The 1,123,443-nt window shown below is 35.3% G+C and overlaps 36 protein-coding genes and 1 long non-coding RNA gene across 49 annotated transcripts; 22 read left to right on the top strand and 15 right to left on the bottom strand.

The window, feature by feature from the left end:
• Positions 1–13,543: 13,543 nt before the first annotated feature.
• On the top strand, positions 13,544–21,157 carry LOC135846620 (UDP-glycosyltransferase UGT4-like). Its single transcript, XM_065365824.1, has 5 exons — positions 13,544–13,951; positions 14,059–14,651; positions 14,742–14,964; positions 20,530–20,746; positions 20,845–21,157. The coding sequence occupies exons 1-5, from the start codon at positions 13,708–13,710 to the stop codon at positions 21,125–21,127; spliced, it is 1,560 nt and encodes a 519-aa protein (XP_065221896.1). The 5' UTR covers positions 13,544–13,707; the 3' UTR covers positions 21,128–21,157.
• A 192,033-nt stretch (positions 21,158–213,190) lies between these two features.
• LOC135846613 (uncharacterized) lies at positions 213,191–225,731 on the bottom strand. Its single transcript, XM_065365812.1, has 2 exons — positions 225,461–225,731; positions 213,191–215,091 (listed from the first exon to the last, which is right to left on the bottom strand). Exon 2 carries the CDS (start codon positions 215,089–215,091, stop codon positions 213,235–213,237), a length of 1,857 nt encoding a protein of 618 aa, XP_065221884.1. The 5' UTR covers positions 225,461–225,731; the 3' UTR covers positions 213,191–213,234.
• A 5,383-nt stretch (positions 225,732–231,114) lies between these two features.
• On the bottom strand, positions 231,115–238,290 carry LOC135841948 (uncharacterized). The gene is made up of 2 exons (XM_065359183.1): positions 238,086–238,290; positions 231,115–233,135 (listed from the first exon to the last, which is right to left on the bottom strand). The coding sequence occupies exon 2, from the start codon at positions 233,133–233,135 to the stop codon at positions 231,231–231,233; it is 1,905 nt and encodes a 634-aa protein (XP_065215255.1). The 5' UTR covers positions 238,086–238,290; the 3' UTR covers positions 231,115–231,230.
• Positions 238,291–245,372: 7,082 nt separating this feature from the next.
• LOC135841940 (uncharacterized) lies at positions 245,373–248,317 on the top strand. Its single transcript, XM_065359173.1, has 3 exons — positions 245,373–245,551; positions 245,677–247,393; positions 247,826–248,317. The coding sequence occupies exons 1-2, from the start codon at positions 245,543–245,545 to the stop codon at positions 247,324–247,326; spliced, it is 1,659 nt and encodes a 552-aa protein (XP_065215245.1). The 5' UTR covers positions 245,373–245,542; the 3' UTR covers positions 247,327–247,393; positions 247,826–248,317.
• Positions 248,318–252,688: 4,371 nt separating this feature from the next.
• LOC135846596 (uncharacterized) lies at positions 252,689–259,990 on the bottom strand. The gene is made up of 2 exons (XM_065365787.1): positions 259,816–259,990; positions 252,689–254,633 (listed from the first exon to the last, which is right to left on the bottom strand). The coding sequence occupies exon 2, from the start codon at positions 254,631–254,633 to the stop codon at positions 252,951–252,953; it is 1,683 nt and encodes a 560-aa protein (XP_065221859.1). The 5' UTR covers positions 259,816–259,990; the 3' UTR covers positions 252,689–252,950.
• A 6,285-nt stretch (positions 259,991–266,275) lies between these two features.
• LOC135846586 (talin-B-like) lies at positions 266,276–280,594 on the top strand. Its single transcript, XM_065365776.1, has 3 exons — positions 266,276–266,469; positions 274,253–276,954; positions 280,012–280,594. The coding sequence occupies exon 2, from the start codon at positions 274,253–274,255 to the stop codon at positions 276,932–276,934; it is 2,682 nt and encodes an 893-aa protein (XP_065221848.1). The 5' UTR covers positions 266,276–266,469; the 3' UTR covers positions 276,935–276,954; positions 280,012–280,594.
• A 6,333-nt stretch (positions 280,595–286,927) lies between these two features.
• Positions 286,928–289,554, top strand: LOC135843320 (uncharacterized). Its single transcript, XM_065361159.1, has 3 exons — positions 286,928–287,382; positions 288,350–288,633; positions 288,692–289,554. The coding sequence occupies exons 1-3, from the start codon at positions 286,928–286,930 to the stop codon at positions 289,552–289,554; spliced, it is 1,602 nt and encodes a 533-aa protein (XP_065217231.1).
• Positions 289,555–292,020: 2,466 nt separating this feature from the next.
• On the top strand, positions 292,021–294,399 carry LOC135843313 (uncharacterized protein K02A2.6-like). Its single transcript, XM_065361148.1, has one exon. It carries the CDS (start codon positions 292,021–292,023, stop codon positions 294,397–294,399), a length of 2,379 nt encoding a protein of 792 aa, XP_065217220.1.
• Positions 294,400–313,812: 19,413 nt separating this feature from the next.
• LOC135846578 (uncharacterized) lies at positions 313,813–323,109 on the top strand. Its single transcript, XM_065365767.1, has 2 exons — positions 313,813–314,084; positions 320,699–323,109. The coding sequence occupies exon 2, from the start codon at positions 320,699–320,701 to the stop codon at positions 323,090–323,092; it is 2,394 nt and encodes a 797-aa protein (XP_065221839.1). The 5' UTR covers positions 313,813–314,084; the 3' UTR covers positions 323,093–323,109.
• Positions 323,110–331,610: 8,501 nt separating this feature from the next.
• On the bottom strand, positions 331,611–334,772 carry LOC135846572 (uncharacterized). Its single transcript, XM_065365754.1, has 2 exons — positions 334,497–334,772; positions 331,611–334,241 (listed from the first exon to the last, which is right to left on the bottom strand). Exon 2 carries the CDS (start codon positions 334,239–334,241, stop codon positions 332,394–332,396), a length of 1,848 nt encoding a protein of 615 aa, XP_065221826.1. The 5' UTR covers positions 334,497–334,772; the 3' UTR covers positions 331,611–332,393.
• A 19,950-nt stretch (positions 334,773–354,722) lies between these two features.
• Positions 354,723–364,111, top strand: LOC135846562 (myrosinase 1-like). Of its 2 annotated transcripts, XM_065365738.1 has the most exons (12): positions 354,724–355,000; positions 355,211–355,344; positions 355,463–355,597; positions 355,753–355,875; positions 361,187–361,370; positions 361,473–361,567; positions 361,636–361,783; positions 361,880–362,049; positions 362,145–362,279; positions 362,399–362,505; positions 363,564–363,742; positions 363,855–364,111. In XM_065365738.1, exons 1-11 carry the CDS (start codon positions 354,850–354,852, stop codon positions 363,700–363,702), a joined length of 1,521 nt encoding a protein of 506 aa, XP_065221810.1. In that variant the 5' UTR covers positions 354,724–354,849; the 3' UTR covers positions 363,703–363,742; positions 363,855–364,111. The 2 variants fall into 2 exon arrangements, 1 of the variants encoding a protein (XP_065221810.1); XR_010558981.1 differs by lacking the exons at positions 363,564–363,742; positions 363,855–364,111 and having other exon boundaries at positions 354,723–355,000; positions 362,129–362,279.
• Positions 364,112–367,187: 3,076 nt separating this feature from the next.
• LOC135846556 (farnesol dehydrogenase-like) lies at positions 367,188–373,344 on the top strand. Its single transcript, XM_065365725.1, has 7 exons — positions 367,188–367,412; positions 367,506–367,680; positions 367,887–368,013; positions 370,076–370,211; positions 370,684–370,827; positions 371,319–371,360; positions 373,125–373,344. Exons 1-6 carry the CDS (start codon positions 367,281–367,283, stop codon positions 371,358–371,360), a joined length of 756 nt encoding a protein of 251 aa, XP_065221797.1. The 5' UTR covers positions 367,188–367,280; the 3' UTR covers positions 373,125–373,344.
• A 3,397-nt stretch (positions 373,345–376,741) lies between these two features.
• LOC135846535 (UDP-glucosyltransferase 2-like) lies at positions 376,742–389,480 on the top strand. The gene is made up of 4 exons (XM_065365691.1): positions 376,742–378,020; positions 383,041–383,263; positions 383,385–383,604; positions 389,117–389,480. Exons 1-4 carry the CDS (start codon positions 377,184–377,186, stop codon positions 389,403–389,405), a joined length of 1,569 nt encoding a protein of 522 aa, XP_065221763.1. The 5' UTR covers positions 376,742–377,183; the 3' UTR covers positions 389,406–389,480.
• Positions 389,481–389,574: 94 nt separating this feature from the next.
• LOC135846543 (sodium-dependent phosphate transport protein 3-like) lies at positions 389,575–409,860 on the top strand. Of its 2 annotated transcripts, XM_065365704.1 has the most exons (10): positions 389,575–389,620; positions 389,699–390,408; positions 394,952–395,182; positions 395,272–395,446; positions 398,650–398,780; positions 400,374–400,494; positions 404,518–404,654; positions 404,756–404,898; positions 408,854–408,974; positions 409,517–409,860. In XM_065365704.1, the coding sequence occupies exons 2-10, from the start codon at positions 390,262–390,264 to the stop codon at positions 409,634–409,636; spliced, it is 1,326 nt and encodes a 441-aa protein (XP_065221776.1). In that variant the 5' UTR covers positions 389,575–389,620; positions 389,699–390,261; the 3' UTR covers positions 409,637–409,860. The 2 variants fall into 2 exon arrangements, with proteins under 2 accessions (XP_065221776.1, XP_065221784.1); XM_065365712.1 differs by lacking the exons at positions 398,650–398,780; positions 400,374–400,494.
• Positions 409,861–418,043: 8,183 nt separating this feature from the next.
• LOC135846528 (cytochrome P450 6k1-like) lies at positions 418,044–430,923 on the top strand. The gene is made up of 6 exons (XM_065365681.1): positions 418,044–418,518; positions 418,638–418,908; positions 419,015–419,307; positions 425,803–426,024; positions 426,123–426,374; positions 430,671–430,923. Exons 1-6 carry the CDS (start codon positions 418,143–418,145, stop codon positions 430,829–430,831), a joined length of 1,575 nt encoding a protein of 524 aa, XP_065221753.1. The 5' UTR covers positions 418,044–418,142; the 3' UTR covers positions 430,832–430,923.
• A 3,216-nt stretch (positions 430,924–434,139) lies between these two features.
• Positions 434,140–440,911, bottom strand: LOC135846525 (uncharacterized). Its single transcript, XM_065365667.1, has 2 exons — positions 440,668–440,911; positions 434,140–436,125 (listed from the first exon to the last, which is right to left on the bottom strand). The coding sequence occupies exon 2, from the start codon at positions 436,123–436,125 to the stop codon at positions 434,491–434,493; it is 1,635 nt and encodes a 544-aa protein (XP_065221739.1). The 5' UTR covers positions 440,668–440,911; the 3' UTR covers positions 434,140–434,490.
• A 3,525-nt stretch (positions 440,912–444,436) lies between these two features.
• LOC135846512 (uncharacterized) lies at positions 444,437–453,407 on the bottom strand. 2 transcript variants are annotated; one of them, XM_065365646.1, is made up of 2 exons: positions 453,071–453,407; positions 444,437–446,466 (listed from the first exon to the last, which is right to left on the bottom strand). In XM_065365646.1, the coding sequence occupies exons 1-2, from the start codon at positions 453,126–453,128 to the stop codon at positions 444,746–444,748; spliced, it is 1,779 nt and encodes a 592-aa protein (XP_065221718.1). In that variant the 5' UTR covers positions 453,129–453,407; the 3' UTR covers positions 444,437–444,745. The 2 variants fall into 2 exon arrangements, with proteins under 2 accessions (XP_065221718.1, XP_065221725.1); XM_065365653.1 differs by having other exon boundaries at positions 453,152–453,407.
• Positions 453,408–461,383: 7,976 nt separating this feature from the next.
• LOC135846507 (uncharacterized) lies at positions 461,384–464,297 on the top strand. The gene is made up of 2 exons (XM_065365631.1): positions 461,384–461,850; positions 462,020–464,297. Exon 2 carries the CDS (start codon positions 462,024–462,026, stop codon positions 464,073–464,075), a length of 2,052 nt encoding a protein of 683 aa, XP_065221703.1. The 5' UTR covers positions 461,384–461,850; positions 462,020–462,023; the 3' UTR covers positions 464,076–464,297.
• Positions 464,298–467,392: 3,095 nt separating this feature from the next.
• LOC135846500 (uncharacterized) lies at positions 467,393–472,019 on the bottom strand. The gene is made up of 3 exons (XM_065365619.1): positions 471,737–472,019; positions 469,587–471,603; positions 467,393–467,968 (listed from the first exon to the last, which is right to left on the bottom strand). Exon 2 carries the CDS (start codon positions 471,601–471,603, stop codon positions 469,621–469,623), a length of 1,983 nt encoding a protein of 660 aa, XP_065221691.1. The 5' UTR covers positions 471,737–472,019; the 3' UTR covers positions 467,393–467,968; positions 469,587–469,620.
• A 40,485-nt stretch (positions 472,020–512,504) lies between these two features.
• LOC135846467 (uncharacterized) lies at positions 512,505–521,267 on the bottom strand. Its single transcript, XM_065365577.1, has 2 exons — positions 520,746–521,267; positions 512,505–514,206 (listed from the first exon to the last, which is right to left on the bottom strand). Exon 2 carries the CDS (start codon positions 514,194–514,196, stop codon positions 512,673–512,675), a length of 1,524 nt encoding a protein of 507 aa, XP_065221649.1. The 5' UTR covers positions 514,197–514,206; positions 520,746–521,267; the 3' UTR covers positions 512,505–512,672.
• Positions 521,268–529,346: 8,079 nt separating this feature from the next.
• LOC135846461 (uncharacterized) lies at positions 529,347–534,406 on the bottom strand. The gene is made up of 10 exons (XM_065365563.1): positions 534,203–534,406; positions 533,996–534,132; positions 533,545–533,917; positions 533,191–533,463; positions 532,911–533,130; positions 532,502–532,822; positions 532,257–532,429; positions 531,951–532,157; positions 529,716–529,811; positions 529,347–529,643 (listed from the first exon to the last, which is right to left on the bottom strand). Exons 2-10 carry the CDS (start codon positions 534,085–534,087, stop codon positions 529,467–529,469), a joined length of 1,932 nt encoding a protein of 643 aa, XP_065221635.1. The 5' UTR covers positions 534,088–534,132; positions 534,203–534,406; the 3' UTR covers positions 529,347–529,466.
• Positions 534,407–542,479: 8,073 nt separating this feature from the next.
• LOC135846442 (cytochrome P450 4C1-like) lies at positions 542,480–554,768 on the top strand. The gene is made up of 12 exons (XM_065365539.1): positions 542,480–542,883; positions 542,984–543,087; positions 543,191–543,272; positions 548,366–548,554; positions 548,692–548,761; positions 548,888–549,014; positions 549,131–549,194; positions 549,385–549,491; positions 549,617–549,685; positions 549,769–549,940; positions 554,153–554,332; positions 554,434–554,768. The coding sequence occupies exons 1-12, from the start codon at positions 542,718–542,720 to the stop codon at positions 554,595–554,597; spliced, it is 1,494 nt and encodes a 497-aa protein (XP_065221611.1). The 5' UTR covers positions 542,480–542,717; the 3' UTR covers positions 554,598–554,768.
• Positions 554,769–557,565: 2,797 nt separating this feature from the next.
• On the top strand, positions 557,566–569,451 carry LOC135846451 (cytochrome P450 4F4-like). The gene is made up of 12 exons (XM_065365551.1): positions 557,566–557,876; positions 557,991–558,094; positions 558,201–558,282; positions 564,080–564,268; positions 564,395–564,464; positions 564,573–564,700; positions 564,802–564,865; positions 565,043–565,149; positions 565,283–565,351; positions 565,431–565,602; positions 568,897–569,076; positions 569,202–569,451. Exons 6-12 carry the CDS (start codon positions 564,650–564,652, stop codon positions 569,363–569,365), a joined length of 807 nt encoding a protein of 268 aa, XP_065221623.1. The 5' UTR covers positions 557,566–557,876; positions 557,991–558,094; positions 558,201–558,282; positions 564,080–564,268; positions 564,395–564,464; positions 564,573–564,649; the 3' UTR covers positions 569,366–569,451.
• Positions 569,452–573,615: 4,164 nt separating this feature from the next.
• On the top strand, positions 573,616–586,532 carry LOC135846433 (FACT complex subunit spt16-like). The gene is made up of 18 exons (XM_065365529.1): positions 573,616–573,991; positions 574,122–574,226; positions 574,323–574,640; positions 574,879–575,025; positions 575,115–575,269; positions 575,362–575,476; positions 577,886–578,034; positions 578,136–578,322; positions 578,401–578,583; positions 578,683–578,881; positions 584,193–584,370; positions 584,484–584,726; positions 584,817–584,955; positions 585,049–585,237; positions 585,318–585,455; positions 585,561–585,721; positions 585,828–586,020; positions 586,106–586,532. The coding sequence occupies exons 1-18, from the start codon at positions 573,923–573,925 to the stop codon at positions 586,358–586,360; spliced, it is 3,123 nt and encodes a 1,040-aa protein (XP_065221601.1). The 5' UTR covers positions 573,616–573,922; the 3' UTR covers positions 586,361–586,532.
• Positions 586,533–587,855: 1,323 nt separating this feature from the next.
• On the bottom strand, positions 587,856–595,411 carry LOC135846428 (constitutive coactivator of peroxisome proliferator-activated receptor gamma-like). The gene is made up of 9 exons (XM_065365519.1): positions 595,069–595,411; positions 594,621–594,987; positions 593,775–594,047; positions 593,464–593,689; positions 593,055–593,375; positions 592,809–592,984; positions 592,498–592,704; positions 588,307–588,402; positions 587,856–588,212 (listed from the first exon to the last, which is right to left on the bottom strand). The coding sequence occupies exons 1-9, from the start codon at positions 595,158–595,160 to the stop codon at positions 588,039–588,041; spliced, it is 1,932 nt and encodes a 643-aa protein (XP_065221591.1). The 5' UTR covers positions 595,161–595,411; the 3' UTR covers positions 587,856–588,038.
• A 5,523-nt stretch (positions 595,412–600,934) lies between these two features.
• LOC135846414 (PC-esterase domain-containing protein 1A-like) lies at positions 600,935–615,867 on the bottom strand. Of its 2 annotated transcripts, none has more exons than XM_065365497.1 (9): positions 615,631–615,867; positions 615,171–615,250; positions 615,009–615,095; positions 614,796–614,938; positions 614,581–614,731; positions 614,298–614,425; positions 614,121–614,194; positions 613,601–613,837; positions 600,935–602,099 (listed from the first exon to the last, which is right to left on the bottom strand). In XM_065365497.1, the coding sequence occupies exons 1-9, from the start codon at positions 615,704–615,706 to the stop codon at positions 601,684–601,686; spliced, it is 1,392 nt and encodes a 463-aa protein (XP_065221569.1). In that variant the 5' UTR covers positions 615,707–615,867; the 3' UTR covers positions 600,935–601,683. The 2 variants fall into 2 exon arrangements, with proteins under 2 accessions (XP_065221569.1, XP_065221578.1); XM_065365506.1 differs by lacking the exon at positions 615,631–615,867 and adding an exon at positions 615,342–615,600.
• Positions 615,868–622,212: 6,345 nt separating this feature from the next.
• On the top strand, positions 622,213–895,321 carry LOC135846476 (cytoplasmic polyadenylation element-binding protein 2-like). 2 transcript variants are annotated; one of them, XM_065365595.1, is made up of 8 exons: positions 622,213–623,833; positions 791,633–791,792; positions 841,225–841,431; positions 846,857–846,969; positions 850,783–850,993; positions 853,819–854,000; positions 854,518–854,628; positions 895,174–895,321. In XM_065365595.1, exons 1-8 carry the CDS (start codon positions 622,658–622,660, stop codon positions 895,201–895,203), a joined length of 2,190 nt encoding a protein of 729 aa, XP_065221667.1. In that variant the 5' UTR covers positions 622,213–622,657; the 3' UTR covers positions 895,204–895,321. The 2 variants fall into 2 exon arrangements, with proteins under 2 accessions (XP_065221667.1, XP_065221660.1); XM_065365588.1 differs by lacking the exon at positions 895,174–895,321 and adding an exon at positions 861,872–874,099 and having other exon boundaries at positions 622,214–623,833.
• LOC135846490 (uncharacterized) lies at positions 880,814–895,118 on the bottom strand. Its single transcript, XM_065365607.1, has 2 exons — positions 894,852–895,118; positions 880,814–883,487 (listed from the first exon to the last, which is right to left on the bottom strand). The coding sequence occupies exon 2, from the start codon at positions 883,463–883,465 to the stop codon at positions 881,525–881,527; it is 1,941 nt and encodes a 646-aa protein (XP_065221679.1). The 5' UTR covers positions 883,466–883,487; positions 894,852–895,118; the 3' UTR covers positions 880,814–881,524.
• Positions 895,322–900,002: 4,681 nt separating the features above from the next.
• On the top strand, positions 900,003–901,105 carry LOC135846405 (protein LTO1 homolog). The gene has a single exon (XM_065365486.1). It carries the CDS (start codon positions 900,512–900,514, stop codon positions 900,947–900,949), a length of 438 nt encoding a protein of 145 aa, XP_065221558.1. The 5' UTR covers positions 900,003–900,511; the 3' UTR covers positions 900,950–901,105.
• On the top strand, positions 900,973–906,116 carry LOC135846395 (probable methyltransferase-like protein 25). The gene is made up of 4 exons (XM_065365474.1): positions 900,973–901,515; positions 901,599–902,117; positions 902,224–902,397; positions 905,742–906,116. The coding sequence occupies exons 1-4, from the start codon at positions 900,973–900,975 to the stop codon at positions 905,979–905,981; spliced, it is 1,476 nt and encodes a 491-aa protein (XP_065221546.1). The 3' UTR covers positions 905,982–906,116.
• A 3,463-nt stretch (positions 906,117–909,579) lies between these two features.
• On the top strand, positions 909,580–923,324 carry SecS (Sec synthetase). The gene is made up of 8 exons (XM_065365462.1): positions 909,580–910,207; positions 910,319–910,592; positions 910,687–910,845; positions 910,945–911,209; positions 911,305–911,426; positions 915,624–915,809; positions 915,897–916,052; positions 917,188–923,324. Exons 1-8 carry the CDS (start codon positions 910,094–910,096, stop codon positions 917,475–917,477), a joined length of 1,566 nt encoding a protein of 521 aa, XP_065221534.1. The 5' UTR covers positions 909,580–910,093; the 3' UTR covers positions 917,478–923,324.
• A 531-nt stretch (positions 923,325–923,855) lies between these two features.
• mRpL43 (mitochondrial ribosomal protein L43) lies at positions 923,856–926,325 on the top strand. The gene is made up of 5 exons (XM_065365450.1): positions 923,856–924,195; positions 924,266–924,372; positions 924,466–924,668; positions 925,979–926,118; positions 926,213–926,325. The coding sequence occupies exons 1-4, from the start codon at positions 924,059–924,061 to the stop codon at positions 926,114–926,116; spliced, it is 585 nt and encodes a 194-aa protein (XP_065221522.1). The 5' UTR covers positions 923,856–924,058; the 3' UTR covers positions 926,117–926,118; positions 926,213–926,325.
• On the bottom strand, positions 926,312–968,866 carry LOC135846349 (glycerol-3-phosphate acyltransferase 4-like). Its single transcript, XM_065365389.1, has 8 exons — positions 968,532–968,866; positions 964,157–964,366; positions 958,663–958,800; positions 958,176–958,547; positions 927,102–927,217; positions 926,874–927,015; positions 926,592–926,800; positions 926,312–926,521 (listed from the first exon to the last, which is right to left on the bottom strand). The coding sequence occupies exons 1-8, from the start codon at positions 968,691–968,693 to the stop codon at positions 926,416–926,418; spliced, it is 1,455 nt and encodes a 484-aa protein (XP_065221461.1). The 5' UTR covers positions 968,694–968,866; the 3' UTR covers positions 926,312–926,415.
• Positions 958,809–993,674, top strand: LOC135846356 (histone lysine acetyltransferase CREBBP-like). Of its 5 annotated transcripts, none has more exons than XM_065365401.1 (10): positions 958,809–959,133; positions 969,434–969,575; positions 974,076–986,397; positions 986,634–986,789; positions 986,941–987,062; positions 992,134–992,290; positions 992,380–992,580; positions 992,672–992,914; positions 993,005–993,205; positions 993,297–993,674. In XM_065365401.1, exons 6-10 carry the CDS (start codon positions 992,249–992,251, stop codon positions 993,372–993,374), a joined length of 765 nt encoding a protein of 254 aa, XP_065221473.1. In that variant the 5' UTR covers positions 958,809–959,133; positions 969,434–969,575; positions 974,076–986,397; positions 986,634–986,789; positions 986,941–987,062; positions 992,134–992,248; the 3' UTR covers positions 993,375–993,674. The 5 variants fall into 5 exon arrangements, with proteins under 5 accessions (XP_065221473.1, XP_065221482.1, XP_065221500.1 ...); XM_065365410.1 differs by lacking the exon at positions 958,809–959,133 and adding an exon at positions 964,266–964,391; XM_065365428.1 differs by lacking the exons at positions 958,809–959,133; positions 969,434–969,575; positions 974,076–986,397 and having other exon boundaries at positions 986,543–986,789.
• A 22,829-nt stretch (positions 993,675–1,016,503) lies between these two features.
• Positions 1,016,504–1,030,523, bottom strand: pug (pug C-1-tetrahydrofolate synthase, cytoplasmic). 2 transcript variants are annotated; one of them, XM_065365376.1, is made up of 20 exons: positions 1,030,408–1,030,523; positions 1,030,056–1,030,292; positions 1,029,791–1,029,859; positions 1,029,510–1,029,708; positions 1,029,280–1,029,416; positions 1,029,116–1,029,208; positions 1,028,902–1,029,043; positions 1,028,690–1,028,801; positions 1,028,370–1,028,595; positions 1,023,564–1,023,737; positions 1,023,325–1,023,461; positions 1,022,917–1,023,249; positions 1,022,598–1,022,815; positions 1,022,279–1,022,489; positions 1,022,053–1,022,201; positions 1,021,846–1,021,949; positions 1,017,320–1,017,478; positions 1,017,098–1,017,224; positions 1,016,846–1,016,998; positions 1,016,504–1,016,754 (listed from the first exon to the last, which is right to left on the bottom strand). In XM_065365376.1, exons 3-20 carry the CDS (start codon positions 1,029,844–1,029,846, stop codon positions 1,016,665–1,016,667), a joined length of 2,820 nt encoding a protein of 939 aa, XP_065221448.1. In that variant the 5' UTR covers positions 1,029,847–1,029,859; positions 1,030,056–1,030,292; positions 1,030,408–1,030,523; the 3' UTR covers positions 1,016,504–1,016,664. The 2 variants fall into 2 exon arrangements, with proteins under 2 accessions (XP_065221448.1, XP_065221440.1); XM_065365368.1 differs by lacking the exons at positions 1,030,056–1,030,292; positions 1,030,408–1,030,523 and having other exon boundaries at positions 1,029,791–1,030,002.
• A 6,212-nt stretch (positions 1,030,524–1,036,735) lies between these two features.
• Positions 1,036,736–1,050,385, top strand: LOC135846329 (uncharacterized). Its single transcript, XR_010558950.1, has 5 exons — positions 1,036,736–1,036,894; positions 1,036,962–1,037,090; positions 1,048,880–1,048,962; positions 1,049,076–1,049,173; positions 1,049,247–1,050,385. It is a non-coding gene; the product is annotated as an uncharacterized LOC135846329 (long non-coding RNA).
• Positions 1,050,386–1,052,965: 2,580 nt separating this feature from the next.
• LOC135846314 (leucine zipper putative tumor suppressor 2 homolog) lies at positions 1,052,966–1,121,419 on the bottom strand. 3 transcript variants are annotated; one of them, XM_065365351.1, is made up of 8 exons: positions 1,121,098–1,121,419; positions 1,071,057–1,071,298; positions 1,064,674–1,064,800; positions 1,064,015–1,064,210; positions 1,057,837–1,058,158; positions 1,057,582–1,057,749; positions 1,053,700–1,053,885; positions 1,052,966–1,053,590 (listed from the first exon to the last, which is right to left on the bottom strand). In XM_065365351.1, the coding sequence occupies exons 2-8, from the start codon at positions 1,071,237–1,071,239 to the stop codon at positions 1,053,231–1,053,233; spliced, it is 1,542 nt and encodes a 513-aa protein (XP_065221423.1). In that variant the 5' UTR covers positions 1,071,240–1,071,298; positions 1,121,098–1,121,419; the 3' UTR covers positions 1,052,966–1,053,230. The 3 variants fall into 3 exon arrangements, with proteins under 3 accessions (XP_065221423.1, XP_065221404.1, XP_065221414.1); XM_065365332.1 differs by having other exon boundaries at positions 1,053,700–1,053,897; positions 1,121,098–1,121,417; XM_065365342.1 differs by lacking the exon at positions 1,121,098–1,121,419 and adding an exon at positions 1,083,910–1,084,168 and having other exon boundaries at positions 1,053,700–1,053,897.
• Positions 1,121,420–1,123,443: the final 2,024 nt, after the last annotated feature.

Genomic DNA, 1,123,443 nt, shown 5'->3' with positions numbered 1-1,123,443 from the left:
ATTACGATGAATTATAAAACCAAAGCGTATCTAGGTATGTCATTTTGCGGACAATGAGGAATGACTTCAGACCAAATTTGGGTATTTTTACAATGTGTGTGTGGAAGGGGCCGGTGTCAAATCTAAAATCCTTATTTAAAATTCATACCTATAATAAATACGTTTTCTTAAGTTCTATAGTTACCATCCTGTGACCCAAATTGATGCCCGACCTGGCGACCTCCAGAAATCCCTTGAGAATGTGATGTATGGGGGGGGGGGGAGTCGACCCAGTAAGCATTGCAATGTCACTATGACAAAATGCAATATCACTGAGGAGATCAATGTAATATTGCATTGTGATGTCTCTGTGACTTACTGGTGATAACTAGATTACCCACCCCCTCATCCACACCCGCACACTCGTGTAAGAAGTGCCTACAACAGGAACTGGATTCACGCATCCGTACCTACAATTTGAAGTGCTTACGAAATGACGTAGGTACCTACCTACTCACAGTATGGCGGTACACCATATTTTGAAAAAAAAAAAAATGGTCTATTAGGTAAATGGAAAACCTGTTCTCATTGAAATGTAATAACCAAGCTTCAATGCTAATCCGCTCATGCTAGTGAATAATGCATTTAAACTGGTTACAAAACCATAGCTAAGTACCTATGTCTAATTGTCTATGTCCTATCGTATATCGCAGAATAATCAAATTTTATTTGAATGGAAGGAAGAGTGATTCAATATTATTACTCAGAGTTGGCGCGATTCCAGGAGCTTGAGAATCGGATTCCAAATGGTGTGATTCCACAAAATTTTGAGTCCCGATTCCGCTTATCAGATTCGCCAGATATAGGAATCCGAATCCGAATCGTAATTTTCGATTCCGATTCCTTTCGCGACTCCGATTCAGATTCCACTCACGACTCATCTTAGGATCCTCTCACGACTCCAACCAGATTCCTCTCACGACTCCAGCCAGATTCCCATCACAACTCCTTAAATTTCATAAAAATGAAGCATTGAAGATGAAATGAACATTCTAACAAACATGAGTAAATAAATATAAAGGCTCGTCTGTACTGGTACCTAATTAAAAAGCAAGAAATAAAATAAATTGAAAAATGAAAATACATTCTGTTGTTCTGTAGCTGTATTTTGTTTTTCAATGAATTCAGGAATATTACAAATAATATCTGTAAATGTAAGATAGAAATAAATTCTACTTATTCCACTGATTTTTCAATTCAGCAGTTTCACATATATTCGAAAAAATAATGCTTTTTTCATTCACATTATTTGTTGAAGAATCCCCCCTCCCCCCCCCCCAAAAAAACCAATAAATCTTTGTCAGTTTCGGAAAAACTGGAAAAAGCGAGAATTTTTGTCAAAAATCAAAATTGAATGATCGATAATTTTAGCAAAATGCAAAACTTTTTGGCAATTGAATTATTAATTGCAAAATATGACGTTCTTTATCTTTGGTAATTTTTTTGAAAATTTATCAAATTCAATTCTGTTTCTGTTCATTCATTTATCTGATTGCCAATTCTGAAATATGAGTCTTTTGAAGTAAGGACCAACCAAATTACTCACAGAAAACCATTTTATTAATACCTAATTAATTATTAATTCATTTTGTTAACAAAATAAAAAACAGCATGAAATTGTTTACAAGTTACATTACAACAAAGATCTAAAGTTCATTGTTATTGTACATAAAATTTCTCGTAGAATCAGCTACAGCAAGTGATGGTGAGGATTAAGTGAATCACAAATCAACATTCTTTACTTTTTTTTATAAGTATTTCGTTACCATATTTTTTTTCTTGTGATTTTTTATGTAGGTAGTCATTGAATTATAAAATACATACTCATACATACTCAAGTTACAGTTATCATGAATAATTATTATGCCACATATGCTCCGCAGACCTATACAGTCCAGTACACATACAGATTTGTTGCGTTTTCTGCGTGGAAAAAAATTGAAGGATCCACCCCCCTCGAGGGGGAGCCATGTACTGTAGCTGATTCTACGAGAAATTTTATGTACAATAATAATGAACTTATGTAATTTTCCCATAGCAATGAAACCAACATCACGAAAATAACTTTATTTCGAAAATTGTGAAAATTGAGGGGGGCTGAGGGGCTCTGGAGAGGGGTAGGTGAGTGTAGCAGAAAATCGGAGGTCATATTCGTGCTCAGCGGTATCGAATCATATGAAAACAACACCAACATCATCAAAATAACTATATTTCGAAAATCCTGAAAATTGAGGGGGGCTGAGGGGCTGTGGAGAGGGGTAGGTGAGTGTAGCATAAAATCTGAGGTCATATTCGTGCTCAGCGGTATCGAATCATATGAAAACGATACCCTACTCATTGATAGTTATTTTTTTCAAAATTCCCATTTCACCCCCCACCCCGCTACGATACATTATTCCAAGTTTTCACCACGGCGCACCAAAGCAAAAATTTCTAATATAGTATATGATGTTTGGGGGCCAAAAATACATCCAAAAAACGTGTTTACAAAATTGTACCTCGCAATCTTGATTGTTAATAGGCATAAAAAAAATGAAAAAAACGCCATTTTGAGGGGTAAATTTGAGGGGAGGGGGTTGAAAATTTTTGTGTGAATACCTATCAAGGATATACATAACTTCCAGAAAAATTTTCAAAATCGGTTGAAATGGGGCTGAGAAAAGTGCTACTGAAATTTCAAAAAGGGGGGCTCCGCAAAAAGGGTAGGGGGTGTGGATCTGAAATTTTTTGCGCAGAGGTTTCTCTATGGTACCCACCTTTCATGTTAAACGCTTTTGGGGACCATTTCACCCCTCTTAGGCGCCTATAGCCCTTATGTATTTTTTGGGGAACCCCTTTTTTGAATGGTTGTGGTTCCACCCCCCTTGGGGGTAGAAAGAAAGTTGATATATCACTAGATCGGAAATTTGACGTAGATTCTTATCCGACCACCTATTTCTCGCTAAAATGCAATGCGGGGGAGAAAATTGCAAAAAACTGGTTTTGGGGAGCTTACAAGGGAACCCTCCCACGTGATAATCTCCGATTTGAATGAAACTTGGACTGCTGGAAAGAGGACCTCAAAAAACCCCCATCCCCCAATTTTTAGCTGCTGAAGTTGATTTTTCGATTTTTGGCGAGCGTTTGAAATTTTGTGCATTTTTTATACTTTTTTTCAAGTCATGTCAAAAAATTCGATTTCTGATGATAATTCCAGATTTGACTGACGGTAGTACTTATCGATTAGGAATCAAGCATAGACCCTTTGGCCAAAATTTCAGCTGCTGAAGTTCATGTGGTGGGGAGAAACGGTCATTTTTCAAATTCACACATAATGAGAAAAAAAACGGTAAAAAATCCTGTTTTCTGGACGGACGGCCGGATCCGGCCAATGATGGTATGAGTCGATTTGGTATTCGGCACAGACTGTTTGACCAAAATTTGAGCCCTTGAAGTTCATTGGATGAGCTTAATTTACTGGTTTTTCAAATTTTTTAATGGCATTTATAAACCACCAGATGAACAAAAAAATCGATTTCTGATGATAATTCCAGATCCGGCCGGCGGTAGTTTTAGTCGATTAGGTATCAAGCATAGACCCTTTGGCCAAAATTTAAGCTGCTGAAGTTCATGTGGTGAGGAGAAACGACCATTTTTCGAATTTACAGAACAACTTCACCTGTGTACTCAAAACTTCAAACGCTCGTCAAAAATCGAAAAATCAACTTCAGCCGCTGAAAATTGGGGGATGGGGTTTTTTTGAGGTCCTCTTTCCAGCAGTCCAAGTTTCATTCAAATCGGAGATTATCACGTGGGAGGGTTCCCTTGTTAGATCCACTTTCGTTCATTGTGAGAGTCTAGAGAATCGTAATGAGGAGTCGTGAGAATTGTAATATCGGAGTCGTGAGAATCGAAATATCGGAGTCGCGAGAATCGAAATATCGGAGTCGCGAGAATCAAATTACCGGAATCGCGAATCATATTACATTTGCGATTCCTGCTTGAAAAGAGTCAGATTTCACATTTTTCGATTCATCTGTCAGGTGAATCGAAAATGGAATCCGATTCCGGAATCGGATTCATGCGATTCTCACGACTCCTTAAAAAAATCGGAATCGCGCCATCTCTGTTATTACTGAGTAAGTAAGTAGGTACCTATCAATTCATTTCCATTTTTTTTCACTAACTAAAGACAGCATTTCGATTTTTTTTTTCAATTAAAAATTTTCAAATGATTAAATCAACTACCCCAAAATCATCACTCGACAAAATTTTTTGAAATTGAAATTTCCAAAATAAGGGAAGAATCAGTGGTAAGTTCAAAAATTTTTGATTTAAATGAAAAAACTAATGATTTCTTCAAAAATATCTGAATATTTTGCAGAAGGGGGAGTCCTAAAATTTTTCTTCCATGATTAAAAAATAGGAAAAAAAATGTCAAAATCAGGACAATTTCTCAAATACTAATCGAATGGAAAGGGTAGGGATTCAATAGTATTGCTGTGGTTTTTTTCACTACCTACTTGAGAATGCATTTTTTTATTCAATTCTTCCCTTCCCTTCAAACTTATCATCACTTAGAGAAAATTTTTAGAAATTCAAATTTTCAACATAGGGGAAGAATCAGTGTTGCAAGAGTGGAGTAAGAGTAGGAGTAAGGAGTGCAAGGAGTGAGAATTTTTGAAAGGAGTAGGCGTGGAGTTGGAGTGTTGTCAAATCAAAACTCCTTACTCCTCTTTTTCCCCCTAATTTTGTGACTAAATTACATCAAAATGTTGCTGTTACTCACGTATTTTCAGTATTTTCATTTTTTTTAGTTGTTTATTTTACTGTTTTTCTCATTATTATCATCAATGATACTATTTTATCAATTATTGATATACTTTTACCATCTTACACCTTTAATTTATGGATATAATCAATCACTCAATATCTGTAGAGTCAAAATTCCTGAAAAATAATGAAAAACAATGGGAGTAAGGAGTGGAGTAGGAGTGGAGTAAGAGTGTTGACATTTCCTTTGGAGTGAGTAAGGAGTGAGAGTAGTGCTAAAACCACCACTCTTGCAACACTGGGAAGAATAAATGGTAAAATATCAAAAAATTAGTCATTTCCCCAAAAACACTCCAGTATATTTCATAAGGTGGGGAGGGGGGTTCAAAATTATTGTTCCATGATTTAAAAAAATAGAAAAACGTGAGTAACTAGTAAACCTACAAACAATTAAACAAACGGGACATCATGAAAGAAAAAAGGGAAAAAGCAGAAATTTCTGAAGGGCACCTCCAAAATATTTCAATCTTTGGGAATCAAATAAAATCCCAAGAAATTATTACTCTCTAAAATTGTGAAACAGACAAATTTCACTGCTTATCAACAGTAGGATCTGACAACATTTTGCCTTCCTAAAAGCAGTACCTACTTAGTTTTTGACTGGATTTTCAGTTTGGAGTTGAGATTTGAGGCTGTTGACTCCGCCACATTGGACAAAGTCTCCACTCTCCAGCACCCAAATGTATGAGAGACAGTATCTTCCTTATAAATTGATTATCAACATACTGTATCTGCGAGAAGTGAAAATGGTATAGTTTGAGGCAAAAATGTCACAATGATATCTCTTAGTGATAATGATATCTCTTAGTGATTTCTGTGTGATGTCATCACTCATCAATACACTGCAAAGTAATGTCGCGAAAATGTCACAGGAATATTACTTTGTAATGTCCCTATACACATCAAAAAATGACATCGCTGTGATATTGATGTCACAGGCTCACAGCATGCTTACTGGGATTCACTAGGAAAAAATCTTTAGAAGAGAATTGAATCACCGCCTCCCCAAGGTTTTTAAGAAAACCATTCATGTGTGAAAGTGAATCTCGCAATATTTCAATATAAATTCAAACAAACAAAAATACAAAATTTGAGAACACCAAACACCACTTGAATGAACTGAACATTGAACAAGTGAACAAGACTCTAGTGGCAGAGGTACAGAGAAAAAATTTGTACCTCACTTTCGACCAATGCCTTCAGTGCCTTCTCATTTGTTCTCACATGGTAACATGGTGCACCCTTCAGGAAAAAATTGGTGATATTGATATCCCCCAAAGAAGTACTTCACTGTAAAATAAAGGGGGTTTGAAAAAGAACGCGCTAGAAAGGCTCGTCACCATTACAAAAAAACTTCAAAAAAAATCTTCACAATAGAAAACAACTGAAACTAGACAAGCGCAACTGTAACAGTGTGCATAGCCTATGTTGTTAGGAAAGCAAAACATGATTTCGAAAAAAAAAATACAATGCAATTTCGGAAAAAGTACAACACAATTTTGAAAAAAAAACAATGCGATTATGAAAAAAGCACAACGTGATTTTGAAAAAAAGCGATTTGGATCTCAAAAGCAGAATGCGATTTTGATTTTGAAAGCACAACGAGATTTCAAAAAAAGCACAACTTCGAAAAAATGCACAATGCAATTTTGAAGAAACACCTACTCGTAAGCACAACACGATTTTGAAAAAAAGGACACTCACAATGCAATTTTGAAAAAGCACAACGTGATTTCCAAAAAAAAAAGCACACACAATGCAATTTCAAAAAAGAAGCACAACGCAAATTCGAAAAAACAAGGCAATTCTGAAAAAAATAGCACACTGGGATTTTTAAAAAGAAGCACAACGCGGTTTCAAAAAAAAATCGCAACGTGATTTTAAAAAAAAAAAAACAAACGCAATTTTGAAAAGAAAAGCACAATGCAATTTCAAAAAAGTAAGCTCGACGCTATTTTGAAAAAAAAATCACAACACAATTTGGAAAAAAAACAACGCAATTTTGAAAAAAGCACAACAGGACTTTGAATGAAAAGCACAACGCGATATCAAAAAAAAAGCACCAGGCGATTTTGAAAAAAATCAGAGCATGATTTCGAAAAAAAGCACGAGATTTCAAAAAAAAATCACAACCAGATTTTGAAAAAACGCAACTTAGATTTCAAAAGCACAACGTGATTCTGAAAAAATAAGCACAAAGTGATTTTTAAAAAAAACACAACACAATTTAAATAAAATAATCACAACTCAATTTTGAAAAAAAGCACAATGCAATTTCAAAAAAGATAACATGATTTTGAAAAAATCTGATTTGCATTTCAAAAGCACAATGCTATTTTGAAAAAATGCACAACACAATTTTAAAAAAAACGCTCACAACCCAATTTTGAAAAAAATCACAGCATGATTTTGAAAAAAGCACAACGTGATTTTAAAAAAAAAGCACAATGCAATTTCAAAAAAAAATCACAACACAATTTTGAAAAAATAAGCACAATGCGATTTTGAAAAAAAAAGCACAACACAATTTCAAAAAAAGCACAACGTGGATCTGAATAAAAAGCACAACGCGATATCAAAAAAGAGCTCTACGTGATTTCAAAAAAAATCATAGCACGATTTTGAAAAAAAAAGCACAACGTGGATCTGAATAAAAAGCACAACACGATATCAAAAAAGAGCTCTGTTGGGTGAAGTGAGCACGAGCCCGTACAACAATGACCATGCTAATTTTGATGTCAATGGTGACCCATCCACATCTGTCACTTTTGGATGCCACATGTCGATGTGAATTTCGACCCTGTGTCGAGCTAATTGTCGATGTAATTGTCGACTGATGTTGATCTACATTTGTGTCGACAATTGGCTCCACATAGGGTCGAAATTCACATCGACATGGGGCATCCAAAAGTGACGGATGTGGATGGATCGACATTCACATCGAAATTTATGTCGACCTCCTGCTTTGAGTGCTTCCTTAAGTTATAGAATATGAGTTTAAAAATTTTTAATTTTTTTTCCCAAAAATTATTTCCTCTGGTGTGGCTATTGCTAGTGCTGAAACCAGCATCGATGCAAAGTCCACTTCCGAAGAAGTACAGACGAAAAGTCTGTATAATCAAGAAGTTCAACAGAAATCCCTTATATCAAAGATGGTGCAATACTTTATCTGCGAGTACTAAACTAATCCATTTTCATGTCGACATGTCGATGTTAATGTTGATGTGAAATTCGACATCAACAAATACATCCACAATATCAACATCATATCATCTACATTTCCAAACTGCGGAGAAGTGAATAATTTCATCAATTCCCTAAAAAATTTGTTTTCCACATTGAACAAGATCATATTTTTGAATGTTTACTAAAATTTTAAACACTCAAACAGAAATTTTAATTCTGAAAAATTGGTCGACATAGTTGTAGATGTAAATTTCGAGCATTGAATTTTACATCTACATGTCGAGATGGCATGTTGAGGTATCAGAAATAATGAGAAAATTTCGAAAATTTTCATTTACCTGGCTTTTGTATGGACAGAAGATTCCTACTAAATAATTAATTGATCACTTTTCCATCATTATGTTGGAAAAAACGTAGTCGATGTAAATGTCGACGTCTACAATTGTTGTGTCCCGATTAGCGCAGTGGCAATTATTTTTGTCGTTTTTACTGTCACATTGGCATTTTTGAGTATAAAATTGGCACCTACGAAATAGAAAATGAAGGTAAGAGAAAATTGCCAACCAAATGTCAAAACATTGCCACATACTTTATTTGCGCATGCGCATCTTGCTGTGGTTGGCAATAAATTGTCAAAAAATTGGCGATAACTTCCTTAGAAGAATATTGTCAACATTTTGGCAATTTTTTGCCAATATCAGCATCATGCGCTTGCGCAAGACATTACAGATGCTATTTTTCTTTTTTTTACAATTCAGTTGAAGTGCTACAAAATTCAAGTGTATGTTTCAGTGCTCAAAATTTTGAGGTTTTCATTGAAATAATTGGTATATTTTGGTGGTTTCAAAGTTTAAAATTAAACTAAAATCATAAGTAATAAGAATGGATTTTTTTTTTAGAACCCAATTAAAAATTAGAGTTTTTCAACATTTTTAAATTGATTTTTTTGGTTTTTACTATAGTTTTTCTTTCAAAGTAAGTACCTTTTTCATTTTTTCCAATTTCAAAAAAAAAATCACTACACTCAGTCAAATTCTGTAAAAAAAAAAGCAAAAACAAAAAAGAACAAATGCGAAATATTTTGCGAGGTAGGTACCTATTTTAAAATATTTTTAAATTCACAACAATCACTTGAATTGAAAAAAAAAAACAAAAAAGAAAGGTTAATTTTTAACCAAAAAAGGTGTTTTTTTTCAAACTTTCTAAAAAAAAGTTTTCCACAGTCATTGCCAATTTCGAAAAAAGGAAACAATTTAATTTAAAATAATATTTTGAACGGAATTATCAAAAAAATCCAAGCAGAATAATTTTTGAGAACAAAAATTCTGAAGCTAAATTCAAAAATATGTACTTAATTTTTGAAAGAATTACTGCAAGCAGCCACTTAAATTTCGAACCCCTCCCCCCTTCCCTCAAAAAGTTATAATTTCAATACCTAGTACCTAATTCTAATTTAAAATTTTTGAGAATAGGCTGACCTTGAAACATAAAAAAATTATAATAAAAATTGATACTCAAGTATGACTGAAAATATACCATAAATAAACCGTGATGCAAGCATCACAAAACTTTCCGAACGTTGGGAAGCACTTGGAACAAAAACCTAGCCGTTTAAGCACAGTTATTCAGTATACATACATGAAAAAGGTATTTTTCGTAACATCTGGAGCGCGCCTTCGCGTTCACTGCGCTAAGGATAACAACTGGTTTTCTGTGACGTCACTGACGTACCATTGAATAGGGAACGCCATGAGTTTTCGCGTCAAAATGCTCGTAATTTTTTTCTGATTTTACATACAAAGCTGAAAAGCTTATTATGACATCCTTCAATGGGACCTATCATTAGGTGCAAGTTTCAACTTAGTATCTCAATTAGGGCGTCTGCAATCGTGTTCACAAACTTTTGTGCACATACATATGCACATACATACATACACACACTAGAGCCCTGCGCCGCCGCGCCGCGCCGCCGCCGCCACCGATTTTTCAAACATTTTTCAAGCCGCCGCCGCCGTTTCAAAAATTACTTCAGCCGCCGCAGCCGCCACCGAGTAATCTGCTCGGCTGAGCCGGCTCAACTCACTCAATCAGCAAATTTCAGGAGGATTTTTCGAATATTTTGACTTTTTCAAAAACAAAAATCAAAACTTTTCGTCATTAAAAACAGTCAATCTTTTCAGCTCGGAAAAAATTGGTATTTTCATTTGAGAAGTTGAATTTGATTTTGCTTTCCAATTTTTATTTTGGGGTAATTTTAAAATTTACGAAAAATTACCCCAAATTTCAACTTTGTAGCCGGCTGAGCCGCCGCCGAGCAAAATTTTGGCAGCCGCCAAGACCTTCGGCTGGAATCGGCTCCGCCGCCAGCCACAGTGCTGCGCGTACTGTAGCCGCCGCCGATCATTTCGTTGTCGGCGCAGGGCTCTAACACACACACGGAACATCACGCTCAAAATAGTCTCAAAAGTCTTCTTGGACCTCAAAACGTGTAATTCCGTAAAAAACTCGAAATCGAAAAACCGGTCGATTACAATACTTCCCTTACATCGCTGCGCGCTGTTCGGAAAGTAAAAAGTAGGAACTCAAGTAACTGTTTAGGAAAACATATTTTTGTTTATTTTTAATTTTTTTATTCTACAGTAATAAATAAAAAGATAGGTAATAGATTCAAAATTGTTTGAAAACAATTAAAACTGTATTAGTAACTTATTTTTTTAACCAATTAGGTACGAAAAAAATATATTTTCAGTTCAATTTTTAAAAAAATCAATACAAAATAAGCATTCTGAATGTGTACCTATGTGGATCGAAAAAAATTGCAGTGAAACCAAAAATTGTAAAGCTAAACTCAGACATTTTTAAAATTTCATTTTACAAAATAATTTATTCCAAATCAATGAAAATAAAAAAGTCAATTCACAAATTTATTCAATAAATTAAAAAAAATGATTTCAATTTATTTGATATTGATTTTCTTATTTTTATTTTATTTCTGAAGTAGAATTAACAAAATTTCTGAATTTAGATTTAAAATTTTTGGTTTTACTAAAATTTAAAAAAATCCACTTCAAGGAATTTTTTACAACAAAAAACATTCATAAATTTTTTTGACATAGCCTAAATGAAAGCAATTAACAACAGGAGCCTGCAAGCAAATATAAGAATTCATTTTATGCCCAATCCTCCTCCTAGCATTGGTAGCTGTAGGGTTAGGTGTAGGGTTTTAGGTGCAGGAGTACACAGGTTCGAACCCCCCCTAGGTCAGGAAATTTTAGTAATATGTTATAGGCCAGAAAAATGAAACCCCATGGAAAGGTACCATTTCTGCGGTCAAAAAGCAAAAATATGCAACCCTTCCCTTCATTTTTGATTTTTGAAATTTAAAATTCAAAAATGTAACTATCATTTTGAGAATAAGAGTAATTGGCAAAAATATTGCCTCTGTTGGCAATTAGTTGGAAAAATGAAATGTAGGTAATTGACAGAAATATTGCCTCTGTTGGCAAATAGTTGGCAGAATTTTTTCCAACAAATTGTCAAGTTAGCATTAAATAAAGCGTTTTCATTGGTGGAGATTTTACCAACTTCTTGCTTTTTTTGGCCAAAAGTCCAAAATTGGCAGTTGGCAATTTTATTGCCACCGAGCGCTAATCGGGGTGGGAGGTGGTCTGAGCGGCTGGTGAGGTTGGTGTTTAGGAGAAACGAGCAGTTTTAAAGTGCAGTATGATAGGAAAAAAAAAAAGCTCTGCGTGATTTCAAAAAAAATCATAGCACGATTTTGAAAAAAAAACACAATGTGATTTTGAAAAAAAGCACAACGCGATTCCGAATACACTACGCGATTCCAAATTTACTATGCTATTCTGAAAGCTCCAAAGCACAACGTGATATATCTCAAAAGCATAATGCGACTCCAAAAGCACTACATTACTGAATGAACCTCTTGGGAGCACTGCAAAATCACAAATGTCTGGTGGGATTTGATTCAGAAAGGGTAACCAGTGTAATCACTAACCAAACCACCTGCAGAAGTTCTAAAAACCTTTCTCAAAATTGAACAATGGAGAAAATTTTATAACCCCTGTGGTGTTATATTTAGGTATAAGTGAGACAGATTGGGAAAGATAACACTGTAGATAAGAAATTAGATTTCTATTGCCCATTGTGTTTGCTGATCGGCATCTTTTATAATAATGTAACACCACAAGGGTCAGACAAAATTCTAATTTTATGGATTGGTAGGAAGAAAGCACCTACTTGTAATAGAAGGTCTGGCAATTAAGTTCCAGGAAGTGTTTCTGAGAGGTAGAAGATAAACACTGGTGTGCTAGCAAACACGTTATTGTGTAGATTATACCTTCCTTTAATACTGTTATAAGTTTCAAGTTGATCAGGTGAATTTTGCGGGATTTATAGATCTTTAAAGTGAACAACTTTTAAGGTCGTGTCGCGTCGTAAAACTTTAAGGAGTGACTTGAGGAGGATGCTTGAGTCAGGGAGATCAGACTTTGAGTTGGGGGAGAGGTAAATGTCTTGAAAGGTCAAACGCGATGTTAAAAAAATTTAAGAAAATGTTTAAGGAAGATCAGGTGATCAAAACCTCACAAAAAGTAGGCCATGAGATTCTTGTTGCCAAGTGGCTGTGAGGAAATGTCCTCTGAGGTGAGTAAAAAATAATTTTCAAAGGAGATTGACCTCATAAGTCGTTATTGTAGTCTTCCTTCAACTCAAAGCATCATATTTTCACTTAATGCTCCCATTTAGAAAACTGTTTTGTGTCCCTCAGAGGTGAATTTTTCAACTATGATGAAAAATTTTGAAAAAAATCGTGTTGAAAGGACCAGGCTTCCCTCACATGATACAGAATTTTTCTCCCAAAAAACGCGTTTCGACGCGATGTCTAGGTAGGTAATTCAAAATTACGTTTAAAATTCACTGGCATGCGGCCACAGTTTAAATTTTGCCTTATTCAACCAATCAGAAGGCAGTACGTGTATTTTTGCGTACCTACCGTGACTGAGGTCGTGAACTTTCTAGTAAAGTTCATTCGCTCTTTTGTTGTTCCGATGCAACGCATCTGTGTAAATACCTCCTTAAACGTAAAATAGCTTTGATTATTGATTTTAGTATTATCCGATCCGCGGCACAAAGCTTGAAACAAACAAGTACTCGTTGAGGGCTTTCTATTAAAAAAAAAATCAACTTCAAGTATAATAGTCTGGCTGAATGATAACGTCCTGAACTTGTTTTTCTTGTAGCTTTAGATATAGGTAAGTACTTAAGAGTACTAAGAAATTGATGATTAAAAAAAACAAAAAGAAAATAACCATTTCAAGTTGTTCTACTATTTCGTAAATTCGTGATTTTATGAAAGTGTAAATGTGCAATTACATGTGTTTACGTAGAAGTAGTAGATAACATGTCCCATTAGAAAATTTCAAGCTGTTTAACGCTTCTTAGTATTTTATCAGTGACCCAGCTATGGCCCTGTTATTTTGACAGAAGGTACCTATCTAGATATGTCGCTTTGAAACTTTGTACAAGTGCAGGGTACTGATTAGTCTTCAACAAAGGTACCGTAACTACTTAGTACTTAGTTGAATAAAATTGGTATCTACTTATCGTTGACGATTTGGTGTGAAAGTATCAAGTGTAGGATTATAGTTTACAATGAAGCGAAGCTTCAACATGCTTCTCATTATTATCCTTGTCGGTATTGTGTACGACAGTCATGGAGCAAATATCTTGGTGTATCTTCCTTCGCTAGCCCCAAGTCATGCTAAGCCATTTTATCCTCTTTTTATAGAGTTGGCAAAACGAGGTCATAATGTCACAATGCTGAGTAGGTTTCCTTTGGATACGAAGATTGAGAACTGCACGTATTTACCAATTAGCGATTTGTATCCAATGCCAAGTAAGTTGATTATAGTTTTATAAACTGCATATTATAGAGTGCTATACCTACATACCTAGATACCTATCTTCTGTACGTCTTTGTATCCTTATTTACATAATTTCCAGAAAATGGTTTCGCATATTTCCAAGAGTTAACTCGCGTAGAAAATTACATTCAAATGCACAATATAGCAAGCGATGTCGCCGTGGGAAATAAAGATGATCCCAACACTCGATTTATATTTCAATCCAAATCTAATAGCTTCGACATAGTCATGACACAGTTGTATCATATGGATAGTTGTTTCGCTTTGGCTGGCCATTTTCACGCGCCAATCATAGGACTATCTTTCCAATCTATGGTGCCAGTATACAACTGGATACTTAAAAATCCGATGCAATTCTCGTACATTCCTCACTTGTATTTACCCTTCAGCGATGACATGGATTTCGTGCAACGTTTGTCCAACACTCTATTCGGAGTATTTAGCGTACTTTTTTATCATATCGTTTCACTGCCTAAGTATCAGAGTAACGTAAACACCATGATGAAATCGGTAAACAACGCTGACGAAACGCTAAATTTCGAACAACTCACCCAGAATTTATCACTCATTTTAGTAGAATCCCATTTTTCGGTAGACTTCCCGAAACCTAATTTACCAAATGTGATTGATGTTGCTGGAATCCATATAACACCTCCGAAGCCACTACAAAACGTAGGTACCTACCTACATAGGTACTTGGATATTTTCACATTGAAAATAGTGTTCGCGAGAACTAACCTCTCAATCAAATACTTTCCGCAGGATATCGCGGATTTCATCGATGGGGCCAGAACTGGTATCATTTATATCAGTTTGGGAACATTAATCGATCCAATAACGATGACCGCTTTTGGCCAGAAATTATTCTCTATACTGAAAAAATTTCCCGAACACAGGGTTATATGGAAATGGAATCCAAAACTAGTGAAGAATCGTCCTGACAATTTTTTAATACGTGAATGGCTACCTCAAGCTGACATCCTGAGTAAGTTGAGAACGGGTCACATTTAAGACAACTATACAGGGTCATTCCTTGCCAAATCGGCGGATTTTAGCACGAGGGGTCTAATCAGGGGACATGTAAAAAAAATCCCCTCTCCCTCTCACCATAATTTGTCAGTGAATTTACGAGAAATAAGTACCATTTTTCTGGCTATGATTTTGCAAGTGATACATATTGGAAAAATGTTGCCATCGTTTTGAACAAATGAAAAAATACCATTTTCATAAAACTTTTTACTTCGTATATATATATGGGTGAAACCGGGTCAAGTGGAACGATTTTTTACCTGACCGAAAATTGTGACTACCTGTTTCAACCTTGAGAGTTGAGACCCCGTAAATATTGTTGTGTAGTCCAATCCTTTGGCTACAAAATGACTCCTTATTTTCTTTAAAAATTTGGTCCAAAAACTTGGGCTCCAGAATTTTTTTTTCTGAATCATTTTTTTTTTCGTTTCACTTGACCCAATGATGTGTGATTGATTGATTTTTTTGGGGAGGGGAAGGCACAACTCCACTGAGGGAGTCAAAATGAAAAATGATTGCAATTTCCGAACTCAGCGCGAAATTTTATACCTCCCATGTTGATGAGTCATGTTCAAATTTTCAAATCCATGTTCTAACATGGTCTTTAAAGGTGAGGAGCGGGGTGGGGGAGGGAGTGGAGATTAGATGAAAAATCTTGTAACAGAAACATTCCCAGATAACGAACATGAGAATTATTCTGATTGTGAGTCTTCATTATCGACGCGTGATCTTTTGTTCAATATACTCCTTATATTGTGTTGGAAGGAGGGGGCAAAACTCCACCACGGATGGGTCAAAATGAAAAATGATTGCGATTTTTGAATTCAGCACGAAATTTTATACCATTTTGATGGGTCGCATCGATATTATCGGATAGACAATGCAAGTGTTGAATTCTAGTGGAGAGTGGAGGGGGGGGGGGTAGTTGACAAACTTATTTTAGGGGTGTGATTTATCAGCACGGCAGAAAAATGGGGTTTAACGACGAAAAAAAGGGAATTTTAACTACAAAACAGCACGGGAAAAGAATTTGTTGAGGGTATTCGAAGACTGAAAGTCAGGGTTGAAAACTGTTTCAAATTGAATTGGTTGTGATGGTGGTGGTTCATAAAACCTTAGAATATTAGTGGTTCCCGGTTTCAAAGGTTCTCAGACATGGCTTTGTAATGGTTTTGTTTTGGTTCCAAAAGGTACCTTTCGCATTGTTCTTCCAAAATGGTTCTCAGTTCTTCTCAAACTCAAATGGTTCTGGTGGTTCCTTATACTCCTCCTTTGATGTTTTGCTGGTGGTGCTGGTTGTTCCACCAATTAAAAAATGGTTCCAACTGGTTCCAGGTCCAAAAAGTGGCAAATGATTGACAATTTGAAAAAAATTCCCCTTCACCTCGCTTATGTTGCATGAAAAACACAAATTCTTGTTTCACTTTGGTAAAAAAAAAGAAGTTTCAATGATGAGGGGACCAAAAAGAACCGATTCCTGAAAAGGGCTCTAATGGTTCTTCTTATTTAAAACTTGTTCTCAGGGTTGAAAACCATTTCAAATTGAATTGGTTGTGATGGTGGTGGTTCTTAGAACCTTAGAATATTAGTGGTTCCCGGTTTCAGTTCCCAAAAGGTTCTCAGACATGGTTTTGTAATGATTTTGTTCGGGTTCCAAAAGGTACCTTTCACATTGTTCTTCCAAAATGGTTCTCAGTTCTTCTCAAACTCAAATGGTTCTGGTGGTTCCTTATAATCCTCCTTTGATGTTTTGCTGGTGGTGCTGGTTGTTCCACCAATTAAAAAATGGTTCCAACTGGTTCCAGGTCCAAAAAGTGGCAAATGATTGACAATTTGAAAAAATTCTCTTTTACCTCGCTTATTTTGCATGAAAAACACGAATTCTTATTTCACTTTGGTTAAAAAAAAAAACGAAGTTTCAATGATGAGGGGACCAAAAAGAACCGATTCCTGAAAAGGGTTCTGATGGTTCTTCTTAATTTGAAACTTGTTCTGGTTGTTCTTTCCTTAAAAAACTCAATCGGTTCTAAATGGTTCTAAATTGTTTCAAAATAATTTTATACGGTTGTTCTTTTGGTACTTCTCTTTTCCAAATTTTGAAACGGTTCTGATGGTTCTGGTTCCCATTTCACCTGACCTAAAAAAGCGGTTGTGGTGGTTCTAAACGGTTGTGGTTCCAAATGGTTTTCAACCCTGCAGTTGTTCTGGTTCTCGTTCTGGCTGTTCTTTCTTTAAAAAACTCAATCAGTTCTAAATGGTTCTAAATTGTTTCAAAATCATTTTATGTGGTTGTTCTTTTGGTACTTCTCTTTTCCAAATTTTGAAATGGTTCTGATGGTTCTGGTTCCCGTTTTACCTGACCTAAAAAAGCGGTTGTAGTGGTTCTAAATGGTTGTGGTTCCAAACGGTTTTCAACCCTGTGGCGAAAGTACTCGCCAATAGCAGGGAACTTTATGCCCTTTGGCGGAGGCTGCACTGCGAAGCAGCGCGCTCTGGACGGATTAGTTTGGACAGAGCGCAGGACAACTGGTTCGGACATCTTCTGTTGCCTCATTATACATATATTTATCTCTCATGGTCGCAATACGCAGAAGTGCTAAGCTTTAAGTTGTCCTGTACAAGGTCACTGTCCTGTATTGACAGGACAAGAAATAATATTCGATAATAAGATTACTGTAATTGGCTAGGAAGGGAGGTCACCAGATTCTACAAATTTTGCATTGAGAAAAGTCCCCCAACACAACCCTGTCAAGTTTTTTTTTTGATCCTGACCATGTCCCCAAAATCATTTTTTGAGGTCCACCCCCCCAATTGGGTGGCAACTTCCAGAGTACCTTTTCGTGTACGGATTATAGGCTATCTATACATAATACTAGGGGGCTACACCCCCTGGTCGCTTCATGGCCCAACCCCTAAACTTGTTCTTGGGGGCTCCGCCCCAAACCCCCCTTTGCTCACTCTCAGAAGAGGTTTGCTCCCAAGTACCTTTCCTTAAAAACTACATAATATCTGCACTTCATTCAAAATTCTGTCACGTTGATACATAGTTGCAATGTCAAAAATAATCGCTCATTGGGACAGCAGCGTGAACGAAAGCAACCTACCAACCAACTGTTTGTACAATACAGCCAGTGAATACAATCATCAGTTCATCACTTTCCAAATGTTTTAAAAGAATTTCTGAATTTTCAACACAATTCACTATTCAGTCATTTTTGTGATATTGTAAACAATTTTTAGGATTTGAAACGCCATTTTGGATTCATTCATTTTCATACCACTTCAACGACTTTCAGCACTTTGGACAATTTTTTTCAATCTACAATACTTTTAATGAATTTTTAAGCAACCATTTTTGAAATTTTAGGTACTTACTTAAAATTTTTACAATATTTCATTCATTTTCAAGTTATTTTCATAAATTTTGGTATTTTAGCTCATTTTTTTTTTAAATTTTGAAAGTCTTTTATGAGTTTTATGGCATTTTAAGCAATTTTGGATTTTGCAGCATTTAAGGGTAGGTATGATAGATATGTCAATGTAATACATAATTTGATACATACATAAGTACATAAATACTGATATGCTTTGATTAAAACTTTGATTAAAATGAAAGCATAACACAATTTTGGACAAAAGCACAGTGTGATATCAAAAAAAAACACAGTGTGATATCAAAAAAAGCACAATGGGATTTCAAAAAAAAAGCACAGCACAATTTTGAAAAATTGTAATTTGGATTTCGAATTCAAAAGCACAATTTGATTTTGAAAAAAAAGCACAATGCAATATCAAAATAATAAAGCACAACGCTATATCAAAAAAAATTACAGCATGATTTTGAAAAAAATAAAAAAAATCACAACACAATTTTGAAAAAAAAGCAGGGCTTCAAACCCGTCCCTGTACCCGAATACCCAAATACCCAAATACCCGAACAAAAATCCAAAAATTTCTGTACCCGAACCTGTACCTGTACCTGTACCCAATAGAGACTATTTTGAACCCAAATACCCAAAAATACCCAATAGATTGGGTACAGTTCGGGTATTTCACCTAAAATACCCGAACCCGTACCTGTATGCAAACTTTTAAAATTTTCATACCCGTACCCGATTCTCTGAGAAATAAATCTGTACCCAATACCCATACCCGATACCCATACCTGAAAACATTTGGGTTTGAAGCCCTGAAAAAAAGCACAACACAATTTTGAAACAAAGCACAACACAATCTTGAAAAAAAGCACCACGTGATTCTGAATTTACTATGCTATTCTGAAAGCTCCAAAGCACAACGCAATACATCTTGAAAGCGTGATGTGACTCCAAAAGCACTACAGTACTGAATGAACCTCTTGTGAGCACTGCAAAATCACAAATGACTGGTGGGATTTGATTCAGAAAGGGTAACCACCTGGGTTCATTGTCTAGGTAAGGTACTGCATTTGTGTAAATGAAACACCTGCAGAAGTTCTAAAAACCTTTCTCAAAAAATTGAACAATTGAGAAAATTTTATAACCCCTGTGGTGTTATATTTAGGTATAAGACGGAGACAGATTGGGAAAGATAACACTGTAGATAAGAAATTAGATTTCTATTGCCCATTGTGATTGCCGATCTACCTCTTTTATTAGTGTAACACCACAGCGGTCACATAACAAATTTTCAAATTTTATGTGAAAGGTTTCTATATGGCCTATTGTGTTTGCTGATCGGCATCTCTTATAAATATAACACCACAGGGGTCATGTTTTTCATTGTTCAATTTTTAAAAATAAATTCAAAAATTATTGAAAAGATTTTACAACCCCTGTGGTGGTACATGAATTTTAACATTTAACTGAAGTCCGCTTCGCTTTTGATAAAATCTTTTCCATTGTTCAATTTTGAAAAATAAATTTGAAAATTGAACAATAGAAAATTTTTTACAACCCCTATGTCCCTGTAGTATTACGTAAATTTTGAAATTTAACTGACGTCGGCTTTGCTTTTGATATGGCTCTTTTCCTCTTTTTTATTGTTTTTTTACTCCTACAAATTTTCATAATTAATTGCAATTACTCAAGAAGCTACTCGAGTAATTATGGTACATTTATAATTACGACATTCCCTGCCTCAAGTTAAGTCTCACCTAAGTATGAAAGATTCAAAAAAAATCAGCCCATTCCTCTAAGAGAATGTTGGAGCCAAAGAATTTTTCAACTTTCAGAACGAAAGTAGGTAATAAAAAAACTGAAATAGATTCAAAAACGAAAAACAAGAAAAATTGCTCCAATAAAACCTAAAATGAAAAGTTGACTGAGGTAACAACAACAAAAGTAGGTAAAACAAACAAAAAACATTGAAAGTTGAAACGAGGTGGAAAAACAAAACATAAAATTCTAAAAATGAAATCAATCCTGAAAAAACTGAATGGAACCAAATGAATTAATCAAATCAAATTGAAACCAAAACTAGGAAACAATTGTAAGAATAGAAAATAAGGCTATTACCTACTGTATGTATTTCATTCATTTAGGACATCCAAAAACAAAATTATTCATTAGTCATGGAGGGCACCACAGCGTAATCGAATCAGTACACGGAGGAGTTCCTATATTGTGTTTTCCATTTTTCACTGACCAACACCACAGCGCGGCTGTAATTAAAAAATACGATTTCGGCTTACAGGAAGATTTGGAGGCTAATGAACACGACATTCTTGAAAAAATCCAGCAATTGCTCTTTCATAAAAAGTACCTACACACGCATTTAAACATTGTTCAATGCAAATTGTTGTCAAATTTTATCTATGCATATCTTTATAACATTTCAACTACCTACCTATGTATAGATACGCTGAAAATGCGAAGAAGCAGTCGATTATACTCAAAGATCGTCCAATGAATCCCATGAACTTGGCAGTTTACTGGACTGAATACGTAATCCGTCATAAGGGAGCTCTTCATTTGAAATCTGCAGCTACACAACTGAGCTGGTACAAGTATCTTTTATTGGATGTTGCTGCGTTCTGCATTTTCTTCATTTTATTGTTTATTTACATTATGAAATTTAGCTTGGCCATTTTATATAAATCATATTCGAAGATATCTTTGCGTAAACTCAAGAAGTGTTAAAATACCATTACAAATGAGATGAAGTAACTATTGGTATATTCTTTATATTAAGTAGGTAGGTCTAACTGAAAATCGCTTAAAAATAGAGGTGAATAAATCGGTAGGTAGCCTAGGTAGGTATGCATCATTTCAAGTAGGTATAGGTACCTAACAATAGAGAATAAGTTATTCCAGCGCAGACGCAGCTATGTACCTACTTTTGAAAGAAGTGATTATATTTTTTTACAAAAACTTTGAAAACCATATTTTTGTCAGATAGTCGATGTGATCGGTATTGTATCACAATTGCTCGTAGCTATTGTAGGTACAAGTCTATGGGATAAGCTTTCTACCTTGTACTTACTTGTACTATATTATAGGTGCATACATGACATCAAATACATATATTGAGGAGCTGAGAATCAAAACTCACATTTGCCAAAAAAAAAAACCGTTTTATGGCAGATTTGGATATACCGTTTTACACTCTATAATGTGACATATTCGGTTTTTTTTGGATCAAAGTCATTTTGGTGTGAAATTCACTTTCAAAACCAAGGGTTAGAATCAACACTCACATTTGCCATTGGCAAATGTGAGTTTTGATGAAAACTTAGTTTTGTTTGCAAAATTCCATAGGGAAAAGTTTGATAACAAGCTGAATTTTGGTACACGGGTTTTTTTTTGATACGCTGAACACGAATTTGGGGTGTCCAGGTGAATCCGGTGTACGCTTCCCCCTTTTTTGTGGACCTTAAGCCCCCAAATTTGTTTTTAAGCGTTCAGGTACAAAAAATGCAATTTTATGCAAAATGCTTCTCATCGATTTCGTTTCACTATTCCACGTCGAATGAAGAGTCAGCGAAGTTTCCCACCCCAAAGGGGGTTGACCTATGGTCACTCAAAGTAGGGGTGCACAGTGGACTGTGAGCACCCTCAAAACGGGCGTAATTCAAAAACATACAATGAACCCTAAAAAAATGGTACAATGGTATCCTCCCTTATATTTTTTGGGTCGCAGAATACGAATTTGACAATATTTTTTTTCTAGGGATGGGGGATGAGGGTGCGAGGGGGGCGAGAAATTCAAAATTTGACTATAATGATGTGTGATATGTCGAAATGTAGGTATGTTTTTGAGGGTGTAGATCACGAATTTGACAATATTTTTTTCGTAGGGGTCTAAGGTGGGGAGCTGAGGGGTGAAAATGGTTAAAAAATCAAAATTTGACTATAATGATGTATGATATGTCAAAATGTATGTTTTCGTGGTTGTAGATCACGAATTTGACAATATTTTTTTCGTAAGGGTGAATTGTGGGGGATGAAGAGGGTGAAAAATTCGAAATTTGACCATAATGATGTGTGATATGTCGAAATGTATGTTTTTGAGGGTGTAGATCGCGAATTTGACAATATTTTTTTCGTAAGGGTTAATGGTAGGGGATGAAGAGGGTGAAAAATTCAAAATTTGACCATAATGATGTGTGATATGTCGAAATGTATGTTTTTGAAGGTGTAGATCACGTATTTGACAATATTTTTTTCGTAGGGTTGAATTGTGGGGGATGAAGGGGGTGAAAACGGTGAACAATTCAAAATTTGACTATAATGATGTGTGATATGTCGAAATGTACCAAGTATGAATAATTCAACTGAGAGTGAGTAATTTTCATCAATTTACTCGATTTAGTTGTTATAAAGTCATTATAGAGGTTTAATTTACGTTAAAACTCCGTTTTTTGCCTACTCTGCTACATAAATAGGAATACTTAGAACAAATTTTTGCACGTAGATGCACGGGAAATCCCAGGGGCTAGTACTTAAGATAGTGTGTTTCAAGATGTCATTTGCCATTTTTGCCCCCGAATGCCCCGGCGACCACAACAGTCAATTATAGTGAAAAATCATGGTGAATTTTGTTTAAATGTTACAAATTTTTTCTTCCAGGGACTTTGACGGCTCTCCAATAGAAAATTCTCCATCCCCCACCCTTCACCTTTTCTACACCTTCAAAAACATACATTTTGACATATCACACATCATTATGGTCAAATTTTGAATTTTTCACCGTTTTCACCGCCTTCATCCCCCACAATTCACCCCTACGAAAAAAATATTGTCAAATTCGTGATGTACACCTTCAAAAACATACATTTCGACATATCACACATCATTATGGTCAAATTTTGAATTTTTCACCCTCTTCATCCTCTACCATTAACCCTTACGAAAAAAATATTGTCAAATTCGCGATCTACAACCTCAAAAACATACATTTTGACATATCACACATCACCCGGTAAACACATAGTACGCGATACGCCAGCGAATAGAAGGCGATCATCGTATTGGCAGCCGGCATATCGCCGGCGGGAATCGCGTTCGAATCGCCGGCGAAAATGTCCGCTTTTTCCGCAGCGGAATCCGAAGGCGATACGCCTGCGGGAATCGCAGCGATATCGCTGTTGAAATAGAACGCGATTCGAAGGCGATTCGTCGGCGGAAATCGCAGCGATATCAGAACGCGATTCGAAGGCGATTCGAAGGCGATAATCGCAATGATGTTTTGCTTTGGTTTTTTTCTAGTTTCTTCTCCCACATTAGAATCAGAACGTATTCTTCAATTAATTTTACGAGTAATTTACTTGTTTACATAATTAAAAATCAAGAAAACAAAATAAATAACGAGTAAATTAAGTGAAGAATGCTTTCTGATTCTGATGTAGGAAGACAAACTAGGAAATAACAAAAGAAAAAACGATGAAGTACCTATACTTGGGTAAATCACTTCACACTAGAATGCAACAACATCAATTGTAATTTATTAAAATAACCAAAAACACAAAAATTGAATTATGGAGATTTAGAATAATTATTCTAAGTCACCATACAAAATCCATTTGAAATCATCAAAAATTTATCAGAATTCATCACTAAAAAACAGTTCAAAATCACCATGAAAAATTCCAAGCTGAATAAAAAAATTAAATTTGAATCAATACAGTGAAAAATTTATTTTAAAAATCACAAAAAAGTGTCAAAAATTGCTAAAAAAAAATTCATTAGAAATAATCACAAAAAAATTCCAATCTGACTCATCGCCGAAAAATTTATTCTATGTACACACCACGAAAAAAAATTGTTCGTTATCACTCCAAAAAAATTAATCAAAATTCAACACCAGAAACCCAATTTGAAATAAACACGAACGAAAAGATAAAAAAAAACACAACATTCTGCTTGTTATTGCATGCTTGCGTAAGAACATCTGAATGCTCACTCGATTGAACGCGAAACAAATGCGAAAATCGCATGAAAAATATTGTAAAAGAACTCTACTAAATTCGCCTTCTGTTCGCCGACGAATAGACCGCGGAAATCGCGCTGAAAAAAATGAAAAAGATCGTTGCGAAATTCGTAGGCGTATCGCCGGCGGATTCAGCAGTGTTTTTATCAAATTTTTTCAGCGCGATTGTCGCGTTCGATTCGCCGGCGGATAGAACGCGAGTATCGCGTTGAAAATATCACTGCTGAATCCGCCGGCGATACGCCTACGATCTTTGCAACAAGATTTTTCATTTTTTTCACTGCGATTTCTGCCTTCTATTCGCCGGCAAATCGAACACGATTTTCGGGACCGCGATTTCCGCCGGCGATTCGCGTTCGGTGTGTTTACCAGGCATTATAGTCAAATTTTGAATTTTCAACCATTTTCACCCCTCAGCCCCCACCATTGACCCCTACGAAAAAAATATTGTCAAATTTCTGATCTACACCCTCAAAAACATACATTTCAACATAGGTATCACACATCATTATAGTCAAATTTTGAATTTCTCGCCCCACTCACCCCTCATCCCCCACCCCACTAGTAATATTCAGGGCTGTGGAAACGAAACGAAACGATTATTTTCAGGGATCTTGAAACGAAACGAAACGAAACGAATAAAAAATTGAACGGAACGAAACGTTATATATGGTAACGAAACGAATCATTTCAAATTTCTTCAATTTTTGGCTTTTTGTGGCAATTTTTTTTGTAAATTTTGACCAAATTTTGTCAAATTCACTCCAATTTCATCCCTCTAGAGCCTCTAGAGGTTTTCTCTTCTGCATTTCAATGAACTTATGTAATTTTCCCATAGCAATGAAACCAACATCATCAAAATAACTATATTTCGAAAATCGTGAAAATTGAGGGGGGGCTGAGGGGCTTTGGAGAGGACTAGGAGATTGTAGCAGAAAATCTGAGGTCATATTCGTGCTCAGCGGTATCGAATCATACGAAAACGACACCAACATCATCAAAATAACTATATTTCGAAAATCGTGAAAATTGAGGGGGCTGAGGGGCTCTGGAGAGGGGTAGGTGAGTGTAGCAGAAAATCTGAGGTCATATTCGTGCTCAGCGGTATCGAATCATATGAAAACGATACCCTACTCATTGATAGTTATTTTTTTCAAAATTCCCATTTCACCCCCTACCCCCCTACGATACATTATTCCAAGTTTTCACCACGGCGCACCAAAGCAAAAAGTTCTAATATAGTATATGATGTTTGGGGGCCAAAAATACATCCAAAAAACGTGTTTACAAAATTGTACCTCGCAATTTTGATTGTTAATAGGCCTAAAAAAATGAAAAAAACGCCATTTCGAGGGGTAAATATGAGAGGAGGGGGTTGAAAATTTTTTTGGGGATACCTATCAACTCTCTAAATTTGAAGCAGTCAATTTCATTACTGTTTTATTCAGTAAATTTGAAATTTTGTAAAACTACTGTTAAACAGTTAATCTGACTGCCTCCAACAGTCAAACTTAATCATTTAACTGTTGCAATCAGTATTAAATTCTACTGATAAATCCAGTAAAATTCAAATGACTGTTTCAAGCAGTAAACTGATTGATTTTACTGTTTGAAGCAGTAGAAATTCACTGTTTGAAGCAGTAAACTGATTGATTTACTGTTTTTAAGCAGTGAAAATTACTGCTTCAAACAGTAATTCTGATCAATTCACTGTTTAAAGCAGTAGAAATTTACTGTTTCAAGCAGTAATACTGATTTATTGACTGTTTAAAGCAGTAGATTAGCTTTCTTATCATTGTTGAAGGTTGTAAATTTTGCAAACGTGTGTTCAGTTATGATGTTACACTTGTGCAATAGCCACGAATGCAGTTTAATGGTGAATGTGTGTTTTCAAAACTTATTATATTGGTGAAGTTTTCTATAAATAATTCTTCAGAAGTGAAACAGATCAACTTTCAACAATCTTTTACTTGCAAAAACATGAATTGACGACAGTGAAACCAATATTCATATTCTAACTGGTAAGTTATTGTCAAATATTCCAATTGATATGTTTAACTGTTCATATACAATATTCGAACTCGTAGATTAATGAGTATTATGAGTATTTGAGTGAATGGTGTGATATCAGCATAACTATTATACTTATGAAGTGTACTAAAGCATTCTGTACGCTCGACAATATTTATAACAATTAATTGAACATAACATATCAGTTGGAAATATTTGTGAATAACTTCGAAGTTCGAATATTGATTACACTCGTATTCAATGCAAATTTCAAGCGAATATCGTTGAAAGAATTATCAATCTGTTAAATTTTGAAAGAATTTAGCTGTAGAAAACTTCAATAAATAACACGTTCGCCATTTTGCAAATTACTACCATCAAAGACAGTCAAATTTCACTGTTTCTAGAAAGTAAAAAATCGCCACTGGAAGAAGCAGTAAAACGTACTGCCAGAATCAGTAATTAAATTACAGAAATGATCAGTGAAAAACTACTGTCTTTAAGAGTAATTTTAGATTACTGATTTTAGCAGTACTGTTTTACTGCTTTTTGCAGTCACGACATTTTGCCTTCTTAAAGCAGTGAAATTTGACTGTAAAGCAGTAAAATTTCACTGTTTCAAATTAAGAGAGTAAGGATATACATAACTTCCAGAAAAATTTTCAAAATCGGTTGAAATGGGGCTGAGAAAAGTGTTACTGAAATTTCAAAAAAGGGGGGTTCCGCAAAATGGGGAGGGGGTGTGGATCTGAAATTTTTTGCGCGGAGGTTTCTCTATGGTACCCACTTTTCATGCTAATATCAACTCGAACGCTTTCAGGGACCATTTCACCCCTCTTAGGCGCCTATAGCCGTTATGTATTTTTCAGGGAACCCCCCTTTTTTGAATGGTTGTGGTTCCACCCCCCTTAGGGGTAGAAGGAAAGTTGATATATCACTAGATCGGAAATTTGACGTAGATTCTTGTATCTAACCTCATTTTTCGCTAAAATGCAATGCGGGGGAGAAAATTGCAAAAAACTGGTTTTGGGGGGCTTAGATCCACAATTTGGGGGAAAGCACACCCGGGACAGTAGGGGACTCCTCGGATTCGTTTTCAGGACATCAAAATGGACCAGTATACCAAAAAATCAGCTTGCCACCTAGAGATTCACTATAGCCTATTTTTTTGCTAATTCTACTGGACTAGAAGGGCTTTTTGGCAATTTCTGAAAAAAGTGAGACTTGGGAAAATTTTTGAAAAAAATGACTACTTTTAGCAATTTTCTTGAAAGTGAGAATTTTTTACAATTTTTGGCTCAAAGCAAAACTTTGACTATATTTCAGTACGAAGCATATCTTAGGAGTTTCCATAAAAAAATACGATTTATTCATACCCTTCAATTTCAGCAAAAATATAACATTTTTGGTTAATTTTGATTTTGATAAAGATCTTTTCTTTTTTTTTTTTACAATTTTGACACAAATATCCAGATTTTTAAGCGATCAAGAAGCAAGATTTTTCGAAAGTTTTGAAGAACGACAAAATTTTTTTTTGCAATTTTAGGTAACAAAAAACATACTTTTTTTTGAGATTCTGACAATTTTGATTTAAAAAATTATATTTTTTAGATACTTACTTTTATAATTTGTATAAGTACAGTGAAAATGCATAAAATAAGTATAGGTACATAAGTATACCAATCAAACAATAACATAGGTACTTAAAACAGTATAAAAAATCATTAATTTACTACATACCTAGGTAGATAGTAAACAAATCAAAAATAATTACGACTCGCTTCTTCGAAATTAACATTCACGAATTAACATTAGTGAGCCCTTCATTGTCAAAACATAAATTAAAAATAAAATGGAAATAGGTATCCATGATGCAATGAACAAACGTTGAATCAAAATTAAAAATATAATATCAAATTCCTTCGAATTTTTTTGGAAAATTTCGCTTGACAATAATCCATATACTTAGGTATAGGTAGTTCAAAATTACGTTGATCTCAATCCTCTCAATGAATAATACCAAGAATAAAAGGTATATAGATTAGGTATATAATCGCTCAAAATTTCAATCCCAAATTCAGGTACTTAAATTTCGATGAATATCCAGTCAAAAATATCGCCCGTTTTTTAAATCTAAGTAAGCGTAAAATTAAGGAATAATGAGTAGGTAACAAAAATAAAATGTCCAAAAAAACACTTAAAAATTCAACAAAAATTAATGCAGAAAAAATGATACTAAAATTAGAACAGCAAATCAATAAAATTCAAAACAAAATCATGGTATAGGTAATAATAAAAATGGAAAACCTCTCAAAACTTCAGTTCAGCTAGGAAAAATCACTGAAAATTCAGAACAGATAACTCTCGAGAATTAAAAGCACGAACTCGGAAAAATTAAAAAAAAAAAAATGAGAAAAGAAAAACTCAAGAAAATGTCAAAAGAAAAAGTCATCAAATCTAATACCTATGTCATTTGTCTATAAGACGTATCCTGCGATGAATCATCTTTCAAACAGATCGTCGGCTTAGTTCTTTTAATAATTCATCTTCGGCCCATTGTTCAGTTTCCTTATCGATAAGTTCGAATTCTTCGTCCGTTTCATTCGGATCACCAACACCAATACCAATAATTTTACCTTGTTCGAAAATAAGTGTTTGTTTTCTCGATGTACCAGGAAGACCAGGAGTTGCTCTGTATTGCGTTGGAATTTTGGTATTTTCTGTTCCAGAATCGGAAATGTTTTCCATAGATGTAGACGGAGTATTTTCTTGAGAAATTTTCGATGTAGTCGACAATTCTGAATTATTCGATAAATTACAGTTGCTTATTGGCGGAGGAAGAGGTTTCGAAATCGTAGACGAATCAGTCTGATATTGTTTGGCTATAGGTTTACGATGATTTTTTCCATTTCCACATTCGTCTTCGGGAGCTTTTTTGGGTCGTTTTATGACAGGTGTAAAATCCGCCACTAGTTTGAATAGTGGGGGCCTATTAGGAGTAGTTTCTTTACGTATTTCTGCGTGACTCGTTTTTCGAATCATTCGACTTTGAGTTTCAATAATGGGACATTTTCTAAAATCAGTTTTCTCTTTGCTGGATAGTTCTTTTTTAAGTCCATGTTGTGGTTTTTTCCGAAGAGGTGATTTACTTCCAGCTTCTTTTTTTTCTTCTTGCTGAACATCGATTTCGGCGTACGTCTGCGTTCCTGTTTGTTTACTTGTCGGATTACGTGGACGTGGAGTTTGGATTATTTCTAGATCAGGACTCGGTAATAATTTTGGATTTTTTAATTGATGTACAGAGGCTCGAGGTTGTCCTATCGCGCAGGTCTTCGGCCGAAATATAGGTGTAACGTTTTGAGTAATCACAATCTGTTGAGATTCAGGCATTTGTCTAGCATTCTTGGTTAGGTCCGCAGCTTTGGGTTTCGGAATTTGTCTAGGGTTTTTTGGAAGGTTCGTCGAAGCTTTCGGAGGAGGAGGGCGGAAAGACGCATTCGTCGTAAAAATCTGCGTATTTTGGTTTGCTAGTTTTGCTGCCGAAGCTGAGTAACTGGGTGAAGATTCAAACGTATCAACGGTTTTAGAAGGTGGAGTTTGCTGAACAGATTGTGGTCGATACACATGGTGATGAAACGATCGGCTGAAACATAACGTTTTGCGTACTCATGTTGTGTTGAGATTTAGGCCATTGTCCAAAGTCCTTCGGAAGGGTCGTCGTAACTTTTGGTATCGGGTCGAAAGACGCACCCGTCGTAAAAAACTGTCTATTTTGGTTTGCTGATTTTGCTAGCGAAGCTGAGTAACTGGGTGAAGATTCAAACATATCAACGGTTTTAGAAGGTGGTGTTTGTTGAATAGGTTGTGGCTGATGATATCGTTGATGTTGATGGACTGATGATAAACTCATCGATTGAACAGGTTGTAGTTGTTGCACTGGTGCAGGTAAAATCATCGGAGGTAGATTTCGATTACTGTTGAGCTGGGCTGCAGTTCGTTCAAGTTGAGCAACACGATCTCTCGCTACTTGTATTTCCTTCTGTAGAGCTGTATCGACTGATATGCTGACATCGACGGTACGTAAAGTAGGGTAAATTTGGTATATTTGATCAAGTCTTACAGCCATTGCACATTCGGAACGCCGACAAATAATTATCGGATTGTTTCCTGAATCAGTCCATGATGTATTATTATGCAATTCCATTAAACAACTGTAATGGTAGCAATGACGACAGTGTGTAATTGCTAATATATCAGTTCCGGTGTACCCCCGTTGCTCTGTTGTTCGATATACTGGTTTCGTGCATTTTTCGCAAATAATCATCACAATTGACTGCATCTATAAACATATCGAAAAGAACAACATTTGATTTAAATCCAGATTCTAAATTTCTAAATTTTCCTCGATTTAAGTAGGTACAGGGTGCGCAAAAATGATCGAGTATCTTACCTATCCCAAAGATATTCAAAGACAGTATTTTTGTTAAAAATATAGGTTGGCAATCGTGAAGTAGATCTATATGGTATATGATTGGTGGAATCTTATCACCTCAGTTCATCAACCAATCATGTACTATCATTAATATCAAATTCACTGTGACCAGCTCAGAAGTTTGGCAAAAAAGTTTTTTTATGAGTACTCGATATCTCTTTCTGCACACCCTGTACATCAAAGTATTATCTTTTGTTTATAAAAAATGATAAGATGGTATTAAAATTCATAACATGCGTTTTACCTTGAATACGTAGATTCAGAAATCGTAGTAAACCAGATCTTTCTTTCACACAGATTCTATGATGTACCTGTACTTCTGCACTATACCTAGTCACTTTCATAAAATTTTCACGTCTTAGTTCACTGTTGGTACATATTTTGAAATTAACCTAAACGAATACGGTTATTAGTTTAGTGCGGAAATTATTAGTAAAAACTGCATAGGCTACTCGAGAAAATCAGAATCACTAAAACGTTTTCGCAAGTTCGAAAGCAATTATCATCAAGTGATGAAGTGAACACACACGAATCACGATTAACATTTAAAAACGACGCCTATGCATTTGAAATCTTGAAATCGTGCCTTGGTCTTCCTGGAAATCTAGACTCCAGACAAGTAAATACCCTCCCCCACTCCTATTATAAGAAAGAAAAGAACCAGTTGCCTAGCGACCGCTAAGCGACCACCACCGGCGATCAGCTGTTCGAGTTCGACTACAGGGTGCCCAGAAATATCGAGTACCCCTAAAAAAGTTTTCTACTAAAATACTTCGGTTGGTCACAGTGAATGATAATAATGATAGCACATGATTGGTTGTTGGACTGGAGAGATAACATTCCACCAATCATATGCATCTATTTCACGTTGCCAACCTATATTTTTAATGAAAAACTTTCTTAGGGGTACTCGATATTTCTGAGCACCCTGTAACTTTCAATTGGAGTCCGCTTAGGGATCTATTGTACCCCCCCCCATGGTAAATCCTCTGGGACAACTTTTTTCTTAAAGGGAGAGTCCTATGGAACATTTCTAGCCCTTCTACTCAAAAAAAAGTGGCCCAACTTACAAAATGGCGGCCATTTCGATTGACAGGTCAGCCGAAATCGCAGATTTTGCGTTCCAACATAGGACTTGCACAACATTTTTCAAACCGTACAAAGGTATCAAAAGATCAGGCAAAAATTCATCACCTGTCAAAATTTCAAGTGCTCAAGTGCGTTTTTTGATTTTTGGTAAATTTTTGAAAATCAAATTCAGGCCAAAAATGAGGGAAAAAATCAAAATTTTACCAAATTGACCAATAAAGCTGAAATTTGGGATATACCCTATTTTCGACACGCCAAACCGATTGGAAACTGTTTCAAACCGTTTTGAGCAGTTCTGGAGCCTCCAGCAGATTTTTGGAACATGAAATTTCATCAAATACAGTAAAGTCGACTGCACGTAGATTTTATGTCGTTTCGAAGTCTCCAGCAACTTTTTAGAAATTACTGGAGCCTCCAGCAGATTTTTCAATGCTCAATATGTCCGTAAAATTTCACCAAACAGAGCTGGAAATCAAAAATTTACTACAACAAGTCCACTGCAGATGGGTTCAAGTGATTTTGGAGCCTCCAATGACTTTTTGAAAATTCCTGGAGCCTCCAGCAGATTTTTCAAACCTGAAATCTCCTACAAATTTCATCGAATTGAGTATTAAGAAAACTGAAATTTACTCGGCAAACTATAATTTCGATTCGCTATGAAGTGGACGTGGATAGATTTAAGGAAATTTTAGAGCCTCCAGCAACTTTTTGAGAATTCTGGAGCCTACAGTAGATTTTTTTTGAAACTTCAAATTTGCATGAAATTTCATCAAATGCAGTGAAGTCGACTGCAACTAGATTTCAAGTCGTTCTGAAGCATCCAGTGACATTTTGAAAATTTCTGGAGCCTCCAGAAGATTTTTGAGAATTCTGGCGCCTCCAGTAGATTTTTTTCGAAACTTCAAATTTGCATAAAATTTCATCAAATGCAGTGAAGTCGACTGCAACTAGATTTCAAGTAGTTTTGAAGCATCCAGTGACTTTTTGAAAATTCCTGGAGCCTCCAGCAGATTTTTGAAACCTGAAATCGCCTACAAATTTCATCGAATTGAGTAAGAAAACTGAAATTTCCTCGGCAAATTAATTTCGATTCGCTAGGAAGTGGACGTGGATAGATTTAGGTACATTTTGGAGCCTCCAGCAGCTTTTTGAGAATTCTGGAGCCTCCAGTAGATTTTTGAAACTTCAAATTTGCATAAAATTTCTTCAAGTCAATTTCAGCTTTCCTTCTCCATTTGATGAAATTTTGTAAAAATTTGAATCTGCTGGAGGCTTCAATAATTTTCAAAAAGTTGCTAGAGGCTTCAAAATGAAGTGAACCCACCTGAAGTCGTCTTCAGAGGGTGTTAAAATTGGAGTGTAGTGTAAATTTCAGCTTTCCTTCTCCATGAGATGAAATTTTGTAAAAATTTAAAATTTAAAAAATCTGCTGGAGGCTCCAGTAATTTTCAAAAAGTCGCTGAGGCTCCAAAACGACTCGAAATTTACCTGCAGTACTTCGTAGCGTATTGAAATTAGTTTGCGGAATAAATTTCAGATTTCCAACTCCATTTTAATGAGATTTTGTGGAAATTTTGAGTTTCATAAATCTGCTGGAGGCTCCAGAATTGCTCAAAACGGTTTGAAACAGTTTCCAATCGATTTGGCATGTCGAAAATTGGGTATATCCCACATTTCAGCTTTCTCGGTCAATTTGGTAAAATTTTGATTTTTTCTCTCATTTTTTGCCTGAATTTGATTTTCAAAAATTTACCACAAATCGAAAAACGCACTTGAGCACTTGAGATTTTGACAGGTGATGAATTTTTGCCTGATCTTTTGATATACCTTTGTACGGTTTGAAAAATGTTGTGCAAGTTCTATGTTGGAACGCAAAATCTGCGATTTCGACTGACCTGTCAATCAAAATGGCCGCCATTTTGTAAGTAGGGCCACTTTTTTTTTAGTACAAGGGCTAGAAATGTTCCTTAGGACTCCCCCTTTAAGAAAAAAGGTGTCCCAGATGATCGACCGGGGGGGGGGGAGTGCAATAGATATTCTTTTTTTTTTTTTTTGATTTGAACCTTCAATTTTTTGATATTTTTCTCGTAAGTACGTAGCCTTAGTAACTGGTTACATTACTCATTTCATATTTTTTAAAAACATAAGCAAATGGCATAGGTACATTTTCTCTAAAATTGAATTAAAGTTCATTATTTCATACCTAATTATTAATTAAATTATTAACATTTATTTCAATTAGAAAATACACAAAACTTTCAAGTTCAAAATTGTTTGCTTCAAAAAAAAAAAAAATGAATTACCTACCCAATTATTGAGCTCGAAGCTTTTATCGTGACATTTTCTGCATTTTCTAGTTTTTAGCCATCCTCAATTCCAATATTTTTTTCGTTATCTGTCGTATCTGTTAAACGTGATGTGTTGTTGTAGTTACCTTTACCTCTGCCTACCCAATAGATGACTCGACTCAATTTATATTTTTTGAAAACGTAAACGGTCATGAGTATTTGATACATATCTTCGAAAACGAATAAAACTTGAAATAAAAATGTTCGTCGTTTCTAAATTGTTGAATTTAAATCAATATTCAAAAACACTAAATTTCAATTTCAATTGTTTAAAAAAATGAATATAAATGAAGTGTACCAACCCAAATCCGAATTCGACGTTTTACATAGGATAGGATTTTCATCATGTCATCTTGTTTTTGGTCATTTGCGATTTCAACGATTAAGTATTTGATCAGTTTTATTTGTAAGGTAAGTACTTATCTGCATCTGCGTTGAACAAGCCAAATCTTAAAATAGGTACTCATTCCTCAACTATTTACCTGTAGGTACATATTTGAAGATTTAAAAAATTCATTTTCATAACTGGCTGACAACAAATAAGTAAACGAACAGTCGAGTAAATCCATTAATACTTATTTGATAAAATTTCATTTTTTTAAATCGAATGATTTAAAATTCCCGAAGAAGACTCAATTTTTGCTGGAGGATTCTTTTTCATTCGGCATGAATACTTTCAACCTATACGAATTTTTGATATCAAACTTTGATAAAAGCTTGATTGTAGTTTGCAATTTTTACAAAAAAGACAGATACCTACCTTCAGTTTTTACAAAAGAGTAGAATTCTGTAGAAGATATTTTTTGCAATAATTTTTGGAAAAACTGAAAAGTAAAATTTTTGGTAATTTTGTTTTTTTTTTTTGATGGGACAAATTGATCAAAGAAAAGGGATTTTCTGTAATTTTGACAGAAAAATGATCTTTGAAGTTTCCACAAAAATATACGATTTATTCGAATACTTCGATCAATTTGAGAAAAAGAAGTAAAATTTATTTTGATTGATTTTGATTTTGATAAAAATATTTTTTTTTTTGCAATTTCGACCCAAACATCCAGATTTTTAGGCGATGAAGAAGTAAAGACTTTTTATGACAAGTTTTTTTTTTCAATTTTAACAAACGACAAACTTTTTACGACATTCTGGAAATGTTTTAATTTAAAAAACTACATTATTTTTTAGGTACCTGGTACTTACTTTAATAATTTGTAGCCTATACAGTATAAAATGCGTAAAATAACAGTTATCAAACAACATAAAACGACATACAAGTTCATTAGTTTACTGTGAAGTGTACCTAAAGTGTATAAGTATAGGTACATGAAATAAACTCAACTTCATAGGTACTAAAAATACTACTCCAAGGTTAAATCCATTACTTCATCGTCGGAGGAATTTTCAGGAGCTGAAGGAATCAATTCCTCACGTAAGTATACTACGTACGGTTCATATTGTTCTATTTCGAACATCGGTCCAAATTGATCCACAACTGGGTGTAGCTTTTCGAAAAAAGGTTCGGGGTTCATGAGCATATATTTACCGCCGAAAGTATTACCCCAATTGACTTGGAATACGGAATCAACATACGTAAACGATGAAGCTGACGAGTCTTGAGCAGTATACCTTATCAAAGGCATCAAATATAATTCCTTGACTCGACGTGATTGAAAAATTCTCAGCAGTTTTTGAAAATAACTGTAAAATGTTTCTTTTCGTATGCAATTGAAGGCATCCCAATTTCCAATGGAAAGCATGATTCTAGCAGGAAGCTTTTGAAACGAGTTTAACGTATCGGCTAAATCTTTGATTTTCAAATTTCTTTTATATAATTCTGGATGTAAATGGAATTCGAAAGGTATAGCTGTCGAGATAAACTGTACCATACCGTATATAAGTCCATCTCCGATCATGAGTATGTCCTTGGCAAGTATGGCGGTTTTTGGAACTTCGTTTCTGTAGTAAACTCCAGCAGCGGTGTACTGAAGGGGATAACAGTCCAGTGGGTAGAACGGTTTGAGTATCTCGGAATCGATTTTGAATCGCTTCTGGAATTGTAAGTGACGTTCTCTGGTTTGCTCCGTAGGTCTGCGTTTGGAAGGTTTCTTTGCTGGAGGAGAATAAGAACGATCGATGATACTCGTAGAAGCCGGATTATTACGCTTAGATTGTCATCATCATCATATCATCATATTTATTTACTGTATCAGTACACAAAGTACTATCACAAACTACAAACTTACGTCATATTTTATAATAGGTCTTGAATTAGTTTAGGTTTTAATCTTCTGTTTACTGTTGGTAAAAGAATATCACGTAAATTTGACAATTTTGACATATTACAATATGTATTCATACTTAAAATTAGAGCATGAGTGTACAGATCTGTTACATTTAATTCTCTATGTATTTGTGAATTGCGGACAAACCATGGGCTGTGGGTTACGATGCGAAGAATTTTGTTTTGAAATGTGTTGAGCTTTTTAAAATTTGTTTTAGAGCTACCTATCCATACTATAGAACCAAAAGTCAAGATAGGACGAATCAAGGATGTGTAAAGTAGTTTACCATTTGATATACTGAGATTAGATCTCTTGTTTAGAAGTGGATATAGTAGATTTAAACGATTATAGGCAGTTTTTAATTTGATATCAATATGATCAGTAAAATTTAATTTTGTGTCTAGATGAATACCTAAATATCTGATTGACTCGCTTTTCCAAGGTAAATAGGTATTATCAATTTGAATGTTCATATTGGTATCAATTTTACGAAGAGAAAAGATTTTAGATTCACATTTGTTTGGGTTAAGTTCGAGCTTCCAGCATTTAAACCAGTTAGAACAAGTATTTATAGAATTTTGAAGGGAATTAATAGCTATATCGAGGTTAGCGTTTTGGTGGAGAAGGCAGATATCATCAGCAAAGGATGCAATGACAGAATCTTGTCCTGCTGTGAAGTCACAGCAGAATAGGTTATAAAGTATTGGACTTAAAACAGCACCTTGCGGAACACCAATTGTTATATTTTTAATAGGAGAAAAACTAGAACCTATCCGGACAGTAAACGACCTGTTTTCTAAAAATGATTTTATTATTTTAATCAAGTATAAGGGAAGATTTTGTTGACATAATTTATAAAGTAAACCATTGTGCCAAACAGAATCAAAGGCTTGTTTGACATCAAGAAAACATGCAGTTGAATATAATTTGTTTTCAAACCCATCATTAATGATTTTAGTAATTCTTTGGGCTTGGTAAACACAAGAGTATTTTTTACGAAAACCAAATTGATGAAAAGGAATAGATTCTTTTTTTGAAATTTTACTAAGGATTCGTTTAAGAAGAATACGTTCAAAAATTTTGGAGAGGGAACAGAGGAGGCTGATAGGCCTGTAGTTAGATGGATCATTTTTTGGTTTATTAGGTTTAGGTATCACAATTAAGACAGCAGTTTTCCAATTTTTGGGGAAATAGGATAGTTTAAGACAGGCATTAAAAATATTTACAAGTTGGGGTTTTGCATCTGATTCTTTATTAGCTGGAAGTTTCGAAATTCTTGACGGTGAATACGTTGTTGTTTGAGAGGGTGCGGTATTATTCGTATTCTGGGTTGTCGTTGAGTTTGGTATTTGGTTGGTAGTAGTTCTGGGAATCTGGTTGACTGCAGTTATCGACAGTTGTTTTGTTATGGTTTTCGTCGGTTGTTTAGCTGTAGGTAGTGTAGGTTTAGGCATCTTTTGATTCGTATTGCCTTTCGGTATTCCCGAAGTTGCAGATAATATGCTTGTATTGGTACCGGATTGAGTTGAGTGTTGACGTACTAATCGACAGGTTTTATCTTTAATCGCGTTTTGGTATAGGGCATTTGCATCGTTCAATTTCGACTCTAATTCGACGATCCTATTTCGAGCAATGGACAAATCATTCGCATTCTGCTGAGCCGTTTTCTTCAGCTGGTTGATTGTATCTCGAGCAATTTTTAGAGCTTGTTTTGAATTCTCATCAGGCTTCGAGCATTGTGGATCGATTTCTTTGCTTTGTACGAGGCTAGGAACTATGGTGAAAATTTGATCATGCTTTACCGGAGCGGCACACTTCTGATTTTGACAGATGAAGATGAACGGTTCTTCCGAATTGTGCGACGTCGGGCTATTATACAAATCTCTGACGCAGCTTTTATGATAAAAATGCTTGCAATTGGTAATATGAAACATGTACGTTGTGCTTTGTTGCGTCTGATTCGCTGGACCTGGAGATATCAGTGGATGTTGACATTTCTCACATGCTATTTCCATGATCGTTGTCATCTAGGAAGATATAGATAAAAAATTCATAATTAGATTGATTTACATGCTTTGTCGTGAAAAAATTTACTGTTTAGATCAATTCATACCTCCCTATAAATATATAATAAATCTGTTCGAATCGTCTCTGCTCAATGCTCATAAAATCAACATTTTTCAGCGGAGCTCTCAATTCAAGTAGGTAAGTATCGTAATAGTCAATTGTTTAATGAACAAATCTTCAACTCAAAACATAATAAATCTTACCTTGAATTCGTTTTACTCCAGAAATTAGATATTGGTATGTATGGAAAGGAAAATACAAATCGTACAATTATAATCGTACCTAATCACACGTATAGTGGAAGATATTTCACAACGTTTGTGTTCGAGAAAAAGGCGTACTATATAAGCCTTTAAAACACTGAAGAATAATTCCGAAGTCACACAAGAGATGAACGTTATAAACTAATCGAGAATAGGTAGCATAGCAATTGAAATGATAACATTGATAACAAAATTAACATGTTGGCTTCTGAGCACATGAGAACAATACCACCTATAGTAAAAGGCCTGAGCGCTGAATCGTTATCACCTTCTGACGTCACCACTAGTAGATGACTCGATTGTGTTTACCATTTGAATTTTAACGTACATTTAAATGGCGAGTTCGTGAAACAGAGTAAAACTTTCGTTAAAAACGTTAATAAAATGATGACATTTTAATTAATATTTGTTCTAAAATGTGTTGTAGTGATGAGATATTGTTGTTTTCAACTACTGGTGGTGTTGGATTACTTTATTTTTGTACAAAGTGAATTTTTCGCGATCTGTTTGTGTTGTGACATTGTGTGATTCGGATGTGTAGATATCTTGTGAAGTGAATAAAAATGAAAACTGATGTGTACTAGTGCCTGTGTTTTACTGGAATAACATCGCAGTGAAATGAATAGTGAACCATATAATCTAAAATGCGTTTTAAATCTGCATTGTGAATACAACCATCCAACTACAATGGATGGATAAGGTTATCTAATCAAGAATCAAGAAACCATCAACATCTCAAACCAATTAGATGATTTTAGTGGGATTTTGACAAGATTCGACGATTATTTAATTATATTTCACCAGTGAGTGTTGTAATATCCGCCAAAAGGTATAATTTTGTCAAGTTTATGTATAACTTTCATCTTTAATGTTGAAAAACAGTGTTGTTTATAACCTAATTTCTTCATTTTTTTTCATTAAAATCATTCCTACATGATCATGAATTCATTATTCATGTAGATAAAATATGAAAAATAAAATTTTCCCAGGATTTAATTCGTTTGAGTGCATTTTTCATTCAATTCTATAGTGTATTATGATATGTTAGATACGTAAGTACTACCAAGTAGCGATGACGTCACAAAACAGCGCTCAGGCCTTTTACTATAGGTGGTATTGATGAGAAGCGTGGCCCACCACCACCCTTGCCAGTCTTCCCCTTCATCACACCTACAGGGTGCCCAGAAATATCGAGCACCCCAAAGAAACTAGAAAGTTTTTCATTAAAAATATAGGTTGGCAACGTGTGAAATAGATGCATACAGGGTGGACAGAAATATCGGGTACCCCTAAGAAAGTTTTTCATTAAAAATATAGGTTGGCAACGTGAAATAGATGCATATGATTGGTGAAATGTTATCTCTCCAGTCTAACAACCAATCATGTGCTACCATTATTATCATTCACTGTGACCAACCGATGTATTTAGCAGAAAACTTTTTTAGGGGTACCCGATATTTCTGTCCACCCTGTATGATTGGTGGAATGTTATCTCTCCAGTCCAACAACCAATCATATTGTGCTATCATTATTATCACTCACTGTGACCAACCAAAGTATTTTAGTAGAACATTTTTTTAGGGGTGCTCGATATTTCTGAGCACCCTGTAGGTGTGATGAAGGGGAAGACTGGCAAGGGTGGTGGTGGGCCACGCTTCTCATGTGCTCAATTTTTTTAATTTTGGGACCCAGGCTTCCTTCTGGACGACTTGATTTTGGTTTTGGGCCAACGTGTCCTCGAAAACGTAGGTATATTTCAATATCCATGTAACTTTTTTCGATAATTTGAAATTTTTTTCATACTTATTTGTATAGAATGAGATGGTTTCTTTCCAAATCTCATTCTGACAGATTGCGTCCTCCCCCGCCCCCTCTAAGAAAAAATGAATTAAATCTGAAATCTGGAAACTAGTTGCTTTATTTTTAATGACACATTTTAGCAATTTCTGGCAAAAAAGCGACGGTTTTTTTGTATGGTTTAAAAAAAAATGAAATAATCTTAAGCAATTTTACTAAATGAAAAGCAATAAGTAACTTTTTCAAAAACGAAAATTCGACAATTTCAGTGTTAGGTACATTTACATATTTGCAATTTTTTTCAAGAAGTGTGGCTTTTTAATTTTTAACATTTTTTTTTTTTTTTTTTTTTTTTTAGAAAAAATCCGACACGTTTTGATAATTTTTGGAAATTTCAATTTTTAAGAAATAAAGTAAGACTTTTGAATTGTTACCCTAAAAAGAACTTAGGTAGGTACGCTAAATTTTTGGTAAAAAGCAAGACTCCTGGACAATTATTGAAAACAAGAAACGAAAATTTTTGACAATTTACCTGCTTACCTATACATGATAAAAAGTGAGACTGATAGTTTTAGCAAGAAGTGTAGAAACGTTTAGACTATACTTATTATTGGCAAAAAATGATACCTTTTTGCAATTTTTGTTTAAATTAAAACGGAAAATTGGAAAGCCTTCGAGATTTTTTCAATTTTTTTAGCCGATTTTTCCTTGTTAAAAAACGAGAAGTTTTAACAACATTTTGACAAAAAGCAAGACTATAACTGAAGGGCTAATTGTGAAAGTCGCCTTAGTCATTTTTTTGTTCACACAACTTTAAACATTTTTTTTTCATATTTCATCAATTTTAAAGGGAAAAATGAGTATTGTAATGCATTCTGGGATAGTTAAAGATGTTTTTTTAATACTTGACCATGAAGTTTTTACATTATCACTGAAGCAGGACAACAATGTTTTCATTGATTATGTACAAAAATCACTGCTGACTAAGGCGACTTTCACAATTAGCCCTTCAACTTGACAATTTTAGCAAAAAGCAAAACTGTTTAAAGATTATTTGAAGGGGGAAAAAACGAGAATTTTTACCTTATTTTTGACAATGTTAACTTATTGTTAAGTCGAATGGTGATGTTTTCAAACCGTTCTGGAGCTTCCAGCGGATTTCAAGTTTCTCCAGTCTTCGCAATAAAAACAACGTAAATATGGTGAAAATGAAATTCAGCACCTCTTAACTCAAGCCGGACTTTTTGTGGATTATTGGAAAAAATACGAGAATTTTGGATGATTAAAAAAAAAAAAAAAAAAAAAAAAACACGTAAGTTGATAATTTTTTGCCATTTTGTTAAAAAGTGAAAATTGTTTCAATAAGCAAAATCTTAGGGGTCAGATCATCTCTGGTGGGGAGATATCTCCGCTCGTTAGCAAAGTTCTCGAGTTCGTAACAGAAGTTTGTTGTCCTCAGTTTACCTGATTTCAAGTTTCGTTTTCGTTCTTTTTTCCTCCTACTATTTTGCACTCATTACAACTAACAAGGGATCTCTTGTGGTGTCACACTCCGATTTGAACGAGACCGCGATTTTTGAAAAGAGCATAGTCTAAAACCCCCAAAACCAGATTTTCAGCTGTCCAAGTTCATTTTTCGATTTTTGGCAAATTTTTGAAAATTCAAAATTGACTGTTTTTGGCGATTTATGCTTTTTTTAAAAAAAAGTACGTACTTGATCAGTAAAAATGGTCTAAATAAGTCCCAAAACTAATATTAATTACCCAAATCCTAATTTTACCATTTGCAGCCATTCTGGAGCCTCCAGCGCGATTTTTGAATTTCTCCAGAATTTTGAATTTGCTCCAGAAGGCGTGAATACGAAGTTGGGCAGCTAAAAATCGAGTTGTATGTCACACTGGACTTGTTTAACGAGTCTATCTGAAGAGTCCACGGAAAGAACCAGGTAAGTCACCTTTTCAAACTTTTGCGTTACGGCGTTTTGAAGTATCACAACGCTCCAATTTTGTAGTGAATTTGAATTTCATCAAAGTAATGGCTGAAAATACATCACACAACATCCCACAAACACAACTTCAGGCATAGTAGGAAAAAAATGAAGAGATACGCCAGTCACGAGTTGATAAGTCATTCTTTTCAGGAAAAAATCATGCAAAGAATCGAAAAATTAGCGTTTCGCAACAATTTGAATTCGATGAAAATCGATTATTATGATGACATAATGAAAAATTTTCGCATTCTAAATAGTTGGCAATGTTGAAATTTTCTTCCTGTCGCCTCACATTTGGTCTCAGCTCATTTCTCTCCCCTCCTCTTTTTTTTAAAGGCCATTTTAACCTCCAAAAATCGATTTTTTTCAAAATCTAAATGGACTACATTTTTCTACTCCTGTGTGTGAACATAATTCAACCCTAAACTCATTTTTGAAAAAAAGTGACTTACCTGGTTCTTTCCGTGGACTCTTCATCTACATTTGAGCTGATTTTGGGAGTGACACCTTAAGAGTGGTTTTTGACCAGCTTTTTTCAAAATTAAAAAATGCAAAAAATCAAAAGTTTCCCGTTTGTGTGGAAATTTTTGAAATTCACGCGAATCGCTGTATTTCTTTAAGAATTAACCCCCGGAGCGCAAATACTAACATTTCCAGACGTTTTGGAGCGAGAGTGACACCTCAAAAAACCACTCTTGGGGTGTCACTCTCAAGTCTCAAAATCTGCCCAAATGTGGATAAACTCGTTAAACAAGTCCAGTGTAACATACAGCTCGATTTTTAGCTGCCCAACTTCATATTCACGCCTTCTGGAGCAAATTCAAAATTCTGGAGAAATTAAAAAATCGCACTGGAGGCTACAGAATGGCTGGAAATTGAAAAATTCTGATGGGGGGGGGGTTAGTTTCGGACAAAATACAGCGATTCGCGCAAAGTTCAAAATTTTCCTCACAAACGGTTATCTTTCGATTTTTTGGAATTTTTAATTTTGAAAAAAGCTGGTCAAAAAACCACTCTTGAGGTGTCACTCTCAAAATTGGCTCAAATGTGGATAAACTCGTTAAACAGGTCGAGTATAATACACAACTCGATTTTTAGCTGCCCAATTGCATATTCACGCCATCTAGAGTAAATTCAAAATCCTGGGGAAATTGAAAAATCGCACTGGAGGCTCCAGAATGGCTGGAAATTGTGAAATTTTGATTTGGGGGGTTAGTTACGGACAAAATACAGCGATTCGCGTGTACTTCCAAAATTTCCGCACAAACGGGAAACTTTTGATTTTTTTGATTTTTTAATTTTGAAAAAAGCTGGTCAAAAAACCACTCTTGAGGTGTCACTCCCAAAATCGGCTCAAATGTGGATAAACTCGTTAAACAGGTCGAGTGTAATACACAACTCGATTTTTAACTGCCCAACTGCATATTCACGCCTTCTGGAGCTAATTCAAAATTCTGGAGAGATTGAAAAATCGCGCTGGAGGCTCCAGAATGGCAGGAAATTATGAAATTTGGATTTGGGAGGTTAGTTTTGGACAAAATACAGCAATTCGCGTGAATTTCAAAAATTTTCACACCAACGGGAAATTTTTGATTTTTAAATTTTGAAAAAAGCTGGTCAAAAAGCCACTTTTGAGGTATCACTCTCAAATTCGGCTCAAATGTAGAACTCGTTAAACAGGTCAAGTATAATACACAACTCGATTTTTAACTGCCCAACTGCATATTCACGCCTTCTGGAGCTAATTCAAAATTCTGGAGAAATTGAAAAATCGCGCTGGAGGCTCCAGAATGGCTGGAAATTGTGAAATTTGGATTTGTGAGGTTAATTTTGGACAAAATACAGCAATTCGCGTGAATTTCAAAAATTTCCACACAAACGGGAAATTTTTGATTTTTTAATTTTGAAAAAAGCTGGTCAAAAAGCCACTTTTGAGGTGTCACTCTCAAATTCGGCTCAAAAGTGGATAAACTCGTTGAACAAGTCGAGTTTAATATACAACTCGATTTTTAGCTGCCCAACTTCATATTCACGCCTTCTGGAGTAAATTCAAAATCCTGGAGAAATTGAAAAATCGCACTGGAGGCTCCAGAATGGCTGGAAATTGTAAAATTCTGATGGGGGAGGTTAGTTTTGGACAAAATACAGCGATTCGCGCAAATTTCAAAAATTTCCTCACAAACGGTTATCTTTTGATTTTTTGGATTTTTTAATTTTGAAAAAAGCTGGTCAAAAAACCACTCTTGAGGTGTCACTACCAAAATTGGCTCAAATGTAGAACTCGTTAAACAGGTCGAGTATAATACACAACTCGATTTTTAACTGCCCAACTGCATATTCACGCCTTCTGGAGCTAATTCAAAATTCTGGAAAAATTGAAAAATCGCGCTGGAGGCTCCAGAATGGCTGGAAATTGTGAAATTTGGATTTGTGGGGTTAATTTTAGACAGAATACAGCGATTAGTGTGAATTTCAAAAATTTCCACACAAACGGGAAACTTTTGATTTTTTGGATTTTTTTTATTTTGAAAAAAGCTGGTCGAAAAACCACTTTTGAGGTGTAACTCTCAAAATCGACTCAAATGTAGATAAACTCGTTAAACAGGTCGAGTATAATACACAACTCGATTTTTAGCTGCCCAACTTCATATTCACGCCTTCTGGAGTAAATTCAAAATCCTGGAGAAATTGAAAAATCGCGCTGGAGGCTCCAGAATGGTTGGAAATGGTAAAATTCGAATTTGGGTAATTAACATTAGTTTTGGGACTTATTTTGACCATTTTTACTAATCAAGTACGTACTTTTAAAAAAAAAAATCAGAAATCGCCAAAAACAGTCAATTTTGAATTTTCAAAAATTCGCCAAAAATCGAAAAATGATCTCGGGTGGCTGAAAATTTGGTTTCGGGGGTTTTAGACTATGCTCTTTCCAAAAATCGCGGTCCCGTTCAAATCGGAGTGTGACACCTCAGGAGGTTCCCTTGTAAGCTGAATCAGGCTATTTTTATTTTTTCATTAGGTACTTCGGATTATATTATTGTATGATTCATTTGTATCTCATCACGTAATTCGAAATATATACATGTACTTGCATTTATTGTACATTATATAAAAACACGATGATTTATTTTGTTTCACCCTACGATGTAATCAAATGGTAGATTGGTAGATACAATATCTATAGGTACTGGTGTACTGGTTATTGTGCTAACAATTCCTGGAAAATTCACGCTCGGAGAAAGGCAGCTGCTTTGAAAACGATAACAACATCGACTAAATGCCTACTACGAGGCTCCATGCAAGTTACAACACAATACACCAAGGCTAACGTAAGCCGACAGGTTTCTATTTCTTCAATACGTAGACAATTAGTATTATTTTTCTGAAACCTGTTGATATTCGATTTTGGAAAAAAATATTGATATGTTGTAGTAGTTCATACTTCATAATCGACATTTTCAACTTTTCAAGGTGAAAAATTAGATGGAATGGAAAAAGGAACCCCTAAAAAATTAGATGAATTTTGACTTTTTTTTTGCAACAAATATATAGGTACCTACCTAACTCTAATGATTTTATACAGTGAAAATGCATAAAATAAGTATATCAATCAAACAACATAAAACAATAAAAATTCATTAGGCCTAGTTTACAAAGTAAGGAATACACACATAATTAACAATGCAAAAATAATTACGACTCACTTCTTCGAAATTAACATTTACGAATTTACATTAGTGAGCCCTTCTTTGTCAAAACAAAATGAAATATAAAATGGAAATTTCTATGATACATACTTACAATGAACAAACGTTCAACAAAAACAAATTTGAAATTTTACAAAATTAAGACTACCTATAATACATATCAATCTCTTCGAATTCTTACAATGCTTACGAAACGTAGACGTTATGACGTTAACATGATGATTGACGTCAATGACGTCAACTTCGAGCAGATCGTCGGCATCGTTCTTTCAATTTCAATAGTTCTTCTTCGGCCCAGTGTTCGGCCTCTTCGTCGATTAGCTCGATTTCCTCGTCAGTTTCATCCGAATCATCTATACTAATAATTTCATCTTGTTCGGAAATAATTGTTTGTTGTCTCGATGTACCGGAAATTGTTTCATCATATTGTATTGGAATTTCGGCCTTATGTTCTGTTTCGCAGATGATTTCCGGAGATGTAGTTCTTGCTGGAGAAATACGAGTAATTTTCGATGTAGTCGACATCATCTCTGATTTATTCGGCAAATTATACGAGTTGTTTAGCGATTGATAAGGTTTCGAAATCGTACAATCAGTCTGACGTGCTGGTCTAATAATTAGTTCATCTTCGAGAACTTTTTTGGGTCGTTTTACAACAGGTGCTAAATCCGCCGCTGGTTTAAATAGTGGGGGCCTTTTTACTCGTAGATTCGTTTCTTTACGCATTTCTGCGCTCATTTCTTGAACTTGTTTCCAAAAGTCATCGTACTCTTTGGATAAATCTTTTTCAAATCTATGCGGTTCTTTGCGTCGAAGAGACGATTCATTTCCAGCTTGTTTTTTTTCTTGATTAGCATCGATTTCGGCGTACGTTTGGGCTTCTCTTTGTTTACCTATCGGATTGGGTGGAGGTGGGGTTTGGTTGATTTCTAGACGAGAACTTCGTAGTAATTTTGAATTGAATTGATGCACAGGAGATCGAGGTTTAGCTATTGTCCAAGGCGGCGGCCGAAACGTAGGACTAACGTTTTGGGTAGTTACGCTGTGTTGAGATTTTATAGGCATTTGGGTGATGGGATTCTTCGGAGGGTTCGCAGCTTTCGGGTTCGAGATGTGGCCAAAATCTTTCGGAGGTTCCGTAGAATTCGGTTTCGGTTTCGACGTTTGACCAAAATCCGTCGAAAGTTCCGTAGAATTCGGTTTCGACATTTGGCCGAAATCCTTCGAAAGTTCCATAGCTTTTGGTTTCAACATTTGGCCAAAATCCTTCGGAAGTTCCACAGCTTTTGGTTTCGACATTTGGCCAAAATTCTTCGGAAGTTCCATAGCTTTCGGGTTACGCCATTGGCCAGCATCCTTCGGAACGTATACAGATTTCGGTTTAGACCATTGATCAAAATCTTTCGAAAGGGTCGTAGCTTTTGGTGTCGGGCAGAAAGACGCATTCGTCGTAAAAAACTTCGTACTTTGGTTTGCTGGTTTTGCTGCCTCAGCTAATAACTGAGCGAATGACAATTGATCTTTTATTACTTCAAACGTACCGAAGGTTTTAGAAGGTGGACTTTTTTGAACAGGTTGTGGTTGATGCACTGGTGATGAAATTACAGGCGGAGAGACGGAATTGGGCGTATACACGTTCTGTTGAGATTTAGGACTTTGGCTTTGATTCTTCAGAAGGTCCATAGCTTTTGGTGTCGGGCAGAAAGCCGCATTCGTCATGAAAAATGGTAAACTTCCGTTCGCTGGTTTCGCTGCCGCAGCTGAGTAACTAGATGAAGATTTATCTTTCATTATTTCAATCGTATCAACGGTTTTGAGAGGTGGAGTTTGTTGAACAGGTTGCGGTTGATATGGTTGATGCACTGATGGTAAAATCATCGATTGAACAGGTTGTAGTTGTTGCACTGATGGTGGTAAAATCATCGCATATGGATTTCGATTGTTATTGAGCTGGGCTACAGTTCGTTCAAGTTGAGCAATACGATCTCTCGATTCTTGTATTTCCTTTTGAAGCGCCACCGTAAAAGCTGACATCCTAAGATCCGGATCGACGGTACGTAAAGTAGGGTAAATTCGGCATATTTGTTCGAATTTTGCGGTCTTCGTACATCCACTACGCCGACAAAAAATTAACGGATATTTTTTAGAATACTTCAATACCGCATTATTATGCATTTCCTTCAAACAACGGTAGTGATAACAATGAAGACAGGGTGTGATTGCTAAACTATCAGCTTCAGTATACTCCGATTGCTGGGCTGTCGTTTGATATACCGGTTTCGAGCATTTTTCGCATATAATCATGAAAATCGACTGCATCTAAACATATCGAAAAGAACAACATTTGTTTTAGAACCAGTTTCAAAATTATTAATTTTTCATTTATTTACAGGGTGTGTCCAAAGAAAGGTTTTTTTTTTTATCAAAAATATAGGTTGGTAACGTGAAATAGATGCATATGATTGATGGACTGTTATCATCTCAGTGCAACAACCAATCATATGCTATCATTATTATCATACACTGTGACCAGCTCGAACGTTTGGCGAAAAAGTTTTTCATGAGTACCTACTCGATATTTCTTTCTGCACACCCTGTAGGTACATCAAAGTATGATCTTATTTGTTCATGGTATTAAAATTAATAACATGCGTCTTACCTTGAATACATTTATGTAGATTCAGAAATTGTGGTAAATATCAGATTTTTCACACAGATTCGGTGTACTTCGCCACTTCGGCATTATACACTTTCACAAAGTTCTCACGTCTTCTTACGTCTCAGTTCACAGTATTATACCTATAGAGCATTTACAAAATTGCTGCTTACCCTAGCGCCTGAACCGCGAGAGGACAACTTCGCCGACGTTACTATAGATGCGTATGACTTTTCATGTAAAAAATACAATTTTTTCGATTGTACTCGAGTTCGGGTGAATTTTTACGTAGTCTCAAATTAAAGACAATAAAATTCTGTGTCGATTGATGTTAAATTTTCATCATTTCGCGCAAAAATAACGATTTTATGAATACTTTGATTTGACTGATTTTTGAATATTACGTACGTCATCTTCAAACTAGAAATACTCGAAATTTTCAATGAGCACATATGTGTTTTGAATGATTAAAATATTCAGAATTTCATCCTCTTTAAAATGAGTTTTTCCCGAAAGCTCTACCTTTTACCATTCAAAAGTTTTCGAAGCTTTAAGTTGCAAAAACCAGCTGCGGGCAGTAATTATTGAACTTTCTACTGAAATTAATCGAAATTTTCAGTGAACACACAGGTATTTTAATACAGCGAAATGTTCGTAATTTCATCTTCTTTAAAATGGGGGTTTCCAAAAGCTCTGCCATTTACCGTTCATAAGTTCTCGAAGCTTGAAGTCGCAAAAACAAGGCGAAAACCAGCTGTGAGAAGGAAGGTATTGAACTTTGAACTGAAATTAATCGAAATTTTCAGCAAACACATAGATATTTTAATGCAGCAAAATGTTTGTAATTTTATCCTTTTTAAAATGGATTTGTATCCAAAGCTCTATCTTTTATCATTCAAAAGCTCTTGAAGATCAAAGTTGCCGAAAGTGGTCAAATTCAAAATTGTATCATCAATATCAGTTTGCTTTGGTATTGATCATGTGATAACTTTGGCAACTTTGATCTTCAAGAACTTTTGATCAGTAAAAGGCAGAGCTTTTGGGAAACCCCCTTTTTATACTTAAAGAAGATGAAATTACAAACATTTCGCTGTATTAAAATACCTATGTGTTCACTGAAAATTTCGATTAATTTCAGTTCAAAGTTCAATAATTATACTGCCCGCAACTGGTTTTTGCAACTTAAAGCTTCGAAAACTTTTGAACGGCAAAAGGTAGAGCTTTCGGAAAAAACTCATTTTAAAGAGGATGAAATTCTGAATATTTTAATCATTCAAAACACATATGTGCTCATTGAAAATTTCGAGTATTTTTAGTTTGAAGATGACGTACTTAGTATTCAAAAATCAGTAAAATCGAAGTATTCATAAAATCGTTATTTTTACGCGAAATGATGAAAATTTAACATCAATCGATACAGAATTTTATTGTCTTTAATTCGAGACTACGTAAAAATTCACCCGAACTCGAGTACAATCGAAAAAATTGTATTTTTTACATGAAAAGTCATACGCATCTATAGTAACGTCGGCGAAGTTGTCCTCTCGCGGTTCAGGCGCTAGGGTAAACTATCCCGCACAGCGCTGTATGACAATGCTCTATTTAGTAATTAACTCGACGTAATCGAATCTCGAATACGGTTATTACTTAGTTCAGGGCGAAAATTAGAAAGATTTCGTACAGTTATTCGAGCAAAAATCACTAAATCGGTTTCGGAAATTCAAACGATATTATCATCAACACTATCAGTATTATCAACAGAACACACACAACTAAATAATAAAAAACTACCAACGTAGAGAAGCTACGCCTCAGCATTTGAAATCGTCAATCGTGCCTTGGTCTTTGTAGTAAAAAACTAGGAATATCCTTCCCCCACTCCTATTACATGAAAGATAAGAACCAGTTGCCTAGCGAACGGTACCGGCGATCTGCTCAGGGGCGATGAGCTATTCGACCAAGTTTTAATTAAATAAAACTGAAATATCAATTTAATCAACTAATCAAGTACCTACCTCTACCTACTACATATTAGGGCTACTCATCTATGATCTATTGTCATAAAAACTAAAGATTTTAGTATGTAGGTCTTTTTGTTATTTTTTACTGTGTTATACTTGTTTATTATTTTTACTTAGTTTTGTTTTTTCCAGGAATTGAGATTTTTTTTTGTTTTGTTTTTTAGATGATCTCTGTACCTATTCGTTGAAAGCATGTTAACATGTTATTGATACGATTTACTTTAAAAATTACATCAGTATTTTCAGGCCGGGCGGTAGCACGGCGAGGGGGTTGGGATACCTATTTCGGGATAAATCACATTCAGTTTCATATTTTTTTACAAACGTAAACGGTAGGTAGGTACATTTTCAATAATTCGTTACAATTAAAAACACACGCAAAACTTCGAGTTCGATTGTTTGTAGAAGAAAAAAAAAATGAAAAATGAAATACAGGTTACTTAATTTTGGGCTTGAAGCCATTATACGTTCATAATTTTTTCAAAATTTTCTTGTTTTTGGACATCTCCAATTTCGATATTTTTCTCGTTAGTACGTGTAGCTAACGTGTAGCAATAGTAACTGGTTACATAGGTAGGTAGTAGGTACCTACTCATTTCATATTCATTTTTTAAAACATAAACGGTACGTTTTCTTCAAAATTGAATTAAAATTAATTTTTTCATAATCAAATTATTTCAATTTGTTTCAAAAATAGAAAATACGCAAAACTTTCAAGTTCAACTGTTTCTGTTGAAAAAAAAAAACAAAAAAAAACTGAATTACCCAAATGAGCTCAAAGCTTTTTTCGTAAAATAGTCGGGGAGCCCATTTAAGGATCTATTGTACCCCTCCCCCTTCCGTCGATCCACCGGGACAAATTTTTTCTTAAAGGGGGAGTCCTAATGAACATTTCTAGCCCTTGTACTCAAAAAAAAAAGTGGCCCTACTCACAAAATGGCGGCCATCTTGATTGACAGGTCAGCCGAAATCGCAGATTTTGCGTTCCAACATAGGACTTGCACGAAATTTTTTAAACCGTACAAAGGTAGATCGAAAGATCAGGTAAAAATTCATCACCTGTCATAATTTCTAGTGCTAAAGTGCGTTTTTCGATTTTTGGTGAATTTTTGAAAATCCAATTTAGGCCAAAAATAAGGGAAAAAATCAAAATTTTGCCAAATTGACCAAGAAAGCTGAAATTTGGGATATATCCTATTTTCGACATGCCAAATCGATTGCAAATGGTTTCAACCCGTTTTGAGCAGTTCTGGGGCCTCCAGCAGATTTTTGAAACTCGAAATTTCCACAAAATTTCATTAAAATGGAGTTTGAAAGCTGACATTTATTCTAAAAACTAATTTCAATACGCTACGAAGTACTGCAGGTAAATTTCAAGCCGTTTTTGAGCCTCCAACGACTTTTTTAAAAATTACTGGAGCCTCCATTGGATTTTTGAAACTTGAAATTCCCGCAACATCAACTTATCAGATGTAGTTGGCAAGCTGAAATTTACTTCGCAGACTACATGGTGGTTTCAAATGGTTTTGAAGCTTCCAGGTACTTTTAGGAAATTTCAATTTTCCAAAAAAACGCCATACAACCTTTCAAAACGTCGCTGGAGGCTCCAAAACGACTTGAAATCCACCAGCAGTCAACTTCGTAGTGTAGGTATTGAAATTAGTTTGCAGATTGAATTTTGACTCTCCATCTCAGTTTGATGAAATTTTGCGGGAATTTCAAGTTTCAAAAATGTACTGGAGGTTCCAGTAAAATTTTCAAAAAAGTCACTGGAGACTCTAAAATGCCTTGAACCCACCTGAAGTCATCTTCAGAGGGTGTTAAAATTGGAGTGTAGAGTAAATTTCAGCTTTCCACCTCTATTTGATGAAATTTTGTGAAAATTCATAGTTTCAAAAATCTGTTGGAGGGTTCAGGAATTTTCAAAAAGTCACTGGAGGCTCCATAACGACTTGAAATTTACCTGCAGTACTTCGTAGCGTATTGAAATTAGTTTTAAGAATAAATTTCAGCTTTACAACTCTAATTTGATGGAATTTTGTGGGAATTTCGAGTTTCAAAAATCTGCTGGAGGCTCCAGAACTGCTCAAAACGGGTTGTAACCGTTTCCAATCGATTTGGCATGGCGAAAATAGAGTAGGTACATCCCAAATTTTAGCTATCTTGGTCAATTTGGTAAAATTTTGATTTTTTTCCCCTCATTTTTGGCCTAAATGGGATTTTCAAAAATTCACCAAAAATCGAAAAACGCACTTTAGCACTTGAAATTTTGACAGGTGATGAATTTTTGCCTGATCTTTTGATATACCTTGTACGGTTTGAAAAATTTCAAGCAAGTCCTATGTTGAACCGCGCAATCTGCGATTTCGGCAGACCTGTCAATCAAAATGGCCGCCATTTTGTAGGTAAGGCCAACTTTTTTTGGGGCAAGTTTGCTTTAAAATGTTCCTTAGGATGTCCCCTTTTAGAAAAAAGTTGTCCCAGAGGATCGGTGGGGGGGGGTGCAGTTACTCTTATTGTCATATGCCGGACTAATAATGAAATTATTTCAATTTGTTTCGAAATTAGAAAATACGCAAAACATTCAAGTTCAACTGTTTCTGTTTCAAAAAAAAAAAAAAAAAAAAAAAAAAAAAAAACTGAACTACCCAATTGAGATCAAAGGTTTTATCGTAATAGTCGGGGAGCCCCCCCCTCGTTCCTTCAGGACAACTTTTTTTTTAAGGGGAAGTCCTAAGGAACATTTCTAGCCCTTGTACTAAAAAAAAGTGGCCCTACTTACAAAATGGCGGCCATTTTGATTGACAGCTCAGCCGAAATCGCAGATTTTGCGTTCTAACATAGGACTTGCACAAAATTTTCCAAACCGTACAAAGGTAGAGCGAAAAATCAGGCAAAAATTTATCACCTGTCAAAATTTCAAGTGCTAAAATGCGTTTTTCGATTTTTGGTGAATTTTTGAAAATCAAATTTAGGCCAAAAATGAGGGAAAAAATCAAAATATTACCAAATTGACCAAGAAAGCTGAAATTTGGGATATAGTCTATTTTCGACATGCCAAATCGATTGGAAACTGTTTCAAACCGTTTTGAGCAGTTCTGGAGCCTCCAGCAGATTTTTGAAACTCGAAATTTCCACAAAATTTCATCAAAATGGAGTTGGAAAGCTGAAATTTATTGTGCAAACTAATTTCAATGCGCTACAAAGTATTGCAGGTAAATTTCAAATCGTTTTGGAGCCTCCAGCGATTTTTTGAAAATTACTGAAGACTCCAGCAGATTTTTTAAACTTTGAATTTTTACAAAATTTCATCAAATGGAGATGGAAAGCTGAAATTTACTCTACACTCCCATTTTAACACCCTCTGAAGACGACTTCAGATGGGTTCAAGTTATTTTGGAGCCTTCAGCGACTTTTTGAAAATTACTGGAGCCTCCAGTAGATTTTTGAAACTCGAAATTCCCGCAACATTTTACCAAATGGAGTTGGCAAGCTGAAATTTACTTCGTAAAAAAATTTCAATGCGATATGAAGTCGACTACATATGGTGGTTTTAAATGGTTTTGAAGCTTCCAGCTACTTTTTGGAAATTTCAATTTTTCAAAAAAGAAAACGCCATACGACCTTTCAAAAAGTCGCTGGAAGCTCCAAAACGACTTGAAATCCTCCTGCAGTTGACTTCGTAGCGTATTGAAATTAGTTTGCAGAGTAAATTTCGGTTATCCATCTCCATTTGATGAAATTTTGTAAAAATTTAAAGTTTAAAAAATCGCTGGAGGCTCCAAAACGACTTGAAACTTACCTGTAGTACTTCGTAGCGCATTGAAATTGGTTTGCAGAATAAATTTCAGCTTTCCAACTCCACTTTAATGAAATTTTGTGGAAATTTCGAGTTTCAAAAATCTGCTGGAGGCTCCAAAACTGCTCAAAACGGTTTGAAGCAGTTTCCAATCGATTTGGCATGTCGAAAACAGGGTATATCCCAAATTTCAGCTTTCTTGGTCAATTTGGTAAAATTTTGATTTTTTCCCTCATTTTTGGCCAGAATTTGATTTTCAAAAATGTACCAAAAATCGAAAAACGCACTTTAGCAGTTGAAATTTTGACAGGTGATAAATTTTTGCCTAATCTTTCGATCTACCTTTGTATGGTTTGAAAAATTTTGTGCAAGTCCTATGTTGGAACGCAAAATCTGTGATTTCGGTTGACCTGTCAATCAAAATGACCGCCATTTTGTAAGTAAGGCCACTTTTTTTTTGAGTACAAGGGCTAGAAATGTTCCTTAGGACTTCCCCTTTAAGAAAAAACTTTTGGGCCATCTTTCAATTTCGATTTGTTGCAAAATTAAAAATTTTGTATTTCAAGGATCGGAGACGTTTTTTTTTCAAAAAAAAAAAAAAAAAGTCATTTTAGTAACAAAACAAACTCTATAAAGCAATGAAAAATCTATCGTAAGCAAAACATTTTAATGAAGAAAAAAAATCACAAAAAACATAGATACCATAATACTAAGTAATTAAATATTTGAACGTCCTGGTTTTTTACTTTAAAAAGTTAAATGTTTGAATGTTATTGAAACTTTTCAATGTAAAAACGAGACTTTCTAGCAATTTTTGGGAACAGCGTTAAAACTTTTGTAATTTCTGGCAAAAATACCAATTTTTAGAAAGTAAAATAAAACGACATTTAATAATTGCAACGAACTGAAGGGCTTTTTGGCAATTTCTGAAAAAAATGAGACTTGAAAAAATTTTTGAAAAAAAAACACAAATCTTGGCTAAAAGCAAAATTTTGACTATTGAATATAACTGACACCCTTTTTTTTTCATCTTTCTGTTCTCGCAGTGTGTTGAACTCCATTTTGTGGACAAAATTTCGTGACGAAAAATTTCACTTCTCAAGGGTTTCTAATAATTTTCCGTCCACCTGTATTTGAATTGTTTTGAGCCTGGTTTGTTTCAGAAACGGGTTCAGTTCAATCGAGAGCGAAAGTGTAGGGATTTTTTTTCAATCACATGTATTTTCTTTTTTACAATTTTCAATTTTTATAAAAAAAAATAGACTTTTTCTCGATTTAGTCAAAAAAAAAGTATGGACGATTGTTTGTTTGATATCAAAAACTTTGATAAAAGCTCGATTGTACTTAGCAATTTTCACAAAAAGACAGATAAGTACCTATTACCCTATACCTGTAGTTTTAATAAAAGAGTAGGATTCTGTATTTTTCGCAATAATTTTTTGAAAAAAACTAAAAAGTAAAATTCTTGATAATTTTGATGAACAAAGAACAACCGATTACTTTTTTTTGCAAAATTTTCACCAAAAAAGGAACATCTTTGAGACAAAAAAGCGAGACTCTCTGAACATTTTGACCAAGGGAAAGGGTTTTCCATAATTTTGTCGGAAAATTGATCCTAGAAGTTTCTACAAAAAAATACGATTTAAGTATTCCAACACTTCATCTAGTTTGGGAAAAAAGTAAACTTTTGGAGTAGTTTTGATTACGATGAGAATTTTTGCAATTTTAACCAAAAACAAACTTTATTTGATATTCTGACAATATTTTAATTTGAAAAATTATATTTTTTAGGTACTTGTACCTACTTACTCTATTTATATGTATGTACTTAACCTATACAGCAAAAATATTTACATAAAATAACTACCTATAGCAATTTAAACAACATAAAACGATATAAAAGTTCATTAGTTTACCGTGTAAAAGTATAGCTTAAATCAACATAATTATAACTTATACTAGAAAAAATGCTTTCACTACGAGTACACTCAAATTATCATCTCTTAAGTTTATTTGTTTATTACTTCATCGTCGAAGGTAATTTCACCCGGAGCTGAAAGAATCAATTCCTCGCGTAAGTATGATACGTACGGTTCAAATTGTTCTATTTCGAACGTCGGCCCAAATTCATCCACAACAGGGTGTAGATTTTCGAAAAAAGGTTCAGGATTCATGAGCATGTATTTACCGCCGAGTTTATCACCCCAATCAACTTGGAATACAGAATCAAAATACTGAAATGCAGCTGCTGACGAGTCTCGAGTAGTGTACTTTATTAGAGGCATCAGATATAATTCCTTGACTCGACGAGATCGAAAAATTCGAATGAGTTTTCGGAAATAATCGTAAAATGTACCACTTTCTACGGAATTGAAGGCATCCCAATTTCCAATAGAGAGCATGATACTGGGAGGAAGCCTTGGAAAAGAGTTCAATGTGTCAACTAAATCTTTGATGCTCAAATCTCTTCTGTATAATTCTGGATGTAAATCGAATTCGAAAGGTATCCCTTTTGAGATAAATTGCACCATACCGTATATAAAGCCATCTCCAATCATGAGTATGTCCTTGGCAAGTATGGCAGTTTTTGGATGAACTTGATCCTTGTAGTGAATTCCAGCGAGAGTATACAGAAGGGGATAAGAATTGAGTGGGAAGAACGGTTCGAGTACCTCGGGATCCATTTTAAATCGCTTTTGGAATCGTATGTGACTAGGTCTGGTTTGCTCTGTAGGTAAACGTTTTGCAGATCTCTTTGCAGAAGAATGAGAACGAGTATTTTTACGCTGAGAATCTAGTTTAGCATTTGATTCTTTATTAGCTGGAATTTTCCAAATTTTACGCGGTGGTGTATACGTTGTTGTTTGAGAAGGTACCTGATTATTTGTGGTTGATTTTGGCGTTTGGCTGGCGATAGTTTTTGGCATCTGATCGACTGCAGTTATCGGCAATTGTTTTGTTGTGGGTTTCGGTTGTTTGCCTGTACGTTTTGAGGTTCGAGTCGCAGCATTGGCGTAACTTTGTGCTTGAGGTTGAGATGGCTCATCATTGGTCAGATCTATGATGTGAATGCTCTTTTGTTTCGTATTGCCTTTCGGGATTTCTGAAGTTGCAGATAGTACGTTTGTATTGGTACCTGTTCGAGTTGAGCGTCGATAAACTATTTTGGATGTTTCATCTTCAATCGCTTTTTGGTACGAGGCATTTGCATCTTTCAATTTCGTCTCTAATTCGACGATTCTATTTTGAGTAATAGTCAAATCATTCGAATATTGTTGAGCCATCTGTTTCAATTGGTTAATCGTATCGTGAGCAATTTTTGAAGCTTGTTTTAAATTCTTATCAGACATTGTCGAGCCTGCAGAATCAATTGTTCTACTTTGTAATGTAGGTCGAGCTATGGTAGTCGTAAAAATTTCATCATGATTTACCGGAGTGGCACAATTCTGACGTTGACAGATAAAGATGCGCGGTTCTTCCGAATTGGGCGTCGTCGATGTATTAAACAGTTCCCTGATGCAGCTTTGATGGTAGAAATGCCTGCATTTTGTCATAAGAAACCCGTAAGTTGTGATTCCCTGTGACTGATTCAATGAGCCTGGAGATATCACTGCACGTTGACATTTTTCGCATGTAATTTTCATGATCGTTGTCGTCTAAGGAAGATATGTAGATAAAAAATTCGTAATTATAAATACATAGATTGATTCGCATTAGATAATACTTGAATTCCTACATATTGTATTGCTAACCATTAATTTTTGGTAACTGATGATTGAAAGTCTCGCTTTTTCCAAAGATTGCGAAACTCGATTCACCCTACCAAATATCTCGTTCCAAAAACGTTCATAATTTAATTTTTTCAACCAAAAATTAGGACCCATTTCTGAGCTCGAATATTTCCAGTAATGCCCAAAAACACATTTTAACGTTAAGTAGGTAATATTTGATTTCCTCACAAAATTTCAACCTATTCTGATACGTCGCATCACACTTTTTTGAAAAATTCCACAAATCACGACTCAATTTGAGGATCAGAATTCTTCAATTTTTTCAAGCCTGCTTCATGCAGTCAATTAATCGGGCAATGTTTTGTCGTGAAATAAAAATTTCAATCGGTATTTTCCTAATTTTCTGACTGTATTTCTTTTCTACCATTCGCACCTCCCTATAGGGTCATTCCACCTCAACTCAACCAACGTTTTTAAGTTTAAATCATGTCCTTCGATTTCAAAATTCTTAGTTTATTACTATTACTCAGCGAAGGTACCTATTCTTCGTTAACTTGGATTCATTCTCACAGTCAAGTTTGGGTGACTTGGTTCAAATTTTTTTTCACAATGTCTACCCACCCAATAAGAAAGAAACCCGCAATCAGTTTGGTCCCAGCCCCTCAGGGGGTGGGTAGGGGCTCCAATTATATTCACATTGTCTCGAGGCTCGAGGTACTCAACTTCAGCAGCGCCTACCTCCAGAGCTATGATACTTTGATCAAAACTGATTTCACAGTTCGAAAGGGCATTGAATTTTGAATTTTTCAAGTATTTTGAAATTTCCAAAAGTTGAAAGTTGAACTTTCAAATCAAAAGTTCAAAATTTAAAATGGCGCTGTAAGTGAGAGCTACCATATTAAAATTCTAAAAAATTTCCATAGACGTACCTTTTGATGCTTTTTCAAAATATTCTATTTTCGAGATGGGATCTTTTAATGGAGGTTGAGCACCCCCTCCCCCAAATTTGGGCAAAACTTTCAAAAAAATATCTGGGGCATGTGATGTATCGAATTGTATGTTTTCGGTAACGCTGAACACGAATATGACGTCAAATTTTCGATTTGACTTCATCTACGGCCCCCAGCACCTCCCCAAATGGGGTAAAAGTTCAAAAAAATAATTTCATTCGTGTGACACGTGAAATAGTATGTTTTTGATATCGCTGAACACGAATATAGGCTTAGTTTTTCAAATCGACCTCACCCATGGCCCCCAGAACCTCACCAAATGGGTAAAATTCCAAAAGAAATTTGTTTCATTTGTGTTGGAGGCTGTGCATGGGATCCGATCAATAATCTGACGCCATATTCGTGTTCAGCGATATCAAAAACGTACTATTTCATGTGTCAAACGAATGAAAACCCCATTTGGGGAGGTGCTGGGGGGCGTGGATGTGGTCCAATCAAAAATCTAACGTCATATTCGTGTTCAGCGTTTCCGAAAACATACATTTCAATACATCACATGCCCCAGTTATTTTTTGAAAGTTTCGCCCAAATTTGGGGGAGGGGGTGCTCAATCTCCATTAAAAGATCCCATCTCGAAAATTAAATATTTCGAAAAAGCATCAAAAGGTACATCTATGGAAATTTTTTCAGAATTTTAAATGGTAGCTACCGCTTACAGCGCCATTTTGAAATTTGAACATCCAATTTGAAAGTTCAACTTTCAACTATTGAAAATTTCAAAATACTTAAAAAGTTCAAAATGCAATACCCTTTCGAACTGGGAAATCAGTTTTGATCAGGTCTTTTTTTTGTATTTCTTCTCTGAGGGGGATACTAAATTGAAGTTGCAAGCCCCTAATTTTCATACCACCCCCCCCTGGCCACTGTACATAATTTGAATTTTTGAGAGAGAAAAATCGAAGCTTCAAACTTTAAATTTTCACAAAAATTCATCAAATGGAGATGGAAAGCTGGTTAACACCTTCTGAAGACGACTTTAGGTGGGTTCAAGTCGTTTTGGAGCCTCCAGCAACTTTTTGAAAATTACTGGAGCCTCTGGTAGATTTTTTTGGAACTCGAAATTTCCACAAAATTTCATCAAAATGGAGTTGGAACGCTGAAAATTATTCTGCAAACTAATTTCAATACGCTACGAAGTCGACTGGTGGTGGATTTCAAGTCGTTTTGGAGCCTCCAACGACTTTTTGACAGGTCGTATGGCGTTTTTTGGAAAATTGAAATTTCCAAAAAGTAGCTGGAAGCTTCAAAACCATTTTAAACCACCACGTAGTCGACTTCATATCGCATTGAAATTAGTCTGCGAAATAAATTTCAGCTTTCCATCTCCATTGATAAAATTTTGTAAAAATTTAAAGTTTAAAAAATCTGCTGGAGCTTCGAGTAACTTTCAAAAAGTCGCTGGAGGCTCCACAATGACTTGAACCCACCTGAAGTTGTCTTCAGAGAGTGTTAAAATTGGAGTGTAGAGTAAATTTTAGCTTTCCATCTCCATTTGATGAAATTTTGTAAAAATTTAAAGTTTAAAAAATCTGCTGGAGGCTCAAAAATTTTCAAAAAATCGCTGGAGGCTCCAAAACAACTTGAAATTTACCTGCAATACTTTGTAGCGCATTGAAATTAGTTTGCAGAATAAATTTCAGCTTTCCAACTCCATTTTGATGTGTGGAAATTTCGAGTTTCAAACTGCTCAAAACGGGTTGAAACAGTTTCCAATCGATTTGGCATGTCGAAAATAGGGTATATCCAAAATTTCAACTTTTTTGGTCAATTAGGTAAAATTTGATTTTTTCCCTCATTTTTGGCCTGAATTTGATTTTCAAAAATTCACCAAAAATCGAAAAATGCACTTTAGAACTTGAAATTTTGACAGGTGAAAAATTTTTGCCTGATCTTTCGATCTACTTTTGTAAGGTTTAAAAAATTTCGTGCAAGGCCTATGTTGGAACGCTAAATCTGCGATTTCGGCTGATCTGTCAATCAAAATGGCCGCCATTTTGTAAGTAGGGCCACTTTTCTTTTGAGTACAAGGGCTAGAAATGTTCCTCAGGACTCCCCCTTTAAGAAAAAAGTTGTCACAGAAGATCGACGGTGGGGGGGGGGTGCAATAATTCTTGAGCGGGCTCCCCGACGTGCAAGATAAGTACTGAGGTACTAACTTGAATGCTACATTTTAGATTAACGAATTTTCATCGTAATTCTGATGTCGTTTTCGCACTTTACTGTTCCAATAATTCAACATTTCTTTAAAAAGTTACCAAAATTTATTCATTTTTTCATTTTTTTCCAATTCGTTCATTTTATTAGTTTTTATGGAAATTTTTCGATAATTTCGAACTGTTCTTTAAATTTTCTCAAAAAATGAACATCTTTAGGACAAAAAAGCAATACTTTCGGAAAATGTTGACCAAGAAAGAGGTTTTCTGTAATTTCGGCAGAAAAATGATCTTTACAATTTCATCAAAAAAATAAAGATTTATTCCAATACTTACTTCAATTTTAGCAAATTTCTGGTTAATTTTTATTTTTATTAAAAAAAGTTTTTTTTTACAATACCTAATTTAGACACAAACATCCGGATTTTTAGGCGATCAAGAAGCAAGAATTTTTTTAAATTTTGAGCAATGACCAGAAATGGTTTTTTTTTTGCAATTTTTACAAAAAAACAACCTTTTTTTTTTTTGAGATTCTGAGAATTTTAATTTAAGAAACTACATATATTTTATAGATACTTACTCTTATAATTTGTATACAGTGAAAATGCATAAAATAAGTATATCAATCAAACAACATAAAACAACATAAAAATTCATTAGTTTACTTCATAATAAACAATGCAAAAATAATGATGACTCGCACTTCTTCGAAATTAACATTACAAATTTACGTTAGTGAACTCTTATTTGTCAAAAAAAAAAAAAAAAAAAAAAATGAAATATAAAATGGAAATATCTATGATGCTATGAACAGAAGCTCGATTTGAAATTACATCTTAATATCAATCTCTTCCAATTTTTTGGAAAATTTCGCTTGACAATAATCTATAATTACAAATTACGACAATTACGTTGAACTTACTCCTTTCAATGAATAAAAAAACCAAAAATAAGATCGAAACTACGAAAAAATTAGTAAAGACCAAGACTAGCTGCAGTGAGATAATCATCGTAACAAATACTGGTGATTTCAAGTTTGTTTATGGCTTTTTTTTCTTGGCAATGCCTTTTTTCAAATTATCGATACTTACCTGCATTTTCTAGTACTTAACAATTTCATAAGCACTTACGTACAATTTTGATTGTTTCTAAAATTTTGGTTCACAAATAAATAAAAATAAATTTTTAAAATGAGAGACAAAAATATTTTTCCTTTTTCAAAAAATATACTCAGAATTATATACGTCTATTCGCCCAAAATTTGAATCCCAAATTCAGGTAAATTTCGATGAACATCTAGTCAAAAATAGCACCTATTTTTTAAATCTAATTACCTAAGCTTAAAATTAAAGAACAATAAGTAACAAAAATAAAAGGTAAAAAAAACACGTAAAAAATTTAAGCAGAAAAACTGTAGGTACTAAAATTTCGAGTGAAATTGGTATAAAATTTTATATAAATTACGAAAACTCGATAAAAAAAAGTTTCGCCGAAATTAAGAACACAAATTTAGGCAGAATAGCGAATCAATAAAATTTAAAACAAAATCGTGGTAATAATGAAAATGGAAAATTCTCGAAAATTCAGTTCAGGAAAAATTACTGAAAATTCAGAACAAACAACTCGCAAAAATTATAAGTCACGAATTCGGAAAAATTTTTAAAAATTTTGAGAACTAAAAAAAAACTTGAGAAGAAAATTTCAGAAGAAAATTCGTCGACGAAGCATCCTGCGATGAATCCACAATAGTGACGTCATCTTCAAGCAGATCGTCGCCATCGTTCTTTCGATAATTCTTCATCAGCCCAGTGTTCGGTCTCTTTGTCGATTAGCTCGATTTCTTCGTCAGTTCCATTCGAATCACCAATACTAATAACTTCATCTTGATCAGAACTGATACATTGTTGTCTCGATGTACCGGAAGTTGCTTCGTATTGCATTGGAATTTCAGGATTTTCTGTTTCACAGATGATTTCCGGAGATGTAGTTTTTGCTGGAGGAATAATTTTCGATGTAGTCAACATCATCTCTGATTTATTCGAAAAATTATACGAGTTGTTTATCGGATGAAAAGGTTTCGAAATCGTACAATCAGTCTGACGTGATGGTCTAATAATTAGTTCATCTTCTAGAACTTTTTTGGGTCGTTTTATGACAGGTGCAAAATCCGGCGCTGGTTTAAATAGTGGGGGCCTTTTTAGATTCGTTTCTTTACGCATTTCTGCGCTCATTTCTTGGATTTGTCTCCAAAACTCATCGTACTCTTTGGATAAATCTTTTTTAAATCCATGCGGTTCTTTACGAAGAGACGATTCATATCCAGATTCTTTTTTTTCTTGGTTACCATCGATTTCGGCGTACGTTTGCGCTTCTCTTTGTTTACCTATCGGATTGGGTGGAGGTGGGGTTTGGTTGATTTCTAGTTGAGAACTCCGTATTAATTTTGGATAAAATTGATGCACTGCAGGAGCTCGAGGTTTAGCTGTTGTCCAAGGCGGTGGCCGAAACGTGGGACTAACGTTTTGCATAGTTACGCTGTGTTGAGATTTAATAGGCATTTGGCTGCAGGGATTCTTCGGAGGGTCTACAGCTTTCGGGTTCGATGAGTTCGAGGTCGAAGGAGCGGCTTCGTTAATAGGTTCGGTAGTATCCATTTCTTCAACTGGTTGGACGGTGGTCGGGTTCGAAGTTGTATCAACGTCCACTTTCTTTTCGGTAGTCTTTAATGTTGAAGGTTGATTCTTCGAGTTTTTGAATTCTTCGACTACATTTTGGATCATTTTGGATTTTACCGGATCATCGTTGGTAACCGTTGCAGTCGAGTTTTTCTTCTTTAATTCAGGGATGGGTCTCTAAGAGCTGAAATAATTTCAGTATAATCTTCTTCCTGATAGTAGGGTCCCAGGTGGTCAAAATTAGCACGGTGTGCGTGAATACCAGAGAACATTCTTTCTAGTCCAATTGTTACTCCTCTATAACAAGCATTCCAGTTGTCTTCTAGAGCCATACTGAGTGATCGAAAAATGCGGTGGTTGAAAGATGGATGAGGAATGAGCGGTACGATGAAAACTTTTTGAACTTTCGCGTTGTTGAGAATCAAGCTCAGTCGACGTAAATTATTGGAAAATGTATTGTAGTCTGTATGGCGAAGAATGTTGGAATGTCCGATTGAGATCATGATGCAAGGTGGAAGAACTTCAAACGAACCCAAATATTCGACAAGTTCTGACAGGAGCAGATCTCGTCTGTACATATTTCGGTCCAAAATCCCCTCAAAAGGGCGGTCATGTTCCAGGATTCGTGCAATCGCTTCCATGTGGCCATCTCCGACCATTAAAGTATCAAAGGCGAAGTATACACTACGATAGACTCCTGGCTCATGCTCATATCCGGCTGCGGTGAAATACCTGGGGTATGAATTTAAAGGGTAGAAAGGTAGTAACTCCGAAGAACTAGTATTCCAACGTAGTCGGTACCTTCGGTGGTAACCTCCCTTATTCGCACTGGTTCCTTTAATCTGTTTAGGAGGCGTTATTCTTTCCCGTTTTCGTTGCTGTTGTGGAAGAGATGATGGCCCTTTCTTTTTAAATTTTGGTTCCGATGATTTCTTCGATTTATGTTCTTCGTTGTTATTATTATTCTTCGATTCGTTCGGGATTTTTGAACTGGAACGAGTGATTGTGGTCGGACGATCGTGGATATCGGAGCTAGGGCCATTTGTCGAGATGTTATTCGAAGAATCCATCGGTATGGGCGTCTTGAAGGTACTTGACTTGACTCCATTTGGTAGTTGTTCTTTATGGAAAGTAGCTCGCGTTCGTAATTGTAAAAATTGCCTGTTGGGGTTGAGCGGAGCAAGAAACTGATTCATCTTACATGGAGTAAAATCGTTTGTCAAGTTGGACCTAGACTTGTACAGCGTAGCTGGGTTTCGTTGATTCGTCTCATTATTTTCATGGCCAAAATGTTGGAATGCCATTATATATCGGTTCTTCAAATCGCGATTTTCAACTGTCATCCATGCCATTTTTTGTGCAAAGACTGCAACAAGGTCCTCACGATATTGTAGATTTGATCGCAATTCGTTGATAGTTTCAGTTTGTAAGATGATACTATTATCTCGCAGAGGAACCGGCGGATCTGTTAGGGTTGTTCGTAGAATTTGCGCCACATCGCTCATTGAAATCCATCGGTTGCAGTCTTTATTCAAACAGGGAGTGATGGTTTGGTTCTTCGAGTTGCGTTCTGTTCTATCTTTCATGATTTCGTAGAGGCATTTGTGATGGTAAAAATGGTGGCAAATCGAGATATAGGTGGCATTCTCTTCATTAAATGGTATAATCGATTTACCGCAACGTTCGCAAACTGGTTGGTTATCCATGCTGTAACATAAAGATTAGAATAAAAACAACGACAAGAAAGTTTAGTTTATTGTTTACATATTTCGATGGTACCTACACTGCGTGTTTCGTAAGAGTATGCGTAATTTCGTACCTATACGTATATTTTACTCAATTTTTTAATATGTTGTTCAGCATGAAAAAGTGGTCCATAAAATTTTTTTCAGAATTTTTGAGCGTCGGAACGATATGAAAACTACGTTTTGAAACTTTTTGAGCTAATTTTTTGTACGAAAAAAAGTGGCAACAATGATTTTTATGATATCACCAAAAAGCCCTTCAAATCTCCTAACTACTAGTCCGGCAAATGACAATAGGACTAATTGCACCCCCCCCCCCCCCGCCGATCCTCCGGGACAACTTTTTTTTAAGGGGACATCCTAAGGAACATTTTAAAACCAACTTGCCAAAAAAAAAGTTGGCCTTACTTACAAAATGGCGGCCATTTTGATTTACAGGTCAGCCGAAATTAGTGATGGCAACGATCGATAGTTTTCACTATCGATAGTGTTTTCAAGTGAAAATTTCAATAGTTTTTACTATCGATAGTTTTTTCGGTAGTAACAAAAACTATTGATACTATCGATAGTTTTTTCGATAGTTTTCAATTTTCATCAAAAACTGATAATGGATGTGATTCCACGAGTTTGGAGGTTCCTTATATCGTTTTTTATCTGAAAAAATCAAGGGACGTCATTTTGAGAGAGAAAAAAAGAAACAATACTTTTTTTTATTGAAAAAATGAACAATAGCGATCCTTTTTTACAAAATTTTGGTTAAAAATTCAATAAAACATTGGATTTTCGATAGTTCGATAGCATCCAAAAACTATCGATAGTTTTTTCAATACTTTTAAAAAAAACTATCGGTCAAACTATCGATAGTTAAAAAAAACTATCGATAGTTAAAAAAAACTATCGATACTATTGAAAAACTATCGATAGTTTGCCATCACTAGCCGAAATCGCACATTTTGCGTTCCAACATAGGACTTGAACGGAATTTTTCAAACCTTACAAAGGTAGATCGAAAGATCATGCAAAAATTTATCATCTGTGAAAATTTCAAGTGCTAAAGTACGTTTTTCGATTTTTGGTGAATTTTTGAAAATCCAATTTAGGCCAAAAATGAGGGAAAAAATCAAAATTTTACCAAATTGACCAAGAAAGCTGAAATTTGGGATATACCCTATTTTCGACATGCCAAATCGATTGGAAACGGTTTCAACCCGTTTTGAGCAGTTCTGGAGCCTCCAACAGATTTTTTAAACTCGAAATTCCCACAAAATTCCATCAAATTGGAATTGTAAAGCTAAAATTTATTCTAAAAACTAATTTCAATACGCTACGAGTACTGCAGGTGAATTTCAAGTCGTTTTGAATCCTCCAGCGACTTTTTAAAAATTCCTGAAGTCTCCAGCAAATTTTTGAAACTTTGAATTTTCACAAAATTTCATCAAACTGAGATGGAGAGTCGAAATTCATTCTGCAAACTAATTTCAATACGCTACGAAGTTGACTGCTGGTGGATTTCAAGTCGTTTTGGAGCCTCCAGCGACTTTTTGAAAATTCCTGAAGCCTTCAGCAGATTTTTGAAACTTTAAATTTCTCCAAAATGTCATCAAACTGAGATGGAGAGTCGAAATTCATTCTGCAAACTAATTTCAATACGCTACGAAGTTGACTGCTGGTGGATTTCAAGTCGTTTTGGAGCCTCCAGCGACTTTTTGAAAATTCCTGAAGCCTTCAGCAGATTTTTGAAACTTTAAATTTCTCCAAAATGTCATCAAACTGAGATGGAGAGTCGAAATTCATTCTGCAAACTAATTTCAATACGCTACGAAGTTGACTGCTGGTGAATTTCAAGTAATTTTAGAATTTCCAGCGACTTTTTTGAAAATTACTGGAGCCTCCAGCAGATTTTTGAAACTTTAAATTTCTCCAAAATGTCATCAAACTGAGATGGAGAGTCGAAATTCTTTCTGCAAACCAATTTCAATACGCTACGAAGTACTGCAGGTGAATTTCAAGTAATTTTAGAATTTCCAGCGACTTTTTTGAAAATTACTGGAGCCTCCAGCAGATTTTTGAAACTTTAAATTTCTCCAAAATGTCATCAAACTGAGATGGAGAGTCGAAATTCATTCTGCAAACTAATTTCAATACGCTACGAAGTTGACTGCTGGTGGATTTCAAGTCGTTTTGGAGCCTCCAGCAACTTTTTGAAAATTCCTGAAGCCTTCAGCAGATTTTTGAAACTTTAAATTTCTCCAAAATTTCATCAAACTGGGATGGAGAGTCGAAATTCTTTCTGCAAACTAATTTCAAAACGCTACGAAGTACTGCAGGTGAATTTCAAGTAATTTTAGAATTTCCAGCGACTTTTTTCAAAATTACTGGAGCCTCCAGCAGATTTTTGAAACTTTAAATTTCTCCAAAATTTCATCAAACTGAGATGGAGAGTCGAAATTCATTCTGCAAACTAATTTCAATACGCTACGAAGTTGACTGCTGGTGGATTTCAAGTCGTTTTGGAGCCTCCAGCGACTTTTTGAAAGTTTGTGTGGCGTTTTTTTGAAAAATTGAAATTTTCTAAAAGTAGCTGGAAGCTTCAAAACCATTTGAAACCACCATGTAGTCTGCGAAGTAAATTTCAGCTTGCCAACTCCATTTGACACATGAATGATGCAAGAATTTCAAGTTTCAAAAATCTACTAGAGGCTCCAGTAATTTTCAAAAAAGTCGCTGGAGGCTTTAAAATGACTTGAACCCACCTGAAGTCGTCTTCAGAGGGTGTTAAAATTGGAGTGTAGAGTAAATATCAGCTTTCCATCTCCATTTGATGAAATTTGGTAAAAATTTAGTTTCAAAAATCTGCTGGAGGCTTCAGGAATTTTCAAAAAGTCGCTGGAGGCTCCATAACGACTTGAAATCCACCAGCAGTCAACTTCGTAGCTTATTGAAATTAGTTTGCAGAATGAATTTCGAGCTTTCCAACTCTATTTAATGATATTTTGTGGGAATTTCAAGTTTTAAAAATCTGCTGGAGGCTCCAGTAATTTTAAAAAATGTCGCTGGAGGTTCTAAAATGACTTGAAATTCACCTGCAGTTCTTTGTAGCGTATTGAAATTAGTTTGCAGAAAGAATTTCGACTCTCCATCCCAGTTTGATGAAATTTTGGAGAAATTTAAAGTTTCAAAAAACTGCTGAAGGCTTCAGGAATTTTCAAAAATTTGCTGGAGGTTCTAAAATGACTTGAAATTCACCTGTAGTACTTCGTAGCGAATTAAAATTATTTTTTAGAATAAATTTCAGCTTTACAACTCCTATTTGATGGAATTTTGTGGGTATTTCGAGTTTCAAAAATCTTCTGGAGGCTCCAGAACTGCTCAAAACGGGTTGAAACCGTTTCCAATCGATTTGGCATGTCGAAAATAGGGTATATCCAAAATTTCAGCTTTCTTGGTCAATTTGGTAAAATTTTGATTTTTCCCCTCATTTTTCGCCTAAATTGGATTTTCAAAAATTCACCAAAAATCGAAAAACGTACTTTAGCACTTGAAATTTTGACAGGTGATGAATTTTTGCATGATCTTTCGATCTACCTTTGTAAGATTTGAAAAATTCCGTTCAAGTCCTATGTTGGAACGCAAAATCTGCGATTTCGGCTGACCTGTCAATCAAAATGGCCGCCATTTTGTAAGTAAGGCCAACTTTTTTTTGGGCAAGTTTGCTTTAAAATGTTCCTTAGGATGTCCCCTTTAAGAGAAAAGTTGTCCCGGAGGATCGGCGGGGGGGGGGGTGGTAGGTATCGCGGTTATCGAGTGATCCACTGCTGAAATGGATGTTATTTTAGGTTCACTGAAAACTTTAACACCGCCTGGCTGCTTTTAAAAATGGGCTAAAGGGCTGCGATTTGCGCTATTGGTCATCCCTTTGAATGGTCATTCCACAGGAAAGATTTCTAAAAAATCGCCGAACCCCCCTTCCACTTCTTGGTCCAATTGACGTGGAATGGCCCATTTGCATAAAAACTGAAAAATAGCTTTTTTCGCTTTTTTTTTGCAAAATTATTCGAAATACATAAATGCGAAAAATGTATAGAACAAAACATGAGAAAACGTGTTCAAAAGGTTGTCGAAACGCTCATCCACTGAAATTAGCAAGGATTGTAATGAGCTAAGTGTGTGAATAAAAAAATACCAAAAAAAAATTCAAACAGGTCAGAGAAATTCTGTTACAATTCTCACATTCATTTCAATATTTAAATAGGTTCCCACACTAAAAAGTAACCAAGAATGGACAAATTACTCAAAAATTGTCTAGAAGTCCAACTCATAATCAGTAATTGCAGTAAATACAAATTTTGATTTCAATTTTAATTTTCAAAAATTTTAACAAACCCTTTTTCAAATCCAAAAAGTACCATACCTACACACGTGTTCAACAAGTCTTACCAAAATTCAAAAAAATCGAATAAAATCCCAAAATTTACGTTCTAGATCATGGACTGGTTCAAAATCAGATTATTGTCCCAAAAATTAGAAGGTAATTTTCGCGATTATAGAAAAATCAAGATAACGTCTCGTGAAAGTGAATAAAAAAAAGTGATTTCAAAAATAGCCGAATGATAAATTAAATACAATTCATAATTGTAATACTTTTTAATGAAAATTACAAATCATGAAAAAATTGACTCACTTAATCCAAATTTGGCTAGACAGTGAGAGGAAAAAAATTTTCAACCAAAATTGACCCATCAAGAGGGACAAAACGTTGGAAAAATCAATTTTTGGGCATTTTTGAAGGTCCTTTTACCCATACTAAATATTCTGAAAAAAAAAAGGTATACTTCGTGTAGGTGTCTTATCTATAGATGTGATTGATAAACACAGGTACTTATCATTTTATTTACAAGTTTTTTTCAGGTCAGAATTTTCCTATTTTTAAAGAAAACTAGAAAAAATCAATAGAAAAGGAAATCGAGAGAAAAGTTATAAAATTACGAAGATTGCTTTTAAAAATTTCTAAAAGCAGCACTTTTTAGACAAATTCTGACAAACGTTATAGGAACATTTTGGACAATTTTTGCAAAAGCTGTACTTTCAGACTATTTTGGCAAACAACAAGATGTTATCGACCATTTTGGTTTAAAACAGAATTTTTTCGATAGCTTTGACCAAAAAGCAGGAGTTTTGAAAATTTTGTCAAAAGCAGGAATTTTTTTTTACAATAATTCATTTACTTATTTTGAAAAAAAAAACAGTTTTTTTTTAATAACTACGAAAAAAATTAATTTTGACAATGATTTGGCAAAAAACAGGCCTTTTTAGGATAATTTTGGCAAAAGCAAGAATTTTTGTCAATTTTGGCAACAGGATTTTTTTAATATTTTGGCAAAAAGCAAGCGTTTTTTTTTGGCAATTTTTACAAAAGTTGGAAGTTTTTTATAATTTTAACAAAAAAGGAACTTCTTTACAATTTTGACATAAATGAGGTTTTTTTTTGACAATTTGGGCAAAAACAGAACTACGCAGCCGTAACAAAGACTTCTTAGGATAATTTTGGCAAAAGCAAGAATTTTCGAAATTTTAGCTACAAACAAAGGTTTTCTGGTCATTTCTGCAAAAAATATCATGATTTTTTTGATAACGTCAAAAAAATGCGTTTTCTACAATTTTGGCAAAAAACAGAACTTTTTTTGACAAAAGTTGGGATTTCTTTAATAATTTTTTTAAAAAAGAAACTTCTGTACCTACAATTTTGACAAAAATGAGAATTTTTTGACAATTATTCTGGCGATAAGATTTTTTGAACATTTTTCCAAAAAATAGCCAATATTAGGAGCTTGACAACCTTTTGAACAAGTTTCTAGGGTGAAATTTGACGTTCAACATTCAACAATCAACACAATCCAATCTTATGCTATCATTATTATCATTCACTGTGCTGTGACCAACTCAAATGTTTGCCGAAAAACTTTTTTATTGGTAGGTAGGTCTGGTCTAGGTACATATAAGTACTCAATATTTCTTTCTATAGGTACGCATCTTGTTCCTGTACATCAAAGTACGGTCTTTTGTTCATAAATCATGGTAATATTAAAATTGAATGGGCAATTGAGCAAAACAAAGTCATTTTATACTTGATAAATTCATCATAAAATTAATAAAATTGAGAAACAAAAGAAAAAAACAATCAACATGCATCTTACCTTGAATGTAGATTCGGATATTATGGTAAATATCAGATTTTTCACACAGATTCTGCGCACTTCTGCACTAGTCAGTCACTTTCCCAAAGTTTTCACTTCACGTCTTATATAGTTCACACTTTTCACAGTATTACTTATTAATTAAACTGACGTAATCGAGTACCTAGGTACGGTTATTATTTCAGGGTGGAAATTAGTGAAAATTGCATACTACTGTTATTTGAGAAAATCACTAAACCTTTTTGGCAAATTCGAACGATATTTTTATTACCATCAAATGGACACAAATTAAAAACGATCTGGATCTACATGGAAAACTACGCCAAAGCATTTGATTTGAAATCGCGCTTTGGACCTTGGTTATTCTTTGTATGTAGAAATATCCCTTTCCCACTCCTACCATATGAAAGAACCAGACCAGTTGCCTAGCGACCGCCCTCGGTGATCAGCTTCCCTACGTAACGCTCTATAATACATACTCTTACGTCTCTTACGTCAATCCTCAATTAATCATTTCATTGCTGCTCTCGACGACGATAATTTTTTAAAGGTTTACCTAATGTAATGTGCCTTTTTCTCGAATGTTGTGAAATTTCTTCTACTACGTGTGATTGACGATTAAAATTGTATGATTTTTAATTCTTATTTTCATTTCCATGCATTAATTTCTGGAGTAAGACGAATCCAAATTCCAAGGTAAGCGTTTTGATTTGAACAATATTCCCTAATAAAGCAATTGACCATTACTTGAATTGAGATTTGAGAGCCTCGCTGAAAAAAAGACGTTAGTGAAAATGAAGAAATGAATGTTGATTTTAAGCAGAGACGATTCGAGCTGATTCATTATAAGTGTAAAGAGGTGTAAATGGACAGAAAATTTTGAAAATTCGGACCAAAAATTTTTTCACGACAGAACATTGCTTGATTGACTGTGTATAAAGCACCTTTGAAAAAATTAAGTATTTCGAGCTCCAAAATTTAGTATCGTGATTCGTGGAATTTTCGAAAAGTGTAGTACGACGTAGCAGAGCACGTTACAATTTCGCGAAAAAATCTAATATGTACCTATTTCCGTGAAAATGTTTTTTGGACATTTTTGAAGATTATTCGAGCTCAAAAATGGGTCACGAGGTATTATTAACAAAGAATGATGTGACCATTGTGGCCTGCCAAAATATGTTGAAATTTCGCGATATGATCAAATATTTCCATGAAATTGTCAGTGTTTCGTACATTTATGATCAATTTCAAGGGCAAATTGCGTCATGATTTTTTTGTTATTTGAAAAAAATATTTGTGACCCATCGAAATGGGTTTTATTTTTGCAAGAAAATCAAATATTTCCATGAAAATGCTTTTCGAGCTCAAAATTGCGTAATGATTTTGGTGATTCTTGAAATTTTCCAGTCTTGTTATTTTTAAAATTCTCAGTAAGAATTTCGTTCGAAGTTTTGTATTACGCAGTTTATCGGAAAAAACTGACAAAATTCTTCCAAAATTTGACCCACTTGAGTGAAATTTTTTCAAAAATAGGGTTAAAAAGTACTTTTTTTTTCTTGGCTATATGGTCTAAAATGGTAACACTATTTTCTAAACAGGACTTTCTTATCACGAAAAATTCGATGCTATATTTCCACTAATTTCACATTAAATAGAACTAAATTTACGTGAAGTGAGTTGTTTTGCATTCTTGCTATCATGTAAATGTTGTGGCGAATCAAAATAACTCTTTTACACAACTTTAAATTCATTTAATCGTGCAATTTCGTGACTGATAAGAAAGTCCTGTTTAGAAAATAGTGTTACCACTTTTAGGATGTAGTGTTACCATTTTAGACCATATAGCCAAGAAAAAAAAAGTACTTTTTAACCCTATGTCGACTGTGAAACGACTGGAAGGAGCACCTGTCCCCTCTTCTCATCTCACCTGCTCTTTTCTAGCGAGACTTTCGATTATCAGTTGCCAATTAATGATTAGCAGTACAATAATTTCCTATTAATGTACTTACAAGGGAACCTCTTGAGGTGTCACACTCCGATTTGAACGGGACCGCGATTTTTGGAAAGAGCATAGTCTAAAACCCCCAAAACCAAGTTTTCAGCTGCCCAAGTTCATTTTTCGATTTTTGGCGAATTTTGGAAAATTCAAAATTTACTGTTATTGGCGATTTATGCTTTTTTTGAAAAAGTACTTACTTGATCAATAAAAATGGTCAAAATAAGTCCCAAAGCTAATAATAATTACCGAAATCCAAATTTCATCATTTCCAGCTATTCTGGAGCCTCCAGCGCGATTTTTCAATTTCTCCAGAATTCTAAATTTGCTCCAGAAGGCGTGAATATGAAGTTGGGCAGCTAAAAATCGAGTTGTATGTTACACTCGACCTGTTTAACGAGTTTATCTACATTTGAGCCGGTTTTGGGAGTGAAACCTCAACAGTGGCTTTTTGACCAGCTTTTTACAAAATGAAAAAATCCAAAAAAACAAAAGTTTCCCGTTTGTGTGGAAATTTTCGAAATTCACGCGAATCGCTGTATTTTGTTCGAAATTAACCCCCCCCCCCAATCCAAATTTCACAATTTCCAGCCATTCTGGAGCCTCCAGCGCGATTTTTCAATTTCTCTAGAATTTTGATTTTGCTCCAGAAAGCGTGAATATGCAGTTGGGCAGCTAAAAATCGAGTTGTGCAATATACTCGACCTGTTTAACGAGTTTATCCACATTTGAGCCGGTTTTGGGAGTGACACCTCAAAAGTGGCTTTTTGACCAGCTTTTTTCAAAATTAAAAAATCAAAAAAATCAAAAGTTTCCCGTTTGTGTGGAAAATTTTGAAATTCACGCGAATCGCTGTATTTCTTCAAGAACTAACCTCCCAAATCAAAATTTCACAATTTCCAGCCATTCTGGAGTTTCCAGCGCGACTTTTCAATTTCTTCAGAATTTTGAATTTGCTCCAGAAGGTGTGAATGTGCAGCTGGGCAGCTAAAGATCGAGTTGTATATTACACTCGACCTGTTTAACGAATTTATCCACATTTGAGCCGATTTTGAGAGTGACACCTCAAGAGTGGTTTTTTTGAGGTGTCACTCTCACTCCAAAACGAATGGAAAAAATCAAAAGATGACCGTTTGTGAGGAAATTTTTGAAATTTGAGCAAATCGCTGTATTTCTTCAAGAACTAATCTCCGGAGCGCAAATTCTACCATTTCCAGCCGTTTTGGAGCGAGAGTGACACCTCAAAAAACCACTCTTGAGGTGTCACTCTCAAAATCGGCTCAAATGTGGATAAATTCGTTAAACAGGTCGAGTGTAATATACAACTCGATTTTTAGCTGCCCAACTTCATATTCACGCCTTCTGGAGCAAATTCACAACTCTGGAGAAATTGAAAAATCGCGCTGGAGGCTCCGGAATAGCTGGAAATTGTAAAATTTGGATTTGGGGGAGGGGTTAGTTTTGGACAAGATACAGCGATTCGTGTGAATTTCAAAATTTTCCACACAAACGGGAAACTTTTGATTTTTTTGGACTTTTAAATTTTGAAAAAAGCTGTTCTAAAAACCACTCTTGAGGTGTCACTCTCAAAATCGGCTCAAATGTAAATAAACTCGTTAAACGGGTCGAGTATAATGCACAACTCGATTTTTAGCTGTCCAACTGCATATTCATGCCTTCTGGAGCAAATTCAAAACTCTGGAGAAATTGAAAAACCGCGATGGAGGCTCCAGAATGGCTGGAAATTGTGAAATTTGGATTTGGGTAATCAATATTAGTTTTCGGACTTATTTTGACCATTTTTATTTGTCAAGTACGTACTATTTTTTAAAAAGCCATAAATCACCAAAAAACAGTCAATTTTGAATTTTCAAAAATTCGCCGAAAATCGAAAAATGAACTTGGGCAGCTGAAAATTTGGTTTTGAGGGTTTTAGACTATGCTCTGTCCAAAAATCATAGTCCTGTTCAAATCGGAGTATGATACCTCAAGAGGTTCTCTTGTGAGGTTAGCACACACTCTAGCGATGATGGGGACTTTTAGTATGATTATTTAGGGCGGTATTCCACACATAAAAAAAAAGCAGTCCTCTTTGATCAGAATTTTCCCGGGCCTTTGGCTCATTTCAGGCCTAAAAGGGTGCCCGAATAATAAATTATTTATTCCTTTTTGACCAGCTTTTGTCAAAATTGAAAAATACAAAAAATCAAAAGCTTCCTGTTTGTGTGGAAATTTTTGAAATTCACAAGATTCGCTGTATTTTGTCCGAAACTAACCCCCCCCCCCTAATCAAAATTTCACAATTTCCAGCCATTCTGGAGCCTCCAGCGCGATTTTTCAATTTCTCCAGAATTTTGAATTTGCTCCAGAAGGCGCGAATATGAAGTTGGACAGCTAAAAATCGAGTTGTATATTACACTGGACCTGTTTAACGAGTTTATCCACATTTGAGCCGATTTTGAGAGTGACACCTCAAGAGTGGTTTTTTGAGGTGTCACTCTCGCTCCAGCAAAACGGCTGGAAATGGTAGAATTTGCGCTCTGAGGGTTAGTTCTTAAAGAAATACAGCAATTCGCGCAAATTTCAAAAATTTCTTTACAAACGGTTATCTTTTGATTTATTTGGATTTTTTAATTTTGAAAAAAGCTGCTCAAAAAACCACTTTTGAGGTGTCACTCTCAAAATCGGCTTAAATGTAGATAAACTCGTTAAACAGATCGAGTATAATACACAACTCGATTTTTAGCTGCCCAACTTCATATTCACGCCTTCAGGAGCAAATTCAAAATTCTGGAGAAATTGAAAAATCGCGCTGGGGGCTCCAAAATGGCTGGAAATGGTGAAATTTGGATTTGAGTAATTAATATTAGTTTTGGGACTTATTTTGACCATTTTTATTGATCAAGTACGTACTTTTTTAAAAAAATGCATAAATCGCCAAAAACAGTCAATTTTAAATTTTCAAAAATTCGCCCAAAAATCGAAAAATGAACTTGGGCGGCTGAAAATTTGGTTTTAGGGGTTTTAGACTATGCTCTCTCCAAAAATCGCGGTCCCGTTCAAATCGGAGTGTGACACCTCAAGAGGTTCTCTTGCTAGATTCAATCTAATCATGAATTTTTATCTGTATTTTTCTAGATGACAACGATCACGGAAATCGAATGCGAGAAATGCAAACGTCCACTAATATCCTCAGGCTCGGTGAATCAGTCGCAAACAAACACACCGTTTGGGTTTTCTATCACAAAATGTAAGCATTTATACCATCAAAACTGCATCCGAGATCTGTATAATACCCCGTCGTCCCCCAATTCGGAAGAACCGCGCAGCTTCACCTGCCAACATCAAAAATGTGCCGCTCCGGTAAAGCCCGATCACATTTTTACCATAATTCCTACCTTACAAAGCAGAAAAATCGATTCTGCAGGCTCAACAAAGCCTGATGAGAATTTAAAACGAGCTTTAAAAATAGCTCAAGATACGATAAACCAGTTGAAAAAAATAGCTCAACAAAGTGCGAATGATTTGACCATCGCTCAAAACAGAATCGTCGAATTGGAGACTAAATTAAAAGACGCTAATGCCTTATACCAGAAAGCGATTGAAGATAAAACATGCCAATTGGTGCTTCAAAATTCGGCTCAAACAGGTGGCCAATTTAAAACCAATACGAACGTTATTCTACCTGCAACTTTAGAAATGCCAAAAGGCAATAATACAAAACAAAAGAACATTCAAACCTTCGATTTGACCAATGACGAGTCATATGAATCTCAAGCACAAAAATACACCAATGCTGTGACACGAACTCCAAAATCTACAGCTAAACAACCATCGAAAACCACAATAAAACAACTGCCGATGACTGCAGCCAACCAAATGCCAAAATCAATAGACAACCAAAATCCAAATCTTAATGTACCCTCTCCACCTACATCGTTTATGGAAATACCGATTGAAATTCCAAAACTTCTAGCTAATAAAGAATCAAATAAAAGGCAAGAACCTGACCCTAAAATTCCAGCTTACGAGTACACTGATCTTATTGATCGTTATTCTCCTCCAAAGAGACCTGCAAAGAGACCAGCTGCAAACCGAGGACCAACAGCTCAAACCAGAACGTCTCACCTACGATTCCAAAAGCGATTCAAAATGGATTCCGAGATACTCAAACCGTTCTACCCACTGAATTCGTATCCCCTTCAGTACACCGCTGCTGGAATTCACTACGCGAATGAAGTTCCAAAAACCGCCATACTTGCCAAGGACATACTCATGATCGGAGATGGCCTTATATTCGGTATGGTACAGTTTATCTCGAGATCGATACCTTTTAAATTCAATTTACATCCGAAATTATACAGAAGAGATCTGAGCATCGAAGATTTAGTTCACACGTTGAACACGTTTCCAAAGCTTCCTCCTAGAATCATGCTTTCCATTGGAAATTGGGATGTCTTCAATTCCGTAGAAAATACCGCATTTTATAATAATTTTCGAAAACTCCTTCGAACGTTTCGATCTCGTCGAGTCGAGGAATTATATTTGATGCCTCTGATAAGGTACACTACAGAAGACTCGGCAGCTGCATTTGCTTATGTTGATTCTGTATTCCAAGTCGATTGGGGAAATACTTTCGGCGGGAAATACATGCTAATGAATCCCGAACCTTTTTTCGAAAATTTACAACCCGTTGTGGATTGGTTTGGACCGACGTTCGAAATAGAACGATTTGAATTCTACGTACAGTATATACGTGAGTCATTGATTCCTTCAGCAACAGATAATCCCTCCGACGATGAAGTAATTGACGAATGAGATGGTAATTTCATTACTGTGTACTAGTGTAAGCATGTTTAGTAGAAGTTGAGTTGCTTTTATGTACACCTACTGAACTTTTATAGGTATCGTTGTGTGTGGTTTGATTGCTATTATTCTTTATGCATTTTTACTGTGTAGGATACCTACAAATTATTAGAGTAAGTACCTAAAAAATAATTATTGTTTAAATTAAAATAGTATCAAAATCTCAAAAAATTTTGTTTTTTGTTAAAATTGTTTTCAACATCAAAAATTAATCTTTATCAAAATCAAAAATCAAAAAAAAAATCAATAAAATATAATTGAAATATTGCGAAAAATACAGAATCCTACTCTTCTGTAAAATTTACAGGAGGTATCAGCTATTTTTTGTGAAAATTGCGAACTACATTGAGCTTTTATCTTATCAAAGTTTGATATCAAAAAATCGTATCTAACTTTTATGTACCTATAAAATGTTGAAAGTTGCATTTTTTTATTCATTTTTTTTTATTTTTAGTCAAAGAAGAAAACACTTTTTTGTAAAAATTAAAAATTTTAATAAGTAAAGATAAACATTTTTTGTAATTGAAAAAAAAAAAATAAATACTTTCGCTCTCGATTTAACTGAAACCTTTTTTGAAATAAATATAAGCTCAAAATACGAGCAAATATAAACGTTCGAAAAATTATCACAAGTACAGTTCCTACCTAAAAAGTAAAATTTGTCGTCACGAAATTTTGTTCAGAAAATAAGAGTTCAACATTGCGAGAACAGAAAAATGAAAGAAAGGAGGTGGTGTCAGTTGTATTCAAAATTGCTAAAAATTATTTCACTTTTTTTTTCAAACTGTCCAAAACCTTGTAGTCGGTGAGCCCACTTAAGGGTCTATTGCACCCCCCCCCGGTCGATCCATTGGGACAACTTTTTTCTTAAAAGAGGAGTCCTAAGGAACATTTCTAGCCCTTGTACTCAAAACAAAAGTGGCCCTCCTTACAAAATGGCGGCCATTTTGATTGACAGGTCAGCCGAAATCGCAGATTTTGCGTTCCAACATAGGACTTGCACACAATTTTTCAAACCGTACATAGGTAGATCGAAAGATCAGGTAAAAATTTATCACCTGTTACAATTTCAAGTGCTAAAGTGCATTTTTCGATTTTTGGTGAATTTTTGAAAATCAAATTTAGGCCAAAAATGAAGGAAAAAAATCAAAATTTTACCAAGTTGACCAAGAAAGCTGAAATTTGGGATATACCCTATTTTCGACCTGCCAAATCGATTGGAAACTGTTTCAAACCGTTTTGAGCAGGTTCTGGAGCCTCCAGTAGATTTTTGAAACTCGAAATTTTCACCAAATTTCATTAAAATGGAGTTGGAAAGCTGAAATTTATTCCGCAAATTAATTCCAATGCGCTATGAAGTACTGCAGGTAAATTTCTAGTCGTTTTGGAGCCTCCAGCGACTTTTTGAAAATTCTGGAGCCTCCAGTAGATTTTTGAAACTTCAAATTTGCATAAAATTTCATCAAATGCAGTGAAGTTGACTGCAAGTAGATTTCAAGTCGTTTTGAAGAATCCAGTGACTTTTTGAAAATTACTGGAGCCTCCAGAAGATTTTTCAATGCTCTAAATAACAATAAAATTCTACCAAACCGAACTGCAAACCCAAAATTTACTCTTCATTCTAACTTCAAACCGCGATCAAGTCGACTGCAGGTGAGTTCAAGTCATTTTGGAGCCTCCAGCAACTTATAGAAACTTCTGGAGTCTCCAAATGGAGTTGGAAAGCCGAAATTCATTCTGTAAACTAATTTCTTCAATACGCTACGAAGTCGACTGCAGGTAGATTTTAAGTCGTTTTGGAGCCTCCATCGAGTTATTGAAAAAAACTGGAGCCTACAGTAGATTTTTGGAACTTGAAATTTTCACAAAATCTTATCAAAATGGGGTTGGAAAAATGGCCAAAAATGAGAAAAAATCAAAATTTTACCAAATTGACCAAGAAAGCTGAAAATTGGGATGTACCCAATTTTCGACATGCCAAATCGATTGGAAACTGTTTCAACCCGTTTTGAGCAGTTCTGGAGCATCTAACAGATTTTTGGAACTTGAAATTTTCCAAGAAGCAGCTGGAAGCTTCAAAACCATTTGAAACCACCAGGCACCATGTAGTCGACTTCATAGCATGCCAACTCCATTTGGTAAAATGTTGCGGGAATTTCAAGTTTCAAAAATCTATTAGAGGCTCCAGTAATTTTCAAAAAGTCGCTGGAGGCTCCAAAATGACTTGAACTCACCTAAAGTCGTCTTCACAAGATGTTAAAATTGGAGTGTAGAGTAAATTTCAGCTTTCCTTCTCCATTTTGATGAAATTTTGTAAAAATTTAAAGTTTAAAAAACCTGCTGGAGACTCCAGTAATTTTCAAAAAGTTGCTGAAGGCTCCAAAACGACTCGAAATTTACCTGCAGTACTTTGTAGCGTATTGAAATTAGTTTGCGGAATGAATTTCGACTTTCCATCTCCATTTTGATGAAATTTTGTGAAAATTTATAGTTTAAAAAATCTGCTGGAAGCTCCAGTAATTTTTAAAAAATCGCTGGAGGCTTCAAAACGACTTAAAATCCACCTGCCGTTGACTTCGTGGTGTATTGAAATTAGTTTGCAGAATAAATTTCAGCTTTCAAACTTCATTTTATGAAATTTTGCGGAAATTTCGAGTTTCAAAAATCTGCTGGAGGCTCCAGAACTGCTCAAAACGGTTTGAAAGAGTTTCCAATCGATTTAGCATGTCGAAAATAGGGTATATTCCAAATTTCAACTTTCTTTGCCAATTTGGTAAAATTTTTATTTTTTCTTTGGCCCAAATTTGTTTTACAAAAATTCACCAAAAATCGAAACACGTACTTTAGCACTTGAAATTTTGACAGGTGATAAATTTTTTCCTGATCTTTCGATCTACCTTTGTACAGTTTGAAAAATTTCGTGCAAGTCCTATGTTGGAACGCAAATTCTGCGATTTCGGCTGACCTGTCAATGTCATTCAAAAATTCGCGAATTTCAAATCACAATATGTGCCTACTGCCTCAAAAATGATTTTAAATTTTTTTTATTCCTTAAAAAAAAATCAGTCAAATAGATTTACTTGACTATTTCTTTAATTGTTGACAATCAGTTTTGAAAATGAATTTTTTCAATCTTCAAATTTCAAAGTTCCAAACTTCGGTTGGTTTAATTTATACCACACTATTCGACTAATGATAACGTGCTAAAAAAATAAAGGGTTGTACTTTTTCTAGAGCTTTTGTCCTCGCTTCACTCGCACCCACGTTAGATATAAAGTCAACTAAACGTGATTTATCCCGAAAAAGGCAAAATATACCTACTGACGTGATTTTTAAATAAATCGTATCAATTCAATATGCTTTCAACGAATACAAAGATCATCTGAAAAACAAAAGAAAAAAAATAGGTAGGTATGGACCATACGTATCTATAAAAAATAAAATAATAAAAATCAATACTTAACAAACATTCGATCTATACGAATCTCAATTCCTAGAACAAAGAAAACTATGTAAAAATACATAGTTATCGCAGTAAAAAAGTAACAAAAATACACAATAAAATCTTTGATTTTTATGACCGCAGCGCAGCTGACCACCCTTGCCAGTCTACTTTGGAAACCAATTGCTTGAATCAGACTGTGAAATAGGTGGGACTTGGACAATTTTTAAAATGAAACGAGACTTTTCGGAAATTTTTGCCAACAAAACGACAACTTTAAGGTATTTTATTATAAAAAGAGAATTTTTTATAAAATTTTTGGCCAAAAGTGAAACTTAAACAATAATTTTACCAATAAACAGCACTTTTTAGAAATTATTGGGGAAAAACAGTGTAACACATTTTAGCAATTTATGGCAAAAAAGCAAAGGATTTGTACAGGTTCAAAAAAAAAAAAAAATTAATTAATCTTTACTTGGAAATTTTACTGAAAAGTAAGAACTTTTTTAAAAAGCAAAAATTCGACAATTTTGATAATAAAAAGCATCAATTTTTGGGAATTAGTGGCAAAAAATTACATTTTTTTTTCAAGAAGTGAGGCTTTTTTACATTTTTGTTGGCAAAAAACCCGACACTTATTGGTAATTTTGTAGTAGGTAATTTTTTGGCAATTTCAATTTTTAGGAAATAAAAAGAGATTTTTGAATTGTTAAAGAGCTTGAATTTTTGATAAAAAACAAGGTTTTTGTACAATTTCAGGAAAAAAGTAAGACTATTCAAAATTTTTTGTAAAAAAACAAAAATCTGTATTAACATTTTACAAAAAAAAAAAAAAAAAAACGTAAGACTGATATGGTTTTAGCAAAAAGTGGAATTTTTTCGCCATCATTGGCAGAAAAATGATACTTTTTCGCAACCTTCGCTTAAAATGGAAAAACTTTTAAATTTTTAAAAATTTTCAGTGAACTGAAAAGGCGAGATTTTGGCATATGTATTTTGGCAAAAAAAAAAACAATTCTAACGATTTTAACCAATGGAAAGTGCTTTTTACTAATTTTTGATCGTTTAAAAACAAAAAATTTTAACATTTGGCAAAAAGCAAGATTTATTTGAAAATTTTAGCAAAAAGACAAACACCCTAAGGATTATGTATTTGAAAAAAAAAAAAACGAGATTTTACTTTATTTTAGACATGTTGAGTCCATTGGTGACAGTTTCGAACATCGAACTGTTCTGGAGCCTCCAGCGGATTTTCAGTTTCTCCAATTTTCGAAGAAACGTTATAAATAGGTTGAAATTAATGGAATTCAGCACCTGTTAACTCGGAGTTACTGTCTTTGAGGCCCATTCGAGCGATTAATGGTCTTATTTTCAAAATCTTTTTGCGATCGTTCGTTCAATTTCAAAATATTCTCCAGTGATTACTTGAAAATCTGGACTTTTTGAGGATTATTGGAGAAAAAACGAGGGTTTTGGATGATTTGAAAAAAAGTGATAAAATAATATTTTGACATTTTGTTAAAATATGATTTTTTTTCAAAAAGCAAAAATTTGAGGTGTCAGATCATCTCTGGTGGGGAGAAGACTGCGCTCGTTGACAAAATTCACGAATTCGTAACAGAAGACTTTGTTTTCTATATTATATTAATTTCAAGTTTCGCTTTCGTTCGTTTTCTCTCCTTCTAGGTATGTTGCGATTGTTAGTTTGTTACACTCATAAAACTAACCGCTGAATCAGGCTGTTTCTCTTTTATCATTACTTCGGAAGTTCGGATTTTATTTTGTTGTCTGATTCATATTATTTTGTCTGTAGTTCGAGTCTAGGTCTTTCATCACTCGATATCTACTCGGTCTCGAAATACATACTTGCATATTGTACATTGATATAACAACACGATGGTGTTTCGCCCTGCCCTACGCTACCTACGTACGATGTAATCAGATGGTATAGGTACGAGTGTCGAGTACAATATATCTTTTCGGACAAACAATTCCTGGAAAATTGACTCCCAGAGAAAGGCATCAGATAGCAACTTTGAAAACGATAACAACATCAACTGAATGCCGACTACGAGGCTCCATGGCAGCTGCAGCAAATACACATACTCGTATTACACCAAAGCTAAGTCGAAAGATTTCGCAATAATATTATACTGAAGTACCTACCTATAATCGACAATAAATTATTACCTAATTCTGAAACTGGGGAAATTAAATATTTCGGGGAAAAAACGACACGTTTTCGTGATTTCCGGAAAAATCTTGTTCAAAGCCAAAAGGCTGAAAACTACGGAATAAATAATTGAATTTCAAACTCAAGTCCCATTGTTTTTCGAAACAGTGTTCAAAGGATCTTACTTTTACGACAGGAAATGCTAAAGAATATTAGGCTGTTTTTCTTTTTTCATTAGGTAGGTACTTCGAATTATGCTCGTAAATTTCTTCTGTAAGTTGTCATTCGAATCTACGCACTTCGCGTTCATTCATAATCGTAAAAATATTACACGATTTTCTCTGAAACTTGAAAGGCGACTACGAAGCTCCTTGCTACAAGGTTTTTTCACGCTTTGATCTTTTCGGTCCACGCCATCCAGAATCCAGATCCTATAGTTCCATCTTTGTCGCACCGGCTTGTTTTACGCCATGGAGTGGAGTATATCGGCCGTAATTAACAAGCGTTGAATGGAAACGATTGACGAATTTTACAAATTTTTATTACTTTTTAAAAATACAACGATGCGTACGTGATTTTTCAAGGTGACTGGTGACCTGTTTAGAGAATGAATGAATGATATAGGGCCTAAAAAGGCGGATATTACTCCGAGTCTCCGAGTGTTGTCGCCGCCTTTACGGTTTTTACGCATTTCACGTATTTGAAATCTTCGAAAGGTCGAGGGGGAGGGACTCTAACTAATAAAAAAAAGGAAAGACGATATCTTGAACAAAAATTCAACATTTTACGTACTTAGGTAATGTTGAATGGAAAAAGTGATGTCGAGGTTTTCTGCAGTGGATTTTTAAATATGATTTTTTTTTTAATACCTAATTACCTACCAATGAACCAGTCACTTCAAATAGAAAAGAGTTGCTTTTTGGGTACTTTATTACAAAAGTTTTTAACGAGAGATAGAAGAATGTACTTACCCTATTTTGAATAAAGTTCCGAGCATGAAATATTCATTTCATTGAATTAAGAATTTTTTGTAGCTTCATTGTTTAAAAAAATGCTTCAAAAATTCAAGCTTTCAAGCTACGAGCATATCAAATAATGATACGATAGTTAATTAATTTGGTGAGTAATTAATTACGTAAAGGATGCCCCTCAATGTCTCATTAATTAAATGAAAACAACCAGTATCGCTGAACTTATCATTTTCAAATACTACATACTTCAATTCAATATTTTTTCAATTTTCTTTCCTTGAATAATAAACAAAAGTACCTATACACCTTTTTTAAAAATAAGTCGCATTCGATTTGATGATGGTTGAAAATTAAAATACTGCAGAAGAAGCAATAAAAATTAAATTTATTTCAAAATAAGTTCATTGTTGTTGACGTTTTCGTAAAATTACTTTTTGGGAAATTAAATAGGTACATTTTTTTCTCAACTTAAAACTAGGTAAATATACCTAATTAAAAAAAAAAAATTAAACATGCCCCTCAAATCGATTGCAACATATTTTGAAAGAAGCCCTTTTTTATAAGAAGCCCTTTTTTGAAAGGGACACTAAAATTTTGAAATTTCGAAAGAATCGATCGTCACTCTTATGATGATTCGGTGAAAAAAGAATCTCTTTTCTGAAAATTAATTCATAATCGCACTCCTTCAATTCCCTCGATTTGCCATTCTTGATTCAGAATTGCCCCATTGGCCATTTCTGAGTGCGTGATGAAATGGAAATGGGTATTGTAATTTTTCAAAAAAGTTACTTATTGTTGGTACCTAGAGGAAAATATGAGATTTATTGTATAAAATTGTATTTTTTGTCACGAAATAATAATATTTTCTATTGGGTACTTTTTACTTTACTTTTCAATCAGTTTCTTTTCAAATTTTCAATTTGTAATTTTGATTCATGCTTACATCATCATCCTTGAAAAAAATTAGAAAAAAATCATCGCATTCTGCACGCAAATTTCATTCACAAACACGTAATTTCCATAATTTTGGTTTTTTACCAGCTAATGCTAAGTAGAAGGATTTCTCATTCAATAAAAATTATGAAATAATTGTAAAATTTATCGAATTATCACGTTCAATACGTATGTCAGCTAGTCCCCCTCATGACGACGCAACAGTCGATGGCCCATGTATGATGTAACCAATACACAACGACACTAGCAAACAGGTTCCAGCGGGGCGTTAGGAGAAATCAGCAAATTCAACAACAGAGGGGTAGTTCGTCTTATTGATAATTGACTTGTAGTTGTATCAAGTACAAGTATGTTCGAAGGGCTTCTCTTTGCTCCTTGCTCCTTGCTGTTTGCTTTTCCGACGATGATTTCTAGCGTGACAATGAGTGGTACGTGTAAAATTACTTTAGGTACGTGTATTTAATCTAATGCGACTTCTTTTCGTGTATTCGAATGCGTGCTCGAAATATGTAGTTGTGAATATCTTCAAATTATTCTTTCATTTTTCATATTCTATCGTTTTTGAAACTTATATCTACATACGAGAAGGTAAGCAAAAGCATATTAAGCAATAAATAAGTTTTTATTCGGGTACCCTTTTGGGCCTGAAATGAGCCAAAGGCACGGGAAAATTCTGATCAAAGAGGACTGTTTTTTTTTATGTGTGGAATACCGCCCTACACAATCATACTAGAAGTCCCCATCGCTAGGGTGTGTGTTAACCTCAGTGGGGGAGGGGTGGAACCGCCCCCAATTTAAGTTTTTCAGGGGTTTCTTTTTAAATATATGTAGGTATTATGGCCTGTGCGTAAAAAAATAATTATATTCAAAATTAATCTACACAATAAAATTTCTTATAAAAAATATTTTATGCACAATTTACATGGAACGCTCCCTTGTTCCTCAAAACCACACCCAAAGTTCAATGCTTTTTTATTAAAAGCAATTTTCCTAGGGAATCGCAGCTAAAACCTGATATAATCGCCTAGTCCTTTCGGGGAATGGAGTACCTCTATCTACCCTAAGAAAAGAGGCTGATTTTTCTAAAAAATGGTAATTGGTCAAAAATTGTACCTTTATTGGTCCAATGGACCTTACAAGGGAACGTGTCACACTCCGATTTGAACGGGATCGCGATTTTTGGAAAGAGCATAGATAGTCTAAAACCCCCAAAACCAAATTCTCAGCTTCCCAAGTTCATTTTTCGATTTTTGGCGACTTTTTGAAAATTCAAAATTGACTGTTTTTGGCGATTTATGTTTTTTTTAAAAAAGTACGCACTAGGTCAATAAAAATGGTCAAAATAAGCCCCAAAGCTAATATTAACTACCCAAATCCAAATTTCACCGTTTCCAGCTGTTCTGGAGCCTCCAGCGCGATTTTACAATTTCTCCAGAATTTTGAATTTGCTCCAGAAGGCGTGAATATGCAGTTGGGCAGCTAAAGATCGAGTTGTATGTTACTCTCGACCTGTTTAACGAGTTTATCCTTATTTGAGCCGATTTTGGGAGTGACAGCTCACTCAAAAGTGGCTTTTTGACCAGCTTTTTTCAAAATTAAAAAATCAAAAGTTTCCCGTTTGTGTGGAAATTTTTGAAATTCACGCGAATCGCTGTATTTTGTCCAAAACTACCCCCCCCCCTCCTCCCCACGTCTAAATTTCACAATTTTCAGCCATTCTGGAGCTTCCAGCGCAATTTTTCAATTTCTCCAGAAGGCGTAAATATGCAGTTGGGCAGCTAAAAATGGAGCTGTGTATTGTACTCGACCTGTTTAACGAGTTTTTCCTCATTTGAACCGATTTTAGGAGTGACTCCTCAAGAGTGGTTTTTAGGACCAGCTTTTTTTCATTGCTCGTTTGCGAGAAAATTTTCAAAATTTGCACGAATCGCTGTACTTCTTCAATAACTAATCTGCGGAGCGCAAATTCTACCATTTCCAGCCGTTTTGGAGCCAGAGTGACACCTCAAAAAACCACTCTTGAGGTGTCACTCTCAAAATCGGTTCAAATGAGGATAAACTCGTTAAACAGGTCGGTAGAAACTTCTAACAAAGGAACCTTTTGAAGTGTCACACTCCGATTTGAACGGGTCCGCGATTTTTGGAAAGAGCATAGTCTAAAACCCCCAAAACCAAATTTTCAGCTGCCCAAGTTCATTTTTCGATTTTTGGCGAATTTTTGAAAATTCATAATTGACTGTTTTTGGCGATTTACTTATGCTTTTTTTAAAATTGTACGTACTTGATCAGTAAAAATGGTCAAAATAAGTCCCAAAACTGATACTAATTACTCAAATCCAAATTTCACAATTTCCAGCCATTCTGGAGCCTCCAGCGCGATTTTCAATTTCTCCAGAATTTTGAATTTGCTCCAGAAAGCGTGAATATGAAGTTGGGCAGCTAAAAATCGAGTTGTGTATTATACTAGACCTTTTTAACGAGTTCATCTACATTTGAGCCGATTTTGAGAGTGACACCTCAAAAGTGGCTTTTTGACCTGCTTTTTTCAAAATGAAAAAAATCAAAAGTTTTCCGTTTGTTTGGAAATTTTCGAACTTCACGCGAATCGCCGTATTTTGTCCAAAAGTAACCCCCAAATCAAAATTTTACCATTTTCAGCAATTCTGGTGCCTCCAGCGCGATTTTTCAATTTCTCCAGAATTTTGAATTTGCTCCAGAAAGCGTGAATATGCAGTTGGGCAGCTAAAAATCGAGTTGTGTATTATACTAGACCTGATTAACGAGTTTATTTACATTTGAGCCGATTTTGGAGTGATACCTCAAAAGTGAATTTTTGACCAGCTTTTTTCAAAATTAAAAAATCAAAAAATGACCATTTGTGAGGAAATTTTTGAAATTTGCGCGAATCGCTGTATTTCTTCAAGAACTATCCCTCGGAGCGCAAAATTCTACCGTTTCCAGCCGTTCTAGGGAGTGAAAGTGGCACCTCAAAAAACCACTCCTGAGGTGTCACTTTCAAAATCGGCTCAAATGTGGATAAACTCGATAAACAGATCGAGTGTAATATACAACTCGATTTTTAGCTTCTCACCTTCATACTCACGCATTCTGGAGCAAATTCAAAATTCTGGAGAAATTGAAAATCGCGCTGGAGGCTCCAGAATGGCTGGAAATTGTAAAATTTTGATTTGGGGTGTTAGTTACAGAGAAAATACAGCGATTTGCGCAAATTTCAAAAATTTCCTCATAAACGGTTATCTTTCGATTTTTTGGATTTTTTAATTTTGAAAAAAGCTGGTCAAAAAGCGACTTTTGAGGTATCACTTTCAAAATCGGCTCAAATGTAAATAAACTCGTTAAACAGGTCTAGTATAATACACAACTCGATTTTTAGCTGCCCACCTTCATATTCACGCCTTCTGGAGCAAATTAAAAATTCTGGAGAAATTGAAAATCGTGCTGGAGACTCCAGAATGGCTGGAAATGGTGAAATTTGGATTTGGGTAATCAATATTAGTTTTGGGACTTATTTTGACCATTTTTATTGGTCAAGTACGTACTTTTTTTAAAAAAGGCATAAATCGCCAAAAACAATCAATTTTGAATTTTCAAAAATTCGCCAAAAAATCGAAAAATGAACTTGGGCAGCTGAAAATTTGGTTTTGGGGGTTTTAGACTATGCTCTTTCCAAAAATCGCGGTCCCGTTAAAATCGGAGTGTGACACCTCCAGAGGTCCCCTTGTTAGGTATGTGAGCCCGAAATTGTTGATTTAGTTCGAATAGATTTTTGCAAAACATGCTGAAAGCTGCTAAAAAAATCTTCTAAATCTCATCAAAATGATCTAAAGACGAGATAAATTGGTAAAATGTTTGACAATTGCCAACCTCATACGCCATCATCATAACATTAACAGAATTTCCAAAAAACATCGAAATGGTCGAAAATTATCAAAAAATGACGAAACTTAGCAGTAATTTATCAAAACGTGTGTTTTAAAAATTACCAAAAAATGACGAAAATTTTGTAAAATTTGGCAAAAGTTTGCAAAATTTTACAAAATTTATAAAACACTCAAAAACAGCGTTGAAATTTCCCGAAATTACATGAACATGAAAACGATGAAAGTTCGACTGGAAATCGATAAAATAGCTCGGATTTTCTACAAAAATACATCAAATCAGTTGATTTAAAAATTATCAAAGCGTATAAAATTTGGCAAAAGGTTGCAAAATTTTGCAGAATTGCATAAAACAGCGTTAAAAAGAGGACGAAGAGTCTCGATGAAGCCATTATATTTTGGTCCCAGCAGTTAACGACTCGACTGCACTTGAAAATGTTGTAATATGTACCTAAATGTTGCAAAATACGAATCCGTGGCTAGTTATTAACCCAAAATGACCAGCATTTTTTGGGCTCCAAGACCAGGGGTTCTCCAAGTTGGGAATGAAAAAAGAATTTTAGGAACCACTGACACTGAGTATTATTTTTCAATATGCGAAGTGATTTTTTTTCTATTTTCAACCCTCGAGGGCAAAAAGAGGAGGGGGGGGGGTAATTTTTGAAAAATTTTGGAATCACCATTTTGAACCTACCCCTTTGAACTTCGTTAAAAAACTTTTTACAGTTCATTAGTATTCGAGAGACCTCCAACCTACCAAATTTTGAGCTCACTAAAATTTTGCAATGGTACTCAAAAATTCAATTTTACAATTTTTCGTAATAATTTCGATATTTTGGGAACCCCTGAAAAACTAGAAAAGAAACCTGCGATTTGCGCCAAACGTAACGTTTTGAGGTATACATACTTATATTCAATTATCTAGAATTCTAGACGAAAACTTTTAATTAGGCTTCTAATAAGATATTCGTAATTTTTAACCTTTTTTTTTAGAGTCTCCCCCCACTTTAGGCACCCCTAAAAAACGCGTTTAATGTAGGTATGTTTTTTTAGTGTTTTCAAATACTTAAATTATTGAATAATTTCCATTTGAAACACACGACTAGAAAGTGCTCGATAATTTTTCGTTGGATTTTTCATGTAACTTTCGTAGTTGAGCTTTGAGCTTTTTTGGGGTCAAATTCTAAGCTTTTACTTCGTTGAAATCGTGAACTTTACCTTATTATCTTATCCATTCTGAATAATTATGATATTTTTTTTCTTATAGATGCACAAAGTGACGGAGATGCTATGCATGTTCTGCTTGAGATCAGTGACAACCACGAGTCCTGTCTGCGAGAAAGATGATACCGTCAAAGAATACATCACGATCTCCCGATGTCGTCACTTAATGCATATGAGCTGCTTCGTTTTTGCACATCCTGCAGATCCGGTAACCTGTCGATATCCGAAATGCGGTAAAGTTATAGACTGTAATCAAGTTGACGTGATCGAGGCTAATCTTACAGATCGCATTATTGTAGAAAACGCAGAGGAGAAGAGTAACATTGTTGACGAATTAACAACACGTCTAAATCTAGCAACGTGTAACATAGAATTGACATCCCGTTTGAAGGTAGCTGAGGACAAGATTGCTGAACTCGAAGCTAATGCCAAAAACTACTCAGAACTTAAGGCGGAGGCTGAAAAACGGGCCAGCGAAGCCAAAGCAGCTCAGTTAGAAGCTAAGAAGCATCACTACGCAGCTGAAGATAAGATAGCTCAACTGGAAGCTAACGCGAAATGCAACGCCGAACTGTTGATGAAAGCCGATAAACGAGCCAATGAAGCCAAAACAGCTGAATTGAAAGCTAAAAAACGTTACGACGCAGCTAAAGACAAGATAGCTAAACTCGAAGCTAATTTTAAGCTCAAATCGCAACTTTTGGCCAAAGCTGATAAACACATCAGCGAAGCCAAAGCTGCTGAGCTAGATGCTAAGAAACTTTACGACGCAGCTAAGGAGAAGATGGCTCAACTCGAAGGGAATGTTAAGCATTACTCAGAACTTGTGGTAGATGCCAATAAACGCGCCACTGAAGCCAAAGAAGCTGAGGTAAAAGCTAAGAAACGTTACGACGCAGCTAAAGACAATGAGATGGCTAAACTCGAAGCTAACGCGAAACATTTCTTAGAACTTGCTGCCGAAGCTGAAAAACGCACTAGCAAAGCCAAAGCAGCTGAGCTAGATGCTAAGAAGCGTTACGAATTGGTTCTTGGGAAGTTGAGCAATCAGCTTATTGCCTGTACGTGTATCGCATCTGATTCAAGTGTTTTGGTCTTGAAGGACTGTAACGAGCTGTTGCCTCCAGGACCAACGTCGCCAATTGCTCCAAGTTCTGGTTCGAACAATGTTCTTGAGCTTGACCAAAATCAGCTGGTCGATCGAGTAGAGAAAACAGACACGTTTAATGTGGGTACTTCGCCAAATGAAGAATGTCTCAAGATGGAATCAATTGCAGATTTTCCAAACGCTTTGGCAGATTTTACACCAATGAGTCCAACTGATGACAGTGATACATTCTTGCCATTTTCAGAGTCAATAGAAGGGTCGGTGCCAAAAGGAACGACTGATACGTTGATGAAATCATCTTTACAACATCGTGTTAGGGACCCTCGCCTACGACCATCCAGTAAGAGAAACTTACTGATAGAAAAACCTATTTCGGAATTCATGCTGAGTGATAACAACATAAACCATTCGCCTCAGAGTACCAGCAGTGAGAGCTCTATTGCAGATAAAGCTGCAGGTGCTTCTAGACATTCCAGATCAGCCGATGCAGGATATCGTAGAAAAATGATGGCTCAAAAGACTGCCATTATTGCGCGAGAAGATCGATCACCTGCTGCCAAACGATGGAAAAGTGCCAGCGAATCGAGCACTCGTGACTACGAAAGGTATTGGCAGCGCTTCGGTGTGACACCACCTACATTAAACCCTTTCTTTTCTCTGAATACTTTTCCAATAGGTTATACCGTTGCTGGTATTCAAGATACTGATAAGGCGTGTAAAGTGGCCATTCTTGCCTATGATGTGCTGTTGCTTGGCGATGGTCACGTGTTAGGCATCGCAAATTACGTCCTCAAAGACAAACCATTCAAAGACCAGCTTTTTGAATCTTTGTACAGACGAGACCTCAGTATTGTCGATCTGATTACGACTCTGGATCGTTTCACAATTCTGCCAGCGAAGATTATTTTGTCCATTGGTAATTGGGATGCGACCCAAAGCATGCAATCTTCGCAATTTCTGGCTCATTTTAAGACTTTGTTAGAGATCTTCAAGAAATGCCAGGTCAAAGTTTTGTACATTCTGCCGATTATTTTTTACCCAGGTATGGGTCTGAACAGAGAATTTATCGCAGGTTGTTTGAATACTGATTGGGGTAAGACATTTGGTGGCCAGTATGAATTGTTATCGGAGATGGTATCTAGTGTCATCAATGTTCAGCTCCCAGATATCGATGATAAGGGTCCGATATATGAACTGGACGAATACGTGTCGTTAGTGGAAGCAATTCGTGATCGTTTTATTCCTGTGCCAATGACGTTACCTACCGAAGATGGAGAAGAAACTAAGGCCCCCTGATCCGTTCCAATTTCCAGGTGGACATCAGCATCAGCCCTGATGAGTGATAGCAGTACAGTAAGGTACGACTGAGCAATTGAATTCACTTACATTCTTACACTTTAGTGATATTTTTGGATTATTGTCATTTAAAAATACGAATTTACTAAAAAGTAGGTACCTAATAGGTTCATAATTTTCTCATTAGTCATTTTCTTTTTTAACGGCGTGTTTTTTTGGTCAAAATTAACAGCTAAGAGTCCAGCATATGACCACAGGAATAATTGCACCCCCTCCTGGGATCATCTGGGACAACTTTTTTCATAAGGGGGTCATTCCACGTCAATTGGACCAAGAAGTGGTGGGGGGGGGGGGGTTCGGCGATTTTTTTAATTTTTTTTCTGTGGAAAGACCTTTCGAAGGGATGACCAATGGCGCAAATCGCAGTCCTCTAGCCCATTTTGAAAGGCAGCCAGGGGGTGTCAAAGTTTTCAGTGAACTTGAAATATCATCCATTTCAGCAGTGGATTACTCGATAACCGCGATACCTACCAAAATGGAATATTTTCCCATAGTTAAACGTTTTGAAAGGCTCTTTGGTGATATCATAAAAATCAGTGTTGCCACTTTTTTTCGTACAAAAAATTAGCTCGAAAACTTTCGAAACGTAGTTTTCATGTCGTTCCGACTCTCAAAAATTCTGAAAAAAATATATTATGGACAACTTTTCAAGCTGAACAACGTATTAAAAAATTGGGATAGTAACATGTTGCAAAGTTGATTTTAAAAAAATTGAAAGTTTGCGAAAAAATGCGATTTTTTTATTTAAAGCATGAAAAAAAGTTTTGATAGATGAAGTTGACCCCTTTGACCCCTATTTTTACGTATCTGTTGAAAAAGTTGAAAAACCGCTTTCACTCGATGAAAAGAACTCCTCACAAAAAAATAGAAATTCGAAAAAACTCAAAAAATGAACGAATTTTTATTTTTTTGTTGTGAGTGTAATTTTCATCAAATTTTTTATGAAATACGTCAGAAGGACGTCAAAATAGGACAACTGAATAAATTTAAACTGTTTTTGATGTTTGAAATTGAAAATAGCAATTTTTCGAGTTTTGATTTTTTTGTGACGAGTTCATTTCATCGAGTGAAAGGAGTTTTTTCAACTTTTTCGACAGATACGTAAAAATAGGGATCAAAGGGGTCAACTTCACCTATCAAAACTTTTTTTCATGTCTTGAATCAAAAAATCGAATTTTTTCGCAAACTTTCAATTTTTTAAAATCGACTTTTCAACATGGTACCATCCCAATTTTTTGATATGTTGTTCAGCATGAAAAGTTGTCCATAATATATTTTTTTTAGAATTTTTGAGAGTCGGAACGATATAAAAACTACGTTTTGAAACTTTTTTAGCTAATTTTTTGTACGAAAAAAAGTGGCAACACTGATTTTTATGATATCACCAAAAAGCCTTTCAAACCCCCTAACTATTGGGAAAAGTTCCATTTTGGCAGGTATCGCGGTTATCGAGTAATCCTCTGCTGAAATGGATGATATTTTAGGTTCACTGAAAACTTTGACACCCCCTGGCTGCCTTTAAAAATGGGCTAAAGGGCTGCGATTTGCGCCATTGGTCATCTCTTCGGAAGGTCTTTTCACAGGAAAAACTTGGTTTAATTGACATGGAATGACCCCAATGGGACATCCTAAGGAACATTTTAAAGTCAACTTGACTTGACCGAAAAAAAAAGTTGAGCTACTAACAAAATGAGGGCCATTTTGATTAACAGGTCAACCGAAATCGCAGATTTTTTCCTTTCCAACGGACGACTCGCACAGCATTTTTTGAACTGGACAAAGCTATGATCGAAAAAATGAGGAAACATTTATCGCCAGTTAAAATTTCAAAAGCTGAAGTGCTTTTTTTGATTTTTAGCGAATTTTTGAAAATGAAATTATTTTAATCAAAAATGAGAAAAAAATCTGGATTTTACCAAATTGATCTAGAAATTATGTGGGCTTTGCAATATTCTAATCTGATGTGTTTTATATGTTTTACCAGAGAAAAATCGTATGTTCGTACCTGTTTTGCAAGCTGAAAGCCAAAGTAAGGATATCTCGACCCAACTTCGAGTACTCCAGCATAGTTTTCATTTTATTGAAGCTTCACGATCTACCTATTATACCTGGATTTATTTCGTTTACAAATGTACATACTTATAGCTAATAGCTATCCTATATTTTGTCATTTTCGTTTTTCATTTAATCATTGGGATTTACATTCCGCTGTATTCTATTTACTTACATATGTTCAAAATCGCATCTTTCGTTTTTTATTTTAACGTTATTGTGATTTATTTTGTATTTTTATGTATTTTTTCCCCATTCGTTTACTAAACTGGTACCTAAGTATGTATTAGTTTTCGACTGAAGTAGCCAGCTAGCCACCCTGATCTGTTATTATACGAGTAGTTACTTACTTTCGTGATTTCTAATGATTCATATTTTGAATTGTGTTGTCTTATGTGATATGTAGTTTATTAATTACCTATGTTTGCAATCTTTTTCTGTTTGTTTTTCGATATTTGTATGTTATACAGTCGACAGCTCATTGTTTTTTACATTCATGATCATGACTTATTATTACACATTATTCTGCAAAATTTATTCAATTTTATATTATCTTACTTTTTTTTGGAATAAAAGTTGTGACACATCAATATTTGGGGCTCAAATGAGATGATTATTTTTTCGGACTTTAAAAAAGTGTCATAATATTATGACTTATCAGTTATCAATCATGCAGGATGATAATTTTGGTATAAAATCAGAACTTTCAATCAATTTTTTTTTGGGGGGGGGGAGGCCGTTTTGGATAATTTCTGAAGCCAAAAATGAGATCGTTATTTTCGAAACTTGTGAAAAAGATTTCATGCCACCCGTCAAAATGGGTTAAAATTTCGACACAAATTCAGAAATTTCTATTAAGAGCCTTTTTGAAAAGTTTTGAAACAGTTTGAGCCTATAATTGGTCAAGATTTTCGAGATTTTTAAAAAAGGTGTCATCTAATTTATCAAATGAAGTTGATTCAAAATTTTGCATTCTGAAATAATTCTCACTTTTTTGGAAAAATTGTTAATATTGTCAAATAAATCTTGTTTTTTTGCCAAAGGTTGCAAAAAGTTTTCGTTATTTTTCAACAATAGGTACGAGTACCTATTTCTAAGTAAAAAATTCCAAAAAAATCACTACTTTTCGGTGACAACGCTTTCTGGAACGATTTCATATTGCTGAAGAAAAGTCAACTTTTGGCTAGCTGAAGAATTGTTGCCATCGATTTGGAGGATCGACTTTTGTACATAAACCGAGTTACTAGGTAGGTGTATATTTTATTCACTTGCTTTGTTCATAGAAAATGAAAAATGTTCAACAATTTGTTTTAGTAACCAAAAACACTCAAAAAAGTAACAAAATAGTGAACAAATCATTACCTATTTAAGTAATGTAGAGAAATATTTGAAGATTTAAAAAATTCATTTTCAAAATTGATTGTAAACAAATAAACGAATAGTCTAGCAATATCTACTTAATTTATGGAGTTTTTAAAAAAAATTTAAAAACCAATAAACCAAACGTTTTTGAAACTTTCTCAATGAAAAAACGAGAATTTTTTGAAAGGGCTTTTATTTGGCAATTTCTAAAAGAAATTTAGACTTGTATTTTTTTTTTTTAAATCGACAACTTTTAGCAATTTTTGGCTAAAAAATGCCAAATTTTAACCAGGTATGCCAGTAAAAAGCAGAACGTTTTAGAAAATATTCACAAAAAAGCGAAAAATTTCAAGTATTTTAGGCAATTGGCAAAAACCCGAAGGTTTTGGATAGATCGAAACAAATGAAATATTTTTTAGCAATTTTGAACGCAACTGTCGCCCTTTTCTTCCATCTTTCTGTTCTCGAAGTGTTGAATACTTAGGTACCTGTACCGACTTGGAAAATGGAATTTCGTATTCACGATCGCGATCGCGAATGAACTTGAAACCAGCATCCATTTTCTGGTCTAAAATTTCGTGACGCAAAGTTTTACTTCATACTTCTTACCGTAGATAGGTACTTCTAATAATTTTTCATCTGTTTGCATTTGTTTTTTTGTGCTTGTTTTGGTTTTAGTTCAATAGAGAACAAAAGTATTTTTCTTCAATGACAAAAAAGATCTCAATTACAATTTTTAGTTTTTATATAAGTTTTTAATTCTCAAAATTTTGACTAAAACTGTTCTTTTTTGCAATTTTTGCAATTTTGATTTTTAAAAAAGTAAAGAAAGCGTTTTTAGAAAAAAATCTGTTTTTCAGCTTTCAACAGTTTATACAAAAAAATGGAATTTTTCTCGATTTAGGCAAAAGAAAGTGTAAGATTTTTTGATATCAAACTTTTGTAAACGCTTGATTGTAGTTCGCAATTTCCACCTAAAAAAAAAAAAAAAAAAAAAAAAAAAACAGATACCTACCTATAGTTCTTATAAACGAGAATAAGGATTCTGTATTTTTCGCAAAATTAATTTTGGAAAAGAAACAGAAAAGTAAAATTTTTGGTAATTGCAAGACTTTTTGAAAGTGTTGACCAAAGGAAAGGTATTTTCTGTAATTTTGGCCGAAAACTGAGCTTAAAAGTTTTTCTATAAAAAATGGAATTTATTCCAATATTTCATTTTTGGCAAAAAAAACGATAATTTTTGATGATTTTTATTTTGATAAGTAAAAATCTTTTTTTTTTTGCAATTTTGACAAAAAACAACACTTTTGAGATTCTGACAATTAAAATTTAAGAAACGATATTCTGTTTGGAATTTTTTTACAACAAATGGGTACTTACTCTAATTATTGTATAAAGTAAAAATACAAGAAAGTAAGATCAAACAATATTAAACAATATAAAAGTTCATTAGTTTAGGTACTGTAGGTATACCTACATGAAATCGACACTTCTACTAAAAATGCTTTACACTATAACATAGGTACACTCAAATTATCACTTATAAGTCCACTAATTCATCATCAGAGTGATTTTCAGGAGCTGGAGGAATGAATCTCTCACGTATGTATCGTACATAGGGTTCCAATAGTTCTAGTTCGAACATCGGTCCATATTTATCCACAATGGGATATTGGAAAAAAGGAGGAGGTTCCAGGACCATAGTTTTAACGCCGAAAGTATTTCCACAATCAGCTTGGAACAAAGAAACAACATACGCAAATGTAGCTGACGAGTCTTGAGTAGTGTACCTTATTGGAGGGATCAAATATAATTCGTTGACTCCATTATTATGAAGAATTATAAAGAGACTTTGAAACCACGTAATAATTGTTTGACCTACCACGGAATGTAAAGCATCCCAATTTCCAATGGAAAGCATGATTCGGGGAGGAAGCTTTATAAAAACGATCAATGCTTGAACTATATCTTCGATACTCAAATCTCTTCCGTAAAATCCTGGATGTAAATCGAATTTGAAAGGTATCGCTCTTGAGATAAACTGTACCATACCATATAGAAGGCCATCTCCAATCATGAGTACGTCCTTGGCAAGAATAGCGATTTTTGGAACATCATCTCTGAAGTGACGAATTCCAGCAGCAGTATACTGAAGGGGATAAGAATTCAGGGGGTAGAACGGTTCGAGTATCTCAGATTCCATTTTAAATCGCTTTTGGAATCGTATGTGACACTGTCTGGTTTGCTCTGTAGGTCCGAGTTTTGCAGGTCTCTTTGCAGGAGAATAACGATCAATATTAGCCGGAATTTTAGGCTCAGATTCTTGTTTTGTATCTGATAGTTTATTAGCTGGAGTTTTTACAGTTTGACTAAAGTTAAACTGTGTAATACACCTTTTTGTTTGAGAGGGTTTTTTTACCGACTTTGCCGTGAAACGGAAAGTCAAGGTATTGTATTTGTCATGATGGTTGAGGATTTGGTTGGGGGTGGGTTTTCTTGACGAATTGAAGTGTGCTGATCACGATAAGACCTATGGCTTCAAACGAGATAAGTTTATATATATATTTATATATTTATTTATTTATATATCAATTTATGTATAAATTTGTGCCGGGCTGAACTCAAAAGCTCCGAACTTTAAGTCGAAACTGATGATGGCAAAATATTGCTTTGATACTGAACTAGAGAAATTTTTAATTTGGTCGAAATCGATTCAGCCGTTTACGAGATATAAACGTTTAAGTGTGTTTCAACGTTATGGATAAGCAGAAATTTGTGTAAACCCTTATATCTCGCAAACGGCTCACCCCCAACAAACCGATGGGGTGGTTAGGGTGTGTAGGATGCAGATTGGCGTGCTGGAAGTCGGGTGTTCGAATCCCGCGCGAGTCAAGAGGAGAAAATTTTTTGTTGATTTTTTTTGTTAATTTTATCCGTCCAAAATTTTTTTGCCATAAAAAATCAAAATTTTTCAAAAATTTCTAGTGTAATTTTTGTTTTAACAAAAAACATTAAGTTTTTGGTAAATAACCAGTAAATTTTGATAATTTTTTTTGGTGAATTAATAGTAATTTTTAGTAAGTAAAATGATTAGCTATTTTTGGTGAATTACTCATAATTAAAGTTGGTCGAAAATTTTGGTAAATTGCTTGGGTAATTTTTGGTAAATTGGTAAAGTTTGGTAAATTGGTAAAAACCTTTGGCAGTAAATTACTGGGGTAATTAAAATTCGGTAAAAAATTGGTAAATTAGTGAGGAAATGTCTGGTAAATTACTGAGGTGAATGTTGGTAAAATGCTGGGGTAATTTTTGGTAAATTGGAAAATTGGTAAATTAGTGGGTAATGTCTGGTAAATTACTGAGGTAAATGTTAGTAAATTGCTGGGGTAATTTTTGGTAAATTCGTAAATGTTGGTAAATGAGTAAACGTTGGTAAATTGATAAATTTTGGTAAATTGGTAAATTTAGGTAAATTGGTAAATTTTGGTAAATTGGTAAATTTTGGTAAATTGGTAAATTTGGTAAATTGGTAAATTTTGGTAAATCGGTAAATTTTGGTAAATTGGTAAATTTGGTAAATTGGTAAATTTGGTAAATTGGTAAATTTGGTAAATTGGTAAATTTGGTAAATTGGTAAATTTTGGTAAATTGATAAATTTTGGTAAATTGGTAAATTTGGTAAATTTCTGTAAATCAGTAAATTTCGGTAAATAGCTAAATTTCGGTAAATTGGTAAATTTTGGTAAATTGGTAAATGTTGGTAAATCCGTAAATTCTGGTAAATTGGTAAATTTCAATATTTGTTTTGTAAATTACACGCCTCCAATTGTTTATAAAACTAATTGTTTAATTGTTAGTTTATTTTCCTGTATAACAGAGCAAAGTCGGTTAATCTTGCCTACTGCGCAAGATGTTTTTTTTTTTTTTTTTTTTTTTTATTATCTTGAAAATTACAACGGCCAATATAGCCTCTATTAATTAGGGTATTAGTTTAGAATACAAAATAAAATAAATAAAAATAACATTACAGCTACACCCCATTGGGTGTAACTGATTAAAGGAGCAGTAATAGATATTAAATAATATTAATTATCTAAATCCAAAACATGTTTTCGTTTGAGCCTTCTTAAGGAAGTACTATTATCTAGCAGCTGGATTGCGTTGATATTTACGTGTTTTTCTAGTCTTCTTTGGTAGCTGGAGCTGAATTTCTTGACAATTTCATTCACATTATCGATTTCAGTGTACTTGTGGATGATATCATTCGTTACATACCATGGAGAATCCACTATAGTTCGTAGGGCTTTATTTTGAAATCTCTGGATTATGTTTAAATTAGATCTGCTAGTAGTACCCCACAATTGAATTCCATATGTCCACACAGGGCGTATCATAGATTTATACAGTAATAGTTTATTATCTAGAGTCAGCTTTGACTTTCTTCCTAATAACCAATACATTTTTTTAAATTTCAAGTCAAGTTCTTTTCTTTTTTTACTGATGTGCTCCCTCCATGTCAGAGAATGATCAAGCTGCATTCCTAGATACCTCACTGTATCTTTTACTGGTATCATAGTGTTGTTGAGAAATACTGCTTGTGGATTAACTTTTCTCTTGGTAAAAATTATATTCGAAGATTTGCTTGAATTAACTGTTATTCTCCATTTGAGTAGCCATTTTTCTATGTCACAGAGATGTTCTTGTAAACGATTGGTTGCTTTACAGATGTCTTTATCTCTTGATAGGATAGCAGTATCATCAGCAAAAGTGCAAATTTCTGTATTGTTATTTACAGGAATATCAGCTGTATAGATAGTGTATAATATTGGCCCAAGTATACTGCCCTGAGGCACTCCAGCTTTAATTGGATATATAGATGAATACTCATTATCTTGTTTAACCATTAGTTCTCGTTCACTTAAATAGGAGTTGAAGAATAGGTAATATTGGTATGGCAATAGCATTTTAATTTTATAAAGTAAGCCTATGTGCCAGACCTTATCAAAAGCTTGCTGTACATCTAAAAAAGCTGCAACGCAAACCTCCTTTGATTCCAGTGCAGTAGTGATTTCATTAACAATTCGATGCACCTGTTCAATAGTGGAATGTTTTTCCCGAAATCCAAATTGATGCTCAGGAATAATATTAAGATCTTGAAGTAATGGTCTTAGGCGATCCAGTAATATTTTTTCAAATATTTTCGATAAAGCTGGTAGGAGACTGATTGGTCGATATGATGATACTAGGTTGGGTGGTTTACCAGGTTTAGGTATCATAATTATGGTAGCCAGTTTCCATTGTGTTGGATAGTGGGAACTACGCAAAATTGCATTATATAATGATGTGATGAATGCCACAACTTTTTTTGGGAGCATTTTAAGTACCTCCGAAGTAATTAGATCATACCCTGGAGCTTTTTTTACTGTTGCTCTTTGAATATAATGTTTCACTTCTTTACTGGTTATCCACCTAATTGGCAAAGTCATTTGAGAGGGTTCATCCAATTTTTTACGTAATTCATCTTCTATTTCTGATTGGTTAGAAGAGTTGGGAACGAAAACATCTTGCAAATATTTTCCAAATTCTTGAGCTTTCTCTTGACTTGTTCTTGCCCAGTTCCCATCCTCAGTTTTTATTGGTGGTGATGGTTTTTTCTGATATTTTAAGGTTTTAGTTGCTTTCCATAGAGAATAATCATCTTCTTTGAGAGGTGAAAGTTTTTCAAGATAGTTTTGGAAAGATTCGTTGTCTATTTTCCTTTTCAGTTCTTTCAGGTCCTTTGAGACTTTGTTCAATTTTGTTTTATCTCTAGGATTTCTAGATGTCATCCATATCCTTCTACATCTTCTTTTTTCACGAATTTTTTCATTTAATTCTTGTGAAAAAAATTTTTTAGTAACTTTTTCTTCATCTGTAGGAGTAGATAACCAGGCTGCTTTCTGGATACTATCTGTCAAATACTGTGTGGCTACATCAATATCTTCAGGTGTTTTTAATCTCTGGTGAGGGCTAAAATTTTCATTCAACCACTCTTGGAACGAGTACCAATCAGTTTTTTTGGAGGTTAATGTTGGAGTTTTGGTTTTGCTGATAATTGTTGAGCTTACTACAGCAATCACAGGAGTATGGGAACCTTCAGCATCTAGACAATTGTATACTTCGATAAACTTATTGGGCACTCCTTTAATTACAAAGAAATCGATTATGTCTGGCAATTTACTCGAATCTGCAGGCCAATGAGTAGGTTCTGATGGTGCCACAGCAATACAATGAGTATCTTCAATTACTTTGAATAATTTGAGGCCTCTTGGTGTAGCTAACCTGGAGCCCCAGGACTGGTGCTTTGCATTCCAGTCTCCACCAGTTATCCAGCGCTGCCCTAATGAGTCAAAGAAATTTTTGAACATCTCTTCCGTTGGCTTTTCATTGGGCGGACAATATATTGCTGACAATTTTAGGGGGCCATATTCGTCTTCAATTACAATAGTAGTTGCTTGTAATTCACGTAATGATGTTTTTGCAGCCTCATAGTGCTTTATATTATTTCGAATAATCACTGCTGTGCCGCCTCTAGGGTTACCAGATGGGTGATTTGTTTGGTAGGTAACAAAGCCATTCAGCCTAAAGCAGCTTGTGTCATGGAAATGTGTTTCGGAGATTAGAACGATATCTAGCTGCTGTTTAGTTATTAGTACTTCTATTTCATGACGATGTAGTGACAAACCATTGGAATTCCAGGCTCCAATTCGATAATGTTTTTTACGATCATTTTTCATTGGTATGATATGATTACATAAGCTTTTGGATTACTTTAGTTAACAAGTCCATCATTGAACTGATTTGAGATAGCAGTTTTTCGAACATTTCAGTCTGCTTTTCCAGCTTTTCTAATAACAATTTTTCAGGATTAACTGCTTGTCCATGAGCTGCTTCAGAATATGACCGATTTTGTGTAGAGCTATCATTTTGAGCATTGTTGAGCATTGTCTGGTTTTGTGTATTGTTTTGTGGCGTTGGAAGGGTTGCATTGTTGGTAATTGCAGGAGTAGGTTTCTTAAGATGTGGGTATTTTCGATTCAATATTTCTTGATATACTTTACAACCTTTGTAATTAGCTGGATGGCCTTTTTCCATGCACAACGTACATGTTAAATCATCTTTATTAGTAGTTTTAGGTAAGGTGCAGCTGGCTGTGATGTGGTCTTCCCCACATTTCACACATCTTGGTGGACAAAAACAATTATTTTTCGAATGACCATACTGCTGGCATCTCATGCATTGGATGATTTCCTTTTTTTTGTAGGGTGGTTCGATGTTGATTCTAAGGTTACATAAGTACTTGATTTCGTAGACATTGGCATTATTCTCTTTCCTTTCCAGATTCACGAAGTGTATTGGTAATACAATTCTTTTTTAGTAATTCTACTGCGAAGATTAATGATTTCACCTTTAACAGCATGGCCCATTTTTTGCAATTCCTCTTGAATTTCAGTTTTAGGAACTGAAGGATGTATACCTTTTATAACAATACGGTAGGCAACTTGACTGCGTTGCGCAAAAGTATACCCAATTAGCTGGTTTTCTTTCAGTAATGTTATCAGAACACGATATGATTCGGTAGTGTTGGTGTTTACTCTGATAACATTACCTCTTGTCATTTTATAGCTATATTGCTCTCCTTTTAGCTTCGTTTCAACCAATTCAGTTAATTTGTTAACATCTTTTATTCCGCTCAGCATAACTGGAGGAGGTAGTGGAGTAGCTTTTACACTTTTTTGCGACAATTCGCTTACCGAATCGGAGATCGAATCATCGTTATCTTGATAACCAGCTAATACACCAAAACGATTATAACTGCCTGCATTCGTCGTTTTAACAGTTTTTGACTCGCGTGGTGATGGAGTATTATTTTTTCTGGGTCTTTTCTTCCTAAATGGTGGCTGTTGCCATTCAGGAGGGCCTGAAGGATTTTGATTTGACATCATGAACTACAGTTTCACACACGAAAAACATTCGTACATGAGAGAATCATGTGATAACGAACATACGGAAATGTACATAGGTACAGCACTCGTAACACAATCGATAGATAACGAAACGCACAACTTATCGCCTCGATTCACGATAGAGAACTGTGTGGTTTGAGAGGGTGCGTTAAAATTTGAATTCTGGTTGTCCATTGATTTTGGCGTTTGATTTGCGATAGTTTTGGACATCTGGTTGACTGTAATTATCGGCAGTTGTTTTGACGAGCGTCTAGATTCATTTCCGTGGCGTTGTGTAGTGGAATGTTTTTTTCTGGACTTTGAATTATTTTCGTCTTGCTTTTCTACAATCCGCGGGTTGCATATACTCTCTGCCTGGATTGCCAAGTTTTTATGTGTAAAATTAAAAATACAACTTTTTCGATTGTTCGCGGATGCTGGTGAACTTTTATGTGGTCTCAAATTAAAGACAATGTAATTCCCTATCGACTGATGTATAATTTTCATCATTACGCGTAAAAATAACGGTTTTATGAATACTTTTATCTACCGATTTCTTCGTAATGTCAACTTTGAACTAAAAATACTCGAAATATTGATCGAACACATTGGTATTTTATTATTGCAAAATGTTCGTTATTTTATTATCTTTAAAATGAGTGCTTACCCAAAGCTCTACCTTTTACCGTTCAAAAGTTTTCGAAGTTTAAAGTTGCGGAAAGTGGTTACAGATCAACAGTTCAACACTAACGGCTATCACTTTCCGCAACTTTAAACTACGAGAGCTTTTTAACGGTAAAAGGTACAGCTTTGGGTGAAGAACCATTTTGAAGAGAATAAAATTACGAACATTTTGCAATAATATGTGTTCGATCTTCGATCAAAATTTCGAGTATTTTTAATTCAAAGTTCAATACTTACCGCTTGCAGCTAGTTTCCGCAACTTTAAACTTCGAAAACTTTTGAACGGTAAAAGGTAGAGCTTTGGGTAAGCACTCATTTTAAAGATAATAAAATAACGAACATTTTGCAATAATAAAATACCAATGTGTTCGATCAATATTTCGAGTATTTTTAGTTCAAAGTTGACATTACGAAGAAATCGGTAGATAAAAGTATTCATAAAACCGTTATTTTTACGCGTAATGATGAAAATTATACAGCAGTCGATAGGGAATTACATTGTCTTTAATTTGAGACCACATAAAAGTTCACCAGCATCCGCGAACAATCGAAAAAGTTGTATTTTACACATAAAAACTTGGCAATCCAGGCAGAGAGTATATGCAACCCGCGGATTGTAGAAAAGCAAGACGAAAATAATTCAAAGTCCAGAAAAAAACATTCCACTACACAACGCCACGGAAATGAATCTAGACGCTCGTGTTGTTTTGTTGAAGCTTTCGTCGGTTGTTCGGCTATAGGTTTAGGGGCTCGAGCCGCGGCATTGGCGTAACTTGGTGTTTGAGGTTCAGACGACTCATCATTGGTCACATCTAGGCAGGGTTGCCAAACGTTCGGTATTTTACCGAACAGTTCGGTATTTCCCTGATTTGTTCGGTAAGATTAATCAACCCTTACCGAACAATAGAAAAGTTCGGTATTTTCAAAAAAATCGAGAAAACCCTTCAAAAAAAGGAAATTTAAGAAATATATTCGGTATTCTCAACAAAAAAAAACTAAAAACAGCACCCAAAAAGCGCTTTTTGTGGCGTGTTTACATTAATGAGCACTTTATTTTTCATACTTTTGACTTTTTTATGGATTTTTCAGGCAAAAAATTTCGGAGACTTCCCTTTTTTTTTTTTTTTTTGCTTTTCAATTTGGTGTTCGGTAATTCCAAAATCTGGATTTGGCAACCCTGCATCTAGGGAGTGAATGCTCTTTTGTTTCGTATTGCCTTCCGGCATTTCATCCGAAGTTGAAAGTAGTACGTTTGTATTGGTACCTGTTTGAGTTGAGCGTTGGTGTACTAATTTGCATGTTTTATCTTCAATCACTTTTTGATGTAGGGCATTCGCTTCTTTCAGTTTGGTCTCTAATTCGGCAATTCTACTTTGAGCGGTGGTCAAATCATTCGAATATTGTTTAGCCATCTTTTTCAACTCGTTGGTTGTATCTTGAGCAATTTTAAAATCTCGTTTTAAATTCTCATCAGGCCCGACTATTCTGGTTTGTAAGGTAGGAACTATGAGAAAAATTTGATCGTGCTTTACCGGTTTGGCACAATTCTGACGTTTACAGACGAAGAAGCGGGGTTCTTCCGAATTGGCCGACGACGTCGAGGTATTATACAGTTCCTTGATGCAGCTTTCATGGTAGAAATGCTTACATTTTGTCATAAAAAAACCATACGTGGTGATTCCTTGCGTCTGAATCGCATTCGCTGGACCTGGAGATATCAATGGACGTAGGCATTTTTCGCATGCAATTTCCGTGATCGTTGTCATCTAGCAAAAAAGATAAAAATTCGTAATTAGATTGATTCACATACCTAATTACATAAGGCTAATAATTTATTGTATTACTAATCATTAATTATTGGTTACTGATAATTGAAAGTTACGCTGGAAAACAAGCGTTTCCTCAACTAACGGAGTTTTTTCAAAAATTGCTAAACTCGATATTCTTTGGACCTTGTTACGTCACTCTAGGTACCAAATATCTCGTTCCAAAATCGTTCTTATAATTTCAACAGAAAAACAAAAATTAGGACCCATTTCTGAGCTCGAATATCTTCGGAAATGCCCAAAAAACATTTTCATGGTAAAATTTGCTTTTCTCGCGAAATTTTAACCTATTCTGATATGTCGCTTGTCGCATTACATATTTTCGAAAATTCAACAAATCACGACTGAATTTCGAGGCTCAAAATTCTTCAAATTTTTTAAAGGTTCTTCATATACAGTCAATCTGGCAATGTTTCGTCGTGAAAACAATTTTCGGTCGGCATTTTCAAAATTTTCTGTTCATTCGCACCTCCCTAAGTATAGGTATCATGAATCAGATCGAATCGTTTCTGATCAAAATCAACATTTTTCATTTTCATCAACGCCTTTTTTTCAGCGGGGCTTTCAATTCTAGTAATGGTCAATTTTTTATGAATAATATTCAAATCAAAACGCATCTTACCTTGGATTCGTTTTACTCCAGAGTATGAAAATGAAAATACAAATCATACAATTTTAATCGTACCTAATCACACTCTTACTGTAGAAGAAATTTAACAACATTCGAGAAAAAGGCGCATTTAATACTCGTACTTAAAACACAGAAGAAAAACTCGCACAAAAAAATTAACGTTGTATTGTAAACTTATCGAGAACAACGATGGAAATGATTAATGATTGTCCTGTCCTACTAAGTCCCACGAGTTTGCCTTTGAGCACACGAGCAGCGCAGTACCACCCTTGCCAGTCTTCCCCTTCCTTCCATCACTATTGCTGGAAACCAAATGCTTCAATCTGGCGGTGAAAAGTGAAAACAGTAGGAATTGGATAATTTTTAAAAAGAAGTGAGACTTTTTGGAAAAAAGTGACATTTTAGCGATTTTTGACAAAAAAACAAAGGTTTTGTACCTATCTATAGTTGGAAAAAAAAATTGAAATAATCTTTACTCGGCAATTTTACTAAAAAGCGAGAATTTTTTCAAAAAGCAAACATTCGACAATTTTAGTAAAAAAAGTAGCAATTTTTGGGAAATATTGGCAAAAAATTACCTACATTCATTATTCATTAGCAATGTTTTTCGAGAAGCAAGGCTAGCTTTTTTACATTTCGTTGGCAAAAAATCTGACACTTTTTTTGGTAATTTTTGTCAATTTTATTTTAGGAAATGAAATAAAGTGAGACTTCTGAATATTTAAAGATCTTAAAGTTTTGGACTTTTTGAGATTTTTTGCAAAAAAACGACGAAAAGTGACAATTTTTGACAAAAAAAAAAAAAAAAACGTGAAACTGATTGTTTTAGCAAAAAGTAGAATCTTATACTCGTAGCTAAAAAAAAAAATGATAATTTTTCGCAACCTTGGCTTCAAATGGAAAACGCTTTTATGTAAACATATTTTTTTATCAATTTTTCGATGATAAAGCGAGATTTTAGCATCATTTTTTTTTGGCAAAAAAGCAAAAGTGACCATTTTAACCGATATGGAAGTAATTTTGCCAATTTTTGATTGTTAAAAATCATGAAATTTCAACAACATACGAGTAGGTAGGTACCTATTTGACAAACAGCAAGACTTACTCGACAATTTTAGCAAAAAGCCGGATTTTTTGAGAATTACCTACCAACGAGGGAATTGGATGATTTGAGAAAAAGAAACACGTGATAATTTTAGCCATTTTGTTGAGAAGTGAAATTTTTTTCAAAATGCTAAAATTTGAGGGGTTAGATTATTTGTGGTAGGAAGATCTTTAATTTGTAACAGAAGTTTGTTTTCCTCCTTCAATAATTTTAAGATCTTGCATTTATAAAACTAAGCTGAATCAGGCTAATTTTCTTTTTTCATTTCTTCGGATTATAAATTATGTATTCGTATGATTCTATATGTTCTCCTTCTACTTTATGTCTCATCTACGTCACTCGAAATACAATACATGCATTATAATACAAGCTGTAATCACATGGTAGACACATATCTAGATCTACGTACTCGTTTCATGCTAACAATTCCTGGAAAATTCTCTCTTGGAGATAGGCGAATCAGGCGGGTGCTTTGCTTGAAATGAACGATAAGTCGATAACAACCTCGACTATATACATACTTACGTTAGTTTATATTGGTACAAACAAAGGGTATTCTGCTTGCCGGACGATCATTTCTAATGTGAGTGCCTGAGTGTGTGCGTGTGTAATGCGACTTTCTTTCGTGTAGGTATTTGACTGGAGGGTTTCGAAGAAAAAGTGTCATCTGACCCATCGAAATGAGTAAAAATGTCGACAGAAAATTGAAAAGTTTCCATCAATTTTTTTGTTTGAGCAAGTTTGAAAAATTTCATGTAGAAGTTGTTTTTTCATTTTCACTCTTTGGAAAATGCAAAGATGTGATAGTTAGTCACGATTTTTTATAGGTTATCGAAAAATGTGTCATGTATAACCCGTCACTCAAAAAATGGGTAAAAAACTTAGGTAGAATAATTTCAATCAATTTTTTTCTAGTCGAATAATCGAGACTTTTGGGGTTTCTGAGAAGAGCAACCTTTCAAAATGAGTTAGAATTTCGTTGGAAAATCAAAACCTTCCATCGACACTTTTTTTGAGCAGTTTTGAAGAATTGTAGCTTTAAATTTGATTTCAAATTTCAATACTCGGATCGATATTTCCGAAAAAAAACAAAAAAAAGGTAAACTTCAGTTACCAAACAAACTCAAAAAAGTAACCATAAGACTAACGTGAGCAAAACATTTCATTTTAATGTAGAAAAAAATTACAAAAAACAGAAACGTTTTTGAAACTCTTTGATGAAAAAGTGAGACTTTTTTGGCAATTTATTGCGGCAACAAAAAGTGAAAACTTTTGTGATTTCTGGCAAAAATGCTCATTTTTATGATGGTAAAATCAAGCGAGATTTGACAACTTTGACAAACGAAGCGACTTTTATTTGGCAATTTAAAAAAAATTGAGACTTGAAAAATTGTTGAGAAAAAAAGACAACGAATGGAAATTTTTTTAAAAACGAGAATTTTTAACAGTTGTCATTGGCAAAAAACAGAAATTGGTTCATTTCAATAAAAAGCAGAACTTGTCACTTTTTTATTGTCAACGTCTCGTAGGTATTTCTGGATTCTGGCAACTGGCAAATTACCTATCAAAGGTTTTGGATAGTTTGAAAACAAAAATTGAAATAATTTTTAGCAATTTTGCACACAACTCACGCCCCTCTTTCTTTCATATTTCTGTCCTCGCTGTGTTGAATATACTTATGATACCTACCTATACTTGGAGAATGAAACTTCTCATTTGAGACTTTGAAGTTTCAATCAGCATTCATTTTGTAGCCCAAAACGTGACAATATTTTACTTCTTAGGTAAAGTAAGTACTTCTAATAATTTTTCGTTCGTTTGTATAGGGCTAACTTACTTGTTATTTTGAGCTTGTTTCGAAGGAACTTTGGTTTCTCGATGGTAGGTATTTTTTTTCAATGACAAAATAAGGTCTTTATTATTATAAAATTCTTTATTTTTACAAAAAATTATGATTTTTTCTAATTATGACACGGTTTGTTTGTTTTTTGCAATTTTTGCAATTTTGATTTTAAAAAGTAAAAAAAAAAGAAACATTTTCGGCAAAAAATCTGTTTTTCAACTTTTATCAGTTTATTCGATTTGTTCAGTCTAAATAAAGTAAAATTTTTGATATCAAACTTTGATAAAAGCTTGATTATATTATGTACTGCAGTTTACAATAATTAAAAAAAGGCAGAGACCTAACTATAGTTCTAACAAAAGAGTTGGATTCTGTATTTTTCGTAATAATAATCTTGTGAAAAAAACCAACTGTTTGAAAAATTTTGGCAAAAAAAAGGCACATCTTCGAGATTTCTCGATTAGATACCTATGTATTTCAATAAAATTGATTGAAAATCGCCCAAAACTTCAATTCAACACTTCGTTAAATAAATTACAGGAGTAGATAATTTTCACCATCAGATCCGGATCGAATCGAATCGGTGTTGAAAAATATAATGTATATTTGACTAGCCAAACCCATTGCATTTGTATACGAGTAAGTAGGTATTTCATAGACCTACGCGAACCCTTATTTGTTCTTAAATAGAACACATGTTACAGTTCATGCTTGCTGAGGGTAATAAAATTTATTACCCTAACTGCTTGATTGCTGTCTTAAAATGACCTAAAGATTTGTAAAGAATTACATCGTTTAAGTCATCATATTTATTTAATTAGTGTTCACACGTCCACCACGTCCACCCTTTCTTGAAAAAAAAAAAAAAAAAATAGATTTCAGTTCTTGACTATTCTCCGAAAACGAATGGTCTTTTGTTTCCTTTTATTTTTGTCTTCGTCCATCTTCAACAGGAACAATAGGAGTGATCGTAATGTGTCCTGTCGTTCTCAAAATAATTAAATGCACCCTAATTCACGCGTGAAAACAGATTCGAAGAAACCTACAAAAACACAGGCTGATACACACTGACTGTCTTTTTTTGATCCATACCTATCAAGATCATCGATGGAAGTAATTTCATGATTCCTTTCCTTCGATCTTTTTGTTAGTTGCATATAATGTACCAACATTGAAAATAAATAATTTTTCGTGATTTCAGATTGATCTGAAATTAAAGTCCGAACCGCGTACTCGATTCCCTTTTATTGGATCTTGTTCAATCAAATGAAATAAAATTCATACATGCTTAAGATGAAAACACGCAAGAATACTTACTGCATAATAAACAATATCTGCAAAATTGATTGACAGCCTGACAGCTGTCAGCCGAAATCGCTGATTTTGCGTTTCAACATAGGACTTGCACGAAATTTTTCAAACATTACAAAGGTAGATCGAAAGATCAAGCAAAAATTTATCACCTGTCAAAATTTCAAGTGCTAAAGTGCGTTTTTTGATTTTTGGTGAATTTTTGAAAATCGAATTTAGGCCAAAAATGAGGGAAAAAATCAAATTTTTACCAAATTGACCAAGAATGCTGAAATTTGGGATATACCCTATTTTCGACATGCCAAATCGATTGGAAATGGTTTCAACTGGTTTTGAGTAGTTCTGGAGCCTCCAGCAGATTTTTGAAACTCGAAAAATCCCACAAAATCCCTTCAAATTGGAGTTGTAATGCTGAAATTTATTCTAAAAACTAATTTCAATACGCTACGAAGTACTGCAGGTAAATTTCAAGTCATTTTGGAGCCTCCAGCGACTTTTTGAAAATTCCTGAAGCCTCCAGCAGATGTTTGAATCCTTAAATTTTCACAAAATGAAATTTACTCCACACTTCAATTTTAACACCCTCTGAGGACAACTTCACAGGTGGGTTCAAGTCATTTTAGGACCTCCAGCAACTTTTTTGAAAATTACTGGAGCCTCCAGTAGTTTTTTGAAACTTGAAAATTTCATCAAACTGAGATGGAGAGTCGAAATTCATTCTGCAAACCAATTTCAATACGCTACAAAGTTGACTGCTGGTGGATATTAAGTTGTTTTGGAACCTTCAGCGATTTTTTGAAAGGTTGTATGGCGTTTTTTTGGAAAATTGAAATTTCTTAAAAGTAGCTGGAAGCTTCAAAACCATTTGAAACCACCATGTAGTCTGCGAAGTAAATTTCAGCTAGCCAACTCCATTTGATAAATTAATGTTGGGGAAATTTCAAGTTTCAAAAATCTGCTGGAGGCTCTAGTAATTTTCAAAAAAATCGATGGAGGCTCTAAAATGACTTGAACTCACCTTAAGTCGTCTTCAAAGGGTGTTAAAATTGGAGTGTCGAATAAATTTCAGCTTTCCATCTCCATTTGATGAAACTTTGTGAAAATTTAAAGTTTTAAAAATCTGCTGGAGGCTCCAGTAATTTTCAAAAAAGTCGCTTGAGGCCCTAAAATGACTTGAACCCACCTGAAGTTGTCCTCAGAGGGAGTTAAAATTGGAGTGTGGAGTACATTTCAGCTTTCCATCTCCATTTGATGAAATTTTGTGAAAATTCAAAGATTCAAACATCTGCTGGAGGCTTCAGGAATTTTCAAAAAGTCGCCGGAGGCTCCAAAATGACTTGAAATTCACCTGCAGTACTTTATAGCGTATTGAAATTAGTTTTTTGAATAAATTTTAGCTTTACAACTCCAATTTGAAGGGATTTTGTGGGAATTTCGAGTTTCAAAAATCTGCTGGAGGCTCCAGAACTGCTCAAAACCGGTTGAAACCATTTCCAATCGATTTGGCATGTCGAAAATAGGGTATATCCCAAATTTCAGCTTTCTTGGTCAATTTGGTAAAATTTTGATTTTTTTCCCTCATTTTTGGCCTAAATTCGATTTTCAAAAATTCACCAAAAAATCGAAAAACGCACTTTAGCATTTGAAATTTTGTCAGGTGATAAACTTTTGCATGATCTTTCGATCTACCTTTGTAAAGTTGGAAAAATTTCGTGCAAGTCCCATGTTGAAACGCAAAATCTGCGATTTCGGCTGACCTGTCAATCAGAATGGCCGCCATTTTGTAAATAAGGCCGACTTTTTTTCAGGCAAGTTTGGTTTAAAAGGTTCCTTAGGATGTCTCCTTTAAGAAAAAAGTTGTCCCCGTGGATCGGCGAGTGGGTGCAATTACTCCTAATGTCATGTTCCGGACTATTAGTGAACCCTTCTTTGTCAAAACAAAAATGAAATATAAAATGAAAATATTAATAATATTATCCACGATGCAATGTACAAATGTTGAACGAAACTCGATTTGAAATTTCACAAAATTAAGACTATACTACCTACATATTCGAATTTTTTGGGAAATTTTGCTTGACGATAATTTATAATTAATTCAAAATCACGTTGATCTCATTCCTTTCAATGAATAAAATCAAAAATAAGATCGAAAAAACGAAAAAATTATAAAAGATTGGAGTGAGATAATCAATTAATCATCATAATATAACAAATACTGGCGATTTCAATGGTTTTTTCCCTTGGCAATGCCTTTTTTCAATTTATCGGTAGGTACCTGCATTTCTACCTCACAGTTTCACAAGCAGGTACCTGCCTACAATTCTGATTGTTTCCTAAAACAAAATTTTGGTTCACAAATGAATGATAAAAATTATTTTTTTAAAAGGAGAGACGAAAATATTTTTCCATTTTCAAAAAATATAGAATTATAATATGTATAATCGCCCATTTTAATCCCAAGTTCAGGTAAGTTTTAATGAACGTCTTGTCAAAATATCACAAGTTTTCTAAATCGAAGTAAGCTTAAAATTAAGGAATAATAAGTAACAAAAATAACAAGTCTAAAAAAAACTCTTAAAAATTCTAGGTAAAAAAATTCAAGCAAAAAAATTACCAACATTTGGGGCAAAATTATGAGAAAATTTTAGTTTCGCCGAAATTAAATTAAGATCAAAAATTCAGGCAAGGAAAGCGAATCAATAAAATTCAAAACAAAGTCACGGAAATCATTCAGGTGAAAAAAACAGGTAAGTAAGTAATTAAAATTCAGAACAAAATCGTGGAAAAATTATTGTGGAAAAAAATCGCCAAAATTTAAGGAAGTAAAAATCAATCAGAACGAGAGAAAATCCACGTGCTAAAAATCTAATAATCATCGAGATATTCAAAAATAATAACACCTGTTAAAATAATTAGAAAAAAACTCGAGAAAATTTCAAAAGAAAAATCATTCGATTGAATCCACAAAATACCAATAGTGACGTCATCTTCGAGCAGATCGTCGGCATCGTTCTTTCAATTTCAATAGTTCTTCTTCGGCCCAGTGTACGGCCTCTTTGTCGATTAGCTCGATTTCTTCTTCAGTTCCATTCGAATCACCATCACCAATACTAATAACTTCATCTTGTTCAGAACTGATATTTTGTTGTCTCGATGTACCGGAAATTGTTTCATCGTATTGTATTGGAATTTCGGCCTTATGTTCTGTTTCAGAGATGATTTCCATAGATGTAGTTTTTGCTGGAGGAATAATTTTCGATGTAGTCGACTTCGACATTTCTGATTTATTCGACAAATTATACGAGTTGTTTAGCGGATGAAAAGCTGGTTTCGAAATCGTAGAATTAGTCTGACGTAATGGTCTAATAATTAGTTCATGTTCGGGAACTTTTTTGGGTCGTTTTGTGACAGGTGCTAAATCCGCCGCTGGTTTAAATAGTGGGGGCCTTTTTAGATTGGTTTCTTTACGCATTTCTGTCCTCGTTTCAGTCGTTTCTTGGACTTGTCTCCTAAAATCAGCGTTCTCTTTGGATAGTTCTTTATCCTTATCAAACTCATGCGATTCTTTGCGAAGAGGTGATTCATTTTCAGCTTCTTTTTCTTCTTGTTTAACATCGATTTCAGCGTACGTTTGAGTTTCTGTTTGTATACTTATCAGATTGCGTGGGCGTGGAGTTTGATTAATTTCTAGATGAGAACTCCGCCAACTCTGGAATAAATTTGGATTTTTAATTTGATGCACAGGAGCTCGAGGTTGAGCTGTTGTCCAAGGCGGCGGCCGAAACGTAGGCTTAACGAGATTCTTCGGAAGTTCAATAGCTTTCGGTTTAGGCCATTGTCCAAAATCCTTCGGAAGGGTCGTAGCTTTTGATGTCGGGCAGAAAGACGCATTCGTCGTAAAAAGATGTGCATTTTGGTTCGCTGATTTCGGTACAGCAGACGAAGATTCGTCTTTTATTATTTCAAACGTATCAACGGTTTTAGAAGCTGGAGTTTGTTGAACAGGTTGTGGTCGATATGGTTGATGCACTGATGATAAAATCATAGGCTGAACAGGTTGTTGTTGTTGCACTGGTTGTGAACTCATCGGAGATGGATTTCGATTGATATTGAGCTGGGCTACAGTTCGTTCGAGTTGAGCAATACGATCTGTCGCTATTTGTATTTCCTTCTGTAGCGCCATTTCAGCTACTCTAAGATCGACGGTACGTAAAGTAGGGTAAATTTGGTATACTTGTTCAAATCTTACGGCCGATAAACATTCGAGACGCCGACAATAGATTACCGGATGGTTTTCTGGATCTCTAAATGTTGTATTGTTGAACATTTTCACTAAACAGCTGTAGTGATAACAATGGCGGCAGTGAGTGATCGCTAAGATGTCAGTTTCAGTACACTTCGGTTGCGCTGCTGTTTGATATACTGTATCTAAGCATCTTTCGCATATGATCGCCTGCATCTAAACATATCGAAAAGAACAACACTTGATTTAGAATCAGGTTCAAAATTAAAATTTTATAAATTTTTCCTCGAGTTACAGGGTGCGCAAAAATACCAAGTATCTGTAACTGTAATACTTACCTACTTCAAAGAAAATTTGTTAATTAAAAATATAGGTTGGCAACGTGAAATAGATGCGTTTGATTGGTGGAATGTTATCATCTCAGTTCAACGACCAATCACGTACTATCATTATTATCATTCACTGTGACCAACCCAAACGTTTGGCGAAAAACTTTTTTAGAGGCTAGGTATTTCTTTCTGGGCACCTTGTAGGTACATCAAAGTATGATTTTTTGTTCATAAATTAATAGGTAATTATGGTATTCAAATTCACAACATACGTCTTACCTTGAATACGTCGGAGTCGTAGGATCAGAAATTAAGGGAAACCAGATTTTCCACACAGATTCTGTGTATTTCTGCACTAGTCACAGTCACTTTCACAAAGTTTTCACGTCTCTTAGTTCACAGTACTTATTTTTATTTATCAGTTCAGGGCTGAAATTGTTAAAAATTGCACCCAGTTACTCGAGAAAATCACTATCACCAAAACGTTTTCGCAAATTCGAACGAATAACGATATTACCATCAAATGTACACAATTAAATTGGCTCTAGACAGACGACAGACTCTACGTAAATCTGCAATGTACAATTCAGGCATTTGACGAATGAAATCGTCAATGACGTCAATCGTGCCTTGGCCTTGGTCTCTGTAGAAATATCTCGCTCCCACTCCTATTATTTATGAAAGAAACAACTTCTGCCTCCAGTCATCAGCTCCAAGGCGATGAGCTAATCGACAAAGTTTCAAATTGAAAATTGAAACTAACTTATTATTGATTTTTATTAATTAATTTTTCGTACATACGATCCATACTCACCTAAACCTATACATTTTTTTGTTTTTCAGAACATCTCTGTATTCGTCGAAAGCATTGATACGATTTACTTTAAAAATTACATCAGTATTTTGCCCCTTTCGAGATAATAAATCACGTTTAGTTGACTATAAAATCTAACGTAAGTACCTATACTCATGAAGTATTAATTACAATTTTCAAATGAAAAATTAATTTCTTAGAAAAATGTTTTTGGTGAGGATTAGATATACGACTGCAGCTGAACGTATATTTTTTTAAATTTCAAATATAATTTGTGATAAAATGAAATAAATAACCCAGTGTACTCGTACAACATGTAATGTTATGTAATAACTTCAAATATCTACCTACCCAAGTTTGCTGACTGAGTTTCATTTTTTTTTCTCAAAATTTTCTGGTTTTTGATTTGCAGGTTCGATATTTTCTCTGATTTCCCCAGCCTGTCGAATAACGTAAAAGTATAGAGTTCCCTAGTAAAAGTAGGTAATAGGTATTTAGGTATGAACTTGGTGTTTCGTTAAAAACTCTTGGGTTGAAAATGTTGATGTTGACATTGTTGACATCATTTATTGAATAATAATCGAAGAGAAAATTTAGCGGTTTTGGAAATACTGAAATTTGATTTTGACAAAAAAAAATATATATAAGTATATAACATTGTAAGAATTAGATAAGAAAATAATTTTTTAGAAAAAATAAATAACCTTCACAAGCCTATTTCAAGTTCAATTGATTAGAAAATACTTACGTACTACATATAATAATAGATATGAAATGAAATGCTTACATACCTACCGTACTTAATATTGAATAATTAGAGACTCGCCAGTCAATAAGTATACCTCCCAAGTCACATTATACAACTCTTTTCATATTTTTTGAAAACGTAAACGGTAGGTACATTTTCAATTAAAATAATAATTCGTTTCAGTTAGGTAAAAACACGCAAAACTTTGAGTTCAATTGTTTCAAAAAAACAAAAAAAAACTAAGCACTCCTTACCTAATGTTAAGCTTGAAGCTTCGTTCATAATTTTTTCTAAACGTTCTTAGTTTTTGGCTATCTCCAATTTCGATATTTCTCTCGTTAGTACCTATACTTGTACGTAAATATACACCTAATAACTGGATTGGTACTCATTTCATATTAATTTTCGAAAATATAAACTGTATTACTCGTACGTTTTCTTCAAAATTGAATTAAAATTCATTGCCTATTACATAATTAAACTATTGCATAAAAGGAGTTCGTTTCAATATTATAGAAAATACACAAAACTTTCAAGTTAAAATTGCTTCTGTTTCAAAAAAAAAAAAAAAAAAATGAACTACCCAAATCAGTCCTATTTGTAAGTAGATATGTAATTAGGTATCAACTACATATCTGTATCTGCGTTGAATAAGTAGGTACCTAAGTCAAATTTCGCTCCGGCAAAAACTTTTGAAAAATCACAACCCTTCGGTTTTTTTAGCACATACCTGCCTAATCATTAGTCGAGTAATTTGAAAAAAAACATCGAGTAAAATAAGTTTGAAGTTTGAAACATTGAAATTTGAAGATTGAAAAAATGCATTTTCAAAACAGACTGTCAACAAATGAACGAATAGTCGAGTACCTACCTTAAATCTACTTGATGAAATTTTATTTATTTTTTTATCAACGATTTAAAAAAATTGAAAATTGTTTTTGAGGCAGTGTAGATAGATACATATTGTGATTTGGTATTCACGAAGAAAACTCATCTTTTGCTGGAGGATTTTTTTCAGCACGAATAGCTGGTATTTTCAACCGATTTGAGGGGTTAATTTTACGGGTATAAAAAGTTTTGAATAAATAGTTGCGAAATTAAAAATTGACGATATTTTTAAAAAATGAGAGTTGAAAAATTTTTGAAAAAAAAAACAACATTTACTTTTTAGCAACTTTTATAAAATTTTTACAATTTTTAGCTAAAAGCAAAACTTTGACTATTCCAATAAAAATCATAACTTACGACACTTTTTTGGTATTTCTCAGGCAACTTAGTCGGGGAGCCCGCTTAAAGGATCTATTGCACCCCCCCCCCCGGCGATCCTCCGGGACAACTGTTTTCTTAAAAGAGGAATCCTAAGGAACATTTCGAGCCCTTGTGCTCAAAAAAAAAAAGTGGCCCTTCTTATAAAATGGCGGCCATTTTGATTGAAAGGTCAGCCGAAATCGCAGTTTTTGCGTTTCAACATAGGACTCGCACGAAATTTTTCAAACCGTACAAAAGTAGATCGAAAGATCAGGAATGAATTTATTACTTGTCAAAATTTCAAGTGCTAAAGTGCCTTTTTCGATTTTTGGTGAATTTTTGAAAATCAAATTTAGGCCAAAAATGAGGGGGAAAAAAATCAAAATTTTACCAAATTGGCCAAGAAAACTGAAATTTGGAATACATCCTATTTTTGACATGCCAAATCGATTAGAAACTGTTTCAAACCGTTTTGAGCAGTTCTGGAGCCTCCAGCAGATTTTTGAAACTTTAAATTTTCACAAAATTTTATCAGATGGCGATGGAAAGCTGATATTTACTCTACACTCCAATTTTTACACCCTCTGAAAACGACTTCAGGTGGGTTCAAGTCATTTTGGAGCCTCCATCGACTTTTCGAAAATTACTGGAGCTTCCAGTAAATTTTTGAAACTTGTGCTGAAATTTACTTCGCAAACTAATTTCAATACATATTATACGAAGTCAACTGCTGGGGGATTTCAAGTCGATTTGGAGACTCCAGCGAATTTTTGAAAATTACTGGAGCATCCAGTAGATTTTCTAAACTTGAAATTTCCCCAAAATGTCATCAAACGGAGATAGAAAGTTGAAATTCTCATTCAGCAAACTAATTTCAACACGCTACGAAGTCGACTACTGGTGGATTTTAAGTCGTTTTGGAGTCTCCAGCAACTTTTTGAAAGGTCGTACAGCGTTTTTTGGACAATTGAAATTTTCAAAAAGTAGCTAGAAGCTCCAAAACTATTATAAACTACAATGTAGTCGATTTCATATCGTATTGAAATTAGTTTGCGAAGTAAATTTCAGCTTGCCAACTCCATTTGGTAAAATGTTGCGGGAATTTCAAGTTTCAAAAATCTACTGGAGGCTCCAGTAATCTTCATAAAGTCGCTTGGAGGCTCCAAAGTCCAAAATGACTTTAACCCACCTGAAGTCGTTTTCAGAGGGTGTTAAAGGAGTGTAGAGTACATATCAGCTTTCCACCGCCATTTGATGAAATTTTGTGATTAAAATTTAAAGTTTCAGAAATCTGCTGGAGGCTCCAGAAATTTTTAAAAAGTCGCTGGAGGCTCCAAAATGACTTGAAATTTACCTACAGTACTTCGTAGCGTATTAAAATTAGTTTGCAGAATAGATTTCTGCTTTCCAACACCATTTTGATGAAATTTTGTGGGAATTTCGAGCTCCAAAAATCTGCTGGAGGCTCCAGAAATTTTCAAAACGGTTTGAAACTGTTTCCAATCAATCTGGCATGTCTAAAATAGGGTATATCCCAAATTTCAGCTTTCTTGGTCAATTTAGTAAAATTTAGATTTTTTCCCTCATTTTTGGCCTGAATTTGATTTTCAAAAATTCACCAAAACTCGAAAAAAGCTCTTTAGCACTTGAAATTTTGACAGGTGATGAATTTTTGCCTGATCTTTCGATCTACCCTTGTACGGTTTGAAAAATTTTGTGCAAGTCCTATATTGGAACGCAAAATCTGCGATTTCGGCTGACCTGACAATCAAAATGGCCGCCATTTTGTAAGTAGGGCCACTTTTTTTTGAGTACAAGTGCTAGAAATGTTCCTTAGGACTCCTCCTTTAAGAAAAGGATCGACGGGGGGAGGGTGCGATAGATCCCTAAACGGGCTTCCCGACTAACTGGGAAAACTGAAGGTTTTGGACAGTTTGAAAAAAAAAATAATTTTCAACAATTTTTTCTGGACAAAAATTTTGTGACAAAAAATTTCACTTCTTATAAGTGCCTACTTCTACGTAATAAATTTTTGACCATTTTGTATTCGTTATTTTACTTTTTTTCAATTGCATAGTTACAAAAAAATATCATCTCTATTACAATTTTTCATTTTTTACAAAAAAGTGGTTATTCTAATTTTTGATAACAAAAAAAACTAATTTGTTAATTTTCAACATTCTATATATTAATAGAGATTTTTTCCTCGATTCAGGATTAAGAAAGTACGATTTTTTGATATCAAACTCTGATAAAAGCTTGATTGTAGTTTGCAATTTTTACAAAAAATGCGGAGACCTAACTATAGTTTTCACAAAAGAGTAGGATTCTCTGTACGTATTTTTTATAATAATTTTGCGAGAAAAGTTAAAAAATAAAATTTTTAATAATTTTGATAAACAACAGAACTGATTACTTTTTACGAAATTTTGACCTAAAAAAGGCACATCGTTTAGAACAAAAAAGCAAGACTTTCTGAAAATTTTGACCAACGAAAAGGTTTTTTTTTTGTAATTTTGTCAGAAAATTGATCGTAGGAGTTTCTACACAAAAATACGATTCATTCCACCTACATGACCTACATCAACTTTGGGGATAAAAAGTAAAATTTCTGATTATATAAGTAGGTATTTCGATAAATTTTTTTTTTTTGCAATTTAGAAACATCCAGATTTTTAAGCGATTAATAAGTAAGACTTTTTGAACGTTTTGAGCAATGATAAAAGGTTTTTTGCAATTTTAATTACCTAAAAAAAACTTTTTTTGACATTCTTACAATATTTCAATTTAAAAAACTATTATTTATTGGGTACTTACTCTAATAATTTGTAGCCGATAACGATATAAAAAGTTCGTTAGTTTACTTGCAAAGTATACATACACGAAATCAACTCAACTTCTAATAAAAATGCTTACACACCCACACTAAGATAGGTACACTTAATTGTCATCGGATTACATCCATATTACTTCATCGTCCGAGGTATTTTCAGCCAGAGCAGAAAGAATCATTTCGTCTCGTATGTATAATACATAGGGTTCAAATCGTTCCATTTCGAACATCGGTCCAAATTCATCCAAAACTGGCTGTACATTTTCGAAAAAAGGTTCGGGGTTCATGAGCATGCATTTACCATCAAAACTATCTCCCCAATCAGTTTGGAGTACAGAATTAATTTTCGCAAATGCATCTGACGAGTCTTGAGTATTAGCGTACCTTATTGGAGGCATCAAATATAATTCCTTGACTCGATGTGATCGAAGAACTCGAAGGAGTTTTTGAAAATTACCATAAAATGTTTCTTTTCGTATGCAATTGAACGCATCCCAATTTCCAATAGAAAGCATGATTCTAGGAGGAAGCTTCGGAAAACAGAAAAACGTGCGAATTAAATCTACGATGCTCAAATCTCTTCTGTATAATCCTGGATGTAAATCGAATTCGAAAGGTATCGCTTTCGAGATAAACTGTACCATACCGTATATAAGGCCATCTCCGATCATGAGTATGTCCTTTGCAAATATGGCGATTTTCGGAACTTCATGTTTGTAGTGAACTCCAGCAGCAGTATACTGAAAGGGATAAGAATCCAGTGGGTAGAACGGTTTGAGTATTGCGGAATCCATTTTAAATCGCTTTTGGAATCGTATGTGACTCGGTCTGGTTTGCTCTGTAGGTCCGCGTTTTATACATCTATTTGCAGGAGAATTAGAACGAGTAATAATCGAAGCCGGATTTTTACGATCGGATTCTAGATCTAATAGTCTCACATCTGATTCTTCGATAATAGCTGGAATTTGCGAAATTCTTAACGATGTACCATACGTTGTCGTTTGAGAGGGTGCGTTATAATTCGTATAGGACTGGTTTAATTCCATTGATTTTGGCATCTGATCGAGATCAACTTCCATTGGCAATTGTGTTGTGGTTTTCGTCGGTTGTTTGGGAACTCGTCGAGTCGCAGCATTGGCGTGGGCTGGAAGTTCAGATGGCTCGTCATCGGTCAAATCAATGGTTTGAATGTTCTTTTGTTTCGTAATGATTTTCGGTTTCGGCATTTCTAAAGTTGCAGGTAGAATAACGTTTGTATTGGTTGTAAATTGGTCACCTGTTTGAGTCGAGTGTAGCTGTTGATGTACTAATTGGCATGTTTTAACTTCAATCGCTTTTCGATATAGGGCATTCGAATCTGCCAATTTTGTCTCCAACTCGACAATTCTACTCTGAGCATTGGTCAAATCATTCGCATTTTGTTGAGCCATCTTTCTAAGCTCGTTTATCGTATCTTGAGCAATTTTTAAATCTCGATTTAAATTCTCATCAGGCATTGTTGAGCCTGCGGAATCGATTGTTCTGCTTTGTAAGGTGGGAACTATGGTAAAAATATTATCATTTTTTACCGTTGCGGCACAATTCTGATTTTGGCAGATGAAGATGCGCGGTTCTTCGGAATTCGGCAACGTCGCTGTATTAAACAGGTCTCTGATGCAGTTTTGATGGTATAAATGCTTACATTTTGTAATAGCAAACCCTTTCGATGCGATTCGTGACTCTGGAGGTATCAATGGACGTTGGCATTTTTCACATATCATCTCCGTGATCGTTGTCATCTAGAAAGATGGATAAAAATTCGTAATTAGATCGATTCACATTGGGCTAACATTGCTGATCATTAATTGGTAGGTAACTGATATAATTGAAAGTCCCACTGGAATACACTTTTTTCGATAATTCCACAAGTCACTACTCAATTTTGGTGCTCCAAATTCTTCAATTTTTTCATAGTAAGTGCTTCATACAACCCATCTGGCAATGTTTAGTCTGCATTTTGACCATTCACACCTCATCCCTATAATAAATCAGCACGAATCTTCTCTGCTCAAAATGAACATTTTTCGTTTTCACCAACGTTTTTTTTTTCAGCAGGGCTTTCAATTCAAGTAGGTACCTACTACCTACATTTATAATGGTTAAATATTGTTCAAGGAATAATATTGAAAATATTCAAAACGCATCTTACCTTTGGATTCGTCTTACTCCAGAAATCATATACGAGTAGGTATGAAGATGAAAATACACATACTATTTTAATCGTAATCACACCATCACATGTGGGAAAAGAAATTTCACTACATATATTCGAGAAAAATACACATTTATTAACTTTTAAACCGCAGATGAATGTCGGACAAAAAATTAACGTTGTAAGCTAAACGAAAACAGCAATGGAATTATCAGAATTGGATTGATAAATTTGATAGACGAATACGATTGACGTACATGTTGGCACTGTTGGCTTTTAAGCACACGAGCAGCACAGCTGACTGAGCAGACCAGCCTTGCCGGCCTTGCCAGGCTTCCCCTTCCTCACACTAATTCCTGGAAACCAGTTGCTGATGACAGTCTGGCAGTAAAAAGAGTGACAGTCGGAGAGCCCGTCGCTTAAGGATCTATTGCAACCCCCCTTCCCCCTCGGCGATCATCCGGGACAAATGTTTTCCTAAAGGGGGAGTCCTAAGGAACATTTCTAGCCCTTGTGCTAAAAAAAAAAGTGGCCCTACTTAAAAAATGGAGGCCATTTTGATTGTCAGGTCAGCCGAATTCGCAGATTTTGCGTTCCAACATAGGACTTGCGCAAAATTTTCCAAACCGTTCAAGAGTAGATCGAATGATCAAGCAAAAATATATCACCTGTCAAAATTTCAAGTGCTAAAGTGCGTTTTTCGATTTTTGGTGAATTTTTGAAAATCAAATTTAGGCCAAAAATGAGGGGAAAAATAAAAATGTTACCAAATTGACCACGAAAGCTGAAATTTGGGATACACTCTATTTTCTACATGCCAAATCGAGTGGAAATCGTTTTCAAACCGTTTTGAGCAGTTCTGGAGCCTCCAGCAGATTTTTGAAACTCGAAATTCCCACAAAATTCCATCAAATGGAGTTGGGTAGTCGAAATTTACTTCGCAAGCTAATTTCAATACGCTACGAAGTCAACTGCAGGGGGGTTTCAAGTCGTTATGGAGCCTCCAGCGATTTTTTGAAAATTACTGGAGCCTCCACTGCCTCCAGTAGATTTTTTAAACTTGAAATTTCCCAAAATTCCATCAAACGGAAATAGAAAGTTGAAATTCATTCTGCAAACTAATTTCAATACGCTACGAAGTCGACTGCTGGTGAATTTCAAGTCGTTTTGGAGTCTCCAGCAACTTTTTGAAAGGTCGTATGGCGTTTTTTGGAAAATTGAAATTTCCAAAAAGTAGCTGGAAGCTTGAAAATCATTTGAAACCACCATGTAGTCAACTTCTTATCGTATTGAAATTAGTTTGCGAAGTAAATTTCAGCTTGCCAACTCCATTTGGTGAAATGTTGCGGGAAGTTCAAGTTTCAAAAACCTACTGGAGGCTCCAGGAATTTTTATAACGTCGCTGGAGGCTCCAAAATGACTTTAACCCACCTGAAGTCGTTTTCAGAGGGTGTTAAAATTAGAGTGTAGAGTAAATATCAGCTTTCCATCGCCATTTGATGAAATTTTGTGATAATTTAAAGTTTTAGAAATCTGCTGGGGGCTTCAGGAATTTTCAAAAAGTCGCTGGAGGCTCCAAAACGGCTTGAAATTTACCTGCAGTTGACTTCGTAACGTATTGAAATTAGTTTGCAGAGTAAATTTTGGCTATCCAACTCCATTTGATGAAATTTCGTGGGAATTTCGAGTTCCAAAAATCTGCTGGAGGCTCCAGTAATTTTCAAAAAATTGCTGGCGGCTCCAAAACGACTTGAAATTTTCCTGCAGTTGACTTCGTAGCGTATTGAAATTAGTTTGCGGAGTAAATTTCAGCTTTCCAACTCCATTTTTGGTGAAATTTTGGGGGAATTTCAAGTTTCAAAAACCTACTGGAGGCTCCAAAATGACTTTAACCCACCTGAAGTCGTTTTCAGAGGGTCTTAAAATTAGAGGGTAGAGTAAATATCAGCTTTTCATCGCCATTTGATGAAATTTTGTGATAATTTAAAGTTTAAGAAATCTGCTGGAGGCTTCAGGAATTTTCAAAAATCTGCTGGATGCTCCAAAACTACTTGAAATTTGCCTGCAGTTGACTTCGTAGCGTATTGAAATTAGTTTGCAGAGTAAATTTTGGCTATCCAACTCCATTTGATGAAATTTCGTGGGAATTTCGAGTTCCAGAAATCTGCTGGAGGCTCCAGTAATTTTCAAAAAATTGCTGGAGGCTCCAAAACGACTTGAAATTTTCCTGCAGTTGACTTCGTAGCGTATTGAAACTAGTTTGCGGAGTAAATTTCAGGTTTCCAACTCCATTTTTGGTGAAATGTTGCGGGAATTTCAAGTTTCAAAACCCTACTGGAGGCTCCAAAATGACTTTAACCCACCTGAAGTCGTTTTCAGAGGGTCTTAAAATTGGAGGGTAGAGTAAATATCAGCTTTTCATCGCCATTTGATGAAATTTTGTGATAATTTAAAGTTTAAGAAATCTGCTGGAGGCTTCAGGAATTTTCAAAAAAAGTCGCTGGAGGCCCTAAAATTACTTGAACCCACCTGAAGTCGTCTACAGAGGGTGTTAAAATTGGAGTGTAGAGTAAATTTCAGCTTTCCATCTCCATTTTGATGAGATTTTGTAAAAATTTGAAGTTCCAAAAATCTGCTGGAGGCTCCAGTAATTTTCAAAAAAAGTCGCTGGAGGCCCTAAAATGCCTTGAACTCACCAGCAGTCAACTTTGTAGCGTATTGAAATTAGTTTGCAGAATGAATTTCGACTCTCCATCTTGGTTTGATAACATTTTGGGGAAATTTCAAGTTTCAAAAATCTACTGGAGGCTCCAATAATTATCAAACAAGTCGTTGGAGGCTCTAAAATGACTTTAAATCCACCTGAAGTCGTCTTCAGAGGGTGTTAAAATTGCAGTGTAGAGTAAATTTCAGCTTTCCATCTCCGTTTGATGAAATTTTGTGAAAATTTAAAAGTTTCAAAAATCTGCTGGAAGTTTCAGGAATTTTCAAAAAGTCTCTGGAGGCTCTAAAACGACTTGAAAATCACCTGCAGTACTTCGTAGCGGATTGAAATTAGTTTGCAGAATACATTTCAGCTTTCCAACTCCATTTGATGAAATTTTGTGGAAATTTCGAGTTCCAAAAATCTGCTGGAGGCTCCAAAACGAATAGAAATTTTCCTGCAGTTGACTTCGTAGCGTATTGAAATTAGTTTGCAAAGTAAATTTTGGCTATCCAACTCCATTAGATGAAATTTTGTGGGAATTTCGAGTTCCAAAAATCTGCTGGAGGCTCCAGTAATTTTCAAAAAATTGCTGGAGGCTCTAAAACGACTTGAAATTTTCCTGCAGTTGACTTCGTAGCGTATTGAAATTAGTTTGCGGAGTAAATTTCAGCTTTCCAACTCTATTTTTGGTGAAATGTTGCGGGAATTTCAAGTTTCAAAAACCTACTGGAGGCTCCAAAATGACTTTAACCCACCTGAAGTCGTTTTCAGAGGGTCTTAAAATTGGAGGGTAGAGTAAATATATCAGCTTTTCATCGCCATTTGATGAAATTTTGTGATAATTTAAAGTTTAAGAAATCTGCTGGAGGCTTCAGGAATTTTCAAAAAGTCGCTGGAGGCTCCAAAACGACTTGGAATTTACCTGCAGTACTTCGTAGCACATTGAAATTAGTTTGCAGAATAGATTTCAGCTTTCCAACTCCATTTGATGAAATTTTGTGGAAATTTCGAGTTCCAAAAATCTGCTGGAGGCTCCAAAACGACTTGAAATTTTCATGCAGTTGACTTCGTAGCGTGTTGAAATTAGTTTGCAGAGTAAATTTTGGCTATCCAACTCCATTTGATGAAATTTTGTGAAAATTTTGAGTTTCAAAAAGCTGCTGGAGGCTCCAGAACTGATCAAAACGGTTTGAAACAGTTTCCAATCGATTTGCTATGTCGAAAATAGGGCATATTCCGAATTTCAGCTTTCTGGGTCAATTTGGTAAAATTTTGATTTTTCCCCTCATTTTTGGCCTATTTGATTTTCAAAAATTAACCAAAAATCGAAAAACACACTTTTTGGACAGTTTAAAAAAAAAGAAATAATTTTCAACAATTTTTTCTGGACAAAAATTGTGTGACAAAAAATTTCACCACTTAGGTGCTTACTTCTAATACCTACATTTTTGACCATTTGTATTCGTTATTTTGAGCTTGTTTGTTTCAAAAAAGGTTTCGGTTTAATCGAAAGCGAAAGTATTTTTTTTTCAATTGCATACCAAAAATATCATCTTTATTACAATTTTTATTTTGTACAAAAAACTCAAAAAAGTGTTTTTTCTAATTTTTCATCAACAAAAAAAAATAAATTTATTGTTAACTTTCAGCCTTATTTATACTTACAAAAAATAGATTTTTCTCGAGTCAGTCTTAAGAAAGTGCCTACTCGTACGATTTTTTGATATCAAACTCTGATAAAAGCTTGATCGTAGTTTCCAATTTTTACAAAAAATGCATAATAGGTAGACCTAACTATACTTAATTTTTACGAAAGAGTACGATTCTCTGTACGTATTTGTTGCAATAATTTTGCGAGAACAGCTAAAAAGTAAAATTTTTGATAATTCTGATAAACACAACTGATTACTTATACTTTTTACGAAATATCGACCAAAAAAAAAAAAGGCACATCGTTTAGAACAAAAAAACAAGATTTTCCGAAGATTCTGACCAACGAAAAAGTTTTTTCTGTAGTTTTGTCAGAAAATTAATCGTAGGAGTTTCTACAAAAAAAAAAAAAATACGATTTATTCCACCTACTACATCAATTTTTGGAAAAAAATAAAATTTTTAATTACTTATTTAGATAAAAATCCTTTTTTTTTTGGCAATTTAGAAACATCCAGATATTTAGGCGATCAATAAATAGGACTTTTCGAACGTTTTGAGCAATAATAAAAGTTTTTTTTGCAATTTAAATTAAAAAAAAAATAATAATTGACATTCTGACAATATTTCAATTTAAAAAACTATTATTTATTGGGTACCTACTTACTCTAATAATTTGTAGCCTATACAGTACAAATGCATAAAAAATAATAGCAATCAAACAAAATGAAACGATATGAAAGTTCGTTAATTAACCAGCAAAGCATACACGAAATCAACTTAACTTCTAATACATACTTAAAAATGCTTACAAACGCTAAGATCAGTTACATCCATACTACTTCATCGTCGGAGGTATTTACAGCCAGAGCAGAAAGAATCATTTCGTCTCGTATGTATAATACATAGGGTTCAAATCGTTCTATTTCGAACATCGGTCCAAATTCATCCAAAACTGGTTGTACATTTTCGAAAAAAGGTTCGGGGTTCATGAGCATGCATTTACCGTCAAAACTATCTCCCCAATTAGTTTGGAGTACAGAATGAATTTTCGCAAATGCATCTGACGAGTCTTGAGTATTAGCGTACCTTATTGGAGGCATCAAATATAATTCCTCGACTCGACATCTTCGAAAAATTCGAAGAAGTTTTTGAAAATTGCCATAAAATGTTTCTTTTCGTATGCAATTGAATGCATCCCAATTTCCAATAGAAAGCATGATTCTAGGAGGAAGCTTTGGAATAGAGAACAATGTGCTAACTAAATCTACGATGCTCAAATCTCTTCTGTATAATCCTGGATGTAAATCGAATTCGAAAGGTATCGCTCTCGAGATAAACTGTACCATACCGTATATAAGGCCATCTCCGATCATGAGTATGTCCTTGGCAAGTATGGCGATTTTTGGAACTTCATCCCTGTAGCGAATTCCAGCCGCAGTATACTGAAGGGGATAAGAATCCAGTGGATAGAACGGTTTGAGTATCTCGGAATCCATTTTAAATCGCTTTTGGAATCGTAGGTGACTCGGTCTGGTTTGCTCAGTAGGTCCGTGGCGTTTTAGAAATCTCTTTGCAGGTGAATAATTCGTATAGGACTGGTTTGATTCCATTAATGGTGGTATTTGGCTGGCGATAGTTTTTGGCATCTGATCGACTTCCATTGGCAATTGTGTTGTGGTTTTAGTCGATTGTTTGGGGGCTCGTGCCGCAGCAGTGGCGTAAATTTGGGCTGGAAGTTCAGATGGCTCGTCATCGGTTAAATCAATGGTTTGAATGTTCTTTTGTTTCGTAATGCTTTTCGGCATTTCCGAAGTTGCAGGTAGAATAACGTTTGTATTGGTTCTAAATTGGCCATCTGTTTGACTCGAGTGTTGCTGTTGATGTACTAATTGGCATGTTTCAACTTCAATCGCTTTTCGATATAGGGCATTCGAATCTTTCAATTGATTCTCTAAATCGATAATCCTATTTTCAGCATTGGTCAAATCATTCGCATTTTGTCGAGCCATCTTTCTAAGCTCGTTAATCGTATCTTGAGCAATTTTTAAATCTCGTTTTAAATTCTCATCAGGCATTGTTGAGTCTGCGGAATCGATTGTTCTACTTTGTAAGGTGGGAACTATGGTAAAAATATTATCATTTTTTACCGTTGCGGCACAATTCTGATTTTGACAAATGAAGGTGCGCGGTTCTTCGGAATTCGGCGACGTCGGTGTATTATACAGGTCTCTGATGCAGCTTAGATGGTATAAATGCTTACATTTTGTAATAGCAAACCCTTTCGATGCGATTCGTGACTCTGGAGGTATCATTGGGCGGAGGCATTTTTCGCAAATAATCTCTGTGATCGTTGTCATCTAGGAAGATAGATAAAAATTCATAATTAGATCGATTCGCATTAGTCTAATATTGCTATAATCATTATAGTCCGGCAAATGACAATAGGAGTAATTGCACCCCCCCCCCGCCGATCCTCCGGGACAACTTTTTTCTTAAAGGGGACATTCTAACGAACATTTTAAAGCAAAGTTGCCAAAAAAAAGTTGGCCTTACTTACAAAATGGCGGCCATTTTGATTGGCAGGTCAGCCAAAATCGCAGATTTTGCGTTTTAACATAGGACTTGCACAAACTTTTTCAAACTTTACATAGGTAGATCGAAAGATCATGCAAAAATTTACCACCTGTCCAAATTTCAAGTGCTAAAGTGCGTTTTTCGATTTTTGGTGAATTTTTGAAAATCGAATTTAGGCCAAAAATGAGGGAAAAAATCAAAATTTTACCAAATTGACCAAGAAAGCTGAAATTTGGGATATACCCTATTTTCGACATGCCAAATCGATTAGTTGACTGCTGGTGAATTTCAAGTCGATCGTTTTGGAGCATCCAGCAACTTTTTGAAAGGTTGTATGACGTTTTTTTGGAAAATTGAAATTTCCTAAAAGTAGCTGGAAGCATTCAAAACCATTTGAAACCACCATGTAGTCTGCGAAGTAAACTTCAGCTTGCCAACTCCATTTGATAAATTAATGTTGGGGAAATTTCAAGTTTCAAAAATCTACTGGAGGCTCCAGTAATTTTCAAAAAAGTCGCTGGAGGGCCTAAAATGACTTGAACCCACCTGAAGTCGTCTTCAGAGGGTGTTAAAATTGGAGTGTAGAGTAAATTTCAGCTTTCCATCTCCATTTGATGAAATTTTGTAAAAATTTGAAGTTCCAAAAATCTGCTGGAGGCTCCAGTAATTTTCAAAAAAAGTCGCTGGAGGCCCTAAAATGCCTTGAACTTACCAGAAGTCGTCTTCAGAGGGTGTTAAAATGGGAGTGTAGAGTAAGTTTCAGCTTTCCATCTCCATTTGATGACATTTTGTGAAAATTTAAAGTTCCTCAAAACTGCTGGAGGCTCCAGTAATTTTCAAAAAAAGTCGCTGGAGGCCCTAAAATTACTCGAACCCACCTGAAGTTGTCTTCAGAGGGTGTTAAAATGGGAGTGTAGAGTAAGTTTCAGCTTTCCATCTCCATTTGATGAAATTTTGTGAAAATTTAAAGTTCCTCAAAACTGCTGGAGGCTCCAGTAATTTTCAAAAAAAGTCGCTGGAGGCCCTAAAATTACTTGAACCCACCTGAAGTTGTCTTCAGAGGGTGTTAAAATTGGAGTGTAGAGTAAATTTCAGCTTTCCATCTCCATTTGATGACATTTTGTGAAAATTTAAAAGTTTCAAAAATCTGCTGGAAGTTTCAGGAATTTTCAAAAAGTCGCTGGAGGCTCTAAAACGACTTGAAATTCACCTGCAGTACTTCGTAGCGTATTGAAATTAGTTTTTTGAATAAATTTTAGCTTTACAACTCCAATTTGATAGAATTTTGCGGGAATTTCGAGTTTCAAAAATCTGCTGGAGGCTCCAGAACTGCTCAAAACGGGTTGAAACCGTTTCCAATCGATTTGGCATGTCGAAAATAGGGTATATCCCAAATTTCAGCTTTCTTGGTCAATTTGGTAAAATTTTGATTTTTCCCCTCATTTTTGGCCTATTTGATTTTCAAAAATTAACCAAAAATCGAAAAACACACTTTAGCACTTGAAATTTTGACAGGTGGTAAATTTTTGCATGATCTTTCGATCTACCTATGTAAAGTTTGAAAAAGTTCGTGCAAGTCCTATGTTAAAATGCAAAATCTGCGATTTCGGCTGACCTGTCAATCAAAATGGCCGCCATTTTGTAGGTAAGGCCAACTTTTTTTTGGCAAGTTTGCTTTAAAATGTTCCTTAGGATATCCCCTTTAAGAAAAAAGTTGTCCCGGAGGATCGGCGGGGGGGGGTGCAATTACTCCTATTGTCATATGCCGGACTATTAATCTGGTAACTGATATAATTGAAAGTCCCACTGAAATACACGTTTTTCGATAATTTCACAAATCACGACTCAATTTTGGAGCTACAAATTTTTCAACTTTTTCAAAGGTGTTTTATACAGCCAATCTGGCAATACGTTTAGTCATGAAAAAAATTATTCGCACCTCCCTAATATAATAAATCAGCTCGAATCGTCTCTGCTCAAAATCAACATTTTTCATTTCAGTCACTAACGTATTTTTTTCAGCAGGGCTTTCAATTCAAATAGGTAGGTACCTACATAATGGTCAATTATTATTGTTCAACGAGTAATATTGAAAATATTCAAAACGCATCTTACCTTATAGATTTGTTTTACTCCAGAAATTATGTAGAACCTACGAGTACGTAAGAATTTGAAAATACACAATCATACTATTTTAATCGTAATCACATCATCGCATGTGGGAGAAGAAATTTCACTACCTACATTCGAGAAAAAGGCACATTTATTAACTTTTAAACCGCAGACGAATGTCGAACAAAAAATTAACGTTGTAAACTTCACGATTATAGCAATGGAATTATTGGAATTGATTGACGAATAGCTAGGAATAACGATTGACGTAACTTAGTAGTTAGTACTTAGAGTTAGATACGTGTTGCCTTGTTGTTGTTGGCTTTTGAGCACACGAGCAGCACAGCTGACCACCACTGCCGGCCTCGCCAGTCTCCCCTTCCTCACACTCGTTCATCGTTCCTCGAAAGTGGAAACCAGTTGTTCATATGGTTTTAATCTGGCGGTAGAGAGGAGGGGTGGAGGAGGGGGGGAGTCGGCGATTTTTTTTTGAAATTTTTTCTGTGGAAAGACCTTTTGAAGGAATGGCCAATGGCGCAAATTGCAGCCCTCTAGCCCTTTTTTAAAGGCTGCTAGGGGGTGTCAAAGTTTTCAGTGAACTTGAAATATCTTCCATTTCAGCAGTGGATTACTCGATAACCGCGATACCTACTAAAATGGAACTTTTTCCAATAGTTAGGGGTTTTGAAAGGCTTTTTGGTGATATCATAAGAATCAGTGTTGCCACTTTTTTTCGTACCAAAAATTAGATCGAAAAGGTTCAAAACGTAGTTTTCATATCGTTCCGACTCTCAAAAATTCTGAGGAAAAAAAATGTATTACGGACAACTTTTCACGCAGTCATGCTGAATAACATATTAAAAAATTATTGGAATGGTATTATGTCGCAAAGTCGATTTTAAAAAATTGAAAGTTTGCGAAAAAGTGCAATTTTTTTGAAAGAAACTCTTCACAAAATAACCAAAATTCAAAAAAAGTCAATTTTCAATTTCAAACATCAAAAAAAGTTTAGATCTATTCAGTTGTCTTATTTTGACCTCTTTCTGACATATTTCAAAAAAAAAAATTGATAAAAATCACACTCGTAGCAAAAAAAATTGAAATTCGTTTATTTTTTGAATTTTGTTTTTTTTGTGATGAGTTTCTTTCATCGAGTGAAGAGGGTTTTTCAACTTTTTCAACGAATGCTTACGTAAACATAGAGATCAATTGGGTCAACTTTACCAATCAAAACTTTTTTTCATGTTTTAAATCAAAAAATCGCATATTTTTTGGCAAACTTTCAATTTTTTTAAATCAACTTTGCAACATGCTACCATCCCAATTTTTTAATATGTTGTTCAGCATGAAAAGTTTTCCATAATATATTTTTTTCGGAATTTTTGAGAGTCGAAACAATATGAAAACTACGTTTTGAAACTTTTCAATCTAATTTTTTGTAGGAAAAAATTCGCAACACTGATTTTTATGATATCACCAAAAAGCCTTTCAAAACCCCTAACTATTGGAAAAAGTTTAATTTTAGTGTGGTTCTCTATGTTTACGTATTCGTTGAAAAGGTGAAAAAACCTCTTCACTCGATGAAAGAAACTCATCACAAAAAAATCAAAATTCAAAAAATAAACGAATTTCAATTTTTTGCTACGAGTGTGATTTTTATCAACTTTTTTTTGAAATATGTCAGAAAGAGGTCAAAATAAGACAACTGAATAGATTTAAACTTTTTTTGATGTTTGAAATTGAAAATTGACTTTTTTTGAATTTTGGTTATTTTGTGAAGAGTTTCTTTCAAAAAAATTGCACTTTTTCGCAAACTTTCAATTTATTAAAATCGACTTTGCGACATAATACCATTCCAATTTTTTAATATGTTATTCAGCATGACTGAGTGAAAAGTTGTCCATAATACATTTTTTTTCTCAGAATTTTTGAGAGTCAGAACGATATGAAAACTACGTTTTGAAACTTTTCGAGCTAATTTTTGGTACGAAAAAAAGTGGCAACACTGATTTTTATGATATCACCAAAAAGCCTTTCAAAACCCCTAACTATTGGAAAAAGTTTAATTTTAGTAGGTATCGCGGTTATCGAGTAATCCGCTGCTGAAATGGATGATATTTCAAGTTCACTGAAAACTTTGACACCCCCTGCAGCCTTTAAAAAAGGCAAGAGGGCTGCGATTTGCGCCATTGGGCATCCCTTCGGAAGGTCTTTCCACAGAAAAAATTTCAAAAAAATCACCGACTCACCTTACCACTTCTTGGTCGAATTGACGTGGAACGATCCCTCTTGAAAATTTTTGTGAACAAAACGACTTCTTTTAACTATGTAGGCAGGTACCTATTTTTTTACGATTTTTGGCAAAAAGTAAGACTTTAACAATTTCTGTAAAAAGCAGGACTTCTAGTAGTCCGGCATATGACAATAGGAGTAATTGCACCCCCCCCCCGCCGAACCACCGGGAAATTTTTTCCTTAAAGGGGACATCCTAAGGAACATTTTAAACAAACTTGCCAAAAAAAAAGTTGGTCTTACTTACAAAATGGCGGCCATTTTGATTGACAGGTCTGCCGAAATAGCAGATTTTGCGTTTTAACATAGGACTTGCACGGACTATTTCAAACTTTACAAAGGTAGATCGAAAGAGCATGCAAAAATTCATCACCAGTGCGTTTTTCGATTTTTGGTGAATTTTTGAAAATCCAACTTAGGTCAAAAATGAGGGAAAAAATCAAAATTTTACCAAATTGATCAAGAAAGCTGAAATTTGGGATACAGCCCATTTTCGACATGCCAAATCGATTGGAAACGGTTTCAACCCGTTTTGAGCAGTTCTGGAGCCTCCAGCAGATTTTTGAAACTCGAAATTCCCGCATAATTCTATCAAATTGGAGTTGTAAAGCTAAAATTTATTCAAACAACTAATTTCAATACGCTACGAAGTACTGCAGGTGAATTTCAAGTCGTTTTAGAGCCTCCAGCGACTTTTTGAAAATTCCTGAAACTTCCAGCAGATTTTTGAAACTTTTAAATTTTCACAAAATTTCATCAAATGGAGATGGAAAGCTGAAATTTACTCTACACTCCAATTTTAACACCCTCTGAAGACGACTTCAGGTGGGTTCAAGTAATTTTAGGGCCTCCAGCGACTTTTTTTGAAAATTACTGGAGCCTCCAGCAGATTTTTGGAACTTCAAATTAAATTTCATCAAATGGAGATGGAAAGCTGAAATTTACTCTACACTCCAATTTTAACACCCTCTGCAGACGACTTCAGGTGGGTTCAAGTCATTTTAGGGCCTCCAGCGACTTTTTTGAAAATTACTGGAGCCTCCAGTAGATTTTTGAAACTTGAAATTTCTCCAACATTAATTTATCAAATGGAGTTGGCAAGCTGAAGTTTACTTCGCAGACTACATGGTGGTTTCAAGTGGTTTTGAATGCTTCCAGCTACTTTTAGGAAATTTCAATTTTCCAAAAAAACGTCATACAACCTTTCAAAAAGTTGCTGGATGCTCCAAAACGATCGACTTGAAATTCACCAGCAGTCAACTTCGTAGCGTATTGAAATTAGTTTGCAGAATGAATTTCGACTCTCCATCTTGATTTGATAACATTTTGGGGAAATTTCAAGTTTCAAAAATCTACTGGAGGCTCCAGTAATTATCAAACAAGTCGTTAGAGGCTCTAAAATGACTTTAAATCCACCTGAAGTCGTCTTCAGAGGGTGTGAAAATTGGAGTGTAGAGTAAATTTCAGCTTTCCATCTCCATTTGATGAAATTTTGTGAAAATTTAAAAGTTTCAAAAATCTGCTGGAAGTTTCAGGAATTTTCAAAAAGTCGCTGGAGGCTCTAAAACGACTTGAAATTCACATGCAGTACTTCGTAGCGTATTGAAATTAGTTTTTTGAATAAAGTTTAGCTTTACAACTCCAATTTGATAGAATTTTGCGGGAATTTCGAGTTTAAAAAATCTGCTGGAGGCTCCAGAACTGCTCAAAACGGGTTGAAACCGTTTCCAATCGATTTGGCATGTCGAAAATAGGGTATATCCCAAATTTCAGCTTTCTTGGTCAATTTAGTAAAATTTTGATTTTTTCCCTCATTTTTGGCCTAAATTGGATTTTCAAAAATTCACCAAAAATCGAAAAACGCACATTAGCACTTGAAATTTTGACTGGTGATAAACTTTTTCGCAATCCTTTGCTAAAATGGGAAACCTTACAGATTTTTTTAATTTTTCGAAGAAAAAGCCAGATTTTAGCATTTTTTTTTTTAGCAAAAAAGCGAAACTACTGTCGATTTTAACCATTGAAGTACTTTTTGCCAATTTTTGATTATTAAAAAACGAGAAATTTTAACAACAATTGTGGCAAAAAGCAACACTGTGTACTTACCAATTTTAGCAAAAAGCTGAACTTTTTAAGAATAAGGTATTTAAAAAAAACGAGAGTTGTTACCTTATTTTTGACATGTCGAGTGGATTTTTAACGCTTTCACACCGTTCTGGAGCTTTCAGCGGATTTTCAATTTCTCCAATTTTTGAAGAAACTCTACAGTATGTATGACTAAAAAGTAATGCTCGGTGGCTTTTATTTCCAAGAGTGGAAAGAGCTAGCGAGATGAATGAAGAATGAAGCGGCGTTACACGTTAGTTCTCGAATTCGTATAATTAACAGAGGTTTGTTTTCCTCATTTAATTTCATGTTTCGCTTTCGTTCGTTTTTTCTCCTACTATGTTGCAATCATAAAACTAACGCTGAATCAGGCTGTAGTTCTTTTATCGTTATTTCAGGTTATATTTTTGTATGATTCATTTGTCTGTCACTCGAATCTACGTCTCGCGTCTTACGTCACTCGGTAGCTATGTAAAAACACGATGAGTTATTTCGCCCTACGATGTATAAAATTATGGTATAGCACGAGTACAATATTATAATCTTTTCGGGCTAACAATTCCTGGAAAATTGACTACCGGAGAAAGACCGATAACTACTTTGAAAACTATAACAAAACAACATTGAATGAATGCCGACTACGAGGCTCCAAGCAGCTGCAGCCAATACACATTAAAACAACCAAGGCTAAGCGGATAGATTACGCAATATTTATGCCGAAGTAAGTATAGACAATTATTAATTGTAATTCTGAAACTGGGGAAATATTTCCGGAAAAACGACACATCTTAGTTTAGTTATTGCTGGAAAAACAGCAAAGGTTTTGAAAAGTTTGAAAAAAAATTAAACATTGGACAAATCTTACTGGGTCATTCCACGTCAATTGGACCAAGAAGCGGTAGGGCGGTTCGGCGATTTTTTTGAAATTTTTCCTGTGCAAACACCTTCCGAAGGGATGACCAATGGCGCAAATCGCAGCCCTCTAGCTCATTTTTAAAGGCAGCCAGGGGGTGTCAAAGTTTTCAAAGAACTTGAATTATTATCCATTTCAGCAGTGGATCACAGCGATTACTCGATAACCGCGATACCTACCAAAATGGCACATTTTTCCATAATTAGGGGTTTTGAAAGGCTTTTTGGTGATATCATAAAAATCAGCGTTGCCACTTTTTTCGTGCAAAAAATTAGCTCAAAAAGTTTCAAAACGTAGTTTTCATATCGTTCCGACTCTCAAAAATTCTGAAAAAAATATATCATGGACAACTCTTCATGCTGAACAACATATTAAAAAATTAAGATAGTACCATGTTGCAAAGTTGATTTAAAAAAATCTAAATTATGTAAAGTTTGCGAAAAAAATGCGATTTTTAGATTTAAAACATGAAAAAAAGTTTTGATAGGTGAAGTTGGCCCATTTGACCCCTATTTTTATGTATCTGTTGAAAAAGTTGAAAAACCCCTTTCACTCGATGAAATGAACTCCTCACAAAAAAAAACAAAATGTCAGGTTTCGTTACTTTTTTTCAACAATGTCAAAGACAAAATCTAAGTAGGTACACGATTTTTAAACATGGTTTTTTAGTGTGCGTAGCACACTATTGGTTTCGCTTTGAGAAATTGAAATTTCAATTGCAATGAATGTTCTCTTAAGCTATCCAACCGTTTTTTGTACCTATTGGACACCATTTGAGAATCATTAAGGCGGAGGGTATACCCTATTGACAATTTCAAGTGGCAGAATGCTAGCAACAGTGCTAGCATGACCATGCTAGCACTGGTTGCACCATTTTGAACACCTTTCCTAGCATATCTGCTAGCAAATTGTTGCCAGCAGAATGCTAGGAAAATGGTACTAGCCCCATGCTAGCAGCATTTTTCTATCATTATGCTAGCGATGGTTTGCTAGCAGATATGCTAGTACAGGTGTTCAAAATGGTGCAATTGATGCTAGCATAGTCATGCTAGCATATTTCTAGCATATGCTAGCATACATTGGCATAATTCTAGCAGGGGGACTAGCATTATGCTAGCGTCAGTTTGCAAGCAGATATGCTAGTGCAGGTGTTCAAAATGGTGCTACTGGTGCTAGCATGATATTGCTAGCTTTTTGCTAGCATATGCTAGCATGTGTATAATATGTATAATGCTAGAAGTGCATTAATTTCCTTATAAAAGAATAGGGTATTTTTAATTATGGTACGTTTCCCAAAAATATCCAAAAATGGGCAATTGCCCTACAATGCTAGTATAGAACTAGCATTGCACCAGCATCTTGTGCTAGTATAAACTGAGTGATTAGTTTGCCAACTTCACTCTTCTTAATTTAAACAGGAAACTGTATTGAGCTTATATTCGACTTGACTACATACTTCATCTAAGAGAAGTTAAGTGTATCATGTTAAAGAACAACGCTAGCAATTTGCTAGCATTATGCTAGCACTTGACTGCTGGCACCTGGATAAGAAGTCTTTTAACAAAAATCCAGCACCATGCTAGTACTTTGACTGCTAGCTTTACCAAGGTTAGAATAGCGCTAGCAGTAGACTAGTGCAAGTTTACCTGTGATTGTATTTCTAGCATGTAACTAGCAGATTGCTAGCATGCCTTTTGCTAGTTCACCTCATGCTAGCACCATTACCGGGTGCTAGCAATGCACTAGCAATATGCTAGTAGTGACTGCTAGCTTTACTCGGTGGTTATGCTGCTAGCATGTAACCAGCAAATTTCTGGTCTGTCTTTTGCTAGTTCACCGCATGCTAGCATCATACCAGTTCTATGCTAGGATGAATTTTCCAATAAAATGTCTGCTGGCAAAGTGCTAAGTGCTAACACCATTCTAACTGATAATCTGCTAGTTGATTCCATGCTAGCACTGTGCTAGCATTCTGCTAGTAAAATTGTTGATAAGATAATTATTCTGCTAGGATTAACTAGTGTATGGCTAGTGTACTTTTTACTAGCTCATATCATGCTAGCAACATGGTAGCTTTATGCTAAGAGAAACTGCCAGAATCGCTCGGTAATTATGATGCTAGGATATAACTAGCATGTTGCTGGCATACATTGTGCTAGCTCATCTCAGGCTAGTATTATGGTAGAATTTTGCTAGCAGGAGCTGCTGGGATCACTCGATAATTATGGTGCTGGGTTTTAACTAGCATATCCCTAGCATACATTGTGCTAGATAATCTCACATTAGCAATATGATAGCATCATGCTAGCAAGGACAACTGGCATTACTAGGTAATTATGAGGCAAGGGTTTGACTAGCACATTGCTCGCATACATTTTGCTAGCTCACCCCATGCTAGCGATATGATAGCATCATGCTAGTATGAACTGCTAGCATCACTTGGTAATTAAGGGGCAAGGGTTTAACTAGCATATTGCTAGCATGCATTGTGCTAGCTCATCTCATACTAGATATATGATAGCATTTTGCTAGCGGGAAATGCTAGCTTCATTCGGTAGTTATGTTGCTAGCATGTAGCTAGCTCATTGCTAGCGTACTTCTTGCTAGTTTGTATCATGCTAGTAATAAGCTGGTATTTTGCTAGCATGTTATGCTAGTTCATTTCATGCTAGCATAACGCTAGTATCATGCTAGTTTCCTGCTACTCATGCTAGGTGGGTGCTACTAATGCTAGCATTCTGCTAGTAAAATTGTCAATAGGGTAGATTTATTTTCATTCAATTCGGATGGGTAATTGCTGAGTAATTGCAATTTTAGTTCATTATTTTAATGCATAAATTCCTAAAAAAGGAGAAAGGGGACTTGTAAACCACCTGCCGCTCGTTGTACCCTGCTATACCCCCAGCCTTATCCCTTCATCATTTTATTAACAGCTGCGTTGCATTGTACCCTGTTACACCCCCAGTCTGCCAGCTGTGTATTTCAAGTGGGAGTGGCTTGGTGGGGTGTTTACCAAACAAATATATTATTTTAATGCCCTAACCCTCGTAGTGAAGTGGTGGCTGAGTGGATAGGGCATGTAGGTAGGAATAGGAAATTTAGGGACCCAGGTTCGAATCCCCGTGAGGTAAGTAGGTAGGTGACAGATTTTTCATAGGAAAATCGGATAGGTAAATGCTTTGGAGTTACTACCTGCGTAGTACATGATAATGGGGCAAAAATAATGCTGAAATTGAGTTATGAATTATGATATCATTTGCTAACTAAAAATTCATTTCATTAATTTTCTGTCTACCTATAGCCATAAGTATAGTAAGAATTACCTTGACATGAATAATTTTCAACTTTTTACTTATAATTTAAAAATTACTTCAAAATGAGTAATTAAACTAATTTTTGTACAATTGAAACATGAAATTTTTATTATCATGATTTAGTAAAAATTATTAAAACAAAATGATTTTTACTATTGGTACCTATAGCAAAATTTATTAAAATGATAATTTTTACTAAATGATTACAGTAAAAATTATTAAATGGGATCTGGTACTTAATTGTGCCAAATACCAGTATTTAGTTAAATTTTTTTGTAAAAATTACCCATATTTTTTTTCGTGTAATTTAGAGGCAATTCAAATTCTTAACATATTTTATAAGATTTAATTCTTAATTTAGAATAAAAAGCAAGTTCTGAAAGTTGGTTTGAAAATTTATAAATTTGAAGACAATGGAAATTCTAAAAAAAACAGTATGAAAATTTGTATTTAGAGACGCTGAGAATTCCAAAAATTGATTAAAAGTTCTGTAAGTTGCAGATAATGTGAACTTGAAAATTATATAAAATAAGTATTGTAACCGTATATTTGAGATTTCGATTTCTTATACCTATGTATATGAATGAATGCTCTTTTGGGTACCGATATGTTTCCCTTCCCCCCTCGCCGCTCGCTATCTTTCACTCGCGACGTCTTTGTATCCTGCCTCCAGTTCCGATGTCCGAGTTCTCTTTCCTTTCTTTTCCTTTAACCAATAAAATCACGTCTCCTCCTACGATCCTTTTTACCCCGTTTTCCCTGTCTTTCATAGCCTGGTGGTGTGAAAGATACTGATCTGCGAGGGTGATTTTTGTCGTCTTATAGCTATGAATTAGAAAAGTCGTCCGTAATTTTTTATACCTATCTGGTCATAATGACTACTTTATTTTTATACTCGTCGAAGTGTTTTCGATAGTTCTAGTATTAACTCTGTAGAATTAATACAGCAAATCGTTGTCGTATGATTAAATAAAAAATAAAGTTCTTATATATCGTAATCGGTTTACGTTTCTTGATTCAAAAAACGTCAAATAAAATATCGTAGTATATTTTATTTGACGTTTTTTGAATCAAGAAACGTAAACCGATTACGATATATAAGAACTTTATTTTTTATTTAATCATACGACAACGATTTGCTGTATTAATTCTACAGAGTTAATACTAGAACTATCGAAAACACTTCGACGAGTATAAAAATAAAGTAGTCATTATGACCAGATAGGTATAAAAAATTACGGACGACTTTTCTAATTCATAGCTATAAGACGACAAAAATCACCCTCGCAGATCAGTATCTTTCACACCACCAGGCTATGAAAGACAGGGAAAACGGGGTAAAAAGGATCGTAGGAGGAGACGTGATTTTATTGGTTAAAGGAAAAGAAAGGAAAGAGAACTCGGACATCGGAACTGGAGGCAGGATACAAAGACGTCGCGAGTGAAAGATAGCGAGCGGCGAGGGGGGAAGGGAAACATATCGGTACCCAAAAGAGCATTCATATACATAGGTATAAGAAATCGAAATCTCAAATATACGGTTACAGTATTGTAATAGGTATTTATGAACAAGATGAGAATTCTGAAAAATTGGAGGCAATGTAAATTCCAAAAATTGAGTAAACGTTTTACAATTTGTGAACAATATGAACTTGAAAATTGAATTTGAAATTTTTTAATTTAAAGACAATAAGAATTCTGAAAAATTATTCAAAATTTGACTATTTAGAGTCAATGTGAATTCTAAAAATTGATTGCAAATTTCCTAACTCAGCAGCAATGCAAAATTCTGAAAATTTATTGAAAACTTTATGAAATTGTAGCGATGGGGAATTCGGGAAATTGATTTGAAATTTTGTAAATTTTAAAACAATGCAAACTATGAAAAACAACTAGAAATTTCTTAATTTAGAAGCAATACAAGCTTATAAATTATTCTGAAATACCTATTGTAATTTGGAAAATATGAAAACACCGAAAAACAATTATTATTTTGAAGCAGTGAGAGTTTCAAAAATTCTCATTACTGTGACATGGTTGATTCACTTATGCACTACCTAGATGTAATAACGGTTATAGCTGTAGAAAAGGCAGCTAGCTACGCACACTTTGCAGCTAAGCAAGCTTAGCTGTCTAGTTATATTATGTTATGAAAAATACTGCACAATGGTGAAAAGAAAAATTAGAATGAAGTGAAAAATGAAAATCAGGCAATTTATACAAAAGCACGTCAGTAAACTTGAAATAGAAAAGAGTTGCTTTTTGGGTATTTTATTACATTTTTTGACGAGAGATAGAAGAATATACTTACTTACTTACTTACAGTCCGGCATATGACAATAGGAGTAATTGCACCACCCCCCCCCCGCCGCCGATCCTCCGGGAAAACTTTTTTCTTAAAGGAGACATCCTAAGGAACATTTTAAAGCAAACTTTCCCCAAAAAAAGTTGGCATTACTTACAAAATGGCGGCCATTTTGATTGACAGGTCAGCCGAAATCGCAGATTTTGCGTTTTAACATAGGACTTGAACGAACTTTTTCAAACTTTACAAAAGTAGATCGAAAGATCATGCAAAAATGTATCATCTGTCAAAATTTCAAGTGCTAAAGTGCGTTTTTAGATTTTTGGCGAATTTTTAAAAATCGAATTTAGGCCAAAAATGAGGGGAAAAAATCAAAATTTTACCAAATTGACCAAGAAAGCTGAAATTTGGGATATACCCAATTTTCGACATGCCAAATCGATTGAAAACGGTTTCAATTCGTTTTGAGCAGTACTGGAGCCTCCAGCAGATTTTTGAAACTCGAAATTCACACAAAATTCCATCAAATTGGAGTTGTAAACCTAAAATTTATTCTAAAAACTAATTTCAATTTACGCTACGAAGTACTGCAGGTGAATGTCAAGTCGTTTTGAAGCGTCCAGCGACTTTTTGAAATTTCCTGAAGCCTCCAGCAGATTTTTGAAACTTTAAATTTTCACAAAATTTCATCAAATGGAGATGGAAAGCTGAAATTTACTCCACACTCCAATTTTAACACCCTCTGAAGACGACTTCAGATGGGTTCAAGTCATTTTAGAGCCTCCAGCGACTTTTTTGAAAATTACTGGAGCCTCCAGTAGATTTTTGAAACTCGAAATTCACACAAAATTCCATCAAATTGGAGTTGTAAAGCTAAAATTTATTCTCAAAACTAATTTCAATTTACGCTACGAAGTACTGCAGGTGAATTTCAAGTCGTTTTGGAGCCTCCAGCGACTTTTTGAAAATTCCTGAAGCCTCCAGCAGATTTTTGAAACTTTAAATTTTCACTAAATTTCATCAAATGGAGATGGAAAGCTGAAATTTACTCTACACTCCAATTTTAACACCCTCTGAAGACGACTTCAGGTGGGTTCAAGTCATTTTAGAGCCTCCAGCGACTTTTTTGAAAATTACTGGAGCCTCCAGTAGATTTTTGAAACTTGAAATTCCCGCAACATTAATTCATCAAACGAAGTTGGCTAGCTGAAATTTACTTCGCAGACTACATGGTATTTTCAAATGGTTTCGAAGCTTCCAGCTAGTGTTAGGAAATTTCAATTTTCTAAAAAAACGCCATACAACCTATCAAAAAGTCGCTGGAGGCTCCAAAACGACTTGAAATCCACCAACAGTTAACTTCGTATGGTTCGTATAGCGTATTAAAATTAGTTTGCAGAATGAATTTCGATTCTCCATCTCAGTTTGAAGACATTTTGGGGAAATTTCGAGTTTCAAAAATCTACTGGAGGCTCCAGTAATTTTCAAAGAAGTCGCTGGAGGCTCTAAAATGACTTGAACCCACCTGAAGTCGTCTTCAGAGGGTGTTATAATTGGAGTGTAGAGTAAATTTTAGCTTTCCATCTCCATTTGATGAAATTTTGTGAAAACTTTAAGTTTCAAGAACCTGGTGGAGATTCCAGTAGTATTCAAGAAGTCACTGGAGGCTTCCAAATGAGTTGAACCCACCTGAAGTCGTCTTCAGAGGATGTTAAATTTGGAGTGCAGCGTAAATTTTGATTTTCTATCACCGTTTGATGAAATTTTGTGAAAATTTCAAATTTCAAAAATCTACTGCAGGCTCCAGTAATTTTCAAAAATTCGCTGGAGTATCCAAAACAACTCAAAGTCCACTGTAGCTGACTTCGTAGCGTATTGAAATCAATTTGCAGAATGAATTTCGGGTTTCCATCTCCATTTGATGAAATTTTGTGGGAATTTCGAATTTCAAAAATCTGCTGGAGGCTCCAGAACTGCTCAAAACGGGTTGAAACCGTTTCCAATCGATTTGGCATGTCGAAAATAGGGTATATCCCAAATTTCAGCTTTCTTGGTCAATTAGGTGAAATTTTGATTTTTTCCCTCATTTTTGGCCTGAATTCGATTTTCAAAAATTCACCAAAAATCGAAAAACGCACTTTAGCACTTGAAATTTTGACAGGTGATAAATTTTAGCATGATCTTTCGATCTACTTTTGTAAAGTTTGAAAAATTTCGTGCAAGTCCTATTTTGAAACGTAAAATCTACGATTTCAGCTGACCGGTCAACCAAAATGGTCGCCACTCTGTAAGTAAGTTAAGGCCAACTTTTTTTTGGCAAGTCTGCTTTAAAACGTTCCTTAGGATGTCCCCTTTAAGAAAAAAGTTGCCCCGGAGGATCGGCGGGGGGGGGGTGCAATTACTCTTATTGTCATATGCCGGACTATATGAAAACGTTGAAGTTTGAAATTGAAATAAAGAAAGACGAGAAAAACTACTCTTAACATTCAGACAGAGAACAGCATACGAGCTAAAAGATTGAAAAATATCTGAAAATGTGAAATTAATTTCATTTCTTCTATAAATATTCCAATTCCATTTTCATTCATCACTCATCAGTCATCACTTGTGAAGTGATAAGAGATTGTTGGATTGGAATTGAAATCACGAGAAACCGAATCGTTCGAGAACGTGTTTCGAAGTGTGGGTGTGGGGCGAATAGCAACTCCCCTAGCGCCACAAACGTACCTACCGAAGAGGCAAGTGAAAATTTTGGTTACCGGCGTCGATCTCTCTGAAACGTGAAATGTGAATTAATTACTTTGCAAGAAATTTAGAATTATTATATTATCATATTATTCGTATTCGTAGAGTTTACATTTTATCAAGTTTACTCGTAAAGTGTTTAAAACATCTACCTACTCTCAAAATGGATAACGTCGATAACGAGAAAAAAATAATAGTAGTCATGGTGAATAACATATTGAAAGATATGTTTAATGGAACATCTGACGAAGATGAAGATCTTGTCAGATCTGTACTAGAGCATCGGAATTGGAATAGTAAGTACAATATCATGTGATAATATTGTATTGTGTAGAATATTGAACAATGTAATGTAATCGCCAATCGACTGTTGCGAAGCCAAGCCGATTACGTATAATTTTTTGGTAGGTATTAGGCGAGCAGCAAAAAATACGTCGCGTCCACTCGGTTAGTTCAGACAGAGGTCCCCTGTACATGTTCAATGTTCATAGATGGTACCATTACATGTAGGTAAACCACCTACCTAACATTCTCATCTAGCATAACTTACGTTAGTTCAGTGGCAAACTGTAAGTAAGCGGCAAATTATGATAAAGCTTTGAAATTTGGTATGATGAACAAGGACACCAAAAGAAAATTTTTAAGCCCGGGAGGCAATCGCCAAGTCCTATAGGAGGGGAATGGGGGTGATTTGGGGGAGGGTTCAACACCCCATTTTTCCAAATGGGGCTAACGGGGCAATATTGGTGTCAATTCCATATGATTGAACCCCGCTGAGTTCGAAAATATCATTACTTTCAAAATCTGAGGAAGAGGCATGCCTCAAATTTGAGATTTTCTGAGTGAAGTTTTGGCATTTTTCTCAAAAATACCCCAAAATTACAGTTTTTTAACCCTAGACGACACGCTGGCCTTCCATCGACATTTTTATGGTCATTTTCGGATTCTACAGGTCAATTACAATGCGAATCGACCATCAATACTTTCGCATACCTCTACCGTGGGTGTACAGAGGGGTCTGAAGGGGTTAAAAATTGACGTTTTTTCGGCATTTTCTCGCAAAAATCGGGGTTTTTGAACTGTGGACCGGATACAATTAGCGGGAGAAGGTTCTAATGTCGATTTTCGAATACTACAAAGCAAATTCCATCGAATAAGACTCGGAGGCACCTTTTACACTCCTCCTGGGAGGTAGTAGAGGGGGTCAAATTTGACCCTTATCTTGCTTATGTTCAATCAATTTTAGAAATGTAATCAACGTAAGTGTACATTTTTTTACTACCGAGGTAATGATGTCTGTATTAATGTTTTTTGTACCGTAGAACCCAAATTTGCAATAATTTTTTCGATTCCAAGGGGAGGGGGGTGAGACCATATAGGGGAGTAGGTCTACTTTTCACAAAAAATCGACATGTATATCAAAATATAGGTTTTCAAGGACGCTGATTTCAGAAATGCTATCAATTTTTCATTTTGGTTGAAGCTAAGGGGATGATACTGCATTCAAGGGGTGGGGGATGAAATTTTTTACAAAAAATCGACAAGTATATCAAAATGTAGGTTTTCAAGGATGCTGATTTCAAAAATTCTATCGATTTTTCATTTGGGTTTAAGCCAAGGGAATGATGCTGGATTAGAGAAAAGAAAGCTTGTGCTACTCGTACAATTTTTGACAAAATGAGTATTGCTTTTTCACTTCATTGGGAGTTATAAAAAAATATTTTTCCAACTTTTTCCTCGGTTAGTTTTCTCAACCTAATTCTCACATTATTCTTGTGGGAGGTCTAAGCGTACATTTCCATGGGGATAGTGTCTTTGGAATGAAAAAATGAGATATGAAAGGCTTGTTGAATTATCATGATTAAAGAATAGTAAAATCATATTCAAGATGCACAAATTTTTTATGCCACAATTTTCATTCTAAAAAAATTTTCATCTGGTAACTAGCCACTCACATAAATACCACGAATAATCGGAAATATTTGAACAAAATTATGTCGAATCATTTATTCAGACTCCCACTTCTCTGAGCCGGAACACAAAACGTAATTGAAAGAAAAAGATTGATGTACTTACATGGCGATTTTTTGTGCAAAATGTCATCCCCCACCTCTCGAATGCTGTATCATCCCTTTGGGATCGACCAAAATGAAAAACTGATAGCATTTCTGAAATCAGCGTCCTTGAAAACCCACATTTCGATATACATGTCAATTTTTTGTGAAAAATTTCATCCCCCACCCCTTGAATGTAGTATCATCCCCTTAGCTTCAACCAAAATGAAAAATTGATAGCATTTCTGAAATCAGCGTCCTTGAAAACCTATATTTTGATATACATGTCGATTTTTAGTGAAAAGTAGACCTACTCCCCTATATGGTCTCACCCCCCTACCCTTGGAATCGAAAAAATGATTGCAAATTTGGGTTCGACGGTACAAAAAACATTGATACAAACATCATTACCTCCGTAGTAAGAAAATGTACACTTACGTTGATTACATTATTTTCTAAAATTGATTCAACATAAGCAAGATAAGGGTCAAATTTGACACCCTCTACTACCTCCCAGGAGGAGTGTAAAAAGTGCCTCCGAGTCTTATTCGATGGCATTTGCTTTGTAGTATTCGAAAATCGACATTAGAACCTTCTCCCGCTAATTGTATCCGGTGCACAGTTCAAAAACCCCGATTTTTGCGAGAAAATGCCGAAAAAACGTCAATTTTTAACCCCTTTAGACCCCTCTGTACACTTACGGTAGAGGTATGCGAAAGTATTGATGGTCGATTGGCATTGTAATTGACCTGCAGAATCCGAAAATGACCATAAAAATGTCGATGGAAGGCCAGCGTGTCATCTAGGGTTAAAAAACTGTAATTTTGGGGTATTTTTGAGAAAAATGCCAAAATTTCACTCAGAAAATCTCAAATTTGAGGCATGCCTCTTCCTCAGATTTAAAAAGTAATGATATTTTCGAACTCAGCGGGGTTCAATCATATGGAATTGACACCAATATCGCCCCGTTAGCCCCATTTGAAAAAATGGGGGGTTGAACCCTCCCCCAAATCACCCCCATTCCCCTCCTATGGGACTTGGCGATTGCCTCCCGGGCTTAAAAATTTTCTTTTGGTGTCTTTGTTCATCATACTAAATTTCAAAGCTTTATCATAATTTGCCGCTTATCGCCCAAAATATACATTTTGCCACTGAACTACGTGTACCTAGTGTCAAGTCCATATACCTTCGTTGAAAACTAATTCATCATTTATTTCTATTTGTTCGCAGTTGATCGAGCACTGGTCGATTTGATGTGTATTACTCAAGGTTGCACTTCCGGAATACCTGCAATTGATGATTTCTCACAAACTGATCCAGATTTTCAACCGAAGTTTTCAACATTTGCTGACCTAGCCGTTAACTTTACTCTGAGCAGCGATGGTAGCATTAGCGACGAAAACGAGATAATCATAGTCGACGAAGAAGAATTTTACCTAACTGGTGAATCAGAATCAGAATCAGAAGCGGACAATGCGGAATCAACAGCGCCAGAACCGTTCAATATTGAACAACCTTTGTCTCCTGAACCATCATCTTATGCTAATATGTCGCAGATCAACAACAAACCACCAGCTCTTCTCTACCAAGGATATACTTCGTTCGATCGAATCAAACGTACTCGAGAATCGTTAGAACGAGTCAAACTCTTCGTTGGCAAAGAATCCAAAATAATGATTATTTTACGAGGATGTCCCGGTAGTGGAAAAAGCTCTTTAGCTAAAAAGATATTGACAAATTGCGGTTTAGAGTCTGGAAATCCATACTGGTATATTCATTCGTCCGACAATTATTTCCATCTTAATAATACGGGTACTTATCAATACGACTCGACGAACCTCAGAAAAGCTCATTTGTGGAATCAGAAAAACGTCATGTCCGTTATTCACGAAGGTCTCACTCCGGTCATCGTGGATAACACCAATACGGAAACTTGGGAGATGGAAGCGTACGTTAGGATGGCTGTCTGTGCTGGTTACGAAATCGAGGTTATCGAACCAGATACTCCTTGGGCTTTTCAAGCAGCCGAGTTGGAACAAAAGTGTACCCACTTGGTTCCGATTAGAAGCATAAGAACGATGCTAGGACGATACGAGTATAACGTCAGTCCATCCTTGTTACTGAAATCGTTTAATTTAGAATATGGCGCCGATAATACACCCCCTCAAAGTGGATCTGTCAAGTTGAGAAACTCGTCATTCGTATCGTTATTCGATGATTTATACAAAATAATTCACGTCTTCCCGTGTGTACCCGAAGTAGCACTCATTGAAGAACCTGAGCAAACAGCAACGCCCTAGTTGCAAGTTTTTTTTTTTTTTTTGAAAATTTGAACATTTTTGTTTTTTTGACATTCTCAACTTCTCTTTTCAGTGTCGAGCGTTCACGTTCGTGAAAGAACACGATGATGCGATCTTTTAAGTTGAAATGAATAAAATAATTAGTATTATATATCTCTGCATTTCAGTAGCCGCTATAGTATTCCTGTAGGTACGTTTGTTGTTTATAAAGTTGTTTAGATTAGTTTTTAGTCTTACATGTTAGAAATACGTTCGATCTATGTATGTATTATACTCGTTACTCGTTTATGTCTCAGTATCGATGAACGAAAAATAATGTAAAAAATACATTCGAATATTCGAAATGCGTGCTTTCTTTGAAGAAACTTGAATGGCTAATTAATTTGGCATGAACCTTGAACCCATGTCGATCCCATTTTTTTTTTTACAATTTGTTTCAGGGTGTCAAATTGAAATAATTTTTTTTAAATATTCAATTCATTAGGTACCTACCTAATTTATGAACTGAAATCTAATTGATAAAAGGTTATCCTAATTTCAACATGCAGAGTGAATTAGAGATGGTTTTAGCCTAATTTGAAGCCTCTAACAATAATTTTTAGAAACTTTTACTTCTCAAAAAATGTCATAAAATTAATCAAAATGAATTAGGCAAAGTCGGGTCTTTTTGAAACGTCATTCATTCAAAAATAGAGTGTGGGAAAATGGAACGGGATGCTATGCAAAAGATAGCATGTGAGCAAAGCTCAAAAAGGAGAAAGTGAATGTCTGGTGCTCTGTCTAAACAACTTGAAGGTAATTTTTATGATTACAAAAATTCTGAGCTTTTTTGGGTCAAATTGCTGACAAGAGAACTTCTTGAAGTGTTACACTCCGATTTGAACGGGACCACGATTTTTGGAAAGAGCATAGTCTAAAACCCCCAAAACCAAATTTTCAGCTGCCCAAGTTCATTTTTCGATTTTTGGTGAATTTTTGATAATTCAAAATTGACTGTTTTTGGCGATTTATGCTTTTTTTTTAAAAAGTACGTACTTGATCAGTAGAAATGGTCAAAATAAGTCCCTATACTGATATTAACCCCCCAAATCCAAATTTCACCATTTCCAGCCATTCTGGAGCCTCCAGCGCGATTTTTCAATTTCTCCAGAATTTTCAATTTGCTCCAGAGGGCGTGAATATGCAGTTGGGCAGCTAAACATCGAGTTGTATATTACTCTCGACCTGCTTAACGAGTTTATCCACATTTGAGCCAATTTTTAGAGTGACACCTCAAAAGTGGCTTTTTTACCAGCTTTTTTCAAAATTAAAAAATCCAAAAAATCAAAAGTTTCCCGTTTGTGTGAAAATTTTTGAAATTCACGCGAATCGTTGTATATTGTCCAAAACTAACCCCCCAAATCCAAATTACACAATTTCCAGCGATTCTGGAGCCTCCAGCGCGATTTTTCAATTTCTCCAGAATTTTGAATTTGCTCCAGAAGGCGTGAATATGAAGTTGGGCAGCTAAAAATCGAGTTGTATATTACACTCGACCTGTTTAACGAGTTTATCTACATTTGAGCCGATTTTGGGAGTGACACCTCAAAAGTGGTTTTTTGACCATCTTTTTTCAAAATTGAAAAATCAAAAAAATCAAAAAATAACCGTCTGTGAAGAAATTTTTGAAATTTGCGCGAATCGCTGTATTTCTTCAAGAACTAACCTCCGGAGCGCAAATTTTACCATTTCCAGCCGTTTTGGAGCGAGAGTGACACCTCAAAAGACCACTCTTGAGGTGTCACTTTCAAAATCGGCTCCAATGTAGATAAACTCGTTTAACAGGTCGAGTGTAATATACAACTCGATTTTTAGCTACCTAACTTCATATTTACGCCTTCTGGAGCAAATTCAAAATTCTGGAGAAATTGAAAAATCGCGCTGGAGGCTCCAGAATGGCTGGAAATGGTTAAATTTGAATCAGTATGATATGAGGAAATATGCCTTCATCACGTAAGGGATGATTAATAGAAGCATCGTCATAGTGATGAGTATAAGAAGCATCGCCGTAGCGATGATTAAAATAACAACTCCCAAAGACTGCGCAAGTCTGGTAATGTGAGAACTTCTTCTAATACGTTTTGATGACAATTCAATGTCATCAATAGCCGCGCATCGAACGATGCACCTACGACTATAAATAGAGCAACACAGCCACGAGCCAAACTAGTTGTTGTTGTAGTTGTGTTTTAAATAAGTTGCATTTTAATCCAGTTGTATTTTCGGATAAAGCTGCACCTACGAGGTAGTCGCAAGACTACCGAGTAGTTGCACTTAAAATGATCTGAATTTATAATCAAGTTGTACCAATTAAATGGTATGCTCGTGTATCTCGAATCCGACCGTCGCGAAGGCAGGTTCTTGGTCACAAAGTGTATTTATGTATGTTAGAAGCGGATGAGTTCCCTCTACGGGGACACTCATCCCCTATTTATTCCGTTCTCGCCCACTTCTATAGTGGTTAATATTATTTCGCTTCGTGATTAAAATTATCGATCGTAATTCTTCACGTTCTCTATTGGGTATGTCTCCGATCCTGCTAGCCATCGGAACATACTTCTCGTCTGGAAAAGCACCCTCAGTAAAAATAACCAATACCTGTCGACTGTGTCTAGTATTAGGGACACCCCGAAGAGACAGGAAAAGCGGACAGTTTGTGAACCTGATGAGTAAGTCATCAACATTAATAGCACATTTTCTAGGAAATGTGTACAGTTTCAATGGGTAAGAAATTACCAACCACATTATCTATTAACGAATATTAATTATTACTTAATTTACTAACTCGAGTCTAAGGTAGTAAAATCATTTTATGCTCGTTTAACTTTTATAATATGTATTTTTATGTTATTTCCGAGCAACAATAAATCATATTATCTTGTATGTATGCATTTGATTGGTGATTGGGAATTATTTCTGTGAAAAGTGAGTAGTATGACTGAGACCTCTCCAATATATTGAGCTAACCTGGCGAGGCAAATATTCACTACCTTAGGGAATATTTCTAAACTTCAGTACGTAGATAGAAATTCTGATAAAAACCATCTATCTCATTCACTCTTAATCTCACTATATCATATTGGCGCCCAACTTCCGCGTAATTCTCATGAAAATTGCAAAATTTTCAGTCCGACTTACTAAAAAACCCACCCTTAAAAATTTTTAATTTTTTCAAAATCTTCAAACTTTTCAATTTTTTCAAATTTTGTCAAACTCGAATTCCAAATGGTTCTCCTAAAGAACACAATTCGAGTGAAAAAACATGATTTTCCAAGATATGTTGCATGTCAAAATTGACTAATCACTTAGTCAGGCGCCTGACGTGGATGAACCTCTCTAGAAAAAATCATACATGCCACAGATCTTCGAAAATTCATAAACTAAAAAATTTAAATTTACCAAAAAATTAATTTTTGAACTTTCTTGAATCCAAAAAGCTCCAAAAACGAGCATAATTCAAGCTAAAAATTACGTTTCAAATTAATCTAAATCATAACCTTCTAAAATTTTTTGATTTTTTTTGATTTTTTTTTTCATTTTGATTTTTTTTTAAATTCTTATACCCTACTAAAATTGTGTTTTTTACCTCGAAATCTCGTAGGTAGATATGCAGGCAAAATTATAGCTCAAATTCTAGTGAGGAAAAGTTTCAATACATACAGCTTACTTACACTATGCTAAAATAATGTAGTATATTTTTTTTTTTTATGTACATAAAATTAATTTTTTCAAACACTCTTTCGTGCATAAATTGCGAATAGGGGCAGGAAAAAATTCTAAAATACTATTTGATTCATGATTCGTAAAAATACAAGTCCGAGTCAAAATAATTTAATTCTGTTAAAATAAATACCTAAATTAAACTTACGTAAAATTTTGGCTTGGTAAAAAATTAATCTCTGACTTTCATGGTGGGTAGGGGATCGCAGCTATATTGTGCCAATTGAGAAAAAACTCCTCATGAGCAAGGTGTAAAACCTGACCAGCCTCAAGGGAGATAATTATCTCGAGAATCACGGTAGAATTGTGGTACCCTAGTTACTGTGTATTTTCAGAGAATTATAATCTAAAAATAATTAACAAAATTTCATCTAAATAAAACTTTGATTTCATAAAAATTGCTAGTCTCTCACTTACATGGTGAGTAGGGGATCGCAACTATACTGTGCCAATTGAGAAAAAACCCCTTAATGAGCAAGGCAAAAGCCTGACTAGCCTCAAAGGAGATAATTATCTCAAGAATCACAGTAGAATTGTGCTACCTTATTCATCATGTACTTTTGGAAAATTCCAAAATATAAAATTCTGAAATATTTGACTCATGATCTGTACTCTCATGACCTTTCGTGAAAATTATTTTACTCATAGAGAATCATGGGACTCCCCGTGAGCGATTGGTAAGCTTGTCTCCTAAAATGAGTAATTTATCATCATGAAAGTCCATGCTCAATACAGATCAGAGTTAGATAATTTAATCAATTTTCTTGTGGTATAGTTTGCAATAATATTGACTCTCATGAAAATCATTTAACTCACCGAGAATCATGGGACTCCCCGTGAGCGATTGGTAAGCTTGTCTCCTAAAGTGAGTTCTTTATCATCATGAGAATCTTTCGTTTTTCCTTCACTGGAAAAACTAGAAAATTGCCCACAAATACCAAATACATGAAATTCTTAAATTTTCACTAAATACTATAAAAATTTGAAAAACGTCTATAAATTAGAACAAAAATAGAATAAATTTTTTTCAGACACTCTCTTGAGCTAAAATTTAGAATAGGAACTAGGAAAAATTCTAAAACAAGACCGTTTGACTCGCGATTCGTAACAATACAAGTCCGAATCGAAATAGTTTAAATACTTTTAAAATCAGTTCAATTGCTTCTTGACCTAACTAACCTCTTTGTGGTGTATTTTCGGACATTTCTGTGAAAATTACGAAGATGAAAATCTGAAAATACAACACAAACAAGGCAGAAATTCTTCCGAGGTTAATTTTGTTCCAAATGGAACAGATTACCCATCTGATGAATTCGGACCTAAAATCAGGGCAAAATTGCCGTTTTTTGTCAAGTTCGAAGATGAAAATCGGACAATTTGACAGGAAAATGCAAAACTACCCTCAAAATGCAAAGCATAAAACTTTGATCTTTTTATGCTCATAATTAAAGTGTTCAAAATTCCGAAAACGAGTGTAGTTAGGTTGAGAAAAAATTCACTCAAACTCATTCCTCCCCTATGGAGCACAATGACAACTTGAGTGAGGCCACCCAGTTTCAAAATCATGAAAATGTCTCATTTTGATGAAAATTTTTTGGCCATTCTAACCTAGTTATTTTCTATGTACCTAGTAATATTTTAACAATTTGGTGCATGGGTAAAATAAGCGGTTCAGCTCATTTTATTCAAGTAGGTACCTAGGAACGAATTTATTTCTTGTTTTTACAGACGAAAATCTGTAGAAAGATGGAATAAATTCAGCCTGTAAATAGTTCATTGAATTTTCTCTTTGTAAAAATCTTTCTCAAGTTACCAGTGAGAAAATGATCAAATACCTATCAGGAATTGGGCCATTTGATCAAATTCCACACTGGTTACATTTCTCTATAAAAATGCATCTCTCTAACCACCCCATTTTGCATCTGTGTAAGTTCAAAATCTCAAAAATCTAGTCCAAAAAAAGATCGTTGCAAGACTTGAAATCTCCGATGAAAATTTATTAAAATCACAAGATAAAAAATATCTAAGTTCTCAGTTAGAAAAGAGCGCTATCTTTTTACATATAAAAATCACCCCTATAGAGAATCTTCTTTGTATCCAGCTCATATAGCTGCACACACGTGCCATAATCAAACAGGATGCTATAAAAACATCCGAGCCGAAATATTCCCACGAAATCATAGCGCCAGTAGATAGGTACACAAATTAACATATAAAAGACCTAATCATCTCTAGCTAAATGTGTTGACATTTATTGCTTAGCAATAAAAACGTCACTTTCTGGTTACTTTATTACACCTATCTGCCGCATATACAGAATCGTTTCGGATACCTGAGAACACCTAATTAGTAGAACAAAACTGTCTTCATTTTGATCATTATTACACCTATTTGCTGCAGTATAATAAAAATGTCATTATTTAATGTGTATCTCGTGACAAAGTAATTGGATACAAGGCACATAGATGCTCAGCAACAAATACGTAAGAGACTACTGTATTAAGCATAGATACATAAGGGCTTAGACTTTTATTTCGTCGCATGTAAAAACTAACAATAATAATAGCTTCCAATTAATTGATTAAACATGTTAATGTTTTTTGCTTTTCTGTGGTGGCCACATAGGAAACTGGAGAATATTAACACGTAATATTTCAATGCTTTGCCTGACATTTTGACAGTTTTTGACAATTTATTACCCTTCAATAGTTTTTTGACATTTTTATTGCTTGATTTTCTTATACTTTCGAGTATGGGAAAATGAAAACGTAAATATTCACAGCAGCTAAATACTCCGATTAAATTTTTACAATTATTTAATTTAAGTCATCAATCTGTCAGTTTTATTTGTTCTATGCTTACATAAAAATCAACAATACTAAATTAATAGCTATGCACCTCTTAAAGGTAGCATATCAATGTTTTCAGTTTTTCTATACTAATCACATAGGAAATTAGGGAACATAATCACCCATTATTCAACCATTCTGCTTGACATTTTGACAGTTTTTTACAATTTATTACCATTCAATAGTTTTCTGACAATTTTATTGTTTGGTTTTCTCATACTTTAGAGTATGAGAAAACCAAAACGTGAATATTCTCAGCAAATAAATAGTCCGATTCACTTTCTAAAATCTGTTAAGTCAGGCCATTAATCTGTCAGCTTGATTGTTCTATGCTTATGTACATACTAACAACCCTTAAAATACTCCAATTAATTTCCCAAAGCCATTAATTCTGGCAGATTTATTTCTTTATTTACAAATCAGAACCAAATCAAAACGCGTATACTAATAATAGCAAAATAGTTCGATTCATTTTGTGCATTTAATTGACACTTTTCCCATACTTTTGGACAGATTTATCTATCCTGCAGTAAAGCAAACTCACATGTTCTCAGTAGTTTCACATCAATAAATTGCAGGTACCAGTCACTAATTGATAGGATTTCCGGCGAAAATGTCACATTTTGGCAGTTTTATTGAGTGAAAATAGAAAGGATCCAATGTAAAACAATGAGCCATATGAGCAAAAGCCATAAATTTGAACTTAAAATAGACTTTTATAACCCAAAGCGGAGAAATCCAGCGTGAGAAAGCACTTAGAGCTCAATTCTCATCAAATTTCATGGGAAAATTATTACAATGGAGTTCCCACCAAATCTCTACGATTTCCACCTCTCTTTATGCCGAATTGAATAGCCAAGCTCACTATATAAGCTCTTACCATCTGAGCATTTTCATTAGTTTCGACAATACTTTTGCGCGCATCGGACCTCCGTCTTGCACTTCGAGATTCTATGAACACTCCTCCAGCTTTGAATACACGCAGTAGGGTGAGTAAAAAATCTTCTAAATTTTTCGAATTTCGTAAACGTAATCGGAAATCGGGTTTAAATAGTATCAGTGAAATGGAACAAGAAAATAGCCAAGGTTCTGTTCACTCCTTATTCAGTGATCATTCTCAGGCAAATAAAGAGCCTGTATATGAGGAAATGGATCGACAAACGCCAAGTGACGAAGGGATAGGTACTCAACCGTACACTCGCCCCTTTGACCCTGAGCTTTTTAAGGATACTATTAACGAAAACGTATACGCAATTTTTCTAAAAACTTGGGACTGGAATGAAGAAATTCAGTCTGAAGTAAAAAAGAATTTTGAAAAACAAAAAGATAAAATTGAAAATGCAACAAAGGTAGCATGCGAGGCAAAGGGAATTGGAATTTATGTCAACTCTAAGCTTTCTGATCTTGCGACCCAAGCTCATAATAACTTGAAAGAAGCCGGAGCATGGGTCGATGAGTTGAAAGAAAAATTAAGATCTACTCGCATTGCTCTGATTGAGACAAATTCTATGACAAAAGAGAACACTTCGGAACTGCAGAAAATTTCTGAGACAATTAACAAAATTTGTCAAGAAACTAAAAAACGTGATGAGGGTTGTGCTCATTTTGTCGAAGAAATCAATAACATCAAAGAAAAACTCCGACGTACTTCATTGGGTGGTGGTTCAAAATTCAAATCTCTCGCGATTGATGCTGGATCCATAAAAAATGCAGGAATTATATTCACAGACGATCAACTACATTTTCCGCATGAATTTTTGGATGAATTTGATGCGTATTTTTCAGAAACAAATGCAGCCGAAAGGCACAAGATTTTGGCATTTAAGGGAGTGATTGATACGAAAACTCGCAAATCATTTCTCGAGACTGTACGAAACGTACAAAATTACCGCGAATTAAAAAATAAATTTCTGGACTTTTACTGGGATTGCAGAGCTCAGAATGAAGCAATGAAAGCTTGCAGATATGACTTTGCGTATGCGGAGGACCTTAAAGATATGGCGAATAAAATGGCCAGATGGGCCAAATCACTCCGAAACCATCGTCATAGAAGTGAGGACGAAATCATTGATATCCTCATAGGCAAAACCCCAGAAAGTCACCAACCCAGCCTAAGAGAAGAAGGACAGACAATGGACCAATTCTTAGAAAAATTGGCCAATTTATCAAAAATGCAACATGATCCAGAGAATGAAGTACCAATCATGTTTCGACGAAATTATAAACGTAAATTCAATGACCCTCCTGTACCCGCGCCTGCTAACAATCCGCAATACACGAACAAGGGCACACCATCAAATGAGCAATTACTGGCAATTTATAATCTAATCTCGCAGAAGGCGATTCCGAAAAATTTCAATGAAAACACCACGAACAATGACCAGCCTGCTCAAAATGAAAAATCACCTACGCGTTATCCCCCAAGTTCGTCGAATCTTCCTGCAACAACTTATTCCCCAAGGGATAAGCCAGAACAGAAAACTATACTTCAAAACCCGAATCAAGTGAAAAACCCGAATATAACTATGTCAAATCCAACATCCAAGCCATTTGGTATCGATAAAAATGGCAATTTGACAATAAACAGATTTAAACCGAAAATGCAATCTAACGCACCTGCAGCTGCCGTACAAGCAGTAGAATTTGATCAAGATTTGGATGAATATGTTGTAGACCAACCACCCCCAGACGATTTAACTGATCAGGTGGCAACATGCAACATGTTAAATACAATCTTCGCAGATGCGCCAGAAGAGTTAGATTTGCAAACAATTACGGCTGCCTTGCAATTAATGACGACCACGCCCTCTGACGAAGAGGAAAATTCTGCATCGGGAAACGAAAGCCACTAGGTAGCCAAGGGGCAACTCCTAGTGCCTTTAGAGCCCCCCCAGAATCAACTATAGAAAAATATACTTTCGTCGGCGATGGTTTAAGCCATTACATAAGGCGCGGCGAGACAACGTTATCAGACGATTTACCTGAATATTTACGTGACCAATTAGCACTTGAAGAATTACACCTCAGGCTGAAGAGAGCTAAGTTTCCTAAAAATCCACACTTTATAGTGTCTACAGGACAATTGGAATTTAATTTTTCGCGTAAACCTTACCATGTCATTGAAACACAACTACACAGTATCATCGACTCACTACTCGACAAGGGTGCACAAAGCATAATTCTATTATTCCCTCTGATAAAACCACGTGTACCAGGAGAATTCGAAATAAAACTAGCACGTTATATTGACTTTAAGAACATATACGTACGTGTAGCCAACAATCCTAAAGTAAAATTCTTACGTACACCAGCTATGAGCTTTTTGGAAACAGAAATCATTCATAGCCAGGGCAAACAATACACCAGACCCAAAGTTGGTGCACGCAAAGAATTGTTGCCAATAGATCAGAAATTCCACTATGTCCCTTCACTAAAACGATATTTTCCTTCAATCACAGAGTACCATGATATCCGCAAAATACTTATTTCCGAAATAGCACGAATCGAATCATTCAAAGAAAGAATGGCGGCACTTCCTACTTATGCAGAAGTAGAATACCTGGGAAGTGACACCACCGAAACTACAACCACAATAGAAGCCCCAATCGGTCAAGTTTCAACGCTTAAAAATCCAAATTTACGCAATAGACTCAAACCAGAAAGAAAAATCAAAAACGCAATCCATAATCTCTTCAACGATCCTGCAATCCTATCAGATTCTCCTACAATTATGAGTTTGGGCGAGTTATTAGTCGCAAAAATCAATGAACAACGATTTCATAAAATAGTCAACAAAAATTCAAAGAAAAAACAGAACATCAAGTTCATCGATGCGATAGATAACACTTCACTCAATAACGACGAGCCTGACCCAGCCACTTCTTCGCAACTGGTGACTCAAAAAACTAATGACCCGGCGTGTGTCGTACCAGTCATCATTGGTGCGAGAAAAGTTGCGTTACAGCTCGATACAGGGGCACTTCCTAATGTACTTTCTCGTTTAATGATCAAAACATTCCTGGAAGAGGCTCCAAATTGGATGAAGTTTATCAAACTCAAAAAACAAGTCCAACTTAGATTAGCTAACAATTCACTCATTCCATCTGCCAATTATATTGTTGAACTCAAAATGATACTTGGAAATGAAACGATAAAAGTGCCATTCTACATCATTGATGCACCTGGTCAGACATTTATTATGGGTAGAATTACAATGGACTATTTGAAAATGAAGTTGAATGTCCCTAAACGACTCATAAAATGTAGACCAGAATTTTGTGAAAAATTCACAATACCGTTCATGCACACTGATGAATTCCAAAGTGCATTGACGGTATTCTCGTTGGTGGCTAATGAACAAGAATATGAAACATTTTCCGAAGATATGTCAGATACCTACTATACCATCACTGAACAAGAAATTTTTGAAGAGCGTAGATTGGCTCAACGTACTTTTAAAGAGAATTTACGAGCTGATCTAAACATGGCTGTTGAAAATGGATCAATCACATTACAACAAGCGACCCGCGGATTTGACAGACTACAGCATTTTGCTGATATTTTTGACCTCAACCCTGGTAGATACACTGGTGAACAGGTGAAATTCACGTTTCAAGAAGGAAATGAACACCTGAAACCATGGAGAGGAGAAAAATTTCGACCCAGTAAAAAATTATTGCCTGCCCTACGCAAAGCAATAAATAAAATGCTCGCTCTTGGCATAATTCAATATTCACACTCATGCTATATAAACACCTTAGCACCTGTAGTCAAGAAAAATGGAGATATCCGTTTATGTCTCGACGCCGACGAACTCAATAAATTTCTAATCAATGTCTTAACTGAGCCAAATACAATCGCAAGCATGCTCTACGACAATGCTGGTGACAAGTTCTTTTGCACCCTCGACTTCACCGCGGGTTTTTGGCAACTTGAACTTGATTTGGAATCACGTAAATTCACTGCTTTTCAAGTTGAAGGGCAAGTGTACGAATTCACCAGGCTACCATATGGCCTGAAGATCTCATCAGGAGAGTTCGTACACATGATTAATCAAGTCATTGATAATGAGGACGGAATTACAAAATACGTCGATGACATAAAAATATCAGGAACAACTTTTGAGGAAACTATCAAAAGACTAGAGAAAGTCTTCCACCTCATAAGAGAGCACGGTCTGAAGCTAAATCCAACAAAAACTCAATTTTTCAAAAATTGCGCCGATCACCTTGGTTTCGTAATTTCCGATAAAGGAATTGGAAAACAAAGTGAAAAAATTAGAAAATTAGAGGAATTTGAAAAGAAACACACTAAACGAGGAAAATTCTCTCTATCTAAAAAGAACGATATCTTGGCTTTAGTTGGCAACACGGGCCTCTATAGGGACTTCATTCCTGAATATTCCCAAATTGTAAATCCCATCTACCATCTTACGAAAGGTGATGTACCTGTTGAATGGACAGAGAAACAACAAAAAGCCTTTGAAACCTTGAAAGCTGAATTCAAGAAGGACTTTAAACTACAACAAGCTCCAAAGGAAGGTGATCTGTTCTTAGACACTCAACTCTCTGATGACTCGATGAACGGAGTCCTATTTTACATGGTCGACAATGATAAACGAATTATCATGTTCATCTCGATAGCATTTAAAGAGCATCAGAAAAACTTCACCTTGTTTGACCGAGAAATTATGTGTTTGGTAAAATGTGTCCAGAAACTTCAAATGTGGCTACATGGACGAAGAATCCATGTGAGATCGAACCTTTTACCAATCATCAATCGATTTAGAGAAATTGCTCAAACCCACCGAAAGGCGGCACACTGGGTAACCGTTTTAAATTGCTACGACATCATCTATGACATGAATTTTTCTAATAAAACCCTTTACAAAATAAAGGCTCCTGAGCTAGAAGTTCACAATGTTGAAATTCCAGGTGACTCAGATCCAACAGAGCTGGAACCATTCGAACCTCAAACTGAGCCATCGGAACCTCATTCACAAGAATTTGAGACAGGAATTGCACCCTTGGAAGTCAAATTTCTTGCTGAAAACATTCCTGAACTTCATAAACGTCTCAGAAACATTTCTTCATATCAGCAGACAGATACAACGTGTAAAAAACTTATCGAAATTCTTGAGGAAAATATCCCGGCGAACAATAAAAAGCAAAGAGATGCTCAGAAAAACAAACTTTCGAAATTTGAAATTTTCAAAAACGCCAAAGGGGAGAAAATTCTCATGAAAAAACTAGAAAATGGTTCAAAAGTACCATGCCTGCCTAATGAGCTTTTCTACGATACTGTTGACTACCTACATTGCGTATATGGCCATGTAGGATCTACCAAACTCGACGTAATATTTCGCAGAATATTTTACCACAACAACTCACTGGCGTATATTCGCGAAATCTGCAACGTATGCATTGTCTGTAAGGTCAATAAGAACTACGCAAATCATAAGACTATTGAATACGCTCAAATAGAAGCTTATGCCCTTGGAGATGTTCTATCTGTTGATTTGCTTGGGCCCCTTCCTGCAATGAAAGATGAACCAAAATACCTCTTGGTCGCAAAAGACGTCTTTACAAACCGAACATGGTTAAGAACATTATATAACATCAAGAAAAAGTCAGTCTGTCAGCAAATGGCTACAATAATATTTGACATTGAAAGTCATAAAGTGAATATCAAGAAAATAATAACAGACAATGGCTCACAATTTATCTCTAGTTCTTGGTACAATTTACTCGAAGAACATCACATTCAAGCTGCTCACACCAGCGCATACAACCCACAATCCTCATCTGTGGAAAGGACGATGCGCTGGATTGGAGACAAATTAAGAGTAAAAATCAATAAAAACCACAATCCATTACGTTCACATTGTGGATGGCAAGAATTAATCTCTGAAATTGAGGATGAATTGAACAATACACCAACATCATTTGGATTCAAACCCAATGAAGCCTGGGGCATCGCAGATGTTATTGGATTACAAATACCCCAGACAAGTGTAAAGTTCAACTTCAAGAAAGAACTCATCAAGATTCATGAAAAAATGATAAAACGCGAAATTCCATCTGTTTCGACTGAAAAATGTCTTGAGGAAACATTAAACCCCGACATAGACCTAATATTTGACACAGACGGTTACGTCCGTGTCACAGCGGACGGAGCCTGCTCAAAAAATGGTGACGCGAATGCAATTGCTGGAATAGGTATTTGTTTTGCGCCAGACTCAATTTTAAATATTTCTGAACGTATAACGAGCACTCAATACCCAATTTCGAACAACCTTGCGGAATTAATTGCAATTCGTACAGCATTGCAAGTACTTAAAGAAAATGAGATCACAAAAGTAAAATTATTGAGTGACTCGAACTACGCTATAAAAGCGCTCAACAATACCTGCTCATTATGGCAAACCAATAATTGGAAAAATTCGCGTAATAAACCAGTCCATCATGAACACCTATTTAAAGAAATTCTCGAACTTCGTAAGGAGTTTGAAAAAGTCGAATTTATTCATGTTTTTGCAAGAAAACATGAATTTACAAACATCATCGCTGACTCGTTGGCTAAAAAGGCTGTCTATACTATTGAACAAGACACTCTAAAAATCCAAGAAATGACCCACCGTCAACTGGTTGAGACTTTTATTCGAGAGAAAAGAAGGTTGAAGAAAATTGAAGAAGAATATGCCTTCAATAAAAGTCACCCAGATCCTACATTCTTCAAAAAGGGAGACTGGGTCTTAATGGCCAATCATAAACAATCATCTTTTGCCAAACAGACTTCTGGCAAACTATATGAAAAGAAAACTGGACCCTACATCGTTGTCCAAAGAAATGGCCATAACTGCTATCTTTTGGAACCAACCGATGAGGATGAAATCAACAGAGTAGCAAATATTCGCCAATTGACTCTTTTTATTACAAAAGAGAACTTAGAAAAATTGAGAAGCGAAGTTTGCTTCAAATCTAGCATTGATTCGCGCTCGTTAGAGCAAAGAATCAAAGAATTTCTCACTGATTATCAAAACGAATCTGAAATCGACAGTGAAGATGATGAATTATACCTTGATTCAGATCACGAGGATGACACCGAAATTGTAATCAGTAGGAAAGATTTTCGAAAAGCATCTCAAGTGGTCCTACAAGAAGTAGCAAAATCAGCTCGTGAAAAACGTGCTGAGGCACGAAATAAACGACCTGAAAAGGCGCAAGCTACAACACACGCGCCTCAAAATTCAACCCTTTCTCAATCCCAACCTTCCACTTCAGGGGCACAGGACGGACCCCCTATTACGATAAAAAGAACGAGAGGCCGTCCACGTAAGAATAGGGCAACTGAATTTTCATCCCAAGAAACTATTTCAACCTTGGACGATAGCCAAGACAGCCAAGATAGCCAAGATTCTGACGATGAAATATTTTTGGATGCTCCTATGGCACCCCAAAATTCACCCGATAATGACCGTTCCAATGTTCAAAACCCATTGGATACTCCACCTGACTCTGCAATTCCAGAATCGCAACCTAGCGAAACTTTAAACGCTCCTAGGGCAGGGGCAAGTGCTCAAAGGCCTACCTCATTACCCACTAGAATGAGATCAGAACGAGTTCTCGCTAGATTACGAACTAAACCCGCTACTCACTGGAAAAAACAGCTCGAGACAAAATTCCTAAATTACGTATCTGACAGCGATCAAGAGCCTATCGCTCGTTTTTTCGAAATGGTTCCTGATGAAAAATCAGATGATGAAGGAAACCCATCATGGAAAACTTAATGCTTTGCAAAAAATTCACTACTCTATTGTTGCGAATTGAAAAATGTGTGAAAAATACCCTATCATATGTCCTGACACATTTTCTGATTGCAACAATAACCACATATTACTTCTATCACAACAGACATGCGACAAGCAAAGCATTAAGAATCAGAAAGTGTAGATATTTTCAAACCCCATAACCCCTTCTGTCACTCTACAGTGGTATGTATACTCGTATAGCTACAAAACTACGATCTAAATCGCTTGGAAATACACTGAAAATACCTCATCATATGTCCTTGTGCATTTCCAAGCAATAATGCTCCGAGTAGTATAAACTCAAAAATACGCAACCCAAACTGTTTGGGAGTATACAGAAATTACCCCATCATATGTCCTTGCGTACTCCCAAGTAATCAGTATACAAAATTATCTTATCACATGTCTTCTTATATTCCCCAACAAATACATATCCCTTTTAATATAACGCTTAGAATCACATTTGATTAATAATTCATTTTTTTTTTGTCTTCAGTGCATTTTATACACGTAAGCATTCTAAAATACAGACGAAGAACGATATGTCCAACTCGTAATTCGCACCCTTGGTAAAAATAGACACATAACAGGTAGACGAAACCGGAACCCCACTGTGCCATGTACGAATACAAACATCAACAACAAGTCTTCACATCCTAAGTTCGTTACTCCAGCGACACAGTAAGCAAGTGTGTCATTGACCCTGCTACATCTCGTCAACACAGAGCGTAGACACCCGCATATACCAGCTGGAGAAGAATGCGTAAACGAACCCGAATAAATACGTACACACATTGGTCCGATATTCGCCACCAGATGATTTGGGAAAGGAATACGCTTAACAAGTAACTTGCACACGATTCACGAGTATTCCCCATAGTCATTTTTTTTCCCCTACTCATGCAGTTATTTCCGTTTCATAAAAAGACAAATTCGAATACTCGTAAGTATACCGAGATCTAGGTCTTGGCATAATACCTATAATTTTTCCCAAATTTATACACACATAGTACCATCAATCTGTATACTACGCCATCGTTCAGTACACTGAAAGATGCATTTTCACACACCATTCAAAAATCATCCTTTATCCAATTAAAAATCCTATACTCGTAATCGTAGGCATAATATATGTTTAATTAACACATTACTATGCGCATTTACAGTTCAACAACAGCAACAGCCCATACGTAAGAATACATATAACGTGTTTAATTTTTCTGTTATAGACAATAGTCAAACGACGAGATTTAAATATTATGCTACTGTAGGATGCAAAGCCACAAACCCCCCTAAGAAACCCGAAATAATCATCGATACATTGTGGATAATTAAATGGTTCCCAGCGCAACACAGAGGACTCAGTAAATGATGCGAGTTATGTGACAGTTATGGGCAACTAGAAACACTGCTGCTTACTACCTCATTAAGATACTACGTAAGGTACAAAATTCGAGCAAGGCCAGCAGCAATAGAAACAAAATAATTGCCGGCAATGCAAGTAATAAGCCTGCATTACTCCGACGATTCATAGCAATCTCTATGAATTCGCTACTCTGAAAAACTGAACTGTATGCAAATTTTCTCGACTCGTCTGGCGATTCATTTTAGTATAGTCAGCATTTTTTGAAAATTTCATTCATAAGTCCAGACGAAGTGCTACCACTTCTAGAGAGACCATTCGGTAACCAGTCTAAGGCCATAAACACGTCAACGTACGAGGACATAACTGTCATTCAAATCACTTATTTTTTTTTCTCTATCGCCTATTTGAGCATTTTATTTTTGATAATTACCTCGCCTTCTTATCGATTCTCACGCACAAGTGCTCATTACGGTCACATACACCTAAAATTTATGGACCCAGAGGTGGGAATAATTTTTTCAATCTAATCTGTATCAACTAAACAGTTGGTAAAATCAAAATAAAGCGCTACCTTTTTTCGAATCGAACCTTATTATATGTAGTGCTGGGCTCCACGCAACATCTCTCAACTTAGCTGTGGTAAGTTTTCGACTTTGCTTTACCTATTCGTTTCCGAGTTTTGCTTTTCCAATACAACTTGATCTGGTTGACTTATATTTGAGTAAGTCAATTGGATCTTTTTTGCATCGATTTCGCGATTGATCATTTGTGTCTTTGTACCAAACTGCTGTGTTTGATTATTTTTCCAAATCCGTATCAAAAATCTCGTTATTCAATTACAGACGTCGACAAAAGCCCCATTAGATCACTCTTCGATCGATTTTTCCCGATTTTTTGTTGGTCATCTTTCATTTCAATAGAATTTCCCTATTAATCGCAATTTTTTAGTGAAAAATGTCGATAACCATCTTCCAGATTTTCGAATGATTTCAATTTAATTCGTCTAGAATATTCCCCAAAATTTAGTCAATTTTTTGGAGATAACTTCCCTAACTTTTTTCGATTTTATCATCATTTCAATTTCCCCTCACGATTATGTCGTACTGCGAGATAATCTGTGACCAATGCAAGCTATCCTTGGCCTTGCCAGGACCATTTGCAAGAGCCATTCATGACGATATCTACATAACGGCGTGTCGTCACCTTTTTCATTTCGGGTGCCTATACCGATTGTATATACACTCCACCATGAGAACAGAACAAGGTGCACCATGTGTCCCATGTCCCCATCCGTCATGTAACCAATTGATCCTAGGATCCGATTCTTTCTTTGTTGACCAATCTCTACGAATATTCGAAGTGCTCAATACCGACTCTAGAGTCCAGTCTCTAGTGAATCAACTAGCATTACAACGAGATTACGTTACACGTATTGAGATGGTATTGGTCAATGACAATATTACCCTAACAAGTCAGGTGGAAGATTATCGAAAGGAATACGCCAAATTGACGACGCAGTATAATAGGCTCCTAGATCATCAGATAGGAAACCTATTCGCAAATCTACGTCCGAGAATGAATTCATCTACCGAGTCCCAACCTTCCTCCTCTCAAATGGAACCCGTCTTGCCACAACCTTCGATTTCCAACTCAGGACCTCCTTCACCCTCGTGGCGACGAGTCCAACAATCATCACGATCCGCCTTTGCGAAACCACAAAATCTTTCTTGTGGCTCTGCACCAGTTCAAAGACCGGAGCCTGTAGAGACCCCGATCCCAACGATTATCAATCCTCAAAATCAAAATATCCAAAATAACCCAGTGACCCAGCCCATAATATCGCAACTCGATTGCATAAATATGAACGAGCCGATTCCATCAACCTCGTCTGACAGCTCTAGGGCTCCAGACTCCGAAGTTGGCAATATTTCAGACCACGTAGCTGCTACGAGGTTAAGATCAAAAATTCCCCCGCCAAAACCGAAAAAGGGCACATCTGCGGACAAAAACCTTTTTCGTAAAAATTATAAAGCACGGTTCGGCTCCGACTCAGCTGAGTTAAAACCCTTTTATCCCATTAATTCCTACCCGCACGGCTTTACTGCCGCGGGATATGAAATTTTGGAAGATACATACAACATCGCATTTTTCGCATACAATATCTTAATCATGGGGGATGGACACGCCAACGGTATTGCAAAATACCTAGGTGTGTCTAAACCTTATGAAAACCTGATTGATAATAAAATGTACCGTAGAGACATGCCGGCGTCCGGACTGCTCTCATACCTCGGGACGTTTAAAGAACTTCCAAAGAGAATAATGATTTCAATTGGAAATTTTGATGTGGAACGAAACACGTCATATGAACACTTCTTTTATGCATTCCAAGCAATCTGTCTGTTGTTGAAAAAATTACAAGTTCAACAACTCATAATCCTCCCCCTCATACCACATGAGGATATCAACCAAACGACTTTCTCAGAAATCAACCGAGCCCTAAATTTTGATTGGGAACGGACCCTCGGAGGAAGGGTTTTCCACACCTCAGATATATTCGAAGAACTCCACAGAAACAGGGCTGGAATGGACCAAAAAGGTCCCTTCTACCCATCTAACTTATATGCCAATATAATCCCGACAATGCGAGACAAATTCATCCCTGAGGTATTACGAAAGCAAACAATAATCCTAAATCCTAGGCCCCCCACACCTGACGTAGATATTTCGTCAGAATACACTCCTCAATTACTACCACTTGATTTAAAAATCCCTAGGATTTGCTTGACCCCTGTAAGGATAGCTCCCCGTTCAACCACTAATCCTTCCACACCCTCAACCTCTTCTCACCCAAATACGACAAAGGCAGTAGCAGTACAAAGCACACAAACTTCCTCCGACGAAAACAGTAATCTCGGAAAGATGGGTAAACTGCGTCGCCTAGAACGTCGAAAAAATGACGATAACGACAGCTCAGTTCGACATGTACGCCGACGCACCGATCGAATCGTGCGTATGGTAGAAGCAGCCATAGAACAGGCAGAACGAGTCAGCTTGCCGTCGATTAATTTGCCACGCGAGCGCGCGACACTGCTTTATTCTGATTCTAGATACTCCAATAACGATCAACGGGTACCATCGCAAGATGAAGAGATAAGTGACACGGAAGCCGATGAATAAAAACGACTACCTTAGCCGAAACCAGAAGAGCGCTGGATCACTGGAAGTGCCTAATAAAAGTGAAATTGAATCTTCCCTGTACATAATTAATCATTTATTTTTTTTAATCTAACCCTAGAGTTAAGTATAAAAATAAAGCATGACTAACTTTTCAGACCCCCATCTATACACAAGATACAATAAGTAAGTATTTTTCGAAAAACACACTAATAGTTTGTTTCCCCACAGAATTATTATGACTCAACAAAAACGCAGTCCTGAGTAATGATCCATATTAAATGACGATGTCGAGAGATTTCATAACTCGAAAAGCTGAGATTCGTTGATAATAATACTGTTGGCGACTAAACGACCACATCTTCCCATCACAAAATATCCGTAATTCTTCAACAATTAACTTTTTACAAATCCACATTATTCGACAGTTCAGATTTTGTATCCTACACTTTTGTATGTTATATGTATCCTTACTCAATTTTTGCATCAATATTTCTACTCTCATGCACGTATTTTTTATGCTATGTATAGATATTACTCACTTAAAATTGAGCAAAATTCTAGAATTAACCAAAATTTCTTTTTTACGCAATCTTTTCATATCATTTTATACATTCAGCCTCTTTTCTCCGTAATGTTAGATCCATATTTTTCTGCATTTATCGTTATGCCATACATTATGATTTTAGAATTAGATAAAAATCTTAGAATTACGCAAAATTTTAGAATTAAGCTAAATTTGTTGAAACTGTATGCATTCTCTAGAGAATAGGAAGGCAGGACTACATAACATTTGCAAACCTTTGAACTTTCTCAATTTTTCTTCCTTTTTTGATCGGGGGTACAAATTCAAAAATGGGGAAACAAAAACTTAAAATCTGCGATATGAACACCGCAAAATTCGTCATAAAAGATGCTGGCTTTTTGTAAATATCATATTCGCAAGAAATTTTTTCCAAATTTATAGGCCAAATTGACATAATGCTACTTAGTGACCAAGAACCACTCTCGTTGGCAGAGTACATACTCCGCGTATTTATTCCATCCAAATTTATGAGGACTATCTTCGCAACGAACCCATTAGGACACATTTGGCTACAAAAAATAGAAGGGCTACTTTTAGAACTCCAAAATTTTAGAATTTTTCTTACTATTCTCACAAAAAACATTACCATTTTCGATCCTGTTGATTGACACTGCGATCTCTGATTATCAAGTAATTGGTGTCTTTGATTGCGGGGAAAAGTCAATGGCATTTTTATTCAAAATTCCCACCCTCCGACCCATCTTGTGAAAACCTGTCACCTCAAAACAGTCTGCAGATCAACGCAGCAAAGTACGGAGGGGCAGGGGTGGCGCATCCTCCCTTGTCTTGGAAGGGAGGGGAGAGCGGGGTACGGCATATTTTTCCTCTTATTTTGTGATCCGTGCTTCCCCCCGTGACCTGCTGTAAAGGGGTCAACCCCCGGAAGGGCATATGATATGAGGAAATATGCCTTCATCACGTAAGGGATGATTAATAGAAGCATCGTCATAGTGATGAGTATAAGAAGCATCGCCGTAGCGATGATTAAAATAACAACTCCCAAAGACTGCGCAAGTCTGGTAATGTGAGAACTTCTTCTAATACGTTTTGATGACAATTCAATGTCATCAATAGCCGCGCATCGAACGATGCACCTACGACTATAAATAGAGCAACACAGCCACGAGCCAAACTAGTTGTTGTTGTAGTTGTGTTTTAAATAAGTTGCATTTTAATCCAGTTGTATTTTCGGATAAAGCTGCACCTACGAGGTAGTCGCAAGACTACCGAGTAGTTGCACTTAAAATGATCTGAATTTATAATCAAGTTGTACCAATTAAATGGTATGCTCGTGTATCTCGAATCCGACCGTCGCGAAGGCAGGTTCTTGGTCACAAAGTGTATTTATGTATGTTAGAAGCGGATGAGTTCCCTCTACGGGGACACTCATCCCCTATTTATTCCGTTCTCGCCCACTTCTATAGTGGTTAATATTATTTCGCTTCGTGATTAAAATTATCGATCGTAATTCTTCACGTTCTCTATTGGGTATGTCTCCGATCCTGCTAGCCATCGGAACATACTTCTCGTCTGGAAAAGCACCCTCAGTAAAAATAACCAATACCTGTCGACTGTGTCTAGTATTAGGGACACCCCGAAGAGACAGGAAAAGCGGACAGTTTGTGAACCTGATGAGTAAGTCATCAACATTAATAGCACATTTTCTAGGAAATGTGTACAGTTTCAATGGGTAAGAAATTACCAACCACATTATCTATTAACGAATATTAATTATTACTTAATTTACTAACTCGAGTCTAAGGTAGTAAAATCATTTTATGCTCGTTTAACTTTTATAATATGTATTTTTATGTTATTTCCGAGCAACAATAAATCATATTATCTTGTATGTATGCATTTGATTGGTGATTGGGAATTATTTCTGTGAAAAGTGAGTAGTATGACTGAGACCTCTCCAATATATTGAGCTAACCTGGCGAGGCAAATATTCACTACCTTAGGGAATATTTCTAAACTTCAGTACGTAGATAGAAATTCTGATAAAAACCATCTATCTCATTCACTCTTAATCTCACTATATCAAGTATTTTGTCATGAACTAATTCCACGAGGGCGAATTTCGCCATTTCCAGCAATTCTGGAGCCTCCAGTGCGATTTTCCAATTTCTCCAGAGGCTCCAAAAAGGCTGGAAGTGGGAAAACTCACCCTCGTGGGCTTGATTAATGACGAAATACAGCGATTCGTAAATATTTCGATAATTTTCTCGCAAACGGGAAATTTTTGATTTTTGGATATTTTTACTTTGAAAAAAAGCTGGTCAAAAAACCAATCTTGAGATATCCCCTCCAGAATCAGCTCAAATGTGGATAAATTCGTTAAACAGGTTGAGTATGACACACAACTCGTTTTTCAGCTGCCCAATTTCATATTCACTTCTTCTTGAGCAAAATGAAAATTCTGGAGAAATTAAAAAATCGTGCTGGAGGCTCCAGAATGTCTGGAAATGGTAAAATTTGGATGTGGGGGGTTAGTTTTGGACAAAATACAGCGATTCGCGTGAATTTAAAAAATTTCTACACAAACGGGAAACTTTTGATTTTTTTGATTTTTTAATTTTGAAAAAAGCTGGGTGGTTAAAAAACCACTCTTGAGGTGTCACCCTCAAAATTTATTCAAATGTGGATAAACTCGTTAAACAGGTCGAATTTAATACACAACTCGATTTTCAGCTGCTCAACTTCATATTAACGCCTTCTGGAGTAAATTGAAAATTCTGGAGAAATTGAAAAATCGCGCTGGAGGCTCCAGAATGGCTGGAAATGGTGAAATTTGGATTTGGGGAATTAATATTAGTTTTGGGACTTATTTTGACCATTTTTATTGGTCAAGTACGTACTTTTTTTTAAAAAAAGCATAAATCGTCTAAAACAGTCAATTTTGAATTTTCAAAGATTCGCCAAAATTCGAAAAATGAACTTGGGCAGCTGAAAATTTGGATTTGGGGGTTTTAGAACATGTTCTTTCCAAAAATCGCGATCCCATTCAAATCGGAGGCGGACACCTCGAGAGGTTTCCTTGTAGGTGGCTGAAAAGCGAGAATTTTTTCAAAAAGCAAAAATTCGACAATTTTATTGGCAAAATATTACATTTTTTCTTGAAGTGAGACTTTTGAATTATTGAAAAGCTTAAATTTTCGGTAAAAAGCAAGATTTTTGGACAATTTTTAAAAAGTATTACCTATTTCTTTTGTAATTTGTGGCAAAAAAAAATGAACATTTATGACAGTTTATGGCAAAAAGTAAGATTGATAGTTAGAACTTTCTAGCCATTTGTATCTATTATTGCCAAAAAATTATAGTTTTTGGTAACCTTTGTTTAGAATGGAAGACCTTTTAGATTTTTTCAATGTTTCGATAAAATGAAACGAGACCTGAACAAAATTTCAAGTGCCAAAGTGGAAATGTTTTACGATTCTTGGTGAATTTTTAAAAATCAAATTTGAGCCAAAAATAAGAAAAAAATCAAAATCTCACCAAATGGACATAGAAAGCTGAAATTTGAGATATGCCCTATTTTGAACCTACCAGATCGATTGGAAACGGTTTCAACCCGTTTTGAGCTGTTCCGAAGCTTTTAGCAGATTTTTGAAACTTGGAATTTCCATAAAATTTCATCAAATGAATTTGGAAATCCGAAATTCATGTTTCACTCCAACCTAAACACGCTATGAAGTCGACTGCTGACGAGTTTAAGTCATTTTAGCGGCTCCAGCGACTTTTTAAAAATTCCTAAAGCCTCCAGCAATTTTTTAAAACTTGAAATTTCCATACAATTTCATCAAATGCAGTTGGAATTCCGAAATTCATTCTTCGAACTGATTTCAATACGCTATATTTCAAGTCGTTATGGTGCCTGCAGCGACTTTTTGAAAATTACTGGAGCTTCCAGTAAATAGGTTCTTCTAAGAAGCAGCAACCGGCCTTACCAAGCTTAAAGCACATCAAATTTTCTCTGTCAGTTTGTCTCTTTGTCCTAAGGGTTGCCTAAGCCGAATTGGGCTATTTTTTTCCATCACCTACTTCGGATTATACTCGTACCTATGCCTGATTCTTCTGTAAGTTGTCATTCGAATCCACCCACTTCGTGTTCATTCATAATCGTAAAAAATGTTACATGATATCTGAATGGCAACTACGAGGCTCCTTGCAACAAGGTTTTTTCACGCTTTGATCATTTCGGTCTGCGCCTTCCAGATCCCAGTTCTCTCCTTGCCCCACCGGCGTGTATTATGATGCCATGAAGTGAAGTCGTTATCCGCCGTAATCAACACGTGTTGAATAGAATCGCTGGACAAATTTTACAAATTTTTATTACGTTTTAAAAATACGGTGATGTGTACGTGATTTTTTCGAGTTGACTTGTTTAGAGCTTGAACGAATGAAATAGGACCTACAAAGGCGGATATTACTCTGCGGTGTTGCCGCCGCCTTTTTTACCCGTTAGTTGTATCGGAATCCGATTTCAAAAACATTTCGCTCGTCTCAATGAGGGGTATGCTTTTACAGGAAGCTTAAACAACGTGGTGAAAATATGAAATCGTAAGTACCTATTTGGAAAGTTAACAATTTTAGGTTTGGGTGATGTTAATCTTTCTCCAAATTTGTATTCAAATTTGGAGAAACAAAAGCTTTGAAATTGGTTGTGGTTAAAATACAGAAGAAGCAATGAAAATTACATTAAATTTCAAAAGTAATAATTTCATCGCTGTTGACTTTTTCGTAAAACTATTTTTTTTCTCGATTTAAAACTATTATTTTTCACATACCTACTTACGTACACTTCAAATCGAATGGAACCTGATTCTGAATTGCATCATCTCTGAGTGCGTGATGAAATAAAACTGGGAATCTCATGCCAGTCAGAAAATTTTCAGTCACCACCTCCCCCCTTCCCTAAACAAAACTCATTATTCTTTTCTTGTCAGATTGATATTTTATTTTCACTGGATTGAATGAAAAATTAAAAAAAAAAAAAACTATTGTAAAACTCGCATTCAAGTATCCTAGCTAACATGAGAAAAAACAGGAGGAGAAAAATTATATTTTTTGTCGCGAAATAATTATAGATATTTTCATTCTATAAAAATTAAGTCTTCTCCATACTTGCCGTGTGTTTCATTCAAAAAAATCGTAAAATTTATCACGTTCAATATAGTCCGGCATATTATGACAATAGGAGTAATTGCACCCCCCCCCCCCCCCGCCGATCCTCCGGGACAACTTTTTTCTTAAAGGGGACATCCTAAGGAACATTTTAAAGCAAAGTTGCCAAAAAAAAAAGTTGGCCTTACTTACAAAATGGCGGCCATTTTGATTGACAGGTCAGCCGAAATAGCAGATTTTGCGTTTTAACATAGGACTTGCACGAACTTTTTCAAACTTTACAAAGGTAGATCGAAAGATCATGCAAAAATTTATCACCTGTCAAAATTTCAAGTGCTAAAGTGCGTTTTTCGATTTTTGGTGAATTTTTGAAAATCGAATTTAGGCCAAAAATGAGGGAAAAAATCAAAATTTCACCAAATTGACCAAGAAAGCTGAAATTTGGGATACACCCTATTTTCGTCATGCCAAATCGATTGGAAACGGTTTCAACTCGTTTTGAGCAGTTCTGGAGCCTCCAGAAAATTTTTGAAACTTTAAATTTTCACGAAATTTCATCAAATGGAGATGGAAAGCTGAAATTTACTCTACAATTCAATTTCAACACCCTCTGAAGACGACTTCAGGTGAGTTCAAGTAATTTTAGGGCCTCCATCGACTTTTTTGAAAATTACTGGAGCCTCCAGCAGATTTTTGAAGCTTTAAATTTTCACAAAATTTCATCAAATGGAGATGGAAAGCTGAAATTTACTCTACACTCCAATTTTAACACCCTCTGAAGACGACTTCAGGCGAGTTCAAGTAATTTTAGGGCCTCCATCGACTTATTTGAAAATTACTGGAGCCTCCAGCAGGTTTTTGAAACTTTAAATTTTGACAAAATTTCATCAAATGGAGATGGAAAGCTGAAATTTACTCTACACTCTAATTTTAACACCCTCTGAACTCTGAAGACGACTTCACCTGGGTTCAAGTCATTTTATGGCCTCCAGCGACTTTTTTGAAAATTACTGGAGCCTTTTGAAGCTTCCGGCTACTTTTAGGAAATTTCAATTTTCCAAAAAAAGTCATACAACCTTTCAAAAAGTTGCTGGAGGGACCAAAACGACTTGAAATTCACCAGCAGTCAACTTCGTAGCGTATTGAAATTAGTTTGCAGAATGAATTTCAACTCTCCATCTTGGTTTGATAAAATTTTGGGGAAATTTCAAGTTTCAAAAATCTACTGGAGGCTCCAGTAATGTTCAAAAAAGTCGTTGGAGGCTCTAAAATGACTTGAAATCAACCAGAAGTCGTTTTCAGTGGGTGTTAAAATTGGACTATAGAGTAAATTTCTGCTTTCCATCTCCATTTGATGAAATCTTGTGAAAATTTAAAGCTTCAAAAATCTGCTGGAGGCTCCAGTAATTTTCAAAAAAAGTCGCTGGAGGCCCTAAAATTACTTGAACCCACCTGAAGTCGTCTTCAGAGGGTGTTGAAATTGAATTGTAGAGTAAATTTCAGCTCTCCATCTCCATGTGATGAAATTTCGTGAAAATTTAAAGTTTCAAAAATTTGCTGGAGGCTCCAGAACTGCTCAAAACGAGTCGAAACCGTTTCCAATCGATTTGGCATGACGAAAATAGGGTGTATCCCAAATTTCAGCTTTCTTGGTCAATTTGGTGAAATTTTGATTTTTTCCCTCATTTTTGGCAATTTTGGCCTAAATTCGATTTTCAAAAATTCACCAAAAATTGAAAAACGCACTTCAGCACTGAAATTTTGACAGGTGATAAATGTTTGCATGATCTTTCGATCTACCTTTGTAAAGTTTGAAAAAGTCCGTGCAAGTCCTATGTTAAAACGCAAAATCTGCGACTTCGGCTGACCTGTCAATCAAAATGGGCGCCATTTTGTAAGTAAGGCCAACTTTTTTTTTGGCAACTTTGCTTTAAAATGTTCCTTAGGATGTCCCCTTTAAGAAAAAAGTTGTCCCGGTGGATCAGCGGGGGGGGGGGTGCAATTACTCCTATTGTCATAATTATGCCGGACTAATAGGTATATGTCACCTATTCCTCCTCATGACGTCACACCAGTCGATGGCCCACGTAACCAATACACAGCGACTAGCAAACCGGTTCCAGCGGCGTGTTAGGGGAAATCAGCATATTCAGCAGCGGAGGGGTAGTTCGTCTTATCTTATTGCATTGCTCAAGCATATAGACACTGTCTATACTCAAGCACATGCTTATGTCATATTTTCTAGTTAGTATCAAACTATGTTCGAACTGTTCGAAGGGCTTTTCTTTGCTCTTTCCTGTTTGCGTTTGCTTTTCCGACGATGATTTCTAGTGTGAGTGGTACGTGTGTGTATCTAATCTAATGCGATTTCTTTTCGCGTATTCGACTCATCGACTGTGCTCTAGTTGGAGATCTTCAAATTATTCGAATTGCTGTTCTACGTTTTGGTTTTTCATAGTCGATCGTTTTTGAAACTTATACGAAAAGGTAAGGATTAAACAATAAGTAATTTTTTATTCGGGCACGCTTTTTAGGCCTAAAATGAGCCGAAGTTCGGGAAAATTCTGATCAAAGAGGGCTTGTTTTTTTAAAATGTGTGGAATACCTCCCTAAACAACATACCTACTGAAATCTCCCATCGCTAGGATGTGTGTGCTAACCGCAGCCAATTTCAGTTTTTCGGAGTTTTCTTTATAAATTTATGGCCTGTGCGTAAAAAAATAGTTATTTCAAAATTAATCAACATAAAATTTCTTGTAAAAATTATTTTATACATAATTTACTTACATAGAACGCTCCCTTGTCCCTCAAAACTACACCCAAAGTTCAATGCTGTTTTAATAGAAGCAATTTTGTTAGGGAATCGAAGCTAAAACCTGATATAATAACCTATTAGTTCCTCCTGGGAATGGAGTGCCCTCAAAAAAGAGGCTGCTGATTTTTCTAAAAATGGTTAAGTATTAGTCAAAAATTGTGGGTACTTTTTTCTGGTTCAATGGACTTTCAAAATGACCCCGAAATAGATTTAATTTAATTCCAACAGATTTTTGCAGAACATGGTGAAAGTTGCTGAAAAAAATCTTCAAAATCTCATTGAAATGATGAATAATTAAAGACGAGATAAATTAGTACAATGATTGAAAATTGCCAACATCTGTTGAAAATTGAGCAGAACATTTTGTAAAATACCTATTAGTATTATGAAAAAGCATAGATATTAGAAACGCCATAATCATAACAGCACTTCCAAAAAACATCGAAATTATTGAAAATTATCAAAAAATGACGAAACTTAAAAGGGAACCTCTTGAGGAGCCATACTCCGATTTCAACGGGACCGCGATTTTTGGAAAGAGCATAGTCTAAAACCCCCGAAACCAAATTTTCAGCTGCCCAAGTTCATTTTTCGATTTTTGGCGAATTTTTGAAAATTCAAAATTGACTGTTTTTGGCGATTTATGCTTTTTTCAAAAAAAGTACGTACTTGATCAGTAAAAATGGTAAAAATACGTCCCAAAACTAATACTAATTACCCAAATCCAAAGTTCACAATTTCCAGCCATACTGGAGCCTCCAGCGCGATTTTTCAATTTCTCCAGAATTTTGAAAATATTGCAGAATCGCATAAAACAGCGTTAAAAGTAGGAGTCTTGATAAAGGCCATTTTTTGGGCCCAGGCAGTTGACGACTCGACCACTCTTGAAATGTTGTAATAAATGTCCCAAAATAGTACGAATCCGCGTGGTGAGTTAACCCAAAATGGCCATTTTTTGGGCTCCGAGATCAGGGGTTCCCAAAGTTGGGAATAAAAAAAAGAATTTTAGGAACCACTGAGTATTATTTTGAAAAACTTTTTTAAACGTTATGCGAGGTGATGTTCCTATTTTCGATATTCGGGTCGACACAATTTGAGGAGATTTTAATTTTTGAAAAATTTTAGAACCACCATTTTGAACTTACCTTTTTGCAGTTGATGAAATTTGCATTTGGGCTTATGAAAAATTCTTATCTTTCCTTTTAAATTTATGGAAGTTTCAAAAATGGATTTTTTTTTTGATTTAGAGAAGAGATAGAAATTGACCCAAGGAAATCGAGGGCAAAAGCTTTTAAAAATTAGTATTTAGAGAGGAGAAAACACGATGTTTTTAAAAAATTTGTTCCACTTATTTAGCTCAAAATTTTAGAATTTGAATGACTGTTTTTTAAAAATTTTAAATTTGAAAATGAAAAGCAAACAGCGGAGTGAGAGCAAAAGCTAGTTTCTATAAGTAGAAAAACAACGTTGCTTGAGGTGAAAAGTGTTTTTTTCTTTGGTTAGAGCATTTCTTGAAATTTGAATACCTACCTGATGGATTTTTATAAAAGTTTGATCTCAATTTGAAAAAAAAACGACGGAGGCCTACGTGAAGTGAGGGTAAAAAATTTCAAAAATTTGTACTTTGAGAGGTAAAAACAATGCTTTTTGTGGTGACTGATGACTTTATTTTTTTGACCTCATAATTTTAGAATTTGAATGTACTTCCTAAAATTGAAAATTTAGATTTTTAAATAAAAGAAAATAGTCGAGGGGCCGCATAAAGAATAATTGCACCACCTTGCCGCTCCTCTGGGACAACTTTTTTCTTAAAGGGGGAGTCATAAGGATTATTTCTAGCCCTTGTACTCAACAAAAAAGTGGCCCTACTTACAAAATGGCGGCCATTTTGATTGACAGGTCAGCCGAAATCGTATATAGATTTTGCGTTCCAACATAGGACTAGCCTAAAATTTTTTAAACCGTACAAAGGTAGATCGAAAGAGTAGGCAAAAATGCATCACCTGTCAAAATTTCAAGTGGTAAAGTGCGTTTTTCGATTTTTGGTGAATTTTCAAAAATCAAATTTTGGCCAAAGTGAGAAAAAAATCAAAATTTTACCAAATTGACCTGGAAAGCTGAAATTTAGGATATACCCTATTTTCAACCTGCCAAATCGATTGGAAACTGTTTCAAACCGTTTTCAGCAGTTCTGTAGCCTCTAGCAGATTTTTGAAACTCGAAATTTCCACAAAATTTCATCAAATGGAGTTGGAAAGTCGAAATTAATAATAAATCTGAAAACTAATTTCAATACGCTATGAAGTCGATTGCAGGTAAATTTCAAGTCGTTTTGGAGCCTCCAGCGATTTTTTGAAAATTACTGTAGCCTCCAGTAAATTTTTGAAACTTGAAATTTCCCAAAAATTTTATCAAATGGAAATGGGAAGCTGAAATTGAAGATGCACTCCAATTTTAACACCCTCTGAAGACGACTTCAGGCGGTTTCATGTACTTTTGGAGCCTCCAGTGAATTTTTGAAAGGTTTCATAATTTCTAAAAAGTAGCTAGGAGCTTCAAAACCACTTGAAACCAAATTAGAATTAGTTTTCAGACTAAATTTTGGATTGCCAACCTCATTTGATGAAATTGGGAAAAGGAGGAGTTGCGATAAGGCCATTTTTTGGCCCCACCTAGTTTTCGACTCGACCACTCTAAAAATATTGTAATTAATGTCCGAAATACGAATCCATGGTAAGTTAACCCAAAATGACCATTTTTTGGGTTCCAGGGGTTCCCAAAGTTGCGAATAAAACATAATTTTAGGAACCACTGAGTATTATTTTTAAAAACTTTTTTAGCGTAAAATATCTGTTTGAACCAGATAAACGTTATGTGAGGTGATTTTCCTACTTTCAACCCTCGGGGCAGAAATTGGGGGGGGTTCATGATTTTGAAGATTTTGGAACCACCGTTTTGACCCTACCCCTTTGAACCTCGCTAAAAAGCTTTTTACAGTTTATCAGTATCTGAGAGACCTCCTTCCTACCCAATTTTGAACGCAATAAAAATTTTTGCTGGTACTCAAAAATCCAATTTTTCAATTTTGTGTAATTTCGATATTTTGGGAACCCCTGGAAAACTAGAAACCTGCGATTTGCGCCAAACGTAACGTTTTGAGGCATATATTCGATTATCCAAGTGAAAAAGTTCAATTAAGCTCCCTGTATATTCGTAATTTTGGACCTTTTTTTTAGAGCCCCCCATTTTAGGCACCCCTAAAAAAGGCGTTTAATGAATATTTTTTGAAATAAATTGGAAATACACTAGCAAGTGCTCGATAATTTTTCATATGAGTTTTCCTGCAACTTTCAAAATTGAGCTATTTTGGATCTAATTCTGAGATTTTTACTTTGATGAAATCATGAAAACGTGATTTTACGAGTAACATCTTTTTGAAGAGTTGAATCTCAGAATTTGACCCAAAATAGCTTAGTTTTGAAAGTTACAGGAAAAATCATATGAAAAATTATCGAGCACGTGCTAGTGAATTTCAAATGAAAATTCTTAAATTTATTTCAAAAAATATGCATAAACGCCTTTTTTTTTAGGGGTGCCTAAGATGGGGGACTCTAAAAAATGGATTCAAAATTGCCAATGTACAGGGAACTTAATTCAACTTTTTCATCTAGATAATCGATTATATGCCTCAAAACGCTACGTTTGGCGCAAATCGCAAGTTTCTAGTTTTTCAGGGGTTCCCAAAATATCGAAATTACAAAAAATTGGAAAATTGAATTTTTGAGTACCAGCGAAAATTTTTATTGAGCTCAAAATTTGGTAGGATGAAGGTCTCTCAGATATTAATAAACTGTGAAAAGCTTTTTAGCGGGGTTCAAAAGGGTAGGATCAAAATGGGGGTTCCAAAATTTTCCAAAAATCAAAACCCCCCAAATTCTGCCTCCGAGGGTTGAAAATAAAACATCTCCTCTCATAACGTTCATCGGCTTCAAACAGATATTTCACGCTAAAAAAGTTTTTGAAAATAATACTCAGTGGTTCCTAAAATCATTTTCTTATTCGCAACTTTGGGAACCCCTAGAGCCCAAAAATCGTGATTTTGGGTTTACTAACCACGGATTCGTATTTCGGACTTTTATTACAACATTTTTAGAGTGATCGAGTCGAAAACTAGGTGGGGCCAAAAAATGGCCTTATCGCAACTCCTCCTTTCATGTATCAAAAATCTACTGGAGGCTCCAGTAATTTTCAAAAAGTCGCGGGTGGCTCCAAAATGACTTGAACCCACCTGAAGGCGTCTTCAGAGGGTGTTTAAATTGGAGCGCATAGTTAATTTCAGCTTTCCATTTCCATTTGATAAAATTTTTGTGAAATTTCAAGTTACAAAAATTTACTGGAGGCTACAGTAATTTTCAAAGAATCGCTGGAGGCTCCAAAACGACTTGAAATTTACCTGCAATCGACTTCATAGCGTAGGTATTGAAATTAGTTTTCAGAATTATTATTAATTTCGGCTTTCCAACTCCATTTGATGAAATTTTGTGGCAATTTCGAGTTTCAAAAATCTGCTGGAGGCTCCAGAACTGCTCAGAACGGATTGAAACAGTTTCCAATCGATTTGGCAGGTTGAAAATAGCCAAAATAGGGTATACCCTAAAATTCAGCTTTCTAGGTCAATTTGGTAAAATTTCGATTTTTTCTCACATTTTGGCCAAAATTTGATTTTTGAAAATTCACCAAAAATCGAAAAACGCACTTTACCACTTGAAATTTTGACAGGTGATGCATTTTTTCGTGCTCTTTCGATCTACCTTTGTACGGTTTAAAAAATTCCAGGCTAGTCCTATACGTTGGAACGCAAAATCTACGATTTCGGCTGACCTGTCATTGAAAATGGCCGCCATTTTGTAAGTAGAGCCACTTTTTTTGAGGACAAGGGCTAGGCTAGCAAAAAATTTTGTTAGAGAAAGTGAAATCATCATCTTTTTTTAGTTAAGACATGGCCCTAGGGGCCCTTGGTGTGGTGTCTTGGGGTCCCTGGCGATCGCCCTTGGCCTCTTTGAAGCCCGCTAAAAGCTTTTTACAGTTTATTAGTACCTATCTAAAATATCTCCATCCTACAAACCAAATTTATTGAGCAGAATAAAATTGTAATTTTTTAATTTTTCGTAATTTCGATACTTTAGGAACCCCTGAAAAACTAGAAACATGCGATTTGCGCCAAACGTAACGTCTTGAAGTACCATATATTCAATTATCTAGAATTCGATGAAAAAGTTTATAATTCGGTTTCCTCTATATTCGTAATTTTGAACCATTTTTTTAGAGCTCCCCACTTTAGGCACCACTAAAAAGGCGTTCACGCATATTTTTTCCAATTTGAAACACACAAGCGAGTGCTCGATAACTTTTCGTTTCATTTTTCCTGTACCTTTTAAAATTGAGCTTTTTTGGGTCAAATTCATGAGATTTTACTTCGTTAAAATCGTGAACTTAACCTTATTATCTTATCCATTCTTAATTATGATATTTTCTTTCTTACAGATGCCCAAAGTGACGGAGATGCTATGCATGTTTTGCTCGAGATCAATGACAACCACGAGTCCTGTCTGTGAGGAAGATGATACTGTCCAAGACTACATCGCGATCTCCCAATGTCTTCACCTAATGCATATGAGCTGCTACGTTTATGCAAATCTTGTAACTTGTCGATACCCGAAATGTGATGAAGTTATAGACCGTAATCGAGTAGTCGTGAACGTCGAGGTTAATCTTAAAGATGGCATCGTAGAAACATCAGATGTGAAATGTATTCGTCTTGGTGATTTACCAACAGGTCTTAATCTCGCGACGACGAGTAACCTAGAATTGACAACCCGGTTGAAGGTAGCTGAAGACAAGCTTGCTGAACACGAAGCTAATGCTAAGGTGCTTATGCTGGAAGCTGAGAAACGCACCAGCGAAGCCAAAGCTGCTGAGTTAGATGCTAAGAAACGTTACGAGTTAGTTGTTGGGAAGTTGAGAAATCACCTTATTGCCTGTAGGTGTACCGCTTCTGCCATCTGTAACGATCCTCTGTTTAACACGAGTGTTCCATTGCTTCCACCGAATGAGCTGTCGCCTCTAAGCCAAATGCCCTATCAGACGTCGCCCGCGGCAGCGCCAACTGCTCCATTTTCAGGTTCGAATAATACATTCTTGCCATGTTCAGAGTCGATAGAAGGGCCAGTGCCAAAAGGAAAGAATGATATGTCGATGAAATCATCTTTACAACACCATGTTAGAGACCCTCGCCTACGACTATCCAGTAAGAAACTGATAGAAAAACCTATCTCGAAATTCATGCTGAGTGATAAGAACGCAAACCATTCGCCTCCGAGTACCAGCAGTGAGAGTTCTATTGCAGATAAAGCAGGTGCTTCTAGACATTCCAGATCATCCGGTGGATATCGCAGAAAAATGACGGCTCAAATTTTTGCTCGAGAAGATCGCTCGCCAGCTGCCAAACGATGGAAAAGTGCCAGCGAATCGAACTTTATTGACTACAACAGGTACTGGCTGCGCTTCGGTGTGACTCCACCAACGTTGAAAAATTTCTTTCCTATGAATTCTTTTCCAATGGGTTACACTGTTGCTGGTATTCAAGATGTTGAAAAGGTGTGCAAAGTGGCCATTCTTGCGTACGACGCGTTGCTGCTCGGCGATGGTCACGCATTAGGCATCGCGAATTATGTCGTTAAAAACAAACCATTCAAAGATCTACTTTTTGAATGTTTGTACAGACGAGACCTCAGTATCGTCGATCTGATTACCACTCTGGATCGTTTCACAATGCTGCCAGCGAAGATTATTTTGTCCATTGGTAATTGGGATGCGATCCAAAATATGCAATCTGAGCAATTTCTGGCTCATTTTAAGACGTTGTTACTGATCTTCAAGAAATGCCGGGTCAAAGTTTTGTACATTCTGCCCATTATTTTTTACCCAGGTATGGGTCTGAACAGAGAATTTATCGCAGGTTGTTTGAATACTGATTGGGGCAAGACCTTTGGTGGCCAGTATGAATTGTTATCGGAGATGGTATCTAGAGTGATCAATGTTCAGCTCTCAGTGATCGATGATAAGGGTCCGGTATATGAACTAGACGAATACGCGTCGTTAGTGGAAGCCATTCGTGATCGTTTCATTCCTGTAGCGGCTGTAGAAATGTCAAGTGGACGTCAATCCTGATAGATGAAAGTAGTAAGGTACAAATGAGCAATTACATTCACTTAGATTTTTACACTTTGGTGGTGTTTTTGGACATTCTCAAAATCAAAATGGGTCATTCCATGTCAATTCGACCAAAAAAAATGCGATTTTGAAAGTCACGTCTTTCCATTTTGCTGAATTTTTTTTTACAATATGTACCCACTCAGTGAGTAAGAAATTCGCAATCAGTTTGGTCCCGGGGGCTGGGGGGGGGCTTCCAGTATGTTCAAATTGTCTCGAGCCTCGAGGTACCTACTCAACTTCAGCAGTGCATTCCTCCAAAGCTATGATACTTTGATCAAAACTGATTTCACAGTTTGAAATGGCATTAAATTTTAATTTTTTTAAGTATTTTGAAATGTTCGAAATTTGAAAGTTGAACTTTTAAATTGAAAATTCAAATTTTAAAATGGCGCTGTAAGTGAGTGCTTCCATTTAAAATTCTGAAAAAATTGCCATAGATGTACCTTTTGATGCTTTTTTCAAATATTCTGTTTTCGAGATGGGATCTTTCAATGGGGAGGCATCCCCTCCACCAAATTTGGGCGAAACCTTCGAAAAAAATCTTGGACATGTGACATATCGAATTGTACGCTTTTGTGAAGCTGAATATAAATATGACGTCAGATTTTTAATTGGACCCCATCCACAGCCCCCAACAAATTTTTTGGATTTTTACCAATGGAATGGGGAGGTTCTGGGAGCCATGGGTGAGGTCAAACTGAATTGAGGTGTCCACCTCCGATTTGAACGGGACCGCGATTTTTGGAAAGAGCATGTTCTAAAACCTCCAAATCCAAATTTTCAGCTGCCCAAGTTCATTTTTCGATTTTTGGCGAATTTTTGAAAATCCAAAATTGACTATTTTGGTGCTTTATGTTTTTTTTTAAAAAAGTACGTACTTGATCAGTAAAAATGTTCAAAATAAGTCCTAAAACTGATATTAACCCAATCCAAATTTCTCCATTTCCATCTGGTTCTGGAGCCTCCAGCGCGATTTTTCAATTTCTCCAGAACTTTCAATTTGCTCCAGAAGGCGTGAATATGAGGTTGGGCAGCTAAAAATCGAGTTGTGTATTATACTCAACCTGTTTAACGAGTTTATCCACATTTGAGCCGATTTTGGGAGTGGACACTGGACACCTCAAGAGTGGCTTTTTGACCAGCTTTTTTCATAATAAGAAATTCAAAAAATCAAAATTTTACCGTTTGCGAGGAAATTTTCGAAATTTGCGCGAATCGCAGTATTTTGTCATGAACTAATCCCACGAGGACGAATTTCGCCATTTCCAACTATTCTGGAGGCTCCAGCGCGATTTTTCAATTTCTCCAGAATTTTCAATTTGCTCCAGAAGGCGTGAATATGAAGTTGGGCAGCTAAAAATCGAGTTGTGTGTTATATACTCGACCTGTTTAACGAATTTATCCACATTTGAGCCGATTTTGGAGCGGACATTTCAGGAGTGGTTTTTTGACCAGCTTTTTTTCAAAATAAAAATATCCAAAAACCAAAAATACCTCGTTTGTGAGAAAATTTTTGAAATTTGCGCGAATCGCTGTATTTCGTCATAAATTAACCACACGAGAGCGTATTTCGCCATTTCCAGCCTTTCTTGGGCCTCCCTTTAATTTTTGGATATTTTTATTATGAAAAAAGCTGGTTCAAGAACCCACTTTTAAGGTGTCTCATCCAGAATCGGCTCAAATGTGGATAAATTCGTTAAACAGGTCGAGTATAACACAAAACTATAGCTGCACAACTTCATATTCACGCCTTCTGGAGCAAATTGAAAATTCTGGAGAAATTGAAAAATCGCGCTGGAGCCTCCAGAATAGCTGGAAATGGCGCGGGACAACATTTTTCTTAAAGGGGACATCCTAAGGAACATTTTAATGCAAAGTTGCCAAAAAAAAAGTTGGCCTTACTTACAAAATGGCGGCCATTTTGATTTTCAGGTCAGCCGAAATCGCAGATTTTGCGTTTTAACATAGGACTTGCACAAACTTTTTCAAACTTTACAAAGGTAGATCGAAAGATCATGCAAAAATTTATCACCTGTCCAAATTTCAAGTGCTAAAGTGCATTTTTCGATTTTTGGTGAATTTTTGAAAATTGAATTTAGGCCAAAAATGAGGGAAAAAATCAAAATTTTACCAAATTAACCAAGAAAGCTGAAATTTGGGATAAACCCTATTTTCGACATGCCAAATCGATTGGAAACGGTTTCAACCCGTTTTGAGCAGTTCTGGAGCCTCCAGCAGATTTTTGAAACTCGAAATTCCCACAAAATTCCATCAAATTGGAGTTGTAAAGCTAAAATTCATTCTAAAAACTAATTTCAATACACTACGAAGTACTGCAGGTGAATTTCAAGTTGTTTTGGAGCCTCCAGCGACTTTTTGAAAATTCCTGAAGCCTCCAGCAGATTTTTGAAACTTTAAATTTTCACAAAATTTCATCAAATTGAGATGGAAAGCTGAAATTTACTCTACACTCCAATTTCAACACCCTCTGAAAACGACTTCTGGTGGATTTCAAGTCATTTTAGAGCCTCCAGCGACTTTTTTGAAAATTACTAGAGCCTCCAGTAGATTTTTGAAACTTGAAATTTCCCCAAAATGTTATCAAACCAAGAAGGAGAGTCGAAATTCATTCTGCAAACTAATTTCAATACGCTACGAAGTTGACTGCTGGTGGATTTCAAGTCGTTTTAAAGCCTCCAGCAACTTTTTGAAAGGTTGTACGACGTTTTTTTGAAAAATTGAAATTTTCTAAAAGTAGCTGGAAGCTTAAAAACCATTTGAAACCACCATGTAGTCTGCGAAGTAAATTTCAGCTTGCCAACTCCATATTTCAAGTTTCAAAAATCTACTGGAGGCTCCAGTAATTTTCAAAAAAGTCGCTGGAGGCTCTAAAATGACTTGAAATTCACCAGAAGTCGTTTTCAGAGGGTGTTAAAATTGGTGTGTAGAGTAAATGTCAGCTTTCCATCTCCATTTGATGAAATTTTGTGAAAATTTAAAGCTTCAACAATCTGCTGGAGGCTCCAGTAATTTTCAAAAAAAGTCGCTGGAGGCCCTAAAATTACTTGAACCCACCTGAAGTCGTCTTCAGAGGGTGTTGAAATTGAATTGTAGAGTAAATTTCAGCTTTCCATATCCATTTTTTGATGAAATTTCGTGAAAATTTAAAGTTTCAAAAATTTTCTGGAGGCTCCAGAACTGCTCAAAACGAGTCGAAACCGTTTCCAATCGATTTGGCATGACGAAAATAGGGTGTATCCCTTTCAGCTTTCTTGGTCAATTTGGTGAAATTTTGATTTTTTCCCTCATTTTTGGCCTAAATTCAATTTTCAAAAATTCACCAAAAATCGAAAAATGCACTTTAGCACTTGAAATTTGGACAGGTGATAAATTTTTGCATGATATTTCGATCTACCTTTGTAAAGTTTGGAAAAGTTTGTGCAAGTCCTATGTTAAAACGCAAAATCTGCGATTTCGGCTGACCTGAAAATCAAAATGGCCGCCATTTTGTAAGTAAGGCCAACTTTTTTTTTGTCAACTTTGCATTAAAATGTTCCTTAGAATGTCCCCTTTAAGAAAAATGTTGTCCCGGAGGATCGGCGGGGGGGGGGGGGGTGCAATTACTCCTATTGTCATATGCCGGACTATTATTATGAAAAAAGCTGGTCAAAAAACCACTCTTGAGGTGTCCCTCCCAAAATCGACTCAAATGTGGATAAACTCGTTGAACAGATCGAGTATGACACACAACTCGATTTTTAGCGGCCCAACTTCATATTCACGCCTTCTGGAGCAAATTAAAATTTCTGGAGAAATTGAAAAATAGCACTGGAGGCTCCAGAATGGCTGGAAATTTCGAAATTTGGATTTGGGGGTTAATATCAGTTTTAGGACTTACTTTGAACATTTTTACTGATCAAGTACGTACTTTTTTTAAGAAAGCACAAATCACCAAAATAGTCAATTTTGGATTTTCAAAAATTCGCCAAAAATCGAAAAATGAACTTGGGCAGTTGAAAATTTGGATTTGGAGGTTTTAGAACATGCTCTTTCCAAAAATCGCGGTCCCGTTCAAATCGGAGGCGGACACCCCAAGAGGTTCCCTTGTAAGGCTCGAATGAAACCATCGTTTTTTAGGTTACTCGGTCCAATCAAAAATCTGACGTCATATTCGTGTTCAGCGTCACAAAAAACATATAATTCGATGTATCACATGCCACAGATTTTTTTTTGAAAGTTTTTCCCAAATTGGGGGGAGGGGTGATCATCCACCATTAAAAGATCCCATCTAGAAAATTAAATATTTCAAAAAAGCATCAAAAGGTGCATCTATGGGAATTTTTTCACGATTTTAAATGGTAGCTCCCACTTACAGCACCATTTTAAAATTTGAACATTCGATTTGAAAGTTCAACTTTCAACTTTTGAAAAATTCAAAATGCTTAAAAAAATTAAAATTTAATGCCCTTTCAAACTGTGAAATTAGTTTTGATCAAAGCATCATAGGTTTGGAGGAATGCACTGCTGAAGTTGAGTACCTCGAGACAATGTGAAAATAATGGAGGTCCCCTCCCCCCCACCGGGACCAAACTGATTGCGGGGTTCTTACTTATTTGGTGGGTAGATATTGCAAAAAAAATAAATAAATAAATTGAGCGAAATCGAAAGACATGACTCAAAAACGTTGGCCCAATTGACATACGTAGAATGACCCAAATACGAATTTATTAAATAGATCCTAATAGGTTCGTAATTTTCCTTTTTGACAGTGTATTTTTTTGATCAAAATAACGTCTAGGAGTCCAGAATTTGACCACAGGAATACTCGCACCCCCTCTCCCGATCATCTGGGACAACTTTTTTCGTAAATGGGACATCCTAAGGAACATTTTAAAGCAAACTTGACTTGACCAAAAAAAGGCCATTTTGATTAACAGGTCAACCAAAATCGCAGATTTTCTTTTCCAACGTACGACTCGCGTGAAATTTTTTGAACTGATCAAAGCTACAGATTGAAAAAGCGTGTATAAATTCATCACCAGCTAAAATTTCAAGAGCTAAAGATGCATTTTTCGATTTTTGACGAATTTTTGAAAATAAAATTATTTAAATCAAAAAATTAAAATTTTACCAAATTGACCTAAAAATTATGCGGGCTTTGCAATATTCTAATCTAATGTGTTTTATATTTTTTAGGTAGGTACCAGAAAAAAAATTGCATACGTAACGTACCTGTCTTGCAAGCCGAAGCCAGGGATATCTCGGCCCAACATTACCGATTTCCAGTACTCGTACTCCAGCATGATTTCATTTTATTGAAGCTTCACGACCTACTATACCTGGATTTATTTCGTTTACAAAATATGTACTTACCTATACCTATATACATAATATTTTGTTATTTTCGTTTTTCCATTTATCATTGAGCTTTTCCATCCCAGTGTAGTTATTCTGTATGTTCGAAGTCTCATCTTTCGTTTTTCTACTTTAACGTTGTTGTGTGTTTTTTTTTTGTATTTTTATCCTAAGTAGGTATATTTTATCATTCGTTTTTTTTTTTTAGACTGAAGTAGCCGCAACTACAGCCACGCTGATCTGTGTACTTTCATGATTTCTTATCATTCATTTAAAATTTAAATTGTGTTGTCTTATGTGATACTTACTTTAGTTATTATGTTTGCAATATTTTTCTGTTTGTTTTTTGATATTATACTCGTATGCTCGTATGTATACAGCCACATGCGACAGTCCATTATTATACTTACATAAGTAGGTACATACCTATATTTTTATAACGTTTTTGACAATCGTGATTTCTTATTATTACACATATTATTGTTTTTTTTTTTTCACAAAGTATTTTCTTTTTCATTTTCATTTTCATTTTTAATTGAAAGTTGCGACTCATCAAAATAGGAGAATTAAAATTTCGGTATGAGAATAAAACATTCACCTACATCAAAACGATTTTTTCTGGAAATTTTGAGGCCAAAACAAAATGAGATCATTATTTTTCGAACTTGAAAAAAGTTTCATATTATGACTCATCAATCAGGATTAAAATTTTGGTATAAAATTGGAAATTTCAATTAATTTTTTTAAAGGGGGGCAGTTTTGAATAATTTTAAGGCCAAAATGAGATCGTCATTTTTAAGACTTCTTAAAAAGGGTTAAAATTTTACACAAATTTAGAAATTTGTATCCGAGCCTTTTTGGGAAGTTATAATTGATCAAGATTTTCGAGATTTTCGAAAAAGATGTGATCTGATCCATATAAAAATAGATTAAATCGAACTCTTGTTTTTTGAAAAAATTCTCACTTTTTAGTTTTTTGGTGAAAGACTTTTTACTTTTTTTTTCACTCAAAATTTGCTGGAAATCGCACATTCAGAAAGTATTCATGTCACAAATGGCAATAAACCTTAAATTGACTATTTTTCCATTTACGAGTATGACACCGAATAGCATTATAAATAAAAATCAAGCCTTCTGAGGCATCTGATACTTCAATATGAAAATATTGATAACAAGCATTTTTGAAAATAGAAAAAAAAGGATGAGCTAAATGAAATAAGTTTAAGTAAAAAAAGAAATTTTTGAAGAAAAACAAGGCATGCGACTTCAGATGGTTATTCAAACTGCAAATGTTTGAAGGTGATTGCTTGTGGGAGGATTAAAATTGATGGAAAAATCTTTGTCGGTGAAAAAGCGAGATTTTGGCTTTTTTTATTGCCAAAAATGCAAAATTGACGACTTTAACGAATGGAAGTGCTTTTTGCCAATTTTTTATTGTTAAAAAATGAAAAATTTTAACAACAATTCTGGCAAAAAGCAACACTTATCTGCCAACTTGATAATTTTAGCAAAAAGCTGGACTTTTTGAGGATTATTGGGAAAAAAGCGAGGGTTTGAGGTGTCGGATTATCTCTGGTGGGGAGGGAGATTTCTCCGCAGGTTAACAGTTCTCGAATTCTCGTTCTCGAATGTTGGTTTGTTATTGTTGCACTCATAAAACTAACCGCTGAATCAGGCTGTTTTTCTTTTATCATTTTCGGAAGTTCGGAGTACCTATATTATTTAGTATGATTCATTTGTCCGTCCTTCGAGTCCATAATATCTTACATCACCGGATATCTGCCCGAAATACATTCTTGCATTGTATTATGTACAATGAAAACACGATGGCTTATTTCGCCCTCCGATGTAATAAAATGGTATTAGGCACGAGTAACTACAACATTATAATCTTTGCGTGCCAACAATTCCTGGAAAATTGACTCCCGGAGAAAGGCAGATAACATAACTACTTTGAAGACCATAATACATAACATCGACCGAATGCCGACTACGAGGCTCCATGCAGCTGCTAAGGGGACAGATTTCGCCATAGTTATGCTGAGAATCGCGTTTCTGAAAATTGATTCAAAATCGTGCTCCTTCAATTTTCTCGATTCACCACTCGCCCTGATTCTGAATTGCATCATCTCTCATCTCTGAGTGCGTGATGAAATAAAAATGAGTACCTATTTATTTTTCAAAAAATTTACTTATATAGGTATGCTTGGTAAAGGAAAGGGATTTCTCATTCTGTATAAAAATTAAGTCTTCTCCATAATCGCCAAGTACTTACATATCTCATTCAAAAACCAATTTTGTAAAATTTATCCCATTCAATACATATGTCACCTATTCCTCCTCATGACGTCACACCAGTCGATGGCCCATGAACCAATACACAACGACTAGCAAACAGGTTCCAGCGGCGCGTTAGGGGAAATCAGCAAATTCAGCAACGGAGGGGTAGTCTATCTTATCTTATTGCATTGCTCAAGCTCATTAGCTCATGCTTTGTAGTTATAGTCTTAGTTAGTATCAAAGTATGTTCCAAGGGCTTCTCTTTGCTGTTTGCTTTTCCGACGATGATTTTTAGTGCGAGTAATACGTGTATCTAATCTAATGCGACTTCTTTTCGTATATTCGACTGTGCTCTAAATACCTAGTGCTGGAGATCTTCAAATTATTCGAATTGCTGTTTTTCGTTTTTCGTAGTTCATCGTTTTTGAAATTCAAACGAGAAGGTAAGCATTAAACAATAGATCATTTTTTATTCGGGCACGCTTTTTAAGCCTAAAAATGAGCCATAAAAATTACGAAAAAGTGACGACTTACGACAATTTGTACAGTTTGGCACAATTTTGCACAATTGATAAACTAATTAATGTTAAAATTTCCTGAAATGACATAAATTATGAAAACAATAAAAATTGACTAGAAATTGAATACATGGCTCGGTTTTTTTTTACGAATATACATTACATCATATCAGTTGAAAATTATCAAAAAGTAAAATTTGACAAAAGTTTGTAAAATATTGCAGAATTGCATGAAACAGCGTTAAAAAGAGGAGTCTCGATGAGACCATTTTTTGAGCCCAGGCAGTTAACATCTCAACCACTCTTAAAATGTTGTAATAAATATGCCAAAATACAAATCCGTGGTTAGTTAACCCAGAATGACCATTTTTGGTAGCTCCAAGACCAGGAGTTTCCAAAGTTAGGAATAAAAAAAGAATTTTACGAACCATTGAGTATTATTTTTAAAAACTGAGTATTTTAAACGTTATGCGAGTCGATGTTCCTATTTTCGATCTTCGGAGGCAGGAAATTGAGGAGGTTTTCATTTTTGAAAAATTTTGAAACCACCATTTTGAATCTACCCCTTTGAACCCCGTTAAAAATGCTTTTTACAGTTGTTTATTAGTATTTAGTAAAATATCTTCATCCTGCCAAATTTTGAACAGAATAAAATTGTGATTTTTCAATTTTTCGTAATTTCGATAATTTAGGAACCCCTGAAAAACTAGAAACCTGCGATTTGCGCCAAACGTAAAGTCTCGAGGTACTTATATACTGTATATTCAATTATGTAGAATTCTAGATGAAAAAGTGTAATTAGGCTTACTCTATTTATTCGTAATTTTGAAACCTTTTTAGTTTTTGTTAAGAGCTCCCCACTTTAGACACCCATTAAAAGGCGTTTACGCATATTTTTCAAATAAATTATTGAATAATTTACATTTGAAACACACTAACAAGTGCTCGATAATTTTTCATTAGATATGTTTCCCATAACTTTCATAGCTAATTGAGCTTTTTTGGGTCAAATTACTGACAAGGGAACCTCTTGAGGTGTCACGCTCCGATTTGAACGGGACCGCGATTTTTGGAAAGAGCATACTCTAAAACCCCCAAAACCAAATTTTCAGCTGCCCAATTTCATTTTTCGATTTTTGACGAATTATTGAAAATTCAAAATTGACTGTTTTTGGCGATTTATGCTTTCTTCAAAAACGTACGTATTTGATCAGTAAAAATGATCAAAATAAGTCCCAAAACTAATATTAAATACCCAAATTCAAATTTCACCATTTCCAGCCATTCTGGAGCCTCCAGCGCGATTTTTCAATTTCTCCAGAATTTTGAATTTGCTCCAGAAAGAGTGAATATGCAGTTGGGCAGCTAAAAATCGAGTTGTGTATTACACTCGACCTGTTCAACGAGTTTATCCACATTTGAGCCGATTTTGAGAGTAAAACCTCAAAAGTGGCGTTTTGATCAGTTTTTTTTCAAAATTAAAAATTCCAAAAAATCAAAAGTTTCCCGTTTGTGTGGAAAGTTTTGAAATTCACGTGAATCGCTGTATTTTGTCCAAAACTAACCCCCCAATCCAAATTTTACAATTTCCAGCCATTCTGGTGCCTCCAGCGCGATTCTCAATTTTTCCAGAATTTTGAATTTGCTCCAGAAGGCGTGAATATGAAGTTGGGCAGCTAAAAATCGAGATGCATATTACACTCGACCTCTTTAACGAGTTTTCCCACATTTGAGCCGATTTTGAGAGTAACACCTCAAAAGTGGCTTTTTGACCAGCTTTTTTCAAAATTAAAAAATCAAAAAAATCAAAAGTTCCCCATTTGTGTGGAAATTTTTGAAATTCACGCGAATCACTGTATTTTGACCAAAACTAACCCTCCCCCCCAAGCGAAATTTCACAATTTCGAGCCATTCTGGAGCCTCTAGCGCGATTTTCAATTTCTCCAGAATTGTGAATTTGTTCCAGAAGGCTTGAATATGAAGTTGGGCAGCTAAATATAGAGTTCTGTGTTACACTCGACCTGTTTACGAGTTTTTGAGAGTACCTCAAGAGTGGTTTTTTTTACTAGCTTTTGGGTCATTCCATGTCAACTCAACCAACGTTTTTGGGTCATGTCCTTCGATTTTGCTCAATTTTTTTTTACAATATCTGCCCACCCAGTAAGTAAGAATGCCACAATCAGTTTGGTCCCAGCCCCCTCAGGGGGAGGGTGGGAGGCTTCCATTATTTTCACATTGTCTCGAGGTACTCAACTTCAGCAGCCCATTCCTCCAAAACTATGATACTTTGATCAATACTGATTTCACAGTTCGAAAGGGAATTAAATTTTGAACTTTTTAAAAATTTTGAAATTTTCAAGAGTTGAAAGTTGAACTTTCAATTTGAAAGTTCAAATTTCAAAATGGCGCTGTAAGTGGGAGCTGCCATTTAAAATTTTGAAAAAATATCCATAGATGTACATTTTGATACTTTTTTGAAATATTTAGGTTTCGAGATGGGACTCTTGACGGTGGGGGAGCACCCCCACCCTCAATTTTGGGTGAAACTTTCAAAAGAAAATTTGGGGCATGTGATATATCGAATTGTATGTTTTCGGCAACGCTGAACACGAATATGACGTCAGATTTTTGATTAGACCCCATACACGGCCCCCAGCACCTCCTCAAAGGGGGTAAAAGTTCAAAAAAGTGTTTTGTTCGTGTGACACATGGAATAGTATGATTTTGGTGACGCTGAACACGAATATGACGTCAGATTTGTGATTGGACCCGTCCACGGCCCCCGCACCTCTCCAATGGGGGTGACTCCCCAAAAGATGGTTACATTCGTGTGACACATATGCAATAATATGTTTTCGATATCGCTGAACACGAATATTGCCTTATTGTAAAAAAAAAACTGAGCGAAATCGAAAGACATGACTTTCAAAATCGTTTTTTTTTGGTTGAGTTGACATGGAATGACTCTTTTTTCAAAATTAAAAAAGCCAAAAAAACAAAAGATAACCGTTTGTGAGGAAATTTTTGAAATTTGCGCGAATCGCTGTATTTCTTTCCGATTTGAACGGGACCGCGATTTTTGAAAAGAGCATAGCCTAAAACCCCAAAAACCAAAATTTTCAGTTGCCCAAGTTCATTTTTCGATTTTTGGCGAATTTTTGAACATTCAAAATTGACTATTTTGGTTTTGGTGAAATAAGTCCCAAAAATAATATTAATTACCCAAATTCAAATTCAAATTTCACCATTTCCAGCCATTCTGGAGCCTCCAGCGCGATTTTTCAACTTCTCCAGAATTTTGAATTTTCTCCAGAAGACGTGAATATGAAGTTGGGCAGCGAGAAATCGAGTTGTGTGTTATGCTCGACCTGTTTAACGAGTTTATCCACATTTGAGCCGTTTTTGAGAGTAACACCTCAAAAGTGGCTTTTTGACCAGTTTTTTTTCAAAATATGAAAAAATCCAAAAAATCAAAAGATAACCGTTTGTGTGGAAATTTTTGAAATTCACGCGAATCGCTGTATTTTGTCCAAAACTAACCCCCCAATCCAAATTTTACAATTTCCAGCCATTCTGGTGCCTCCAGCGCGATTTTCAATTTCTCCAGACTTTTGAATTTGCTCCAGAAGGCGTGAAAATGCAGTTGGGCAGCTAAAAATCGAGTTGTGTATTAGGCCTATACTCGACCTGTTTAACGAGTTTATCCACATTTGAGTAGATTTTGAGAGTGACACCTCAAAAGTGGCTTTTTGACCAGCTTTTTTCAATTAAAAAATTCAAAAAATCAAAAGATAACCGTTTGTGAGGAAATTTTTGAAATTTGTGCGAATCGCTGTATTTTGTCAGTAACTAACCCCCCGAATCAAAATTTTACAATTTCCAGCCATTGGGGAGCCTCCAGCGAGATTTTTCAATTTTTCCAGAATTTTCAATTTGCACCAGGAGACGTTGATATGAAGTTGGATAGCTGCAAATCGAGTTGTGTGTTATACTTGACCTGTTTAACGGATTTATCCACATTTGAGCCGATTCTGGAGGGGACATCTCAAAGGTGGCTTTTTGACCAGCGTTTTTTCAAAATAAAAATATTCAAAAATCAAAAATTTCTCGTTTGCGAGAAAATTTTAGAAATTTACGCGAATCGCACTATTTCTTTATAAATTAACCCAGGAGTGCGAATTTCGCCATTTCCAGCCATTTTGGAGACTCCAGAGCGATTTTTCAATTTCTCCAGAATTTTGAATTTTCTCCAGAAGGCGTGAATATGAAGTTGGGCAGCTAAAAATCGAGTTGTATATTACAGTCCATCTGTTCAACGAGTTTATCCACATTTGAGCCAATTTTGAGAGTGACACCCCAAAAGTGGCTTTTTGACCAGCTTTTTTCAAAATTAAAAAATCCAAAAAAATCAAAAGATAACCGTTTGTGAGGAAAATTTTTAAATTTGCGTGAATCGCTGTATTTTGTCCGTAACTAACCCCCCCCCCCCCGCCCCATCAAAATTTTACAATGTCCAGCAATTCTGGAGCCTCCAGCGCGATTTTCAATTTCTCCAGAATGCCTAAATATGCAGTTGGGCAGCTAAAAATCGATTTGAATATTACACTCGACCGGTTTAACGAGTTTATCCACATTTGAGCCGATTTTGGAAGGGACACTTCAAGAGTGGTTTTTTGACCAGCTTTTTTCATAATAAAAATATTCAAAAAATCAAAAACTTCCCACTTATGAGGAAATTTTTGAAATTTGCGCGAATCGCTGTATTTTGTCCAAAATTAACCCCCCCCCCAATCCAAATTCTACCATTTCCAGCCGTATTGGAGTGAGAGTGACACCTCAAAAAACCACACTTGAGGTACTCCCAAAATTTGCTGAAATGTGGATAAACTCGTTAAACCGCTCGAGTCGATTTTTAGCTGCCTGACTTAATATTCATGCCTTCTGGAGCAAATTCAAAATTCTGGAGAAATTGAAAATCGCGCTGGAAGCTCCAGAATGGATGGGAATTGTGAAATTTTGATTTGGGAGGTTAGTTTTGGACAAAATACAGCGATTCGCGTGGATTTCGAAAATTTCCACACAAACGGGAAACTTTTGATTATTTTAATTTTTTAATTTTGAAAAAAGCTGGCCAAAAAACCACTTTTGAGGAGTTACTCTCAAAATCGGTTCAAATGTGGAAAAACTCGTTAAACAGGTCGAGTGTAATATACAACTCGATTTTCAGCTGCCCAACTTCATATTCACGCCTTCTGGAGCAAATTCAAAATTCTGGAAAAATTGAGAATCGCGCTGGAGGCACCAGAATGGCTGGAAATTGTAAAATTTGGATTGGGGGGTTAGTTTTGGACAAAATACAGCGATTCGCGTGAATTTCAAAAATTTCCACACAAACGGTTATCTTTTGATTTTTTGGATTTTTTCATATTTTGAAAAAAAACTGGTCAAAAAGCCACTTTTGAGGTGTTACTCTCAAAAACGGCTCAAATGTGGATAAACTCGTTAAACAGGTCGAGCATAACACACAACTCGATTTTTCGCTGCCCAACTTCATATTCACGCCTTTTGGAGCAAATTCAAAATTCTGGAGAAATTGAAAAATTGCGCTGGAGGCTCCAGAATGGCTGGAAGTGGTGAAATTTGGATTTGGGTAAATAATATTAGTTTTGGGACTTATTATGGACCATTTTTATTGATCAAGTACGTACTTTTAAAAAAAGCATAAATCGCCAAAAACAGTCAATTTTGAATTTTTAAAAATTCGCCAAAAATCGAAAAATGAACTTGGGCAGCTGTAAATTTGGTTTTGGGGGTTTTAGATTATGTTCTTTCCAAAAATCGCGGTCCCGTTCAAATCGGAGTGTGACACTTCAAGAGGTTCCCTTGTGAGGTTTACTTCGTTGAAATTGTGAACTTTACCTTATATCTTATCCATTATGAATTATGATATTTTTTTGATTCCAGATGCCCAAAGTGACGGAGATACTATGCATGATTTGCATGAGATCAGTGACAACCACGAGTCCTGTCTTTGGGGAAGATGATAGAATCCGAGAATATATCGCGATCTCCCGATGTCGTCACTTATTAATGCATATGAGCTGCTTCGTTTTTGCCAATCCTGCAGATCCGGTTACTTGTAGACACCCTGAATGTCATAAAGGTGTAGACGTGGTCGAGGCTAATTTTATAGATCGCATTATTGTAGAAAACGCAGAGGAGAAAAGTAACCTTGTTGACGAATTATCAACACGTCTAAATCTAGCGACGAGTAACGCTTTGAAGGTAGCCCAGGACAAGATTGCTGAACTCGAAGCTATAGCTAAACACCTTGCGGAACTTATGGTGGAAGCTGAGAAACGCACCAGCGAAGCCAAATCAGCTCAGTTAGAAGCTAAAAAGCGTCACTACGCAGCTGAGGATAAAATAGCTCAACTCGAAACTAATGCAAAGTGCAACGCAGAACTTTTGGTGAAAGCTGATGAACGCGCCAATGAAGCCAAAGCTGCTGAGTTAAAAGCTACGAAACGTTACGACGCAGCCAAAGCCAGGATAGCTAAACTCGAGGCTAATTCTAAGCTCAAAGCACAACTATTGGCCAAAGCTAATAAACGCACCAGAGAAGCCAAAGCTGCTGAGCTAGAAGCCAAGAAGAGTTACGACGCAGCTAAGGAGAAGATGGCTCAACTCGAACGTAATGTTAAGCACAAAGCACAACTTTTGGCCAAAGCTAATGAACGCGCCAGTGAAGCCGAAGAAGCTGAGTTAAAAGCTAAGAAACGTTACGACGCAGCTAAAGACAATGAGATGGCTAAACTGGAAGCTAATGCCAAACATTTCTTAGAACTTGAGGCCGAAGCTGACAAACGCATCAGCAAAGCCAATGCAGCTGAGCTAGAAGCTAAGAAGCGTTACGAGTTAGTTGTTGGGAAGTTGCGCAATTACCTTATTGCCTGTAGATGTACCGCCTCTGATTTCACGTTTAATTTGGCTAATTCGTCGCCAAATAAAGAAAGTGTCACGGTGGAATCGATTGCAGATTTTCCAAACGCGATGGCAGATTTTACCCCAATGAGTCCACCCGATAGCAATGATACCTTCTTGCTGAGTTCAGAGTCGATAGAAAGACCAAAAGTTACCACTGATACTCGTACGTCAACGAAATTGCCTTTACATCATACTGAAGACCCTCGTGTACAACTATCCAGTAAGAAAAGTGCAGTGACAGAAACCCCTACTTCAGAATTAACGCTGATGAGTGATAACACCACAAATCATTCGCTTCGCCGAAAAATCAGCGATCAAATGACTGCCATTATTGCTCGAGAAGATCGCTCGCCTGCTGCCAAACGATCTAAAGGTGCCAGCGAATCGATCACTCCTGATTACGAAAGGTACTGGCAGCAATTCGGTGTGACACCACCAACGCTCAGACGTTTCGTTCCATTGAAGTCTTTTCCAATGGGTTATACTGTCGCTGGTATTCCAGATGCCAAAAAAGTAACCAACCTGGCCATTCTTGCCCACGATGTGTTGTTACTCGGCGATGGTCACGCATTAGGCATCGCAAATTATGTCCTCAAAGACAACCCATTCAAAGACGAGCTTTTTGAATCTTTGTACAGACGAGACCTCAGTATCATCGATCTGATTACGACTCTGAATCGTTTCGCAGCGCTGCCAGAAAAGATTATTTTGTCCATTGGTAATTGGGATGCGACCCGGGATATGCAGTGTTCGCAATTTCAGGCCCATTTTAAGACTTTGTTACAGATCTTCAAGAAATGCCGAGTCAAAAATTTGTACATTTTGCCGATTATTTTTTACCCAGGTATGGGTCTGAACACAACGTTTATCTCAAATTGTCTGAATACTGATTGGAGCGAGACCTTTGGTGGCCAGTACGAATTTTTATTAGAGATGACATGTAATGCTATCAATCTTCAGCTCCCTGCAGATGTCGATGATAAGGGTCCGATGTATGAAGTGGACAAATACGCGTCGTTAGTGGCAGCCATTCGTGATCGTTTTATTCGTCCTGTGGCAACGACGTTACCCACTGAAGGTGAAGGAGAAGCTAATAAGGCTCCCTGATCCATTTCAATTTCCAGGTGGACATCAGCATCAGCCCTGATGAGTGAAAGCAGTAAGGTACGAATGAGCAATTAAATTCACTTACATTTTTACACTAAGTAGTGGTATTTTCGGATTATTGTCATTTCAAAATACGAATTTACTAAAAAGTAGGTGGGTATATAGTCAGGGAGCCCGCATATGGGTCATTCCACGTCAATTGGACCAAGAAGTGGTAGCTGGGTTCGGCGATTTTTTTGAAATTTTTACTGTGGAAAGACCTTCCGAAGGGATGACCAATGGCGCAAATCGCAGCCCTCTAGCCCATTTTTAACGGCAACCAGGGGGTGTCAAAGTTTTCAGTGAACCAAAAATATCATCCATTTCAGCAGTGGATTACTCGATAACCGCGATACCTACCAAAATGGAACTTTTTCCCATAGTTAGGGGTTTTGAAAGGCTTTTTGGTGATATCATAAAAATCAGTGTTGCCTCTTTTTTTCGTACAAAAAATTAGCTAAAAAAGTTTCAAAACGTAGTTTTCATATCGTTCCGACTCTCAAAAATTCTGAAAAAAATATTGTATAGACAACTTTTCATGCTGAACAACATATTAAAAAATTAGGATGGTAACATGTTGCAAAGTTGACTTTACAAAATTTAAAATTTGCGAAAAAATGCGATTTTTTGATTTAAAACACGAAAAAAAGTTTTGAAAGGTGAAGTTGACCCATTTGATCCCTATTTTTTACGTATCTGTTGAAAAAGTTGAAAAAACCCTGTCACTCGATGAAATGAACTCCTCACAAAAAAATCAAAATTCGAAAAAAATTCAATTTTAGATTCCAAGCATCAAAAAAAGTTTAAATTTATTCAGTTGTTTTATTTTGACCTCTTTATGACGTATTTCATTAAAAAGTATATTATGAAAATCACTCTCAGAGCAAAAAAATAAAAAGGGTATTCCTGGATAAGATAGGTGAAATGCCCCTGTCCTCGGATTTTTGAAATTTTGATGAAACATTGTTGGGTGCCTATAAAAAAAATGTTGGAGCTAAAAAAATTTCCTCCACCCCACCCCCCTTGCCCCCTAGGGCCAAAAAACGCTTTTTTCGGGAAAAAAATCATACTTCAACGAGTTTTGAATAAAAAATTTTGAATTCACCCAAAATGTGTACAGGAAACATGGGCCTATCCACATGAATTTTTTCGAAATTTTTCGGCCCCCCGGGGGGGAGATATTGACAAAAGAAAATTTGAAATCGCCGTATCTCCAAACCTAATTCTTGCACACAAAATTTTTTTTCTTTCAAAAATATATCTGCATGAGTACTATAATTGGTATTTTTTTCAAATTTTTTCTCCAGGTGGGTCATCTTCAAAAATTCAAAAAACACTCAAAAATGCATTTTTTGTGTCACGGAACCACCAAAAAAAGCGATGTTGCCAGTGATATAATTCTGAAATTTTGCATGCGGACCTCCAAAAACAATATAAAACCAACCAACTTCTTGAAAACTTAATTTTGGGGACATAGGCACCCCCTCCCCCAGTTTTGGGGCGAAAGAAGATCGACAATATGGGTATCATTTTCATATGAATCGAACTTGCTGAACACGAATATGAAGTTAGATTTGCAGTTGGACCCTCCTAAGGGTCACATTGGGGGAGGGGGTTGCCCAAAAATTCGATTTTTCGTGAAAACATGTTTCAAAAAAAAGGTGGGTTTTTACCAAATTTAGCAGAAATTGTCATTTTGAGTTGAAAAGTATCCTAAAAAGAAGATATGGGCCCTCAAAGATGGGGCATTTTCGAAAAAATCGTGTTTTCCCGCTGCAGCCCTTAGGTACTCAATTTGATTTGAAAAAAATAGCCCAGTACAAAATGAAAGCATTTGAGATTCTGCGTGTACCTATCTATTCTATTGCCGTCAAAATCCAAGACCACTTTTAGCGTTCTTTTGAGCGATTGAAAATTTGCAAATCGTCAAAATTTTTTATTCAAAACTCGTTGAAGTATGATTTTTTTCCCGAAAAAAGCGTTTTTTGGACCTAGGGGGCAAGGGGGGTGGGGTGGAGGAAATTTTTTTAGCTCCAACATTTTTTTTATAGGCACCCAACAATGTTTCATCAAAATTTCAAAAATCCGAGGACAGGGGCATTTCACCTATCTTATCCGGGAATACCCGTTTATTTTTTGAATTTTTTCGAATTTTGATTTTTTTGCGATGAGTTAATTTCACCGAGTGAAGGGTTTTTTTTCAACTTTTTCAACGGATACGTAAAAATAGGGGTCAAATGGGTGAACTTTACCAATCAAAACTTTTTTTTGTGTTTTAAATCAGAAAATCGCATTTTATCGCAAACTTTCAATTTTTTTAAATCGACTTTGCAACAAGTTACCATCCCAATTTTTTAATACTTATGTTGTTCGGCATGCACAGTTGTCCATAATATATTTTTTTCGGAATTTTTGAGAGTCGGAACGATATAAAAACTACGTTTTGAAACTTTTTCAGCTAATTTTTGTACGAAAAAAAGTGGCAACACTGATTTTTATGATATCACCAAAAAGCCTACCAAAACCTCCAACTATGGGAAAAAGCTCCATTTTGGTAGGTATCGCGGTTATCGAGTAATCCACTGCTGAAATGGATGATATTTTAGGTTCACTGAAAACTTTGACACCCCCTGGCTGCCGTTAAAAATGGGCTAGAGGGCTGCGATTTGCGCCATTGGTCATTTCTTCGGAAGGCCTTTCCACAGGAAAAATTTCAAAAAAATCCCCGAACCCACCTACCACTTCTTGGTCCAATTGACGTGGAATGACCCATAAGGATCAATTGCACCCCCTGCCGACCCTCCGAGACAACTTTTTTCTGAAAGGGGGAGTCCTAAGGAACATTTCTAGCCCTTGTACTAAAAAAAAGTGACCCTACTTACAAAATGGCCGCCATTTTGATTAACAGGTCAGCCGAAATCGCTGATTTTGCGTTCCAACATAGGGCTAGCATAATATTTTTTAAACCGCACAAAAGTAGATCGAAAGAGCAGGCAAAAATTCATCACCTGTCAAAATTTCAAGTACTAAAGTGCCTTTTTCGATTTTTGGTGAATTTTTGAAAATCAAATTTAGGCCAAAAAAAGATTTTACCAAATTGACCAAGAAAGCTAAAATTTGGGATATACTCTATTTTTGACCTGTCAAATCGATTGGAAACTGTTTCAAGCCGTGTTAAGCAGTTCTGAAGCCTCCAGCAGATTTTTGAAACTCGAAATTCTCACAAAATTTCATCAAATGGAATTGGAAAGACGAAATTAATTCTGCAAACTAATTTCAATACGCTATGAAGTCGACTGCAGGTAAATTTCAAGTCGTTTTGGAGTATCCAGCAATTTTTTGAAAATTACTGGAACCTCCAGTAAATTTTTGAAACTTGAAATTTTCCCAAAACTTCACCAAATGGAGATAGAAAGCTGAAATTAACTATATGCACTCCAATTTTATCACTTTCTGAAGACTACTTCAGGCAGGTTCAAGTCATTTTGGAGCCTCCAGCGACTTTTTGAAAATTACTGGAGCCTCCAGGAGATTTTTGAAACTTAAAATTTCATCAAATGAGGTTAGCAAGCCGACTCTGCAAACTAATTTCAATGCAATATGAAGTCGACTGCATGGTGGTTTCAAGTGCTTTTGAAGCTTCCAGCTACTTTTTGGAAATTTCAGTTATCTTGAAAAAAAGGCCATTAAACCTTTCACAAATTTACTGGGGGCTCCAAAGTGACTTGAACCTGCCTAAAGTAGTCTTCAGAGAGTGTTAAAATTGGAGTGCATAGGTAATATCTTGTTAATTTCAGCTTCAAAAATTTACTGGAGGCTCCAGTAATTTTCTAAAAATCGCTGGAGACTCCAAAACGACTTGAAATTTACCTGCAGTCGACTTCATAGCGTATTGAAATTAGTTTGCAAAATTAATTCCGGCTTTCCAATTCCATTTGATGAAATTTTGTGGGAATTTCGAGTTTCAAAAATCTGCTGGAGGCTCCAGAACTGCTCAAAACGGTTTGAAACAGTTTCCAATCGATTTGGCAAGTCGAAAATAGGGTATATCCTAAATTTCAGCTTTCTTGGTCAATTTGGTAAAATTTTGATTTTTTCCCTCATTTTTGGCCTAAATTTGATTTTTAAAAATTCACCAAAAATCGAAAAACGCACTTTAGCACTTGAAATTTTGACAGGTGATGGATTTGAGCCAACTCTTTCGGTGTATCTTTTAAAGGTTTAAAAAATTTTATGCTAGTCCTAAGTTGGAACGCAAAATCTGCGATTTCGGCTGTCCTGTCAATCAAAATGGCCGCCATTTTGTAAGTAGGGCCACTTTTTTTTCAAGTACAAGGGCTAGAAATGTTCCTTAGGACTCCCCCTTTGAGAAAAAAGTTGTCCCGGAGGATCGGCAGGGGGGTGCAATTGATCCTTATGCGGACCCCCCCCCCCGACTAGTAGGTATAGGTACCATAATAGGTTCGTATATTCGTAATTTTCCTCATTAGCCATTTTGTTTTCTGACGGCGTGTTTTTTTGATCAAAATTAACAGCTAGGAGTCCAGCATTTGACCATAGGAATAATTGTCCCCTCCCCCCCCCCAATCAACTGGGACAACTTTTTTCCTAAATGGGTCATTCTTCAGAACATTTTGAAGCCAACCGCAACGTGCCTAAAAACATGACCTATTAACAAAAAAGGGCCATTTTGATTAACAGGTCAACCGAAATCGCAGATTTTGCTTTCCAACGTTTACGATTCGCACAAAATTTTTTGAACTGGACAAAGCTAGATCAAAAGAACTTGCAAAAATTCATCACCAGCTAAAATTTCAAGTGCCGAAGTGCATTTTTCAATTTTTGGCGAATTTTTGAAAATTAAATTACTTAGGTATATTTTAAATCAAAAAAATCAAACTTTTACCAAATTGATCTAAAAATTATGTGGACTTTGCAATATTCTAATCTAATGTGTTTTATATTTTTTAGGTACCAGAAAAAAAAATTGCATACGGGACGTACCTGTTTTGCAAGCTGGAAGCCAGGAATATCTCGACCCAACATTACCGATTTCGAGAAGTATGGTTTTCATATTTTTATTGAAGCTTCACGACCTACTATACCTGGATTTATTTAGTTTACAAAATATGTACTTACCTACACCTATACCTATATTTTGTTATTTTCGTTTTTTCATTTATCATTGAGATTTCCATCCCAGTGTATTCTGTATGTTCAAAGTCTCATCTTTCGTTTTCTAGTTTAACGTTGTTGTGTTTTTTTTTTGTATTTTTATAAGTATTTTTTATCATTCGTTTTTTTTTTTTGACTGAAGTAGCCAACTATAGCCACCCTGATACATATGTGTACTTTCATGATTTCTAATCATTCATTTCAAATTTAAATTGTGTTGCCTTATGTTATAGTTATTATGTTTGCAATCTTTTTCTGTTTGTTTTTTGATATTATACTCGTATGCCCTTATGTATACAGGCGACAGCCCATTGTTATACTTACATAAGTAGGTATATTTTTATGAAGGTTTTTGAAAAATCATGATTTCTTATTATTACACATTTTGTTTTTTTTCATATTCAATTAAAAGTTGCGACTCATCAAAATAGGAGAATTCAAATTTCGGTATGAGAATAAAACATTCACATCAAAACGATTTTTTTGGAAATTTTGAGGCCGAAATGAGATTAATGTTTTTCGAACTTGAAAAAAGTTTAATATTATGACTCATCAATCAGGATTAAAATTTTGGTATAAAATTGGAAATTTCAATCAATTTTTTTTTTTTGGGGGGGGGCAGTTTTGAATACTTTTAGGGCCAAAATGAGATCGATATTTTCGATACTTCTGAAAAAAGTTTCATCTATCAAAATGGGTTAAAATTTTGACACAAATTCAGAAATTTGAATTTGAGCTTTTTTGAGAAGTTATAAATTGATCAAGATTTTTGAGATTTTCGAAAAAGATGTGATCTGATCCATAAAAATAAATTGAATCAAACTCTTGCTTTTTGAAAAAATTCTCACTTTTTAGTTTTTTGTCATGATGGCGAAAGATTTTTCACTTTTTTTTCAAATTATCCAAAACCTAAACCAAATCCCAAAAAGAATCACTTCTGTTTAATAATAGATGCGATTGACATTGACCTGCCTTAATCGATTCGAAAGGTCGAACTCACGAGACATGCAGGATTAAATTTCCAGCTTCCGAAATTTATGACAACGCTTTCTGGAACGATTTCATATTGTTGAAGAATAGTTTTTTGCGTAAGAAAAGCAAGACTTCAGCTCTTTTTATAATGGACGTAACTTTTCACTTTTGCCATTTTTGATTTTTAAAAAAGAAAAAAAAGTTTTTGGGCAATTTAGGCAAAAGAAAATAAAACTTGATTGTAGTTTGCAATCTTTTTAAAAAGGCAGATATACTGGGGTGCCCAAAAGTCAGTTTACATCAACAAAAATCACACATAATTCAAGAACTAAGCCTCATCATTTTTCTCTAGAATGCACCGTTCACCGGAAAAATCAACTTTTATGTCAAAAAACGTGAATTTAAAAAAAAAATAAGTAAAAAAATTGGGGAAAAAATTTAAAATTAATTCAGCAGTTAAGTGAAATACAAATGATCTTTTCAAAAAAAAACAGTCAACATCTTATTTTTTTTACAAAAACGTCAGACCTGGGGGGGGGGGGGGGTGCTACAAAAATCAAATTTTGTAAAAATGATAAAAAATCGAGTGATACGTCAAATTGTAGGTTTTTTTGGTCGAGAAACACGAATCTGAGGTCTTTTTTCCCTCAAACCACTTGGGGAGGTGCTACCAAAATCAAATTTCGTAAAAATGAAAAAAATCTAGTGATATGTCAAAATATAGGTTTTTTGGGTCGAGAAATACGAATCTGAGGTCCTTTCTTCCCTCAGACCCCTCGGAGGGGCCATTGAGGAGGTGCTACCATTCTTGAGATATCTCATCTCAAACGCGACTGCATTTTTAACTACGATTTTTCTAGTAATGATATAAAATAACCGACGATATAGGGTCGAATGATTGAAAAACTGACAAATACCCCCCCCCCTCCCAACCAAAAATCCCTGGATTTTAATACACTCTCGAATTTTTGTGATTTTTTCAAAATTTGATTTCGGTAGAACCTCTCCATAGGGGCTGAGTGAAAAAAGAGTAAAGAACTTCAGATTCGTGTTTCTCGACTCAAAAAACCTACATTTTGACGTAAAACTCGATTTTTTTTTATTTTTGCAAAATTTGATTTTGGTAGCACCGCCTTAATGGCCCCCGAGGGGTCTGAGGGAAAAAAGGATCTCAGATTCGCGTTTCTCGACCTAAAAAAAACCTACATTTTGACATATCACTCGATTTTTTTTCATTTTTACAAAATTTGATTTTTGTAGCACCCCCCCCCCCCGGGGGTCTGGCGTTTTTGTAAAAAAAAAACAATTTTTTGACTGCTTTTTTTATTTCATCAAATTATGGGAATCATGTTAAAAATAGCTGAACTTGACTGCTGAATTAATTTTGGATTTTTTCGCAATTTTTTTCAATTTTTTTTTTTTTTTAATTCACGTTTTTTGACATAAAAGTTGATTTTTCCGGCGAACGGTGCATCCTAGAGAAAAATGACACTGAAGAAAATTGTACAGGATAAAATTTCCTGTCAGATCAATGTCGTTAGTTTTTCTTTAGGAGGCTTAGTTCTTGAATTATATGTGATTTTTGATGGCGTTATCTGACTTTTGGGCACTCCAGTTCCTATCTATAGTTTTTGCAAAAAAAATAGAATGCAGAATTTTTCGCAATAATTTTGGAAAAAAACTGAAAAGTAAAATTCTTGGTACCTGAGTAATTTTATTTTTTGGGACAAAAAAGCAAGATTTTCTGAAAAGTTTGACCAAGGAAAAGGGATTTTCTGCAATTTTGGCACAAAACTGATCTTAGATGTTTCTACAAAGAATATATGTATTCCAATTCTTCAATTTAGGCAAAAAAGTAAGATTTTTTGTTAATTTTGATTAAAATTTTTGTGTTTTTTTTTGTAATTTTGACATACTTATACTTACTTAAACATCTAGATTTTTAAAGAAAAAATTCTTTGAAAGTTTTGAGTGAGACTAATGTTTTTTTTTTTTTTGCAATTTTGACAAAAAAAACATCACTTTTTGATATTCTGACGATTTAAAATTAAAAAACTATATTTTTTGGAAATTTTGACTTTTTTTCTACAACAAATAGGTAGGTACTCAGTACTTCCTCTAATAATTGTACACAATAAAAATATGCATAAAATAAAATCAAACAACATTAAACAATACGTTTAAAAATTCATTAGTTTACGGTAAGTCAATAATTCGTATTTTGCAGCTTACACAAAAAAAATTCGTAAAATATAAGAGCAATCAAACAACATGAAACATCATAAAAGTTCGTTAGTTTATTGTAAGTACTCAAGTATAGATTAAATCAATTAAACTTCTGAGTCCATCGGTCCATCGTCGAATCCTCGAAGGGCTTTTCAATGAAAATTTCACGCATAATTCGTACATAGGATTCAAATTGTTCTACTTCGAACTTCGGCCCAAATTCATCCACAGTGTAATCTGGGAAAAAAGGAGGTTCCATGACCACACTTTTACCACCGAAAGCATTTATACAACTCCTCGACTGGAATACACGAACAATATACGCAAATGTACTCGAGTCTGGAGTAGTGTACCTTATCGGAGGGATTAAATATAATTCCTTGACTTGTCGAGATCGAAAAATTGCGAGTAGTCTTTGAAGATGAATATGAAATGTTTGATTTTCCATCGAATTAAACGCATCTAGATTTCCAATGGAAAGCATGATTCTAGGAGGAAGCTTCGGAAAAGAGTTCAACGTGCCAACTAAATCTTCGATGCTGAAATTTCTTCCGTATAATTCCGGATGTAAATCGAATTCGAAAGGTATCGCTTTCGAGATAATCTGTACCATACCGTATATAAGGCCATCTCCGATCATGAGTACGTCCTTGGCAAGTATGGCGATTTTTTCAACTTCTTTACCCTTGTAGTAAACCCCAGCAGCAGTGTACTGCAGGGGATAACAATCAAGTGGGTAGAACGGTTTGAGTATCTCGGAATCAATTTTAAATCGCTCTTGGAATTGTATGTGACGCTCTTTGGTTTGCGATGTACTCGTAGGTCTGCGTTTTGGAGGTTCCTTTGCAGGATAGGAAGGAACAATATTAGCCCGAATTATAGAATCAAATCTACGGTCAAATATTCCAAACGGTTGGTAGACTGCAGTAGGATCAAATCTACGCTGAAATCCTGGACCTCTCAAAATTCCAAACGGTGTATATATTGTTGTTAGAGGAGGAACGTAATTATTCGTAAACTCATTTGCCATTGATTCTGGAATTGGGCCGGTGAGAGGGTTGGGCATCTGGTAGACTGCAGTTTGATCAATATTAGCCAGAATTTGGGGCTCAAATTTAGGCTCAAATTTCAAATTTCCAAACGGTGTATAATACGTTGTTGTTAGAGGAGGCAAGTAATTATTCGTCGACTGATTTGCCATTGATTTTGGTGTTTGGCTGACGATAGTTCTGGACATCTGGTCGACTCCAATTATCGAAAGTTGTTTCGTTGTGGTTTTCGTCGGTTCTTTAGCTATAGATTTAGAAGCTTGAGCCGCAGCATTGGCGCAACTTTGTGCTTGAGGTTCAGATGATTCATCATTGGTCACATCTAAGGTGTGAATGCTCGTTTGTTTCGTATTGCCTTTTGGCATTTCTGAACTTGCAAGTAGTATTTCTGTATTCGTATCCGTTTGAGTTGATCGTTGACGCACTACTTTGAATGTTTCATCTTCAATCGCTTTTCGGTATAGGGCATTCGACTCTTTCAATTTCGTCTGTAATTCGGTAATTGTATTTTGAGCAATGGTCAAATCACTCGCACTTTGTTGAGCCATTTTTTGAAGCTGGTTAATCGTATCTAAAGCGACTACTAAAGCTCGTTTCACATCGGGCTTCAAGCCTACTGATACTGAATCGATTTTTCTGCTTTGTAATGTAGGAAAAATGAGAAAAATTTGATCATGCTTTACCGGAGTGGCACAATTCTGCTGTTTACAGATGAATACGCGGGGTTTTTCTGGATTGGCCAACGTCAGCGTATTATACAGTTCCCTGATGCAGCTTTCATGGTAGAAATGCGCACATTTTGTCATATAAAAACCATACTTCGTGGTTTCTTGCGTCTGATTTGCTGCGCCGGGAGATATCAATGGACTTTGGCATTTTTCGCATGCGATTTCCGTGATCGTTGTCATCTATAGCAAGAAAGATAAAAAATTCGTAATTAGATCGATTCACATTAGGCTAATAATTTATTGTATTGCTAATCATTAATTGGTAACTGATAATTGGAAGTCTAATATCAAATTTAGGCTAAAAATGAGGGAAAAATCAAAATTTTACCAAATTGACCAAGAAAGCTGAAATTTGGGATACACCCTATTTTCGACATGCCAAATCAATTGGAAACTGTTTCAAACTGTTTTGAGCAGTTCTGGAGCCTCCAGCAGATTTTTGAAACTCGAAAATCCCACAAAATTTCATCAAATGGAGTTGGAAGGCCGAAATTATTCTGCAAACTAATTTCAATATGCAACGAAGTCGACTGCTGGTGGATTTCAAGTGGTTTTGGAGCCTCCAGCAACTTTTTGAAAGGTTGTATGGCGTTTTTTGGAAAATTGAAATTTCTAAAAAGTAGCTGGGAGCTTCAAAAGCATTGAAACCATCACGCATAACTCCATTTGATAAAATGTTGTGGGAATTTCAGGTTTCAAAAATCTGGTAAAGAATCCAGTAATTTTCAAAAAGTCGCTAGAGTCTCCAAAATGACTTGAACCCACCTGAAGTCGTCTTCAGAGGGTGTTAAAATTGGAGTGCAGAGTAAATTTCGGCTTTCCATCTCCGTTTGATGAAATTTTGGGAAATTTCAAATTTCAAAAATTTACTGGAGACTCCAAGAATTTTCAAAAAGTTGCTGGAGGCTTCAAAAGGAATGGAACCCACGGGCAGGCAGTCGGCTTTTTGACTCAATTTGTTGAAGTTTTGTAGAAATTTCAATTTTCAAAAATCCACCGGAGGCTCCAGTAATTTCCAAAAATTTCCTAGAGGCTCCAAAATAACTTGAAATCTACCTGCAATTGACTTCATAGCGTATTGAAATTAGTTTACTGAATGAATTTCGGCTTTCCGACAACATTTGATGAAATTTTATGAAAATTTACAGTTTTAAAAATTTACTGGAGGCTCCAGATTGACTTGAAATCCACCTGCAGTCGACTTCATAATTTATTAAAATAAGTTTACAAAATGTATTTTGACTTTCCAAATGCTTTCGATGAAATTTTATAGAAATCTCAGGTTTCAACAATCTACTGGAGACTCCAAAATGACTTGAAATTTAACTGCAGTCAACTTCATACCTTTTTTTGATGAAATTTTGTGGAAATTCAAGTTTTAAAAACCTGTTGGAGGCTCCAAGAATTTTCAAAAAGTTGCTGGAGGCTCCAAAATGACTTGAACATACCTTCAGTCGACTTGATAGCGTGTTGAAATTGAAGTGCACAGCAAATTATGGATTTCCAATTCAGTTTGGTAAAATTTTATGGAAATTTCGAGCATTGGAAAACTTGCTGGAGGCTTCAGAAATTTTCAAGAAGTTGCTGGGGGCTCCAAAAGATTGTAGCGTCACATATTATTGGCTATTTAGCATTGACGTTCTTTCTGTTGTAACTTCGCGAATCGCGTTTCGTAAATAAACATTCATTACGATCTTGATAATCAATCTGTTCATTACTAATGTTTTATATTTGGTTCTTATTATTACTATATTTGGTGACCCCGACTCAAAATAAAATGCCTGGTGACGGAGAAGTATTCGAAGACGCAAATGATCAACAACAATTGCATGTTGCCAGAGTCGCCATTAAATGTCCTCCGTTTTGGAAGATCAATCCCAGATTATGGTTTGCGCAAATAGAGTCTCAATTTTCGAATGCAAATATTGTTTCTGATCTTACGAAATACAATACCGTTGTAGGACATATTGAAAGCGAAATTCTAGAAGCAGTAAGTGATATTGTTCTCAATCCGCCTAATCAAGGTAAATATGAAACTTTGAAAACAAGATTAATCGAGTCATTTGCTGACAGTGAAGACGAGCTTGCTCGTAAGTTACTTCAAACCAATTCCAATGATGATTCAAAACCATCACAAATATTGAAAAATATGAAAGAACTGGCTGGATCGAATATTTCGAATTCTCTATTAAAAACATTATGGTTACAGAAATTAGACCCTCACATTCAAGCAGTTCTAATTTCTAAAAATGAAAATTTGACTGAACTGGGCAAGTTAGCTGATCAAATCGGAAGTATTCCAGGTTTAAAGAAAAATAGTATTCTTGCAGTTTCTAAACAAGAATCTGAACTTGAAAGCAGAATGAGTTCGCTGGAATCAAAATTGGATAAATTACTTCAGATCAACAATTCAAAAAGCTCGTCACGTTCACGTTCAAATTCTCGATCACGTTCTTATGTGAATTTACGTCACAGAAGTCCAACTCCAGGTAATAACAGTAACAAAGATCTTTGTTGGTATCATGCAAAATTTAGATCCAAAGCGAATCGATGTGTACCGCCTTGTAATTTTGTACAGAAGAAAAAAGGTACTTCAATTTCTTTTTCGGAAAACTAGATAAACAGCGTGTAGATGCGACGGCTTGCGTTGTTTCTAAAAAACGTCGCCTATTTATTGTAGATCCTATTACAAAAATTAATTTTTTGATTGATCCTGGAGCGGATGTTTCGATTTTGCCATCAAATTTTTTTGATAAAAATAAATTAACTTTAAGTTCGCTTAAATTGTATGGTGCAAATGATTCGGAAATTAAGACATATGGTACTAAATCAATTCGTGTTAGTCTTAACCTTCAAAAAATTTTCCAATGGGAATTTCAAATTGCTGATATTAATACTCCCATTATTGGTGCAGATTTTATTTATAATTTCGGTCTCTTACTTGATCTTCGAGGTAATCAAATTATTGATTTAACTACTAAATGTTCATCTAAAGGGAAAATATTCGAATCTAACATTTCTCATATTTCTACCCTTTCTCAGAAATCACCTTATTCAGAACTGTTGAAAAAGTACCACTCAATTACTCAAGAACGTTTTTTGGATTCTTCTAAAGTAAAACATTCAACAGTTCATTTCATTGAAACTAGAGGTCCTCCTGTTTTTTGCACCCCCAGACGATTAAATTCAGCCAAGTTCAAAGTGGCAAAGGAAACTTTTGACTCTTTGATTAAATTAGGTATCTGTCGTCCTTCGAAAGGTTCTTGGGCAAGTCCTTTACACATGGTTGCAAAGAAGAATAATTCTTGGAGACCTTGCGGTGATTATCGGAATCTCAACAAAAAAACTAAACCAGATAGATATCCTTTGCCTCATGCTCAAGATTGTTCCAGCCTTCTGTATGGCAAATCAATTTTTTCTACGATTGATCTGGTAAGAGCTTATCAACAAATACCTGTTAACGAAGCAGATATTGAGAAAACTGCCATCACTACCCCATTTGGGTTGTTTGAATTCCCTTTCATGCCTTTTGGCTTACGTAATGCTGCTCAAACATTTCAAAGATTCATGCATGAGCTTACTCGAGATTTAGACTTCGTTTTTGTTTACATTGATGATATCATTGTGGCATCTACCTGTGAAAGCGAACATTTACGACATTTAGAAATACTATTCAAACGTTTACAGGATTATGGTGTTACTATAAATGTAGCAAAATGTTGTTTTGGTGCTTCTATTGTCAAGTTTTTAGGTCATGAAATTTCACCTGATGGGATGAAACCTTTGAAAGATAAAATTGAAATCATCTCAAATTATCCTATTCCGACTAGAGTTGATCAACTACGTAGTTTTTTAGGTATAGTGAATTACTATAATCGATTTATACCTCATATGGCAGAATTACAAATTCCTTTGCAGAAATTAATTGCTGGTCGTAGGAAAAATGATAGATCTCTCATTCAGTGGAATGATATTTTAGATGATGCATTTCAGAAATTGAAACTTGGTTTAGCTTCCAAAGTGTTATTGGTCCATCAATCTCCTGATGCTCAGTTATCAATTATGGTGGATGCCTCAGAGTTTGGTATTGGAGGAGTAATTCAACAGCTTGTTGATAATGATTGGCAACCTTTAGCATTTTTCTCTAGAAAACTATCCCCTTCTCAACTCAACTATAGTGTTTATGACAAGGAATTGTTGGCTATTTTTGAAACAATTAAACACTTTCGATACTTATTAGAAGGTAGGAATTTCTATATATTCACTGATCACAAGCCTTTAACATATGCATTTCATCAAAAACTAAACAAAGCTTCTCCTCGTCAGTTGAGACAGTTGGACTTTATATCACAATTTTCCACAGATATTCGTCATATATCTGGTCAAAATAATGTTGTCGCTGATGCTCTTTCAAGAATTGAAACAATTACAACACCTGATGTAATTAATTATACAGAATTAGCAATTGCTCAAACTAATGATGTTGAATTTCGAAGCTTGTTGGAAAATAATTCAAAATCTTCTCTAACTCTTGTCCCATGTACTTTACATGATTCAGAAAAAACACTATATTGCGATATTTCTACAGGTCGTTATAGGCCTTTTGTTCCGCTTCTGTTTCGCCGTAAAATTTTTGACACTTTTCATAATTTAAACCATCCTGGTGTTAGAGCTTCCCGTAAAATTATATCTCAACGTTATGTTTGGCCCAGTATCAATAAAGATATTAATCATTGGGTAAGACAATGTATTTCATGTCAAAGGTCAAAAATTCATAAGCATACTCAAACAGAATTATCCAATTTTCCTGTATTGTCAGAACGTTTTCATCATATCCATATCGACTTGGTTGGACCCTTACCTTCATGTGATGGATTTAGATATTGTTTAACAGCAATTGATCGTTTTTCTCGTTGGCCTGAAGTTTTTCCAATTAAAGATCAAACCGCTGAGACAGTTGCAAAAACGTTATTTCAAGGTTGGTTCTGTAGATTTGGCATTCCTTTGAAAATCACTACTGATCAAGGTCGTCAGTTTGAATCTAACCTTTTTCGATCTTTAGCATGTTTAATGGGTACCAAAGTTATCCACACTACAGCTTTTCATCCATCCTCCAATGGTCTTATAGAACGGTTTCATAGAACTTTGAAACAAGCCATAAAATGCAGATATACTAATAATTGGGTAGAACTTCTTCCGTCAATATTATTAGGGCTTCGCTGTTCTATCAAAGAAGACTTGAACACTTGTCCAGCTGAAATGATTTATGGCACTACTCTACGTCTTCCTGGTGAATTTATTGCTCCTTCTAATCATATCCATGATACAGAAGGATTTCTTTCTAATTTACGTGAAAAGATGAATTCTTTGAGTCCTGCTCCAACTTTTCACCATTTATCAAAAAACAAAATTTTTTATGTTCCAAAAGACTTACACTCTGCTGATTATGTTTTCCTTAGAGATGATAAAGTAAAAACTTCATTTCAACAACCATATTTAGGACCTTTCAAAGTTGTTAAAAAAAATGATAAAAATTTTGAAATTTTGATTAAAGGTAAACATGTTAATGTTTCTGTAGATCGTTTAAAACCAGCTTATTTATGTAATTCAGATCGTTCCTAAACTTAAGATTTTTTAAGAAATCAGTTGTATTATGATATCTAATAATTTATTCATTATTTATTTTAAAGGAGGGATGTATATGTAGCGTCACATATTATTGGCTATTTAGCATTGACGTTCTTTCTGTTGTAACTTCGCGAATCGCGTTTCGTAAATAAACATTCATTACGATCTTGATAATCAATCTGTTCATTACTAATGTTTTATATTTGGTTCTTATTATTACTATAAGATATTAGTTGTAGAGCAAATTTCGGCTTCCCAACTCCATTTGATGAAATTTTGTGGGAATTTCGAGTTTCAAAAATCTGCTGGAGGCTCCAGAACTGCTCAAAACGGTTTGAAATAGTTCTGGAGACTCCAGCAGATTTTTGAAACTCAAAATGTCCCCAAAATTCATCAAATTGGAGTTGTAAAGCTGAAATTTATTCTAAAAACTGATATCAATACGCTACGAAGGACTGCAGGTGAATTTAAAAATCGTTTTGGAGCCTCCAGCGACTTTTTAAAAAATTCCTGAAGCCTCCAGCAGATTTTTAAAACTTTAAATTTTCACAAAATTTCATTAAATGGAGATGGAAAGCTGAAATTTATTCTACACTCCAATTTTAACACCCTCTGAAGACTACTTCAGGTGGGTTCAAGTCATTTTAGAGCCTCCAGCGATATTTTTGAAAAATACTGGAGCCTCCAGAAGATTTTTGAAACTTGAAATTTCCCCAAAATTTCATCAAACTGAGATGGAGAGTCGAATCTCATTCTGCAAACTAATTTCAATACGCTACGAAGATGACTGCTGGTGGATTTTAAGTCGTTCTGGAGCCTCCAGCGACTTTTCGAAAGGTTGTATGGTGTTTTTTTTTGGAAAATTGAAATTTCCTAAAAGTAGCTGGAAGTTTCAAAACTATTTGAAACCACCATGCACCATGTAGCCTGCGAAGTAAATTTCAGCTTGCCAACTCCATTTGGTAAATTAATGTTGGGGAAATTTCAAGTTTCAAAAATCTACTGGAGGCACTAGTATGTAATTTTCAAAAAAGTCGCTGGAGGCTCTAAAATGACTTGAACCCAGCCGAAGTCGTCTTCAGAGGGTGTGAAAATTAGTTTGCAGAATGAGTTTTGACTCTCCATCCCAGTTTGATGAAATTTCGGGGAAATTTCAAGTTTCAAAAATCTACCTACTGGAGGCTCCAGTGATTTTCAAAAAAGTCGCTGGAGGCCCTAAAATGACTTGAACCCACCTGAAGTCGTCTTCAGAGGGTGTTAAAATTGGAGTGTAGAGTAAATTTCAGCTTTCCATCTCCATTTGATGAAATTTTGTGAAAATTTAAAGTTTCAAAGATCTGCTGGAGGCTTCAGGAATTTTCAAAAAGTCGCTGAAGGCTCAAAAACAACTTTTAAATTCACCTGCAGTACTTCGTAGCGTATTGAAATCAGTGTTTAGAATAAATTTCAGCTTTACAATTCCAATTTGATGGAATTTTGTGGACATTTCGAGTTTCAAAAATCTGCTGGAGGCTCCAGAACTGCTCAAAACGGGTTGAAACAGTTTCCAATCGATTTGGCATGTCGAAAGTAGGTATATTCCTAATTTCAGCTTTCTTGGTCAATTTGGTAAAATTTTGATTTGTTCCCTCATTTTTGGCCTAAATTCGATTTTCAAAAATTCACCAAAAATCGAAAAACGCACTTTATCACTTGATATGTTGACAGGTGATGAATTTTTGCATGATCTTTCGATCTACCTTTGTAAAGTTTGAAAAATTTCGTGCAAGAACTATGTTGAAACGCAAAATCTGCGATTTTGGCTGACCTGTCAATCAAAATGGCCGCCATTTTGTGAATAAGGCCAACTTTTTTTTGGGTGTGAGAGGGATATATGGCGCTCCTGTTAAGGAATATTAGGGACAATCACCACACAGTGGTGGTAACACTGGAAAGCGTCGATCTCTGGAGAACTCGCTGGAGATCGGCGCTGCGGCCGTCATTATGTTCGTACTTTATGTAGACTATGGTCAGTGTGTATTTTATCCCAATTAGTGTATTGTTTTATTAGGTGCGTCGTCGTGTCGTATCTAGTGTATACTTTTATCTTATTTCAATGTGTTTATTTTATGTGTACTGTGTCTAACTTTTTATATATTAATCTGTGTTAATTATTGTGTTTAATTCTGCATGTAACGTACATGAATACATAATTCTATAAGTACATCGCGTGTCGTCTATTATTACGATAAAGGTATATTATCCAAAGCCGGGGTAAGTCTGTCATCCTCAGGGGTGCATAATTATATCTATTACCTTTACATGGGCAAGTTTGCTTTAAAATGTTACTTAGGATGTCCCCTTCAAGAAAAAAGTTGTCCCGGATGATCGGCGAGGGGGGGGGGTGCAATTACTCCCATTGTCATATGGCAGACTACTAACTACATGGCAAACAAAATGTGCGATTTTTTCCGCTCCCACCCCCTAAAGTGGTAATCTCTGGTGAGAAAATAATTCCTTATTTTTTATTTTTTACATTTTCGAAAAATTCGGGCTGCGGTGGGCCCCCCAATTTTCAAAAATTTGAAAAAAACCTAATTCAAAAGAAAAATGTTCAAAATTTCAAAATTTCGAGTTCTATCATCTCTAAAAGGTCCCTTTTGAGTAAAATAGAGGAAAATAGACTCTCATGACGATTTTAGCCACCTCCCATGAAAACCAAGCCGACCCTCCACCCCCAGAATAGCTGAAATTCGTGTATTGTGTGGGATGTCCTAAAATTAGTTGTTTTTGGTTTTTTTCCTCCTCCCAACCCACAAAGTGGTGTCCTTTGGTAAGAAAATAATTCCCTATTTTTTATTTTTTACATTTTTGAAAAATTTGGGTTACGGTGGGCAATTGGGCACCTCAATTTTCAAAAATTTGGAAAAAACTTGATTTGAAGAAAAATTTTCATTGATGAGATGAAAAATATATGATTTAAAAAAAAAGAAAAAAACATGTCAAAAATTTTTTTCATTTTACAAAAACACTTTTATAAGGTCCAGTTTTTGTGTAGTGTTCGAAGCGTGCTCTACCAAAACAAAACTGAATTAATAAGTAAGTTGTTTGTTGGGTACTTGGGTAGGTAAATAAAAGGTATCAATGACATGCATGACGTCATCTCCATGCATGTGCAGTTGCGCACCCTCTGGATGAATCATTATTTTTTCCCAATTTTTTTAATTTTTAAATTCGCGTTTTTTGACCTAAAAGTTGATTTTCCCGGCGAACGGTGCATCCTAGAGAAAAATGAACATAAAGAAAATTGTAGAGGATAAAATTTCCTTTCAGATCAATGTCATTCTCATTAGTTTTTCTTTAGGAGGCTTAGTGTTCTTGAATTATATGTGATTTTTGATAGTGTAAACTGACTTTTGGGCACCCCTGACCTACAGCCAATCCAATCTGACAACGCTTCGTCGTGAAAAAATTTTCAGTCGGCATTTTCAAAATTTTCTGTCTGTATTTTCACCATTCACACCTCCTTATTAGCACAGGCAAATAGCAGAAAAAAATGGGCGAACCCAAAAATAAATTGCAAACAAAGGTTTTTTTGGTGAATATTGTCTAGGGTGGTGTGCTGAACAACATACTAAAAGTCCCCGTCCCTACCCCACGAGCTAACCCCCCCCCCCCCCCACAGTGGATCAAAGCTCCCCAAAATCAGTTTTTCATCAAAAACTCCTGAAATATTGAATTTTGAGTAAAATGAGCCCAGTGATTATTTCATCCCCTCCCCAATACCAATCAAATGAGCTATCGACCAACACCCTAGCCTCAAGGGGGTGGCGCTACGACCCCTCAAAGTGATGTGATTTCAATAATTTTACATTGTATGATTTGGGACTTGTAACCTGTTCTAATTGATAAAATGAAGTCAAACTTGGGGAATGGGATTCTTTTGGGAGCTAGACTTGACCTCTGGAGTGGGGAGGGTCAAAGTTGAAAATTACATAAAGGTAATTTATTTGGAGGGGCATAACATGACCCCAAATGAATGAAAAGGGTCCAAAATCATACCATCGGACAGTACCCTATCTGTGATCAACATATCCAAATTTCAGCTTCCTAGGTCATCCCCACCCCATTTAAAGCGGAATTAAGCTAAAAATCCCCTTATTTTGCCCTTATTTTCGGGGTTTTCCATCTTACAAGGAGTGGGGATGACCTAGGAAGCTAAAATTTGGATACGATGATCACAGATAGGGTACTGTCCAATGGTATGATTTTGGACTCTTTTCGTCCGTTTGGGGTCATGTTATGCCCCTCCAAAAAAATGACCTTTCTGTAATTTTCAACTTTGACCCTCCCCACTCCAGAGGTCAACTCTAGCTCTCAAAAGAATCCCATTCCCCAAGTTTGACTTCATTTTATCAATCAGAACATGTTACAAGTCCCAAATCATACAATGTAAAATAAAATTATTGAAATCACATCACTTTGAGGGGTCGTAGCGCCACCCCCTTGAGGCTAGGGTGTTGGTCGATAGCTCATTTGATTGGTATTGGGGAGGGGATGAAATGATCACTGGGCTCATTTTACTCAAAATTCAATATTTCAGGAGTTCTTGATGAAAAACTGATTTTGGGGAGCTTTGATCCACTGTGGGGGGGTTGGCTCGTGGGGTAGGAGCGGAGACTTTTAGTATGTTATTCAGCACACCACCCTAGACAATATTCACCAAAAAAACCTTTGATTGTAATTATGTTTGGGTGAAATTGCATATTGACTGGGCTATAATGAATCTGCTCAAATCGTCTTTGATCAAAATCAACATTTTTCATTTTCACCAATGTCCTTTTTTCAGCGGTGCTTTCAAATTCAAGTAAAAATCAATAATTGTTTAACGAATAATTTACCATTTAAGTACCTATTCAAAATAAATCAGAACGCATCTTACCTTGGAAGTTGGATTCGTTCAACTCCAGAAATTATACCTATATTATGTATGAAAATGAAAATATACATACAAATCATACAATTTTAATCGGAACCAAACGTGAGAGAAGAAATTTCAAATTTCACACCATTCGAGAGAAAGTCACTTTAAAAAACTATTACCTAGAACACGGAGAAGAAAATAAGTCGCGCAAAAAATGAATGTTGTAATAAGGAAAACGACAAACATAACGGGAACGAGAACAGCAGACGCAGTGGGAGAGGATGATGCAAGATGAGCGGTGAGTGGAATAATGATTCATGATCGTTCTACGTGTTGGCTTTCTAGCACACGAGTAGAGCAGTAGGGGACCCTGCCCTATGACGGCGCAATTCAAATTTCTGGCGTCTGGCAACGCTGATGTAAAAAACGTGAATCACTTGACTTCTTACTGTCAGTCTATACGGGCAGGGTGTTAACAGGGTTGCCAGACGGGTTCTCGCAAAATTACCTAGTTCTGAAAAATTATCTCGTTTTCGACCCCAAGAAATCCCCAAACAGCAGAAATTCCTGGTCTGGAAGCTCGATAACCTGTTACACTTGATTTTCCCACTTCATTTGAAAGTACATACCTACCTAAAAATCCCTGCACAATTTGAAAGTCGGCAGAATACCACTAAAATTGTAAAAGTACTCGATTCCAAACTTGATGTGTGATAATTTTATAAAAAGGAAGGCAAAATTAGTAATTACTGCTCGAGCCAAGCGAAAGCAAACATTTTTTCGACAAAATGAGTCCAAAAAACCTCCATTTTTGCATGTTTTATTTTAAATTTTTGCTCGCAAGAATCAAATTTTTTTAGGGATTTTTCCCTGCAGAAATGCAAATCCCTGAAGAAATCCCTAGACTGCTTCAATGAAGTGGAAAATCCATAGATCTAGTTATAGTCCGGCATATGACAATAGGAGTAATTGCACCCCCCCCCCCCCCGCCGATCCTCTGGGACAACTTTTTTCTTAAAAGGGACATCCCAAGGAACATTTTAAAGCAAACTTGCAAAAAAAAAGTTGGCCTTACTTACAAAATGGCGGCCATTTTGATTGACAGGTCAGCCAAAACCGCAGATTTTGCGTTTTAACTTAGGACATGCACGAACTTTTTCAAACTTTACAAAGGTAGATCGAAAGATCATGCAATAATTTATCACCTGTCAAAATTTCAAGTGCTAAAGTTCGTTTTTCGATTCTTGGTGAATTTTTGAAAATCAAAAGGCCAAAAATGAGGGAAAAAATCAAAATTTTACCAAATTGACCAATAAAGCTGAAATTTGGGATATGCCCTATTTTCGACATGCCAAAGCGACTGGAAACGGTTTCAAACCGTTTTGAGCAGTTCTGGAGCCTCCTCCAGCAGATTTTTGAAACTCGAAATTCCCACAAAATTCCATCAAATTGGACTTGTAAAGCTAAAAATGTATTCTGAAAACTAATTTCAATACGCTACGAAGTACTGCTGGTGAATTTCAAGTCGTTTTGGAGCCTCTAGCGACTTTCTGAAAATTTCTGGAGCCTCCAGCAGATTTTTGAAACTTGAAATTTTCACAAAATTTCATAAATGGAGATGGAAAGCTGAAATTTACTCTACACTCCAATTTTAACACTCGCTGAAGACGACTTCACGTGGGCTCATGTCAATTTAGAACCTCCGGCGACTTTTTGAAAATTACTGGAGCCATAAGTAGATTTTTGAAACTTGAAATTTCCCCAAAATTTCATCAAACTGAGATGAAAAGCTGAAATTTACGCTACACTCCAATTTTAACACCCTCAAAAGACGACTTTAAGTGGGTTCAAGTCATTTTAGGGTCTCCAGAGACTTTTTTGAAAATTACTGGAGCCTCCAGAAGATTTTCGAAACTTGAAATTTCCCCAACATTAATTTATCAAATGGAATTGGCAAGCTGAAATTTACTTCGCTGACTACATGGTGGTTTCAAAATATGATTTTGAAGCTTCCAGCTACTTTTATAGGAAATTTCAATTTTCCAAAAAAGTCATACAACCTTTCAAAAAGTTGCTGGAGGCTCCAAAACGACTTGAAATTCACCAGCAGTCAACTTCGTAGCGTATTGAAATTAGTTTGCAGAATGAATTTCGACTCTCCATCTCAGTTTGATGAAATTTTGGGGAAATTTCAAGTTTCAAAAATCTACTGGAAGCTCCAGTAATTTTCAAAAAGTCGCCGGAGGTTCTAAAATGACTTTGAACCCACCTGAAGTCGTCTTCAGAGAGTGTTAAAATTGGAGTGTAGAGTAAATTTCAGCTTTCCATCTTCATTAATGAAATTTTGTGAAAATTTAAAGTTTCAAAAATCTGCTGGAGGCTCCAGGAATTTTCAAAAAGTCGCTAGAGGCTCCAAAACGACTTGAAATTTACCCGCAGTACTTCGTAGCGTATTGAAATTAGTTTTCAGAATACTTTTTAGCTATACAACTCCAATTTGATGGAATTTTGTGAGAATTTCGAGTTTCAAAAATCTGCTGGAGGCTCCAGAACTGCTCAAAACGAGTCGAAACCGTTTCCAATCGATTTGGCATGTCGAAAATAGGGCATATCCCAAATTTCAGCTTTCTTGGTCAATTTGGTAAAATTTTGATTTTTTACCTCATTTTTGGCCTAAATTCGATTTTCAAAAATTCACCAAAAATCGAAAAACGCACTTTAGCACTTGAAATTTGGACAGGTGATAAATTTTTGCATGATCTTTCGATCTACCTTTGTAACGTTTGAAAAAGTTCGTGCAAGTCCTATGTTAAAACGCAAAATCTGCGATTTCGGCTGACCTGTCAATCAAAATGGCCGCCATTTTGTAAGTAAGGCCAACTTTTTTTTGGCAAGTTTGCTTTAAAATGTTCATTGGGATGTCCCTTTTAAGAAAAAAGTTGTCCCGGAGGATCGGCGGGGAGGGGGGGGGTGGGTGGGTGCAATTACTCCTATTTAGAAATCATTAAATCTGGCAATAGTATTCTAGAGTACTTAGGTCAAAAAGTGGTCGAGCACTTTTTCGGGTATAGAAAATAGACTAAAAACGACAACAATTTTCAGCTATTTTGTAACAAAATTAAATAACAATTAAAAATTATTTTTTTTACAATTTTTGGAAAAAAGTACTATTTTAACAAAACGCAGCACTTTTTGGAAATTATTGGAAAAAAATTAATTGACTGAAGCGTTTTGAAGACGAAAATATCCACATAAACGGGAAACTTTTGATTTATTGGATTTTTAATTCTGAAAAAAGCTGGTCAAAAAACCACTTTTGAGATGTCACTCTCAAAATTGGCTCAAATGGGGATAAACTTGTTAAACAGGTCGAGTATAATACACAACTTGATTTTTAGCTGCCCAACTTCACATTCACGACTTCTGGAGCAAATTCAAAATTCTGGAGAAATTGAAAATCGCGCTGGAGGCTTCAGAATGGCTGGAAATTGTGAAATTTGGTTTTGGAGGGTTAGTTTTGGACAAAATACAGTGATTCGCGTGAATTTCAAAAATTTACACACAAACGGGAAATTTTTGTTTTTTTGGATTTTTAAATTTTGAAAAAAGCTGGTCAAAAAGCCACTTGTGAGGTGTCACTCTCAAAATTGGCTCAAATGGGGACAAACTTGTTAAACAGGTCGAGTATTGATTTTTAGCTGCCCAACTTCATATTCACGACTTCTGGAGCAAATTCAAAATTCTGGAGAAATTGAAAATCGCGCTGGAGGCTTCAGAATGGCTGGAAATTGTGAAATTTAGTTTTGGAGGGTTAGTTTTGGACAAAATACAGTGATTCGCGTGAATTTCAAAAATTTACACACAAACTGAAAACTTTTGATTTTTTTGATTTTTTAATTTTGAAAAAAGCTGGTCAAAAAACCACTTTTGAGGGGTCACTTCCAAAATCGGCTCAAATGTGGATAAACTCGTTAAAGAGGTCGAGTATAATACACAACTCGATTTTTAGCTGCCCAACTCCATATTCACGACTTCTGGAGCAAATTCAAAATTCTGGAGAAATTGAAAATCGCGTTGGAGGCTTCAGAATTGCTGGAAATTGTGAAATTTGGATTTGGAGGGTTAGTTTTGGACAAAATACAGCGATTCGTTTGAACTTCAAAAATTTCCACGCAAACGGGAAACTTTTGATTTTTTAATTTTGAAAAAAGCTGGTCAAAAAACCACTTTTGTGGCCTCATACTCAAAATCGGCTTAAATGTGGATAAACTCGTAAAACAGGTCGAGTATAATACACAACTCGATTTTTAGCTGCCCAACTCCATATTCACGACTTCTGGAGCAAATTCAAAATTCTGGAGAAATTGAAAAATCGCGCTGGAGGCTCCAGAATGGCTGGAAATAGTGAAATTTGGATTTGGAGGGATAGTTTTGGATCAAAATACAGCGATTCGCGTAAATTTCAAAAATTTCCACACAAACGGGAAATTTTTGTTTTTTGGGATTTTTAAATTTTGAAAAAAGCTGGTCAAAAAGCCACTTTTGAGGGGTCACTTCCAAAATCGGCTCAAATGTGGATAAACTCGTTAAACAGGTCGAGTATAATACACAACTCGATTTTTAGCTGTCCAACTGCATATTCACGTCTTCTGGAGCAAATTCAAAATTCTGGAGAAATTGAAAAATTGCACTGGAGGCTCCAGAATGGCTGGAAATTGTGAAATTTGGATTTGGGGGGTTAGTTTTGGACAAAATAAAGCGATTCGCGTGAATTTCCAAAATTTACACATAAACGGGAAATTTTTGATTTTTTTGATTTTTTAATTTTGAAAAAAGCTGCTAAAAAACACTTTTGAGATGTCACTTTCAAAATTGGCTCAAATGGGGATAAACATGTTAAATAGTTCGAGTATAATACACAACTCGATTTTTAGCTGCCCAACTTCATATTCACGACTTCTGGAGCAAATTCAAAATTCTGGACAAATTGAAAAATCGCGCTGGAGGCTCCAGAATGCCTGGAAGTGGTGAAATTTCGATTTGGGTAATTAATATTAGTTTTGGGACTTATTTTGACCATTTTTACTGATCAGGTACGTACTTTTAAAAAAAAGCATAAATCGCCAAAAACAGTCAATTTTGAATTTTCAAAAATTCTCCAAAAATCAAAAAATGAACTTGGGCAGCTGAAAATTTGGTTTTGGGGGTTTGTGACTATGCTCTTTCCAAAAATCGCGGTCCCGTTCAAATCGGAGTGTGGCACCTCAAAGAGGTTCCGTTGTTAGAAATTTCTACAAAAAATATGATGTATTCCAATTCTTCAATTTAGGAAAAAAAGTAAGATTCTTTGTTAATTTTGATCAATTTTTTTTCTAATATGTTCTTACTTAAACATTCAGATTTATAAAGCAAAACTTTTTAAAAGTTTTGAGTGAGACGAATTTTTTTTTTTTTTTGCAATTATGGCAAAAAAAACAACACTTTTTAATACTTATTCTGACGATTTAAATTTAAAAAACGATAATTTTTGGGAATTATGATTTTTTTACAACAAATAGGTAGGTACTTACTCCAATACCATAATTAAACACAGTAAAATGCATAAAATAAAATTAAACAACATTAAACAATACGTCGTTTAAAAGTTCATTAGTTTACGGTAAGTCAATAATTCGTATTTTGTAGCTTAGGTATACAAAAGAAATTCGTAAAATATAAGAGCAATCAAACAACATAAAACGACATAACAGTTCGTTAGTTCATTGTAAGTACCTAAGTATAGACTAAATCAGTTAAACTTCTGAGTCCATCGCTCCATCGTCGAAGCCTCGAAGGGCTCTTCAATGAAAATTTCACGCATAATTCGTACATAGGATTCAAATTGTTCTACTTCGAACTTCGGTCCAAATTCATCCACAGTGTAATCTGGGAAAAAAGGAGGTTCCATGACCACACTTTTACCACCGAAAGCATTCATACAACTCTTCGTCTGGAATAAACGAACAATATACGCAAATGTAGTTGAGTCTGGAGTAGTGTACCTTATTGGAGGGATCAAATATAATTCCTTGACTTCTCGAGATCGAAAAATTGCGAGTAGTTTTTGCAAATGATTATGAAACGTTTGATTTTCCATGGAATTGAACGCATCCCAATTTCCAATGGAAAGCATGATTCTAGGAGGAAGTTTTCGAAAAGAGTCCAACGTGCCAACTAAATCTTCGATGCTCAAATTTCTTCTGTATAATTCTGGATGTAAATCGAATTCGAAAGGTATCGCTTTCGAGATAATCCGTACCATACCGTATATAAGGCCATCTCCCATCATGAGTACGTCCTTGGCAAGTATTGCTATTCTCGGAACTACATTTTTGTAGCGAACTCCAGCAGCAGTATACTGAAAGGGATAGCAATCCAGCGGGTAGAACGGTTGTAGTATATCAGATTCCATTCTAAATCGCTCTTGGAATTGTATGTGACGATCTCTGGTTTGCGATGTACTCGTAGGTCCGCGTTTTGGAGGTTCCTTTGCAGGATAGGAAGGAACAATATTAGCCCGAATTATAGGATCAAATCTACGGTCAAATATTCCAAACGGTGTATACGGTGTTGTTTGAGAAGGTACGTAATAATTAAGAGGGTTAGGCATTTGGTAGACTGCAGTAGGATCAAATCTAGGCTGAAATACTGGAGTTCTCAAAATTCCAAACGGTGTATACGTTGTTGTTAGATGAGGAGGAACGTAATTATTCGTAAACTGATTTGCCATTGATATTGGCGTTAGGCCGGTGAAAGGTTTGGGCATCTGGTAGACTGCAGTTTGATCAATATTAGCCAGAATTGTGGGCTCAAATTTAGGCTCAAACCTCAAATTTCCAAACGGTGTATAATACGTTGTTGTTAGAGGAGGCACGTAATTATTCGTAAACTGATTTGCCATCGATCTTGGTGTTTGGCTGACGATAGTTCTGGGCATCTGGTCGACTCCAATTATCGGCAGTTGTTTCGTCGTGGTTTTCGTCGGTTCTTTAGCAATAGATTTAGAAGCTTGAGCCGCAGCATTGGCGCAACTTTGTGCTTGAGGTTCACACGATTTATCATTGGTCACATCTAAGCTGTGAATGCTCGCTTGTTTCGTATCGCTTTTCGGCATTTCTGAAGTTGCAAGTAGTACTTTTGTATTCGTATCTGTTTGAGTTGACGAGCGTTGATGCACTACTTCGCATGCTTTATCTTCAATCGCTTTTCGATATAGGGCATTCGACTCTTTCAATTTTTTCTCCAATTCGACATTTTTATTTTGAGCAATGGTCAACTGATCCGAACTTTCTTGAGCCATCTTTTGCAACTGGTTAATCGTATCTAATGCGACTACTAGAGCTCGTTTTACATCAGGCTTCAATCCTACTGAATGGATTTTTCTGCTTCGTAAGGTAGGAAATATGAGAAAAATATCATCATGCTTTACCGGAGCGGCACAATTCTGACGTTTACAGATGAAGATGAGGGGTTCTTCCGGATTAGCCAATGTCAGCGTATTATACAGTTCCTTGATGCAGCTTTCGTGGTAGAAATGCGTACATTTTGTCATATAAACCCCATACGTCGTGGTTTCTTGCGTCTGATTTGCTGGACCTGGAGGTATCAATGGACGTTGGCAGTTTTCGCACGTGATTTCCATGATCGTTGTCATCTAGGAAGATATGTAGATGAAAATTCCAAATTAAAATTGGTTTAAATTGATATAATTATTGTATTGCGCGCTATTTTGCTAATCATTAAATTGATAAGGGTCATTCCACGTCAATTGGACCAAGAAGTAGTAGGGGTTTCGGCGATTTTTTTGAAATTTTTCCTATGGAAAGACCTTCCGAAGGGATGACCAATAGCGCAAATCGCAGCCCTCTAGCCCATTTTTAAAGGCAGCCAGGGGTTGTCAAAGTTTTCAGTGAACCTAAAATATCATCCATTTCAGCAGTGGATTACTGGATAACCGCGATACCTACCAACATGGAACATTTTCCCATAGATAGAGGTTTTAAAAGGCTTTTAGGTGATATCATAAAAATCAGTGTTGCCACTTTTTTTCTGACAAAAAATTAGCTCAAAAAGGTTTCGAAACGTGGTTTTCATATCGTTCCGACTCTCAAAAATTCTGAAAAAAATATATTATGAACAACTTTTCAGGCTGAACAACATTATTAAAAAATTGGGATGGTAACATGTTGCAAAGAAGTTGAAAAAACCCTTTCACTCGATAAAATGAACTCCTCACAAAAAAATCAAAATTCGAAAACATTCAAAAAATGAACAAATTTTTATTTTTGTGTTGTGAGAGTAATTTTTATCAACTTTTTCATGAAATACGTCAGAAAGAGGTCAAAATAAGACAACTGAATAAATTTTAACTTGTTTTGATGCTTGAAATTGAAATTTGAATTTTTTCGAATTTTGATTTTTTTGTCAGGAGTTTATTTTATCGAGTGAAAGGGTTTTTCCAACTTTTTCAACAGATACATAAAAATAGGGGTCAAATGGGTCAACTTCACCTATCAAAACTTTTTTTCATGCTTTAAATCAAAAAATCGCATTTTTTCGCAAACTTTGAATTTTTTTAAATCAACTTTGCAACATGTTATACCATCCCAATTTTTTAATATGTTGTTCAGCATGAAAAGTTGTCCATAATATATTTTTTTCAGAATTTTTGAGAGTCGGAACGATATGAAAACTACGTTTTGAAACCTTTTTGAGCTAATTTTTTGTCAGAAAAAAAGTGGCAACATTGATTTTTATGATATCACCAAAAAGCTTTTCAAAACCTCTGCATCGCGGTTATCGAGTAATCCACAATCCAATGCTGAAATAGATGATATTTTGGGTTCACTGAAAACTTTGACACCCCCTGGTTGCCTTTAAAAATGGGCTAGAGGGCTGCGATTTGCGCCATTGTTCATCCCTTCGAAACTTCTTTTCACAGGAAAAAATTTCAAAAAAAATCGTCGACCCCCCCCCTTCCGCTTCTCGGTCCAATTGACGTGGAATGACCCGTAACTGATAATTGAAAGTCTCGCTGGAAAACAGGCGTTTCCACAACTAACGCCGTTTTTTCAGAGATTGCAAAACTCGATTCTTCGGACCTTATTACGTCACCCTACGAAATACGAGCCAGCCGACAGTGTCATGCGACTCGTAGAAACCATCGACAAAAACTACCTAAGTACCTACACAGCGACGGAGTGTAATTCAACTCACCTCGTGTAACCCCGCCTTTTGTTGATAGTTTCGGCTACGCAGGTACAAACAATATGAGAATTAAAACATAAAAACACAAATGAAAACAAAAAATTCGGGATAAAGTGGATTCTCAAAGTTAATGGCCCGCCAAACACTGTGCTACAAAAAAAAGTTTCTAGCAGCTCCCAACGGTTCCACTCCAAATCGAGGTCAAAAAAAGTGGGAACTGGAAATTACAATATTTTTCAAAAAAATGAACTCGTTATTTAATTTACCAAAAAAGGGAAGAAAGATGGCGTTTTCAAATTTTTTCTACCCCCCCCCCTCCCCATCCTATTTATCCCCATCAATGATCGAAATATTGAATAAATAGAGTGGGGGTGAAAATATGAAAAATTCAAACAGGATGAACTCGATATTGGCAGATTATGACTCGGAGAGTACAATGACGGTTTCAGATTTTTTTCTACCCCCCTCCAATTTATCCCCCACCCACCATTGAAATATTGAATTTGAGGGGAGGGGGTGAAAATATGAAAAATTCAAATGGGATGAACTCGATATTTACAAACTACGACTCTGGGAGCAGAACCGCGATTTCAGATGTTTTCTACCCACCTCCAATTTATCCCCAATCCGCTATTGAAATTTTAAATCCGAGGGGAAGGGGTGAAAATATGAAAAATTCAAATTCGACATTGACAGAGTATGACTCGGAGAGTACAATGACGATTTCAGATTTTTTTCTACCCCTCTCTAATTTATACCCCAGCCACTAATGAAATTCTGAATCCGAAGGCGAGGGGGTGAAAATATGAAAAATTCAAATAGAATGAACTCGACATTGACCGAATATGATTCGGGGAGTACAATGACGATTTCATATTTTTTTTCTACCTCTCTCCAAAGTCCAATTTATCCCCCATCTGCTTTGAAATTTTGAATCCGAACGGAGGGGGTGAAAATATGAAAAATTCAAATAGAATGAACTCGACATTGACCGAATATGACTCGGGGAGTACAATGACGATTTCAAATTTTTTCTACCCCCCCCTCCAATTCACCCCCTCATTCAGTACTGAAGTATTGAATGAGCAGAGATGGGGCGATTCAAAAAAAAAAAAAAAAATGAATCGGATTCAAATGACGCGATTTGCCCAGAAAACTAAATCTGATTCCAAATTAGCGATTTACTTTTCAAATGAATCCGATTCTGAATCGGATTCAAAATGCACTCGCGATTCAAAAATATGCGAATCACGATTCAATTTTTTCTATTTTTGCAAATTTTGACTCTATTGCTGCCTTGAGCGAATTTTTCTATTGAACAATAATGAGCAGCTTAAAATCGAGTTGTATGTCATACTCGGCCTGTTTAACAAGTTTATCCACATTTGAGCTGATTTTGGGAGGTACACCTACACCTCAAGAGTGGTTTTTTAACCAGCTTATTTCATGATGAAAATATCCAAAAAATAAAAAGTTTCCAATTTGCTAGGAAATTTTTGAAATTTGCGCGAGTCACTGTACCTATTTTGTCCAGAACTAACCCACTGAAGACGAATTTCGCTATTTCCAGCCATTCTGGATTGTTTTACTATTTTTTTATTGTGAAGAAAGCTGGCCAAAAAACCGGTTGATTTTGAAAAATCTTGATTTCATGAACTTTGGGATCGAAGAATACAAACAGCACTCGATACTTGCCAAAAAAATTCAAAGTTCATACTTTCAGAATATGTATATTTTTTGTGAATTTTGACCAAAAAAAATCAATTTGATAATTTCCAAAGAATTGATTTTTTGATCATTCAATTCAAAAAAACTACTTTTTTGGAATTATCAAACATAAGTAAGTATGCATTTTTTTGCTTTTTAATTAAAAGGATTTTTCAATTTTTAATTTTAATTTTTTTCCGATTTTTTTCAACAGCCTTTTTTGTGTTTTCATTTTTTTTTGTTTATTCATTTTCAAAATTTACTTTTGATTTTTCGTAAAATTTCACGTTTTTTCTTTCATAAAATTCGATAATTCCAGAAAAATTGTTTTTTGAAATCACTTTTACTTAATACTTCAAAATTCATTTTTCGTGAATTTCGTAATGAAAAATTGGAATTTATCAAATTGGCTTTTATTTTTTAAAGGCCCTCAAGTAGGTGGTCACTGGTCAGTGGTCAGTCACAAAACAAAGCATTGCTTTCCTTTCAAAACTTCAAACGGGACAATGTTGAAAAAATTGACAAGACACGTTTGTATCTCAAAAACATTTTTTGAAGAAAAAAAAATAAAAATTGGTAAAAATTGGTGAATCGCAAAAAATTGAATCGCGACGATGCGATTCAGCTACAGTTGTGAATCGGACTCAATTTTCACGATTCATTTTTTTAAAAATCCGATTCAAAATTAATCCGCGATACATTTCCGCTATTTGAATCGCCCCATCTTTGAATGAGATGATGGGCGTAAATGGGAGAGGGTTAAAAAAAAAATTGAAAATGCTATTGTACTTCCCAGGTTACACTTAGTCAATTAGGAGTTCATCCTATTTGAATTTTTCATATTTTCATAATTGTCACCCCCATCCCTCTCATTCAATATTTCATATAATATAGGTGGGGGATAAATCAGAGGGGGGTAGAAAAAATCTGAAATCGTGGTTGTACTCCCCGAATCGTAGTTTGTAAATATCGAGTTCATCCTGTTTGAATTTTTCATATTTTCACCCCCTCCCCTCAAATTAAATATTTTAATGGTGGGTGGGGGATAAATTGGAGGGGGTAGAAAAAATCTGAAATCGTCATTGTACTCTTCGAGTCATAATCTGTCAATATCGAGTTCATTCTGTTTGAATTTTTCATATTTTCACCCCCACTCTATTTATTCAACATTTTGATGGGGATTAGATGGAGGGGGGTGGCGGGTCATTACCTTTGAGAATCCACTTTGTCCCGAATTTTTTATTCATTTGTGTTTTTACGTTTTAATTCTCATATTGTAATATTGTTTGTACGTGCGTAGCCGAAACTATCAACAAAAGGCGGGGTTACACGAGGTGAGTTGAATTACACTCGGAGTATAGAACAGAAAATTAAGAAAATTTCACAAATCACTGCTCAATTTTGGGGTTCAAAATTATTCAATTTTTTTAAAAACGCTTCATACTGTACTGTTGATCTGGCAAGGTTTTGTTGTGAAAAAAATATCAGTCGGGTCGGCATTTGAAAAATTTTCTGTTTATTCACACCTCCCTGCGTAAGAATGAATCAGCTCGAGTCGTATTTGCTCAAAATCAACATTTTTCATTTTCATTAACGTCCTTTCTTCAGCGGTGCTTTCAAATTCAAGCACATATTATCTAATAATTAATAATCGTTTAATGTATATTATTCGAATCAAAACGGATCTTACCTTGAATTCGTTTTACTCCAGAAATTAAGTACATGTATGAAAATGGAAAATACAAATCCTTCAATTTTAATGGTATCGTAATGATGAATCACACGCAGTGTAGTAGAAATTAAACGAATATTCGAGAAAAAGCGTATTAAACCTTCAAAACGCAGAAGAATAAGACGTAATAAGTCGCACAAAAAATAAACGTGGTTAACTAATCGAGAACAACAGAACAGCAATGGAATGGAAGTGATTGTCCTGGACACCTGGACACTCCTACGTGTTGGTTTTTTAGCACACGAGCAGCGCAGTTTACCGCATCATTGCCAGTCTTCCCCTTCCCTTCCTTCAACCACTATTCCTGGAAACCAAATGCTTCAATCTGGCTGTGAAAAGAGTACGACTCGGATAATTTTTAAAAAGAAGTGAGACTTTTTGGAAATGTTTACTATAACGACAATAACTTTCAGCTATTTTGTTACAAAATTAGATAACAATTTAAAAATTAGAATTTTTTTACAATTATTGGAAAAAAGTGAAACTTTTAACAATTAAAACAAAACGCAGCACTTTTTGGAAATTATTGGAAAAAAAGTGACATTTTAACGATTTTTGGCAAAAAAACAAAGATTTTGTATAGTTGAAAAAAAATTGAAATAATCTTTACTTAGCAATTTTACTGAAAAGCGAGAATTTTTTCAAAAAGTAAAAATTCGACAATTTTAATTTAAAAAAGTACCTAGCAATTTTTGGTACTTGGGTATTGTCAAAAAATTACATTTATTAGCAATGTTTTTCGAGATTAAGAGAGGCTTTTTTACATTTTGTTGTCAAAAAAGCTAACACTTTTGGTTATTTTTTGGAAAATTTAATGTTGAGGAAATGAAATAAAGTGTGACTTTGACTTTTGAATACATTAAAGATCTTACATTTTTGGTAAAATTCAAGATTTTTTCGCTGAAAATGAAAAAAAGCTTTTGATTTTTTTTCAATTTTTCGGTGAAAAAGCGATATTATGACGATGGCCTTTTATTATTTGTCAAAAAAGCGAAACTGACGATTTTAACCAATGGAAGTAATTTTTCCAATTTTTATTGTTAAAAATAATGAAATTTTAACAACATTATACGAGTATTTGACAAAAAGCAGAAGTGCAGGACTTACTCTACAATTTTAGCAAAAAGTCGTATTTTTTGAGAATTAAGATATTGGAAACAAGACTAGGATTTTGGATGATTCGAGAAAAAAACGTGATAGGTATACCTAATTGTTGCCATTTTGTTGAGAAGTGAAATTTTTTTCAAAATGATAAAATTTGAGGGGTCAGGTCAGATTATTTGTGGTTGGGAGATATCTCCGCATGTTAACAAAGTTCTCGAATTTGTACCATTGTACCTAACAGAAGTTTGTTTTCCTCGTTCAATTTTAAGATCTTGCATTCTTAAAACTAAGCTGAATATCAGGCTAATTTTCTTTTTTCATTTCTTCGGATTATATTCGTAGGTATGATTTCTTATGTTCTCATTCTACTCTTATGTCTTACGTCACTCCGAAATACTGCACATTAAAACAAGCTGGTTTATTTCGACCAACAAAGTAAACGTAATTAAATGGTAGGGACACAGGGTGCCCAGAAATATCGAGTACCACTAAGAAAGTTTTTCATAAAAAATATAGGTTGGCAATGTGAAATAGATTCATATGATTGGTGGAATGTCAAGCCCGTATCCAGGATTTCCTCCTGGGGGGGGGTGATGAATAACTCATAAGTAGGGGACAAAAATCACAAAATTCCCAACGGGCTCATATGTATGAAAATTTCACCTACTAGAAGGCACATTTCCAGGGGGTCTACCGGAATTTTTTGGCCGAAAATCACTACCTTTTCACTACCTTTCAAAAAAAAATCACTGTCTTCCAAAATATTTTCAGCCCCCCCCCCCCCAAGTCAAGACTGATTTTTCATTTTTTTTTTTTTTGGTTTGAACTTTTTAATTTTTTACATTGGAGTAAGTACACGTTTTCATCAATTTGAAATCAATTCAACAATTTTATAACCATTGCTACTTTTTTCAAGTTGTTACAATTTCTCACGTGTACATGTTAAAAATACAAAATGAGCGAACTCGAAAAATTGACAAATCAACTACATATTTCGAGAATAAATATCCTCTCAAATATGAAAGATGAAGTTGTTTTTTTTTTTATTTACTCGTATTTTTAGCAGTGATTTTTCAGGGTCCAACAATATTTCTGAATAAAAAGCAGGACTTTAGCACGGCATTTTTTAAACACTTGGGATTTTTCAAGAGGGGGGGGGTGGACGAAGCAAAATTTTACATTAAAATTTTTCACTTTTCCAATGTCTTCAAACATCCCAAGATTTTTTTCAAGCAAGCGGATGTCGAGAATATAATTTAATCATTTCAAGTTTTCATTTTATTTTCAGCTTAAAGGTTCTTGTTACTGGAATGAAATTGGACAAATAAAGAACTTTTTTCAAAATAAGCAAAAAATTATTGGAAAATTTGAACAACATTAATTGGAAAGAAGTATACCAATTTTTCCAAAAAGCTATCGAAAATTAGTATCTTGAGGGGTAGAAAAACGTTGTTTTCTTGGGTGATGATGATGATGATGATGAATGAAGAAGTTCATTATTTTTGCTTCAAAATTCTCTAACTTAAATGATTATTTAAAAAAAAAAGATCAAACTTGAAAAAAAAGCAAACGAGCCCGAGTGAAGCGAGACCAAGAAAGCTTTCAAAAATTCGTGTTTCAAGAAGTAAAAAAAAAGTTTTTTATGGAGGTAAATGGAGCATTTTTTTGATTGAAACTTAGAACACTTCTTGAATTTGAACAATAAGTTTTTTACATTGAAAAAGAAGAGCAAATAACCCGAGCGAAGCGGGGGCAAAATTTTTCAAAAATAGGTAATTCAAGTGCTAAAAAAGTCAACAAACGAGCCATTTATGTGGAAAATCGGATTTTTCACTTTTTCTCATTTTTCACTACCTTTTAAGCAAAATTGTTGAAAATCACTACTTTTTCACTGCTTTCACTACCGACTTTCAAAATCACTACCTTTTCACTACTTTCACGACCTGGTAGACACCCTGATTTCAGACATTGTCATGCTGAATTGAATTTCAGCTTGAAAAACGTGTTGATCAAAGTGAGGTTTTAGAAATTGATCCAGTAAATTGTTTACATACCTATTTATAATGAAATTCAGACAAGCACGAGCGAAGCGAGGGTAAAGTCAATCCGAAGAGTAAAAAATACTACATTTCTGATTTTAAAATTGATTTTTCTAGATTTAACTTGACCACTCCTCACGTCCTCAGACTTGAGTTTGTTCAACTAGGAAGCGATCATGATTTTTGACGATTTTCGAGGTTTAACTATTGCCCAAGCGACACGAGGAGAATAATTCAAAATTGTCGAAAATCATTTTTACTCCTGAGTTGGATAACATATTTTTCGTTATGAGGGAGAATAATCCCAGTACCTTTTCAATTCCAATAATGATCAGTAAACTGGAACAAAAGGAGCACTTTTTCTCCCTTATAATAACGAAAAATATGCTTCCAGAAATTTCAATTTCAAAAAAGGAAAGCAAACAAAAGCATTGGAAATTCATAATTCAAGAAACAAAAATAATTAGTACATAGATTATGCAACTACCTAGGGAGACAATGTGATTACTGATTTTCTATGAATTTTGAAGTTTGTAGCAAATTATCTCCCTAGAAGCGTAAAACAACATGATTTTTTTGCTGTGATTCAATGCAAGAAATCGTAGGAAATTATTACCCTAAGGATTTTTTGGCCCTGGGCAGTGCCGCATTAAGGGTTTCGTGGGCCCTAGTTCCTAACCCCTGGTGCGCCCTATGCCCTAACCCCTAATTACAAAATTTTCGTGCCCCCACCCCAAAAAACAATCCAACAAACAAATTTTAACCCAATTTTTTTACTTTTAGCAATTAAATACCATAAAAAAGAGTATTTAGCACTCAACTCGGGCAAATAAGTAACAAAGTAACTACAATCATTTAGTCCGGCATATGACAACAATTGGAGTAATTGCACCCCCCCCCCCGATCCTCCGGGACAACTTTTTTCTTAAAGGGGACATCCTAAGGAACATTTTAAAGCAAACTTGCCAAAAAAAAGTTGGCCTTACTTACAAAATGGAGGCCATTTTGATTGACAGGTCAGCCGAAATCGCAGTCACGAACTTTTTCAAACTTTACAAAAGTAGATCGAAAGATCATGCAAAAATTTATCACCTGTCAAAATTTCAAGTGCTAAAGTGCATTTTTCGATTTTTGGTGAATATTTGAAAATCGAATTTAGACCAAAAATGAGGGAAAAAATTAAAATTTTACCAAATTGACCAAGAAAGCTGAAATTAGGGATATACCCTATTTTCGACATGCCAAATTGATTGGAAACGGTTTCAACCCGTTTTGAGCGGTTCTGGAGCCTCCAGCAGATTTTTTAAACTCGAAATTCCACAGAATTCCATCAAATTGGAATAATTGTATAGCTAAAATTTATTCTAAAAACTAATTTCAATACGCTACGAAGTACTGCAGGTGAATTTGAAGTCGTTTTGGATCCTCCAGCGACTTTTTGAAAATCCTGGAGCCTCCAGCAGATTTTCGAAATTTTAAATTTTCACAAAATTTCATCAAATGGTGATGAAAAGGTGAAATTTACTCTACACTCCAATTTTAACACCCTCTGAAGACGACTTCAGGTGGGTTCAAGTCATTTTAGAGCCTCCAACGACTTTTTTGAAAATTACTGGAGCCTCCAGTAGATTTTTGAAACTTGATATTTCCCCAAAATTTCATCAAACCAAGATGGAGAGGAGTCGAAATTCATTCTGCAAACTAATTTCAATACGCTACGAAGTTGACTGCTGGCGAATTTCAAGTCGTTTTGGAGCCTCCAGCAAATTTTGACAGGCTGTATGACATTTTTTTGTAAAATTGAAATTTCCTAAAAGTATCTGGAAGCTTCAAAATCATTTGACCGCCATGTAGTCTGCGAAGTAAATTTCAGCTTGCCAACTGTATTTGATAAATTAATGTTGGGGAAATTTGAAGTTTCAAAAATCTATTGGAGGCTCCAGTAATTATCAAAAGAGTCACTGGAGGCCCTAAAATGACTTGAACTCGTCTGAAGTCGTCTTCACAGGGTGTTAAAATTGGAGTGTAGAGTAAATTTCAGCTTTCCATCTCCATTTGATGAAAGTTTGTGAAAATTTAAAGCTTCAAAAATCTGCTGGAGGCTCCAGTAATTTTCAAAAAAAGTCGCTGGAGGCCCTAAAATTACTTGAACCCACCTGAAGTCGTCTTCAAGGGTGTTAAAATTGGAGTGTAGAATAAATTTCAGCTTTCCATCTCCATATTTGAAGAAATTTTGGGGAAATTTCAAGTTTCAAAAATCTGCAGGAGGCCCAAGTAATTTTCAAAAAAAGTCGCTGTAGGCCCTAAAATTACTTGAACCCACCTGAAGTCGTCTTCAGAGGGTGTTAAAATTGGAGTGTAGAGTAAATTTCACCTTTCCATCTCCATTTGATGAAATTTTGTGAAAATTTAAAGTTTCAAAAATCTGCTGGAGGCTTCAGGAATTTTCAAAAAGTCGCTGGAGGATCCAAAACGACTTCAAATTCACCTGCAGTACTTCGTAGCGTACTGAAATTAGTTTTTAGAATAAATTTTAGCTTTACAATTCCAATTTGATGGAATTTTGTGGGAATTTCGAGTTTCAAAAATCTGCTGGAGGCTCCAGAACCGCTCAAAACGGGTTGAAACCGTTTCCAATCAATTTGGCATGTCGAAAATAGGGTATATCCCAAATTTCAGCTTTCTTGGTCAATTTGGTAACATTTTAATTTTTTCCCCCATTTTTGGCATAAAATTCGCCAAAAATCGAAAAATGCATTTTAGCACTTGAAATTTTGACAGGTGATAAATTTTTGCATGATCTTTCGATCTAGGTACCTTTGTAAAGTTTGAAAAAGTTCGTGCAAGTCCTATGTTAAAACGCAAAATTTGCGATTTCGGCTGACCTGTCAATCAAAATGGCCGCCATTCTGTAAGTAAGGCCAACTTTTTTTGCTTTAAAATGTTCCTTAGGATGTCCCCTTTAAGAAAAAAGTTTTCCCGGTGGATCGGCGGGGGGGGGGGATGTAATTACTCCTATTGTCATATGCCGGACTAATTGTAAAATCATCATCGTTCTGGTCTGGCCTTTAAATTTGATTTTGTGGTTTCAACGCTATCATTTTCCAAAAAATTATTGTGAATTATTTTTCCTGAAGACTGAAATCATGATGTTATTATTCAATAGTTCTATATAAATGTAACGTAATGTTAATTTAGTTCATTTAGGTACTAAATATTTAGAACTCTATGATCTACAAAATACGAAATTTCTCCACCAAAAACTAAGAAAGTGAAACCAAATAGTACTAGTCAGAAAGTTGATAAAGTGAAAAAAGATAGTTACCTATATTCGTAATTACAAAGGTGGTGCTGAAATAAAAATACGCTTCGCGTCTTTTTCCTACTTTTTTCATTTTTTTTAGAGAGAGAGCAAAAAAAAAGCTCGTCAGCTTCGTGGGCCCCTAAATCATCGTGGGCCCTAGTTCCGGAACTATTGGAACTAAACTAATGAGTAAATCGGCACTGGCCGGGGGGGGGGTGATTGTACCCCAAATCACCCCCCTGAATACGCCCTTGTAGGAATGTTATCTCTCCAGTCCAACAACCAATCATGAGCTATCATTATTATCATTCACTGTGACCAACGGAAGTATTTTAGTAGAAAACTTTTTTAGGGGTACTCGATATTTCTGGGCACCCTGTAGGGACATATCTGCTAACAATTCCTGGAAAATTCTCTTTTGAAGATAGGCGCCAGGCGGATCAAGCGGATGCTTCGAATACGATACGATAACAAAACCTCGACTGCTTAATTCTAAGGAACTAAATACCAGGTATGGAAATACGCCATCTTTGGATATAGAAAAAAAATTTTAAGGACTCAATTTATTAATAATACCGCCAATTTACATTATTTTTTTACTTCATATTCATTTTAATACACAAAATAAACATTTTCCCACCATTTTTTTGATTTCATTTCTTTATATGACTGAAATGAAAAAATCACATCACCGTCAAAACTACGAAATCTATATCCAAAGATGGCGTATTTCCATACCTGGTATTTAGTTCCTTACTTAATTCAGTTGGCATTTTGGTATTGGTAGGAAAGGTTATTTGCTTGCCTGACGAATGACGATCGTTTTCTACTTTGCGTGGTGCGTGTGTAATGCGACTTTCTTTTGTGTAGTTAACTAGTTATTTGACTGTACTGTTGTGATGTAATAAGGAATTAAGGATCTTCATTTTTCGTTTTCCAAATTCCATTTCATCGTTATTGAATCATATATGTACAAGGTAAACAATGAATTTTTTATTCGATCACCCTTTAGTTGGTCATCGGTGTTACAATACCTACGAAAGTCAGTATCCATTATTACGAGTGAGTATAATTATAAATTGTGATATTTTCTTCTTCACAGATGTCCACAATGACAGAGATGCTGTGCATGTTTTGCTTGCGATCAGTGACAACCACGAGTCCTGTCTGTGAGCAAAATGATACATTCCAAGAAAACGTCGCGATCACCCGATGCCGTCACTTAATGCATATGAGCTGCTTCGTTTATGCACATCCTTCAGATCCGGTAACTTGTCGACACCCGAAATGTGGTAAAGTTATAAACTGTAATCAAGTAGATGTAGTCGAAGCCATTCTTCAAGATCGCATTATAGTCAAGTCAGAGGAAAAGACGTGTAACCCCGTTGAAGAAGTAACAACACGTCTCAATGAAGCTACGTGTAATCTTGTCGAAGTATTAACAACCCGTCTGAAGGTAGCTGAGGACAAGATAGCTCAAGTCGAAGCTAATTCTAATCGCAACGCAGAACTAGTGATGGAAGCAGATAAACGCGCTAGTGAAGCTAAAGCAGCTGAGCTAGATGCTAAGAAACGTTACGACGCAGCTAAGGAGAAGATAGCTCAACTCGAAGCTAATTCTAATCGCAACGCAGAACTAGTGATGGAAGCAGATAAACGCGCCAGTGAAGCCAAAGCAGCCGAGTTAGAGACTAAAAAGCGTCACGACGCATTGCTCGAATTTTTCATCACTCACACGAAGGACTGTAAGAATAAGAATCCCATGTTTAACCAGAGTGTACCACTTCTTCGGTCAAATGAGCTGTCACCTCCAGGACAAACGCCGCCAGCGCTAAATGCTCCATTTTCAGGTTCAAACAATGTGCTTGAGCTTGAACAAAATCCGGAGATCGTTCGAGGAAAGAAGAAAGACACGTCCAATGTGGCTAATTCGTCCAAATCAACTAGTGTAAATCGCAGAAAAATGAAAGCTCAAAAGATTAACGTTATTGCGCAGGAAGATGGCTCGTCTGCTGCAAAACGACGTAAAGGATTGACCGAATCGAGCACCGATGACTACGAAAGATACTGGCAGCGCTTTGGTGTGACACCACCGTCGTTAAAACCTTTCTTTCCGTTGAATTCTTTTCCATTGGGTTACACTGCCGCTGATATTCGAGATATTGACAACGTACGTACAGTGGGTATTTTTGCATATGACGCATTGATACTCGGCGATGGTCACGCGTTCGGTATCGCAAATTATGTCCTTAAAGACAAACCATTGATCAAAGATCAGCTTTCCGAATCTTTGTACAGACGAGACCTCGGTATCGTCGAACTGATTGCGACTCTGAATCGTTTTACAACGCTGCCTGCGAAGATCATTTTGTCCATTGGTACTTGGGACGCGACCCAAAATATGCCAGCCTTGGAATTTTTAAGCCGTCTTCTGGATTTGTTAGAGATATTCAGCAAATTTCAGGTCAGAGTTTTGTACCCTCTGCCTCTTATTACTTATTTGGAAACTGATTTGTATAGCCGGGTGAACAGAAGTATGATCGACGGCTATTTGAACTTGACCTGGGGCAAGACCTTTGGTGGCCAGTATAAATTGTTATCAGAGATGGTATCCAATACTATCAATGATCAGCGCCCAAGAATAGATGATAAAGGTCCGATGTATGCACTGAACCAATACGCGCCATTAGTGGAAGCCATTCGTGATCGTTTCATTCCTGTGGCAATGAATGACGTTACCAACCGAAGATGAAGGAGAAGCTATAAGGTTCCCTGATCCATTCCAAGCTGACATCAGCCTTGGTGGGTGAAGCAGAAAGGTACAAATGGACAAATTAATTCACTCAACATTTTTACTCAATGGCGGTACTTATCAATTATTGAAATTTCAAAATACACATTTTTTTTTTGAAAGTACGAGTACATGTGATTTTCCTCATTTCACTCTACTTTTTGATCAAAATATAGGCTAGCTATTAAAATACTTACTGTTTAAAACGATGATGTGAGGGTATGCATTAATCAAAAGCGCAGCCATTGAGAAATTTAAAACAGGTGAGAGGTCGAGAGTGAGATTTTATTTTGATAAATACAGATACCACCAGTTTACTCGAGTTCGGAGAATATTTTTCGTCTTTCTTTTTCACTTTTTACTCGCCTATTTGTCTCATTAATTTAGCTTACTTTGGTATTTGGTATATTAAGTGCGCTTTGAAATATTCTAATGTGTTTTGTATGTTGTATTTTTCCAGGGAAAAAATTGTTTATGCACCTATGCAGCTGTTTTGCAAGCTGAAGTGAAGGCGAAGGGCGAAGGATTATAAGTATTTCAACACAAGATTATATCGATTTCGAATATTCCAGCGTGATTTTAATCAAAGTTTCACGACCTACTTGGATTTGTTTCGATCGCGTAACAGCTTGCATTTCATTTTATTATTTTCGTTTTTCGTTTTACATGTTTATAGTTTTTACTTCAACTTAATTGTACCTATAATTTTGTTTTGTATTTTTATATATTTTTTTCATTCGTTTTAGTACCTACAAATTATGTATTACCAAGTTTTTGACCGAAGTATCCATCTTGATTTTTATACTTTGGTGATTCATTGAAATTGTTCTATCATGAGCGATATTATGTTTGCGATCTATTTCTGTTTGTTTTTCGATTCCTATTGCATTCTGACTCGATGTATTTATGTCTGAAATATGAAATTATATGTAGACAGTTTTGCATAAGTAAAGTACATACGTATATTTTTGTTCCGTTTTTTGACAATATTGACTTTTTTTTTTTTTTAAATTTACGAAGTTTTTTTTCTCAACTCCAAAATGTTCTCTCTATTATACTTTTTTATTATACCTAGAATTACCTACCTTTTTTTTTTTTTTTTTTTTTTTTTTTTGAATAAAAATGGTAACCGATCACAATGAGTAAAAGTTTCGACAGAAAATAAAACATTTTCATTTGAAAACTTTTTGACAGTTTTAACAAAATGTTTAAAGCCGAAGTGAGATTATGATTTTTGAGACTTTTAAAAAAGATTTCATGTAGTTGAGAAGCCCACTTAAGGATAAATTGCACCCCCCCCCCCCGTCGATCCTCCGAGGCAACTTTTTTCTTAAAGGGGGAGTCCTAAGGAACATTTCTAGCCCTTGTACTAAAAAAAAAAGTGGCCCTACTTACAAAATGGCGGCCATTTTGATTGATAAGTCAGCCGAAATCGCAGTTTTTGCGTTCCAACATAGGACTTGCACGAAATTTTTCAAACCGTGCAAAAGTAGATCGAAAGAACAAGCAAAAATTTATCACCTGTCAAAATTTCAAGTGATAAAGTGCGTTTTTCGATTTTTGGCGAATTTTTGAAAATCAAATTTAGGCCAAAAATGAGGGGAAAAATCAAAATTTTACCAAATTGACCAAGAAAGCTGAAATTTGGGATACACCCTATTTTCGACATGCCAAATCGATTGGAAACTGTTTCAAACCGTTTTGCGCAGTTCTGGAGCCTCCAGCGGATTTTTGAAACTTGAAATTCCCACAAAATTTCATCAAATGGAGTTGGATAGCCGAAATTTACCCTGCAAACTAATTTCAATACGCTACGAAGTCAACTGCGGGGGAATTTCAAGTTGTTTTGGAGCATCCAGCGATTTTTTGATAATTCCTGGAGCCTCCATCAGATTTTTGAAACTTCAAATTTTCACAAAATTTCATAAAATGGCGATGGAAAGCTGAAGATCGAAACATTAAGCCAAAATTTATCACCTGTCAAAATTTCAAGTGCTAAAGTGCGTTTTTCGATTTTTGGTGAATTTTTGAAAATCGAATTTGGGCTAAAAATGAGACAAAAGATCAAAATTTTACAAAAATTGACCAAGAAAGCTGAAATTTGGGATACACCCTATTTTCGACATGCCAAATCGATTGGAAACTGTTTCAAGCCGTTTTGAGCAGTTCTGGAACCTCCAGCTGATTTTTGGAACTTGAAATTCCCACAAAATTTCATCAAATGGAGTTAGATAGCCGAAATTTACTCTGCAAACTAATTTCAATACGCTACGAAGTCAACTGCAGGGAAATTTCAAGTTGTTTTGAAGCATCCAGCGATTTTTTGAAAATTACTGGAGCCTCCAGGAGATTTTTGAAGCTTTAAATTTCCTAAAAATTTTATCAAACGGAGATGGAAAGTCAAAATTCATTCTGCAAACTAATTTCAATACGCTACGAGGTCGTCTGCTGGTGGATTTCGAGTCGTTTTGGAGCCTCCAGCGACTTTTTGTGAGGTCATGTGGTGTTTTTTGGAAAATTGAAATTTCCAAAAAGTAGCTGGAAGCTTCAAAATTATTTAAAACCATTCGAAACCACCATGTTGATAACTTTATATCGTATTGAAATTAGTTTCCGAAGTAAATTTCAGCTTGCCAACTCCATTTGGTAAAATGTTGCGGGAATTTCAAATTTCCAAAATCTACTGGACGCTCCAGTAATTTTCAAAAAGGCGCCGGAGGCTCCAAAATGATTTGAACCTATCCGAAGTCGTCTTCAGAGAGTGTTAAAATTGGAGTGTAGAGTAAATTTTAGCTTTCCATCTCCATTTGATGAAATTTTGGGAAAATTTAAAGTTTCGAAAATTTGCTGGAGGCTCCAGTAATTTTCAAAAAAATTGCTGGAGGCTCTAAAATGACTTGAACCCACCTGAAGTCGTCTTCAGAGGGTGTTAAAATTGGAATGTAGAGTAAATTTCAGCTTTCCATCTCCATTTGATGAAATTTTGTAAAAATTTAAAGTTTCAAAAATCTGCTGGGGGCTTCAGGAATTTTCAAAAAGTCGCTGGAGGCTCCAAATCGACTTGAAATTCACCTGCAGTACTTTGTAACGTATTGGAATTAATTTTTAGAATAAATAAGTTTAGCTTTACAACTCCAATTTGATGGAATTTTGTGGGAATTTCGAGTTTCAAAAATCTGCTGGAGGCCCCAGAACTGCTCAAAATGGGTTGAACCGTTTCCAATCGATTTGGCATGTCGAAAATAGGGTATAATCCCAAATTTCAGCTTTCTTGATCAATTTGGTAAAATTTTGATCTTTTGTCTCATTTTTAGCCCAAATTCGATTTTCAAAAATTCACCAAAAATCGAAAAACGCACTTTAGCACTTGAAATTTTCACAGGTGATAAATTTTAGCTTAATCTTTCGATCTTCAGCTTTCCATCGCCATTTTATGTAATTTTGTGAAAATTTGAAGTTTCAAAAATCTGATGGAGGCTCCAGGAATCATCAAAAAATCGCTGGATGCTCCAAAACAACTTGAAATTCCCTGCAGTTGACTTCGTAGCGTATTGAAATTAGTTTGCAGCGTAAATTTCGGCTATCCAACTCCATTTGATGAAATTTTGTGGGAATTTCGAGTTTCAAAAATCTGCTGGAGGCTCCAGAACTGCGCAAAACAGTTTGAAACTGTTTCCAATCGATTTGGCATGTCGAAAATAGGGCGTATCCCAAATTTCAGATTTCTATGTCAATTTGCTAAAATTTTGATTTTTTCCCTCATTTTTGGCCTATTAAATTCGATTTTCAAAAATTCACCAAAAATCGAAAAACGCACTTTAGCACTTGAAATTTTGACAGGTGATTAATTTTTGCATGATCTTTCGATCTACGTTTGTAAGATTTGAAAAATTTCGTGCAAGTCCTATGCTGGAACGTAAAATCTGCGATTTCGGCTGACCTATCAATCAAAATGGCCGCCATTTTGTAATGCCAACGTTTTTTGGGCAAGTTTGCTTTAAAATGTTCCTTAGGATTTCCGCTTTAAGAAAAAAGTTGTCCCGGAGGATCGGCAGGGGGGTGCAATTACTCCTATTGTCATATGCCTGACTGTATAGTTGAACATGTTCAAATTTTTTAAATTTCAGCCATAATTTTTAATAAAATGAAAAAAATAACCTAGTAAGTACCTATGTAGTGTTATAATAATTATCTACCTAACTCATAGTTTGAAGACTGAGTTTTAATTTTTTTTAAATTTCCTGGTTTTTGATTTGCAGGTTCGATATTTCTCTGATTTTCCCCGCCTGTCAAATAACGTAAAAGTATTACTTGGTAGGTATTAAACTTGGTGTTTCGTAACTAACTCATTTGTTGAAAATGTTGTCACATATTGAATAGGTATAATAATCGAAAAGAAAATTTAGCAATTTTGAAAATACTTAAATTTGATTTTGATAAAAAAATCAACATAAGTAATAAGAATAGGTAAGAAAATAATTTTTTATAAATAGCAACCTTCACACACCTATTTCAAGTTCAATAATTGACTTAAGGTATTTAAAAAAAAAAAAATCGTACATTTGCCAACTTTTCTGAATTGTCTGGGTCTTGGTGATCTTTAAATTTGATATTTTTTTCATTATCCATGTCGCTGTCGTGAATGTTGAATGACAATAATAAATAACAATGATCAAAATTTGTTTTTATCAAGTACTTAGTCAGATATGGCACTCATTTCATATTTTTTTTAAAACGTAAACGTAGGTACATTTTCAATCAGAATAAATCGTTTTAATTACTCGTAGAAACACGCGCAAAACTTCGAGTTCGATTGTTTGAAAAAAATGAAAAATGAAGTTTTTTCATAATTAAATAAAATTGTTAAAATTTGTTTCAAAATTAGAAAATACGCAAAACTTTCAAATTCAATTAGTTCTGTTTCAAAAAAAAATGAATATCATAACTTTTTCTACATTTTCTAGCCTTTTTTTTGGCCATTTTCAATTTCGATTTGTTGCAAAATTAAAAATTTTAGATTTCAAAGCTCGGGGACGATTTTAAAAAAAAAACCAAGTTACTTTAGTAACCAAACGAACTCTAAAAAGTAATGAAAAAGCTACCATAAGAGTAACGACACGTAAGCAAAACATTTTATTGTAGAAAAAAATCACAAAAAACATATACCCAATATTACGTAATTAGAAAGGTACTTATACTTGATAAACGTTTTTATTTTTGGCAACAATGTGAAAACTTTTGTTACCTATTTCTGGTAAAAATACCAATATAAGTAGTAAAACAAATCGAGATTTGACAACTTTAACAAACAAAAGGGCTTTTATTGGACAATTTCTAAAAAAAAAAAAAAAAAAATACCTAGACTTGAAATTTTTTTATAAAAATCGACAACATTTTTGCAATTTTTTTAAAAAGAAGAATTTTTTGGATTTTTTTTAATAACAAATAGCTCACTCTAATAATTTTTGTAGGTACGTATAAAGTAAAAATACATAAAATAAGATGTAACAACATTAAACAAAATATAAGGTACCTGTACCAGTGTACCTACATAAAATCGACACTTCTACTAATCATGCTTAACACTAAGATACACTCAACTTATCATCCTCGTAAGTACATTTTACTTCATCGTTTGTCTCATTTTCACGAGCTGGAGGAATAAATCTCTCACGTATGTATCGTACGAAGGGTTCAAATAGTTCTAGTTCGAACATCGGTCCATCTTTGTCCACAATGGGATATTTGAATGAAGGAGGCGGATCCAAGACCATAGTTTTACCGCCGAAAGTATTTCCACTATCAGCTTGGAACAGAGAAACAACATACGCAAATGCAACTAACGAATCTCGAGTAGTGTACCTTATTGGAGGGATCAAATATAATTCCTCGACTCGACGAGATTCAAAACTTTGAAGGAGTTTTTGGAAATTATCATGAAATGCTTGACTTCGAATGGAATCGTAGACATCCCAATTTCCGATGGAAAGCATGATTCTAGGAGGCAGTTTTGGAAATAAAAAGTCCAATGTGACAACTAAATCTAAAATGTCCAAATCTCTTTTGTATAATGCTGGATGCAAATCGAATTCGAAAGGTATCGCTGTCGAGATCAACTGTACCATACCGTATATAAGGCCATCTCCGATCATGAGTACGTCCTTCGCAAGGATGGCGATTTTTGCAACTCCATCCCAGGACTGAATTCCAGCCGCAGTATACTTAAAGGGATAAGTATTCAGAGGGTAGAACGGTTCGAGTATCTCGGGATCCATTTTAAATCGTTTTTGGAATCGTATGTGACGCTGTTTGGTTTGCTCTATAGGTCCAGGAGAATTAAAACGAGCAATAGAAGAGCGATTTTTACGCTTCGATTTTCGTAGTTTTGCATCTGATTTTCTTTTAGCTGGAATTATCGAAATTTCAAACGGTTGTGTACACGTAGTTGTTTGAGAAGGTGCCTTATTACTCGTATTCTGGTTTGTCGTTAATTTTGGTTTTGGTATTTGGCTGCTGGTAGTTTTGGGCGTCTGGTTGACTGCAGTTAACGTTATAGACAGGTGTTGTGTTATGGTTTTCATTGGTTGTTCGGCAGTACGTTTTGAGGTTCGAGTCGCAGCATTGGCGTAACTTGGTGCTTGTGGTTCAGATGACTCATCGTTCGTCACAGAATCAATTTTTCTACTTTGTAAGGTAGGAACTATGGTGAAAATCTGATCATGCTTTACCGGAGCGGCACACTTCTGATTTTGACATATGAAGATGAACGGTTCTTCCGAATTGGGCGACGTCATCGGGGTATTATACAGGTCTCTGATGCAGCTCTGATGGTAGAAATGCTTACAATTTGTAATAGAAAACACGTACGATGTGATTTGTGGTGTCTGATTCGCTGGACCTGGAGATATCAGTGGGTGTAGACATTTTTCGCATACGATTTCCGTAGTTGGTTTTAAATTCTCATCAGGCATTGTTGAGCCTGCAGAATGAATTGTTCTGGTTTGTAATGAAGGAGCTATGGTAAAAATTTCATTATATTTTACCAGAGTGGCACAATTCTGACTTTGACAGATGAAGCTATGCGGTTCTTTCGAATTGGCCGACGTCGGGGTATTGTACAGTTCACTGATGCAGCTTTTACGGTAGAAATGCTTGCATTTGCTGATAAAAAAACCATACGTTGAGATTCCTTGCGGCTGACTCGCTGGACCTGAAGGTATCAATGGACGTAGGCATTTTTCGCATGTGATTTCCGTGATCGTTGTCATCTAGCAAGATAAGTTAGATGAAAATTCGTAATTAGTAAGACGTAGATTGATTCGCATTTAGTCGGGGAGCCAGCTTAAGGATCTATTGAACCCCCCCCCCGTCGATCCTCCGGGACAACTTTTTTCTTAAAGGTGGAGAACTAAGGAACATTTCTAGCCCTCGTAAATAAAAAAAAAGTGGCCTTAATTACAAAATGGCAGCCATTTTGATTCCCAGGTTACCCGAAATCGCAGATTTTATGTTCCAGCACAGGACTTGCAAAAAATTTTTCAAACCGTACAAACGTAGATCGAACGATCAGGCAAAAATTCATCACTTGTCAAAATTTCAAGTGCTAAAGTGCGTTTTTCGATTTTTGGCGAATTTTTGAAAATCAAATTTCGGCCAAAAAGGAGGCGAAAAAATCAAAATTTTACTAAATTGACCAAGAAAGCTGAAATTTGGGATGTAGCCTATTTTCGACATGCCAAATCGACAGGAAACTGTTTCAAACCGTTTTGAGCAGTTCTGGAGCCTCCAGCATTCAATCAAATGTAGTTGGAAAGCCGAAATACATTCTACAAACTAATTTCAATACGCTACGAAGTCGCCTGTAGGTGGCTTTCAAGTCGTTTTGGAGCCTCAAGCGACTTTTTGATAATTACTGGAGCCTCCAGCAGATTTTTGAAACTCGAAATTTTCCAAAATTTCTGCAAAATGGAGATGGAAAACCGAAATTCATTCTGCGAACTAATTTCAATACTCTACGAAGTCGACTGCAGGTAGATTTTATGTCGTTTTGGAGCCTCCAGCTACTTTTTGAAAATTACTGGAGCTTCCAGTAGACTTTTGAGACTAAATGGCGATGGAAAGCTGAAATTTACTCTACAGTCCAATTTTAACATCCTCTGAAGACGACTTCAAGTGGGTTCAAATCATTTTGGAGCCTCCAGCGACTTTTTGAAAATTACTGGAGCCTCCAGTAGATTTTTTTGAAATTTCAAATTCCCACAACATTTTACCAAATAAATCGCAGATTTTGCGTTCCAACATAGGACTTGCACGAAATTTTTCAAACCGTACTTGGGGTAGATCGAAAGATCAGACAAAAATTCATCACCTGTCAAAATTTCAAGTGAAAAAGTGCGTTTTTCGATTTTTGGTGAATTTTTGAAAATCAAATTTAGGCCAAAAATGAGGCGAAAAAATCAAAATTTTACTAAATTGACCAAGAAAGCTGAAATTTGGGATGTAGCCTATTTTCGACATGCCAAATCGACAGGAAACTATTTCAAACCATTTTGAGCAGTTCTGGAGCCTCCAGCAGATTTTTGAAACTTGCAATTCCCACAAAATGTCATCAAATGGAAATGGATAGCCATAATTTACTCTGCAAACCAATTTCAATACGCCACGAAGTCAACTGCAGGCGGATATCAAGTCGTTTTAGAGCCCCCAGCGATTTTTTGAAAATTACTGAAGCCTCCAGTAGATTTTTGAAACTTGAAATTTTCCCAAAATTTCATCAAATAGAGATAGAAAGTCGAAATTCATTCTGCAAAGTAATTTCAATACGCTACGAAGTCGACTGCTGGTGGACTTCAAGTCGTTTTGGAACCTCCAGCGACTATTTGAAAGGTCGTAGGGCGTTTTTTGAAGAATTGAAATTTCCAAAAAGTAGCTGGAAGCATCAAAACCATTTGGGTCACTCCACGTTAATTGGACCAAGAAGAGGTAGGAGGGTTCGACGATTTTTTTGAAATTTTTCCTGTGAAAAGAGGTTTTGAAGGGATGAACAATGGCGCAAATCGCAGCCCTCTAGCCCATTTCCAAAGGCAGCCAGGGGGTGTCAAACTTTTCAGTGAACCTAAAATATCATCTAATTCAGCAGTGGATTACTCGATAACCGCGATACCTACCAAAATGGAACATTTTCCCATGGTTAGAGGTTTTAACCCTCGAGCAGTCGCATGCTATTTTTGGCGCACCCTGGTCAAAAGTACCGAAATTCTGATTTTACAAATTAAAAAATTGAGACGGCACCATGTTGCAAAGTCGATTTTAAAAAATTGAAAGTTAGCGAAAAAATGCGATTTTTTGATTTAAAACGTGAAAAAATGTTTTGATTAGTGAAACTGACCCATTTGACCGCTATTTTTACGTATCTGTTGAAAAAGTTGAAAACCCCCTTTCACTCAATAAAATGAACTCATCACAAAAAAAATCAAAATCGAAAAAATTCAATTTTCATTTCCAAACATCAAAAAAAAGATTAAATTTATTCGGTTGACTTATTTTGACCTCTTTCTGACGTATTTCATGAAAAAGTTGATAAAAATTACACTCGCAACAAAAAAATGAAAATTCGTTCATTTTTTGAATAATTTTCGAATTTTGATTTTTTTGTGAGGAGTTCATTTCATCGAGTGAAAGGCGTTTTTTTGAACTTTTTCAATAGATACATTGAAATAGAGTTCGAATGGGTCAACTTCACCTATCAAAACTTTTTTTCATGTTTAAAATCAAAAAATCGCATTTTTTTGCAAACTTAAAATTTTTTAAAATCAACTTTGCAACATGTTACCATTCCAATTTTTGAATTTGTTGTTTAGCATAATAAGTTTTCCATAATATATTTTTTTTAGATTTTTTGAGAGTTGGAACGATATGAAAACTACGTTTTGAAACTTTTTAAGCTAATTTTTTGTACGAAAGAAAGTGGCAACACTGATTTTTATGATATCACCAAAAAGCCTTTCAAAACCTCTCATCTCATCTCAAAACCTCTAACTATGGGAAAATGTTCCATTTTGGTAGGTATCGCAGTTATCGAGTAATTCACTGCTGAAATGGATGATAGCTTATTTCAAGTTTACTGACATCTTTGACACCCCCTGGCTGCCTTTAAAAATGGGCTAGAGGGCTGCGATTTGTGCCATTGGTCATCCCTTCGGAAGCTCTGTCGGCAGGAAAGTGGAATGACCTATTTGTAAACCTAATACCACCATGTGGTCGACTTCATATCGTATCGAAATTAGTTTTCGAAGTAAATTTCAGCTGGTCAACTCCAATGGTAAAATGTTGCGGGAATTTCAAATCTCAAAAATCTACTGGAGGCTCCAGGAACTTTCAAAAAGTCGCTGGAGGCCCCAAAACGACTTGAAATTTACCTGCAGTACTTCGTAGCGCATTGAAATTGGTTGGCAGAATAAATTTCAGCTTTCCAAATCCATTTTGATGAAATTTTGTGGAAATTTCGAGTTTAAATAATCTGCTGGAGGCTCCAGAACTATTCAAAATGATTTGAAACAGTTTACAATCGATTTGGCATGTCGAAAATAGGGTATATCCCAAATTTCAACTTTCTTGGCCAATTTGGTAAAATTCGTTTTTAAAAATTCTCCAGAACTCGAGAAAGGTACTTTACCACTTGAAATTTTGACAGGTGATAAATTTTTGCCTGATCTTTCGATCTACTCTTGTACGGTTTGAAAAATTTTGCGCAAGTCCCATGTTGGAACGCAAAATCTGCGATTTCGCCACTTTTTTTCAAGTACAAGGGCTAGAAATGTTCCTTAGGACTCCCTCTTTAAGAAAAAAGTTGTCCTGACTCCAATTTTAACACCCTCTGAAGACGACTTCAAGTGGGTTCAAGTCATTTTCGAGCCTCCAACGACTTTTTGAAAATTACTGGAGCCAGTAGATTTTTGAAACTTGAAATACTCGCAACATTTTACCAAATGGAGTTAGCAAGCTGAAACTTCGCAAACTAATTACAATACGATATGAAGTCAACTACATGGTTACAAATGGTTCTGAAGCTTCTAGCTACTTTTTGGAAATTTCAATTCTCCCAAAAACGCCCTACGACCTTTCAAAAAGTCGCTGGAGGCTCCAAAACGACTTGAAATCCACCAGCAGTCGACTTCGTAGCGTATTGAAATTAGTTTGCAGAATGAATCTTTCCATCTCCGTTTGATGAAATTTTGGGGAAATTTCAAGTTTCAAAAATCTGCTGGAGCCTCCAGTAATTTTCAAAAAATCGCTGGAGGCTTCAAAACGATTTGAAATTCTCCTGCAGTTGACTTCGTAGCGTATTGAAATCAGTTTGATGAGTAAATTTTGGCTATCTAACTCCATTTGATGAAATTTTGTGGGAATTTCAAGTTCCAAAAGCCTGCTGGAAGCTCCAGAACTGCTCAAAGCGGTTTGAAACAGTTTTCAATCAATTCAGCGTGTCGCAAATAGGGTATATCCCAAATTTCAGCTTTCTAGGTCAATTTGGTGAAATTTTGATTTTTCCCCTCATTTTTGGCCTAAATTTGATTTTCAAAAATTCACCAAAAATCGAAAAACGCACTTTAGCACTTGAAATTTTGACAGGTGATCTGTCAATCAAAATGGCCCCCGCCGCCATTTGTAAGTAGGGCAACTTTTTTTCAAGTACAAGGGCTAGTAATGTTCCTTAGGACTCCCTCTTTAAGAAAAAAGTTGTCTCGGAGGTTCGACGGGTGGGGGGGGGGATTGCAATAGATCCTTAAGCGGGCTACCCGACTAATCAAGCTAATAATTTATTGTATTGAATATCATTAATTGGTATAGGTAAGTAACTGATAATTGAAAGTCTCGCTGGAGAACAGGCATTTCCACAGCAACCAACGCCGTTTTTTTTTTTCAGAAATTGCAGAACCCGATTTTACAGACCTTGGTACGACGTCACCCATCAAATATCTCGTTCCAAAATCGTTCATAATTTCAGCATAAAATCAAAAATCTGGACCCATTTCTGAGCTCGAATATCTTCAAAACTTTTCAAAAAAACATTTTCATGATAATAGGTATCTACCTATTGGATTTTCTCACCAAATTTTAACCTATTCTGATAATATGTTACATTACACTTTTTCGAAAATTTCACAAATCACGACTCAATTTCGAGGCTCAAAATTCTTCGATTTTTTCATGCAGTCAATCTGGCAACGTTTTGTCATTAAAAAAATTCAGTCAGCATTTTCAAAATTTTCTGTTCATTCGCACCTCTCTTGGTACATAATTATGAATCAGATCGAATCGTTTCTGCTCAAAATCAACATTTTTCATTTTCATCAACGTCCTTTCTTCAGCGGGGCTTTCAATGCAAATAATGGTCAATTATTTTATGAATAGGTAATACTTAAGTATTCAAATCAAAACGCATCTTACCTTGGATTCGTTTTACCCATGAAATTATACGAGTATGTATGTATAAAAAATATGAAAATACAAATCATACAATTTTAATCGTTATCACACGACGTAGCTTACATAGAAGAAATTAAACAACATTCTAGATAAAGACGCGTTAAACCTTCGAGACACATGAAAGAATAAGTCTCACAAAAAATGAACGTGATGTAAACTTATCGAGACCAGGCAAACACGTGTTTACTTTATGAGCACACAAGTCGATTAGCGCAGTACCATCCTATCCTTGCTAGTTTTCCCCTTCCTTACCGCTGTTGCTGGAGACCAGTTGCTTCAATCTGGCGGTGAAGAGAAAAAGAGCGGAACTTGGATAATTTTTGCTAATAATTCCTGGAAAATTCTCTGTTGAAGATAGATAGGCGGATCAGGTCAGGTGGATGCTTCGAAAACGATAACAACCTCGACTGCTTACGTCATTCAGTGTCAGAGTCAGACGTCAGTTCGTATTGGTACGAAGGGTTTTTATATAGTCAAATGCTTGCTCGATGATCATTTTCTACTGTGAGTGGTGGTGTAATGCGACTTCCGGCTTCCTAGTTCCTTTCGTGTAGGCTGTATAGGTGTTTGACTGAAGGGTTTCGAAGAATGTGTCATCTGACCCATCGAAATGGGTACAAATGTCGACAGAAAATCGAAAGTTTACATCATTTTTTTTTTGAGCGAGTTAAAAAAATTTTAGAAGTTGTAACTCATATGTAATTAGTCAAGATTTTTTGGGTTATCGAAAAATGTGACTGTGTCATGTAACCGGTCAAAATGGGTAAAAAATTCAGGAAAAAAATCAGTAATTTCAATCAATTTTTTTAAAATTGAAACAGATCAATATTGAATTGGTGCTGAGAGATATACATATATATGTAGTATTCACACGTCCACCCTTTGTTGAAAAAAAAATAGATTTCACTTCGTGGCTATTCTCTGAAAAAGACGTGGTCTTCTGTTTCCTTTTATTTTTGTCCGTCTTCAACAGGAACAGAGTAGGAGTCGTATGTATAGGTAAATTGAAAATACCTACGTTTAGTAGTCCTTTCAATATGAAATACTTACCTTACCCTGTCAACATTTTCGAAGGTGAAAACTTTTAGTTTTACAAAATTTTGTTTAAAATTCTCAACATTTATATTTTTCAAGATTTAGATTTCCTGGTGTGATTTTTGATCCATATCGAGATCATAATCATCGCAATGGAAGTAATTTCATGATTCCTCGCCGTTCCTTCGATCTTTTTGTTATAGTTGCATTATGCAACTAGAGAGGGTTATACTGAGTCAACTGAGTATTTAACGAGTAAATTCGTGTTTTGATTTTTTTTTTCTTCTCAAATAGGTACCTATTTCACATTAATTATGTCAAAATATCGAAAGATGTAATTTCTAAAACAGCCAGAAATGTGTATTTTGGAACGCAGTGGTGGTAGATTTTAGTGTTAAATTCACAATAGAAGTCCTTGCTGGGGGGAGGGGGGTCTGTATCAAACTGTGGGGGGATTGAATTGAGGCCAACACTAGAAAATGGATCTGGGGCACCTACAGAAATGATTCCCACTTGAAAATTTCCAAAAAAAAAAAATGATTTTTGTTTTTCAAAATAATGCATAAGCAGGTATTTGAAAAAAATAAGTTCAGCGGTACCAATTTTTTTCAACTGGAAAAAAATTATTGAGGCATTTGAGGCAAAGCATTACGTAAATTAATTACATCACCAATTTAATCAACCGTCGTATCGTTGGTATAGTTGGTACCCATCGCTCGACTTTTTGAAGCATTTTTTAAAACAATGAAGCTTCAAAAAATTCTTGAATCAACGAAATGAATAGCCTACTTCATGCGTACCCACTCAATAAGTAAGAAAACTCCAATCAGTTTGGTCCCAGCTCCTTCAGGAGAGGGGCGGGGCGGAGGGTGGGGGTCCATTATTTTTCACATTGTCTCGACTCTCGAGGTACTCAACTGCAGAAGCTCATTCCTCCAAAGCAATGATACTTTGATAAAAAATGATTTCACAGTTTGAAAGGGCATTGCATTCTAAATTTGAGTGTTTTGACATTTTCAAAAGTTAAAAGTTGAACTTTCAAATTTAAAATTCCGAACAAATTTTCATGATGTACCTTTTGATGCTTTTTCGAAACATTTAATTTCCGAGATGGGATTTTTTAATGGTGGGGAGGCACCCCCCCCCCAATTTGGGTGAAAATTAAAAAAAAACTGGGGCATGTGATACATCGAATTGTATGTTTTTGGTGACGCTGAACACGAATATGACGTCAGTTTTTGTATTGGAACACATCCACGGCCCCAAAACATTTTTTTTGAACTTTTACCCATTGGGGAGGTTCTGGGAGCCATGGGTGAGGTCAATTTGAAAAATTAAGACTATATTCGTGTTCAGCGATATCGAAAACATACTATTTCATGTGTCACACGAATGAAACCATTTTTTTTTAGGTTACCATCTTGGGGGGGGGGGGTGCTGGGAGCTGGGGGTGAGTCCAATCAAAAATCTGACGTCGTATTCGTACTAAGCGTCACCCAAAACATACTATTTCATGTGTCGCACGACAAAAAACCATATTTTGAACTTTTACCCCATTAGGGGAGGTGCTGGGGGCCCAATCAAAATTCTAACGTCATATTCGTGTTCAGCGTTACCGAAAACATACAATTCGATATATCACATGCCCCTGATTTTTTTTTAAAGTTTTTCCCAAAATTGAGGGTGGGGGTGCTCCCTCTATATCAAGAGATCTCATCTTGAAACTTGAATATTTCGATAATGCATCAAACGGTACATCAATGGACATTTTTTCAGAATTTTAAAAGGTAACTCCCACTTACAGCGCCATTTTGAAATTTGAACTTTCAATTCGAAAGTTCAACTCTCAACTTTTGATAATTTCAAAATGCTTAAAAAACTCAGAATGCAATGCCCTTTCGAACTGTGAAATCAGTTTCGATCAAAATATCATAAGCTAGCTTTGGAGGAATACGCTGCTGAAGTTGAGTACCTCGAGACAATGTGAAAATAATGGTGGCCTCCCCCCTCACCCTCCCCTGAGGGGGATGGGACCAAACTGATTGCGGGGTTCTCACTTATTGAGTGGGTAGATATTGTAAAAAAATTGAGCGAATTCGCAAGACATGACTTTCAAAATCGCATTTTTTTGATTGAGTTGAGTTGACATGGAATGACCCTCGATTTAATGCTACGTAAAATATTGAATTATTATTCAAAATATTGTCTTTATTTTTTTTTAATCAGTCAAGAGTCCTCCCCTCCGCACTCCCCAAAGGTTCCAAATACGCGAAATGAGTAAAAACCATAATAGTCCGGCATATGACAATAGGAGTAATTGCACCCCCCCCCCCGCCGATCCTCCGGGACAACTTTTTTCTTAAAGGGGACATCCTAAGGAACATTTTAAAGCAAACTTGCCCAAAAAAAAGTTGGACTTACAAAATGGCGGCCATTTTGATTGACAGGTCAGCCGAAATCGCAGATTTTGCGTCTTATCATAGGACTTGCACGAACTTTTTCAAACTTTACAAAGGTAGATCGAAAGATCATGCAAAAATTTATCACCTGTCAAAATTTCAAGTGCTAAAGTGCGTTTTTCGATTTTTGGTGAATTTTGGAAAATCGAATTTAGGCCAAAAATGAGGGAAAAATCAAATTTCACCAAATTGATCAAGAAAGCTGAAATTTGGAATATACCCTATTTTCGACATGCCAAATCGATTGGAAACGGTTTCAACCCGTTTTGAGCAGTTCTGGAGACTCCAGCAGGTTTTTGAAACTCGAAATTCTCACAAAATTTCATCAAATTGGAGTTGTAAAGCTAAAATTTATTCTAAAAACTAATTTCAATTCGCTACGAAGTACTGCAGGTGAATTTCAAGTCGTTTCGGATCCTCCAGCGACTTTTTGAAAATTCCTGAAGCCTCCAGCAGATTTTTGAAACTTTAAATTTCCCCAAAATTTTATCAAACAAAGATGGAGAGTCGAAATTCATTCTGCAAACTAATTTCAATACGCTACGAAGTTGACTGCTGGTGGATTTCAAGTCGTTTTGGAGCCTCCAGCAACTTTTTGAAAGGTTTTATGACGTTTTTTTGGAAAATTGAAATTTCCTGAAAGTAGCTGGAAGCTTCAAAACCATTTGAAACCACCATGTAGTCTGCGAAGTAAATTTCAGCTTGCCAACTCCATTTGATAAATTAATGTTGGGGAAATTTCAAGTTTCAAAAATCTACTGGAGGCTCCAGTAATTTTCAAAAAAGTCGCTGGATGCTCCAAAACGACTCGAAATCCACCAGCAATCAACTTCGTAGCGTATTGAAATTAGTTTGCAGAATGAATTTCGACACTCCATCTTTGTTTGATAAAATTTTGGGGAAATTCCAAGTTTCAAAAATCTACTGGAGGCTCCAGTAATGTTCAAAAAAGTCGTTGGAGGCTCTAAAATGACTTGAAATCCACCAGAAGTCGTTTTCAGAGGGTGTTAAAATTGGAGTGTAGAGTAAATTTCAGCTTTCCATCTTCATTTAATGAGATTTTGTGAAAATTTAAAGTTTCAAAAATCTGCTGGAGGCTTCAGGAATTTTCAAAAAGTCGCTGGAGGCTCCAAAATGACTTGAAATTCACCTGCAGTACTTCGTAGCGTATTGAAATTAGTTTTTAGAAAAAATTTCAGCTTTACAACTCCAATTTGATGGAATTTTGTGGGAATTTCGAGTTTTAAAAATCTGCTGGAGGCTTCAGAACTGCTCAAAACGGGTTGAAACAGTTTCCAATCGATTTGGCATGTCGAAAATAGGGTATATCCCAAATTTCAGCTTTCTCGGTCAATTTGGTAAAATTTTGATTTTTCCCCTCATTTTTGGCCTTAATTCGATTTTCAAAAATTCACCAAAAATCGAAAAACGCACTTTAGCACTTGAAATTTTGACAGGTGATAAATTTTTGCATGACCTTTCGATCTACCTTTGTAAAGTTTGAAAAAGTTCGTGCAAGTCCTATGTTAAAACGCGAAAACTGCGATTTTGGCTGACCTGTCAAACAAAATGGCCGCCATTTTGTAAGTAAGGCCACCTTTTTTTTTTGGCAAGTTTGCTTTAAAATGTTGCTTAGGATGTCCCCTTTAAGAAAAAAGTTGTCCCGGAGGATCGCCGGGGGGGGGGGTGCAATTACTCCTATTGTCATATGCCGGACTATACGTACGTGTAAAATATTGCATTTTTGTTCAAAATTTTGTCGTTTTTTCATGAGGTTGGAGTCCTTCGCCCTCTCCAAAGGGTCCAAATACGCGATACGAGTAAAAACCATAAAGGCGGTGGCAATACTGCGAGTAATATCCACCTTTGTAGGTGGCCCTGGTCCTACATCATTCATTCTCATTCATTCTCTGAACAAGTCAACTTGAAAAAATCACTTTCGTACACATCACCATTTTTTTTTTTTAAATAATAAAAATTTGTAAAATTCGTCAAGCTCTTCTATTGATCAACACATGTTAATTTTGACGGATAATCTCCACTTCGCATGGCGTAACACACGCCAGTGGGGCAAGAAGGTCGGGGTGTACTGCAATCGGGCAGAGAGGAGACTGAAAAGATCAAAACGTGAAAACCCCTTGTTGCAAATAGTCTCATGGTAGTCGCCATTCACAGATATCGTGTAATATTTTTTACGATTACCTAAGAATGAACACGAAGTGCGTAGATTCTAATGAAAACATCGAGAAGAATCAATACGAATAATCCGAAGTTAAAGAGTGCGGTGGAGCGAGCCAACAAACAATAGAGGGATGAAAATGAAACGAGTGATAGCTGATGAATGAAGAGATGTACAGAGAGAAAAGACAGAGAAAGCGATTTCAATGTTTGCAATGGAATGTAGCAGGGTGTAACCAGGATAGGAGAAGATCAACATAAAAGTGGACAAAAACGGCATGGTACTGTACTACCACCCGTCGACTGGTTTCCACTACTTTCCAGTCTTTAGAAATGTGTTGTCGACTGTCGTTTCTTCGTCCTTGACTTGGGTCACCTACCCTTACACACAATAACAACCACTCTGCCTAATCTATATTGAGGATTCTTTCACTTCTTTCGATATCACTGTGCTGAGCTGTTTTGTTGAAGAAGAAAAAAAAAACAACAAAAATGGTAAAATTTACCACGTTCCGCCCTCCGCTTCAAGACGTTAGACATCACAACAGTTCGAGGGCCCATGTAACCAATACATACACAACGCAGAACGCACCACGACCAGCAAACAGGTTCCAGCGGCGGGTTAGGGGAAATCAGCAAAATAGCAACGGAGGGGAAGTCTATCTTATATTGCTTATACTATGCACAATGCACACACCCACGCAGTTAGTATCAAGTATGTGTATTTACGAAGGTTTTTGCTTCTGTGTATTTGCCCGATGGCTGTTAGCTTTTCCAACGATGATTTCTAGTGTAACGATGACGAGTAGTACGTGTGTCTAATCTACATAATACGACTTCTTATCGCGTATTCGATTGTGCTCTAGATAGTTGGAGATCTTCAATTTAATCGAACAGCTGTTTTTCGTTTTTCATTCAATCGTCTTCGATACTTATATGAAAGGTAAGCAATAAAAAGTAATTTTTTATTCGGGTAAGCTTTTTAGGTCGAGAGAATTAGGTATAGACATAGAATAAGCCAAAGGTCGGAAAAATTCTGATCAATGGAGGCCTTTTTTTTAAAATAATGTAGAATACCGCCCTAAACATACTATATTAGCCTGTACTTAGAAAAATAGTTGTACTCAAAATTAATCTACTTAAAAATTCCTAGGTATAAAAAATATTCTAATTCTACTCATAATTTAATAGTTATGTAGGTAGGTACTAAGTTACTACTCATAGAACATCTCCTTGTCCTCAAAAAATACTCCCAAATTCCAATGATTTTTTTATTGAAAGCAATTTTGTTAGGGAATCACTATGAATGGATAAGTATACCCAGGTAAGACAGGCGAAATCGCCCTGTTCTCTGATTTGGAAAATTATGATGGACTATTATTATTTTATTATTGTGTACCTCAGAAAAAAATTTCGAGCGAAATCCCTCTCCCCCCACTCTCCCCCCTGGACAGTACGTATAGCCAAAAAACGTATTTTTTGGAAGAAAAATTCAGCATCGAGGAGTTGTGGGTAGAAAATTCAGATACCATGTGAAATGTGCAGGGGAAGCCTGGGCATTTCAACACGATTTTTTAAACATTGTTTATCTTTTATCATATAGTTGGGGGGCCCGAATAAGGATCACATCCGGGGCAACTTTTTTTTAGAAGGGGGAGCCCTAAGGAACATTTCTAGCCCTTGTACTTGGAAAAAAAAGTGGCCCTACTAACAAAATGGCGGCCATTTTGATTGACATGCAGCCGAAATCGCAGATTTTGCGTTCCAACAAAGGACTTGCACAACATTTTTCAAACCATACAAAGGTTGATCGAAAGATCAGGCAAAAATTTATCACCTGTCAAAATTTCAAGTGCTAAAGTGCCTTTTTCGATTTTTGGTGAATTTTTGAAAATCAAATTTAGGCCAAAAATGAGGAAGAAAATCAAAATTTACCAAATTGACCAAGAAAGCTGAAATTTGGAATGTACCCTATTTTCGGCATGTCAAATCGATTGGAAACTGTTTCAACCCGTTTTGAGCAGTTCTGGAGCCTCCAGTAGATTTTCGAGACTTGAAATTTCCCAACATTTCATCAAATGGAGATGAAAAGTCGAAATTCATTCTAAAAACTAATTTCAATACGCGACGAAGTCAACTGCAGGTGAATTTCAAGTCATTTTGGAGCCTCCAGCGACTTTTTGAAAATTACTGGAGCCTCCAGTACATTTTTGAAACTTGAAATTTCCCTAAAATTTCATCAAACGGAGATGGAAAGCGAAAATTTACTCCGCACTCCAAGTTTGACACCCTCTGAAGACGACTTCAGGTGGGTTTAAGTCATTTCGGAGCCTCCAGCGACTTTTTGAAAAATACTGGAGTTTCCACGGAGCTGGGAAGCCAAAATTTAATCTGCAAACTAATTCCAATACGCTACGAAGCCAACTGCAGGTGGATTTCAAGTCGTTTTGGAGCCACCGGCGACTTTTTGAAAATTACTGGAGCCTCCAGTACATTTTTGAAACTTGAAATCTCACAAAATTTCATAAATTGGAGATAGAGGGCCGAAATTCATTCAGCAAACTAATTTCAATACGCTATGAAGTCGACTGCTGGTGGACTTCAAGTCGTTTTGGAGCCTCCAGCGACTTTTTGAAAGGCTGTATGACGTTTTTGGGAAAATTGAAATTCAAAAAGTAGCTAGATGCTTCAAAACTGTTTGAAACCACCATGTAGTCGACTTCATGTCGTATTGAAATTAGTTTGCGAAGTAAATTTCGGCTTTCCATCTCCATTTGATAAAATTTTGGTGAAATTTCAAGTTTCAAAAATCTGCTGGAGGGTCTAGTAATTTTCAAAAAGTCGCTGGAGGCTCCAAAACGACTTGAAATCCACTTGCAGTTGACTTCGTAGCGTATTGAAATCTGTTTGCAGAGTAAAATTCGGCTATCCAACTCCATTTGAGGAAATTTTGTGGGAATTTCGAATTTCAAAAATCTGCTGGAGGCTCTAGAACTACTCAAAATGGGTTGAAACAGTTTCCAATCGATTTGGCATGCCGAAAATAGGGTACATTCCAAATTTCAGCTTTCTTGGTCAATTTGGTAAATTTTGATTTTCTTCCTCATTTTTGGCCTAAATTTGATTTTCAAAAATTCACCAAAAATCGAAAAAGGCACTTTAGCACTTGAAATTTTGACAGGTGATAAATTTTTGCCTGATCTTTCGATCAACCCTTGTATGGTTTGAAAAATTTTGTGCAAGTCCTATGTTGGAACGCAAAATTTGCGATTTCGGCTGACCTGTCAATCAAAATGGCCGCCATTTTGTAAGTAGGGCCACTTTTTGTTTAGGATAAGGGCTAGAAATGTTCCTTAGGACCCCCCCCCCCCCTTAAGAAAAAATTGCCCCGGAGGATCAGCAGGGGGTGCATGTGATCTTAGTGGTGGGGGTAAAATTGACAAAATAAAACTTTGAACCGCCACAGCTTCGGATTGAAGGGTTGAACACAAAAATTGTTTTTGCTGAAATGTGTCTTTTTACAAGTACATACTTTCCTCCTACTATAATCCACAAAATTGAAATTTTATCTGCAAAAGGCTCTCATAGTAAAAAAGTCTGAAAAATACACGTTTCTCGCGTTTTTTTTGGCAAAATCATGCGAAATATACAAATAAAGTTTATAACAAAAAATGTTGAGCGTCAAATTTTACCCTAGAAAACATTCAAAAGGTTGTCAAAACGCTCATCTACTGAAGTTAGCAAAGATTGTATTCGTGAGCTCTGTGAATAAAAAAATTGCAAAAAAATTCGAATCAAGATCAGAGCAATTCAGTTACAATTCTCACATTCTTTTCAATTTAAACACGTTTTCACAATTTGGTGGGAAAAAAATCCTTCTAAATGAAAATATCGCGAGTCAAACTCCCAAAACGTTGTTGTCAAGAATGGGCAAATTACCCTAAAATTGTTCGGAAGTCCAACTCAAAATCTGTAGATACCTAATTGTAGAAAATAAAAGTTTCGATTTCACTTTCAATTAGGTTTAACAAACACTTGTTCAAAAAATCTTACCAAAATTCAAATTTTTGAAAAAAATTCCAAATTTGTACTAAAAAGTTATCTAAAATTTGTTCTAGATATGAATTGGTTCAAAATCAGATGAAAGTGAATGAAAAAAAGTGATTCTGAAAATAAACGAATAATAAAATTATACAAAGGCATTTCGCCGAATTTTGTTTATTGATAATTTGTTATCTTACAAGGATCATTCCACGTCCATTCGACCAAGAAGTTCTGAAAAGTTTGCGAAAAAAAATGCGATTTTTTGATTTAAAACACGAAAAAAAGTTCTGACTGGTGAAGTTGACCCACTTTACCGCTATTTTTACGTATCCGTTGAAAAAGTTGAAAACCCCACTTTTACTTGATAAAAATAAACTCATCACAAAAAATCAAAATTTCGAAAAAATTCAAAAAATAAACGAATTTTAATTTTTTTGTCAAGAGTGTAATTTTTATCAACTTTTCCATGAAATTCGTCAGAAAGAGGTCAAAATGAGACAACTGCATAAATTTAAACTTTTCTTGATGTTTGGAGTTGAAAATTGATTTTTTTCGAATTTTAATTTTTTTTTTGTGATGAGTTCATTTTATTGAGTGAACGGGTTTTTTCAACTTTTTCAACGGATATGTAGAAACAGGGGTCAAATTGGTCAACTTCACCAATCAAAACTGTTTTTCAGTTTTTAAATAAAAAAATCGCATTTTTTCGCAAACTTTCAATCTTTTTAAATCGATTTTACGAAATAACGCTATCCCAATTTTTCAATATGTTGTTCAGCATGAAAAGTTACCCATAATATATTTTTTTCAGAATTTTTGAGTCGGAACGATATAAAAATTACGTTTTGAAACTTTTCGAGCCAATTTTTCGTACGAAAAAAGTGGCAACACTAATTTTATTATATTACCAAAAAGCCTTTCAATACCCTCCCCAACCATTGGAAAAAGTTCCATTTTGAAAGGTATTGTGGTTATCGAGTAATCCACTGCTAAAGTGAATCATATTTCAAATTCACTGAAAACTTTGACACTCGACCATAGAGTTGGGGAGCCCGCTTAAGGATAAATTGCACCCTCCCCCCCTCGATCCTCCAGAACAACTTTTTTCTTAAAGGGAGAGTCCTAAAAGGAACGTTTCTAGCCCTTATACTCAAAAAAAAGTGGCCCTACTCACATAATGGCGGTCATTTTGATTGACAGGGCAGCCGAAATCGCAGATTTTGCGTTCCAACATAGGACTTGCACAACATTTTTCAAACGGTACAAAGGTAGATCGAAAGATCAAGCAAAAATTCATCATCTGTCAAAATTTCAAGTGCTAAAGTGCGTTTTTAGATTTTTGGTCAATTTTAAAAATCAAATTTAGGCCAAAAATGAGGGAAAAAATCAAAATTTTACCAAATTGACCAAGAAAGCTGACATTTGGGATACACCCTATTTTCGACATGTCAAATCGATTGGAAACTGTTTCAAACCGTTTTGAGCAGTTCTGGAGCCTCCAGCCGATTTTTGAAACTCGAAATTCCCACAAAATTTTACCAAAATGGATTTGGAAAGCTGAAATCTATTCTGCAAACTGATTTCAATAAGCTACGAAGTCAACTGCAGGGGGATTTCAAGTCGTTTTGGAGCATCCATCGATTTTTTGAAAATTACTGGAGCCTCCATCAGATTTTTGAAATTTTAAATTTTCACAAAATTTCATCAAGCGGAGATGAAAAGTCAAAATTCATTCTCCAAACTAATTTTAATACGCTACGAAATCGTCTACTGCTACTGGTGGATTTCAGGTCGTTTTGGATACTCCAGCCACTTTTTGAGAGGTCGTATGGTGTTTTTTGGAAAATTGAAATTTCTAAGAAGTAGCTGGAAGCTTCAAAACCATTTGAAACCACCATGTAGTCGACTTCATATCGTATTGAAATTAGTTTGCGAAGTAAATTTCAGGTTGCCAACTCCATTTGGTAAAATGTTGCGGGAACTTCAAGTTTCAAAATTCTACTGGAGGCTCCAGTAATTTTCAAAAAGTCCATGGAGGCTCCAAAATGATTTGAACCCACCTGAAGTTGTCTTCAGAGGGTGTTAAAATTGGAGTGTAGAGTAAATTTCAGCTTTCCATCTCCATTTGATAAAATTTTGTGAAAATTTAAAGTTTCAAAAATTTGATGGAGGCTCCAGTAATTTTCAAAAAATCGAAGGATGCTCCAAAACGACTTGAAATCCTCCTGCAGTCGACTTCGTAGCGTATTGAAATTAGTTTGCAGAATAAATTTCAGCTTTCCAAATCCATTTTGGTAAAATTTCGTAGGAATTTCGATTTTCAAAAATCTGCTGGAGGCTCCAGAACTGCTCAAAATGGGTTGAAACAGTTTCCAATCGATTTGGCATGTCAAAAATAGGGTATATTCCAAATTTCAGCTTTCTTGGTCAATTTGGTAAAATTTTGATTTTCTCCCTCATTGTTGACCTAAATTTGATTTTCAAAAATTCACCAAAAATCAAAAACCGCACTTTGGCACTTGAAATTTTGACAGGTGATAAATTTTTGCTTGATCTTTCGATCTACCTTTGTACAGTTTGAAAAATGTTTTGCAAGTCCTATGTTGAAACGCAAAATCTGCGATTTCGGCTGACCTGTCAATCAAAATGGTCGCCATTTTGTAAGTAGGGTCACTTTTTTTTTGTTGAGGAAAAGGGCTAGTAATGTTCCTTAGGACTCCTTCTTTAAGAAAAAAGTTGTCTCGGAGGATCACCCGGGGGGGGGGGGGCTGCAATAGATCTTTAAGCGGGCTCTCCGACTAATTAGACTAATAATTTTATTGTATTGAAAATCATTAATTGGTAAGTAACATATCGTGAGCTCTGTGAATAAGAAAATTCCAAAAAAATTCAAATCGAGATCAGAGCAATTTAGTTACAATTCTCATATTCTTTTCAATTTAAACACGTTTTCACAATTTGGTGAGAAAAAAAATCCATCAAAATAAAAATATCGCGGGTCAAACTCACAAAAAGGTGAAGCAAAAATTTATCATCTGTCAAAATTTCAAGTGCTAAAGTGCGTTTTTCGATTTTTAGTGAATTTTTAAAGATCAAATTTAGGCCAAAAATGAGGGAAAAAATCAAAATTTTACCAAATTGACCAACAAAGCTGAAATTTGAGATACACCCTATTTTCGACATGCCAAATCGATTGGAAACTGTTTCAAACAGTTTTGAGTAGTTCTGGAGCCTCCAGCAGATTTTTGAAACTCGAAATTCCCACAAAATTTTATCAAGGAGTTGGATAGTAGAAATTTTCTCTGCAAACTAATTTCAATACTCTACGAAGTCAACTGCAGGGGGATTTCAAGTCGTTTTGGAGCATCTAGTGATTTTTTTGAAAATTACTGGAGCCTTCAGTAGATTTTTGACCTTAAATTTCCTAAAAATTTCATCAAACGGAGATGGAAAGTCAAAATTCATTCCGAAAACTAATTTCAATACGCTACGAAGTCGTCTGCGGGTGGATTTCAAGTCGTTTTGGACCCTCCAGCGACTTTTTGAAAGATCGTATGCGTTTTTTGGAAAATTGAAATTTCCAAAAAGTAGCTGGAAGCTTCAAAACCATTTGAAACCACCATTTTCAAGTTTCAAAATTCTACTGGAGGCTCCAGTAATTTTCAAAAAGTCCATGGAGGCTCCAAAATGATTTGAACCCACCTGAAGTTGTCTTCAGAGGGTGTTAAAATTGGAGTGTAGAGTAAATTTCAGCTTTCCATCTCCATTTGATGAAATTTTGGGGAAATTTAAAGTTTCAAAAATTTGATGGAGGCTCCAGTAATTTTCAAAAAATCGAAGGATGCTCCAAAACGACTTGAAATCCTCCTGCAGTCGACTTCGTAGCGTATTGAAATTAGTTTGCAGAATAAATTTCAGCTTTCCAAATCCATTTTGGTAAAATTTTGTGGGAATTTCGAGTTTCAAAAAGCTGCTGGAGGCTCCAGAACTACTCAAAACGGTTTGAAACCGTTTCCAATCGATTTGGCATGTCGAAAATAGGGTGTATCCCAAATGTCAGCTTTCTTGGTCAATTTGGTAAAATTTTGATGTTTTCCCTCATTTTTGGCCTAAATTTGATTCTCAAAAATTCACCAAAAATCGAAAAACGCACTTTAGCACTTGAAATTTTGACAGGTGATAAACTTTTGCTTGATCTTTCGATCTACCTTTGTACAGTTTGAAAAATGTTGTGCAAGTTCTATGTTGGAACGCAAAATCTGCGATTTCGGCGGACCTGTCAATCATAATGGTCGCCCTTTTGTGAGTAGGGCCACTTTTTTTCTGAGTACAAGGGCTAGAAATGGTCCTTAGGACTCCCTCTTTAAGAAAAAAGTTGTCCCGGAGGATCAACGGGGGGGAGGTGCAATTTATCCTTAAGTGGGCTCCCCGACTACTAGCACCCTTTAAAAAAGGGCCAGAGGGCTGCGATTTGCGCCATTGGTCATCCCTTCGGCAGGTCTTTCCACAGGAACCCTCTTTCCACTTGTTGGTCGAATTGACGTGGTATGACCCATCTTACAATCTATGTAATCGGATATTAAATAAAAAACTTTGCACCTGGGAGCTGACTTCGTTGAAATCGTGAACTTTATCTTATTATCCATTATGAATGACACCTACCTATATTTTCTTTCTTACAGATGCCCGAAGTGACGGAGATGCTATGTATATTTTGCTTGAGATCAGTGACAACCACGAGTCCTGTCTTTGCGGAAGATGATAGAATCCAAGAATACATCGCGATCTCCCGATGTGGTCACTTAATGCATATGAGCTGCTTCGTTTTCGCACATCCTACAGATCGGGTAACTTGTCGACAGCCAAAATGTGGTAAAGTTTTAGACCATAATCAAGTACTTGCAATCGACTCTATTCTTAAAGATCGCATGGTAGAAACATCAGATGAGAAATGTAACGACCGTCTTGACGACGAATTAACAACAGGTCCTAATCTAGCGACGACTACGAGTAACTTAGAATTGACAACCAGTTTGAAGTTAGCCAAGGACAAGATTGCCGAACTCGAAGCTAGTGCTAACCATCATGCTGAACTTATGGTGGAAGCTGAGAAACGCACCAGAGAAGCCAAAGCAGCTGAGTTAGAAGCTAAGAAGCGTCAGTACGCCGCTGAGGATAGAATAGCTCAACTCGAAGCTAACGCCAAGTGCAACGCAGAACTTTTGGTGAAAGCTAATAAACACGTCAGTGAAACCAAAGCTGCTGAGTTGAAAGCTACGAAGCGTTACTACGCAGCTAAAGACAAGATAGTTAAACTCGAAGCTAAGGTTAAGCTCAAAGCACAACTTGTGGCCAAAGCTGATAAATGCACCAGCGAAGCCAAAGCTGCTGAGTTAGAAGCCAAGAAGCGTTACGACGCAGCTAAGGATAAGATTGCTCAACTCGAAGCTGATGCTAAGCAGAACGCAGAACTTTTGGCCGAAGCCAATGAATGTGCCAGCGAAGCCAAAGCTGCTGAGCTAGAAGCCAAGAAGCGTTACGACGCAGCTCAGGATAAAATAGCTCAACTCGAAGCTACTGCTAAGCAGAACACAGAACTTTTGGCCGAAGCCAATACACGTGCCAGCGAAACCAAAGCTGCTGAACTAGAAGTCAAGAAGCGTTACGACGCAGCTGATGATAAAATAGCTCAACTCGAAGCTGAAGCTAAGAAGAGCGCAGAACTTTTGGCCGAAGCCTGTAAACACACCAGTGAAGCCAAAGCTGCCGAGCTAGATGCTAAGCACTACTCAGAACTTGTGCTAGATGCTATTAACAAACGCGCCAGTGAAGCCAAAGAAGCCGAGTTGAAAGCTAAGAAGCATTACAACACTGCTAAGGACAGTATAGCTCAACTGGAAGCTAAAGCTAAGCACAACTCAGACCTTGTGGCTGAAGCTAACAAACGCACCAGTAAAGCCAAAGCAGCCGAGCTAGACGCCAAGAAACGTTACAGATTAGTTCTTGGAATGTTGAGCAATCAGCTTATTGCCTGTAGGTGTACCTTCTCATCTGATTTCAGTGTTCTTGTCTCGAAGGAGTACTGTACCGGTGTTCCAATACTTCCGCCAAATGAGCTGTCACCTCCGGCACCAACGTCGCCAATTGCTCCAATTTCTGCAGGTTCGAACAATGTGCTTCAGCTTGACCAAACTCCGGAGGTCGTTCGAGCAGATTCGCCAAATAGAGAATGTCTCACGATGGAATCGATTGCAGATTTTCCAAACGCGTTGGCAGATTATACACCAATGAGTCCAACTGATGGGGATGATACATTCTTGCTATTTTCAGAGTCGATAGAAAGGTCAAAAGTAGCCACTGGTACGTCGATGAAATTGCCTTCACATCGTGTTAAAGACCCTCGTAGTCCACAACTGAAAAGTGCAGCGATGGAAAACCCTATTTCGGAATCCATGCTGAGTGATAACAACACAAACCATTCGCCTCAGACTACCAGCAGTGAGAGTTCTATTGCAGATAAAGCACCTGCTTCTAGACACTCCAGATCAGCCAATACCAGTACCAGTTCATATCGCAGAAAAATGAGGGCTCAAATTTTGCCACGAGAAGATCGCTCGCCTGCTGCCAAACGATGGAAAGGTGCCAGTGAATCGAGCACTCGACGTGAGTACGAAAAATACTGGCAGCGCTTTCATATAACACCACCAAAGTTAAACCCTTTCTTTCCTGTGAATTCTTTTCCAATGGGTTACACTGTTGCTGACATTCAAGATACTGAAAAAGTGGGTAAAGTGGCCATTCTTGCCTACGATGTGTGTCTACTCGGCGATGGTCACTCATTAGGCATCGCGAATTATGTCGTTAAAAACAAACCAATCAAAGATCAGCTTTGTGAATCTTTGTACAGACGAGATCTCGGTATCGTCGATCTAATTACGACTCTGAATCGTTTTACAGCCCTGCCAGAAAGGATTATTTTGTCCATTGGTAGTTGGGATGCGACCCAAAATATGCAGTGTTCGAAATTTCTGGCCCATTTTAAGGATTTGTTGCAGATTTTCGAGAAATGCCAGGTCAAAGTTTTGTACATTCTGCCTATTATTACTTACCCAGGTATGGATGTGAATAGAAAATCGATCGACAAGAGTTTGAGTACTGATTGGGGCAAGACCTTTGGTGGCCAGTATGAATTGTTATCGGAGATGGTATCCGGTGCTATCGATGTCCAGCTCCCAGTGATCGATGATAAAGGTCCGATGTATGAAGTGGACGAATACTCGTCGTTAGTGGCAGCCATTCGTGATCGGTTCATACCTGTGGCAATTACGTTACCTGACGAAAATAAAGAAGCTGAGGCTCCCTGATCTATTGATGAGTGAAAGAGGTGAGGCACAAATCAGCAATTAAATTCACTTACATATTTACACTTTAGTGGTATATATTTTTGGATTATTGTCGTTTCAAAATACAAAATTAAAAAGTAGTAGGTTTGTAATTTTCCCCATTAGACTAAATTGTTATTCTCTGTTTGATGGTGTTTTTTATTTGTTTTTTTTTTTGTTTTTTTGTCAAAATTAACGTCTAGGAGTCCAGCATGACCTTAGGAATGATTGCACCCCCTCACCCGATCATCTGGGACAAGTTTTTTTCTAAAGGGCTCAAAATAAGGTACGAATTTCTGAACACTTTTGCCCTCGCTTCGTTTGAACTCGTGTGTTTTTTTTCAAATTGGTTTTTAAAAAATATAATCATTTAAATTTTGAAAGAAATGTTGAGCCAAAAAAAGTACTTTTCAAATGAAAAAACATCACTTCTCGATCAAATGAGCTTTCGCCCTCGTTCAGGGTTCGCAGTTAGCACTGGGTCACCTTTTCAAGTAACCAAGTTAATCTACTAAAGTTACTTTTTAAAAAATTTCAAAAATTCAATTTTTGCATTCATCTTGAAAAGAAAGAAAAATGCTAATAATATCAGTAAGTGAATAATTTGCAAAAGTATATCGTCCTATCTACTTATACACTTTTGTATTGTTTTTCAACTGGCTACAATGCAAAATAGTCAAAGTCTCTATACCCTTCTGCTAAAAGTAGTCAAAAATCTCACCTTTTGTCAAAATGTCCAAATGGCTTCGTTTCTTGCCAAAAATTGTCACTTTTTCGCAAAAAAATTCAAGAAATATCCATTCTCCTTCCTGAAAATTATCAAAAAATCAAGCTTTTTTACCTGAAAAAATATCAATGACCCAAACGAAAAAGTATCATTTTTTTGGCCAATAATTGCCAAAAATTCGTGCTTTTCCCAAAAAATAATCAGTCTTACTTTTTGCTTAAAATTGTCAAAATTTTCGTTTTTTTGCAAAAAATTTTCCAAAATTTTATTTCCTCCCAAAAATTGTCCAAACGTCTTCCCTATCGCTGAAAATGCGAGCCTTTTCACGGTTAAAAAGTTTTGATTTTTTATACGTGAAAGCAAAGTGAAAAATCTCACTTTTTGAAAAAAAATTGCGAAAAGAACCTACTTAATTTCATATTCTTATAATTGACGATTTTTACTCAAATAATCAAATTTTTGCTTTAACATTTTTTTTTTTTTTTTTGAAAATTTAAAAGCTCAAAAGGGAACCTGATTTGAACGGGATTGCGATTTTTGAAAAGAGCATAGTCTAAAACCCTCAAAACCAAATTTTCAGCTGCCCAAATTCATTTTTCGATTTTTGGCGAACGTTTGAAACTTCAAAATCAACTGTTTTTTGGCGATTTATGCGTTTTCTTAAAAAGTAGGTACTTGATGAGTAAAAATGGTCAGAATAAGTCCCAAAACTAATATTAACTACCCAAATTCAAATTTCAACATTTCTAGCCATTCTTGGAGCCTCCAGCGCGATTTTCAATTTCTCCAGAATTTCAAATTTGCTCCAGAAGGCGAGAATATGAAGTTGGGCAACTAAAAATCGAGTTCTGTATTACACTCGACCTGGTTTAACGAGTTTATCCACATTTGAGCCGATTTTGAGTGTGACACCTCAAAAGTTGTTTTTTGACTAGCATTTTTCAAAATTGAAAAATCCAAAAAAATCACAATTTTCCCCTCTGCGTGGAAATTTTTGGAATTCGCGCGAATCGCTGTATTTTGTCCAAAATTTACATGCAAAGGGGAAACTTCTGATTTTTGGATTTTGAAAAAAGCTGGTCAAAAACCCACTTTTGAGGTGTCACTCTCAAAATCGGCTCAAATGTGGATAAACTCGTTGTACAGGTCGAGTGTAATACAGAACTCGATTTTTAGCTGCCCAACTTCATAATCACGCTTTCTGGAGCAAATTCAAAATTCTGGAGAAATTGAAAATCACGCTGGAGGCTCCAGAATGGCTGGAAATGTTGAAATTTGGATTTGAGTAGTTAATATCAGTCTTGGGACTTATTTTAACCATTTTTACTGATCAAGTTCGTACTTTTTAAGAAAAAGCATAAATCGCCAAAAATCGAAAAATTTACTTGGGCAGCTGAAAACTTTTTGGCAAAAATTCTCACAGAGTACTTTTTTGCTAAAATTGCCAAAATCATGCTGTTTGCCCAAAATTGTAAAAAAAAATCCTCGCTTTTTAACAAAATTTCTAAAAATTGTTTTTTCAGAAAATTTTTATTTTTTTTATTTTTATTTTTATTTTTAAATCGTCCAAATGTCTTGTTTTTTAATTTGCCAGCAAATTTCAGAAAACCATTCCTTTTGTTAAAATCGTCAATCTCGTTTTTATTTTTTCGAGAATTCCCTTTTTCGTCGCAAATAAAAATCTTCGCTTTTTAACATTTCTAAAAATTGTCGTTTTTTCTGAAAATTTTTATTTTTATTTTTAAATTGTCCAAATGTCTCGCTTCTGAGCCAGAAACTTTCAGAATAGCATTCCTTTTGTTAAAATCGTCATACTCGTTTTATTTTTCCAAGAATTCCCTTTTTCGTCACGAATTTCTAAAATTCTTACTTCGCTGTCAAAAAGTCTCGATTTTTCAAAATTGAATACATTTCAATTCGTAATACTTATTGCTGATAATCTTATCATTCCTGAATCTGGGAAGTAAGTAAAAGTATTATAGAACGAAATGGCATCAATTTTTTTGGTTATTCGTGTCAGTTTAAAAAAAATTAAAAAAATTGTAAGTTTTTGAAGGTTTTTTGAAAAGAGCAAAAAATCACGATTATTTTGTATCAGGGCCAATTTCTCCCCTTCACTCTTCAGGAGTACCTCCCGGAGCCAAAAATGTTTCCAAGTTACCCAACTCAAAATGAAAGTTTCTGCTAAATTTGGTCAAAATCCGCCGACTTTTTTTTCTTGATCTACCCTGATGTAGACCTACTTATTTAACAAATTAATTTAGTATTACCTACTTAGATATCAAATCATGTGTGCTTTACAATATTCTAATCTCTAATGTGTTTTGTATAGGTAAAGATATTTTACCAGAGAAAAATTGACGAACGTACCTGTTTTGTAAGCTGATGAAGCCAGGGATTCTCGGCCCGACATTATCAATTTCGAGTACGACTTACTCCAGAATAGTTTTTATGTTTTATTGAAGCTTCACGACATTGTTTCGTTCGCAAAGTAGCTTAATACATACCGTTTGTTATTTTCGTTTTTCATTTTACTACCATTGGGATTTATATATTTTTTTTTCATTTGTTTTAGTATAAGTAGATAAGTAGTGTGTGGTCTTTTATCTTTTATCTTTTACCTAGTGTGGTATTAGTTTTCGACTGAAGTACCTAGTCACCTTGATCTGTATACTTTCGTGATGTCAACATACTTACTCGACACTCGTATTATGATTCATTGAAATTGTGTTGTCTTCTGTGATAGTTATTATTATATTTGCGATATTTTTCTGTTTGTTTTTTGATATTAATGTAAGTATATGCAGGCGACCGACAGCCCATTATTACTAGATACCTATCTATATTAATTTTTTAGGTATACAATTTTTGACAATCATGACGACGTATTACACATTATATATTTTTTTCATGAAGTCTTTTCTCTTTCAATTTCAAAATTTTTTCAATTTCATATCTTACTTTTTTTCCACAATTTTTTGGCAATTTTGAGAAATTTTGAGGCCAAAATGAGATCATTATTTTTTGGACTTGAAAAAGTGTCATATTACAATTTACGACTCATCAATCAGGATTTTAAATTTTTTTTGGGGGCGAGTTTTGAACAATTTCAAGACCAAAATGAGATCGTTATTTTCGAGACTTCTGAAAAAAGTTTCATGCAACCTACAAATAAATTATAATTGGTCGAGATTTTCGAAAAAGATATCATCTGATCCATCAAATCAAAATAGATTGAATCAAACTTTTGCTTTTTGAAAAAAATTCTCTTTTTTTAGTTTTTTGGCATGATGGTGAAAGATTTTTCACTTTTCCCTCTTCAAATTATCCAAAACCAAATTCCAAAAAATATGACTTCTTTTAAATAATACATAGATGCGATTGACCTGCCTTAATCGATTCGAAAGGTCGAACTTGTGACGGGGGATTAAATTTTCAGCTCCCGAAATTGATGACAATGCCTTCTGGAGCAATTTCATATTGTTGAAGAATAGTCTATGTTTTGCTACAAGCTTCAGAGCAACTGGAAAATTGTGGCAATCGATTAGGGGGTTCGACTTTTGTACATGAACCGAGTTTTATATTTTCACCACTAACGTAAGTAGGTATATTCAGAATTCACTTTCTTAGTAGAAAATAAACATTTTTCAAAAATTCGTTTTAGTAACCAAAAACACTCGAAAAAATACCTAACCAAAAAGTGAACGCAAACATTTTAATGCAGAGAAATACTGTATATTTGAAGACTGAAAAAATAATTTTCAAAATTGACGGTCTATAAATAAACGAATAGTCGAATTTTAAAAAACGAATAAAAAAGTTTGATGTTATTTTTGAGGCAGTATTGTGATTTGAAATAGCTAAAGAAAACTAACTTTTTCATTCGGCAAAAATAATTTCAACCAATTTGAGGGCTCAATTTTACGGGTATAAATAGTTTTGAATAATTTGTTGCAAAGGATCGATTTTTCTCATAAAAAAAAGTAACTTTAGTAACCAGACAAAACGAAACAAGTAATAGTCCGGCATATGACAATAGGAGTAATTGCACCCCCCCCCCGCCGATCCTCCGGGACAACTTTTTTCTTAAAGGGGACATCCTAAGGAACATTTTAAAGCAAAGTTGCCCAAAAAAAAGTTGGCCTTACTTACAAAATGGCGGCCATTTTGATTGACAGGTCAGCCAAAATCGCAGATTTTGCGTTTCAACATAGGACTTGCACGAAATTTTTCAAACTTTACAAAGGTAGATCGAAAGATCATGCAAAAATTTATCACCTGTCAAAATTTCAAGTGCTAAAGTGCGTTTTTCGATTTTTGGTGAATTTTTGAAAATCAAATTTTGGCAAAAATTAGGGGAAAAAATCAAAATTTTACCAAATTGACCCAGAAAGCTGAAATTTGGTATATACCCTATTTTCGACATGCCAAATCGATTGGAAACGGTTTCAACCCGTTTTGAGCAGTTCTGGAGCCTCCAGCAGATTTTTGAAATTCAAAATTCCCACAAAATTCCATCAAATTGGAGTTGTAAAGCTGAAATTTATTCTAAAAACTAATTTCAATACGCTATGAAGTACTGCAGGCGAATTTCAAGTCATTTTGGAGCCTCCGGTGACTTTTTTGAAAATTACTGGAGCCTCCAGCAGATTTTTGAAACTGGAAATTTCCCCAAAATTTCATCAAACTGAGATGGAGAGTCGAAATTCATTCTGCAAACCAATTTCAATTCGCTACGAAGTACTGCAGGCAAATTTCAAGTCATTTTGGAGCCTCCAGCGACTTTTTTGAAAATTACTGGAGCCTCCAGCAAATTTTCAAAACTCAAAATTCCCACAAAATATCATTAAATGGAGTTGGAAAGCCGAAATTCATTCTGCAAACTAATTTCAATACGCTACGAAGTTGACTGCTGGTGGATTTCAAGTCGTTTTGGAGCCTCCAGCGACTTTTTGAAAGTTTGTATGGCGTTTTTTTGGAAAATTGAAATTTCCTAAAAGTAGCTGAAAGCTTCAAAACCATTTGAATCCACCATGTAGTCTGCGAAGTAAATTTCAGCTTGCCAACTTCATTTTGATACATTAATGTTGTAGGAATTTAAGGTTTCAAAAATCTACTGGAGGCTCCAGTAATTTTCAAAAAAGTCGCTGGAGGCTCTAAAATGACTTGAACCCACCTGAAGTCGTCTTCAGAGGGTGTTAAAATTGGCGTGTAGAGTAAATTTCAACTTTCCATCTCCATTTGATGAAATTTTGTGAAAATTCAAAGTTTCAAAAATCTGCTGGAGGCTTCAGCAATTTTCAAAAAGTTACTGGAGGCTCCAAAACGACTTGAAATTTATCAGCCGTCCACTTCATAGCGTATTGAAATTAGTTTGCAGAATGAATTTCGGTTTTCCAACTCCATTTAATGATATTTTGTAGGAATTTCGAGTTTTAAAAATCTGCTGGAGGCTCCAGTAATTTTCAAAAAAGTCACCGGTGGCTCTAAAATGACTTGAAATTCACCTGCACTACTTCATAGCGTATTGAAATTAGTTGAATAAATTTTAGCTTTACAACTCCAATTTGATGGAATTTTGAATTTCAAAAATCTGCTGGAGGCTCCAGAACTGCTCAAAACGGGTTGAAACCGTTTCCAATCGATTTGGCATGTCGAAAATAGGGTATATACCAAATTTCAGCATTCTGGGTCAATTTGGTAAAATTTTGATTTTATCCCTAATGTTTGCCAAAATTCGATTTTCAAAAATTCACCAAAAGTCGAAAAACGCACTTTAGCACTTGAAATTTTGACAGATGATAAATTTTTGCATGATCTTTCGATCTACCTTTGCAAAGTTTGAAAAATTTCGTGCAAGTCCTATGTTGAAACGCAAAATCTGCGATTTCGGCTGACCTGTCAATCAAAATGGTCGCCATTTTGTAAGTAAGGCCAACTTTTTTTTGGGCAACTTTGCTTTAAAATGTTCCTTAGGATGTCCCCTTTAAGAAAAAAGTTGTCCCGGAGGATCGGCGGGGGGGGGGGGGGGTGCAATTACTCCTATTGTCATATGCCGGATAGGACTATATAACGAAAAAGTAACAGTAAGAGTAACAAAACGTAAGCAAAACATTTTAATGTAGAAAAAAATCACAAAAAACAGAATACACACTTACGTATTATACATTTAAATGTCCTGGTTTTTTATTTTTAAAAGTTGAAAGTTTTCGAAAATTTTTAATGAAAAAGTGAGACTTTTTGGCAATTTTTGGCAACAAAAAGTGAAAACTTTGGTAAAATAAAGCGAAATTTGACCATTTTAATAAACAGAAAAGACTTCGGCAATTTCTGAGAAAAATAGAGTTGAAAAATTTTCAGGAAAAAAAAGACAACTTTCAGCAATTTTCTCGCCAACGAGAATTTTTTAGAATTTTCAGCTGGAACCAAAATTTTGACCGGTTCAGTAGAAAACAGAACTTTCTGGGAACCCTGTTTTCTTTCATCCTTCTGTTCTGGCAGTATGTACCTTTTGAATACCTACTCAAAGAATGGAATTTCATCCATTTTCTGGCCCAAAATTTCGGGAAAAAAAATTTTACTGGTTTTTCGGACATGTTCATTTGTTATTTCGAGCTTGCTTCGGAGGAACTGGGTTTCAAAAAAGGTTTAAGTTCAATCGATAACGAAAGTACAATTTTTTTTCAATTACAAAAAAAGTGTTTACTTACAAATATTACAATTTTTAATTTCGTAAAGTGTGATTTTTTTTTTTTTAAAAAAAGTATGATATTTTGTAATTTTGACCACCAAAAAAAAACAAATTTTTCGCTTTAGAAAAGCAAGACATTCCGGAAAATTATGCCCAAAACAAGCATTTTTTGTACAATTTTTGCAATCTTGATTTTAAAAAAATTAAAAACTGCTTTTTAGGCGAAAAATCTGCTTTTCAACCAAAAATTTAAGCTTTTTAACTATTCAAGGGTTTTACTTTATTACCAAAAATTACCCAAAAATGTCTTGTTTTTTTTTTTTATTAATTCAAGGCAAGTTGCCATTTTAATTTTATAGTTGTCTATTTATAATTGAAAGGTATAGACACTGCACCTGGGCCCTCCGGGTAAGACATCCAACTGCAGGCAACGGGGAAGAGGGACGGTAGTGAAATCTTGTGTCATGCCAATTTCTCCCGCTGTATGCTTTTGGCTGCGCTGTACTTCAATCTGCAGGCAACGGGGAAAAGGGAGGGTTGTGTAGTCTGGAAGGAACTCCTGGCTGCGCGCGCAGTCATGAGTACCTCGCGTAACTACACAACCCTCCCTTTTCCCTGTTGCCTGCAGAATTGAAGTACAGCGCAGCCAAAAGCATACAGCGGGATAAATTGGCATGACACACGTAATTCAGCCAATATGGCCGCTAGTTGGATGTCTTCCCGCAGGTCCAGTGTCTATATTGAAAGGTGATACTGGCTCAAATGTAAAATAAAATGACAGAAGTCGAAGATGAAAAGCACAGAAACGAAGGTAGGTATAAAAATAGGTCTTTCAATACGTCGAATATATTAGAAAATAAAATTTCGATATTTTCTCAACGAATATTTTACATAGATACCTATTTTTAAAAAATTCTCTTGTTTTACGAATAATACATCACATTTGTAGGTAAGTAATTAATAAATAAATTCATTCCAATATCTTACTCAATTTATCCACAATCTTTGAAATGCAGCTGCATTTACAATATTGACGTGGATTTCACATGAACCAAAACCCCTAGCTGAATACGAATATGACGATAGGTTAGATCATTGATTTTAGCTATAATCAATAGTTTAGATATCTTGCTATGACTACGAGAGTTAACTTCTTTGCATTCCTACCAAGTGTTGTAGTTTTTTTTTTTATTGTAAGTCTATTATTATTATTTTCTTTTTTAACAAAACGATTCAGATACTTATACACATAATGAAGGAATAGAAGGAAACGTCAATAAATTCGGCAGTGGTTATTAATGTGTATAAGGGTAGGTGACCCAAGTCAAGGACGAAGAAGCGACATCACATTTCTAAAGACTAGACACCAGTCCAGAACAATACACTAACATTATTGCAGTGACACTCACACTCTCCATTTTAATATTAATGAATCTGTTTCTAAGAAATTTTGTCAAACAGTAAGCAAAAATTGTGTAGGTAGTGTAAGTACTTGAAATAGACTCGGAGGTGAAAAGCTTCATGATTGAGACCTCATGTCTCATATACGAGTATGACATTTCAATACATTAATTCAATCGAATGGAAATTGAAATCGAGTCATTCTTTAGAACAAGAGGGTAGGTACAGTGGTACACCTATATTGAGACTCAGATAAGTGAACGTCCACCAAAAGCCACCGCTTCCTTTCATTTTTTTAATTCTGGAAATACTGGCGCCTATACAGCATACAGAATGGTAAAGGACAGTTTAGAGAGGGCTGTCTTTGAAAATGAGAAATGTGATTTCTAAAAAAAGAATGTAGGCCATAATGCTCTTGTAGTTTGTTGTACCTATACGAGACATTACATTGTAGTGTTGAGTGTTCTAAACAGGGCGAGTTTTTCTGAATGGTAGTAGTACCACAATGAGTATATAAGCAGGTACATATTATAACGATGCGAGGGTGGTTCGTGGCAAATCTTGCTTTAAAAATGAACCTGTTTGACCCGAAGTGTCTCTTCAGCAGGATACAACATGCTGTTCGCCTTCGCCGCCAACACTAACATACAATGTATCTAAGGCACGTTTTGGCCTTCGGAGAAATTGATTCATTAACTTGACTTGAAGAGGAATGATTTATTTGTGGAATTATGTTCTCACTATTTGTTGCACACGCGATCCTGTGAAGGAGACGGCTATGTTAGTACTAGTAGGATATTAGAAATTTAAAACTGGAGTGTTTTTGTTTTGAAATGCATTGATGCATCATAAGGCCGATAGGCGCCTGTTGTATCGTTATATTATATTTCTGCGATAGATAGCGCTTTATTAATTTACTGGCTCAACCGGTTGAATGTTATTTATTCATACTTTGTTATTATATTTTATTCGTTATTAAAATGGTTAGAAATGAACGTGTATTTTATCCTGGTTTACTCCGTAATGGTATAATAATGGCGACGAGATAAAGTACGTAAAAAAATGCGTGTATTTCACTATTTCGGTCTTAAAAGACATTCGTACGTGTACCGGTTTCAATGTTCCTACCTTACGAGTGAACATAACTACGTGCAAAATGGTGCTCCCTACAGAACAAGAGCAACTGATTTCAAGCCTCGTGGCAGCTCTTCGCACCTTACAGCCAACCACTACTTCACTCGATCCGTTTTCCGAAGGATCGGAGACTATGGCAAACTTTTTTGTACGTTTGGAAAATTTCTTCGCTCTACGCCAGATTCCTGCGGATCCTGAAGGTGCTACAACTTCAGTAAGAGTACAAAACTTAATTAATTACATTGGCGCTAAATACGTTTCGACTGTCTACAGTGTCTGTGCTCCGGTGATACCTGAAAAGAAGAAGTACTCTGATGTTAAACAGCTTCTTATCAACCACTTCGATAAGCCGGTCAACGAAGTGGTGGAGCAGCATCGCTTCATGCTGCGAGTACAAAGCGATACGGAATCTGTTAATCAGTTCGTTACAGAACTGAAACGCCAAGCAGCTTTATGCAATTTTACGTGCGGTCATTGGCGAGTCCGCTATCACCAGGAGCGCTACTGTCGCATGTTGATTATGGGATAGGAGGTTATCACACACCATTGTTGATTATGGTGGTGTACAGATGTAAGACGTTTTTTCGATTAATTATCAAATTATAATATTGTTTTGCCGAAAATGGATGATTGTAATGTGAAGGCATATGATGCCATATATTACAAAGTGTACATTATTCTCAAAAATCATATTTTTCATGAGAAATGATACTATCACTGGGATACTGGGGTGTCCAAAAGTTAGTTTACGCTATCAAAATTCGCGTGTATCTCGAGAACGGAGCTTCTTATTAATAAACTGATGATATTGATCTGAAAGTGAATTTAATTCTCTACAATTTTGTTCATAACATTTTTCATCTTAGGATGTACCGTTTTCCAAAGAAATTCAACTTTTATGCCAAAACATATAAATGCTGAAATATGAAAAACACTGTTTATGTGCGTGTATCTCAAGAACCAAGCATCCGAGGGAAAGTTAATGACACTCTGCTAAAAGAAAATTTCAGCTTCTACAATTTTGTTCATAACTATTATTATCGTAGGATGTACTGTTTGTCCAGAAAATCAATATTGATGTCAAAATGCATGAATTCAACATTGTTCTTTTTTTGTGAAATTCATGTTTTTTGACATAAAAGTTGACTTTCCCGACGAACGGTGAATCCCAGGGAAAAAATGGTTATGAACAAAATTGTAGGGGATAAAATTTCCTTTCAGATAAGGTCATCAGTAGTTGCTAAGAGGCTCTGTTCTTGAGATGTATGCCAACTTTTACAATAAACCCATTGTTATCCTAGTGTTTATTGTATCATATCCCATAACCAACAGCCTGCAACCAACACCTGTAGAGCGCGTACTTTGGTAGCGGACTTGCCAATTGTACTAAACCTACAAGCGAGCTACATTTACGAGCGCAATTTATTCGAGGTATTCGTGATAGCGATACACGAAGAGAATTACTACAAAAAGGCGGCAGTGAATCTACCACTACTTTCACATTCGATAAAGCAGTCGAATATGCCGTTGCAGCTGAATCGTCCAAACTTGGCAACGATGTAATTCAAAATTCTCATTTCAACGCCTCAACTTCGGGACCAAAACCTGTAAACAAGCTTCAAGTAAATAAAAATAAATCCACCAGGCCATTTTCACAGCTCCGGGGATCTTGTTTTCGATGCGGTGATAAAGATCACCCAGCAGACAGTCTGCTCATTCTGCAACAAAGTTGGGCATATTACAAAGGTTTGTCAACTTAAACTACGGCGTAATAAATCAAATTCAGGTCGCGGAGGTCACAGTGGACGCGGTGGCCGTTCGAAACGTCCATATTATCGCCAAAATATTCCTAGTACTGGTGCAACGAATCCTACGAATCCGAACGAAGTAAATTATTTCGATTTTCACGTTCTTAACCTACAATGCAACTCGAATTCGAATAATTCCGATAAGATACTTCTCAACTTCGATATTGGTAATAAAAATAAGCAGCTTGAACTCGATACCGGCGCAGCTGTTACTACTTTACGTGTATCTGTTATCAGAGAGTTGATTCCTGGTATTAAAATACTTCCAACTACTGATAAGCTTAGATCTTTCGATGGCACTATTATTGATCCGATCGGTGTTGTGAATCTTTTCGTCAAGTATAAATCGAATGCTGAAAACCTAACAGCTTACATTGTGCCAAATTCTCATCCTGAAGTTGTTGGGCGTACGTGGATAAAAGCGTTTCGAATAATACCTCCTGAGTTGCTGGAAATTAATACTGTTTCAACCGAGGTGAATTATACTGACGAAATTAAGAAGTTGATTCGCGAATATTCAGATTTATTTTCCGGTGGATATGGCAAAATTCCTAATTTTCAATGCTCACTACGTTTGAAAGATAATGCTGTACCTGTATTTATGAAGCCTAGAACTTTACCATATGCCATAAAACCATTAGTCGAAGCTGAAATTGAGAAATTACTTGCCCAAGGCATACTTTCACCTGCTAAACACCCTACTTGGGGAACACCAATTGTACCTGTTATTAATTCAAAAGGTGCTTTACGAATTTGCGGTGACTACAAGGTGACAATCAATAAGTACCGTAAAATCGAGCAACTTGGGACAGTTTTCACTTTGAAATCTTATAGATTTTGATATAATGGACCGAAATTATTCATTCAAGTGTCAAAAGTTAGAAGGCGGTCTGTACTTCAAATATCAAATTTAGAAAAAATTCTACCCCCTCCCCTTAATATATTTTTTTTTTGAAAATGTGTTGTCCCAAGTTGTACCCATAGTGATTGTAACTTGGGACAAGCAAAAAAATGACGTTGAATATCAGGTTGTATGCTCTAAGAAACATCAAGGGACACCTTAAATGAAGAAAAAATCGATCACAAACCAATCCCCTCCCCTCCCCATATCAAAACACATGCTGAAAAGTGACCAAATTCCTTTTAAAAAATTGATGGCCTGAAATTGGTCTTTTTTGGAAAAATTTATCAAAAAAATAACAAATTAAACTCACAAAACTTACAAATACCTAGATAAAAATTGAACAAAAAATGAATTTTTGGCAATTTACTCCTCCACGCATCAAAAGGAACAAATAAATTTTACAAATATGTAAAAATTGAACAAAAAAATGAATTTTTGGCAATACACTCCTTGATGCATTATTGCATTAAGAGGAATAAATAAAACTCACAATAGGTAAAAATTTAACAAAAAAAATAATTTTCTGAATTACCTCATCACCACAGAAATAATACACCTTCCTCTTTTCCTTCACAAGAAGTATTTTTGATGACTTGGTCATTACTGATGCACCATGTATAATCTGAGGTCGCTTGAAACTGATAATTAGTCATCTTCGATTTTTGGACCTTTCCACAGCATGTCGACCTTGATTTGATTTCCTTGATTTGATTTCTTTGGCATCCAATATTTTTTTCCAATACCTGACTAATGAAATTTTTAGTCGTTTCTGTTTTAGTTTCAAAATTATAGTAGATCAACAAAGCAAATAAAAAGTTGCCTTCCTTGACTTCAATTTTATTTGTATTTTCATTTGAAAAAAAAACCATTGCTGGGGCCTGGATTAACAAGTAAAGTAGAGAAAGTAAAGCTTCCTTTATAGTGGAAATAAGCTGGCAATAGACAATTTCTACAGAAAATTGTATAGACTTTTGAACTTAGACTTTTAAAATATGTAATAACATTTTTCTTATACATTCCGATGATTAATTCACTTTGATAAAAAGTTCTTAACTTTATATTTTGTTCAGTTTTCCAATTAAAAGTCAAAATACTTTAACTTTTATTTAGAAAAATTCCATGGAAAGTATAAATACAGTAAAAGTCGCTTATTATTATAACGGTTAATGTTATAAATCGCTTTATGTTATTAAAATGGTTTGGTCCCGATCTTTTATATCTAATTACATTGAAATTCCATCGGTTATTGTAATTAGTGCATCGGATAATGTTATAATTTTTAAGTGATTTTTAAGCTTTTTTCACATTTTTATGTAATTTTAAAATATTTTTAACACCTTTTCACCCAGTTTTCCCTAATTTTTCTAAAAATTTCAGACTTTCTTCTGATTTACATCATTTTTTAATACTTTTTTCTTAACTATTTGAAGTTTCAACCGATTTTCAACACTTTTCTCTCAATTTTTGCGAAATTTTAGTTCAATAACTACACATTTGATAAAAAATTGACCATATACAATTTTTTGGAAAAAAAATCACTTTTTTGTTCAATTGGTTTGTGTTATAAGTCGGTTAATGTTATTAAATTGGGCTGGGACAAACGTTATAACATAAAGCGACTTTTACTGTACCACCATTTTGAATTCATGCATTCAATTTGAATTTTCTGTGGAACTTTTCTATGACCACTATAAAGGAAACTTTAAAGTTTTAAAATCTGTACGAATTTTTGATTGAGCGAGGTTTTTAGAAGTTTCGGATAATTCAGGTTGATTGACATCTTAATCGGATTGAGGGGGGGGGGGTCAACAGCAGCTTCAAACTTTTTCCAGGTACGGTATGCGGTAGAAACCTTTTTTTGCGAGTGAACAAGTGAGCTGAAACAGCAAAAAAATTCTAAAAAAAAAAAAAGGTTGAAAATACTGGTCAATTTTTTATTGTAAAAACTTGGGACAAAAAAAAATTTTTTTTTTTCAGACAGCACTCCCTTTAACATTAAAAATTTCATGAACAATTTACCCTAGAAAATTGCGCGATGTCTCAAATTGAAGCTTGAGAAATTATCTAATAGAAACTAAAGTGAATAATTAACTTGACAGTTTCACATTTGAGGACGACAGAAAGTTATTTCCTCATTTTTTTTTGTAGAAATCCGAGTCTGATGAATAATATTTTTTTATCAACTCATGTAGCATCAGGGCACCTGGATTTCATTAAGAACCTGGGCATTTAACCATGCACAACACGTTCAAATTTTTTCCACAGCGCTAGCTAACATTTTACCAGTCCCACCTCCACTCAAACTATATAGGTAAAAACTGTCCCAAGTTGCACCCTGTCCCAAGTTGCTCGATTTTACGGTACCTGATTGCTGAAAAGTATCCGATTCCGAACGTCGAGGAAATGTTTAGTAAACTTGCCGGTGGTACTCACTTCGTTTCTCTCGATATTTTCAGAGCTTATTTCTGCATGGTTGTAGATGAGCTAAGTGCTATATTACAGTGCCTTAGTACTCATTTAGGCGCGTTCTACGTTCACAGACTTATGTTCGGCGTTGGTAACGCTCCATGGTACTTTCCGAAATTTATGGATGAAATATTATCGCATGTACTTGGTGCTGCAGCGTTTTATGACGATGTCAAAGTTCAAGGAGCCACAGCCAAAGAGTTACTTGACAGACTACGTATGGTTTTCCAAACATTCCGTGAACATGGTTTGAAATTGAACAAAGATAAGTGTCAGTTCAATTTGAAATCAATTACTTACCTTGGTTTCGTTATCGATGCAAACGGAATTCGAAAAACGCCAGAGAAAATCGAAACCATCGTTAAATGCGATTATCCGAAGAATATCGAGCAGCTACGTAGTTTTATTGGTCTCATCAATTACTATGGCCGTTTTATTCCGAATATGGCCGATATTCTCGCTCCAATGTACCAATTAATGCAGAAAGATGTTCAATTTGTTTGGAATAACCAATGTCAAGCAGCTTTCGTTCGATTAAAACAAGAAATGACCGAAGATCGTATCCTAGTGCCATATGACCCTAAATTACCTCTCGTTTTAGCTGCTGATGCGTCATCATATGGTCTAGGCGCCTGTTTATCGCATATTTTACCAGGCAATGAAGAAAAGCCAATTGCTTTTTGCAGTCGTACGTTATCGAAAGCTGAACGTGGTTATAGCCAACTCCACAAAGAAGCTACAGCTATTTACTGGGCTGTTAAAAAGTTCTTCGTTTACCTTTTTGGTCGCAAATTTATTCTACATACCGACCATAAACCGCTGACTGCGATCTTTCATCCCAACAAAAACTTACCTGATTTAACTGCAGCCAGATTACTTCGTTATGCTTGTTTTCTATCGAATTTCGACTACGATATACAGTACCGAAGAAGTGAAAAGCACAGCAATGCCGATTTTCCTTCTCGTTTTCCACTACCGATTCCCAGTAACGAGAAAACTGATGCAGCTAGTTCAGTTTTACTGCTTGAGCAAATCAGCATTTTACCAGTTACGAGAGCTGAAATTGTTTCAGAAACGGCTAAAGATCCAGCGTTGATTCCTGTTCTCAATGGCTTACGTTCGAATTCCGGCCTAGAGAAAACGTGTTTCGCTGGCCAAGAAGCTGAATTTTCGATTGAATCCGATTGTATTTTCCGAGGTTGTCGAGTCGTTGTACCTAAAGCTCTACAGCAACGAGTTCTTCAAGAATTACATACGGCACACATCGGTTCTACTAAAATGAAAAACCTCGCTCGTAATTACGTTTATTGGTCCGGTATTGATCGAGACATCGAAAATATTACACATCAATGTTCCGGATGTTCTCAAGTTAGAAATAATCCTCCTAAAATCGATCGTCATCCCTGGTTGTATCCAGAAATATCGTGGTATCGTCTTCATTTAGATTACGCTGGTCCATTTCTCAATAACTACTTCCTACTTGTCGTCGATGCATACAGCAAATGGGTAGAAATTTTTGTAATGAGTTCGATAACAACTTCTAAGACGATATCCTTTCTTCAAGATCTGTATACTCGATTTGGTCTTCCGGTTATGATTGTCACCGATAACGGTCCTCAATGGACGAGTGAAGAATTCAAAATGTTCAACTCTTCAAACGGTATTATCCATAAATTCGCTGCTCCTTACCATCCTGCAAGTAATGGGCAGGTTGAACGTTACGTGCAAGTCCTAAAAAACAGCTTAAAAGCTAGCTTGTTCGATAGCAGTCAAAGTTCATCGATTACGGAACGAGTCAATCTGCTACTCATTCAGCTACGCAGAACTACTCACAGCCTGACTGGCAAAACTCCGGCTGAGTTGTTATTGCGCCATGGTTATCGGACCAAGTTAGATTTGCTTATCGATCCTCATACGAAACGTATCCGTTCGGATCAAATTCAACAAATCGAGAATACCAAACTTCGTGACATCAAACCTGGAGATCCAGTCAATTATCGAGTTTACAACGATACGAAACGTAAATGGGCAACTGGCCTAGTTATTTCGAAAGGTCCATTAAATGCTGTGATACGTGGTGAGAATGGTGAAACTCACAGAAGACATCTCAATCAAATGGTATCTGCTCCTCATGCCGAACCTTCTTCTGCAGGGGAAGGTACTAGCGATCAACAGCAAGCAACTACGTCAACCAGCAGCGAACAGCAGCCTTCGACTTCTCCAACTCAACCTGAACCTCCGAAACCTCCTTCTACCGACACTGAGCTCCGTCGATCAAGTCGATCTCGGAAAATTCCATCTAGATTGGATATTTAGAAATTTAGAATTTACCTACCTAAATTTTTACCTTGTTGTGTCGTTTCGTTTTTTTATTTTTTTTTAAATGTTTTATTGCATTTTATTGTTTCAAATTTTAATGTCTTATTAAGGGGGGAGGAATTGTTGTATCGTTATATTATATTTCTGCGATAGATAGCGCTTTATTAATTTACTGGCTCAACCGGTTGAATGTTATTTATTCATACTTTGTTATTATATTTTATTCGTTATTAAAATGGTTAGAAATGAACGTGTATTTTATCCTGGTTTACTCCGTAATGGTATAATAGCGCCTACACTATGAATGATTTTCGAAAGACAAATATACGCTAACATGTGAGCATACCTAGTCGCACTATCCTTTTGATGTTAGAAGTACCTACAAATACTTATATTATAGTAATGCAGGTACAGAAACCTAAACTCGCGATAAGTTCACTTGTTCACAATATAGATCTCGTACACGATCAGAATAAGAAATGATCGTAGTCGGTATAGTATTGATTTGATTCAAAAGCTAGGTACAATTTCTTATTTCTTATCGTAATCCTTCCCCTTCTATGTCTTCCAGGCTTAGGGGTAGATAGTGAGACAAAAGCAAGCCGGTTGTTTTGGAAACAATAAGGGGCGAAAATGGAAAAAATCGGCGAGTCATAAAAAATATAATGATGAGCTATTTGACAAATACAAGTTTCAAATTCAAATTTACTCATCTAGTCATAAAAACAAAAGATGTTGGGTACATTTAATTACTTATAATAATTAATATGTAAGTAGGTTCTTAATTAATCGAATCAAATAAACGAAGGCTCGAGCAGGTCTATTTCAAACCTCTCATGCAGGCCTCGTTGCACATTGTGAGGTGGTGAGAAATTAAATTTGTACCCCCATGTTTGAAATAAAATAAAAAATAATAAAAAGGTGCATTTTTCAAACGTTGGTATTATTAACATTCATATTTATGGGCACTAAAATGCTAGATCACTTTCCTTTTTTTTTCTGACCAACGTGGAAGGGTTGAAAAATTGACTCCTCATATCAAAAATAAGTAATATTGTTTTATTTTTGAAAAATTATTAAGCAATATTTTAAAAGCGTTTGCTTTTGCCCTCCCATTGCACGAGCTTTTATTCTTATTTTTTGAAACTGAAAACTATTGTAGAAATGTTTAAACTGTTTAAGCTATGAAAAAAATTATTTTTCATCAGTTATTTTACTGATCAAATTAGACCTAGGTATCAACTTTTTCAAAGCTTTTGCTCTCGCTTCGCTCAGCCAGATTTGAATAGATCTGTGATTACAAGTATATTGTAAGCAACTAAACATTCAATACCTAGGTACCTTCGTTTCGGTGCTTTTAATCTTCGACTTTGATCTTTCTATTTTTTATTCGAGCCAGTATCACCCTCTACAATTGTGTAAAGTGAACAGGAATGATATTAAAATGGCAACTTTGTATCTCGAATTAAGAAAAAAAAAATCAATTCAAAGCTCCATTCCAAGCTTATAAAGGAACCTTTAGGTACAACTCGTCGACTTCGAAATATTCTTTAGAAATTTTACTAAAAAGCGACAAGAATTTTTTCAAAAAGCGAAAATTTGACAATTTTAGTAAAAAAACAGCAGTTTTTGGGAATCTTAATTTATTTTTTCGAAAGTAAAGCTTTTTACATTTTTTTTTTTCGGTTAAAAAAACTAGACATTTTTTGGTATTTTTTGGTAATTTTTGGCAATTTTAGGTATAATAAAGTAAAACTTTTGAATTGTTAAAAAGCTTAAATTTTTGGTAAAAAGCAAGATTTTTGACTATTGTTGGAAAAGAGTAAGACTTTTTGAAATGTTTTGTAAAAAAAAATGAGGATTTGCGACAATTTATGGCAAAAAAAAAGAAACTAATAGTTTCACCGAAAAGTAGAACCTTTTAGCTACTTGATTAAGCTATTGAAAAAAAATAATACTTTTTCGCAACCCATTCTTTAAAATGGAAGAAGTTTTAAATTTTTTTTAATTTTTCGATTAAAACGCGAGATTTTGGAATTTTTTTAAACAAAAAAGCGAAACGAGAAACGATAATTTTAATCAGTGGAAGTGCTTATTGCCTTTTGCCAATTTCTAGGGAAAAAACCAAGGCTTCAATAATTATTGAAAAGAAGTGACAGTTTTTGGGATTTCTTACAATTTTTTCCAAAAAACCGAACTCTGTAAATTATTAATAAAATGTAAACATTTTAGATTTAAATAATTTAAAAAAAAAGTGAAACATTTTTCGCCTCTCTGATAAAAAAAGGTGAGAATTTGTTCAACTTCAAAACTCAACATTTTTTTTTTTTGGTCAAAGCATCAATACCTTCGCATTTTTTTGCCAGAAATCGCTAGAATGTGTCCCTTTTTTCCAATAATTCCCAACAAGTGCTGCTTTTTGGTAAAATTGTTAAGGTTTCACTTTTTGTCAACAATTGTAAAAAATTCTCGTTTTGTAATAAAATAGCCCTAGTAACTATAGCTATAAAGGTTGTCGTTTTTTTTCTCGCAAAAATGTCCAAATTGTCTCGCTTCTTTTTAAATCACGTCCAAATCCTATTCTTTTCGCCGCCATTTGATGCAATTGTTTTCTTTTCTAGAAACAGGTCTGAAGTAAAGGTAGACTGACAAGAGGGTGGTACTGCGCTGCTCTCGTTGCTCGTGTACTAGATTCACCAACAACCAACACGTAGGAGAACGAATCATTTACGATACTATTCGTTATTCCAATTCCACTACACTACAGCTGTCTCGTTCTCCAGTACTCGATATGTTTACAACGTTCATTTTTTGTGTGACTAATGTCGTATTATTCCGCGTTTTAAAGGTTTAATGCGACTTTTTCTCGAATGTATTGTGAATGTTCTTCTACCACGTGTGATTTGATTGCGATAAAATTGTAAGATTTGTATTTCCTTTTCATACATGTAATTTCTGGAGTCGAACGAATTCAATATTCAAGGTAAGATGCGTTTTGACTTGAATGTAATCATAGGTACATTAAACAATTGATTTATGATTATTACTTGAATTTGAAAGCACCGCTGAGAACGTTGGTGGGAAGTGGGAATGAAAAATGTTGATTTTGAGCAAAGACGATTCGAGCTGATTCACTACAGGGTGGGTGAGAATAAACAATAAATATTGAAAATGGCGACTGAAATCTTTTTCACGACAAAGCATTATCAGATTGACTGGGCATGAAGCACCTTTAAAAAAAATTAAAGAATTTTGATCCCCAAAATTGAGTCGTGATTTGTGAAGTTCTTGAAAAAGTGTAACGCGACGTATCAGAATAGATTAAAATTTGGCGGGAAAATCAAATGGGATGTTTTTTTGAGTAGTTTTGAAGATATTCGAACTCACAAGGGATGAAGGGAACGTCTTGAGGTGTCACACTCCGCATTGAACGGGACCGCGATTTTTAGAAAGAGCATAGTCTAAAACCCCCGAAATCAAATTTTCAGCTGCCCAAATTAATTTTTCGATTTTTGGCGAATTTTTGAAAATTCTAAATTGACTGTTTTTATAGCGATTTATGCTTTTTTTTTAAAAAAAAAGTACGTACTTGATCAATAAATAAAAATAGTCAAAATAAGTCCCAAAACTAATATTAATTACCCAAATCCAAATTTCACCATTTCCAGCCATTCTGGAGCCTCCAGCGCGATTTTTCAATTTCTCCAGAATTTTGAATTTGCTCCAGAAGGCGTGAATACGTAGTTGGGCGGCTAAAAATCGAGTTGTGTATTATACTCGACCTGTTTAACGAGTTTATCTACATTTGAGCCGATTTTAGGAGTGACACCTCAAAAGTGGCTTTTTGACCAGCTTTTTTCAAAATTAAAAAATCAAAAGTTTCCCGTTTGAGTGGAAATTTTTGAAATTTACACGAATCGTTGTATTTTGTCCAAAACTAACCCCCCAAATCCAAATTTCACAATTATCAGCCATTCTGGAGCCTCCAGCGCGATTTTTCAATTTCTCCAGGATTTTGAATTTGTTTCAGAAGGCGTGAATATGAAGTTGGGCAGCTAAAAATCGAGTTTTAATATACTATGCTCGACCTGTTCAACGAATTTATCCACATTTGAGCCGAATTTGAAAGTGACACCTCAAAAGTGGCTTTTTGACCAGCTTTCTTCAAAATTAAAAATCAAAAAAATCAAAAGTTTCCGCTTTGTGTGGAAATTTTTGAAATTGACGTGAATCGCTGTATTTTGTCCAAAACTAACCCCCAAATCCAAATTTCACAATTTCCAGCCATTCTGGAGCCTCCAGCGCGATTTTCAATTTCTCCAGAATTTCGAATTTACTCCAGAAGGCGTGAATATGCAGTTGGGCAGCTATTGCTGTATTTTGTCATGTACTAACCCCACGAGGGCGAATTTTACCATTGCCAGTCATTCTGGAGCCTCCAGCACGATTTTCAATTTCTCAAGAATTTTGAATTTGCTCCAGAAGTAGTGAATATGCAGTTGGGCAGCTAAAAATCGAGTTGTGTATTATACTCGACCTGTTTAACAAGTTTATCTACATTTGAGCCGATTTTGAGAGAGCCACCTCAAAAGTGGTTTTTTGACCAGCTTTTTTCAAAATTAAAAATCCAAAAAATCAAAAGTTTCCCCTTTGTGTGGAAATTTTTGAAATTCACGCGAATCGCTGTATTTTGTCCAAAACTAACCCCCGAAATTAGAATTTCACAATTTCCAGCCATTCTGGAGCCTCTAACGCGATTTTCAATTTCTCCAGAATTTTGAATTTGCTCCAGAAGGCATGAATATGAAGTTAGGCAGCTAAAAATCGAGTTGTATATTATACTCGACCTGTTTAACGAGTTTATCCACATTTGAGCCCATTTTGAGAGTGACACCTCAAGACTGGTTTTTTGAGGTGTCACTCTCGCTCCAAAACCGCTGGAAATGGTAGAATTTGCGCTCCGGAGGTTAGTTCATGAAGAGAAATACAGCGATTCGCACAACTTTTAAAAATTTCTTCGTAAATGGTTGTCTTTTGATTTTTTTGATTTTTCAATTTTGAAAAAAGCTGGTCAAAAAACCACTTTTGAGGAGTCACTCTCAAAATCGTCTCAAATGTTGATTAACTCGTTAAACAGGTCAAGTGTAATACACAACTCGATTTTTAGCTGCCCAACTTCATATTCACGCCTTCTGGAGCAAATTCAAAATTCTGGAGAAATTGAAAATCGCGCTGGAGGCTCCAGAATGGCTGGAAATTGTGAAATTTGAATTTGGGTAGTTAATATTAGTTTTGGGGCTTATTTTGAGCATTTTTACTGATTAGTCCGTACTTTTAAAGAAAAAAGCATAAATCGCCAATAACAGTCAATTTTGAATTTTCAAACGTTCGCCAAAAATCGAAAAATGAACTTGGGCAGCTGAAAAATTGGTTTTGGGGGTTTTAGACTATGCTCTTTCCAAAAATGGAGGTCCCGTTCAAATCGGAGTGTGACATCTCAAGATTTGTCAGAAATGGGTACTGATTTTTGATTTTCTGTTCAAATTAAGTATGAACAATTTTTGGAACTAGATATTAGGTAGGGTAACGTAACAAGGCCCGAAGAATCGATTTTGGCAATCTCTGAAAAAACGGAGTAATGTTGTGGAAGCGCTTGTTTTGCAGCGACACTTTCAATTATCAATTACCTACCAATTACTTAATGATTATCAATACAATAATTATTATCGCAATGTGAAATTGTGAATCGATCTAATTATGAATTTTTATCTATCTTCCTAGATGACAACGATCGCGGAAATTGCATGCGAAAAATGCCTACATCCATTGATATCTCCATGCCCAGCAAATCAGACGCAAGAAACCACGACGTATGGTTTTTTTATGACAAAATGCAAGCATCTCTATCACCAAAGCTGCATCAGGGAACTGTGTAATTCTCACCGACGTCGCCAAATTCGCAAGAACCGCGCACCTTCACCTGTAAAAGTCAAAAGTGTGCCAAACCGGTAAAGCATGATCAAATTTTTCTCATAGTTCCTACCTTACAAAGCAGAACAATCGATTCTGCAGGCTTATCAAAGCCTGATGAGAATTTAAAACGAGCTTTAAAAATTGCTCAAGATACGATTAACCAAGTGAAAAAAATGGCTCAACAAAGTTCGGATGAGTTGACCATTGCTCAAAATAGAAATGTCGAATTGGAGAAAAAATTGAAAGAATCGATTCTAGATAAAACAATATGCAAAATAGTACATCAACACTCAACTCAAACAGACACGAATACAAACGTACTACTAGCAACTTCCGAAATGCCGAAAGGCAATACGAAACCAAAGAGCATTCGCACCTTAGATGTGGCCAATGATGAGTCATCTGAACCTCAAGCACAAAGTTGCGCCAATGCTGCGGCTCTAGCTCCTAAACCTGTATCTAAACAACCGACGAAAACCACAACCACAACAAAACAGCTACCGATAATTGCAGTGAATCAGGTGCCCAAAATTATCGTCAGCCAAACGCCAAAATCAACGACAAATCAGCTGACGAATAATAACGTACCCTCTCAAACAACAACGCAGACGCCGGTTAAAATTCCGAAAACTCCAGCTAATAAAGAATCAGATGCAAAACAAGGACTTGAGCCTAAATCTGAGCCTATAATTGCTAATATTGATCGAACTGCAGTCCACCAGATGCCCAAACCTGTCATAAGCCAAATTCCAAAATCACCGGTAATAAATCAGCTTACGAATAATAACCCACCTTCTCAAACAACAACGACAACGTATGCACCGCTAACAATTCCGAAAATTCCAGCTAATAAAGAATCAGATGCAAAACAAGTATTTCAGTTTAAATTTGAGCCTATAATTCCGGCTAATATTGTTCCAGCTGCAGTCTACCAGATGCCCAAACCTATCGCCAGCCAAATTCCACAATCAACGGTAATAAATCAGTTTACGATGAATAATAACGCACCTTCTCAAACAGCGACGACAACGTATGCACCGCTAACAATTCCGAAAATTCCAGCCAATAAAGAATCGGATATAAAACATGAATTTCAGCCTAAATTTGTGCATAAAGAGCCTCTAATTCTGGATAATATTGATCGAACTGCAGTCTACCAGATGCCCAAACCTGTCGTCAGCCAAATTCCAAAATCAACGGCAAATCTGCAGTTCACGAATTATATCGCATCTTCTCAAACAACAACGGATACACTGTTTGAAATTTTCAAAACTCCAGCTAATAAAGAATCAGATGCAAAACGAGTAATTGAGCCTCTAATTCTGCGTAATATTGATCAAACTGCAGTCTACCAGATGCCCAAACCTATCGTCAGCCAAACGCCAATATCAACGAAAAGCCAGAATACGAATTATAATAACGTTCCCTCTCAAACAACAACGTACGATGCATCGTTGAAAATTTCGAAAATTCCAGCTAATAAAGAATCAGATACGAAACAAGCATCTAAGCGTAAAAATCCGGCTAATATTGTTCCTTATTCTCCTCCAAAGAAACCTTCCAAACGCAGACCTACAGAGCAATCCAGAGAACGGCACCTACAATTCCAAAAGCGATTTAAAATCGATTCCGAGATACTCAAACCGTTCTACCCACTGGACTGTTATCCCCTTCAGTATACCGCTGCTGGAGTTTACTACAGAAACGAAGTTCCAAAAATCGCCATACTTGCCAAGGACGTACTCATGATCGGAGATGGCCTTATATACGGTATGGTACAGGTTATCTCGAAAGCGATACCTTTCGTATTCGATTTACATCCAACATTATACAGAAGAGATTTGAGCATCGCAGATTTAGTTCGTACGTTGAACGGTTTTCCAAAGCTTCCTCCTAGAATCATGCTTTCCATTGGAAATTGGGATGCCTTCAATTCCACGAACAAGCATACATTTTTTAATCGTTTTCAAAAACTACTTGCAATTTTTAAATCTCGTCGAGTCGAGGAATTATATTTGATCCCTCCAATAAGGTACACTACTCCAGACTCGGCTACATTTGCGTATATTGTTTCTTTATTCAAAGTTAATCGTGGAAAGATTTTCGGCGGTCAACATATGGTACAGCCCACTCCTGTTTTCCAAAATCCCATTGTTGATGAATTAGGACCAAAGTTCGAACTAGACCAATTTGAATCCTATGTACGAGCTGTACGTGAGAGATTCATTACTCCAGCTGCTGATAATCACTCCGACGATGAAGTGACGGACTCAGACCGGTCAGACTCAACAGATGATGATCTAAGTGCTTAGTGTATTAGCATTTTAATACTTGTGTAGAAGTTAAGTTGATTTCATCTACACTTAAAGTAGACTAACGAACTCTTATGTCGTTTTATGTTGTTTGATTGCTCTTATTTTCCGTATTTTTTTTTGTATAGGCTACAAAATACGAGTTATTGATTATATGTAGGCATACTTACCGTAAACTAATGAACATTATTTTTATATTGTGTAAATTAATGGTGTTTGATTTTATTTCATGTATTTTTACTGTATACAATTTATATTAAAGTACCTAAGTACGTATTTGTTGTAAAAAAAATGTAAAAATTCCCAGAAAATATCGTTTTTTAAATTTAAATCGTCAGAATATCAAAAAGTGTTGTTTTTTTTGTTAAAATTGAAAAAAAAAACGTTCGTCTCTCAAAACGTTCAAAAAGTTTTGCTTTCAAGTCTGGATCTTCAAGTATGTCAAAATTTCAAAAAAAAATTGATCAAAATCAAAATTAACGAAGAATCTTACTTTTTTGCGAAAATTGAAGTATTGGAATATTATCCTATTTTTTGTAGAAACGTCCAACTTTTCCTTGGTCAAAATTTTTAGAAAGTCTTGCTTTTTTGTCCCAATATTACCGAAAATTTTAATTTCAGTTTTTTTTCTCAAATTATTTCGAAAAATACTGAATCCTAATTTTTTGTAAAAACTATTGGTAGGTAGGTAAACTGTTAAAAGTTTAAAAACACATTTTTTGCCTATAAAGCAATGTTTAATTTTTTTAAAATCAAAACTGCAAAAATTGTAAAAAAAAATTCTTGTTTTGGGCACAATTTTCAGAAAGTTTTGCTTTTCTAGCGCGAAAAAATTATCATTTTTTGTTGTCAAAATTACAAAAAGTCATACTTACTTTTTTGCAAAAATAAAAAATTGTAATAAACATCTTTTTTTGTAATTGAAAAAAAAAATACTTTCGCTCTCGATTGAACTTAAACCTTTTTTGAAACCCAGTTCCTGCGAAGCCAGCTCAAAATAACGAATGCAAACGGACGAAAATGATAAATAAATTCTTCGAGTATTCAATACTACCAGAACAGAAAGATGGAAGAAAAAGGGGTTCCCAGAAAGTTCTGTTTTCTATTGAAATGGTCAAACTTTTGGTTCCAGCCAAAAATTCACTTTTTCATTAAAATTTTAAAAAATTTCGAAAACGTTCAACTTTTTAAAATAAAAAACAAAAAAAACCAAAACATTTAAATTTATAATAAGGTATGTATTCTGTTTTTTGTGATTTTTTTCTACATTAAAATATTTTGCTTACGTTTTGTTACTCGAATCCTATGGTTACTTTATCGTTACTTGTTTGAGTTTGCCTGGTTACTAAAATTCCTTTTTTTTAATGGGAAAAATCGATGATCCGAACGAAATCCAAAATCTTTAACTTTGCAACAAATTATTCTAAGCATTTTATACGTGTAAAATTGAGCCCTCAAATCGGTTGAAAATATTTTTGCCGAATGAAAGTCCTCTAGCAAAAGTTGAATTTTCTTCGGCAATTTCAAATCACAATGCTGCCTCAAAAATAACTTCAAACTTTTTTATTCGTTTTTTAAAACTCGACTATTCGTTTATTTGTTGACAGTCAATTTTGAAAATGATTTTTACAGTCTTCAAATATACCTACAGAATTTCTCATCTGCATTAAAATGTTTCGTTCACTTGGAAATTTTTTCGAATGTTTTTAGTTACTAAAACGAATTTTTGAAATTATTTTATTTTCTACTAAGGAAAAAGGAAGTGAATATAGGGACCTACCTAGTGGTAAAAATATAAAACTCGATTCATGTGCAAAAGTCGATCCGCCTAATTGATTGCCACAATTCTCCAGCCGCTCTTAGACTGTTCTTCAATAATACATATGAAATCGCTCCAGAAGGCGTTGTCATCTATTTCGGAAGCTGAAAATTTAATCCTCCTGTCACAAGTTCGACCATTCGAATCGATTAAGGCAGGTTAATCGCATCTATATATTATTGAAAAAAAGTGATATTTTTTGGAATTGGGTTTTGGATAATTTGAAGGGGAAAAAGTGAAAAATCTTTCACCATCATACTAAAAAATTAAAGTGAGAATTTTTTCAAAAAGCAAAAGTTTGATTCAATCTAGTTTGATGGATATTTTTTCCGAAAATTTCGACCAATTATAAGCTCGAAGTGTTTCAAAACTTCTAAAAAAGGCTCCGATAGAAATTTCTGAATTTGTGCCGAAATTTTAACGCATTTTAATATTTGTAGGTTGCATGAAATCTTTTTCAAAAGTTTCGAAAATAACGATCTCATTTTGGTCTTAAAATTATTAAATCCTAGAACGTGAGTCTTTTCTAATTAAAACTGTTCAGGAACGGTTCAGAAAAATATCTGTGTAAACTGTAAAAATAGTAACTTAATCTAAAACCAAAGGTGGAACCGTCTTATATTATTTTATTTCAGATAGATTAAAGAAATATGTACCCTGTTAAGTGAAATGAATTTTGCTCAAGTAGTAAATTAATTATAATGTACTTATGTTTAAATTAAATCCAAGTTTTACATAAAAGGCATGACCTATACTGGCGTCTTGATGCATTATTCATCTTAAAGATAGGTGATCGTAATCATTAGTAGGTATAATTAATTATAGTAACAAATCTTCAGATTTAGTATTAAATCAAGGGTCGAATAAATTTCGATTCTGAATTACTCATACGTCGTTTTATCAAAAATCAGAGGAATTCAAAAAAAAAAAATGTAATTTAGGTAAATAAAGAAAAAATGACGAGAAGAAAAAAAAATTGGCTCAAGAATAAGGAATTAAAAAGCTTAAATTTTCGGTAAAAGGCAAGATTATTGGACAATTTTGTAAAATAATCAGTAGTACTTTTGAAATATTTTGCAAAAAAAAAAAAAAAAAAAAATACGAACATTAGCGACAATTTACCTATGGCAAAAAAGTACAACTGATAATTTCTGAATCATCGCGAATGATGAATTATGTTGATTAAAAACACAAATTAACCACACGCGAAATGGGATCATTGGATCAAACAGTTGAAGGGAGGCCAAGAGGAAACCCCAGAAATCCATATAGGTAATCGTTATCATTAGTAATTATTATTATTATAATAAACAAAACTTCAGATTTAGTATTAAATTACCTAAGGATCGAATAAATTTCGATTCTAAATTAGGTACCTACTCATACGTCGTCATATCTAAAATCAGAGGAAATAAAAAAAAAAAAAAAAAAAATGTAAGTAACTTAGGTAAATAAAGAAAAATGACGAGAATAAAAAAAATTTGGTTCGAGAAGGAATTAATAAAAGCTTAAATTTTCGGTAAAAAGCAAGATCATTGGACAATTTTGTAAATTTACGATCGTTACCTTATTTCTGGCTCCTGTAAAAACGGTAGGTAAATATTAATTATGAAAATAAAGTAATCTGGCTCCTGTACAAAAAAATCCCCCCCCCCATTTGATCAAGAGGGTCATTCCACGTCAATTGGACCAAGAAGTGGTAGGGGTTTCGGGGATTTTTTTGAAATTTTTCCTGTGGAAAGACCTTCCGAAAGGATGACCAATGGCGTAAATCTCGGCCCTCTAGCCTATTTTTAAAGGCAGCCAGGGGGTGTCAAAGTTTTCAAAGAACTTAAATTATTATCCATTTCTGCAGTGGATTACTCGATAACTGTTAGCTATGTACTGTGTAACGATATCATGCACGTATGTGCACAATTACTTATCTCTGTGAGATATGACTATGTACCAGTGTACTACACTTGATACCAAATATATTCAATCGTTTTGTAGTCTCAGACGAGACCAGTTGTACTTATTTAACATGGTAGCGAGCGTTGAGCTCGGAGCTTTCAGTGAGCCTGATTTTTCTCGTAGTGTTTAGTGAAATGGTATTTTCTCGCACTGTTTTTTCGCAATTTGACTGATTTTTGCGGTGTTTTCGCTATTTGAATTGTACTTGCGATATTTTTGGCGCGTTTTAGTCGCGATTTTTGAAACGAATTTGATTTTTGCTCTCGTTGATCGATTTTTTGGTCAATTTTTCGTCGTTTGTCGTTGTATTTGAGTCGTTTCAAGTTCCTGTTTTCGAGATGGCTGAATTTACTGCAGTTCCCAAGTTCGATGGCACTGATTATATGTCATGGCGATTTCGTTTGGACACATTTTTAGAGGCAAAAGATTGTATAGATGCTCTGAGTGCAGCACCAGCCGGAGCAACGGATGCTATCCTAAAGGCCAAGAAACAAGAAGATGCAAAGGCTCGAAATTTCATCGTACGTTTTATGACAAATGATCAGCTGGAGCTGATTAGAAATGAAACTACAGCCTATGGAATGATAACGGCTCTCGATGAAATTTATGCAGTGACCACTCAAGCTGCACAAGTAGCTGCTGTAACTCGTTTATCCGATCTCAAAGGTGTTCGTTAGCAGATTTCAAGCTGCTCTAAATATGGTTCGATCTTCTGGGAAAATTCTGGATGACGATTCCAAGCTGCAATATTTTCTGATGAAATTGCCAGAAAAACTGTCTCATTTGGCCGATATTGTGGATGTGTTACCCGCTGGAAAAAATAAATTCGCCTACGTCAAGGCCAAGTTTTTAGCCCTAGGGAACAAATTTGAGTCTGAGGAATCCGAAACTGAGCCAAAACCCTCAACATCGACAGCATCAACTGTTACCGAAGAATCGAGTGAAACAACCAAGGACAAAGAGGTTTTTAATGTTCGAAGAAGAAATGGGTCAAAAGGAGGATGTTTTACCTGTGGAAAGACTGGCCATATCAAGAAATATTGTTGGAAAAATAATCGTAATCGTGGTAGAGGTGGTCAAAATCGGCGATTTAATGGCAGAGGTCGTGGTAATTATCGTAATAATAGAAATGATAACCATAATGATAGTCGTAATAATGATAGGTCTGCTGAATCGTTCTTAGTTGAGGTTGATAAAAAAATTGAGTTAGGTGAAAAACAAACAAATTCGTGTATGAGAGGATCCAATATGGTCTGGCTTTTGGACAGTGGCTGTACAGACCATATTGTAAATAAAAAAGAATATTTTTCGAAATGTATTGAGCTAAAAAGTCCTATTAATGTTAAAATGGCTGATGAATTCCCCTGTGTAGCCAAGTATATTGGTACTGTTTGTGTTAAATTTAAGGTAGATAATGTAATTACTCCTTGTACCATTAAAAACGTCCTATTAGTCGAAGAGTTGCCTCACAACTTACTGAGTGCTAGTACTATCGATGATGCTGGTTACAGGAGTCTAGCTGGAGATGGTAAAGTACAGATTTTTAATCGAGATTGGAATATTATAGCCGAGGGTGTGAGGCAGGGTAAGTTATATAAGATAGAATGCGAATATTTTAAGGAAGATTCGAATGTGTTTTCTGTCTCTAAGGTGAATAATGATCGTAAATATTGGCACAGGGTGTTGGGTCATGTCAATTTCTATGACTTGAAGTCTTTATGTCAAAAACAGCTCGTTGATGGTCTACCCAGTGAAATTTCTAGTCAATATGTTGAATGTGATATCTGTAAAAGGAACAAAATGAGATGTGTGCCATTTGGAGATGGTAGGTCTAGAGCTAGAGAGATTCTCGAAATTGTTCATTCTGATGTTAGTGGTCCTCACAATACTGTTGGTTATCTTGGTCAGCGTTTCTTTGTGACATTCATAGACGATTATAGTAAGTTTGTAAAAGTGTACACTGTGAAGTCTAAGGCTGAGGTCCTTGATTGCTTCAAACATTATTATAATTATATGTGTACGTTAACTGGTAAAAAGATCAAACTCCTAAGGTGTGATAATGGGTCCGAGTATATAAATAGAAATTTTTACGATTTTGAGGCAGAGAAGGGTTTTCGAATTCAAAATGTACCAACCTATACTCAACAGCTGAATGGTGTTGCGGAGAGATATAACCAAACTATCATGGATAGGGCCAATTGCCTATTTGACGAGGCAAGGATAAGTAAGAGATATTGGCCTGAGGTTGTAAAAACTGCTGTGTTTATAGGGAATCGTTTGTTGAATAAATCAATTGAAGAGAAAACTCCATTTGAAATAATCCATGGTAAGAAACCTGATGTCTCGGAGTTAGTGCCTTACGGTTCGTCATGTTTTGTGAGAATTCCTGATCAGAAAAGGCCTGGAAAGTTTTCGAAAAAAGGAGTTCAGGGTGTTATTGTTGGTTTTGAAGATACAGGCTATAGGGTTTTGATCTCAGGCGAAGTCACTGTAAGTAGGCATGTTGATATCATTGATAATTCGAAGAGTAGGATAGTTTACCTTGAGAGTGATGATGAGGATGATAAGAGCGAGAGAAACAGTGGTGAGAATTTGTCAAAAGAGAGTGAGAGAGCGATTCCGAGAAGGTCAGCTCGTGAAAAGAAGGTTCCTGAGCGTTATGGCGATCCTGTTGCTTATTTTGTGCAAGTTGGAGCTCCTCAGAGTTACGAGGATGCGATTAATAAACCTGATTCGAATGAGTGGCAAAAGGCTATGGAAGTTGAAATGAGTAATATTGAGAAAAATGATACTTGGAGTTTAGTGGATTTACCTGATGGAAAAAAAGCTCTTGGAGTAAGATGGGTCTATTGTAGGAAAAGTTCAGGCGCTTACAAGGCTAGATTGGTTGTTTTAGGGTATCAACAGGAGGAGGATGCGGAACAGAGTTATTATTCACCTGTTGTGAGTATGACTGCTGTGAAAATTTTCCTGGTCTTATCTATTATTAATGGCTGGGAGATTGAACAACTTGACGTTGATGCCGCATTCTTGAATGGTGAAATCAAGGATGAAGTTTATGTAAAGCAGCCTAAAGGGTTTGAAAAACGTCCGAATCGTGTTTGTAAATTGAAAAAAGCTCTGTACGGATTGCGGAAAAGTTCTAGGTGTTGGTATGATTGCCTACATGATTATCTGGTATTATTAGGTTTCGTCTGTTTCGAAATAGAAAAGTGTATTTATGTATTGATAGAGAAGAATCTTGTGGTGTATATTTTGGTATTCGTAGACGATTTGTTGCTTTGTGGTAATAGTATTGAGCTCATCGAAAAAATAAAGAGAAAATTATGTGCCAGATTCTCAATGAAAGTCCTAGGTAAGGTGAAAAATTATCTTGGTATAGATATTTCGATTAAAAATGGTGTCATGTCGTTGAATCAATGTAAATACATTGAAGAATTGGCTGAAAAGTATTGTGTAACTAATGCTCGAGATCGTTTTGATACACCAATGGAGATTGGCTTGAAGTTAATGCCAGATAAAGAGTCAGATTGTGATTTGCCTTTTCGAAGTCTAATTGGAGCTCTATTGTATATTTCTGCGGCTACAAGGCCGGATATTTCGTTTAGTGTATCATACTTGAGTAGACTTCAGGCTGGATACACAAAGGAGCATTTTGAGTATGCCCTACGTATTCTTTCGTATCTGTATTCCACTCGTTCTCTGAATTTGAATTATTTTAAAAGACATGAGACTATTTTAGATGCCTATGTTGATTCTGATTTCGCTAGTGATACGTATGATAGGAAATCAACAACAGGCTACGTAATTCGTTTGTATGGAAATCCGATTGTATGGAAGTCTTTGAAGCAGGGTGCGGTGACAAGAGCATCTACCCATGCTGAATACTATGCTCTTGCTGATTGTGCTCAAGAGACTGTTTGGGTAAAATGGCTGATATCTGAATTCGGATGTAGTGTTGGAAAGGTCAAGGTATTCGAAGATAATTCAGGGGCTAGATTTTTGGGTAAGAATGGAAATTTTACAGGCAAGAGTAAACACATTGATATCTCTAAACGGTTTGTGACAGATCTTGTCGATAAGGGAGAGATTCAGATTTGCGAAGTAAAGTCTAATAAGAATATTGCTGATACGTTTACGAAGGCGTTAGGTCCTAGCCTGTTTGAAAAATTTAGGCAGGAAATATTAGGTACGTAATTATCGATGAATAGGTACCTACTAATGTGTACTTGTTTTGTAATGGAAAATTTCGTTTATGTAATATGTGTATTTTATACAGAAATCTAGTCTCATACCTGTTTAGAAATATATTGTACCGTATTTTAACGTCTATTTTATCTATGTATTTTATCAGATATTTTAATCATATTTAATCGTGTGTTATTTTATTGAAACAATGTATCATGTGCTATATTGGCTTATATTTGGTGTAGTCACGATGTAGTTGGAAAATATTTAATTGTAATCGAAATGGTAATTTGTAATCGTATATATGAATCGATATGATCGATAAATTGAATTAATTCTCGAATAGTATTGTACGTGTTTTAAATGGTTGAATTTCCCTTAAAAATTCAAGGTGGCGTGTTAGCTATGTACTGTGTAACGATATCATGCACGTATGTGCACAATTACTTATCTCTGTGAGATATGACTATGTACCAGTGTACTACACTTGATACCAAATATATTCAATCGTTTTGTAGTCTCAGACGAGACCAGTTGTACTTATTTAACAATAACCGCGATACCTACCAAAATGGGACTTTTTCTCATAGTTAGGGGTTTTGAAAGGCTTTTTGGTGATATCATAAAAATCAGTGTTGCCACTTTTTTTCGTACAAAAAATTAGCTCAAAAAGTTTCGAAACGTATTTTTCGTATCGTTCCGACTCTCAAAAATTCTGAAAAAAATATATTATGAACAACTTTTCACGCTGAACAACATATTAAAAATTTGGGATGGTACCATGTTGCAAAGTTGATTTTAAAAAATTTGAAGTTTGCGAAAAAATGCGATTTTCTGATTTAAAACATGAAAAAAAGTTTTGAGTGGTGAAGTTGACCCATTTGACCACTGTTTTTACGTATCTGTTGAAAAAGTTGAAAAAAACCCTTTCACTCGATGAAATGAACTCCTCACAAAAAATCAAAATTCGAAGAGATATTTTTATTTTTTTATTGCGAGGGTAATTTTTATCAACTTTTTCATGAAATACGTCAGAAAGAGGTCAAACTAAGACAACTGAATAAATTTATACTTTTTTTGATGTTTGGAATTGAAAATTGAATTTTTTCGAATTTTGATTTTTTTGTGATGAGTTCATTTTATCGAGTGAAAGGGGTTTTTCAACTTTTTCAACAGATACGTAAAAATAGGGGTCAAATGGGTCAACTTTACCAATCAAAACTTTGTTTCATGTTTTAAACAAAAAAATCACATTTTTTAGCAAACTTTAATTTTTTTTAAATCGACTTTGCGACAAGTTACCATCCCAATTTTTCAACATGTTGTTCAGCACAAAAAGTTGTCCATAATATATTTTTTTCAGAATTTTTGAGAGTCGGAACGATATGAAAACTACGTTTCAAAACTTTTTGAGCTAATTTTTTGTACGAAAAAAAGTGGCAACACTGATTTTTATGATATCACCAAAAAGCCTTTCAAAACCCCTAACTATGAGAAAAAGTTCCATTTTGGTAGGTATCGCGGTTATCGAGTAATCCACTGCTGAAATCGATGATATTTTAGGATCACTGAAAACTTTGACACCCCCTGGCTGCCTTTAAAAATGAGCTAGAGGGCTGCGATTTGCGCCATTGGTCATCCCTTCGGAAGGTCGTTCCACAGGAACAATTTCAAAAAAATCGCCGAAGCCCCCCCCCCTACCACTTCTTGGTCCAATTGACGTGGAATGACCCATCGGCCATCTCAGCCCTATAGATAAGCCTGGAAGAAATAGGGGGGGGGGAGGATTACGATAAGAAATAAGAAATTACTTGAGGGATTTTTTAAAGGGGAGGGGGGGGGGTGTTGAATTGAAATATACATTCAAGTTCTTAGCCAAATTTTTGCAAAAAATGTGAAATTAAGAAAAAAAAAACAAAACATGAAGTTATTAGAGATGAATTTTTAAAAATTAACTATCAATTTTAAAATTGATGAATGAATATTACATCATGTTTGCTTGAAATCAAATTTAAGTCGAATTCTTCAATTTCGATTGTAAATATTTCAAATTTACTATTAGCTTTAAAATTTTGAAATTTGAATAGGTAGTGTTTTTTTGAAAATGGAAAAAGAAAGGTAAATAGGATCGAGTAAAGCGAGGGCAAAAGCTCTCATTAATGTGTGATTCAAAATCTAAAAAAGTCGAAAAATAAGCCCTTTTCTACAAAGTTTGTTCAAAATTCCGTTAAAAGGGAGAAAAATTTTAAATTTGAAAAAAAAAGGTAGGACTTTAGTAGGACTAATGGGACCAGTAGGACCTGTTAGACACCTTGATTTTTCGATACATGTGTTTTTATCTGCTCATAAATTTTTACATCAATTTCATTTTCAAGTACGGTATTTTTCAATTTTCGAACCAACTTTTTCAATTTTTTATTGATTAATGATTTTTTAATCATTTTGCTTTGCTCAAAAAACGGAAGAAAAAAAGCAAAAAAACGAAAAAATAACGGAATTTTTTTCGTTTTTCGTTTCGTTATAGCATACCGATTTTTTTGTAACGTTATAATTTCGTTATGGTTTCTTTTGTAGAAAATTCCGTTTTCTTTTATCGTTTCGTTATTGTAACGGAAAAAATTCCGGTTTTTTCGTTTTTCGTTACGTTATGAATAACGTTATGACAACACTGGTAATTGTTATGCCCATAATGGGATTAAATTTTCAGTAACGTATCGTAAGTTGATGATTACTACTCTGCTACTGTAGTGAATTAGTGATTTGAAATTCAGCAGGGGAGGAGGCTTCAGATTGGCTTGAAACTAGTGACAATCGATGTGGGGTAGGAGTAGGAGGATTGAAGTACATAAGTAAGTAGTACATACCTACAAAGAATAGGAAAAATCATTGTATTTCGTGCGAAGTTTTCATTCACAAATACTTATGTGATTTCTCTAATTTTGAAAAGAAAAGTATACCACGTTCTACCTCATCATGTCGACGTCACAACAGTCGATGGCCCATGTAAGGTAAGGTAAGTGTAACCAATACAATACACAACGCGCAACGACCAGCAGGTTACAGCATACAGCGGCGCGTAAGGGGAAATCAGCAAAATCAGCTACACGGAGGGGTAGTCTGTCTTAGTGTTTCACGCAGTTAGTACGAGTATCATTGTATCAAGTATATTGTGTACTTACGAAATTACGAACTACGAAGGGTATTGCTTCTATGTATTTATTTGCCCGTGTTGGCTGTTTGATTTTCCGACGATGATTTGATTTCTAGTGTGAGTAGTCACTAGTCAGTACTACGTGTGTCTTATCTTATCTAATGCGACTTCTTTTCGTGTATTGTAATCGACTGTGCTCTAAATAGTTGGAGATCGGAGATCTACAGATTAATCGAACAGCTGTTTTTCGTTTTTCATTCTATCGTCTTCTAAACTTATATGAAAGGTAAGCATAATAATAGTATATTACAATACAAGGACCAAACACTCTTCGGTTATACTGTCTTACTTGACTACCGCGTTTTTTCACCACTGCCACTAGAATTTACACAAAAATCATCATATTTGATGATTATTTGTATTTTCAGAGTGGCTGGGTGTAAAATTTCAGGTAGTCAAGTTCGTCCGTCAAACCCACTGTACTTTAAGACGAACTTGACTACCTGAAATTTTACACTGAAAACCGTAGAAATTGATTAATAATCATCCAAGACAGAATTAATAAGTACTTACACGCGAATCAACTACGAGAATTGAGTATAGAAGTGAGAACTGGGTGTAAAATTTCAGGTTGTCAAGTTCGTCCATCAAACCCACTGCACTTTAAGACGAACTTGACTATCTGAAATTTTGCACTGAAAACCGTAGAAATTGATTAATAATCATCCAAGACAGCAATTGATGAGTACTTATCTATACATACGCGAATCAACAACGAGAATTGAGTATAGAACTAGAAGTGAGAACTTCAATGAAAACTGAGAATTGAGAAATGAAAACTTGTACTTTGTAGAAATTAGAAAATAAATGATTGATAACGGTTAAGATGATAAGAATTTACCTGTAAATACACACAAATTACCGCTTTGTGTTTGTTTTGTTTATGTAGGATTTTGAACATTTTTTTTGGGAAAAACTAACCAATCAATTTCTTTTGGCATTTTTTTATCCCCCCCACCCCTGAGCTTTCATTTCCCGCTCAAAGTTGTATTTGGAATATTTGATTAGAAATTTGGTGATTAGTGAGGAATTTAATTTAGATTATGGATGAATCAGAACGGATTTTAATGGATGCGAATACTATTTAAAATAATGTTACTAGTTATACATACAGATTTTTCGTCAAAATCAAAATAGATGATACTAGGAAAAAATGGCGGACAGATTTTATTGGTTCTTATCAGTAAAAAAGAGGCCAATTTCGAGCCGATGTCGCTTCTTATCAGTGAATTCCGGGCCAAATATCCTGAAAAAGTACTACTTTTTGCTTTTTTTTCCGCGGTTAAATATAATTTTAGATTAAAATGCAGCAAAAGTAGCAAAACTGAAGTATTTTCGACGGAGAATTCATTTTTTCTGGTCAGTTTTCTAAAATTTCACATATTCAAAGAGAATTCTTCGAAAAGTGCCACTTTTACGCGATATTTGGCCCACAATTGATGAAAAATGTACTGATAAGACCAAATCCGCCATGTTGTGACGTCAGTCTAGTATCCTCTATTAAACGAACTCGGTAAATTTGAATATTAATGTTATTACTACAAGATTTGGAAGTAAGTAATTGCAAAATTTTCTTTTAGTCCGGCAGGCGGCATATGACAATAGGAATAATTGCATCCCCCCGCCTATCCTCCGGGACAACTTTTTTCTTAAAGGGGACATCCTAAGAAACATTTTAAAGCAAACTTGCCCAAAAAAAAGTTGGCCTTACTTACAAAATGGCGGCCAATTTTGATTGACAGGTCAGCCGAAATCGCAGATTTCACGTTTCAACATAGGGCTTGCACGAAATTTTTTTCAAACCTTACAAAGGTAGATCGAAAGATCATGCAAAAATTTATCACCTGTCAAAATTTCAAGTGCTAAAGTGCGTTTTTCGATTTTTGGCGAATTTTTGAAAATAAAATTTAGGCCAAAAATGAGAGGAAAAATCAAAATTTTACCAAATTGACATAGAAAGCTGAATTTTGGGGTATACCCTATTTTCGACGTGTCAAATCGATTGGAAACGGTTTCAACCCGTTTTGAGCACTTCTGGAGCCTCCAGCAGATTTTGAAACTTGAAATTCCCACAAAATTCCATCAAATTGGAGTTGTAAAGCTGAAATTTATTCTAAAAACTAATTTCAATACGCTACGAAGTACTGCAGGTGAATTTAAAGTCGTTTTGGAGCCTCCAGCGGTTTTTTGAAAATTCCTGAATCCTCCAGCGGATTTTTGAAATCATCAAAAATGGAGATGGAAAGCTGAAATTTACTCTACACTCCAATTTTAACCCCCTCTGAAGACGACTCCAGGTGGGTTCAAGTCATTTTAGAGCCTCCGGCGACTTTTTTGAAAATTGCTGGAGCCTCCAGTAGATTTTTGAAACTTGAAATTCCCGCAACATTAATTTATCAAATGGAGAAGGCAAGCTGTAATTTACTTCGCAGACTACATGATGGTTTCAAATGGCTTTGAAGCTTCCAGCTACTTTTAGGAAATTTCAATTTTCCAAAAAAACGCCATACAACCTTTCAAAAAGTCGCTGAAGGCTGCAAAACGACTTGAAATTCACCAGCAGTCAACTTCGTAACGTATTGAAATTAGTTTGCAGAATGAATTTCGACTCTCCATCTCAGTTTGATGAAATTTTGGGGAAATTTCAAGTTTCAAAAATCTACTGGAGGCTCCAGTAATTTTCAAAAAAGCCGCTGGAGGCACGTTTTTCAAATGTGTAAAACAAAAAATGTTGAACGTCAAATTTCACCCTAGAAAACGTGTTCAAAAGGTTGTCAAAACGCTAATCTGCTGAAGTTAGCGATAATTGTAATCATGAGCTCTATGAATAAAAGAATACCAAAAAATTCAAATTGAGGTCAAAGCAATTCAGTTACAATTTGCACATTCATTACAATGCTTGGTGAAAAAAATCCTTCAAAATGAAAATAATCGCGAGTCAAACTTACAAAAAGTTACCAAGAATGTGCAAATTATTCTATGTAAAATTGTTCAGAAAGTCTAATGGTCGGGGTGGCCGCGTAAGGATCACCTGCACCCCCTGCCGATCCACCGGGGCAACTTTTTTCTTAAATGGGGAGTCTTGAGGAACATTTCCAGCCCTTGTCCTCAAAAAAAAAAAAGTGGCCCTACTTACAAAATTGTGGCCATTTTGACTGACAGCCTAGGTCAGCATAAATCGCAGATTTTGCGTTCCCACATAGAACTTGCACAACGTTTTTCAAACCGTACAAATAAGGTAGATCGAAAGATCAAGAAAACATTTATCACCTGTCAAAATTTCCAGTGCTAAAGAGCGTTTTTCGATTTTTAGTGAATTTTTGAAAATCAAATTTAGGCCAAAAATGAGAGAAAAAAATCAAAATTTTACCAAATTGACTAAGAAAGCTGAAATTTGGGATATACACTATTTTCGACATGGCAAATCGATTGGAAACCGTTTCAACCCGTTTTGAGCAGTTCTGGAGCCTCCAGCAGGGTTTTGAAACTCGAAATTCCCACAAAATTCCATCAAATTGGAGTTGTATAGCTGAAATTTATTCTAAAAACTAAATTCAATACGCTACGAAGTACTGCAGGTGAATTTCAAGTCGTTTTGGATCCTCCAGCAACTTTTTGAAAATTCCTGAAGCCTCCAGCAGATTTTTGTAACTTTAAATTTCCACAAAATTTCATCAAATGGAGATGGAAAGCTGATATTTACTCTACACTCCAATTTTAACACCCTTTGAAGACGACTTCAGGTGGGTTCAAATCATTTTGGAGCCTCCAGCGACTTTTTGAAAATTACTAGAGCCTCTAATAGATTTTAGAAACTAAGTCGTTTTGAATCCTCCAGCTACTTTTTAAATTTCAATTTTCCAAAAAACGCAATACAACCTTTCAAAAAGTCGCTGATGGATCTAAAACGACTTGAAATCCACCAGCAGTTGACTTTGTAGCGTATTGAAATTAGTTTTCCAAATGAATTTCGGCTTTCCATCTCCATTTTGATGAAATTTTGGGAGATTTCAAGTTTCAAAAATCTACTGGAGGCTCCAAAACGACTTGAAATCCAACTGCAGTTGGCATCGTAGCGTATTGAAATTACTTTGCAGGTTAAATTTCGGCTTCCCAACTCCATTTCATAAAATGTTATGGGAATTTCAAGTTTCAAAAATCTGGTGGAGCCTCCAGTAATTTTCAAAAAGTCGCTGGAGGCTCCGAAATGACTTAAACTCACCTGCAGTCGTCTTCAGAGGGTGTCAAACATGGAGTACGGACTGCGGAGTAAATTTCGGCTTTCCATTTCCGTTTGATGAAATGTCTTCAAAGTTCCAAAAATCTACTGGAGGCTCCAGTAATTTTCAAAAAGTCTCTGGTGGCTCCAAAACGACTTGAAATCCACCTGCTTTTGACTTCGTAGGGTATTTAAATTAGTTTGTAGAGTAAATTTCGGCTTTCCATCTCCGTTTGATGAAATTTTGTGGGAGTTTCGAGTCGGAGGCTCCAGAACTGCTCAAAACGGGTTGAAACAGTTTCCAATCGATTTGGCATGTCGAAAATAGGCTATATCCCAAATTTCAGCTTTCTTGGTCAATTTGGTAAAATTTTGATTTTTCCCCTCATTTTTGGCCTACATTTGATTTTCAAAAATTCGCCAAAAATCGAAAAACGCACTTTAGCACTTGAAATTTTGACAAGTGATAAATTTATACCTGATCTTTCGATCTACCTTTGTACAGTTTAAAAACTTTCGTGCAAGTCGTATATGTTGGAACGCAAAATCTGCGGTTTATGCTGACCTGTCAATCAAAATGGCCACAATTTTGTAATTAGGGCCACTTTTTTTTTTTGTGGACAAGGGCTAGAAATGTTTCTCAAGACTCCCCATTTAAGAAAAAAGTTGTCCCGGAGGTTCGACCGGGTGGTGCAGGTGATCCTTTTGCGCCCCCCCCCCCCCAGAATATAACTCAAAATCAGTACCTAATTGCAGAAAATACAAATTTCAATTTTCGAAAATTGTAACAAAATCTTCTTCAAATCCAAAAAATACCATACACACGTGTTCAACAAATCTTACCAAAATTCAAATTTTTGAAAAAAAATTCCAAAATTGTACGAAAAAGTTATCTATAATTCGTTCTAGATAATGGATTGGTTCAGTTCAAAATCAGATGAAAGTGAATGAAAAAAAGTGACTCCAAAAAAAAGTCAAGTAATAAATTATACAAAGGTATTCCGACGAATTTTTTGATTGTTATCTTACAAGGGTCATTTCACATCAATTCGAAAAAGAAGTGGTGAGGGGGGGAGTCGACGGTTTTTTTGAAATTTTTCCTGTGGAAAGACCTGAAGGGATGGCCAATGGCGCAAATCGCAGCCCTCTGACTCTTTTTTAATAGTCCGCCATATGACAATAGGAGTAATTGCACCCCCCCCCGCCGATCCTACGGGACAACTTTTTTCTTAAAGGAGACATCCTAAGGAACATTAAAGCAAACTTGCCAAAAAAAAAAGTTGGCCTTACTTACAAAATGACGGCCATTTTGATTGACAGGTCAGCCGAAATCGCAGATTTTGCGTTTTAACATAGGACTTGCACGAACTTTTTTAAACTTTACAAAGGTAGATCGAAAGATCATGCAAAAATTTATCACCTGTCAAAATTTCCATTGCTAAGGTGCATTTTTCGATTTTTGGTGAATTTTTGAAAATCAAATTTGGGCCAAAAATGGAAGAAAAAATTAAAATTTTACTAAATTGACCAAGAAAGCTGAAATTTTGGATATACCCTATTTTCGACATGCCAAATTGATTGGAAATGGTTTCAACCCGTTTTGAGCAGTTCTGGAGCCTCCAGCAGATTTTTGAAACTCGAAATTCCCACAAAATTCCATCAAATTGGAGTTGTAAAGCTATTAAAATTTATTCTAAAAACTAATTTCAATACGCTACGAAGTACTGCAGGCAAATTTCAAGTCGTTTTAGATCCTCCAGCGACTTTTTGAAAATTCCTGAAGCCTCCAGCAGATTTTCGAAACTTTAAATTTTCACAAAATTTCATCAAATGGAGATGGAAAGCTGAAATTTACTCTACACTCCAATTTTAACACCCTCTGAAGACGACTTCAGGTGGGTTCAAGTCATTTTAGGGACTCCAGTGACTTTTTTGAAAATTACTGGAGCCTCCAATGGATTTTTAAAAATTTTAAATCAACTTCACCAGTCAAAACTTTTTTTCATATTTTAAATCAAAAAATCGAATTTTTTGCAAACTTTCAATTTTTTAAAACCGATTTTACGAAATACGAGTAATGTCATCCCAATTTTTTAATTGTGTATTATTCAGCATGAAAACTTGTACCTACATAATATATTTTTTTCAGAATTTTTGAGAGTTGGAACGATATATGAAAACTACGTTTTGAAACATTTCGAGCTAATTTTTCGTACGAAAAAAACTAGCAATACTCAAATTTTTATAATATCACCAAAAAGCCTCTTAAACCCCCTAATTATTGGAAGAAGTTCCGTTTCGATAGGTACCGCGATTATCGAGTAATCCACTGCTGAAATGGATTCTATTTCAAATTCACTGAAAACTTTGACACCCCCTAGCAGCCTTTAAAAAAGGGCTAGAGGGCTGCGATTTGCGCCATTGGTCATCCCTTCGGCAGGTCTTTCGATAGAAAAAATTTCAAAAAAATCGCCGGACCCCCCCCTCTACCTTTTGTTGGTCGAATCGGATATTGAATAAAAAACTTTGCACCTGAGGGGGTGGGACAGACTTCGTAGAAATCGTGAACTTTACCTTATCCATTACCTATGAATAATACCTACTTATTTTCTTTCTTACAGATGCCCAATATTACGGAGATGTTATGTATGTTCTGCTTGAGATCAGTGACAACCACGAGTCCTGTCTGCGAGAAAGATGATACCGTCAAAGAATACATCTCGATCTCCCGATGTCGTCACCTAATGCATATGAGCTGCTTCGTTTTTGCACATCCTGCAGATCCGGTAACCTGTCGACACCCGAAATGTGCTCAAGTTATAAACTGTAATCAAGTAGACGTGATCGAGGCTAATCTTAGAGATCGCACTATAGTAGAAAACTTGGAGGAGAAAAGTAACCGTGTTGACGAATTAACAGCACATCTAACTCAAGCGACGTGTAACCTAGAATTGATAACCCGTTTGAAGGTAGCTGAAGACAAGATTGCTGAACTCGAAGCTAATGCTGAGCACCATGCTGAACTTATGGTGGAAGCCGAGAAACGCACCAGCGAAGCCAAAGCTGCTGAGCTAGATGCTACGAAGCGTTATGACGCAGCTGAGGATAAAATAGCTCAACTCGAACTTTTAGTGAAAGATGCAGATAAACGCGCCAGTGAAGCCAAAGCAGCTGAGTTGAAAAAAGCTCAGAAACGTTACAACGCAGCTAAAGACAAGATAGCTCAACTCGAAGAGGATTCAAAGCACAACGCAGAACTTGTGGCCGAAGCTAACAAACGCACCAGCGAAGCCAAAGCTGCAGAGCTAGATGCTGAGAAGCGTTACAACGCAGCTGATGATAAGATAGCTCAACTCGAAGCTAATGCTAAAAAGAACGCAGAACTTTTATCGGAAGCTAATAAACGCGCCAGCGAAGCCAAAGCTGCAGAGCTAGATGCTGAAAAGCGTTACAACGCAGCTGAAGATAAGATAGCTCAACTCGAAGCTAATGCTAAAAAGAACGCAGAACTTTTGGCCGAAGCTGAAAAACGCGCCAGTGAAGCCAAAGCTGCTGAGCTAGATGCTAAGCACTACTCAGAACTTGTGATAGATGCTATTAACAAACGCGCCAGTGAATCCAAAGAAGCCGAGTTGAAAGCTAAGAAGCGTTACGACACTGCTCAGGACAGTATAGCTCAGCTGGAAGCTAATGCTGAACACAACTCAGACCTTGTGGCTGAAGCTAACAAACGCACCAGTAAAGCGAAAGCAGCTGAGCTGGATGCTACGAAGCGTTACAAATTAGTTCTTGGGAAGTTGAGCAGTCTGGTTATTGCCTGTAGGTGTACCGCCTCATCTGATTTCAGTGTTCTTATCTCGAAGGACTGTAACAGTGTTCCACTATTTCCGCCAAATGTCGAGCTGTCGCCTCCGGGACCAACGTCGCCAATTGCTCCAATTTCTGGTTCAAACAATGTGCTTGAGCTTGACCAAAATCCGGAGGTCGTTCGAGCAGATTCGCCAAATAGAGAATGTCTCACGATGGAATCGATTGCAGATTTTCCAAACGCGTTGGCAGATTATACCCCGATGAGTCCACCTGATGGCGATGATACATCCTTGCTGTTTTCAGAGTCGATAGATATTGCAGATAAAGCAGGTGCTTCTAGACCCTCCAGATCAGCCGGTACCAGTACCAGTTCATATCGCAGAAAAATGACGTCTCAAATTATTGCCCAAGAAGATGGCTCGCCTGCTGCCAAACGATGGAAAGGTGCCAGCGAATCGAGCACTCGTGACTACGAAAAATACTGGCAGCGCTTTCATATAACACCACCAAAGTTGAACCCTTTCTTTCCTGTGAATTCTTTTCCAATGGGTTACACTGTTGCTGACATTCAAGATACTGAAAACGTGGGTAAAGTGGCCATTCTTGCCTACGATGTGTTGCTACTCGGCGATGGTCACTCATTAGGCGTCGCAAATTACATCCTCAAAGGCAAACCATTCAAAGATCAGCTTTCTGAATCTTTGTACAGACGAGACCTCGGTATCGTCGATCTAATTGCGACTCTGAATCGTTTTGCAGCGCTACCAGAAAGGATTATTTTGTCCATTGGTAGTTGGGATGCGACCAATAATATGCCATGTTCGAAATTTCTCGACCATTTTGAGGATTTGTTGCTGATTTTCATGAAATGCCAGGTTAAAGTTTTGTACACTCTGCCTATTATTACTTACCCAGGTATGGATGAGAATAGAAAATCGATCGACGAGAGTTTGAGTACTGATTGGGGCAAGACCTTTGGTGGCCAGTATGAATTTTTATCCGAGATGGTATCCAGTGCTATAAATGTCCAGCTCCCAGTGATCGATGATAAGGGTCCGGTGTATGAACTGGACGAATACGCGTCGTTAGCGGCAGCCATTCGTAATCGTCTCATTCCTGTGGCGGCTGTGGAAACGACGTTACCTACCAAAGATGCAGAAGAAACAAATGCTTCTTTATCGAGTCCAAGTGGACGTCAATCCTGATGGATGAAAGTAGTAAGGTACAAATGAGCAATTAAATTCAGGATTATACCTATTCCATTTAAAAATACGAATTTATCAGAAAGTAGGCTATACTAGAAAGCTTTTGAACCGGATAAAGTGGAATCGAAAAAGGACTCCTAAACATGTACACCACCAGTCAAAATTTCAGATGCTGAAATTCATTTTTCAAGTTCTGGCGAATTTTTTAAATTCAAATTGAGCCAAAATTGGAAAAAAAATCAAAATTTCGGAAAATTGACCTAGAAAGTTGAAATTTTTTTTTTTTCCTATTTTCAACATACCAAGTCGATAAGTAACGGTTTCAAACTGTTCTGGAGCCTCCAAAAGCGAATTTTTGGTTTCTCTAGTTTTGAAAAAAAAAAAAAAAAAAACGCTGTAAATGGGGTGAAAATGAACTTTAGCTCCTAAAAACTCAGATTCATTATAATCGTGACCTTTTTGATCGATTTAGGTACGTATGATCAAAATCATTTTGTACCTACGGGTTTAAATCCAACATTTTCTTACCTACAAGAGAACCTCTTGAGGTGTCCGCCTCCGATTTGAACGGGAGCGCGATTTTTGGAAAAAGCATGTTCTAAAACCTCCAAACCCAAATTTCCAGCTGCCCAAGTTCATTTTTCGATTTTTGACGAATTTTTGAAATTCCAAAATTGACTGTTTTGGCAATTTATGCTTTTTTTAAAAAGTACGTTCTTGATCAATAAAAATGTTCAAAATAAATCCTAAAACTGATATTAACCCCCCAAATCCAAATTTCGTCATTTCCAGCCATTCTGGAGCCTCCAGCGCAATTTTACAATTTCTCCAGAATTTTGAATTTGCTCCAGAAGGCGTGAATATGAAGTTGGGCAGTTAAAAATGGAGTTGTGTGTTATACTCGATCTGTTTAACAAGTTTATCCACATTTGAGTCGGTTTTGAGAGTGACCCCTCAAAAGTGGCTTTTTGACCAGCTTTTTTCAAAATTAGAAATCCAAAAAATCAAAAGTTTCCCGTTTGTGTGGAAATTTTTGAAATTCACGCGAATCGCTGTAATTTGTCCAAAACTAACCCCTCAAATCCTAATTTCACAATTTCCAGCCATTCTGGAGCCTCCAGCGGGATTTTTCAATTTCTCCAGAATTTTGAATTTGCTCCAGAAGGCGTGATTATGAAGTTGGGCTGCTGAAAATCGAGTTGTGTGTCATACTCGGCCTGTTTAACGAGTTTATCCACATTTGAGCCGATTCTGGAGGGGACACCTCAAGAGTGGTCTTTTGACTAGCTTTTTTTCAAAATAAAATATCCAAAAATCAAAAATTTCCCGTTTGCGAGAAAAGTTTTGAAATGTGCGCGAATCGCAGTATTTCGTCATGAACTAACCCCACGAGGGCGAATCTTGTCATTTCCAGCCATTCCGGAGCCTCCAGAACCATTTTTTAATTTCTCTAGCATTTTTAATGTGCTTCAGAAGACGTGAGTGAATATGGAGTTAGGAAGCTAAAAATCGAGTTGTGTGTTATACTCGACCTGTTTAACGAATTTATTCACATTTGAGCCGATTCTGAAGGGGACACCTCAACAGTGGTTTTTTGACCAGTTTTTTTTGTCAAAATAAAAATATCCAAAAATCAATAATTTCTCGTTTGCGAGAAAATTATCGAAAAATGCGCGAATCACTGTATTTCGTCATCAATCCAGCCCATGAGGGTGAATTTCCTCATTTCCAGCCTTTCTGGAGCCTCTGGGGAAATTGAAAAATCGCGCTGGGGGCTCCAAAATTGCTGGAAAGGGCGACATTCGCCCTCGTGGGGTTAGTTCATGACAAAATACTGCGATTCGCGCAAATTTCTAAAATTTTCTCGTATACGGGAAATTTTTGGTTTTTGTACTTACCTACATATATCTATTTTTATTTTGAAAAAAAGCTGGTCAAAAAACCACTCTTGAGGTGTCTCCTCCAAATTCGGCTGAAATGTGGATAAATTCGTTAAACAGGTCGAGTATGACACACAACTCGATTTTCAGCAGCCCAACTTCATATTAACGTTTTCTGGAGCAAATTCAAAATTCTGGAGAAATTGAAAAATCGCGCTGGAGGCTCCAGAATAGCTGGAATTAGCGAAATTCACCCTCGTGGGGTTAGTTCATGACAAAATACTGTGATTCGCTCAAATTTCTAAAATTTTGTAGCGAACGGGAAATTTTTGATTTTTGAGTATTTTTATTTTGAAGAAAAGAATTGGTCAAAAAACCACTCTTGAGGTGTCCCCTCCAGAATCGGCTCAAATGTTGATAAACTCGTTAAACAGGTCGAGTATAATACAAAACTCGATTTTTAGCTGCCCAACTTCATATTCACGCCTTCTGGAGCAAATTTAAAATTCTGGAGAAATTTAAAAATCGCGCTGGAGGCTCCAGAATGGCTGGAAATGACGAAATTTGGGTGGGGGGGGGGGGTAATATCAGTTTTAGGACTTATTTTGAACATTTTTACTGATCAAGTACCTACGTACTTTTTTTAAAAAAGCATAAATCACCGAAATAGTCAATTTTGGATTTTCAAAAATTCGCCAAAAATCGAAAAATGAACTTGGGCAGCTGAAAATTTGGTTTTGGGGGTTTTAATACAGGCTCTTTCCAAAAATCGCGGTCCCGTTCAAATCGGAGGCGGACACCTCAAAAAGTCCCTTGTAAAGTATATGATTATTTTTGAAAAAAAAAATGCAGAAATCGTCTTTCATCGCGAACGTGTGAACAAAATTAGCAGAAATTTGATTTGTACTCTTATTTTTGACCAGCTGAGTCGATTGGTGATAGTTTCGAACCATTCTGAAACCTACAGCTCATTTTGATTTTTTCGTGTCTTCAAAGATTATTATCACTGGAAAAAATTTTGAAATTGAACAGGCCCAAAGAGATTTTAAAAATATGGTCCTCAATTACTCGAATGGGTCACAAAGACAGTAACTCCAAGTTGATAGGTGCTGAATTTCATTTTCACCCTATTAACGGTGTTTTTTCGAGAACTAGGTTAATTTGCTGACAATTTGATTTTTTCTCATTTTGGCCCGAATTTGAATTTTTAAAAATTCGCCTTAAATCTATAAATGAATTCCAGAATCTAAAATTTTGACTGGGGTATATTTTGGGTTTCTCTCTCGATTCCCATTTTGTCCGGTTCAAACGTTTTTGTGCCATTTGGGATACTTCCCTTGTTACGATGGATTCTTAATTTTGCCTTGCCTACTTCAGCAAAAATTAACGTGTGATTTGCAATATTCATATCGTGTTTTGTATATGTATGTTACCAGAGAAAAATTGTACTCGTACGTTCCTGTTTTCTGAGCTGAAACCAGGGATTCTCGGCCCATCATTATCAATTTCAAGTGCTTAACTATTCCAGAATGGTTTTTATTTTATTGGAGCTTATTCACGACATAGTATGTAATGTACCTGCATTCGTATCGTTTGCAGAGTAGCTTACTTACCTAAATTTTTATATTTTCGTTTTTCATTTTATCATTGGGATTTCAATCTTACTGTATTATTCTATAAATGTGCAAAGTCTCATGTATCGTTTTCTGCTTCAACGTTATCGGTTATTGTAATTTTATTTTGTATTTTTATATTTTTATAGACCTACGAGTATATATTTTTTTTTATTTGTTTTGAAAAGTAAGTGTGGTATTAGTTTTCGACTGAATGTAGCCTCCCTGATATGTACATATGTAATTAGGTATGTATACTTTATTTGTGATCTTTATATTATGGTTCATTGAAATGGCATGTGTTGTCTTCTGTGATATACGTAGTTATTATGTTAACGATCTTTTTCTGTAGATATCATATATTTTTATACAGATCATGACGACTTATTACACATATAATTTTTTTCATGAAGTCTTTTCTGTTTCGATCATCAAAATAGGAGTGTTAGGATTGTGGTATGAGAATAAACATTTTACATCAAAACATTTTTCTGGCAGGTTTAAATAATTTCAAGGCCAAAATGAGATTGTTATTTTCGAGAATTCTGAAAAAGGTTTCATGCAACCCATCAATAAAATAGGTTAAAATTTCGACACAAATTCAGAAATTTTAATCAGAGCATTTTCAAGAAATTAAGAAACATTTTGAGCTGAGTAATGATTGGTTAAGATTTTTGAGATGCATCAAAATGAAGTTGGCTTTTTGAAAAAATTCTCACTTTTCTTGGCAAAATGGCGAGAGATTTTTCACTTTTTTTTTCAAATTATCAAAACCAAATTCCAAAAATTATCACTTCTTTTCTATAATACTCGTAGATGCGATTTACCTGCCTGAATCGATTCGAAAGGTCGAATTTGTGATAGGATTAAATTTTCAGCTTCCGAAATTGATGACAACGCCTTCTGGAGCGTTTTCATATTGCTGAAGAGAAGTCTTTTTTTGTTCCGAGGCTTCCAAAGCGACTGGAAAATTGTGGCAATCGATTTGGAGGATCGACTTTTGCTCATAAACCGAGTTGTATAATGTTACCACTGGGTAGGTAGATATATATATTCATTTTCTGTATACTTTTGTAAAAAATGAAAAATTTTCAAAAATTTGTTTTAGTAATCAAAAACACTCGAAAAAGTAACGAAACAGTGAAAGAATCATTATTTAATGCAGAGAAATATTTGAAGATTGAAAAACTTCGTTTTCAAAATTGACTGTAAACAAAATAATAAACAATTAGTTAGTCGGGTAATGTCTACTCGATAGAAGAAATTTTTAAAAAATGTTATGCAACTCAAAAAAGTAACCATAAATCTAACGTAGGTAAGCAAAACATTTAAATTAAATGCATAGAAAAAAAATCACAAAAAAACATGACTGATTTTTTATTTTATTTTGGCAATTTTTGGCAACAAAAAGTGAAAACTTTAGTAATTTCTGAAAAAAATACTAAATTTTGGTAAAATAAAGCGAAATTTGACAATTTTAATAAACGGAAGAGCCTTCATTTGGCAATTTCTGAGAAAAATATAGTTGAAAAATTTTCGGGGAAAAAACGACAACTTTTAACAATTTTATTTTCTTACAAACGAGAATTGGCTGGAACCAAAATTTTGACCGTTTCAATTTTCAGTAGGAAACAGAACTTTTTGGGAGTCCTCTTATTTTTTTCCATCTTTTTGTTTTGGTAGTATTGAATGCTCGAAGCTCGAAGAATGGAATTTCTCATTCGCGATCGCGATCCCGAATAAACTTAAAACTAGCATCTATTTTCTGGGCCAAAATTTCGTGACAAAAATTTTACTTCTTAAGTAGGTACTTCGGGAGCAAAATATTCTTTTTCAATTACAAACAAAGATGTTCATTACAATTTTTTATTTTTACAAAAAACTATGATTTTGAGTAATTTTGACAAACAAAAAAAAAATTTCCAAAACAAGAATTTTTTCACAATTTTTGCAATTTTGATTTTTAAAAAAGTAAAAAAAGCTTTTTAGGCAAAAAATCTGTTCTTTAACTTTCAACAGTTTATACAAAAAGGTAGATTTTTTCTCGATTTAGACAAAAGAAAATAAAGCTTGATCGTCGTTTGCAGTTTTTTTTTTTAAATGCAGATATACCTACCTATAAGTTTTACAACTAAATAAGATTCAGTATTTTTCGTTTTTCGCAATAATTTTGGGGGAAAAAACAAAACTGAAAAGTAAAATTCTGGATAATTTTGTTTTTTGGGACAAAAAAGCAAGACTGTCTGAAAATTTTGACCAAGAAAAAGTTATTTTCTGTGATTTTGGCAGAGAACTGATCTTATAGAAGTTTCTATGTACCAAAAAAAAAAAGATGTATTCCAATAATTCAATTTTAGTAAAAAAAAAGGTAAGCTAAGATTCTTAGTTATTAATTTTGATTTTGATCAAAATCTTTTTTTTTTGTAATTTTGACATACCTAGGTACTTAAACATTCAGATTTAAAAAGCAAAACTCGAAACGAAAGTTTTTTTTTGCAATTATGACAAAAAACAACACTTTTTGATATTCTGACGATTTACTCGTAAATTTAAAAAAAACGACATTTTTTGGGAATTTTTACATTTTTTTTTTTTTACAACAAATACGTTTACTCTAGTAAATTGTATACAGTAAAAATGCATAAGATAAAATCAAACAACGTTATACACTATAAAAGTTCATTAGTTTACGGTACGTATGCCTCTACATACAATCAATAATTCGTATTTTTTAGCCTATACAAAAAAAATACATACGTAAAATAAGAGCAATCAAACAACATTTAAAACGACATAAAAGTTCGTTAGTTTACTGTAAGTGGGGTCATTCCATGTCAACTCAACCAAAAAAAGGGGATTTTGAAAGTCATGTCTTTCGATTTCGCTCAAATTTTTTTTACAATATCTACCCACCCAGTAAGTAAGAAAGCCGCAATCAGTTTGGTCCCAGCCACCTCAGGAGGCGGGTGGAGGGCTTCCATTATTTTCACATTGTCTCGAGGTACTCAACTTTAGCAGCCCATTCCTCCAAAACTATGATACTTTGATCAAAACTGATTTCACAGTTCGAAAGGGCATTGAATTTTGAACTTTTTAAGTATTTAGAAATTTTCAAAAGTTGAAAGTTGAACTTTCAATTTGAAAGTTCAAATTTCAAAATGGCGCTGTAAGTGGGAGCTACCATTTAAAATGATGAAAAAATTTCCATTGATGTGCCTTTTGATGCTTTTTCGAAATATTCAAGTTTCGACATGGGATCTATTAATGGAGGGGAGCACCCCCCACCCCCAATTTTGAGTGAAACTTTCAAAAGAGAATCTGGGGCATGTGATATATCGAATTGTATGTTTTCGGCGACGCTGAACACGAATATGACGTCAGATTTTTGATAGAACCCCATCCACGGCCCCCCAGCACCTCCTCAAAGGGGGTAAAAGTTCAAAAAAGCGTTTTGTTCGCGTGACACATGGAATAGTATGTTTTTGGTGACGCTGAACACGAATATGACGTCAGATTTGTGATTGGACCCCGCCGTCCACGGCCCCCAACAATTTTTTTGGACTTTTACCTATTGGGGGAGGTTCTGGGGGCGATGGGTGAAGTCGATTCGAAAAACTAAGGCAATATTCGTGTACAGCGATATCGAAAACATACTATTGCATGTGTCACACGAATGTAACCATTTTTGGGGGGGAGTCACCTTCTTTGGAGAGGTGCTGGGGGCCGTGGACGGGTCCAATCACAAATCTGACGTCATATTCGTGTTCAGCGTCACCAAAAACATACTATTCCACGAGTCACACGAACAAAACGCTTTTTTGAACTTTTACCCCCTTTGAGGAGGTGCTGGGGGCCCACAGTGGGCTGTGAGAACCCTCAAAACGGGCGTAATTCAAAAACTTACAATGAACTCTAAAACAATCGTACAATGATATCCTCCCTTATGTTTTTGGGGTCGCAGAATACGAATTTGACAATATTTTTTTGTAGGGGTGGGGGGTGAGGGGGTGAATGTGGCGAAAAATTCGAAATTTGACTATAATGATGTGTGATAAGTCGAAATGTATGTTTTTGATGGTGTAGATCACGAATCTGACAATATATTTTTCATAGGGGTTAATGGTGGGGGCTGAAGGGGGTAAAAACGGTGAAAAATTCAAAATTTGACTATAATGATGTGTGATATGTCGAAATGTACCGAATATGAATAATTCAACTAAAAGTGAGTAATTTTCATCAATTTACTCGATTTTAGTTGTTATAAAGTAATTATAGAGGTATAATTTACGTTGAAACTCGGTTTTTTGCCTACTCTGCTGCATAAATAGGAATAGAAAAAATTTTTGCACGTAGATGCACGGGAAATTCCAGTGGCTGGTAATACTTAAGATAGTGTATTTCAAGATATTTATTGCCATTTTTGCCCTAAAGTGCCCCCGCGACCTCCACAGTCGATTATAGTGAAAAATCTTGGTGAATTTTGTTAAAATGTGACAAATTTTTTCTTCCAGGGACTTTGACGGCGCCCCAATAGAAAATTCTTCATCCCCCACCCTTCACCCCTTCTATACCCTCGAAAACGTACATTTTGACATATCACACGTAATTATGGTCAAATTTTGAATTTTTCACCGTTTTACCCCCTTCATCCCCCACCATTCGCCCCTACGAAAAAAATATTGTCAAATTCGTAATCTACAACCTCGAAAACATACAATTCGATATATCACACATCATTATGGTCAAAATTTGAATTTTTCACCCCCTTCATCCCCCACCATTCACCCCTACGAAAAAAATATTGTCAAATTCGTGATCTACAACCTCGAAAACATACATTTCGACATATCACACATCATTATAGTGAAATTTTGAATTTTTAAACATTTTCACTCCCTCAGCCCCCACCATTGACCCCTACGAAAAAAATATTGTCAGATTCGTGATCTACACCCTCAAAAACATACATTTCGACATATCACACATCATAATAGTCAAATTTTGAATTTTTCGCTCCCCTCACCCCCCACCCCTACAAAAAAATATTGTCAAATTCGTATTCTGCGACCCCAAAAACATAAGGGAGGATATCATTGTACCATTTTTTTACGGTTCATTGTAAGTTTTTGAATTACGCCCGTTTTGAGGGTGCTCACAGCCCACTGTGGGGCCGTGGATGGGTCCTATCAAAAATCTGACGTCATATTCATGTTCAGCGTCGCCGAAAACATACAATTCGATATATCACATGCCCCAGATTTTCTTTTGAAAGTTTCACCCAAAATTGGTGGTGGGGGTGCTCCCCCTCCGTCAACGAGTGCTATCTCGAAACCTAAATATTTCGAAAAAGTATCAAAATGTACATCTATGGAAATTTTTTCATAATTCTAAATGGTAGCTCCCACTCGCAGCGCCATTTTGAAATTTGAACTTTCAAATTGAAAGTTCAACTTTCAACTTTTGAAAATTTCTAAACACTTGAAAAGTTCAAAATTCAATGCCCTTTCGAACAGTGAAATCAGATTTGATCAAAGTATCATAGTTTCGGAGGAATGGGCTGCTGAATTTGAGTACCTCGAGACAATGTGAAAATAATGGAAGCCCCCCCCACTCGCCCCCTGAGGGGGCTGGGACCAAACTGATTGCAGCTGTCTTACTTTTCTGGATGGGTAGATATTGTAAAAAAAATTTGAGCAAAATCGAAGGACATGGCCCAAAAACGTTGGTTGAGTTGACATGGAATGACTCAGTGTACTCGTAGATAAAATCAACTTAACTTCTACACAAGTACCTATAAAAATGCTTACACTAAGCACTTAGATCATCATCTGTTGAGTCTGAGTCCGTCACTTCATCGTCGGAGTGATTATCAGCAGCTGGAGTAATGAATCTCTCACGTACAGCTCGTACATAGGATTCAAATTGGTCTAGTTCGAACTTCGGTCCAAATTCATCCACGATGGGATTTTGGAAAACAGGAGTGGGCTGTACCATATATTGACCGCCGAAAATCTTTCCACGATCAACTTCGAATAAAGAAACTATATACGCAAATGTAGCCGAGTCTGGAGTAGTATACCTTATCGGAGGGATCAAATATAATTCGTCGACTCGACGAGATCGAAGAATTCCAAGTAGTTTTTGAAAACGATTATGAAATGTATGCTTGTTCGTGGAATTGAAAGCATCCCAATTTCCAATGGAAAGCATGATTCTAGGAGGAAGCTTTGGAAAACCGTTCAACGTGCGAACTAAATCTGCGATGCCCAAATCTCTTCTGTATAATGTTGGGTGTAAATCGAATTGGAAAGGTATCGCTTTCGAGATAAGCTGTACCATACCGTATACAAGGCCATCTCCGATCATGAGTACGTCCTTGGCAAGTATGGCGATTTTTGGAACTTCATTCCTGTAGTAAACTCCAGCTGCGGTGTACTCAAGGGGGTAACAATCCAGTGGGTAGAACGGTTTGAGTATCTCGGAATCGATATCAAATCGATTTTGGAATTGTAAGTGACGCTCTCTGGTTTGCTCCGTAGGTCTGCGTTCGAAAGGTTTCTTTGGAGGAGAATAAGAACGAGCAATGGAAGCCGGATTTTTACGCTTAGATCCTCGTTTCTCATCTGTTTCTTTATTAGCTGGAATTTTCGAAATTCCCAACGATGAACCGTACGTTGTTGTTTGTGAGGGAACGTTATAATTCGTATTCTGATTTATTGCTGTTGATTTTGGAATTGGGCTGGCGATAGGTTCGGGTATCTGGTAGACTGAAGTTTGATCAATAGTACTCAGAATTAGAGGCTCGAAGTTTGGCACAAATTCTTGTAGTGGTATATACGTCGTTGTTTGAGAAAGTGCGTTAGTATTCGTCAGCTGATTTGTCGTTGATTTTGGCGTTTGGCTGGTGATAGTTTTGGGTATCTGGTTGACTGCAGTTATCGGCTGCTGTTTTGTCGTGGTTTTCGTCGGTTGTTTAGCTACAGGTTCAGAAGCTACGAGTAGAGCCGCAGCATTGGCACAACTTTGAGCTTGAAGTTCAGATGACTCATCATTGGCCACATCTAAGGTGCGAATGCTCTTTGGTTTCGTATTGCCTTTAGGCATTTCGGAAGTTGCAAGTAGTACTTCTGTATTCGTATCTGTTTGAGTTGAGCGTTGATGTACTACTTTGCATATTTTATCTAGAATCGATTTTCGGTATAGGGCATTCAACTCTTTCAATTTTTTCTCTAATTCGAGATTTTGATTTCGAGCAATGGTCAACTCATCCGCACTTCGTTGAGCCATCTTTTTCACTTCGTTAATCGTATCTTGAGCAATTTTTAAAGCTCGTTTTAAATTCTCATCGGGCCTTGATGAGCCTGCAGAATCGATTGTTCTGTTTCGTAAGTTGGGAACTATGAGAAAAATTTGATCATGCTTGACCGGTTTGGCACAATTCTGACGTTGACAGATGAAGCTACGGAGTTCTTGCGAATTCGGCGACGACGTCGTCGAGGTATTATACAGTTCTTTGATGCAGCTTTGATGGTAGAAATGCTTACATTTTGTCATTAGAAACCCAAACGTTGTGATACCTTGCGTCTGATTTGCTGGGTCTGAAGATATCAACGAACGTAGGCATTTTTCGCAGACGATTTCCGTGATCGTTGTCATCTATATAGCAAGAAAGATGAAAAATTCGTAATTAGATCGATTCACATTACGATAATAATTATTGTATTGCTATAATCATTAAATTGGTAGCTTATAATTGAAAGTCTCGCTGGAAAACAACTGTTTATTCACACCTCCCTATAATGAATCAGCTCGAATGGTCTTTGCTCAAAATCAACGTTTTTCATTTTCACCAACGTCCTTCTTTCTCATCGAGTCTTTCAATTCAGGTATTCAAATCAAAACGCATCTTACCTCGAATTCGTTTTACTCCAGAAATTATATCTACGGGTATGTATGAAAATATATACAAATCATACAATAATTTTAATCGCAATCACAGGTACAGGTGGTAGAACAATTAAATTAACAATATTCGAGAAAAAGGCGCATTTAAACCTTTAAAACACGAAATAATACGTACATAAGTCACACAAAAAATGAACGTTGCGTTGTAAACATATCGAGAATGATATAACAGCTGTGTGGAATAATGATAAGATTTTCTAACACACGAGCATAGAGCAGCGCAGTACCGCCCTCTTGTCAGCCTACCCCTCCCCCTACTTCAGATCTGTTGCTAGAAAACAATTGAGGAGCTCATTGCAAAAATAGCCCTTGTCACTTTGAAAAAAAATTGGGGAGGTTTTTTTCTCCACTACATTGTATGGTATGGATTCATAAGTCGATAGTCCTCTAGTAAAAGTTTTTTTAAGAGTAACAGGAATAATGAATAATTACTCAAGTTGATAAAAAAAATCACTTTGAATACACTATAGCAATTCATCAGGACTTTACAGTGCTGGGGTTTTTGTCTTGCTTGTTTTTTATTTTCATTTTGGACAAGGGCTACTTTTGCAATGAGCTCCTCAATTGCATCAATTGGCTGCGAAAAGAATGGGATTTGGACATGGTTTAAAAATTAAAAAGAAGTAAGACTTTTATTTGGAAATTTTGGTGAAAAAAACGACAACCTTTATACCTATTGACGTGGATTTCACATCGACGAAAACCCTTGAATATGACATTAGCGGTTAGATATCTTGTTAGGAGAGTTAACTTCTTTGCATTCCTATACCAAGTGTTGTAGTTTTTTTTTTATTGTAGGTCTAATTATTATTTTCTTTTTTTTAACAAAACGATTCAGATACTTATACATAATGAAGAAATAGAAGGAAACGTCAATAAATTCGGCAGTGGTTATTAATGTGTATAAGGGTAGGTGACCCAAGTGAAAGACGAAGAAGCGACATCGCATTTCTAAAGACTAGACACCAGTCCAGAACAATACACTAACATTTGCTGTGACACTCGCGGGCTGCGATTCTACAAATGTGCGGTTCGTTGTGTGTATAGAAAACTTCTCTTTCCATTTTAATATTAATGAATCTGTTTCTAAGAAATTTTGTCAAACAGTAAGCAAAAATTGTGTAGGTACCTAGTGTAAGTACTTGAAATAGACTCGGAGGTGAAAAGCTTCATGATTGAAACCTCATGTCTCATATACAAGTATGGCATTTCAATCGAATGGAAATTGAAATCGAGTCATTCTTTAGAACAAGAGGGTACCTATATTAACTACAAAATTGAGTTTACTCATTCCTATTTTTTTCTAGTAAAATATTCGATATTTTCAATAAACCTCATAAAATTATGGATGTTTTGGATTTTTTTCAATCTGAAGTAGAGAATGAGTCCAGAAAAAAATTGATGTGAAAGTCATCACCTACTTCCCAATTTTTTAAAGTCATTTTTTCAACCATTTGCAAACGAAAAACGCATAAGTAGGTACTTTTCCAAATATTCTGATTTGTTTTTACAGATAAGGATTGCCTTTGCAATTTTTAGAATAATTGTTAGCAAAATTTACCATATTTTATTGCCGTGAAAGGTATACATGTTTCGCTCAACTTGGCTGAGAAATTTTTTAAGCAACACACGGCAGCAAAGGTAGCTCCAAAAATCTGCATACCTATACTTTTCTTTCATTTTGGACAAATTCCATAGCAACACTTTAGCGGATTTTCAAAGTTGAAATTTCGTCAAAATTTTACCTAATGAAGTTGGAAAAATCAAATTTACATTAGATTATTCGACTTCAACTCAACTAGGTAACGTTTGGGTCATTCGGTAAACATTCAATACCTACCTTCGTTTCGGTGCTTCTCACCTTCGACTTTGATCTTTTTATTTTTTATTCGAGCCAGTAATCCAAGTATATCACCCTATACATATTCTACATTTACAATCATGTGAAGTGAACAGGAAATAAAATCATTTCAAAGCTCCATCCAAGCTTATAAAGCAACCTTTAGATACAACTCGTAAACTTCGAAATATTCTTTAAAAACTTTACTAAAAAGCACAAATTTGGCAATTTTAGTAAAAAAAACAGCAATTTTTAGGAATCGCAATTTTTTTCGAAAAGTGTAGCTTTTTACATTTTTTTGGGTAAAAAAACTGGACACTTTTTGGTAATTCTTGGCAATTAGTATAATAAATTGAAACTTTTGAATTGTTAAAAATCTTTATTCGGTACCTATGAATATGAAAAGCAAGATTTTTGATAGGTAATTGTTGGGAAAGAGTAGGACCTTTTGAAATTTATTTTTAAAAAACAAACATAATTATTTGCTACAATTCATGGCAAAAACTCAAAAAGTAAAACTGATAGTTTTAGCAAAAATTAGAACCTTTAGGAATTGAAAAAAAATTATACTTTTTCGCAACTTACCTATTCTTTAAAATGAAAAACCTCTTAGATTTTTTCAATTTTTCGATTAAAAAGCTAAATTTTTGCATTTTTTAACAAAAAAAGCAAAACTGATAATTTTAATCAAAGGAAGTGCTTTTTGCCAATTTCTGGAAAAAAAAGCGAGACTTCAATAATAATTATTGAAAAGAAGTGACACTTTTTTGGGATTTTTTACAATTTTTAGCAAAAAAAACTAAACTTTTTAGAAATTATTGATAAAATGCGAACATTTTGGATAATTTAAAAAAAAAAAACGTGAAAAATGTTTCGTCTCCCTGCTAAGAAAAAAGGTGGGAATTTTTTCAAAAATCAAAAATTTGATGGATCAAAATCTTCAACGTTCGCAACGGATTATCCGTTTCATTTTTTTTTTTTGTCAAAGTATCGAAACCTTCGCTTTTTTGTCAAAAATCGCTAAAATGTGTACCTTTTTTTCCAATAATTCCCAACAAGTGCTGCTTTTTGGTAAAATTGTTATAGTTTCACTTTTGGCCAACAATTGCAAAAAATTCTCGTTTTGTAACAAAACAGTACCTATTGTAAATGCAGCTCCATTTCAAAGATTGTGGAAATTGAGTCAGATATTGGGATGAATTTAATTTCGTACTTTACTGATCTATTTTTTTAATATTAAAAAATGTGATGTAATATTATTCAATATTTGCTGAGAAAATAAATACCTATGGAAATTTTATTTTCTAATAAGTATTCTACTGAAAGACATATTTACCATCGTTTCTGCGTTTTTTATCTTCGACTTTGATCTTTTTATTTTTATTCGAGCCAGTATCACCTTTTAATTATGAACAGGTAGGTGTACCTATAAAATTATAATGACAACTTGCCTTGAATTAATTTTAAAAAAAATCAATTCGAGCCACAATTTTTTTTCGAAAAGTGACGCTCTTTACATTTTTTTTCGTAAAAAAAACAAGACACTTTTTTGGTAATTGTTGGTCATAAAGTGAAACTTTTGAATTGTTAAAAATCTTAAATTTTTGGTAAAAAGCAAGATTTTCGACAGAGTATTGTTGAAAAAAAAGTAAGATTTGAAATTTATTTCCAAAAAAACGAACATTTGCGGCAATTTATGGCAAAAAGTAGAAAGTATTCACAAAAAAATGATACTTTTTCGCAACCTATTGTTTAAAATGGATGACCTTTTAGATTTCTTCGATTTTTTGATTAAAAAGCGAGATTTCAACATTTTTTTTTACAAAAAAGCCAAACTGATAATTTTAATTAACGGAAGTGTTTTTTGCCAATGTTTGGAAAAAAGCAAGGCTTTGGAAATTGTTACAAAAAGACGAACTTTTTGGAAATTATTAATAAAATGCGAGGATTTTGAATAAAATTTTTCCCCATTCTGCTGAAAAAAGGTGAGAATTTTTTCAAAAATCGAAAATTTGATGGATCAGATCAATTATGGTGGGGAGATGAGTATCTCTGTATAGGTGGATCGCGAATCGAATATTACGAGACTACGATTTTATTGATGATTACCTAATGGATCTTGGAATACCAATCTATAGCGATGAATAAAACAGGACACCAGATACAAATACCTCGTTATATTTAATGAAATTAAGTGTACCGATCACTGCGAACAGTTATGTACCTACTTAAAATTAGGTTCAAATGAAATGACACTTTAATACAAACACACATTTTTAGATACTATTTTTGTAAAAAAATTGAAATAAAAAAAAATCCCGTTTCAAAAATGAATAGTTACAACGTCTTAGAATATTGAAAGTTTCTCTGTTCGTTCCAAGACGTAAAAGTAAGTATAATAATTAAAGAAAAAATAAAATAAAATTTATAGCTGAATAGGAAACTAAAAAATAGCTTTTCTTATACTTAGTTAAGGTTATTAAAAATAATGAATCTTCGTTCCTTTACAGGTGGAAAGACAGAAAATTTTATAACGTGAATCTTTTCCAATTAAAACTGAGGATTACATTTTTTGCAATCTTTCCAAGAAAGATGAAACTTAATTTTATTTCAGGGACGGTTCCGAAAACTTAATCTACGAACTACTATTTTATTGCAGATAGATTTAAAAAATGCACTGTTAGGTACCTATAAGTGAAATGAAATTTTGCTCAAGTAGTAAATTAACAGAACTATAGGTAAATGTAGGTAATACTTATGTTTAAATTTAATCTACGTTTTACATAAAAGGTATGACCTGCTGCGTCTTGTTGGATTTATTTATCTTAAAGATAGGTGATCGTTATCATTAGTAATTGGTGACAAATCTTCAGATTTAGTATTAAATAAAGGGTCGAATAAATTTCGATTCTGAATTACTCATATGTCTTATCAAAAATCAGGGAAGAATTAAAAATTGTGGTTCGAGAAGGAATTAAAAAGTTTAAATTTTCGGTAAAAAGCAAGATTTTTGGACAACTTTGTAAATTATGTAGTAGGTAGGTAAGTATCACTTTTTCAAATATTTTGCAAAAAAAAAAAAAATAACATTTGCGACAATTTATGGCAAAAAAGTAAGACTGATAATTTTTGAATCATTGTGAATAGAGACTACATAGATTCGTCAATAATATAACACGACAGGATCGAAATGGTTAATTAATTTTCAGGTAACAATTTTATGGGATTCACATAATTTTTTTTAGATTTCAAAAAAAAAATTCGAATATTTCTTTTCTTCTTTTTTTTTTTAAATTTAGAATTTCAAAAATGAAGTAAGTAGGTATGTTAATATGAAATTTGACCCAAGTTTTTATAAATTTATTTGTTGCAGTGATATAGTGACTTAGAAGTCCGGATTCTTTTTTAATTTTTGAAGAAAATTTTTAGGTATGCGTTCTCAATTTATTATCATTTTTGTTAATTATATTGTATCATACCGCAACTTTTTGTAAATTTACGCAATTTTATTATTTGTTTTAGGTGTGACGACCAAATAGAAAAGGGAAAAGAAAGGAGGTACTTAATTGAAGAAATTATTTTAAGGTAATGAATGATAAAAAAAATTTACATATAGAAAAACGATGTGCCCATGATTTTCATAATTTCTTTCGAAAATTTAAGCTTTACATTACCCTACATTAGATTCTTTTCAAAAAAAAATTATTTTCGAACTTAACATAGAAAACCTAAATTATGTACAGTGTCCAAATTCAGCTTAAAATTAAACACATGAGATTATACAACAAAATAAAAAAAATGCAATAATAAAATGAACATTTTTTCAGAATAGAGAAAAAAAGTATCTACCTACGTTTAGTTTTTTACTCCTCTTTTTTTTATTATGTAAGTGTATTTCCATTGCTAATTTTTTATTTATGGAATATGGAATTGGAGTTCTGCGAGTCTTTAACAAATTATTTTTCAACTTTGGCTAGAGCTCGAGTCCAAAATTAATTAGGACTAAATTATAAAATTTAAGAAACATTCATGAAAATTAATGAAATTTACGATTGTTACTTCTGGCTCCTGTAAAAAAAAAATATATTAATTACGAAAATAAAGTAAACTTCTTGTTTGCGACATTCTTATTTTTGGCGTAATTTTTCTCATTGATTAATCCCCCCCCTCCCTTTCCCATTTGATCAGGAATGACTAGTTTCACGACTGTTAGGGTCGTATTACCGATTTTTTGCGAGAAACGAGAACTTTAGGGAGTGGGAGTCGACGTATTGTCAGCTTCTTCTAGATTCTCATCGTGGGTTGTAATTTCCTTGGAATCGACGAACGGACCTTCGCCTTCGGTTGACGTGCTCGTAGTGGGATTTTCAGTGGCATTCGTCGCTGGTTCATCAGGTTTGGAAGAAGATGGCATTGGTTCCTTTGCTGGTTCTGATGTTTGAGTAGCCTCGACCTTGGATGGAGCAGGATTGTTTTCTTCCGGCAAGTTTGCATCCTTCTGTCTCTTCAGAAGCTCCGGAATAAATTTCTCCTTGTCCACACTACCTCCCCTTTTCCTGCTTGGGAGGTGGAATTCTGGACCTGTGGGGTGAGCGAGTACGATGTGGATTCGCTGGAGGATCTGGAATTTTGAAGCATTGTTTCGAAGCAGATGCCCCACCAACAGGATGTCTATCATGATGAAGTGTGGGACTGGTCTGGAGTGGAAGAAATTGTCGTTGTCCAAATAAATTCTGAGTCAAGTAGGAGTTTTGAGGCGTTACAGGTGCTGGAAACGATCCGAAATTCATTAATGGTGGTATTGGTGATGGTTGAGGTGCGTTATTCAAGTGTAACATATTATTCGGTTTAGGTAGCGAACTCTGTCGTCCTGTCGAGATGAAGTTCTTCACTTGGTCTAGCAACGTATTGTACCTGGTCATTAAGTCGGCATATTCGCGTTTCGATGATTCAGCCTGTGCTCGAAGAGTTGAGTTTTCATTCGTAAGGCCAACGATAGATAATTGTAAACACATGTTAAAATCACGTAACATCAAAATTCGGTAATTCGTGTCCTGATTTCTTGGGTCATTCTGCACGTCGTCGTGTGGACCTACACTCGTAGAGAAGTCTATCGCTGGTGAAATTTCAGATACTAATATCATCCTGTTGCAGCCAGGATGAACGCAGAAAAAGATCTTTTCATTCCATTCGTTTGTTTGAGTAGCATACGTGTACATTTGCCACAAACAGCTGTAATGATACACGTGAAAACAAGTCGTCACGTGTATTTGGTCACCTGTGTTGAGTGCTGTACTCAACGGTTGAGAACAACTATCGCAGATGAACTCACAAAGAGACATCGTGCGATAAATGGAGCACTTAGATATCGAAGATTCGAAGAACAGAAGATGATCGAAATTCGTAGGTGCCTAATACAGATTTAATGCACTTCTCCCAAATACTGTAGTCTGTAACAGAATGAACATAGAAAAATCGTTAGAATTCGGTCATTGCATTTCGTAGTCCTTTTTGTTTTGAAATAGTAGAGCGCAAAAATAACGTAAAAAAGCGAGGGCGAAAAGGAAAAAATTGGGACATAATTTTTTTTCTTCGGAAATTCCTTCAAATTGACCATCAAAAGTCGCTGAGTGATACGAGTATATATCGTATAGTACATATGTTTTCAGGATCAATGAACACAGTTTGAATCTTCCGAGAAAAAGAGCACATAAGTTGGGGAACCCGCTTAAGGAGCTATTGCCACCCCCCCCCCCGGTCGATCCTCCGGCACAACTTTTTTCCTAAAGGGGGAGTCCTAAGGGACATTTTCAGCCCTCGTAATAAAAAAAATAAGTGGCCCCACTTACAAAATGGCGGCCATTTTGATTCCCAGGTTACCCGAAATCGCAGATTTTGCGTTCCAACATAGGACTTGCATCAAATTTTTCAAACCGTAAAACGGTTGATCGAAAGATCAGGCACAAATTCATCACATGTCAAAATTTCAAGTGCTAAAGTGCGTTTTTCGATTTTTGGTGGATTTTTGAAAATCAAATTCAGGCCAAAACTGAGGAAAAAAATCAAAATTTTAACAAATTGACCAAGAAAGCTGAAATTTGGGATATACCCTATTTTCGACATGCCAAATCAATTGGAAACTGTTTCAAACTGTTTTGAGCAGTTTTAGAGCCACAGCAGATTTTTGAAACTTGAAATTACTCCAAAATTTGGCAAGCTGAAATTTGGGATATACCCTGTTTTCGACATTCCAAATCGATTGGAAACTGTTTCAAACCGTTTTGAAGAGTTCTGGAGCCTCAAGTAGACTTTTGAGACTTGAAATTTTCCCAAAATTTCATCAAATGGAGACGGAAAGCCAAAATTCATTCTGCAAACTAATTTCAATACGCTACGAAGTCGACTGCTGGTGGATTTCAAGTCATTTTGTAGTCTTCGGCGACTTTTTGATAATTACTGGAGCCTCCAGTAGATTTTTGAAACTCGAGACTTCTCAAAATTTAATCAAATGGAGACGAGAAGCCAAAATTCATTCTGGGAACTAATTTCAATACGTTACAAAGTCGACTGCAGGGGGATTTCAAGTCGTTTTGGAGCCTCCAGCGACTTTTTGAAAATTACTGGAGCCTCCAGTAGATTTTTGAAATTTCAAATTCCTACAACATTTTACCAAATGTAGTTAGCAAGCTTAAATTTGGAATATACCCTCCGTTTTTAGGAGTTCTGGAGCCTCCAGCAGATTTTTGAAACTCGAAATTCCCACAAAATTTCACCAAAATGGAGTTGGAAAGCTGAAATTTATTCTGCAAACTAATTTCAATGCACTACGAAGTCAACTGCAGGGCGATTTCAAGTTGTTTTAAAACTTCCAGCAATTTTTTGAAAATTCTGGAGCCTCCAACAGATTTTTTAAACTTTAAATTTTTACAAAATTTCATCAAAAATGGAGATGGAAAGCTGAAATTTACTCTACGCTCCGATTTTAACACTCTCTGAAGACGACTTCGTGCCTTTTTCGATTTTTGGGGAATTTTCAAAAATCAAATTTTGGCTAAAATGTGAGAAAAAATCAAAATTTTACCAAATTGACCTCGAAAGCTGAAATTTGGGATATACCCTATATACGACATGCCAAATCGATTAGAAACTGTTTCAAGCCGTTTTGAGTAGTTCTGGAGTCTCCTGCAGATTTTTGAAACTCTAAATTTCCACAAAATTTCATCAAACGGAGATGGAAAGCCGAAATTTACTCTGCAAACTAATTTCAATACGCTACGAAGTCAACTGCAGGGGAATTTCAAGTCGTTTTGGAGCCTCCAGCGACTTTTTGAGAGGTCGTAATGGCGTATTTTTGGAAAATTAAAATTTCCGAAAAGTAGCTGGAAGCTTCAAAATTATTTGAAACCATTTGAAACCACTTGAAATTAGTTTGCGAAGTACATTTCAGCTTGCCAACTCTATTTGGTAAAATGTTGCGGGAATTTCAAGTTTCAAAAATCTACTGGAGGCTTCAGTAATTTTCAAAAAGTCGCTAGTGGCTCCAAAATGACTTGACTCCACCTGAATTCGTTTTTAGAGAGTGTTAAAATTGGAGTGTAGAGTAAATTTCAGCTTTCCATCTCCATTTGATGAAATTTTGTGAAAATTTAAAGTTTCAGAAATCTGCTGGAGGCTCCAGTAATTTTCAAAAAGTCGCCGGAGGCTCCAAAACGACTTAAAATTTACCTACAGTACTTCGTAGAGTATTGAAATTAGTCTGTAGAATGAATTTCGGCCTTAAAAATCTTCATTTGATGAAATTTTGGAAAATTCAAGTTTCAGAAATCTGCTGGAGGCTTCAGTAATTTTCAAAAAGTCGCCGGAGGCTCCAAAACGACTTGAAATTTACCTACAGTACTTCGTAGAGTATTGAAATTAGTTTGCAGAATAAATTTCAGCTTTTTAACTCCATTTTGGTAAAATTTTGGTGGAATTTCAAGTTTCAAAAATCTACTGGAGGCTCCAGTAATTTTCAAAAAGTCGCTGGTGGCTCCAAAATGACTTGAACCCACCTGGATTCGTTTTTAGAGAGTGTTAAAATTGGAGTGTAGAGTATATTAAAGCTTTCTAACTCCATTTTGGTAAAATTTTGTGAAAATTTAATGTTTCAGAAATCTGTTGGAGGCTCCAGTAATTTTCAAGAAGTCGCCGGAGGCTCCAAAACGACTTGGAATTTACGTACAGTACTTCGTAGAGTATTGAAATTAGATTGCAGAATAAATTTCAGATTTCCAACTCCATTTTGATGAAATTTTGGGGGAATTTCGAGTTTTAAAAATCTGCTAGAGGCTCCAGAACTGCTTAAAACGGTTTGAAACAGTTACTAATCGATTTGGAATGTCGAAAGTAGGGTATATCCCAAATTTCAGCTTTCTTGGTCAATTTGGTAAAATTTTGATTTTTTTCCCTCATTTTTGACCTGATTTTCAAAAATTCACCAAAAATCGAAAAACGCACTTTAGCACTTGAAATTTTGACAGGTGATAAATTTGTGCCTGATCTTTCGATCTACCTTTGTACGGTTTGAAAATTTTTGTGCAAATCCTATGTTGGAACGCAAAATCTGCGATTTCGACTGACCTATCAATCAAAATGGCCGCCATTTTGTAATTAAGGCCACTTTTTTTTTTTAATTACAAGGACTAGAAATGTTCCTTAGGACTCTCCCTTTAAAAAAAAATTTGTTTTTTTTTTACAAAAAAATCACATTTTATAGTTAGGTAGCTATTTTTAATAAAATTCAAAAAATGTTGTCAATTTTTAAAGTGCGAAATTTTTTAAATAATGAGCAAGTAGGTACCTAATAAAAAAATATATAAGAAAAACACACACAAACAAACGTAATTTTTTGGATATTATTGGTAATTTTGTAAAATACTAGACAAAGCGAATCTATCAGTCCAAAAGCAAGACTGAAAACTTTAATAAAGATCAGCTCACCTTATAAAAAGTGATCATGTGCCAAAAAAAACAACATTTTCCCGAAATTTCTGAAGATGTGCTAAACTTTTTGGAATTTTTTACAAAAAACCCAAAACTTTTCAGCCATTTCGCTGTAAAACAAAAATTGTTTTCGTTTTTGAAAAAGCAAAACTTGGAAGAATTTCTGTGAAAAGGAGGACTTTTTGGCCTAATTTTTGAAAAAAAGTTGAAAAATTTCTAACAAATTGAACTAAACAAGCGAGATTTCAGCGAAAAACTGGAAATAATGGTAGATACAATAATTCTACCTATTGGCAAAAAAATATGATCTTTCGCATTTTTTGTGAAAATAACGAAACTTTTTGACAATTTGAGAGGAGGGGGGGGGGAAATGAGACTTTTTGGAATTTTCTACAAAAAACGACACTCTTTGGCCACAAAAGGCGAAAATTTTCGTAAATTTTTGAAAAAGGTGAAATTTTTGAAAATTGTTGTCAAAAAACGAGATATCGACAATTTTGGCAAAACGAAAATTTTCAGCATTTTTCAGCAATGTTTCCAAAAAGTGAGAATTTTCGTGAATCTTCTGGCAAAAAAAAGGCAAGAATTTGACAATTCAACCTAAAAGTAGGTCTTCCTGGTAAGTTATTGGGACAAAAATTAGACATCCTTCCAATTTACCTTATTTCTGTCAAACAAGCGAGACTTTTGGGAGAACTTTGGGGAAAAATTGGGCCTTATTGAAATTTTCTGAAAAAAAGCACATCCTCTGCTATTTTTCTAAAAAGCATAAATTTTTGATAATATTTCAGAAAGCGAGAATGTTTGGCAATTTTTGGCCAAAACAGCAAAACTTCGAGATAATTTATGGAAAAAAGTAATATACTACATTTATAATTACAACTAATAATAACAATAACAATTTTTAAGCGCGGTAACTGGGCCTGTGCTTCATTTCTGAAATTTAATAAGCGTATGAACTTATTAAGATGGCGAGGTCGCATCCACCATCCAGATCTCTTCATGGTTTCCGTTGTACGACTTGTAATTAGAATTTCTTGGAGCCCCCACCAAGTTCTATGCGTATGAGTCATTGAGACTAAAACTAGAACAAATAGATCAGAAAATGTATGCTCGAATTAGCACAATAAAATACATATTAATATTACATGTATTTGATATCAAGCATTAATTGTGGCATACATTTACGTAATGATACCTGCAGCTACATTTATAAGGGAAGGGAAGGATAGAAAAATATCATGTCAAGTATACGTATTTTTCAGATAGGTCCATGAAGACAGTAGTTAAAAGGTTCATCAATGTTAGCCTATTGACGCCTGAGATTAACTAGTATCGTATGATTTGGATTTTCATTTTTTCTAAGTAAGTGTAAGTTTAGCTAACTTTACTTTACAGGTTACATTTTTGCATAGCTATGGAGACTGGGCGAACGTGTTAATAATCATCACATCAAAATCCAGATGACTCGCGTTAATACGTACTTAACAAAGACGTAGGTAGTAGGTAGGTACATAAACAGTATTATTTATAATAATAATAAACTATCACTTGCAATAAAATTTCATTTAACACTTACGTATTGTTTCAGGATATAAAATATAAATTAACTCGAAATATCGCGGATTTAAACGGCACAAGAACAGACGAAATCGAACGCTTTAAACACGATGCTTCTTAGCAGACAGTAAGTATACGAATGATGATGTAAGAAAATATGGATATGATGGAATCAAATCAACACAATGTGACTATACTAGCAAACCAGTTTTTTTTTTTTTGGTTCCGGTGACGTCATATCAGTTATCAAACATTGTAGTTACAATCTATACGGGGTGTTATTAAATAAAGCGTGGGCAGTAATTTCACAATATGTAGATGCGACTCGAGTAGACGAACAAAAAACGTTATTATGATAAGTTGCCTATCTTGTAAAATGAAGGTGCTACGTGCTCCTCAAAACGGGAAATTTACTAATTTTGAAAAATTCATGAAAAATAAGAAGATATTTGAATCATTCAAAGGATGCCCTTAACCCATAGTACTCGAGTGGACGAACAAAAAAAGTTATTATGACCAATTGCCTATATCTTCAAAATTGAAGGGGCAAGCACAATTTCAAAATTCAAATTTGGGGCACTCGAAATTTGGAAATTTTGAATCAGGGTTGCCCCTTCCATTTTGAAGATAGGCAATTGGTCGTCCACTCGTGTACTATGGGTTAGGGGGCATCACTTAAAGTGATTCAAACGTTTTCTTTTTTTGATGAATTTTTCAAAATCGGTAAATTTCCAGTTTTGCGGAGCACGTAGCACCTTCATTTTACAAGATAGGCAACAAATTTATCATGATAACGTTTTTTGTTCTTTCTACTCGAGTTGCATTTATTGTGAAATTATGGCCCACGCTTTATTTAACACCCTGTATATTGTATTGAAATAAGATTCCGTCTATTGTTTTTCTGGTTTTCAAACCTATAAATCATTGAGAACGAGTTAAAAATTAAAATTAGTAAGGAAGAGAAACATATAAAACCTATTTGTATTTGTCATTTTTATTTCAAAGTCTTCTTCTCTTTTCAGTATGATGAGAGGAAAATGTGAAAGAAAATTCAATTTTATTCCTACCTCTAGCTATAAGATTCGTCTATTTTCAATACGATCTGTGCTTCTCATCTTCGACTTTTGACTTCTCATTCTCTCAGTTCTGTCATTTTATAATTTATTTTTCATTCGAGCCAGTATCACATTTCAATTGTGAACAGACACCTCTAAAATTAAAATGGCAAGTTCCTTTGAATTAATAAAAAAAAAAAAATATCAATTCTGGCCACAATTTTTTTTCGAAAAGTGAGGCTTTTATATGTGACGTGACGGGACAAAATCGACCTTCGGACCTAAAAGATTATTTTTCACTTTTTGACGGATTTTTGGTACTCGGACATTCAAAAATCATTTAAAACCACCCAGAAGTCCCTATGATTTGCATAGTTCCATATACATGGTAATCCAGTCAGAAGTGTGCTCATTTTTTTGATTTTTTTGATTTTTTTTTTGATTTTTTCATTATTTCAACTTTTAAATCGACCCGGAGGCGAAACAAAGCGTTCTACGAGAAAAATACATCGAGCAAAGTTGTAGAAAATTAAATTTCCAAAAACCTATAAGAGGTTTATTTTTCTCCTAAATGCATAGTTTTTCCGTTTTTCTCAAAAAACAAAAACCTCATGATGATTACCATAAAATTTCTGTTTTTTGAGAAAAACGGAAAAACTATGCATTTAGGAGAAAAATAAACCTCTTATAGGTTTTTGGAAATTTAATTCTCTACAACTTTGCTCGAAATATTTTTCTCGTAAAACGCTTTGTTTCGCCTCCAGATCGATTTCAAAATTGAAATAATGAAAAAATAAAATAAAAAATTGAAAAAATGAGCGCAATCACGACTGAGCCCCCTGTATCAAGGTAAATAACCATTTTACCCAGTGATATTCACACAAAACAGGCAAGAAACGTTATCCAAGACTATGTTTAGCTCAGTTTAGCCGGAGAACCTGATTAGAACGCAAGCGCGCTTTCCGCTAAATGAGCAGAACTGGACTGAAAACTTTAACCCCCCATAACTCAAAAACTTGTTTTCGGCTCGAAGGTCGATTTTGTCGCGTCGCGTCACATATACATTTTTTTTTCGTCAATAATTACCTACTTATTACAAATATTGAAATTTTTGGTGAAAACCAAGGCTTTGAAAATTGTCACAAAGAGCCAAACGTTTTGGAAATTATTGATAAAATGCGAGGATTTCCCGTTTCAGAAATGATCAGTTATAACGTCTTAGAATATTGATATGTAGCCTCTTTGTCATTCCAAGACGTAAGTTTAATTAAGAAAAAATAAAATAAAATTTATAGCTGAATAGGAAACTAAAAAATAGTTTTTCTTATAGGTACTTAGTTAAGGTTATTTTATAATGAATCTATGTTCTTTTACAGGTAGAAAGACAGAAGATCCTTAAGCATGAATCTTTTCTAATTAAAACTGAGGATTGCGTTTTTTGCAATCTTTCCAATTCCAAGAAAGATGAAACTTAATTTTGTTTCAGAAACGGTTCAGAAAAATATTCGTGTAAAAATAGTAACGTAATAGTATACAAAAGTCAAAGGTGGAACCGTCCTAAGACTATTTTATTGCAGATAGATTAAAAATATGCACAGTTGAGTGAAATGAAATTTCGCTCAAGTACTAAATGAATTATGTACTTATGCTTAATTTAATCTAAGTTTTACATAAACGTAAAAGGCATGACGTACTGCGTCTTGTTGCATTATTTATCCTAAAGATAGGTGATCGTTATCATTAGTAATTACATAGTAACAAATCTTCAGATTTAGGTAGTAATAATTAAGGGTCGAATAAATTTCGATTCTGAATCACTCATTCGTCTTATCAAAAATCAGGGGAATTCAAAAAAAAAAAAAATCTAATTTAGGTAAATAAAGAAAAATAACGAGAAGAAAAAAAATTTCGGTTCGAGAAGGAATTAACAAACTTGAATTTTCGGTAAAAGGCAAGCTTTTTCGGACAATTATATAAAATAGTAGGTACCTATTTATTACTTTTTGAAAAATTGAATTATTTAAGGTAATGAATAGTAAAAAAAAAAATTCTTACATATAAGAAAATGATTAGCTTAGCTTGTGCGCAAGATTTTCATCATTTCTTTCGAAAATGTAAGTTTCAAGTCACCCTGTATTACATTCTTTTCAAAAAAATTATTTTCGAACTTGACATAGAAAACCAAAATTATTAGTCCGGCATATGACAATAGGAGTAATTGCACCCCCCACCCCCGCCGATCCTCCGGGACAACTTTTTTCTTTAAGAGGACATCCTAAGGAACATTTTAAAGCAAACTTGCCAAAAAAAAAGTTGGCCTTACTTACAAAATGGCGGCCATTTTGATTGACAGGTCAGCCGAGATCGCAGATTTTGCGTTTTAATATAGGACTTGCACGAACTTTTTCAAACATTACAAAGGTAGATCGAAAGATCATGCAAAAATTCATCACTTGTCAAAATTTGAAGTGCTAAAGTGCGTTGTTCGATTTTTGGTGAATTTTTGAAAATCGAATTTAGGCCAAAAATGAGGGGAAAAATCAAAATTTTACCAAATTGACCAAGAAAGCTGAAATTTGGGATATACCCTATTTTCGACATGCAAAATCGATTGGAGACGGTTTCAACCCATTTCGAGCAGTTCTGGAACCTCCAGCAGATTTTTGAAACTCGAAATTCCCTCAAAATTCCATCAAACTGAGAGGGAAATCTGAAATTTACTCTACACTCCAATTTTAACACCCTCTGAAGACGACTCAGGTGGGCACAAGTAATTTTAGGGCCTCAAGCGACTTTTTTTGAAAATTACTGGAGCCTCCAGCAGGGTTTTGAAACTTTAAATTTTCACAAAATTTCATCAAATGGAGACGAAAATCTGACATTTACTCTACACTCCAATTTTAACACCCTCTGAAGACGACTTCAGGTGGGTTCAAGTCAATTTATGGTCTCCAGTGACTTTTTTGAAAATTACTGAAGCCTCCAGTAGATTTTTGAAATTTGAAATTTCCCCAACATTAATTTATCAAATGGAGTTGGCAAGCTGAAATTTACTTCGCAGACTACATGGTGGTTTCAAATGGTTTTGAAGCTTCCAGATACTTTTGGGAAATTTCAATTTTTCAAAAAAACGTCATACAACCTTTCAAAAAGTTGCTGGAGGCTCCAAAACGACTTGAAATTCACCATCAGTCAACTTCGTAGCGTATTAAAATTAGTTTGCAGAATGAATTTCGACTCTCCATCATAGTTTGATGATATTTTGGAGAAATTTCAAGTTTCAAAAATCTACTGGAGGCTCCAGTAATTTTCAAAAAAGTCGTTGGATGCTCTAAAATGACTTGAAATTCACCTGAGTCGTCTTCAGAAGGTGTTAAAATTGGAGTGTAGAGTAAATTTCAGATTTCCGTCTTCATTTGATGAAATTTTGTGAAAATTTAAAGTTTCAAAAATCTGCTGGAGGCTTCAGGAATTTTCAAAAAGTCGCTGGAGGATCCAAAACGACTCGAAATTCACCTGCAGTACTTCGTAGCGTATTGAAATTAGTTTTTAGAATAAATTTTAGCTTTACAACTCCAATTTGATGGAATTTTGTGGGAATTTCGAGTTTCAAAAATCTGCTGGAGGCTGCAGAACTGCTCAAAACGGGTTGAAACCGTTTCCAATCAATTTGGCATGTCGGAAATAGAGTATATCCCAAATTTCAGCTTTCTTGGTCAATTTGGTAAAATTTCAATTTTTCCCCTCATTTTTGGCCTAAATTCAATTTTCAAAAATTCACCAAAAATCGAAAAACGCACTTTAGCACTTGAAATTTTGACAAGTGATGAATTTTTGCATGATCTTTCGATCTACCTTTGTAAAGTTTGAAAAAGTTCGTGCAAGTCCTATATTAAAACGCAAAATCTGCGATCTCGGCTGACCTGTCAATCAAAATGACCGCCATTTTGTAAGTAAGGCCAACTTTTTTTTTGGCAAGTTTGCTTTAAAATGTTCCTTAGGATGTCTCCTTTAAGAAAAAAGTTGTCCCGGAGTATCGGCGGGTGGGCAAAGGTTATTTTGAATTTCTAAGCATTTATACATATAAGAATTGAAACCGTAAATTCAAAAAAATCAATTCTCGAGTTGATGGTAAATGTCTGAGGTGAGATTAAATTGATCATACCATCAAGATTTTGTTGAAGAAATATTCAAAAGCATAGAGCATCAGATAACCCATTAAGCAAAAGGTAAATGCAAAAACTCTCTTGCAATCAGTTCTTTTTTTTTTTGTTCGTGGGTACTTAATCTATAAAATAAAATAGAATCCATCAACTCATAAATCATTATAAAATAAAAACCATTAACTCGTATCATCTACACAAGTGGACAGAAGACACAATTTTGAAATCGTTTTTATTTTCTTCAATGCTATTTCCTATCTCATTGGGTCACAGTCATTGCATTATTTATGCAGGCAACACCTGGGTCATTCCATGTCAACTCAACCAAAAAAAAGCGATTTTGAAAGTCATGTCTTTCGATTTCGCTCAAATTTTTTTTACAATATCTACCCACCCAGTAAGTAAGAAAGCCGCAATCAGTTTGGTCTCAGCCCCCTCGGGGGGCGGGTTGGGGGGGGGCTTCCAAACTTTTCACATTGTCTCGAGGTACTCAACTTCAGCAGCCCATTCTTCCAAAACTATGATACTTTGATCAAAACTGATTTCACAGTTCGAAAGGGCATTGAATTTTGAACTTTTTAAGTATTTTGAAATATTCAAAAGTTGAAAGTTGATCTTTCAATTTGAAAGTTCAAATTTCAAAATGGCGCTGTAAGTGGGAGCTACTATTTAAAATTTTGAAAAAATTTCTATAGATGTACATTTTGATACTTATTCGAAATATTCAGGTTTCGAGATGGCACTCGTTGATGGAGGAGGAGCACCCCCACCCCCAATTTTGGGTGAAACTTTCAAAAGAAAATCTGGGGCATGTGATATATCGAATTGTATGTTTTCAGCAACGCTGAACACGAATATGACGTCAGATTTTTGATAAGACCCCATCCATGGCCCCCAGCACTTCCTCAAAAGGGGTAAAAGTTCAAAAAAGCGTTTTGTTCGTGTGACACATGGAATAGTATGTTTTTGGTGACGCTGAACACGAATATGACGTCAGATTTGTGATTGGACCCGTCCACGGCCCCCAGCACCTCTCCAGGGGGGTGACCCCCCCAAAAATGGTTACATTCGTGTGACACATGCAATAGTATGTTTTCGATATCGCTGAACACGAATATTGCCTTAGTTTTTCGAATCGACTTCACCCATCGCCCCCAGAACCTCCCCCAATAGGTAAAAGTCCAAAAAAATTGTTGGGGGCCGTGGATGGGGTCCAATCACAAATCTGACGTCATATTCGTGTTCAGCGTCACCAAAAACATACTATTCCATGTGTCACATGAACAAAACGCTTTTTTGAACTTTAACCCCTTTGAGGAGGTACTGGGGGCCGTGGATGGGGTCCTATCAAAAATCTGACGTCATATTCGTGTTCAGCGTTGCTGAAAACATACAATTCGATGTATCACATGCCCCCGAATTTCTTTTGAAAGTTTCACCCAAAATTGGGGGTGGGGGTGCTCCCCCTCCGTCAACGAGTGCCATCTCGAAACTTGAATATTTTAAAAAAGTATCAAAATGTACATCTATGGAAATTTTTTCAAAATTTTAAATGGTAGCTCCCACTTACAGCGCCATTTTGAAATTTGAACTTTCAAATTGAAAGTTCAACTTTCAACTTTTGAAAATTTCAAAGTACTTAAAAAGTTTAAAATTCAATGCCCTTTCGAACTGTGAAATCAGTTTTGATCAAAGTATCATAGTTTTGGAGGAATGGGCTGCTGAAGTTGAGTACCTCGAGATAATGTGACAATAATGGAAGCCCCCCCACCCGCCCCCCGAGGGGGCTGGGACCAAACTGATTGCGGCTTTCTTACTTACTGGGTGGGTAGATACGTATTGTAAAAAAAATTCGAGCGAAATCGAAGGACATGACCCAAAAACGTTGGTTGAGTTGACATGGAATGACCCACCTAGCTCAAGTACAGGGTGCCCAGAAATATCGAGCACCCCTAAAAAAGTTTTCTACTAAAATACTTTGGTTGGTCACAGTGAATGATAATAATGATAGCACATGATTGGTTGTTGGACTAGAGAGATAACATTCCACCAATCATATGCATCTGTTTCATGTTGCCAACCTATACTTTTAATGAAAAACTTTCTTAGGGGTGCTCGATATTTCTGGGCACCCTGTACGTGATCGTACCTATTATTTAAAAAAAAAAAAGTTGACGATTGCTTATTTAATCCTACCCACAAAGTAAAATTTCGACTGCTTCAATTAACTGGACTGAACCGGAATTCAGATCCACACTATACCTATACCTATCCTATACTATAGGAGTAATGTTAGCTTAATGATCCATGAATGAGGTATTCAGGAATTCAGATCGATACACCTACAAATAAAATATACCAACTCGATATTTGGTTCGCAATATGACTAGGTAGATAACTTTAACTACAACAGTACAACTATAGGTATCCTGTAGGTCAGGTTTCTAGTATCTTGTCAGTCGTCTTTATCACTTGTGTGACAAAAACACGAATGAACAGATAAGTTACGTTTTTCCAGGAAACTTCACTTTTGTGTTTCTTCTTATTTATTAGAAAAAAGGGCGATAAGTAGGTACCTACATAAGTATGTTAAAGTGGAAAAAGGTAGCACGTGTTTTTACTAAAGTTTTGAGGCAGTTCGTTAAACTGAATAAGATGTGATCTACTTCTCAGAGAGAAGTCATCTTAGCCTAATCGTTATGCATGAGAAAATTTTCATGATTTTCTGCTCTTGGAGTATTTTTGTGAAAATTCAAACATCTGCTGAAGACTTGAATCACTTTCCAAATGATTTTATGTTCGCTGCTTCCACTTCGGCTTACCAAGTAGAAGGAGCATGGAACGTGGATGGTAAAATAAATACATTTCTATTTCTTATTTAATTAGGTCATGAGATGCCGAAGATATTAAGTAAATATCACAATAATTGAATGAAAAAAAAAAAAAAAAACAAGGGGCTGATCTCAAGATAGTTTTTGGCACAGCTTTGGACAAGGCCTTCCGGAACTCGAGGATACCTCCAACAAGCGCTGTATATCTAAGGATTCGTTTGACTTTTAGGAAAAGGAGAAAATATTTGGGATCGGTACACTCACAAGTATCCTGATGCAATAAAAGATGGACAGAATGCTGACGATGCTGCCAATTCATATTATTGGTATAAAAATGATTCTGTGCTATTGAAGAAATTTCATGTAGGTTTCAATCATTGATCTGAATATTACCACAAGTATAATTGATTTTTTTTCTGCCATGATGCTAATAAAATAAAATTATCCTAATAGGGTAATAACTTATTTGTCATTCGTGCAGTTCCAGGTATACCGAATGTCTATAAGCTGGACTCGGATTTTACCCAATGGTGACAAGAGTTTTATCAATCAAAAAGGAATTGATCATTACAATCGTGTGATAGATGATCTATTCTCGAAAGGAATACAACCGATGGTAAATTATTATATTGGATAAATAACAATAAGTTTTCAAAACATTAGATACTTAATACATTAAGGCTAAAGGATAAAATCTACCTACATTATTAGGTAGGATAGATATCTGCTTACCTAAGTGTTTTTTATTATCGTCATTTTTATCATACCTAGGTGGTAATATACCATTGGGATTTGCCACAAAAATTGCAAGATTTAGGAGGCTGGCTGAATTCGTCAATTGTTGATTACATCGAAGATTATGCTGATCTGATTTTTCATCATCTTGGTAATCGGGTAAATTACAAATTGTTTCATTAAGATCCAAAATCTGTATCTAGGTATGAAGTACGAACATGATTAGGTAATATTGTGAAAAATATAAACAAGCTTCACAGTCCACAGGTTCGTCATTCCTGGGAGGGGGGGGGGAGTTCAGACGTAGCCATACATCGCACCTCGGGAGTAATAACTAATAAGGTTACATCTCAAAAAAGTGAAATTTTACAGGAGAGTGATTTTCTTTTTTTAAAAAAACTTGATTCATTATTTTCATCAACTTATAATTAATTGTGAGGAATGAATAGCACCTCATTTTAAAGATCTGGTATCCTACCTTCATTTAATAGCATATGAACATTTTGAAAAATAAAATCTTAAAGAGGAAATATTTCAATGTTTGGAAAACATTTTGAGTTATAACCTTTCATTAAAGTTGATGTGGAGGCAAAAGGAAGCGTCCAAAAAAATTTCATGTTAACAAAGTTGTACAGAATTGTAATATACTTATTCGTACACACGTAAATAAGCACATTAATCACGTTGTCAGAGTTTATTCATAACCGCCATGTTGTGCAGTGCTACCAACCTAAAACTACCACAATTCTCTATACGCTACATATCCTATGTATAATAATATAAAAAAATCAATTTTTAAAAAATGCCGAGGACATCTTCGAGTCCATAACGAATCTAATAATACAGCGAGCTGCATTGACTTAATAAAGTATAGCATACTCTGGGTCGTCATCCTCACTATTGTCTGCTACTGATAACGTGTTTATCGATGCTGTTGTTTCAGCTGCTGATGTGATTAGGGATGGGAAATGCTCGCGCATGTTGTTTTGCGTGCGCGCATGCTCGCATATGCGCGCATTTGCTCGAGCACGCGAGCATATTTTACTATTACCGATTACGCATCCCCTTACTTGATACACATTAGTAGAAAGTCATTACACAAAATAAGTGTAATCTAATACAAATCACAATGAAGATCAAAAAGTTGAAAAATGCATTAAATTTACCAAAAAACGGGCAAAAATATCGAAAATGAGTAATAAATATCCGAAATTTTTGAAAATTTCCTTATTTTTTCCTTGAAAATGCTCGTGCTCGAGCAAATTGCTAAAATGCGTTCTCGCGCATTTGAGCAAATGCTCATCGTGCTGTTGCGCGCATTTGAGCATGCCATCCCTAGATGTGATGATGGATGAACCTTGTAGTTGAGCTGATTCCAGTAGATTGGCTGTTTTCACAACATCATTGAATGTTGCATGTTCGTCTGGATGTTCGGCGAAGATTTTTTCGAGCATTGACGAATTGTTTTTGCCAACTAGGAATTGATCTCTCAACCTTTCATCCAGTGTTGTTCTAAATTTACACGGCACTGCTTTTGAACGTAGATTTTCAACGAATTGCGAGATGTTTTGCGTAATTTTTCTGGTGGTTTGGCCAAATTTTACTCGCTTGACAGATAGTTTGTCGTAGGGCGGTAGTATGTGTCCAGAAATTGCACAATTGATTTGAAAGTGAGCTGAGTTATTAGCTTCGGATTGAAGTGATCACTTACCATTTGGTAACGGTCTGGGCCAATGCATTTCAGCAGTAAGTTGTGCTTTGCTTCGATTTTGTCATCTAGTCCTTGTAGACTGATTTCTAGTTCAAATCGTTGTAGGTATGTAATAACGCCATTCTTCGGATTGTGGAGAGAATTCTGTGAATCGGAAGTTTGAAATGCGTTGTTGTATTGCATAGGTGTTTGTCTGAAAGCATGGAATGAAACCAGCAAAAGGTGTCTCTTCGTATGTTGGTGTCTTTGGCTGCTTATTTTTGTGTCTAGGAGCCATTGTCTGGTGTCTGGTGTCTTATTCGCGAACACAATTTTTTTGTAAAAAAAAATTATTTAAATAACCATTTTCCTCGTCGCCAAATGTAATATATTCGTACACACGTAAATAAGCACATAATCACGTTGTCAGAGTTTATTCATAACTACCATGTTGTACAGTGCTACCAACCTAAAATCACCACAATTCTCTATACGCTACAAGAATTAAATTTCCAATCAACGTAATGTCGTTAGTTTTTTTCTCGAGTGCTACATCAATTATGACAGTAAAATTTTGTAACATTACATTGCACTAGATTATGTCTTTCTGCAAACTCTACAAGCATTTCACCTCTTTCGTTCTGCTCTCCAAGTGCATACCTCCCTGCAACTTGGCTGCCATGATCATTCCCAACCTTGGCATTGAAGTCTCCCATCAAAAACACAATATCATTGTTTTTTGAGCAGCTCATTAGTCATTACTTCTTCTAGGTCATTGTAGAAGTTTTTGATTTCTGCTGTTGGCGCATAAACTTGAATTATCATGATTGGTTATGGCTTGACCTCCAATCTCACAAATATTATCCTCTCTGATATTGGAATTATGGCACTGATTTTATTGCTGATTCTGGTATGTACTATCAATATTCTCACACCCAGTTCATGTTTGTCTTTTCCAGCGTAGATCATTTCATAATCTTTATGTACCCAGTTTCTACTGTTTCCAGTCCATTGGGTCTCCCTTATTCTTAATACGTTGATTTGTAATCTCCTGGCTTCTGTAACTACGTTAGCAAGTTTTCCAATTCTATACAAAGTTCTCACATTCCAGGTTGCGACATTGATGTTGTTCCGCCTTGTTTTAACTCCGTATATTCTTCGCACCCTATCTGGGTGCCTTAGCGGATGAGGATCAGCCTGATGGAGACTTAGAGCCATTGCTGAATTGATGTCCATATAATTCTAGGGAGATGCAACAGTGTTGGCTTCCTGTTGCCTTCCACCATGATTTTCTGTTGGGGCTTACTCCTTTAGCTGAATTTGCCAGTTTTTAGGCTCTGGTATTCGCCTTCTCACTCTGAAGTTCTTGAGCTTCCTTGGGGCTGGAACGAGTGAGTTGTTGGTATTCTGCATTCTGCAGCTAGCTCTTATGCATTCTTGTTTGTAATTCGTATTTATGTAGAGGTTTGGCCTTCAGCTTGCCACTCCTCCCTGTTGTTCCACCAACTGGAGAATTCTGCTTTGGCCATGTTTATCGACTCTGAGTCTATCAAACAGCACCATGTTATGGAGGTGTAGAATACCCCTGGTATTGTCTTTGCCTTCTCATCTGTCCTTGGAGACTGGCTCCTCTCGATGATCCGAGCTACTACCTAGATACTACCTCCCAGTAAGCATCGCAATGTCACTATCACATCATGCAATATCATCATGGAGATATGTAACATTGCATTGTGATGTCTCTGTGGCTTACTGGTGATATAAAATGTACCCAGAAAAATGGTCACAAAGACATCACCCAGAACATTGTAGGGACATTTTTGCAATGTCACATGAATATTACACTGAAATATTTCAAATATTTAAAAAAAAAATTAAAATCATAAAATGATAGGGTACCCATTTAGGTTTAGCAAATTGAGAGTGATGTTGTATAATAAGAAATTCAATTACCCAAAAATTTTCCTCTTCTCTCAACTCCTGAACTTCCTGAAGTTTGGAGTTGAGATTTGAGGCTGTTGACTCCGCCACATTAGGCAAAGTCTTCAGCGTCCATCATTAATGAGGCCTGATTAAGATCAGACAGTGTCTTTCTTACCTATATACCTACTGATTGTCTACATAATGTATCTGCAAGAAGGAAAAATGGTATAGTTTAGGAAAAAATGTCACAGTGATATCTTTTGGTGATTTCTATGTGATATCAGCTAACAGATAATGCACGCCATCTGTTAGCAGAATCAAAAAGCTGAAACTGGTCCGAGCGTCTATAGAGGTCAACACTGAGGAGCCTGAGGTCTCTAAACTACCCGGCTAGCTCCAAGGTGCTTGTGTAGATGTCACTAGTAAGCAACGGGAAACTGCTAGTGGAAGCTCGAAAATAAATTTCCATGAGATACTTCATCAATGCGATAGAGGCAACACCAGCATACAGGATGTTAGCCCAAATACCCAATTCGGCATAAGGGTAAGCGTTGATTTGTACGCGATACCACCACCAGTGGTGATATGACTCGATGATGATCATCAAAGTTACATTTTTGAGACATTGCGGCCAAATATTATTTTTATACTCCAAAACAATCTCGCAAAAATGTCACAGGAATATTATCATGTAATGTCCCTATACACATCACAAAATGACATCACTGTGGTATTGATGTCACAGCATTGTAACTGTAAATGTGGCCCTTACCCTTAGGAAGGAGGAAGGGAAATTACTACTAGGAGGGGATCTCTGGTTAACGTAATGTTTCTATCTATGGACTGGTCCAACATGCAAGCAGCCTAGTCGGTCAATGTATGCTTTACAGTGAGGTAGGGTATAGGCTGATTGGGAACGTAAATAGGTGTCTAAATTTATATGTAGTATATGTTAATAGGTAGGAATTGTATTAACGATACCTTTCTGTGCGAATTCGCGTTAATTTGATGTGTTAATAAGTTGTGTGTTGGTGTTGTATTTCGTGTAAATCTAGTCAACAATACACAGTTTATCTGTAATGTGTTTGCTTTATTTCCGTTACATCGCGTTCTGAGATACGATTAACAAGTAAATAGGTCTCTGAGTAACCATTCGCGAGCTAAGAGTCTAGTTAGGGACCTATTTGGACTGCTATCGAAGTCGTTTACCAAAATTACTCATTGGTAAGAGTCAACTTAAATTCCACTCTCAGCATGCTTACTGGGCTCTAGCGACAACAACCTGTGCCCTCACAAGGCAATGTGTTTACATTTACCCTACATCAAAATCCGCATTGCCGTCGTTACATGGGGTATGGCTAAGTCTGAACTCCCCCTCCCCAAGTTGTTACACATTGTGGGAAAAAGAAACTCTTACTTTTCAGAAAACTATCCTCTAAAAAATGCTTTAGGTATAAAGCAAAAAACCGCCAAGTTGGAAAAAAAGGACCAATCAGTTATCAATTCCATTAACTACGCGCAATATGGCACTCTACACAATATACATCACTGGATAAGTTCACAACTCTGAAATTTAAAATTGGTTTTTAAGAAATACATGATAATATAATGTTTGAGCTCAAAACGTCGAGAAATATCAAAATTTTTGACCCCCCCTCCTCCCCTCCCAACCCTTTTATCCAAAGTCTGGCCTACCGCAATAGCCGCATCATTTTTTAATAAAAATTTGGCTTAAAAAAAATGCATTCAAAATCAGAGAAATCTGATTTATGGTGATAACAAAGAAATCAACTCTTTCTCAACTCCATAATATATGCATAATACCTATTATCCTATTGATTGAAAAAATCTACACAGGTGAAATGGTGGATTACACTGAACGAGCCTACAAGTATTCTTAAAGGTTATATCAGTAACAGAACTGTAGCACCTTCATTAGGCTTAGGTACACCTTCTGATTACATCGTAGTTCATAATCTTCTGTTAGCCCACGGACGTATTTATAAACTGTACAAAAACAAGTATAAAAGGTGGCAGAGAGGTAAGATTTCTTAGTGTTTCTGAATTGTACATATGAAACATTTATGCATACAATATAATATAAATTTATGTATTAGATACATATTAACCAAATAAATTTCAGGTAAGATCAGTATGACGATCGAATATGAAACCTGTTATCCAAAAACGTCTTCATGGGAGAGTAAGTCTGCTGCGGAAAGATATTTCCAATTTATGGTAATTATTATATAAATTATATCACACGAATGATGTAGTAAATGGTTGCTGACGTGCATACTTGTTAGGTCGGAATTTTCGCTCATCCTATTTACTCTGGCGAAGGAGATTACCCGTTGATCGTTCGTGATATAGTCAATGATAACAGCAAGACAGATGGCTTGAATAAATCAAGACTTCTTGAATTCACAAAAAAAGAAAAGGACGATCTGAAGGGTACCGTACCTACCTACCTACCTATACCTAATCCTTATTATAAACCCAATTTCACATCTAACCTGTTGACTAAATAATTTGATGGAAATGTTACAGGTGCCTTTGATTACTTCAGTTTGAATCATTATACAAGTTTTTTATGCAGCACACCCCCTAATAATGAGTCTGTAGACAGCGACAGCTGGTATTCTATGTTTAGTCGAGATTTAAATGTTAATGTAGAACCAATACCTTTCAAACCTAAGACAAGTGAAACCGAGTTGTATGTAAGCACTTGAACGATTTGAAATTGCTAATAAAAGTAGGTAGGTCTAATGAAAGTTCGTTATCATCCAATGTTATTAGTTGACCAACTTTGTAGGTAACTCCAGTCGGATTCCGAGATGCACTTAAGAAAATTTCACAAGAATACAGTTTCCCAGAAATTTTTGTGACAGAAAATGGTTACAGCGATGTAAGCCCGTCACAGGATTACAAACGAATAATATTTCATCAGGTTAGAAAAAATAACATCCAGGTTTGAGCCAATAAGGGTGTTTTACTTCTTTATTTACAATGATCAGCTCAGCTCGGATACGTTTTCATGTGCAGTGAAAGTGAATTTGGTTCTTTCAGCTTTATCTCCAAGAACTTCTCAAAGCGTTGTACTTGGATAGTTGTAAAATAATCGGCTACACTGTGTGGTCTTTTCTTGATAATTTCCAGTGGCTAGCTGGATACACGTACGTATGCAATTGTAATGATTGTCATCATAACAATGTACTAGGTACATAGGTACCTACATAACTAATAAAAGCGTAGGTATTGTAAGTCTAATCTAATGATAAAGGGTCATTCCACGTCAATTGGACCAAGAAGTCCGACAAACCACCTCGACACAATCTTGAAAAAAAGTAGGGTCGAGTGTCGAGTTGGCTCAAATTTCAAGTCAAATTTAAACCAATAAATTTCTTTTTCATCATTATGCATGTGGTAATTTTCACCTCCGGACAAAAGTTGGTATTCAGACTTTTTAGACCTCATACATCACTCGATATGTTTTCGCCTCCGATTTGGACGTGAAAAGGAGCATATAAGCATGAAACGGAGGCGAAAAAGCCGCGCTCAAAATATTTATAGAAGTTTCACCGAGACTTGAATTTTTTTACTTTTTCAATCAGGAGACGTTCTAGTGAATGAAATAGAATAAAAGTTTGGAAATAGGGTTCTATTGGGAGCTAGAGTTGACCTCTGGAGTGGGAAGGGTCAAACTTGAAAATTACAGAAAGGTCATTTTTTTGGAGGGGTATAATATGACTCCAAATGAATGAAAAGGGTTAAAAGTCATATCACTGGTCAGTACCTCCATTGTGATCAACATATCCAAATTTCAGCTTCCTAGGTCATTCCCACCCAATTTAAAGTGGGGAAAACCCCACTATACCCTTATTTTTGACCCCCTTGCCCCTCAATTTGATCTAGGGGGTCGAAATTTTCAGCATACAATGGGAGGGTGCTCCATGAGTATTTGTTGCAGGTTTCAACCTTCCAACCCTATTTGACCTCTCTCCAGGGTCAAAAAAGATCGCGGTCATCGAGTAATCCACTGCCAAAATTTATGATATTACCCTTAGCAGCTTTTTAAAAAAGGCTAGAGGGCTGCGATTTGCGTCATTGGTCATCCCTTCGGAAGGTCTCTTTCCACAGGAAAAATTTCAAAAAAATTGCTGCCCCCTTACCACTTCTTGGTCGAATTGACGTGGAATCACCCTAAAACGAAATTTTTAAAATAATTATTTAGATCGAAATTTGGAATAGTACGAGTTGACTTCAATTCAACAGAAAAAACTAGAACGCCAAAATTATCTGCCAGTTGGTTTAAATCGCTTATAGACCGTCGAAAAATACCAGACGAGAGGGATTGGATGCTTCGAAATTGATGCATTTTAGCATTGGCTAAAAGAACGGTACCATCGTACAGTACGTATAAAATTCTTCACTTAAAAAAAAATTATTCAAAATTCTCGCATTTTATCAATAATTATTTACCACACAATACACCACTCTGCAATCATGTTCACCTGTTAAACAGTAATGGTCCAATAGCAATAGTTATTTACTACACCTGACCAGTATGTCTTCAACCAATCGCCCTGTTGACCAAAAATCCCTCAATAAGGATGGAAGAAGAGGCACAAAATTCACAAGTTTTGAAGAATGCTATGCCGGTATCAGATTATGTATTGTGTATGTTTTTGAACATCTAGGACTGCAGATTCAAATGTAAGGTCCAATGATCTTCAAAAAGAAATTCTGTGCCATTGAAAATATAGATATTGATACCCACAATGTAATTTTTTTTTTGGAAAATTTGCGATTTTACACCTCCTCTTTGAGAGCCATTTTGTGCTTTGGGATCACATGATCTTCAAAAAATCCCAATTTTGATACCAATATTGTTCTATTTGCATTTTTTTTGAAAAATTTCCAACTTTGTACCCTCCCCCTTGGAAGTACATTTTGGGAAGTTGGGATCAAATGATGGATACAAAATTTAAATACCCATATTGTACCTAAATACATAAGGTGCACCGGGGCAAGACAGAATGCTTTTTCGCAATTTCAACTTTGACCAGCTGTTACCCCCCTTTCTAATGAACATATGGATCAAATTTATTATGTAGGAACCTATGGTGAAAATTTAAGCGCAATTGACACAGTAGCTTTCACTCAGTGGAATAAAATATAAACTGTTCTGACTTCCCCCAGAAGTCAGAACAGGCTAAACTTTGCAGAGGCGTAGATTACAAATGGAACATCCTAGAAAAATTGCACAGAAATAAAATTGTAGAGAATTTAATTCTCTTTGCGATTACTCTCATCAGATTTTCACTAGGACGCACAGTTTGTCTGCTATATGCTAAAAACTTAGAAATAGAAAGTCTGTATTTTATAACAAATTCAAAACAAATTCAAAATAACAACAAAATACAATTGAACCAAAGACATATAAAATGAAACTGAATCTCAAAAATTTTTATGCCACGATGAAGTAGGGGTAGTACCCTAAAGTCACCTTTAGTGGAACTTCACCAGATATAAACCTCTAAGCGCTAGATCTAGTTTTCTAATTTACCCAGTGTTGGAATAATTCGAATCATAACATTAGAAATAAAACACCATCGGGGTTTAAAGCCTTTATTTTAGAATCATCAAAACATCGCATCATTATACACATATGTACATACAGCCAACCTCTTTAAGTACGCAACACAACTCAACTGGTTTTACCCAGGTAACTAGCCGCATACCCATACTCGTAACTATAGACGATCATCTGGGAATACATAGGGTGTGGCTAGTGCATCATAGTATAGCCATGATCTAACACTCCCCCTATTCACAGATGATAAAAAAATACAAAATTTTGAAAAAGACAAATCGCACCACCCAGAAGCCCCACCACAGTGAAAGCCAAAATACTGTGACACAACACAACTCAACTGGTTTTACCTAGGTAGCCAGCCGCATACCTATACTCGTAAGTATAGACGATCATCTGGGAATACATAGGGTGTGGCTAGTGCATCGTAGTATAGCCACAATCTAACACTCCCCCTATTTACAGATGATAAAAACATACAAAATTTTGAAAAAGACAAATTACACCACGCAGAAGCCCCGCCACAGTGAAAGCCAAAATACTGTGACTATTTATAAATCACACCTCATCATAAACAAATAAATCATTTAGCATAACAACTAAGTAACAATTAAGATACCTACATAGGTAACAATAGTGAAACATTGGAAATAATTTCAAATCTAATTCCATCTTCCTCATTGACAAACAATTCAATTTCAAAGTCATGTTCCATGGACTCATTATTTGGGGACTCATTATTTGGTGACGCATTCATTTTTGAAACTTACAAAAATGTATTAGAAAAATGCAATAGTTCTTTCTCATCATACAAAAGTTCTATATCTCATCATGCAACAATTCTATATCTCTTCATGTAACAATTCGTGTCTCAATTTCACAAAGGAAAAAAAGCACAAGGGGATTTCAAAAAAAAGTACAACCCAAATTTGGAAAAAAGCACAATGTGAATTTGAAAAAAGGCGCTACACGTTTTTGAATAAAAGCACAACACAATTTTGAATACACTATGCTATTCTGAAAGCTCCAGCACACAACGTGATATATCTTGAAAGCATAATGGGACTCTAAAAGCACTGAGAGAACCTCTTGGGAGCACAGCAAAATCACGAATGACTGGTGGGATTTGATTCAGAAAGGGTAACAACCTGCTTTCATTGTCTAGGTACTGAACTTGTGTACCTAAATGAAACACCTGCAGGTCTTTGTGGTACTGTAGGTACACATGTCACAGACTTGCGACTATTTGTATTATGATGATGTTGCAAATACCTACATAATGTATGTACTCGTAGGTACGTATCAAGTATATATACCATTAAGCAGTGTAAGGTTTTTCAATCGTGTGTGTTTATGACAACGAAAATATACTATTCAATATGGTGCTTTGGCAAGACGTGTTCGCCTTTTCGTTTGGTTGGACTCCGCACCATAGTGTTCTAAAACATTTCTCAAAATTGAGAGATGGAGAAAATTTGATAACCCCTGTGGTGTAACATTTTAGGTATAAGTGAGACAGATAAGCGAATACAATGGATCATTGAAAATCAATAGGTGGCAAGTCACTTTGATTTATAACTACAACCCCAACGGTGTTGCATATAAATTTTGAAATTTAACTGATATCGGCTTCGCTTTTGATAAAATCTTTTCCATTGTTCAATTTTGAAAAATAAATTTGAAAATTGAACAATAGAAAAGATTTTACAACCCCTGTGGTGTTACATAAATTTTGAAATTTAACTGACGTCGGCTTTTGCAATTATTCAAGAAGCCATTTGAGAAATTGCAATTATAATTACGGCGTTCCATGCCTCATGTTAGGCCACATCTAGGTATGTATGGAAATTTCAAAAAAATTCGACCCATTCATCTAAGAGAACATTCGTTCCAAAGAATTTTTCCATTTTCAGAACGAAACCAATAGTGTGCTACGCACACTAAAAAATTCTGGTCAACATTTTAAATTGTTTATCAGGCATGGTTTCAGCCCCTTTGACGAGTTAGATATTTTTTGCGACTTCGTTCGTTCGTTCCTTCCTTCCTAGGCACCCCTGTATGGGAAACAATTAGGTAATGAACAGTCAACTTACTGGGCCTCGGCTCAAACACAATTACTCCTTACACCCACTTGAAAAATAAATACGGCACACGCTTCATCAAACAATATTACAGGTAAACTGACAAGGTGATATTCTTATCGAATAATATGACGTATGACATCTTGAAAATATGATGTCGAGGTTGTGAAAAATGTATCCATCATTAACGTTGTTAACAGTACACTCATATACAGTACGACACAGAGCACGGTACCTATCTAATGCGTTGGTTATTGTATCAGTGCATATCAATATGGACAAATTCGTCAACAAAATAGCAATTGTTACAGGAAGTAGTTCTGGAATTGGATTAGCAATTAGTAAAGAATTGATTAAACATGGAGTCGTCGTTGTAGGAATAGCTAGAAGAATTGAAAAACTAACGGTGAGTTTTGGACCTCAATTAACTAGTATAGTAGGTAATATTCATATCAATCGGTCTAAATTTATTGACGATGATTACACTACACGGGTATAGCAACTTGCTTCCGAATTGAATGAACCTGAGAAACCTAAGAAGTTCCATCCTTTAAGATGTGACATAACTATTGAACGCGATATTGAAAAATCATTCCAGTGGATTAACTCGGAACTAGGCCCTGTGGCGATATTGGTTAATAATGCTGGAATAATAAATCCATCTTTGTTCAAAGGTAAGCATAAAAAAAAACGCAAAAAAAATTACTCCCACCCCTAACCCTAACAACCGAGACAAATACAGTACCTACCTACTTAACTTTTCGCGAAAATGAAAAGTCGGTAAAAACACAAGTAGGTAAGGTACCTACCCATAAAAAATTACTTATTCAAGGGAAGAAACTGAAAGTAAAAAAATTAATGCATATTTGACTCTTCACAGATATCACCGGTGAAATGATAACTCAAATATTTGATACAAATTTCAAAGCTGCTATTTTATGGTCGAAATTAGCCGTTGAGAATATGACGAATAATTCCATCAAAGGACATATTATCAACATAAATAGGTAACGAATGGATCAGTTTACCTCAAGCGTAGATAAATTTTAAACAAACGGGATACCTATAATTATGTGATATAAAAAATACTTACATTATTCACCTAAAACGGAATCAGATGCAGGTCCGGCAGTCCGGAACTTTTTCATTTTTTCTCCATGGTGCAAACTGTGAATGTTTATAATTTGGTGAAAAGTGTGAATAATTTTTATTTTTAAGTTAGGGACAGAAAACTCGGAAATGTTGAATTAGCTGGGGTCGAGAGGAAAGGAAGGTGAGATTGCAGCAATTGTATGCAAACGCAGAGCTGGAAAGAAAACTGAAAAATATGCTTCAATTAGTTCAATTGATTTGATATTTCAAATTTTAATGAATTGAACAAATTGCCAAACCAAACGTTAGAATTTTTTTTGAGTGGAAAAACGCGATTGATCCCTTAATAATTCATAGTAAATTTTCGAAATATCCGAAAATGATTAGGTCTTTAGAGGTCAAGACAGTTCAAAAACAATGGGAAGATTTTATTCATAAATTTATAGACATACCTACATATATGTTCTGGATCATATGATCAACTGTTTTTTTTTGGGTTTAAATCAGTTTTTCTCACTTTGGAATTATTAAATACAAAATAAGTAGGTATAGTTTCAAACTCCCCATCTTCCAGAATAGGATTTTGAGAGCAGTGCAATTCACATAATTTTCTCAAGTACTTACCTGTACCTACCGTACGAGGCACGTTTCAAAAATACATTTTAACAATTTTGCGAATCGCCGCAACTTTATACTGCACACAGATGCATGTTAAAAATAAAAACGTTTCAACGAAATTTTTTATAATTTCATACAATACTGTAGCCCAGTCAAATAGCGGGAAAAAATGGGTGAACCCGGACATAATTGGGATCAAAGTTTTTTTTTGCGAATATTGTCTAGGACGGTGTACCGAACAACATACTAAAAGCCCCCGCCCCTACCCCTAGAGCCAATCCCCCCACAGTGGATCAAAGCCCCCAAAATCCATTTTTTTACAAAAAATTACTTTTGAGTAAAATGAGCACTGATTATTAAATCTCTCCTCAAATACCTATCAAATGAGCTATCAACTAACTCCCTAGCCCCAAGGGGGGCGCTACGACCCCTCAAAGTGATGTGATTTCAATTATTTCATGACTTTGGCTCTTGAAACCTGTTCTAATCGATCAAATAAAGTCAAACTTGGGGAATGAGATTATTTTGGGACCTAAAGTCGACCCCTAGGGTGGGGGAGGGTCAAATTTAAAAATTACGGTAAGGTCATTTTTTTGGAGGGCCATAATATGGTCCCAAATGAATGAAAATGGTCCAAAATCATATCATTGGTCAGTACTCTCATTGTGATCAACATATCCAAATTTCAGCTTCCTAGGTCATTCCCACCCCATTTAAGGTGGAATTAAGGTGGAAAAACCCTCATTTTACCCCTATTTTCGGTTTTTTCCTCCTTAAAAGAAGTGGAGATGACCTAGGAAGCTGAAATTTGGATATGTTGATCACAATGGGAGTACTGACCAATGATATGATTTTGGACCATTTTCATTCATTTGGGACCATATTATGGCCCTCCAAAAAAATGACCTTACCGTAATTTTCGAATTTGACCCTTCCCCACCCTAGGGGTCGACTTTAGGTCCCAAAATAATCTCATTCCCCAAGTTTGACTTTATTTGATTGATTAGAACAGGTTTCAAGACCCAAAGTCATGAAATAATTGAAATCACATCACTTTGAGGGGTCGTAGCGCCCCCCTTGGGGCTAGGGAGTTGGTTGATAGCTCATTTGATAGGTATTTGAGGAGAGATTTAATAATCAGTGCTCATTTTACACAAAAGTAATTTTTTACAAAAAACGGATTTTGGGGGCTTTGATCCACTGTGGGGTGATTAGCTCTAAGGGTAGGGGCGGGGGCTTTTAGTATGTTGTTCACTACACCATCCTAGACAATATTCGCAAAAAAACCTTTGATCCCAATTATGTCCGGGTCAAATCGTAATTTGACTGGGCTACTGACTTACTAACTTGATTTTTCAGCTTAGCAGGTCACATAATATTGAATTTCAAACCAATCACGAATCATATCTATACTGCTTCCAAACACGCTTTGAAAGTTTTTTCTGAAACGCTGCGTCGTGAACTTGTTAACCAAAATTCGGATATTAAAATAACAGTAGGTACCATTGTTCGACACATTTACTTACATTCTTTATTGTGTATTTCAACCATTGATGAAGGTGACTTTATCAAAAATTATAGTAAAGCGTTAATTAGGTAAGTTGGTAAATGTAATTTAAATTCCATATTGCCCTTCTGCTACGTCATATAGGAATCAATCTGCAACATGAAAATTTGAATTTGACTCTGAAAATTCCTTACCTAACTGTGATTTAAACCTACAAACATGTAGGTAGGTACTACATTTCCATCTACCATAATACATACATATGTAACTTACACCTAACGCATGGGCTGGGCTGACATGAACGTTTGGGTTTCAAAAAGTACTACTTACCTAAATGCAAAAAGTGCAATTGTTGGATACACAATACTTATTCTATACTTCTCTTCATGTAAGCTCAAGTATGAGCTTTTAGGTTTAGTTATTTTATCTATACTCATCGGAAGAGCAATATTCTTTACAGAACCTCAGTCCAGGAATGGTGCTTACTGAGGCACTAACGACTTTTCTACCTTCAGCAGAATCATTCTCTCCTAATAAAGTCATACAAGCCCAGGATATTGCTGATTCTTGTGTTTACGTTTTAGGCACTCCACCAAACGTGCTAGTAAGTTGTATGCATTAAACTATAGCTCATCTACCTACTCGTAGATACTTATTTATACTGAAGTAATTAATTTTTTTCATACAAAAAATCCATATGGGCCATTCCATGCCAAATCGGCGGATTTTTGCACGAGGGGTCTTCGATTTTTTTCAATGTCAGATCATGTTTATAGGTCATCAAACGATGACGAATGACGCAAACCGGACATTTTTCCGATTTTTTTGGCGGAGCTATGAGGCTTCAAAGTTCTCCAAAATGTACGAAAATGGAAAATTTCAGTTGCAAATTACTCCGGTTGTACATACGTGGTGTAGAATTTTGATTATACATATTGAAAACATGTCACCGCTGTTTTAAGCAGACGCAGAAATCTAAAAAATGAATATTCTTGCATTTTTGAAAATAGACTCCTCATTTTTCAACCCGCCGATTTGGCATGGAATGACCCTATTAGGACTTTTGCAACATTTTTTTTTTTTTTTTTTACATAGGTATCCGAACTTACAATAATGCCTCTTCACCAAGACGTATAAGTGAGTTTTTCAAATTTTATTCCTAAAATTTTTGCAGCACAACCCAGTGGCGTAGCCAAGATTTTCTCAAGGAGGGGGCAAAACCAGATTTTTAGGCATGAAAAATCGAAATGAGGGGTAATTTTCTGGAAATCTATTGTGATGTGTGGTGATTTTATGAAAATGAAGGCAAAATTACTGCTCGAGCGAAGCGAGAGCGAAAATTTTTAGAAAAAATGGGTCCAAACAACGAAAAAACGTCCATTTTTGCATGTTTTCTTTCAAATTTTCGCTCGCAAGGGGGGGCCATGGCCCCCTTCGCCCCCCCCTTGGCTACGCCACTGGTACAACCAGATCCAAATTACACAAATTACATCTTTGAACATGAAACACCTCTTTTTTCGGGTAAATAACCTAAGTATAACTATCGAAGGAATCGCGAATCACCAATAAATACGAATTAAAGTTACAGAGCGGGAAAATAACGTAAAAAAGAGAGGGCAAAAAGGAAAAAATTGGCACATACATTTTTTCTTCGGGAATTTGTTAAGATGAACCCCCGGAACTACCAAAAAAAAGCCGACCCTCCTAACACGGGAGCTAATTTTTTTAAGGGGCCAAAATAACTGGTTGAGATTTACGTTTTTTGCGATTTACTCCGAAAATATCAAGTTTATGAGAAAAACTACCATGACTAAAAATGTTCCCCTTCAAATTCTCGACAATTTGAAAGTACGCTCGATACTCATCCCTCAAGAGGGGTGTCTAAAAAGAGGGTGGAAAGAGGACGTGTTTCAAAAGAAGTCAGTCCAATTGATCAAAGTTTCCACTTAATATCATTCGTTTATAATCACTCAACTTTTTACGATATTTCGAAATTTGGCCTCTTTTTGGGGCATAGAGGGACATTGTAGGGTCGGGTGCTTGGCGACCTCAAAAACATACCATTTGATATATCACTCGACTTTTTGATGATTTTTTTGAAATTTTGACCCTCTTGTTGGGACACAGGGGGACATTGGGGGGTGAGACACAAAAAATGAGTTTATAATCGTACTCAGTGACCTCGAAAACATAGCATTCGATATATCACTCGACTCATCACGATTTTTCAAAATTTTAACCTTCTTTTTGGGACACACAGGGGATTTGAGGAGTTGGACCCAGAAAATAAGTTGGTATTCGTATTCAGCGACCTCGAAAACATACTATTCGATATATCGCATGTCCAAATTCGTTTTTCAAATGTATGATTCAGTTGTGTGTTACTTGAGAAACCAAGCATCCCCCACAAACCCCTTGGGAGGGTTGAAGACCAATCAATGGTGCTGTAATTAATTAATAGTTGGGTAAGTAGACTTTGTAAAAAAAAAATTGATCGAAAAGGAATGATATTAAGTGGAAACTTTGATCAATTGGACTGACTTTTTTTGCAACACGTCCCGTCCTCTTTCCACCCTTTTTTTAGACACCCCTCTTGAGGGATGAGTATCGAGCGTACTTTCAAATTGTCGAGAATTTGAAGGGGAACATTTTTAGTCATGATAGTTTTTCTCGTAAACCTGATATTTTCGGAGTAAATCGCAAAAAACGTAAATCGGAACCGGTTTTGGCCCCCTAAAAAAATTAGCTTCCGGGTTAGGAGGGTCAGTTTTTTTGGTAGTTCTGGGAGTTCATCTGAACATATTTCCGAAGAAAAAATTTATGTGCCAATTTCTCCTTTTTTAAAACCGCTATTTGCCTGCTCTATTATTAAGAGCTAAAATTCATTTTCGAAACTTCTAGCTGGAATAATTTTCAAATGCCTGGTGAACATTGAAAATTTGCTGGAGATACCACGACATCGACAGCCAAAAAAGGTCATTTTTGAATAAGTCAGTAGTGAGAGTTGATAAAAAAAAGGTAAACTTTCTGCACTTCAATTTTGACGCACTATAATATGTACCTATTACACATTATGTAAATATACGTATGAACATAAAATACATAATTTATCGATTACCAACTTTTCACTGTACTTTTTCCCCTGAAAACCCAATCTTCAGAGGCCCCATGGGCGCCATTTATGATATAGTGAGACTGGGAATTACTGGGATAGGGTGATATTATCATTATAACTGGTTGGGAGGTGAAGTCAAGAATTGTTCCCTAGAGAGTGAATAATTGCTCGATCCTGGATAGCTCTGAGAGAAAAGACCTTATGTAAAACCAATCCACCATATACACAAAAATCATACTAAAATACCAAGAAAGTACTCAAGATCGCAGAAATATTCTTAAAAGCAATTTATTAATACTTTAGCACGACAAAATACACGTAAGGATTTAGAAATATGTAACATAACTAAGCATTATTCTATACTCGATAAAGGGCTCAGCCTCTACTTAACATCTCGCGTAAGATAGAATTCATAATATAATTAAGTTTAAGCATAATTAGTACTACTTGGCGATGCAGTTATGTATTATTTAATTAGACTAGGTGTGTTACGTCCTTCGAAAATATTATTATTTACCTAATAAGTCTATTTCACAACTTACGACACTGTGCTGATTTTCTGCCTCTCCTATGCTCCACTAATACTAAGAGCCGCGATAGAATTGGGTTATTTTGTTCCATATTTCCCGATAGGTACCGGATCGGAGAAATACCCGTGAAATGGTTAACTTAAATGAACGTATTTAATTAATTCACATTATTAAACAAATTATCCACAGTGATAGTGGGCAAAAACAGTTAAGAGGGATGAAGGTTTTAAGGCCTTCATTGCCTATACGTCTATTTGTGACCAAGAACCAGCCATTGCGAATAGCTTATTCCAAGTCAGGTTCGTGGCTGGGAATCCGATGCTGGTACCCTCGAGTTTTCCCTCGATCTACGAGCTACCAGATAAATAAATCATTTCCCCCTCTATGCGTAGTTCTCACGTTGCCATACTTCTAGTATACGTAAATCTCATATACCTAAGCTAACAAATATTACGAGTAAATGTACGAAGGAATTAATTTAATCATCCCTAAGGCGATCAGGGCATTATTTCCTCATATCAAAATTTTTTCCAAAAATTTTATTTTTGCCCATGATAAAGATAATTTATATATTTCAGTGACTGTGCAATTAGAATTGAGATTTGTTTAGTAAAACAGAAAATGAAAATGATTTTCAAAATTTCAAAATTTTCTGAAATTGGTTCATATGCCTGTCGCGATGCCTATAAGTAAGGTGCACCGGGGCAAGTCAGAATATTTTTTTGCAATTTCAACTTTGACCAGCTGTTACTCCCCTCCTAATGCACCAATATGGATCAAATTTATTATGTAGGTTCCCATAAGGGTTCTTAACCTATGGTGAAAATTTGAGCGCGATTGACACAGTAGCTTTAGCTCAGTGGAATGAAATATAAACTGTTCTGACTTCCCCCAATTGGGGGAAGTGAGAACAGACTAAAGTTTGAATAGGCGTAGATCACAAACGGAGCGTCCTAGAAAAATTGCATTGTAACAAAATTGTAGAGAATTTAATTCTCTTTGAGATTACTATCATCAGATTTTCACTAGGACGCACGGTTCGTCCGCTATATGCGAAAAACTAAGAAATAGAAAATCTGTAAGGTGCACCGGGGCAAGTCAGAATGATTTTTCGCAATTTCAACTTTGACCAGCTGTTACTCCCCTTCTAATGAACCAATATGGATCAAATTTATTATGTAGGTTCCCATAAGGGTTCTTAACTTATGGTAAAAATTTGAGCGCGATTGACACAGTAGCTTTCGCTCAGTGGAATAAAATATAAACTGTCCTGACTTACCCCAATTGGGGGAAGTCAGAACAGGCTAAACTTTGCAGAGGCGTAGATCACAAACCGAGCGTCCTAGAAAAATTACACATAACACAAAATTGTAGAGAATTTAATTCTCTTTGAGATCACTCTCATCAGATTTTCACTAGGACGCACGGTTCGTCCGCTATATGCGAAAAACTAAGAAATAGAAAGTCTGTATTTTAGACCAAATTCACAAGAAGTTCAAAACAACAACAAAATACAATTGAACCAAAGACATCTAAAATGAAACTGAATCGCGAAAATTTTTATGCCGTGATGAAGTAGGGGTAGTACCCTCAAGTCACCTTTAGTGGCATTTTGCCAGATATAAACCTCTAGGCGCTAGAGCAAGTTTTCTAACTTACCCCAAATTCCAACTTCCCCGGTGCACCTTATGTAAAACCGAAAAAAAACGAAAACCGAAACTGAAACTGAAACTTTTGTATATAAGATCAAAACCGAAACCGAACCGAAAACTGAAAAATTTCAAGGAAAAATTGGAGTGAAACCATTCGGTTTTCAATTGGTTACGCTCTCAGTTTCGGTTTAGAATTTGAGAAAATAACGCTCCCTGTTTTGGTTTTGGTTTTAGTTGTGGGAAAATAATGCTCCCAGTTTTGGTTTTGGTTTAGGTTTTGAGCAATTTTAATCGCTTTTTGGGGGTTTCGGTTTGCAAGCCCTGCACACCGGGAATCGTCTAGTTTGAGCTCAAAACGTCGAGAACTATCAAAATTTTCCACCCCCCCCACTTTTTTTCCAAAGTCGGTCTTACCGCAATAGCCATCACTTTTTACAAAAATTTGGCTAAAATGGTGGGGGGGGGGGTGGGTTAAAAAATAGCGAAGTCATTTTTTGGTAATTAATAATTTTTTCAGTCAAACTAATTGAATTAAAGCTTTTGCAAATGCTGAATCTTGTTAAGGAATGTACACTGATTTCAAAAAGCTTTTTAGTTTTTACCTATAGCTTCATTAGATCAAAAGAAACAAGGTATGTCTTCAGGGGGGTAAAAAAAATAGGGCCGTTACCTCAACTTATTTTTTCAATTCTGTTCCAACAACAAGTTTTCAACGAAAAGGTATGAAACTCATGGTCAACTACATATGAGCAAGATACAGGTACAATAATTTGGCACTATCAGTGTTACCACAACACTTATATAAATGAAAAAATTGCAAAAGTGTCAATTACTGAGGGGTGGTGGTGTCAACAACCGGCTTACCCAATAGAATGACGCGAGAGAGAATTTTACAGAGCATAGCAATGTAGGAAAAACAAAAACATTGTTGACAGCCGAATACTATTGAAATTTTATCGTAAAATGATCGCTTGCTAGAAATAAACGAAAAATACAATGGATTATTAGCGATTAGCCACGAATTTGGCCGTTGCATTTCCATTTTGTTTCCTTCGTTCGTTTTCGTTTGCATACGTCGTTTTCGTTTTGTGTTTCTCTCGGGGGATATCGCCCATACCTACACATCCTACACAATGTCCCTACCAAAAAAAAAACATTCTTATAGTACATACATGCATTATAATATGTACATTATATACTGGTACTGGTATCTTACAATAAACAAAGTAGGAGGTGGCGTGTGGTCGTGTGCACGTAAATTTCTGAAACTACCCATTATGAGTCTGTTATAGTTGTTGCCAGCTGATATTTTAAAACTTGAACTGAACTACCCACCTATTGTGTACATTAGTACACAACATGTGAATGATATCCTATCGCTAATAACGTTTTTGCAGTAACATTTTATGTGTTTTTAATTTTTTTTTTCGTGCGAGTTCCATTTGCTTTATATGTAGTTACCTACTATATTAGTGCTATTGGTAAATCGTGTTTGTGCGAGCGAATGATCGAGACGATACCTAGTAAAGTGAGTTATAACTTTTCAAACCTCAATGTGAGGTAAAATTTCTTCATCTCTATATCTAAACGTGGTAGACGAGTTTGTAACTTACTAGGTCTTATACCGACTTGAAGGTGTTTTTTTCCCTCCGGAATTTTGAATATGAATGTTACTAATTCATCGGCCTTCCTTTTACTGCTTGCTTTTTTCGACATTCTGATAAGCGCACGATCGGATAAAATCCTGGGTATCTTCATCATACGCAGTAAAAGTCACCATATCATAAATCAAGCTGTCATGGAAGGATTACATGCGAGAGGTCATGAAGTAACAATCATCAGTCATTTCAAATCCGAACAGGTTACCCCAAACTACACGGAAATACTGCTTTCCGAAGAGGTACAAAGTTTCGTCGATAGTGTAGCTGTAGATGATCGGGTGCATTTAGACGGAATTATGAATGAAATCAATCTGATCTATACCCTGGAGAAATCATCGTGCGACGATGTTTTCAGCTTAGATTATATCAAAAGATTAATAGTTAACTCGGAAAAGAAAACGATCGATTTGATTATCGCCGAAGTCTACAACATCAGATGTCTGCATTTACTAGCACACAAACTGAATGTACCATTGATAGCTGTGTCACCAGCAACGATACTCAGTGGAGTTGATTACATGATTGGTAACCCCTACAATCCAGCAGTAACTCCGTTACTTTTGAGTAGCCGTACTTTGAGAATGAACTTCATCGAACGATTGCAAAATGCGCTCGAATACGCTGTAACGTATTGGTATTTGAGCTACATGTTCAATAGAGATATGGAGACGTATGCTCGAGACGTGTTTCGTATGGATTTACCTCCGGAAGACGAGTTGAAACGAAGAACGGCTTTAGTGCTTTATAATAATCATTTCAGTTTTATGGCCAGGTTGAAAAGTCCGAACGCGATAGATATAGCTGGTATACATATCAAAGAACCGAACAAATTGCCTAAGGTAATAAATACTTATGTATACATTTTGCAAAAGACGATAGAAATACGAGGGTTGTTCAAAAATTAAGATTCCCGCCATCCCACCCTCGCAATAGCTCAGGAGAACTAGTAGACATTGAGATCGAAAAAATTCTGATCAAAGGGGACTTTTATCTTTTCTTTTTTTTCGGGTTCCCCAGTCCCAACGTCTCGTGGGTGAGGCTAGTTTATTTGAATTGGGATGGGGGTACAGATGCGTTACCAGGGGGCGTTTATCACAACTGTACAACCGTAAAAACCTTATCACTAAACAATAAACTAATTGGCAATGATATATATAGCATAATTAAATGTTGCGGGTAAATATTCGGATTGTTGATCTGGTAATGGAGCATCTTTCACGGAAAGTTGCAAAAATGCGTCTTGAGGGGTGGGGAGGGGGTTAAATGGGAATTTTGGGAACCATGACTATTAATGCGTAGGTAGGATCTATGATTCGATACCACTGAACACGAATATGACTTCAGATTGCGAGCGAGTCACTTATACGAATCAATTCGTTCGTGAATGATTTATCAAGAGTTGAGTAAATGAATCGATTCGTTCGCGACCGAGTCACTTATACAAATTACTTCGTTCGCGAATGATTCACTAAAAATTATTCAATTCGTTCTCGAAGGATTCATCAAAAATTGAGTAAATGAACCGACTCGTTCGCGAACGAGTCACTTACACGGATCAATTTATCCGCGAATGATTCACTAAAAATTATTAAATTCGTTCTCGAATGATTCATCAAAAATTGAGTAAATGAACCGATTCGTTCGCGAATGATTTATCAAAAATTGAGTGAATGAATTAATTCGTTCAAGAACGAATCACTTATACGAAATACGAATTAATTCGGTCGCGAATGATTCATCAAAAATTGAGTAAATGAATCGATTCGTTCGCGAACGAGTCACTTATACGAATCGATTCGTTCGCGAACGAGTCACTTATACGGATCAATTTTTCCGCGAATGATTCACTAAAAATTATTCAATTCGTTCGCGAATGATTCATCAAAAATTGACTAAATGAATTGATTCGTTCGCGAACGAGTCACTTATACGAATCGATTCGTTCGCGAACGAGTCACTTATACGGATCAATTTTTCCGCGAATGATTCACTAAAAATTATTCAATTCGTTCGCGAATGATTCATCAAAAATTGACTGAATGAACCGATTCGTTCGCGAACGAGTCACTTATACAAAACTATTCGCTCGCGAATGATTTATCAAAAATTGAGTGAATGAATCAATTCGTTCGCGAACGAGTCCCTTATACAAATCAATTCGTTCGCGAACGAGTCACTTACACGGATCAATTTATCCGCGAATGATTCACTAAAAATTAATAAATTCGTTCTCGAATGATTCATCAAAAATTGAGTGAATGAACCGATTCGTTCGCGAATGATATATCAAAAATTGAGTGAATGAATTAATTCGTTCAAGAACGAATCACTTATACGAATCAATTCGTTCGCGAATGATTCATCAAAAATTGAGTAAATGAATCGATTCGTTCGCGAACGAGTCACTTATCCGGATCAATTTATCCGCGAATTATTCACTTGAAATTATTCAATTCGTTCGCGAATGATTCATCAAAAATTGAGTAAATGAACCGATTCGTTCGCGAACAAGTCACTTATACAAATCTATTCGTTCGCGAATGATTTATCAAAAATTGAGTGAATGAATTAATTCGTTCACGAACAAGTCACTTATTCGAATCAATTCGTTCGCGAACGACAACGAGTCACTTATACGAATTACTTCGTTCGCGAATGATTCATCAAAAATTGAGTAAATGAATCGATTTGTTCACGAACGAGTAACTTATACAAATCGATTCGTTCGCGAACGATTCACTTATACGAATCGATTCGTTCGCGAACGAGACCCTTATACAAATCAATTCGTTCGCGAACGAGTCACTTATACGGATCAATTTATCCGCGAATGATTCACTAGAAATTATTCAATTCGTTCGCGAATGATTCATCAAAAATTGAGTAAATGAACCGATTCGTTCGCGAACGAGTCACTTATACAAATCTATTCGTTCGCGAATGATTTATCAAAAATTGAGTGAATGAATTAATTCGTTCACGAACGAGTCACTTATATGAATTAATTCGTTCGCAAACGACAACGAGTCACTTACACGAATTACTTCGTTCGCGAATGATTCATCAAAAATTGAGTAAATGAATCGATTCGTTCGCGAACGAGTCACTTATACGAATCGATTCGTTCGCGAACGAGTCACTTATACGAATCAATCCGTTCGCGAACGAGTCACTTATACGGATCAATTTGTCCGCGAATGATTCACTAAAAATTCAATTCGTTCGCGAATGATTCATCAAAAATTTAGTAAATGAATCGATTCGTTCGAGAACGAGTCACTTATACATATCTATTTGTTCGCGAATGATTCATCAAAAATTGAGTGAATGAATTAATTTGTTCACGAACGAGTCACTTATTCGAATTAATTCATCCGCGAGCGACAACGAGTCACTTATACGAATTACTTCGTTCGCGAATGATTCATCAAAAATTGAGTAAATGAATCGATTCGTTCGCGAACGAGTCACTTATACGAATCGATTCGTTCGCGAATGAGTCACTTTGACAAATCAACCCGTTCGCGAATGATTCTTCAAAAATTGAGTAAATGAATCAATTCGTTCGAGAACGATTCATCAAAAATTGAGTAAATGAATCAATTCGTTCGAGAACGATTCATCAAAAATTGAGTAAATGAATCGATTCGTTCGCGAATGATTCATCAAAAATTGAGTAAATGAATCAATTCGTTCGCGAACGAGTCACTTATATGAATCGATTGGTTCGCGAACGAGTCACTTATACGAATCGATTCGTTCGCGAACGAGTCACTTATACGAGTCGATTCGTTCGCGAACAAGTCATTTTACAAATCAATCCGTTCGCGAATGATTCATCAAAAATTGAGTAAATGAATCAATTCGTTCGCGAACGAGTCACTTATACGAATCGATTCGTTCGCGAACGAGTCACTTATACGAGTCGATTCATTCGCGAATGATTCTTCAAAAATTGAGTAAATGAATCGATTCGTTCGAGAATGGTTCATCAAAAATTGAGTAAATGAATCGATTCGTTCGCGAATGAATCATCAAAAATTGACTAAATGAATCGATTCTTTGTGCGAACGAGTCACTTATACAAATCTATTCGTTCGCGAAAGAGTTACTTATACAGATCAATTTGTCTGCGAATGATTCACTAAAAATTATTCAATTCGTTCGCGAATGATACATCAAAAATTGAGTGAATGAATTAATTCGTTCACAAACGAGTCACTTATACGAATCAATTCGTTCGCGAACGACAACGAGTCACTTACACGAATCACGTCGTTCGCGAATGGAATGATTCATCAAAAGTTGAGTAAATGAATCGATTCGTTCGCGAACGAGACACTTATACAAATCAATTCGTTCGCGAACGAGACACCTATACGAATCGATTCTTTCGCGAATGATTCAGTAACTATTGATCAACTCGTTCGCGAATGATTCACCTAGAAATCAATCAATTTGTTCAATCGCCAATCGTTCATAAATGATTCTATTCTATTGTAAACAGATTAATTGCTGTACAAGTGTTTCAAAAAAAGTGAATCAATTCATTTGTGAAATATTTTTATTTGCAGAAATCTCGGTTTTCTCACGCTAAATGAGCGAGTGTTTTTTTTCTCTTGATTTCCTTTTCTATTAATTTTTAGTATGGTTTCGCTTTGAGAATTATTATCTATAGCCGATTTTATGAGAATGGGAACCATACTTTTTGAACAACCCTCGTATATGTACAGATAGTAGATATAGGTACCGTACCTGGGCGTATACAAATTCGGCACAAGATAAGTAGGTAAGCACACTAGGGGGTCAGTATAATGACGCATACAAAGTCTCTGCCGAACTCTCAAAAAGTGGCTGGAGGCTCCAAAACGACTTGAAATCCAGCAGCTGAGACTTTGTAGCTTATTAAAATTAGTTTGCAGAATGAAGTTTGACTTTCCATTCCGTTTGATGAAATTTTTAGGAAATTTATAGTTTCAAAAATCTACTGGATGCTCCAGTAATTTTCAAAAAATTGCTGGATGCACCAAAACGACTTGAAATCCCCTGCAGTTGACTCCGTAGCGTATTGAAATTAGTCTGCAGAATAAATTTTAGCTTTCCAACTCCATTTTGGTGAAATTTTATGGGAATTTCGAGTTTCAAAAATCTGCTGGAGGCTCCAGAACCTCTCAAAACGGTTTGAAACAGTTTTCAATCGATTTGGCATGTCGAAAATAGGGTGTATCCTAAATTTCAGGTTTCTTGGTCAATTTGGTGAAATGTTGATTTTTCCCCTCATCTTTGGCCTAAATTTGATTTTCAAAAATTCACCAAAAATCGAGAAACGCACTTTAGCACTTGAAATTTTAACAGGTGACAAATTTTTGCTTGATCTTTTGATCTACCCTTGTATGGTTTGAAAAATTTTGTGCAAGACCCATGTTGGAACGCAAACTCGGCGATTTCGGCTGACCTGTCAATCAAAATGGCCGCCATTTTGTAAGTAAGGCCAACTTTTTTTTTGGCAAGTTTACTTTAAAATGTTCTTTAGGATGTCCCCTTTAAGAAAAAAGTTATCCCTGAGGATCGGGGGGGGGATGCAATTACTCCTATTGTCATATGCCGGACTAATTACAAAGAGCCAGAAAAATACGTTCCTTCTCCCCTTTTTTTATAGAGAGGAACCTAGTGAACGAGCGTTGATTCCATGTGCCAAATTTGTACTCGTATATGTGTCATTAAGAGGTGACTTCTAACAGTGTGCCTAGTTTGTATGGAAAAAGTGAGAATGTGCCGGATTTGTATTTTCCCCCTTACCTATACCTGTACCTAGGTACGTAATATTATCTGAGAAATCGTTGCTTTATATTTCAACAGGATATAGAAGACTTCATCCAAGCATCAGACGACGGAGTGATTTTATTTTCTTTTGGCAGTACAATTAAAGCAAGTAGCATGTCGGAAGAAAATTTAAAAATCATCGTGGATACATTTTCCAAAGTACCTCAAAAGTTTCTATGGAGAGTAGACCAGTTGAACATCACTGAGGTACCATCGAACGTCAAACTTGGTACTTGGTTTCCTCAAAGAGACATACTGGGTAAGTCAGAAAGTATGTACTAGGAATGTACTACCTCTACGAAAATAAATGATCCAAAATAATGCTTTTCGTAGCACTTGGAATAATAATTTCTCGTGACATAATAAAATACCTATTCCAGAACACAAAAATGTAATCGCATTCATCAGCCATTGCGGATTAATCGGATCATTGGAAGCTATTCACACGTCAACTCCAGTAATTGGAATGCCAATCATGTTTGATCAGTTCCAAAATGCAAAAATTTTAGTCGAACATGGGATTGGTATCTACGTTGATTATTACAATATGCGCGAGAACACCCTGCTCAATGCCATCACGGAAATTACGATAAACCCAAAGTAGGTTAGGTATATGTAGTACCTACATAAATTTATGTTACCATATTGTATTGACCTCAGGTAATGTGTGTAGCTATGAAATAACTAGATAATTCATACATTAACGAAAAAGCGTGTAATCGAATGTTTTCTACGCTTTTCCTAGTTATTTCATACAATATACTTACACGAGGTGTGTTTCGTTAAAGTGTGTATTCTACATATGAATGAACTGTGATAAAGTATCAAAAGGTATTCCCAGGTAAAATAGGTGAAATGAACCTGTCACTTTTGACATGAAATAGTAATCTACACGCACGTTATTTTCGATTCAAAACGTAACAGTTGCAGTAATATTGCAAATTTTTTAAAAGATAACGCTTTTTACTGCACAACTTTATTTTTCACGGAAAAATAATCACACATCATTAATACAAATTTTTCTTTGATGTTTGACAGTTTGAGGGAAATTGAAAATTTACCATTTTTTTGGCTTTTGAAGTCGCGATTTGTGAGAATTTGGACCCTCTAGGTCAATTTGGAGGGGCTGTAGGCTGTCTGAAAAATCGAAAAACACGTAAAATGGACCAAAAATCCACCTTTTTAACCCTGGAGAGAGTTCAAATAGGGTTGGAAAGTTGAAACCTGCAATAATCACTCATGGGGCATCCTCGCATTGCACGCTGAGAATTTGGACCTTCTAGATCAATTTTTGTGGTGAGGGGGGGGGGTCAAAAATTGAGTTCAAATGTGGTTTTTCCCACCTTAAACGGGGTGGGGATTACCTAGAAAGCTGAAATTTGGATATGTAGATTACAATAAAGGAACTGACTATTGGTATGATTTTGGACCCTTTTCATCCATTTGGGGTCATATTATGCCCCTTCAAAAAAATGACCTTTCTGTAAAAATGGGGTTGGTAGGTTGAAACATGCAAAAGGAACTTCGGGTACATTCTCCCAATGTACTGTGAGAATTTGGACCCTCTAGGTCAATTTGGAGGGGCTGTAGGCTGTCTGAAAAATTGAAAAACATGTAAAATAGTCCAAAAATCCACTTTTTTGACCCTGGAGAGATGTCAAATAGGGTTGGAAGGTTGAAACCAGCAATAATCACTCATGGGGCACTTTCCCATTGCATGCTGAAAATTTGGACCACCTAGATCAATTTGAGGGGTGAGGGAGTCAAAAATAGGGGTAAAAGTGTGGTTTTTTCCACCCTGAATGAGGTGGGGATGACCTAGAAAGCTGAAATTTGGATATGTTGATCACAGTGAGGATATTGGCCAATGGTATAATTTTGGACCATTTTTGTTCATTTGGGGTCATATTATGCCCCTCCACAAAAATGACCTTTCTGTAATTTTCAATTTTGACCCTCCCCACTGCAGGGGTCAACTTCAACTCTTGGAAGAACCTCATTTCCCAAGTTCGACCTTATTTGATTAATTAGAACAGGTTCCAGGTCATAAAATGTAAAAATCACCGTTGCGCTGAAACGTACAAATTCTGACACACAGGGCATCATCTAGTTTGAGCTCAAAACGTCGAGAACTATCAAAATTTTTGACCCCTGACCTTTTTATCGAAAGTTGGGCTTACCGCAATAGCCTTCATTTTTTACAAAAATTTGGCTAAAAATGTGCCATTGTTGCGTTTTGAAGCAAATTACCCTGTATTTGTTGTGTTCTGACACTTCTGACCAGAATAGATTTCTTTGTTGCGTTTTGCAAACCACCTCCTGTTTGGTGTCCCTTTCAATTTTTATTTCTTTAATTTCAAGCCTACCTGAGAATATTTCCATATCATGTACTCTGCGTATTCATGCTCTGTTTTTTTTGGGTTTTTTCCAAAACAAGTTCATCAAATTTGTATAAAAAACACTCTGGTCCACCCTGCACATACTTTTCTTGATTTCATTTTGTGAAAGCTCAACCATCAATATGTTCATCCAAAAATGGAGCATGGGTCCCCATATTGTATACCAACTTTTATCAATGTTTGCCCCCCCCCCAAAAAGGGGTGAGGTGTTCTTTGGAATTATGCTTTCACTCATTCATTACATCCAATGAAACTATATCATTCAGTTCCAAGATTGGCCCAATTGGGTTTTTTGCTTCCTCGATTTTGGAGAATAATCAAATAAGTAAATAAGTCCATCATTATATCGAGGTGGCTTCAAGAGGCTGGAGGGTGAACGGTGAGTACGTAATAGTATATTACACAACGAGGGCCGAAATTTGACGAGGGTGAGGTTTGTGACCCAAACGAAGTGAGGGGAACAACTCACACGAGTTCAAAATCACTTTTTCTCCGAGTTTAGTGAAGTAATTTTTCCTGAACGAGGGTGGAAAAGTAGTACTTTTCAGCCCTAGATAGGAAAAGTGATTTTTGACGACTTTTGAGGTTTATTTCCCAAGCAGAGCGAGGGAAGTAAGGTAAACTACCAGTTATGGACTGGGGTACGGGTACCAATTACAGATCTTTTTTTTGCGAGGGCCTGGCTAGTTTGCAACTTGTCTGATAGGAGTGCCAATTGCGGCATTGTGTTGCCTTCAGTGTAGCCAACCTAGAAATGCATGGTCTTTGGATGTTGGGTGTTATCAGTATGCTCAGCCTGTTTGTAATCAGAAAGTAAAAATTTTTACTGCAAAAATTTTGTTAATTTTGTACAAGGGTTTTTAATTAATTCAATTACATCGATCTAAAGAGTATATTCAACGAACATTTTGGTTTCTATGTGTGAAGCTAAGTCCCAAGAACTACTTTTTTGCATGTTCAAATTATTTCTTTGGGGATTTTAGGTTTATGTTAGGCGCTTTTTGGTAGAATGACAATGTTAAAACATGAAATTGCTGTAATGTTTTCAAAATTGATGATTATAAGCCAAGTCTTATGTATTTATATTGCATACTTATCACATATATTTTCATGTTCCGGTGAATAAACATTCAAATTATGAAATTCAGTTTTGGTCCGTAATTGGTTTGATCCACAATTGGTAGCTAATTTTTTTCTATGAATTTTTCAATTTCAAAAGGGTTGTCAGGTACCAATTACGGACCAGTCCACAACTGGTAGTTTTTCAACTACAATATTTGTGAACTTTGATGATGAAAATTTTCTAATGTGGTTCTCAGGGTACTATAACTGGTCTCAGAGTGAAAAAAAATTAAACACTTTCCTTTATATTTGCATGATCCGTAATTGGTACCTCCTCAAAAACTATCTTTTTTTAGACCTTATTTCAAATAGGAATTCTTCTTCTTCTTCGTCATTCACTCGAATCCAAGCATCATGACTATGGAGCATCTCCAACTAGCTCCCTCCAGCTTTCCCTATCTTTGGCTTCTCTGGTACCTACACTCTCCCAGGGTGAGTCCTGTAGCCTTCTTTATCAGGTCCGTGTATCTTGTGGGCGATCTTCCTTGTGACCTCTTTCCCTCCACGTGCCTTGAACAGTGAGTTTCTCTAGGTTATTCTGACGTACTACATGTCTGAAATATCTCAGGATCCTTCTTCTTACGGTAGTGCTGAGTCAGTCTTTCACACCTAGTTCTCCTAGTATTGACACGTTTGTTCTCTTCTTGGTCCACGAGATTCTGAGCATTTGTCTATAGCAATAGGTACATCTCGAATGCATCTATCCGACCTTGATCCGCTTTCTTCACTGTCCATGTTTCCGACGCGTACAGGAATATGGAAAATACGAGCGTTTTTACAATCTTCAATTTTGTCTTCTTGGCAATTTCTTGGCTTTTCCAGATTCGGTTAAGTTTTCCCACAGCCGTCTTTGCAATTGCTGCATGCCTCCTTATCTTATCCTCCGATCCTCCCCTGTTGGATATCAACGAGCCCAGGTATAGGCCTATGAAGCTTTGTACCACTTCTACTCCATCTATTTCTTGCAGCTCAGGCTGGTTGTCGTTTGCCCTGTCGATTACCATCATCTTGGTCTTTGACTTGTTCACCTTTAGGCCCTTGGTCAAGCTCACCCGCTCGATTTTGCTGAGGATCTCCTTCATATTGTCGATGTTTTCAGTCAGTATTGTAGTGTTGTCTGCGTATCTCAAATTTGATATTTTCCTGCCTCCTAGCGTTACCCCTTTTTTCCATCCATCCAGGGCTTCCCTCATTATCCATTCGCCGTATGCATTGAACAGTATTGGACTGAGGGTACATCCCTGCCTCACTCCTTTGCACATCTCGAAGTAGGGAAATGGAAATTACTTTTTTCAAAACTGAACACCGTGAAGTGAAAGAGGAAGCTTCAAGGATTTTTTTTAAGTAGAGGAGAAGGTACAAATATGGACCCCGTCTAGCTTTTTGGCTTTAAAGGGTAGAAAAATTATCAAAATTTTTTTTTGAGTATACCATTCGAAAGGCCAAAGACTCTAGTATATTGTGTAAAAAAAATTATTTTTTTTGTTGAAAACTCACAGAGAAATTTGAAATTTAGAAAAGTGACATAAAATGGTACAAATATGGACCCCCCTTCGAAAAATGAATAAAAATTTCAGAAAATTGAACAAAAATTTATTTAAAGATGTTTTTCGATGCTTTGGACTTGTCTTCTTTATTAATAACACTTTTCTCAGTATGCTAAAAACCATTGAATCAAAATTAGATGAAAAAAATGTAGGGGTCCATATTTATACCCATGCAAAAAATTGGCCAAGTTTATGAAAAATGAAAAAATCATGTTCCATTTTCAACACTTGGGACTTGTTTTCTTTGTTAATAACACTTTTCTCGACATTCTAAAAAATATTGAATCAGAATTAGGTAAAAAAATTTAGGGGTCCATATTTATACCCATGCAAAAAATCGGCTCAGTTTATGAAAAATGAAAAAAATTATGAAAATCAGTTGAAGTACAGACAAATATGAAAGTATATTTTGAAAGTACACATTGTAAGCTACTTACTTCGCTAATAATTTTTTTTCCAAACTTTATTTGAAATTTATGAATTACCGAATGAAAAACTTGTAAAATTTTCCATTGGGAAGAAAATAATGCGCAAAAAAAAACAATTGCTGATGAGAGACACCCAAGTTTGCATGGATCTGAAATAAGTACATGGATTATCGATACTACACTACTAGTATAATTTTTAGTACCCAGCATGACCGTAGCGCTAGTGGTTGTACACTAAACCATAGGGGGGTCCATATTTGTACCTGGCTCCATAATTGTACCTTCTCCTCTATCAAAATTGGGTCATAAATGATGTCTTGGCGATTAATTGTAAAAAAGTGGTCCATAACTGGTAGTTTACCTTGATTAAAAATTGTCGAAAATCACTTTATTTCACTAGTTGAATAACAGATTTTATCCAAACGTGGGAAGAAAAGGCGCATTTGATCACTCGAGCGACTAGCGAGAGTGAATAAAGTAGCGTTTTATTCTACTATGTAGTAGGATAAATTATTTTTAATGGAAACTGCTCGGCGGGCTTAGGTGTATGGAATTTTTTCAATGCAAAAGTTTTGTTTTTGCTTTCATTTAAAACTTTTTGGTTTTTTTTTTACAGATATAAGCAAAACGTTCAAAAATTATCAGATATATTCAAGGATAGACCGATGTCTCCTTTAAATGAAACTCTGTACTGGACAGAATATGTGTTGAAGCATAAAGGAGCTCCTCATTTGAGGCCTCAATCAGCTGATATGCCTTTATACCAGTATGTTCTGTTGGACGTGCTTGCTGTGCTGTTGGGTATCATAATAGCTGTTATGTACCTTTGCAAATATTCGTTTAAAATTACATTTGCAGCGATAGATCGAATAAGAACGAATGAAAAAAAAACTCCACTTTCGTGATGATTTTTATACGTATAGTCTAGTTTGTATACCTACTGTAAAATAAAATATAATATGTACCTACACACAATGAAACTTGGGACCTTGTATGCCTTTTCAGAATCGCCGAAGTTTAGATATTTGCAAGGAAGATAAAAATATGTCTGTTACTACTTATAGCTTTTTTCAAATTCCGTTTCCAACTCTGGGCCTTGGCCAGAAGAGCATAATCTTAGGTACAGGTGTTTTTAAAACTTTGATTAGGAATCGATATTAAATCTTTTGATCTTCTCTCTTTAAAAATCCAAAAACAGATTCGTTCCAAATTCGACTGATTTTGAAGTTCACCCATCAAACTCCGGCATGTTCAAGACAGAAACAATGGTGGTTTGCCTTCAACAACTACAGACCATCGAAGGAAAGCCGTAAAAAAAAAATCAGAAGGCCTAAATGCTATCTAGATATGATTCGCCTTATCATAGAGTGACGAGTGCCGTGAATACATTATAAGGTTATCACGTTTTGAAACATTTGCTACGCTCTTAAACCATGTTTTCGTAACACCTTTAAGCGGAAAAAACCGTCCAAGTACTTAGAAATGCACTATCTACTGTTCAAGATAGGTAATAAGTAAACAGGTTCCGCTTCTTAGAATAATTTTACATTCTGAATGCGTCGCATAAATTTTTGAAAACTAGGATAAGTAGGCAGGTACCTTTTGTAAAGCCGCGAGCTTATCTATGACGATTGTTCCTGACCTTTACAAAGTCATTTTTTTTTTACTTTCTGTAACTTTTTTTGTTCTATATGAACTACAGTGTAAGGTTCTGTGGTACAAAGTGAATATTTCGCGTATATTGGTCAACAGATCACCATCATGGATGAATCACCACCGGTATTATTTTTTTCCAAACGTCTTCTGGTAGCTGTTACGATATTCGTATCGTTTATCAATTTCCAGCTGTTGAAGAATAATATCAGTATCTGTATTGTTGAGATGCTGTCAAATAGAACAACAACAGGAGTAAGTTGAATTACCTACTTTTATTGGCTTTTTTCATATTTGAACAAAATGATGTAGGTGGGCGTCTTACTATATGTAGCTGCTGCGGGTAACCTACTTTTTCCAAACTAGTCAAGAAATTTCTAATCAATTAAAAAAAATTGAATAATTTGAAAATACTAAATTTAATATATGTATTTTTTAAAAATTAATTCTCACAAATGAAACTAATTATATTACCTACCTAATTATATTCAACATATTTATTTTAATTGTTGATTTTGATATAGTTTAAATTAGTGCGACTGGGTGTAGAAGAGGAGATAATAATCCCATCCACCTGAAAAAGGACACTTAGGGTGCATCCTCCCATTGTACTGTAAAAATTTGGACCCTGTAGGTCAATTTGGAGAGGCTGTGGGCTTTCCTAAACGTGGGTCGAAAGTCAAAAAAAGTTGTAGAACTCTGCCGCTAGGTAAGAGCCAAATTTTTGTACCAGAAACATAATTATTGAGGGCTCTTGAACTACTCGCACCATCGCTTCGCTCACGTGCTTCACCTGTATTTGGGGGGACCTAGTCCCACCCTGCACCCCTCTTGAGCATCGCCCAATTACCTCCTGCGGATGTCTTTTTTTGGTTCTGCACCCATTGGGCTTCGCCCAACTCTCTCCTTCCACTTTTTCATTCTTATGTTTGCGGGGGGGCGTTCCTCTGCACCCCCCTTGGGCTTCACCCAACTCTCTTCTTCAACCTTCAAAAAGACGTATGGTAACAAACCGTTCTTGACCCTGAAATGGGTCAAATGTTTTTTTTTTTTTTTTTGGAAAACACCTCGGATGCACAACGCGCGCCGAGGGTTTATTTTTATTATAAAAGAAAAAACAATCTTAATCTTAAGGCTACTAGAGTATAAAGAGTATAATCAACTATCTAAGTCTAATCTACAGCTTCACCCCAAGACTAAGACAAGGGATGAGAAGGGGAATGGGGGGAGGGAGACGGATTGGCCACCCTGACCCAAACCCCTAGGCCTAGGCGGTTGCCTAAGGCCCAGTTGTCACTTCCCAGGTTTCGTTTTCACGCGTACCTGTTCAGATCACGACCGAGCCACCAACCCGTCTCAGGGTGAAGTATGAAGGGGGAGAAATTTTGCCTAGGGGTGGTCCCAACAAGTTAAAAGCCACGAGGTACATTGGGATATTTGTGGGGCGGTCAGTGCTCTTGCTACTGACTTCTCACCAACCACCCACATGAAAAGATTGTTATATTTTCTACTACTAAGCTAAGCTATTATAATACAATTTTAAATATCTTGATCCAGGACTGTCTTCAAATCTTGACTTCTGGATGTTTCTGTTACTTCTTTTCTTCAGGTATTAATTTTTTGTTTGGGTATTTAAAAGAAAAAGATAAAAAATATTTACCAAAACTAGACAAGCGCAGCTGTAACAGTGTGGTGGCCTATTTCGTTACAAAAGTACAACCCAATTTCAAAAAAAGCAACACAATTTTGGATTTTGTCAGCAGAACGTGATTTTGATTTTGAAATCACAATGCGATTTCAAAAAAAAGCACAACGCAAATTTGAAAAAAAGCACAACGCAGTTTCCAAAAAGGTCAACGCGATTTTAAAAAAACACAATTCGGATTTCAAAAGCAGAACATGATTTTGATTTTGCAAGCACAACACGATTTCAAAAAAAAACAACTTCAAAAAAAAGCACAACGTGATTTTGAAAAAAAACACACCGCAACTTCGAAAAAATGAGTACAACAAGATTTTGTCGATTTGAAAAAAAAATAACACAACACAATTTTAAAGTGCTTAATTCTGAAAATGAAAACGTGATTTTAAAAAATAGCACAACACAATTCTGAGAAAAAAGCACAATGGGATTTTGAAAAAAAGCACAACGCGATTTCAAAAAAAAAGCACAACGCAATTTCAAAAAAAAACCAACGCAATTTCAAAAAAAAACCAACGCAATTTCAAAAAAAGCACATTGCAATTTTAAAACAAGAGCACAAATCAGTTTCAAAAATAAAAACATGATTTCAAAAAATAGCGCAACGCGATTTTGACTAAAAAAAGCACAGCGCAAATCTGAAAAATGAGCACAACGCAATTTTTAAAAAGAAGCTAAACGCAATTTCCAAAATAAAAACACCATTTTGGAAAAAAATCACTATGTGATTTCAAAAATAAAGCACAACGCGATTTTGAAAAAAAGCACAACGCGAATTTGAAAACAAAGAACAACAAGAATTAGAAATTAGAACACAATTTTGGAAAAAAGCTTAACACGATTTGAAAAAAGAAAGCACAACTCGAATTTGAAAAGAAGTAAGTACAATGCAAATTTGCAAAAAAAAGCACAATGCAAATTTGAGAAAAAGCACTGAGATTTTGAAACAAAGCACAACGTGATTTTTAAAAAAAGGCACAACACAAATTTGAAAAAAGCACCACACAACGCAATTTTGAAAAAAAGGCACAACGCAATTTTGAAAAAAAGCACAACGGGATTTCAGAAAAAAAGCACTGAGTTTTTGAAAAAAAGCACAAAGTGATTCTGAAAAAAAGCACAACGCGAATTTGAAAGAAAGGCACAATGCAAATTTGAAAAAAAGCACTACAAAATTTTGAAAAGTAGCACAACGCAATTTCAAAAAAAAAACACAACGCAAATTTGAAAAAAATAGCACAACGCGAATTTGAAAAAAAATCACTATTGAGTTTTTGAAAAAAGCAGAAAGCAATTTTGAAAAAAAACATGATTTTGAAAAAAAGGCACAACGCGATTTTGAAAAAAAAAGCAGAACAGGATTTTGAAAAAAGGCACAATGCAATTTTGAAAAAAAAGCACAGCGTGATTTCAAAAAAAAAGTACAACACAAATTTTAAAAAAAGCACAACGCGAATTTGCAAAAAAAAGCACCACGAGTTTTTGAAAAAAAGCACAACGTGATTTTAAAAAAAAAGCACAACGCAATTTTGAAAAAAAAGCACAATGCGAATCTGAAAAATGCACTACACGATTTTTGAAAAAAGCACAACACAAATTTGAAAAAAAAGCACTACGAGTTTTTGAAAAAAAGCACAACACGATTTCAAAAAAACAACGTGAATTTGCAAAAAAAAAGCACTAAGAGTTTTTGAAAAAAAGCACACCAGTCCCTAATCCAGTTGATCTCATCTGCAGCTCAACCTGGGTATAGCCAGCTTTTTAATTTCCAATTCTGAACATTTGGTGACTAGATTTTTTTTAGGATCATTAGGAAATTTTTCTTTAATGGTTTTTCATGGTACCGATCTTTGGTGACCATGTATAAGATAAAGTTTTCAGTTTTTTTGCCATTAAGTTTGCCTTCCTTTTTGATGTCTACTATACCCCATACCATAGCCCCCTTCTCCTCAAAGCATCTCTTTCTCCAAATTTTTGAGCAATTTGCTTAGCTACGCCTTGGGACATCTCGAAGTCTGCACTGACACAATGTGCCAGTGCATACTCCAGGTAGCAATGGTTCAGGTCTTCTTCAATTTCCTCCAGAGTAAACACGCCGTTGGAGGTTGTTTCCAACTTCCCCCAACAGGGTCAAATGGGGTTGGAAGGTTGAAACCTGCAAAAGGCACTTCGGGTACATCCGTCAAAAAACATGTAAAATAGACCAAAAATCCACTTTTTTGACCCTGGAGAGAGGTCAAATTGGGTCGGAAGGTTTAAACCTGCAATAAGTACTAACCGGGCACCCTTCCATTGTATTCTGAAAATTTGGACCCCCTAGATCAGTTTTAGGGGTTAGGGGGTCAGAAATATGGTTTAAATGTGGTTTTTTTCTCACCTAAAATGGGGTGGGGATGACCTAGGAAGCTGAAATTTGGATATGTTGATCACAATAGAGGTATTGACCAATGGCATGATTTTGAATCCTTTTTGTTCATTCGGGGCCATATTATGCCCCTCCAAAGAAATGACCTTTCTGTAATTTTCAACTTTGACCCTTTAAACTGAGGGGGTCAATTTGAGGTCCCAAAAGAATCACATTCCTCAAGTTTGAGTTGATTTAATTAATTAGAGCAGGTTCCAGATCATAAAATGTAAAACTCTCGATTGTGCTGAAACTTATGATCTTTTAAGAGCGGCGTTTTCGCCATTTCGCCTCTCTTTCTTACATATACACTCGTTCTGGCCTTCAAATTGGAGGCGAAAACGTATCGCCGTGTATATCCTCAGAATCATGATCTACTCGTATGAAGTGTAAGTGCCATTCAAAAAATTGAAAGCATTTTGTCTGCTCACTCCTGTTTGGCCCAGGCCTTAAAGGATAATGGCGGATTATTATTTAATGACGAATTGAAAATTTTTGAAATTTGAACCCCTCCCACATCCCTTCTCATTAAACTTGAAAAATTGGCACAACCTACTGGATAGGTCCAGCTAGCCTATGGCAATTGAGTAATGAATTCGAATCCGATGACGATACTTAAGATATAATTTTGTATAGTTGAATGTACGAGTATCTAAGTATACCCTTTGTTGATTCGTTAACGTATTTTTTAGCGACCAGATTTCGACTGGAACGCCGCTACCATTGGTATAATCCTCAGTTCCTCTTCTTATGGTGGTTTTCTTTCATTTGTGAGCGGATTTTTAGTACATAAACTTGGTGGATCAACAAATGCGTCATTATGTATGTTGATATCGGGCCTCACAACCCTAATACAACCGCTCGCGTTGCATCTAGATCTTTGGAGTTTCTTATTATGTCGATTTGTAACCGGAATATTTGAGGTAGGTACCTCCCTTTTGAAAAAAAAATCACTATCTTATTAAACCATGAAATATGATACAATTAATCGCGATTGTACATATGCGCGCAGTCATTCTTTTATGCAAGTACTGCGGATATAGCTGCACACTGGTTTCCAAGAAATGAAAGATCTATGCTTATATCATTCAGCTTTAATGGAGCTAACGTTGGCACAGCTATTGTGTATCCTTTCTGTGGATATATATCTTACAACTTCGGATGGAAAAATACATTCTATATCACAGGTACATATTATACTTAGTAAAAATTCATATCTAATCGTTGTAACATTCATTAAATCCCTCTCTAAGAGGAAACCGAATTTTCCAAAGGGATGACTATTGACCAATGGAACATGGAGCAAATCGCAGCCCTCTAGCCCTTTTTTAAAGGCTGCTAGGGGATGTCAAAGTTTTCATGTGAACTTAGAATATCACCCATTTCAGCAGTGGATTACTCGATGACCGCGATACCTACCAAACTGGAACTTTCTCCAATAGTTCCCTAGGGGGTTTGAAAGGCTTTTTGGTGATATCATAAAAATCAGTGTTGCCACTTTTTTTCGTATGAAAAATTAGCTTGAAAACTTTCAAAACAATAGCGTATACTTCCATCTTATATTATCAGCCAGTTTCTAGCATATCTATAGCCTTCAATAGCACCACATCTCAAAAGCAGATATTTTTATCTCGTATTCTGCACTCATGGTCCATGTTTCACAGGAATACTTTAGAACGGTCCATATGTAGCATCACATAATTCTCTTTCTCAGAGCTAGACTCATTGTTTGATTTCTCAGCACATTGGCTAGGTTATTAATGGCGCTATTTGCCATTCCAATCCGTGATTTAATTTCTTTATGATCTGTACCATCGTTATTTATCAGCGCTCCAAGGTATCTGAATTGATTTACATTTTCAACTTCTTGGGTTCCAATGTTGATTTTGACCTCTTTGAAGTCTCCTTTTGTAAATCTCATCACATTGGTCTTGCCTGCATTTATTTTCATTCCATATTTTAATCCAGCACTGTTGATTTAGTTGATCATTTTCTGCATCTGCGCTTCTGTTTCAGCAAGGATCACTTTTTCATCTGCATAACTTGTTTCATTTATTCTCTTGCCATTGATTTTGAATCCCATCTGGTTTCTGACTCGATCTCCAGGACTGACCAATGTGTATAATCTTCTTGCATGTTGCTTGAACCAGGTATTGCATGATGGCTTGGTATAAATACCACGTAAGTCCAAAATCCTACATTTTTCAGGAGAACAAAAAAACGTTTAAAACATTCATAAATTTTGTTATTTGCAGTTTTTGATTGCATTATTATATTTTAAAGGTCTTAATGGTATGGCCTGATGATATTTTACAGGTTGATAAAATAAAATTAGTTGATTAAAGCGCTTTGGAAGGACATACCTACTAGGTTTCTAGAGACGGCATACTAGGTTTCTAGAGATGACATACAAGATTTTCATCGTACTTACATACAACTTATGTGGTTTTTAACAAGGACTTATGAGGTTTTCAAATTTACAATTGATGAAATTCATGTACCTACTTACCTCGTAAGTCGGACTTATGTGTTTTTTAATGTTGGATTTTCGCCGATCAGAGCGCTAGGATACGTTTTAGACTTACGAGGTTTTTAAATTCGGATTCCTCGTTGTTTTTTAGTATAGAAACCACAAAAAAAGCATTTTCGAAAAAATCTGGACTTACAAGGTTTTTATACCAAGCCATTGATATTATTAGATCTTGTCTTTCTGCGAATTCTACGAGAATTTCACCTCTTTCATTCTGCTCTCCAAGTGCGTACTTCCCTGCAACTTGGCTGCCATGATCATTCCCAACTTTGGCATTGAAGTCTCCCATCAAAAACACAACATTGTTGTTTTTTTAGCAGCTCATTGTCATTACTTCTTCTAGGTCATTGTAGAAGTTGTTGATTTCTGCTGTACTGCTTTCTGCTGTGGCACATAAACTTGAATTATCACGATTGGTTTCGGCTTGACCTCCAATCTCACGAATATTATCCTCTCTGATTTTGGAATTATGGCACTGATTTTATCGCTGATTCTGGTATGAATTAATATATCCACACCTAGTTCGTGTGTGTGTCTTTTCCAGCGTAGATCATTTCGTAATCCTTATCTACCCAGTTTCTACCATTTCCAGTTCATCAGGTCTCGCTTATTCCTAATACATTGATTTGTAATCTCCTGGCTTCCATAACTACATTAGCGAGTTTTCCAATTCTGTACAAAGTTCTCACATTCCAGGTCGCAACATTGATGTTGTTCCACCTTGTTTTAACTCCACATATTCTTCGTACCCTTATCCAGCTGCCTTGGCGGATGAGTATCAGCCTGATGGAGACTTGGGGCCATTGCTCAATTGATGTCCATATAATTCTGGGGAGATATAATGGTGTTGGTTTCCCGTTGCCTTCCACCATGGGGGTTTGCTCCCTTAGCTGAATTTGCCAGTTTTTAGGCGCTGGTATTTGCCTTTTCACTCTGAAGCTCTTGAGCTTCCCTGGGCTGGAACGAGTGAGTTGTTGGTGTTCTGCAGCTGTTATGCATTCTTGTTTGTAATCAGTATTTATGTAGAGATTTGGCCTTCAGCTTGCCACTCCTCCCTGTCACTCCACCAACTGGAAAATTCTGCTTTGGCCATGTTTATTGATCCCAAGTCCATCGAACAGCAACATATTACCACCCCACACGACACGACGTGGATGCACAGAATACCCCTGGTGTTGTCTTCGCCTTCTCATCTGTCCTCGGGGACTGGCTCCTCTTGATGATGCGAGCTACTACCTAGAGACTACCTCTATCAACAACAGCCTGTGCCCTTGCGAGGCAATTTTGCTTAGAGGTAGTGAAAAATGAAAAAAAGTGAAAAATTCAATTTTCCTAAAATTTTGAAGTTGAAATAATAAACTCCTTCCAATTTTCGAGAGCTTTTGCCCTCACTTCGCTCTCGAGCCTGTTTGCTTTTCTTTTTTCAATTTTGAATTTTTCGAAGAAGAAGAAAAAAAAAGAAATCATCATTCGAATACCACTGTTTTTATGCCTCTCGGAATACTAATTTTCGAGAGCTTTTGCCCTCGCTTCGTCCAGCCTCGTTTGCTTTCTATTTTCAAAATTTTGAATTTTTCAACAAAACAAATTCACAATTCTAATTTCAAAATTTTGAAGCAAAATGATAAACTTCTAATAAGTAAATCATCGCACAGATAATATCGTTTTTTATAGACCTACATTTTGAAATACTGATTTTTGAGAGCTTTTGCCCTTGCTTCGCCAGAGACAGTTTGTATTTTTTTAAGGGGAAAAAATTAACAAAAATATTCAACTTTGATTTACTTACCTACTAACGAATAGGGGTGATCACAAACGCAGAAATACTTATGCACCGCTTCTTTCCTTTTTTTAAATTAGGGGCCATATCTGTCATCGTGTCAATAATGTGTTATATTTTTGTAAGAAATCACCCTTGCGAGGACAAATGGATTTCAAAAGAAGAACTTGAATACATATGCGATGGAACTGACACCAATTCAGAAGAAAATGTAATCAAGTTGGATTTATAAGTATAAAACCTCGATAAGTGCAAACTCAAGGGACCGGAGAAATTATTGCACTTATCGAGTTTTTCATTCAAGGGCCGATTCCGCATACTTTTTTGCATAAGTATTAAGCGGCAGGCAGAATTTTTAAGCAAGGTTCCACACGCTTCAAGTTTACTTGATTCAAGTACATTTACAAGTACTTGATCATATCTAATCAAATAAATTTACATGTATATTCATTATTTTTCATCATGAAATGGAATGTAACTTGAAAAAAATCAACGCAGTTTCTTGAATAATTAAATAAACTAGCAGCGTGTAAACTCCGCTTAAAAACTTGTAAATCTTTGCATCTTCGGATCTGGAGATCTACTGTACAGAATTAGATGAAATTTAAAATATAGATATAATGTACTTTGAAACAATTAGAAGAAAATGTCGGATGCGATTTTCATTTTGATTGAATATTTTTCGCAGAATTTGAAATTGAAAATCAACGAAATTTGAACACTTTTCAATCATTGTTCATTCTGAAACTATTCAAATACATAATAATTAAATCCCATCCAACATTTCTTTCTAATTGCTTCATAGTATCTATATTTGAAATTTCATCGATTTTCGTCAGATAGATCTCGAGATATCAACACTCGAAAATCAGGCGGACCAGGTATGCATTGTGTATGCGGAATCGGCCCTTAATTAAAGAGGTTTGCACTTTGCAAGGTTATTTTTCCACAATTTGCACGGATCGAGGTAAATAAATAATATTTTAGAAGAACATATTTTCAAAACACAGATTTATCCAAAAATTGGCGACGTGAAAATTTTCAATTGCTCAGTGGAACCCAAAAAGTGGTTTCGGATGTTCATGGCAATCACCTAGATCAACGTAGAGTCTTGAATACTATTTTTTGGAAGTGGCCTATTTTCCCCAAAAACATGGGAGAAAGAGAGAAAACCGCGACATTTTCAAAAATGCCCTCTCTTTGAGTACGTAGGCTACCCATGTTTCCCTGCTTGGGGCTAATACTTCACCATTTGCCCGGTAAAGTTTTGGGGTGGTGGTGGTGATGATAGTGGACAGATACCTATTTAATAAGTTCATAAGAAAAATTGTAAGAAACAGAAGAAAAATTTATCTTGAAATGAATTGTTGACTTCACTAAACATAGCCAGTTGATAATTGCTGCACATACTTGAAATTTCTACCCCCCACCTTCAAAAAAATCGCCTCTTTTTTGCTATTAGGTACATAATAAATGATATCGAATAAAAAGATGGAAGCAAAAATCAATCGCACAACTTACATTCAATTATATCCAAATCTCCCAATCAGTTGGACAATTTCCTCTCGACCCTACCCCTCCCTAAATCTTCTAGTTTTGTGTTTGCCTTGAAAAAAAATTGGCTGGGGGGGTATGGTGGCGGCGGTGGTGTCGTCATGAATGAAAAATGCCTGGTAAAAACAATCTTTCAACTCTGTGCACACTACTGCTTGGGGCAGTGAGGCATCTCGCCAGCTTTTTCTGAGATACCTCTAACTCCAAATAATGGTCTTCATTGTATTTCATCAGGTATTTCTTTTTACAGTTGCATCATCCATACCAAAGTATACTCACATCAAAGGCAGTTATTTCTTTATATTTACTTGTATTCGCATACATGTGGATCGATTCGATTTTTGTGACATTTCTACCTTTATATATCAGAGGCAAGTCTAGACCCAACCCAACTGAAATGTACATAGAAAGAACCAGACAAGTCACTTTTTTAAACTTTTGTGTTACCGTGTTTTACAGTACATACCTAATAATCCTCTAATTTTGTAGGTTGTGAATTAATCCGCATGTAGAGAAAACCTACTAGTTTAAATATAAAAAATCAGAAGTGTTTCCCAATTGGTTTTTGCCGGTAGTGATCCATTACTGCTACATACTTGTGAGTGGGTTTCCCTGTAGTGAAAAATCAGTGGAACAACTGTAGTTGTCCCAATAATTTTCCCTATCAGAAAATGCCATTAGTTAGTAGTGTAGTAGAGAATCACCACTGGCAAAAAACTGCTGGATAACACTACTGATAAGGTAGTAGTGTTGACAGTGAAGATTCACTACTAGGAAAATAGTGTAGTAAGGAATCACTATTGGCAAAGAACTACTTGTGGTAGGTAGGTGCAGATACCTACAGAGTAGTAGTGAATCTCTACAGGACCTTATAATTTCAAATCAGATTCATCACTTTTCTTGAAAATTCAGGATTTTCCTCAATTTTTTCCTAACAAATAATGCTGATTTTCGAAGTAAAATTTACAGATGTGGTCTGTCGTTCAATGTTGTCGTTCTAAGGACTAAAATAGTCCTTAAATCACCTGTTGTTCAAAAACCATTATTTTGTCATGGCGTTGTCCTGTCGTGGTCCTGTTGTGCAATTCACTTATTCTGTCGTTCAATTAAAGTTTTCCTAAAAACTACTGCTAACAATGGGTTTTTTGTCTGGGTGAAAATTAGTCTACATATTAGTAACACTTTACTACCCAATATCCTATACATCAGTACTGTGTGGTGGCATTCCTACTCCCTGCAGTAGAGCTGTATAAAGTTTTTGTGACACATCAGTATTGTGTAGTGTAATTATGGTATCCAACTTCCTTTTCCAACATACAAAGGGTGTTCCAATAGTAACCCCTCCACACCCATAACTTGCTGTCTAATTATCTTACCAAAAAAATGAATAGCTCATAAGAAAGAGAATTTTATTAGCTTTAAAATGATATATTACATTTCAACATAATCGCTGTTTTTTTTGATACATCTCTGCCAACGTGAAATTAGTTTACTCATAACCGTTTCATAAAATTCAGGGGGATGGGAACAGAACCATTTGTTCACTGCGCGCTGCAATTCTTGGTCTGATGCATAGCGCTTACCTTTTAAACCCTTCTTCAGATGTCTGAATAAATAAAAATTGCATGGGGCCAAATCTGGTGAGTAAGGAGGATGAATAGCAACTTCGAATCCGTTTGCCTCAATTGCCCCTTTTGTGCGTGCAGCCGCGCACTTATGTGTGGTCTTGCATTATCATGTTGCAGGATAAACACAGGATGATCGCCTCGTACGCGGTTCAAACAACATTTCAACTTCTTTAAAGTGCTTACATAAGTCTCTGAATTGACTGTATTCCCTTTTGGCAGAAATTCTCTGTGCACTAGGCCCTCCATATCCCAGAACACTGTCAGGATCAATTTCCCTGTTGCTCTCAGTTTTCCTCTTTGGGTGGGGTGAACTGGAATAGCGATATTGTTTTGAAGTCTCCTTTAATTCTGGATCATAATGGCATACCAAAGATTCATCTCCGGTCACAATATTCTGAATAAACATCTCACCTTCACAAAAATACCGCGCCAATAGCTGTTCAGCTGCTTCCTTTCACGCCAACTTCATTTCATTGGTCAGCAACTTTGGGACCCACTTAGCACAAAGTCGACGATAACCCAGCTTTTTAATCATTCTGTTGACTGTTCTAAGCCTGATTCCAGTCTGAGCGGCGAGTTGTCGCTGCGTTAAATGCTGATTTTCCCAAATTTTTTGGTCAATTTGATCCATCAATTCAATTGATTGCCGCAGTTTTGGGCACCCTGATCGTGGTTGGTCAAAAATTTTAATCGGCTCATTCTTCACCATACAAGCCCAGTACTGTACCGTACCGATATCAAAAGTTTTTTCCTTAAATTGTGACTTTAAATGCCGAAAAATTGCGATTGGAGTAACACCTTCATTAGTCAAACATTCCATTACTACTTTCTGCTTGTACCAAGTGCCCACATCACGTTTTGGTAAATCAGCCATAACTCACGAACACGTGGACATACGACAATGGTAAACACATCACTGTTTAGCTGATGAAATTTTCTATCAAATGAGTGTAAAACCAGTTCGCTACATTCACCACAGGGTGCCCTAGCGAGGAGGAGGGGTTACTATTGGAACACCCTTTGTACTACAGCAACTCCACACCCTGGGCACAATGTACTATATTCTTCTGCCAACACAACTACTGCCCAACATGACCATGTCATCCAAAACTATAAAAGTCCACCTGCACACAACATTAGCACACCACTGGGAATAGGGAGATATAATATTCCTATTGTACACACCAGTCCAGAAGAGGGTCACAGTACATCAGTGTACAATGGTTGGAACATACAGCCCAGGCTTTCAACCCTACAACTTCTCACCATCAACTGTCACACCAACATACAATGGACTACACAAGCAGCTTCCAGGTCCAGTGCTCCCCAAAATTTGATCCAGGTAGCTATTAGCAAGGCGTACCTACCAATCAACTTTAATAAAACATTGCTAAAAGCTAAGCCGGTAGCAGACACCTTTGAGTCACAAAAACAGAATACAGTTCATCCACGCATGGAGGTGTGACTCCAAGCTCTGTAGCTTTGGAAACACCAAAACAAGATCATTCAACCTTCTCCATTGGGGATAAGCTGGGCATCAAAAAACCACCGTCAAACTATTCACCAATGGGACCATAACATCTTGGAGGATGTAAACTGACAAATAATATTCCTAAGGACCAGCTTCCCCTCAACTCTCAAAAAGAGTAGCACTGAGTTCTCCACCTCTGTGGTGTACCATCACTAGGAAGAGGCCTCAAAGGAGGCTAAACCCAGAAAGATAATCTCAACAGCCCAGGGATAGTTGCTCACTCAAGGAGGCCTGGAGAATCCATACTCCCATTACTCCCTGATATTCAGTGACCACATCTACATACCTACTATGCAATACCTGATACTTCGTGGAATCCAAGAGCGATTCTATGCCCCAGTCAGTGCTGCCAGTGTGGGGGATCTTCTCCCATGCAAACAATATCTTGACATACACAAACCAACACCTCATGATGTCGAGACCAGACTCATCTCCTCTGCTGCAGAAGTAATGAGGAGAAGAATCTTGGGAAATATGGCTTTAACAACAGTCGAGTCCAATAGCCTATGGTATGTGTCCATCCTCAGCATTCAAAATTACTCCAACCTTATCCACTATGTAAGGTGGGGCCGAGTTTTCACACTTTCACACATAAGAAATCATATCCTTTTGGACAATCCTGCTCTAGGAGATCTCTTTGTGAGGTAGTTAAGGGTACAGTGGTGCCCGGAGACCTCCTAGGCCTACCCCTAAATGGGAGACAGGTTTACACATCAGTAGTGTGTGGTGAAATATCCTGGCATGGCAGTAAGGTTGCAAAAATTTGTTACCTACACACAAGTAGTGTGTAGGGTAAACATGCTACCAGCATGTAGGACATGGAGTAGTAAACTGTTACTGATATGACTCACTATAATTTTTCACTCCTCAGTGTGAATTCAATTCGGAGTTGACAAACAAGTGTTGCACTCTGGTGGTGGAATGCATGAAATACATGTTATCATGCTAAAAGGAGGATATTTGCATACTCACTCACGCTTCCGCACGCACACACTCGACTTGTCGAGATGCGATTCTCAATGAAATGTCCCCCGTTTAGTAAGTCGATGGTGGTGCCGCCACAAGATGTCAACTCCGAATTTGACCCTATATAAACTCATTTTTGAAAATTTTTGACTTGTCTGATTCTTTCCATGTGGTCTTTCAGCTAATAAAAATACATTATCAGAACTCTTGCAGTCACCAAAAAACTGTGCACAGTTAACTCATTTTATTTTATTTTTAACTCATTTCAGATCACACTCAAAATCAAAATGTCGACGAAATAGGGCTGTTAGCTCTAATACCAAATTTGGTTTTTGTTTTCGTGGTACCACTAGCTGGATTTCTTATAAACTTCTGGGACAATAAGGATACCACTACATTTACTCAAGTAGGTAATCACAAGAAATATTTCTCTTTTACTTACTTTATTGCGATTGCATGATTTAAAAAAATAAATGGGTAAGTATTAAACAACTGAACTTTTTACAGATTTGTAAAATTGTGACATCATTCGCTTGCATGGTATCAATCATTACTTTAATAGCAATTGCGTTGATTTCTAGTTTTACCATTAAAATGATACTAATCGTCATTATTGAAACTGCAATGGCATTCCTTTCGCTAGTCTTACAGTAAGTATGGTGACAACTCTCAAACATCAAGTTACCTATCCCTCATAGAAAATCACTACTAGTGACTTCAAAAAATTACTAGTGATACCGAAAACGTTACTAACGCTTGTACTGACACTACTAGCGACCAACTAGACACTACTAGTGACCAACTAGACGCTACTAACGACCAGCTTGACGCTACTAGCAACCGACTTGACATTACTAGCAACCAGCTTGACGCTACTAGCGATCAGCTTGGCACTACTAGCGACTGACTCAATGTTACTAGCAAATGATTTAATGCTACTGATGGCCAAGCTGACACTAGTAACAACTGAACTGACACTACTAACAGCTATGGCAGGTACCTACAATCAGTGAAAATTAAATTAAAGAATTACCAAAATCCAATAAAATCCATGTTTTTTTTTTAAATTATGAATTTTGAAAAGTTTCCGCTTGGGCCAGATCATTTTCCTTTTCTTTCCTCCGACCAAAATTAGATGTAGTAGCAAAATTTGCTTCTCAAATCACAAATAATGCTGTTTTTTTACTTGAATTTTTTGTAAAAAAGGGTCCTCCGATGCATTTTAGTCAAACTACCAGAAATCCTCAATCTAAAAACGGTCTATTTTTCGCCAAATATCTGGAAACAATCATTTAACATTTAAATTTTTTGCCAAATTGGTTGTTTGTAAAAATATATATACAAATTATATCCTGAAAAAAATGAAGAATTGTCGATTGTCAAGAGCTTTTGTTGTGGCTTGCTCAGTTGCTTGCAGGGATGGAAATTTTCAACCAAAATGAATTTTAACCGCTAAAATGATGAAAAATCTGTAACCATAACCATTACCGTAGCCAAAATTGAAGATTGCATTTTTTTAAACCATAACCTTAACCAAAATTATTGGTATTAATTTTTTTAACCATAACCATAACCGACTCATTTCATTTCGGTTACAGTTATTTTTTTGGGAAAAATTTTCATTTTTTTTCTTTTAAAATGCGGCACTTTACATGACTTTTTAAATTTTAATTCAAATTTTTTGCAATTTTTTAAAAACAAATGAAACTGAAAAGACTTTTCTTGGAAATTTGCGTCTCTTAATCTCTTTTCATCCTTGTTGAACCAAATCACATATCCATTTATAGGCAAATAATGATGTTGGTTGCAAATTGTCACTTGTGGGAGGGGAGTACACTCCAGGAAATTGAGAAAATTTCGAGTAATTTGTTGCAAAAGTTTACGATTTTGGATTTTTTTTTTTTAATTTGAGATTAGTAAAAACTTCATTTATTTTTCCACTTCATTGCTTTGGATTTGGAATTCCCCCTTTGTACCTTGTCGATTCAGAAGGTTGAACTTATGACAGGATTAAATTTTCAAAGTAGACAAAGTTTTGAGTAATTCTTTGTAAAAATTGATTATTTTCAATTTTTTTTTGAGTTTGAGATTTGTAAGAACATCATTTTTCATTTGATCGCTTTTATGTTTGAATTTTGGAGTAATTTGTTGCAAAAATTTACGATTTTCAATTTTTTTTTTGGAATTTGAGTTCATTTTGTAAAAACATTATGTTCCATTCCCTCCCTTTGAACTTTTGCTGGAAGCTCCCCCTCAGCTCAAAAAATGGTGACATTCGATTGGGTGGGTGGGTGGGTGGGGGGGGGGAGCTTGATGAAGTTTTGAGTAATTCCTTAAAAAAATTGATTTTCGTTTTTTTTTGGGAATTTAAGATTTAAAAAAACATCATTTCCCATTTCCTTGCTCTGAACTTTTGCTGGAAGCTCCACCTGAGCTCAAAAAATGCTGACATTTGATTCCTTAGCGGGGGGGGGGGGGGTAAATTTAACAAAGTTTCGAGTAATTCGTTGCAAAAATTGGCAATTTTCAATTTTTTTTTGAATCGAGATTTATAAAAACACCATTTTTCATTTCGGGACTTAGACCTAAGCTGCAGCTGCAGGTGCATTTTTTGAAATTGAGGTATAAATAAGTTTGATTTTTTGGCAAATAAAAAGAAAAAAACTGTAACCCTTATTTTTAACCATAACCTTATTCAATTGTTTAGGAAAAAAATCTTCTTATTTGCCATTCACTCGAATCCGAGCATCGTGACTATGGAGTGTCTCCAACTAGCTCCCTCCAGCTTTCCCTGTCTTCAGCTTCTCTGGTACACTCTCCCAGGGTGAGTCCTGTAGCCTTCTTTATCAGGTCCGTGTACCTTGTGGGCGATCTTCCTTGTGACCTCTTTCCTTCCATGTGTCCTTGAACAGTGAGTTTCTCCAGGTTATCCTGGCGTACTACATGTCCAAAATATCTCAGGATCCTTCTTCTTACGATGGTGCTGAGTCTGTCTTTCCCATCTAGTTCTCCCAGTATTGACACGTTCGTTCTCTTCTTGGTCCACAAGATTCTGAGCATTTGCCTATAGCAATACATCTCAAACGCATCTATCCGACCTTAATCCGCTTTCTTCACTGTCCATGTTTCCGACGCATACAGGAATATGGAAAATACAAGCATTTTTACCATCTTTAATTTTGTCTTCTTGGCGATTTCGTGGCTTTTCCAGATTTGATTAAGTTTCCCCACAGCCGTCTTTGCGATTGCTGCGCGTCTCCTTATCTCATCTTCCGATCCTTCCCTGTTGGTTATCAACGAGCCCAGATATATGAAGCTTTGTACCACTTCTACTCCATCTATTTCTCGCAGCTCAGGCTGGTTGTCGTTCGCCCTGTCTATTACCATCATCTTGGTCTTTGACTTGTTCACCTTTAGGCCCTTGGTCAAGCTCGCCCACTCAATTTCGCCAAGAATCTCCTTCATATATCGTCGCTGTTTTCAGTCAGTATCGTGGTATTGTCTGTGTATCTCAAATTTGATATTTGTCTGCCTCCTAGCGTTACCCCTTTTTTCCATCCATCCTGGGCTTCTCTCATTATCCATATTCCATTCTCCATACGCATTGAACAGTATTGGACTGAGGATACATCCCTGCCTCACTCCTTTGCACGTCTTGAAGTGATCCGTTAGTTCCCCTTCTACCTTCACCTGCACTATGTTGTTCTTGTACAGGTTCCTCATCAGATAACCTCTAAAAATTAACCAATATTTTTGTGCTCAAAACTGAAATCTCAAAACCGTAACCGATATTTTTTTCATTTCAGTTTCCATCCCTGGTTGCTTGGGCCCTATTTATATTTTTAAAATGCGGAGGGGGAGGGGAGAGGAATGGAAAAAGTCAATGATTTTTGCAAATAAAGCCTAAATTCCAGTGGAAAAATGAAAAACAAATTTCGAGGTACCAGCCCCCTCGGAGGGGGGGACGACGGTAAGGGGACGAGGAAGTGTCCATTTTTGCAAAGAAATATCGAATACGAGTGTATGAATTATGATATCCATTTAATTTTTATCTAGAAATATTAACACACCAAAAACAGTTTTAATTTTGTAAAAAATCATTAAACTTGAAATTTTTATAAGTCCAGAGTGGTAAAAAAGTGCATATAAATGTTTGAAACACCTCATCTTCCAACTTACCCAGTGGCCTAGTTGATTAAGCAGCTGACTAGCGAGTGAGGGATTGCAGGTTCAAACCCCACCCCAGGCATGAATATTTTTTTGATTTTCAAAATTTTTTTGGGGAGAATTCGTTGTTCTAGGAGGGTCTACGAGTAAATAGCTGCCATTAACATGCTTTTGTCATGATTTTCAGTGCAAAATGCGCAAATTTGCGCGTGTCACTACCATTGACAAACGTTACTAGTCATTAGTAACGTCTGTCAGTAGTAGTGACACTACTTGCAGAAAAAGTTACTAGTGTTTTTTTTTTTAGTAATAACGCTAGTCGTGATTTTCTATGAGGGTAAGTATATGTACTCCATTCAATACGAAGAATTTACTGAAACCATTTTATGGCTTCATTTTTTATTATATGTAAGTATGTAGGTAATTTTTTGTTTATAGATTCGTCCCATTCAAGCTGTATCCGGATAGCTCCAGCTTCATTTTCGGGTTCATTATTGCTGTTTTCTCAATCAGCGCTGTGCTATCGCAAAACGTTATGAGCCTCATCGTCACAAATCATGTTAGTATTCATTGATCTCGCTTAAATATTACCTATTACCTAATGAAGATAATGGATGATCAAAAAAGTATAGGTAAACATGGGGATTTCGTTGTGTGAGCACTTTATCGAAGTACCTACCTACAAAGTGAAATGAAAATCGTTTTTAAAAAATCGAAAAATGACGGACGAACAAATGAAAAAATTGTACAACATTTAGCCAGACGTTTTTCGTAAGGACATTTTGGTAAAATCCACATTCATCAAAATGAACTCGACGAAATGGCTCAGAATTACTTTGCAAAAAGTTAAAATTGTTAGGTATTGCTTTTGTCCATAATTATCACAACTCAAAAGAATAACACGAAAATTGAACGAATTGTTGAATCATCACTTGTAGGGCAAAGACTTGATAGCAAAAATGTGGGGGGAAATCCGAAAGAAATTCATAGGTACCTATCAAAATCAAAAATTACTCCAAAGAGCATAATGGGAGTAGTATGTAAGAACCTTCAAACTGCTTCACACAAATTTGAAAGCCCTGCTGATTTTTTTTTTTTTAGACTGTCCAAGAATGGAATTTTTGTTTCGTCGTATCATGTGGAATATTACTACTGGCTGCGGTTGTATTTGAGAAGTTTGGATCTTGTGAAAAAGTCGAAACACATAGTGAAAAAAAATGATTTTTGAAATCGGTTGGAACTATAGAGAATTTTTTAGTCAAAACATCGGATACATAATACCTACTGTCTATAAATACTTATAAGTACCTAATTACTCATTCCTTATCACTTATAAACACTTCACATAGGTATTAGGTATTCATTAGTTAATACATAACATAAATACAAGCAATTATTCCTTATCATTTTGTAAACACTTCGCATTAAACGATTTTTAATACCGAGTCGGTCTTAAAAATAACATCAGTTCTATACCTGCACCTACGGATTATTGGATTAGGTACATAGATAAACTTAAATATTTCTTCAAGGTTGAACTCCACTGAATTTACAGTCATGATAGACTGCAGTGAATTTTTGTAGCTCGGCATCCAAGGCATCTCAACAGAAAAAGTGGAGAAAATTTGAAAAAAATAAAAGATAAAATATCTTGAGAAAAACAAAAATTCCAGTGATTTACTTTTGTGACAGATTCCAAAAATGTTAGATTCTGAAATTTCATCAAAGATAAAAACTGAAGAATTAAGTAGAAAATTTTTCGGGTTTTTTAAATTGGCAGTGGCCGTAAAAAGTTGAGACCTGATATTTTTCGATGTTTTGGCGCAATTAATATGAAATATTTGAGAAGGAATCATTTTCAAAACACGATTTCACTCTAAAATATAAGTGGTTTGCAAAGTTTTAACCATACAGTAGAACTCTAAAAGTGGTCTTAAATTTTGATGGCAATACCCTTGGTCGATGCAAAATCTCAAATGGTATCTTTTGGAACTGGCATATTCGTTCTAAAACAGATAAAGTGGGAACCAGAGCGAAAAAAATACGATTTTTTCGAAAATGAAGGCAAGTCCAAAGTGTCGGAAATGGGACCATGATTTTTTCACTTTTCATAAACTTAGCCGATTTTTTGCATGGGTATAATAAATATGGACCCCGAAATTTTTTTTTCGTCTAATTTCGATTCAATGGTTTTTAAAATGCCGAGAAAAGAAGACAAGTCCAAAGCATTAAAAAACATCTTTGAATAAATTTTTGTACAATTTTCTGAAATATTTATTCATTTTTTGAGGGGGTCCATATTTGTACCCGAGTCCATATTTGTACCACATTATGTCACTTTTCTAAATTTCAAATTTCTCCGTGAGTTTTCGACAAACAAATTTTTTTTACACAATATACTAGAGTCTTTGGCCTTTTGAATGGTATATTTGAAAAAAAAATTTGATAATTTTTTCTACCCTTTATAGTCCGGCATATGAGAATAGGAGTAATTGCACCCCCCCCCCCCCCGCCGATCCTCCGGGACACTTTTTTTCTTAAAGGGGACATCCTAAGGAACACTTTAAAGCAAAGTTGCCAAAAAAAAAGTTGGCCTTACTTACAAAATGGCGGCCACTTTGATTGACAGGTCAGCCAAAATCGCAGATTTTGCGTTTTAATATAGGACTTGCACGAACTTTTTCCAACTTTACAAAGGTAGATCGAAAGATCATGCAAAAATTTATCACCTGTCAAAATTTCAAGTGCTAAAGTGCGTTTTTCGATTTTTGGTGAATTTTTGAAAATCGAATTCAGGCCAAAAATGAGGGAAAAAATCAAAATTTCACCAAATTGACCAAGAGAGCTGAAATTTGGGATATACACTATTTTCGACATGCCAAATCGATTGGAAATGGTTTCAACCCGTTTTGAGCAGTTCTGGAGCCTCCAGCAGATTTTTGAAACTCGAAATTCCAACAAAATTCCATCAAATTGAAGTTTTAAAGCTGAAATTTATTCTAAAAACTAATTTCAATACGCTACGAAGTACTGCAGGTGAATTTCAAGTCGTTTTGGAGCCTCCAGCGACTTTGTGAAAATTCCTGAAACCTCCAGCAGATTTTTGAAACTTTAAATTTTCATAAAATTTCATCAAATGGAGATGGAAAGCTGAAATTTACTCTATGTATACTCCATTTTTAACAGCCTCTGAAGACGACTTCAGGTGGATTTCAAGTCATTTTAGGGCCTCCAGCGACTTTTTTGAAAATTACTGGAGCCTCCAGTAGATTTTTGAAACCTTAAATTCCTGCAACATTAATGTATCAAATGAAGTTGGCAAGCTGAAATTTACTTCGCAGACTACATGGTGCTTTCAAATGGTTTTGAAGCTTCCAGCTATTTTTTGGACCTTTCAAAAAGTTGCTGGAGGCTCCAAAACGACTTGAAATTCACTAGCAGTCAACTTCGTAGCGTAATGAAATTAGCTTGCAGAATTAATTTCGACTCTCCATCTTGATTTGATAAAATTTTGGGGAAATTTAAAGTTTCAAAACTCTACTGGAGGCTCCAGTAATTTTGAAAAAAGTTGTTTGAGGGTCTAAAATGACTTGAAATCCACCTGAAGTCGTCTTCAGAGGCTGTTAAAAATGGAGTATACATAGAGTAAATTTCAGCTTTCCATCTCCATTTGATGAAATTTTGTGAAAATTTAAAGTTTCAAAAATCCGCTGGAGGTTTCAGGAATTTTCAAAAAGTCGCTGGAGGCTCCAAAACGACTTGAAATTCACCTGCAGTACTTCGTAGCGTATTGAAATTAGTTTTTAGAATAAATTTCAGCTTTTCAACTCCAATTTGATGGAATTTTGTGGGAATTTTGAGTTTCAGAAATCTGCTGGAGGCTCCAGAACTGCTCAAAACGGGTTGAAACCGTTTCCAATCGATTTGGCATGTCAAAAATAGGGTATATCCCAAATTTCAGCTTTCTTGGTCAATTTGGTAAAATTTTGATTTTTTCCCCTCATTTTTGGCCTAATTTCAATTTTCAAAAATTCACAAAAAATCGAAAAATGCACTTTAGCACTTGAAATTTTGACAGGTGATAAATTTTTGCATGATCTTTCGATCTACCTTTGTAAAGTTAGAAAAAGTTCGTGCAAGTCCTATATTAAAACGCAAAATCTGCGATTTTGGCTGACCTGTCAATCAAAATGGCCGCCATTTTGTAAGTAAGGCCAACTTTTTTTTTGGCAACTTTGCTTTAAAATGTTCCTTAGGATGTCCCCTTTAAGAAAAAAAGTGTCCCGGAGGATCGGCGGAGGGGTGCAATTACTCCTATTGTCATATGCCGGACTATTAAAGCCAAAAAGCTAGAGGGGGGTCCATATGTGTACCATCTCCTCTACCCAACAAGGGAACCTCTTGAGGTGTCCGCCTCCGATTTGAACGGGATCGCGTTTTTTGGAAAGAGAATGTTCTAAAATCCCCAAATCCAAAATTTCAGCTGCCCAAGTTGTATTTTTCGATTTTTAGCGAATTTTTGAAAATCTAAAATTGAGTATTTTGGTGATTTATGCTTTTTTTTTAAAAAGTACGTACTTGATCAGCAAAAATGTTCATTTTTCAATTTCTCCAGAATTTTGAATTTGCTCCAGTAGGCGTGAATACGAAGTTGGGCAGCTAAAAATCGAATTGTGTGTTATACTCGATCTGTTTAACGAGTTTATCCACATTTGAGTCAATTTTGGGAGGGACACCTCAAGAGTTGTTTTTTGACCAGCTTTTTTCATAATAAGAAATCCAAAAAAATAAAAAAATTTACCGTTTGCGAGGAAATTTTCGAAATTATTGCGAGTCGCAGTATTTCGTCATGAACTAACCCCACGAGGGAGAATTTCGCCATTTCCAGTTATTCTGGAGGCTCCAGCGCGATTTTTCAAGTTCTCCAGAATTTTGAATTTTCTCCAGAAGGCGTGAATATGAAGTTGGGGAGCTAAAAATCGAGTTGCATGTTATACTCGACGGGTTTAACAAGTTTATCCACATTTGAGTCGATTTTGGGAGGGACACCTCAAGAGTGTTTTTTTGACCAGCTTTATTTCAAAATAAAAATACCTATTCAAAAATCAAAATTTTATCATTTGCGAGGAAATTCTTGAAATTTGCGCGAACCGCAGTATATCGTCATGAACTAACCCCACGAGGGCGAATTTCGCCATTTCCAGCTATTCTGGAGGCTCCAGCGCGATTTTTCAAGTTCTCCAGAATTTTGAATTTGCTCCAGAAGGCGTGAATATGAAGTTGGGCAGCTAAAAATCGAGTTGTATGTTTTACTTGACCTGTTTAACGAATTTATCAACATTTGAGCCGATTCTAGAGCGGACACCTCAAGAGTGGTTTTTTGACCAGCTTTTTTCATAATAAGGAATCCGAAAAGATCAAAATTTTACCGTTTGCGAGGAAATTTTCGAAATTTACGCGAATTGCAGTATTTTGTCATGAACTAACCCCACGAGGGAGAATTTCACCATTTCCAGCCATTCTGGAGGCTCCAGCGCGGTTTTTCAATTTCTCCAGAATTTTGAATTGGCCCCAGAAGTCGTGAATATGAAGTTGGGGAGTTAAAAATCGAGTTGTGTGTTATACTCGACCTGATTAACGAATTTATCCACATTTGAGCCGATGCTGGAGCGGACACCTCTCAAGAGTGGTTTTTTGACCAGCATGTCATTCGAAATTTGCGCGAATCGCTGTATTTCGAACACAACAAACCCCTCTTGAGGCCGAGTTCCGCCATTTGCAGCCATTCTGGAGGCTCCAGCGCGATTTTTTAATTTCTCCAGAATTTTGAATTTGCTCCAGAAGGCGTGAATATGAAGTTGGGCAGTTAAAAATCGAGTTGTGTGTTATACTCGACCTGTTTAACGATTTTATCCACATTTGAGCCCATTCTGGAGCGGACACCTGAAGTGTGGTTTTTTGACCAGCTTTTTTCATAATAAGAAATCCAAAAAAATCAAAATTTCACCGTTTGCGAGGAAATTTTCGAAATTTGCGCGAATCGCAGTATTTTGCCATGAACTAAGGCCATGAAGGAGAATTTCGCCATTTCCTGCCATTCTGGAGGCTCCAGCGCGATTATTCAATTTCTCCAGAATTTTGAATTTGCTCCAGAATGCATGAATATGAAATTGGGCAGCTAAAAATCAAGTTGTGTATTATACTCGACCTGTTTAACGAATTTATTCACATTCGATCCGATTCTGGAGGGGACACCTCAAGAGTGGGTTTTTGACCAGATTTTTTCATAATAAAAATATCCAAAAATTAAAGGGGGGCCCAAGAAAGGCTGGAAATGGCAAAATTCACTCTCGTGTTGTAAGGAGCAGATATGCCTTAACTCCGTAGAGAGGAAGTACAATAACCTCTCGTCGGAGGTTATATCATTACCCCTCTTTCGAAGAAGTTTAACGTACTTCTCCTACATTTCTGGAACCCAAGGTAACATGTACGAATATCTCCGAGCGTAGGTCGCTCCAAGCTCGGATAAATCTCCTTGAACTTTCGACTATATAATCTCTTGCACAGACCATCTCGAGGTTCTTATCGTTTTCTAATTTGATTGTTCTTAATTTTGGTAAAATGTAGTGAATCTCTGCCAGTCTGCTTCACAGGCTGGACTTAGAAATATTCTCATAAAAAATGTAATGTAACATAAATTCTCTCACTAAGTATGAGCCCCCTTAAGGATGGTTCTGTGCTTTGTTTCGGTAATTGCAAGTGCTAATTCGATGTTCGGTTCCTACCCTCAGTAATTAACACCGATTAATCCCTTAAGGATCTAATCCGCTAGCTTTTTGATATAACCCATCGCGAGGTTAATATGTTTCTTTTTAATGTGAACATTGATTACGTTATGTCGATTAATCAATGGTGCTATGGAAGAATCCCTTTTCGTTCCGGATCTAAGGGATGTCGACCCAATTGAAAGTGTATCTACCAATCAATACCCTGCGCCGCACATTGGTTCAGATTGAAATTTAGCGCGCCAAAAATCAAAAAAATTTAGTGCTCAAATAAAATTCAAAATTGTGCCAAAGTATTAAGTATAGTCTAGAACCTACATATCCAGAGTATTGAAACTGGAAGTAGCGCTGTTGTTGCCTAATCTAGGAGACAAGATGTCACTATACACATGATAAAAATAGTGGTTACTTGAGGGTGTTTTTAAAATGCATGTCTTTTCCAGTCATCATATGGAAAAGCAATAACCCAATATATCATTTTAAAGCTGAGTTTCTCTAGTTTTTCATGGTGTATGTGTTTTTTCATTTTCGTTTGATGGGTGCTTCGATTTTGCAAAAAAAGAAAGTACATTTTTTGAATTTTTTCTACTGATATTTTAGTGTCAAACTATTTCCGTCCAAGAGATACCAAAAAAAACTCATTGGCATTAAGAAGGCCCAAGTATCAGGTTTAAGACTATGCATACACTTTTTCCACCTTCTTCCACCTTTGGCTCTTTTTACACATTTTAGATTTCACATAATACAGCCTAAATCATCAAAAAATATGAATATTTTTGACACCCCACTCAAAAAATTCAAAAATGTACCTCTCATCATCTCCCCTTGAGGGTTCATTTTGAGGCTAAGCTAAAGAAAAATGTTAAAAACAAATTTGGAAGGCAAAAATTTGTAAATTTTGACACCCCACTCGAAAAATTCAAAAATTTACAATTGAGCATACACCTTCGAGGGCCCATTTTGGGGCTAGGGTAAAAAATGATGTTAAAAACGAATTTGGAAGGCAAAAATATGTAGATTTTGACACCCCACTCAAAAAATTCAAAAATTTACCACTCAGCACCCCCCTTTGAGGGCCCATTTTGGGGCTAGGGTAAAAAATAACATCAAAAACGAACTCAGCGCCTCAAATTACCCCTTATCACAAATCTAGAAATTTACAATATCGAAGTTTTGATTTTTGGTGCGCTAAATTTCAATCTGAACCAGTGTGCGCCGTGCTTAGTATTAGTAGCACACCGACTAGCAGGGAACATGTACAGTGTTGAGGCAGGAGATGTACCCTAAATCCTGTCCGGGTTGCGTTCGCCCTATCAGTTAAAGGTAATTTGAAGTATCCCCTTTAATCGATATGCTTTTGCTTTACCAAGTATTAACCTACTTTTCGAGTTATATCTATCCAAACCGCTTCTCTACTAGTATAGTTTAGCTTTAGATATTTTATATCTATTTTTACAATAGTCATGACTTCGAACCCCATGATTATTACAAGTCCACAATTGTCTTATGTAATTTAATATAATGTACAAAGCAATTGTCTCGTGTTTCATTTCCACACGTTAATAAGAAATTGTATGTGTATAAAGGGTATTCGTATTGATCCGTACAAGCACCTATTGAGCTAGCATGGTGCATGAAAATATCTCCTTAGGGATATTTATCAGAAAATTAATAGGTAGAAAGTATTATTATAAACCCACCAGATAGTCTTTCTCATCTACCTCACCTTACCCTGATCATTACCAATGTCACTTTATCAGTGTGGTTAATTAATGACAAAATACAGCGATTCGCGCAAATTCACAAAATTTTCTCACAAACGAGAAATTTTTGATTTTTGGATAGGCTATTTTTATTTTGAAAAAAAGCTGGTCAAAAAACCACTCTTGAGGTGTCCGCTCCAGAATCGGCTCAAATGTGGATAAATTCGTTAAACAGGTCGAGTATAACATACAACTCGGTTTTTAGCTGTCCAACTTCATATTCACGCCTTCTGGAGCAAATTCAAAATTCTGGAGAACTTGAAAAATCGCGCTGGAGCCTCCAGAATAGCTGGAGATGGCGAAATTCGCCCCCGTGGGGTTAGTTCATGACAAAATACTGCGATTCGCGCAAATTTCAAAAATTTCCTCGTAAACGGTAAAATTTTGATTTTTGAATATTTTTATTTTGAAATAAAGCCTGGTCAAAAAACCACTCTTGAGCTGTCCGCTCCAGAATCGGCTCAAATATGGATAAATTCGTTAAACAGGTCGACTATAACACACAACTCGATTTTTATCTGCCCAACTTCATATTCACGCCTTCTGGAGCAAATTCAAAATTCTGGAGAAATACGTAAAAACTGCATTCAAAGTGTAATAAAATCCGTTTGTGGTAATTTCCAACAGAAAAACACACATGTTCAGAAATATGTACACCCTTTTGAGGCTGCAGGCCCTTATTGTGCAAGTTTGAAATATTGAAATCGTGCGTTTCGGGGTTTCGGCCGGGGCCCCTTCTACATTTCGTCGGACGATTTTTTTGATACGCAAAAAATCTCAGTAAAATTGATTTCTAACGTACTTTTGGCTCCGTGGATTGTAGACTATACATATAATACCTAGTCTATTTGTGGGTCGCGTGAAGTTGCATGTCTTTTAAAATCAGTTATTACCTATTCGCGTTTGATTTCTGACAAGGAAGAGTGTTCAGTCAAACACGCGCATGTTTTCTATCGTACTTGACATTATATTGCAGGTAACTGCGATAAAAGAAATAAGTACCTACTTATAGGTAGACACTAGGCAGATACATGGATAGGTGGAATTAATACCTATAAGTAGGTAGATATCCAACACTTAGCCTCATTATGCACTTAACCGTTCGTGTTCCGTTGAGATTACATAGGTACCTTACCTACCTAATCATCACAGAAGAAATAGATAGACTATTTTATAATAATGTGTTTTTACCATTCTTTGATTTTATTCGCGACAGCGATGCTCTTATATTTATATTGGTCATTCAAAAATGCGTACAAATTTTTCGAACATCGCGGTATACCATTCGTCAAACCGAGCAGTTTACTATTTGGAAATATGGCCGATGTCATATTCATGCGGACAACTCTACCGGAAAAATACGTACAATTTTATAAGCAACTTGCTCCGCATAAATTCGGCGGTATTCTTACGATGAAGAAACCGACTATCGTATTTCGCGATCCGGAGCTCATTAAAAAAATTTTAATCAAAGATTTTGCTTCTTTCACCGATCGCGGTTTTAATACGGTGAGAAAAATTGAACCTTTGAGTCACTCGTTGTTTACGATGAAAGGTAAAAATATGTGATAAAAATTACTTACTACCTAGATATACCATTCATTTATATTTTTGAACAATATCGAAACTAAAATAATATTTATATGGATACTTATCAAAATCTTTAAACCAAAGGTGACGAATGGAAAACCCTCAGAGTTAAACTTAGCAATAGTTTTTCATCTGGCAAAATGAAGATGATGTTTCCTATTCTAAAAGAATGCGGAGAAAAGTTATCTCGTGTTATTGAAGAAATAAATGTCAATCGGACATTTGATGTAAAAGATTTAGCGTCGAGGTATACAACTGATACGGTAGGAAGCTGCGTTCTCGGATTGGGTTCGAATTCTTTAGATAATCCTAACTCTGAATTCAGAAAAATTGGAGAGAAAATATTCGTATTCAGGTACATAGTTACCTACTTATATATTAAGTAGATATTAGTGTTGTGTAATAAGTACCTATATCGAAATTAAATTCTGAAAACTGAAACGTTAATTGCGATTTTTCAGATACGCGGCATTTTTTAGAAGTATATGGACGAATATGCCGGAGACATTGATTAAATTATTTAACATAACCTTAATCAATCCAACAATTCAAAAACGTTTCGCGAAAATGATCGACGACACTATCAAATACCGCGAGGAAAATAACATCTCGCGAAATGATTTCATGGATCGAATGATAGCATTGAAAAGTCAAGTCAGTTCGCAGATACCAAACGATGTGGAAGAAGACAAAGATCTTCAAAAATTTGTTGATCAAGTTGGCCAGAAGTACTTGAGAAGTAATAAACATATAGGTAAAATAAATTCGCACCTTTTTTTTCATTCATTGCGCAAGTCGATATAGTATGTACGTCTTGTACTTATCTTATCTACCACGGAGTGTTAAGTTGACTTTTTTCAAAAGAATCCCTTAACCCTTAAACACCCAAGCAAATCCTGAGATGTTATGAAAAAATGCTTTCAATTTCCTGAATAAGATCATCACAAGTATCACTTTTACTCACAGTTCACCCCCCAGCCCCTTGAAGCCACCTCGATAATGATGGACTTATTTATTTGATTATTGTCAAAAATTGAGGAAGCAAAAAACCCGATTGGGTCAATCTTGGAACTGAATGATATAGGTAGTTTCATTAGATGTAATGAATGAGTGAAAGCATAATTCCAAAGAACACCTCGCCCCTTTTTGGGGGACAAACATTGATAAAAGTTGGTATAAAATACAGGGACCCATGTCCCATTTTTGGATGAACATATTGATGGTTGAGCTTTCACAAAATGAAATTAAGAAAGGTGTGTGCATGGTGGACCAGAGCGATTTTATAAAAATTTGATATGCTTGTCTCGATAAGAACCCGAAAAAACAGAGCATGAATACGCAGGGTACATAATATGGGAAATATTATGAAGTAGGCTTGAAATGACAGAAACAAGAATTGAAAGGAACACAGATGCTCTTAACGGCACATAAGTTCAGATAATCTACAATCCACCCATCAAATCTGTTTTTCACTCCGTGGATATTCTTTCTCGATATTTGTCACCAAATAGGGTAGTTGCGGGTTAGATGCCGGTGTTTTGCGGTTTTTCGAGCCTTACTACCATAATTTCCATCGAAATGTTTTCAAATTTGCACGAATCGGTAGAGCAATTATTCCTCTATATTATACTAGAACTGTAGTTTTTTTGCAATTTGAAAAAAAACAAGGTCACTTTTTGACCGGCATCTAACCCGCACTGACTGGCATCTATCCCCCCAGTGCGGGTTAGATGCCGATTTGGTGTGGGATAGATGCCTCTACCTAAAACCTCCCCAAAAAAGGCTCCTGGAAGATTGAATTCAATGAAATTCTTTTATTTCATGCACAACAAATCAAATGAACATCAAAAATTCACAATGGAAGTTTAATTAATCAAAAAATAAAAAACGTGTTTTTGAGAATTTACAATGTGTTAAAAATGAACGTAATTCCAAAAATTGACCATGCCAGTTGAAAATATTTAAAAAACCATCATTTTTGGACTTTTTGCCGCAGTATTAACAAAAAAAAATTTTACCTTCCTCACTCCCATTTGATTACTATGGGCATCTATCCCGATCACAAAAACCGGCATCTATCCCGAAATGATGGGTCAGATTGCAAGGTCAATTTTCATACCAGAATTGAAACAAATTTTTGTAAATTTGCGTGAATATGTTAGATCAAGGTATATACTTATGCGTGAGATACTTACATGCAGTTTTGAAACACTTTTTCTGGAGAAAAAATGCGTTTCAAAAATTACGTGAAAAAAGTATCACTGGTTTTACCTACATAAATTTTTTCATTTGCATATCAAACCAGGTTAACAATAACCGTCACAGATCAAAACTTTAACACAAACTATGTTCACCTTAAGGTATAATCCTTGCTAATCAGTTGTCTGAAAGAGTTGTTAGGGAGCGGTTGGTGACCACATCAGCATCTAACCCGCACCGGCATATAACCCGCAACCACCCTAGTTACATCCTACAAAGGTTAGCAGTACGATTGTTTTTCTGCAGAAATATCTAAATAGGTGTAAGTATCTACCACTTTGAAAAGCTTTACACAGTCAAATTGCAGCACTCCCTGGCATTTCATAATGTTCAAGCATTCATGAAGAAGTCACTATCCCTCCTTGATCATATCATGAAAATTGCACGAGCAGAAGTCGTCGTTTACAATCATGAGATTGTGTCTAGCTTATGACTACAGGATTCAGGGTTTTTGAGATTCAGTAGAAAGCTTACAACTGTTGTTCAACCACAACTCTGAACTTTTGAATGTTTTGAGAAATTCCTGCTGAAGTTGATATTCTTTCTCGATATTTGTCAACAAATAGTTACATCCGGCAAAAGGTTAGTGGTACGATTGTTTTTCTGCAGAATTATCAAAATAGGCTTATCTACCACTTTGAAAAGCTTTACACTGTCAAATTGCAGCTGTCTCTGGCATTTCATAATGTTGAAGCATTCATGAAGAGGTCACTATCCCTCCTCGATCATAGATAGTGAAGTTCTACATCATGACATATCATGATTGGAATCAAACAAATTCTGTTCAAGCAATTTTCATATGTAGAACTTCACTATCTATGATCGAGGAGGGATAGTGACCTCTTCATGAATGCTTCAACATTATGAAATGCCAGAGACAGCTGCAATTCGACAGTGTAAAGCTTTTCAAAGTGGTAGATAAACCTATTTAGATATTTCTGCAGAAAAACAATCGTACTGCTAACCTTTGTAGGATGTAACTATTTGGTGACAAATATCGATAAAGAATATTCACGGAGTGATAAACAGATTTGATGGGTGGATTGTATAGATTATCTGAACTTATGTGCCGTTAAGAGCATCTGTGTTCCTTTCAATTCTTGTTTCTGTCATTTGAAGTCTACTTGATAATAGTTCCCATATTATGTACTCTGCATATTCATGCTGTTTTTTCGGGTTTTTATCAAGACAAGCATATCAAATTTTTAAAAAATCGCTCTGGTCCACCATGCATACACGCCGTTCTTAATTTCATTTTGTGAAAGGTCAACCATCAATATGTTCATCCAAAAATGGGACATGGGTCACTGTATTTTATACCAACTTTTATCAATGTTTGCCCCCCAAAAAGGGGCGAGGTGTTCTTTGGAATTATGCTTTCACTCATTCATTACATCTAATGAAACTATATCATTCAGTTCCAAGGTTGACCCAATCGGTTTTTTTGCTTCCTCGATTTTTGACAATAATCAAATAAATAAGTCCATCATTATCGAGGTGGCTTCAAGGGGCTGGGGGGTGAACTGTGAGTAAATGTGATACTTGTGATGATCTTATTCAGGAAATTGAAAGCATTTTTTCATAACATCTCCGGATTTGCTTTGGTGTTTAAGGGTTAAAGGCCTGGACCAAACTGGAAGTGATTTGAAAAAATGCTTTCAATTTATCAAATAGGACTTACATGAATATCACTTTAATGTGTTGTATGCCCCTCAGCCACTCAAAACTACATATTTCTTAAATGTGGGGTCAATTTTTTCCATTTTTTGTAAATTATGAAAAAGCAAAATACTCAATTGGCCCAAATTGAAGGTAACTTTTTAGAGTTTTTGCGCGAAGTGGGAAAAAACTCTCATGGTCATCCTCGTCGTTGTCATTGTCACCATCATTGTCCTCCTGTAGATTTTTAAAATGCTAAGCAATATGCAAAAATTAAATTCCGATTTCAATTCAAAACTTTATTGTAGATAATATTGATATGAAAATGAAGATCCCCAAAAAATCTTTTAAAAGAATTCTTACCCCCGCCCACCCACTTGAGGGATATTCATGACCTTAAAAATTAACAGAAAACATTTCAGTAAATACCTTTCTTCAAAAAAAAAAAAAAAAAAAAAATTGAAAAAAGATAAAAATTTCAATATAAAATTTACTGATATAAGTAAAGAGAGTGTGACCCCGCCATTTAAGACATTACAAAATTATTTAATTATGAATATTTATTTTAATAATGTAATTCAGTAAAATAATGACTGCATAAATGATGAATTTAATGTCAAAGAAAATAAAACAATTTTTATAATATAATTTGATTGATAAATATATATGATTCAAATTTGTTATGTGTAGAAAAATCTACATTAATATTTTCTAATAAAAAAAATAAAATTAAAAAAAGGGCGGACAAAAGCCGATTCCTCATTTTTTATACCTGTATATTAGATTGAATTTTATTATTTTGTCTCATGAATTAAGTTATAATAAACTGTTAAGGCTTTTGTCCGCCCTTTTTTTAATTTCATTTTTTTTATTAGAAAATATTAATGTAGATTTTTCTACACATAACAAATTTGAATCATATATATTTGAAGAGTGATATTCCAAAACTCGCTTTGTCCATTTTTATCAAAGTTAGGTTTTCAGTGGTAACTGGTAGATGAAGTATTAACTCACATTCCTACATCATCAACCTAACAAAATGAGGTGTTAAACTCACCTAAATAGCCAATTCACTAAAAATTTCAAAAAAAATAACGTTCCAAAACGCGTTTTGTCCATTTTTATTGAAATTTTTTTCAGCAGTATTTAGTGGATGAAACGTATACCTACACTCCTACATCATAAATCCACCCAAATAAAGTGCTAAACTCGCCTAAAAAGCCAATTTACCCATTTAAAGGGAAACTGTTTTTCCTCTCTCCTGAAAAGTTGTGAAAATGGACAAAGCGAGTTTTGGAATATCACTCTTCATTTATCAATCAAATTATAAAAATTGTTTCATTTTCTTTGACATTAAATTCATCATTTATGCAGTCATTATTTTACTGAATTACATTACATATTAAAATAAAATGAAGAGTGATATTCCAAAACTCGCTTTGTCCATTTTCACAACTTTTTAGGAGAGAGGAAAAACAGTTTCCTTTTAAACGGGTAAATTGACTTTTTAGTCAAGTTTACTGTTTAGCACTTTATTTGGGTGGATTTATGAGGTAGGAGTGTAGGTATACATTTCATCCACTAAATACTGCTGAAAAAAATTTCAATAAAAATGGACAAATCGTGTTTTGGAACATTATTTTTTTAAAAATTTCTAGTGAATTGGCTATTTAGGTGAGTTTAACACCTCATTTTGGTAGGTTGATGATGTAGGAATGTGAGTTTATACTTCATCTACCAGGTACCACTGAAAACCCAACTTTGGTAAAAATGGACAAAGCTAGTTTTGGAATATCACTCTTCAAATAGGTATTCATAATTAAATAATTTTGTAATGCCTTAAATGGCGGGGTCACACTCTCTTTATATCAGTAAATTTTATATTGAAATTTTTATCTTTTTTCAATTTTTTTTTTTTTTTTTTTTTTTGAAGAAAGGTATTTACTGAAATGTTTTCTGTTAATTTTTAAGGTCATGAATATCCCTCCAGTGGGTGGGCGGGGGTAAGAATTCTTTTAAAAGATTTTTTTGGGGATATCATAAATTTTTTTTTCGTATTCATGAGATAATGCAGACTTATGGTTACCAAAAATGAAATTGTAAACCTATTGTAACATATATTTTTGATATGTGTAAACTAACGACTCGATTTTTTTTTTGTATAAAAATAGCGAAGATGAAAAATCTATGTGAAATTCGTGCGGTAGTTTTAACAGGTCGCTGTGTGCTGTGTGCTATGCTATGTACCTGAGAGACTGAGAGAGAGACTATGACATCGTCGACGTCGTCGTCATCAAAATACCTCCGTCTAATTTTTTAAAAATTTATTTCTGTTCAATTTTTTTATTAAATTAGGGGTGATAATGATGAATTTTTATATTTTCTAATACAAAAATAAAAAAAAAATTCTTCATTCGGAAGAAATCCGGTATTCCAAATAAAATGCCTAGCAATATAAATATGTTCAGCTAGCAGTTCAATGTTTTTTGGTTCAATATGAGACAACACTGATTTCATGAAATTGAATCTTTAGACAAGGCTACAGCAAAAACTACAAATCAGAAAAAGCTGAAATTTTAAATATATATGCTTTGAAGATAGAGCTAGCTCCTTTTGATATTTTCAACACATTTTTAACATTTATAGTGGGCCAAATGAGGGAGTGAAGGTTGAATTTTCAAGATTTTGACAATTTTTTGGTTATACTGTATAACAGATGATGAATGGAGTCTACATTTCAAATTTCATAAAATTTGGTTTGACCAATCTCTCGGTATTGAGTTGAGTGTGTAGGAAGAAAATTAGTAAAAAAACAGCGAAAATGCTGCTTGACTCTGCCAAAATGATGCTTGACACTTTGCAAATGTTTGTCGTATAACAATTGTTATATATATTTTCTGAAAGGTTTTTAAAAAATAAAAACATTGGTCTTCTTACTTTTTTAAATATGTTCATATTTTTCGAGAAAATTGCATTCGCGTGGTGTCCAAAACTGTCCAAAATAGTTTGAGAATATTACTCCGCGGTGTTGCCTTGCCACCACCTACGGTTCGAAAACCGTGGGAGGGCGGGGGGGGCAACACTAGCGCGTCGCCTGATAAAATGGTGAGGAAACTTATCATTTTCGTGCCAGTGTCGTGAAGTTGCTAGTTGCTGGTTGCTATGTTGCCGCTATGTAGCAGTCAACAAAATCTGTCATTTTATGATTTTATACCGGTCTCAAAGTTTGAACCATCAACGGCAACTTGAAAAATCAAACTATATATTTTGAGTTACCTATGGTACCTATACGTTTATTCTGTCGAGTTTAAAAATGCGCTTTCGCTTCCAGACATTACTAACGATCTATTAGCTGCTCAAGCTTTCGTATTTTTTGCTGGTGGTTTCGGAGTAACTGCTATTACTTTGAGCAATATACTGCTGGAATTATCACTAAATGGCGGTATTCAAGATAAAGTTCGCCAAGAGATATTCCATGTACTTTCCTCTAACGGAGGCGAACTGACTTATGACAACATGAAACAAATGACTTACACAGATATGGTGATTGCTGGTTAGTAATTTGATATAGGTAATAGGCACCTACCTACTTACCTATTCGTAATAAACATTCGTTTAATGAGAAAATTTGACTCGGATTATCATTTTCAGAAACCCTCAGAAAGTATCCACCAGCTGCGGTATTGTTTAGGGAAGCGGGCGAAAATTACAAAATCCCTGATACTGATGTAATCATACCCGCTGGCACATCGATCATTGTGCCCACGTACGGAATACATTTAGATGAATTGTTTTACGAAAACCCTACAGAATTTCGCCCAGAACGTTTTACCGCAGAAGAAAAAGCCAAACGATCAAGTTGCACATATTTACCTTTCGGAGAAGGGCCAAGAATTTGTATAGGTAATTTTGAATCACCTAATTCCTACCTATCATAAGTGGACTGGTCATGACCAAATTCAGTGGATAGGTACCTACCCATACCTTAATTTTGAGTTTAAGTTGAAAGTCCCCTAGTAGCACAATCGACAAATTATTGAAAAAGAAAATCGACAAAAAATCGAATTCAATCATCCTCATTGTAGTCGCGCTCCTTTACAGGAGATAGCGTATATGTCCATCTATATTAGCCAGTATCTAGCGTATCTAATCGTTCCTTTCAGGGTCTTGCAGGGAGAGTTGGCTGGTGAGTTTGTTGTTAACAGTTCCAATCGTTTCCTCCCTCTCGTCAATCTTCCTTGGATTTTCCCCTGTACTGCTAGCATGAAAATACTGTTTCTCGTATTTGATGAGCTAAATACTTTGGCTTTCTGTTTTTGATGTCTTCAACTACAACTTTCCACTCCTCTCATATTCTTGCTAGTACTTCCTTGTTGGTAATGAAGTCCTTCCATGAGATCCGTAGTAGCCTTCGGTAGCACCACATCTCAAAAGCGGATACTTTCTTCTCGCATTCTGCACTCATGGTCCATGTTTCGCAGGAATACTTCAGAACAGTCCATAAGTAGCATCGCATAATTCTCTTCCTCAGATCTATACTCATTGTTTGATTTCCCAGCACATTGGCGAGGTTGTTGAAAGCAGTCTTTGCCATTCCAATCCATGATTTAATTTTTTTATGATCTCTACCATCGTTGTTTATCAGCGCTCCATGGTATCTGAATTGCTTTACATTTTCAATTTCTTATGGTCCGATGTTGATTTTGACCTCTTTATCCTCTCCTTGTGTAAATCTCATCACCTTGGTCTTGCCTGTGTTTATTTTCATTCTGTACTTGAATCCTGCGCTGTTGATTTGGTCGATCATCTTCTGCATCCATGCTTCTGTCCCAGCAAGGATCACTTTGTCATCTGCATAGCTAATTTCATTTATTCTCCTGCCGTTGATCTTGAAGCCCATTCATTTGATTCACACTTCCCTCATTATTTCTTCTGCATACACATTGAACAACCTGGGTGAGAGGGGGCATCCTTGCCTCACACCTCTCTTTATTCCACATCCGTTCTCCGAATACTCAGTTCCAATCTTGATGTTAGTGCTTTGCTCCCAGTACAGGTTCTTGATTATTTGCAGGTCTTTCTCATCAATGTTGTGTTTTTTCAGGATCTTCAACATCTTTTCATGGTTGACACGATCAAATGCTTTCTCATAATCAACAAAGCAAGCAATGATTTCCCTATTTGCATTCAGTGCTCTTTGAATGATCACTTTCAACAGGGCAATTGCATCTCTCATCCCTTTTTTCACTACAAAGCCATATTGCGTTTCACTTAGATTTTCATCTATCTTCTTTTCAATTCTGGCATTTATGATGGAGAGTAGCAGCTTCAATGGGTGGCTCATCAGTGCGATAGTTCTATATTCAGAGCATTTTTGCGAGTTGGTCTTTTTTGGTAATGGTACAAAATTTACTGCTTTGAAGTCCTTGGGCAGCGTACCTTCATTGTATATTTTGTTTATTATCTTCAGCAGCTCCTTTTCATACTCTGGTGTTAGATGTTTAATCAAGTCTACTGGTATAAGAAATTTTGTGGTTTGTGGCTCGTTTCACCTCATTCCTCAGCTCCCACATTTCAATTTGTGGTGCCTCTTCTGTGGATAAAACTTCAATTTCAGCCGGACATGTGTCATCTCCATACAATTCTTGTATGTAGCTGATCCATACCTCTTCAATTTCTTGATTGTTAACACAGTACTTTCCATCTTTTCCTCGCATATATGTTATTCCGCTTCCCCTTTTCTTGTGGGTGGCCATCATCTGCTTCACTTTGGTATGCATTCCTCTAGAGTTGTGCCTTTTCTCCAGCTCTTCTATTTCTTGGCACCTCTCCTCATACCACTTGTTTTTGGCCATTCTGCACATTCCCATGATCTGATTATTTAGCACAGTGTATTCGCCACTTGATCTGCTTGTTTTTCTTCCTTCTTCCATCAGATCCAGTATCTCTTGAGTCATCCATGGTTTGTGTTTTCTTCTTCCTTTGAATGGAGTAGACTTTTCTGCTGCTGTTTTAACCTTTCGCTTCCATGTCTGCCGCTTTTCCTTGACATCTTGTTCTTCTTCCAATCTGTCTTCTTTTTGCTTTTCCAGTTCTTCTCGGAATTTCTTTTGCACTTCTTTTGATTTGATTTTTGCAAAGTCAAGTTGTTGGTATCGTTCTTTGCTCTTCTTCTGGCTCTTCCAGATTAGCTGGCATTTTGCAGCCAATAGTTTGTGGTCAGAGTTGCAGTCAGCACCAGGATATGTGTGCCAGTTCTTCACTGTTTTCTTGAATCTTCCTTTTACAAGTACATAGTCCAGCTGGTTTCTGACTCGGTCTCCAGGACTGACCCATGTATATAATCTTCTTTCATGCTGTTTGAACCAGGTATTGCATATTACTAGATTGTGTCTTTCTGCAAACTCTACGAGCATTTCACCTCTTTCATTCTGCTCTCCAAGTGTGTATCTCCCTGCAACTTGGCTGCCATGATGTACCCAAATAATTTCATAAAGATTGAGTGTTTATCGATCAATATCGACGGAGTATTGTCTAACAATATTTTGTCAAAAATTTGCCGATGTAATCAATCAATAAACACTCAATTATTTTTTTGTCAATAATTCATAGAGAATGTCTTAAGGAGAATTGACAGAAAATCTTGAAAAAACTTACAGTCCATAATTTGTCAACATTTTCACAATATATTGATAGATAAATACTCAATTTTTCTGTGGGGGTTTACTCCCTTAGCCGAATTTGCCAGTTTTTAGGTGCTGGTATTCACCTTCTCACTCTAACGCTGTTGAACTTCCCTAGGGCTGAAACAAGTGAGTTGTTGGTTTTCTGCAGCTCTTATGCATTCTTGTTCACAATCCGTATTTATGTAAAGGCCTGGCCTTCGACTTTTCCCTGTTGTTTCACTAGCTGGAAAATTCTGCTTTGGCCAGGTTTATCCATTCAGAGTCCATCAAACAGCAACATGTAACCACCCCGCACGATGTAGATGTGCAAAATACCCCTGGTGTTATCTTTGCCTTCTCATCTGTCCTGGGGGACTGGCTCCTCTTTATGATCCAAGTCACTACCTAGAGACTACCTCTAGCAACAACAACCTGTGCCCTCGCTGGGTTTTGCGGAACTATTTGGGTACTTTTTCGAATTTGATTTTTTGTCGATGATTTATCTAAGTGACACGCTAGTGTCCACTCACAACAGTCTTGAGCTACACTCTCAAAGTGTCTGTTTCCCAAGAAGTTTACAATAGAATCTCTCCACCTTACCTTTTGTCTACCTTTTTTCCTTGTTTTGTTGGGGGTCCACAATGCTATTTCCCTTATCCAGTGCCCATCTTTAAGTCTTGACATGTCGCACCTCGGAAGTAATAAGGTCACATCTCAAAAAAAATTGATTTTGATGTTTTTGCATTTTTTGGGTTTGTATGACCCCCCTCAACCAAAAATTACACTTCGAGTTGGGTACATCATCTAGATCTTGTAAAAAATGCAATTGCAAGTTATTTGGAGTTATCAGGGTACATCTCAAAAAAATCCATCTTTTTTGAGCAAATTTCGTACATACAAAGTGTTGACAAACAGTTTTGATTGTTTTGAATGTTTGTCAGTTAGAAATAGTCACAAGGAGTGCATTTTTTATTGGTTTGTACCAAATGGAAAAATTTTTTTAAATTGATCACTTTTCAGAAAAATGAATTTGCACATATAATGAAATTTTAGTTTTTTGAGAAAAACTCAAAAACTAAGCACTCTAGAAAAAACTAACGACATTACGTCGATTGGAAATTTATTTCTCTACAACTTTTATATTATGAAATTTTTTTGGACGCTTCCTTTCGTCTCCACATCAACTTTAAGGAAAGGTTATAACTCAAAATGTTTTCCAAACATTGAAATATTTCCTCTGTAAGATTTTATTTTTCAAAGTGTTCATATGCTAAATGAAGGCAGGATACCAGATCTTTAAAATGAGGTGCTATTCATTCCTCACAATTAATTATAAGTTGATAAAAATAATGAATCAAGTTTAAAAAAAAAGAAAATCGCTCTCCTGTAAAATTTCACTTTTTTGAGATGTAACCTTATTACTTACTCCCGAGTCCCGAGGTGCGATATGTATTATATATAACTAAACAAGGCAATGCACTTACCTATATTCTCATCTCTCATGACTTCTGATTTCTTTTATTTACCTATTTAGCCGAACGATTTGCCAATTTGCAAGTGAAAGTAGGTCTAATTTATGCTATCAAAAACTTCACGTATCGCGTATCACCCGAAATGAAGCTTCCAATGGAGTATCGGAAAGTTTTTGGTTTATTAAATCCGGAAAGCGGTATCCTACTGCAGCGACAAAAATAATGTGTTCAACTGTTTCTGTAGCTTTTACGTTAATGTATTTTATATGGATAATAGGTAGATTGTAAACAAATAAACGAATAATAGTCGAGTAATTACATACGTAAGTATATTAACTCAATTTATGGGATTTTTTTTTTTAAATTTAAAAAACTGAGCAACAAGTTTAAAGATGTTTTTTGAGGCAGTACGTGAAATGCTCGGAATAGGTAGATTTTTTTCAAAATAAAAATAACTCAGGTACTTACTTAATAAACGGTTTTGAAACTTTTCGATATCATACCAGGGAGAAGTAGATGTTGGTGGAAAGATTGCAAAGTTCCTGAGAGTCACAGGACTGATAAATAGGACCCTGAGAAGCAGTAAGGTGCGAAAAGAAACAAGATTGAAGGTGTACAATACCCTAGCAATACCAATGATGACGTATGGAAGCGAGGTATGGGCACTGAAGAAATCTGATAAAAGAAGAATAACGGCAGCAGAGATGAAGTTCATGAGGAGAACGGCAGGGGTGACTCTCAGAGACAGAGTCCCATCCGAGAAAATAACAGCAGATCTCGGAGTGAAGCCAGTCATGAAGAAGATAAAACAGTATAGGAAAGATTGGAGAAATCATGTCAAAAGGATGGAGGAAACAAGATCACCAAAACAGGTCCTCCAATATACACCAACGGGGAAGAGAAGCAGAGGGAGACCAAGGAGGAAACTCACGGATACCTCAGGCTCATCCTCAACAGGTTCCACACCGCAGCAGACAGGCCAATAGGCCTACCGCTTATAAGGAAACGACGACGACGACGAAACTTTTTGATGAAAGAGCGAGAATTTTGACCATAGGTAGAGTGAAAACATTTGTTACCTACTTCTGGTAAAAATACCAATATATGAGTACTTAGTAAAACAAATCGAGATTTGACAATTTTAACAAACAGAAGGGCTTTTATTGGACAATTTCTAAAAAAAAAAACAGACTTGAAAATTTTTTTATAAAAAATCGACAACCCTTTTGAGAAATTCTGAAGCCTCCAGCAGATTTTAGAAACTTGAAATTCCCACAAAATTTCATCAAATGGAGTTGAAAAGCCGAAATTCATTCTGCAAACTAATTTCAATACGATGCTACGAAGTCGACTGCAGGTGGATTTTAAGTCGTTTTGGAGCCTCCAGCGACTTTTTGAAAGCTTTTACGGCGTATTTTGGAAAATTGAAATTTCCCAAAAGTACATAGCTGGAAGCTTCAAAACCATTTGAAACCGCCAAGCAGTCGACTTCATATCGCATTGAAATTAGTTTGCGAAGTAAATTTCAGCTTGCCCACTCCATTTTGTAAAATGTTGCGGGAATTTCAAATTTCATAAATCTACTGGAGGCTCCAGTACTTTTCAAAAAGTCGCTGGAGGCTCCAAAATGACTTGAACCCACCTGAAGTCGTCAATCAGAGAGTGTTAAAATTGGAGTGTAGAGTAAATTTCAGCTTTCCATCTCCATTTGATGAAATTTTGTAAAAATTTAAAGTTTAAAAAATCTGCTGGAGGCTCCAGTAATGACTTGAGATCCCCCTGCAGTTGACTTCTTAGTGCATTGAAATTAGTTTGCAGAATAAATTTCAGCTTTCCAACTCCAATTTGATGAAATTTTGTGGAAATTTCGAGTTTCAAAAATCTGCTGTAGGCTCCAGAACTGCTCAAAACAGTTTGAAACAGTTTCCAAACGATTTGGTATGTCTAAAATAGGGTACTCGTATATCCCAAATTTTAGCTTTCTTGGTCAATTTGGTAGAATTTTGATTTTTCCCTCATTTTTGACCTGAATGTGATTTTCAAAAATTCGCCAAAAATCGAAAAACGCACTTCAGCACTTGAAATTTTGACAGGTGACAAATTTTTGCGTGATCTTTCGATCTACCTTTGTACGGTTTGAAAAATGTTGTCCAAGTCCTATGTTGGAACGCAAAATCCGCGATTTCGGCTGACTTGTCAATCAAAATGGCCGCCATTTTTTGTAAGTAGGAGCACTTTTTTTGAGTACAGCTTTCTTTCGTAAAATTTTACGGAAATTTCGAGCATTGAAAAATCTGCTGGAGGATCCAGTGATTTCCAAAAAGTTGCTGGAGGCTCGAAAAAGACTTGAAATCTACCTGCAGTCGACTACATAGTGAATTGAAATTAGTTTACAGAATGAATTTCGGCTTTCCAACTCCATTTGGAGACTCCAGAATTTTCTAAAAGTTGCTGGAGGCTCCAAAATGACTTGAACTCACCTGCAGTCGACTTGATAGCGTGTTGAAGTTAGAATGAAGAGTAAATTTTGGATTTGCAGTTCTGTTTGGTAGAATTTTATGGTTATTTAGAGCATTGAAAAATCTGCTGGAGGCTCCAGTAATTATCAAAAAGTCACTGGAGGCTCCAAACCGACTTGAAACCTACTTGCAGTCGACTTCACTGCATTTAATGAAATTTTTATGCAAATTTGAAGTATCAAAAGTCTGCTGGAGGCTCCAGAATTTTCAAAAAGTTGCTGGAGGCTCCAAAATTTCCTTAAATCTATCCGCGTCGACTTCATAGCGTATCGAAATTAGTTTGCAGAGTGAATTTCAGTTTTCTTACTCAATTCGATGAAATTTGTAGGAGATTTCAGGTTTCAAAAATCTGCTGGAGGCTCCAGGAATTTTCAAAAAGTCATTGGAGGCACCAAAATGGTCGACTTGATAGTAAATTTTTGATTTCCAGGTCTGTTTGGTAAAATTTTATGGACAATTTGAGAATTGAAAAATCTACTGGAGGCTCCAGTAATTTCCAAAAAGTCGCTGGAGGCTCCAAAATTTCCTTAAATCTATCCGCGTCGACTTCATAGCGTATCGAAATTAGTTTGCCGAGTGAATTTCAGTTATCTTACTCAATTCGATGAAATTTGTAGGAGATTTCAGGTTTCAAAAATCTGCTGGAGGCTCCAGAAATTCTCAAAAAGTCATTGGAGGCACCAAAATGGTCGACTTGATAGTAAATTTTTGATTTCCAGGTCTGTTTGGTAAAGTTTTATGGACAATTTGAGAATTGAAAAATCTACTGGAGGCTCCAGTAATTTCCAAAAAGTCGCTGGCGGCTTCGAAACGACTTAAAATCTACATGCAGTCGACTTCACTGCATTTGATGAAATTTCAAGTTCAAAAAATCTGCTGGAGGCTCAAGAACTGCTCAAATCAGGTTGAAACAGTTTCCAATCGATTTGGCGTGTAGAAAATAGAGTATTATCCCAAATTTCAGCTTTCTTGGTCAATTTGGTAAAATTTTGATTTTTTCCCTCATTTTTGGCCTGAATTTGTTTGGAAAAATAAGTACCAATTTTTTGTAAATTTTGATTTTAATAAAACAATTTTTTTGCAATTTTGACAAAAAACAACACTTTTTGAGATTTTGACAGTTTGACTTGAAAAACGATATTTTGTTTGGAAATTTTGTTGGTTTTTTTTTACAATAAATTACGAAGTACTATTAACTTTAATAATTGGTATAAAGTAAAAATGCATAAAATAAAGATCAAACAATATAAAAGTTTACTGTAAGTATACCTACTCACATGAAATCGACACTTCTATAATTAAAAATGCTTTACACTAAAATACACTCAAATTATCATCTTATAAGTACTCATCTTATAAGTACCTACATTACTTCATCATCGGAGTGATTTTCAGCAGCTGCAGGAATGAATCTCTCACGTATGTATCGTACGAAGGGTTCAAATAGTTCTAGTTCGAACATCGGCCCATCTTTGTCCACAATGGGATACTTGAATGAAGAAGGCGGATCCAAGACTATAGTTTTGCCGCCAAAAGTATTACCACCATCAGCTTTGAACAAAAAAACAACATACGCAAATGCAGATGACGAGTCTCGATTAGTGTACCTTATTGGAGGGATCAAATATAATTCCTTGACTTGACGAGATTCAAAACTTTGAAGGAGTTTTCGGAACTTATCATGAAATTTTTGAGGTTGACTTCGAATAAAATCGAAGACATCCCAATTTCCAATGGAAAGCATGATTCTAGGAGGAAGCTTTGGAAATGAAAAGTCCAATGCGACAGCTAAATCTAAAATGTCGAAATCTCTTCCGTATAATGCTGGATGTAAATCGAATTCGAAAGGTATCGCTGTAGAGATCAATTTTACCATACCGTATATAAGACCATCTCCCATCATGAGTACGTCCTTGGCAAATATGGCGATTTTTGCAACTCCATCCCAGGATTCAATTCCAGCCACAGTATACTGAAAGGGATAAGAATTCAGAGGGTAGAACGGTTCGAGTATCTCGGGATCCATTTTAAATCGTTTTTGGAATCGTATGTGACGCTGTCTGGTTTGCTCTATAGGTCCGTGTTTTGCAGGTTTCTTTGCACGAGAATAAGAACGAGCAATGGAAGCCGGATTTTTACGCTCACATTCTCGTAGTTTTGCATCTAATTCATTAGCCAGAATTATCAACATTTTAAACGGTTGTGTACACTTCGTTGTTTGAGAGGGTGTCTTACTACTCGTATTCTGGTTTGTCGTTGATTTTGGTTTTGGTATTTTGCTGATGGTAGTTTTGGGCATCTGGTTAACTGCAGTTATCGGCTGGTGTTTTGTTGTGGTTGTCGCAGCATTGGCGTAACTTGGTGCTTGTGGTTCAGATGACTCATCGTTCGTCACAGAATCAATTTTTCTGCTTTGTAATGTGGGAACTACGGTAAAAATCTGATCATGCTTTACCGGAGCTGCACACTTCTGATTTTGACAGATGAAGATGAACGGTTCTTCCGAATTGGGCGACGTCGTCTGAGTATTATACAGATCTCTGATGCAGCTTTGATGGTATAAATGCTTACAATTTGAGATAGAAAACACGTACGTTGTGATTTGTGGCGTCTGATTCGCTGAACGTGGAGATATCAGTGGGAGTAGACATTTTTCGCATACGATTTCCGTAGTTGGTTTTAAATTCTCATCAAGCATTGTTGATGAGCCTGCAGAATGAATTGTTCTGGTTTGTAATGTAGGAGCTATGGTGAAAATTTCATTATGCTTTACCAAAGTGGCACAATTCTGACGTTGACAGATGAAGCTATGCGGTTCTTGCGAATTGGCCGACGTCGGGGTGTTGTACAGTTCCCTGATGCAGCTTTGATGGTATAAATGTTTGCATTTTGTCAGAAAAAAACCATAGGTTGAGATTCCTCGCGCCTGACTCGCTGGATCTGAAGGTATCAATGGACGTAGGCATTTTTCGCATGTGATTTCCGTGATCGTTGACATCTACATAGCAAGATAGATAGATGAAAATTCGTAATTAGTAATTAGATCGATTCACATTTAGTCGGGGAGCTCACCTGAGGATCTATTAGACCCCACCCCCCCCCCCCTTGATCCTCCGGGACAACTTTTATTTAAAGCGGGGAGTCCTAAGGAACAGTTCTAGCCCTCGTAGTTGTAATTTGAAAAAAAGTGGCCCTACTTGGCTACTTACAAAATGGCGGCCATTTTGATTCCCAGGTTACCCGAAATCGCAGATTTTGCGTTCCAGCATAGGACATGCACAAAATATTTTAAGCCGTACAAAGGTAGATCGAAAGATCAGGCAAAAAATCACCTTTTAAAATTTCAAGTGCTAAAGTGCGTTTTTCAATTTTTGGTGAATTTTTGAAAATCAAATTTAGGCCAAAAATGAGGGAAAAAATCAAAATTTTACCAAATTGACCGAGAAAGCTGACATTTTGGATATACCCTATTTTCGACACGCCAAATCGATTGGAAACTGTTTCAAACCGTTTCGAGTAGTTCTGGAGCCTCCAGCAGATTTTTGAAACTCGAAATTCCCACAAAATTTCATCAAATGGAATTGGAAAGCCGAAATACATTCTGCAAACCAGTTTCAATACGCTACGAAGTCGACTGTGGGTGAATTCCAAGTCATTTTGTAGCCTCTGGAGACTTTTTGATAATTACTGGAGCCTCCAGTAGATTTTTGAAACTTGAAATTTCCCAAAATTTCATCAAATGGAAATGGAAAGCCGAAATTCAATCTGCAAACTAATTTCAATACGCTACGAAGTCGACTGCTGGTGGATTTTGAGTCGTTACGGAGCCTCCAGCGACTTTTTGAAAGGTTGTATGGCGTTTTTTGGAAAATTAAAATTTCCAAAAAGTAGCTGAAAATTTCAAAACCACTGGAAACCACTATGCAGTCGACTTCGTATCGTATTGAAATTGGTTTGCAAAGTAAATTTCAGCCTGCTAACTCCATTTGATAAAATTTTGTGGGAATTTCAAGTTTCAAAAATCTGGTGGAGACTCCAGTAATTTTCGAAAAGGCGCTGGAGGCTCCAAAATGAGTTGAACCCACCTGAAGTCATCTTCAGAGAGTATTGAAATTGGAGTACAGAGTAAATTTTGGCTTTCCATCTCCGTTTGATGAGATTTTGGGAAATTTCAAGTTTCAAAAATCTACTGGAGGCTCCAGTGCCTAATTTTCAAAAAGTTGCTAGAGGCTCCAAGAGACACTAGTTGCAGAGTAAATTTCGGCTTTCCAACTCAATTTGATAAAATTTTGTGGGAATTTCGAGTTTCTAAAATCTGCTGGAGGCTCCAGAACTGCTCAAAACGGTTTGAAACAGTTTCCAATCGATTTGCCATGTCGAAAATAGGGTATATCCCAGATTCCAGCTTTCTTGGTCAATTTGGTAAAATTTTGATTTTTTCGTTATTTTTGGCCCAAATTTGATTTTCAAAAATTCACCAAAAATCGAAAAAAGCACTTCCGCACTTGAAATTTTGACAGGTGATAAATTTTTGCCTGATCTTTTAATCTATCTCTCTACGGTTTAAAAAATTTTGTGCAAGTCTCATGTTGGAACGCAAAACCAGGCAAAAATTTATCACCTGACAAAATTTCAAGTCCTAAAGTGCCTTTTTCGGTTTTTGGTAAATTTTTAAAATTCACAGGCCAAAAGTGAGGAAAAAAATCAAAATTTTACTAAATTGACCGAGAAAGCTGAAATTTAGGATATACTCTACTTTCGACATGCCAAATCGATTGGAAACTGTTGCGAACCGTTTCGAGTAGTTCTGGAGCCTCCAGCAGATTTTTGGAACTTGAAATTTCCACAAAATTTTATCAAAATGGAGTTGGAAAGCAGAAATTTATTCTGCTAACGAATTTCAATGGGCTACGAAGTACTGCAGGTAAATTTCAAGTCGTTTTGGAGCCTCCAGCAACTTTTTGAAAATTACTGGAGCCTCCAGTAGATTTTTGAAACTTGAAATTTCCTCAAAATTTCATCAATTGGTGACAGAAAGTTTCTACAAACTAATTTCAATAGGTTACGAAGTCGACTGCAGGTGAATTTCAAGTCGTTTTGTAGCCTTCGGAAACTTTTTGAAAATTACTGGAGCCTCCAGCAGATTTTTAAAACTCGAAATTTCCCAAAATTTCATCAAAATGGAGATGGAAAGCCGAAATTCATTCTGCAAACAAATTTCAATACGCTACGAAGTCGACTGCATGGTGGATTTCAAGTCATTCTGTAGTCTCCGGCGACTTTTTGATAATTACTGGAGCCTCCTGCAGATTTTTGAAACTCGAGATTTCTCAAAATTTCATCAAATGGAGACGGAAAGCCGAAATTCATTCTGCAAACTAATTTCAATACGCTACGAAGTCGACTGCAGGTGGATTTAAAGTCGTTTTGGAGCCTCTGGAAACTTTTTGAAAATTACTGGAGCCTCCACGAAATTTCTAAAAATTTCATCAAAAACTAATATTAATTACCCAAATCCAAATTTCACCATTTCCAGCCATTCTGGAGCCTCCAGCGCGATTTTTCATTTTCTCCAGAATATGAAGTTGGGCAGCTAAAAATCGAGTTGTGTATTACACTCGACCTGTTTAACGTGTTTATCCACATTTGAGCCGATTTTGAGAGTGACACCTCAAAAGTGGCTTTTTGACCAGCTTTTTTCAAAATTAAAAATATCCAAAAAATCAAAAGTTTCCCGTTTCTGTGGAAATTTTTGAAATTCACGCGAATCGCTGTATTTTGTCCACAACTAACCCCCCTCCCCTCCCACCAATCCAAATTTTACAATTTCCAGCCATTTTGGAGCCTCCAGCGCGATGTTTCGATTTCTCCAGAATTTTGAATTTGCTCCAGAAGGCGTGAATATGCAGTTGGGCAGCTAAAAATCGAGTAGAACTGATTCCCGGAGCGCAAATTCTGCTATTTCCAGCCGTCTTGGAGCGTGAGTGACACATCAAAAAACCACTCTTGAGGTGTCACTCTCAAAATCGGCTCAAATGCTAATAAACTCGTTAAACAGGTCTAGTGCAATATACAACTCGATTTTTAGCTGTCTAACTTCATATTCACGCCTTCTGGAGCAAATTCAAAATTCTGGAGAAGTTGAAAATAGCGCTGGAGGTTCCAGAATTTCTGGAAATTGTGAAATTTTGATTTGGGGGGTTGGTTTTGGACAAAATACAGCGATTTGCGTGAATTTCAAAAATTTCCACACAGATGGGAAACTTTTGATTTTTTAGATTTTTTAAATTTGAAAAAAGCTGGTCAAAAAACCACTTTTGAGGTGTCACTCTCAAAATCGGATCAAATGTAGATAAACTTGTTAAACAGGTCGAGTATAGCACACAACTCGATTTTTAGCTGCCCAACTTCATTTATTGACGCCTTCTGGAGCAAATTCAAAATTCTGGAGAAATTGAAAAATCGCTCTGGAGGCTCTAGAATGGCTGGAAATTATGAAATTTGGATTTGGGTAATTAATATTAGTTTTTGGACTTATTTTGACCATTTTTACTGATCAAGTAAGTACTTTTTTTAAAAAAAACATAAATCGCAAAAAACAGTCAATTTTGAATTTTCATAAATTCGCCAAAAATCGAAAAATGAACTTGAGCAGCTGAAATTTTGGTTTTGGAGGTTTTAGACTATGCTTTTTCCAAAAATCGCGTTCCCGTTTAAATCGGAGTGTGACACCTCAAGAGGTTCCCTTGTAAGGCTCCCCTTTAAGAAAAAAGTTGTCCCGTAGGATCGACGGGTAGGGGGTGCAATAGATCCTTAAGCGGGCTCCCCAACTAATTAAGCTAATAATTTACTGTATTGAAAATCATTAAAATTTGTATGTAACTAATAATTGAAAGTCTCGCTGGAAAACAGGCGTTTCCACAACAAACACAGTTTTTTCAGAAATTGCAGAACTCGATTTTTCGCACGTTGATATACGTCACCCTATCAAATATTTCGTTCCAAAATCGTTCATAATTTCAGCAGATAATCAAAAATCTGAACACATTTCTGAGCTCGAATATCTTTATCAAAACTTCCCAAAAAACATTTCCATGATAATACTCTCTAAATTTGAAACAGTCAATTTCACTGCTTAGCAGTCACGACATTTTGCCTTTTTAAAGCAGTGGTTTTTTTTTACTGCAAAACAGTGAAAAATTACTGAATTGGTCAGTAAAAAATCATTTTGACTGACCAATTCAGTAATTTTTCACTGTTTTGCAGTAAAAAAAACTACTGCTTTAAAAAGGCAAAATGTCGTGACTGCTAAGCAGTGAAATTTGACTGCTTTAAATTTAGAGAGTACCAATTTGATTTGTTCGCCAAATTTTAACCTAACGTTATATTGCACTGTTTTCGAAAATTTCACAAATTACGACTCAATTTCGAGGCTCAAAACTCTTCAATTTTTTTAAAGGTGCTTCATATAGTCATGCAGTCAATTTGGGAATGTTTTTTCTTTAAAAAAAAATTAGGCAGAATTTTCAAATTATCTTACCTTGGATTCGTTTTACTCCAGAAATTATCGCACGAGTACCAGGATCGAAGTTTGTAGTTTGAAAAATCTTACAGAAATATAGGTGGAACTTTGATAGTCGCAGAAGACGGTGCGGGGTGCGGTGAAAAAAAAGTCCAACAAAGGTGAAACTTGATTTTGTTTCAGGAACGGTTCAGAAAAATATTCGTGTACAAATAGTACATAACTTAATCTATACGAAAACCAAAAGTGAAACCCGTCTTATATGTACTATATTTCATTGCAGATAGATAAAAAAAAACGCATCATCGAGTGAAATTAAATTTTTCTCGAGTAGTAAATGAACTCTGTACTTAACTTATGTTTAAATTTAATCCAAGTTTTACATAAAAGGAATGACCCACTACTGCGCCTTGTTGCATTATTTATCTTAAAGATAAGTGATCGTTACATCATCATTAGTAATTAGTAACAAATCTTCAGATTTAGTAGGTAAGTATTAAATCATGGGTCGAATATATATTTCGATTCTGAATTACTCATACGTCTTATCAAAAATCAAGATAATTCCAACAAAAAAATATCTAATTTAGGTAAATAAAGAAAAATATAACGAGAAGAAAAAAAATGTTAGTTCGAGAAGCAATTAAAAAGCTTAAATTTTAGGTAAAAAGCAAGATGTTTGGACAATTTTGTAAAACAGTAGGTACACTGGTTGCTAAATGCGAACCAATGAACCGGTTTCAAAATGTGATTGAACAGAATTGTGTAATTTTTCACGCTCTAAAACTTTTGTTTCAAGCTTTTTTCTCGATCTCCAATTTTTGGGTAATTTTGATAACTGGTTGCAAATTATTGAACCGGTTTCAAAATCTGATCAGCTAAAATGGTTCAATTTTTCATGCTCTAAAACTTTTATTTCAAACATTTTTCACTATCTTCAATTTTTAGGTGATTGTCGAAAACCGGTTGCTGAATGCAAACCAATGAACCGGTTGTAAAATGTGATTCTACAGAATGGTGTCATTTTTCATGCCGAACAACTTTTGTTTCAAGCTTTTTTCTCGATCTCCAATTTCTGTTCAATTTTGATAACTGGTTGGAAATTAATGAACCAGTTTCAAAATCTGATCACCTAAAATGGTTCAATTTTTCATGCTCTACAACTTTTGTTTCAAGCATTTTTCTCTATCTTCAATGTTTAGGTGATTGTCAAAAACCGGTTGCTAAATGCGAACCAATGAACCGGTTGTAAAATGTGATTTGACAGAATGGTGTAATTTTTCACGCTCTACAACTTTTGTTTCAATTTTTTTATCTATCTACAATTTTTGGATATTTTTTGTAACCGGTTGCAAATCAACAAACCGGTTTCAAAAAATGCATATTACGTTTTTGTCGCCTTAGTGTGTAGAATACATTGCGACAATAAAAACCGGTTTGAATTTTTTTGACCAAACCCGTTTTTTCAATTTGTGGACACCCTGTGCATGGGCCTGAAATTTTCAAGGTTGCTTTTGAAAGCCCTTATTTTTCCCTACTCAACGCCGCTTCATTCATCTCTCTACGGTAATTCCACATCAATTGGACCAAGAAGTGGAAGGGGGGGTTCGACGATTTTTTTGAAATTTTTCCTGTGAAAATACCTTTTGGAGGGATGACCAATGGCGCAAATCGCAGCCCGCTAGCCCATTTTTAAAGGCAGCCAGGGGGTGTCAAAGTTTTCAAAGAACCTAAAACATCATCGATTTCAGCAGTGGATTGCTCGATAACCGCGATACCTACCAAAATGGAACATTTTCCCATAGTTAGAGGTTTTGAAAGGCTTTTTGGTGATATCATAAAAATCAGTGTTGCCACTTTTTTTTGTACAAAAAATTGGCTCAAAAAGTTTCGAAACGTAGTTTTTATATCGTTCCGACTCTTAAAAATTCTGAAAAAAATATATTATAGACAACTTTTCACGCTGAACAACATATTAAAAAATTGGGATGGTAACATGTTGCAAAGTTGATTTTAAAAAATTCAAAGTTTGCGAAAAAATGCGATTTTTTGATTTAAAACATGAAAAAAAGTTTTGATAGGTGAAGTTGACCCATTTGACCCTTATTTTTACGTATCTGTTGAAAAAGTTGAAAAAACCCTTTTACTCGATGAAATGAACTCCTCACACAAAAAATCAAAATTCGAAAAGATTCAAAAAATAAACGAATTTTTATTTTTTTTGTTGTGAGAGTAATTTTTTTCAACTTTTTCATGAAATACTTACGTCAGAAAGAGGTCAAAATAAGACAACTGAATAAATTTAAACTTTTTTCGATGTTTGAAGTTGAAAATCGAATTTTTTCGAATTTTGATTTTGTGAGGAGTTCATTTCATCGAGTAAAAGGGTTTTTTTCAACTTTTTCAACAGATACGTAAAAATAAGGGTCAAATGGGTCAACTTCACCTATCAAAACTTTTTTTCATGTTTTAAATCAAAAAATCGCATTTTTTCGCAAACTTTAAATTTTTTAAAATCAACATTGCAACATGTTACCATCCCAATTTTTTAATATGTTGTTCAGCATGAAAAGTTGTCCATAATATATTTTTTTCAGAATTTTTGAGAGTCGGAACGATATGAAAACTACGTTTCGAAACTTTTTGAGCTAATTTTTTGTACAAAAAAAAGTGGCAACACTGATTTTTATGATATCACCAAAAAGCCTTTTAAAACCCCTAACTATGGGAAAATGTACCATTTTGGTAGGTATCGCGGTTATCGAGCAAATCCACTGCTGAAATCGATGATGTTTTAGGTTCACTGAAAACTTTGACACCCCCTGGCTGCCTTTAAAAATGGGCTAGAGGGCTGCGATTTGCGCCATTGGTCATCTCTTCGAAAGGTCTTTCCACAGGAAAAATTTCAAAAAAATCGCCGAACCCCTCACCACTTCTTGGTTCAATTGACGTTTCCACTTAGAAATAAAAGCCACCGAGCACTACTTCTGTACGTCATACTGTATGTAGAATACGAGTATATTGAAAATTCCGTTCCAAGACGTACATAAGTATAATCGAGAAAAAATAAAATAAAATTTATAGCTGAATAGGAAACTAAAAAATAGTTTTTCTTATACTTACTTAGTTAAGGTTATTAAGTAATGAATCTTCGTTCCTTTTTACAGGTGGAAATAAGACAGAAAATCCTAAAATGTGAGTCTTTTCTAAAAAAAAAAAAATGCATTATCAAGTGAAATTAATGAATTCTGTACTTGTTTAAATTTAATCCAAGTTTTACATACATAAATAAGGCATACGATTTTTAGACAATTTTGTAAAACAATAAGTATTATATAGGTACTTTTGAAATTTAAAAAAAAAAAAAAAAAAAAACGAACATTTGCGACAATTTATGGCAAAAAAGTAAGACTGATAATCACACGATCGAAATGGTTAATTTAATTCTGAGGTACCTAACGATTTTATAAGATTTATTTACTTAATAATTTTTTAGATTTCAAAAAAAATTCCAAATTTTTTTTTTTAAATTTAGGATTTCAAAAATGGGTCGATCGAGAAGATCTTCACTTGGTATAGTGATGGAATACATATCCAGGTACGTATTTGTAAATCGAGGTAAGTACCCAGTAAGTATGTTGATATGAAATTTGGCCCAAGTTTTTATAAATTTATTTCGAGAAGTTCAGATTCTTTCTTAATTTAAAAAAAAAATTCTGTGATGATCAAATAGAAAAAAGAAAAGAAAGGGGGAAAAATTGAAGAAATTATTTAAGGTAAGTAATGAATAATAATAAAAAAAAAATATTCTTACATAAGAAAATGATTAGTTTGTGCCCAAGATTTTCATCATTTCTTTCGAAAATTCAAGTTTCAAGTCACCCTGCATTAGTTACATTTTTTTCAAAAAAATAAAAAAAATTTCGAACTTGACATAGAAAACCAAAATAACGTATACAGGATCCAAATTTATAGCTTAAAATTAAACACATGAGATATATAACCTACAACAAAATACAAAATGCAATAATATGAAACATTTTTCAAAAAAGAGAAAAAAAATGTTAATCAGTTTTTCTTTGGTTCCTTTAATGGTTCAGATGTTTTTTTTTTGCGGAGTGAGACTATTTTTAGCGATCGTTTTTTTGGTAGTCTCGACCTTGGGTGAAGCAGGACTGTTTTCTTCCAGCGAGTTTGAATCATTCGGTTTTTTCAGAATCTCTGGAATAAATTTCTCCTTGATTTTCCTAACGACTTCGTAATATGATTCCAGCTGATAGAATGGACCACTCTTGTCCATATAACCCGAGCTCGAGTGAAGTTTTCTAAAAGCTTCCGGTATTCTGGTAATTTTTCCTCCAAGAGAGGGTTCCCAGTTATAGGCAAGTGCTTCCGATATTCGTGAAAAAGATTCTTTGTTGTTCATGGGATGCGGTATCAATGGTAATATTATCAGCTCTCTGACCTCGTGTCTTTTGAATAATAAACATAAGTTCTGCATATCTTGGAAGAATTCTGAATACGCAGTACCGCGTTTCACGTCGAAGTTACCTATCGATAACATTATTCTTTTGGGCAGTTTGTCGAAAGATCTGAGGTGACGTAGGAGGTCCGCCAGTAGAAGGTCCCTGCGATACATTTGTGTATCTAATTGGCCTTTATACGGCTGGCCGATCTCCAAATCCTTCGCGATTGATTCTACAGCTCCATCTCCCATGAGGAGGATGTTGTAGGCGAAGAACGCACTCACGTACGTGTCTTTAGCAAGTTCTAATCTTGCAGCTGTAAAATCGTGCGGATACGAATCCAGCGGATGGTATGGTATCAACTCCGAGCATTCTGTTCCAAACCTCAATCTGTAACGACGATGATAATAATCGTCCTTGTCCGCACTGGTGCCCTTTTTCTGCTCGGGAGCTGGAATTGGGGGCTTGTGGAGTGACTGAGTACGATTTGGAATCGCTGGGGCTGGAGGATCTGGAATTTTCGAGCTTTGTTTCGAAGCAGTTGCCTCAACATCCGGTCTGTCATTATGAAGTGTGGGAGGGGCTGGAAGTGAAAGAAGTTGTCGTTGTCCAAATGAATTCTGCGTCGAGTTGGAGTTTTGAGGCGTCTTCGGTGCTGGAAATGATCCAGAATTCATTAACGATGATATTGGTGGTGGTTGAGGTGCGTTCGACTCGTTCGAGTGTAACATATTATTATTCTTCGGTTTAGGTGTAGGTTCAGGTAGTGAACTCTGTTGCCCTATCGAGATGAGGTTCTTCACTTGGTCTAGCAACATGTTGTACCTGGTCATTAAGTTGGCATATGCACGTTTCGATGATTCAGCTTGTGCTCGAAGAGTTGAGTTTTCATTGGTAAGGGAAACGATAGATAATTGTAAACATACGTTAAAATCACGTAACATCAAAATACGGTAGTTGATGTCCTGATCCTGATTTCTTGAGTCATTCTGCACGTCGTCGTCGTGTGGATGAGGAACTATACGCGTTGAGAAGTCTATCGCTGGTGAAATATCCGATACCGATATCATCCGGTTGCAACCAGGATGACCGCAGGAAGTGATCTTTTCATTCCACTCGTTTATCTCTGTCGCACACGTGTACATTAGCCACAAACAGCTGTAATGATACACGTGATAACAAGTCGTCACGTGTATTTGGTCGCCTGTGTTGACTGCTGTAGTTAACGGCTGAGAACAACTATCGCAAATGTACTCGCACTGAGACATCGTGCGATGAATGGTTAGAATTTGGATACCGCGCCAAAATTGTAGGTTGTCTTCACAAGTTGCTGCTTCCAAATAGGTAGGTACTGTAACAGAATAAACACAAAAAAGTCATTAGAATTCGGTGATTGTATTTCGTAGGTAGTCCTTTTTGTTTTGAAATAGGCCGAAACAAAAATACTCCACACCTCCTGTCAAACTACGTGTAGACATTTGAGACACATGTGGGTCATTGCATGCCAAAACGACGGATTTTTTTCAATATTTTTGGCGGAGCTGTGAGGCTCCAAAGTTTTTCAAAATGGCCGAAAATGGAAAATTATTTCTGTTGGAAAGAATTTTGCATTTCTATTTTCAAATTGTAGTACATTGAGAAGGTAATCGACGAATGATGTCAAAATCAGTGTTGCCATTTTCAAAAACCTAAGAAAATTGATTTAAAAACTTATAATTTAAATATAACCATACAATGTCCGCGAGTAAAAATGATGAAAAAATTCTCAAAAGGGAACCTCTTGTGGTGCACACTCCAATTTGAACGGGACCACGATTTTTGGAAAGAGCATAGTCTAAAACCCCCAAAACCAAATTTTCAGCAGCCCTAGTTCATTTTTTTATTTTTTGCGAATTTTTGAAAATTCAAAATTGACTGTTTTTGGCGATTTATGCTTTTTTTTAAAAGTACGTACTTGATGAATAAAAATGGTCAAAATAAGTCCCAAAACTAATATTAATTACCAAAATCCAAATTTCACCATTTCCAGGCATTCTGGAGCCTCCAGCGCGATTTTTCAATTTCTCCAGAATTTTGAATTTTCTCCAGAAGGCGATGAATATGCAGTTGGGCAGCTAAAAATCGAGTTGTATATTACACTCGACCTGTTTAACGAGTTTATCCCCATCTGAGCCGAATTTGAGAGTGACACCTCAAAAGTGGTTTTTTGACCAGCTTTTTTCAAAATTAAAAAATCCAAAAAATCAAAAGTTTCTCGTTTTTGTGGAAATTTTCGAAATCCACGCGAATCACTGTATTTTGTCCGTAACTAATCCCCCCCAAATCCAAATTTCACAATTTCCAGCCATTCTGGAGCCTCCAGCACGATTTTTCAATTTCTCCAGAATTTTGAATTTGCTCCAGAAGGCGTGAATATGAAGTTGGGCAGCTAAAAATCGAGTTGTATATTACACTCGACCTGTTTTACGAGTTTATCCCCATTTGAGCCGAATTTGAGAGTGACACCTCAAAAGTGGTTTTTTGACCAGTTTTTTTTCAAAATTAAAAAAACCAAAAAAATCAAAAGATAACCGTTTGTGTGAAAATTTTTGAAATTTACGCGAATCGCTGTATTTTGTCCAAAACCAACTCCCCAAATCCAAATTTCACAATTTCCAGCCATTCTGGAGCCTCCAGCGCAATATTTCAATTTCTCCAGAATTTTGAATTTTTTCCAGAAGGCGGTGAATATGCAGTTGGACAGCTAAAAATCGAGTTGTGTATTATACTCGACCTGTTTAACAAGTTTATCTACATTTGAGCCGATTTTGGAAGTGAAACCTCAAAAGTGGTTTTTTGACCAGTTTTTTTTAAAATTAAAAAATCAAAAAAATCAAAAGATGACCGTTTGTGAGGAAATTTTTGAAATTTGCGCGAATCGTATTTCTTCAAGAACTAACCCCCGGAGCGCAAATTCTACCATTTCCAGCCGTTTTGGAGCGAGAGTGACACCTCAAAAAACCACTCTTGAGGTGTCACTTTTAAAATCGGCTCAAATGTGGATAAACGCATTAAACAGGTCGAGTATAATACACAACTCGATTTTTAGCTGCTCAATTTCATATTCACACCTTCTGGAGCAAATTCAAAATTCTGGAGAAATTGAAAATTGTGCTGGAGGCTCCAGAATGGCTGAAAATTATGAAATTTGGATTTGGGTAATTAATATTAGTTTTGGGACTTATTTTGACCATTTTTATTGATCAACTACGTACTTTTTAAAAGAAAGCATAAATCGCCAAAAACAGTCAATTTTTAATTTTCAAAAATTCGCCAAAAATCAAAAAATGAACTTGGGCAGCTGAAAATTTGGTTTTGGGGGTTTTAGACTATATTCTTTCCAAAATTCGCGGTCCCGTTCATATCGGAGTATGTCACCTCAAGAGGTCCCCTTGTCAGTTTCAGGGCTTTTGATGTACAGAATAACACATCAAAAAACGGGCAGGTATTTTTTTTTCATTTTCGAGAAAAAAAATCAAAATTTTTCCAAATTAATTTAGAAAGCTGGAATTTGGGATACATGCTATTTTCGACCTGGAAAATATATTGGAAACGATTTAAAACCATTTTGAGCAATTCTGGAGCCTCCAGCACATTTTTGAAATTTGAAAATCCCACAAAATTTGATCAAATGAAGTTGGGTAGCGAAAATTGGCGCTGCAATCCAATTTATATACGCTATTAAGTCGAGTGCTGGTGGATTCGAGTCATTTTGTGGTCACCAGAGACTTTTTGAAAATTCTTGGAGTCTCCAGTAGATTTTTGAAACTTGAGATTTCTACAAAATTTCATCAGATATAGTTGAAAAACTGAATGTCGTTCTGTAAACTAAAATTTCTAGAAAATTTCATCAAAAAATCGATTTGAAAAGCCGAAAGTTGATTCGGATAGATTTTGTGATATTTTTCGAAAAACAGAAGTTTTTAAAAAGTTGCTGAGGGCTCCAAAAAAGATTGAAACTGCCTGGGATCCACCTCAAAATAATGTCAAAAATGAGGTGTCTCTTTTTGGTAACATTTTATGGAAATTTTGAGCATTGAAAAATCTACTGGAGGCTCCGGTAACTTCCAAAAAGTCGCTGGAGGCTCCAAAACGACTTGAAATCTACCGGTCCGGTAGTCGACTTCATAGTGTATGACAATTAGTTTACAGAGTGAATTTTATCTTTCCAACTGCTTTTGATGAAATTTTGTGGAAATTTTAAGTTTCTAAAATCTATTGGAGGTTCTTGGAGTTTTTGAAAAGTCGCTGGAGGCTCCAAAATGACTTGAACCAACCTGCAGTCGACTTGATAACGCATTAAAATTGGAGTACAGAGTAAATTTTGGGTTCCCAACTCAGTTTGGTAAATTTTTATGGAAATTTCGAGCACTCAAATATCTGCTGGAGGCTCCAGTAATTTCCAAAAAGTCACTGGAGGCTCCAAAATGACTTGAAATCTACTTGCAGTCGACTTCCTAGCATGTTTAAATTAGTTTACGGAATGAATTTTAGCTTTCCAACTGCTTTTGATGAAATTTTGTGGGAATTTCAAGTTTCAAAAATCTGCTGGAGGCTCCAGAACTGCTCAAAATGGTTTGAAACCGTCGACCATATAATAGACGAATAATTCAAATCGGAGTATGAGGGACATATTTTGGATGCAGAATCCAGGAAACGTTCTGCACATGCACCGATTTACTAGTGTTGGTAAAGTAGTTGGTTGTGTTACGAGTGACGTAGGGGGGGGGGGGAGGCTTCCATTATTTTCACATTGTCTCGAAGTACTCAACTTCAGCAGCCCATTCCTCCAAAACTATGATACGTTGATCAAAACTGATTTCACAGTTTGAAGGGCATTGCATTCTGAACTTTTCAAACGTTTTGAAATTTTCAAAAGTTGAAAGTTGAACTTTCAAATTGAAAGTCCAAATTTTAGAATGACGCTGTCAGTGGGAGCTACCATTTAAAATTCTGAAAACATTTCCATAGGTGTACCTTTTGATGCTTTTTTGAAATATTCAAGTTTCCAGATGGGATCTTTTAATGGAGAGGGAGCACCCCCTCCCCCAAATTTGGGCAAAACTTTCAAAAAAAAATCTGTGGCATGTAATACATTGAACTGTATGTTTTTGGTGACGCTGAACACGAATATGACAACAGATTTTTGATTGGGCCCCATACGCAGCCCCTAGCACCTGCCCAAAGGGAGGGAAAGTACAAAAAAATGGTTTAATTGGTGTCACACATGATATAGTATGTTTTCGATATCGCTGAACACGAATATAGCCTTAGTTTTTCAAATTGACCTCACCCGTGCCCCCAGAACCTCTCCAGACGGGTAAAAGTCCAAGAAAAGTTGTTTCATTTGTGTTTGGAGCCATGGATGGGGTCCAATCAAAAATCTGACGTCATATTCGTGTTCAGCGTCACCAAAAACATACTATTTCATGTGTCGCACGAACAAAACACTTTTTTTGAACTTTTACCCCATTTGGGGAGGTGCTTGGGGGCGTGTATGGGGTTCAATCAGAAATCTGACGTCATATTCGTGTTCACCGTCACCAAAAACATACAATTCGATGTATCACATGCCACAGATTTTTTTTGAACGTTTTTCCCAAATTTGGGGGAGCCCCAAGCACCTCCCCAAAAATGTGGAAAAAGTTCAAAATACGGTTTTTTTCGTGCGACACATGAAATGGTATGTTTTTGAGGACGTAGAACACGAATATGACGTCAGATTTTTGATTGGACCCCATCCATGGCCCTCATAACCAATTTTTTGGGACTTTTACCCGTTGGGGAGGTCCTGGGAGCCATGGGTGAGGTCAATTTGAAAAACTAAAGCTTTATTCGTGTTCAGCGATGTCGAAAACATACTATTCCATATGTGACACGAACAAAACCATTTTTTTAGGTCACCCCCTCCCCCTTGGGGAGGTGCTCGGGGCCATGGATGGGTCCAATCATAAACCTGACATCATATTCGTGTTCAGCGTCACCAAAAACATACAATTCGATACATCACATGCCCCAGATTTTTTTTCGAAAGTTTTGCCCAAATTTGGGGTGGGGGTGCTCCCTTGCCATTAAAAGATCCCATCTCGAAACTTGAATATTTCGAAAAAGCATCAAAAGGTACATCTATAGAAATTTTTTCAGAATTTTAAATGGTAGATCCCACTTACAGTGCCATTTTGAAATTTGAACTTTCGATTTGAAAGTTCAACTTTCAATTTTTGAAAATTTCAAAATGCTTTAAAAGTTCAACATGCAATGCCCTTTCGAGCTGTGAAATCAGTTCTGGTCAAAGTATCATAGCTTTGGAGGAATGCGCTGCTGAAGTTGAGTACCTCGAGACAATGTGAAAATAATGGAAGCCCTCCACCCGCCCCTTGAGGGGGACTGGGACCAAACTGATTGCGGGTTTCTTACTCACTGTGTTATCCTATATGAAAAGGACTAAAACTGAGATTTTTTCAGAATTTTTACTCGCCAAGATCATGGTTATATTTAAATTATAAGTTTTTAAATATATTTTTTTAGGTTTTTGAAAGTGGCAACACTGATTTTGACATCATTCGTTACCCTCTCAAAGTATTACAATTTGAAAAAAAGTTCAAAATTCTGTACCAGTTTGAGTCATTCGTAATCGTTTGATGACCTCTTCTAAACATGATCTGAATTTGAAAAAAATCGAAGACATCCTCGTGCAAAAATCCGCCGATTTGGCATGCAATGACCCTAATGCTATAAATAGGTGGCGAGACCGTGAGATACTACATACATGCATACTACTTGTCAATGTGTAGTCTACCTATATTTAAGGAATTTTGTAGTAGTACACAGTACAAAGAGAAAAAAAGAAAAAAAAATACCTGGTTAAATCACTAGACGTTAAAGTACACTAGTTTTTTTTTTCGGTGCAAAAACTCGGAAGTCATCGGGTACAGTCGGAAATACTTCGTTCGACTTGTTCTATTTTTCTAGTGTGATAACTGATAAGTCAAACTCTGTTCTGCTTTATAAAGATGAAAAAAAAATATATAACATTCCATTACGTACTACATTTCCATAATATTAATCGTTAGATGGTTCAATTATCATCACTTCAAGGTAGTTTTTTAATAAAGTTAAGCCCGACAGTGGTGATACATATCGTTCACCAACTGTACATACTCCACAAAACATATCATATCACATAAGTACGCAAATTTGGATTATATGAGTTGAAAAACAATTGTTGAAAGCTCGGAAATACGTAATAATCTACTTAATTCAACTTGTTTACTGTTTTTTCATATTTTCTTTCTCAGTTCGCGGTGATTATGTCAATAATCTTCGCCTCTACAGTGACAGTGGTTTTTCAATCAACATCAACTATCGAGTAAGTTCATATGAACATCATTAGTATGCTTTAGTTGTGGAAAAATACTTGACATCAAAAATTTGAATTTGAAAAACCAGTGTCAGGGAAGATCATCATTGATAAAAATAATAAAATCATCGCACCTTACGATGAAATGATAAATACAAGTTGAACGAAGTACCTCCGACAATACCCGACGGCTTCCGAGTTTTTGCACCGGAAAAAAAAACTAGTGCACTTTAACGTCTAGTGGTTAAATCTTCCTCTTAAAATTAATCAGTTATGGGAGAAAGGAAGAAAATAGGATTAAAATTTAAAAATTCGGATCGGTACACTTTCAATTTTTAGGTGTACAGATTGACGAGTGTTTTAATATTCCTTCTTTTCTAACGTCAGTCATGAAGTTTTAGTCTATGTTTTTACAAGTATAACGAATTTTTGGCTTAAAGTTGAAGATTATTTCTATCGAGGAGAAAATGAAGAAATATCAAAAAACTGTATCGTCATACGCTTCACACTAGTACCTACAAGTATATAAAAGTAAAAAAAAAATATTTAAACTAACCGTAAATGCAACAATAACGAGCATAATATAGGAATGGATTGTAAAAATACACAACCATAAAAAAATATTTTTAAAATTTACCTAATAATTCATAACGAGTCTTTTTGGTTTCTTATTTTTGAAAATCACGATCGACAACCATAGGTAACATGCGACTACATGTTGTAATTCGCCTTGAATAACGGCACAAGAACAGACGAAATAGAAATAGGACGCTTTATACACGATCCTTCTTAGCAGACAGTACGTATACGAATGACGTAATATGAGAAAAGATGGAATCAAATCAACACCATGCGTGACTATACATATAGATAGACCGACCGGGACCGTTATCGCGACAAATCCTTATCTTCATTTTGTTCTGCTAGAAAGAAGGCATAAAACCAGTTTTTTTGTTTGGTTTCGGTGACGTCAGTTGTAGTTACAATTACAATCTATTGTATTGAAATAAGGTTCCATTCCATCTGCCATCTGGTCTATTGTTTTTCTCGTTTTCAGGCCTTCATCACTGAGAACGAGCTGAAAGTAATAAGGAAGAGAAAAATAAAACCTATTTGTATTTTGTTGCCATTTTTATTTCAAAGTTTTCTTCTCTTTTCAGTATTATGAGAGGAAAATGAATTGTGAAAGAAAATTCAATTTTATTCCTAATCCTAACTCTATGAAATTCGTCATTTTCAAGCTAATGTGCTTGAAAAGTGAGGTATAGTTGGACTGAAATCTAAGTTTCTCATTAGATAATTTTTCCTGTATGATGAATCGACTTTTTCGAATCTAGTTTGAATTTTTTCTTCTGAAGTAGGAACGAGAAACATAATATCTACATAAGTACATACGTATCACCCTACAATTATGTAAAGTGAACAGGCATCAAATTAAAATTGCAACTTGTCTCGAATTAAGAAAAATAAATAAATTCAAAACTCCATCAAAGCTTATAAAGAAACTAAAGGAAACCTTTAGGTATGTACAACTCGTCAACTTCGAAATATTCTTTAGATATTTTACTAAAAAAGAAAATTTGACAATTTTAGTAAAAAAGCAGCAATTTTTGGGAATCGCAATTTTTTGTTGAAAAGTGAGGCTTTTTACTCTTTTTTTTTTTTGATAAACAACCTAGACATTTTTTTGTAATTTTTGGCAATTTAAGGTAGTACAGTAAAACTATTGAATTGTTTAAATTCTTGGTAAAAAGTAACACTTTTTGGACATTTTGTGGAAAAAAGTAAGACATTAATTTGAAATTTATTTCAAAAAAACGAGAAAAAAATGATACTTTTTCCCAACCTATTCTTCAAAATGTAAAACCTCTTGAAATTTTCCCATTTTTTGATTAAAAAGCTAGATTTTGGCATTTTATGACAAAAAAGCGAAACTGATATTAATCAACGGAAGTGCTTTTTGCCAATTTCGGGGAAAAAAAGCAAGACTTCAATAATTATTGAAAAGAGGTGAGACTTTTTGGTATTTTTTACAATTTTTGCAAAAATCCAAACTATTTGGAAATTATTGATAAAATGCGAGCATTTTGGATAAGTACTTAATTAAAAAAAAAAACAAAAACAAAAAAAACGAGGAAAATTGTTTGCCTTTCTTTGGATTTCAGAGTCGATGGGTCAGATGACAATTTCTGTTTTAAAACTGCTCAAAAAAGCTCTGATAATTTTGAATTCATGCTGATTAGATTGGTTGCATGAAACCTTCATTAAAGTCTCGAAAATCAAGATCTCATTTTGACTTGAAAATTTCTCAAAGCTGTCAACACTTTCAGATGGAAATGTTTTATTTTCTGTCAAAACTTTTACCCGTTTTGATTTGTAATTTTTAAAAAAAAGATAGGTAGGGTCACGGGTGGTTAGTTGTCCATAATTGTTAGTTGTCAAATTGCGTTTTTAAAAAGATTCACGAACGCTATCCAAACGAAACCTTCATAATAACTTCATGCTATACCTACTAATGTTCCAACATACAAAATTGGCAACATAGCTTTTTATTTGGGGATACAGTTTTGAAAAAAGTGATTTTACAGGTGCGAAGTTACACATGTTAAATTGGAACTTTTCGTTTTTAAACAACAAAAATTTGTCGAAAGTAAATAAATTATACATCAATTTAAAGGAAATTTTATCACGGATTCAGTAATCACATGTACAATTACAAAAAATTTCGAAATGAATAAAATTTTTTGGTACAAAGTGAAAAAACGAGAAGTTGCTAGTTGTCAAAAAAGGGAATATTGTTAGTTGTCAATGAGACAGTTTACCAATATTTGCATCAAAATAGAAAAATATTTTCAGAAAATTATCTATTGCATTATTGAATATTTTTTTTCTGCTTTTCATTCTATAAAACGAACAAAAAAGTTGAATTGATTGATTTATCTACGCAAGAAAAAATTCAAAGAATGACCAGTCAAACAAAAAAGTTTTTTGAAGATTTTGAAGTCGTTTATGGATATTTTTTCAAGTTTTTTGGTCTTATCTGAAAGTTTATTCCTTCTCACATGTTTTCTTTTTAGAAAATTTTCGAAAATTGAATTGTTTGACAACTTACAACAGGGGTGGTTGTTAGTTGTCACAAAAAAGTACCTCACTAAATCCACCATTAACTATTCATCACATGAACCAAAATTCAATTTTAAAAAAAGAAAACATGCGCAAAGAATCAAGCTTTCAAATGAACCCAAAACCGCAAAGAAATATTCATAAATGGCTTCAGAAACTTCAAAAAACTTTTTTTTTTGACAACTAACCACCCGTGACCCTACATATTGAAAAAGTATAATAGAGAGAAAATTTTGGAGTTGAAAAAGAAACTAAGACTTCGTAAAAAAAAAAAAAGGTCAAATAGGTACTCAAATACCTAAAAGACTTGTTAAAAAAAAAAAAAAAAAAAAAAAAAAAATATCGCAAACATAATAATATCGCTCAGGACAGAACAATTTCAATCAATCACGAAAGAAAGTATACAAATCAGGCAAAATTTCAAAAACTAGGTAATATTTGCTGTATCTACTATTAAAACGAATTGAAAAGAATATTATAGGTATAGGGTGTGTCAAAAGAAAGTTTTACTTTTCAAAAACAGCTATACCTACACTTAAGATGAACAACGAGTAAAAATGAAAATTTTGACAGCAAAAAAAGGCTGAAAGACTTTAGTGGTAAGTATTCAGTTTGAAAATTTCAAGTGCAGCCCTTGGTTCTGTTAACACATCAAAATTGATTGCTTCACCCGTTGTAAAATTTGATATTTTATGGGTGTAAACTTTCTTTTGACACACCCTGAAAAAAAAATTACAACCAAGTTGAAGGTAATAATTAAACATGAAAAAAACAGTGGAATCGAAATCCCAAATGATCAGTATAGGTAAATATAAGTTACTCGTAAAAGTAGAATTTAAACGCTTATAAACAGTTTAAGCTGGTGGTATATGTATTTATCAAAATAAAATCTTCACCTCGACCTCTCACATGTTATAAATTTCTCAACAGCCCTCACATCGTTTACTAAGTATTTTTAATAGGTAGCTGGCCTAAAATTTTGACTAAAAAACACCGGATCAAATCGCTATTTTCTCTTTCGATTCCCCAAAACACACCAATAATACTCTTCATATGCTTCATCCATGAATTTCGAGTAATGAAAAGCTCAAAATAATAAACGTGTAACTACGAGTATCTCCTACTCCTATCCTTGTCAAGAAAACCAAGTAACAATTTCTTCCAAATAAAAAAAAAAAAAAAAAAAAACTCATCTTCTTTCTTCTCATTTTTGCCATTTTTTTCTTCTAATAATAAACTTTCGGAGATTTGTAAATCCAAAAAGGAGATCGATAAAAATTTCCTTTTCTCTGATGAATACATACTGGCTCGAATAAAAAATAAAAAGATCCAAGTCGAAGATGAAAAGCCTTAAACATGCATTCAAAAATTATAATATTTTAAAAAATAGGAATAAAAGCTCGTGCGAAGGGAAGGCAAAAAAGCATTCAAAAATTAATAATTTTTCAAAAGTAAAACAATATTACTTATTTTTGATATGAGAACTCAATTTTTCAACCCTTCCCTCAACTTTGGTCAAAAAAAAGAAAAGGAAAATATGATCTAGCATTTAGTGTCCATAAATATACCTAAATGTTGAATAATAACCTTACCAACGTTTGAAATCTTTTTTTTTTAATTTTTAATTTTTTTAAAAATTTTTTATTTTATTTATTTTATTTCAAATATGAAATATGGTGGTACAAATTTTATTTCTCACCGCCTCAATGTGCCACAAGGCCTGTATGAGAGAGGTTTAATATGGACCTGCTCCTTCGTTTATTTGATTTTGATGTTCGTCTTTTCGATTAAAACAACTAACCAGTAAGTACTTTTTATATGTATTAATTATTATAAATAATCAAATGCATCAAATGTATTAACCTTGTTACTTGTTAGATATAACAATACACGTTAGATAACTAAGGTAAGTCAACTAAACGTAATTTAGGTTCATCCTATTCTGAAAGTGGCAAAATACTGATATAATTTTCATAACAAATCGTAGGTATCAATGCTCTTAGTCGGGGAACCCACTTAAGGATGAATTGCATCCCCCCCCCGTCGATCCTCTGGGACAACCTTTTTCTTAAAAAGGAGGAGTCCTAAGGAACATTTCTAGCCCTTGTACTCAAACAAAAAAGTAGCTCTACTTACAAAATGGCGGCCATTTTGATTGACAGGTCAGCCGAAATCGCAGATTTTGCGTTCCAACATAGGACTTGCACAACATTTTTCGAACTGTACAAAGGTAGATCGAAAGATCAAGCAAAAATTTATCACCTGTCAAAATTTCAAGTGCTAAAATGCCTTTTTCGATTTTTAGTGAATTTTTGAAAATCAAATTTAGACCAAAAATGAGGGAAAAAATCAAAATTTTACCAAATTGACCAAGAAAGCTGAAATTTGAGACATACCCTATTTTCGACATGCCAAATCGATTGGAAACGGTTTCAACCCGTTTTGAGCAGTTCTGGAGCCTCCAGCAGATTTTTGAAACTCGAAATTCCCACAAAATCCCATCAAATTGGAGTTGTAAAGCTAAAATTTTTTCTAAAAACTACTTTCAATACACTACAAAGCACTGCAGGTGAATTTCAAGTCGTATTGGAGCCTCCATCGACTTTTTGAAAATTCCTGAAACCTTCAGCAGATTTTTGAAACTTTAAACCTAAAAATTTTATCAAATGGAGATGGCAAGTCAAAATTCATTCTGAAAACTAATTTTAATGCTACGAAGTCGTCTGCTGGTGGATTTCAAGTCGTTTTGGAGCCTCCAGCCACTTTTTGAGACGTCGTATGGAGTTTTTTGAAAAATGAAATTTCCAAAGCTTCAAAAAACGATTTTAAAACCATTTGAAACTACCATGTAGTCGACTTCATATCGTATTGAAATTAGTTTGCGAAGTAAATTTCAGCTTGTCAACTCCATTTGGTAAAATGTTGCGAGAATTTCAAGTTTCAAAAATCTACTGGAGGCTCCAGCAATTTTCAAAAAGTCGCTGGAGGCACCAAAATGATTTGAACGCACTTGAAGTCGTCTTCAGAGGGTGTTAAAATTGGAGGGTCCAGTAATTTTCAAAAAGTCGCTGGAGGCTCCAAAATGATTTGAACCTACCTGAAGTCGTCTTCAGGGGGTGTTAAAATTGGAGTGTAGAGTAAATTTTCGCTTTCCATCTCCATTTTATGAAATTTTGTGAAAGTTCAAAGTTTCAGAAATCTGCCGGAGGCTCCAGTAATTTTCAAAAAGTCGCTGGAGGCTTCAAAATTGCCCATCTTTATTTTGATGAAATTTTGGGGGAAATTCCAAGTTTCAAAAATTTACTGGAGGCTCCAGGAATTTTCAAAAAGTTGCTGGAGTCTCCAAAATGATTTGAACCCACCTGAAGTTGTCTTCAGAGGGTGTTAAAATTGGAGTGTAGAGTAAATTTTCGCTTTCCATCTCTATTTGATCAAATTTTGCGAAAGTTCAAGCTTCAGAAATCTGTCGGAGGCTCCAGTAGTTTTCAAAAAGTCGCTGGAGGCTCCAAAATGATTTGAACCTACCTGAAGTCGTCTTCAGAGGGTGTTAAAGTTGGAGTGTGGAGTAAATTTTCGTTTTCCATCTCCATTTTATGAAATTTTGTGGAAGCTCAAAGTTTCAGAAATTTGCCGGAGCCTCCAGTAATTTTCAAAAAGTCACTAGAGGCTCCAAAATTGCCCATCTCCATTTTGATGAAATTTTGGGATAATTTCAAGTTTCAAAAATCTATTGGAGGCTCCAGGAATTTTCAAAAAGTCGCTCCAGGCTCCAAAACGACTTGAAATCCCCCTGGGTCATTCCGCGTAAAGTGAGAATATCGTGTCCAGATGGGATAGCTCCAAAACTGTAAGGGGGACAATAATTTTTTGGGGGCCTATGGTTAGGGGACATTGTCCCCTACATTTTAGTACCAATCAGGCAGGTGGGGGGTGGGTCATTTTCCCCTACCAATCAAAAATATAGCTGAAATGTCCATCGTCGTGCGTGTCCCAGGGCATGTTTCTGTTGCCTTGTTATGGGTTTTTGGACCACTGATTTGAAGTTTAACTTGAATGAATGAAATATTCTGTGTGATATAAGTTGAATATTCGCTTAATGGATCATAAATTTTTTTTGAGGTTCCTCAGTCTGAGTAAAACCAACTAAGAAAACTGTCCCATGGTTTTTATTTTTATTTGTCCATCGTCATGCTTGATTTTGTTTTGGCCATGAGGTGTACTTATATGAATTTTTTGAAATTCTAAAATGGCAATCCTGATGACATCTCATCATACCTACATGATCCAGGTATTTTTTTAATGTCATTGTGAGAGGGACTCACGCCACAGCAATAAATTTCTCTAAAACTAGAAATTTCAACTCTGAATGTCCATGGTCATGTGTTATTTTTGCCCCTTCTTCCCTAATTTGAAAATTTTGATAACTTACACCAGAAGTGTATTCAAGTACACTAAGTTCAATAAGCCATCAACTTTTGCAAAAAAAAGTTAATCCCCTCCCTTAATTACTGAAAAAGAGAAATTTTGTCCATAGGCATGGCCAACATTTTTTGTCCATTGTCGTGTTTCTGCTTTTTAAATAAGCAATTAGGCACAACAAAAGACTGATTGACACAACTACAGACATTTTTGACATTGACAGTCATCCATGACATCGATTGCTTGTTTTATCCGCTATCACAGGCTCTCGTCATGTCAAACATGTCCATCGTCGTGTCAAGCATGTCCATCATCCATCATCGTGTAAAAAAAGAGCCCCCTCGCCCCTAATAGTGGAGCTCCTGCTCCGGAAACATGCTCAATGGTCTCCACCAACTCAACATTAACAATTTTGGCCAAAAAAAATTTCAAAAAATAATTAGAAAATTTGAAAAAGTGTCAAACATGTCCATCGTCATGTGAATCATGTCCATCGTCATGTAGAAAAAAGTGCCCCCTCGCCCCTAATAGTGGGGCTACTGCTCCGGAAACATGCTCAGTGGTCTGCACCAACCCAACATTAACAATTTTGGCCAAAAAAATTTCCAAAAAATAATTTTAAAATTTGAAAAATTTTAGATCCAATTTTCTCACTTTACGCGGAATGACCCCCCTGCAGTTTACTTCGTAGCGTATTGAAACTAGTTTGCAGAGTAAATTTCAGCTTTCCAACTCCATTTTGGTGAAATTTTGTGGGAATTTCGAGTTTCAAAAATCTACTGGAGGCTCCAGAACTGCTCAAAACGGTTCGAATCAGTTTCCAATCGATTTGGCACGTCGAAAATAGGGTATATCCCAAGTTTCACCTTTCTTGGTCAATTTGGTAAAATTTTGATTGTTTCCCTCATTTTTGGCCTAAATTTGATTTTTAAAAATTCACCAGAAATCGAAAAACGCACTTTGGCACTTAAAATTTTGACAGGAGATAAATTTTTGCTTGATCTTTCGATCTACCTTTGTACAGTTTGAAAAATTTCGTGCAAGTTCTATGTTGGAACGCAAAATCTGCGATTTCGGCTGACCTGTTAATCAAAATGGCCGCCATTTTGTAAGTAGGGCCACGTTTTTTTTTGAGTACAAGGGCTAGAAATGTTCCTTAGGACTCAAGTAAAAAATGACGAATACCTACCCGATGAAATCTTTGGTTTTGAATGACTAGATGAGTAAATATTTCAGTACCTAATTCAGTTTGAAACTTTCATTTTTTGTCGAATAGCTTATCATTACTTACATGTGACAAAACCAACCATTGTTTTATTCTCAAAAATCTGATCTTTGAACCCTTAAAATTCATTTAAACGTCAATAAGGTTCGGAATCTTTGTAGTTTTTTTTCGTCGTGGAAACGGTCGGTTATGTCTTATGTCGTCAGAGCGTTTGCATACTATGTAAGTATTATGACTCACCGATTTTTTTCCCCCTCTTTGCCAAAACAACCGGTTCGCCTTCGCTTTTATTTCACTATGTAATCTACCCATAAGCCTGGAAGAAACAGTGCCCAGTAGTGTTGGTGGAAGAATTACGATAAGACATTGTACACAGCTTTTAAATCAAATCAATACTACGATCATTTCTTATTATTCTGTTACTGATTGTGTTCGAGATCTATTCCTATTACGTGAACAAGTGAACTTATCGCGAGTTTAGGTTTCTCTACCTATTGTCTGAGAACATTTCAACCTACAATCCGGCGTTATTTTCCAGATCATTCGACATCTACCTACCTTAAATTTCGGTGAGTACAAAATCTTTGACTAATATTTAGGTACGAATGCATTTTTACTAAAAAAAAAATATCTCGCAAGCCTTTAAAACAAATTCATAATTATGTATATCGTTATCAAATGAATGACGTAAATAAATCCAACGTTGCTAATTATCATTCCTTGTGTGGTATTTTCCAGCAATATGCCTGACATCAAATCAGAGACTGTTTGCGACCTGTGTTTTCGTCCACTCACATCGGATAGTCCCATCAAGGAAAATGCAACCGAGAAACAAGATGCAGTATTCATGACTAGATGTATGCACTTCTTCCATAAAAGTTGTCTATTGGACGCGTTTGAAAAACTGCAAAACGTCAACGCTGACGGCGATAAGATACTCTATTGCACACATATGGGCTGCTCCAGACCAAACTCTCCCAATAAACAAGCTTGCCAGATGGATATTTCGAAGGAAAATGAAAACGTTATGCCCATTCCAACATCTTTAAACTCCGAACAACAACAAATTTCCGAATTAAAAGCCATCAACGCAGCCTTACACGATTTAGCAGAGAGTTTGAAACAACGATTGCTGAATGCTGAAAATAAAATCACCGAACTTACGATGCAATTGCTGTGCACGAGAGGTAAATACGAACGTCTGATCGAATCTACAGTCGATAATATTGTATTACGTGGTGTAAATAGAAATAATCCAACTCCAACTCCGCCTGGATTATCGAGTATTTTTAATACTAAAGCTGCAGCCGAAACCGTACCGTTCCTAGCACCGAATCTGAACCTATATTCAGCTCGAACCGAAACCGTAGCCGAAAATTTACCGACGAAAACTCTCGACTTGTTTCCATCGATTTCGAAAATGCTCACGAATATCGACTTGTCATCTACTGATAAATTGAAACAAGATACACGAACGCCTGTATTCGATGAAATATTCAAAACATCAGAAGCTAAACTACTCGTAGATGATCGAGAAAGATATCGAAGCTCCTACGCTCAGGCTCATCAATCCATTCCATTGAAACCGGTAACTTGCAGGTCTACGAACGATTCACGTAATGTAGAACGATGTAACGAATTACCAAGTAATAATCATGGAAGATTTCAGCAACGATTTCTGCGACCACCTCCACCATTTTATCCGAATCCGACGAACGTCTATCCTACGAGTAATGCTTTTACGATAGCAGGATTTCAAAGTCCAGAAGGAGTTCTATCTGCAGCGATCTGCGCCTACAACGTAGTAATTCTAGGCGACGTTCATGCTCTTGGCTTAGCGATGTGGCTCACTCACGACCAACCATATCGAGAGCATCTGTATAAAGATTTTTATCGTCGGGACCTTCGTATTCGTGATTTAATTACGATACTCGCCAGATTTCAAAGATTACCTCCCCGTCTAATGATTTCAATCGGTACGTACGATGTCGCCTGCCGAACAACTAGCGGAGACTTCTTCGATCATATGGTCAAACTAGCTCGAGTACTCGGTAACAGAAACGTACGCGAAATTTTCATCCTACCTCCTGTTGCATGGCAAGGTCAAGATGAAACCGCTTATAACGAAGTGATTTCAGCGCTTGAATTGTATAATTGGGATAAATGGAGGAATATCGAGTATTTTGTAGGATATAAATACGTACAAGATTTGGAAAAGATACCACCTCGAGTCTGTGATGAAGTAGGTCCGTATCACGATCGTGATCTGTACTTACTGGTTGGAAATCGAATTCGAGACGACCTATTTATTCCGTTGGTGAAGAACGAATTACGACCTTTTAGTCATCCTATTACAATGCTTGAAGATGAATCAACTGCAGGTGTTGAAATGGCAAACGTACTCGTACCTCATCCCATTCTCAGTCAACATCATCAGAACGTGAAACAACATCCCAATTGTGAGAATTCGGCGACGAAATTATTGCAACTGCAGCAATCATCTAAGACATCGTCGTGTAATTCAACTATCGCTACGAGTACGATGAATCCTCCACCTGGCATTTCTCCTTCGGTAGCGTCGTTTATGCAACCAGTGATGACCTCACAAAGTATAACACGAGCAGGAGTATCCCAGCAGTCTGAGCAGTCGAATCAATTGAATCCGCTAGCTGTACCATTTCCAGCTCCTGTACCAATCGCAATGCAAACCATTGCCGAAGATGTGGAGGAGGAGGACGTATACATAGATCAGCAACATATCCATGATCTTACGAAAAATACGCCGGAGCACTAGAGAATGAAAACGATAATATCGATGTGTTTAAAAATCATGGTCAAACACGTACCTACCTATTATTTTGTCCGATTATTTGATATTGCTTTTTTTTCTTCAAAAATCCATTTCTGGATAGATTTTGTGATGATTTAAAAAATAATTTTTGTTTAATTTTTTAGTATATATCGAGTACCTACTTGTACGTTCTTATTTTGTTGATTATAATATGTTGTGAGTGACTGCGAGCGTTTTTATTTTTCATCCTTCTTCGTGTTGAATCTATTTTTAATTTTTTGAATCATTGAACTATTTATTGTGTTTTTGTACATCTGTGAGAGTACCTTATTGCAAGTTTTTACCTTTTCCCATCCCTAGCCTGGTTTTTTGGAATCTATAATAATATTGTAGTATTTCAGAGGAATACTGAGAAGCATATTGATTGGGATTTGGGAGTTCTGAACTATAATATTACTCGAGACTTCAATCTTACAGTCTCTTTCAATGCACATTCAAGTTGAAACTGCCAGAAAGTGCCAAACTTCTATTGAAATATCTATCAAAAAATGTCACATTTTTCGCCAAAAATTCAGGAAACAATAATTTCTAATTTTATTATGTATAAAAATTATTACGTCCCGAAATAGAATGAAGAATTTTGAATTTTCAACCCTTCATATTAAAAAAATAATACCGTAATAAATTTCCTGAAACCTGCATGACAATGCTTGGAAAAATGATGTGTAATCGATCAATGTGGGATACTAACACGCGTTGGACACGTTCTGAGGTGTTGAAGTTCATTTCTACAGATTGTATTATGAGTACCTACCTACCTAGGTGCATTTCTCAAGGAACTTTTTTCAAGAATTAAAGCTTTTTCACTTTTTTTTATTTTTCTTTTGGTAGTTTTTAACAATTTTAGATATAATAAAGCGAGACTTTTGAATTTATGAACAGCTAAAAGTTTTTGTGAAACACAAGACTTTTGGACACTTTTCGGAAAAAAATGAGACTTTCCGAAATTATTTGCAAAAAAAAAACGAACGTTCGCGAAAATTTATGGCAAAAGTGAGACTGATAGTTTAGCAAAAATTAGGTAGAACTTTTTAGCTACCTATTATTGACAAAAAATTACGTTTTTTCGCTATCTTACAAGGGAACCTCTTCAGGTGTCACACTCCGATTTGAACAGGACCGCGATGTTTGGAAAGAGCATAGTCTAAAACACTCAAAACCAAATTTTCAGCTGCCCAAGTTCATTTTTCGATTTTTGGCGAATTTTTGAAAATTCAAAATTGACTGTTTTTGGCGATTTATGCTTTTTTCAAAAAAATGCGTACTTGATCAGTAAACATGGTCAAAATAAGTCCCAAACTAATATTAATTAGCCAAATCCAAATTTTACCATTTCCAGGCCTCCTGGAGCCTCCAGCCCTATTTTTCAATTTCTCCAGAATTTTGAATTTGCTCCAGAAGGCGATGAATATGAAGTTGGGCAGCTAAAAATCGAGTTGTATATTACACTCGACCAGTTTAACGAGTTTATCTACATTTGAGCCGATGCTGAGAGTGACACCTCAAAAGTGGCTTTTTGACCAGCTTTTTTCAAAATTAAAAAAATTCAAAAAATCGAAAGTTTCCCATTTGTGTGGAAATTTTTGAAATTCTCGCAAATCGCTGTATTTCTTCAAGAACTAACCCCCGGAGCGCAAATTCTACCATTTCCAGCCGTTTTGGAGCGAGAGTGACACCTCAAAAAACCACTCTTGAGGTGTCACACTCAAAATCGGCTCAAATGTAGATAAACTCGTTAAACAGGTCGAGTGTAATATACAACTCGATTTTTAGCTGCCCAACTTCATATTCACGCCTTCTGGAGCAAATCCAAAATTCTGGAGAAATTGAAAAATCGCACTGGAGGCTCCAAAATGGCGGGAAGTTGTGAAATTTTGATTTGGGGGATTAGTTTTGGACATAATACAGCGATTCGCGTGAATTTCAAAAATTTACACACAAACGGGAAATTATTGATGTTTTGGATTTTTTAATTTTGAAAAAAGCTGGTCAAAAAACCACTTTGGAAGTGTCACTCCCAAAATCGGCTCAAATGTGGATAAACTCGTTAAACAGGTTGAGTGTAATACACAACTCGATTTTTAGCTGTCCAACTTCATATTCACGCCTTCTGGAGCAAATCCAAAATTCTGGAGTAATTGAAAAATCGCGCTGGAGGCTCCAGCATGGCTGGAAATGGTGAAATTTGGATTTGGGTAATTAAACATTTTTATTGATCAAGTACGTACTTTTTAAACAAAAACATAAATCGCCAAAAATAGTGAATTTTGAATTTTCAAAAATTCGCCAAAAATCGAAAAATGAACTTGCGCTGCTGAAAATTTGGTTTTGGTGGTTTTAGAAGCAATACCTGAACAATTATTAAAAAGAATTGAGATTTCTGGAATTTTTAGCCTAAAAAAAACCGACAACTCTTGGCAATAATTTGAAAAAGTGAAAAATCTGTCGCTATTTTGTTAAAAGAAATGAGAATTTTTTCAAAAAGCAAAAATTACACTACCACATTTTAATGGATTTAATGACAAGTTTTTCGACACCCTCGAGAATCTTGACCAATTATATAAGCTCAAAATGATTCAAAACTTATCAAGAAAGTCTTTGATGAATTCGTACCGAAATTTTAACCCATTTTGACAGGTTGCATGAAACCTTTACTTGATCAAAATAAGTCTTGAAAATAATGATATGCGTTCTACAGTGTTGAAGAAATGCTGCAGCTAGATGGATAGCAGTTCTTCAAGTTTATTTTGTATTGTTTTCTATATTTTTTATTTTTTTTACTTAAATCTTCCTCGTAACATAATTATTTGCAAAATGGCATGTACTTTGTTTATTTGTATCTATTAATACCCAAATTTTTTTTGTACTTCCCTGACATTGTAATACAGCGAAAGCTGTCGACTGCAATAAAGAATTTGAATTTGAATTTGAATTTGAACCTTAGAATTCTTCAAACCTTCCCCTCAAAAAAATTGATTGAAATTTCTGATTTTCCACCAAAATTTTAATCCTTCTTGACCAGTCAAATGACACCACTTTTGAATGTCCGAATTTCCGAAAAATCATAATTTCATTATGGCCTCGAAAATTTTTCAGAATTGCTCAAAAAATGTTCTGATATAAATGCTTCATTTTCATATAGGTACCGACATTTCAACATTTCTATTTTTATGAGTCGTAACTTTTGATTTGAAAAAAAAATTAGATACCTATGAGTATACCCTAAAATTAAGAAAAAATTTTAGAATTGAAAGAGAAAAGACCGTGTAAAAAAAATATATTGTAATTGTAATGTCATGATTGTCGAAATCTGTATAACAATATATGAAAGTAATAATGGACTCTATGTCGCCTGGATATAATTTCAGACAAAACAAAATACATGAACTCAACATCCAACGAGAATAAAAAAAACGAAAACAAATAAAAAAAAAATTATAAACATAATAACAATAACTATCTCATAAAATAACACAATTTCAATGCACTTAACACTTATCATTAGAAATCACGAAAGTATACAGATCGTCAGTGATAAGGGTGACTACTTCAGTCAAAAACTAATACACAATACCTATAGGTAAGTCGAGTTTAACAAATATATATAAATACAAAACAGTGAGACTTTGAACACATATAAATCCCAATGATAAAATAAAATAAAAAACGAAACTAACAAAATGTAGGTAAGCTCCTTCTTAAACGAAACAAATCCTGGCAGGTCGTGAAGCTTCAATAAAATAAAAACCATTCTGGAGTACTCGAGATTAATAATGTCGGACCGAAAATCCCTGGCTTCAGCTTGGAAAACAGGTACGTACCTGTGCAATTTTTCTCTGGAAAAATAATACAAAATACATTAGATTAGAATTTAAAAGCAAAATGGGTCATTCCAGCATGTCAATTCGACCAAAAAAAATTCGATTTTGAAAGTCATGTCTGCAAATTTCGTTCAATTTTTTTTTTTTTTTTTGGAATGTCAATCCACACAATAGGTAAGAAACCCGCAATCAGTTTGGTCCCGGCCCCCTCAAGAGGGTGGGTGAGGGGGCTTCCATTATTTTCACGTTGTCTCGAGGTAATCAACTTCAGCAGCGCATTCCTCCGAAGCTATGATACTTTGATCAAAACTGATTTCACAGTTCAAGAAGGCATTGCATTTTGAACTTTTTAAGTGTTTTGAAATTCTCAAATGTTGAATGTTGAACTTTCAAATTGAAAGTTTAAATTTCAAAATGGCGCTGTAAGTGAGAGCTACCATTTAAATTTCTGAAAAAATTTCCATAGATGTACCTTTTGATGCTTTTTTGAAATATTTAATTTTTGAGATGGGATCTTTTAATGGAAAGGAAGCATCCCCTCCCCCAAATTTTGGCAAAACTTCCGAAAAAAAATCTGGGTTATATGATATATCAAATTCTATGTTTTTGATGACGTTGAACACGAATATGACGTCAGATTTTTTATTGGACCCCATCCACGGCTCTCAGCACCTCCCCAAATGGGGTAAAAGTTCAAAAAAGTGTTTTGTTAGTGCGACACATGAAATGGAATGTTTTTGGTGACGGTGAACACGAATATGACGTCAGATTTCTGATTGAACCCCATACACGCCCCCAAGCACCACCCCAAAAGGGGGGTAAAAGTTTGAGAAAATGTTTTGTTCGTGCGACACATGAAATAGTATGTTTTTGGTGACGCTGAACACGAATATGACGCCAGATTTTTGATTGGACCCCATACACGGCCCCCTACACAAATGAAACAACTTTTTTGGACTTTTACCAATCAGGAGAGAGGTTCTGGGGGCCACAGTTAAGATCAATTCGAAAAACTAAGGCTATATTCGTGTTCAGCGATATCGAAAACATACCATTTCATGTGTCACACGAATGAAACCATTTTTTGTACTTTTACCCCCTTGGGAGAGGTGCTGGGGGCCGCGTATGGGATCCATTCAAAAATCTGACATCATATTCGTGTTCAGCGTCACCAGAAACATACAAATCGATATATCACATGCCCCACATTTTTTTCGAAAGTTTTGCCCAAATTTGGGGGAGGGGGTGCTTCCCTACCATTAAAAGGTCCCATCTCGAAAATTGAATATTTCAAAAAAGCATCAAAAGGTACATCTATGGAAATTTTTTCAAAATTTTGAACGGTAGCTCCCACTTACAGCGCTATTTTAAAATTTGAACTTTCAATCTGAAAGTTCAACTTTCAACTTTTGAAAATTTCAACATACTTGAAAGGTTCAAAATGCAATGCCCTTTTGAGCTGTGAAATCAGTTTCGATCAAAGTATCATAGCTCCTGGGCCTCTCCTCTCACTCGTTTTAAATTTCTTTCTAATAAATTCGTATTGTGCCTATTTTAAAATGACAATAATTCAAAAAACACCACCAGAGTGTAAAGAATAAAAATGTAAGTGAATTTAATCGCTCATTTATACCTTATAGAATATAGATAGGTACTGCTTTCATCCATCAGGTCTGATGTCCATTTAGAGTATTCCACGGAGCCTCAGCTTCAGCTTCATTTACGTCAGGTAACGCCATAGCCACAGGAATAAAACGATCACGAATGGCTTCCACTAACGGCGCATATTGGTCTAACGCATACATCGGACCCTTATCTTCGACTACTGGGATCTGATCACCGATAGCATTGGATACCATCTCTGAGAACAACACATACTGGCCACCAAGAGTCTTGCTCCAATCAGTACTCAAGCACTGAGCGATCAAATCTCTATTCGCGTCCGCGTCCATCCCTGGGTGCGTAATAATAGGCAGAGTGTACAAAACTTTGACCTGGCATTTCTTGAAAATCTGCAACAGATCCTTAAAATGGGCCAGAAATTGCTCAGATGGCATATTTTGGCTCGCATCCCAATTCCCAATACATAAGATGATCCTTTCAGGGAGCACTGTGAAGTAAAAATTCAGATTCATGACCAGATCGATGATACTGAGGTTACGTCTGTACAACGATTCAGAAAGCTGATCTTTGAACGGTTTGTTTTTGAGGATATAATTTGCGACGCTTAATGCGTGACCGTCGCCGAGTAGCAATACATCGTAGGCGAGGATGGCCACTTTACACACCTTTTCAGTAGGATCTTGAATGCCAGCAACGGTGTAACCCATTGGAAAAGAATTCAGAGGAGAGAAAGGGTTTAACTTTGGTGGTGTTATACGAAAACGCTGCCAGTATCTTTCGTAGTCGTGGGTGCTCGATTCACTAGGTCCTTTCCATCGTTTAGCTTCCGGTGAGCGATCTTTCTGCGCAGTAATGGCAGTCTTTTGAGCTTTCATTTTTCTACGATATCCACTGCTCGATGATCTGGAACGTCTGGAACGTCTTGAAGAGCCTGCTTCATCCGCAGCAATCGAACCCAAACTCTCACTGCTACCGCTGGTATTACGAAGCGAATGGTTTGCGTTGTGATTACTCGTCGTACACTGCCTACATTCCGAAATAGGTTCTTCTGTCACTATGCATTTCTTATCAGATGATTGTTGGCGAAGATCTTTAGCATGATGGTGAAGTGATGAAGGTGATTTCATCGAAGTATCGGTGGTTTCTTTCGGTTCTTCTATCGACTCTGGAAATGGTACGAATTTATTATCGCTAGATGGATCTATCGTCGGTACAAAATCTGCCAACACGTTGGGAAAATCTGCGATTGATTCGATCATAGGACGTTCTGGTTCTTTATTTGGCGAAGTAGCCACATTAGACTGGTCTATTTTCTCTACTCGAACGATCTCTTCCTGATTTCGATCAAACACATCGTTCGAACGTGAAACCGGAGCAATTTCCGGTGTCTGTGAATCCATTACTGATCTTGGTTTCGACTGCTTCAAAGTGCTGAGGAGCTCAATGCTCGTCGAAAGTACAGGAACACCGAAGTCAGGTCGAGATGTACACTTACAAGCAACAAGATGATCGGTTAACTTCTCAAGGGCTAATTCGTAAAGATTCTTCGCATTTAGCTCGGCTGTTTCGGCTTGACTGGAGCGTTTATCAACTTTAGCCCCGAGCTCGGAGTAGTTCTTAATATTGGCTTCGAGTTCAGCTATCTTGTCCTTGGCTGCTTTCAGAAAGGTTGTTAATTCTTCAACGAGGTTACACGTCGCTACATTTACAATTAGACGTTCTGATAATTCTTCGACGAAGTTACACTTTTCATCAGTTGACTCGACTATGATACGACGATCTTTAAGAATAGCATCGATTACAAGTACTTCATCACGGTCTAGAACTTTACCACATTCTGGGTGTCGACAAGATACCGGATCTGATGGAATTAAATCAACGAAGCAGCTCATATGCATTAAATGACGGCACGAGGAGATCACTATCGATTCTTTGATCGTATTCGTATTGTTTTCTTCGCAGACTGGACTTGTGGTTGTTACTGATCGCAGGCAAAACATGCATAGCATCTCCGTCACTGTGGGCATCTGTAAGGAGGAAAATACATAAGTACGATTACAAATTACAACATATTCATAATTAAGGTTACTGATTTTCACATTGTAACACTGAAAGCTTGATCGAAAAAAAATACATATGTAGGTATTATTCATTGCTTACCTTGTATACGACAGTATGGTTCGAAAACGATGAAATGGAAAATGAAAAATGAAGATCTCTGTTAGAGCATAATCAATACATGAAAGGAAGTCGTATTACATTCGCTTCGCACCTGTCTGATGCATAGATGCAACATTCGCAGTAGAAATGAAAATGATCATTGATCGTGCGGTATTCCGGCAAGCAGAAGTAAGCAAAAGCAATGCGATAGAGAGCTACCCCTTCTTTGCTGAATTCGCTGATTATCTCTTTTCACACGTCGCAGAAACCGGTTTGCTTTATAGCCTTTCATTCATGTAATGATATGATTGCGACTGCGTAGATGCTAGGTGAAACCTCGTTGTGTGTTTCAGTCGAGGTTGTTAGATAACTTGTTATGCCATTTTCTAAGAATTATTTTTAGCACGAAGCTATAGCATGCACCTCTACCTACCAGCCATTTGATTCTTTCGTACTTCGTAGTAGGTCGACATCGAGTCGAGTAACGTTGTACATTGATTTGAATGAGACCTTATGAAAGAATATTACGATGAATACAATCCGAAGTACCTACTGAAAAAAGAAAAACAGCCTGATTCTTTATTTTATCGAACTTCAGTTACAAATTCGAGAACTTCTTATCCTCATCATCATCAGTCATCAGAGAAGATCTGACCCCCTCAATCTCATAGTGTATTAGGTCTAATAAGTCGTCTTGCTTTTTGCCAAATGCTGTAAAAAATTCCTCTGCTTTTTAACAATATTGCCAAAAGTTGTCGTTTTTTTAGCTAAAAATTCCAAAAAGTCTCACTTCTTTTCAAAATTGTAATTTGAAAAAAACTGAAAGATATCTTCTATTTTGTACAAAGGTGTTGCAAAAAGGTAATGATTTTATCATCATATAAGTAAGTAATATTTTACTTTTACTTTTTGCTAAAACTATCAATCTTACCTTTTCCCATAAATTCAAATTGTCGCAAATGTTCGTTTTTTTTGCAAAAAATTTCAGTCTTTACTTTTTTCCAAAACGTGTCTAAAAATCTTACGTTTTACCAGAAATTTAGGTCTCTTAAGAATTCAAAAGTTTTACTTACTTTATAATTATTACCTTAAATTTCAAAAATTAACAAAAAAAAGTCATGTTTTTTAGCACAAAAAAAAATGTAAAATAAAAATTCACAAAAATTACTGCTTTTTAACTAAAGTTGTCGAATTTTCGCTTTTTGAAAAAGTTCTTGCTTTTCAATAAACTTGCTACAGATTACAGGTATTTCATTTTTTTAAAACTATTCAAACCCTCCTCTTTTTTTTGCCAGAAATCAAATCGCTAAAATATGTGTCACTTTTTCCCTATAGGTAATTCCCAAAAAGTCTTGTTTTTTAAACCATTATGTCATCTTTACTGTGAACGTAGAATCGAATGATTTTATACTCGTTCTATATTTAGCTATTGACTTCAGATACCTATTGGGACGAATTTAAATTCGTAATTTACCGATCTATTTTTTAAATTAGGTACTTGAACTTACCTATTCTTTATTTTATATAAAAAATGTAATGTGATGTATTATTATGTACTTAGGTAAAAATATTTGTTGAGAAAACATCAAAATTTTATTTTCTAATATTCTACTGAAAGACCTTTCTTACCTTCGTTTCTGTGCTTTTCATCTTCGACTTTTATCTTTTTATTTTTTATTCGAGCCAGTATCACCTTCCAATTACGAACAGGTAGCCTATCTATAAAATTAAAATGGCAACTTGCCTTGAATTAATAATAAAAAAAATCAATTGTTTTTTAAAAAATAAGGCTTACCTATTTACTTTTTTTTTTTTTTTTTTTTTTTTTCGTTAAATAAACTAGACACCTTTTGGTAATTTTTGGCAATAAAGTGAAACTTTTGAATCGTTAAAAAGGATTAAATTTTTTGGTAAAAAGCAAGATTTTCGACAATTGTTGGAAAAAAGTAAGACTTTTTGAAATTCATTTTAAAAAAACGAACATTTGCGACAATTTATGACAATAAGTGAAACTGATAACTCAAGTAATAATTAGAACCTTTTATGTAGCTATCGATTAAAATGCGAGATTTTGGAATTTTTGTACAAAAAAGCCAAACTGATAATTTTAATCAACGGAAGTGTTTTTTTTTTACCAATTTCTGGTTAAAAACGAGACTTCAATAATTATTTAAAAGAAGTGACACCGATTGAAATTATTTACAATTTTTGGCAATTATTGATAAATACGCGGATTTTGAACAATTTCTTTTTTAAATAAAAAATTTTTCGCCATTCTGCTGAAAAAAATTTTAGAATTTTTTCAAAAATCGAAAATTTGATGGATCTGATCAACTATGGTTGGGAGAGGTGGATCGCGAATAGGACAAGGGAACCTCTTGAGGTGTCACACTCTGATTTGAACGGGACCCCGATTTTTGGAAAGAGCATAGTCTAAAACCCCAAAACCAAATTTTCAGCTGCCCAAGTTCATTTTTCGATTTTTGGCAAATTTTTGAAAATTCATAAGTTGACTGTTTTTGGCGATTTGTGCTTTTTTTAAAAAAGTACGTATTTGATCGATAAAAATGGTTAAAATAAGTCCCAAAACTAATATTAATTACCCAAATCCAGATTTCACCATTTCCAGCCATTCTGGAGCCTCCAGCGTGATTTTTCAATTTCTCCAGAATTTTGAATTTGCTCCAGAAGGCGTGAATATGAAGTTGGGCAGCTAAAAATCGAGTTGTATATTACACTCGACCAGTTTAACGAGTTTATCAACATTTGAGCCGATTTTGGGAGTGACATCTCAAGAGTGGTTTTTTGACCAGCTTTTTTCAAAATTAAAAAATTCAAAAAATCAAGTTTCCCGTTTGCATGGAAATTTTTAAAATTCGCGTGAATCGCTGTATTTTGCCCAAAACTAACCCACCGAATCCAAATTTCACAGTTTCCAGCCATTCTGGAGCCTCCTGCGCGATTTTTCAATTTATCCAGAATTTTGAATTTGCTCCAGAAGGCGTGAATATGAAGTTGGGCAGCTAAAAATCGAGTTGTGTATTATACTCGACTTGCTTAACGAGTTTATCTACATTTGAGCCGATTTTGAGAGTGACACCACAAAATTGGTTTTTTTGAACAGCTTTTTTCAAAATTAAAAAATCCAAAAAATCAAGTATACTGCCAAAATCGGCTCGAATGTAGATAAACTCGTTAAACAGGTCGAGTGTAATGTACAACTCTATTTTTAGCTGCCTAACTACATATTCACGCCTTCTGGAGCAAATTCAAAATTCTGGAGATATTGAAAAATCGCGCTGGAGGCTCCAGAATAGCTGGATATTTTGTGAAATTTGGATTTGTGGGGTTAGTTTAGACATAACACAGCGATTCGCGTGAGTTTCAAAAAGTTCCACACAAATGGGAAACTTTTGATTTTTTTTTTGGTTTATTAATTTTGAAAAAAGACGGTCAAAAAGCCACTTTTGAGGTGTCACTCTCAAAGTCGGTTCAAGTGTGGATAAACTCGTTAAACCGGGCGAGTGTAATATACAACTCGATTTTTAGCTGCCCAACTGCATATTTACGCCTTCTGGAGCAAATTCAAAATTCTGGAGAAATTGAAAAAACGCGCTGGAGGCTCCAGAACGGCAGGAAATTGTGAAATTTGGATTTGGGAGGTTAGTTTTGGACAAAATACAGCGATTCGTGTGAATTTCAATAATTTGCACACAAACGGGAAATTTTTGATTTTTTGGATTTTTTAATTTTGAAAAAAGCGGGTAAAAAACCACTCTTGAGATGTTACTCCCAAAATCCGCTCAAATTTTGATAAACTCGTTAAATAGGTCGAGCATAATACACAACTCGATTTTTAGCTGCCCAACTAAAAATTCACGCCTTCTGGAGCAAATTCAAAATTCTGGAGAAATTGAAAAATTGCGCTGGAGGCTCCAGAATAGCTGGAAATCGTGAAATTTGGATTTGGGAGGTTAGTTTTGGACAAAATACAGCGATTCGTCTGAATTTCGAAAATTTCCACACGAACGGGAAACTTTTGATTTTTTGGATTTTTTAATTATGAGAAAATCTGGTCAAAAAGCCATTTTTGAGGTATCACTCTCAAAATTGGCTCAAATGTGGATAAACTCGTTAAACAGGTCGAGCATAATACATAACTCGATTATTAGCTGCCCAACTTCATATTCACGCGTTCTGGGGCAAATTCAAAATTCTGGAGAAATTGAAAAATCGCGCTGGAGGCTCCAGAATGGCTGGAAATTGTGAAATTTGGATTTGGGTAATTAACATTAGTTTTGGGACTTATTATGACCATTTTTATTGATCAAGTACGTACTTTAGGTATTTTATTACCTTAAATTGCAGAACTTGCCAAAAATAAGTCACACGTTTCTTACCGTCGTCGTCGTCGTTTCCTTATAAGCGGTAGGCCTATTGGCCTGTCTGCTGCGGTGTGGAACCTGTTGAGGATGAGCCTGAGGTATCCGTGAGTTTCCTCCTTGGTCTCCCTCTGCTTCTCGGACCTGTTTTGGTGATCTTGTTTCCTCCATCCTTTTGACATGATTTCTCCAATCTTTCCTATACTGTTTTATCTTCTTCATGACTGGCTTCACTCCGAGATCTGCTGTTATTTTCTCGGATGGGACTCTGTCTCTGAGAGTCACCCCTGCCGTTCTCCTCATGAACTTCATCTCTGCTGCCGTTATTCTTCTTTTATCAGATTTCTTCAGTGCCGATACCTCGCTTCCATACGTCATCATTGGTATTGCTAGGGTATTGTACACCTTCAATCTTGTTTCTTTTCGCACCTTACTGCTTCTCAGGGTCCTATTTATCAGTCCTGTGACTCTCAGGAACTTTGCAATCTACAGGCCCGTAGCCAGGATTTTTTTCAGTCAGGGCAGATGGAATTGTGACCAGGGCATGAAAAACCTAAATTTATGAGTTGTGTGTGTGAGGGGGGGGGGAGATCGCAAATTTTGTATTTGGTTAATAATTCAAGCAGTTATAGCTCTTGGAAATCAGTATTTCGAGGGGCATAAAAACAATGGTATTCAAATTATGATTTTTTTTTTTTTTAAATTCAAAATGAAAAAAGAAAAGCAAATGGGCCCGAGCGAAGCGAGGGCAAAAGCTCTCGAAAATCAGTATTTCGAGAGGTATAAAACAAAGCTTTTTTGTGTGTGATGAGGTTCTTATAAAAACTTCATTATTTGGTTCAAAATTTTAAAATTTAAATGATGATTTTTTGGAAATTTTAAAATCGAAAAAATAAAAGCAAACGAATCCGAGCGAAGCGAGGGCAAGTCCCGAAAAATTAGTATTATGAAGGGTATGAAAACGAATGCTTTCTTGTATGATTTATGAAGGAAGTTTATTATTTTTGAAAAAAAAAATCAAACTTGAAAAAGAAAAGCAAACAATCCTAAATGAAGCGAGGCCAAAAGCTTACAAAAATTCAATCATGTTTTGAGAAGTAAAAATAAAAAGTTTCTTCGTGGAGAGAGGACTTTATTTTTCTGATTCAAACTTTGAACATTTCTTGAATTTGAACAATAGTACCCAAGTTTTCTAAGCGCGAGAAAAGAAAATGCAAATAGAACGAGCGAAGCGAGGGAAAAAGCTCTCAAAAATGTGTAATTCAAATGCTAAAAAAGTCGACAAATGTGACTTTTTCTACAAAATTTGTTCAAAATTACGTAAAATTGGAAAAAATTGAAAATTTAAAAAAAAGTAGGAATTTTGGATAAAATTGTTGAAAAATAGGACTTTAGTAGAACTAAAAGGACTTTTGAGAAAAAGTAGGACTATGCAATTATTTTGAATGTGAAATTGCAAAAAATGGAAAAACGATTTCAAAATTTGTTTGAAAGAGGAGAAATTTGCTAATTTGTCCAGCCAGGGCAAAGCGTTTTGCCAGCCAGGGCGCCGCCCTGGCTGCCCTTATGCTGGCTACGGGCCTGCCACCAACATCTACTTCTCCCTGGTATGATATCGTGTTTCCCAGGTATTTGAAATTGTTGACCTGTTCAATGATTTTTCCATTTATTACAATCTTGCTTCTTACTGGCTCCTTTCCTTTGAAGGCCATTGTTTTTGTTTTCTCTGAAGATATTCTCATATCATACTTTTCTGATGTCTTTGTTAAATTATACATTGATCTCTGTAGGTCATCTTCTGTTTCGGCTAGTACTGCTTGATCATCTGCAAATAATACTGTTGATATTTCTTGCCTTCTATCTGTCTTGATTCCTTTTGGCTTCATTTTCTGCCATTCTTTTACCATGTGATCCATGTACATGTTGAATAAAACACAAGACAGTGGGCATCCCTGGCGAACTCCTCTGTTTATTTCTGCTTGTTCTGAGAGTTTATTTCCAATTCGTACTCTTATTCTAGTGTTCTTATATATGCTGTTTATCACCTTTCGCATTTTATATGTTATCTCTTCATCTTTTAGGACTTCAAACAGTTTTTTTCTATTAACCCTATCATATGCTTTTTCCAGGTCTATAAAGCACATGTGTGTTTCTAGGTTGTATTCGATCTGTTTTTCCATCAGTAGTTTTACTGTATAACTTGCATCAGTGCATGATCTTCCTTTTCTAAATCCGTTTTGACTTTCTGACAGCTTTTCTTCTGCATGCTCTGCCAGTCGTTTTGCCAGTATTTTCGCATATATCTTGTAGCAGGTGTTGAGTAGACTTATTCCTCGGTAGTTTTTCAGGTTTGACATATCGCCTTTCTTGAACAGTGGTATTACAATTGCTGTTTTGAAATCTTCAGGTACCCTTTCTTCTTGGTACATCCTATTTAGGAATTCCAGAAGTCTTCTTTTAAATTCGCCACTTGCATATTTATACAATAAAAAAAAAAAAGTAAAAAAACTTCACTTCTTGAAAAAAATTACGAAAAAGTGTAACTTTTTGCCAGTAATGTCCAGAAATTGCTACTTTTTAACTAAAATTGTCGAATTTTCGCGTTTTGAAAAAGTTCTTTTCTTTTCAGTAAAAATTGCTTAAGATTATATTTCATTTTTTTTTTTCAACTATTGAAAACCCTCCTCTTTGTTTCGCTAGATATCGCTAAAATGTGTGACTTTTTCCCAAAAACCAGTCATTTTTTCGCTGAACGTAGAATTGAATGATTTTATACCCATACCCTATTGGGACGAATTCAAATTCGTACTTTACTGATCTATTTTTTTAATTACTTACCTACTCTTTACTTTATATTAAAAATGTGATGTATTATTCGTAAAATAAGAGAATTTTTTTTAAATATTAAGCGATGTAATAAAAATATTTGTTGAGAAAATATCGACAATTTTTTTTTTAATATTCTACATACTGAAAGACCTTATAAATGTACTTACCTTCGTTTATGTGCTTTTCATCTTCGACTTTCATCTTTTTATTTTTTATTCGAGGCAGTATCACCTTCCAATTATGGACAGGTACCTAAAAAATAAAATTAAAATGGCAACTTGCCTCGAATTAATAGGCTAATAGAAATAAAAAAATCAATTCAATCCACAATAATCAATACCTAGGTACTGTTTTTCAAAAAGTGAAGCTTTTTACATTTTTTTTTTTTTTTTTTTTTTTTTTTTTTTTGTTAAAAAAACTAGACACTTTTTGGTAATACCTAAAGTAAAACTTTTGAATTGTTGAAATTAAGATTAAATTTTTGGTAAAAAGCAAGATTTTCGACAGTTGTTGGAAAAAAGTAAGACCACTACGATTATTAATGATTAATGGATCTTGGAATATCTATCTAGTAATGAATAAAACAGAACACTAGATACAAATATTTCGTTATATTTAATGAAATTAAATGTACCGAACAGTCACTTAAAATATTATGTTCAAATGAAATGAAACTTTAATACATACACACATAGATACTATTTTTGTAAAAAAAATAAAAATTAAAAAAATCTCGTTTCAGAAATAATCAAGTTATAGGTATAATGTCTTAGAATATTGAAAATTTCTTTGTCATTCCATGACGTAAGTATATTAAGAAAAAATAAAACAAAATTTATAGCTGAATAGGAAACTAAAAAATAGCTTTTCTTATATGTAAATACATACCTACTTAGTTGGAATTATTAAGTATGAATCTTTATTCCTTCACAGGAGGAAAGACAGAAGATCCTAAAACGTGAGTCTTTTGTAATTAAACCTAAGGATTGCGTTTTTTTGCAATGTTTCCAATTCCACATAGAAAGATGAAACTTAATTCGTGTAAAATTAGTAACTTATTCTATACAAAAGCCGAAAGTGGAACCGTACTATACTATTTTATTGCAGATAGATTAAAAAAATGCATTACCAAATGAAATTAAATTTTGCTCAAGTGGTAAATTAATTCTGTACTTAGGTACGTTAAAATTTAACCTAAGTTTTACATAAAAGACATGACCTACTACGTCTGATAGGTGATCATTATCATTAGTAATTATAGTAACAATTATCGTCAGATAAGGGTCGAATAAATGTTGATTCTGAATTACTCATACGTCTTATTGTGGTCGATGAAGAGTTGACTGTTTCATCGTGATGAGATGTCAATCGAGTATTCTCAGCCTTTGAATGAGTGAGAGTACATTGTCACTGTCGTTGAGCTGAAGGTTTGAGTTCGGATACGTGGTCTTTTGTTATATTGCCCTATTCCTTTTCCTTGCGCCCACATTTCTTCGTAGACTCTTCGCAATTGCAGTGGTGAGTACGCATCACAGGCAGGTATTACAGCTCGATAAAAGTGAAGGGTACTGCCAATGCCAAATGGTAGATTACTTTGACAAGATGGTCGAATCATAGGATCGATGTTCGAGAATTCGGGCGGACGAGGAAGCAGAATTTTCATCAGCGGTGGCGGTGATTGTGATGCAGGTTGCGGTGCCTGAATCGGTGCAGGAGTTGGTGTTGGAATCGGCGTTGGGCTAGTCGTAGTCCTCGTTGTTATTTTCTTGATATATTGGTGAAGAACGATATTATACCACTTCTCGGACGCTGCCAGCTCTCGTTGCGTCTCAGATAACTGATTTTTTAGCATCTCGATCTCGGTGTTCAAAGTTGCGATTGTTGATTGTAAACGAGAGTTTTTCTCTTCGAGGACGACGATTTTATTGTTGTATTCGGTTCCAGGGTCTACGAGTATCTGCTCGTGCATATGTACACGTTTGGGTGGGTCTATCCTGGTGAAATCACTGCCCAAGAGTATCCAGTTGCAGTTTGGGTATGCACATAGAGTGATTATCTGGTTTCTTTCGTTTAGTTGTGCGAACCTTACGAACAACTGATAGAGACAGTGAGAGTGGTACATATGCTGACAAGTCGTCATATATATTTCGTCGATAGCATCTTCGGCGGTTACTGATTGTCCGCATCTAGCACAGAATGGCTCATGAGGAGACATTTTCGGTTAGATGGTATTTTTCGGACACAGACTAAGACGAAAGTGCCTATACGTAGTAAACTGAAACAAAAAATTTTCAAAATTAGATACGATTACCTACCTACAATCAATTGATTTCGGCTGTTGAGAAAAAAAAGTGCTAAAGTGCGTTTTTCGATTTTTGGTGAATTTTTGAAAATCAAATTTAGGCCAAAAATGAAGGAAAAAATCAAAATTTTACCAAATGAACCGAGAAAGCTGAAATTTGTAACACACCCTACTTTCGACATGACAAATCGATTGGAAACTGTTTCAAACTGTTTTGAGTAGTTCTGGAGCCTCCAGCAGATTTTTGAAACTCGAAATTCCCACAAAATTTCACCAAAATGGAGTTGGAAAGCTGAAATTTACTCTGCAAACTAATTTCAATGCGCTACAAAGTACTGCAGGTGAATTTCAAGTCGTTTTGAAGCCTCCGGCGACTTTTTGATAATTCCTGGAGCCTCCATCAGATTTTTGAAACTTTAAATTTTCACAAAATTTCATCAAATGGCGATGGGAAGCTGAAATTAACTCTCCACTCCGATTTTAACATCCTCTAAAGACGAATTCAAGTGAGTTCAAATCATTTTGGAGCCTCCAGCGACTTTTTGAAAATTACTGGAGCCTCCGGTAGATTTTTGAAACTTGAAATTCCCGCAATAAGCTGAAATTTACTTCGCAAACTAATTTCAATACGATATGAAGTCGACTAAGTACATGGTGGTTTCAAATAGTTTTAAATAATTTTGAAGCTTCCAGCTACTTTTTGAAAATTTCAATTTTCCAAAAAAAACACCACATGACCTCTCAAAAATGTCGCTGGAGGCTCCAAAACGACTTGAAATCCACCAGCAGACCACTTCATAGCGTATTGAAATTGGTTTGCAGAATGAATTTTTACTTTCCATCTCCATTTGATGAAATTTAGTGGGAATTTCGAGTTTCAAAAATCTCCTGGAGGCTCCAGTAATTTTCAAAAAATCGCTGAATGCTCCAAAACGACTTGAAATCCCCCTGCAGTTGACTTCGTAGCGTATTGAAATTAGTTTGCAGAGTAAATTTCGGCTATCCAACTACATTTGATGAAATTTTGTGGGAATTTCGAGTTTAAAAAATCTGCTGGAGGCTCCAGAACTGCTCAAAACGGTTTGATACAGTTTGCAATCGATTTGGCATGTCGAAAATACGGTGTTTTCCAAATTTCAGCTTTCTCGGTCAATTTGGTAAAATTTTGATTTTTTCCTCATTTTTGGCCTATAAATTTCTACAAAAAGCAAGACTTTTTGGGAATTATTGGGAAAAAAAGTGACACATATTTAACGATTTATAGTAAAAAACCAAACATTTTCGATAGTTTGAGAAAAAAAGAAGAACTTAGGTAGGTAGTAATTTTACTCAACAAAGCGAGAACTGTTTCAAAAAGTGAAATAAATTCGACAATCGTAGGAAAAATAATTTTTGAGAATTATTGGCGCAAAGTTGCGCTTTTTTGCAATTCTTTTTTCGAAAATCCATGATTTTTCACTTTTTTTAAATCCAATTTTTTTTGTAAGTTTTGCAATTTTACGTGATAAAGTGAGATTCTTGAATTCTTCAAGAGCTGAAATTTTTGGTAAAACGCGAGATATTTGGACACTTTTTGGGAAAAAGTAAGACTTTTTGAAATTGTTTTTGCAAAAAAAATGAACATTTGCGACAACTAATGGCAACACGTAAGACTGACAATTTTAGCAAAAAGTAGACCCCTTAAGCTTGCTACTTTTTCGTAACCTTTGTTCGAAATGGAAGCCCCCTTACAAAGAAACCCTTTGAGGTGTCACACTTCGATTTGAACGGGACCGCGATTTTTGGAAAGAGCATAGTCTAAACTAAAACCCCCAAAACCAAATTTTCAGCTGCCCAAGTTCGTTTTTCGATTTTTGGCGAATTTTTGAAAATTCAAAATTGACTGTTTTTGGCGAATTATGCTTTTTCTAAAAAAGTACGTACTTGATCAATAAAAATGATCAAAATAAGTCCCAATATTAACTACCCAAATCCAAATTTCACCATTTCTAGCCATTCTGGAGCCTCCAGCGCGATTTTTAAATTTATCCAGAATTTTGAATTTGCTCCAGAAGGCGATAGATGTGAAGTTGGGCAGCTAAAAATCGAGTTGCGTATTACACTCGACCTGTTTAACAAGTTTATCCACATTTGGGCCAATTTTGAGAGTGACACCTCAAAAGTGGCTTTTTGACCAGCTTTTTTCAAAATTAAAAAATCAAAAAAATCAAAAGCTTCCCGTTTGTGAGGAAATTTTTGAAATTCACGCGAATCGCTGTATTTTGTCCAAAACTAACCCCCGGAATGCAAATTCTACCATTTCCAGCCGTTTTGAAGCTAGAGTGACACCTCAAAAAACCACTTTTGAGGTGTCACTCTCGAAATCGGCTCAAATGTGGATAAACTCGAAAACAGGTCGATTGTAATATACAACTCGATTTTTAGCTGTCCAACTGCATATTCACGCCTTCTGGAGCAAATTCAAAATTCTGGAGAAATTGAAAAATCGCGCTGAAGGCTCCAGAATGGCTGGAAATTGTGAAATCTGGATTCGGGGGGTTAGTTTTGGACAAAATACAGCAATTCACGTAAATTTCAAAAATTTCCACACAAACGAGAAACTTTTGATTTTTTTGATTTTTTAATTTTGAAAAAACCATGTCAAAAAGCCACTTTTGAGGTGTCACTCATCTCAAAATCGGCTCAAATGTGGATAAACTCGTTTAACAGGTTGAGTATAATACACAACCCGATTTTTAACTGCCCAACCTCACATTTCTCGCCTTCTGGAGCAAATTCAAAATTCTGGATAAATTTAAAAACCGCGCTGGAGGCTCCAGAATGGCTGGAAATGGTGAAATTTGGATTTGGGTAATTAATATAAGTTTTGGGACTTATTTTGAGCATTTTTATTGATCAAGTACGTATTTTTTACAAAAAAGCATAAATTAAGTACCAAAAACAGTCAATTTTGAATTTTCAAAAATTCGCCAAAAATCGAAAAATGAACTTGAGCAGCTGAAAATTTGGTTTCGGGGGTTTTAGACTATGCTCTTTCCAAAAATCGCGGTCCCGTTCAAATTGGAGTGTGACACCTCAAGAGGTTCCCTTGTTAGGTACATAGTAATTTTACTGAAAGGCGAGAACTGTTTCAAAAAGCAATAATTCGACATTCTTAGAAAAAAGCAGCTATTTTGAGAATTTTTTTTTGCCAAAAAATCCTGTTGTTTTGTAATTTTTGCAATTTTAGGTGATAAAAGTGAGATTTTTGATTCAAGAGCTTAAAATGTTGGTAAAACGCAAGATATTTGGGCAATTTTTATGAAAAAGTAAAACTTTTGTAATTTTTTTTTGCAAAAAACGAACATTTGTGACAATTAATGGCAAAAAGTATAAGACTAACAATTTTAGCAAAACATTGAACCTTTTAACTGGTACGAAAATTATAATTTTTTGCATCTTTTGTTTAAAATGGAAGCCCTCTTAGGTTTTATATTTTATGAAATTATTCAAAGGAAAAGCGAGATTTTGACTTCTTTTTTTTTGACAAAAAAGCGATACTGATAATTTTAACAAACGAAAGAGCTATTTGCAAGAATTGAGATATTATGATAGCTATTTTTAACTAAAAAAAAACGTCAATTTTTGACAATTTACAACATTTGGCAAAAAACAAGACTTATTTGACAATTGGACTTTTTGAGGGAAAAAAGCGATGGTTTTGGATAATTAGAAGAAAAAGTGAAACATTTTTCGCCAGGTTAGAAACAAGAATAAAAATGATGTTGAAAAAAAATTGCCAAAAAAATGTGAGAATTTTTTCAAAGAGTAAAATTTTGTACAATTTTTGGCAAAAAGCAAAGTTTTATCAATTTCTGCAGAAAGCAGTACTTTTTGTGAATAATTGGAGAAAAAGCGAAACATTTTAGCGATTTAAGCAAAAAATCGAAAATTTTGGATGGTTTGAAAAAAGAGTGAATGAAGTAACCCTTAGGTAGTAGTTTTACTGAAAAGCGAGAACTGTTTCAAAAAGCGAAAATTCGATAATTTTAGGAAAAAAGCAGCAATTTTTAAGAATTAAGTATTGGCGAAAAGTTGCATTTTTTTCGCAATTCTTTTTTCGAGAATCTAAGCTTTTTCACATTGCTTTTTTTTTGCTAAAAAATCCTACTTTTTTGTAATTTTTGCAATTTTATGTAGGCGATAAAGTGAGCGAGCTACTTGAATTCTTTAAGAGCTTAAATTTTTGGTAAAACTCAAGATATTTCGACACTTTTTGAAATTTTTTTGCAAAAAAAAAAACGAACATTTGCGACAATTAATGGCAACAAGTAAGACTGACAGTTTTAGCAAAAAGTAGAACCTTTTTGCTTGCTAAGAAAATTATACTTTTTCGCAACCTTTGCTTAAAATGGAAGCACTCTTATAAATTTGATAAATTATTCGATGAAAAAGCGAGATTTTGACCTTTTTTATTTGGCAAAAAAGCGCAACTGACAATTATTCTAACAAATGGAAGAGCTTTTCGCCAATTTCTGGCCGAAAAGCGAGACCTGAACAAGTATTGAAAAGAATTGAGATTTTTTGGTATTTTTAGCTTTAAAAAAACGTCAATTTTTGACAATATCGTTAAAAAACGAAATTTTTTTACAACATTTGGCAAAAAGCAAGACTTATTTGACAATTGGACTTCTTGAGGAATAGGTATTGGGGAAAAACCGATAGTTTTGGATAATTTGGAAAAAAAAGTGAAACATTTTTCGCCATTTTGCCAAAAAAAAAGACGATTGGAAATTAGACTAAATCCACTTTGATGAATTAGATGAAACTTGTTTCGAAACCCTCGAAAACCATGACCATTTATAAGCTCAAAATGTTTCAAAACTTATCAAAAAATGCTCTGATGGAAGTTGCTGAATTCGTGCCGAAATTTCCTCCCATTTTAATAGGTTGAATGAACTCTTTTTCAGAAGTCCCAAAAATCGAGATCTTATTTCGGCCTTGAGAGTTCTTCAAATTGGCCCAAAAAAATTGATTGAAATTTCTGATTTTCTACCAACATTTTTAATCCTTTTTGACGAGTCGCACGACATGACAAGTCTTTCATGTCCAAAAAATCATGCGATCTCATTATAGCCTAAAAATGTTTCAAACTTGCTCAAAAAAAATGTTTCGATGTAAATACATATAACACTAAAAACATGGTCGAATAAAAGAATATTCATTGCTTACCTTGCAGCTTGCACAATACGGTCCGAAAACGATGGAAATTTGAATGAAAAACGAAAAATGAAGATCTCTGTTAGAGCACAATCAAAATCGTATTACACACGCACAATTCGAACTAGAAATGATGAAATGATCGTCCAGCAAGCGGAAGCCAGAAGTAAGCAAAAGCAATGCGACAGAGAGCTATCCCTTCTTTGCTGAATTTGCTGATTCGTAGAAACCTGTCCGCTTTAGCCTTTGTGTAATATTATGTAATATTTCGTCATTTCGAGTAGATTTTAGGTTGGACGATTCTTTATTATTATATTTAATTATATAAATGCATTTCGTTCGTTTTTCTGCACTTTTTCTCAATAATTCTCAAGAAGTCTTGTTTTTTAAACCAGTCATTTTTTCGAAGTATAAACCGACAGCAGAGAAAATGTTCTTATACCTACTTGCATATAAATCGTAAAATAATCAAGTCCAAATGTTGATTCAGCTGATGCAAGACTAGGTTTTGACGTCGTCGTTATGATTTTCAATTTTTTATGAATGCTGCAGGATCACGACTTTAAAATCTTTGTCCGGTGTTACATGATCCCATTCATATTTCTGTCATCGTAAATATTGAATGAACACAGTTTGTTGTAAGATTAGCCGATAACCTACACATACATATGTAAGAAGTATTAAACCTAATGGGTCGAAAACAGACGTAGACGCCATCGCCAGTACATAAACATTGACATGTGTTTTATTATACTTAGTCATTCGGTATTTGAAGTGAAGCAAATCTACTCTTGTTTCAAGTTTTATTCCGCCAGTCGTTAAATTCCAGCGTTATACCAAGGATAGCCGTTTCTGTTCACTGTTCGTTGCTCTGGTGAATGAAGTTTATTTTTCAAGGCAGCTTTATTTTCAATGTTTTCATAGAATAAATTGGCAGCATACATTGTTGCTGATGACGAATTTAGAGATTTGGATGGTGCTGGTGGTGTCCTTCAAATTGAGATGGAAATTGAAATGGAATATTATTGTTTGGTGAAATACGAGTGTCGTCGAGTACCTACGTTTTATAGGTGATGTTGAATGATTGGAGACACATGAGTTTCATTTTGGAGAACATGTTTTATTATTTCCTTGCTCAATTATTGTTCGAGAGCTATAGGTACTGTCGTATTATTTCATGAGAGAGTTTTTCTGAGTCATACCTGCCTGTAAAAATTCATCCAGACTTAGAGATTATTACGAAAAGTCCTCGGAGAATTTTCCATTTCTCATTCAGTATATTTTTATCAATTTTTTTTTTTAAAAAGTGAGGGTTGAAATTTTAGTTTTTAATCAATTATGCTAAAATGAAAATTTCAATTTCTAAAACAGCCAGAACTCTGGATAATTTCAGCCAAAAGAGAGACTTTTTGGGGATTATTGATACAAAAGTGAGACTCTTTGGCACTTTTATTAAAGAATTATTGTCAATTTTTGACAATAAAAAGCTAGAATTGCGTGACAAATCTAAGTTACAAGTAGTAAAAAACGTGGGGTTTTTGGGCGATTTTTGGCCAAAAAAAAGAACGTTTTTTCACAATGTTTTGAAAAACATTGGGACTTGATTTATTTCTGAACTTTTTGTGGAAAAAAGCGATAATTTTTGTTAATTTTTGATTTTTTTTTTTTTTTTGGCAAAAAGCAAGACTTCTTAAGAATTTTTGACAAGAAAATTGTACTTTTTTGGTAACTCTTGGGTATTATTGAAAAAATAGAAAATTGTATTTTAATAATTTTAATTTCCATTAGAAAGCAGGTCTTCCACATTTTTGCCTATAAAAGCAGGACTTTTTAGTAGGTAGGTAATTATAGTGACAAAAAATTGAATAAAAAAATTGAAAGAAGTGAGACTTTGAAGTTTTTACTAAAACTTGAATAAAAGCAAAAATTTCAATTTTTGACCAAAGGCAACATTTTGACAATTTTAGCACAAGGCAGGATTTTGTAGAAATCGACAAAAAAAATAGGTAAGTAACCTTTTTCGCAAATTTTTTGAAAGAAGCAAAACCAATTTCAGCAAAGAACAACATTTTGGTATTTATTCGCTTAAAAAAATGATACTTGTCAATTTCTACCAAAAAACGAGACTTTTGAACAATTTTTGGAAATTTTGAACTTTATAACATGAATTTTCTTTGCAGTTGGGGGGCCCACATAATAAGGATCACTTGCACCCCCTTGCCAATCCTCCGGGACAACTTTTTTCTTAAAGGGGGAGTCCTAAGGGACATTTCTAGCCTTTGTCCTCAAAAAAAAATTGGCCCTGCTTACAAAATGGCGGCCATTTTGATTGACAGGTCAGCCAAAATCGCAGATTTTGCGTTCCAACACAGGACTAGCACATAAATTTTTAAACCGTACAAAGGTAGATCGAAAGAGCAGACAAAAATTCATCACCTGTCAAAATTTCAAAGTGCTAAAGTGCGTTTTTCGATTTTTGGAGAATTTTCAAAAATCAAATTTTGGCCAAAATGTGAGAAAAAAATCAACACTTTAGCAAATTGACCTAGAGAGCTGAAATTCGGGATATACCCTATTTTTGACCTGCCAAATCGATTGGAAACTATTTCAAACCGTTTTGAGCAGTTCTGGAGCCTCCAGCAGATTTCTGAAACTCGAAATTCCCACAAAATTTCATCAAATGGAGTTGGAAAGCCAAAATTAATTCTGCAAACTAATTTCAATACACTGTGAAGTCGACTGCAGGTAAATTTCAAGATGTTTTGGAGCCTCCAGCGATTTTTTGAAAATTACTGGAGCCTCCAATAAATTTTTGAAACTTGAAATTCCCCCAAAATTTCATCAAAATGGAGATGGGCAATTTGGGAGCCTCCAGTGACTTTTTGAATGGTTTCATGGCGTTTTTAGGAGAATAGAAATTTCCAAAAAGTAGCTGGAAGCTTCAAAACAACTTGAAACCGCCATGCAGTCAACTTCATATTATTGTATTAAAATTGAATTACAGAGTAAATTTCAGCTTGCTAAGCCCATTTGATGAAATGTTTGAGAAATTACAAGTTTCAAAAATCTACAGGAGGCTCCAGTAATTTTCAAAAAATTGCTGGAGGCTCCAAAACGACTTGAAATTCACCTGTAGTCGACTTCATAGCGTATTGAAATAAGTTTGCATAATCAATTTCCGCTATCCAAATCCATTTGATGAAATTTTGTAGAAATTTTGAGTTTCAAAAATCTACTGGAGGCTCCAAAACGACTAGAAATTAACCTGCAGTCGACATTACAGCGTATTGAAATGAGTTTACAAAATTAATTTCGGCTTTCCAACTTCATTTTATGAAATTTTGGGAGATTTCAAGTTTCAGAAATCTACTGGAGGCTCCTTTCATTTTCAAAAAATCTCTGGAGACTCCAAAACGACTTGAAATTCGCCCGCAGTCGACTTTATAGCGCATTGAAATAAGTTTGCATAGTTAATTTACGCTTTCCAACTCCATTTGATGGAATTTTGTAGGAATTTCAAGTTTCAAAAATCCACTGGAGGCTCCAGTAATTTTCAAAAAATCGCTGGAGGCTCCAAAAGACATTAGTTGCAGAGTAAATTTCGGCCTTCCAACTCAATTTGATGAAATTTTGTGGGAATTTCAAGTTTCAAAAATCTACTGGAGCCTCCAGCAATTTTCAAAATGTCACTGGAGGCTTCAAAACAACTTGAAATTCACCTGCAGTCGACTTCATAGCGTATTGAAATAAGTTTGCATAATTAATTCCCGCTTTCCAACTCCATTTGATGAAATCTTGTGGGAATTTCGAGTTTCAAAAATCTACTGGAGGCTCCTTTTATTTTCAAAAAATCGCTGGAGACTCCAAAACGACCTGAAATTCGCCGGCAGTCGACTTTATAGCGCATTGAAATAAGTTTGCATAGTTAATTTACGCTTTCCAACTCCATTTGATGGAATTTTGTAGGGATTTCAAGTTTCAAAAATCTACTGGAGGCTCCAGTAATTTTCAAAAAATCGCTGGAGGCTCCAAAAGACATTAGTTGCAGAGTAAATTTCGGCCTTCCAACTCAATTTGATGAAATTTTGTGGGAATTTCAAGTTTGAAAAATCTACTGGAGGCTCCAGTAATTTTCAAAAAATCGCTGGAGGCTCCAAAATACATTAGTTGCAGAGTAAATTTCGGCCTTCCAACTCAATTTGATGAAATTTTGTGGGAATTTCAAGTTTCAAAAATCTACTGGAGGCTCCAGCAATTTTCAAAATGTCACTGGAGGCTCCAAAACGACTTGAAATTCACCTGCAGTCGACTTCATAGCGTATTGAAATAAGTTTGCATAATTAATTCCCGCTTTCCAACTCCATTTGATGAAATTTTGTAGGAATTTCGAGTTTCAAAAATCTGCTGGAGGGTCCAGAACTGCTCAAAAGGTTTGAAACAGTTACTAATCGATTTGGCAGGTCAAAAATAGGGTGTATCCCAAATTTCAGCTCTCTAGGTCAATTTGGTAAAATGTTGATTTTTTTCTCACATTTTGGCCAAAATTTGATTTTTGAAAATTCACCAAAAATCGAAAAACGCACTTGAGCACTTGAAATTTTGACAGGTGATGAATTTTTGCGTGATCTTTTGATATACCTTTGTACTGTTTGAAGTATGTTGTGCAAGTCCTATGTTGGAACGCAAAATCTCTGATTTCGGCTGACCTATCAATCAAAATGGCCGCCATTTTGTAAGTAGGGCCACTTTTTTTTTAGTACAGTGGCAATTAAAGTTCCTTAGGACTCCCCCTTAAAGAAAAAAGTTGTCACAGTGGTTCGACGGGGGGGGGGGCGACTATTCAGTTTTAAATTGAAGTTAGTCGAACTCGAAAAGCTGATCGTCGCTGTAGGGCCACTTTTTTTTGAGAACAAGCCCCTGACCAAATGGAATTATATTGACACAAACGTGAGACTCTTTGGCATATTTTTGTTAAAAAACGAGAATTTCTGTCAATTTTTGACAAAAAGCCAGAATTTGGATAAGTAGAATTAAGACTTCTTGCAAAAAAAAAAAAAAAAAAAAAAAAAACAGATTCTCAATTTTTGGTCGAAAAAATAAGATTTTTTTGACAGTTTTTTGAAAAACATTGCGACCTCATTTTCTGGACTGTTTTGCTAAAAAGCTATAGGTACCTATTTTTGTTAAGTTTTGATTTTTTTTTTTGATGACAAAAAGTAAAACTTTTTGGGAGTTATTCACGAAAAAAACGATACTTTTTGGCAATAAATCGAGACTTAGGTACTATTGAAAAAAAAGTAAAGCTTTACTTATTTTATTATTTTTTTATCAAAAAGACGGACTCCTACTTTTTTGTCTACAAGTATAACTTTTTAATATTACGTAATTAGTAAAGTTACAATAAATTGTTTTTTTTTCGCGATTGAAATCAACACTTCTATACTAAAAATGCTTACACTACTAAGATAGGTACCTAATATACTTAAATTATCATCTGTCATAGTCCCATTACTTCATCGCATCGTCGAAGACGAACGTTTTCGCGGTTTTTTGACAGATTCCTGATCTTCTACGACATCATCATCGGATTCTACAATCGTACCGTCAGTAATAGTATCGAAAATATAAAATCATACCACGTGAGAAGTGACAATTCTTAAATAACGCACTACATCGTATTTATAATACCTACGTACTTTTCTGTCGTAATAACTCTGTCAGTAGGACTAATAGATTCCTTACATTGATCATCTACGATAAATTGGATTGGAACTCTTCGTCTTCGAACTACGTTTGTATGTCGTAATAACTTAATATCTTAGTAGGCCTAATAGGTTCCTTACATGGATCATCTACGGTAAATTTACATGGAACTCTTGAAACTACGTTTATATGTCGTAATAACTTTGTCTCAGTAGGCCCAGGTTCCTTACATTGATCATCTGCTGCACGTTTACTTGGAACTTTTGGAACTACGTTTGTAGGGTTGAGATCGTCTAATGATTTCTTAAAATTCGAAAGCATATCGTCATAATCAGCTTTCACATGAGAACTATTACATATTTCCATAGGAAGTCTATATAAAAAAATCAACATCTTTTAAGAATTCTTGTTATATGATGAAAAAATAATGATTTTGAATTGTTTACCTAGCAATGCTACTCTGCAGCACGTTGATCACACACTGATGGTACAATATTTCAGCTTTCCATTCTGTTTGTAATTTCAATTTTGGACCTTCGACGACCAATTGGTCGCCGTCAGAAATCCTTAATAAATCTTTCAACTCTTCAGATATTCGATTGAACTCGCTTAGATTTTTGTTGATAAATTTCGCTCGTCCTATTGCTTCGTGTAACTGGCGTATTTGTTGCAACTCATTTTCAGTTTTTCCCCACAATGTACGTACTTCTACATTGTGAATCTCTGCTGCCAACGTCATCAGCGCGTATTCATTAACAATGGGCATTTTTTTTGAACGAGATTCCTGTAGACATAAGTAGATAAACACATTTCAATCAACTAGGTACCTATTTCATATGAATGATAAATGATTTTTCACACAAATAAACTCTTGATTACTTACGAAAGTACATGCAATGGCGTTTAATGCTCCATAACACTTATTATTAAATTCGAGAAAAGGATTGCTATTTCCTTTTAAACGAAATGTGAATAGAATAGCATATTTTAAAGGAACCGCTCGACTGAACTCTGTAGACTTCGTCGAATAGTGAGTTATAATGACCGGTACTTGCTTGGAATTACCAATTTCTTCTTTGTAAACGTCATAAATGGTTTCGGTACTGTTTCCACTTTGGGCATAAACATCCGTAACTTTTAGCGTATAAACTTTGCCAACTTTTATTTCGTATACTTCCATTTTGCTATATAACAAAGCCTATAACATAGCAAAAAAAAGAAGATTTTAGATAGGTAGTTTGAAAAAAAATGAAATAATCCTTTGTAGGTAGCAATTTTCGGGAAAAAAGCAGCAATTTTTGAGAATTAATGGCGAAAAGTTGCATTTTTTCGCAATTGTTTTCGAAAATTGAAGCTTTTTCGCATTTTTTTTTTTTTTTTTTTTTGGTAAAAAATCCGACTGTTTTTTGTAACTTTTGCCATGTTAGATGATAAAGTGAGATTCTTGAATTCTTTTAAGAGCTTAGCACGATATTTGGACAGTTTTTGGGAAAAAGTAAGAATTTTTGAAACTTTTTTGCAAACGATTTGCGACAATTTATGGCAAAAAGTAAGACCTAACAGTTTTAGCTTGATAAGAAAATTATATTTTTTCGCAACTTTTGTTTGAATAAATGGAAGCCTTCTTAGATTTTATATTCTTATAAATCATTCGACGAAAAAGCGAGATTTTCACATATTTTTGACCAATACGCGAGAGTGACAATTTCAATAAAATGAAAGTGCTTTTTGCAAATTTCTAGCAGGAAAACAAGACCTGAACAAATTATTGAAAAGAATTGAGATTTTTTGGTGTTTTTACGTAGCTAAAAAAAACACACACACAACTCTTCTTAAAACCATTTCGGAAATGATGGGGTCAATAATTTTGGAACTGTATGATATGGTTTCGATCGATGTACCTAATGAGTAATGAATGAGTAAAAGCATACTTACGAGTTCTTCGAAAAATTTCTGATTTTCTACCAAAATTTTAATTCTTCTTGACGAGTCACGTGACATGACACCTTGACACCTTTTTCATGTCCAAAAAATCATGATCTCAATTATACCTATGGTTTCAAAATGTTTCAAAATTTTTCAAAATTGCTCAAAAAAATGCTTTGATGTGAATATAGGTAACACTAAAAACGTGGTCGAATAAAAGAATATTCATTGCTTACCTTGCACAATACGGTTCAAAAACCATGGAATGGTAAACGGAAGATCTCTGTTAGAGCACAATCAAATACACGAAAGCAACTCGTCTCGTATTACACACGCAACACTCAAAGTAGAAATGAAGAAATGATCATCATTCAGATCATTTGAAAACCCATCGCATCGCATCAACATCAGCACTATAGGCAGTAGATAATGAAACAGCTACCCCAGTGACCAGTACGCCAGTACCCCTCCGTATCTGAATTTGCTGATAATCTGTTTTCATGCTTCTCAGAAACCATGTATTTTGTGTGGCCTTAGTGTAATGATTGGGCTACATGGAGCCTCTTTGTCGCCTTATCGGTAAGTATGTATTTAGTCGAGGTTCTTAATTTGTTAAATTTGTTATCGTTTTCCAAGAATTTTCAACTGTAATTGATTCCTTCATCGTAGGTCGAGATGAATTATCTTGCGTAATTCGGGCCGAGCACGAAGCATGATGCGCCAATTTTTGTACATAAATCAAGCGGGAGACCGCTCGAAATTTAACTTTTTTTTCTTATAAAAACAATTCAATTTTTTCAATTAATTTTTGAAACATGTAAATTTCGAACTAATTTTGCCTAGAAATTATTTTTCTTCCTTAAATAATGTAAAATTACGAGTATAAGTGGTCTCCCGCTTCAGTCCCGCTTGCCTTATCAGCATGCTCGGCCCGATTTCATGACTGTTTGGTAATAATAGGCAAAAAATGATATTTTTTTGAACTGAGACTTCTTGCAAAAAACAAATAATCAATTTCCAACCATTTTAATAAGAATAAAAATTATCGACGATTTTTCAAAAAGCGAAGGGCAATTTATGATTTTAATTTGATGCCTGTTCACTTTACATAATATTTTGTAAGATGATAAGTAGCCTAGGTATAGGTCGAATAACAATGTGAAAATAATCGGAGCCCCCCCTTCCCCTTCATTGAGAGGGCTGGGACCAAACTGATTTCCGGTTTCTTACTTACTGGGTAGTAGTCGGGGAGCCCAATTGAGGATAAATTGCACCCCGTCGATCCTCCGGGACAACTGTTTTCTTTAAGGGGGAGTCCTAAGGAACATTTCTAGCCCTTGTCCTCAAAAGTGGCCCTACTTACAAAATGGCGGCTATTTAGATTGACTGGTCAGCCGAAATCGCAGATTTTGCGTTCCAACATAGGACTTGCACGAAATTTTTCAAACTGTACAAAGGTAGATCGAAAGATCAAGCAAAAACTCATCACCTGTCAAAATTTCAAGTGCTGAAGTGCGTTTTTCGATTTTTGGTGAATTTTTAAAAACCAAATTTAGGCCAAAAATTAGTGAAAAAAATCAAAATTTTACCAAATTGAACAAGAAAGCTGAAATTTGGGAGTCACCCTGTTTTCGACATGCCGAATAGATTGGAAACTGTTTCAAACCGTTTTGAGCAGTTCTGGAGCCTCCAGCAGATTTTTGAAACTCGAAATTCCCACAAAATTTCACCAAAATGGAGTTGGAAAGCTGAAATTTATTCTGCAAACTAATTTCAATACGCTACGAAGTCAACTGCAGGGGAATTTCAAGTCGTTTTGGAGCATCCAGCGATTTTCTGAAAACTACTGGAGCCTCCAGCAGATTTTTGAAATTTGAAACATTCACAAAATTTCATGAAATGGAGATGGAAAGCTGAAATTTACTCTACCCAATAATTTTAACACCCTCAGAAGACGACTTCAGGTGGGTTCAAATCAGCAAACTAATTTCAATACGATATAAAGTCGACTACATGGTGGTTTCAAATATGTAGTTTTAAATGATTTTGAAGCTTCCAGCTACTTCTTGGTAATTTCAATTTTCCAAAAAACACCATGTACGACCTTTCAAAAAGTGGTTGGAGGCTCCAAACCACTTGAAATCCACCAGCAGTGAGCAGACGACTTCGTAGCGTATTAAGATTAGATTGCAGAATGAATTTCACAGCTTTCCATCTCCATTTGATGAAATTTTGTGAAAATTTAAAGTTTCAAAAATCTGATGGAGGCTGCAGTAATTTTCAAAAAATCGCTGGATGCTCCAAAACTGCTCAAAACGGTTTGGAACAGTTTCCAATCGACCTGGCATGTCGAAAATAGGGTGTATCCCGAATTTCAGCTTTCTTGTTCAATTTGGTAAAATTTTGATTTTTCCCTCATTTTTGGCCTAAATTTGATTTTCAAAAATTCACCAAAAATCAAAAAACGCGCTTTAGCACTTAAAATTTTGACAGGTGATAAATGTTTGCCTGATCATTCGATCTATTTTTGTACCGTTTGAAAAATGTCGTGCAAAATCTGCGGTTTCGGCTGACCTGTCAATCAAAATGGCCACCATTCTGTAAGTAGGGCCACTTTTTTTTTAGTACAAGGACTAGAAATGTTCCTTAGGACTCCCCCTTTAAGAAAAAAGTTGTCCCGGAGGATCGACGGGGGGTTGCAATTTATCCTTGAGCGGGCTCCCCGACTATAGGCTGGTAGATATTGTAAAAAAAATTTGAGCGAAATCGAAAGACATGACTCAAAAACGTTGGTCGAATCGACATGGAATGTAATGACCAAGTTTGCAATTCGACAACGCCACGTAGCCACTTACTCTGTCTCGCAACAGGCAACACATTTGAACGATCGGCTGTTTAACTCAAGCACGTGCACATTTTGTCAAAAAATTATTATTTATCGATCTTTAAATAGATCGACAAATACATTGAAAACAAAATATCTAGACCCATTAAAACGTTCGAGATACAACCTATACTTAATACTCGATTTCTATTTTCTAAGTAATCTCCGTACTTCTTCATCAATCATCAAGAAAATCATCTTCGACACGCTTACAAAAACCTTTTTTCAACATTGTAATATTCTTGTAAGATGACATCATTGATGAATGGTGGGGTAAATACCTCATCATAGATCCAAACCATAAACCATCACAAAGCCAAAACTGCCAAAAGTCTGTATAATGATCAGTTCAGTCAGTTCAGTGCAACCGGTTCAACGATAACAGTGCACCGAGCCTTTCGTATTTTTTCGTGGTTCGTGCAAAATAAAGTGATATTTTTTGTGCAGTGAGAACGAGAACTTTCAATAAATCGAACGACAATTCATTTTTGGAGTTTCAGACAGTACCTATACCAAGAGTAAGTACGGCTGAGCCGAACAGTTGATACGTATACATAATCAAAATTAAATATTACCTACTTATGTACTTACTTTTTTACTTACCGGTACATAATCAGTGTAGGCCTACCTACAGGGTGCTCAGAAATATCGACTATCGTGAACCCCTAAAAAAGTTTTCTGCTATATGTATATTTCGGTATGGTCACAGTGAATGATAGATAATAATGATAGCACTTGATTGGTTGTTAGGCTGGAGGAGATAACATTTCTCCAATCATATGCATCTATTTCACGTTGCCAACCTATATTTTTAATGAAAAACTTTCTTTTGGGTTCACGATATTTCTGGGCACCCTGTAGTCATTTAAAACACCTGTCAATAAACAACATTCTAAATTCTAATGATTTTTCTTAAGAATGGGTCAATTTCGAATCGAGTTCGAGTTGATTGAAAATTTTCACTTTTCAATGAGTCTGACAAGGGAACCTCTTGAGGTGTCCGCCTACGATTTGAACGGGATCGCGATTTTTGGAAAGAGCATATTCTAAAACCCCCAAATCCAAATTTTCAGCTGCCCAAGTTCATTTTTCGATTTTTGGCGGATTTTTGAAAATCCAAAATTGACTATTTTGGCGATTTATGATTTTTTTAAAGGTACGTACTTGATCAGTAAAAATGATTAAATCAAGTCCCAAAACTAATATTAATTACCCAAATCCAAATTTCGCCATTTCCAGTCATTCTGGAGCCTCCAGCGCAATTTTTCAATTTCTCCAGAATTTTGAATTTTGCTCCAGAAGGCGTGGATATGAACATGGGCAGCTAAAAATCGAGTTGTGTATTATACTCGACTTGTTTAACGAGTTTATCCACATTTGAGCCGATTTTGAGAGTGACACCTAAAGAGTGGTTTTTTGACCAGCTTTTTTACAAAATAAAAATATTCAAAAATCAAAAATTTCCCGTTTGCGAGAAAATTTTTGAAATTTGCGCGAATCGCAATATTTTGTCATGAACAAACCCCCTGAGGCCGAATTTCACCATTTCCACCCATTCTGGAGGCTCCAGCGTGATTTTTCAATTTCTCCAGAATTTTCAATTTGCTCCAGAAGGCGTGAATATGAAGTTGGGCAGCTAAAAATCGAGTTGTGTGTTATCCTCGAACTGTTTAACGAATTTATTCACATTTGAGCCGATTCTGGAGAGGACACCTCAAGAGTGGGGTTTTGACCAGCTTTTTTCATAGATAATAAAAATATCCAAAAATTAAAGGGTGACCCAAGAAGGCTGGAAATGGCGAAATTCGCTCTCGTGTGGTTAATTAATGACGAAATACAGCGATTCGCGCAAATTTCAAAAATTTTCTCACAAACGAGAAATTTTTGATTTTTGGATATTTTTATTTTGAAAAAAGCTGGTCCAAAAACCACTCTTGAGGTGTCCTGTCCCCTTCCAGAATCGACTCAAATGTGGATAAATTCGTTAAACAGGTCGAGTGTAATAGACAACTCGATTTTTAGCTTCCCAACTTCATATTCACGTCTTCTGGAACGAATTCAAAATTCTGGAGAAATTGAAAAATCGCGCTGGAGGCTCCAGAATGGCTGGAAATGGTGAAATTTGGATTTGGGTAATTAATATCAGTTTTAGGACTTACTTTGAACATTTTTATTGATCAAGTACGTACTTTTTTAAAAAAAGCATAAATCACCAAAATAGTCAATTTTGGATTTTCAAAAATTCGCCAAAAATCGAAAAATGAACTTGGGCAGCTGAAAATTTGGATTTGGAGGTCTTAGAACATGCACTTTCCAAAAATCGCGGTCCCGTTCAAATCGGAGAAGGACACCTCAAGAGGTTTCCTTGTGAGTATACCTAACCTGAGTGAGAACTTAAAAAGAAAACCGTTCTGAATTCCATTTTCTCTGAATAGGTCTGGTGGTCTGGTGATGTTCAGTGGCAAAATGTATTTTTTGGGCAATAAACGGCAAATTATGATAAAGCTTTGAAATTTTGTATGATGAACGAGGACACCAACTGGAAATTTTTAAGCCCGGGAGGCAATCGCTAAGTCCCATAGAAGAGGAATGGGGGTGATTTGGGGGAGGGTTCAACCACCCATTTTTCCAAATGGAGCTAACGGGGCGATATTGGTGTCAATTCCATATGATTGAACCCCGCTGAGTTCAGAAATACCATTACTTTCAAAATCTGAGGAAGAGGCATGCCTCAAATTTGAGATTTTCTGAGTGAAGTTTTTGAATTTTTCTCAAAAATACCCCAAAATTACAGTTTTTCAACCCTAGACGACACGCTGACCTTCCATCAACTTTTTTATGGTCATTTTCGGATTCTACAGGTCAATTACAATGCGAATCGACCATCAATACTTTCACATACCACTACCCTGGGTGTACAGAGGGGTCTAAAGGGGTTAAAAATTGGCGTTTTTTCGGCATTTTCTTGCAAAAATCGGGGTTTTTGAGCTGTGCGGCGGATACAATTAGCGGGAGAAGGTTCTAATGTCGATTTTCGAATACTACAAAGCAAATGCCACCGAATAAGACTCGGAGGCACTTTTTACACCCCTCCTGGCCCTCCTGGGATGTAATCAACGTAAGTGTACATTTTCTTCCTACCGAGATAATGATGTTTGTATCAATGTTTTTTGTACCGTCGAACCCAAATTTGCAATAATTTTTTCGATTTCGGGGGGGGGGGGAGGATGGTGAGACCATATAGGGGAGTAGGTCTATTTTTCACAAAAAATCGACATGTATATCGAAATGTAGGTTTTCAAGGACGCTGATTTCAGAAATGCTATCAGTTTTTCATTTTGGCAGAAGCTAAGGGGATGATACTACATTCAAGGGGTGGGGGATGAAATTTTTCACAAAAAATCGACACTTATATCGAAATGTAGGTTTTCAAGGATGCTGATTTCAGAAATTCTATCGATTTTTCATTTGGGTCGAAGCCATGGGGATGATACTGCATTAGAGAAAAGAAAGCTTGTGCTACTCATAGAATTTCTGACAAAATGAGAATTGCTTTTTCACTTCATTGGGAGTTATAAAAATATTTTTCCTTCTCGGTCAGTTTTCTCAACCTCATTCTCACATTCTTATGAGAGGTCTCAGCGTACATTTACATGGAGATAGTGTCTTCGGAATGAAAAAATGAGATATGGAAGGCTTGTTAAATTATCATGATTATGGAATTAGCTTTGTTTATTTATTTGATTAGTAAAATCATATTCAAGATGGAAACATTTTTATGCCACAATTTTCATTCTAAGAAATCTTCATCAGTCTAACTAGCCGTTCACGTAAATACCACGAATAATCAGAAATATTTGAAAAAAATTATGTCGAATTATTTATTAAGACTCCCACTTTTCTGAGCCAGAACATGAAAGATAATGGAGAGAAAAAGATTAATGTACGATTTTTTGTGAAAAATAGACCTACTCCCCTATGTGGTCTCACCATCCTCCCCCCCCAAATCGAAAAAATTATTGCAAATTTGGGTTCGACAGTACAAAAAACATTGATACAAACATCATTATCTCGGTAGTAAGAAAATGTACACTTACGTTGATTACATTTCTAAAATTGATTCAACATAAGCAAGATAAGGGACAAATTTGACCCCCTCTACTACCTCCCAGGAGGGGTGTAAAAAGTGCCTCCGAGTCTTATTCGATGGCATTTGATTTGTAGTATTCGAAAATCGACATTAGAACCTTCTCCCGCTAATTGTATCCAGCGCACAGCTCAAAACCCCGATTTTTGCAAGAAAATACCGAAAAAACGCCAATTTTTAACCCCTTTAGACCCCTCTGTACACCCAGGGTAGAGGTATGTGAAAGTATTGATGGTCGGATTCGCATTGTAATTGACCTGTAGAATCCGAAAATGACCATAAAAAAGTCGATGGAAGGTCAGCGTGTCGTCTAGGGTTGAAAAACTGTAATTTTGGGGTATTTTTGAGAAAAATTCAAAAACTTCACTCAGAAAATCTCAAATTTGAGGCATGCCTCTTCCTCAGATTTTGAAAGTAATGGTATTTCTGAACTCAGCGGGGTTCAATCATATGGAATTGACACCAATATCGCCCCGTTAGCCCCATTTGGAAAAATGGGGGGTTGAACCCTCCCCCAAATCACCCCCATTCCTCTCCTATGGGACTTAGCGATTGCCTCCCGGGCTTAAAAATTTCCAGTTGGTGTCCTTGTTCATCATACAAAATTTCAAAGCTTTATCATAATTTGCCGCTTACTTACAGTTTGCCACTGGGTCATTCCATGTCAATTCGACCCAGCTTTTTGAGTCGTGTCTTTAAATTTCTTTAAATTTCGCTCAATTTTTTTTTACAATTTCTACCCACCCAGTAAGTAAGAAACCCGCAATCAGTTTGGTCCCAACCCCCACAGGAGGTGGGTGGGGGGGCTTCCATTATTTTCGCATTGTCTCGAGGTACTCAACTTCAGCAGCGCATTCCTCCGAAGCTATGATACATTGATCAAAACTGATTTCACAGTTCAAACGGGCATTGAATTTTGAATTTTTTAAGCATTTTGAAATTTGCAAAAGTTGAAAGTTGAACTTTCGAATTGAAAGTTCAAATTTCAAAATAGCGCTGTAAGTGAGAGCTACCATTTAAAAATCTGAAAAAATTACCATCGATGCATCTTTTGATGTTTTTTTGAAATATCTTATTTTCAAGATGGGATCTCTCAATTTGGGAGGAATACCCCCACCGCCAATTTTGGGCAAAACTTTTGAAAAAAAAACCTGGGGCATGTGACATATTGAATTGCATGTTTTTGGTGACGTTGAACATGAATATGACGTCAGAATTTTTATTGGACCCCATCCTTCTCCATCCACGGCCCCCAGCACCTCCCCAAAGGGGGTAAAAGTCGAAAAAATTATTACATTCGTGTGACATATGAAGTAGTATGTTTTTGGTGACGCTGAATACGAATATGACATCAGATTTTGAATTAGACCCCATCTAGGGCCCCCAGCACCTCCCCAAAGGGTGTAACAGTTGAAAAAAATGATTTTATTCATGTGACATATGCAATAGCATGTGTTTGGTGACGCTGAATACGAATATGGCGTCAGATTTTGAATTGGATCCCATCTAGGGCCCCCAGCACCTCCCCAAAGGGGTAAAAGTCAAAAAAATGGTTTCATTCGTGTGACACATGAAACAGCATGTTTTCGATATCGCTGAACACGAATATAGCCTTAGATTTTCAAATTGCCTCACCCATGGCCCCCAGAACCTCCCCAAACAGGTAAAGGTCCACCAATTCCATATGTCACACGAATTTTTTTTATAAAATCATTTTTTTCGACTTTTACCCCCTTTGGAGAGGTGCTGGGGGCCCTAGATGGGGTCTAATTCAAAATCTGACGCCATATTCGTATTCAGCGTCACCAAAAACATACTATTTCATGTGTCACACGAATGTAATCATTTTTTTTCAAATTTTACCCTCTTTGGGGAGGTGCTGGAGGCCGTGGATGGGGGTGGATGGGGTCCAATAAAAATTCTGACGTCATATTCATGTTCAACGTCACCAAAAACATGCAATTCAATATGTCACATGCCCCAGTTTTTTTTCAAAAGTTTTGCCCAAAATTGGCGGTGGGAGTATTCCTCCCAAATTGAGAGATCCCATCTTGAAAATAAGATATTTCAAAAAAGCATCAAAAGATACATCGATGGTAATTTTTTCAGATTTTTAAATGGTAGCTCTCACTTACAGCGCTATTTTGAAATTTGAACTTTCAATTCGAAAGTTCAACTTTCAACTTTTGCAAATTTCAAAATGCTTAAAAAATTCAAAATTCAATGCCCGTTTGAACTGTGAAATCAGTTTTGATCAATGTATCATAGCTTCGGAGGAATGCGCTGCGGAAGTTGAGTACCTCGAGACAATGTGAAAATAATGGAAGCCCCTCCACCCACCTCCTGAGGGGGTTGGGACCAAACTAATTGCGGGTTTCTTGCTTACTGGGTGGGTAGATATTGTAAAAAAAATTTGAGCGAAATCAAAAGACATGACCTTCAAATTCGCCTTTTCTGGGTTGGATTGACATGGAATGACCCACTGAACTATTATCGTTCAAAAGTCATTCAAGTTCAAAGTTGTAAAATTGTTTAGTCCGGCTGAGTAATATCAAACTTCGAATTTAAAATCACCGAACCTATTGGCTATTTTGTATTTCTTATCGCTTATTCTTTTTGGTTTTTTCTTCTGAACTCTAAGTATACCTTTTACGATAGAAAAATGGCACAATTCTAATCAAAATTGATACTTATCGTGATATATGTATTTCAGATGGACGTGAAAATTGTTATTTGCGATCGATGCCTACTTCCAATTCTGGAGCCAGGACCACACGCCATCGTTGGAGTAGAAGATTTACCGTATGTAACCGCATGTCGTCACGTGTATCATTACATGTGCATGTACAATATGCACACGTATGCGACTCAAATCGACAACCACAATACGCGAATTGTTACTTGCGTCCATCCATGGTGCTCGAAGAGAATATTGGTTAACGAATTTTCTCGCCTGCATTTATCTACGAACTGTATTCGAAAGGTAACTCCACCTGCTGCTAGTACGTCGAGAATCGAAGAATTAAAGCAGCAAACTCGGTTACAATTAGAAACGATCGAAAACCTTCGAATGGTAGCAACGTCATTGGCCGACCAAACACGTACGATGGAGATAAAATACACCGAGGCTTTCAAGGAACTCAAGGACATGGAAACTGGCTACAATTTAGACTTAGTAATTGATCAACAACAACGAATTGGCCAATATTTCATTCCAGGGCCTGTCCAGCCAATTGTAGGACCGATGAGCTTCCCATATTCATCCAATTCGAGTACTACGATATCAATATCAACGTATCAGGGAAACCAATCTAGTAACGTGAGAAATTCCAAGCCTGCTTCAACTGGTGAAATTCCAGCATTGATGGGAGTATCAGCGTCGGTATTCGAACCAGCTCAATTTAACCGAACACTAGACAACAAAACGATGACCTTTGACTCACCACCACTACCACCATCACCACCACCACCACCACCGCCGCCGCCACCCTATGAGAGCGGAACCAGCAGTGGGTCATTGACAGAATGCTACAGACCTTACAGAGGTGGTATTCGTTATAGAGGTGCAGGAATTCAACGTCATCGTGGTACAGGAGAACATCGTATGCTTAAGGGAGATGATCATGAAACTAAAATGTCGTGGAATCAATCTCCCTTAAATCAACTCTACCCACCTCCTCAACATCCAGGATATGAAAGCAATGGGTCATTGACAGAGTCGTACAGATCTTTCCACAGCAGACCTTACAGTCGAGGTATTCGTAGTCGAGATGCAGGAATTCAACGTCGTGGTTCAGGAGATCATCGTATACTTAGGCAATCTGCATCACACGAGAGCAGACCTGCGAGTAAACCGGCTCTGGTGGTGGCAACTGAACCACAAAAATGTAAACGTGGCACATTGGAAGAATTCGGAATACAACATCGTCTCTATAAGCAACGATTTGGTACAGACTCGAGCGAAATACAGCCATTCTATCCGATCGACAGCTACCCACACTTATTCACAGCAGCAGCTCACAAATATCGTCAAGACGAAATCGTCGTACTGTTCGCATATCAAATTTTAATCGTAGGTGATGGACACGCTGTAGGATTAGCCAAATGTCTAGCAGATGGAAAACCGTTCCAAAATTCCCTCGATACCGACCTCTATCGAAGGAACCTTCTAGCTTCCGAATTGGTTCGTGGATTGAGTAATCTTTCGCAGTTACCTAAAAAGATAATGATATCGATCGGTAATTTCGACGTTACTTGTAAAACATCTTACACCGATTATAACAATGAAATGGTGAAATTATTACACCTGTTGAAAGAACGCCAAGTAGAAGAAGTGTACACGCTGCCGCTTATAAAACACCCGAATCAAGATGAAGTCGTGTTTGAGCTAATAAATTTTAGCTTGTACGGTTTACGGTATGGTTGGGAATTGTCAACGGAAGGAAGAACCTTTAGGATGGATTCCATGTTCGAAGAGTTGAACGCGATTGTCCCGAATATAGATGAACTTGGTCCTTTCTACGATATCAACGAGTATGAAAAAATACGCGATAAAATCGCAGAAAAATATATTCCACTTCCTGTAAATAATCTAAGACCGAAATTAGATGCTGGGACGAAACTCGCACCTCCGACGAAAGACCCTCGTAAAATACAAACCTTAGACGTTAAAAAAACCGTGGAAAACATCGAGAAAAAATCGATTTCATCTGATTGCAAAACAGATCCTTCGAACGAAACGTCGAAAACAATCCTCAATCAAGAAATAAACGACAAACAATTCGTAAGGAGCTCTGCTACAATAAAACAAGGAATTCGCAATGAAAAACGTAAACAAGAAGAAATTGCTCAACAGGCTGAAATCAAAAAAATGAAAAATTAAGTTGCAAAAATCCTAGATCGAGTCGACATCGCAGTGGCAAAAGGAGAAGATAATTGTAATAGGTATTTGAGCCAAAATAAATTCTGAAATAAGAAACGAAGAATTATTAATTTTTTTTCTTCTCGTAATTTTTCTTTATTTACCTACCAAAATTGGATTTTTTTTTGAATTTCGCTGATTTTTGATAAGATGTACCTATGAGTGATTCAGAATCAAAATTTATTAGACCCCTAATTTAATACTGCAATTTGAAGATTTGTTACTAATAATAGTTGTAATTATGTACTAATGATAACGATCATCAAGATACTTGAATAATGCAATTAAATTGAAACATACGTACATTATATTCATTTACTACTTGAACAAAATTTAATTTCACCTGAAATAAAATATTATGGGACGGTTCCACCTTCGGCTTTTGTAGATTAAAAGTTATACCTACTATTTTTACAAGAATATTTTTCTGAACCGTTTCTGAAATAAAATTAAGTTTCATCTTTCTTGGAAAGATTGCAAAAAATGCAATCCTCAGTTTAAATTAGAAAAAAGTCACGCTTTATGATCTTCTATCTTCCACCTGTAAAGGAACAAAGATTCGTTATTTAGTACCTAATAATAAAAACCTTGGCTATATGAAAAGCTATTTTTTAGTTTCCTATTTACAAGCAGTTATAAATTTTATTTTATTTTTTCTTTTTATTATTGTTCTAGATACCTGCTTACGTCTTGAAAGGACGAAAAATTTTCAATTTATTCTAAGATGTTGTTATAACTGATCAAGTGATCATTCCTGAACAGATTTTTTTTTTACTTTTATTTTTATTTTTTTTACAAAAAGAGTACCTACCTATCTACGTGTGTTTTTAGTAAGTGCCATTTGATTTGAACCTAATTATAAGTACCTAATTGTTCGGTACATTTAATTTCAACAAATATAGGTACCTAAACCATCGCTATAATTGTATCTGGTGTCCTTTTTATTCAATGCTAACAAAAGTAGATCGAAAGATCATGCAAAAATTTATCACCTGTCAAAATTGCAAATGCTAAAGTGCGTTTTACGATTTTTGGTGAATTTTTTAAAATCGAATTTAGGCCAAAAATGAGGGGAAAAATCAAAATTTTACCAAATTGACCAAGAAAGCTGAAATTTGGGATATACCCTATTTTCGACATGCCAAATCAATTGTAAACGGTTTCAACCCGTTTTGAGCAGTTCTGGAGCCTCCAGAAGATTTTTGAAACTCGAAATTCTCACAAAATTTCATCAAATTGGAGTTGTAAAGCTAAAATTTATTCTAAAAACTAATTTCAATACGCTACGAAGTACAGCAGGAGAATTTCAAGTCGTTTTGGATCCTCCAGCGACTTTTTGAAAATTCCTGAAGCCTCCAGCAGATTTTTGAAACTTTAAATTTTCACAAAATTTCATCAAATGGAGATGGAAAGCTGAAATTTACTCTACATTCCAATTTTAACACCCTCTGAAGACGACTTCAGATGGGTTCAAGTAATTTGAAGGCCTCCAGCGACTTTTTTGAAAATTACTGGAGCCTCCAGCAGATTTTTGAAAATTTAAATTTTCACATAATTTCATCAAATGGAGATGGAAAGCGGAAATTTACTCTACACTACAAATTTTAACACCCCCTGAAGACGACTTCAGATGGGTTCAAGTCATTTTAGGGCCTCCAGCGACTTTTTTGAAAATTACTGGAGCCTCCAGTAGATTTTTGAAACTTGAAATTTCCTCAACATTAATTTATCAAATGGAGTTGGCAAGCTGAAATTTACTTCGCAGACTACATGGTGGTTTCAAATGGTTTTGAAGCGTCCAGCTACTTTTTGGAAATTTCAATTTTCCAAAAACGCCATGCGACCTCTCAAAAAGTCGCTGGAGGCTCTAAAAGTTAAAACGACTTGAAATCCACCAGCAGTCGACTTCGTAGAGTATTGAAATTAGTTTGCAGAGTGAATTTTGACTTTCCATCTTCGTTTGATGAAATTTTGGGGAAATTTCGAGTTTGAAAAATTTACTGGAGGATCCAGTAATTTCCAAAAAGTTGCTGGAGGCGCCAAAACGACTTGAAATCCACCAGCAGTCAACTTCGTAGCGTATTGAAATTAGTTTGCAGAGTGAATTTTGACTCTCCATCTTAGTTTGATGAAATTTTGGGGAAATTTAAAAATTCAAAACTCTACTGGAGGCTCCAGTAATTTTCAAAAAAGTCGTTGGAAGCTCTAAAATGACTTTAAATCCACCAAAAGTCGTTTTCAGAGGGTGTTAAAATTGGAGTGTAGAGTAAATTTCAGCTTTCCATCTCCATTAGAAGAAATTTTGTGAAAATTTAAAGTTTCAAAAATCTGCTGGAGGCTTCAGGAACTTTCAAAAAGTCGCTGGAGGCTCCAAAACGACTTGAAATTTACCTCCAGTACTTCGTAGCGTATTGAAATTAGTTTTTGGAATAAATTTTAGCCTTACAACTCCAATTTGATGGAATTTTGTGGGAATTTCGAGTTTAAAAAATCTTCTGCAGGCTCCAGAACTGCTCAAAACGGGTTGAAACCGTTTCCAATCGACTTGGCATGTCAAAAATAGGGTATATCCCAAATTTCAGCTTTCTTGGTCAATTTGGTGAAATTTTGATTTTTTCCCTCATTTTTGGCTTGAATTCGATTTTCAAAAATTCACCAAAAATCGAAAAACGCACTTTAGCACTTGAAATTTTGACAGGTGATGAATTTTTGCATGATCTTTCGATCTACCTTTGTAAAGTTTGAAAAAGTTCGTGCAAGTCCTATGTTGAAACGCAAAATCTGCGATTTCGGCTGACCTGTCAATCAAAATGGCCGCCATTTTGTAAGTAAGGCCAATTTTTTTTTGCCAAGTTTGCTTTAAAATGTTCCTTAGAATGTCCCCTTTAAGAAAAAAGTTGTCCCGATGGATCGGCGGGGGGGGGGCAATTACTCCTGTTGTCATATGCCGGATTAATAGGTATTCCAAAAATCCATCATCAATAATCGTAGTCTCTTAATAATATTCTATTCTAGCAGTACTTTTCGACTCGTCAGTCGTCGCCTCAGATTCGCGATCCACTTGCGAAGATATCTCCCCACCATAGTTGATCTGATCCATCAAATTTTCAATTTTTGAAAAAATTCTCACCTTTTTTTCAGCAGGTTGGCGACACATTTTTCTCACGTAAAAAAATAAATTCAGGGATCCAAAATCCTCACGTTTTATCAATAATTTCCAAAAAGTTTGGTTTTTTGTAACAATAATTATCAAAGGCTTGCTTTTTGCCAAAAATTGTAAAAAATTCCAAAAAGTACCTTATCACTTCTTTTCAATATTATTGTAATCATTATTAAAGTCTCGCTTTTTTGTCAAAAATTGGCAAAAATCACTTCTATTGGTAAAAATGATCAGTTTGACTTTTTTGCCAAAAAATGCCAAATAAATATCGCTTTTTAATCGAAAAGTCGAAAAAATCTGATTACTTTTTGCCATAAATTGTCGCAAATACTAGTTTTTTTGCAAAAATTTCAATGTCTTCCTTTTCTACACAAATTGTTGAAAAATCTTGCTTTTTACCAAAAAAAAATTAAAGCGTTTTAATTCTTCTAACAGTTCAAAAGTTTCACTTTATTACTGAAAATAAAATTGCAGAAACAAAAATTACTGCTTTTTAACTAAAATTGTAAAAGTTTCGCTTTTTGAAAAAAAGGGGCTGTGGTCACTTTTTTTTTTACTGATTTTTACATATTGAAAATAGACTTTAAATTTTTTTATGCACGCAAATATTTTCCAATTCGTTTTTTTTTTCATGGAACAATTTAATATCACTGAATATGGTGAAATTAATGAAAAATATTTTTTGAAATATATATTGCATTCAACGTAAAAGAAATTAAAAAAATGAAAAAAATGACCAAGGCCCGTTTTTTATGGAACCCCCCAATTGCTAAAGAATATTTCGAAATCAACGAGTCGCAGTCGGCAGTTGCCATTTTAATTTGATGCCTGTTCACTTAAACATAATAAGTATATCAGTTAGGGTGCCCGCTTAAGGATCTATTGCACCCCCCCCCCCCGGTCGATCCACCGGAACAACTTTTTTCTTTATGGGTGAGTCCTAAGGAACATTTCTAGCCCTTGTACTCAAAAAATAAAAAAAAAGTGGCCCTACTTACAAAATGGCGGCCATTTTTATTGACAGGTCAGCCGAAATCGCAGATTTTGCGTTCCAACATAGGACTTGCACAAAATTTTTCAAACCGTACAAAGGTAGATCGAAAGATTAGGCAAAAAGTTATCACCTGTCAAAATTTCAAGTGCTAAAGTGCGTTCTTCGATTTTTGGTGAATTTTTGAAAATCAAATTTAGGCCAAAAATGAGGGAAAAAATCAAAATTTTACCAAATTGACCAAGAAAGCTGAAATTTGTGATATACCCTACTTTCGACATGCCAAATCGATTGGAAACTGTTTCAAACCGTTTTGAGCAGTTCTGGAGCCTCCAGCAGATTTTTGAAACTTGAAATTTCCCAAAAATTTCGTCAAATGGAGTTTTGAAATTAGTTTGCGAAGTAAATTTCAGCTTGCCAATACCATTTGGTAAAATGTTGCGGGAATTTCAAGTTTCAAAAATCCACTGGAGGCTCCAGTAATTTAAAAAAAGTCGCTGGAGGCTCCAAAATGACTTGAACCCACTTGAAGTCGCCTTCATAGAGTGTTAAAATTGGAGTGTAGAGTAAATTTCAGCTCTACATCTCCGTTTGATGAAAATTTAAAGTTTCAAAAATCTGCTGGAGGCTCCAGGAATTTTCAAAAAATCCCTGGACGCTCCAAAACGACTTGAAATCCTCCTGCAGTTGACTTCGTAGCGTATTGAAATTAGTTTGCAGAGTAAATTTTGTCTATCCAACTCCATTTGATGAAATTTTATGGGAATTTCGAGTTTCAAAAATCTGCTGGAGGCTCCAGAACTGCTCAAAACGGTTTGAAACAGTTTCCAATCGAGTTGGCATGTCGAAAACAGGGTATACACAGTCTCTCCATAAGTTCTGACCCTACTTTAAACGCTTCCAATACAAAAACGAATTTTAAAAACGTAAAAAAGTGATTATATATTCGTAAAGTAGATGAAAAAATCTTTAATTTGACTGTATTTAGCTGCAACATGCTGCTCAAGGCGCTTAACAAAACGGGAATGACAGATGAAACGACAGAAGCCCCACGTACGCAAAAAACCAAAAAAAAAATTGATCGAAAAATTTTTTTTTGAAATTTTTTTATGCGCATCAATCTTTTTTTACTAAAATAGTAATTTGGAGATCCTGGAGCACAGAATTATTGTTTTAGTGAAAAAAATTTGATGCGCATAAAAAAATTTCAAAAAAAAATTTTTTGATCAATTTTTTTTTTGGTTTTTTGCGTACGTGGGGCTTCTGTCGTTTCATCTGTCATTCCCGTTTTGTTAAGCGCCTTGAGCAGCATGTTGCAGCTAAATACAGTCAAATTAAAGATTTTTTCATCTACTTTCCGAATATATAATCACTTTTACGTTTTTAAAATTTCGTTTTTGTATTGGAAGCGTTTAAAGTAGGGTCAGAACTTATGGCAAGACTGTGTATCTCAGATTTCAGCTTTCTTGGTCAATTTGGTAAGATTTTCATTTTTTCCCCTCTTTTTTGCCCTAAATTTCATTTTAAAAAATTCACCAATAATCAAAAAACGCACTTTAGCACTTAAAATTTTCACAAGTGATAACTTTTTGCCTGATCTTTCGATCTACCTTTGTTCGGTTTGAAAAATTTTGTGCAAGTCCTATGTTGGAACGCAAAATCTGCGATTTCGGCCGACCTGTCAATCAAAATGGCCGCCATTTTGTAAGTAGGGCCACTTTTTTTGGAGTACAAAGGCTAGAAATGTTCCTTAGGACTCCCCATTAAGAAAAAAGTTGTCTCGGAGGATCAACGAGGGGGGGAGGGGTTCAATAGATCCTTAAGCGGGCTCCCCGACTATGTATTGGCACAAATGTAAGCCTCTTTGGCACATTTGTTAACGAACGAGGATTTTTGTCAATTTTAGATAAAAAGCCAGAATTGTAACGAGTAAAAAAATGAATTTTTTTGGCAATTTTTGACCAAAAATAAACATTTTAGTTTTTTTCACAATTCCTGTCGAAAAAGGAGGATTTTTTGGACAATGCATTGAAAAACATTTTGACTCGATTTTCTGGAAATGTTTTGCTTTAAAAAAAGCAATAATTAGAAAACCTTTTTTTTTGTCACGATGTTTTTCTTAAAGAAAGACTTTGTCAATTTTGGCAAAAAGCAGGATCATAGGTAAACACAAACAATTGAAAAAATTTAGACTTCTTGAAAAAAATAAATAAATAATTTCTAGCCATTTTAATATGTAAAAATAATAAAAATTATTGGGGCAGCCGATTTTTCAAAAAGCAAAGGTAATTTTAATTTGATGTAACTCCTATGCTATGTAGGCCTATTTATGTGACAATATGTTGTTGAGAGCAACAAAAACAAATAAAACATCACATTTTTCGTGGCACTTATTATAATAAGAAATGGGTAAGCAATTATAACAAAATAGATAGATCAGTAAAACGTAGGTACGAATTTAATAATTCATCCCAATGTCTGAAGTGCCTAAATCATACGCCGTAGCTGTATATAGTCACCGTTTCTTGAGTAAGTCGCCTCAACCTGCAATTGCTCCAATTTTCATCGCGGCGGCCATCGTCACTCAAAGTTTCATCATATTCGGGAAAGTACAATCTCAAGAATGTATCGCATTTGTATCGTGCTTTCGCACCCATTCTGGTACATCCGCAGTATCCCATCATGCCACATCTCGTATCACCAGCAGGCAACTTCATCGCAGCTTTTCTAAATCCTTGCACGTCCGCATTGCTCGCATTCGGTAGACAAATTCGGATTACTTTTTCGATATAGTCGCGATGATGGTTTTCGAGTTTGGCCAGCGAGTACGCGTACTCGAAAATCAATTCTTTTCTGCGATCTACCGACGCGTACGATAAAACCGAAATTGAAAATTCACCCGGATGAAGGAAATTCTTTACGATTACACTTTCATCTTGACTCAAGAAAGCATTCTTCTGATTATTGTAGGCCGAATTCCATATTTTCACTGACAAAGCATCGTCACGGTTTTCCATCAGTTTCGCCATCAAAGTCACAAACTGTTCGTCAATGATCCAATCCTTGACCCTCGTCCATACTGAAAACGCCAACTGATGGTCTTCGAAATAGATCAATTTGCTTAAAAAATCAACCGGAACAGCAAAAAGCACCGCAGTGAGCTGAGACTCGTTCAATTTGCTGGCCAATTCTTTCGGATGAAATTCACGCTTCGATGTATCTGCCTGGATGAGTTCGATAGCCTTTGTGATTTGAGTTTGCTCTTCGCTCAAACGTTGGAAAAAATACTCGATAGACCACCAGTAATACTTGACGTTAGGTGTAAGCATGAGAGCTTCTACACAACCGGAATTTCGATTCGTAGGTAATTTATTCATTTGCTCGGTGAACTTACACAGCCAATAGAATAAAACAGGCTTCGACAGAAATCTAATTTTTTTCGTGAAATGTTTCATCAATTGTAATAAGCTCGCATCGGGAGACTCGCATAAATCGGCCATTACATCTTCCAGGCAGAATTGGGCAGCGATTTCGAATTTTTGGGCTTTATCGATGCTAGCAATCGATACGAATTTTCGAGCACTTTCTTTATAGTTGATCGTACCGTTTGGGTTCCAAGTACAGCATTTTAAATGCGATCGGAACATAGTGAGTACACCTGAACGTACGGTTCGGTACTTGATGTGATCTTTCCATTCGTTCATTTCCTTTCCGGCCTGTTTGCACGATTTCTGGATGTACTCTTCGATGATCTCGGGCAGTTGTAGGCTTTTCAATGAGATCTCCACGTCGGTGTATAAAAATGAAGTATCGAGATCGCCCACCAGTTCGCCGCTTTTTTCTCCATCATCACCGGATCGCAAACGAACACCAACCTGTTCTGTGACTTTTTCACGATATAAGACGTGCTGCCACAGCGATAACGATATCTTTAAGCAGCACATGCTTTCTAGCGTCGATGGAGATTCGTTGAATAACGAGCGAAGGCTTTGCTCGTGTGGCAAAATTGAATCCATGGTAGGTATTCTGAAAAAAAAAAAACAAAGATGGTATTACAAGAACTGAGGAGGTATCTATTCAAGTCTACCTATCTATGACTGCTGCCCCCCCCCTCCGATCCTATGTGACAATTTTTTTCTTAAAAGGGGACTTCCTAACAAAGGAATCTCATGAGGTGTCACACTCCTATTTGAATGGGACAACGATTTTTGGAAAGAGCATAGTCTAAAACTCCCTAAACCAAATTTTCAGCTGCTCAAGTTCATTTTTCGATTTTTGACGAATTTTTGAAGATTTAAAATTGACTGTTTTTGGCGATTTATGACTTTTTATGGTTAAATCAAGTCCCAAAACTAATATTAATTACCCTAATCCAAATTTTACCGTTTCCAGCCATTCTGGAGCCTCCAGCGCGATTTTTCAATTTCTCTAGAATTTTGAATTTGCTCCAGAAAGCGTGAATGCAGTTGGACAGCTAAAAATCGAGTTGTGTATTATACTCGACCTGTTCAACTTCACGAGTTGATCAATATTTGAGCTGATTTTGAGAATGACACCTCAAAAGTGGTTTTTTGACCAGATTTTTTCAAAATTAAAAAATCAAAAAACTCAAAAGTTTCCCATTTGCATGGATATTTTTGAAATTCACGCGAATAGCTGTATTTTGTCCAAAACTACCCCCCCATCCAAATTTCGCAATTTCCGGCCATTCTGGAGCCTCCAGTGCGATTTTTCAATTACTCCAGAATTTTAAATTTGCTCCAGAAGGCCTGAATATGCAGTTGGGGAGCTAAAAATCGAGTTGTGTATTAAACTCGACCTGTTTAACGAGTTTACCCACATTTGAGCCGATTTTGAGAGTGACACCTCCAAAGGGTATTTTTGACCAGCTTTTTTCAAAATTAAAAAATCAAAAAAATCAAAAGCTTCCCGTTGGTGTGAAAATTTTTGAAATTTAGCCGAATCGCTGTATTCTGTCTATAACTAAACCCCCGAATCCAAATTTTACCATTTCCAGCCATTCTGGAGCCTCCAGCGCGATCTTTCAATTTCTCCAGAATTTTGAATTTGCTCCAGAAGGCGTGAATATTAATTTGGGCAGCTGATTTGCGCTGATTTTGGCAGAGTCGCCTCAGGAGTGGTTTTTTGACCAGCTTTTTTCAAAATTAGAAAATCCAAAAAATCAAAAGATAACCGTTTGTGAGGAAATTTTTGAAAATTGCGCGAATCACTGTATTTTGTCCAAAATTAATTCCCCAAATCAAACTTTTATAATTTCCAGCCATTCTGCATCCTCCAGCACGATTTTTCCATTTCTCCAGAATTTTGAATTTGCTCCAGGAGGCGTGAATATGAAGTTGGGCAGCTAAAAATCGAGTTGTACATTACACTTGACCTGTTTAACGAGTTTATCCACATTGGAGCCAATTTTGAGAGTGACACCTCAAAAGTGGTTTTTTGGGGTGTCCCTCTCGCTCCAAAATGGCTGGAAATGGTAGATCTGCGCTCCGCAGGTTAGTTCTTGAAGAAATACAGCGCTTCGCGGGAATTTCAAAAATATCCACACAAACGGGAAACTTTGGATGTTTTGGATTTTTTTTATTTTGAAAAAATTTGGTCAAATGTAGATAAACTCGTTAAACAGGGCGAGTATAATACACAACTCGATTTTTAGCTGTCCAACTTCATATTCACGCCTTCTGGAGCAAATTCAAAATTCTGGAGAAATTGAAAAATCGCGCTGGAGGCTCCAGAATGGCTGGATATTGTAAAATTTGGATTTGGGGGGTTAGTTTTGGACCAAATACAGCGATTCGCGTAAATTTCCAAAATTTCCACACAAACGGGAAATTTTTGATTTTTTGAATTTTATACCTAATTTTGAAAAAAGCTGGTCAAAAAGCCACTTTTGAGGTGTCACTCTCAAAATCGGCTCAAATGTGGATAAACTCGTTAAACAGGTCGAGTGTAATATACAACTCGATTTTTAGCTGCCCAACTTCATATTCACGTCTTCTGGAGCAAATTCAAAATCCTGGAGAAATTGAAAATCGCGCTGGAGGCTCCAGAATGGCTGGATATTGTAAAATTTGGATTTGGGGGGTTAGTTTTGGACCAAATACAGCGATTCGCGTAAATTTCCAAAATTTCCACACAAACGGGAAATTTTTGATTTTTTGGATTTTTCAATTTTGAAAAAAGCTGGTCAAAAAGCCACTTTTGAAGTGTTATTCTCAAAATCGATTCAAATGTAGATAAACTCGTTAAACAGGTCGAGTATAATACACGTCTCGATTTTTAGCTGCCCAACTGCGTATTCACGCCTTCTGGAGTAAATTCAAAATTCTGGAGAAATTGAAAATCGCGCTGGAGGCTCCAGAATGGCTGGACATTGTGAAATTTGGATTTGGGGGGTTAGTTTTATACAAAATACAACGATTCGCGTAAATTTAGAAAATTTTCACACAAATGGGAAACTTTTGATTTTTTGGATTTTTTAATTTTGAAAAAAGCTGGTCAAAAAGCCACTTTTGAGGTGTCACACCCAAAATCGGCTCAAATGTAGATAAACTCGTTAAACAGGTCGAGTATAATACACAACTCGATTTTTAGCTGTCCAACTTCATATTCACGCCTTCTGGAGCAAATTCAAAATTCTGGAGAAATTGAAAAATCGCGCTGGAGGCTCCAGAATGGCTGGACATTGTGAAATTTGGATTTGGGGGGTTAGTTTTATACAAAATACAGCGATTCGCGTAAATTTAGAAAATTTTCACACAAATGGGAAACTTTTGATTTTTTGAATTTTATACCTAATTTTGAAAAAGCTGGTCAAAAAACCACTTTTGAGGTGCTACTCTCAAAATCGTCTAAAATGTGGATAAACTTGTTAAACAGGTCGAGTGTAATATACAACTCGATTTTTAGCTGCCCAACTTCATATTCACGTCTTCTGGAGCAAATTCAAAATCCTGGAGAAATTGAAAATCGCGCTGGAGGCTCCAGAATGGCTGGACATTGTGAAATTTGGATTTGGGGGGTTAGTTTTACACAAAATACAGCGATTCGCGTAAATTTAGAAAATTTTCACACAAATGGGAAACTTTGGATTTTTTGGATTTTTTAATTTTTAAAAAAAGCTGGTCAAAAAGCCACTTTTGAGGTGTCACACCCAAAATCGGCTCAAATGTAGATAAACTCGTTAAACAGGTCGAGTATAATACACAACTCGATTTTTAGCTGTCCAACTTCATATTCACGCCTTCTGGAGCAAATTCAAAATTCTGGAGAAATTGAAAAATCGCGCTGGAAGCTCCAGAATGGCTGGAAATTGTGAAATTTGGATTTGGGAGGATAGTTTTAGACAAAATACTGCGATTAGCGTAAATTTCGAAAATTTCCACACAAACGGGAAATTTTTGATTTTTTGAATTTTATACCTAATTTTGAAAAAAGCTGGTCAAAAAGCCACTTTTGAGGTGTCACTCTCAAAATCGGCTCAAATGTGGATAAACTCGTTAAACAGGTCGAGTGTAATATACAACTCGATTTTTAGCTGCCCAACTTCACATTCACGTCTTCTGGAGCAAATTCAAAATCCTGGAGAAATTGAAAATCGCGCTGGAGGCTCCAGAATGGCTGGACATTGTGAAATTTGGATTTGGGGGGTTAGTTTTTCACAAAATACAGCGATTTGCGTGAATTTCAAAAATTTTCACACAAACGGGAAACTTTTGATTTTTTTGATTTTTTAATTTTGAAAACAGCTGGTCAAAAAGCCACTTTTGAGGTGTCATTCTCAAAATCAGCTCAAATGTTGATAAACTGGTTAACCCGGTCGAGTGTAATATTCAACTCGATTTTTAGCTGTCCAACTTCATATTCACGCCTTCTGGAGCAAATTCAAAATTCTGGAGAAATTGAAAAATCGCGCTGGCGGCTCAAGAATGGCTGGAAATGGTAAAATTTGGATTTGGGTAATAAATATTAGTTTTTGGACTTATTTTTTTGTCCATTTTTACTGATCAAGTTCGTACTTTTAAAAAAAAGCATAAATCGCCAAAAACAGTCAATTTTTAATTTTCAAAAATTCGCCAAAAATCAAAAAATGAACCGGGTCAGCTGAAAATTTGGTTTTGGGGGTTTTAGACTATCCTCTTTCTAAAAATCGCCGTCCCGTTCAAATCGGAGAGTAACACCTCAAGAGGTTCCCTTGTAAGGAACATTTTAAAGCAAACTTGCCAAAAAAAAAGTTGACCCTACAAACAACATATTTTTTGAAATCCAAAACTTATACATCAAAAATGTTTTTTGTTCATTTTGGAAAAATTTTTATAAAAAAATCCATATCCAACCGATCAAAAGTGGTCTTAAAGTTTAGAAAGTAATCCAAATATTACAAAAAAAATAGAGGAGAAGGTACAATTATGGACCCAGGTACAAATATGGACCCCTCTCTGTTTAGAGAATACTACTAGCGCTGCGGTCACGGTCTGCACTGAAAATTGTTCTAGTAGTGTAGTACTGACGATCTAGTTACATATTTTGGATCGATGCAAAATTCTGTGTCTGCAATCAGCATTTGATTTTTTTTTCGTGATTTTTTGTTGCCATTGGAAAATTTTACTCTGTTTTCTTTTAATAATTGATGTACTTCCAATAACGTTCAAAAAAAAAATTATTAGCGAAATAAGTAGCTCTCAGTGTATACTTTCAGAATATGCTTTCATACTTGTCATTACTTTACTCGATTTTCGTATTTTTTTCCATTTTTCATAAACTGACAAGTTTTTTTACGTTGGTATAAATATGGACCCCTAAATTTTTTCATATAATTTTTCCTAGAATGCTGAGAAAAAAGCAATCAACAAATAAGAGAAGTCCTAAAAGACGGAAATGGGACGAAGAAAGTATAGTACGGGCCATTTTAGAAGTAAAATTAGTAAAATCCAGAAAGTTCGGTTTTTTCTTATGAAAATCGATTTTTATTAATTTCGATTTTTTTCATGTATTTGATGTTTATTGTCATGCATTCAATGTTTTTTTCATATACTCAAGTTAAAAAACGTCTTTAAATATATTTTCGCATCATTTTCTGCAATTTTTAGACATTTTTTTAGGGGGTCCATATTTGTACCAATTTATGTCACTTTTGTAAAATTCAAATTTCTCCGTGAGTTTTCAACCAAAAAAAAAATTTTTTTTACACAATATACTAGAGTCTTTGGCCTTTCGAATGGTATATTCGAAAAACAAATTTGATAATTTTTTCTACCCTTTAAAGCCAAAAAGCTAGAGGGGGTCCATATTTGTACCTTCTCCTCTACGTTTCTCGAGCGTTTTAGAAGAATTTTTAAGCCGAAATTTGAATTTTGATTCAATCGTGATTTCGGAGATTTCTGAAAAATGACGTGTGATTGCGATCAAAATGAGTGAAACTTCATTTAATGCGGAATTAAGGTTGAAAAACTCTTTACTTTACTCATATTCTCGTCTTTTTCCAGCTTGAAAAGAGTGGGAATGACCTAGGATGCTGAAATTTGGGCATATTGAATATTGATCACAATGGGGGTGGGTACTGACCAATAGTATGATATTATTTTGGACCCTTTTCATCTATTTGGGGTCATATTGTGCCCCTCCAAAAAAACGACCTTTCTGTAATTTTCAACTTTGACCCGCCCCACTCCAAAGGCCAACTCTAGCTTCCAAAAGAATCCAATTCCCCATGTTTGACTTTATTTGATCAATTAGAACAGGTTGAGGTTCCAAGTATCAAGTCACGAAAATATAAAATTATTAAAATCAGGTCACTTTGAGGGGTCGTAGTATAGAGTTAGAGTAAACATAAACAAAAATATCTGTTATCATATAAGTTAGGTACGTTGGAGTCGGACAGATGTTGTAGAAAATCTAAATATAGGACAGATGTTAGAGTGAACAATCATATCACTGTTATCCTACATATTAGTTACATCCCGCAGATGGTTGGCCATTCTAGATAGGTATAGGTTAGAGATAAAAGAAGCAATGTACGGGAGATGGTACATAGTTCAGTTGGTGAACAGAACAGTCAGTTCAGTTGATTAAGAAAGATGTATGTAAAAATGTAGTTTTTTTTACTCTGCTAACAGTTACTTGTAGATAGCTCATTTGATAGGTACGAATTGTTATTGGAGAGAAGATTAAATGATTACTATTAAGCTCATTTCATTTTACTCAAAAGTTGACATTTTGGAAATTTTTCACAAAAAGAACTGATTGGGGGGGGGGGCTTTGATCCACTGTGGAGGAGTTAGCTCCAGGGGTAGGGGCGGGGACTTTTAGTATGTTGTTCAGCACACCAACCTAGATAATAATAATCTCACCAATGAAACCTTTGATCGCAATAATGTTTGGGTTTACCTATTTTTTTTTTCGCCAACACAGCTAACTATTTGACTGGGCTACACATCCGAAGCTGAAGTGAAATCAGTTAAATGACCCTTCAATCCATCAAATTAGGTACCTAGGTAATAGGTAGTTATGTAAGTAAGTATGTACGTTTAAATAGGAAAACAACTCACTAAATATTACATGTACATGTATGATAATGTAAATAATATTCTGCTTCAACACCGACAAAGATTAAAATAAAAAACTACAGAATTGCGAACTTCGAAATCAACCGAACAAGTTAGATACTAAAATGAAAATGTTTTCACACAACAACACACTACATAAACATTTTCAAAACAAGAGCCAAACCAAACAGAAACAGAACAATGCAGGTTGCAGAATGCCAACAACGGCGAACAAATGCTTGCGATTGCGAACCAGTGTTGCCATTTCAAACTTTTTTCCTGCTAGACGATGGGCGTTTTAAAAAATCCTGAATTTGCCAGCGCACAACTTACGATTCAATTCTTATACTAAATCTCCAAAGCTACTTTTGCCTATTTTGGCATTTTCGATGGTTTGAAAAAATGGCGTTTTCGCTGATTTGTTCACTTCACTGTACTCAAATTCACGAACAAAGTTCGCATTCAAAATTCAATGGTTCAGTTCGCAAGCAAACTCAAATTAGGGTCATTCCACGTCAATTCGACCAAGAAAGTGGTAGGAGGGGTCGGCGAATTTTTTGAAATTTTTTCTGTGGAAAGACTTTCCGAAGGGATGACCAATGGCGCAAATCGCAACCCTCTAGCCCATTTTTAACGGCAGACAGGGGGTGTCAATGTTTTCACTGAACCTAAAATATCATCCATTTCAGCAGTCGATTACTCTGAAGATAGAGAAAAATGCTTGAAACAAAAGTTGTAGAGGGTGAAAAATTGAATAATTTTTGCTGATCGGATTTTGAAACCGGTTCATTAATTTGCAACCAGTTATCAAAATTACCTAAAAATTGAAAATCGAGAAAAAATCTTGAAACAAAAGTTGTGGAGGTGAAAAATTACACAATTCTGTCTAATCACATTTTGAAACCGGTTCATTGGTTCGCATTTATCAACCGGTTTTTGACAATCATCTAAAAATTGAAGATAGAGAAAAATGCTTGAAACAGAAGTTGTAGAACGTGAAAAATTGAACCATTTTCGCTGATTGGATTTTGAAACCGGTTCATTAATTTGCAACCAGTTATCAAAATTACCTAAAAATCGGAGATCGAGATAAAATCTTGAAACAAAAGTTGTAGAGCGTGAAAATTACGCAATTCTGTCCAATCACATTTTGAAACTGGTTCATTGGTTCGCATTTAGCAACCAGTTTTTGACAATCACCTAAAAATTGGAGATCGAGAAAAAATCTTGGAACAAAAGTTGTAGAGCGTGAAAAATTGAACCATTTTCGCTGGTTGGATTTTGAAACCGGTTCATTGATTTGCAACTAGTCATCAAAATTACCTAAAAATTGGAAATCGAGAAAAAAATCTTGAAACAAAAGTTGTAGGGCGTGGAAAATTACACAATTCTGTCTAATCACATTTTGAAACCGGTTCATTGGTTCGCATTTTTAGCAACCAGTTTTTGACAAACACCTAAAAATTGAAGATGGTGAAAAATGCTTGGAACAAAAGTTGTAGAGCGTGAAAAATTGAACCATTTTTGCTGATTGGATTTTGAAACCGGTTCATTAATTTGCAACCAGTTATCAAAATTACCCAAAAATTAGAGATCGAGAAAAAATCTTGAAACAAAAAATGTGGAGCGTGAAAAATTGAACCATTTTTGCTGACTGGATTTTTAAACCGGTTCATTAATTTGCAACCAGTTATCAAAATTACCTAAAAATTGGAAATCGAGAAAAAATCTTAAAACGAAAGTTGTAGAAGTGAAAAATTACACAATTCTGCCTAATCACATTTTGAAACCGGTTCATTGGTTCGCATTCAGCAACCGGTTTTTGACAATCACCTAATAATTGAACGATAGTGAAAAATGCTTGAAGCAAAAGTTGTAGAGCGTGAAAAATTGAACCATTTTCGCTGATCAGATTTTGAAACCGGTTCATTAATTTGCAACCAGTTATCAAAATTACCCAAAAATTGGAGATCGAGAAAAAATCTTGGAACAAAAGTTATAGAGCGTAAAAAATTACACAATTCTGTCTAATCACATTTTGAAACCGGTTCATTGGTTCGCATTTAGCAACCGGTTTTTGACAATCACCTAAAAATTGAAGATAAAGAAAAATGCTTGAAACAAAAGTTGTAGAGTGTGAAAAATTGAACCATTTTTGCTGACTGGATTTTGAAACCGGTTCATTAGTTTGCAACCAGTTAATAAAAATTACCTAAAAATTGGAGATCGGGAAAAAAGCTTGAAACAAAAGTTGTGAGGCACGAAAAATTTCACAATTCATTTCAATGACATTTTGAAACCGGTTCATTGGTTCGCATTTTATAGCAACCAGTTTTTGACAATCACCTAAAAATTGAAGATAGAGAAAAATGCTTGGAATAAAAGTTGTAGAGCGTGAAAAATTGAACCATTTTTGCTGACCGGATTTTGAAAATGGCTAATTAACTTACAATCAGGTGACTTTTGACGGCTTGCTGCGATTTAATGAACCGGTTTTAAAATCTGATCAGCAAAAATGGTTCAATTTTTCACGCTCCACAACTTTTATTTCAAGCATTTTTCACTATCATCAATTTTTAGGTGATTATCAAAAACTGGTTGCTAAATGCGAACCAAAATGAAACGGTTTCAAAATCTGATTGTACAGAATTGTGTAATTTTTCGTACCCACAAATTTTTTTCAAGCTTTTTTCTCGATCTTCCATTTTTAGGTACCTAATTTTGATAACTGGTTGCAAATTAATGAACCGGTTTCAAAATCCGATCAGCGAAAATGGTTTAATTTTTCACGCTCTACAACTGCTGTTTCAAGCATTTTTCTCTATCTTCAATTTTTAGGTGATTGTCAAAAACCGGTTGCTAAATGCGAACCAATGAACCGGTTTCAAAATGTGATTAGACAGAATTGTGTAATTTTTCATGCTCTACAACTTTTACTTCAGACTTTTTTCTCTATCTACAATTTTTGGGTATTTTTTGTTAACCGGTTGCAAATTAACGAACCAGTCATTTTAATAAAAAAAACAAAAATTATTGTCAATTTTTCGAAAGGCAATAAAAATAGTTTCAATTTGATTCCTGTTCACTTTACATATGTAGGTAGGTAATTTGTAAGATAATACTGGCTCGAATAGAAATTGAAAAGAATAAAAGATGAAAGTCGAAGGATGAAAAACACAGAACGAAGGTACCCATAATAGGTATATTTTCATGTTTATTATATTATTATGAAGTACTATGTAAGCTTAACTACCTACGTACGTAACTACGTATCTATTCATGTGACGACATGATGTAAAAACCAACAATAACATTCCACAATAGGTCTTTTATTAGGTAGAATATTAGAAGTAAAATTTCGTTATTTTCTCAACAAATATTTGTACATCGCTTAATGTTAATATTTAAACAAAATTCTCTTAGGTACGAATAATACATACATCACATTTTTAATATAAAATAAAAAGTAGGTACCTAAATAATTAAAAAAATAGATCAGTGAATTCATCCCAATATCTTGAAGTAGCTAAATCTAGTCTAGTAAGGTATAAAGTCATCCAATTCTACGTTCAACATGGAATTTACCAAAACAAATACTTAGGTAGTCGAATCTTCGCAGACATAGCATTAAAACTCAACGCCGCCCCCTCCTGCAGTATACCCTGCCAGATCCAACACGTGGAAACTTTTTCGCAGCTTTTCTAAATTCTTGCAAGTCGGCATTGCTCGCATTCGGTAGACAAATTTGGATAACTTTTTCAACATATTCGCGATGATGGTTTTCTAGTTTAGCCAGCCAGTACGCGTGCTTGAAAATCAACTCTTTTCTGCGATCTACCGACGCGTACGATAAAACCGCAATTGAAAATTCACCCGTATGTAAGAATTTCTCAACGATTATGCTTTTATCTTGACTCAAGAAGGCGTCTTTCTGATGATCGTAAGCCGAATTCCACATTTTCACTGACAAAGACAATGTACGAGTATCATTGCAGTTTTCTATCAGTTTTGCCATCAAAGTCACAAACTGTTCGTCAATGATCCAATCCTTGACCCTCGTCCATACTGAAAAAGCCAACTGCTGGTCTTCGAAATCGATCAATTTGCACAAAAATTCAACCGGAATGGCAGAAAGCACTGCAGTGAGTTGAGACTCGTTCAATTTGCTCGCCAATTGTTTCGGATGAAATTCACGCTTCGATGTATCTGCCTGGATGAGTTCGATAGCCTTTGTGATTTGAGTTTGCTCATCGCTCAAACGGTGGAAAAAATACTCGATAGACCACCAGTAATACTTGACGTCAGGTGCTGTTAGCATGAAAGCTTCAATAGAACCGGAAGCTCGATCCCTGCAGGGTAATTTATTCATATTGTTGGTCAACTTACACAACCAATAGCATAAAACAGGCCTCGACTGGAATGTGTTACTTTTCGTGAAATTTCTCATCAATTGCGATAGACTCGTGTCGGGAGACTCGCATAAATCGACCATTACGTCTTCCAGGCAGAATTGGGAGGCGATCTCGAATTTTTGGGCTTTATCGACGTTAGCAATCGATACGAACTTTCGAGCACTTTCTTCATAATTTATCGTACCGTTTGGGTTCCACGTACAACATTTTAAATGCGATCGGAACATGGTGAGTACACGAAAACGTACGGTTTGGTGCTTGATGTGATCTTTCCATTCGTTCATTTCTTTTCCGACATGTTTGTACCATTTCTGGATGCACTCTTCGATTGACTCGGGCAGTTGTAGGGTTTTCAATGAGATCTCCACGTCGGCGTAAAACGAAGTATCGAAATCATCCATCAGTTCGCCGCTTTTTTCTCCAACCTTGGATCGCAAACTGACACAAACCTTTTCGTTGACTTTTTCACGATATAAGACATGGTTCCACAACGATAAGGCTATCTTTAAGCAGCACGTGTCTTCTAGTGTCGGCGGAGAATCGTAGAATAACGAGCGAAGGCTTTGTTCGTGTGGCAAAATTGAATCCATGGTAGGTATTCTGAAAAAAAAAAAATCAAAGATGGTATTACAAGAACTGAGGAGATATATGTACATTCAAGCCTACATGTATCTATGACTGCACCCGCCTTCATGAATCATGATCCTCTGTGACAATTTTTTTCAAAAAAGGGGACATCCTAACAAGGGAACCTCTTGGGGTGTCACCCTCCAATTTGAACGGGACCGCGATTTTTGGAAAGAGCATAGTTTAAAACCCACAAAACTAAATTTTCAGCTGACCATGTTCATATTTCGATTTTTGGCGAATTTTTGAAAATTCAAAATTGACTGTTTTTGGCGATTTGTGCTTTTTTTTAAAAAAAAGTAGGTACTTGATCAGTAAAAATGGTCGAAATAGGTCCCAAAACGATTATTAATTACCCAAATCCAAATTTTACCAATTCCAGCCATTCTGGAGCCTCCAGCGCGATTTTTCAATTTCTCCAGAATTTTGAATTTGCTCCAGAAGGCGTGAATATGAAGTTGGGCAGCTAAAAATCGAGTTGCGCATTATACTCGACCTGTTTAACGAGTTTATTTATACATTTGAGCCGATTTTGGGAGTAACACTTCAAGAGTGGTTTTTTGACAAGCTTTTTTCAAAAGATAGATGAATAAGTAATATAATGAAATGTAAATCACCAACCAATCGCCTGATCCAATACAGTAAATGGCTCTTCGTCCAAGTTCGAAGTTCGAACAAGTTGAACTACACGATATTGTCTTTGAATCTCGCCGAAGAGAGGAAGAGAGGATCTTTTTCAGGTATTAACAGTTTAAAATTGAAGAAATATATTCATTAAAACACCTTGTAAAAATTATTGTTGAACTGGAAAACGATGGTCGATGTGTGATAACTGATAAGAATACCCGCCAAATTGATAATATGTATTTGGGCAAAATTTCGTGGTGTGGTGAACTTGAGCGCAGTGTCTATTTATCACTAATGTAGGAACTTTATTTCGTAAGGTGTGTTGGAATTTTCATAAACTTGAAAATTAATTTTCGCATATTTGTTCATTGTTTAAATTCACGAACAAAGTTCGCATTCAAAATTCAATAGTTCAGTTCGCAAGCAAACTCAAATTATAGGGTCATTCGTCATTCCACGTCAATTTGACCAAGAAGTGGTAGGTGGGTTCGGCGATTTCTTTGAAATTGTTCCTGTGGAAAGACCTTCCGAAGGGATGACCAATGACGCAAATCGCAGCCCTCTAGCCCATTTTTAAAGGCAGCCGGGGCCGCCAGGGGGTTCAAAAGTTTTCAGTGAACCTAAAATATCATCCACTTCATTTTCAGCAATGGATTACTCGATAACCGCGATACCTACCAAAATGGAACTTTTCCCATATAGTCCGGCATATGACTATGACAATAGGAGTAATTACACCCCCCCTCCCTCGCCGATCTTCCGGGACAAATTTTTTCTTAAAGGGGACATCCTAAGGAACATTTTAAAGCAAACATGCCCAAAAAAATGTTGGCCTTACTTACAAAATGGCGGCCATTTTGATTGACAGGTCAGCCGAAATCGCAGATTTTGCGTATTAACATAGGACTTGCACGCAATTTTTCAAACTTTACAAAGGTAGATCGAAAGATCATGCAAAAATTTATCACCTGTGAAACTTTTAAGTGCTGAAGTGCGTTTTTCGATTTTTGGTGAATTTTTGAAAATCGAATTTTGGCAAAAAATGAGGGGAAAATCAAAATTTTACCAAATTGACCCAGAAAGCTGAAATTTGGGTTATACCCTATTTTCGACATGCCAAATCGATTGGAAACGGTTTCAACACGTTTTGAGCAGTTCTGGAGCCTCCAGCAAATTTCTGAAATTCGAAATTCTCACAAAACTAATTTCAATACGCTACGAGTACTGCAGGTAAATTTCACGTGTTATTGAAAATTACTGGAGCCTCCAGTAGATTTTTGAAACTTGAAATGTCCCCAACATTGAATTATCAAATGGAGTTGGCAAGCTGAAATTTACTTCGCAGACAACATGGTGGTTTCAAATGGTTCTGAAGCTTCCAGCTTCTTTTAGGAAATTTCAATTTTTCAAAAAAACGTCATACAACCTTTCAAAAAGTCACCGGAGGCTCTAAAATGACTTGAACCCACCTGAAGTCGTCTTCAGAGGGTGTTAAAATTGGAGTGTAGAGTAAATTTCAGCTTTCCATCTCCATTTGATGAAATTTTGTGAAAATTTAAAGTTTCGAAAATCTGCTGAAGGCTTCAGGAATTTTCAAAAAAACGCAGGAGGCTCCAAAACGACTTGAAATTTACCTGCAGTACTTCGTAGCGTATTGAAATTAGTTTTTAGAATAAATTTCAGCTTTACAACTCCAATTTGATGGAATTTTGTGAGAATTTCGAATTTCAAAAATCAGCTGGAGGCTCCAGAACTGCTCAAAATGGGTTGAAACCGTTTCCAATCTATTTGGCATGTCGAAAATAGGGTATATCCCAAATTTCAGCTTTCTGAGTCAATTTGGTAAAATTTTGATTTTTCCCCTCATTTTTGGCCAAAATTCAATTTTCAAAAATTCACCAAAAATCGAAAAACGCACTTTAGCACATGAAATTGTGACAGGTGATAAATTTTTGCATGATCTTTCGATCTACCTTTGTAAAGTTTGAAAATCTGCGTGCAAGTCCAATGTTGAAACGCAAAATCTGCGATTTTGGCTGACCTGTCAATCAAAATGGCCACCATTTTGTAAGTAAGGCCACCATTTTTTTTGGGCATGTTTGATTTAAAATGTTCCTTAGGATGTCCCCTTTAAGAAAAAAGTTGTCCCGGAGGATCGGTGGGAGGGGGGGGGGTGCAAATACTCCTATTGTCATATGCCGGACTAATAAGTAGTTAGGGATTTTGAAAGGTAGTTTGGGGATATTAAAGGGGATATCATAAAAATCAGTGTTGCCACTTTTTTTTCGTATAAAAAATTAGCTCGAAAAATTTCGGAACGTAGTTTTCATATCGTTCCAACTCTCAAAAATTCTGAAAAAATATATTATGGACAACTTTTCATGCTGAACAACATTATTAACTTGCCATAGGTGACATGGGGGATTTATATGGGAGTAGTACCATTTTGTAGCTCTCATCAAGGAGAACACGGCGCACTACCTACAAGCCCCTCTATCTATTCATGGGAAGAAACTACGGGCGTTTAAAGTCTAGAAAATGAGCAAAACCAAAAAATGAAAATTTGTCAACATGAAAAATTTGACCTAGGGAACTTGTAGAGTATTTTTTAGGCTGAAAATTGTAATTTTTGTGATTGGCCTACCTTTATTTTTGAAGAATCTATGCAACCTTGAAGTTTTAATACAGATCAATTTCTGAAAAATTTCAAATAATTTACTCAAATTGATCTGTTTCAAAACTTCAAAATTGCATAAATCTTTCAAAAATGAAGGCAGGCCAATCTTAAAAATTGCAATTTTCAGCTTGAAAAAATGCTCTACAAGGTACCTTACCTACACGAATGTACTAAGTATAAAATATCATCATTAGCATTACAAATAATCAATTCGAGAATAATTAATCCGTCCGCATAACCACGTAAAAAATTAAAAACAGCTGACTTGAAAATTCAAAATTATTTCAGAAAAATTTTCCAACAAAAGTTAGTATTAAAAATTAAAAAACAACACATGAAAAAACAACAGATAAGAAAGCTTGAAAAAAATAGTTTTTTGAACTAATATAATAGTTTCATTTCAGCTATCGTCGCTGCGAGGTCATCTTCCGATTGCTTATCACCGTCGGCTTGATTTTCGAAACCTTTGTCTTCTGCAGCAGATTCCACGATTGAACTTTTTTGAAAAGCTGGACCGAGGACCTTCTTCATCAGACTGAATACTTCGATCGATTTATCCTGAGACAGAAATCGTACGCTAAATGTCAAAACAACGAGTCATTTGAAACAATCGAAATCGTAGATACTTACGTCATTTTCACACATTTCTTGGACGCTTTTCTTTCGCCTCATTTCCTCGAATTTAATTTGGAACAGCTTCGCTTCGAGTTTCAAATAAACCAAGTCCTACGAAAAGACCGACACAAATCCATGATTTAGATTACCTACACATAATACTCTCTATGGGCTAGTAAAGAAAGATATATAGTCCGGCATATGACAATATGAGTAATTGCACCCCCCCCCCCCCCCGGCCGATCAACCGGGACAACTTTTTTCTTAAAGGGGACATCCTAAGGAACATTTTAACGCAAACTTGCCAAAAAAAAAAGTTGGCCTTACTTACAAAATGGCGGCCATTTTGATTAACCGGTCAGCCGAAATCGCAGATTTTGCGTTTCAACATAGGATTTGCAGTTTGCACGAACTTTTTCAAACTTTACAAAGGTAGATTGAAAGATCATGCAAACATTCATCACCTGTCAAAATTTAAAGTGCTAAAGTGCGTTTTTCGATTTTTGGTGAATTTTTGAATATCCAATTTAGGCCAAAAATGAGGGAAAAAATTAAAATTTTACCAAATTGACCAAGAAAGCTGAAATTTGGGATATAACCTATTTTCGACATGCCAAATCGATTGGAAACGGTTTCAACCCGTTTTGAGCAGTTCTGGAGCCTCCAGCAGATTTTTTAATCTCGAAATTCCCACAAAATTCCATCAAATTGGAGTTGTAACGCTAAAATTTATTCAAAAAACTAATTTCAATACGCTACGAAGTAGTGCAGGTGAATTTCAAGTCGTTTTGGATCCTCCAGCGACCTTTTTGAAAAATCCTGAAGCCTCCAGCAGATTTTTGAAACTTTGAATTTTCACAAAATTTCATCAAATGGAGATGGAAAGCTGAAATTTACTCTACACTCCAATTCTAACACCCTCTGAAAACGAATTCTGGTGGATTTCAAGTCATTTTAGAGCCTCCAACGACTTTTTTAAAAATTACTGGAGCCTCCAGTAGATTTTTGTAGCTTGAAATTTCCCCAAAATTTCATCAAACTAAGATGGAGAGTCAAAATTCATTCTGCAAACTAATTTCAATACGCTACGAAGTTGACTGCTGGTGAATTTCAAGTCGTTTTGGATCCTCCAGCGACTTTTTGAAAATTCCTGAAGCCTCCAGCAGATTTTGGAAACCTTAAATTTTCACAAACTTTCATCAAATGGAGATGGAAAGCTGAAATTTACTCTACACTCCAATTTTAACACCTGAAAACGACTTCTGGTGGACTTCAAGTCATTTTAGAGCCTCCAACGACTTTTTTAAAAATTACTGGAGCCTCCAGTAGATTTTTGAAGCTTGAAATTTCCCCAAAATTTCATCAAACTAAGATGGAGAGTCGAAATTCATTCTGTGAAAATTTAAGGTTTCAAAAATCTGCTGGAGGCTCCAGTAATTTTCAAAAAAGTCGCTGGAAGCCCTAAAATGACTTGAACCCACCTGAAGTTGTCTTCAGAGGATGTTAAAATCGGAGTGTAGAGTGAATTTCAGCTTTCCATCTCCATTTGATGAAATTATGTGAAAATTTAAGGTTTCAAAAATCTGCTGGAGGCGTCAGGAATTTTCAAAAAGTCGCTGGAGGATCCAAAACGACTTAAAATTCACCTGCAGTGCTTCGTAGCGTATTGAATTCAGTTTTTAGAATAAATTTTAGCTTTACAACTCCTATTTGATGGAATTTTGTGGGAATTTCGAGATTCAAAAATCTGCTGGAGGCTCCAGAACTGCTCAAAACGGGTTGAAACTGTTTCCAACCGATTTGGCACGTCGAAAATAGGGTATATCCCAAATTTTAGCTTTCTTGGTCAATTTGGTAAAATTTTGACTTTTTCCCTCATTTTTGCCCTAAATTGGATTTTCAAAAATTCGCCAAAAATCGAAAAACCCACTTTAGCACTTGAAATTTTGATAGGTGAAAAATTTTTGCATGATCTTTCGATCTACCTTTGTATGGTTTGAAAAATTTCGTTCAAGTCCTATGTTGAAACGCGAAATCTGCGATTTCGGCTGACCTGTCAATCAAAATGGCCGCCATTTTGTAAGCAAGGCCACCTTTTTTTTGGCAAGTTTGCTTTAAAATGTTTCTTAGGATGTCTGCTTCAAGGAAAAAATTGTCCCGGGGGATCGGCCGGGGGGGGTGCAATTACTCCTATTGTCATATGCTGGACTAATAGGAATGTACGCTAAAACATAAAGTATAGGTTCTTACACTTGAGAGAGGCACTGGATATCCAACCGCAGCCATCAACGTGACAATGAAGCTAAAAGTTCTTATCACACAGATGCTAATATGAGTACATCTTGGATTATGAACGCCGTAATCCAAACTCTTCAATTTTTCCCTGCTGTATAACGAATACGTAGCCACTGTGGCAATCACCGCATTGAGTTCCTCCTCGTCGATGAATTCTTGTTCCTACGTTCACAAAAAGCATAATGGATCGGTTAATTTATATCACCTGAATATTCTAAACACGAACATTCGATTCGAATCGCCGATAAATTAAATACTCACAATGAGATAAAGTAAAGTAGCTGAAATAGCAACCAAGTCAGCAGTCAACGTACACCAATCGTCGATCGAGATGAGGTTTGGCGAAATACACCACAAGAATAATTTCCATTTAATTTCGCCGAGTTCGTTGTTCGAGTCATCGCTCCATAATCGAAGCAGTCCTGGATGTTCAACTAAAAAAAATCGAAAACAAACAAATAGCACTTTATGCTAGATCTAATGGCAGGGAAAAACAATAATTTTACCAGTTGGTACTGTAGGTTTGACAAATACTGGCTGATGATAACTCAACGCATGTTCAGCGCACCATTCTTCAATTTTTACATCGCTCAAATGTTCGTATTCGTACAGTAAAATTCCATACATTCGTTGACGTAACGCTCGCGTAACCGTAGCACTCGGTTTCAGTTCACTAAATGGTTTCCTAAGGTCTTCGAACTCTACTTCTAGCCCCAAAACTTGATCTTTCAAAATACCCCAAATGTAAGAAGGAGCGACGATATTTCTATTCCGGCCTCGAGCTGCGTTCAATATTTCAGACCATTTAGTAGACGGATTTGTTAGCTCTGCGAATCATTGACACAATATGAATATTATTTGATTCGTCTAATTTAGAAATTAAAATCAATAATAATCAACGAATAAAGTAATTACCACGATCATCGCATTTCTTTTGTAAAAAGTAACCGTTGTACGAACTTTTTACCAAGTCTAACTCTGATTTATTTCCGAATATCTTTACGCAGATGGTTTCTAATGCTTTGTCGATCGACTGATTGGATAATGTATTGATATATCGACCAATAGCGGGCATTAGGATATTTACTGCAGGTCTTCCTCCACCTCGTAAACCGCATAACGAACGATGCAAAAACTGCAATAAGATAATCTTTAGTTTGCCATAATCCACTACTACATTGCAACTCTATCTTACCTCTAAAGCTTCAAAATCGATGTAATCGTTACCAGCCAAGATAGCTAATAAAGGTAACTGATCGGTTCTGATATTTAAACTAGAGGCCAATGCTTCTCGATCATACAGCACAGTGGTCATGCTTCTTGGATCGAATTGTCTTGTCGATAAAACCTTGCATTTGTTCATATCGCTCACGATGAAATCAGTATCATTGGTGAAAATCGCCATGCACTCGTTCTCATGCACGTATTCGAGCATTTCTTCGTCGCATTCTTCGATCGTCACATACACCTATATAAAGTGGAAACAATAACAATACATATTAATAACTTGAAACAGAAACCGTCGAATAATAACAACTTACGTAAGTACCTCGCAATTTAAAACATGCTTCAGCAACATCAATGTGATTACATCCATCGCCGGTGGCAACGAAACGTATTCCTCTGGAATATCTCTCGTACGTAATCCTTTCTCGAGGTCGAGAACATCGCACAATTCGAGAATATTTTCCAGGTTTCTTATTTTACGACTCAGCCACGTCTGTCTTTTCTTCTCAATTGTCACGCCATCCACGAAAAAAACCAGCTTTACGCCGATTTTCTGAAACCATTCGACGAACGTACGTAGCCGATGCAAGTATTCTTGTATTTCGTATCCGATTAGCCAATCTATACCTTTGAACCAAGGCCAATAAAACGTCGCTGTGTCCACTACTATTATCGCATCTTTTCCGGTTTCGTTTCTGTAACAATTTAGAGGGGTTGATTATGAAGAAAAATCATAAAATGGTAACGGATATTGATAAACACGATACACATACTTGTACTTTTCCGCTAGTTCCGTTACATTGACAGGACGACAAGCTGAGGCACAATCCCGATCTAAAAATGTCTGCAATCCCCGAACACCCATCGTAAGAAGATGTAGAACTACGTAGATGAATATTGAATCAACAAACTGAAAGCAAAAGTACTCATAGTACTCATCTGACGGTTGCGAATATAATGAAAATGAAAATGTAAATCACCAATCAATCGCCTGATCCAATACAGTAAATGGCTCTTCGTCCAAGTTCGAACAAGTTGAACGACATGATATTGTCTTCGAATCTCGCCGAAGGATCTTTTTCAGGAATTAACACGTTTAAAATTGAAGAAAATATTAATTAAAAATTAAAACACTTTGTAAAAATTGCTGGAACTCGATGTGTGATAACTGATAACTGATATACTGATAAGAGAATACCCGCCAAATATATTGGACAAAATTTCGTGGTGTGGTGAACGTGAGCGTAATGGCTATTTATCACCAATGTGGGTACTTAATTTCGTGAGGTGTGTTGGAATTTTTTAATTTTTAAAAAATAATAGGTACTTTTGTTTTGGACAGTTTCTTGCAAAAAACCAAAATTTTTAGCAATTCTTGAAAAAGCGAGAATTTAGGAATAGGAAAAAAGCAAGACTTCGACAATTGTAGCAAAAAACAACTTTTTGGTATTTATTCGTTAAAAAAATGATACTTTTTCTCATTGCCAAAAAAATTGTAATTTTTCGCAACTTTTGTCGAAAAAGATAGAATTTTGGTTTGGACAATTTTTTGAAAATAATGAAACTTCAGGGAATTAATTAAGTACGTAAAAATGACGAATTTTAGCCATTTTACTGATAATCAATTAATTTTTAAAAAAGTGAGAATTTTAGCAATTTTGCCACAAAAAAGTGCAATTAGTCAAGAAATTGAAATTTTTAGACCATTTTTGAAAAAGGAAAGACTTGGAATTCTTTTTGCATAAAACGACATTTGATGGACGAAAATTTTAATGTTCAAAAGAACGTGAAGGATATTTTGGTTTGGTTTTGGACTGAACACATCTAGATCGAAAAATCATGCAACAATTCATCACCAGTCAAAATTTCAAATGCTAAAGAGCATTTTTCGATTATTAGAGAATTTTTTAAAACCAAATTTAGGCCAAAAATTAGAAAAAAATCAAAATTTTACCAAATTGATCAAGAAAGCTGAAATTTGAGATGTACCTTATTTTCGACACGCCAAATCGATTGGAAACAGTTTCAACCCGTTTTGAGCAGTTCTGGAGCCTCCAGCAGATTTTTGATACTCGAAATTCCCACAAATTTTATCAAATGGAGTTGGAAAGCCGAAATTAATTCTGCAAACTAATTTCAATACGCTATGAAGTCGACTGCAGGTGAATTTCAAGTCGTTTTGGAGCCTCCAGCGATTTTTTGAAAATTACTGGAGCCTTCAGTATATAAATTTTTGAAACCTTAAATTTTCACATAATTTCATCAAATGGAGATGGCAAGCTGAAATTTACTCTACACTCCGATTTTAACATCCTCTGAAGACAACTTCAGGTGGGTTCAAGTCATTTTGGAGCCTCCAGCGACTTTTTGAAAATTACTGGAGCCTCCAGTAGATTTTTGAAAATTACTGGAGCCTCCAGTAGATTTTTGAAAATTACTGGAGCCTCCAGTAGATTTTTGAAAATTACTGGAGCCTCCAGTAGATTTTTGAAACTTGAGGTTAGCAAGCCGAAATTTACTCTGACAACTAATTTCAATACAATATGAAGTCGACTGTATAGCTTCCAGCTACTTTCAAGAAATTTCAATTCTCCTGAAGACGCCATGAAACCTTTCAAAAATTCACTGGAGGCTCCAAAATTACTTGAACCAGCCTGAAGTCGTCTTCAGAGGGTGTTAAAATTGGAGTGCATAGTTTATTTTCAGCTTTCCATCTATTTATCACCAGTAAAAATTTCAAATGCTAAAGAGCATTTTTCGATTATTAGAGAATTTTTTAAAACCAAATTTAGGCCAAAAATTAGAAAAAAAATCAAAATCTTACCAAATTGACCAAGAAAGCTAAAATTTGAGATGTACCTTATTTTCGACATGCCAAATCGATTGGAAACTGTTTCAACCCGTTTTGAGCAGTTCCGGAGCCTCCAGCAGATTTTCGAAACTCGAAATTCCCACAAAATTCCATCAAATTGGAGTTGTAAAGCTAAAATTTATTCTAAAAACTGAATTCAATACGCTACGAAGTACTGCAGGTGAATTTCAAGTCGTTTTGGAGCCTCCAGCGACTTTTTGAAAATTACTGAAGCCTCCAGCAGATTTTTGAAACGTTAAATTTTCACAAAATTTCATCAAATGGAGATGGAAAACTGAAATTTACTCTACACTCCAATTTTAACACCCTCTGAAGACGACTTCAGGTGGGCTCAAGTAATTTTAGAGCCTCCAGCGACTTTTTTTGAAAATTACTGGAGCCTCCAGCAGATTTTTGAAACTTTAAATTTTCACAAAATTTTATCAAATGGAGTTGGCAATCTGAAATTTACTTCGCAGACTACATGGTGGTTTCAAATGGTTTTGAAGCGTCCAGCTACTTTTAGGAAATTTCAATTTTCCAAAAAAAACGTCATACAACCTTTTAAAAAGTTGCTGGAGGCTCCAAAACGACTTGAAATTCACCAGTAGTCAACTTCGTAGCGTATTGAAATTAGTTTGCAGAATGAATTTCGACTCTCCATCTTAGTTTGATGAAATTTCCAGCTTCAAAAATCTGCTGGAGGCTCCAGTATTTTCAAAAAAGTCGTTGGAGGCTCTAAAATGACTTGAAATCCACCAGAAATCGTTTTCAGAGGGTGTTAAAATTGGAGTGTAGAGTAAATTTCAGCTTTCCATCTCCATTTGATGAAATTATGTGAAAATTTGAAGTTTCAAAAATCTGCTGGAGGCTTCAGTAATTTTCAAAAAGTCGCTGGAGGCTCCAAAACGACTTGAAATTCACCTGCAGTACTTCGTAGCGTATTTAAATTAGTTTTTAGAATAAATTTTAGCTTTACAACTCCAATTTGATGGAATTTTGTGGGAATTTCGAGTTTCAAAAATCTGCTGGAGGCTTCAGAACTGCTCAAAACGGGTTGAAACCGTTTCCAATCGATTTGGCATGTCGAAAATAGGGTGTATCCCAAATTTCAGCTTTCTTGGTCTATTTGGTAAAATTTTGATTTTTTCCCTAATTTTTGGCCTAAATTCGATTTTCAGAAATTCACCAAAAATCGAAAAACGCACTTCAGCACTTGAAATTTTGACAGGTGATAAATGTTTGCATGATCTTTCGATCTACCTTTGTAAAGTTTGAAAAAGTTCGTGCAAAGTCCTATGTTAAAACGCAAAATCTGCGATTTCGGCTGACATGTCAATCAAAATGGCCGCCATTTTGGGCTATTTATCACCAATGTAGGTACTTAATTTCGTAAGGTATATTGGAATTTTTCAATTCAATCAAATCAAAATATTCAAATTAATTCAAAATCAAAACTATCAAAAGAAAAATATAATGAAAATATTAAATTTAAGCTTTAAAAACTCATCCTAGGGCCAAGGCTGACTGACTCATGGTTGTATGTAATATAATATGTTACAACATCAGCCTTTTCCTACAAGAAAAAACACAAATTTTTGGACAACTTTAATACGTACCTTTTTTAAATTTTTATTTTTTTTCAAGGCGAACATCGAACAAAAAAAAATAATGGCTCATTTTTTTTACTCAAACTTCAAAGAGTAAATGTTTCGAAGTTAAAATTCAAAAACACCCAAAAAAAAAAAATAAAAAATTAATAAATTAATAATCAACTAGGTAAGTGACATTTATTCAATGTTTCTGAGAAAAAACAGTTTTAAGTTGGAGGATATTCAGAAGGTCGAATTAAATTTTCAGCTTCCGAAACTGATTATACAAGTTACAATTACAACGCCTTCTGGAGCGATTTTAAATTGGTTTGCTCATTGCTGAAGAAAATTCAACTTTTGCTGGAGGCTCCAGAGCGTCCTGAATATGGTGGCAATTGATGGGGGGAGGGGCGGGGGCGAATTTTGCATAGGTCTGAACGCGGGTTTTAGATTTTTTTTACCTCTTACATTCACTTTTTTGTACAAAAAAAAAAAAAAAGACAATCAAAAATTTGCCAAAAATTGACTTTGGAAAATTAAAATTTGGTTCTGAGCTTCTGTGGTTCAAATGACAATGTAATCTTCAATTCTCTTTTTAAAAAAATAAAAATAAATAGAATAAAAGTGATTTTGGTAACAAAATACATTTGAAAAAGTAACCAAACAAGGAGCAAAACATTTTAATGCAAAAACAATGACCAAAAAAATCATAAAGAAATAATAATTGTAAAAACGAGACTCAGACTGTTTGTGCAAATTTTTGGTATCAAAGTGAGATTGTTCGCAACTTATGGTACAAAAAAGAGTTTTCGACAATTACTGTTGAAAACGGACACTTCTGAACAATACTTAGGCCTATTTGAAAAAAAAAGTTGGGAAAAAATCAAATAAAATCGAGAATTTCAATTTTTTGCCAAAAGCAAGACTTTGACAATTTTAGCAAAAAGCAGGATTTTTTGGCAATTATTGGCGAAAAAATTATCCTTTTTCGCAATTTTGATCAAAAAATGATACTTTTGGACAGTTTTTGGGAAATAAGTAATACTATGGAATTTCTTGGAAAAAAACCAAAATTTTTAGCGATTCTTGAAAAAGCGAGAATTTTGAAAAAAAGCAAGACTTCGACAATTGTAGCAAAAAGCATCTTTTTGGTACTTATTCGTTAAAAAATGATACTTTTACTCATTGCTAAAAAAATGATAACTTTTCGCAACTTTTGTCGAAAAAGGCAGACTTTTTTTGGGCAATTTTTTGAAAATAATGAGACTTCAGGGAATTAATTACGAAAAAATGAAAAATTTTAGCCATTGTCATAGGGCGGATTGGCCCTCTCATAACTACTCCCTATTATTGAAAATATGTGGTAAAGAGTGTATCTATAAATAGAATAGCGCTTGTGACGTCATATACAGGGGCGGGGCGCTAACCGTAACCGCAAAAAACTGAAAACCGTAACCGAAACCCAAACAAGAACCATAATTTTAGCCATTTTCAAACCCTAACTGAAAACAAAAACCGAAATTTCATAGGTTTTTTAAAAACCGTAAAAAACCATAACATTAATAATTAAGCAGAGTGAGTGAAACCAAAACCTAAACCGATATAATTATAATTTATTTAGCTTTTTTTCGGTTTTCAGTTTGGGTTTTTTCAGTTTTTTTAATTTTTTTGGGGGGATTTTACATTTTTGACTTTTGAGACTCAAAATCCAGGGAAATTGGTAAATTTACTAATTAGTATTCTTGAAAAATATAGGTATACTTTTTTTAGAATTATTATGACATGACTGCAGTTTGTTTTCTGAGATTGAGAAATTTTGAAGAAATTAAAAAAAAAATATGTAAAACCAAAAAAAAACCAAAAACCGAAACTGAAACTGAAATTTTTGTAAGGTGCACCGGGGCAAGTCAGAATGATTTTTCGCAATTTCAACTTTGACCAGCTGTTACTCCCCTTCTAATGAACCAATATGGATCAAATTTATTATGTAGGTTCCCATAAGGGTTCTTAACCTATGGTAAAAATTTGAGCGCGATTGACACAGTAGCTTTCGCTCAATGGAATAAAATATAAACTGTCCTGACTTACCCCAATTGGGGGAAGTCAGAACAGGCTAAACTTTGCAGAGGCATAGATCACAAACCGAGCGTCCTAGAAAAATTGCACGAAAACAAAATTGTAGAGAATTTAATTCTCTTTGAGATCACTCTCATCAGATTTTCACTAGGACGCACAGTTCGTCCGCTATATGCGAAAAACTAAGAAATAGAAAGTCTGTATTTTAGACCAAATTCAAAATAAGTTCAAAACAACAACAAAATACAATTGAACCAAAAACATCTAAAATGAAACTGAATCGCGAAAATTTTTATGCCGTGATGAAGTAGGGGTAGTACTCTCAAGTCACCTTTAGTGGCACTTCGCCAGATATAAACCTCTAGGCGCTAGAGGAAGTTTTCTAACTTACCCCGAATTCCAACTTCCCCCGGTGCACCTTATATAAGATCAAAACTGAAACCAAAAACCGGAATTTTGAATTTCAGAACCAAAACCGAACCGAAAACCGAAAAATTTCATGGAAAAATTGGAGTGAAACTGTAATCGTAATTAAAATAATTAAGGTTAGCACCCCTGGTCAGGTACATGTATTTGGTAAAGGGTTCGTGGCTCGCGAGATCAAAGAGTTCAATGACTGTGGTGCTGCCAGTACATTTACGACTTATAGAGGAAAAGTCAACAATCACTTTTTACCATAGGTAATGAATGTACTTAGTAATTGCGCCAAAACAATCACGTGATTAAGAAGAAGATTTATGGCTATATAACGTTGCAATTTGGCGCTAAATCTTCACTTGGTCTCGGTAATTGCGCAAAGCTGGTTCCTCGTCGCATGAATGTAATTTCAGGTAGATGAGAGTCCCGTGACTTCCATGCCTAGTCTTATTAAGGTACTGTAACCCGGGTATGTCAGACTCCCATTTTGTTCCTCACGAAAAAAAATTGTTGTTTTTCGATTCAAGGTTTTTATGACGGAATTTCTGGCATAGAATGAAAGTAATCATTGAATTAGAGCACATGCTGTGATTTTCACACAATTTCAAACTATTTTTAACCCAAAAATGAAGTGCTGAAAAATGACTGAAATTCAAAACAATTGAATGTATTTCAATTGATACAATACATGTAGCATACCATTGGAAAGCTCGTTCAATTCTCTTTCAAAAATGTTATTATGAAAAAGTTGTAAAAGTGCACGGTTTTGAAGATATACGCGGTTAAAGTTTGCCGAATTCCCATATACTGCAATGCTATAAGTTCATCAAACCAGGAACAAAATGGCCGTCTGACATACCTGGGTTATAGTTCCCTAGTCTTATAGCTAACCCACCTCGCATGTGGATAAAATAATTTGTTTTTAACGTTATGTCGATCCCTAGATCGCATAATGGGATCTTTTTGGTATATTGCGGTGAATCCGGACATTCGCAATATACTTACACAAAGTATAAATGTGTTTATTTCTCTTAGTTAGGTCCTGTCGATGCATTTAGTATTAGGGAGGCACCCGAAAGAGACAGGAAAAAGGGTACAGTGTTATGTAAATGGTGAGATACATTCACCATAAATTTCTAAGTATTAATCTTTATTACTTGATCTTGATGACGTAATTTACGATTATTAATATTGCTACGAGACTTTTATGGAGAACAAGTCTATGTATGTATTAACTTAATCTTGCTGATCTGGCCATCTGCGAATAGTCTGATCATTTACTTGTGAATATTCATTCATTTTCATACTGTATCTAGAGATATATAACAAAAATGTATGCTAATGATGCTTGTAAATAGTGTAAATATACATAATACCTAAGTAAAAAGAGTTTTATTTATTATGTATCTCGTAATTAAGTGTGAGTAGTGCAGTTAGGACGATCTACCCCTCTGAGCTTATCCGGCAATGAGTAATTATTCACCCCTTAGAGAGTAATTATTATCCTCATCCCCATCTTAGTAATCGTTCATAAAGCCACTATATCACCATTATAATCGATTAATTTTTTAAAAAGTGAGAATTTTAGCAATAGTTGCCAAAAAATGCAATTTTTGTCGAGAAATCGAACTTTTTGGCCAGTTTTTTAAAAAAGTGAGACTTTGAATTCTTTTTGCAAAAAACGAAATTTGCTAGACGACAATTTTAATGTTTAAAAGAACGCGAATTTTTGAAGAAAAGCATGACTTGGACAATTTTAGTCAGAAGAAGGACATTTTGGTTTAGGACTGGACACAACTACGAGTAGATCGAAAAATCATGCAAAAAACACCCTTAAAAGACGAATTCTCGAGTGTATTTTTATAAATCAGACCAAAAACGCTATCAATTTCAGCACTGATTTGTCCAATTTTAATGAAATTTACCGCCTCATCATAGGTTAGGTATGTGTTTCTCCTCTCGTTTATTCTCGTCTCCTATCACCTAGTTTATCTCTGTACTTTGTATTCGTCTCTATTTTCTCTGTACTTTGCGTAATTGTAAAATGCACTCAGTTGTTACTGCCGCTGATGAAGGCAACTAGTGAGCCGAAACGTTCGGTTTTATGTTTTATCAAAATAAAGCGTGAATAATTCGGTCATGTGTACCATTTCTTTTCTATATTTCGCCTCACGCGTAATAATTCTTCTCTTTTTAACATAAGTAATAAAGATAAAGCTGCATATTAATACCTATTTACTGACGTAGAATTATTGACGGAAGCCAGCAGCTAACAAGGTCACCTTCTCATAGATACCTACCCACAACTACCACCTATTGAAAAAAAAAAATTCAAAAACCGGAATAGGTACGCGAAGAGGACGATTCCTATGACGAGACGAAGGTTGTTCTTCACTAATATTGTCTGGAGTACCTACATTTTGCACACGAAATTTACAATTTATTGTTTAGCTTTTATACTTTACTATGGGTCGTCGTGATTTTTTAGCTAAAAATTAATTTCGATTTTTTGCTTTGTGATTTTGTTTTCGTGTGTGATTTTTCTACCTACCTTTCAATATGAACGTAATACAGGTTTCGGCGTGCCTAATTATAATCGTGATTTTGATCAAATATCTTCTCAAATCTAAGAATACGAGATTTTACGAACTTCTAGAGCGATTCCCTTCGCATCCGAAGTGGCCATTGATTGGAAACGCGATCATGCTGTTTGGTCCCTTGGATGGTAATCTGACTCACCTCAAATATTTATTCTATGTATTCTAATCCGTATTGCTAATTACCCATGTATGGTATCAATAATTTTGTATTTACGTATCCATCAGATGTACGAGCAAAATTTGAAAATGTTTTCAAACTTCATCATCGCGTCCTGTTCTGGCTTGGGCCCCAACCATGTTTATTTTTGAAAAAACACGACGATATTGCTGTCAGTACAAGATAGTACCTATTTTCAATTTTCATAAAAAATTATTATTATTTTTTTTTGTAATAATTCTATTAACATGATAGCCTAATATTGTTTTAAATAGACAATTTTAATTCAAAGTTCGCATCGTGACATGCTTGGAGCAGGAGACGAATGGCTGGGTACATCGATAATGAACGGACCATGTAAGTTATGCAAAGATACACTACCTACATATGAAAAGAACACGTTAGAAGTAACGTGCGGAAAATTCCTCTAGACATGATTACAAAAAACGAGGTCAAAATTGAAAAGTAAATTGTATTATTAGTTACCTACCTACTTTAAAATTGAAAAAAAAACACAACGTTCTGATCAAAAAAAAAAGAAAAACATTATAAATTAAATTGAAAATATTCAGAAGGGGGTCCAGAATTTTAGAATTTTTAGATGCAATACTGATTCTTCTCAATTTTACAGATGCATGTATGATGTAAGCATGTTTCAAGTAGGTAGATAGGTACGCGTATCAACCAAATACAAATTGACAAAATGGAGTGATTTGGGTGATTAATTTTGAAAATTTCAATTTTATCGCTCCCCATAGCTGAAATCGTTCAAATGAAAAAAATTGCAACTCGAATATCAAGTAGTATTTTACGAACGAATTGATTCACTTTTTTTTGAAACATGGTACTTGGCAAATTAGCAATTAGGTACTCCGTTAACAATCGAATCTAATCATTTACGAACGATTGGTGATTGTGATTAAATAAATTGATTGATTTACCTTATTGGTGATTGGTGAATCATTCGCTAACGGATCAATTAATTTACAATTGATACGGTTTTTGAGAAACTATTGTATAAGAAATAAGAAAAGAATCGATCAGTTTTCAAGCGAAGTGAATCAAATCCGATCGAATCATTCGCGAACGAAATACTCGATTTTTAGTGAATCATTCGCGAACGAATTGAGTAATTTTTGGTGAATCATTCGTGACCGAATTGATTTGTATAAGTGACTCGTTTGCGAACGAATCGATTCACGAACTTGATTCTTGAGAAATCATTCGTGATTTCGTGACTGAATTGAATAATATTTTAGTCATTTGCGAATCATTCGCGAACGAATTAAATAATATTTGGCGAATCATTCGCGAACGAATTAAATAATATTTGGCGAATCATTCGCGAACGAATTGAATAATATTTTTGTGAATCATTCGCGAACGAATTGAGTAATTTTTGGCGAATCATTCGTGAACGAATTGATTCGTATAAGTGACTCGTTCGTGACCGAATATAATAATATTTTAGTCATTTGCGATTTGCGAATCATTCGCGAACAATTTAAATTATTTTTGATGAATCATTCGCGAACAAATTGAGTAATTTTTGGCGAATCATTCGCGAACGAATTGATTTGTATAAGTGACTCGTTTGCGAACGAATCGATTCATTTACTTGATTTTTGAGAAATCATTCGCGAACGAATTGATTATTGATTAAATGTTGGTGAATCATTCGCGAACATATTGAATCATTTTTTTGTGAATCATTCGCGAACGAATTGAGTAATTTTGGTGAATCATTCATGAACGAATTGATTCGTATAAGTGACTCGTTCGTGACCGAATTGAATAATATTTTAGTCATTTGCGATTTGCGAATCATTCGCGAACGAATTGAATAATTTTTTTGTGAATCATTCGAGAACGATTTGAGTAATTTTTGGTGAATCATTCATGAACGAATTGATTCGTATAAGTGACTCGTTCGTGACCGAATTGAATAATATTTTAGTCATTTGCGATTTGCGAATCATTCGCGAACGAATTGAATAATTTTTTTGTGAATCATTCGAGAACGAATTGAGTAATTTTTGGTGAATCATTCGTGAACGAATTGATTCGTATAAGTGACTCGTTCGCGAACGAATCGATTCATTTACTTACTTGATTTTTGAGAAATCATTCGCGAACGAATTCATTATGGATTAAATGTTGGTGAATCATTCGCGAACGAATTGAGTAATTTTTGGTGAATCATTCATGAACGAATTGATTCGTATAAGTGACTCGTTCATGACCGAATCGATTCATTTACTTAATTTATGGTGAATCTTTCGTGACCGAATTGAATAACATTTTAGTGATTTGCGAATCATTTGCGAACAAATTAAATAATTGTTGGTGAATCATTCGCGAACGAATCGATTCATTTACTTGATTTTTGGGAAATCGTTTGCGAACGAATTAGATAATTTTTGGTGAATCATTCGAAAACGAATTGATTATTGATTGAATGTTGGTGAATCATTCGCGAACATATTGAAAAAATTATTTTTTTGTGAATCATTCGCGAACGAATCGAGTCATTTCTGGTAAATCATTCGTGAACGAATGGATGGATATGTATAAGTGACTCGTTCGCGAACGAATCTATTCATTTACTTAATTCATGTTGATTCATTCGCGAACGAATTGAATTATTGTTTTGTCATTTGTTTTGTGAATCATTCATTCATTCGCGAACGAATTGAGTCATTTTTGGTGAATCATTCGTGAACGAATTGATTCGTATAAGTGACTCGTTCGTGACCGAATCGATTCATTTACTTAATTTATGGTGATTGGTGAATCATTCGTGATCGAATTGAATAATATTTTAGTCATTTGCAAATCATTCGCGAACAAATTGAATAATTGTTGGTGAATCATTCGCGAACGAATTGAGTAATTTTTGGTGAATCATTCGCGAACGAATTGATTCGTATAAGTGACTCGTTTGCGAACGAATCGATTCACTTACCTACTCGATTTTTGAGAAATCATTCGCGAACGAATTAGATAATTTTTGGTGAATCATTCGCAAACGAATTGATTATTGATTAAATGTTAGTGAATCATTCGCGAACATATTGAATAATTTTTTTGTGAATCATTCGCCTGCGAATTGAGTAATTTTTAGTGAATCATTCGTGAACGAATTGATTTGTATAAGTGACTCGTTCGCGAACGAATCGATTTGTAGGTATAAGTGACTCGTTCTCGAACGAATCGATTCATTTAATTGATTTTTGAGAAATCGTTCGAGAACGAATTAGATAATTTTTGGTGAATCATTCGCAAACAAATTGATTATTGATTGAATGTTGGTGAATCATTCGCGAACGAATTGAGTCATTTCTGGTGAATCATTCGTGAACGAATTGATATGTATAAGTGACTCGTTCGCGAACGAATCGATTCATTTACTTAATTCATGTTGACTCATTCGCGACCGAATTGAATAATATTTCAGTCATTTGTGAATCATTCGCGAACGAATTAAATAATTGTTTTGTGAATCATTCATTCATTCGCGAACGAATTTAGTCATTTTTAGTGAATCATTCGTGAACGAATTGATTCGTATAAGTGACTCGTTCGTGACCGAATCGATTCATTTACTTAATTTATGGTGATTGGTGAATTATTCGTGATCGAATTGAATAATATTTTAGTCATTTGCGAATCATTCGCGAACAAATTGAATAATTGTTGGTGAATTATTCGCGAACGAATTGAATAATTTTTTTGTGAATCATTCGCGAACGAATTGAGTGTTTTTTGGTGAATCATTCGTGAACGAATTGATTCGTAAAAGTGACTCATTCGCGAACGAATCGATTCATTTACTTGATTTTTGAAAAATCATTCGCGAACGAATTGATTATTGATTAAATGTTGGTGAATCATTCGCGAACATATTGAATAATTTTTTTGTGAATCATTCGCGAACGAATTGAGTCATTTCTGGTGAATCATTCGTGAACGAATTGATTCGTGTAAGTGACTCGGTTGCGAACGAATCGACTCATTTACTTGATTTTTGGGAAATCATTCACGAAACGAATTAGGTAAATAATTTTTGGTGAATCACTCGCGAGCGAATTGATTCGTACAATTCATTTCTGATTTTCTGATTTCTCAGTGAATTGTTCGCGAGAGTATTTTTCTATCTTAATTCATTTCGGGGAATCATTCATGAACGAATTGATTATTTTTTAAAGAGAATCATCCGCCAACGAATAGATCAATTGTTATTTAATTTATGAACCAGTTCGTTCGCGAATGATTCACCAAAAATTATTCAAATCGTTTGAATTTGTGAATGATTTCCCAAAAATCAAAACTCAAGTAGGCCTAAAAGAATAATTTATTCGTTCGCGAACGACTTTCTTATACAAATCAATTCTTTCGCGAATGATTCACTAAAAATTATTCAATTCGTTCGTGAATGATTTCCCAAAAATCGAGTAAATGAATCGATTCGTTCGCGAACGAGTCACTTATATACGAATCAATTCGTTCGTAAATGATTCACAAATGACTAAAATATGATTCAATTCGGTCGCGAATGATTCAGCATAAATCCAGTAAATGAATCAATTCGTTCACGAATGATTCACAAAAATTATACAATTCGTTCGCGAATGATTCACAAAAAAAATAATCAATTCGGTCGCGAATGATTCGCCAATAATTAATCAATTCGTATTTCGTTTGCGAATGATTCACTAAAAATTGAGTATTTCGTTCGCGAATGATTCGATCGTATTTGATTCTCACTTCGCTTGAAAACTGATCAATTCCTATTCCTATACAATAGTTAGGTACCTACTCAACAACCGAAATCAATTGTAAATTAATTGATATGTAGGCGAATGATTCACTAATAAAGTACCTAATCAATTTTTATTTAATCACCAATCGTTCGTAGGTAATTGATTAGATTCGATTATAAACTGATTAATTGCTACACTTATGTTTCAAAAAAAGTGAATCAATTCGTTCGTAAAAGATTTTTATTTTGAAGAAAAGTCAACCTTCTCAAGATTAATTGGTCCCAATTCAAAATAATGTACCAAAAAACAAGTCAGTTTCTGATGTTTTTCATAAAATGATGTAAGTATAGTTACCAACTTCCAAATTTTTTCAAAAAATACGACGACAAAAAAAATCAAAGAACTTACCTATCCATGCTTTTGAAGTTTTTTTTTGTTTCATTTTCAAGACAGTATGCCTACAATCACATGCAGCCAAATTGGTTGTAAACTCCAACCAAAAAAAAAAGGCTATCAAGTAGGTACACACAATGTTAGCTTATTTCGATTCCCCAAACGTTGCAATAAAACACGTTCAAGGTCACTTCCGTACGTTACTGCCTATACCACAAACTTATGTACTCATTTTGGTACCACAAAAAATAAAAATTGTAAATTTTTCTTTCCAACCTGGATTAACATTCCTAGATGAAGAGTGGAAGAAGTCGATAAAAATACTGACGCCAGCTTTCAGCCCAAAAATGCTGACGAAATATGAAGAAGTGTTCAGAAGTAGTTCCCTAGAACTCGTTGAAAAACTGAAACCAGTTGCGAATAATGGCAAGGAATTTGATGTTTGGAAATTAATGATGAAAATAACTTTGGACGTAGTCACAGGTATAATAATAAAACTGAGGAAACACTTTCAGTTTCACTCCTTAAGCTCCCAGCTGTGTACTTATGTATGTACGGTACGAGTACCTATTTACAATGATTTTTTTTTTTTTTTTTTTGAATTCGTTTCAACCGTATAGAAACTTCATTCGGCGTTTCGATTAAAACTGGTGGAAGAATCGGAGAACAGTTTGGCATCGCTTTACACGAGTAAGATTATCTTATCAATCAATGAATATAATTGGTACCTAGTACCTACCTAGTACCTACCTACCTACAATGAGTAACATTGTGAACACTGCAGAAACGCATCTATTGCTTTTTTTTTCATGTTAGCATGATTCAGCTCATTATGAAACGTATCCAATTCCCTTGGCTGTTGCTACGTCATATTAACTGGTTGTATTTAATTATGATAGGTAAAACCGATTCTGTCCACAACTTTCAGCATTATCCGACAACGGTATTAACCCTTTGCATTTTCAATTCTCAATTCACTTTTTAATCCAATTCCAAAATAATGCAATTTTATATAATTCTGTGTTGTTTTTTTTTTTTTTTTTTTTTTTTTTAAATCAGGTATTGAGAAAAAGCATCGAAGATTACCAAAATTCACAACGTGATGATGATGCATTTGATGATGGTGAGGATACAAGTGTTGAATAAATTTCTCGATAGTAGGCTAAAGTGAAAAGTGAACCATTTTGGTCCTGGAGAAGGATCAAGTTGGCTTCTTTCTGTAATTTTCTACTGCGAACTTCATCAGGGACCTACTCCATAAGAATCTAACAGGGCTGAAGGTTTCCAAATGCAAATTTAATTTTCTGCTGCAGGTGATAAATCCAAAGCAGTGATCGATTTACTCGTGAGGTACAGTTTTAAAGAACCCAGCGTTACAGAAACACGCATGAGGGATGAATTATTGGCTCTAATGTCAGCGGTAAGTAAAAAGTCGATTTGTACAATGAGCAATGTGCGTGTAAGATTTTTTAGCAGCTACCGATCAACTCCAAACATCATTCGCTATATAACCTCTGATTTTCTTTCTCTTTACTTTGTTCAAAGTCAGTTGAAACGTCACCATTGAACATAAGCTTCCTAATGTTAATGTTGGCAATGCATCAAGATATTCAGGTAGGTTTACAATAAGGTTCGAGTATCCAAACACATATGTAGAATGAAAATCACCAACTCATCGATGACTCGTGTTGTTACAGCAAAAGGCATACGAAGAAGTTTCAAAATACGAGACTGATGATGGCACATTAAACCAACATGATATTTCCAATAATATGCCATATTTGGAACAATGCATCAAAGAATCACTACGCATGTACAGTCCAGTAGCATTAACTACCAGACGTATTCATAAGGATATTGTATTAAAAGGTAGCCTATCATACGAGTCGTTGGTATTTCTCTCATATTCTTTATGTACTGTACTTACATGGAAACCTCATGAGGTGTCACACTCCGATTTGAACGGGACCGCGATTTTTGATAAGAGCATAGTCTAAAACCCCCAAAACCGAATTTACAGCTGCCCAAGTTCATTTTTCGATTTTTGGCGAATTTTAGAAAATTCAAAATTGACTGTTTTTGGCGATTTATGCTTTTTTTTAAAAGTACGTACTTTATCAATAAAAATGGTCAAAACGAGTCCGTCGACGTCGTCGTCGTCGTTTCCTTATAAGCGGTAGGCCTATTGGCCTGTCTGCTGTGGTGTGGAACCTGTTGAGGATGAGCCTGAGGTATCAGTGAGTTTCCTCCTTGGTCTCCCTCTGCTTCTTTTCCCCGTTGGTGTATATTGGAGGACCTGTTTTGGTGATCTTGTTTCCTCCATCCTTTTGACATGATTTCTCCAATCTTTCCTATACTTTTTTATCTTTTTCATGACTGGCATCACTCCGAGATCTGCTGTTATTTTCTCAGATGGGACTCTGTCTCTGAGAGTCACCCCTGCCATTCTCCTCATGAACTTCATCTCAGCTGCCGTTATGCTTCTTTTATCAGATTTCTTCAGTGCCCATACCTCGCTTCTGTAAGTCATCATTGGTATTGCTATATATAGGGTATTGTACACCTTCAATCTTGTTTCTTTTCGCACCTTACTGCTTCTCAGGGTCCTATTTATCAGTCCTGTGACTCTCAGGAACTTTGCAATCTTTCCACCAACATCTACTTCTCCCTGGTATGATATGGTGTTTCCCAGGTATTTGAAATTATTGACCTGTTCAATGATTTTTCCATTTATTACAATCTTGCTTCTTACTGGCTCCTTTCCTTTGAAGGCCATTGTTTTTGTTTTCTCTGATGATATTCTCATATCATACTTTTCTGATGTCTTTGTTAAATTATAGTATTATACATTGATCTCTGTAGGTCATCTTCTGTTTCGGCTAGTACTGCTTGATCATCTGCGAATAATACTGTTGATATTTCTTGCCTTCTGTCTGTCTTGATTCCTTTTGGTTTCATTATCTGCCATTCTTTTACCATGTGATCCATATACATGTTGAATAAAACACAAGACAGTGGACATCCCTAGCGAACTCCTCTGTTTATTTCTGCTTGTTCTGAGAGTTCATTTCCAATTCGTACTCTTATTCTTGTGTTCTTTTATATGCTGTTTATCACCTTTCGCATTTTATATGTTATCTCTTCATCTTTTAGGACTTCAAACAGTTTTTTTCTATTAACCCTATCATATGCTTTTTCCAGGTCTATAAAGCACATGTGTGTTAGTAGGTTGTATTCGATCCTTTTTTCCATCAGAAGTTTTACTGTATAACTTGCATCAGTGCATGATCTTCCTTTTCTAAATCCGTTTTGACTTTCTGACAGCTTTTCTTCTGCATGCTCTGCCAGTCGTTTTGCCAGTATTTTTGCATATATCTTGTAGCAGGTGTTGAGTAGACTTATTCCTCGGTAGTTTTTCAGGTTTGACATATCACCTTTCTTGAACAGTGGTATTACAATTGCTGTTTTGAAATCTTCAGGTAACTTTTCTTCTTGGTACATCCTATTTAGGAATTCCAACAGTCTTCTTTTGAATTCACCACTTGCGTATTTGTACAATTCTGTTGGTACCTATGCCATCTTTTCCTGGAGCTTTTGCATTTTTTGCTGTTTTCAAAGCCTCTTGTAGCTCTCTAAATGAAATTCTGTCTTCTGGTTCTCCAATTTCTTCTTCTATCTTTATGTCTTGTGCGTTTTCATCACTCCAGAGTTCTTCAAAATATTCCTTTGCATCATTGATTTTTATTTTTGGCAAACCCACTCTTTCATTAAAATTTGTGTCAATTCTCCTTATGATGTTATGATCTTATACACCTTTGGCCATAACTTGTATGTGTCATGCTCCAGGAATGTGATGAAATTTTCCCAGCCGCTTTTGTCACAATGGATTTGATATTTTTCCATTCTTCTTCTATGTCCTGGCTTTTTGTTATTTCTTCACTTATGATGTTCATCCGTCTTTGGTACAGCCATTGGTTGGTTGGGTCATCCAGGGCTCTTGTGTTGATTTTCTTTTCATTTTTCCTGGCTGGTATTCTTGTTGTTTCCATTCTCATTACTCCTTGAACAAAATGATGGTCAGTGCCTATTTCTAGACCCCTGTATGTTCTTACATCCAAGAATTTCTTAGCGGCGTTTTCGTTGGCTATAAAAAATGGTCGATCATTGAGCTTTGTCCTCTTGTATTGCTGCATGTCATCTTGTGATCTTTTTTGTGTTGGTAGAATGTATTCATGATTCTCAGTACGTTGAAAGTGCAAAAATCTATCAGTCTCTTCCCATTTGTATTCATTCCTTCTGTTCCATACATAGTTACCAGTTACTGTCTTTACACGCCTATCTCCTACCTGAGCATTCAAGTCTCCTGCTATTATCAATTTATCTTCTGGATTTACTGCTTGTAAGGTGCACCGGGGCAAGTCAGAATGTTTTTTCACAATTTCAACTTTGACCAGCTGTTACTCCCCTTCTAATGAACCAATATAGATGAAATTTATTATGTAGGTTCCCATAAGGGTTCTTAACCTATGGTAAAAATTTGAGCGCGATTGACACAGTAGCTTTCGCTCAGTAGAATAAAATATAAACTGTCCTGACTTACCCCAATTGGGGGAAGTCAGAACAGGCAAAACTTTGCAGAGGCGTAGATCACAAACCGAGCGTCCTAGAAAAATTGCAAAGAAACAAAATTGTAGAGAATTTAATTTTCTTTGAGACCACTCTCATCAGATTTTTACCAGGACGCACAGTTCGTCCGCTATATGCGAAAAACTAAGAAATAGAAAGTCTGTATTTTAGACCAAATTCAAAATAAGTTCAAAACAACAACAAAATACAATTGAACCAAAGACATCTAAAATGAAACTGAATCGCGAAAATTTTTATGCCGTGATGAAGTAGGGGTAGTACCCTCAAGTCACCTTTAGTGGCACTTTGCCAGATATAAACATCTAGGCGCTAGAGCAAGTTTTCTAACTTACCCCGAATTCCAACTTCCCCCGGTGCACCTTACTGCCTTCTGTAGTTGCTTGTAGAATTCTTCGCTTTGTTCCTCTGTTCCCTCTTCTGGTGCATATACTCGGATTATTGTAAGAAAGTCTTTTTTCAATCTCATCCTTGCTGATACAATTCTTTCATGCCATATGTTGTATGAGTCGATGTTTTCGCGGTGTTTATTATGTATGTGTAACATCACTCCGCCTGCAGCTCTGGTTTTCTTATCAACTCCACTGTAGATAACGATGTAATTTCCAGATTCGATTGTTCCACTTCCTTTCTTCTTTGTTTCAGACATCACAGCAAAGTCTATATTTCTGCTTGCTTGGCTGCATATCCTCTTACATTCCAGTTTCCGAGTTTGTATTTTCTTTCGTTTGCGGGTGTTTTTATTTTAACCAGGACCAGGGGTTCACCTCCACCTGGGATCCCATAGTTCCATCCGTTTCTTGTTGTTTGTGTATTTTGAGTAAGTTTAATTTTCGTCTGACTTGGTTACCAGCCATGCCAGATATATCACGGTGATAGGGCTTCTATCTAGGCCTCCATGCTTGCCTGGTCCTCTTTTAGTCGCCTTTTACGACAGGCAGAGGGTACCATAAGGATATTCTTAACCCGTCCCTACACGGGGATCAAATGTAGATAAACTCGTTAAACTGGTCGAGTATAATACACAACTTGATTTTTTTTAGCTGCCCAACTTCACACCTTCTGGAGAAATTGAAAAATGCTGGAGACTCTAGAATGGCTGGAAATGGTGAAATTTGGATTTGGGTAATTAATATTACTTTTGGGACTGATTTTGACCATTTTTATTGATCAAGTACATACTTTAAAAAAAACATAAATCGCCAAAAACAATCACTTTTGAATTTTCAAAAATTCGCTAAAAATCGAAAAATGAACTTGGGCAGCTGAAAATTTGGTTTTTGGGGTTTTAGACTATGCTCTATCCAAAAATCACAGTCCCTTTCAAATTGGAGTGTGACACCTCAAAAGGTTCCATTGTTAGTATAACTACACAAGTCAATGTGGGTACCTACCTAGGTATAATTTTTATATTTTATTTATTTTGCCCCTATTCAGATGATATGATAGTGCCAAAAAATACGATCGTTGTGACATTCATAACTTTCGCAAATTACGATCCTGATCTGTACAAAAATCCAGATGAATACGATCCCGAACATTTCAACGAGGAAGCGGTAAAAGCACGTCCTAAGACAAGCGATCTGACTTTTGGAATTGGACCAAGACTTTGCATAGGTAAATAACAAAATACCCAACTGCCTAGATGAATTGCATTGAAGTATGCAAATCTACATTATGCAATAATTTTTAATGGCATGTTGATCTCAAATTGACAGGTGGAAAGTACGCGATGATGTTCAATAAAACGCAACTGGCTTACATATTGCTCAATTATCATTTATCAACTCGTGTCAAGGAATTCACAAAAGATCATCTAATTATGACACTCAGCATCAAAAGTAAAATCGGCTACCCCGTCATATTTACAAGCAGGCGATGAATACTCGGAATAGTGAAGAGATTTAATTGATGAATAATGTTTGCGATATTATAGGTACCTAGACCACCTGCTTACTTAGATTAATTATTTTTGTACCTACGTAAGGTTGTTATCTAACTATCTATCTCAATGTATGATCATGAAATGTTCAATAAAATATTTTCACACAGATTTCAATTTTCTGAAAACTTTCAAGCCTATATTGCACATTCTTTACTCATAGTTTGGTGGGGGTGTGGGTCATTTTAGTGTCCGTTTTCACTTTGGTTACATTAATTTCTATGAAAAATGATTTACTTTCTTCTTTTATTTTTCAATTTCTTCTTTTCTTTTGTTATTTTTTGGTCAACTTTTTCATTCATTGACGATTGATTCATTTTTATTAAATTTTATTCTTCGTTTTCTTTCGATTAATTAGTTACATTTTTTTTGAAAGGAGGGATGATATTTCATTTCTTATATTTTTTTCTCATTTTTCAATTTTATTAATCAGGGAGCCCGCATAAGGATCAATTGCACCCCTCCTGGCGATCCGTCGTGACAACTTTTTTCTTAAAGGGGAAGTCCTAAGGAATATTTTTAGCCCTTGTCCTTAAAAAAAACGTGGCCCTACTTACAAAATGGCGGCCATTTTGATTGACAGGTCAGCCGAAATCGCAGATTATGCGTTCCAACATAGGACTAGCATAAAATTTTTTAAACCGTACAAAGGTAAATCAAAAGAGCAGGAAAAAATACGATTTTTGGTGAATTTTCAAAATTTAAAATTCGGCAAAATGTGAGGAAAAATCAAAATTTTACCAAATTGACCTAGAAAGCTGAAATTTGGGATAGGTATACCCTATCTTCGACCTGCCAAATCGATTGGAAACTGTTTCAAACCGTTTTGAGCAGTTCTGGAGCCTCCAGCAGATTTTTGAAACTCGAAATTCCCACAAATTTCATCAAATGGAGTTGGAAAGCTAGAATTAATTCTGCAAACTAATTTCAATACGCGATGAAGTCAACTGCAGGTAAATTTCAAGTCGTTTTGGAGCCTCCAGCAATTTTTTGGAAATTACTGGAATATCCAGCAGATTTCTGAAACTTGAAATTTTCACAAAACGTTATCAAATGGAGATAGAAAGCTGAAATTAACTATGCACTCCAATTTTCACACCACCTGAAGACAACTTCAGGTGGGTTCAAGTCATTTTGGAGCCTCCAGCGACTTTTTGAAAATTACTGGAGCCTCCAGTAGATTTTTGGAACTTGAAATTTTCCTAAAATTTCCTCAAATGAGGTTAGCAAGCCGAAATTTACTCTGACAACTAATTTCAATACCATATGAAGTCAACTGTATGGTAGTTTCAAGTGGTTTTGAAGCTTTCAGCAACTTTTTAGAAATTTCAATTCTCGTAAAGACGTCATGAAACCTTTCAAAAATTCACTGGAGGCTCCAAAATTACTTGAACCCGCCTGAAGTCGTCTTCAGAGGGTGTTAAAATTGGAGTGCATAGTTAATTTCAGCTTTCTATCTCCATTTGATAACATTTTTGGGAAATTTCAAGTTTCAAAAATTTACTGGAGGCTCCAGTAATATTCAAAAAATTGCTGGAGGCTTCAAAACGACCTGAAATTTACCTGCAGTCGACTTCATAGCGTATTGAAATTAGTTATCAGAATTAATTTCGGTTTTACAACTCAATTTGATGAAATTTCAAGTTTCTAAAGCGTACTGGAGGCTCCATGAATTTTAAAAAATTTGATGGAGGCTCCAAAATGACCTAATTCGGCAGCCATTTGAATTTGATGAAATTTTAAAGGAATTTCAAGTTTCAAAAATTTACTGGAGGCTCCAGTAATTTTCAAAAAATCGCTGGAGGCTCCAAAACGACTTGAAATTTACCTGCAGTTGACTTCATAGCGTATTGAAATTAGTTTTCACTTTCAGAATTAATTTCGGTTTTACAACTCCATTTGATGAGATTTCAAGTTTCTAAAGTGTACTGGAGGCTCCAAGAATTTTCAAAGATTTGGTGGAGGCTCCAAAATGATCTAATTCGGCAGCCATTGGAATTTGATGAAATTTTAAAGGAATTTCAAGTTTCAAAAATTTACTGGAGGCTCCAGTAATATTCAAAAAATTGCTGGAGGCTCCAAAACGACTTGAAATTTACCTACAGTCGACTTCATAACGTATTGAGAATTAATTTCGGGTTTTCAACTCCATTATTTTATGAAATTTTATGGGAATTTCGAGTTTCAAAAATCTGCTGGAGGCTCCAGAACTGCTCAAAACGCTTTTAAACAGTTTCCAATCGATTTGGCAGGTCGAAAATAGGGTATATCCCAAATTTCAGCTTTCTAGGTCAATTTGGTATAATTTTGATTTTTTTCTCACATTTTGGCCAAAATTTGATTTTTGAAAATTCACCAAAAATCGAATTTTCGCCCTACCTTTGTAGGTACGGTTTGAAAAATTGTATGCTAGTCTCATGTTGGAACGCAAAATTTGCGATTTCGGTTGACCTGTCAATCAAAATGGCCGCCATTTTGTAAGTAAGGCCAACTTTTTTTTTGGAATGTTTGCTTCAAAATGTTCCTTAGGATGTCCCCTTTAGGAAAAAAGTTGTCCCGGAGGAAGGGGGGGGGTGCAATTACTCCTATTGTCATATGCCGGACTATTTTGAACAGTTGTGAAACCTTCAGTAGATTACCATTTTTCGAGCTATAATTTTACATTGAAAAAATTTCTCCTCCATTTTTATGTTTCATTGTACGTAAAAAAGATTAAGCTGCATATTAATACCTACCTATTTACTGACGACGAATCTTTGACGAAAGCCAGCAGCTAACAAGGTCACCTTCTCATAGATACCTACCTACAACTACCACCTATTGAAAAAAAAATTCAAAAACCGGAATACGCGAAGAGGACGATTCCTCGGACGAGACGAAGGTTGTTCTTCACTAATATCGTCTGGAGTAGATTTTGTAGGTACACGAAATTGACAATTTGTTTAGCTTTTATACTATGGGTCGTCGCGTCGTGATTTTTTTAGCTAAAAATTAATTTCGATTTTTTGCTTTGTGATTTTTTTTTCGAGTGTGATTTTTCTATACCTTTCAATATGAACGTAATACAGGTTTCGGCGTGCCTAATTATAATCGTGCTTTTGATCAAATATCTTCTCAAATCTAAGAATGCGAGATTTTACGAACTTCTAGAGCGATTCCCTTCGCATCCGAAATGGCCATTGATTGGAAACGCGATCATGCTGTTTGGTCCCTTGGACGGTAATCTGACTCACCTTAAATATACCTACCTACTTATTCTGTTCTCATCCTTATTGCTACCAATGTAGATGTACCAATTACCAATAATTTTATATTCACGTATATCCATTATAGATGTACGAGCAAGATTTGAAAATGTATTCAAACTTCATCATCGCGTCCTGTTCTGGCTTGGGCCCCAACCATGTTTATTTTTGAAAAAACACGACGATATTTCTGTCAGTATAGTAGATAGTATTTTCAATTTTCACATACAATTATTATTATTTTTTTGTATTTCTGTTAACATAAGTAGTTAGTAATAGCCTAATATTGTTTTTATAGACAATTTTAATTCAAAGCTCGCATCGTGACATGCTTGGAGCAGCAGATGAGTGGATGGGTACATCGATATTTAACGGACCATGTAAGATATGCAAAGATACATGAACACGTTAGAACTTAGAAGTGAATGACGTACGGAAAATTCCTCGAGACATGATAAAAAGTTAGAATCGAGATCGAGTCATTCGCGAACGAAATACTCAATTTTTAGCGAATCATTCGCAAACGAATTGATTAATTGTTGGTAAATCATTCGCGAATGAATTGAATAATTTTTTGTGAATCATTCGCGAACGAATTAAATAATTTTTGGTGAATCATTCGTGAACGAATTGATTAATTGTTGATGACTCATTCGTGAACGAATTGATTAATTGTTGATGAATCATTCGCGAATGAATTGAATAATTTTTTTGTGAATCATTCGCGAACTTATTGAATAATTTTTACTTTTTAGTGAATCATTCGTGAACGAATTGATTCGTATAAGTGACTCGTTCCGTGACGTCGTTCGTGAACGAATCGATTCATTTAGGTACTTAATTTTTGCTGAATCATTCGCGAACGAATTGAATAATTTTTTAGTGAATCATTCGCAAACGAATTGAAAAATTTTTTGTGAATCATTCGCGAACGAATTAAATCATTTTTGATGAATCATTCGCGAACGAAATAAATAGTTTTTACCGAATCATTCGCGAACGAATTGATTCGTATAAGTGACTCGTTCGTGAACGAATCGATTCATTTATTTGATTTTTGGTGAATCATTCACGAACGAATTGATTCGTATAGGTATAAGTGACTCTTTCGTGAACGAATAGTTGTTCTCATGATCTGTTTTCAATCAAATTGTTTACGTATAAATTGATTAATTTCTCAGTGAATTGTACGTGACTTCGTGAAACTGTGAAAGTAATAATTCATTTAAGGGAATCATTCATGAACGAATTGATCATGTTTCTGAAAGAATCATTCGCCAACAAATTGATCAATTCTTTAATTTATGAATCAGTTCGTTCGCGAATGATTCGCCAAAAATTAATAATTATTCATTCGTTTGTGAATGATTTACCGAAACTCAAGTAATGAATCGATTCGTAGTCACGGACGACTTACTTGGGTATATGAATCAATTCGTTCGCGAACGAGTCACCAAAAATTATTTAATTCGTTCGCGAATGATGCACTAAAAAATTATTTACTTCGGTCTTCGACTCTTCGTTCAGGAATGAGTTTCCAAAAAATAAAAATTAAGTAAATGAATTGATTCGTTCGCGAACGAGTCACTTATACGAATCAATTCGTTCACGAATGGTTCACCAACAATTATTTAATCATTTTGTTTGCGAAAGATTCACTATAAAAATTGAGTGCGAATAATTCGATCGGGTTTGATTCATTTCGCTTGAAAAACAAATCAATTCCAACACAATAGTTTCACAAAATTCGAATCAATCGTAAATCAATTGATCCGTTTTCGAATGATTCACCAAGAAATCGATCAATTTATTCAATCATCAACGATTTGATTCGATTTTAAACAGATCGATAATTGCTATATAAAATATGTTTCAAAAAAAGCGAGTCAATTCGTTTTTAAAAGATTTTTATTTGAAGAAAAAGTCAGTTTTCTCGTTCTCACGCATAATAATTTGTCCCAATTAAAAAAAAAACAAAAAGCAAGTCGTTTTTGTTTCTGATGTTTTTCATAAAATGACGATTGTACTAATAACTTAGGTACAAATTTTTTCAAAAAATACTAACAAAATTTTTAAAAACATGGCAAAAATGTATTTTAAAAAATCAAAATGAGAAAAAATTCCCTCGAAATGCCAACAAATAGGCTTAGGTATGGGGAAGTCACAATAAAAAAATTGTCGTCGTCGTCGTTTCCTTATAAGCGGTAGGCCTATTGGCCTGTCGGCTGTGGTGTAGAACCTGTTGAGGATGAGCCTGAGGTATCAGCGAGTTTCCTCCTTGGTCTCCCTCTGCTTCTTTTCCCCGTTGGTGTATATTGGAGGACCTGTTTTGGTGATCTTGTTTCCTCCATCCTTTTGACATGATTTCTCCAATCTTTCCTATATTTTTTTATCTTTTTCATGACTGGCATCACTCCGAGATCTGCAGTTATTTTCTCAGATGGGACTCTGTCTCTGAGAGTCACCCCTGCCATTCTCCTCATGAATTTCATCTCAGCTGCCGTTATTCTTTTTTTATCAGATTTCTTCAGTGCCCAAACCTCGCTTCCACACGTCATCATTGGTATTGCTAGGGTATTGTACACCTTCAATCTTGTTTCTTTTCGCACCTTACTGCTTCTCAGGGTCCTATTTATCAGTCCTGTGACTCTCAGGAACTTTGCAATCTTTCCACCAACATCTACTTCTCCCTGGTAAGATATTGTGTTTCCCAGGTATTTGAAATTATTGACCTGTTCAATGATTTTTCCGTTTATTACAATCTTGCTTCTTACTGGTTCCTTTCCTTTGAACGCCATTGTTTTTGTTTTCTCTGATGATATTCTCATATCATACTTTTCTGATGTCTTTGTTAGATTGTACATTGATCTCTGTAGGTTATCTTCTGTTTCGGCTAGTACTGCTTGATCATCTGCGAAAAGTACTGTTGATATTTCCTGCCTTCTGTCTGTCTTGATTCCTTTTGGTTTCATTTTCTGCCATTCCTTCACCATGTGATCCATGTACATGTTGAATAAAACACAAGACAGTGGGCATCCCTGGCGAACTCCCCCGTTTATTTCTGCTTGTTCTGAGAGTTTATTTCCAATTCGTACTCTTATTCTGGTGTTCTTATAAATCGTCGTTGACATACTAATTCCTCGTAAGTCCAGCTTTTACCGAAAATCACTTCTTTGTATATTCTTATAGGAAAAAACACGAGGAATCGAATGGAAAAAACCTCGTAAGTCCAAACAACCCACAAGCGCTCCTACCGGACCGTTTTAAAATTTCAAATAAACAAAACCTCGTATGTCCAAATTTTTTAGGACAAAAACCTCGTAAGTCCTCTGGACTTACGAGGTTTTTGCCATGAATTACCATGGACATACGAGGTTTTGTTACAAGAAAACCTCGTATGTCCACATTTCATTAAATAAAATTGAATTAACTGATGTTGAAGTAATGATATGTGTGACAAATACCATCCAGGTATTGCCATAAAGCATAAAATTGAAAAGTTGCTGGAATTTTTATAAAATGAACGTTTTAAACAGTTTTTTGTGTCTCCTGAAAAATTTCACTTTTTGGACTTACGTGGAATTAATATGTCAGCGACGAAATGCTGTTTATTACCTTTCGCATTTTATATGTTATCTCTTCATCTTTTAGCACTTCAAACAGTTTTTTTCTATTAACCCTATCATATGCTTTTTCCAGGTCTATAAAGCACATGTGTGTTTCTAGGTTGTATTCGATCCTTTTTTCCATCAGTAGTTTTACTGTAAAACTTGCATCAGTGCATGATCTTCCTTTTCTGAATCCGTTTTGACTTTCTGACATCTTTTCTTCTGCATGGTCTGCAAGTCGTTTTGCCAGTATTTTTGCATATATCTTGTAGCAGGTATTGAGTAGACTTATTCCTCGGTAGTTTTTCAGGTTTGACATATCTGATATCACCTTTCTTGAACAGTGGTATTACAATTGCTGTTTTGAATTCTTCAGGTACCTATTCTTCTTGGTACATCCTATTTAGGAATTCCAGCAGTCTTCTTTTGAATTCACCACTTGCGTATTTGTACAATTCTGTTGGTACCTATGCCATCTTTTCCTGGAGCTTTTGCATTTTTTGCTGTTTTCAAAGCCTCTTGTAGCTCTCTAAATGAAATTCTGTCTTCTGGTTCTCCAATTTCTTCTTCTATCTTTATGTCTTGTGCGTTTTCATCACTCCAGAGTTCTTCAAAATATTCCTTTGCATCATTGATTTTTATTTTTGGCAAACCCACTCTTTCATTAAAATTTGTGTCAATTCTCCTTATGATCTTATACACCTTTGGCCGTAACTTGTATGTGTCATGCTCCAGGAATGTGATGAAATTTTCCCAGCTCTCTCTCTGTAATTTCCTGGACTTTCTCTTGACTTTTGCCAACTGTTTTCGATATTCTTCACCATCAACCTCACTTTTTGAGCTCATGAATTTTCTAAATGCCTGTCTTTTCTTTTGAATGAGTTCTTGGATTTCGTTGTCCCAATTCTTTATTCGCTTTGCCCCGATTCTGCATGGAACCATTCCTAAGCTTTCTTTTGCCGCTTTTGTCACAATGGATTTGATATTTTTCCATTCTTCTTCTATGTCCTGACTTTTTGGTATTTCTTCACTTATGATGTTCATCCGTCGTTGGTACAGCCATTGGTTGGTTGGGTCATCCAGGGCTCTTGTGTTGATTTTCTTTTCATTTTTCCTGGCTGGTATTCTTGTTGTTTCCATTCTCATTACTCCTTGAACAAAATGATGGTCAGTGCCTATTTCTGGACCACTGTATGTTTGTACATCCAAGAATTTCTTAGCGGCGTTTTCATTGGCTATAAAATGGTCGATCATTGAGCTTTGTCCTCTTGTATTGCTCCATGTCATCTTGTGATCTTTTTTGTGTTGGTAGAATGTATTCATGATTCTCAGTCCATTGAAAGTGCAAAAATCTATCAGTCTCTTCCCATTTGTATTCATTCCTTCTGTTCCATACATACCAGTTACTGTCTTTACACGCCTATCTCCTACCTGAGCATTCAAGTCTCCTGCTATTATCAATTTATCTTCTGGATTTACTGCTTGTACTGCCTTCTGTAGTTGCTCGTAGAACTCTTGGCTTTGTTCCTCTCTTCCCTCTTCTGGTGCATAAATACTCCGATTATTGTAAGAAAGTCTTTTTTCAATCTCATCCTTGCTGATACAATTCTTTCATGCCATATGTTGTATGAGTCGATGTTTTCGCGGTGTGATTTACTGCTTGTACTGCCTTCTGTAGTTGCTTGTAGAACTCTTCGCTTTGTTCCTCTCTTCCCTCTTCTGGTGCATAAATACTCCGATTATTGTAAGAAAGTCTTTTTTCAATCTCATCCTTGCTGATACAATTCTTTCATGCCATATGTTGTATGAGTCGATGTTTTCGCAGTGTTTATTATGTATGTGTAACATCACTCCGCCTGCAGCTCTGGCTTTCTTGTCAACTCCGCTGTAGATAACAATGTAATTTCCAGATTCGATTGTTCCACTTCCTTTCTTCTTTGTTTCAGACATAACAGCAAAGTCTATATTTCTGCTGCTTAGAATTTCGTTTATTTCTGCTTCCTTGGCTGCATATCCTCTTACATTCCAGTTTCCGAGTTTGTATTTTCTTTCCTTTGCGGGTGTTTTTATTTTAACCAGGGGTTCACCTCCGCCTGGGATCCCATAGTTCCATCCGTTTCTTGTTGTTTGTGTATTTTGAGTAGGGTTGATTTTCGTCTGACTTGGTTACCAGCCATGCCAGATATATCATGGTGATAGGGCTGCTATGTAGGCCTCCATGCTTGCCTGGTCCTCTTTTAGTCGCCTTTTACGACAGGCAGAGGGTACCATAAGGATATTCTTAACCCGTCCCTACACGGGGGACAATAAAAAAATAAAAAAACTTATTCATGCTTCTAAAATTTTTTTTTGTTTCATTTTTAAGACAGTATTATGCCCACATACAGCCAATTGGTTGTAAACTCCAAAAAAAAAGCTAAGTATTATAAGTACACTCAATGTAGCTTTCGATTCCCCAAACACTCGAGTATACTTCCGTACATTACTGCCTATGCCTAACCACAAGTTATTCATACTGAGCCACATAAAAGTGATCAATTTTTTTTCCAACGTGGGTTAAAATTCCTAGATGAAGAGTGGAAGAAGTCGATAAAAATGCTGACGCCAGCTTTCAGCCCAAAAATGCTGACGAAATATGAAGAAGTGTTCAGAAGTAATTCCCTAGAACTCGTTGAAAAACTGAAACCAGTTGCGAATAATGGCGAGGAATTTGATGTTTGGAAATTAATGATGAAAACAACTTTGGACGTAGTCACAGGTATAATAATAAAATTGAAGAAAAAACACTTTCACTCATTAACCTTCCAGCTGTGTACTTACGTATGTACCTATTCACATACAATGGTTTTTTTTTTTTTTTTGAATTCGTGTCAACTGGATATAGAAACTTCATTCGGCGTTTCGATTAAAACTGGTGGAAGAATCGGAGAACAGTTTTGCACCGCTGTACACGAGTAAGATTATCAAATTATCAATCAATGAGTAAATTGATACAATGAGTAACCTGTGAACACTACAGAAACGCACCTATTGCTTTTTTTCATGGTACCTATACCTACTAGCATCGTCGAACTCATTATGAAACGTTTCCAATTCCCTTGGCTGTTGCTACGTCATATTAACTGGTTGTATTTTAATTATGATAGGTAAAACCGATTCCATCCACAACTTTCAGCATTATCCGACAACGGTAGGTAACCCTTTGCATGTTCAATTCACTTTTTAATGTGATTCCAAAATAATGCAATTTTTCATGATTCTGTTTTTTTTTTTTTTTTTTTTTTTTATCAGATATTGAGAAAAAACATCGAAGATTACCAAAATTCACAACGTGATGATGATGCATTTGATCATGGTAAGGACACAAGTGTTGAATACATAGTTGAATATGAACCATTTTGGTCCTGGAGAAGAATCAAGTTGGCTTCATTCTGTAATTTTCTACTGTGATATCTTCATCCCTTACCTACTCGACCATAAGAATCTAACAGGGCTGAAGGTTTCCAAATGCAAATTTAATTTTCTGCTGCAGGTGATAAATCCAAAGCAGTGATCGATTTACTCGTGAGGTACAGTTTTAAAGAACCCAGCGTTACAGAAACACGCATGAGGGATGAATTATTGGCTCTAATGTCAGCGGTAAGTAAAAAGTCGATTTGTATAATGACTAATGAGCAATGTGCATGTAAGATTTTTTAGCAGCTACCGATGAACTCGAAACATCATTCGCTAATTATAACCTCTGATTTTCTTTCTCTTATTTTGTTCAAAGTCAGTCGAAACGTCACCATTGAACATGAACTTCCTAATGCTAATGTTGGCAATGCATCAAGATATTCAGGTAGGTTGACAATAAGGTTCGAGTATCCAAACACATAGAATGAAAATCACCAACTCATCGATGACTCGTGTTGTTACAGCAAAAGGCATACGAAGAAGTTTCAAAATACGAGACTGATGATGGCACATTAACCCAACATGATATTTACAATAATATGCCATATTTGGAACAATGCATCAAAGAATCACTACGAATGTACAGTCCAGTAGCATTAACTAGCAGACGTATTCATAAGGATATTGCACTAAAAGGTAGCCTATCAACCAAGTCGCTAGTTTTTCTATCATATTTTTTATGTATTTACAAGGGAACCTCTTGAGGTGTCACACTCCGATTTGAACGGGACCGCGATTTTTGGAAAGAGCATAGTCTAAAACCACCAAAACCGAATATTCAGCGACCCAAGTTCATTTTTCGATTTTTGGTGAATTTTTGAAAGTTCAAAATTGACTGTTTTTGGCGATTTATGTTTTTTTTTTAAAGTACGTACTTGATCAATTAAAATGGTCAAGATGAGTCCCAAAAAAAATATTAATTACCCAAATCCAAATTTCACCATTTCCAACCATTCTGGAGCCTCCAGCGAGATTTTTCAATTTCTCCAGAATTTTGAATTTGCTCCAGAAGGCGTGAATATGCAGTTGGGCAGCTAAAAATCGAGTTGTATATTACGCTCAACCTGTTTAACGAATTTATCCACATTTGAGTCGATTTTGAGAGTGACACCTCAAAAGTGACTTTTTGACCAGCTTTTTTTCAAAATTAAAAAATCCAAAAAATCAAAAGTTTCACGTTTGTGTTGAAATTTTCGAAATTCACGCGAATCGCTGTATTTTGCCCAAAACTAACCCCCCAAAACCAAATTTCACATTTTCTAGCCATTTTGAAGCCTCCAGCGCGATTTTCAATTTCTCCAGAATTTTGAATTTGCTCCAGAAAGCGTGAATATGCAGTTGGGCAGCTAAAAATCGAGTTGTGTATCATACTCGACTTGTTTAACGAGTTTATCCTCATTCGAGTCGATTCTGAGAGTGACACCTCAAGAGTAGTTTTTTGAGGTGTCACTCTCGCTCCAAAACGGCTGGAAATGGTAGACCCGCAAATTTCAAAAATTTCCTCACAAATGGCTACCTTTCAATTTTTTGGATTTTTTAATTTTGCAAAAAGCTGGTCAAAAAAACACTCTTGAGGTGTCAACCCCAAAATCGGCTCAAATGTAGATAAACTCGTTAACCAGGTCGAGTATAATACACGTCTCGATTTTTAGCTGCCCAACTTCATATTCACGCCTTCTGGAAAAAAATTCAAATTTCTGGAGAAATTTAAAATCGCGCTGGAGGCTCCAGAATGGCTGGAAATTGTAAAATTTGGATGTGGGGGGTTGGTTTTGGACAAAAGAGAGCGATTCGCGCGAATTTCGAAAATTTCCCCACAAACGGGAAACTTTTGATTTTTTGGATTTTTTAATTTTGAAAAAATCTGCGTCGAAAAGCCATTATTGAGGTCACTCTCAAAATTGGCTCAAATGTGGATAAACTCGTTAAACAGGTCAAGTGTCATGTAGGCAACTCAATTTTTAGCTGCCCACCTTCATATTCACGCCTCCTGGAGTAAATTTCAAAATTCTGGAGAAATTGGAAATCGCGCTGGAGGCTCCAGAATGGTTAAAAATTGTAACATTTGGATTTGGGAGGTTAATTATGGACAAAATACAGCAATTCGCGTGAATTTCAAAAATTTTCCACATAAAAGGAAAACTTTTTTTTTTTGGATTTTTTAATTTTGAAAAAGCTGGTTAAAAAAAACACTCTTGAGGTGTCACTCCCAAAATCGGCTCAAATGTAGATAAACTCGTTAACCAGGTCGAGTATAATACACGTCTCGATTTTTAGCTGCCCAACTTCATATTCACGCCTTCTGGAAAAAAATTCAAAATTCTGGAGAAATTGAAAAATCGCGCTGGAGGCACCAGAATGGCTGGAAATTGTGAAATTTGGATTGGGGGTTTAGTTTTGGACAAAATACAGGGATTCGCGTAAATTTCGAAAATTTCCACAAAAACGAAAAACTTTTGATTTTTTGGATTTTTTAATTTTTGAAAAAGCTGGTCAAAAAACCACTCTTGAAGTGTCGCTTCCAAAATCAGCTCGAATGTAGATAAACTCGTTAAACAGGTCGAGTATAATACACAACTCCATTTTTAGCTGCCCAACTGCATATTCACGCCTTCTGAAGGAAATTCAAAATTCTGGAGAAATTGAAAAATTGCGCTGAAGGCTCCAGAATGGCTGGAAATTGTAAAATTTGGATTTGGGAGTGTTAATTTTGGACAAAATACAGCAATTCGTGTGAATTTCGAAAATTTCCACACAAACGGGAGACTTTTGATTTTTTGGATTTTTTAATTTTGAAAAAAGCTGGTCAAAAAGTCACTTTTTTGAGGTGTCACTCTCAAAATCGGCTCGAATGTAGATAAACTCGTTAAACAGGTCGAGCGTAATATACAACTCGATTTTTAGCTGCCCAACTGCATATTCACGCCTCCTGGAGTAAATTCAAAATTCTGGAGAAATTGAAAAATTGTGCTGGAGGCTCCAAAATGGCTAGAAATTGTGAAATTTGGATTTTGGGGGTTAGTTTTGGACAAAATACAGCGATTTGCGTGAATTTCGTAAATTTCCACACAAACGGGAGAATTTTGATTTTTTGAATTTTTTTATTTTGAAAAAAGCTGGTCGAAAAGCCATTTTTGAGGTGTCACTCTCAAAATCGGCTCAAATGTGGATAAACTCGTTAAACAGGTCGAGTGTGATATACAACTCAATTTTTAGCTGCCCAACTTCATATTCACGCCTCCTGGAGTAAATTCAAAATTCTGGAGAAATTGAAAAATTGTGCTGGAGGCTCCAAAATGGCTAGAAATTGTGAAATTTGGATTTTGGGGGTTAGTTTTGGACAAAATACAGCGATTTGCGTGAATTTCAAAATTTTTGCACACAAACGGGAAATTTTTGTTTTTTTGGATTTTTTAATTTTGAAAAAAGCTGGTCAAAAAGCCATTTTTGAGGTGTCATTCTCAAAATAAAACTGGTCGAGTGTAATACACAACTCGATTTATAGCTGTCCAACTGCATATTCACGCCTTCTGGAGCAAATTCAAAATTCTGGAGAAATTGAAAAATCGCGCTGGAGGCTCCAGAATGGCTGGAAATGGTGAAATTTGGATTTCGGTAATCAATATCAGTTTTGAACTTATTTTGACCATTTTTACTGATCAAGTACGTACTTTTTTTAAAAAGAAGCATAAATGGCCAGTAACAATCTGTTTTGAATTTTCAAAAATTCGCCAAAAATCGAAAAATGAACTTGGACTGCTGAAAATTTAGGTTTGAGGGTTTTAGACTATGCTCTTGCCAAAAATCGTGGTCCCGTTCAAATCGAAGTGTGACATCTCAAGAGGTTCCCTTGTTAGTATAACTACACAAGTCAACTGGGTACCTAGGTATAGGTAAGTTTTATATTTTATTTATTTTGCCCGTATTTAGATAATATGATAGTGCCAAAAAATACGATCGTTGTGACATTCATAACTTTCGCGAATTACGATCCTGATCTGTACAAAAATCCAGAAAAATACGATCCCGAACATTTCAACGAGGAAGCGGTAAAAGCACGTCCTAAAACAAGCGATCTGAGTTTTGGTATTGGACCAAGACTTTGCATAGGTAAGTACGTATTACGTAATAACAAAATACCCAACTGTCAAGAATTACATCGTGTAGTATGCAAATCTTCAGTTCATTGTAATTATGCCATTTTTAATGACATGTTGATTGATCTCAATTGACAGGTGGAAAGTATGCGATGATGTTCAATAAAACGCAACTGGCTTACATTTTGCTCAATTATCATTTATCAACTCGTGTCAAGGAATTCACAAAAGATCATCTAATTATGACACTCAGCATCAAAAGTAAAATCGGCTACCCTGTCATATTCACAAGCAGGCGATGAATACTCAGAATTGTGAAGATATTTTATTGATGAATTTGATGAATCATTTCTGCGATATTATACCTACTTACTTAGATTATTTTTGTACCTACAGTATGTTGTTATGTATCTCAATGTACAATCAAATGTTCAATAAAATATTTTCTTATACAGATTTCAATTTTCTAAAAACTTTCAAGCCATTTGCGCATTCATTACCCAAGTGTTCGTTTTTAATTTTTTTGGAGGTGTTTTGGGGGGGATTTTAGAGTCCGTTTTCACTTTGGTTACATTAATTTCCATGAAAAATTACTCACTTTTTTCATTTATTTTTCAATTTCTTCTTTTCTTTTGTTATTTTTTGGTCAACTTTTTCATTCATTGACGAATAATTCATTTTTATTAAATTTTAATTCTTCGCTTTATTTCGTTTATTTACATTTTTTTAAAAAAAGTAGGGATGATATTTCATTTTTTATATTTTTTCTCCTCATTTTTCAATTTTATTAGTAGGGGAGCCCACATTGAAATCAATTGCACCCCCCCCCCGCCGATCTTCGGTGACAACTTTTTTCTTAAAGGGGGTAGTCCTTATTTCTTTATTTATAATTTATTTTCAAAATAATTTTTCTTTTAATACAATTATTAAATAAATTAAATAATTATATTATAATTATTATAGGTAATAATAATCAACCGAAATCGGGGACTAGCATACAATTTTTTAAACCGTACAAAGGTAGATCGAAAGAGCAGGCAAAAATTCGTTTTTTGGTGAATTTTAAACAATCAAATTTTGGCCAAAATGTGAGAAAAAAATCAAAATTTTACCAAATTGACCTAGAAAGCTGACATTTGAGAAATACCCTATTTTCGACCTGCCAAATCGATTGGAAACTGTTTCAAACCGTTTTAAGCAGTTTTGGAGCCTCCAGCAGATAATTGAAAATCGAAATTCCCATAAATTTCATCAAATAGAGCTGGAAAGCCAAAATTGATTCAGCAAACTAATTTCAATATGCTATGAAGTCAACTGCAGGTAAATTTCAAGTCGTTTTGGAGCCTCCAGCGATTTTTTGAAAATTACTGGTGTCTCCAGTAAATTTTTGAAACTTGAAATTTTCCCAAAACTTCATTAAATGGAGATGGAAAGCTGAAATTCACTATGCACTCCAATTTTAACACCCTCTGAAGACGACTTCAGGTGGGTTCAAGTAATTTTGGAGCCTCCAGTGATCAAATGAGGTTAGCAAACCGAAATTTACTCTGACAACTAATTTCAATACAATATGAAGTTGACTGTATGGTGGTTTCAAGTGGTTTTGAAGCTTCCAGCTACTTTTTAGAAATTTCAATCCTCCTAAAGACGCCATGAAACCTTTCAAAAATTCACTGGAGGCTCCAAAATTACTTGAACCCGCCTGAAGTCGTCTTAAAAAAAGTGTTAAAATTGGAGTGCATAGTTAATTTCAGCTTTCCCTCTCCATTTGATAAAATTTTTGGGAAATTTCAAGTTTCAAAAATTTACTGGAGACTCCAGTAATATTCAAAAAATTGCTGGAGGCTCCAAAACGACTTGAAATATGTTTCCAGTCGACTTCATAGCGTATTGGAATTAGTTTTCAGAATTAATTTCGGTTTTACAACTCAATTTGATGAAATTTCAAGTTTCTAAAGCGTACTGGAGGCTCCATGAATTTTCAAAAATTTGATGGAGGCTCCAAAATGACCTAATTCGGCAGCCATTTGAATTTGATGAAATTTTAAAGGAATTTCAAGTTTCAAAAATTTACTGGAGGCTCCAGTAATTTTCAAAAAATCGCTGGAGGCTCCAAAACGACTTGAAATTTACCTGCAGCTGTCGACTTCATAGCGTATTGAAATTAGTTATCAGAATTAAGTTCGGTTTTCCAACTCCATTATTTGATGAAATTTTATGGGAATTTCGAGTTTCAAAAATCTGCTGGAGGCTCCAGAACTGCTCAAAACGGTTTGAAACAGTTTCCAATCGATTTGGCAGGTCGAAAATAGGGTATATCCCAAATTTCAGCTTTCTAGGTAAATTTGGTATAATTTTGATTTTTTTTCTCACATTTTGGCCAAAATTTGATTTCTGAAAATTCACCAAAAATCGAATTTTCGCCTGCTTTTTCGATCTACTTTTGTAGGTACGGTTTAAAAAATTGTATGCTAGTCCCATGTTGGAACGCAAAATCTGCGATTTCGGCTAACCTGTCAATCAAAATGGCCGCCATTTTGTAAGTATAGGGCCATTTTTTTTTTGAGGACAAGGGGTATATAATTTTTATCTTTCATTTTTAAATTGTTTTTTATTTAATTTACTCGCGTAATTTACTTTCGTAATGGTAATTTCATAAATTTTTTATTCGTTTCTAACATTTTTTCGTGCACTTAATGTCTTTCAAGTTTGATAGGACAGTACAATGCCAATTTTTCGTCATTTGATTTTTTTTTTCTAATTTTTACGTCATTTTGATATCATTAATTTTGGTTCATACCTAATAGTTTTGCAGTTTTTCTTGTTGGTTCTTCATTTTCAATTTGATTTCAGTTCTTTGTCTCGATTTAGTTTTTTCACGATCGATTTCGTTTCCATAATTTCATGTTCATGTTTTTCCATTTTGTTTTCTCAAGTTTGTTTCTTGCTTTTGGTTCTCAAATCAATATTCGTTTGTTGTTTCGTTTCATTCTTTTCACGATCGCTTTTGTTTCTAAAATGTCAAGAAGTTGAGTTTTTGTTTTTAGGTTTTCTTTTCTTATAATCGTTTCCTGGTTTTGGTTTTCAATTCGGTTTTATTTCTTTTGTTTTGTTGTGATTCAGTTTTTCAAGATCGATTTCATTTTTTAGAAATTCAAGTTTTTTTTCCATTTTATTGTTTTCTCAAGTTCAATTTCGGATTTTGAAAGTTCCTTTCATTTTAAAGTTTTTTAACTCTCGATGTTTTTTTTTTATTTATTTTTTTCATTTGTTATGTAAGTACTTACTAATTAATTTCCGTTTATACATATTTGATGTTCTAGTTTTCAATTTTTGGAATTTTTCTTGGTTTTGGAATCGATTTCAGTTTTTATTTTTGCTTTTTGAACATCAATCAAGTTTTTCCATGATTGATTTGGTTTTAAAATTTTTTTGTGTTTGTTTTTACTTTCAAAACCTCAAAAGTCTTCTTTTTTAAATTACCTAAAATCCAAAATCCATTATTTCAAAAGCTTACATATACGCAAGCAGATTTTTGTGGATTCTAAATCTGATCATATTTTCTTGTTTTGCCAAGTCTTACCTATTCATTATTTTTTTTTGATTTCTTTTTCATGTTTTTCAATAATTATATTCATTCAATCTATCAATTCCCATAATTTTTCTATGCTTTTATTTTCCTATTACCTATTATTTTTTTTGCTCGTTTTCTCATATTTATTCATCATGCATTCATTTTTCATTCCCTTTCATTCTTCATCGTTTTATTCAATTTCAAGTACCTTAACTATAGGTATATTACACTTGAGGGAAGGAATTACTGATTTTTTTTCTATTTTTTATCTTCGTTTTCACGTTTTCAAAACCAACTTCAATTTTCTCCATTTCTTAATTCTTTCTTTCTGATTTTTCTTTTGCCTTCGGTACGTTTTATTTATTTCTTTAAATAAAATTTGTATTTTGTTCATTCATATTTTCATTTACACGAATCACGAATAATAACAAATAAGAACCAATACGAAACCCATTCTAACAAAATAAATGAATAAATTAGAACTATAAATAATATTTGAATTCCAAATAAATGTTCTATCATAGGTAATCATACCGTCATAAGAAACATTTTAAGAAGAAAATGAGAGAAAATCGGTCTTGTGTGGAAGAGGCTCATCGACTGGACAAATATTTTCAAAATTCTTTTTTTACATATTACAATTAAAATACATAATGATAGATAGATACTTAGATAGATAGATAGATAGATAGATAGATAGATAGATAGATTCCTTCGTACAAAGAAAATGTTTTTTGAGCACTCAAGTAACTTAATATCCAACAATGTATTTGCTCCTTCAACGAGATAATGAGATATGGAGAATTGGAGAAGCATGTTGGTGAAAATGGAGTGCATTTTCGCACTCAGCACCTCAGTAAACATGTCTCAAGATATGTCACATGAAGAATTTGACTTTGGTCCCTTTTTTTTCAAATTTGGGCCTTTTTTCTTCGATTTGCCCCCTGGGTCCTAATTCTGAAATGCACTCCTGGCTGTCGAGAATACTAGTTCTATAAAGCAAAAGCGATACGAAGAGATTAAGGAACTACCCGACTAGCCAAGCACCGAGCCAGTTTGAACTCGCGTCCTTTGTTAATCAGTCGTCATTTCGTGCAAGCATTATTCAGTTCTTTGTTCTTTTTCTTGGAATTGTGTCCTTCGCGGCTTCCCCTTCGGCCTCCGCATATTTCATTTCCATTTCGTATCGTTGCGTCAGTATTTTTTAAATCGTCACGTTGAAAGGTTCGATCAGTTCGATGTTCTTTGTCTCCACCGTTCCATCAACCATCATCAAACCATAACCATGTCTACTACCCCTCTCGATCGAGATAACTTCTTCAAGCGGATGAAAATCTTATACTCAGCTTGGAAAGTACGTATATTTTAATACACATTTTATCATCGTTAAGCCATTCGATTCAATTATATTACATGCTTATTCTGATACTAGATATGCTTCTGTATCTAAATACCATCGTTTTATATAATTATATTGTCTACAGGAAGGCAAAACCGAATGTGGAGAACCATTCCCCAAAGTTGATTCGATTTGTACCTCAGTCGGTAGCGATGACCACATTTTATATTGCAAATCGTTGTCACTCCAGGTAAACTTTCATTCCTACAGTTTGCATTATTGTTTTACTCGTACTCGTACGTTTCTAAGTTTATTTATAAACTATAATGATGAAATATATACGCAGATCTGGTTACTTGGGTACGAAATCAACGACGTCATCATGATATTCTCCGAGAAATGCATTCAGTTTTTGGCTAGCAAGAAGAAAATCGAATTCTTACGTCAAGTGCAGCAACACAAAGATAAATCAATCCCTCCAGTCAAATTACTCGTCCGGAATAAAGATGGTCCAGATTCGGAGAAAGATAACTTCGAGAAAATGATCGCCGCTTTGAAAGCTAGCGGTAAAGGGAAATCATTGGGAGTATTTGTTAAAGACGATTTCCCAGGACCGTTAGTCGAATCGTGGAAGAAAGCTTTGGAAGAGCACAACTTTGAAAACGTGAGTTCACTTTTACTTAATATGTACTTACTCGTATTAATTGTATTATGACGAGGTACCTAAATCGTGTAATGTTTCTATAAATACTATTTTTATCAGGTAACGTGTACCTAATCGAATAATTAATAAAACATTGAAATAAAACTCAACTGCACCTCTACGCTATGTACAGGTGCAGGGTTACCAGATAAGCTACAATTATTAATTACTATTGTTGTATGGTGTTTGGTTTCTTTAGGTCGATATTAGTAATGCTTTGGCCAGTTTATTGAGTGTCAAGGAAGAATCTGAACTATCTGTGATCAAAAAAGCGTGCCAGATCACTGTCAACGTTTACCAAAAATATTTGAGAGACCAAATCTGGGTTATCGTCGATTCTGATAGAGTAAGTCATGTACCTATAAAGTTTACTCTTCTTCAAAGCGATCGCGAAACTTGAATTTGATTTTGATTCACCTATATTGGCAATTGCAGAAAGTAAAACATTCGAAATTGGCTGATGAAGTCGAGGACGCCATGGCAGATAAGAAATACGTGGGCAGCAACGTTGATACGACTCAGTTGACTACATGTTATCCGCCAATTATCCAAAGTGGTGGTAACTATAGCTTGAAATTCTCTGCACAGAGGTAAATATTCCTAAGAATTACGTGAATACGAGTATGTACTTTGTTTCAATACACTCGATAACTTATTTATTCCTTATTGCGTATTGTTTCAGCGATGAAAACAATCTTCACTTTGGAGTAATTATATGTTCTTTAGGAGCTAGATACAAAATGTACTGCTCCAATATGGTCAGAACAGTCTTGGTGAACCCTAATGATTCAGTACAAGTTCGTATTCCATCAGTATACTTGAACGAGAACGTCATAGTCCGGAATATCGCCCTCCTTCTCCGATCATCTGGGTTGACTTTTTTCTTAAGAGGGACATCCAGACATTCTAAGAAATATTTCAAAGCAAACTTGTCAAAAAAATTGGCCCTATTAGCGAAATTGCGGCCATTTTAATTGACAGGTCGGTCGAAATCGCACATTTTGCTTTCCAACATAGGATTCGTTCGAATTTTTTTCAATTGGACAAACTTTGATCGAATGAGCTTACAAAAATTCATCACTGGTCAAAATTTCAAGAGCTAAAATGCATTTTTCGAATTTTGGTGAATTTTAGAAAGTCAAGTTCAGTCCAAAAGTGAGGGAGAAAAATCAAATTTTTACCAAATTGAATTAGAAAGCTGAAACTTTGGGTATTCCCTATTTTCGACCTGACAAATTGATTGGAAACGGTTTCAAACCGTTTTGAGCAGTTCTCGAGCCTCCAGCAGATTTTTTAAACTCGTAATTTCCATAAAATTTCAACAAATGTAGTTGGAAAGCCGGAATTTATTTTGTAAACTAATTTCAATACGCTATGAAATCGACTGTAGGTAAATTTCAAGTCGTTTTGGAGCCTCCAGTGACTTTTTGGAAATTACTGGAGCCTCCAGAAGATTTTCAATGCTCCAAATTTCCATAAAATGTTATCAAACTGAGCTGGAAATCCAACTACAACATGCCATCAAGTCGACTGCAAGTGGGTTCAAGTCATTTTGGAGCCTCCAGCGACTTTTTGTAAATTACTGGAGCCTCCAGAAGATTTTTCAATACTCGAAATTTTCATAAAATGTTGTCAAACTGAGCTTGAAATCCAAAAACAAATTTCAAATATGCCATCAAGTCGACTGCAGGTGGGTTCAAGTCATTTTGGAGCCTCCAGCGACTTTTTGGAAATTACTGGAGCCTCCACAAGATTTTTCAATGCTCGAAATTTCCATAAAATGTTATCAAACTGAGCTGGAAATCCAAAATCAAACTTCAACATGCTGTCAAGTCGACTGTAGGTAGATTTCGAGTCATTTTGGAGCCTCCAGTGACTTTTTGGAAGTTACTGGAGCCTCCAGAAGAATTTTCAATGCTCGAAATTTCCATAAAGTGTTACCAAACTGAGCTGGAAATCCAAAATCCAACTTCAATATGCTATCAAGTCGACTGCAGGTGGATTCAAGTCATTTTGGAGCTTCCAGCGACTTTTTGGAAATTACTGGAGCCTCCACAAGATTTTTCAATGCTCGAAATTTCCATAAAATGTTATCAAACTGAGCTGGAAATCCAAAATCAAACTTCAACATGCTGTCAAGTCGACTGTACGTTGATTTCGAGTCGTTTTGGAGCCTTCAGCGACTTTTTGGAAATTACTGGAGCTCCAGAAGATTTTTCAATGCTCGAAATTTCCATAAAATGTTATCAAACTGAGCTGGAAATCCAAAATTTAACTTCAACATGCTATCAAATCGACTGCAGGTGGGTTCAAGTCATTTTGGAGCCTCCAGCGACTTTTTGGAAATTACTGGAGCCTCCAGAAGATTTTTCAATGCTCGAAATTTCCATAAAATGTTATCAAACTGAGCTGGAAATCCACAATTCAACTTCCAACATGCATATCTAGTCGACTGCAGGTGGGTTCGAGTCATTTTGGAGCCTCCAGCGACTTTTTGGAAATTACTGGAGCCTCCAGCTGATTTTTCAATGCTCGAAATTTTCATAAAAGTTTACGAAACAGAGCTAGAAATCCAAAATTCTGTCTGCACTCCAATTTCAACACGTTATCAAATCAACTGCAGGTGGGTTCAAGTCGTTTTAGATTCTCCAGCGACTTTTTGAAAATTCTTGTATTTTAGCTGTGTTTGGTGAAATTTTATGGAAATTTCGAGCATTGAAAGATGTGCTGCTGGAGGCTCTAACAATTTTCAAAACGTCGCTTGAGGATCCAAAATGACTCAAACTCACCAGCAGTTGACTAAACATAATTCTACTTACTCGTATTTTGCCAAAAACCAAAACTTTTTTTTAATTTTTAAAAAACTGAACATTTTAAGCAATTTTTACCAAAAAGTGCGATTTGTAGGTCAAAAAATCGAGATTTTTGGGCAATTTTTGAAAAAATTTTTTGTCAAAAAATTATTCTTTTAGACGTAGGTATTTTTAAAAAAATGATTCAAATTAAGTTTCTTGCAAAAAAAGGCCAACTTTTTTTTTTTGCAAGTTTGCTTGTAAATGTTTTTTAGGATGTCTCCTTTTGGAAAAAAGTTGTCCCAGAGGATCGAAGGGGGGTTGCAATTTATTCCTATTGTCATATGCCGGACTATCAACGTCCTACTTTATTAATTCTCGATTCATTTTATTAGTTCAATTTCTCACTTTCAGGAAAACTACAACTTCTTGGTCGATCTCCAAGAACACCTTATATCGGTTCTAAAATCCGGTACCAGATTATGCGACGTTTACAATAGCGGTATTGATTTCGCTCGTGAAAAGAAACCCTCGCTGGTTGAAAATTTAACGTCAAATTTCGGGTATGTTTATTGTTTACCTATAGGTATACTCTTGAAATTGGTACAATTTGTTTCACTGTCAAGTGTGAGGTGATTTTGTTTGACTATGTTTTAATTCGTAGATTCGTTACTGGTATCGAATTCCGTGAAAATTCCCTCTGTATTACATCCAAGACGACATCCTGTGCTAGAAATTCCCAAGTTTATAATTTATGCGTCGGGTTATCCAACCTCATCAACAAAGATGCCGATAGTGGAGAAAATAAAAACTATTCTCTATTCATTGGAGACACTGTGGTCGTAAATGAGGTAGTGTTTCGCAACTTCAATACCTAGTTCATTTTTTTCATTTCCATCCATACTAACGTGATTTTTTGTTGTTGATAGGATGGTCCCGCTACCGTATTGACTAATTCCAACAAACAAATTAAAAATAAAAACGTCGGAATATTTTTAAAAGAGACCGAATCGGCCGATGAAGAAGAAGAAAGTGAAAAAGAAACTGAAATTCAACAACCACGAAATCTCAGGCGTGGTAAACGATCCGCTGGGTTCGAGTCTAAATTGAGAGTAAGTCGTATTTTTTGTAGATCTATATCTATAAGTGTTCGTAGTGGATTGAAAATATTGATCGGGTCATCGGGTGATCTCGGTTTTATTTATTTATAGAAAGACACTTCCGGTGAAGAGAAACGTAAACAACATCAGAAAGAATTATCGATTAGATTAAACGAACAGGCTCGTCAGCGTTTATTAGGACAGTCCAGTGGAACGCAAACTGAACGTGTCAAGAAATCCAACGAATCTTATCAAAATTATGATCAAATGCCTGCTGATATCGAAGTAAAACAGCTCAAATTATTTGTCGGTGAGTTGGTATATTTATTGGACTGATAGTAGGGGACTAGAGATGTCAAATGACAAATGGAATTGGTTAAATGCAATTTTTGCGTTATTCCTGCGAGTTTTTTTGCCACTACATAATTACCTATTTAGAAGTCTTGCTTTTTGATGAAAATTACCGAAATGAAACGTTGCGTTGCTTTTTTTCAATAATGCTCAGAAGTCTCCATTTTTTGACAAAAATCACCAAAAAGTACCATTTTTTTGACAATAATTCCCAAAAAGTCTTGCTTTTTGCCAAAAAATTGATAATTCTCGTTTTTTCAAAAATTACCTAACAAAAATTATCGATTTTTGCAAAAAATTGCATTGTGTCATTTTTTCCAAAAATATTATTTTTTGACCAAAACTACGAAAAAGGATAATTTTTTTGCTGCAATTTCCAAAAAAATCCTGCTTTCTGCTGAAATTGTCATAATTTTACCTTTGGCTAAAAATTGAAATTCTCGCTCCAATGCCTCATTTTTTTCAAGAGCTGTTCAAGTCTCTCTCTTTTTACCAGAAAATCAAGTCCCAATGTTTTTCAAAACATTGTCCTGAAAGTCTTACGTTTTTCAACATTGCGAAAGAATGTTTTCATTTTTGTCAAAAATTGCCAAAAGATCTAGTTTTTTTTGCTAGCTTTTTGACAAAAGTTGATTAAAATTCTCGTTCTTTAACAAATTTGACAATTCCCAAAAGGTCCTGCTTTTGGCTAAAATTATCCAAGTCATATTGGCTAAAAATGGTCCCTTTTTGCTAAAAATTCAAAGTCTTACTCTTTTCAAAAATTGTCCCCTAAAATTTCGATTTTTTTGTTGATAAAAATTGCATTTTTTGGAAGCAATTGTTAAAATTCTCATTTTTTCAAAAATTAATAAAAATTTTTGGTTTTTAGTAAAATGGCAATTTTTTTTTATTTTTTCGTAATTAATTCCACTAAGTTTCATCATTTTCAAAAACTGTCCGGAAGCCTGGATTTTTTCACAAAAGTTGCGAAAAATTACAATTTATTCGGCAATGAGAAAAGGTATCATTTTATTAAAGTTGTTTTTTGCTACAATAAATTGTCAAAGTCTTATTTTTCCAAAAAGTCTGACTTTTTCAAAAATCACTAAAAATTTTTGTTTTTTGCAAGAAATTTTATAGCATTATTTTCCAAAAACTGTTCAAAAGTATCATTTTTTTTACCAAAATTGCGAAAAAGCATAATTTTATTACCAAACCAAAAGAGGTCATTAACCTTTGCCAGTCTACGTTTTTTGTATAAGTAAATCGCCGAAATGAAGAGTCAGAGGGAAAAAAGTGATTGAACTAAAATAATTCTACGTCAAATTTCCTATAAGCATGGCCAGTTCAGTTAAAATATATTTTTCGATTTTTGGTGAATTTTTAAAAATCAAATTTAGGCCAAAAATGAGAAAAAAAATCAAAATTTCACCAAATTGAGCTATAAAGCTGAAATTTGGGACATACCCTATTTTCGACCTGCCAAATCGATTGGAAACAATTTCAGACCGTATTGAGCAGTTCAGGAGCCTCCAGCACATTTTTGGAACTTCAAATTTCCTCAAATTTTCATCAAGTGAAGTTGGAAAGCGGAAATTCACGCTGCAATCCAATTCAAACAAGCTATTGAATCGACTGCTGGTGGGTTTGAGTCATTTTGTGACCACCAGCAACTTTTTTGAAAATTCTTGGAGCCTCCAGTAGATTTTCGAAACTTGAAATTTCCACTAAATTTCATCAAAATCAGTTGGAAAGCTAAAATTTATTCTGTGACTAATTTCAATACGCTACGAAGTCGACTTCAAGCAGATTTCAAGTCGTTTTGGTGCCTCCAGCGACTTTTTGGAAATTACTGGAGCCTCCAGTAGATATTTCAATGCTCGAAATTTCCATAAAAATTTACCAAACAGAGTTGGAAATCCAAGATTTACTGTGTACTCCAATTTCAATACGCTATCAAATCGACTGCAGGTTGGTTCAAGTCATTTTGGAGTCTCCAGCGACTTTTCGAAAATTCCTAGAGCCTCCAACAGATTTTAGAAACTTGAAATTTGATAAAAAGCAGTTGGAAAGCTGAAATTCATTCCGTGAACTAATTTCAGTACGCTATGAAGTCGACTACTAGTAGATTGCAAGTCGTTTTAAAGCCTCCAGCGACTTTTTGGAAATTTCCGGAGCCTCCAGCAGATTATTCAATGCTCGAAATTTCCATAAAATTTTACCAAACAGACACCCTATTTTTGACACTATTCTGAGGTGGATCTCAGGCAGTTTCAGTCCGTTTTGGAGTCTCCAGCAGATTTTTAGAAACTTTTGTTTTTCAAAAAATGCCACAAAATTTATCCGAATCAACTTTCGGCTAGCCAACTCCCATTTGATGAAATTTTGTAGAAATTGCAAGTTTCAAAAATTTACTGGAGGCTCCAGAACTGCTCAAAACGGTTTGAAATAGTTTTCAATCGATTTGGCAGGTCGAAAATGGGGTATATTCTAAATTTCAGCTTTCTATGTCAATTTGGTAAAATTTTCGGGTTTTTTTCTCATTTTTGGCTTAAATCTAATTTTTTTAAAATTTGCCAAAAATCGAAAAATGTACTTCAGCGTTTGAAATTTTGTCTCCGAACTTCTGAGACAATTTTTATCATAAAGGCGACATAACACACCATTAAGTCGACATCTGCTGGGTTAAAGTCATTTTGAGGCCTCCAGCGACTTTTTGGAGATTACTGGAGCCTCCAGAAGATTTTTCAATGCTCGAAATTTTCATAAAATGTTATCAAACTGAGCTGGAAATCCAAAATCAAACTTCAACATGCTGTCAAGTCGACTGTAGGTAGATTTCAACTCGTTTTGGAGCCTCCAGCGACTTTTTGGAAATTACTGGAGCCTCCAGCAGATTTTTTAAACTTGCAGTTAAAAAGCTCAAGTTCATGCTGTTAGGTACTACTAACTTCAATACTTCTTGAAGTTGACTATAGGTAGGTTTCAAGTCGTTTTGGAGCCTCCAGCGACTGTTTGGAAATTACTGGAGCCTGCAGTAGATATTTGAATGCAAGTGCAGTTTGAATTTCGGATTTCCAACTCTGTTTGGTGAAATTTTATGGAAATTTCGAGGATTGAAAAATCTGCTGGAGGCTCCAGGGATTTTCAAAAAGTCGCTGGAGGCTCCAAAACGACTTGAAATCTACCCGCAGTCGACATCATAGCGTATTGAAATTTGTTTCAACTGCATTTGATGAAATTTTGTGAAAATCCAAAGTTTCAAAAATTGGCTGGAGGCTCCATGAATTTTCAAAAACTTGCTGGAGGCTCCAACACGACTTGAAAACCACTTGCAGTCGACATCATTGCGCATTCGGTATTGAAATTTCTATCAACAGCATTTGATGAAATTTTGTGTTAATTTCAAATTTCAAAAATTGAACGAAGGCTCCAGTAATACCCTAAAAGTCGCTGGAGGCTCCAAAACGACTTGAAATCTACTTGCGGTCGACATTATAGCGTTTTGAAATTTCTTTCAACTGCATTTGATGAAATTTTGTGAATATCTAAAGTTTCAAAAATTGGATGGAGGCTCCAGGAATTTTCAAAAAGTTGCTGGAGGCTCCAAAACAACTTGAAATCTACCGGCAGTTGACATTATCATTATAGCGTTTTGAAATTTGTTTCAACTGCATTTGATGAAATTTTGTGAAAATCCAAAGTTTCAAAAATTGGCTGGAGGCTCCAGGAATTTTTAAAAAGTTTCTGGAGGCTCCAAAACAACTTGAAATCTACCTGCGGTTGACATTATCATTATAGCGTTTTGAAATTTGTTTCAACTGCATTTGATTAAATTTTTAGCTAATTTCATACTTCAGAAATCTACTGGAGGCTCCAGTAATTTCTAGAAATTCGCTGGAGGCTCCAAAACGACTTGAAATCTGCCTGCGGTCGACATTATAGCGTTTTGAAATTTCTTTCAACTGCATTTGATGAAATTTTGTGAAAATCCAAAGTTTCAAAAATTGGCTGGAGGCTCCAGGAATTTTCAAAAAGTCACAGAAGACTCCAAAACGACTTGAAATTAACCAGCAGCCGACATCATAGCGTATTGAAGTTTGTTTCAACTGCATTTGATGAAATTTTGTGCTAATTTCATTCTTCAGAAATCTACTGGAGGCTCCAGGAATTTTCAAAAAGTCGCTGGAGGCTCCAAAACGACTTGAAATCTACCTGCGGTCGACATTATAGCGTTTGGAAATTTCTTTCAACTTCATTTGATGAAATTTTGTGAAAATCATAATGTTTCAAAAATTGGCTGGAGGCTCCAAGAATTTTTAAAAAGTCGCTGGAGGCTTCAAAATGACTTGAAATCCACTTACAGTCGACATCATAGCGTATTCGGTATTGAAATTTTTATCAACTGCATTTGATGAAGTTTTGTGTTGATTTCAAATTTCAAAAATTTACCGAAGGCTCCAGTAATTTTCAAAAAGTTGCTGGAGGCTCCAAAACGGTTTGAAATCTACCTGCTGTCGACTTCATAGCGTATTGAAATTAGTTTACAGAATGAATTTCAACTTTCCAACTGCACTGGATGAAATTTTGTGGAAATTTCAAGTTTCAAAAATTTACTGGAGACGCCAAGAACTTTCAAAAAGTCCCTGAAGTCTCCAAAATGACTTAAACTCGCCAACAGTCGACTCAATAGCGTGTTCATGTCGCAGTTGAGCGTGAATTTCGGATTTACAACTTTATGTGATTAAATTTTGTGGAAATATCAAGTTTCAAAAAGTCTGCTGGAAGCTCCAGAATAGCTCAAAACGGTTTGAAACCGTTTCCAATCGATTTGGCTGGTCGAAAATAGGGTATATCCCAACTTTCAGCTTTCTAGGTCAATTTGGTAAAATTTCGTTTTTTCCCTCATTTTTGGCCCTTATTTCTTTTTTTTTTTTGAAATTTGCCAAAAATCGAAAAATGCACTTTAGCACTTGAAATTTTGGCTGGTGATGAAGTTTTGCATGTTCTTTCGATCTACGTCTTATGTTGGAAAGCAAAATCAGCGATTTCGACCGACCAGTTAATCAAAATGGCCGCCATTTTGTTAGTAGGGCGAATTTGTTTTTTGGCAAGTAGACTTTAAAATGTTCCTTAGGATGTCCCTTTTAAGAAAAAAGTTGTCCCAGTGGATCTGAGGGGGGGAGGGGTTGCAATTACTCCTGTTGTCATATTATGCCGAACTAATTTATTTAATAAATGTATGAAATGTGGCTTTTATACTCCTATATCTTTTCTCATGTTCACAGACAAGAAATACGAAACCGTCATATTACCTATTTTCGGTCTACCTGTTCCTTTCCATATATCGACGATAAAGAACATCTCGCAGAGCGTCGAAGGTGATTACACTTACTTGCGTATTAATTTCTTCCATTCTGGAGCCACAGTGACCGGAGGAGAAGGATCACAGTTCGCGAAAGAAGTGTAAGATAACGTTGAATACTCCAAGTTTTTTAATATCTACCTAATCGATTATCGGGCACTTCTGTGATTTAATCTATGAATTTTGAGGTAACATCGAATTTGCATTATTACAGCACTTACCGTAGTAAAAATTTACGCCAACCTGATGAAACAGCGACCCCTTCTGCGAACCTGAACAACGCCTTCAGTCTGATTAAAGAAGTACAAAAGAAATTCAAAACCAGAGAAGTCGAGGAGAAACAAAAGGAAGATTTGATCGAGCAAGATACTCTAATTATTTCGTCGAATCAAGGAAACCCAAAGTTGAAAGATTTATACATAAGACCTACTATTGGAAAAAAAGGAATGAAAGGTACCTATTACTTGTATTTTGGTTTTGGAAATACCTACTCGAACAGATTCAATCAAAATGCCTCTCATATATTCCAATCTTGGGTTTCAGGTACTTTGGAAGCTCACGTTAATGGGTTCCGGTACACGTCGGCTCAAGGAGACAAAGTAGACATACTGTATAATAACATTAAACACGCGTTTTTCCAGCCTGGTGACAGAGAAGCGATCATATTGTTGCATTTCCATCTGAAGGTAGCTTATGTTTAAATTGAAATTTACTCGAGGTACCTGACTTATAATGTATTTTTGAAAAAACTAACTCTTATGATCTTTTTTTCGTTATAGAATGCCATCATGTTCGGTAAAAACAAAAAGAAATTTTCAGACGTACAGTTCTATACCGAAGTAGGAGAACAAGTCACCGATTTAGGAAAAAATCAGCATATGCGCGATCGTGACGATCTTTCCGCTGATCAAGCCGAAAGAGAACTTCGTTTCAAGTTGAAAACAGCTTTCAAGAGTTTCACTGAAAAAGTACATTATTCAATTATTTAAAAAAACAACAACAACAATTCGTTATTTATGAACCAATTTTGAACGTTTTGATTTGATAGGTCGAAGCAGCGACGAAGAAGAAGGTTGACTTTGATTCTCCATTTCGAGACCTTGGATTCGTCGGAGCAGCAAACAGAAGTACCGGTACCGTTTTACTACTACCAACCACCGACTGTCTCGTAAATTTAACTGAATGGGTACCTATATTATAATTAATTACCTATGTGATCGATTTACTCCTTACTATGAAGCCATTTGACGTTGATGTCAATGAAAATGAATTTATTTTCTTATTGTTCTAGCCCCCATTTGTCATAACTCTCGGAGATGTCGAGTTGGTGCACTTTGAACTGAGTTTGAAGAATTTTGACATGCTATTCGTATTAAAAGATTATCGTCAGAAAGTCGTAACGGTGAATGCTATTCCTATGAATAAGCTCGATCATGTTAAAGAATGGTTAAAGTAAGTTGCTTAATTAATAGGTACCTACATTCGTCCAAAGAAAACATATCTAGTTATCTAATCGAAGATTAATCGTATTTTTTTTCTCATCTTCATCGTTTCGCAGCTCACGTGACGTAAAATACTCGGAACGTTCGGATAACTTGAATTGGCCCGAGATTATGAAAAAGATCTTGAAAGATCCGAAAGGATTTTTCGACGAAGAAGGAGGATGGACTTTCTTAGACCCGGTATCAGATTCCGAAGAAAGAGGCGCCGTTGACGAATCGAGCGACGAAGACGGAGACGAAGCCTACGAAGTAAGTATACCTACCTATCATCGAAAAAGAGCAAGTTCTCGAAAAATCGTTATTGGTTTGAATTCATTGTTTGTATTTTTCACAGCCCAGCGACTTGAGCGAAGAATCCGCCAAAGACTGGTCGGACTCGGAACGTGATGAAGCAGAAGAAGACGATTCTGAAGGAGGAGGAACAAACTCCGAAGACGGTTCGAAAAGCAAAAGCCATCGTAGATCATCACCCAAGAAATCGTCTCGCGATCACGATAAGCGCCATCGTGAGTCGTCACGATCCTCACATCGCTCTTCGTCTCTTCGATCCTCATCGTCGCATTCGTCAAAGAAACAGAAACTTATGTGAGTTTGAGCTTGTACTTTGTTTCAGAGGTTGAATTTTAATATGTATTATTGATAAGTGTTTTTTTTTCAATTTTTAATACGAGTATTTTAGATTTAATCATTTTTTATAAAAATAGAACGCGGAAGAAATATTTCTTCCTGCGAAATGTTTGTTTCTTTTTCAAAAAAATTAGTTAGAAAACGAAAAAACGTCCAGTTTTGCTTTTTTTATTACAAATTTTCGCTCGCAAGGGTGGGGGGAGGAGTTATGGCCTCCCTCTCCCTCCTCTCGGCTACACCAATCAAAATGGGTTAAAATATCGGCAGAAAATCAAAAATTACTGTTGAAACTTTTTTTTTGACCATTTCAGAGGAATTTAGGGGACAGAGGTCAAAGTAGGGAGGGGTGGTCATGATTTTTGGGGTTGACATTTCGCGAGAAATCCAAATATTACTATGAAAATAATTTTAAGATATTTTTGAAGAATAATTCTGAGCCCCTCTTGAGTCTTGCAAATTTTCAACTTTTAAAGAACAGGTTCTGACAAGGGAACCTCTTGAGGTGTCACACTCCGATTTGAACGGGACCGCGATTTTTGGAAAGAGCATAGTCGACAATCCCCTAAACCAAATTTTCAGCTGCCCAAGTTCATTTTTCGATTTTTGGCGAATTTTTAAAACTTCAAAATTGACAGTTTTTGGTGATTTTTGCTTTCTTTTGAAAAAGTACGTACTTGATCAATAAAAATGATCAAAATGAGTCCCAAAACTAATATTAAGTACCCAAATCCAAATTTCACCATTTTCAGTCATTCTGGAGCTTCCAGTGCGATTTTTCAATTTCTCCAGAATTTTGAATTCGCTCCAGAAGGCGTGAATATGAAGTTGGGCAGCTAAAAATCGAGTTGTCTATATTACACTCGATCTGTTTAACGAGGTTATCTACATTTGAGCCGATTTTGAGAGTGACACCGCAAAAGTGGCTTTTTGGCCAGCTTTTTTCAAAATTGAAAAAATCTAAAAAATCAAAAATTTCCCCGTTTGTGTGGAAATTTTCGAAATTTACGCGAATCGCTGTATATTGGTGGGGATGGAATTCATAAGGGTTGAAAACCAGTGTTGCCTGTTGCCATCTCAATTTTTTCTCCTGCCAGACGAAAGGGTGTTTTAAAAAAACGGTCTTTTTTGCGAGTGCACAACTTACGATTCACCTTTGAATTTTTGATACCTACCTGGTTTAAAAATGGAGTTTTTTGCTTATTTGTTCACTCACTGTGTAAGTTCACGAACAAAGTTTTCATTCAAAGTTCAGTTCGCAAGTAAACTCAATTCATCAAAGTTAATTTTTCTTATCAGAATACTACGGAATATGGCGAGTATCAAAAATAACGCCACTTTTATGCATTGCAGGTTGAGTAGGTTCAGGAAGTTATCTCAAATTATGAATCATCATTTCATCAATTCGAAGATAATTAATCCGTTGACATAACTAAGTATACGTAAAAAATGAAAATAACTGACTAAAAATTCAAAATTATTGTAGAAAAATTTTACAATAGGTAAAAATACGAGTAAAAACCATCTATCTAAAAACTAAAAAAACGATAGGATAAAAAAGAAAACCGATACAATAAAATAAGAACTGACTAAACAAACAATAGGTAACAAAGTTTGAAAAATTCGGCTTTCTCGAGTTATTATTACAATACTTTCATTTCAGCTAACTTTGCTGCGAGGTCATCATCTTTCGATTGTTTATCACCGTCGTCGGCTCGATTTTCGGAACCTTTGCCTTCTGATTCCGTTACTGAACTTTTTCCAAAAGCTGGACCGAGGACATTTTTCATTTGATTGAATATTTCAATCGATTTTTCCTGCGGCAGAAATTATACGTCAAATATCAAAACAACCAGCCATTTGAAGCAATGCATCCACTCAATTGATCGTAAATCGTAATCGTATACTTACGTTATTTTCACACAATTCTTCGACGCTTTTCTTTTCGATCATTTCCTTGAATTTAATTTGAAACAGCTTCGCTTCGAATTTCAAATAAACCAAGTCCTGCGAAAAGATCGGCACGAATTCATGATTTAGATTACGTAGGTATGTATTTGTATAGTCGCGGGGAGCCCGCTTAAGATCTATTACACCCCCCCCCCCGTGCTGATCTACCGGGACAACTTTTTTCTTAAAGGGGGAGTCCTAACGAACATTTCTAGCCCTTATACTCGAAAAAAGTGGCCCTACTTACAAAGTGGCTCGATTTTTGTGAATTTTTGAAAATCAAATTTAGGCCAAAAATGAGGGAAAAAACCAAAATTTTACCAAATTGACCAAGAGAGCTGAAATTTGGGATATAACCATATTTTCGACATGCGAAATCGATTGGAAACTGTTTCAAACCGTTTTGAGCAGTTCTGGAGCCTCCAGCAGATTTTTGAAACTCGAAATTTCCACAAAATTTCATCAAAATGGAGTTGGAAAGTTGAAATTTATTCTGCAAACTAATTTCAATGCGCTACGAAGTCAACTGCAGGTAAATTTCAAGTCGTTTTGGAGCCTCCAGCAACTTTTTGAAAATTACTGGAGCCTCTAGTAGATTTTTGAAACTTGAAATTCAATTCCCGCAACATTTTACCAAATGGAGTTGGCAAGCTGAAATTTACTTCGCAAACTAATTTCAATGCGATATGAAGTCGACTACGTGGTGGTTTCAAATCGCACCTCGAGAATAATAAGGTCACATCTCAAAAAAAATTGATTTTGATGTTTTTGCATTTTTGGGGTTTGTGTGACCCCCCCCCCCCCACAACCAAAAATAACACTTTGAGTTGGGTACATTATCTAGATCTTTAAAAAACGCAAATGGCCTAACTCAAAATCTCAACAACATTGCAAGTTGTTTGGAGTTAAAAGGGTACATCTCAAAAAACTCCACCTTTTTTGAGCAAATTTTGTACATACAAAGTGTTAACGAATAGTTTTGATTGTTTTGAATGTTTGTCAGTTAGAAATAGTCACAAGGAGTGCATTTTTTATTGGTTTGTACCAAATGGAAAATTTTTTTTAAATTGATCACTTTTCAGGAATTTGCACATATAATGAAATTTTTGTTTTTTGAGAAAAACTCAAAAACTAAGCACTCTAGAAAAAAACTAACGACATCATGTCGATTGGAAATTTAATTCTCTACAACTTTGTTATCATGGAATTTTTTTTGGACGCTTCCTTTCGCCTCCACATCAACTTTAATGAAAGGTTATAACTCAAAATGTTTTCCAAACATTGAAATATTTCCTCTTTAAGATTTTATTTTTCAAATTATTCTTATGCTAAATGAAGGTAAGATACCCAATCTTTAAAATGAGATGCTATTCATTCCTCAAATTATAAGCTGATGAAAATAATGTATTAATGTATCAAGTTTTTTAAAAAAAGAAAATCGCTCTCCTGTAAAATTTTACTTTTTTGAGATGTGACCTTATTACTCCCGAGGTGCGAAATGGTTTTGAAGCTTTCAGCTACTTTTTGAAAATTTCAATTTTCCAAAAAGCGTCATACGACCTTTCAAAAAGTCGCTGGAGGCTCTAAAGCGACTTGAAATCCACCAGCAGTCGACTTCGTATTGTATTGAAATTAGTTTGCAGAATGAATTTCGACTTTCCATCTCCGTTTGATGAAATTTTGGAGAAATTTCAAGTTTCAAAAATCTGCTGGAGGCTCCAATAATTTTCAAAAAATCGCTAGAGGCTTCAAAACGACTTTAAATTCCCTCGCAATTGACTTTGTAGCGAATTGAAATCAGTTTGAGGAGTAAATTTCGGTTATCCAACTCCATTTGATGAAATTTTGAGGGAATTTCGAGTTCTAAAAATCTGCTGGAGGCTCCAGAACTGCTCAAAACGGTTTGAAACAGTTTCCAATCGATTTGGCATGTCGAAAATAGGGTTATATCCCAGATTTCAGCTCTCTTGGTCAATTTGGTAAAATTTTGATTTTTTCCCTCATTTTTGACCTGAATTTGATTTTCAAAAATTCACCAAAAATCGAAAAACGCACTTTAGCACTTAAAATTTTGACAGGTGATAAATTTTTGCATGATCTTTCGATCTACTTTTGTACGATTTGAAAAATTTTGTGCAAGTCCTAGTTGGAACGCAAAATCTGTGATTTCTGCTGACCTGTCAATCAAAATGGTCGCCATTTTGTAAGTAGGCCACTTTATTTTCTGAGTACAAGGGCTAGAAATGTTCCTTAGGACTCCCCCTTTAAGAAAAAACTCCCCGACTATTACTTTTAAGCTTTTAAATAATAAACAACATAGCGGAATATTATTCAAACGTTTTCAGGAAAAAGAAAATAGTCCGATTAAAATTTTTTAAAACATTTTTGAACAATTTTGAGCCCAAAATTGGGTCATAATTTTCGAAAATTTTAAAAAAAAGTGTCACACGACCACACGACCAGTCGACCAATCAAAATGGTTAAAATATTGTGCGACAAATTGAAATATTTTTTGAAGAAAATGAATTTTGAGCTAGAAGTTCCAAGACTCATCAGACAAAGTTGGAATTTTGGCTGAAAACCAAAAATTTGCATCACAATTTTTTTGATCAGTTTTGAAAAATGTTGGCATCAAAATGAAATCATGATTTTTGGGGCTTCTGAAAAAATGAAATGCGATTGCAACTCCAAAATCAGGTTATGATGTTTAGGATTTTCGAACAAAATTTTTGTTAAAATTTTTTTGAGCAGTTTTGAAGATTTTTGAAGCCAACTTGAGATTATGACTTGTCAGACTTTTGAAGAAAGTGTCATGCAATCTATCAATATGAGTCAAAATTTCAGCATAAAATCAAAAATTTTTATGAGAACTTCTTTCGAGCAATTTTGAAACATTCTGAGTTCATTAATTGGTCGAGATTTTCGATAAAAGTGTCACAAGAGCCATCAAAATTCAAAATGGCCAATAGTCAACATTTCGGCAAAAAATTTGCCAATTTCCATTGAAAATTTTTTTAAGCAGTTTTGAAATTTGAAAAATTCTGACGTCGAAATGAAATCATGATTTTTGGGACTTTTGAAAAAGTGTTACTCGGCATATCAAATAGGGTTGAATTTTTTCCAGATGATCAGAAATTTCCACCAAATTTTTTTTTTTTTGAACTCTTGAAGAATTTTGATCGCAAAACTAGATTTTGAAAAATATGTCACACCTATCAAAATGGGTTAAAATTTCGCGAGAGATTTAAACATTTCGACGATGGGTCATGCATGGTTTTCGAAATTTTTAAAAATGGCTTCTTGCAACCTATCGAAAATGGTTCAACTAATACCTACCAGGAGGAAAAATCAAACAAAAATTCCCACCAAAACTTTTTTGAGCCATTTTGAACACTTTTGAGAGCGAAACGTGGTAAATTTTCCAAGATAGAAATGAAAAAGTATCCTGCAGGCCGCAGCCCATCCAAATGAGCCAGTACATGAAAAGAAATGCTGTACTAATTTCCTAGAAATCTCAACAATTACCCAATTGTGGGCTCAATATTCTTCCAAAATGCTCAATGATCATTTTCGTTGAAAAATTTGTATTTATCGCAAAATTTAATCTCATTTTGTAAGATCATATGACTCATGTGGCACTTTAGCAGAAATTTCCGAAAATCATGGCCTCATTTTCGACTCACATGACGTGACAGCTATTTAAAAAACTCCGGAAACATGATTAAGTCCATTATAACCCCTAAAATCCTACTGAAAATCTGAAATAACATTTTCGTTGTTATTTTGAATTTCTCGCGAAATTTCTACTCATTTTGATAGGTCACCCCGAAGATTCTTCAAAACGTACTCAAAACATTTTTAATGGAAAATGTTTGATCGTCTGCCAAAATTTTAACCCACTTTGATGGGTCACATGCCACCTTTTTCAATGATCCCAAATAACATGATCGTACCCTCCCCCCCCCTTGATATCGGACACCTGCGAAAATCCAAAATGAGTCTTTTCTCACCTTTTCAGACCCCTAACAAAAATCCAACTTAATTTTTTGGGCCTTAAAATCGATTTATAGAGCACGTTTGGCTGGTAGGACTGTAGGCTAATAAAGAAAGATAGGTAGGTGGACTAAAACATAAAGTAAAACAGGTTCTTACGCTGGAAAGAGGCACCGGATATCCAACTGCAGCCATTAACGTGACAACGAACGTAAAAGTTCTTATCACACAAATGCTAATATGAGTACATCTTGGATTATGAACGCCATAATCCAAACTGTTCAATTTCTCCCTGCTGTACAACGAGTAGGTAGCTAAAGTTGCAATCACCGCATTTAGTTCGTCTTCATCGACGAATTTTTGTTCCTACATTGTCAAAAGGCATAATGCACGAGTTAATTTATCGCCTGAATATCCTTACTCACAACCATTCGATTCGAATGGCATGGCAGATAAATTGAAATACTCACGATAAGATAAAATAAAGTCGCTGAAACAGCTACCAAATCAGCAGTCAACAGACGCCAATCATCGATCGAGATAAGGTTCGGGGAAATACACCACAAGAATAATTTCCATTTAATTTCGCTGAGTTCGTCCTTATTCTTATCATCGCTCCATAATCGAAGCAGTCCCGGGTGTTCAACTAAAAAAAAATCGATAACGAACAAATAACACTGGATGATCTAACGATAGGGGGAAAATAATATTCTTACCAGTTGGTATTGTAGGTTTAACGAGTACTGGCTGCTGATAACTCAACGTATGCTCAGCGCACCATTCTTCAATTTTCACATCGCTCAAAGGCTCGTATTCGTACATTAAAATTCCATACATTCGTTGTCTAAACACTCGTGTAACCACAGCACTCGGTATTTGCTCGCTGAATGGTTTTCTAAGGTCTTCGAACGCTACACCGAGCTCGAAAAATTGATCTTTTAAAATACCCCAAATGTAAGACGGTGCGATGGTATTTCTATGTCGGTCTCGAGCTGCGTTCAATATTTCGGACCATTTAGTTGACGGATTTGTTAGCTCTGCGAATCATTGACACGATATAAGATACTATGTACATATCTATTTGGTTCGTCTAATTCAGAAATACATATCTAATGAATTACTTACCAGGATCATCACATTTCTTTTGCAACAGATAACCGTTGTACGAACTTTTCACCAAATCTAACGCTGATCTATTTGTATTTCCGAATATCTTCAAGCAGATGGTTTCCAATACGTTGTCGATCGACTGGTTGGATAGTGAATTGATATATTGACCAATGGCAGGCATGAGGACGTTATATCCAGGTCTTCTTCCGCGTCGTACACCACATAGCGAACGATGTACACTCTGTAATATAAGATAATCTTCAGTCTACCATTCACTATGAATTATTACAGCTTTGGTTATCATATTTATGGTACACATAAGCTACCTTCAAGGTTTCAAAATCGATATAGTCGTTTCCAGCCATGATTGCAAATACAGGTAACTGATCAGTTCTGATTTTCAAACTAGACGCCAATGCTTCTCCATCATACAGCAGAGTGGTCATTCTGTTTTGGTTGAATTTTCTCGACGATAAAACCTTGCATTTGTTGATATCGCTCACGATGAAATCAGTATCCTGGGTGAAAATCGCCATACATTCGTTCTCATGCACATAAGCGAGTATTTCTTCATCGCACTCTTCGATCGTCATATAAACCTGTAAATATAAAATGGCAATCATCATCGAGTCGTATAACCGCTCGTGGTGGTATCGCGTACAAATCAACGCGTACCCTTATGCCGAATTGGGTATTTGGGCTAACATCCTTTATGTTGGTGTTGCCTCTATCGCGTTGATGACGTATCTCATGGGAATTTATTTTTGAGCTTCCACTAGTAGTTTCCCGTTGCTTACTAGTGACATCTACACAAGCACCTTGGAGCTAGCCGGGTAGTTTAGAGACCCTGAGCTCCTCAGTGTTGACCTCTATAGACGCTCGAACCAGTTTCAGCTTTTTGATTCTGCTAACAGATGACGTGCATTATCTGTTAGCTCGGCTAATAACTGGTAGTCCCCCAGTACTTGGCGTGTAATGTTGATAATTGCACGAAAGATTTTTAATTACACGCACAAGCTTGCCTCTGTAGCTGGGTTTGAACCCGGTACCTCGTGAACGGAGGTCCGCGGCTCTACCTACTACGCCACCGAGGGACAAAATGGCAATATATAGGTGTAATTAAGTTGAAGCAGAAACCATCCATTCCCTCGAAAACATACCTACGATCTTACCTCGCAATTTAAAACATGTTTCAATAACATCGATGTAATTACACCCATCGACGGCGGCAACGATTCGTATTCATCTGGAATATACTTCGTACGCGATCCTTTCTTGAGAAGATCGCACAATTCCAGAGTATTTTTCAGATTCTTCGTCTTACGACTCAGCCACCTATTCCTTTTCTTCTCAACGGTCACTCCACCGATGAAAAAGACTAACTTCACACCGATTTTCTGAAAGGAATCGATGAATGTTCGTAGACGATGCAAGTACTCTTGTATTTCGTATCCGATAACCCAGTCCAGATTTTTGCACCATGGCCAATAAAACGTCTGGGTGTCCAATACTATAACTGCATCTTTTCCGGTTTCGTTTCTGTGCATGAATAAAGCAGTGATTTTTGATTAGGTACGAAGAAAAATGGCAACGTGATATTGAAAAACACGATATACTTACTTATACTTTTTAGCTAGTTCGGTGATATTGACAGTACGACAAGCTGAGGGACAATACTCTTCCAAAAACGTCTGCAATCCTCGAACACCCATCGTAAGATAATTCCAAGTTCAGTTCGAATACTCGCGATTGATTAGTAATAGTAAAACAATTAAACAGAAGAAAGACGTATGAAAATAATGCTAGATGTTCGTTTGACAGATTGAAACGTGGTCGAGCGGTCGAGCTGAGTTAGGTAGACCGAATGACTGCACACACTGATGGTCTAGCTTAATAATCTAAATCCACCATGAACAAAATGGAAACGTCACGTTTTATGTCCGTACAATTCCTCGAATTTATTCTGACTCATCCAAATTCCAAGTTCTTAGTCCAACTAGCTCACACTCTGTAGGTAGTAGGTACCATATTATGGTACATTTATCAATTATCAACCTATTAAGTTTGAATGATTTTAGCTAAATTTTTACAAACAATTCATATTTAATTACTACTGATAATGATATTTCTGGTTAGTTTGTTGAATAATTACTGATTCTATAATGCTTAAGTATTTACAATTCTTGGAATTGAAAATTATGGGTTGAAGTATTTCTCATAGCGTTGGCCATTTTGATTAATTTTTCATATTGGTTCCTCTGACTGTGTTCCTGTTCTTTCTTTATTCTCTGAAGTTTTCATTTTTCAATTTTTCATCATCAATGGAATAACTGTTGTACCAAATGGCAACACTGTTCTATACCTCTAAGTAGTTTCTCATTCTCTGTACCTACAATGTATCTGTACGATTAATATGTAATACAACGTTCTCGTATACGGTACTTTATCTACTTTATTTCTCGTGTACATATCTCATGGTTACTTTTGCACAACAAAGGTTATGGGCCCAGAGTAACGTTTATTTTGTGTGTTCTAGTCAAAGTTTTAATTTTTTATATCAAGCCCAATTTTGTTTCTATTTTGTTTCCGTTTTGTATACTGTCTTAATTAATTTTTTCGTGTCGCGATCAAGTTACCTTTTGTCATCATGTTTGATCCTGCCAACGTCACATATACTGGCATTAGACCATTTGATGGAACAAATTACGACACATGGAAAACTCGAATGTTAATTCTATTGAAGAAAGAAAATGTACTTGATATTGTTCTCCAACCTATTCCAAGTGTTGCCATTCGTACCGAAGCTTGGATCACTAGTGACGATTCGTGTTTACAATTGATCGTCGCTCATCTTGCCCAAAATATGACCCATATAATTCATGGAAAGAATCACGCGAAATTGTTATGGGATGCTTTGGAAACAAATTACCAAAGCAAGTCGGATGCCCGTATGTCTGCTCTTCGTGACGAATTATATGCATATCGTTACAAAGGTAAAACTTGTGAAGATCTCCGTTCCTATATCGTACAATTCAGATCAACGGCAAATAGATTACGCGAACTCAACGATTCTACCCCAGACAGACAGTTTATCTTGCAGTTACTTCGATCACTACCGATACTATTCCTCCCAATTCGAGCTAATATTGAAAGCCATATCGCCGACTATGATTGGGATAAAGCAACGTCTACGATTTCCGATTATCAACTTTCTGCTTCTCAAGTTTCTGAACCTACCGCATCAACGACTGATCCTAGTGAAAAATTCAAAGATGAGACTCCTGTTTCCAGCGCATTATACGCTCCAAATTCGTCTCGAGGTAATTTCCGAGGTCGTGGACGTGGTAGAGGTAATTTTAGAAATTCGAATTCGAATACTTATAATGCTAATGCTAATGGTAATAATAATAGTGGTAGTAACGGTAGCTCTGGTAATAATCGTCGTAATGTTAGGTGTAATTATTGCAAGAAACATGGTCATATTAAAAGTGATTGCTTTAAGCTTAAGAATAAGAAAGGTAGTGCAAACCTAAGTCACGCTGATACTGAAAATTTCAACGAATTCGCCTTTTTGTCTGTTAGTAATAATTCTGATTTTGGCTCTTGTAATGGAAAAATATCAGGCGCTCTTGATAGTGGTGCAACGCGCCATATGATAAATCGTGATATTTTGCAAAATTCTATTACTCTTCGTGTTCCGATGAATGTCACGATAGCAGAGGCTGGTAGAAGTTTAAAAGCGACTAAAGTAGGTACTTTACGTGTTAAGACAGATAAGGGTTTTGTTTGTGTTTTTAAAAATGTTTATTATGTGCCGAAATTAGTTCATACGTTATTCTCTGTTCGATGTATTGAAAAGTCTGGATTTACTGTCACTTTTAAGAATGATACGCCTACGATTTCGAAAAATACCACAGTGTTAGCTACTGGTACATTGATTAATGATTTGTATATTATGGATTTTGAGCTTATTGATAACCCTAGCGGTGCTTTGTTAACTGTTCCGCCTAGTGCGGACTTGTGGCATCTTCGTTTAGGTCATCCAGGTCAATCTGAGATGAAATTAGTTTCCAAACAGGGTGTCTTTAGTGAAGAGCTCTTACAATCATTATCAACGTGTGATGAATGTCAAGTTTCAAAACAGTCCCGAAGACCACGTTCTTCTTTACCAAAATCAGATACATCGTACACTCGTGCAAATAGCCTTTTGTTTAGAATCCATTCGGATGTTTGTGAAATAACTGGTTCTCCTATTGCGGAAAAATACTTTGTAACCTTTATTGACGAATTTAGCAATTTTGTTTATGTGTACACGATGAAGAATAAGTCCGAAACGTTGTCAAAGTTCAAAGAGTATGTTGCATTAGCTGAGAATACTTTGAATACGAGAGTCAAGAGGTTAAGGAGTGATAATGGTGGTGAGTATATTTCGGAAGAGTTCAAGAATTTCTGTAAAGAAAAAGGTATCTTTCATGAATTTACAACGGCCTATTCACCTGAAAGTAATGGTAAATGCGAGAGATTAAATCGTACCTTGTGTGAGCGTGCTCGAGCAGTTTTGAAAAGTGCATGTTTAGATAAGAAATTCTGGCCGTATGCTCTTCGTTATGTAGTTTACTCTTTCAATAGGATTCCGAAACATAATCAAGTTCCTGCCAAACTTTGGTACGGAAAATTTCCTGATTATTCTAAACTAAAGCCTTTTGGTTGTGTTGGTTTTGTTCGTATTCCAGATATCAAAAGAGATGGAAAGTTAGACGATAAAGGAAAGAAATGTTGTTTCATCGGATATTCTCCTAACGGTTTTTGCATGTACGATTTTAGTGAAAATAAAAAGGAGATAACGAGTGATGTAGATTTTTATGAGACGCGTGTGTACATGAAAGATAACGAAACGCGCGTGTATATGAGAGATAAAGATTCTCCTGATGTGAGCGATGTTCCTACATCTGTCTCATCGTCCTCGACTGTAAGCGATGTACCAACATCTACACCATCGTCTTCGAATATACCTCCTTCATCCAACATTAATCCCCTCGCACCTCCTCAACCTACTACGTTCTCTTTATCTAACCGTCCGAGACGTAACGTGAGAACTCCGTCCTATTTGAATGATTATCAACTTAATCTTTGTGCCCTATCTTCTGAAGGTTTGTCTTATGATGAGGTTTTGCAAGCGGAGGATTCGGAAGAATGGAACTTAGCAATTAATAAAGAGATTGATTCGATGGAGAGACTTCATGTGTGGGAAGTAACAGATAAACCGGAAAATGCTCACTTGATCGATACTACATGGGTATTTAAAAAGAAAGGTAATAATGTATACAGAGCTCGACTTGTCGCTAGAGGTTTCTTGCAACGACCAGGTATTGATTTTCATGATATTTATTCACCTGTCGCTCGTTTAGTTACGGTTCGAGTATTATTAGCGCTTGTTTTGAAATTGAATTGGTTCACTCGTCATGTTGATATTGATACGGCTTTTCTGTACGGTTCTTTGAAAGAAACGATATTTATTAATATACCTCGTGGCCATCCTTTGTATGGTACTCCTCAAGCCGAAGGTTTATGTTTACGTTTGTTTAAAACCATTTATGGTTTACGTCAATCTTCTAGAGAATGGTATGAGGAATTGAAAGATTATTTAGAGTCGTTAGGTTTGAACCATTCAAGTGCCGATTATTGTCTGTATTATGATCTTGATTTAATACTTGTCGTATTCGTAGACGATTTATTTATTGCTGGTCGATCAATTGAAATAATTGATAATTTCGTATCTCGTTTATTGTCAAAATTTAATCTCAAAGACCTTGGTCAATTGTCGAAGTTTCTGAACTTGGGTATCGAGTATGATCGTGAAAATAAGTTATTGTTTGTTGATCAACGTGATTTGATAGAAAAGGTACTGCGAGAATACGGTATGCAGGATTGCTATATCATGAAACAACCTGTGGAAAACAAGTTGTATGCCGTATTGGATAATTTAGATGGGCCACTTATCTCGGATAATTCTTACAAATCGCTTCTAGGAAGTCTAATGTACATTATGCTCGGTAGTCGGCCGGATCTGTGTTACGCCATATCTCTCTTCAGTAGATATCAAGATAAAGCTACCGAAGCACACTATGATTACCTGTTAAATGTTCTCCGATATTTGAAATACACTTCTACTATGAGATTACGTTTTAGCTTAGATAGCTTATCTCCTATTGAAGCGTTTTGCGATTCAGATTACGCTAATGAGGAAGGTAGAAAATCAATATCGGGAAATTTAATCAAAGTCTTCGGTAATCCAGTATTGTGGTCATCTCGAAAACAAACAATCGTTACGTTATCTTCAACCGAAGCGGAGTATGTTTCCTTATCCGCATTAGTAAGCGAAGTAATTTGGTTGATAAACTTGTTCAAAGATATTCGTTTCCGATTAGAGTTTCCCGTGCCTATTCGTATCGATAGCCAGAGTGCTATGCACGTAGTTGAGAATTTTAAAAATAACCGAAGAATCAAACACCTCGATGTTCGATATCATTTTGTCAATCAGTTTGTCGAAGCTGGTTTTATCTCGTTGTTTCATGTCGGTTCAACCAATCAACAAGCCGATGGTCTCACTAAGAGTCTTGTAGGTTCTCGTTTTAGAGATTTTTTACAGTTCTTAAAACTCGAATTGTTGTAATACCATTTGTTTTATTTTACTTACCTGTTAATTCGATTATTTTACCTAATTTATCATGTATTAAACGTTGTATTATTATGTGCCATGTATATTTATTCGATCATAGATTACGTCAACTACGTTGTAATTTCATAAGCATATTCCTATAATCATTTATGTTTCCGATGCGTTTCCGATGTATTCACATCACTTTGATTATTTGTCATTTGGAATATTTGTATTTTACTGTGAAATTATTATGCATTTTATTGTCAATTTGTTTGTGTTCATTGATAATTTTGTTTTAATGTGTAATTAATTATTTACCATTTGCGGGGGTATTTGTTGTACCAAATGGCAACACTGTTCTATACCTCTAAGTAGTTTCTCATTCTCTGTACCTACAATGTATCTGTACGATTAATATGTAATACAACGTTCTCGTATAGGGTACTTTATCTACTTTATTTCTCGTGTACATATCTCATGGTTACTTTTGCACAACAATAACAAAGTCCAATCCCAAATGTCCAAAATGTCTAGGGTAAATATTTCACAATTTTTCCCTTCAATTGATTCCAGTAATAGGTACTGATTTTTTTCCACCATCTTTCCTGATGCCTTCCGCAAATACATTTGACCCTTGAAATTTCCATAAAGTTTATCAATTGAAATTGAAAAGTCGAATTTCATTCCGCTCACAAAATTTGCACGTGGTTTCAAGTCGTTTTGAAGCTTCCAGTGAACTATTGGAAATTCTAGTAACATTTTATAGAAGTTCTATACTTCTACATTAATATTTGGCAAAGATTTCCAATCAAAAATAAAATTAAATATCGAAACCCCGACAGTTTATTCGAAAACAAATTTCTGCAGGAAAAAAAACATATCACAGTTAACGTATAACGAAAACAGTCATATCGAATACTTATTCAATACCATAACACATATTTTAACGTACTTATCTCATATCTGAATATCGTACCAAAACAACTTAGAAATTTCTCCTTCAATCAACAGCTTACACTAACCTTAGGAAAATGGAAATGAAAAACGCAAAATAATTTCAAACATACCCTAACGACTAAGCACGTTGAAAAAATTACGTAAACGTATAGACTTGAACCCGTCGATCACAAAAGTTTTAAACTTATAAATGTAAAATAACATATTTATGGTAAAAGAAAAAAAAAGTAGAAGGAAAAAAACCACTAAACTAAGTAACAAAAAAGTAAGAGAATGTATCGAATGAAAATAATAAAAATGAGAGAAGAGAAAAACTAGGAAAAACACTTATATAGTAAATAAACTTACGTTACGCGAAAGTTAACTTCAAAAATATTATCATGGAGTATAGGAAGAAGAAAAAACAAATCAAGGGGGGAGGAGGGGGTAGAACATCAACACCGAATTTTCAGCTAAGCGAAAATTTTGAGTCATTGAGTTGACGAGTTTATACAAAATTAGGCACAAGAGTTATCATAAATTATCACATCGAGTATAGTATTTTCAGTTCGGTATCAATTATCAATTATTATTAAAGATAATAACGAAACAAGTTTCAAATAATATACGTAGTCTTTTCAGTAAGGTCTGGTGCGGTTATTGTTGAATTTTTGATTTTGACGCACAGGTCCTCCGACTCGATCAAAATCAGCGTACGAGCTTTGTTGATATTGTTCGTTGTACTCGTAATCCCCGTTCCAATCAGCTTGCTGGGCAGTATCGTCTTCTCCGGTACAATCTTGCCAAAAGTTCTGGATCTGGTTTTGGTTCTGGTTTCGCTCGAGTTGTCGTTGTTTCCACGGAGGCAGTCGTGCTGGTGCTGGTGCTGGCTGAGGATTAGCCCAGGGAGGTTCGTTGCGAGGAGCTGCTGGACACATTCCGGATTCGGTTTCCCAGCTTTGTGGTCCTTCAGCTGGAGCTGCATCCCAGTTTTGATTGTTCGTGTCCCAAGCTTGGACTTGGACGTTGTTACGTGGCGGTGGAACCCACGCACCTGAAATGTAAAAAGAAATTTGATAACCAAAAATACGTTTAAAAAATCATAAAATTTCAAAATTGAAATTGAAATTTTCTGGTTTTCAATTTTAAAAGATTTGAACTACATATTTTGCAAATTTCTGTAGCAAAAACGAAACTTTTTGCCAATTTGTGGCACAAAAATGAGATTGTTTGCAGCTTATGGCAAAAAAAGGGCTTTTTGGAGAGACATTATTGGACAATTTTAGAAAAAAATTGAGACTTTGGCATTTTTGGGAAAAAGTTAAATGAAAGTAATTTCAATTTTTGGCCAAAAATAAGACCTCAACAATTTCAGCAAAAAGCAGGATTTTTTGGCAATTATTAGCGAAAAAATGATTCTTTTTCACAATTTCAGTTAAAAAATGACATTTTTGGGCAATTTTTGGAAAACATAATGCTATGGATTGCTTGAAAAAAAAACATGGTTTTTTATTGATTTTTAAAAATGATGATTTTTTAAAATTTGTGTCAAAAAAAGCGAAACTTTTGAACAATGTTTGGATAAATTTAGACTTTATGGATTTTTTTTGCAAAAATATTATTTTTATCCATTTTGCTAAAAAGCGAGGATTTTAGACAAAAACAAAAACCTTGACAATTTTAGCAAAACGCGGGACTTATTGGCTAAAAAATTATCATTTTTCCAAACTTTTGTCAAAAGTCAGGCATTTGTACCTACACTTCTCGAAAAAAAGAGACTTTATGGAATTTATTACAACAAAATGAAAATTTTTGATCATTTTACTAAAAACTAAATTTTTTAAATTAATTTTTAAAAAAGTGAGAAATTTAGTAAATTTTGTCGAAAAATCGAGATTTTTGGAAAATTTTTGAAAAAAAATTATTGATACCTATACATAAAAGTGAGACTCTTTGGCAGTTGAAGAACGAAAATTTTTGTTAATTTTTGACCAAAACCCAGAATTTTGACAATTCTAGAAAAAAATCAAATTTTTTTGACAATTTTTGGTTTAAAAAAATAGTTTTCCAATTTGTGTCGAAAACGTAAGATTTTTTGAACATCGTTTCGAAAAACTTTGGGACATAATTTTTTGGAAAATTAATTAAATTTTTTACTGTTTAGCTAAAAAGCGATAATTTTGGTCAATTTTTGTAATTTTTTTGGCAATTTTAGCCAAAAAATCGAGACTTTAGAGTCTTAATGGAAAAAAGTAAAGTTTTATTTTTGTAATTTTCATCAAAAACCAAGACTTTTACATTTTTAGCTAAAATTAGGACTTTCAAGTAGGTAACTAACTACTGAAAACATTTTTTTTTCACAATTTTTGTCGAACAGGATTTTTGAAAATTTTTGGAAAGAAGAGACTTTTTGAAATTTTTTGCAAAAAAGAAAACAACTTTTAGCCATTTTTTAATAAAAATCAAAATTTTTGTCGATTTTTCAAAACGAAAATTTTTTTGACAACTTTTGACAAAAAGCAAAACTTTGACAATTTAAGCAAAAAGCAGGACTTTTAGGGAATTATTGTGACAAAAATAATATTTCTTGATATCTACTTTATTTCTGGCAAAAAAAGGAGTGTATTCTGAAACTTTTTTGTGTCAAAAAGACAAGACTTTTGAGAATTATTGAAAAGAAAATGATACTTTTTGGCAATTTCTACCAAAAAATCGAGACTTGAAAATGTTGAAAAAAAATAAAGCTTTATTATAGAAATTTTTATCAAAAATCAAGACTTCTACGTTTTTGGCTAAAAGCAGGACTTTTTAATAGGTAACTAGGGACATGAAAATAGTTTTTTTTTTCACACCAACAAGATTTTGGACAATTTTAGGAAAGAAGTGAGACTATTCGAAATTCTTTGCAAAAAAAACAACTTTTAGCCATTTTAAGAAAAAAAATTATAATGTCAATTTTTCAAAACGCCAAAGTTTTTGACATCTTTTGGCAATTTGACCAAACAGCAGGGCTTTTTGGTAATAATTGGCAGAAAATTATATTTTTTTGTAGTAGATTTTAGACAATTTTTGGAAAAAATTAGACTTTTTTTAAATTTTTTCTCGCCAAAAAACACAATTTTTAGCCACTTAAAAAAAATAATTGTAAATTTTTCAAAATAAAGACAGTTTTTGGCAAAAAAAAATCAAATTTGTTGGGCAATTTTTGAAAAAGATGATACTTGAAAATTTTTTGCAAAAAATGACAGTTTGCCAATTCACTAAAACAAAAGTTTCAATTTTTAAAAGAACGAGGTAATTCTTGACAAAAAACTAGACGGAAAATTTTAGCCAAAAATAGGACATTTCGGTAATTATTGACACAAAAATAAACTTTTTTTGGTAAATTTTTTAAAGACGAGAATTTTTTGTCAATTATTGAAAAAAAACAAATTTTGACAATTTTAACAAAAAACAGGATTTTTTGTCAATTTTGGTCGAAAAACGTAAGATATTTTGCACAACGTTTTGAAAAACTTTGGTGCTTAATTATTTTATGTTTGTAAATTTTTGAAAAAACGAAAATTTTTGAAATTTTTCTTTATTGAAAAGCAAGACTTTTTGGGAATTATTGACGAGAAAATGATACTTTTTGACAATTTCCGGCGAAAATCGAGACTTTTGGGGTATTATTGAAAAATTTTTATTTCAGAATGTTTAATCAAAATGTAAGACTTCTACATTTTTGTCAAAAAGCAAGACATTTAAAGTAACAAAAAACTTTTTTTTTCACACAATTTTTGTCAAAAAGCAATACTTTGACAATTTTAGTAAAAAGCATAGTTTTTTGTCAATAATTGGCAAAAAAATTATATCAGTTTGCAATTGTTGAACAAACAAGATTTTGGACAGCCAATTTTCGGAGAGAAGTGAGAATTCTTTGAAATTTTTTGGCAAAAAAAAACAACTTTAAGCCATTTTAATACAAAGCTAAAATTAATCAATTTTTCAAAAAGCAAAACTTTTTGACAATAATTGACAGAAAATTATATTTTTTGTAATTTTACGTCAAAAAAACAAGATTTTGGACAATACAATTGTTGAAAAAAATGACTTCTTGAGAATTTTTGCAACCCCCCCCCCCCAAATTTAGCCACTTTATGTCGATTTTTAAGATGAAAATTTTTGACAACTTTTGACAAAAATCAAAACTTTACAATTTAAACAAAAATTAGAACGTGAAAGGAATTATTTACACAAACCAAACATGTTTTTTTTTGACAATTTCGGGCAAAAAAGGGAAGTTTTTGTTTTTGCAAATTTTTGTTTTGATAAAAAAATGAGTCTTAGGATAAATTTTGAATAAAAAGTTCATTTTTAGCAATTTTTGCAAAAATGCAAAATTTTTTGTCAATTTTCAAAAAAACGAGGATTTTTGAATTTTTTTGCCAAAAAGAAAGACTTTTGGAACCTATAAGTATTATAGGAATTTTCATCAAAAAGCAAGCTTCAAACTATAACAAGATTTTGGACAATTTTTGGAAAAAAGTGAGACTTTTTGAGATTTTTTTCAAAAAAAAAAAACAAATAAAAATTATTGTTGATTTTTCAAAACGCAAACGTTTTTGACAACTTTTGACAATTTAAGCAAAAAGCAGAAAATTTTGGCAATAATTGGCAGAAAATGATATTTTTTTGCAATTTTTGTCGAACAAACAAGATATTATTATGCAATTTTTAAGAAGTGAGATTTTTTGCCAGTTTAATAAAAAACAAAAATTGTCGATTTTTCAAAAAGCAATAGTTTTTGACAACTTTTGACAAAAACCAAAATTTTGAAAATTTAAGCAAAAAGTAGGACTTTTGGAGAATTATTGATACAAAAATGATTATTGACAATTTCTGGCAAAAAAGGGAACTTTTTGTTTTTGCAAATTTAGTTTCGATAAAAAATGAGTCTTTTGGATAAATTTTGAAAAAGTGAATTTTTTTAGCAATTCTCCAAAAAACAAAATTTTTTGTCAATTTTTTAAAAAACGAGAATTTTTGAATTTTTTTTTGACAAAAAGCAAGACTTTAGAAAATTATTGACAAGAAAATGATACTTTCTGGCAATTTTTGGCAATAATCGAAACTTTTGGAACTATTATCGAAAAAAAAGTAAACCTTCAAGTATTATAAGAATTTTCATCTAAAAGCAAGCTTCAGAGCAAACAAGATTTTGGACAATTTTTGGAAAGAAGTGAGACTTTTTCAGATTTTTTCAAAAAAAAGCAAATAAAAATTATTGTCGATTTTTCAAAACACAAATTTTTTGACAACTTTTGACAATTGAAGCAAAAAGCAGGACTTTTTGATGATACATTGGCAGTAAATGATATTTTTTTGCAATTTTTGTCGAACAAACAAGATTTTGGGCAATTTTTAAGAAGTGTGACTTTTTGAGATTTTTTGCCCTCCCCCCCGCCCCCTCCAAAGTTCAGTGGCAAAAACGGGGGCATTTTTTGTTCGAACTTTGTGTTTCGATAAAAAAAAATAAGTCTTCTGGGTCATTTTTGAGAAAATGTGAAATTTTGTTAGCAATTTTAACAAAAAGCAAAATTTTTAAACAGGTAAAATAGAGATAAAAAAACTGTTTTTCAAAGTTCGAGTACTCTAGGAAAGTTGAATTTTTAGGCAATCTTTTTAGAAAGCAAGAATTTCGGTCACTTTCTGGAAAAAAAATAGGTCTATAGAAAATTGATAGGAGTTAGCAAAAAGCAGAATATTTTGGCAATTTTTGGCAATAACTTTTGTCAAAAAATCGAGATTTTCAATAATTTTTGGAGTTTTTGCCAATTTATGAAAACGTGAAATTTTTGGCAATTTTTAATAAAAAGCAAGATTTTGACAATTTCTGCAAAAAGTAGGATTTTTTGAGCTCATTGATAAATAAGCGATAGTTTTTTAGTCATTTATAGCAAAAAACAGGTACTTTTAGTAATATTTTGTTAAAGTAAAAAGCGACTTTTGAGTAATTTTGTTAAGAAGAAATAATTATTGTAAATTTTTGGAAAAAAGCAACACTTGGGATGAGATTTTTTCGTAATTTTTGAAAAAAAGAGAAACTTTGAAAACGAAAATTTCAATTTTTTTAAAAATGAGAACTCTTTAAAAAAAGCAAGAGGACAATTTTAGCCAAAAACAGGACTTTTTGAGAATTATTGACACAAAAATGAACTTTTTTTGAAAAATTAGTTAAAAACAAGAATTTTTGTAAATTATTGAAAAAAAACAGGATTTTTTGGCAATTTTTGGCAAAAAAATTCTTTAGCAATTTTTGTCGAAAAACGTAAGATTTTTTAGACAACGGTTAAAAAAACTTTGGGGCTTGATTTTATGGAAAATAAGTTTAATTTTTTAATGTTTTGCTAAAAAACGATTTTATTTTTGTTAATTTTCGAAAAAACGAAAACGTTTGAAATTTAGCAAGAATTTTTCGGAATTATTGACGAGAAAATGATACTTTTTGGCAATTTCCCGCGAAAATCGAGACTTTTGGTATTATTGAAAAATCCTTATTTCAGAAATGTTTATCAGAAAGTAAGTTTGGTCAAAAAGCAACACTTTGACAGTTTTGATAAAAAGCATGGTTTTTGTCAATAATTGAAAAAAAAATGATATCATTTTGCAATTGTCAAACAAACAAGATTTTGGACAATTTTCGGAGAGAAGTGAGACTTTTTGAGATTTTTTTGGCAAAAAAAAAACAACTTTAAGCCATACAAAACTGAAATTAATTAATTTTTCAAAAAGCAAAACTTTGACAATTTAAGCAAAAAGCAGGACTTTTTGACAATAATTGACAGAAAATGATATTTTTTGTAATTTTACGTCAAACAAACTAGATTTTGAACAATACAATATTGTTTGAAAAAAATGAATTTTTGAGAATTTTTGTCAAAAAAAAATTTAGCCACTTCAATATAAAAAACAATGTCGATTTCCAAAAATCAAAACTTTTACAATTTTTAAACAAAAATCAGAACTTGAAAGGAATTATTTACACAAACATGATTTTTTTTGACAATTTCAGACAAAAAAGATAAGTTTTTGTTCTAGCAAATTTTTTGCAAAAAAGCAACACTTTCAGTAAATTTTCAAAAAAAAGAGAATTTTTTACCTTTTTTGGCAAAAAGCAAGATTGACAAGAAAATGATACTTTTTGGCAATTTCTGACAAAAATTGAGACTTTTTGAGATTTTTTGCAAAAAAAAAAAAACAAATCAAAATTATTTTCGATATTTTAAAACGCAAACATTTTTGACAACTTTTGACCATTTAAGCAAAAAGCAGGACTAATAATTGGCAGAAAATGATATTTTTTGAAATTTTCGTCAATCAAACCGAATTTTGAACAATTTTTGGAGAGAAGTGAGACTTTTCGAGATTTTTTGACAAAAAAAAATAACTTCAAGCCATTTTAATACAAAACTAAGATAAATTAATTCTTCAAAAAGCAAAACTTTGACAATGTAAGCAAAAATCATGACTTTTTGACAATAATTGACAGAAAATGATACTTTTTGTAATTTTACGTCAAACAAACAAGATTTTGGACAATGCAATATTGTTTAAAAAAAATGACTTTTTGAGAATTTTTGTCAAAAAAAAAATTAGCCACTTTAATAAAAAAACAAAAATTATTCTCAATTTTTCAAGATGAAAATTTTTGACAACTTTCGACAAAAATCAAAACTTTTACAATTTAAACAAAAATCAGACTTGAAAAAATTATTTACACAAACATGATTTTTTTTGACAATTTCTGGCAAAAAAGGGGAGTTGTTGTCTCTGCAAATTTGTTTCGATAAAAAATGAGTCTTTTGGAAACATTTTGAATAAAAAGTTCATTTTTTCAGCAATTTTTGTAAAAAAGCAAAATTTTTGTCAATTTTCAAAAAACGAGAATTTTTGAATTTTTTTTGGCAAAAAGCAAGATTGACAAGAAAATGATACTTTTTGGCAATTTCTGGCAAAAATTGAGACTTGGGAAAAAAGCAAACCTTTAAGTATTATAAGAATTTTTATCAAAAAGCAAGCTTCAAACAAAGAAGATTTTGGACAATTTTTGGAAAGTAATGAAACTTTTTGAGATTTTTGGCAAAAAAAAAACAACTTTAAGCCATACAAAACTGAAATTAATTAATTTTTCAAAAAGCAAAACTTTGACAATTTAAGCAAAAAGCAGGACTTTTTGACAATAATTGACAGAAAATGATATTTTTTGTAATTTTACGTCAAACAAACTAGATTTTGAACAATACAATATTGTTTGAAAAAAATGAATTTTTGAGAATTTTTGTCAAAAAAAAATTTAGCCACTTCAATATAAAAAACAATGTCGATTTCCAAAAATCAAAACTTTTACAATTTTTAAACAAAAATCAGAACTTGAAAGGAATTATTTACACAAACATGATTTTTTTTGACAATTTCAGACAAAAAAGATAAGTTTTTGTTCTAGCAAATTTTTTGCAAAAAAGCAACACTTTCAGTAAATTTTCAAAAAAAAGAGAATTTTTTACCTTTTTTGGCAAAAAGCAAGATTGACAAGAAAATGATACTTTTTGGCAATTTCTGACAAAAATTGAGACTTTTTGAGATTTTTTGCAAAAAAAAAAAAACAAATCAAAATTATTTTCGATATTTTAAAACGCAAACATTTTTGACAACTTTTGACCATTTAAGCAAAAAGCAGGACTAATAATTGGCAGAAAATGATATTTTTTGAAATTTTCGTCAATCAAACCGAATTTTGAACAATTTTTGGAGAGAAGTGAGACTTTTCGAGATTTTTTGACAAAAAAAAATAACTTCAAGCCATTTTAATACAAAACTAAGATAAATTAATTCTTCAAAAAGCAAAACTTTGACAATGTAAGCAAAAATCATGACTTTTTGACAATAATTGACAGAAAATGATACTTTTTGTAATTTTACGTCAAACAAACAAGATTTTGGACAATGCAATATTGTTTAAAAAAAATGACTTTTTGAGAATTTTTGTCAAAAAAAAAATTAGCCACTTTAATAAAAAAACAAAAATTATTCTCAATTTTTCAAGATGAAAATTTTTGACAACTTTCGACAAAAATCAAAACTTTTACAATTTAAACAAAAATCAGACTTGAAAAAATTATTTACACAAACATGATTTTTTTTGACAATTTCTGGCAAAAAAGGGGAGTTGTTGTCTCTGCAAATTTGTTTCGATAAAAAATGAGTCTTTTGGAAACATTTTGAATAAAAAGTTCATTTTTTCAGCAATTTTTGTAAAAAAGCAAAATTTTTGTCAATTTTCAAAAAACGAGAATTTTTGAATTTTTTTTGGCAAAAAGCAAGATTGACAAGAAAATGATACTTTTTGGCAATTTCTGGCAAAAATTGAGACTTGGGAAAAAAGCAAACCTTTAAGTATTATAAGAATTTTTATCAAAAAGCAAGCTTCAAACAAAGAAGATTTTGGACAATTTTTGGAAAGTAATGAAACTTTTTGAGATTTTTGGCAAAAAAAAAACAACTTTAAGCCATACAAAACTGAAATTAATTAATTTTTCAAAAAGCAAAACTTTGACAATTTAAGCAAAAAGCAGGACTTTTTGACAATAATTGACAGAAAATGATATTTTTTGTAATTTTACGTCAAACAAACTAGATTTTGAACAATACAATATTGTTTGAAAAAAATGAATTTTTGAGAATTTTTGTCAAAAAAAAATTTAGCCACTTCAATATAAAAAACAATGTCGATTTCCAAAAATCAAAACTTTTACAATTTTTAAACAAAAATCAGAACTTGAAAGGAATTATTTACACAAACATGATTTTTTTTGACAATTTCAGACAAAAAAGATAAGTTTTTGTTCTAGCAAATTTTTTGCAAAAAAGCAACACTTTCAGTAAATTTTCAAAAAAAAGAGAATTTTTTACCTTTTTTGGCAAAAAGCAAGATTGACAAGAAAATGATACTTTTTGGCAATTTCTGACAAAAATTGAGACTTTTTGAGATTTTTTGCAAAAAAAAAAAAACAAATCAAAATTATTTTCGATATTTTAAAACGCAAACATTTTTGACAACTTTTGACCATTTAAGCAAAAAGCAGGACTAATAATTGGCAGAAAATGATATTTTTTGAAATTTTCGTCAATCAAACCGAATTTTGAACAATTTTTGGAGAGAAGTGAGACTTTTCGAGATTTTTTGACAAAAAAAAATAACTTCAAGCCATTTTAATACAAAACTAAGATAAATTAATTCTTCAAAAAGCAAAACTTTGACAATGTAAGCAAAAATCATGACTTTTTGACAATAATTGACAGAAAATGATACTTTTTGTAATTTTACGTCAAACAAACAAGATTTTGGACAATGCAATATTGTTTAAAAAAAATGACTTTTTGAGAATTTTTGTCAAAAAAAAAATTAGCCACTTTAATAAAAAAACAAAAATTATTCTCAATTTTTCAAGATGAAAATTTTTGACAACTTTCGACAAAAATCAAAACTTTTACAATTTAAACAAAAATCAGACTTGAAAAAATTATTTACACAAACATGATTTTTTTTGACAATTTCTGGCAAAAAAGGGGAGTTGTTGTCTCTGCAAATTTGTTTCGATAAAAAATGAGTCTTTTGGAAACATTTTGAATAAAAAGTTCATTTTTTCAGCAATTTTTGTAAAAAAGCAAAATTTTTGTCAATTTTCAAAAAACGAGAATTTTTGAATTTTTTTTGGCAAAAAGCAAGATTGACAAGAAAATGATACTTTTTGGCAATTTCTGGCAAAAATTGAGACTTGGGAAAAAAGCAAACCTTTAAGTATTATAAGAATTTTTATCAAAAAGCAAGCTTCAAACAAAGAAGATTTTGGACAATTTTTGGAAAGTAATGAAACTTTTTGAGATTTTTGTCAAAAAAAAGCAAATAGAAATTATTGTCGATTTTTCAAAATGCAATAACTTTTGACAATTCAAGCAAAAATTAGGACTTTTTGGCGATAATTAGCAGAGAATGAAATTTTTTTTGCAATTTTTGTCGACCAAACAAGACTTTTTCAAGAAGTGAGACTTTTTGAGATTTTTTGCCACTTTATTAAAAAACAAAAATTAGGGTCGATTTTTCAAATACAAAAATGATTTTTGACAATTTCTAGCAAAAAGGGGGAACTTTTTGTTCTTTCTATTTTGTGTTTCGATAAAAAGCAAGTCTTTTGGGTAATTCCTGAAAAAAAAAGAAATTTTTTCTTATCAATTTTGCAAAAAAAGCGAGATTTTTTTGTAACTTACAATTTTAGCAAAAAACAAGATTTTTTAACAGGTAAATAGAGACAAAAAATGATATTTTTTCAAAATTTGGGCACTTTAGAAAAGTTAAATTTTTTAGCAATCCTGCAAAAAATCAAAAATGTTGGTCACTTTCTGGAAAACATTAAGTCTTTGGAAAATTTAGCACAGTTAGCAGAAAGCAGAATATTTTGGCAATTTTTGGCGAAAGAAAATATTTAATTTTTGTCAAAAAAAAGTCGAGATTTTGGATATGTAATTTTTGGAAAAAAGTGAGAATTTTTGGAGTTCTTGTCAATTTATGAAAACGCGAAATTTTTGGCAATTTTTAATAAAAAGCAAGACTTTAACAATTTTGAATTTTTGCAAAAAGTAGGACTTTTTGGATCATTGACAAATAAGCGATAGTTTTTTTAGTCATTTATGGCAAAAATTAGGTACTTTTAGTAAAATATTTTATGATGGTAAAAAGCAACTTTTGAGTGATTTTTTGAATAGAGTGAAACGTTTTAGCAATTTTGTTAAAAAGAAATGATAATCGTAAACTTTTGGAAAAAAGTAAGACTTGGGATGAGATTTTTTCGTTATTTTTGAGAAAAATAGAATCTCTTAAAAAAAAGAGGACTTTTACGAAAAACAAAACTTTGAAAATTTTAGCAAAACGCAAGACTTTTTAGATATTTTTAGAGAAATAGTATCACATTTTCTCAATTTTCATCAAAAATTTGACTTTTTTCCAAATTTTTGGGAAAAAATTGAAACTTTTTGAAACTTTATGCAAAAAGTGTCAATTTTTCAGTGAAAAAAAAGCTGAAAATTAAATTTAAGCCACCAAAAGGTTCAAATATAGTAACCAAAAGTTACATTTAACTTGATTACTCGAAAAGTAACCAATTAGAGCCTTGTACAAGTTTCAGAGAGAATTTGCATTCATTTTATCTGCTCTAAGGCTTACTTTTAAATTCATACCCTTTTCCGAATCCCTAATTCGAGTCACTTATACGACTATTCGATCAATATTCAAAAATACAGTAAACTTCGCTTAATGTTATAACGTTTGTCCCAGCCCATTTTAATAACATTAAGCGACTTATAACATAAACCGATTGAAATGTAATGGGATATAAAAGATCGGGACCAGACGATTTTAATAACATAAAGCGATTTATAACATTAACCGTTATAATAATAAGCGAAGTTTACTGTACAACATAGTTAACACGATTCTCTTACACAGAGAAAAACATTTACCATTTCTTTTTGTTCCACGACGTTTCATATGCGGCCTTGCCACATTTCTCCGTGGCACCGGTTGCGCTTCAGTCTCATTATTATCGGCTTGATTGCCGTTTACATTTAGACAGTCCGGTACTGTCGGTAACACCACATCGTTTGCTCTTGAGCTCGCTTGTAAAGTGCAGTGGTTAATCACTCGCTCCAAAGCGACACCTTTAGCTCTACCAGGGAGTGGTATATCCCACGATAAACCTGCGAAATAAAACACCATCGATGAAAGCGAGTTTCTAGATTGCGTTTCAGATAGATAGATTGATAAATAAATACAGTAAACTTCGCTTAATGTTATAACGTTTGTCCCAGCCCATTTTAATAACATTAAGCGACTTATAACATAAACCGATTGAAATGTAATGGGATATAAAAGATCGGGACCAGACGATTTTAATAACATAAAGCGATTTATAACATTAACCGTTATAATAATAAGCGAAGTTTACTGTAAATCAATACACCGAGATACTTTTCAACTTACAAACGTGAGTCAGTATTAAATTAGTTATGAGACGAACTGGCAAAGGAGCGTAATGCAAGCCATCTGGGAAACGTCTAAAATACAACCATAACATAATTGGTATTTTAAAACCCAAAACTCTTCTCCAATATACTCGTAAGTACTTGATTTCATATTTATTTCAATAAAAATCCATACCGATGAACTTGCATACGTAGATAGTAATGCGTATCCAAGACATCGTAACCGTGCGAGACGATCAATTGACGACAAAATATATTCGCCTCCATTACCTCGAATCTCAACATGTCTTGTAAGAAATCTATCTATTGAAAAACAAAACAACGTAAAATCGTTCCGGTATTTACTTCATTATCGCGTACGATTGCATTATATTTCATTAAAACGTCATAAAAAACGATAAGCAATGTTTATCAAAATTCTATTACGAAGTAAATTCCATTCCTGAATGGAAACCTACTTGTTTGATTAATAATCCTCCACGTATAAGCGACGATACAGGTAATGTCGTAGTCCAAATGAACAGAGTCTGACTCGGAAGACATTCTTTCAAGAGATGCATTAACTTAGTCATGTTTTCTTTATACGCATCTACACCATGAGGCCCCCACCTGTTGCAAAATGTACCGAAATTTCAATTTGTTCGCCTTCGTAATCATATTTCATCGTATATACCTGGATATATCCCAAAGGCAAGAGTTCATAATGAACACATCGGGAGTCTTCATCGATCCATCTTTTATCTTACGTAAGAAACGTTCGATTTCCTCCGTGTAACATCTGGCTATAAAATGGTATTCGACGTGAACTCCGTGTTCCTGTAAAATTTACCATTTTTATTGGAGTAAATATGGAAACATCGTATTTTTAAAATTCTAATTCACGTACAACGAACTCTCGTCCTTCGACATAACTACGACCTTTGCTCATACCCGAATGAACGATTCGGCGATCACCTTGAAATTCTTCTTCTCCCTGAAACATCACAACACACAAAACAGTCAATCCATCGAACTAAAAACTCTTCAAATATTTCGTAATTATAAATACCCTTCTGCGAAGTTCACGTAAATCGAGTAAAGAGTTCTTGTTTATCAACTGCACGAAATCCTTGTAAGTTGCCCGCATATCTGAAAACAATAAAAATGTCAGTAAAATGAACGTTGATCTTACATTAACCGGCGCTGATTATTGTCTTTTCTTCGTGCTTAAAACACTTACGAAGTATTCATTCTTATCCTAAACTTATCCTCAAGCTTATAGTTTTCCATGCTGAACATGATATTTAATTTTTCGCCTACGTTAATTACTAAATTACGAATGAAATTCTTGATAAGAATTGAGTGTTTTGAGTGATCGATTGATCACGAGTTACGTTACGTTACTTTACTCCTTTTATTACTCTAGAATTTGAATATACAGCTACTACGTTACTTGATCGTAGAATAGAATAAGTATTCGATAAATGTTCGAAATAAAGGTAGAATGTAGTAAAATAAGCGGTATTTACTCGAATCTCCCAACATAAAAATAAACTTTTCGTTGAACAGTTCTCGGATATTATCGCTGGAAAATGTGTCCGCCATTATGGTAAATATTCGCGAAAATACTTCATTGATCGATACAACCTTTAATGCGAACTTTTTTGATTAATTTTTCATCTTGAATTACGTTATTATGGCACTTTTTCTTCGTCAAAATTGGTCTCTTCAGCTGTTTTTTATGTACATAAAAATTTTTGAAAAAAAATAAACTTTGAAGTCACAGATAAATTTTAATGGAAAGGCGCCAAAATTGAATGTTTTGAATTGTAGTTGAATAATTGGTCGCTAGAGCGCGTTGGAGAAAATGAGATTTTGGTTAGTTTTAGCACAATCCTGAGGATTATCTCTTTTTTACGTAAAATTTCAAAAATTTTGGAATTTGGAATTAGGAATAATTACGAATTATATAGGATTGACGATTGAATTTGATTTTAGCCAGGTTGTGTTTGTGTAAAAATTCGTAGAAGTTTTTTTCCAAGTTCATAAAAAAAATCACTAATCAGATTGAAATAGATCAATTTATTTTTCCCCCAAGTGGCCAAGTTTTTGACTCTTGAAGTCTTGAAGTCTTGATAGAGAAATTCTGTCATTTCCTTCCAGTGATTTTGATGTTTTTAATTTCAGACATTTCAGTAATTCAGTACCTACAATTTTTTCCGAATTACATAAAAAAGTCTTCAAAACATTGAAGATGATGTAAGAACATTTCAAAAAAGCATCTAAAAACTGCTAAAATTTCGAGGAAATTTCCCCAAAAACGTATGATAAGTAGAGAGTGTGAAAAATGCGTTGAAAAGATGTACCTAAGTAAAAACAGTAAACACGAAAAAAAAAGTATTAGAAATTAGAATCGTTGAAAATCATCAAGTGTTTCTCCTCCCAACTCCCAAATGCATGAAAAAGTCATAAAATTATGTACGAACACTGCTAATAACGCAGTAAACTCAGTAAATCGCTGAAAATTACTCAAAACTCAAAAGAATTGAAATGTTTTGAAACAACAGCAACAGACAGCTTTGAAACAAATTGACTTTTTTTTCATTTCTTATTTTTTCAAAATTCTGAAAATGATTACATTTTTAAAATTGGATTTTTTTACAAGCTATCAATTCGAAGATTCAAAATTTTGAAAATTTCAATAACAGTTTCACTTTACCTGAAAATTGTATTCATTTTTTTTTTTCTAATTAAAATGTTATACAAAAAAAAGAGGAAGAAAAAATGATGATGTAGGTACCTAAGCACAGTAAAAGTATTTTCACTGAAAAGCACTCTCCAACTGATCGAAGTTCCGGTGAATATGAATAAAACGGGAAAAAAATTCTTATGAAAGTTTCTGAATTTATACCTTGAATAAGTTTTTCTAGTATTGATCATGTCAGTCTGTAATCTTCTTTTAATAAATCAAAATCATAAGTCCCTAAGAATAAACAGAGGTTTTGTCAAAATTTTAAAAAAACTCCACCGAAATTTAACGATGAAATTGCGAAAATTTCACAAAAATTTATACACAAAAAAACACAAAAATTCGGAGAAAATCGTCGAAAAATTGAAAAATAAAATCGATGAGAATTCAAAAGAATAATACTTGAAAAAAAAATTAATACCTACTAAAATGTGGGGCTAAAATAGAAGAAAATTTTATAAAAAATTTCGAAAATTCAAGGTTTCGCCGAAATTAAGAACAAAAATTTAGGCAGATAACCGAATCAATAAGATTCAAAACAAAATTATGGAAATGATGAAAATGGAAAACTCTTGAAAATTCAGTTCAGCAAAAATCATTAAGAATTCAGAACAGAGAACTCGCGAGAATTCAAATTAGGGGTAAATTCAGAAATTATTCAAAAAAGTTTTGAGAAAAATCATGGAAAAATGTCTAGCAAATCTCAAGAAGATTCAACAAAGAAAAATAATTCGAATAGAGAGAGGCATCGACGAATGAAAGATATCAAGATGCAGAAAAATCTACCACAAAAGGTAGGTACGAAAATACAAATAAAAAAAAAAACAAAGTCATCAAATCTTGAAGAAGCTTTCCTCCCTTCTCGAAAAAAAAAGATCAAAATTGAAAAGAAATCATGATTTTTGGAAGAAGAAAAATCACAATTCCACAAAAATGTGAGCAAAAAAATCACTCATTTTTTTTAAAGCACAAAACTCAAAAAAAAACTGTTGAAATAAAAAAAAAGCAGTCAAAATTTAGGCAAAAAAATGACCATAATTTAAAACTAAACTATAGAATTGTGAAAATTCAAAGTTAGAAAAATCTGTCAAAACTGGAGAAACTTCGCCAAAATTTGAAAAGAGAAAAAAAATGGAAATTGAGAAAAAATCATCGAAAAACTTGAAAAAAGAGAACTCGCGAAAATTCAAAAAATCACACCTTTCAGAATAGGCAAAAATCTACAAAAATTCAAAAGAAAACTCACCAAACCGGCGAAGAAAAAAATTCAATAAATCCTAAAAAAAAAAAAACATCGAACCGAAGGAGAAATCCTGGCTTTTTGAGCAATAAAATAACACAAGCTCAATGGAAAATTTATAAGAAAAAAATCACGAGAATTCAAGATGATAAAATTCGGCAAAAATTCTGGCGAAAAAAATCATCAAAATTCAGAGCAATAATTATATTTTGGAAAAAAATCAGCATCAAAATTCAGGATGTAAAAATCAATCAAAACAGGAGAAAATCCACTAAAAATCATCGAGAAATTTAAAAATAATAATACCTGTCGAAATTGGAAAACCCTTGAGAACATTTCAAAAGAAAAATCATCAAAACTAAAGTGATATAGAAAAATCAAAACTGAAAAAAGTAGTAGCAGTCTGCCGCTACGTAAGAGCCAAATTTTTGTGCCAGAAACATTGGGGGCTCTTGAATTACTCGCACCCTCGCTTCGCTCCTGTGCTTTGCCTGTGCTGCACCCCCTTGGGCTTCGCCCAACTCACTCCTTCCGCAATTTCGTTCTTATGTTAGCGGGGGGACTCCGTCCTCCTGCACCCCCCTTGGGCTTCGCCCAACTCTCTCCTTCCGCTGTTTCCTTCTTATATTCGCGGGAGGACTCCGTCCCCCCTGCACCCCCCGGACTTTGCCCGACTCCCTTCTTCTTCCTTCAAAAAATGTGGTAACAAACCTGTCTTGACCCTGAAACAGGTTAAATGGGGTTGGAAGGTTGAAACCTGCAAAAGGCACTTCGGGTATATCCTCCCAATGTACTGTGAAAATTTGGACCCTCTAGGTCAATTTGGAGGGACTGTAGGTTTGGCTAAACATCAAAAAACATGCAAAAATCCACTTTTTTGATTCTGGAGGGAGGTCAAATAGAATTGAAAGGTTGAATACTGCAGAAAGCACTCAAGGGGCACCCTCTCATTGTATTCTGAAAATTTGGACCTTCTAGATCAATTTGAGGGGTAAGGGGGTCAAAAACTGGGGTCAAATGTGGTTTTCCCCACCTTAATCAGGGTGGAGAAGACTTAGGAAGCTGAAATTTAGATATGTTGATCACAAAGGGGGGTACTGACCAATGGTATGATTTTGGACCCTTTTCATCTATTTGGGGTCTTATTGTGCCCCTCCAAAAAAATGACCTTTCTGTAAAAATGGGGTTGGAAGGTTGAAACCAGCAAAAGGCACTTCGAGTACATCCTCCCAATATACTGTGAAAATTTGGACCCTCTAGGTCAATTTGGAGGGGCTGTGGGTTTGGCTAAACATCAAAAAACACGAAAAAATCCACTTTTTTGATCCTGGACCTGGAGGGGGGTCAAATGGAGTTGGAAGGTTGAATCCTGCAAAAAGCACTCAAGGGGCACCCTCCCACTGTATGCTAAAAGGAAAAATTTGGACCTTCTAGATCAATTTTAGGGGTAAGGGGGTCAAAAGTTGGGGTCAAATGTGGTTTTTCCCACCTTAAACGGGGTGGAGATGACCTAAGAAGCTGAAATTTGGATATGTCAATCACAATGGGGGTACTGACCAATGGTATGATTTTGGACCCTTTTCATTCATTTGGGGTCATATTATGCCCCTCCAAAAAAATGACCTTCCTGCAATTTTCAACTTTGACCCTTCAAACTGCGGGGGTCAGTTTTAGGTCTTAAAAGAACCCTATTCTCCAAGTTTAATTTCATTTGATCAATTAGAACAGGTTCCAGGTCATAAAATGTAAAAATCACCATTGCGCTGAAAAGTGAAAAGTGCTGAAACTTATATAATAAGTATATAAATATGTAAATAGATTTAAACTTAGTCATTGCGGTGCCCGTTTTAAGTATACGTAGTCATTGTGGTGCCTGGTTTTGGGCTTGTGGTGCCCAAATCGGGCACCACAAGGTCTTTTTATATAAAACGATGCAGAATCAAGTGAAATGCACTCCAAGGTGAAAAAAATTTTTTTGAGGCGGGCACCACAAGCACCAAGTTTATATCAGGGATGGAAGAGCCTTGAATTGAGGGCTCCCGCTCTTGGCTCTGGCTCAGCTCCCCGCAAGTTTTAGCTCTGGCTCACTCTTGGCTCTTGGCTCTTTTTCTTTACATGTGCTCTTGCCTCTTTGGCTCCTTGCTCGCTCCTCAATTCTTTCCGACTCCGCTCTTTGACTCTCAGCTCCCTCTTCCAATTTCTCGGCTCCCTCTCCAGCTCCAGCTCTGGCTCTTGGCTCATTAAATTGTTAGAACTTAAAATTCGTGAAAAACGACTGCATTTATTTTCATTTTATTTCTCAATGAGAAAACAAACGTAGAAATTTTTCATTTTCTTCACAAATGTGAGTTGAAAGTTGAATTTTTGATAAAATTGTGCGCATTTCTTTCCTTTTTTTTCTACTTTTTGGGAGCCAAAGAGCCTGAAAAATTTTGTGGGCTCTCTTTCCAGGTTAAAAAGATTTTGAATAAAATTTTGTTAAAAAAGGAACTTTGTGAAAAAACTCGAAAAAATAACCAAAAGTTACTTAGTAACTTTACTAGTGTACTTATTAAAATTATCTCTTAATCAAATAAAATGTAGGTATTTCAATCTCAAATATCAAATAATTACGGTTTAAAATGTTTCATTAACTTTCTATTTTGGTCAAAATTAAGATTCAATGACAGGTAATGAGGTAAACGAGTATTGGCAATAATTACCTATTTATTCAATACTCAATAATAGCAAACTAAGTGTTCAAAATAAGGACGGAAATCTCAATTTTTACAGTTTTTTGAATTTTTTCCAGTAAACGTGAATAGTAAAGTGAACGAAATATTTTTTCCCCTCATCGAGAGCTATTTTATGATAATTTAGATTTAGAACCATCTTCTTTCTTTGTTATCGAAATGTTTGGCTAAATTCTATACGTGAATTTTATTTTTCACTGGACGAATTCGTTTTTTTATTTTACTCGCTCAAGTGAAAGTAAAAGACGTAAAAAGATCATCAATTTAGTCACACATTTTACCGTAAAACTTTGAGTATTCGGAAAAAGGAAAAACTGGAAAATTTGAAAATTTAAAATTTTTTAAATTTTTAGTTTTACTAAAAAAAAATGAAAATAAAAAAAAACCTCAGGATGTGCTAAAATTAACATCTGTTGCTAAACTTTCAAGTGCACAGAAAGAATATTTTTTTATTGAGCTTTTCACGCAAATTCGAGCTTTTAAATCATTTATACGATATATTTACAAAGTTCTACAAGTTTTAAAATATATTTTCGTACTCAAATTTCATATTCAAGCGATAAAAACAAAAAAAAAGCAATAACCTTGGAAAAAAGCTCCCATCGGGCCATCGCAACAGGGATGTTCCGTCAAATAACTCGAGTTATTTTACTGTAAAATAACTGTGTAAAATAACGTAATTTTACATTGTCAAATAACGCGAATTGTTTGACACATGTCAAATAACTAAAAAAAATGTAAAAAAACTACAAAAATGCTCAAAATCGAATTCTCACAAGCCAATTAACAAGTAGGTATTTGATTTTGATTGAGCTTTCTGTTTCTTTGATGTTGAACTGAACTTAGTTTGATTTAACTCATTTGCGTTGATTTGAAATTTGAGTATAATTAGATTTGAAAGTTTTGTGAAAATAAATGTGAAAAGGAATGAGATGAGAATGAGACCAAAGGATACTGTTGGAAGAGCAATGATTGTGAAAACAAATCCGAATAATGATACCTATTAATGAATAAATTCTCATTGACTCGACTGTGATTTTGTGTTTTTAACGTTATTTCATGAGATGAAATGAAAGTGTTACTCTTTGCAGCCTTACTGGTGGTAATTTATTTAAAATTTTTCCATTTTGAAACGAATTTTGACTCGTAATCATTCATAATTCATTCTTAAGCTGAAAAATTACTGAGTTATCAGTTATTATCAGTGAATTTTCCTTGTCTGTGATTGGCTGAATTATTTTACATTCTCAAATGTAATTTTACATGTTATTTGACACTAATAGTTATTTGACAGTTATTTGACATGTAATGTCAAAAAAGTTATTTGACATGTCAAGGAACATCCCTGCATCGCAATAGAAACAGCCAGGCTAAAAATTCCATTTCAGGAAGCCAAAAAGAAAACCACTTCTCGCGGCACTAGCGCCAACATGTGTTCGACGGCGAACTTTCGTACTAGCCGCGATCATCTGATACGGTTGAAAATGTTCAGTCTGCTCTCAAAGCTAACGTTAAGTTGCGGTTCGTCGTCGTCGTACTGGGTGAATTAAAGTGAGTAAAGTAAAATTTTGTGTGAAACGTAAACGCGAGACCGTCGAGTGTGCGAATACGACTGCGTCAGAATTTCTAGGACGTTTTCATGCGCGTTTGTTAATAAAAAAGCTAATATGGCTTTGGTGTGAGTGCGCCTGACCGTGTGTTTGTGTGCCTGATATTTGACCTCCCGGAGTGAAGTTTCCATTCGAATTACAAGTTTCGGCTGATGATTATTGCGCGGTTCGGGTTCGGGTGTTCGCAGTATTAACGGTGATAATCCGGTGAAGTCGATTTATTTAATGGAAGATTATAAATTCAGCGAGAGTTCTAATGTCGGGCCTATATCGTCTGTAGAATATTCGGTAGTAAGTACTTCATCGCAGCAATCATATTTCAATACACCGTCCAGCGTATCGGATTTGGTATCGAGTTACCAAAGCGTATTAAAAATGCAAGATGATCCGTTGAACGAGAACTCGTGCTCGTCGGCTCAACACGCAAATACGCAAAACAATTGCCAACAGAATTCGTCGTCGGAAAATGGTAACGAAGATCAGCTCGGAGTTGTCGGTATCGGCGGTGGCAATCAAACCAAAGACGATGGCATCTCTAGTATGGTTAATTTAGGCAACGGAGTGCAATCGGTGGTGGACGGCAACGGCGGCGTCGGCGGTGCACCGGAACAACAACAACAACAGCAACGCGAAGTATCTAGTTTAACTAATAACCAGTTACCTGCATATTCGTCATCCGAACCTAGTCTAAACGTGATAAATTCTATTACTTCGTCTAATCTGTGGGCCAGCAATGTGGACGATACCATGATACATAACTTCAACGTACCATCAACAGCCAACGGCTCCGGAGCCCTAACCTTTCCAAATTTCTCACCTTCGGCAGCAGCGGCCGCCGCAGCAGCTACGGCCGCAGCAGCAGCAGCAGCCGCCGCCGATAACTCGCTGTACGATCCTACCCTAGGCAACCACGTATCCGGATTATCGTCCTCTCAATTGCAACAACAACAGCAACAGCAGCAACAACAACAGCAATCCCAGCAACGTAGGAATATCTCGACCCAGCAACAGCAAAACTATCCTCATAACCTGACTCGTAGCTTGCAGGCCGCCCAGCAGAATAATCCGCAACAGAATATGTATCTGGCCAACAAAATGTACAACAATTCGTGGAACACGTCGCAGCAGAATACGTGGGGACCTTCGGCAGCCGTACAGAATCAGAATAATATCAACAGCTTGTCGGCCTGGAATCGAGGACGGTCTACGCCGAACCTGAATCCGATGCAGAATCTATCGAATCGTAAAATCAGCCCGTCGTTCGCCCAACAACAGAGCATGCTGATGGCTCAGAAATTTCGTCGAAGTACTTCGTATCCCGGTAAAAATATCTTCTCGCAGGGCAACTCGTACGATATTACTAATGTCGACGATTCGGCCGACTTGATTCTACCATATCAGGTAAGAATTCGCATTTCATCCTCACATCTTCGATATGTTGGGCTAATATGTATTTTCACATTTCTGTGTCTGATTTGGAAGTCGAAGTCGAACTCGAAAATACGCGCATCTCTCTGCACCCAACCAACGAGCCCGGTCAACGTACACCTTACGATTAGATTATTTTTAGTGATCGTTATGCGTGTTGAAAGACAATGAAGAGTGTTACATCCCAGAGAGATAATTTTAGAATACTTAATTGCCATGTGGATGAGTTCAGCTTCGGCTTCGGCTCTTCCTTCGCCCAATATTACGCTATGTACTACTATGTTTGCCTTATGTATTCTCTTTTGAACTTGCTACGAATACGACGATGATGTTGCGAAAACACACAGCAACGTACCGGAGACCGGAGCTGGGAGCTTCATCGCTGCTCGTCTTCTTACATACTATATACACTATACAGCATTCCATTTCCATATATATTTTATTTCTGAACAGACAACGACGAGAAGACAGATGAGAAAAAAATCTAGTCGAACGTGTGTTGTAGCTCGTCGTCTTCGTCGTTCGTCTACTCTCTCGTTTAGTTCGGTATGAAATGTTTATTCCTTACAAGGGTACCGTATTTCAGTTTCCTAGAAGCTGGTTCGACGATGAGTGGATTTTTGGTTAAAGAATGGAAAATAACATCTCTTCCCCCCTCACCTGGCTCCTTTAGCTGGTAGAGAGCTTCGTTCAGTTTCTGAAATTATGTTTACGGTCTTTTTCAGTCGTTGGAACAAATTTTAGCAAATTCCAGCCCAAAAAAATTCATTTCAATATTTTTTTTAGATTTAAACGTTCTAGAATTTTTTTTTGATCGTTGAATCAAATTTTAGGTAATTTTTAGCTGAAAGATATTGAAAAAAATTCCATTTTGAAAATTCAAACATTTTTTTTTAGTCTTTGAACTAAATGTTAGCAAATTCTGGTCCAAAAAGTTTCCATTCAAACTTCTCTTTTCGATTCAAAAATTCCAAAAATATTCATTTTGTGATCGTTGAACCAATTTCCCCAAATTCTAGCTCCAATTTTTTTTTTCAAATTTCACTTTGAAAATTCAAAAATTATTATTTTTTTGATCGTTTGTCGAACCAAGTTTTTATAGCAAATTCTAGCTGAAAAAAATTCAAAAAAAAATGTCACCTCGAAAATTCAAAATTTTTTTTATTTTTAGTTGTTAAACGAAATTTTAGGAAACTCTTGCCCAAAAAAATCTATTTCAATTTTTCTTCTCTTCAAAAATTGCAAAAATTTTTTCGATCGTTGAACAATGTTCTATCAAACTCTAGCTCAAAAAAATTTTCACTTGAAAAATTCAAAATTTTTTCCTTTTTTTAGTCGTTGAACCAAATTTTAGGAAATTCTAGCCCAAAGATAAATCTATTCAATTTTTTTTCTCTTTTCAAAAATTACTACATTTTTTCTGATTGTTGAACCAAATTTCATCAAATTCTAGCTCAAAGAAATTGAAAAAAAATTTCAGTTTGATAATTCAAAAATTATTCTTTTTTTGATCGCTAAACAAAGTTCCAGCGAATTCTAGCTCAAAAAAATTTTCACTTAGAAAATTCACTAATGAATGATTATTCTTTTTTTGAACTTTGAAAATACAGAAATTTTTCTTTTTCAAGTCGTTTAACCAAATTTCAGCAAATTCTAACCTAAAAAAATTCCATTGCAATTTTTATTGCTCTAAAAATTCCATAATTATTTATTCAATGTAGGTAAAATAATAACACATTCTGACTTGATTGAGTAGGTTATTTTACCTACATTAAACATTGAAACTTGATTATTTTCAAATGATTTATTTCAAAATTTTTGTGATAATTATTTATAATCCGATCGTTGAACCGAATTTCAGCAAATTGAAGTTCAAGAAAGTTCAATTTCAAATTTTTTTCGCTTCAAAAATTCCAAAACTATTTATATTTCGATCGTTGAACCAAAGTCTCCAAATTCTAGCTCCGAAAAATTTATTAAAAAATTTCACTTCGAAAATTCTAAAATTATTATTTTTTTTTATCGTCGAACCAAGTTTTAGCAAATTCTATACTTAGCTCAAAAAAATTCAAATCAAATTTCACTTTAAAAATTCAAAATTTTTTCTTTTTCGAGTCGTTGAACCGAATTTCAGGAAATTCTAGCTCAAAGAAAAATGTATTCAATTTTTTTTCTCTTCAGAAATTGCAAACTTTTTTCTGATCGGTAAAAAAAATGTCACTTCGAAAATTCAAAAATTATCGCTAAACAAAGTCCCAGAGAATTCTACCTCAAAAAAATGTTACTTTGAAAATTCAAAAATTACTCTTTTCTTTGATCGTTGAATCAAATTCCAGCGAATTTTAATTTGAATATTCAAAAAAAAAATTTCAATCGTTAAACCAAATTTTAGCAAATTTGAACTCTATAGAAAGTTATTTTTTACTCGTTGAACCGATTTTTTTGCAAATTCTACCTCATGAAAATTGACAAAATTGTCACTTCAAAAATTCACCCCTCCCTTCGCCTCCTCTCCCCAAAAGTATTATTTTTTTGATCGTTGAACCTAATTTTACCAAATTTTAGCTTTAAAAAATTGAAAAAAAATGTCGCTTGGAAAGTTTAAAAATTTTTCTTTTTCAAGTCGTTGAACCAAATTTAAAATTTTAGCACATTCTAATCCAAACAACATCCATTAAATTTTTTTTTGCTCCAAAAATTCCATAATTATTTATTATCCGATCGTTGAATCAAATTTCAGCAAATTCTAGCTCGAAGAAATTTTGAGAAAATTTCACTTCCAAAATTCTTTACTCGTTGAACCAAGTTTCAGCAAATTCCAGTTCAAAAAAATTCGATTTCATAATTTTTTTCGCTCCAAAATTTCCGAAATCATTATTTTTTGTTGGAAAATTCTACCTCAAAATAATTGAAAAAAATCGTCACTTCAAAAATTCACCCCTCCCCTCCCAAAAAATGTTTTTTTGATCGTTGAACCTAATTTTACCAAATTTTAGCTCAAAAATTTCTCTTGGAAAATTCTAAAATTTGTACTTTTTAGATCGTTGAACCAAATTTCAGCAAATTCTGACCTAAAAAAATTCCATTTCAATTTTTTTTGCTCCAAAAATTTAATTTCATAATTATTTATTATCTGATCGTTGAACCAAGTTTCAGCAAATTCTAGTTGAAAAAAATTCGATTTAAATTTTTTTTTCGCTTTAAAATTTCCAAAATCATTCATTTTCTGATCGTTTAAACGAAATTTCAGTGATTCTAGCTCAAAAAAATTGAAAAAAAAAATTCACTTTGAAAGTTCAAAAATTGTTTCTTTTTTAGTCGTCGAACCACTAAATTTTATAAAATTCTTACCCCAAAAATATTCCTTTTTCACTCGCTGAATCAAATTTCAACGAAATTCACCTCTAAAAAATTAAATTTTTCCTTTTTAAAAATTCAAAATTATCCCATTTAAACGTTAATTATTTTGGCGAGTTGAAAATATCAGGTATGGAGATGAGCCTTCCTCGAGTTCACCTTTTCCAGCAGTTTTAGTTTCAATTTGAGCACCTTAGGTATCTAAAACATGTAAATAAACCAGTAAGAGCGGTCCAAGGGGGGGGGGAAGGAACGATTGCAGTATTCTTTTTGTAGTTGAAAGCTTGATGTGAAGCACACAAAAAAGTGAGTGGTTTTCTTTTTTCAGCAGAATGTGATTCATTCTTTTCGAGGCTATTTTTTGAGATATTTTGTGCTCAAACATGGAAAATTCAATTCTCTTATGACTGACGTTTAGATTGAATATTTTTAGTCCTTCAAATTATAAAAACATTTAAAGTTAGATTTCTTAGAAAAATCAAGGGTCTTATAACAAGAGTGAGAAGACGAAAAATATTCTAGGCTGTAAAATTTAGATGTGAGTTTATTCTTTTCTGAGCTTTTTTAAGAGATATTTTGAGCTGGAAAATTAAACTTCAATACTTGAATTTTTCAACACAGGAAATTGATTTTTGAAAATATTCAAAATTCCTACGAAAAAATGAAGGAAAACAGAATTGTAGAGCATAAAATTTCCCACTAAGAGAACTTTTTGTTACTTTTTCAAAATTTTGGTTGCCAAAGTTTCTTTTTTTCAAAAAAAAAAAAATACCAAAAAAATGAAAAATGAATATTTTTCAAGTCTTGTTTTTTGTTAAAAACTTCAAAAAGTCTAGAATTTTGTCAAATTTGCCAAAAAAAAGTTTTTTTCCAAAAATCCCAGAAAATTGTCGTTTTTTGGGGAGAAATTTCACAAATTCTCACCTTTTTGCCAAAAGTTGCCTACATATCTCGCTTTTTTGACAAAAATTACAAAAAAAACATCAATTTTTTGCCAATAATTACCTACCTTAAAGTCCTGTTTTTTTTTTGTTGCCAAAAATCATAAGTTTTGCAATTTTGCCAAAATTGCTGAAATCCGTTGATTTTTTTCTGAGAAGTTGTATTTTTGAAATATTTTGCCCTCAAATTTGAAAGTTCAACTTGAATCAATTTCTTGAAATAAAAAATTTCTGAAATGTTTCAATTTTTTCTCCGCTTATAAAATAAATTTTTGAGAGAAATCAACATCCATCCTCACGAAGAAATTGAAGAGGAACAATATTATGGATCATACAAGGTAGAATTATTTCATTCCAGGTTTTTATTAAATAATTTGAGCTGAAATTGAAAAGTTCAACTGAAATATTGATTGTTTTAGATGAAGAGTTTGAATTTTTTCAATTCTTTTACTGTCAGCAATTTATTTTTGAGAAAACCCCAGAGTCTTACGAAGAGAATGAGGGAATGTGGGGCATATAATTTTCTACGTCAAAATTTGTAGGCTTTTTGTTTTGACGTATTTTGAACTAAAATAATTTTTTTGAAGTTATTTCTGAATTCTCTAGCGTGACTTCAGTTGTTTAATTTCAATCAAAATATGTTTCATTCATGTTTAACGACTCGATTTCAGAAACAGTAAAAAAGAAGGCCGAATTTCAGAACACGAAAAACTTTGAAAATACCAATCAACGATGATATTGAAATTCGCCTACATTTTTTAAACTCCTAATCCAAAAAATATCCATAACTTGAAAGCTCTTCCCTCTGAGGTATTTTCTCTCAAAAAACTCAACTTTCTGGCAAGCTTTCAGCAAACGATTGAAATTTTTTAGGCTCATTTCTCTCTCAATACGTCACTTCACCATACATACCTATCATGGAACGTTCCCTTTACCCTTTCTATTCCCTCATTACTCTATTTCTACTCGTATCGCGATGTTCGTATGTTTTTTTTTTTTTTTTCGTAGAAACACGTGGTTCTGCTTGCTATACTGATAATGAAATAGAGAAAATGCTAATCGTCGTCGTTTAAATGGAAATGAAAAAAACACCGTACAGCCCTACACTACATAGACTACTACACCATATCGTATCGTTAATGTGATTCAATTTTAGTATTCGTGTTTCGTTGTGTAGTTCGCAATGGTACGATTTTAATTTTTTTTTCTTCGATACCTATAACGGATTCGTTCACTAGCGGTATAGTTTCGCTAGTAGTAGTGTTGTGGTATGAAATTTTCTCATCTGTGACGTATACCTATGTCAACTGCCAAAGCGAAAAGTAATTAAAAATGAATTATCAAGAGGTATACGACTATAGTACTCGTGTACTGTGTACCGTGTAGGTTATAATACTATACGGAAGCGATACGTGTAAAGTATTATGGACGAACCCGATATTGTGTAATGAATTCCAATGACATATGTGCCAAATTCCGACCCTATCCTTTCCCCGTTCAGAGCTCTCTTTCCTGTGTAATGCAGGTTCGGATAGGTCGTATTTTGGATCCGAACCACACAAAGTCTCATTTTTTCATACAGATTGTGTATTTTTTTTTCTTCAAGAAATGAATCATTCCGTTTTACCTGAAGAGTTCAGCGACAACGTGAAGTTCACCGGAAAGCGGAGGGCAGACTTTGAAAGCATTTTGCCAATTAAACAGACGAAAGAAAACGTCATTAATTTGCTACTATTGCCAACTTTTTACCCAAATTTCAAAGCCGAAGTCGTAATTTTGCCAAATCGAGATCGCCAAATTGTCAATTTACTACCTTCTTAATGTCGCAGTTATGAAAGGAACGAAAAAATAGCGATTTTTAATTCACGATGTTGTGAAAATATGGAATAGGTGTAAGTACGTCAGTTTTTTCTGGAATGATGAGATGCTGAGAGAGCTGCAAAAAAACAGTCCTGCAATTTGATTTGTAGATTTTCGTAGACATTTAGGAGTGTAGTTTGGTATAGTTTGGAGTTATTTGGAAGGAAATGAAAGGGGGAGTTTTTATGTTTCTCCTTCGAATATTTTGAATAAAAATGTGTGATTTTGTGCAGAAAGTTCTCTGATTTTTGAATTCAGCAATGTTTCTGCAAAATATTTCTAGTTTTTGTAACACTTACTGAATCTTGCATCAGCATTCTGCGTTGAACTTTTGAATCACTCGAGTAATTATTTTAATAGGAATTGGATATGATGGGAATTTTGCCAGTCGATGAGAGCGTTGGAGGGGCCAGACCAAAAAAATGAGCTGAAATTCGTACTCAGCACTCATGAAACCCTTGCAAACCATATATTACTCGATTTTTTTCAATTTTCAGAAAATTTTTGGAAGCATAGGAGGGGGTTGGAGGGGCCAAACCAAGAAAAATGAGCTGAAATTCGTATTCAGCACTCCTGGAACCCTTGCAAACCATATATTACTCGATTTTTTCAATTTTCAGAAAATTTTGGGCATTGATGAGGGTGTTGGAGGGGCCTAACCAGAAAAAGGAGTTGATATTCGTATTCAGCACTTTCGAAAACGTGGGAAACGATATGTTACACGATATTTCACGCAGTTTTTTACATTTTGACCAACATTTTGGGGCTCTGTACCCCCTCCCCCTCTCGCTGAAGGAACCCCCCCCCCCGTTCCAGAAAGCGGTTGAGGTATAAAAAAAAAGTACAGAATTGAGTAATGGGGTAAAAAGGTCCCCCTCCCCCTCCCTCCCCTCATTCGAAGTTTTGGAGGCAATTTTTTGATGATTTTTGAACGCGGAAAAAATTTACTCAAAAACACATTGAGTAAAATTTATTTTTTGGAATTTCGTTTTCAAAAATTTCATCAATGAAGTCATCTATGTAAATGCTTAATAACTCCCAAAACAAGACTTTCTACCCAAAAATTAGTACTTTTGACAATTTTGACAAAAAAATCCAACATTTTGACAATTTTAGGACTTCCTGAGAATTTTGCCAAAAAAAAAGGCTTTTCTGACAGTTTAAGCAAAAATTGACTATTTTGCCTAGAATTGGGATTTTTTAAGAATTTGACGAAAAATAGGAGCTTTTCAGGAATTTTCACATATGAACTGGACTTTTTAGACTTCCTGTCTGAAAATTAGTACTTTTGACAATTTTGACAAAAACTGCAACATTTTGAAAATTTTCTCAAAAAAAAAAAAAAAAAGATTTTTGACAGTTTTAGCAAAAATATGATTTTTTTTGACTATTTTGGCCAGAATTAGGAGTTGAGAATTTTGATGAAAAATATCACCTTTTTCAGGGATTTTGAAATGAACTGGTCTTTTTATGGCTAGTTTAGACAGAAAAAAAATACTTTTTTGACAGAAATGAGGAGTTCTTGACAATTTTGGCAAAAATTGATATTTCACGACCAATTGGGAAAAAAATGGAGCAACATTTTGAGGCTGTGTGCCCCCTCCTCCCCTCTCCCTAGTTTTGCAAATCCCATCACGAAAAAGTTCATAGTTTTAAAAATAGTAAAAAAAGCTTCTTTAATTTTTTTTCAAATTTTTAATTATAGCTCCAGAGTTTGGACAAATTTTGAAAATTAAACGTTCAAAAAAGAACCTCAACTTTGAGTTTTTGAAATTTTTAGCAAATATTTTGAAATCTACTCTCAATATATATTTTTTAAAACTCCTCAAATTTATTTTCTCCAAGTTTCGAGAAAGTTTGTTCGGTGAAAAAACTACCTCGTGGTAATTTTTTGTTGATTTTTAAACGTAAGTAAAAAAGTTTTGCTCAAAAACACGTTGACATTTTTTTTTGAATTTTGTTTTCAAAAATTTCATTAATGAAGTGATCTTAATGCTGTATTACCTCACCCCCAGGCCCCTGACTTCCTCCCTAATCTAACTACGTTATTTTTTTAGGCTTTCTTTAGTAAGCTTTCACTCGAGTTTAATGATTTTGTCTCCATCCCAATAAAATAGTGTTATGTTCAGAAAATTATTTGAAAAACTCTCTAAACATAATTTGCCTCGCTCAAAAATCCCATTTTCATCCGTTCTCCTAGAAATTGGCCCAAATGATGGAAAAACTTGTTGAAAAGGTCGAGAATAAGCCTCAACTTGATTTTTAGCTGCTCGAATTATTGATATTTTCACGCCTTCTGGAGCAGCATGACAAAAAATTGTGAAATTCGGTTCGAAGAGTTGACGACATCACTTCAGAACTAATTTTCACCAATTTTACTAAATAAATAGAATTTTTTGAAGCGTAAAATGCAAAAAATGGTCAATTTTGGATTTTCAAAAATTCGTCGGAGAAGTCAAAAAATTAATTTGGCTGGCTAAAATTTTGGTTATGGAAGTTTCAGACTGTGGCTTTCTCCAAAAATCGTCTGGTTCCTTCATGAGGTCAATTCTGTTTGAAAATAGAAAATTTTGGCCTTAATCCCCCCCCCCCTCAAAATGAAATACATACCTCGACTTTGCTGTCAATTTTCCCCTTCAGCATTCTATTTTTCGGTAAATATTTTCTCAAGCTTTTCTTTAGGAATTCCAAGATTTCGTCCAAATTTTGAATTTTCTCCCTGAAATTTCAGCTCAAATCATTCAAATTACTATATCCTTTGTCAACATGTTCGAATTAGTACATTTTCATTTTCTAATAATTTTTTCCTCCTTCTTCCAAGCAACGTAGCTTAACAATTTGATCACCTTAACTGTCAGAAATCTTTACTAGGCCATAAATTTTGGGCGCGGTTAGCCACAGCCAAACCCATTTCTTTGCACGAGTATATATTGCGGAAGCTGCGAACTGTATGGGTCACGTGTTCGTACTCCTAATACCTGGTCATCATCATATTTTGACCCATTTATGGGACAGCATCCATTTTTAGACATTTTCCTCAAAAATTTACGAGCCTAATGTCCTTGATTTAAACGTGAGATGAGTACGATTTCTTTCAAGAACCTTGACGCTATACTCGAATTGGCCAGTTGGAGGGGTGAATGAAGATTGAAGATGGTACCCGTGCATATGATATTCGATGTGTAATGCGAGGGGGGAAAGGGGTTAACGCGAGCTCGAGTAATTTTTTTTCTAACGTACTCGTATTATCTACGATTATAATACGTATATTTTACACACGTGTATGCGATGCGTTTGCATTTGCTCGCGTATACTCGCTCGTACGTAATACAATCGAATATTTATCCATAAATATCTACGTTTTACGAGCTGACGAGTACGTTGATGTGTTATTTTTCCCCACGACGAAAAATTATATCGCTCGCTATTGTATCCATTCATCATTCTTTGTATCTGTAATATTCGTACCTGAAATGTAGTCGGAAAATGTACATTGGACGAGCAGCGAGAAGGGAATTGGCAAATATAATATAGTGCTCGGGAAAAGAGAACACAAAATACCGAAAAATATTTCAGCTGGTGAATTTGCGAGCGAGAAGCGAAAAAGGGTCGAGGGTGTACACATTTTGCGAATGAGAGACGAGCGAAGACACGAGGCAAAGATGGAGGGAAAGAGAAAGAAAATCAAACTCCCGAAACCCAGTCACACAACAACCCTGTTCGCTAGAAACGAAAATTAGGTTACCATTTTCTTCATCTCGTTGTTTGTGTCGTGTGCTTATTCCTCGGCATGTGTACTGTATACTATCTCTGTGTGCCATTTGCCCCGGTTTTTTTCATCTTCGAGATTTTTTTTTCTCCCCAAGGGGACTGAGAGGGCGGATTTTTGGAGCTTTTGGCGAGATGATAAAAGTTCATAATGAGTAAAAAATGAGAAAAAAAATTTGAAGATTGGTTCAATGGTGATATTCTGTATGTAGTTTTATTTTTGAAAAATTGGATCGAATCGAACGTGCGAATGAATACGTGTTCGAGAACACGCAGCCCAGTCACAATATCGACATATGGAATCGACCGGTATAGCGATTCGAAGACTCGTTTTGGCCGCTTTCCATGCCGAATTGTTCCAAGAAGACGTTTTATTTTAGCATTTTCTTTCGGAGAAGCAGAAGGAAATATCATTTAGTGATTGACCACGAGTTTCGAAGCGTACGGACGTCAGTTGGATGCATTTTTGAGCTGCGAATTGGTCGACTAAAGGGAGAATATTTGTGCCAAATTTGATTTTATCAAAATGCACGTTCGAAAAATTCGTCTATTTTTGAGAAATGTTTGCCAAAATTTTTAGAAATTTTCCAAACATTATCAAAAAGTTGATTCTTTTGTCAAAATTGTGGAAAAATTCCAGCCTTTTCGCATTTTTTCATCAAATTTTTAAAAAATCCCAATTCAGGCCAAAATAATCGAAAAATCATAATTTTTGCTTAAACTGTCAGAAAAGCACTTTATTTGGCAAAATAGTCAAGAAGTCCTAAAATTGTCAAACTGTTGAATTTTTTGTCAAAATTGTCGAAAGTACTAATTTTTGGGCTGAAAGTCTAAAAAGTCCAGTTTATGTGACAAAATTCCTGAAAAAGTTCTTATTTTTCGTCAAATTTTTAAAAAAATCTTAATTCAGGGCAAAGTAATCAAAAAATCATAATTTTTGTTAAAACTCTCAGAAAAGCCCTTTTTTTGACAAAATTGTCAGGAATTCCTAAAATAGTCAAAATGTTGCATTTTTGTCAAAATATTGAATGTACCTACTAATTTTTGGGCTGAAAGTCTAAAAAATCCAGTTTATACTTACTTATGTCAAAAATCCTAATTTTAGGGCAAAATAATCGAAAAAATTGTAATTTCTGCCAAAACTGTCAGAAAAGCCCTTTTTTGGCAAAATTGTCAGGAAGTCCAAAAATTGTCAAAATTATCAAAAGTACTAATTTTTGAGCTAAAAGTCTGAAAAATCCAGTTTATGTGTCAAAATTCCTGAAAAAGCTCATATTTTTGGTCAAATTCTTAAAAAATCCTAATTTCAGGGCAAAATAATCAAAAAATTGTAATTTCTGCTAAAACTGTCAAGAAAGCCCTTTTTTTGGCAAAATTGTTAGGAAGTCCTAAAATTGTCGAAATGTTGCATTTTTTGTCAAAATTATCAAAAGTACTAATTTTTGGGCTGAAAGTCTATAAAGTCCAGTTTATACTATGTCAACCTCAAAATTCATGAAAAAGCTCCCATTTTTCGTCAAATTCTCAAAAAATCTTAATTTCAGGTCAAAATGATCGAAAAATCATAATTTTTTGCTAAAACTGTCAGAAAAGCCCTTTTTGGGCAGAATTGTCAAGAAGTCCCAAAATTGTCAGAATGTTGCATTTTTTGTGAAAAGTACTAATCTTTGGGCTGAAAATCCTAAAATGATGCTTTTTGCCAAAATTGCAAAAAAAAAGCTTCATTTACCGTCCAATTTGTCCAAGAGTATAAATTTATTCAAAATTTGTAATAATGTCCTCATTTTCTTCAAAAAAGTGCTGTTATTTGCTTGAAATGTCATTAAAGTTGTCTTTTCTGTCTAACTCTAAACTAGCCATAAAAAGTCCTGTTTGTGTAAAAGTTCCCTTAAAAGGTTAAAGGTGTAGTTTTTCATAAAAATTAAAGTTCTAATTCTGGCCAAAAATGGTCAAAAACTAAAAGTCATTGTTTTTGCAACTGCGAGAAAAAAGTCTTCAAAAAAAAAAAGTTTGTAAACAAAAGAAAAGAAACGTTACAGTAACGATATCAGAAACGTTAGTAACGTTACAGTAACAATATAGTAAACGTTACAGTAACGATATCAGAAACGTTAGTAACGTTACAGTAACAATATAGTAAACGTTACAGTAACGATATCAGAAACGTTAGTAACGTTACAGTAACGATATCAGAAACGTTATTAACGTTACAGTAACGATATCAGAAACGTTATTAACGTTACAGTAACGATATCAGAAACGTTAGTAACGTTACAGTAACGATATCAAAAACGTTAGTAACGTTATAGTAACAATATAGGAAACATTATATCAGAAGCGTTACAGTAATGATATCAGAAATGTTACTGTAATGATATTAGAATCGTTACAGTAACAATATTAGAAACGTTATAGTAACAATATAAGAAACGCTATAGTAACACTATAGGAAACGTTACAGTAACGATATCAGAAACGTTACTGTAACAATATAGGAAACGAACGTTACGGTAACGATATCAGAAACGTTACCGTAACGATATCAGAAACGTTACCGTAACGATATCAGAAACGTTACCGTAACAATATCAGAAACGTTACTGTAACGATATCAGAAACGTTACTGTAACGATATCAGAAACGTTACCGTAACGATATCAGAAACGTTACCGTAACAATATCAGAAACGTTACAGTAATGATATTGCAAAATTGACAAAAGTAGATACCAATTTTTGTTCTTAAAGTGCTGTACTTTTTCACTATGACCAAAAAGTTCTACTTTTTCGAAAATGAAAGTAGAAGTCTTGCGTTTTGCCAAAATTGCCGAAAATGCTCCATTTTTTCATTCTTCAAAAGCCCTGATTTTTGCAAAAAAAAATCAACAACCATAGTTTTGCTAAAACTGTTACAAAAGCACTTTTTTTAAGTACTTTTTTTTCCAAAATTTCCTAAAAATGTACCATTTTTCCCTCAATTTTTCAAAAATTTCTGTAGTTTTTGCCAAAATTTTGATTTGTGTAAAAAAGCCTTGTTTTTTGAAAATCGATGAAAAAAAAACCTTTTTTCTGTCGAAAATGACATTTTGCTTTTTTCATTTTTTCTCATCATCTTTAAAATATGGAAACATTAATTCTGATCCTAATAAATGGTGACTTGAATAAATTTGATGCCTTTGTTGATATTTGAAGGGTCTGAAAAATTGTACGAATTGAACTGGGAAATCGAGAAACATGCCAATTTCATTTCAGAATTTTTTTCAAAAAAAATTCTGAAAATTCATATTTTTTATTTTTTTAAATCATTAGGTCTTCAAAAGCGAGTTTTATTAAAACGAAAAACAGATTTCGAACATTATTCGCATTTACTCTTCGGTCAATTCATTTTTGCCAACTTAGGCACGAAAAAACTCGAGAATTTCGGTCTTTAAAATTTTATCGACACCCTGTTGGCCATTGTAAGCGTTTTATAAATGAAAAGAAAAAGGTCATCGTTCTGCTAACCCGAGAAGATAACCAACAAATAGATTCTCCGAACTTCAAACACGTATGTACCGAAATTGATAAAATAATCTACTACACAAGAAAAAATGAAATAAAATTGATGAAATTTTCCACACATTGAGCATTTGCGACATGTACGTTTGTACGAGTATTTTTATTGCATCCGAAGATACACAGATGAAAGCGAACGAAAAGGTTACACTTTAAGACCCGATGTCGAATTCTATTTCGTCGATATTTCAAAATTATATAAAGAGAGAAAAAAAATTTCTATTCGACGATTGCCGAAAATATCGAATACGAGAAAAAAAGTGTTGGAAAATAAGAATGAAAAAAAAAGCGATGAAAAAGAAACCTACACGTCTCGAAGACTCGAAGAAAGAGAAAATTTCACTTCTGAAAGGTCTATATCTACCACTTGAGCTGGTATATACGTACGTATTTTGTACGTAGGTATATACTATCGAAAGGCTGTCTTTTTTAAGCTTTCGCTAGCGTTGCTCGAATATTATCGATTTGCCGGCTTTTGTAGCATAAAGTACTACTACTGCTACGGTTACCCATTGCACACTTGCACACAAACACGCACGCACGTTTTTCATTTTGGCAGCGCCGCGCTGCACCCTCTGCCCCCTTCAAAGCGCCGCACAAAACGTCGTAGATTTTGAAAAACGGTATAGGCAGGCAGTGCACCCGCCGGCGACCATCTCTCACGTGCGGTACCGGCTGCGGCAGCGGCATGCCGCCGAGTGCCGTGTTAAAAGAGTGATTTTTTTTCGCTCCTCTTTTTTTTTTTGGTGGATACTTTGTATATTATGCTATCTACTCGTACCTGCTCGGTTGCGATTTCCAAGAATCGAATTTCAACCAGAGAGAATGAATGAAAAGGAGCAATTTGGGTAGCGAAATTGAATATTTCAGAGCTTTTGCGCAATGGAGGCCTATAGAACGGTGGAGGAGAGGTTCGAACGAACAAAGAAAGGTAATTTCTTCATTTTCGAGGCGCGTTTATAAAGATGCGAATAGCTGCGTGTGAAATCGATAACCCCCTATGTGTAAGGCTTTGAAAGGGGTCTCGATTGAAGCACAATGGTTGAGGTATCGTGAGGGGTGTGTAAAGTGGCAGGGTTGCAGTTTTAGGTTTGAATTGCAAATTTGAGTTCGCTTTGAGCTCGAAATAACTGAGCGAAGTGGGGCTTTTGGGATGTTGCAGGTTTGCCAGGATGAGAAGAATGAATGGAGAGTGAGAGGTTTGTGTCTGATTTAATTGATTTTAGAATTTGACACCTAGAAATTGGAATAAATCTTACTTTGTGTACAGGCAAAGCAGGCAGATTTCAATTTTTTGGAAGAATTTTGATTGGATTGAGGAGAGAGGCGAGGAAGGAGGGTTTTAGAAAGATTGTCAATGTGTCGAAAAATAAATGAGTAGATGAATAAATATCGATGTATCATTTCACTTTTGAAGATCTTTTTGGAATTTTGATCATAATTGTGACCCTTTACCCCCCCCCCCTCCCTCACCCGGTTTTGGATCACTGTTCGAAGATGCGTTTGTTGAAAATGAGGATAAAAAATTGTTATACTCTTGATTTTTCTAAATTTCCAAATGGTTATCTTCAGTTTCTGTATAATTCATCATGAAATTTGGAGATTACACAGACAGATGTCAACTTTGAGCTTTACTGATTTTGAAAACTTTTGATTTTTGAATCTTCAATCTATTTTCGTTGACACCATGTGAAAAAATTTGCTCGAAGTTGAATTATTCTCAGGATATGAACACTGAACAGTTCTAAGTTTGACAGTTTTGCGAATGAAAAAAATTCTGATGCGTGAAAAATTCGAGAAAGGCGGATATGATGGTGGTTTTCTTCGTCTTAGACTTTCAAGAGGACCCTTAGAACCTGTTGAATCAAATTGATTGTAGTGATCAGAGGACCCGACCATTTTTGGTTCAAGTTTATGTGAAACGAGCCACTTATATTTTGGTCCTGATTTCATAGAGAGAAGCATAATTATCGAGAAAAATGCACTATTGAATTCAGGTCTTTCATTCGAAGAATTCAATTAGCTCTACAACTTTTGAAAAATTTGTTGGTTAATTCCAGAAGAAGTAAAAAAAAAATCAAATTTTAAAAACCAAAACGTTAGAGACGAGGCTATCTAATAAGTACCGACCAAAGTCATAAAAGCTCAAGTTCATGTCTCAACTCTTCCAGAGCAATTTAAAATTCCTGGATAAAATTTAAAAGTTGGGGGGGGGAGTCCAAACAGGTCGAATTGAGATCATTTAAGAAGCGTTGGAGGGATCGAATCGAAAAAAATAAGTTGATATTTGTTTTCGGCGTTCCCGAAAACCTAATAAACCATTTATGTTGTACGATTTTTTCAATTTTCAGGAAATTTGAGGTGTCGGTGGGGTGGGGGAGGAAGTTGGAGTGGTCGAATCGAAAAAACGAAGTGATATTCGTATTCAGAGACCTCAAAAATGTATTAAACGATGTGTCACACAATATTCTATATTTCGTACATTTTAACCAAAATTTCGGGAATCACACCCCCCTCCCTCTTTCGTTAGGTTTGGTTCTAGTTGTAAACATCATGAAAATGTATACTTTCTGGATTTTTTAAAAACTTTTGACCGAGTTTTCGATAAAAAAAGTTCAACTTTGAATTTTTGAAGGCGCTCTCAATATTACTTTTGAAATACCATAGACAGATTTTCTTTGAGCAGAAATAATTATGTACAAGGAATTAGACTCCCTCGAAACAACTTTTTAAATTTTTTTTGATCGTCGAAAATTTTTCAAAAATCTTGAAACAAACTCTTATCATAAAATTTTTGGTTGCCAAAGTTGATTTTTTTGAAAAAAAAAGTATTCAAGAATTTGAAATTGTCAAAGTCTTACTTCCTGCTAAAAATCGCAAGAAGTCTCGACTTACGTCAAATTTGCCGAAATTTTTTTTTCAAAAATCGTTCGTCTTTTTGGAAAAAAAATTCTCGCTTTTTTCGTCAAAAACTGGCTAAAAATCTTCTTTGTTTTGTTTTTTACCAGAATTTCTGCAAAAATCTCGCTACCTTTTTACATGTAAGTGCGAAAAAATTGATTTTCTTCTATAAATAATTGCGAATACATATATCACATTTTTGTTGAAAGCTTTCATCATTTTGCCAAAACTTGTTGAAGAATCTAATCTTTTGCTGAAATTGTGAGTTTGGCCTTCAGCCAAAAATAACGAAGAAGTCTTGCCATTTATCACAATCACTATTCAAAAAGTTCCAAAATGTTTGACTTTTCCAAAAGTTTCCAAGAAATCTCGTTTTTGACTTTTTGCCATAAAAAAATACTTATGAAAATGGTCTCACTTTTTTGACAGAATTTTACTGTAACGTTTCTGTAACCGTTACTATAACGTTTCTGATACCGTTATTGTAACGTTTCTAATACCGTTACTGTAACGTTTCTAATACCGTTACTGTAACGTTTCTAATACCGTAACTGTAACAGGGTATCTAACAGGTAGTGCAAGTAGTGAAAGTAGTGATCCGTTAAATACCCTGTGTAACGTTTCTTATACCGTTACTGTAACGTTTCTGATACCGTTACTGTAACGTTTCTTATACCGTTACTGTAACGTTTCTGATACCGTTACTGTAACGTTTCTGATACCGTTACTGTAACGTTTCTGATACCGTTACTGTAACGTTTCTGATACCGTTACTGCAACGTTTCTGATACCGTTACTGTAACGTTTCTAATACCGTTACTGTAACGTTTCTGATACCGTTACTATAACGTTTCTAAAACTGTTACTGTAACGTTTCAAAACCGTTACTGTAACGTTTCAAAACCGTTACTGTAACGTTTCAAAGCCGTTACTGTAACGTTTCAAAACCGTTACTGTAACGTTTCAAAACCGTTACCGTAACGTTTCTGATACTGTTACTGTAACGTTTCTGATACCGTTACCGTAACGTTTCTGATACTGTTACTGTAACGTTTCTTATACCATTACTGTAATGTTTCTGATATCGTTACTGTAACGTTTCTAATACCGTTACCGTAACGTTTCTGATAACTTTATTTCAATGGTTCTGATAACTTTATCATAACGTGTCTGATTACAGTACTGTAACGTTTTGATAACGTTAATTCAACGTTCTGGTATCGTTACTATGATCTTCAGGTATTTTTTCTCTCCGAGTTACGTATTTTCTGGTAACGTTACTACAGTATTTGAATAATGTTATCTTAACGTTTGAATAACGGTATTGTACTATTTTGGTTACGTTACCCAGTTATTTTTATTCAGTCAACGTTACCTCAACGTTTAGACGAGCTTTCGAGGTATTCAAATGCCTGTGCAACTTTCATTTACTCGATAAACGTTTCCCTTTCCTCTGCGTCGTCGCTGGAATAACGCTCGACTAACTTTCGAATATCGTTTCCTTTTAAAGTTCAAAACTTATTCGTTCTTTTTTGCAACTTTGAAAACGTTGTCGTTTCGATTACTCGAATTAATATCTCGCGAAGTATTCGATCAAACTAAAAGCCTACTCTTCGAGCTGCCCCTCGCCGTATTTTGCCATTCGCTCTACAAAGACGTCGTCGTCGTTTTCTCGAAAAACTGAACCAAAAAAAAAAAAAAACGGGTACAAGGGGTGACTTATTCGAGTTGATACGAAGAAGGAAGAGTATACCAAAGTAGAATCACCACGTCTCAAGAGACCTAACTCGTCAACTCGACGGCGGTGCGGTGGTGACAACAGCACAAGTATTCGCGCATATAACATCATCGCATCGCATCGCATCGGTTGCGAATAATATACGCGAAAAGTAACTATGTACAATATGAAGTAAACGAACATTTATCAAGATGAGGAAGTGAAGGGTAGGGGGTACGAGAAGGCAAACTTTATTGAATTGGGACCTTATCAGTTAGCTCTATCTTGGCGAGTACTTTATTGTATTGAGTGGAAAGTTGAAACCGCGTACCGCCGCCGCGACGTCGATAAATTATCGCTTTATCGCTCGTTCGAAAAACCAATACAATAACACATAAACATACATATACTCGTACGTACCATGTACACGAGCGCCCGCAAAAGAAAGGGAAAAAATGACGCGAAATTGAAACGGGAAAAAAAGAGAAGAAATAACCCTGGCCAACATTTTTTTCGTTTTATTTTATATATACGTGTACGAGTCGAGTATAGGGTATGCTCGACTTACACGTACAAATATAAAAATAAATAATAAAATATCGATATGGCAACTGCTGCTGCTCGTGTTGTACTCTTGTTCTTGTACACATACTATCAGATCACGGTGTTTCAATATCACATATTTTATACGCTTTTAAACGGTCGCAGACCAGGAGAGGACGTCGATGGGACAATGAAAAGAAATAAAAATGGGAAAAAATCACATCGACGATGATTTTTTTTTTCTTCGAGAAACGAACAGAAAAAAAAGCACGAAAGTTACATCGGTGTAGTTATCTTTTTTCTCATTTTTTCCACTTTTTTTTCGACGTGTTTTTTTTTCTTTTCTTTATTTTTTCTCATTTTTTTTTTTTTTTTGTGAAAAACGTTACTATTATGGACGAAGTTAATATTTGAAAATATTGTAACACGAGAGAATTTTCCGAAAGCTGTGCTGTGAAATACGACGACGAGTGTACGAGAAAGAGACAAAAGCAAGAAAATGACGAAGTGAGATGAGAAAAAGAGAAGGAGGAGGAGGAGGAGGAGATGAGACGAGAGGATGTGATTATATTGGAGTATGTGTAGGTTATGTTGTTCGTAATATATATGTACAAAAAGTAGGTAGGTATATACAGAATCTCGTGAGAGCTTTACTCGTACATGGTGGATTGTCACGAAATGCTAACCAGCCGGCTCTTTTTTCGCTGTACAATATTTCTCCACTACTGTGGCTGCTTTGTCGATGTATCGAGGGGGATTGGGGGTCCGCCGGTGTCTGTGTGCCGTACCCCCTTGGTTACTTATACCTACGTGCTATACGTACTACTATTCGTTTGTATTTTACCAACTACTACTCGTATACAAAGTCGCTCACGTATACGAGTTTTAGACAAAATCGATTTTTAGGCGCAAGTGGAACGAGCCTGCCTCGCCGCGGTCTTTTCCACCGCCGGAGAGCGGCGTGTTTCGCAGATTTTCCAAAGTTTTGTGCTTTGTGTCGCTCGCTCGTGAGTCGTGACGACTCGATAGAGGATATACTACTACAGGCGAGAGATGGTGGTACAGTTCTCTCTCTCTGTGCGAACGATGTTTGTGCGCCTATATACGAGTATATCTCTCTGTCTCTATGGTATGATATCTTCTGTGCATCTTGCTCCTCGCACAGAATTCAAATCAAAGCTGTGTTTTGCGGCGTGTACCTCCTCTACCTACCTATGTACCTACTCGAGCCACGAGCTTTATCTTTTTGCTAATTATCGTGTATGTATGTTTAGTGCTTGTTCGATTTCTGCCTCGACCCCCCCCCCGTGTACTCTGAAGCATCATCCCTTAGTGCTCGGCTGCGGGCGTAGTGTTTCTGCTGACGCTGTGTGTAGGCTGTACTGTCATCATTTGTGACGTGTAATTTGCCAAATGGATGTATGACCCTGTTTACCAGGGATGAACGACCATTTGTGTATATTAGCCGGTGTAAATGGAGTTATTGTACATAAATGAGGATGAATTGAGATACGATGGTTTGAAATTTTCGTTATGAAGGCTCCGAAGGGAGCTAATTTAATTTTTGATGACCATCGAAGGTGTGCCAAACGGTGGCAGGGTGTGGGAGGAGGTTTCTCCCCCCCCTCCTCCTCGAAGGAAAAATTCCAGCGAAAAGTTGGAAATTTTTGGGGAAAATTAGGAGAGATAGAAAAAAGTTGGGAAATTTGACAAGAAATTGCGTAAGCAGGGAAAATCGAAGGATTGCCAAAAACCATAGGGGGTTCCTTTTTGAATTGTAAATTTTCAAAAAAGTTGGGAAATTTGGCAAGAAATTGTGTAAGCAGGGAAAATTGAAGAATTGCCAAAAACCATAGAGGTTTGCTTTTTGAAACAAACGTTTTTGCCCTCACTTCACTCGTGCCAAAAAAATTGACTTATACATAACACTTCAAAAATAGGTACAAAAGTGGTTTTACTTGAAATTTCCCAAAAAGAAGGTCTCCCCTATGCATTTTAGTCAAAACTGCCCGAAAGTCGTAACTTATGCTAAAATATCAAAAAATGTCCTATTTTTGGTCGAAAATTCGGAAACAATAATTTCTAATTATTGTCAAAATAGGTTGTTTTTAAAAATATGTTTGAAGTCGAATTCTGAAAAAAATGAAGAATTGCGAATTTTTGAGAGTTTTCATATTTTTAAAAATATTATAATTTCTTGATAACTGAAAATTCTGAAGCCATGAAAACCAAACTTTTTTGCATCATCAAAAATTCAAGAATATTATTGTTCCACGTTTCGAATTATCAATTTTTCACAACTTTCGCCATTGCTTCGCTCGAGCTAGATTACTTTCCTTTTATATTCTCTAATCAAAGTCGAAGGGTTAAAAAATTGACTTCTCATATCAAAAATAAGGTTTTACTTTTGAAAAATTATCAATTTTCGAAAGCTTTTGCCCTCGCTTCGCTCGAGCAGATTTAGGTAAATTCTGCTGTGCAATTTTTCAAAAAAATTTTCAAGAATGAAAAATTAACTTCAGTTAACTTTGGAAAAATCAAGAAACATTACAAAATCAATACATTAAAGAGTTGGCTTCGCTGCAATAAAAAGGAAAAATAACGAAAAAAGTTGCGAAATTTCATTCAAAAAAATAAAATACCCAAAAGCACAAAATTTTGGGATCGAAACTTCTTATATTGAAATATTGAAAATAATTTTTTGTATCTCGCATAAATTCTTAACTTTTTAAGATCTTGATAATTTTAAAGGTTGAGCTTTTTTTTGAAGTCTTGGGCAAAAAAACGAGATTTTTGAGTAAATTTCAGAGACTTGTGGAATTTTGGTCAAAAGGTGACCATTTCGAGCAATTTTTGGCAAGAAACCGAAACCTTATGGCAATTTTTAGCAATAAATGAATTTTTTTACAATATTTAGCAATAAGTGAAATTTTTGGAATTTTTAAAAGCATCGTTTTGGAACATTTATAAAATTATTTTATTCAACAATTTTGGTTCTAACTCCCCTTCCAAAAGTTGTTCGAACCACATCTGGCTAATTAGCATGAAAAATACTGATTGAGGAAGAAAGGGGGAGGAGGATATGGGGTAAAAAGTTGAAATAATCTGGCGAAAACCTCTCCCCCTCCACAATACATTACTTCGTGGTGCATCTGATGACAATTTAACCCCAAAATCCTAAATAGACTTCAAGAAAGTGGTGCAAAACTGAAAATTTTGAAAAATTCTTAGATGGTACCAAAGTGTGGGTTTTGAGGGTACAGAATTAATTTTTGAACACCGTTTAATAACGTACCTTCTTCCTCTTCACCCTCTAAAAGTGTTGTTTTTTGTCAAAAATTGCGAAAAATTGTCGTTTTTGTAAAAAATTCCGAACAATTTACTTCGTTTCTTTAAATTGCTCTATACTCTCGTTTTGTTGCCAAAAATTTCGGAAAAACTTTTCCTTTTTGGCTTTATCAAAAAAGTCATTATTTTACAAGTAATTTCCGAAAGTTCTCTTGCTTTTTTTCTAAAATTGGTCATTGTTTTAATAAAATCTTGTTTTTTAACCTATAAATGCCAAAAATGTCGCTTATTGTTGAAGATCGTGAAAAATTTAATTCATTGCTAAAAATTGTCATAAAAATTTGATTTATGGCCAAAAATTGCTCAAAATGGTCGTTTTTTGACAAAAATTCCACAAGTCTTTGAATTTTTTTCAAAAATCACTCAAAAAATTTCGTTTTTTTTGCCAAAAACTTTGAAAAAGCTCGACCTTTTATCAAAATTGTCAAAATCTTGATTTTGAAATTATCAAAAAAATTTTCGTGTTCATGTCAAAAATTGCTAAAAAGTCTTGCTTTGTTGCCAAAAAGTTGCAAAATAGTCTTACTCTTTTGAAAAAATTTGGAAAAGTTATCATTTTTCTTCTGAAAAAATTTGGAAATAGTATCCATTTTTTGGGCCATAATTTCCAAAAAGCTCTGCTTCTTACCTGAAATTGTCCAAGTACATATCAACTGAGGTTCGTTAATCATTATCATATCTATTGCATTTGGAATGTTTATTATTTTCTTTTTATTTTGTTCTTTTTTTACGTTTTTAATTGGGAAAGAGTGTTTTTTTGTGATTTTTTTTTGTTCAATGATGTCAACACTTTTTGCTTACTTTTTTAACCTTTTTTTTTGGAAAAAAATTGAGTACGAGCCATGCCCTAGTTCGTGCAAATGGTTGATGAAATTGAAATCAGCGTTCTCAAAAATCTATTATAATTGGATACTCATATTGAATTTTTCAACATTCCTCATTCATAGATAATTTTGGGGGGGGGGGTTCCCTTCCCCTCACAATTTTTTCGAAAACGGTCAAAAAGTGAAATTTGAAGATGAAAGTACATTTTTGGCTCAAATACCGTCGAGGGGGGGGATGTCCCAATAATTTTTGAAAATGTACTTTGCTGCAATAAAAAGGAGCTTTTTTCATTTCCAGTAGATCTGAGGGTTGTTATGAGCCCCAAAATTTTTGAAAACTAATTCGTGAATTTTTCTCTAATTAAAAGTAGATTATTAAAATATGTTGAAATAGAATTAGATGAATGATTTGCAATCAACTAATCGATTTTTTGTTTTGTTTATTTGTTTCAGGTTAGTACCATATTTTTTTATTGTCAAAAGAAATACCTAATAGTGCAAATGAGTAAGTTATTTTTTATTATTGATTGACCATTTTTTTAGGCATTAATCTATAGCTATAGCACTTTTAAAAATAATTCTGCGAAGAATGAAATAAATTATTGGTCCAAATAGAGATCATCTTTTTTAGTTGTATGTTGAAAAACTGGGTGTTCAATAAAGTGGATCATTTTTCAATTTTTTTTTTTTTGGAAATTTGACGGAGCGTCACAAATTTTTTTTGGCCAAATGACCTCAACCAGGTGAGAAAAAATTTCAAATTTTCGGGTCAGTGTTTATCCTTCTCTCTCAGCAAGAGCTCAAAGTTTGAACAATTTTCAAATACTTCGATTTTTTTTTTTTGTTCAAGCAGTTTTTGATATCTTGATTTCTTGATTGAAGCAGAACGACTAACTTACTACTCGTATGTAGTATTTCAAGCAAAAACTACTCAGCTCAACTTGACCGAATGATTTCTTTTTTCGAAACTTCAGACTCAGGCCATCCTGAACTTGTAAAAGTACCAAAAAAATGTACTTTTGTCTCGTCCCTTTTCTTTTTTTCCAAAACTTGATTTCGTGTCATGTCGCGTCGTCGTCGATAAAATTATGAAAATTTTGCAATGCAGTGATAACCTTATCATCGACTCTTCGTCTTCTTCTCCAAGTTCATCTCGTTTGTTATCAACATGGTGTTCTGCTGGTGGTTCGTTGATGCGATAAAATTGACCCAATGCGGTTTCTTTCACTGTCATTATTCACTAGGCCATTTTTCGGTCATGCTGCAGTGTGAGAAAAATTAGAAATATTCGTATTTGTTACGGTTGATGAAGGTTTTGTGTTTAAAGAGTCAAAATTGATTTCATTTTGAATCTTATTCCCCTCCCTCTCTTTCTTATCTCTCAAATCGAGTTTCTACGAGTACTAAATGGAAATTGGTGGATTATTGTAATGGAAGGGAGAGGGATGGAAAAGAAGATGATTTTTCAGTGCTTTTGTTTCTTTCCCTTTTACCTAGATTTGAAATTTTTTCAGCTGTGAGTATCATATTGAAAAATGATATTCAAGGATAAAATATCGCAGCAATCGAACCCGACTGATCAGACATTCTGCATTAATATTCTGAATTTGCTCTCCCTGTCCTGTACGTTTCAGGCACAGAGAAGCTCATTCGGGTAGGTTTTTATCTAAAAATAAAACGAATTCATTATTTCTTCAGTGATAAAGACTAGTTTGAAAGATTAACTCGGTAGATTGTCTTATCACCATTACGTTATAAAGTAGATGAGGTAATGGAATCCCTTCTCCCCTCTGCTTTTCTATCTCTGTCAAATATCATCCTAGAAGACTGGATACTGTAGCTTTGCGTCGTTTGAGAACCAGGCTAATCTCTCTAGTCTCTACATTGGAATTCAGTGCTAGCTAGATCAGGTTCGTTCTTTCGTGAACGTCAAGATTAGAGAACCTTAACGAGACGAGATTACGAGAGGGTGATTTTTTTCTTCTCGGTTTTTTTGGGCCTAATTTTGGCATAATTTTATTCATAGATGGAGAAGGATTTGGAATTGGAAGTCTCCTATGGCTCTATTTATTTTGTACATGCCTTTTTTGGATTGTCTGTGTTTTATTTTACCTACTGAAATTCCTCATCCTGCGTTATTTTGAACCATTTTCATCGAAATACTCGTGCTTCCATTTTTAAATTTCAAGTAATGGATTTTATCGACTCGGAACATTATTTCGAACGATTTTATGTTATTCTTCGGTGCTCATTTCAATCATCTTGCCACATTCTTCGCTCGTTCAAACTGCTGTTTAATGTTTTATTCGAAAAATGACCTGTTTTCTTTTCAATTATATCGAACGGATTTTCCATTTTGACGACCCGTTATGAAATAATACATTATACGAGAATCGGAGCATTCGCTGCTATTAACGTACAGCTGCCAAAACAAAAACAAAGAGAGGAAAAAACGAGGTGAATAATCGCAACATGTATATGCAATGCATACGTACTCGTATTATGCGGGCTGCTGGAGGCTTATTTTTCTGTGTACACGTTCGAACAAGTCTGTGTCTGGCGTATTTTTCAGCTACCTATAAGTTCTTAGCTCGAAAGTGTGGTTTTTGTTGCGAAACATTTGTCATTTGTTCAAGTCTAGCACTAGCAACGTCGTTCTTTTCACCTTGTCTTTCCCCAAAAAAAAGTTACTTTTGTGGAAATAACTATACGAATGTTTTTTGTTCGTACTCTTTTGGCCCAAAATTTGCAGGAATTGAATAAAATTCAATATGTGGGATGTTTTCTGGGTTACAAGTCGTTGGAAAGTTGAATCTGAGGTATTGGATCGTACTCATTCGAGTCACAGGATGAATTTTAAAACTAAAAAAATGTCACCCATCTCCCTCCCCTTTCCCCTATGTTAAAAAATCATCATCTAGTACAAAAGTGAACCGATTTTTTTTGGAACGTAAACGTGCCAACTCGATGAAGCCGATTTTTTTGTAACGTGAATGTACCATAACTATAACTAAGGACAGCCACGTTATTTTAATCAAATTCAGTAAGAAGAAACACTAAAGTCCTGTCCAGAATAATGATTTTTTCCATCGTCAAGTTGTAGAAACTTTACATGCTGAAATGAGATGATATTCGAGTGACAAAACTGACAAAAGTATGTTGAACTCATCCACCAATCGCGAATCGGTCTCAAAATTTCACCCCAACAGCTCCGAAATAGATATATTTTCAGAAAGAAAAACGACGTTATCGTTTAGAATAGGATAATACTCGAATTTATGCATACGTATTTATTTTCGGATGGCAGTAAAGCAGCTCGACCTGAGCTACCTTTGGTACACAAATATATGAGCACCTATTGGTAGTAGGTACCTTACCTTACCTACGTATTCCAGTTAGCAGCGAAAAGTTATTACTGCTTTCTTATTTATTTTTATCACGAAGAACTTTCCGCGTCCAAAAACACGAATAACAGTTATGGAGCGACTTACGTGTTAAGCTTACATTATGGTACGATGCTTCGCAGGTACGCTAGCTAGTATATTTTGTACTCTTTTTTTTTCGACTACAAAATATTATATACCATTTCGCCGTTTAAACGAAAAGTATACGTACTCGTACTCTTACTCGTATATACCAAAGCAAAGGAAAGGAAACAACTCGCTTTGTATAACCGTCGCGAGCTAGGATGTCGATAAACTTCGCCGAAGCAATTTATATACCGAGTAAAAAGTTAAAACGACGTTTATTGTTTTGCTGGCTCGTACTTGCAGAATAAGGAGTCGCGCGATACCCACTCTACCAAAAGTACCTCCAGAGATGAGTTCTCTACCCGGTGAAGTAGGTGAATAAAAGAATGAAAAATATACTATATGCAAAGTCATTACGTTACACCGCGCTGGTATCATGCCACAGTTAGCTAAATCCGTTTTATACTATTACAAATGGCGAAGCGACAGCTCAGCCAGAGATGGAAGAAGCATTTACATGCAGACTGCCGCCGTACTCTACCGTTGTGTTTGAGATTGTGTCGACTGTGAGAAGTTTATGGCTATGTACGATGCCACCAGAAAAATACATCGCGAATTACTCTACAAGCGTGGTTCATTTTGAAACGTTCAAAAACTACGAATTGAAACCATTTTACGAGCAGATTCTGGTGGATCACTTTCCTTCCAGATGTTTGCACAGTTTTGGGTTCGAGAATGTTTACCCATGAACGTGCAGACTCAGCGAGATCACACTCCCTTCAGAGGGGTAATTCGATGAACTTTTTAGAATTAATGATTTTTCGACATTTTTTTTTTACATTTTGGGAAGTTCTTGAGAATTTCTTTCCATTTTTACATCATTTTCAACGCTACATATTCTGAAAATGCAAAAATGTATCAATGATTCGTGTACGAACGATTATTGGGCTCAATTCGTTCGCGAACGATTTGCTCAGAAGATAGAAATCGTTCACGAACGAATGAATCCTGAAGAACAACTGAATGATTTTGGAATCAAATTAGATGATACACGATGTAGGAACTCGTACATGCTTGTATATCACAACGTTTATTCACGAACTATATATGTACAATGTTGCTATGTACGTAGATAACAATCGAATAGGTGGGGGTATCTACGGATACTACAGCCTCACCTTGCGCAAAATTTCAAAAATTGATAATTAAATAGAATAAATAGAATAAACACAATAGAAAAAAAAAATAAATACATGGAAAAATAATCGAAAAATAGTAGAAAATAAATAGAAAAATATTCGAAAAAAGTATGTACAATTATTGAACATAATCGTCCAGATATCTCGGCCTTTTACATTCCCTTGAAGATAGCTGACACATAATTGGCGGCGGATGTCTTGCCTGTTGATTTTGATTTGATCATTCTGGTACAGTATCTGCTGTCACTGCAGTATTTGAAGATAAAATTCCTCGTAACGGAGTCAACGGCGTTAACAGCGTTTTCCGCATTTGATGAGGCTCAACTACTTCAGGTACTGTTTCATCCGCAAGTGCTACTTTCCGCAAACCTTGTTGAAGTTGGTTGATGTGTCGCTTGATTTTATAACCACCATCGAACTTGACTAGATAATGGAGATTTCCTATTTTCTGCACAATCTCTCCTGGACGCTATTGAGGTCTATTATTCGAATAATATCATGCTTGAACGCAATCTCCAGGTTGAAAATGATGCGTACCTTTAAAGATCAATTTGTTACTTGGTTCTGGTTTTACCAGAAAAATTGCATCTAGTTGAATGCGTAATTTTTGATTCAGGTATAATTTGGCTGGAGATTTTCCATTTCTCAATGGCGTTGCTCAATAGCTCATTAGAATTTGTTGTAATTTCTCATTAGTGTTGGGCAAATTCGCGAATATTCTTTTTTTGCTTGCACATGCGCAAGAATATGCGCATATTCTTACGCATATTCCGCAGATTCTTTTCAAAAAATTAGAACATTTAGAGATGATAGGAAACTTTCAGTGAAAATTTTTGGTAACTTTCAAATTATTAAGGAAAATTGGAAATTTATAAAGAAAAGTAGTTGTAAAACTTGTAAATTGCGGAAAATTGTAGAAAAATCTTTGAATTTTTTGAAAAAATTCATGATTTTTATTTTTTTGAGAGAATATTCTCCAAGCATTTGAGAATATTCGCGAATATGCGAGAATATTCTCAGATTATGCGCATTGAGAATATTCTCAGGCCAACACTATTTCTTGTTCATCTGCTGCAAGTTGTCTGCTGAAGATAAAGGTTTCTTCAGAGTTTGAATGTTTCTCTCTGCTAGCCCATTGGTTGCAGGGTGACCTGATGCGATGAATTTCTGGGAAATACTTCGATTTTTACAATAGTTTGAAAGGTTTCGCTGGTGAAAATAGTAGTGTTGTCTAAAACGATTATTTCAGGAAATCCAATTCGAGCAAAAATTTGATTTAGCATCTCGATAGTTGATTCGGAAGAGGGTGCATTTCTCTGGAAGCCAACCTCCATCCATTTTGATTTTGCATCAACAACGACTAGAAAATGATACCCTTGAAAAGGACCAGCATAATCGATATGAATGCGCTGCCAATTGCTACTAGGCTTATCCCAAGGATGTAACGGAGCTTTCACAGGGCTTTTCTGAGCTGCAGCATATTTTTCACAATCTCTCACCATACATTCGATATCCTTATCGATGTTTTTCCAATATAGATATTTTCGAGCCAGCTTTTTCATTTTGGTTACAAATTTTCGACTAAATTGCATTTAAACATCAAATCTAAACATACTTCAATAAATCAATAATCACTGTGAATGATTTGCTCGGAGAAGCAAAATCATTCGCGAACGAATGAATCGTTGGAAAATGAAAATACGCGTGGATGATGAAACAGCTAAATTAGACGGTTTTAATCCTGCCCTCAAAATTCAAAAACTGGACTTTATTCGTTCGCGAACGATTCGTTCACAAGACAAAAATCGTTCGGGAACGAATGAATCACTGAAGAACGACCGAATCACTTGGAATCAAGGATGAAAAGCTAGCCGAAAGCTGAAAGCCGAGCAAATTTTCGCACTAAGCCAAAAGCTAAAAGTTTGCAAGTTTCATTTTTTCCAAGCCAAAAGCTAGCCAAAAGTTTCATTTTTTTGGCTTTTTTCAAAGGCTTTTTTGCAGAATTGAATTCTCTAAATCTGGAAGAAACAAAAAAATGAAAAAAATTTCATTCAATTTTATTTTAATGTGATTTAGTAAAATGAAAAAAAAAAGGGAAATAATTCTAGCAATGAATATTCTCCACTATCACTAATTATGAAATTAATGTACCTGATCTAATTTTTAATTCCCTTTTTTGTAAATTGATGGCATATTAGCTAAAAGTTCAAAGTCAAAAGCTTAAAGCCAAAAGTTAAAAACTGAAAGCTTAATTAAATATAGCTGAAAGCTGTTAAATTGAAAATATAAGGGAAAGCCATTGGAAGCCGAAAGTTTGGCTAAAGCAAGCCTTAAAAATTGAGATAGCTGAAAGCCAAAGCCAAAAGTTTCAATTTTGAAATTTCAAGCTAAAAGCCAAAAGCTGAAGTTTCATTTTAAGGCTTTTCATCCCTGCTTGGAATAAATCAGATAATACACGACAAGTCAGAACGACACATTCAACGATCTATCATAAAAGTTGTGAAAGATTCGTTCGCGAACGATTCATTCAGACAAGAAAAATCGTTCACGAACGAATGAATCACTAAGAAATCGAATCATGTGTAGATGGCACAACGAAACTCGAGGATTTTAAACCTATCGTCAAAATATATTGGTCTCAATTTGTTCGCGAACGATGTTTCTCTTCTGAGCAAATCATTCGCGAACGAATTGATTCGTTAAAACACGACTGAATCACTTGGAAATGAAATCAGATGATACATGACCAACAAATAGAAATATTGGTTATTCTACCAATGAAAAAAGTGAATGATTCGTTCGTGAACGATTCGTTCATACAAGAAAAATCGTTCACGAACGAACGAATTATTGAAAATAAAATTAGGTAAGGGAAAGTGCCACAACAAACTTTGACGGATTTGAACCAATTATCAAATGTTGAACTTGATTCCTTCGCGAACGATTTGCTCAGAATAGAAAATTCGTTCGCGAACGAGTGAATCGCTAAATAACGACCGAATCACTTGAAAATGATATGAGATGATACAACCACCAACACAAAAAACATTAGTCAGTTCACCAACAAAACGTGTGAATGATTCGTTCGCGAACGATTCATTCAGACAAGAAAAATCGTTCACAAACGACTGAATCACAGAGAAATCAAATTCTGTGTAGGGGAAATAACGAAACTCGACGATTTTGAACCTACCATGAAAATATTGAACTCAATTTATTCGCGAACGATTTGCTCAGAATAGAAAAATCGTTCGCGAACGACTGAATCGCTAAAAAAAACCGATCGAATCACTTGGAAATGAAATCAGATGATACATGACCAACAAAAAGAAATATTATTCGTCTACCAATAAATTTGTGAATGATTCGTTCGCGAACGATTCGTTCAGATGAGAAAAATCGTTAACGAACGAATGAATCACTGAAAATCAAATTATATTATGCATATAAATGACACGATGAAACAATGAAACTTGACGGTTATACTCCAAACATCAAAAATTGAACTTCATTCGTGAGCGAATCATGATTCGCTCAGAATCGACAGATCATTTGCGAACGACTGATCATTACTAAATCCAATTCTATGAAAAAGAATGTGGTAAAATTCGCCTTCTTCAAATCCATCAATGAGAATTTGAAGATGATTCTCATTTGTAAAAATGATTTACGAACTCAAAGGTGAAAAAATCGTTCGCAAATGAATGAATCGCAGAAAAATCAAATATGATAAAAGATGCGCAAATTTTCTGACAAACCACTACACCCACCTAACCGAACAAAAAACCTTGAAAACCCACCTTTGAAATGAAATTCTCCAAATTTAACGCAAATATGCGTACAAATTCGTCGACGCCACTCCACAACCCACGCGCTTAAAACCACCACTAATTGCCAGAAAAACTTCGCCAACATGCTCAGCTTAAAAAGATAACAAAACAGCGAGAAAAAAAATCCAAAGGCTCACGCAAAACACACCGTTTCACCCACCAACCTCGTGAAAAAAAAATCTTCAAATAAATTACCTCAAAAAAGCGAGCTATTTCGTTCAAAAATGAAAAGAAAATTCGTGCTCGACGCCTTTGAAGTTATCTCGAGCCAGGTACCCAACACCAAGGTTTTTCAACAAGGAAGAAGAGGGTGCTAGGGAAGGGGGAAGCTGTGAGCTGGATGGATTTCGCCATCGTTCTTCGTCGTAATTACCGGCGTTATTATATTCGAGATAGAAGAAAGAAAAATTTCACTCGACACGTGATGCTTTCGTGCGGTGTGTCTCTTACACAGCATCTTCGACCAACAAGAGCCCAGCCCCAGCATGAGCGCTGTCGGAAAGCCAACAAGATATTACGTGGTTTGTGTGCCTATCTACATATCTAACCTTATTACTACATAGTAAGGTATACGTTAATATCGTCTTCATCGAGTTGCTTATAAAAATGATATCTTTATCTCGGGTATTATTCCCTCACATACACATAATTGTCTTCTCGCGGCTTGTCTTACTTCGCGATAAAGAAGAACATCACACATGTGCACAGCTACAACACGACAAGAAAGTATAGAAAAACCCAGCTCGAGATCGAGGCAGCAACCTACTACGACATCCTGCCAGCTGCGGATTCAACATTGATAATTTTTTCATAATTTTAGCCAACTAACAACCCCAAATTAAAGCAAAGTAACACCAATACAAAGTACATACATACATAGTAGACTAGGAAAGGGGATTAGATTGAAATCCGGCCAAATTGAAGCACAAGAATGGAAAAAATTGAAACGTGGCGTCGTCGCCGAGGAGCAAAGCATACACCATGTTTCATAAAATAATGCACACACGTGTTACGTATGACTCGTACGAGTACAGTAGTACACGAGAAGTGAGACAACAAGGACATTGTACTGATATCTGAAACGATAACGTTACAAAATATTAATGCCGAATACTCGCAGCGAGCTAATAAATTTTTCACGTAATTGCCTCAGCCAGCAACAGCACCAGTGCCAGTAAGTACAGTAAAATGAAGTCTAGAAGTACGACAATAGAAGAAAATCACCGACAGAACACTTCAACAAGTGAATTTATTTTGTTCTGTTTTTTCATTTGAGACAAAAAGGTACCCTTCAGGTAGGTCAATCGACCCATGACTCGATGATTTTAAAAATATTCAAACGGTATTTTTGAAGGATCAAAAAAAAACTTTGGAGCCGAAAAAATTCGCTCATTTACCTTTTCTCCCCTCCCCCCTCCCCACCTCCCATGCGAAAAAATCATATTTTCAGGCAAAAAATTCACATTTACTACCACGTTGAGAAAAAATTTTGAAATTTTAAAGAGACTGGAAGCCATCCATGGCATTTTCATTCAATTTTTTGCACTGTATTCCAGCCAAAGCGCAAACCCGTTGCAGGCTAGTTTATTTTCGTCAGAATGTCGACCTATGGCTAGACTACAGTGCAAAAAAAATTGAAAAATCTATGGATTGACCTTCAGCCCATACATAGACTACAAAAATGTCAAAATTGTTGATCAGCAAAGTGATGAAAAGGAAATTTTGCTTGAAAAACATGACGTTGATCGTGTAGCTGAGGTTCAAACAGCTGACTGCTGGCGAGTTGTCATTTTGGAGCCTCCACTAGATTTTGCAAACTGGAAATTTCATCAAATGGAGTTATAAAGCCGAAATTCAGTCTGTAAACTAATTTTAATACGCTTTGAATTTGACTGCAGGTGGATTACAAGTCGTTTTGGAGCCTCCAGTGACTTTTTGGAAATCACTGGAGCCTCCAGTAGATTTTTGAAATCTGAAATTGAAACAAAATTTCATCAAAAAATGGAGTTACAAAATCAAAGTTCATTTTGTAAACTAATTTCAATACTTTTTAAAGTCGACTGCAGGTGGATTTCAAGTCGTTTTGGCGCCTCCAGCGACTTTTTGGAAATTACTGGAGTCTCAAATAGATTTTTGAAACAAGAAATTTCCACAAAATTTCATCAAATGAAGTTGAAATTCCAAAATTCACGCTGCACTCCAACTTAAACACGCTATTAAGTCGACTGATGGTGAGTTTAAGTCATTTCGGAGCCTCCAGCGACTTTTTGGAAATCACTGGAGCCTCCAGTAGATTTTTTATACCTGAAATTTTCACAAAATTTCACTAAATTGAGTTATAAATCCGAAATTCATTTTGTAAACTAATTTCAATACTTTTTAAAGTCGACTGCAGGTGGATTTCAAGTCGTTTTGGAGCCTCCAGCGACTTTTTGGAAATTACTGGAGTCTCCAGTAGATTTTTGATCACCAAATTGAGTTATAAATCCGAAATTCATTTTTTGAACTAATTTCTATACTTTTTGAAGTCGACTGCAGGTGGATTTCAAGTCGTTTTGGAGCCTCCAGCGACTTTTTGGAAATTACTGGAGTCTCCAGTAGATTTTTGATCACCAAATTGAGTTATAAATCCGAAATTCATTTTTTGAACTAATTTCTATCCTTTTTGAAGTCGACTGCAGGTGGATTTCAAGTCGTTTTGGAGCCTCCAGCGACTTTTTGGAAATTACTGGAGTCTCCAGTAGATTTTTGATACCTGAAATTTTCACAAAATTTCACCAAATTGAGTTATAAATCCGAAATTCATTTTTTGAACTAATTTCTATATTTTTTGAAGTCGACTGCTGGCGAGTTTAAGTCATTTCGGAGCCTCCAGCGACTTTTTGAAAATTCTTGAAGCCCTCAGTAGATTTTCTAAACTTGAAATTTCCACATAGTTTCACCAAACAGAGCTGAAAATCCAAAATTCACTCCGCATTTTAATTTCAACACCCTATCAAGTCTACTATAGGTAGATTTTCAGTCGTTTTGGAGACTCCAACGACTTTTTGAAAATTTTTGAAGCCTCCAGCAGATTTTTAAAAGCTGAAATTTTCGCAAAATTTTGAAATGGTACTCGGGGTGTCGGCTTGGAAATGGGCCGAAATGCGGGTAAACCGTTCAAACAGTTCGAGCATAAGCACCAATTCGATTTTCTGCAGCTCAAATTCATTTTCTCACTTTGTGGAGAAATTTTAAAAATTCTGAAGAAACGTGTAATTGCCCTGGAGGCTCCAAAATGAGACAAAATTGGGAAAAACGAATTCAAAGGTTTGGTTCAAACAAGATTTGTGTAAATTTCAAAAATTCTCCTATGAGCGGAAACATTTTGATTTTTTTGAATTTTTTTCGCTTTTGCTCGAAAATTGGTTCAAATGTGGATATACCCTTCAAACTCGTTGAAAACAAGCCGAAACTCGACTTTTATAGCATCCCAAATCAAATTTTCTAGCCTTCTGGAGAAATTAGAGAAAATTTTGAAAAAATCCAAAATTGCGCTGGAGACTCCAAAATGGCTAAAAATGGAGAAATTTGGTTCGAGAATGTTGATATAATATGTAGTAGTGTCAGGACTGATTACTACAATTTTTACTAATCAAGTACACATGTTTTCCAAAAAAGCATAGGCACTTGAATCATTGAAAATAGTCTATTTTGAGTTTTCAAAAATTCGCCTAAAATAATGAAATCTGTTCGGGCTGCTGATATTTCGGTAAATGGGAGTTCAGTCCGTGCTCTTTCCAAAAATCGCGATACTGTTCAAATCAGAGGCGGGAATTTTGAAATATTTTCTTGTTAGCATTCCGTTTATAGTAGAATATCCTTTCTGTAATCCACTAATGAAAATACTACAATGTATCTGCTTCTGCATTGTGTTTCTCCTCTTTTCCCCTCACCTTAATTTCTCAGCCAGTTAAACAAAGACAAACGAAAAACAGATAGCCACAAAACGTGCCTAGATTCTCCTAGGCTCTCTCTCTCCTTCAACATCGTCACAAAAATCCACACTGCGTGACGACCATGATGACGAATCTGCTCAACATCAAGACGCGAACTGTCACTCCAGACCGTCCCCATCATGGACCGTTACCAAACCATCGCTCGGATCGGTCGAGGAGATTCTCGTTTCTCATTCAATACAAAAAAAAAAACAGATAGACAATGTATGCGAAGTCGATAAAGATGACCGATAATGAGTTAACGTGATGGTAATATATGGTCGTAGCTGTGGCCCATTCAGCCTGGAGACCTTGGCTACGCCGCTGATAACACGCTAACGATTCCCTTCTCGTTTGCGTTGGCCGCCTCTTCCTTGGCTGCACACATGTGCGCCACGTGATCGGCCAAGCGAATACAGATTATACCATAGCGCCGAAAAAAGCAACGTTTTCAAGTGTCCATTTCATATTCATACGCACAGGTGGTGACGTTCTTTATCAAACCAATATACTTATACGAGTATAGGACTAAGAAACCTGGCTCCCATCATTTTGGATCCGAAATATGTATCGCGTCGTCTTGTATAATCGATTAGACATTAGAATAAAGTACTGATAAAGCTACTTTTCAACTGGGTCAATAACCGACGACAAACCTGTATTTTTGTCAAAAGTGCCTCAAGTGCAGCGAGCGCACGCCCGCGTCATCGTTGCGCAATCGATGCCATGCCCCCGACGACCCAGTCGCAATTTCATTAACACGTTAGAGAACTTGAAAAGCATCGTTGTATTTCAATTTTACCCCGTTTGCCGCACTTCATGTTCCTACTGCAGGTACTGTACTAGCCGTCATCCGAGGCGTAAAAGTTGTACCTCTGGTAAGCTGTCTTCATTCTTGTGCGTTGGATTACATATTACTATTCTTAATGGTATAGGTAATACACGTTCCACGAGTTGAGATTCAAATTTATTCAACCAATAGAACTATCCTTCTGATAAATTGAGCCCTGAGACATGTTTTTCCAACATCGACAATATTTACCAGGAGGCCATCGATAGAATTTACAGCATGAGTTTGTATTTCTCGCTCATTTCATCAGTTGAATCTACATTCATTTCTATGATCGAGTCAGCATGTGACAGAATTGAGGAAATTCCCAAAACCGAATGTTCAACCTCTGATGAGCTCATAGCACTTATGACAATTTTGAAACCATTTTTTCATATTTTCGCCACATTTTCCAATTTTTGTCTTTTTGGACATTTTTTGGCTAAAATTTTGGCATTTTACTAATTTTTTTCGGTTTTGAATCATTTTCATGCCGATTTTCATCACCAGCTAAAATTTCAAGTGTTAAAGTGCATTTTTCAATTTTAGGTGAATTTTTAAGATTCAAATTCAGCCCAAACATGAGAAAAAAAATCAAAATTTTTCCAATTTGACCTAGAAAGCTTAAATGTGGTATATACCCTATTTTAGACCTATCTAATCGATTGGAAACTATTTCAACCAGTTTTGAGCGGTTCTGGAGCCTCCAGAAAATTGTTGAAACATGATATTTCCCCAAAATTTTGTCAAGTGCAGTTGGAAAGCCGAAATTTATTCTGTAAACTGATTTCAATACGCTACGAAGTCGACTGCAGGTTTATTGTAGGTCGTTTTGGAGCCTCCAGCGATTTTTTGGAGATTACTGGAGCCTCCAGCTGATTTTTCAATGCTCAAAATTTCCATAAAATTTTACACTAAACAGAATTGGAAATCCGAAATTTACTCTGCACTTCAATTACAGCACGTTATCAAGCCGATTGTACGGGAGTTCAAATTATTCTGGAGCCTCCAGCGAATTTTTGAAAATTCTTGGAATCTTTAGCATATTTTTTAAACTTTGAATTTTTACAAAATTTTATCAATGGAGTTAGAAAGCCGAAAACTCTGCAAACTGATTTCAATACGATGTCTAACTTGATTTGATGACATTTTCTGTATGTTTCAAAAAGCCAAACGATTTGGCAGGTCGAAAATAGGGTAATAGTCCGGCATATGACAATAGGAGTAATTGCACCCCCCCACCCCCGCCGATCCTCCGGGACAACTTTTTTCTCAAAGGTGACATCCTAAGGAACATTTTAAAGCAAACTTGCCAAAAAAAAAGTTGGCCTTACTTACAAAATGGCGGCCATTTTGATTGACAGGTCAGCCGAAATCGCAGATTTTGCGTTTTAACATTGGACTTGCACGAACTTTTTTAAACTTTACAAAGGTAGATCGAAATATCATGCAAAAATTTATCACCTGTCAAAATTTCAAGTGCTAAAGTGCGTTTTTTGATTTTTGGTGAATTTTTGAAAATCGAATTTAGGCCAAAAATGAGGCAAAAAATCAAAATTTTACCAAATTGACCGAGAAAGCTGAAATTTGGGATATGCCCTATTTTCGACATGCCAAATCGATTGGAAACGGTTTCAACCCGTTTTGAGCAGTTCTGGAGCCTCCAGCAGATTTTTGAAACTCGAAATTCTCACAAAATTCCATAAAATTGGAGTTGTAAAGCTAAAATTTACTCTACAAACTAATTTCAATACGCTACGAAGTACTGCAGGTGAATTTCAAGTCGTTTTGGATCCTCCAGCAGATTTTTGAAACTTTAAATTTTCACAAAATTTCATCAAATCGAGATGGAAATCTGAAATTTACTCTTCAATCAAATTTTAACATCCTCTGAAGACGACATAAGGTGGGCACAAGTAATTTCAGGGCCTCCAGCGACTTTTTTTGAAAATTACTGGAGCCTCCAGTAGATTTTTGAAGCTTGAAATTTCCCCAAAATATCATCAAACTAAGATGGAGAGTCGAAATTCATCCTGCAAACTAATTTCAATACGCTACGAAGTTGACTGCTGGTGAATTTCAAGTCGTCTTGGAACCTCCAGCAACTTTTTGAAAGGTTGTATGACGTTTTGTTGGAAAATTGAAATTTCCTAAAAGTAGCTGGAAGCTTCAAAACCATTTGAAGCCACCATGCAGTCTGCGAAGTAAATTTCAGCTTGCCAACTCCATTTGATAAATTAATGTTGGGGAAATTTCAAGTTTCAAAAATCTACTGGAGGCTCCAGTAATTTTCAAAAAAGTCGCTGGAGGCCCTAAAATGACTTGAACCCACCTGAAGTCGTCTTCAGAGGGTGTTAAAATTGGAGTGTAGAGTAAATTTCAGCTTTCCATCTCCATTTGATGAAATTTTGTGAAAATTTAAAGTTACAAAAATCTGCTGAAGGCTCCAGTAATTTTCAAGAAAAGTCGCTGGAGTCCCTAAAATTACTTGAACCCACCTGGAGTCGTCTTCAGAGGGTGTTAAAATTGGAGCTTGGAGAAAATTTCAGATTTCCATCTCCATTTGATGAAATTTTGTGAAAATTTAAAGTTTCAAAAATTTGCTTGAGGCTCCAGTAATTTTCAAAAAAAGTCGCTGGAGGCCCTAAAATTACTTGTGCCCACCTTTTGTCGTCTTCAGAGGATGTTAAAATTTGATTGAAGAGTAAATTTCAGATTTCCATCTCGATTTGATGAAATTTTGTGAAAATTTAAAGTTTCAAAAATCTGCTGGAGGATCCAAAACGACTTGAAATTCACCTGCAGTGCTTCGTAGCGTATTGAAATTAGTTTTTAGAATAAATTTTAGCTTCACAACTCCAATTTGATGGAATTTTGTGGGAATTTCGAGTTTCAAAAATCTGCTGGAGGCTCCAGAACTGCTCAAAACGGGTTGAAATCGTTTCCAATCGATTTGGCATGTCGAAAATAGGGCATATCCCAAATTTCAGCTTTCTTGATCAATTTGGTAACATTTTTATTTTTTCCCTCATTTTTGGCCTAAATTGGATTTTTAAAAATTCACCAAAAATTGAATAGTACACTTTATCACTTGAAGTTTCGGATTTCGACGAATTTTTGCCTGATCTTTCGATCTAGTATGCTTTTAAAATGTTCCTTCGGAAATCCCCATTTAGAAAAAAGTTGTCCCAGATGATCCCACGAGGGTTCGAGTAAAGTTCTCGTTGATTTTCGAATCATGTTCTAATTTTGAGCTCACACTTACCTGATTTTGGGAAAATTTCAAATAATTTTTGGTAATTTTTTTCAATTTTGAATCGAGTTTGTCGCAGTCTGTTGATGATTTTCCAGCATCGTATATATTTTCAGTCCGCTCTGCTAATACCATATTACGATTACCGGACATTTTCCCGAATCCACTTCCCCGAAAGACATTTTTCCGAATGACAAAATCCCGATTTCTGTATTCCCGAATCCATTTACCCGAATGCCGTGTACCCGAACCAGTAACCCGAACGTCCGAAATCCCGAACGCCTACATCCCGAATGCCTCGGTGTAAACTAGACACCTCTCCCCTTTTCAAATAGTTGACTGGGTTAAAATTCATACTTACGGTTAGACGAGTAGGTAGGTACCTACAAATTTAAAATGATCTTAATTATCATATTAGTATATTAGCAAAATTTTAAATTTTTTCTCTAATCACAATAGGTAGTAGGTAGGTACCTACTCACGGCCATCGAGAGTGGGGCAAAGGGGACAGTTTACCTCGAACTTAAGCTTTCTGGAGGGCGCGGGTCAGGCAAAAAAAGGGCCTGTGATTAAAGAAAAGGATGTTTTTATTTTTACTTCTCAAAACAGAAATTTTCAAAAGCTTTGGCCCAAGCAAAGCAGGGGCTTATTTCTTTTCTTTTTAAAAATTAAAATTTATAAAAAAAATATTCAATTTTAAAGGTTTTAAAGTGAAAAATTCGACTTTTCGCATAAAAAGTATCAGTTTTATGCTTCTCTGCTTCTTAGGTAATAACATCAATCTCTGAGATTAAAAAATAAACAAATTTTTTAAACTCAATTTTCTTTCAATTTTCGGGTGTAGGTCTTTCGGGGAAACGGATTCGGGGAAATGGATTCGGGATAAAAAAAATCGGGATTTTGACATTCGGGAAAACGTCTTTCGGGAAAGTGGATTCGGGGAAGTGTCCGGTTACCCCATATTACTCGTTTCCACAACCAATATTCCATCTTCTAGTATACCAACTGGTGAAACACCATGAAAACATACCGAATCATTCGCTATATCTTCATCGAAGCGGTATTCTTCGTCTGCAAACGTGTTCCAGTCACACTAGGCCAAATACGAGTCGGCGATTATTGCTGATTTAGTTGCCACCGCTGTGCCCTGTGCCCCATCTCCCGCCTCCTTCTCCTCCTCCTCGTTATACTACGTGTGTAAGTAGTTGCGGTGATGTGGCGGCGGTAGCTCTAGCTGTTATTATTATCATTATTATTTATGATAATTACGCGCGGCGTGGCGCGGCGGCTTGTAAGGTAAATAGTAAAGAGAGAGAAAAAAACCACAGCACCTGTACCGTGTATAGTGTGCTACGTACGTAAGCCGCGAAGGTTATTGGGTGACCATCGAATATACGATACGTTCGAGCTCGTGTCCAGAATCTCACAGTACTGCTGAAGTACTACTATACTATTTGTGTACCATTCGAAAGAGGTTTTCGTCAATTTATGGACCAGCTCGGCCACACAGATGCGAGTTGTTCGAGAGTGGACGTTGCAAACAGTTTGTTTCTTGGACTACCGTAACAATTTCTCTATTGAGTCGAGATTGTGGTGCTACTGACGACTGACGTCATATTCAACAACGTTTTAAACTGATTATGGGCTATTTGATTATGGTATACACAATGGAGTATGTAATATGCTAGCTTGGCACGTCGAAGTAGACGAAAAAAAAACTCTAGAAGCAGATGATGATGAAGGAGAAGGAGGAACAATGAAAAATCGTGATGATACAGAATGGAAAAAGAAGTGGTATGGATGCAAGCGTTGGCGTATCCCTGGATGCGTGTGCGACGATGAAGACGAAAAAAAGACCCAGCAGCTCACACACTCGAGCTGTGAGCCAGGTCGTCGTGAAATTACAACGCTATTTGGGCGCTGATAAGAGGAGACGATGCGTGCGCTAAGAAGTGTGTGCTGGCGGCGACCTTGTACAAGATGTGTATAGTATAAGTATACTCGTAGGTACGAGTACTATCGCGCAATGATCGTATAACGATTAGACTGCGTTTGGTTTGGAATACAGTGGTCGATCGTGTTTGATTAAGTATCCAGTATTAAGATATTATCGAATTGAGCAAGGTGGTAGAGAGGAAGGATTGCGTGATGCTGGTCGTATGTTATCGTCATTGTTAGATCTGCTATTGGTCGTACCATCGAGAGAGACTCGGAGTATCGATTTCGTTTCGTGTGTAGGTCATCGTTTTTATCCTCGTAGTATGCTAGAATGAACGGTCGTTGATGGTGAATCGACACTTGGATGGTTCCAGTTGATTTTGAATCGATTTTCATGTATGTATTGAAGGATTTTCTGATGATGATGTGATTTTTTGGTGTTGGAAAGATTAGGGTTTTATCGTTGTGAATGATGAAAACATTTTTTTCTGCAGATTCCAGCTCAATTTCCCAGCTTCCCAAAGTGGTACATGGGTAGTTCTACCAATTTTACACTTTTTGCGTCCGTGTAAAATTCCACTTACAGTATGCACATGAAAAGTAATGGTGAATGGTTTTGTCAATAAAAGTTGTCCCCATCTAACATTTTCAGGCACTACAAAGAATTCAACCCCCCCCCCGGGCCACAGACCCCCTTATATGATCAAAAGTTCCATCGTCATGGCTGTCTCACATCTCGTTTTCAAATAGTTACATAGCTGGTTAGCAAAGAGTGGTGATGTTCTGCAATTTTGACATTCGTTTTTTTATTCCTGAAAACTACACGCAAATTACAGTATGAACACAATTCACTTCAGTGACACCTATATGCTGTGGAGTGACCTCAAACCTCTGTCTTTGAGTTTTTGTTCCCTCGGCGTGGTTAATTTTCAATGCATTCCCAATGGCTCACTATTTACAAATTTTGGTGTTTGAAAATGGAAAAATTATTTAGGCAGTTCACCAAATCTTGTCCCCTGATAAAATACTGAATCCGAACACCGCTATGCAGTATATGAACGTGATTCCATAAAAATATGGTTATTTATCTTTTGCCGCTTCTTTCGTCATGGTTTCTCAGCTCCGCCATACACAAACAGAGAAAAACTGAGAAATGTTGAAAAATTATTATGTGGTGAGTACTGATACTACTTACACTAAAAAACACGAATTTAAACAATTTTACATTTATATTATCCCTACTTAATAAAGTTTTATCCACCGTCATGGGGAAGGACATTTTTTCCTTCGCCATGGAATTTATACTTTTTTGACCAAGCCGGAGAAATTTTCACCTAGAAATCCTTAAAATTCGTGGTATATTCTCAATTTAAAAATTATTTTGAATTACTGAAGCACTTTTCTTAATTTTGTAGGTGATCAGTTCTCTCAAAAAAGACCAGTTTTGATGCGAAATTTGCAGAAAAGTCCCACATTTTCAAATGGCTCTCCCCCCTCCCCTGAGAGATATGAATTGGGCACAACACTATCAATGAAGTCGTGAGTGTATATATTAACCATTCCAACCAAAAAAAAATTCTCAAAACAATTTTTTTTTGGCGAAGAAACATACTGCAAAATTGTGTAAAATTGATAGAACTACCCACATGAATTTATTCAAAATTTGCTGAATGTGGCAGAAATCACTTTGAAATTTTCAAAAAAAAAGTTAATAATGTGATTGATAATGATAAATACTTGAGAAATGTAAAAAAACGTGATTGGCGAAATGGATCGAAAAATGGCTGAAAATCATGGGAATTGGCAAAGCGAACGAAAAAAATTGATGAAATGCCATCCAAGTAGCGCAAATATGATGCAAAAAAATCCTAAAATTTTTGAAAAATTAGCTAAATGTTGAATTCTGAGAATGAGTGAAATATTTTCAAAATTGGATGAGATGATGCCAAAGTTCCTGAAATTTCACTTAATTTTCATTAGTTTCGATTTTTATATCATTTTCAGCACATTTTTCATGAAAGCTTGCTTTCATTTCGAAATTTCTGTATTGAAATTTTTTGTGGACAAATTTTCAGCCATTTTTACACCAGCTTTGCTACAATTGAAGATGATTCGTTCACAAACGATTTGATAAGAGGCGAAGAATGAATTGCAAATGAATGAATTGATATTATAATTCATAATATAAATCTATCGGTATCAATTTGAGTTGATTCGTTCACGAACGATTCTCTCAGAAATCTTGAAACACCGTTTTAATCCATCAGTAAAAAATATGAATAGTAATTCGTTCACAATCACGAACGAATGTGCTCAGTGGTAAAAAATCGCTGGCGAACGAATGAATCACTGAAAAATCAAATTAAGTATGCTTAGATAACATCACAAATTTTGACAGTTTTGATTTTCCTAAATGTATCAATGAAAGTTGTAAATGATTCGTTCGCGAATGATTTGCTCTGAGAAAAAAATCGTTCGCGAACGAATGGATCACTGAGAAATGAGATTATGATGCTTAGACTTAGATGAAATGACAAAACTTGACAGTTTTGATTTTCTTGAATCTATCAATGAAAATTGTTGATGATTCGTTCGCGAATGATTTGCTCAGAGAAAAAAATCGTTCGCGAACGAATGAATCACTAAAAAATGAGGTTAGGATGCTTAGATGGGATAACAAAACTTGACGGGTTTGAATTTTGATTTTCTTGAATCTATCATTGAAAATTGTGACTAATTCGTTCGCGAATGATTTGCTCGAAGGAGAAAAATCGTTCGCGAATGAATAAATTACTGAAAAATGAAACTAGAATGCTTAGATGGAATGACAAAACTTGACAGTTTTGGTTTTCTTGAATCTATTAATGGAAATTGTGACTGATTCGTTCGCGAACGATTTGTTCGAAGGAGAAAAATCGTTCTTAAATGAATTAATCACTGAAAAATCAAATCATACTCAGATGATAATGACGAAACTGGGCAATTTTGATCCTACCATCCAAAACTAGACTCGATTCGTTCGCGAACGATTTGTTCAGAATTGATGAAACACTCTTGAACGACTGAATCATTACCGAATCTGAAGGAGTGTGAGAAGACGACAAGACGTACCAAAATTTGATCTTTTAAAATCCATCTATAAGAATTGAAGATTATTCATATTCGTTCGCGAACGACTTGATCAAAAGTGATGAATCAATCACAAATGAGTGAATCACGAATGAATCAAACAAGATGAAAGATTATGCTGTAAAACTTGATCATTACATATTTTTCGGTGTCACAAAAAAATTCGAGTTGATTCGTTCGTGAACGATTTGCTCAGAATCAAGAACGACTGAATCACTTTGCTCAGATGAGAAAAATCGTTCGCGGACGAATGAATCGTTGAAAGCTTGAATTGAATATATCATTACGTAACTTCGATCTATCATTAAAAACTGGACCCAATTCGTTCATGAACGATTTGCTCTGAATCACTTTGCTCATATGAGAAAAGTCGTTCGCGAACGAATGAATCACTGAATACTTGAATTGAATACATCATTACAAAACTTGGCTGTATCATCAAAAACTGAACCCCATTCGTTCGCGGTTCGTGAACGATTTGCTCTGAATCACTTTGCTCATATGAGAAAAGTCGTTCGCGAACGAATGAATCACTGAAAATTTGAATTGAACATAACATAACGAGACTCAATCTTATCATCAGAAACCAGACCCAATTCGTTCGCGAACGATTTGCTCAGAATCAAGAACGACTGAATCACTTCGCTCAGATGAGAAAAATCGTTCGCGAACGAACGAATCACTGAAAATCTGAATTGAATGTAACATTACGATAAATCCTAATCCTATCATCAAAAACTGGACCCAATTCGTTCGCGAACGATTTGCCCTGAATCATTTTGCTCAGATGAGGAAAATGGTTCGCGAACGAATGAATCACTGAAAACTTGAATTGAATGTAACATCACGAAACTCAAACCTATCATCAAAAAGCGGATTCAATTCGGTCCTGAACGATTTGCTCAGAATTAAGAACGACTGAATCACTTTGCTCAGATGAGAAAAATCGTTCGCAAACGAATGAATCACTGAAAATTTGAATTAAATATTATATTACATATGTTGGTCCTATAATCAAAAACTTGACCCAATTCGTTCGCGAACGATTTGCTCGGAGTCATTTTGCTCAGATGAGAAAAATCGTTCGCGAACGAATGAATCACTGAAAACTTGAATTGAATGTAACATCACGAAACTCAAACCTTATCATCAAAAACCGGATTCAATTCGGTCCTGAACGATTTGCTCAGAATCAAGAACGACTGAATCACTTCGCTCAGATGAGAAAAATCGTTCGCGAACGAATGAATTACTGAAAATTTGAATTAAATATTATATTACAAATTTGACCCAATGCGTTCGCGAACGATTTGCTCGGAGTCATTTTGCTCAGATGAGGAAAATCGTTTGCGAACGAATGAATCACTGAAAATTTGAATTGAATATAACATCGCGAAACTCAATCCTACCGTCATAAACCGAGCCCAATTCGTTCCCGAACGATTTGCTCTCACGAACGAATGAATCACTTAAAACCTGAAATTTGAAAATAAACAGAACAAAATCCTGAGTTTTTCAAATCCATTAATAAAAATATTATTGTGATGATGATTTATTTTTGAATCATTCACTTACTCAAAGGTGAAAAAATCGTTTTCTGGTGAAGAATGAATCTAAGATAAGTCAAATCAAGAGAAGATGCCATGCCAAATTTTGACTTAATTTACGAATTGATGAACATTAAAATATTATTTATAGAAAAAATGATAATTTTGAATACCCCATTTAACTTACTCATTCCAGCTTACCAGGTTAGATTATGTTCAATCAACTAATCGATCATTTATTTTGTTTCTTTGTTTCAGGTTAGTACCATATTTCCTTTACCTACCTAAAGAACGTGTGAAAAATGATGAAAATGAGTAAGTTATTTTTTAAATCATTTTCTGATCATTTTTGGGCATTATATTTTACTGACCAACTTCGAATAATTACGTATAAATGGATCAGCTGATTCAAATTAGAATCGAGGTCGGCGTAACCAATGTTAGTGATTTACTCGTGTACGTATCTCCGAATCTAGCGATTTTTTTCTCACAGAGGGAATGTATTGATAAAGATGATACGATTACGTACGGCCTACGGCCTAATCTAGTGATGAAAATCACCAATTTGTTTCTAAATTAAATCGAACGAAGCGAGAAATAATATTTTTATTGGTACGATTTTATCATAATTGGTATTTTTTTATCCAGAAAAAAAAACGCGATTAATTTTGGAATGAAGAATGGTCGAAAAAAAAATCGAAAAATGGTAAAATGTCGTCATATCTTGATCCTGAAATTCAGTCGCACATAAACAAGCTGGGTTTGTAGCAAAATGATTCCATCGCTGGCAAATAACTCATTGATCAAATGATTCGATTGATTCATTTTGAGTCACTCGTTCGAAAAATTATTTCAATTTTTAATGAATGATTAAGGAGCAGGTGGGAGGGGGGGGGTCTCTCTGTATGGCTTTCAAATGCTCGTGCCTCATGTTTAACCATAAATAGCCCTACAGTATCAATGTACTCGTAGGTACCAGCGACGTATACGTATAGTTACCTGAAATACCACGTGTACTACGTTTATTCAAGTATAATTTTAAAACGAAAAACTAATTATGTCTGTAATAAAATCAACGTCGAAGTAATTACACCGGCTACACGTATATATGTATGATTTGTCGAGTTGACGACAGAGAAGGGCGTAAGAAACGATTCGTTTTAGTCGTCTTTAGTAGAAAAGAAAAAAAAATAGAAAACAGAGGACGTCACGTTAAGATAATTTTAACGACAATTACCTAAACAACGTGAGGTGTTTTTTTTTATTTTAATTTTTCCAAGTGTCGGCATCGTAGCGTGGCTTATTATGATGTTTTTTTCCACATCAAATTTCAGTAATAAAACATATACCTGCTATCAGAGTAGCCACTACTGAATTTACAACTGCCCTAATATTAAAATAGGCGTTTTTCGAGAATTTTAGACTCTGGAAGAAAAATTCCACACGTGATCAGTGTTGATGTAGAGTAAATAAATTTCGATTTCGATTCGATTTCCAAATCACACACGAGTACAACAGAATAAAGCTATTTACGAGTTTTTCATCGTATAGTAGGTTTACAATACGCGACATATTATATACGAATGCTATATGTACGATTATTTTATGTTTATTATTATTATTATTAATATTGTTATTGTTTCGGGGCGTATGTGCGTGCGGTGCAGCGGTTCTGTGTGTGGTAAGAATTTATGAATGACATTAATTGGTAAAATAGTGTGTATATATGGGAAAATTTCTCAAGGTTTTCAGTTGTTATATGTGTATGGTGCTTCTCGCATGAACGATTCGAGGCGTACGTAGCGTCCGCGACGACGACCGCGTCAAATGATTGGACGAAGCGCGAGTCTTCGTGGGTAATTTTAATCGCCTCACCGTCGCTGGTTTTTTTTTCATCTTTCCTCCTCTCGCCGGACATAAATGGAGATACGGATTGCTCGCGATGGGAAGGTGAAGGTGATAATGAGTCCGATGGGTGTGCGAGTTTTGTCATTTTATTTCTGTCGTGTTCCACTTTAGGGATTGTAATCGGTCTATATATCTTGCGATTTTGATGGCATCTTTTTTCGATCGATGAGGTGTATATTTTGTATATATGGTAATTGGATGAGGAAGGTTGGAAAGTCAGTGAGTTTGAATGGTAGAGTGTGAGGACGAGAACGATGATGACTTGGAGAAGTATCTCAACTGAAAGGAAACATATTTTCGATGCTGAAGTGCATTTTTCGATTATATTGGTGAACTTTGGAGAATCGAAGTTGAGTCAAAAATAGGGAAAATCTTCAGGTTAAAATTTCAGTAAATTGATCTAGAAGGTTGAAATTTGATCTCAGAATGGATTGGAAATGGTTCGAGTGGGTTTGAATGGTTCTGGAGCCTACAGAAGATTTTTGAAAGACGAAATTATCACAAAATTTTACTTAAGAAATGAACGTTGAGAAGCTAAAAGTTATTTTATGCATCAATTTCAACATTCCGAGTCGATTAGAAGTGGTTTAAAGCTGTTCTGGAGCCTCCAGCCGTATTTTGTTTCAAAAATGTTTAATTCCAAGTTGAACCAATTTTTCTTGAAAAAAATTCATTGAAATCGAGATCAAAATATGGATCAAATTTTTGACTTTGTAACTCGATTGACTGTAGTTTGGAGACATTCTGGAGTCTCCAGTAAATTTCTGAATTTTTGAATTTTGAAAAAATACGTAAGTATTATTTAAAAGGAAGGTATCCCAATTGGCAGAAAATTGTTTGAATCTTTTTTTCTTCAAAAAATGCACAGAAGTAAGTGCTCGCTTCATTTGCCAACATTTTCCAACAAAAAAAATCATTTTTTCTGTGAAAAAATTTGCAGGGAAGTCTCACTTTTTTGACAAAAATATCTCTCATTATTTTCTTACTGAGCAATAATTGTGAAATTTCAACCCACATTGATTCGTCACACGTGTTAAATTTTCAATTTTTTTTTCAGAGATGAAAATTGTTGGACCCTAATTTTTTTGAAAGTGGTTAAAAAATAAAATTGCTGGCATTTTTGTTTTTCTCGCGAAATTTCAATCTACATTGATAGGTCGCGTGTTGATTTTTCAATTTCTTCCAAATATTCATGAAATTTCGGGCCCAACATTTTTTGAAAGCGGTTAAAAAATGAAATCACTGGCATTTTCATGTTTCTCGTGAAATTTCAACCTATATTGATACGTCGCGAGATGATTTTTCAAAATTTTGGGGTCGAAATTTTCTGGCAATGGTCAAAAAAGGCAAATCACTGGCATTTTTCAAACGAATTGTTTACGTATAAAAATTCATAAATTGATTCATTTCTGAGTGAACTGTTCGTGAGAGTATTAATTCATTTGAAGGAATCATTCATGAACGAATTGATTAACCAACATAATTCAATTCGTTCGAGAATGACTCATCGAAAAGTATTCAATTCGTTCGCGAATGATTCACCAAAAATTATTCAATTTGTTCGCGAATGATTCATCAAAAATTATTCAATTCGTTCGCGAATGATTCACCAAAAATTATTCAATTTGTTTGCGAATGATTCACCAAAAATTATCCAAGTCGTTCGCGAATGATTTACTGAAAAATTCAATTCGTTCGCGAATGATTCACCAAAAATTATTCAATTTGTTTGCGAATGATTCACCAAAAATTATCCAAGTCGTTCGCGAATGATTTACTAAAAAATTCAATTCGTTCGCGAATGATTCACCAAAAATTATCCAAGTCGTTCGCGAATGATTTACTATAAAATTCAATTCGTTCGTGAATGATTCACCAAAAATTATTCAATTCGTTCGCGAATGATTCACCAAAAATTATTCAATTCGTTCGCGAATGATTTACTAAAAAATTCTATTCGTTCGCGAATGATTCACTAACTATTAATCAATTTGTTAGCGAGTGATTCACCTAGAAATTAATCTATTCGTCCAATCGCCAGTCGGTTGTGAATGATTCGATTCACTTCGCTTGAAAACAGATCAATTCCTATAGAATAGTTTCACAAAAACCGAATCAATCGTAAATTAATTGATCCGTTTGCGTTTGCGAATGATTCACCAAGAAATCTAATCAATTTATTTAATCTGCAATCGTTCGTAAATGATTCGATTCGATTATAAACAGATCAATTGCTATAAAATTTATGTTTCAAAAAAAGTGACTCAATTTGTTCGTAAAAAAATTTGTATTTGAAGAAAACTCGGTCTTTTTTGGCTTTATCGATGCAGGATAAAGTAATCTAATGTAGGTACATGCGAAGCAAATTAAATACATAATATCTAGACTCAAGAACCCCCCTCCCCCCTCAACTTCGGAAAACGAGGATTATGAAGCTGTGTCACCCTGAAAATTCAAAATACTCGTTTTCTTACATGGCCAACTGACCTCTACGAAATGTCAACTCTACGTATCTACCCCCTCCCCCTCACCAAAAAACTTACCCCCTGTTTTCAGTCTCTAGAACACATTTTCTTCTGGTTTTGACTGTAGACTATTTTGATCTCATTTTCAACTAGAACTTATCAATTTGAAATGATCGAATGGATGGAAATGCTTCAAAAGTCATGGTAATAGTGAAAATCCTTTTTTCAGTGACCTCCCACCTCGTCGCGTCCTCTTCCAAATCACTTTAAAGGTAGTTTTTTGTCGTTTTGAAGCTTTCTGTAAATTTTTGGAAATTACAATTCCTTATAAAATTGTTCCTAATTAAGCTAGAAAAATTGAGTTTGGTATTTGCCGCCTCTCCAAACTCGAAAATCGATTGTCGTTCTGGAGTCTCTGGCTGGCTGATTTTTAGAATTTCCAGTTTCGACAGACATGTTGTAAAATATGGCAGCCTACGATGTAGGTAGAGGTACTTTCAACTTTTGAAATTAGAGTCCAGTCACATTTTGGAAGTTCTGATTTTCTAATTTGAAGGAAAAATTCTTGAAAATTTACTTATTCAAATTTTACAGATTTTAAAATTTTGGGTTTCGCTTCAAAGCTTGTTGAATTGAAATTGTTGGAAAATTTCCTTTTGATTTTTCACCGAGTCTAAAAAAGTCGTCCTGGAACCCCCCCCCCCCACCCTTCACAATTGTAAAAAGTTCCATTTTAGCATCAAAATTCATCTTATCTGAATAATACCCTTTTCAAAAAAAATTTCAATTGCTGATCTAATGAAGAATGTATGATCCGAGTTGGTGCTGAATGTCATTTAGGTCCTTTTTATGCGCAATTTTTTTCAAAATTGGAAAATCAAAAAATCAGCTGGACACTCCAGAACGACTCAAGACCTCCGCTAATCGATTCAGGATATCGTAAATCCTCGAATAAATGGATAATTAACGAGCACTGATAAAAGATGTGGAATTTCCCTGAAAGTATTTCCCACTCGTTCCTTTCGCTTTATAGAAATGCATCTAATCCGAGGAATTATGAAATTTCGGAAAAACTCGGGCATCATTTCGCAAAACGTCTCACTCTATCAATAGGGAAGATTATAGTTTGGTTTTTAAAAACCATCATCGCGAGGACTTAGTTGATACTCGTTGGCACGACAGCTTTAATCCTCGTAATATCCAATTAAGCGCTTGAGAAGCTTCGGGCACGAGGTAAATTTCACCCTGCAGCTAAGCAGGGAGACGGAGAGAGAAATGGCTTCGTTGAAATACGATCGTGTGTGTTTTTTTCACGAGCAATTGACATCAAAGCGTATACAACGTACAGTTTTACGGTTTTGGTGGGTTTTCTGGATGTCAAATATTGAAATGATTAAACCAGAATGTCGGCGAAGCGAGGTATTTCAACCTATATGGTACCTATGACTACGTGTAGACGTTACGTTGCGTATTATTTTAATAAACGTTATAAAACGTACAGAATAGCTATACCCAGAACGCGAAAAGTAACGAGATTAAATGTTTTAAATACGCGATCCGACGAATATTAAAGCATCGAATTCGACGAACAGAGCAGACAGAACGAGATGGAGCGAAATACAGATTACAGAGACAGAGAGAGAGAAACACTTCAAACTAAATATCGTGTACGCGAATGATTTAAATCTTACCAGAGATAGATACTCTCGTTGGTTTTCAAAACGACGAAGGGAGCCATGCAATTGGTTTGATAATCGCACGGTGCTTGGGGTCTCGCGGATGAGGAAAATCATGGCGAGAGGGGGAGGGGGGTTCGCGAAAACGGCTGCGACACCGCGCTGCTTATAGTGTACACACATAAATCGAGTGTTTTTGATTAAATTTAAACGTTTCATTATTATTTTTTTTTTCCTACGCTATCGTTGGCGTATCTGGGTTTTCGACGACGACACAGAGGTTACGTGCAGGGGGCAGCGAGGGGGTGCGATATTTGGAATATAAATTTTGATTATACGATTCGTATGTTTGTATTTGTGTACGTACGTAAAAGCGAACGAAATGAATTTTATTTCCAGAAGCTTTCGTCGTCGTATACACGTAGTACGTGGTAATGGAATGTGTTTGCGCTGTATACTCTGGCTCTTGCTCTTGCTCGTCTCCTCGTACTCGTATATATTCGTATATCGTTGTACTACGATATGTTTGTATTTATTCGAATGAATTTTTTACGAGTTTTCTATGTACGAGTAGAAGAATGACACTGGGAGTGGAGCAGGGTGGTGGGTTTTTTCACTCGCGTCGAATTTACTCTTTATTACGAAGGATAAACCCGGCTCTGGGGATTTCGTTAAATGAAATATAAAGGGTGGTTTTTTGATAATGAATTTTTTCCCAACACTAATCGTACCATTCCTTCGATATGGGGTACTGGGGCAAGTGGCGGAATTCAGAAATGATTATTTGGATGGAATGGGAGTGAGGGGATTATTTTATGGGGTAAAAATCTGTTAACGAGAATTGTCGTATTTTTCATTTTTAAAAATATTGGTGTTTTGTGTTTGAAAAATTCAAAGAGCAGGGATTGTACTCGGTTACTTATTGCTCAAAATCCTCGATTTGGTGTTTTTTTGTGAATTTTTGTAGCTTTTTTTCTCAATTTTGACGGATATTATTTTTTTATTTTTTATTTTCGTTAATTTTTTTTTAGTTTTTCGATGATTTTTCTGGAATTTTCATTTTTTTTTCTTTTTAAATTTTGGCGAAATTTCTCCAGTTTTGATGAGTATACTTTTCAACATAATAGTCCGGCATATGACAATAGGAGTAATTGCACCCCCCCCCCCCGCCGATCCTCCGGGACAACTTTTTTCTTAAAGGGGACATCCTAAGGAACATTTTAGAGCAAACTTGCCAAAAAAAAAGTTGGCCTTACATACAAAATGGCGGCCATTTTGATTGACAGGTCAGCCGAAATCGCAGATTTTGCGTTTTAACATAGGACTTGCACGAACTTTTTCAAACTTTACAAAGGTAGATCGAAAGATCATGCAAAAATTTATCACCTGTCAAAATTTCAAGTGCTAAAGTGCGTTTTTCGATTTTTGGTGAATTTTTGAAAATCGAACTTAGGCCAAAAATGAGGGAAAAATCAAAATTTTACCAAATTGACCAAGAAAGCTGAAATTTGGGATATACCCTATTCTCGACATGCCAAATCGATTGGAAACATCATTTAAAGTTTCAAAAATCTGCTGGAGGCTTCAGGAATTTTCAAAAAGTTGCTGGAGGATCCGAAACGACTTGAAATTTACCTGCAGTACTTCGTAGCGTATTGAAATTAGTTTTTAGAATAAATTTTAGCTTTACAGCTCCAATTTGATGAAAGTTTGTGGGAATTTCGAGTTTCAAAAATCTGCTGGAGGCTCCAGAACTGCTCAAAACGGGTCGAAACCGTTTCCAATCGATTCGGCATGTCGAGAATAGGGTATATCCCAAATTTCAGCTTTCTTGGTCAATTTGGTAAAATTTTGATTTTTCCCTCATTTTTGGCCTAAGTTCGATTTTCAAAAATTCACCAAAAATCGAAAAACGCACTTTAGCACTTGAAATTTTGACAGGTGATAAATTTTTGCATGATCTTTCGATCTACCTTTGTAAAGTTTGAAAAAGTTCGTGCAAGTCCTATGTTAAAACGCAAAATCTGCGATTTCGGCTGACCTGTCAATCAAAATGGCCGCCATTTTGTATGTAAGGCCAACTTTTTTTTTGGCAAGTTTGCTCTAAAATGTTCCTTAGGATGTCCCCTTTAAGAAAAAAGTTGTCCCGGAGAATCAGCGGGGGGGGGGATGCAATTACTCCTATTGTCATATGCCAGACTATAAGTTTTGTTCTAAATTATGGTCATTTTTTTGATTGATTTTTTTTTACAATTTCAACAGTTTTTTTCCGAGTCTCGTGCTTTAAAAAAACTAGGAATTTTTTGGCCCACGTTTATGTGGAATTGTGATTTTTCTTCTTCCAAAAGTTACGATTTCCTTTAAATTTTAATAAATTTTTTTAGGGGGGGGGGACTTCTTCAAGATTTGATGAGTTTGTTTTTTTCATTTTCACCTTTTAAGGTGAATTTTTTTTCTGAGTCTAGATATCTTTCATTCGTTGATCCCTCTCCTTTCCCCTTCCCTCTCAGTTATGGGGAAGATCTTCAGGATTTCCTGTCTCTTTGAACAATTTTTTTTTCAAGTTGAAATTATTTTTTTCTCTTGAATCATCTTGAGCTTTGCTTGAAATTTGTCGATGATTTTTCTTCAAAATGTTGTCGATTTTTTTCTGAATTCGAACTTTTAATTCTTGAGAGTTCTTTGTCCTGAATTTTCAGTGATTTGTGATTTTTCCTGAACTGAATTTTCGAGAGTTTTCCATTTTTATCCCTTCCACAATTGTGTTTTGAATTTTATCGATTCGTTTTTCTGACTAAATTTTTGTTCTTGATTTCGACGAAACTTTTTTTCTTGAATTTTCGCGATTTTTATGAATGTTTTTTCTAATTTTGCGCCAAATTTTAGTAATTTTTTCTGCTTAAATTTTTGTATAATTCTCTTTTTTACAGTTTTTTTTGAGTTTTTGACAGATTTCTGTGGATTTCAAGACTCAAAGTTTTTATTTTGAATTTTTTTTGGGGCTTTCTATTTCTTACGTTTTATTCTTTTAAATTCTCGTAGATTCTGTTTCCCAATTTTTCTCTCCAGATCTTGATCATTCCTTTGCTTTCTGTTTCGATCATTTTCTCTCAATTTCAATATTTTAGTTGCATTTTTTCCATTTTTTTTTTTAAATTTATTGTGTCAATTTTTGCCAAGGTTTTGATGTCATTTTCTCGCGAATTTGACGGTTTTTTTTTATTTCTGAAGCACAGTACATTTTTTTGTATTCGAATTTTTAAAATGATTTTCACAAATCACTATCTTTCCCAAATTTGGATTACAAGCTTGCCTCCCCCCCCCCGCCCTTTACCATTGATTTTAATGAGTTTTCTGTTCCAAAATGATTGTTATCATTTATGGAATTTTTTTCCAATTATTGTTCATTCTTTTTCAACACTCGAGTAATTTTTTTCATCAATTTGTAATATACCTACAAAACTCTAGTTCTAAAATAAGGGTATTTCATAATACGAGGTCTGTCAAATAAGTTCCCGGACACCTTCTAGAAAAATGATTTATTTTGAAAATTAAGATTTGTAACAGCGATCCCCTTCAAGGTAATCCCCTTCCGCAGCTACACACTGACGCATACGGTTTTTCCACATTTCGAAGCACCTCGCCCATTCGGATTCCGGAATTGCCCTCAGGAGCCGCGCCGATTCCGTTTTTATGTCCTCCTCACTGCCCAAATGAGTCCCCCGCATCGAATCCTTGATTTTATCGAATAGAAAGAAGTCACAGGGTGCCAGATCAGGCGAATATGGGGGGTGTTCGAGCACCGTTGTCCGATTTTGGCTCAAAAACTGGCTCACAGTGAAGGACCAAGAGCAATTTTTTGACTCAAAATCGGACAACGGCGCTCAAACACCCCCCTATTCGCCAGATCTGGCACCATGCGACTTTTTTTCATATTCCAACACTACTAGCGACATCTCTGAGTGGTTTCCGAGTGGTTTCCAGCGGTCTTCCTCGATTTCAGTTCGGATCGCGTCAACTTTTTCTTTCGAGCGCGCTGTGACTGGCCTTCCTTCGCGTGGATCATCTGCTACCGAGGTACGTCCCTCCCTGAACCGCCCTATCAACTCGTAGAAACTCTAACAACACAGGGTACGATCACCAAACACTGCCGACAACATAGCTCGTATATCTTTGTTTGTTTTAACGAGAAATCTCATCAAAACTCTTTGGTCAATTTTTTTGTCGAGCTCCATTTCGTCACGTGCTCGAATATCACCTCGATAAAAATGTCGCCAAAACTCGAGAACTTAACCGATCGACTTGAAACTTCGAACACTACTAGTGGATAGATATGGGAACATGGTACGTACCTCGGTTGGACACCAGTGTTACCACACCCCGCGAAAAAATAGCTGTCCGGGAACTTATTTGACAGACCTCGTTCGAAACATGACGAAATATTATGAAATAGGTAGGAACCAAATCACCCTTGGTATATGAACACCTGCCCCAAAACCCCGGATGAGCCTATATTGTTTACTCAATAATAAAAAATTGATTAAATAAAGCTTTGCTTAAAATTCGGATGACTTTTACAACTTTAATTCAGGCTTCCTTTGATTTTTCCATTAGCCAAAAAATTTTACTTTAGGCAACCACAAACATCTGCAAAAATGGACAATTGGTAAAAAATATAACAAATAGATCTCTTGTTATAAATTTTACGACTTTGATCAATATAATTGTTCACGTGCCCATACCAATAGGCAGCACTGTTTTTCTCCCTTTAAAAATCATGTCAAGTGATTTTTATTACCTTGGTCGTAAAAGTCAACAAACCCTCTTTTTACAAATTTCTGTTGAAAAACTGTTGTCTTGTGATAGATACATTTTCAATAGCTATTGAAACTTATTAATTGGCTATTGAAAATGACCACAAAATAACAAAGGCCTCATCTAGGTGCCCAAAGTCTCCCTCTTGCTTGTATTGTCCAATTTAATATAAATACAGGCAAAGGAGAGACTAAAAATCAGTTCATTTTCGGATTTTCAAGAGTTTATTTTCGGATTTTCAAGAGTTCATTTTCGGATTTTCAAGAGTTCATTTTCGGATTTTTGTGTGTGTTTATTTCTCTTATTTACTGAAAGTTCTTTTTATCAATATTTTAAAATACTTCGCGAATCAGTTCAATTTCGAGTTTCGTCAATTTTATTATTTTTCAGCTTCAAATTTCATCTTATTTTTATTATTCTTTTTAAATTTAATTTAATCTCGAATTTCATAATTTTATTGTGAGTCCATTGGAGCAACAGAGCAAATTGTCAAACTGTAAGTTTTTAATTATACTTTTTTTTTACTTAATTTATTTTAGTATTTTCCTCTGAATTTTCTTGGAATATTTTTATTTTAAATTCTTATAATTTTTATAATTTAATAATTTTCATTTAAATATTTTCGTAAATGATTAATTGTATGATTTTTGCTTTTTTTTTTGTATAATACACCAAAATTTTAAATTTATAAAACTCTGAGTTGTTTTTTTTTTATTATGGAATATAACAAATTACTCGCTGGTGTAAAAATTTCTGCAATTTTACAATTGGTATTTTTGTGTTTAATTTTGCTCCTCCTTTCTTTGGTGAACTTCCACTCCCCTCATCCTTCAATTTTACAATTTTTTTCATGCTTCCTTTTTGCATTTTCACCCAGTTTATTTTCGAAGTGTTGATGAGTAAATAAGTAAATTGTTCTAATTTGAATTTTGATGAAGATTTTTCTGGTCACTTTTTCCAGCTGTTTTGGTTACTAAAGTTACTTTTTATGAGAAAAATTCGAGTACAATACCTGAAAGCGTCATTTTTCGCTGCAAACGAGCGCAGTGAAACATTTTGGAATACAGTGGTGCCAATTTTTTTATCCATTGTTGTCAATTTCAAAAAAAAAAATGTCAAGTGCTAAGCTCTTTTTTCTGATTTTTAAAAATTGGCAACAATGATTGGAAATTATAATTTCGCCAAAATTTCGAAAATTTTCTCTAGGTCGGGCTCGTCTGAAGTACTCAACGATCCATCGCTATCGTCGTCGGTAAACCGTTTGTTCATTTCCTCTCGACATGAAACAACGAAAAAAAAAAAGAGAAGAAGAAAATAAGCACTACATAAAGAGATAATTTCGCTCGACATCAAGAGCAGTTTACCACACTTCGCCTGCTCGTGCAGAGTCACGCATTAATACACGTTAACCAAATATTGACGCAATCAGGTGCAACGCGCAACGCGATCGAAATAAATAACGTAGAAAAGAACGACAAAGAGAGAAAGACGATTTAAAATCACCGCCTGCAGAAGAACGAAGCGAGTAAGAGAATCCAACTAGGTACATACAGTGTACGAATCAAACGGTAGCAAAAAAAGCACCGTTTTCACATCTGTTACACTTGAATACCGATACCAACATGGTATATACGATAGTCGTAGTACTAGTCTAGTACATAGTACATACAATATTGTATAGAATCTCGTCGATAATCTATTAACTCGTATATGTACAGAGTTATCATTATGTCTATGTATCTGTTCGGTTGTTTTTTTTTTTGCTGTCGATGGCGATGTGGTATGGATGGTGGAGCAGGAATCAACTTACTCGCTCTGTATGTACTCGTATAGTACTTGTACTGAATGAATAATAATGTCAGTTTAGTTCTGCGAAGTTTTGATAGCAATCTAAGGCATGCATCGACATTGCGAGATGATAATCTGCTCGTGGACGTGAGCCACGCGCGAAGTAGATAATATTAAAACTAATTATAGCGTTCCAACTTGGGACTTGCACGAAATTTTCTAAACCGTACAAAGGTAGATCGAAAGAGCAGGCAAAAATTTATCACCTGTCAAAATTTCAAGTGCTGAAGTGCATTTTTTGATTTTTGGTGAATTTTTAAAAATCAAATTTTGAGCCAAAAATGAGGGGAAAAAATCAAAATCTGACCAAATTGGCCTAGATAGCTGAAATTTGAGATATGCCCAAATTTAGACCTGCAAAATTGATTGGAAACTGTTTCAGACCGTTTAGAGTAGTTCTGGAGCCTCCAGCAGATTTTTTGAAACTTGAAATTCCCACAAAATTTTATCAAATGGAGTTGGAAAGCCAAAATTCTTCCTGCGAACTAATTTCAATACGCTACGAACTACGAAGTCGACTGCAGGTGGATTTCAAGTCATTTTGGAGTCTCCAGCGACTTTTTGAAAATTACTGGAGCCTCCAGTGGGTTTCTGAAACTTGAAACGGAGATGGAAAGCCGAAATTTACTCTACACTTCAATTTTAGCACTCTCTGAAAACGACTTCAGGTGGGTTCAGGTCATTTTGGAGCCTCCAGCAACTTTTTGGAAATTCCTGGAGTCCCCAGCAAATTTTTGAAATTTTATTTTCTTCGAAATTTCATTATATACCTACAGTTGAAAATGAAATTTTGTTGAAATTTCAAGTTTCAAAAATGTATACTGGAGGCTCCAAGAATTTTCAAAAAGTCGCTGGAGGCTCCAAAATGACTTGAACCCACCTGAAGTTGTCTTCAGAGAGTGCTAAAATTAGAGTGCAGAGTGAATTTCGCATTTTCATCTCCGTATGATGAAATTTTCAGTTTCAAAAATCTGCTGGAGTCTCCAGAACTGCTATAAAACAGTCTAAAACAGTTTCCAATCGATTTGGTAGGTCAAAATTAGGGTATATCGTGAATTTCAGCTTTCTAGGTCAACTTGGTAAGATTTTGATTTTTTTCCTCATTTTTGGCACTTTAAAAATTCGCCAAAAAACCAAAAAAATGCACTTCAGCACTTGAAATTTTTTCAACTTCATTATTATGTGAAACTTTGTGGAAATTTCAAATTTTAAAAATCATCTAGAGGGTTACGAACTTTTCAAAACAGTTCGAAACCGTTTCCAGTCGATTTGGGGAGGGGGGATGAGGTCAAAAGTGAAATTTTGATTTTCCCCCCATTTTTGACCCGAATTTAGTTTTCAAAAATTTCAGGGCTGGTACTCAATTTTTTCTAAAAACATAGGTTACTTGAGCAGCCAAAAAAGGTGAAAAAGTAACTACAAAGGTCAGTCAACAAATAAGTTTCCCTTGTTCAGAAAATTAGGAAGGGAAATACCTAGGAACTTGAAATTTTCAGGGAATCTTGATACAACCTTTGAGCACCACTCTGCAAAATTTTATTCGGATCCGTTCAGTAGTTCGTTTATAATGAGAGTTTGAAGATGTGGTAGGAGTCTTATAGCGGGTCCGAGTTGAAACTTAAATTGATTTCACGATGAGGATTGTGCCAAATTTGCGAGGCATAGTGATGCACTCGACCACGTTTTTGGTTACCATTGTGTTAAGGAACTTGTTTTCATCATTCTTACACAAATTCTGACTATTCTTTTGACATGCAGCAACATGAACAGCGAAATTTTGTTTGTGACGCAGCACATTCAAATTTTGGGGTACTGAAAATGACTTTCAAAGTTCAATAATGTTTTTTAGGCAGTCAAATATGAAGCATCATGCTCACATATGATGTTTTTGATACTGATATAAAGATTATTGTGTATAATTTCATCAATTTTGGCTGTTGAGTTCGTTTTTGAAACACTAGTTGTGCAACCTACCCTGTGATCACTTATCACGCTCGTGCGCTCACCACTGGATTTTTGGCACCACTCACATATTGTTCAAATTAGGACAATTTTTTCTTCATGGAGGATCAGTAGGCATCTGTAAAAATCCATTAACGTATTTTTTTCGAAATTAAAAATTTTTTTTACTCTTCGTTGAACCACTTGAACCTCGGACACGCTATAAAACTCCTATCACATCTTCAAACTCTCATTATAAACGAACTACTGAACGGATCCGAATAAAATTTTGCAGAGTGGTGCTCAAAGGTTGTATCAAGATTTCCTGAAAATTTCAAGTTCCTAGGTATTTCCCTTCCTAATTTTCTGAACGAGGGAAACTTATTTGTTGACTGACCTTTGTAAAAAGGTTACAAAACGAGAACAAGGCATTTTAATGTAGAAAAGAATCACAAAAAAGCCAGAACATTTTAATTAAAAATGGTAAAAAAAAAATAACGAAACAGGAAAAATTTCAATAAAAATGTAATAATGAAACTCGATTTAGATTTAGACAATTTTATAGTAAAACGCAGGACTTTCTGGCAAATACTAGCAAAAAAAGAATTACTTTCAAAATTTTCGTCATGCAGAAAATCAAATCAAATCAAATCAAGTATATTTTTTGTAATAGGCAGCATACGCCGCATTTACAAAGTCAACTTATTTGCTAACAGTACAATAAATAATAAAGATACATAAAAAAATAATAATGAAAAAAAAAGTGAGACTGATTTGTAACTTTTTGGTAATATTTGACATAAACGTGAGAATTTTTGTCAATAACGGAGAAAAAGCAAGAATATGTTAATTTCAATAAAAGGCAAGGCTTTTTTTTGGTAATTTTTAGTAAACACATAAAGCAAAACTTTCAAGCAATTTTTGAAAAATATTGCGTTTTTGTCAAAAAAAAGCCTCAATTTTTGTTATTTTTGGATATAAAGCAAAACTTTAGGTCGCGTTTTGATTTTTCAATTTCTTCCAAATTCGATGAAATTTCGGGCCCCAATTTTTTTTTGGGGGGGGGGGGGGAATGGTAAAAAAAGAGAAATCACTGGAATTTTTGTTTTTCTCACAAATTTTTAGCTCACATTGATGGATTGTGGATTGATTTTTCAATTTCTTTCAAATTTGATGAAATTTTTTGGCTTCAATTTTTTTGGGGGCGGGGGAAGGTCAACAAAGGAAAGGTTACTGGCATTTTCATTACTTCCGCGAAATTTCAACCTACATTAGTAGGTCGCGTGTTAATTTTTCAATTTCTTCCAAATTTGAAGAAATTTTGGAGCCCAATTTTTTCGAAAATGGTCAAAAAATGAAGGAGGGCTTTGAGGCCCCAGCACTCTATTGTGCCATCTCAAAAAATTTAAAATACTGGTTTTCTCTAATGGCCAACCGACCCCCACGAAATGCCAACTTTATCCCCCTCCCTCCTCGTAGTTGGACTGAGGATTAAAAACGAGTAAGTATGTCAGAAGAATTGGTAGCGAATAATTTTCATCATCTACACGTAAACCCTCTCCAAGTAGAATGAATCGAAAAAACTATTTCGGAGCACTGGAAAAAATTAAAAAATATCAGCACGTTATTCGAGAGAGTGCAGATTAAGTACTCGTTGTTTTAAGAACGAAGGGTTGTACGTACATTACAGAGGGGAAGGGGTTACATTAGCGTGTGCAGCTCGTTAATGAGGCTTCGAAATAATTCGACGAAAAACTTTATATATTTTAACGTACCGACGACGACGCGACAGGAGATGAGATGAAATGAAAACTGCTATACGAGGTCAGGGGGAGGAGAGGGAGGGAAACGGGACATTGAAACGCGTGTAAATACTTAGGGAAAACGAGCTTGCACATCAGCAGTGTGAGGGAATGAATATCGAAGTGTGAATTTCAGCAGAGAAGAGCTGTTTTCAGCTTCACGGTGTAGGTCGAGACGCTCGAGCCATCAGAAAAGAACAGAACGCAGCATCCTCCGCAGCAGCAGCCAGCTGAAACGGGGGATGAAAATGACCCGCAAAGTGCGACGATGGAGTAGTACACGAGTAAAATGTATTTTCTCGCTGGAAAAGTAACAGATTACGCGATGCATTAACTCTCTCGTTTCTCCGGCTACCCCTCCCCCTCCTCCTCCCCCCGCACCCTTCTGTAAACGCCTACCACAGGGGGCGCCTCCTACGCGCGAAACAAGAATAATGAGAGAAAAATATATATTCAGCTTGGCGAGTAGTGTGTGGAGGCAGCAGGCAGGGGGGGGGGGTTCGTTTTGGAAAAACTGTACTAAAGTGCGAACTTATCTTTCTCTCTGTTTATCTCTCGTCGTCGTAAGCTCAGATGAAAAAAAAAAAACCTCGTGCAAGACTAATTGCTAAAAGGTTGTTATAGTGCTGTACGAGAAGAATAGTGTAGTTTTGCAAAAGTGGATACTGCAGATGGGGGCGAGGAGGACGGACGTATGTCTTTTATAGGTGAAAAGCGCGCTCTCGGAGCTCGGCTCGACGTGTTTTATTGTACCAGAGGAGAGTTTTACTCTCCCTCTCGAACTCGCTCTCTCTCGGTTTACTTCTTCATCGTCGTCGTCGTCTTCGTCGACTCGTTAATTAATATTTTGGCTTGATTTCAATTCGCAAAATGTGTGTTAAAGGTGTCTTTCCGCGTCTCCGGCCTTCGCGTTCGTGTCGATACCGCAATCTGCGCCAATTTATACGACTTCTATTCGGTTAATTCGCGAAGTGTATTTTGACGAGGAGTTTTTTTACGCTCGCTCGCTCGTTCGAGCATTAACGCGAACAAAACGACCGAATTTTGCGGAATTGGAAGGAGATTTACACCTTTTATGGTCGTAATTTAAGGGTATTTAGGGAGAAAATGGCGACGAATATTTTGAGAAAAAATGAAAATACAACCAGCGTATGCTCGAACGAGTGATTATAATGCAGCTGGTGTTTTTAAAAGGTTTATAATTTTACGAAACTAATTAATAAATTCGAGATGAAAAATGGAGCGATTTATCGAGAATTAATTGGTCCTACAAAGTAGCCTAAATTTACGCCGAAAATTATTCTGTATACAGATGAAGAAAACGCTGACGAGTTAAAAGTACGCTTATAGTACCTACATCAAACCCTAGGAAAAATTGGAGCGAAATTTCTCAACAATTTGTTGAAAAGTTGGCTCGCGAGTATGGTGGATTTGTATTATAAATTATGCGAAACTTCGTCTAAACGGTTGCGAAAGTTTGCAAATATCGAAATTTTTCATAAGCCGCTAACAAGCGTATGAAAGGTTTATAAAGTTGTTGTAAATCTTTTCGATATTATGTGTTTTTTGAGTGAAGTATGTAAAATATATAAATACTTAAAAGTTTAGATTTTAATCGTTGAAAAAGGAGTAAAAATTTCCACTCGAAACACGAAATTATTCTATTGAAGAGGTAATTTCGAAATATTCTAACGAACGAGAGTATTTTTTGACCTAATTTTTCTTATAGTAAAGGAAAAAAATATTTTGTGGCATCACTAGTGCCTCTCCTTCTTCTCTCCCCCCCCCCTCATACCCAGAGTGAATTTTTTGATTTTTGGTGACTTTTTTCGATCCTTCACCTCTCGAATTGATTGGAAATGGTTTCGAATCATTTTGAACGGTTCTAGAGCCTTCAGCAAATTTTTGAAAGTTGAAGTTTCCACCAAATTTTACCTCATGGAGATGAAAAATTCAGTTTTTAAAAATAATTATCATAAAAAATGAGGAAAAATTGACGAACTGGTCCAAATTCAGGTCAATAATGTACATAGTTCGGTTTTTTTGATGATAAGTAAGTACACAAATTGCGAGCGAAAAAAATTGTTGACCAAAATTGACCATTTTAGGCAGGAAAAATCTTGAAAAAAATAAAAAATCAGTTTTTTGCATTTTTGAAGACCAAGCACACTAACACAAAATTCTGAAATTTCCCTTTGAAGATACGTTCAAAAAAATTGAAAAAAATTTCCACGAAATGACTTTTGAAAGCCACCAAAGATGAAAATTATCACCAAAAATGTCAATATCATCACTTTCACGGAGGGGTTAGGAATAAACTAGCGATTTGATAATTTTGTCATGGGGTGGGGGGAGGGGGTTGGGCTTCTAAAGACTGATTTTCAAAGGTGAATTTCAAAATCTCAACCGGAGCTGATTAGCCCAACGAAAATCTTAATTTTGATTTCTAAAGGCGCCAAATTTGGGGAAGGAGATGCAAAAATCAACGTGAGAAAATTTTAGAAAATGTATACGACGGTCCAATTCTGATTTTAAGGGTCCCATAGAAGGCTAGATTTACCTCCCCCCCCCCGATGGAATTTTTGGACTCCTCTCAAAAATTTAGAAAAAACCAAGTAGGTACAGCCGCACATTCATTAGTGTATTGAATCCTTTTTGTGTAGTCAGGGGGCCCGCATAAGGATCACTTGCACCCCCTGCCGATCCTCCGGGACAACTTTTTTCTTAAAGGGAGAGTCCTAAGGAAGATTTGCACCCCTTGTCCTCAAAAAAAGAGTGGCCCTACTTACAAAATGGCGGCCATTTTGATTGGCAGATCAGCCAAAATCACAGATTTTGCGTTTCAACACAAGACTAGCATGAAATTTTTTAAACCGTACAGAGGTAGATCGAAACAGCAGGCAAAAATTCATCACCTGTCAAAATTTCAAGTGCTAAAGTGCCTTTTTCGATTCTTGGTAAATTTTCAAAAATCAAATTTTGGCCAAAATGTGAGAAAAAATCAAAATTTTACCAAATTAACCTAGAAAGCTTAAATTTGGGATATACCCTATTTTCGACCCGCCAAATCGATTGGAAACTGTTTCAAACCGTTTTGAGCAGTTCTGGAGCCTCCAGCAGATTTTTGAAACTCGAAATTCCCACAAAATTTCATCAAATGGAGATGGAAAGCTGAAATTCATTCTGAAAACTAATTTCAATACGCTACGAAGTCGACTGCGGGTGGATTTCAAGTCATTTTGTAGCCCCCGGAGACTTTTTGATAAATACTGGAGCCTCCAGCAGATTTTTGAAACTCGAAATTTCTCAAAATTTCATCTAATGGAGACGGAAAGCCGAAATTCATTCTGGGAACTAATTTCAATACGCTACGAAGTCGACTGCAGATGGATTTTTAGTCGTTTTGGAGCCTCCATCGACTTTTCGAAAATTACTGGAGCCTCCAGTAGATTTTTGAAATTTCAAAATCCCACAACATTTTACAAAGTGGAGTTAGCAAGCTGAAATTTGGGATATACCCTATTTTCGACCTGCCAAATCGATTGGAAACTGTTTCGAACCGTTTTGAGCAGTTCTGAAGCCTCCAGCAGATTTTTGAAATTCGAAATTCCCACAAAATTCCATGAAATTGGAGTTGTAAAGCTGAAATAATTTCTAGAAACTAAATTCAATACGCTGCGAAGTTTCAATACAATAATATGAAGTCGACTGCATGGTGTTTTTAAGTGGGTTTGAAGCTTCCAGCAACTTCTTGGAAATTTCTATTCTCCTGAAAACGCCATGAAACTTTTCAAAAAGTCACTGGAGGCTCCAAAATTACTGGAACCCACCTGAAATCGTCTTCAGAGGGTGTTAAAATTGGAGTGTATAGTTCATTTCAGCTTTCCATCTCCATTTCGATGAAATTTTGGGGGAAATTTCAAATTTTAAAAATTTACGGAGGCTCCAGTAATTTTTTGAAAGTTACTGGAGGCTCTAAAACGACTTAAAAGTTACCTGAAGTCGACTTCACAACATATTGAAATCAGTTTGCAGAATTTATTTCGGCTTTCCAACTCCATTGATGAAATTTTGTGAGAATTTCGAGTTTCAAAAATCTGCTGGAGGCTCCAGAACTGCTCAAAACGGTTTGAAACAGTTTCCAATCGATTTGGCAGGTCGAAAATAGGGTATATCCCAAACGTAAGCTTTCTAGGTTAATTTAGTAAAATTTTGATTTTTTTTCACATTTTGGCCGAAATTTGATTTTTGAAAATTTACCAAAAATCGAAAAAGGCACTTTAGCACTTGAAATTTTGACAGGTGATGAATTTTTGCCTGCTCTTTGGATCAAACTTTGTACGGTTTAAAAAATTTCATGCTAGTCCTATGTTGAAACGCAAAATCTGCGATTTCGGCTGACCTGTCAATCAAAATGGCCGCCATTTTGTGAGTAGGGCCACTTTTTTTTTAGGACAAGGGCTAGAAATGTTCCTTAGGACTCCCCCGATAAGAAAAAAGTTGTCCCTGGAAGGTATTTTTTTGTCAATCTCCAGCTCTCGACAAGTACTTCAAATTATAATTTCACCTTTTTCTGGAATTTAGAAAAAATTTCGTAGAAAAGGGCTCATTGGTCGACTTTTTTAGAACTTGAATTACACATTTTTGAGCTCTGATTTGAAATACAGATTTTCTTCGAATTTAAAATTTGTTCTGCAATTTGGCAATCGTCTCGTTAATTTTTTTTTTGGGGGGGGGGATTCAAAAATTTGGTAAAAGGTTCCTGGAGAAGTAATTTTTTTGTGCGGATTTCGGTTCTGATTCAAAAGCCATATGAAAACATCGCAATTTTATTATTTTATCGAATGGAAGTGGAATCAAGTGAAAAGAATAAGATGTCTGGTCGAAGAAATAAACGTAATGTGAAATGACAAGTTTGATGTCCAGTAAATCATTCGATCTTCGATCATCAAACGTCCATTACATGGTACGTTCAACGTTGGTAGTCCAGCTACTTCTCAAGATTATATTCCTCGCAAAAACTACATCTCTATGCACAGCCAGCCACCAACCGGCAGCAAAAATACACGAGCTGAACTATTTCGATATACAGACGTATGTTCCGCATACCTCGACGATCCCGTCGCCTATATTTTGTGTACATCTCACTGCAGCCAGTCAGCCAGTCATCTCTGTCGCAGTAAAGTACAATTTATACAGTGTATAAATGCGATCGAGCATGACGGTCAGCGATCACAAGGTAGACGGAAATATACATCCTATATACCGCGCTGACCGCTCCGAACGTCGTGTTGTGTCGATGTCGTCGTATTTAGTGCGCAAACTCATCAAGTCTAAGCAAAGAAGAGCAAACTGCGCCAGCACAATTTATACTGTTAGTACATATTATGGAAAAATGAATCGGATCAGAAGCTGAATTTTTTTCAATCAAGGGAGAAGTTTTTGAGCCATACTTATTTTAGACTTTATATGGGGAGAAATTCATTTCCACCCCTCCCTCTCCTCTCTCGTTGCAATTTACTATTTAAAGCTATGCACTTTTCATAAGCTATATTTTCAATTTTTTGGAAGGGGGGGGGGGTCTCTTTCTAAATATTTTGAGTTGACTCCTGAAGGTAAGAACCTAATTTTTTTGGCTTTTCAACATCTTCTCCTACCTCCTCTATTTCTGAAGTGAAAAGTGCGTGTCTCTCACTCTTTTTCAAAACATGAACGACTTTGTGACCATGGGACGTAGGAAGTCTAGGATGAAAGAAAAGAAGGAGATGAATAATATCGCGACAAAATAGCTTCTTTGCAAGCACGAGAGAGGCGGCGAAACCCAAAAATTTGGCAAAGATACGCAAAAAGAGCGCGAGCGGGGGCAGGGGTGACGTTGATATCGAAAAATTTCGAAATGAAGTCGATATTTTCTTCACATAGACGCAGTATAATGATGTAATATTGGTACCTGTAGGTCTCTAAAAGACGTCTAGAAAATACAGCAGGAGCAGACGTAGGTAAAAATACGACCGCGCGACGTACGCCGGTGTGTCGTCACCTTTTCTTTTTTTTTTCAGCTTCAGCGAGACGGAGGATGAACGCGGCGTAATAATTTGTTTTCATTTGGAAACTAGGAAGCTGTATAATAGACTGTAGGCGTTGGCTAGCGTCGCGTTTTTGTATTCTCAGTATACCTACGTGTGTGTGAGTCTGAGTGTGCTGTATTTATACAATTTTTTTTTTTCGCCATGCTACTATTTCTCACTGATGTGTCTTTCTAAGCTCAAGGGTGGGAGGGGGGTGGGTGATGGCGTGCGCGCCTTAGTCGCTTTTTAATGCATCGTAGAAAAAAAATAGTATACTCGATGTTGGACGAAGCGACCTTGGTTAATTATTGCAGAACGTCCGACCTGCTTACCCTTGTTCATCTTCGATGTGTAACAAATCGTTTGATGTATTTTTTGAGCGAAATTCCATATTGCGTTTTAAACGTTGGTTGTGTGACAGTCACAGGTGTAATTTGGCGAGATCGACAGAAAGTGTGCGAAAAGAGCAAAATACATATGGGTTCAATTGCATCAAATATTGTATTTTCGCTCCTCAAACTGCAAAAATCCTGTTGCTGAAATTGCAAAAAATAGAACTATTTTTCCTTAGTTGACTTTCTCTTCACTCTTCTTGTAAGGAACTTTAGGACATGGGCAATTGAAATAATGTTTGCAAAAGGCTCAAAATCGCTTCTAACTGATGCTCGAATTTTGTCGACTGTCGAGGTTGAGCCACCCTAGTTTTTATTTTCTTCGATTGGTGGATTTTACTTTCACGCACAATAATCACCTTCTGCGATAATTTACGGTTCGCCTAATTGCTCCCTGTATACTGTATAGTGTACTTTACCTTTAAGTGTATAAGATGGTTGAACGATACTTTTAACGCTTTTGAAAGTAATGTAGACGCAAAGCACTTAATTACGTTTCGTTGACATTTTCGAATTTGCAACACGCACGAAAGAAATACACCACGAGTTCAACTTGTACATATAAACACGAATTTTGTGTACACGAAGTTTAGCGAAGGTATTTCAAACGAAACGATACGAAAACACTTTCGGAGGCTTGAATGAGTTTTGTTTTTTTTTTTTTTCTAATCGTTAGTATTTAAAACTATGTACTTACTCGTATTGTTGCCATACTTTTGTTGTGGTCTATTTTCCAGCTATAGATTATATATGATTGAGTGTTTTATTGAATCGAGTTTAACTAACCTGAAAATGTTTTTTTATTGTTCCAGGTACGTGTTATTGATTTTCATTGATTGCGGTGTGATTTTATTTTGCGGCTTTTGTAACGCGAGTGGATCGAATAATGCGATACGTCAATGGATCACGTGTATAGTGGTGTTTCCTTCGAATGTATGTACTCACGTTATTTTATGTTTTACTCTTGGATGGGTTGCGTGACTGATACTTTTTCAAATACATATTTGGAAAATCGTGACCCGATATTGGGCTGGGAATTTTTCAAAAATGCTCAAGAAATATTTTCATCTGCGTTTTGGAATTTTTTAGAAAAATTTTAATCTATCATCGGTTGCATGACATTTTTTTTTCGAAATCTCAAAAATCATGACCCAATTTTGGGCTCAAATTTCTTCGAAATTGCTCGAGGAAATTTTTGATAGAATTCTGCTGAAATTTTGACTTATTTTGATGGCTTGCATGACCCCTTTTTCGAAGATCACAAAAATCGTAAACCCAATTTGGGGTTCAAAATTCTTCAAAAATGCTCAAAATTCTTCAAAAATCCTCAAAAATCTTCGAAAAACATTTCCGTTGAAATATTTGATTTTCTCGCGAAATTTTGGCCCATTTTGATTGGTCACAAGGTCACTTTTGAATCTTTCCTCACCAAGTTTATTTTTACTCGGAATTTGGGAGGGAGGGGAGGTGGTGTGACTCATTTTTGGGATCAAAGCTCTTCAAAATTGCTCGAGGAAACTTTGATGGAATTTTTTGGTTTTCTGAAGATATAACTCGTTTTGATTGGTCACATGACACCTTTTTCAAAGTTCACAAAAATCATGTCCTAATTTCTGTGCAAAAATTCCTGAAAAATGCTCAAAAAACATTTTGGTTGAAATATTCGAATTTCTCACGAAATTTTAACCTATTTTGATTGGTTACAAGGTCACTTTTGAATAATTCTTCATCAACTTATTTTTACTTGGAATTAAGAGGGAGGGGTATGACCCGTTTTTGAGCTCAAAGTTCTTCAAAATTTCTGAAGATGATTTTTGACGGAAGTTTTCGATTTTCTGATGGAATTTTAACTCATTTTGATGGGTTACAGGACCCCTTTTTCGGATTTCACAAAAATCGTGACTGGATTTTTAAGCTCCAAATTCTTCAAAAATGCTCAAAAAATGTTTTTTTTTTTTTGAAATATTTGAATTTCTCGCAAGATTTTAACCCATTTTGATTGGTCATGAGGTCACTTTTGATAATTCCTCGATAACTCATTTTTACTCGGAAGTAGGGGAGGGGGGGTTGGGCTCATTTTTCAAAATGGATCCAGGAAATTTTTGATGAATCTTTTTGATTTTCTGTTGAAATTTCAACTCATTTTGATGGGTCATGTAACTTTATTTTTGGGGCTCAAAATTCTTCAAAAATGCTCAAAAAACATTTTCGTTGAAATATTCGAATTTCTCACGAAATTTTAACGTATTTTGATAGGTCACAATGTCACTTTTGAATAATTCTTCAAAAGCTCAATTTTACTCGGAATTGAGAGAGTGGTATGGTGCATTTTTAAGTCAAAAGTTCTTCAAAACTGTTCGGAGAAATTTTTCATCTTCTGCTGGAATTTAAACTCATTCTGATGGGTCACATGACCTTTTTTTTTGAAAATTAAAAAATCATAACCTGATTTTGAGGATTAAAATTCTTCAAAAATGCTCAAAAAACATTTTCGTTGAAATATTCGAATTTCTCGCAAAAGTTTAACCTATTTTGATAGATCACAAGGTCAGTTTTGAATCATTCTTCAGAAGCTCATTTTTACTCGGAATTGGGAGAGTGGTATGGTCCATTTTTGGGTCAAAAGTTCTACAAAACTGTTCGAGAAAATTTTCAATTTTCTGCTGGAATTTTAACTCATTTGATATGGGTCACATGACCTTTTTTTTTGAAAATTATAAAAAAATCATAACCTGATTTTGAGGATTAAAATTCTTCAAAAATGCTCAAAAAACATTTTCGTTGAAATGTTCGAATTTCTCGCGAAGTTTTAACTTATTTTGATGGGTCACAAGGTCACTTTTGAATCATTCTTCAACAGCTCATTTTTACTCAAAATTGAGAGGGTGGTATGGCCCATTTTTGGGTCTAAAGTTCTTCAAAACTGTTTGAGGAAAATTTCCTGCTGGAATTTTAACTCATTTTGATAGGTCATGTTTTTTTTGAAAATCAAAAAAATCGTAACCTGATTTTGGGGCTCAAAATTCTTCAAAAATGCTGAACGACATTTTCGTTGAAATATTCGAATTTCTCGCGAAATTTTAATCTATTTTGATAGGTCACAATGTCACTTTTAAGGGGTGTGGGACCACTTACAAAACATGCTTACAGTGATGCAGCATATGAAAGTATACATCAAAAAAATATTCAAAAAATTAAATAATGAAGTATGGATTTAAAAAAAGGGACATCAAATAAATTAAAATCTCTACTTTATGCAAACTGAAAGTTGAAAAAAGTTTATTAGAATGCATACAGTACTAACGCCAAAAATGTTTAAAACATTCCAAGTGATCATTAAATAATAAGTTCATAAAATGTCTTGTAAAAAAGGAATTTCCGAAATAATATATCAAAAAAATAAAAGTGCACTTTTCTGGAAAACTAAGAAGTGTACAAGGCTGAAATTTTTATGGTGGGTGGGGAGGACACCAACTTAAAATTAGACAAAAAAGTTTTCAAAAAGTTGCACACACCACTGTTATTTCAAAAAATGAATGAATCGAACTGCATAAGTACTGAAAGAAAAAAAATCCTAAAAATCCAAAAAAGCCTCAAAAAAAAAACCGCCGCATGTAAAGTGGTGGGGGACATCCACGAACTCATTCCAGCAGTTTCCAGTTTTATTCCTTAATTAGTTCATGAAAAATCTGCACCTCAATATTAAAAAACAAACTTTCGGGAAAATGCATTTGAAATTTGAAAATGTGAGAAGCAATAGGAGGGATGCATACAGTTTGAGGAAAGATGTCCAGTACATCTGAAATGCTGTTGAAATGGAATTAAATTTATGAGAAACAGAATTAAATTAGGAAAATTGGTTTTAAATTTGAGCTATTTTACCAACATAAATGAAATTTGAAATTTTCTCAAAAGATGGAAAACAATTGAAGCAGATGCTTACAGTTATTGTGTAGATGTTTCCTATTGCCGAGAAATTAAAAAAAAAAAAATAGATTCATAAGAAATAAAAATTTTTGAGAAATCAAATTTTCGGACCTGGTGCAATGAGATGACACCATCAAAAAATGAATTTTTTACAATTTATGGAATAAGCGGTGCTGAATGCTCACAGTCACAGTGTAGATGTTCCTCATTGTGGAAAAGATTTTGAAAAAAAATTGATTCATCAGAAATTGAAATTTTTCAGAAACAAAATTTTTGATCTTTATACTTACTTACATACAATAAACCAAACTGGGCAGAAACAAAATTTTTTTTCAAATATGGATGTATATGCTCACAGTTATAGTGTAATAACTTCCTTACTATTAGGAAGCTTTTATGAAAAAATTGATTCATAACAAATGAAAATTATTGAGAATTTAAATTTTAGGTCTTTACCCATAAATTGAACAAGGCAAAAGTTGAACTTTTTCACAAATTTCGGAAAGAAGTGATCCAGATACTCACAGTGATTGTGCAAATATTGCTTATCACTGAACGGTTTTTGAAAAGGAAGTTTATTCATAAAAAATCAAAATTTTTGAGAACTAAACTTTTAGATCTCTGTCTAATAAATCGAGCTGGGGGAAAAATGAACTTTTCACAATGTGGGCAAAGAGTGGTCAAGATGCTTATAGTAATAGCGCAAATATTGCTCATCATAAAGAGGTTTTAAAAAAGAATTTTATTCAAAAAAAATAGAAATTTTTGGGAAATAAAATTTTAGGTCTCTGTCTAATAAATTGAGCTGGGCAAAAGTTGAGCTTTTTCAAAAATTGGATAAGTAGTGATCCAGATTCTCACAGTAATAGTGCAATAATTGCTCTTCTTTGAGAAATTTTTGAAAAACAAATTTGTTGTTGAAAAATCTTAATTTTTGAGAAATAAAATTTTAGGTCTCTGTCTAATAAATCAAGCTGGGCAAAAAATGAACTTTTCCACAATTTGGTCAAGGGGTGATCTAGATGCTCACAGTAACAGCGCAATAATTGCTCTTCCTTGAGAAGTTTTTGAAAAACAAATTTGTTGTTAAAAAATCTAAATTTTTGAGAATTGAAATTTTAGATCACTGTCTAACGAATTGAGCTGGGCAAGAAATGAACTTTTCCACAATTTGGTCAAGGGGTGATCTAGATGCTCACAGTAACAGCGCAATAATTGCTCTTCCTTGAGAAGTTTTTGAAAAACAAATTTGTTGTTAAAAAATCTAAATTTTTGAGAATTGAAATTTTAGATCACTGTCTAACGAATTGAGCTGGGCAAGAAATGAACTTTTCCACAATTTGGACAAGTGGTGATCTAGATGCTTACAGTAAAAGCGCAATAATTGCTCTTTCTTGAGAAGTTTTTGAAAAACAAATTTGTTGCTAAAAAATCTAAATTTTTGAGAAATAAAATTTTAGGTCTCTGTCTAATAAATGGAGCTGGACAAAAAATGAACTTTTCCACAATTTTGTCAAGTGGGGATCTAGATGCTCACAGTAATAGTGCAATAATTACTCTTCCTTGAGAAGTTCTCAAAAAACAAATTTTTTGTTGAAAAATCTAAATTTTGGAGAAATAAAATTTTAGGTCTTTGTCTAATAAATTGAGCTGGGCAAAAAATGAACTTTGCCACACTTTGGACAAGGGGTTATGTAGATGCTCACAGTAACAGCGCAATAATTGCTCTTCCTTTAGAAGTTTTTGAAAAACAAATTTGTTGTTAGAAAATCCAAATTTTTGAGAATTGAAATTTTAGATCTCTGTCTAATGAATCGAGCTGGGTAAAAAATGAACTTTTCCACAATTTGGGCAATGGGTGATCTATATGCTCACAGTAATAGCGCAATAATTGCTCTTCCTTGAGAAGTTCTCAAAAACCAAATTTTTTGTTGAAAAATCTAAATTTTTGAGAAATAAAATTTTAGGTCTTTGTCTAATAAATTGAGCTGGGCAAAAGATGAACTTTGCCACACTTTGGACAAGGGGTTATCTAGATGCTCACAGTAACAGCGCAATAATTGCTCTTCCTTTAAAAGCTTTTGAAAAACAAATTTGTTGTTAAAAAATCTAAATTTTTGAGAATTGAAATTTTAGATCTCTGTCTAATGAATCGAGCTGGGTAAAAAATGAACTTTTCCACAATTTGGGCAATGGGTGATCTATATGCTCACAGTAATAGCGCAATAATTGCTCTTCCTTGAGAAGTTCTCAAAAACCAAATTTTTTGTTGAAAAATCTAAATTTTTGAGAAATAAAATTTCAGGTCTTTGTCTAATAAATTGAGCAGGGCAAAAAATGAACTTTGCCACACTTTGGACAAGGGGTGATCTAGATGCTCACAGTAACAGCGCAATAATTGCTCTTCCTTGAGAAGTTTTTGAAAAACAAATTTGTTGTTAAAAAATCCAAATTTTTGAGAATTGAAATTTTAGATCTCTGTCTAATGAATCCAGCTGGGTAAAAAATGAACTTTTTCACAATTTGGACAATGGGTGATCTATATGCTTATAGTAATAGCGCAACAATTTCTCTTCCTTGGGAAGTTCTCAAAAAACAAATTTGTTGTTAATAAATCTTAATTTTTGAGAAATAAAATTTTAGGTCTCTGTCTAATAAATTGAGCTGGGCAAAAAATGAACTTTTCCACAATTTTGTCAAGTGGGGATCTAGATGCTCACAGTAATAGCGCAATAATTGCTCTTTCTTGAAAAGTTTCCAAAAAACTAATTTGTTGTCAAAAAATCTTAAATTTTGAGAAATAAAATTTTAGGTCTCTGTCTAATAAATCGCGCTGGGCAAAAAATGAACTTTTCCACAATTTGGTAAAGGGGTGGTCTATATGCTCACAGTACTAGCGCAATAATTGCTCTTACTTGAGAAGTTTTTGAAAAACAAATTTGTTGCTAAAAAATCTAAATTTTTGAGAAATAAAATTTTAGGTCTCTGTTAAATGAATCGAGCTGGGCAAAAAATGAACTTTCTTCAAAATTTGGTCAAGGGGTGATCTAGATGCTCACAGTAATAGCGCAAATATTGCTGATCATTGAGAGGTTTTGAAAAAGTAGTTAATTCAAAAACGAGATCAAAATTTTCGAGAAATAAAATTTTAGATCACTGTCTAATGAATTGAGCTGGGTAAAAAATGAACTTTTCCACAATTTGGACAATGGGTGATCTATATGCTTACAGTAATAGCGCAATAATTGCTCTTCCTTGAGAAGTTCTCAAAAAACAAATTTTTTGTTAAAAAATCTTAATTTTTGAGAAATAAAATTTTAGGTCTCTGTCTAATGAATCGCGCTGGGCAAAAAATGAACTTTTCCACAATTTGGTAAAGGGGTGGTCTATATGCTCACAGTGCTAGCGCAATAATTGCTCTTACTTGAGAAGTTTTTGAAAAACAAATTTGTTGCTAAAAAATCTAAATTTTTGAGAAATAAAATTTTAGGTCTCTGTCTAATAAATGGAGCTGGACAAAAAATGAACTTTTCCACAATTTTGTCAAGTGGGGATCTAGATGCTCACAGTAATAGTGCAATAATTACTCTTCCTTGAGAAGTTCTCAAAAAACAAATTTTTTGTTGAAAAATCTAAATTTTGGAGAAATAAAATTTTAGGTCTTTGTCTAATAAATTGAGCTGGGCAAAAAATGAACTTTGCCACACTTTGGACAAGGGGTTATGTAGATGCTCACAGTAACAGCGCAATAATTGCTCTTCCTTTAGAAGTTTTTGAAAAACAAATTTGTTGTTAGAAAATCCAAATTTTTGAGAATTGAAATTTTAGATCTCTGTCTAATGAATCGAGCTGGGTAAAAAATGAACTTTTCCACAATTTGGGCAATGGGTGATCTATATGCTCACAGTAATAGCGCAATAATTGCTCTTCCTTGAGAAGTTCTCAAAAACCAAATTTTTTGTTGAAAAATCTAAATTTTTGAGAAATAAAATTTTAGGTCTTTGTCTAATAAATTGAGCTGGGCAAAAGATGAACTTTGCCACACTTTGGACAAGGGGTTATCTAGATGCTCACAGTAACAGCGCAATAATTGCTCTTCCTTTAAAAGCTTTTGAAAAACAAATTTGTTGTTAAAAAATCTAAATTTTTGAGAATTGAAATTTTAGATCTCTGTCTAATGAATCGAGCTGGGTAAAAAATGAACTTTTCCACAATTTGGGCAATGGGTGATCTATATGCTCACAGTAATAGCGCAATAATTGCTCTTCCTTGAGAAGTTCTCAAAAACCAAATTTTTTGTTGAAAAATCTAAATTTTTGAGAAATAAAATTTCAGGTCTTTGTCTAATAAATTGAGCAGGGCAAAAAATGAACTTTGCCACACTTTGGACAAGGGGTGATCTAGATGCTCACAGTAACAGCGCAATAATTGCTCTTCCTTGAGAAGTTTTTGAAAAACAAATTTGTTGTTAAAAAATCCAAATTTTTGAGAATTGAAATTTTAGATCTCTGTCTAATGAATCCAGCTGGGTAAAAAATGAACTTTTTCACAATTTGGACAATGGGTGATCTATATGCTTATAGTAATAGCGCAACAATTTCTCTTCCTTGGGAAGTTCTCAAAAAACAAATTTGTTGTTAATAAATCTTAATTTTTGAGAAATAAAATTTTAGGTCTCTGTCTAATAAATTGAGCTGGGCAAAAAATGAACTTTTCCACAATTTTGTCAAGTGGGGATCTAGATGCTCACAGTAATAGCGCAATAATTGCTCTTTCTTGAAAAGTTTTCGAAAAACAAATTTGTTGTTAAAAAATCTTAATTTTTGAGAAATAAAATTTTAGGTCTCTGTCTAATCAATCGAGCTGGGCAAAAAATGAACTTTTCCAAAATTTGGTAAAAGGGTGGTCTATATGCTCACAGTACTAGCGCAATAATTGCTCTTACTTGAGAAGTTTTTAAAAAACAAATTTGTTGCTAAAAAATCCAAGTTTTTGAGAAATGAAATTTTAGGTCTCTGTCAATAGAATCGAGCTGTGCAAAAAATGAACTTTCTTCACAATTTGGACAAGGGGTGATCTAGATGCTCACAGTAATAGCGCAAATTTTGCTGATCATTAAGGGGTTTTGAAAAAGTAGTTTATTCAAAATAAAGATCAAAATTTTTGAGAAATAAAATTTTAGATCTCTGTCTAACAAATTGAGCTGGACAAAAGTTGAACTTTTTCACAACTTAGAGAAGGAGTGATCCAGATTCTCACAGTAATAGTGCAACCAGGGCTTGAAAACCGGATAGATATCACTCCCGGTTTTGGTTTCGGTTTTATGTTTTTTGAAAAAATAAAGGTTTCGGTTTTGGTTTTGGTTTAGGTTTTTTAAAATAGTATCTCTCTCGTTCCGGTTTTGCTTAAAGGGTTTTATTTCAAAGGAAACGGTTTTGGTTTCGGTTTTGGTTTCGGTTTTTTCCTTTTTTCTTCATTTTTTAGAGGGAAGAAGGCCGAGAAAGTGATCACTTTTTCAAATACTTTGTGTATGTGCCTAGAAAATGGCACTTTGGCAGTGCCAAATTTGTCAAATTTTTTAGTTTTCAAGTCTTTTCACCGTCAGCATCAGTTTTTACTCAATTTTGACCAAAAATGCAGTATTAATTAGGCTAATTACCTGAAAAATTCCAAAACCAAAATCAATTCAGTTTTCAATCGGTTACGCTCTCGGTTTCGGTTTTTAATTTTGGAAAATAACGCTCCCGGTTTCGGTTTTGGTTTTAGTTGTGGGAAAATAACGCTCCTGGTTTCGGTTTTGGTTTCGGTTTTGAGCAATTTTAATCGGTTTTTGGGGGTTTCGGTTTTGGTTTTGGTTTCGGTTTGCAAGCCCTGAGTGCAACAATTGCTCTTCTTTGAGATGTTTTTTAAAAAAAAATACATTGTTAAAAAATCTAAATTTTTAGGAATTCAAATTTGATGTATCTACCCAATAACTTGAACTGGGCAAAAGTTGAACTTTTCCCCAACTTTGATAAGGAGTGATCCAGATTCTCACAGTAATGGTGCAATAATTGCTCTTCCTTGAGAAGTTTGTGAAAAACAAATTTATTGTTGAAAAATCTAAATTTTTGGGAAATAAAATTTTAGGTTTCTGTCCAATAAATTGAATTGGGCAAAAGTTGATCTTTTTCCCAATTTAGACAAAGAGTAATGTAAATGCTTACAGTAATAGTGCAAATACCACTCATCTTTGAGAAGGTTTCAAAAAAAAAATCATTCATAAAGAATGAACATTTTTGAGAAAACGAATTCCAAGACTTGGTGCAATGAGCTTACTTGAGTGGAAAAAATATTTTTTTCCCCAATTTCGATTGAAAGTAATGTGGATGCTCACAGTAATTATGTATTTCCTCCTTATCTTGGATGAGATTTTGAAAAAATATATATATTCATAAATAATGATGATTTTTGAGAATTCAAATTTCAGTACTTGGTACAATGACCTCACTTAGGCAAAAGTTGAACTTTTTTGTGATTTAGACAAGATTTAATCCAGATGCTCACAGTTACAGTGTAGATATGCCTTATTGTAGAGAAGCCCCAACAAAACAAATCTATTCATAAGCAATGACATTTTTTGAGAAATCAAATTTGACGTCTTTGTTTGATGAGTTTATAATATCATACTTTCTAATGGCACACCAAAAAAAAACAAATCCAAATGCTTCCAGTTTTGTAGTTCAATAAATTGTTCATGAGTATGCTGAAATATACTAATTTGCATGTATTCTTATTATTTATTTTGAGAAATTCTGTTTTTTTGTAAGGCGGATTTCAGAATAATGAAAGAATTTCCAGTTTTTTTTCACTTTACCTTTGAGTTGGACCTAATATGAGCGTTTTACCCTACCCAAGCCATAATTTCTGATTACTGTGTGCATTTAAAAAAAACTTGATTTTTTTGAAGTTTAAGTGGTCTCACACCCCTTAAATAATTCTTCAACAGCTCATTTTCACTCTGAATTGAGAGGGTGGTATGACCCATTTTAAGGTCGAATGTTCTTCAAAACTGTTCGAGGACATTTTTAATTTTCTGCTGGAATTCTAACTCATTTTGATGGGTCACATGACCTTTTTTTCGAAGATATAAAAGTCGAAAATTGGAGGGGGGTGTCATGCTCCAATCTGCTGGAACCCAAAGTACGTCTTTTCTGAAATATTAGACCGGGGTCATTCCATGTCAACTCAACCAACGTTTTTGGGACATGTCCTTCGATTTTGCTCAAATTTTTTTTACAATATGTACCCACCCAGTAAGTAAGAAAGCCGCAATCAGTTTGGTCCCAGCCCCCTCAGGAGGTGGGTGGGGGGGCTTCCATTATTTTCACATTGTCTCGAGGTACTCAACTTCAGCAGCCCATTCCTCCAAAACTATGATACTTTGATCAAAACTGATTTCACAGTTCGAAAGGGAATTGAATTTTGAACGTTTTAAGTATTTTGAAATTTTCAAAAGTTGAAAGTTGAACTTTCAATTTGAAAGTTCAAAATTCAAAATGGCGCTGTAAGTGGGAGCTACCATTTAAAATTTTGAAAAAATTTCCATAGATGTACATTTCGATACTTTTTCGAAATATTTAGGTTTCAAGATGGAACTCTTGACGGTGGGGGAGCACCCCCCACCCCCAATTTTGGGTGAAACTTTCAAAAGAAAATCTGGGGCATGTGATATATCGAATTGTATGTTTTCGGCCACGCTGAACACGAATATGACGTCAGATTTTCGATTGGACCCCATCCACGGCCCCCGACACCTCCTCAAAGGGGGTAAAAGTTCAAAAAAGCGTTTTGTTCGTGTGACACATGAAATAGTATGTTTTTGGTGACGCTAAACACGAATATGACATCAGATTTGTGATTGGACCCGTCCACGGCCCCCAGCACTTCTCCAAAGAGGGGTGACCCCCCCAAAATGGTTGCATTCGTGTGACACATGTAATAGTATGTTTTCGATATCGCTGAACACGAATATTGCCTTAGTTTTTCGAATCGACTTCACCCATGGCCCCCAGAACCTCCCCCAATAGGTAAAAGTCCGAAAAAATTGTTTGGGGCCGTGGATGGGGTCCAATCACAAATCCGACGTCATATTCGTGTTCAGCGTCACCAAAACCATACTATTCCATGTGTCGCACGAACAAAACACCTTTTTGAATTTTTACCCCCTTTGGTGAAGTGCTGGGGGCCGTGGATGGGGTCCAATCGAAAATCTGACGTCATATTCGTGTTCAGCGTGGCCGAAAACATACAATTCGATATATCACATGCCCCAGATTTTCTTTTGAAAGTTTCACCCAAAATTGGGGGTGGGGGTGCTCCCCCTCCGTCAAGAGTTCCATCTTGAAACCTAAATATTTCGAAAAAGTATCGAAATGTACATCTATGGAAATTTTTTCAAAATTTTAAATGGTAGCTCCCACTTACAGCGCCATTTTGAATTTTGAACTTTTAAATTGAAAGTTCAACTTTCAACTTTTGAAAATTTCAAAATACTTAAAAAGTTCAAAATTCAATTCCCTTTCGAACTGTGAAATCAGTTTTGATCAAAGTATCATAGTTTTGGAGGAATGGGCTGCTGAAGTTGAGTACCTCGAGACAATGTGAAAATAATGGAAGCCCCCCACCCACCTCCTGAGGGGGCTGGGACCAAACTGATTGCGGCTTTCTTACTTACTGGGTGGGTAGATATTGTAAAAAAAAATTGAGCAAAATCGAAGGACATGACTTTCAAAATCGCCTTTTTTTGGTTGAGTTGACATGGAATGACCCACCGATGAGAAGTCATACTGATGTGATCGATGACAATTGACAGTTGCAGTGAGTGACTGAAAGATGTGAAACCTGTACCAGTAAATAAACTGGGCAATACTCTTAATTAAGAAAAAAATACTCTTGAATCACGATGAAGATGATACTGAAATAATTAGTTTTTTTTTACTCATTGGGTGGAGTGAGTGGCGTTCGTTGAGTTTCATGTCACATGGAATCATTTGCCATTGCATTGTTCCAACCATTAAGAAAAAATACATAGGTAATTGAATTACACGAAGGTGTATTGCATCTATTTCCACGTTAAAAAATGAGTATAAAGAAAAACGCTGTGAAAAATCTCTACGAATAATAAAACTCACCATAGACCGAATTACAAATGGTAATAAGAAGGAATGGAAGACGAAGGAGAAGAATTACTACTAAAATCGATATTCATCAACAGAAACGTGATGTACCGTAAACTTTGATGGCATTCGAGTCTTGCTATACGTATTCGTAGACATGGTTTTCTGCAACAACTCTCAACGACAACAACGACTTTATAACGAGGAAAATAAGTCTTTTTTTCTCTCTTATTCGCTTTTCCGTTCATTTTGTAACGTGTAATTTTTTATTTACGTACGCTACGAAGTCGGTGTGTTCCGTTGCTGTATATTGAGTGCACAATGCACACGTTGACGTCGTTGTTACAATATGCATAACGATGCAGAATATTATGTATCCATCTATCTGTATACATAGGTAGAGGTACACTGCTGCAAAGGGTATAGAAGGGCTCGACGACGCGCTGCTTTTTTCCTCACACACACACAACAAATGAACCCTCGGGAAGTAATTCACTGTTTAAAGGATGAGCGAGTGGTGAGGCAGTCAGCAGCCTTTTGAAATGGCGACATCAAACAACCGATGGATGAGAATTTCCTACAACACACAATGAGCATCGTCGTCGTCGCGTCGCGTCGTCGGTCGTTTACAACGCAGGCAAATTAGAGTAGATAGGTACCTAGTAGATTTTACGCTAAGCCGACGCGATGTGATGAGATGCAAACAATCTGATACTTGCTAAGGATTTTTCAGAGTACAGGCTGCTCAGCCTGACACGCGGTAATGCTTTAGACGTCGAGGGTTACTCAAGTATGCGAGCACGAGGTAGAGTTTTTTCGCGGTTTAGGTGATGGTGGAAGGAGTGGAAAAACACCCTCACTGTGTAAACACATCATAGAATGTTTATGGTGCATGGTGCACGATGAGGTGTGTTGAAAATTACGAAAAAAAATCGCGAACGTACGATATTTCTCGCGTTAATTACCGCTAGTGTGGTTTTTTCCTGCGCGATGGTGTAATTTATGCAAATTAGGTGAATGCTGGTTCGCGATACTTGGACGAATAAGCTCACGTGTGGAAGGTAGGCGAATTGAAGTAGTGTACTGACAAGGAGGATGTATTACCTTGCGCAAAAATCTTTACCGAATTGAGCTAAATTGAAAGATCATATAAAAATATATCACCAGTTGAAATTTCAAGTGCTGAAGTGCATTTTGGGATTTTTGGTGAATTTTTGAAAATCAAAGGGATTAAAATGAGAAAAAGCCAAAATTTCACCAAATTGACCTAGACAGCTGAAATTTGGGATATGCTCTATTTTCGATCCAACAAATCGATTGGAAATGGTTTTGAACTGTTTTGAACAGTTCTGGAGCCTCCAGCAGATTTTTGAAACTTGAAATTTCCATAAAATTTCATCCAAATGAAATTGAATATTTCAAAATGCACTCTGCCTCTTGACTTCAATATGCCAAGTCGGCCGGAAAAAGTTTCAAGGTGATTTGGAGCCTCCAGCGACTTTCTGGAAATTCCAGTTTTACAAAAAAATGCCTCAAAATCGGCGCATAGGTATGAACTTTGGCACGGATCGTCGCGATTGATGCTTGTTGGTGACCCACTTGATGAATTTCGCACATTTTTTCCAGAATCGGCAAGTATAGTTGATTTGTACAATTTTTTTTTTTTTTTTGGAAAACTGGAATTTTCAAAAAAATTATTGGAGGCTCCAAAAGGACTTGAAATCACTTCCAGTCGACTCAGCGTGTTTAAATTAAGGCGTAGAGTGAATTTTGACCTTCTAATTGAAGCATGTGTTTCCAAAACGCACTAAGTCCAAAAAAATATTGATAAGAAATTCATGGTACTTAGTACAATTTGGAAACGTAGAAGTGGACCAAATTGGCTGATTTTTTGATATGTTTTAACCAAGACCCTTAGACACAACATATCAAAAAATTAGCCATTTTGGGCCGCAACTTTATGCTAGATGGCCTTGCAACCTCAGAATCTTTGAAAATGGACTTAGTGCGTTTTGGAAACACATGCTTCAATTTCATTTGGTAAAATTGTTTGAAAGTTTCAAATTTTCAAAAATCTGCTGGAGGCTCCAGAACTGCTTGAAATGGTTCGAAACCGTTTCCAATCGATTTGGAAAGTCAAAAATAGGATATATCTTAAATTTCTACTTCCTAGGTCAATTTGGTAAAATTTAGGTCTTTTCACATTTTTGAGCCTTTAATTTTCAAAAATTTATCAAAATTTGTAAACAACTGCATTTCAGCATCTGAAATTTCAGCCAGTGGTATATTTTTGTAAGCTCTTTCGATCTAGCTCTGTCCAGTTCAAAAAGTTTTCAGCGAATGGGCAGCTTTTCTGGGAGTCATCTTTTCCAGCCACAAGTCAAGTTTCTTTGGGGTTTGGCCGCAATTTTGAATCTGCGCGTCTGAAGGGTATTTTTATAGCCAAAATTCATTCAAAAATTGTCTAAAAAAGTCGAAAACAAGTCAAAATTCTTAGGGTTGGGGGCGATTATGAATCACCGCATCAAAAATGGTATTTCTGAGCTCAAAATTTTCAAAAAATTGTTTGAAAAATGATCGAGAAATGCGACAAGACAGGTACAACTTTGGAGTTCGTAATTTCTAATCACAAGATGAGTTTCCAGAGCTTTTAGCGTGATTTTAAGTCATGCTTATCCGAAAAGGTATTTTTAGGACACAAAATTTTCAAAAATTTCTCCAAAAATGGTCGAAAAATGTGATTGGACAGCTACAACTTTGAGAATCGTCTATTCTAGTCATAAGTTGAGTTTCTTGAAGCTTAGGCACGATTTTGAGTCTGGGTATCCAAAGTTGTATTTTTTGGGGCCAATACTTTCAAAGAATTTTCCCGAAAATGGTCGGAAAATGTGATTGGACAGCTACAACTTTGAAAATCGTATTTTTTAGTCACAAGTAGAGTTTCCTGGCGTTTGGACCCGATTTTGAGTCTGAGTATCCAAAAGTTTTTCTTGCCCAGAGTTTTCAAGAAATCGTCCAGAAATGATCGAAAAATTTGATTAGGCATGTACAACTTTGAGAATCGTCTTTTCTATTCACAAGTCGAATTTCCTGGAGTTTGGGCATGATTTTGAGTCTGCATATTCAAAAAGGTATTTTTAGAGCCCAAAATTTTCAAAAAATTTTCCGAAAATGGTCGAAAAATGTGATTGGACGGCTACAACTTTGAGAATCGTATTTTAAAGTCACAAGTCGAGTTTCTTGGAGTTTGGGCACGATTTTGAGTCTGCGTATCCAAAAAGGTATTTTTTGAGCCCAAAATTTTCAAAAATTTGCCCGAAAATGGTTGAAAAATGCAATTTGGGAAGTACAACTTTGGAAATCATCTTTTCTGGTCAAAAGCCAAGTTTTCTGGAGCTTGGGCGCAATTTCGAGTTTGCGCATCCGAAATGAGTATTTTCGAGCCTCCAAATTTTCAACAAAAAAAATTGTCCAAAAATGGTCGAAAATTCTAATTGGGTAGCTACAACTTTGGGATCGATTTGAAACTCGATTTTCAAATAGAAAAAGCGATTCTCATACTTGTAGCAGCCTAATCACATTTTTCAACCATTTTATTTGGTAATTTTTCGAATATTTGGGGCCCTAAAAATTACTGTTGCAAACTTTTAAAGCAAAAAAAAAAAAGAATTGGAAAAAAAAGTTTCAAGGCTCCTTTTTACATTTTTTTTTCATTGGCGGAATTGGCCAAAAATCGAAATTTTCAGACCTTTGAACCCTTGTGGGATCCATTGTTTTGCGATTAGACTGCTATAAATTATATGGCGGACTACCCTAGGAGTCCTTTTACTTTTGAAATGAAAAAAATCTGGTTAAATCGGTTGCTGCACACTCCTAAGGTTCTCTTATTACCATCGACCCTTTCAAAAGTAATAAAAAAAAAAATCATCATTTCAATCGTCCACATCTTCGTAGATACATAATTTGATCACAAATCAAACCCTACAGCGTCGATATCAATTTTCATTCAAAAATAACTCGAACACGCGCACAATAACTCCCTTTATTTTACACCTTAAGACACTAATACTGCGCATCAAAGGCCATTACCCCCCCCCCACACCATATTTACCAACAAAAAAAAAAGAAAGAAAAAAAATCCTCACCGTGTAATCAACCCGTATACTTCGAAGAACCATAAGTACCACCTACGTATAATTTACGTACACCACAGTGCCTGTGAAAAATACTTGTGTAGGTGTTGTTTAAAGCTTAGCAGAAGCCAGGGCATGCAGGGGGTTGTAGGGGGTACATCGAAGACGACGGCGACGACGATGACTATACGCTAAGCCCGAGAGTAATATCATCGCACCTTCGTACACCTCTCTAACTCACAAGCCATGAAAACGGTAAGATTTCTCTAAATACATAAAGTGTTACCCGATCATCACCCCGCGTCTCGATATGCAGGTACTATATTCCACCCCTGCCTTCAACCCTTCTTGGTAAATATGTACTGTTTGCAACGTGGCTTCGGAAAAAATAAATGAATTTTTCGCACAAACGGAGAACTACGTACGTAGAAGCTGCAACAGCAGTGGAGGTGAGGACGATTGTGCTGGCAGCAGCATCGTATACCTATATTCTTATGGTATGTATGTACATTAGGGTGACCCTTAAAATGCAAAAGTAAATATTTTTTCGGTCTGACCCCCTAAATTTTTTAATTATATCATAAAATTCTCGAATACAAAATTTTAGCCCATTTGGAGGTCATTAACCCGTGCCGAATTGACTAGAATGTTTAAATGGGATTTAACATGGGTTTTTAAGTGAAAATTGCATTTAAATTCCTCTTAGGCGCCTAAAAAATAATTCCGAGGGTTTTTTACAAGAAAATGCTACAAAAGCATGTCAAAAACCATATAAAACAATAACAGGTTCATGGGGACCCCCCTGCCCTTCCTTCCTGCCCTAAAAATATAGGGGAAAATTCGATATTTCCAGGGCGGGAAGGAAGGGTAGGGGGGTCCCCATGAACCTGTTATTGTTTTATATGGTCTTTGACATGCGTTTGTAGCATTTTCTTGTAAAAAACCCTCGGAATTATTTTTTAGGCGCCTAAGAGGAATTTAAATGCAATTTTCACTTAAAAACCCATGTTAAATCCCATTTAAACATTCTAGTCAATTCGGCACGGGTTAATGACCTCCAAATGGGCTAAAATTTTGTATTCGAGAATTTTATGATATAATTAAAAAATTTAGGGGGTCAGACCGAAAAAATATTTACTTTTGCATTTTAAGGGTCACCCTAATGTACATTATATGTAGGTATATGTGTAGCATTCGTATACGAAATACGTATTATATTTGTACGTACGTCTATTTCCCCAGAGACGAGTAAAAACTTTCGAAAGATACAACAAAATGTACCGTATGTGTATTGATTAATTCTAGTACCATTATGGGTAAGTGTATTGTGCACAACATCTACACTACATCTTTGGGTACAGGTATAGGGTAGAGGTACCTCTCTTATTAACCCACCACATATGTGTACTTGCATGTACTCGTAGGTTGGCAACACGTGGACTTTAGAGAGTAAATAAGAGCCGGAGTATTGTCAAATGAACGTAGTATTTATATACTTCGTAGCAAGGTGGTCGTATATTACATTACAATGATGAAACGATAGCTATATATTTTGCAAAGGTCACTGCATCGTCATCGCCTGCTTCGCTGCGCCATTTTTCTGTAGCGCAATTTTCTGTTGTTTGATGAGTGTCTTGTTTTGGAAAACGTAGGAAAGTCAGGGAAATACCAAGAAGATTTGAAATTTTCACTTCAAAATCAGGACATTTTGTAAAATTAAGTACAATTGGCGATTTTGTAATATGGAGGAGTTTTCTCCATTTTTTGTAAAAAAAAAAAATTGGTCAAAATTGTACGACCGACAGTCTCTAGCCTTCAGCAGATGTTTGAAACTTGAAATTTCCACAAAATTTCATCAAAATGAAATTGGAAATCCGAAATTTACACTGCACTCTAACTTGAACAAGCTATTACGTCGACTGCTGGTGAGTTTAGGTCATTTTGGAGCCTCCAGCGAGTTTTTGAAAATTCTTGGAGCCTCCAGTAGGTTTTTGAATTTTGGCATTTTCACAGAATTTTATCAAATACAGTTGGAATGTCGAAATTTATTCTATGAAGTATAAACTAATTTCAATACTCTATGGAAGTCGACAGCAAGTAGATTTCAAGCCGTTTTGGAGCCTCCAGCGACTTTTTAGAAATTATTGGAACCTCCGGCAGATTTTTTACTGCTCATAATTTCCATAAAATTTTACCAGATGTTGGAAAACCGATTTCAAAAATCTACTGGAGGCTCCAGGAATTTTCAAAAAGTCGCTGGAGGCTTTAAATGACTTAAACTCACCATGCAGCAATCGACTTAATAACGTGCTTAGGTTGTATTGCAGCATAAATTTCGGATTTTCAACTCAATTTCACAAAATGTTGTGGAAATTTCAAGTTTCAGAAATCTGCCGGAGGCTCCAGAATTGCCCAAAACGGGTTCAATCCGTTTCCAATCGATTTGGCAGGTCGAAAATAGGGTGTATCCAAAATTTCAGCTTTCTAGGTCAATTTGGTATAATGTGAATTTTTTCTTTCATTTTTGGTCTAAATTTGATTTTCAAAAATTCACCAAAAATCGAATAATACACTTTGGCACCTGAAATTTTGGCTGGTGATGAATTTTTGCATGTTTTTTCAATCTGGCTTTCTCCGGCTGGCCTGTCAACCAAAATGGCCGCCATTTTGTTAGTAAGGCCAACTTTTTTTTAGCGAGTCCGGGGGGGGGGGGGTGAAGTAGACCTAGCTGGATAGAAGTCTAAAAAGTGCAAAAAAAAACTCCAAAAAAATCCATAATTAAAAATTTGAAAAACTCAACTTTTGAGAAAACCGCCTTCAAAGTTTTTTTTCTGAAATAAGCTGGAATTTCATGCAATCCCACATGGGCCCATTACCTACGGAATGACAATGAAGATGAAGATGGGCCATGGTTTTTTTTTGTAAAAAACAATCTTAGACTAAGGGTTACTAGAATAAAAATATTATGTCTCTAAATATAATTATAGCTTCACCACAAGTCTAAGCAGGGAGAGGGTGAAGAGAGGGGGGGGGAGGTGCTGGTGAGACTGATTGTTCACCATGACCCAAACCCCTGGGTGGTTGTCTAAGGCCCAGTTGTCACTAACCAGGTTTCATTTTCACGCATACCTGTTCCAATCACGACTGAGTCCCCAACCTGTCTCAGGGTGAAGTTTGAAGTCTGAGTGATTTTGCCTAGGGGTGATCCCAACAAGTTAGGTCCTCTAGTTATTGCCACAATAAGGTTTATTTGGACTTTTGTGGGGCAGTCTGTGCACTCGCTTAGGGCTTCTCACCAAACGCCCGTAAGAAAATATTGTTTTTATGTTATAAGTTTAGTATTTACAAGTAAAGTATAGATAAATATTACAGTAAATTTTTGGATTATCTCAAGATCCAGGTAAATTCAGTCCTGAGTATTTCGTGTCTTGAATTTGGCTTCGGGCATAATAATACTAGTAGTAGAAAATATCGTAATGGAAGTATAGCAAAATTGTCGTGTGAGGGGGGGAGGGGGGTAATATCACCAAAAATCTCCCTCCCTCAAAAAAGGACACTGTTGACGTGTTGAGCTACTTGTACTCGTATTTCTGTTTCTTCTAGCGAAGAATAACCGTATCAACGAACCCATGCAGATGGATTTTCCGACCAGTGCACTAAAGGTTGCCTCAAAGGCTGTAAAAATCCAACTACAACGTATTCCCTATCCCTTACTAAAACCGTACTGCACCTTTTTTCCCATACAACTCGTCTATAAGTTATTTTTTATTCGGTTGAAATTGCCAACGATAACGATACGACGAAAGCTACCCACCAAAACTTGGTATTTGGCAAAAGGCCACAGGGTTTTGTGATCCGATAAAGGCGTAGCTGCATACACCGGTAGGTGTAGCTAGAGGTAGGTACATTATGTCTAACAATCTTTGCAATCGCGACATAGGTGTATGGGAACATACTACGTATACTCGGTGCGCAGATTAATCAGCAATTTAATCAACTTGTTCTTCATCGTCAAAGAGCTACCATGCCATAGTGGTTCATCTACCAACATAGCAAGTTAACAAGGCAACAATACATTCGTATTAATGAAATCCGAGATATCGAAGCCAAGACGCTAAGTATTTGTTTCAATTTACACAATCGGGTACAATTTCTCATTGCGAAGAGATGCTAATTCAAACCCACAAATATACGAATGTACGAGTATATGAACAGAAACTCGGTGGTGACGAGGAAATCGCCATTTTGAGAAACAAAACCGCCGCCGCCGCCGTCGCGTCGATCGGATCGCGTGTTACAAATCGATTATTTATCATCACGAACCAACGACAAGAACCCGCTAAAACGACGCTTCGCTTAATTAATTTTAATTATCGAACATCGCCGACGATGACTGCTTAACACAATTCGCATCAGCCGAGAAATAAGTACACAATACGCACGCATATCGCGTATATAAATTTATGGTATTTGGAGAGCCGGCTGCGTTAAATTGCGAGTAACTTGATTCGGAAATTCTCGCGTAAACCATATTACGTTTAATAAACGTTTGTAAAATGAATGCAATACTCATTACAATATTGTGGGGGGAGACCCTCCAAGATACCTATTTTGGGTACAAAAAAAAATCAAAACTTCTGGATCCATTCGAACAGAGTTCAGTCAGCCAAATGTCCATTCAGTTCCTCCCTCTTCCCCCCCCCCCCTCCATTGAGAATCACCGAAAACTCCAAAAAATCTGTTTTTTTTTTTAGGCTGGGGAGGGTCATATCAAAACTCTCAAGGAGCACATCTGGGGCACCTAATGAGGAAAATTCAGCAAATAAAAACGTCCCAGAGAAGAATCACCCTAATTGGCCCAGCAGCAGGATTGTTTAATCATGAGGATTGATCTTAATAGACCATTTTCGATCAAATGTTTCAGTTTTTTCTTTCCAACCAACACTCCACCCCTTTCAAAATGAAACTGTAACATCCCCAAATCTCTTCCAGCACCACGTCTGTAGGGAAATTCCATCGGATTCTCCACCAGCATACCGAACAAATTTACACACCATCGAAATACATACAACAAGCTCGTATATCGTCAACTATTTAATTAATACACGTGACCATCCAACATACGATATTCCTTCGCCCTCCATACATAATACGACGAGTAATATGGTAAAGTTGGAATCCGAACGGGGGAGGGGGTGAAGAGAGCAAAAGGATTCATTGGGCAAATTCCATTCGTCAGTACCCTTCGGTTCGATTCGGCAAACAATTGAAAAATTGCCACCTTACACGTAGCTCGAGCGAAATTTCCAATTAAAAACTTGACTACGCGAAGGCCAAGCCGAAGCTTCGCAGTGCTGCAATAATGGCCACAGAGCCGATATCAACTTTATCGAATTTATAACCCCCCCCCCCCCCGTTACATCGTCGCTTCGCCTTCATCGAACGTTAAATTGTAAATTACAGCCTGGAAAATACGAAAACCAACCAAATACACGTACGTACGGTTATAGGCGAACAGAACGCAACGTTTTTTTTCCTCCCTTGTAATTCTTCTATTTCACCCCGTTTACCCCACATGAAGCATATTGGTGGTAACCCGACGCAGTCACGTGGTATATATATAGGCATTTTCATACAATTCGCCATACAGGCCTACCTGGTATGTCTACCTCTTTTTGTGAGTACTGTACGTATTATAAAATGTACGCACGCCTCCAGCTTTATATACGAGAGTACCTACGTATAATCGATCGCGTGTCAGACGAGCAGCTCGAATAATTATTTAAAAATCCCATAGCGCTTTGCCACAAGCCAGCGCCACAATTTTCCGCAACATAAACGCGCTGAATCGCGTCTTATTCGTGGCTATATTGCGTATAGAATTACTAATTGAGATGGATTGACGATAGCTGGCCGGCCGGCTGGCGAATCGGCTAAAAAATGAATTACAAAAAGCGTGCTTTGTTGAGATACAACCGCAAAGGTTCCATTCGAAAAATTCTTTTCGGTGATAGTCCGGCATGACAATAAGGATAATTCCTCCCCCTCTTCCCTCTGGAACACTTTTTCTCAAAGGGCCACCCATAACTCAATAACGACCAAATTGGCCCATTACCTGCGGAATGACACATCGTCGTCTTAATACGCAAAATGGCTAACTCCAAGTTTTGACCAAAATGAGTTATGAGTGTCATCTGATTTTCTTCACTTAATTCATAAGTTGAAATCTTAAAAACACGCTTGAACAGGCCCATTCGTCAATTATCTGTGGTTTAAGTCGGGAAAATTATCTAACTCCGCCAAAGGATAACGCACTTTGCATTTAGCTAAGCGAAACTGTTTCATTTTTACGTTACATGAAAATGAGTTATGAACACCATCTGAAAGGTGAACACTTTGTAAATAACTTCCGACATTGAAAATTACCTCAGGTGAATTCATTGGTGTAGTATCCACGTTTGAAGTTGGGAAAAATATCTAACTCCACTCAAAGTGGCTTAAAATGTGTCAAGTGAAAAATTTTTAGCAGAATTTTTTTTTACTTTAACCCTTAAAGACCCAGGCTAATCCTGAGATGTTGGGTGAAAATGCTTTCAATTTCCTGAATTAGATCATCACAAGCATCACTTTAACCCACAGTTTGCCCCCCAGCCCCTTAAAGCTGTCTCGTAAAAGCCGTACCGATTTATTTAATTTTCCTTGAAAACCGAGAAAGCAAAAACCCCAATGAGGTCAATCATGGAACTGAATGATATAGTATCATTAGGTGTACTGAATGAGTGAAAGCATATCCCCAAAGAACACCCCACCCCTTTTTGGGGGGCAAATTTTCAAAAAAGTTGGGATAAAAAAATTGGACCCATGCTCCATTTTTGGATAAACATATTGATGGTAGACCCTTCACAAAATGAAATCATGAAAGGTGTGAAAATGGTGGACCAGAGCGATTTTTTGAAAATTTGATTCGCTTGTCTCGATAAAAACCCAAAAAAACAGAGCATGAATACGCAAAGTACATAATATGGGAAATACTATCAAGTAGGCTTGAAATGACAGAAACAAGAATTGAAAGGAACACAGATGCTTTTAACAGCACATAAGTTCAGATAATCTACAATCCACCCATCAAATCTGTTTATCACTCCGTGGATATTCTTTCTCGATATTTGTCACCAAATAGTTACATCCTACAAAGGTTAGCAGTACGATTGTTTTTCTGCAGAAATATCGAAATAGGTTTATCAACCACTTTGAAAAGCTTTACACAGTCAAATTGCAGCACTCCCTGGCATTTCATAATGTTGAAGCATTCATGAAGAAGTCACTATCCCTCCTCGATCATTGATAGTGTAGTTCAACATCATGAAATATTATGATTGGAAACAACGAATTCTGCTCAAGCAATTTTCAAGATGTACAACTTCACTATTAATGATCGGGGAGGGATAGTGACTTCTTCATGAATGCTTGAACATTATGAAATGCCAGAGACAGCTGCAATTTGACAGTGTAAAGCTTTTCAAAGTGGTAGATAAGCCTATTTCAATACTTCTGCAGAAAAACAATCGTACCACTAACCTTTTGAGGGATGTAACTATTTGTTGACAAATATCGAGACAGAATATCAACTTCAGCAGGAATTTCTCAAAACATTCAAAAGTTCAGAGTTGTGGTTGAACAACAGTTGAAAGCTTTTTACTGAATCTCAAATCCCCTGAATCCAGTAGTCATAAGCTAGACACAATCTCATGATTGTAAACGACGACTTCTGCTCATGCAATTTTCATGATGTAGAACTACATTATCTATGATTGAGGAGGGATAGTGACTTCTTCATGAATGCTTGAACATTATGAAATGCCAGGGAGTGCTGCAATTTGACTGTGTAAAGCTTTTCAAAGTGGTTGATAAACCTATTTCGATATTTCTGCAGAAAAACAATCGTACTGCTAACCTTTGTAGGATGTAACTATTTGGTGACAAATATCGAGAAAGAATATCCACGGAGTGATAAACAGATTTGATGGGTGGATTGTAGATTATCTGAACTTATGTGCTGTTAAAAGCATCTGTGTTCCTTTCAATTCTTGTTTCTGTCATTTCAAGCCTACTTGATAGTATTTCCCATATTATGTACTTTGCGTATTCATGCTCTGTTTTTTTGGGGTTTTTATAGAGACAAGCGAATCAAATTTTCAAAAAATCGCTCTGGTCCACCATTTTCACACCTTTCATGATTTCATTTTGTGAAGGGTCTACCATCAATATGTTTATCCAAAAATGGAGCATGGGTCCAATTTTTTTATCCCAACTTTTTTGAAAATTTGCCCCCCAAAAAGGGGTGGGGTGTTCTTTGGGGATATGCTTTCACTCATTCAGTACACCTAATGATACTATATCATTCAGTTCCATGATTGACCTCATTGGGGTTTTTGCTTTCTCGGTTTTCAAGGAAAATTAAATAAATCGGTACGGCTTTTACGAGACAGCTTTAAGGGGCTGGGGGGCAAACTGTGGGTTAAAGTGATGCTTGTGATGATCTAATTCAGGAAATTGAAAGCATTTTCACACAACATCTCAGGATTAGCCTGGGTCTTTAAGGGTTAATAAATAACCTTAACCATGTAACGCCCATCAATAGTTGATAACACTGTTTTTCGCATTTCCTGAACAATTTACAAAAATGGAGTTGGCTACTTTGCGTATCAAGACGACAACATTTATGTTACAATCACTGAATATAAAACCAAATAACACGACTAGTAAAACGAAATAAAACCAAAACTAAGAGCCCATTTCTTTTCTTAAGCTAAAAAGGAAAAACTTTGAGAATCTTGAAACAACTTTGTCATCATTATTATACTAATATAATTCAACATCTCGTAGAGTACGGTCCTCTATTGAAAAGTTCATCATCAAATTCAATTTGTATACCGCACCACTCTATGTTTGCTAGTTGTAAAAGCACAGGCTGCTGGTAAAAATTCAACTAACCAGGGTAAAAGAGTAACATAGACTAATTGATCGTGAACTGCGCCACAGACTTACACGAGTTTAGATTTAATAATGAGAGACAGACGGGGATACTTACTACTATACTACCGAGGAATAAAATAAAACATTAAAAAAATATACGTATAAGAGTCAACTTTTCATCTACTACAAAATCAAAATCTTGAAAAAAAAGAAGAGAAGATGATGCGACATGACTAGATGAGAGGAATGAAGTACATACCAACCAAGGCAACCTCTTAGCTTCTTGTAATAGTGCAAAAAAAAAGTTACAAAAAGTTAGCTTTATGGCGAATATTACCCAAAAGAAAGCTATCTTATTTTCATTTTAGTCATTTTCTTTCAAATATAGCAGCGTGCAAAGTATCGTGGGTACTTTTTATTCAATTTATTAGGTCGATATTTTCCTCATGTATTTCAAAACAGAATGAAATAGCAGAAAGACAGTATTGACTGCTAGATAACGGTTCATCCCATCGAATATTACTTTTGGGAAACTCATTCTTCACCTCACATTATGTATAGTACATTTGTATTTGGATGCTGATGACTATTTTCATCATCAAACACGATCAATGTACTACGATGACCGAATATCAAGAGATAATTAGTCGCTAAAACGGATACACGTGAAAATGACAAACGCACAAGGTCGCAGAAGAGCAAGAAATTAATCGAGCGATACTTTTTAATTGCTAATCCTCGCGAAAAAAACACAAATGTAAATGTAGACCAATTCACGTAACTCCGGCGAACTAATTTACATAAACATAACGCTACATTGTATTACTAGTGCCAGTGGAATTTGAAAGCCCCAGATTGTTCTCCAAAAGTACAGAAAAGTCTTACTTTTTGACAACCTTTCCAGAAGTAAAAATCTCAGAAAGTTCTACTGCTTTGTAAAATTTGTTAAAGGGATTTTTTTGCCAAAATTGCAAAGAACCCCCCCCCCCTCCTTTCAATTGAAGCATTTGAAAAAAATCCTTTCGAAAGAATGTTTTTCTTCTGCTTTTTAAATATTTATTTCATTTTTGAGTTCAATCTATCAACGTGAAGGGAGATGACGTGTTGCTGAAATAATTTTTTTTTTTAGATCGTTGAGAAAATTTTGAATTTCCAAGGTTGAAATTTCGATCGAAAAAATCCGAAAATATTCTAGTCGAATTTTCAAGCACCCTTTTCAATGTTTTTCTTAGCTACTTTACAAACCCCTGCAACGACACTATTCTTATATTTTCGTACAGTATAGGACAAAAAGACCAACCCCTACATCTCGAACACCGCTTAGGTAATGGAAAACTTCGCATGAAACACTCGTTATACACGATGAAATTTTCCCAACAATGAAGCGATATATTTTAAAAGTCAACTCGCATAACTGAGTTTTTATTCGTCGTAAAAATTTTCTTTTGAAAATTTCCCTCGTCTTCGCCCGTCCCTCTTAAGAAGGTGGTACGTGTAATTCGCATCCATTAGATTATAAAAATTTTCCATTCGACGTAATCGAAAGTACCAGCGTATTAAATTTCGCGTAGTGTACTCGGTTAATATCTCTTTTCTTTCGTTTACGTGATTTTATAAGTTTCACTCCCTGTGAGCTATTTTTCTTTCTTCTCAGCTTTCGTTTTGTTTTTCTTTTATTCGCTTTCTATTATGAAAATCCTACATAGCTCGTACCTACGAGTACGTTTCATCATCTTCATCGTGTCGTCGTCGTCGTCGTCGTCGTTGGTGAGAATGTTTGAGCTGAGCTTATTCTACCTACCTATACACAGACCTACCTATCGTGCATGCGCATTTAGCTCACAGACAGACGAATCGAGATGATAATGGAGCCATAAAACTTTCCGCAGATAACGGAATTATTTATACAAATAAAAATATCGTAACGTCTTGTCAACGATATATCATCAACTCAAGAAAATAACACGGGTGAATCGAGATGACAAAATTGTGCTTATTTGTCAGGTTGTTTTTCCTCCATTTTTGGAATTTGAGAATGTAGCTCTGTATTTTTGAAAGCAAAACGAGAATCTTACGATAGATGCGTGAAATTTGGTACCTACGATTTTCGAAGACCCAAAAAATAAATTTTTAAGCGCTACAGCTCGTCGCCCAATCTCATGAGAAGGGCATAGGAACGATTCAAAGGAAGGTTCCATTGCCTGTTTTTCATAATTGGGTCATCTGGCTGTTTTTGGGATCATTTTCATGTGATTTGACCATTTTGGGTTCAGAAATGTCTTCAATTTCGGGAGCCGAGGGGGCGGGTGCCTAAATTTGATGGCTTTCGAGGACGCCGGTTTCGATTTGGAAGGAGGGGGGATGAGAGGGGTGATATTTTGATGAAAAGCCAATATACGAGTAAAAATAAATAATGTGCATTCGGTGGATTGTTCAAAAAAAAAAAAATTGAAGAATTTTGACTAAATTCAGGGGAGACCTTCATTTGAGTTGAAAGTCACCCAGAAAACATATTTAGTTCTGGAGGTGTCCTTGGAGGGAAGCTATGGATGCTTAGTAAAGGATCTTGTAATTTTTGAAAATTTCATTATATTCAACTCTGAGAAAAAATCTATGGATATTGGATAGTTTAACCAAACAGCAGTAATACGAATGTTGATTTTGAGTCGTGTTCTTGCTCGAGTCGAGCCGAATTCGACATTCCGGCCAATTTGTTACGACGAATAAGCGATAAATTTTCATTCCTTCTTAATTACGTCGACGAGTAATTAATTAAAACAGGTAATTTCGAATCGACACGACGACGTGACGTTGCGAGGCAAACATACGATTCGACAATAGAGGTAGGTATAGGTTCGCGATTAAGCCTCATTTCATTTACGACTCGATTGATTTCACATAATAATAATATAAGAATAGTTATTCGCCGTTTTCCGTTTCCGTGGCTGGGAAAAAATGGAAGTTTAAGGAAAATAGTCGAAGAAAAAGGGATTTCGCGTCGATTTTTATCGCACTCGAGGGAAACAAAAAACGTATTAATTTTTACGACCTACGATACATAAAATTTTATATTGAAAAACATTCGAAGACTCGCGTTTCGTTTATTTCTATCGTCTTCTGAGTCTCTTCGGCATTCGGCAGGTGAACGAGAAGGCATGGTTTTTGCAAGATTCGAGAAAATCCTGAATTTTTCTAGTCCTGATTTTTGCAGTTATTAAAAAATCCTGATTTTTTGCCAGAAATTGATAAAAGTCCTGATTTTAGTCATGTTTTCAAAAAAAGTCGAGATTTTTTGCTAGAAATTTAAGAGGCTCGTTTTTTTGCCAGAGTCCAGAAAGTTCTGATTGTTTATCAGGATTTCACAAGAGTCATGATTTTTGTCAGAGAGAAAAACTCTCGATTTTTCAACCTGAGTTCAAAAAAAAATTTTGATTTTTGTCAGAAATGCGAAAAATTCTGGATTTTTCAACCAGAAATTTTAAGAAGTCCTGATTTGTTGCCAGAAATTGATAAAAGTTCTGACTCTCACCGAGAAATTCTTTTTTTTTTTAAATTTACATTTTTCCAGAAATTTGAGAAAACATTGCTTTTTCAGCGAAAGATTCTAAAACGTCTTGATTTTTGTCAAAAATTTTGGAAAGTTTCGAGTTCTTCAGAAATTTTGAAGTGTTGATTTTTTTATGATTTCAAAAAAATTATGATTTTGGTCGGAAATTTGAAAAACTCACGATTTTTCAACCAGCAATTTCAAGAAGTCCTGATTTTTTGCTAGAAATTAATAAATAAAAGTCCAGACTCTAACCGAGATTTGTTTTTTAATTCCTATTTGTTTCAGAAATTTGAGAAAATTTATTTTTTTAGAAAGAGTTTCTAAAACGTCTTTATTTTTGGCAGAAATTTTTTAAAAAGTTTCGGGTTTTTCAGAAATTTAAAAAAGTTTTGATTTTTTTCAAGATTTTAAAGAAATTATGATTTTTGTCAGAAATTTGAAAAACTCTATTTTTCAACCAGATTTCGAAAAAAGTCCTTTTCTCCAGAAATTGATGAAAGTCCTGATTCTATCCCAGAAATTTTTTATTTTTCCCATAAATTTGAGAAAACCTTGCTTTTTAAACAAGAGATTCTAAAACGTCTTGTTTGCCGAAAAATTTTGAAAAGTTTCGGGTTTTTTCAAAAATTTAAAAAAGTTCTGAATTTTTTCCAAGATTTTGAGAAAATTATGATTTTTGTCAGAAATTTGAAAAAGTGCCGATTTTTTAGCCAGAATTGGAGGAAAGTCCTCATTATTTTTTTACAGAAATTCAAAAAAAGTATCAATTCTGAAATCGACTTTATTTTTTTCTGAAGTTCGAAAAATAGAGTAGATAATTGTAATCTGTGCTAATTTTTATCATCATCGTCATTGTCATCATCATCATCATCATCATCATCATTGAACTTTAACGCAGTGAGCTGTTCAGCCCATCTGGGAAAATGTAGAAGAATCACTCGCTGATGTATCATCAAGTCTTTTCTTTTCTTTGGTCTTCCTCTGCTCCTCCTGTCAGTTGGAGTGTATTCTTTGACTTTTCAAGGGGACCGTTCATCAGGCATTCTGTCAACGTGTTTTCGCCATTTCTTTCTGTAATCTTTCACTCGTCTAATGATTGGCTCTGCTCCTAGATCCTTCAAGATGTCTTCCTATTTGCCTTCCTCTGGAGCATATACGCCAATCACTGAAATATCTTGGTTCCCAAATTTCAGATTTATCTCGATTTGTCTTTCACTCCAAATTCTATATGCCTGGATGTTGTCTTTGAGTCTGTCCCGGGTATAAATCATAATCCCTGCTCTGGCATGTTCAGCTTTTCCTACTCCAGCATATACTTGGGTGAATTCTCCTCGTTCATCTGTGCCGCTGCCCTTTTTCTTGGTTTCCATGATAACACCTATGTCGATGTTTCTCTGCATCAAGATGTATTCCAGTTCCTCTTCTTCTCCATTTATTCCTTGCACATTCCAAGTAGCGATCTTCAGCCTGTTTTGTTTCTTCCATAGCGTGGGCTTTTTTGCCTCCTGCCCAACAGGGTTCCCTGATTTTCCAGCCAGTTTCTTCTTTATTTTTGTTTTCTCAAGAAATTGTTTTTTCGCTTCTATGGGTTTCTAGCCCAAGGAATTGTAGCTTGATGAAGGGGCTGCCCTCTGCACCATCAAGCCGACTTTCCCAAAGTTCGGTTATAGCGCCAAATGCTCATTTTTGTACTGGATTCGTGTCTAGCACTAGCAGTATTTATGACTCTCGAGTATTGGGGTTTGCAAGCTTTGCTGCTCTTCCTGTTATAGTGAAATTTCTGTATGATGATGCAGCTTCCTCTTCCACAAGATTGGGCACAACATTCTCATACAGAAATTTTACTATCCAAATTAATTACAAATGATGTGTGAAATTTATACAGATGTGCTTTAGAGGTGAGAGTAGCTGGCAGCTCAAAGTTCTGAAAAAGCTCAAGCATTCTTGTATTTATAGTTTATAATTATTGTAAGTGATCATGATTCCTTTATGTTGTGCCCAATCTTGTAGTGGAGGAAGCTGCATCATCATACAGAAATTTCACCATCAAAATTAATTACGAATGAAATGTGAAATTTATACAGATGTGCTTTAGAGGTGAGAGTAGCTGATAGCTCAAAGTTCTGAAAAAACTCAGGCAGTCTTGTATATTATACAGTTATTATTTTTTGTAACTAATCATGATTCCCTTACAATTGGCCCAATGTCTTTGTCGAGTAAATGGCATCATTATATGTACCAAAATTACACGCTATCCAAATTAATTGTGAATAAAGTGTGAAATTTATTCATTTGTGCTTTAGAGGTATGAGAAGCTGACAGCTGAAAGTTCTGAAAAAGCTCAGGCATTCTTGTATATATTGTTATTATTTTTTGTAACTAATCATGATTCCAGTCGAGTAACCTGCATCATTGTACAAAAATTTCACTTCACCCAAATTACGAATGATGTGTGAGATTTATTCTGATGAGCTTTAGATATTTGTGCAACTAAAAGTAAAAAGTCCTGAAAAAGCTGAGGCATGCTTGTATACACATTTTATAATTGTCGTACTTTTTACTTCAAGTAAAGTGTATTCTCATATGTGGTACTTGATGTGCTTGTGTCTCATGTTTTAGCCACTTTTACGAAACTAGTTAATCAAAAAATGAAAAAATCGCTCTGTACCCCACTGCATATACCCTTTGTGATTATATTTTGTGAAAGCATATTAACAAATTCATAAAATTAAAAATGGAGGACATTGACCCGTATTTTACCTCAACTTTTTCATATTTATGCCCCACCAAAAATGGGAAGGGGCTCATCAAGGATTTGCTTTCAATAATTAGGTGGGTGGAATGCGATTATATAAGATTACCTCAAATTTGGGGCAATTAAGTATTTTGCTTTTTCGTAATTTACAAAAAAATGAAAAAATTGACCCCTCGTTTACGAAATAGTTTTGAGGGGAGGGGGGCATACAACACATTAAAGTGATATTCATGTCAGTCCTATTCAATAAATTGAAAGCATTTTTTTGAATCACTTACAGTTTGGTCCAGGCCTTTAAGGGTTAATAGAAATTCAAAAAAAAGGTGCTGTTTTTTTTTTTGCAGAAGTGCAATAAAATCTTGATTTTTGCCAGAAATTCAAAAGTCTTGATTTTTTACTTTGGCCAAAAATTAAATTTGGGGGGTTTAGATCCACAATGGAGGAGAACGTTCATGAACCAGTTTACAAAAATTCAGCTTTCTACCTTACTTTTCCCAATGACTGGGACTCTCCTTTCCTGGACTATTTTGGAGTCGCAATGATACGATATGAATGGAATCGATTTCGTCTTTCGACCCAAACGAACGTGATTCATCATCGAGCTGATACTCGAAGACTCGTTATAATCCATTTTCCGTTCAGCAAACAGCGATTTGTCGTCCAATTAATCTGCTTCACGCAGAGGTAGACGACAACTGTATTATTTGATCTGTTTTGCAGCTCGATCAAGTGGGCAGTGGGGGTGAAGGAGGAGGAAAATGCATAGATACACACAATAAAATGATGATTTAAAGGGGGAAAAAAACGAAGAAAGAAACTCATTAAATAATGTCGTCTGTCGTCTCGTCGTCTGGTATCAATTGCTGTCGAGCCTCTTGCGACTCGCGGTTACCTCGTAACCTTTTTTTTTTCATTCTTTCTTTTTTTTTCTCTTTTATGTAACATGGTCTGGAAAATTTTGTCGGTCTGTGTTTCCGGATCTGGTGTTTGATTGCTGTTATCGCAGCACAGCAGCACCAATGCAGCGACACCTCTCCAAGGCTCGTCGAGTTTCCGATTACGGAACATGGTGCTAATATCGCATACCGCCGGTTGAAAATTGCAATTTATACGTATTAATAAATACGGTATGTGCCAATTAATATTATAATAAAATCGCGGCTATAACAAATACGACGTATTCGTTTGTACGAGCATACATGCGTATGTAATGTAGTGTTCTTATTACAACGTTCTTATCCGGATTCTCATCGAATCGAACAAAGTACATACACGAATCGATTATCGTCAACGATCAAATTAAAAAATTCATATGTGAAAAATTCCTAATGGATGTAATGAATTTTTCAATAAATAAATTTTATACCTAATACTTATATCTATTTAGAGTAAGCATTCGGGCATTACCTTTCGAAATTTCTTCATTAATTTTATATTCATTTGCGACCAAATTGATAAATCGGTGACGGTTCTTTTTCTCACATATTCGTATGATCCGATATTTTACATATTTATTGGTTCGAAAAGAAATAGTGAAAAGACATGCGGGATAAAGTGGGTTGAATCGAGGTCGTTTAGATTTTGCAGTGAGGTCGAGAATACGAGTATCGAAAATCGATTTTTTTTTCAATAGTGGAATTTTTTAATCTCGATCAGTTCAGCGATGATTGTGACTTGAAAGTGTCTCGAAATGAGTACAAAAGTGTTTTTTTGACCTTTTCATTAAAATCGAGGTACATGTATTTAACACGAGAACTTCACAGGATATTTGATCGTGAAAAATTAATTTTTCATTATAAACCCCCTTTCCTTCCCCCTCCCTCTCAAAAAAAAGTACAACGATTTAAAAGTTCGTGTCGTCGAGTCGAGTTAGCTTTCAACTCGTGCATCGAATTCCAGTACAGTTCGTCGACGATCGCATGTAAAAGTCGAATTGCCCTTTACGCACCCTTAATAAGCCTTTGAACGATAAAACGTACGTACGCGGTTACTCCCCTGTTTTTTTTTCCTATATTTTTGAAACAATACGATGGGACATGCGAGAAATGGAAAATATACTACCAAGGGGGTTGGAGTGATTGGCAGGAAGGGTGGGGAAGTAAGTTGAGGTAAAGAAAAGTAGCATTACGAGTTCGATATTTACATAAGCAATAAGCATATAGCACGTATCATTGAATGACGACAGCAACGACGACGTGGTCGTGTCGGTGGATTGTCGTACTCGTACATTACTTATAGCGAAGAACAGCGAATTCATAATACACTACTACTTGTACTTACTGCATTTATACACGAAAGAGTTGGGAAAAATATAAGTAAAGAAGAGGGAGAAAGTACACGGCGACGAGGAGTTGGAGAATAAGGGAAAAAGAGTCGGGGAAAAGTTACGCGTACCGTAAGATGCGTACTTGCATATGGGTCAATGACCTTTTGCCGATTATCGAAACGCCACTGCCGCGTTTACTACTACTGTAGCGCTTCCTCACTCTTTCTCTTTCTACGGGTTTCCCCTTTATAATATCTCTTTACTCGTTGTGTTGTTGGCTGGCAATTCTGGGGACGCGCACGTAGGTACGAGTATTAAGTTACTCTCTAGCAGCGCTGCGCTCGCTCGCTTGCTCCAGCTGAAGGCTTATCTTTTTCAAAATATTATCGATATACTACAGTTGCGAGAAGATGGTTTTTCGCTCTTTTGAGCAAAAAACCGCATCGGCTTTGCAGGGTATTTAAACGGTCCTTTGAGAAGAATTAAGCGCGAATCGGTTGCTCGAGCTCGAAAAAGGATGAACGTTTAATGGAGTCCAACCCTTTTGTGTTCTTGATCGAACCTTTAAGACCGGATTCGAAAGTTTATATACCTACCTACGTGGTATTCGTTTCCCTTGAATTGTGGTCGCTGCTTTGGTCGGTCTCGGCATCGCTGTGTTCTAAATTAATTTATTTGGATTGAATTTCTCCCAAGAACGTCGTATCTTTTTACTTTTGTGAACCTGATCAGTGAATGTGGATTAGATTCAGTGGTTTGATTTTTTCTCAATATTCAGAAACGTTTTCAATTCGTTTAAGTGAATTTTTCCAGCTCCTGGAGAACCCTGCGCTTTGAACTTTCGCTCCTTAGAGAGGAGCCTCAAGTTGAAAAATCACAAAAAATGAGAATAAAATTAAAATCGAGAAAAAAATTTGAAAATATCTCATTTCCACCTCCTTTTCAAAAAAAAACGTTCGTTGGACCCTCTCCCCCCAAATGATATTGCCTCTCTTGTGTAAAGCCCCCCCCCCATTTGAAAAAATTAAAAAAGATAAAAAAATGATGTCTGTAGAAATTTTTTGAAAATTTTTCAGTGGGCAGAATTTCTCTAAGCTCCTTTGATTCTTCAAACGGCGTTAGTCCCCTTGTATAAAACCTCAAAGTTGAAAAAAATTTAAAAAGATGTAGAATTGAAGACTGCAGGGACAAATTATTCGAAAATTTTTCAGCTCTGAGCAGAATACTTAGTAAACAGGTTTTTTTCACTTTTTTTTGGGTGAACGCTAATTCTCGAAAAGTTATAAGTCTATAATTTTTTGTACCTCCTCCCCTCCACAAACTACCAAAAAGACTTGCTTTTTGCCTTGTACATTTTAAAAGTCAATTTTCTGTATTGTTCCAAAAGTCCCATTTTTTTCAAACTTGCTCCGGAAGTTCTGTTATTTTTCTGACAAATGCCACATCAAAAAGTGTCAAAAAGCGTCAATTTTAGGCAAAATAGTCAAGAGGTGCCCCTTTTGAAAGAGATTGTCAAAAAATGACCATTTCTGTCAAAATTGTCAGAAAATGTCCATTTTTGTCAAAATTGTCAAAAAGTGCTCATAATTGTCAAAAAATGCTCATTTTTTTTCAAAATTGTCAAAAAAAGCGAATTGTTGTCAAAACTGTCAAAAAATGCACATTTTTGTGAAAATTGCAAAAAGAAATGCGAATTTTTGTCAAAATTGTCAAAAACTGTCCGTTTTTGTCAAAACTGTCAAAAAAAATGTCCAGTTTTGTCACAATCTTCTAAAAATGCCCATTTCTGTCAAAATTGTCAGAAAATGTCCATTTTTGTCAAAATTGTCACAAAGCGTACATAATTGTCAAAAAATGTTCATTTTTGTGAAAATTGTCAAAAAGTGCACATAATTGTCAAAAAATGTTCATTTTTGTGAACATTGTCAAAAACTGTCCGTTCTTGTCAAAGTTGCCATACTTGACTGTCAAAAAAAATGTCCAGTTTTGTCGCAATCATCAAAAAAATTTCCATTTCTGTCAAAATTGTCAAAATTGTCAATAAATGCACATTTTTGTCAAAATTGTCAAAAACTGTCCGTTTTTGTCAAAACTGTCAAAAAATGTCCAGTTTTGTTACAGTCTTCAAAAAATGTCAATTTCTGTCAAAATCTTCAAAAAATGTCCATTTCTGTCAAAATTGTCAGAAAATGTCCATTTTTGTCAAAATTGTCAAAAAGGCACATAGTTGTCAAAAAATGTTCATTTTTGTGGAAATTGTCAAAAAAATGTCCATATTTGTCAACGTTGTCAAAACTGTCAAAAAAATGTCCAGTTTTGTCACAACCTTCAAAAAATGTCCATCTTTGTCAAAATTGTCAGAAAAAGTTGCCCGTTTGTGTCAAAACTTTCATGGAAAGTCCATTTTTGTCTAAACTGTCAAAAAATGTCCAAATGTCCATTTTTGTCTGAATTGTCAGAAAATGTCAATTTTTGTCAAAAAAGGTCCGTTTTTGTCCAAACTGTGTAAAAATGTCCGTTTTTGTCAAAAAATCAAAAAATGTCTATTTTTGTCAAAATTGTCAAAAAAATGTCCATTTGTGTCAAAATAATTGTCAAAAAAATGTCCATTTGTGTCAAAGCTGTAAAAAAATGTCTTTTTTTTGTCAAAATTGTCAAAAAAATGTCCATTTTTGTCAAAATTGTCAGAAAATGTCAGTTTTTCTCAAAATTGTCAAATAAGGTCCGTTTTTGTCAAAATTGTCGAAAAATCAAAAAAATCTATTTTTGTCAAAATTGTCAGAAAAATGTCCATTTTTGTCAAAATTGTCTAAAAATATTCATTTTTGTCAAAATAATTGTCAAAAAATATTCATTTTTGTCAAAATAATTGTCAAAAAATATACATTTTTGTCAAAATAATTGTCAAAAAAATGTCCATTTGTGTCAAAATAATTGTCAAAAAAATGTCCATTTGTGTCAAAATAATTGTCAAAAAAATGTCCATTTGTGTCAAAGCTGTAAAAAAATGTCTTTTTTTTGTCAAAATTGTCAGAAAATTGTCAGTTTTTCTCAAAATTGTCAAATAAGGTCCGTTTTTGTCAAAATTGTCGAAAAATCAAAAAAATCTATTTTTGTCAAAATTGTCAGAAAAATGTCCATTTTTGTCAAAATTGTCTAAAAATATTCATTTTTGTCAAAATAATTGTCAAAAAATATTCATTTTTGTCAAAATAATTGTCAAAAAATATACATTTTTGTCAAAATAATTGTCAAAAAAATTTCCATTTGTATCAAAGCTGTAAAAAAATGTCCTTATTTGTCAAAATTGTCCAAAAATGTCCATTTTGATTACTTAGTTTTACTTTTGCCACAATTGTCAAAAAATTTCTGCAATTGACCCGTTCGTTCAGCACAATGACAGCTTGTCTACCATTCTCGATCAAATTTTTAAAAAAAATGTTCTTTCAAGATGCCTAAAAACGACGTCTTTTTAAAAAAGGAACTTGATTTTTAAAAGAAGACCTTTTTCTTATGCCTCCTTCTAGAAAGCGCGGGCCTGGGGCAAATTGCCCTCCTTGCCCCCTCTCGTCGTCCCTGCCTATCTTATGTGTGGTTGAAATTTTGCAAATTGCTTGTTTCAGGGAAAATTCATATTTTGAAAATTACAGTGGTGTCAACTTTTGGTCATGATTGCCAATTTCAAAAAAAAAAAGTTTTTGGCCATTTTTTTTCAATTTTTTGAAATAATAAGCAAGTAATGACCAACATTTTTGGAGGATTTGAAGTTCAGAGGTGTTATATGGTGGGATGAGCTGCTCGGTATAGCGATAAAGTTCACATCATTTGTATACATACATACGATCGAATCTATGACATTTAGAGCATTATACGGGTACTCGGAGCTGTCTTGCTTTACGACAAAACACCGTGTTTATTCTCTGGCGACATTTACCTATGTACTAGACCACAGTTGTCCACTTTTTTGACAGATCGTCGCCTTGTCTTAGATTTCAACATTAGGTTAATGAACCATGTCACTCGGTTCACAAAACTGACTCGTGTGGAGTTTTCATAGAGAGAGAAGAAGGGTAACGATGGTATTAAATTTCGCCTAGTATGCAGGTTTTGCTAATATTGGGTATATTCGACAAATACTCGTACGTACGTAGATGGCACGGTTCTGAAAATTATGGCAAATATCGTCCCATTTACTTACATGACTACGAGAGTATTTATACGTTAATGCCTCTCTCGGAGAAGTTTACGCGTATACTACAGTAATTTATGGTGGAAAAGTTGGATGCAACTTTTCAAGCACAAAATAGCCCTCGTTAGCATTTTATTAAATCGATAAATCAATTAGACTAGAAACGGCTAACTTCTTCGCCTCTCTCTATGACGTTTCGACGACGAGCTTCATTCAAGAAGGGTTGAAAAGAGTACGACGAAGGGGTATTCTGTGCTGTAATATGTAATGTAGTATGTACTATAAACGATCGATGAATAAATGAAGCACGACGACGACCGTGCGGAGAAAATATATTGCGCAAATTGGCAAAAGAAAAACTTGATTTCCGTAAATAGAGAAGAGCTGGCGAATGAAGGAATATAGTGATGTGCAGGGCGATGAGGTGTGATGAGATAGGGTGCGGTGTACGAGTATGTACAGTACACGTAACGTGTACACAAATAGGTAGCATAGTCGTACTGCACGTATTACATAAGAATGGATCGTACATACGAGATTCAACTGAGCGATAAATCTATCTATGTAGGTAAACATGACCCACACACACAGTACTGAGTACACGCTATGCTATTAATGTACGTGTGTGAGGTGTACGTAGATTTACTTAATACGTTAGTAAGGTGGTGTAAGGGAAGGGTGTAGGGTTGCTCGGGGGTTGATGACAGAAGTGTAGAGCAGGGGAGGGTGGAATATCACGTCGAACGTCGTGTTACCCTGCCTGATATGTTCTGGGTGTTTCTTTAAACGAATTAAAATTATCGTTCGTCCTCGGTATTCGATTGCATAAAGAAGAAGGAATCGATTTGACCCGAAGGATGTCTATATTTTGATGGCAGTGTCCTTCGTAGACTGTACTCGAATCTATGTACGAGTATTTCCATTTTGATAAGAATTGATGGTTGATGAAAAAATTTCTAGATAATTTTCATGTCTGATAGAAGATGCTATACAGAGGGCTGAAGAAAAGCTAAAATGGGGAAAATTTGGTAAAATAGACGTTTTATGACGATTAGGAAATTACATTTGTAAATTTTTAACGTAATAACAATTGTGTAAATTTTGTTTTTCGAGTTTTCATTACTTGTACTAATAGTCAATTATTTTGTTTCTGTGTTACAGGTGAGTGTCAAATTATTGTGTCACAAGAAAAATACAGTAATTATGAGTAAGTTTGAACTTGAATTATGAGCTTATTTTCATGCGAAAAGGAATGAAAATCGTCGTTGCAACAAAATTAAAATTCAAAAATAATGCATAATAGTAATTAATTCAAATTACGATGTTATTACATATCTGAAATGTAATGAAGCTTGTTGTTTGGCTGGATTGTTTCTAAGGTTGCTATGGTACGCTGTGTATGAAATTTGTTGAAGTTGCTTTACTAATTTCGATCAATCAGAATTATTCAGTGTTTTGAAATTAATAAAATTGACTCGAGAATGTTCTATGTAAAACTGCAGTAATTTCTGAATCAATTTGGAGCTAAATTGAAAGGGCATGTAAAATACATCACCAGCCAATGAAATGTTCAAATGTAATCTTTCAATTTTTGAAAACTTTTGGGTAAATGATGCAAAAAAATCAAAATTTTTCCAAATTGACCTAGAAATATGAAATTTGGTATTTGCCTTATTTTAGACCCACCGAATCGATAAGAATCGTTTTGAGTAGTTCTAGAACCTCCAGAAAATTTCTGAAAGTTGAAATTTACATAAAATTTTACCCACTGGAGTTGGAAAGCACATTTTAACAAATTTTATGACATTTTTTGGAAACTGAAATTTCCTAAAAAAAATTCTGTAGGCTTCATGACGGTCTAAAACCATCTCCAGTTGACTCGGCGGCATTTTGCTAAAAATTGTCGTCTATTTTGAGAAAAATTCCGAAAAATTCTCAGTTTTTCGCGAAATTGCATAAAAATCTTGTTTTTTTTTTTGCAAATAGTTGTGAAAAAGGTCTCGATTTTTCGACGAAAATAGCAAAAAAGCATCAGTTTTTTCCAATAATTGCCAAAAAATACTGATTTTTCCCATAAATTGAAACAAAATTTTCATTGTATACCGAATTGCTGAAAATGTCGGTATTTATTTGAAATTGCGAAAAACTTAAATTTTTTCCCATAAATTGCCAATGTCTCACGTTTTTGTCAAAAACTTGCTAAAAAGCCTCGCCTTTCGCTAAAATTGTCAGTCTCGTGTTCAGCCAAATGTAGCAAAAAGTATTTTTTCGCAAAAAAAAATCCGAAAAAATTCGATTTTTCCGCCATAAATTTCCAAAAAATTTCGCTTTTTTCCAAAAAGTAGTGAAATAGTCTCACTTTTTTGACAAAAATTGTAAAAGTGTATCACTTTTTCGATTTGTACATACGTATTAGTTGAGAAGTTCTGCTTTTTGCTATAATTGCCAAAATTCTCCTGATTGAGTTTCATCGTCAGATGAGGAAATTTCAAGTTTCTCGAAGATTTACTGGAGGCTCCAAGAATTTTCAAAAAGTTGCTGGAGGCTCCAAAACGACTTGAACCTAGCTGCAGTCGACTTCATAGAGTGCTAAAATTGGGGTGCAGAGTGAATTTTTTCTTTCCAACTCCATTTGATGAAATTTTGTAAGTTTCAAGAATCTGCTGGAGGCTTAGTAGTTTCCAAAAAGTCGCTGGATGTTCCAAAACGACTTGAAATCCACCTTGAGTCGACTTCATAGTGTATTGAAATTAGTTTGCAGGATAAATTTTGGCTTAATGACTTCATTTGATGAAATTTTGTTGAAATTTCAAGGTATAAAAATCGTTTGGAGGCTCCAAGAATTTTCAAAAAGTCGCTGGAGGCTCCAAAATGACTCGAACCCATCAGCAATCGACCTAATGACGTTTTCAAGTTGCAGTGCAGCCTGAATTTTGGATTTATAACTTAATCTGAAGTTTGAAAAATTTGCTGGAGGCTCCAAGAATTTTCACAAAGTCGCTGGAGTCTCCAAAATGACTTAAACACATCAGCAATCGACTTAATTAAGTGTTCAAGTTGCAGTGCAGCCTGAATTTTTGGATTTAAAACTTAATTTGAAGTTTGAAAAATTTGGTGGAGGCTCCATGAATTCTCAAAAAGTCGTTGGAGGCTCCAAAATGACTTAAACTCATCAGCAATCGACCTAATGAGTTTTTTTAAGTTGCAGTGCAGCTTCAATTTTGGATTTACAACTTAATTTGAAGTTTGAAAAATTTGCTGGAGGCTCCAAGAATTCTCAAAAAGTCGCTGGAGGCTTCCAAATGACTCAAACCCATCAGCAATCGACCTAATGACGTTTTCAAGTTGCAGTGCAGCCTGAATTTTGGATTTACAACTTAATTTAAAGTTTGAAAAATTTGCTGGAGGCTCCAAGAATTCTCAAAAAGTCGCTGGAGGCTCCAAAATGACTCAAATCCACCATCAATTGACCTAATGACGTTTTTAAGTTGCAGTGCAGTCTGAATTTTGGATTTACAACTTAATTTGAAATTTGAAAAATTTGCTGGAGGCTCCATGAATTTTCAAAAAGTCGCTGGAGGCTCCAAAATGACTCAAACCTATCAGCAATGGACCTAATGACGTTTTTAAGTTGCAGTGCAGCCTGAATTTTGGATTTAAAACTTAATTAAAAGTCTGAAAAATTTGCTGGAGGATCCAAGAATTCTCAAAAAGTCGCTGGAGGCTCCAAAATGACTCAAACCTATCAGAAATCGACCTAATGACGTTTTTAAGTTGCAGTGCAGCCTGAATTTTGGATTTACAATTTAATTTGAAGTTTGAAACATTTGCTGGAGGCTCCAACAATTCTCATAATGTTGCTGGAGGCTCCAAAATAACTCAAACCCTTCAGCAATCGACCTAATGACGTTTTTAAGTTGCAGTGCAGCCTGAATTTTGGATTTACAACTTAATTTGAAATTTGAAAAATTTGCTGGAGGCTCCATGAATTTTCAAAAAGTCGCTGGAGGCTCCAAAATGACTTGAACCCATCAGCAATCGACTTAATTAAGTGTTCAAGTTGCAGTGCAGCGTGAATTTCTGGTTTCTAGAGTCATTTATTGATGAAATTTAAAGTTTCAAAAATCTGCTGGAGGCTCCAGAACTGCTCAAAACGGTTTGAAACTGTTTCCAATCTTTTTTGCACGTCGAAAATAGGATATATTCCAAATTTCAGCTCCCTAGAGGTCAATTCCCATTGTCATATGCCAGGACATTACCTTTGAAACACCACAAAGAGATCAACTGCCCTATGGAAGGTGGAGGGGGGGAGGTGGGAATCCTTCAGAGACAATTTTCCTCGGTTTGTGTCGAAATCCGCACATTTTTTAGTCTTTTTAACGCAGTTTGAAACTTGAAAAAGGCAAAGATGCGGGATCTCACTCAAGGAAAATAAACATCAAAAGTCAAAGACAGAAGTTATTTCGCTACAAATTCGAAGCATTCAGCCAATGAAGCCAATGTCCTGTGACCTTTCTCTACACGAAAACTATCCCATCCCTCTGTACAAAGATCACCAACGTACCTACCTACGTAAACATCTCCCCAACACTATTCCTTGTAGCATTTTCCACATACTCTGTTCAAACCGCAAACTCTGTCAGTCACGAAAAATCTGCAGCCTAGTAGCTCTGTAGGTAATCGGTACAGCAGCCTTAAACCTATAGCAACGAACGTACCGGGACATCATTGGTTTTACACGCGAAATTCCACGTTGTCAAAATGAATATTCAAATCTTGTCTAATTACGTGTCGTACAACGCAACGACGAGGGCGCCGGGCGCCGGGTCAGGCGACGCTTCTAAACTAATGTCTTCGGCATCCGAGTCCTCGAGTTGTTGTCGTTTTTTCCGTTAATTAAAAATTTATACAACGTGTTACGCAAAAGCTGCTACGGTATACTACTTTGGTTGGTGGCGCTTTTGTGTGTCCTCGCTGCTGAGCGTATTACGTCGTCGGTCGTAGCCGCGTACACGCCCTTGATGGTGCCGAGAATTAGAATAAGTAGCTTATTATACTATACACTATAGGTAAGTTTCAACGTTACGATGTGAGTAAGAAGTACTATAAGCTCGTAGTTGTCGAAATGAAAATTTACATCTACCGTGTCGTTGTAGAACGTCGGTTGTTGTTGATTTTCAGCGTCGGTACCTCGAATCCACCCCTGCCCCTGCTCCTTGTCGTATTTCAGTACACACGTCGTCGTCGTTCGCGTCCTTAGGTACTCAGCATTGGAGGGATATTTGCATTTAAACGAATTTCAACTTTGATTAATGCGGTCATTCGTTTAATTAGTAAACCTGTGTACGATGAGGTGCCTTAATTTCGGTTTTCAGCTCGACTCGAGTCGCCCAAGTTGGCAAATCCGCTCTCCGCCTCACTCTCTGGTCGCTCTGGTCGCAATTCTAAACTTCTCGGTTCAGAATTCAGATACCTTCGTTTGCAATATCTTCACTCGATTCTCATCGAGCTCACTTATTACAACACTGGCTGTGTGGCTGTTCCGGCAAGAATGCTTCACTCATATGTACCTACTAACTACCTTATGTATTATCAAAATCCTTGATCAGTTTTCACGGTTAACGTACTAATTGAGTGGCCCATCGTAATATAATATGGCGCAGCTACCGTACACCACCGCCATCATTGCTGTATACCTATTCATAAGCACGAAAACGAGTAATTATGCACGCTAAAACGCTCTCGAGTATACTATTTATAGAAATAATCACGTCGTACTCGCAATACATACATACGTACGTACCTATATATTTTGTGGGAATTCGAATGAAACTTGAAACTTGAGAGAAAAAAATCATCGCCGATGATGCCACGTGGAAAAGGACAAAAAATTATGCCTGATTACGATTGAATTAAGCGAATAAGTGTTAAGGATATGAAACCGAATCCAATTGAAAGAATTATAGAATCGATGGTTATGTTTTGAAAGATAAAGACTGGTCAGTTTTGAATCACAAGTGAATCGTTCACGAAGGAATCATCTTCACCATCTTCAGTGTTCATTGATAGATTTGAAAAGACCAAATTTTGCCACGTTCCCCTTCACTGGAGTTGATTCAGTAGTGATTCAGTTGTTCTGGGATGGTTTTTGTTGATATTGAGCAAATCGTTCGCGAACGAATTAATTGAGTTAGATTTTGAGAGAAGGATTGGAACTGTCTGTGAACTTTTGTCATGTCATCCACATTAACAGATTTTGGTTTTTCGGTGATTTATTCGTTCGCGAACGATTTGTTCATAAAAGAAAAATCGTTCGCGAACGAACCAATTCTTATTGTTGGATTCCAAGACGTCAAATTTCATTCCACCACGTTCTCTTTCTTCAGATTTGATTTAGAAGAGATTCAGTCGTTCCTGAATGATTCATCGTTTCTGACTGAATCGTTCGCGAACGAATAAAGTCCAATTTTTTATGTTAGGATTTGAACTGTGAAGTCAAGTTGTGCCATTCATACTTATTTTATTTTTCTGCGATTCATTCATTTGTGAACAACTTTTCTTGAATTCTGAATGAATCGTTCGCGAACGAATTCTTTATTGATGGATTTGAAAACGTCAAATTTCATTTTGCTACGTTTTCTTTCACTGGATTTGATGCAGTATTGATTCAGTCGTTCTCGGATGATTCATCTTTCCAATCGTTCGCGAACGAATCAAGTCCAATTATTTATGATAGGATTTGAACTGTGAAATCAAGTTGTGCGATTCATCTGCAATTCATTCGTTTGTGAACGATTTTTCTTTTCTGAATGAATCGTTTGCGAACGAATCATCTTCAATTCTCACTGATGGATTTGAAAACGTCAAATTTTAATTTTCCACGTTTTCTTTCACTGGATTTGATGCAGTATTAATCTAGTCGTTCTCGAATGATTCATCTTTCCTAAGTGAATCGTTCGCGAACGAATTGAGTTCGGTTGTTGATAAAAGGACAAGAACTGTGAACTTTGATCATGTCATCTACTTCGAGGAATTTGGTTTTTCAACGATTTATTCGTTCGCGAACGATTTTTCTTTTTTGAACAAATCGTTCGCGAACGAATCAATTGTCATTAATGGATTTTAATATCCCTCAAATTTAATTTCATCGCGTCCTCTTTCTCTAGATTTGATTGAGGAGAGATTCCTTCGTTCTGGAATGATTCGTCATCCTGAGTGAATCGTTCGCGAACGAATTGAGTGTAGTTTTTGATTATTGTATTTTATCTCCGAAGTCCGAAGTTTACTCGTGTCATTGGTACGTGATTTGATTTTTCTGTGATTCATTCGTTCGCGAACGATTTTTCTCTTCTGGATGATTCTTTCGCGAACGAACTATCTTTGATTCTTATTGACCTAATTGAAAGTGTTGAATTCAATTTTGCAATATTTTCATATGCCTACTGCATTCCATTTAGTAGAAAATCAATCGTTCTCGAAAGATTCATAGTTTGTGAACAAATCGTTCTCGAACGATTCGTCGTTCCTGAGTGAATCTTTCGCGAACGAATTGAGTCTGAATTTTGATTATTGGATTTCATCGCCTAAGTTTACTCGTGTCATTTGTGCCTAATTTGATTTTTCTGCGATTCATTCGTTCGCGAACGATTTTTCTCTTCTGAATGACTCTTCTGCGAACAAACCATCTTTGATTCTTATTGACCGAATTGAAAGTGTTGAATTCAATTTTGCAATATTTTCATATGCCTACTGGATTCGATTTTGTAGAAAATCAGTCGTTCTCGAAAGATTCATAGTTTCTGAACAAATCGTTCTCGAACGATTTGTCGTTCCTGAGTGAATCGTTCGCGAACGAATTGAGTCTAGTTTTTGATTATTGAATTTCATCTCCGAAGTTTATTTGTGTCATTTGTACTCAATTTGATTTTTCTGCGATTCATTCGTTCGCGAACGATTTTTCTCTTCTGAATGACTCTTTCTCGAACGAACCATCTTTAATTCTTATTGATGGAATTAAAGTGTCAAATTTAATTTTGCAATGTTTTCTTATGCCTACTGGATTCGATTTTGTAGAAAAACAGTCGTTCTCGAAAGATTCATAGTTTCTGAACAAATCGTTCGCGAACGATTCAATTTTTTTTGATGAATTTCAAGACGTCTTATTTCATTTCACCTCATCCTCTTTCTCTATATTTAATTTAGTCTTGAGATTCATGAGTCGTTCTCGAATAATTCATCGTTTCTGAGTGAATCGTTCGCGAACGAATTGAGTCAAGTTTTTCGTGATAAGATTTCAACTGTCAAGTTTAGTTATGTCATTTGTACCTAATTCGATTCTCAGCGATTTATTCGTTTGCAAATGATTTTTATCTTCTGAACGAGTCGTTCGCGAACGAATTTTCTTCGACTTTTATCGACAGATTTGGAAGCGTCAAATTTAATTCTGCCACGTTCTCTCTCACTGAATTGATTCAGTAGATATTCAGTTGTTCTCAAAATGATTCTTTGTTTCTGAGTGGATCGTTCGCGAACGAATTGAGCCCAATTTTTAATGATAGGGTTTGAACCGTGAAGCTGAGTTTTGTCACCGATTTAATTTGATGTTCCAGGAGTATCTGCGATTCATTCGTTCGCGAACGATTTCTCTCTTCTGAATGAATCGTTCGCGAACGAACTATCTTCGATTCTAATTGCTAGATTTTGAAGCGTCAAATTTAATTTTGCCACCTTCTCTTTAACTGGATTTGATTCAGTAGGGAATCAGTCGTTCTCGAATGATTCATTGTTTCTGAGTGAATCGTTCGCGAACGAATTATCTTCAATTCTTATTGAAGGATTTTAAAACGTCAAATTTAATTTTGCCATATTCTCTTTCACTGGATTTGATTGTCGTTCTCGAATGATTCATTGTTTCTGAGTGAATCGTTCGCGAACGAATTTAGTCCATTTTTTTATGATAAAATTTGATTTGTGAAGTTGAATTGTGTCATGTATGTCTTATTTGGTATTTCAGCGATTCATTCGTTCGCGAACGATTTTTCTCTACTGAATGAATCGTTCGCGAACGAATTATCTTCGATTCAGGATTTTGAAGCGTCAAATTTAATTTTGCCACCTTCTCTTTCACTGAATTTGATTCAGCAGAGAATCAGTCGTTCTCGAATGATTCATTTTTCTGAGAGTGAATCGTTCGCGAACGAGTCAAGTCCAATTTTTGATGATAAAATTTGATCAGTGAAGTTGAGTTGTGTCATTTATATCTTATTTCGTATTTCAGTGATTCATTCGTTCGCGAACGATTTTTCTCTTTTGAGAGTCGTTCGCGAACGAATCATTTACCACTTATAATTTAATTGATTGATAAATAATTAAATAATGTTCCATTTTATGTCGTCATGTATCATATTTTTTGATTTCCAAGTTATTCAGTCGTGCTCGAGAATGAATTTTCTCCTCTGAAAATTTATACGAAAACGAAGATAAAATATTTTAAAATCATGTCTTGAAAATTGATAAAAGTAGCTCTTTGAACTAGCGAAGTTGATTTTTGAATTTTGGTGAAATTTTGTAATTGGCAGGGTTTCTTTGGAGCATTTTTGAAGTGATTAGATTTTTATGTAAGTTGCACTAAATTTAGAATATTGAATTCCTCCTTTCCCTTAATTCTTCTCCACCTCCTGTGAAATTAGATTAACTCGGTGGCTTTTGAGCTCGTCCAGTGCCTTTATATACGCAGGTAGTTCTCCTTGTCTCACATTGACTGACAGCTCGATTGATGGGTGAAAAACACGCTTAGGCTTAACATAACAAGAATTAAAAGAAAAACAACCCCCCCCCCTTTCCCCCTTTTTGTTATTTTTATCCTTCACTTCAAATTCGACAGGCTGGTTTGTCTATTTTACTCGTGGTCGTCGCAGGTATCGAAGGTGGAAAAGCGTCAGCCAGGCTAGGCAGTATTACATATTACGATGTCGATGTCGTGTAATATGGTAACATAGAACAACAATAAAATTACGACGTGAGTAAATTACTCTCCGTGCTGTACGCGCAATTACACGGCAAATATGGTAAATTTGCTGCTCGCACATGTGTAATCTGGTCATAACCATAGAGAGAAAAACGTGGCAAAGCTTGGAATATGCATAACGAAGAGAGAGAGCCATAAATGATAGTAAGGGTGGTAATTTAGGGGTGAAAGAATACCTCATATACGTACTATAACGAGCTGTTCGCCGCGAATAGTCGTCGTGTACAACAGACGAGGTGGCGGCGGCAGCGGCATGACGGATTTTCCGTCTCTTTCCGACGCGCGCGCCGCTCCGCGCTCGATCCCTTACAATACTCGAAAAACCCCCAAGGGGCGAGCCTACCAATGACGTAACGTTGTTAGTAGCCTAAGAGGTTTGAACTCATCGATTTTATAGCATGTACCACCGCATACCCTGCGAATCGAAGCTTCCGCACCGTACGCAGGGTGAGGGGGGGGGGCGAGCAAGGGGTGTTAGAGCGCGCTAGTCTGACCTATATATATATCTACCCACGTTTCGTGCTTTCGCACCGCTAACCTAATGCCGGCGTGCGATTCGATTGGACGGAGGCACCCTCCTCGACCCCACTGACACCCTCCGGGCACGAGTACCAGCGCTTTGCTCGGTGGCGGCGTGGTCCAGATTATACTTTGTGAGGTATTTCTTGGCCCTGTGTGTTTTTTTTTTTGGTAAGGGGGTTTCGTCTCTCTTCTTTACGGAAAAGTTTTTTTGAGTTTTTCACGTGTATAGTCAGCAGGGTTCCCGAAGGGGTCACTGTGATGACGATCGTTAGCGAAAAGTAAATGAGATTGTGTAGGTGGGCAAATGGGCATGGGTATAACTTATACCTGGGGAAATACAGATTGATTTATACACGGTTGTTACCTACCTATCTACCGGAGTTGATTCAATATTCATGGAGGCTACTCCCCTTACCTTCTTACCTGACACGAACCGAATATATTATAAGCTTCGGTATTTGATCGCGAGAGCTAAAAACACGAGTAAGTATTATCTATGCTGAGGTAGGTATTCTCGAGCTCTGTAAATTACTCGTGTACTATTAGCAACGACGATGTACGAGTACGTATAGCTAGGTTAGGTTAGATACGAGAGTGCCTACGTATCTCTCGCGTATACCATACATTCAAGACCACTTCTTGGCATCCACTCCAAAAAAGCTTTTTCCTCGATACAAGGGTACTGTGTGGTGTGGCACGAGTATCTACCGAAGGTACACATATTTATTATGTAGATGAAGAGGCCAACGCCACACGAGAAACAGATGAAGTTATACTACTACACAGAAGGCATGGTGGTGGTGGAGATGGTGGTTGCGAACACAGGTAGGTACATAATTTCATCGCAAAGCTCTCTCTCACTCTCTCTCTCTTGCCGCAGCAGCAGCAGCCAACTTTGCAAGTTTTTAACCTCGCGACCACTTGATGTTGTTTGAAAATTTACTCGTACTATGCCCTATCGCGGCGGAGTGTGTGTGCAGAGAAAGAGATGTTGCTAGTGTCAGAAGCTATAAGGCAGTAGCGTGTACTCGAATTTTTTTTTCCAGCCTCGGCTCTCGGCTCTTTGGGTACGTTTGTTGTAATAGCTCTTTAGGCGTACACGAGAGTGTACAAGACGAGAGAAACGGTGCAAAGGTGTAAAAAAAATGGTAACGTAGCAACGCGGCCGCGTACTCGTATATAGGGTGTCCTCCTGGCGCAGAACTCCTGCTAGGTGAAAGCTCGCTTACGGAGGGGAAATCGCGGTGTAGGATGGTATTGTGAGATGTGATTGGGAAATAGAGGTGGTGTGAGGTTGAAGTATCGGTCGAATGGGGTGGTGAAGGGGTTTTTTGGATAATTTGCCGGTGTGGTGTTTGATTTTGGGTGTGTGTGGCGATCAGTTGAGTTAATTGTACGAATTGTATTGAGTTTTATGCTTTTCAATGAGGAACACGTGATTTCCCTTTCGTCTTGGAGGAATAATTTTTGAAATTTTCAACTTTAACGACCTCTTAATTGCATTTTGAGATAGTTTAGATAACTGGAATTTGAAAATTATTTGCAACGGAGTAAGAAAAAATTGAAAATGAATCAAAACTGATGAAAAAATATTATTCAAGTTCTGAAAAAATTCGAAAAACCACTTATACGAAAATTGTTCAAAATGATTGAAAAAAAAACAAGTTGAGTTATGAAAAAAAAATTGAAAAAATGTATTTTCTGTTCTTACATTTCAAAACCCAACTTCAGCTGTTCAAAATGAGTTTTTGATTTTAAAAAGAGAGGCCTATTTTTTCATAAATAAATTGGGCTTCACAATTGATTGACTCACCCCCCCCCCCACCCCTTACCCCGACGAAAACCCTACTTAAACCGAATTTCATAATTCTCCTGTTAGTCCAGAGATTCCAATTGAATTTTAGTTTTCTTTTTGAATTTCAATCAGACTCTGCGAGGGTCATTTTTTTGACCAGAATGAAAATTTGTAACACAGAACAAAATTTATCTCCTGAAAAAGGCCAAAGTGTTCAGTCGTCTGCTGGGTTATCACTTATCAGAAAAAATTTGTTTCTGTTCGCGAATTTCATCTTGTCAGACTAGAATTACATTACATATTTTCAATCGAAAAAAATTGTTAATTTTTCCGAAAAAAAATGTGGGCTGTCTAATCTATTTTCTGTGAAACCCTAAACAAACAGAGAATTTGGCCCTTGTAGAAAACTTGAAAAAGTGTCAAGCAAGTTTCACTCCAAAATTAGGGCACTTTATACATAAAATCGACAAAGTTCATGGATGAAATATGAGTTGAAAATTCTCTTGCAATTCAAACAAATTTTAGTCTTATTTTTTGTGAAAATTTTTTGTTGTCAGTCTTTTGACAGAAAAGAACCTTTTTCAGGGTTGCCACCGGTCGAAAAATCGAGAAAAAGTCGTGAAATCAAAGGAGCAGCAGTAAAAATACTGGAATTTTGTTTCCTCGTTTGAAGTTTTGCTTTTCGATGTTTCCACACTCAAAAAGTTATTATTGGATTTTTGGAGAAAATAATTCCCCATTCCTTAATTTTTGTCCTAGGTTTTAAAAAAGTGGTACTGGAAGCTCTCAGAAGTTGAAAAATTGATAAAAATATTTAATTGAAAATTTAATGAAAAAATTTAATGAGATATTCTGGTTAGAGTTCTTCTAAATTCCTCCTTTTTTTTAAAGAACCCCCCCCCCACCCCTGCAAAAAAAATTAAAAAAGGAAAAAAAATTTAATTTTGTCAAAAAACAGTTTATTTTTGAAAATTTATACACAGAAATAAAATTGGAAATTTTTGAAAAAACTTTTTTTGATTTTTTTGGGAGGAGGGGGATTTTGAGGAGGGTTTTGTTTTCAAAATTAAACATATCTAATTGAAAATTTAATAAAGAAATCTAATGAGGTATTCTGGTCAGAATTCTTCTAAATTCCCCCTTTTTTGAAAAATGAATCCTCCACGATATACCTAAGAAATGTTGACCTCTTTGTACAGACCCCCCCTCCCAGGGTCCCACCTCTGTAAAAAAATTTGAACACGTACGGAATTTTTTTTTTCTTGAAGAGAAGTTTATTGAAAAAAATTTATACACAGAAATAAAATTGGCAATTTTTGAGAAAAATTTTTTGATTATTTTTTTAGGGGGAGGATATTTTAAGGATGGTTTCATTTTCGAGTATTTTGAGCAATTCTGATAAAAAATGAATTGTTTTCAAAAAATATAAGTATTTTATTTTGTTAGCTGATTGTTTAAATACAGAAAGGACGATATTTCTGATAGATTGATTTTCTTTTAAAAGAAATAATGACGGTGTAGAATGAATTCTTGTCAAATGTTCCAAATTATTTCATTCTTTAATTTTTTCAACTTTGGAAGTTCTGTGCAGCGGAAACTGCTTTTTTTGTGAGGGGGGGGGGGGGGTGGAAACTGAAAGGGAGAAGAATTTGTGATCCCGAAATTAATTTTTTTCAGAAAAAACATTTTTCATCACATTTCTTCAGTTTTTTTTTCAATTTTGAATGCTTTCACACAACTTGATTTTTAGTTGTGGGAGGGGAGGGCAATATTTTCTGGGATATTTTTATAAACATGAACTGCCATAACAGGATTGAAAGGGAGGATACAGTTTGCACTGTTGACAGATTTCCAAAATAAACGACAAAATCTTTAAAAAATTTGATGAATTAGATGACAGTTGATTTTTTCAAATCATATTCTCGAAAATTGGGTTCACTTTGTTATTGGCCAAAGTCCAGGATATCTAACAGTTCTGCTATTTATTTGTTGATCTGATGTCCTATTTTTTTTTTGTTAAAAAGTCAGGTGTTTTTTTTTTTTTTTCAAAATTAGACTCGATCTTCCAAAATTGATGCATCCCTAATCCCAATGTACAATTTTGAAAAAATTTAATTGAGAAGTCCTCAATTTGTCAACTTTTTAGAATTTCCCATTTTCATCTAACAGAAAACTTTCTGAAATTTTTCCTGTTTTTCGAAATTTTTAAAACAAGTAGGTACCCACATTAAAAGAGTAGGTATATGATTGAAAAATTTGAAAATTTTGAAAAACAAAAAATTGAAATGGTAGAGATATTTTTGACAACCTTTGGCCCCATTTTTCATTTTTTTAATTTTTTTTTTTTTTTGAAATATTTGGTGATGTTGATATGTAAAGTGAAAAATTTACTTGGAAAAATCCCCCCCCCCCTCCGCCCACTTGGAAAAATTGTGTGGAATTTGAAAAATGTCCTGTCCGAAGCCTTGTTCAAGTCCTGTTTTTTTATATTTTTATAAAATGTTTGACATCTTGAAATTTTTTTTTGTTGAATCAAAACTCGAAAAAATTGGTTTCTAAAATATCCTTCGGTTTGATTGAGAAAAAAACTAATCCTCCCACAAAGATGAAAAAAATTCATAAAAGAACCTTAAAATCGTTCCAAATCGGTGACAAAGTCACCAAGGTATTTCTGAGGAGTACTCGAAACGTTTAACCCTTTAATTCTGACGTTCGAATGAAAATTGCGTAATTAATGCGTTCCTTATGTCTACTCTATGAAATTTTTATACCTTGTCTGTTGGATTTCTATGTGTAGGACATCCTGTATGTACTTAGTCGGTTTAATCGATTACGTGTGCGTTTATTGTAGCATAACGTATGCGAGCCAAGCAAATCGTCAGGGGTGTCTTGCGTTAGCTAGAGCCGGTGGCTTGGCTGGTGCTCGTACCCTTATACATTTTAATTTCGCACACGCGGCTTGGCTGGGCTGTGGCGATATGGCGGTAGTTGTGGCATATACCTTCGATGATAATTGGCCATCGCGTCGTGGATCTCCTCCCCCATGCTTTCTGACCCTTGTGTACCCTCTTAGCCTTTATACGATACCGCGAAATTTATTAAATATTCATAACGGCAACTACCCGGTGCAAATTCTCGAGCTAGCGAGCTCATCTTTCGCTATCCTGAGTAGGTACTTAGACTTACTTACTGCGATGCAGCTATGGCTACCTTATAACTGGTGATTCGGTAATTACTAATTAACTTCAACAAATTGTAGAGAAAGAGTGAATGAAGAAAGGGCAATCGGCGATAAGATGACTCCCCCCTTGCCTCCCCCTCCTCCGCAAAACTGAGTAGAAGTACCAGCTGCAGTAGAACCACAATTGAGGTAAAAATGGCGATGAAATCGCGAAGAAGAGAAACTATTCTATAAGTATATGACAACGTGTACTAGAAGGGTTGCTGCGGTTAGTAAAAAAAAAATCGTTAAAAGGCGAAGCGAATTTACGACGTGAGATATTTGTGCGCCGCTGCACAAGCCCCAATTTCTGAGCGCAGCCTGGTGAACATCGGATAAATATAGTTTAATATTGCAAATATTTGAAGAATTCGCCCCCCTCAACCGTTCGTCTTATCTGTACGATTTCCATTGTGCTACTTATTTGATTTGGAGAAAACGGCGAAATTCTACACTAAAAAGGGTTACAATTGACGAGAAATCAAAACGAATTAAGACGATTACGTTCGACGAGAGAACGGTCTCGTTTGGGATTCTTTACAGAATTTCGAATAGGTTCGTATAGTAAAAGATGTACAATTTCCTTTTAAAAGGGTTGTGAGAATACGAGGCAGAATATAGAAGAGATTCGTTGTGGAAATATTTCGAGGAAAAAATTATCGACTGTTTGTACGTATTTTTGAACGTGGATGAAAAAGATTCAAAGGTCTTTTTAGGTACTGGCGTAGGGTACAGTGTGATTCGAAAGTATGATGGCCTGAAATCGGGTATTTTTTTTGTAGTCGATAAATTTTCGAAAATTTTTAATGTTAATAAAAAGACCTTATTTGCCGACTTTTTTGAAACTTGAATAGCACATTTTTGAAAACTATATTTTGGAAAAAAATTAGGACTTTTTGATGAAGTATTTCAGTGAAAAAAAAACAAGACTTTCAGAACAAATATCAATATTTTTGACAATTTTGGCAACATTTTTTTACAATTTTAGGACTTCCTTGACAATTAAAGGGCTTCATGGAAAAGGGGCCTTAGTCAATTTTGTTGTTTTTTTTCTATTTTAACAAATTCCGAATGTATTGAAATTTTTTTTTCATAATTCCACCATATTTAGTAATATTGACGTGTTCTTCCATGAAAAAAAAAAAACGAATTGGAAAATGTTTGAGTATAGAAAAAAATTATTCAAAGTCTATTTGAACTTGTAAAAATCAGTGAAAAAAAATTGATCAAGGCCCCTTTTCCATGAAGCCCCTCAATTAAGTATGTCAAAAAAAAGGGGGTTTCAGTCAGTTTTGGCAACAACTCTTTTTTCGGGAATTTTGACCCGAAAAAAACTTAGTATGGCTAGTTTAGGCAAAAAACGAGACTTTTTTTTGACAAAAATGAAGACTTTTTGATAATTTTGCAAAAATTGATATTTTATGATAAATTGGTCAAAAAATGTTGCATTTTGCGGAAATTTTTGAGAAAAACGAGACTATTACATTTTGAGGGGGAAAAAATAGGATATTTTGATCATTTTAGTGATAAAAAACCAGCATTTTTAGTACAAAAATCAGTATCTACTTTTGACAATTTAGTAAAGATTAAAAAATGCAACATTTCGACAGTCTCAGAACTTCCTGCCCCTGGCTCTTCCCCCTTCAATGAGAGATCTTAGTTCCGTCCATTTTTTTTTTCGTATCCAGTCAACATGCTTAACTTTTTTACACGAAAAAACTCAATCTGAATCTAAATCTAAATCTAAATACCCTTCTCTTGCCAGTACTTGAGGAATCTAACTGCGTCATGGTGGGGCAATTCCACTTAACTCATTCAGATTATCCAATGGTGTTGGGCTTAAGCACCTTGTCACCAATCTACATGCTTTGTTTAAGGGTATATCAACTTTACTTGCATGTGCTGAATGACTCCAAACAGTACAGGCATACTCCCCCACTGAATAGCACAGTGCCAGTGCAGATGCTCTCGTAACTTGGGGCTTAGCTCCCCAACTGCTGCCTGCTAGTTTGCGAATTATATTTGTTCTTGCTGCAACTTTAATTTTAGTTGCCTCACAGTATGTTTTGTAGGTCGAGGACCTATTTGTGTCATTCCGCAGGTAATGGGCCCATTTGGTCGATATTGAGTTATTGGGGGGGGGGGGGTGAAGTAGACCTCCGGAGCAATCATATGAGCTGGATAGAAGCCCAAAAAGTGCAAAAAAACTCCAAAAAAATCCATAATTATAAATTTGAAAGGCTCAACTTCTGAGAAAATTGCCTTCAAAGTTTTTTTTTCTGGAAAAAGCTGAAAATTCATGTAATCCCAAAACCTTCATACCTAAAATTGAAGATTATTGTTTCTGATGTCAACAAATATTACTACCCACCTGCAATAGCGATTTTTCTTACTCTATCTTTGCATGTTTATGAGCATTTTAAGCCTGAAAAACAATGATTAATAAATTAAAATTTTGCATAAAAATTCATTTAATTCTGTTCAAAAGCAAAAAAATTATTAAATTACATTTTCTGTCAAAATTCAACTTGTAAAAATAAAAATTGTAAATTTTTTTTTAATATTCTTCCCGAGGTGCGATTCGAACCCATACCTCCTGATCAGCAAACCATTACCAATGCTACACGGTTAGTGCTGCAGCTAGCTAATACGTGTTTTTGAATGGTATACATGTTGCCACTGGCGACTAGGTGCAGTATAAGTTGGAGGGTATTTTTTCAGAAGTCTTCGGAAATGAATTTACCGCAAAAAAACAAAATCGACTAAATGGGCCCTTCTTAGAAAAACTTTAGTTCCGTTTTTCTCCACTTGGGGCGCACCTGCGGCCTTGATACTTTAACTGAGTAACACGTGATAGTCGGATATGTTCTACATCAAAATCCATCAAAACCTCGATTATCGATTCTCTCGGCTTTTTCACTAAAAGCACGATTATCTCAATAAATAGAATCGACCAAATGAGCCCATTACCTACGGAATGGCACATTTAGGGTTACACCTGGGTATTTGGGGATCTGCAAGTTTCAGATCTGTTCCACCCCATCGAATATTCAATTGTCGCTTTGCTTCACGATTTCTGAGATGAAAAGAGCATGTTTCTGTCTTTGTTGGATTTGGTTTGAGGTGGTTATCGTTATAGTATGTGTCCAGTTCTTCTATAGCTTGGTTTAGTGTGTCCTCACCCTCTGCAAATGTATTATGTTGGACAGTTGGTGCAAGATTATCACTGCAGTATAGAAAGTGGTTAGTATCTGGCCCGATTGGTTGGTCGTTGGTGTGAATGTTGAAGAGAATTGGTGACAAAACACTGCCCTGGGGCAATCCGTTCTTTTGCTGCCTCCAGGTGCTGTTTTTACCCTTGAGTGTCGCATAGAATCTTTGGTCTTTCATCAACATAATGACTATCTGTGTAAATTTAAAATCCTTTGTAAGTTAGTACACCTTATACTGGAGTAGTCGGTGGGAGTAGTCAGTGGCACACTGTGTCAAAAGCTGCTGTGAGGTCAACAAACACTGCTCCAGTGACTTTCTTCTTTTCAACGCCATCTTCAATGTGCTGTGTTAGGTGTAATATCTAGCCAGTGCATGATTTTCCTGGTCTAAATCCAGCCTGCTGTCTGATCAGCCCAGCCCCTCAGCTGTACTGTCAGCCATGCATGCGATTCAAAATTACTCTTTCAAAAATCTTGGGAGAGGGAGGATGTGTTGGACAGTTGCTGGTTTTGTGGGCGTTGACGAGTTGGTTTGCTTTTTTTTTTTTGACTGGGTTTTCACTATTATGTGGCAATGTTGTACCACACTGATATTTGACATCATTTAGCAGATACCAACTCGTGCGATAAAAATATTTCAGCTTTTGTTTCAAAGTGCTGTTTTTGGAAAAAAAATTTGTCTCTTTATTTTGAGCTCCTGAAAAATAACCGTGAGGAATTTCGTCAAGAGCCCAAGTAAAATGAAATCTCTTGATTCCTTCTCATCAATAATCACTAATCACCTTTTCGTGAAAAGCTGATACTTTTTTCCCACAGCCAGTTGAAGTAGAAATAGCATAGTGGGGATGTTTTGGACACTGCAATAAATTCATGTTAATTTATTATGTTTGGGTGTAATAATGCCTCAGTTTTACCTGACAAATCCAGTAAAGACTTTTAATGAGTGTGGAATGATAAAATGCTAATCAAGAACATTTGAAGTTGTCTCCTGAAAATATGTTGATTTGAGCAGGCCAGCACTGGCTGAAAAATATGGCATAAAAAAGTCGACTCTTCAATATTGCCTCACTAATATTAAAAACAATCCAAGTCAACTGAAATTGTGGACAGATACTGACAATTGATTCCTAATGGATTGAAATTTGGGATTTCCAAAAAAAAGCATTCAAAAAACACCATTTCTCAGCATGTCCGAAACATTCCACTACTGTCCAACACATCCACCCAAAGTGGTGTTTTTTTAAAGTCCAATGGTTTGTTCAATTTGCAACTTGAAAATTTTTCGAGTAGGTCAAAATGTGCACATTGAGATCCTCTTTCATATGAGACCAACCCCACCTTTCTAGGTGTTTCCTATCGCTCACAATTTCAAATCATAGGAAAGTGTCCAAAACATCCTCCCTCTCCCCTATAGGTGACACAGCAGGGAGATGGGCCTGTAACTCTTTGGGTCATTTGCATCTTTGCCTGGTTTCTGTAATGCAATAAGCAATAACATGTGCCTGTCGCCATAGTCTTGGCATTCTTGTGGTTTCCACGCTAAATTTGGTCAAAATCCTCTGGACATTTTTTTTCACGATCTGCCCATCCGCCCTATTATTACATACATACAAAGATTTCAAGACTTCCATTATTCACCAGAGCTGGTAACATTTCCCAGCGTTCAAATCAAAGCACCCAACTCGATGAACTGAAGCAAGCTCGAGACGTCGGTTTATATAAATAATTTTCCATATTCAGATTTTCCTATCGCTACCTATCACGGTATAAAATATCCTCCCAAGGTTCTTGGAAATAAAATTCCTCATTCTCAGTAGCATAATGAAAAGATGTATAGCCAATGCAGCGCAGCAGAAACACCAGCATATAACCACCTTGGAGCCTCGGGGTGTAATTTCTATACACTCTACGATAGAATTTTCTTCAGTATACCCTGCTCTTTTCACACCATCCGGCCCAGCATCCCTCACGTATCCTTTTTTCAATCACCTGGCTCCATCTAGGGCATCATTACAGTTACATTTATATGTAAATTGGAAATACGCTTTTGCAAAATGAAAATGAAAAAAAAAAAAGACGAACTACGAAATACACGGCGAGAGGAAAAAATGGATAAAGGGGGAAGGAAAACCCGTTGGTTGTCGTTATATATTACGCGATTATTGACGTGCAAAACCAGGGACCTGTATCGTATATATACGAATATATACGAGTACGACGACGAAACCCGAGAGAGAACGAGGTGAATTTTCAACCATTCTATTACGATTACGACACCTGTTGCGCGCTGAGAAACCATCTCGAGTAATTCGTGTCCTATTTACTGCTTTATCGCCGCCAGCATTTCAAAGCGCAAAATAACGTTCGGCAATTTTATTAATTCGACTATATACGAATGATAACAACGCAAAGGCTGTGTAGTATGTACTGTGTACCGCCTTCATCGTGCGTTCTCTATAAAGTAATATTCGATCATTAAAGCATTTTTTACCCCCGCACTACCTTCCCTTTCGACGCTGATCGTACTTTGGCTGCTATGGTACGTAGTACGTAGTGTAAAGCGAGTATACGTACGTAGTACGGAGTACGTAATAAACACGAAATGGAAAATGCGCCTTTTTGCGTATAATTGGGTTATAAATATGGTTTATTGGAAGAATTTTCCGTCTCTCTTGCACGAGAGAATATAAAAATACGAGTACAAGGAGAAGGAAAACCACCATCTCATCGTCGTCATCGCCTCCTGTTTTTTTTTTTAAACGCCTATTTCTATCGTTTTCGCTTATACAGCTTTTATTCGCTCGACTGAACGACGAGCTTGAGATAAAAAAACTCCTTTTTCTGGGGAAATGGCTGCCCTGCAGGTACCGTATGATCCGAAAGTTCTGATTGGTAAAAGATACGAGGTGAATTTGGCAGAATTATTGGATTAATTGGCCATGTTGCAAAGAACGGGTCAGCCAAAATTGCAGATTTTGCTTTCCAACGTAGGATTCACACGAAATTTCTCAAACTGGACAAAGCTAGATTGAAAGAGAAGGCAAAATTTTTGATTTTTTTGTGAATTTAAAAAAATCAAATTATAGGCCAAAAATGAGAAAAAAATCAAAATTTTATCAAATTGACCTAGAAAGCTGAAATTTGGATTATACCATATTTTCGACCTGCCAAGTCGATTGGAAACGGTTTCGAACCGTTTTAGACTCCAGTAGTGTCCAAAAGGTCGCTGTAGGGTCCTAAACGACCTGAAATCCACCTGCGCACTATGGGCCAGGAGACCCCCTAAAACGCCTGTAATTCAATATTTTAACCCAGTATAGATATATATAAGAAAAAGTCATTGATCCTTATGTTTTTGAGGTCGTAGAATCCGAATTTGGCAAAAAAAAATTTCGTGGGGTGGGGGGTGAGGCGTTAGAGGGCGGAGAAATGAAAAATTTGTGCTTATCAACGTGCGATACATCGATATGTATGTTTTTGAGGTCGCAGAATCCGAATCTGATGATATTTTTTTCGTTTAGGTGGGGGGTGAGGCGTTGGAGGGGGAGAAATGAAAAATTTGAGCATACCAACGTTCGATACATCGATATGTATGTTTTTGAGGTCGTAGAATCCGAATTTGGTAATATTTTTTTGGTGGGGTGGAGGGGTGAAGCGTTAGAGGGGGGAGAAATGAAAATTGCTTTTTCCAGAATTATTTTTTCAAAGTGGCCGTTTTTTACATTTCGTGTTTCTATGAAAATTATCGAATTCCGCGTACTTTTTGACTTGGACAGGTTCAGTAGTATGTGCGGAATAGGAATGCATGATTTTTGGGTGCCCCCAGGTGCCCCGTGGTTTTTTATGATATTTTTAGTTTTCAAAAACACATAATTTTGATGAAAATCGCTCCAAACGAACACACGTGAATTTTTCTCTTCCCTCCAAATACATGCTTCATCCCCCCTACACCCCCCACCCAAAAAAAAATCGAATTCGGATTGTACGACCTCAAAAACATGCATTTCGATGTATCAAACGTTGATATGTTCAAAAAACCTCGGGGCACCTGGGGGCACCCAAAAATCATGCATTCCTATTCCGCACATACTACTGAACCTGTCCAAGTCAAAAAGTACGCGGAATTCGACGGAATTCGATAATTTTCATAGAAACACGAAATGTAAAAAACGGCCACTTTGAAAAAATAATTCTGGAAAAAGCAATTTTCATTTCTCCCCCCTCTAACGCTTCACCCCTCCACCCCACCAAAAAAATATTACCAAATTCGGATTCTACGACCTCAAAAACATACATATCGATGTATCGAACGTTGGTATGCTCAAATTTTTCATTTCTCCCCCTCCAACGCCTCACCCCCCACCTAAACGAAAAAAATATCATCAGATTCGGATTCTGCGACCTCAAAAACATACATATCGATGTATCGCACGTTGATAAGCACAAATTTTTCATTTCTCCGCCCTCTAACGCCTCACCCCCCACCCCACGAAATTTTTTTTTGCCAAATTCGGATTCTACGACCTCAAAAACATAAGGATCAATGACTTTTTCTTATATATATCTATACTGGGTTAAAATATTGAATTACAGGCGTTTTAGGGGGTCTCCTGGCCCATAGTGCTGCGGACGACTTCACAGCGTATTGAAATTAGTTTGCAGAGTGAATTTCGGCTTTATAACTCCCTTTGAAATTTTCAAGTTTCAAAAATTTCCCAGAGGCTCCAGAAATTCTAAAAAAGTTGCTGAAGGTTTCAAAATGACTTAAACCAACCAGCAGTCAACATGTTAGCGTGTTGAAATTGGAGTGCAGAGTAAATTTAGGATTTGCAGCTCTGTTTCGTAAAATTTTATGGAAATTTCGAGTGTTGAAAAATGTGCTGGAGGCTCCAGTAATTTTCAAAAAGTCGCTAGAGGCTCCGAAACGACTTGAAATCTGAGCTTCAGTCGACTTCACTGCATTTAATGAAATTTTGTGGAAATTTGAAATTTCAAAAATATACTGGAGTCTTCAGAATTTTCAAAATGTTGCTGGAGGCTCTAAAATAACTTGAACCCACCTGGAGTCGACTTGATAGCGTGTTGAAGTTGGAATGTAGAGTAAATTTTGAATTTCCAGACCTGTTTGGTCAAAGTTTATGGACTTTTGAGCATTGAAAAATCTGCTGGAGGCTCCAGTAATTTTCAAAAAGTCGCTGGAGGCTCCGAAATGACTTGAAATCTAAGCTGCAGTCGACTTCACTGCGTTTGATGAAATTTTGTGGAAATTTGAAATTTCAAAAATCTGCTGGATGCTTCAGAATTTTCAAAAAGTTACTGGAGGCTCCAAAATGACTTGAAACCACCTGAAGTCTACTTGATAGCGTGTTGAAGTTGGAATGCAGAGTAAATTTTGGATTTCCAGATCTGTTCGGTAAAATTTTATGGACATTTTGAGTAATGAAAAATCTGCTGGAGGCTCCAGTAATTTTCAAAAAGTCGCTTGAGGCTCCGAAACGACTTGAAATCTAAACCGCAGTCGACTTCACTGCATTTGATGAAATTTTGTAGAAATTTAAAAGTTCGAAAATCTACTGGAGGCTCCAGAATTTTCAAAAAGTTACTGAAGGCTCCAAAATGACTTGAAACCACCTGCAGTCTACTTGATAGCGTGTTGAAGTTGGAATGCAGAGTAAATTTAGATTTCCAGCTCTATTTGGTAAAATTTTTTGGACATTTTGAGCATTGAAAAATCTGCTGGAGGCTCCAGTAATTTTCAAAAAGTTGCTGGAGGCTCTAAAATAACTTGAACCCACCTGGAATCGACTTGATAGCGTGTTGAAGTTGGAATGTAGAGTAAATTTTGAATTTCCAGACCTGTTTGGTCAAAGTTTATGGACTTGTGAGCATTGAAAAATCTGCTGGAGGCTCCAGTAATTTCCGAAACGTCGCTGGAGGCGCCGAAACGACTTGAAATCTAAGCTGCAGTCGACTTAACTGCATTTGATGAAATTTTGTGGAAATTTGAAATTTCAAAAATCTGCTGGAGGCTTCAGAATTTTCAAAAAATTGCTGGAGGCTCTATAATAACTTGAACCCACCTGGAGTCGACTTAATAGCGTGTTGAAGTTGGAATGCAGAGTAAATTTTGGATTTCCAGCTCTGTTTGGTAAAATTTTATGGACATTTTGAGCATTGAAAAATCTGCTCGAGGCGCCAGTAATTTCCATAAAGTCGCTGGAGGCGCCGAAACGACGTGAAATCTAAGCTGCAGTCGACTTCACTGCATTTGAGTAAATTTAATGTTGGCAAAACGTGGAATTTGGTTTAAAACAAGTTTTTGTTTGCAATTTTGGTTGCGATATAAGTTTTTTTTGTTGAAATTTTTGCACAAAAACAGGAGTTTTTGGCATGTTTGGCCAAATTGTGAAACTTGGGTGATTTCAGCTCTTTTTTTTGAAATTTAAACGAACTAAGCAAGATTATTTCTGCAATTTTGGAAATGAATAGGGATTTTTTTTCGCTATGTTGGCTGTACTAATAGCATGACTTTTTTTGCAGTTTGGGGAAGAAAAACAGAGTTTTAGCGATTTTGGCAGAACGTGTGGACATTTTTTTTGCGATTTTAACAAATACTGAATTTTTTTGCAACGTTGGCAAAATCTGCAATACTATTTTTGCAATTTTGGCAAAAAAAAAAAAAAAATATGTGTATACTTACTATAATTATAATACCTATTTCTGCTTTCCAGTCAGATGGGATAAAATTTGAAAATTTTCATCTCCTGAAATCTACTGGAAGCTCTAGAACTGAGCTACGAGTACATATTATTATTATTAGTGCATTATCATTCATTATATGTAGTGAAACTGGAAAATGATTATTAATTTTGCTTTTTTTAAATCTGTTGCAGGTAAGAAACTGAAAATATTGATGTACTGGCATATTCAAAAGGTTATAAAATTGATTGAAATTATTCTCCTTCGTTAATGGTAAGATAAATGGAAACATAAGTACATAGTTTTTTTTTCAGTATTGAGATCGAACTAATTGTAAGAGTATTTTTTAAATGAGGGTTCTGCGATATGATTTTTAATTTTTTTTTCTGGCAATAGTCAGGACTGGCATGAGTTGGGCATCTTCAATTTTTTCGGATTAGCTCACCATTCGCCATTTTGTTCCATAGCATTATACCTACCTAATTGAAATCGAATCGCATCGATCGATAAAAAATGAAAAAAAAACAACGAGGAAACCTATTCAATTAAAATGATTGAAATACCGCTATATAGCTCACACTTCTCTTATGTATATTCGGCTTTCTCGTCAAATGCGAAACACTCGCACACATGCGCGCATTTATCGTACAGAATTCCAATAATTAAGCGTCCAATTAAATAATTTATTTCGAAACTTGCCAAGGTTACTTACGTAGCAAAAAACACCTCTTCTTTTTCGACGCGAACAAAAAAATCGCGCAAGGGAAGAGGCAAATTGTACGAGTACGTAGGTAGTTAGGTAGGATAGTTAGTACTCGTATCGTATAGTTACATCGTTCGATAGGAAATTTTAATGCACAATGAAACGAAATGAAAAACAAAAAAAACAACATTGAAACGCAATTTTCCATTTCCTAGTATCTATTAGTGCAGTGTACACCCTGCCCCACTTGTGAAAAGTTGTATCACGAGTGACGTATCAATTGAGGGGAAAAAACGTGTGCATGCGATAAATGCAATAGAGGTAGAGGTGCTGGTCAGTGGTCATTCACGAATGCATTCGTGTGTGTATTCGTAGGATTAATATGACACATACCCTAGGTTTGTTTCAAGTTCAGTAATTATAAGGTGTATTCAATTTACGTATGTAAAATGCTAGCGAGCTCGTAATTTAGTGATAATGATGACGACGACAACATCGTCATAAAATAAGACGTCACTTTTACGACGCAAATTTTAGCGAAGTTATTGCAAGCGAGATTTCATTTCGTGGTTTTTTTTATTTTTTTGGCACCTCGAAGATGAATTAAAATATACGCTAGATGCTCGTTCGAGTCGATGTTCGTCGTCATCTTCATATTCTCTTATTCGTATTTCGAATTCGAACGACGACGACGATTTGTATACGCGGAAAGATGTCGAGTGTCGTATTACCGGAAATGCAAGTTGAACGAGAGACGAGCAGGGTGAAAAACTGAAAACCGCAGATACCGTACAGATTTCCTAGACTCGTTAGTGCGTCGCTGGCGAAAATTTTTATAAATTACTTTTTCCAGAGAGGGAGAAAAATCGATGGAACGACTTCGTCTCGAAATTATTTTATTTGTGAGAAGTGCCATAATTTGAGATTTGTTTTCAGTTTTATGAAACGTGTGGTAATTGAGTTGAAAGTGCCAACTGATTGAAATTTATGAGTCGTTTGATGTGCATTTGCTGGATGTGGGATAAGTCGTTCATCTGTGATTTGTTGTGATTTAATAGATGTATTTGATTTTGCAAGAGCAGATATCTTAACATTGCATGTGTCTGTTTGCGAAAAATCGAGTCGTTCGCGACCTATTCAATCATAAGAGAATGAATCGTTCGCGAACGATTCTATATTCGCTGTGTGATTGAAATGCATTTTTGTGTAAATTCTTAAAAGTTGTAAAAAATTATTTTATCAAGATCAAATCGTTCACGAACGATTCGTTCAATCAAATTATTCGTTCGCGAACGATTCAATGATTTTTTATTTTATTTTTTTCTAGAAAAAATTATTTACAGAGCTTTTGAACTTTTCGATCAAGTGATACAGTGATCTATCCTTATGAAGTTGAGTTCGTCGTTCGCGAACGATTCGGTGTTCTTTTTTGAAATGATCTTTTCTAATGAAATAATTATTCACTATTTACTTGAAATGAAGAAATCGTACACAATTTGATAGGGCTACAATGTTTGTCAATTTTTGTAAAAATTCTCAAAAATGGCAAAAGTTATCCCATCAAATTGTTGGCGAATGATTTGATAAGTGAAGAACGAATCGTTCGTGAATAGTTCTGAGTTCGTTCACCTGCACTATTGTCTATTATTCAATGTCTCGGCACAAATGTAAGTCTTTTTTTCACGAAGGGTGAGTTGTGTTGGATTGCTGAATCGAACCGTTCGTGAACGATTCGCTCGCAATAGATTCTGTCGTTCTCGTTCTCGAAAGATTCAGGCACAATACAAATCTTTTTTGTGAATGAATGGTTAGAAATGATTCAGGTTTGAGGTTATCACCATTCAACGGTTGCACTCGTCACACATTCAGTCGTTCGCAAACGATTCATTCGTCATAGTAGATTCAGTCGTTCGTAAACGATTCGCTCATCACAGACTCAGTCGTTAGCAAACGATTCATTTGTCATAGATTCAGTGTTCTCAAACAATTCACGTATTTCAGATTCGTTCACGAACGATTCGCTCCAACCGATTCTTTAGTTCGCGAACGATTGATTTGTCACATATTTTGTTGTTCAGGAACGATTCGATTGTCAAAGATTCATTCGTTTTCGAACGAATCAGCGATTTTTCAATTATTTGCCTTGAAATGGAATGTCGTTCGCGAACGATGAACTGATTCGTTTTTAGAACGCAATATCGACAAAATTATCAATGAACTGATCACTTTTTCAAAAATTCACAATATAATGGGAAATCGTCGAGTCGTTTTTGAACCATCCACTCACAACAGATTCAATCGTTCGCGAACGATTCGGCGTTTTTTATGATCACGTTTTAACCAAATTTAAATTATTCCCAGCTTCTTATAATGACTTCTCAGAGTCGTTTGAGACTCATTACTATGAAACAGTTTGTCGTTCGCGAACGATTCACTCGTCATGGATTCAGTCGTTCGTGAACGAATTGGCGTTTTTTGAGCTACATATTCTTGAAATTATGCACATTTTTTGTGACTGTTCCGTTCGTGATTTCTTTGTTTGAAATGAATAGTCGTTCGCGAACGATCAACTGATTCGTTTACTGAACGTGTTAGTTACAGAATTATTAGTGAACTGAGTGATTAATTTTTTTCAAATACTGCAATTTGGAGAATGAAAGTCACCGATGGGTCGAGTCGTTCGTGAACGATTCATTCGCAAAAGATTCGATCGTTCGCGAACGATTCGGTACGTTTCTTACAATTATTCACAATTTTGAATTTTCAAATGTTACTAATTCACTAAGTCGTTCTTAATCTTCTCACGACACGGTATGTCGTTCACGAACGATTCATTCTTCGCAGATTCAATCGTTCGCGAACGTTTCACTTTTCACAGATTCAATCGTTCGCGAACGATTCACTCCTCACAGATTCAATCGTTCGCGAACGATTCGCTCTGCAGTCTTCACAGATTCAGTCATTCGCGAATGATATGATGGAATGATTCACTCCTTACCACATAGATTCAAATTCAATCGTTCGCAAACGATTCACTCTTCACAGATTCAATCATTCGCGAACAATTCACTCTTCGCAGATTCAATCGTTCGCGAACAATTCACTTTTTACAGATTCAATCGTTCGCGAACGATTCACTCCTTACCTTATAGATTCAATCGTTCGCAAGCGATTCACTCCTCACATATTCAATCACTCCTCACATATTCAATCGTTCGCGAACGATTCGCTCTGCAGTCTTCACAGATTCAGTCGTTCGCGAATGATATGATGGAATGATTCACTCCTTACCACATAGATTCAAATTCAATCGTTCGCAAACGATTCACTCTTCACAGATTCAATCATTCGCGAACAATTCACTCTTCGCAGATTCAATCGTTCGCGAACAATTCACTTTTTACAGATTCAATCGTTCGCGAACGATTCGCTCTTCAGTCTTCACAGATTCAATCGTTCGCGAACGATTCACTTTTTACAGATTCAATCGTTCGCGAACGATTCGCTCTTCAGTATTCACAGATTCAATCGTTCGCGAACGATTCACTCTTCACAGATTCAATCGTTCGCGAACGATTCACTCTTTACAGATTCAATAGTTGGCGAACGTTTTACTCCTTACAGATTCAGTCGTTCGCGAACGATTCACTCTTTACAGATTCAATCGTTCGCGAAGGATTCACTTGTCCCAGATTCAGTCGTTCGCGAACAAAGCAGACTTTCTTTTAATTTACTTCTTTAAATTGTGCACAGCGTTCTGAATTTGTGTGACGTGACGTGTTAGTCATGGAATAATCAGTAGAGTGATCATTTTTTTTCTTCAAATCCTGCAATTTGGAAAATGAAAATCAACGATACAGTCGAGTCGTTTGTGAATGATTCATTTGCAACAGATTCAATCGTTCACGAACGATTCGGCACGTTTTCTAAACATTATCAACAACTTTTTTATATTACTTCACCAAGTCGTTAGTGATTCATTTCCACAAAACGGAACGTCGTTCGCGAACGAACGAATCAGCGTTTTTTCAATTATTTCTTGAAATTGATCGCAGCTTTGAAAAATTGCAAGACCATGTCGTTCATGAGTTGTCTGCTCAAGAAGGAATGACGTTCGCGAACGATGAATTGATTCGTTCGAGAACACCCTATTCGCGGATTTATTCAAAAACTGATCGCTTTTTTCAAATATTTCTATTCGGAGAATAAAATTGTACGATATGGTCGAGTCGTTCGCGAACGATCATCATCATGGTATCCTCGTTTATTGCGATTATTTCCAATTCCCAACGCAACATTGTTTTTTTTTTTTTTTTTTTTTGCTACAAAAATGACAGAGAGAATGAAGTGGATATTTGGACATCAGTATGTCAAGCGATTGATTGACACGTAGTATAAAACAAAGTCACGATACATCGCTCGGACGTTTCTCGAAGATCGCATCGCCATTGCCTTATGAGTTATTTATAGCAGAACGAGCGTACCTACCCATTGAAGACACGATACGATTACGTTGATTGAGATAGTACAAACCAATGGTGGCACTACTCGATGGCAGTGGTACATATGAAAGTAACCGGGCAAAGGATGCGGTGCGGCGCTCTTCGCGGTGCTGTAATGATATGTAATTTGTTAATTCATCGAAGGGCGGATTTCGGTGAATTTCGAGTTGCGTGAATAAGGTCTGACGGATTTTTTTCTCTTTTTTTTCGGTGTGTTACGTCGCGGTATATAGTAGTACAAATATCAGATACACGAGTATGTACGCTGCATAAACGATTCTGTAATAAAACAAATGGAAATTTAACCCATTACAATACGTAGGTACGTACATTACATACGTATAAATATGTATATCACATGAGCACGGTGGAACATTGATAAATGACTAATAGAACAAGTCGTATTGTACATATATGTAATGTGTGCTGCATGTGTATAGTACTACGAGTATTGTTGTATACTGTTTAGTGTACTGTATATTGTGGCACTGGCACTGGCGAGGCTATACACACTATACAGAAAAAAAAAACCAGAAGCAGAAGAGCGAAGCGTAGGTACAGAAAGGCATGGACGTGTGCGCGCGTGTGTATGTTGTAATTATTATTATTATTGTACCCATACGTACACATAATAATAAAAATAATAATAATACATTCGTACATACATAAATGATAATCATACGGTCGACTTGTATGTAATGCTTGAGAATTGAAGTAACGATGAAGAAGGCAAGCGAAGCCGAAGCGGCATGGCGGCATGGCGGTGTGACGTGGCGGCGGCATAATGATGAAACATTCATACTGTTCGTTTTGATATTTTACCGCCACGTTATTGCCCTGGTGCATGCCGCTATGGCTGTTGTGTATCTGCTGTCGCCATTCTGTATGAAAAATTTGACGATTTCCATCATTATTCGCCCTTCATTGTAATGTAATGAAAATGGCACTGAGCTCGAATACCATGCCGATGGTACTTTGAAAGAGCTGGAAAGGTATTTCACTCGCGTATGTCTTCAGGTACCACTTACCAGCTCCCATGTGCCCATGTGCATTGGGCTGTATGAGCCAAGGATTTTGAAAGGCGTGGGAAGTGACTGAAAAGGTATGTGGTGTTGCTAAGCAAGGCATTCCAGTCATTGGAAGACGTGGAAATTGGGTAAATGTCTTGGAAAAGTCCCCCCTTTCCCTTGGATGGAAAAATCAGGCGAATGTGAGCGAATTTTGCAATTTTTAATCATAAATTTTTTTATATGTTTTCACACTTTTTCTTCTAATATCCGTAAAAATCCTCTCCGCCCCCCCCCCCCAACAAGACATCATTTACAGTAGACGCTGAAAAATTCAACCTTTCGATCCTGAAACTTGAAAATTCGTTCTAGGAGAACATCGAGAAATAATTTTGTTCTCGAAGTCATTTTTTTACGATGAAGAAAGCATAATTTTTTCGCCAGTAATCTACGAAAAATTTTGCTTTTTACCAAAAATTGACAAAAATTCTCGTATTTTATCAAATTGCTAAAAAATCGTACTTTTTTTTAGTCTACTAAAAACGCCAAAAATTTCCAAAACTATCTACTAAAAAATGTCGTTTCTGAAAAAAATCCAAAAGTCTCGATTTTTTCCAAAGATTGCTAAAAACTGTCAGGAAAAGCTCTGCCTTTTTCTAAAATTGTCAGAGTCTAGCTTTGTAGCCAGTAATTGCCAAAAAGTCATGTTTCTTACATTTTGTAACGTAAGTTCAAACTTTTTCGGAGGATTTTTCCCACATTTAAATGTTTTGCTCACGTCTTGTAACGTTTTTGGTTAAGTACTAAAGTTACGTTTTTTAGGAAAAAAATTGAGTTCGAAGAGAACTTTTTGAATGTTTCAGAATTACCTTCTCCCTAAATTCGAGTCAAAATTGATAAAATCATGCAACAACGTTTGTATCAAATGATGGATTTTCGAAGATTCTGAACACGACCGAAAATCATCTGATTGAACGCTAAAAATATTTTCTCAAAAAGAAACATGTTTTGAAAACTTTTTTTTTCTTAATTTTTAGTTTTACTATGTACATGATCAATGATCAATTATCGATTTTTTCAAATCCGTCTTTGTTTTTGTCTGAATAAAACTGTTCAAAATTAATTTTTTCATAACATATAATTAATTTTTGATCGATTGATTTTTGATTTTCAATTTCCATAACAATGATTGATTCATTTTTTTTTTAGAGATGATCGATAGGTCGAGGTTGGAAAATCGAGGGCCTTTTTTTTCTTCTTGAAAACAAAAAGTAATCAAAAAGTAAACAAGAATGTGACAAAATGTGAGCAGAACATTTCTCGGAAAAAGAAGCAATTTTTGCAAAAAAAAACTAAACGTCGACATGTCGACAATTATTTTAGTAGGTGAGGTGAGAGATCGGTTTTTGGCAATTTCTGACAAAAAAGCAAAATTATTGAACAATTTCTGACAAAAAGAAAGATTTTTTGGCAAAAAAACGACAAGTTATAGTGTTTTTATTGCTAAAAATTTCCATTTTATTGGAAAATTTTTGGAAAAAAGAAACACTGAAAATTCTAACAAAGAGCAGGTGGTCAAAAAAATATATTTTTCTAGAAATTTTGGGCAAAAAAGCGGGTCGTTTGATATATTTTTTAAAAAAAAAATGAAAATCTTCTGCAATTTTGCTAAACAAAAAAAATTAAAAATCATCACGAAAAAGCTAGAATTTGACAGATTTAGCAAAAAGCAGTTGCATAAAAATTATGTTTTTTCAAGAAATATTTCTCTAAAAAAAAAAAAAACAAAAAAAAACAAATAGGCAGGTATTTTGATAATTTTTTGGCGATTTCTTGTAAAACAGCAAAATTTTCTGATGGTCTAAAAAGTGAGCTTTTTTGACAACTTTTTTTTAAAAAAACTGTTTGGAAAATTTATTTTAAAAAAAACTGTTTGGAAAATTTATTTTAAAAAAAAACTGTTTGGAAAATTTATTTTAAAAAAAAATTATTTTTGTCAATTCTTGGAAAAGTTTTAAAAAAACTGAGACTGAAATTTTTCGCAAAAAAAACGGCAATTTTCGAAAAATTCTCTCATAAACAAGACGTCGATTTTCGAAAGAAAAAAAGAGTATGTTTGACAATTTTTGGGATCACTTCTGGAAAAAGGTTAGAAAAACGCGACTTTTTTTTGAAATTTTGCTAATAATTAACCTAATTATTTTGTCAATTTTTAAAAATAAGAAAAAAAAAATTTTTTGACAATTTTTGGGAGGACTTTAGTGACATTTTTGAATAAAACTTCAACAAAACCAAGACTTTTTAGAACTTTTCCAACAAATGAGATACTTGGTCAATTTTTGAAAAAAAGAGCATTTTCGACAATCGACAATTTTTGGGAAAGCTTTTGGAAAATTTTAAAGTGAGACTTCGGAAAAAACTCAGGCTTCTTGGAATTTTAGATATTTTCTCGCAATTTTGTTAATAAACCAGAATGTTTGACAAATTTTAGAAAGATTTTTGAAAATTTTTTGTAAAAACGTAATATCTACTTTTGGAATTTTGAAGTACCCTACAATTTCTAGCAATTTTACTAATGCACGAAATATTTTGTCAATTTTTGAAAAATTGAGAATATTTCAGTCAATTTTTGAAAAAAAATACGATTTTTGACAATTTTTGGGAAGATTTTATTTGGAAAATTTTTGAGTAAAACATTGGAAAAAATTTGGACTTTTTCGATTTTTCTGCAAATCAAACGACATTTTTCAGTCATTTGCTAATGAACGAGATACTTTGTGAATTTTAAAAAAAGTGAGCATTTCGGTCCAGTGGCGTAGCCAGGATTTTCTCAAGGAGGGGGCAAAACCAGATTTTTAGGCATGAAAAATCGAAATGAGGGGTAATTTTCTGGAAATCTATTGTAATGTGTTATGATTTTATGAAAATGAAGGCAAAATTACTGCTCGAGCGAAGCGAGAGCGAAAATTTTTGGAAAAAATGGGCCCAAACAACGAAAAAACGTCCATTTTTGCATGTTTTCTTTCAAATTTTCGCTCTCAAGGGGGGGCCATGGCCCCTTTCGCCCCCCCTCTTGGCTACGCCACTGTTTCGGTCAATTATATAAAAAAAAGAATTTTCTTTAATTTTTGGAAATATTTTTAAAAAATTGTTGGAAAAAAGTGACACATTTTGGAAAAACCATGACTTGGGAATTTTTAGCAAGAAACCGACAATTTCTACCAATTCTGCTAATAAACGAAGTATTCAGTCAATTCGTGGTGGAAAAAATTTGACAATTTTTGGGAAGACTTTATTTGGAAAATTTTTTAGTAAAACATTGGAAAAAATTTGGACTTTTTCGATTTTTCTGCAAATCCAACGACAATTTTCAGTCATTTGCTAAATAACGAGATACTTTGTGAATTTTAAAAAAAGTGAGCATTTCGGTCAATTATATAAAAAAAAAGAATTTTCTTTAATTTTTGGAAATACTTTCAAAAAATTGTTGGAAAAAAGTGATACATTTTGGAAAAACCATGACTTGGGAATTTTTAGCAAAAAAACCGACAATTTCTACCAATTTTGCTAATAAACGAAATATTCAGTCAATTTGTGGTGGAAAAAAATTTGACAATTTTTGAGAAGACTTTTTGAAGAAAATTGGAACTTTGAAATTGTTTAAAATGGTCAATTTTTTGCCATATTGCCAACTAACGAGATATTGAGTCAATTTTTGAAAAAAAAAACAATTCAGTCATTTCTTGAAAAAAATGAACATTTCTGACAATTGTTGGCAAGAAAATAACATTCTTTCTCAATTTTTTGCCAGAAAATCAAAACATTTTTGAATCCATTAGGTAGGCACAAAAACAAGATTAGGGTTGATTTTGGCAAAAAAAAATGTCAAGAACCGAACGAAATTCAATTCAAATCTGGCCTACGCCAACATCGCCGATGAGCCCTGACCTATCTGAACGCAATTCCTATACACCGTGGTCGCCATGAAATTCACTTCCACCAGGTGATTCGGCCAAACATCCGGCTATCTCACGAAGGGAATCGCACATCGTTGAACCATATAATCGTAGATGTTTTCAATCAAGAGTCACTTGGCATCCATCTTAGCACCATTTTCAAAGCCATCCAGCCGGACAGAAATATACGCTGGCTGTAGAGAAGAGATGCTCCATTAATCGATTCAATTTCGCTATATTAAACGTTTCGCTTTAGACCAGTGCTGCGGTGATTCCTGCAACTTGATGGGTGCTTTATCGCCAGACTACCATTTCCGTCTTATACACGAGGAGAAAATCTGATGCATTTTGAACACTACAAGTTCATGTATTATATGTACACAGACAGTGCCATATTTTCTCGACCATTATGAAACGAAGCACCTTTGAAACAAGACGACGACGACGACGACAGAGCAGCGTATCTAAATGTACTCGATTACGCAAAGTACATATTCGTACACTTGGGGCTTCCCTTATCACTATCAGCGAGTCGAACGAGTACAGTACACACTGCGGCGTGCATATGTGATAACAGCGTCGACAAGACAAGCACCACAACCACATGACCGACTAATTATTCGACGTAGTTGGGCAGTACATGTGATTCCATTACACATATCGTCTTCGTCCTCGTAGTCGTATATACTTCTGGGTCGGTCACATCTGCACTGACTATTATAGTGACTCGATTCCAAAAAAATACTTTAAAAGTCGTGTAACGGCGGCGGCCATCGCCACCAAATCACCGTAATACCGAATCGTTGTTGTCGGGTCGCTCGAATTAAAATATTAACCCATTTAATCGTCGTTTCCGTTTCCCGTTCCCGATCCATCAGCTATGCTATACAAGACAAATTGTACACAATGCTCTCTACTTTCGTCTTCGTCTTGGTCTTTTTTTTTTCATTTCATTTCATTTCGACGAATAAATGGCGACAATAAAATATATACGAGGTACCGTTTCTCTCTCGACGATGCGATCATTTCGAGTAGTTTACCTTTTTTTTTTTCGATTCAGGTTATTAAAGCAGACTAACGTTGCTTTTTTCGATGACCCAACTTGCCATCGTGGTTCGAGTACGCCTATATAGATACTTAGACTTACCTATGTTCGTATACTATTTAATCTACGTATACGTAGAAATATAAAACGAAAAATTATGCAAATTATTCGTTCAATTCGAGTTAATTATCCAATTATCATAATCAACGTGCGTATTCACAACGATGGGGGGTGGGGGAGGGGATGCATACTAAACGAACGAAATAAAGATCGCCAGGGCGATGATTTTCATCACCTTATTGTCTCCCATTCCTGCCCCTTGTGTTTTAAACTGACTCGCCATAAACCTTTTTGATTCAATGGGTAGGCATTTAAGCGTACTATAGACTCGTAAAACTTATACGAAGAGAATGTAGAAATTCCCTAAAATGAAAACCAACATCTCTCCTTAACGTAATTACTCTATTTACATACGATCAAATTAGCCAGAAAAAAGGTGGGAGGAATGTCCAACCAATGTGTACTATTGCGTTGACGCAACGCCCCGACTCTGTACGTATAAATTAAATTGCGACAGTAATGAATCACTTAGGTTAGTAGAATTTTAGCTAATCAAGTTAAAAAATGAAAATAATACCAAAATAGTTTATTGTTTCAATTTCTTTATCGCGAGCAGACAGAATGTACCTAAGTACTTGAAAAAAAGAAATATGTATGTATGAAAAAGTACTCGAAATATTGAGAATTGCAGAGACCAGAAGTTTACTTTGTTTTTTTTTTTTTTTTTGAGTATACGACTGGTAATTTTTGCAAAAAACAGAAAGAACTTTTCATGGCACTTTAGGCTGGAAAAATGACTTATTTACAATTTTTGCAAAAAACAAAGCTTTTTAAACAAAAATGAGCAATTATTGACAATTTTTGCAAAAAAAAAAAAACTGTATCTTTTTAGATAATAATGTTGACAAAAAAACTCAGTGCTGGCATAAATGAAAACAGGAATAACTATAACTTAACGCCTCCTCCCCCACCGAGCCACTGGGACAACTTTTTTCATAAAGGTGACATCCTGAGGAACATTTTAAAGTAAACTTACACGCTATCAAGTCGACAGCTGGTGGGTTTAAATGATTTTGGAGCCTCCAGCGGCCTTTTAAAAATTCCCGGAGCCTCCAGCAGATTTTTGAAAAGTGAAATTTCCGCGAACTTTCATCAAATGCAGTTGAAAAGCTCAAATTGATTTTGTTAACTAATTTCAATACTCCTTGAAGTTGAATGCCGGTGGGTTTCAAGACGTTGTGGAGCCTCCAGCGACTTTTTGGAAATAACTGGAGCCCGCAGTAGGTTTTTGAATGTAGGTGCAGTTTGAATTTTGAATTTCCAACTCTGTTTGATAGAATCTGATGGAAATTTCGAGCATTGAAAAATCTGCTGGAGGCTCCAGTAATTTCTAAAAAGTCACTGGAGGCTCCAAAACGATTTGAATTATACCTGCAATCGACTCCACAGCCTATTGAAGTTTGTTTTAACTACATTTGATGAAATTTTGTGTTAATTTCAAACTCAAAAAATTACTGGAGGCTCCAGGAATTTTCAAAAGTCGCTGGAGGCTCCAAAACGACTTGAAATATAACTGAAGTCGACATCATAGCGTACTGAAATTTGTTTCAACTGCATTTGATGAAATTTTGTGTCAATTTCAATTTTCAAAAATTACTGGAGACTCCAGGAATTTTCAAAAAGTTGCTGGAGGCTCCAAAACAACTTGAAATCTACCTGTAGTAGACATCATAGCGTTTTGAAATTTGTTTCAACAGCATTCGATGAAATTTTGTGTTGATTTCAATTTTCAAAAAGTCTACTGGAGGCTCCAGGGATTTTCAAAAAGTCACTGGACTCTCCAAAACGACTTGAAATCTACCTGTGGTCGACATCATAGCGTATTGAAATTTGTTTCAACTGCATTTCATGAAATTTTGTGTCAATTTCAATTTTCAAAAACCTGCTGGAGGCTCCAGGAATTTTCAAAAAATTGCTGGAGGCTCCAAAACAACTTGAAATCTACCTGTAGTAGACATCATAGCGTTTTGAAATTTGTTTCAACAGCATTCGATGAAATTTTGTGTTGATTTCAATTTTCAAAAATCTGCTAGAGGCTCCAGAAATTTTAACAAAGTCGCTGGAGACTTCAAAACGTCTTGAAATCCACCAGTAGTCGACATCATAGCGGATTGAAATTTGTTTCAACTGCATTTGATAAAATTTTGTGTGAATTTCAAATTTGAAAAATCTGCTGGAGGCTCCAGGAATTTTCAAAAAGTCGCTGGAGGCTCCAAAACAACATGAAATTTACCTGCAATCGACATTAAAGTGTTTTGAAATTTCATTCAACTGCATTTTGATGAGATTTTGTGGATATTTCAAGTTCCAAAAACTGGCTGTATAGGCTCTAAGAATTTTTAAAAATCCGCTGGATACTCCAAAATGACTTAAAAACATCACTAATCGACTTAATAGCGTGTTTAAGTTGAAGTTCGACGTGCATTTCGGATTACCAACTTCATTTGATGACATTTTGTGGAAATTACAAGTTTCAAAAATCTGCTGAAGGCTCCAGAACTGATCAAAACGGTTTGAAACCGTTTCCAATCGATTTGGCGAGTCGAAAATAGTGTTTATCCCAAATTTTAGCTATTTGGACCAATTTGGTAAAACTTTGATTTTTTCTCATTTTTGGCCTAAAGATTTTCAAAAATTCACCAAAAATCGAAAAATGCACTTGAGCACTTGAAATTATTGAACGAAATCACAACAGATCAGGTTGAATAGACCTGAAATGACCCCCATTAAAAAAAATATGTAGGTACCTAAGCTATTCTGAGGATGAAAAAAAAAAGGAAGAAATATTCAACGAACGAGGGTAAATTCGGGGTTGAATGTAATAATGTTCGCTCCTATGTATATGAGGCGGTGTATTATACGAGTATACCATATAAATGAGCTCAAAACGAACGCAGTAAGGATATTATGCAGCGTTGAAGCTCTTTTCATTAATGAGAGAACATTAAATTTATCGTAATGCGGTCGGATATTGTATGTTTTGTTATCGCCATTTCCAACGTACCCGTTACTCGCTTTTACGAGCTTTTTCAGTTGATTTAATATCAACTTGGCCCACCTAGTTGTGTTTTCGACTTTCGTGCGCCGAATTACTTACTCGTAGATTTCACTTGTGCAGCAAAAAAAGGCGAAATTTGTTGGACGACCCGAAATAATATTATTTCGGTTTTAAAATGGTGAAAAAAAAATCACAAAGTAGTGATATCTACTGTAAAAACTTTGGGATAATTTACTCGTTTTAAAACAGACCCATCGAAAATGCATACAGAATTTGGAGCTTATATAGTCTTGAACCTTGATTTTGAATTTTATTGGAAAATTTATCTCTTATTCTTACAAACCACTAACTTGAGCTGAAACACGAATGGACTTGATTTACTAATTATACTCATAATTCGCTCTCGACATCATTTTATTCCTTTTTCTATTGATTTTTCATCCGCCATCGAAGTACATATTTATCGAATTAACATTATGAAAAATCACACAGAGCATCTCCTCCCTAGAAAGCCTTCGAAATTCGATGTACCCAGACCTACTCGCTCATGCTCTGTATGTAAATTCAAAATATATAGGTAGGATCATTTTCAATACATCTTATGCGACCTCATTGATTTGTTTTTGCAAAGAAACACACACAAGCTAATTACTCTCGAATAGATAGGTACCTACCTACGTATGTATTCAATACACTTGAAGGCTTATTATGCATAAAAGCACTTCGAAGTTGAGAAGACGCGACGCTTCGATACATTGTAGACATAAGACATATACAAGTCGTAATATCCTTTTCATATACAATACACCTACACATACTGCGTTGCTAAGCATAACAAATCATCGTGTATTTATGTTCATGTACTTATCAAACCATCATTGTACGCCTCTTCTTCGATAACCCAAGAAAATAAACCATCGTACATCGATTGATAAAATCAAGAGGGTATTATCGTAGATAATATTATGATTGGAGGTAGAACCTTTCTTAAATCGTACCTACTGTGGAAGCCTTTTTTATTAACGAAGTTGAATCATGCAATTCCAACACAAATTCTGCATATTATTGCTCTTTTCTTAAAGGCGACACTCTGAGGAACATTTTGAAGCAATCTTGCCAAAAACAAGTTGGCCTTACTAACAAAATGGCTGCCTTATTGATTGACAAGTCAGCTGACATCGCAGATGTGACTCATTTTCGGACTGTTTAAAAAGGTTCATCCACATTTGGGCCAGTTTTCAGAAGAACATTTCGAGAGCTTTTTTTTGACCACCATAGAAAATTTTTTTTTTTAAATTTTATTTGTAGTGAAATTTGTGAAATTTGCACGAATGACTGTATCCTGCCTAAAACCAACCTCCCAAATCCAAATTTCACAATTTTGAACCATTCTGGAGCCTCCAACGTGATTTTCGATTTTTCGATTTTTTATAAATTTCTCTATTGGGCACGAAAATTGATTTCAGTCACTGAAAATTGATTTGTGGCTCATTTTCGAACTGTTTGAAGGGTTCATCCACATTTGAGCCAGTTTTCAGATGAACTTTTCGAGTGTTTTTTTTTTTTTTTTTTGGACCAACATCATAGGGGAAAAAATTAAAACTTTTCTATCCGTAGTGAAATTTGCGAAATTTGCCTGAATGATTGTATCTTGCCTAAAAACAACCTCTAGAATCCTATAATTTCACAATTTTAAGCCATTCTGGAGCCTCCAGCGTGATTTTCGAATTTTCGAGAATTTTAAAATTTTTCCAGAAGGCACGAAAATTGATTTGAGCTGGTAAAAATTGAGTTGTGGCTCATTTTGGAACGGTTTAAAAGGGAAAAATCCCCCAAAAAAATCCAAAATTTCCTATTCGAATAGATATTTTGAAAATTGCACGAATGGGTATTTTTGGCCTATATAACCAGCCTTCTGAATCCCAACTTCACCATTCCGAGTCATTCAGAAGCCTCCAGCGTTATTTTCGATTTCTCCAAAATTTCAAAATTTCTCCAAAAAGCGTTGAAATTAATTTAGGCATCTATGGACTTCAAAAGTTGTAATACTTACTTATCCGAATATTCGATATAAAAATAAAAAAAAAAAATGTTACTTAGTTGATTATAATAATTTGCAATGTTGAAAATCCGTCATATTTTTGGCAACCCCCCCCCCAACGGCAACCCCCCCCCAACTCTTGGGGTAAAGGTATGGGAAGCTGTACCAGTTCCAATGTATCAAACTTGACCTGAAGAGAGCTCGAGAATCGTCATGAAAATCTCGTCCGAAAAAGGCTCAATCATATGAGTCAAAAAGAATGCATTTTTGAGGTATTTTTCATCGAAAAGACAACATTTTCAATTGGAAAATCTCAAATTTGGAGCACTTTTCGCACTAGGATCTCGAAAGCAATGACATTTTTGAACTCAGCAGGATTGAATTAAGTGAAAATGATCTCAAGATCAGCCAGTTGACGAAATTTTAAAAAATGGGGAGCCGAACACCTTCTTGAACTTCTCCTGTACCATTCCTATGAAGTTTGGCGAATGCCTGCCGAGCTTCAAAAATTCCTTTTGGAGTTCTCGTGCATCGTATCAAATTTTATGCTTCTTTCACGAAATGCAGTTTGCCATTTTGGATTTAAAATTTACAAAAAAAATGGGATTTCTTTTGATAAAAAAGTTTTATCAAGGTCCCAATTATTGTACATTTTACAAGATCGAGCTATTGAAAACGAATTCTGACTCACGATCAAACTCAACCCACCCCATTTCTATCTCCAGTGCCGCTGGAATGAAGATTATGGAAATATACACATTAGATAAAACCTTTCATCGCATGCTTATCTAATCCTAAAGATAAAAATACCGCCATGACTCCGGATGGAATTTGATCATTGGGATGATTCAAATCAAACAGACCACAAATTACGATTACGATAATTTCCGAGTCCAACATTTTAAACGACATCTGCGTTATCGAACATGTGAGAGTAATTTAAATAACGAATCTCTCCATCCACAACGACGAAATATATCAGAAAACGTACAAAATACGTTCGGTAGGTCAGATACCTCAAAAAAAGCATCACTTGCAATGCAATAGCAGAGATGAAGAAGAAGTGAGAGACGAACAAAATGCTTTCTCATCTAAAAAGCACAAAGACATGAAAATTTCCACAAATCGATTCCAAGTATTTGAATTTTTTATTCGTTGTTGTCTTCGCCTCCTGCCTCGTCTCCTGTCTTTACATCGAGTCGTAAATCTTCGGCACCAGAGGTAAATAATCTTAATTGAAATTCTGTTTCGGTAATCGGTAACTTTAATACAGTATTTCTCAACTCGGCACGGACGGTGTATGTATGTATATCTAATATACGAGTTTTCCATTTCATCGTCTATACGTACGTATAGAGTATTTATGGTAATAAGATCCGTGGCACTGGCGCGTACAAATTTTAGTATATTACGCTCTGTACGAGGTAATTTTACGTCGACGTCGTCGTCGTCTTCGTACGAGTAAAATACGATACAAGCTGTGCACCGAACAAGTCGCCGCCGCCGAGTTTCCACAAGTTTTTCATTCGTTTCTCTCTCTCTCGTTTTCTCTCCTCAGCATCTTGACACCAATAGGTACTCGTAGAAGGTGTTGTGCGAACCAGGTAAAATTTCTTCTCGTTCGCCAAAACGAACAGCAACATTAATTTACGAATATACGTACTATTGCGAATAATAATCATTTTGTACGTTGAACTTAGATGCAGAAAATTACAATTACTGTCATGTACTGAAAAGTTCTCAGTCCCAACATGGAATGACTTCTCAAAAATGCATTTTTTTTTACTCATATGATTGAGCCTTTTTCGGACGAGATTTTCATGGCGATTCTCGAGCTCTCTTCAGGTCAAGTTTGATATATTGGGACTGGTACAGCTTCCCGTACCTTTACCCCAAGGGTGGGGTGGGGGGGAGTGCAAAAAATATGACGGATTTTCAACATTAAAAATTATAATCAACTACGTGACATTTTTTTAAAATTTTATGTCGAATATTCGGATAAGTATTACGACTTTTGAAATGCTTGAGTGCCCAAAAAATTCTGGAGAAATCGAAAATCACACTGGAGGTTTCTGAATGACTCGGAATGGTGAAGTTGGGATTTGGAGGGTTGGTTAATTGGTTATAGACCAAAAATACCCATTCGTGAAATTTTCAAATCATCTTTTCGAACAGGAAATTTTAGATTTTTTCCTCCTTATGGTGAAAAAAACGCACTCGAGATGTTCCTCTGAAAACCGGCTCAAATGCGGATGAACATTTTAAACCGTTCCAAAATGAGCCAAAACTCAATTTTTACCGACTCAAATCAATTTTCGTGCCTTCTGGAGAAATTTTAAAATTCTCGAAAATTCGAAAATCATGCTGGAGGCTCCAGAATGGCTTAAAATTGTGAAATTAGGATTCGAGAGGTTGTTTTTAGACCAGATACAATCATTCAGACAAATTTCACAAATTTCACTACGAAAAGGAAAGTTTTGATTTTTTCCCCTATTATGTTGGTAAAAAATAACACTCGAGAAGTTCAGCTGAAAACTGGCCCAAGGCCCAAGTATGGATGAACTATTCAAACCGTCCGAAAATGAGCCGCAATCCAATTTTCTGTGGCTGAAATCAATTTTCCTGCCCAATAGAGAAATTTTAAAAAAATCGAAAATCATGCTGCAGCCTCCAAAATTGTTCAAAATTGTGAAATTTGGATTTGGGAGGTTGTTATTAGTAGTTATTCGTGCAAATTTCACAAATTTCACTACAAATAAAATAAAATCATTTTTTTTTTCAATTTTTTTTTCTTTTATGGTGGTTGAAAAAAAACACTCGAAATGTTCGTCTGAAAACTGGCACAAATGTGGATGAACCCTTCAAACAATCCAAAAATTAGACACAACTAAATTTTTACTGCCTCAAATCAATTTTCGTGCCTTCTGGAGAAATTTTAAAATTTTCAAAAAATCGAAAATCACGCTAGAGGCTCTAGAATGGTTCAAAAATTGTGAAATTAGGATTTGGGAAGTTGATCTTAGACAAGATATAGTCATTCGTGCAAATTTCACAAATTTCACTACAAATAAAAAATTTTTGAATTTTTTCGTCTGTAAACTGGCCCAAATATGGATAAACTATTCAAACCGTCCGAAAATGAGCCACAATTAAATTTTCTGTGGCTGAAATCAATTTTCCTGCCCAATAGAGAAATTTAAAAAAATCAAAAATCATGCTGGAGGTTCCAGAATTGTTTAAAAATTGTGAAATTTGAATTTGGGAGGTTGGTTTTAGGCAAGAATACAGACATTCGTGTAAATTTTACAAATTTTACTACAAATAAAAAAATTTTGATTTTTTTGAATTTTTTTTTTCTCCAGTATGTTGGTCAAAAAAAAACACTCGAAATGTTCGTCTGAAAACTGGCCCAAATGTAAATGAACCCTTTAAACAGTCCGAAAATGAGCCACAACTCAACTTTCAGTGGCTCAAATCAATTTTCGTGCCTTCTGGAGAAATTTTAAAATTCTCAAAAAAATCAAAATTCACGCTGGAGGCCTCAGAATGGTTCAAAATTGTGAAATTTGGATCTTGGAGGTTGGTTTTGGACAAGATACAGTCATTCGTGCAAATATCACAAATTTTACTACAAATGAAAAATTTTTGATTTTTTTTTTTTTTTTTTGAATTTTTTCCTTTATGTTGGTCGAAAAAAACACTCGAAATGTTCGTTTGAAAACTAGCCCAAATGTAGATGAACCCTTTAAACAGCCCGAAAATGAGCCACAAATCAATTTTCAGTGGCTCAATTCATTCTTTGTGCTCACTTGAGAAATTTAAAAAAACTCAAAAAATTGAAAATCATGCTGGAGGCTTTAGAATAGCTCAAAATTTCGAAATTCGAATTCGAGAGGTTGGTTTTAGACAAGATACAGTCATTCGTGCAAATTTCACAAATTTCACTACTTATAAAAATTTTTTGATTTTTTTAAAATTCTGATTGGAAAAAGGCTTGAGATGTTTACTTAGAAATCGTCTCGAATGTCGAAAACCCCTTCAAAGCGTTCGAGAATGAACCACTGCTCAATTTTCAGTTGCTCTAATGAATTTTCATTCCTTGGAGAGAAATGTTGAAATTCTGAAGAAATTTAAAATCACGCTGGATTCGAGAATTAGTCAGATGTGTTTGGGGTGGGGGAGATCTTTATATAGGTCGCAACTAGGTTTTCAATTGCCCTAAATAATTTCCACGTCTGCTGGAGAAATTTCAGGATTCTTGAGTAAATCAAAAATTGGCTGGAGCCTCCAGAATTGCTAGAAATGGAGTTGATATTGGTTTTGGAATTCATTTCCATCATTTTTACTGAATAAATAGATGTGAATTTAGAAAAAAAAAATTCAAAAATTCGTTAAGAATTCTGTTGGCAAAATTGGTCTCGTAACCGTAACGTATCGAATAGTGTTCGGTAATTTTAGTTTTTATTTTTAATAAAAAATAAATTTCAGTTTCGCGATATAGATATTGTTGGTTACGTATTAAATGGATTTTTGTTCTTTTCGTAAAATCGCGTAAACTGTTGGCTGTTAAATTATCGTTGTTTTTTCGTTGTTTTCGTTAGTTACTAAGTTAGTTCGCGTTAATATTATTCTTGTCGTCGTAAAGTAAAGTCATCGAGCTTTTTGCTCAGTCTCATTTGTCTGGTTTATTGATCGTTAAGGTCAATGACCGTTAATAATAAATATTTATTTATTTTGTTGAAAGTTTGTTTTCGATTTGTCGAATGTTAGGCAAGTTTAATATTGTTGTGAGTCAGATTTATCGATTTTGATCGATTTATCGTACATGGTAGCGTGAGCGTAGTTGGTGAAACGCTCTGTAGTTCGACGACGTTTTGGTATCCTGTGTGGATTGGTTCGTCCGAGTATCCGGCTTGTGTAGCTGTTTGTTTTTGGTTCGTGGTGTTCGACGAAGTAAATGTCGACAGTCCTGTCCTACTTGCGGTCAGGAAAATCGGTAAACGTAGACGACGACGATAGTAGTGTGGATAAGCGTAAATCGAGCGCTGAATTTCGTGGTTTTTCTGAAAAAGAAAAACCAGAACAAAGTATACCGAAGTCGAAAGGTAAAAGTAAAGTAACGTTACAGCACGTATCTGAGTCATCCGGCGATTCGGAAGCTGGTCCAAGTTCAGCAGGTTTTGGTGATTCGACATCCGACGATCCGACGATCCCTGTTGATCCCGTTCCTCCTCCGTCTAATCCGTCATCCGGTCCTCCACCTCCTCCACCTCCTGGTCCATCCGACGACGAGTCCGAAGGTAGTGAAAGTAGCGACGACGAGTCCGACGACGTAGCTGTAGAATCCGATTCGAGTAGTTCGTCGAGTGAAAATATGTTCGGTGCCGGTGATAATCGCGTAATGGAGTCGATGGTCTTTCGCGGTACGGGCTTCGTGTCCTGGAAAAGAAAAATAAAGGTTATTTTGTCGGCCAAAGGATTACAAACCGCGATTGTACAAGTAAATTCGTTATCGCCGCGTAAAAAAGCGAAAGCTTTAGAAATTTTAATTAGGCACGTAGCTGAGAACGTTTTCCGACTGGTCAAGGAGACAGAGGACCCGTATGTATTCTGGACGGAGCTCAACTCCTTGTACCAGGCGGAAAACCACGCAGCAATTATCGACTGTCGAACTCGTATTTCGAAGATTGTCATCGATATGTACAAAGGTCCGAAGGAGTTCTTGGAGGCATTTTATACGTTAGTCAACGATATGGAGAGTTTGGACGTGAAGTTGACTCCATCGGAAATCTATACGTATCTGATCAACGCGTTAGGCAACTCGCCTAAGTACGAGTCAGTGCGTATGACTGCTCGAGGACTAGTTCACGTCACAGCTGGAGACCCAAATCCAAAAGTGATTTCGTCGTTGCTTTTGAGTTTGGAAGATACCTCGAAGAACTCCTCGACTTCGAAGAGTTCGACAAGTACCGGTTCAGCAATGGCCGCATCCGATCAATCCGGTAATAAAAATAATAATAGTCGTAATCGTAATCGTAATAAGTCGCGTAATCGTAGTTCGAACTCGTCCGGTAATTCGTCGAACGGTAACGGTGATCGTAGTGGTAATAATGGCTTCGTACAAGCCAAAGATCGTACCTGCTATAAGTGTCATAAACGGGGCCATATGGCCAAGTCTTGTCGATCCGCCGGAGGGAATTATAGAAACGATACCAACCCTCGGGGAAGTATCGTTTGCTATCGTTGCAATCTGACTGGGCATATCGGTCGAAACTGCCCACAGAACGGTGATTCGTCGCGTAATAATGGTGGTAACAGTTCGTCGAGTGGTACATCGGGTACGTCTGGTCCGTCAGGTTCGTCCGGTTCGTCAGGTCCTCGTCCATCTATCGCGTTAGGTCTGTTTCCGTCGACATCTGGAAAAAAAGAAAATTTCTCGTTAGATGAAGGTCTTAGTCGTAATATCGTAGATGAATTCGTTAAAAATAGTGTCGGTCGTAGTAGTTTCGGTGACAGTGTTGCGATTTCTAATTTCGGAAATTCGCGTAACGTAAATATCGGGTCGAACTATTTTTTAGGTGACTCGACTGCTTTGAATCTCGGTGAAGAAAATGCATACGTCGAGACAAACGACGACGACGGCGTCGATTTTATCACGTTTGTCGTCGATAGTGGTGCGACGTCGCATTTTCTGAAACATCGTGGAGTCCTGCACGATGAGAGGAAAATAAACGAAAGTTTACAATCCGCTCATTGTGAGGTCTCTTTGATCAAAGAAGGAGTAGGTCGATTGAGAGTTCTAGCCGATGACAGAAACGTCTATTGGTTGAACGAGGTATACTACGTACCTAGTCTTTCTTTTAGTCTTCTGTCCGTGTCGAAAATCGTAGCGAATGGTTATCGTTTCTTCTTCGATGAAGATCCTCGTTTGGTCGATCCTGCGGGAAATTTAGTGTCAAAATTAGTACTTAATGATAATGGATTGTATACGATTCAATTTATGATAAATATACCTCCTATTTTGTACTCCTGTTCCAATTATTCATCTGCGTTAATTTCTGACGATAGTAGTGACTCGACAAATGTAGGTAATACTTCGACGACGATAGGTAATGATTCTGGAGTTGTAGTTTCGAATGTTTCTAGTGTAGGTATAGGAAATACCAGTACATGCAGTGACAGTGATGTAAATCTGAAAAATAAAAAGAAAGTAAATAGGTTAAAAGGTGAAGGTGACATCTGGCATCGTAGGTTGGCTCATACGAGCAAAACGGTACTAGATAAGATTCCTGAGTTACTACGTGGATGTGATTGCCCACCTTTCAATCAGTGTCAAATTTGCTGTAAAGCAAAACAAAAGAAACATACCTACGATTCGAGACGCTCGTCGATTCGAGTAGGTATAGGTATCCGAATCCGCTCGATCTTGTTCATATTGACGTAATGGGTCCTATTACAGAAGGACTAGAAGGCGAGCGATATTTGATTGGCTTCGTAGATGACTGTACGAGATGGGGAGTAACGTTCAGAATGAGAAGTAAAGCCGAAGTAGGTACCTACCTGAAAAAATTTGTAAATATTAGTGAAACGTTATGGAGTACGAAAGTGAAGCGTATCAGGTGCGATAACGCTAGTGAATTTATTGGAGGTACCTTTAAAGAGTTTGTTGATGAAAAAGGCATATCGATGCAGAACAGTGAGCCTTATGAAAAGCAGCATAATGGCACCGTCGAGCGTTTCTTCCGAACCATCCAAGAAAAAATGCGAGCTCTATTGTACGAAGGAGGTTTAACGAATAAATTCTGTACGCTGCATACACGGCGAACTACGTGTACAATCGTTTACCGCATTCTGCCTTGAACGATCTGTCACCGTACGAGCTGTGGAATCGTCGAAAGCCGGATTTATCGAGAGTGAGATTGTTTGGAAGCGTTGCACGAGTTTTAGTACCGCCTGAAAAGAGAAAGAAAACCGATGAGAAGTCGATAGATATGGTATTGTTAGGTTTTACAGAGACAGGTTATGTATTGTACGATGTTTTACGAAATAAATTTACGAATTCGAGTTGTGTAGAAATAGACGAAACGCGTAAGATACACGATGTTATTAACGATCATTTGTTAAAAACATCGGTATCAGTGAGTGTAAGCGATGTGAATATCGTACCTACGGTTACACCGGTAGGTAACGCTGATTCAGCTCCTGGTTGCTCCAATTGGATAAACCCAGATGAGCTGACTGAGGCCGAACGTAGCGGTGATAACTTGGTAGATCGTAGTTTGATCGATACATCTTCTTCAGATGAACGTAGCGACGATTTTGCTTGCTTTGCACTCGCTGGGGTCGATGACCTTACGTATGAAGAAGCGTTGAACGGCTCTGAAGCGAAATTTTGGCGTGTAGCGATAGATGAAGAGTTAAAGGCGATGGAGATCAAAGACGTTTGGTATTCAGCATCTGAAAAAAGTGTAAATAAAGAGAATTATTCGAAAGTAGACAGTAAGTGGGTTCTAAAGAAAAAAATCAACTCGAATGGTGGGGTGAAATTTAAGGCGAGATTGGTGTTGCGTGGTTTCAAAGACAATCATTTCTATGAATTGGATGAAATATACGCGCCAACACCTAATCAACCGATAATACGCTCGATGCTCAATCTAGCTATGGTCAACAAGTGGCAGTTGAGACAGCTAGATGTGAGTACAGCATTTCTCAATGGAGATATAAATCAAGGTATTATGTTCAACCCACCGAAAGGGACTAATGAAGAGAAAGGTGTCGTATATATTCTAAAACGTTCGTTATACGGGTTAAAAACAAGTCCCAAATTGTGGAACGTAAAATTGAACGAGTACTTACTTTCGCTCGGTTTCGTAAGGAGTAAAGTCGATCCTTGTGTGTATTTCGACGCTGAAAATCCTCTACGTTGCGTTTTTGTCGTTTACGTAGACGATTTTCTAATTACAGGTTGCGATGATCGTCTTATTGAGTGGTTAGTCAAGCGATTGAATGACCGTTTTGGAATCAGAGACCTGGAACAATGTAAGAAATTTATTGGTATGGAAATTAATCGTAGTAAAGACAAGTTAGAAGTTCATCAAAACACGTATATCGAGCAATTAGTTAGTGATTACGGGCTGTCTAATTCGAATAGTATTTCAACTCCCATGGAACCGAACTTGAAGATTACAAATCTCAAGCTCGATAAAAGTTATGAAACCAAAGTGCGTGGTCTCTTAGGAAGTTTGAGTTACATAGCAAGGGGAACACGTCCTGATATTGCTTTTGCTGTAAACTTTCTAAGTAGATACCAGCACTTGGCAAATAAGGAGCTATTCGAATACAGCAAGCGTATCTTAAGGTATCTACGTAGTACGTTAGACGTGAAACTTACCTACGTAATACCTAAAGTAGTCGATAAACACTCTGTAAGAGTGTACGTAGATTCGGACTTCGCTGGTGATTGTTTAGATAGAAAGTCAACGTCTGGAATTTTTGTATTGCACTATGGCAACGTAATTGACTGGGTAGTCAAGAAACAAAATTGTGTAAGCCTTTCGTCGTGTGAAGCTGAATACGTTGCGTTAAGTACGTCTGGAAAGGAAGTCTTGGCTTGGCGAAATCTGTTTGTCGAATTAGAAGTTCGTATTGACACCGTACCGGTGTATTGCGATTCTAATGCAGCTATTGCCGTTGCGAATACGGTCGAATCGAAACGTACCAGACATATAGATGTCTGTTATCATCATATACGCGATTTAGTCACGAAACAGATAATATACTTGCAAAAGATATCTTCGGCAGATCAACTTGCCGATATTTTGACCAAAGCCACTACACGTACCGTATTCGATAGACTCTGTGAGTCATTGTTTAATGCTTAAATTAAGTTTTCGAGTCGATTTTTATGTAATATAAGTTTAGTTTAACTGAAATTTTGCTGTAAAAATATTTTAGCTCAAAGTGTTTATAAACACCGGTATTGATAAGAAGCAACAAGTTTTACGTTTATTTAAGTGGTACGCGTGTTAGGGAAAATATTTTTATGGTGGGGTGTTGGCAAAATTGGTCTCGTAACCGTAACGTATCGAATAGTGTTCGGTAATTTTAGTTTTTATTTTTAATAAAAAATAAATTTCGGTTTCGCGATATAGATATTGTTGGTTACGTATTAAATGGATTTTTGTTCTTTTCGTAAAATCGCGTAAACTGTTGGCTGTTAAATTATCGTTGTTTTTTCGTTGTTTTCGTTAGTTACTAAGTTAGTTCGCGTTAATATTATTCTTGTCGTCGTAAAGTAAAGTCATCGAGCTTTTTGCTCAGTCTCATTTGTCTGGTTTATTGATCGTTAAGGTCAATGACCGTTAATAATAAATATTTATTTATTTTGTTGAAAGTTTGTTTTCGATTTGTCGAATGTTAGGCAAGTTTAATATTGTTGTGAGTCAGATTTATCGATTTTGATCGATTTATCGTACAAATTCAAAAATCAATTTGGACTGTTGAAATTTTGGTTATGAGAGTTTCAGGCCATGCTTTTTCCAAAAATCGCGTGAGAGTCCCTTGTCAGTGGGAAAATCTCAGATTCAAGGCCCTTCTCCCCTTTGAATCTTGAAATTAATGGTATTTTTGAATTCAGCAGAGTTGAATTTATTCCTAAAATAATTTCAAGAATGGTCTAAAAAATCAAATTTTGAAAAATGGGGGACTGAACCTCCCTTTTGAACCCTTCCTGTGTCCTCCTATGGGGTTTTGCTAATGTCTCCCGTGCTTAAAAAATTATTTTTTGGGGTCCTTTTTCATCCCATCAAGTTTCGTACCCACTTCTCTCATGAAATGCAATTACTCGCATTCTGCCTCTGGACTAAATAGTGATATCATAGCCATAGTGCTCGAAGAAAATGTGATGTGAGTTATATGCACAGACAACGAAACGACAAGTTGACACGATGCAATATGATCTATCTAATGAAAATTACGTAACAGTTTATCGTGCCGGGGGTCAATTGAATAATAACGACAACGACACCGACATCGACATCGTCTATACGAGTACATATACTCGTGATACGATGCGCAATAATTTGGAAAAGTACTGCGAGTAGGTCGCTGTTCGCTTTCGTCGACAAATTCTGTTCGAATTGATGCTTCATAGCGATCGAATGGAATTTTTGTACTGTTCGAGCTCGAGCTTCATTCAACCATACACCGTGGTACCAGAGCCAGATAATACTAGGATTTTCTCGCGTAATCCAGTTGTGACCGAAGATAACAAAGCTCTCGTGTGTGTGTTTTTTTTTCTGAAAAAAATTATGGTGTATTAACCATACCGTGGTATTACCTGTACCTACCGAAGGAGTCGGGTATTAGCTCAGACTTAGTATTGTACTCGTTGGTGTGTGATAAGGCGGTGGTGGATCGACAGTGTACTCGTACTTGACATTGACATTGATTATCGAATGGTGAAACGCCTGTGTCGCTCGCTTTGATGATTGGGTGTCCTCAGCATGGTATACAATGTATTCGGTATTAAATTTGAATCGAGTAAACGGCGGCTGGGAAAAGATTAATCAAATACTTATAATAAAGGTGATCCGGAGAATGGAGGGAAAGAGCCAAATGAAAGGTCTCGCCGAAAACTCGTTAATGAAAATTTAACCAAGATGCAAATTTATTACGGTCATACGTACTTATCTACAGATTACATCGCTGAAGAAGTCTGCTCCTCATCGTGCAAGAGATGCGACGAAGGGATCAAAGTCATATTTAATAGTACGAGGTTACATACTCGTACTATTGGGAGTTTTATACTCGTAACAGGGCAATTGTAAAAGTTGAAGGGCGCCGACGACCGAAGATACTCACTCGTAGAAAAGAGAATGAAAAATGTGTATTTGTACGAAGAACGAGAACGAGAACGACCCAACTCGACTCGATTCACTAGTCACTAGTCAGGCCCCGAATGTACGAGTACGAGTAGTACGTACGAGTTATATGGTATATCCTTTTGTTAGTCGTTACACAAAAGGTAATCATTTTATTCTTAATTACTCGATGAAAGGAAACGTTAGATGGAGTAATGTGTCGTCGCGATGGCAACTAACGTAGCCATGCCCTCCTCTTCGAAGACGATAAATATATACGAGTGTAGTACGTGATGCGAAGAACTGATACGAATTCATGGTGTGATGCTCGTAGTATGTCTTGAGCTTTTAAGAAATTTATGAATGAGAAATTCTACGCGTTTGTCGATGGAATTATTAATTGTCGAGGTTGTTTACTCCTCGTCGTATCTATCTTTCGGGTTCATTCGCATGGTACGAGTACGCTGTCGAGTTGAATTTGAGTTGGTATTTTGATATAGGAGTGAGAGAGAGAAGTTATTAGAATGGGAGAAATTTTGGAGTGTTTTTTGAAAACTTTGAGAGCGTTTATGGAGGTTTAAAGGGGGGTTTGAGGTAGTTGGTAACATTTTCTGCAGGCTACAGAACTAACAATGATGAGAAATCGATCCACGAAGTCAAAAAAAAGATGTACTCAGCTCAATTTATGAGTTAAATAATATTTAGATTTTTCAAAAACCCAAAAAAGTTTTGAAAATTTCCCAATACCTACATATTTATAAAATGATTCATACTGGTGCAATTTTTGGAAGTTCAGGTGTGAACAATTGAATAAGTTTTAGGTAAATCGTTCACGAACGTTGCGATTTCATTTTCATCTGATGTGATTGGTAATGTGATGGTGATCTTTCGAATTTCAATGCGACTTATTGAGAAAATGAATCATTCGTTCGCGAACGATTGAATCTGAATCTGTGTTACGCGAATCGTTCGCGAACGTTTTGATTTCTTACGACGTAAAATTGAATCTTAACTATGTCTGATTGAGTTGTTCTGTTTAAATTCGATTCATGGACAAAATGATTCGTTTGTTCATTCGCGAACGATTGAATCAGTTTTACCTGAATCGTTTGCGAACGTCTCAAGTTCACATGACACAAAATTGAATCCAAACTGCGTTCTGATTGAGTCGTTTCACTACGATTTATGGCCAAAATGATTCGTTTGTTCGTTCGCGAACGATTGAATCCGGTTTATATGAATCGTTCACGAACGTCTCAAGTTCACATGGCGTTAAAGTTCGGATCCAAACTATGGTTGATAGAGTTGTTTCGTTTTAATTCAATTCATGACCAAAATGATTCATTTGTTCGTTCATGAATGATTGAATCAGTTTCACATGAATCGTTCGCGAACGTCTCAAGTTCACATGGCACAAAATTGAATCCAAACTGCGTTCTGATTGAGTCGTTTCACTACGATTTATGGCCAAAATGATTCGTTTGTTCGTTCGCGAACGATTGAATCAGGTTTATATGAATCGTTCACGAACGTCTCAAGTTCACATGGCGTTAAAGTTCGGATCCAAACTATGGTTGATTGAGTTGTTTTGTTTTAATTCAATTCATGACCAAAATGATTCATTTGTTCGTTCATGAATGATTGAATCAGTTTCACATGAATCGTTCGCAAACGTCTCAAGTTCACGTGGCGTAAAATTAAATCAAAACTGCGTCATGATTGAGTCGTTTCTCTACAATTCATGGTCAAAATGATTCGTTTGTTTGTTTGCGAACGATTGAATCAGTTTTATATGAATCGTTCACGAACGTCTCAAGTTCACATGGTGTAAAATTTGTTAATTGAATCCAAATTTAAATTATGGCTGATTGAATTGTTTTGTTTCAATTCAATTCAATTCATGGCCAAGATGACTCGTTGACTCGTTTGTTCGTTCATGAACGTTTGAATCAATTATACCTGAATCGTTCGCGAACATCTCAAGTTCACGTGGCTTAAAATTGAATCCAAACTGGGTCATAATTGAGTTGTTTTACAGGTTTCACTGCGATTCATGGCCAAAATGATTCTTTTGTTCGTTCGCGAACGATTGAATCAGTTTTATATGAATCGTTCACGAACGTCTCAAGTTCACATGGCGTTAAAGTTCGAATCCAAACTATGGTTGATTGAGTTGTTTCGTTTTAATTCAGTTCATGACCAAAATGATTCATTTGTTCGTTCATGAATGATTGAATCATCTTCACATGAATGATTCGCGAACGATTCAAGTTCACGTGGAGTAAAATTGAATCGAAACTGCGTCATGATTGAGTCGTTTCACTACAGTTCATGGACAAAATGATTCGTTTGTTCGTTCGCGAACGATTGAATCAGTGTTATATGGATCCTTCGCGAATGTCTCAACCTCAAGTTCACATGATGTAAAATTTGTAACATTGAATCCGAAGTCGTGATCGAATCATTTCACTACGTCTCATTGTCAAAATTATTCGCTTGTTCGTTCGCGAACGATTGAATCAGTTTTACATGAATCGTTCGCGAACGTCTTAGTCTGAAATTTTACCTCATGTTTAAGTGAATGTCAACTTCAACAGATGAACTCGTTTCAATATGATTATTTGAAATATTGATTCATTCGTTCGCGAACGACTGAATCAATCTTGCATGAATCGTTCTAGAACGGGTTTCATTGTGCGAACGTGAGAGTTTCTCTACTGAGATGTTTCAGTAATGCTCATCGAGGAAATGATTCATTTGTTCGCGAACGATTGAATCAGTTTTAACTTTTACATGAATCGTTCACGAACGTCTTAGTCTGAAATTTTACTTGATGTTCAAGTGAATCTCAACTTCAACAGATGAACTCGTTTCAATAGGATTGATTGAAAATTGAAAGATTGATTCATTCGTTCGCGAACGACTGAATCAATCTCGCATGATTCGTTCACGAACGCTTTTCATTCTGCGGACGTGAGAGTTTCTCTTCTAAGATGTGTTAATACTGCTCATCGAGGAAATAATTCATTCGTTCGCGAACGATTGAATCAGTTTTTTATGATTCGTTCACGAACGGTCGAATTTCACGTGGTGATTGAAATATTGAATTGAATTAAAACTACAGATAATTGAATCGTTTCCGTATGATTTGTTGACAAAGTGACTCGTTCGTTCTCGAACCATGATAATTGATGTGCAATTATGTATTAATCGTTCGCGAACGGCTGAATCAATGATCAGAAAATGTACGATTTTACTCTTCTGCGAACGATAAAACAAACTCCGTATTAATTTTTTTCTGAACAAATTGGTTTTGCGATCACATGTGAATTGATAACATCAGAGAAAGATGAATTCATTCATGAACGACTTGTTCAATTGCGAGCGAATTTTTTGCAAATGTTAAAATTGATATTTTATTAAAATATTTTTAGATTTTACATGATATATTGATAACATAAATCTAGAATATTTTGCCAGATTTACTTTCAGTTTTATTTCAAGTGAAACTAAGACGTTCGTGAACGATTCTTGTGTGTCTGATTCGGTCGTTCGCGAATGAACGATTCGTTTTTTTCGATTAGTTCTATGGAAACGAATCAGTACAACAGCTCTCACGTTTATTCTATGGGAGACGTTCATGAACAATTCAATTCATGTGAATCTGATTCCATCGTTCGCGAACGAATGAATCATTTTCTCGATGAATCGTTTATAAACACCTCAATCGCACAATCAGTCACAATTTTGATCCACTTTTCTGTCTCAGTCTCTCGGGTGAAATTAGAACGTTCGTGAACGATTCATACTGTATTGATTCAGTCGTTCGCGAACGATTCGATTGATTTTTTGCCAATTTTTTTCATAAATTTCCGAATTGAATATTTTTGAAAATTATTCCAGCAAATAAATCATCAGAATTCGTTGCTAAAATTTAAGATTTCTTCAAGAACGAATCAGTGAACGATTCTTTTGCTGTAAATGATTAGAATGATTCTTTTATCATATCGTTTTAAAGAATTATTGCTGTAGATATAGGTTTATTCAATTTTTTGGAACTTATTGTCCATAACATAGTTTGTAACATTGACAAAAACGCCTTGTTGGAAATTGATCGATTTCTGCCTTCGGTTCGACTCTTATTCCTTCATTTTACTACCAAAATTTATCGAACGAAATGAGAACATTCGTTCTTTTTACGGTCGCGTCGTTTTTCTCGAAATTTTATATTTTTTTTCACTCTAGGCTTCTCGTTCTCGTGCTCCTTTATCTAAATTGTTTACTCGGACTGATCAAAAGTAAACTTGGCCGGCGCAAGTTTTATAATGCCTCGGCGAATGCTTTATTGACCGAACAACTTTATACAAACGAGAGCATATAAGCCGAACACACTTACACGTTAATCGGTCCATTTTAGTGCGTCGATTTTTCAATTTTTATCCTTACACACGAACGCAAATTGCATTATGGCCAAACAGTAAAAATATACGAAAAGCTTTTTATGTACTATACACGTAAGGCTATGCCGCCGCCGTTCGTTGGTAAATATATGAAAGTATTTTTCCACCAAGCATATACTTACACATAAGAAAAGCTCGAAGGAAATTTAGCCCGGTATAAGGTTGTATATATAATGTCGCGTCGCAGCGACGCTGTCACCATTTTACCGATATTTTCTTCACCGAACGAGGAGGCGAAGATGAAAATAATACGAGATGAGAAGTAGGAGTTAGGAGAAGAAAAACGCGTATAAAATGCGAGAACGACGAGGACGAATAGCGAGAATAAAAAATTGATTTCTTTCAGGGCGTATAATTCATAATTGTACGAATGCTGAGAGTTTGACGTTAATGAAATCGGATTGAATTTCTTTCTCTTCTGGGCCCTCCTCTATACCTTGTCAAGCTTTCAAAAACACTTTAGGCTGCTGCGAGAAAATTCGATCGTTTTTTCACAGCCTTTTTTGCTTGCTGGCTTGATTCGTAAAGCTTTAAAATTATTTAAGAAAGGGCAAAGGAATGTAAAAAATATCGTTTGGAGGTTTGTTTTTTTGGGAAATTTCTTTTAGCGAGATGACAGCTGTGGTGGTGGAGTTAAGGGGGGGGGGGCAGTGACGAAAAATGAATGGTTTCTGTGTGACGATATATTCCACAATTGTTTTTGCGGAAATTAACCCATTTATCATGAGATTTTGACTGAACCAGGCGGAAATGATCGTGTAGTAATTTTTCAAGGAAGTCGAGAAGCCTAGCTTGCTTTTTTTTTCCAGTGATCGATATTTTTTTCTGGCTTTTTCAGACTGTTTTCCACAGCAGAAGTACATATTATAATTTTCATAGGAATTTGCAAAATATTCCAGCATGATTTACTCGTCTCTTCATTCATTTTATACTGACCTGTCCTCATATTCTGCTCGAATTAGTGCCGGACACATCGTGCTTCTCTTCTGGATGAAAATACGATTGTATTTTACTTTGAAAGGGTTGCTCGAAATAAAGAAAAATTATTCGACACGATAATTATCGCATACCGATGGGAAATGTTAACAACGTTGTAGTTTTCGTTTGTCTGCTGTCGACGCAATCCAGCAGCCAACGACGCAGCGAACAAAGATGAAAAAATAAACGAATAAGAATGAAGCGAAGATGAATGAAAAAAAAGGGGTAAAATTAAAAATTAATTTGTAGTCGTAACACGACGCTCGAGTGGCGCGTTTAAATTTTCCAACACTTTGGAGCTTCTTTAAAAGTATCTAATTCTCGGACCAATTTACCAAAATGTTTGCGAGAATGTTTCCAAGATTGAATTTTTCCCTCCCTGCTTGTCTTCGCTCGAGATACGAGCTCGAAAAAGAGCACGATTTTGTAAATGCTTTTTGTACGAATGTCACGAAATATTTAAACCTTTTAACGGTCTCGTAACATTATCTTAGGTTTTTTTTTCGCTTTTGCTTTTTTGGAAAAGTTCCCAACGTGGTTGAATGATGATGGTATCGAACGTCGAACAGAATGTGAGCGAGATTATGTTTCGAGACGATGAATGGCTCGAGTTGTGTGAAGAATTTTCTAGTAATTTGAATATTATTTTTATCGAGTTACGTAGGGCTACGTTCCCCCCCCCCCCATAATTATGTTTGGTGTTTTTATTATTTATTTGGAATTTTTGAGAAAATCTAATGCTAATTTTTACTATTTTTTTTTTTTGTCCCCAGGACCATACACAACTGAACAACGGTAACTGTTACGGTGGTACCGGAAATGGCGAAGTTGATAACGCGATGAGCCCTTTAGATAATATGACGGCGCTTCATCAATATCTAAATGAATTGATGAGAACCGGAACTGATCTCAACGGTGATTTAATGACTAAAGGTGAGTGATTTGAATATTATTAATGCTAATGTGTTTCATTTTTTGAATAGATTAAATTACCTACTAGTTATTATCATTCAACGATTCGTGTTCGCATTAAAACGATTTGACAATTCGTTTCAACGAATTGTTCGAGTAAACGTAATCGATTCGTTCGAGCGAGTCGTTCTGGACAAATGTGATCAGCTGATAATGTATGAATCAATTATTTGTTCGAATAAGGGGTTCGCCAACGACTCGTTCGAACGAATTATTTTCTGAAATTGATTCATTGTAATGGACGAATCGTTCACAAACGTTAATTCAGTTCATCGAATCGTTTGTGAACGACCTGTTTTATTTTAATGAATCATTTGAAAATGATTCTTTCATTCGAGCGAATCGTTCGCGAACGAACTAATCAGTCGTTCGAGTATGGATCGATGAAAATGAAATATTGAAATTAACTGTTGATGAAGGACTTACTCGAAAGAGTCGTTTTTTCGAAATCGATTCATTTGAAAGATCGAATCGTTCACGAACGTTAATTCATTTCACGGAATCGTTTGCGAACGACTCTTTTCATATTAATGAATCATTCGAGATTCGAGAATGATTCGTTCATTCGAATGAATCGTTTGCGAATGATTCGTCCATTCGAGTAAATCGTTCGCGAACGAATTAATTGGCCTGTTTATGAATCAATTGAGTTCTTGAACGACTTCAAAAGCATTCATTCATTTTTGAAATCGAATCATTACCATAATCATTTATTTTATCAGATCGTTCGTGAAGTCGGTCATTTGAATGAATCATTTAAGAATGAATAATCAGTTCGAGCAAGTCGTTCGCGAACGAACTGATCCATTGGTTGTATAAAAATCAGTAATTTTTTATCGGTGAACTGTTTGCGAACGACTCTTTTGAAAATATTGATTCCTTGAAATCGATTCATTCGGGTGATCTTGTCGTTCACCAACGTCGGTTCAGTGATTCATTTTATCGAATCGTTCGCGAACGACTTAATTTTTTGAACGAACCAGTGAAGAATAATTGATTCATTTGAGCAATTCTTTTGCGAAGACATCATAGCGTAGACGGTATTGAAACTTGTTTTGACTGCATTTTGATGAAATTTTGTGTTAATTTTAAATTTCAAAAATCTACTGGAGGCTCCAGGAATTTTCAAATATGCACTAAAGGCTTCAAAACGACTTGATATCCACCTGCAGTCGACATATCGTAGCGTATTGAAATTTGTTTCCACTGCATTTGATGAAATTTTGTGAAAATTTAGAGTTTCAAACAGGAATTTTTAAAAGGTCGCTGGAGGCTTCAAAATGACTTAAACCCACCAGAAATAGACTTGATAGCATGTATAAGTTGGAGTTCAGCATAAATTTCGGATTTCTAAGTTTATTTGACAAAATTTTGTGGAAAATTTCAATTTCAAAAATCTACTGGAAACTCCAGAACTGCTCAAAACGGATTGAAACCGTTTTCAAACGAATTGGCACGTTGAAAATAGGGTATATTCCAAATTTTAGCTTTCCATGTCAATTTGGCAAAATGTTGATTTTTTTCTCATTTTTGGCCAAAATTTGATTTTCAAAAATTCACCAAAAATCGAAAAATGCGCTTTTGCATTTGAAATTTTGTCTGGTGGCAAATTTTTGCAAACTTTTTCGATCCAGATTTGCCCAGTTGAAAAAATATTTCAAGCGAGTCTCATTTTGGAGAGCAAAATCTTCCATTTCGGCTGATTTGTCAATCAAAATGATCGCCATTTTTTTAAATAAAGCCAACTTTTTTTTGGCAAGTTTGCTGTAAAATGTTCCTTCGGATGTCTCCTTCAAGAAAAACGTTGTCGCTGAAGATGGGGTGGAGGGGTGGGGGGGTGCAATTATTCTTTTCGCCAATGCCGGACTATAAACGAAATGGGTTAAATAAGGCCAAGACAAGGGCCTGGGCTAAAAATTGATTCGATATTCAGTTTGAAATGATCCGGACTCGATGAAAATTCTGTATTTTCCAAGCTCACGAGGCTCGCTAACTCGAATCATTCTCACTTCAGTCCTTCCCAATTTCAGACATTATTGAAAAAAATTCTCTCGAAATTCTCATACAACGTCTTCTCAGTTCTCGGGGAATTTCCTCAGCTCTCGAGCCCTTCGCACTCGTTCGAATACGTAAAAAACGACACGAGGCAACAGAAACGTATTTCGATTTTCGATTATCGAACGCCGAAGGCATAATCGATTATACGACTACGTAATTCGTTGGCTCGAGTTTTGAGTTTTAATTCGCGATAGCGAAACTTTTTACTAGAATATTTTTGCATTTCACGCGTGCTTACGTTTAGAGAATGTGTAAAGCATACGCTTACACGTACCAGAGCCATCGTACGTGTCAACCAAGTGTGAAAATACGTAGCGAAGGTATATGTATCAACGACAAGTCGACAAAAATATAGCGTAAGCGATGAAGAGAACCACGTTGGAAAAATATTTACATCAAATATGTAATAAATGAATGACAAAAACAACCCAACGAAAAAAATACCTAACGTAAAGAAGTTGATGAAAACGTATCTAGGTAAGTATTTTTTTCGGTGGAATATGCATAATATTGTAATTTACCAAACATATATCATTCTAGGTGTGAGATAACAGTTATTTATGACTCTATAACGTACCTTGAGCTGAAAACTATATGCTTTGGCGATGAGCGAAGATTTTTGACGTTTTGTTATTTCACAAAAAGCACGAAGACGACGAAGACGAGAGAGGATGAGGAATGAAAGGAATATCGATTCGGCGATTCGACGCGTATATGAAAAATTGACCACTAAAAGCTCTACGCTGTAAGTCGCAGAAAAGGTTAATAATGTGTAAGGTTGTTTCAATGTGACTATGTCCATTTTACCAACTACGAGGTTGAAAAAAATATAAGGGGGAGAGGATATTTTTAGGACGTAGATTTATTATTCAATATAAGGACGTTGAAGAGAAGAGGTGAGAACCCATTCAGAAATGTACGTGAGACATAATCGACTTTGGTAGAAAACAAAGCCAATTCCTGGAGCTGTATTTAGACATTTTTCAGGAAATGGTGCATTGAGTTTCACGACTTCGAACAAGGGATACTTAATCCAAATAGCATAGAAGAAAATTTTAGATTAGAAAAACGAAAGTTTCAGTTTTGCATTTGCAACTCTTTTTTAGAACCGATTTAGGAATTTGGGATCGAACAATCTTTAAAAAGGCATTTAGGGCTCTAAAAACCCTGATTTTCACAATCACATTGTTATTTTTGAAAATTGAAAATTTTGCGCCTCCCCTTTTGGAGCCCATTTTCGAGTTCAGGGTCATAAACTGGGCCCCTCTTTTTTAGAACCGATTTAGGAATTTGGGATCAAATAATCTTTAAAAAGACATTTTGGGCTCTTAAAAACCCTGATTTTCACAATCACATTGTTATTTTTGAAAATTGAGAATTTCGCACCTCCCCTTTTGGAGCCCATTTTGGAGTTCAGGGTCGTAAACTGGGCCCCAATCTTCGCATGAATTTTGTATTTTTTGAAAATTGTAAATTTTGCACCTCCCCTTTGGAGTTAATTTCATGAAAACCGCCCTAAACTTTTCTCAATGGCGACAACGAACGACCTAAGAATCGATTTGCACCTTTGCCTACACGAGAATCTTCTTCATAGGTACCACGTATAGAAAAAGATAAAGTGTCGGGGATGCGTTCGCGTGTCAGAAGAGGTAAGGTGGGGGTATCTTCAGTGGGAAAATTTAGCTCTCTTATACGCCATGTTTACCAACACGATGATGAAAATTTTCCAGCTGAAAAAACAAGATTATGTACCTTCGCCCTTTGACACATTATGTGCCTCGTACCCATTACATCTACGTATACCTTTTGGATTCATTCTTTGATGCTGAAAATTCATACGCTCGTGGCCGAAAGCTCGACTGAGAGAAGAATCGAAAAAAAAAATTGTTCGCAATGACGACGACGGAGGCTACACAAAAAAAATACATAAACTGGGATTCGAAGTGGGCGTGGGCCGTATTATATGCGACGAGAGAACTTGGTGATTATCGATTTTGGAGCTTTTTAAAAAACATTACCGTTCGCAAAGGCCGAAAAAAACCAGAGCGAGAGATAGGACTGGCAGACGACTACGACAATAACGATGTACCCGTCCCATTCTCCATTCTGCAAAGCTGGGTTTTTTGCGAACATTTTCTACTCGCAGGTATAGGCAAAAAGAGAAATGTATTTTAGAGCTTGTGAGATAATATTAGTGAAATGAAACAACCTGTGTGCTCGAAATAGCGTACCTACCTACGTTGTTACACGGATCGAACAGCTCGAATTTGCCAACAGGGATGTTTCAATTTAAATGATGACGAAGGAAGAGGTGAAAAGCCTGGAACTGATGTGGTGAACGGGCGGATCGAGGTTCTCACCACTGGTGCGTGAGTCTCGTGAGTATGCGTTTGATAAACACGTCGAAGATGAGATATGGTGGTCGTGTAAATTCGCATGTGTATGGGAAGAGAGAAAGAAGATTGATGTACTGTACTATTTAGACATGCGTGCGATTCAACTGTGTATATGCTATATGGTTAACGATCGCTGCAGGAAAACGTGTGTGTTTTCTTTCTTTTCTATATCTATTTTTTTACATCAGTCTAATTCTACTCTTGAATGAGGCGAGATTCTGCAAATGATCGAAATTGGATCCTCTGAAGAGGGGGAAGCCCAAAATTTTGAAAATGCATCATGAATGCCAAAATCTACCCCCTTGGAGCAGCCCAATTTTGATTATTGGGCTGAACTAGAGATTGCAATCAAATTTTTCTCAAAAAAGTAACTTTAGTAACCAAAACTGCTGGAAAAATTAACCAGAAAAATCATCATACTTCAAATGAAAACCATTTATCAACACTTCGAAAGTAAACTGGATGAAAATGCAAAAAGGTAGCATGAAAAATATATCTGGTTCTGGAAACATCCGAACTAATGAAAAAAACATTGCAAAATTGAAAGATAGGGGGGGGGTGAGTCCATCGAAATAGAGAGGAACTAAATAATTTAATCTTATCCAGAGTTCCAGACTCATTTCGAAAAATTAAACACAAAAATACCGATTGTAAAATTGCAGAAATTTCGACACGAGCGAGCAATTGATAAAAAAAATTATTCGTGTGTTAAGAAAGAATAAACAAACATTGGAAAAAATTCCATAAATAATAAGAATCATTTTGGAACAGAAAACTCATTAAATTCTATCATAAAGGACGAGGGGGGCAAGCTTGTAATCCAAATTTGGGAAAAATAAAGATTTGTGAAAATCATTTTAAAAATTCGAATACAAAAAATGTACGGTGTGCTTCAGAAATGAAAAAAAATCCTCAAATTCGCGAGAAAGAGACATCAAAGCTTGGCAAAAATTGACACAATAAATTTCAAAAAAAAAAAAAAAAAAATGCAACAAAAACATTGAAATTGAGAGAAAATGACCAAAACAGGAAGTAGAGGAATGATCAAGATCTGGAGAGAAAAAAAATTTAGTCACAGAATAATGTGAAAAAACATCAAAATCATTCCTTGAAAATAATACTCAACAGCAAAATTCAACATAAAGCACTGAAATTTAAGAAAAAGCATTAAAAATTGAAAAAAAACTCATGAAAATTCATGATGAAATTGCGGAAACTTTGCAAAAATTTAGGCACAAGAGAAAACACGAAAATTTGAGGAAAATCGTCGAAAAATTGGGAAACCAAATCTACGAGAATTGAAAAGAATAAAACGTGAAAAAAATCACGAAAGCCCAAAAATAAATTCAAAATAAAAACGTAGTCTTGAAATCCAAAAAAAACCTCTCAAAATCACAAAAAACTGTAAACAGGAGAATTCTAAAAAAATTTAAGCACAAAAAATTATTAAAATTTGACGCAAAATTTGAAAAAAATTTCATAAAAATCGCGAAAAATTCAAGAAGAACGGTTTTGTTGAAATCAAGAACAAAAATTTAGTCAACAAAACAAATCGATAAAATTCAAAACAAAATTGTGGAAGGGGTGAAAATGAAAAACTCGTGACAATTCAGTTCAGAAGAAATCTCTGAAGATTCAGGACAAAGAACTTGAGATAATTTAAAAGTACGAGTTCGGAGAAAAATCGACAAAATTTTGAAGAAAAATCATCGACAAATTTCAAGCAAAACTAAAGACGATTTGAGAAAAAAAATTGTTCAAAAAGAGAAAAAATCCTGGTAGATCTTCCCCATAATGGGGAGGAAAGGAGAAAGGGAAGAGTAATCAACGAATGAACGATATCGAGACTCAGAAAAAAAATCCACCTTGAAAGGTGAAATGGAAACAAAAACTCATCGAATCTTGAAGAAGTCCCCCCACCCCATCCCATCCCTTAAAAAATTATCAAAATTTAAAGGAAATTATAACTTTTGGAGGAGAAGCTTCAACTTGGGAGTGGGTCCCTAGATTCGGAGTACCAGCGACCATCACCACCGAGCAAGACTGTCAGTTTGAATCGGATTTATTTTCAAAAATGTCCGCTATTCTGGGCTCAAAAAGTATACACATGACAGCCTACCACCCTCAGGCCAATGGAAAGGTTGAACGGTGGCATAGAACTCTCAAAGCTGCAGTGATGGCGCATAAAACTACAGCATGGATGGATGTGTTGCCAGCAGTTCTGCTCAGTTTGCAATCAACAATCAACAGCGAACTCAAAGTGTCTCCAGCGCAGCTCACACTAGGTGCAGAACTTCGTTTACCAGGAGATTTTATGGCAGACGCACCTGAGCTGAAAAATGCGCCGGAATTCGTGAAGAGTCTCCAAACAGTGTTACAGAGTGTTGGAAAAGTGTTCAGATGGCCTGTAGATTCACTGGTTTTTGTGCCAAAAGCGTAGGACACGTGCACACATGTTTTCTTACGAGTTGAGACCCAACTCGCTTCGCTCATACCACTGTACACCATACCCTATTGTGTAATTCGTCACAAAGATAAGGCGATTGAGGTAGAGGTCAATGGAAAAGCTGTTTTGGTGTCAGTGGATCACCTAAAACCAGCGTATTCAGCGCCTGTAGCAGACACCGTTGAAACAAGGAGTCAGATCGAGGATACCACAAAGCCTGAGCCTACTCAGCAGCCTGAAGGTGAAAAGCAGCGTCTGAAACAGAAGGTGTGTTGTAACTTCGCCAACTTCAGCCTTATGATGGACATGGTAAAAGGTAAAGAATCTCCCATCCTTATGGTCAACGAATTCACCAATGATATCCAAGGTATCATCAATATTCTGGAAGGAAACTATCACAGCTTTTGGAAACTCACACTATGAAAGTCAGATTCACAAAACTCAAGAAAAAACTTCAATCCAATGCATCACCTGGACTTCAAGATAACTCTTCATCAACAATAACATCAGATGATGATCTCTAAATTTTTATAATTTATAAATTTTTACCTGTTTACTCATCTATGTATATATTTTTCTATGTCCTAGATAAATTTCAATGTCTAATTTATATGTAAATCGTGCAAATTCAAAGTTGAAAAATATGTCTATCAAAACTGGAGAAATTTCGCCAAAATTTGAAAACGAAAAAAATGGAAATTCCAGAGAAATCATCGAAAAAGTAAAAAAAAGAATGAATACAAAAAAATTGTATCTGTCAAAATTGAGAAAAAAGTACAAAAATTCACACCAAAAAAAAAACACAAAATCGGAGATTTTGAGCAATTTCAAGGTGATAAAATTCAGTAAAAATCCACTAAAAACGAGAAATTCAAAAATAATGAATGAGTAATACCTACATAGGGTAAATGTGCCCAAGTTTGCGCGCTTCCTAAGATTGCGCAGTAACGATTTCTCAGAACCAGTGAAAGTTACAACATTGATACCCCCTTTACTTGAAAGAGGACTCAAAATCACCATAACTGACGCTTTTTGGTTACGGCAGCACCACGTCTTGCCCAACTGACGAGCGAAAAACTTTTTTTTTTTAATTTTTTTATAACTTTTCCAATAAAAGTCGCGAGCGACCATTTTTATGGAAATGGCAGTAGAGATCTAAATAAGCTATTTTTAGATTCGTCATTGTCTGAGGATTATTCTAAGCACTTATTTCGATTTTTTTCTGCTTTAATTAGATTTCAATTTTTCAATTTTTTTAAAAAACAACCCTGTGCCTAAGATTGCGATTTTTATTTTTTTGCTGTTTTTTTATGCTAATAATGATAATTTTCGAAATTTTCATGAAAAATTCAATTAATGTGAATGAAATGGCCCCTTATATACGTAAATCGAGTTTACTTGTTGTCAAAAGCTAGGGAGAAATGGGTGCAATGCTGGAAATGCTAGATATGAGCTCATTTCCAGTGTAGTTCACTTCAAAGTTTCAAATTCACGTTCGAGTGAGACATTTGTAGTACTTTTATTATTAGTTAAATGATATTGACGAATTTCTGTTTTTCACTGGTGCACAATCTTGGAATAGGTATAACTGCGCAATCTTAGGAAGGCATATGCCTAAGTTTGCGCATTTGACTTTTTTTGGTTTTTGGTCAAAATATCAAAAACTAAATCGATTAAAAATTTTATTTCTGGCGCAAATCATAGCCAAATGTTTGAAGAACCTTCTGTACAAATTTCAATATTCTAGCTCCTTTTCATAAAAAGTAGTGACTGTTTAAAAATTAGGTGCGCAAACTTAGGCACATTTACCCTATCTACCTCCTTTTCAAAATTAAGAAAAAATTAGAAAAATTTCCAAAAAAAAAACCACCAAATTTGAAAAAATTGAATTAAAAACGCTGAAAAAGCAGTTAGAGCATTTTTTTCTTCAATAATTTTGGTTATAACTTTTAGTAACAAAAATTTTTAGAAGTATTACCAAATTTAGTCAATAGATTAATTCGTTCGCGAACGATTCCCAAAATTAAGCAACTCTCCGCCCCACTCGTCATTTTTGGACACCTTCCGCAAATTACGAGTAGTCAAAAATACCACATTATTCTACATAGAAAAAATACGAGCGATTTTCAAACCCAGCGTTACTAATTTTTACACACGGTTTCCGCGTGTAATTTTCGCTCCAATAAAACACGCCATTAAAAGAAGAGAGAATACCGCAAAATTAAATCGTAACATCGCGCAACAGTCTCAAATGTGTGTAAACGTTGCTCTAAATTATCGACCAAGAGCAAAGTTCTACTTTCAAAGACTCATTTACGCGCCATACCCTAAAACCGCCTACATCGTAATGAATTCGAACGCTGCTAGAAATTTGCGTAAAAAGCGCGTAAATCGCGACGGTTCTCGCTTTCATAGTACCTATATAAGGCGAGCCAGGGCTCAATTACCAGCATTAATTAAACCATTACCGCGACGAGGGTGAGAAAGGATGTTTCAAAAGTTGAGACGTATCGTGGTGCTTGCGCTTGGTGCTGTAAGTTCGAGACCTGGATCATGGGTGAGAAACCAGGGAGGGGGGTAATTTTCCAAAATTGCCAGTCCCAACATCACGATATTACGGGGTACTATATTTGAGAATATGGCAATAACACCGAGAGTAAGTAATATCGCATCTGGAGAAGATACGAGAGCATCTATAAGGCGGCGTTAATATTATCGTACGATAGAAATAGCTGATGTACTTATACGATAAGTAATGCTAGCCCGCTTCCATGTGCTTCTACGAGTACTAGGTATTTTATAACTTATACACATAGGAAGCGAAATGAACCGACGATGACTGGCGACGAGTAGAGAGGGGATAGCGTAATTTTCACAATGAGCTTATTAAAGAGCGCGCAATAAATCTTACCAATTGAACGTGCAATGCTAATGGAATATTAATTACGAGTCGATTTCGATTAAAATCAATCGCCGTGATTACACTATAAGCCAAGGAGAATAATAATTTAACAATTATCGCGCAACCAGAATTATATTTCTTCGTCGATGATGATGGGTCGTTCTCGTTACACGCGGTCAATGTTGTCACTCGGTACGCGAAAACAATAAACGAAAAAAAAAAAACCACGAGTTCATTTTTCGAAATGCTTTACCAATGAATTGCTTTTTTCTCGAGTGCTCCTCTAATAATACGAAGGAAAATTTTTAGCACGAGTGTACATATTTTCATATAAATGAATAGCAATAATATTATCGACGAGTGGTTTTTCGTCGAGTTTAATTTCACCTCGTGTTTTATTATTGATATTGTTGATATTATCGAATGCCATCTCGAGTACTTCGACAGGTCTCGATGACAAAAAAATTACGCATTTCGATATAATTCGGAAATTTTCCCCAAAAGTGGCAATTTTTTTACGTGAATTGTTTGCATAATCGAATTTTTGTTTGGGTGTGGAAAATTTCGTTCGAATTAAGAGGAAATATCCATTCAGTCGTGGAATTTCTTGAAAACTATAATGAGATGATGCCAAAAATGGTCAGAAATTCAACAGTTTCTTCTGAGAATGAAATCAAATCACTCATTTGATGATTGATTTGGAAATAGTGACCACTTCACTCTCAAAGGACTGACTCTGTGTAAGAGAGACTTCGACTTTTCAAAAATTCATGGAGCCTGCAGCCAATTTTCGAAACTTTTGATTTTCACAAAACTTCGTCAAATGCAGTTGAAAGAAATTTCAAAACGTTATGATGTCGATCTCAGGTAGATTTCAAGTTGTTTTGGAGCCTCCAGCGACTTTTTGAAAATTCCTGGAGCATCCAGTAGATTTTTGAAGTTTGAAATTAACACAAAATTTCATCAAATGCAGTTGAAACAAATTTAAGTACGCTATGATGTCGACTGCAGGTGGATTTCAAGTCATTTTGAAGCCTCCAGTGACTTTTTTAAATTCTTGGAGCCTCCAGCCAATTTTTGGAATTCGAAATTTTCACAAAATTTCATCAAATGTAGTTGAAAGAAATCTCAAAACGCTATGATGTCGACCGTAGGTAGATTTCAAGTCGTTTTGGAGCCTCCAGCGACGTTTTGAAAATTCCTGGAGCCTCCAGTAGATTTTCGAAGTTTGAAATTAACACAAAATTTCTTCAAATGCAGTTAAAACAAATTTATATACGCTATGATGTCGAACTGCAGGTGGATTTCAAGTCATTTTGAAGCCTCCAGCGACTTTTCAAAAATTCTTGGAGACTCTAGCCAATTTTTGAAATTTCAGCTTTTCCCAAAATTTCGTCAAATGCAGTTTAAAGAAATTTCAAAACGCTATGATGTCGATCTCAGATAGATTTCAAGTTGTTTTGGAGCTTCCAGCGACTTTTTGAAAATTCCTGGAACCTCCAGTAGATTTCTAAAGTTTGAAATTATCACAAAATTTCATCAAATGCAGTTGGAACAAACGTTATTAGGTTATGATGTCAACTGTAGGTAGATTTCAAGCGTTTTGGAACCTCCAGCAACTTTTTAAAATTCTTGGAGCCTCCAGCCAATTTTTGGAATTCAAAATTTTCACAAAATTTCATCAAATGCAGTTGAAAGAAATCTCAAAACGCTATGATGTCGACCACAGGTAGATTTCAAGTCGTTTTGGAGCCTCCAGCGACTTTTTGAAAATTCCTGGAGCCTCCAGTAGATTTTTGAATTTTGAAATTAACACAAAATTTCATCAAATGCAGTTGAAACAAATTTAAATACGCTATGATGTCGACTGCAGATGAATTTCAAGTCATTTTGATGCCTCCAGCGACTTTTTAGAAATTACTGGAGCCTCCAGCAGATTTTTCAATGCTCGAAATTTCCATAAGATTTTATCAAACACGGTTGGAAATCCGAAATTCAAACTGCACTTGCATTCGGCTCCAAATAATTTCCAATAAGTCGCTGTAGGCTCCAAAACAACTTGAAACCTATCAAGCAGTATTGAAATTGATTAACAGAATGAATTTAAGTTTTTCAACTGGATCTGATGAAAGTTTGTGAAAATTCAACTGTCTAAAATCTGCTGGAGGCTCCAAGAATTTTTAAAAAATCGCTGGAGGCTCCAAAATGACTTGAACCCACCAGAAAAATCGACTTCATAGCGTTTTCAAGTTGAAGTTCAGCGCGAATTTCGGATTTACAACTTCATTTGACAAAATTTTGTGGAAATTTCAAATTTCAAAAATCTGCTGGAAGCTCCAGAACTGCTCAAAACAGTTTGAAACCGTTTCCAATCGAATTGGCAAGTTGAAAATAGGGTATATTCTAAATTTCAGCTTTCCAGGTCAATTTGGCAAAATTTTGATTTTTTTTCTCATTTTTGAGCTTTTGATTTTTAATGTTCACCGAAAATCATGAATTTTTGCAAGCTCTTTTGATCTATCTTTGTTCAATTCAAAAAATTTCGGGGAAGAAAAATTTGCGATTTCTGCTGGCCTGTACATCAAAATGGCCGGTATTTTGTTGGAAAAAGTTATTCCAGAAGATCCAGGGGGGGTGGGTGCAATCATTCCTATTGTCATACTCCGGACTATTACCGGTCTGCAAAAAAGTTGTTATTCACGTGATAGCAAAAAGTGCCAATCGAGCTTCTGAAATCAAGCAACGCAATTTCCATCTACCTTTTCTCCCCTCCCTCCCTCTCCACTTTCTTTATAACTTTTCACTTTCGCTTTCGTTTCATCCGAGAGTAAAAGGGGATACCAGTCAGTAGAAATAATGGCAACAAAAACTGACCAAATTCGCGAACCTTTCACATTACTTACAATCAATGTTGAAGAAGTTATCGAAAGAATCTCTACCAACACCTCCCAAATAATCGTATTTTATGTGATAATTGACGGCTATATGGAATGAACGAATGAGATGGGATACGAGTAGGTATTTTGCCGAATAGAAGACGTAAAAATGGAAGAAGAGAATAAACTCGAATATGGGAAGCAGCAAAGAAAACTCGGAAAGAGCAAACAGTACTCGTCGTTAACTTTTATCGTTGTTTGGAAAAGATGAAAATCCATCGAGCTTCAGTTCATTTTTCACCTTGGTCTTGGTGCAGTTTTTTTTCTTCAAGTATCCCCCCCTCCTTTCTTCGTATTCTTCATTCTACTCTTTGACAATTCGCAAAATACTTGTCGTTTTTGCTCCTTACCAAGAGAGCTTATCTTACTATACTATTTTACCAGAGACCAGACCAAATTCTCGAGTTGAAAAATAATTCACCGAAATGATCTGCGCTTAGCCGATTATTATTCTTCGAAGACGCCGAAATAATTTTTCATTTCGATAATAATTGAGATTACAGAGGGCGAATATAAATGCGCATTATTGCGACTGCCACACCGAGTCGTTGATGGTTGATGCGACCACGACCATTTTTTTATATTTCGAGGTTTCACTTTACGACCGTCATACTGCTTTTTGCCCGGATTCGCGATTCTGCTGGCTAAATAGCCAACCCTTCTTCTCTTCGTGATGAGATTTCATACACATTTCACGTTTGAAAACACGTGTCTCGTTTTTCTTCGTGATTTAATGCGGCGGCCAACGCTGCGAGGATTTAGCCGTCTGTTTTTGTACGTAATAATGGTGAAAAATACGTCGTATAGTTCCACGAGTCGGGCACGAGCGAGCGAATATTTTGTACGATTTTATAGTGCTTTTTTTTGGTTGGAATTTCGGAATTGGAATTTTTGCTGCTCCTTTAGTGTCTCTTCAATCGTTGAGGTTTTTTGTAAGTAGGAATTTGAGGGGATGTTGAGACCTTGGGTCTATGAAAAATAGATCGATATTCGAATTCAGCCACCTTAAATTAGTCAAAATTGATGTCACTGTTTTTTGGAAAAAAATTCTAAGCATACTTCATCTTACCCTCACCTTTTTTTTCTTTTCTGAGCACACCATCTCAAAATTCGACGAGACTGGATGAAAAGTAGCCTACACAAATTTCGACAAAATAAGTCTATACTGAGCTGATTTTCATTCCCACGTTTCGGTTTCGTTTCCAGGTATTAATTTTAACCCGCTAAATTACCAAACTAAATAGTTAGTTACTTTTCCCACAACAATTCGAACATCTGCACAACTGGGCACCAAACGCAAACGGCTTCGAAATATCGTTGCCTGCAAAGCTCTAACTACGATACGAAACAGTTCGACCCGGGCAGTTTAAACTGTCCCTTCCTTCTGCTCACCGTACACCTTGCGAGCAGTGCTTGTTTCCATATCACGTCCGACTTTTTAGGAAATAACGACCAGCGAGCAACGAGTTATCGTTTGCGGTCACCGGTGAAGTGAAATTTTTCCCTAAATTAAAACTCGAAACGGAACTTTGAACGCGTCAAGTCGTCTTATCGCCACCGTACGGCGTACACATGCCCTTACCCTTTCGTTTACCGAGCAGCTTTTTGTACGAATGTGATTTCACGATTCGCGAGGTAGCTCGAGCTCGAGCTTTCAACTTAACTGCATTGAACACACGCATCAAGGTAGAGCATGAATGGAAAGAGGTGAGAGGTAGGCAGTAGGCAGGCACATGAATATATACACCTACTGTATGCTTAGAAAATGCTGGCTGATGCCTGAGAACGTTTTTTTTTTAGCGGGATTTGAACGAATGTGGATTTACGACAGCACGAGCTTTCAAAATTGATGAGAACTTGCTGGATTTCGAAAACAGGGTGTCTCAAAAACTACAAAGCGTTTATTTTTACACAGGAAATTTAAATTTCTCGGGGTCCATGAGCCTTTTAGAGAAATGATTTTTCCTCACTTGGCCTAATTTTCTTGACTATTTTTTTTTTTTTTTAATTTTAAAAGACGAATCTCTCAAGTAAGTGTTTTCTCCCCCTTCCCCGTTCTCAAAATGGACAAAAATCCAAAAAATTGAAATCATGTTTTTTTGCCTTCTAATCCTTGAATTTGATCCATTTTCAATAAAAATACTGATGAATTTTTTTCATCCCTCTACATTATGAAAAAGTGGACGTGTCCCCTCTTCAAAAAATTAAAAAAAAATGAGCAATAAACATTTTATTCGATTTTTCTTTTTTTAAATTGTAACCCTCGGATTTGGTCTATCTTCATCAAAAACGTACTTTCATAAAGATGGAATTCAAAAAAAAAAAAAAAAAAAATTATTAACTTGTTCAGTTTTTTTTTTCTTTCAGAGGTCAGATTTTTGGTTGAACCCCATCTACAGTCTCTAACAAATTTTTTGGACTTTCACCAATTGAGGGAGGTTCTGGAAGCCATGGGTGAGGTCAATTTGAAAAACTAAGGTTATATTCGTGTTCAGCGATATCGAAAACATACAATTTCATGTGTCACACGATTGAAATCATTTTTTTTTAGGTTACCCCCCCTTGGGGAGGTGCTGGGGGCCGTGGATGGGGCCAAATCATAAATCTAACGTCATATTCGTATTCAACGTTACCAAAAACATGCAATTCGATATATCACAAGCCTAATAATTTTTTTTGAAAGTTTTGCCCCAAAATCGGGGTGGGGGTGCTCCCTCTCCATTAAGAGATCCCATCTCGAAACTTGAATATTTCGAAAAAGCATCAAAAGGTACATCGATGGAAAATTTTTTAAGAATTTCGAATGGTAGCTCCCACTTACAGCGCCATTTTGTAATTTTAACTTTCAATTTTATTAGAAAGTGCAACTTTCAACTTTTGAAAATTTCAAAATATGAGAAAAGCAAATTGAAATTTCTGATCAATTTTGGCGAAATTATTATGCACATATTTTGACAATTTTAGAAAGAAATCACTTCTCTAGAAGTTTGACGAAAAATCATGACAACTTTTTGTCAACTCGCCAAAAAGTGACTCTCTGACAATTTTTATTGAAAACCGGGAGTTTTTGGCAATTTTGGCACAATCAGTGGTTTTTGGGCAATCTTGACAACAATTGGACTGCTTGATAATTTTGGCAAAGAAAACTGGCCTTTTCACAATAACTTTACTAAAAATCGATACTTCTTAACTAGTTTTCAAAAGGTAATTTCTGGTAAATTACTGGTAATTTCTGGTAAATTACTGGTAATTTCTGGTAAATTACTGGTAATTTCTGGTAAATTACTGGTAATTTCTGGTAAATTACTGGTAATTTCTGGTAAATTACTGGTAATTTCTGGTAAATTACTGGTAATTTCTGGTAAATTACTGGTAACTTGTGGTAAATTACTAGTAACTTTTGGTAAATTACTGGTAACTTTTTGGTAAATTACTGGTAACTTCTGGTAAATTACTGGCAATTTCTTGTCAATAACTGGTCATTTTTGATCAATTGCCAGTAAATTTTGGTAAAATACCGGTAAATTTTGGTAAAGTACCACTAATTCCGGTAATTTTTGATTAATTATTGGTGTTTTCTGGTAAATTACAGGTACTTTTCAGTAAATTTCAGGAATTTTTGGTCAATTTTGGTAAAGTAGGTACTTGTAAATTTTGGTAAAATACCGGTGAATTTTGGTAAAGTACCGATAGTTTTTGGTTAAGAACCAGTACTTTTTAGTAAATTACAGGTAATTTTTAGTCTGACAATTTTTATTAAAAACCGGGAGTTTTTGGCAATTTTGGAAAAATCAGTGGTTTTTGGGCAATCTTAACAACAATAGGACTGTTTGATAATATGGGCAAAGAAAACTGGCCTTTTCACAATAACCTTACTAAAAATCAATATGTACTTTTAAACTAGTTTTCAAAAGGTAATTTTTGGTAAGTTTCTGGTAAATTACTGGTGATTTCTTGTCAATTACTGGTAATTTCTTGTCAATAACTGCAATTTCTTGTCAATTACTGATAATGTTGGTGAATTACTGGTAAATTTTGGTAAAGTTCCTGTAAATTTTGGTAAATACCTGTAGATTTTGGTAAAATACTGTTGAATTTTGGTGAAGTACTGGTGATTTTGATAATTTCTAAATAATTATTGGTAATTTCTAGTAAATTACAGGTAATTTTTGGTCAATTACTGGTCAATTTTGGTAAAGTACCAGTAAATTTTGGTAAAGTACTGGTAAATTTTGGTAAAATACCGGTGAATTTTGGTCAAGTACCGCTAATTCTTGATACCGGTAATTTCTGGGTAATTACAGGTAATTTTCAGTAAAAAACAGGTAATTTCTGGTAAATTACCTGTAATTTCTGGTAAATTACCAGTAATTTCTGGTAAATTACCTGTAATTTCTGGTAAATTACAGATAATTTCTGGTAAATTACAGATAATTTCTGGTAAATTACAGATAATTTCTGGTAAATTACAGGTAATTTCTGGTAAATTACAGGTAATTTTTAGTAAGTTACAGGCAATTTTAGGTAAATTACTGGTAATTTTTGGTAAATTACCAGTAATATTTGGTAAATTGGTGGTAAATTTTGGTAAAGTGTTGGGAATATTTTGTAATTTCTTGTAAATTTCTGGTCATTTAATTTTTCATCGAGCAGGTATTGGTAATTTTTGGCGATACCTACTGGTAATTTCTTAATTACTTCAGGTTATTTTCTACCAATAACTCTGCTGTTAATTCTGATTTGGTAATTGCTCTAATTTCTGGGAAATTACTGGTAATTTTTGGTAATTTGACAATGTTTTTCAGTAAATTACGGGTAGTTGCTTGCAAATTTCACGTGATAGTTTCTAAATTTCTTTCAAAAAGATTCTTCTCATTGAAACATGTTCAAAAAATTCCTACAGACATCAAGTTTTTATTTTTTCTAAATTTGGCGAGCTCCATACTGAAAACCCATTATCATTTGAGGGGCTCTATACAAAGGTTCTTAAATTCAATCTTTACAAAATAAATTCACACTATATTTCAAAGCTCTGCAAAAACTTCGCCTCTAAAATGAATTTCCATTACTTTTTCGGACACACTGTGCAATACATTACGTAGCACTAGCAGTACCTACTATAACTGCTGCGAAATTTATACATTACACGCGCCTCATTACGTGCTCGTATGCGACGAACGTTTAACTCGGTCGGGTCGGTTCGCAGCGAGTCAATTTATGCGATTCTCGCGTGTCAACGGCGCGTACTTTCACACCGCCCCGTACCATGTGCTTCGGAACCAAAAGCTAACAAAATTTCAAAATTACTTCCACACGATATTGTATGCATAGTACAGTACGTAAACCGTGTAAATAAACAAACAATCAAACTATACACCGTCAACCTCCAATCAAAATCGCAATCGTATACAAAACTATGCTTTATGACCAGAAATTGACGAAATATCTCTGAATTTTGATTCGACTCCTCCTTTCCCCTCCCTTCCATTCCCTCAAATTGAAGCATCTGAAAATTTTTCTGTCAAAAAATCTAAGCTCGATCTTTTTTTTTTCTCTTAAATTTTCACTCCCTCAAAATTAACTAAAAGGTTTTGCAAAACACAGAAATGTGAACTGCGAAAAGTACATAGACATGGAAATGGTTCGAATTAACCCCTATCAAATCACTTTTCTCTATTAAACTCTCGCACACAAGTTAGAGTATACGAGTACGAAATAATTCGCTGTTGTGTCGAGTTTCGATTTTCTTTAAAATAATGAAATTTCGCAGCTGTAGTACTCGTATGTAGTATTTTCGAGCGACGAAATCAAACGCGAATGACGACGCGACGGTAAACCGCGACCAAAAGTGGGGTCGGTGAGGGGGCGTTTATGGCGTACAGAGTTGAAATTATTTTCGAAAAATGCGTACGCTTTGCGAAGTTTAGCTGTTCTGTGATTTCCAAAGGAATGGGGTAGGGGTTTGGGGGGGGGGCGGTAAAAGGGAACAGGGCACATTTGTACATATCACACGTTTCACATGGTATAGCAGCTTTCGGTACGATTACGATTGGACGCGTTTCGGCGATGTGTGTGTAATCCAATAAAACATTTCGATTTGTATGGTGGAAAGCGTGAATAAGTAATACATCTGCTACGTAAACAGAATACATTTGCATTTATCGTGCAGCGAGCGTGTTGTGCGAAAGGGGGGAAAGGGGCGGTGGGTGCAATTGTCGGTGTTCTCGTATGCAGCCATTTATAATACACACGTTTGCGAAGGAAGCGCTGTCTTTAGAAGTGGGAAAGAAGATTTCGCTCAATATGTTAAAAGCTCGGATTGTAAGTTGGACGTTATGGAGAATGGTCAAAAGTCGATTCTTTCGAGTGGTGCGGATAATATACATACGAGTAAGATGCTATTTCCGCGTGCTTTTGATATTTGAAGCTGAATGAGGGGGGGAGGGGGAGATGAAGCTGCTCTTAGAAGGGTCCGAGTGTAAATCCAACTTCATATTCGTGTTCAGGGAGTTCGATTCATATGAAAACGATACCCATATTGTCAACCTTGTTCAGACTCGAAATTGACCCCTTGAAGGCCCTCTGCGCCCCAAAAAGGAGGACAAAATTTTGAAAAATGGTGAAAAGTCGAGTGATATATCGAATGCTATGTTTTCGAGGTCGCAGAGTACGAATATGAACTTATTTTTTGGGTCCAACCCCTCAATGTCTTTCTGCGCTCCAAAAAGGGGGCAAAAATTTTGAGAAACTCAGTTTTAAGACAATCTACCTCACAAATGGGCCACTTAGAAGGGTCCAAGTGTAAATCCGACTTCATATTCGTGTTCAGGGAGTTCGATTCATATGAAAACGACACCCATATTGTCAACCTTGTTTAGACCCAAAATTGACCCCTTAAAACCCCTCTGCGCCCCAAAAAAGGGGTCAAAATTTTGAAAAATTGTGAAAAGTCGAGTGATGATATATCGAATGGTATGTTTTCGAGGTCGCCGAGTACGAATAGTCGAATATGAACTTATTTTTTGGGTACAGCCCCTCAATGTCCTTCTGCGCCCCAAAAAGGGGGCAAAAATTTTGAAAAACTCAGTGATGCCGATCTATCTTATAAATGGACCACTTAGAAGGGTCCAAGTGTAAATCCGACTTCATATTCGTGTTCAGGGAGTTCGATTCATATGAAAACGATACCCATATTGTCAACTTTGGTCAGATCCAAAATTGACCCCTTAAAGACCCTCTGCGCCCCAAAAAGGGGGTCAAATTTTGAAAAATCGTGAAAAGTTGAGTGATATATTGATTGGTATGTTTTCGAGGTCGCCGAGTACGAATATGAACTTATTTTTTGGGTTACAGCCCCTCAATGTCCCTCTGTGCCCCTAAAAGGGGGTCAAAATGTTGAAAAATCGTGAAAAGTCGAGTGATATATCGAATGGTATGTTTTCAACGTCGGCGAGTACGAATATGAATTCATTTTTTGGGCCCAACCCCTCAATGTCTCTCTGTGCCCCAAAAAGGGGGCTAAAATTTTGAAAAATTGTGAAAAGTCTTGTGATATATCGAACGGTATGTTTTCGAGGACACTGAACCAAAACATAAACTTTTTTTCTGCTTACGATTTGTCTGAATTTTCGTCCATTTGTGATGGTTTTCAAGTGATTTTCTTGATAATTTTACGGTTTCCATCTTGCCTCGTGCGATTTTCCTTCAATTTTATTCGATTTTAATTGTATTTCATCAATATTTTTTCAGTTTAATAATAATGATGTTTTCTTTTTAATCTGTTACAGGTAAGAAATTCGTTGAAGAAATTAATTGATTATCTTGTTATATATTATCGAAAATATCTGGCTCGTTCTGAGGTAAGATTATATTTGATTTGTTATCAAACTTTCGAAAAGAATACGCTCGTCTGTACGAGATGAGAAAAGTGAAAACAGAGGTCAAGGGAACCCTTAAGGTGCACCTCGACGGTGGTATTCTTCTCGCCAGCTGTGGAAATTTTACAATCTTGGTGCGCTCGTGCTGTAATTGGTTGAAAAGAAAAAAAGAGAAAAAAAACGGAGAAAGACGAGGCGTACGAGTATACTCGTATACCGCAGAAGACAAGGCGATGATAAAATCAAATTAAGTAATTTTTTGCCAAGCTGTATCCGCGAGTAGGGTATAAAAAAATTGTCTTGCAAGTTTTAAAATTTCATTTGGAACCTCGAGTTGAAATTTCTTCCCCAGATGAGTTTTTCTTGGTCGACGATAAAACACGCGCGAGTGACAAGCTCGTCGCGTGCGCGATGCTGGCGTTCTCGGCGTTATCATCTACTTCGCTCTTTCCTTCCTTTTTACTCTTTTTTTTCCATCATCTTGAGGTTGTTGGTTGAAAGTTGAAATGAAACACCAATGAGTATAGTTGTGCTTGCGCATAAGTATACGTGCGTCGCGTCGTCGGTCACGTCATCGTTACGATTACGATTGGCCCAAACTCGAGTAATTGTTTATCTTCATCTTACCCCCGGAGAAACGGAAACGAGATATTGTCGTATATTTTTATAAAATACACCAGATGCTAGACCGCGGAGCTACGTAGTCGAAGGAGGAGGAATTTTTCATTAAAATGAGCAAAAAAATAAAATAAAATTCGAGTCGACGACGATGCAATGGAAGGAAATCTCGATACGAGTACCGAGTATAAAGACAGGACATCGCGACAGTATCAAAAGGAGGAAAAAAATTACCACCAAGACGCTCTCTCGAATGCGTTCAGATTGGAGTATGAAAGAATAGCTGTATGAGGGAGGGGTCCATATAAAACTTCAACGCTGTTTACAAATTGTTACTAATGAATGCAGCGATGAAAAAAAGAAGACAATCTGTAGACGAATGTCGTATTTTCTCTTCCCCGCTCCCTTTTAGCCACCTCCTCTACGATCACCAACTTCGACACATTTGGAATATATTTCTTCGAGAAGTTATGTCGTGAGGGAGGCAAGATCTGTATAAGGTTGGAAATTTTATTAGGGTTTTGCGAGACGTACTACGTGGATGAAGATGGTGTTTTCAATAAAATTTTAATGGAAGTTTGCCCGAATGAGAGTTGTTGCCGTTGTTGCGATTTATTGATTAAAGCACACGCCGCGACTCGAACTCGACTCTCGAGCACCCCTGCCTCTCTTCTGCAATGACAGCGACAGCATTAATGAAATTTCCAAGTTGTTGCGTTTACGATTGAAGCTTTTATTATGAAACTGAGGCACGAGGCGAGCCGAACAGAGGCAGGGGGTAGACACGATGCGATGGACGCAGACTGAGCGAATGACGATGACGCGTCCCTTGTATGCAATTTTCGTTTTATGGGGTTCCCAATTCACGCGATAAACGTAGAATAATCGCGAAAGTAGACGGTATACGAGTCGCCGCTCTGGTGTCCAGAATGGCTGAATTCGATTTGTGTGCTGTGTGAAAAAAATATCATTCGTGAGAAGGAGAACGTGATTGAAACGAGAAAATGAATTATTAGGTGATTATTTTTGATTCTCGAATTGATAAGGAACGATTTGGAAACTTTCCGAGCAGTTCTGCAGCTTTCAGAATATTGAGTATTTCAGAGGTACGTATTTTGGAAATTTCAAATTTTCCAAAAAAAACGTCATAAATTAATTTTAGAACGTTTTACTGAGCAATTGAAAATTTGAAAATCGCTTATCTTTGGGGTGAATTTGTGTTTTGAAAATAGTTTCTTCCCAAATGTTTCACATTGATTATAGCTCGGCATATGACAATAAGAATAATTGCACCCCCCCCCCCCCCGCCCCAACACTTCCATGGGACAAGAAAAAAATCAAAATTTTACCAAATTGGCCAAGAGAGCTAAAATTTGAGATATACCCTTTATTCGACCTGCGAAATCGATTGGAAACGGTTTTAAATAATTTTGAGCAGTTCGATGGAGCCTCCAGCTGATTTTTGAAACTTGAAATTTCATCAAATGAAGTTCGAAAGCCAAAATTTATTCTGTAGAACTAATATCAATACGCTATGAAAGTCGAATAAAGGCGGATTTTAAGTCGTTTCGGGGCCTCCTGCAACTTTTTACAAATTACTGGAGCCTCCAGTAGATTTTTGAAACTTAAAATTTCTACAAAATTTCATCAAAGGAAGCTGGAAATCCAAAATTCACTCTGCACTCCAATTATTTGATGAAATGGTGTGGGAATGTCAAATTTCAAAAATCTACTGGAGGCTCCAGCAACATCCGAAAAACCGCCGAATAGTATATCCCAAATTTTAGTTTTCTAGATCAATTTCGTAACATTTTGATTTTTTTTCTCATTTTTAGCTTAAATTTTATTTTCAAAAATTCATCAAAAATCAAAAAATGAATTATTTGATGCTATTTTATAGAAATTGTAATACAAAAAATTACTGGAGGCTCCAAAACGACTTGAGTAAAATCTACCTGCAGTAGACTTCATAGCGTATTGAAATTAGTGTACAAAATACGTATCCACTTTCTAACTCCATTTTGATGAGATTTTGTGAAAATTCCAAGTTTCCAAAACCAGCTGGAGGCTTTAGGAATTTTCAAAAAGTCGCTGCAGGCTCCAAAATAACTGGAATGCAGAATGAATTTCGACTATCCAACTCCATTTGATGCGATACTAGAGAAATTTCAAGTTTAAAAAATTTACTGGAGGCTCCAGTGATTTCGAAAAAGTCGCTGGAGGCTCCAAAACGACTTGAAATCTACCTGAGATCGACATCATAGCGTTTTGAGTTTTCTATCAACTGCATCTAATGTAATTTTGTGAATATTTCGAATTCCAAAAATTGGCCGTAGGCTCCAAGAATTTTGAAAAGTCGCTGGAGGCTCCAAAACGCTTGAAATTTACCTGCAGTCGACATCATAACCTAATAACGTTTGTTTCAACTGCGTTTAATGAAAGTTTGTGATAATTTCAAACATTAGAAATCTACTGGAGGCTCCAGACATTTTCAAAAAGTCGCTGGAGGCTCCGAAACAACTTGAAATCTACCTGAGATCGACATCATAGCGTTTTGAAATTTTTTTCAACTGCATTTAATGAAATTTTGTGAAAATCTGAAGTTTCAAAAATTGGCTGGAGGCTCCAAGAATTTTTGAAAAGTCGCTGGAGGCTTCAAAATGACTTTAAATCCACCGGCAGTCGACTTCATAGCGTATTCGGTATTGAAACTTTGTTTTGACTGCATTTTGATGAAATTCTGTGTTAATTTTAAATTTCAAGAATCTACTGGAGGCTCCAGGAATTTTCAAAAATGCTTCAAAACGACTTGATATCCACCTGCAGTCGACATATCGTAGCGTATTGAAATGTGTTTCCACTGCATTTGATGAAATTTTGTGTAAATTTAGAGTTTCAAAAATCTGCTGGAGGCTCCAGGAATTTTTGAAAGGTCGCTGGAGGCTTCAAAATGACTTAAACCCACCAGAAATTGACTTGATAGCATGTATAAGTTGGAGTTCAGCATAAATTTCGAATTTCCAACTTCATTTGACGAAATTTTGTGGAAATTTCAAATTTCAAAAATTTTGTTGGAGCCTCTAGAAGTGCTTGAAACGGTTTGAAACCGTTTCCAATCGATTCGACAAGTCGAAAATGGCGTATATCCAAAATTCCAGCTTTCTAGGTCAATTTGATAAAATTATAATTTTTTTCTCATTTTTGGCCAAAATTTGATTTTTTAAAATTCACCAAAAATCGAAAAATGCACTTCAGCACTTGAAATTTTGGCTTGTGATGAATTTCTTGGACGTTTTTTCGATCTAACTTTGTCGAGTTCAAAACCATTTTGTTGATGCATCAAACTTTTTTTTTGCCAAGTTTGCTTTAAAATGTCCCTTACAGAGATCAGCTGGATGTGGGGGGGAGGCGATGCAATTATTCCTATCGTCATATGCGGGACTATTACTATACCCAATTTACATTTTCAAAAAATCATTTCAGACACAATTACTCAAAATTGTCACCAATAATTCCCTTCAATTATGCGAAGATTTCACAACGAAATCGACTGGCCAGTTACGACATTGTACTTATGCCCCACAAAAATTGCGCCAGTGTTTCAAAAACATAGAGTGAGGAAAGGGAGAACTTTCTGTCATCTTAAATCAGCATAAAAAGATCAGCTGATAATCGAATTTCCGTTGGTAATTTATGCAGGTAAAAGAAAAACAAAATCGTAACCGAAGAACAAGGATGTATTACTACGTAATATTTTTTGAATCGGGGATTAGTAAGAGGGAGGATGTGGTCGGGAACAGGAATCAAGATGGTAGATAAAACGACAAAAATTTAGTTGAAGACAGAGTTTGAAAAGAGACCCCCCCCCCTCCCCGCAAGCAAAATACGAATAAGGGAAACAAATCTACAGGAACGGGATCGAATACTTGAGAGAGGCGTTGGATGGACGGATTTGGGTGCAAAAAAAAAACCTGGGGAAATTTATGCAAGTACAATACAATATCGATATATACTATTTACGTCTAGGCGTAACAAACTGACTCCTCGAGGTCATATTGTAATTCGACGATCTGGAGGATACATTGCTGGACCATCCAGCGGCTGCCGAACGACTGGGATGCGCGAAGCTGCCATTAGGTCCTCCGCCTCCGTACCTCGGCGTCGACATTTGACTACTCTTGCCATTTCTGGACTTCTCCCACCAAGCGGTTTCTTTTCTATCGGACGCCGGAGCGAATCTCGAGTTCCTCTTGTTCATTTGTTTCTCGCGTTCGACCATTGACTGGATTCGCTGCAGGTTGGCGAATTTACGCAGCTCGTACGTTTTATTCGATCGTATCGGCATCTGGGGGAATTTCCAATTGATAACGGGCCGGTCTTCGTCTTCCCAGATATCGTATCCTTCGAATACCTTACGCGAGAACTCACTGACGACCGATTCGCGTCGCGGAAGTCGCTGATGGTCGCTTTTCGGATACCCTTCGGGTACTTCGGCTTTACGGTACGAGAAATCGGTGCGAAATTTACCATAGGTGATGGGCGTACGACGACTTACGCTGGTCAGGTCGGTACGCATCGAATCCCAATGCGATTGAGGCGCCGCTGGGGCCGGTGCCGCGGATTGACTGACCACTGATCGGGCTGTCGACGTGTGTGATCGTTCGGTGCAATACGAATCTCGCCGGCTGGACATGCCACTCGTGTCACGAAGCGATGGTGTCCGGCCTAGCACAACAGACGTCGTTCTAGGCTGCACTATAGACGAACCTCTTGCGGAGTTATTCATCGGCTGGCTTCACTTTGGTTCGATTTTCCGAGCAGGGGAGGGGGGTGAATTTTGACGGTCGTGATAATGGCGAAGATGCAGATGCTGCTGGATGGTGGTTATTTTTTTTCTCAACTTGTTGCGAATTTTGAAGTCGAACATACGCGTTTTAGGCATGTGCGCGGGTAGGGTTATACGGTTTGTGTGTAAAAAGGGCGCTCGTCGTCAATAGTAGGGTGTCGCCGATGGTCGTTAATTTGCTTAGCAATCGCACGCTGGAGTTTTGTACTGCACGAGTGAGATGTATTTCGTTGTAAGATCACATCCGGTGAGCATATACTATAAGTCGAGGAACAGTGGAAAAGGCAATGGTTAAGTTATTCGGATCGCTTCCAACTCGATTCTCCCCTGAATTCCTGCAAATTGGACGACAGCAATGTCGCTACGAGACGAAGGACAGAATTATTTGCAGCTGGTTCCCTTTTTTTAGTCAGTCAAAAGGAAATTCCGAACAAAGCGAGAGAACTTGTAGAATTAGAATCTACCTTCCAGATGAATTTTCCTTTACTTTTTAGCAGCCATTTTTGCCTAAAAACGTAACCGCAAAAAATGCACTCGATCACCTGAAACTTCGACTGGTGATGTTTTTGCATTCTCTTCCGAGCTGGCTTTTTCCTGTTAGGTTTAATTCTTTCTTCCAATTTGAATATCGTATCTCTTTCAAGTTGAATTGGTCTTAAAGAGCTATCAAAGTTTATAAATTTTGCAGCAAAACTCGCCTTCATTGAGACGTCGAAAAATCCACCAATTCAAGTTCCCGAAACTATGTAAGCAAGCGAAACCTCCCCCCTCATGTATTTCTCATAATTCACGAGAAATTGCAGAAAAACAGCGAAGAACTCGAGAAAATTAAAGAAAGATGAAAAAACGCTTAAAACTTAGCCAAGGGTGAAAAACTGCATTATAAACGCGAGTAATATATAATTGAAAAATAAAAATTTCACGATTAAACGAACGACAGCTATTTAGCAAAAAAGATGAACTTCGTAAAGAATGTAAATTTATTTTAATTACTCGGCGAGTTAGTTTTTTCGTCAAAAGACTTTATGTACGAGGGTCAGAGAGAGAGAAAGAGAAAGCGAAAGCGAAAAAAAAAAAAAGCCACCTATATTATTATACACGACGAAAAGACGAAAGAAAAGATAGTATAACTCGAGTAAAATATCTTTTGGTAACGCGAGCTAGAACCCGAGCTCGGTCCTCGTTCTTTCATTAATTTACTGATTTACTCCGCGGCGATGATGTCCCGTATAGGGGAAGGGAATGGTAAAGAGAGGTAGTTTTTCAAAAAGCTCTGGCAGGGTTTCTTTTTTTCGCGTCAGGTATACTCTCATCTTTTATATTGAAATTATTATAACCACCTTGGCGATTCGAGCAGAATTTTTAATTACGTATTTTTTCGTACGGTTTTTTTCTCTTTTAAAAAATATATTTTGTTGGCTTTTGTGTTCTTCTATAATATCTATAGTTACACAGCTTTACACCTTTTTTTCGGTTGCCATTTTGTGATTTTTTTCAAGAGTTCGCGATGCACTGGCGAGGAATTTTTTTCTCGAAAATTGGTTCAAAGTTGCGAATTCACGCGAGCGTGAGTGAATATCGGCGACATATAATATTGTAGGTGTGCCTCATCGTTGTACATACAAACGTAAAATTTCAATTCACAGATGAAAGGCATCCTGGTATAAAATTACTTTTATCGAGAAACAGCTCGACGCAGCGCGTAATTAGGAATTTGCTCGCCGCTTTGTTCTAGTTCAAAGAAATGCAGACAAAGGACATGGCTGACTGAGAGGGCGAAGAAGGGTTCAGAAGGAAACACCAACCAGGTTTTGATACAGCTAATGGATGACGACGGTTTGATGACTGGCGTCGAATAAAAAATAATGCTCCGAGTAAATGCATAGTGCACAGTGCCTATAGTAGGGTAAATTAGCGAACGCTCTTGATGTTTCGTAAAGTACAGCAAGGGGGAGGGGGAGGTGAATATCGTCGCATTGGAAGTATACGAAAAAGTGGAAAATTCCAACGACGATTCTGTGTACGTATCGTAAGTGCTGTGAAAGCGAAGAATTGGCAAAAATGGAGTAAAAGTATCCTCTTATTGAGCCGAATTTTCTTTTATTGTTGTGATACAGTTTAAGTACAAGTTTGGAGTTTGGTGGGAGGAGAAGAACTGAAATAATGCCAATTTTGAAAATAATTGATCGAAATTAATTTCTGAAGATGCGAACCGGTTAGCAACGAAGAGAAAACTGTTCGAATTTTTTACGTTGGGTGTCAAAACACAAATGTGTGATTTGACCTCTGAAATCTAATTTTATTGGGTATTTGTTCGAAAGCCACTACTAAGTTGAGAGAAAGGATACTCCTGAATTTTCAAATTTCCCTCATCGTGAGGCAAAATATCAGTAATTTGACTGCCCCCCCCCGTATTCCCAAATCTTATTTTGGAATCAATTCGCTCGGAAACTTTGAAGCGCAGCAGCTGGGAAAGGGTAGGGGAGGGGGATTAATTTCAGGACTTGAAAATTTCCTACGTTAGTGGTTAAAATAAGTAGGGTGTGATTCGACCTTTTCGATGTTATTCTACCTACTTGTAATAATTTATTCGTCTGAAAAGGACAAATGGTCTGAAATTAAGGGAGAGGGGGAGGGAGGTACTTGAAATGTTTAAAATTGCTATGTCTGGTTTCAAAATGTTGGCATACTTATTGTTAGTCTTTTCTAATTAAAGAGTCGATATCATGATTCAGAGTTGAGATTTTTGAAGGACTCACTTTTTAGACTCCAAGTCTCAATTCTCAAGGGCTCGCTTCATCTCGATATTTTTGGTAAATGACTAGTCATTTTTTTGGTAAATTACCAGTCATTTTTTTTGGTAATTTACCCGGGCATTTTTTTGGGAAATTACCAGTTCTTTTTTTGGTAAACTACTAGTAATTTTTCTGGTAAATTACTAGTCATTTTTTGGGTAAATCACCAGTCATTTTTTGATAAATTACCAGTAATTTTCTGGTGGATTACCAGTAATTTTTTGGTTGAATACCAATCATTTTTTTGGTAAATTACCAGTCATTTTTTTTGGTAATTTACCGGGCATTTTTTTTTGGTAAATTACCAGTAATTTTTTGGTTGATTACCAGTAATTTATTTGGTAAATTACCAGTAAATTTTTGGTAATTACAAGTGAATTTTTGGTAAATTACCAGTCATTTTGTTTGGTAATTTACCATTCATTTTTTTGGTAAACTACTAGTAATTTTTCTGGTAAATTACTAGTGATTTTTTTGGTAAATCACCAACCATTTTTTGATAAATTACCAGTCATTTTTTTGGTAGATCACCAGTCATTTTTTGATGAATTTCCAGTGATTTTTTGGCAAATTACCAGTTAACTTTTCGTAAATTACCAGTAATCTTTTGGTTGATTACCAGTCATTTTTTAATTTCCAGTGATTTTCTTGGCAAATTACCAGTAATTTTTTGGTTGATTACCAGTAATTTATTTGGTAAATTACCAGTAAATTTTTGGTAATTACAAGTGAATTTTTGGTAAATTACCAGTCATTTTGTTTGGTAATTTACCATTCATTTTTTTGAGGAAATTACCAGTCATTTTTTTGGTAAACTACTAGTAATTTTTCTGGTAAATTACTAGTGATTTTTTTGGTAAATCGCCAACCTTTTTTTGATAAATTACCAGTAATTTTTTGGTTGATTACCAGTAAATTTTTGGTAAATCACCAGTCATTTTTTGAAGAATTTCCAGTGATTTTTTTTGGCAAATTACCAGTAATTTTTTGTTTGATTACCAGTAATTGTTTGGTTGAATACCAGTAATTTTTTTGGTAAATTACCAGTAAATTTTTGGCAAATTAACAGTCATTTTGTTTTGGTAATTCACAGCCATCACAGGGCATTTTTTTTGGGAAATTACCAGTAATTTTTTTGGTAAACTACTAGTAGTACATACTTTTTTTGGTAAACTAGTAATGTGTTTGGTAAATCACCAGTCATTTTTTGATAAATTACCAGTAATTTTTTGGTTGATTACCAGTAATTTTTCTGGTAAATTACCAGTAAATTTTTGGTAAATTACCAGTAAATTTTTGGTAAATTACCAGTAAATTTTTGGTAAATTACCAGCAATTTTTTTGGTTATTAACCAGTAGTTTTTTGGTTAATAACCAGTAATTTTTTGATCACCTTAATTTTTTGGTAAATTACCAGTAATTTTTTGGAAGATTATAAATTTGACCATAAGTGCGCAAATTTTTTTACAATTTTTTGTTGCTTTATTTCACATGGTTTGTCGAGGTCTGCCATAAAATTACATTTTGGTCAAGAGGTACCAGTTTTGGCCCATTTTGGCAAAGAAACCCCGTTTTGGCCGAGAGGTTCCTTTTCTCAGTCGCGAAGTAAAACAAGCTCCCGGGTTGTAAAACTACTTTCACTTGAATCTTACTCACCTTACATGTCGATTATGCGAAAAAACTGAAAAAGTATTTTTTGGTCTGGAGGTCCCTTTTTCGAGTCGCCATCACTGTATTACCTACTGGCAATTTTTTGGTCAAATAGACAAATACTATAATAATTTTTTTTTGGTAACTACTCCAACTTGTGGTAATTTGTCAATGCTTTTTCGTAAATTACATGTAAATTCTGGTAAATTACTGGTAATTTCTGGTAATTAGCCGACGCTTTTTGGTAAATTACCAGTAATTTTTTGTAAATTTTACATAATTTTTTTTTGTGAATTTCTAGGAATTTTTCATCAATTTATATACCTACTGGTGATTTTGGGTGAATTTTTGGTAAATTTCTAGTACATTGCTGGGATTTTTTTTGTAAATTATGTAAAATTCCTTGTGAACTACTTGTTAATGCACGTGAATAAATTATTCGATCGGTAATTTGAATTGTTAAAATTATGTCAAATTCTCAGGAAGTACTTCGCTGACATTTTGTACTGCTTTTTTGAGAATTTGAAAGAAATCCGGTAGAGGTCTCTAAGTTTTGGCTTATAAAAATTGTAATTCGTTTGCGAACGATTCATTTTCAAAGTAGACAAGCCTGATCCTGATTAGCTCATTACGAATTACATACCTCGAATCAAAAATTCAATCCGTTGACCTCAGCTCTGAGAACAGATCGTTGCTTTTACACAGCATTATTTTAGCTGGTGCCCCAATAGATGTTTTTTTTAATCGTCGGAAATTCGCTCAAAAAAAAAGGTAGTATTACGTTTCAGAACGCGTATACTCGATGAAACTACTAATGTTTTGCGCGCTAATTAAAACGACGAAGCGGAAAATATCTTCTCTTCGTCGAAGTATTAATAATAATGAGAAGATACGACAAAGCGGAGGAGGAGGAGGAGGAGGAGGACGACGACGACGATGAGACGAAACGAGGCGCATCGCAACGTGTTTCGCAAGGCGCCAAGAATGCAGTGTGATTTACCCTTTTGTCGTGCGCCTTTTTTGAAAAGATTCAGTGGCCCGACCCGACATGTACGCTCAAAATGATGCTAAACATTATACGGTCTTGCAAATGTAGTAATAATAATATATTATACGAAGGTAGAGGTACTACGTGCACGTGAATTGGCAAAATGACGCTTTTCTCGCATGCTCTCGTTTGGGCTGAAATTAAAAGGTGAAAAAGCGTGGCTGTCGACGAGAGTAATTTTGAAGCATTTTGTGCGCGATGCTCTGTCTCTCTCTTTCTCTCTCTCTCTCTGCTCTTGAGCTATCTCATCTCAGTATGTAGGGTATTCGTTGTATGTGTTCGACACGACGACGATGATGACGAGGCGAACGATGAACGTGCTCTCTGCGTATAGTTCAATTATTATCGTCGAATTAATTGTCGATATATGTAAACGACGTTGTCGATAGTAGTTCGCAAATTGACCTATTCGCAAGCGAAACGTACAAGATAGAAGATACAATATACTCGTAGTCGTAGCTTAGCTTGAACATATTATACGAGTACATTTTGCCTCCTCGTACTGAAAAAAAATCCCGAAGAGCTGGTCGTAATTTTAAATTAGCACAGCTTTACGTCGTCGCGTATTTTAATAGCGTTGTGCCATAGTGGTGGCTTTTGACGTAAACGCGTATCCCAGCTCGGAGCTTTTTTTTTGCTTTTTTTTTTATCACCGAGTGCTGCTACACGTTTTCTATAAATGAAATGCGTCTCACGAATGTTTGTTACCTTTTAATATACGAATCCCCCTTTGCCTCTTCTGCACGAGCCGCGCAGTGTTCGGATGTATACGTCGAACAATACACACCTACGTAATGAAAAATGGAAAACGGTTGATGAGAATTAAAAAACCAGGAGAAGAAAAAACCGGGGAGAAAAGCTCGATTGTTTTTATTACAACAACGGCGACGACGACGACGACGTAGCGACGCTCGAGACTCGTGTGATAGATGCGAAAATAGGGTATTTCTTTGTCGAGATTTCGCTGTGTCTTGTGGAGGTGTTGAGGTTTTTTTTTTGTTGTCATGTCGAGAGTTTAAAAATAGGAGTGTTGAATTTTTTGGTTCTGATTTTTCAGTGTATGAATCTTCTGGGATGGAGAAAAGTTATGGGTCGGAAGGGGGGGGGGGTCCTGATTTCAGTGATGTTGAGTTGAATTTGTTCAGAAATTTTCATCTTATGTCTTCTTTGATCTATGTTTGATCACTTGTGAAGAATCGAACTTGTGTGTCTTGAATCGTTCGCGAACGACAGAGTGAAAAACAGTCCTGTTGAAATCGCTGGCTGTAAATGAACTTTTCCATTTCTTGGGTTCGAATCGTTCGAGAATGATTGACAGATAATTGACTCGAGTAGTTCGTGAAGGACTTAGTCATTTTTAGACGAATCGTTTTCGAACGATTGAGTAGACAATTTTGGCGAAAAATGAGGACTTTCTGACTATTTCGGTAGAAATTGGAGGACTATTTAATAATCTATTTGGCAAAAAATGAAGACGTTTCAACAATTTAGGTCAATATGAGGACTTTTTTACAATTTTGGCGAAAAATTGAGACTTTGGCAATTTTGGCGAAAAATAAATAGGCAGTTTTTGACAATTCAGGTAGAAATGAAGTAATTTTTAATAATTTTAGCAAAAGTGAGAAATTTTTGAAATTTTTGGCAAAAATAAGGACTTTTTAACTATTTTGGCAAAAAATTGAGATTTCTCAACAAATTTGGGAGAATTGACTTTTTATTCTCAAATTCTGGTAAACATGAGGACTTTTTGGTAACTTTGGTAAAATTATGGACTTCTTGATAATTTTAGTGAAAATAAAGAATTTTCGGCAAAAATAGGTGTTATGCAAAATTTGTAACTTTTCGACTATTTTGAGAAAAATTGACTTTTTTTCCTAGAAAATTTTGGTAAACATAAGAACTTTTTGGCAATTTTTCTAGAAATAAGGAGTTTTTGATAATTCTGGCAAAAATGCAGAATTTCTGACAGTCTTGGAGAAAATGAGGACTTTTCATCAATTTATATTGAAGTGTGTGTTTTAGGGGGGGGGGGGTGGTAAAAATAAAGAATTTTTTTGGCAATTGTTGCAAAAAAATGAAACAATTTTGAGAAAAATTGACTTTAAAAAGAGTTCTGGTAAACATATAAAATTTTAGCAATTTCTTCAAAAATCTGGACTTTTTGATAATTTTGGCAAAAATGAGAAATTTTTGACAATTTTGGGAAAATAAAAAGTTTTTACCAATCAAATTTTATTGAAGTGTCGACTTTTTGTTAATTTTGGTAGATAATAAAAGTGAACCTTTTGCCAATTGTAGCAGAAATGAAGACTTTTTTGTCAATTTTGGTAAACTTTGGGACTTTTTGACAACTGGGCAAAAATGGGAACTTGAATGTACATTCTAATAAAAATGAGTTTTCTTTAACAACTTTTGGAAAAATGTGTAATTTTTGACTTTTTTGCAAAAAAAAGGACTTTTTGATGGTTTTTGGAGAAATTGGGCTTTTTTTTAAATTTTGGTAAACACATTTACAAGGACTTTTTGGAAACTTTTCTAAAAAAGAGGGCATTTTTATAAATTTGGTCAAAATAAAGAATTTTTAACAATTTTGGAAAAATTAAGGACTTTTTGTCAATTAAGAGTAAAAATTATAGACTTTTTGACAATTCAAAAGAGATAAGGACTTTTTTATCAATTTTGGTAAAAATCGGGACTTTTTGACAACTTTTGACAAAAATGGTCACTTTTATGTAGGTACATTCTAAATTTCTTTGACAATTTTTAAAAAATTGTGTAATTTTTGACATATTTGCAAAAAAAGCACTTTTTGATGGTTTTGGGAGAAATTGGGCCTTTTTTTAAAATTTTTGATAAACACGAGGACTTTTTTTGGAAATTTTTCTAGAAATGGAGACTTTTTTGTAATTTGGATAAAAATAGGAAATTTCTGACAATTTCGGAAAGATTACGGACTTTTTGTCTATTTTTGGTAAAAATGTGGACTTTTTGACGATTTTTGTAAAAACGAGGACTTTTTGACAACTTTTGTCAAAAATGGAGTCTGTAATGAAAATTCTAATAAAAATGAGTAATTCTAATAAAAATGAGTTTTCTTTTGCAATTTTTGAAAAATTCTTCAATTTTTGACATTTTCGAGAAAAAAAAGACTTTTTGATGGTTTTGGTAGAAATTGGACTTTTTTTTGAAATTTTGGTAAACTCGAGGACCTTTTAGAAATTTTCTAGAAATGAAGACTAATGTAATTTAGATAAAAACAGGAAATTTCTGACAATTTCGAAAAAATTAGGGACTTTTTGTCTATTTTTGGTAAAAATGTGGACTTTTTGACGATTTTTGTAAAAACGAGGACTTTTTGACAACTTTTGTCAAAAATGGAGTCTGTAATGAAAATTCTAATAAAAATGAGTAATTCTAATAAAAATGAGTTTTCTTTTGCAATTTTTGAAAAATTCTTCAATTTTTGACATTTTCGAGAAAAAAAAGACTTTTTGATGGTTTTGGTAGAAATTGGACTTTTTTTTGAAATTTTGGTAAACTCGAGGACCTTTTAGAAATTTTCTAGAAATGAAGACTAATGTAATTTAGATAAAAACAGGAAATTTCTGACAATTTCGAAAAAATTAGGGACTTTTTGTCTATTTTTGGTAAAAATGTGGACTTTTTGACGATTTTTGTAAAAACGAGGACTTTTTGACAACTTTTGTCAAAAATGGGGTCTGTAATGAAAATTTTAATAAAAATGAGTTTTCTTTGGCAATTTTTGAAAAATTCTTTAATTTTTGACATTTTTGCGAAAAAAAAGGACTTTTTGATGGTTTTGGTAGAAATTGGGCCTTGTTTTGAAATTTTGGTAAACTCGAGGACATTTTAGAAATTTTTCTAGCATTGAAGACTTTTCTGTAATTTAGATAAAAATGGAAAATTTCTGACAATTTCGGAAAAATTAAGAACTTTTTGACAATTATTGTTAAAAATGTGGACTTTTTGACAACTTTTTTGGCAAAAATAGGGTCTTTCATGAAAATTTTTATAACATTGAGTTTTCTATGGCAATTTTTGACATTTTTGCCAAAAAAAAGACCTTGTGATAGTTTTAGCGAAAATTGTGGCTTTTTCAAAAAAATTTCGGTGAACATGAGGAATTTTCAATGTAGTATAAAAAAATGAAAATAACACATTCTGATTTGATTGAGAACTTTTTTTCTAGAAATGAGAGCTTTTTTGTTATTTTGGTAAAATGAAGAATTTTTGACAATTTTGGAAAAATTGAGCACTTTTTGTCAATTAAGGACAAAAATGTGGACTTTCTGACAACTCAACAGAAATAAGGACTTTTTTGTCAATTTTTGTAAAAATGAGGACTTTTTGACAACTTTGGCAAAAATGAAAACTTTTATAAAAATTTTGGTAAAAATGAGTTTTTTTTGACAATTTTGGCAGAAATGTGGATTTTGTGTCAATTTTGGCAAAAATGGACTTCCTTAGACAATTTTGGTGAAAATGGCGACTTCTTGGTAATTTCAGCAAAGATTGTGTCTTTTTTTATTAATTTTGCTAAAAATTAGGACTTCTCGATAGTTTTGGCAAAAATTTGCTTTATTTTAAGCATGAATAAGGCTTTTTTAAAATTTTGGCCGAAGTCAGGAATTTATTTTGGCAGTTTTAAAGAATTAGGTCTTCTTGACAATTTTGTCCAAAAAAATGAGACTTTCTTCGACACATTCGTCAAAAAACAAGATTATTCATCGTTAATTTAGACAGCTAAAACAGGACTTTTCGATAATTTTGACTAAAAATGCAACTCAAATATTTTGTCGAAAACTGAGACCTCAAATTTACGTTCAAAATGGGGTTCTAGGTGACCAAATTTTGAAAAATGGATAGTCAAGCTTTCTTCGGTCCTCTCTGCCTTTCCTGTGAGGTTTGACGAATATATCTCATGTGCTTGAAAAGTTCCTTTTGAGGTATTTCAAATTTCTTTTTTTCTATCATGAAATAAAGTACCTACATATGTGCCCAAAATTGGCGAGCTTTGAGCTTTAGAGTTAAAGTACAAAATCACGATTTGGAACTGATAAAAAATCTAGCCCATTAGAAGAAACATCCATTGCCACAATTTTAGACAATTTTTTCACTTTTTCATCTCTATTTCGAGAAATAATTTATATCTATTCAATATTCATTAGCAGAATTACGACCCCTGCGCTTCCCAAAAACAGGTGATCCGGATTAATTCCAATCCCCGAGACAATCACTTACTATACCCTCGATTATGAAATTTTCACCTACGTTTACAAGGGTCTGGCTGATATCAGGCTAAGGGTTGAGCTAGGCAATCGCTATACAGCAGGGCAGAACAGTGTATAGGCACTTCTAGAAGAGTACCAAGTCGTCGTCGACGTCGTACAGCGTCGCGACGCGGCTGCGGCACGTGGATTAGTGTTTTATGCGCTGCAAAAGGGGGAAAATGAATGGAGAAGCGGGTCATTGATCCTAGAAACGCGGAAGTGCGTACACAATTCGGTCAATAAATCTCTTCGTATAGCGCTCATTTTATTCGGGATGTGAAAATTTATTTAGTCGACTCGGTTTTCTTTCTTCTTACTCTAGCTCTCTCGCTGCTGCTGCTGCTGCGTCGTTGTTGTTTCTAGTGTTATTTTTTCAGTGCTCGAGCCGAAAAAACGCTCACCCCGGTGGGAAAAATTGGAGATATTGCCCGTTGTTGTGTGGTGCACGAATGTGATACTCGTGTACCCTGCTCGCAACCTTGTCCGTTGCGAGCTTTTCCGGTTCACTAGTCGTAAATTATAGGTGTTATGGTATCCAACGAATCGAGCTTTTGCAGCTAGCAATTTTAGTACCAACAATTTGTCCTCACGGTGCAGTGGTGGAAATTTCATATACCCTTCGGATGCTTTAAAACACGTCGAGCTCGTTTTGCAGAGATTGTTGAAAAAATTATTACCAGATGTGTTGTTGACCTTTACATTTTCATTTGGTTCCCCCTTTGGCCTTACTTTGTTAATTCCTCGGTACGATTTTCAGGTTGCTTATTTATTTGGAACTTTTTTTTCTTCTCCAAAAGGTTGCATTATTTATTATATTTTTTTAAAAGTGTAAAAACATTTTGAAACTAAGCTTTCCAGCGTGGCGTTGAGCTTTCTCTCTGTCTCTACCTCGTTAAAGCGGTTAATAAATGGAATTTTCAAAGCTATGAATTTCAAGTGGTGTGGACAAATCTCTGGTGATATTACAATTTCCATCATTATGGTATTCATGAATTTCGAAATGAATTCTTCAATTTCATTACCGATATAGAATATTCTCAACTTTACGAGCTGTTTTTCGCCTCCTGTCTTTTCCCATGGAATAGTATCGCGATAGCTATTGCTTTTGTATATTTGCATTTTAATAAAATTGCAGTGGGAAAACGTCAATCCTTCGTTTTTTTTTCGTATTATTTTTACAAAGAAGATTACCTACGTGTGGGGAATTAGGTTGAAAAAAAACCGATCAAATCGTATTGTTTCAGGTACAATTGTGTATTATTGGTTTCTATTTTCGGAAGATTTCTCTATAGAAATTCGCAGTGTTACCTAAACTAAGGTAAAAAAAATATAAGGGTGTGATGGATTATGGCGAGTTTATGGGAAACCTATTAGTCCGGCATATGACAAGAGGAGTAATTGCACCCCCCCCCCCGCCGATCCTCCGGGACAACTTTTTTCTTAAAGGGGACATCCTACGGAACATTTTAAAGCAAACTTGCCAAAAAAAAAGTTGGCCTTACTTACAAAATGGCGGCCATTTTGATTGACAGGTCAGCCGAAATCGTAGATTTTGCATTTTAACTTAGGACTTGCACGAACTTTTTCAAACTTTACAAAGATAGATTGAAAGATCATGCAAAAATTTGTCACCTGTCAAAATTTCAAGTGCTAAAGTGCGTTTTTCGATTTTTGGTGAATTTTTGAAAATCGAACTTAGGGCCAAAAATGAGGGAAAAAATCAAAATTTTACCAAATTGACCAAGAAAGCTGAAATTTGGGATGTACCCTATTTTCGACATGCCAAATCGATTGGAAACGGTTTCGACCCGTTTTGAGCAGTTCTGGAGCATCCAGAAGATTTTTGAAACTCGAAATTCCCACAAAATTTCATCAAATTGGAGTTGTAAAGCTAAAATTTATTCTAAAAACTAATTTCAATACGCTACGAAGTACTGCAGGTGAATTTCAAGTCGTTTTGGATCCTCCAGCAACTTTTTGAAAATTCCTGAAGCCTCCAGCAGATTTTTGAAACTTTAAATTTTCACAAAATTTCATCAAATGGAGATGGAAAGCTGAAATTTACTCTACACTCCAATTTTAACACCCTCTGAAGACTACTTCAGGTGGGTTCAAGTCATTTTAGGGCCTCCAGTGACTTTTTTGAAAATTACTGGAGCCTCCAGTAAATTTTTTGAAACTTTAAATTTCCCCAAAATTTCACCAAACTAAGATGGAGAGTCAGAATTCATTCTGCAAACTAATTTCAATGCGCTACGAAGTTGACTGCTGGTAAATTTCAAGTCGTTTTGGAGCCTCCAGCAACTTTTTGAAAGGTTGTATGACGTTTTTTTGTAAAATTGAAATTTCCTAAAAGTAGCTGGAAGCTTCAAAACCATTTGAAACCACCATGTAGTCTGCGAAGTAAATTTCAGCTTGCCAACTCTATTTGATAAATTATTGTTGGGGAAATTTCAAGTTTCAAAAACCTGCTGGAAGCTCCAGTTTTTTTCAAAAAAGTCACTGGAGGCCTTGAAATGACTTGAACCCACCTGAAGTCGTCTTCAGAGGGTGTTAAAATTAGAGTGTAGAGTAAATTTCAGCTTTCCATCTCCATTTGATGAAATTTTGTGAAAATTTAAAGTTTCGAAAATCTGCTGGAGGCTCCAGTAATTTTCAAAAAAAGTCACTGGAGGCCCTGAAATTACTTGAACCCACCTGAAGTCGTCTTCAGAAGGGTGTTAAAATTGGAGTGTAGAGTAAATTTCAGCTTTCCATCTCCATTTAATGAAATTTTGTGAAAATTTAAAGTTTCAAAAATCTGCTGGAGGCATCAGGAATTTTCAAAAAGTCGCTGGAGGCTCCAAAACGACTTGAAATTCACCTGCAGTACTTCGTAGCGTATTGAAATTAGTTTTTAGAATAAATTTTAGCTTTACAACTCCAATTTGATGGAATTTTGTGGGAATTTCGAGTTTCAAAAATCTGCTGGAGGCTCCAGAACTGGTCTAAACGGGTTGAAACCGTTTCCAATCGATTTGGCATGTCGAAAATAGGGTATATCCCAAATTTCAGCTTTCTTGGTCAATTTGGTAAAATTTTGATTTTTTCCCTCATTTTTGGCCTAAGTTCGATTTTCAAAAATTCACCAAAAATCGAAAAACGCACTTTAGCACTTGAAATTTTGACAGGTGATGAATTTTTGCATGATCTTTCGATCTACCTTTGTAAAGTTTGAAAAAGTTCGTGCAAGTCCTATGTTAAAACGCAAAATCTACGATTTCGGCTGACCTATCAATCAAAATGGCCGCCATTTTGTAAGTAAGGCCAACTTTTTTTTTGGCAAGTTTGCTTTAAAATGTTCCTTAGGATGTCCCCTTTAAGAAAAAAGTTGTCCCGGATGATCGGCGGGGGGGGGTGCAATTACTCCTATTGTCATATGCCGGACTATATACAAAATTGATTTCAGAGTTCTCGTTCGTCGTATCGTGCTTCTATCATGAAATGCATTTCACTGCAGGATAATTTCTTCGTCGAAAAAGCTCAATCCGATCAGATCTATTCACGGTTCGTGTTTCAGTGTACGTTCGTATCAGCTACTCGTATTCGATGGTTGGCAAGGAAATGGTTAATAATGGTTAAAGACCTTACGTAACATTACCATTAATCCGGCACAATACGAGGAAACGTGCGGCAAACGGTGGTCGTTCGAGACCGCGTCGTATCAATTATCGAATTTGCTAGTATAAAATACTCGCACTCGCAGGGAGGTTGCAGCATCGAGCTCCTTTCTTCCTCATAATGCCTCAAATCGTTGAAAATATTTCTTTACGCGTTTTCATTTCGTGAAAATGGAAATATTTCGTCGATAATTCCTCCACACCGTTGGTTCGTTGATACTTTGGAAATATGTGGTAGGTATTCGTCTCTTTTTGCATCGTGCTGGCAACGAAATATGTCACACGCCATTTTCAAATCTCAACTCAACCATGCGGTAAATACGACGCGTGAATGACGTTCGTTCCGCGAGCAAAGGATTAAATTCGACGCCCATCAGCGTCAGTGCCATCATCCTTCGCTCTTACCATACCTTAAGCTTCGACTTGCGAGATTTTTTTCCCCGAAATTTTCCATCCTTCCTGGTTCGACCCCAAAACTAGGTAGGATAATCTGACAACAACGTAGCAGCGCTGGGCGTCAACTTCGATACTTTTAAAATTTATATCGTACGCGAGAATATCGAAGAATTTTTCATATTTTTTTTTACTTCTCATGACGATGTAGGTATCTATATGTTCGTTTCGTATACGCCGAAGAATATGAGTGTATGGATATTAGATATGCACGAGTACGCGAAGTGTGTCTTTCCAACAATTCGGGCGAATCGAGTGTTTTAACTTGGGTCGTCGCGTTGGACGACCGGAAACGACAGGAAATACAAATGAGCCTTTTCAACAATTTGGCTCATTACTGCGAGTCAAACGTACAGTCTGTTTTCGCGAATTTTCGAGTGCCATAGGTCGAACACTCGCAATTCACTTGGACTGACAAACGCGGTCATGCTTACTCAATCACCTCGAAACTTATTCGATTTTTCGCGAACGATTCGTAATAAAAATTATTTGGTTGTTTGAGAACGATTCGTGCACGACTGATTCGAATCTTTCATGAAAAAATATAAAATAAATGTGAATCGTTCGCAAACGAACAATTAGCACTGAAAACGTCTGGATTGTATTGACCAGATCATTCAAAAACGAATCGACTTGAAAATGATTCAGTCGTTCACGAACGATTCACATGGGAAATGATTTAGTAGTTGTTCGGGAACGATGTGTCATGAAAATGATTCAGTCGTTCGCGAACGAATCGTCATGAAACTGATTCAATCGTTCACGAACGATTCGAGATGAAAATGATTCAGTCGTTCACGAACAATTCACATGGAAAATGATTTAGTATGTAGTTGTGCAGGAACGATGTGCCATGAAAATGATTCAGTCGTTCACGAACGATTCATATGGAAAATGATTTAGTAGTTGTTCAGGAACGATCTGTCATGAAAATGATTCAGTCGTTCGCGAACGATTCGTCATGAAAATGATTCAATCGTTCGCGAACGATTCGTGATGAAAAAGATTCGGTCGTTCACAAACAATTCACATGGAAAATTATTAAATAGTTGCACAGGAACGATGTGTCATGAAACTGATTCAGTCGTTCACGAACGATTCACATCGAAAATGATTCAATCGTTCACGAACGATTTGCCATAAGAAATGATTCAGCCGTTCGCGACCGATTCGTGATGAGAAAGATTCAGTCATTCGCGGACGAATTGGGATGAAAATGATTCAGTCGTTCGCGAAAGATTCGTCATGAAAATGATTCAAGATCGTTCGCGAAAGATTCGTCATGAAAATGATTCAATCGTTCGCGAACGATTCGTCATGAAAATGATTCAGTCGTTCACGAACGATTCACATGGAAACTTATTAAGTAGTTGTACAGGAACGATGTGTCTTGAAAATGATTCAGTCGTTCACGAACGATTCACATGAAAAATGATTTAAAAGTTGTTCAGGAACGATTTGTCATGAAAATGATTCAGTCGTTCCTCGTTCGTGAACGATTCACATCGAAAATGATTCAATCGTTCTCAAACGATTTGCCATAAGAAATGATTCAGTCGTTCGCGACCGATTCGTGATGAAAAAGATTCAGTCATTCGCGGACGAATTGGGATGAAAATGATTCAGTCGTTCACGAACGATTCACATGGAAAATGATTTAGTCGTTCATGAACGATTCGTCATGAAAAAATGATTCAATCGTTCACGAACGATTCGTCATGAAAATGATTCAGTCGTTCACGAACGATTCACATGAAAATGATTCAATCGTTCGCGAACGATTCGTGATGAAAATGATTCGGTCGTTCACGAACGATTCACATGAAAAATTATTAAATAGTCGTACAGAACCGATGTGTCATGAAAATGATTCAGTCGTTCGCGAACGATTCGTCATGAAAATGATTCAATCGTTCGCGAACGATTCGTGATGAAAATGATTCGGTCGTTCACGAACGATTCACATGAAAAATTATTAAATAGTCGTACAGAAACGATGTGTCATGAAAATGATTCAGTCGTTCACGAACGATTCACATCGAAAATGATTCAATCGTTCACGAACGATTTGCCATAAGAAATGATTCAGTCGTTCGTGACCGATTCGTGATGAAAAAGATTCAGTCATTCGCGGACGATTTGGGATGAAAATGATTCAGTCGTTTGCGAACGATTCGTCATGAAAATGATTCAGTCGTTCGCGAACGATTCACATGGAAAATGGTTCAGTCGTTCACAAACGATTCATATGGAAAATGATTTAGTTGTTGTTCAGGAACGATGTGTCATGAAAATGATTCAGTCGTTCGCGAACGATTCGTCACGAAAATGATTCAGTCGTTCACGAACGATTCACATGGAAAATGATTTAGTAGTTGTTTACAAACGATGTGTCATGAATTGAAAATGATTCAGTCGTTCGCGAACGATTTGTGATGAGAATGATTCAGTCGTTCGCGAACGATTTGTGATGAGAATGATTCAGTCGTTCGCGAACGATTTGTCATGAAAATGATTCAATCGTTCGCGAACGGTTCGAATCTTTCAAGAACGACTAAATGACTCTCCAGTCTCCACTCTCTACACAAATCGTTCCCGAACGATATGTTTTGAAAATGATTCAGTCGTTCGCGAATGATCCACTTAAAAAAGAAGATCTATCTCTTACGAACGGTTCTTGTCATAGAAACCAAGCCATTTACGAACGATTCGAATATCTGACTGAACGCGATATTCAGTATAATACGTACATGTGAATCATTCGCGAATGATTGGTGCAGAAAATGACTCGATCATATTATTCTTGATTTTCTACCGAAATTTCAATCCATTTTGATGGGTCACATGACACGTTTTTCGAAAGCATAAAAAGATCACGACAGAAGTATTGTGGTCTAAAAATTCTTCAAAATTGCTTCCCCGTAAACTTTAATCCATTTTCATTAATGGCATGACAGTTTCTCAAAAATTCATAAAATCATGACCCAATTTTGACCTCAAAATTCTTCAAAAAGCTTAATACGTATTATACATTTCCGTCGAAATATTTGTATTGGAATTTTTCGCGAAGTTTTAATCAATTATTTTTGATAGGTTGCGAGGTCACTTTTGAATCCGGATCCAAATATGTCATTATTTTTCTGATTTGACCCCTACTTTGCCTTCCTCTGCTCCTTATAATGAGAATTAAGAGCTTTGAAGGTGTCAAATCGAGAAAATAAGGTCATATTCGAATTCAGCACCTTAAAAAATATAACAATCGATATGTCACATGATTCAGACGATATTTTCAGGTTTTGACCCCAATAGGGGTTGAGCACCCCCTAAATTGGGTCAAAAACTGAAAATATCAAAGAAATCGTGTGACATATCGAATACTACATTTTCGAGAGCGCTGAATACGAATATGACCTTATTTTTTCGATCCAGCCCCTTCCAAATCCCCTTTGACCCTTCATACGAAATCAAAACCTGACATTTGTCGTTCTTTTGTCTCAAACTGTATTTTGGAAATTCCAGATCTTCTAAAAGTGCCATTCAAAATCAATTTCAGAACATAGTTCGAATAAGCAGACAGACTTTTTAGGGCTGCAAAAAAGTCAGCCAACTTGGAACTATTATAGCCAGGTGGACTTTAGATGACGAGTTTTTGCAAAAAAATAAAAATAAAAATAAGAAATATTCGTCCATCTTTTCATTCTTTATCTAAACAAAAAAAAAAATTGAAAAAACATCTTAGCTTTGCAAATTTTCTCGACCCATACACGTGAGATAAAACGGTGCTTCGATAAGATTTCTATACTTTCGTCTTCGGAATAGACGAACACCAATGACAGAAATAGGGTAAAATAACCCTACATATTAAAGGGGTTCGGGCCGGAAGAATATCGAAGAGGAGATGAAAAGGTATATCGATTACAATCGGAGGTCGTACGGTGGTATTTCGCTTACTTATTATAAATAGCAACGTAATGATTCGCGTGTGTAAGCACAGCCAAGGGCTTGTCAGCTGCTCGTATCGTATCGTACTCGTACAGTTCATGACCTAACGCCATACTTTGGCACAGTTTTGAATTTTCTCTCGCTAACACATCGCGTTATGTAAGCGAGTACTTTATACTAAGTCACCTACGGTTCTTTTTGGTGGGTGGGAGGGAGGGGTAATTTGGGCAGAATTTTAATTTTTAGTCAGCTTTTTAAAAGTCCATATAGAGGTGATCCGATTCGTTGTGTTTGTGTTTACAGTAGGTACATCGAATGGGTTATATATTTATTAGGGCAACGACGAATAGCAAATAATCGATTGACTGACACCGCGAACTCGAAGCTTTATTTTCTCGCTCGTGGTTTTTTTTTACCTCGTTTATTTTTTCTTCCAATTTTTTTTTTTTTTCTAATTTCATCAAAAATGGTTTCCTGGTTAACGGCCGCGTGCTTGTTTCGTCGTCGTCGGCCTCTCTACTCTCTACTTGGGAGGCATTCACGTGCGGCGCTGTGCTTTACTTCGGTTCGCTTCGCACAAATATCGACCAATCGTCCTTGCCCACCGTGCACCACCTAACTCGTCGTGAAAGGCGAAAGGTCGATGGTGGAAACGGCTACACACAATGATGAAAAACAATAGATTTCGAAATTAAATTCGCCAATCGAAAATATTAATTTGAACGCCACGCCGCGCCGAGGAAATGACGAGCAAAGAGGCAGAAGGGATAGCGAAAGTTTTATCTTAATTTTCCAAACGTTCCAATTTCGAAAACCCCATCGTGACTATAGTTTTTTGCTTCTACGAGTATTCGAATTCTGTTCGTGGAAATAAATCTTTCTCGAGAACGAGTATTTAAGAAGGATTTATTCGTACTTGGAAATTTTTCCCAGCAGCCGAAGCATCGTCTTTGTAAAAATGAGATTCGAGAGGATGTTTTTTTGTTCTACGTTTCGAATAATTACTTACCAATTAAAATGGAGATTTCAAAAGTATAGTACATGGAGTCGCTTATACTCTGGTAAGAAATTGGTACACGAAGGCAACCCTTTTTTTGGTCTGTTGTACGAAATCAAAGTAAACTTGGTTCACTTTTTGGAGGGTGAAAAAAGCTAAGGGTATAAGAAGAAACCAACTTTTAAGTTGAACTGCGAGTTCTTTACGTACTTGGAATGAAATGAAGCAGAGAAGTATAGTTAAAGGGTCAGCCATTCGTAATGTAGCGGTTTGACTACGATTTTAAAGCACTTAATTTAAATGCAGGGTATTCGCTCTTTTGAAGAAACGAATTTCATCGCACATATTTGTATTTTAAAATTTTCAAAATCGTGTTCAAATTTTGGGTTTGAAATTTTTTATTAATGCTCAAAAAAATGTTGTGCAGCTCGTTTTGATTTTGTTCTAAAATTTAAACAGATTTTGCCATTTTCAAAAATCTCAAAAAAATCACGATCCAGTTTTGAGCTAAAAATTTCCAAAAAATGCTCAAAAAACATTTTTATCGGTTGGATTGCAGACTATACATATTCTGAAATTAATTTTGAAAGTCTTTATGGCACTTTTTGAAGATCTGGAATTTCCAAAATACGGTTTGAGACTATAGAACGACAAATTTCAGGTTTTGATTCCGTATGAAGGGTCAAAGTGAGTCTGGAAGGGGGCAGATCGAAAAAATAAGGTCATATTCGTATTCAGCGCATTCGAAAATGTAGAATTCGATATATCGCATGACATCCTCGATATTTTCAGTTTTTTGACCCTTTTAGGGGGTGCATATCCCCTTTCTCAAGGTCAAAACCCGAAAATATTGTCCATATCATGTGACATATCGATTGTTATGTTTTTGAAGGTGCTGTAGTCGAATATGACCTTACTTTTTCGATTGGGCACCTTCAAAGCTCCTAGTTTTCATTTAGAGATATTACCTAGGAGCAGAACGAGGCAATGTAGGGGTCAAATTGAAAAATACATGCCATTTTCTTGATTATCTTCTTGAAAAACGTGCTATATTCAATAACACCCAAATTTGAAAAAAATGCAGATTTTGGTTCTGTTTGAAGGGTCATAGGGGATTTGGAAGGGGTCAGATCAAAAAAATAAGGTCATATTCGTATTCAACGTCCTCAAAAATGTGGTATTTGATATGTCGCATGATTTTTGTGATATTTTCAGTTTTTGACCTTATTAGGGGGTGCTCAACCCCTTTGTTAGGGTCAAAACCTGAAAATATTGTCTGAGTCATGTGACATATCGATTGTTATGTTTTTGAAGGTGCTGAATTCGAATATGATCTTATTTTTACGATTTTACGCCTTCAAAGCGCTTAATTCTCATCATTAGCGGTAGAGGAAGGCAATGTAGGGGTCAAATGGGAAAAATAAGGTCATATTCGTATTCAGCGCCCTCGAAAATATGGTATTCGATATGTCGCATGGTTTCTTTGATATTTTCAGTTTTTGACCCTATTTGGGGATGTGCATTCACCCTTTGTTAGGGTCAAAACCTGAAAATATTGTCTGAGTCGTGTGACATATCGATTGTTATGTTTTTGAAGGCGCTGAATCCGAATATGATCTTATTTTTTCGATTTGACGCCTTCAAAGCCCTTAATTCTCATCATTAGGGGTAGAGGAAGGCAGAGTAGGGGTCAAATCGAAAAAATAAGGTCATATTCGTATTCAGCGCCCTCGAAAATATTGTATTCGATATGTCGCATGATTTCTGTGATATTTTCAGTTTTTGACCCTATTAGGGGGTGCACACCCCCTGTTAAGGTCAAAACCTGAAAATTTCGTCTGACGCATGTGACATATCGATTGATATGTTTTTGAAGGTGCTGAATTCGAATATAACCTTATTTTTTCGATTTTACGCCTTCAAAGCTCTTAATTCTCATAGTTAAGAGCAAAGGAGGGCAAAGTAGGGGTCAAATGGAAAAAAATAATGACGTCATATGATTCAGACAGTATTTTCAAATTGACTCGCTGGCTTCAGACCTTCTGAAAATGGTTCAAAACCGTTTCCAATCGATTGGGGGGGGGGTGGAGTACAATAAGATTTATAATAAATTTTAGATTTCCAACTCAGTTTGGTAAAATTTCGGGTTTCTTCCAATTTTGGCTCATGTTTTATACGAACTTTCACTAAAAATCAAAAAATCCTCTTCAGCTCCTGAAATCTCATCTACTGATGTGTTTTTCCGTGATCTTTCGATTCAACTTTATTCGTTTCAAAAATTGTTCCTCTAATTGGGATACATTCCTTATCAGAGCGAAAATCTTCGATTGAAAATCGGTCATTTTTCAACTGAAACATTCCCATTGTCCTCATCCAACCATCCCCCTTATCCTCTGAAAATTCTTATACAACAATTTCTATTTTAAAATTAAACTTCTACGCCGTCGTCGTATTTTCATTTAATTAACCCAGCAGAAAGAAGGAGTCGAAAAAAGGAGTAATTAGGGGAAGTGAAAAAGCGGTTCGCTCGAATTGGTCCGAAACCTTCGTATATAATGATCGCAGTGGGACTATAATGGAAATATATGTTGCGTGAGATTTAGTTTATGTATAGGACCAGTATATATCTACGTACAATATATAAATCGAGCATTTATATAGAAAATAGGGTCGGGTCGACTCTACGGAGCATATTTACAAAAAGGTCCAGTTCAGCTGGTGGAAAGTCGCGCAAAGACATCGACGAGACGAAGAAAAAGGGATATCTAAAAAGCTCTTTATACGGTCAGACGATAGCGATATTATAAAACATGTTTTATGGCAATAATTACCACCGTCGTTGGAAGTTAGAAATTATTGGTGTTGGTTGTCTTAAGAGTTGAGTATTTTTGGGTATTATCGCGTGTAATAATACGTTTTACGAACGCGCGTTTAACAACGAATTAAAAGAAGAAGAAGCTGATTTGAGTCGATTTTTGGTACAGTACCCTGCTTTCGTCCTTTTGTCTCGCGATATGCTCTATTTTTCACTCAACGAGTCTGCAAGCTATAAAAATTAATGCTCGATGTGTCTCGCATTATACTCGTATAATCTCGCGAATTGGTCCGTCGTCATTGTCATCGTGTGATTAACTCGAAAATTGTGTACTTATTTTCGTTGTTGTTGTTGTTGTTTTTGGTCGCGTTTACGATGTTGTTTACGATTGTGATTCAGACGAGTGTACTTAATTCATATGCTGATGCTGGGATATGGTGGAAATTTCATTCTGGTGTGCGTTGATTACGCTATAATTTGAAGGGATAAATGCAGTTTTAAAAAAAGAACGTCCTGAAAGAGGGTGATGAGGGGGGGGGGGTTAACAAGCTGACAAATTTAGAGCTATGAAATTTTTTGAAATATAACTCGATGTTTTTGATTTTTTTTTTTGATGCAATATTATTATCTAACGTAATGGTTTGATTTTGTTTGCTGATTACAGAGAGTAGACCATTCTTTCCTGGACTGGACGAACAAGCTGTGGCTGCTATAATTGAAAATCCTAGTTCTCACATCGTAGACGGACAAGTGTTCATACCATCGTTGCCGCAGGGAGCACAGTCTTCGCCGCACGCGTTGCTGCAAGAGAAAGAAGAGAAATATTCGAGAAAAGTGTTCGTCGGAGGATTACCGCCGGATATTGACGAAGGTACGTAAAACAATTGATTAAAAACTATAAGGAAATCCTTTTTAAATCGTCGGAAATTAATTAAATTTTGGTCAAATTTTGCGAAAATTGCACTAAAAAAAATGTTAAAAACACGATTTCCTATGTCTTCAAACATCCCAAGATTTTTTTTCAAGCAAGGATGTCGAAAATACCTTGTTTCAAAATTTTAAGATTTGAATGATGATTCACATAAAAATGTGAAGCGAGATCAAAAGCCATGTTATAAAAAAAATTTGTACGGGGGAGGGGGAGTTTATTTTTTTTATTCAAACTTCGAACATTTCTTGAATTTGATCGGTAAGTTTTTTATTTGGAAAAAAGAAAAAGCTCTCTAAAATGTATACCTGATTCATGTTCTAAAAGATTCAACAAATGAGCCCTTTTCTACAATTTTTTTTTTCAAAATTCCGAAAGAGGAGAAATTAATTTGATAATTTGACGTCTGATTGGAAAAAATCAGGGACTTTTTGATTCAAAGTGACGAAAAGCAGGGCAACTGCAGGTCTGACTGGCAGGATGAAAACCCTCTAAAATTGCTTAGAATTATCGATATAGAATTTTTCAGTGAAATTCTACAACATTTAGGAAAAATTGTGTGAAGAAATTCTTAAGATGTTCGAATTATGAAAAATCATTTTAAAAAAAAAAGTTCAAATTGTTGTAATGCACAAAAAATGGATGAAAATTATGCAAAAATTGAATGAAAAGTATTTAAATCATATTAAAATTATGAAAAGTTGTTGTAAAAAAATGTTTAAACAAAGTCTAAGCATAAGAGATTTATATTTAATCCCCTGAAATCTTTCAAAAACTGATGACACTTGGCAAAAATGACACAATGAAGTGTTGAAAACATCGATAATGCTGCACAATTTAAAAAATTTAAATCTTTCATCGATCACGTCTGGAGAGAAAATTTAAGAAAGAACAACGAATTTGTTTCCTTCCTACTCAAAAATAATACCGAAAGGAAGTTTATTCCTGAAAATGCTCCCTGGATGGGACGTGTCTACAAACGTTTGATTTTGTCAGTGAAGAAATGTATCAAAAGATCAGTCTCTGGCATGATTAATTTTGAAAATTCAAAAACAACTTTGAAAGAAATTGAAAACGTTTTAAATTCAAGGTTGCTAACATTTATGTGTCTGTGGTGATCTTGAAGATGTCATTACTCCAGCTCATTTCATTAGTAATCAAAGTCACATTTTAGTCGACGACCGACGACAAATTGGGTATTGTTAATATGAGATGCGAATTATTCAACATTTGGAATTCATGTAAAAAAGTATTACATACAATCGTTTCAGTCTATTTGGTATAAAGATTAGGTACCTACTTATCCAATTTACACAAAAAGGACAATTCTATACAAAGAAACACTGTTTGTCAGTATCCAGTGTTGAAGAACCTGTATTAATAGAAGAGGATGTTTTGAGGGGAAAATGGAGATTAGATGTAGTTGATCAGCTTCATATTAGCAGTGACGATGACGGAAATATTCATTCAGCAAACGTTAAAATCAAAATGGGTATCCTAACTAGACCCATTAAAAAATTGTACCCTTTAGAACTTAAAATTTACATTGTTGTTGTTTCCTTGTGAGCAGTAGGCATGTTGGCCTGTCTGCTAGGGTGTGGAACCTGTTGAAGATGAGCCTGAGGTATCAATGAGTTTCCTCCTTGGTCTCCCTCTGCTTCTCTTCCCCGTTGGTGTGTATTGGAGGACCTGTTTTGGTGATCTTGTTTCCTCCATCCTTTTGGACATGATTTTGCCAATCTTTCCTATACTGTTTCATCTTCTTCATGACTGGCTTCACTCCAAGATCTGCTGTTATTTTCTCAGATGGGACTCTGTCTCTGAGAGTCACCCTGCCATTCTCCTCATGAACTTCATCTCCGCAGCCGTTATTCTTCTTTTATCAGATTTCTTCAGTGCCCATACCTCGCTTTCATAAGTCATCATTGGTATTGCTAGGGTATTGTATACCTTCAATCTTGTTTTTTTTCACATGTTACTGCTTCTCAGGGTTCTATTTATCAGTCCTGTGACTCTCAGGAACTTTGCAATCTTTCCACCAACATCTACATCTCCCTGGTATGATATCGTGTTTCCCAGGTATTTGAAATTATTGACCTATTCAATGATTTTTCCATTAATTACAATCTTGCTTCTTACTGGTTCCTTTCCTTTGAAGGCCATTGTCTTTGTTTTCTCTGATGATGTTTTCTCTGATGATATTCTCATATCATATTTTTCTGATGTCTTTGTTAGATTGTACATTGATCTCTGTAGGTCATCTTCAATTGATCTTCTGGATTTACTGCTTGTACTGCCCTCTGTAGTTGCTCGTAGAACTCTTCGCTTTGCTCCTCTCTTCCCTCTTCTGGTGCATATTATACTCTGATTATTGTAAGAAAGTCTTTTTTCAATCTCATCTTTGCTGATACAATTCTTTTGTGCCATATGTTGTATGAGTCAATGTTTTTGCAGTGTTTATTATGTACATATGTGTAACATCACTCTGCCTACAGCTCTAGTTTTCTTGTTGACTCCGCTGTAGATAACGATGTAATTTCCAGATTCGATTGTTCCACTTCCTTTCTTCTTTGTTTCAGACATCACGTCAAAGTCTATATTTCTGCTGCTTAGAATTTTATTCATTTCTGCTTCCTTGGCTGCATATCCTCTTACATTCCAGTTTCCAAATTTGTATTTTCTTTCATTTGCGTGCGTTTTTATTTTAACCAGGGGTTCACCTCAGCCTGGGATCCTATTGTTCCACCCGTTTCCTGTTGTTTGTGTATTTTGAGTAAGGTAGATTTTTGTCTGACTTGGTTACCAACCATGCCAGATATATCATGGTGATAGAGCTGCTATCTAGGCCTCTGCGCTTACCTGGTTCTCTTTTAGTCGCCTTTTACAACAGGCAGAGGGTACCATAAGGATATTCTTAACCCGTCCCTACACAGGGGAATATAAATTTTAAAGTAAAATATTTCATTTCTTGTCAGGAATGTCACGAATTGCAATTACAGTGGAGTCTTGATAACTCAAAGCTGAAGGGAGAAAGAGTTGACTTCGGGTTATCGGAGTTTTCGAGTTATCAGAGTTCGAGTTATCAGAGTTCGAGTTATGGAAGTTCTTTTTGGTATATTTTGAGTTAGTGAAGTTTGAATTAGATGAATGTTTTTTTTTACATTGGAATGAAGTGGAAGCACATATTATGCCTGAGAGGCAAAATGTTGGCAACGTTCGACTTATAAAGGTTTTTTATATATTTTTCAAAAATTTTACTTTGATTTATCAGAGGTTTAGGACTTTTTGCTTCAAAGTAAAGAAGTGAATTTTGCATCGAGTCTTATGGGCAGGGTGTCTAACACTCCTATTTATCCTATATATCCTATAAAAGTCCTTTTATTTGCCTATGACACCTTTTTGTCCTTTTAGTGTCCTATTTTTCAACAATTTTATCCAAAAGTCCTATTTTTTCCAATATGAGTTTTTCAAATTTTCAATTTTTCCCACTTTCTTTCCGGAATTTTGAACTTGTAGAAAAGAGCTGATTTGTCGACTTTTGTAGAACTTGAATCACACATTTTTGAGAACTTCTGCCCTCGCTTTGCTCGGGCTATTTGCTTTTACTTTTCCCAATATGTAAATTATTGTTCAAATTCAAGAAATGTTCAAAGTTTGAATCAGAAAGATAAACTCCTCCTTCTTTACCAAATTATACCAATTTCTTTTTACTTCTCAGCAAAACATGAATTTTTGAAAACTTTGAGCCTTGCTTCACTCGGGTTTGTTTGCTTTTCTTTTCTTTTTGTTGAATTGGGGTGTTGAATCATCATTTTTGAATTTTAAGATTTTGTAGCAAAATATAGGTAACTTATCACTCAAAAAAAACGTCGTTTTTATACCTCTCAAAATACTGAATTTCTAAAGCTTTTGCGCTCGCTTCGCTCGGGCCCGTTAGCTTTTCTTTTCCACTTTTAAATTTTCAAAAAAAATTATAATTCAAATTTTAAAATTTTGAAGCAAAACATTCGAAAAATTTGTGCTTTTTTCCAAATTTTCCATTAATTTTTTTACATTTTTTAAAAATTTGTTAGTTTTAAACAAGTTTTTTATTCACCAAATTTCTTTACATTGACAAGAACCTAAATACATCAAAAATTGTAATGATAAAATTACCTTTTCGACGTACGCTTGCTTGAAAATAATCTTGGGATATTTGAAGACATTGGATAAGCGAAAAATTTGGAATGTAAAGTTTTGCCTCGCCCACTGCATGCCTCCCCCTTTTGAAAAATACCAAGTGTTCAAAAACTGTCCTGTTAAAAGTCCCGCTAAAATTCCTGTCGCTAAAAACTTGAATATATATTTTGACCCCCCCCCCCCCCCAATACATTACAAAATTCCACAGTAATGCTGGAAAAATGACCTGCTGAACGTCCTGCTAAAAGTCCTATAAAAGTCCTATTTTTTCATTTTGAAATTTTGTTAGACACCCTGTATGGGGAGTTGGAGGGAAACAGACTTTGCTTCGAGTTAACGGAGTTTGAGTTATCGAGACTTCACTGTAATTTTAAATAAAAATAAAATATTTCAATGGTTAAATATATTTGGTTGCGAAATAATTATTGTTTTTATGATTCCACTGTAAATATTCAAGAGATAAACATCTTCTGTAATCATAATTATTCAATTAATTATGAATTATATTTCAGATTTGCTAATATTTCAATTTTTCTCGGGGGGGGGGGAGCGGAAGACCCTCCAATATCACTGAATTTTTTTTTCAAACAACACTCAAAATGAAAAATGAAAAAATTCACGTGAAAAATTTGCATTGAGGCCTCAAAAAACGTCATTTGTAGGCCTCTCGAAATCAAATTTTCAGAAATGTTCGTCATTGCTTCGTTCGGGCCAATTTGTTTCTTGTTTCAAAATTTAGAAACTCACATTTGAGCCCCCCCTCCCCACAAAAAAAATCAAAAACAGAAATTGAAAATTTTTACATTTGAGCCCCTCTCCCAAAAAAATCAAAAACAGAAATTGAAAATTTTTATATTTGAGCCCCTCTCCCAAAAAAATCAAAAACAGAAATTGAAAATTTTTATAAGTCATAATTATGAATATTAAGTACATCAATCGGCAAAATTGGTATTTTTTCCTCAATATCATTTGGAAAATTTTTAGTCAAACCCCCTAACCCCCTCCCCATCTCAAAAAACCTATATATAATTTTAGCTTCACCTTTAGAAATTTAACCAAATTACATATGTATATTCTCTCCTGGGCCTCCATTGGCTCTCGACGACCCTGAGTTTGTCTTGATTATGATTTGTTATAAATATATTTTAATATTTTAATCATTTTTTCTCGTTGATTTCCCTTGTTGCAGAGGAGATATCGAATAGTTTTCGTCGATTTGGACAACTAGTCGTGGACTGGCCGCATAAAGCAGAAAGTAAATCTTTCTTTCCACCCAAAGGATACGCATTTTTACTGTTTCAGGTAAAAATAATTTCACCCTTTATAATATAAACTTTCTCATGTACATATGCACGAGTAGGTAGTAATAATCCTGGCTAAAGTCGTAAGTACGTCATATTTACCATGCAACTATAATATTACGTCGTCGTCTTCGTCGCAAAAAAAAAAAAAATAATACATAATGTACGATTTAATGTGCTCGTCGTCGTCGTCGTCGTCTCGTATAATAATTCTGAAGGGATGGATGTATCGATGTTTGGGGCTGAGGGTATGAAGGGTAGGCGTGTATGGCGTGGCAAATGAAGTAAATAAATGCGTAACGCTCGTGTGGAAAATTTTTTTCAATGTTGCCTCTCTGGTGATTGACTTTTTGTTGCGGTGTGTGGTAATGACGTTAACAGGGTAGATGATGAAGGGGGCACAGGAGGGGTAAGCTCGATATCTACCTACACACTGAAAATAACTCCACGTCGAGTCTGACTCTGATCGGATGTCTGTATGCATAGAGGGTTAGAGGGTACGTGTATTCGGTCGTCGTCGGTATATTATAAGATGGTTATTTTATACGGATTCCAGGGTGTGTGAAGCCTTAAAAGCTTTCTCGAGCTTTTCTTACGCTATTATCGCGCTATTAATTAGTAATTTAATTTAAGAATCGAAACAGAGCGGAGAGTTTCGAAATGGAGAAGAAGAAAAAAAACGACGACGTCGTTGCTTGTAGTAGAACTATAGATTGGATACGCGAAACGATCGATAAAAATTTATTAATTCTAAAACATTATCGTCGACGAGTATTCGATAGAGAAATGTTCGGTATTCCGGTCAGGAGTCGTTTTTTTTTCGCTTCGATATTGTCGTCGTCGTCGTAATAGTAGAACGATGCGATGGCGGGTGTGTGAGGATGAGGATATGGGGATTCGAGTAGTACGAGCGCTAATTGACGAAGGAAAACTTTCGTATCGTGTTGAAAATTAATTTCGAAATGAGTGGAAAATTTTGTCTGTGGGATCGGTCGCGTCGTAGGGATGAGTGATCGGGTGAGTTGTGAATTCGGGTTGGAAATTAATGAATTGTTTGCAAATATGATGTGAATGTGTTCGAAAAAAAAGCTGGAATTAGTAATCAGGTCGTTCTCGAATGAATCGTTTGAAAAAATTGTGCAATTCTTCGTAACTTGAGGAGTTGTTCAGGGAAGTGATTCAGTTGTTGTAACGACGGAAAAGTATTTGCTCATTTAGATGATTCAGTTTGTAGTGAACGATTCGCTCGAAGAAAAGATTCAGTCGTTCGTTGAAAGAATTCTGTTGTTAGAGCAAGAATTGTTTGGAACAGTAATCAGTTCGTTCCCGAATGATTGATTCGTTATTCTTTCGATGAATAGATAAAGTCGTTCGCGAATGATTCGTTCGAGGAAATGATTCACTCGTTCACTGAAAAAATTTGGACTTCAGCGCCCAAAGGCCCGATTCGCCTGAAAAAATTATAACTTCGTTCGCGAATGATTCGGATTTGGTATTTGAAGAGGTTCACACGTTCGCGAATGATTCGCTCTAAGAAATGATTCACTCGTTCGTCAGAAAAATTCTTGTTTTTAGCGCATGATTCGCAAGAAAAGTTGATCATTCGCAAATGATTCGTTTAATTGAGAGATTCAGTCGTTCACGAACGATTCGTTTGAAGAAATGATTCACTCGTTCATGAACGATTTGGTACGATGAATATTTCAGGTGTTTTTGGTGCATAATTCAACGTCTGTAGAAGGGATCATTTGAACAAAGTGATCAAGTCGTTCACAGTAATTATTCAGAAAAATGATCAGATCGTTCGTTGATGATTTTGTTCGATGAGATGACTCTAATTGTCCATTTCAAGTATGCCAGAAAAGTAATCAGATCGTTCATAAAGTGATTCTGTTCGCTGAGATGATTCATTGTTCTCGAATAATTTTCTCAAAGAAAAAATTCAGGATTTGATAACATAATTGTTAAATATGACAGAAAATTAATCAGATCAGATCGTTCGTAAATGAATCGTTCAATGAAGAGGTTCAATCGTTCGCGAACGATTCGCTTTAAAAAAATCATCAAGTAGATCGTTGTATAAGACGTACTGTATATGTATATGCCGGAAAAATGATAAAATCGTTCGCGAACGATTCCTTAGATGAAATGATTCAGTCGTTCTTGAACGGTTTGATACAACTATTGATGCTTAGCTAACAAATATGCAGGAAAATGTGGTCAAAACGTTCGCAAATGATTCATTTGGTTAAAAGATTCAATCGTTCGCGAACGATTCGCTTGAAGAAATGATTCTTTCGTTCGTGAACAGTTTGATGCAGTGGCTGAAGCATAGAAAATGATCGAATCGTTTGCGAACGATTCGTTCAATGAAATGATCCAATCGTTCACTAATGATTCGCTTGTAAAAATGATTCATTCGTTCCAGAACGATTCGTTTGATGATGAAAATCTGATTATTGACGCATAGCTCATACCTAAGTCTGGCTTGTGAAGTTTTGAGATCGTTCGCAAATGATTCATTCAATGAGATGATTCAATCGTTCGCGAACGATTCGCTTGAAAAAATGATTCAATTATTATCGAACAATTCGCTTGAAAAAATTATTCATTCGTTCGCGAACAATTCGTTTGATGATGAAAATCTTATGCCTAAAAAATAATGAGATCCTTCGCAAATGATTCGTTCAATAAAAAGATTCAATCGTTCGCGAACGATTCGCTCAAAGAAATAATTTACTCATTCGAGAACGATTTGTTCGATGTACCTATAGCACGTACCAAACATGTAGGTGAAGTGATCACTGATCAAGTCGTTCGCAAATGATTCGTTCAGTAAAAAGTTTCAATCGTTCGCGAACGATTCACTCGAAAATAATGATTCATCAATTCGAGAACGATTTGTTTGAACAAATGAATCCAACTTTTGACCCATAATGCGAATAATCTTTCGTTCAATGTAAAGCATCGTATCACTAGTATCAGTCGTTCGCGAATGATTTACTCAAAACAATGATTCAGTCGTTCGTGAACGATTCACTTCGTGGATAAATTGAGTTGTAATTGTCGCATAATTCTCCAGGATGAATAATCAAGTCGTTCGCGAGTCATTCACTCGAGATGCAAAACCCCAATTTCTCGAGTGAATGGAATTTTCGACTCTTTCTGAAAATTTTCATTAATTATCGCGAATTTCGAACCTTTTTCCAGTCTTTTCTGCGTAGAAGGGTGTCAAAAGGAGCTAAAACGTAATACCTCGTACACTGTACGCTTCATTCGCCCTTGAACGATTGTTTTCCATAAAAAATACGTGAATTGCGATCGACAAAATACGATGTATTGATACGTAAGTGAAAAATGTGTATGTGTAGTTGTGTGGTATGTGTGTGAATGCATTATTGTCGTGTATTTGTGTACATTACGACGAGTAGGTATTATCGAGCGATAAAATTGGGTTAGTGGCGTATTGACGACGACGACGAAGACGACGTACGAGTATATGTAGAATCACATACGCTGAACGCGTGGTGTAGGGTATTTGAATTTTTAATGCGATTTTGAGTTTCGCATTCGCTTTCGCGATCGATTTAACGAGGTTTTTATTGGTTCGAGTATACGATGACGATGACGACGACGACGACGGAGGCTGGGGTGTTTTTCTTTTACCTTCTTTTCGGTAATTAGGTGATTTCAATCGACAATGCGTTGTAATGTATGTACGTCTAAGTAGTGCTACATAAATTTGACGATCGAACGTTTTTAGCCAACCTGTTTCGATTGATTCGTTCATTGGGTTTGTTTTTGGCTGTTACAGGAAGAGTCATCTGTGCAGACGTTGATAGATTCGTGTATCCAAGAAGACGATAAATTGTACTTGGTTGTTTCGTCGCCGACGGTTAAAGACAAAGCGGTACAGATACGGCCGTGGAGGTTGAACGATGCTGATTACGTGTTGAACGCGTCTTTACCACTCGATCCGAGGAAAACGGTTTTCGTCGGTGGAGTTCCGCGACCTTTGAAAGCGAGTTAGTATTTCATCCACCTAATCAGCGTCGACTTGAATCAAAAACGAAGCCAAGAACTCCAGTTTTGTTTAGATCTTTTCATTTGTCCCTGATTTTTTTCAAAATGTTGAGTTCAGGGATTGTGATGATTCGATTCTTGATCAAATCAATTGTGAATTATTCATCATTACTGACAGAGACGTTTTTGGGCACTACAATGGGTCATTCGTGAACGATTTGATGCCAAATTTCACCATTTCGAGCCATTCAGGAGCCTCCAGCAAGATCTTCATTCTCTCCAAAAAATTTTCTGCTCGTAGAGAAATGTTTAAAATTTGCTTGAATTCATGAATATTGTCCAAAATCAACCCTCTGAATTCTGATTTTATCATTTCGAGCCATTCTGGAGCCTCCAGCAAGATTTTCATTTTCTCCAAAAATATTTAAAAAATCAAAAATTTTCTGCTCGTGGAGAAATTTTTGAAATTTGCTTGAATTGCCGTATCTTGTCCAATATTAGTCCTCTGAATCAGAATTTCATTATTTCGAGCCATTCTGGAGCCTCCAGCAAAATTTTCGTTTTCTCCAAAAATATTCAAAAAATTGAAAATTTTCTGCTCGTAGAGAAATTTTTAAAATTTGCTTAAATTGACGTATCTTGTCCAAAATTGACCCTCTGAATCCTGATTTTATCATTTCGAGACATTCTGGAGCCTCCAGCAAGATTTTCATTTTCTTCAAAAATATTCCAAAAAACAAAAATTTTCTGCTCGTAAAGAAATTTTTGAAATTTGCTTGAATTGATGTATCTTGTCCAAAATCAACCCTCTGAATTCGAATTTCGTCATTTCGAGCCGTTCTGGAGCCTCCAGCAAGATTTTTGATTTCTCCTGAGTCCTGAAATATTCAAATAAACCAAAAATTTCCTGTTCGTGGAGAAATTTTGGAAATTTGCTTGAATTGCTGTATCTTATCCAAAATCAACCCTCTAAATTTCGAATTTCATCATTTCGAGCCATTCTGGAGCCTCCAGCAAGATTTTCGTTTTCTCCAGAAATTTTCGAAAAATCCAAAATTTTCTGCTCATGAAGAAATTTTTAAAATTTGCATGAATATCTGTGTCTTGTCCAAAATCAGCCATCTGAATTCGAATTTCATCTTTTCAAGCCATTCTGGAACCTCCAGCAAGATTTTCGTTTTCTCCAAAAATATCAGTTCTATTCAAAAAATCAAAAATTTCCTGCTCGTAGAGAAATTTTTGAAATTTGCGTGAATTGCTGTATCTTGTCCAAAATCAACCCTCTGAATTCGAATTTCATCATTTCGAGCCATTCTGGAGCCTCCAGCAAGATTTTCATTTTCTCCAGAAATACTCAAAAAATCAAAATTTTTTGTTCATAGAGAAATTTTTAAAATTTGCACGAATTGTTGTCCTTTGTCCAAAACCAACCCTCTGAATTCAAATATAACCATTTCGAGCCATTCTGGAGCCTCTAGCATAATTTTCATTGTTTCCAGAAGTATTCAAAAAATCAAAAATTTTCTGTTCGTAGAGAAGTTTTTAAAATTTGCTTGAATTGCTGTATCTTGTCCAAAATTAACTCTCTAAATTCGAATTTCATAATTTCAAGCCATTCTGGAGCATCCAGCAAGATTTTCGTATTCTCCGCAACTGCAAGTAATTAAAAAAATCAAAAATTTCCTGCTCGTAGAGAAATTTTTAAAATTTGCTTGAATTGCTGTATCTTGTTCAATATCAACCCTCTGAATCTGAATTTAATTATTTCGAACCATTCTGGAGCTTTTTCCAGCAAAATTTTCGTTTTCTCCAGAAATATTCAAAAAATCTAAAAGTTTCTGTTCGGAGAGAAATTTTTAAAAAGTTGCCTGAATTGCTGTATCTTGTCCAAAATCAACCCTCTGAACTCGAATTTCATAATTTCGAGGCATTCTGGAGCATCCAGCAAGATTTTCGTATTCTCCAAAAGTAATTTAAAAAAATAAAAAATTTTCTGTTCGGAGAAAAATTTTTTAAATTTGCTTGAATTGCTGTATCTTGTCCAATATTGACCCTCTGAATTCGAATATAACAATTTCGAGCCATTCTGAAGCCTCCGGCAAAATTTTCGTTTTCTCCAGAAATATTCAAAAAATCAAAAAGTTTCTGCTCGCAGAGAAATTTTTAATATTTGTTTGAATTGATGTATCTTGTCCAAAATCAACCCCCTGATTCTGATTTTATCATTTCAAGTCATTCTGAAGCCTCCAGCGGGATTCTTGATTTCTCCAGAATATTGAAATTTTTCCAGATAGCGTGGAAAATCAATTTTGACGGATAAGGAATCAAGTTGTGTAATTTTCATAAATTTTCCAGAAACCAAAATGTCAATTTGGACAATTGGAATTATGCTGCTTCTAAAAATCCTAGTCCCTGACTGGAGGCGGACTTCTACATATAAAGGTTCCCTTGTCAGCTCTAATTATTTCAACGAAATTTGCTCAGTATTTGGTATTCGGGCTTGGTTTGGCATTGGATTTGATTTTGGGTCAAAATTCTCCTGTGTAAAATTTTCAGGAAAAGTAGAAAGTAGAGAATTTTTTGGTATTTTTTTTGACATTGTAAGTCCTTTTGTCCCCCCCCCCCTTCCCAGGAAATTGAATTCTCTTATGACAGAAAAGAGAATAAAATAGTTTTTTTTTGGTAAAAATGAGTGCTCCTTTGACCTGTGAGGGGAGATGTCTCTTGAATTGATTACGATGGTCCTGTCTTCGTTTTTGTTTATTTTATATGTACGTTTATTAAACATATTATTAATTTGCTAATGTTCTCGGTTTATTTCCAACAGTTGAACTAGCCACCATCATGGATCGTTTGTACGGATGCGTTTGCTACGCTGGAATCGATACGGATCCGGAATTGAAGTATCCGAAAGGCGCTGGAAGAGTGGCGTTTAGTAATCAACAAAGTTACATCGCGGCCATTAGCGCAAGATTCGTTCAATTACAACACGGCGATATTGATAAGCGGGTACGTGCTTTCTCCATAAAAATACCTCTTCGTACTACATATACTTATATCATACAAATGGCATCCCTATAGACACACATACCTACTGTACGCCTTATAGGACACCGCTATGGTATATAAATAGAAGTCGAGGAAGAGGCGAGGGCGAGTAAAAAGTAGAGGAACGAGCGCAGAGAGAAAAAAAATACACAAACTGGCATCGATTCTTGCGATCGCCTACGCTTTGAATTCCTCGAGTATGCGACGTCGACGTCGTCGACGTCGCCTTCTTCGTTATCCTTCGTTGACAATGTGTTGACTATTAAAAAAAAGAAAATATTGGACGGAGCGAGAATACGAGAAATGGAGAAAGAGAGAAAATGTTACGTGTGCGGTGCCTTTAGTATAGGTACATATACAAGACGTGTCTCTGTCTTTCCATCAATGTGGTTTGAGGGGGTTTCTTTACGAGGATGGTTTATTTTTCATTACTTAAAAATAAAATAATATACTTATACTAGGTTTATTTTTATAACAGGTGGAAGTTAAACCATATGTGCTGGATGACCAGATGTGTGATGAATGCGCCGGTCAAAGATGCGGCGGCAAATTCGCACCTTTTTTCTGCGCCAACGTTACGTGTTTGCAGGTGAGTGTTAAATTATTCGGTAAATATACGTTCCTACGTGATGGAGGTGAACTAGCGTTTAATTGAGTTGTTTAGGAGTTCGTATTTCGTACGTGTGCGTGAAATTTCGAGAACTTCGAGATAGATATGCTGAGGTAACGGGATCAGTTACGATGGTTTGGAGACTCGCCGATGGAAGGTCAAACTTTGGAGGGAGTTGATGATTTTTTTAAATAGAGGATTTGATTTTTTTGGCCTAAAACTGTTCTTTGAAAAAGTCAAAAAATGTGATGGGATAGTCGTTTTGGAGCCTCCAGCGACTTTTTGGAAATTACTGGAGCCTCCAGTAGATTTTTGAAACTCGAAAATTCCAAAAAAAAATCATCGAAATGCAGTGAAATCGGCTGCAGGTAAATTTCAAGTTGTTTTGGAGCCTCCAGCGATTTTTTAAAAATTCTGGAGCCTCCAGTAGATTTTTGCAAATCGAAATTTCCAAAAAATATCATCAAATGCAGTGAAATCGATTTCAGGTAACAGATTTCTAGTCGTTTCGGAGCCTCCAGCAGATTTTTAAAAGCTCGAAATTTCCATAAAATTTTCCAAACAGACCTGGAAATCCAAAATTTACTCGGAATTCCAACTTCAACACGTTATCAAGTCTGCTGCAAAGGGTTCAAGTCGTTTTGGAGCGTCCAGCAATTTTTTGAAAATTCTGGAGCCTCCAGTAGATTTTTAAAACTCGAAATTTCCGCAAAATTTCATTAAATGCTGTGAAATCGACTGAGGGTAATGGATTTTTAGTCGTTTAGGAGCCTTCAGCGACTTTTTGGAAATTACTGGAGCCTCCAGCAGATTCTTAAATGCTTTAAATTTTCATAAAATTTTACTAAATAGAGTTGGAAATCCAAAATTTACACTGTAAACAAAATTTCAACACGCTATCAAGTTGACCCTAGTTGGGTTCAGGTTATTTTGGAGCCTCCAGCGATTTTTTGAAAATTCTTGAAGCCTCCAGCAGATTTTTGAAACATGAAGTTTCCACATAATTTCACTAAATGGAGTTAGAAAGCCAAAATCAAGTTTAAAAAATTTACTGGAGGCTCCAGTAATTTCCTTGAAGTTGCTGGAGGCTCCAAAATTCCTTAAACCCATCAGAGATTGACTCAATAGCGCGCTTAAGTCGGAGTGCAACGTGAATTTTGGATTTCCAACTCATTTTGACAAAATTTTGTGGTAATTTCAAAAATCAAGAATCTGCTGGAGGCTCCAGAACTGCTCAAAACGGTTTTAAAACCATTTCCAATCGATTTGGCAGGCTGAAAATAGCATATAACTCGAATTAAAGCTTTCCAGGTCAATTAGGCAAAATTTTGTTTTTTTCTCATTTTTGACCTGAATTTGGGTTTTCAAAATTCTCCAAAATCGAAAAATGCACTTTAGCCCTCATTTCCAACCAATGGTCTGGGTGACCAGTAATCGCAGATATCTACGTACTCGAATCATCAGCACACGTGCGAAAAACTCACTCCTTCACAGGAATACAAAACTACATACAAAACTATTAAACTACAGTATTCCATAATGACTGCTTTTTCTCACTTTCCACCCCTTTTACAATACACTCGAATCGCCGAAACGGTATTTGTATGCGCGAGAAGGTCGAGAGAGGAGCTCGAAGGTGTTGATTTATCGAGATCATCTCGAATGATATGTTTTGTCTGCGAAATAAACTCACCTCCTGGTGGCGTCCCATCCCGCCGTCGGTCGTCGCGTCCGCGTCCGACTCCGTCGTAAATCTCGAACGTATTGTTTTCTAATCTCTTTAAAGTTGCATTGCATCGCACTATAAAGTAAACGGATAGAAGGAAAAAACTTTTCACCCGATTCGAAATTCAAACAATAACGCGAAAGTTTAGAAATCTAATTATCTTACGAGCAAGAGTCGATTTTGGATCGGTGGAACGCTTCCTATCCTGTTACCCGCCGCGCCGCTCCGTCTCGATGTCCCAAGCTGGTCTGGACTGGAAGGTGGTGCTCCTTTTTGCGAATACCCTTTAGATTGGTCGAATGTAGCGAGAAATTATACTTTGTTGCGAATTACTCGTATTTTGATAGTTGTGTTGTTTCGAGCTCGAGCTCGTGTTCGGGATTGGTGAGTTTTAAAGGTTGCTTACCTAATTGGGGGGAAAGTGGAGGCAATTTGATTTGATGAAGGGGATGAAGAGTTCGTCGTTGAATCGGTTCAAAAATGAATGGCTCGTGTACCTTCTTCCCATTTGAATCTCTCAAGAAAAATAACGCGTTAAGTGTATTTTTTCGAACACCTTTTGGGGTGGTTTACAGGGTGTTCCATTAGAGAAGTTTGAACGATTCGCCTAGTGGTACAGCAATCCGAACTACACTTGTGTTAATTACTTTGCAGCCCTTATAAATTGAAGGAGCGAAGTCATTGGTAACTGGGCGTTGATCTATCTAATTGACTATTAGGTTGCATAACTATTCGAATGTTTTAAATAACTTGAGGTCTGGAAAACCAGCAAAATCTGTAGGAAAATCATTTCTATGAAAGATTGGTCAATTTTTTCTAAAACGTGGATCTTTTATGCGAAAATATACCCTTTAGTTTACTGTTTAAGCCATGCTCTGCTACCATTTATTGATATTTTCGAAATTGCAAGTAGAAATAATGAAATATACTATGTTTTCAACTGTATTGCCCATGTTCTGAACCATCCTCTGCTACCATTTGTTGGTATTTTACATTGTAAATACAGAATATATCTGTTTCCCAGTGTATTGCCTATTGCACATGTTTTGAACCATATTCTGCTACCATTTGTTGATATTTTACATTCTGATCAAGGAATATATCCATTTCCTAGTGTATTATTCATGGTTTGAACCATACTCTGCTACCATTTCACTAATTTCACGACAGAAATCCCATATTTCTATATTTATGTGAACTATTTCTGAATCCAAAGTCATGCTCTGCTACCATTTCTCAATACTCCATATCATAAGAGTGCGCTGTATTTGGATTGGAATTCTAAATAAACAAATTATTGTGCTTGCATGTTAAACCATGCTCTGCTACCATTTATAGAGTTTTCACATCATGAATATATGATTTCTCTGTTTTGAAGCATATGACTCGTGGTTTAAACTGTGTGCTGCTACCATTTCTCTGTGTTTTATACCCATACCCGTACCCAAAAAATCATACAAGGAATACCTGTACCCATACCTGCACCCATACTGTACCGTGTACTGCTGTACCATACCATACTGTACCATACTGTACCAGATAACTATTTTAAACCCAAATACCCAACAGATTGGGTACTACATTTGGGTATTCCACCAAAATTGTATCCATAATAGCAAAAAATGAAGAAAATCCTATACCCATAACTGTACCAGAAAAATTATGGAATACCATACCAGATCCTCTGAAAAGAAATTCTGTACCCATTCCTGAAAACATTTAGGTACAGAACCCCAGTGAAAAGTTAAAATCTGTATTAAAAAACCCGACATTTTCAAGATTTTTGGAAACAAAAAGAAAGGTATGCTTCATACATTTGAAAGCCAAAGCCAGCTGAAAGCTTTATAATTTTTATTAGAAGCTAATAACAAAAGGCTACGTTTCAGTTTTTGGCTTCTGGTCTTGGTTCTGCAGGGAAAGTTTGCTGGTGAGTTGGTTGTCAATTGTCATGAACTCCAAACATTTTCTTCCTCTTTTTGGCTTCCCTTGTATGTATCTCTTCCTGTACCTCTAGTATGAAAATACAAATTTCTAGAACTTGGTGTGCTACATACTTCATTTTTCTGTGTTTAATTTCTTCGACTATGATTTCTTGTTCTTCCCCTATTCTTGCTGGGACCGAGTTCTTCCATGATATCCTCGGTAGCCTTTGGTAGCACCAACTTTCAAAGGTTGTGACTTTTTTCTCACATTCTACACTCGAGGCCACTAGAATCAAATGTCTACTTCTCCACTTTTTTTCAAAAATGAGTTAAGCATGGTTTGGTATACTACAACATGTGCCGCATCCGATGAAAATGTCAAAATTTCAATTTTGTGTAAGGAAGTATGGTAAAACAGCGTGTAAAGTTAGGGGTTAGAATCAAAACTCTACTTTTTTAATGGAGAAGTCGAGTTTTCAAACGAACCTGGCGGATTTCGAATGAAACACTAGTGTTATGCCTTGAAATTGGGCTTGAAATTGAATAAATTCATCAAGTGAGGACCCTTCCCCCAAAAAACACCTTTCATTTTTATTAACAAAAATTATTTTTTTTTACTTTGAAAAAAAAGGAAAATAATTTCAATTTCCAAATGAATGGTCAAAAATGCAATATTATTTTAATTTCTCAAACTTTCCAAGCTTTCTTCAACTTTTAGCACCATATTACTAGAAAAATGTTTGATTAAGTGCCCTAAAACGATGTAAAAAGTGTACGGTTGGAGACAAAACTTAACTTCTCCTAACTTCAAACTGCCCAGGAACTCTTACGGCAACGCGTAGGGTAAAACAAACATGTGGGTCACTATCGTCTTGTTGGTACAAAAATATTAGACATATTACCTCGGTATTTTATGTTACGATAAATGCTAGGGAGGTTTTTTGCGTTTTTCTCAAAAAGTTCGAAAATGGAGAAGTAGAGATTTGATTCTAGTGGCCTCACTCATGGTCCATATTTCACATGAATATATTAGCAGGCTTGTCAGACCAGACCAAAAAACTGGACCAATGACCACGACCCAACCCGACCCAAAAATGCACACAAGACCAAGTGGACCAGACAGGACCTTAGACCTCTTAAAACAAATGTATGTGAATATCAACTGAACAGATAACCCTTTTCAGAAAAAATGACAGGGACAGACCGAGACTGAAGACCTTTCTAAAAAATCAGACAAATGACTGCGGTTTGGACCTCAGTTATGGCTACAAGCCTGTATATTAGATTAGAACTATCCACACTTACCATGCATAATCCACATTTAGATGTTTCAGTACATTGTTTAATTTTCTAATGTCAATCAAAAAATTCTCAATTTGCAAGACCCAATCCCCCCACTCCCCAATAGCTGTCTAGTTTACGCATCACTGCTAAGGTTCAGAATGATATGCTTGAAAGGATTTGTTGAGTCTTGATTGAACATTGGTTAGCTTTGTGCATCTTCTGTGGTTCACGTGTTTTACTGCACCCAGATGCAAATTTTTCATTTGAGGGCGTCCCAGAGTCTTATCAGTGACGCACAAGGATGATTTTTTGTATGGACATAGATTGAATCATGTTTCACACTATCAAATGCTTTTTCATTATCAACAAATGCCAGAGTTTCCCTGTAGGCTTTCAGTGTGGTTTGAATTAGCACGTCTTTCAGCAAAGTGATTCCATCTTTGGTTCCTTTTTTGACATTAAGTAAGTCATCCACACTAAGTTTCCGTGTTTCACTAAGATTTTCATCCAGTTTATTCTCAATTCTGACTTTGATAATGCATAGCAGCATTAGCAGCAGTTTGAGTGCATGACTGATGGAAGCAATGGTTCTCTGTAATCTGCATATCAAACCATCCCCCATTACCATTCAGAGCTGTGGGACTGAAACGATCCCGAAACCGAAACCAAAATCATTATTTTTCTTGATCCCAAAACTGAAAACATCCTGGAAGCAATATAATTCTGAACTCAAAACAATCCTGGAACTGAAACAAAATCGTTTCGATCTTGGAATTTCAATTTTTGCCTTTTTCCTGTGATTTTATTTTGATAAATTGTCATTTTACATCATTCATCATCATTCATTCAGATTATAATAAACATTACTCGACAAATTAGGAAAAATATGCATTAAAAATGGTAAACTTATTACACTGTCTGATCCCTCATGTCAAAATGTCCCATTTTTTAGACCCCTTGCAGGGTTCATTTGTCAATTTGGGCTTAAAATTGGTTGAAATGGAAATCTCAAAACCTGAACAGATTCATCCTGGAACTGAAACAATTTTTTCAATCCCAAAATGAATACTGAAACCGAAATGAAAATTTAGAAGAACGAATCCCAAAACAAATCCAATCCCCAAATCGGTTCTGTCTGACAGCTCTGCTACCATTCCTAAATATTTCACCCACAGAAGCACATCATCTAAATTTTTCATCTCAATACATGCGTATCAAACCAAACTCTGCTACCATATCTTGATATTTTGCATGAGAAATGTGTTAACAGATATCAGAGGTAGTTGGAATTTTTCACCATGGATATGAAAAACATTCTCTCAAGTGGGGTGCTTGGAAAGTTGATTTTTGAAAAGAGCCTGATCTAAAAGTTATTTGGGGGGGGGGGGCAAACTAACAAAATTTGGAATTCCTGACCAGAGAATTTGTGGTGTGTCATGAGGGAAGCAGGCTGATGGGTAAAACATGAGAAGTTCAGAAAACCTGAAACAAATCACACCAAATTAATTTGTGCTTACTCGTGTTTTAAACCGCGCTCTGCTACCATTTCATGAAATTTCCTTTCTGAATGCAAAATACTGCCTTTGGATCTCTCAATCAGATCACGTGTGGATTATTAATGAAGTCCATGGTTTGCTGTCTTTGTGTTAGTGTGGTTGCCTATTAGCAGTGTTGTCCTATCGAACGAATAACCCCCTCCCCCTTCAACTAATGTGATTGAATTTGTCTGGAAAAATGGGACAAGTCGAAGAAAATCATTTCTTCGAAAGATTGAGATGGTTGACACCCTACTGATGAAATCAGCGGGGCATGTGTATGTATACTCAATGACTTAGTTCCTTCAATATTTAAGCTAGGCAAAGTATTGCACGTGTGGTTAGATTGCTGTATTATCAGGTGAATCATTTCAACTTCAAATAGAACACCCAGTAAAGTGTTGCTTTTACATAATATAACCCTTGTCCAATTGCCCTTCCCCCTCCCTTTGCTAAACTGACCATTACTTTGGGTTTTGGCAAAGCAGTTTACTTGGGTTATTTTTGCATTTTTGTTCGAATTTTGAAAATGTAGAGGTGTCAATGGAGGCCTAATGGGCTGACATGAACTAGAGTTGCCCTTTTAAGGGCGTTCATGCAAGCCCATTTGACCACCATTCAACCCCTCCCGGACCATTTTTAAAAAATTTGATTTTCAAAAATGCGAAAATGAACCAAGCTGCAACGTTGCCAAATCAAGCCTTAGCTAGAAAAAAATGTTCAACCGGGTGATTAATCGAGCGTTATTTTTACAGTATTATTGCGAACATTGTTGGGGAGTCATTCATTCGAGATCTGGACGCGAATTTCATAAACCATTGGTGAAGGAAGGAGCGGAACGTCCACGCCCCCTGCAGTTTCGTTGGTGTTAACAACAATAAAAATTTAGCGGTGGCAATTTTATAGGAAAAATTTTAGCCAAAACTTTTATCTACGTTAGCCTAAATTTACTAGTTTAGTTAATGAAAAAAGAAACCCTCTTCTTACTACTTTTTTTTTCATTCGTTTTTTTCTTTTTCTTTTTCTTTCTCTTCAATTTCTTCTAGTACTTTACTATTTACAATATTTTATCAAATATTCTTTATATTGACGTATGAATATTTTTTTTTGTTCGCTGCGAATAATAATTGTGTCGAAACTTGAAGTTTCTCTCGTATCGTGAGACGTCGTCTTTTGATTCGATGTTGATCTCGTCGTGTGAGTCGTGAGCATGGCTCGATAAGTTTTCGTGTGACCGGTGATAGGTAAAATTAGTTAAATTTTCAAATGTGGGTATTGATTGATCTTCGATGGACGGGGTATTAAAAAAAAAAGTGAGTCGACTCGACGAAGATGACGTTATCTCTCGTTTTATATTGATTTTTTTTCTAGCATATGTTGTTTCTTGTTACAATCGCATAGCGTTATTAGTTTTTTTCGTATTTATCACCATTTTATTACTACTTTTTTAAAATAACTTTTTTATTTCGTTTTTGAGTTTTTTTTTTTTTTTAGAAAAAATATTAAATGATGAACCCTGTAGGGTGGTTTTTTTTACACATTGTTGATTTTGTTGTTTTTTTATTACGTTTTTTCTTTTTTTTTTTCATTTTTACCTATTTCTTATTTAACGCCAAGTAGTAAAATTCGTATCAGAAATGATACCTACGATTGCGGCTTTTTCGTTTATTTTTTTTTTTTTCGTTTTTGAGAAATGAAAACCTCTTTATATCGTACGAACGACGCGGTTATATTATAAAGTATAGTTTTGTTGTAATTTCTTTTATTTTTTTTCTAGAAACCTTTTTAGAATTGTAGGAAGCGTGTTTGTTTTTATTAATTATTTTTTATCGATTATTTTTTATTAAATTTTTTTAATATGTTTGTTTTGATCACATTGTTAATTTATTTAAAAGTTTTTAAATTTTAGAGAAGATTTTCATTGGCTCTTTTTTAGCTGGTAATTTTTTTATTTCTTTATTTACGTTTCCTTTTTATTTGACTTTTTTCCTCTTTTTTAAAATCTTTTTTTTTTCTTCTTTTGTTTCTCGTCGAACGTTTGTTTATATTTATAATTTTCTGTTACTTCGTTTCTTCGATTCTTCTGCGAAGAATTGGAAACGAGCGTTTGTTTTTTTTTCTTTTTTTTCTTTCCCCTCGTAACATCACACGTCGAATTTACAGGCAGGAGGTTTTTTTGGGCCTTTTTTTTTTAGATGAAAAAAAAACCTGCGCAGTTTGATTCTATTTGTTTTTCTTTTTTATATTTATACGTCATTTTTTTTGTGGGATTTTTACACGATCATAAGGTGGTTGGTTTTTATTTTCTTTTCCTCTATCTCTCTCTATCTCTCTATCTCTCTCTTGTGTTTGTTTAAGTGTGTGTGTATTTTTTTTTATATTAGAAAAAATTATATGTGTTCATGGGCAAGAGTTACATGTTTAGGAAAAAAATTCGAATGTGAATTAATTCTGCGCTCTCGAGAAAAAAAAAGTAAAATACGACTGATGAAATTTCCCGTTGAAATGGTGAAAAATTGTTGTTTGTTTTTTTTTATTATTTTTTTGTACTTGTATTTTGGAGATGGCATCACTGATTCGTCGCCTTGTAGCATTTATACATACGCAGCATTCGTATAGTGTTATGATATTTTGTAAGATGTAGGTGTATAATTTTTATATAATGAAATTTTAATTTTGAAAGACACGTTTTTGTCGAACTAGTCACATGTCAGTGTTACCAGCTCTTACGAAAAATAAGATGTATTTTGTACGTACTCGAGATTATACTAAATAATTGTTGTAACGACGAACGCCGCGAACGATTCCGCCCTTTTAATACGGGAAATGAATATTCGAGGGGATGGTTTTTTTTTTTCGAGAGACAGATTTTTTTCAGCCGGTTTAATATCGCGATTTTTTGGACGGGCTATTGCGCATATCTTTTTTAATTTTTTTTTTTTTTTGGTACGGTGCACTTATACATAGATGATAAACCTCCTGGTTGTTGCTGTATACTGGAAATTTTTTTTAATAAGTTACCTTTTGTAGATTCAGTCACTATACAGTTTTTCCTAACTTTTTTTTAATTAAAAAAAAAATCGTTGTTACGCTTCTATTCTCGGTTTTAGCGTTTGTTTTTTTTCTTTTTTTTTGTTTTTCGTGAAATCAGTGTTTTTGTTACTTTCTTTTGTAATGTTGTTTTTATTTTATTTAATTTTTTTTTTTTTGTAAAATTATCTAGTAATCCTTTGAAATTTTTTTATAGTTTTTATATAATTTTTTTTTGCACGGCGCAGTACATTTTTTTCCATATTCGTTTTTATATATTGTCTTTTTTTTTTTTTTTTTTTTTTTTTGATTATTGTATACCTTTGTTTTGTTGGCGATTTTTTTCGGCTATGAATTTTTCTATTTCGCTTTTAAATTTATATATAATATCTTTATATGGGTTTAATCGTGGTTATGTTCTGTTTTTCATTTTTTTTGTTCGTCGATGAAAAAAAAATAACATCATGGTAATGCTACACATTCGTAAATTTTTGTTTTGTGGTAATATTTTTTTTTCCTTTTCGTAACGATTTCTGTACTTTTTTTGGATTTTATATAATTTTTATAGCGACACTACACAGTTCGTATTTTTTTAAAAAATTTATTTTTATTTACGCGTTTATTCGTTTTGTGTGATAACAGCTGTGTTTCCTTATTTTTTTTATTTAGTAATTTATACGTTTGTTATTTATTTAACTTTGTTTTTTCTCCCTTTTTTTTTGTTTGTGTCCCCCTCTTTTTTTCTTTTTTCTTTTCTGTTTTTTTTTCTTTTTTTTTTGTCAAGTGGAAATTTTTGTATGGCGTTTTGTTATAATAATGCTTTTTTGGACAGGGTGTCGTAGCGAGGAGGTGACGTTTTTTTTTGAATTTTGGTTTTGAATTTGGTGACTCGGTGGCGAGTTTTGGAAAATGAATTTTTGGAAGTAATGATGGAAAAAATGGCAAATGTGATCGATATTTTGAAACTTATATTTTTCAATTATATTTATTTTTTAAAAAGGGAAAAGGTAATTTCCCAGGATTACAGGAGTGAAAATTTGCTCGAGTTGTTGAATTTTGATTTTTGAAAACAAAAAAATTCAAGATGAGCTCTAAATTAACTCGCTTTTCAGATTCGTTCATCTGATTTTCAAAATGAAAATTATGGAAATCTCAAAGCTTTTTTGGATGTTTCTCCCGCTACCAGGTGTCTTGAAAATCCCACAATTAGGGGTATTTCTTATTTTAGTACTTTGAAAAGACAAGTTTTCCATCTTAATGTGGTAGTTCTCCACTGCATGGTTGAATATCCATTAAACTATGACCTCACACGCTCCCAGAGTCCGCTCTCCCCTCCACCAAACAATTACCATTTGATTTGACTTCTTCCAGGCCTTTAGTTCTCACTGGGGCACTACCTGGGATGTAGGATAGGTCACTGTGGCTTTTGGAGGGTCCAAATCGAAAAAATGAGCTCATATTTGTATTCAGTGCCCTCGAAAATGTAGTATTCGATATGTCGCATCACTTGGTTGATATTTTTGGATTTTGACCTTAAGTGAGGGGGCATATGCCCCTGTGTAGGGTCATGAACTGGAAATATTGACGAAGTCGTGTGAGATATCGATTATTAGGTTTTTGAGGGTGCTGAATCCAAATATGAGCTCATTTTTTCAATCCAACCACTTGAAGCCCACAGTTCTGGTTATAGACTCTCAGTAAGGGCAATGAGGGGCACAGTAAGGGTCAAATTGAAAAAAAATATAAAGCCATATTCTCATTCAGCACACTGAAAAACATGATATTTCATGATCGCGAATTTAATCAAATCCTCGTGGTTTTACTCCATTTAAAGTATCATAGGGGGCTTGGAAGGGGTCATATCTAAAAAATGAGGTCATATTCGTATTCAGCACCTTCGAAAATGTAGTAATCAATATATCGCATGTCTTTATCCATATTTTCATGTTTTGACCCTCAGAAAGGGGGCATCTGCCCCTTCATGGGACACTTGGAGGGATCTTATCTCAAAAATGAGGTCATATTCACGTTCAACTGCTCCAAAAATGTAATATCTGATATATCACTCTACCCTGGCAAAACCTTTAGTTTTTGACCCCATGAGGGGGCATATGCCTCCTTTGTTGGGGTCAAATGCCCCCTTTGTTGGGGTCCAAATCTAAAAAATTTCTAGTATCATGCGACATATCAAAATATATGTTTTTGATGACGCTGAATTCGATAATGAACTTATTTTTTCGATTAGACTCATTCCAAGCCCGCAGCTCTCACAGAGGATCACTTTCACTCTCATAAAACTTGATTTTTTTTCTCCATCAGTGGTGCCTGAACTATTTTTGTTGCAAATCATGACTAAATAACAAAAATTTCTTCTTTTCCTGCTCCCTCCCTCCATCTCTCAACTTGTCTTACCCCCTTGAAAAATATTTCGCTAACCAACCCACCATATGAAAGGATCCGCTACGACACTTGAAAAAATAACGACTCGAACACTTTGATGATTTTTTTTCTACAAAACCCGTAGTGTGGCTTTTCAAAACAGTCTACCGAATAATTTTTTATTGGTATTTGCATTTTTATACGAAAAATAAAAAAAAACTTGTTGTGAAAACTTTTAAAATGTGAGAAAAATTTTGGCGAGTTAAAATTTATTATTTATTATAATAACACTGCCAAATATACGACTATTCTATCAAACACTACGAGACTCCCACACGGTGTGGAACTGAAACTATAAATCGACCCTATCGCCCTTTACCTCCCCCCCCCCACCTCGTTCGTGTAAACTTTTGAAAAGTTACAGTTACCAGAATTTTTAATGAACGGAATTGGATATCCCGGAGAGATTGAGTAACAGTTTTGCCACTACATTAATTCGTATACAGTATCAACCACGTTATGTATTTTTTTTTACCTCTTTTTATTATTCTTTTTTTTTTTAGTAAATTTGGCTTTTTTTTTCGTAAAGGCTTGTTCTTTTTTTACATGTTTGTTGAATTTTTTCAATAGAAGATTGCTATAGCAGACACTTTTTTGCAAATACCTATAATATTTCGACGTATTTTATATTATCCTGGTTAATAACCCTATTTTTTTTTTGTTTGGATGATTTTTTTTATTTAAAAATACAAGAAATAAAACAATAAACTTACCAGTTTTTTTTTCTTTTGTAAAATAAGTGCAATATATGTTAATGTAGATGTGATAAAATATGAATATGGTATTGGACTACTGCGAATTTTATTTCGTAACGTTGTAATTTAACCTATTTTCTAATTTTTTTTCTTGTGGTTTCGTTTTTTTTCTAGCAATTTTTAGCTTGTTCTTTTTTTTTACATTAAAAAATTTCTAAATACATGTTAGTTTACTTAAACGTTACTCCGAGGAGAGTTTTGTTTTTTAAAAAACTTAAATTATATAATGTAGTAGCGTTACTTTTTTTCAAAAAAAGTTTGCTTCGGTAGTTTTTTTATTTTGATTTTTTTCCAAGGTTAATTGTTTCGTTTTTTGTTTTGTTTTTTTTAGGACAGTCGAGTCCGTAATTTTTTTTTCTTCTTTCGGTTTCCCAACTTTTTTTATATGATAAATTCTAACGGTATTAGTTAAGATTGGTGAATGATTTCTTTTAAGTAGCTTTCTGTTTGTTGTTTTTCGAATTTTTTTATATAGATGTGATGGTTGGGAATTTTAGAAACAGAGTAGGAAGCAACGCTGGTAAATTTTTAATTCAATAGCTTCGTTCGTTGAGGGGTCTGAAATTTATTCGAGAGATGGAGGACTTATGTCCGCTTTGATGTTTGTGTTGATTAATATAGGAGGTGATCTCGTATTGTTTTGTGGAGTGACGTGCAATCGAAGGATTGGTGATTGGGTTTTGTAGTCGTGTGTTGGGTTTTTTTGGGAGGGGTTACGAGGGTGAAATTGAAACTATTCGAGTTCGAGTTCAAAAATTGAAAAAAAAAAATCAGAAAATGGTACTCATGGTCAATTCTTTTGTAAGTTGTGTTTATAATCGATGGGAAGGCTTGTATTTTTGGAGTAGTGTATTTGTTTACATCGTTCTTTAATGTATTCCCCTCTGCCCCCCGCTGATATATCCACAATCTGGGCTGTATTTTGGGTTTGATATCTCCAATTTTTTTTAGCTCTCCCCTTTCATCTCCTATTGGAAAAGGTACGTAGAAGTTACCGTTGACGTAACTTTCGGGGTTGATAAAAAACACATCTCTTCTCAATTTTCAAAATTGAGCGAGATTTTGTCAATTTCTTGAGCATTGATTCAGATGAATGAGGGCAATTTGGGTTTAAGAGGGGTCAGATCAAAAAAATAAGGTCATATTCGTATTCAGCGCCTTCGAAAATGTAGTAATCGATATGTCGCATGGTTTTGTTGATTTTTTCAGTTTTTGACCCTGTTAGGGGTGCACACCCCCTCATTTGGGGTCAAAACCTGAAAATATCGCCTGAATCATGTGACATATCGATTGTTATATTTTTGAAGGTGCAGAATTCGACTATGACCTTATTTTTTCGATTCGACACCTTCAAAGCTCCTAATTCTCATAATTTGGAGCAGAGGGAGGCAAAGTAGGGGTCAAATCGAAAAAAATAAGGTCATATTCGTATTCAGCGCCTTCGAAAATGTAGTAATCGATATGTCGCAGGTTGTGTTGATATTTTCGGTTTTTGACCCTATTAGGGGGTGCACACCCCCTCTGTTAGGGTCAAAACCTGAAAATATTGTCTGAATCATGTGACATATCGATTGTTATGTTTTTGAAGGTGCTGAATTCGAATATGACCTTATTTTTTCGATTGGACACTTTTTGAAGCTCTTAGTTCTCATGACTAGAAGCAGAGGGAGGCAAAGTAGAGGTCAAATCAAAAAAATAATGTCATATTCTCGTTCAACGTGTTGAAAAACGTACTATCAAATATTTTAACCAAATTTAAATAAAAATTTTATGGATTTGATTTTGTTGGGAGGGTCACATCCGTCAATGGAGGTTTGGGAGGGGTGAATTTGTAAAACCAAGGTCATATTCGTATTAAGCACCTTTGAAAATGTAGTATTCGATATGTCGCACGATTTCCTTGATATTTTTTGATTTTGACCCTATTAAGTGGTGCACACCCCTTTTGTAGGGTCAAAACTTGGAAATATCGTCAAAATCATGTGACATATCGATTGTTATGTTTTTGAGGGTGCTGAATTCGAATATGACCTTATTTTTCCGATTCGACCACTTCCAAGCGGCTAGCTTCGATAAACGATCGTTCTGAGGGGCTCTAAAGGGGTAAGTCGAAAAACCACGTGCATATTCGTGTTCCAGTCCTTCATAAAAACATCATTTGATATGTAAGCATGTTTTCCTTATTTTTTTTCAAATTTGCCTCCAAATTAGGAAGAAAGAATGTCCACTTTCATCGAGTGCCTCGATTTTGAAAATGAAGAAGACCTTCAGCCTTTCGTAACCCTTACCACGATTTCGCTCGTGCTTCTAAATTTTGCAATGACACCGAATTTTCACCTCGTATGTAGATGAAACATGAAACAGTCCCCCTCTTATTATTATTTGAACACACAAACGAGTCACTTAATTGACGAAATTATCTAGCAAATAGACGCGTTGCGAGTTAAATCGTTGTATTCTCGTTAGGAAAATATCGAATAAGTACATATTGTATAAAAAGCAACCACTTAGGATAAATTATACGCTGCAAAAAGGAGTATAAAAAATGTATCGAAGAATGGGTGAAATTCGTAGTATATGCGAGAAGGAGAAAAGCCAGCTGTAGTTCGTATTACGTAGCACTCGATTGATACATACAACAGTGTTAATGGTACATACGATTCGACGAATACGATATAATTTTCTAGTCAACCTATAGGTCAGTACGTTCCTATGAATTAGAAAGTAAAAAATAGTCTACGGTTTGTGCTTCAGCAGCTGAAAAAAAAAGAATGATAAGTTATTAAAATTTGATTCGAGTTCATTATGTATGTCGTGAAACTAGAGAATCTAGGTCTGATAGATAAGCTCAGGAGCACAAATTTGTATCACATCATCTCGTACTACTATATCGAATACACGATTCAATTTTTTGATTTTCTTTTTTTTATATATAATATTTTAATAAAAATGTGTCAGAAATTGATTTTTCTTATTTTTTTTTTTTTTTGAAAAAAAAAGTGTACGTTAACCAGCATGAATAGAGTAGTATTAATTTTATATTTCGATATTTTACTTTTAATGTATTTTTTTAAATATTATATATTCAAGTTTACATCTCTCTTGTCGTTTTTCTATTTGACGCTCCCCTTTTTTCTACCTCTTACCGCATGTACTTTTAATTTTAGACGAATATTTTGTACTTTATTCCCCAATTTTTTTTATAAAGCTGGTTTTTTAAATTCTTGCAATGACGTATTTTTTTTCTGTTTCTTTTTGGCTGAGTGTATTTTGTTTTTTTTTTCTTTTCTTTTCTTTTCTTTTTCCTCGTATTTTACGGTAGAAATTAATGTTGACTAGTAATAAATCTTCCACGTTTCATTTTGTATGATTTCAAAACTTCGAGTTTGTTTATTGATTTATTGGTCGTGGTAATAATTTTAACGTTTGATGATTTTTTTCGTTGCTTAATTATGGGCATTTACCTACGTTTTAAAATGATGAACTAAACGAGTAAAATTTCCAAAGACTGGATGATGAGGTAAGTTGGGCCATTTCGTGTCAAATCAGTCACATTTTGGGTTTAAGTCACTCCAGGGTTGCGAATTTTTTTTTGTTTTTGTTTTTGGTAGGGTACTTTAAATTGGGGAAAAAGGAAAGTCGTATTCATTCCACCCTTCCCCTCGAGAGCATATGTGGTGTTTTTTTTCGATAGTTGAAATTTCCATCACAATGATCCACTTTTGAGTTGAATTGTTCGAGACGTCTGCAACTTGAAGAAAATCTGTTTGAAAGCATTATTATCGGTATTGAGTTTTTTTTTTTTTTTTTTTTTTTTTTGAAATTCAATTTTCAAAAACATGGGCCAAATTTTTGAAGAGTTTTTTTTACTATAATTATAATTCTGAACTTGGGGCAATGGAAAGAGGTAAGGAGCACCAAAATTTTGGTCAAAATGTTCTATTCGACCCCCCCCCCCCAACACACCACACCACAATAGCTCCTGAATTTTTTGAAAATTGAAAAAATCATGTGGCATATTTTCCAACAATCTTTGTCTAAAATTTTATTTGTTTCAAGCTGAGCTTTTTTTGACATCACAATTTTAAAAATTTTGTTAGATTGGAAAGCACAAAGCTACATTTTAAAAATTTGAAAACATTCCAAAAAGCATAAATTTTTTAATGTTATTTACAACCAACTATCACATTTTTCATAAAAGGATTCACAATACAATGGGGAGAGGGAGTGAGGCCCCAAAATTTTCATCAAAATGTAAATAAATGTTAAATATTGTGTGAATTATCGTTTCATATGTTTTTGAGAGAGCTGAGTACGAATATCAACTCATTTTTTCGATTTGGCCCCTCTGACGTCACTGATTGGACTCAACGATTTGCAAATCTCAATTTTCAAAAGCTTGAAATCTGGAAAAAATTTTATGATGCCATATTTGTTTTATGATACGAGTATTTACAACTACATATTTGCAAAATCATGAGGGTCGAGTAGCAGGGGGGAAGGGAGTGGGGGTTGTTGGTCTGAAAGTTTTTGAACAAAAATTTACAAATTGTATAAAATATATTGCATGAAATTGATTTTTTTACCTGTTTTCAGACAATTTTTGTGGTCAATAAAGGGCCTGGAAGGGCCAGATCAAAAAAACATGCTGATATTCGTATTTAGGGCCTTCAAAAATGTAGTAATCGATATGTCGCATGGTTTTGTTGATATTTTCAGTTTTTGACCCTATTAGGGGGTGCACACCCCCTCTGTTAGGGTCAAAACCGGAAAATATTGTCTGAGTCATGTGACATATCGATTGTTATGTTTTTGAAGGTGCTGAATTCGAATATAACCTTATTTTTTCGATTGGACACTTTTTGAAGCTCATAGTTCTTATGGCTAGAAGCAGAGGGAGGCAATATAGAGGTCAAATCAAAAAAATAATGTCAAACATGTTGAAAACATACTATCAAGTATATCGTCCAAATTTGATCAAAAATTTCCGGGTTTTGATTTCGTTAGAAGGGTCACATCTGTGAATGGAGGTTTGGGAGGGGTAAATTTGAAAAAATAAGGTCATATTCGTATTCAGCGCCTTCGAAAATGTAGTAATCGATATGTCGCAAGGTTTTGTTGATATTTTCAGTTTTTGACCCTATTAGGGGGTGCACACCCCCTCTGTCAGGGTCAAAACCTGAAAATATTGTCTGAATCATGCGACATATCGATTGTCATGTTTTTGAAGGTGCTGAATTCGAATATGACCTTATTTTTTCGATTGGACACTTCTCGAAGCTCATAGTTCTCATGACTAGAAGCAGAGGGAGGCAAAGTAGAGGTCAAATCAACAAAGTAATGTCATATTCTCGTTCAACGTGTTGAAAAACGGTCTATCAAATATTTCGCCCAAATTTGAATCTGTTTTCAGGCACTTTTGGTAGTCAATGAGAAGGCTGGGAGGGCCAGATCAAAAAAACATGCTGATATTCGTATTCAGGGCCTTCAAAAACCTAATAAAATCATATGTCGCACGATTTTTTTCATTCTTTAGAACATTTTCGGGGTCAAAGGGGAGATGGAGGGGGGGGGTCCAATTTAAAAAAATGATCTAATATTCGTTCTCAGGACTTCTGAGAACTCAACAAACCATTTGTCACACAATTTTTCAAATTTTTAGATAATTTTTGTTTGTGAATTTGGGACGGGGAGGGGGTTGGAAGGGTCGAACCAAAAAAATGAGTCGATATTCGTATTCAGTGATCTCGAAAACATATAAAACGATATGTCACTCGATATGTGACTTTTTTTTTACATTTTGACCAAAATTTCGGAGCTTTACCCCCCCCCCTCTCCATAATTTTGCAAATCTCATCACAAAAAGTTAATTTTGTACATATTATCAAAATTAACGTTCCTGAATTTTTAAAATTTTAAAAAAAATTTAGGTCCAAATTTTGACTTAATTTTGAAAGTTGAGCTTTCAAAAAAGCTCAACTTTGGACTTTTGAAATTTTTGGAAATATTTTTGAAATTACTCTCAATTACTTTGAAAACCCTGAGCAATTTGACTCCAAAGTCGGGTATTATGACGATAAATTTCAATGGCTGAAAATAATCACCCTTCCCTCCCTCCCCCTCTCCCTCCTCTCCCCACACAACCTGTCTCAATTGCGAACCAATCAAAGCGATCATTTATCTTTCCCAATTTGAGAACCCTTCCAAGTAAATTTGAGCAAAATCTCGAAGCACCTGAATAATTCAAAACCAAGTAATTTAATTAGAAATGACCCCCCTCCTCCCTCCCAAAAAAATTCAACTCCCCAGAGAGAGGCTTAAATCCTAAAAATTTTGAATAATGTGATTTGGGTATCGAAGTACCTTATTGATTTTTGAAGGAGCTGATTTTAATTCTGAAATCGGTGCATAACTGCATATGGCTCTAAAATGAAAATTATGCCCCTCAGAGGGGGCATATGGTTCAAAATTCCAAAATTTAAATATCCTGTACGAGTATGTATCTGATTGATTCCAATTCTGTGATCTGTTTGATCCTGAAACCAAAACCGAGTTTCCAAAAGGGGTGGTGGTGGGGGGGGGGGTGTAATTCAACTTTCAATGATGCAATATCAGATTTTCATGGGCACTGATTCCAATTTTGAAATCTGTTTAACCCCAAAATCAAAATGATTGCATTTTTTGGAAATTTTGAGCCAAAAGTTGGACATTATTATACAAAGAATTTTAATTGATTAAAAAAAAAAAAAAAAAAAAAAACGTTCACCATTTTTCTTAAAGAGAGTTCGGGTCCAATGATGATGATTTTTCTGTTTTCGTAATCTGATGAATTTATATTAAAAAAAAAAAAATTAAAAAAATGTTGAGCAAAATTGAAGGACCTAAATCAAACTTGAGTTAATTTGACATCGAATGACCCAATCATCGAAATGAAAACTAATTCTCATCCAAAATCTGAGAAAAATTGAACGAGGTTATAGGCACATTGAATAATATCGAATTACAGTCAACATTAATTTCTCTAATAATGATGAGAATTGTCACGATATCGGTGCTTTTGTGTATACTTAGTTAATTAGATCGATCAAAATACAAAATGATCGAGACTGCATAATTGAAATTTATACCTCTAAAAAAATAAATAACGCACGAATCCGAGCAGTTTTCAACTTTAATCGAACTCGTTCCCCTAGTCATAAAAATATTAGTCAATAATTAATACCAAATTTCGGTTGATTTTTGCAATTTTTCGATATTCCATTACCATATTACCGTCCTCCAGCTTAAGAATCGCTAACGTTGTAGCTAAGAAAAGACTTACATATCAAAAAAAAAAAAAGTTTTTATATTACGACGATCGTAATTCGTAACATTTGATTATTACTTACTACGATAGGTATCTTGTTGAAAATCAAATTTCGGTTTTTTCTACGAGTATGTTTTTCATTTTTATATAATCTGTCTTTGAATTTGCTATACAAAATACTATACTAAAAAAACCCTGTCGATGTGCTTCGTTTTTCCAAAGAGTGTTCTGTTATTTTGGATACAATATTTTTTATACTTACACACGAATTCCTTAGCCTATTTTATTACTTACCTATAGTAATATATTTTTTTTTGAAAAAAACAATTTTCTTACGATAATAATTAGAAATATAAGGTAAGCTTTTTTTTTCAATAGCTGGGTTTTGACTTTTGTTTGGCCTTATACTATCTTGGTATGATCTAATCCGTATACCATAATATGTTATACACTTATATACTGTCGAGACTGAGTTTTGATTTTGATACGTACTCTTACCTATCTATAGATATGTATGATTCTACTACAAAAAAGCAACCTTTTACCAAAGAGAGAAACACAATTTTTTTTATAATAACTTTTGGAGGACTTTTAGAACCTGTTTAGATTTTTTTTTTTTTGAAAATATATGATCTTATATAATATTACCTACCTATACCTTTACGTACGGATTATTTATGTATTTTTACTACGAATACATCTCGAATATACGAGTGAAATTTTCATATTCATGCCGTAATTTGCGCTAGTTTTTTAAATACATACCTACGATGAGTAATTTTTATCTAATTTAATCGTGTTAGGAAAATATGTTTGTACGTTGTAATTTGTTTCTGTTTTTTGATTTCGTTTTTCAATCACTCCTATATACATTTTTTTTTATCAATTTTATAATTTTTTTCTAATATTTTTTTTTCTATTTGTACGAGAGTAAGTATTTAAATTTTTAGTGTGAATAAGAAAAAATTATTAAAAACGAGATGGTAGGCTGTTACCATTACATCATCTCGATTTATATTGCTTTGTATTAGCGATTTTATTTGTTGGATTTTTGTTTTATAAACGTAATCATATAATATACATCTTAAATTCATTTACAATTTGTTTTTTTTTCTTCGTCTTTAGGGGGAGGCATTCGGGGTATTTGATTCGTTCAATTGATACGTAGGTCTAGGCAACTTTTACAGCATTTATTTATTATTCGAATCTCCCACCGATCCTCTGAGACAACCTTTTTCTTAAAGGGACCATTCTATAGAGCGGGAAAATAACGTAAAAAAGCGAGGGCGAAAAGGAAAAAATTGGCACATCAATTTTTTCTTCGGGAATGTGTTCAGATGGGCCCCCTGAACTACCAAAAAAAACCGACCCTCCTACCCCTGGAGCTAATTTTTTTTAGGGGGCTAAAACCGGTTCCGATTCACGTTTTTTGCGTTTTACTCCGTAAATATTAGGTTTACGATAAAAACTACCATGACAAAAAATGTTCCCCTTCAAATTCTCGATAATTTGATACTACTCTCGATACCCATCCCTCAAGGGGGTGCCTAAAAAAAGGGGTGGAAAGAGTAGGTGTTTCAAAAATATGTAAGTCCAGTAAATTAATCAAAATTACCACTTAATATTATTCGTTTTCGCTCAATTTTTTTTTACAAAGTCTACACACCCAACTACTAATCAAACCACCATTGATTGGTCTTCAACCCTCCCCGGGGGTTGGTGGGGGGTGCTTGATTTTTCAAGTAACACACAACTGAATCATGTATTCGAAAAAGGAATCTGGATGTGCGATATATCGAAGAGTATGTTTTCGAGGTCGCTGAATACGAATATGAACTTATTTTCTGGGTCTGACCCCTCAAAGCCCCTCTGTGCCTCAAAAAGGGGGTGAAAATTTTGAAAAATCGCGAAAAGTCGAGTGACATATCGAATGGTATGTTTTCGAGGTCGCTGAGTACGAATATGAACTTATTTTGTGGGTCCAATCCCTCAAAGCTCTCCTGTGCTCCAAAAAAAAGGTCAAAATTTTGAAAAATCGCGCTAAGTCGAGTGATATATCGAATGATATGTTTTCAAAGTCACTGAGTACGAATATGGTATTATTTTTTGCCCCCAACTTCGCAAAGCTCCTAACTGCCCCAAAAAAGTCCAAAATTTTGAAAATTTTTGAAAAGTTGAGTGACATATCGAATTGTACATATGTTTTTAAAGTCGCTGAGTACGAATATGAACTGTTTTTCTGCTAACGATTCCTCAAAACCCCCTTAAGCTCCCCTAAATAGGATAAAATTTTGAAAATTTGCCAGAAATCGTGTAATATTATGTCAAATATTATATTTTCAAGATCGTTGAAAACAAGACCATGGACTCATTTTCAATATATATCACTCATTTCACTCTTTACACTTCCCACCAATTAGTGATGTTAAAATGCGCGCGTTTGCGCGCAAATTCCACAAATGGGCGTTATTTGCTTCTATTTGTGATTTTCAACATGAAAAGTTGTCCAAAAAACGAAAAAACATGAAAAATAGGGTAATAAAAGCACGACAATTTCTCATATATTCTTTTAAAGAAAGGGGAGATGTTCAATATTATTACAATCGATTTTTTTCACTACCTACCTACTTCAAAAAACATTTTGATTTTTTTTTTCAATTCAAAATTTTAAAATGTTTTAACTTTCCTCCCTAATTTATCATTACTAGAGTAAAAATTTTTAGAAATTGAAATTTGCAAAATGAGAGAAGAATAAGTGGGAAATTGAAAAATTTTTGATTCAAAATATGAAAATACGAGCCATTTTTTCAAAACTACTTCAATATTTTTCAGAAAGGAGAGGCCCTAAATTTTTGTTTTATGATTAAAAAATACTTAGTAAAAAAGACAAAGCAAGACAATTTCTCGAATTTTATTTGAATGGAAGGGGAGGGAGGGGTTCAATGTTATTTTTTCACTACTTCAAAAAGCATTTCGATTTTTTTTTCAAATCAAAATTTTCAGATGCTTTGATGTATCCCCCCCCCCCTCCTCCTGAAATTCATCATCACTTGGTAGAAAATTTTTAGACATTCATATTTTCAACAAAAAAGAAGAAGAAGAAGAAGAAGACGACGAAGAAGAAATAATAAATGAAAATAGCAAAAAATTTTAGTTATAATCTGAAAAGACAAGCCATTTTCTCACAAAAATACTTCAATTTTTTTCAGAAGGAAATCTCAAAAGTTTTGTTTCATGATTTAAACATAGAACAAGTGAGTAGACTACAAATTCAATACGAGTATATCACTCGACTTATCGCGATTTTCCAAAATTTTGACCTTCTTTTTGGGGCACAGGGGAGCTTCGAGGGATTGGACCTAAAAAATAAGTTCATATTCGTACTCAGCGACCTCGAAAACATACCATTCGATATGTCACTCGACTTTTCGCGATTTTTCAAAATTTTGACCCCTTTTTTGAGGCACAGAGGGGCTTTGAGGGGTCAGACCCAGAAAATAAGTTCATATTCGTATTCAGCGACCTCGAAAACATACTCTTGGATATATCGCACGTCCAGATTCCTTTTTCGAATACATGATTCAGTTGTGTGTTACTTGAAAAATCAAGCACCCCCCACCAACCCCCGGGGAGGGTTGAAGACCAATCAATGGTGGTTTGATTAGTAGTTGGGTGTGTAGACTTTGTAAAAAAAAATTGAGCGAAAACGAATAATATTAAGTGGTAATTTTGATTAATTTACTGGACTTACATATTTTTGAAACACCTACTCTTTCCACCCCTTTTTTAAGGCACCCCCTTGAGGGATGGGTATCGAGAGTAGTATCAAATTATCGAGAATTTGAAGGGGAACATTTTTTGTCATGGTAGTTTTTATCGTAAACCTAATATTTACGGAGTAAAACGCAAAAAACGTGAATCGCAACCGGTTTTAGCCCCCTAAAAAAATTAGCTCCAGGGGTAGGAGGGTCGGTTTTTTTTTGGTAGTTCAGGGGGCCCATCTGAACACATTCCCGAAGAAAAAATTGATGTGCCAATTTTTTCCTTTTTAAAACTGCTATTTGCCCGGTCTACTAAGGAACATTTTAAAGCAAACTTGCCAAAAAAAAACAAAGTTGTCTGTGATAACAAATTTTGAATCTCTCACCAAAAAACTAGAAATTTTTTTAATTCCAGGAAAAAATTAAGACTTTGCTTGAAACTTTGACGAAAATTGAGCTTTTTTTTAAAAAAAATCTTTTTCGAATTACTGGAAAAAATTAGGACCTTTTCTAAACTTTGGCTGAAAAATCGTGCCTTTTTTCAAATTTATGATAAAAATTAGTCCTTATTCATTAAAATCATGAAAAAAATCAAAAGTTTTTGAATCTCAATCTAAGGGTCATTCCATATCAACTCAGCCAAAAAAAGGCGATTTTGAAAGTCATGTCTTTCGATTTCGCTCAAATTTTTTTTACAATATCTACCCACCCAGTAAGTAAGAAAGCCGCAATCAGTTTGGTCTCAGCCCCCTCAGGGGGCGGGTGGGGGGGCTTCCAGTATTTTTACATTGTCTCGAGGTACTCAACTTCAGCAGCCCATTCCTCCAAAACTATGATACTTTGATCAAAATTGATTTCACAGTTCGAAAGGGCATTGAAATTTGAACTTTTTAAGTATTTTGAAATTTTCAAAAGTTGAAAGTTGAACTTTCAATTTGAAAGTTTAAATTTCAAAATGACGCTGTAAGTGGGAGCTACCATTTAAAATTTTGAAAAAATTTCCATAGATGTACATTTTGATACTTTTTCGAAATATTTAGGTTTCGAGATGGAACTCTTGACGGAGGGGGAGCACCCCCACCCCCAATTTTGGGTGAAACTTTCGAAAGAAAATCTGGGGCATGTGATATATCGAATTGTATGTTTTCGGAGACGCTGGACACGAATATGACGTTAGATTTTTGATAGGACCCCATCCACGGCCCCCAGCACCTCCCCAAAGGGGGTAAAAGTTCAAAAAAGTGTTTTGTTCGTGCGACACATGGAATAATATGTTTTTGGTGACGCTGAACACGAATATGACGTCATATTTGTGATTGGACCTCATCCACAGCCCCCAACAATTTTTTTTGGACTTTTACCTATTGGGGAGGTTCTGGGGGCCATGGGTGAGGTCGATTTGAAAAACTATGGCTATATTCGTGTTCAGCGATATCGAAAACATACTATTTCATGTGTCACACGAATGTTACCATTTTTTTCTGGGTTACCCCCTTTGGGGAGGTGCAGGGGGCTGTGGACGGGTCCAATCCCAAATCTGACGTCATATTCGTGTTCAGCGTCACCAAAAACATACTATTCCATATGTCACACGAACAAAACGCTTTTTTGAACTTTTACCCCCTTTGGGGAGGTGCTGGGGGCCGTGGATGGGGTCCTATCAAAAATCTAACGTTATATTCGTGTTCAGCGTCGCCGAAAACATACAATTCGATATATCACATGCCCCAGATTTTCTTTCGAAAGTTTCACCCAAAATTAGGGGGTGGGGGTGCTCCCCCTCCGTCAAGAGTTCCATCTCGAAACCTAAATATTTCGAAAAAGTATCAAAATGTACATCTATGGAAATTTCTTCAAAATTTTAAATGGTAACTCCCACTTACAGCGTCATTTTGAAGTTTAAACTTTCAAATTGAAAGTTCAACTTTCAACTTTTGAAAATTTCAAAATACTAAAAAGTTCAAATTTCAATGCCCTTTCGAACTGTGAAATCAATTTTGATCAAAGTATCATAGTTTTGGAGGAATGGGCTGCTGAAGTTGAGTACCTCGAGACAATGTGAAAATAATGGAAGCCCCCCCACCCGCCCCCTGAGGGGGCTGAGACCAAACTGATTGCGACTTTCTTACTTACTGGGTGGGTAGATATTGTAAAAAAAAATTGAGCGAAATCGAAGTACATGACCCAAAAATGTTGGTTGAGTTGACATGGAATGACCCGTTTTCTTAAACTGGCAAACATTGGAACTTTTTTTTGAATTTTTGAAAAAAAATCAGAATTTCTGTTTCGATAGAAAAAAGAACAAACAATAAAAAAAATAAATATACGAGATGTTATTACCTCGTGCAACTTCGATGCACAAATGTATTTTGAAAAATGTTAAATTATGTACAGGAAAAGTCTACATAACTTTTGGGTAAGTATACAAAAAATGTAAAAAATAATAAAATTAAAAAGTACCACTGGTATATGAAAGTTAGCGAAAATTAACATAAAAGAAAATAAACTAATTGGCACCAACAGATTTAAAAAATATTTTGGCCAAATACCATAATTACTCACAGACGGTACATCTGGAGAAAGGAAGAATGGTGTGTCAAAATTTTATAACTCTCATGGCAAATCTTATGAATAATGCAAAAACAATAACAAATAACAAAAATAAAAGATAGAAAAATTGAACAAAAAATAAGTCTTCGCTTAAAACATGATGCAAAATGGAAAATATTTCGATAAGTAAAATCGACACCAGCGATAAAGTAAAAATTAAAAAAAAAATCCTCGAGTAAATGGAGTATAAGAAAGGTATATAAAACTAAAAAAAAATTAGCATAAATGAAAAGAAATAACTATTCGGTCAGAACCAAAATTATTGTAAAAATAGTGAGAAGATCGTCAAAGTTGCTAATTTTCACAACGAGAGAAAATAGCACAAATGCGCTATGAATATTAACATGGGAGGGGGGATCATAATTATTCCTCGCCTTCGTTGAGCATTATCACATCCGAATCGCTGGTGGATTCTTCCTCTTCTGTGGAAGTTTCTCCAGTTTCTTCTTCAGTAGGGGAAGGTACATATATCAAGCATTTCTTCGCTTTGTCATGCAAAGTCAAGCGCTAATTGGTCCTCTTCTCTGAGAGAGGGTCAGTTCGAGTTGTTACAGCGATGGCTTCGAGAACATGCGCTGGCGATTGAGTAAGATCAATCATCATTGGAGGTGGCGCAGCTGCTTGGTCGGTGGCATTTTCATCGCGTACCAGATGATTAATTGTGACGTCATTTGCGGCTAATTTTTCAGCTTTCTTACGGGCAGCATATTGTTCACGGAGTCGTTGTTTCCGGATTATCACGCGTTTTCTACGCCTTTTTTCGAGGGTTTCCTTTGCAAGCTTTCGAGCTGCTTCTTCTTTAGCGATGAGTTTTTTAGCAATTTCTTTGGCTTTAGCGGTGATTGCGGCGAGTTGTTCTGGCATTAAGACGATATGTGTTGCGGGTTGCGAGGAGGGACCCAGAGAAGTTTCAATGATGGTTTCTTCCTCCATCGCATTATCAAATTGACCTGGGGTTGATGATTCTGTAGCGTCGTTTGATTCCATATTTTCCGGGCTCGATAGTGTTTCCTGTTCTGCGCTTGAATCAGGTGCCCCAGCTGATGTCGTTGATTCATTACCGCTGTTTTCAGTCTTCGATTTTTTCTTTGTTTCTGGAATGTATTGTTCGCGAATTGCTTTTAGCGTTTCTTTGTAAGCGAGTGGAGGATAGAATGGTCCAATTGCGTCGAGAAAAGGCGGACGAGTGACGACTGAGCGAAAGAGTTGAGGGATGCGAGTTACTCTGCCTCCAAATAAGGGACCCCAATCAAAATCCAAGACATCTCGAATCGCAGTAAATGATCGATAGGTGGAGGTGGAGCGAGGGTGCGGTAACAGAGGCACGATAATTAATTCCTCGACGTGATGACGTTGTAATAAAATGCACAATTTATTCATCAATGCAGTGAATTTGCCAGGTGTTGTGTTACAGGCGATGTCGAAATGTCCAATGGAGAGCATGATTCTAGACGGTAAGACTTCAAAGGTGCGTAGGTATCGGATGAGGTCGGAGAGCAGTAAATCACGACGGTATAGGTTGAAATCTTGTTCATCATCATATGGTTTGCCTTTTTCGAGTAGTTCGACTATAGCGGTGATGTGGCCATCGCCCATTAGGAACACTGTATATGCAAAGAATGCCGTCACGTACTCATGTTTTTTGATTTCGAAGCCAGCTGCGGTAAAATAATACGGATAGCTGTTTAGCGGATAGTATGGTTTGAGAGCAGCTGACGATATGCCGTATCGGTGACGGTATTTTCGATGGTATTCGCCTTTTTCAGCACTGGTACCCTTTTTCAATTTTGGTTGTTCTTCGTCATGGGCAAAATCACCAAATTCCGATTGCGTCGAATGCATCAGAGGTTGTACCAGCGGTTGGTGTGAGATAGGATTGCTACGTATACGGACAGCAGGTGGTAAGATGGTCTGATCGGAGTGTAGAGTAGGGCGTGAAGGTGTTTGAATTTGTAAAGTCCCCGGTGTAGGTAGATTAATTTGTGGTGGTGGAATAGCGTGCGGCATTGGTGGTATACAGGGTGTTGGAAAATTCGTGCGAGGTGGTGCCATTTGCGGTGCAGGCGCTATGTTGCTAATGGCGAACGTATATTTCGCTGAAAGTTCAAGCATCTGCGTTTTTAGCATGGCGTATTCCGACGATAATGAATTTAGCTGCGTTTGTAATATATCCCTGCGAACGCTGGTTTGCACATTGGTCTCCATTCGTGGATCAGGTCGTAATGTTAATGTTGCTTGTACAGGCCGGAAACTGTCTGCTGTGATGCTGGCATTGCAGCACGGACAAAAGTGAGGTCTCGCGAGGTTCGTGGTTATCAATGTACGAAAACACCGATGATGGAAAAAATGCCCACAAGTAGACTGGTACGTCATTTCGGAATTGTAGATCGTTAGTAAATGGCCGCATTTTGCACACGTTGTTGTACTGGGGTTCGGTGGGTTATTCATATTTGCGATACGAATACAAAATCTGGAAACAATTTCATAAAAAACACATTGGAAAATTATTTAGCGGCGACTCTTGTTGCTGTTTACATGATAATTGGTGATAAGAAAAATTATTGACTTGATATGAGCGTTTCTGGCGGTCATTTTTTGAACTATTGACTAATTAATTCTAGCAATTCTGTCGGTGATTATTGGGGAAAATCGATTAAGTTTGGATTTTTCGTTTAGTTTGAAATTCAGAGATAAAAAAGTCAAAGGGGATGTGGATCTGAAATTTTTCACGCGCAATTTTCTCCAACGTACCCACCTTCCATGCTGATATCAACTCGAACGCTTTCGGGGACCATTTCACCCCCTTAGGCGCTTATATCCCTTATGTATTTTTCAGGAAACCCCCCTTTTTTGAATGGCTGTGGTTCCACCCCCCTTGAACATACAAGGAAAGTTGATACATCATTACATTGGAAATTCGACGTAGATTCTTTTATTTTCCATATATTTTTCGCTAAAATGCAATGCGGCGGAGAAAATCGCGAAAAACCGATTTTGGGGGCACAAATGTGGGTCTGGGGGGCGAAGCACCACGCGGATTTTGGGGGGGGTTAGTATGTCAAGGTTGAGTTCTTATATATGAGCTAATTTGACTAAATTAAAAACACTTTGATCCAGTCATTAAAGACCAATTTTGTCCTATCTACGGAAAAAATGAATATCAAACAGATCTTTCTCAGATGAGGCCTATAGAATCAAATGCCTACTTCTCCACTTTTTTTTGAAAATGAGTTAAGCATGGTTTGTTATACTACAACATGTCCCGCATCTGATGAAAATGTCAACATTTGAATTTCGGTCAAGGAAGTATAGTAAAACAGCGTGTAAAGTTAGGGGTTAGAATCAAAACTCTACTTTTTTAATGGAGAAGTCGAGTTTTCAAACGAACCTGGCGGATTTCGAATGAAACACTAGTGTTATGCCTTGAAATTATCATCAAGTGAGGACCCTTCCCCCAAAAAACACCTTTCATTTTTATCAACAAAAATTATTTTTTTTTACTTTGAAAAAAAAGGAAAATAATTTCAATTTCCAAATGAATGGTCAAAAATGCAATATTATTTTAATTTCTCAAACTTTCCAAGCTTTCTTCAACTTTTAGCACCATATTACTAGAAAAATTTTTGATTAAGTGCCCTAAAACGATGTAAAAAGTGTACGGTTGGAGACAAAACTTAACTTCTCCTAACTTCAAACTGCCCAGGAACTCTTGCGGCAACGCGTAGGGTAAAACAAACATGTGGGTCACTATCGTCTTGTTGGTACAAAAATATTAGACATATTACCTCGGTATTTTATGTTACGATAAATGCTAGGGAGGTTTTTTGCGTTTTTCTCAAAAAGTTCGAAAGTGGAGAAGTAGGCATTTGATTCTATAGGCCTCAGATATTGTTCACAGTTGAGTATAGTTGAGTAAGTAGACTTTGTAAAAAAAATTTGAGCGAAAACGAATGATATAAAGTGGTAACTTTGATCAATTTATTGAACTGACTTTTTTTGAAACACCTTCTCTTTCCACCCCTTTTTTCAGACACCCCTTTTGAGATATGGGTATCGAGCGTGGTATCAAATTGTCAAGAATTTGAAGGGGAACATTTTTTGTCATGGTATTTTTTATCGTAAACCTAATATTTTCGGAGTAAATCGCAAAAAACGTGAATCGGAACCGGTTTTAGTCCTCTAAAAAAGTTAGCTCCAGGGGTTAGTCCGGCATATGACAATAGGAGTAATTGCACCCCCCCCCCCGCCGATCATCCGGGACAACTTTTTTCTTAAAGGGGACATCCTAAGGAACATTTTAAAGCAAACTTGCCAAAAAAAAGGTTGGCCTTACTTGCAAAATGGCGGCCATTTTGATTAACAGGTCAGCCGAAATCGCAGATTTTGCGTTTTAACATAGGACTTGCACGAACTTTTTCAAACTTTACAAAGGTAGATCGAAAGATCATGCAAAAATTTATCACCTGTCAAAATTTCAAGTGCTAAAGTGCGTTTTTCGATTTTTGGTGAATTTTTGAAAATCGAATTTAGGCCAAAAATGAGGGAAAAAAATCAAAATTTTACCAAATTGACCAAGAATGCTGAAATTTGGGATATACCCTATTTTTGACATGCCGAATCGATTGGAAACGGTTTCAATCCGTTTTGAGCAGTTCTGTAGCCTCCAGCAGATTTTTGAAACTCGAAATTCCCACCAAATTCCATCAAATTGGAGTTGTAAAGCTAAAATTTATTCTAAAAACTAATTTCATTACGCTACAAAGTACTGCAGGTGAATTTCAGGTCGTTTTGGATCCTCCAGCGACTTTTTGAAAATTCCTGAAGCCTCCAGCAGATTTTTGAAACTTTAAATTTTCACAAAATTTCATCAAATGGAGATGGAAATCTGAAATTTACTCTTCACTCCAATTTTAACACCCTCTGAAGACGACTTCAGGTGGGCACAAATAATTTTAGGGCCTCCAGCGACTTTTATGAAAATTACTGGAGCCTCCAATAGATTTTTGAAACTTGAAATTTCCCCAACATTAATTTATCAAATGGAGTTGGCAAGCTGAAATCTACTTCGCAGACTGCATGGTGGTTTCAAATGGTTTTGAAGCTTCCAGCTACTTTTAGGAAATTTCAATTTTCCAAGAAAACGTCATACAACCTTTCAAAAAGTTGCTGGAGGCTCCAAAACGACTTGAAATTCACCAGCAGTCAACTTCGTAGCGTATTGAAATTAGTTTGCAGAATGAATTTCGACTCTTCATCTTAGTTTGATGATATTTTGGGGAAGTTTCAAGCTTCAAAAATCTACTGGAGGCTCCAGTAATTTTCAAAAAAAATCGCTGGAGGCCCCAAAATTACTTGTGCCCACCTGAAGTCGTCTTCAGAGGGTGTTAAAATTGGAGTGTAGAGTAAATTTCAACTTTCCATCTCGATTTGATGAAATTTTGTGAAAATTTAAAGTTTTAAACATCTGCTAGAGGCTTTAGGAATTTTCAAAAAGTTTCAACGACTTGAAATTCACCTGCGGTACTTCGTAGCGTATCGAAATTAGTTTTTAGAATAAATTTCAGCTTTACAATTCCAATTAGATGAAATTTTGTGGGAATTTCGAGTTCTAAAAATCTGCTGGAGGCTCCAGAACTGCTCAAAACGGGTTGAAATAGTTTCCAATCGATTTGGCATGTCGAAAATAGGGTATATCCCAAATTTCAGCTTTCTTGGTCAATTTGGTGAAATTTTGATTTTTTCCCTCATTTTTGGCCTAAATTCGATTTTCGTATATTTTTCGCTGAAATGCAATGCGGCGGAGAAAATCGCGAAAAACTGATTTTGGGGGCACAAATGTGGGTCTGGGGGGCGAAGCACCGCGCGGATTTTGGGGGGGGGGGGTTAGTATGTCATTTGGGACACCATCCTAAGCGTTTTGGCGCAAAAAAAATTTTCCCCTAATTTATTCCAGGTTGAGTTCTTATATGAGCTAATTTGACTAGATTAAAAACACTTTGATCCAGTCATTAAAGACCAATTTTGTCCTATCTACGGGAAAAATGAATATCAAACAGATCTTTCTCAGATATTGTTCACAGTGGTCCCCTCAACAACATACTAAAAGTCCCCGCCCCTACGGAGTTCGGAACCCCCTTAAAGGGGGGTGGGGCCTCCCCAAATTTCAGTTTTTCGCCATTTTCTCCTTCGCATTGCATTTTAGCGAAAAATGGGTGGTTTGATAAAAAATTCTACGTCAAATTTCCGATCTAATGATGTATCAACTTTTCTTGTATGTGAAAGGGGGGCGGAATTACAACCATTCAAATGAAGTTGGTTTTCTGAAAAATACATAGAGGCTATAGGCGTCTAAGAGGGGTGAAATGGTCCCCGAAAGCGTTCGAGTTGATATTAGCATGGAAGGTGGATACCACTGAAAAACTTCCGCGTGAAAAATTTCAGATCCAACCCCCTCCCCTTTTTGGGAGACCCCCCTTTTTTGACACTTCAATAACACTTTTCTCAGCCCCATTTCAATCGATTTTGAAAATTTTTCAGTATGTTATGTATATCCCTATTAGGTATCCCCACAAAAATTTTCAACCCCCTCCCCTCATATTTACCCCTCAAAATGGTGTTTTTTTCATTTTTTTTATGCCTATTAAGAATCAAGATTGCAAGGTACAATTTTAGAAACACGTTTTTTGGACGTATTTTTGACCCTCAAACATCATGTACTTTTTTTGAAATTTTTGCCTTGGTGCGCCGCGCTGAAAAGTTGGAAAAATTTGTCTTTGAATGAGTAAGGTGTCGTTTTCTTATGATTGGATACCGCTGAGCACGAATATGACGTCCGATTTTGTTTTACACTCACACAGCCCCTCCGAAGCCCACAGCCCCCTCCTGAATTTTAACCATTTTTGAATTTCTACTTTAACAACATAATATGACGTACTTTCTAAAAAAAAAACTTGATGGAATTTGTTTTAGTTTGTGAATAAATGGGTAATTCTCAAAAATAAGGTTAATTTTGATATGCATAATTTTGAAAAACAAAAATCATTTTTTTAGATTGCAAGTGGGAATCATTTGCGGAGGTGTCCCAAATCCCTTTTCTAGTGTTGGCCGTAATTCAATCCCCCGCACTGTTGGCCCTGAATGACCTCCCCCCCCACCAACGCGAAAATTAGGATTCGACCCTCATTGATGTGTAATATGTCGGTTGATATGTTTTTCGAGGTTGTAATACATTTGAATCTGGAGTTATATTTCCTGTAGAGATGGAGGGTGAGGCGTGGGGAGGGGGAAAATGTAAAATTTTGCTTACTTATATTATTGTGTAATATGTCGATTTGCGTGATGAAAGTACAGCTGTCTGAAATTTGGCCAAGTCGACGGACAAATGAGTGCTGCACAAGCTGAAGGACAATCTCAACGTTTATTTGTTTCTAGCCTTACTTATTGGACATTATTTGATTTTTAACACGTAATAAATGTGTACTTATCATGTAAAATGACTTCCCTTTCTCAATTATCGTTTTTGGCGGGTTCATTAGGGTAAATAAAAACACAAGCTGAAGGACACAGATTTTTCTAATCTAAATATCAAAACATCAGAGATAAGTACGATCAGAACGAGCTGTTATGTATTACGTAGGTTTTGAAAATAACAGTGTGGAGTATCATTTCTATGAGAACAGTGAACCAGTGCAGCCACTCACCAGAAAAAAATGTTGGATTGTTGGGAAGCTAGCAAAAATAATTGAAAATTGCTCTAAAAATTGGCGCAAAAACTGTATGACAATTTTCAAGTGTGAAATGTGAGCTTCCTATGGACTGATTGGGATTTGCAATTTGCACAATAATATACCTTCGTGTTCTATGATAATGAGAATGTGTCAATTTCTCCCCCAAAAAATGAAGTTCATGACACATTATAATATTTATTTTCAAAAACATGGCGTGTGACAGGTAAGTCGAAGGACATTTGAGGTATAAAATCGAATGAACACCAATGAAACGAAGGGCTATAAATCGTCATACCAAATGTGAAATGTGTGTGAAAAAGGAGGGGTGATCCTTCCATGGACCAAAAAAAAAAATTCAAGCTAAAACCTTTGAGAAATTTGCCATGTACACGAATTTCACCTTTTTTTGAGAATTACCCAAATAGCATGTTCTATAATTTCATATGTAGCTTTCATTTTTACTTAATTTCCAAAATAGTTGAAAGTCAGTAGGAGGCCGTGGGCTTCGGAGGGGCTGTGTGAGTGTAAAAACAAAATCGGACGTCGTATTCGTGCTCAGAGGTATCCAATCATAAGAAAACGACACCTTACTCATTGATATTCATGTTTCCCAAAATTCTCATTTTACGCCCCCCCCCCCTTTGAGACAAATTTTTCCAACTTTTCAACGCGGCGCACCAAGGCAAAAATTCCAAAAAAAGTACATGATGTTTGGGGGTCAAAAATACGTCCAAAAAACGTGTTTCTAAAATTGTACCTTGCAATCTTATTGATTCTTAATAGGCATAAAAAAATGAAAAAAACACCATTTTGAGGGGTAAATATGGAGGGAGTTGAAAATTTTTGTGGGGATACCTAATAGGGATATACATAACATACTGAAAAATTTTCAAAATCGATTGAAATGGGGCTGAGAAAAGTGTTATTGAAGTGTCAAAAAAGGGGGGTCTCCCAAAAAGGGGAGGGGGTTGGATCTGAAATTTTTCACGCGGAAGTTTTTCAGTGGTATCCACCTTCCATGCTAATATCAACTCGAACGCTTTCGGGGACCATTTCACCCCTCTTAGACGCCTATAGCCTCTATGTATTTTTCAGAAAACCAACTTCATTTGAATGGTTGTAATTCCGCCCCCCTTTCACATACAAGAAAAGTTGATACATCATTAGATCGGAAATTTGACGTAGAATTTTTTATCTAACCACCCATTTTTCGCTAAAATTCAATGCGAAGGAGAAAATGGCGAAAAACTGAAATTTGGGGAGGTCCCATGACTGGATCAAAGTGTTTTTAATCTAATCAAATTAGCTCATATAAGAACTCAACCTGGAATAAATGAGGGGAAAATTTTTTTTTGCGCCAAAACGCTTAAGATGGTGTCCCAAATGACATACTAACCCCCCCCCCCCCAAAATCCGCGTGGTGCTTCGCCCCCCGACCCACATTTGTGCCCCCAAAATCAGTTTTTCGCGATTTTCACCGCCGCATTGCATTTCAGCGAAAAATATACGAAAATCGAATTTAAGCCAAAAATGAGGGAAAAAATCAAAATTTTACCAAATTGACCAAGAAAGCTGAAATTTGGGATATACCCTATTTTCGACATGCCAAATCGATTGGAAACTATTTCAACCCGTTTTGAGCAGTTCTGGAGCCTCCAGCAGATTTTTGAAACTCGAAATTCCCACAAAATTCCATCAAATTGGAGTTGTAAAGCTGAAATTTATTCTAAAAACTAATTTCGATACGCTACGAAGTACCGCAGGTGAATTTCAAGTCGTTGAAACTTTTTGAAAATTCCTAAAGCCTCTAGCAGATGTTTGAAACTTTAAATTTTCACAAAATTTCATCAAATCGAGATGGAAAGTTGAAATTTACTCTACACTCCATTTTTAACACCCTCTGAAGACGACATCAGGTGGGCACAAGTAATTTTAGGGCCTCCAGCGACTTTTTTTGAAAATTACTGGAGCCTCCAGTAGATTTTTGAAGCTTGAAATTTCCCCAAAATATCATCAAACTAAGATGAAGAGTCGAAATTCATTCTGCAAACTAATTTCAATACGCTACGAAGTTGACTGCTGGTGAATTTCAAGTCGTTTTGGAGCCTCCAGCAACTTTTGTACGACGTTTTGTTGGAAAATTGAAATTTCCTAAAAGTAGCTGGAAGCTTCAAAACCATTTGAAACCACCATGCAGTCTGCGAAGTAAATTTCAGCTTGCCAACTCCATTTGATAAATTAATGTTGGGGAAATTTCAAGTTACAAAAATCTACTGGAGGCTCCAGTAATTTTCAAAAAAGTTGCTGCAGGCCCTAAAAAGACTTGAACCCACCTGAAGTCGTCTTCAGAGGGTGTTAAAATTGGAGCGTGGAGTAAATTTCAGATTTCCATCTCCATTTGATGAAATTTTGTGAAAATTTAAAGTTTCAAAAATCTGCTTGAGGCTCCAGTAATTTTCAAAAAAGTCGCTGGAGGCCCTAAAATTATTTGTGCCCACCTCAAGTCGTCTTCAGAGGGAGTTAAAATTGGAGTGAAGAGTAAATTTCAGATTTCCATCTCCATTTGATGAAATTTTGTGAAAATTTAAAGTTTTAAAAATCTGCTGGAGGTTTCAGGAATTTTCAAAAACTCGCTGGAGGATGCAAAACGACCTGAAATTCACCTGCAGTACTTCGTAGCGTAATGAAATTAGTTTTTAGAATTAATTTTAGCTTTACAACTCCAATTTGATGGAATTTTGCGGAAATTTCGAGTTTCAAAAATCTGCTGGAGGCTACAGAACTGCTCAAAACGGGTTGAAACCGTTTCCAATCGATTCGGCATGTCGAAAATAGGGTATATCCCAAATTTCAGCTTTCTTGGTCAATTTGGTAAAATTTTGATTTTTTCCCTCATTTTTGGCCTAAATTGGATTTTCAAAAATTCACCAAAAATCGAAAAACGCACTTTAGCACTTGAAATTTTGACAGGTGATAAATTTCTGCATGATCTTTCGATGTACCTTTGTAAAGTTTGAAAAAGTTCGTGCAAGTCCTATGTTAAAACGCAAAATCTGCGATTTCGGCTGACCTGTTAATCAAAATGGCCGCCATTTTGCAAGTAAGGCCAACTTTTTTTTGGCAAGTTTGCTTTAAAATGTTCCTTAGGATGTCCCCTTTAAGAAAAAAGTTTTCCCGGAGGATCGTCGGGGGGGAGGGGTGCAATTACTCCTATTGTCATATGCCGGACTAACCCCTGGAGCTAACTTTTTTAGGGGACTAAAACCGGTTCCGATTCACGTTTTTTGCGATTTCTCCGAAAATATTAGGTTTACGATAAAAAATACCAGGACTAAAAGTGTTCCCCTTCAAATTCTCGACAATTTGATACCACGCTCGATACCCATATCTCAAAAGGGGTGTCTGAAAAAAGGGGTGGAAAGAGAAGGTGTTTCAAAAAAAGTCGGTTCAATAAATTGATCAAAGTTACCACTTTATATCATTCGTTTTCGCTCAAAATTTTTTTACAAAGTCTACTTACTCAACTATTGATTACACCACCATTGATTGGTCTTCAATCCTCCGCGGGAGCTGGTGGGGGGGGGGGGGGGGGTGCTTGATTTTTCAAGTAACACACAACTGAATCATATATTTGAAAAACGAATCTGGACATGCGATATATCGAATAGTATGTTTTCGAGGTCGCTGAATACGAATACCAACTTATTTTTTGGGCCCAATTCCTCAAAGCCACTCTGTGCCCCAAAAAGGGGGTTAAAATTTTGAAAAATCGTGAAAAGTCGAGTGATATATCGAATGGTATGTTTCCGAGGTCGCTGAGTACGAATATGACCTTACTTTTTGGGTCCCACCCCCTAATGTCTCTATGTTCCCCAAAAAAGGGCCAAATTTCAAAAAATCATCAAAAAGTCGAGTGATACATCAAATGATATGTTTTCGGGATTCTATTTTGAAATATTTTATCAATTTATGAGTTTTTCCAACAAAAAAAAATACAGTTGTTCAGGGCCCATGTGGCATCTTTTTTTGTTGTTGAATGGTAAACTGGCATCTTTTTTACAAACTGGCATCATTTTGCGGATGCCACTTTAACATTGCTGTTATTTGATATCCTACAGGTCCGTACATTCCAAAAATAGGGTTAGTTTGGTGATGCCACTTTACCTGATATACAACCGCCCACACCCCTCAGGTTCAAAGACAATATGTGGTAATGTGGCATCTAGCATGTTTTACAACGTAGCGCGCGTAGCGCGCCATATTACAGTGCTCCCCTCGCGCTACCCGCCTATGAAGGAAGCTCTTTTGTGCTCGTACGCCATACGCACGTGCGGAGTAGCACAACTGTACTATTACATGCCGAAAAATATTTTTGAAGTTGAAGATTAGTGAAGATGCCAGTCTCCTGTATATATTCTTGGATGCCAGAATACCGTCGAACGACTATTCATATATATATATAATTAATTCCATTTAAATTTCCCATAATTAATAATTCAAGTGGCACATTCCTAAGCGAAATTTACAAATAGAAATTAGTTGGATGGTTCTACATTCTATTTCGACGAAATTCGACAAAACTGTAAAAGTCCTAGTTCCATTTTATTTTCTATTAAAAAGTAATCAAAAACTGGTAGTTGAGTGAGCGTTTAAAAAAAAAATCTTGAGATGTGAAATGTTTTCTTTGCAAAATGAGCGTTCAAACTTTTTGAATAGCGATCCCGGTAATACCTCTACCTCTGCCTTCCTCTCTCCGAAAGTTACTCCAATCAGTGTTTTTGAGAAGAATTTTCAGAATTATTTCTAAAATAGTAGTGAGAATCTTCAAAGAAAAAGATCACACCATGTTCTGTCGTCATCTTTTTTGTGTTCAGCAATCTTGAAAACATACTATTCGATATACTCGTATTACACGATTTTCAGCGACTTCAAAATTTTATCTTCTTTAGAAGAAGGGCGTAAATGGGTTTTGAAGAACTGTAAGCAGAAAATAAGTTCATATTCGTATTCAGCGACCTCGAAAACATACCATATGATGTATCACACGACATTTCATGATTTATCGAAATTTGGCCCTTTTTTGGGGAACATAGAGACATTAGGGGGTGGGACCCAAAAAGTAAGGTCATATTCGTACTCAGCGACCTCGGAAACATACCATTCGATAATATATCACTCGACTTTTTGATGATTTTTTGAAATTTTAGCCCCCTTGTTGGGGCACAGAAGGACATTGGGGGGTGGGACCCAAAAAATAAGTTCATATTCGTACTCAGCGACCTCGGAAACATACCATTCGATATATCACTCGACTTTTCACGATTTTTCAAAATTTCAACCCCCTTTTTGGGGCACAGAGGGGCCTTGAGGAACTCCCGCGGAGGATTGAAGACCAATCAATGGTGGTGTAATCAATAGTTGAGTAAGTAGACTTTGTAAAAAAATTTTGAGCGAAAACGAATGATATAAAGTGGTAACTTTGATCAATTTATTGAACTGACTTTTTTTGAAACACCTTTTCTTTCCACCCCTTTTTTCAGACACCCCTTTTCAGATATGGGTATCGAGCGTGGTATCAAATTGTCGAGAATTTGAAGGGGAACATTTTTTGTCATGGTATTTTTTATCGTAAACCTAATATTTTCGGAGTAAATCGCAAAAAACGTGAATCGGAACCGGTGTTAGCCCCCTAAAAAAGTTAGCTCCAGGGGTAGAAGGCGCGGTTTTTTTTTGGCAGTTCGGGGGTTTATCTGAACACATTCCCGAAGAAAAAATTTATGTGCCAATTTTTTCCCTTTTAAACCCGCTACATGCCCACTCTATATATCACCTATCAATTTACTCAATTATTACGTTGTGAAGCAAATTCCATAACAGAAGTAGGTAATTTCGAAATAAACAGATAGATAATTCTTTTGTATAAGTACCAATGTTCTATTAAATTTATGCTACACTTTAAAATTGTATCATTTCAAAAAAAAATTAGTCATATTGGTAGGTGAATATTTTCGAATATTTCTAGTGAAAAAATGGTTTTAAATATAATGCTATGGTCTAGTACCAGTTATGACGAGATGTTTAAATTATAAAGTGATTATTCTACTTACATTTCTGATTAATTTGAGGAAAAAATCACCACAATTCAGGTTTACACCAAAATGAAAAGAAAGTAAATCGAAATATTATTGTAGCCAAGCTTTACAGTTTACATGTAACACAACACAACACATTACCAAGACTAGAGCAGTAGCGATGTGATTTTGTATGATGTGGAAGGCTATTGGAATTTTTATCTTTGACTTGTTGAAAAAAGAAAAGTAGACGAAAATGTCTCGTCATAACTGGTCTGGTGTATCGGAAATGAAATGTATAATATGTTTGTAAACATGTGCCTATTCTCTCAATGTAATAAAACTTGACACGTTGCAGGTTCCTTTGATTCATATCTTCAGCCGTTGATGGTCGAAGATTACAACGTTTGGTAAGATATTACGTCATAGTATCGGATGCATGCTAGTTGTATTTCGTCAGTGTTACATTTTTATTATGTACAATGAAACGTGATGGTTTTCATAGCCTTTTTTTAAAATGCCCCTCGCTACTATCGCATATTATAATAGTATTGGCATGTTTGCAAAAAAGGTTACATTTTTAACTAGGTAGGTATTATACCTCTCTGGATGAATAAAGCTGCAAATAATCACGTTTAAAGTGTATTTTGATCCGGATAATCAAAATAGAGTGGATTTTTGAACATTGGATTCAAATTTTCTAATATTTTCGTCGAAGTTTAGGATGGCCGAAAATTACTGATTCGAAAATATGTAGGTAAAAAATTAAACAGAAACATTTTGGAAAATTTTGAAAAACTTGATAAATAGTTTTGAAAGTTGAAATATCGTGATTTTTAGTGCAAGTGACGTATTTTAATTTGGGAAAAATTTTAGATTAGACATGAGGTAAATATTGCAGTGTAAAATTTTGAAATATTTTGGAGATATGTAAAAATTGAATTTTTTAGCAGTGAGAATTTTTGAATCAGGCATTTTCCAAATAAATAAAATGCTTCGATAACGATTGTTGGGAGTAGGTAAGGAATTTTTAAATCAAACAATTTTGAAATTTTTAGAATAAATATCAATAATAATTTTGAAGGTTGAAGAAACTGAGTGTTTTTTGTGACAATATTTTAATCAAAGAGAACTGACTAGATAGGAAAAGTATTTCGGAGACATAATAGCCATATTTTTGGGAAAAATGAGCAACCTTTTAATATTTGATTTCTTTGGAACGGGAAAAATCTTTCGAAGAAGTTTTTAATAATTGAAAAACATGAATTTTTAAATCAATTGAAAGATAGGGAGTTTTTTCAAAATCAAAGATAAAAGAAATTTTAGTAAATTTTAGAGATTTTAAATTTTGAAAAATTTGTATTTGGATTGGTTTTTGATGGTTTTTTGCACCAGTAGGTGGTATATTTTATAATTCAAAAGAAGATTTTGATTTTTACGAAAAATTTTAGTTTAATAAATTTCAACTTTTTGAATTTAAAAAAAAAATCACAAAAAATCTGAGAGTTTCATCGATTTTGTCGGTTTTGAAACCCGTAAGATGGTGTATTTTGTGTTCCGAAACTAGAGTTTTTGAATTTACAGTTAAATTTCAATAAATTTCAAATGATGAATTTTTGGAAAAAATCAATTGGGTATGAAATTATTTTGATTTTTCAAGTATTTTAAGATTTTTTCTGTATCAAAAATGTATAAAATAATTATCACATGACAAAATTTTAAGTTTTTAGGAAAATTATACTTTTTTTAATAAATTTCGAGATTTTTGATATTAGTAGATGGTATCTTTTTATGATCGAAAAATGATGGCAAAAAATAAATGGATTTGTGTAAATTAATTTAAAAAATTTTTAAAAACAAGCCGGTGTTTTAAACAAAAAAAAACGTTTAAAACAGTTTTTTTAACGTTTTTTTTTCAACTTCAATTTCCTAGAAAAAAACACGTTTTTTTAGTTTCTCATTGGAAAAGAAGTGGAATTGACTAAACTGTATTTTTAGAGATGAATTTTGTGTATTAATTTCAATTTTTAATATTTCTGTAGCCTTATCTATGGCTATTTTATGACGTCACATCTTGAGAGTTGATGACTGGTGAACCCAAAACAAATGAATTTGTGTTTAAAACTCGTTTTAAATACATAGTTTTTTAAACAAGAGAAAAAAGCTGGTTTAAAACAAAAAAAAAACACGTAGCTCTTTTGTAGCAATTTTTTTTGCAAAAAATGAGACTTGAACAGTTTTTGGAAAAAAATTGAGAATTTTCGGATTTTTTTTGCAAAAATAAAACGACAATTTTTAGAAAATAAATAAGACTTTTAGCAATTTTTTAATATTTTTAGGTAAAACGCGAGATTTTTTAGCAATTTGGTAAAAAAGAAGAATTTTTGTCAATTTTTGCAGAAAAAATTATCAACAGTTTGGTAAAACAGTGATTTTTTTTAAATAAAAAATGTTATGCAAAAAGCATATTAATTTGATCAATTTATTAAAAAGACAAGGCTTTTTGAAAATTTTTGGCAAACTAAATTTATTGAGGGAATTTTAGGGGGAAAATGAGACGTTCAAAATTTACCATTTTTGGCAGAAAATACAATTTTGATGGAGTGTAACGAGTTGGAAAGGAATGAAAATCTGAAAAAGTTTGTTGAGATTAAAAAACAAACCGGTGTTTTAAACAAAAAAAAAGTTTAAAACAGTTTTTTTTTTGTTTTAAACATATTTTTTTTTCAACTTCAATTTCCTAAAGAAAACACGTTTTTTTAGTTTCTCGTTGAAAAAGAAGTAGAAATGAAAAAACTGTATTTTTAGAGACAAATTTTGTGTTTTAATTTCAATTTTATAATATTTCTGTAGCCTATCTATGGCATTTTATGACGTCGCATCTTAAGAATTAATGACTGGTGAACCCAAAACAAATGAATTTGTGTTTAAAATAAACACATAGTTTTTTGAACCAGAGAAAAAACCTGGTTTAAAACAAACAAAAAAAAAAAACACCTTTTTGTACAACCCTGATTTTAGTAGAAGGTAGAGAGCTTTTTGGCAGCAATTTTTTGTATGTAAAAAGTGAGACTTTTAAATAGTTTTTGGAAAAAAATTGAGAATTTTCGGATTCTTTTTTTTGCAAAAAAACGACAATTTTTAGAAAAAAATGAGACTTCTAGCAGTTCCAGCAATGTTCTGACATTTTTAGGTAAAACGCAAGATTTTTTATCAATTCGGTAAAAAAAAAGAATTTTTGTCAATTTTTGCAGAAAAAACGGGAGACTTTTGCAACTGTTTCATAAAACAGTGATTTTTTAAATAAAAAATGTAAACTAAAAGCAAAATTTGATAAGTAAATTTATTAAAAAGACAAGGCCTTTTGGAAATTTTTGGCAACTAAATTTATTGAGGGAATTTCTGGGAGAAAATAAGACGTTCAAAATTTACCATTTTTGGCAGAAAATACAATTTTAATTCGTTGATATGTATTATTAAAATTTCTTCTTTTTGACTTGAAAAAATTGGATCAAGAATCGGAAAAACTGATTTTGGAATTTTTTTTGAAAAAATCTATTTTAACAATTAAAAAATTTGATTTCTCCAAAATTTTAAAATGTCTTTAGAAAGCGTACCTAAACGTGAAAAATATTATTTCAGCAGCTGAAAATCGAGTTCAGGGTAATTCTCGATTCATTTAAGCACAATTGAGAAATAATTGTAGAGAATGCTTGTAAAAAAAAAAAAAAAAAAAAAAAAAAAAACGCACTGGAAGTGCCTGCCTGGGAATCGACCCAAATGAAAATGAGAATAATTCGTTAAACAAGGTCTAGATTAGGCCAAAATTCAATTTTTTGCAAACTCGCATCATCTTAAACGCCTTCCGAAGAAATTTTAAAATTGGAGAGATGAAAAATCGCGCTGAAGGCTCCAGATTGGCTCGAAATGATGAAATTTGAATTCGAGGGTTTGATTTTATAGGCAATTTACAGCCATTTGTGAAATTTCAACAATCATTTTTACAAACAGAAGATTTTTGATTTGTATTTTCTCAAATTTATAATTGTAGGTATACTTAATTTTGGAAAAATTGAAAATCGTGCCTACTGAAGGCTCCAGATTCAGCGAATGATTTACTCCAAATTGTGGGATTCGAATTTGAAGGGAAGGGGAGGGGAGGGGGTTAGTTTTAGACCAGATGAAGCCATTCGTAAAATTTCAAAAATTTTCCATAAAAACAGAAATGCTCGAATTTTTGAATTTTTTCCTAACCAAACAAATGTAAAATGTTCTTCAAAAAAACGTAGGTACTCGAAGTGTTCACCTGGAAATGGGCTGAAATTTGGATCAGGATAAACCCTTTGAATAGGTAGTGGCCAGTGGGTAAGCCAAAATTCGATTTTTAGCAGCCCAAAATCCAAATTCATTTCCACACCTTATGGAAGAATTTTACAATTCTGGAGAAATCAAAACTCGCGACGACGGAAGCTTCAGAAGGGCTTGAAATGGTTAAATTTGAATTCGAACTTCGAAGGGTTGGTTTGGTTTTTAAAAACTTTTCGTAAAATTCTTGATTTTTTAATTTTTATTAGAAGAAATTTTTGAATTTTGGAAAGATCAAGAATCGGGCTGAAAGCTGCTGAGTGCTGAACTGCAGATTGACACTGAACTGTGAAATTCGAGAGTATATCTATATTATGTGTCCTGAACTTTGGTCTCTGAGTGAACTCCTGACATATTAATTTTTTTAATTAATTCAAGTCGATGAAACTATTATTTATTTTTTAAAATTGAAAATATTTGAATCCTGAATTAAATGTAATTAAAATTTTATGAAAGACATGAAAAATTAGGATTAGATCGGCTCATTTAGTCATTTTTATTAAACTATTAACTATCAAATTTTAAATTAGAAAATATTATAAGAATAATTAAATTTTGAATTGAAAAAAAAAAATGAATTTGAGTTAATACTTAATAAATATAAATAAATAAAAGTGGTTGAATTTGAATAAACTTTTAACACTTTGACCAAAAGAAATCCAGAATTATTATTTTAAAAAAAAAAAATCAATAGGAACTTGACAGAGGTGCGCCGCGCTAGTGTCGCATTGTTTCTGATTGGTTGATGAAAGGTCCCCGAATAAACATTAGAATGTATTGTTGTGAAAATTGAAGGAAAATTGTTGAAAATTGCTGATAACAACGGGACCTTTCGTTAGTTCCGGTGTTTTTTACCACAATTTCCTAGAGCGCGACAGTTGTCTTGTCAAATCCCTATCATTAATGTCCTCTTTCTTTAGCTCTTTCCGTTCATAATTCACTGCTCGCGGTTCGCAGTACTGGGCAGTACTACTTTCACGCAGATTCAATCTGATTTCTAATCCGAACGAGCAAACTCGTTCAATTTTGATTCCCTTTAATGCACGTTTCAAACAAGCACTGAACAAACGATCCACAATGAATGAACAAATCGTTCAATTCACATCCAAGATTTGAGTGAAAGAATCAAGATTCATTTCAACATGTGACGAGTTATCTTATCAATTTGGAAAAATGATAACAGACTTTCACACGTTTTAATAGTAAAAAATATCATAAAATCATACACCACTAAAATACTTGCAACTAAATCGTACATCTCGTAATAATTCCCCATAATTCCCTCCATGTACTTCGCGTTTCTCGTCGACCGATAACCGATAAAAGTGCCCATGCAAATTACAATGAACGGTGAATGCGCGTCGAGAACGAGCGAAATAAACGATATATTTGACGCGATCGTCTTCAGCGAAGAATCCATCGTAAACGAAGCGTTCGAAAAAGGACTGGACAAAGGTATAGAAGAAGCTCGAGCCGAAGGCTACCATGTAGGATTCCATAAAGGGATCGAAATCGGCAGCGAAATCGGTTACTACAAAGGCATCGTCGATACCCTGCTCGCACTTTACAACGACCAACAAATCGATCTCTCCGATAAAGTATTATCAATCTTGAATAAACTCAAACCGCTTCTCGATACGTTTCCTCGTTTCAATTGCTCTGAAACCGATATCCTTCAACTCAAGCAGGAAATCAAGACACACTTCAAGCAATTCTGCTCGCTGATGAAATTCAACGGTACGTTGACCGAGAAAAGCTTATCATTTTGAAACCGAACGAGGCGGAAATAAAAATGGAACTATTGAAAGAAGAATTGAATCGTGTCGTGGATTACGTGGCGCCTTATTTACAGCTGGCCAATTCGCATACGGTCGATTTCATCGTGAATGACACGTGGCAACGAGTTATACCCGAAGAAATAAGAATCCATAGCGATCGCATCGAAGTACACGACGTTCTGGATGCGTTTTATCGCAACGATTCGTCTATTACAAACTTAATCCAACAATTTATCGAACAAGCAACCGAACACGAATTGAAACATTCACGTTACTTTAAACCCATCGATGAACTAAATTTTCCCAAAAATGGATCCAAATCTTCGGTCAAGATAACCGAATTCATGTCAGCTAAAAAGTTACACGAGGTTGAATCGATGAGCCAGTTCGTAGCTGATGTGGCTTCGCTATCTAATACATCGTTAATCGTAGACATAGGCAGTGGTAAAGGTTACCTGACTTCTGTTCTCGCTCTTCAGCATCGTTTCAAAATCCTCGGTATCGATTGCAGTCAAACCAATATCACCGGAGCTACGAAAACCACCATGAAATTAGAAGTAATCACGATAATATAATCTTCGACCTGAAAACAGAATCACATCAATTTGTTAACATTAATCGTATGTATTTTTGTTCGTAGAAAAAATGGAAAGTATACCAAAGACGATCTCAGAACCTTACCAAGGAGAAACCTCCACCAACCAATCAAGTCGCCAAAGAACCCTGCTCGAGTAACGAAGAATACCACAATAAATACAAATGGAAATCCGCCATCGTTGGAGATCTATACAAGCAACGAGTTCAAAGCATATCTAAAACCACCAACATGGATGATATTTTATCCGAAGAGTATCCTCGAGAAGATCACCAGAACGTGCTCTTAGTTGGACTACACACTTGTGGAAATCTAGCTCCGGCTTGTTTAGAATTACTCGTCGAGAACCGTAATCGAATCAAATCCATCGTGAATATAGGATGTTGTTATCATCTGCTAGAAGAGAAATTCGTCTCGAATCCGGACTGGCTTAAACGTAATTCGGTCTGTGGTAATCCTACGTTTCCTATGAGCGAATATCTAACCGAACGAAGATTTGCTTTGGGTAGAGATGCTAGAATGTGTGGTACGCAGAAACCGATCAATTTGAAAGATTCCGATGAGGTTTGTTGATCGGAAATAATTATGTAGTCTGGAAAAATAAAATATCAATTATTTGATGTGTGATTAATGTTGATTCTAAAATGAGGTGTATTTTTTCTGTTTGTAGATCACTAATGCGACGAAACCGTTATTTTATAGAGCTCTTCTCCAGAAGCTGATGATCGAGAAACTCTCAGCCGATGATTTTCCTCAAGGAATGACCGGAAGAATCGCTCATAAATGTAATACGTTTCGAGAATACTTAACGAAAGCTGAAAAGAAGCTCGACGTTAATTTACAAGTAATAAAATAATCGACTCGCATTATTTGAAGTTGATTTTTATCAACCATACACCATACTTGAATGCTCGTATCATAATTTCGGAACTGTGAATGTTTTTTTTGTACGTTTTGTCATTGGAATTGCTTTCATTGATCCTGGTTTCGAGAAGTTAGCGAGAAACGAGTGAGCAAAACATTTCAATGCGGAAAAAAATTAAATGAACAAAAAAAACCGGTGTTAATTTTGAAAAATTGAAATATTTAGTAACTTTTTGGCAAGTTTTGAAAACTAAGCGAGACTTTGGCCAAAAACGAAATTTTTGGGCAATTTTGGAAAAAGTATACTTTTTTAGCATTTTTTTAAAAAAAAGTAACATTTTTTAGCCATTTTGTTCTGAATTGAAATTTTTTGGTAATTTCATAGCAAAAGCTTGACTTTGAAAATTTTAGTAAAAACCCAGATTTTTTTGGTAAGTTAATTATTGACAAAGCAAAAAGATACTTTTTCGCCATTTTTGTCCAAAGAGCGAGCATTTTAGACAATTTTTGAAAAAAGTGAGACTTGGAATATTTTTGCAAACAAACGATAAAAATTATGTACCAGTAAATTTAAAATGGGATAATTTTTGACAATTTTTTGGCATTGGGCAAGAATTGACAATTTTAACCAAAAGCAGCACTTTGGCAATTATTTGAAAAAAAGACTTGAAAAAAAGCTTCGAAAAATGAATACGATTTTTTGCAGTTTTGCTAAAAGGTGAAAATTTTTGTCAAAACCAGCCCCACCCCCCACCATAAAAAATAATAAAAAGAAACCAAAATTGAACCCTATAATTTGCATTCCAGCATGAGACTAGCACGAAATTTTTTAAACCGTACAGAGGTAGATCGAAAGATAAGGCAAAAATTTATCATCTGTCAAATTTTCAAGTGCTAAAGTGATTTTTTCGATTTTTGGTGAATTTTTGAGAATCCAATTTAGGCCATAAAAATGAGAGAAAAATCAAAATTTCACCAAATTGACCAAGAAAGCTGAAATTTGGGATATACCCTATTTTCGACATGCCAAATCGATTGGAAACTGTTTCAAACCGTTTTGAGCAGTTCTGGAGCCTCCAGCAGATTTTTGAAACTCGAAATTCCTACAAAATTTCATCAAGTGGAGTTGGAAAGCCGAAATTCATTCTGCAAACTAATTTCAATACGCTACGAAGTCGACTGCAGGTGGATTTCAAGTGGGTTTGGAGCCTCCAGCGACCTTTTGAAAATTACTGGAGCCTCCAGTAGATTTTTGAAACTCGAAATTTCCCAAAATTTCGTCAAATGGAGATGGAAAGCCGAAATTCATTCTGCAAACTAATTTCAATACGCTACGAAGTCAACTGATGGTGGATTTCAAGTCATTTTGGAGCCTCCAGCAACTTTTTGAAAGGTTGTATGGCGTTTTTCGGAAAATTGAAATTTCCAAAAAGTAGCTGGGAGCTTCAAAACCATCGAAAACCATCATGCTTAACAACGTTTGATAAAAGGTTGCGGGAATTTCAAGTTTCAAAAATCTGGTAAAGACTCCAGTAATTTTCAAAAAGTCGCTGGAGGCTCCAAAATGACTTGAACCCACCTGAAGTCGTCTTCAGAGGGTGTTAAAATTGGAGTGCAGAGTAAATTTCGACTTTCCATCTCAGTTTGATGAAATTTCCCAAAGTTTCAAAAATTTACTGGAGACTCCAAGAATTTTCAAAAAGTCGCTGGAGACTCCAAAATGAATTGAACTCACGGGCAGGCAGTCGGCTTTTCAACTCAATTTGTTCAAGTTTTGTAGAAATTTCAATTTTCAAAAATCTACTGGAGGCTCTAGAATGACTTGAAATTCACCTGCAGTCGACTTCATAATTTATTAAAATAACCCCAAATGCTTTTGATGAAATTTTGTGGAAATCTCAGGTTTCAAAAATCTACTGGAGGCTCCAGTAATTTTCAAAAAATCGCTGGACGCTCCAAAAGACAGTAGTTGTAGAGTAAATTTCGGCTTTCCAACTCGATTTGATGAAATTTTGTAGGAATTTCGAGTTTCAAAAATCTGCTGGAGGCTCCAGAACTGCTCAAAACGGTTTGAAACAGTTTCCAATCGATTTGGCATGTCGAAAATAGGTTGTATCCCAAATTACAGCTTTCTTGGTCAATTTTGGTGAAATTTTGATTTTTCTCTCATTTTTGGCCTAAATTTAATTTTCAAAAATTCACCAAAAATTGAAAAAATCACTTTAGCACTTGAAAATTTGGCAGGTGATAAATTTTTGCTTGATCTTTCGATCTATCTCTGTACGGTTTAAAAAATGTTGTTCAAGTCTCATGCTGGAATGCAAATTATATGGGGTTCAGTTTTGGTTTATTTTTATTATTTTTTTTTTGGGAGGGGGGCTGATTTTAGAATTCTCATTTATTCCATTTCTTTATGATGGAAGTATTTCAATCTGTATAAACATTTTTCATCAGGACAGAAAGGAATTAATAAATGACCCTAAAATACGTCACAAGCCAAAATTTAAGATTCCGAAATCCATTTTTTGATTTTTGGCGAATTTTTGAAAATTTCTGGATAAAAAATGAAGAAGAATCAAAATGTCACCTTTTGGTAACAGTTTCGAACCTTTTTAGGCAGTTCTGGAGCCTTCAGCAGATTTTTGAAGATTAAAATTTCCACAAAATTTCACCCAATTAATTTGGAAATCTTAAACTTTACTTTACACCTCAATTTTAACGTATTGACTCGATTTGAGAAGGTTTCCAGTCCTTCCGAAGCCTCTAGCAATATTTTGGAAATTCCAGATTTTCACAAAATGCCTCGAATGATTTCCAAATGAATTTAGCACGTGTGTCGACATCATTTTATCAAAATTGCTGAAGTTTATTTCATTTCGACAGATTTCATAATATTTTTAGTAAGACTAGAAATTCCAAAAAATGTCTGGAGGCTCCAGAACGTCTTGAAACCATCTTTGTTAAAATTAAAGTTTTAAGTCAATTTTAGCTTTCCAACTTCATCGGGTAAAATTTTCGAGGAAAAATGACTGCAAATTTCAAAAATCTGCTTGAGACTCCAGATCTGCTCAAAACAATTCGAAACTTCTTCCAGTCGTTTCAAGAGTCGAAATTCGAGTATTTCAACTTTCCAAGTGAATTTAATAAAAAATTCATGACCCTGATTTGATGTTCAAAAATTCGCCAAAAATCTAAAAATGTACCTAAAACACCTCGAACGATGAAGTTAGGGGTTCCAACGCACCACACCTTAATTAGGGGAAAGTAGACGTATTTTTTTTTTAAATTAAAACTGAATACTAATTTTATCATTTTTTATTACAGGTAAATGACCAAGATTTGGATTCGTTCGTTGAACAGAACACCCTGCATTGGGACAGACTGAAAATATTCTTCATATTGAAATCAGCTCTATCACCGGTTATCGAATCCATCATCCTATTAGATCGATTATTATACCTTTTTGAAAACAATATTTCCAATGCTTTCGTCGTTCGACTTTTTGATCCTGATGTGAGTCCAAGATGCCACGCCATTGTCGCCTTGCCTCCATCTCAACTCTGATGAAGCTACCTCAGCTGCGATCCCTGTTGCAAAAACATCGTAATGGTTTCTTTTTAATATCATATATTGATATGATAAAGACAGTTGTTCGATAAATTTCGAAATAAATTCGTGATTTACGAGATGAACAACGTGTTTACCTGTTTAATTTTTTTTTTTTTTTTTTTTTAATTTTATAGCGTGAAAATCAGTTCAAGGAATCTTCATCGATCGATCGATAGTCGAACATTTTAGTTTTTCTAGTTCAATGGAGCAAGTCCAAATCCTTCCCCCCCCCCTTCCCTGACAATCCTCTCAGACAAATGTTTTTTTTAAAGGGGTCATTTTAAGGAACATTTTAAAGCAAACTTGCCAAAAAAAAGTTGACCTTATCAACAAAATGGCGGCTATTTTGATTGACAGGTTAATCGAAATCGCAGATTTTATTTTCCAAATTTGGACTCGCGCAACATTTTTTCAACTGGACAAAGCTGGATCGAAAGAGCACGCAAAAATTCATCACCAGCCAAAATTTCAAGAGAAAAAGTGCATTCTTCGATTTTTGACGAATTTTTGAAAATTAAATTTAGCTGCCAAAAATGAGAAAAAAATCAAAAATTTTCCCAAACTGACCTAAAAAGCTGAAATTTGGGATACATTCTATTTTCAACCTGCCAAATCGATTGGAAACTGTTTCAACCCGTTTTTTGAGCAATTCTGGAGGCTCCAGTAGATTTTTGAAACTCGAAATTCCCACAAAATTCCATCAAATTGGAGTTGTAAAGCTAAAATTTATTCTAAAAACTAATTTCAATACGCTACGAAGTACTGCAGGTGAATTTCAAGTCGTTTTGGATCCTCCAGCAACTTTTTGAAAATTCCTGAAGCCTCCAGCAGATTTTTGAAACTTTAAATTTTCACAAAATTTCATCAAATGGAGATGGAAAGCTGAAATTTACTCTACACTCCAATTTTAACACCCTCTGAAGACGACTTCAGGTAGGTTCAAGTCATTTAAGGGCCTTCAGCGACGTTTTTGAAAATTACTGGAGCCTCCAGTAGATTTTTTAAACTTGAAATTTCTTAAACATTAATTTATCAAATGGAGTTGGCAAGCTAAAATTTACTTCGCAGACTACATGGATGGTTTCAAATGGTTTTGAAGCTTCCAGCTACTTTTAGGAAATTTCAATTTTCCAAAAAAACGTCATACAACTTTTCAAAAAGTCGCTGGAGGCTCCAAAACGACTTGAAATTCATCAGCAGTCAACTTCGTAGCGTATTGAAATTAGTTTGCAGAATGGATTTCGACTCTCCACCTTAGTTGATGAAATTTGGGAGAAATTTAAAGTTTCAAAAATCTGCTGGAGGCTCCAGTAATTTTCAAAAAAAGACGCTAGAGGGCCTAAAATTACTTGAACTCACCTGAAGTCGTCTTCAGAGGGTGTTAAAGCAGGGGAACAAAATTTTTGAAATTTTTTTTTCATGATTTTTATTTTTACAAGTTGAATTTTGACAGAAAATGTAATTTAATCATTTTTTTCTGCTTTTGAACTGAGTAATGAATTTTTATGCAAAATTTAAATTTATTAATCATTGTTTTTCAGGCTTAAAATACTCATAAACATGAAAATATTGAGTAAAAAAAATCGCTATTGCAGGTGGGTTGTAATATTTGACATCAGAAACAATAATCTTCAATTTTAGGTATGAAGGTTTTCGGTTTACGTGAAATTTCAGCTTTTTTCAGAGAAAAAAACTTTGAAGGCAATTTTCTCAAAAGTTGAGTTTTTCAAATTTTTAGTTCTGGATTTTTTTGGAGGTTTTTTTTGCACTTTTTGGGCTTCTATCCAGCTCATATGATTGCTCCGGAGGTCTACTTTACCCCCCCCCCCCCACCCCTAACTCAATATCGACCAAATGGGCCCTTTACCTGCGGAATGACACATTTGATGAAATTTTGTGAAAATTTAAAGTTTCAAAAATCTGCTGGAGGCTTCAGGAATTTTCAAAAAGTTGCTGGAGGATCCAAAACGACTTGAAATTCACCTGCAGTACTTCATAGCGTATTGAAATTAGTTTTTAGAATAAATTTTAGCTTTACAACTCCAATTTGATGGAATTTTGTGGGAATTTTGAGTTTCAAAAATCTGCTGGAGGCTCCAGAACTGCTCAAAACGGGTTGAAACCGTTTCCAATCGATTTGGCATGTCGAAAATAGGGTATATCCCAAATTTCAGCTTTCTTGGCCAATTTGGTGAAATTTTGATTTTTTCCCTCATTTTTGGCCTAAATTGGATTTTCAAAAATTCACCAAAAATCGAAAAACGCACTTTAGCACTTGACATTTTGACAGGTGATAAGTTTTTGCATGATCTTTCGATCTACCTTTGTAAAGTTTGAAAAAGTTCGTGCAAGTCCTATGTTAAAACGCAAAATCTGCGATTTCGGCTGACCTGTCAATCAAAATGGCCGCCATTTTGTAAGTAAGGCCAACTTTTTTTTTTGGCAAGTTTGCTTTAAAATGTTCCTTAGGATATCCCCTTTAAGAAAAAAGTTGTTCCGGAGGATCGGTGTGGGGGTGCAATTACTCCTATTGTCATATGCCGGACTAATGAGTTTAAGACATTTTGGAGCCTCCAGCAAATTTTTGAAAATTAATTCAATGCAGATTTTGTGACATTTTTTGAAAAACTTCTGGTCAAGAAAATTGCAAACAAGTTCTATTTTTTTACCCAATTTCAAAATGTTTGTCAAAATTGCAAAAAAAGTCCTGATTTTTGTTTCTGCTTTTTAAATTTTTAATTGAAATGCTCTGGCATTTTTTGTTACTTTTTTTTCTACTTATGTTGAAAACTGAAATGAAGAAATTGAAACTCACTATACTGAAAAAGTGAAAAACTGAAATGAGCAAAACTAAAGCTAAAAACAGCTGAAATTTTTTTTTCAAAAAAAAATGTTTTTCGATTTTCAAGCCTTGGAAAAGAAAAAGCAAATAAAACTAATTTTGTGATTTTTGGTAGTTCGTTTTTTTACTTTTTTCAATAAATTTCCAAGATTGAAAATATTACGAATTTAATCAAAGTGGAAGCAAAAGGAAAAGGCAAATGCTGAAACAGAAACTGAAAAAAATAAAGCTGAAACGACGAAGAAACTGAAATTAAAATCAAAACTCGAACTTCGAACTTACTCGACTGAAGTCTGAAATAACTCTATAAGCAAAGGCAATGCCGAAACTAAAAGTAAAAAGTAAAACTGAAGTCTGAAATCTGAATTGAAGACCAGTGATGGCAAAACTTTTACATTTCAGTTCAAGTTTTCAGTTTTCAGTTTCAGTTTTTCTTATTTCAGTTCATTTTAGTTTCAGTTTTAGTTTCAGTTTCTACATTTCAGTTCAAGTTTTCAACCAGTTTAAGTTGTTTTAGTTTCTGTTTCAGTTTTCCATCACTGTTGAAGACTGAGACTGAAATCTACTGAAAATGAGTGAAAACTGAAAACTGAAATCCTCCTCTTTCCGTCCACTATTCGCTTCAAACACCCCTATCTGAAAATTGGGTCAATGACGTAACCTATTTTCCAAAAATAGGTCAAACAACCCCAGTCGCCGTTCCGTTTACAATTCGTAATCTGTGAAAAATGATGGTGGAACGAAGTTTGTTTTTTAACTTTTTTTTTTTCGTATTTTCGTAAAGGTTAAATTGTGATTAGAACGAAGCAATCGTGAATAAATTCTGACCATTAATTAAATTAATAATTAATCCATGACGAGATTCACTCGAGTTAAACATGTGTTCCTTTGAAAAGCATCCCTTAGCTTTTGATTGAGTTGCGTTGCATACATAGCATAGTATAGTGTCAGTGTCCAGCATGAAATCGTATAATCATTTCGCAGTGAAAAGTGATAATTGCACGCTGAGCATTTATTTACATAAAGACTTGTTATTCAAATTGATCATAGTGTAGCTTCGTGGTACACAAGTTTCTCTACGAGAGGGGACTCAAGAGAATCACCCTTAGTCCATGGAGTACACACAGTCATCTTCGTCGTCGTTGTATCCGTATCATTCGATCGCAGCACGTCAATGAAAAGCGAGTATTTTTAACCAGCTACGAGCGAAATCTGCGTTAAAGGAATGAATAATCAGAGTTTCACGTTAGCAGAACGTTTAATTCCAGCCACATATCTACAGCAGGCAGCGGCTTCGAAGAAAGCTCGAGAAACCTTGATAAGGATTTTAATCGAACAAGTAATCTTTTCTCATCGCTAGATCGAGTACACTCGAAGCTTTCAGTGTATTAAATGTGAGACGAGTCGAGTTTTGTATCTAATGTTGTGTGTTTGTATTTCAACTTTGCAGAGAAAATGGCCGGAAGAAGGCTGGGATGATGCTACTATCGAACTACTGCTGGCAGATTTAGCTCAAATGGATAGCAATAATTTCCCTTCTAATTGCGGTATCGGTGAGAGAGAGGCGAGATTTGCGTGCTCTTTGGTGGCCCGAAGACATTACAGAATGGGTCACGGTATCGGTCGATCCGGAGATATAGGAGAAGTTCAACCAAAAGCTGTTGGTTCGAGCTTACTTATAAAATTAGCCAATGCTTTACTTTTAGATACCATTAGACTTATGGGTAAGATTCGAACGTTCTTACTCAAAATGAAACTGTTACTTTTTTTGGTATTATTTATTAACTCTGTTGTGTGATTCATTTTGCGTTATCTCAGGTGTAAATAACTCGGCGGGTTGTTTCATGATACCGTTAGCAACTGGCATGAGTCTAGTCCTATGTATGCTCACATTAAAACAAGAAAGACCCGGTGCCAAATTCGTCTTATGGTCTCGTATCGATCAGAAATCATGCTTTAAATGTATCATTACTGCCGGTACGTTATTCTAGAACGATTATCATCGTAGTAATACGAGTACCTAACTCAGAGCTTGTTCAATAACACACCGAGTACCTAATGTTTATTTTTACGCAGGCCTTCAGCCAATAATCATCGAGACGAGTTTATCGGGAGATGAACTGCGGACAGATTTAGTCAACATGGAAGCTCAAATGGCTACCCTAGGTTCAGATAACATAGTTTGCGTTCTCACCACAACAAGCTGTTTTGCTCCACGCGCATCCGACTCCCTAGAACAAGTAGCTGTTCTGTGTAGTCGATATAATATACCGCATTTGGTTAATAACGCTTACGGTCTACAATCCAGTAGAATTATGCATCTGATTCAAGAAGCTGCGCGGTACGTGTTCGACTCATCGTCATCGCAATAGTACACCTTAGTCTTAGTCCTTGGTATAGGATTTTTTTGTTAATGGAATTTGATTTGTGTTACAGGAAAGGACGCGTTGACGCTTTCGTACAAAGCACGGATAAAAATTTCCTAGTTCCTGTAGGAGGCTCCGTTATATCTGGTTTCGATAAAGGACTCCTTGAAAGAATAGCCAAAAGTTACCCAGGTATACTCGTCGGTCATCTGGAGCTGTTGCAGTTCTATAGCTATTTTAGTTTGGTTTACAGTTCGATTGGCGAAAAGTGTTCGGTTGAGTGGAATTTTTTGCCCAACTAGAATATTCAGTTAGCTCTTGGTTGATATGGGTCTTAAATTTCGGAGATTTTCGCTGTTGCATTGTAGGGGATGGAGCCTAGAAAGGCCAATTTTCCAAGTGACCTGGACCCAAATCCACTAAATGTGATTTTTGTAGGGAAAATAACGCAGGCATCATCGAGTCCAGAGCCAAAAAACTTCTCATCCATATCCTAGAGGAGTTCATTCCACGTCTATTGAACCAAAGTTCGCGAAAAACGGTTTCCACCCTCCCCCCTCCCTCCTCACCACTTTTGTATTCTTGTGATCCATCAAAATAAGTGAAAATTTTGAATGCAATTGAAACACATCCACGAAAATGAAAATAACTTTTGAACTTTTTTGAAGAATTTTGAGGTCTTGAGAGAAATTGTGACTTTTTTAGATCTTTGTAAAAGTGTGTCATGTGACCTATCAAAATGGATTGAAATTTCGTGAGAAATTCAAATAGTTCGACAAAAATGATTTTAAAATTAATTTTGAAGAATTTCGAGTCCGTAATTTGGTGATGATTTCAGGGATTTCTGAAGAAGGCGTCATTTAACATTGAGAATTTGAGACCTATCGAAGTGGGTTAAAATTTCACGAGAAATTCGAAAACTTAGGCGAATTATTGAAAAATGTTGAACCCGAAGTTGAGTCATAATTCGACTTATCGAAATGGTCTAAACTTGCGGAACCTCTTGAGGTGTCACGCTCCGATTTGAACGGGACCGCGATTTCTGGAAAGAGCATAGTCTAAAACCCCCAAAACCAAATTTTCAGCTGCCCAAATTCATTTTTCGATTTTTGGTGAATTTTTGAAAATTCAAAATTGACTGTTTTTGGCGATTTATGCTTTTTTAAAAAAGTACGTACTTGATCAGTAAAAATGGTCAAAATAAGTCGCAAAACTAATATTAATTACCCAAATCCAAATTTTACCATTTCCAGCGATTCTGGAGCCTCCAGCGCGATTTTTCAATTTCTCCAGAATTTTGAATTTGCTCCAGAAGGCGTGAATATGAAGTTGGACAGCTAAAAATCGAGTTGTATATTACACTCGATCTGTTTAACGAGTTTATCCACATTTGAGCCGATTTTGAGAGTGACACCTCAAAAGTAGCTTTTTGACCAGTTTTTTTTTCAAAATTGAAAAATTCAAAAAAATGAAAGTTTCCCTTTTGTGTGGAAATTTTTGAAATTCACGCGAATTGATGTATTTTATGTCCAAAACTAACTCCCCAAATCCAAATTTCACAATTTCCAGTCATTCTGGAGCCTCCAGCGCGATTTTTCAATTTCTCCAGAACTTTGAATTTGCTCCAGAAGGCGTGAATATGCAGTTGGGCAGCTAAAAATCGAGTTGTGTATTATACTCGACCTGTTTAACGAGTTTATCTACATTTGAGCCGATTTCGGAAGTGACACCTCAAGAGTGGTTTTTTGACCTGATTGTTTCAAAATTTAAAAAAATCCAGAAAATCAAAAGATAACCGTTTTTGAAGAAATTTTTTAAATTTGTGTGTATCGCTGTATTTTATCAAGATCTAACCCCCGGAGCGCAAATTCTATCATTTCCAGCCGTTCTGGAGCGAGAGTGACACCTCAAAAAACCACTTTTGAGGTGTCACTCTCAAAATCGGCTCAAATGTGGAAAAACTTGTTAAACTGGTCGAGTGTAATATACAACTCGATTTTTAGCTGCCCAACTTCATATTCAAGCCTTCTGGAGAAAATTCAAAATTCTTGAGAAATTGAAAATCGCGCTGGAGGCTCCAGAATGGCTGGAAATTGTAAAATTTTGATTTTGGGGGTTAGTTTTGGACAAAATACTACGATTCGCGTGAATTTCAAAAATTTCTACACAAAGGGGAAACTTTTAATTTTTTGGATTTTTTAATTTTGAAAAAAAAACTGGTCAAAAAGCCACTCTTGAGGTGTCACTTCCAAAATCGGCTCAAATGTGGATAAACTCGTTAAACAGGTCGAGTATAATACACAACTCGATTTTTAGCTGCCCAACTGCATATTCACGCCTTCTGGAGCAAATTCAAAATTCTGGAGAAATTGAAAAATCGCGCTGGAGGCTCCAGAATAGCTGGAAATGGTAAAATTTGGATTCGGGTAATTAATATTAGTTTTGGGACTTATTTTGACCATTTTTACTGATCAAGTATGTACTTTTTAAAAAAAAACATAAATCACCAAAAACAATCAATTTTGAATTTTCAAAAATTCGCCAAAAATCGAAAAATGAATTTGGGCAGCTGAAAATTTGGTTTTGGGGTTTTTAGACTCTGCTCATTCCAAAAATCGCGGTCCCGTTCAAATAGGAGTGTGACACCTCAAGAGGTTCCCTTGTAAAATTTCGACAGAAAATCGAAGAGTCCATTTGAATTTTTTTTGGAATTTTTGAAGAATTTTGAGCTCAAAGTTGAAATATGACTTTTGGATTTTTTTTATAAAAAAGGTGTCATGCGACCTATCAAAATGGGTTGAAATTTCGCGAGAAATCGAAATATTTTGACCAAAAAGTGTTTCGAGCAATTTTGAAGAATTTCGAGCCCATAATAGAGTCAAGATATGTGAGATTTTTGAAAAAGGTATCATGAGACATGCAACCAATTGAAGTTTGGAAAAAATTTCGACAGAAAATCAAGAATTTCTGCCCAAACATTTTTTTTGAGCTGTTCAGAGTTCAGACAAATTTTCTGCCCGAAATTGGGTTATTTATTTTATCACGAATGAGTTTGTTTTCAATTTTTTGAAATATTTTTGTACATTTTTCAACATTATTATTGATAGGCTCCCTACCCCTTCTTCGATGTAGTTTTCAAAAATTAACCAAACTTGAAGCGAAAACTTGGCATAATTTTTTTTTTTGATCTTTGCCAATGTTTTGACCAATTTTGATTGGTCGCAGGATACGTTTTTCAAAAATCACCAATCGAATGACCCACGTTGGGTTGAAAAGATGAGAGTTCTTGAACGATCCCTGGAACATTGTTTTTTTTGGGGGGGGGGGGGGTGGGTAATTGAACTTTCGAATCCAATTACTCGAATTTTGGCTAGATTGCAGAAAAATCTTACACTTTTTTTTTGCCAAAACTGTCAAAATTCTATTTTTTTTATTAACTATGAAAATGATTTGTGTTGACTATGTCAAAATTGCCAAAAAAAAATCAAAATTACCGAAATGTGTTTCTTTTTTATTCATTAAAATTTCTAGAACGTCTCACTTTTCTGTCGCCAAAAAAAAAAATTGTGCATAAAAATGATCCAAAAAAATTACTTTTTGTAAAAACTGTGTGAAAGGCTCATTTTTCTGTCAGAATTAGCAAGAATAAGCTAGATGTTATTTTTTTTATCATTTCCAGGAAGACTAGTTTGTTTGCCAAATACTCAATAAGACCTGTTTATTTTTTATCATAATTTGCGAAAGTCTGTTCTTTTTTGTTCCTAAAAATTGCAACATAAAAAAAAATAATTTTTTGATAATTTTAATAATTTTTTTTTTGTAATTTTGACAAAAAAAGCAAAACTTTTTGGAGTTTTTTTTTACCATCAAAGAAGAGATTCTGTTGAAATGTTAACCCATTTTACCATTTTAATAGTTCAGATCGGAAATAATGACTCAATTTTGGGTTTTTTGGGTTCAAAATTCTTCACAAATGTTCAAAAAATGCATATTTTTATATTTTTAACGAAATATTCGAATTATTCTAACTTATTTTGATTAGTAGCCTGACATAATTTTTGAAAATCTCAAAAATTAGATCCAATTTTGAGCTCAAATTTCTTCAAAAAAAAAAAATAATAAAAAAATAATCAGTAAGTTTTTCGAAAATTGAGAGTTTTTAGGCTCCATCCTCCTATTGTATAACTACGATAATCTAAACTAAAATGGTCCTTTCTGACATCTTGCAATTAGACCCATATCAATTAAAATCCAACTAAAATTTTTCGAGCCTCCTTATATCAATGCAATTCAAATTCGATTTCTTGAGCACTTTTTGTCAGTTGCACTCTAGACTAATTTCAAATTTGTATTCTAACGTTTATTATTCTGATTTTTATGACATTTCAGGCAGAGCGTCAGCAAGCCCACCGATGGATATATTCATAACGTTACTCTCACTGGGTGTAAACGGTTATAAAAATTTAATTAGCCAGCGTAAAGAAATGTATAAGTATATGAAAGAAGAATTATCCAAGGTGGCCACCAAACACGGCGAGAAAATATTGGAAACGAAGAACAATCCGATATCAATTGGTAATACATTTATAGTTTTTATTTCCTCAAGTGCAGCTTTATTTATCGAATTCGAACTAAAACTGATGCGTTGTTATTTGATTTTAGCGATGACGTTGAACTCGTTGAATGCGACAACCGGCGGCGTAACAGACAATAAACGTGTTACCATGTTAGGATCTATGTTATTTCTTCGATGTGTTTCCGGTAGTCGTGTAATATCAACCGTTGAGCAGAAAGAATTATCTGGTTATAAATTCGAAGGTAAGAATTATGTTATTACTGGAGAAGAAATGTTTCTGAAGTCTTTCTTGGTGTTTACGTGGCTTTGAAGGTGTTCTATCGAAAAAATGAGGGCATATTTGAATTCAGCGCCTTCAAAAACATAATAATCGATATGTCACATGATTCAGACAATATTTTCAGGTTTTGACCCTGGCAAAGGGGGGCATGCATCCCCTATAAAGGTCAAAGCTTGAAAATATTGTCTGAATCATGTGAGGTATCGATTGTTATGTTTTTTAAGGTGCTGAATCCAAATATGGCATTATTTTCACGATTTGACCCTTTTTTTGCCTCCCTCTGCTCCTAATTATGAGAATTAGGACCTTTGAAGGTGTCCAATCGAAAAAATAAGGTCATATTCGAATTCTGCACCTTCAAAAACATAACAATCGATATGTCACATGATTCAGATAATATTTTCTGGTTTTGACCCTAGAAAAGGGGGTGTGCATCCCTTAATAGGGTCAAAAACTGAAAATATCGAGTAAGTCTTGCGACATATCGAATACTACATTTTCGAAGGCACTGAATACGAATATGACCTTATTTTTACAATGTGACCCATACTTTGGCTCCCACCGCTTCTAGTTATGAGAATTAGGAGCTTATAAGGTGTCAAATCGAAAAAAATAAGGTCATATTCGAATTCTGCACCTTCAAAAACATAACAATCGATATGTCACATGATTCAGACAATATTTTCAAGTTTTGACCCTGACAAGGGGGCATGCATCCCCTGAAAGGGTCAAAAAACTGAAAATATCGAGGCAGTCGTGTGACATATCGAATTCTACATTATCGAAGGCGCTTAACAAGAATATGACCTTATTTTTCCGATCCGACCCCTCCCAAACCCATAGTGCCTCCTAAAATTACTCAAAATCAAAAGCCAATAACTTCACAAGTAGCATTTTTTGATCGAGTTGACATGGAATGAGCTTGTAATTAAATTCGGTCGTGTTTTTTTTAATCAAGATTATTGTCTAAAATGGAAGATAAATAATTTCAATTGACACTGAGAAAGACTTCTGAGAATGCTGTGTTTTATGATAAGTGTATGTACTGTTATTTTGATACAATAGTGCTAATATTAATTGTTCTATTTCTTTCGCAGGCTGGGGAGCACACAACTCGAACTACCCGCAACCGTATCTGACAGCATCCGCTTCGCTGGGCATTCAGAAATCAGACGTAGACTTATTTGTCGAAAGGTTAGACAAAGCTATAAATAAACTAAAGGGTAAATCAACGCCGGCGACGCCGACTTCGGTCGAAGAACTGGCCTCGATGAGCGGCCGAAGATCGGCGGCTCGTTCGACCGTGAACGGCGACAGCTCAACCGGTGACCAAGCAAGCAGCGCTTCCACGTCTTTAGCCAGTAGTAAGGACAGTCTTCGAAAATAATCTACCCAGAAGCGAAGTACCTAACCTACCCGTCGCAGCGAGCTGTTCGGTGGTTCATTTTTTGTACCTACGCATTTGCACATCCTTTTTTGGAATTTTACGCTTAATTTGTGGCGTGTTTCGATCTGACCGATATATTCTCTCTCTCTTTCTACATTATACTACTCTTTATAATCGTAATATTCTCAGAAAACGTAATAATTACGCGTCGCAGTTCCGCAGCCCAGTTTTTTCCCCCTTCCCCTCTTATAACGAAAAAATAATGTATTATAGATTCGCTTAGGGTAGAAATTTTTACAGCATTTTTATCTGCGAGTCAGACCAGCCTGTGCAGTGTGCCCATGCCCGCCGCGCCCGACACCAAATTCACTAAGTGTTTTATCAAGTTTCGTACGAGCTTACGTTTTTATCATTATGAGTACCTATTTCGGCTTTATCGCTAAGCGAATGGTCGGATTGCGTCAGGCTGATGATGATTACGGATTCGCGCACTCACCCATCCTTATATAGATTCTCAACGAAGAGTACATGAATGATGCCCTCCCCTCCCCCCCCCCTTCGGCCGCTCCTGATCGTTCTTCAGATTCGAAGAATTTCGTCGTCAATGTAGTGTGAAAGTTGAAAGTTTCAGGTTTGAAAATCAAATTCGAAAGTCGTGGCTATGATTTGAATTTGATTTGCTCTGATTTGAATCACGTGGTATTCTCCTAATTCCTTATGGTGATACCGAAAAAATAGGAGTAAATTTTGGGATCTCGATTTAACCATTTTCGCATTCGTGAAACCGGTTTCAATCTGAAGTATGAGTCGCTGAAATTGAACGAAATCGTCCACCTGATTCTCCTTGAGGTGGCTGAAAACCAACCGATGATGGTTTTCCTCGGGTACAGGCTTTTTAGGTGGTAAAAAAAGACACAACCTCTGAGAAATTCACTGGAAGGGAAAGTGTTTGTTCATAGGTCCAGTTTAAGATGCATTTCAATGATCCCAAACATCGCTAAAATCCGTGCATAGTTCTTATTTGTAAGCGGAATGAAACAATTTTAACGCCCCCCCCCCAGGGAGAGAAAAAGGACCTATTTCTTCAATCGTTCGTGGAATGTTTTTCCCCAGTGGTGGTGACTTAATTCGATCTTTGTGTCAACTTTATTCTGAATAAGATCGGAAATATGGCGTAGAATGAAAAAATTTGAACGATGGGCCCTTTATACGATAAGAGGGTGGGGGAAGGAATTTTGACTAGAGCTGATAATGATAGATATGTCGTGTGACATATCGATTGTTATGTTTTTGAAGGTGTAGAATTAGAATATCACCTTATTTTTTGGATTGGTCACCTTCAAAGCTGTTAGTTCTCATTAGAGATATTAACTAGTAGCAGAAGGAGGCAATGTAGGGATCCAATTGAAAAAATAATGCCATTTTCTCGATTAGTGTCTTGAAAAACGTACTATAATATATACCACCCGAATTTGAAAAAAATTTCAGGGTTTGATTTCGTTTGAAGGGTCGAATGGGATTTGGAAGGGGTCAGATCAAAAAAATTAGGCCATATTCTTGTTCAGCGCCCTCGATAATGTAGAATTCGATATGTCGCACGACTGCCTCGATATTTTCAGTTCTTTGAGCCTTTCAGGGGGTGCACACCCCCTTCGATAGGGTCAAAACCAGAAAATATTTTCTGAATCATGTGATATATCGATTGGTATGTTTTTGAAGGAGCAGAATTCGAATATGACCTTATTTTTTCGATTTGACCCGTTCAAAGCTCCTACTTCTCATAATTAGAAGCAGAGAGAGGCAAAGTAGGGGCCACATCGAAAAAATAAGGCCATATTCGTATCGAGCGCCTTCGAAAATGTAGTATTCGATATGTCGCATGACTTCCTCGATATTTTCAGTTTTTGACCCCCATTAAGGGGTGCACACCCCCTTTGATAGGGTCAAAACCAGAAAATATTGTCTGAATCATGTGACATATCGATTGTTATGTTTTTGAAGGTGTAGAATTCGAATATCACCTTATTTTTTTGATTGGATACATTCAAAGCTCCTAGTTCTCATTAGAGATATCAACTAAAGTAGCAGAAGGAGGCAATGTAGGGATCCAATTAAAAAAATAATGCCATTTTCTCGATTAGTGTCTTGCAAAACGTACTATAATATATACCACCCGAATTTGAAAAAAATTTCAGGTTTCGATTCCGTTTGAAGGGTCAAAGGGGATTTGGGAGGGGTCAGATCAAAAAAATAAGGCCATATTCTTGTTTAGCGCCTTTGATAATGTAGAATTCGATATGTCACACGACTGCCTCGATATTTTCAGTTCTTTGACCCTTTCAGGGGGTGCACACCCCCTTTGATAGGGTCAAAACCAGAAAATATTTTCTGAATCATGTGACATATCGATTGGTATGTTTTTGAAGGTGCAGAATTCGAATATGACCTTATTTTTTCGATTTGACCCGTTCAAAGCTCCTATTTCTCATAACTAGAAGCAGAGAGAGGCAAAGTAGGGGCCACATCGAAAAAATAAGGCCATATTCGTATTGAGCGCCTTCGAAAATGTAGTATTCGATATGTCGCATGACTTTCTCGATATTTTCAGTTTTTGACCCCCATTAAGGGGTGCACACCCCCTTTGCTAGGGTCAAAACCAAAAAATATTGTCTGAATCATGTGACATATCGATTGTTATGTTTTTGAAGGTGCAGAATTCGAATATGACCTTATTTTTTCGATTGGACACCTTATAAGCTCTTACTTCTTATAATTAGGAGCAGAGAGAGGCAAAGTAGGGGTCAAATCGTAAAAATAATGTCATATTTGAATTCAGCGTCCTCAAAAATGTAGTATTCGATATGTCGCAAGACTTACTCGATATTTTCAGTTTTTGGCCCAATTATAGGGTGCACAACTCCTTTGATAGGGTCAAAACCTGAAAATATTTTCTGAACCATGTGACATATCGATTATTATGTTTTTGAAGGTGCAGAATTCGAATATGACCTTATTTTTTCGATTGTACACTTTTAAAGCGATGTAGAAACCAAGAAACCAGATTTTTGGCCTTCGGTGCAAATGTGATGCCTATGGCAAGAGTGGGGGGAGGGGCTCAAATCAAAAAATTGGGTTGATATTCGGATCAGCGACCCCAATAACCTCACAATCGATATGTCACAAGGTATTATATTTTTTTCCCTCTTCGGGGCGATTAGGGGTGAGTGTAGTAGGGGTTGAGGGGCTCAGATCAAAAAACCAAAGTGATATTCAGAATCAGCGACCCCGAAAACCCAACAATCGATATGTAACACGGTATTATCTTTTTTTCTCATTTTCAGACCAAGTTGGGGTGCCTGTAGTGGTGGTTGGGAGGGTTGTATGAAAAAACTATGTGAATATTCGGACTCAGCGACCCCAATAACTTAACAAACGATGTGTCACACGATATAAAAATTTTTTTCATGTTCAGAGCAAACGGGCTGCCTTTGGCAGGAGTGGGGGAAGGGCTCGATTCAAAAAATTGAGGTGATATTCGGTATCAACAACCCCAAAAACCAAACAATCGATATGTTACATGATATATCTGAAATTTTCAGCTGTACCCGAAGTTACCCCCGCCCCCATTTCCGGTATTAAGGGCCAAACCAATATTTGGACCTTTTTGATTCTCGAGAGGGTGATGCTCAGATTCAAAGCATGTTTTGGAATATTGAAGTGCATGTTCTTCTGTACCTGTGTTTCACCTTCCCTTGAGTTTTTTTTGGGATTCGAATTGATAAGTCCTTTACCAAGTCAAATTATCACATTTTATGGAAAAAATTTGAACGGAATCAAAAATACCACTGAAAATTCGAAGTCGTGTTTTTTCAATAACGAAGAATGACCCTGGTTGATTTTTTTCTCTATATTTTGCATTCCCTTTTTACTCGGAACGCGGAGTACCCCCTTCCCTTTTTTTTAATTCATCCGTATTTTATCAATTATCGCCGCACAAAAAAATAGTCGATTTGTGAAGCTATAACTACCTATCGATTTTACTCTAATTATTATTATTTTTTTTCGTTTTTTATTTACTTATTCGGTTTTGTGTTTCCATGTTTTTGATATTTGTAATAATTTTTCTAGTCCACGTAGTGATCTCTTTACAATTTAGACGCTTTTTTTTCATTTTTTTGACGCGTTGTAATAATTATTGATTTATTTGTACGAGTTGAATTGAGTTACGAGTAGTTTTGTTCCGTTGTGGTCGTTGTTGAAAAAAATCCCTGCTAAACGATATGATGAGTGTAGCTCGAAATGGAGAGCCTTATATCGTGATATCCGAGCAACGATGATTCTTTTACCATTTTATTGCGAAATTTTGTACGTAATCATCGAAGCGACGGATAATTGACGAAACAATTCTACTATAATAATACGTGTTCCTTATTTTATTTATTTTTTTTCTTACATTTACTACGTACTTACTTACTGACCACTTTTAAGGCATATATACCAAATCACAATATCATTTTTAGTCGTGTCTAGTCAACGAAGCTTTAAGTTTTTTGTTTTTTTTTTTTCATAAACTTTTATTCGTCTAGTTTGTTTTTTATTTTTTACCTTACCTATCTAGGTAGGTATTTATTTTCACGTATGAAAATATCTATCGCTTGGGGGTTTTGTTTAGCTTACGATTTTAGTGGAGACAATCAGTTCGAAGCGGTATTTTCTTCTCTCTAGTCACGTACGTACCGTAAGATTTTTTGTTTTTTCAAAAAAAATTCAATTCTGTTATTTTTATTTTTTTTCTTCCATAATATTTCTTTTTTTTCGTTTTGTTATGGCTTCTATCTATGCCGTCCAGTCATCACATGCGCCTTCCTTCTGATTTTGTCAAGCCTTCGAATTACTTACTTACCTATACTTACTACTACATAAAATAAACCAATAAAAAACACACACATTTCGGCAGAAAAATATTATTTTACATTTTACATGTAGAAAAAGAAAATAATTGATGTATTTGTTAAGGTATACCTGTATTTTTTACACGTTCTTTATTATTTGTATGATTTTAATATTCAACTACATATAACGCGAATGTATTTTAAAAATTGTTGTTTATTTTGTAAGTAGGTTTAAATTATTACTTTTACATAATGATGATTTTAGGGCTGCGTTTTTCGAATGATTTTTTTCCATCTGCATCTTCGAAGAAGAGATTGAATTGAAATAACGCGAGGGTGGTTTTGAAATTTGAATAAGCAAAATGTTCATAAACAGTGCCATGTTTTTCATTTTTTTTTTTTTTTTTTTTGTATTTACGAAAGATACGAGTGCGGAGTTGTGAAACGAGTACGTCATATTTTGTGGTCACATATATATTTTTTTCTCAGCAATTTTTATTATTAGGGATCAATATTTTAGGTGAACGTTTACAAATTTCTGGCTTTAATAGGGAAACCGAAAAAAAACATAGCTTTGTGTTGTGTTGTTTCTGTATTTTTGAGTTTTGATTTTTTTTTTTTGAATTTTTTTGAAAAATCGTATTTGGAGGTATATTTTTCTCGTTGGTAGACTGAGCGTATAAATAAATTTCAGCTTTGGTTATACAGACATACCTTTTTTATGTACATATGTTTGGTTTTTTTTTCACCATTCGGTGCACTTATTAGTTATGCACCAAATGTTAACATTCCAACGCCTATTTCAAGAGAAAAAAATTTGTTTATTACGCGTTTATTTAGATTTTACATTTTAATTCAGACGCTAATTGTATTCATTTTTATTGTTACTTATTCCGTCGCATTTTTCATGTTTATTATAAGTTATCATCAATATAGTTGGAAAGTTTAGAATTTTCATAGTGGTTTTATTTTATTTTTATTGCTATGATTAGTGTTGGAATGTTGGAAAGAGAATGACTGGAATAATTACTGAAACTCTGAAAGTAACCAAAAACCAAACACCAATGACCGAAGAGGCGAAGACCAAACTCCAAAGTGAATGAATTTGGAATTTTATTTTTGGAACTGGTTTTGTTTTTATTCATTTTTATTTTTCGTGTTTTAAATTTCGGATCTCATTTTCTTCGGTATAATTTATTCAATATTGAGGTTATTTAATTTGAAAAAATTTCAAATTTTTCATATTTACGGGTTACGGCCAAAAATTGACCAAAGGTCAAAATTTGAAAAAAAAATCAAAAAAATATCGACAATATATTTTAATTTTTTTTTTTAATTTTTTTATTAAAAAAAAAAAATCTGAAAAATTTGATCTGTGAAAGTGTGAAATTAATTTTTTTTCAGAAAAAAGAGAAGTGACTGATACTTTTTATCTGTGACTCTTGATTTCGAGCGTTTCCGTTTCATTTCTGTTTCGCTGTATTTTTCTGTGACCAAAAATGCCGAATTTTGGAAAATGAATGGAAAATCGAGTTATTTTTCAATATTATTTTCCATATTTTGCTGTTAATTTTTGCAATACTCGAACTTTATAATATTAAATGCATCAAATTAGAGATGCAATGTTCTCAAATCATTAACTAGTTAACGTATTTCTCGGTTATAATTTAATTACGAAGTGTGTGAATAATGTCTAACCATTGCCGTTACTTAGCATCCGGCTACCCCAGAGTACCGCTGAAAAATGGAATTGGTCGTGTTATTGGTCAACTGAAGAGAGTTACGATCAAATTTTGCAAATCTCACGGTTCATCTCAAGGCATCAGGTAAGATTCTATTACTATTAAGGTATACTGTAGATTGACTAGTGATGTAATAATCGACTCCTATGTTCAGGAATTTCATCGAACAAGATCTACTGGATTTCTCACGCACACATCCAGACGTTGTAGTTTACGTTAAACCTCGAAGACATCATTCCCCAGTAGTCGTTGCCGAATATTGTGAGTATTATACGATAAATAAAACAGATCTCGATGTACGTTCGTTCCAGTAGTATGAATCTGTCATTACTAATTGTGTTTTGCTTTCTGCAGTGAATGGAGAAAAACAATATATGTCGTTTCATCAGTTTACTCGTGATGAGACTTTGATGTGGTTGAATCATTTTACTAACCGTGTCGGTGTACCGACAGTTCGCTATCGTAAGCTGTTGTATACTGAGTGTCCTTCGATTCAGGGTGTCTGGTCACCTTTTACTTTCCGCGATCCTGCTTTGAATTTGGAAACTTTCCCTAATGTGAGTATTATTGTATTATGTTCTTTGCCGAAATTATACCGAAGTTATACGTTCGGTATTTTGTTACGTAGATTACTCCTTCGAGTACTTTTAGTGTTCGATTGATATCCTTAGAATGATTTGAAGTGTTTCAATGATCGTATTTTGTTCGTTGTTGATTCTGAATTTGTATCGTTCCATGTTCAGTTACGTAGCTTACTCCTTCGAGTACTTTTAGTGTTCGATTAATATCTTTAGAATCCTTTGAAGTGTTTCAATGATCGTATTTTGTTCGTTGTTGATACTGAATTTGTATAATTCAATCTTCGGTTACGTAGCTTACTCCTTCGAGCACTTCTAGTGTTCGAATAATGTCTTTAGAACTTTCTGTGTTGTATTAATTATCGTATTTCGTTCGTTTTTGATACCAAATCTGTATCGTTCAATGTTCGGTTACGTAGTTTACTCCTTCAAACACTTTCATTGTTGGGTATCATATCACGTAGCTTACTCCTTCGAGTACTTCTAGTGTTCGATTAATGTCCTTAGAATGCTTTGAAGCGTTTCAATGATCGTATTTTGTTCGTTATTGATACTGATTTTGTATCGTTCAATGTTCGGTTACGTTGCTTTATCCTTCGAGCACGTTTAGTGTTCGGTATCTTATTCCGTAGCTTACTCCTTCGAGTACTTCTAGTGTTCGATTAACATCTTAGAACTGTCTGTGTTGTATTAATTATCGTATTTCGTTCGGTTTTGATACTGAATTTGTATGGTTCAATGTTCGGTTACGTAGCTTACTCCTTCGAACACTTTCATTGTTGGGTATCATATCACGTAGCTTACTCCTTCGAGTACTTCTAGTGTTCGATTAATATCCTTAGAATGCTTTGAAGTGTTTCAATGATCGTATTTTGTTCGTTATTGATACTGATTTTGTATCGTTCAGTGTTCGGTTACGTAGCTTACTCCTTCGAGCACGTTTAGTGTTCGGTTTATTATTACGTAGCTTACTCCTTCGAGTACTTCTAGTGTTCAATTAACATCTTTAGAACGCACTGGGTTGTATTAAATATCGTATTTCGTTCGGTTTTGTTACTAAACTTGTATCGTTCAATGTTCGGTTACGTAGCTTACTCCTTCGAGTACTTCTAATGTTCGATTACCATCTTTAGAACTTTCTATGTTGTATTAATTATCGTATTTCGTTCGTTTTTAATACTAAATTTGTATCGTTGAATGTTCGGTTACGTAGCTTGCTCCTTTCCGAGTATTCTAGTGATCGATTTTGCACCCTCGAAGTGTTTCTAATGACATTTGTGTTGTTTTAGCCCAAGTTCACCATACCTGAGAACATGCCACCGACAGCTACCGAACGTCTTAGAGAACTATTCGAACGTCAGAAGCTACGAGAAGAAAATGAAAAGAACTTGAACGTTAAAAACGAAGAAATCGAAGTTCAAAGTTGAAAGTAAGCTAATTTAATACGTACCTACGCAACCTGCATCACAATTATTATTCGTATTTGTGAATTGACTATTAATCGTGTTTGTTATTTTTTTTAGGTGAGTATCGAGACCAGAATCACGTGTAGTAGGAAGTATTGTTAGTTTTTTTTCTCTCTTTTTTTTATTATTACAAATGTTACTAATTAATTAAACGTATTCGTTGAACGGAATGTTGTATTTTTTTTTTTTTTTTAAATATAAATAACTTAGGCAATACTAGATCACATTTTTTAAAACTTAGATAAATAATAAGCGTGGAATTATTGATCGATATTTCGTACTCGCGTTTTCAATTTGTGTGAAAATAATTTCTGATGTAATGCTTTCCATTCAGGTTTCGGTTTCGATCGTTTTACTCCACCATCCCTGTATAAAGAAGTCGTCGTTACGCTATCGTATCGTTTGAAATTACACATAGACAACGCCGTATACTCACCAAGATAAATTCACGACTTTCATTTTATTCGCTATCACCGCTTTGACTCGATTCGCGAATTGTATCGACGTTTCGTCCGGCTTACGTTCCATCGGTGGTAAGTAGTAAATATCGCATTTAATCGCCCAACTCGTCATCATCTCGATTACGTGTTGGAAACCGGATTGTTTACTGCTGTTCCAAAAAGGATCGCCGTATAGCGCGTTGTACTGAAATTGATAATATCGAAAATTGATCACTGTTTTCTATGACTTGAGCCCTTTCGCGTAGATAAGTGTTTACCTTCAAAGCTATGGGGAAAACGGTGGCTCCTACTTCAAAGGCACCTTTTTTGAATTGAGTCACAGCCGTGTTATTGATACAAGTACCTTCTGGGAAGATTAATATAGGAGGATTTTTCGGATTCGATACGTGGTCTCGTAATCTGTGGAATAGTGTAAAAAAAATTGATCGAATCAGGTTACGTTGCTGCTGTCGTCTGATTTATTATGTTCAATTAGATGTGCATACCTTCGAGCTACAGCTCCTCTGTCTGAAGTGACAGCTCTTTCGAACCAAATGTGAGGTGAAGCTCTGCTCAGTGCTCTTTCTAGTACACCTATTATTCCACCTTGACGTTGTCCGGTCTGGAAAATATCGAAATGTGTTTCAATTTGAATGAATTGTAGGTGTAGGTAAGGTACTAGGTACATATTATGAATATGATTTCATTGTCGAGGAAGTTGAATAAGCTACGACTTTTAAACTTGACTCGAGCAGTATTGAAATAGACTCGATTAAATTTGTTGTGGCGCAGCCAGAGGTTCTCTTTTTTGAAGGAGGTAAAATCAGTGGCATAGCTTGGATTGAATCCGATTTTTAGGTATGAAGTATGAATGAAGGTGAAATTTTACAGAATTTTGAGGAGAAAAAAATCCGCTTTATTATGCCAGTGAATTGTTGTAAAATTTATTCTGAAGTTTTCTTTTTTTTTCTGGTGCTTATGAAAATGAAATGAAATTCCGCTAGAAATTCAAATATTTCAACAAAAATGTTTTTTGAGTGTTTTTGGAAAATTTTGAGCCCAAAATGACGTCGTAATTTTTAGAATTTTTTAGAAAGTGTTATGCGAGCGACGTATCAAAATAGGTTTAAATTTTATGAGAAGTTCAAAATTTTGGATAAAAATGTTTTTTGAGAAATTTTGAAAAATTTTGAACCAATCAAATATTTTGACGAAAATGTTTCTTTGAGCAATTTTAAGAAATTTTGAACCCAAAATTTGCATCATGTGTGATATACTACTATGCCGTACGTGGTATGTATAGGGCTCGCCCACATGGTAACACTGCGTTGCACTAAGGCAACACTGCGTTGTATTCTCGTCAGCTAGCCATACGAGCCAAGCGACGAGAGTACAGAACGCCAGTAATGTATCCGAGTGCACGCGGGTATGTTATTCACGGTTAATGGGTTAATGCAGTCATTTAATTATAAGTTTTTACTCTCGAGTGTTAAGTGTTATATTTAGTGCTTTAGTTTTAGTTAGTTGTTAGTGAAACCAATGAATAGACGAGAAGGAGTGATGATCTACTCGTCGCCACTCTGGGTAAGTACTTGCACATATCAGTGTGAATAAGTTAGATCTCCTTGCCAGAGGAGATCACTTATCCAAACCTACACCACAGTGTGTAACACCAACGTGTGTATATTTAGTTTAAGAAAGTGTCTTGTTAACGTACATAAATACATAGAATATGTGATTATGTAAAACTTGTAACGTGTTGTTAATATTGCACACATTAAATATTATTCTCGTGTATAACTTGTTATTATTTATGGTGTGTATGATCATATGTTAAGAGTGTAAAAGCAACCATTTCCTACTCACGCCCTAGCCGAGCATGTGAGGTATTCCGGTGAGTATTTAGTAGAAATACTCTAAGGGATATTTCTTGGAAACAACACAATAGCAACCACAATCGATAAGTACATCTACCTATCACTGCTTTAAGTCATTTTACCCTCTTACATTGGCGCCCTTCCGAGTGTCCAAAAAGCACAGATTCGTCGTAATCTGAGCTTGGAGGAAGTAAATCGTTATGAGTACAAAGTTTAGATCGCGACCAAACTTTGGAAAATAATACTTGCAGTATGATTTTAATTGTACTTACGATTCACTTCTTAACTATTCTCAGACCAACGTGTCCGAAAATAGGAAAGGAAAGAATACTTGTGAATATTTCAAAGTAAATAATCACGAAAGTATTAAGTTGCTTTCACCTAAACACACACACACCTAGTCAAATTTGCCAGAATTTGACGAAAACGTGTTTATTTTTACATGTGTATGTGTGGTGGTAGATGATGAAATCCATCGATGGATAAAATATCCGTTGAGAATTTCTCAGAACTCAATCCGTTCGTTGAAACGTGAAAAGCGAGTTCCAGCTTGTCCGCCGCATTGTTGCGTGACCCCTACCACCACCCAAGGACAGACACACACGTCGCACTAGCCGCCATCTTTAGATGTCACCGCTGCAACTGCGTAGCCACCAACCGTCGAGTTGATAGCTACCGCGGCTCGCATTATATATTTTTCTTTTCAAGTGTGACGACGGTTCTAGCAACGCTCCTCCACAGAAGCAGCTTGACTGTCATTGTGTTATTTTTTTCGCGCGCATTTTTGCGTCTTTAGTGTGTGTCTTGTCCGGTATCTTTTCACGTTATATTTTTTAAAGTGAATTTTGATACTAAGCAATTTATTTGCATAATAATATTTTTTTTCTTCGCGTCTGTTTTTCAACCACGCGTTCTTCATCGGTAGAACTTTAAGTTCGAAGCGATATTTAGCAGCAGTATTGGTAAGTAATATCGTTGAATATTACTATTTATTTCGCGAGTGGCTTTTCTCTAAAGCAAAACACATCGCAAGCATTTTTCGCGTATTTTTCAAACCAGCACTCAAAGCTGAGTGATAATTCAGTGTCCTTGTATTTTTTCAGAAATACCCAAGGTGGTATTTTGGCACCTGAATTTTTTCTCCAGCAATTCGTGTTCGTGTTCGCGATTCATTCGAAGCTAATTTTTTAGCTGAGATCTAGTGCTCTTTATCTTGTCCGAGTCACCTCTGAAGTGACTTTGCACTCGAATCCCGCTAAGAAACACGTTTCGAGCACGTGTGAAACAGTTCGTCCTGACTCAGCGCTTTTTATCTTGTCCGGATTACTCGCCGTAGTAATCTAGCGACTTGAGTCAACCGACTGTATAGCTCAGTGCTAGTGAAGCGCAATTTACGTGATAGAATATTTTTGTGTACCAGAACCAACTCGCGAATTAAAACCAGCATTGCACGTGAATTTGTGTTCGAAATTTAATAGAAATTTCACACAAAAAAGGGAAAATATTCATCGTAATATTACCCCAGCTGTAGTTGAATTCGAACGAAATGGCATTTACTGGACCAGCTGCAGGCACCCGAAGTAAAGCGGTAGCCCTTACGCAACACCAAGTACATTGCTTATGTATTGGTGAAACGCACGAAGAATCGTGCGTTACGTTGAAAAATTCGGATAACAAATCCAAACGGAAAAATCGAAAAAATCCACCTACGCAGGATTTAAACGTAGAACAACCTGAACAACAATCGAGTCCGCAGAACCTTGTGGAATCATTGTTCAGCAGTCATCCGCCATCAAACAATTCTGACGAAGAATATGACGAGGATGATGATGAGGATGACGAAGATTACGTACCTACCGAAGAAAATAACATGGTACATGGATCAGATCTCCCTGACCCGCCCCCAGCGAGGACACGTCACCTGCAAAATTACAGGGACTCAAAAAGGGAAGAATGCAGATCCAAAACTGAACCGAAACGACCTGAAATCGCCACCGATGCTGAAATAAATGATCCGTTGAGATCGTTGTTTCAGCAAACATGGGATTTCACTGAAGGTGCCATAGAGAACCTACAGATTGGTCAAGCAGTTCAAGAACACAGCCTTATCCGAATAGAAGACTGTCTAATTAATCTTGTGGACCATGCAGGTAGTACGAACCGCAACATTGACGGATACAGAAACGACGTAAAAGACGTTCGTGAACACTGTACCCAATGGGCCACTGGCATGAAAGAATATGTAGGTCAAACTACCGGTGCAGCTTTACAAAAAGCTGACAGCGCGATGCAAAAGGCAACGCAATGTGAAACCAAATTTGACCAAGCGACCAACCTATTCAAAAATGAAATGACAAAACATAAGGCAGAATGCAGCCAGTTAGCTCATGCAGTTGCGGATATGAGAAAGGAAGGTGGATGTAGACCCAACAGTGGTCTTAATTCCAACCCAACCTTGAAAATAAATGCCAACTTAGTCAGAAGTGCTGGCATTTATTATGACGAATCGAAACGTTACTTCCCTCATGAATTTGTACGTCAGTTTGAAGACTACGTAAACAAAAGCAATGCCGCCGAAACTCAGAAAATTTACGCATTCCAAGGAGTAATTGAGACTCAAGATGCGACAGAGTGGAAAGGCGACATGGTGGGAATAACGGACTACGAAGACCTAAAACAGAGATTCCTTCAACATTATTGGAACAGTCAGTGTCAAAACGATGCATGGGAATACTTTCAGAAATATTTTTGCGAAACCAAAACAGAGAAACGTCTGTTCTTGGAGATAAAGAGATGGGTCCTATCTCTAATCAAACGCAAACATCCAAATATTTCCAAAGTATTGGAAGTGGCAGCTGAAAAAGTGCCTTACCCATACGATAAGAAATTAGCGAAACAAACAACAGTGGAAGGTTTCATAAGAAAACTTGACGAATTCGCTAACTATGACTCTGACCCGAAGAATAATGTACGCATTGCAGTTCGCAACAGCGCGATGACGCCCGTTCAATGGCAACAAACTCCATCATTCGAATGGAATAGAATGCCTAACAACAATTGGAATAACGGAAACGGTTTACCACAGTCCACGTATTGGATACTCAATGCGAATGGACAGTGGGCTCAAATTCCCGGAAACCCGAACAACAACTGGAATTCGAATCAATGGAGTAATCAGACTCAGGTGAACTCGAACCAGAACTTCGGTCCACAGATAAGTTGGAATATGGGAAACAATCAAAACTTCCAGAATTCCAACCTTAATGGAGGATGGAATTCGCAGAAGAATGCGAAGAATTCTAATTCTGACAGGAATAGGAATTCTACGCAAGGTCCTACTCCAACAGGGAACTGGACGAACCAACCCATGATCACGAATTCACCGCATAATGCGCCGGAACCTCCGAAGAAATCGTATCTAGCTGTTACGAACAAAAATGTAAACGAAGGACAACTACAAATGGCATACCAAAAGCTACAAAAGGCTTTAGGTAACAATTTCAAAGGGAATCAGAAAATTAATTTCTATCCCAACTCGAACAAAACTAGTAATAGTAATGGCGTTAAACAGAACACTCATACTAATACTAATTCGAACAATTCTGGTGGTAATAACAACAGTAATGATAATGCTAAACCCCAGAACAGCGACAATCGTGGTGAAAAACCGCATGAAGCCAGAAAACCCTCGACTTTCCAACCGAAAGTGTCTAGTCAGATACCTTTACCAGTACATTTCTTCGTAATAAACGAGGATGGTACGGTAGGAGAAGGTACTCCGGACAATGCCGATTTCTGTGCAGAAATCGAAGAAATCGACCTGAGTCAAGATTCCAACGAGAGTCAAGACCAAGGAAACGATGACAATTCGGAAAACTAAAAGGACTAGACACTACAGGGGCACGGTCTAGTAACATCAAAGTCCCCATGAAGTCAATCTTTACGGAATTCATTTGGGTAGGCGACGGTATAGCGCATTTCCTAAAAAGAGGAGACACGCCATTACCTGTAGCGGTGCCACCATATTTACGTGATCAATTACCAATTGAAGATTTATACAGACGTATAGAGAAAATGGAATTCCCCGAAGGAGAGAAATTCGTTCTATCAGCTCTGCAATTCGAATTGAATCACTCACCTCAACCTTATGACAAAATAAAGAAAAGTCTAAACAAACTCTTAGATCTACTAGTCAAAGATAAAGGGGCGGAATTGATTATATTAATCTTCCCAATAGTAAAACCCTGCATTCCAGGTGACCCCAAAAGCATTGGCGTTAAACTAGATCGATATATCGAATACCATAAAATATTCCAAAATGCGGCGGATGACCAAATTGTAATATTCTGGAAAGAACCGCCCATGTATTATTTGCAGACGCAAAAATTGATAACGGCCTCCGGTGTCGAAGCGATTGGCGTCATGGCAGATAAAAACCAACGAGTAATTCCTTGTGAACGAAAGTTCAAATTCGAAAAGGATAGGAACAAGTACTACCCTGCTATACCTACGTACCGTGTGATTTACGACATGGTTTGTACAGGTATATACAGACTATTCGAAGAATGGAAACGAGTACGTTTAAGCAGAAACGCGCTCAAATCTCCATACGACGAAGTACAAAAGATACTCCAACAACGTCCGCAACCTCCGTACACGTACATGGCTCCGCCTGAACAGCAACCTAAGCAGGAGGAAGAAATAAAGGACGAACCATTAAAAGGTAGTCAGGTCGTCGAACCTAGAAAGAAAACCTTATTTATGGAATACCGAACCTCGTGCAATAATCCTAATTGCCAACGAGATCCAACGTGTTGCATGTTACCAGAGGAGTACTATGAAACATTCACGGACAAATACACCCGTCCGGCTCAGTTAACAGAACATGACGACGACGGTCTAGTACAAAACAATCAGACGGAGAAATCCATCAGAGAGATGGATGTCAAATGTTTGATAATGAAAGATCCGGAATTCGTATTAGACGAAATCCCAGAACTTGATTATTCTCCAACTCCTTTTGAAGTCTTGAACATTCACCATAGAGCGAAAGATCGAAGACCAATCGGAGATTTTGGAGTTAAAAATGCAATAATCAAGAAACCTCCCAAAGACAGATTGCTCAGATTGTTGACAAGGGATGGCATTAAGACATTCCCGTGTAATAGTGATACGACTACAACACGTGTGAAATTCGTAAGAGGCCTACCTGCCGACAAGAAATGGAGACATCATGCACTTCGAAAACGAATAATTAAAGAAGCTCGAGCACTCGAAGCGATTGACAACGCACACCTTGATGAAACTCAGCTGAAAGAAAAAGCTAAACCATTAGTGGTAAACGAAGGTACCGATGACCCAACTTGCGTCGTTCCAATCACAGTAGGTGATAAGATCGTCGCCATTCAGTTGGACTCGGGAGCACTTCCCAATGTTATCTCAAGGAATGTGCTGAAACACCTCAAATTGAAAGTGCCACATGCAGTACGCGAAATTGCTATGGATCGCATCGTGCAGCTACGTATGGCCAACAATGCAATTGAACGAGCGTCACAAATTCTGGCTGAAATCACATTTAATTTTGGTCCAAAGGAATTCGTTGTACCATTCTACATAATGGACACCATTGGCAACACTTTCATACTGGGAAGAGTAGCCATGGAGCATTTGGATCTACACTTACATTTCCGCCAGAGATGCGTAAGTCATGAACCTAAGGATGATGATCATTTTACAATTGCATTTATAAACCCAGATGTGTATAAAGATGCGCTCTCTTTATTTAAGATTGAGCAAATCCCTGAACACACTACTATAACTATTGATCTCATGGCCACAAGCATGTCTACAAGAGACAAGCTCAGAGAGCCTGAAGAAGACCGAATCAAAGCAGTTCGTATTATGCAGAAAAATCTCATCGAAGATTTAGCTGAAATACGAGAGCTTGGCATTGCACCTCAAAAGGAGGTAGACGATGCCATGCACAAGATCAATGCTTATCAAGACATATTTAGTCTGAATCCGGGATGTTACAAAGGTGAAAAAGTACATTTCAACTTTATCCCCGGTGAGGGGCACCTAGCAGTGCCACGAGGTGAAAAATATAGACCTCCAGCTCGGTTAAAACAAGCCCTCGATATGACGACTCAAAAGATGTTAGATTTGCGAATAATTCGGCCATCTCGTTCAGTTTTTATAAATACACTCGCACCCGTCATTAAAAAGAATGGCGATATACGACTGTGTTTGGCAGCTGACGAGTTGAACAACTTTTTACAATGCGTACTAACTGAACCCGCTACAATCGATAGCGTAATATTCAGTGGTTCACCTGATGGTCTATTTTGTACGCTGGACTTTACGTCCGGATTCTGGCAATTAGAGCTAGATGAAGAATCGAAAAAGTATACAGTGTTCATAATAAACGGCCAAGTATACGAATTTAACAGACTACCGTACGGATTGAAGATCTCGAGCGGTGAGTTTGTTCATATGATAAACCAAGTGCTAAAGGACGAAGAAGGCATCTCCAAGTTTGTGGATGACGTCAAAGTCTCTGGTACTACGTTTAAAGAAACACTTGATAGACTACTCAGTGTATTCGAAAAAATAAGACGGGCTGGATTAAAACTGAATCCGACCAAAACCCACTTTTTCAAGAGGCGTACAGACCACTTGGGGTTCGTCTTATCAAAAGAAAACATTGATAAACAGGACCTTAAAAAGGAAAAATTCCTGAAATTTGAGAAAGACCATACAAAACATGGCAAATTCGTACTTAAGAACAACAAAGAAGTGTTAGCTCTTGTTGGGAACACAGTGCTGTACAAGCCGTTTATTCCCCGATACATGCAAATCCTGAGCCCAATATACGAACTGACAAAGGGCGACGACCCTATAGTCTGGACGGATGCTCAACAGAAGGCCTTCGACATACTCAAATCGGAGTACTTGAAGGAATTCACGTTGAAACAACCTCCACGTGAGGGCGACTTATTCTTGGATACGCATTATACAGACGATGCAATGAATGCAGTTCTCTTCTACAAGGAAGATGAACAAAAGCAAATCATTATGTTCATTTCTGTTGGCTTCAAGGAGCACCAGAAAAACTTTACGCTGTATGACAAAGAAATGCTAACACTCTACTCAGTCATTAAAAAGATTTGGATGTGGATTTTCAGCAGGAGAGTCCACGTGCGCGCCAATTTGCTCCCAATTTACAAAGAATTTGAGAGTCTGGCGAAAACGCACCGAAAAGCTGCAAAATGGGTTACAACTATATGCAATTTCGATCTAATCTATGACATGAAGTTATCCAATAAAGCTTTATACGACATTAAAGCACCAGAACTGGTAGTTGGAAATATCGTCATAGAAGAGCTAACAGAGCTCGATCTATTGATGATTAACCAAGTGGTACCCAGGTTCACGAAAGGTTTTCACAAGGAAGACAATCATGAACTAACAGGTGCCAGTAAAAAGACCGCTCTACCACCTCTGGATTGCAAATTTATGGACGAAAACGTACCCAGATTGTTCGACCTACTATCCAATATAGAAGACGAACAAGCTACAGACAAACATTGCAAAAAAATAATGGATGTCTTAGAAGAAGATGTACCAGCTAATAATAAGAAGCAACAGGGTACATCACTCCGTAAAAAACAAATTTATGACATAATGTACACACGCGATGGTAAAAAACGTCTGATGAAAATTTTGCCAGATAAATCGCAAGTACCATATTTACCTGATCGTTTGCTTTACGACACTGTCGACTACCTACACTGTGCTTATGGGCATACTGGGGCAAATCGATTAGACATGATTTTTAGACAACTATACTACCATCCTAGTTCACTCGCGTATATACGCGATATTACAAACACCTGCATTATATGCAAAGTGAACAAGAACTACGCGAAGCACAAAGTCCTGGAATACGCTCAAATAGAGGCGTACGCCATTGGCGACGTGCTATCGGTAGACATATATGGACCAGTTCCAGCATTAAAGAACGATCCGAAATACTTGCTAGTTGCAAAAGAAATCTTTACCAGTCGTGTCTGGCTTCGAGACATGCACAGGATTCAAAAGAAAGTAGTTTGCAACGCAATGGAATCAATTTTATTTGAAATTGAAATCCACGATGTCAAGATCAAGAAAGTGATCACTGACAACGGTACGCAATTTATTTCCGATTCCTGGTACAATTTGCTGGAAAAATGCGAGATCAAAGTTGCACACACGACAGCTTACAACCCTCAAAGTTCTTCAGTGGAACGAACAATGAGAGTAATAGGCGATAAGTTACGTGTCAAACTCAACGAAGTTTATGATCCATATCGCACTCATCTTGGTTGGAGTAAATTCGTTGGAGAAATCCAAAACGAAATTAACAACACACCAACGTCGTTTGGTTTCAAGCCCAACGAGGCTTGGTTTATACCAGACACGACGATTCCAGGTTTTCCAACTGAAATACGAACCTTCAATTTTCGAGATGCGTTAGCAAGATTACACGATCAGAACGAAAACAACCAAATTCCATCAATAACCATTGAGGAATGTCGAAGCCGCGAACTCAAGATATTTGACGTCCCGTCCGATAAACAGGAAGTCTTTATCGACAACAATGGCTATGCCAGAGTTACAGCCGACGGCGCCTGTTCCAAAAACGGCTCACCCGAAGCTATTGCTGGAATAGGAATTTGTTTCAAACCGGGTTCAACTGCTAACATATCTGACAGGATTGTGAGCACAGAATTCCAGGTTACGAACAATTATGCCGAGTTAATGGCAATAATCATTGCGCTAGAAATATTACGAGATAACGGTGTGAAGAAGATAAAGTTGTTATCAGACTCGAATTACGTAATCAAAGCGCTAACGAACACATGCTCAATTTGGAAAACCAATAATTGGAAAAACTCCCGAAATAAGCCAGTTCACCATGCTGAACTATTTCAACGTATTCTTGCTATCAGGCAAGAGCTCGAAGATGTAGAATTTCAGCACGTATATGCACGCAAAGTAGAATACACTAACATTATAGCTGATATGTTAGCCAAAAAAGCTGTGTATACGAGTGAATGGCAAGAAGACAGAAGCGGAAATTTGACTGACCGCCAAGCCATTGAAGCATTTATTAGAGAAAAAAGACGTCAAAAGCGTATTGAAGAAGAATATTGCTTCAACAAAACGCACGTTGATCCTACATATTTGCAACCTGGCGATATGGTACTAATTACCAACCACAAACAGTCAAGTTTCGAAAAAAGAACAGCTGCGAAACTTTATCAAAAGAAACATGGACCTTTTATAGTAATAAAATGGTCAGGTTTCAACAGTTACCTTCTGAAACCTACAGATGGAACAACTGTAGATAGAATTTCGAACATAAGACAGTTAACGCTATTCCTAACTAGTAAAAACATCGAAGACATGGAAAAAAGCGACTGTCTCAAATCTCTACTAGACCAGCGTTCTATTGAAGAAAAAATCAAAGAATTTTTGTTCAAAGCTCGCGAAGCAATGTCTGACAGCGAGGAAGACGTTGACGACCCGCCAACTCGTGCACCGCAAGGTGTCGGTATTAATGAGCGTGACATTGCGGAAGCATCACCTGCTATTTTACGACAGCTTGAAAATACAGCACGCGACCTTTGAGCACAACAAAGAGCTGAAAAACGCGATCAAGCCAGTACTTCAACAGCTACCGAACTACAAGTAGAAGTTGAAGTGCACAACCCACCGATTACTGAAACTGCAGTAAATGGTGAAGTGCCAACTGAACAACAGTCTACGGAATCAACATCCACTGATTTACGAGAGGAAGTTGATCCAAATGACTCAGCTCAAAATACCAATGCCACTGAGGAGACTCAGACGAGCACAGAGGATCAACTAGAATCCTCAACTTCGACTGGGGCATCCGCAGCCACACCCAAACAAAGTGCACAACTCGCTCCTTCTGTTAGGAAGCCGCGAGGTCGACCTCCAAAGACACCTAAAATTGTGACAAACGCCGCGGAGCCGCAACCTTCAATGTCGCAATCTCAAACAGGAGATTTGACGACAGGAGGCAGCGCACAACCGGCAAAGGATTCAAATAAATTGACTAAATCTCAGAGAAAATCTGAGAGAATCAAGGCACGCCTAATGCGTATGGGTCAAGACCCACTTAGAACCTACGATTTCCATCAGATTGTCCCATATCATTACTCTGAGAAAAGTCTATATAAAAGTTACTTTATTGAAGACTCAGAACTTTCGCTCACAGAAGACTTACAAGAAGTTTTTACTGTGGAACCAAGAAACTTAGAGGTCAATAAAGTCACAGTTGAGATTAATCCTGAGGAAAATGAAATTAACATTTTCATTTCTCTCCCACCAGAATATAAACTGGAAGGGGAAATCATAAAGGTTGAAATTCCACCTCAGTGTGAAATACCTAGAAATGAAAATGCAATTGCTCAATTCTTAAAGAGTACAATTACCAACGCCATGAATGGCTGGTTACTTAATAAAATCTGAAATTAGTCAATTTATTTTGTAAAATCGTAACTGGAAATTTTGAACACTATAACCAGATAGTGACCAAAATACGCCACAGACCAGGATTCGCCGAAATCCAAGTCACAATGTAAATTTATTTTGATTGGCAAAATTTCAAACAGGAAATTAAAACAGTCAGAATGAATCACAAATACGAGAAAAAGTTTTAAATTTCAAATAATTTGACTAGAAGACACAACCAAACATACGTAAACGCGGACTGGGGCATTTCAAATGATCAATTTCGAAAATAATTAGATTTTTGAATAATCATAAATCACGTATGCCCCATTACAAGTCTCAACAAGTTAAAATTCGGTAAAAGACTGAAATTTAACTACAGTATTGGCTGAGTTTGGATTTTTTCGAAGTTGAAATTCGGTAAAAAACTGAAATTTAACTTCGAGAATCACTAAACACGTAAATATTCCACAAGGGAATAACCACGTAACAGCCAATACTCGGTTTAGATAGCTAAAAACGCAAAATTTGAGTAAAATCTCAGATTTTTGAAAAATAACGCTATTCAAAGCGTTACGCGTTACGTTACGGGCAAAAAACGTGAGCCACCGCATCCGCATGTACTCAGACGGAATAACACCGGCGAAAATGTGCTCTTATCACCATTTCATCACTTCGAAGGAAAGTTTGATTAATTTAGAAGTTGTTCTTAGCAAAGTTGTACTTTTGAGTAATTAAAGGCTACGTTGAAATTAACTAACGTGTTAATACACTCTTTAGCGATTTCTACAGTGCCAGCTGTATTGAAACGAGTAAGTAAACCTTCAATTACGTAGCATTTAGTCCAAACTAATATCAAACAATATACCAATCTGACTTCGATTTTTAACAGAAAAATGGAAGCGGAAATGAACAACGGTGACCATAACAACCACGAGCACACCATCGCCAACCAACGAATCCGTCAAACCTGCAAAATTACAAAAAGACATGGCGAAATATATCGGAAATGCTACGTGCAAAATGGTAACGGTCCAGAAACCATGAAATGGATTAAGTTAGAGTTCCTGCAATGGTGGGACGAGCTGACTGAAAATACGGATCATTACGAAGTATGCTTTGCCATTAAGGCGTTATTAATTGCACAAATGAACATAGATACTAATCTATCACGCTATTTGTTTGTTAAATCAAGGAGTAATTAGTTAATACGATAACGACGGCGTAGAAACTCCAGCGAATCGACGTATTTGCGGGTGAATCAGCGCACCAGATTGCGACGAATGAAACACATACAAGATGTGATCATTGTCGTGATAATTTTAGCCATATCATATTAATTTGCATTTCCGTATTTGTTTCTTATGCTTTAAATATAAATGTATTTCGTACCGCTTGCTTTAATCAGCTATTCACACTTTCATTGCACAGCTTTACATTGTATACTTCGCCGAAAGTAAACAATGCATGTTTGTACACAGCTTAATCACACACACATGAACAAATGGATACTTTGTAGAAAGTAACCTAATGTTCAACACACGCCTCATAAAATTAACAACTCAAACGCTTGATGGTATTTTAATCAGATTCGATACTAATAACATTTTCGATCGATTATTTAGTACCTAAGAAGAATGAAAAGCTGATACATACGATGACGAAGGCTGAAATGAAAAACATATCAAACAACATAAATACAAATTCAGGTAACAACTCGAAGTGTATTTATAATACTAAACGATTCGGTAAAAAAGCGGACAGCATGAATACTTTATTCTAAATTAGTATCTACAGTGAATTTATAACATTCGGTTTTCGTTTCAAAATGGTTAGCAACAAGCTACGTGAGTTGAAAATTACTCTAATAAGAGTTGGTTTCGAACTTATAATTAGATTTTGAAAATTAGCATTACATCTACGATCAATTCACCGGCGAGTGAAATGATTCTAACGTGGAAGAGCTACTTAGATTAAACCGAACGTTGAAAACAAAATTTTCAGAATAAAACAAATATCATTTAAGTACCAACTACATACTTCAACGTAAGTAAATAGTAAGTACTGTACGATCTCTCAAAGTACAGATTGTCATGATGGTATTTATTTTTTTTGAAATCACCCAATAGTGAGAATTAATTTAGCGACGATGATTCTAACCAATACCTACAATCAATTTACCGGTGAGTAAAGTGATTTTAGCTAGGAAGAGCTACGTAGAAAGTACCGATGGTTTATTAGTTTAGAATTTCGAAAAAATAGCTAAAAAAGCTACGAAACTGAAACCGATTATACTAAGACCAAATAATAGTACTAAATCAACCTAGATTTATGAATAATTAGCAGTAATAATTTATTTAGAAATTATGATCGCTAATAACGTTCACGTATTTTCATACAGATTCCAGATCGTATACGAAGGGCGAGCAAATTTTATCGTAGTATAAAATACCGCCAGCGGTACAAATGGAATATAGCGACGTTGCCAGACGTAGCATTTAGAAGTAGAAAATACAGGTACAGTGACTAATTATGTAGTCGTTTAGAATTTCCAGCATCAGTGTTAAGTAATACAATGTTTATTTTTCTCGGTGAAACAACTACGAGTATGATGAAAATAAGCAGATTTTCACAACAGAAAGTAGCAGTTGAAAAGTAATCAGAAAAAATTGAATTCAAACTGGAATAAATCGACAACATAGCAAACTCTATTCAGAAAGTTGCTTTTGGAGCTAAACGTACAGGTAAAACTTAGTTAGCATACTGAGATTAATGTACAAATCCATATACCCTGTCTAAACACTACAACTCGAAATTCGAAGAGATAAAATTACAAAAACGCAATTTTCAAACGCAGACAAGTTCAAAATTCTTTCGAAATAATAGATTTTGAAACATTTTCATTTTCGAAAAGTACATATCAAGAAATGTAATACTATACACAGATAGTGATTCATTTCACCAACATATGCCCTCTTGTTTGCGAGAAATCGAAATTGAGAGTTGAAATTCGCTCATTTTGAGACGTTTTCGAAATGATAACAATACATTTTGAAAAATCCTAGATACGAATGGAAATAATGGAGAGTCCAAAATAACTAAATTTTGTTGACTCGAAATTAGTTCAAATCTCAAAATACAATTTTGAAAATTCCAAATCGCGAATAAAATAACCGAAATAACAGATTTTGGATATTTTTTCACGAAATTTTTGTAATACAGTAAAAGACTGTGATGCAAATTTCTTCGAACGAATACTTGGAAAAGACACAAATAAAAACCACAGGAGTAATTACATTTAATTGATGACAAACAATACGAAATAATGCAAAATTCGATTTGACAATAAAAATTACCAGCAAGCAAATTTCAACCATCGACTCCGATAAAAGATTGGAATTGATGAAGAAATCTGACGCAATAATGACAAAACAAAGCAGAAATGCGCATTTAGCAAAAGGCAGATGTTCGATTTCGGAGAAAAGAAAGCGACGTGACTTGTAGCGATATCAAAATGGCTGACAGGCCGTTAAAAAATTCGATCTAAATGCGACGTAGTTTTATCTTAACAAAAAAAACCGCCGAACTGCGCATTTAGGCGCACATTTTGACAAACCCGTTCCAGGAAATCGGCGCCGTCCGATATTTTCTGCTTAGAACATTCTAGAAGGTTATAGTCAAAACCTGCCGTTCGAGCGCATCGCTACCAACACAACGCCGAATTCAACCAATCACGTTCGCTGCCGCCGAGTAGCGAAGTGGGGGAAGGACTCGGCAGTTGAAAGCAACGACGAACCTGAGTCAACTATCGAAATCATTATTTCGTTTCACGTGCTATCGAGTACATGTCTTTGCTCTTGCTATATGTTTTGTTAATGCGTTTTTGAATCTTTGTATTCTTTTTTCGCGTAATATTTTTTGCGTTGCTATCGTAAGTAATTATTACTTATTCGAGTATATTATTTTTCGTTTTCTCGTTTCAAATTTTTGAATATTTGTCATCAACTCCTGTGGTAAGTACAAACTCGTACAATTATTATGCTTGCACTATACTAAGCAGTGTTAACGTAAAAGACAATAGGCCCACCATGCCGATTTGTTTTTGAATAATTATTCAATATTTATTTTTTCGCTAACTCGGTATTGCCTTACAACTTCGTCTAAACACCTCGTCGCATTTCTGTTCACAGTGATGGCAGAACCTACGCATCTCGCATGCGACAAATGCGGTTTGGTGGTTACGTCACCAAGCAAGCAGTATGTAGGCGATAAAAAGGTTCCCGAATCAATCTACATAACCAAGTGTCAGCATCTTTACCATAAGAGCTGCATCATGAAAGCGATCAAAAACTCCGAACTCCGAAATCCTGCCGGCGTGCAGTTGACTAGGTGTACACATATTGGATGCGAACGAGACGTGATGGAGGACATTTGCTATAAGGTAGAGGTTACTCGCATCCCGATCCCAACGCCTGAACCTACGAGAGCCGCAACCGGCGAGTTGCAAGCTCTACGTAAGGAAATTGCTAAGTTAAACACGGACAAAGAATTACAACAGGACTTGTCCGAAGACATGTACAAGAAAATGTCAGATTTCGAAGTACAATTAACTGATGCTAATAATATGATCGCGAGTTTAAAAGCTCAATTGGAAACTACTACGGCGAAATACGAGGCACTTCGTAAAGCCAAAATGTCATCGCTATTCCCGAGCTCCACAGCGATAGCCAGTCACTTGAACCAGCAATCTGCGACCAGCTCGAATGCGACGACGCCAGCTTCGCTGCCAGCGGTTACGGCCACCTTACCGACGAATACGACGCCGATTTCGACGACCACGGCAACTACCGCGGCGACAAACGAGCTCTGCCAGGGGTTTGTACCGTCACCGTTCCCGCCACCACCTCCGGTCAACAACGGTACACCAGAGGTCACGCCGAAAGCTCCGAAGCCGTCAAAAAACGCGGAAAGAGGTATCCCCGCGCCCACGCCGGTGGGCGCAGGGATACCTCAAACAAACGCCGCTACCGCAAGCAACCTTACGCAAGGCCTCCACCGCCCGCCGCCCGGTTTCCCGATCATAACAGGCGCCGCAGCGAACGCCGCGACGAACGCTACGACGAACGCAGCGACGGACACTACGACGAACGCTACGATAATCGACGGTACGACGAATACGAGCACCATCACGACGAACGCCGCTACGACAACCGCCCCACGGACACTCGCTCACGTCGAGGACGTGGCCGACGGGGCGCTTATTAGTTTCAAAATCCCGTTCGTGCAACCGGGTACAGCGCCGACTGTACCGGATGCAAGTTCCCACTCGCCGATTTCATCTTACTGGGATTTCCCGCAAAAGAAGGAAACAGACTACTGGGGAAGACCACTCGCTCAAAGTGGCGAGCAGTCGAACTCCAGCGCGCCTGATACCGCCAACACGCAGAATTCCGTTGATCCGAACGCGAATTTGAACGTACCGAATCAAGCCGAAAGCGCTCAACCAACGGCGAACCAGTCTCCGGCGGTTGTACCAAAGAAGAAAAAGCGGGCAAAACCGGGAAAACAGTCCAATACGAAAGCAAATCGAGACACCTTCGATTCACGATACCGGGAGGTAACGCACGAAGTGTTAGCGCCATTCTACCCAACGAATGCCTACCCGCAACACTTTTCGGTCTGCGGTTTGAAAATCGGCGAAGCAAAACCCGTTATGGCTCTGTTCGCGTACAAATATTGGATTGTAGGCGACATCCATGCTCATGGTATCATGCATGCGATTACGGAAGGCAAACCATATCATGACAACATAGATAAACGCATGTATAAGCGTGACATGAAAATTTCGGAATTAATTGAATTAATCGTCGAATTAAAACAAATTCCGAAAAATCTCATGATATCCATTGGAACATATGACATCTTCGCATTTACGCCACCGAATACCTTCGACCTACATTTCCGGAAACTCATCGAAGTTTTAGGAGATAAAAAAGTCGAACAGGTAATCATGCTGCCACCGAATGCGAGCGGCCGATTGCACAATAACACATTCCGGCAAATTACCCAAACCTTTACGTACAACTGGGGAAACGGAAAATTCCAATATATGGTAGCGGGCCATTTGCTCAATAATTTGAACCTCGAATTGGCATCTGTGGACGAGCTTGGACCGAAGTATACGAAAGCTACATACCAAAAAGTAGCAAACTGTATTGCAGCCGTATTTATTCCGGAACCAGTTATCGAAAAAAGCGATTCAACCGTCGAGTTGAATAACGCTAATAGCGCCGCATCATCACCTGCAACGCCCCCAACATCAAAAGCGAAGCTTGATACGAACGTCGATTCGCAACAAACTTCCGCACCAGTGATGCCGCAGTTCAATCTGCCAAAATCGTCGTTCCAGCAAAGCCCGAATGACATCGTAACCGACACCCTGTCACCATCCTACGTAAACCCGCAGTTGCAGCAGGCAACAGCGAATTACCTGGGAAATAAAGCAGTGGGTACGCCGCCATACCCCAAAGTGGGTACAGCGACACCTGGATGTCATCCGCTAGATCCGCGCAACCAAAAGGCGAAATCAACAACTTCAACGAAAGTTGAGATTTCACCATACAGTGGCTTGCACCTAACAAATGTAGGTTTTTCTGACGACGAACAGAAACCGCTTACCGATAAGGAGGTGATCGAACGCGCCAAAGTCCTCACTAAAATTCAAGCCGATGTAAAAGCTAGTAAAGCGAAAGAGCAGGAGCGACTAGCCGCCGATGCCAAATCGCGCGAATCGTTGAAGGAAAAGATGGAGTGGAAGAAGGAAGCCGATAATGCTAAAGCTGGCATCTCCTCGTCGAAGGAGAAACCAGCCCGCAACGTTTCTGAAAAATCCGGGATTTCGTCGGATGATTCAAATAACAAACTCAGCACGTCTAAAACTCCATCCCGCGCAGCCTCCAAAGCAAGAGAACGCTCTCGCTCAGAGCACAGATCGTCGAATAGATCAAAAGATCGCAAGGTAAAGTCGGGAGATGAGTCAAACGTACTCAACACCGACTTATTGCCCAACCCGACCAATAAAGAGGACAAATACATCGGTTATATGGTGAAAACGCCACCATCGGGCAAACCTCCCACCGAAGCAGAGAGACGAATGTACGAGATATTCGGCAATACCGATGGTGTACCTGAGCCTACTGACTCAACGACCTCTGCCTCTGCTTCGGAAAGCGACACGACAAAAGTCGTCAAGTCAAAACCGCGCAAATCACGCAGCTCGGTGAAAGTTAAGCTCTCGCCGCCGCAAACGCTACTTACCTATATTCCGAGACAGCAGCGCGCAAAGCAGCAGCGAGTAAACGCAGCGCTTAAGCGCAACTTAGTTCTCAAAAAGGTATTCGGTAAACAGTCGCAACCGAAGGTGCAAACTGAAGCTGAACATCCTGCGACGGAAGGAACAGTCAGCACTCAGCCAAAGGTACTCGTGCCGAAGCTTGATTTAACAGAACCAACGCCGCATGAGAAACCAGTTAAAACGGTCGACTTAACCGAGTCAGCGGAATCCGATAAACCTCTCAAAACTATCGATCTCACCAATACGGTAGATCCTTCCGCCGAGGAGGAACTACCTCGAGGAGCGCAGTCAATCGAACAGCGCATTCTAACAAAGGTTGATACAGCGGTACAGGATACGACTCTAACTCTACATTCCGTCGAGAATGATGAGTTTACTACCATCCGACAAGTAGTAACCACCGTAGTCACTACTGAAGCGATTGAAACTACCGAGCCGGCTCATCTCGTTGGTACTTATGATCTGACTAATGAGAGTCCTCGCAACGACGAAGAATCTCAACAGCCAGTATCACCACGCACCGAAGCAGCGCTCCTCGACGAAGGAGTACAGCAAACGGGTGTACCGGCAATTGAACCTTCAAACGACGATGAAGGTGAAGACGACGAGGAGGATGAAGAAGACGAAGATCTTTAAACCAACTCGCGTTTTCTTTGTAAATAGTTAATAATTTTTTATCATTATCATTTCTCGTTCTCTTATATTTGCCAAAACTCACTGTCGTAGTAGTAATAAGCTATACTGTATGATTTTTTTGATATCAGAATACAAGATTTTGAATCAATGTTCTTTTCATTTACTTTGTCGAAACTATTTTGATTACAGCAATGAATATTCAAGAACGCTGGTGTGCCTTCAATGATATTTATTATATACTACGCTTTGTTGACAGATTAGTGCACGCATTCACAGTAACGTATGCCTTATCTGAAAAAACTAGATACATGAGTATTAAACGTCATAATCAAGATGACTGTTTCTATGTATCTACAACAACACGCTCAATGAGTATTAAACGTCATAATCAAGATGACTGTTTCTATGTATCTACAACAACACGCTCAATCGAACTCGATAAAGAATATTTCATTTTATGGTTCGCACTGCTGTTACTCTACGCAGACTTAATTTGGCAAATTTACAACATTGAAAGCTCACAATCGTCGAATTGTTGAAACTTTCAATACATCAACTTTCGAACTTCTCTAACAGGAGTTGATCGAAAAATAGAATTATATCCCAATCGTCGAATTGGTGGTCTTTTCTCTATGTTACAAACTCGTCGTAGTTTGTTGAGTTTTTTACTGCCAATTCTAATACTGTATATTTTTTCAACAGTATCGAAAAAATGGTTTGCGTATCGAAAATGCCAGTAGGGCATTCGTTCCGAAAGCCGTCGTTGGACGTGTTACACGAGCCAGTCCGAGGCAACGAAGTTCCAGTCCGACCATGGCCAATTATTCCACCGTGGCACCCAGAGTTGAGACGTTTACTCGCACCGAACGATGACACCGTCGAGCGTCGTCAAAGGTTCCAGCCGAATATTCTCACTCGCCGGCCGCCAACTCCGGAAGTAACCGACATTATCACGGTAATGCCAAGCGGCGAAGAGCGGCGATATTATGAGATCACCCGCAATGCCAACGACGAGCCGCAACTTCAACCAATCCAGGGACCGGCAAATTCTACCGATCAGCGACAAATCACCTGGACTCAGGTTCATCGGCGATCAACGGTACGTCCCCTCAACCGCTATGATTCCATCGTCGATGAGATACTCCAGTCGCGGTATGAGCCCGAGCCGAACACGGAATTCAATCGTCTACCGCTCAACGAAGCGCCGACGGCACATCCGTTCACGATCCTATTGGAACGAGTCACCGCGCCGCTTACTTACGTCGATGACATTCGAATTGCACCGCAATGACCAGTTTCTTCGATACTACCATTGTAAATTTTTCTATGTAAATAATTTTTTTTTTTTTGTATTTTTGTATTTTCTTTGTCAAACCTGCCTGCGTGCAGATATTTCAAAGTTTTTTCTTATTACTCTCATCATGGCTGTTTTATTATATCATGTTAGAATTACTTTTCTTTTGTTTTTGAGTAACATACCGGCGTGTATGAATTCGCTAATTGTTTTCCTTTGTATTCACTTTTAGAAGATTTCAAACGTGATTGTCGTATCACCGTGATGATATTCTGTTCCTTTTGTTAGTATTAATGATTTTGTTATTTTTTGTACATATTTTTGTTCAGTTCCTTTTATTCCTTTTATTGTTTTTTGTAATTTGACCCAGTGATGTGTTTTGTCACTTTAAAATTATGTTCTAGTATTAATTTTGTTAATTTTTGAGTATTTGTACATAGTTCCTACTGTTCGTTACTACCTCGTCGAAGGTAGAAGCGACCTCATTAGTAATAGTATTATTTGTTTGATTGTTTGCACTTTCGAAGAGTTTTTTACTTTATATTTTCTCTTTTCTATTATGCAAACCCTTAATGCAATATCGCCGTATATTGCAATTCGTTAAGCGTGATGACAACTCGTTGAAGTTATCTCACGTCAGCACCAATCGCCGAATTGGTACTACATACCCGTGCAAACTCGAAGAATTGATTTGCTAGAATCGATTGTCACGCAGTCTGATATTTTACCACCTCAGGATAAGATGGCGCATGAATCGACAAACAGGTTGATACTGTAAGCCGCAAAGTCTCTTTGAACGATATATGCAACACAACAGGTGTAGCAAGTTTAAAGAGCACTCTTTTTGTCCTGGTTGACATAGGATGCGTCATCGAACGCAACCATTTATTTATTTATTTATTGGACCGCAGCCCTCAACAAGCAACAACGGGTCAGTTGAATGCGCATTATCCGACATTCAGGTTGGAAATGTAAGTCGCTCGCTCTCACAAGAACATTAAAATAAGAGGTACTCTGCCAAGGCACGAATCGGATACGCGATACCTATCGAGCCTCTCTCTTTCTAGAGTCTTAGATTGAGGCGAGCTCACGCTATCCGAACGTGACCTAAAATGAAGAATTATCACGCTTCCCGTCCAACCGAGACGGCGCGAGTTCCACTGGACAGAGTTCCGATGGCTCCGTGAATAATTCCAATTTCGTACGTAACGCAAGAACGTTACAAATGTTCAGAGAGCTAAATGAATTACCGTGATGGTATTCGGGATTACCGCGGTGTAGTCCCTTTAAAAGATAAACTGACTTTCCTCTCAAATAAAACGATCAGTTGCAAAGCGCCTTCTCCGACATTCAGGTTGGAGATGTAAGCCGCAAGTCTCCTAGAAGAACATTAATTTAATAGGTACTCTGCCCTGGTATCGCAGGATATAAAGAAGCGACGGATTCGCGTTGTTTTCCTCGTGTTTTGTTGATACCTAAAACGACAACAGGTGCTCTGCCTGGGTAATACCGAAGTGGCTGTTAAAATCCTGCACGATTTTTTCGGAAACTTTGGGCCATTACCAAAAAGACAACAGGTACTCTGCCTGGGTAAACACCCACTATTTTTTCAACGCTGGGTGTTATTACCAAAAAATGACAGATAGTATCTCCACGAGGTGATACAATGTTCAGGGAGCACAATTACCGCGATGGTAATTAGAACTACCGCGGTGTAGTTCTCACACGATAAACTGATCGAGTCTTTCGAGCCATAGGAAAACGATCGTCGAATCGTATCTGAAAGCTCATTTCGGCCTTGTCACCTTGCTTGTAATGACAACCAGTTGAAGTAGGCGCTTTAATCGACTCTTAGGTCAGATTTTGTAAGCCGCTCGTAACACCTCCACTAGGAGCATATTAATAATTGGTACTCTGCCACGGTACGTCTACGCGCCAAGATGTTGAGAACTTGGGACAAGTCACCATCAAATCGCGAGATCTTGAGGAGACTTGTGCTCAAAGACTTCTTCACCTTTGGGCTGTGTAGATGATATTACCGAAAATAGACCGTAACACACTAGGTGTTATATTGGTATGCTCGGAGAGTTTATTTTTACCGTATTGGTATATGCAACTACCGTCGAGTAGATGCAAGGTATTATTCAAACTGGCTCACAATTACAGCAAGTTCAAAATTGGTAAATTAGTGGTCAAGGTTTACGAACCCTTTACACCCTGAAAAAAGGACATGCTATTAATTGGTACTCTGCCATGGAGGCATACCATGCAGACAACCTTGCGCAATGCAGCTTGTTCGAGAGCACGGTATTGCCATCTCCATTACCAATGGAAAGAACCGCCTGCTAGGGCGATTGTTACCTTGATCATTGGCGATGTGAGCCAAAAATGAACTGTAACACATAAGGTGTTATATACGCATGTTCAAATCAGGAAGACCGCTGATCAGCACTCTTGGTCGTCGAACCAATTGAAACCCATCCAAAGGACATGCACTATTTCGGTTCTCTGCCTCGGTGTTTCCCACCTTGATCTGGAGTCGGTCAGGTTCCCGGCCAGACGACTCACAAGTGGTGAAATCACCGAAAAAGATGGTGCTCTGCCTCGGTACCCACCTACCTAGTCAGCAAGCGGATACTTGTAACGTTACTCGAAGAAACAGACTCGGACAGTAACAGTTTACGGTTTCGCAGAAGACGAAGTAGTGAAGTTACCGAAAATGACCACGCGCCCATTCGCTGGAAAATAAATCGTTGTATTTGTCCCAGCGACTTGGCGATTGGAATCGAAAAGTAACATAGAAGATGTTGCAAGTATGTCCGAATGGGATGCTGACAACTAGGGAATTGAGAGGAACTTGGTAGCATGGTTTACGAACCATTTTTAAGAGCCGCATAAGAACATATTAATAATTGGTACTCTGCCACGGTACGCACCCCGTATCTGGAAGAAATCAGGCATGGTCCTGGAGGATTCCGCGGGTGATGACGTTACCGAAAAGGACAGGTACGCTGCCTGATAATGCCATGACTTGCACGGAACCGGTTACGGGTTCCAGCATGAGATGTAGCGATGACTACCTTTCTGCAAGTCATGACACACACGAAACCGATGACACAGCTTCAATTAAAGAAGCCAGTTTCTTTTCGTAGTTGGTGTTGTTCGAGCTTTCGTGTTATCAAAAATGCCAATTTTAACACAATTAAAGTGTTATAATATGTTCAGACGGACAACGCTGCAAGAAGGATATACTATAATAACAGGTTTCCCAGCCTGCAAATCCTCTGCGAGAATTGCAGAAATCGCTGTGTCATTATTTTGCATATCGATAATCGCGATCCGGCAGGCACGTGCCATTTTTCGCATTATCAACCTCAAAAAATGACAGATTTCTTGCAGACGTCGCAGCGAGCGATTTCGAAAAATGGACGTAACATACAAGATGTTACATATATATATATCCAATGCAGCGAGGCTACCAAGCACAAAATTTGAAATTTGAATACCATTCTTTGATTATTACGCGGTACCACCTATACATGAACCTGTTGCTGGGCCTTGATGGTCGATTAATTTATTTTCTCTTGTCTAAGTTATTCTTTACCGTATGCCTCTGCCATTCTCATCGTAGAAACGCAGGGGGGCAGGGGGACAGCTCCGCTGCCACGTACATGCATAGTATATCATGTTTTTATCCGTGCTTTTCTCCGCTGGTTACGCCATCGAGCAAACCTCAGAGGGGCATATGTGATATACTACTATGCCGTACGTGGTATGTATAGGGCTCGCCCACATGGTAACACTGCGTTGCACTAAGGCAACACTGCGTTGTATTCTCGTCAGCTAGCCATACGAGCCAAGCGACGAGAGTACAGAACGCCAGTAATGTATCCGAGTGCACGCGGGTATGTTATTCACGGTTAATGGGTTAATGCAGTCATTTAATTATAAGTTTTTACTCTCGAGTGTTAAGTGTTATATTTAGTGCTTTAGTTTTAGTTAGTTGTTAGTGAAACCAATGAATAGACGAGAAGGAGTGATGATCTACTCGTCGCCACTCTGGGTAAGTACTTGCACATATCAGTGTGAATAAGTTAGATCTCCTTGCCAGAGGAGATCACTTATCCAAACCTACACCACAGTGTGTAACACCAACGTGTGTATATTTAGTTTAAGAAAGTGTCTTGTTAACGTACATAAATACATAGAATATGTGATTATGTAAAACTTGTAACGTGTTGTTAATATTGCACACATTAAATATTATTCTCGTGTATAACTTGTTATTATTTATGGTGTGTATGATCATATGTTAAGAGTGTAAAAGCAACCATTTCCTACTCACGCCCTAGCCGAGCATGTGAGGTATTCCGGTGAGTATTTAGTAGAAATACTCTAAGGGATATTTCTTGGAAACAACACAATAGCAACCACAATCGATAAGTACATCTACCTATCACTGCTTTAAGTCATTTTACCCTCTTACACATGATTTTTGGGATTTTTGAAAAAGTGTGACGCGGTTTATTAAAATATGTTGAAATTTTGCGAGCAATTCGATAATTCAACAGAAAGTTTCTTTGAGCATTTTGCAGAATTTTGAGCCCAAAATTGGAAGGAAAATTTAGAGCATGAATTTGGCCATGATTTTCGGAGATTTTAAAATTATTGAAGAAAATTTAAAATTACCATCAAACGTTTTTTGAGTTTTTTTGAAGAATTTCAAGCTCAAACGTTAGTTTTGAGTTTCAAATTTTTTGAGAAAGTCTCATTCGACCTGTCGAAATGAGTTATATTTTGAGGAGAACATCTAAATTATCGAAAATTTTTGATAATTTAGAAAACTAACAAGAATGTTTTTTGAGTATTTTTTGTTGAAAAATTTTAAGCCCAAAATTGGGAGATGATTTTTTTTTTTGATTTTTGAAAAAGTCCGATGGAACGTATTTAAATGGGTCATAATTTTGCAAGAAATCAAAATACCTCGTCAAAAAAATTTTCTGGGCATTTTGTAGAATTTTTCTCGGGTTTTTGGGTATTTTTGAATACGATGTCATGCAGCTTTTATTAAAATGAATTAAAATTTAAATCAAAAATTTCTTTCAAATTAAAGCTTCTTTGAGCAGTTGCCCTATTGTAGAATTTTGAGCACAATTTAATCATGATTTTCAAAATTTTTGTATAAAATTAAAAATGACTATCAATCTTTTTTTGAACAATTTTGATGAATTTCGAGCTGAAACGTGAGTCCTGAGTTTCGTTTTTTTTTGAAAAAGTACCATTAATTCAGTCTATCAAAATGATGAGTTACCTATATTTTAAGAAAAAAATCAAAAATATCAAATTTTTTTTATATTTTTGAAAAACTTTTGATCTGTAAAATAGCTTAGATCACACTTTATTGACGAGAATGTTTTTTGAGCATTTGTCGAAGAATTTTAAGTCAAAAATGGGGTAATGATTTTTTTGGATTTTTGAAAAAATTCAATGAGACGTACTATTAAGTAAAATAGGCTGAAATTTCGCGAGAAATTCGAACACCTCGTCAAATGTCAAAAAAATTATTTTAGTCATTTTGTAGAATTTTTCTGAGGATTTTCGATATTTTTGAAAATTGTGTTATGCGACGAATCAAAATGGATCAAAATTTCAACAGAAATTCAAAAATTTCATTCAAAGCTTTTTTGAGCATAAATGTGATCATGACGATTTTCGGGGTTTTTAAAATTTCAGCTGAAAATTAAAAGTTACCATCAAACTTTTTTTTGAGCAGTTGAAATTTTGAGCTCAAACGTGAGTCAATTGAGTTTCTGAGTTTCGGATTTTTTGAAAAAGTGTCATTCAACTTCTCAAAATAAGTTGGGAAAAAAATCAAAAATATCAAATTTTTTTTGAGAATTTTTGAAAAAAACTCAGATTTTTAAAATTGCTTAGATTACAAAATATTTCAACGAGAATGTTTTTTGGGCATTTTTTCGAAGAATTTTAAGCCCAAAATTGGGTAATGATTTTTTTGATTTTTGAAAAAGTCTGCTAAAACGTATTAAAATGGGTTAAACTTTCTCAAGAAATCCAAGTATGTCAGTCAAAATTTTTTTTGAGCATTTTGAAGAGTTTTAAGCTCAAAATTGAGTCAGGATTTTCGATATTTGTGTAAAAAGTGTCATGGGACTTATCAAAATGGACCAAAAAGTTTGAAAACGCATCAAAAAACTTCTATCAACGCTTTTTTGAGTATTTCGAAGAATTTTAAGCCCAAAATTGCGTCATTATAGAACTCGTTCTGTGTTATTTTCATGTAAGTGACTTTTTGTTACATTTACAGCTTTTTGATTGCTAAAATTAATTTTTTTTCTATGGATTGAATTTGCCAAAAATTGCAAAAAACCTCATATTTTATCTAAATTGCCAGAAATTCTTGTTTCCTGACAAAAAGTGATAAGAGAATTTTTTCGCTTTTTTGCCAGCTATTGCCAAAAAGCTAAAATTGTCACAAAGTCTTGTTTTTTGCCAGAAATTGGCGCAACTTCTCGGTATTTAGCAATAATTTCTAAAAAAATCCCATTTTTCCTCAAAAGTTGCCCAAAAGTCTTAGGTTTTTTATTGCTGAAAAGTTGTTTTTTTTTCAAAAAATACACGAAAGGCTTGCTTTTTTACCCAAAATTGCCGAAATCGACCACTTTACGTTTCATCTAAAATTGTTAAAATCCTGCTTTTTGCCAAAAATTCAGAAAAATTTGGCAAAAAAAATGTCTATGAAGTTGAATTTTTTTCTGTACTTGAATCGTTCAAAAACTATAGTCCGGCATATGACAATAGGAGTAATTGCACCGCCCCCCGCCGATCCTCCGGGACAACTTTTTTCTTAAAGGGGACATCCTAAGGAACATTTTAAAGCAAACTTGCCAAAAAAAAAGTTGGCCTTACTTACAAAATGGCGGCCATTTTGATTGACAGGTCAGCCGAATTTGCAGATTTTGCGTTTCAACACAGGACTTGCACGAACATTTTCAAACTTTACAAAGGTAGATCGAAAGATCATGCAAAAATTTATCACCTGTCGAAATTTCAAGTGCTAAAGTGCGTTTTCCGATTTTTGGTGAATTTTTGAAAATCCAATTTTGGCCCAAAATGAGGGAAAAAATCAATATGTTATCAAATTGACTAAGAAAGCTGAAATTTGGGATATACCCTATTTTCGACATGCCAAATCGATTGGAAACGGTTTCAACCCGTTTTGAGCAGTTCTGGAGCCTCCAGCAGATTTTTGAAACTCGAAATTCTCACAAAATTCCATCAAATTGGAGTTGTAAAGCTAAAATTTATTCTAAAAACTAATTTCAATACGCTACGAAGTACTGCAGGTGAATATCAAGTCGTTTTGAAGCTTCCAGCGACTTTTTGAAAATTCCTGATACCTCCAGCAGATTTTTGAAACTTTAAATTTTCACAGAATTTCATCAAATGGAGATGGAAAGCTGAAATTTACTCTACACTCCAATTTTAACACCCTCTGAAAACGACTTCTGGTGGATTTCAAGTCATTTTAGAGCCTCCAACGACTTTTTTGAAAATTACTGGAGCCTCCAGTACATTTTTGAAACTTGAAATTTCCTCAAAATTTCATCAAAGCAAGATGGAGAGTTGAAATTAATTCTGCAAACTAAATTCAATACGCTACGAAGTTGACTGCTGGTGAATTTCAAGTCGTTTTGGAGCCTCCAGCAACTTTTTGAAAGGTTGTATGATGTTTTTTTGGAAAATTGAAATTTCTTAAAAGTAGCTGGAAGCTTCAAAATCATTTGAAACCACCATGTAGTCTGCAAAGTAAATTCCAGCTTGCCAACTCCATTTGATAAATTATTGTTGGGGAAATTTCAAGTTTCGAAAATGTACTAGAGGCTCCAGTAATTTTCAAAAAAGTCACTGGAGGCTCTATAATGACTTGAACCCACCTGAAATCGTCTTCAGAGGGTGTTAAAATTGGAGTGTAAAATAAATTTCAGCTTTCCATCTCCATTTGATGAAATTTTGTGAAAATTTAGAGTTTCAAAAATCTGCTGGAGGCTCCAGTAATTTTCAAAAAAAGTCGTGGTGGCCCTAAAATTACTTGAACCCACCTGAAGTCGTCTTCAGAGGGTGTTGAAATTTGAGTGTAGAGTAAATTTCAGCTTTCCATCTCCATTTGATGAAATTTTGTGAAAATTTAAAGTTTCAAAAATCTGCTGGAGGCATCAGGAATTTTCATAAAGTCGCTGGAGGCTTCAAAACGACTTGAAATTCACCTGCAGTACTTCGTAGCGTATTGAAATTAGTTATTAGAATAAATTTTAGCTTTACAACTCCAATTTGATGGAATTTTGTGAGAATTTCGAGTTTCAAAAATCTGCTGGAAGCTCCAGAACTGCTCAAAACGGGTTGAAACCGTTTCCAATCGATTTGGCATGTCGAAAATAGGGTATATTCCAAATTTCAGCTTTCTTAGTCAATTTGATAAAATTTTGATTTTTTCCCTCATTTTGGGCCAAAATTGGATTTTCAAAAATTCACCAAAAATCGGAAAACGCACTTTAGCACTTGAAATTTTGACAGGTGATAAATTTTTGCATGATCTTTCGATCTACCTTTGTAAAGTTTGAAAAAGTTCGTGCAAGTCCTGTGTTGAAACGCAAAATCTGCGAATTCGGCTGACCTGTCAATCAAAATGGCCGCCATTTTGTAAGTAAGGCCAACTTTTTTTTGGCAAGTTTGCTTTAAAATGTTCCTTAGGATGTCCCCTTTAAGAAAAAAGTTGTCCCGGAGGATCGGCGGGGGGGGGGGGTGCAATTACTCCTATTGTCATATGCCGGACTACTAGATGTTTTAACAAAAATCAGTTGCGAAAAAAAAATTGTTGACAGAGATGGTCAAAAAGTCTTGCTTTATGTCATAAATTGACAGAAATTCCCTTGATTTTTGACAAATTTACAAGATAATTTCATTTCCCTCCCAAAAAAATACCCAAAAGTCACATTTTTTTTTACCAAAACAAAAAGTTGCAACGGTCTTGCTTTTTGACTAAAATTCAGAAAAAAATCATTTTTTTTGCCAACAATTTCCAAAAAGTGCTGCTTTTTGCTGAAATTGTAAAAGTCTTGCTTTTCGACAAAAATTCACCTCATTTTCATAGCAAAATTGTCTAAAAGTCTCTTTTTTCTCCAGTATTACCTGCAAGACTCCTCTTTTTGCTAGACATTTTTTTTCCTCAAAACTAAATTTTTTGTGACTAATTCTCAAAAAATTCTGTTTTTTAGCTAAAATTGTCAGTCTTACTTTTTGTCAAAAATTTACAAAAATTCAGGTGTTTCTTACAACTTGGCCAAATATTTGACTTTGTAGCAAAATGGATGAAAATTGTTGTTTTTTTTGCAAGAAATTCCAAAAGGTTTCATTTTTGTTTTTTTCCCAAAACTGCCAAAAGACTCGTTTTTTGCCACAAAAATTAGAGGAAAAAGTATCATTTTTTTGCCTACAATTAAAAACTAGCCAAAAACTTCTACTTTTTGCTAAAATTCTAAAACTCATCCTTTTTGCCAAAAATTGTCAAAACTGGCTTTTATTATTTTTTGATTTTTTTAACGTTTTGGTTTCTTTTCATTTTTTTTTCTTGGTAATTTTTTTCAAACTTTTTTGGTTACTTTGGTTTTTTTTTATGAAAAAATCAAGGATGAGCCTTGTGATGGAAATTTTTGAGTTTCTGCCGAAATTTTAACCCATTTTGACAGGTCTGGTTGCATGGTCACTTTTTCAAAACCCCCGAAAATCATGACTCAAGTTTTAGTCTAAAAATTCGTCAAACCTGCTCGAAAAAAAATGTTGATCGAAATTTCCCATTTTCCTCTTCAACACCAACACTTACCAATGAATAACAGTGATCAGTATTCAGCATCAGTACATCGAACGGCGTCGTATGATTGGATACAGCGATACCGCCGGTGGGTCGATTCTCCCTATTGTGGAAAGTCAAAAAGCACCCCAGCCATCTGGCCATAACATGGAAACACATTATGTTGACTCGTTTGTATAGTAATTTTTTGAATCTCGATTCAGGTACATATCCGACGACAGCCATTCCAGCAATCAGCAGTCCTATCGAGGTGAAACAGTTGACGAATCGTACTGGGAATAAAATCGAGTATCTGATGACGGCACCGATGAACCACATCACAGCGATTTTCCAATCGTTATAGATACACAGACGTGGGTTTTTTCGAGTAAGTAGATTCCATGTCTGTAATATATGTACGTATACAATGATAATATTCGAGTTAAATACGACGTATTTAAAGTAGATGTTTTTAACGAATGATGTTTCATTAATCATTTTGGATGATTTAGTTACGTACACGTAGTTCTTCGGCTTCGAATCGTGATGTAATTTGATCCTCGACGATGGCTTCGATACCCGCTTTGATGTATGGAATAGCGTCGGATAAATCGTAAGTACTGTTTGGGCATTCTGTGAAACGAATTTCTTGATCATCCTGTAAAATTAATTTGGGAATTATTTGCTTGGTTTAGGTTAACCTCGTCACATGTGTGATAAGATAATTCAATCGTCGTGGTAGGAGGCAGTTGTTGGTTGTGGTTGAAGAGGCGACGAAATGTTTTAGCCACTGTAAACCCTTTCCGCGTGTCTAATAGATAATGTTGCTGGCAGAGTTTCAACGATACATCTGGTGCTTTTAAAATGGAATATTCGTAGTGAGCAGAGCAGCACCACACACATATGTTGGGCATGAAGTCGTTCGAACTGTTCCTCGACTAGAATGGATTATTTTACGAAGCCTGAATTCGAACTGGAGATAGATGATGTGGTAAGTGATTCTCGTTTTTGAAATTGTAAACCAAAATATTTCAATTTGTAATGTTTTGTTTTGTTTTTTTTTTATGATTTTTTTATTCTACATTGAAAAATGTTTTGCTCACGTTTTGTAACTTTTTGTGTTACCTTTTCAAACTTTTTGGTTTTTGTTTTGCTTTTTTGTTTTTTTGTTTTTTTTTTGGAAAAAATCTAGTGGTTATTTTTTTTTTTAGTAAAAATTGCAAAAATTGTTATTTCAAAAAGTTTTCAATTAGACTCACTTTTTTGCTGAAAATTGCTAAAAAATTTGACTTCACTTTCGCTAAAATTGGAAAAAAAATTTCATTTTTGGCCAAAAACAGCCAAAAATTTCGCTTTTAGTCAAAATTGGCAAATAGTCTGGGATTTTGATAAAAACAGCCTAAATTTCTCGCTTTACTTGGCAAAAAATATCACAACATCATTTCATTTAGAAATTGTCCAATAGTTTAATTTTTTTGCTAAAATTGCCAAAGTCTCGCTTTTTTAGGCGTAGATTTTCAATATAATTAATTTTTTTTATTAAAAAATGCCAAAAGGTCCCATTTTTTAAAATGCTGACCGAAATTTTTGATTTTTTTGTCATAACAGGGTGTCTATCAATCTTGCCTATCCTGGTTTTGTTCTGTTTTTAATCAAATATTTATCCCCTTGCTTTTTTTTTCAATTAGAATTTACATTTTCAATTTATTTCTAATGATTCGTGGAATTTTGAAAAATGACTGATGGAAAAATGTTGTGTAAAAATAGTGCTCTTTTTTTGAAAAAAAAAAAGTTTGAAAAGTTCGACATTCCAAATGAAAATTTGCATTTTTTTTTTTTTTTTTTTTTGAATACTTGATTACGTTAAAAAAAGTAGATATCATAATTTCATCACAAACACTAAAAACAATTTGGAAATTTTTTAAAACGAAAAACATATTTTCAACTGTTGGCTCTGCCTCACCCCCCCCCCCCCCCAAAGGTATAAAATCCTATAATACCGAAAAAGTGAACATTTAGGTGTAAAATTTTGACCCCTTTTCCTTCTTCTCCAAGAAAAAAAGTCGCGAGTTGTTTGCAAAGTGCTTCTCTCGTAAAAAATTGAAATAGTTGAGATATTTTTGAAACCTTCCCCCCTCTAAAAATAATCTTACATTGTTCAAAGACATTAAAAAACGAAAAATGGCGTGTAAATTGTTGAACCTCACATTACCAAAAAGTTTCGCTTTTTCAGGAGGGTTGCCAAAATTGTTGAAATTGCCAGAAATGTCGTTTCTTGCCAAAAATTGCTGAAAATTTTCATTTCTTGAAAAAAAATTCCCAAAAAACTTTCTTTTTTTAAAAATTGCCAAAAAATAATGCTTTATCAACAGAAATGACCGAAAAGTTTAATTTTAGTCCGGCATATGACAATAGGAGTAATTGCACCCCCCCCCCGCCGATCCTCCGGGACAACTTTTTTCTTAAAGGGGACGTCCTAAGGAACATTTTAAAGCAAACTTGCCAAAAAAAAAGTTGGCCTTACTTATAAAATGGCGGCCATTTTGATTGACAGGTCAGCCGAAATCGCAGATTTTGCGTTTTAACATATGACTTGCACGAACTTTTTCAAACTTTACAAAGGTAGATCGAAAGATCATGCAAAAATTTATCACCTGTCAAAATTTCAAGAGCTAAAGTGCGTTTTTCGATTTTTGGTGAATTTTTGAAAATCCAATTTAGGCCAAAAATGAGGGAAAAAATCAAAATTTTACCAAATTGACCAAGAAAGCTGAAATTTGGAATATACCCTATTTTCGACATGCCAAATCGATTGGAAGCGGTTTCAACCAGTTTTGAGCAGTTCTGGAGCCTCCAGCAGAATTTTGAAACTCGAAATTCCCCCAAAATTCTATCAAATTGGAGTTGTAAAGCTAAAATTTTTTCTAAAAACTAATTTCAATACGCTACGAAGTACTGTAAGTGAATTTTAAGTCGTTTTGGAGCCTCCAGCGACTTTTTAAAAATTCCTGAAGCCTCCAGCAGATTTTTGAAATTTTAAATTTTCACAAAATTCCATCAAATGGAGATGGGAACCTGAAATTTACTCTACACTCTAATTTTAACACCCTCTGAAAACGACTTCAGACGGGTTCAAGTCATTTTAAGGCCTCCAGCGACTTTTTTGAAAATTACTGGAGCCTCCAGTAGATTTTTGAAACTTTAAATTTTCCCAAAATATCATCAAACTAAGATGGAGAGTCGAAATTCATTCTGCAAACTAATTTCAATACGCAACGAAGTTGACTGCTGGTGAATTTCAAGTCGTTTTGGAGCCTCCAGCAACTTTTTGAAAAGTTGTATAACGTTTTTTTGGAAAAATGAAATTTCCTAAAAGTAGCCGGAAGCTTCAAAACCATTTGAAACCACCATGTAGTCTGCGAAGTGAATTTCAGCTTGCCAACTCCATTTGATAAATTAATGTTGGGGAAATTTCAAGTTTCAAAAATCTACTGGAGGCTCCAGTAATTTTCAAAAAAGTCGTTGTAGGCCCTAAAATGACTTGAACCCACCTGAGGTCGTCTTCAGAGGGTGTTAAAATTGGAGTGCATAGTTGATTTCAGCTTTCCACCTCCATTTTGATGAAATTTTGTAAAAATTTAAAGTTTCAAAAATCTGCTGGAGGTTTCAGGAATTTTCAAAAAGTCGCTGGAGGCTCCAAAACGACTTAAAATTCACTTACAGTACTTCGTAGCGTATTGAAATTAGTTTTTAGAATAAATTTTAGCTTTACAACTCCAATTTGATAGAATTTTGGGGGAATTTCGAGTTTCAAAACTCTGCTGGAGGCTCCAGAACTGCTCAAAACTGGTTGAAACCGCTTCCAATCGATTTGGCATGTCGAAAATAGGGTATATTCCAAATTTCAGCTTTCTTGGTCAATTTGGTAAAATTTTGATTTTTTCCCTCATTTTTGGCCTAAATTCGATTTTCAAAAATTCGCCAAAAATCGAAAAACGCACTTTAGCTCTTGAAATTTTGACAGGTGATAAATTTTTGCATGATCTTTCGATCTACCTCTGTAAAGTTTGAAAAAGTTCGTGCATGTCATATGTTAAAACGCAAAATCTGCGATTTCGGCTGACCTGTCAATCAAAATAGCCGCCATTTTGTAAGTAAGGCCAACTTTTTTTTGGCAAGTTTGCTTTAAAATGTTCCTTAGGACGTCCCCTTTGAGAAAAAAGTTGTCCCGGAGGATCGGCGGTGGGGTGCAATTATTCCTATTGTCATATGCCGGACTATTTCATACGAAAAATTGCCAAAAATTGATGCTTTTTTCTCAAAATATTCTAAAAAGTTTCACTTTTTTTTTTGCAAAAATTGACTTTCAAAGTTTTGCTTTTTGAATAAAGTTGCCAACAATTTTCAATTTTTACTGAAAAATATTCAAAGGTCTTTGTTTTTTTTTTTGCTAAAAATTGTTAAAAATTTCGACCTCTCTTCCGTTTAAAATTGGCAAAAGTTTTATTTTCGGCCAAAAATAGCAAAATGGCTCGCCTTTGTTCAAGATTGCCAAATAGTCTAAAATTTTTTTTTAAACAAAAACCGAACTGTTTAAAGTTTGAATTTCAAAAAGTCGTTTTATTTGAAAATTGCCTGAAAGTCTCGCTTTTTCCTAAAAATTGCCAAAATACTTTAGTTGTGTCTTCTGCTAAAACTGTCACAGTGTTGCTAATTGCCGAAAACTCTTTTGTTTTTTTTGGGGGGGGGGGGGGGGTGAGGCAAAACTTGTAAAAATGTTTCCACTTTTATCTCAGAGGATGCAAAAAAAGCATCCTCTTTTTTTTCAAAAAATCGCGAAAAGATCAATTTTGGCTTTGCCTGAAATTGTTGTAAATTTTCACAATTTTGTCAATAATTTTCAATAAGCTTCGTTTTTGACTAAAAATTGCCAAAAGGCCCATTTTGTCGAAAAATGCTCCAAATGTTGAATTTTTTGCCAAAAAATTTCGAAAAGTTTCATTTTTATTCCAGAAATTAGCCAAAAGTCGTGTTTTTTTTTACCAAAAGTTGCCAGAAACCTCTGCTTGTTGCTGATGATTTTTGTTTGTCGAAATGTTATGTTATTTGCTAGAATTGCCAAAGTCTTGTTTTTGATGACCAAAAATAATTACCACAAGTTTTCACTTTTTTTAAACCAAAAATTACTAATACGGAAATGGAAGAAGTAGGGGTATATGGATTTTCGAAAATCTCAGTTTTTACCATGAATTCTGGAGTAATTTTTTAACACGAACGAAAAAGATTCTTCGATAAAATTGGCCATCTCTAAAATTAAAGAGGCTACGAGCAAATTAATTTTCAAGGATACCCCCAAAATTTCTGTGAACTACTGTTTCTGTCTCCTTGAATTTCAAAGTTGGATAATTTCACGAAATGACATTTCTTGGTCTTTTTGAAAAGTTACACAGAGGAGTTTACATTTAATTTTTGAAAATTTTGAAACACTTGGGAAAAAATTTTGCTTGTAGCGTTTTCAGGTTTAGAGATAGGCAATTTTGCCAGAGAACCTTTAATATTCGTCTCAAAAAATTATTCCAGAATCCATGGTCAAATTTGAATTGGATTTTCGATCGAAAATCCATATACCCTTGCCCCTTCGATTTCCAGATTACTTGATCGCAGAAAAACTAAATAATTATGTTATCACTTTATCAGCTAGTCAGCCACAAAATTTTTCTCGTTCATGCACACATGTAGGCGAAGTTTTGTTCTTATCGGCGGTTATCACTTCTGTGGTTTCCGTTTCCCGGTTTCCCACGTCAGAGGATCGACGTTGAGGGCAGGGGGAGGGGTCTATATTGTCATATGCCACAGACTACTCGGAATTCTACAAGGCTTTCAACGATTCATATTATTACTCGTACATCGTACATACATCGTACATTCAGTATAATCGGTGATCGTAGTATGTTCAACGTTGACATATGTAGTGCGGTTTTTTGAAATGGGTGTGTAGTGTGTACTTTACTTACGTCGAGGTCCAATTCGTGTTGCAATTCTGGCAGCAATATAATGTCTCTTTGTATGGCCGAAGAAAAGCGCGGGATTTTTCCATTCTGTAAAATTGTCGCCGAGTACATCTTGCTGTCCACTTCGGGGGATATGATGGGGCCGCATTCGATGGCCTGATCTTCGTCATCTTCGATATCCGGTACTATTTTTTTCCTGGACTGGTCGATATACTGAAAGATGAGAAAAGTTATCTGAGTGAGAACACACTTTTGTCTTTTTTTAAAATACATTTATGTAGATTGTAGAACGTTAATTGAAATATGTGTAAATGGAATACGCCTTTCTATATTTTCCCTCTTCTTAGAAAAATTAAATAATGGGTGATGATGATGACGCTGATGACTGATGTTTCTGAAAAGGCAACTATGCTATGTAATACATGTGGAGAGTGTATGTGGTCACTATTTCTAGAAAAGAATGTAATCATGTGGCTTGTGATCTCGTATCGAGTCACGAGTGACGAGTGACATGTTTTTGAAGATATAGAACACAAATATGATTCGACCGGTTCCAAAACCCTTGGTAGCCCCCTCCCACTTGTCCTCAAATTTCAAAATATTTGAAATATTCGCGAAATTTTCCCATCAACCTTGATAGAAAACGTTGTAATTGAATTGAAGCATTGTTGCATTCTGTAGTGGTGACTCACGTGCATTTATTTTGAATTATACATATTTTATACAATTTTTTTAAACGTTTTTAAAGTTTTTTTTTTCATTTTTTGCCAAAAATTTCAACTCAATTTGATAGCTCGCGTGATACTTTTTTTCGAGATTTCAAAAATCGTCACCGATTTCCCGCTAAAAATTCGTTTAAAATGCTCTTTTAAACAGCACTTTCGTCGAAATATTCGAATTTCTCGCGATATTTCAGCTCATTTGATAGGTTGCGCGTGACATCTGTTCGTAAAACCCCAAAAACCAAGACCAATTTTGGGCTCGAAATTGTTCGAAATGTTCAAAAATTATTTTGATAGAAATATTCGAATCTCCGGAGAAATTTCCACTAATCGTGATAGGTCGCATAAAACGCTTTCAAAATGCCCAAAAATCAAGGCTCATTTTCGGGTCAAAATTTTTCAAAAATGTTCAAATAACATTTTATGTAATTGAAAATATTTGCCCTATTTTGATGGGTCGCATTGCACCTGTTTCAAGAACCACTGAAAATCGTGACTCAAGTTCCTGCTAAAAATTCTTCAAAAATGCTCGAATAACATTTTGATTGAAATAATTGCTATTCTTGGGAAATTTCAACCTTTTTTAGCACCTGGTTCAAAAACCCAAAAAATCATGATTTTTCCAGCTCAAAATTCTTCAAAAATGCTGAAAAAACATTTTGATTGAAATATTTGCAAATTCTAGCGAAATGTCAACATACTTTGATGTGTCCCATTAGACCTGTTTCGAAAACCCTAAAAATCGCGATCAATTTCCACCTAAAAATTATTCAAAAACACTCAAAAAACATTTTTGTCGAAATACATATTCGAATTTCTCGCAAAATTTCAACCCATTTTAAAATAATTCGCATTGAACTGTTTCAAAAATTGCAAAAATCATGAACAATTTCGTTCCAGCCCAAAATTCTTTATTAAAAAAATGGCCAAAAAACTTTTTTCGTTAATCTTCGCGAAATGTTAACTTACTTTGATAGGTCGCCCTAAAAATCGCGATCAATTTCCAGCTGAAAATTGTTCCAAAATGCTCAAAAAGAATTTTCGTTGAAATATTCGAATTTCTTGAAAAATTTCAACCCGTTTTGATGGGTCGCATGAAACCCTTTCAAAAATCCGAAAAATCATGACCAATTTCCAGCTTGAAGTTCTTCAAAAATGCTCAAAAAACCTTTTGATTAACTCGCGAATTTTTAATATACTTTGATAGGACGCATTACCCCTGTTTCGAATACCCCAAAAATCGTGGTGACCAATTTCCAGCTCAAAATGATTCCAAAATTCTCAAAAGTCATTTTCATCGGAATATTCGAATTTCTCGCGAAATTTCAACCAATTTTGATGGGTCGCATAAAAGTCTTTCAAAAACTCAGAAAATCATGACCAATTTCCCAACTCAAAATTCTTAAAAAATGGCCAAAAAAAACATTTCGATTGGAATATTTGTAATTATCGCGAATTTTTAACCTATTTTGATGGGTTGCAGTATGCCTGTTTTGAAAACCCGAAAAATCGCAACCGATCGCTCCACAAAATCGCTCAAAATTATTCCAAAATGCTCAAAAAATATTTTCGTCGAAATATTCGAAATTCTTGCAAAATTTCAACCTATTTTGATGGGTCGCATAAAACTCTTTCTAAAATTCCAAAAATCATGAGTCATGACCCATTCCAGCTCAGAATTCTTCAAAAATGCTCAAAAAACATTTTGATTAAAATATTCGTAACTATCCCAAAATTTTAACCCATTTTGGTGGGTCGCATTACCCCTGTTTCTAAAACCCCAAAAGTCGTAGTGACCAATTTCCAGCTTAAAAAAGTATTTTCGCCGAAATATTAGAATTTCTTGCAAAATTTCGACCCGTTTTGATGGGTCGCATAAAACTATTTCAAAAATGCTCAAACAACATGACCAATTTCCAGCTCAAAATTATTCAAAAATGTTCAAAATACATTTTTATTGAAATATTTGTAATTCTAGCGAAATTTTAACCTACTTTGATGGGTCGCATCACACTAGTTTCGAAAAGACGAAAACCCAAGAAATCGCGATCAATTTCCAGCTCAAAATTATTCCAAATTACTCAAGTAGAAATTTCGTCAAAATTTTTGAATTTCTCGCAAAATTTCAACTCATTTTGATGAATTGCATGAAACTCTTTCAAAAATCCCAAAAATCGTGACCAATTTTCAGCTCAAAATTTTTCAAAAATGCTCAAAAAACATTTTGATTCAAATATTTGTAATTCTCGCAAAATTTTAACCTATTTTGATGGGTCGCATGACACCTGTTTCAAAAATCCCAAAAATCGTGACCAATTTCCAGCTCAAAATTATTCCAAAATCTTCAAAAAGCATTTTCGTCGAAATATTCGAATTTCTCGAGAAATTTCAACCCATTTTCATAAGTCGCGTAGCATCATTCTGAAAATCCCCAAAAATCGTTATCCTATTTTTGGTTCAAAATTCTTCAAAAGTGCTCAACATTCTTGCAAAATTCTCGCGATATTTGACCCATTTTGGTACTTTCGAATAATTCTACATACAATAGCTGTTCATTCTACTCAAAAAAAAAGGGGGGGTACTTCAAAATTGGACTGAGCCCAATTGTGTGAGCTGTTTTTTTCGAACTTTGGTTCAATGAGCGTGGAATGAACGAAATTTATTCCATGAATATGAACTTTTTTGGACTTTTCAATTAATTACTCTTGAGAGACATTTAGAGCCCCAATATGCAACTGATTTTCTGCAAATTGGATAATCTAGGTTTTTAATGGCGTTGCCGGGTTGGCTCATCCATACCCCTCCTCCCACACCCTCCCAGCCCTTTTTAATAATTTTTGGGTCACTATTCCCGATTAAAAAGTGGGACATGTGACACATCGAATGACATGTTTTTGAAGGCGCGAAACACGAATGTGACATTGATTTTTTGATTTATCCAGCTCCAAGGCCCCCAGCAACCCCCCCCCCTCATCCTCACTTCCAAACATCATTTCCAAAAGATGATACGAGACGTGTGATATATCGAGTAATAGGTTTTCGAATACGCAAAAAAAAATCTGCGCGATTTTTCAATACCAAAGTTGAAAGTTAATCACCTCTAGGATGACTAACGAGGTCTAAATTCGCTACTTGATAATTAGGTTACAATACTTAATACTTTCGATTACACATATTGTAGCTATTCTTCATACTATGCGGGTTCTGGGTTCACCTTTGATTTGAAATAAATTACCGAACGATAAGCGTCCAATTATTTAAAAACTGGCACGTGATTCGAGTGAAATAAGCGTTGATATGCACGTTGAACGTTTAAAGACCGCGCCAAGTTGTACCTCTACCTATACGTGTTATCGATAAATGACACGCGAATGCAAAGGATAAAAAACTCGTCGTCGTGTGAAATGAACCTTAAATTTCCAAATTCGAGTACTTTTGAAGTTTTGAAAGCCTTTTTTGGATTTTTATTATCATGAAATATTTTCATTGAAAAAAGAAAACACCTTTTTATAGTCAAGTGATCAGCAATGATAATGAACGTGAATCAGGAAGATTAGATGACCCCCCCCCCCCTCAATCCTCCTATTCTTTCGAATTTCGCAGATAATGGGTTGGAAATTATTGATGGAAGAAATCAAAATTTATAGAGTACATACCTTGAATATTTGAGACATGACAACAACGATTCCTCGATGCACTCCTAAATGAACTTTGAATATCGATAGGATCACGATTAGTAGGAAATACCACCAGTACAAATACAGGTACCATCTTAGAAGCACGTATAAGTATCCTAAAAATTCCCAAAACGTGATCATTTTTTTTCTTCTTATAAAGTTTCAAATTCAAATTCGAGTTTCAAGTTTCACTATCAAGTTGAGTTATCGTATACTATACAACTAAACACAAAAGTAACACTCATCACGTCTTCGTCCTATAAGTATAACTTGGCGATCGAATCGTAAAACCATAACTGATACGATTCTCTCCCGAGAGGCGAATCTCTCCCGTAGGAGATAAATTAATTCGTCATTTCGTCTTATCGCCCTTGAAATTCGTTAATGCAACGATTCTCTCTCCGTAGTACGTACGTACTGCTCATTAATTTTAAGACTTTTTCTTCTCTTTTTTTTCTTTTTCAAAACTTAACGACTCGTTTGCTAGTATCGGGAGTCCAAAGAACGCTACTTGTACGTACTACGTAGGTAGTATAGGAACTCGATGATGTAGTGTACGTATTTTCAGCGTAATTTGCATAACAAACGAGAGAGAAAAAAAAGTCAATCGTGTTTGCAAATACTTGGTACGTGTTATTTTGATCTTTTTATAAGTGGCATTATGTACTTTTCAAAGGTTATCGTATCGTGTATCGAGATTCGAGAAATTGGGTGACGTTTATTTGAGCGTGAAGTTGTTGTTTCGTACTACAAATAGAATTATTAGTTAAATGATTATTACATAGTTATACTCGTACGTGTCACGTGTGCAAAATACTTACTCGTAGTTTTATGGCGTTTTTGCTCGACTAATGTACTTGTTTTTGTTTAAATTTGTGCAGATAGTAAAGTAATGGTCAGTCGCGAAAATGAACCCAAAGAAGAGCAAAACGATGTCGATATCAAAAAACGAAATTGTATATTGCCAATCAACAACTGCTGCTGTTGCTGCTACAGGCTACTGCTTCCATCTCATCAATTCTGGTAAATATTTTGTTTCAGTAACACCTTCGCTTTTTTTTTCTTTAAATTTCGATTTACCATTGATAGTCCAATCATTTTAAACTGAAAGGGTGCAGTTATTCTTGTGATGAAATAGGGTGCAAAATACTCAATAATAAAATTTAAAAAAAAAATTAAAGTCGAGTCATTTTACACCAAATTGGCGGATTTTTGCACTAGGGGTCTTCGATTTTTTTTTCAAAATCAGATCATGTTTAGAGGTCATCAAATGACGACGGATGACGCAAACCGGACATTTTTTCGATTTTTTTTGGTAAAGCTGTGGAATTTCAAAGTTTTTCAAAATGGCCGAAAATGGACGTAATTTTTCAAAACGTACAAAAGTAGATCGAAATATCAGGCAAAACTTTATCACCTGTCAAAATTTCAAGTGCGAAAGTGCCTTTTTCGATTTTCGGTGAATTTTTGAAAATCTTCAGGCCAAAAATGAGGAAAAAATCAAAATTTTACCAAATTGACTAAGAAAGCTGAAATTTGAGATATACTCTGTTTTCGACACGCCAAATCGATTGGAAACTATTTCAACCTGTTTTGAGCAGTTCTGGAGCCTCCAGCAGATTTTTTAAACTTGAAATTTTATCGAATGCAGTGAAGTCGACTGCACGTAGATTTTAAGTAGTTTCGAAGCCTCCGGTAACTTTTTGGAAATAATTACTGGAGCCTCCAGCAGATTTTTCAATGCTCAAAACGTCAATAAAATTTTACCAAACAGAGCTGGAAATCAAAAATGTACTATCAAGTCGACTGCAGATCGGTTCAAGTGATTTTGGAGCCTCCAATGACTTTTTGAAAATTCCTGGAGGTTCCAGCAGATTTTTGAAACCTGAAATCTCCTACAAATTTCATCGAATTAAGTAAGAAAACTGAAATTTACTCGGCAAACTAATTTCGATACGCTAAGAAGTCGACGCGGATAGATTTAAGGAAATTTTGGAGCCTCCAGCAACTTTTTGAGAATTCTGGAGCCTCCAGTAGATTTTTGATACTTCAAATTTGCGTAAAAATTCCGTCAAATGCAGTGAAGTCGACTGCAAGTAGATTTCAAGTCGTTTTGGAGCCTCCATTGACTTTTTGAAAATTACTGGAGCCTCCAGCAGATTTTTCAATACTCTAAATAACTATAAAATTCTACCAAACAGAACTGGAAATCCAAAATTTACTCTTAATTTCAACTTCAACACGCTATCAAGTCGACTGCAGGTGAGTTCGAGTCATTTTGGAGCCTCCAGCAACTTTCAGAAAATTCTGGAGACTCCAAATGGAGTTGGAAAGCCGAAATTCATTCTGTAAACTAATTTCAATACACTATGTAGTCGACTGCAGGTAGATTTCAAGTCTTTTCGAAGACTCCAGTAACTTTTAGAAGATTACTGGAGCCTCCAGCAGATTTTTCGATGCTCGAAATGTCCATAAAATTTTACCAAACAGAGCTGGAAATCGAAAATTTACTGTCAAGTCGACTGCAGATGAGTTCAAGTGATTTGGGAGCCTCCAATGACTTTTTGGAGATTCCTGGAGCCTTCAGCCCAAATTGGTTGGAAACTGTTTCAACTTGTTTTGAGCAGTTCTGGAGCCTCCAGCAGATTTTTTCAACTTGAAATTTCATCAAATGCTGTGAAGTCGACTGCACGTAGATTTTAAATCGTTTCGAAGACTCCAGCAACTTTTTGGAAATCACTGGAGCCTCCAGCAGATTTTTCAATGCTCAAAATGTCCATAAAATTTTACCAAACAGACCTAGAAATCAAAAATATACTATCAAGTCGATTGCAGATGGGTTCAAGTGATTTTGGAGCCCCCAGTGACTTTTTGAAAATTACTGGAGCCTCCAGCAGAATTTTCAATGCTCTAAATAACCATAAAATTCTACCAAACAGAACTGGAAATCCAAAACTCACTCTTCATTTCAACTTCAACACGCTATCAAGTCGACTGCAGGCGAGTTCGAGTCATTTTGGAGCCTCCAGCAACTTTCAGAAAATGCTGGAGACTCCATATGGAGTTGGAAAGCCGAAATTCATTCTGTAAACTAATTTCAATACACTATGTAGTTGACTGCAGGTAGATTTAAAGTCTTTTTGGAGGCTACAGCAACTTTTTGGAAATCACTGGAGCCTCCAGCAGATTTTTCGATGCTCGAAATGAAATCGAAAATTTACTATCAAGTCGACTGCAGATGAGTTCAAGTGATTTTGGAGCCTCCAATGAGTTTTTGAAAATTTCTGGAGCCTCCAGCAGATTTTTGAAACCTGAAATCTCCTACGAATTTCATCGAATTGAGTAAGAAAACTGAAAATTTCAGATGCAAATTGTTCCGCCTGTACATAGAACTTTGAAGTTTTTTTCAAATTGTAGTACATTGAGAGGGTAATCGTCAAATGATGAAAAAATCAGTGTTGCCACTTTCAAAAACCTGTAAAAATCGATTTAAAAACATAATTATGACTTGAACTCACCTGCAGTCGACTTGATAGCGTGTTGAAGTTAGAATGAAGAGTAAATTTTGGATTTCCAGTTCTGTTTGGTAGAATTTTATGGTTATTTAGAGCATTGAAAAATCCTGCTGGAGGCTCCAGTAATTTTCAAAAAGTCACTGGAGGCTCCAAAACGACTTGAAATCTACTTGCAGTCGACTTCACACTGCATTTGATGAAATTTTATCAATGCAAATTTGAAGTTTCAGAAATCTACTGGAGGCTCAAGAATTCTCAAAAAGTTGCTGGAGGCTCCAAAATTTCCTTAAATCTATCCCCGTCGACTTCATAGCGTATCGAAATTAGTTTTCCGAGTAAATTTCAGTGTTCTTACTCAATTCGATGAAATTTGTTGGAGATTTCAGGTTTCAAAAATCTGCTGGAGCCTCCAGGAATTTTCAAAAAGTCATTGGAGGCTCCAAAATCACTTGAACCCATCTGCAGTCGACTTGATGGTAAATTTTCGATTTCCAGCTCTGTTATGGTAACATTGAATGGACATTTTGAGCATTGAAAAATCTGCTGGAGGCTCCAGAACTGCTCAAAACAGGTTAAAACAGTTTCCAATCGATTTGGCCTGTCGAAAATAGGGTATATCCCAAATGCCAGCTTTCTTGGTCAATTTGGTACAATTTTGATTTTTCTTCTCATTTTTGACCTGAATTTAATTTTCAAAAATTCACCAAAAATCAAAAAAGGCACTTAAGCACTTGAAATTTTGACAGGTGAAATTTTTGCCTAATCTTTCGATCTACCTTTGTACGGTTTAAAATATTTCGTCCAAGCCCTTTGTTGAAACCCAAAATCTGCGATTTTGGCTGACCTGTCGATCAAAATGGCCACCGTTTTGTGAATAAAGGGCCACTTTGTTTTTGAGGACAAGGGCTAGAAATGTCCCGTAGGACTCTCCCTTTAAGAAAAAGTTTGTCCCGGTGGCTCGACGTGGGTGGGGGGGGGGGTGCAATGAATCCTTATGCGGGCTCCCCAACTAACATAATATAATTAGGTACTTTGCTCTCATTTCTCAAAATTTTGGTCTCTATTTTTGTCAAATTTTTGGTCACTTTTTTGCTATTTTTCAGTCACTATAAAGTCAATAAAAAAAATTAAATAGTGGATTTCATGCATGTACTTCAAAACCAGTGAGAATCATGACTTGAAGTTTTGGCTCAAAATTCTTCAAAAGTGATGATGATTTTCTACAGAAATTTCAACTTGTTTTGGTAGATTGCTTCTTGACACATTGTTTGAAAATCCTGAAAATTTTGATTCAACTTTTAGCTTAAAAATCTTCGAAAATTCTCAAAACAACCAGCTCTGTTGAGATATTTGATTTTTTCTTGCATATTTTTAACTAAGTTTGATAGCAGTTTTCAAAACTTGCAAAAATCGTGCCCCAATTTCGGGCTCAAAATTCTTCAAAATTGCTCGGGTATGTCCGTAAAAGTATTTATTTTTTTTCGCAACATTTTCATTTTGATAGATTGAATGGCACTTTTCAAAAATCTTAAAGTTATGACCATGATCTAATCAATTTTAGGATCAGTGTCAGTACTCTTCAATAAGGTTCGGAAAACATTTTCGTATAAATATTTAATTCATTTTCATAAATTGCGTGACACTTTTCCGGAAATCCCAAAAATCATCGCTCAATTTTGGGCACAAAATTCTTCAAAAATGCTCAAAAAATATTCTCATTGAAATAGTACATATGTATATGTGACCCGCTCTGACAAAACCGACCATTTCGACAAAATTTAAAAAAATGTTTTTTTCTCAAAAATCTGATCTTTCAACCCTTAAAACTCATTTTAAACATCATTATTTTGGACACTTTTTTTTGTCGAAACGGTCGGTTTTGTCAGAGAGGGTCACATATATTATGAATTTCTCGCGAAATTATAATCCATTTTGACTGATTGCTCGATCACTGTTGAAACGTGACTTGACTCATAAATCAATCAATATTTGTTTATTTGTCCTTCAGACGCAGTTCACTACAGTACACTAATGAGCGATGTTGAATCAATACGTTGACACTTGTCTGCTGCTAACTAGTCTGGCGCCAGTATCCAATCCATATGACTCGAATTGACCATTGGTGATGTCCCAGTACAAGGGGAGAGGCCAAGAATGTTGAATAGGCCAGTCCAGCCACCATGTCCACTGCTCACTGCTAGCAATACGAGTATTGTTCCAGCTACCAGCAACTAGCCAGTTAGAAAAATCGGTGCTATCATTACAAGTACTTGTAATTGATCATTGATGATACCCCTGCACAGGCAGATGTCAAGAACATTGATTTGGCCAGTCCACTTCTGTATGTGCTGCAAGCTATACAAGTTTTTCTCGAGCTACTGCCAACCTGCCAATTAAAAAGATCAGTCCTGTTAATTTCAACATCAATACAAGATGAAGCTGCCATCAAAATGGAGCCACAGATGAAACAACAGTACATATTACCCACGAATCGTTGATTTGGCCAGTGCAGCTATCATATCCATTGCTGAAGCTACCAGCGACCAGCGTGTCAAAAAAGTATGTCACTAAGATGAAGCTGCCACTAAAATGGAGTCTCAGATGAAACGACAGAATTACGTATCCAGCCGAATATAAGTTTGTGATCAATTCAACTAAACATATTATTAACGTAAGTCAATTCAACCAAATATAAATCATTATTGTGAGTAAAGTACATAGTGTAATCATAGATATAGTAATATAAGTAGTAAGTAGTTGAAGATCACCAGAAAAAGAATTCTGCCAATAGAGACTAGGTTTCAAAATGTTGATAGTTGAAAAATCTGAAGGTTTGAAATTACAAGCAGTTTGTAACCAAATACCCCAACACTCTGTCCAAGTTAAATGGTAATTTTCTAGGTTTTCCATAATACTCGGATCATGAGATAATCGAAAAGGGCCGTCTCTAGCTTCCACCATTATATCAAGTTATTTTTTAAAATGAGTTATTGATTTACATTCAACCACATATTTACCCATATAAACTGAAATTTTGATCACACTGACAGTATGAGTGACCTCAAACAGGGAAAATCTGTTTGATTTCTTTATTCAAATGTTGAGTGTTAGCAAAGCAAGACAAGCATTTGGACACTGTTAAATTTTCATTTTTTCCACCACACAAATCACTGAGTAAAGTAATGAGTGTGATTTATTAGCATGACAGAAACAGGCATTTTCACAACAAAAATAGGGCATTTTAATGACAAAAAATGATATTGCATGGGAAACGAATCATTTCATAATAAAATACTCCTTGATGAAACGAAAATCAAAATAAATGATAATTTACCTTCAGATTAGATTCCCTATACTAAAATTCATATTGTTAGCGGTACCATTATCGACATTATTTTTCTTCTACTGCCGCTGCATTCTGCGGAGTTTTGTCACTTTTCTCTTCAATCAATATTCTGTTGTCTTTGAGCGTTTTTTTGAAGTAATCAAAGTGGTATAACAGTTTACGGTGAGGGTAAACTTTTCCATCTGTTCCATTTTGTTTATATGGCACATACTTAGTAGGTGCATTCTCCTTCAGTGGAGAAAAGGGAAACTATTTCTTTTGCCAAAAATATAAAATGAATTTTCAAGATTCTACTAAATAAGAATAATTATTAACATGAGTAATGAAAAATTAGAACAGAATAACTTCAAATTTGTATTTCCTTCCTAAAAGCTTTGAAGATTTCAAATTCCTGACTAATTATCAAATGTATCAGGTTCTTCTGAGCAATATCCTCCAACATCTTATGATGACTATAGCCGCAACGAATTATTTTCCCATGCTTGGTGGTGTGTACATTTTATTTCTTTTATGTCGCGCTGTTTTCCATACATGGGATTTGGTCGCCCTCCAATTCTGAGTAGCATTTTAATCTAAAAAATAATAATTAATATGAATATGATATAACCCAAAATCAAATAACACATAATGCACATAAAATATAAAAAATTGAAAGACACACAAATACCCTATAACTAGAACAAATTTGCAGCTTAGTTACAAGATAACATGATAAAACCAAATAACAAACTGTAAGTACATAAAAAATATAAAGATTGAAAGACAGAGAAAGAACCTAAAACTATAACATTATAAGGTAATCATAACAAGAGTAGATAAACATAGTAAACAAAATTCATTTCAAGGAACAGGGAAACATCTCTGTGACTTACACTATAAATTGATTTGCTTGCAGATTTTAGAAACATCTGTGATATAGTCATTTTATATCAGATCCTTCTTGGAATATTTTTTTCTTTAACTCTGATTAAAGTGTCTACTTAAGTACTTATCCAGTTGGTATCTGTTTTCTAATAATGTTTTAATATCCGCATATTTATAAATCTTCTTTACATCTTTGAGATGTTTAAATAGGTGGTATGGCAGGTATGTGAACATGTACATGTCTGTATGATTCCAATTTTTTTAGACTTGCTGCCAACTTAAATTGTCAAAAATAAATTTTTTTCTTACCAAAGAAAGTTTTAATTTTGCAGGTTGATAATTGAAAACTTTTGCAAATGATTTACAGATCCGACATTTCAGGCAACAACACCACCGGCACACTCGAGTAACATAGGGGGCGACACCATTTTTTTGGAAAATGATTTTAATTTTGTAATTTTTCGATAAAAGCAGACACAACTAAGTACACGCAAACAATAACTATAATATTGAGTAATATATGTTCGCACCATCACATACATGGAATTTGTATAGATAGATACTTTTTTTCCATTTGGGTTATAAAACTTTACCACAATAACAGATAATATTGTATTGATTATCTCACACTGTATGGGAAAAAAAAACATTTCCTTTTTTTTGTGATAAAACAAAGGGAGTGTTATGTTCTCAAAATAAATTGGTCTAAAATGAGTTAAGCTCTTTATTAGAATTATTTATAATTATTAAATTTTACCTTAATTAATTTATATTGGACATATTACACTAGCGATACAACAAATTAATTAAATAAAATTCAAATTGATTTAAAGAAATTTACGTGAATAAAAATACAAAATCCGCACAACACCAAATAAAAAATTCAGAGGGAAATTACATTAAATTAAATTAGAAATTCACAAAATTACGTAAAATTACGTGAATGAAATTCAGAATTAGCGCCGAAAATTATTATAGAAAAATTCTCACTTGTAAATATAATAAAAGAATTAATATTGAATTTAAAAAAATTAGAAACTTAGAAAAATGAGAGAAATTCGGAAGAGATGTTAAGTTTCACCACCACTATACATATAACTGTATGTACGAAAATGAATAAGCTCGGAGAGCTTTTCTTAAAACAACTATTTATGGACAAAGGTTACATGAGAACTGTCATCGGACAATTTCTCTAGTTATGATTTTAAGTGAAGGCTCTCTTCACTCTTCAATTATAGATGGTGACATTATCTTCCTCTTTCCCCGGATCATAATTTAAAAATGCATCCGAAGGGTAAACAGAGAAGAAAAAGACAGAGGTGAAAGGAGAGAAGAAAAAGGCAGAAGAGAGAAGAAAAGGTTAAATCAAAACAGCATTTTATTGCCTATAAAATAGACTTGATTTAACTTGAAAAGAAGGAAAAATCTAACGTATAGGAAAAACAGTGGTTAATATGAAGATTGACAGGGAGATAAAGATATGGGATATGCTTGTCATATCTATATTTATAACAAGAGTCAAGAAGGGGATAATACGCTGTACCAATCAATAAAATTGCGCTAAATGCAATGTATATGCAACTTAATCAACTTACATAGTTGGTAGTTGCTGGCAACTTAACACCTCCCCCCTAGGGAAAATTTTTTTATGGAAATAAAAATTTTTGAAAATGTAAAAATTTTCAAAATTTAACAAAAATTTACACTAAATTTGATAAATTTTCTAAAAAGGTTTGTAAAATTTCCTAAGAAAATAAAAGTTTTGAGAAGAAAGAAAGTTAAAGATTATGACTATATAGTAGATATAAATACCTAATAATAATAGATGAAATTTTGTCTAATAATAGTTATTGTCTTCAGCATAATAATATAGTAAAGATGTATGCATAAAATTATAAAATAGTTAGATAATAATTTTAAGAGACTAGAAATGAGACTAGAAATGATTTAAGAGATTAGAACAAGTTCTTCCATGCAATCCTCGCCCGCCTGGACAGTGCGGATTGTTGCATAACCTATCAGGGATCGAATCGCAGCTTCCTCCTGCTGGATAACAAATTACAGATGGGCTCGGCTGGGGCGTGTTTAACGTGCTTTCCGGAATCATTAAACCTAGCTCGTCTAAAACATCTTGTATATTAATTGGGCTGCCTGGGTGTCCCTGCATGGACACCGACAAGAACTCTGAAGAAACGGAACTTGCCAGGGACGTCACCCTGTGGTGCACCGTGACTGTTGGAACAGCACTAGGAGTGTGAGAATGTTTTTTTTCCTTTCTAAAATTATGAGAAATCAGTCTTTCGTCAAAAACTACTCACTCACTCACTCACTCACTCACTCACTCAATCACTCACTCAAATTCATAATCAAAATGAGAATCATTTGAGGGAAAAAACACCTATACTCATTCACTCACAGATCAATTGCTGTAAAAAATGTTTCAAAATACCTAAGTACTTTTTTTTTTGAGCAATAATATCAAACACAGATTGATTCGAAGTAAAAATATGCAACAGCATACACTCGTAACAACCAACAACATGCAGCAGCTGACACGATTCCACGTAGGTACTTACCAAAAAAAGAAATACGTGAAACAAAATTTCTCTGTACCAAACCCCCTGCCCCTGGCACCCTGCACCAATGATGAGGAAAATACACTCATAACAACCAACAACAACAACGACGACAAATTTAAAAATCTTTACCTACTTTAAAAATATATATCTGAGATTATTTCAACGAGAGAATTATTCACTTATCATTCACATAGCCGTGGAGCGGAGGCCACGACCTACAAAATACACTCGCCACCACTGCTACAAACAACAACAACAACAACAACAATATACGACTGATAAAAAATATTGTGAAAAAATATCTTTCAAATTATGACGATTCGAAGTACAAAAAAATATGCAAATTTTGAGGTACCAACATGCTACAAAAATTCCCATTCATTCGACGCTTTAAAAAAAATATCCAAGAGTATTTCAATGAGAGAGAATTATTATTCTTATCATACACACAGGCCCGAGCCTACCTACTTACGATTCCATTCGATTCGCTTGTGAAAAAAACCTACCTACCTACCTACATTTGTCTAATTTGTCAAAATGTATCAACCATTAATTGTTTTGTAAATGATTCGATTTGTGATGAGTGAGTAAGGAGGGGGGGGGGCTACTTCAACTAATGATAATGTCAAACACATAAATATAGGTACTTTAAACAATTGTTAATTTTATAATGAACTACTACTATTTTTTTTTAAAAAAACACAAAACATAAAATTACATTTAGTATTAGACTTACAAATGGGTACAAGTTCTAGTACTAGCATTATTACTGCTGTACACTTTTGATAAATGATAACATTGCGTGGCTAAATATGTACAAAAAATAAGACTTGATCTTACCCATAGGGGTAGACAGTCAACTATGAAATTAATCCATTATAATATCTTCTAATTTATATGGTACCCTGAGCAAATGTCTTGCAATAGTTTTTCTGCATTGTCGTAGGTAGTATAAGGAACTGCGCCAAAAGTCATGATTTCCCAAAGTAATGTACCATATGAACACTTACCCACTGATATCTTACAAGGTAATGCATTCCCCTTTGTGGAATTGTAGTCCTTCTGTAAATGTGGTAAAACTAATTTCAGTTTTTCAATTAGATCATCCAATTTGATATTAATTGATTGATGGGTGTAATGGTAAATTACTATGTGTTTAACTGTTTAGGAGGTTCCGAATTTTCCAATTGATATTCCATATTTTTGACTTAGTACTCCAAGTGAGCATTTTTTACCATTTTTGCTAATACTGTTGGATAATTTTCCAATGTAGTTGTCATCAACAGACATCTGCATGATGACTATTGACACAATGCATTTGTCAATATCTCAATGACTAACAATGACCACTCCTACAGCCAATGTACTAAGTGAAATATTTTTAAATCTTACCTTTGTCAATTTTATTACAATTCATAGATATTATTACATAGTATTTAAACAGTGTAATGTACACTTTGGAGGAGGGAAATTATCACAAGGTGGAATTAAAATTGAAGAATATATGTCATTAATGTCATTTACATGGTAATGTATATACAAACAATCTTGCACAAAAATCAAGACAGGCTGCATCTATATAATCTGGGTGGACTATTGTAGATGTTAGCCTGACTAAACACATGTCACATTCAAATCTCATATTATAAGAATAATTGTCAGTGATAGGGTTCAATACCTGCGCCTTAATGTAACCATTTGCATTCTCTCATCATAACACCAGGTGTTAAGTGAATGTTCTTGTCGCATGTGTGTGAAACACTGTCAACATTCACTTTTGAACTTGCTCTCAACTGGTTGCAAAGGTAAGTAGTACTCACTAAGTACTCAGTATTCTTGAGCATCCATTATGATGGAATCATCATTCAGCCAGTACTTACACTACAGATAATTGCATCTTCAGAAAATCTTTGGGTTGAATGAGCGATCTCTCTCCATTGAATACAGCCATAATATCTTTGATAGATATTTCTGGTAACAAATTTACAATGATACTTTCCTCCTCTGTGATGTATCCATAACTTAAAATTTTTAAGGAGGTTTCATCGGAATCATCAAATTTTTATTTATTTCAGATGATTTATTTGAACAAATTAAAAAGTAATTAATTATCCTTACAAAAATATAAATCATTTATAATCAAATTATAAAAATCAAATAAAATAATAATGAAAGTACTCCCATAGTTGCATGAAGTTAGATTGTACCTAACTACAATCTTGTTCAATGAATACCCAAGGTCGATCAATGCTCTACACACTTAGTATTCTCTTATCTATGAGGACATCGGTGTTCTATCTAGTCCGTTTTTGATAAATTCACACTGTGTAAACATTTGTGTTCTTGGACAATTTTTTTGAAAATTTTGTTGAAATTTTCGTTGAAGGTTGCCAAGGGGGTGAAGTATAGAAAATTTTGATAAAATTTACATTTTTGTTGAAGGTCGCCAACAGGTTGAAAAGTAAGGGTATAACCTGTTATGAGTGGTATTTATGGGTTAATAAGGTGCCATACATAATGGGCGAGGGGGACTACCATTCACTGAACTCGAGTTATGGACATAGGTACTAGGTTAAACAATCTACCCACAAAGGCCGCGAATTGGTATATTCAATCCATAACTAAACGTTTATTTTAAAAAAATACTTCCTATATTTATTTTTTAATTTGATATTGGAAAAACAATAATAACACAACTTTGATAATGTAGATTTCCAATGTGATTTTTAAAAGCAGAAATGAATGACTGACAATAATTGACCTTCTTTTAGGAGTTAATATCAAAAAGTAGACAAACAAAATAATATGAGCCCACAATTTAAGTAACCACTGATTTTGTGTAATCAATTTTTACATTTTTGGGATGATATAAACAAGTCTTTCTGTCAAGTGCATCAAAATATTTTTTTGAAATTCCAGGCAGTAAGTTCATTGACCTACAATATTATCTTCTTAAAGTTGATAGAGCAGGTACGCATTTACCAAAAGCTTTTCTCAAGAATAGATACACCTATATTCTAGAAAAATGAATTACTTACTTTACGTTTATATTTAATCAACTTGAAGATCATTTTTTGTTTCTATACGGATAGGGATCAAATTTACAATTTTTCACTGTAATATTCTCTGACAACTTTACAAAAACACCAATTAGATCTTTGTTAAACTGTAATGTACACCGACTCAGCTTAACAGATTCTGTCATTATATTACAATCTTCTATTATCACTTTTTTCAATTCAGATAACTGTAATAATTCGATCAATGAACCCACACCATTGCATGTTACATTACTTTTAACAATTCTCAACATCTCAATTTCATAATTTTGAATAAATTTCTTGAACTTTTGTAATCCAGAATCAGCACTAGTACCAGCACTACCACCACCACTAACTTTTGAAACTTTTTTATTTACTAAAACTTCCAAAATATTGAATCCAAAATCTTTAAAATACTGTCCTTTAATGTGATACAAATGTTTCCCCACCTCCAGATGAATAGAGTTGAGGGGAAATTCCAGGCTGTATTGTACTACTTTAACCTGATAAAAATATCTACACATTAATATGAAATGTTGCCACTGTGTTGGTAGCCATAGAGTATTATTCATAGTAAATTTATAAAACTTATAAATTTTGGCAATAATAAACAACACAACTCTATTAAAGAGGGCAAACATCACTTTGTTATCTTCAGCTGCTTCTAGGTACTCATTTGCTATTTCATTCAACACTTCCATCTGGGTCGTTGATGGTAATGGGAGTCTAGCTGTAGGTAAGGTTTTCTGACGCAAATATGTTTTTGTTGATGGTTTTTCTCATCATATTAGTCACTTTCTGTTTGAGTGATGAAGCTGTTCTATAAAAATTTTGTATTGGATCCAAATTGAAGTCCGATTCAATTAGCTCCCATGTTTCTTCGGCGACCCTTACAAAGGTACATAGTATTCACTGATTTCACAGTATTCTTTAGCATCCATATGATGGAATCATCATTCAGCCAGTACCTTATGGATAATTGAGTCTTCAAATAATCTTTTGGTTAAATGAGTGATCTCTCCCCATTAAATACAGCTATAATATCTTCGATAGACATTTCTGGTAACAAATTTACAATGATACTTTCCTCCTCTGTGATGTAAACACAATTTATGGATTTAGAAAAAAAAGTACTGGAAATTTTCCGACTCATTTTTGATTTCTGTTGGCAAAACTCTAGGTTCATGTTCGAAAAATGTTTGCAAAATATATTTATAAATATCTTCAAAAATATAAGAAAATCTACAAAGTTATGTGACAATGCTGAGGAAAAAACCACTTACAAGTAATATTGGAATAATTAAAACTTCAGAAAGATTAAATACAAAATCTACCTCGTTTAATGTGATACAAATGTTTCCCCTCCACCAGATGAATGGTGTCGAGGGGAAATTCTAGGCCATAATGTTCTACTTTAACCTGATGAAAATATCTACATGTCAATTAAAAATTAACAATTATCTCTCTTGTGTTTAAAATTTCCAAATATTTCCAAGTTCAATTCCAGTGACAGATTTTGGATGGTGTACTGATTCTGAAAAAACTAAATAAAAAAGTTTTTCTTTTTAAAAAATACATTCCTTTGAAGAGTTTATTTTTGAAACAAGAGGTAGGTACTACCTACTATGTACAAACATTTTTACCTTTTGTTTTTTTTACATCCCCTACATCTAGAAACTCCTCCCCAATTTGTTTTTTTTCAACTCCAAGATAATTAATGAAATATTAATTCAGTTCATTTTAATTCACTTTCACTGTTATTTTCACAAAAAATTATCAAAAAAATTGATACCTATTTCTTTTCTACTAGGTACTAAATAAACATAAAAACATTTTTCCTTTTTGTTTTTTGCATCCTCTACAGCTAGAAGCTCCCCAATTCCTTTTTGGTTTGACTCATTGCCATTGCTCTATAAATAATTGATGAAAAAATTGATTCAGTATATTTTTTCACTTACAACTTATCATTGGAATGTTTTCTTTTTTTAAAAAAAACGACTAAATGATTAAAAATGAGCTTACTTACCAAACTTCAGGTGTTTAGTGAACATTCTCGTCGCATGTGTGTGAAAAACTGGCATCTGGCAACGTACACTTTTGAACTTGTTCTCCACTGGTTGCAAAGGTACATAGTACTTGCTGATTACACAGTATTCTTGAGCATCCATTATGATGGAATCATCATTCAGCCAGTACCTTATGGGGTTATAAAATCTTTAACACAATTATTAAAATCAAAAAAAGAATTGATATGAATAGACAAACTGAAACTTGATAATAATACATATTAGTGCAGATGTAGCCAGCCAGAGATCTGGCGGGTAGCCATAGCTGACTTTCCTCATAAGAAGGTCCATATTTTATAATATTCATTTTGATATCAACATAATTTTGATATGTAAATGGAAAATATGATTTAAACTTTGGGATGTACAGCAATGTGATTCACATTGACCATCCCTGCTTTGAAACAGATTTTGATGGTCTCTGTCAAATCTTTCTAAAACATAGATCAAAAATGAAAAAATTTACAAAATGTGACCCGAAAATGGTCAAATGAAACCAAATTTGAAAACTAATAAGTGAACCAACAGAAACATTTCATTTTAATTAGTGAAAATATTCACAAAATCAAAAGTTTACATAAGCAAGTTCAGTAAACTCAAAATAGAGTCAATACGCCGCTGAGAACGTTTCAACTTTACTCATACAGTATTTAAAAGCAAATGAATGCTTTAGATTACCTAACAAAGAAGCTGAAAAAAACAAACCAAAAGCGGGTCTAAAAATGATCAAAATAATAGCTAAATATTACATATTCATTAAATGTCTCTCTTATAAAGACACAGCCATATATTCGTAGCAAACATGAAAATGATTTTAAAACTAAATTTTAATTTTCTAACTTGACAAAATGAAACAAAACAAAACAATATTGTTAAAAAGAATATACTGAATGAAAATTTTTTAGATAGAAAAATGATAATTTTTTTTGCTCACATGCATTAAACAGTAGTGGTAATTAAAGTACCAACAACTAGTCGAGGAACAGGGGCTATTGAAGCCCAAAGCATATTCCACATACATCAGTGTGGTTGGCTCTGTTGCACATTTCTAACATGCGGATGCTGAGTTTGCTGAATAGGAGCTGGAATGCTATTTTGTTGCTGCCCTTGGCCTTGTGAAGATTGAGACATTCTATGCAACAAGTCTTTCCTGACCTCATTAACTGTTTCTAGGCAGAATGCAGGGTTAAATTTGTACAGATTTTCGACAGAAAGTTTAAAATTAATAATTGATGCATGTAATCTATCCAGAAACACAAAACTGCCTGTTTTGTTGTTAGTGGCCACATCACTTTGGGGTCATTATGAGTCAAAAACCCAATTGAACCCCGCCCCCCCTCAGGTTTCAAATATGAATGCCTTAGTGGAAAACTACTGGGATCTATTGTCCCAAATTCTTCTAAAGGATGAAGACTAAGATGTGAATTTAAAAGGGTCACACATTCATTATGATACCATTTCAATACAGTAACATTTTTTTAATTGTCAGTTTTATAGTTATAGGCTCCTTGCTTTCTCTTTTTTAAAACTTTATCTGTTTGGAAAGACAATTCCTCAACTTATTCTCCATTATTTTTCCTGTTGAGAAAATACTGTGTATTTTTCACAAATACTTACACCAATTCATTTATTCGGGTTAATTTGGCAGTTTTGTCTTTGTACAGTTGAAACATTTGGGCATTACGTCTTGTGGATTTATGTAATATGTATTTTTGGTCAACATGATGCAATCAATACAGAAATGATGTGCTATCTTCATAATAAAAATAAAAATCTGGTGATCTTCTGTCTATTCTATATGTATGACACATTTGGGGAAAAATATTTTCTGTACCTAGTTGAACTATTAAGATGTAATTTTTCAAAATAACTTTAGAATATTATTGTGTGTGGATTTACTTTCATATATTTTATGGCTTGTGTACCTATATATAGTATACTGTATGTGAAGTTGAAAATGTAAAACTTTGATCATTTCATCAATAAAGGATATACATGTGAAACAATATCTTTATTTCTAAATTTTTAAATTTAGCTTTTGATACCTTTCATCATTTTATAACGTTTTAGGTGGCCTTTTTCAAAGTGAATATTCCAACAGAGAAAATGATATTACTCCACTTTTCATGCAGGTCTCTTGTCCATTAAAGCATTGCCAAGTATTGATTTTCACCATATAAAATGTGGATTTAGCTAGGTTGGTTGCTGTCCCCTTGACTTTCTTAATATGGATCTCATCTTTGGAACTGACATCTTTATCAAGAATGGTTGAAAAATGTGTAGGTGAAAATCTTGAGTGGTTCAATAACCAAGAATTTCGCTGCACCCATTTCCTATTTCTGAAGAGCCTAATGATTACAATATTATGAATCATTTGACTCAAATTACACGGTTTTATATTAATGAAGGAGAAGAGACTACTCGATACATTGTGGTAAGTGTAAATGTTTATTTCACTGCTTCTATAATTTGGACTAATTGATTCAATTGGTGTTACGTAGTTTGGGGGGTGGGCTTGAAACATTGATGTTTTCAAACTTTCAAGTTCTAATTAAAGAGGTTGATATTGGAGAAGCTCTCACTAATTTTTTTAATCTCACTTTTACATCATCTAGTTCTGATAATTTCATTCAAACGGTATAATGTTAAATCTTTTTTCCATTGTTTCAGATCATGAAAAATAAAGAATATGCGGATTGGAGTAGTTATGGAGTTTCATAATCATGCTTATTTAAAAGTGTTTGGTTTTATCAACGTCCTCTCCAGATAACTGATTCTTATAGTTGTACTGGTTTTATCAACATCCTCTACAGATAACTGAATCTTGTAAGTTGTATGTTCCTAACGATGTCATCTTTGTTCATATGTTGATTCTGCTTTCAGTTACTTGCTTGATATTCCTTTACTTATATATTTTTTTGTGAAATTCAATTTTCTACATTGTGTTGATGACTGATGTGTTGTATTATGATTTCAGATTGTGGAAAATTGAAACCAGTTCTAAACGGATTATGAAGCATGTGCGGTTATACAAAATATCCCTCCGGATTTCTAAAGGAAGTGTTTTTGTGAACTGTGATCAGATTTAAGATATTTGAGGTAGGTAATAATTTTGCATGCATCCATATTATAGTTTTGTTTTTTTTTGGGGGGGGGGGATCTTTATCCTCACTTATAATCAAAAATGTCCTTTTTTGTAATTTATGTGTTTATGCTTTTTGAATAATGTGTGATTTGAACCATAAAAATGGGTTTAAATTTTGGCATCACATCAAAAATTTTCATCACAAATATTTTGATCATTTTTGAAGAATTTCGAGCCCGAAATTGTGTCATGACTTGCTGAATTCCTCTTGACCAAAAATTCAGCTCAATTAGACCGTAATTTCGATGAGTCATTTTTTGCCCCAAAATGCAGCTTTTTAACTCAAAAAATGACTCATCAAAATTACGGTCTAAACGAGGGGGATTTTCGGCTGGGGGGGTTTTTTTGGACGGGGAATTCGTTTCCGGTGTCGAATTGCCCCGTCAAAACCTCCTTGTACTCGAAAATTGCACTTTTTCAATTTCAAAAATAATGTCAAAAAAGCTACCGAAATTTGCACTTTTAAATGTAACGTTTTCTCGCACATTCAGGATTGGATTGACATAGACACAACTCTGAGTCTCTGAAAATAATTCTGAAAATATAAATAATTTCTATTTTCAGAATTGGTGTCATCGATCAACAAAACCGTAACTACATGAACAACGAATACAACGATACAATATTGTCCAAAAAAATTCATTATTCATTTAAAAAAGTAACAAAATTGATTAAAATAAATTTTCTGATAAAAATCAACTCGTAGAAATTTAAACCGCGAAAAAAAATGTTGAAAAAATTTGTGACGCAGGTGGGAATCGAACCCAGACCTCCTGCTCAGCAATCCGTTCACAATGCCAATAGTCCGGCATATGACAATAGGAGTAATTGCATCCCCCCGCCGATCAAAAAAAAAGTTGGCCTTACTTACAAAATGGCGGCCATTTTGATTGACAGGTCAGCCTAAATCGCAGATTTTGCGTTTTAACATAGGACTTGCACGAACTTTTTCAAACTTTACAAAGGTAGATCGAAAGATCATGCAAAAATTTATCACTTGTCAAAATTTCAAGTGCTAAAGTGCGTTTTTCGATTTTTGGTGAATTTTTGAAAATCGAATTTAGGCCAAAGTGAGGGAAAAAATCAAAATTTTACCAAATTGACCGAGAAAGCTGAAATTTGGGATATACCCTATTTTCGACATGCCAAATCGATTGGAAACGGTTTCAACTCATTTTTGAGCAGTTCTGGAGCCTCCAGCAGATTTTTGAAACTCGAAATTCCCACAAAATTCCATCAAATTGGAGTTGTAAAGCTAAAATTTATTCTAAAAAATAATTTCAATACGCTACGAAGTACTGCAGGTAAATTTTAAGTCGTTTTGGAGCCTCCAGCGACTTTTTGAAAATTGCTGAAACCTCCAGCTGATTTTTGAAACTTTAAATTTTCACAAAATTTCACCAAATGGAGATTTGATGGAAAGCTGAAATTTACTCTACACTCCAATTTCAACACCTTCTGAAGACGACTTCAGGTGGGTTCAAGTAATTTTCGGGCCTCCAGCGACTTTTTTTGAAAATTACTGGAGCCTTCAGCAGATTTTTGTAACTTTAAATTTTCACAAAATTTCATCAAATGGAGATGTAAAGCTGAAATTTACTCTACACTCCAATTTTAACACCTTCTGAAGACGACTTCAGGTGGGTTCAAGTAATTTTCGGGCCTCCAGCGACTTTTTTTGAAAATTACTGGAGCCTTCAGCAGATTTTTGTAACTTTAAATTTTCACAAAATTTCATCAAACGGAGATGTAAAGCTGAAATTTACTCTACACTCCAATTTTAACACCCTCTGAAGACGACTTCAGCTGGTTTCAAGTCATTTTAGGGCTTCCAGCGACTTTTTTGAAAATTACTGGAGCCTCCAGTAGATTTTTGAAACTTTATATTTTCACAAAATTTCATCAAATGGAGATGGGAAGCTGAAATTTACTCTACACTCCAATTTTAACACCCTCCGAAAACGACTTCCGGTGGGTTCAAGTCATTTTAGGGCCTCCAGCGACTTTTTTTGAAAATTACTGGAGCCTCCAGCAGATTTTTGTAACTTTAAATTTTCACAAAATTTCATCAAATGGAGATGGGAAGCAGAAATTTACTCTACACTCCAATTTTAACACCCTCCGAAGACGACTTCAGGTGGGTTCAAGTCATTTTAGGGCCTCCAGCGACTTTTTTTGAAAATTACTGGAGCCTTCAGCAGATTTTTGAAACTTTATATTTTCACAAAATTTCATCAAATGGAGATGGAAATCTGAAATTTACTCTACACTCCAATTTTAACACCTTCTGAAGACGACTTCAGGTGGGTTCAAGTAATTTTAGGGCCTTCAGCGACTTTTTTTGAAAATTACTGGAGCCTCCAGTAGATTTTTTAAACTTGAAATTTCCCCAAAATTTCATCAAACTGAGATGGAAATTCGAAATTTATTCTGCAAACTAACTTCAGTACGCTACGAAGTTGACTGCTGGTGAATTTCAAGTCGTTTTGGAGCCTCCAGCAACTTTTTGAAAGGTTGTATGATGTTTTTTTGGAAAATTGAAATTTCCTAAAAGTAGCCGGAAGCTTCAAAACCATTTGAAACCACCATGTAGTCTGCGAAGTAAATTTCAGCTTGCCAACTCCATTTGATAAATTAATGTTGGGGAAATTTCAAGTTTAAAAAATCTACTGGAGGCTCCAGTAATTTTCAAAAAAGTCGTTGGATGCTCTAAAATAACTTGAAATCCACCAGAAGTCGTCTTCAGTGGGTGTTAAAATTGGAGTGTAGAGTAAATTTCAGACTTCCATCTCCATTTGATGAAATTTTGTGAAAATTTAAAGTTTCAAAAATCTGCTGGAGGTTTCAGCAATTTTCAAAAAGTCGCTGGAGGCTCCAAAACGACTTAAAATTCACCTGCAGTACTTCGTAGCGTATTGAAATTAGTTTTTAGAATAAATTTTAGCTTTACAAGTACAATTTGATGGAATTTTGTGGGAATTTCGAGTTTCAAAAATTTGCTGGAGGTTTCAGCAATTTTCAAAAAGTCGCTGGAGGCTACAAAACGACTCAAAATTCACCTGCAGTCAACTTCGTAGCGTATTGAAATTAGTTTGCAGAATAAATTTCGACTTTCCATCTCAGTTTGATGAAATTTTGGGGAAATTTCAAGTTTAAAAAATCTACTGGAGGCTCCAGTAATTTTCAAAAAAGTCGCTGGAGGCCCTAAAATTACTTGAACCCACCTGAAGTCGTCTTCAGAAGGTGTTAAAATTGGAGTGTAGAGTAAATTTCAGCTTTCCAACTCCACTTGATGAAATTTTGTGAAAATTTAAAGTTTCAAAAATCTGCTGGAGGTTTCAGCAATTTTCAAAAAGTCGCTGGAGGCTCCAAAACGACTTAAAATTCACCTGCAGTCAACTTCGTATAGCGTATTGAAAGTAGTTTGCAGAATAAATTTCGACTTTTCAAGTTTAAAAAATCTACTGGAGGCTCCAGTAATTTTCAAAAAAGTCGCTGGAGGCCCTAAAATTACTTTAACCCACCTGAAGTCGTCTTCAGAAGGTGTTAAAATTGGAGTGTAGAGTAAATTTCAGCTTTACATCTCCATTTGATGAAATTTTGTGAAAATTTAAAGTTTCAAAAATCTGCTGGAGGTTTCAGCAATTTTCAAAAAGTCGCTGGAGGCTCCAAAACGACTTAAAATTCACCTGCAGTACTTCGTAGCGTATTGAAATTAGTTTTTAGAATAAATTTTAGCTTTACAAGTACAATTTGATGGAATTTTGTGGGAATTTCGAGTTTTAAAAATTTGCTGGAGGTTTCAGCAATTTTCAAAAAGTCGCTGGAGGCTCCAAAACGACTTGAAATTCACCTGCAGTACTTCGTAGCGTATTGAAATTAGTTTGCAGAATAAATTTCGACTTTCCATCTCAGTTTGAAGACATTTTGGGGAAATTTCAAGTTTAAAAAATCTACTGGAGGCTCCAGTAATTTTCAAAAAAGTCGCTGGAGGCCCTAAAATTACTTGAACCCACCTGAAGTCGTCTTCAGAAGGTGTTAAAATTGGAGTGTAGAGTAAATTTCAGTTTTCCATCTCCATTTTTGATGAAATTTTGTGAAAATTTAAAGTTTCAAAAATCTGCTGGAGGTTTCAGCAGTTTTCAAAAAGTCGCTGGAGGCTCCAAAACGACTTAAAATTCACCTGCAGTACTTCGTAACGTATTGAAATTAGTTTTTAGAATAAATTTTAGCTTTACAACTCCAATTTGATGGAATTTTGTGGGAATTTCGAGTTTCAAAAATCGGCTGGAGGCTCCAGAACTGCTCAAAACGGGTCGAAACCGTTTCCAATCGATTTGGCATGTCGAAAATAGGGTATATCCCAAATTTCAGCTTTCTCGGTTAATTTGGTAAAATTTTGATTTTTTCCCTCATTTTTGGCCTAAATTCGATTTTCAAAAATTCACCAAAAATCGAAAAACGCACTTTAGCACTTGAAATTTTGACAGGTGATAAATTTTTGCATGATCTTTCGATCTACCTTTGTAAAGTTTGAAAAAGTTCGTGCAAGTCCTATGTTAAAACGCAAAATCTGTGATTTCGGCTGACCTGTCAATCAAAATGGCCGCCATTTTGTAAGTAAGGCCAACTTTTTTTTTGGCAAGTTTGCTTTAAAATGTTCCTTAGGACGTCCCCTTTAAGAAAAAAGTTGTCCCGTAGGATCTTCGGGGGGGGGGGGTGCAATTACTCCTATTGTCATATACCGGACTACAAGCGGCTACCGAGCAGCTTGCAGGATTGCGTTTTTCAAGGATATACATGTGCTGAACTGCTTCGAAAACTACCCCCCATGCGCGCGCACGTTGCGTGCGTACATACACGTGTACGCCTAGTGAGTGGTTGCATGTAGGGTTTTGTAAATATGCAGATAGCAACCCATTGTCAGTAATCAGTAATCTCACATGGTCGACGGTCGATGGTAATCACTTGTACATATAGTAGCATAGTGAGTGTTTATTAAATTCGATCTTTGTCCTTTGTTAGTACCAGTATTAAGCGGCTGCATTAGGCTCTCGTTATTTTTACGCGTTTTTTCTCCTTTGCTGGAGTTGGAGCTTTGTATTTTTCCTGTTTCACTAAAGAAAGTCATCCACATAAAATGGATAAATTGGCTATAGATTTAGAAGATGGTAACCACGAAGTACGTATTGTTTACTGTGATTTTAATAAAATGCTTTATACCTCAATACAGGAAATTAACCAGCGTATTGTGTGGCTTGTGTTATTCAGGAATTAAAGCTGTCTCTACGAAGATTCATTAGAGTTGTGGTGCACGAGCGGAAATGCCGAAACACGAACTGTAAGTTGGCAAGCTGCCAACGCATGAAGCAAATTTTTCTACATAACATGCATTGCAAGTTGAGTGCGAGAAGTTGCCCACTTTGCGAGCGGGTAATAACGGCTTTGTACTATCATGGCGTTTATTGTGAAGTGAGTACAAGAAGCCGATCCAAAACAAAATCATGTTTTCCGATTGGAACCGAGATAATTTATTTCATTTTGATATTGATTTGATTCGCAGGACACGAAATGTGTTGTGCCTGGATGCCTGACTGTGAATCCGAAGGCGAAACAGTTTCGATTGCAGCTAAAATTACGCCAAGTCCAAAGTCGAATACGAATTTCGAGCGGTTCCGCATCAGGTGTGCCATCCAGTTCTGCAAGAGGCGTATCGTCTCTCTTTAATATTTCCTCTTTCGCTAAAGAAGACCATCCGCATAAAATGCTTAAATTGGCTATAGATTTAGAAGACGGTAACCACGAAGTACGTATTGTGTACTGTCATTTTCAATAAAATGCTTTATACCTCAATACAGGAAATTAACCAGCGTATTGTGTGGCTTGTGTTATTCAGGAATTGAAGCTGTCTCTACAAAGATTCATTAGGGTTGTGGTGCACGAGCGGAAATGCCGTAACACGAACTGCAGGTTAGCAAGCTGCCAACGCATGAAGCTAATTTTTCTGCATAACACGCGTTGCAAGTTGAGTGCGAGAAGTTGTCCACTTTGCGAGCGGGTAATAACGGCCTTGTACTATCATGCCGTTTATTGTGAAGTGAGTACAAGAAGCCGATCCAAAACAAAATCATGTTTTCCAATTGTAACCGAGATAATTTATTTCATTTTGATATTGATTTGATTCGCAGGACACAAAATGTGTTGTGCCTGGATGCCTGACTGTGTATCCGAAGATGAAACAACTTATTACTCATCGTCATCAGTAACTGTAGCGGTGTCCATTGTAAAGCCATCTACTGTTACCAAAAAATCCTTTGGATTTCCTATTCTTAAGTCGTTGACGTCGTCGTCACCTCTGCAGAGCGAATGTCGCTCTTCTGACGTGATTTGTTTAGTTTTTCAGAATTATTAAAATGATCCGCCTTTGTTTCTTTATACTGTATAGTATAGTTTAATTTTTATCCTTTTTTCGATTTTTTATCTTCATTATATATAAGTTTTTGTAACATTGATAATTGTTAGTGTGATAATTGTACTTTCATTAAATTCACATACTCGCATTTAAACTGAATTTAATTACACGAAATTCAACATAGTACAATATTTACATGTGCATAAAATACAATAGGAGAGTAACGATAACATTACGTATCTTTGGGCTTTCTGGAAGGGGGGATATTACCAAAACTCTCCTTTAATTTTGAAAATTCTCAAGCCATTTTGGTGGTTTTGATACTCGCGATGACCTGCGAAATGAAGGTTCTTTCTGTAGTGGTGGGATATTATCGATATTTATCGATATATATCGATATTTGCCGCCGTCGATATATATCGATATTTTAAATCCGATAATCGATTATCGGAAAATTTTTAAAAATTATGCAAAAATCTCGTAAATAAATTGTGCGAGGTGGTTTTTTGCTCTTTTTGAGCATTTTCAGACTCTTTTAGTGTAAAATAGTGATTATCACAGCTATTAATGGTACCCATGGCCGCCATGGGCCATATCTGTAGAATGATGAAATGTTGACATTACGTCATCAATGTCATCATTATTTTAAAAAGCGCCAAATCCGTAGCTAGATACTGAAAAAGCAAAAAGTAAGGAATAGAAACAGCTTAGAGATGACTCAGTTTCTCTTTTCATCAAAAATCAGCTGTTTTATGGTCTTTTTATGAACGTCAAAAACATCCGATATACATAAATCGATATTATCGATATGAAACCTCCGATATTTTGACGATATCGAAATTCCGAAATATCGATAATATCCCATCACTATCTTTCTGGCGGGTCATTTGCTTGATTGTAGACAGGTTCTGACACAGTAACATTATCTGTAACCAGAGTTGAACGAGTATATACTTTTCGACTTGATTTTCATGACGTTGAATAGTTTTCGTAGGCGTTGCAATATTAACAACTGGACCATTTATCGCTTCAATTACGCCTATTTCATCTTCAAATTTACTTTGAAACTTATTTTTGGTAAATGGACGTTCAATTAAAACTTCATCACCAACTTGAAGTTTCTGATTGAGTGAAAGAGGTTTTCCACTCGACATAATCGATTTACTTTTATTTGACCGATCATTCTCGCGAACCTCCGCTTCCTCAACGAATGGCCGAAGGGTAGGTAGCTTATCTTGAATTCGACAATTGAATAAAAGCTCAGCAGGACTTTTCCCCAAAGTTGAGTGGGGTGTTGAACGATACATAAGTAAGTATTTATAACAACCCCCCTGTTCGTCAAGTTCGTACAGCCTAAAAAGCTCTCTAAAGCTTGCAAAATTGATTCAAAAGTTCAAGTATTAGGAGTATTGAACCTCCTAATATCCCATATTCTCCTAATCAAATTGGTCTTATTTAGCATCTTTTAGACTCAAAAATGAGCAAATTTGAAAAATTGTGTTTTTTCACAATTGAGCTTTTCTGCAGAATAAAAGCTAAATAGCCTGTACGAATAGTCGATTATCACTAATTCAACATCGCTGATCACGCCAAGCTCGTTTATTTTGACCAATTGAGCTTTTTTCTATCTGAAAGTTTAACTTTACTGAAAAAATCTGCATTTCACTGGAACCTTTGAGCTTTTTGGCAGAACCAACACCGGAAACGAATTCGCCGTATGCAAAAACCCCCCAGTTCGTCAAGTTCTTACAGTCTAAAAAGCTCTCTAAAGCTCGCAAAATTGATTCAAAAGTTCAAGTATTAGGAGTATTGAACCTCCTAATATCCCATATTCTCCTAATCAAATTGGTCTCATTTAGCATCTTTTACACTCGAAAATGAGCAAAATTGGAAAAATTGTGTTTTTTCAAAATTGAGCTTTTCTGCAGAATGAAAGCTAAAATAGCCTGTACGAATTGTCGATTATTACTAATTCAGTATCGCTGATCACGTCAAGCTCGTTTATTTTAGTGGATCGAGCTTCTTTCTACCTGAAAGTTCAACTTTTATGAAAAAAAGATTCATTTTATTCAAGAATTTGAGCTTTTTGGCCGAACCAATGCCGGAAACGAATTCGCCGTACCCAAAAACCCCCCTATTCGCCAAGTTCGTACAGCCTAAAAAGCTCTCTAAAGCTCGCAAAATTGATTCGAAAGTTCAAGTATTATGAGTATCGAACCTCCTAATACTCTATATTCTCCTAATGAAATTGGTCTCATTTACCATATTTTATACTCGAAAAGATCAAAATTGGAATAATTGTATTTTTTCAAAATTGAGCTTTTTGGACGAATGAAAGCTAATTAGCCTGTACGAATAGTCGATTATCACTAATTGAGCATCGCTGATCACGTTAAGCTCGCTCGTTTTCAGAATCGAAGCTTTTTTGTATCCGAAAGTTCAACATTTATGAAAAAAAGCTTCATTTGGAAGGAAACTTTGAGCTTTTTGCAAGAACCAACACCGGAAACGAATTCGCCGTACCAAAAAACCCCCCTATTCGTCACGTTCGTACAGCCTAAAAAGCTCTCTAAAGCTCGCAAAATTGATTCGAAAGTTCAAGTATTAGGAGTATCGAACCTCCTAATACTCCATATTCTCCTAATAAAATTGGTCTCATTTCGCATCTTTTACACTAGAAAATGATCAAAATTGGAAAAGTTGTGTTTTTCTAAAATTGAGCTTTTTGGCCGAATGAAAGTCAAATAGCCTGTACGAATAGTCAATTATCACTAATTGAGCATCGCTGATCACGTCAAAGTCGTTTATTTTCAGCGTCGAAGCATTTTTATAGGTGAAACTTCAGCTTTTTTGAGAAAAAAGCTGCATTTTCGATAGAACTTTGAGCTTTTTGGCACATTCAACACTGGAAATGACTTCGCCGTACCCAAAAACCCCTCTATTCGTCAAGTTCGTACAGCCTAAAAAGCTCTCTAGAGCTCGCAAAATTGATTCAAAAGTTCAATTATTGGGAGTATCGAACCTCCTAATATCTCATATTCTCCTAATGAAATTGGTCTAATTTAGCATCTTTTATACTCGAAAATTATCAAAATTGGAAAAATTATGTTTTTTCAAATTTGAGCTTTTCAGCAGAACGAAAGCTAAATAGCCTGTACGAATAGTCGATTATTACTAATTGAGCATCGCTGATCACGTCAAGCTCGTTTATTTTGAGCGTCGAAGCTTTTTTGTATGTGAAAGTTCAACTTTTTTGAAACAAGGCTTCATTTTGGAGGAAACTTTGAGCTTTTTGGCAGAACCAACACTGGAAACCAATTCTCTGTACCCAAATACCTCCCTATTCGTCAAGTTCGTACAGCCTAAAAAGCTCTCTAAAGCTCGTAAAATTGATTCAAAAGTTCAAGTATTAGGAGTATCGAACCTCCTAATACTCTATATTCTCCTAATGAAATTGGTCTCATTTATCATCTTTTAGACTCGAAAATGATCAAAATTGGCAAATATGGACTTTTTCAAAATTGAGCTTTTTCGCCGAATGAAAGTCAAATACCCTGTACGAATAGTTGATTGTCACTAATTGTGCATCGCTGATCACGTCAAGCTCGTTAATTTCAATCGATCGAGCTTTTTTCCATCCGAAAGTTCAACATTTAAGAAAAAAAGCTTCATTTTCGAGAGAACTTTGCGCTTTTTGCAAGAACCAACACCGGAAACGAATTCGCCGTACCCAGAAACCCCCCTATTTGTCAAGTTCGTACAGACTAAACAGCTCTCTAAAGCTCGCAAATTCAATTCAAAAGTTCAAGTATTAGGAGCATCAAACCTCCTAATATTCCATATTCTCCTAATAAAATTGGTCTCATTTAGCATCTTTTATACTAGAAAATGATCAAAATTGGAAAAGTTGTGTTTTTTCAAAATTGAGCTTTTCTGCAGAATGAAAGCTAAATAGCCTGTACGAATAGTCGATTATCACTAATTGAGCATCGCTGATCACGTCAAGCTCGTTTATTTTGAGCGTCGAAGCATTTTTGTATGTGAAAGTTCAACTTTTATGAAAAAAAGCTTCACTTTTGTAGAAACTTTGAGCTTTTTGGCAGAACCAACACCGGAAACGAATTCGCCGTACCCAAAAACCCTCCTATTCGTCAAGTTCATACAGCCTAAAAAGCTCTCTAAAGCTCGCAAAATTGATTCAAAAGTTCAAGTATTAGGAGTATCGAACCTCCTAATACTCCATATTCACCTAATAAAATTGGTCTCATTTTGCTTCAAATATACTCGAAAATGACAAAAAGTGGAAAAATTGTGTTTTTTCAAAATTGAGCTTTTCTACTGAATATAAGTCAAATAGCCTGTACGAATAGTCGTTCGTCACTAATTGAGCATCGCTGATCACGTCAAGCTCGTTTATTTTGAGCGTCGAAGCTTTTTCATATGTGAAAGTTCAACTTTTATGAAAGAAAGCTTCACTTTTGAAGAAACTTTGAGCTTTTTGACAGAACCAACACCGGAAACGAATTCGCCGTACCCAAAAACCCCCCTATTCGTCATGTTCGTACAGCCTAAAAAGCTCTCTAAAGCTCGCAAATTCGATTCAAAAGTTCAAGTATTAGAAGTATCGAACCTCCTAATATCCCATATTCTACTAATAAAATTGGTCTCATTTCGCATCTTTTAGACTCGAAAATGATCAAAATTGGAGAATTTGTGCTCTTCAAAAATTGAGCTTTTCAGCAGAATGAAAGCTAAATAGCCTGTACGAATAATCGATTATTACTAATTCAGTATCGCTGATCACGTTAAGCTCGTTTATTTTGAGCGTCGAAGCTCTTTTGTATGTGAAAGTTCAACTTTTTTGAAAAAAGCTTCATTTTCGAGAGAACTTTGAGCTTTTTGGCAGAACCAACACTGGAAACGAATTCGTCGTACCCAAAAACCCCCCTATTCGTCAAGTTCGTACAGCCTAAAAAGCTCTCTAAAGCTCACAAAATTGATTTAAAAGTTCAAGTATTAGGAGTATCGAACCTCCTGATATTTCATATTCTCCCAATGAAATTGGTCTCATTTAGCAACAAATATATTTAAAAATGAGCAAAATTGACAAATCTGAAATTACAGAAAATTCAGCTTTTTGCTCGAATGGACGCCAAATAGGTTGTACGAATAGTCGATTATCACTAATTAAACATCGCTGATCACGTCAAGCTCGTTTATTTTAGTCGATCGAGCTGTCTTCTTCCTGAGAGTTCAACTTTTTAGAAACAAAGCTTCATTTATGAGGAAACTTTGAGCTTTTTGGCAGAAACGACGCCAGAAACGAATTCTCCGAACCCAAAAACCCCCCTATTCGTCAAGTTCGTACAGCCTAAAAAGCTCTCTAAAGCTCGTAAAATTGATTCAAAAGTTCAAGTATTAGGAGTATCGAACCTCCTAATACTCTAAATTCTCCTAATGAAATTGGTCTCATTTAGCATCTTTTAGACTCGAAAATGATCAAAATTGGCAAATATGGACTTTTTCAAAATTGAGCTTTCTTGCCGAATGAAAGTCAAATACCCTGTACGAATGGTCGATTGTCACTAATTGTGCATCGCTGATCACGTCAAGCTCGTTAGTTTCAATCGATCGTGCTTTTTTCTATCCAAAAGTTCAACATTTATGAAAAAAAAGCTTCATTTTCGAGAGAACTTTGAGCTTTTTGCAAGAACCAACACCGGAAACGAATTCGCCGTACCAAAAAACCCCCCTATTCGTCACGTTCGTACAGCCTAAAAAGCTCTCTAAAGCTCGCAAAATTGATTCGAAAGTTCAAGTATTAGGAGTATCGAACCTCCTAATACTCCATATTCTCCTAATAAAATTGGTCTCATTTCGCATCTTTTACACTAGAAAATGATCAAAATTGGAAAAGTTGTGTTTTTCTAAAATTGAGCTTTTTGGCCGAATGAAAGTCAAATAGCCTGTACGAATAGTCAATTATCACTAATTGAGCATCGCTGATCACGTCAAAGTCGTTTATTTTCAGCGTCGAAGCATTTTTATAGGTGAAACTTCAGCTTTTTTGAGAAAAAAGCTGCATTTTCGATAGAACTTTGAGCTTTTTGGCACATTCAACACTGGAAATGACTTCGCCGTACCCAAAAACCCCTCTATTCGTCAAGTTCGTACAGCCTAAAAAGCTCTCTAGAGCTCGCAAAATTGATTCAAAAGTTCAATTATTGGGAGTATCGAACCTCCTAATATCTCATATTCTCCTAATGAAATTGGTCTAATTTAGCATCTTTTATACTCGAAAATTATCAAAATTGGAAAAATTATGTTTTTTCAAATTTGAGCTTTTCAGCAGAACGAAAGCTAAATAGCCTGTACGAATAGTCGATTATTACTAATTGAGCATCGCTGATCACGTCAAGCTCGTTTATTTTGAGCGTCGAAGCTTTTTTGTATGTGAAAGTTCAACTTTTTTGAAACAAGGCTTCATTTTGGAGGAAACTTTGAGCTTTTTGGCAGAACCAACACTGGAAACCAATTCTCTGTACCCAAATACCTCCCTATTCGTCAAGTTCGTACAGCCTAAAAAGCTCTCTAAAGCTCGTAAAATTGATTCAAAAGTTCAAGTATTAGGAGTATCGAACCTCCTAATATTCCATATTCTCCTAATAAAATTGGTCTCATTTATCATCTTTTAGACTCGAAAATGATCAAAATTGGCAAATATGGACTTTTTCAAAATTGAGCTTTTTCGCCGAATGAAAGTCAAATACCCTGTACGAATAGTTGATTGTCACTAATTGTGCATCGCTGATCACGTCAAGCTCGTTTATTTTGAGCGTCGAAGCTTTTTCATATGTGAAAGTTCAACTTTTATGAAAGAAAGCTTCACTTTTGAAGAAACTTTGAGCTTTTTGACAGAACCAACACCGGAAACGAATTCGCCGTACCCAAAAACCCCCCTATTCGTCATGTTCGTACAGCCTAAAAAGCTCTCTAAAGCTCGCAAATTCGATTCAAAAGTTCAAGTATTAGAAGTATCGAACCTCCTAATATCCCATATTCTCCTAATAAAATTGGTCTCATTTCGCATCTTTTAGACTCGAAAATGATCAAAATTGGAGAATTTGTGCTCTTCAAAAATTGAGCTTTTCAGCAGAATGAAAGCTAAATAGCCTGTACGAATAATCGATTATTACTAATTCAGTATCGCTGATCACGTTAAGCTCGTTTATTTTGAGCGTCGAAGCTCTTTTGTATGTGAAAGTTCAACTTTTTTGAAAAAAGCTTCATTTTCGAGAGAACTTTGAGCTTTTTGGCAGAACCAACACTGGAAACGAATTCGTCGTACCCAAAAACCCCCCTATTCGTCAAGTTCGTACAGCCTAAAAAGCTCTCTAAAGCTCACAAAATTGATTTAAAAGTTCAAGTATTAGGAGTATCGAACCTCCTGATATTTCATATTCTCCCAATGAAATTGGTCTCATTTAGCAACAAATATATTTAAAAATGAGCAAAATTGACAAATCTGAAATTACAGAAAATTCAGCTTTTTGCTCGAATGGACGCCAAATAGGTTGTACGAATAGTCGATTATCACTAATTAAACATCGCTGATCACGTCAAGCTCGTTTATTTTAGTCGATCGAGCTGTCTTCTTCCTGAGAGTTCAACTTTTTAGAAACAAAGCTTCATTTATGAGGAAACTTTGAGCTTTTTGGCAGAAACGACGCCAGAAACGAATTCTCCGAACCCAAAAACCCCCCTATTCGTCAAGTTCGTACAGCCTAAAAAGCTCTCTAAAGCTCGTAAAATTGATTCAAAAGTTCAAGTATTAGGAGTATCGAACCTCCTAATACTCTAAATTCTCCTAATGAAATTGGTCTCATTTAGCATCTTTTAGACTCGAAAATGATCAAAATTGGCAAATATGGACTTTTTCAAAATTGAGCTTTCTTGCCGAATGAAAGTCAAATACCCTGTACGAATGGTCGATTGTCACTAATTGTGCATCGCTGATCACGTCAAGCTCGTTAGTTTCAATCGATCGTGCTTTTTTCTATCCAAAAGTTCAACATTTATGAAAAAAAAGCTTCATTTTCGAGAGAACTTTGAGCTTTTTGCAAGAACCAACACCGGAAACGAATTCGCCGTACCAAAAAACCCCCCTATTCGTCACGTTCGTACAGCCTAAAAAGCTCTCTAAAGCTCGCAAAATTGATTCGAAAGTTCAAGTATTAGGAGTATCGAACCTCCTAATACTCCATATTCTCCTAATAAAATTGGTCTCATTTCGCATCTTTTACACTAGAAAATGATCAAAATTGGAAAAGTTGTGTTTTTCTAAAATTGAGCTTTTTGGCCGAATGAAAGTCAAATAGCCTGTACGAATAGTCAATTATCACTAATTGAGCATCGCTGATCACGTCAAAGTCGTTTATTTTCAGCGTCGAAGCATTTTTATAGGTGAAACTTCAGCTTTTTTGAGAAAAAAGCTGCATTTTTGATAGAACTTTGAGCTTTTTGGCACATTCAACACTGGAAATGACTTCGCCGTACCCAAAAACCCCTCTATTCGTCAAGTTCGTACAGCCTAAAAAGCTCTCTAGAGCTCGCAAAATTGATTCAAAAGTTCAATTATTGGGAGTATCGAACCTCCTAATATCTCATATTCTCCTAATGAAATTGGTCTAATTTAGCATCTTTTATACTCGAAAATTATCAAAATTGGAAAAATTATGTTTTTTCAAATTTGAGCTTTTCAGCAGAACGAAAGCTAAATAGCCTGTACGAATAGTCGATTATTACTAATTGAGCATCGCTGATCACGTCAAGCTCGTTTATTTTGAGCGTCGAAGCTTTTTTGTATGTGAAAGTTCAACTTTTTTGAAACAAGGCTTCATTTTGGAGGAAACTTTGAGCTTTTTGGCAGAACCAACACTGGAAACCAATTCTCTGTACCCAAATACCTCCCTATTCGTCAAGTTCGTACAGCCTAAAAAGCTCTCTAAAGCTCGTAAAATTGATTCAAAAGTTCAAGTATTAGGAGTATCGAACCTCCTAATATTCCATATTCTCCTAATAAAATTGGTCTCATTTAGCATCTTTTATACTAGAAAATGATCAAAATTGGAAAAATTGTGTTTTTCTAAAATTGAGCTTTTTGGTCGAATGAAAGACAAATAGCCTGTACAAATAGTCCATTATCACTAATTGAGCATCCCTGATCACGTCAAGCTCGTTTATTTTGAGCGTCGAAGCTTTTTTGTAGGTAAAAGTTCAACATTTTTGAAAAAAAGCTTCATTTCAGATGAAACTTTGAGCTTTTTGGCAGAACCAACACCGGAAATGAATTTGCCGTACTCGAAAACCCCCCTATTCGTCACGTTCGTACAGTCTAAAAAGCTCTCTAAAGCTTGCAAATTTCATTCAAAAGTTCAAGTTAGGAGTATCGAACCTCCTAATACTCTATATTCTCCTAATGAAATTGGTCTCATTTAGCATCTTTCAGACTTGAAAATGATCAAAATTGGAAAAATCGTGTTTTTTCAAAATTGAGCTTTTCTACAGAATGAAAGCTAAATAGCCTGTACGAATAGTCGATTATCACTAATTAAGCATCGCTGATCACGTCAAGCTCATCAGTTTCGATCGATCGATCTTTTTTCCACCTGAAAGTTCAACTTTTATGAAAAAAAGCTTCATTTCAGAGGGAACTTTGAGCTTTTTGGCAGAACCAACACCGGAAACAAATTCGCCGTACCCAAAAACCCCCCTGTTCGTCAAGTTCGTACAGCCTAAAAAGCTCTCTAAAGCTCGCAAAATCGATTCAAAAGTTCAAGTATTAGGAGTATCAAACCTCCTAATATCTCATATTCTCCTAATGAAATTACCCTCATTTAGCATCTTTTAGACTCGAAAATGACGAAAACTAGCAAATGTGAACTTCTTCAAAGTTGAGCTTTCTGGCCGAATGAAAGCCAAATAGAGTGTACTAATAGTCGAATATTACTAATTCAGCATCGCTGATCACGTCAAGCTCCTTTATTTTGACCGTAGAACCTTTTTTGTATCCGAAAGTTCAACATTTATGAAAAAAAGCTTCATTCAGGAGGAAACTTTGAGCTTTTTGGCAGAACCAACGCCGGAAACGAATTCACCGTACCCAAAAACCCCCCTATTCGTCACGTTCGTACAGTCTAAAAAGCTCTCCAAAGCTCGAAAAATTGATTCAAAAGTTCAAATATCAGGAGTATTTAACCTCCTAATATTCCATATTCACCTAATAAAATTGGTCTCATTTCGCATCTTTTAGACTCGAAAATGAGCGAAATTGAAAAAATTGTGTTTTTTCAAAATTGAGCTTTTCTACCGAACAAAAGCCGAATAGCCTGTACGAATAGTCGTTCATCACTAATTGAGCATCGCTGATCACGTCAAGCTCGTTTATTTTGAGCGTCGAAGCTTTTTCATATCTGAAAGTTCAACTTTTATGAAAAAAAGCTTCAATTTTGGGGAAACTTTGAGCTTTTTGGCAAAATCAACACCGGAAACGGATTCGCCGTACCCAAAAAACCCCCTATTCGTCAAGTTTGTACAGCCCAAAAAGCTCTGTAAAGCTCGCAAAATTGATTCAAAAGTTCAAGTAGCAGGAATATCAAACCTCCTAATACTCCATATTCTCCTAATAAAATTGGTCTCATTTCGCATCTTTTAGACCCGAAAATGAAAATTGGAGAATTTGTGCTTTTCAAAAATTGAGCTTTTCTACCAAATGAAAGTCAAATAGCCTGTACGAATAGTCGATTATCACTAATTCACCATCGCTGATCACGTCACGCTCGTTAGTTTTGATCGATCGAGCTTTTTTCTATCCGAAAGCTCAACATTTATGAAAAAAAGCTTCATTTTCGAGAGAACTTTGAGCTTTTTGGCAGAACCAACACTGGAAACGAATTCGTCGTACCCAAAAACCCCCCCTATTCGTCAAGTTCGTAAAGCCTAAAAATCTCTCTAAAGCTCGCAAAATTGTTTCGAAAGTTCAGGTATTAGGAGTATCGAACCCTCTAATACTCTATATTCTCCTAATAAAATTGGTCTCATTTAGCATTTTTTATACTAGAAAATGATCAAAATTGGAAAAGTTGTGTTTTTTCAAAATTGAGCTTTTCTGCAGAATGAAAGCTAAATAGCCTGTACGAATAGTCGATTATCACTAATTCAGCATCGCTGATCACGTCAAGCTCGTTTATTTTGAGCATCGAAGCTTTTTTCTACCTGAAAGTTCAATTTTTTTGAAAAAAGCTTCAATTAAGATGAAGTTTTGAGCTTTTTGGCAGAAGCAACACTGGAAACGAATTTGTCGTACCCAAAAACCCCCCTATTTGTCAAGTGCGTACAGCCTAAAAATCTCTCTAAAGCTTGCAAAATTGATTCAAAAGTTCAGGTAGCAGGAGTATCGAACCTCCTAATACTCCATTATTCTCCTAATAAAATTGGTCTCATTTCGCATCTTTTAGACTCGAAAATGAGCAAAATTGGAAAAATCGTGTTTTTTCAAAATTGAGCTTTTCTGCAGAATGAAAGCTAAAATAGCCTGTACGAATTGTCGATTATTACTAATTCAGTATCGCTGATCACGTCAAGCTCGTTTATTTTAGTGGATCGAGCTTCTTTCTACCTGAAAGTTCAACTTTTATGAAAAAAAGCTTCATTAAGGATGAAATTTCGAGCTTTTTGGCCGAACCAATGCCGGAAACGAATTCGCCGTACCCAAAAACCCCCCTATTCGTCAAGTTCGTACAGCCTAAAAATCGCTCTAAAGCTCGCAAATTCGATTCAAAAGTTCAAGTATTAGAAGTATCGAACCTCCTAATACTGTATATTCTCCTAATAAAATTGGTCACATTTCGCATCTTTTAGACTCGAGAATGATCAAAATTGGAGAATTTGTGCTTTTCAAAAATTGAGCTTTTTAGCAGAATGAAAGCTGAATAGAATGTACGAATAGTCGATTATTACTAATTGAGCATCGCTGATCACGTCAAGCTCGTTTATTTTGTGCGTCGAAGCTTTTTTGTATGTGAAAGTTCAACTTTTTTGAAAGAAGCTTCATTTTAGAGGAAACTTTGAGGTTTTTGCAAGAACCAACACCGGAAACGAATTCGCCGTACCCAAAAACCCCCCTATTCATCATATTCGTACTGCCTAAAAAGCTCTCTAAAGCTCGCAAAATTGATTCAAAAGTTCAAGTATTAGGAGTATCGAACCTCCTAATACTCCATATTCTCCTAATAAAATTGGTCTCATTTCGCATCTTTTAGACTCGAAAATGAGCAAAATTGAAAAATTTCTGTTTTTTCAAAATTGAGCTTTTCTGCAGAATGAAAGCTAAATAGCCTGTACGAATGGTCGATTATTACTAATTCAGCATCGCTGATCACGTCAAGCTCGTTTATTTTGAGCGTCGAAGCTTTTTTGTATGTGAAAGTTCAACTTTTTTGAAAAAAAGCTTCATTTTAGAGGGAACTTCGAGCTTTTTGGCAGAACCAACACCGGAAACAAATTCGCCATACCCAAAACCCCCCTGTTCGTCAAGTTCGTACAGCATAAAAAGCTCTCTAAAGCTTGCAAAATTGATTCAAAAGTTTAAAATTTACGATGCAGCGCTGCAGGCGGTGAAAATGAGAAGTTCTTTTGTAATCCTGATTTTAGGATATAGAAAGGTGTATTTACAACGTATTTTTGACGATTACAAAAGAAGTTCCGTTTTCTGCCACCTGAAGCGCTGCATCATCCTGTTTAAAATTTGTTGTCTTCAAAATTCAGCTTTTTAGCCGAATCAAAGCTAAACAGGGTGTACGAATAGTCGATTAGCACTAATTAAGCACCGCTGATCACGTCAAGCTCGTTTATTTTTGTTGATCGAGCTTTTTTCTACCTAAAAGTACAACTTTTTTGAAAAAAGCTTCATTTTCGAGAGAACTTTGAGCTTTTTGGCAGAACCAACGCCGGAAACGAATTCGCCGTACCCAAAAACCCCACTATTCGTCAAGTTCGTACAGCCTAAAAAGCTCTCTAAAGCTCGAAAAATTGACTCAAAGTTCAAGTATTAGGAGTATCGAACCTCCTAATATCCCATATTCTCCTAATAAAATTGCTCTCATTTCGCATCTTTTATACTCGAAAATTACTAAAATTAGCAAAATGAACTTTTTCAAAATTGAGCTTTTTTGGTCAAATGAAAGCCAAAAAGGCTGTACGAATAGTCGATTATTACTAATTAAGCCTCGCTGATCACGTCAAGCTCGTTTATTTTGGTCGATCGAGCTTTTATCTACCTGAATGTTCAACTTTTTAGAAAAAGCTTAATTTTTGAAAGAACTTGGAGCTTTTTAGCAAAACCCACACCGTAACCGGATTCTCCACCTGCGAAAACCCCCCTATTCGTCACGTTCGTACAGCCTAAAAAGCTCTCTAAAGCTCTTAAAATTGATTCAAACGTTCAAGTATTAGGAGTATCGAACCTCCTCATATGTCATATTCTTCTAATTAAATTGGTCTCATTTTGCATCAAATATACTCCAAGATGATCAAAAAGGGAGAAAATGCACTTTTTCAAAATTGAGCTTTTTTGCTCAAAAGAACGTCAAATAGAATGTACGAATAGTCGATTATCAATAATTAAGCATCGCTGACCTAGTCAAGCTCGTTTATTTTAGTCGATCGAGCTTTTTTCTACCTGAAAGTTCAACTTTTTTGATAAAAAGCTTCATTTATGAGGAAACTTTGAGCATTTTGGCAGAATGAACACCAGAAACGAATTTGCCATACCCAAAAACCCCCCTATTCGTCAAGTTCGTACAGCCTAAAAAGCTCTCTAGAGCTCGAAAAACTGATTCAAAAGTTCAAGTATTAGGAGTATCGAACCTCCTGATACTCTATATTCTCCTAATGAAATTGGTCTCATTTAGCACCTAATATACTCGAGAATGATCAAAATTGGAGAATTTGTGTTTTTTTAAAATTGAGCTTTTCTGCCGAATGAAAGCTAAATAGCCTGTACGAATAGTCGATTATTACTAATTCAGTATCGCTGATCACGTCAAGCTCGTTAATTTCCATCGAACAAGCTTTTTTCCACCTGAAAGTTCAACTTTTATGAAAAAAAGCTTCATTTTAGAAGAAACTTTGAGCTTTTTGGCAGTATCAACACCGGAAACGAATTCGTTGTACCCAAAACGCCCTGTTCGTGCAGTTCGTGCAGCCTAAAAAGCCCTGTAAAGCTCGCAAAATCTTTTATGCTCGAAAATGACAAACAGTGGAAAAGTTTTGTTTTTTCAAAATTGAGCTTTTCTGCCGAATGAAAGCCAAATAACCTTTACGAATAGTCTATTATCACTAATTCAGCATCGGTGATCAGGTCAAGCTCCTCAGTTTCAGTTGATCGAGCTCTTTTCTATGTGAAAGTTCAACTTTTTCGAAAAAAGCTTCATTTTGCTGGAAGTTTTGAGCTTTTTGACAGAATTAACACCGGCAACGGATTCTCCACATTTCAACCCCCCCTCCCCTGATATGACAGTTTGTCAATCCCGAAAAGCTCTTCAACTTTTTCTCCATCTTAACAGACTAAACAGTAGAAATTCCATTTTTTGCCACACGAGGCGCTGCAGTATTTTTTGAAAAAAATTGATCATGATTACACACTTACCTGAGAAAATACTGTAATCAGATGTGGTAATTTTTCATAAATAAAATGATGCTATTGATATCTTAAACGCTATACCCATAAGTATTATCAATATGAGATCCAATATCAAGATATCAATGTGGAAAATTGATAGCAACTATATATCATATTGTAAAAAATTGAGAAAGCAGCCAAAAATATGGTTAAAAATTGAAATTAGGGAAAAAAATGTTGTTTATTTTGAAGATATTAATATACAATAGCATATCAATATCTCTTTAAAAAATATTGTGATACATAAATGTACAATTTTTAAACATATCAACACCACTAAAAGTAAGGTTTTCAAACTCGCCATAAATTTACTCGCAAACAAACTCTTGAAAATCCATCATGGATGATCATTCCTTTGCATGGCTTAGCTACTTCATACTTCTGCACCCCTTCCTATTGGGACAGCTTTGAATTTCTTCAACTTCCAATCCACAATCTGAAATTATAACAATGAAAATGTGATATAAGGTAAGTGCATAGATAAGTATGTAAAAAGTCAAGTAGAGAAAAATGTACAAAATACATATAAGGTAAGTATTTTACAATACATCAAGCAAATTAACTTGAAAGCACATATAAACTAGACAGTGTGCGTAGCCTATTTAAGCACCACACAATTTTGAAAAAAAGCACAACGCAAATTTCGTAAATAGATCGCGATTTTGAAAAAAAATCACAACACGATTTTAAAAAAAAAAGACATCGCGATTTTCAAAAAAAAAGCACAACGCAATTATGATTTTGAAAGCACAATGAAATTTCATAAAAAAAAGAAAAACGCAGTTTGGAAAAAAAGCACAACGCGATCTTTCAAAAAAAGCACACACTACGCAATTTTGAAAAAGAAGCACAACTCAATTTTGAAAGTAAAACAACGGGATTTTGAAAAAAACAACGCAATTTTGGAAAAAGCACAACAAAATTCTGAAAAAACCGCGCAACTCGATTTTGAAAAAGAAGCACAACGCGATTTTGTGATAAAAGCACAACGCGATATCGAAATGAAAGCACAACGGAATTTAAAAAAAAAGCAGAACGCGATATTGAAATAAAAGCACAACACAATTTTAAAAAAAAAAGTTCAACGCGATTTTGAGAAAATAAGCACACACAACGCACACACAACGCAATTTCGAAAAAAAAGCTCTACATAATTTCGAAAATAGTACGCAATTTTGAAAAACGGTACAACGCGGTTTAGAAAAAAATGACCAACACAATTTTTGAAAAAACGCGATTTAGATTTCCAAAGCAAAACGCGATTTTAATTTTGAAAGCACAACAAAATTTCAACAAAAAAAGCCCAACATCGATGAAAAGCACAACACGATTTCGAAAAAAATCACAACGCGATTTCCCAAAAACACACAACGCGATTTTGAAAAAGAAAGCACTACCCAACTATGGAAAAAATCAAGGTTAAAAAAAACGCTTTCAAGTAAAAGCACATCGCGATTTCCGAAAAAAAGCACAACGCGATTTCGGAAAAAAAGCAGAACGCAATTATGAAAAAAAACAACACAATTTCGGAAAAAATGCACAACACAATTTCAAAAAAAAACAACACAATTTCAAAACTAGACAGCTAAGCAAAGTGTGCGTAGCTAGCTGCCTTTTCTACAGCTATAACCGTTATTACATCTAGGTAGTGCATAAGTGAATCAACCATGTCACAGTAATGAGAATTTTTGAAACTCTCACTGCTTCAAAATAATAATTGTTTTTCAGTGTTTTCATATTTTCCAAATTACAATAGGTATTTCAGAATAATTTATAAGCTTGTATTGCTTCTAAATTAAGAAATTTCTAGTTGTTTTTCATAGTTTGCATTGTTTTAAAATTTACAAAATTTCAAATCAATTTCCCGAATTCCCCATCGCTACAATTTCATAAAGTTTTCAATAAATTTTCAGAATTTTGCATTGCTGCAGAGTTAGGAAATTTGCAATCAATTTTTAGAATTCACATTGCCTCTAAATAGTCAAATTTTGAATAATTTTTCAGAATTCTTATTGTCTTTAAATTAAAAAATTGCAAATTCAATTTTCAAGTTCATATTGTCCACAAATTGTAAAACGTTTACTCAATTTTTGGAATTTACATTGCCTCCAATTTTTCAGAATTCTCATCTTGTTCATAAATTAATATTACAATACTTATTTCATATAATTTTCAAGTTCACATTATCTGCAACTTACAGAACTTTTAATCAATTTTTGGAATTCTCAGCGTCTCTAAATACAAATTTTCATATTATTTTTTTTAGAATTTCCGTTGTCTTCAAATTTATAAATTTTCAAACCAACTTTCAGAACTTGCTTTTTATTCTAAATTAAGAATTAAATCTTATAAAATATGTTAAGAATTTGAATTGCCTCTAAATTACACGAAAAAAATATGGGTAATTTTTACAAAAAAATTTAACTAAATACTGGTATTTAGCACAATTAAGTACCAGATCCCATTCAATAATTTTTACTGTAATCGTATAGTAAAAATTATCATTTTAATAAATTTTGCTATAGGTACCAATAGTAAAAATCATTTTGTTTTAATAATTTTTACTAAATCATGATAATAAAAATTTCATGTTTCAATTGTACAAAAATTAGTTTAATTACTCATTTTGAAGTAATTTTTAAATTATAAGTAAAAAGTTGAAAATTATTCATGTCAAGGTAATTCTTACTATACTTATGGCTATAGGTAGACAAAAAATAAATGAAATGAATTTTTAGTTAGCAAATGATATCATAATTCATAACTCAATTTCAGCATTATTTAGCAAATGATATAATTCATAACTCAATTTCAGCATTATTTTTGCCCCATTATCATGTACTACATAGGTAGTAACTCCGAAGCATTTACCTATCCAATTTTCCTACGAAAAATCTGTCACCTACCTACTTACCTCACGGGGATTCGAACCTGGGTCCCTAAATTTCCTATTCCTACCTACATGCCCTATCCACTCAGCCACAAATTCAGTACGAGGGTTAGGGCATTAAAATAATATATTTGTTTGGTAAACGCCCCACCAAACCACTCCCACTTGGAATTTACAGCTAACAGACCGGGGGTGTAACAGGGTACAATGAAACACAGCTGGTGATGGAATAGACTGGGGGTATAGCAGGGTACAATGAGCAGCAGGTGTTCTACAAGTCCCCTTTTCCCTTTTTTAGGATTTAATGCATTAAAATAATGAACTAAAATTGCAATTACTCAGCAATTACCCATCCGAATTGAATGAAAATAAATCTATACCCTCCGCCTTAATGATTCTCAAATGGTGTCCAATAGGTACAAAAAACGGTTGGATAGCTTAAGAGAACATTCATTGCAATTGAAATTTCAATTTATCAAAGCGAAACCAATAGTGTGCTACGCACATTAAAAAAACAACGCGATTTTGAAAAAAAAGCAGAACGACGCAATTTCAACAAAAAAGCACAACGCGATTATGAAAAAAAAACGCGATTTTAGAAAGAAAAGCACAACGCGATTTTGAAAAAAAAAGCACTACGTGATTTTGGAAAGAAAAGTGCAATGCGATTATGAAAAAAAACAACAAGATTTTGAAAAAAAAGCACAACGCAATTTCGCAAAAAAACAACGCGATTTTGAAAAAAAGCACAACGCGATTTTGAAAAAAAGCACAACGCGATTTTGAAAAAAAGCACAATGTGATATCCAAAAAAAGCACAACACGATATCAAAAAAAGCACAACGCGATTTCGAAAGAAAAGCACAACGCGATTTCAGAAAAAAAAGCACAACGTGATTTTGAAAAAAAAGCACTACGCAATTTCAAAAAAAAAGCACAACGCGATTGCAAAAAAAGCACAAAGTGATTTCAAAAAAAAGCACCACACAATTTTGGAAAAAAAAGCACAACGCGATATAAAAAAAAACACATCAGGAATTTAAAAAAGAAGCACTACTCGATTTCGGAAAATAAACACGAGATTACAAAAAAAAAGCACCACGCATTTTCGGGAAAAAAGCACAGAGCGATTTCAAAAAAAAACCACACAGCGATTTTGATAAAGAAGCACAACGCGATTATGAAAAAAAAACAACGTGATAAAAAAAATGCAATTTTGAAGAAAAGCACACAAGATTTTGAAAATGAAGCACAACTTTGAAAAAAGCACAACGCGATTTTGAAAAAAGCACAACGCGATATTGAAAGCACAGCACAATACTGAAAGCTCGAATGTATAACGGGATGCGGATAGAACTTCTCTGGAGCACAGCCAAAGCGCAAATGACTGTTGAGATTTGATTACAAAGGGTAGCCACCTGCTTTTGTTGTATAGAATTTTGAAAAAAAAACCAACGCGATTTCAAAAAAAAAGCACAACACAATTTTGAAAAAAAGCATGAGATTTCAAAAAAAAGCATGAGATTTCAAAAAAAAGCACGTGATTTCAAAAAAAAGCACCACGCAATTTTGGAAAAATAAGCACAACGCAATTTCAAAAAAAAAACACAACATGATTATGAAAAAAAACAACCTGATTTTAAAAAACGCGATTTTGAAAAATAGCACAACGCGATTTCGGAAAAAAATGCACAACGCTATTACGAAAAAAAGCAGAACGCGATTTCAAAAAATAAGTACCATGCAATTTTGAAAAAAAAGCACAACACAATTTCAAAAAAAAGCACACTGCGATTTCGAAAAAAAAGCACAATAAGGTTATGAAAAAAACAATGTGATTGAAAAAACGCGATTTTGAAAAAAAGCACAATGTGATTTCGGAAAAAAAACCCAACACAATTTTGAAAAAAAAGCACAACATGATTATGAAAAAAAAGCACAACGCGATTTCAGAAAAAAAAGCACGTTGAGATTTCAAAAAAGCACGAGATTTTTAAAAAAAGCACTACATACGCAATTTCGGAAAAAAAGCACACCGCGATTTCGAAAAAAAAAGCGCAACACGATTATAAAAAAAAACAACGTAATTTAAAAAAACGTGATTTTGAAAAAAAGCACAACTTTGAAAGAAGCACAACGTGATTAAAAAAGCACTACGCGAATACGAAAGCTTGAAAGCACTATGCAACATCGAATGCAAAGCATAATACCAAAAGCTGGAAAGTATAACGCGACACAGATAGAACTTCTCTGGAGCACAGCCAAAGCGCAAATGACTGGTGGGATTTGATTACTAAGGGTAGCCACCTGCTTTCATTGTCTAGGTACTGAATGTGAGTAAATGAAACACCTGCACGCACAAGGGAAAGATAACACTGTAGATAAGAATATTTTAGGACACCTGCAGTGTTACATTTTAAAAGGGATGTCGGCTTCCCTTTGATAAAGATAACACCGCAAGGGTTCGGCTACACTTTTGATAAAATCTTTTCCTTTGTTCAATTTTGAAAAATAAATTCGAAAATTGAACAATAGAAAAGATTATAGAACCCCTGTGGTGTTACATAAATTTCAAAATTTAACTAACATCGGCTTCCCTTTTGATATGGCCCTTTTCCCCTTTTTATTCTTTTTTTGGTACAAATTTTCGTAATTAATTGCAATTACTCAAGAAGCTAATTGAGTAATTGCAATTATAATTACGGCGTTCCATGCCTCACATTAAACCACATCTACCTACAAAAATTTTTAAAAAATCGGCCCATCCATCTAAGAGAACATTCGTTCCAAAGAATTTTTCCACTTTCAGACCGAAACTAATAGTGTGCTATGCACACTAATATTATTACATACTCTTAATCAAATAAAATTGAAAGAATGAGATCATATTCATAAAATTACTCAAGTAAATAGTACTACATACCTGAGTATTATTGTAATTGTAATTGGCTGAAGCGAATACCAAATACTACCAGGATTACTGGTACACGCAGTATCAATTAGTCATTACAAACACACTCTTCAGCATCATAGTTGACGATTGTACACATGGAAATCCGGTGGTGGTGTCAAAAACCAAATTGACTACATCCTAGTACAGAAGAGGTGGAAGTCAGTGATAACACAGTCCAAGACTTATCCTGGAGCAGATGTTGCATCCGATCACCAAATGCTGGTAGCTTCCTTCAAATTGCATCTTTGCAGTGGGAAGAAACCAACAAAGAAAAATCACATATACCTTATTGACCAAGAAAGGAAAACAAATATTGATTACACGAATGAAGAGGACCCAAATACCTTATGGGAAAATATGAAGGCAGAAATCCAAAGGAAACGCAATTTGGTGATCAAGAATAGGAAGGAAGAACGGAAAAAACGTCAACCATGGATGTCAGAGGAAACATTGAAGCTCATAGAAGAACGCAGAAAAGTTGAACTGGAAGGAAATGATAATGGATACAATGCCTTGAATAGATGCGTACAGAGAAGTTGCAGGAATGATGAAGAAGCTTACCTGAACAGGAACAGATGTTGTGAGGAAATTCAAGAACATGCTGACCACAATGAATCATGCGTACTATTTAAGAAGATAAAATAGATCAGAGATTTTAAACCACAATCACGTGAAATCACAGCTGAGGACGGAACAGTCGCATGGGACTCTAAAAAGATTGTACCAAGCTATATCGGAGTGAACCATAGAACCCAAATAACAATAAAGTACCAGGAATTGAGATAGATAGTGTAGAAGAGCCAAAAATCTTACTTGACAAAGTGAGAGATGCCATCAAGGCGTTGATAAAACGTAAAGCACCTGGATGTGATGGTATTGAGGCTGAGATACTACAATCCATGGGTAAGAAAGCAGAGAAGGTGATCTGGAAGATATGCAACAACATATGGCACAAAAGAGAATGGCCAGAAACGATGTAATACCATAGTGAAGAACACTGGCCAGTATACCTAAACTGAACCTTTAATGTTTGTATTCGATCAACAGATCAAAATGAAGGAATCTGTTTAGAACGCTCGTAAGAATTAACGAATCATTGTCATCGAAGAAAGGGGAAATCCCGACTGCAGATAGGGATTTGCATCCCAACTGCAGATAGGGATTTGCCTCTATTATAGCATGATCCCATTTAATCAACAGGGTTTTCAACAAATCTTCAAGATGAGTGATCGTTTCAATTATTAAATCAATCAAAACTATGTTAATTGCAGATAATAACAAAATAATACGATTTCTTCTTATCAGGTTGTAATAATTTTAAATAAACACCATTTCATCTCTTTTTTCTCCTCCCATATTTCTTGATTAAACAGAATCACTACTTTTTTAAAAGGTTTCATAACATTATGAATAATTATGATCATTGATTTACTGTATGATGAAATTCTAATTTTTGTCGACATATAAATTACAAGTTTCTGTCGATAAAATGACACGATGCAAGAATTCCCCCTCCCCCCCTAAAAACACGCCTTCAAAGTTCAATCCAACACTAATTCATTGTATGTAGGTACATACTATTTGAAAATATTATAATTCAACAAAAATAACTGATTACAAAAATATGATCAAAATTTCAAAAACTTGTTTTCTAATAATGTCGTAAAAAATGCAGAGAATTCATAATTGTTTTGGTTTTTCTCCTGAATGAATGGACAGCTTTCTGATATTGCTTCCACGTCAACACTCGTGGACATTCAAATCTTAACCTTGAGGTGGGTTGGAAATCCTGACTTTAGAGAAGAAAAGTGCGCCACTTCACACTACACAAGCACCAAAATTACATCTGGAATCAGTGATCAGGATCAGGACCCTTGGCAATCGCTTAGGACCTTAGGGGTATAGGTTGAACCAACAACATGTTTTATGCATAGATGAATAAAGTCTTAATCTCAGATGTAAGTTGTACCTAATTATGTTTTGAAGTCAAAATATTTCAAGAGCAATTTTTGATTTTTGGCGAATTTCTGAAAATCAAAATTAATTTTATCAAATAGACCTAGAAAGTTGAAATTTGGGAAATACCCTACTATCAACACACCGAATCGATTGGAAACGATTTCAAGCCGTTTTGAGCAGTGCTGGAGCCTCCAGCGGATTGAAACTTTTACCAAATGAAGTTGGTGAGCTGAAATTCACTGTGCACCCTAACTTCAACATAATGATCGGAATTGAGATAGTTTCCAGTCATTTTGGAGCCTCCAGCAACTTCTTGGAAATTCCAGTTTTTCAAAAAACACCATTTTTCCAAAATCGACGCGTTCCAGTTGAAAAAATATAATATATTCAACTGTTTTTTTATTCTCAGATGATTGAATTTTTCATTAAAAAAATCAGTGGTTCATTTTCGATGATTTAATTTAAAAAAATTAATACTAAAATAAAAACGACCGGTATCTACAAAAATACTGGAATAAATATAAAAAAATATGGCGTAAAATTGAACATTTAAAAATAATGAAAGAGCCAGTTCCGCATTGATTGAGGGGAAAAAATGAGTATTAAAATAATCCTTCGACGAGTCCAGTTTCGGTATTCAAATCGATATCATAAATACACGGCCTGATCGATAATCCGGGCATCTTGCTTATCTAAAATCGAAACCCCACCCCGAAAAAAATGATTAAAAATCTGAGTATTCAAGGCAGGATGAGAACTCGTATTTAAAAAAATATAATTTACCGTTCCGGCGATTACGACGATAAATCCGGCTCCTGCAGATAAGTAGGCATCTTTGATGGGCAACGTGTAACCGGTTGGTACTCCTTTCAGGGCAGGATTTCCAGTCAGTGAAAGGGCTGTTTTGGCCATACATACGGGGAGGTTTTTGTAACCCTGAGATCGAAGAGGAGGGGAACAGAGAGTAGAATTGTTAAAATCTCGTATTTTTTTTCGTTTCGTTTAAAATAATACGTTTGAAAAAATACCGCTTACTTTATCTTCGTATCTTTTCAATTTATCAAGAACTGGTTGAGGGATATCGACTCCTACTGATCCGTACATTTCAACAGCGACTTGTTTAATTTTATCGGCTAGTGAGTTTTCGGCGTCGTACAGGAAACTGCGTCAAATTACACAGATAATTATTATATTCGAATAAAATATTCGTAAGAAATGCGAGTAGCAATATTAATATTTATGATAAAAACAACGTACTGGAAATTATTTTTGGATTCGCTGGCTTTGACGACAGCATCGGCCAAGTCTAGAGCACCCTCTCCACCAAGTAACCAGTGTGAAGAAACGACCACATCTGAGGCACCACTTTGAGCGCATTCTTCTTTAATCACATTCCATTCGGCTTCGGTATCAGTCCTGAAGTAATAAATAAGGTACAAATTTAGAAAAGTATCCACAATAGAAATAAATCAAGAAGAGTGACCAAAAAAGAAATTCGAAGAGAGATGCGCGACGTTAAAATTCCGTGAGGAATTAAAATATATTTTGAGCGTTTTTGAAGAATTTTGAGCATCGAAATGCGATCTGGATTTTTGGGATTTTCGAAAAAAAAGTGTCTTTTGACAAATAAAAATGTGGGAAATTTCGACAAAAATCAAAAATTTCCAACAATCGTGATTTTTTTTTGATTTTTAAGAAAGATCATCCCCCCAGAAAAATTGGTTGAAATTTTCAAAAAATACAAATAAAATTTCAAAATTCATTCTAAGCAGCTCTTGAGAATTTTTGAGCTCTACTCCAAAATCAGATCCTTATTTTCGAAAATTCCAAGACTCGTTAACAGATTTTAGGACTCAAAATTCTTAGAAAATGCTCAAAATACATTTCAAGTCAAAAAACTTAATTATTCGAGAAATTTCAACCAATTTTGATTAGTCACATGAAACTTATACAAAAATTTAAAAAATCGTGGATAGATTTTGGAACTCAGTCGCAAAATTTCAAAAATCATTACTCAATTTTGAGGCTCAAAATTCTTTAAAAATGCTCAAAATACATTTGAATCAAAATATTTGAATTTATCGCGAAATTTTAACTCACTTCGATAACTTGCATGACACTTTTTCGAAAATCTTAAAAATCATGACCACATCTTGAGGCTCAAAATTATTCAAAACTGCTCAAAACAATTTTTATGGGAATTTTTGATTTTCTGACGAAATTTTAACATATTTTGATAGGTCACATGATGCCTTTTTTCAAAAATCCTTAAACTCATTTCCGGATTTTGAGGCTCAAAATTCTTCAAAAATGGTCAAAATTGATTTTATCTGAAATATTAAAATTTTTCGAGAAATTTCAACCAACTTTGAAGAGTCGCATGAAACTTTTACAAAAATTTCAAAAATCATGACCAAATTTTGGTGCTCAAAATTTTTCAAAAATGCTCAAAATACATTTTAATCTAAATATTTGAATTTATCGCAAAATTTTAATCCACTTTAATAAGTAGCTTGACACTTTTTCGGAAATCTCAAAAATCATGACCATATTTTAAGACTTAAAATTGTTCAAAACTGCTCAACAATTTGTTCATGGGAATTTTTGATTTTCTGACGAAATTTTAACCTATTTTGATAGGTCACATGATGCCCTTACTTTAAAAATCCTAAAACTCGTCACCAGATTTTGGGGCTCAAAATTCTTTGAAAATAATCAAAATAAATTTTAGTTGAAATATTTCAATTTTTCGACAAATTTCAACCAATTTTGAAGAGTCACATAAAACTTTTACAAACATTTTAAAAAATCATCACCCAATTTCGGTGCTCAAAATTCTTCAAAAATGCTCAAAATACATTTTAATCAAAATATTTGAATTATTTGCAAAATTTTAACCCATTTTGATAAGTCGCATGACACGTTCTCAAAAATCTCAAAAATATTATGACCATATTTTGAGGCTCAAAATTGTTCAAAACTGCTCAAAAAAATGTATGGGAATTTTTGATTTTCTGATGAAATTTCAACCTGTTTTGATGGGTCACATGTTGCTTTTTTTTCAAAAATCATAAAACTCGTTACCAGATTTTGAGGCTCAAAATTCTTCAAAAACAGTCAAAATAAATTTTAGTTGAAATATTTCAATTTTTCGAGGGATTTCAACTAATTTTGAAGAGTTGCGTGAAACTTTTACACAAAATTCAAAAATTATGACCCGATTTTGAGACTTATTCAAAACTTACAAAAAAATCACGACTCAATTTCGGTGTTCAAAATTCTTTAAAAATGCTCAAAACACATTTTATTCAAAATATTTCAGTTATTCGCAAAATTTTAACCCATTTTTATAGGTTGCGTGACACATTTTTCGAATATTTCAAAAATCAAGAAGACCACATTTTGAGGCTCAAAATTATTTTAAAATATTTTTATTGCAGTATTTTCAATTCTCATAAAATTTTTTTGAGTTGAAAAATGCGGTCAGGTCTTTTGGGATTTTCAAAAAAATTGACACTTGAGAAATCAAACCGTTAAAAATTTTGACAGGAAATCAAAAATTTCCTTCAATCGTGATTTTTTTGATTTTTGAAAATATTCCTAATCTTGTAAAATTGGTTGAAAGTTTTACAGAATATTAAAAAAATGTCAAAATTCATTCTGAGCAATTTTGAAGAATTTTCGAGATCTACAATCAGGAAATGATTTTTTGGAGTTTTGAAAAAAATGTCATTTGACCCATTAAAATGAGGAAGGTATAATTTTCTCAAAAAATGAAAAACAAATTCAAAATTCATTTTGAGCGGTTTTTAATTATTATGAGCTTCAAAATCGTATAAATTTTTCCAAAAATTTCAAAAGAAAATAATTTTTTATACTTGGAGCATAAAATTATTCAAAACTACTGAAAAAAATCGAGAAGAATTCTTTTTTTTCTGCCTAAATTTCGACTCCTTTCAATGGGTCAAATAATACCTTTTTCAAACATCCCAAAAATCATGACCAGTAGATTTCGGGGCTCAAAAATTCTTCAAAAATGCTCAAAACAGAAATTCGTCTAGATATTTGTGAATCTTGCGAAATTTTAACTCATTTTGATAGGTCGGAAGGTCACCTTTCAGTTTTGAACGTTTTTGAAAAATTTCATGGTCAAAACTCAGATTATAATTTTTATGATTTTTTAAAAAAGGTGTCATTTAACTAGGTAATCAAAATAAATTGAAATTTTCACAGAGAATCAAAAACAAATTTCAAAATTTATTTTGAGCGGTTTTGAAGAATTTTTGAGCTCAAAAATTGGGTCATGAATTTCGGGAATTTGAAAAAAATATTATGCCAGCAATCATCCTTGGAAAAACCTCTCCCACTTAAACAGACTTGAAGAAATCATTATAACCAGACTGAGAATTGGCCACACAAAAATCACACATAATCACCTATTTGAAAAGGCCCCAAAACCCACATGTCAATTCTGCCTCTCAGAACTTATATCTGTCCAACACTTACTATTTCAATGTCCCTCCTTACATCAGCACAGACTGTCCCTACAAATAGATGAAAGATCCCTATTCATACCAGACGACCCTTCAGAAATTAAAAAATTCTTAGACCTAATTAAAAAACTTGACCTTACCAACTCGATTTAAATCTCATACGACGGGTGTAATAATCAAGTAATTACAAACACCCAAAAAAAAAAAAAAAAAAAAATCAAAATGGGTTAAAATTTAAGCAGAAAAAATCAAAAATTTCTATCAAAACTTTTTTTTTATTAATAAATTGTTTTAATCTCACGTTCAATTTATCGAAAAATTTCATCACATTTTGATAGATCGCGTGACACTTTTTCAAAAAATCTCAAAAATAATAACCAGATTTTGGGGCTCGAAAATTCGTCAAAAAAATGATCAAAATACATTTTAGTCGAAACACTTCAATTTTCCGAGAAATTTCAACCAATTTTGAAGAGTCGCATGAAACTTTTACAAAAATTTCAAAAATCGTGACCAAACTCAAACCCTTTTAAAAAATCACGACCCAATTTTGGTGCTCAAAATTCTTCAAAAAATAATCAAAATACATTTTCGATGAAATGTTGAAAAATAAAAGGCACTTTTTCAAAAATCCCAACAATCATGAACTAATTTTGATGCTCTAAATTCTTCAAAACTGGTCCAAAAAAATATGTATTCGCAAATTTTTGATTTTTTTCAAAAAATTCAACCAATTTTTACGAGTCAAATGACATTTTTTTCAAAAATTCCAAAAACCATAGCCAGATTTTCAGGGCTTAAATTTTTTGAAAAAATCATGACCCAATTTCGGAGCTCTAAATTCTTCAAAACTGGTCAAAAAACAATTGATGATAATTTTTTATTTCTTGTCAAAATTTTAACTTATTTTAAAGAATCAAATCACGACAAATCACGTATTTTTCAAAAAAAACATAACCTCAGACTTCATGGCTGAAAATTTTTTAAAAATGCTCAAAATGTATTTTTTTGAGTTTTTTTTAATCCAATTTCGAGTTCAAAACTTTTCAAAAATGCTTAAAAAAATTTTAATAAGAATTTTAATTTGTCACCGAAATTTAAATCCATTTTTATGGTAAGTATAAATAACACCTTTTTCAAAAATCCCAAAAATCATGACCCAAATTCGAGGCTCAAAAGCGTTCAAAAATGCTCAAAAATTAAAATTCACTTTCGAATAATTCTACAACGACCAAAAATTCCAAACAGAAATAATTCAAGAGGAGTGACTAAAAAAAGAATCCAACTTACGACATCGAATTAATAGCCACGACCACAGGTACACCGTGCTTTTGAGCATTCGAAATATGTTTCTTTAAATTTTCACATCCTTTACGAACTAATTCCAAATTTTCCTGATGAAAAAAAAAACAAAACATCAAAACAGAGATTACAAAACACGTTACAATCAATTTGCATTATTTTTTTGCACGGGTAAATGAACAGAATAAGACGTACTTCGCTATATTCCGATTTCAGAGGCTCTCCAGAGACGACAGGGGGTCCACCTCCGTGCATTTTGAGTGCTCTGACGGTTGCCACGAGTACAACAGCATCGGGCAGTAAACCGGAGTATCTGCATTTAATATTGAAGAATTTTTCCATACCTGACAAAAAAAAGAGAATGAGTTTTGAAATAAAAAAAAATCAGTAGGTATTCGAGGGGAATTTACGTTGTACGTACCGATATCGGATCCGAAACCAGCTTCAGTTACTACAAATCCACTTTTACCGACGAGTTTTAATCCGATTAGATCAGCGATTATGGAAGAGCATCCGTGGGCAATGTTGGCAAAAGGTCCAGCGTGTACCATGACCGGTGTGCCTTCCAGAGTCTGCATCAGAGTTGGTTCGATGGTGTCACGAAGTAATACAGCCAGTGCTCCGGTCGCTCCCTAGATTCAAATTAAAAAAATAAACAAATTATTCTTCGTGAACGTTTTCTTAAATTTTGAAAAATTACAATCTATTTCAAGAGATCACTCGATTAAATGAAAACTAACCAAATCGTCTGCAGTGATATCATTTCCTTCGGTATCTTGGGCGACGATAATTTTCATCAATCTTTCCTTCAAATCGGTCAGATTCGTCGACAGGGCTAAAATAGCCATAATTTCGCTAGCCACCGAGATATCGAAACACGCCTCTCTGGTGAAATTCTTCTCAGTGGGTGATTTTCCGATGGTTATCTCGCGAAGGAATCTATCATTGGTGTCGACAACTGCGAACAAATTTTTAAAAAAATAATATTATAATTCAACGTAGTAAAATATGATCACAAGGGGACGGGGGGAGGGGGTGAAGAAGGACCTAAATCCATACCTCGATTCCACGAGATCGTTTTACGATCGATATTCAGTCTAACAAATCGTTTGATTTCGTCTTCGGTCAACGAATCAGGATCGGTTTTATCAATACCCAGTTTCTTCAGCCTTCTTAATTGAATAGCGGAGAATTTTCGGACACCTTTTATTTTCGGTACCAGCCTGCTGTAGAGGCCATCATCGGTTTGGGTACTTTCGTGGAAACATCTGGCGTCAATTTGAGCAGCTAGTAAATTATTGGCGGCAGAAACGGCGTGAATGTCTCCGGTCAAGTGCAGGTTGAATTCTTCCATCGGTATAACTTGCGAATATCCTCCTCCTGCGGCTCCACCTGCCATAAATAATTTCTTCGTTAATAAATACGATTACTGGACCATTTCTCGAGTCACAAATCGAGAAAATTTACCTTTGATACCGAACGTGGGCCCTTGAGAAGGCTGTCTAACGCAAGCTACAGCGTTCCTAAATTTATGAGCGGCTAATGCTTGAACTAGACCAATAGTCGTCGTACTTTTACCTTCTCCCAAAGGTGTCGGAGTTATGCTACAAGAATACAAAATTATACATATCTTGTTTATCGATACGCATATTATGCGAAAAAATACTCGCAGATAAATATATTCACGTCCTTCATCTTGAACTTACCCAGCAACCACGACGTATTTGCCATTAACCTGGTTAGATAAACGCTTCAGCACAGATAGGCTGACTTTAGCTTTCTTCGTGCCGTATAATGAGATCTCTGACGGTGATAAACCAATTTCCGAAGCCAAATTACCGATATCTTTTGGAATTTGAGATCGTGCTACTTCGATATCACTGTAAAAAAAAAAAAAAAAAAAAAACATGAAATATTAGAAAAAATGTTAAAAATGAACGAACATTTAACTAAAAATTTTCCAAGAAATTTGTCTTTGAAAACCAGGAATTTTCACTCTAATACAGTCTCTCTGCGAATAATTTAATGATTAAATTGTAATTCAGCCTTCAGGATGTATTTAGAAGAAAAAAAAAAATAACCTGAGATTTCATTTTTTCAAGGCTCCATTTTCCAAAGGCTTACTTCCCTTTTCAAAAAAAATTGCTACCTCTCATCATAACTAAACTTCAGTAACGAAAAAGGAGAAAGCAAGAAAAAATCTCTAAAAAAAAACAGAACACAAAATTTTTTTTTTTTTTTTGGGTGATGAAAAAAGCAAGACTGACAATTTCAGTAAAAAGGGAAGAAAGGGATTTTTGAAAATTTCTGGTAAAGAAGCTTGACTTTTGGCCAATTTTTGAAACTTCTTTTGCAAAAAATTGACAATTTTTAGCATTTTTCTAAAAATGAGAATTTTAAAATTTTTTTTGAAAAACAAGAATTTTAGTAAATTTTTGGTTAAGAGCAAGACTTTGACGATATTTTATCCAAAGGTAGGCCTTTTCAGTACATAATTCTAGGCAAAAAAAGTTATACTTTTTAAAAATTAACGTATGACAAAAAAACGTAATTTTTGGAAACATTTTTGAAAAAAATGAAAACTTTTTGGAATTTTTTTTTGCAAAAAATGGACAATTTATAGCGTTTTTGCTAAAACGAGAATTTGTTATGACTTTTTGGAAATTTTTGGCAAAGATAGCTTTGAAAATTTCAGCCAAAAGCAGACATTTTCAGCAAATTCTTGGCAATTTATGAGATGACAAAAAAGTGTGACTTTTGGAAACCTTTTGGATTTTTTTTTGCAAGAAATCAAAATTTTTAGAAATTTTCTAAAAATTGAGAATTTTTGAAATTTTTGAAAAACGAGATTTTTTGATCATTTTTGACAAAGAGCAAGACTTAAATTTTCAGCCAAAAGCTGACTTTTTCAGCAATTCTATGCAAAAAAGCTACACTTTTTGACAATTTATGACAAAAAAGCGTAACTTTTGGATAATTTTTGAAAAAAATTGAACTTTTTGGAATTTTTTTTGGGAAGAAATCGACAATTTTTAGCATTTCTGCTAAAACGCCAGAATTTTTGTGACTTTTTTATAAACCAGTTTTTTTGATCAAGTATTTTTGGTGAGAGGCAAGACTTTGACAATTTTAGACAAAAGCTGACCTTTTCAGGAATTCTTGCCTAAGAAATTATAATTTTTGGCAATTTATAGCAAGTAAAGGAGATTTCTGGGTAATTTTTGAAAAAGTAAACATTTTTTGCAAAAAAACGACAAATTTTTGTCAATTTTTGAAAAATTGAACATTTTTATCAAAAAAAAAAAAGACTGACAATTTCAGCAAAAAGTAGGATTTTTTCAAACCAAAGTATTTTGACAAACAAAAACATATTTTTTGGAAATTTCTGGGAAACAAGTAAAACTGTAGGAATTTTGTTAAACAGCGAAAATTTTTGTCAAAAAATATCAATTTTTGGAAATTGTTAATAAAAAATTTTTGTAAGACTTTTTAGCAATTTTTGACAAAAAAACGAGGCTTTCGGGTAAATTTTGGAAAAACGTAAGACTGAAAATTTGGCCAAAAAGCGAGAATTTTTGTCACAAAACTGAACTGTTACAATTTTGGCAAAAAAAAATTATTTTTAGAAATAATCATTTGCAAAAAAATTCTTTTTGCATTTTTTTGGTGATTTTTTTAACGTTGACAAAACAGAGTTTTTTAGATAATTTTTGCAAAAAAGTGTGATGTTTTGGCGAATTTTGCTAAAAAACGAGATATTTGGCCAGTTTTTGGGAAAAAGCAAAATTTTGTCAATTTTAACACAAAAGCTGAACTTTTTTTTTAGCAATTATTTATTGTCAAAAAATTACATTTTTTTGCAATCTTTCAAAAAAGCGAATTTTTTTGTAAATTTGTGAAAACTAGAATTTTTGATAATTTTCGGCAAAGAGCAAGACTCTGAAAATTTTAATCAAAAGCTGACCTTTTCAGGCAAAAAAGTTATACTTTTTGGAAATTTATGACAAAAGAACGAGACTTCTGGGTAATTTATGGAAAAAAGTGAGAATCTTTTGCAATTTTGCTACTCGTAAAAAACGAGAATTTCTGTTTAAAAAAAACTTTTGACAACTTTAGAAAAAAAGAGAGCTTTTTTGGCAATTATCAGCAAAAAATGTATTTTTTTTGAAATAATTTTTATCGAAAAACGAATACTTTTTTGCAACTTTCTGGTAAAAAAAAAACAGACAAGACTTCAAATTTTGCTAAAAAGCAAGAATTTTTGTTTAATTTTTGGCCAAAAACAAGACTGACGATGCTTTTTCGACATTTTTTCGAAAAAAACAGAGATTTTTTGGCAATTTTTGAACATGAGCGAGACTTTTGAATAATTTTTTTTTTTTAAAAAGTAACTTTGGAATTTCTTGCAAAAAAAACAACAAATTTTTGTCAATTTTTGAACAAGCGAAAATTTGTGTCGAAAAACAAGACTGACAATTTTCAGCCAAAAGCAAGATTTTTTGGAACTTTAATTCCTATTTTGACAATCAGAAAGATATTTTTTGGAAATTTCCTGCAAAAAACCGAGGTTTTATACGAGGTAATTTTTGGGGAAAAAAAAGAGGCTATAAATTTTGTTAAACAGAGAGAATTTTAGTCAAAAAATAGAAATTTTTGAAAATTTTCGGTAAAAAATGTTTGAAAGATTTTTTTAGCGATTTTTGGCAAAAAAGTTATACATACTTACTTTTTGGAAATTTATGATAAAAAGCGAAACTTTTAAACAAATTTTGAAAAAAATGAAACTTTTTGGAATTTTTTTTGTAAGAAATAGACAATTTTTAGCATTTTGGGTAAAAAGAGAAAATTTTTGTAAATTTTTGAAAAAAAAAGAATTTTCGATCATTTTGGGCAAAGCGCAAGACTTTTACAATTACAGCTAAAAAACAGGCCTTTTCAGCTATTCTTGGCAATAACAAAAAAAAATGTAACCTCTGAGTTTATGCAGTTCTTGAAAAAAATTCAACTTTTTTGGAATTTTTATTTTTGCAAAAAATCGGGCAATTTTTAGCATTTTAGCTAAAAAGCGAAATTTTTTGTAAATTTGTGAAAAACCAGAATTTTGGTAACTCTTGGCAAAGTAATCAAAAGCTGACCTTTTCAATAACTCGGCAAAAAAGTTATAATTTTTGGAAATTTATGACGAAAGAGCGAGACTTCTGGGTAATTTATGGGGAAAAAGTGAGAATCTTTTGCAATTTTGCTACTCGTAGAATTTCTGTTTTAAAAAAAAAACGTTGATAATTAGAGAATTTTAGTCAAAAAATAGAAATTTTTGGTAAAAAATGTTTGAAAGATTTTTTAGCAATTTTTGGCAAAAAAGCAAGGCTCATGGACAGGCTTTTGAGTATGATTTTCGGGGGAGGGGGGGAGGGAAATGGGATTTTTTAACAATTTTGTTAAAAGGGCGAGATTTTTTGTCAATTTTCAGCGACAAAAAAGAGCCTAATTTCTTTTGGCATTAGCTAAAAGCAAAAGTATCTTTTTATTAAAAAATAAATTGTATCTTTCAAATTTCAGTCCAAAAATCAAGATTTTTTGACAATTTCTGAAAATGAGCGAGATTGTTGAATAATTTTTGGAAAAAAGTATGACTTTTAGGATTTTTTTTGCAAAAAAAAAAACAACAAATTTCTGTCAATTTTTGAAAAATCGAGAATTTTATCAAAAAGCAAATCTGGATTTTTTGGAACTTTTAACAAAAAAAAAGATTTCAGGTAATTTTGAAAAAAAACATACTCTAAAAATTTTGCTAAAAAGCGAGAGTTTTTGTCACCAGACAGAGCTTTTACAATTTTAGCAAAAATCAAAATTTTCGAAAATTATTAACAAAAAAAATGTTTTTGCAACTTTCGAGAGATTTTTTTGCCTATTTTTGAAAAAACATAGATTTTTAGGAAATTTATCGGAAAAAAGTGTGACATTAAAGCAAATTTTATTAAAAAAAGAGTTTTTGGGAAAAAGCAAAATTTTGTCTATCTTAACAAAAAGCTGAACTTTTTTTTTTTAGCAATTATTGTCAAAAAATTATACTCCTTTGCAATTTTTTCGATAAAGCGATACTTTTTTTTCCATGTTTTGTCTAAAAAAGCGAAACTTTTTGGAATTTTTTACAAAAAAAAAAAACAAGATTTCGGGGAAGTTTTCGAAAAAAATCAACGCTGGAATTTTTTGAGAAAATGTGATAATTTTTGGCAAAGAACAAAACTTGAAAATTTCGACAAAAGGCGAATTTTTTTGCTATTTTTGACAGAAAGCGAGACTTTGATCACTTACTAATTTTGTCAGCATTTTTCTTTTCTTCAAAAGATTTAATTATTTGAAACTTTTAATTTAAAAAAAAGGAACTTTAGTGTCCAAAAATTACTTTTAGTAGCTTGGTTACTTGAAAAGTAATCAAATAAGAGCCTGATTAAACCATAAATTCGCTTTTAACCATTTGATTTATTACTACATCGAAGCATTTTTTTTACCTCGGCACCGGACGAATATACTTCAAGGGTAACGCAGTCAAATTCCATTTATTCTGCGCCCACTGGTTCGCAGCTCTTTGCGCCGACAGAACGGTATTTTTCATCAGCATAGCCACCGTCATCGGACCAACTCCGCCCGGAACTGGTGTAATGTAACTGGCCACTTTGATAGCCTCTTCGTAGTTCACATCTCCTAACAGTCGTTGACCACTTTTCTTCGATTCGTCTACATACAAAAATTCATTCAACAAAGGGACGTTAATATTCCATAAAGACAATATTATTCCATGTCTTAAAATTCTAGAACATTGAAAATTTACCTTCGGTAGCGTTGATACCGCAATCGATCACAACAGCTCCTCGTTTGATCCATCCGCCTCTAACATAGTACGGTTGACCGATAGCTACTACAAGGATATCAGCTTCGCTGACCTGATCAAAAATAAATAAATCACACAAATCAGTTTGAAAATTACCCCAGAACGTTTCCAGCATTAATTGATCTTACATATTAACTGAGGAGTAAACTAACCAGATTATGAACATTTTCAGATTTCGAGTGACATACGGTGATGGTTGCTCCTTGCCATTTGAGTAATTCTGATACCGGAGTACCGACGATCTTACTACGACCCAAGATAACCGCTCGTTTACCCATTATATTAATACCAGTCCTGAAAAACGAGTAAAAAATTCAGTAAAATGTTCGCAAATTTTAGTAAAAAGCTAAAGGAGCACGAACGAACCTTCGAATCAATTCTAAAACACCATTCGGCGTACAAGGAATGAAACCGGATAAATCTCCAACAGCTAGTTTGCCTTGATTAAGGGTATGTAATCTAAAACACCAGAAAATTACTCATAATGCAATAGCAGTTCGGTTATTACTCCAAGTTGAGTATGAATTTACCCATCGACATCTTTGTTCGGTGAAACAGCATCGGTAATCAAGTGCGAGTCGACTGGATTATCGCAATCTAGAGGCATTTGAACTAAAATACCGTGAATCGAAGCATCGTTATTCAGATCCTTGATCAAGTTCAGTATCTGTACGTAAAAAAACACAATATTACAATCAAACAGAACGTAATCAACGTAAAACGTACGATCAATCAGTAAACTAAAACCCAAGATTAGTACTTCGTGCTGATGAGTATTCTGAGGCAAATTGAACTTCGTAGCGTTGATTCCGATATCTTCGGCTGCCTTTAGCTTCATCCGAACGTAGACATTCGAATCCTGCCTTTCTCCAACTTGAATCACAGCTAAACCGGGCCTGAATCCGTTAAAATTATTCTGCATTTCGGTAACTTGTTTAGCCAACGAGTCACGTATCTCTCTGTAAGTATAAAACAGACACAAACGACGATTAAATCGAACTAAAAATCTACGGTAACGTTAGTATATCTGGATGGATTTACTTTGCGATAGCAGTTCCGGAAAGGATTTTAGCGTTGACAGCTTGAGCTTCGGCCATGATGGAGTATCGCCTGCCAAAAAACAACGTACAACGAATTAGAACCATGACTAGGACGACTTTCGAAAGCTTAGATACGATACTGAATTTACGATCAACCATCTCGCCACCAACAGATGGGCGTTCGGATGAGCAGGATCGATTACGATGAAATGATTATCTCAGCGGCCAGATTCGGCTTTTCAATCGGATAAATTAATTATACTCACGTGATTGTAATCTTGGGATATCTTCGATGATTGAAAATATAATTTAAGATGGCAGGAAATTAGACGAAAGTAATTTGCATTACTGATTTACTATTACTGCACTACACCGGCACGAGGAGTTAATCGAAAAATACTTTTCAGATCGACGGTTTCAACGGTTACTTATCGTTGGGACGTTATCTTCGAGAACTTTACTAGTGTAATTGATGATGTATTATCTAATCTCTCTGTGATGAACTGAAAAATAAAAATGTACGAAAATATACATTATTAGAATCGTACGTAGGTTAGGTATATCTACGTGTAAAGCGAGCAAACTATTAAGATAATGATAAGGTAAATTATGTAATACCTGTTGATCTAATACCACACATGAAGCATTTATACAGAAATACGTACAATAATCATATCACAACTAGTGATGAACCTTCACTGACAATTAACTTGATGAACTTTACCCCATTGCTACAATTACCGAACCCCACTCTTATTCTCAATTACTCAATTAGACCCATATAAAAGACCTACAGTGTGCTTTTCATTCAAATACTAGGTGTATTTTATATTGTCCATTTTCCATTTTCCATTTGGGTACCAAGACCAAGATTCCTCTATCTGTAGAACATCTAATCGACGTATTAAGATTTAATGGCGTCTCTAGTTCTTCTAGAGTATCGTACGATCGTCATACCATATACCATTTTACATTACACGAAATATTTTATTATCTTATTCGTAATTTAAACTAATTTAACTGGATTAAAAATGAACATACCTCGATGAGTAATCTCTTTCAATTTAACATTAACAGACCCATATAATTAAAAAAAAATGCAAACCGCGTGCTCGTGATAACTAGTTTACCAACATAGGAGTTCCCGCTAAAAAAATCTTTGTTTTCGAGGTGATAATATGGCGTTCCTAATATGGCTATGGTGATAAGGAAATTGTTTACGGATTCTACGCACGTTGCGCTGTATGACGTTGAAAAGAAATTATCGAAATGTTGCAAGGGGTCAGGAATAAATGCAATTTTCGTTCGTACGTCAGTTATTTTGAAATTGAAATATGAAATATTCGACTTGGAAGTTGGAAGCTGAAATATAGGTACCTACCAGGATTCTCAAGATGCAAATTAATGAATAATGAACGACTGAAATTGAATTGAATAGGTGAAGCTGAAGGCCTTGATATTTGATTAAGTCAATTGAGACTCGAAGGGACAGATTTGAGATTACAGATTATAGATTCCAGAAGATGGAGAAATGGGAGGGGGAGAATTTCGGAGAAAATTTCATTCTTTGAAAGTTTGAAAACTGAAACCCCCTTCTCTCGTCTCATCTCATCTTTTCAACGAACAGACTCTCAATTCAATCAAAATGAGGAAAAGAATAATATTCAAATAATATTCAAATAATTTATTGCTGTAAGAGACCGCAAGCGGCATTTACAAGTCATGTTACAATATTATTACATGGTATTGCCTATTGAGCTACTCTACAACATTAAAAATACAATAAAATGAAACGGATAGAAACAAAACAATAAGATAAAGTAATGGATACATATACTTAACTAATTAAATAGGGTTAGAGTTTAGGAACTCATCTACATCATAAAATGACCTTTTTAGTAGCCATTTATGAAGAGCTTTTTTAAATAGCTTTGTATTATGAATATCTCTGATTTGTGGAGGGAGACTATTAAAGATTTTGACTGCCATAGTATCTATTCCTTCCCTGTTCACTTTAGTACTCATTTGATCAGCAAAGATTGAGTTTACCCCTCTAGTATTATAACCCTTGAAGGGCATAAAGTCAGAGGGCTCAGAGGACCCCCCCCTCCCATTTTGATTTAAAACTCGAAAAAGATTTTAAAATGAAGTGGCGAAGCGGCACATTCATTATTACTAATCTGAATGTGCTGAGTTCGAATACGAGTTTGGCGTATTTTTTTGATCCAACGGAACCCCCCCCCCCTCCATTTTGGTTTAAAACTCGGAAAAATTTTAAAAATGAAGTGACATATCGATTATTACTAATTTGAATGTTCTGAGTTTGAATATTGAGGTATTTTTTTAATCCAACTGATGAACACACCCCCCCCTCAATTTTGTTTTAAAACTAGGAAAAAATTTAAAAATGAAGTGGCTCATCGATTGTAACTAATCTGAATAGGCTGAGTTCGAATACTGATGTATTTTTTTGATCCAACAGACCCCCCCCCAATTTTGGTGTAAAACTAGGAAAAAATGTAAAAATGAAGTGACATATCGATTATTACTAATTTGAATGTTCTGAGTTCGAATATTGAGGTATTTTTTTGATCCAACAGATGAACCCCCCCCCTCCTCCATTATGGTTTAAAATTAGGAAAAAATTTAAAAATGAAGTGACATATCGATTATTACTAATTTGGATGCGCTGAGTTCGAATATTGGGGTATTTTTTCGATCCAACGGACCCGTCCTCCTCCCCTCTCACAATTTTTGGATCATTTTGAAAAAAAATTTTAAAAGTGCGAAGTGGCACATCGATTGTTACTAACCTGAATGTGCAGGGTTCGAATATTGATGTATTTTTTTGATCCAACAGACCCTCCCCCCCACATTTTGGTACAAAACTCGGGAAAATGTTAAAAATGAAGTGATACATCGATTATTACTAATTTGGATGTGCTGTGTTCGAATATTGCGGTCCTCCCCTCCCCCTATTTTTTTGACTAACTCGAAAAAAATGTTTGAAGTGCGAAGTGGCACATTCATTATTACTAATCTGAATGTGCTGAGTTCGAATATCGATGTATTTTTTTGATTTAACGGAGCCCCCCCCCCCATTTTGGTTTAAAACTAGGAAAAAACTTGAAAATGAAGTGACATATCGATTATTATTAATTTGGATGTGCTGAATTCGAATATTGAGGTATTTTTTGATCCCATGGACCCCTCCTCCCCTCCCACCAATTTTTTAACTAACTTGAAAAAAATGTTTGAAGTGCGAAGTGGCACATCGATTGTTACTAACCTGAATGCGCTCAGTTCGAGTATTGATGTATTTTTTTAATTTAACGGACCCCCCTCCCTTCCTCCCTCCCTCCCTCCCATTTTTTGGACCAACTCAAAAAAAAATTTTAAGAAGTGAAGTGGCACATCAATTTGTTACTAATCTGAATAGGCTGAGTTCGAATATTGATGTATTTTTTTGATCCAACGGAACCCCTCTCCCTCCCCTTCAATTTCTGGACCAGCTCAAAAAAATTGTTGAAGTGCAAAATGGTGCATCGAATGTTACTGATCTGAATGTGCTGAGTTCGAATATTAGTGTATTTTTTCGATCCAATTTTCCAACTTCTCTGAATCCTCCCCGCTTCCATTCACCTGATTGAACGTGATTAAAATTTCAATAAATCGAATATTGAAATTTGAAAACGATAAGTATGCAACGTGCAATTTGCCAGGTCATCAAAGAACGCTGAGTTCAGATATTGGTATTTTTTTTTCATTTTTGTCACCGACACCCCCCCCCCCTCCCAACATTCGGCCTAAAATGACTGAAATAGGTACCGAAAAACTGAAAATGACGTGTGGCGTGTCGCTTATTATGTTTTCGAGGGCGCTGAATTCGAACATCGAGGTATTTTGACGATTCAACCCCTTCTGAATCCGCAATCGTGTCCTTAACTAAAATCAAAGTCTTAATTATACTTGCCAAAAAATTGAAAAATTGAAAATGACATGTGACACGTCGTATGTTGGTTTTTTGAAGGCACAGAGTTCGAATATCGGGGTGATTTTTGGATTCAAACTCCCTGAATCCTTATTTGTACCCTTAGCTCAAGGTCAAAAAATCAAAAAATTGAAAATGGCATGTAACATATCGATTGTTGGTGTTTCGAGAGTGCAGAGTTCGAATATTGAGGTATTTTGACGATTCAATCCCTTCTGAACCCGCAATGTTGCCCTTAACCGAAAGTCCAAAACTAAAGTCGAAAAACCAAAAAATTGAAAATGGCGTTTGATATGTTGTATGTTAGTTTTTCGAGGGCGCAGAGTTCGAATATTGGGGTAATTTCTGGATTCAAACCCTCAAATCCTCATTTGTACCCTGAACTAAGGTCAAAAACCAAAAAATTGAAAATGTCATGTGACATATCGTTTGTTGGTGTTTCGAGGATGCTGAGTTCGAATATTGAGGTATTTTGATGATTCAACCCCACCTGAACCCGCAATGGTGCCCATTAACCAAAACCAAAGTGGAAATATAGGTACCAAAGAATTGAAAATGACATGTGACATGTTGTATGTTGGTTTCTTGAAGGCGCGAAGTTCGAATATTGGGGTAATTTTTGGATTCAAAGTTTCAACCCCTCTGAATGTTCATTTCATATTTTGTGCCCTTATAAACCAAAGTCAAAATCCCCAAAAATTGAAAAGGGCATGTGACACATCGTTTGTTGGAGTTTTGAGGGTGTCGAGTTTGAATATCGCGGTATTTTTTCGATTCAACCCCTCGCAGTAATCATTGGTGCCCTAATCAAGGTCAAAGCACCGAAAAATTGAAAATGGCATGTGACATATTGTTTGTTAGGGTTTTGAGGATGCTGAGTTCGAATATTGAGGTATTTTTTCAATTCAACCTCTCTAAGTCTGAAATGATCAAACCCTCATCGATGCCCCAACCAAGATCAAAAAACCGAAAAAATGAAAATAACGTGTGACGTGTCATTGGTTGGAGTTTTGTGGATGCTGAGTTCGAATATTCGGGTAATTTTTGGATTCAACCCCTCTGAATCCTCATTTCTGTCCTTGACCAAGTTCAAAATATCAAAGACTTGAAAATTGCATGTAACATATCGTTTGGGGTTTCGAGGGCGCCGAGTTTGAATATTAGGGTAATTTTTCGATTCGGCTCCTCTGAATACTCATCAGTGCCCCAACCAAGGTCGAAATATCAAAAAATTGAAAATTATATGTGGCATGTCGTTTGTTAGGTTTTCGAGGGCGCGCACAGTGACTCGGATTGCGAAAAAAGGCGCGCATGGCATTTTACAGCAAAACTATGAGCATATCAAAAGTTGAAAGTAGTGATTCCGTAGTAATTTTCAACGAGGAATTCAAATCCGATGTCCTTTTTTTCGCCAGACCCCTTGGGGGGGTGGTACCAAAATCAAATTTTGTAAAAATGAAAAAAAAATCGAGTGACATGTCAAAATGTTGGTTTTTTGGGTCGAGAAACACGAATCTGAGGTCCTTTTTTACCTCGGACCCTTTGGGGGCCCTTGGGGAGGTGCTGCCGAAATCAAATTTTCTAAAATGAAGAAAATCGAGTGATATGTCAAAATATAGGTTTTTTGGGTCGCGAAACACAAATCTGAGGTCTTTTTTCCCCTCAGACCCCTTGGGGGCTCTTAGGGAGGTGCCACCAAAATAAAATTTTGTAAAAAAAAAAAAAAAATCGAGTGACATGTCAAAATGTTGGTTTTTTGGGTCGAGAAACACGAATCTGAGGTCCTTTTTTACCTCGGACCCTTTGGGGGCCCTTGGGGAGGTGCTATCGAAACCAAATTTTGTAAAACTGAAAAAAATCGAGTGATAGGTCAAAATGTAGGTTTTTTGGGTCGAGAAACACGAATCTGAAGTCCTTTTTTTCATTCAGCCCCTAGAGAAGGTGTTACCGAAATCAAATTTTGAAAAAATCACAAAAATTTGAGTAAATTATCAAAATTTAGATTTTTTTGGTTGAGGGTTTTTATTAGTCAGTTTTTCAATCATTCGACCCGATATCTTCGTTTATTTTGTATCATTACTAGAAGATCCGCGCTTAGTCGCACCGTAAGGAACACACACCCAAATTCTACACTTTTTAACACACATTTTCCCGCGATCGCGATTTTGAAGGGAGTTGAATGAAAAAACTTATGCCATATTACATTACAATTATTTCGCGTTAATTTAGTTAAAATGTAGTCGCGTTTGAGACGAGATATCTCAAGAATGGTAGCACCTCTCCAAGGGCCCCCTAGGGGTCTGAGGGAAGAAAGGACCTCAGATTCGTGTTCCTCGGCCCAAAAAACCTATATTTTGACATATCACTCGATTTTTTTCATTTTTACAAAATTTGATTTTAGTAGCACCTCCCCATGAGGTCTGAGGAAAAAAAGGACCTCAGATTCGTGTTTCTCGATCCAAAAAACCTACATTTTGACATATCACTCGATTTTTTTTTCATTTTTACAAAATTTGATTTTGGTACCACCCCCCAAGGGGTCTGGCGAAAAACATGGACATCGGATTCGAATTCCTCGTTGAAAAATACTACGGAATCACTACTTTCAACTTTTGATATGGTCATAGTTTTGCTGTAAAACGCCATGCGCGCCTTTTCTTGCAATCTGAGTCACTGTGGGGCGCCAAGTTCGAATATTGGTGTATTTTTTCGATTCAACCCTTCTGAACTCTCATCGGTGCCCTACACCAAGGTCAAATTATCAAAAAATTAGAAGTCACGCGTGACACCTGATGTCAACTTGATGTTTCTATGAGCTATTCGACAAAAAGACGTCGCACGAGTACATTATCACTTTTGAACTGAATTTTTGGGGAAAACTTCCTGTTGTGAATTATCTGCAAATAAGCTACAAGGTAAACGCTTGATGTATATTTTTTTATCTGCGATACGTATAAGTAAACAAGTATTATGTGCAAACAGTACGCATAGAAAGTAGGTGCTGTTTTTCTAATATTAATTTGACGTTAGTTATTTCAGCTTTACGATAGTCAAAAATGGTTCAATATTTTTCTGTATGTATATTTTGCCCGACCAAATAATGCATGCACTTTGGTAAGAAAATCCTTATTCGATATTATTATTTTTTTTTCCATCGAATCATAACACACTATGTTTCTAGCAATGTATAATAGGCTGCCAATGTAAAGCAGGCTACCTCTTAAACTCTAGAGAAAATTGCGTTTCACCCCTTGCGTGTTCAAGGAATACCTACTTGGGTAAATTTCAAGCATTGGATAGAATAGAAAAGGTGTGCAAATTTTCATTTAGATATCATAATAGGTAGGTAAGTATACGTAGGTACATATTTTAACTTGTCTCACTTTCTGTAATTACATTTCTATCTAGTTCTAGGTGAATATACACACCTGTGTACTTGATAAAGTAGATCATAAAAAAAAAATTTAATTTGAACAAATTCATCGGAGACCTTGATTATTTCAAGTTGAAAGTTATACTCAGGAAATACATATCAGCTCAGGAGATATCCCTAGAGGAGGCTATTGATCCTCAAACAGAGAACATTTTCAAAAAAATCGTAGGGCTACCAAAAATTCGTGTTTTTACCCAAACACAGTCAGTATTGCTTTTTGCTTAAAATTGTCAAAATTCTCTGTTTTTTTGCGACAAATTCTAAAGTTTCATTTTTTTATAAAAAATTACCCAAAAGTCTTTCCTATTGCTGAAAAATTTAAGATTTTTCGCAGTTTAAAAATCTCGATTTTTTCACGTAAAATAATTGTCATAAGTTGCAAAGTGAAAAATTTCACTTTTCGAAAAAAAAAATTGCGAAAAGATGTATCTACAATCTACATATCTACTTATTAAGTATTCTCAAAAAACCTGATCCCGATTCTGAAACCAGTTTGATCCTCAAACCGAAATTTCTAAAGCCCCAAAAATCCTGAAAAAAGCGAAATATAGCAATCGAAATGATCGAATTATCGGTTTTCGAAGGCGCTGATCCCCGATTCGGAATCAGTTTTATCTCAATTATGAAGTCGAGTCCGCCAGAGCGTCAGAGAGATTTTTATGGCCCAAAATTTGAAAAAATACAACATGGGTAATGGGTATTGAAGTATGGGTTTTCAAAGGCACAGATTCAAATTCTAAAATCCATTTGACCTCAAAATAGAAAGTGCAGTCCCTTCCCAAGCTCTAAAGCAATATTCGAGGCTCACTTTGAAATCCACGAGAATGATGAAGAAAGGGGAGCCAGTGAAATTCAAAAGCGAAGATTCTTCGATACTAAATTCAATTTGATATAATATGTACCTACCTACTCAATAATTCACCTCCATTGCAACAAAAAAAATATTACTCAAGTGTTCTCCCGAAATTTGTGGGATTTTTGCGAAAATTTGAGAAAATTTATCAGAAACTTTCTAGAAATGGCAGTTGTTGAAACACCATCGAAGAAGTTACGTGTGTGGGTTGCAAAAAATTTGTCATTCTAGTGTCGTCTTTGAAGATTTGCTGTCCCATGCCACGCACACGTGTTTTATGCACATTTAATACATAAATGTACATCACTGCTCGTATTATAAGTAAGAACCCTGATTACAGCTGAGAAGATTAAGTAAGCTACTGAACCATAATTTAGAAGTGAATTATTGCGACTGCAATTTCAACTTTATACGGGATCATTCACTCGAAATGATACAATAACAATTTTGAAGTGAAATTGTCTCCCATCTGAGGTACTTCATTGCTATTTTTATCCTTGAATCATGAGTGGTCTTCGACCTCAAAATACTGGTAGGTGATATGTTGAAATTTTAAAATAGGGTTTCAGAATTATTACTGTCAATAAATAGATTTCGTAATTTCATTTTTTTCTCTCGATTTCCTTTTCCATTCATTTTTTCTAGTTTTCTTTAAAATAGAAAAATTCTGACACGAAAAAAATGTTGAATACTTACCTTCCAAAATTCTAAAAAATTCATTTTCCAAACGATTTGTCTCTCTTGATTGGTCAATTTTGGTTGACAATTTTTTTTCTTTTCACTGCCAAGCAAATTTTTGGATTAAGTTGGTCATTCTTTTATGGTTTGTAATTTCCGTTGAAATATATAAATTTTATAATTTATCATTCGGCTATTTTGGGAATCACTTTTTTCATTCACTTTCATCTGATTTTGAACCAATCAATGATCTAGAACGAATTTTAGATGACTTTTTAGTACAATTTTGTGATTTTTTTCAAAGTTTTTGAATTTTGGTAAGATTTGTTAAACACATGTGTAAGTAAGATACTTTTCGGATTTAAAATAGATTTCGTTAAAATTTTTTGAAAATTGAAATTGAAATCGAAATTTATATGTAGGGTTCTACTTTCTTCTGCAATTATTAATTTTGAGTTGGACTTATGAACAACTTTTGGGTAATTTGCCCATTCTTGGTAACTTTTTTTTTTCACTGCACATTGTGCAAACATGTTCACATTTGAAAAGAACGTCAGAATTGTAACCGAATTGATCCGACCTCAATTTGAATTTTTTTGGTACTTTTTTATTCACGGAGCTCATGATAACTGGAAGGTTGATGAAACCGGCAAAAAGCACTTCAGGTGCATTCTCCCATTGTAGTGTGAAAATTTGAAACCCTCTAAGTAAATTTGGAGAGGCGGTGGGCTTTCCTAAACGTTGGTAGAAAGTCGAAAAACATGGAAAATAGCACAAAATTCAACTTTTTTGACCCTGATGAGGGGTCAAATGGGGGTTGGAAGGTTGAAACATGCAAAAGGTACTTCGGGTACATACTCCCATTGTACTGTAAAAATTTGGACCCTCTAGGTCAATTTGGAGGGGCTGTAGGCTTTCCTAAACGTCAAAAAACATGTAAAATAGACCAAAAATCCACTTTTTTGACCCTGGAGAGAGGTCGCATAGGGTTGGAAGGTTAAAACCTGCAATAAGTACTCACGAGGCACCCTCCCATTGTATTCTGAAAATTTGGACCTCCTAGATCAATTTTAGGGGAGATGGGGTCAATAATGGGGGTAAAATGTGGGTTTTCCCACCTGAAATGGAGTGGGGATGACCTAGAAAGCTGAAATTTGGATATGTTGATCACAATGGAGGTAGTGACCAATGGTATATATTTGGACTGTTTTTGTTCATTTGGGGCCATACATAAATGCATATATGTGACGCGACGCGACAAAATCGACCTTCGAGCCGAAAACAAGTTTTTGAGTTATGGGGGTTAAAGTTTTCAGTCCAGTTCTGCTCATTTAGCGGAAGCGCTTGCGTTCTAATCACGTTCTCCAGCTAAACTGAGCTAAACATAGTCTTCGATAACGTTTTTTGTCAGTTTTGTGTGAACATCATTGGGTAAAATGGTTATTTACATTGAAACAGAAGGCTCAGTCGTGATTGCGCTCATTTTTTCAAATTTTTTAAAATTTTGTTCATTATTTCAATTTTGAAATCGATCTGGAGGCGAAAAAAAGCGTTCTACGAGAAATATCCATCGAGCAAAGTTGTAGAGAATTAAATTTCCAAAAACCTATAAGAGGTTTATTTTTCTCAAAAATGCATAGTTTTTCCGTTTTTCTCAAAAAACAGAAATTTTATGGTAATCATCATGAGGTTTTTGTTTTTTGAGAATAACGGAAAAACTATGCATTTTGGAGAAAAATAAACCTCTTATAGGTTTTTGGAAATTTAATTCTCTACAACTTTGCTCGATGTATTTTTCTCGTAGAACGCTTTGTTTCGCCTCCAGATCGACTTAAAAGTTAAAATAATGAAAAAATCAAAAAAAAATCAAAAAAATCCAAAAAATGAGCTCACTTCTGACTGGATTACCCTGTATATGGAGCTATGCAAATCATAGGAACTTCTGGGTGGTTTTAAATGATTTTTGAATGCCCGAGTACCAAAAATCCGTCAAAAAGTGAAAAATGATTTTTTCGGCCCGAAGGTCGATTTTGTCGCGTTGCGTCACATATGAATACACGTACTTAGTACCTTGTGGTGCCCGGGTCTTTTATGGTAATTGTGGTGCCCGCGTACATAGAGGATCACATAAATAGTCCGGCATATGACAATAGGAGTAATTGCACCCCAGCCCCCGCCGATCATCCGGGACAACTTTTTTCTTAAAGGGGACATCCTAAGGAACATTTTAAAGCAAAGTTGCCAAAAAAAAAGTTGGCCTTACTTACAAAATGGCGGCCATTTTGATTGACAGGTCAGCCGAAATCGCTGATTTTGCGTTTTAACGTAGGACTTGCACGAACTTTTTCAAACTTTACAAAGGTAGATCGAAAGATCATGCAAAAATTTATCACCTGTCAAAATTTCAAGTGCTAAAGTGCGTTTTTCGATTTTTGGTGAATTTTTGAAAATCAAATTTAGGCCAAAAATGAGGGAAAAAATCAAAATTTTACCAAATTGACCAAAAAAGCTGAAATTCGGGATATACCCTATTTTCGACATGCCAAATCGATGGGTAACGGTTTCAACCCGTTTTGAGCAATTCTGGAGCCTCCAGCAAATTTTTGAAACTTGAAATTCCCACAAAATTCCATCAAATTGGAGTTGTAAAGCTAAAATTTATTCTAAAAACTAATTTCAATACGCTACGAAGTACTGCAGGTGAATTTCACGTCGTTTTGGAGCCTCCAGCGACTTTTTGAAAATTCCTGAAACCTCCAGCAGATTTTTGAAACTTTAAATTTTCATAAAATTTCATCAAATAGAGATGGAAAGCTGAAAACTCTACACCCCAATTTTAACACACTCTGAAAACGACTTCTGGTGCATTTCAAGTCATTTTAGAGCCTCCAACAACTTTTTTGAAAATTACTGGAGTCTCCAGTAGATTTTTGAATCTTGAAATTTCCCCAAAATTTTATCAAACCAAGATGGAGAGTTGAAATTCATTCTGCAAACTAATTTCAATACGCTACTAAATTGACTGCTGGTGAATTTCAAGTCGTTTTGGAACCTGCAGCAACTTTTTGAAAGGTATGACGTTTTTTTGGAAAATTGAAATTTCCTAAAAGTAGCTGGAAGCTTCAAAACCATTTGAAACCACCATGTAGTCTGCGAAGTAAATTTCAGCTTGCCAACTCCATTTGATAAATTAGTGTTGGGGAAATTTCAAGTTAAAAAAATCTGCTGAAGGCTCCAGTAATTTTCAAAAAAGTAGCTGGAGGCCCTAAAATTACTTGAACCCACCTGAAGTCGTCTTCAGAGGGTGTTAAAATTGGAGTGTAGAGTAAATTTCAGCTTTCCATCTCCATTTGATGAAATTTTGTGAAAATTCCAAGTTTGAAAAATCTGCTGGAGGCTCCAGTAATTTTCAAAAAAGTCGCTGGAGGCCCTAAAAGTACTTGAACCCACCTGAAATCGTCTTCAGAGGGTGTTAAAATTGGAGTGTAGAGTAAATTTCAGCTTTCCATCTCCATTTGATGAAATTTTGTGAAAATTTAAAGTTTCAAAAATCTGCTGGAGGCTCCAGTAATTTTCAAAAGAGTCGCTGGAGGCCCTAAAATTACTTGAACCCACCAGAAGTCGTTTTCAGAGTGTGTTAAAATTGGGGTGTAGAGTTTTCAGCTTTCCATCTCTATTTGATGAAATATTGTGAAAATTTAAAGTTTCAAAAATCTGCTGGAGGTTTCAGGAATTTTCAAAAAGTCGCTGGAGGCTCAAAAACGACTTGAAATTCACCTGCAGTACTTCGTAGCGTATTGAAATTAGTTTTTAGAATAAATTTTAGCTTTACAACTCCAATTTGATGGAATTTTGTGGGAATTTCAAGTTTAAAAAATTTGCTGGAGGCTCCAGAATTGCTCAAAACGGGTTGGAACCGTTTCCAATCGATTTGGCATGTCGAAAATAGGGTATATCCCAAATTTCAGCTTTCTTGGTCAATTTGGTAAAATTTTGATTTTTCCCCATTTTTGGCCTAAATTCGATTTTCAAAAATTCACCAAAAATCGAAAAACGCACTTTAGCACTTGAAATTTTGACAGGTGATAAATTTTTGCATGATCTTTCAATCTACCTTTGTAAAGTTTGAAAAAGTTCGTGCAAGTCTTATGTTAAAACGCAAAATCAGCGATTTCGGCTGACCTGTCAATCAAAATGGCCGCCATTTTGTAAGTAAGGCCAACTTTTTTTTTGGCAACTTTGCTTTAAAATGTTCCTTAGGATGTCCCCTTTAAGAAAAAAGTTGTCCCGGAAGATCGCCGGGGGGGGGGTGCAATTACTCCTATTGTCATATGCCGGACTATAAAAACTGACGCACCGAGGGCTCAAAACGTCGAGAACTATCAACATTTTTGACCCCCCGACCTTTTTATCCAAAGTTGGGCCTACCGTAATAGCCATCATTTTTTACAAAAATTTGGCTAAAAATGAACAAAATTGATGACTGAAAAGTCAAGAAGTTTTCTCTGGTGAAAATTCATCGATTAGGTAGTTATGTAGTTACCTACTAGTATAATATGCGAGATAACACGTCAGTCGTCAAAGTCAAATATCTTGTTGCAAATATGTTGAGATTATACGTATTAAAGCATTATTTTGGTAATTTGATATTTATTTTTGGAATTTTATGATAGACTACTTGAAACCAAGCTGGGTGCTTCAGTAGCAAATATATAGGGTACCTACACAATGTACACTTTACTATTGTTCTTGTTCTGATGTCAAGGTGTTTCTGTGAGCTATTCGACAGTTCATGTTCATAAAGACGTCGCACAAGAACCTATTAGATTCTTTTACACTGATTTTTTTTTTTTTTTTTGAAAATTCGCTGTTGTGAATTATCTGCAAACAAGTTACAAGTAAGCGCTTAATGTATTTTTTCATCAGCGGTACCAGGGTGTCTACTAAATCCAAAAAACAAAATTTCGTACCTTTTTCGTACTTTTATCGTACGATATATTTCAAATAGTTACACTTTGTAACTATTTTTGCATTTGAGGGAGTGGGGATGGGTATAAAAATTTTCACTTGGGGGCCCAAAATAGGATTTTTTCCAATTTTAAAAGAAGAAAAAATTGGCCCGAGCGAAACAAGGGCGAAAGTTTTTGAAAATTTGATTTCAAAAGACTTGAAAACAATACCTTGCACAAAAAAAAGAGGAAAGGCCCGAGCGAGGCGAGGGCAAAAACTTTGAAAAATTCCTATTTCGAGAGAACTATAAAAAAAACAATGTTTTTTAATGCAAGGAGTTCGTTTTTTGGTTTTTAAAATTTTAGAATTGAAAACATTTGTTCAATAGGATGTTAATTTTGATGAAAAAAAACAAAAAAAAAACTAGACAGCTAAGCAAAGCTTAGCTGCAAAGTGTGCGTAGCTAGCTGCCTTTTCTACAGCTATAACCGCTATTACATTTATCTAGGTAGTGCATAAGTGACTCAACGACTCAACCATGTCACAGTGATGAGAAATAATAATATTTTTGAAACTCTGATTGCTTCAAAATAATAATTGTTTTTCTGTGTTTTCATATCTTCCAAATTACAATATTTCAGAATAATTTCTAATAGGCTTGCAGTGCTTCTAAATTAAGAAATTTCTAGTTTACAAAATTTTAAATTAATTTCCCAAATTCCCCATTGCTACAATTTCATAAAGTTTTCAATAAATTTTCAGAATTTTGCATTGCTGCTAAGTTAGGAAACTTCCAATCAATTTTTAGAATTCACATTGCCTCTAAATGACCAAATTTTGAATAATTTTTCAGAATTCTTATTGTCTTCAAATTACAAAATTTCAAATTCAATTTTCAAGTTCATATTGTCCATAAATTGCAAAACGTATACTTAAGTTAATTTTTGGAATATACATTGGCTCTAATTTTTCAGAATTCTCATTATCTTAATAAATATTACAATTTACATACAATAACTCATATCATTTTCAAGTTCACATTATCTACAACTTATAGAACTTTTAATTAATTTCTGGAATTCTCAGTGTCTCTTAATTTAAATGACAAATTTTCATATTATTTTTTTAGAATTTCCATTGTCTTCAAATTTATAAAATTTCAAACCAATTTTCAGAATTTTCCTTTGATTTTAAATTGTTAAATCTAATGAAATATGTATGTTCAGGATTCGCATTGCCTCTAAATTACATGAAAAAAATATGAGTAATTTTTACAAAAAATTTTAACTACATACCTATTTAGCACAATAACTGGATTCCATTCAAAAATACCTATAAGTATGATAAAATTTGTTTTAAAACTCAATATTTCCAACTGTTCAGTTACAATAATAATTTTTACTGTGTATCTTATAGAACAAATTAGGTATCATTTTAATAAATTTTGCTATAGGTACCAATAGTAGGTAAAAATCATTTTGTTTTAATAATTTTTACTAAAGCGTGATAATAAAAATTACATATAAACCAAGTTGTGTAAAAATTACTCATTTTAAGGTAATTTTTATATCATAAAAAAGTAAAAATTACTCATCTTAAGGTAAAATTTAAATTTTACTATACTTATGGCACTATAGGTGGTAAAAAGTATTGGAATAAATGAAATTAAAATTCATTTAGCAAAATAATATCGTATTTCATAACTTAATTTTTATAAATTAAAATGAGGGGGTTACAGGGTTCAAAATCCGTTTTTTTTGCACCATCATCATGTACTTACTCCGCAGCATTTACTTATCCAATATTTCCTATGAAAAATCCGCCACCTACCTACTTACCTCATGGGGATTCAAACCTGGGTCCCTAAATTTCCTATTCCTACCTACATGCCCTAACCAGTAACCACTAAGCCACGAATTCACCACGAGGGGTAGGGCATTAAAATAATATATTTGTTTGGTAAACGCCCCACCAAACCACTCCCACTTGGAATTTACAGCTAACAGACCAGGGGTGTAACAGGGTACAATGAAACATAGCTGGTGATGGAATGGACTGGGGCCTGGGGGTATAGCAGGGCAGGGCTGTTCACTGATAAACATAAACGGTATTGGTACCTGTTATTGGTATTTAGCATTCAGTACCCAAGATGGTATTGGTATTTCGGTATTTTCAACACATGTTATTTTGGTATTGGTATTTTGGTATTTTATGAAATTTTTTTTCGGTATCTGGTATTGGTATTGGTATTGTACCAATATAATACCGAATAAAAAGTGTGTTTTTGGACCAAAATTAAAGGAATTTTTCTAATTTTTTTTATTTAAACACCTCGATTTGGGAGTTTAAGGTTCATCATTATCACTTACAAATTTTTCAATATTATGAGTAATTTATTAGTTATTTTTTTAAAATAATTTTATAATCAATCAAAAAATTCAAAATACCACAAAATACCAATACCAAAATATATCATCAAAAATTATTTTGGTATTGGTATTTTGGTATTAATACCATTATAAAATCTTCATTGGTATTTTGTAAATCGGTACTTCGTCTGTCTAAAAATCGGTATTGGTAAACAAAATGATAGAGGAGAAGGTACAATCATGGACCCAGGTACAAATATGGACCCCCCCCCATGGTTTAGTGTACAACCACTAGCGCTACAGTCATGCTGGGTACCAGGGGTGCTAACCGTAACCGCAAAAAACCGAAAACCGTAACCGAAACCCAAACAAGAACCTAATTTTAGCCATTTTCAAACCCTAACTGAAAACAAAAACCGAAATTTCATAAGTTTTTTAAAAACCCTAAAAAACCATAACAATAATAATGAAGCAGAGTGAGTGAAACCAAAACCTAAACCGATATAATTTATTTCGTTTTTTTTTTGGTTTTCGGTTTGGGTTTTTTCAGTTTTTTCAATTTTTTTGGGGGGATTTTTTCACATTTTCGACTTTTGAGACTCGAAATCCGGGGAAATTGATAAATTTAATGAACCTATCAAATTGGTTCCTTGGTTGTTGACTTGTTGCTTTTTGGGTTGTTGATGTTGAATGCCAAAATGCTGAATGCTGAATGCTGAAATGCCCGTTGCTGGTTGATTGATACGTTGATAGATGAATGGGCTTGTTTAATTTTTAAGAATGTTGATATTTTTGAAGTAGTCACACATTTTTTTCAGGGCAGTGAACATAAACAGAGAAAACGAGAAAAGGCTCGGAAGAATAAAAGAATCATTTTGCACACCTAAATTTGAGATTTGTTACGCATACCGCGTTCAATTAAAAAAATCGCTTTGTGTTTTGAGGTTGTGAAATTTTGAAGAAATTTTTAAAAAATACGTAAACCGAAAAAAACCGAAAACCGAAACCAAAACCGAAATTTTTGTAAATAAAACCGAAACCCAAACCGAAACTGAAATTTTGAATTTTAAAACCAAAACCGAAACAAAAACCAAAAAATGTCAACGAAAAAATTGGAGTGAAACCTTAACCTTAATAAAAATAATTAAGGTTAGCACCCCTGCTGGGTACTAAAAATTATACTAGTAGTGTAGTATCGATGATCCATGCACTTATTTCGGATCCATGCAAACTTGGGTGTCTCTCATCAGCAATTGTTTTTTTTTTTGCGCATTATTTTCTTCACAATGGAAAATTTTACAAGTTTTTCATTCTGTAATTCTAATTCATCAACTTCAAATAAAGTTTGGAAAAAAATTATTAGCGAAGTAAGTACATAGCTTACAATGTGTACTTTCAAAATATACTTTCATATTTGTCTGTACTTTTAAGTGATTTTCATAATTTTTTTTCATTTTTCATCAACCTGGCCAATTTTTTGCATGGGTATAAATATGGACCCCTAAATTTTTTTCATCCAATTTTGATTCAATGGTTTTTAGAATACCGAGAAAAGTGTTATTTATAAAGAAGACAAGGTCCAATGCATCAAAAAACATCTTTAAATAAATTTTTGTTCAATTTTCTGAAATTTTTATTCATTTTTTGAGGGGGTCCACATTTGTACCAGAGTCCATATTTGTACCATTGTATGTCACTTTTCTAAAATTCAAATTTCTCCGTGAGTTTTCAACAAAAAAATATTTTTTTTACACAATATACTAGAGTCTTTGGCCTTTCAAATGGTATATTCGAAAAAAAAAATTGATAATTTTTTCTACCCCCATATTTGTACCTTTTCCTCTATTTGTAAATTTTTTCAAAATTTGCTGGTATTGCCGGTATTGGTATTTTGGTACTTATATTGGTGAACAGCCCTGTAGCAGGGTACAATGAGCGGCAGGTGTTTTGCAAGTCCCCTTTACCATTTTTTAGGATTTTATGCATTAAAATAATGAACTAAAATTGCAATTACTCAGCAATTACCCATCCGAATTGAATGAAAATAAATCTATACCCTCCGCCTTAATGATTCTCAAATGGTGTCCAATAGGTACAAAAAACGGTTGGATAGCTTAAGAGAACATTCATTGCAATTGAAATTTCAATTTCTCAAAGCGAAACCAATAGTGTGCTACGCACACTAAAAAAGGAAAGGTTCCAGCGAGACGAGGGAAAAAACTTTGGAAAAATCCTATTTAGAGAGATAAAAAAAACAATGTTTTTTAATGCAAGGAGTTCGTTTTTTGGTTTTAAAAATATTAGAATTATTGATAGGATGTTAATTTTGATGAAAAAAGAAAGTCAGAAAACAGGGCCGAAGTGAAAGCGAAAACTATTGAAAAATTGTATTTCGAGAAGTAGGTAGCGAGAATTTCATTGGTTCAGATGTTCATTTTGAAACATTAAAAATTGAAAAGGTACTTCTGTTTTCCAAACATAATTTTGAATAATTTAAGAAAGAGAACACAATAATTTAGCCGGAGCGAAGCGAGGGCAAAAGCTTTTGAAAAAATAAAGATTTTGAGGATACATCGGTGATTCTGAACGGCAAATTAACAATTAAATCATTTTGACGTTTTTTCCTACTTTTTTGGGTCATTTTCCAATTTCGTACTTTTTTTTGTTCTTTGTAAATTCGTAGTTTTTTCAGCCCGTAGACACCCTGGTGGTAATAATCAAGTATTTGTATATGATAACTGATAAGTAACTATAAACAATACGCATAGTTGGTAGGTACTGTTTTTCCAATATTAATTTGACGTTAGTCGTTTCAGCTTTATGAAGGTCAAAATGGTTCGATATATTTCTGTATGTGTATTTTGCGTTATGCTGGTTGCTTTTCACCTGGAAAATATAGGTCAGTAATCAAATTTTTTTATAAGTAGGTACGATTTGAATTTTTGAAATGAAGCTATAGCTAATTTGTCAAGTAACTGAGTGAAGAACATAATTTCCTACTTAATTTTTCAGACGCTCAACGGCAGTGCCCTCCGGGTCAAGAATTTACAACTTGCGGAAGTGCTTGTCCGCCAGCTTGTAATCAGGACCCAAATCGAGCATGCACTCTGGTAAGTAAAAATCTTTTATTCGATATTATTTTTTCATTGAATCATAATACGCTATGTTTCTAGCAATGTGTAGTAGGCTGCCAATGTAGACTAGGCCTCCTCTTGCACTCTTCAGGAAATTGCGTCGAACCGAAAGATTGTTAAATTTCAAGCATTGCACGGAATAGAAAAGAAGTGGAAGTTTTCAATAAATATTCATTTAGATATCATAATAGGTATACATATTTTAACTTGTCTTACTTTCTGTAATTGCATTTCTATCTAGTTCTGGGTAAATATTATATGTGTCATGTGTACTTGATAAAGTAGATCACAAAAACAATTAAAATATTGGGAACAAATTCATTAGAGACCTTGATTATTTCAAGTTGAAAATTACTCAGGAAAGACATTTCAGCTCGGGAGAAATCCTTGGAGGGGAGATATGGGTCCTCAAACAAAGCGCATATTATTTTTTCGCTCTAGCTTTTACTAAATCAGTAATGGAATAAAAATAGTACTGTTTGAAAAATGACGATGTTTTAGATTCTGCATCGACGAGTACTACGAGTATGTAGACCATTGCCATCAGAATCCACCACCTTTATTCAGGGTTCTTACTGAGCAGTTGAAAAATACCCAATATGGTCACTAACAAGCACCAATCGCGTTTTACATGCTAAAGTCTCAATTCGGACAGTTTTTATGACAATTTTCGAAAAGTTTGAATTTCCAAAATTGACTGGAGGATGGAGGCCTTCGAAACGACTTGAAACCGCCTCCAATCGACTCGCCATCATCGAGTACAATTCTATGGAAATTTCAACTTTCAAAAATCTGCGCGGGGTGGGGGAGGGGGTTCCAGAAGTTCTAGAATTGCTCAATACGATAGATTTAGTAAACGTTTTCAATGGACTTGAATGGTCAAAAATGGAACGCACACCAAATTTTCAACATAGGTACCTCTACCTACCTATGCGTAAGTTTGGTAAAATTCTGATATTTTTTCGAATTTTTGGTTCAAATTTGATTTTTAAAAATTCAAAATTCATCAAAAATCATTGTCGAAAATTTACACTTTCGGAAGAGATTTCAAGAAGTATCCATTCCTCTTCCTAGAAAATTAATCACCTAAATATTCCACTTTTTTGCATTAAAAAAATATCAATGACTAAGAAATGTCTACCATTTTCATTTTCAAGGAAGATTTACGAAAAATTATCATTTTTTTGGCCAATAATACCCAAAAATTCGTGCTTTTCCCAAAAAAAAGATAGTTTTCCTTTTTGATTAAAATTGTCAAAATCCTCATTTCTTCGAAAAAAATTCTAAAAAGTTTTATTTTTTTTCCATAAATTGTCCAAAAGTCTTAGTTGAACTTTTCGAGAAGAAAATCACAAATTTTTACTAAAATTATCAAATTTTTGCTTAAAAGTTTTCTTCTTCAAAATTATTTAAAAGCCCAGCTAAGGTATTTGCCAGAAATTGCCAAAGTATCTCTTTTTTGCAATAATTCTCACAAAGTTCTTTTTTTTGCTAAAATTGTCAAAAAACCCTGCAGTTTGCCAAAAATTGTAAAAAAATCCTCCTTTTTAATTAAACTTCTGAAAATACTTAGTAGTGATTCAGAAAATTTCGAATTTTTGCTTTATCAAAAAAAATTGTTCAAATGTCTTGTTTTTCTGCCAAAAACTGTCAGAAAAATTGTCCGTTTCGTTTCATTTTTTCAAGAATTGCCTTTTTCGTCGAAAATAGCCAAAATCTTTACTATGCTGGAAAAAAAAAATTGTCAAAAAGTCTCGATTTTTCGTCAAAAAGTTTCGAAATAGTTCAACTTTTCAAAATACATGCATTTCAATTCGTAATACTTATTCTGGTTTTTTTCATGTATTTTTTCTCTATTAAAATGTTTTGCTCGCATTTTTTCACTTTTCTATTCGAGCTTTTTCAGTTACAAAATTACTTTTTTTTGAGGGGGGGGGGGGGGGCGAATTGAGTACGAGCCCAACGGTCGCTCCACTCGGGTCTGTTTACTTTTCATTTTAAAAATATTAATCAATTTTCAAAAACTGATCATTCAAATTCTAAATTTATTTTGGATCGAATGGAATTGACAATTTTTTCAAAAACTTTTTTTAGGTATTCTCTCGAAACTCAAGTTTTCGAAAGATTCGCCCTTGCTTTGCTGAGGCCAATTCTTATCTCTAAACTAAAAAAAAATCCCACTTTGAAACATCCATACTTGAATTCAAATATTAATTTTGGCCATTCAGAAGTTTATAATATGTCTGGCTTTGGAGCTATATTATCTAAAATTATAAATTAAGAAAAAGGAAAAATATAAATTTTTAGAAAAATTAATATAATTTTTTCTATAATTTCAATTGGAATCTTGGGTTTTATTGTATATCAATATGTAATCGGCAAAATTATTGTCATTTCATCTTTTATTTGTATTTCATCTTAAAAACTCGTCATTTTATTCGACAAAATTGGTATTTTTTTTTCTCATACCAGTCGAAAAATTTCCAGCCAACAGCCTCCCCCCCCCCAAAAAAAACCTTCAGTTTTTTTCTTGTCATTAATCGACTTATTTTGACAAAATTGAATACAATAAAATTTAAAAAAAAAATTGTTTAACTCGCATTCAAGTATCCGAACCTGAGAAAAAACAGTAGGAGAAAGATTCCGGGGCGGGCCCAAAATAAAAAGTTCAGTCTCCTCCCAAGTTCCACACAAATACTTGGGGCTCAGCATTTTCAAACTTGTAATAAGGGTATTGAATTAAGTAGGTTTTCAAAGGCACTAATTCCGATTCTGAAATCCGTTCAACACTGAAAAATAAATTGACCTCACTCCAGAGCCCCCGAGGCATGTTTAAGGGCCCAAAATCTCAAAAAAAAAAACAATATATATAAGTAGCAAATCATAGATTTTTTTCGACCGATTTATAATTTATATTCTGAGTCTTCATTCTATTTTACCCCAAAATCTAGACTGAGCAACCAGAGGAAGATTTGTGGCCTAAAATTTTGAAAAAAAAATATGGACACCAAAATCCAGGTTTTAGAACACTGATTCTGATTTCGAAACCTAATAATGAAAATTGAGCTTTTCACAATAAAAGTTTAAGGTTCAAAATTAAAAAAAAAAAAAAAATTGTAATCACACAGATTAATAATTTTAGAATTTTAAGGTCTCTGAGTTCAAATTTTTACTCATTTTTTGGGTTTGAGCCTTCGGTATACCCCCTGGCTAGTTTTCTAGCTGGGGTTAGGGGAAGATCCAAGTGTTCAAATATCGACTTGGAAATAAATTTTCATCAATTTTGAAAATAAATAGATTAGATCAAAAAGCATATTTTTTTTAAAAAACCAAATAATAATAATCCAATCATTTTAAATAAACAAAAATTTGCATTGAAAAATACTCAGTTCTTTTTTCAAAAAATCACAAATTTTCAATTGATATTTTTTTTCTTGAAAATCTAGAAATCAGAGGGGTGGCCTGATAAAAAAATCCCAAATTTATTACATAACATTTTCTACATACGATAGGTAATCTTCAAAACGTATCAACATAAACGAAATGAGAAATCTAACGAATGTGAATTAAAAATGATAACAAACCTACTCTAATTTGATCTTTCATCGATTGTGAAAATAATAAACCTATGAGCCTATCTCCTTCACTTCACATGACTTCCCTCTAACAAATCAAATCTCCTCGATGCAAAATTTAAAAAATAGTAAAAAAAATGTAGTCAATTTTTCAACACGTATTTCGTAAAATTAGCTTTACATTCGAGAGAAATCCTTGCAGTAAAAATTGTTTATTGTGACAAACATCAGCGATACATTTATTTAAAACACGAGAATAATAAAATAAAAAAACCATTGTACTACGAGTACCTATAAGTATTACAATGCATATAAAAGTACAATTTGTTACTTAAAAAATACATAATTTACATAATAAAAAAAAAAAAAAAAAAAAAAACGATACAAACTCATACGCTATTCTACGGTATTACAAAGAGAGAGAAAAAAACAATCAAAAATAGAAACTACGGTAAATGTCACAGTTGAATTGCAGCGTGAGTGATATTTTGTAAAGATTTTTTACGATGCGATTTAGAATTATTATTTAAATGCAATTCGATAGCTAGGTTTTCGATCTCAGCCTCCAATGTTTTATTTCTACGAAACATTTCGATATAACTTAACTGCAATTGTTTTTGATAACATAGTACTTTTTCTTTCTCCGTAACCCAAGTAGATCTCTCTTGTTCCCACGAATTTCTTTCTTCGTGCCATTTTTTGATCACGTTGCTAATTTTTAATTTAATTTTATCAATCAGATTAATAGCGTTTTCTTTCTCTTCTTCGTTGATTTTCTCCGAATCAGCTTTATTGTATTTTTGTTCTTCGCTGGTTACCTGCGGAAATGAAACAGACGGCGACGATTTTATAAGTAAAGATAATGAAATATTTCACAGTCGATTTCGATAGACAGCGAAGTAGGCAGATTAGTAGATAGATACGTACTTCATTTTCTAATTGCCATAATAAATTAAATATTTCCGATTGGACTGTTTTATCGGTGATGCCGGTTTTGGTTAGTTGTTCTTTTAGAGTATCGATCTCGTTGTCTTTTTCTAATACCGATGATTTTAGTTGACGAATTTCGTTCTTCAACGTAGATATTTCTTCGCCTTTGTTGGAATGGTCGTCCTGTAGAATGCCCTTTTAATGAGGAATAAAATAATTAATAAGCAATTTAAAAAAAAAAATCGTCAAAATATACAGGGTGTTCCGGAAATTGTTTGCTGAAATTGGATAGTTCTCGAGGAGACGAACAAAAAACGTTACTATGACTAGTTGCCTATCTCGTGAGTTGAAGGAGCCTCGTGCAGAGACGTTCCGAATGTTGGAGGGGGAGGGGGGTGTCTAAAATACCCGGAAATAGAGACCAGTTTAGAAATAATCCGATTATTGTGACATCATTTTGGCCTAAAAATTCTTCAAAAAAGCACAAAAATATTTTTCATAGAAATTTTTGATTTTTGCTAAAATTTTAACCCATTTTGAAAGATTGCATACAATCTTTTTCAGAAGTGTCAAAAATCATGACGTCATTATGATCTAAAAAATTTTCAGAAGTGCTCAAACAAAATTTATTTTATGGGAATTTTTGATTTTTTGACGAAATTTTAACCTATTTCGATGGGTCACATGACACATTTTTTTTTTTTTTTAAATCCCATCCCAAAACTCATCACCATATTTTGGGGCCCAAAATTCTTCGAAAATGCTCAAAATACATTTTAGTCGAAATATTTAAATTTTTTGAGAAATTTTACACAATTTTGATAAGTTGCATGACACTTCTATAAACATTTCAAAAATCACGACCAAATTTTGGGACTCATTCGAAAATTCCAAAAATCATGTCTCAATTTTAAGGTTACGAAATTTTAATCGAAATATTTGAACTTATTCTCGAAATTTAAACCCCCATTTTAAATAGGACTCGCACGAAATTTTTTGAACTGGACAAAAATAGATATAAAGAGCATTCAAAAATCCATCAAAAGCCAAAATTCCAAATGTTGAGTGTATTTTTCGATCTTTGAAGAATTTTTGAAAATTTTCAAGTCAAAAATGAGGGGAAAAATCAAAATTTTACCAAATTGACCTAGAAAGCTGAAATTTGGGATACCCCCTATTTCCAACCTGCCAAATCGATAGGAAACGGTTTCAAACCGTTTTGACCAGTTCTGGAGCCTCCAGCACATTTTTGAAACTTGAAATTTCATCAAATGCAGTGAAGTCGACTGCAAGTACTTAGATTTCAAGTCGTTTCGAAGACTCCAGCAACTTTTTGGAAATTACTGGAGCCTCCAGTAGATTTTTCAATGATCAAAATGTCCATAAAATATTACCAAACAGAGCTGGAAATCAAAAATTTACTATCAAGTCGACTGCAGATGGGTTCAAATGGTTTTGGAGCCTCCAGTGACTTTTTGAAAATTCTGTAGCCTCCAGCAGATTTTTGAAACCAGAAATCTCCTCAAAACTTCATCGAATTGAGTAAGAAAACTGCAATTTACTCGGCGAACTAATTTCGATACGCTATGAAGTCGATACAGATAGATTTCAAGTCGTTTTGGAGCCTCCAGCGAATTTTTTAAAATTACTGGAGCCTCCAGTAGATTTTTTAAGCTTGAAATTTCCACAAAATTTCATAAAATGCAGGGAAGTTGACTGCTGGTGGATTTCAAGTCGTTTTGGAGCCTCCAGCGACTTTTTGGAAATTGCTGGAGCCTCCAGTAGATTTTTCAATGCTCAAAATGTCCATAAAATTTTACAAAACAGAGCTGGAAATCAAAAATTTAATATCAATTCGAGTGCAGATGAATTCAAGTGATTTTGGAGCCTCCAGTGGTTTTTTGAAAATTCCTGAAGGCGCCAGCAAATTTTTGAAACCTAAAATCTCCTCAAAACTTCATCGAATTGAGTAAGAAAACTGAAATTTACTCGGCGAACTAATTTCGATACGCTATGAAGTCGATGCAGATAGATTTAAAGTCGTTTTGGAGCCTCCAGTGAATTTTTGGAAATTACTGGAGCCTCCAGTAGATTTTTTAAGCTCGAATGGAAATTTCATCAAATGCAGTGAAGTCGACTACAGGAAGATTTCAAGTCGTTTCGGAGCCTCCAGCAACTTTTGGAAATTACTGGAGCTTCCAGCAGATTTTTCACGTCTCAAAATAACTATAAAATTCCACCAAACAGAACTGTGAAATCTAAAAATTACTCTGTATTCCAACTTCAACATGCTATCAAGTCGACTGCAGGTGGATTCAAGTGATTTTGGAGCCTCCAGTGGTTTTTTGAAAATTCCTGAAGGCGCCAGCAAATTTTTGAAACCTAAAATCTCCTCAAAACTTCATCGAATTGAGTAAGAAAACTGAAATTTACTCGGCGAACTAATTTCGATACGCTATGAAGTCGATGCAGATAGATTTAAAGTCGTTTTGGAGCCTCCAGTGAATTTTTGGAAATTACTGGAGCCTCCAGTAGATTTTTTAAGCTCGAATGGAAATTTCATCAAATGCAGTGAATTTGACTGCAGGTAGATTTCAAGTCGTTTTGGAGCTTCCAATGACTGTTTATAAATTACTGGAGCCTCTAGAAGATTTTTAAAAGCTCAAAATGTCCGTCAAATTTTACCAACACAGAGCTGGAAATACAAAATTTACTTTGCACTACAACTTCAACACGCTATCGAGTCAACTTCAGGTGATTTCCAGTCAGTTTGGAGCCTCCAGCGACTTTTTGAAAATTTTGGAGCCTCCAGCAGATTTTTGAAACCTGAAAATTCCTCAAAATTTCATCGAATTGAGCAAGATAACTGAAATTTACTCGGCGAACTATTTTCGATACGCTATGAAGTCGACGTAGCTGTAGATTTCAAGTTGTTTTCGAGCCTCCAGCAAATTTTTGGAAATTACTGGAGCCTCCAGTAGATTTTTGAAACTCGGAATTTCCAAAAAATTTTATCAAATGCAGTGATATTGACTGCAGGTAGATTTCAAGTTGTTTTGGAGCCTCTAACGACTTTTTGGAAATTACTGGAGCCTCCAGCAGATTTTTTAAAGCTCAAGATGTCCATCAAATTTTACCAAACAGAGCTGGAAATTCAAAATTTACTTTGCACTACAACTTCAACACGCTATCGAGTCAACTTCAGGTGATTTCAAGTCATTTTGGAGCCTCCAGAAACTTTTTGAGGAGTCTGGAGCCTCCAAATACAGTTGGAAAGCCGAAATTCATTCTGTAAACTAATTTCAATATACTAAGAAGTCGACTGCAGGTAGATTTCAAGTCGTTTTGGAGCCTCCAGCAATTTTTTGAAAATCACTGGAGCCTCCAGCAGATTTTTCAGGGCTTGAAATTTCCATAAAATTTCACGAAATAGAGCTGGATATCCAAAATTTACTCTGCATTCAATTTCAACACGCTAAGAGTTTGACTGCATGTAGATTTCAAGTCGTTTTGGAGCCTCCAGTGACCTTTTAAAAACTACTGGAGCCTCCAGTAAATTTTTGAAACTTGAAAATTTCATCAGAATCGAGTTTCAAGTTTTTTCGATGATCAGGGGAGGGTAGAGGGGGCGTGTGCAATTACTCCATTTATGCCACATGGCGGAAAAAGAAAAACTGGGTGAGGGGGGGGGTCTAGAGTAAAAAGTTGGAAAAATTTCTGTCTCGTCTCACCCTCCCCCCCCCCCAACCACTGGAGAACCAGTCCTAATAACGTTTTTAGTTCGTCTGCTCGAGTACTATCAGCAGTTGAATTTTGGCAGACGATTTTCGGAACACCCTGTTGAATGTAGATATTCAGATACAAAAAAATCGAACATACTTCGTCGATTTGCGTCTTGAGACGATTTAATTCGTCGGATTTCTGACAAAGTTTCCATTCGGTTTCTTCTAAGCGTAATCTTAAAGCATCTATTTCCTCTCTGAGGGCTGAGATTTCACCCACTGCGTCTGAGTTTTCTTCTTTCAAACGTTTCTTTTCTTCTTGTAACTGAAAATGAAAATAATTTCCCCATTAACTAGATACCCAATAACACCCTAAATATACGAGTACCTTTGTAGAATTGACTAATTATACCTGGTAAGTCTGTATCATGAGCATTTGCTCCAATTTGAGTGACTTTTGCGCAGCCGCTCTGAGTCTGCTATCGTGTAGAGCTTTGATTTTTCTCAATTCTCTTTCGTAAGCGTGTTCTTTTTCTTGGTAAACTTTAAATATGACTTGTTCGTTGTGTTCCATCGTCTGCCTGAGGTACGACAGTTCGTAATCTCGTTCCCTCAGAGCAGCCTCCATTTCGGCAAATGAAGAAGACTCGCAAGGAGATGAGGCCAGATCTAACATGCTGCCCGAACCTTCGGACGCTGCTACTCGTTCGATTGATCGAAACGATGACTTGGAACTGGAATATTACCATTCAACTTTTACTTTGGGTCAAGTAGCAACTAGCAAGTACAAAAACATCACTGAGAGAACCAAGTCACCAATTATTGCGTCCAGTTTTAAAATTAACGTTAATTTACACGAGCCATGATAAAGCACTGACGATTTTAGGGTAAGTGAGTTGAAAGCGTTAAGTACAAATAGATGAGAAATGTATTCATATGTGCTGGAGAAATGTTATGTGACGAGCATTACGAATTAGTCCAAGTTACTGTGAGAAGCTCATAATTTATGTACACATGGTGCAGTATTCAGTTAGTAAATGAATCAACCAGTAAAATTAAAGCATTTTTATTTTAGTGCAAGCAGTTCAAGTAAATTATTTACAGAAGTTTATTTTTTAAAAAAAAGTTCATTTCTTTCATTTTTTTAATCTGGCCCCTCTGGAACCTCTCATTCCCCTTCATGAGACCCTCAAAAAGGGTACAATTCCTTAAAAATTGAAATGAAATATGGCTGGGGTGTCGTTTACTCATCAAGTTTTTGGTGGTGATGAATTCGAATAATCACTTATTTTTTTTTGATATAACCTCACAAGACCCTCTTTGGGATTACTTTTGGTCTTGAGTCTCATCAGCAGGAACTCGGCGAAGGTTCGGAATTTTTACAAGTTTGCATGTGATATTTACTGCACATCAAAATGAACAGTTTTGGGGATACATTTTCGCTCGATATTAAGGTTAGTTGTGCGTTTCAGTCTCCTGAGCTGAGGGGGCTAAAGGAGAGAAAATAATTTTAGTTTCAGTTTTTGGTCAGTAGGTCCGGTCCCCCCTCCCTCCCCCAAAAAAATGTTGAAGGATTTTGACCAAATTCAGTGGAGACCTTCATTTTGAAAGTTGAAAGTCACTTGGAAAAAATTGAAATCCAAGACCACTTTTAAGGATCCACTAAGCGGTTAAAAAATTGCAAATTGGCTATTTTTGGAAAAATTTATGTTTTGAAAATATTTTCTTCCCTAAATATACCTACATTGCATTAATTAAGTATGTCAAACATCGATAAATATCATTTCTCAAACTGGAATACAGTGGTGCCAAATTTTCGGCTCATTATTTTCCATTTCAAAAAAAAAGAAAAAAAATTTACAAGTTTTTTGCCACTTGAATTTTTCCAAACTTTTTGAAATCAGCAATAATGGCCAAAAATTTGGCACCATTACAACCATCTTTGGTTGTCTTCTATTTTCAGGTAATTTTAACAAGTTTTTGAGAGTTATTTTATGCAATTTTTGCTGAATTTTGTTCACAGTTACACAGAAACTACCTACATCACTTTTTGGAAATTTTTAATAATCTGAATATTGAATTGGACAATATTTTTTTTGTTTTTTGTTTTTGTTTTTTTGTTTTTGATTGTCTGAATGGGATTTTAACGAGGTTTTAAACGTCTTGCGAAATTTTGTTCCGTAAATTATCAGCTAAATTTGTCTAAATTTAGTGAAAATTGAAAAAAAAAAAAAACATTTAAATTATTAAAAATTACAAAAAACGAATAAAATGTTGGCAAAATTCGTTGAAATTAGTCAAATTATGACTTCAAAAAATGGTAAAAATAATATTTTTACGTAGAACACCAAAGCATTAAAATCACTCAAAATGGTCAAAAACTGAATAAAATTTCTAGAAAATTGGGTATTTGCCGAAAATTTAATAAAACCTAACTAAAAAATATTGTAAAAAATGACCTAAAAAAAAATTGAATTGAAAAAAACGAAAAAGCTGATGAAATATTAGCAACGTACGTTTGATGAAATTTATTTAAAATTGCATATAACTCAAATTTAGTAAAATTTACATGAAATATCTACTATGAAAAAATGTGTCAAAAATGACATAAAACCTTAAAAAGATATATAACCCTGATGAAATTTCAGCAAAATATTTTTAAAAATGGTATTGGAACGTTTATGAAACATTAAAATTTATTTACAGTTTTTCCGCAAAAAGTATGAAAATAGGTATAATTGAAAATATGATTCAAAATCGCTGAAATTTTGTTATCATTCGTAGGTAGTTGAAATTGCAATCCATCTGTACCTCTCCTTCCCTCCCAACCTCTTCAACAAATTGCCATTTGAATCCTATTTTTTATAATTTTACCCAAAGTTTTTGAATTAAAATGATATCCTTACGTCATCTTATTTTTATCTTCAAGTTTCAAAATGAAATTTCAACAAATTTTCAACATTTTGACGTTTTTGCTTTCTACATAAATTTTATAATTTTATCCAAAGTGGAATTTTATTCAAATTCAAAAATATTCAAGTTTTGTCAAAAGGTCAAAAATTTTCAAAAATTTCAATTAAAATTTTTTAAAAATCACGATATCTGACCAAGTTTTATTATATTCCAATTTCGCCATAACGTAAAAAATTCTCCTGCCAAAGTGTTGAAAAACTGGCAGAATTTTTGAACTGAACAGATAAATCAAAAAATGAAGCAAAAATACTTCATAAGACAAAATTTTAGATGCTAAAGAGCATTTTTCAACATTTGGTTAATTTTTGAAAATTTGCACAAAACTGTGAAAAATCTTGTGGAAATTTCAACTTTCAAAAATTTGTCTGGAGGCTTCAAAAGATGGCTTATAAAACCATTTCCAGCCAGAGACAAAATTGTAGGGGAGGGGGAGGGTATAATAAAGAAACTTATTTGGCGAATTTTTTGGAACTTGTAGTTCTGTTTCTGAATTTCTGCATCTAGAAAATCTCACTTTTAAAAAAGTCGAATGTAATTAAGAAATTGTCTTCTTGTAAGAAAATAATATAGACCGGCATATGACAATAGGAGTAATTGCACCCCCCCCCCCGCCGATCCGCCGGGACAACTTTTTTCTTAAAGGGGACATCCTAAGGAACATTTTAAAGCAAACTTGCCAAAAAAAAAGTTGGCTTTACTTACAAAATGGCGGCCATTTTGATTGACAAGTCAGCCGAAATCGCAGATTTTGCGTTTCACAAAGGTAGATCGAAAGATCATGCAAAAATTTATCACCTGTCAAAATTTCAAAAGCTAAAGTGCGTTTTTCGATTTTTGGTGAATTTTTGAAAATCGAATTTAGGCCAAAAATGAGGGAAAAAATCAAAATTTTACCAAATTGACCAAGAAAGCTGAAATTTGGGATATACCCTATTTTCGACATGCCAAATCGATTGAAAACGGCTTCAACCCGTTTTGAGCAGTTCTGGAGCCTCCAGCAGATTTTTGAAACTCGAAATTCCCACAAAATTCCATCAAATTGGAGTTGTAAAGCTAAAATTTATTCTGCAAACTAATTTCAATACGCTACGAAGTACTGCACGTGAATTTCAAGTCGTTTTGAAGCCTCCAGCGACTTTTTGAAAATTCCTGATGCCTCCAGCAGATTTTTGAAACTTTAAATTTTCACAAAATTTCATCAAATAATGGAGATGGAAAGCTGAAATTTACTTTACACTCCAATTTTAACACCCTCTGAAGACGACTTCAGGTGGGTTCAAGTCATTTTAGAGCCTCCAACGACTTTTTTGAAAATTACTGGAGCCTCCAGTACATTTTTGAAATCTGAAATTTCCCCAAAATTTCATCAAATGGAGATGGAGGGTTGAAATTAATTCTGCAAACTAATTTCAATACGCTACGAAGTTGACTGCTGGTGAATATCAAGTCGTTTTGGAGCCTCCAGCAACTTTTTGAAAGGTTGTATGACGTTTTTTTGGAAAATTGGAATTTCCTAAAAGTAGCTGGAAGCTTCAAAACCATTTGAAACCACCATGTAGTCTGCGAAGTAAATCCCAGCTTGCCAACTCCGTATATCCCAAATTTCAGCTTTCTTGGTCAATTTGGTAAAATATTGATTTTTTCCCTCATTTTTGGCCTAAATTTGATTTTCAAAAATTCACCAAAAATCGAAAAACGCACTTTAGCACTTGAAATTTTGACTGGTGATAAATTTTTGCATGATCTTTCGATCTACCTTTGTAAGGTTTGAAAAATTTCGTGCAAGTCCTGTGTTAAAACGCAAAATCTGCGAATTCGGCTGACCTGTCAATCAAAATGGCCGCCATTTTGTAAGTAAGGCCAACTTTTTTTTTGGCAAGTTTGCTTTAAAATGTTCCTTAGGATGTCCCCTTTAAGAAAAAAGTTGTCCCGGAGGATCGGCGGGGGGGGGGGGTGCAATTACTCCTATTGTCATATGCCGGACTAATAATTTACTAGATGGGTACTTGAATTATCAATTTTCGAAAACTTCAGCCCTCCCTCGCTTTGCTCAGGCCTGAGAGTTTTTCTTTTTCGAAATCAAAATTTCTATAAATTTACTATTCAAACACAAAAAAAATGTTTAAATCCAAAAATCAACCCCTTGCATTTATGTAGAAAAAAAAAACGTTTTTTTTCACTTCCTAAAATACGAAATTTTTGAGTGCTTTTGCCCTCCTCACTTCATTCGGGCCTTCTTGCTTTTCTTTTTCAAAACTGAAATTTCAAAAAAAAATCATTAAAATTCTGAAATTTTTATGCCAAAAAAATCAACCTTCTTCTCCCATTCAAAAGCTCTACAATGGGGGGGGGGCTATTTTCATTTTTTTTTACAAAATAAAAAAATTCCATGTTTAGAGGTTCCTAAAAATTTAAAAATGAAAACGAAAATTTTTCATAAGTCACATAGGTCATGAGTATAACCTAATTACTTACATTTTATATCAATTGGCAAAATTGTCTTCTCATCTTTTATTTCACATTAAAAAACTCATTTTTTTATTCAACAAAATTAGTATTTTTTTTTCTCATTTCAGTCGACAAAGTTTTGGTTTACCACTTCTCCTTCCCCCCTCCTAATGCTTTGTTTCATCCATACCAGTTCAAAGTGAATTTCAGCTTTCCAACTTGATTCAACTTTCAAAAATTTGCTGAAGGCTCCAGAACTGCTCAAAACGATTTGAAGTCACTTCCAATCGATTTTGAGGCCGACAATAGGACAACACACCAAATTAAATCTCTTTTTGTCAATTTGGCTCAATTTCGATTATCCCCCCCCCCATTTTTGGCTCGAAGATTTTTAAAAATTCAGCTAAAATCGAAAAATACACTTCGGCATCTGAAATTTTGACCAATCATGTATTTTTGCACGTTCTTTCGATTTAGCTTCATCCAGTTTAGAAATCTTTCTGCTAGCTGAACCCCCCCCCCACTTGGATTTCTCCAAAATTGCAGCTTTCCCCTCTAATGACATAAATTTAGAAAACTCCAATAAACTAGAAAAATATACCTACATTTTTTAATATTCTAAAACTTTCATTTGACATTTATAAATCACCATTTATGGAGGAATTCCTTGGCAACCAGTTGGAAATAACTAAACCAGTTTATAAAACATATGTAACGTATTGATACGCGATATAATGACGTCAAAAGGTGGCATCTCTTTCTACTCGTAGTATCGTCTTCGTCTTGATTTCTCATCAAAGTCATTCAGTCAAAATTCACATCGAGTTAGAAGATGTATTGGGGGTATCAATTTCTTGCCAGAGGGAGGGACAGAAGAGAGGAAAGGGGTATTATACAAAAAAATAAATAACAATTACGTACTTCTAAAATACCTCAACCAGAGTGAAACGAAAAATCACACATTTAGTTTAAAAAAAAATCACCAATCATCATTCAATTCATCCTTCCAGCCTTCATGGACCACCCCCCCCCCTCATCCAAATTCTAAACCACCATAAAGCTGCATCTCAGCGTATAGAAACAAGCTATAAAATCTACGTTTATGGGTGCGATAGCGATATATACCTACCTAAACATAATATGGATGCTGAAGATAGAGAGATACTTACTATGTACTAGAATCTTTGAAACTATAGGTAGGTGGAGTTTTTCTTAAATTAATATTATCCAGACTATCGTAACCGCTTCTTAATTTACGGTTAACGGAAAATGGCAGCGAAGACATGGCGATTGGCGATGCTGACCTTAATTTTCTTTCTACTGGAACATAATTGTGTGAGGTTTGCCGAAGTAAGTCGCTGCTACCTACGAACACACAGCACAATATTCCTATTAGTATTTACCTATTATAAACTTATAGATTTTTTTTTATTTAATTCGTTAGGCTGCGTACAAAACGCGGAATTCTAATTTACATAATAGTATGAGTTTTTATTTCATTACCCACGAGGATGATGAGTGAAGAGTGAAATAAAAATACATCTTATATGGTAAGGGATATTTATAAGGAAATGAAAAGGCAGAGGCAGAACATTACGTCTCCCAATAATAATAATATAATAATGTTTACAAAACAGCTCCTCATCGTCCTCATCGACTCTCTCGCTTATTATCGCCAGAAAAAAGCGTATCTTTCGATTCTTCACGGCCAGATGAATGGGGCAATTACATGGGTGAAAACGACATACGAGTACACGCGAAATTGAGGTGTATTTTGCTCTCGAGTGATGTTTATATGTACATAGGTAATGTTGTGTTGTGTACTTACTTCCATAGTGAGGAATATGGAAAGATGGTCTTGTTAACGTTGGCGTCGAACCGTACTGTTGACCGTCGCAATCATTGAATCTTCGTGATAATGGTTTGAAGGCGATCGGTTTGATAACACATTTGCCCTGTAAATTACAACGTAGGTATTATTAAAATGTTAATCGAATTACTAACCAGTTTTTTTTTTTGCATTTATGGGTACATGAACTATGCGAAACGTGTTCCTAGATGAAGAGCTTTGTGAGCTCTTCTAATCAATGCCCAGCTGTTTATTTCAATTTATTAAATTGGCAAAAAAATAAATAAAAGGGTAAGAAACACGATATCAGGCGAATAATGATCGTTTTGGGTAACGATGATTATCTCCTTTTTTTTATATCTTCGTTAAAAAAATGAAGAAAAAAATTGTAAAAAGGTACACGAATCAATCTGATCGAAGGTGGGAAGTCAACTGAAATGATCCACGACCTACGACAAAAAAATAATGCAATTGCAATGTCATTCTCAATTGTTTTCAAATGTTGAGCGAAATTTAGAAGAAAAGTTGTTTCGATGGTGGTGTTTTTTTCATGATGTCACAATCGAATTTTGCAAAATTTCAAATAGTTTTTTTTTTGTGAATTTTGAAGTAGATACTTTTCAATACAAATTATTTGCAAGTTTCTTTCAATTTTTGTAAAATTTCACTCAAATGTCATCATTTAAAGAAAAACTCATTTTTTTCTTTTTTTTCAGATTATAAAGAACTTTTCAATGTTTTTTTTTCAATTTTTTGTTTCAAAATTGTATCCAATTTTTATCATTTTCAAAAAGCGTTGAGTGATTTTTAATACTTTTTAGCGCTAGAAACACTTTTCAAAATTTAATCTTCATTTTATGCAATTTTCATAAAATTCAACTCAATTTTTTGCCATTTTTACAACCTTGACAATTTTTTTTCGAGTTTTAAGGATGTTTTGAATATTTTTCCTTCACTTTATGCATTTTTTACAATGTTTTATACAATTTTCGTCACTTTTATCACATGTTACATCACTTTCAAAATTTTTTTCTTTCAAAATTTCACCCAATTTTCACCAATTTAACAGACTTTAACAAAATGATCTAATATTTTTTTTGTCGAATTTTAAGTAAGTAATTGTTTCAATTTTACGAATTTTTCACAACGATTCATTCAATTTTTGCAAATTTTTATTCAATTATTGCCATTTTGAGGTACTTTAACACTAACTTTTTATACTTTTCTTTTTTCAAATTCATTTTTCAGTGTTTTTTTTTTTTTTTTTTTACTTTACGAAATTTTTATAATGTTTGATTCAGTTTTAGCATGTTTTCATTCAGTTGTTGCCACTTTCAACTCATTTGATTTCTCAAAAAATTTTGAATAATTTTAAGAAATTTATTGAACTTGGCAGCATTTTGAAATTCAATCCTGATCATGCTCATGAAGTTTATCATTCAATTGTTTCAAAATTTCACCCAATGTTGTCATTTTAACAATGTTTACAAAATTTTCTGTTTTGTTTTTCATTTTTTTTTCTCGTAATTTTTCAATGTTTTCCATTCTCTTTTTTTAATTTTAAATATTTTTCATTCAATTTTTGAAATTTTTTACTTGTTTTTTTTTCATCTTTTTGAACACATTTACACAATTTTCACAATTTTTTCAAACTTTTAGTTACTTTTTGAAATGTAATTTGTTATTCCATGGAATTAACAGAAAGTTTTAGTGACTTTTTTTTGAATTTTGGAAAATTTTTCAACAATTTATTTTGGTCTTATGCATTTTTTGTAATGTTACAGTGATTTTTTTCAATATATTACTTTGGGTTTTGCAATCTTTCAATTTTTTTCTCATAACAACTGAGCATTTTTCATTATTTATTTTATTGAATCTTTGTAAAATTTCATTTTTTGATAATTAACAAATTTTACGATATTTTTGGAATTTTTTAGTAAATTAACTTGGGACAATTTTTAGTTATCCAGTCATTCTTTTATGAAACTTTCGCAATGTTTAATAATATTCTACTTTTCACAGTTTTCTCTAAATTTTGTCTTGATTGACCCTCAATTTTTGTCGAATCATTCATGAACGAATTGGTCAGTTTTTTGAAAGAACCGTTCGCCAAGGAATTGTCATTTGTTAAATTTATGAATCAATTCGTTTGCGAATGAATCACTTATACAAATCGATTCGTTCGCGAATGATTCACAAAAAATGATTCAATTCGTTCGTGAATGATTCGCCAAAAATTGAGTACATGAATCGATTTGTTCGCGAACGAGTCACTTATACGAATCAATTCGTTCGCGAACGAGTCACTCGTACGAATCGATTCGTTCGCGAACGAGTTACTTATACGAATTGATTCGTTCACGAACGAGTCACTTATACGAATCAATTCGTTCGCGAATGATTCACAAAAAATGATTCAATTCGTTCGTGAATGATTCGCCAAGAATTGAGTACATGAATCGATTTGTTCGCGAACGAGTCACTTATACGAATCGATTCGTTCGTGAATAATTCGCCAAAAATTGAGTAAATAAATCGATTCATTCGCGAATGAGTCACTTATATGTATGTACGAATCGATACGTTTGCGAACGAGTCACGTATACGGATCGATTTGTTCGCAAATGATTCACAAAAAATGATCCAATTCGTTCATGAATGATTCATAAAAAATTGAGTAAATAAATCGATTTGTTCGCGAATGAGTCACTCATGCGAATCGATTCGTTCGCGAACGAGTAACTCATACGAATCGATTCGTTCGCGAACGAGTCACTTATACGAATCGATTCGTTCGCGAACGAGTCACTTATACGAATCGATTCATTCGCGAATGATTCACAAAAAATGATTCAATTCGTTCGTGAATGATTCGCCCAAAAATTGAGTAAATAAATCGATTCGTTCGCGAATGATTCACAAAAAATGATTCAATTCGTTCATAAATGATTCACCAAAAATTGAGTAAATACATCGATTCATTCGCGAACGAGTCACTTATACAAATTGATTCGTTCGCGAATGATTCACATAAAATGATACAATTCGTTCGTGAATGATTCACCAAAAATTGAGTAAATAAATCGATTTGTTCGCGAATAAGTCACTCATACGAATCGATTCGTTCGCGAACGAGTCACTCATACGAATCGATTCGTTGGCGATCGCGAATGAGTTACTTATCTTATACGAATCAATTATCAATTCGTTCGTGAATGATTCGCCAAAAATTGAATAAATAGATCGATTCGTTCGCGAACGAGTCACTTTAACAAATCGATTCGTTCGCGAATGATTCGCCAAAAATTGAGCAAATAAATCGATTTATTCACAAATGAGTCACTTATATGTACGAATCGATTCGTTCTCGAACGAGCCACTTATACAAATCAATTCGTTCGCGAATGATTTACAAAAAATGATTCAATTCGTTTGTGAATGATTCACCAAAAATTGAGTAAATAAATCGATTCGTTCGCGAACGAGGCACTTATACGAATCAATTCGTTCGCAAACGAGTCACTTATACGAATCAATTCGTTCGCGAACGAGTCACTTATACGAATTAATTCGTTCGCGAATGAGTCACTTATACGAATCAATTCGTTTGCGAATGATTCAGTAACTATTGATCAACTCGTTAACGAATGATTCACCTAGAAATCAATTAATTTCGGTTCGATTCACTTTGCTTGAAAACACATCAGCAATTTCAATACAATAGTTGTTTCACAAAAACCAAATCAATCATCAATTAATTGATCCGTTTGCGAATATTATTCCCATTTTATGGGATAATCAAAATTGGGAAAATTTAAAAAAAATTGAATGCATTGAGGCATTATAAAAGTAAAAAATAAATACAGAAAATGAAAAAAGAAACAAAAATTTGTTAAAAACAATAGAAATTGAATAAAATTTTGCAATAATCAATGAAACATTATATGAAAACAACTTGAAACAAACACAAAACATTGAAAAATTAAAATGAAAAAAATTAGTATGAGACTCGTTAAAAAAAAAATCAAAAATAATAAATTTGAAAAAAGATCTTAAAAATGACAAAAAGTAAAAATAAAATTATAAAATGCTGTTGAAATTTTTTTTCAAAAAAATGATGAAAATTATGAAAAGTTGAGGTTAAAAAAGCCAAATAATGATGGAATTCTGCAAAACTTGAAAATTACTCCAAGATAATAAAAAAATAAAAATAAAAAAACAATGAAAAAATGACAAAAAAAATAATAAAAATTTGTTAAATCCGGTAAAAATTGAACTAAACATATTGAAAATTGCACAAAACAAACATAAAATACTGAAAAATTGTCCAAAATCCAAAAAAAAAACCGTAAACATAAATGTAAAATTATGAAAATTACACAAAGTAAGAATAAAGTGCTGAAAAATGCAGGAAATTTGACAAAAAATACATGAATAAAAAAGATCAAACTGCAGGGTGTCTACTAAATCAAAAAAACAAAATTTCGTACCTTTTTCGTACTTTTATCGTATTTTTTTCGTACAATATAATTATTAATAGTCATACTTTGAATCTACATGGAGGGGAGGGGGTGTGTCATGTCATTTCGGCCACAAAAATCAAAATTTGAACGTGCTAAGCAGTGTGGTCTGGACCGTCAAGAGCCAATACGAGACCGGAACGAATTTTGAAAGAGCTATAAAAAAACAATGTTTTATAATGCAAAGAGTTCGATTTTTGGTTTTTGAAATTTTCGAATTGGAAAGATTTTTTTAGGATGTGAATTTTGATTTTGTTTAAAAAGTCAGAGAACAGGCCCCAGTGAAAGTGAAAACTATTGAAAAAATGTATTTCGAGAAGTATGCGAGAATTTTATTTCATCATTTTGAAACTATAAAAATTGAATACTAAGTTGATATATTTTTTTCAAGAATTTCAATTTTGAAAAAGAAAAGAATTCCAAGCGAAGCGATGGCAAAAGGTTCAGAAAATTTGTAGTTCGAAAAGTAGAATAAAATCAATTTTAATGTAAGAAACTTTTTTTTTCATTTCAATTTTTTTAAATTTTATCAATGGTTTTTGAAATTGTTTGCTTGGAAAAGGCATCAAATTGGCCCGAGCGAAGCGAGGGCAAAAATTTTTGAAAAAATAAGAATTTTGAGGATATGTAGATATTGGTGACTTTGTCGGAAAATTAACAATGGAATCCTTTTAAAATTTCGTACAAATTTCGTAAATTTCGTACATTTTTGACGTTTTTTCGTACTTTTTTGGGTCATTTTCCAATTTCGTGCTTTTTTCGTAAATTCGTACTTTTTTCGTGCTGTAGACACCCTGAACTGAGAGAAATTGGGCAAAAATTGAACGAGTTATCGCGATAGATTGAGTTAAATGAAAATAAAATTTTGAGATACCTATTCTGAACATTTTTGAAAATTTAAAAGTAAAAAATAAAAATGAACCTTCATAAAAATGGCATAAAAGTGAGATAAAATATTGAAAAAATTTCTAAAAAATATTTAATGGCTGTTTTTAGTCATTCTTTTGCCTCCAGCAATCTTTTAGACACTCTAAAAATAAAATAAAATACTCGACAATTTTTTTGGAAACAGGAATTTTCAAAAAAAAAAATGCATCAGAGAATCAGCTCTAGAGCAATTTAAGGCCATTTGTAACTGATTTACAAGGTTAAGAAAATTTAGTCCTTAAATCAAATTTTAATTTCTTCTCTCAATTACAAATATATAAAATTTTGAGGATTTTGATTCTTTGCATTTTCAGAAGTTTGATACAATGTTGGAAAGATTTTCAAAACTTAACAACAAAATTGGTCAATTGAGTATTTTTGCATGCTCTTTTGATCTAGCTTTGTTAAGATCCAAAATTTTTCTGACAGATTAAAATTCCATCCTTCAGGCTGCTCTTGGGTCTTAAAACATTAACAAAAATCGAGTCGAAGTGATTATTCTTTGTACTCGTAATTTTTCAAGAGGTGGATTTTTTATTTGTGATCTTTTGAAATTTTTCTGCAACTGCTCATCCAATTTTTGATCTTCATGCACAAAACAGGCAGCACTTCTGGTTAAAACAATCTCTCACCCGAATTGATCTCGTATTCGTAGCTGACACACTTGAACGAATTTTCACGCACCTTTCGGCTTTCGTGACTATTATTAAAACAGTGTAACGTTAATTCGTACACAAGTAAGTCGGACACGCAATCGAATCGTATAATTCGACGTTCGGTTTTCTGCAATCTGCACCACCCCTCCGGCCCTCCCTCCGGGTGTTTTTCTCTAATCCTAAAAATAGGTAGACTAAGAGAACCTATTTCTCCATAAAGTACCATAAGAGAAGAGATCTACGTCTAGCAAGTACCAACCTTATTAAGAGCTGAGGTAATTTTCGGCGGCGTCGAATCAGTAACGGTGTGTTGCAATCCGGCTATCGAAGACGTGACTGAATTGATGGTATTTTGTGGAAATGTGGCTTTGGGAAGATCTTCGCGTTCACCGTTGATGGCGCAATCTTCGGAGACGAATAAACGCTGATTTCCATTATCCATGACGCGCAGCGGAATTTTCTCTCACACTTCCGCGGCGGCGGCGGCTTTTTTTTTCTTCTCTGAAATCAACCAAGCGATAAAGTATATTAAAATATGGCGTTTTATCGAATCAAATCAATACTCGAATCGATGAGAATAAATTGAAAAGGATCTAGTCATATTTTGGCACTTTTCAGGAAACAAAAATGCCAGAGATGGTTCAGTGGCAACATTTTTATTGATTATAAAATCACTACTTTCTCGACACCCCCCTCTCCCATCACCCCTGTGACATTCATTGAACACGTATTAGTATTTCGTAACCAGGCAGAAGAATGGCCATGCAGAGGAACGAAAAATAGGTTTTTCATTACCTATAACCCTTTTGTACATTAGCTATTATTTCGATAAATTCCTCGGCAGAAAAATGAGTTCAAACGTGTGGAAAGATCAAAAGCGTACGAATACTTGCAGGTATTTGAACAAAAACACACGCACGCATTTCTCTCGACTCAACACCTTATTGGGAGCTCGCGGCTCGCGGCTCACAGTGGTGATACTCGTAGTCTTTGTATAAACGTATCCGTGATTTCACGATTTCCTCGGTTCATAGTAGTACGAGTACAGTACACATACGATCTACGAGGCACAGTCTCGTGCATTAAAAGAATAACAACGACAGCATCGAGAACAGAACACATCTTAAACGTGGCTGTATTTGACAATAAACCACATCTAATATGTATGAATGCCTTATTGTGTACTGTGTAGATATTATGAAAACCGACGCATTGTATTATCGAGCGGATGAAAGATGGAAAAAATAAATTACGAAATGTACTCGTCGTAATTCGTTGATGACGACGACTTGTGTAAAATATGGCACGCGAACAGAGAATAGATTCAATAGGTGGACCGGAGGGGTGACGACGGTGAGTAATCAGAATCACACACAGGATCCTCCAGAGCTGTGAGTCATTTTAGAATTTGTACTTTTAAAAGCTCAGTTGGCTCACTTTATACGAATCTTAAGGCACTAGATTCCCAAGTAATTCTCGAAAGTTGTAAATCTACCATTGTTTGTACCCCCCCCCCCAAGAATTGATCAATTCTTTAATTTACGAATCAATTCGTTCGCGAATGAGTCACTTATACGAATCGATTTGTTCGCGAACGAGTCACTTATACGAATCGATTCGTTCGCGAACGAGTTCCTTAAACGAATCAATTCGTTCGCGAATGATTCACGAAAAATCAAGCAAATGAATCGATTCATTCACAAATGAATCACCAATACAAATCCATTCGTTCGCGAATGATTCATCAAAAATTAAGTGAATAAATCGATTAGTTCGCTAACGAGTCACTTATACGAATCGATTCGTTCGCGAACGAGTCCTGTAAACAAATCAATTTGTTCGCGAATGATTCACCAATAATTGAGCAGATGAACCGATTTGTTCGCAAATGAATCACCAATACGAATCAATTCGTTCGCGAATGATTCATCCAAAAATTAAGTAAATAAATCGATTCGTTCGCGAACGAGTCACTATACATTGAGAAAATGAATTGATTCGTTCGCAAATGAATCACCAATATGAATCAATTCGTTCGCGAATGATTCATCAAAAATTAAGTAAATAAATCGATTCGTTCGCAAACGAGTCACTTGTACAGATCGATTCGTTCGCGAACGATTCAACAAAAATTGAGCAAATGAATCACCAATATGAATCAATTCGTTCGCAAATGATTCATCAAAAATAAAGTAAATAAATCGATTCGTTCGCGAACGAGTCACTTGTACAAATCGATCCGTCCTTCGCGAACGAGTCACTTATACGAATCGATTCGTTCGCGAATGATTCACCATACATTGAGCAAATGAATTGATTCGTTCGCAAATGAATCACCAATATGAATCAATTCGTTCGCGAATGATTCATCAAAAATTAAGTAAATAAATCGATTCGTTCGCAAACGAGTCACTCGTACAGATCGATTCGTTCGCGAACGATTCACTTATACGAATCGATTCGTTCGCGAACGAGTTCCTTAAACGAATCAATTCGTTCGCGAATGATTCACGAAAAATCAAGCAAATGAATCGATTCGTTCACAAATGAATCACCAATACGAATCAATTCGTTCACAAATGAATCACCAATACAAATCAATTCGTTCGCGAATGATTCATCAAAAATTAAGTGAATAAATCGATTAGTTCGCTAACGAGTCACTTATACGAATCGATTAGTTCGCGAACGAGTCCCTTAAACGAATCAATTCGTTCGCGAATGATTCACCAAAAATTGAGCAAATGAATCGATTCATTCGCAAATGAATCATCAATACAAATCAATTCGTTCGCGAATGATTCATCAAAAATTAAGTGAATAAATCGATTAGTTCGCTAACGAGTCACTTATACGAATCGATTCGTTCGCGAACGAGTCCTGTAAAGAAATCAATTTGTTCGCGAATGATTCACCAATAATTGAGCAGATGAATCGATTTGTTCGCAAATGAATCACCAATACGAATCAATTCGTTCGCGAATGATTCATCCAAAAATTAAGTAAATAAATCGATTCGTTCGCGAACGAGTCACTTGTACAAATCGATTCGTTCGCGAACGAGTCACTTGTACAAATCGATTCGTTCGCGAACGAGTCACTTGTACAGATCGATTCGTTCGCGAACGATTCACTTATACAAATCAATTCGTTCGCGAACGATTCAACAAAAATTGAGCAAATGAATCACCAATATGAATCAATTCGTTCGCAAATGATTCATCAAAAATAAAGTAAATAAATCGATTCGTTCGCAAACGAGTCACCTATTAATCGATTCGTTCGCGAACGAGTCACTTGTACAAATCGATCCGTTCGCGAACGAGTCACTTATACGAATCGATTCGTTCGCAAATGAGTCCCTTAAACGAATCAATTCGTTCGCGAATGATTCACCATACATTGAGCAAATGAATTGATTCGTTCGCAAATGAATCACCAATATGAATCAATTCGTTCGCGAATGATTCATCAAAAATTAAGTAAATAAATCGATTCGTTCGCAAACGAGTCACTTGTACAGATCGATTCGTTCGCGAACGATTCACTTATACGAATCAATTCGTTCGCGAACGATTCAACAAAAATTGAGCAAATGAATCACCAATATGAATCAATTCGTTCGCAAATGATTCATCAAAAATAAAGTACATAAATCGATTCGTTCGCAAACGAGTCACCTATTAATCGATTCGTTCGCGAACGAGTCACTTGTACAAATCGATCCGTCCTTCGCGAACGAGTCACTTATACGAATCGATTCGTTCGCAAATGAGTCCCTTAAACGAATCAATTCGTTCGCGAATGATTCACCATACATTGAGCAAATGAATTGATTCGTTCGCAAATAAATCACCAATATGAATCAATTCGTTCGCGAATGATTCATCAAAAATTAAGTAAATAAATCGATTCGTTCGCAAACGAGTCACTCGTACAGATCGATTCGTTCGCGAACGATTCACTTATACGAATCGATTCGTTCGCGAACGAGTCCCTTAAACAAATCAATTCGTTCGCGAATAATTCACCAATAATTGAGCAGATGAATCGATTTGTTCGCAAATGAATCACCAATACGAATCAATTCGATCGCGAATGATTTAGTAACTATTGATCAACTCGTTCGCGAATGATTCACCTACAAATCAATCGAATGATTCACCAAGAAATCAATCAATTTATTTACTCAATCGCCAGTTATTGTTCGTAAATGATTCGATTCGATTGTAAACAGATCAAATGCTGTACAAAATATGTTTCAAAAAAAGTGAATCAATTCGTTCGTGAAAAATTTTTATTTAAAGAAAAGGCGGTCTTCTCACACTAAATGCGTGAGTGCTTTTTTATTCCAAATTGCCGAACAAAAGTCCTGTTTTTTGCCAAACCTGCTTACCTATAAAGTTATGTTTTTTTTCTTTTGTCAAATTTGCGCTAGACAAAAAGTGTTGATCTGGGAAGGGGGGGGGGGAGAATGTCAAAAATCGTCAATTTTTGGCAAAATAGTCAAAAAGTGCCCTTTTTTTTGGGCACAGTTTCTAAAAAATTTCCATTTTCGTGAAAATCGTCAAAAGTGTCAAAGGGGCTAATTTTTGCCGAAATTGTCAAACACTCCTGTTCTTACCAAGATTGCTCAAAAATCCTGTTTTTGCTAAAATCGTCGTAAAAATTTCCATTTTTTATCAAAATTACCTAAGAGTGTCAATTTTTGGCGACGAGTTGACAAAAAATTGTATACTTAATGTTTTTTCATCGTAATTCTCAGAAAGTAGTTCTTGATAAATTAGTCATGGTCGTCTTTTTTATAAAAATTGCCAAGAAATTTGTGCTTTTTTTGCCAAAACGTTCAAAAATAAGCACCAAAGTCCTGCTTTTAGAAAATTTCCTTATCAAGTTCTGTATGCGTTTTTTTTTGTCTTTGCTCAAGCAAGTCCAAATGTGTCAATTTTTTTAGTGGTGGGGAGGGGGAGGAGGGATATCAAAAAGTTTCCGTTTCTGGTAAAATTGTTGAAAATGAAAAAAAACACGTTTTTTGGCTTTTACGAGGAAAATTCTTATTTTTTCAATTTTCTGAAATTCAAAAAAATTGTACTAAAAGCTCTCGCGTTTTCAATTTAAAAAAAAATTTAAAAATTCAATTTTACAAAAAATCAAATTTTTTGGTATCAGAATTCTTTTGATGATTTGCTTTTCAACAAAACACGCCACGGCCTATGAGCTTTTTTGGGACCCCTCTTGTATGGAGCTCTGCCAAACTGTAAAATTGTTTTTGAAAACTGAATAATTAATCAAAATATGTAGAACGAAAAGTTTCCATTTTGTTGCCGGGATTATTTTAAAATAACACAGTTCTTTTTCAAGAAAAACCCTCCCTCGACCCACAACACAATTTTAGATTTATTGTATACACCCCCCCCCCTCCTCCAAAACAAGGAGCACCTATAAAAAAATGGAAAATTTTTTCGTTTCTAGTCGGAATATTTCCAAATTAGCGATCTTTTCAAAAAAAATCCAACCCCCCCCCCCACAACAAAAAAAGGGAAAATAATATTTCTGATTTTATTTAATTTTTTTCAACGTTGGGGCTCCATAAAAATGAGCTAGGGAAGGTTTTTTTTGTAAAATGACGATTATTTAGAGACATTCTGCCCAGAAATGAATAATTTTCGAATTATTTAATTACAGACTGTCAAATCCGCCTGGGTTTGAATTAGGGTTTTCAGATGAAATAGCTGTCATTGGACCTTCTCCCCTCCCTCCTAAGGCAGGCTGGGATGGGGTTTGTCTTTCCTCAGCCGTTGAAATTTTTTTTCGTTAACCTCAACTTTGAATTTCAATTGCTCCGAACTCTCTGTGGATACTTTTTTACATAAAGTTAACTTTCACGTACATAAATTCGTAAAAAATCTCCTCTTTGAATAAATTATAGTTCCACTTTCTCCCCTCCCCCTATCATATGAGGGTTAAAAACACTTGTTGAGGTTAAATTGATGGAAAATATTGCGTATTGCAAAATTGAATTGACAAGGGAAGCTTTTGAACCGAAATTCTCAAATTGACAAAATTTCATGTCCTGAAGTTCATTTTTGAATTTTTGAAAATGTAAAAAATTCAAAATACCTATTTCGAAGGCAATAATTGAAGAAATTATTCACATCGGTTCGCTTAGCTCTAAAAAAAATTCAAATTGCAAAAAAATTTAAAAATCGCCCTTAAAACAGTTTTTTTTTATTTTATAAATTTCCAAAAAAATTTCCAAAAATCCAAAAGTGAACTTGAGCATATGAAATTTTGGTTATTGGGGATTTATAACAGTTCTCCTCTTTACAATGAAACAGAAATGTGATGGAATGGTGAGCAAGAACTTTTCAAAAGGGGGGGGGGGATTAAAGATAAAATCTCATAAACAAATTTTTACAAGAAAATTAAATGAATCAGAACAAAATCATTTTCGAATCGATACTACGTATAACGTCGAGCAATAGTAAAAGAAAGTTGACCTGCTCTCCACCGACGACGTTCTCTTGCATATACAAAACAACAACAACAACAACCGTTGATACACCAAAGACCTACTGCGAAGAGTACTAAATCAATAACATAAAATATTATCGCATTTCATCTCGAATCTCGATATTATCGAAGGCATTTTTCGCCAATTCTAGCTCGTATCTTCGATTTCGATTCTATGGATGGTCCAGCAGTTCAGTGAGAGTTTCTAGAAACTGGAGCAATTTCAAACCGTCGTGCTGGTGGTAGTTTCGAGGTTGAAAATTTCCCTACTCGTGGCTCAGAAAACGTGACATGACGAAGGCAAAACGATAGCTTGAAAGAGGAAAGTGTCGGATGCTGGCTCGTCGCGAGAGCCAATCTATGCAGAAAGTGCAACTCGCCAGTGCATTCCACTGCAAACACATAGTGTGGTGTGTGTTCTATGGCATAGCACATCACAGCTCGACGACCATTATGTACTTATGGTATACCATGTAGGTCCGACTATATATGCTAGAAAATCAGATATAATATAGGTAATAAATGGCATAGAGGTACGCGAAAGAGCCGCGCAAGATATTGGGTCCACGGATGACCGGACAACCTCCATTGGACCAAGGTCAAGTGAAAAAACCGGTAAGCACCTGCTCACTTGGAAATTGCCTGCTGATGCCGATTCTCCAGTTCGCTACCATCTACTATACTCTTCCATCTCGTACATCTACACAATCTACATAAAGCTGTATATTTTGCGTTTACGTTCGTTCGTTTCTTTCTTTCAATATAGTTTACCGGAACGAGATTTCTACCTTCTAGCTTTAGCCCTCCACCTTTCTTCCCACCTTATATACTCCGTTTTCGGGTGTTTTTTCTCCACGTTTGTCTCATAAATCATACAAGTAACAGCGTTTTTTTTTTGGTGCGGAGAAGAGCTTTAGAAACTGCCCAGTGCCCATGGTCGTTCGATATTTTAGAGCGGTTAGATTTTGTGTTCTGGTTAGTTAACGAGAGACGAGATATACAGACGGAAAATGATCGAACTGGTGTGATTTTGGGATGAAATCGGGCTCAAGTAGTGAATTGCAATTTCTTGGGGTATAATAAACTGCATTTCATGATAGAAGCATGAAATTCGATATGATGTGTAGCGCAAGAAACCCGGAAGGAATTTATTAAGTATTTCTAGGAGGCATTCGAAAAACCTCATAGGAGGGGAAAAGAAGAGTGTTTCAAGACTTCATTTGACCCATTAGAACATTTTTTTAACTGCGTAAGTATTTGTACTTAATCAGTTTTGAAGTAGTGCTTTTCTGCGCTTTCAAAAATTTTCCGTCCAGCTCAAAACTCTTTCTTCAAATGATCCCTTTTTCGAAAAAAAATCACTCCCCTTGTGTGGATCCCCCCTCACAACCAAATTGGAAAAGATGAAATAGAAAAATTCAAGTCCGTGAAAAAATGAAAATCATTCTTCATTTCCTATCAGAATTCTGCAAAATGAACCCTTATTTAAAAAAAACTCTCTCCACACCCTCACCCCCTGCTCCTCTCCCCCTGACCACCAACGTTTGCTTTCTTATACAGGGTGTCTAACAAAATTTCAAAATGAAAAAATAGGACTTTTATAGGACTTCTAGCAGGACTTTCAGCAGGTCATTTTCCAGCATTACTGTGGAATTTTGTAATGTATGGGGGGGGGGGGGTTCAAAATTTATATTCAAGTTTTTAGCGACAGGAATTTTAGCGGAACTTTCAACAGTACAGTTTTTGAACACTTGGTATTTTTCAAGAGTGGGGAGGCATGCAGTGGGCGAGGCAAAACTTTACATTCAAATTTTTCGCTTATCCAATGTCTTCAAACATCCCAAGATTATTTTCAAGCAAGCGTACGTCGAAAAGGTAATTTTATCATTACAATTTTTGATGTATTTAGGTTCTTGTCAATGTAATGAAATTTGGTGAATAAAAAACTTGTTTCAAAATAACAAATTTTTTAAAAATGTAAAAAAATTAATAGAAAATTCGGAAAAAAGCACAAATTTTTCGATGTTTTGCTTCAAAATTTTGAAATTTAAATTATGATTTTTTTGAAAATTTAAAATTGGAAAAGAAAAGCTAACGGGCCCGAGCGAAGCGAGGGCAAAAGCTTTAGAAATTCAGTATTTTGAGAGGTATAAAAACGATGTTTTTTGAGTGATAAGTTACTTATATTATTTTGCTACAAAATCTTAAAATTTAAATGATGATTCAACACCCCAATTCAACAAAAAGAAAAGAAAAATTCAAACTTGAAAAAGAAAAGCAAACAAACCTGAGTGAAGCAAGGCTAAGCTAAAAGTTTTCAAAAAATTCATGTTTTGCTGAGAAGTAAAAAGAAATCGGTAATTTGGTAAAGAAGGAGGAGTTTATCTTTCTGATTCAAACTTTGAACATTTCTTGAATTTGAACAATAAGTTACATAACGGGAAAAGCAAAAGCAAATAGCCCGAGCGAAGCGAGGGCAGAAGCTCTCAAAAATGTGTGATTCAAGTTCTACAAAAGTCGACAAATCATCTCTTTTCTACAAGTTCGAAATTCCGGAAAGAAAGGGGGGAAAATTGAAAATTTGAAAAAGTCATATTGGAAAAAAATAGGACTTTTGGATAAAATTGTTGAAAAATAGGACACTAAAAGGACAAAAAGGTGTCATAGGCAAATAAAAGGACTTTTATAGGATATATAGGATAAATAGGAGTGTTAGACACCCTGTTATATCAAGGCCTCCGAAATTGGAAAAAATTAATGAATTAATTAATTACCCGTATTTAATCAAAAATTACCATCGATTCAACAAAAATGGAAAATTACTCGCATTTCAAAGTTTGACCAAAAATTACTAGTAATTTACTACAAAATGGCCTCTTATTCTCCGAAAAAAAACAGTAAATTACCATAAATTATACTAATTCGTCAAAAATTACCAAAAAGTTACCAGAAATGTATCATAAATAACCAGAAAATCACCACAAATTACCAGTAATTTATTACAAATTACCAACTAAAAATTACCAGTAATTTACCTAAATCAAAACTACCAGTGCTTACCTAATTTACCAAAATCAAAATTACCAGTAATTTACCTAAATTTACCAGAAATTTACCACAAGTTACCAGCCAAAAACTACCAGTAATTTATTGAAAATTACCAAAAATTTACCAGAAATTGACCAAAAATTTACCCAAAAAATTACCAGAAATCAACCAAAAATTTGCCAAAAATTACCAGAAAACACAAAAAATTTACCAAAAATTACCAGAAATTACCCAGAAATTAATGGAAATTTGCCAGAAATGACAAGAATTCAACCAAGAATTACCAAAAATTTACCACAAAGTATCAACCAAAAATTATCAGTAAATTACGAAAAATTACCAGTAATTTACCAGAAATTTTTCACAAGTTACTAACCAGCAACTAGCTACCAGTAATTTACAGAAAATTACCAAAAATTTACCAAAAAGTACCAGAAAATACAAAAAAGTTGTCAAAAATCACCAAAAAAATGTTCACAAGTTACAAACCAGAAACTACCAGTAATTTACTGAAAATTACCAAATATTTACCAAAAATTACTAGACAATACAAAAAATTTACCAGAAATTACTAGAAATTTGCCAGAAATGCCAAGAAATTAACCAAGAATTAAAAAAATTCACCAAAAAGTATTGACCAAAAATTATCAGTAAATTACCAAAAATTACCAGTAATTTACCAGAAATTTTCCATAAGCTACTAATCAGAAATTACCAGCAATTTACTAAAAAATTACCAGACAATACAAAAAATTTACCAGAAAAAACAAAAAATTAATCAGAAATTTACCAGAAATTACTAGAAATTTGCCAAAAATGCCAAGAAATTAACCAAGAATTACCAAAAATTTACCAAAAAGTATTAACCAAAAATTACCAATAATTTACCAAAAGTTACCAGAAATTTACCAAAAATTACCAGTAATTTACTACAAATCACCAAATAAAAATTACCAGTAATTTACCAAAATCAGAATTACCAGTAATTTACCTAAAATAACCACTACTTTACCAAAAGTTAACTGCAATTTACTGAAAATTACCAAAAATTTACCAGAAATCAATCAAAAATTAACAAAAAAAACTTACTGAAAATTACCAGAAAATACCAAAAATTCACCAAAAATTACCAGTAATTTACTACAAATCACCAAATAAAAATTACCAGCAATTTACCAAAATCAAAATTACCAGTAATTTACCTAAAGGCTAAAATTGCCACTACTTTACCAAAAGTTACCTGCAATTTACTGAAAATTACCAAAAATCTACTAGAAATTAACCAAAAATTAACAAAAAAACTTACTGAAAATTACCAGAAAATACAAAAAATTTACCAAAAATTTCTAGTAATTTACTACAAATTACCAAATAAAAATTACCAGTAATTTACTTAAAATTACTACTACTTAACCAAAAGTTACCTGCAATTTACTGAAAATTACCAAAAATTTACCAGAAATTGACCAAAAATTAACAAAAAAACTTACTGAAAATTACCAGAAAATACCTAAAAAATTTACCAAAAATTACCAGTAATTTACTACAAATCACCAAATAAAAATTACCAGTAATTTACCAAAATCAAAATTACCAGTAATGTACCTAAAATTACCACTACTTTACCAAAAGTTACCTGCAATTTACTGAAAATTACCAAAAATTTACCAGAAATTGACCAAAAATTAAAAAAAAAACTTACTGAAAATTACCAGAAAATACAAAAAATTACCAGAAATTTACCAAAAATCACCAGTAATTTACTACAAATCACCAAATAAAAATTACCAGTAATTTACTAAAATCAGAATTACATACCAGTACTTAATTTACCAAAAATTACCACTACTTTTCCAAAAATTACCAAAAATTAACCAAAAATTACCTGCAATTTACTGAAAATTACCAAAAATTAACAAAAAACTTACTGAAAATTACCAGGCAATACAAAAAATTTACCAAAAATTACCTGAAATTTACCAAAAATTACTAGAAATTTTCCAAAAATGACAAGAAACTAACCGAGAATTACCAACAATTTACCACAAAGTATCTACCAAGAAGTATCAGTAACTTACCAAAAATTTCCAGTTATTTACCAAAAATTACCAGAAATTTACAAAAAATTACTAGTTAGTTACCAAAAACTACTAGTAATCTACAGAAAATTACCAAGAAATTAACCAAAAATTTACCTAAAATTACCAGAAAATACAAAAAATTTACCAAAAATTTACCACAAAGTATCAACCAAAAATTGCCAGTACATTACTAAAAATTACCAAAAATTTGGCAAAAATTACTAGTAATTTACCAAAAATTAACCGAAAAAATAACCGTAATCAGGTTTGAGTGTGCCTTCATTGATCACCTTTTCAGATTTTTCCGAAAATTTCAAATTATTGCTCTGGAAATGGGAAAAAGGAACTTTTAAAAGTAGCACCACAAATAAAAAATTCCAGGAGGGAGATTTCAAAAATTAATTTTTAGATCAATTTGTAAATTTTTGACGCTTTTAGAGCGATTTGGAATTTGGAGGCTCACAAATACCCCCCTCCCCCCCCCAAAAAAACAGTTGTTGATGCGCGAAAGTTGAATTTAAAAAAATTATTCACTTCGGTTCACTTCGCTCGAAAAATTTCATATTTCACGAAAAAGTTTAAAACTTGCCTTCGAAGCAAGGTTTTTCAATTTTACATATAAATTTTCAAAAATTTGTAAAAACCCCATAAATGAACTTCAACGCTTCAAAAAGTTTCGAGTGTATCGCTGAGGATTTCGACCAAAATCAACGAAGATCTTCATTTTCAGTTGAATTTACTCAGAAAGAATTCAACTTCTGGAGATGCCTCCGACGGGGAGATATAAATCCTCAAAGATGGGGCATTTTCAAAAAAAACAATTTTTTTTCAAAAACTTCTCTTTGAGCACCCATGGTGGCAGTTTCGCCATTCTTATCCTCCTATGGCTCTTTCGAGTCACATTGTTGATAAAATTGTAGGTATATTACAGCGTTACAATGCCGCAAATTTTACGTAAGAGTAAAATCTGTTTAATGACAAGCAGGTATAGACGAGAGGTACCACATGATTTGCATATACGAGTACCTACTTCTATATAGCTAGTGCCTGCCTACTCGAATACACGACAGCAACGGCAACGCAATGAGTTTCACATCAGAAAAAGATTGCAGATCACGTTTAAGCATGACAAGATCGCATTCGCGGCAGTTATACGATTATTATTATATTCGTACATGGAGTAATATAAATAAATGATACGGCAAAACCACCGCCGACTCGTAAGAAACTAGGTCATTTGAACGCTGAAGCTTTTGAAATAAACATACGACTAAAAATATACATACAAGAGGTACATTCAAACTACTTTCTTCGACAACAACAATAAAAACTCACCGCCATCAACGACTAACATTTTGCTGCTGAGTACTTAAAGAGAGGACAGAATTAAAAAATAAAGATCGAGAATGAAATGTAATGGTAGCTTAATTGATTATTTTTTTCCCTCATAGACTATACTGAATCAACTACCTGCAGAAGCTGACGATGAGATCGCGATGACTCAATTCTTGAAATATTTTTCGGTTCATTGATGACCGTGAACTTGACTGCGAATATTTATCGACACTGGCGTGATGTAGGGAGCCATTCCAGCCATTTGTAGTACAGGTAATTTTATTCTTAATTTGTTGCCCGAATATTTGTTTCCACTCTTCTACGGTTTTACGAGACAATTTTCGTTTACCGAATATTATGATTCATTTCGTCTGCGCGAATATACAGGAATAAGCGCGAAGATCCACTCTCTATGCCATGAATGAATCACGAGTAGTAATAATAATTCATCAACGTCGTCCCAACAATCGTGGGAACGATTACGTAACCCGCAAGTTGAACCGATTTTCTCACGATATGATGAGAAATTTGATCGACAACGACACCATCACACCATCGCCGCTGTGGTCGCCTCGGATTGAATTTTTTTTTTTACAAGTTTATATCACTACGCCAAACCGACCGGATTTGATTATTATAATTTTATAGTCGCAGCTCTCTGAGAGTTCGCAGATCGCGGGTTTCAAGTGTAACGTAATTTTTGTATTTTTTTTCTTTTTTAGGAAATACCTAATCAACGGAAAATTATCATTTTTTTATATAAATCGTGGGTAGAGATAATCTCTTCGAGTATTTCGACGTGTCAAATTAACGCTTCGCATATGAAGTAAAATATTCGAATATTTTTTAAATGACTTCATTTATCGAAATTAAAAACTCGTCGTAGAGGGTTATAAGTGTTCGGATGAATTCCGACTCGTATAGAATGAATTTTTTTTTAAATCGTCAATTTTAATCTGACACGGATAATTATGTTTTCTGCGCTGGAGGTCCCACTGAAAGCGTGGTACTGATCATTTTTCAAGTTGAAAAAAATCATGCCCAGAGTCGGACTTCAAAAAAAGAAAAAATTTCATTATTTCCTAATATGTATTTTAGAGTAGGTAGGTGTATTTTCACTGATTTTACAACAGATATTTCGTCTAAAAGTCTCCATACTTTTATAAGATTACAAGTGCCTCACACCTCCCCATCATGGGGGCCAAAATGGTTGACGCCCTCGCAGGACTACAAGTTTTTAAATGTTTCAAACTTGAAGAAATCTAGAAATGAACCGTGGAACTTGAAATTTCAGTTTGTTGGAGCGGGGGAAGGGGCGGTAAAGCAGGATGTCTACCTAAAGATACTCAAAAATCGTGACTTTTCGCGACATTTTTTCGCGAATTTTTTTCAGTACCCTCCCCCTCTGGAATTTTACAACGAAAAAAATCGAGTTTCCAATAAAGCTCACACTTTTTTGGGAAGGAAGGAGGGGGGGGGGTTGAACAACTGTTAATAGTTTCCATGTGAAATAAAAAAAATGTGTGAAAAGTGACTTTTCGCGATCTTTTTTCAACGAAAAAAACTAGGTTTCCAATGAAGCCCACACTTTTTTCTGGGGTGGGAGAGGATGGGTTGGATGAATTTTAATAGTTTCCATGTTGAATGAAAGAAAATGTATGAAAAGCGACTTTACGCGATCTTTTTTCGCGACTTTTTTTTCACTAACTCCCTTTTTTTAACGAAAAAAACTGGGTTTCCAATAAAGCTCACACTATGGGAAAGAGGGGGGGGGAGAGTTTAACAACTTTCAATAGTTTCCATCTGAAATAAAAAATATATATGAAAAGCGTCTTTTCGCGATCTTTTTTCAACGAAAAAAACTAGGTTTCCAATGAGGCTCACACTTTTTTCTTGGGGGGGGGGGAGGGGATGGGTTGGATAAATTTTAATAGTTTCCATGTTGAATGAAAAAAATGTATGAAAAGCGACTTTTCGCGATCTTTTTTCGCGACTTTTTTTTCACTAACTCCCTTTTTTCAACGAAAAAAAACTGGGTTTCCAATAAAGCTCACTCTTTGGGAGGGAGGGAGGGGGGGGGAGGTTAACAACTTTTAATAGTTTCCATCTGAAAAAAAAAATAATAATAAAAATATATATGAAAAGCGTCTTTTCGCGATCTTTCTTCTTGACTTTTCTTAACAAAAAAATACAACTGAGTTCCCAATAAAGCTCACACTGGGGGGGGGGGGTTGGACAATTTTAATAGTTTCCATCTGAAATAAAAAAAATATATAATACGTATGAAAAGCGACTTTTCGCGATATGTTTTCGCGAATTTTTTACACTAACTCCCTTTTTTTACCGAAAAAAAAAAAATAAAAATGTTTCCAATAAATCTCAAACGGGGGGGGGGGGTGGTTTAATAGTTTCCCATGTTGAATAAAAAAATGTGTGAAAAGCGATTTTTCGCGACTTTTTTTTCACCAACCTCTTTTTTTCAATGAAAAAAAACTGGGTTTCCATTTCCAATAAAGCTCACACTATTTTTGGAGGGGGGGGGGGGTGTTGGACAACTTTTAATAGTTTCCATCTGAAATAAAAAATATACATGAAAAGCGAATTTTCGCGATCTTTCTTCTTGACTTTTCTCAACGAAAAAAACTGAGTTTCCAATAAAGCTCACACTTGGGAGGGGGAGGGGAGGGTTTGGACAACTTTCAATAGTTTCCATCTGAAATTTAAAAAATATATAATATGAAAAGCGACTTTTCGCGATATTTTTTCGCGACTTTTTTTTACTAACCACCTTTTTTTAACAAAAAAATGTGTTTCCAATAAATCTCACACTTGGGGGGGGAGTTTTTGGACAGCTTTTAATTTTAAAAAAATGTATGAAAAGCAACTTTTCGTGATCTTTTTTTGTGACTTTTTTTTCACTAATCCCATTTTTTTAACGCTTTTTTTAACGAAAAAAACCTGGGTTTCCAATAAGGCTCAAACTGGGGGGGGGGGGGGTGGACAACTATTAATAGTTTCCATCTGAAATAAAAAATATATATCTACTTACATAAAGCGACTTTTCGCGATCTTTTTTCGCGACTTTTCTTGACGAAAAAAAAACCTGGGGTTTCAATAAAGCTCACACGGGGGGGGGGCAGTGCTTGGACAACTTTCAATAGTTACCATCTAAAAGCTCACACTTTTTGGGGGGGAGGGGGGTTTGGACAACTTTTAATAGTTTCCATCTGAAATAAAAAATATATATCTATGAAAAGTGACTTTTCGCGATCTTTCTTCTTGACTTTTCTTAACAAAAAAAAACTGGGTTTCCAATAAAGCTCACACTTTTTTGGTGAGGGGGGGGAGGGTTGGACAAATTTCAATAGTTTCCATGCGAAATTTGAAAAAAAAAAAAAAAAAAAAGTGTATGAAATACATACTCTAAGGACATTGCAAAAAATGAGACAAAAACGATTTTTTCTTTCGTATTTAAATTGTGTTATCCAAATTTCCGATCTTTTTTTTTTCCTTTTCTATCTACTTGACTTTTTTCTGTTTCAAGACCTTAATAATTCTTCAATTGTTCTTTTTCTAGTAATTTCAACGACTAATTTTTCTTCTTATTTACCTTTTAATTTATATCTTTGTGCTTTTTATGTACATAGATGCAAGCCTGAATACCTACAATACTTTTTATGTGAGAAGTTCATTCTTTCACTTTAAAACTTTGAAAGTTGAATGATTATTTCTTCAGAAATTCGAACGAAGCGAGAATAAAAGCTTTCAAAAATTTGTATTTTGAAAAGTAAAAAAACATGTTTTTCTTTCATCGCGAGCCCTTCTTTTGCCCGACCCTCTGGAATGAGGAAGTTGGGGGTAAAGTGCCCTCTTTGGCCTCCTCTCGACGGCCCTGCTCCTCCAGCAATCTAACAATAATTTCTAGAAAATTACAATGGGTGCTTAGTGCTTATTTCTGAAAATACGTTTAAATGGCCCAAACTAGACGAGGGTAAAAGCACTCGAAATAATTGAATGATCATCTTAAAACTTATACAGGTAAGTAAGTATCTTTATTTCGTGGCAAATGAACTCAGCAATATCCGCGATTGATTTAGCCAACGATTTGAAAATATCTATACTATACAGCTGCAAGAAAAATAAATACCCAAAAAATACCCGAAAAATACACGAAAAATCGGAAAAAAATTCCCAGCCCGATCTATGGCACCTAGAGAGCTAATTTTTTTTTTAATCGACAGCTTAACGTCTCTAGAATATAGGAAAAATACGCGGGGGCAAAAATTTTGTAATTAAAGGGCCCAAATTTTGAGTTTAAATGGGTTGTTTTTGCCGTTTTTTCGATTATTCTCAAATATATCAAGAACGAAAAAGGCTAGAAGGGTGGATAATATCTCATTTTAAAGAGCATTAAATCCTGAACATTTCCCTCGATTACATTACCCGTCTAGAGTTTTTAGTTTTTGAGCTATTTTGAATCCAAATTTGAATTAAATTGAATTAAATTATCTCGAAAACTAAAAATGCTAGATGGGTACTGTCAACGAGGGAAATGTCCGAAAATCCATGCTCATTACAATGGCGAAGACAGATTAGCAAAAAGTTTATTATATCGTGCGATTTTGATCGATTTTTATGGCATTTTATTACAAAAAACCGTTAGGACGATGCGTGTACATTCACACCCACACAAGCATACGCACAACCACCAACGTAATTCCAGACATGATCACGCGACATGCGCGCGCATACAAACCTCCCACTCCTCCTCCAACAACGGAATTCTTCAGTGCAATGCGAGGATTATGATTTATGCATATCGATGAAGCGTGAAATTCTCAACAGAAACAGATACATATTATTGCTAATGTTATAATGTTAATCCGTCTGTCTTCGGTGCTTTGCTTTCGCGTCTATCATCTTTCATTTTAACATAAGTTTTAATCGAAGCATATACTTGGGAGCAAACCTCTTCTGAGAGTGAGCGAAGGGGGGAAGAGCGAGTTCCGAGGGCGAAGCCCGAGGAACGAGCATGGGGGTTGGGCCGCGAAGCGGCCAGGGGGCGTAGCCCCCTAGTTATTATATACGACTCATGACATTAAAAAATGGAGAAAAAATACGAATAAACGGAACCATTACGCAATTACTCACGCCAATTATTAATAAACAAGTTTTTACTTTCTACTGGAAAATATACGACTCGAGTGAAAAAATTGGTCGACTGGGTTTAATTGGATGTAAAGACTCGGTAGTATAAATTAAAATGACATAACACATAACCCTTCGTACGTATACGTATACATACTATACGAGTGCATACGTTTGAATCCTACTCGTAAATTGCCAGCAACCAGCATACGAGTACATAGATTAACGAGTCGGGTCTAATTAAGACATTGAAATATGGTTTATGAAAGAAGAAGATACTTATGCTGCGTTTAAAAATACAGTACCTTCTTCCTACTTGATCTAACTATAGTAACTACATATAAGCTGAAGATAATCTTATTGCAGTACCTATACCTAAGTTTTTTTCATTCTGCACAAAAAAGGGGGAGGGTTTACTACTTTTTTTTTTTACGTTTTCAACATTTAAAGGTGATCACGACGGATTAGCTTTGAACTTGAGACACGTTGACCGAGCAGTGTACTAAAAAGTCCACGTGTGGCTTCCCTGTTCAACGTTTCGTAAAAACTTGGAAGTAGGTATCGTATTTCTGCTGCTTGTTTATTATTGTTGGATAGGTACTAAAAAAGAAGCTTTGTGGGGTGAGCTGGAGAAGTGGAGAGGGAGGGGGTTGAAAACCAGCTATCCACCATCTTACCACTTTCTCGCTTAATTTCGAAGTTTATGACAAGCCAAAAAATTGTTAGCAAAAGTAATTATTCTGTGGTATGGTTCCTTACATTTTATTGCATCTCCACGCCTCTTTAAAGCTCTGCAAAATTGGATTTTTTTTGGGGCATTTTCAACGGTTGAATATTCCAATTTTTTATGTCATTTCTGGAGGAGCCAGACTCATTTGAAATTTTGTAACTTCGTACTATTCTGGATCCTCCAGGGGGATTTACAATTTCTGTAGAATGGAAAAAATTTTCCAGAAAGGTATAATATAGAAATGAAGTTGGGTTGCTAAAAATGGAGTTTTGACTAATTCTCGATCTATTTAACGAGTTTATCTGCATTTGGTAATGTAGGTAAAATAGGCTTGTGAACAAAATAAAAATAAAATAAAAACAGTGGACTTTGTTATTTAATACTTTTTTTACAGGTTTGTGAAAAAATGAAAAATCTTAAAAAAATTAAAAAACGTGCCAAAAGAAGCACCATGTACCTACGTGATTTTGAAAAAATAAAGCTTAACTAGGTACTAAACTAAAATTAATCAGTCCGCTTGTCAAAAAACACAATACGAATATTTGGCGATGTAACCGAAAAATAGGAACTAAAATTCTTACAATGAAAAAAATTGTCTGATGATAAAGTTGAAGCTGACATGAAGATTTACTACGGGATGAAATACTTTATTGTTGAGGTGGAAAAGTCCCTCATTTTACTACGTTGCTATCCTCTGGCAGCAAAGTCCCTCGCCAGGCTACATTGTACCATTATTCGATGAGAATAGCTGCATAAGAAATCCCAAATAAATTAGTTGTTGATTAAATAATGGAGACGCCGATGTAGGCGCTTTAAATTGAAGTAACAATTGGACCACAGTAGGTAAGTAGGTTTTCAAGAAATAGTAGACTCATTATTTTTTGAAACTTTACATTAGTCCACTCAATAAAATTGATGCAAATTAGATAAAAGCAAAACTACAAAAGAATGAGAGGCTTCGAGTAGAAATTTGAAAATAGAATACCTACTGGTGAAATTCATTTCCCTAGGTTTAAACCTTTTTTTGAATTTTTCACTACCTACTTTTTGATGTCCGTAGATACTTACAATTTGGAATTTGGAAATTGTTGTAATTTCATACATGGCCAAATTTCTATCTGTTTTCAAGTCGTATCTCTGTGGAGAGGTGTGTAAGATTTTCACCAAGTAGATGGTGCAGTATGGATGAAAGTTTCACCAATGGGAATGGTGGAAATTGCAGGTGAAGATGCCGCTGAAGCGAAGAATGAGTTGTGTGGAGGCGTCATGGTGGACTGGGATGTTTGTGTTTCCATTTGTTCATCAGTGTTGAAGATTCGTTGAGAGTTTGCGGTGAAACTGACAAATGTTGTGTTTGGTTGAGGTTCAAACTGTGCTTGAAGAGAATTTTGAATTGCTAGCAAAGCTTGTTGATTGTTCAGCCACATTCAAGACTCAATCCTGCTCTTCATATTCAGCATGCAAGTGATTTGATGCATTGTCATCATCAGTTTTGTCATCATGGCCAGCTGCTTTGCGCTGTTGTTCAACTACGTCTAATGGTTCCATGATCAGTTGATCTCGAACAGCAGTTACAAATTCTTCAAATTGGGTTGTAGCAAACATTGGTCCAAAGTCATCCACAATCGGACAAAATTCATTGAAGAAGTCCAATGGAGCCATGAGTTTAATTTGACTGTTGAAGATTCCTTGCCAATTGGCACGAAAGACGCGTTCGAAAGCGTGAAGAGTTCCTTTGTGTTGATTCTTAAAACGTATCATTGGCATGAGCAGTAGTTCTTGTACATGTTTCTTTTGAAATTGTCTAAGTAGCAAGATGAATTGCTGTTTGAACAAATAGGCAGACACATTGTTGTATGCGTCCCAATTTCCAATTGAAAGTATAATCCGTGGTGGGAGTAGCGGTAGGGAGGTGATAAAAGTGACCAGCTCGGCGATGCTTAAATCTCTGCGATAAAGCGAAGGATGTAGGTCATCACGCATATTGGGTTTCAAGCGCAAGATGTATTGCACCATTCCGTAGACAAAACCATCTCCCATCATTAAAATATCTTGCGCAGCAAGCGCTGTTTGAGCCGTGCGGTCTCGATTATGGATGCCCAAGAGCGTATACCGCATTGGGTATTGATTTAGGGGGTAGAATGGTTTCATCGAGTTGGAATCAATATTATACCTAGTTTGGAAGCGGTTGTGAGCTCGTCTGGTTTGCTCTTTCGGATCTCTGCGCTGATGACTATTCTGATCCTGCTGGGCTGGATTTGCTTGAAAAATACTTTGCGCTTGATGGTGCATGGCTCCAGCTGTGGGAGCATTCTGTTGCGAGATCAGTCTTCCTTGATTGTCGTACTGCGGATGATTTTGATCCAAAATGGGCATTGGTGGGTTATCTGGCAGTGGTCGAACGTTATCAAGATTTTGTGCTTGAATTTGAGCTTGTTGCTCACGTTGATATTGTTGGTACCCGCGCTGTTGGCCAACTGGATAATCACTTTGAGACATGCTGGTGGTGGGAGGGGGTGGTGGCATTGCTCCTCTCTGAGGTTGAATTTGAGTATTTGGACATTGTGTCAGTGCGACTGGTGGCGGTCGTGGTACCGGAATGTTTTCTTCACCAGGCATTTGGCTCGGGTTGTGTTGTAACATAGTTTGCCACGGCGGTCTATAATCGCAATTAGTGTGAGGAGTACTTGCAGTCAGTGCAGCAGCTGGGGCTGTGTAAGACGACGACTGTGCTCCCATCTGTACATCCAATTGCTTATCACCAACTGCAGGTATAAATGGTGCCATAGGAATACCTGGCGGCGCTGTGTAAGACAATGACTGTGATCCCATCTGTACATCCGATTGCATATCACCAGCTGCACCAGGTGTGGGTAAAAATGGTGCCGTAGGAATACCTGGCGGTGGGCGGATTGCAGCTTGATTGTTCGAAGTAGAGCTTTGAGGCAAAAAATGAGTGGTATGTGATGGTGACTTAGAGCGACTCAAATAACGACTGCTGGTCTGCGACGAAGGTCCTCTCAGGCGCATTGGCTGTGTTCCAGCAGCTGAACTAGCTCGAGCGTTTTCAAACTGATCTTCCAGCATCCCACCCTGTGCGATGGCTAGCTGGTACACGTTGTTTAGTTTCGAATAACGATCCTGCAACTCGTTGATATCTCGTTCGAAGCTGGATAACTGCTCTTGCATTGCAGCCATCGTTTCGCCACGATTATTGTATTTGTCCAGCGATAGCTGCACTTCGGCGATGAGCTTGGAATCGGCGATGTTGCGCATGTCAGTAGCCTGGAGTTTCATCATCAGCGGAAAAATTTGATTTTTTTGCAGCGGTACATGGCAATCCTGATGGGCGCATTTTACAGTTTTTTCGCAGTTATCATAGAAAACAGTCGGCGCATTGAACATCCAATCAACACAGGTCCTGTGATACAGATGTTTGCATGGCAAAGCTGAGAGTGCATCCGCGTATGCCTCAAAGGGTTTCTTAGGCAACGGCAGGTAAATAATTTCCTTGCAATATTGGCAGACTAAGGATGGATACACTGACATCTGTGGGTAAAGCAAAGCGAAATGCGCGGTTGTAGATAATCTAGTCAAATTAGCTCATATAAGAACTCAACCTGGAATAAATTGGGGGAAAATTTTTTTTCGCGCCAAAATGCTCAGGATGGTGTCCTAAATGACATACTAAAACCCACCCGAAATCCGCGTGGTGCTTCTCCCCCCAAACCCACATTTGTACCCCCTAGCACAGTTTTTCGCCATTTTCTCCACCGCATTGCATTTTAGCAAAAAATACGTGATTAGATAAAAGAATCTACATCAAATTTCCAATCTAATGATGTATCAACTTTCTTTGTATGTTCAAGAGGGGTGGAACTACAGCTATTCAAAAAAGGGGGGTTTCCTGAAAAATACATAAAGGATATAGGCGCCTAAGGGGGGTGAAATGGTACCCATTTTTTTATACCTATTAACAATCGAGATTGCGCGGTATACAACTTATTTCATAAACACGTTTTTTGGATGTATTTTTGACCCCCAACCTGCCCAACCAAACATCATGTACTTCTTTTGAAATTTTTGTTTTGGTGCGCCGTGCTGAAAATTTGAAAAAATGTGTTTTATGGGGGAGGGGGGTGATTTTGGAATTTTGTGAAACATGAATATCAATGAGTAGGGTGTCGTTTTCTTATGATTCGATACCGCTGAGCACGAATATGACGTCAGATTTTGTTTTACACCCACACGGCCCCTCCGTACCCCTCAGCCCCCGCTTTTTAACAATAGCGTTTTTTTCTTGTTTCCTATCACTTTTTTCGAAAAATTAACTCTATTCAATTTTAAAGAGCGCGTAAAATTTTATATGAAATTGATTCTACGAAATTTTTTGTACGACCCCCCCCCCAATGCAAAATACGCCTCTAATCCTTCAGTCGGTGTTTTAGCGATGTTTTTCCTAAAGTAAAATGGAAAATAATCGATACTTCGGCAGTATGTGTTTGATTAGAGGTTCAACTGCCTCCGTAGGATGCAATAACGGCTGACCAATTAACTCCTCCCCCCCCCCACAAAAAATTGAAAATAAAAATTTTCTGCAAAATTTTCTTATAAGGTAAACATCTTGCGTATCGTGTAAGTTAAAATTGGATAAGGTCTAATCGAAGAACACCCCCTCTCCCCCAACAAAACAATAACCTGGTATGTGTTGGGGAGGGGGGTGTCAATCGATTCCAAAAGGGAAGGGGGTGTGGATCTGAAATTTTTCACGCGCAAGTTTCTCCACTGTACCCACTTTCCATGCTGATATCAACTCGAACGCTTTCAGGTACCATTTCACCCCCCCCTCACCCTTAGACGCCTATATCCTTTATGTATTTTTCAGGAAGCCCCCCCCCTTTTTGAATGGCTGTAGTTCCACCCCTCTTGAACATACAAGGAAAGTTGATACATCATAAGATCGGAAATTTGGCGTAGATTCTTTTATCTAACCACATATTATTCGCTAAAATGCAATGCGGGGGAGAAAATGGCGAAAAACTGTGCTGGGGAACACAAATGTGGATCTAAGGGGAGAAGCACCACGCGGATTTAAGGTGGGTTTTAGTAGGTCATTTAAGACACCATCCTGAGCATTTTGGCGCAAAAAAAAAATTCCCCTAATTTATTCCAGGTGAAATCCCTATTTGACTGTATTAATAGTCCAGTAGAATTAGCAAAAAAATAGGGTCTATAGTGAATCTCTAGGTGGCAAGCTGATTTTTGGTACACTGGTCCATTTTGATGTCCTGAAAACGAATCCATGGAGTCCCCTACTGTCCCGGGTGTGTTTTTCCCCAAATTGTGGATCTTAGCTCCCCAAAATCGGTTTTTGACCAATTCATCGAAAAATATTGACTCTAGCGTAAAAATGGTTGAAGAATGTTGTTCTACGACGAATTTCCCACCAGGTGAGCCATGTATCGATTTTCCAGTCCCAAGGGGGGTGGACCTACGGCGCTTTGAACATAAGGGGATCTGTAATAGCGCTATTACATTAATTTTTAATATTGGTCGTAATATTTTTAATCGTTTAAAAATGATATGGGGGTACTTCTTTTTGTTTTTCTGAGATACAGAACGGACTATAGCGTCACCCCTCCCCCTCCCCTCCCCCTCACCATTCAGTTATCTGCCGATATAACGTATGTCCGGTGAATTGAAATGTATCTACAAAAAAGTGTAAAAATGTCAAATGGAATGTTGATACGCGTTTCAAAAGCCAATTTTAACGAAGCGTAACCGATTCTCCATCTTTGTGGATCCCAAGCCCCCCAAAACTTTTTTCAATCCATCTTCTTCAATATTGGTCAAATTAAAAAAATGCTACAATTGATATGTTCTAATCCATAAAATTTGCCATAAAATGAATCTTCGTTCATATTCTCGCCCTAATGGGGGGGGGCCTAAAACATTGAATAGGTACATACCTACTTTCTCGTTCTCACAATGTGCAAATCTCTAGTTATGAAATTTCCAATTCAATCGCAATAGGAAACGTAAAAATTTCAGATAAGATGGATACCTTAATCATTTTAATCAAATGTATGTATGTATAAAAGACAAAAAAGGTCTTCGCAACATTTTTTTCAATTTTAGATTTCAACTTCAACGTGTTTGCCTGAAAGTCCAATTGCTAGAAGATTTTCAAATTTTAATCACTGATTTAGAATCTCTTATGTAATTCTTCTGAAATTCCTTATTCAGTTTTGCTTCAAGTTCACTCACTAGTCAGTCTTGAGAAACGAGTCTCCACGGTTTGGTTGTTTCGCAAATAACCGAAAATATGGATTTCCTTCCCTCCCTTCCCCTCCAAACTTTTATATGTTTGAGATGAAAATTATTTTTTTTAGCAAGACTGTTGAAGGGAACACCTTTAAAAAGAGGTACGTAGAGGGAATTTCTGGTTCAATGTTACGAAATGAGATAGTGCCTCTTAGATAAATTTGGGAAGGTGGGAGGGGAGGAGGGAGTCTTCGTCATACTCATAATGTTTTATCAGGCGAATTATTTGACTTCTGTTACGAGATGTATTTTCCAAGTGTTTAGATAAAACTCTTCAATCCTTTCTTCTATCCCTTTCCTGAGTTTCCACCCTACTTTTTCACTGAATGTGATTTTCTGTCTTTGGTGAAGACTCCCTCCTCTCTTAACGTCACCCTTTCAAATTTATCTAAGAATTTATATAATTACTTATCTACCTAATTTCAAATTTTTACGTTTCATATTGCGATTGAATTGGAAATTTCATACCTACCTAGAGATTTTCACATTGTGAGAACGAGAAAGTAGGTATGTACCTATTCAATGTTTTAGCCCCCCCCCCCCATTAGGGCGAGAAATATGAACGAAGGTTCATTTTATGGCAAATTTTATGGATTAGAACATATCAATTGTAGCATTTTTTCAATTTGACCAATATTGAAGAAGATGGATTGAAAACAGTTTTGGGGGGCTTGGGATCCACAAAGGGGGAGAATCGGTTACGCTTCGTTAAAATTGGCTTTTGAAACGCGTATCAACATTCCATTTGACATTTTTTTTTTTTACACTTTTTTGTAGATACATTTCAATTCACCGGACATACGTTATATCGGCAGATAACTGAATGGTGAGGGGGAGGGGGGAGGGGTGACGCTGTAGTTCGTTCTGTATCTCAGAAAAACAAAAAGAAGTACCCCCACATCATTTTTAAACGATTAAAAATATTACGACCAATATTAAAAATTAGCGCTATTACAGATCCCCTTATGTTCAAAGCGCCGTAGGTCCACCCCCCTTGAGACTGGAAAATCGATACATGGCTCACCTGGTGGGAAATTCGTCGTAGAACAACATTTTTCAATCATTTTTGCGCTAGAGTCAATATTTTTCGATGAATTGGTCAAAAACCGATTTTGGGAAGGTTAAGATCCACAATTTGGAGAAAAGCACACCCGGGACAGTAGGGGACTCCACGGATGACGGATTCGTTTTCAGGACATCAAAATGGACCAGTGTACCAAAAATCAGCTTGCCACCTAGAGATTCACTATTCGATGCTAATTCTACTGGACTATAAGAGCACTTTACACAAATTTTTCGAAACGTTTGATATCTTAAAAGCATAGTAAGCTTATATGTAAAATAGGTATAAAAACATAAAACTCACCCTTTCAATTGAATTAGGTATGTTGTTTCCTAATCCAATCAAATGTATGGTCTTGTCATCCCACGCCTCGATGTCCTTAGGGTGCAGAAGGTAGGCCCTGTGCCAAATGGTGGCTGGTGGAAAAAAACCCTTCTCACAACCTATTGTTTCCGGTCACACGCGGTGTAGCAAAATTTTGCCACTGAATTCAAAATTTTCATACGAAATTACGCACAATTTACAGGCACGCGCGGGTACTAAAACATGCACACGTGGTTGCGAATTTATCCAAAGCAAAAAAGCATTAAAAGTTCGGATTTTTATAAATTACAAACGCGAAATGATTCTTTCGAAATAAATTCACATGATAACGCAAAACTAAACAGAAATCGCGCACTAATTAGTACTTTTTAGCACTCGAAACGCAAAATACTCTCGGAGGAGACGTTACTCGCAAGACGACAAAGAACATAATGATAAGGGTCTGGTTTTTGCGGCATTGCGGCATATGGCTCCCTGCAACCGGCTAGAGTAGCTGGAGCGGATTATCTCTTCCCCACTACACCGCGTTCGACTGTGGCGAGTTGTCGTGTACGTGCCCTAGACGTACAACAAAATGGCGGTGGTCGGTTCGTCACATGTTACATAATACATACGTACTTGTGTCGTAGTGTGTGTGAAGTTCGTTGGAGAATTACTAGGAAATTTCAACCCAGTTGTCCCAGCTGCTGTGAGCTTCTTATAGTTCGGCTAGGGCTCTATAGTTCGGCATATGACAATAGGAGTAATTGCGCCCCCCCCGCCCATCCACCGGGACAACGTCTTTTTTCTTAACGGGGACATCCTAAGGAACATTTTAAAGCAAACTTGCCCACAAAAAAGTTGGCCTTACTTACAAAATGGCGGTCATTTTGATTGACAGGTCAGCCAAAATCGCAGATTTTACGTTTCAACATAGGGCTGGTACGAAATTTTTCAAACCTTTCAAAGGTAGATCGAAAGATCATGCAAAAATTTATCACCTGTCAAAATTTCAAGTGCTAAAGTGCGTTTTTCGATTTTTGGTGAATTTTTGAAAATCGAATTTAGGCCAAAAACGAGGGGAAAAAATCAAAATTTTACGAAATTGACCAAGAAAGCTGAAATTTGGAGATACCCTATTTTCGACATGCCAAATCGATTGGAAACGGTTTCAAGCCGTTTTGAGCAGTTCTGGAGCCTCCAGCAGATTTTTGAAACTCGAAATTCCCACAAAATTCCATCGAATTGGAGTTGTAAAGCTGAAATTTATTCTAAAAACTAATTTCAATACGTTACGAAGTACTGCAGGTGGATTTCAAGTCGTTTTGGAGCCTCTAGCGTCTTTTTGAAGATTCCTGAAGTCTCCAGCAGATTTTTGAAACTTCAAACTTATACAAAATTTCATCAAATGGAGATGTACAGCTGAAATTTACTCTACACTACAATTTTAACACCCCCTGAAGACAACTTCAGGTAGGTTTAAGTCATTTTAGAGCCTCCAGCGACCTTTTTTGAAATTTACTGGAGCCTCCAGTAGATTTTTGAAACTTGAAATTTCTCCAAAATTTCATCAAACTAAGATGGAGAGTCGAAATTCATTCTGCAAACCAATTTTAATACGCTACGCCGCGAAGTTGACTGCTGGTGGATTTCAAGTCGTTTTGGAGCCTCCAGCGACTTCTTGAAAGGTTGTATGGCGTTTTTTTGGAAAATCGAAATTTCCTAAAAGTAGCTGGAAGCTTCAAAACTATTTGAAACCACCACGTGGTCTGCGAAGTAAATTTCAGATTGCCAACTCCATTTGATAAATTAATGTTGCGGGAATTTCAAGTTTCAAAAATCTACTGGAGGCCCCAGTAATTTTCAAAAAAGTCGCTGGAGGTTCTAAAATGACTTGAACCTACCTGAAGTCGTCTTCAGAGGGTGTTAAAATTGGCATATAGAGTAAATTTCAACTTTCCATCTCCATTTGATGAAATTTTGTGAAAATTTAAAGTTTTAAAAATCTGCTGGAGGCTTCAGGAATTTTCAAAAAGTTGCTGGAGGCTCTAAAATGACTTGAACCCATCTGAAGTCGTCTTCAGAGGGTGTTAAAATTGTAGTGTAGAGTAAATTTCAGTTTTCTGACTCAAGTCGATGAAATTTTGAGGAAATTTCAGGTTTTAAAAATCTGCTGGAGGCTCCAGGAATTTTCAAACAGTCGCTGGAGGCTCCAAAACCACTTGAAATCCACTTGTAGTCGACTTCAAAGAGTATTGAAATTAGTGGATAGAATGAATTTGTGCTTTTCAACTGCATTTGAGATTCTATGGAAATTTCCAATTTGAAAAAGTTGCTGGAGGCTCCAAATTGACTTGAATCCACTTGCAGTTGGCTTGATGGCGATTTGAAATTAGTTTGCAGAGTAAATTTTTGATTGCCAGCTCTTTTTGTTGAAATTTTTCAGAAATTTCAAGCATTGAAAATCTGCTGGAGGCTCCAGTAATTTCCAAAAAGTTGCTGCAGGCACCAGAAATGACCTGAAATCCATGTGCAGTTGACTTCAAAGAGTATTGAAATTAGTTGACAGAATGAATTTGAGCTTTCCATCTGCATTTGAGATTCTGTCTGTGGGAATTTCAAGTTTCAAAAATCTACTGCAGGCTCCAGTAATTTTCAAAAAAGTCGCTGGAGGCTCTAAAATGACTTGAACCCACCTGAAGTCGTCTTCAGCGGGTGTTAAAATTGGCATATAGAGTAAATTTCAACTTTCCATCTCCATTTGATGAAATTATGTGAAAATTTAAAGTTATAAAAATCTGCTGGAGGCTTCAGTAATTTTCAAAAAAGTCGCTGGAGGCTCTAAAATGACTTGAACCCACCTGAAGTTGTCTTCAGAGGGTGTTAAAATTGTAGTGTAGAGTAAATTTCAGCTTTACATCTCCGTTTGATGAAATTTTGTAGAAGTTTGAAGTTTCAAAAATCTGCTGGAGACTTCTGGAATTTTCAAAAAGTCGCTGGAGGCTCCAAAACGACTTGAAATCCACCTGCAGTACTTCGTAACGTATTGAAATTAGTTTTTAGAATAAATTTCAGCTTTACAACTCCAATTCGATGGAATTTTGTGGGAATTTCGAGTTTCAAAAATCTGCTGGAGGCTCCAGAACTGCTCAAAACGGGTTGAAACCGTTTCCAATCGATTTGGCACATCGAAAATAAGGTATATCCCAAATTTCAGCTTTCTTGGTCAATTTGGTGAAATTTTGATGTTTTCCTTCATTTTTGGCCTAAATTCGATTTTCAAAAATTCACCAAAAATCGAAAAACGCACTTTAGCACTTGAAATTTGGACAGGTGATAAATGTTTGCATGATCTTTCGATCTACCTTTGTAAAGTTTGAAAAAGTTTGTGCAAGTCCTATGTGAAAATGCAAAATCTGCGATTTCGGCTGACCTGTCAATAAAAATGGCCGCCATTTTGTAAGTAAGGCCAACTTTTTTGTGGGCAAGTTTGCTTTTAAATGTTCCTTAGAATGTCCTCCTTTAAGAAAAAAGTTGTCCCGGAGGATCGGCAGGGGGGGTGGGTGCAAAAAAAATTAACAATTTTTAGGTATTTTTAGCAACTTAAGATGATAAAGAGGCTTTTGAATTGTTAAAAGCTCAAATTATCGGCAAAAGGCATGATTTTTCGATAATTTTTGTGTCGAACCATTGTTGAAAAAGAGCTAGATTTTTTGGAATTTTTTGCTTAAAAAAACACACAACTTTCGGAGACTTTGACAATTCAAGCAAAAAGCCGGATTTACAGGAAATTAGTCACAAAAAAGCGAGGGTTTCGAGTACAATACATACCTACCTAATTTGAAAAAAAAGTATATGTATATAAAATAAAAAAATAATGAAAATCTTCAGCAATTTTGCTCATGTGAGAATTTTTTTAAAACGCCAAAACTTGCGAATGTTGGCAAAAAGACGGAATTTTTGGACACTATATTGGCTGTTTCTTTTTGCAAACGATGAGACTATTCAATATTTTTCAAGTAAAAAAATGACACTTCTCCTCCGCTGATTTTTGTCATTTTTTTCTATTGCTCAAAGACTAGAATTTTTGGCAATTTTTGACAAAAAGCAAACTATTGAAACATTTTTTGAAAAAAAAGTACCTATATTGGTACCCAGGACTACCTGAATTTCTGAATTTTTTTGCAAAAATAAGAGAATTCGTGACGTTTTATTTTTGGAATATTTGCAAAAACCAAGTCTGACAATTTTAGCAAAAAACAAGACTTTTTGGCAATTATTTATAAAAGATCCATCTCCGAGACATTCCTGGAGCCTCCACATGCAATTTTCAATTCCTCCAGAATTTGAAAATTTCTCCATAAGGCGCGAAAATGAACTCGGGCAGCCAAAAGAATGAGCTGTAGCTTATTCTAGACCTTTTAACGAGTTCATTCACATTTGTCACAATTTCCACATCCTCTCTCTGAGGATCCATATCTCCCTTCCAGGAGCACTTCCAAGGCTGAAAATTTTTCTAAGAGACTTCCATCTCAAAATGAAGGTGTTCACTGAATTTTCCCAGATTCCATCGACTTTCTATTGCAATCCATCCTTTAAAAAAGCATAAAATTTTCAAAAATGGTAAATTTTGAATTTCTCTCAAAAATTTGGCAAAAATCAAAAAATTCATTGGATCGACTGAACTTTAGGTTATGGTGGTTTCAAACCACGCCCTCTCCAAGAATCATCGCGGTTCCATTGAACACCAGGAGAGGTTCCTTGTTCCTTACCTTAGGCTTCAGCCAGACCTGGGTAGTTCTACCAATTTTACACTTTTTGTGTCCGTGTAAAATTTCACTTACAGTATGCACATGAAAAGTAATGGTGAATGGTTTTGTCAATAAAAGTTGTCCCCATCTAACATTTTCAGGAACTACAATGAATTTGACCCCCTCCCCCCGGGCCACAGACCCCCTTATATGATCAAAAGTTCCATCGTCATGGCTGTCTCACATCTCGTTTTTAAATAGTTACATCGCTGGTTAGCAAAGAGTCGTGATGTTATGCAATTTTGACATTCGTTTTTTTATTCCTGAAAACTACACGAAAATTACAGTATGAACATAATTCACTTCAGTGACACCTATATGCTGTGGAGTGACCTCACACCTCTGTCTTCGAGTTTTTGTTCCCTCGGCGTGGTTAATTTTCAATGCATTCCCAACGGCTCACTATTTACAAATTTTGATGTTTGAAAATGGCAAAACTGTTTAGGCAGTTAACCAAATCTTGTCCCCTGATAAAATACTGAATCCGAACACCGCTATCCAATATAAAAACATGATTCCATGAAAATATGGTTATTTATCTTTTGCCGATTCTTTCGTCATGGTTTCTCAGCTTCGCCATACACAAACAGAGATAAACTGAGAAATGTTGAAAAATTATTATGTGGTGAGTACTGATACTACTTACACTAAAAAACACGAATTTAAACAATTTTACATTTATATTATCCCTACTTAATGAAGTTTTATCCACCGTCATGGGGAATGACGTTTTTTCCTTCGTCATGGAATTTATACTTTTTTGACCAAGCCGGAGAAATTTTCACCTAGAAATCCTTAAAATTCATGGTATATTCTCAATTTAAAAATTATTTGAATTACTGAAACACATTTCTTAATTTTGTTGGTGATCAGTTCTCTCAAAAAAGACCAGTTTTGATTCGAAATTTGCAGAAAAGTCCCACATTTTCAAATGGCTCTCCCCCCTCCCCTGAGAGATATGAATTGGGCACAACACTATCAATGAAGTCTCAAGTGTATATATTAACCATTCCAACCAAAAAAAAATTCTCAAAAAAATTTTTTTTTGGCGAGGAAACATACTGCAAAATTGTGTAAAATTGATAGAACTACCCACCTGCCGCCGCCGCATCGCCATAGTACTATAGGAGCAATCACATCGAGACCGGGACGCTCCAGGGCATTTGGATTTTCACTACACAAACAATACCCTCGACCAAAACACGTACACGTGAGTTAGAACCGTGCAAATACAGGTCAAGTATGTGCCTATAAGACGTATTTAAAGCGCATTACAAAATGTCCTAAAAAGAAAAATACAGTTTACCGCTGCAGCGGAGCGGCGTTGAATCGCCTGCCGAGGAAATAAAATAAAAATCCAGTCACGAATATAGATATACTATAGGGACACTACGTAGTAGGTACGTACTACGTACACAATGACGCGTATTCGGTCATAGAAAATAGATATAGTATAGTAACGTGAAAAGCTCCGTACAAAAGAATAAAATAGAACCGGTTTTGGTAAAAATTACATTTAGATAAACAAAATATACATACAGTGGGTACCTCTAACCTACTATAGGTATAGTACGTATACGTAAGATGAATATTATAGCGAGATGAAATTCACGCGAACTCTGCATCACTTTGGCTGGCCACTTTCGGGCGCCATACGAGAAAAAAAAACCGCGTGCGAGTCCTGCGGTTATCACGATCTCAAATGCAGCTTTTTCTCGGTATTGGGCAATGCCAGTGCCTGTGCCAGCGACGCCAGCGTCACTCACTACTCAGCGTCACAAGAACACGTATAATTTAAAAAGAGGAGAAAGCAAACTGCACACATGTGGACCTTGTCTCATGTCATATAATCCTTTTCTTTGGCATATTTCACGGCGACTCGACAACCGAGCAGAATGCAACGCCATAATCATCTTAGCGCAGATATACTCGTACTATACGTGGACGTGCAACGATGTGGTTTTTTTCTACTCATCTTTAGATAAATCTTCTTTTCGTGTGAAAGCTTTACACATCTAGTCTCGCACATCCTCATTTAAGCGTATTTAGAGAGGTACTTGGACCTTGATGAAGGGCAGAATTGGCCATTGGTGGGGGTGCGGGGAAGAGGATATAAGGATGATGTCTAATGAAGAATAAAATAAAAGATAGATTAGATACCTTGTACTTTGAAAAAAATGTCACTAAAGTTAATTTGGACGGTTTTTAGACCACTTTTTAGGAAATCAGAAATTTCCAAAATATACCTGAAGGCTCCAGAACAGCCTGAAACGACCTCTAATCGACTCAAAATATTAAAAATGGGGTACTAAGTGAATTCATTTCAACAACTCAATTGGGTAAAATGTTGAGGAAATTTCAATTTTCAAAAATCTGCTAGGGTGCTCAAAAACTACCACTCAAAATTGTTCGAAACCGTTTCCAATATCGATTTGGAAGGTCGAAAATAGGGCACACACCAAATTTCAACTCTTTTGGTCTATTTGGTAAAATTTTGATTTTTTTCCATTTTTGACTCAAGTTTGGTTTTTTAAAAATTCATTAAAAATCAAAATGGTTTGCAAACTCAAAAATTTGATTTACTGTTTCCAAATCTGTATTTGGAAAATCAGATCATCTCGATTCAAACCTGATGGATAATTATTTCAGCTGATTTTCAAAACGCCGTGATTTTAGAATTTTTTTGTTGATTTGTCATTGAAAATGAAAGGTCACAGTAGAAGTGACTTACGTAACTTTTCTCATAAGGATTATAAAATTACTTACTTACTTATTGTCATACATGAGTTCTTATTCTACCATTTTTGGAAGGAAATTTGTACTCACCTGAAACAAAGAAAAATTAAGGTGGGATTAGTTAGTTATAAAATTAATTGATCAATCAACAAAAAATATGAAATGATAATGGTCGAAGGCCAAAGTAAAAATTCTGACGATTTCGAATTTTAATAAAGGGCCAGGAATGAATATTCACAAATCAGGTATCATAAAAATTGTAAAGTTGATTGTGGAAATCAATCAAAAACATAAAAAATTAATAAGCCATCAGAAAACGACAAAAATTTGAGAAAATCTCTCATTCGGGTGAAATTTTGCACAAACTGCTCAGAATATTGCAAAATACAGAGAATTAATGGAAAATTCACAAAATTGAATGATGATTTGTCAAAACTGCAGAAAGTGTCATAAGTCATAAAAGTTGTCAAATCCCCCTCTCCAAATACATGATTGAAAATTACCAGAAGTTGAACACGGAATCTAGTAATGGAATTATTTTTGAAAAAAATCACTACAACTCTGTTTAGTAAAATTTTATGAAATTTCGAGCATTAAAAAATCTGCTGGAGGCTCCAGTGATTTCCAAAAAATTGCTGCAGGCTCCAAAACGACTTGAAACCTATCTGCAGTCGACCAATTCAATGAAATTTTGAGGAAATTCGGGTTTCAAAAATCTGCTTGAGGCTCCAGGAATTTTCAAACAGTCGCTGGAGGCTCCAAAATCACTTGAATCCACCTGCAGTCAACTTGATAGAAAATGTTAGATTTCCAACACTCTGGTTGGTAAAATTTTATGGAATTTTGAGCATTGAAAAATCTGCTGGAGGCTCCAGTGATACTCAATAATTTGCTGGAGGCTCCAAAACAACTTGAAAGTCATCAGTAGTCGACTTTATAGCGTAATGAAATTAGTTCGCCGAGTAAATTTCAGTTTTCTGACTCAATCCGATGAAATTTTAAGGAAATTTCATGTTTCAAAACTCTGCTGGAGGCTCCAGGAATTTTCAAACTGTTGCTGGAGGCTCCAAAATCACTTGAACTCACCTGCAGTCGACATGATAAAAACTTTTGGATTTTCAACTCCATTTGGTAAAATCTAATGAAATTTCGAGCATTGAAAGATCGGCTGGAGGCTCCAGTGATACCCAATAATTTGCTGGAGGCTCCAAAACAACTTGAAATCTATTTGTAGTCGACTGGATAGCGAATTTTGGATTTTCAACCCTGTCTGGTAAAATTTTATGGAATTTCGAGTATCGAAAAATCTGCTGGCGGATCCAGTGATCTCGATACATTTTCTGGAGGCTCCAAAACGATTTGAAATCTACCTGTAGTCGACTTCATAGTGCATTGAAATAAGTTCAAAAATAAGTTCACCGATTAAATTTCAGTTTTCTGACTCAATTCGATGAAATTTCTAGGAAATTTCAGGTTTCAAAAACCAGCTGGAGGCTCCAGGAATTTTCAAACATTCGCTGGAGGCGCCAAAATCACTTGAACCTACCTACAGTCGACTTGACAGTAAAGTTTGGTTTCCCAACTCTGTTTGGTGAAATTTTATGAAACTTCCAGCAATGAAAAATCTGCTGGAGGCTCCAGTGATTTCGACAATTTTCCTGGAGGCTCCAAAACGACTTGAAATTATATCTGTACTCCACTTCACAGCGTATTGAAATCAGTTCGCCGAGTCAATTTCAGTGTTCTGACTCAATTCGATGAAATTTTGAGGAAATTTCCAGTTTCAAAAATCTGCTGGAGGCTCCAGGAATTTTCAAACAGTCGCTGGAGTCTCCAAAATCACTTGATTTTCCACTTACAGTCGACTTCAAAGAGTATTGAAATTAGTAGATAGAATGAATTTGTGCTTTCCAACTGGATTTGAGATTCTGTGGAAACATCGAATTTGAAAAAGTTGCTGGAGGCTTCAAATTGACCTGAACTCACGTGCAGTTGGCTTGATGGCGATTTGAAATTAGTTTACAGAGTAAATTTTTGATTGTCAACTCTTTTTGTTGAAATTTTATGGAAATTTCGAGCATTGAAAATCTGCTGGAGGCTCCAGTAATTTTCAAAACGTCGCTGGAGGCTCCAAAACACCGATTTAAAATTAGTTTTCAGAGTGAACTTTTGACTACCAACTCTTTTTGTTGCAATTTTATAGAAATTTTAAGCATTCAAAATCTACTGGAGGCTCCAGTAACTTCCAAAAAGTCGCTGGAGGCACCAAAAATGACTTGAAATCCATCTGGAATTGACTTCAAAGAGTATTGAAATTAGTTGACAGAATGACTTTGTGCTTTCAAAGTCCATTTCCAAAAATTTTCTGGAGGCTCCAAAACAACTTGGAACCTACCTACTGCAGTCGACTTCATAGCGTATTGGAATTAGTTCGCCGAGTAAATTTCAGTTTTCTCACTCAATTTCATGAATTTTTGAGGAAATTTCAAGTGTCAAAAATTTACTGGAGGCTCCAAAAATTTTCTAAAAATCGCTGGAGGCTACAAAATAACTTGAACCCACCAGAAGTCGAATTAATAGCATGTTCAAGTTGCAGTCCAGCGTGAATTTCGGATTTTCAACTTCAATTGTTGAAATTTTGTGGTAATTTCAAGTTTCAAAACTCTGCTGGAGGCTCTAGAACTGCTCAATATGATTTGCTTTCTTGATTAATTAGGTAAAATTTCAATTTTTTTTTTGCATTTCTGGCTTAAATTTGATTTTTATAAATTCGTCAAAAATCAAAAAATATACTTCAACCTTCAAAATTTTGGCTGGTGATAAATTTTTGCATGTTTTTTCGATCTAGCTTCGTCCAGTTCAAAAAATTTAGGTTGACCTCTCAATCAAAATAGCCACCCACCATTTTGTTACCAGGGCTAAATTTTTTTGGCAAGTTTGCTTTAAAATATGTCCCCTTCGAGAAAAAAATCGTCCCAGTGGATCGGGGGGAGGGGAAGGGGGCGCCGCAATTGTTCCTATCGTCATATGCCGGACTAGGTAGGTATTAATTCTGTTAGTTCTTCGACTATTTCATTAATGTGATGCATTTTCCACGGAAATTGTCGCTGTAGTTGGTACATTTGCACTTACACATCGGAACCTCCAAGTATAATTTCAAACACTATACGACTAGGTACAGTAATTATTATTCCTTCGGGTATATAATTTCATCCATGAAAAGAAAAAGCACCATCATCATGTCTGTCGATGGTGAATGGCGTTCAAATGCGTGCAACAATAATTTTTCGTCGCTTCCTCTACCAATACCATACCATATCTCAAGCTGTCAAGCACTTACCTCATCATATTCATACCACTGTCTTTACAATTAGAAATACCTCTCACTATCATCTCGAGAAAAAAAAAGCAGAACTACAACTTCCGTTAAACGATTAAAAAGTCAAGAAATTGAAGAATTGTGCTGTGGTGTGTGTGGGTTTCGGTAGCAAAATCGTTTCGGAAACTGCAGGATGTAGCGTAAAAAATCAACCAGTTTTTTGTACCTATCAATATACGAGTATATGATGGCAACTGGCGGCATTCGGTTCAGTTTCAGAGCATCTTGTATTTTTTAACAAGACGGATCATCATCATATAATATACCGGTCGTGTGATTTACATTTTTTTTCATTATAACGGCCCGATTAGCAACCGGCTTTTCGGTTCAGTCGTTTTAAAACAGAACGTACCTATAGGTACTCGTAGTATAGTGGTAATCGCGATCGCGTGAAAATTAACTGCATCTCATATACTCGTATGTACGAAAACGATAAACGTGTGTAGCATGAACAATTTTTTTCGATCGAATCGTACGTAGGTACCTTAAAAATATGAACAGGGGCAAGAAGAGTTCGGCGGATGTTAAAATGTTTAACTTTTGATGCCCGCGTGTACCGTTCTGTTCGGTTGATGGGTTCGTGCGTAGTAGCGACTGACTTGAGAGTTTAATTACAAGTATATTCTAATTAATAGGTGTACGAAAGTGTGAGGTAATGTAACGTCGCGGTTCGAGGCCACAATCGCGTCAGCTTCTGTGCATTGCTGTACATATAACCACGTCCACGTCTTGTGTCTTCTCGTGTAATGAAGATCTTGGAGCGGTGTACTCGCGGTGCTCAATGCTCATCTGCCCAGTGTGGTTCACGTAACCAGATTACAATAATTAATCAAGTAATTACCGCCGGCATCGTGTTTTAATATACCTTTCGTATACAATGTACGCGTAAAAAGATACAGCTGTATGCATTTTATCAGCCATTAAGAATGGTACATATATCCTCTCACTGTCGGCGTGAAACACGAGTACTGGTACGAGCCAAAAACGACTCGATTTTTTGGCTAGTTTTATTATGAGGTCATCAGGTTTCGAGTTGATGGTCATTTGTTATTCAATCGTACTGATTTGCGATTATTATAGTATCCGTGTACGGTTTTTTCCAACGTTGTGTTTACTTTTTTGCATCGGATCAGCTTCAGACTTGATGATGGAGATTCTCGAATGCGGAAGAGTGTTTTATTTTGCGTGGTTGTGAACTTCTAGGCTCTTATACTGTAGTCCGAGAGTTGCTGGACAGTGGACTGACGATATAAATTCTTTCGTGATTAACTTCGAGATTCATGATCGTCAATTGCACCCCCCTCTCGATCCTCGGAGACAACTTTTTTCTCGAAGGGCACATCCTAAAGACCATTTTAATGCGAACTTGCCAAAAAAAATGAGCCTTACTAACGAAATGGCGGTCATTTTGATTAACAGCTCAGCCGAAATCGAGAATTTTGCTTTCCTACATAAGACTCGCAGGATTTTTTGAGCTGGACAAAGCTAGATCGAAAGATCATGCAAAAATTTATCACTAGCCAAAATTTCAAGAAATGAAGTGCATTTTTTGATTTTTGGGGAATTTTTGAAAATAAAATTTAAGCCAAAAATAAAATGAGAAAAAAATCTAAATTTTATCAAATTGTCCTATAAAGCTGAAATTTGGGATATGACCTATTCTCGGCCAGCTAAATCGATTGGAAACGGGTTCAAACCGTTTTGAGCAGTTCTGGAGCCTCCAGAATATTTTTGAAACTTGGAATTTCCACAAAATTTCATCAATGAAGTTGGAAATCCGAAATTCACGCTGCACTCCTACTTAAACACGCTATTGTCAACTACCGATGAGTTTAAGTCATTTTGGAGAAATTAGTGGAGCCTCCAGCAGATTTTTCAATGCTCGAAATTCCATAAAATTTTACTAAACAGAGTTGGAAAACCGAAATTTGCTATCAAGTCGACTGCAGGTGGGTTCAAGTGATTTTGGAGCCTCCAGCGAACGTTTGAAAATTCCTGGAGCCTCCAGCGAATTTTCAATGCTCGAAATTTCCGTAAAATTTTAACAAAGAGTGCTGGCAATCCAAAATTCATTCCGCTAACTAATTTCAAATCGCTATTTTGGAGCCTCCAGCGGCATTTTGACAATTACTGGAGCCTCCAGCAGATTTTCAATGCTCGAAATTTCCGTAAAATTTTAACAAAGAGAGCTGGCAATCCAAAATTCACTCTGCTAAATAATTTCAAATCGCTATTTTGGAGCCTCCAGCGGTATTTTGAAAATTACTGGAGGCTCAATTTGGAGCCTCCAGCAAATTTTTCAAATTCGAAATATTCACAGAATCTCAAATTCATTTGGAAAGCAAAAATTCATTCTGTCAACTAATTTCAATACTCTTTGAAGTCAACTGCAGATGAATTTCAAGTCATTTTTGGAGCTTCCAGCGAATTTTTGGAAATTACTGGAGCCTCCAACAGATTTTCAATGCTCGAAATTGCTATAAAATTTTAACAAAGAGAGCTGGCAATCCAAAATTCACTCCGCAAACTAATTTTAAATCGGTATTATGGAGCCTCCAGCGACATTTCGAAAATTACTGGAGCCTCCATCCGATTTTCAACGCTCGAAATTTCTGTAAAATGTTAACAAAAAGAGTTGGCAATCAAAAATTCACTCTGAAAACTAATTTCAAATCGCTATAAAGCCAACTGCAGGAGGGTTCAAGTCAATTTGGAGCCTCCAGCAACTTTTTGAAATTCCAAATTTTCACAGAGTCTCAAATGCACTTGGAAAGCACAAATTCATTCTGTCAACTAATTTCAATACTCTTTGAAGTCAACTGCAGATGGATTTCAAGTAATTTTTGGAGCCTCCAGCGGCATTTTGAAAAATACTGGAGCCTCCAGCAGATTTTCAATGCTCGAAATTTCTATAAAATTTCAACAAAAAGCTTTGGTATATCAAAAATTCACTCTGCAAACCAATTTCAAATCGCTATCAAGCCAACTGCCGGTGGGTTCAAGTCAATGTGGAGCCTCCAGCAACTTTTTGAAATTCGAAATTTCCACATGGATCTCAAATGCACTTGGAAAGCACAAATTCATTCTGTCAACTAATTTCAATACTCTTTGAAGTCAACTGCAGATGGATTTCAGGTCATTATTGAAGCCTCCAGCAACTTTTTGGAAATTACTGGAGCCTCCAGCAGGTTTTTAATATTCCAAATTTCTATAAAATTTTTACAAAAAGAATTGGTAATCAAAAATTTATTCTGAAAACTAATTTTAAATCGGTGTCTTGGAGCCTCCAGCGACGTTTTGAAAATCACTGGAGCCTCCAGCCGATTTTCAATGCTCGAAATTTCCATACAATTTTTAACAAAAAGAGTTGGCAATCAAAAATTCTCTCTGCAAACTAATTTAAAATCGCTTTCAAGCCAACTGCAGGTGAGTTCAAGTCAATTAGGATCCTCCAGCAACTTTTTCAAATTGGAAATTTCCACAGAATCTCAAATGCAGTTGAAAAGCACAAAATCATTCCATCAACTAATTTCAATACTCTTTGAAGTCGACTGCGAGTGGATTTCAAGTGATTTTGGAGCCTCCCGCGACTGTTTGAAAATTCCTGGAGCCTCCAGCAGATTTTTAAAACCTGAAATTTCCTCAAAATTTCATAGAATTGAGCCAGAAAACTGAAATTTACTCGGCGAACTAATTTCAATACGCTACGAAGTCAACAGGAGGTAGATTTCAAGTCGTTTTGGGGCCTCCAGCAAATTTTTGGAAATCCCTGGACTCTCCAGCAGATTTTTCAATGCTCGAAATTCCATGAAATTTTATCAAACCGAGTTGGAAATTCAAAATTTACTATCAAGTCGACTGCAGGTGGTTTCAAGTGATTTTGGAGCCTCCAGCGACTGTTTGAAAATTCCTGGAGCCTCCGGCAGATTTTTGAACCCTGAAATTTCCCCAAAATTTCACCGAATTGAGTCAGAAAACTGAAATTTACTCGGCGAACTAATTTCAATACGCTACGAAGTCAACTGCAGGTAGATTTCAAGTCGTTTTGGAGCCTCCAGCAAATTTTTGGACATCCCTGGAGCCTCCAGCAGATTTTTCAATGCTCGAAATTCCATAAGATTTCACCAAACAGAGTTGGAAATCCAAACTTTACTATCAAGTCGACTGCAGGTGTGTTGAATTCATTTTGAAGTCTCCAGCTACTTTTAGAGAATTCTTGGTGCCTCCAGCAAAGTTTTGAAACTTGGAATTTCCTCAAAATTTCATAAAATTGAGTCAGAAAACTGAAATTCACTCCGCGTACTAATTTCAATACGCTATGAAGTCGACTGCAGATAAATTTCAAGTCGTTTTAGAGCCTCCAGCAAATTTTTGGAAATTACTGGAGCCTCCAGCAGATTTTTCAATGCTCGAAATTCCATAAGATTTCACCAAACCGAGTTGGAAATCCAAACTTTACAATCAAGTCGACTGCAGGTGTGTTGAATTCATTTTGAAGTCTCCAGCTACTTTTAGAGAATTCTTGGTGCCTCCAGCAAAGTTTTGAAACTTGGAATTTCCTCAAAATTTCATCAAATTGAGTCAGAAAACTGAAATTCACTCCGCGTACTAATTTCAATACGCTATGAAGTCGACTGCAGATAAATTTCAAGTCGTTTTAGAGCCTCCAGCAAATTTTTGGAAATTACTGGAGCCTCCAGCAGATTTTTCAATGCTCGAAATTCCATAAGATTTCACCAAACCGAGTTGGAAATCCAAACTTTACAATCAAGTCGACTGCAGGTGTGTTGAATTCATTTTGAAGTCTCCAGCTACTTTTAGAGAATTCTTGGTGCCTCCAGCAAAGTTTTGAAACTTGGAATTTCCTCAAAATTTCATCAAATTGAGTCAGAAAACTGAAATTCACTCCGCGTACTAATTTCAATACGCTATGAAGTCGACTGCAGATAAATTTCAAGTCGTTTTAGAGCCTCCAGCAAATTTTTGGAAATTACTGGAGCCTCCAGCAGATTTTTCAATGCTTGAAATTCCATAACATTTTACTGGAGTTGGAAATGCAAAATTTGCTATCAAGTCGACTGCAGGTGGGTTCAAGTGATTTTGGAGCCTCCAGCGACTGTTTGACAATTCCTGGAGCCTCCAGCAGATTTTTGAAACCCGAAATCTCCTCAAAATTTCATCGAATTGAGCCAGAAAACTGAAATTTATTCGGCGAACTAATTTCTATGAACTCGACTACAAATGGATTTCAAGTCGTTTTGGAGCCTCCAGCAGATTTTTCTATATCTATACAGTATACAATACGACATTAGATTTTTGTTTAGATTTCAAGCGCAATTATGCCAAACATTTTTTTAAAAAACGCATTTTTTTGCCTTTTTGGTAAATTTTTTTCAAGTAAGTATATTTACTCATAGGCAAGAAAAGTTTTTCATTCGTCTTTTCTATCAAGAAAAATATAATAAAACATTTCGAAAATACAGAAAAGATATTTTTTGAAAATTTTTTGCAGCAATTTTGTATTTTACTCGCAATTTTTGAAAGTTTTTTCTCGATAATATCAACTTTGAGAATTTTTTCAGAATTTTCAATCCATGCTTTCGATTGTGGTTTTAAAGATTGCAAAATCTGAGGTAAAGTCTTAAATCGTGAAATCTGAGATTTTCCCCCTTCGCCCCTCCCGCAAAAAACAGACAAGGGTGCAACATTTCCAAATGGTAGCAGAGCGTGGTTGCTATTTTATGGGTAATTTTTGTCAACTTGTTATACTATCTATAAATCACCAAAACAATTTCAAAACTGCGATAACAAAAAAATCGAACAATTTACAAACATAGCTCAGGATTTTTTTCACATCTCTAGCTTTAACACTGCATCGAAATCATTCGAGTAAATATTTTGAATTATAAGATTCGAATGTGAAATGAATTTTCATCATTCGTACATTCTCAAAATAACTCTAAAGTTGATTTTAATTCGAAGGTTTACCAAATAAGTACCCAAGTAAACGAAATAAACACACAATTTTCGCTTTCTTTCCCAAGCTCTTCGACAAATAGCATCTCGCAACAAGAACCAAGAAGCGTGAAATTTCGAGGGTAATTTACTCGTACTTGGTCGCTGATTCGTTGGCCTTCGACACCGCGTAAATCAACATCAACAATCAACATCGCGATTGCAACATTGTAAATGTAAACGATCGATATACATATTACCTAACTAATGAAATTTCGAGCTATTTATTTAGCAAAACAATCATTACGATTTTTCTTTCTCCAATACCAATGGCATTGAATCGAATGCAAAGCTCACGAAATTCACGAATCATAATAATAGCATTTATAATACGAAGTACGAACGAATATCCAGCGATCGAGACGATCGTTCATTAGTCATTATATACGAGCAATCAAAGCCAAAAGGTCATTAAACGTGTGGTAAGGCTGCGAGTTACGAGTATTATAATTGAATAATTATAGAATAATCGTAACTCGAGAGCTCCGATAGATGCAACTGTTTCATTTACCAACGATATAAGTTCTCTTATCGTAGCGTCGATTTCGCTATTATTACCTATGCGATATGGGCTACTTATGCGTACACTATATCTACATATGGTACATAGCAGAGGATGTAAATTACAAACGTGTGTTTTCAGCACATTATGCATTTTACAGCATCCTTTATCGATATACAAACCACGATAACGAAGCGTAAATCCTTCTGAATTGTACCTAAACCCAGGCTGCTGGTATAGGTAGTTTATGCAATACCTACTCGTCGTATATTAATCGTGTATCGGACCCAAGAACATGGCGAAATATAATGCAGTACATAGGTACATACTTTAGTTTTAACGTTTGTCGAGTCCAGTTACGCGCTGCTGATTATTCTTAATAGGCTCGGTTAAGCAGCTGGATAAAAAAACAGAAACACCGGAGAACCTATCAACGTTTTTTACTTACGAAGTCTTATCGCATCGACGATTTTGGTTGAAAAAAAAAGGAACACTTGGAAACTGCATTATTAAGTATGACGCATATACCTAATTCCAAATTGTTTTGGTATTACATGATGAAAGTGACGAATTAACCTTTGTGTGGCATTGAAAAGGATAATTCGGAGATGATAGGAACGTTTAGAATCCACGATGATTTTGGAAGGAAGGAGGGTGAAGCGTTTAAAATCCTCAATTTTGAAAAATCATTATTTTAGATTTCATTTTCGAACAATTTGTTGCCACGTTAATTTTTTCAGCTCAAAATTATAGAATTTCTCAAAAATGGTGAAAAAATTTGGGAGCATTCAACCCCTCCCCACCATTTCATTTCAAGTTTCTCATAACCAAAGCCCCTTCTAACCAAAAAAATATTCCAACTACTATAAAAATTGTATAAATTAAAGTTAAAAAATCATAATTTAAAAAAAAAATTTAATTTAAATTTAAAAAAAAATCATACCTAGGTACAAAAATATGTAACCACACAAAATTTTAGATGTTGATTTTAATTCCTAAATTTTTGGCAAACTTACAAATATTAAATACTTTGGCAACATTTTTACATAAAAATCTAAATTTGATAGAACTGAGATAAAAAGTGAGGTAAAAAGCTAAAGTTTCACTCATTCATACCTCATGTTGAACTATCAAAATCAATAAATGGCGGGTTCGCGCCAATATTAAAGCCTTCAGCAGATTTTTAGATTTTTCTGAGTTGAAAAAAATGCTGAATTTCATGTTGAACCTCTTATTCTTTATTGACCATTTATTAGAAAACCTAAAAATCTGCTGAAGGTTCCAATAAAAGAGCACATAACTAGAACTACCCACCAATTGATTGGAAAGCAAGGCTCGTACTCAATTTTTTTCAAAAAAAAGACTTTAGGTAACCAAAACAGCTTGAAAAAGTAACCAAAAAAATGGCAAAACGTGAGCAGAATGGTTTCAACAAAAAAGATCGCTGAAAAAAAAGAACTTCTGCTTTTCAATTCTAAAAAGTTGAACTATTTTGAAAGTTTTTGATAAAAAACCTTCAATTTTGAGTAATTTTTGGCAACCGAGTGAGAATTTTTGCAATTTACAGCAAAAAAGCTAACTTTTGGCGTTTGTTTGCAAAAAACTGTCAATTTTCAGCAATTTTATTGGAAACAAGAATTTTTTACAATTTTTGGCAGAAAAGCAAGACTGGACAATTTCTGGAGACTGGAAAATTTTTAGAATTTTTTTTCAACAAACGAGAATGATTAAATGCGAAAGTAAAGTATATTTTTCGCAATTTTTTGGGGGGATTTTTCAGGTAAAAAAAAAACGAGCCTTTTCAGGGTGTCAAACAAAATTTCAAAATGAAAAAGTAGGACTTGAGTAGGACTTTTATCAGAACTTTCACCATGCCAAAATTTTCATTCAAGTTTTTAGCCAAATTTTTGTAAAAAAATGTTTGCTTTTCTGATGATTTCAATCCACCTTATGATTTTATTTAAACAAGTAGACGCCAAAAATATAACGTTTCACTCCAATTTTTTGTTTTATTCTCTTCTTATCAATTTTTAAGAAGGGCAAAAGCTCTCAAAAACGTGTAATTCAAAATCTAAAAAAGTCGACAAATGAGCCTTTTTCTACAAAATTTGTTCAAAATTCCGGAAAAGGAGAAAAATTGAAAATTTGAAATAATCTTATCGAAAAAAAAGTAAGACTTTTGGATAAAATTGTTGAAAAGTAGTTTTTCAGTAGGACTAAAAAAAGACTTTTGAGAAAAAGTATGACTTAAGAAGGACTAATAGGACCAGTAGGACCTTTTAGACACCTTGCATTTTTTTTTTTTTTTTTTTTGCAATTTTGGCTCAACAAATCGACACTTCAATTGCTCAAATGCTTGAATTTTTTGCAATGTTTGCCAAAAAGCAACATTTTTAGACAACTTTCAGAAAACAGTAAAACTTTTTCGCATTTCAACATGTAAAAAATAACAATTATTTTTTTCTAAAAAAAAGTAACTTTTGGTAACTGTAACAGCCTGAAAAAGCAACCAAAAAAATGACAAAACGCGAGCAAAGCAGTTTCAAACAGGGAAAGATCACTGAAAAAAAAACTTTTGCTTTTTAATTTTAAAAAATTGAACAACATATTCTGAATGTTTTTGATGAAAAAGCTCCACTTTTAAGTAATTTTTGGCAACCGAGTGAGGATTTTTGTAATTTAGAGCAGAAAAGTTATAACTTTTGGCAAGAAGCAACACTTTATGGCAATTTTTTGCAAAAAAAAATGACAATCTTCAACAATTCTGTTGAAAATCAATAATTTTTCACAAATTTTGACAGAAAGCACGAACTTCGGGAATTATTGGAAAAGCGATACTTTTTGGCAATTTTTGGCAGAAAAGCAAGACTAAACATAAAACAATTTTTGGAAATGGAAAATTTTTAGGAATTTTTTTTCAACAAACGAGAATTTTTCACAAAAAGCAAAATTTGTCAATTTTAGCAAAACTTGACAATTTTTGAGATTATTAAGTATGTGAAAAAAAATCATATTTTTTCGCAACTTTTTTTGGGTAAAAAAACGAGAATTTTGGTTATTTTTTTGCAATTTTGGCTTATCAAGGGACACTTCAATTGATCAAAAGCTTCAATTTTTTGCAATTTTTGGCAAATGCAACACTTTTAGACAACTTTCAGAAAACAGTAAGACTTTTTCGCATTTAGGTAAACATGTAAAAAACAACAATTTTTAGCTGTTTTTCTGAAAAAAAAGAACAAAACGAAAATTTCAGTAAATAATTGAAAAACGAGGATTTTGACAATCATTACAATCATTGACATGAAGCAAGACTGACAATGAAGCGATTGAGGGGTTTCATAGAAAAGGGGCCTTAGTCAATTTTTTTTCACTGATTTTTACAAGTTCAAAATGGACTTGAAAATTTTTTCTACAAGCAAACATTTTCTAATTTGTTTTTTTCATGGAAGGACACTTCAAAATCACCGAATAGGTATGGTGAAAATTATTTTCAAAAAAATGTTTCAATACATTCAAAATTGTAAAAGAAAAAAATGACCAAGACCCCTTTTCCATGGAACCCCTCGATTGTAGCAAAAAGCAGGATCTTTTTGGCGATTATTGACAAAAAATTTATTACTATAGAAATCATTGTCAAAAAAACAAGATTTTTTTCAATTTTTTCTTCAAGAAAGAGAGATTTTTGGGTGACTTTTAAGAAAAACAAAAATGAAATTTTTCGAGCAAAAAATTAGATTATTTGGCAATTTTGACAAAGTAGAAGATCTTCTGTTATTTTTGACAGAAAGCGAGATTTTGATAATTTTAGCAAAAAGTAGGGCTTTTTACATCAAAAATTATATTTTAGCACCTGAAATTCTGGCAGGTGATGTATCTTTACATGCTCTTTCAATTTAACTTCGTTCGACTCAAAAATTTGTCTGCCAGTTGCGATCAATAGTATTCAGCTTTCTATTGGTGGTTGTGAAAGATAATTTTAGAGCTCATTATCACAATCTTAAACATTTTTAGGAATGCAAATGTTACTTCAAAAAATGGATATTCGCACTTTGAGCCCCATCTTGAGCATTTTTTGGCCAATTAATGCACCATTTGGTTTGTAAAAGAAGATTTCTACGACAAAATGATCGAATTTGAAAAAATTTATTTCCTCACATATCTACAGAAAACTAAACTGCTCTGAAATGCACTTGAAATTCAACTGCCCAGAAATGCATTTTTTGTTTGCAATTATTTAGCTCAATTTTTCAAATACGTAGGTAAGTATAGTTTTTTCATGAAAAATTTCAAAATGTTTCTTTTTCGTTTTTCAGTCAAAAAATTGTTTGAAAACCCCCAAAATGATGCTTTTTGTAGGTATTACATAGGTATTTTTTCTCAAAATTCTTTCCCTGTGGGAGACTTACTACCTAGATCCTCTTCTTGAAACACTGCAGCTTTGGCAGCTGATGTCACCTATTTACAAAATTCGATAATTTTTGAGTGAAAATTGCGAAGTTTTTGGACATTTTCCTTAGTTTTTTTTCAAAGGACAAAATTGCCTGATTTTTTTCGTTCTTATTTTTGGAGCAATTTAACAACACATATGATTCATCTTCTATCCCTCTTTCGTCCTTGTTGAAACTGCGGTAGATTTTATGCCTATGCTTATTTGCCTTCAACTTGTCTATTCACACCATCACCCCCCCCCCATCCATCTGTTCCATCATGATTCATGCCTCGTTACATAACTATTAACGCGATATTTAGACCCAACATCTTCTGTCTTTTCATTCAAAGTATAGGTAGGTATGATTCATCGTAACAATTGAGTTTATCATAATTGATAAGATAGACTTCTACCTGCATTGAATTAGGTACCATTGCAAGGGCGATGGCAGAAGATTAACAATCAACATTCAAGATTTGATCGTAGTACACCTCAAAACGAATCTTGAATTGAACATTTCAAAACACCCCAATCACCAATTATCTACTTATTCGTTAAAGTAGCAAACAATCACTCAATACTTAGTCTGTTCTTTGCATATTCAGTATTACAACCAGCAAATAGGCATAAATCACAATACCTACTAGTAAAGAATCAACTTGGAAGGAAGTTCGAACACGATGGCAAAACCAGAGACTCAGAGAGAGTACAACTAAACCATAAAGTTCTTATATGCGTTGGTCTTATTCATCTTTCCCACAATAAAAAAGTACATCTACATCTCTCTAGCTATATAGCAAACTAGTCTCGCAACGACTACGTTTCAATATCTACTTCTGCCGACACCGACGCCTGTGTACCAGACACGAATACGACCTCTGGCTGCAATCTCTGATCTGGGTGCGACCTATTCTATGATGAGAATCGATTTCAGTACACCCAGCAGTCCAGCACAGTACTCCAGCAAAAACTTGGAAATGTGAAAAACATTACATACAGAAACTCGTTAAAAACATCATTTTGCAAAAATATACCGGTCACAGAAAGTACCATACCTAGGTACCTACCTAGACTATAAGAACTTCTGCAATGCAGTGAATTACTAGAGCACGAAAGACGACAATATTATCGAGACCGGAGACGGTTTTGTTTTCATTTAGGATGAACTTAATGCCTTGTAAGTCATGTATGGTTGTTTGTAGACGAAAAGAATACCATAATTAGTTCGTAATGTGTGTAAAAATAAAAAATTATTCCTCTTTATGCCCTTTTTGGTGTTATCGAAATGTAAACAACGTACAGCGAAATGGTTTCGTTCGAAGCTAAACTCTAAAACCGAACGTTGAAGTGGTTTTTCGATCGTAGTGTTGAACAAAAAATTCAACATGTACCAGAATTGAACATGAAATAATTAATCTTCCATTGATACGAATACAAATAATTAATATCAACGAACTCCCTTCCTAATCCTAATCGATGTTTCCTTCGAAGACTGAAATCGAACATCGAAGTACGGTTTAGCTCATCGTACGATTGATTCCATCATTCTCATCGATCTTTGATCGTGAATTGAAAATAAATACGCATAATTGATATTAAATAAGTGTAAAATAGATGAAATTAGATCCTAATGATCTGTAAACATGAATCAATTTACTCTATTTTCATCTCATTACCATGAAGAATAAAGTACTCGTACTGTAACCGAACATCGACGTACGATTTACGTTGATTCCACATCATATTCTAATCAATCGTTATAATAATTGTGAAACGAAAATAAATATGCATAATTATTAATATTAATATTAATATTAAATCATACAATCGATGAAATATACCATCACCATAAGGAATATCTGAAGTTTTCGTTAGGTGCTTACCTTTTACTGCAAATCAGATTTCACCGGAGTTCTCCAAACAATAATCATAAATCATGGAACATTCACAAACTTCACGAAGATCATGGAATATTATTCTAATTATCGTGTTAAAAAAAAAATAACCGCAAAACACTTCACTATACGACCACGATGAGACGAAGAAATGTAGCGATAAGGTAATCCAGAAGGAACGACAGCACAGCACCGACACTAGGACACCAACTGACTGGTCTGGAACTGGTGATTGTATGAATCAGACCAGTTGTTGGCGACCAGCTGAGTCGAAACATCCGCGTACTATTATCATATTCCACCAGCACCAATACCAGTACACATGTTACAAGTTATATGAATTTAAAACGTGAATATTACACACCATTACATTAGCAATTCTAACAACTACATGTAGACGTTTAATAATGAATATGAGCCAATTCCGGTGGGTATTATGGTGAAGGCTTAGGAGTTAGGAGTTGATAGATTGAACTTTGAATGAACTTGATTCGAAGGAAGATCAATTTTTGAGGGGTTTAAAACTTGAAAGTTGTTCTTTGACAGTTTCATTTTGAACAAACCTTAAAGTGGTGCTGGTAGCCCTCGACCAAGTTGAAAAAATAAAAAAAAAAAATTGAAGAAATCTCATTTCCACATTAGAATGTTCTAGGTGCATCAGGTGGTTAATCCCCTTCTCAGGAAAAAACCATCGTTGGACTTTGGGCCCCCACATGATGTTCAAATTTGAGAAAAATGAAAAAAATAAAACAAAAAAATGGTCCCTTTCATGAAGCTCATGAAATTGAAAAATATCGAATAATTATTTGAAAATTTTTCATCTCTAGGCAGATACGTTTAAAATAACTATATTTTCAAGAACCCCTCCCCCCTTTGCTCTCCAAATGATGTTGGTCCACTTGCATGAAGCACTCTCGAAGTTGAAAAATATCGAAAAACATGAAAATTGATGTTGGAGGTAAAGTACCTACAAATTATTTGAAAATTTGTCATCTCTGAGCAGAATACCTCAAGATAACTCTTTTTTCAAGTAAAAATTTCCCCTCAGTCGTCCCCCCCCTCAACAATGTTGGTACTCAAGTTTAATAAAAAATTAATCAAAATAAATTAGTATTTTAAAAAAATTCACTCTCTTTCAAAGTTCTTTAAAATGACTTCTCTTATTCTAGAACTTTTTGGATGTTTCATTTTCACTGTGGCAATTGACAATTTACACCGAAAGTGATCAATTACTGAAATCAATACCTACCTTCAAAATAATCTTTCAATAAATCAAATTACCTGAGTATTTTTAAAAAGTGAGGAAGGGAGCAAGTTCCATTTTTTCATCATGGAAGTGGAGGATAGTGTGCTTTTTTGAATAGACCAAATTCAAGGATTAAATTTTTTTAATAAAACGTAAAAATAACTACAATAATTATATTCATTTTTTTTTTTGAAAGCAGACAGTTTTTACTTTTTTTTATCATACAGAGTGGTCAGAAATATTCAACAGTATTTGTTTCTAATGAAAATATCTAAGGATTACTATGTACCTAAAAGTAGAAAAAAAGTGAAAAATTGATTTTTTTCGGATTTTTGATTCAACAATTACATTAATAAACCCATGCATGCATTTAACAATTTTTTAAAAGCAGTTTTGAAAAATGTTTAGTCCTGAAATCTGGTCGTGATCTTTGCGATTTTCGAGGACTTATAAAAAAAGGGTTAAGAATACCTACGTAAAAAAATCAAAAAATTCGAATCAAAATTTCTTTTTAGAGTTTTTGAAGAAATTTGAGCTCTGAAATTAAATTTTTGCGAAAAATCAAACATTCCTATTAGGTTTTTTATGCAGTTTTGAAGGCTTTTAAGCTCCGAAATTATTGGATCATGTTTCTTGGGATTTTTTTAAAGGCCCTTGTGATTGTAAAAACAGGATACAATTTTGTGATGAATTAAAATATTTCCTGCGGACCTTGATTGCTTTCTTTTATAACTTTTTGAACCATTCTGCCAGTACCAGTATAGCCCGTACACCAGTCTCACTCTCTACACTTATGAGTTGCCTATCGATTCTTAATAAGAGCATTAGTAAAAAGCTAAAATTTGGTTGCATCCTATTTTCGACATCGAAGTCAATTGATGGCGGTTTCAAACCGTTGAAAAATGTATCATGCGACCAATTAAGGCGTGTTAAAATTTAAGCAGAAAATCAATACACTTTCGACAAAAGATTTCAATATTTCGCATCGCATTTTATGATAGGTCGCACTACCCTTACTCCAAAATCTCAAAAATCATGACCAGATTTTGGGATTCAACATTATTTGAAAAATAATCAAAATTGTATAT

The sequence above is a fragment of the Planococcus citri genome, chromosome 1, assembly GCF_950023065.1.
Source record: "Planococcus citri chromosome 1, ihPlaCitr1.1, whole genome shotgun sequence".
In the NCBI taxonomy this organism is placed as follows: Eukaryota; Metazoa; Arthropoda; class Insecta; order Hemiptera; family Pseudococcidae; genus Planococcus; species Planococcus citri.
The sequence above is the reverse complement of the archived record's forward strand: the minus strand, read 5'-3'. Positions and strand labels throughout refer to the sequence as shown.

Coding starts and splice junctions, on each gene's coding strand:
- LOC135846512 (XM_065365646.1), bottom strand. CDS start 453,128: ATGGTTGTGTATTTTTACAATCCATTCCTATATTATGCTCGTTATTGT. Junction 446,467..453,070: donor TCGTTATTGTTGCATTTACG/GTTAGTTTAAAT, acceptor ATTCTGTTACAG/TACCTACCTATTTGGAAGCA.
- LOC135846586 (XM_065365776.1), top strand. CDS start 274,253: ATGCCCGAAGTGACGGAGATGCTATGTATATTTTGCTTGAGATCAGTG.
- LOC135841948 (XM_065359183.1), bottom strand. CDS start 233,135: ATGACAACGATCATGGAAATCACGTGCGAAAACTGCCAACGTCCATTG.
- LOC135843320 (XM_065361159.1), top strand. CDS start 286,928: ATGGTGCTCCCTACAGAACAAGAGCAACTGATTTCAAGCCTCGTGGCA. Junction 287,383..288,349: donor AATTTTACGTGCGGTCATTG/GCGAGTCCGCTA, acceptor TATTCGTGATAG/CGATACACGAAGAGAATTAC. Junction 288,634..288,691: donor TCTGCTCATTCTGCAACAAA/GTTGGGCATATT, acceptor AATCAAATTCAG/GTCGCGGAGGTCACAGTGGA.
- pug (XM_065365368.1), bottom strand. CDS start 1,029,948: ATGGTTGATCGTAAATTCAGTATCGTATCTAAGCTTTCGAAAGTCGTC. Junction 1,021,950..1,022,052: donor TGAAATCGGAATATAGCGAA/GTACGTCTTATT, acceptor TTTTTTCATCAG/GAAAATTTGGAATTAGTTCG. Junction 1,017,479..1,021,845: donor GTGGCTATTAATTCGATGTC/GTAAGTTGGATT, acceptor TTATTACTTCAG/GACTGATACCGAAGCCGAAT.
- LOC135846578 (XM_065365767.1), top strand. CDS start 320,699: ATGCCCAATATTACGGAGATGTTATGTATGTTCTGCTTGAGATCAGTG.
- LOC135846451 (XM_065365551.1), top strand. CDS start 564,650: ATGATAGGTAAAACCGATTCCATCCACAACTTTCAGCATTATCCGACA. Junction 565,603..568,896: donor TAAGGATATTGCACTAAAAG/GTAGCCTATCAA, acceptor GCCCGTATTTAG/ATAATATGATAGTGCCAAAA. Junction 569,077..569,201: donor TGGACCAAGACTTTGCATAG/GTAAGTACGTAT, acceptor CTCAATTGACAG/GTGGAAAGTATGCGATGATG.
- LOC135846507 (XM_065365631.1), top strand. CDS start 462,024: ATGCCTGACATCAAATCAGAGACTGTTTGCGACCTGTGTTTTCGTCCA.
- LOC135846613 (XM_065365812.1), bottom strand. CDS start 215,091: ATGACAACGATCACGGAAATCGCATGCGAAAAATGCCAAAGTCCATTG.
- LOC135846525 (XM_065365667.1), bottom strand. CDS start 436,125: ATGTCAACGATCACGGAAATCACATGCGAAAAATGCCTACGTCCATTG.
- LOC135846314 (XM_065365332.1), bottom strand. CDS start 1,071,239: ATGGATAATGGAAATCAGCGTTTATTCGTCTCCGAAGATTGCGCCATC. Junction 1,064,211..1,064,673: donor CCATATTCCTCACTATGGAA/GTAAGTACACAA, acceptor GTGTGTTCGTAG/GTAGCAGCGACTTACTTCGG. Junction 1,058,159..1,064,014: donor TTCAAAGATTCTAGTACATA/GTAAGTATCTCT, acceptor GTAATATTCCAG/TTCCAAGTCATCGTTTCGAT.
- LOC135846428 (XM_065365519.1), bottom strand. CDS start 595,160: ATGGGTGTTCGAGGATTGCAGACGTTTTTGGAAGAGTATTGTCCCTCA. Junction 593,690..593,774: donor TCGATTTTGAAACCTTGAAG/GTAGCTTATGTG, acceptor CTTATATTACAG/AGTGTACATCGTTCGCTATG. Junction 588,213..588,306: donor AAGAATTGTGTGAAAATAAC/GTAAGTATACGA, acceptor TTTCTGCCGCAG/GAAAAATCGATTGAAATATT.
- LOC135846500 (XM_065365619.1), bottom strand. CDS start 471,603: ATGCCCACAGTGACGGAGATGCTATGCATGTTTTGCCTGCGATCAGTA.
- LOC135846528 (XM_065365681.1), top strand. CDS start 418,143: ATGTGTTTTTACCATTCTTTGATTTTATTCGCGACAGCGATGCTCTTA. Junction 418,519..418,637: donor CTCGTTGTTTACGATGAAAG/GTAAAAATATGT, acceptor TTTAAACCAAAG/GTGACGAATGGAAAACCCTC. Junction 418,909..419,014: donor GAGAAAATATTCGTATTCAG/GTACATAGTTAC, acceptor GCGATTTTTCAG/ATACGCGGCATTTTTTAGAA.
- SecS (XM_065365462.1), top strand. CDS start 910,094: ATGAATAATCAGAGTTTCACGTTAGCAGAACGTTTAATTCCAGCCACA. Junction 910,208..910,318: donor TAAGGATTTTAATCGAACAA/GTAATCTTTTCT, acceptor TCAACTTTGCAG/AGAAAATGGCCGGAAGAAGG. Junction 916,053..917,187: donor ATCTGGTTATAAATTCGAAG/GTAAGAATTATG, acceptor TTTCTTTCGCAG/GCTGGGGAGCACACAACTCG.
- LOC135846543 (XM_065365704.1), top strand. CDS start 390,262: ATGGATGAATCACCACCGGTATTATTTTTTTCCAAACGTCTTCTGGTA. Junction 400,495..404,517: donor TCTACCTTTATATATCAGAG/GCAAGTCTAGAC, acceptor AACTCATTTCAG/ATCACACTCAAAATCAAAAT. Junction 408,975..409,516: donor GCCTCATCGTCACAAATCAT/GTTAGTATTCAT, acceptor TTTTTTTTTTAG/ACTGTCCAAGAATGGAATTT.
- mRpL43 (XM_065365450.1), top strand. CDS start 924,059: ATGTCTAACCATTGCCGTTACTTAGCATCCGGCTACCCCAGAGTACCG. Junction 924,196..924,265: donor GGTTCATCTCAAGGCATCAG/GTAAGATTCTAT, acceptor TCCTATGTTCAG/GAATTTCATCGAACAAGATC. Junction 924,373..924,465: donor AGTAGTCGTTGCCGAATATT/GTGAGTATTATA, acceptor TGCTTTCTGCAG/TGAATGGAGAAAAACAATAT.
- LOC135846562 (XM_065365738.1), top strand. CDS start 354,850: ATGCATGAGAAAATTTTCATGATTTTCTGCTCTTGGAGTATTTTTGTG. Junction 355,001..355,210: donor AGGAGCATGGAACGTGGATG/GTAAAATAAATA, acceptor TTTGACTTTTAG/GAAAAGGAGAAAATATTTGG. Junction 362,506..363,563: donor CAGTGGCTAGCTGGATACAC/GTACGTATGCAA, acceptor ATAATTATTTAG/ATCGAAATTTGGAATAGTAC.
- LOC135846620 (XM_065365824.1), top strand. CDS start 13,708: ATGAAGCGAAGCTTCAACATGCTTCTCATTATTATCCTTGTCGGTATT. Junction 13,952..14,058: donor CGATTTGTATCCAATGCCAA/GTAAGTTGATTA, acceptor CATAATTTCCAG/AAAATGGTTTCGCATATTTC. Junction 14,652..14,741: donor CTCCGAAGCCACTACAAAAC/GTAGGTACCTAC, acceptor TACTTTCCGCAG/GATATCGCGGATTTCATCGA.
- LOC135846414 (XM_065365497.1), bottom strand. CDS start 615,706: ATGGCGGACACATTTTCCAGCGATAATATCCGAGAACTGTTCAACGAA. Junction 614,426..614,580: donor GAGGATTATTAATCAAACAA/GTAGGTTTCCAT, acceptor GTTTTTCAATAG/ATAGATTTCTTACAAGACAT. Junction 614,195..614,297: donor CTACGTATGCAAGTTCATCG/GTATGGATTTTT, acceptor GTTGTATTTTAG/ACGTTTCCCAGATGGCTTGC.
- LOC135846535 (XM_065365691.1), top strand. CDS start 377,184: ATGAATGTTACTAATTCATCGGCCTTCCTTTTACTGCTTGCTTTTTTC. Junction 378,021..383,040: donor AACCGAACAAATTGCCTAAG/GTAATAAATACT, acceptor ATATTTCAACAG/GATATAGAAGACTTCATCCA. Junction 383,264..383,384: donor TCCTCAAAGAGACATACTGG/GTAAGTCAGAAA, acceptor TACCTATTCCAG/AACACAAAAATGTAATCGCA.
- LOC135846442 (XM_065365539.1), top strand. CDS start 542,718: ATGAACGTAATACAGGTTTCGGCGTGCCTAATTATAATCGTGATTTTG. Junction 548,762..548,887: donor TTTGGCATCGCTTTACACGA/GTAAGATTATCT, acceptor TTTTCATGTTAG/CATGATTCAGCTCATTATGA. Junction 554,333..554,433: donor TGGACCAAGACTTTGCATAG/GTAAATAACAAA, acceptor TCAAATTGACAG/GTGGAAAGTACGCGATGATG.
- LOC135846596 (XM_065365787.1), bottom strand. CDS start 254,633: ATGACAACGATCACGGAAATCACATGCGAAAAATGCCTACGTCCATTG.
- LOC135846467 (XM_065365577.1), bottom strand. CDS start 514,196: ATGGATTCAATTTTGCCACACGAGCAAAGCCTTCGCTCGTTATTCAAC.
- LOC135846356 (XM_065365401.1), top strand. CDS start 992,249: ATGGATAAATTGGCTATAGATTTAGAAGATGGTAACCACGAA. Junction 992,915..993,004: donor TAGAAGACGGTAACCACGAA/GTACGTATTGTG, acceptor TGTGTTATTCAG/GAATTGAAGCTGTCTCTACA. Junction 993,206..993,296: donor ATCATGCCGTTTATTGTGAA/GTGAGTACAAGA, acceptor TTTGATTCGCAG/GACACAAAATGTGTTGTGCC.
- LOC135846405 (XM_065365486.1), top strand. CDS start 900,512: ATGCAAATTACAATGAACGGTGAATGCGCGTCGAGAACGAGCGAAATA.
- LOC135846461 (XM_065365563.1), bottom strand. CDS start 534,087: ATGGGTGTTCGGGGATTGCAGACATTTTTAGATCGGGATTGTGCCTCA. Junction 533,464..533,544: donor AGCATGTTTTAAATTGCGAG/GTACTTACGTAA, acceptor CACTTTATATAG/GTGTATGTGACGATCGAAGA. Junction 532,430..532,501: donor CAAACCTACAGTACCAACTG/GTAAAATTATTG, acceptor GATTTTTTTTAG/TTGAACATCCAGGACTGCTT.
- LOC135846349 (XM_065365389.1), bottom strand. CDS start 968,693: ATGATCACGTTTTGGGAATTTTTAGGATACTTATACGTGCTTCTAAGA. Junction 958,548..958,662: donor TCGAAGCCGAAGAACTACGT/GTACGTAACTAA, acceptor CATATATTACAG/ACATGGAATCTACTTACTCG. Junction 927,016..927,101: donor AGAGGAGCTGTAGCTCGAAG/GTATGCACATCT, acceptor ACTATTCCACAG/ATTACGAGACCACGTATCGA.
- LOC135846556 (XM_065365725.1), top strand. CDS start 367,281: ATGGACAAATTCGTCAACAAAATAGCAATTGTTACAGGAAGTAGTTCT. Junction 367,681..367,886: donor AAATCCATCTTTGTTCAAAG/GTAAGCATAAAA, acceptor GACTCTTCACAG/ATATCACCGGTGAAATGATA. Junction 370,828..371,318: donor GCACTCCACCAAACGTGCTA/GTAAGTTGTATG, acceptor TTTTTTACATAG/GTATCCGAACTTACAATAAT.
- LOC135846490 (XM_065365607.1), bottom strand. CDS start 883,465: ATGAATAACCCACCGAACCCCAGTACAACAACGTGTGCAAAATGCGGC.
- LOC135843313 (XM_065361148.1), top strand. CDS start 292,021: ATGTTTAGTAAACTTGCCGGTGGTACTCACTTCGTTTCTCTCGATATT.
- LOC135846433 (XM_065365529.1), top strand. CDS start 573,923: ATGTCTACTACCCCTCTCGATCGAGATAACTTCTTCAAGCGGATGAAA. Junction 575,270..575,361: donor TTGAAATTCTCTGCACAGAG/GTAAATATTCCT, acceptor GTATTGTTTCAG/CGATGAAAACAATCTTCACT. Junction 584,956..585,048: donor TGTTGCATTTCCATCTGAAG/GTAGCTTATGTT, acceptor TTTTCGTTATAG/AATGCCATCATGTTCGGTAA.
- LOC135846572 (XM_065365754.1), bottom strand. CDS start 334,241: ATGACAACGATCACGGAAATCGTCTGCGAAAAATGCCTACGTTCGTTG.
- LOC135846395 (XM_065365474.1), top strand. CDS start 900,973: ATGGAACTATTGAAAGAAGAATTGAATCGTGTCGTGGATTACGTGGCG. Junction 901,516..901,598: donor AAACCACCATGAAATTAGAA/GTAATCACGATA, acceptor TTTTGTTCGTAG/AAAAAATGGAAAGTATACCA. Junction 902,118..902,223: donor ATTTGAAAGATTCCGATGAG/GTTTGTTGATCG, acceptor TTCTGTTTGTAG/ATCACTAATGCGACGAAACC.
- LOC135846476 (XM_065365588.1), top strand. CDS start 622,658: ATGGAAGATTATAAATTCAGCGAGAGTTCTAATGTCGGGCCTATATCG. Junction 623,834..791,632: donor ACTTGATTCTACCATATCAG/GTAAGAATTCGC, acceptor TTTTGTCCCCAG/GACCATACACAACTGAACAA. Junction 854,001..854,517: donor ACGGCGATATTGATAAGCGG/GTACGTGCTTTC, acceptor TTTTTATAACAG/GTGGAAGTTAAACCATATGT.